General features: G+C 36.0%; 9 protein-coding genes and 1 pseudogene across 18 annotated transcripts in view; 4 read left to right on the top strand and 6 right to left on the bottom strand.

Moving 5' to 3' along the window:
- Positions 1–84,799, top strand: part of klg (klingon) — a 541,049-nt gene extending 456,250 nt beyond the window's left edge. The window contains exons 4-11 of the mRNA XM_073962243.1: positions 9,616–9,816; positions 9,934–10,055; positions 33,830–33,980; positions 41,165–41,262; positions 47,171–47,292; positions 61,952–62,132; positions 76,564–76,737; positions 84,031–84,799. Coding sequence (XP_073818344.1) covers positions 9,616–9,816; positions 9,934–10,055; positions 33,830–33,980; positions 41,165–41,262; positions 47,171–47,292; positions 61,952–62,132; positions 76,564–76,737; positions 84,031–84,237 — 1,256 coding nt within the window. The 3' untranslated portion in view covers positions 84,238–84,799. The remainder of the gene's footprint in view (positions 1–9,615; positions 9,817–9,933; positions 10,056–33,829; positions 33,981–41,164; positions 41,263–47,170; positions 47,293–61,951; positions 62,133–76,563; positions 76,738–84,030) is intronic.
- A 28,991-nt stretch (positions 84,800–113,790) lies between these two features.
- On the bottom strand, positions 113,791–114,410 carry Gbp3 (Growth-blocking peptide 3). Its single transcript, XM_073964330.1, has one exon. It carries the CDS (start codon positions 114,367–114,369, stop codon positions 113,905–113,907), a length of 465 nt encoding a protein of 154 aa, XP_073820431.1. The 5' UTR covers positions 114,370–114,410; the 3' UTR covers positions 113,791–113,904.
- A 413,452-nt stretch (positions 114,411–527,862) lies between these two features.
- Nha2 (Na[+]/H[+] hydrogen antiporter 2) lies at positions 527,863–813,661 on the bottom strand. Of its 3 annotated transcripts, XM_073962240.1 has the most exons (11): positions 813,184–813,661; positions 804,194–804,609; positions 680,822–681,140; positions 640,981–641,268; positions 640,711–640,893; positions 623,162–623,337; positions 622,795–622,904; positions 584,438–584,626; positions 565,160–565,303; positions 555,354–555,455; positions 527,863–528,938 (listed from the first exon to the last, which is right to left on the bottom strand). In XM_073962240.1, the coding sequence occupies exons 2-11, from the start codon at positions 804,363–804,365 to the stop codon at positions 528,663–528,665; spliced, it is 1,959 nt and encodes a 652-aa protein (XP_073818341.1). In that variant the 5' UTR covers positions 804,366–804,609; positions 813,184–813,661; the 3' UTR covers positions 527,863–528,662. The 3 variants fall into 3 exon arrangements, with proteins under 3 accessions (XP_073818341.1, XP_073818343.1, XP_073818342.1); XM_073962242.1 differs by lacking the exons at positions 804,194–804,609; positions 813,184–813,661 and adding an exon at positions 707,164–707,378; XM_073962241.1 differs by lacking the exons at positions 804,194–804,609; positions 813,184–813,661 and adding an exon at positions 682,106–682,197.
- On the top strand, positions 663,089–664,486 carry LOC141391446 (odorant receptor 94b-like). The gene is made up of 3 exons (XM_073964329.1): positions 663,089–663,889; positions 663,967–664,066; positions 664,130–664,486. Exons 1-3 carry the CDS (start codon positions 663,129–663,131, stop codon positions 664,430–664,432), a joined length of 1,164 nt encoding a protein of 387 aa, XP_073820430.1. The 5' UTR covers positions 663,089–663,128; the 3' UTR covers positions 664,433–664,486.
- Positions 813,662–814,334: 673 nt separating the features above from the next.
- Positions 814,335–872,149, top strand: LOC141389952 (uncharacterized). 3 transcript variants are annotated; one of them, XM_073962237.1, is made up of 4 exons: positions 814,335–814,461; positions 871,531–871,710; positions 871,767–871,943; positions 872,013–872,149. In XM_073962237.1, exons 2-4 carry the CDS (start codon positions 871,597–871,599, stop codon positions 872,118–872,120), a joined length of 399 nt encoding a protein of 132 aa, XP_073818338.1. In that variant the 5' UTR covers positions 814,335–814,461; positions 871,531–871,596; the 3' UTR covers positions 872,121–872,149. The 3 variants fall into 3 exon arrangements, with proteins under 3 accessions (XP_073818338.1, XP_073818339.1, XP_073818340.1); XM_073962238.1 differs by lacking the exon at positions 814,335–814,461 and adding an exon at positions 841,305–841,318 and having other exon boundaries at positions 871,541–871,710; XM_073962239.1 differs by lacking the exon at positions 814,335–814,461 and adding an exon at positions 842,424–842,494 and having other exon boundaries at positions 871,637–871,710.
- Positions 848,574–1,055,644, bottom strand: LOC141389948 (uncharacterized). Of its 5 annotated transcripts, none has more exons than XM_073962231.1 (5): positions 1,055,341–1,055,644; positions 963,444–963,803; positions 920,989–921,075; positions 862,193–862,364; positions 848,574–850,319 (listed from the first exon to the last, which is right to left on the bottom strand). In XM_073962231.1, the coding sequence occupies exons 2-5, from the start codon at positions 963,765–963,767 to the stop codon at positions 848,818–848,820; spliced, it is 2,085 nt and encodes a 694-aa protein (XP_073818332.1). In that variant the 5' UTR covers positions 963,768–963,803; positions 1,055,341–1,055,644; the 3' UTR covers positions 848,574–848,817. The 5 variants fall into 5 exon arrangements, with proteins under 5 accessions (XP_073818332.1, XP_073818330.1, XP_073818329.1 ...); XM_073962229.1 differs by lacking the exon at positions 1,055,341–1,055,644 and adding an exon at positions 1,030,274–1,030,799; XM_073962228.1 differs by lacking the exon at positions 1,055,341–1,055,644 and adding an exon at positions 1,006,457–1,007,286.
- LOC141389950 (uncharacterized) lies at positions 1,050,536–1,090,478 on the top strand. 2 transcript variants are annotated; one of them, XM_073962233.1, is made up of 4 exons: positions 1,050,536–1,051,221; positions 1,051,330–1,051,398; positions 1,081,633–1,081,755; positions 1,088,761–1,090,478. In XM_073962233.1, exons 1-4 carry the CDS (start codon positions 1,050,889–1,050,891, stop codon positions 1,090,189–1,090,191), a joined length of 1,956 nt encoding a protein of 651 aa, XP_073818334.1. In that variant the 5' UTR covers positions 1,050,536–1,050,888; the 3' UTR covers positions 1,090,192–1,090,478. The 2 variants fall into 2 exon arrangements, with proteins under 2 accessions (XP_073818334.1, XP_073818335.1); XM_073962234.1 differs by having other exon boundaries at positions 1,050,691–1,051,171.
- On the bottom strand, positions 1,065,569–1,066,569 carry LOC141389951 (sarcotoxin II-1-like). Its single transcript, XM_073962236.1, has 2 exons — positions 1,066,371–1,066,569; positions 1,065,569–1,066,278 (listed from the first exon to the last, which is right to left on the bottom strand). The coding sequence occupies exon 2, from the start codon at positions 1,066,237–1,066,239 to the stop codon at positions 1,065,742–1,065,744; it is 498 nt and encodes a 165-aa protein (XP_073818337.1). The 5' UTR covers positions 1,066,240–1,066,278; positions 1,066,371–1,066,569; the 3' UTR covers positions 1,065,569–1,065,741.
- Positions 1,070,423–1,072,865, bottom strand: LOC141390949 (sarcotoxin II-1-like; annotated as a pseudogene).
- On the bottom strand, positions 1,073,189–1,074,122 carry LOC141391445 (sarcotoxin II-1-like). The gene is made up of 2 exons (XM_073964328.1): positions 1,073,887–1,074,122; positions 1,073,189–1,073,824 (listed from the first exon to the last, which is right to left on the bottom strand). Exons 1-2 carry the CDS (start codon positions 1,074,054–1,074,056, stop codon positions 1,073,269–1,073,271), a joined length of 726 nt encoding a protein of 241 aa, XP_073820429.1. The 5' UTR covers positions 1,074,057–1,074,122; the 3' UTR covers positions 1,073,189–1,073,268.
- Positions 1,090,479–1,153,433: the final 62,955 nt, after the last annotated feature.

Here is a 1,153,433-nt window from a genome sequence, read left to right as displayed (position 1 = left end):
TCATCAAAGTAATGGTTTAACAAATTTGGCCTTCGTAATATGTTGTCCAAATATAAAGTTCAAAGATGAACCACATCGGCCCCCTCCATCATGCACCTCCCCCACAAAAGCTCAAAACCGTTCGCTGAAATGGTGCGCACGATAACTATGGAAGTCAGTAACTAATTTGGTCCATACTTTGCACATCGTATTAATTCTACGAGATATATGTGAAGTTCGAATATGGACTATATATGTCAACTACTTCGGGTAGCTCCCACACAAAATTTTGGAAAAGTGCATTTATGGCGTGCTCTCGAACTGTTTTGATTTTTTGCAACCACAAGTACTCACTGTCCCATTACGACCGTACAAGTTTTATTTGGGCGTAAGTCCTTACTGCCTTAGAAAATGTTCCGAAAGCTGTCAAAAGTCCTACGGCACCAAGTGTAGTGGTTGGAGGGCACGATAACTCTCGAACAGATCGGCCGATTCGGTCCAAAATTTGTCCTTCGGAATATGTTGTCCAAGTTTAGTTTTGTTCGTAAAAGGGTCATATCGGCCCACTCATACCGGACTTCACCCACAAAAGAGCAACAAAATTCTCTAAAATGGCACGCATGATTATTTTGAACGGAGCAACCGATTTGGACCACACTTTGGACCTCCTAGTATTTTGTCTAAATTTAGTTTAAGTTCAAAAATGGTTTATTTCGGTCTTCTTCTTATGGTACCTCATCCGCAACACTTTTGTGTTTAAATCAAAATATATATCTTTCACTAAAAGCTCCCTAATACATAATTATTGGGAAAATTATTTTGGTTTCGTAGCCGGTAATCCATTCAATAGTGGCCTTCGATCATAGTTTCAATTCACACAGGCTGAGGGTATATCTCTGTAATAGTCGGCTTTGCTCTTTGAGACATTTTACGTGTAAATGTTGAAATTTTGTCGTGGATAGGAAAGGAAACAAAATATTTAATTTTATTTCAGAATATTTTATTGTGGAGGATATAAAAAGTTGGGCCCAGCCAAACTTTATGATTTTTTACTTGTTTATAAATATGAATATAAATAGATCAGATTCCCAGATCGTGTTTCTTAAAACGTTTCTGGAGACGTCAACTTTAGTTTTTTTCACAGTAAAATGTTTGTGGATTACTGAACTCCCGACTCACCCAAAGTTTTTATCTTTGTTATGGGTGGACGCGTGACACATGTTAGTTCACTATTTTAAACAAATGTTAAAGACACCTCTGGGAGATTAGTTTCCACTTGAGATGAAGCATGTGCCAATATATAACCTGAACTTTGATATGTTAAAGCCGATAATCTGTTTTACAGAGTGTAGTATTCTTAAAAAAATCACATTTTGTCAAATATATTTCTCGAAAAATATACGTAAAATTATTCGGAATATAGCTGAGTAAAAGGCCCTTCAATTAGTGTCCTATAAAAATCACATTTATTGTTATCGAAAGAAATTTTAATAAACAATTCTCGTTTAAAAAAAACTTCTGTGTTCGTCATTGGAATATACAGTTTGCTTTCTACTTCTTTGAAATTCGGAAGACAACTGTTTTGCCTTGTCCAGTTTATTTCAATTGAACCTAATATCTTTTCCGTTTTCATAGACAAACAAAATGAAAAATTACCATTTTAGAGTTCATCTCTAGTGATGCGATTGTGAAACAATGACATAAAGGATATCTAAGCATTTTTTTCGTCCTTTTTTGAATCTCTGACCAAGCAATGACATTTGTCTCTAGACTTAGACACAGAATCACTCATAAAAGAACTCAATAAAACATGTTGAACAAATACACCAAGCTCAATAGCATAAGATGAACCGTTGATGCAGTATACACATAGAACATACAAAAAATGTATGAAGATGTGTGTCACGAGTGCCTATGTGAATGCACATAGTGATAACTCAAATCAAGCATTTCGTGGAACTCTTTGACATAGCCCCAAGATGAAAAGAGTTAATATTCCCCAACACTAGGAAAATAGAGAAAAGAAGCTTACATTCGATTTGTGAGTATTGATGGATTCCGAGAAAAGAAATTTTATTTAAGCCTTGTTGTACAACAAGAGAAATGTGAATTCCTTTGCAAATCATAGGACATAAAATGTAATTAATTTTTTAATTAAAATTAAATGCCAAACACCAACGATTTATTCGACCACATGTTTAGGAAGTGCAGAGAAATGCTTCCGCAAATATTTCAATAAATTAACCAAGATCATAGTACAAATCTTTATTAGAAAATTAGCAGAGAGTAAAAAGCAATAAAACAGCATTATATTGACTTGGTAGTCAATGGAATCAAGGGCAATAAAATACAAATTGATTTAATGTTCCATTAAAAGTGGTTACTTGTAATGAAAATAAAAGAAGCTAATTATTGAAAGCTCCATGACAACCAAACACACAGTCACATTTATATAACAATTTCAAGGAAATCGGAAAAAAAATTTAAAATATTTTAGATGACATGCTTCTAAACATTATTACCAAAATAAATAAATCCATTTTATACAAAATTATAAGAGATAGTAGATATACGATATCTTTCAAATAACCCTTTCCGAATTTCATTCTTAGTTTAAAGTTTACACCTTTTATAATCATATCTACTTACATACATATGTATCTTCCACTTTTCAAATTTTCTACCCTATCTGCTCTCTACTCATCGTAACTCTCTCTTTATCTGTGTAATTAATACTAAATAAATACAAATTAAAACCCATAGATAGACACAGATAAACAAAAGCATGAACGAAGTATTAAATTTCATTAAAATCCAATTTATTGCCGTAATACAAGCAGAACAAAAAACACCATGCGGAAGCAAAAAAACCCCATCTCCTTACCAACACCATCATTACCTCCACTCGTGCAAATAAGCTTATAAAAACCATAGAAAGGCAAATAAAATGAAAGCGAAAGAAATCTTCACGATTTGTTGAATTAAAAACACATAAAACGGGATTTTCATGATGGTCATTTGGTATTCTGTTTTTTCTGTTATTTACTTTTAGCTTTACCCTGTTACATCGCCATGCACACACATACCCACACACACAAAATCAATGACTTCTTTTTGCTCAACTATTCTCCACCTCCCTGTTTCCTTTACCATTCCCCTTCTTTTGTTGAATGAAAAACTAATAAAAGTATTGAATTGTAAAATAGCCAACAAAGGTTTGAACTATCAAATCCCATTCCCATATAATATTACAACACACAAAGGTGTTAACTCAAGTGAATAAAAATGGTGAATGTAGATAGGTAGTTGGTGTTGTTGTGTATCTTTTGTTTTAATTTCTAGATTTGACATTTAATTTGTTTTATTGGATTAAATAGCGTTGACCAGTCAGTTGGAAAAAAAAGAGAAACCCTGAAACAAGTGCTTGTCCACTTAATGTTCTAAAAAGCCATTATCTGTTCTGTAGACAGACAATAGTTGTAAGTTTCACCTTTGTTTATTCCTATGAAAACATCAATAAATTGGCTTCTGATGGATATACATACATAGTATATTAAGTTTCCTATCAGGAAGAATAGAGTATTTGTAGATCAGCAAGGCTAACATTGTTTAGTAAACTTCCTAAGATGGGAATGAAGAACTATAGACTTCAAATAATGGTTCATGCTTTCAAAATATGTTTTAAGACCTTGAACAAATAACCTGAAAACAGCTTTTTGGATCGAAAACTTTTGATAAAAATTCACATGTTAATCAATGTTTAAAAATCGTTTACAAGTAAAAAATTATCAGTAGATTTGCTAACAGAGATATACCCTAAGTTATACAAGGTATCGTGCACTCCCGCTAGCAGGGTAGACAGGATTTCTGACAGGGCTAAGACGACTCTAAATTACCCGACACGGATTTCATCCAAATAACCATAATTTTGATGAGACAGATTTTTATCATATCCAATAGATATAGATTAAAATAGATTATTTGTTAGTTTAAGAAAATCGAAATATTTAAAAATAAAATTTTAACAAATTCACGATCTACGTTTGTAGCCTAGCCCAATTTTTTTAATTCTCGAAAAAGTAAAAACATTTAATTAATTTACAAAAATATTTAAAAATCCAATATTTAAAAAATAGGGTCTAACTAGAGAAAATATTAAGGGGTCGAATATGGATAGCAACCCAACTCTAGTTGCGTTGCCCACAGCAAATTTAGTGATAGAATTTTCTATTTCCTCATTAAAATTTATACTTTTTTCCAATTAAATTAATAGCTGAAGATTCAAAACACTGATATTAATTGAATTTGACAAAAATTCCCGTCTTTTTGCTCATTTTAATCGCATGATTTCCTCTTCTGGCAACGCAACTCCAGTTGAGTTGCGATCCATAATCGAACCCTAAAAAAATTTCCAAACTCCAAATCAAAAATAAACTTTTTAAAAACTCAACGTTGAAAAAAAAATTATAAAATTCTAATTTATTTCCTAACTGTGAAAAATTCAATCTGAAAAGAAGATTTAAATAATTCTAATTTATTTCCTAACTGTGAAAAATTCAATTTGAAAAGAAGGTTTAAAAAATGTAATTTGAAAAAATATTTAAAAATCCTCGCTGGAAAAAAATATTTAAAATCCCATGTTGAAAAAAATATTTAGAAATCCACGTTGAAAAAAATATTTAGAAATCCACGTTGAAAAAAATATTTAAAAAATCCACGTTAAAATATTTTTGAAAAATCCACGTTAAAAATATATTTAAAAATCCTCTTTGAAAAAATGTATAGAAATCCACTTTGAAAAAATGTTTAAAAAATCCACGTTAAAAAAATATTTAAAAATTCCAAGTTGGAAAAAATATTTTAAAAATCCACGTTGAAGAAAACATTGGAAAAATCCACGTTGAAAAATATTAAAAAACACGTTGACAAAAATATTTAAAAATTTCACGTTGACAAAAAATATTAAAAAATCCACTTTGGAAAAATATTTTAAAAGGTCCAAAATTGAAAAATAATTAAAAAAATCCAACTCACAAAAAATCTAAAACCATAAAAAATATCTTAATAAAAATTCATGTTGAAAACATATTTTAAAAAATTCACGTCTAGACAACAAAATTTAAAAAAAAAAAATCAGGTCTAAAATATATACAATTTTTAAGAGAATCATTCAAGTCCAAAACATTAAAAAATATATTAAAAAAAGTCAAGCCTAAAATATTAAAAAAATCAAATAAAATAATATTTAAAAAAATCAATTCTAAAGCATTAAAAAAAATATTTTAAACAATTCAAGGCTAAAACATTAAAAACATCAAGTCTAAAATATTGAAAAAATATACTTATAAAATCAACGCTACATTAAAAAATCCACGTCTAAAGCATTGAAACAAAATTTAAAAAATCCACGTCCAAGCATTGAAAAAATGTAAAAAATCCACGTCCAAAATCCTTTTTTTAAATGCAAGTCTAAACATTGTAAAAAAATATTTTTAAAATATCCATTGGTTAAAAATATTTTTAAAAATCCACATCTTAACATTTATTTTTTAAATCCATTTCTTAACATTGAATTTTTTAATCCATGTCTTAACATTAAGTTTTTTTTTTAAATCCACGTCTGAACAATTGGACACATTTTTTGAAAAATCCACGTCTGCAAAATTTAGGAAAAAAGTGAGAAATCCTCGTCTGAAAAGTTGAAAGAAAAATTCAAAAATCCAATTCTGAAAAATTGAAAAAACTACTTTTAAAAAATCCCCGTCTGAAAATTAAAAAAAAAACAGATTAAAAATTTGAAAAAAGAATGTATTAAAAAATTTCTAATTTTTTCCAAAATCTACTCAAACATTGAAAAATATATTTTTAAAACACCTATTTAGAAAAAAAAATAATTTTTAAAACGGACAAAAATCTTCTAAAATAACAATACGGAAAAAATATTTAAAAAACTCCTCGCTTATTGCCAATTAAAAACAAAAAACGGAAAAAATATTTTAAAAAATCCACGCTTTTTGCTTTGAAAAAAATGGGAAAAATATTTTTAAATTTGTCAATTAGAAAAAAAACGGAAAAATATTTTTAAATTTACCAATTAGAACAAAACCGAAAATATTTTTAAAAAATCCACATTGTCAAATAAAAAAAGGGAAAAATATTTAAAAAATCCACGTTGTCAAATTAAAAAAAAAGGAAAAATATTTAAAAAATCCACGTTGTCAAATTAAAAAAAGGGAAACATATTTAAAAAATCCACGTTGTCAAATTAAAAAAAAGGGAAACATATTTAAAAAATCCACGTTTATTGCCAATTGAAGAAAAAAAACGGAGAAAAAATATTTAAAAAAAATCCACGTTTATTGCCAATTGAAAAAAACGGAAATAATATTTTTAAAAAATGCACGTTTATTGCCAATTGAAAAAAAAACAAAATGGGAAAAAACGTTTTTAAAAAATCCACGTTCATTTCCAAATTGAACAAAAGGAACAAATTTTGCATCCAATTGGAAAAAAGGGAAAATATTTTTTTATAAAATCCACGTTTTTGTCAAATTGTCAAAAACCGGAAAAACTATTTTTAAAAAATCCAAGTTTATTTGTCAAATTGAAAAAAGGTAAAATATTGTCGAATGTAGTTTTTGTTGACCTTTGGACTGTCTATTTTTGTTGGTTTAGTTTGGCTATTAGGTCAGGAATAAAAACAAGAGTTTTTGTTTTTAGTTAGTTTGCTTTATTAACCAATATTTCGAACGTCCTCGACGTTCATCATAAGGGATTTTTAATTTCACTTAATTAGCTATCGGTTACAACATCTGCACATCACAACTAATGTCCAAAATATTTTTAAAAAATCCACGTTCATTGCTAAAAGAAAAAATTAACGGAAAAAATATTAATGGTCAATTAAAAAAAGATAAGGAAAAAATATTTTTAAAATATCCACGTTAATGGTCAATTAAAAAAAGATAAGGAAAAAATATTTTTAAAATATCCACGTTTATTGTCAAATTGAAAATAAAAAACAAAAAAATGTTTTTAAAATATCCACGTTTATTGTCAAATTGAAAATAAAAAACAAAAAAAATATTTTTAAAAAATCCACGTTTATTGCCAAATTGAAAAAAACTGAAAAAAATATTTTTAAAAAAGCCATGTTTATTGCCAAATTTAAAAAAGGAAAAATATTTTTAAAAATCCAAGTTTATTGCCAAGTTGAAACAACGGAAAAATGTTTTTAAGAAATCCACGTTTATTGCCAAATTGGAAAAAGGAAACAATATTTTATAAAGCAACGTTTATTGCAAAATTGAAAAAAAAAACCAAAACAAAAATTAAAAATCCGCCTTTTTTGCCAAACTGGAAAAATATCATAAAAGTCCACGTTAATGGTCAAACCAAAATAGAATATTTTTAAAAAATTCCCCGGTTATGGCCAAACTGAAAAAAAATATTTTTAAAAAATCTCGTTTATTGCCTAATTTAAGAAATATTTTAAAAAATCCACGTTTGTTGGCAAATTGGAAAACATATTGAATAAAATCAATGCTTATGACCAAACTGGGAAATATTTCTAAAAACTCGAAGAATTACTTTCAAACTTTATTTACTTGCGTGGAACTCCACATAACATTTTCCCCATAAGTCGATCTAAGAAAAGATCTCGTCTTCCAGTTGTTTAATCTACCAGTTGTTTAATCTTTCCACGCAGTTCGTATTTATACGCCCGTTCAATGGGCTCATCGTTCATTTTCATTACATGACCTAACCAATTTTCATTACATGACCTAGAAGCTACTAGCTCTTTTTTTAGCTAAAACTGTCTACTAGAATTATCCTTTAACTTTAACACAGAATTATTTAGCAGGTTCTCATTCAAATAACTTTTTAGCTGGAACTTATTTTCCGTTCTCAGAAAATATCGTATGTAATAATTGTTGGTATATTTTCTTACTCCCAAACGCGATTTGATATATAAATACAATTTCCATTCCCTTATTTTAATTTGTATTAATGCGAAAGTGTTAAGAAATACATCAGCCTTAATATATTACCTTGAATTTTATGGTCAATTAGTTTGCTGGTCCCAATTAATTCCCAATACTCAGCTATTTTATGTGGCAAATTAATGGCTATAATTCTTGTTGCCTAGCAGTGGTAATAGCTGTTGTTCGCTCAATGTCCTGCCATTTGGTGAAGGTGTTCATTTATGTGTGGTATATTGTTTCTTTCCATCCACACTTCTTTCTTCTTCATCTTTTCAATGTTATATTAAATTATTTGTTTATAGTTCCTACTACTGCTACACACTAACAACATTTAACTCTTCTCTTGCCATACAAATCTTTCTTTCTTTTTTATTTGATTTCGTTTCATTTATTTGTGCATTTGATACTAATCTAAGCTTTATTCATATCCGGAGAAGGGGAATGCTTTTGATTCTTTTATTTCATTAAATTTCTTGTAGTTTCTTCTTTTATTTATTTTTTTCTATTTTCATGATTGGCATTTCAGGTTGATTTTTCAATACCATTTCCATTTTGTTTTTTCATTTCACGTTTGTTACAAAAACAAGACTTGATTTGATTAAAAGTTAATCTTGAGTGTAAAGCAAAAGAATCAAACTGTATTGTTTTAACTAATCCTTTTAAGCTCAATGACCAATGGGTGCGTGTGTATGTGTGCGTAATTGATAACATGGGTGCTGATGTATGGTGATTTGTTTTCTAAAGGAGTTCCGTAATAAAGGAAATGAAAGGATGTACATAGTTTGATTGATTAGAGCTCAAAGAAAAAAAACTATTTACTAGAAATCATCACAAAGATAGATAATTGGGTGAAAGGTTAATTTAGAATTCGAAATTTTATAGATTCGATTTTACAAAGGAGAAACTTAAATGGATTTATTTAGGACATAGGTCAATTGAATACGATATTTAACTATTTTCCTTGAAAACAGTAAAACTTTCTTGATCTGAAGGTGTAGGAAAGATTACATTACAAATTTATTAAAGAATATTAAAAAAGTAAATACTCAATATTATTATAATTAACGTTTAAAATTCTATAAGCCAAAATATAATGCAAAAAAACTATTGAAAATTTCATATTTAGGTTCGACAAGAAAAAAGGGTGAAAAATATTAAATATTTTTAAATATTTTTTTTGTTTTTTATATAATTATAATAGGTTAGGCAAATATACACAGAGTATCTCCTACAGGGCCTTCTTTAAATAGGATACTTTTTAAAGTTCTCTTCAAGGGACTGAGAACGAAGGGGTCCCGTTTAATAGAATACATCTAAAAGAGATCTTCTACAAATAGGAGACCCCCTTCTGGAGGCTTTTTTAAATATAAAATCTATGAAAGTCAACTTCTCTGAATGGAAGACCTCCTTTACCTGTATTCCATAAATAGAAAACCTTCTATTTTACCATTTATCTAAGGCCAACGATTTATTTTTTAGACATTTAGTCATGTTTTCTCCATGTAAAAACTATCAATGCTTTTCAACACCACATACACACACATACTGTTACACCACAAAAAACTCCCTATCTTTCCCTCTATAAATCACATGATATATAATGATGCTGACAATATATAATGCCTTTTTATTCGTTATTTTCTTTTTGCAGGAAACTTTGTGTTATTGTGGCGTCGTGGCATTAATGTTCTCACAGCCTCTAACATAATGGTGACAAGGGATGAGCGTGTAAGACTGATAGATGGTTATAACTTAGAGATATCCGATTTGGAACCACAAGATGCCGGTGATTATGTGTGTCAAATTAGTGACAAAGTAAATCGTGATCAAGTGCATACTGTGGAAATTTTGGGTAAGTAGAGAAAAAGAGAAAATATTTTTCTTTAAGACAAAAAATAAATACAAAATATTATTTGTGTTTTATTGTTATTTATGTGGCTTTCATTGTTGTTGTTGTTTCTGTTTACAGTACCACCCAGTGTTCGTGCCACACCAACTTCAGGCAATTTACAGGCCCGCAAAGGCGGCCCAGTTACAATGGAATGCAAAGGCTCTGGTAATCCTGTGCCATCTATCTATTGGACGAAAAAGGTAAGGCGCTTTAGATTATTTTAAAACTATATTGAAGGAAAGTATTTTTATTCTTTCAATCACAAATAATTAAGTTTCTTTTATTCATTTTATTTGCTAATTTACTCCATTACATACTTTTATTTACACTTATTTTGGATATTATAATCCAATTCTTTCCACACAATTCGATTGAAATAATTTCAATATTACATTTAATATTTAACATCTGAATGTAAACAAAAATTATATATTTTTTAAACTATGCGAGATTTTTTAAAATATATTTTACAAAATAATAGTGCCTTCTTAAACAAATATTTTTAAATATGTTTTTAATTATTTGTTGGAAATAGTGGAATTTTAAAATTCTTTTACTTTTTTGAATATTTTTTAATAATCGTCGATATTATTTACATATTTTCAAATAATGATGGGGGTTTTTATACTTTTTTAATAAACGTGGAAATTTTTAGAAACTTTTTTAAAAATTGTGGATTTTTAAATATTTTTTTAAATCGTGGATTTTTTCTAAATTTTTTTAATCGTGATTTTTTACGATTTTTTTAATAATCATGGATTTGTTTAAATAGTTTTTCATATTCGTGGATTTTTTAAAAATATTTTTTTAAATCAATGATTTTTTTAAATTTTATTTTAATCGTGGATATTTTTAAATTTTTTTAATAATTTTGGATTTTTTAAAATATTTTTTATAATTTTTTATTTTTAAAGTAAGCCCGATTCTCTAACTCATTTTTTGAGTTCCCGTCAAAAATCGGTAAAATAAAAACGAAAAATTATGAACGAATGTTCAAATAAAAGTGGACAACACTGTTGCTATCGGTAGAACTTTACGACTACATTTTATTCGTCGCTAACATACCAAAAAATATCGTTAATTACCGAATTTATAAACATTTTAATTTTACCGATTCTTGTCGGTAACTCGAAAAATGTGTTAGAGAATCGCACTACTGAATCACAGATTTGTTGTTTTCAAATTTTAAAAACAACAAGTTTTTTAAGTGTGTGTAGTTAAAATTGATTTACTTTAGAGAAGAGCAGAGAATACTAGATTCGCCCAACGGCACTTGGACTCATTAGTTCTCTTAGTTCTTTGCATTGAAGCAAAGAGCTCTTAACCAATTTTATGACGACTCGAGCTCAAGAATAAATATGACCGACGAATTAGTTTAAATGCGAATTCAACAGAAACATTGAAAAACCAAATTATAAAACCAAATTATAATCGTAAATTTTTTTAAATCGTGAATTGTTTAAAATGTTTTTTATAATCGTGTATTTGTATACCCTACACCACACAGTGGTAAGGGGTATTATGTCTTTGTGCATTTGTATGTAACCTACAAAAGGAAACGAAATAGACCCACAGTTCCTTTTGGGGATATACATATAATCACTTTCTGAGTCGATTTATGCGTGTCCGTCCGTCCGTCTGTCCATGTATTTTTGTTCGCAACATACAGGTCGCATTTTTTGTCCGATTCAGCTGAAAATTGGGGACTACAACTTTTTTAGCCATAGGAAGAACGCTATTACTTTTGGTGAAAATCGGTTCAGATTTGGATATAGCTCCCATATATATTTTCGCCCGATTTCATGTATTAACTGCACCAAACACGCTATATACGTCCAATTTTGATGAAATTTTGAATGTGTGACTGAATTTTGTGTACAAATAAGTGTGCAAAATTATATTGAAATCGGTCCGGATTTGGATATAGCTCCCATATATATTTTCGGCCGATTCCACGTATTTCCATACCACACCCGCTATATATGTCCGATTTCGATGAAATTTGGAATGTGTGACTGAATTCAGTCTAGAAATAAATGAGCCAACTTATATCGAAATCGGTTCAGATTTGGATATAGCTCCCATATATATGTTCCCCGATTTCACGTATTTGCTGCACCAAACACGCTATATACGTCCGATTTTGATGAAATTTGGAATGTTTGACTGAATTCGGTCTAGAAATAAGTGTGCCAAATTATATCGAAATCGGTTCCGATTTGGATGTAGCTCCGATTTATATTTTACATATTCACAGTGGTGTAGGGTATCATATAGTCGGCACCGCCCGACTTTGATCCTTTCCTTACTGGTTTTAAATATTTTTTATTATCGTGGATTTTTTAAAATCGTGTATTGTTTAAAATATTTTATTTATAATCGTGGATTTTTAAAAATATTTTTTATAATCGTGGATTTTTTAAAATCGTGGATTGTTTAAAAAATTTTTTATAATCGTAGATTTTTTAAAATATTTTTTTATAATCGTGGATTTTTTAAAATCGTGGATTGTTTAAAAAATTTTTTATAATCGTAGATTTTTTAAAATATTTTTTTATAATCGTGGATTTTTTAAAATCGTGGATTGTTTAAAAAAATTTTATAATCGTAGCTTTTTTAAAATATTTTTTATAATCGTGGATTGTTTAAAATATTTTTTATATCGTTCATTTTTTAAAAAAAATTTTATATCGTGGATTTTTTAAAATATATTTTTTTGTAAATCTTAGATTTTTTAAATATTTTTTGTAATCGTGGATTTTTTGAATATTTTTAATAATCATAATTTTTTTTAAAATCCCTTTCGATAATCGTGGATTTTTTAAATATTTTTTACTTGCAAATCATGGATTTTTTAAATATTTTTTACTTGCAAATCATGGATTTTTTAAATATTTTTTACTTGCAAATCATGGATTTTTTAAATATTTTTTGCAATCGTGGATTTTTTGAATATTTTTAATAATCGTGGATTTTTTTTAATATTTTTAATAATCGTGGATCTTTTAAAATATTTTTTAATAGTGGATTTTTTTAAAATCTTGTATTGTTTAAAATGTTTTTTTATAATCTTGGATTTTTTAAATATTTTTAAAATCGTGGATTTTTTTTAATATTTTTTATGATCGTGGATTTTTTAAAATAGTTGTTATCATGGTACAATAATTTGGAAGGTAGGTCAGGTTCGAACAAATTGTGAAAAACAAGGCTGGGTGTATTTGCTTATTCTGTCAGAATTACCATAACAGAATATGCAACAGGTTGTACTGTTTATTTGATATTTTGGATCATTGACTAAAAACGCGAAAAATGAATGGGAGGCTATGTTTTCTTTATAGAGTCAGCCTCTGTTTATGTTCAAAAGTTTGTTTCATCACAATGTTGTAATAAATATAAATAATAAATGTTGTAATAACTATTTTTATTCCGACTGAATTTTAATATGTATAAAATATTATGTCATATTTTTCAAAACCATGCACATACATACACAATTTGTGTACACTGATTTGAAAGAATAAGCAAACCAATAGAAGAAAATTGTAATCAGCTGTTTGCTATACCCTACCTTGTAATGATTCTACAATGATTTTTTATAATAGTGGAGTTTTTAAAATATTTTTTAATAAACGTGATTTTTTTTAAATATTTTTTATAATCGTGGATTTTTTGAATATTTTGTTAATACACGTTATAATCGTGGTTTTTTAAAATATGTTTTTAACGTTTTTTTTAATATTTTTTTTAATGGTGAATTTTTTAAAATATGATTTTTTAAAAATATTTTTCATAATCGTGGATTTTTTAAAATATTTTTTTAATAAACGTGATTTTTTTTTTTTTTAAATTTTATCGTTGATTTTTTGAATATTTTTTAATCGTGAATTTTTTTTATAATCGTAGATTTTTTAGATATATTTTTATAATCATGAATTTTTTAAAATATGTTTTTAATAGACGTAATTTTTTTAAATATTTTTGTAATAAACATGCATTTTTTTAATATTTTATTTAAATATGTTTTTCTAAAATTTTAAGGTGGATTTTTTATATTAAATTATTTATAAAAATTTATTTACTTCTTTTCATTTCATTTGCAAATTTATTCTATTAAATACTTTTATTTACACCTATTTCGTATACTATAATTACATTCATTTCAACAATTCCATAGAAATAATTCGAATATTACATTTAATATTTAACCTTAAAATGTGTGTATTTTAAATTTAATATGCAGAATTATGCCACAACTGATTTCATTAATAGCACATATAATTCACATTAATTTACGTCAATGGGTTTTAAATCAATCCCTTGCCCAAGTAAAAGTAATACATTAGCAAAATACTTATTTCAACATGGCTAAGAAATCAAATGGGAATAACAGTCATCTAGTAATTTATATTTTGGTTTGATTGCAAACCACATAACATATAATTGTAGTTTAGAAGCGAACACTCGCACACAACCACATGCACACGCACACACAAATATCAATCACAATTAATATTTCATTTTAATTTTCTCAAATGAAAATTTATTGGGTCAGAATATAATTGCAAACTTTGAATGTGTGTTATACATGTGGTATTACGGTAAATCAGAGACGTGACCATATTTAAAATGTTGATGTCATACATAGTTGTATGCATCTTAAATATTCTACCTACAACTCTGAACCAGGCCAAGGTAAAATGTTCATTATGATTTTACCATAAATATTTCCTACTAATTACTTGATTTAAATCTTAAGTCTCACACACACATACTCACACAACTTACATAAGGACATGAAAATTATCAAGTCTCAGAACCACTACTTGGGCCGACGAAACAAACTCTCAAGAACTTTGCAGTAAAATTAAATTTCATTAAACCTCAGATTTGGAATTTGTCCTACAAAAATTCTTCCCTTTCATTTGCACAGATTCAAATTCAATTAAGATTTTGCACCTGTTGTAAATCGTTTAGATTTGTTCATTGCTAAGTCTATGACAAGGTTTCTTTTTTTGTAATTACACAAGTTTTTTGTTGTTGCTATTGTTATCACAAAAGCACGTAAAAGATGTCCATTGTCCACAGACTTACTCTCCATTCTGTCCAAACTTTACCAAGCGTCATTGTCTTTTAAATGTCCATTTTATTGTTGTTAGGTTTTAGTTTGTTGTTATCGTTGTTGTCGTTGTTAGTTCTTGGTTAAGCTTAAATGTTGTGCAACAATTACTCTTTTGTCTTATCATCATCTCCGGATCCTTTGTTGTCATTAACATTACCGTTGTCCTGCTGGTAATGTGTCACAGTATGTTTATGTAGCGATGTGTGTGCGTGTTTGTGTGTTGCAAGCGTGTGAGTTTTATAGGTATTATGCATGTTGCTTAACCTGAATGTGTCAACACCTGATAAAAATCTATGTCGTAGCTTATGTGCCTTACATACGGGATGCAAGATATATGTAGTGACCTGTCTCTGTTATTTACTTCTTGGATTTTAAATACATTTGTGAAGAGACTTATTTGTTTAATAAGTGAAAGATGGAAATATTTGAATCAAATAAAATTAGTTTTAGAATATTAGTGACGTTTTTATTGGAATAATTGTTGCAATTAGTTAAAAAATATATAGATACGTTCGGTCGTGCCGAACTATACCCTCCACCATGAAATATTCTGAACTAATATGGAATAGTAAGTTTCCTTTCCTGTACACAATTTTAGGCGGAGAAAATGTTCCACCACGGATATCCCAAATTCCTAATGTCATCTAAAATGTATCTAAAAATGGCTTCAAGCGGGTGGTACCTTTATATGGGGGCTGGCTATATCAAAGTGTGGACTTATGTTGACAATTTTTGGTACATAAGTTTTGTGACCATTGTTCGGTAAACGAATGTAGGAAGGTATCGTTATATGTGGGCTAGACCTGTTTTGTGACCACTGGGAACCGCATAGTGGCCCGTTGGTCTTTCGCCATTACCCATGCTTCGGAATACATTAGCACGAGTAGTATCAGTGTTTTGTAAGGTATTACTTTTTTGAAAAACCACATCTCCTTGTTATACCCTACACCACATTGTGGTAAGGGGTATTATATCTTTGTGCATTTGTATGTAACATACAAAAGGAAGCGAAATAGACCCATAGTTCCTTTTGGGGATATAAATATAATCACTTTCTGAGTCGATTTATGCATGTCCGTCCGTCTGTCCATGTATTTTTGTTCGCAACGTACAGGTCGCATTTTTCGTCCGATTTAGCTGAAAATTGGGGACTACAAGTTTTTTAGCCATAGGAAGAACGCTATTGCTTTTGGTGATAATCGGTTCAGATTTGGATATAGCTCCCATATATATTTTCGCCCGATTTCACGTATTTGCTGCACCAAACACGCTATATACGTCCGATTTTGATCAAACTTTGAATGTGTGACTGAATTGTGCCAAATTATATCGAAATCGGTTCAGATTTGGATATAGCTCCCATATATATTTTCGGCCGATTTCACGTATTTTCTGTACCACACATGCTATATATGTCCGATTTCGATGAAATTTGGAATTTTTGACTTAATTCGGTCTAGAAATAAATATGCAAATTCATATCGAAATCGGTTCAGATTTGGATATAGCTCCCATATATATTTTCGGCCGATTTCACGTATTTTCTGTACCAAACACGCTATATATTTCCGATTTCGATGAAATTTGGAATGTGTGACTGAATTCGGTCTAGAAATAAATGTGCCAAATTATATCGAAATCGGTTCAGATTTGGATAAAGCCCCCATATATATTTTCGGCCGATTTCACGTATATTCTGTACCACACATGCTATATATGTCCGATTTCAATAATATTTGGGATGTGTGACTGAATTCGGTCTGGAAATAAATGTGCCAAATTATATCGAAATCGGTTAACATCTGGATATAGCTCCGATTTATATTTTACATATTCACAGTGGTGTAGGGTATCAAATAGTCGGCCCCGCACGACTTTGATCCTATCCTTACTGGTTTTTAAACTGCTTCCTTAAGCCAAAGTAGCATCTGTTGGTCAATAAAATTCTTATTCTTATTTCTCAAATGATGTTGTTTGTTGTGTTCATGGCGTTGCCGAGGTAGACGAATCCTTTAACTACCTCAAAATTATAGGAACCAACTTCCATAATTGGTCCGAGTTCTATGGACGCATTGCTAGTCAAAACCATAAACTTAGTCTTGTCGATATTTACCGCCAGCGCCATTTTAGCAGATTCTCCTTCAACTTTTTGAAGCTGACAGTTACTTCCTTACTGATCGTTCCTTGATGTCTATATCATCAGCATAAACAAGTTACATGTGGCTATTGGTGTAACTTGTGCCATTTCATTTAACATCTGCATCCCACATTTTCCAGTAGTATGATGAATAAGTCACACGAAACGCCATCTCCTTTTCTGAAACCTCTTTTGTTTCAAACTTTTTTTGAACTCGAAAAGGTTCTTTCCTGTTTTAGCTGAGGACCGGGTATTAGTTAAAGTCATCGTACAAAGCCGAATGAGCTTTGCGGGGATACCAAATTCAGACATGGCTTGTAATACCTTGGTAAGATTTGTCCAGGATTTGCGGCAAGGTAAATATGACCCATGGTGTCAATGCCGTCTGCATTAGCAAGTAACATATGGCCCTTTGTATATATTGTTCCACTTCTTTTGACCTGCGCATCTCGTATAACCAACGGGATGTTGAAGAGATCACACGAATGGGCGTCTCATTGTCTGAAACCTCTTATGGTAAAAAATCTTCGAAGAGGTTCTTTCCTATTTCAACTGAGGACTTAGAATCAGTTAATGTCATCTTACAAAGCCGAATGAGCTTTGCGGGGATACCACATTCGGACATGGCTTGGATTACCTTGGATTATAATTTATAATTATAATTACACTGTGCTACAGTGAAAATTTGCAGGGGTTCTAATGCATAAATTCGGTTTTGTGGGAGTCCACAGAAGACGAAAATGCCTTTGGTTTCTTTGAGTCACTTCGGGTTTTCATTTTATAACGGTAAATGTAGTGAAAAATGGGCTTTCTTGGATTTTCAACTTTAAACGGACATTACTTCTTTTTTCCACAACCGATTTGCACACACTGTTTTTCGTTATAAAGGGGAGAGTAATGCCTTTCGAACAAGCCATAGATTTTTAAAATCGGTTAACAAATGGCTAAGTAATAGTGGTTTAAGTGTGACAAAAACGCATTAAAAAACAGTAAAATGTTTTTCCTTGTGCTCTAGGCTGCGTAAATGACACCTAACTGTACAATTATTTACTGTTAGCAAGTAGGAAATTTAGTTGGCTTTCCAAAATGGGAAAAACCAACAAAATCCGTTGAAAAATGAATGCGTTATGGTATTTTTTGGGTTTCAACTTTTTGGTTTTTTTCATATTTTCCTTTATAAAACATTGATACCTTGTGCGTAATTGTTAAGCAGGATAATCATAGTTAGAATCATACATGCTAAGATACCCATCTTTTATAAAGGAAAATATGAAAGAAACCAAAAAGTTGAAATACAAAAGATGCCGTAACGCATTCATTTTTCAACCGATTTCGTTGGTTTTTCCCATTTTGGAAAGCCAACTAAATTTCCTACTTGTTAACAGTAAATAATTGTACAGTTAGGTGTCGTTTACGCAGCCTAGAGCACAAGGAAAAACATTTTACTGTTTTTTAATGCGTTTTTGTCACACTTAAACCCCTATTACTTAGCCATTTGTTAACCGATTTTAGAAACCTATAGCTTGTTCGAATGGCATTACTCTCCCCTTTATAATGAATTACAGGGTGTGCAAATCGGTTGTGGAAAAAAGAAGTAATGTCCGTTTAAATTTGAAAATCCAAGAAAGCCCATTTTTCACTACATTTACCGTTATAAAATCAAAACCCGAAGTGACCCAAAGAAACCAAAGGTATTTTCGTCTTCTATGGACTCCCACAAACCCGAATTTGTGCCTCAGAAATGCTGCAAAAAAATTTTGTCTCCATTTGTATCACAGTGTTATTATCGACAAAAATGTGGTAGTTGTCAATCTGCATCTCTTGGGTCTTCTCCAGGATTTGCCGCAGGGTAAATATATGAACTTGCCAGATCTTAAGCCACATTGGTATGGCCCAATTATTTCGTTCACCATGAGCTTTAGTCGTTTGCACAATATACCTAACACTATCTTGTACGCAATAGGTAGAAGACTTATGCCTCTGTAGTTAGAGCATGCAGTTTTATCTCCTTTCTAGCGGACTGGACGCAGGATGTTCAGGTTCCTAATCGCCGGGTACTTGTTCTTCCTGCCAGATGGTGCTTACTAGCTGATGCACACAGCTTATCAGCGTGTCGCCTCCGGTTTTTAACAGCTCCACTGTTAGGCTATAGACTCCTGCTGCCTTGTTATCCTTCAGTCGGTTTATTGCTGTCTTTACATCTTACTGGCCGGGCTTTATACATATAAAAGTAGTATTGTACTAGTAGTATAGTACTAGTATTGGATAACAACAGTTTGGAAAAATCAGTAAGCAAATTACCCTGCTGGTCTCTACAAAAGGATGTGCCTGTACCAAAGCCATCTGTTTGGTGTTTGTATGGATTTTCCGGCATTTTGCATTGAGTGGGAAATATTTTGCGATAGTTCTGATATGTTATCGGGACGAGAAGTGCTTTGACTAAGCAATAGGGCTAGTTGAGTGGAATATGCTGTATCTAACTGTTGCTATTGCAGCTTACCTATTCCAACTTCCGTGTTGCGCCTGTTCTTACTTTATTTCCTACGTTTAATCTGGTACGCACACACCTATTCTCCAACAAGGGGGTGGTCCGAGTTTATGTCAGCTCTTCGGAACGATCGTACATCCAATACGCTCAATGAATGTCTCCATATATTCTTGAGAAAGCCAGGTGCACTTATGAATATCGAGATGCTTAAATCTGGTACTGCTAACTACCATGTTTTTTGTCGCTGCGAAGTCTATCAGCCTCATTCCGTTGTCAGATATTTCACTGTGGAGACTAAATTTCCCGACTGATAGGTCAAAGATATTCTCCTTTCCAATTTTGGTATTAAAATCGCCTAAAAAAATTTAATGTCATTGGCAGGATAACGGTCATATGTTTCTTCTATGCGCCCATCTGTTAGTTCTTTTCTTCGGTTGGAGCATGAGCGCAAACAAAACTGATGTTGAAGAATTTTGCTTTTAATCGTGCCGAGTTTTTCATTTACTGGGGTGAAGCTGGAGACAAGATGTTTTAATCTCCGACCAACTACAAATCCGCAACCAAACTCAGGGCAGCTATAACACAATGCGTCACCGGTAGGGGTTGTTGTGACGCCTTTCCCAATATATTGTATTTCCTGTATGGCAGTAATGTCGGCATTGTACTTTTCAAGTTCATCTGCCAATGCGTCGACTGCCTCTTCTCTATAAAGAGTGCGAACATTGCAGGTGCAGATTCGTAGATTAAGGGCCTTAAAACGTTTGCGGGGGTCGTATTTTTCTTTGTTTTTTTTTATAGTATAATGCTTTTTTCAATGGGAGGGTTACTAACCCGACGCCCGAACCCAAGTTTCTATCGTTCTTAGGGGTGAACGCGGGGCACATGTTAGCTCACTACCTTTAACCGGTGTTAAAGGCTGCTCCCCAGGTGAAACCACTTGGAGATCAGTGTCCACTCGAGATAAAAGAGGGACCAAGATAAATCCTGGACCTTGCCGTGTTAAAACCGGCCACGACTGTTGCTTGGTATTACAAAACTTTTCCTCCAAAATTGTCAATATAGGTCCATGACTTGGTGTAGCCGCCATGTAAGGGTACCTCCGGATTTTAGGTATTTTGAGGGTTTTCGCTACATTTTTTGACGAATGTATTTAACTATTTAAGGTTCCCAGTGATCACAAAACATCTTTACCAAAAATTGTCAACAGAGGTTCACGTGATGGTATAGCCCCCTATATAACGGTACCTCCCGATTATAAGTATTTTGAGGGTTTTCGCTACATTTTTTTAAATAGCGGTAATATGACATTTGAGTTTCCCAGTGGTCACATAACTTCAACACCAAAAATTTTGAACAAAGGTACCAATCGATTTTAGGTATTTTGAAGTTTTTATCTCCTTTTTTCGGTCTAACCCAGCAAAATGTTCGATGCCAAAGATGCTATTCAATCATGGGTGAAAGTGATCTGGCATGTCATCTTTTTAGCATCTTCATCGATGAATTTTATATGAGCTTGGACCCCCAAAAGATGCTATTCATTTTTGGATCCAAAGCATGTCATTTACACCAATGCTTTGACATGTCATTTTCACCAACCCTTTGCAATGACATTATCATTACGACGACAGTTTTAAAAACGTTGATTGTGATTTCGAGTCTCCGACAACATCAAGCCTATTGTAAATAATTAATCTTATATGTATATATTGTGTATAAATAAAAACACAAAATTCATCTCTATTGGATCGATGGAATGGGTTCAAATGCTGATGAAAAGATCGGATATTTCACGACTTCCTTTGCAATGGTTCAAATACTAATGAAAAGATCGGATCTTTCATGACTTCGTTTGAACCAATGCAAAAGATGCCATGAAATCACGTCATCGCATAGAACCCCTTCCTTCAAATTTTGCTGGGAAGTTTTGTGTACTTTGGCATATAATGTCCCCAGTGGTCAGAAAACGCCCCTACCACAATGATTATTTTCGTGAAAAAAGCTATTTATTACCCACCGAAGTAGAATGATTTTCCTTAACTAAACTCTAAAGAATGTTAAACGATCCATAGGAAATTACCGCAGGTTGCTCAGTCACAACGATTCTCTTTATTTGGTAATGGGTCTTGGACAGGGTCCGCAAATTTAAATGTTGTGTGTCTTGTGACCGACAAATTTTATCGAGACTACGAGGGTCCTCAGGGTGTGGCCCGAATTGGTGTTCGATCCTTGAATTGATCGACCACTTCAAAATCCTAGAAAAGTGCTTTCGCCTTATCAGAAAATCATGATCGACTTCTTTTTTTCAGTTGGACGAATCTATATTTTTTGCCTCCTCCAAAATAAATGTTGTCACCTTTTGACATCTTTGTAACTGCATCGACCTACCTAATAATCGACCACTGAACAACCTGTTCCTTTCTATAATCATATTGAAAGTTCATGGTCCTTTTAATAATTGCGAGGGCGGTCCAAATCGTTTGTTTATTATAAGAGATCATAGGGACTTGGAAATTTACTGAATTATTCGCAGCCTCCGATAGAATTGACATTTGGTTCACCGAATTTCGGAACTAACTGTCGCTATTGCTCTTTATTTTATTAACCCAACGTATAGGCGTTTATAGTTTACCTCAGTCAATACAGGGACCATAGACAGAGATCGAGAGAACCAAATAATGTGTAGAGCTCCTTAATTTCAGCTTCCTATTGTGTCTTCGACCTTCACAAAAATCTTTCAGCTGGGAAACATTCATCACAGCTCATCAAATGTTTCTGATTGATTTGATAGGTGTAGTGTAAGTTGGTTTTCTGGCAAGTGGTTTCGTTCCTAGGCTACAACCTTAGAACATGTAGGTAAATTATTTAATTAACCAATTTCCACTTCCACATTTTACTTTCAGGCCCAAATTTTCCGGCTCTTCCACATTTTTCTTTTCTTTTTAAATTTGTGGTTTAAACTCACATTTTCATGAAAATTCTGTACATCTAAACTTTTTAGCCAAAAATAAACATCAGCAACACTTATCATTCACCATTAATTAGCTCCTCACTTAAAGCCCCCCCACAAATCCCCATCTTATTTAAACATACTATTCCACCTTAAATACATACTTTACTTAAATGCACACGCACCCAGGCCAATACTAAGGCTACTAAATCACTGCCATCAATAAACTAGGTTTAAAATGTCAATAGAGTCAATATGTCATACAAGTGTAAGTAAGCCACTGCACAAGTAGTTGGTACCTCCTCCGCACGAAGTCAGTTAGATGCAGTTTTACCTAATACTAGGTAGCAACACAAACTTTATACACTTTTGCAAGAAATGAACTTGGCCAAATGAGCTGTAAAGAAAATACTTGCCATCAACTGGCAAAATAGGTAGTTGAAGCGTTGAAAGGAACCGGAAATCCATCATGTAGATGATGACAATAACTTGGTAGCCCGCTAGGCAAACACATGCACACACATTCAATGTTACGTGAAAATTCTCAATTGAATATACCCACTTTTAAAGGTATTCATTGTAATGCATACAAACATACATGCATAGGTACTTGTGTACAGCCGCATGACTACAAATGGCAAGGTTGAAAGGCCACACAGAAAGTTGGTGTTGACTCCTTGTAACTTAAAGTTGCACCGACACCCCAGTGCTTAAACGTACCACCACCCCTTTCATCTTCCAAGATCCCCCTACCCCAAAAAATAGACTGCATCGTCTATTTTGCATGTTAAAGAGATTCTCGTGTCTCACTGTGTAAGTGTGAGCGTTTTTTTTTTTGTCAGCTTTATATTTGGTTGTTTGCTGATGGCACCTTGTAAGTCACACATACACCCTTTCAACTGCACAACGACCAAAAGGACTACTTCTTTCAACATGCCTTAGTTGCATGGAACAGGCAGGCATCCAGTCACTCATTCTTGTGTGGCTGTATATTTCTGTTTTTCTGCTTTTGCTGTTTCTGCAGTGCGATGTGGGGTTGGGCGTCTTCCTATTCGTTCTGGTTAAATGGTGTTGCTTTCGCTTTGTTTTTTTGGTGGTCTCTCCTTCTGTTTTTGATCTGGGCCATTATGTGGGTAAGGTCGGTTGTGTTTCTCTAGAGTTTTCCGTATACGTATGTGCAATCATATGTTCCTGTATATCGTTTCACCTTTGACATGAACAAAGACCCGCCTGTTTTATGCCAACCTGGACTGCCATCACACAGAGTGAAATGCCTGCCCGCTTGCCTGCCAAATTGTAATTAATGCGAATGACTTGCCTGCAATGTCATGTAAAAGTACAGAGACAATGTAGGTGTAAATTCAAGTAAATTTTAAATGTTCATTGTCGTTTATTGTACTCTAACCCCATAAAGGGGTTGCAGGGGTCAGGTTGCACAGTGTTTTTTGGCTAGATTGTCAGAGCAAATGACGAGGATTTAAACAAATGGTTGTTGCTTGCATGTCGTGTTTTACTGCATTTTAGGAAATCTGTATTATGTTAAGGTTGACAGGCAACCGGACAGTGTGATTTTTAAGAATGTTTCCCTTAATAATAATTTCAGTTACTTTTGGAATAACTAATATATTTTTATTATGAGTAATTAAAAACAAAACTACGAAATAATATGATAAATAATAATATTAATAGTTTTGGAATTTTTAGGAATATTTTCTGAGCGATTATGAGACTCATATTTTTTTGTTTGTTTAAAGATTATGGAACCAATGACGATGAAGTATTAAGAATATTTTTTAACACCAAAAACAATTTAAGGAATAATACTTAAGAATCGACAAGATGAGACAAAAGATACAAAATATTTTTTAATACAATACTTATAAGTTAAAATTACTTAAAAATTGAGAAAACAAATGTATATGTATATTAAAAATGTGTTTTAACAAAATCGTGTATGTTTTAAAATATTAAAAAATTGGATATTGGTTAAAATATTAAAGAAATCGTTTTTTAAAATCGTTTTTATAAAAAATGGAGGATTTTTAAATTGGATTAAAAAATGACGGACACAAAAAAAAAAATAAAAAAGAAAATATTCAAAAAATCGTGGAAAAATAGTAGATTTAAAAAAGTAAAAATAGTCAGAGATTTAAAGAAATACAAAATCTTTATAATGAATTAAGATTCTTTTTTATGTATTTTTTAAATTATGATTAAAATGCATAGTTTTTTGATAAATTTTGAATATTAAAAAATGTGTATTTAATAAAAATAAGAAAAGAGAACAAATAAAAAGAATCGAGTATTTTATTTTAAGGTATGAGAGAAATGATTTTGGATCCTTAAAATTTTTTACAGAATAGTGAAAAAATATTGTGGACTTTTTTAATATTTTTAAAGAATTGTAAGAAACATAAAATATGTTTTTTCTTTTAATCCCTTTTATGATTATGAAAAAATAATCAAAGATTTAAAGATATTTATTTAGAAATAATAAGAAAAGTAATAGGGAATTGTTAAAAATTTTTTCTTGAAAAATAGTCAATATATTTTTTGATATATTTGTTAAGAAGAAAAATATTCAAAATATTTTTTTTGAAAAAATTAATAATATTCAAACTTTCAACTGCGTCTGTCTTTAAGTAAAGCGGCAGCAAACAGCGTCTGAACTCCATGGGGAGCGGCTGAGAACTAGATGGAAAACTGTAAACCCTTCAGAAGGCAACGGGAAACCACTGAAGTAATCTCCCTTGAAAATCATACAATATGAACAATACAAACCAAAACACGCGGCCCTCAGTCTCCGGCCAAACGAGGGTGCTAAGAATCCCCGGAGGTAAAAACAACCAAAAACTAAACATCGGAACCTGGAACGTCCGAAGTTTATACGAAGTCGGTAAATTAAACAACACAATCAATGAAATGAATCGACTTAAAATTGATATACTAGGTGTCAGTGAAACTTGGTGGACAGAAAGCGGCAAATTTGAATCTCAAAATGTAGTAGTATACCATTCTGGAAATATGGAAGGTATCCGCAGACGAGGAGTATGCATTATTGTCAAGAAAAACATTGCAGATTGCGTAGTTGGATATGTCCCGATGTCAGAGAGAACGATGATGATTAAAATCTCAGCAAAGCCCCTAAATATGAACATAATACAGGTATATGCCCCAACATGTGATGGAAACAATGACGAAATTGAACTGTTTTATGAAGAAATATGTGAACTGCTTAAAATGACGAAATCACATGAAATAACAATAATTCAAGGCGATTTCAACGCCAAAGTGGGTAATGAAGTAGTAAATGGTGTAACAGGAAGATATGGGCTTGGTGAAAGAAATGAGAGAGGAGACAGATTAATTCAATTTTGCCAAGAATTTAAGATGACCTTAACCAATACAGTATTCCGACTACATCCCAGACGCCTATACACATGGAAGTCACCATTGGATAATGGAAGAAATGTCGTACGAAATCAAATAGACTTAATAATGATCAACAGCAGATTTAAGACTTGTGTGACCAAATGTTCAACATACCCAGGAGCTGATGTGCCGTCCGATCATAATCTTTTAATGTGCAATCTTGGAATTAAACTGGCCCGAATCCAAAAACGTAAAAGGAAATCACATAAAATAAATACGGAAATACTCAAGAATACAACAATCAGAAACGAAATAAAAGAACAAATAAACAACAAACTTGGAGATATTGATACAAACGATGCAGACAATATATGGAACAACGTGAAAGATGCAATATGCAAAGTAACAAAAAACTACATTGGAAACCAAACAAGAAGAACCCAAGAGGAGTGGATGAACAACGAGATAATGGAACTTCGAGAGGAAAGAAGAAAATACAAAAATGTTGATTATGAACGCTACTGGGAGATAAATAAAGAAATTCGAACAGCGATCAGGGCTGCCAAAAATTCTCTGCTAAACCAAAAATGCCAAGAGATCGAGCATTTACAACATATCCATGACGATTTTAACTTACACAAAAAGCTAAAAGAAACCGCTGGGATATATAGAAGAACAACATCAACACTGCTCATGGATGACAACAATATACCAATTTTTGAGACAGAACATATAAAGAATATATGGAAAAACTATATTGAACAACTATTTACCGACGACCGACGTTCAATATACCAACATAATGTAAGTGCTGATATATCTGGAACCCCTATCACGAAATCGGAAGTGGAACGTGCGATCTTATCATTAAAAGATAAGAGATCAACTGGACCTGACGAAATTCCATCTGAAATTTTAAAACTTATAGATGGAGACAACGTATTATTGATTGTCCGCCTATTTAACTGTGTATATGATACTGGTCAATACCCTTACGATTGGTTAAAATCTACCTTTATTCCGATACCCAAAAAATCGAATGCAAAAAGGTGTTGTGAATACAGGCTTATTAGTCTCATGTGCCATATATTAAAAATCTTCCTCCGAATAATCCATACGAGAATATACAGCAAATGTGAAACTGCTATGGGGGAATCCCAATTCGGCTTCAAAGAAGGTATGGGTACCCGAGAAGCTCTACTATCTCTTCAAATACTTGTACAAAAATGTAGAGATGTTCATAAGGATGTGTTCATATGTTTCATAGACTATGAAAAGGCTTTCGACACTGTCAAACATGATAAACTGATAAACATACTAAGAGATATTGGGATAGAAGAAAAGGAAATTAGGTGTATAAGAAATCTATATTGGAACCAAACCGCAAGACTTGAAATAAATGGTGAAGTTACAGACGAAGTCCCCATATCTAAAGGTGTTCGACAAGGCTGCATATTATCACCCCTCCTCTTCAATGTATACTCTCAGCGAATATTTTGTGAATCAGTTGAAAAAGAACGCATGGGTATAAAAATACACGGCAAGATGGTAAACAATATACGATACGCCGATGATACCACCATAGTTGCTGGCAGTATGTCTGATCTACAACATCTACTAAACAAACTGACACAAATAAGCTAAATATATGGTCTCAATATAAATATAAAAAAGACAAAATACATGGTGATCAGTAGAAAAGATAATAACATTTTTGATACAACACTAAAAATAAAGAACGAGACAATTGAGCGTGTAAAAACATTTAAATACCTTGGTGTCCTAATAAACGACAACTGGAATAATTCAAATGAAATCAATCGTCGAGTGGAGATGGCTAGAGATACCTTTTTCAAATATAAAACCGTGCTAACAAATCATGACATAAGCTTAGCAACAAAGATAAGATTTGTGAAATGTTACATTTGGTCAGTGCTACTATATGCAGTCGAAACCTGGACTATTAAAAGTGCAGATGAGAAGAAACTCGAAGCTTTCGAAATATGGATATATCGACGAATTTTAAGAATACCATATACTGCACATATAACAAACCAGGAAGTTCTTCGAAGAATGAACCATGACAGAAAACTCCTGCATACTGTTAAATCGCGAAAAATCTCATACTTAGGTCATCTAATGAGAAATGAAAAATACAAATTTATACAAAACATTATAAAAAGCAAAATAGAAGGAAACCGAAACAGAGGCAGGAGGGAGACATACTGGCTAAAAAATATTCTAGATTGGACGGGATACAGAGATGAAACCAACTTACTATATGCCGCTAAAAATCGAGAGCTTACATACACTTAGATAATATCTATATTTTTGAATATGTAAACAATAATATTGTATGATCGCTTTACATCCGAATATCGGATACGCAAATAAAGAAGAAGAAACTTTCAAGATATTTTTGAAACAGTAATGGTGATTTTTTAACAAATATAATTTAGAAAATTCAATTCTCTGTTCGCATTCCTTGTAAAGCAAAGACGCCATAAAATAGTTTTTGTTTATGGTCATTTTATTTAATTGCCTAAATGGTCTTATTGTCCTTTATTTACCGATACAGAGCCGGCTGGAAAGGAAATGATGAATTTAATTGGCATTAACCGAAACTATAATCTTCCTGGTCCCACTGTCCCCCCAATTCCATTTCCACTGTAAAACATTTTGTTGTTATTAAAATATTTAAATTAAATACAACAAAATAAGGTCTTTAACTGAAATAAACACTAAACAAATTAAAAAATAATAGTTTAAATATTTAGTGAATTTTTAAAATATTTTCTTAATAACACTGTGCAACATTTTTAAGGTGATCTTGTGCAAACAATTCAAACTGAGGATTTTTTGAAAGTACAGACCCAAACGACAAGAAACCCTAGTTGGGTTTTGTTGTGTCAGATCCAGCTCGGATTTTATGGCACCATCGAAACATGTTTAAATATTTAGTTTTTCAAGAAATTCGGGGCTATATCTCTGAAATCAATGCGAATCTTCTTCTGACCTCTGAAGCAAATTTGTATATAAGAACAAGAATAATATATTTGGAGAAATAATGAACTCGAAGAACTACATTTACTGCCTCAAATTTGAAAATATATGCAAAAATTAAAAAATATACATTTTGCACCGTATCTCAAAAACCGTTAATTTTTTCTGAATATTTTCATTTGGAAAAATATTCCCTGGAATGTAATACACAACTCTTCAGAACATGTCATTGTTGTAAAATGTCTCTATGCCGTTGTTTTCAGTACATTTTTCAACGACGACTTAATAAAAATGTCCATAATGCACAGTGGATCCACCCATTGGCCAAAAATAAAAAAATAGTGTCAAAATTTTGGTACAACATCTGGCAATTCTGACAGCTATGACATGGACCTTTTTAAAAATATACATATTTTTGTTTTATTCGAACGCGATCTTCTTAAGAATAGCTTCAAAAGTCAAAACATTTGACTAATATTTTTTGTTGTAAGTACAACCTATATTTTAAGTGCAGGTAAATATATTCAAAATATCGCGAAATTAATATGTATAGCAAAATATTATAGTGGATTTTGAAGGAGGAGGTAATAGCTTAATTTTAATTAAAAAGTAGTGTTTTAGCATGTTGTGGAATTCTAGTGAGCTGCATATTTTCTTAGTGTATTTTGTAATGTCAATTCGATCATATACTTAAATTTGACCTAAGGTTTTACTCATGATGCCCACCAGTGCCCACCTCGGGAATAATTTCCCAAAGTAGTTCATGGGTTTAAGATTATTCAGTATTTAAATCAGCTGCCATCTAGTGCCAGACTGTAAATGGTGGGCCGCTGACTAAAGCTGCCCTAGAATAGGGTTTCTATGGATATATTAGCGTATAACTCTGTTATCTGACCACGTACATTATCATAATTGGTATCAGTGGCAAGATTATGAAATCTTCTTCTAAATTTGTCGTTGGCGGTACGTGCCTTCCAGGAAGAACGCTATAAGATCTATATTAAAAATTTTACCAATTTACCAATTTTTTTCAGACAAAAATATTGATTTTTTTCATCCGCTAAATTGGCTGGATTTTATGTTGTTTTGGAGATTGTTTTGTTTCCCCAAGCCTATTTTTGCATCATAAGATAATCGGAACCTTTGTTCATGTCATTTTGTATAAGCAGCTTAAGACAATTCTTACCGTATACCCCCTCCAGAGGGGAAAGGGGGGAGAATGTTACGCTCGTGGTTTCTTAAAACACTCTTCGCAGCAGCACAAAGCTGTAACCGGCGCTTTGGCTTGATTTTTACACTCTAAATATTTTTGGCCACTTTCTCCATACAAGTGGATCCACTGTGTAATGTAGTGAAATCCGAAATGCGAGAATAAACTGTTGGTGTGAACTGTGTTTGAAATACGTGTTGTAAAAGATATGATGCAAAATACCGCTGACACAACATGAAGTAAGCATTTTAGAGTTTCTAAAGAATTGTTGAGAACTTTATTTGGAAGATTTTTGCAAAAGGTTACTTGGTTCATCTCCCAATAGTTTAGCCGATGCTGACCGGAATTTCAGCTATTATGTACAATTTTCTATATTTGATCGATTTTGATGCCCTAGATGGAGTTTTTCTTATGAGGTTTTTTTCAAAATATAAGTTTTTTAACATATTTTTTTTAATTCATGGATTTTTTAAAATATTTTTTTGAAAATCGTTGATTTTTCAAGTATTTTTTCGTAATTTTTTTTAATAATCATGAATATATTTTTTAAATAATTTTTTAAGAATAGTGGATTTTTTAAATATTTTTTTAATAAATGTGGATTCTTTTAAAAAACAATTTTAATAATCCTGTATTTTTTAAAATATTTTTCAATAATGGTGGTTTTTTTAAATATTTTGTTTTAAATCGTGGATTTTTTTTAAATGTTTTTTAATAATCTTGGTTTTTTAAATATTTTTTGATAATCGTGGATTTTTAAAATATTTTTTGATAATCGTGGATTTTTAAAATATTTTTTGATAATCGTGGATTTTTAAAATATTTTTTGATAAACCTTGATTTTTTTAAATACTTTTCTGATAATCGTGGATTTTTAAAAATACTTTTCTGATAATCGTGGATTTTTAAAAATATTTTTTTTAAAAACGCCGATTTTTTTAAATACTTTTCTATTCGTGGATTTTATTAAATATTTTTTAACAATATTTTTTGATAGTCGTGGATTTTTTTAAATATTTTTTAATGATCGTGTATTTTTTAAATATGGTTTTAATAATAGTGTTTTTTGAAATATGTTTTTATTAATTAAATTTTTTAATAATCGTGGATTTTTTAAATATCTTTTTTAATAATTGTGGATTTTTTAAATTTTTTTTAATTATAGTGGATTTTGCTTAAGTCTGGAGTATTATATAGAGGATTTTTTAAAATATGTGTTAATAATCGTGGTTTTCTTAAATTATTTTTTTAATAATCGTGGATTTTTTTTAAAACATTTTTTTTTAACAATCATAAATTTTTAAAATATTTATTAAATAATCGTGAATTTTTTTAAATAGGTTTTTAACAATCGTGGATTTTTTTAAATATGTTTTTAATAATCGTGTTTTTTAATATGTTTTTAATAATCGTATTTTCTTAAATATGTTGTTAATAATTAAATTTTTTAATAATCGTGTTTTTTTAAATATGTTTTTAATAATTAAATTTTTTAATAATCAAGGATTTTTTTATAAATATTTTTTGTAATAATTGGGGATTTTTTAAATATTTTTGTAATAATCGTGGATTGTTTTAAATATTTTTTTAATTATCGTGGAATTTTTAAAACACTTTTTTAATAATCAAGGATTTTTTTTAATATTTTAATAATCGTGGATTTTTAAAATATTTCTTTTAATAATCGTGGATTGTTTCCAACATTTTTTAATAATCGTGGATTGTTTTCAACATTTTTTTAATAATCGTGGATTGTTTCCAAAATTTGTTTTTAATAATCGTGGATTGTTTCCAACATTTTTTTAATAATCGTGGATTGTTTCCATCATTTTTTTAATAATCTTGGATTGTTTTAAATATTTTTTAACAATGGTGAACTTTTCAAATATTTTTTAATAATCGTGGATTTTTTGAATAGGTTTTAATAATTGTGGGGTTTTTTTTAATATTTTTAATGATCTTGGATTATTTTGATTATGTTTTTAATAATCGTGGTTTCTTTTTAACATTTTTTCAATAATCGTGAATGTTTTTAAATAAATAATTGTGGATTTTTTAAATATGTTATTAATAATTGTGGATTTTTGTTAATATGTTATTAGTAATTGTGGATTTTTTTAAATATGTTTTAATATTCGTGGATTTTTTAAAAAGTTTAATTTTTTAAATATTTTTTTAATAATCGTGATTTTTTTAAACATTTTTTTAATAATCGTGCTTTTCTTAAAATATTTTTTTAATAATCGTGGCTTCTTAAAAATCGTGGATTTCAAAAAAATTGCATTTTTTAAATATTTTCTTTAAATCGTGGAAAATATTTTTTTTTAAAAAATCGTGTAGTTTTTAAAATATTTTTTTTAATCTTGTATTTTTTAAAATATTTTTTTAACGTTTTAATAAGAATTTTCGATTTATGTGTTTGTAGGAATATTTTCTGGAGATCCAACCGGCCAGTTTTTTCCATTTTTAGAATGTTGTGTCATTTTTAAAATTTTATAACAAAATTAATTTTTACTTCACTCCAATGTCCATCTTAAATATTCTTTTTGTTCTCGATTGAATACGCCTTGCATCTATGGCAATTTTCTTCATGACTGTCGGTATCCGGGTCTTCCAGGAATGCATGTTATGTGCTGACCTACTATTCCTTTTCGGACATGAAAGGACAAGACAATATTTTGCCTTTTACAAGGGGAAGACGAAGAACTCAATGTCATTTTTGACTTGTCTCAATGTGTTGTTTTTTGTGTTTTTCATTTTTTGTGAGGTATTTTGTCATTGCACCAACAGATTGAAGTTTTTCCTACTACTAAAGTCTTACAAGTATTTATCTTTTATTGTCATCCTTTCTTTCATTCTTTAGGTTGCAGAGAGAAAAGAGGATGGTGGGCTGATTGTTTCACAATGTTTATAGCACTGCAATGTATAACAGTTGTTTGATGTCTTGTTTCTTTGACTATCTGCTTGTATCTTGCCACTTGACATTTCCGTTCAATATATTTGCATTATTTTTCCTTAAGTCACATAAGAAAAAAGAGAGTTTTGTTGTTGTTCGTTTTTTGTTTTGCTTAAGGAACAAAAGCTTCTTCCGTTTGATGACACTTGATATTGTGTCCAAGATTTTAAGATGACCCACTCACTCACTATAGATCAAATAGTCATTTGCTGTTCTTGGTACTGCTGTAAAAATAGCAAAACAAAAAAATCTTCTTAGTGAAAGCCTTTAACTGCAGGTCATATCATTTTTTTCCAAAGGGGATTTTCCTTTTGGAGTCTAAGACATCGGATGACATATGGACCCTGGTTGTCATTTGTTAGAAAGCAGCAACATCAAATATAGTAAACAAATAAAGGAAGTTAGTGCAGGAGTTGAAGCTAAGAGCTGACATACTACTGCACTTGTTGTTTATTTGAACACAATATCACTTTAATATTGTTATCCTTTGTATTTGTCGTTGGTTTTAATATACTGCCAAAAACTGTAATTATTTCTTTTGTAGAGTCCATTTGCTTCCTTTCTTTTTTTTGCATTTCGTTTCAGTATCATGTCCATTTAGTTAACTTTACTCCAACGAATTTCATACATAAATTTACATTTCATTTACAGTTTTGTAGAGTTCTTTTTTTCAATTTTGTCAATTTTTGGTTGTGATGTTTTGGCTATTTTTGATCTCTTTTCTCTTTGTCTTTTTTTTTAGAGTGGTGCTGGCAAATCTACTGCTCGCATTGGCGATGGTCCAATTTTGACATTGGAAAAAGTTGAACGTCAACAGGCCGGCATTTATCAGTGTACCGCAGATAATGGTGTTGGGGAACCAGTTAGTGTGGATATCAGATTGGATGTTTTATGTAAGTAACAAAGAAAAAAAAAACATACGAAATAAATATTAACATGAATATTCATGCATATAAATTATTATTGGGCAAACATAAAGAGAGTCGTGTGAAAGCAAAAACCAAAAATGAAACTATACCACAGTTTAAATATTAATAAAATTTGAAAGGGATGTTTTATCGAATACATTAAATGTTAAACTGCTAAGTTATTTAGAAATTTGGCCGATATTAGGCATAAGGGTTTAACCACATCGTTCCATAATTTCACTCACGTGGACACCGGTCTGTGGAATAGCAAATATCTTATATCATCTCAGTTTTTCATCTACTCATCTTCACTGTTATTTTCCCCTTTTTTCCAAGCAATTGTCGAAGATACCATAACCCATATAGCTGGAAACTAAAATGAATAACTTAATGAAGATCTATCATAAATTTTCCTCCATTAAAATGCTGCGGTTATCTCTAACAATACAATGCAGCTCTGTATGTGTTCACAATGATTTCAAGCTACTTTAATGTTTGAAATATATACTCTAAAATACCATAGCACATTTTTTCTAAGCAATTTATACTACTGACTTATCCTATAAATAACAATGGCAACATTGAATTTGTACAAAACCACAGAAGCGAAAGAAACGATGACAAAACTATTCAAATATATATTTCAGTTAACATATTGTACTGATTTACTAGTAGCAGTATAACATATAAATTGCTAGAAATTTGTGACATACATATGTATGTATATGTAGTGCTAAGATGAATGTCACAAACACAATGGAAAATGTAGTCGTATATTTATTACTGGGATATGAGACAAACAACAGTTGTGGTATAACAATTTTCAGATTTTTTTATACCCTCCACCATAGTAGGGAGGGTATAATAATAATCATTTGCCATCTTACAAACTATATATTGGGATTTCTTAGTGAAATCGGACAATTTTTCAAATTGATTTCCTTTAATTTTTGATGTGTTGATGCTGCTCATTAGCAAAACATTTCAGTATTTTTTCAGATTTTTTTGATTAACGGTTCCAGAGATATCGCGCCTTGAAAAATTCAAATTCTGTAAAAACTATGTGCAAAGAAATACTCATAACATTTTTAATATTGGTCCAAATAGAAAAAAATCATTATCCTCTTTTTTATTATTTACCAGCTTTTAAAAAAATAGATAAAATTTGCACAGTGGGATTGGATGTAATTTTTGCTATTTAAAATCATTTTTTTTCAATGATTGTACTTTTCGGTTTCCTTGAAATTTTTTTTTGTACACAAAATTAAACACACATTTTAAGTCCTATTTGGTAGTGGGATTCCAATAAATACTATTTTTCTAAATTTCACTATGCAAATTTTGTTATTTTACAAAAAAAAATAATAATCTTGTTCTATTTAGGAATATATCTTAATCATCTTAAAAACGTCTACATTTATTGTACCAGCATTAGTGGGTATTACTGAATGAAGTTTTTGTGTACCCGCAATAAATTTATTACAAATTCAAATCCCCTTTGTATTTAAATAATATTTGGTATATTATTCGGTTCGGATACCCAGTCATATAATTTATTAGTTAATTGTTCGGCTGGTGCAATAATTGCTAATTTATTTTCAAAATCGAAAAATGACGCAGTTTTTAAAATGCTTAAGACAAATTCCTAAATTAAACAACAAAACAAATGTTAAAAAATGTAAGTTTATATATTTTTTTTTTTTTTTTTTTGCTTTATGACAAATGTTAACCAAAGCATTGGTAAAAAGGAAAAATTGTAAAAATATTAACAAATTAAGAAAAATAGTAATTATTCGAATTCCACTACCAAATAGGACTTAAATTTTTTGTAATTAATCGTAGTTTAATACAAAAATCACATCAATTATTGATAAAAATTGATTTTAAATATTAAATATCGAAAATTACACTCAAGTCGATTGTGCATTTTTTATTGTTTATTAGATAGCTGATAAATAACAAAAGATACAAACAAACATTGTGTGTTTGGACCAATAATAAAGAAATTATGAGCATTTCCTAGCATATAGCTTTTACTGAATTCGACTTTTTCAAGGCGCAATATCTCTGGAACCGTTAGCAAAAAACTATAATTGTTCCACAAACATCCCAGGTGGGACAAGGGAGACTTCTCTGAGTGTCATATTAGCTCAATGATATGGGACCTAAAGTTTATCGTCAGTCCGAACGGCGAGGCCTTAGACACCATTTGTAGAAAAGTTTTACATGGCTGAAATACTCAGGATATTTCGCCAACATTACTAAGGGGAATTTTGCCACCGTGAAATGTTATGTTGCCTAGCCGCGGAATAGAACCTACGACCTCCTGCGTGCAAGGCGGGTGTGCATAACATTGCACCACGGTGGCACCCATAAAAAAATTAAGGAACTCAAAAACAATTTTTGAAAAAGTATCCGATTTCACTCAGAAACAACCATAAATTCTTGAACAGGATAAATCTCTGGGTCAATCTTCCCATGCCCGCCTGTACGTCTGTTGTAATTTCTCCAGCGCACAGTGGTCGAAATCACTGATCTAGCGGCGCGAAATTAATAACTTGCAAACGAATTTTGCATTTTTTGAATTTTTTGGGTAATAATGAACAAAATATGAACAACATGAACAACAGCTAATATTTTGTTATATCTCCCATATAACGGTACCTCATGATATTCGGTGTTTTGAGGATTTAAGCAACCCTTTCCTTCGAAATTTATTGCAATTTGGTACTTAGGGTTTCCAGTGGTCTAAACTTTTCCACCAAAAATTGTGCACATTGGTTCATGTTTGGGAATAGGCCTCTTTTTAGATACCTCCCGATTTTCAGTATTTTGGGGGATTTAAGCAACAATTTCCACCCAAATTAGTTGTAATTTGGTATTTGGAGTTCCCAGTGAATACAAACATTCTCCACCAAAAATTGTGGACCAAATAAGCTGCAATTTGGCACTGAAGGTTCTCGGTGGTTATACATCTTCTCCAGCAACAATTGTGAACATAGATCAACGTTTTGATATAGCCCCCATATAAGTGTACCGCCCGATTTTTGGTATTTTGAGGATTTAAGCTACATTTTCCATAATTTTTTTCAGCAAGATTTGCGGCTATTTGCAGCCAAAAGTTGATTATTCGGAATCTAGGAAGTCCAATTTAACTCATCGAAAAAGAATCGGACTGGACATTAAAGAACTTTTATATAGAACTTTTTTGTAAAAACACAAGAAGAATAATAATTTTTGAAAATGTATTATTAAAAATTAAATTTGTTCAGTTTTATTAAGAATTTATTTAATAATTAAACAAATATAAAGATAGATATTTTGCAACAAGTTTCTTAAAATCTGATGCAGCAAAGTTTCTTACATTGGATAGTGAATAGCTGAGAGCATATTTACAACAACAAATATGTAAAAACAAAATATTAGTCACCAGAGTGTCTGTAATGGATACCGTGGTAAACATTTCTCAGTTTTATAGTTTGACTTTTTTACTTTCGCGCCGATAGATCTGTGGTTTCGACCAGTGTGCAGCGTCCACAATAACTGCACCCAGTGTCTTTTTTTCATTGGCAGGTCAACTTCGCAGATAGGCTATATCGGACCACGTTCTCGTAAAGCCCCATATAACCGTACCTCCGGATTTTCGGTATTTAGGGGATTCAAGTTTTAGTTTGTATCCGAATTAGCTGTAAATTGAAATTTGAGGTTCCTAGCGGTCACAACATCTCTCCACCAACAATTGTCATAGATAGATCCAGGTTTTGGTATTGCCTCCATATAACAGTATCTTCCTATTTTCAGTATTTTGAGGATTTTGGCTCCATTTTTTTACCGAACTACATATCTGTAATTTAAGGTTTCCAGTGGTCACAAAACATTTCAACCAAAAATTATCACCGTAGGTTGATGTTTTGGTAAAGTTACCTCCCGATTTTCGATGTTTTATGATGTTTTCGTTTTCCAATGACCTCAACATCTCTTCACCAATAATTGTCAATATAGGTCCATGTTTCGGTATAGCCCCATATAATGGTTCCTGCCGATTTTCGGTATTTTGGGGATTTCAGTTAAATTTTTTGCCAGTTGTCACAAAACATCTCAACCAAAAATTACCTCCATAGGTCAATGTTTTGGTATAGCCCTTATATAACGGTACTTTTCGATTTTCGGTATTTTGCTACATTTTTTACCGAACTACCACGAAACATATCCACCAAAAATTTTAATCATAGGTCCATGTTTTGGTATAGCCTCCATATAACGTTACCTCCCGATTTTCCTTATTTTAAGGGGTTTACCTACATTTTTGACTGAACTAACCGTAATTGGATTTTTGAGGTTCCCTGTAAACACGAAACTTCTCAACCAAAAATTGTGAACATAGGTTCATGGTTTGGTATAGCCCCCATATAACGGTCGTTGTCACAAAACTTCTTCACGTTAAATTGTCAGCATAGGTGCTAGCATAAGGATACCTCCCGGTTTTACGAGATATAAGCAATTTAGCTACCTTCGTTGACCGAACTATCTGTAAATTGGAATATGAGGTTTCCAGTGGTCACAGAACTTCTGCCGATAATCTCCAAAATGTGGCTTACGTAATATTAAGTTCAACCTTAGTCTAAGTCTGAAGATAGATCATATCGGTCCACTCCTTCTGGTACTTCAACCAAAAAAGTTCAAAAGTTTTCGCTAAAATGGTGAGCGTGATAAATTTTGTAAGGAATAACCGATTTGGTCCATACTGTGCACATAGTAATATTTCTACCAGACATAGATATAGACTATATAGACAAAATTTTGGAAACGTGCAGACCACCTCCAGAATCATTTTGAGTTTTTTTGCAAGAGGTTGTACCCGAGCCCCTATAACGATGGTTCAACTCGAAAGAGAATTAATTAAATATCACCATAAATGATCTTCGCCTTGATAAAGCAAAAATAACAAGTAAAAAAGTATCAGTCAGCTTTGCTGACAGAGCTATACCCTCAGCCTCTGTATATTGAAACAATTTTCCGAAAAAACGTATGTATTTAGGGGGTTTTAAAAATTTTGGATGTATGAACCGACAAAAATGTTGATTAGGATTAAAGATCAAAAGTTTTGCGGAGGAGATACTTAAAGGAATGGATCGATATTGACCATTATGGAAGTGGATCTCCAGCTACTACATATGGTGCCAAAGGGGGTTTTTACACCCTTCGGGCTGTTTGCTCAAGAAGTATGGACTTGCCCCTGAAAACAAATTTACCATCGTAATTGAGGCAGCGAATGCAAGTTGCTTCAACAAAAATCAAAGTGATTCGAGAGCAGGACTTAAAGTGAACTTATCCGAAATTTTATGTGGGAGGTACCGGATGGAGTGGACAAATATAGTCCATATTTGAACCTGATCTATATCTGGTAGATATATTAGGATGTGTAAAGTATGGAGCAATTCGGCTACTCACTTCAAGAGTTACCGGACGAAAAATTTTTCCGAACATTTTTGAACTTTTGTGGGGGAGGTACCTGAAGGTGTGGACCGATATTGCTTATCTTCGAACTTAAGCTATGATTGAACAAAATATTACTAAGCCAAATTTTGGACCGAATCGACAGATCCGTTCGAGAATTATCTTGCGCTCCAACCACCTCAAACCGTGTCATAGTGGTTTTTCAACTTTGGGGCTATTTTCTCAGGAAGTGTTGACTTGCACCTGATAAAACTTGTACCGTCGTGTGGGGGGCAGTGAATACAAGTTGCTAAAACAAAAATCAGAGCAGGTCCTAAAATTTAATAAACTCAATGCTTCTAATAAAATTATAACGATTATTTCTACAAATATACCCGCATAAGTTGGAACTATTAACATAAGGAATCAGTTCTGTATTTTCTTACCATAACCTAAAATTACCAAAAAATTAGTACTCATCACTCAATGACAGCTTATAAATTCTTCTTAAAGATTCGAAATTTTGTATTTTTGTGAAATATATTTTTCTTGAAATTTCTCATATATTTCTCATATTCTCATATATACTCCCTCACATATATGTGCCCAGCAAACCAAATGTCGGATGTCCGACACGTCTGAACAATTTCGGAAGTAAAATCGTTCAGATTTCGTTCGGATTTCTAAACGGAGGGGAAATAGTTCAGATTTTGTACCAATTTCGGTCCGATATCGGAGCGAATGTCGGAAATAAATTTCCCTTCCGAATTTCCCAAGGATTTTCTTCAGATTCGGTTCCGAATTCGCTCCGACATGTCGTTCCGAAAATATGTCCACCACTTCATACAACTTTCGTTAAGATATCGTTACAATTTCGGATCCGACATCGGACGTAGCGTCCGAATTTTGTTCCGATTTCGTTACGATGTCGGTACGATTGGTTTGCTGGGTGTATACATGTATGTATGTGTGTACATATGTGCGTAGTTCAACCACAAAACCACGAACTACTGAAAAATACAGAATTTCCCCATTTTTGCTTTCACCAATCACTTCCCTTCCTGCTACACAATCTGTACTGTAGAACAAATCTACTACCACAAATACATTGAAATATTATCTTGTCTTCGTACACACATACACAAACATTTGTTACATTGCAATTTTTTTATTATTCGTACAATTTACAAAAGAAGATAAATGTAAATATAAATTAAGTATGAAATACACAAGTTAGTCGAGACAGCATATTTTATGACAAAAAAAAAAACAACAACAAAAAGAGGGAAAATAAGAACGAAAATACAATTTGCATCTTAGAAATTATGTGGTTCAACAAATTTAAAGTAGAGCGGACAAAAACAACAATAAATACTACTGCAGTACTTGTGCATTTAGATTTTTTCAGAGAAAAATAATACCAGAACTATTGATGCATAACTAATAATAATAAGAGAAATAACAATAAATAATCATCATAAAAATAAATGCCAACTGAAATGTTTAAAGGAATGCAAAATCATATTTCAAAAAGATGCCATTTCTACTTGAATAATTTCCATCAATTTTAAAGAGCGTTTTCAAAGAAATCTGCTGAACTAGAAAAATATTTAAAATGAAATTTGTTTGTCAATACTAAAGGAATTGAATTGATTGTTATTATTTTTGGAGCATTAAATGTTTTCCAGTGTGATGCTATAATTAATTGTTATTTTTTTCTCTTTAATTTACAGATCCCCCAGATATACAAGTGGAAAAATCATGGATACATTCGGGTGAAGGATTTGAAGCAAAATTAGTGTGTATTGTTTATGCTGATCCCATTGCATCGGTAAGTAGCGGATTTGATTTTAAAATTTAATTGTTTAGGAAACTTTTCATTATTTCATTTTCATAAGGGCAAATTTATAAAAGGATTTTTATAACCTATAACTATAACAACAATTTTAAGTAACATATTTTTAATGCTTTGAGAATCATAAATGCTAATTCCTATTATATTATATAAAATATTATATATGTAGCAAAAACTTCTATAAAGCGAAACTTAGGCATGTAGGAATTTTTACGGAAATTTCCCATCCCGTGATATTAAGATGAAATGTAGGAAATCAGGTAGTGTTAGCATCTTTGGATGATCAACTGCATGATTGCTATAGCCATGAACATTCCAACAAGAAACATTTGAACGGGCTGTGACAGAAGAGATCTTCATAATCTATAACAATGATGTGGAAGTCAACGCAGTGAAGTTGTTTCTTTTGTGGTTTTTAACATCTCACCACCATTAGTCTTACACACAAGATGTACTCAATCAAACGTAGACATTTATGTGTTCACCCATAAGAAGGTTAAAAACTTTGGTTAAACGTCGGGCTAGTAACCAATTCCTCCAAAAATGAACCTACTATGAAAAGAAAAACAAACCCCTCTAAAACTGAAAACCCCGCCAACGTTTAAGGGACCATAATCTGCGAATCTACATCTGGAATGTTCTCACTCTTTATAGAGAAGGTTCAGTTTACGAAGTGGCAGGTTTACTTGAAAAGTACAAGGTCGACATCTCTGCCATACAGGAAATACGATGGCTTGGGAAAGGCGTCACAACAATACCTGAAGGTGACGTACTGTATTATACCTGCCATGACATAAAGCTTGCGTTTGGTTGCGGATTTTTAGTTGCTCGAAAGTTAAAACATCTGATCAACAGTCAATGGACCACCAGCTTGTTGCAGCAGAGGTACGTACCCGATTAAACGGAGCAAATAAAGTACGAACAGACACAACACGAAAGTTGGACATCGGGATGCCGCAATCACAACACATAGCCACAGCATATTCCCCTCAACTGGCCCAATTGATTAATCAAATCACTTCTGGTCCCCATAACATGTCTGCACAATGGCAAAATATTGCGAACTCCATGCAAACAGCCGCAAAATCCATACTTGGATAACAAAAACTTCCACCAAGGAATCCATTGTATAACCCGTAGTGTCGTGCTGCTACAAAATAAAAAATCCGGCATATATAGCTACTCTACAATCAGTAGCAACACAAAAGAGCAAAACGCGCAGCAAAAAGATAAAAATAGAAAAGCGGGGGAGTGAAAAACTAGAGATGTACAGGAGCCAGAATGAAGTCCGAATGTAGAGACCAACAAGGTAATTTGGTAACTGATACAGATAGTGTGCTCAGGATATGGAAAGAACATTTTTCCAAACTGTTGGTATCCAATGCCGAGATATATTACCGCGAACATATTAACCAAATATATACGAATACTAACACATAAATGTTCAGGTTACGCCATGGTCAAAGAACCGCTACATAGAACCGGAAACTGTGGAATTTATTTTTTTCGTGATTTACGGTGCTCTTGAACAAATTTAAATGACTCTGAAACTACAATGTTCATAGATGAGAAAAAATCAAAAAGCAAAAAAATCGCCGGAGCGCTTTTTAAATAAATAGCGAGTCAAGTTGAGATTTTTAAGGATTTTTTAAGTATTCACGATTTTGCTTGGCAACCGCAAGTCCTATCAAAATGGGGCTAAAAAACATTGTAGCTATGAAAATTCTCTACAAAAATTTCTCTACCGTTATTGAGATATAGAAGTTCAAATAAGGATAATGGATTGACTGTATCGCCTCCTTATAAAACAATGTCATGCTGCAATTTCCCAACTTAAACTTATATATCTCCAAAATGGTACAACCTAGGAAAAAAGAAGTAAGGGCGTATCAGTCAGCTGTGCCGACAGAGAAATACCCCCAGCCACTGACCAAGAAAAAAACAACATAACCAAACAAAACACAATAATTATGTATTGATTTTATATCATGAGTTTGCTTTAAAATCTGTAGGTACCGTAACGTGGCCTTATACCAAATCATTGACATATACCAAACATTTTTGGTAACCAAACTTCCTCATATAGGACTCAAAATATTAAATTATGTTAAAATAAGTTTGAAAGAAATTTTTGAAAAAGTTTTAGAGCTATCTTGCACAATATCCGACATGGTTTTGAAGCTTTTGGGTCATTATCTTAGGAAGTATTGACTTACTCCGGAACAAAATGTACCATTGTAAATAAGGCCGCTCCAACAATCTGCTGAAAAAGAGTCAAAACGATGCGAGAGGAGCTCCTAAACTTCTCTTTATCCGAATTTTGTGTGGGAGGTACCCGAAGGAGTGGACCGATATAGTCTATATTTCAATCCCATACTGGACTGGATGAAATAATACGATGTGCAAAGCCTGCATCAATCAAAAACTCCCTGCGAGGATTATCTTGCGAATTTGCAATTTTGGTTCGTGCCGTCAGGGTTTCTTGGAGTTTTAGGCCAATATCTCAGGAATTATTGACTTACTCCGGCAAAAAATTGTACCGTCGTAAAGCGAGCCACAAAAAAAACTTACTGAAAAAAAATTCAAAACGATCCGTGAGGAGCTCTTAAACTTCACATTATTCGAATTTTGTGTGGGAAGTACTTGAAGGAGTGGACCGATACAATCCATATTCCAACCTGATACATGACTGGATGAAATAATACGATGTACAAAGCCTGCACCAATCAGAAATTCCCTACGAGGATTATCTTGCGGATTTCCCATTTTGGTTGGTGCCGTCAGGGTTTCTTGGAGCTTTTAGGCCAATATCTCCGGAAGTATGGACTTCCGCAAGAGAAAAATTGTACCGTCATAAAGGGAGCCGCAAGGAAAACTTACTGACAAATTGCAAAACCATCCGAGAGGAGCCATTAAACTTCATTTATCCGAATTTTGTGTGGGAGGTACCCGAAGGAGTGGACAGATATAGTTCATATTCGAACCAGATCTATATCTGGAAGGAATAATACGATGTGCAAAGTTTTGACAAAATCGATTGCTCCCTTCGAGAGTTATCGTTCAGACCATTTTACAGAAAAAAAATTGAACTTTTGTGGGGGAGGTACCAGAAGGAGTGGATCGATATGTCCCATCTTCGAAATTAAACTAAGTTTGGACAAAATATTACGATACCCAAAATTTAGTTCGAATCGGTTGAACTTTTCGAGAGTTATGGTGCGCACAAGCCAGACAGACAGACATTTTTCGTATCAAAATTTATATACTAGGCCGGGGCGATTTGAAAACCTTAATGGGACCTTCGCGTTTCTGATTCCTGGGATTAAACTGAGCAAAAAAGTCTACTGGACCATATGTCTATCGCGAAAATCGAGCCTCCCGATTTTGACTTTAAGTTTTTTATTGGCGTTTTTTGGATATTTTGGCATATAACATTGAGATTTGCGAACCAACACACAGGCCAAAATTGTAGCCAACACAATAATTAAGAACTCTCTTCCCTTCAGGTAGTTTTGGCCTTGATAAAGTGCACATTTTTCGGCAAATATCGATAAAAGACACTGTGCTACAAAAGTTTACCAAAAACATATTCAAGCGTTCTGTTACAAAATTCTATCGTGTTGGCGTCCATGGACAACGAAAATACTTTTGGTTCGGGTGGGTCACCTCGTTTTGTTATTTTATAACGGTATTATTTATAACGGTAAAAGAATAAAAAAGTAGTGAAAATCTGGGTTTCTTACATTTTCAAATTTAAACGGGCATATCTTCTTTTTTCACTACGGATTTCTATTGATCCCTTTTCCTATTAAAGGGGTGAATAATATCTTCCGAATATGCTATTATTTGTTCAAATCGGTTAATAAAGAATATATGCCCGTTTAAATTAGAAAATGTAAGAAACCCAGATTTTCACTACTCTTACCGTTATAAAATAATAATACAAGTGACCCAACCGAAGCAAAAGTATTTTCGTTGTCCATGGACGCCAACACGATAGAATTTTTTAACAGAACGCTTGAATATGTTTCTGGTCAACTTTTGTAGCACAATGTCATTTATCTATTTTTGCCGACAAATGTGCACTTTACCAAGGCCAAAACTACCTGAAGGAGCATTCCAATAATTTCGCGATGTACTAGAGAGTTCTTAACTATTGTGTTGGCTACAATTTTGGCCTTTGGGTTGGATCGCAAATCTCAACGGTTTGGCTGTTATATGCCAAAATATCCAAAAAAACGCCAATAAAAAACTTAAAAAACTTAAAGTCCAATGAAAAAACCTGAAAGTTTGATCTGAACCTCTATATCTCAAAAACGGTAAAACCTAGGAAAATATCAATCAACAAGTCTTGTACAGAATTTTCATTGCTATAATATTTTCTTTAGTCCCATTTCGATAGGACTTGCGGTTTTCAAGCAAAATCGTGAAAACCTAAACAACCCTAAAAATGTGAACTTTGATAGCGATTTATTAAAAATCCATCCAGCAATTTTTTCTTGTTTTTGGATTTTTCTCATCTATAAACATTGATGTTTCAGAATCAACAGAAACTTCTCTGATGTAAGCGGTCGTGAAAATCTAAAACCCTTAAAAATATCAACTTGAATCGCGATTTATTTAAAAAAGGGCTCCGGCGATTTTTTTGTGTTTTTGATTTTTCTCATCTATGAATAATGTAGTTTCAGAATCCGCAAAAACTTCCCAGGTGTAAGCACCTTTCATTTAAATTTGGTTCAAGAGCACCGTGAAAATATTTTTATCGTTCCGATCCACCACTCCAATGACGATTTTTTTATTGTGGAGGCTAAATTTTCCAGCAGTTGGGCCTAAGATATTTTTCCTTCCAATATTGTTATTAGTTAACTAAAGCATGACATGGAAATTTATTGTGGACATTTTTTTCAAAAGAGTCCTTCGTATTTGCGTGCTTGGCCCAAAGATAAAATGATTTCTTTTAATCCTCAATATTTAAAGTTGACATTTAAATCACATTTTATAATTATTTTAATTAAAAATTTAATATACGCTTCATATAAAACCTCATTTGTTGTCCACCTGAGTGTGCGTGTGTGTGTGCGTGTGTGTTGTCTATGTAAAATTTAGGTCATCACAGGTCGAAAGCAATTTTTGTATTAAATTTTAATTTATGGTTTATTTATTGCCTTCGTCATCATTAACTTTGTTGTGAAAATGTTTTGCAATTAATTGTAGATGTCTGCAGTTTATCCATAACTTTTTTCCCATATCGTATGTGTGTATGTGTGCGTGTGTTGATAAACTTCCTTTGTTGTTGTCATTGTTTAAAATATACTTTGGAATTTATATACATACATAGCAGTTAATGACATTTTAATTAATTGCTAACGATTAAAGTTTGTTTCTCATATATCAGGATAATATAAACTGTTTGTCGTTCATATATTCAGGCTTTTCTCTCTTTCTCCTTCGCTGTGTATTTGTGTATTATGGCAATCCATTGTGGGTCAAATAAATATTCAACTACAAAAAATATTTATTATCATTTACTGCTTTATGTTTGTTATTGTGGACGAGGGAAAAAAAATTATGATCGATATAACACCATGGGGAGATTTATCTCATTGACGATTTAAACAAATGTACATATGTATGTATATGCGTAATGATATATGCAACATTATGCCATATTTAAATATTTTTAGTTTATAATACGCCTGTGGTGATTAAGTATATTATTTTAAAGTAAACATTATATGGTGAATTTAAGAAACATTTAAAAAGCTTTTCAAATATGCCAATGGGTTCAATATTTAATATTTAATGTTGGTTAAGCAAATCCCATAATCCACTCAATCTTATTATGGCCTTTTAAATATTTAATTTTTCCTCTCTTTCATTTCAGGTTTCATGGTATCAAAATTCATTTTTGATACAGTCAACTGATAGGCGCATTATGTCATCAAGAGGAAATCGTCACACCTTAACCATAAGGCATATCCAGCAAGAAGATTTTGGCAACTATAGGTAAATGACAAAATCCCCTTTATTTTTTTAGGATAACTTAGGGAAAAAATGCAACAAAAAAGAAACTATGCTTTATACCTAAATTATTATAACAGCAAAAAATATCACAAAGAAAACTTCCTTAAAAAACTTCTCCATAACATGAGATTAGAATCAAAACGAGAAACGCCCCTTTTCTTTTCCTAAATATACACATCTTTTAATAAGTAATGCAATATCCTTCTATCAATTCTTTGGTGATTGCCAACAAGCATGACGGGTCTAATGCCATACCACTATCAGCATGTTTTTACCATATTATAACGCAAAAAAACACACTAACCAGGATTTCTTGGGAGTTGTCACCCATGTTGATGTCGTGCTAAGCCACATAGAAACTAACTTCTTTTTCTTTGTTTTAGGGTTATCGTTCGTTTAATTTGGTTTCGTTGTCAATGTTTGTCTCTATGTTTTTTGCTCAGCTTGATTTTCGTCTTTTTCTTTTCCTTGGAAATTATAAAAACAAAAACCCAAAGTTGTTATTTTTACCTAGCCTTTCAGGCTTACCACAATCGTGTGTGTTTTTGAAATTGAAGATTTGGGATTGTTTCTTTTCTGTCTGTCAGTTAGTCAGCCAGTTTGTTGGTTTTTGTGATTTTTTTCTTTTACAAATTTGTTGTTGTTATTTTTTTGTTTTGCAACTACCTTTCCCAGCATGAAATCCCTGTTATACAGTTACATCAATGTCAATCTGTCGAAAACATATTAAATTTACGGAAGTAGCCAAAATGTTATCTATATTCTGTTGTTGGTGTTTTTTGTTTTCTTTTTTCGTTTTGTTTGTTGAATGACAAAATGTAGCCAAACATGTGTTCACCTGTATTAAGAGCCCATCAATGATGGTGATGTTGGCTGTATGATGATGAATGAGGTAGATGAAATAAGGCAGGTTATTATAATTTTTTTTCTGGGAAAAATTTTACCCTGTTTATAGTCATTATTTTTTCTTGGGTTCGATGCCCTTCTATATACGAAAAGGGTAAACAGATTTGGGCTTTCAACATTTCGACGCCTCCAAACAATAGTATGCTAAGTCGACTTAGCATGTTTCCAAGTTCTTTACATTTTTATATTTAACGTCCTTTAACTTAAATTCTCTCAAATTTTGGTAATGATCGGACAATCCGAACAGAAGTTATAAACAAATATTTCCTTAGCATAGTTCTGAAGGTCAAAGAAATTTCCAAACTTTTAGAGCTTGTCCTGCAAAACTTGCTTTTCAGTATTAGCAAACTATTATTTGGAGGTGTCGAACGTCCTTTAACTTAAATTCTGTCTAATTTTGGTAATGATCGGTCAATCCGAACAGAAGTTATAAACAAATATTTACTTAGCATAGTACTGAAGTTCAAAAAAATTTCCAAACTTTGAGAGCTTCTCCTGCAAAACTCACTTCTAAGACTTAGCATACTATTATTTGGAGGTGTCGATTTGTATTAATCAAAGTTGCGATTTTACAATGCAAACGTAGGTGACGTATTATTAATATCAGACAACCATACGCCAACTAAAATTTGGAACTTAGATGGGGTAATGTAGCAACAAATGTCAGTGAATTACTGAGTTACTACTTAGTCATATAAGCTACAAAACAAACCAAAGACATTCCCATATGTCCACATAAACGAAGCTGAAAATATTCGAAGCATATGCAAAATCGATGTTGGTAATACTGCAGTATAATACTGCCTGTTTTCAACACCATCACGCGAAAGCCACAAGTATTCACGAACAAACGCCTAAGGTTAATAAAAATGATATTCTGTTCAAACACCATAAGTAGATCTACGTTAAGGAGCACTATCCCAAGAACGGAAACCAACGGAAACAGATTTGGTAAAAAACTTGGTTCTCTTAATATTTTGTCCAAACATAGATCAAGTGCGGTCCACTCCTTTGGGTACCTCCCACACAAAAATTATATGTTTTACAAGAATGGTAGCACATTAGCTCTCGAAGGGAGTAATCTATTGGGTCCAAACTTTGCACGTCGTAATGTTTCCGTAAGACATATGCTAGCTTGGAATATAGTCCACTCCTTCAAGTTTAAAAAATTTGGCACAACTTCATTTTTTGCTCACGGCATTTTTCTGGAGGCAGGTCCATACTTCCTTAGATAATGTCCAAACGGCTCTACATAAATCTGCCCTCACCAACAACGAATTGTCTATCGGATTTGATAGAAACTTTGCAAATCGTAAATTTTCTTCCCATCGTACATGAAGTTCCGAGACGGTCTGTATTGGAAAACATCTTCGGGTATATTCCTCATAAAAAATAGCTTCATATCTCTCTTTGGAGTTATTGTAGCTTCGTTTTGAGAATATATGTCTTCAGTCACATCGATTGGCGAATCTTCTTGTAGAATGTTTAATTCTTCTAACTCAATTCCTTTCATATCCTTTTTCGTCCTTTATTTCTTGAACCGTAGTAGAAGTGCCACAAGATGTGATTTTTCAACATCCAAATATTCTACAAAAATGTTGCTCAGAAGATTTTAGGTACGTTTCTCTTTAGCAACTAATCAATATTTTCCAGTTTTCATTGTCTTTTTTGATGTTTACTCGGTCTTGGTTGAGAAAAAAACTATATTTGGTTTTTCTATATATTCGATATTGGTTATTTATTAGCATGTAGACTTACCAATTGGTTATTTCTTATGTAGACATCGGGTGTGCTTTTGAAATATTTACCAAAAAAAGCTCCTGTAATGAAGAACACGTTAATAACAAATTTTCATGGAGGACAGATCTGGTTATCTCAATTTTTGAACCGGATATTCCGGCAAGTAGTCCTCGTGTTCGGAGATAAATCCATACTGGCTGAGATAATAACCGTAAAGCTGTAAAAACCCTACCGCAAACAAAGATGGATCTAAAAGGGAGTACTTGATTTGCGCACATAAAGAATAGCATGACAGGTGAGTGGGTTTAGATGGGTAGTTAAACAAATGCATCGTATCCTGCTACTTCTAATTCCGCTCAAATACGAATGTATCGTTCAGATCTTAAAACCAATAATGTTTGCCTTGTCGGCTGGTGTTCTTATGCTAAGATGGATGGGATTGGACTCCGAGTACGGCATTAACACAATATTTTTAAGTGCCTAAACAACTGAATCAGGATGAATGCTATGCAAGCCTGTCTGATATGTTCGTTGTTCTCGCACTTGCCTCTCTAGATCATGACGGTCTCCTGACGTGCCTGAGCCACAAGATTGTGGCTTATAGCGAAAACAGCCACGCAAATACTGTAACGTCTTGTTGTGCTGTTGCACCGGTAAAATCTTCGCCTACTCAAGAAAATGGTCCACTGGTGTCATGTATATATTCTAGATGAGCATTAAATTCTAAATGGGATATGTATATAAATCTGAACTGGTTTCGATATAATATGGTACATTTATTACTAGACCATTTTTCGTCACACATTCCGAATTTCATCAAAATTTGGCAGATATAGGGTATTTGGTGCAGGAAATACGTGAAATCGGCCGAAAGTATATGTTTATGGGAGTTATATTTAAATCTGAACCGATTTCAAAAAAATTTGGGACATTTATTTCTAGACCGAATTCAGTCACACATTCCAAATTTCATCGAAATCGGGAATATATATCGTGTTTAGTACAGCAAATACGTGAAATCGGCCGAAAATATATATGGGAGCTATATCCAAATCTTAACCGATTTCAAACGAATTCAGTCTTACTTTCCAAATTTCATTAAAATCGAACGTATATAGCGTGTTTGGTGCAGCAAATACGTGAAATCGGCCGAACATATATATGGGCACGGTGCTCTTGAAACAATTTTAAATGGAAGGTGCTTACACCTCGGAAGTTTTTGCGGATTCTGAAACTACAATGTTCATAGATGAGAACAATCAAAAAACAAAAAAAATCGCCGGAGCGTTTTTAAATAAATCGAGATTTAAGTAGACATTTTTAGGGGTTGTTTAGGTTTTCGCGATTTTGCTTAGAAACCGCATTTCCTATCAAAATGGGACTAAAACAAATATTATAGCTATGAAAATTCTCTACAAGATCGACCTTTATGGTATTTTCGTAGTTTTTACCATTTTTGAGATATAGAAGTTCAACTTGGGACAATGCACTGACTGTATCGCCCCCTTATAAAACAATGTCATGTAGGGTGCGCCTTAACTAACTTTTGATGAAAGCCGCTTACACAGGGAAAGTTTTTGTGAATTCTGAATCAGCAGTGTTCATAGATGAGAAAAATCCAAAAACAAGAAAACATCGCTGTAGGGATTTTTAAATAAATCGCGGTCAAAATTCACATTTTTAGGTGTTTTTAGGGTTTTACGATTTTGCTTGAAAACCGCAAGTCCAATCGAAATGGAGCTAAAGAAAATGTTGTAGCTGTCAAAATTCTCTAGAGGATTGACGTTTATCATTTGTTCCCAGCTTGTACCATTTTTGAGATAAGGAAGCTCAGTTTACATTTTTAGTTTTTTTTTTTGTTAGGGTTTCGCAAATTTGCTTGAATACGGTAGGTCGTATCGACATCTGACCTGAGAAAATCTTAAAGCTGTGAAAATTCTCTACAAGACTGGCTTAAGTAACTTATCCTTAGTTGTAACATTTTTTTAGATATATAAGTTTAAGTTGGGAATTTGCAGTCATGATATTGTTTTATAAGGGGCGATACAGAATTGAATTGAATTTGAATTGTCCCAATTTTAACTTCTATATCTCAAAAACGGTAAAACCGACGAGAATACCATACAGGTCAATCTTGTAGAGAATTTCCATATCTACAACATTTGTTTTAGTCCCATTTTGATAGGAAATGGTAAGCAAAATCGCGAAAACCTAAACAACCCATAAAGATGTCAACTTAAATCGCGATTTATTTAAAAAGCGCTCCGGCGATTTTTTTTGTTTTTTGATTGTTCTCATCTATAAACATTGTAGTTTCAGAATCCGCAAAAATTTCCGAGGTGTAAGCACCTTCCATTTAAATTGTTTCAAGAGCACCGTGGGGGCCTATATTCAAATCTGAACCGATTTTCACCAAAAGTAATAGCGTTCTTCATATGGCTAAAAAAATTATATTCCCCAAGTTTAAGCTGAATCAGACAAAAAATTCGTCCTGTACGTTGCGAATGGACGGACGGACATGAATAAATCGACACAAAAAGTGATTCTATGTATATGTCTAGAAGAAACAATGGGCCTATCTCTTTTCCTTTTGTATGTTACATACAAATGCACATAGACATAATACCCCTTACCACAGTGTTGTGTAGGGTACAAATATCGGTCTGTCCTCCCGCCCGTCTATCTGTTGAACTCAAAACTCAATATTTAAAATTTGGTAGATACGTTTCTATTATTCCTAGAATATTTATTATTGAAATTTGGCTGTATCAATCAACATTTTGCTATAGCCCCCATGGAACTGTTTCGCCCGATTTGGTTATTTTCAAGGTTTTAGCAACATTATTACACAGAATTTTTGTATTTAGTCTTCCCCTAGAAATTTGTCGAGTTTTTGTATAGCCCTCATAGAACGGTTCCTCCCGATTTTCGATAGTAGTAAGGTTATGCTATTAAGGTTATATTGGTGTAAAATATTCGTTCAGAGAATTGTCGGTATAAATCCACGATTTAATAAAGCATCCATGAACCGGTTCCGCCTGATTTTTTATACCCTCAGCATTTATGCTAACGGGTATATACACTTTCATACGGGCAAATGTGCCTTATTCAAAAAAATATTTTAGACCAAATATGTTTGGACGAAATGTGTTTCAGACAATTTGGAGTTGTCTGGCTGGCTGGAGCGTACGATAACTTTCGAACGGATAAACCAATTCGGTCTAAAATTTGCTTTCGTAATATTTAATCGAAACTTAGTTTAAGTTTTGAAGATTCGAAGATGTTCGGAACATTTGTGCGTACGATAACTCTTGAAGGGAGTAACCAATTTGATCCATACTTTGCACATCGTGAATTTTCTACCAAACTTAGATAAGGTTCCAATATGGAATAAATCGGTCCACGCCTTCGAGTACCTCCCACACAAAATTTCGGAGAAGTTAAGTTTAGGACCTGCTCTCGAATCGTTTTGATTTTTGTTGTAACAACTTGTTTTCACGGCCCCTCATACGACTATATTAGTTTCGTCAGGGGCAAGTTCATACTTCCTGAGAAAATTGTCTGAAAGTTACAAAAAACCCCGATGATACCCTGTGTGATGGTTGAAGCGCAAGATAACTATCGAACGGATCTGCCGATTCAGTCCCAACTTTGACTTTCGTAATATTTTCTCCAAACTTATTTCAGATTCGAAAATGGATTATATCGGTCCACTCCTTCCGATACCTCCCCCACAAAACTTCGAAAATGTTCGGAAAATTTGTGAGCACGATAACTCTTGAAGGGAGAAACCGAATTGGTCCACACATCGTGAAACTTCTACCAGACTTAGATGAGGTTCCAATATGGACTCAATCGGTAAACTCCTTCGAGTACCTCCCACACAAAATTTCGTAAGAGTTCAGTTTAGGACCTGCTCTCGAATCGCCTTGGTTTTTGTTGTAACAACTTGTATTCACTGTCCCCCATAAGAAGGAACAAGTTTCATCAGGGGCAAGTCCATACTTCCTGAGAAAATAGGCTGAGAGTTGAAAAACCTCTCTGACACCATGTGTAGTGGCTGGAGCGCAAAATAATTCTCGATCGGATATGCCAATACCGTCTAAACTTTGGTCTTCGTAATATTGTGTCCAAACTTAGTTTAAGTTCGAAGATAAGCCATATCGGTCCACTCCTTCAAGTACCTCCCCCACAAAAGTTCAAAAATGTTCGGAAAAATTGTGCGCACGATAACTCTTGAAGGGAGTGGCCGATTTGGTCCATACTTTACACATCCTAATATATCTACCAGATATAGATCAGGTTCGAATATGGACTATATTTGTCCACTCCATCCGGTACCTCCCACACAAAATTTCGGATAAGTTCACTTTAAGACCTGCTCTCGAATCACTTTGATTTTTGTTGAAGCAACTTGCATTCCCTGCCTCAATTACGATGGTAAAAGTCTTTTCAGGGGCAAGTCCATACCTCTTGAGAAAACAGCCCAGTGTAAAAACCCCTAGGCACCCCATGGTCTATGTCGGTCCATTCCTTTAAGTTCCTCCTCCGCAAAACTTTTGAACTTTAATCCTAATCAATATTTTTGTCGGTTCATACGCCTAAAATACAATACTCGCTCGAACTCCACTCGCGAGTGAAACTCTTCTCGAATTAGAGCAACTTGGGGAGGGGAGGGTGTTACTTGCCCCCTCCCCATCACCAAACAAAAACTTATCCCACCCCCTAATAAACTTGCCCAAAACCCACCAAAAAAATTGCACCCGAAAAAAAATTACCACCTTACCCCAAAATTTCATTCGCGAGGAAATCGGAGCTCTAATTTACACAGGCTGAGGGTATATCTCTGTCGGCAAAGCCGACTGATACTTTTTTACTTGTTCACATCTAAGTTTGGTAAAGGTATCCTTATATTCGTTTGATTTTCTTATAAATTTTAGATTGATAACCGGTTGTTCTTATAACCTTAATATTAATACATTCATTCAGTTATTTTTATTCAACCAGGAATTAACTTTTGTTGAACTATTTTTTTAATTCTTACCAAAATTAGTTCTCCTCCTAAATTTTCGAACAACTTGTGTCTACAGTAGGCAAAACTTTTTTTAAGTCTTTTTCCTTTACTAATTTAATTTTTTTGTTTGTATAGTTCGAAAAAAGCCCGCATAGCCATAAGATGAACAAAATATTTATACAACGAATACATATTTGCCTTTCTGTACAAGCATGTATGTATGAATGTACATCTTAATACGTAAAGGGATTAGCCGTTAGGAATTGATGGCTGGTTGGTTTGTCGGTTGACAGACCGGCTGCCTGATGTGTACCTTTTGCAAGTCAAAGTTTTTCCGACAGCCATTTTTTTCTTTGCTTGTCAATATTGTCTTTCCTATTTTGATTTTCTGGGTATAGGATTAGAAACTCTTTTTTATCCCCTTTAGGCCGTTCCAGTCTATCGCAACCAAAAATATATTCCCTCCTATAGTCAATCGTCACAGCTGCATTGACATGTCGCAACAGTCAAACAACGAACACAGCAGCAATTCATTCACCTTTATTTTCAATCAAAGTTGCCAAGTCTAGTCACCGGAATAACTTTTGTTGGGAAATTAAAAGGAAATTAGGAGTGTCTAGTATTTCGATTTGTTTTTCTTTTTGTATGATAAAGTTAATGTTGTTGTTGATTTTATTTTTTATTCGCCATTTTAGTTTATTTTAGTTGATAGTCAGTATAACAAAAATTAAATAAACTTTTATTTGGATTCTCTTACCTTGAGAGGAGAGGGAATAAAGTGCAATGTTAGAAGTTGTTGGTTGGGTTTTTAATAGTCTGGTTATTGAACTTTAAACCGGTTCGCTTAATTAGGAATAGAAGAACAGTTAAGGGGCTTCAGTGCAATTTCAATTCATTGCACAATTACATTTTTGCATTTAACACAGGTCCCTCAACTGTATCTAGTTTTGATGGAATTATCATTAGTGAATGTTGAAATTTGTGATAGAAGAGGCCTGACAAATTAAAAATTTGATTTCAAAATGCATAATAATAGTCTATTGAATTTCTTGTTTAGAAGAAATAACCGATTAAAAGACCAGAACACAAATGGACCTAACTCCCAAAATAATTTTGAGAATGAACTCGATCTATGCACATCCTCAAACTGTTTTTTTATTTGAAAATTTAATTTAATTAATTTAATTAATTTAATTAATTTCTCGTTAGAATCGAGCTTAATGCTCACTGTTCAATGAAGCAGTGAAAAGGAAAGCCGAAGATTCGAACCCACACAACCACCACTATTTGACCTGTTTCGCCTTTGGCAGAGGCTCTTCAGTCATATCGGCTGTGGGGTTGTTTTTTTTATATTGTTATTTAACAAGCTTTCATAATAAGCGTATTTTAAATTTTCTGTTCGTTCGTTTTCAAACATTTCCAAAAGACCATCATCTAGTTTATCTCACGTCCTATTTTCCAAATTTTCCCTTTTAAAACAAAACTCAATTTTCATTCAGCCTTAATCAAGATCAAATCTAATATTATCTCGGCTTTCAACACTTTCATCATACAACAAATGTAATAACAAAAATATTTTTTATCACTCATCTTATCTATAATTCAACATCAATTTAATCTTTACAAAAAGTCGGTAATTTTCAACATTTTTATGATATTTACTGCAAATAAACAATTCTAAAATAAACAAACAAAAATGAACTAAACTGAACTAAAACTGTATATTGTCATATGTTTGTGTTGTTGTGTGTAAGTGTGTACAATAGATTGTGTACTTCATATTCGTTAAACAATAAAAATAAATACAAAATGACCTTTGTAACCTAACAACTTCGAAACAGTTGTACAAACATACATACACACATACATTCATATATTGCGAGAGCATTATTGGATTAGTTATGTTAGACTCTATTATGTGTAATATAAAGTGAAATAGTAATATTACTATAACTGGTCATATATACATAAAAAAACTATATTTAGTTTAGTTTATATGTTTATGTATGTGTACATTTGTAGTATAAATAAAACAATATATTCATATACATACATACATGTGTATGATATGACTTTGTTTATCAATCGTGAACAAAATGGAACTAAAACAAGTACTTAATATAGCCAATAAACTTTACTAAGCTTGCAGTACGGGGTTAAATAGAGAAATTCGGCAATAAGCTGCGTCTTTATAACCGAAAATATAGTCAAAAATATTCAATTAAAAAATAAACTATTAGCCCTTTGTCACTGGAAACATGTCAATCCCAAAAATATAAAATATGTCACGTGACACAAGCCGTTAATACCTTAGCACAATTCTCAACGCTAATTGGAAAAAAGATCAAATAAAATATTGAATATTTTTTTTTAAAAACTAGATAAGGGGAACCTACCAGCAGGACTTTTAAATGCCAGTGAAAACATGTTGGTAAATTAAGGTCTACGGTATAGTCACGCATAGGGGAAATAGGAAAAATTAAAAAATTATTATAATAAACAAGTAAGAACGGCGTTAAGTTCGGCCGGGCCGAACTTGTTATAAACTCCACCACAAGTTGTATTGAATTAAAATGGAATAATTAGTTTCCTTTCGCGTATGAAGAAGACTTAATACTAAATTTCAGCAATTTCGGTAAAACAATCGCGATTTATTTAAAAAGTCCTCCGGCGATTTTTTTGTTTATCTCATCTATATACCTAGTAGTTTCAGAATCCGCAAAAACTTCCCAGGTGTAAGCACCTTCCATTTAAATTTGGCTCAAGAGCACCGTGTAACAATAACATAAAGGGGATTCCCACCAGATTTTGGTATTCAAGAGAAACAAGTAAAAAAACGCATCAGGCGGCTTTGCCGACACTCTTTTTGTGAAAAGTTTTCAACTTTTTTGGGGGAGGTACCTACAGGAATGTACTGATATGGCTCATCTTAGGACTTAAACTAAGTTCGTACATAGGGGATTTTTACAACTTTCGGGCGATTCCAAAGCAGGTTATAAACTAAACTTTTTCCGAAATTTTGTGTCGAAGGTACCCGAAGAAATGGACCTATAGAGTCCACATTGAAACCTCATCTATAACCGGTAAAAATGTCATGATGGTCCAAATCCAATCCATACCAAAAGTATAGACCAAATCGGTTACTCTCTTCAACAGTTATTGTGCTCACAATTTTTCCGAGGAGTGGACCGATATGGCTCATCTTAGAACTTAAACTAAGTTTGGACAAAATATTACGAAGGCCAAATTTTATACCAAATCGTCTCATTCGTTCGAGAGTTATCGTGTGCTCCAGCCAGACAGACGGACATTGCTAAATAGACTCCAAATTGTCTGAAACGGATTTTCTCCATTTATTCGAACCAATCAGATTTGACTTATTTTGATAATTTGAACTACCCGAACTAGCTGTAATTTGACATTTTAGGTTCCAGTGGTCACAAAACTTCTGCACCCAAAATTTTTAACATAGATCCATGTTTTAGTATAGTCCCTGTACCTACAGATTTTAGGTATTTTTTAAGACTTTTACCACTTTTTTTTGTCCACACTAATTGAAATTTGTAGCTCTTAGAGGTCACAACATTTCTCCACCAACATTTTTAAACATAGGTCCATGTTTAAATATAGCCCGCACATAACGGTACCTCCCGATTTTCGGCAATTTGAAGGTTTCACCTACATTTTTAAATAAACTACCCTTTATTTGACATTTAAGATTCCAACTGGTCACCCTGAACAACTTTCGAACAGGTCCACGCTTTGGTATAGTCCCTCATATAATGGTACCTCCCGATTTGTTGGTATTTTGAGGGTTTTAGCTACAATTTTTTAACCGAACCAGCTTAAATTTGACATTTAAGGTTTTAGCCACATTTCTTGACAGAACTACCTGCTATTTGACATTAGAAGTTTCCCGCAGTCACGAAACTTCAACATAGGTCCATGTTTAGGTGTAGCCCATATATAACGGTGCCTCCTGATTTTCGGTATTTTGAGGATTTTACCAACATTTTCGACTGAACTAACCGTAATTTAGCATTTGATGTTTCCTGCATTGGCTGTAACTTTGCATTTAGAGTTCCCAATGGTACAGAAACATCATCACCAAAAATTGTGGACATAGGTCCAGGTTTTGGTATAGCCCCTATAAACGGTACCACCCGATTTCAGACATTTTATAGGTTGTATCTACATTTTCGGCCTAAATTGACTTCACTTTGGTTATTGAGTTCTCAGCGGTCAAAAAAATGTATTTAGTAAAAACTTATAAATAAAAAAAATAATAACTAGAAAATTATTTTTCGCTTAGCTTCAATATGTATATTCTTCTTCATGATGTAATCTATATATACATTTATATGTATAAATGGTGACAAAATTAAACGGCAAGCGTTTTATTTGGGAGATTCCATCATGAAGAAGAATATACACGCAAAAAAAAAGCGGCCTCTCTAACATATGTCCCAAACATATTTTGCAGCAAACATATATATGTTTGCAACAGTCCCAAACATAATATATGTTTGGGTCTGCAAACATATATATGTTTGGGTGGAAATAAATATATGTTTGGGTGCAAACATATATATGTTTGGGTGCAAAGATATTTATGTTTGGGTGCAAAGATATATATGTTTGGGTGCAAACAAAGATATGTTTGGGTGGAAACAATTTTATGTTTGGGTGCAAACATTTTATATGTTTGGGTGCAAAAAAATACAAACCCAAAAGGCACAAAAAAAAACAAACACATGCACCAGTGGGCGCTTACTGAGAGCAAGGGAGCGTAAAATTCAATGTAAAACACTTTAAAATGTGTGCTCACTTTCTCTCAGTAAGAGCTCACTGGCTATCTCTATAGTATACACACAAATGTTGTGGTTTTTTATTAAAAGGCAAAAGAACAACAAACACATAGGTACATACAAAATTCCAAAGAAATACATAACACACTTTAATAAAAGAAAAACTGATTGAAATAATTTGTAGTCACACTTTTAAAAAGGAAAAATATATAGAAACGTAGTTGAACGCTTCTCCTTAGTTGTGAAATAAAACAAATTGTCGTCTTAGTTGAAATCATCAGCGGGGAATCGGCATCTAGAATCAAATGATTATGTGATGTAATAAATAAATATGGATATGCCATATTCCAAATATACATAAGTATGTATGTAATTACCAATTTAAATGCGATTTCTTCCTTGTCCAATAAAATAATTCTATTCAACTTTCCGATTCAATTATAAAATGTATTGGGCATTTAATTTACTAAAAACACAATTTCTTTAAGAAAACACAAAACACTGATTTATTCACTCACTTTACCGTCTTGACTCTACAAAGGCAACTAAAACACTGAAGAAAGAAAAAAAAATATAATTCATATCATTTTTTCTTTTCTTCTTCGTTGGTTAACAACAACAAAACAAGAAACACACGAGTTTGACGCATACATGCCACCAAAGCCCCCTTCTTCGCCTCTACGTCTGCTATTATACAATACACACAACTCTTTATTATAAAGCAGCATTCCACAGCCGCGAGAGCACTGTTATTACTCTCGTTGACAAACATCCTCTCTCCACCCATGAAAAAAATGTTCTAACATAAAAAGTATGTTTTACCCAAACATATCAAATTGAGACATGTTACAAAATGTTGCAAACATATATTTGTTTGGACCCAAACATATTATGTTTGGATCCAAACATATATTTGTTTGGATCCAAACATATATTTGTTTGCAACCGGTCCCAAAGATATATTTGTTTGGATCCAAACATATTTCTAACATAAATTTTTCTGCGTGTACATATTGAAGCTAAGCGAAACAATATTTTCTAGTTTTCAGTTCATTTATAAATAAAACACTGTAACTTAATTTTCTTTAAATTATTTGTTATTTACTTATTTTTTTTTTGTACAGACACAAACAAACAGTGTTTCAGATTAAGGAAGAATTTTTGATTCATAAAACCATGTTCATGAGATTTATCGGCTAAATTTTGTTGTTAAATATTTCACGGTGCACATTTAAGTCAAAAATATTGTCTTTTCCACAGCCATGTCTCATTTCATTGTAGCTGAAGTAAAATGCGGAAACTTCAGATGTTGTTCTTGCACCTTTGTGTGGTCAATTTCAGTAATTCCGCATAAAATCGGCTGCCACAAGAGCCACCAATATATACTGTTTAAAAACGAAACGACACGATTATATTTGAAATTAAATTCCAATGTGAAATTAATGTATGTATGTCAAAAAATACCATAATCGAATATGAATGATGTCACACAAAAAAATAATAAAATATACTTTACCAAAATATGTGGATTTTTGTGTGGAAGTTGGAAAACAAAAAAAAATGCGGGAGTATTTTTATACAACAAATTTGGTGGCACTGTTGCGTTAGCATGCTCGGTTTGAACACAGGGAACACGGGAATCCGTTTATTCGAACCATTACGGTATTGTTTTCTTAGATTTTTTTCATGGAAAACTTCGCAATATTTATTTCCAATAAATACAAAAGAATCATTTATATCAGAGAAGACTCACCTAGATACGAGATAAGCGTAACCTTATCTATCCCTTCTGGGTTTCTGGTGCGAAAAAGTTTGATTTTAGTTTTAATGTGGACATTGTTGTTTACATAATCTATAAATATATACATATAAACTATAAATCTTTGTCCCATTTATAACAGACCCCACTGTCGATATTAATCTCATAACATAAACTTTTATCAATTGTGTCATCCCAACAAAAAATAGAACATAAAATCCAAAAACACTTAACAAAATCTACTAAAATATCAATTAAAATTTTTTGGCACAAAAAATAATCATAATAACAATAAAAGTGTGTGTTGTGGTATTGTATGTAGTTGTAATAGTTGCAGTAAAAATACATACAATAACAACAAAAGCGAAATACTAATAAAATAACAAAACAACATCAATTCAATTTATTTTGCAGCTGTGTTGCAGACAATACTTTGGGTCGTTCACGTAAATATATGGAATTATCTGGACGCCCAGGTCCCGCTGAATTCTATTCACCCAAATGGGGTCGCTCATCGGACAGCTATAATCTTACATGGAAAATTGATAGTTATCCACCATTGGAGGAAGTTCGTCTACTTTACAGGCGTGTTATGGTAAGTTCAAACAAAAAATTGAAACTAGTAGCATAAAACAACAACAAAAAACTGAACGCCAGTATAAATATTTATTTTCTAGTCTTTGTTTTATGATCATACAAACATAAATACATACATGTTTGTAGGTATTTGCCAATTTTGTTTGTGGTGTTTTTTTAGTGGGAGTTGTAACATTTTGTCCAGCCTGACACAAACCAAAAAAATCAAAAACAACAAAGAAATGTTGATTGTTTTTTGTTTAGTTCCACATAAACATTTATTGCCCCTACATCCGTTGTAGCATGCAGAGCAATAGTTGTAACAAAACGAAAAAACAAACATGTTTATTTAAGGGAAATGTACAAAAATAGAAGAAAAGTTGGTGTTTTTTTACTGCCCAGTAGTAGTTATGTGTATTGTCATCCAAGCGTTTGCTTTTCAACAAATCCGCTATGACAGTAGCTGCATCGTTGTGGAAACTGTGTTAATGTTATATGACAACAGGATATGCTTCAGGAAGGAAGTACGGAAGGAAGACAATGCAATAGATTTGACATATTTGGTGTAAATGTAACGCGTTTTTGTTTTGAAGTGATTTTAAAAATTTAAAAGCCGATGGCTTTTTGGGGGTGAGGCAGAGAATGAGTGAAATAACGACGTAGTGGATGAAGGATACCGAGAGCAACGGCCCTGACCCGATTTAACATGGCAAAGCACAGGACTTATCTTCGTACCTCGATCATATCAAGTGGACACTAACCTACCAGTGATGTCACCTGAGGAGCTGCTTTTAACACCTATTTGGTGTAAATGTAAAGCGTTTTTGTTTTGAAGTGCTTTTAAAAATTTAAAAGGTGTGATTCGATGGATTTTTTTGGGGTGAGACAAAGAATGAGTGAAATAACGACGTAGGGGATGAAGGATACCGAGAGCAACGGTCCTAACCGGATTTAACATGGCAAAGCACAGGACACTAACCTACTAGCGGTGTCACCTGAGGAGCTGCCTTTAACACCCGTTAAAGGCAGTGAGCTAACATGTGCCGCGTTCACCGATAAGAAGGATAAACACTTGGGTTGGGCGTTGGCCTAGTAACCCACCCCTCCAAAAAGCAACATACTATGAAAAAACAAAGGAACAGAAAAGAAAACGTGATCTGCTAATCTGCACCTGGAATGTTCGCACTCTTTATAGAGAAGGTGCAGTTTCCGCATTGGCAGAAATTACAAGGCAAACATTACCACCATAGGCACCGTATTATAGCCGCCATGACAAAAATCCTGAGTTTGGTTGCTGATTTGTTGTCGGGCGGAGATTAAAACCCTGGTATCCAGCTTCACTCCAGTGAATGAAAGATTTGCAACAATTCGGATAAAAGCTACATACTTCTGACGATAAGACAAGGGCGACAAAACATATGACCGTTGTTCTGCCAATAACATTAAAATTATTCTAGCCGATTTGAATGCATTCGTTCATTTCAAGTGGACACTAACCTATCAGTGGTGTCACCTGAGGAGCTGCTTTTAACACCCGTTAAAGGCAGTGAGCTAACATGTGCCACGTTCACCGATAAGAAGGATAAACACTTAGGTTGGGCGTTGGCCTAGTAACCCACCCCTCCAAAAAGCAACATACTATGAAAAAACAAAAAAAAAGATGAGCAACTATAGACTCGGAACACCGCCTTGTTGCAGCAAAAGTACGTACCCGATTAAACATAGCAAATAATGTAAGAACAGACACAACAGGGAAGTTGAACAACGGTAAGCTGCAGTCATAACATATAGGCACAGCATAGTCCACCCAATTGCTTAATTGCTTGGCAAACTATTGCTCACTTCGCGCAAACAACCGCAAAATCCATACTTGGAAACCAGAGACCTCCACCAAGGAATTCATGGCATTACCAGGAGGATCGTGTTGCTACCGAAGAGAATAATTCTGCATATAGGACAACTCTACTCAGTAGCAACGATTAGCGCATGAGAGAGGTATCTGGAGAAAAGAAGAGAGGAGAACATCTTTTTCGCAGAAAAAAGAGAGAAATGGAAAATCAGGAGTGTGAAAAAATCAGAGCCAGAATGAAGCCTAAAAATTCCATCAAAGAATGAAACATTAAATTGATGGATTTGGTACAGACACATTCTCATGTAGAGACCAGTAAGGTAATTTGGTAACTGATACAGATTGTGTGCTCAGGACATGGAAAGAACATTTTTCCAAACATTCGGTACCTACAACTAGCGAAGGCGACAAAGTTGCCACAGATCCAGTCCCAGAAGGTGAGGTAAAGGCAGCAACAGACCGGCTAAAGAATGATAAGGTAGCAGGAGGCGCTGGCTTACCAGCCGAGTTGTTCAATACCGGAGGCGACACCCGGATATAATGTTTACATCAGCTAGTAAGCACCATCTGGCAGGAAGTACGCGTATCCTACGAATGGAATCTGATCAACCTGTGTCCCGTCCACAAGAAATGAGATAAGACTGTGTGCTCTAATTATTGGGACATAAGTCTGCTTTTTATTACTTATAAGATAGTGTCAGGGATATTGTGAGAACGATTAAAACCAATGGTCAACGGGATTATTGGGCCGATTTGCACTTAGCAAATCCCACATTGACCAGATTGTTGACTGCGGCAAATCCTGGAAAAGACCCAGAAGATGCAGATTGACACATACCATTTTTTCGTGGATTGTAGATCAGCTTTCGACAGTCGCTTGCGTCCACCTCACCTATTCCAGGTCACTGAAGTGTTACAGAAATGGGGGCTCATGATGAGGAATGAGATAAGACTGTGTGCTTTACTTATTGGGGCATAATTCAACTCTTTATTGCATATAAGAGAGTGTCAGGGATATTGTGCGAACGATTAAAACCTAAGGTCAGCGATTTTATTGGGCGGATTTACACCTGGCAAATCCACCATTAAAGAGATTTTTGATCTGAGGCAAATCCTAGAAAAGACCCAGAAGATGCAGAGAAGTTTTCGACAGTCCCTTACGTTCACCGTACCTATTCCAGGTCACAGAAGTATTTTAGAAATTGAGGCTAATAATGAGCGTACTACTGCAGGGAGTTAGTTACACGGGTTGGAACAAAAGACTGCTCCAAATCCACCAACTTACACCTAGGTTTTACGGCGTTGGGAATAATTATTGAGAGCTACACATTCAGTTGTGTTACCTAATACATAAACGGGGCTTCCGAGTCAACTGTTCCTGGTCATTCGGGTCAACAGTTCCACAGAGCTTTCGGGACAGCAGTTCTACGGGGCCTGAGCGCCGAACCTATCGTGTTCCCGAACATCTACAGCTGAACCCATCGTGTTCCCGAACATCTACAGCTGAACCTATCTTGGTCCCGAACATCTACCTCCGAGTCCATCGTGTTTCCGCTCATTCACAGCCTAGCGCCCAACCCATAGTGTTTCCGCACATCCATAGCCGAATATCGAACACATTGTGTTTTTAGAACATCCAACCAACCGCTACCGGACATCGAATACTTCGCCTTCCCGAGTATATGTTGCCGAACACTAAATAAATAGCGTTCCCGATCGTCTACAGCCGAGTACCGTCTACAACCGTGCTCCTAATCCAGACAAGATCATCCATATACGTTAACGTGACTACGTTAACACGTACTCACAATGAGAATAACAATCAGTCGTCGTTGAGCAGTCGACAAGTAAACATGTGCATGGATGTAAGCATAATTTTAGTGGGGACACTGAACAAAACCGCACACACCCGCCACATGTTTACTGGTCCCAGTTCTATCAACCACTGAATGCTGATACAAACATTATTATTATTCTCTCACTACTTTACTATCTTTTTTATTTTGAGCATCAATGTCCTAATCATTCACGCCCGAACACCCTATACACCATTTTCCCGATCGTCTACCATCGAACATAGATCGCACGATCGCCAGCAATACATCAAGTAGGCCGAATATCTACCAGGCGCCAAATATCTACTAGGCGCCAGTTCCCGATTATTTACAAACCCTCATAAAATTCCCGATTGTATATATGTCGTTCAGCGACCACTTAACTTCCCGAGATGACGCACCGTCCAGAGAAGAAACTGCTAACTCTCTAAGAACTCCCCAGCTGCAAAAATCCCCATCGAGAAGTACCGAAAGTTTTGGACCGCTATTGCCTATCTTCGAACTAAAACTACGAGAAAATATGTCGAAGGCCAAATGTTGGCCCAATCGGTTGATCAGTTCGTGCTCTCCAGCAACTACATATGGTGCCACAGGGTTTTTTTCGCATTTCGGGCTATTTTCTCAAGAAGTATGGACTAGCCCCTGAAAAAACTTTTACCGTCGTAATTGAGGCAGCGAATGCAAGTTGCTTCAACAAAAATCAAAGTGATTCGAGAGCAGGTCTTAAAGTGAAATATAGTTCGTATTCGAACCTGATCTGCATCTGGTAGGTATATTAGGATGTGCCAAATATGGACCAAATCGGTCACTCCATTCAAGAGTTATCGTGCGAACAATCCGAACATTTTTGAACATTTGTGGGGGAGGTACCGGAAGGAGTGGACCGACATGGCTTATCTTCGAGCATAAACTATGTTTGGACAAAATATTACGAAGACCAAATTTTGGACCAAATCTGTTGATTCTTCCGAGAGTTACCTTGCGCTCCAACCACTACATACGGTGTCATAAGGGTTTTTTGCACCTTTCAGGCTATTTTCTCAGGAAGAATGGACTTGCCCCTGATAAAACTTGTACTGTCATATGGGGGCAGTGAATACAAGTTACTACAACAAGAATCAAAGCGATTCGAAGGCAGGTCCGGAACTTTTCCGAAAGTTTGTGTGGGAGGTACCCGAAGTAGTGGACCGATTGAATCCATACTGGAACCTCATCTAAGTCTGGTAGAAATTTCACGATGTGCAAAGTATGAACAAAATTGGTTACATCTTCAAGAGTTATCGTGCGTACAAATTTTCCGAACATTTTCGATCTTTTGTGGGGGAGGTACCTAAACTAAGCTTGCACAAAATATCACGAAAGCTAAATCTTGGATCAAATAGGTTTATCCGTTCGAGAGTTATCGTGCGCACCAGCCAGCCAGACAGACATACGGACGGACATTGCTAAATCGACTCCAAATTGTCTGAAACGGATTTCGTCCAAACATACTTGGGGTCGAAAACCATTATTTCGCTGAGGCACATTTTGTCCGTATCATATAATCATATAATTTTGAGATAGTTAAAGGCCATAAACACAACAAACAACAATAGTTGTGGATAAGAAGAAGGAAAATGCGACTGGAGAAATAAAGCAACAAATTTTCTGTAGAGGGTCAACTAATGTCCTTTTTCACTAAGACGATTCGAATACAAATTCGTTCGAACTACTACCAAACTTCTGTTTTTAAAAAATATTTGATTCATTTTTGTTTTCAATCAAACAAATATTTTTACAGCAACACGATATTGGTAGTAATTCGAATTTGAATTCGAATCGTCTTACAGAAATAGGCCATAAGTAAATAAGTAATAATATTTCTCGGTTTTACTTGCGCAACATCACACTACTGAATCCTTTTATTAATCCTTCACTTCACAATTTTCACAATTTCCCCACCGCTCAAATAATTAATTAAGAGAAAAATAGTAAAGTGTTATTATCTAGCAAAGCAAATATTATCAAGATATTCAAAAACATTCTTTTAATTACATTTGAAAATCAAAGCAAGTACAACACTCATGTCAAAACTTACAAGTATCTATCTAACGGTTTTCTAAAAAAAAAAAAACATTTTGCAAATCAAAGCACCACCACTCTTGGTTGGTTATTTCAATAGATAATTATTATTATCCAAAGAGTATTCTTCGTGTAGTTGCTGCAGTGTTTGCAGCACACTAAAAAATTAATTAATTTAGTTACAACTCATTAGAAATAAATATATTTTATGTTGTCTACAAAGTCAACATCATCATTGCGATTGGATATCTCTAAATAAAAATCAGAATTTACATTATTTTTTCGTACTCTATTTTAGTTGGTATTCCTCATTATTTTTGAATCTGTTTTTCAAACGTGTTTTTTTTTTTCAAGCTTTGTCTTTTGTGTTTTACAAGCACGACCAGCAAATAAATCATTGCTATTAATTACATTTGCCATATCATTCAATTAGATTTTTTGCATTTGATTTGTGATTTACTAAGATTTCTCTTTCGCTTTTTTCTCTCATTTGGACCTTTAATGAAGCCTTCGTGGCAAATATCGAATGGTTGGTATACATCCATCCATTCAAGCTATGGGATAACAATTTTAAATGTTTGTATTTGTTTAATTTAACCGTTGAGATGTTGTTTTAATTGGTCGCCATTCGTTGGCTCTTCTCATTCATTCATCTCATGAAGAGTATTCGCATTGCCTTGCTGCAGCGATTGCTGGTAATGAGGGTTTTAGCGTACGTTGGAATATATACAGATGACACTGAAGGAATACTCCAGAAATTTTCAAAAATTACGTATTTTCAAAAATGGGGGATAGTTGTCGTCTTTGGGGGTACTTCACGCCCACACCTTCCTTCAATGTTGACCCATTTTTGGTTTCCTTAGTTTCAATATGTTTAGTATCGAATACCGTATAGAAATTAAAAATCGGTGATGACAAAAGTTTGGGGGGACTTGACCAGGAAAATCTATTTGTTTACCATTGGGCAACGTTGAGGGACTTTATGACCCCCCAAAATTTATGATGGATTTCTAAAACAATTTCTTTCAATAAGAAGTCCCCATTATGACTTCCGCTATATTGTTTCACTTCTTTCCCACCACGTTGTCCACAGAGTGTTATCTGTATTTGCAACGTTTTGTATTCATTCATTTTATAAAAACAACAGCAACAACACTGTTAATGATGCTTTAGTTTAAATGAGGCAAAAAACATCTGAAATAGAAGAACTGAACACTTTGAATTAATTAAATGTAAAAATAATATAAAAGAAATTCTGTTGTGTGCAGCGTAAAAATTTTATAATTACAAGTTTTAAGTAGAATCAACTGCCAGCCATAGAAATGTCTAATTACTGTTATTATTGCGAAGAAATAAAATGTTTACACTCTATGAACATTATTAATAGAAATTAAAAATTAGTAAAAATAATTATTATATAATATATATCAAAATGTATATATCAAAAATTAAAAGAAAACAAATATATATCTGATATACATAATTTTATACGTAGTGTAGTAAAAAAGTAAGTGTAAGTAAGTGACAATCAATCAAATTTTCGAAATCAGCCCAGCGTAACACTGTGCAACATTTTCAAGGAAATTTTGTGCAAACAACTTCTAACGCGGCTTTTATGAAAGCAGAGACTCACTAGACAAAAACCCTATTACGGTTTTGTTTTCCTAGATCGGGTTCGGATTTTATGGCCCCATCTAAAGATGGTTAAATATTGAGTTTTTGAAGAAAATCGTAGCAATATATCTGAAACCAACTCGAACCTTGTGTTTATCTCTGCAGCAAACTTGTAGATAAGAACATGAAGAAAATAATAATCAACTCCAACAAGTAAAAAAGGATCAGTCGGCTTTGCCGACAGAGATATACCCTCAGCCAATGTGAAGCGAAAATTTTACCTCCGGACAGATCGAATGTATTTAAGGTCTCTTCATAATGTTGAACTTTTGTGGGGCAGGTACCGTTAAGGAGGACCGATATGGGCCATTTTAGAAGTTAAACTAAATTTTGATAAAATATTAGGAGATCCAAAGTTTGGACCAAATTGGTTGCCCCATTCAAGTGATGTCCTAGCATTTTAGTGACATCTTTTAAATATTGGGGAGAAGTACCGAAAGTTGTGGACCGGTATTGCCCATGATACTAAGTTTGGATATAGTATGACGAAGACCAAATGTTGGACCAAATCGGTTGAACAGTTCGATTTATCGTGTTCTCCGACCGCCACACAGGTTTTTTTTACATCTTTCGGACTGTTTTCCCAAGAAATATGGACCTGCCCTTGAAAAAACTTTTACCGTCGTAATGGAGGTAGCGAATGCAAATCGCTTCAACAAAGATCAAAGTGATTCGCGAGCAGGTCTTAAAGTGAACTTATCCGAAATTTTGTGTGAGAGGTACCAGAAGGAGTACACAAATATAGTCCATATTCGAACCTGATCTATATCTGTTAGATTAGGATGTGCAAAGTATGGATTACATCGATCATTCCCTTCAAAAGTTATCGTGCGCAAAATTTTTCCGAATATTTTTGAAGTTTTGTGGGGGAGGTACCTGAAGGAGTGGACCGATATAGCCCATCTTCGAATTTAAACTATGTTTTGATAAAATATTACGAAGGCCAAATTTTGGACCGAATCGACAGATCCGTTCGAGAGTTATCTTGCGCTCCAATCACTACACAAGGTGTCATAGGGGCTTTTTGCACCTTTCCGGCCATTTTCTCAGGAAGTATGGACTTGCCCCTGATGAAACTTGTACATTCGTATGGGGGGAAGTTAATACAAGTTGCTGTAACAAAAATCAATCAAATCCGAAATTTTGTGTGGGAGGTACCCGAAGGAGTGGGCCGATTGGTTACTCCACGTTTTAAGTTGTCAATTGAAATTTGACTTCCAAACTTATTTTGATTATTACACAAAAAATAAAATAAAATAATATAAAATAAAATAAAAATAAAAATAAAATAAAATAAAATAAAATAAAATAAAATAAAATAAAATAAAATAAAATAAAATAAAATAAAATAAAATAAAATAAAATAAAATAAAATAAAATAAAATAAAATAAAATAAAATAAAATAAAATAAAATAAAATAAAATAAAATAAAATAAAATAAAATAAAATAAAATAAAATAAAATAAAATAAAATAAAATAAAATAAAATAAAATAAAATAAAATAAAATAAAATAAAATAAAATAAAATAAAATAAAATAAAATAAAATAAAATAAAATAAAATAAAATAAAATAAAATAAAATAAAATAAAATAAAATAAAATAAAATAAAATAAAATAAAATAAAATAAAATAAAATAAAATAAAATAAAATAAAATAAAATAAAATAAAATAAAATAAAATAAAATAAAATAAAATAAAATAAAATAAAATAAAATAAAATAAAATAAAATAAAATAAAATAAAATAAAATAAAATAAAATAAAATAAAATAAAATAAAATAAAATAAAATAAAATAAAATAAAATAAAATAAAATAAAATAAAATAAAATAAAATAAAATAAAATAAAATAAAATAAAATAAAATAAAATAAAATAAAATAAAATAAAATAAAATAAAATAAAATAAAATAAAATAAAATAAAATAAAATAAAATAAAATAAAATAAAATAAAATAAAATAAAATAAAATAAAATAAAATAAAATAAAATAAAATAAAATAAAATAAAATAAAATAAAATAAAATAAAATAAAATAAAATAAAATAAAATAAAATAAAATAAAATAAAATAAAATAAAATAAAATAAAATAAAATAAAATAAAATAAAATAAAATAAAATAAAATAAAATAAAATAAAATAAAATAAAATAAAATAAAATAAAATAAAATAAAATAAAATAAAATAAAATAAAATAAAATAAAATAAAATAAAATAAAATAAAATAAAATAAAATAAAATAAAATAAAATAAAATAAAATAAAATAAAATAAAATAAAATAAAATAAAATAAAATAAAATAAAATAAAATAAAATAAAATAAAATAAAATAAAATAAAATAAAATAAAATAAAATAAAATAAAATAAAATAAAATAAAATAAAATAAAATAAAATAAAATAAAATAAAATAAAATAAAATAAAATAAAATAAAATAAAATAAAATAAAATAAAATAAAATAAAATAAAATAAAATAAAATAAAATAAAATAAAATAAAATAAAATAAAATAAAATAAAATAAAATAAAATAAAATAAAATAAAATAAAATAAAATAAAATAAAATAAAATAAAATAAAATAAAATAAAATAAAATAAAATAAAATAAAATAAAATAAAATAAAATAAAATAAAATAAAATAAAATAAAATAAAATAAAATAAAATAAAATAAAATAAAATAAAATAAAATAAAATAAAATAAAATAAAATAAAATAAAATAAAATAAAATAAAATAAAATAAAATAAAATAAAATAAAATAAAATAAAATAAAATAAAATAAAATAAAATAAAATAAAATAAAATAAAATAAAATAAAATAATTAATTTAATTAATCGAGCTTTTTTATGACCTAAGGAGATTACATTGAAAAATTGATATCTAGCGAAGTCCTACACACACACACATCAACCACTATGCGACGATCGTTTCGTTAGCTGGTTAGGCTAACATCATCAGGCATATTAATGTGTTGTTGTTGCTAGACAATTTTCGCCATTTGGAGCTCCTATTTATACATCCAAGATTGCAAATTTTGCATTTGTGAAGTTCAAATTGCAGCTTTTTATTTCCAAAGACGACTCATTTGTCCCCCTTCTATTCCAGAAATCAATTTTTTTTTTTTTTTTTTTTTTTTTTTTTTTTCAATGTTACATTCATATTACAGTCGATAGCTTTTTTCCATCGTAGACTGTATATATGTCTTTCAAATCGAAAGATTTTTTAAGTGGATTGTGGTTTAGAACGCTAAGACGTCAGCAACATTGTCTGTTAGTTGGCGACGACCCAGGTTCGAATCCCAGCCGGGCTCAGCTGAATTTTTTATTTTAAAGTTTTTGCCTTTTTAGGGGCGAAGGCCATTATTTGTGAGATTTAATTAATTTAATTAATCGAGCTTTTTTATGACCTAAGGAGATTACATTGAAAAATTGATATCTAGCGAAGTCCTACACACACACACATCAACCACTATGCGACGATCGTTTCGTTAGCTGGTTAGGCTAACATCATCAGGCATATTAATGTGTTGTTGTTGCTAGACAATTTTCGCCATTTGGCCAAATAAAATAAAATAAAGTAAAATAAAATAAAATAAAATAAAATAAAATAAAATAAAATAAAATAAAATAAAATAAAATAAAATAAAATAAAATAAAATAAAATAAAATAAAATAAAATAAAATAAAATAAAATAAAATAAAATAAAATAAAATAAAATAAAATAAAATAAAATAAAATAAAATAAAATAAAATAAAATAAAATAAAATAAAATAAAATAAAATAAAATAAAATAAAATAAAATAAAATAAAATAAAATAAAATAAAATAAAATAAAATAAAATAAAATAAAATAAAATAAAATAAAATAAAATAAAATAAAATAAAATAAAATAAAATAAAATAAAATAAAATAAAATAAAATAAAATAAAATAAAATAAAATAAAATAAAATAAAATAAAATAAAATAAAATAAAATAAATACCAGCGCTAAATTTCTGTGCAAGAACACACCCAAAAAACTATTATGTTGATTTGTGGCAAACTCCTAGTGAAAGAGCTGTAACTCATTGAGTTTAAGAGATATCAGCAGCAGAATTTGACCCAATATAAAGTAGCAGTCGTAGAGAAAATATAAATTTCTTACTCAGTTATGCCACTCTTTGTGTAAATGTGCGATATGTTTTTTTTTCTACTTCCAAGGTGTAAGCACCTTCCATTTAAAATTGTTTCAAGAGCACCGTGTGTATTGTCGATACAGCTCCTGGTTTATACGACGCATAGTGGTTCAAAATCAAAATTATGCAACTTTTCATATTTTTTGTTCGACAGATAACAAAATTAGCTTTTCGGTTAATCAAAAACGATCAAACTCTGTACAGTCCTTACCTATTAAAAATGGTCAAAACCGAACAAATAAACTATTAAAAAAAAAAAAAACAAAAAGAAAAATTTTTTAAGAAATTAAAAATTTGTTTGAAAGCTGAAAAAATAATACTCATATATATGTATATATTAAGAAAATGTTTATTTGTGTCAACACCTAAAATTAATATGGGAAACGATAAGAGAAAAAACATGTCTTACTCATATAGTTTCAATAAAAGTGTAAAACTTTGCTTTGTTCCATATTTTTCCGTTAAATTTCTAGTCCACTAAATTGGAATTTCACTAGAATTCTGAGGAAAAATAACATAGCTAACTTTGTGCAAACGCTATTGTAATTTATTATTTATCGTATTTTAGTATTAGATATATTATCAACTGTGGATTAGCATTTCTAAAAAGCCGCATTGGCTTGGCTTCTTCTGTCTTATCATTCTTTAACTTACTGCTCTCTTTACCCCACCTTGGTCGGGCGATATACTACGAATACCATCTTCTTAGATTGGATCTGTGATTTCTTCATCGTCTTCACTAGTATGGGATACCAACACACACTATCTGTATCAGTTACCAACTTATCTTGTTGGTCTCTGCTGGAGGATGTACCTATACGAAAGCCAACTTGTTCACTCTGTGGTGGTTGAATTTTCGAATTTCTTGTGATTCCTTTACATCTCGATTTTTCAAATTCCCGCTTTTCCATTTCCCTATCTTAAATTCGCTTACGTTTAATCGGGTACGAACCTTTGCTGCAACCAGGTGGTGATCCGAGTTGATGTTTGCTTCTCGGAAATATCCGTGAATGTCTTCCATCTATCACGACGTGACCAATTTGATTTCTTGTTTTTTGATCTTGTGATCAGTGCCCTTATAAATTTCGAGATGCTGAAATCAGATACTGCTAAGTACCATGATTTTTACCGCTGCGTAGTCTATCAACATCATCATTTCCTCATTTCCCGACTGGTGGCATTATTATAGTCATGATAATGGCATTATTATAGCCAAGTCCGTGTTTCTCGACACCACTTGTAGGATAGTTTTACATGGCGAAGTAATTTTTCAACTTTTGGGAATCGAACCCGCATATTCTGTTTACAGGTTGGCTGAGCTTACATCCAATTACATAGTCTCCGCGATATTATGCCCCTTTTCTGTTTGTGTTGCTGTACGGAAATTGCAGACGCTTACTAGACAAAATGTGACGCCAAATCATGACAACAGAATTTTAAAAATTTTTTTGGTTTTTTGTCTCACAAAAAGATATCGCTCTTTAGCTCCACGCAGAAACGCCAGCCTCGACTTAGGTAAAAACACAGATATTTCGGCATTCTAGTTGCTGAGCATCATCTTTGTAACCTATATAACATAGTAAATTTATGTATCTTCCAGTTGACCTAATTAACATTTGTTCCTAACCGTCACCTCTTCTAAATTTCTTGCAAATTTCTATTATTTAAAATTAAACCCAAACCCCGTTTTAATTCCCTTTATTCTCATTCGAAATATAAGAATATTCAATAATTTTGCATATCTTCAAGCACTTCATTTCTTTGATAGAAATCTAACAGCTTGATTGAATAGCCTTAATCCTTTACAAACACACTCTTGCACACACACACACACCACACTCTTTCGAGTAATAATTATTATTATAGTTTTCTTCAATGGTCGGTCGTGTGACGAGAATATTACATCAATTTGAAAAACCCATTCAAATGAATGCTCCGCTCCACAAATAACATTTCGAAAATCCTTTTAAATATTTTAAAGTCCTTGTTCCCGTTAGCGGTGCATGAATGTCCTACTCATAAATATGAAATGGACGAATGGAATGGTTCAGTGGATAGATGGATGGATGAATGAATGAATGTATATATGTATGTATGAACGTTTCGTTGTTTGTGTAAGCCTTTTGTATTTTATTTAAACTTTGTTTGAGGCATACACATACACACATACATATGTATGTATTGCAAATAACTACAGCAGCATAAATAACGGCCAAACATAAACAAAGTTATGTGTGTGAAGGCGTGAGTGTGTCTTTCAGCACACACACACTATGGCTTCAGGTAAAACTATATATGTATATCTGTGTGTGTTAACATGTATGAAAAGAATATAAGCGCATTGCTGATACACCTATAAATGAGAATACACCCACCGTCGCACTATATTTACGACGCGTACCTGTAAATACCCTGAATCCATACATGAATGCATTCTGGAGATTTTTAACGATTTATTTTGTGTAAAGAAAAATATTGTTGTTTTTTTGTTTCGTTTATTTTCAATCTTCAGCTACCATCGAACAAACAAGTAAAGCAACGAACCGAACCAACCCTATTACTTTGACATTGTCCAAACACCAGCCTCAGGTGGTTGTTGCAGTTGTAGAAGGAGTTGTTGGGGGGATGGGATGGAATACAATTTATTTTATTTTTTAGTATCCTGATGACGGTTACAGTTGCCCATTGATGAGAATGATGATTACGATTACATTGATATATGTGTAGTTGTTGTTCGGAATTTTTTTTTTTGTTCAAGAATTTATTTTACTGCATTTTTTGTACTCCCACATTTTTCCCCGATTATTTTCGCTCATTTCCTTTATTCTCTTTGTAAAATATTTTCCAGATGAATGATACATACCAACAACCCGGCAGATGGCACGATTTCATTCTTACACCGGAACACCGCCCAGCTTCGGAACCGTTAACTCACATCATGTCGTATACAATAAAAAATCTGCTACCAGGAGCATATTATGAAGCGATTGTACAGGCTAAAAATCGTTATGGCTGGAATGAGGTAAGTTCTACTGCTTGCAGAGTACAAAGAATTTTTCAAAAGAAAACATATAATAATAAAAAGAAAAAAAAAGATAACGGTTAGGTGGGATATGTTATAATGCAATAGTTGATTTGGTGGCGGGGGAAGGAGCAAGATTAAACATCATTGCACAGTGATTTTTAATAATCTTTTGGAGGTATTAAGGAGAAGATCGAAGTTAAACTTAATTTGGACAAAATATTAGGATATGCAAAGTTCGGACCGAATCGGTTGCTCCGTTCAAGATAATCGTATGTACTATTTTTGTGCTATTTTTTTAACTTTTAGGTGGGTGTGGGGGGTACGGGAAGTTGTGGCCGGAACTGCGAACTTAAACAAAGTTTGGGCAAAATACAAAGGCCAAATTTTCAAGCGAATCGGCTGATCCGTTCGAGAGTTACAGCCACTACACATGGTGGCCCTAGGTATTTTTACTGCTTTCAGGTCATTTTCTCAAAAAGTAAGGACTTGCCCCTGAAAAACTTGTACCGTCGTAATAGGGCCAATGAATATAAGTTGTTACAACAAAATCAAATCGATGCTAAAGTAGGTCTTAAACTGAAATATTCCGAAATTTTGTGTGGTACCCGAAACAGGGGACCGATATAGTTAATATTCTAATATTCGAACCTGATCTATGTCTCGTACAAATATTACGATGTCACATGCCAGTATGGACCAAATCGGTCACTCTCTTCAAGAGTTTTCACAATTGTTCCGAACATTTTTGAACTTTTTTGCGGGAGGTACCCCAAGGAGTGGACCGATATGACCCATCTCTGAACTTAAACTAAATTTTGGATAAAATATTACGAAGGCCAAAATTTGTGGACCGAATCGGTTCATCCGTTCGAGAGTTATCGTGTGATCCAGCCAGCCAGATAGACGGACGGCCATCACTAAATTGGCTCCAAATTATCTGAAACGGATTTCGTTCAAACAAACTTGGTATCCAAAATCTCGTTAGCATAAATGCTGAGGTTATAAACAATGTTTTGAAAGCATTGTGAAGTTATTTGTAATGCATTGAAAAAGCCTTGCTTTATAGTTATTTTGGAGTCCACTAGATGACATCAAATAATCCATGGTTTAGTCCGCTAGGCTGCCTTAAAGAAGCCACGCTTTAGAGGAATTTTGTAGTCCCGTAAACAAAAAGCCATTTTTAAAGGTATTTTGGTGTCCCCTATAATTGTTTCAAAAACATCCCAGGCGGGACAGGGGAGACTTCTCTCATATCAATGAGTGCACCGCGATTCATATTAGCTCAATGATATGGGACCTACTGTTTATCGCCGAGTCCAAACGCCATGTCTAAGACACCACTTGTAGAGAAGTTGTACAAGGCTGAAATACTCAGAAAATGTCGCCAACATTACTGAGGGGTATTTTGCCACCGTTGAAAAGTGTTAGATGTTGACTAGCCGGGGAATCGAACCCCCGACCTTTAGCGTGCAAGGTGGGTGTGCATACCATTGCACCACGGTGGCACCCTTTGGTGGCCCCTAGGCTATATTAAATAGGTGACGTTTTAGAATTGTCTTAGAGTCCCCTATCCTACCTTGAGGAAGTCTCGTTTTAAACTGAACTTTTCCGAAATTTTTTTTTTTGTGGGAGGTACCCGAAGTTGTTTATCGGTATAATACATGTTCGAACCTGATCTATGTCTCGTAGAAATATTACGATGTCCTAAGTATGGAACAATTCGATCACTCCCTTCAAGAGTTATCCTGCGCACAATTTTCCCGAACATTTTTGATTTTTTTTTTTTGGGGAGGTATCCGGAGGAGTGGTCAGATATGGTCCATCTTCGAACTTAAACTAAGTTTTAATTTTGGACCGATTAAGCCACTTTTTAGAGGTATTTTGGAGTTCCTTAGGTCTAAACCACGTTTTAGAGGTGTCTTAAGTTCGCATAGGCTGCCTGAAATACTCCACGATTTAGAGGTATTTTGGAGTCCCCAAGACGTAACTAATTGAACCACGTTTTAGACGTATTTTTATTTCCCTAGACTGCCTTAAACAAGCCACGTATTATAGATAATTTGGAGTTCCCTAGGCTATGTTAAATAAGTGGCGTTTCGGAGTCCCCTAGACAACATTAAATGATCCACGTTTTAGTGTTTTTTGTGGAGTCCTCTAGACTGGTTTAAACAAGCCAGGTATTAGAGATATTTTGGAGTCCTCTAGGCTAATTTAAACAAGCCAGGTATTAGAGATATTTTGGAGTGGATGATGTTATATAAATGACTTTATAGTCCACTATACTGTCTTAAAGAAATCAGGGTTTCAAGGCATTTTGGAGTCCTCGAGACTACCGAATGCCTTAAAGTAGTCACGTTGTAGAGGTGTTTTAAAGTCCACTAGGTTATTTAACTAAGCAACGTTTTGGAAGTGTTTTAGAGTTTCCCAGACTGATATAAATAATCCACGTTTTAGAAGAATTTTGATGCCCTCCAGACAACATTAAATGAACCACGTTTTAGAGGTTTATTATTTTATTTATTTCAAATATTTATTATAATAAAAAATTACAATAAAATTATATAAAAAATAGCACTAGCATCTAAGGCTATCGGCTAAATTTTTAGAGGTATTTGGAGTTCCCTAGACCACCTTAAAGAAGCCACGTGTTAGTGATATCTTTGAAATCCCCTAGGCTATGTAACTAAGCCACGTTTTAGAATTGTTTATAGTCCCCTAAAATGCCGTTAAGAAGCCACGTATTAAAGGAATTTTGAAGTACTCCAGACAGCATTAAGTAAGCCACGTTTTCGAGGTATATTTGAGTTCCCTAGATCGCTTAAAAAATCACGTGTTAGAGATATTTTGGAATCCCCTAGGCCTCATAACTAACCCACGTTTTGAAGTTCCCTAGGCTACATAAAATGAGCCACGTTTTAGAGGTATTTTGGATGCCCCACGACTGCTTTTAAGAACCCATATTTTAAAGGCGTTTATAAATTCCCTAAGCTAAATTAAATAAGCTACGTTTTAGACGTGTTTAAGATTTCCTGCCTTAAAGAAGTCACTTTTTAGAGATGTTTCAGAGTCCCCCAGTTCGCCTTAAAGAAGTCACGTTTAAAGTCCCCTTCACTGCCGTAGACAAGTCTCGTATTAAAAATATTTTGTAGTTAAATACATCTATATATGTAGCGAGCGGCTGCAGCAGTGCTGATGACCCTGAAAATCGTATGGACTACTCGAACATCAGTACGTATGCAGCGAGTGGTATGATGATTTCCTATGAAACCCAATGTGCGTAGCTGGGGAGTTCCCGGAATCAATGCGATGGCTGAAATCATCTTCATGGTTGACAGTATAGAGTATAAGGGATAGGAAAATGGTGTCTGTCAAGAGAAATTATGGGTTTCAAAGAAACCGCATTTGTGAGATCAGATGATGTTCATGTCTGGCGATGCATATTACTCTCCGCTAATATAAATGCGGTCGCTGTAAATCTGCTTTATCATCATCTGCTTTATCATCACAATACAGTTCTGGTTTTTAACGAGGATGGAATGTCACAACTCACACGATTATTGCCTTCCAAAGCTATCCAAATCTGGTGTATGACCTTGAGTGCAGATATTTGTCAGCGTGCTATACGTATGTATGTTCATTACCTCTAACTCGGCGATGTTGATGCAATTTTAATTAAAGAAGGGGAACAATGAAGATATTATTAAAATATCTCTATCCGATGACTTGTTAATAATGATTCTAATTCACTGGACGTCGCGATGTGACAAATATATTCTTACGATTCGATAAATCCCCTATTTATTATGCAGTAGAACCTTGATAATTCGAAATCCAAGGAACCGGCAATTTTATACGAATTATCGATGATTTCGAATTAGCGACGTTAAAATGCGAAGGAACTGGATTCAGCTTATACCAATTATCGAGATTTTCGATTTGTCGAGGTACGAATTATCACGATTCTTACCTACTTAGCTGGCCCATTACAGAACATTTGTTCCATAGACCGAACTAAGAAAAGATCTCCAATTCTCTCTGTTTAGTGCTTCGCTTTTTGGAATACCGCAAATTCTGCGTGCACCACCATGTGGCTCGAATTTATACGCTTTTTAGCGGGTTCATGATCGCTCATTCTTATTATATGGCCTAGCCAACGCAATCGCTGCATCTCGTTGTAGAGCAGATACACCTCGTGGTTCATACGACGTCGATATTCACCGTCAACGCAGATTGGTCCGTAGATCTTTCGAAGAATTTTTCTCTCAAACACGCCAAGCACTTCCTTATCTGCTTGCGCAAGTGCCCAGGCTTTGGAACCATACATCAGCACGGGTAGTATCAGTGTTTTGTAAAGCGTTATTTTTGTTTGACGAGTAGTGCCTTTGTTTTTAACCTGCTTACTTAAACCAAAGTAGCATCTGTTGGCCAATACAATTCTTCTTTTTATTTCACAACTGATGTCGTTTGTTGTGTTTACGGAGGTGCCGAGGTAGACGAAGTCTTTTACTACCTCAATTTTATAGGAACCAACTTCAACAGTTGGTCCGATCTCAATGGACGCATTGCGCGTCGACACAATCAACTTGGTCTTCTCGCCGTTTACCGCCAGACCCACTTTAGCAGATTCTCCTTCGACCTTCATAAAGGTATCGGTTATTTCTTTTACTGATCGTCCCATGATGTCTATATCATCAGCATAAGCAAGTAACATATGGCTATTGGTGTATATTCTGCCACTTCTTTTGACGTTTGCCTCTAGTATAACCTTTTCTAGCAGAATGTTGAAAAGATCACACGAAATGCTGTCTCCTTACCTGAAACCTCTTTTGGTACAAAACTCTTCGGAGAGGTCCTTTCCTATTTTAACTGAAGATCTAGTGTCAGTTAAAGTCATTTTACAAAGCCGAATGAGCTTTGCGGCGATATCAAATTCAGACATGGCTTGGAATACCTTTGAACGTAGCGGGCTGTCGAAGGCTGCTTTATAATCGACAAAAAGGTGGTAGGTGTCGATCTGCATCTCTTGGGTCTTCTCCAGGATTTGCCGCAGGGTAAATATCTGGTCAATGGTGGACTTGCCAAGTCTAAATCCGCATTGGTATGATCCAATTATTCCGTTGACCATGGGCTTTAGTCGTTCGCACAATATCCCTGACACTATCTTGTAGGCGATAGGGAGAAGACCCTATGCCCCTATAGTTCGATCATAAAGTCTTATCTCCTTTCTTATGGACGGGACACAGGATGCTCAGGTTCCAATCGTCGGGTACGCGTACTGACTGATGCATACACCTTATCAGCGTGTCGCCTCTGGTTTCAAACAGCTCGGCTGATAGGCCATCAGCTCCTGCTGCCTTATTATTCTTCAGCCGGTTTATTGCTGTCTTTACCTCATCTTGGCCATTTTCTGGGATTGGATCTGTGGTATCTTCGTCGACTTCGCTACTATTGAATACCAACAGTTTGGAAAAATGCTCTTTCCATATCCTTAGCACACTATATGTATCAGTTACCAGATAACCTTGCTGGTCTCTACAGGAGGATGTGCCAGTTCCAAAGCCATCAGTTTGATGTTTCACTCTTTGGTAGAATTTTCGGACTTCATTCTGTCAATTACAAGAAAATGGGTTATCAAGGTGTTTCATATTCTTACCACGAAGATGTCCAAGTTAGGACTTCATTGACACAGCATAATGCCGCTATTTCCAGATCAACACCTAATAGGCCTTCTGATATTTATTGCATCTGTTTGCTAAATGGGTATGAGTCAATACGAACATATCCATACTGGTTCGTGATTTTGCTCGGAAGATAAAAAGCATCTGGAGCAGGTATTCTGCGTCCTCCAAATGCAGATAACTAAAACGAACATGAAAATATATACAATGAATTGGCAATCACTCTCTAAAACACGGTTGGGGTGTGATTTTGGTTCGATCCTCTGTTAAAAAAATTGCCGCGGTATTGTCTGCGACTTCCTAATAGCAAACATATTTCAAAAATTTTGAACTAAATTGTTCTGGTAGGGCATTAGCGCTATAACCAAAAACCCCACTCCAGTACTATGTCCAGATAACGAAAACTCGTTTCTAAGGTTGATTCGGTGGAAAAAGTTCCCACACCGAAAGCGATTCACATAAGAATAAAACATTGATTTTTTTCTCCACATACGTTTTTTGTCCATTCCGATCCATGAATATTATCCGATCATCAACAAACTCAAAATGCTTCTTCCTCTCTGGGTCATCCATAATCTACCAAAATTTCCGATTCAAATTGGGACCTGGAAAAATGCATTACCGACTTCTGCGATATTTCCGGTGTTTGTCGTCCTACGCCAACTTACTTTCAATCAATGTAAAGGTGATATTCTTCTTCCATTAACGGACTTTCCTTTTGGTATACCCCTACTAAAAGAGGATATATTAACATATGAATAAATAAAATCAATAGGCTTCTTCCCCCATCAACACCCAAATTTTGGTGACGATCCGACCTGTAGAGTAATTACAAGGTTTAGATGGATAGACGGACGGGCGGATGGACGGACACACACAGCCAGATCGACTCGTCGAGATATTCAGAAATAACTGCAATGGAAAACTTAAATGCAATCGGTACGGGAACTTTTTTAGCGGTAGAAGAAAAGTTACAAATCATTTCTTAATATTTTCCCATTCTCTACACGGATATGTGGTGGTATTTTTGATATTTGCAAAAACGTTATACGATTTGGTAATTATTAGCAATTTTAGTGTTTAGGATAGACTACAAACTACTGAGAATCTAAAAGTGCTGCGAAGTCAGTTTTCAATTTGTTTTAAATTCCCACAGTTTCACTCACGGTATATTATTTTTTCAATTTCAAATGCTGCTGAACACACCGTCCTCAATATCCATACTTTATTCTCAAACAAATATATATGTATATTTTTGCTACATCAATATAACATTGAACAAAGATCCACTCCACCATTGAAAAGAATGCAAACAGAAAGAAAGAGGAAAAAAATTGATAAAATCCTTTTATGACAGCATTTCTTTACTTACAATGCGATTAAATCACAAATTGCAATATGTATTTTCTGTTCAAATAGCAGCAGCAAAACAAATCCATGGAATATGCTGAATACTTTCTATTGGCATTCTAAAGTAGAAAGAGGGAGAAAAAAATAACTACAAAATTTTCCATTATTATATCACTAACTAACAGACAACAAAAGATCCCAAACATATTTGCAAACGTTTTATTTATACTAAAATTTCTTTTCTTTTATTCTTTTTTTTTAGGTGAGCGATATATTCCAATTTATTGTTGCCAGCAACAGCATGGATATACCACCCGAGGAATCAGAAGTAGTGGCCAGCTCTAAATCACGTAGCAATGCAGCAGCTACCACACAAAATATACCATCAACGGTTGCAGTGATGTTAAACAGTATCTTCTTAACTGTGAGTTGTCTCTATGGGGTTAGACGTCAATTTAATTTGGGATAAGTTAGATACTGCCATTAAAATTAAAGCCCTCCCCAAAAAAGTGAACTCAACATTTTTATTTTAAATAACACCCACAAAAAAAACATCAACCCCAAAACCAAAAACAAACAAAAATCCTTATACTTTAGTGTTCCAAGGACCTTTAGATATAAAAATTGTACACCTTAATAAAGCAAAACCACAAACACACATCCTTACATTGTAATGTATTTAATCTCTGTGTTAATTGATATTAATTTTATAATAACAACAACTACAAATGAAACATGTTTTTAATTTAGGAATGTATTATCTTTCATTTCCTTGTCTTCATTTCCTTACTTGTAAAGCAAACTAAAGTTTCACTTTAAAATCACCTAGGTTTTAATTAAGTTTAAGATTTACCATATACATACATATATTTCTAGTCATAACTGCAACAAATAAATATAAGTTAATTAGCATGTACTGGTATAAGTAAAATATGTTTTAAATTGGTATATTATTTTCTGAAATTAATTATGTTAAAAAAGATATCCCAAAAATAAATACATAATAAATATTCGATTAGTTATAAAATAAATTATTTATGAATACATTATTTAAACATTTGAATTATTTTCTCGGATAATAGATTTTTTACATGAATCAGCAAAATGTTTAATTACATTTTTTGCTTACAAATGAAATTCATTGATATTTATTAATTCGCGCCTAAATATATGCATCATTTTTTATGGTTGCTAAAGAGATAAAATAACAGGGATGGGAATACGCAACACTTATTTTGTGTTGTATTGTACAGAGGTCGCCAGTGTATGGGATGGTGCTGTGCTATAAAACACTTCTTATCAAATCATCAACTAGAATCTAGTTACTAGATGCACGTTTTTTATAATTCCCGTAAGACGGTAAAGACTATTTGTATACCCTCATAATTTATGCTAACGAGGGTATATACACTTTCATACGGGCAAAATGTGCCTCATAGAATTATTGGCTTTAGACCCCAGAAGTATGTTTGGGCGAAATGTGTTTCAGACAATTTGGAGTTGATTTAGCCATGTCCGTCCGTCTGTCTGGCTGGCTGGAGCTCACTATAACTCTAGAACGGATCAACCGATTCGGTCCAAAATTTGGCTTTCGTAGTATTTTGTCCAAAGTTAGTTTAAGTTCGAAGATGGGTTATATCGGTCCACTCCTTCCGGTACCTCCCCCACAAAAGCTCCAAAATGTTCGGAAAAGTTGTGCGCACGATAACTCTTGAAGGGAGTAACCGATTTGGCCCATACTTTGTACATCGTGAAATTTCTACCAGATTTAGATGAGGTTCCAAAACACAAAAAATCGGAAAAGTTAAGTTTAGGATCCGCTCTTTGATCGCTTGGATTTTTGTTGTAACAACTTGTATTCACTGCCCCCCATACGACAGTACAAGTTTCATCATGGGCAAGTTCATACTTCCTGAGAAAATAACCTGAAAGTTGCAAAAAAATCCTATGACATCGTGTGACTCTCGAACGGATCTGCCGATTTGGTCTAAAATTTGACCTTCGTCATTTTTTGTCCAAACTTAGCTTCATTTAGGTTCATTCAGGAACCTCCCCCACAAAAGTTCAAAAATGTTCGGAAAAATTGTGCGCACGATAAGTCTTGAAGGGAGTGACCGATGTGGTCCATACATTACACACCCTAATATATCTACCAGATGTATATCAGTTTTGAATACGGATTATATTTGTCCACTCCTTTTCGTACCTCCCACACAAAATTTCGGATAAGTTTACTTTAAGACCTGCTCTCGAATCACTTTTATTTCTGTTGAAACTACATGGATTAGCTGCCTCAATTAAGACAGTAAAAGTGTTTTCAGGGGCAGGTCCATTATTCTTGATAAAACTGCCCGGAAGGTGAAAAAACCCCATAGCACCATATGTAGTCGCTGGAGAGCACTATAACTCTCGAACTGATCAACCGATTTGGTGCAAAATTTGGCATTCGTCATATTTTGTCCAAATTTAGTCGCAGTTCGAAGATGGGCAACAACATCCGGTACTTCCCCCTAAATATTTAAAAAATTTCACTAAAAATGAAAAATGGAATGCACGATGTCTCTTGAAAGGGGCGGGGCAACCAATCTGTTCAAAACTTTGGATCTCCTAATATGTTGTCCAAATTTAGTTTAACTTCCAAAATGACCGATATCGATTTTCTGGTCCAAAATTAATGCGATGACCCATTGAAATGACTAGTGGGCGCGATATCTATCAAAAATAAGATCAACTTTTGTAATGGACTATGTTGGTCCATTCCTCCGCAACACTTTTGAATTTTTTCGGAAAGTTCAAATGTCCAAAAAGGGCAACAAAATTCTGAAAAACCCTAAATTCATCGATCTGTCCGTAGATGATAGTTTAAATTCAGATAGGCTGAGGGTAAATCTCGGTCGGCAAAGTCGACGGATACTTTTTTACTTGTTTATTACAGTGTTTTATTTAACTAGCTTTGGGTCCATTTGTTCCTATAGACCCCAAGCGGTCCACCAGATTTAGTTCAAATCTAGTAACTCATTTTTAACACAGTTGTAGTTGACCAATCGAACTGAAACAGCACACTTTTCAGATTTGGATGACTTGAATGGGGAGTGTTCATTACACTGTGCAACAAAATGGAGGTGAAAGTCTGGGGCACGGAAAATTCCAATTGGGGAAGAAGGTCTTGGTGAGTATATTAAGAACCCCCAAGGACAGATCCGTCGTGAGTCGAACTTCAACGTTATGGCGTGATGAAGTTTTTGCTAGAGACCCTGTAAGCCATCAGGAATTAGCGTAATATCTTTGTTCACTGTTGTTTTAGCTTATTTTAGAGATGACATGTCTTCAGTCAAATCAAAAAAGGATTATTTTCGTAGAGCACTCCTAACTTCTAACTCTTTTCCTCCTTTATTTTTGTCGGTAACTCAAAAAGTGAGTTAGAGAGTCGCTCTACTGAACAACGAGTTTAAAGACTTAAGAGATTTTGTCAATGGCAGGGGAATCATAAAACGATAAACTGACAACAGTTTAGCTCAAACCTGCTCCAGAAAAACATATAGAGCGCACAACAGGTCTACTTTGTCTTATATATATGCCCATATGGGTATGTCGCCGTAAGGTGAAAATCTTGTTAATCAAGTCTAAAGCCGCATATATAGGACCCTGGGTTTTAAAGGATACTCAGATTAAAATCGTCGGATGACAGGTGGTGTTAATCATCTCATGCGGTCTTGCACAGCTCGAATGGCAGCCCGTCTGTTTCCGCTGCTTCATTATTTACCTACTTACCAGGCTGGGTGGTAAGCATTCTATACCAGGACAGGAACGAGGTAGGGAAGAAACAGAGGTTTAATTGAATTTATTGAGTCTAGAATGGCCCACCCTCATAGATATTTACGGGTTTCTCTGCGTAGAGGTTAATGCGTTTGTAGAGGAGGAAGCAAGGCGGCAACTTGACCCAGCCTTCCACCTGAATATTAGGGGACTGGGAACCTGGTATTGCTAGTTCATCAACCACAAGCTTTTAGAATATACATGAATACCCTACCTGCAAAATCTGTAATTTCCACTAGTAGTTCAAAGGCTTTCAGCACTTCAAAGACTTCTGCCTGAAAAACACTGCAGCTGTCGTTGAGTTTATACGAGCGCCTGATGTTCAGTTCATCACAATACACACCAGCTCCCGTGCCGTCTTCAATTCTTGAAATAATTGTATCTTTTGGGGATGACTCTCTCGCACAAAGAATGAGCGATTCACCTAAACCGATGCCATGTCATTACTTCCACCAAATATTGGGCAGTATCTTGAATATTTTCCTAGAACAGACAAATGCAATTTGCCATTCATGAGGCACTTGCTGAAAAAAAAACAAGTCTGCGTATTGATTGCCACCCAAAAACATGGTCTCTTAAAATACATACTTATAGACACTCGGGTATATGTACTTTGCCATGTCGTTTTGCGCACTCTTACTTATTGCACAACAAGTAACAATTGTAACTCAATCGATCGCCTTAAGCTCTCTAAGAGATAGAGAGACACAAGTGGCTCAAGCCCTTGTATGATAATGAGTATACCCCAGCAACAAGTAACATCCCCCAATGTAAGGCATAAACCAAGGCACGCATAATGTTACAAACAAAATAAAAGTACGTACAAAAACACGCAACATACAAAGGCACACAAAACACCAGCACCTTTTCACCAGCGACGACCATAGGAATACAAACAAAACGAATGTATGAGTGAAAAAAGCAACAACCAAATGATGTTTTTTTGTTTGTTTTTGTTCACGCATAGTGTACGTGAGATAGTGGGATCGCTGAATATACTGTCTTTGCAAAGAACGACAGCTCTGCTTTTCTTTTCGTGAGTATGTTGTGCCACTCACCTACGATCAAGAGAAAACTTGTGGGTTTTGCACACAAGTCAAAATTCGATTTACACTCATTTCACCCTCTAATCTTCAAGCGAAGGCCGGAAAAACATCAATAGCTTTTTGTTGTGTGGTAAAAATACTCGAGTGGCAAACACATTTGCTTTTAAAATGCTCGAGAACCAAAAATATTTATGTGTACCTAAGTGGCTCGCTTTTGCTTGTGGCTTATTGAAGATCTCTGTCTTAGAAATACACAAATGTTTAAGAAGTGCAAAGTTTGGACCACATTGGGTACTCCTCTCTAGAGGTACGTGGCCTTCCAACTATTTTAGTTGGTGGCCAACGACTTTTTAATAGTTTTTAGTTAGTTTTTTTCTTGATGTGCGGGAATAAAAATAAGTTATTCTGGCTCAATTCAGGACTGTAGGGCGGATGACCCAGCAATTTCACGTTAGGGCCGATCAAAAAGGCGATGGTTTGTGCCGATGTGTGAGAAAACGCATTGTCACGTTCCACAATGATTCGTCTTCTCTTCTTCGTTTTTCGAATTTCGTCGAATACTTCAGGCAAACAAATTGCGGTGTGGCACTCATAAATGACCACCTACGTTGATCAAGCGGTATAGTCTCCACTTAGGCAGGTTTGCCGAGAAGAGCCAGGCAACCATTTGATTCGAGTTTCTCATCCACGACAAATTTCGTTGGATTTGATTCGTCTTTGGTTGAAAACAAAAACTACATCGAAATGTGGGCCTATTAACAGTTCTTTGAAGAATAGTTCCTACTATTTTTTGTAGAGAAGTTGTTGGCCATTGGATTCCCCATATATCAAATTTTAATTCGATCAGAAAATTTAACAAAAAAAAATCAAAAGTGCTAGAACTCACAAGTGTTGCCGAGGAGGTACCTGAAGGAATGGACCGACATAGTCCATTTTAGAAGTGGATCTTATTTTGGTAGTCTTTCTTTTTGATAGATATCACACCCACCCGAGCTTTTGGACTATTATATCGGGAAGCATTGACTTGCCCACAAAAAACCATAATATGTCGAACAGATTTTAAACTGCACTTTAACAAAAATATTTAACTTTTGTGAGTGAGGTACCCTAAAAAGTGTATCAATTTCGAACTTAAACTAAATTTGGACAAAATATTACGAGATCCAAAGTTTAGACTTAGCATTTTAGTGAATATTTTTGACCTTGGTGGGGAGGTAGCGGAAGGAGTGGACCGATAACTACCATCTTGGAACTTTATGTAATATTTGCATTATGCTATGCTAAGTTTGGAACAACCCACTATCAATTTCGAAATTTGTATTGCGCCCCAGCCACTATTACACTTGGTGGCCGTACGGGGTTTTTTCTAAGGGAGTATGGGTCATTTTCTAAGGCAGTATGGATTTGCGCCAAAAACTCGATTCGAGAGCAAGTCTTAAACTGTACTTTTACGATATTTTGTGTGGGAGTAACACAAAGGAGTGGACCGATATAGTCCATATTCGAACCTGATCTATGTCTGATAGAAATATCACGATGTGCAAAATATGGACCAAATCGGTTACTGCCTTCGGGTGTTATCGTGCGCTCCATTATAGTGAACATTTTTGAACGTTTGTGGGGAAGGTACCCGAGGGTGTGGACTGATGTGGCCTGTCATCGAACTTTATCTAAGTTTCGACAAGATATTATGACAGCCAAATTTTTCTCCGAATCGGTTTAATTCCTTCCTAAATCATGGCAGATTTCGTCGAAACACACTTGGGGTCTAAAACCATTATTTCGATGAAGTGCCACGGTCCTCTTGAACCAACTTTTAATGAAATAGCTTACACATGGGAAGTTTTTGTAGGTGTAGAAAATATTCAATGCTACAACATTTTCTCTAGTTCCATTTTAATAGGGGTTGCGGTTTCCAAGCAAAATCGAGAAAACATAAAAAACCTTAAAAGAAAACTAAAAAAAAATTGAACCTTGACCGCGATTTATTTGAAAATTCCCTCCGGCGATTTTTTTTTTTTTTGGATTTTTCTCATCTATGAACATTGTAGTTTCAGAATACGCAAAAATATTCCAGTTGTAAACTCCTTTCATTTAAAGTTGGTTCAAGAGCACCGTGGTACATTTTTGGTCGTATCAAAGTGTATATATCCCCTTTAGCCTAAAGGCTGAGGGTCAGAATGGAGTTACATCGATCCATACTGCTATAGAACATCTTCCTGACTTTCTTTGCATTTGTGTTGAAGTCAATCTCAACCCAGCAAAATTTGAAGGAAAGGATTCTATGCGATGACGTGATTTCATTGCATCCCAGCAAAATGTTTGATGCCAAGGATGCTATTGAATCATGGGTGCAAGTGATCTGTCATGTCATCTTTTTAGCATTTTCACTCATGAATTTTATATGGGCGTGAGCACCACAAGATGACATTCATTTTCGGATCTTAAGATGACATTCATTGTCGGATCCTAAGCATGTCATTTTGACCAATGCTTTGACATGTCGTTTTCACCAACCCTTTGGCATGACATTTTCATGTCTTGTTTGGAAAATGGAAAATTCTGTATTGAAATATGATTTTCATGACAAACCAAACTCTTTATTAATTCAAACTAATTCATGAAATAACTAGAACTAATTTATCAGCATAAATAAATCGCGGTCAAAATTTCAATTTAATCACCGCAGCTGCACCGCAACAGAGTTTACTACGCCCACTCTCAGCCACTGATTTTGTTTCATCTTACAAAAACTCTTCTATTATCTTCTCATCACCAGTTCAGATTTCGACATGGACTCCAACAGCACTCCTTTAAGAATTTCTAGTTCGTGAACCTACATTTAATTTGTAATTTTGTAATTTTATAACAAAAATTTTGGAAATGTATACTCTTTTGTTTGATGTCACTACTTCTAGGGATGTACAAATCGACTTGTTTTTCTTTTTAGTGATCTGTACAAATGATTCAAATGCCGATGAAAAGATCGGATCTTTGACGACTTCCTTTGCATGGGTTTAAATACTAATGAAAAGATCGGATCTTTCACGACTTGCTTTAAACCAATGCAAAATATGCCATGAAATCACGTCATCGCATAGGGGTTCTATTTCAAATTTTGCTGGGATCTTATGCATTGGTTTGTGAAAGATCCGATCTTTTCATTAGCATTTGAACACATGCAAAGGAAGTCGTAAAAGATCCAATATTTTCATCAGCTTTTCAAGCCATTCCATTGATCCAATAGATATGAATTTTGTGATTTTATTTTTACACATTTTTCTAAATATATAAGATTAATTCTTTACAATAGGCTCGAAACCACAACCAACGTTGTTAAACCTCGTCTTAATGATAATGTCATTGCCACAGGTTGGTGAAAATGGCATGCCAAAGCATTGGTGAAAATAACATGTCAAACTTGGTCGAAACTTGGTTAATAGACAAAGGTTGTTTTTTTCAGGTTCTATTTTTCAGTTAAAGAAGTTTCTTACTCATTTTAATCTTCAAAGACCTCTGGGGAAGCTGTTTTTAGCCCAACATTGGAATAGTGTGTATTTGAATATAAACATGTCATGACATGGTGTAAGCGAAATGTGATATATCATCCCTTCTACCCCCAAAACTCGGGCTAACTGTCTTAATATTGGCTGTGTTTTATATTCAATTAATTCGACTAAATTCAAACGATTTAATACGAATGGTTTAAACCATATTTGATTTTCAGGAAACACACACAATCGTATGAATTTTAAGATATGTATAATCGCCATACATTTGAATGAAAAATCAATAAATTTCATTTCAAAGTAAATTCCATTTAGACAAGAATTCTTTAAATACCACCACCCACATCATTTCCTATTTTTAATTGTAAATTTTTGTTTCCTTAAACTCAAATCGTTCACATGAAATAAGAGAAATCTAAAAACATTCTAACATACCAAAGAATACGTTAAAAAAAACATTAAACACAAAGAAATGTACATAATTTTAAAAACTGAAAATAGCACGAACATATATAAAAGAAAAGAAAATTTAACAACTAGAAATATACTAGGTTAAAAATTCAGCAAATGGGATATTCAAAGAAAAAACTGTACATAAATTGCTCTAGTATAAAAGAAAAAAAACTATAATTTCAAATTTATAAAACCGAAAAAAACTGTATTATAAGAAAAACGAAAATATTTACCAAACATACCAAAGCAAAAAATCACACATTTTTAAGCGCACCGTTTGTTTGAAATAAGAAAATAGCAAAATATAATGACATATACAAAATTTATTTATAAGCAAGCAAGCAGAGCTGGAAAATTTCCAAAGAAAAGAAAATTAAAAATTTTCAATTTTTCTTGGAAATTGGAAACTCTGAATTTCAGTATAAAAATGTACCACCTAATTCATTAGAAATAGCTATTACAAAAGAAGGAAAGAAAAAAATACGTATTGATATTTGTTTCACAATTTCTCATTTCTATATAGATTTAAGACAAGATTGTACATAGCATTGGAAACATAAAACACTTATAGGTTAAGTCTTTTTTTAACAGAGAAGTCACCTTTTCCAAAGATGACAAGAAACACCACAAAGTAAATTTCATTAATGGCATATTTGGCATCATTTAAAAAAAGAATTGTGTAAATGTTGGTAGTTGCAAATAACAGACATAGAGATATACATATATAAAACTAATTTACATTATTGGGATGTGATGGGATTAACACTTCCGGTTAATAATAAAAATAATTATTAATGAAAATTAATGTTTGGTTAACATAAATTAATTGCAGTCTTCATTAAAAACACTGGGTTTCCGACCACATTAAAATCAATAAATGAAATTAACTAATATAATGACATTTTATGGCAATGCATTGTTACGCCACAAAACGGTGGTCATAGTTTCAAAATAATTAAGAATTGATTACAGTGGAGCAGTGTGGCTTATATGGCTATTTTAAAAATTTAAATAAATATTAGTTTATATTTAGTGTACGGGTTTATTTTCAAGACCCGTGCAGGGATAAGTTTTGATTTTAGGATTTATGTTCAAAGGTACAACCAGGATATTGGCTTGGTTGTTGGTTGGTTTACAGTAGTCGTTAGTGGTAGATTTAGGCTCTTAGCATGGTTAACAATAGCCTAGTGACTGAATACCGCCGCAATAAATCTTCTAATCAGGGGCATGTACGTTTGATGTCGTAATGTAGTCCCATTTGATACTGTGATAGATATTACTTGAAGATATCTCCTTTAACTACTACTATTGGTGTTGCGACTGAAGCCATTGGGAGTTCGTCAGATTTTTCATTATTAAGAAGTCCTTACGACCTTGGATCCATGTAGAACTACTCTGAGCCGATCTAGCGTCTACAATAATTCAGATTGACCGTTTGGTGACAATGCGTTTTACATGACGTCTATTGAGCCAAATCAGCGCTCCACATTCGCCAGTCGAGTATCTCAGAACAAGGCAGCACAATTAGTTTGTATGCAACTAGCGGATGCTCTTCAGATTTATTCTAAATTTTGTTATTTCTGCGCTTTGCCGACTCTCTGTGACGCCCCAATCAACTCCCAAAATTTCGTGAGGATCCGATCAAAATTCCGACCTGTAGTGTGATTGGACAAAAAGTGGAAAAAGAATCAATAGGTTTTTTCTTCTGTGAGACCCCCATTAACACCCAAAATTTCTTGACGATCCAATCAAAATTGCGACGTGTAGCGTGATTACAAAATAAAAAAATAACAAGTAAAAAGTCGTTAAGTTCGGCCGGGCCGAACTTTTTATACCCTCCACCATAAAATAGTCTTAATTAAAAGGGAATAATTAGGGTCCTTTCACAATTTTAGGTGAAACAGCTTTTCGACAATGGAACACAAATGTTGGAGCAGAGATAAAAACCCAGAAGGACAGATGCGCCGTGAGTCGAACTTCCGCGTTATGGCGTGATGAAGTTTTTGCAAGAGACCCTGTAAGCCATCATGAATTAGCATTATATCTTTGTTTGTTGTTTTTGTAGAACACTTAAGCAACCGTGAACAAAGATATAACGCTAATTCTGATGGCCCACAGGGTCTCTAACAAAAATTTCATCACGCCATAAAGCGGAAGTTCGATTTACGGCGGATCTGTCATATGGGTGGATATACCAAAACATGGACATATGTATATTGACGATGATTTTTGAATAGACAAAATTGTAGCTAAAATTCTCAAAATACCGATCATTTCATCTAGTTCGGTTAAAAATTGCAGCAAAAATTCTCAAAATACCGAAAATAGGGAGATACCGTTATATGGGGGCTATACCAAAACATGGACCTATGTTGACGATGTTTTATTGGAGATGTTTTATGACCAATGAGAACTTCAAATGTCCAATTACAGCTAGTTTGGTTAAAAACTGTAGCTAAAATTCTCAAAATACCGAAAATCGGGAGGTATCGTTATATGGGGGCTATACCATAACATGGACCTATGTTGACGATATTTGGTGGAGATGTTTCATGACCACTGAGAACCTCAAATTGCAAATTACAGCTAGTTCGGTTAAAAATTTTAGCTAAAATTCTCAAAATACCGAAAATCGGGAGGTACCGATATATGGGGGGCTATACCCAAACATGGACCTATGTTGACGATGTTTCGTGGAGATGTTCTATGACCACTGAGAACTTCAAATGTCAAATTACAGCTATTTCGGTTAAAAACTGTAGTTAAAATTCTCAAAATACCGAAAATCGGGAAGTACCGTTTTTTGGGGGCTATTCCAAAACATGAACCTATGTTGACGATGTTTGGTGGAGATGTTTCATGACCTTTGAGAACCTCAAATTGCAAATTACAGCTAGTTCAGTTAAAAATTGTAGCTAAAATTCTCAAAATACCGAAAATCCGGAGGTACCGATATATGGGGGCTATACCAAAACATGGACCTATGTTGACGATGTTTCGCGGAGATGTTTCATGACCACTGAGAACCTCAAATGTCAAATTGCAGATAGTTCGGTTAAAAATTGTGGCTAAAATTCTCAAAATACCGAAAATCGGGAGGTACCGTTATATGGGGACTATACCAAAACATGGACCTATGCCCATATCCTTTGGGATATAAGTTTGTTGATCACTAGGAACCCTAAGTGCCAAATTATAGCTAATTCGGTCTGCAAATGTGGCGAAGAACGTCAAAATACCTCAAATCCGGAGGTACCGTTATATGGGGGCTATACCAAAGAGTGGACCGATATAGCCCATCTTCGAACTTGACCTGCCTATGGTAAAAAGACCCTCGGGTGCAAAATTTTAGCACTCTATCTCAATTATTGCGGACGCTAGAGTGATTACAACAGACGGACAGACGGACAGACAGACGGACAGACGGACATGGCCAGACCGTCTTAGAATTTTATCCTGATCAAGAATATATATACTTTATAGGGTCGCAAATGATTAGTTCGATGTGTTACAAACGGAATGACAAACTTAATATACCATCCATACTATGGTGGAGGGTATAAAAATGGGATGTATTACCGACTATCCGTTATTTGGCCACCTACGACAACCTGCTTTACATCATGGTAAAGACGGGATTTTCTTATTTCATAGTCAGACTTGGCTTTTGGAAGGTCCTCAACCAAAGCTGTGATATTCGTCATTATTATTAAAATCGCAAAAATGAAAAGTTTTATTGTATTAGCGGCTATTGCGATATCTTCGTTGTTTGACCACCAACGACAACCTACGTTACATCGTTGCAAAGGTGATATTCTCTACTTTCATTAGCAAGTTTTGCTTTTGATATACCCTTGTAGAAAGGGAGATATTCGCTTTTAAATAAAACGTTGACTTTTTCTCCAAATAAGTTTTTTGCCCATTCCGACCCCTGAATATTATCCGACCGTCACCAAAATCAAAACTTCTTCCCCTCCGGGACCCTCATCAACACCCAAAATTTGGTGACGATCCGATCAAAATTACGACCTGTATCGACTCAGCTCGTCGAGACATTCATTTTGGTATATATATGTATGGGTTTACGACCATTATGTCGATGAGTTACTAAATTTTTGGCCAAAACCAACCACAGGGTATAAAAAGTAAAAAATGCTTTGCTTGGAAGGCCTAATTATGTCACAATCTTCACAGTCTTACTTCCTAGTTGGCTCTATACAGGACACTTGTCCATTCCACTCTATTTGTTGCTTCATTTCTCCAATTTGGAATAACGCGTTTTTAATCTCATCTTCCAATTGTTTACTCCATCGAAGCCTTGGCCTTCCAGTTGTGCTTGCGGTACACGCACATGCGGCCCGTATTTATATGTCTTTTTAGCAGGTTCATCATAGATCATTTTACGGCATGGCCTAGCCAACGTTGTATCTCGATAAGTTTAACATACGACACACAGTGGTTCAGAATCGTTTTTTCCTTGTCAAAACTCTGTAATTTTTGATAAAGATATTTTCATAATTTTTGTTCGACAGATAACACTTTCAGGTTTCCGAGGAATTCAAGGTAAAAATTAAAAATTTGATTTTTTTCATATTTTGCATCAAAATATGTGTGTCTTTGAGTTTTTCATATGTTCTAACTATAAAAAAAGGTGAAACAACAAAAAACAAACCATAAAAATACAAAAATTAAAAAACTTTTATTTTAAAGTTTTTGCCTTTTTAGGGGCGAAGGCCATTATTTGTGAGATTTAATAAAAAGCTGCAATTTGAACTTCACAAATGCAAAATTTGCAATCTTGGATGTATAAATAGGAGCTCCAAATGGCGAAAATTGTCTAGCAACAACAACACATTAATATGCCTGATGATGTTAGCCTAACCAGCTAACGAAACGATCGTCGCATAGTGGTTGATGTGTGTGTGTGTAGGACTTCGCTAGATATCAATTTTTCAATGTAATTTCCTTAGGTCATAAAAAAGCTCGATTAATTAAATTAATTAAAAAACTTTTTTTGAAAAAAAATTTTAAAAATATTTTTCAAGATCTTTTTTTAATTAAAATTTATTTCTAAAATTGAAAAAAAAACAAGCAAAAAAGTGTCAGTCGGCTTTGTCGACAGATATATACCCTCAGCCTGTGTATATTGAAACAATTTTTTTCCCAAAAAAACGTATATATTTAGGGGTTTTTGGGAAATTGAAACGACAAAAATTTTCATTAGGATTAGAGATCAACAGTTTTGCGGAGGAGATACTAAAAGGAATGGATATACATTGACCATTATGGAAGTGGATCTCCAGCCACTACATATGGTGCCATAGGGGCTTTTTACACCCTTCGGGATGTTTGCTCAAGAAGTATGGACTTGCCTCTGAAAAAACGCAAGTTGCTTCAACAAAAATCAATGTGATTCGATAGCAGGTCTTAAAGTGAACTTATCCGAAATTTTGTGTGGGAGGTACCGGATGAATCTGATCTATTACTAGTAGATATATTATATTCAAGAGTTACCGTATGAACAAATTTTCGAACAGTTTTGAACTTTTGTGGGCGAGGTCCCTGACGGAGTGAACCGATATGGCGTATCTTCAAACTTAAACTATGTTTGGACAAAATTTTGGACCGAATCGGCAGATCCGTTCTAGAGTATTCTTGCGCTCCAACCACGTCACACGGTGTCATAGGGGTTTTTTGCAACTTTCATGCTATTTTTTCAGGAAGTGTGGACTTGCCCCTAATCAAACTTGTACCGTCGTGTGGAGGGCAGTGAATACAAGACATCAAATACATTTCATGATGTTTCTCATACGTTTTGGAACTAGTACAAGGAACTAGGAACTAGATTACCCAACTCTAGCGATTCGAGAGATGGCCCTAAACTGAACTTTTGCGAAATTTTGTGTGGGAGGTACCCGAAGTAGTGGGCCGATTGAGTCTATATTGAAACATTATCTAAGTCTGGTACACATTTTACGATGGGCAAAGTATGGACCAAATCGGTTACTCCCTTCAGGAGTTATAGTGCGCACAAATTTTCCGAACATTTTCGAACTTTTGTGGGGGAGGTGCCGGAAGGAGTGGACCGATATAGCCCATCTTCGAACTTAAACTAAGTTTGGGCAAAATATTACAAAAGCCAAAATTTGAACCGAATCGGTTCATCCGTTCGAGAGTTATCGTGCGCTCCAGCCAGACAGACAGACGGACGGACATTTCTCATTCGACTCCAAATTGTCTGAAACACATTTCGTCCAAACATACTTGGGGTCTAAAACCATTATTTCGATGAGGCACATTTTGCCCGTATGAAAGTGTATATACCCTCATTAGCATAAATGCTGAGGGTATAATGATACAGATTTGGATCGAACGTCTACCTTTAGTTTTGGGAGACTGGATGGTTGTTTGGCAGGTCTAGAATTCGTGTAGACTCTGCGGAGTTTGGCGTACATGAAGTTTCGGTGGCTATGTTTGCCCTGACCAAGTAGAAGTAAAGTAGTTGTTGACGATTTGTAGGTAATCGGGAAATCGATACGATGAACACCGTGTACTTGGGTTTGGGTGTAGATCAGCATTCGGCACACAACAATAACAATTTGAGCGAACACTGTTTTCAGTGCATGGTTTTTCAATTAGTGAGTGGAGAGTGAAGCTCTCTTTGCTTGCTCGCGAGTAAAGAAGTGCCGCATTCTGGTGTAGATGAACGGCAACACGTTGTATTTTGGTTCGGTAGTAGATGATCAAGGACAAAACATATTCATCGTGCGGATGTAGATGATCGGGAAAATGATGTATTTGGCGTTTGGGTGTAGATGATCGAGAACACTACGTATTCTGCGACAAAACACGATGTATTTGGCATTTGGGTGTAGATGATGGAGAAGGAGAAGACGATCGACACGACGATGTATTCGCCGTTCGGGCGTGGATGATCGGAAACTGTTAGTGCAAGGGCTGCGATCTAGTCTCTACCATACGCTACTAGTTTATATATAGTGGACCGAGATCCGATGTCACTGAAACAGTGACCTGAAAGCCCATTGGAACGGAGAACAGAATTCGCTGTGTGTTCGTGTTAACAACCACATCTTAATAGGAAGCCTTTTTAAAAAATGTCCCCTACTTTATGACACCTAAGTGCAATGCTAACTCCACGCCGTAGGATCATGATCAACAGCTGCAATACTTATATTGGTTTTAACAGGCCTACAAGAATTAGTTTCAGTGAAATTGTCAAAGAGATCCTCGAACAGCGCTTAAACTGCACTAATACTTTAAACATTATTTAAGCTTGAGAGACATAATAACACGATGATCAAGGGTGTAGCAATGCCAGTTTATTGTTGAAATAAATATCACACAGACTATCTTCAGTATAGTTGTCCGATATAGTCGAACTTCGAACATAATTTAAGTTTGAGAGATATATTACGGCGAATACGGGTGGCCTTACAATGACCTTACTGTTAGGCTACCCGTATCCACCAGAAATTTGAGTTGGTCTATAGCTTTCCGGTAGCATGGAATTGCCCGCGAAAAATATATATCGACGTAATCAGGGTTACAAGGAGTAACTTCGGTGAACACTTCAAAACGATACTAAAACAGTCCTTGAACTGCACCTATGCGAAAATTTTGAACTTTTATGTGGGAGGTGCTCGACGGAGTTTTTCGATGTAGATCCTTTTGGTACTTGCCCACGGAAAAAAATTGTGGTTGTAATAAGGACCTTAGGGATTAGCGTCGGTAAAATTTTCAAAAGGATTCTCAAACAGCCATTTAATTTCACTTAATAAAAATAATTTGAAGTTTTGTATGGTTCGTAGCCGAGTGATTGATTCGATATAATCCATCTTCATCGTAAGCTAAGTTTGGAAGATAATGTTCGGACAAAATTGGTTACTCCATTCCAGAGTAATAATATAGGTGAATGGAGTTATGGGTAGATGGATTTAAACGGATTTTAGTTTAACATATTGCACATTTACTCAAAGAGTGCAACACCTCAAAAAATTCAGTACGGAGGAAAACGCTTTCAAAGTTGCCGATTAACATTTGACTTCCCAACTTAAAAAGGTTATTACACAAAAAATAAAATAATCACTTGGACTATCTTTTGTAAAGAGATCGGTGCCAAATTTCTGGGCAAGATTATTGATTTAAAATGTTTTAGTGCTTAATAAACTATAATTTTGGGAAAATATGTTATATTTACGTGGGACTTTTGGTATTGAAAGCGGGCTATGTAGGTCCACGCTTTCGTATAGCCCCCATACAAAATGACGCGTGACGCGTCGTCGTGTCGTGTTGATATAGCCCCCATAATACGATATCTCCCGATTTTCGATATTTTGAAGGTTTTAGCCTCATTATCACACCGAGATGGCTGAAATTTGGTATTTAGTCTTTTTTAGGCGTATAAAACTTTCCCCCAGAAATTTGTAGGTGTAGGTCCAAGCCATCATATAGACCCCATACCTTCCGAATTTTGGTATTTTGAAGGTTGTGGCCACATTAGTCCACCGAAATGGCTGAAATTTGTGGTGGAGGGTATAAAAAGTTCGGCCCGACCGAACTTAACGCTTTTCTTACTTGTTTTTTTTTTGAAATTGCTAACTCCGGAATCGCATTTTGTGAGTTATGAAAATCATGATTTAAGTACATTTCTGATCGTTGCCCTATGTGACTATAAGGCTGTAGAGGGATGATGGACACTAGAATGTTTACTTTATTCTTTATGCTCTACTCATAAGTGAAATTTTTATGCGAAGTTGCTGTCAGTTTTGTAATAAGTTTTCTTTATTATTGAAAAATGTCACACACCTCTTGTTTTTTACAATTGAAATACTCCTGATTTTAATATGTCCTATTGAAGTGAAATCAATGTCAAATGCATGACTGATACGCATACAATAGGAATTTCACTGCAAACCTTAACAATAGGTTGTCATTAATGTCATAGAAATTTAATAACTAAAAAACTGATTATCATTTAATTGAAGACATAAGAAGTGTGTAATCCTATAACTCCAGCGGTAAAATACAACCAACATAACAATGGCGACAATTTTATTGAAATCACAACAACTGAAAACCTTGAAAAAAAACGAAGATTATCAATTATGTGTAATTAACTGAAAATAATTAAAAAATCACCAAGGTATATATAAATAAATGAAATATTCATAGATGACATTAACTGCAGCAACTAACCAGACAACCAATTGACTACAGATTTCAAATGTGAAATATAAACAACAGCAACAACAAAAACAACAATGTGGATGGAAAAATAAATTAAAAACCAAAAATGCATAGCTGTAAACACAAATCACACACACAGTCATCTGGTTAATTTATAAAACCACTAATGAACATTATTAAAATATTTATTAATTAAACTATTAATAATAATAATTATTAATATAATATTAAGTAAATATGTATGAAGTATTTATAAATATATATAAACAACAACAACAACAAAAATCTCTGACAAATTTAAAATACAGAAATTAAATAACAGAAAATACGATAAAAATAAATATATATAAAATAAAACAATATAAACACGAATGCATATTTAAAACTAAATAACAACAACAAAAAAACCATGCAAAAAAATAGAAAAATAAAAATTAAAAATTATTATGAAAATAATTATTATGTAATAGTAACGGTAATAATTATACATAAATACATATGATACACAATAACTGTATTAATGAACATAATTAAAATCCACGACAAACAAAGCAACAAAAAACAAAAACATACTGCAAAACACCCCTAACATTGACAAAAATTATATTATATTTAATTATAAATGTGTAAGTATAAAATTCAAAATATTAAATTAAAACCATAAACCACAACTAACAACCAAATAACAAAAACCAACAACAACAATATTGTGAAATAATGATAAAAACTGATTTAAAAATAAATAAATTCCCAAAGGAAAAACATTAGATGTAACAAAAAAACATGTCATGTGATGTTTAATTTTAACAGGAAATGGTAATCGGGTAAGTATGAAGGGTACATTTCATAACATATACCACAGTTCATCTGAATAGTGCAACTTTATTTCAGTTAGACAATGATGGACTGCATGTTCCTAATTACATGACTTCATTTTTGCAGCTCAGTTTCACTTTTGGTATTTGTAGATTTGTATACACTAAGCCTCTAAGCATAAGCTTATACGGTCGACATTGACAAAATGACCGGATCAGTAAATGCAGTAACTGTTAACTTTAAAAAGGTCTGGCAGTAAATGGCGACAAGACCAAATTGATGGTATCGGCGCGTAATGCGTCCATAGAAATCCGACCAACCGTGAAAGTTGGCACTTATAATTTTGAGGTAGTTAAAGACTTCGTCTAACTCGGCTCCGCACTGAAATAAAAAGAGAACGATTAAAAAGTAGCAGTCGTCTTTGCCGACCGAGATATACCCTCAGCCTGTGTGAATTGAAACTATCATCTATTGACAATATCAAAAACCGGATACAAAAAAAAAACCATTGTTCCACAACATCCCATACGGGACAAGGGAGACTTCTCTCATACCAATGTGTGCACCCCGATTTATATTTAGCTTAATGATATGGGACCTACTGTTTATTGCCGAACGGCGTGTCTTAAGACACCACTTGTGTAGATGTTTTTTAAGGCTGAAGTACTCAGGAAATGTCGCCAACATTACTGAGGGGTATTTACCGGCTACACAGATTTCAAAAGTATGAACTTGCCGATAAAAAATATATTTGGTTTGAAGTTTAAAAGTGTTGGGGAGGATGTACTTGAAGGAATGGGCCGACGTAGTCCATTTTGGAAGTGCATCTCATTCCTTTCGACACATATTTTGCCCACCTGTCATTTCTGTTGGTCACGGTATAACATAAAGCTTTTGGACCACTATGGCAGAAAGCATGGACTTGCCCACGAAAAGCAAAATATCACCGAAAACCGGACCACTCCATATCGACACCTCCAAATAATAGTATGCTAAGTCTAAAAAGTGATTTTTGCAGGAGAAGCTCTCGAAGTGTGGAAATTTTTTTGAACTTCAGTACTATGCTAAGCCAATATTTGTTTATAACTTCTGTTCGGATTGACCGATCATTACCAAAATTTGACAGAATTTAAGTTAAAGGACGTTCGACACCTCCAAATAATAGTTTGCTAATTCTGAACAGTGAGTTTTGCAGGACAAGCTCTAAAAGTTTGGAAATTTCTTTGACCTTCAGTACTATGCTAAGTAAATTTTTGTTTATAACTTCTGTTCGGATTGTCCGATTATTACCAAAATTTGACAGAATTTAAGTTAAAGGACGTTAAATATAAAAATTTAAAGAACTTGAAAACAAGCTAAGTCGACTTAGCATACTATTGTTTGGAGGCGTCGATATGGTCCTGTATATATCGGTATATATTTCCAAAGAATCTTCGAACAGATACCGGAAATTACGCATCGATAGTGCCCACCTTCTACCTTAAACAAAGTTTGGAAAAAATATTACCAAAGCCGAATTTCGGACCGAATCTATTCATGGTACCGTATGGGGTTCTTATAGCTATGGGACTATTTTCTCAGGAAGTGTGGAGGTGCCCCTGACAAAAACTTGTATTGTCGTATTGACTGTAACGAAAGCAAGTTGTTACAACAAAGATTAAATGTATTCGAGAGAAGGCTTGAAACTGTATTTTTTAGAAATTTTTTGTGGTAGGTATCCGAAGTCGTTGACATACACTCCGATTCATCTGAATAGAACCAACCAATATTTGCCTACAAATACCGTTATATCTGACGATAGGAGAGGAATTGTAAATTATATTTTTGTGGACATGTAGAGTATATAGTAGCCGATATTTTTAATACCTAACATGTTTCACATATACGTTAAAACGTTACATTTATTTGTAGGCAAATATTGGTTGGTTCTATTCAGATGAACCGCAGTGTATATAGTACATATTCGAACCTAATCTATGTCTCGTAGAAATATACGCTGCTTAAAGTACGGACCAAATCAAATACCCCCTTCGGGGGAATCGTGCTCTTTATTTTTGTGAAAAGTTTTGATCTTTTCTGGGGGAGGTACCTGAAGGAGTGGACCGATATGACTTATCTTCGAAAATAATTTAAGCTTGGACAAAATATTACAAAGGCCAAATGTTGGACCTTATCGGCAGATCCGTTCGAGAGCTATCATGCGCTTTAACCACTACACACGGCGTCAAAGAGGTTTTTTTGCCCCTTTCAGTCTATTTTCTCAGGAAGTGTGGACTTGCCCCTTGAAACACTTTTACCGTCGTAATTGAGGCAGCGATTGCAAGTTGTTTCAACAACAATCAAAGTGATTTGAGAGCAGGTCTTAAAGTAAACTTATCCGAAATTTTGTGTGGGAGGTACCCGAAGGAGTGGACAAATATAGTCCATATTCAAACCTGATCTACATTTGATAGTTATATTAGGATGTGTAAGCTATGGACCAAATCGGTCACTTCCTTCAAGAGTTATCGTGCGCAATTTTTCCGAAAACTTTTGTGGGGAGGTACCTGAAGGAGTGGACCGATATGGCTTATCTTCGAACTTAAACTAAGTTTGGACAAAATATTACGAAGTCCAAATGTTGGGCCGAATCGGCAGATCCGTTCGAGAGTTATCTTGCGCTCCAACAACTACACACGGTGGAATTATCAGTGTACATATGTCCTCGGGTCCCTATATCCCCCGTAGAAGCGTAAATCCTGATTTTCGGCATTTTGAAGGTTTTACCGAAATATCGGAAATTTGGTATTAAGTCTTCTTTGATTCTAAAAATTTTCCGCCAGAAATTTGTAGGTATAGATCGACGTATTGATATAGCCACCCATGGAACGGTACCTTCCGAATTTCGGTATTTTGAAGGTTAGCCACATTGTTTTGCCGTACTAATTGTTGCATTTTACTTCAATACAACTCGTGGTGGTAGGTATAACAAGTTCGGCCTAGCCGAACTTAACGCCGTTCTTCCTTGTTGCGAACTGTTGTTATTCAATGCTAGCGAGGACTATGAAGATACCGCAGATCCAATCCCAGAAGATGGTATGAATGTATACCGCCCGGCCCCGATGGGGTACATACATCAATAAACCGGCTGAAGAATAATAAGGCAGCTATTCATAACCGGACGGAAACGGTGATAAGATGTGTGCATGAGCTAGTTATCACCACCAGCAAGGAAGAACGCGTACCCGACGATTGGAACCTAAGAATCCTGTGTCCCGTCCACAAGAAAGGAGATAAGGAATGTGTGATCTTACAATAAGAGGCATAAAAATTCTTCTTATGGTCAACGAAATATTTGGGTTATACCAATGCAGCTATAGAACTGTTAAATCTACCATTGATTAAATATTTTCCAAATCCTGGAAAACTCTTGAGATTCTGATAAACATTTACCATATTTTTGTAGCAGTCGTTGCTGCCCCTTACATTCAAAGATATTTCACGCCATGTCTGAGTTTGGTATCGCCGCAAACCTCATTCAGCTTTGTAAGATGACTCTAACTGATACCCGTTTTTTACTTAAAATAAGAAAGAACCTCCCTGAACAGCTCGTTACCAACATGGCGTTCCTTTCGTGCCATCTCTTCAACATCCTGATAAAGTGCAAACGTCAAATAAAGACACAATATACACCAATAGCTACATGTTATTTGCTTATGCTAACAATATTTATATCATGAGTCACCGACGTAGGCAGGGGGGAGGACCCGGGGAAAACTTTCCATCTGCAATCTGTCAGTATAATTCATATAGCCCCCATCGAACGGTGTTCTCAATATTCCACCGAAGTTGCTGAAATTTAGTGATAGCTTGGGGTATTCTACTTTCCATCTGAAATTTGTCGGTATAGGTCCCGATTCTCGCTGCATTGAAGGTTATGTCCTCAATATCCCACCGAAATGGCTGAAATTTGATATTAAGTCTTCATTGTGGGTATACAACTCTTCACCTGAAACTGGTCGGTATAGGTCCACGCATTCATATAGAACAGTACCTCCCAATTTTCTGTATTTTGAAAGTTGTGGCCTCAATATCACACCGAAATGGCTGAAAATTGGTGTTTGGTCTACGTTAAGGCAATAAGACATTCCACCAAAAAGAATTCGGTATAGGTCTCATATTTCTCTCTTATTCAGATTGGGCTCAGAATCGTTTTTTCTTGATTAAAACTCTGTAACTTTTGAACGGACAGATACATATGTACATACATATACATATTTTCATTTCCTCTTTTTTTTTTTTTTTTTTTTGTTAGACACATGACATGACATAATCATAATCAGTTTTCCAATGCATTAAAAACCTTCAGAGGAATTCAAGCTCTGCAATCAAATGAATTCATTGGATCCCTAGTCAGTGCTATACGGCGCATGATCATCAATTCCACGTGTGAGAGCTCACATTGTCATGATGCAAAACGATTCGATTTCTCTTGTTCATTTTTCGAATGTCTCAGGAGACTTCAGGCAAACAAATTGTAGTGCAACACTCAGAATTAACCGTCCTACAAATCTCAAGCCGTATAGTAGCCGCACGGTCAGTTTTGCCGAAGAAACAGCGGACCATTTGCTTCGAAGGTCTTCTTCCATGATTTTCGTTGGATTTGGTTAGCTTTCGAAGACCCAAACGGTCGATTCCTGTTTTCTATCGGGCTCCTAAGCATAAATCTAAAATACGTCGTCTGTGACGTTCATACAAATGTCGTTTGAAGCACCGCTATCGTTTTTATACACAATTTTTTTGCACAAATCCACAAGAGCCTTTTTTGAGCGATTGACCAATTATGCTGGATCCAGCGGATGAAATGTCCGAGGATGCCTCTATCTAACAGTATATAACATGGCGATCTTGCATTATCCGTTCACGCACGTCTTTATTTTTTCTGGCACAACGTCCGATTCTGGGCGACCCTCATGACCTTCGTTTTTTGAGGCGAGTGTCAAATTATGCCTGGCCAGAAGGTTTTTTAGTGCCCCTCGTATATCAGCAAAGTAGCCTACGTATGAAAAAAGAGCTACTGACCCTTCCCCTGATGCGAATTGCGATCATGTGTCTGCTAGGTAACGGTCCTACTCCCTAATATATAGTGGGTTTTTTGTAGAGAACCACAGCCTCCTTTCATGCTACAAATTGTCTGTATCATGACAGAGAAATTCTCAGTTCTGGCATTATTGCAAATTAATTTCCCAATTGTATTTTTATACATTTATTGCCGCAAAGTTAAAAATTTTTTTATTTTTTTATTATTAATATTAATATAGGTGAAGGCGAAGGCACCCACAGCCTCCTGACGTATAATGGAATATGAATTTTCCGGCCAGGCAACATAACATTTTTAATGGTGGCAAAATACCCCTCAGTAATGTTGGCGACATTTCCTGCGTATTTTTGAACCATGAACAACTTCTTTACAAGTGGAGTTTTAGAACACGGTAGAATACACAAATTATTTCCTAAAATAAGTTTATTTCCTGAACAAAAGAATTTAGATGTGCTAGTAGCTAATTGCAGGGGTAGTGGTGTAGGGTATCACATGGTCGGCCCAGTCCGACTATAGCATTTGCTTACTTGTATTTTCATATGTTTCATCAGAATATGAGTATTTTTGAGTTTTTCATCTGTTCTAACTATTTAAACAATGTCAAACACCAATAAACAAATCATAAAAATACAAAAAGAAATTAAAACACATTGCATTTTTTCAAAAAATTTAATTTTTTTCAAAATTAAAAAAAATCCTCCTTGGGTTTTCATAAAACTCATTTAACTCTTTTAAAACCTGTAGTGCGATTCTGTAACTTTTTTTAATAACGAACCGACATCGGTAGTTAACGAAAATATTCGGTGGAGTTAACGAATGTCGTATTCTGTAACTTTATGTTACCGATTGTAGAAATCGTTAACTCATACCGACGAATATCGATTGGAAGGAAATGTCAAATATTATATTTTAATATTAATTAAAATATACATATTTTGAAGCTGAAAACATTATTTCGTCGCGAATACAAAACATGAAGCGTTTAAGAAGGAAACAATTCCGAATTTTGGAGGAATGTGGCTCAAATGTGTGTCTTTTGGATGGCTACGGATGCCAGTAATGAAGCATTTCTTAAGATGTTTTTATTGTGTGTGTGATTTAAATGTAATAAAAGTGATAAAACCACCATTAATCTTTTTAAAAGCGCAGTTGTATTTTTTATTTAAAAGTTGGGATCATATTTTGGGTTGTGGCGCTCTGTATCAAAATTCAGCTGTGATATTTGACATGACTTAAGCCCCTTCAGTGATCGTGGATCCACGTTACCGTCATTTGAGTTTTATATTCACACATTCAATTCACGCCCACATTAAAAGAAATTTCTCATAGCGGAGAGTATGAAAAGTTCGAAAATCCAAGCTTATACGCCATGTTTAGCATTCTGATTGTTAGTGATGCTGGGTTTAAATCTATGAGATTATCACAGAAGAAAGTAGGTTATAGTAATACTCTTCACGTGTCACGTACTATTTTATTCACGTCACGCGCCTCCTAGAAAGATAGTGTTAAGGACATTGGTATAGGTCTTTCATAGCAGTACCACACTTGAGTTCTTTTGAAGCATTAGCTAACGTTTTTCCTCTTTAATAAGTAAAACAAAGGTTAGCGCAGTCTTCATACGTAGGGTAGTAGCATGTGGCAGCTTCGCCAATGTTGCGCCTTCGTCAGCGCTGATTTAATTGATGCTACATGTAGATCTTCCAAGGGAAAGTTATGAGTTAATCGAAGATCTACAACTTTCTCTTTGGTGATCTTTATGCTGCTTCAATAAAATCGGCGCCGGCGAAAGCACAACAGTGGCGAAGCTTCCCCCTGTTATCCTACATAGTTAACCCTTATGTAAATGCCTTAAAAAGATTTTTCTCAATAAGGCGGAATTTACCTTGTGTACCGTCTTTATTGACATAGCATATGTTCATATAAAACGCCGTTGTTAAAAGAATTCAGCAAAATATTGCAATAATTTACTGTCGTTAAGACTTAACAACTACTTTTTTTTGGTTGTTAACTTAACAATAATTTTCGGTAATTAACGACAAAATTTACCGACAAAAATTGTTAAAATTGGTTACAGAATAGCACTTACCGAAAATTATCGTTAACTACCGACATTCGTCGTTAATTCTGTCGTTAAGGAGTTACAGAATCGCACTACTGATATATTAAAAATGTTCCATTTTTGTAAAAAAGCTAAAAAAAAGCTATGGGAAACGTTAAAACATACATTTTTACCCATATAATAAAAAAATAAAAAAATTGTTAAACGGACGGAGCGGGAAGTTGCTGAAAGAGAACACTCTCGAGCATCATTCTGTGAAAACGGAACTTTTTTGCAAGCTGTTCCCCAAAAGTACTAGTCCACTAAATTTGGAATTTTACTAAAATTTAGTACCTGAGGAGAAATAAAATAGCTGACTACGTATAAACGCTACGGTAATTTATTGAAACAGTTCTTAAATACAACAATCCTACCTACCTAACAAAGAAACAAAGAACACAATATCTGTTATAGTTCCAGAGAAATAGCTATTTCTTTCTTCAGAAATTTGCAAAAATTACATATTTTCCAAAATTGCGACAAAAACGTTCCCTTTAGGAGCACGCCACACACCTTCCAATATTTTGACCTATTTTTTTTTCTTATTTCTTTAGTTTCAATATGTTTACCATCTTATCCCATATAGAAATTAACAATCGGTGACGACAAAAAACATAAAAACAGGAATGTCACACATTTAAATCCCAAAATGCGTCGATATACTCCTCAAGAAATATGGAAGGGACACACAGAAAAGGTGTAGGTGTCATTGTTAGCAAACATGTTGCTGGTTCTGTTGCTGGATTTGTTTCAATGTCCGACAGGACTATGATGGTCAAAATAAAAGGAAAACCACTTAACTTAAACATTATTCAAGTTTACGCTCCCACATGTGATGGAAACACAGACGAGGTGGAAAAATTCTACGATGAAATTAATAAGCTGCTAAAAATGACGAAATCACATGAAATCACAATAATCCAAGGTGACTTCAACGCCAAAGTAGGAAGCCAAGAGGTATGCAGAGTTACAGGAAGATTTGGTCTCGGCGAACGAAATGAAAGAGGTGACAGATTAATTCAATTCTGTCAAGAAAATGGATTTACTATCGCCAATACATTATTCCAAGTACATCCTAGAAGGCTTAATACGTGGAAATCGCCGCAGGATAACAGAAATAATATAGTGCGTAATCAAATAGACTATATTATGATTAATAAAAGATATGGGACCTGCGTAACTAAATGCTCAACATATCCAGGAGCAGATGTGCCATCGGATCACAACCTTCTGATGCTGAACATTCGTACAAAACTTGCAACAATTCAAAAAAAGAAGAAACGGCTCCGAAATAATTGTGAAAAACTTAATGATCCAATGATTAAAAACCAAGTGAAGGATAACTTAAATAAGGAACTTGAGAGAATCGACTTGAACGATGTGGAAACTCTTTGGCATAATGTGAAAGGTACAATATACAAAATAACAGAAAACTCGCTTGGAAACTGTACTAGAGAAAATAATGAAGAATGGATGACGGATGAAATTTTACAGCTTCGAGCAGAACGCAGTGAATTTAGAAATGTGGATTATGAGAAATACTGGGAAGTCAACAAAGAAATTCGAGAAGCAACCCGTGCTGCAAAAAATACTCTTATTAATAGAAAATGTCGTGAAATTGAGCATCTACAAAGTTTACATGATGATTTAAATCTTCATAAAAAATTGAAAGAAGCGGCCGGAATTTATAGAAAATCCACCACAACCACGCTTTTAGATGATAACAACCAGCCAATTTTTGAGATGGAACAAACAAAAAACCATTGGCAAGAATACATTAAAGAATTATTTACTGATGAAAGCAGATCGTGCAATGAAAACGTTAACATGGATATTGCTGGAAATCCAATAACGGAGTCTGAAGTAGAACAAGCAATTATAACACTAAAGGACAAGAAATCGAAAGGACCTGATCAAATCCCGTCCGAAATGTTGAAACTAGTAGATGGACGCAATATACCAATAATAGTAAAACTTTTTAATTATGTGTATGACACTGGTCAATACCCACATGACTGGCTACTATCGACCTTTGTAGCGATACCAAAGAAGACTAATGCAAAGAAATGCAGTGAGTACATACTCATTAGCCTTATGTGCCACATTCTAAAAATATTTCTTAGAATAATACACACAATAATATATCCTGCATGTGAAAAAGCTATGGGAGACTCACAGTTTGGGTTCAAAGAAGGCATGGGGACGAGAGAAGCTTTGCTGTCCATGCTGATACTGGTGCAGAAATGCAGAGATGTCCAAAAAGATGCTTTCCTCTGCTTCATAGATTACGAAAAGGCGTTTGACACCGTTCAGCACGACAAGTTAATCAAAATAATGAAGGACATTGGAGTTGGGGAAAAAGAAATAAGATGCATAAAAAACTTGTATTGGAATCAAAAAGCTCGGATGGAGATAAACAGTGAACCAACAGACGAAATTGAAATTTCAAGAGGAGTGAGACAGGGATGCATATTGTCCCCTTTGCTGTTCAACATTTATTCCCAGAAAATATTTAAGGAAGCCATTGAAAGCGAACGAATAGGAATAAAAGTACAAGGTATAATAATCAACAACATACGCTATGCAGATGACACTGCAATAATAGCTGCCAGCATATCTGGTCTACAAAAGCTCATAGACAAAGTTACTTGTGTGAGCGAAATGCATGGCATAAAAATAAACATAAAAAAAACCAAATACATGGTTGTGAGTAGGAAGAACGATCAATACAACACCAACCTAAAAATTAAAAATAATAATATTGAACGAGTCACAAATTTTACATATCTTGGGGTATTATTAAACGAAAAATGGGATTCGTCAAACGAAATTAAACGACGTATAGAGATGGCCAGAGATGCCTTTTTCAAGTATAAACAAGTATTAACAAACCACGACATAAGCCTCTCAACAAAAGCCAGATTTGTGAAATGCTATATATGGTCTGTACTACTCTACGCAGTTGAGACGTGGACCATAAAAATTACCGATGAGAAAAAGCTTGAATCCTTCGAAATATGGGTCTATCGAAGGATTTTAAAGATACCCTGGACCGACCATGTATCAAACCAGGACGTTCTAAGAAGAATGGGATTAGAAAGACAACTGCTGCAACATGCCAAATCTCGAAAAATTGCATACCTAGGACATCTCATGAGAAATGACAAATATAAGTTTCTGCAAACCATTATAAAAGGTAAAATAGAAGGAAAAAGAGGAAGAGGTAGAAGAGAACTGAACTGGCTGAAAAATATCCAAGACTGGACAGGCTGTCAAGATGAAGGAAATGTGATTTCGGCTGCAAGAAATAGAGAGCTGTTTATGCCTGAATAATCATTATAATATAAATAGGAACTTATATTAACACATTTATAATTCTATTGTATGATCGCTTATATCCGGATAACGGATTTGCAAATAAAGAAGAAGACGACAAAAAATTGGGGTTTTGGTCAAGAAAATCGATTTCTGAACCACTGTGCTCTGTCGAAATTCTCCATAACGTTGCCGAAGAATTACTACGTTATAGAGAAAATTCGGTATACAAATACTACATTATGTGGGAATACATATTTATGTTTTATAAAACAAATTTCGTTATAAATTTGTTTTAGATTCGATTCAAAACCTAATCTGGTAATTTTTGTCTATTTGTTTTTTTAATTATTATGATTGGCCTCATGGCTTATCTGTTTTATACAATGGCTTCGCTTAAGAGAAAGGCGTCTTAACATTTTTAAAAATAATAATGACATTCACCCACATGGCACCATAATATAGTACTTCAAGCTGATTGCACGGTCCTCTAAAAATAATGTACCCAAATCATTTTTTTGCAAAATCTAAGAGAATTTCTGTATTCACATACCACCAGCCTTATAATGTGCCTTTCTTAAAGTTGGGTACATGTCGTTATTGTTATTAGTGCCACTTTACATGTTCCTTCTAATTTCTATTTATTTTTTCGTTTTCCTTTTGAAAATAAAACACAAGAACGTTTTTAAAAACACATTATTTGTATATTGTTACACATATGATCACATACATTGAAATAAAATAAAATTTAATCCAGAAACACTTATTTAAAATTTAACCAATACAAAATTTCCTATTACCACACCTCACGGCAACGACCACGACTATCGGGTAAATAACCAGGTTGACATGGAAAATCGATCATTGCCACTGGACTAGCTTTGTGATATGTAGCCGCTTTCTCTGCTTGGTATTCTTGATCGACAAGTTCTTCATTAAATTCCACACAATAGAATCCCTTGCGTATGCTTTTCTTTTGTTGGTTACAAGTCAAACCATCAACGCAAGTTTTCAGACAAGGTTTGGGTAGTTCGGCATTTAGTAACTTCTTTTTACACTTGAACTGATACTCGCAACCGGGTTCAAGTTCGGGTATATTATTTGCAATAATATATCCTGGTTTGTGGGGTGCTAATGTTGTGGTCTGAGTATCGGGCACAGATGTTGTTGTTGTGTCACAATTTGCTAGGGCCGCAAGTACAGCTAAACTCAAGATAAACAAAAGTGTTGCCTTCGACATTGTAATTTGTGTGCTTCTCATGTGTGACTTGAGTGTTCCGTTGAATGCCAGCAACTAGACTAGATTAGAATTTAAAAATTTTTAGTTTCGAGTATACGAGTAATTTCCCGTTTTACTTCTTATAAAAATATTGAGTGTGTTTTTCATTTTGAGATAACCTTTTGAACTGCATTTTTTGTTTTGTCTCTTCTCTTGTTGGGTAATTAGATGAGTATATGCACGCGAACATACATACAAATGTATACATACATACATATATTTATGTACAAACAGATTTTTTAAATATCAAAATCATTTTTCTAGAATGCACAAAAATTAAGGGGGATTTCTTTTTTGTATAGGGAAATTTTGACTGCTATCTGTAATATTTAAATAGAATTTCTAATATTAGCTGCATAATATTTCCCATAATACATAATTCATCTGAAAATCAATTTAAAAACACCTTGTAGTATTTATTTAACAAAGTTTATATTTATTTAAATTTAATTTGTCGATTTAGAGGTGACACACTGAAAAAAATTGGGGCAGGTGCCATTTATTTTATTCTATTAAAAAACGCTAAAAATATGAAAATTGAAAACAGCGTTTGTTTTGGCCATTATATTGCATACGATTAGACATAAGTAAATTAGAGACGGGTTTATTAATATAATTCTAAGGGTAATTTATATAATTCCAAGGTGGGTCACATCCAATTTCCCATACAATCGACGCAACGAGTCTTTGGCACCTCTAAAATATCCAATACCACACAAAATTTGGTGAACATAACAATGAGAGTTGCTCGATTTTATTTGTGACACTTTTAAAAACTATATCCCGTAGTTTTTATCGCCTATAAATAACACTGTGATACAAAATTTAAAAAAAAAGAAGTAAAAACAGTTTAGTTCGGCCGGGCCTAACTTTTTATACCCTCCACCATAAAATATTCTGACATTAAATATGGAATATTATTTTCTTTCCTGTCCACAATTTTAGGTGGAAATATTTTGTGACCACGGATACATAAAATGCATCTAAAAATGTGTTCAATCGGGCGGCACATTTATATGGGGGCTATATCAAAGTATAGACCATTGTTGAAAATTTTTGGTGTAGAAGTTTTGTGGCCACTGAGAACCTCAAATGTCGAATCGCAGATAGTTCGGTTAACAAATGTAGCTGTACTCATCAAAAACCCTAAAATCGGGTAGTAAATAATACATCTAAAAATATCTTGAATCGGGTGGCAAATTTATATGGGCTATATCAAAACATAGACCATAATAACTTTAGGGGAAGAAGTTTCGTGACCATTGGGAAACTCAAACGTCAAATTACAGATAGCTCTGTGAAAACATATAGTTGGAATTGTCAAAATACCTAAAATCGGAAGGTGCGTTATATAGAGCTATAGAAAAGCATGGATCTATGTTGACAATTGTTGGTCAAATATCAAACTACAGGTAATTGGGTCAAAAAATGTGGATAGAATCCCCAAAAAAACATAACATCGGGAGGTAATCTTATATGGGGACTTATACCAAAAACATAGACCTGCACTGACAATTTTCTGTGGAGAGGCGTTATGACCGTTAGGAAGCTCATACGAAAAATTACCGCTAGTTTGATTAAAAATTAAAACTAAAATCCCCAGAATGCCAAAAATTGGGAGAAGCCGTTATAAGAGGGCTATAACAAAACAGGGACCTATCGTGACCATTTTTGGTGGGGACGTCTTGTCACCACTTGGAACCTCAAATGTCAAATTAAATATAGTTCGATCAAAAAATGTAGCTAAAATCCTCAAAATATCAAAAATCGGGAGGACCTATGTTGACAATTTTTGGTGGTGATGGTTTTTGGGAACATCAAATGTAATTCGGTCAAAAAGTGTAGATAAAATTCTAATAATACCGAAAATCGGGAGGTACTGTTATATGGGGGCTAACCAAAATTTGGACTTATGTTGAAAATTTTTGGTGGAGATGTTTTTGGACCACAGGTAATTCCTTTAATAATTCCTTTAAAAAAGTAGCTGTGTTGGCATCAATGTAGAAAAATGGGTAAAAATGGATTGAAGCCAACAAGTTTTACATTTTATAGACCTATGCCCAATAGAGTTGGACAATCTCGTTCAATTGAACGATCCGGATCACTGTCCTCGTTCAAAAAACCAACGTGTGAAATTAAGTATACGCAGTTTTGTCAAAGAAATTACCGGTGTCCATTGAACGAGATAGTGATCCGGATCTTTGAATTGAACGAGATTGCCCAACTCTAATGCCCAAAGGAAGAATCACGGAATACTCCATGGGCAACATAATACTAGTGTATGATTTTCAGATATATATGGCGAAACCAAAAATGTTTTACAATCGATGAATCCGAGTTTCACCCATTCAGAATTCGCGAACTGTTAACATATTATATATAGTATGATATACATTCTTTAAAATTAAGTGTTTTAGGAGGAATCCCATAAGGTCGAACATTAAAATTAATTTACGTGGAAGCTGTGTTGGCATCTATGTAGAAAAATAGGTAAAAATGGGTTGAAGCCAACAAGTTTTTTATGCTCCCTTCCGATTTCTGGCTTAACCTTACATTTTATTGGCATATGCCCAAACAAAGACTCAAAGAATCATTCATGGGCAATATGATACTAGTGTATCATTTTTCGATATATCCACTGCATCCACCTAATATTTATGCTGACATTTTGAAGCCGGAATTTCGGGGTTTTTTGAATTGTTTTAATAATTCGGACGCGCAACAAGATAATATTCAAAACTGATAATAGTATTATAAAACTCGTGATTTGACGTCGTTTAATGCATATCTCATGAGTGTGCTCCTTACAGCATCCTTGTAATTGGTGTCTAAAGGCCAATATTTGATGCGTGAATTTTTTTAAATAACCTATTTTTTGCGTTTAAAATGTACAAGTGCCATTCAATTTCCTTTGAAACCCGCGTGAATTAAGTTTTTTTACGCGACGGATCTAATGAGCCCATCCGCGATCGAATCCATCAACTAAAACCGCGGATATACATACCCTGAAAATCGGAAAATCAGCAAAAATTTATTTTGACAAATCCGCGTACCAAACCGCGATTTAATTTAAAAATTTTTACGTAAATGGAATCCTTTATACACGATTATAATATTTGCGAAAACGCGTGTCATAAATTACAGAGATACGCGACTAATATGGGTCTTTTACGCAAAATAGAATGTGGAGCCACATCCGCGGTTCTTGAAGAATCTATTAGAAATAGGTGTATATTGACGTATTTTTGATGGGCGCTAATGAAACCGGATGGGCATCAAAATCGTATGCACATTACGCGACTTTTACCCATTTTAAGGCTTTTGGCATTGTGAGCTGCAACTTACGGCACACAATGGTCGCTGAGTGAAACATCGAAATATGCATAGATATTGATCAGATGCGCATCAACCGACTTTAACTAATTCCCGAATAACAGGCTTTTTAATTTTCATATTTTTTTAATGATTGTAATTTCAATATTCAATATTCTTATAAGTTATCACAATAAGCAGTGCAGCTTTCGCGATGGTAAACGATATTTCTTGATGAAGATTTAGCAGTACACATTAATTATTGTATGGGATTTTAGCGAAATAGTTGGATAACTCCCAAATATTTCTTTCTAATTTTTCTAATCGAACCAAAAAATATATTTGAAATAGTATCACTGAGAAGACAAATTTTGGGGCAGAGATAATTCCTTTTGGAGATGAAAGCCTTTGCAGAGTATATTAAGAATCCCAAAGTACAGATCCGCCGTGAGTCGAACTTCCGCGTTATGGATTGATGAATTTTTGCTAGAGACCCTGTAAGGCATCAGGAATTAGCGTTGTATCTTTGTTCACTGTTGTTTTAGCTTATTTTTGCGATGACATGTCTTCAGTCGAATCGAATAAGGATTATTTTCGTAAGGATGAGGATTATTTTCGTTTCTAACTCGCTTCCTTCAATGTCCTTTTCGTCCTTTATTTTAAGAGCCGCTATAAATATACCACAAGATGACGTTTTTTTAGCTACGAAATGTTCTGTCTTCAGTCAAATCGATTACCGTATCTTTTTGTAGAATATTTTATTCTTCTAATTCCATTCCTTTCATAACCCTTTCGTACTCTATTCCATGAACCGCAGTAGAAGTATCACAAGATGGGATTTATCAACATCCAAATATTCTACAAAAATGCTGCTCAGAAGATTTGAGGTACGGTTTTTTTTGCCAACTAATCAATATTTTCCCGTTTTCATAGTCCTTTTTGATGTTTACTCGGTCTTGGTTCAGAAAAAACTATGTTTGGTTTTTCTGTATATTCGACATTGGTTATTTATTGGTATGTAGACTTACGAATTGGTTATTGCTTATGTAGACATCTGGGGTGCTTTACCACAAAAAGGTCCCGTAATGAAGAAAACGTTAATAAAAAATTTGAATGGAGGACAGATCCGGTTATCTCAACTTTTGAACCGGATATTCCGAAATTAAAACCGATTCTTTAATCGGTTTTAAGTAACCGATAAGGTTTATGTACATACCAATACAAAGCTTATAGAGTTGCAAATAAAGTGAAATTAATTCGGTGATTGAAACTTTGCTAGTTGCAGTGCTAGAACAAAAACCCCGTTTTATTGAAACGATTATCGCTACGCGCAAATATGAAGACGAAAAGCTGGGGGCGAAAAATTCCTTTTGGCGATGAAAGTCGATGAAGATAATATTTCGAAGCCGGAAGGACAGTTATGCCGTAGGTCAAACTTCTCCACCTTTTCCACCATTATATGGATGGTATAATTAAATTCGTCATTCCGTTTGTAACACATCGAAATATTCATCGGTAAAGTATATATATATATTATTGATCAGGGTAAAATTCTAAGTCGATATAACCATGTCCGTCTGTCCGTCCGTCCGTCTGTTGAAATCAAGATACAGCTCACAATTTTGCGGTTAGTACGGAAGATTCTATTACTCCTAGGATGTTTGGTATTGCAAGTGGGCTATTTCGGTCCACGTTTTGATATAGCCCCCATAGAACGGTACCACCCGATTTTCGGTATTTTGAAGGTTTTAGCCTCCCGATTTTCAGTATTTTGAAGGTTGTGGTCACAATAATCCACCGAAATCGCTGAAATTTGGTACTTGGAGATATAAAACTTTCCCCCAGAAATTTGTCGGTATAGGTCCACGCGTTCATATAGCCCCCACAGAACAGTACCTCCCGATTTTCGGTATTTTGAAGGTTGTGGTCACTATAATCCACCGAAATGGCTGAAATTTGGTACTTAGTCTTCGTTGGGAATATAAAACATTCCCCCAGAAATTTGTCGGTATAGGTCCACGCTATATATAGCCCCAATAGAACGGTACCTCTCGATTTTCGGTATTTTGAAGGTTGAGGCCTCAATAATCCACCGAAATAGCTGAAATTTGGTATTTAGTCTTCGTTAGTGGTATAAAACTTTCTCCCAGAAATTTTTCGGTGCAGATTCATGTTTTAATATATCCCTCATAGAGAAGTACGATCCGAATTTCGTTATTTTTAAAGTTAGCCACATAGTTTTACCGAAATTGCTGAAGGGAAATTGTTCAGAGGACAGTTCGTTTCCCAGTCTCTCCAGTGCATTTTATGGAGAGGGCTAGACTCAAGTTGCGGCTGAGGGTTGCTCAGTGGCAATTACGGACGACCCCTCCACTGGAACATACATTCTCATCTTTGCCAGGCTTTTCAGCAGCTTTGAGCCATGACATTCTATCCTGGACAACCAAATTATGGCACGAGGTTCATTAGGATTTGCTATGCCTCAGCTGATGTCGTCCCAAGCATCGCTGAACCTTTGAGAACTCGTCCATTCATTTTATAACTTTGTTACCATATATTGTAAGGACAACTTCGTTTCTACTTCATCCCATTCCGCTGTGGTGACAGTGGACAGCTTTCCCTTCTTGTCGTTAGCCACTGTAGTAGTTAGTTGTGCTGTTGTTTCTTCCTCTTGTCTGGCTTTATGTCCTCTTGAGGGAAATTTCTGGTTTGGAGGTAGGCCAACGATCTCCGTTTTGAGAGATTTTAATTCTCTCTCGTCATCCTCAATAATTATACCCTCAGCCTTTAGGCAAGAAAGGGTATGTACACTTTGATACGAAAAATATCTGACTGTCTGGCTGGCTGGTGCGCACGATAACTCTCGAAAGGATCAACGGATCAACTTAGTTTAAGTTCGAAGATGGGCCATTTAGGTCCACTCCTTCTGGTACCTTCCCCACAGAAGTTCAAAATTGTTGGTATGAACGATTACTTTCGAAGGGAGCAATCAATTTGGTCCAAACTTTGCGCATCGTATTATTCCTTCCAGATATAGATCGGGTTCAAATATGAACTATAGCGGTCCACTCCTTCGGGTACCTCCCACATAAAATTCGGATAAAGTGAAGTTTAAGAGCTCTTCTTTGATGGTTTTCACATTTTCTTAGTAAGCTGTCCTTGCGGCTTCCTTTACGCCGTTCCATTTTTTTTGCCCAAGTCCACACTTCCTGAGATATTGGCCTAGAAGCTCCAAGAAATGGCAAATCCGCAAGATAATTCTCGCAGAGATTTTCTGATTTGTGCAGGCTTTGCACATCGTATTATTTCATCCAGTCATGTATGGGATTGAAATATAGACAATATCGATCCACTCCTTCGGGTACTTCCCACACAAAATTCGAATAAAGTGAAGTTTAAGAGTTCCTCTCAAATCGTATTAGTTCTTTTTTCAGTAGGTTGATCTAGCGACCTCATTTACAACGCTACATTTTTTCCAGAGTAAATCAATACTTCCAGAGATAATGACCCAAAAGCTCCAAAAACCTGCCGGCACACACTAAAATGGCAATTGTGCAAATAACTCTAAAACTTTTTCAACAATTTCTTTTATATTTCGACCCTTAAAGAAGAAATTTGGTTACTAAAAATGTTTGGAATATGTCCGTGATTTGGTATAGTCCCACATTACGGTACCTACTGACTTTAAAGCAAAATCGTGATACAAAATCAATATATTTTATATACGGCATATTTATAGTGCTTGGTTTGGTTTTGTTGTTTTTTTTTTTTTTTGGTCTGTGGCTGAGGGTATTTCTCCGTCAGATATCTTCTTACTTGTTTTAGCTTGTCACCTCAAAACGTTCGCTTACTGAGAATGGTATTTGCCTTTTGTTGCAGGACTTTCCGATTGTCGGACGGATTGTTTCCAGTACTGACTGTACTTAGTAGCTCCTGCCAAGATGTCAGAAGGTCATCCATGGGAGAGTTTCCGGACTGTATACGAGGGGTTTGATTTTTTTCATTTGTATTTTTCTCCATATGTTGTTTGCACGAATGTAAAAATTTCAAATATGCTCATAAATAAAAATTTTCATTTTTTATACCCTATACCACAATGTGGAAAAGGGTATTATAAGTTTGTTTTGGTAAAAATTCATGTAACACCGCGAAATATTCGTCGGAGACCCCCAATGTGGTATACCAATCTTCATATCTCGACGAGATAAAGCGATTTTGAGATGTGTGTCCGTCCGTCCCTCCGTCCGTCCGTCCGTCCGTCCGTCTGTCCATTATAAATTGTAAACACGCTCCAGGCCGCAATTATGGACCGATCGTCACGAAATTTTGTATGGAGGTCGGGTTCAGATCAGAATAGATCCCTATTCTTATTGGTGACGATCGTGAAATATTTAGCGGGTGAAATGGACCAAAAACATAATATTTATCCAATTTTCTACCGGCTCTGTAGGTCTCAATAATAGTCCGATCAACGCGTAATTTTAAATAAGGTAAGAGTATATCACAAAGGAGAAGCTTGCAATTTGAGATGGCGATCGGATAATATTTAGAGGGTTAAATGGACCAAAACTTTTGTGTGAAAATTGTGAAAATTTTTAATATACAGCTTATATCTTAATTCCTGGAAGTGACATTCCGGACAAGTGAGATATACTTGAAAGTGGAACGCTTGACCTTTCAATTGATGCCAATTATGTTGGTGTGCATGATCAGATAACAGAGTTACAGCCTAAAATATTCCGTTATTTGTTTGTAGTGTAATAATAAATTCGCTATAAGTCGCAATTATACATCAATAGTCACGAAATTTTGCACCGGGTAAGAGTATAGGTCGAAAAAGATGCCTACAATTTTGAATGATGATCTGATATTCTTTAGCGGGTCAAATGGACCATTACTTTTGTATGAAAAATATAAAAATTTTATTTTTGGTCGATATTTTAATTCCTTGAGGACATATATATTTCGCAAAGTAGCCTACATATGGAAAAAAACTACTGACCTTTCCTCTGATGTAAATTGCAATAAAGTGTTTGCTAGATAACGGGCCTACTGCCTAATATATAATGGGGTCTTTGTAGAGAACCACAGTGTTATCCCATGCTTTATGTAACACCACGAAATATTCGTCCTAGACCCCTTATTTGGTATGCCAAAATTCATATCTCGACGAGATAAAGCGATTTAGCGATGTGTGTCCGTCCATTAAAAATTGTAAACAAGCTTAAGGCCGCAATTATGGACCGATTGTAACGAATTTTTTAAGGAGGTTGGGTTCGGGCCAGAATAGAAATGATTAGCTTTTGGTGATGATCGTGAAATGTTCAGGGGATGAATAAGGTAAGAGTATATCACAAAGAAGAAGCTTGCAATTTGAGATGGCGATCGGATAATATTTAGAGGGTTAAATGGACCAAAACTTTTGTGTGAAAATTGTGAAAATTTTTAATATACAGCTTATATCTTAATTCCTGGAAGTGACATTCCGGACAAGTGAGATATACTTGAAAGTGGAACGCTTGACCTTTCAATTGATGCCAATTATGTTGGTGTGCATGATCAGATAACAGAGTTACAGCCTAAAATATTCCGTTATTTGTTTGTAGTGTAATAATAAATTCGCTAGAAGTCGCAATTATACATCAATAGTCACGAAATTTTGCACCGGGTAAGAGTATAGGTCGAAAAAGATGCCTACATTTTTGAATGATGATCTGATATTTTTAGAGGGTCAAATGGACCATTACTTTTGTATGAAAAATATAAAAATTTTATTTTTGGTCGATATTTTAGTTCCTTGAGGACATATATATTTCGCAAAGTAGCCTACATATGGAAAAAAAATACTGACCTTTCCTCTGATGTAAATTTGCAATAAAGTGTTTGCTAGATAACGGGCCTACTGCCTAATATATAATGGGTTCTGTGTAGAGAACTACGAAATATTCGTCCTAGACCCCTTATTTGGTATGCCAAAATTCATATCTCGACGAGATAAAGCGATTTAGCGATGTGTGTCCGTCCATTAAAAATTGTAAACAAGCTTAAGGCCGCAATTATGGACCGATTGTAACGAATTTTTTAAGGAGGTTGGGTTCGGGCCAGAATAGAAATGATTAGCTTTTGGTGATGATCGTGAAATGTTCAGGGGATGAAATGGACCAAAAACAAAATTTTAACCAATTTTGTAGCGGCTCTTTAGGTCAAAATAATAACCCGCAAAATTTTAAACAAAGTTTGAGTTTATGATGAAGAAGAAGCGTACAAACCAACGTGAAGGTCAGATAATACTGAAATAAATACTGGACTGAAACTTTTGTGTGAAATTGGTAAAAATTTCATTATTTTCATTACATTTTAGTTTGTGTGAACTAAATTTTCCTTTCCTGCTACAAAAATGTCTTTGTCATGCTAGATAACTTTTTGGTTTTGGTCATAAGTATTATACATTACATCTCTGATATTTGATAATTAAATTTTCACAATCATTGAAAAGAAGTTCCGTGGAGAGCGATTGTCCAGGGATAGTGGTATAGGGTATCCCATGGTCGGCTCCGTCCGACTATAGACTTTTCTTACTTGTTTTTATTTTAAAAATATTTATTACAATTAAAAATTATAATAAAAATTATAATAAAAAAGCACTAGCAACTAGAGCTATCGGCCTAAAAATTTTCAAATGACGCTGTGCATGGTGGTTGTAAAAAATGCATAACCCTAATGTATATCTAATTGCAGTATTCCTGTTTTTCTCCATGTAATTCCCCACTCACGCATATTGGCCTAAAGGGAATCCGTCTGCGAATACACATTTAAACCAATTCATTTGGATATTTTGTCATTAAATATTAATGCCAAATCACTGAATTTTATTTTAAAAATTCAATTTGCCACACTTTCCTTCCTGCATTGCACACGGCGGCCGCTGGCTAGGCCTGCGAGTTTGTTTGAGGTTAGAACTGTCGCCCTAATTTTCAATTCATTCAAAATAAATAATATTCATAATACTAATAATAATAAACCAACCAGCAGAGCAGCACACACACACACACTGACACTCACGCAATCTGGTGAACTGCGTTAAATCAGGTGTATAATGAATGCATTTGTCCAACATATTTTCATATGAATTTGAACAGATTTAAATTAGGAATTATACAATGGTGACAACAATAACAAAAAGCCACAAAGCAAAACAACAATAACAACAACACCACCGCACCAACGAGGTCAAATGCAACAAAATCACACAAAACTACACAATTACAAAATTAGGTAAATTAAAAATCTCATTGTAATTGAATTTAATGTAAACACCTATTTGGTGAATTATTTTGTATAAAATTAAAACAACAAAATGAAAAAAATTTGAAAACAAAAAAAAACAAATATTTTTAAAAATAATTAACATTCTTGATGGGGTCAACTAAAATGACTGCTGGATAATGGAAACAATTGTTTAAATAACTAAACGATTTTACAATACATTCACATGTGTTTTGAAAATGTCATTTTACACCGTTTGATTGGCCGTTTCGATTTTAATTCCACCAAGTTAAATTGGAATTTATTTCAATATCTAAAGAGTTATTAACTGATACTGCATTTTGTTATATTCTTGAAGTTGGAAATTAAAATCCAGATACGAGGGCTGCATGACAACATCATGCCAAGCGCCATTTGACAATTCCATTGGAAAATTTGACAGTATTTAGCCTAAACGCACTCATGACAGTTTGACATACAACCATGTGTTGTGTTTCTATAGCGATTTAAAAAAATCACTTTGCAAAAAAAAAAATGATTTTACTTGTACATTTTCGTCCGATAATTTTTCACAAATTTCGACGTGGATAATCACGGCAAGAGTGCATCGATCAAATTATGTCTTTGTATGTCCATAAAGGACCATCCTATAGTACTATGAAAAACTGGTGTAATGAATTCAATCGTGGCCGTCTTACTTACCTACATACTTAGTAGGCCCATTACAGAACATTTGTTCCATAAGCCGGACTAAGAAAAGATCTCCAACTCTCTGTTTACTGCTTTGCTTTCTGGAATACCGCGCCTTTTCATCTCTTCATCCACATGTTTGCTCCCTCTAAGCTTAGGGCTGCCGTCATGTGGCACGTATTTATACGCCTTTTTAGCGGGTTCATAATCGCTCATTCTTATGATATGGCCTAGCCAACGCAATCGTTGCTTCTCGATACGTTTATCTATACTGATGTCGTTGTATAGCAGATACAGCTCGTAGTTCATACGACGTCGATATTCACCGTCAACGCAGATCTTTCGAAGAATTTTTCTCTCAAACACACCAAGCACTGCCGCCTTGTCTGCTTGCGCAAGTACCTAGGCTTCCGAACCATACATCAGCACGGGTAGTATCAGTGTTTTGTAAAGCGTTGTTTTCGTTTGACGAGATGTTGCTTTATTCCTAAACTGCTACTCAGCCCGAAGTAGCATCTGTTAGCCAACACTATTCTTCTTCGTATTTCACAACTGATGTTGTTGGTTGTATTTACGGCGGTGCCGATGTAGACGAAGTCCATTACTACCTCAAAATTATAGGAACCAACGTCAACAGTTGGCCCGATCTCTATGGACGCATTGCTCGACGACACCATTAACTTTGTCTTCTCGCCGTTTACCGCCAGACGCACTTTAGCAGATTCCCTTTCGACTTTTTTAAAGGTATCAGTTACTTCCTTTACCGATCGACCTATGATGCCAATGTCATCGGTATAACCAAGTAACATATGGCTGTTTGTATATATTTTGCCACTTCCTTTCATTTACGGATCTCGTATAACCTTTTCCAGCAGAATGTTGAAAAGATCACACGAGAGGCAATCACATTGTCTGAAACCTCTTTTAGTACCAAACTCTTCGGAGAGGTTCTTTCCCATTTAAACTGACGATCGAGTATCAGTTAATGTCATTTTACAAAGCCAGAAGAGCTTTGCAGGGATGCCAAATTCAGACAGCTCGGCTGGTAAGCCATCGGCTCCTGCTGCCTTATTATTCTTCAGCCGATTTATTGCTGTCTTTACCTCATCTTGGCTGGGCGGCTGTGCATTCAATACCATCTTCTGGGATTGGATCTGTGGTACCTTCGCCATCTTCGCTACTATCGGATACCAACAGTTTGGAGAAATGTTCTTTCCATATCCTGAGCACACAATCTATATCAGTTACCAGATTACCTTACTGGTCTCTACAGGTAGATGTGCCTGTACCAAAGCCATCAGTTTGATATTTCACTCTTTGGTAGAACTTTCGGACTTCATTCTGTCTCCTGTACATCTCGATTTTTTCACACTCCCGTCTTTCCATTTCTCTCTTTTCCCTTTTCTCCCGATACCACTCTTGTGCACTACGCGTTGCCACTGATTGTAGAGTAGCCCCATACACGGTTACCACTGAGTAAAAAAATTTTCTACCAAAATTTTCCGAAAATGTTACCAAAAAGTTACCAACAAATGTTTAATATAAAAAAATTTTTAATACTTAAATGTATAAAATATCAATGTCCGTCTGTCTATTGAAATCAAGATACAGATCGCGATATCTAAGATAAAACTTTGTAGTTTAGAATATAAGTTTATATTGGTATTAAAAATGGGAAACTACAAAATTTTGCTGCGTAGTGTTGCCAGACGCCATTTGATTTTTTTTTAAGTTTGACAGATGGAATTTATCACTGCAAGTGTGCATAAATCAAATTAAATCTTTGTATATCGATAAAAGACCATCCTATAGTACTATCAAAAACGCCCAAAAACTGCCGTTGTGTCAGAAAAAAAATTAAACTGTGCGTGAACGGATAATGCATGATCGCCGCGTGAAAGAGGCATCCTTGGACATTTCTTCAACCAAGTAACATATGATATTGCATGAATACCTGACCGCAAAAATTGAGGTTTTCTCGCTAGATCCAGCAAAATTGGTCAATCGCACAAAAAAGTCTCTTGTGGATTTGTACAAAGAAATTGTGAACAAAAACAATCGCGGTACTTCAAACGACATTTATAAGATCGTCACAGACTACGAATCTTGGATCTATGCTTAGGAGCCCGAAACGAAGCAGGAATCGAACGTTTGGGTCTACAAAAGCGAGCCTAATCCAACGAAAGTTGTTCATGGAAGAAGACCTTTGAAGCAAATGGTCGCCTGTTTCTTCGGCAAAACAGACCGTGTGGCGACTATACGACTTGAGAAATGTAGGACGGTTAACTCTGAGTATTACACTACAATTTGTTTGCCTCAAGTCTCCTGAAGAATCCGAAAATCGAAAAGAGAAGACGAATCGTTCTGCATCATGACATTGAGAACTCCCACACACCGATTCAAACCAGCGCCTGTTTCACGTGGAATTGATGGGTCATGCGCCGTACAGCCCCGAATGGGGATCCAATGACTTCATTTGGTTGCAGCATATCAAGAAAAAAAAAGCATGGACAACGATTTTCGTCGCCAGAAGATGCAGTTGAAGCGTTTAAAAATATATTTTGACTGCAGCTCACGTAGAACGTGTATCCCGCTTTTCTATATTTTTAAGGTTTTATCCCAGTATCTATACGAAATGTCTGAGATTAACAGCACGAAATGTCAGAGATTAACAGAACGATACCGGGCGATTTTCAGTATTTTAATTATTTTACCACATTATCTAATCGACATGGCTTAAATTTGGTAATTAGTTTTAGCTGTGTCTAAAAATTATTTCTACAAAGAAATTTGGTAGAGCCCCCATAGTACGATACCGCCCTATTTTTGAAATCTTGAAGGACACATTGAAACATTGAAACCACATTGTCCAACTGAAGTAGCACAAATTTCGTATTTACTCTTCACTATAGGTATAAAACATTTCTTTAGAGAATTATTGTGTAGTTCATCATTCTGATATTGCAGCATTTGATGAGTATCGGCCTACTTTCGGTATTTTGAAGGATTCTACCACATTATCGAACCTACATGGCTTATTACGGTTATAGGCGGATGGTAGAAAATATTTTGCAAGAAAAAACAGGCACTATAGGTGCATAATGTAAATGTGAACAAAGACCCCAACTATGATATTTGCCTATCACGCCCTTGAACAATTTGGCGTACGTTCACACAGTAGTTTTAATTTTTTTGTATGTTTAGTAATGCGGAAAATGATAAAAGAAAAGCAAAAATTGGATAGTTGTTAAAACCTTAAAAAGTTACCAAACCAAAAACGAAGTTACCAAATTACCAACCCCAAAAAAAGTTACCAATTTTGGTAACATTCTACCAACTGTGGCAACTGTGGCCCCATATGCCGCATTTTTCTCTTCGGTAGCAGCACGACACTCCATACCATGGATTCCTTGGTGGAGGTCTCTGGTATACAAGTATGGATTTTTCGTCTGTTTGCATTGAGTGGACAATATTTTGCCATTGTGTTGATATTTTATCGGGACGAGGAGTGATTTCATTGAGCAATTTGTCTAGTTGAGTGGAATATGCTGTGGCTATCTGTTGTGTTTGCAGCTTACCGATGTCTAACATCCGTGTTGTATCTGTTTGTGCTTTATTTGCAACGTTCGGACGGGTAAGCTTTGCTGAAACAACGATCGTACATCCAACACGCTCGATGAATGTCTTCCATCTATCACTACATGATCAATTTGATCAGGTGCCTTTATCATGTGTTTGCAGCTGCAAAGTCTATCAGCCTCATACGATTGTCAGATGTTTCACTGTGGAGACTGAATTTCCCGACTGTTGGGCCAAAGATATTCTCCTCTCCAATTTTGGCATTAAACTCGCCTAGAAAAATTTTAATATCATGGGCAGGGCAACGGTCATAAGTTTCTTCTAAGCGCTCGTAATATCATTGGTCTATTCGTCCTTGTCTTCAGTGGGAGCATGAGCGCAAATAAAGCTGATGTTGAAGAATTTTGCTTTTAAATCGAATTGCAGCGAGTCTTTTATTCACTGGGGTGAAGCTGGAGACCAGATGTTTTAATCTCCGACCAACTACAAATCCGCAACCAAAATCATGCTTTGTGTCATGGTGCGTCACCTTAAGGTTTGTTGTGACGCCTTTCCCAATCCATTTTATTTCCTATATAGCAGTAATGTCGGTCTTGTACTTTTCAAGTAAATCTGCCAATGCGTAAACTGCACCTATCTATAAGGAGTGCGAACATTCCAGGTTCAGATTCGCAAATCATGGTTCTTGAATCAATTTTGCAGGGGTTTGTTTTCCTTTTCTTTCGTTTTTTCATTGTAGGCTGCTTTTTCTAGGGGAGGGTTATAAACCCGACGCCCAAACATAAGTTTTTAACGTTCTTATGGGTGAAAGCCCGGCACATGTTAGCTCACTACCTTTAACGGGTATTAAAGGCAGTTCCTCAGGTGACACCACGGAGAGGTCAGTGTCCACTTGAGATGAGAGAGGGACCAAGATAAGTCCTGGACTTTGCCATGTTAAAGCCGGTCAGCGCCGTTCCTTGGTATCTCATCCCCTACGTCATTAAATATTATAGCTAAAAATTTCTTTTGTTCAGAGGCTCATAATGAAATTGATTTGGAACATTTCTTATTTTGACACAATCCCCAAAAAATGAAGTATTTTAGGAGATTTTGGAATAAATGGAATAAATTTTAAATAATCCCATACTGATACTAAGTTCGAAGATCGGTCCACTCCTTCCGGTACTTTCCCCACAAAAGTTCGAAAATGTTCGGAAACTTTGATCCATACTTTGCACATCGTGAAATTTCTACCAGACTTAGATGAGGTTCCAATTTTGACTCAATCGGTACACTCCTTCGGGTACCTCCCACAAAAATTTTCGAAAAAGTTCAGTTTAGGAGCTGGTCTCGAATCGGTTTGATTTTTGTTGTAACAACTTGTATTCACTGCACGCTATACGACGGTGCAAGTTTGATCAGGGCCAAGTCTATACTTCCTGAAAAAATAGTCTGAAAGTTGCAAAAAAAATCCCCTATGACACCGTGTGTTGTGGTTGGAGCGCACGGTAACTCTCGAATGGATCTGCCGTTTCGATCTAAAATTTCGCCTTCGTAATGTTTTGTCAAAACAAAGTTTAAGTTCGAAGATTAGCCACAAAGTTCAAAAATATTCGGAAAAATTGTGCGCGCTATAGCTCTTGATGTAAGTGACCGATTTTGTCCATACTTTACACAACCTAATATATCTACCTGATATAAATCAGGTTCGAATATGGACTATATTTGTTCATTCCTTCGGGTACCTCTCACACTAAATTTGGAAAAGTTCACTTTTAGGCCTGCGCTCGCATCACTTTGATTCTTGTTGAAGCTACTTAAAATCGCTGCCTCAATTACGACGGTAAAACTCTTTTTTAGGGGCAAGTCCATAGTTCTTGAGAAAACAGCCCGAAAGGTGTAAAAAACCTCTAAGGCACAATATGTAGTGGCTGGAGATCTCGATAACTTTCGAACTGGTCAACCGATTTGGTCCAAAATTTGGCATTCGTCATATTTTATCCAAATTTAGTTTCAGTGCGAAGATGGGCAATACCGGTCCACAACTTCCAGTACTTCCCCCAATATTTAAAAAATGTCTCTAAAATGGTATGCACGATATCTGGTCCAAACTTTGGGTCTCCTAATATTTTGTCCAAATTTAGTTTAACTTCTAAAATGACCCATATCGGTCTCTCCTTATTCCCCACAAAAGTTAATCATTGGAAGTTAATCCATTGGAAATGTATACCGATGCTGTTCGTTGTGGTCCTGTTTACAGCGATATAATGTTTTCCGTGGTCCAAAAGAAATACGATGACCCACTGAAATGACTGGTGGGCGCGATAACTATCGAAAAGATATGAGTCCCAAAATAAGATCCACTTCCATTCATTTTAGTGCCTCCGTCGCAACACTTTTGAACTTTAATCCTAATCCATATTTTTGTCAGCTAGTTTTAATGTTCAAAAAGGGCCACAAAATTCTGAAAAGATTATAAATAAATTTGATCTGTCCGTAAATGAAAGTTTCAATTCAGATAGGCTGAGGGTATATCTCTATCGGCAAAGCCGACTGATACTTTTTTACCTGTTAATATTCAAATTCTTAACCGAATTGAATATAATTAAGCATTTTGTGTTCTGAGGCATTTTGTGTATAACCTACAGTTTCATTGCGTTACAAATTATTCAAATTCTAATCCCAAATATAATATTTTAGCGATATTCCATAATTGTTTAATTGCCTTATTATTCATAGGATTTTTGTAATATGTGAATTTGAATTTTTTTATCAAAACTATTTAAATGTAAATTTTTGTATGTCGAAAAAACAAGTAAACAAATAAAAATTCTTGTACTTGTCACAGTAAATTCCTGCTAAAGTGTGACATGTCACAAACTGTAAATTCAACATAAGCACGCACGTCTCTCTAACTCTGCCAAACTCTACCCCTTTTAGAGAAAATTAGTTATATTTCTAATTACTCTGGTTCAGACGGTCTACAAGTACAATTGTTGGACTTTTTGTTGGCCAACTTGCACCAGCGATAATTTATATAATTTTTCATTAGTAAAACATAACAAAGTTTTGGCTAATAACTACTTGTAACGCAACAAATTTTCACTAAGCTTTTGTAGTATTTGTTCTAGTCCAATTAAGGGTGGAGCTTACTTTCTTTTCTTCTTCATGTCACCAAAATAATTGCCGGAGCATGAAATGCCTTGGCAAATCGGATTAGCATGACCACCATATGCTACATTAACCACAAATTAACAATCCAATGCACTGCACCATGCATGCATAACGAAAGGGTATGACGAGGCGCGTACATTAATAGTGACCACAGCTGGAACATTAGGATAGATATATAGAGACCATTGACAATATTTTTGGTTGGCATTGGGAAATGAAACAACACAGAAAAGGACAAGCAAGAAAATTAAAAAAAATCAGACGGGGTCTGTCCTCTATTTCCGCTGAATTTTGATACCCTTCGCTATCCTCGTAAAAAAACATTATAAAACGGTAGTGCCGTTTAGTCTTTGTTGAGAGCGCTGAACTTTCCCATAGAAATATTGAACAAACCACCTGTAATTTGACATTTTATGTTCCCATTAAACAGAAAATTTCTCCAACAAAAATAATAACAGTACCTCCAATATCGGCATTCGATAAATTTTTAGATTGCATCATCCGTTATATGACATTTGAGGTTCCTAGTAGTCACGAAACTTATCCACAAAAAATATTCAACATAGGTCCATATTTTGGTATAGCCCGCATATAACGGACCCTTCCGAGGTCATACGAGGTACATACATATCTGTGGTTTTCTTGGAAAACGACATAAGTATAAAAATCAAAATTTTCTGGAGAGCGAAAACCATATTTTTTTGTAATATGAAGTATGGACTTGCCCCTGAAAAGATCCTTTACCAAATTAATTGAGGCAGCGACTGCAAGTTGCTTCAACAAAAATCAAACTGATTCGATATCAGGTCTTAAAGTGAACTTATCCGAAATTTTGTGTGGGAGGTACCGGATGGAGTGGACAAATATAGTCTATATTTGAACCTGATCTATCTATGGACCAATTCGGCCACTCCCTTCAAGAGTTACCGTGCGAACAATTTTTCTGAAGATTTTTGAACTTTTGTGGGGGAGGTACCTGAAGGAGTGGACTGATATGGCTTATCTTCGAACTTAAACTAAGTTTGGACAAAATATTACTAAGGCCAAATGTTGGACCGTCTCGGCAGATCCGTTCTAGAGTTATCTTGCGCTCCAACCACCTCATGCGGTGTCATAGGGGTTTTTGCAACTTGCATGCTATTTTCTCAGGAAGTATGGACTTGCCCCTAATGAAACTTGCACCGTCGTATGGAGAGCAGTGAATACAAGTTGTTACAACAAAAATCAAAGCGATTCGTGGTCTGGCCCTAAACTGAACTTTTCCGAAATTTTGTGTGGGAGGTACCCGAAGGAGTGGACCGATTGAGTCCAGATTGAAGCCTCAATTAAAACGAGTAGAAATTTCACGATGTGCAAAGCATGTACCAAATCGGTTACCCCTTTCAAGAGTTATCGTGCGCACAAATTTGCCGAACATTTTCGAACTTTTGTGTGGGAGGTACCGGAACGAATGGACAGATATAGCCCATCTCCGAACTTAAACTAAGTTTGGGCAAAATATTACGAAAGCGAAAGTTTGAACTGAATCGGTTCATCCGTTCGAGAGTTATCGTGCGCTCCAGCCAGCCAGACAGACAGACGGACGGACGGACATTGCTCAATCGACTCCAAAGTGTCTGAAACACATTTTGTCCAAACATACTTGGGGTCTAAAACCATTATTTCGATGAGGCACATTTTGCCCGTCTGAAAGTGTATATACCCTCGTTGGCATAAATGCTGAGGGTATAAAAAGTAAAATATGAACGGAATTAGGAAAAAAAGTCATAATTTTTTTCTATGGACAAGAGTTTTATGTTCCAATTGCAGTTACAATCGACCACATCATTGGAATGAAAAATTGTGTATACGTAATATCACACAATAGTTGGTATGACGTTACTCATACTTTTTGGAACTACACAGAAAAAAATAAATACTGCATTTCAGGAATAATGTTCATAAAATCTTGCAATGGTTCAAATTTCTGCATTTCATAAATGCCTTTCATAAAGCAAAAAATACTGTTTTTTTCTGAGAGATTGAAACAAAAAAACAATTTTGGCGAGTTGTTGTTTTTGGTATTATTGACTAACAACCACCACACACCACCAACCAAACCACAGACAAATTTTGCTGTTTTGTATTAGTTAATGCTTTTATTTTGTTTTATTGTAATTTACCGTTTCTTGTTATAGATTTTTACTGTAGTTTACTGTAGCCTCTGCTCAAAGTCGGAAGTTTTTTCCGACGCGTCTGACCGACTTCGGTCCGAACTCTATCCGACTAGTCTGACGAACTCTTTCCCGCCCTCTCTCTCTTTGAAGGGATTTTTTCTATTATCTCTCATGCTGCTTTGGCAAAATTCAGTGTAAATAAGCAGAGAGAAACGAATTGTACATGTTGCGCTCGCACATTGTGGACAAATTGTAAATGTGTAATTGTTGATGTGCCGACGTTGATTAAGGACGAACGAAAAATTGAGTGCTCGGGTTTTAATTTCTGTTTCGGAAAACAAATTTGGTTTATTTTTGTTATGCGTGTTGATGCATGATAGTGTTAAAAGATCATTCATAGTGAACGGTTGTATACATATTTGTTTATTTTAATGAAGTTACTGAAAGTAAAGATTTTCTTCGTCAAACTTTAACACTATTCCGTGAAAAGTCATACGTTTTATATATGTATATTGTCAAAGTTAAGTTTCTTAACCCTTTCAGTGTCAAAAATAATTCTGCCCATCAAGGGCGTAGCCAGGATCAAATCTAGGGGGGGCAGGCTACTTTTTTTTGATGTGTATAGTTTTTACATACAAAATTTTAAAACCTTTATTTAGGTACATACCTAATGAAAAATAAGTAAAAAACGTCCACCATGAAGTATTCTTAACTAATATGGAATAGATAATTTTCTTTCCGTTACGAAAGTACCATTGCCCACAATTTTAGACGAATTTGTTTAACCACTTCGTAAACCAATTACTTACTACCTAACCTTATGTGGTCAGCTAAAGTTTTGTACAATACTTGAAATTGGGCGGTATTGTTGTTTAGGGGCTATACCAAAACGTGGACCTATGTCCACAACTATTGGCGGAGAAGTATTTTGATCAGTATTTTGATTGCACCCAATTTTGAATGGGAGGTACCCGAAGAACTGGAATGATATGGACTATATCCGACTTGAAACATGACTGGATGAAATATTACGATGTGCAAATATTGAACCAAATCGATTGCTCCCAACGAGAGTTATAGTTCACACCATTTTACAGAATATATTCCGAAACAAGGGAAATATACACCTAATGACATTGGATGCACATTCTCTTGTGCTTCGAGCATAGTAATTTCTTAACATATACATATAGCATACCTAGATAATGTTAAAATCTGTTTACCTGTTTAACCAATTTCGTACTTGGTGTTCGATTTTTTGAACAGTAAACAAATTTTAAACAAGTTTTAGTATGTATTCATCTGTCAGCAAAAAAAAAGCTTCCCTTGAAAACTCCTATACCTATATTTTGGATACTTTTTAAATTAATTTCAAAAATTAAAAAAATGAAATTTAAAAAGTAATCATGGTGAATTATTGCCAATATATGGAATCTTCTAAAAAATATAAAGACGATGATTTAGATGCCCAAGCACGACTTTACATATGTATGTGCAAAGTTGACTGATCGCAATTTCGAACACTGGTACTTATTATAAATGTCAGTGGCTATATCACAACGTGGAAACGTACTGACAAATAAAGGGAAAAGTTATTATAGCCTAATAGAAGTTAAATACTAAAAATTTGCCATTTTTGTAGGAGAGTACGGCTAAAATCCTGAAAACTCCTAAAATCGCTATAGGCTATATAAAACATGGACCAGTGCTGACAAATTTTTGAAGGGAAGTTTAGTAGCCCCACTTCTATAGGATAACGCAGCTAAATCCCTGAAAACCCCCGAAAATCGAGCCGTACCGTTCTATGGTGGGTAATAAAAAACGTGGACCAGTGGTGACAAATTTCTGGGCAAAAGTTTTGTAGGCCCAAAGAAAACCCAATACCACACTTTAATCATTTTTTTTCGTTCAAAAATCACGGTGCTCTTGAATCAAATTTAAATGGAAGGTGCTTACACCTGGGAAGTTTTTGCGGATTCTGAAACTACAATGTTCATAGATGAGAAAAATAAAAAAAAACTAGAATTTTCGTAGCTACAACACTTTCTTTAGTCCCATTTCAATAGGCTTTGCGGTTTCCAAACAGAGTCGTGAAAACCTAAAAAACCCTTAAAAATGTCAAATTGAACCGCGATTTATTTAAAAAGCGCCCTGGCGATTTTTTTTAGTTTTTTGATTTTTCTCATCTATGAACATTGTAGTTTCAGAATCCGCAAAAACTTCCCAGGTGTAAGCACTTTCCATTTAAATTTGATTTAAGAGCACCGTGAAATGATAAAATAAATCAATAAACCAGCATATAAGTAAATATTTTTACTTCTACACATATTGTGTTCCACAAAAATTGAGATAGGACACTGAAGTTTTGGAAAGACGGAATTAGTTACTATTTGGCATTTAGGGTGATCAAATCTGCAACAAAAATTATGGACATAGGTATAGCCCCCCATATAACGGTACCGCCCGATTTCAGTTATTTTCAAGATTTTATCTACTAAAATATTTGCCTTATTTTTGAATTTAGGGTTTAATTATTTGAAAGTTATTAAATTGGTTGAAATTTGGCTTTCTAAGTTCAAGGTTGTCAAAAAATTTATCCACCCAAAAGACAATATCCCCCTCAAAATTGCGAACATAGGTCCACGTTTTGGTATGGCATTTTTATGCCCTCAGCCTCTAGGCTAACGAGGTTATATACACTTTCATACGACCAAAATGTGTCTTATCGACATAATTATTTTAGACCCCAATTGAGGCGCTCAGCGCCAAATCGGCCTAACCCACATGCCCAAAAAATCAAACTGACTGTAAAGATTTAACTGAAACCTTTTGAAACAAATTCTAAACAATGCCATATTGTATTATTTTAGAAGGTAGTATTACATAGTGTTATTCAATGCAATATGGAATTGTTTTAATAGTTATTTCAAAAGGTTCTGGTTAGATCTTTATAGTCTGTTTGATTTTTGTGGGTTAGGCCGTTTTGGCGCTGAGCGCATCAATTTTGTTTGGACAAAATCTGTTTCAGACAATTTGGAGTCGTTTTAGCTATCTCCTTCCGTCTGGCTTTCTGGACGCACAATAACTCTCGAACGGATCAACTGATTCGGTCCAAAATTTGGCCTTCGTAATATTTTATCCAAACTTACTTTAAGTTCGAAGATGAGCCATATCGATCAAATATTCAATTCAATTCAATTCAATAGCTTTATTTTTTCAAAAACGTTATAATATAAAACAAATATTTTAAAAATATCTACATACATCAGATACATAAGTATTTTGAAAAATAAAGGTTTACGGCATGGTTAATTATAAACCGTCTGCCGGAATGTTGAGTTTTATATAAAAGTTAATAATTAAATTCATTGATTAGTATTTGTCTGTATCTAAGTGCTTGTTTAATATAACTAACTAGATCAGACCAGCAATTATTTTCACCACCGTTTAAAATGTAAATTACTTCCGATTCAGATAAAACTACTGTATTAAAATATCTATTTCTGATATTCATAAATATTGGACACTTTCCAATAAAATGTTGAATTGTTTCTTGTTCACCAAGGTTGCATATTGAACATAAGTTATGAGGATAGGGTCTGTGGCAATTCAATCGAAGCATTCCTGACCTCGCCTTCATAATGTACGATATTTGGCTTTGGGAATATTTATTATTGCAATAAGTTTCACCTACTTCAGGATTCAAATATTTGTATATACGATATTCACTTTCTTGTGATTTTTGAGTGTGCTGTGTATAGTTGGCGCTCCGAATCTCTTGTAATAATACTTGACAAGCTCTGTGCCATTGTTCTCTACTCATATTAACTTCGTTGCACTCAACGTTATACAAGTCTAAGCGATCTTTAAAATCTTTATACCAAGAAATATTTTTTTGTACTATTTTATTAGCAAGGATATGTGGTAATCTGTCTTGTTTATATTCAAACAGTGCTTTTGCTATATATCTTAGGTGCAATCCATAAGTGTATAAATACCCAGGTTCATATCCCGTTTCTAGGGCTAGAACGTAATTTGGTGTATTCACTGGCAATTTAAGAAAGCGCTTAATGAAAAACCTGTATAGTCTCTCGATCTCTTCGAAATATTCGTTCCCCCATATTTGGGAACCGTAGCCTTGGATTGCACGGCATACCGATAGAAACATTTTCCATTTCGCGTTAAGTGAGATGTTCGGTTTTCCTATAAAACTTTTCCATGTAGCGTTAAGGCAGCATTTGGAAGCATCGTTTTTCATTTCGATATGCTTTTTAAAGGATAATTTTGGAGTTAGTAGTATTCCAAGATACCTATATTCATTGACTACTCTAAGGGCTTCGCCATTATAGATCCATTTTTCGTTTGCCGCCATTCTTCCTCCCTTACGAAAAATCATAACTTCAGACTTGTTACTGTTAACTTCCATACCCCATTTTTTGCAGTATAAAGCTAGATTATCAATCATTTGCTGTAATATTTGAGGCTTGTCTGCAAGAATCACAATGTCGTCAGCATACATTAGTAATCGGATGTTCATTCCATCTATTTGTAGCCCACCATCCAGCACTCCATGTAAATCGTTTAAGTACAACGCGAATAGAATTGGGGACAGTAAACATCCCTGTTTTACTCCCGACTTCGTTTCGAATGATGTAGAGAGATGGTCTCCTGACCAAACAGCTGATTTTGTTTCTCTATAAACCTTTTCTATAAAATTAAGGATTTTGTTCGAAAGACCAGACTCATATAATTTATATAGTAACAAGTTTCTAGGTACCCTATCAAAAGCTGCCTTGAAGTCTACAAAGAATGCATATACTTTTTTGTTTTCCGAGAACTTCAAGTTGACGATAGTAACTAGGTTGAACACATTATCCACTGTTGAGTATCCTTTCCGAAATCCTGCCTGATATTCATTGAGAATTTGGTTTCTAGTTACCCATTGAGTTATTCGGTTATTGATCATACCCATCATAAGCTTTGATATGCAGTTCATATACGTGATACCTCTGTAATTACTAGGAACATTTGGGTCTCCTTTTTTGTGTATAGGGAATATTATACTTGACCGAAATATGTCGAAGTCATCAAAGCCATTTAATATTTGTGTGAACGAGTTGCATAATGCCTCTAAGAAATCGTCTGTGGCGTTTATGAAAAATTCATAGGGAATCCTATCTTCTCCTGGTGCTTTATTTGCCTTAACAGTTTTAAATTGTTGTTTCAACTCAAGAAGTGAAAAACGTTTATCTAACATTTCATCTTTGACTTCATTCTGAACATACAGTATATCTGCAGCATGTACCAACGGGTTGAGTAGAGCATCAAAATATGTCTTTAGTGTTTCTGCAGATAATTTACATCCTATCCCGTTTTTCTTTTGTCCGATTTCCCTGGCCATCGACCACCACTCTTTGCTATCAACGATTGTATCCAATCTATGCTCGATTCCACGATAGTAATCTCTTTTCTTTTGAACGCATAATTTTTGATATATTTTCTTCTGCTCTGTGTAAGATTCTCTATCGGTAGGTTCTCCAGATAATCTGAACTTGTTTAGCTTATCCATTGTTTTACTTCTTACTTTCAGACATTCGTTATCATACCATTTATTCTTAAAATTTGGTTTTCGTATGCAAGTGTTTGTTGGGTATGATTTTTTTATAATAGATGTGAAGTTAATCAGGTTCAATGTTTGATGTAAGCTGGCCATATTCAGGTTCAGTTGTTGTTGATAATATTGTTTATTTTTGTCGTTCCATAGTAGTTTCGGTATTAATTTTTGATTATCAGGTTCTTTTTGATGAACATTCGAATATTTCAAGGATAGAGTTATTGGAAGGTGGTCTGACCATATCTGATTTTGAACGGTGAAAGATTTAACTTGTTTTAAGAGATCCAAAGAGACAGCACACAGATCAATTACTGAACTACCATTTTTGTTGACAAAAGTGAAGCATCCATCTTTATCTCCTTCAGTTCTTCCGTTGAGGATCACAAGCCCGTTGTCATTACAGAATTCAATATACTTCTTCCCACTGGTGTTGACTACTTTGTCTTTCGATTTTCTTGTCTCAAATATGCTCTCATATCCCTGTACAATTTCCTGTGGAAGCAACTGTTCCTCTCCAATGCGTATATTGTGATCTCCAATAACTATTTTTTGCGTTTCGTTTTGTTCTGCCGCTTCTTTTATTCTTTGAAAGTCTTCCATCCAGCATGTTCCACGAAGATATATCGGAAAAATTTCAAATTTTAGCTCCTTCATTTCACAACGTATTATATCGCAGTTCTCTCTTTGTATGTACTGATATTTGAAACCTTTTTCAGCTAAACATTTCTTAACGCCGCACACCATACCACCGATACCCCTCCCATGATTACTAATCCTAGTTGCCGATTTCCAATACGTTGTAAAATTTAAGAATCTGTTGTTATAATTATTTTGGTTTTTTTCTTCAACATGCGTTTCTAGTAAAATAAATATATCAAAAAGTTCAAGAAATTCGTAAAATTGATGGTGAAAATATTTGCTTGCTAACCCATGTATGTTGTATGCTAATATTTTTAGCTCGAAATCGTGTTTATTTCCGCTCTTATTTATCAAATTAATTTCCGAGCTTTTTAGGTTTATATTTTGGTTACTTTTTAATAGTTTTTTGATTTGATTTGATCTAATAAAATATTGTAATCTAAATTTACTTTATTTATTGCTTCTCCGTAAAACAACCTTAAAACTTCTATGGCTTCCTTTCGTTCACACATCAGCTCCTTTTTACCATTCCAGTAAAGCAGTTTCCCTTCAATTACCATTTGATCTCCTCGAACTCCAATTTTCTTCTGACTATTCAACTTTTGAAGTACTTTTTTGATTTGCAGCATCACTTTCTTCTTTTCGAGTCGTTGCCCGCATAGATCTCTTTCGATAAAAATATTTGTACCAGCCAGAAATTTGGTGTTTCTCATCACTTCTGTTACCACTCTTTCAGAGTTCAGTTCAACTAATACAGTCATCTTGTCGTCCTTTTGGTGAAGTTTCTTTATATGCCCAATCTCCAGTTCATCTTTAATTTTAAGATTAGTTTTAAAAAGTTTCGTTACTGCTCCATATAATGAACTTTGATTTTGCAGACCCCGTACAATGATTTTCTTTCTGCCGAGCTCTTCTTCCAGCCACTGTATTCGTCGATTATCCACCTCCTTGTCTTCTCTTAACTTTTTTAATTCAGCTCTCATTTCTACATTTTCTTCTGTTAGGCGGTTAACTTCACTTTTAACCCCTTCTACAGAATTTTTGACCTCAAGGACGTCGGCTTTAGTTGGGAGATTTTCCATTTTATTGTCTAGTAACTTTGACATAGACTCACACATTAATTGCATAAGGTCACTTATGGACATGTTTCCTACTGAATTTTCACCTTCTGGAGATGTCTCCGCCAGTCTGCGTTTGGCTTTTTGAACATCCTTTTCCATATTACCGCTTGGAGTATTTTCAGAACTGTTCGGTTTGTTAGACATATTCCTTTTTTTTAAGATTGCCGTACGTCGCTTTGCAAGGTGGAAGTCGCCGTTTAAACTTGGATTTTATTCGGTAGGACACTCAGTTTTATTTTTGCAATGTGGCAACACCACTAAAACCCAATATTTTGCCTGAATGAAATAAACACAGCTGTCGTTTACAAAATAGTCAGTGCTCCTTTAGCTTTTGAGTGAACAAATTATTAATTTTTCCAATGGAAATATATATTTTTTGATTTTTAATAATTGAAATAAAATGTTTAAATTCAGTGAAGTTTTGTTGACAACACGCACTTTGGATACAGTAGCAGTATCAGTATCGGTGATAAATGAATTGGAACGTTTTGGTAGCCGTATAATACTTTGCCGTTTAAAAAAGTTGGTGCCCGAAAAAAGTACGTCTGCTCCCGTTGTAAGTTTCACTCAAACATCGATCAAATAATATATTAAATATTATAAAATAAGAAATAAATTATACTGTTTGGTATCTTCTACTTAGCTTAGAGCTCGAGGAAAAGCATTTTCCTGTTTTTATGCGTTTTTTACACTTCAATCACCATAATTATATAACCGTAAGCTATATTTTTTAAAAGTTGTTAACAAATGGTTAGGTTAACCACTTTTAAAATAAGATAGCTTATTCGAAAGATATTAGTCACACATTTGCCGTTATAAAATAAAAAGTAGTACATCAGAACATCTGCATTTTTTTCAACTTTTGTATAACAGTATAATTTTTCAAAACTTTTTTGATGGATCTAGGGGTGGGCAGCTGCCAAATTTGTCTTACGTTGGCGGTACGTGCCTTCCAGTAAGAACGCTATAAGATCTATATGTTGATTTTGTTAAACAGCTAAATTGGTTGGATTATATGTTGTTTTTTTTTTGTTCCAGAGGGGAAAGGGGTAGAATGTTGCGCTCGTGTTTTCTTAAAACACTTTTCGCAGCAGCACAAAGCAGTAACCGGAGCATTGGCTTGATTTTTACACTCTAAATATTTTTGCCCACTTTCTCCATACAAGTGGATCCACTGTGCGATGATGCGACGACGATACCATTCAAAAGAAAACGAGAACAAAGTTGAGAGCATTCACCAAACAATAGAGGAAATATGAGAGCAAATAGTGGAATATAAGGAAAAATTGGAAAGTGATATTGCATCTCATGTATCTTATGTGAGGTACATGTACAGTATGAAAAACTACATCACGAAGGAAAATATGTAAACATTCTTGAAATATTTTTTTCTGTGTAGAACAGTAGACTAGGAACTAGATTACCCATCCCTACAGAACTCAATGAATTTTTCCCTTCTAACACCCATATCTGTGCAAATTTTTCTCCGATCGACTCGAAAATATTGTATTACCTTTACTTTCAAATGAGCCAATGAACTCCTTAATTCCATCTAGCGATTTAAGACAAAATGACATATAATATTAAAAAACAAATAATTCTTAATTGTCCTATTGGATAAACATTCAATTAGAAACAGCTAAGTACGAAACGTAGCACACTGAACTTTACTGAAAACTCATTGTAGTACAACAAAACAACCATGCATGTTATATAAATTACTGTCAAAGAAATGCAAATTTTTGCAGTATAAGGAGTTTGCATGTGGTGTGAACAACAAATCTTGTGAAATCAAACTAACTGTATGTATGTACTTTTAGGATATGCATGAGTAAGTTAAGGAAAATTGTAACAGCAAAAATAGACAAGTATACACTAGGGATATAAATTGTTTTAAAGTGACACATAATGGAGTTGTGATCTTCCTTGTTTCTTAGCATGTCGCCAGCGACTATCGGTCGTTGTATTCTTGCTAATCAGGCAATAACCCGTTATCTTAACATAATTGACACGTAAAAGTTATGTAGTTATAAAGTTCCAATCATTCGGTATGCGTTCCTTCCGCCACCGTCTTTGAGCACATCGACTCATAGTCAGTTAGCTCTTTCCAGCTTGTTTTTCTGCAGCTGTCCTGACAAAGTAAGCCAAAATGGCCATTCAGGCCTAGCGGTCTTAAAAAACAACTTTGTGCAGTTTTTTTTTTCAATATTTGCAAAAAATTATAGCCCTATGGTACCCTTTTTATTTTATTTTTTTTTTTTTTTGTTTTGTTCATTCTGTCCTGTATAGCATTTCATTACTATTTTCGTGCAAAATTTTGGCTACATTCTAGGTTATGTTCATTTTAGAAATTACCTGGAAAATTAGAATTTAGGTGTCGAATGTCATTTATTCTAACACTTGTTTTAGAATAATTTCATTTGATGCTGATTATTTGTTTGGGTTTCTGTTTCATGTTCAAATAAATAACTATTAAAAACATGATATGCAAACATACATACATATATAATTATAATTTTACGACAAAACAAAAAAAATAGTACAATTTTGTTGTAAAATATATTTGATGTTTTACATTCCTAGTTATGGAAAATAAATGAAAATAATTTTTTTTACAGAAGTGTTGTTTTACACGGTGCTCTTCAACCGGCGTTAAATGGAAGGTGGAATGTTTTTGCGGATTCTGAAAATACAATGTTCATAGACGAAAAAAAAATTAAAAAAAAAAAACAAAAAAAATCGCCGGAGCACATTTTTAGGTTTTCACGATTTTGCTTGGAAACCGCAAGTCTTATCAAAATGTAATAAGAAAAATATTGTAGCTGTGAAAATTCTCAACAAGGTGTACCTTTATATTTTCATAGGTTTTACCATTTTTGAGATATAGAAGTTCAAATTGGGACAATGCACTGACTGAAACACCTCCATTTAGAGTTGGTTCAAGAGCACCGTGGTTATCGTTTCAGGTTGTTGGTTTTGATTGTTGTCCTAAGGATTTTTATTATTGGTGATGTTGGTTTATCATAATCGTGGTTATAGTTTTTAGGCTCCCTCCCCATGCAATGTGCAATAGTAATTCTAAATTTTGAAGGATTTGAGTGTGAGTATTTCAGGCACAATTGAAATAAAAAATCGTTCAATCCGATGAATATTGTTTTCTTTTCAAGTAATCGACAAATAATTTCAAAAAAATAAATAAATAAAACAAATATTGCTTTGGTGGGAATTAAAAAAGAAAATTGAAAAATTCATTTTGGAGAAAAATTTAGATTCTCATAATTGAAGGAATGTCATACTAGAGTCAATCATATACGTTCACAATAATTAATGGCAGGAGCTGTTAAACATTGAGTGCATACGTTTTAGAGTTTAATAATAAATTTTTAGTTAAAGCATTAAATCGAACAAAAGTTTCAGGTTTTGATGTTGACAATACATGTATGTGTATAATAATACACTGTGTGTAATATTTGATTCATGTTTTATTAACCATATTCTGAGAACGCAGTGTAATAGAAGACCAAAAAAGAGAAGAGGGAAAGTTTCATACCCCCAGTGAAGACTAAATACCAAACTTTAGCCATTTCGGAGGAGTGTTGAGGCAACAACCTTTAAAATACCGAAAAACGGGAGGTACCGTTATATGGGTGCTATATGAAGGAGTGGGCCTATACTGACAAAATTCTGGGGGAAAGTTTAATACCCCCAGCGAAGGCTAAATACCAAATTTTAGCCATTTCGAAGGAATATTGAGGCCACACCCTTCAAAATACCAAAAATCGGGAGGTACCGTTCTATGGGGGATATATGAAAGCGTTGACCTATACCGGCAAAACTCTGGGAGAAAGTTGTATACCCCCAACGAAGACTAAGTACCAAATTTCAGTCATTTCGGTGTGATAATAAAGCTAAAACTTTAAAAATACCGAAATCGGGTGGTACCGTTATATGGGGCTATATCAAAACGTGGACCGATGTAGCCCATTTGCAATACCAAACACCCTAGGATTAATAGAAACTACAATACCAAATTACAATGCTCTATTTTAAAAATTGCGAGCTGTATCTTGACTTCAAAAGACGGACATGGTTATATCGACTTAGAATTTTACCCTGATCAAGAATATATATACTTTATAGGGTCTCCCATAAATATTTCGATGCGTTACAAACGGAATGACAAATTTAATTATACCCTTCATATTATAGTGGAGGGTATAAAAATGGTCCCGCAAAAACCACTTTTAATTTTTACAAATAAAATTTATTGATACGATGATAAAATTAGTGAGAAAAAGATTGTCATTTTGGTTATGTCGTGTGCCCCTATACTTTGTTTTCAGTTAAATATCTCTTCACAGTGCACAGTGGCTAATTTTACGAAAAACCTGTCCAAATCCCTAAAAATTAATGGACTTAAACATAACCTTGGGTTCTTATGTTTTTCGGGTCGCAAATTTTTAACCCTCAGACGGTCATTAAAGGGGTCTTTTTGGTCCCTTCTCAAAAAAGGGGTCTTATCAGATCAAAATATTCTACAAATTTGTTCGCCATCAATTTTTACTATATGTGGGTCTTGGAATACACAAAGACTCTACATCTTACTAAACTCCAAAGATATGCAAAATTAAAAACAAATTTTAGGGTTAAGGTCGTACTTTATGTGAGTTTTGGCAAAATTGTCATACAAAACATCATTTTACAAAAATGACGTCAAAGAAAAAAATGTTGTCCGCTAAATTTTACTATAACAAGAAACTAAAATAGGGTTGCAAGCCTTAGCTATTTCTACAGTTCTAAAATTATTTGAGCTAAGATTACTTGGAATCCTTCCATTTTAGGTATAGAGTGTCTTTGGAAACTTTACTGACAAAAATGCTAGGAATGTTTTTCTTTAAAAAAATTAACCCTCATGTAAGTCATAAAAAGGGTCTTTTTGGTCCTTTTTTCCAAAAATCTTTAAAATCTCCTATAAAGTGTGATCGAATCAGATCAAAATATTCTTGAAATCTGTTCGCAATACTTTTTACTATAGGTCCTAGAAGACATCAAAACTCTAAATTTTACCGAAACGCCAGGAAGTTACCCTGACATTCTAAATCAACGAAAATGTGTAATATGGTAATACTCAAAAAAGTTTTTCAATCGTTGAAGTTGAGGTTCACCATTTAATAAGCCGCTAACTGTTAATATATTTTATAAAATATGAATATATTTATATTAATTGAAGTGTTTTAGCCACGATCTCATAATATGGACCATAACAAATAATTTTCGTGGAAGCTGCGCTGGTGGTAATATAAAAAAATGGGAAAAATGTGTTGAAGTAAACATATTTTTTGTGTTCTTTTTTGATTTCGGGCCAAACTACGCAAAATTCGAACCTGTGCTCAAAGAAAGAACTAAAGAATACCCCTTGGGCAACATTGTTCTAGTGTATGACTTTTGGATATATGCACTGCATCCCCTTAAAATCGATTTTTTGGCTTTAAAATTTACAACTGTCGTACAGGTACCCCTGAACCCCGCGTGATTTTAGTTTTTTTACGTGCCGGATCTAATGAGCTCTTCCGTGGTCGAATCCAACCACTAAAATGCCGGATATAGATACCTTCAAAGTAGGAAAATCTGCAAAAATATATTTTGACAATTCCGGGAATTGAACCGCGATTTTCTTTGATTATTTTTGCATAAATGTAATCCTTTATACGCGATTATACTATTTGCCAAAAAGGTGTGTCACAAATTACAAAGATTCAGGAGTAATATCCCTATTTATCCCAAAATAGAATGCGGTGGCACATCCGCAGTTCTTGACGAAATCGGATGCACCTTATAATCATATGCACATCGCGTAATTTTTGCCCACTTGAAGGTTTTTTGAATAGTAAGATGCAACTGATGGCACACTTTGGCCGCTGAATGAAACATGGGAAAATCCATGCATATTGTATCCGAATGCACATGCACCTCAACTGATTTAAACCAATTCGCGAAATATACGGGTTTTATCTTCTATGTTTTTTCTTTGATTGTAATTTCAATATTACTCTCTACTTCTTATTTCTATTGCTTATCACAGAAAGCAAATATACTTTCACGATGACTAATTACTTTTCTTGTAGAAGTTTAAGCAAAATACTTTAGAATTTGGATGGAAATATAGCGAAATAATAGAATAACTCCCAACATTGATTTTTCAAATTTTTCGTATTTAACCAAAAATATATTCTTGAAATAATTTCCAGCAATAAGTTTCCGTTCTTTGTTGTTGCTGTAATATGCAAGTTATAAACGCGATCTTCATAATTTTGGTCTCACATTTTTCTACGCGTTGTCTAGATTCTGTACGTATTTTTTAGAGATTTTTTGGACTCTGATTTAGAATAAATAAAATTTATTCCAAGATTTCTTCAATATTTTTTGATTTTCCGCGAAAATAAAAATAAATTTAGCAACTATTTTAGCATCTACGGATAGATATCAAATGCTGCTAACGATTCATATTTACATTTTCTTATTACAACACAATAGGAAATTTTAAATATTTTTTCTTTACAAGAGAGTAAAACCGCATATAACTTTTGAGTGCAGCATCCAATTTTGTGAGCGCGAACAGATTTGAAACCACGATTTTTTTTCGTAACCCATGTACCAAAAATGACGGATGTGCTCGCTAAAAAAGTTTTTAATTTTTTTTCTATGTAATTGTAAAGGAAATTTGAAATTTACCATAATCCGCAAGACAAAATATCACATAAAAACGAAAAGCGCAAATATGTGCAGGATGTTTCGACGGAAATTGGTAAAAAAGTCTTCCCTTTTTATGAAATGATAATGTATACATCCCAACTCGATCTTACTCACAACTATTTTCATAATTTATTGTGAAAATTGACCTTGAAAAAAATCAACAAGTACGGACATCAATTACACTGTGCTACAAAAGTTGACAAAATGTTGTTGCAGGGTTTCTGATGCATATATTCAGTTTTGTGGGAGTCCATGGAAGACGAAAATACATTCGGTTTCTTTGGGTCACTTCGTTTTTTGATTTTATAACGGCAAATCTAGTGAAAGACTCAGTTTCTTTGATTTTCAACATAAAACGGACATAACTTCTTTTTTCCACAACTGACTTTTACAGATTATTTTTTCATTAAAAAGGCACAAATCATGTCATTCGAACAATTCATCATTTTTAAAAATCGGGTAACAAATGGTTAAGTTATAGTGATTTAAGTGTGACAAAAAAGCATTAAGAAAGAGGAAAATGCTTTCCCTCGTGCTCTGGTCTGCGTGGAAGACACTAAACTGCATAATAATTTACCTTTATCAAGAAGGAAATTTAGTTGGAAGGAAATCGGTTGATAAATAGAAGAGTTATAGCATTTTTTGTGTTTTAACTTTTTGGTTTTATGGCTTGTTCGAAAGACACGATTTTCACCTTTTAAATAAAAAATAAGATGTAAAAGTCCGTTGTGGAAAAGAGAAATTATGCCCGTTTTAAGTTGAAAATCCAAGAAACCCCGTTTTTCACTACATTTACCGTTATAAAATCAAAAAACGAAGTGATTCAAAAAAAACAAAGGTATTTTCGTCTTCCATGGACTCCCACAATACCGAATTTATGCATCAGAACCCCTGCAAATTTTCACTGTAGCACAGTGTTATTAAAAAACGCGGAAACGGATATTATAATATTTTAAAAAACAACTTAAATTATGAGAATTTTTTTTCCAAATAGGGCCACTATTGCTTATAGGATCCCACTGCGTGTAGTTATGAAAAAAATAAAAGCACCACTTACTAAACAAGAAGCGTATATTTTTTTCATAACTACACGCAGTGGGATCCTATAAGCAATATTTTACACTTTTTAGTGTAAATTGATATAATTGTATTTCGATTTTCGGCCTAAAAAATTGCCAAACGTTCTGAAAAATAAAAACGTTTTAAAGCTTGCTGTGAGGAAGCTTTTTTATCTAATCACTTTATAATTAAGATTTTTTGTAATCTTAGGTAAAAACTCATGAAAATATTATACAGGGATACGAGGTTGTAAAACAGTTATAACCCTAATGGACATTCTCGGAATCACCCTTTAAGCTGAAATTCACAAACAAATAAATTATTGTTAACGTTTAAAGGCCATTATATAACACTGTACAACATTTTTAAGGTAGTCTTGTGTCTTGTTAATGGAAGAATATTCGCTGGAATGTAATACACAACTCTACAGAACATACCATTGTTGTAAAATGTCTCTATCACGTTGTTTTCAGCATATTTTTCAACGACGATTTAATAAATATGTCAATAATGTGGTGAAATCCGAAATGCGAGAATAAACTGTTGGTGTGAACTGTGTTTGAAATACGTGTTGTAAAAGATATGATGTAAAATACCGCTGAAACAACCTGAAGTAAGCAGTTTAGAGTTTCAGAATGTTCCGGAGAATTGCTGAGAACTTTATTTGGAAGATTTTTGCAAAAGGTTAGTTGGTTCAACTCCCAATAGTTTAACTGATACTGACCAGAATTTCAGCAATTATGTAAAATTGTCTATATTTTATCGATTTTGATGCCCTAGATGAAGTTTTTCTTATATCGTCTGTTCAAAAGATAAGTTCTACTAGTTTAGGGCTACAATATTGTCAAAGACAGCAAGGCCAAATTCCTAATCGTTTCTGAGATAAAGGTCCGATAAATGGAAAAAACTGTAGTTTTAGCCCGGTTTAGATGAGACCATAAACTCCGAACTGGACCTGACAGGACTAAACCATACTAGGGTTTTTGTTGTCTCAATATGTACTTTAAAAAAATGCATACTAGAGGTTGTTTGAATTTTTTCTTATGTCGGCTATAAGCTCAACATGTCTACCTGAATCCGCCGTTCGTTGTAGCGTCTGCCGAGGTCTTTTACATTAGTTCATGAATAGTATAATTCTTGCAGGCAATTCACCTTATATAGGACTTCCATATTTTATTTTCGGTATTGTGGACTCGTATTCAGTTCATCAATGCAAGCATCTTCTCCATCACCCTCATATTTGTTCACTTCTAACAAACGTTTCAGCTTTCTGTTAACGAAATATTCAGGTTGCAGAAAGTGCATACTTTCTGTAAAGATCAACTCATGCGTTTTTTTCTCACTCTCACAGCTTGACAATTTCGAGTTAGTATTATAAGTCATATATTCAAGTGATTTAAAATAAAGATAATTTCATTCTAATTTGCAGTAAGTCTCGGGCCAAACTAGAGTAATTTCAACGAAAAACTTAATTTCAAGAAACTATTGTACACGGTTTCATATGTTCGTCAATTATGCTTTATTGCAATTTCGTACGAAACAAGCAGACCGTTTAGTTTTACATTTTCTTTTAATTTCATATCAGAATTTTACTGAAATTACCGGGACCAGGACTAATGAAAGGTTCTTTATCTATTGAAGGCCTTTTTGTAAGTCTTCTATCTATTAATTTGCCTATGAAATTTTAGCACTTATATGCATTCTAAATATTGCACAATATTACTAAAGCATGAACTAACTTCGAAAACTAAACAATAAAATTTGCTCATAAAAATAATGACCGTTTTATTGTGTGGATAAAAAAAGGCACCAAACTAACATGAACCAGAACACGTTTCACGGCTGGAAGCCATTTAAACAAAAAATGATATAAAAATAAAACAAAACATAGAAACATAACAGAAAATAATAACCATTTAAAATATATTTATGTTTATTTATGCATGCACCGAAATAAGTAAGCAAATATCAATAGTTGGATAACATAAAATAAACATGCACCAATAAAAATATCATACACAAGTAAAACAAATTTAAAGTGCAAATTTTTAAAATTTTTTACCAAGCGAATTTTTAATTTTCAATTGTTGTGTGAGGTAGGCCTAGAATCTATGAACGGATTCAGAGTCGGGCGGAACCGACTACATACACCTCCACGATTTCAATATAATTTAGGGAAATTTTTTCCAACAAATTTTGATGAAATTTGGAAAATGTGACGCAATCATATACACTTTCCAAATTTCATCAAAATGTCTGTGCAACTTTGTGCCGAGTGCGTAAAGTATATGAAATCGTGCGAAAGTAGAGCTATATAGAAATCTGAAACTTATTTCTAGCACAAAATTGGTGGCATTTTCCAAAATTGAACAGACTTTGCGAGCTGGTGCATAAAATTTGGCAAACTTTTTCAAGTGCAAATACCGTCACACATTCCAAATTTCATCAAAATTGGACACATATAGAGTGATTGGTGCACCAAATACCTCAAATCGGGTGAATATATGGGAACCATATCCAAATCTGAACCGATTATTTCCAAAATCAATAGCGTTCTTACTATGGCTAAACAATTATGTTTCCCGATTTTCAGGTGAATGGGATAATAAATGCCACCTGTAAGTCCGAACAAAATAAATCGGAACTATGGGTCTATATTGTTTCCTTTTCCATGTTACATACAAATGCACCGAGCAAGGCTATAGTCGGGGGGACGGGGCCGACTATGCGACTACTACCCCTGTGCGAAAGCTTTTCACTCGTAAACATTTATTTTAGGGAAATACTAAAGTGTTCACCTACCTGGTTATACCCTCAGCATTTATGCTAACGAGGGTATATGAGTGAATATCAAAAAAAAATTTGTTTCCATGCACTATTATAATACGCGAACTATTGCAATTTACCAGTAACTATGACCATGGCTAGATCAATTTAAGTGTTTTTGAACAAAGCTCAAAAATTTGGCAAAATAATTTAATTTGCGTGGAAGTTATGACCGCGTAAATTAATAAAAATAGGAAAAAACGTTGAAGCTAACGAGGTTTTTTACGTTACTATTTGATTGCTGATTAAACCGTTAAATGACGGACAAAGTAAAAGTATAAGAATACAAAATGAAGAATACACTTCTAATGTATCACTTTTCGAAATTTCCACTGCTTCCACCTTTTATGGATGCTGACATTTTGAAACCGGATTTTAGGTGTTTTTCGTATTTTTAATTTAACTGGAACGCGCATTCGAGTATTTCAAAAAACAATTTATAGGATTAAGTACTCGCAATTACATCATTTGATATGTATATTGGCTATGTAGCCCTCACAGCAGAGTAATCTACTGCCAAAGGCCAAAATTTAGTGCGATATTTTTTCTAAAAAACCAATTTTTCGGGTACAGGATTTACAATATCCTTTTGAGTGTGCTGGTACCCCGCGATATTTTAGTTTTTCGGCGATCCGGATCATATAAATCATAGATCGTGAAAATCCATCCACTAGAACGGCGAATACAGCAACTGCAAAAACCTAAAAATGTGCGAATTGAGCAATGTCCGTCCGTCTGTCTGTCTGGCTGGCTGTAGCGCACGATAACTCTCGAACGGATGAACTGATTCGGTTCAAATTTTGGCTTTCGTAATATTTTGCCCAAATTTAGTTTAAGTTCGAAGATGGGTTATATCGTTCCGCCCCTTCCGGTACCTCCCCCACAAAAGTTCGAAAATGTTCGAAAAATTTGTGCTTACGATAACTCTTGAAGGGAGTAACCGATTTGGTCCATACTTTGCAAATCGTGAAATGTCTACCAGACTTAGATGAGTTTCCAATATGGACTCAAGCGGTCCACTCCTTCGGGTACCACACACACAAAATTTGGGATAAGTTCAGTTTAGGACCTGCTCTCGAATCGCTTTGATTTTTGTTTTAGCAACTTGTATTTACTGCCCCCTATACGACGGTACAATTTTCATCAGGCGCAAGTCCACACTACCTGAGAAAATAGCCACAATGTTGCAAAATAACCCTTTGACACCGTATGAGGTGATTGGAGCGCATAATAACTCTCGAACGAATCTGCCGATTCGGTCCAAAATTTGGCCTTAGTAATATTTTGTCCAAACATAGTTTAACTTCGAAGATGGGCTATATCGGTCCACTCCTTCAGGTACCTCCCCCACAAAAGTTCAAAAATGTTCAATCCTAATATATCTACCAGATATAGATCAGGTTCAAATATGGACTATATTTGTCCACTCCATCCGGTACCTCCCACACACAATTTCTGATAAGTTCACTTAAAGACCTGCAATCGAATCACGTTGATTTTTGTTGAAGCAACTTGCATTCGCTGCCTCAATTGCGATGGTAAATTTTTTTTAAGGCAAGTCCATACTTCTTGAGCAAACAGCCCGAAGGGTGTAAAAACCCCCTATGGCACCATATGTAGTGGCTGGAGATCCACTTCCATAATGGTTAATGTCGATCCATTCCTTTAAGTATCTGCTCCGCAAAACTTTTGATCTTTAATCCTAACTAACATTTTTGTCGGTTCATACATCCAAAATTTTTAAAACCCTCTAAATACATATAAGTTTTTTGGGAAAAAATTGTTTCAATATACACAGGCTGAGGGTATATCTCTGTCAGCAAAGCTGACTGATACTTTTTACTTGTTTATAAGATTTTTTCTTATAATCAGAATTGAAACCGCCATAACTTTTGCGCGCAATAACCAAAATTAGTATCTCGAACAGATTTGAGAATGGGAATTTTTTCTCAATTCATGTACCAAAAATCTTTTATGTAGCTTCAAAACAAAATTTTAATTTTTTTCAAATGGAATATTAAAAAATTTTGACTTTTCCTCATATCGTCACCATAAATGCCGGAAGACGTAACCCACATGAAAATCGGAATTGTTTTTGATGGAATCTGATACATTAAGCTAAAATACATGCTCTTGCAAAATGTCAAGCGTCTACGTTTAAAAATAACTATCCTGTTTAAGAATGCCAAAAGACGTAACAGCATACTGTAATATTCATAAAACACAAAAGGCGTAACCCACATTATTTGAAAATTGAACAGCAGTACAAACAATTTAGTCTTTGATTTTGGCAGCACTGAAACTGTTACTACAAAGTGGGTGTCGTTTGGAAGCTTAAAGAAATACCTATCACATGGCGTGGTTATTTTAACCAGTTCGCCTCTTATGCGGCTTATTTCTCCATATGTTTAATTTGATTCACAGATGACGATATCTCATGAATGGTGATTCCGTTTTAAAAATTATAAAGACCATTCTTGCTGCTAATTTTAAATCTACAACTTTTACTTTAGGCAGTTTTTGTAACCCGAATAATTTTTTGCACCAAAACTCAGATTTGTGGGAATTTTTGATATTTTCCCTTATACGAATATCATAGTTAAAACCAAGGTTTGGTAAAATGTCGAAAGTTTTAATAAAAAAAGTGATTGAAGTATCTAATTGAAGATGATGTCTGAAGACCGACCTATGCCCTGATTTAAATAAACCTCCCAAGAACAACAAAAAACATGAAAACAATATAAAGTAAACGGACAAAAGCAAGTGGTTATTTTGAAGACAGATGGCAACAAAAACTGATGTACGTGACAAGTCTTATAAGACGTTGGCCCGAAAACGTGTATATGCTCAAAATTCTCGTCGGTCTAACACAAAGATGTTTTTTTAAAGACAACTACGATTATAGTGTAAGTTTGCCGAACAATGTTCTTAACAACCCGTGGTATAACATATATAATGGCTTGAGATTGGATTAATTCAACTGATTTTAATGATATTCAAATAGGTGCAGAGAAAAATCCAACTTTTCTGTATTGTTTACTTATGCAAATGGACAGGAGATCCAATAAACTGCAAACATTGTCGATTGATCTTAGCGGTATAAGCTATTTTTAAAGTGTTTCCGTTTAGATCAAATCTGGTAACTCATTTTTAACACAGTTGCAGTTGACCAATCGAACTGAAACTTTGCACACTTTTCAGATTTAGATGACAATACATGAATATGGAATCAAAACCAATATTGGTCCATTTTATAGCGTTTTAACGGTGTTTTATTTAACTTGCATTTCAAATCTGGAAACTTATTTTGACACAGTTGCAGTTGCCCAATCGAACTAAAGCTTTGCACACTTTTCAGATTCGGATGACAATACATGGATATGAAATCAAAACCAATATTGGTCCATTTTTACCATTTTTACAGTGTTTTTACGGTGTTTTATTTAACTTGATTTTTAAATCTGGTAACTCATTTTCCACACATTTGCAGTTGACCAATCGAACTGAAACTTTTCACACTTTTCACATTTGGATGACAATACATGAATATGAAACCAAATCCAATGTGGATCCATTTTTTCCTATAGCCACCATATAGCGGTACCACCCGATTTAGTTCAAATCTAGTAACTCATTTTTAACGCAGTTACAGTTGACCTATCGAACTGAAACTTTGAACACTTTTCAGACTTGGATGACAATACATACCCGATTTCAGGTATTTTGAGGATTTTATCTTAATTTTTTCCCGAATTAGCTGTCATTTGGAATTTAAGATTTCCAATGATACGGACATTTCCCCACAAAAAATGGTGAACATAGGTCCAGTATTTGGTATAGACCTCTTATAGCGGTACCACCAGATTTCAAGTATTATGATGATTTTATCTTCATTTTTAGGCCGAATTGGCTGTAATTTGGCAATGGGACCCCCATTGGTGCAGAAACTTCCTCACTAACAATGATGGACATAGGTACAGGTTTTGGTGTAGCCCCGAATTGGCAGTAGCTTGGCATTTGGAGTCCCCAATGGTACAGAAACTTCTCCACCAAAAATTTTTGACATAGGTCCAGGTTTTGGTATAGCCCCCATTTGAGGATTTTATCTTAATTTTTAGCTAGAATTGGCTGTAACTTGGCATTTGGAGTTCCCAAATGTACAGAAACTGTCCCACCAAAAATTATGGACATAAGCCCAGGTTTTGGTATAGCTTTTATATAACGGTACTACACGATTTCAGGCATTTCAAAGTTTTTATCTAAATTTTCGGCCTAAATTGACTATAAATTGAAAAGTTAAAAATAAAAAATAATTAAAAAAAATAAGTTTCAGTTTTTATACCCTCAGCATTTATGCTAACGAGGGTATATCACCAATATTTTTGAAAATTTAACATAGCTGAAGCCAAGGTTTACCCTTTTAGAACAAGCGACTTGTGATTGTATATTATACAAATTAAATGGTTTTGGCTAAAATGAGATGTTTTTGGGCGTGGCAAAAAATATTGGCATCAAAAGTTAATTAGCGTGGAAGCTGTGGCAACATTTATGTCAAAAAATAGGTAAAAATGGGTTGAAGCCAACGTGTCTTTTTTTGTTTTCTCTTGATTTGTGAATAAACCAAACGTTTCCCGATTTTCCTGTCAAAGTAAAAGTAGAAGCAAACTAAATAAGGATCATCTCACTGATGTATTACTTTTCAAAATTTGATCTGCTTTTACCATTAAATGATGCTGGCATTTTGAAGCCAGATTTACAGTGTTTTTTAACATTCTCTTCTAATTTCATTCCGCAAACATGTTTTTCAAAAAATCTTATATAGGATTGTAGAACTCGCGACTCTGAGTTATTTGATATATGTGCCGTGAATGTAGTCTACACAGCTTCATAGAAATCTGCATCCAAATGCGGAAATTTTGTGCGAACGTTTTTCTAAAAATCATATTTTTCGGGCCTAATTTTTACAATTATCATTCGAATGCCTCGTACTTGATTGCACATTTTAGTTTCTTACATTCCGGGTCTAATAAATCATTCCGCGTGAAAATCCATCTACTAAAACGCGAGTTACGAGAAATTCCAAAGTAGCAAAATCACCTAAAAATGTTTTTGAAAATATCGCGTATTTTATCGCGTTTTCTGCGGTTTGTTTCCACTGCAATGAAACAACTAGTACAGCATCTTCGTTTTAGCGTAAACAGAGATTTGAAAATTTCAATGATAAGGGAGCTACCTTCATTTTATCACAAAAAATAGTGTGGGATGCTACATCCACGGTTCTTGATTGATCGCCTTGAAATAGACATATATCGACGTAGATTTTTATGGTGGACATTGAAATCGGATGCGGACAAAAATTGTATTCACTTTGCGCAAATTAGCGATATTTTATAGGGTTTTTAGTGCTAAGATGCAGCCGATGCTACATCTTAGCCTCCAAATTAAATTTCGAAAAATATACACATATTAAAAGATATGGTCTTGCTGTACATGAAAATCACATGCGGACAAAATGATTTTGATAATTACGCGATTTACACATATTTCAAATGCATATAAGTTAAAATGGATCACATAGACCCCTATTTCCATCTCAGAAGCCTTGAGATATATCCTCAGCAACCCAATTATCTTCCTCAATAGGAAAGCTTCTATATGAATGTCTATAAAGCAAAATCCGTATATTTTAATGGGAGATTTAAGCAAAATGAAGGAAGTATTCCTATAGATTTTTCCAAAATTTTATACTACATACTGAATTTGAAAAAATATTTTTTCAAACAAAAAATTATTTTTTTAACCAAAATATGTGTTTATTTTGGCTGTGACATCGAAACTATAATGCCAATCTGTATGATTTTAGTCTCATTTGATTCACCGTGAAGTTTTGCTCCCAATCGAATTTTTTCGTAATTTTATAGCGGGTAAATGGACCTTTATTTTGAAAAAAGTTAACTTACATTCAATAATTTATCATTTTATTATACATTTCGCGAGTACTGAGTAACAATTAACAAATATTATGCAATCTACTAACTCAAGCCACATCCAGATAACTTTTTAGTAGCAATTGCTCGCGGTAAAATAATTAGCGCTTTTATAACAATTTTTTCTTTAAAACGAAAATAAAACCGCCATAACTTTTGTCCGCATCAACAAAAAACTGGCTCGCGAGCGGATTCGTACTGGGATTTTTCTTCTTAACCTATGTACCAAAAATCTTTGATGTAGCGCGAAAAAAAATTTAACATTTTTTTTGAAATGGAATATGAAATATTTGACAACATTCGTGATATACACTTCCATACGGGCAAAATGTGCCTCATCGAAATAATGGTTTTAGACCCCAAGTATGTTTGGACGAAATGTGTTTCAGACAATTTGGAGTCGATTGAGCAATGTCCGTCCGTCTGTCTGTGTGTCTGTCTGTCTGTCTGTCTGTCTGGCTGGCTGGAGCGCACGATAACTCTCGAATGGATAAACCGATTCGGTTCAAATTTTGGCTTTCGTAATATTTGAAGATGGGCTATATCGGTCCACTCCTTCCGGTACCTCCCCCACAAAAGTTCGAAAATGTTCGGAAAATTTGTGCGCACCATAACTCTTAAAGGGAGTAACCGATTTGGTCCATACTTTGCCCATCGTGAAATGTGTACCAGACTTAAATAAGGCTTCAATATGGACTCAATCGGTCCACTCCTTCGGGTACCTCCCACACAAAATTTCGGAAAAGTTCAGTTTAGGGCCATCTCTCGGGTAGCGGTACCACCCGATTTAGTTCAAATCTAGTAACTCATTTTTAACGCAGTTACAGTTGACCTATCGAACTGAAACTTTGAACACTTTTCAGACTTGGATGACAATACATACCCGATTTCAGGTATTTTGAGGATTTTATCTTAATTTTTTCCCGAATTAGCTGCCATTTGGCATTTAAGATTTCCAATGATACGGACATTTCCCCACAAAAAATGGTGAACATAGGTCCAGTATTTGGTATAGACCTCTTATAGCGGTACCACCAGATTTCAAGTATTATGATGATTTTATCTTCATTTTTAGGCCGAATTGGCTGTAATTTGGCAATGGGACCCCCCATTGGTACAGAAACTTCCTCACTAACAATGATGGACATAGGTACAGGTTTTGGTGTAGCCCCGAATTGGCAGTAGCTTGGCATTTGGAGTCCCCAATGGTACAGAAACTTCTCCACCAAAAATTTTTGACATAGGTCCAGGTTTTGGTATAGCCCCCATTTGAGGATTTTATCTTAATTTTTAGCTAGAATTGGCTGTAACTTGGCATTTGGAGTTCCCAAATGTACAGAAACTGTCCCACCAAAAATTATGGGCATAAGCCCAGGTTTTGGTATAGCTTTTATATAACGGTACTACACGATTTCAGGCATTTCAAAGTTTTTATCTAAATTTTCGGCCTAAATTGACTATAAATTGAAAAGTTAAAAATAAAAAATAATTAAAAAAAATAAGTTTCAGTTTTTATACCCTCAGCATTTATGCTAACGAGGGTATATACACTTCCATACGGGCAAAATGTGCCTCATCGAAATAATGGTTTTAGACCCCAAGTATGTTTGGACGAAATGTGTTTCAGACAATTTGGAGTCGATTGAGCAATGTCCGTCCGTCTGTCTGTGTGTCTGTCTGTCTGTCTGGCTGGCTGGAGCGCACGATAACTCTCGAATGGATAAACCGATTCGGTTCAAATTTTGGCTTTCGTAATATTTGAAGATGGGCTATATCGGTCCACTCCTTCCGGTACCTCCCCCACAAAAGTTCGAAAATGTTCGGAAAATTTGTGCGCACCATAACTCTTAAAGGGAGTAACCGATTTGGTCCATACTTTGCCCATCGTGAAATGTGTACCAGACTTAAAAAAGGCTTCAATATGGACTCAATCGGTCCACTCCTTCGGGTACCTCCCACACAAAATTTCGGAAAAGTTCAGTTTAGGGCCATCTCTCGAATCGCTTTGATTTTTGTTTTAGCAACTTGTATTCACTGCCCTCCATACGACGGTACAAGTTTCATCAGGGGCAAGTCCATACTTCCTGAGAAAATAGGCTGAAAGTTGCAAAAAAAAACCCTATGACACCGTCTGAGGTGGTCGGATCGCAAGATAATTCTCGAACGGATCTGCCGATTCGGACCAAAATTTGGCCTTAGTAATATTTTGTCCAAACAGAGCTTAAGTTCGAAGATAAGCCATATCGGTCCACTCCTTCAGGTACCTCCCCCACAAAAGTTCAAAAATGTTCGGAAAAATTGTTCGTACGGTAACTCTTGAAGGGAGTGGCCGAATTGGTCTATACTTTACACATCCATATACATCTACCAGATATAGATCAGGTTCAAATATGGACTATATTTGTCCACTCCATCCGGTACCTCCCACACAAAATTTCGGATAAGTTCACTTTAAGACCTGATATCGAATCACTTTGATTTTTGTTGAAGCAATTTGCATTCGCTGCCTCAATTACGATGGTAAAGATTTTTTAGGGGCAAGTCCATACTTCTTGAGCAAACAGCCCGAAAGTTGTAAATAATCCCTAAGGCACCATATGTAGTGGCGGGAGAGCTCGAACCGAATACTGCGTTCGTCCACACTTTGGATATTGTAATATTTATTTTAATATTAGATGAAATTCGAAGGTGGTACTTATAGGTCCACTCCTTCCGGTACCTCCCCCACAAAAGCTCTAAATATTGTCGAAACTTAGTTTATGTTCAAATTTGGGCCCTATCTGTCCAATCCTTGTGATCAACATTTTTGTGTGGTTAAGGGTCTGTTCGAGGATCCTTTGGACATGTTTACAGAAGGTTTTCCAGCGATATTATGTTTTTCGTAGGCTAGTGTGATAAAAAAGCCCTATCTATCATTATCTCCGAAAATGTTTGAACTTTACTCCTATATATACTTTTGTCGGCTCATACGCCCAAAATTTTGAAAACCCCCCTAAATACATAAGTTTTTTTGGGAAAAAGGAATTCAATCCACGCTGAGGCTGAGGGTATATCTCTGTCGGCAAAGCCGACTGATACTTTTTTACTTGTTTGTTTAGAAATGCACCTAAAACTAAAAAATAATTGGTCGCTTAGCCTCAACAAATATATTCTTTCTCATGATGGAATCTCTCAAATAAAACGCTTGCCGTTTAATTTTGGGTCCTCCTTAGATGTACGCACTGATGCTATAATTTCCAAAAAAAAGGAATTTCAGCCACTGCTAGACTTGAAACACTTAATTCCAAGCGCTTGTCACTACATTTATGGCAACATTCCTAATGAGAATTAAAAGTTAAATTTAAATTGTTTCACATCACTATATTTTGTCGATAAATTGACTTAAATACCAATATAAATATAATATTCTGGATGTGATATTTTAAATATCGTCTAATACACTTAAAATTATAAGTAATTGTAGTGCTGGTTGGCACTACTGAAATTTCACCGTCAAGACTGGGAATTGAACCCAACACCGTCAGATTGCCGGTTTAAATAAACCAGTTCTAATTTGTTTATAATTTTTAATTTAAACTAGTTTCTTCAAATGTATACACAATAAATTGTGGATTACGTCTTTTGGCATTTCAGAAAAATACAATACCAAAAGACGTAACCAACACAGCTTCTGATATTCTGAAAAAAAAAATATTTTTTTTCCAAAAATGTATTTCTTCGCTATCTTAGAACACGATACTAACAATTTTCGATATTTTATAACACCGTTTTCATTTTATAACGTTTTTTCTTTCTCCTGTAAAGTTTTAGTTTTGTGGGTTACGTCTTCCGGCATTTATGGTGACGATATACACTTTCATACGGGCAAAATGTGCCTCATCGAAATAATGGTTTTAGACCCCACGTACGTTTGGGCGAAATGTGTTTCAGACAATTTGGATTTGATTTAGCCATGTCCCTCTGTCTGTCTTTCTGGCTGGCTGGAGCGCACGATTACTCTCGAACGGATCAACCGATTAGGTCCAAAATTTTGCTTTCGTAATATTTTGTTCACACTTAGTTTAAGTTCGGAGATGGGTTACATCGGTCCACTCCTTCCCACAAAACTTCGGAAATGTTCGGACAATTTGTGAGCACGATAACTCTTGAAAGGAGTAACCGATTTGGTCCCTACTTCGCACATCGTGAAAATTCTACTAGACTTAGAGGAGGATCCAATATGGATACAACAATCCGTCCACTTCTTTGGGAACCTCCCACACAAAATGTCGGAAAAAATCAGTTTAGGACCTGCTCTCGAATAGCTTTGATTTACAAGTTTCATCATGTCCATACTACCAGAGAAAATAGCCTGAAAGGTGCAAAAAATCCCCTATGACACCGTGTGTAGTGGTTAGAGCGCATGATAACTCTTGAACGGATCTGCCGATTCGGTCCAAAATTTGGCTTTCGTAATATTTTGTCCAAACTTAGTTTAAGTTCGAAGGTAAGCCATATCAGTCCACACCTTCAGCATGATAACTCTTGATGGTTGTGACCGATTTGGTCCATACTCTACACATCCCAATATATCTACCAAATATATATCGACACCTCCAAACAATAGTATGGTAAGTCTAAAAAGTAAGTTTTGCAGGAGAAGCTCTCAAAGTTTGTAAAATTGTTTAACCTTCAGTACTATGCTAAGTCAATATTTGTTTATAACTTCTGTTCGGATTGACCGATCATTACCAAAATTTGACATAATTTAAGTTAAAGGACGTTCGACACCTCCAAATAATAGTTTGCTAATCCGAAAAAGTGAGTTTTGCAGGACAAGCTCCAAAAGTTTGGAAATTTCTTTGACTTTCAGTACTATGCTAAGTCAATATTTGTTTATAACTTCTGTTCGGATTGACCGATCATTACCAAAATTTGACAGAATTTAAGTTAAAGGACGCAAAATGTAAAAATGTAAAGAACTTGAAAACATGCTAAGTCGACTTAGCATACTATTGTTTGGAGGCGTCGATATAAGGTTTGAATGTGGACTATATTTGTCCACTCCTCCGGGTACCACCCAGACAAAATTTTGGAAAAGTTCACTTTAAGAACTGCTCTGGAATCACTTTGAAAGTGTAAAAACCATCTATGGCACCATGTAGTGGCTGGAGAGCACGAACCGCTCGAACTAAATACTTAGTTGATCCACATTTTGCATATCGTAATATTTCTTCGAATATTAGATGAAATTCGAAGGTGGTGCTTGTAGATCCACTCCTTCCGGTACCTCCCCCACAAAAAATCGAAAATATTAGCTAAAATAGTACGCTCGATATCTCGATATCTCATAAACAGAGCAAGGGTCTGTGCGAGGAGCCCTTGAAATTTTTTACCTAGTGGTCCTGTTTACAGCGATATCATGTTTTTCGTAGGCAAGTATATGCTTCCTGATATAATGGTCCAAAACCTTTGAATTATATGGTGACCAACTGAAAAGACAGGTGGTCGAGGGGAATGACACCCAAAATAAGACCCACTTGCAAAATGGAAATCGGTTCATTCCTTTAGATACCTTCTTTGAGCTTCTATCCAAATCCATATTTTTTCTGTTCATACGCCCAAAATTTTCAAAACCCCTTAAATATATACGTTTTTTGGAAAAAAAAAGTGTTTGAATCCACACAGGTTGAGAGTATAAAGAGAAGCGTTCAACGATGTTTCTATATTTTACAATTAATAGTTTATGTTTGTTTTTCTTACTATAAGTGTTACACTATTTCTTGTATTTGGAATTTGTGTATGTGTATGTTTTTGTGGCTTTTGGGTTGGTATTTATATTTCATATTATATACATATATTTCATATTTGTTTGCAGGAGCCAACATATGTTATGTTTGAGAAATATCTGTTGGAATAAAATAGTTAAAGAGAATTTTTTAAAAATAGAATTTTTGTTGACTTGTTCCATATCCACACTTATGACACAAATGCAAAATATTGTAAATCAAATGAAACAAAGTGACAAACAAATTTTCCCATCTTTGTCTCAATAAATTCAAACCTTTTAAATCGAAAATTAAAGTTCTGATTTTTGGAATGTACTTTTATATTTGTAAGTTATTAAAGTATTAATTTCATACCTGAAAAGAACTTATACTTTGCGGATGTAACGTGGATATCTCGGAAACTAGAGCAGATAGGAAAAGGCCGATCATAAATTCAAAAATTTTAATTTTTAAATTTTTTAAATTGAAATAAAAAAGGTCTAAGGCACAACAGTCTAAGTATGTTGGTATAAATGTCGTATTAAGTGTACAATACATATCGCTCATTTACTCAAAGAGTGACGCATCTCAAAAACTCGGGTTTCGAGAAAAACGCGTTTTAAGTTGACGATTGAAATTTGACTTCCCAATTTAAAATGATTATTACATAAAAAATATAATTAATAATTAACCCATATTTTGCAAACAGCTAGCCAGATAAGAATGCAAAATTTCTGTGCAAGGTCGAGCATGATTTAAAGTGTTTTAGTGTTTCATAAACTCAAAAAATTTTTTTGCTAAATTATGAAAAACCCGTAGTAAATGAGCTGTAACTCGCTGAGTTTAGGATATATAAGCATAAAAATTTGAAATTAGAAATATGAAAAAAATTCAAACTGCTAACTCAGAAAAGTCATTTTTTGAGTAAATATGTATGTATGTATGTACATTGACCAAATAAATTAAAATCTATGTACATTGCTTATATAAATTGTTTACATGTTATAAATCTTTGCCATATTAAATAATGTTTCCAGCATCGTAACGTACTCTCCGATAGCATAAATTAACTAACAATTCTTAAATTTTATTCGCATAAAAATATAATTTTATGTGTCATTTAAACAAACACAAAAATAATTTGTTTTCATTTGCATAAAATTCCAATAAACTTTGTAAGATAGGCAAACAATGGGGGTTACTATGCAAAGATTATTTGTTGTTGTTGTTGTTTTTAAAACATAAAAAGTCAGCTAAGAGTATAAAAGGTATTTTATTGGAAGTAAACAATGAATGGGGTAAAATTGGTAAACAGACGAGAAAATCCAAGTAATTTCAGAACCAAATTACGTTAGCATGAACAGTATTTATAGTCATTTTGATTTCTGAGGTTTGGGGTATTCCATAAAAAGATAAGTCTGCCAGTATTTCTCAGTGTAAAGATACAATTATTATTATTTATGTTAATTTTCTCGTTTAGAGTTAAGCTTGATGATCTGAAATTATTTGCAAGTGAAAAAGGAAAGCCAAGGACTCGAACCCACATAGTCACCAAATTACGTTACCTGGTTTCATTGGTGGTAAAGCAAATCTTCGGACGTATCGACTATGCAATGGCTTCTCTGTCCTAGAACTTATCGTTTTTCAAATGCAAATGTGTTTTTGTACATTAACGCGGATACTTGGCCACAGAAATGTATTCTTCATGACAAACGCTTTTTGCGCTGACTTTGAAGTTATGAGTTGGCTTTGAACGCTAACACGCCATGACAACATTTTTTTGATATGTTTTTCAAGGACGTGGGTTCAAATCCCAGCCGGGCTCAGCCTGTTTTTTATTTTTTTTTGAAATTTTGCCTTTTATGGCGAAGATCATTTTTTTAATGATTTTTGTTAATTTTCTCGTTTAGAGTTAAGCTTGATGATCTGAAATTATTTGCAAGTGAAAAAGGAAAGCCAAGGACTCGAACCCACATAGTCACCAAATTACGTTACCTGGTTTCATTGGTGGTAAAGCAAATCTTCGGACGTATCGACTATGCAATGGCTTCTCTGTCCTAGAACTTATCGTTTTTCAAATGCAAATGTGTTTTTGTACATTAACGCGGATACTTGGCCACAGAAATGTATTCTTCATGACAAACGCTTTTTGCGCTGACTTTGAAGTTATGAGTTGGCTTTGAACGCTAACACGCCATGACAACATTTTTTTGATATGTTTTTCAAGGACGTGGGTTCAAATCCCAGCCGGGCTCAGCCTGTTTTTTATTTTTTTTGAAATTTTGCCTTTTATGGCGAAGATCATTTTTTTAATGATTTTTGTTAATTTTCTCGTTTAGAGTTAAGCTTGATGATCTGAAATTATTTGCAAGTGAAAAAGGAAAGCCAAGGACTCGAACCCACATAGTCACCAAATTACGTTACCTGGTTTCATTGGTGGTAAAGCAAATCTTCGGACGTATCGACTATGCAATGGCTTCTCTGTCCTAGAACTTATCGTTTTTCAAATGCAAATGTGTTTTTGTACATTAACGCGGATACTTGGCCACAGAAATGTATTCTTCATGACAAACGCTTTTTGCGCTGACTTTGACGTTATGAGTTGGCTTTGAACGCTAACACGCCATGACAACATTTTTTTGATATGTTTTTCAAGGACGTGGGTTCAAATCCCAGCCGGGCTCAGCCTGTTTTTTATTTTTTTTGAAATTTTGCCTTTTATGGCGAAGATCATTTTTTTAATGATTTTTGTTAATTTTCTCGTTTAGAGTTAAGCTTGATGATCTGAAATTATTTGCAAGTGAAAAAGGAAAGCCATTGTATATTGTATTTAATTTCATATTTCAGGCAGTTCCATCTTTAAAGTTAGTCAATACATATAATATATATGTATATCCATATAATATGTATATGTAAATGTATCATAAATCTTATAACATTACAAAACGATATACCAATAATGAAATAAAATTAATTTTTTTTATATTACTGCTTTAAAGTATTAGATTTGTTTTCAATTATCAACAGTCAAGTTTGTTAGAATGAATGTGTATATTTGCGTATTCGCAATGTTGGTTCCTGTTAGGAAGAACATCTGCATTTAAATGTCAATTGTTTATCGTCAGGCATTATGCCTGCTTAGCTCGTTTTTCGGTGCTGGTCTGTGGCTTGAGAACTCTCGTTTTGTGTTAATTTTGGAATTATGTGTATTTGACAGTGTATTCGCATTTGCATCTGAAAAATTTAGAGTTTTTTTAAACTCCAGTAATGGCACATACTCATGTTAGGTTGTACGAAGGTATGTGGTAAAGTGTAGTGGAAAGAAAACTAAGTTTTATTTTCATGGGAATTAAGAGAAGTACAAATTATTTAATTTGTAGTACAACAATAAAAATTAAAACCAAGTTCAAAGCTAAAATACTAACACTTAAATTTGATGCCATATTTTAATTTACTGAATTGACCTTGTGTATTTAGGGCGTTTGGAGAAGGATTAAAGTTCAAAAGTGTTGCGGAGAAGGTACTTAATGGCCGACATAGTTCATTATGGAACTGGATCTTATTTTGGGAGTCATATCTTTTCGATAGATTTCGCGCCCGCTAGTCATTTCAGTGGGTCATCGTACAACTTTTGGACCAGTATGCCGGAAGTATGGACTTGTAAACAGGACCACAAGGACAAGCATCGGTATAATTTTCCAAAAGATCCTCGAACAGATCCTAAACTGCACTTAAACAAAAATGTTGAACTTTGGTGAGCGAGGTACCCTAAGTAGTGGACCGATATAGTGCAAATCGGAACCGTTATCGTATAACTTGAAGAGTTATCGTGTTCTCCACCCACTACATAAATTGAACTTATCCGAAATTTTGTGTGGAAGTGCCCGAAGGAGTAGACAAATAAAGTCCATATTCGAACCTGATCTATATCTGGTAGACATATTAAGAGTTATCGTATGCACAATTTTTCCGAGCATTTTGAACTTTTGTGAGGTAGGTACTTGAAGGAGTGGACCAATATGGCTTCTCTTCGAACAAAATATTACGAAGGCCAAATTCTGGACCGAATCGACAGATCCGTTCCAGAGTTATCGTGCGCTCCATCCACTACACACGGTGTCATAGGTGTATTTTTTTCAGCTTTCATTTCCAAATTGTATGTGGGAGCTACCCGAAGGAGTGGACCGATTGGGTCCATATTGGAACTCCATCTAAGTCTGATAGAAATTTCACGATGTGCAAAGTATGGTCCAAATCGGTTACTGCCTTCAAGAGTTATCGTGCGCACAAATTTTCCGAACTCTTTCGAACTTTTGTGGGGGAGGTACCAGAAGTAGTGGACCGATATAACCCATCTGCGTATTTAACTAAGTTTGGTAAAATATTATGAAAACTAAATTTTGGACCGAATCGGTTGCGCTCTAGCCAGCCAGCCAGACAGACGGATGGACGTTGCTAAATCAACTCCAAATTTTCTGAAACGGATTTCGTCCAAACATACTTTGGGTCTAAAACCATTATTTAAAGTGTATATGCCCTCGTTAGCATAAATGCTGAGGGTATAACAAATGTTTTCAAATTACCGATATTACGATATAATTTTTTGGAAGTGCAAGCAAATTTATTTTGACTATGCCAACTATATATGTTTGTAAAGCCGGTATTGCTTGTGGGTCCTGCGACGTCGATATTCACCATCAACACATAGAGACGATGCTCTGTAATATTGCTGCCATGCCATAAAGCATGAGTTTTATTGCGGATTTGTATTTGACCGATCTGGTCTCCATCCTCACCCCAGTGAATGAAAGACCTGCTGTAATACGGATAAAGGCCAAATACTTCACCATCAGGTTTATTTACGCTCAAGTTCCCTCTGAAGACAAGGACGAACAGACCAATGGTATATTTTACGAGCGCTTAGAAGAAACATTGAACGTTGTGACATGACATTAAAATTATTCTAGGCGATGGTTATGCCAACATAGGTAAGGAGAATATCGGCGGCCAAAAAGTCGGGAAATTAAGCATCTCGATATTCGTAAGGGTACCTGTCTGTCTCCAGATCAAATAACAAGAAATTAAATTGATCACGTTGTGATAGATGGAAGACATTCATCGAACGTATTGGATGTATGATCGCTCCGAGGACCAAACACAGACCACCACTTTGTTGGAGCGAAGGTTCGTACTCTATTAAACGTACCAAACAAAGTACGAACGGACACAACACGGAGATTGGACATCGGTAAGTTGCAAACACAATAGATAGCCACAGCATATTCCACTCAACTGGCCCAACTACATAATGAAAGCACTCCTCTTCCCGATAACATATCAGCACAATGACAAATATTACCCACTCCTACAAACAGCCGCAAAATCGATACTTGGATACCAGAGACCTCCACCAAGGGTGTGACCAAGAGTGTAGCGCACGAGAAAGGTAGCGGCAGAAAAGGAGAGAGAAACGTCTTTTCCGCAAGAAAAAAGAGAGAAATGGAAAAGAGGGAGTGTGAAAAAATCGATATGTACAGGATCCAGAGTGCAGTCCGAAACTTCTACCAAAGAGTGAAGCATCCAACTGATGGCATTGGTTCAGGCACATCCTCCTGTAGAGACCAGTAAGGTAATTTGGTAACTGATACAGATAGTGTGCTTGGGTTATCTAAAGATAATTTTTCCAAACTGGTGGTATCCAATAGTAGACGAAGATATGACAGAACCAATCCCAGAAGATGGTATTGAATGTATACCGTCCGACCAAGATGAGATAAAGGCTGCAATATACCTGCGGACGACCAATAAGGCAGCAGGAGGTAATGGCATACTAGCCGAGCTGTTTAAAACCGGAGGCGACAGTCCCCTACGGTCAAAGCTATTCCAAGCCATGTCAGAATTTGGTATCCCCCAAACCTCATTTGGCTTTCTAAAATGACTTTAACTGATACCCTGTCCTCAGTTAAAATAGGTAAGAAGCTCTCCGAAGAGTTTAGTAAGAAAAGAGGTTTCAGACAAAAAGACAGTCTTTCGTGTGACTTATTCAACATACTACTGGAAAAGCTTTTACGAGATGCAGATGTTAAAAGCAATGACACAATTTACACCATCAGCCACTTGCTACTTGCTTTTGCTGACGACATAATGGGTCGGTCGAATGAGAATCTGTTAAAGTTGGTCTGGCAGTAAACGGCGAAAAGACAACGTTGATAGTATTTAACGCACAATGTGTCCATTGAGCTCGGACCAGCTGTTGAAGTTGGTTCCTATAACTTTGAGGTAGTAAGCGACTTCGTCTACCTCGGCACCGCCATAAGCACAGCAAACAAAACAAGTTGTGAAATAATAAAAAGAATTGTATTGGCCAACAGATGCTAATTTGGCAAAAGTAAGCAATTTAAAAACAAAGTCATATCTCGTCAAACAAAAGTAACACTTTATAAAACACAGATACTGTCCGTACCCGTGTATGGTTCCGAAGCCTGGGTACTTGCGCAAGCAGATAAGGTAGGGCTTGGTTTTTTCGAAAGATCTAAGGGTCAATCTGCGTTGACGGTGAATATCGACGTCGTATGAACCACGAGCTGTATCAACTATACAACGACGTCAATATAGTTAAACGAATCGAGATACAACGATTGCGATGGCTATGCCATGACATAGATAGATAGTAGATGATAGTAGATGATCGGGGACACTATATGCTAGGCGTTCAGCTGTTGATGCACGGGAACACGGTGGGTTCTGCGTTCGGCTGTTGATGATCGGGAACACGATGGGCTCGGCTGTTGATGATCGGGAACACGTTGGGTTTGGCTGTTGATGCTCGAGGATACGATGGATTCGAAGTTCGGTAGTTGATGCTCGGGAACACGATAGGTTCGGGTATTAGTTTAGTGTTATTGTAAAATTTCTACCATGCAATACTGATTTCTAACTATGGGTGATGGGTAGCTCTCAAAAAGTATTCCCAACGCTTAAGCACCGAAGTGTTAGTTGGCGGATTTAGAACAAGCCGTGTAGCTAACTCTCGGTAGTAGTAAGCTCCCCGTCCTCAACCATTTCTGGAATACTTTAGTGGCCTGGAGTATAAATTGAATGAGAATTGGTTGCCGTAAGCGCAAACAACGATTATGGTAAAGTTGATGCAGTGACTGCTACTTATTGAATGGCGCAGTCTAGTAAGGGTTAGCCGTATTATGTGTTGTTGTGCAACGTATGTAGGTGATAATATTGTCACGTTACAAAAACGGGCCGCATGGTGTCACACGCGGAACTTGAAGGCCAAGGATTCCAAGGAGTAAACAAGTAAATTTGGGAAATAAAGCAACAAACAAAAGATAAAGGAAATATTTTTCTTAGTTCGGCTTATAGGACCAATGTACTGTAGGGGACGAATTAAGTAAGTGCAGAACATTTTAGACTTATGATTCTTAAACAGGCTGTTGTAACGTGGTTTTCTCGTCGGCTGGGGTAAGTCCAGTGGCGTCCAGGGTCTCTATAAGGACCCACTAAACCTTACGATATAAAATACTAGTTTTATCACTTCTAGGAGTTCAATCGGATGTTTATTGATCTGAATACTAGTATTTTCTAATTTTATGAAATGCGATATTGATAGGCTTGAGAAGGTTTGTAGTAAGACCGTTGATAAGGGTGACTAACTGCTAGGAATGATCGGGAACGACGATGTTGATTGATGTTTCAGTATCGACGATGCTCGTTAATGACGAACTGCGTTGATGATCGGTAACGACGAGCCTGATTGATAATCGGGTTCTGCGCTGCTTGTGGCGACGAAGATGATATCGGCTGACGTCGATATGATGGAATTCGGAAACTCGGCTGACGATGATCGTGAACTCGGCTGAAGAATGACGATGATCGATGACAGCTGTCGATGAACGGGAACGAAGATGTTGGTTAACTCTACGATTTAGTGATGATCGGAAACGTGTTGATTGATGATTTCGGGTGCTCGGCTGATGACGATTGGTACGATGATGTGATAACTAGCTAACGCTAAAATATTTACTGACACGATCTCGTACAAACCTCTACGTATCTCTATAAACAGGGAACCGACTTTCCTGTGGGGGACAGACTACTGAAGTTCATGTGTGGGACGGAAAGCCGAAGCTTCCGTGCGAGACAGAAATCCGAAGTCTCTGTGTGAGACGTAAAACCGAAATCTCTGTGTGGAACAGGAAACCGAAGTCTCTGTGAGTGACAGTAAACAAGAATTCACTGTGTGCAATGTATTAATGGGACAGCCACAACGGGTAGTCCCTTCCAAAACGAAAACTGAAATACTTGAGATTCATCTGGTATGAAGTGTATGAGAATTATTCTGCATTGATTACAGCAAGCGAATGACTTCAAGGCATGACTGGTGTAGATGTAGGTGCCGCTGAGTGCATGCTGATTCACTGCTACTGTGATATTTGGGGTAGACCGGTGGTGTTGTTGTATGTATGTGACATTTGTCACGTTACACTGTGATTAAGCGAACGAGTGTAAATACGGGAGAATAGCAGGTGGATGAATGACTTGTAAATCATACCCCGAACTAAAACTACGGGTAAAGTAAAGTCTAACCGAAGTAAAGTAAAACTGTGTGCTTACTGGAGTTAAGCTGTGTGTGAAGTCTTATTTTCATGAGTGGTTACGTCAATAAAACATTGTAGAATCGTAATCTAAAAGAACCCGCGTTTTATTCCGCACAAATCGTATCGAAGAATAAAACAACATCTGCACGGGTTTAAGTTAAACCTAATTCCGTAACATTATTTCTAAGCAATCATTTCCCCATAATTTTTGTCTGACTATCGTCAACAATGCTGCTGTCTGCAATTCCAATTACAATTTGAAAATCTGTTTTTAATACCAACACCTTTAACATTCTTCATCAATGTTAATTTCAGGTGTCTAATTATGGTGGAATTTATGGCAAAGCGATGTTGATTTTGAATTTACTCGGAAACCTTATAAATAAATACGAGAGAATAGGCTTCAACTGGATTGTTAAATCAATCTGTATTTTGCCTCTCACATTCCCCATTAGAATACAGCTGTGTCTAGGTGTGTGAAAATGCGTGCCATTTATATGAAAAATATGCATTTTTATCACAAACATATCAGTTGATATGTATGTATGTGTGTGCGTTAGTTTTTTGATGTCAAAACCCAACATTCATGATTATAAACAAGATTTATACACACATTTATTTTAGCACATATTTGTGTTGGGATGCTTAACATATTTTTAGCTATTGTTATTGTTGCTGTTTATCCCATTTCTATTGAGTTGCAGGCTGGGTTATAGTGTCGAATATGTTAGTTGGTCGGCCGGTTGTCTAACATACCAATTTGGCCAAAATAATTGCAAATAACACCCCCTGCTGCATTTTGTAATGAGTTTTTGACCACCAAGTATGCAAGAACATACACATTCTCACACAAATACAACTATCTTTATAAGTATGTGTAGGTTCAGATAGAAAATAAACGCATGTGTCAAATTTTACTGGTTACCAAACAATGCTAGTTGACAGCATATGGTGAGCTTGGTTCTTAGGTGAAGTTCAAAGTGTGATAAATTGGAATAAAGTGTATGACACTTGTAGTTAGTGTTGGTCTAAAGATTTGATAGCATCGGTAAACACTTTGTTAGCAATCTATGTTTGGAGATTCTTCTTAAAATTTATTACATTTATGCCTTAGTCTACTTTACCTTCCTAGCTGCTCACGGTTGTTTGCATATTGTGAATTTTATTTGCACATTTTCCATCATGATTAAAATCATTTATTTTTGGCCATACGCCATTATTTATTGTTTCTCGTTTGTTTTCGGACTCCCACCCGCAATGTTTTTGCTGATAAACAAACACTTTAAATGCTAAATTTTTAATATTGGATTTAGTTAATTTTTGCAATGTTTATTCCGAAACCAAATTTGATTTATAGAAATTAATTTAAAATAAAACAAAAAATTATGCAAATGAAATAAATATTGTTGGGGTTACTACTAATTGGAGATCGAGCATTTGATGATGTTTTGCAAGGACAAAAAATAGCATAGAGAGATTTGTTAGAACATTGTAAATGTAAATTTATACAAAAAAGAACAAAAGAAGAATATGTATATAAATAATATACATTAGGGTTTTAACCAAAAATATATCAAGATGGTATCTGCACTTTTGGTCAATTTGATGAAAAATAGTCGGACTGGGCCGACGGATCCCTTTTTTCACTGATCTTTTTACGACCTATTTGAACAGTCTATATATACATACACTAGCCCACCGACGTAGCCAGGGGGGGACGATTTCTCTGTCGTCCTTTTATGTTTTGTTCTACTTTTCGAATGTTAATAAAACCAAGATTAACGAGCTTGAGGTCAATATTTATATTTTATTTATTGCATATTATTTCCAAAATGCCTCTATGCTGTTGTTTTCAGTACATTTTTCAACGACGATTTAATAAAAATATCAATAATGTAGTGAAATCCGAAATGCGAGAATAAACTTTTGGTGTAAACTGTGTTTGAAATACGTGTTGTAAAAGATATGATGCAAAATACTGCTGAAACAATATGAAGTAAGCATTTTAGAGTTTCAGAATGTTCTAAAGAACTTTATTTGGAAGATTTCTGCAAAAGGTTACTTGGTTCAACTCCCAATAATTTAGCCCATACTGACCAGAATTTCAGCAGTTATGTAAAATGTTCTATATTTTATAAATTTTGATGCCGTAGATGGAGTTTTTCTTAAGTGGGGTTTTCAGAAGATAAGTTCTACTAGTATAGGGCTACAATATTGCTAAAGACAGCAAGGCCAAATTCCTATTCGTTTATGAGATAATGGCCTGATAAATGCAAAAACGTGTAGATTTAGCCCGGTTTAGATGAGGCCTTAAAATCCGAACTGGATCCTACCCTACTAGGGTTTTTGTACTCTAAATATGTATTTTCAAAAAATTTATACTAGAAGCTGTTTGCATTTTCAGTGTTGCATAGTGTTACTCTTTGAATTGTATTTTGGGAATTATGGATGCACATTTGTAGAAATGTTCCTTTTTCCTGCTTTGACAAAGGACCTTGTGACGACAAATGAAATCGAAAAAACAAAAAAAAAATACTGATCGGAAACAGATTCTCTTCTTCGTCAAAATCTCAACAAGAATCAGTCGGCTTTGCGGACAGGAATATACCCTGAGTCTGTGTGAACTCAAATTTTCATCTATGGACACAACCAAAATTCTTTAACCGAAAGCTATGTATTAGGAGATTTTCAGAATTGTGTAGCCATTTTCGGACGTATGAACTTGGCGACAAAATGTGGATTATATCATTGATCACAAGTGTTGCGGAGAAGGTACCTGAAGAAATGGACCGGACCGACATAGTTCATTTTGGAAGTAGATTTTATTTTGGAAGTCATTCCCATTCATTCATTCCACCAGTCATTTCAGTTCGTCACAGAATATTTTTCAGTTTCTTTTTCAGGAAATATGGACTTGCCCACGAAACATTTCTAAGGATCCTCGAACAGACCTTAAACTGCATTTAACAACTATTTTGATGGTTTTTGAAGGATGTACCGCAGTATAAGGTTCTTTACAGCTTTCGGGCCATTTTCTCTTAAAGTATGCACTTGCCCCTGAAAATAGTGGCCCCGAGAACACTTGTTGCAAAAAAGGAAAGCGTTTTCAGAGAGGTCTTTTTATTTATTAATTTATTTATATCATATTTTTACTTATAACTAAATTATTAGCAAAAAGGAAGTAAAGCCATGACTACTTAGGTCTTCAGCTTACACTTCTCCACTTATTTTTTGTCGAGAGAGGTCTTAAACTGCACATCTCTGAACATTTTTGAAATACTCTGTGGAAGGTTACCGAAAGAATGGATTGATATGGTCCATCTTCGAAGTTGATCAAAATTTGGACAAAATAATACGAAGGCCACATTTTGGACCGATCTGTTCGAGAATCATCGTGTCCTCCACCAAGACGGAAGAACATAGCTAAGTCGACTTCAAGTTTTCTGAAACAGATTTCTTCCAAACACACTTTGGCCCTAAAACCATTATTTCGATGAGGTTTATTTTGACTAAAGGCTGAGAGTATAAAAAATGTAGATTGGGAAACATTTTGTTCATGGATTTTTGCTAAAAGAATGTATACATGTATTGATCTTGGATTGGACGCCAGAATTTCATTTTAAACGATTTCAAGACTGGTTGCCAGAGTTTTCCTAGTTTCTGACCAATTTCTGAGAAGATCCAAGATCGGAAACCAGAATTGGAATAAGAGAAGTCCGACGATTGGACGCCAAAATAGTCTATTTACATACACGATTGGGCAATAGAATTCGTCATTTACATACCCGCGGTTAGGTGCTAGAATTTCATGATTGATAGACTCACTATTGCTCAGAATATTTTTTTTTTATCAAGAACACCACTATCGGAATTCAGAAATTCTTTGTGGTAAGATCTACGATTGGACACCAAAATATCTTTAGGGAAATAACGATAGTTAGTTTCTTTATGACAATAAAAACGATTGGACACCTGAAATTGAAAAATTGACCATACTCTGGAGTGGAAAATTGAAGCCTGAAACAAGGGGAAATTGGCCAAGAAATCTTACGCCATTTTAATTAAAAAATAGTAATGAAAATTATTTCATCAGTAAAATAAGCCTAAGATAAAGTTTAAATCATTGCTAAGTAATAAATTTTCGCTAACATTAACTTTAAAAATTTTGGTCAGGTGGGCCCCCCCCCCGAAATGAAATCCTGGCTACGTCCCTGCACTAGCCGACCCGGTCCGCGTTGCTGGTCCTTGAAACAGTTTTATGTTACCTTTTCTTAAGTCATCAATTATACTTTTCGTGCATGGCTAATTAGTCGGGACTATAAATGAAAAATCTTCAGAAATGTTGGTGTTGATATGCAATTTTAACATACCTCCAAGCAACTGATGACTTGATGTATGCATTTATTTCATCTGCTGGAATAGAATAACCGGAAGTATTTGTCTGAAATCTAAAAGTGAATTGCTTCTGAAATTCTTCAAGAATCGATCTCAAGCTTCTGGGGAAGTTTTATGTGCCATCGTACATTCATTCCATATTATAATTTGTAGTTAATATTGCATGTGTGCCCTTCTAATGAATATCAAGTGGGAACTTAAGGGCTGACTCTGTCGTCCTTCCACCTTCTTATAATGTGTCTTATATACCTAACGAAACTATAGCTATCGATATGTTGCCTTCTAATCTAAACACTTGCTGTCCAATAAGACCAAGGCTTCGTAATGCATACCATCTTGTATTTACATTGATTTGTAACATAATTAAGACAACTCTGGTCTTATGGCTAAAATGGGTCGGGGAAACGGGCCCGTTCGTAAGTTTTACAGATATAGCTCATTTAAAAAGAAAGGCACATGGGTAACCATCTCCTCCGAAATTCAACAAAATATATAGCTAATTTCCACCAGGTGTCATCCCTGAACATCATCTGAAAATGGCATGGAAATCGGATCAGAAATTGTGGGTATATAACATATTTAAAACAGTGGGCGCGGTCAGATTTTAAGGCCACAAATAAGTGCCTAGGGTCGGAAACACAGCCACCATTATCTAACGAATTAATTTTAAAACCCCGTTCTGCTGAAATTCAACAAATTATATAGTTTATTTTCACCAGGGGACATCCCTGTACATCTTCTGAATATTGCATGAAAATCGGTTCAGAAATTTTGAAGATATAACTTATTTAAAAATGGCATGGTCGGGCTTCAGGTCCCAACTTCAAACCGATACGTTCTCAAGATTTACGGAGTTACCCCGGCTACCTCCGAAATTTAACAAAATATATATCCAATTTTCAGCAGGGTCACCCCTGTATATTCTCTGACATTATGCAGCAAATAGGTTCAGCAGTTTCAGAGATATAACATATTTAAAATGGTGGGCGTGGTACAATCTTTTGGCACTGAAATGATGACCTAGAGTCGGAGATTCATCCACCGTTGCCTCGCAAAAGTTTTTTTTTAAGCAGTACGTTCGTAAGTTTTCAAAAATAGCGTTTTTAAAAAATAGGGCATAGGAGAGATACCCCTCCCCCTCCGAAATTCAATAACATATAAAATCATCCATGTACATTCTCTGAAATTTTCAGGAAAATCGTTTCAGCAGTTTCAGAGATATAACATATTTAAAAAAAACGGGGTATTTAGGCCCCAATATATGTGTGGCGGCTTGAAAATACTCAATTATTATTTACTTTACAAATATTATTTTTATTTCATCAAGTTGCCTTTGGCTTTGTAATTTTCTATTATCAACTTAGCATTGATTTTCATAATTTATGTATTTTGTGACAAACAAAATAATTTTCATTTTTCTAGTTAGTTCTAATTTGTCTTTTGAAAAATAAACATTAAATTTTTTTATAAAATTAAATTGTTGTGGATTTATTCATTTTTACCCAACAAATTGGTGACCTCCGACAAAAGAACTCAAATAAAGAACTTCTAATGAAAACGGACGCTACAAATGCATCAACAAGCCCATCAAGCTCAACAAATACATCATCAACAATGGAAGTTTCACGAGTAGCTGTGAAAGCTCCTCCATTTTGGCGTTCCGATCCGCGGCTTTGGTTCAAGCAAATAGAATCACAATTTATCATGGCCGGCATTACGCAAGATTCTACAAAATTCCACACCATTGTTGCATCGATTGAAAGCAATATTTTGGAGAAAGTTGCTGATATAATCATCAATCCTCCTGCTGAAAATATGTATGACACGTTAAAAAGCAAACATATTAGCAGTTTCTCGGATTCAGAGGAGAAGCGTCTCAAGAAGCTTTTGACGAACATTGAGCTCGGAGACAAAAAGCCTTCCGAACTATTATCCGAAATGCGGTCATTATCTCAGGGTAAGGTTTCCAACGATATTTTGAAGCAGCTGTGGATGCAACGACTTCCGCCACAGATGAAAGCAATTTTATCCGTTAGTGAAGACAGCCTGGAAAAATTGGCAGCGATGGCCGACAGGATTGCGGATAGTAGCGAATCAGATGTATGTAGCTTCTCTCCATCAAACACTCGCTTAGAAGAAATAGAGAAGAAATTAGAAGCCCTTTGCACACGGATGGGTTCATTCCGGATGTCAAGAAGCCGTGGTAAGTCATCCTCAAAACATCAACGTTCGAATTCTGGAAGCAAATCAAAACCGTATTGCTGGTATCATTTCAAATTTGGCGAGAAAGCCAGAAAATGTATTGCACCATGCAATTACAGAACACCAACATCGGAAAACTGAATGGTGCACCGTCTTTGGTGACGGACGAGTGTACCCCAGAAGTATGTCGCCTGTTTGTTCGAGACACCAAATCGAAAATCAGGTATTTAGTAGATACAGGAGCGGATTTAACGGTGTATCCTGTCTCAAAATCCATGCGCAGTCAACCTCCCAGTCAATTGATTTTGTATGCCGCTAACCAGACACCGATCAGTATGGCACAAAAACCCTTTCCATAGACTTGGGGCTGAATAGATTGTTTAAATGGAATTTTGTGATTGCTGATGTACAGAAACCTATTATTGGATCAGATTTTTTGGGTAAATATGGACTACTTATTGATATTAAAAATAATAGTCTTATAGACCCCCATACCAATCGGAGATGTAGTGGATCCGTAGCAAGTGTGGAGGATTCCTCAATTAAATGCATCTCAAGCGCATCTGAGTATAACTCATTACTTCGAGAATTCCATGATTTAACAAAGATCAATTTCAAATCGAAGGCAAAGCATTCAGTTCAGCATCACATTGATACAACCAAAGGTCCACCCGTTTTCTGTAAACCTAGACGTCTTCCACCTGAAAAATTGCAAGTTGTGAAAAAAGAATTCGAGGAAATGATTCGTGTTGGTATATGTCGCCCATCAAATAGCAGTTGGGCTAGTCCGCTACATATGGTGAAGAAACCCAATGGAGAGTGGCGCCCGTGTGGAGACTACCGAGGTTTGAATGTATTCATGATTTTGGTTCATTGCTTGATGGTAAGATGTTTTTTAGCAAGATTGATTTAGTGAAAGCATACCACCATATACCGGTGGCCGAAGAAGATGTAAATAAGACAGCAATAACAACACCCATAGGGAATTTCGAATTTCTCAGGATGACATTTGGATTTTGCAACGCTGCACAAACGTTCCAGCGATTTATGCACGAGGTATGTCGAGACTTGGATTTCGTTTACGTTTATATAGACGACATTCTCGTTGCATCAAAGAGTCCAGAAGAACATCAACAGCATCTTAGGAAATTATTTGAAAAACTTCGCGAGTACGGTCTCACTATCAACATCGATAAAAGTGTATTTGGAGCAACTGAATTAGAATTTCTTGGTTATCTTGTGACCAAGGATGGATTGAAACCCCTTCCTAGCAGAGTTCAGGTAATACAAACATATAAGCTTCCCAGCACTATAAAGGATCTTCGCCGTTTCCTGGGTATGATCAACTTCTACAGAAGATTTCTGCCAGGTGCTGCAAATTCACAAGCAATTTTACACAGCATGTACAACGGTAATGTGAAGAACGATAAAAGCGTTATAAATTGGACTGAGGAACAAAAACAGGCGTTTGAGCAGTGCAAACAAGAGCTAGCAAGTGCTACTTTATTGTCCTATCCGCGTGAAAATGCTGCAACATCAATTTGTGTCGATGCATCCGATTATGCCATGGGTGGTGTCCTACAGCAATATGTCAACGGTGAGTGGAAACCGCTTGGATTTTTTTCTAAGAAATTGTCGCCTACTCAGACAAATTATAGTGCATATGATCGTGAACTGTTGGCTATATATTCTACACTGAAGCATTTCCAGTATTTCTTAGAAGGTCGTCAGTTCTGCATTTTTACGGACCACAAACCTATAACATTCGCTTTTAGGCAGCGTCCAGAGAAGGCATCTCCAAGGCAACTTCGACATCTACATTACATTGCGCAATTCACAACAGATATACGACATATTAGCGAAAAAAATAATGTTATTGCTGATACCATGTCACGTATAGAAGCAATCAAAACACCCCAATGCATAGATTTTAGAGAACTAGCAAAGGAACAGAAATCCGATGAAGAATTGCAATCAATTTTATCCGACAAAAATTCTGGCCTACAACTTAAGCTTATGAAAAATGAAGGATATGAGATTTACTGTGATGTATCCGGCTCTACTATAAGACCTTACGTAACACCGTCATTTCGAAAGTTGGTTTTTGATACTCTTCATGGATTATGTCACCCTGGAGTGAAAGGTACGGTAAATTTAATTCGATCACGTTACATCTGGAAATCGCTGAGGAAGGACGTGAGCGAATGGGCTAAATCCTGTATCGTGTGCCAAAGATCAAAAGTTCAACGACATACAAAAAGTCCACATGCCGAATTCACACCTCCAACTCAACGTTTCAAGCACATCCATATAGATATTGTAGGCCCATTGACACCCTGTCAAGGTTATCGATATCTCTTAACTTGCATCGATAGGTACACAAAATGGGCAGAAGCAATTCCCCTTGCAGACATTAAAGCTGAAACAGTAGCGGAAGCCTTTGTCAGCGTATGGATTTCGCGATTTGGTGTACCAACGGAAATTGTTACGGATCAAGGAAAACAGTTTGAAAGCAGATTATTTCGGCAACTTGCGAAATTATGCGGATCAAGAGTAAAGCACACAACTCCCTACCATCCTCAAGCAAATGGATTAATAGAGCGATGGCACCGAACTTTAAAATCAGCTTTACGATGTAGTAACAATAAGGACTGGGTAAGTGCACTACCGCTAATCCTGCTCGGCTTAAGAACCCGAATTATCACAAATTCTGAGGTATCCGCTGCTGAAATGGTTTATGGAAGCAGTCTATCATTACCTGGAGAACTTATCATTGATTCGCAATAGCCGAATTCCGAAACAAGATGATACATTTAAAGCCAGTTATTACAGGATATCACACGAGTAATAAACCTTACGTCAACGAACAGCTGAAAACATGTCAATATGTTTTTCTAAGATGTGATGCAGTCAAGAAACCACTGCAACCACCGTACACAGGCCCACACAAAGTTGTTTCCAGAAGCGATAAAATTTTCATGATTCTTGTTGAAGGAAAAGAGAAAGTTGTTTCCATTGATAGATTGAAGCCGTATATAGTATACGATGAATTGAACGATCAAGCACAAGAGACAAAGAAATCAAAACCCATAATAAAGAAAGTTCGTTTCGCTGAATGACAACGCTGGAGGGGGAGTACTGTGGCGGCTTGAAAATACTCAATTATTATTTACTTTACAAATATTATTTTTATTTCATCAAGTTGCCTTTGGCTTTGTAATTTTCTATTATCAACTTAGCATTGATTTTCATAATTTATGTATTTTGTGACAAACAAAATAATTTTCATTTTTCTAGTTAGTTCTAATTTGTCTTTTGAAAAATAAACATTAAATTTTTTTATAAAATTAAATTGTTGTGGATTTATTCATTTTTACCCAACATATGTAAGTATGTACTTAGGATTGGAGATTCAAACACCGTTGCCTCGCAAATTAATTTTCTAACCGATACGTTGGTAAATTTTGCGAAAATAGGGTTTTTAAAAGTAGGGCTAAGGAAGGTTATCCGCCCTCTCCGAAATTCAACAAAATGTATAGCCTGTTTTCACCACAGGTCCTCCTTGCATATTCTCTGGAATTTTCAGGAATATCGAATCTGATGTTTTGGATATATAACATATTTAAATAAGTGGGCGTGCTAAAATTTGGTTTTTTTAAATTTGTGCCCGCCTCCTCCGAAATGATCGAACATATATAACCTATGTTCACCACTGGTCATCCCTATACATTCTCTGAAATCTTCAAGAAAATCGGTTCAGTACTTTTGGATATATATCATATTTAAATATATATCATATTTAAAAAAAGTGAGGTCGGGTCTTAAGGCCCCAAATGAGTACCTAGGGTCGAAGACACAATCCTAATTGTCTCACAAATTAATTTTCTCACCGATACGTTTGCCAGTTTTGCTAAAATAGCGTTTTTCAAAAAATAGGGCATAGGGGAAGTACACCGCCCCTCCGAAATTCAACAATATATATAGCCTATTTTCACCACTGGTCCTCCTTGTACTTTCTCTAAACATTTCAGGAATATCGGTTCAGCAGTTTTGGATATATATCATATTTAAAAAAGTGGGCATGCTAAACCTCTCCGAAATTCAACAAAATCCACTGAACATCCCTATACATTCTCTGAAATTTTCAAGAAAATCGGTTCAGTAGTTTTGGATATATACATATCATGTTTAAACCAGTAAGGAAAGGATCAAAGTCTGGCGGGGCCGACTATATAATACCCTACACCACTGTGAATATGTAAAATATATAAGGGAGCTAAATCCAAATCAGAACAGATTTTTTATATAATTTTTCACATTTATTTGTAGACAAAATTCCGTCACATAGTCTAAATTTCATCAAAATTGGACATATATAGCGTGTTTCGTGCATCAAATAACTTAAATCGGTCGAACATTTATATTGGAGCTATATCCTAATCTGAACCGATTTCGATATGATTTGCCACAGTTATTTCTAGACTAACCACCGTCACACATTCCAAATTTCATCGAAATCGAACAAATATAGCGTGTTTCGTGCATCAAATACCTCAAATCTGCCTAAAATATATATGAGAGCTATATCCAAATCTGAACCGATATCGATATAATTTGGCAGACTTATTTCTAGGCCAAATCCCGGCAAACATTAAACATTTTATTGAAATCGTACATATATAAAGCGCGTTTCGTCCATCAAATACCTAAAATCGGCCGAGAATATATATAGGAGCTATAGCCAAATTTGAACCGATTTCTATATAATTTGGCACACTTATTTCTAGACTAAATACCGTCGCACATTCCAAATTTAATTGAAATCAGACATATATAGCGTGTTTCTTGCACCAAATGCCTTAAATCGGGCGAAGATATATATGGGGTAATCCTCCTATCAGAAAATTCTATAAATTTTGCGATTGGCCCCTAATGTCAGTTCTGTTTTGACATTTGTGTAGTAAACACATGCGAAATGCACGTTAATAAACAATGTTACGCTGCACTGCTGCAGAACGCAGAATATTGGTGACTATTGATTTTTCATAAAAAATAATCATGAGTAATGAGGCGCATTTCCATCTTAGCGGGTACGTAAATAAGCAAAATTTACGCCATTACACCCGCTCAAAGTCACTGTAAGGTGTGCTGTTTTCGCTGGACGAGTCATCGGACCTTTTTTTCTTCGAAGACGTCGCTGGCCAAACGGTTACTGTGAATGGTGAGCGCTACAAAGCAATAATCAACGAGTTCTTTTTGCCGCAACTTGATGAATTGGGATTGGAAAACATTTGGTTCCAACAGGACGGAGCAACGGCACACACTAAACGTGCTACAACCGATATGTTGAAGGATGCATTTCCCAGGCGCCTAATCTCCCGTTTTGGCGATTTGCACTGGCCAGCAAGATCGCCTGATTTGACCGTTCCAGACTTCTTTTTGTGGGGTTTTTTAAGTCGCGGGTTTATGTCAACAAGCCTCAGACTCTTTCAGCTCTTAAAGACAATATCCGTCAAGAATGTGAGGACCTATCGCCGGAAGTTTTGGCCAAAGTGATTGAAAATGCCACTCACATACACATATTGTCTTTTATATATAAGAAGAAGTTCATATACATGATAAAATACCAGCGAAAGGCCACATAACTGGAAACGTATAGTGCTATTTTCCTTATTTCATAATGGACGGGCGGACGTAATTGGTTTCTGCGACTACACAACCAAAATTCGTTTCCCCAAAATGTATGTATGGACATTTGAAGTTGGCGACCAAAATGTGGATTAGAATTAAAGCTTAAAAGTTTGCGTGGGAGGTACTTGAAAGAATGAAACAAATTTTTGAATTTTGGAATTGGATTTTATTTTGGGAATCGTTCCCACCAAAGCTTTTAGACAATTATGTTAGGAAGCGCACGATGCCCACGAAGTCCATAATATCACTGAAAACAGGACCTCAAGGACTAGCATCGGTATAAATTTCCAAAGCAACTTCGAGCTGCACTTAAGCAAAAATTTTGAACTTTTGTGGGGAGGTACCTAAGGAAATGACCGATATGGATAATTTTTGAAGTTAAACTAAATTTGGACAAAATATTAGGAGATCCAAAGTTTGGACCAAAACGGTTGCTACGTTCAAGATAATCATGCATACCATTTTATTGAAATTTTTCGCACTTTTCAGGCGGGAGGTACCGGAAGAAGTGAATCGATATGGCTATTCTTCGAACTTATAATAAGTATGGAAAAATATTACGAATGCCGTATTGTGGACAGAATCAGCTGATCGGTTCGAGGATTATCGTGCGGTCCAGCCACAAAATTTTGAGAAAACTGTAACTTTGTGAGGGAGGTACCCGAAGGAGTTGATCGATCTGCCTAACTTCAAAGTTAAACTAAGTGTGTTTATATAATTATTTGGCACGAATCGGGTCGAAAGGCAACATTGCGATAGCTATAGATATATCAGCTACATTATTGGGAGATCGGCTCATATGTTGCCCTGAACATTCATTTCTATAAAGGCACACATACAATATTAAATATTGTAAAAATATAACGTCTCACCAAATGTGGCAAATGTAAAATGGCACATACAAATTCCTTAGAAACGTTAGATTGCCCCTTGAAGAATTTAAGAAGCATCTCAGACAAACACTTGCATATGAATTATTTATCGAAGTTGGGATACTGAAAACTAATATCTGATTCTACAACAAAGTTTATATATTACATAAAGAGTCCTGGGGCTGGATTTTTGTTATATGAACATTTGAAATGAAAAATATTTTCTTTAAGTGTGTCTGCGTACTCGATAATTTGAAATAATTATTACTGAATATTGTTTTTTACACAAATGTTCAGTAAAAGAGAATTAATTGAGAGACTTGTTTTGAAATTTTTATTACTGAGAACTTATCATTTTTACTAAAAGAATTTTGTTCAGTAACATTTTGTAGCTTTAGCAGTTGTCAAAAGTTTAAAATATTCAAATATCATAATCGTCAATATTAATCAAATTGAAAATTTGTACTGAATATTGTCTTTTTACTTTTTTAATTTTTTCCTTTGAAAGAGTATAAAATGCTTTACTCTCTAAAAAGAAGTTACTAAATAATATTTACCGAGAAAGTACAAGGACAAACATTAGGTTTGTCAGGAAGTATGGATGAAATTTGTACCGTCGTATGGGCGGCAGTGAATACAAGTTGTTACAGCAAAAATCAAAGCGGTTCGAGAGCAGGTCCTAAACTACACTTTTTCGAAATTTTGTGTGGGAGGTACCCGAAGGAGTGGACCGATTGAGTCCGTATTTGAACGTCATATAAGTCTGGTAGAAATTTCACGATGTTGAAAGTATGGACCAAATCGGTTACTCCCTTCTAGAGTTATCGTGTGCACAAATTTTCCGAGGTACCGGAAGGAGTGCACCGATATAACCCATCTACGAACTTAAACTAAATTTGGACAAAATATTACGAAAGCCAAATTTTGGACATAATCGGTAGATCCGTTCGAGAGTTATCGTGCGCTCCAGCCAGCCAGACGGACGGCTATTGCTAAATCGACTCCAAATTGTCTGAAACGGATTTCGTCCAAACATACTTAGGGTCTAAAACCATTATTTCGATCAGGCACATTTTGACCGTATGAAAGTGTACATAACCTCTTTAGCATAAACGCTGGGGGTATAAAAACGTGGACCGGGTCGGCTAGTACATAATAAAGCTGACTTATTCTTCGACCAAGCAATCTGAGAAACGCTTCGTGGGAAGATTCAACGGAGTTTTTCGGTAGATGGAATTGAATGGGGTGCTATATAGCGATGCACAGATTTCAATCCAGGATTTTTTTGACGTGGTTATAGCTTTTTTACTAAGCATATGCTTTTCTATCGGCGGCATCTTAATCCAGTCTATTGACGTGTCATAGCCAAGGCAAAATTTTTTGAAGAATTTTCTCTTGGGTAGAGATATGACAGACCGAGTTTCCAATCGTTCGTTATGCATTTCTCCTGCCAAATATTGCTAATTAACTGATGCATACTATGTCGCTACTGGTCGCGAACAATTCGACAGGCAGCTCATTAGCCCCTGCTGCATAATTGTTTTCAGCCGACAATTTGCTGCCAAATTCTTCGCCGTCCGTGTTTGATAACGATAAAATTTGCATTCTAGATCTAAGTCAGTGTCCAGATTAGCTTCATCATATTTGCTGGAGAATATTTCAGCACCATAACTCACACTCTGGTAAAATTTGCATACCTCATCCTGGATCCCGCACATCTCGAGTTTCTGGCGCCTACGTTTTTTCTGTCCCTTCTTTTTTCTTCGGAAAATATGTTTTTTGTTATTACTGACAGCAGTGTTGCCTAGAATGCACCATTCTTCTCATCAGAAGTTTTGCAAGACTTCTGATCGGACCATTGTGTCCTTTGGGCACCCAAGTATAGATTTTACGGCAGTTTAAAAAGAGTGGATTAGTCTTTGCCATTGCGTTTTTATCGGGACAAAGAGCGCAGTTTTTGATTTCTAGCGAAGTCCTACACACATCAGCGCTATGGGACGACCGTTTCGTTAACTGGTTAGGTTAACATTTTCAATATTGCATCATATTACAATCCAGAGATTTTTTCCGCAGTATTGTAGCATGTCTTTCATATCGAAAGATTTTAAGTCGATTTTGGTTTAGAACGCTGATGACGAACCAGGTTCAAATCCCAGCCGGGCTCAGCTGAACCTTTTTTTTTGAAGTTTTTGCCTTTCTAGGACGAAGGCCATTATTTGTGAGGGTTTTTTATACCCTCGGCATTTATATTAACGAGGGTATATACACTTTCATACGGGCAAAATGTGCCTCATCGAAATAATGGTTATAGACCCCAAGTAAGTTTGGACGAAATCCGTCCGTCTGGCTGGAGCGTTGGATAACGAACGGATTAACCGATTCGGTCCAAAATTTGGCTTTTGTAATATTTTGTCCAAACTTAGTTTAAGTTTGAAGATGTGTTATTTATACTTTTTAACTATATTCCTAATCCAAAAAGGGCCATAAAATTCTGAAAAGACCCTAAATACATTCGATCTCTCCGTAGATGAAAGTTTTAATTCACATAGGCTGAGGGTATATCTCTGTCGGCAAAGCCGACTGATACTTTTTACTTGTTAATTAATTCAATTCATCGAGCTATGTGACCTAGCGAAATCCTACACATCAACTATGCGACGATCGTTTCGTTAACTGGTTAGATTGATAGGCTTAAGTTTGCAGCTTCTCGAAATCCAGCTTTTGCTGCAACATTAGAAAGAGTGCGTACCTCGGTAGCTATGGTCAGAAAGCCACGTGGCCTTATACATTTTAGGAAATTTTAAATGGCACAATTGAGGTATGAAGAATTGAGAATATCTTTGGCCCAACTGTCTTAATGTCGGAATGAGGATGACAAGCGACAAAATCTATGGTAGTGACCAGCACTAGATTATGGCATTGTTGTTTATCACTTCAATTTTTCAGCTACGAACCCTATCATCCTTTTTTCGTAGTAAAGTTTTTCATTTAGAAGACTTCATATATCATACATATATACATATATCATACAAGTGTTAGTCGATATCTTGGGTTGTTGCATGTTGCTTTTCATAGAATGATGTGTACGACTTTCGTCTGATTGTTTATTCCTTGCTCTTCTTAGCCAAATTTTCTTTCATAATTTATGAAATTATTCAACAATTTTTCTCCATCTCTGTTCCTATTCACGAGGTGATGACATAAATCAAACAACTATGGCACTAAGTGTTAATCCTCATAATACAATTTCACTTTGGCAATTAAAAGCCTATCATTCCAATAAAATCTCATTTGATTTTTAACGCAATAAGCTATAAATAAATCTGATGTTGTTGTTATTATTACTATTATTAAATCACAAATAATAAATATTTTATTACCCTAACTCTCCAAGAAGTAGTTTATTCATGCATGCATAAACTTTGCTATAGTGATATAAAAACATCCATACACACAGTGCGTGTGTGTGTTTGTAATCGAAAATATTTGAATATTTATTACTTATTTGTACATAATTTATTACTCATTAACATAAAGTACGAATAGATTTTTATTTTTCATAGATTAGAAGATTTATTAAGTGATGTTGTTGATAATTTTCGAAAATTAGGTATTTGTTTGGTTTTTTTTTTTTAAGTTTTTAGAAATACATTACTGACATATATTTTTTTGGCGATTTAATGAGGATGTTAAGCAAAAAAAAAATAAAATTAGGAAAAACATATCTCTATATAAATCTGTGGAATGGGACGCAGTAATGCACTTTAATTTGTTGTTCACATATCTGATTAATTTAAGAATTGGGTCTTGTTATATGTCTACTGGGAAGTGTGGAATAGAAATTCTGCAATTATAAGTAAAAAGACCATCGATACTAACACCTTGAAAAATATTTGGCTTAAACCTGCAATCAAAGATAACGAAAATCTGGGTAAAAATCATAAAAAGGTCCTAAGCTATATCTCAAGAATAAGACCTGATGGAGAAAAACATTTTTCGTGATTTGAAATAACTCGCCAATGTGTGTAAGATATACAAATAAATGCTGATGACACTTTTTCATTTTGTTAACCAGTGTTATCGGACAGTATGTTGGACTACATGTAGACTGTACCCAAAAGTTGACCGATATAGTCCACCCTCAAACTTTACATGTCTGTGAAAAAAATACATCTGATTAGAGGCTACCCTAGAATAGCTTTGAATTATTACCGAAAGTAGTCATTGTGGTCCTCATTATAAATATTTAATTTTTGTGGGCAACTACATTCTTCCCAAAATACGAAATGTCGAGAAACCCTCAAGCAGTGCCCTTTCTTAAATATACAGCTGTTTAAAAGCTGCAAGGATATAAAGCATGAGTTTACTTTCGGATTTGTTGTTTGTAAGAGGTTTGTCAGTAACCTTTCCTTTTACTTACGGACTGTCGGATTTTTTCGCCCATTTATGCTGTTTAGGATTTATTATCGTCCATGTCCCCTGTCTTTATCCAAAAGCGATCTAATTATAAAAGTTAACAAGTAAAAAAGCGTTAAGTTCGGCCGGGCCGAACTTTTCATACCCTCCACTATAAAATATTCTGAACTAAAATGGAATAATTAGTTTTCATTCCTGTCCCCAACTTTAAGTGGGTACGTTAAAATGTCAAATAATGTACATAAAAAGTGTTTCATTCGGTAGGCCCTTTTTATGGTGCCTATATCTACCTATGTATGTTGACAATTTTTGGTGGGCCAAAAATTGGGAGGTACCGTTATATAGGGGTTATAATAAAACATGGACCTATGTTGACAGTTTTTGATATGAGCCTTTAAAGTCATATAACTCCTAAAAATTGTAGCTAGAATCCTCAAAATACCGAAAATCGGTACATAACGTGGGAACTTCAAATGTCATTAACAGCTAGTTCGGAGGTATGTGGGCTATACGAAAATATGAACTTAAATGAAAAATTTTTGTTGGCTTTTAAATTTAAAATTACAGAAAGTTCGTCAAAAAAATAAAGCTAAGCTTCGGAGGTTTGTTTTGGGGCTATACCTAAACATGGACCTACGTTCGGTTAAACATTTTAAGTAAAATCCTCAAAGTACCGAAAATCGGGAAGTATATTTATATTGGGGCTATGTTGAAAATTGTTGATGCAGATGTGTGGTGACCACTACAACCTCCAAATGTCAAATTACAGTTAGTTCGGCTAAAAATTTTAGCTAAAATTGCCAATTACTGAAAATTGGGAGGTACCGTTATATGGGAGCTATATCCGAACATGGACCTATGTTGACAATTTTTTATGGAGAGGTGTTGTGACCACTAAGCACTTCAAATGTCAAATAACTGCTAGTTCGGTTTGATATTGTAATTAAAATCATCAAATTACTGAAAATCGGGAGGTACTTTTATATGGGAGCTTTATCAATACATCGACCTTTCTTGACAATTTTTGGTGGAGAGGTGTGGTGACCACTAACAATTTCAAATGTCAAATGTTCAAATTACATATAATTTGGTTAAAACTTGTAGGTAAAATTCTCAAAATACCGAAAATCCGTTAAATGGGGATATCGAAATCCGTTATACCGAGGTACCGTTATATGGGGCTATACCAAAACATGGACCTACGTTCATAATTATTTCGAATATATGTTTTTTGGTCACTAAGAACCCTAAATATCAAATTATAGATAATTCGGTCTAGAAATGTGAATTTAAACGTCAAAATACCTGAAATCGGGCGGTAACGTTATATGGGGGCTATTCCAAAACATGGACCTATGTCCACTAGTAATATAAGTTTATTGACATTTAAGAACCCTAAATGTCAATTTATAGCTAAATCGGTCTGTAAATGTAACTAAAAACATCAAAATGCCATAAATCGGGGGTACCGTTATATGTGGGCTATACCAAAACGTGGACCTATGTCCACAACTTTTGTTATATAAGTTTAGTGACGCTTAAGAGCCCTAAATGTCAAATTAGAGCTAAATCGGTCTGAAAATGTTGCTAAAAATTTCAAAATACCGTAAATCGGGGGGTACCGTTATATGGGGGCTATACCAAAACGTAAACCTATGTCCACAACTTTTGTTATATAAGTTTATTGACACTTAAGAACCCCAAATGTCGGTCTGAAAATGTAGCTAAAAACGGCAAAATACCGTAATTCGGGGGGTACAGTTATATGGGTGCTATACCAAAACGTGGACCGATATAGCCCATCATCGAACTTGACCTGCCTGCAAAAAAAAGACGCATTTTCCCAAAATTTCGGCGTCCTATCTTCATTTTTGTGGATGCTACAGTGATTACCACAGACGGACGGACGGACGTGCACAAATCGACTTAGAATTTTACCCTGATCAAGAATATATATACTTTATAGGGTCGCAAATGAGTATTTCAATGCGTTACAAACGGAAAACAAACTTAATATACCCTCCATACTATGCTGGAGGGTATAAAAAAATGGTTAAGTCGAATTCCTTGCATATTGAGGCTTATATGTTTTAGTTTTTCATGGCTGATGGACCGTTGAACTTCACCATTTAAGGAAATTTTTATATATCGTTTTTCTTGATCCGGGGCGCAACCACCGTTGTTTCGAAAATTAATATGCAAGCCGAAGTACTTATAAGTTTAGCAAATATGGCGACTATAGAACAATAGGCTCACGAAATTCCTCTACAAATATACATCATTTTGTACCACGGGGTATTCCTGAACATTTTCTGAAAATTGAATGAAATTAGGTTCAGTAGTTTTGGAAAAATAATGTGTTGAAAAGAGTGGGCGTTGTCATCAGTTTTCAAGATAATACATATTTAACAAGTAAAAAAGCATTAAGTTCGGCCTCCACCCACCATAAAATATTCTGAACTAAAATGGAATAATTACTTTTCATACGTTAAAATGTCAGATAATGTTTAGGTACATTTATGCTTCATTCGGGAGGCCCTTTTTATGGTGCCTATATCTAACCATGTATGTTGACAATTTTTGGTGGGCTAGAAATTGGGAGGTACTGTTATATAGGGGTTATAATAAAACATGGGCCTATGTTGACAGTTTTTGATGGGAGCTTTTAATGTCAAATAACTCCTAATTCGGTTAAAAAATTTAGCTAGAATCTTCAAAATATCGAAAATCGGTACATAACGTAGGAACTTCAAATGTCATTAACAGCTAGTTCGGAGGTATCTGGGCTATACGAAAATATGAACTTAAATGAACCGTTATATGGGGGCTGTACCAAAACGTGGACCTATGTCCACAAGTTTTGTCATATAAGTTTATTGACATTTAAGAACTTTAAATGTCAAATTATAACTACATCGGTCTGAAAATGTAGCTAAAAACGTCAAAATACCGCAAATCGGAGGGTACCGTTATATGGGGGCTATACCAAAACGTGGACCTATGTCCACAACTTTTGTTATATAAGTTTATTGATACTTAAGAACCCTAAGTGTCAAAATATAGCTAAATCGGTCTGAAAATGTAGCTAAAAACATCAAAACACCGTAAATCGGGGGGCACCGTTATATGGGGGCTATACCAAAACGGGGACCTATGTCCACAACTTTTGTTATATAAGTTTATTGACACTTAAGAACCCTAAATGTTAAATTATAGCTACATCGGTCTGAAAATGTAGCTAAAAACGTCAAAATACCGCAAATCGGAGGGTACCGTTATATGGGGGCTATACCAAAACGTGGACCTATGTCCACAACTTTTGTTATATAAGTTTATTGACACTTAAGAACCCTAAATGTCAAATTATAGCTATATCGGTCTGAAAATGTAGTTAAGAACATCAAAACACCGTAAATCGGGGGGCACCGTTATATGGGGGCTATACCAAAACGGGGACCTATATCCACAACTTTTGTTATACAAGTTTATTGACACTTAAGAACCCTAAATGTTAAATTATAGCTACATCGGCCTGAAAATGTAGCTAAAAACGTCAAAATACGGTAAATTGGGGGGTACCGTTATATGGGGGCTATACCAAAACGTGGACCTATGTCCACAACTTTTGTTATATAAGTTTATTGACACTTAAGAACCGTAAATGTTAAATTATAGCTAAATCGGTCTGAAAATGTTGCTAAAAACGTCAAAATACCGCAAATCGGGGGGTACCGTTATATGGGGGCTATACCAAAACGTGGACCTATGTCCACAAGTTTTGTTATATATGTTTATTGACACTTAAGAACCCTAAATGTCAAATTATAGCCAAATCGGTCTGAAAATGTAGCTGAAAACGTCAAAATACCGTAAATCGGGGGGTACCGTTATATGGGGGCTATACCAAAACGTGGACCGATATATCCCATCTTCGAACTTGATCTTCCGACGGCTAAAAAACTGGTATTCCCCAATTTTCAGCGAAATCGGTCAACAAATGCGACCTGTATGTTGCGAACGGACGGACGGACGGACGGACGGACATGCATAAATCGGCTCAGAAAGTGATTCTATGTATATCCCTAGAAGGAACTATGGGTCTATCTCGCTTCCTTTTGTATGTTACATACAAATGCACTAACACATAATACCACATAGTGGTGTAGGGTATAAAAAATTGGGCGTGGTCCGGTATTTTGGCTCCAAGTATCTAGAGTACACACAACCCCATTGCCTTCCAAAATTTATGCTAAAACCGATATAATAAGATTGGCTTATACAAATAACGTTTAAAAGAAAGGAGTGGGGAAGGTACCTCACCTCCTCTGAAATTCGTAAAATATACATAACAACTGTGTTTAGGTGAGGGAGGGGAAATCCATAGGCTTCGATAACTCAGTAAAGGAATGATGAGCGGTGGGGGTGAAAGAATAAGAAAATAAAACACAAGCAGTATCAGTTTTTAATATTAAATAATATTGTTACGAATGTAACTGATAGGTTTAAGTTAGTTTAGTTTAATTTCCGTTAATTTAAAAATTTGAATTGTAACGTAAAGTTTTATTACGCAGTTACTTTATTTAAGCAACAACAACAACTACCATGTAGAAATCTCTTCATTATTCTAGATGTTACTTTACCTTTCATTAATGTGCTTTTATTTTGTTTTGCCATAATCATGTAATTATCGTTTAGTTGCTACTTCTTTCTTGCATTTGTTTGTTGTTGTCATTACTTTGCTTGTCGTCCGCCTGTATTCCCCCCATGTATGTATGTGAGTATGGTTGTTCGCTTAGTGCGAATGTGCGTCTGTGTGTTCGTTGCACAGATTCGAGGTGTTGCCATATGTGTTCTAGAGGACTCTAGAACAGGGAGACTTTGGGGTATAAAAACAGGGCAACTGGCCATGACGAGTTGAGTTGTGTTTTAAGCGTTGAACTGAACAGATCGGTAAAAGAGTAGCTGCGTGCTAACTAGAGACTTGCTGTGTGCCTAGTAATTAAAGTCGGTTCTGAATAAGTGTAATAAAGTAAATAAAGCATTGTAGAAACGTAATCTAAAACGAACCCTGTTTTATTTGGTACAAATCGTATCGGGGAATAAAACAACGTCTACACGGAGATTAGTTAAATCTAATTCCGTAACAATATGATTGCCGTTTATTGATCGTATTTCTTTTCAAACAACAAAGATTACCTTGTAATCTGGGGTGGCAACAGAGGCCTGTTAGTTCAACAAAGATTACATCGCGCTCTAAAGCTAATAATTGGACAATAACAAACATAAACGTGTTGGCTTCAATGCATTTTTCCCTATTTTTTAACCTAAAATTGGCCAAAGTTTCCGCGTAAATATTTTTTTTAATCCCTTGGTGATTCGTGCTAAGACACTACATTTTGTCGAAGTGCATTCAAAGTTAGTGTTGGAAAACAACAGTTCCAGCGTTACAGCATCCCAAACATGCGCTTCAACATACGAGTATGTTAAATTCAAACATAATTGCCCATATGAGTGTTTTTGAGTTTTTCATATGTTCTAATTATTTAAAATTTTTTTTTTTTCAAAAATTTTTTCCAAAAATTTAAAATTCTTTTTTCCAAAATTGAAAAAAATACTACTTGGGTTTTCATAAAACTCATATAAAAACTCATATATTGAAAATTGTCCATTTGTGTGAAAAATCTATAATTTATATTGGAAACGGTAAGGAAAAACATACATTTTTACCCATAATTTCAAAAAATTTAAAAAAGTATATGGGCTGAAAGAGAACTCTCTCGGGCATCATTCTGTTACTTGGAATTGTACTAAAATTTAGTAAGCTACTCTTAAAGGTAACTATCCTACCTACTTAACGAAGAAACAGTGAACACAATATATGTTATAGTTTCTGAGAAATAACTGTTTCTTTCTTCAGAAATTTGCAAAAAATAGATATTTTGCAAAATTGAGAAACATTTTTCGTTTTCAGGAGCAATATTTTGATCTAATTTTTTGCTTTCCTTAGTTTCAATATGTTTACTATCGAATCCCATATAGAGATTAACAATCGGTGATAACTAGACATCGGATTTTTGCATGTTTTTTATTTCTCATCCGATTGGACTCAAATTTTGGATCTAGGCGTCTTAAGGTTAAATTTTTCAATATTTGCAAAAAATATGCAGAATATGCAGAATATGCAAAAAATATGCAAACAGTTTTTGGACTGTTGACCGTTTAACATCAATTTTTTCAGCTGATTATTATGTTATTGAGACCATTTACGACAGTGAGATGTAGGGTATAAAAATATGGTATCGTAATACCATTTTTTGTTATTAAACTATGCAAAAATATAAAATGTGATAAAATATCATACGTTTTATGTAAAATTCAATACTTTCTTTGTCTTAATTTGTAGTATTGGGCTGGTTTTAACTCCAAGGAAAAAATCGATCTCGGATTTTTTTAGCCGGGGGGCCGCCTAAACCTTTTAGTATTGGTAGATTTTAAGATTGCCAACGTTTGAGCACAATTGGAATATGTTAACACGTGCTACTGGGACCTCGAAGTTATGAAAATCTCCTTTTTTTTGCTATTTAGCGACTTCGGCGACCCATTTTTCTGGAATGGTTAAAGCTTTTTGTCCATATTAAGCATTAAATTAAAGGCCATTCTGTTCTTAACATTTCTTGCTGAACACCAAACTACGTCAGTATTACTGAATTCGAGATAATAAAGCCAATGTCCCGAAAAACGTGACTAGGTTCGCCTTTGTGCGAAAATGGAGTCTATTAAAAAAAAAAAACATTTTCTTCCTTTTTATGATTTTTTGGTATGAAAACAAATGTCTTTTACATTTTGTGCTAATTTAAATTTATTCAAGTGTCAGACATCATGTGGTTTTGGAGCTATCTGGGTACAGCTGACTACTTGAAAAACGCTCTGCTATGTAGTTCGCAACTGTCAAGTTGTTTACCATCCTTTGCACATCCTGGAAATTCGGAGTTAATGTTTCATCTCTTGAGCAACAAGAATTTTGGCATTTACTCTTTTGGAAATTTGGATAGAATATTTCTGAAGAAATTTTAATCTTTGCTTTGTCAAGATTTTTGTCGCCTTTTGGCTCTTTACAGCGTTTTGCGCCGTTGGATCAAACAATACCTGGTCAGAAAGTTCAGGACTAAGATACCACAGATTATTAATCATGTTGTTATTTCCTTTTTCTAAAATTTGTGTGTCAATGTTTTCATATTTCAATACATTTTTAATGAGGTCTAGATCTTGTTTTGATGCTAAACGTATCGTAGAATCTGAAGAACCATCTGTCCCGAAAACAATCAAGCGTGGCTTCAAGAAAATCGTAACTATGAAATTGTCATTGGTGCTGGACCCCTGTAAGGTGTATAGGAACGTTACTAGTATCATTTTGGCTACAATAAAAGCCATCGGAGAGGATCCCTACAAATATAAGATCTCTAGAAGCTTTATCCGTGAACATTGAAGAATAAACCGTGAAAGATACACGCAACAGCTTCAAGGAACGAGGTTATTTCCGTGCATTGGCATGGAAAACTGTTACCAGATATTCTCAAAACAGAGAAGGAAAAACGGCTTGCTGTTCTGGTATCACATGGGGGTAAAGAACAAATCATAGGCGTTGCTGAAACTGACAGTATCTCATGGGAGAAACAAGAACTAGCAGTGTACAAATGCCTAGAATAATTGGGTCTCACCAGCTCGAGAGCTTCTGTACCACCGTACAAACTTGTTAGAAAAATTGTAGAGAGGGATTTTTGACTGCAATTTGGAAGCACTTTCGGACATCAACAAAACATACTCGTATTCAAGCGATTTCTATAAGAATAGTCTGCGATTGACAAATACAATTTCGAAGCAGACGAGAGTGTTTTAAAACTACTGCCCAGCTCACTTCCCAAGAACAAGAGGCCGTAGAAGCACTTTGCGTTTAAATCGTTCGAGACTGGTTTAACATCCTCAGAACAGAGACTTCGGTTTCCTATCGTTTGTACAAAAATGTAGCAGTAAGTATAGTAGCGTTGGCTAGTTATTGTTCCCGATCATCAGCTAATCGTAGAATTAACCGCCTCGTCGCTCTCGTTCATAAACAGATGGGGGATCATCGTCGTTCCCAAACTTCATCATACCGTTCTCAATCATCAACGGCAGAATTCTCAAACTCCAAAATATTGTCGTACATATTGAATACATATAGTTTAGTAGCAAAAGAGGTCTCAGACAAGGTTACGGCCTTTCGTGTGATCTTTTTAACATTCCTCTGAAAAAGTCATGCAAGCGTTTAAACAAATGACATAATATAGCTAGATATCGATACGTAAATGAAGTAAATGATACGAGTATGTTTAAAAAAGTCGAAGGGGAATCTGCTGCAGTGGGCCTGGCAGTAAATGGCGATATGGCTTGATTTTATTGACGCGAAAATCATTTACAGAATTCGGACCAATTTTTGGAAGTTTGTATTTACATAATAATAATAATAATAATAATAATAATAATAATAATAATAATAATAATAATAATAATAATAATAATGATAATAATAATAATAATAATAATAATAATAATAATAATAATAATAATAATAATAATAATAATAATAATAACAATAATAATAATAATAATAATAATAATAATAATAATAATAATAATAATAATAATAATAATACTAATAATAATAATAATGATAATAATAATAATAATAATAATAATAACAATAATAATAATAATAATAATAATAATAATAATAATAATAATAATAATAATAATAATAATAATAATAATAATAATAATAATAATAATAATAATAATAATAATAATAATAATAATAATAATAATAATAATAATAATAATAATAATAATAATAATAATAATAATAATAATAATAATAATAATAATAATAATAATAATAATAATAATAATAATAATAATAATAATAATAATAATAATAATAATAATAATAATAATAATAATAATAATAATAATAATAATAATAATAATAAAGTTAAGGATTTCCAGTCGAGTTAAATTAAAAAAATATATTTCAAAGGCAAACCACGGTGCCTGTTTCTATTAGTAAAACACTGAAGTTATCACTTTTAATTCACTTTATTAATTTACTTGACACTTATATTATTACTTTGAATTACTTGACACTTTAATTATAAGACAACGTTTACAATCGACTGCGTAACTAAGACTGACTTCTGTATTCGATTAATGTCTTCAACAGAACTCCCAATCGATGGTATTGCATATATTTTGAGTCGTGGGAAATGCATGATCAGGGAATAGTGTAATTGGGCCGGATGCGCGTGCAATGCTTGGTCAGTGGTTTTAGCTGGTCGTAAGTAAAGGTGAATGGAACTATGCTTTTGATGATGGTATGAGTTGGGCGCGTGCAGAAGTAATATGCTGATTCGAACAATTATAATTGGTCGGCAGTGTCGACTACGTTCTTAACTATAATAATAATAATAATAATAATAATAATAATAATAATAATAATAATAATAATAATAATAATAATAATAATAATAATAATAATAATAATAATAATAATAATAATAATAATAATAATAATAATAATAATAATAATAATAATAATAATAATAATAATAATAATAATAATAATAATAATAATAATAATAATAATAATAATAATAATAATAATAATAATAATAATAATAATAATAATAATAATAATAATAATAGTAATAGTAATAATAATAATAATAATAATAATAATAATAATAATAATAATAATAATAATAATAATAATAATAATAATAATAATAATAATAATAATAATAATAATAATAATAATAATAATAATAATAATAATAATAATAATAATAATAATAATAATAATAATAATAATAATAATAATAATAATAATAATAATAATAATAATAATAATAATAATAATAATAATAATAATAATAATAATAATAATAATAATAATAATAATAATAATAATAATAATAATAATAATAATAATAATAATAATAATAATAATAATAATAATAATAATAATAATAATAATAATAATAATAATAATAATAATAATAATAATAATAATAATAATAATAATAATAATAATAATAATAATAATAATAATAATAATAATAATAATAATAATAATAATAATAATAATAATAATAATAATAATAATAATAATAATAATAATAATAATAATAATAATAATAATAATATTGGCCCACATACTCGTATACTACTTTGGGCTAAGGAAACAGTTTACAAACAAACAACCCATCAAACTAAACTGGGCAAACAAATAAGGCCGTACATAGTGTGTTTGAGGAACAAATCATTCGAAAATCTACCAATAAAACTGCGTTGGCGATGAATATATGTAGACGTCGTATGAGCCAAGAGCTATGCAATACAACGACGTATAATTGTATAATTAGAGATGGGAAATGGGTAAATACCCAAATCGTAAATACCCATTAAAATGGGTAAATTGGGTACAAATGGGTAAATACCCAGGTATTTACCCAATATGTGGGTATAAACTACAGAAAATAAACTCATCCAATTAGATGCGAAAACGCTGCATTTTAGCAAATTTTAACTGGCTGTGAATAAAATGGAATTTTTTTAGATACGGGGCAAACTAAAATGTGGACCAATGTTGGTCCATATGTTGGTAAATCTGTCATGTATTGTGACAGCATAATATTGATGTTTGAGAGCTTTTAGCGCGGTTTATTGTAGTTCTCCACGCAGAAAACCGTACGATGGCAGTTCGGAAACTTCTTAGCCTAGCACAAAAACGCATAAGAATGAACATTTCTCAAGCTTGTTTGGATTGTTTTAAGCGAAATAAAATGGATTTTAAGCGTCGTTTCATAACTGTTGATGAGACATGGATCCACCACTATACTCCAGAGACAAAAGAACAATCCAATCAATGGACTGAAGCTGGAGGAAGTGCCCCAAAGAAGGCAAAAACAATTCAATCGGCTGGTAAGGTTATGGCAACGGTTTTTTGGGACTTCAAAGGTATTTTATTGATTGACTATCTGCAAAAGGGTAAAACAATAAATTCAGAGTACTATTGCAACCTTTTGGATCAATTAAATGTACAAATTCGAGAAAAAACGTCCTGGCTTACAACACACAAAAAAATAATTTTTCATCAAGACAACGCACCAGCGCACAAGAGTGTTTTAACAACGGCTAAAATCAACGAATTAAAGTACGAGTTGGTTGACCACCCACCTTATTTTCCTGATTTAGCTCCCAGTGACTTTTACTTGTTCCCAAATCTAAAAAAAATCCTTGCTGGCAAGCGTTTTACCTCAAATGAAGATGTAATTACAGTTGTAAACCACTAGAAAACTATTTTAATCAAGGGATAGAATTGCTAGAAAAACGTTGGACTAAGTGTATTGAAGTTTCAGTAGATTATATTGAAAAATAAAAATATTTTTGAAAAACTAACTATTCTCTTTCATTGATAGGCTAAGAAGTTTCCGAACCGCCCTCGTATATGCTGGATCGAGATCCAAACTTTATGATACATCATATGGATAAAACCAAGATTTCAGTGGTTAATCTTGAGATTTAAGTCCTCCCCGACAAAGCTATAATTTTTGCATTTTTCGTCAACTTTTTCGCACAAGCAACTCCAACTCCACGAAAAATGCGTATAATGTAGAACGGGAAGTTAAACATTCCTCAAGTTTATAATCTGTATGTTCTAAAATTTCCCTTTTTAATTTCATTTCCTAGTAAAATTAATTTAATTGAAACAAGACGTTAAATTTTGGCAAAAATATCAACATTGATTCATTCATTTTGATCCAGACATATCAACCAGCTCGTTTATGTACCCATTTCAATACGTGTAACGAAAAAAAATCTACCTAAAGCCTGTGTAAAATTTACTCATTTGTATTTCAATTTAGAAATGGCGTGTTTCTGATATCATTCTAATGTATATTTTAACAAATTTGTAATTCATCTGTTACAACAAAATTCATGTTCTCCAACTAAAATTAACTGCGAAAAGGGCCAATTGAGACACATTTGTTGTTCGAGGAGGAACATTGGGACAAATGTGAAATGTAATCGCATTCACATTTAATTTTACATTTCCCGCAAAAGTGATTATTTTGCCACAGTGGTGGTGGTGGTGGAGGCAGAGGTAGTCGGCAGCCATCAAACTTGGTATAATAAACAACAACATTAATGTTGTTGTAACCATATACAAATGGTTCAACCTTGCTGGACATATGGATTTCATTTAGTGACGATGCTGTCGTCATCAACAACTCCAAGCAGTCACTCTCTCCCCCAGCCCTTCTCTATCGTATTCACGAGCCATGCGAGAGCGAAAATAAATGTTGGCAATAACCACAATAATCCAACACCAAAATCCGTACCGGTTTGGTGATCCATGGGGTTTGGTGGGATTATTCATTAGAGTAAACCAAAAAAACAAAACAACAACAGAAAATACAACAAGCACGCGTGCAACATTTCAAATAATTTAATAATTGCAATTTTTCATTTACTCTGATGATGTCGTCCTTGTCGCAGTCGTTTGTCGTTGTCAGGCAAACAGCAAGGGTACGGGGAAATATGAAAAGAAATTGTTACCATAAAAACACCAACAAGCAATGACGCCAATCAAAAGTCGGCAATGTCGATGAGTCCTTAACAAAATGAGAACATCAAAAGTATTCATAATATTTGCTGTATTGTTGTTTTTGTTTGTTCTTTCTTTTTGGTTTCATCATCTTTGTTGTTTTTATGTGAATTACTGTAGTTGTAGCCGTATTTTTCCAGTAGATGAGCAACGGCGAAAACATGAAATTAACATTTTTACAAATAAGTTGACATTTTCAGGTTTATGACAGCAATTTGTACATTTGTGAACAACTGTGTAAAGCAAAACCATAGGATGGCTGTGGGATTTAGGATTGGTATAAGTCGCCTTGTTTGATCTGTACACAATGCTACAGTGGATTTCGAGATGTTGAACTTTGGTGACAGGAAATAACTTTTACGGACATAAATACCAAAATGATTTTGCGACTTATGTCCGTAAATGAACTCCAACATAACTCCAAAAATTTGTTGGGAGTTATCATTGCGAAGAAAATGTTGGCCACTTACTATGTTTGGGGTGTTATCTCACTGCACCGGGAACCTTAACCTATTGAAATTATAAACTTAAGGCAGTTGTTTGAAATTATTATACCCTCAGCATTTATGCTTACGAGGGTATATACACTTTCATACGGGCAAAATGTGAGTCGTCGAAATGATGGTTTTAGACCCCAAGTAAGTTTGGACGAAATCCGTTTCAGACAATTTAGAGTTGATTTAGCCATGTCCATCCGTGTGTCTGGCTGGCTGGAGCGCACGATAACTCTCGAACGGATCAACCGGTGCGGTCTAAAACTTGGCTTTCGTAATATTTTGTCCAAACTTAGTTTAAGTTCGAAGATGGGTTATATCGGTCCACTCCTTCCAAAAATGTTTGGAAAATTTGTTGCGCGATAACTGTTGAAGGTAGAAACCGATTTGTTCCATTCTTTGCACATTGTGAAATTTCTACCAGACTCAGAAGAGGTTTTAATAGCGACTCAATCGGTTCACTCCTTCGGGTACCTCCAACACACAATTATGGAAATTAGGACGTGGTGTCGAATCACTTCGATTTTTGTTGTAACAACTTGTATTCACTGCCCTCAATACGACGGTACAAGTTTCATCAGAGGGAAGTCCATACTTCCTGAGAAAATAGCCTGAAAGTGTAGTGGTTCGAGCGCAAGACAACTCTCGAACCGATCTGTCGATTCGGTCCGAAATTTTGCCTTCGTAATAGTTCAAGTTCGAAGATAAGCTATATCGGTTTACTCCTTCAGTTCGGAAATATTGTGCGCACGATGTTCGGAAATATTGTGCGCACGATAATTCTTGGAGGGAGTGACCGACAGCGACTTGAGGACTTTGTTCATACCTCTGATCTTATCGCAAAGAGCTGTTGCTTGCGCGGACTACTCTAGCATACTATCAAATTTTACACCCAATATTTTGGGGTATTTAGTGTTCGGAATCAAAACACCATCGACCAAAATGTTCAGTGGAAGCCCCATTTCATTCGTCGAAGTAGAGAACAGTGAAAGTGGACTTAGCCGCAGATATTTTCATATTCCTCAGATGGAATAACTGCATCAAATGAGTTATGTAATCACTCAACAAATATGTCATCGACGATATGGCCCGACGCCAAGATCGTTCAATCATCATACATTACGATCTTTATGTCGTCTGGAGGATATGGAATTTCAGAAAGGTAGAGGTGAAACAGTTTCGCCTTGAGGAACTCCCTGAATTCCGGAAGCCACCAAGGTTTAGTGGCTAGCACGTCCACCTTGCACTCGGAAGGTCTGGACCATACCAAAGCGGTTTTAGACCTAGCAAATTCACCATTGACCAGATAATTACCCTGCGGCAAAGACTCAAGAGATGCAGATCTGCACTTACCATCATTTTGTCGATTATAGAGCAGCCTTCGACAGCCCTTTACATTCAAAGATATTCCAAGCCATGTCTGAATTTGGTACCCGACGAAGCTGATGGTATCGACGCTAAATACCTCCCTAGATGTCGAACCAACTGTGGAAGTTGGTTCACATAATGTTGAGGTAGTTAAAGACTTCGTTTACCTCTTCATCGCCATAAACACAACAGACAGCATCAGTTGTGAAATAAGAAGAAGGATTGTACTGGCCAACAGATGTTACTTTGGCTTAAGTAAGCAATTTAAGAACAAAGCCACATCTCATCAAACAAAAACAATATGTCAAAAATAGCAAGTAATGCAATGACAGCATGACATTGCGGTGCTGTACCGTTAGAATCTTTGTCTCCTCATGTAGGTGGTCCACTGAAGACATGAAAAGGCACCCTGTTGGCGTTCTCAGGGCTCATTCTGCCATGTTTGAATACTTTTCAAACGCGTTGCACTTATATTCGCGGACCACCGCATTGCTTACCACAGATCAAACTATCGCTTTATATGTGGTCAATAAGTTTCTTTATCCGCACCCCAAGAACTGCCTAGGGCTAGGGATTTGACGACCTTGTTCCTACATCTCAGCTTGTCTCATATAGCTGTGGCATGCGCGGATGGCATGAAAATCCTGCCAAATATGACCCCTAGAATTTTGCGGTAGTTTGTGGCCGGAATTCTGCTATCATCGACCATGACATTCAACTCTGTTCTCACCTCTGTCGTCCATGTTGTGAACAGAGTAGCCGTAGATTTAGTGACTGATATTTGCTTATTCCTCGTGTGGATCGCTCAAATAGGAGTTCAGCCTTTCACATATGACATCAGGGAAGTTACCTGACGCCAAGATCGTACAATCATTCGCATACGTTACGATCTCGATGCGTCTAGATGGAGCGGAATACATTAGATGTATAGGTTAAACAGTACTGGATATACAGTCTGTCGCAAAAGTTAGTATACACCGTTGAAACCAAAATGTATTAGGGATAAATATCACTATAACTTATTGAAAACAACAAACAATTAGTTTTATTTGATAGACAAGAAGGTTGTCTTCCGTAATAACAATTAAAATTGAGCAATATTTGCATACATTAGCAAATGTAGGGTTCGAATCCCAAAAATACCAAAATTTATGTCGCAAAAGTTAGTATACAACGGAGAATCCTCGTGGAACTGTGTAAAAAATTCTTGATATTTTTGAACAAAATGAAACTAAATCTGTAGTTAAGATCATAAAGAGTATATTAATTGGTTTTAATGGCAGTTATAGTACTTATAGTGACAAGTCCAACGTACACTGGGTCGTAAAATCCACAAAAATTGGTCATCTACAAATACAACAACTGTAGCTTCAAAATTCCGGGTGTTATGTCCTGTTTATGGATTCTAAAGCCATGAAATGCTCAGAAAAGCTCTAAAGTTTCAATATGGGGTGATCTTGATCGAGTTTCGGCTTGTCCTGTTTGAAAAAACGGGAACTTCTTGAAGGAAACCCATACTTTTGAGGCCGTTGTCCTTTTGAAACGTGTAATAATCCTTAATCCTTACACATAAGGACTTTCCTTTTCAGTTAATTTTCTCACAAGTTATGTACCTTTTCACATTCCCACCAAAAACAAATAGTAGGAGAACCTCAAGTTCGGGTGTAAGTTCTACAGTGATACTCCACCACCACAGAAGGATATAATAGCTCATTAAAAATTTTAATACAGAGCTTTCTCTGCTGTTATAACGCATGGATTCTGCAACAACGTTCTGAAAAGCTGTGTTCGCTTCACTTAGGACCAAAATACAACTAAATGGATCAGTTAGAAGTAGTTCATTAGACATTAGTAGTACATTAGGCACTAGGGACATGAGAAGCATGTTCGATACTGATAAAAGGCCGGTAGGACAGTTTCACTGTAGGGCTTACAACGGACCTTGAGGTTCTCCTACTATTTGTTTTTGGTGGGAATGTGAAAAGGTACATAACTTGTGAGAAAATTAACTGAAAAGGAAGGTCCGTATGTGTAAGGATTAAGGATTATTACACGTTTCAAAAGGACAACGGCCTCAAAAGTATGGGTTTCCTTCAAGAAGTTCCCGTTTTTTCAAACAGGACAAGCCGAAACTCGATCAAGATCACCCCATATTGAAACTTTAGAGCTTTTCTGAGCATTTCATGGCTTTAGAATCCATAAACAGGACATAACACCCGGAATTTTGAAGCTACAGTTGTTGTATTTGTAGATGACCAATTTTTGTGGATTTTACGATCCAGTGTACGTTGGACTTGTCACTATAAGTACTATAACTGCCATTAAAACCAATTAATATACTCTTTATGATCTTAACTACAGATTTAGTTTCATTTTGTTCAAAAATATCAAGAATTTTTTACACAGTTCCACGAGGATTCTCCGTTGTATACTAACTTTTGCGACATAAATTTTGGTATTTTTGGGATTCGAACCCTACATTTGCTAATGTATGCAAATATTGCTCAATTTTAATTGTTATTACGGAAGACAACCTTCTTGTCTATCAAATAAAACTAATTGTTTGTTGTTTTCAATAAGTTATAGTGATATTTATGCCTAATACATTTTGGTTTCAACAGTGTATACTAACTTTTGCGACAGACTGTATCACCCCACCTTGGAGAACTCCCTGTTTCACTCTAAGGGTTTTGGACTTCTTGTTTCTGAATTCCGCAAAACACTGGCGCCCATACATATTGTTGGTTATCCAACGTTCCAAACGCGGCTGGGCGGTAATGTTCTATACATTTTCGAACAGGTTGGAGTGGTTTACGGCCTGCTCTGGTTCAGTTTTCTACTGATATGTGTAGTTTTAGGGTTATGATTTTTTTTACATACGATTACACAAAATCTTCCCCCCAATATCAAAAAACTGCCACTAAAATGGTATGCACGAGATCTCCTGAACGGGGCAACCAATTTGGTCCAAACTTTGGATCTCTTAATATTTTTTCCAAATTTAGTTTTGAACGATCCTTCCGCAAAACGTTGTAACCATCGTGAAGCTGCAAACTATAGGTGGCACAAAACAGGCATGGTGGAAAATACGTTGCCACTCCGATGTCCAGCTTCCGTGTTGTGTCTGTTCGTTCTTTATTTGTTTAATCGGTACGTAGTTTTGCTACAACAAAGTTGTGGTTTGTGTCAATGCTTGCCCTTTGGATCGATCATACATCCGGTAAGCTCGATGAATGTCTTCCATCTGTCAAAATGAGAGCATTTTTTTCTTTTATCTAATGACAGCTACGTGCCCTTGTGAGTGTCGAGATGCTTAAATCTGCTGCTGCGAAGTCTGTCAGCCTTATTCCGTTGTCAGATGTTTCACTGTGTAGACTGAATTTCCCGACTGTTGGGACAAAGATAATCTCCTTATTAAAGTTTCCAGAATATGTTTAATGTCGAGGGCAGGACACCGCTTATATTTTTTTCTAAGTCCTCGTAAAATATTTATGTGGTCTGTTCGTCCTTGTCTTCAGTTGGACCGCAACTCATGATCACAAATAAAACTGATATTGAAAATCTTAGCTGTTATCCTAATTGTAGCAAGTCTTTCATATTCGACGGGCACTAAAAACTTTCTGGCCTTGGCAGCACGCAGTGTCGCCAGCAGTCACTTGACTTTTTTTGGAAAGTATGACAGTTTTTAGCCTAAGCGTACTCAGGACATACGAGTACATGACATACGACCATGTGTTGGGTTGTTGACAGTGGCCTGATTGAGACACCTCCAAAACATGGTTTTTGAACACTTTGATAGCATCTACTGGCGACGAAAATCGTTGACCACGCCTTTTTTCTTAATGTACTGGCATCAGATGAAGTCATTGGATCCCTAGTCAGGGCTGTACGGCGCATGACACATCAATTCCATGTTTTGTCTGGTCAAACAGGCGCTGGTTTGAATCAATGTGTAAGAGCTCGCATTGTCATGAAGCAGAACGATTCGTCTTCTCTGGTTCGTTTTTCGAATTTCTCAGGAGACTTCACTCAAACAAATTATAGTGAAACACTCAGAATTAACCGTCCCATATTTCCTAAGCGGTATAGTCGCCACACGGTCAGTTTTGCCGAAGAAACAGGCGACCATTTGCTTCGAAAGTCTTCTTCCATGAACAGCTTTCATTGGATTTGGATCGTTTTCGAAGACCCAAAGGATCGATTCCTGTCTTGTTTCGAGCTCCTAAGCACAGATCTAAGATTCGTAGTCTGTGGCGATCTTATAAATGTCGTTTGAAGCACCGCAATTGTTTTTATTCACAATTTCTTGGTACGAATTCACAAGAACCTTTTCTTGAGCGATTGGCAAATGTTGTTAGATCTAGGGAGAAAAAATCTAGGCCAGGTGTTCATGCAATATAAAATGTTACATACCAGAGTGTAAAACACCCGACTGAAGTTATGGTGCAGGCACATTCTCTTGCAAGGATGACGAAGAGAATCTGGTAACTGATACAGATAGCTTACTGAGGATTTGGAAGGAGCACTTTATGAAGCTTTTGGTATCGAATATGGATGGCGATGAAGATACCCAGAACCAATCGTAAATGACAACGTTGAACCAATAAGTAGCAGGAGGTGATGGAGACCTGTGGCGAAATGCTGAAAAGTAGTATGCATCAGCTAATTTGCGAAATTTGGCAGGCCAATGACTGGAAGCTCAGCCTACAATGTCCCGTACACAAGAAAGGCGACAAGACGCATACAAAGTGCTGTCGAGGTACTGTGTGAACGTCTAAAACCCATGGTTAATAAAATGATCGATTCAGTTTTAGACCTGGTAAGTCGACAATTGACCAAATCTTCACACTACGCTAAATATTGGAGAAGACACACGAAAGACAGATCGACACATACCACCTGTTCGTCGACTATAAGGCCGCGTTCGACAGTGCAATTAGAGCAAAGGTGTTTCAAACCATGTCCGAGTTTGGCATATCTGCCAAACTAATTCGACTTTGCAGGATGACATTGGCTGACACAAGATCAGCAGTTAAAATAGAAAAGAACCTCTTGAATACGAGCCACTCGATGGTATACGCGCCAAGGGAAGGCCAAAAGTCCGATGGAAAGGCCAAGTTAAAAAAGATGTCACAAAACATGACATCCAAAATTGGAGAAGTAAGGCAAAAGATCGGTGCGTTTGGAAATATATTCTTAGTTCGGCTTATGGAACAAGACGTTCTGTTTAGCATAAACGCCATCTAAGTAAGTGAGTATGTAAGTTTTTGGAAGAAATGCCCAAGGATGCGTCTATCTCACGGTATATAACATGGCGATCCTATATTATCCGTTCACGAACGGCTTAATTTTTTTTTGGCCCAATGGCCGAATTATTTGCGACCCTCACGACCTTCGTGTTTTGCAAGTGTTGGCCGCTATTGAATACATTAAACCAGTTTCTCATAGTGATATAGGATGACCCTTTATCGACATACAAAGATTTATTTTGATCGATGCACTCTTGCTCTGATTACACTATACAGCAAAATGGAGGTGAAAGTCTGGGGAAGAGATAATTCCTTTTGGGGATGGATGTCCTTTGTGAGTATTTTAAGAACCCTGAAGGATAGATCCGCCGTGAGTCGAACTTTCGAGTTATGGCGTGATGAATATTTTGATGGACAACCTATAAGCCCTCAGAAATTAGCGTTATATCTTTGTTAGCTATTGCTTTAGCTTATTTTTGAGATGACATGTCTTCAGTCAAATCGAATAAGGATTATTTTCGTGCAGCACTCCGACCTACTAACTAGCTTCCTTCAACGTCCTTTTCGTCCTTTATTTGTAAATCCGCTATAAAAGTACCACAAGATGACGTTTTTCAGCTTCGAAATGTTCTGCAAAAATTTCGCTCTGAAAATTTTAGGTATGGCTCTCATTGACAACTAATCGATTTTGTCGCGTTTCCATGGTCAATGTTGACATTTATTGTTTTGGCTCAGAGAACATACAAAAACACAAAACACAGTTTTTTCTGAGCAAACAGGGGTGAATGTAAAAAATGACTATGAAAACACGACAAAATCGATTTGTTGTCAATGAGAGTCGTACCTAAAATTTTCGACATTTCTGCAGAACATTTCGGAGCTGGAAAACGTCATATTTTGGTAATTTTATAGCGGCTCTTAAAATAAAGGACGAAAAGCACATTGAAGAAAGCGAGTTAGAAGGTCGAAGTGATCTACGAAAATAACAACAACAACAAAGATATAACGCTAATTCCTGATGCCTTACAGGGTCTCCAGCAAAAACTTCATCACGCCATAACGCGGAAGTTCGACTCACGGCGGATCTGTCCTTCGGGGTTAATATACTCACCAAGGACTTTAATTTTAAAAAGAAATCATCTCTTCCCCAAAATTTGTATTCACAGTGTTATTCACGTCGAAAGTTGTAAAAAATTATGGGACGAAAATGTTCACAAGTAAATTCCAATTTTTTCAAAGTGATTTTTTCAAGTCACTGTAAACAACATGGTCGTAGTCAAACTGTCCTGAGTACTTTCCAAAAAAGTCAAATGATGCCTGGCGACACAGCGTGTTGCCTAGGCCAGAAGGTTTTTTAGTGAAGCTGAAGATCAGATATTTTAATCTCCGACCAACTACCTATCCACAACCAAACTCATGCTTTATATCATGGCATACTCGTAGTGCGTCACCTTTAGGTGAAATGTCTGATGTCTGATATCCGACACGTCTGAACAATTTCGGAAGCAAAGTCGTTCAGATTTCGTTCCGATTTCTAAACGATTTTTCGGATAGGAAATAGTTCAGATTTTGTACCGATTTCGTTCCGATTTCGCAACGAATGTCGGAAAGAAATTTCCTATCCGAATTTCCCAAAGATTTTCTTCAGATTTCGTTACGAAATCGGACCGAAATCGATCCGATGTCGCTAAGACATTTCGTTCCGAAATTATGTCAACCACTTCATACAACTTTCGTTAAGATATCGTTACGATTTCGGATCAGATATCGGACATATCGTCCGAATTTTGTTCCGATGTCGGTACGATTGGTTTGCTGGGATCAGCCTTGTAGTTTTCAAATATGTACATCTGCGAATACGAACATTCCAGGTGCAGATAGGGTTTTTTTCATAGTACGATGTTTTTTCACTGACCGAGAGGTCAGTGTCCACTTGAGATGAAAAAGGAACCAAAATAAGTACTGGGCTTTGCAATGTTAAAATCAATGGGACCATTGCTTTGATATCTTACATCCCCGATACGTCACCCGATAACCACTTATTATAACCTAAAGTACAAGACACTCATTATTCAAAACAATTTTGGGTAGAGTGTTCTGAAAACAAAATATTTTGCTACAACAAAAACGCTCTCTTTCTCTATCTATGTGTTTATGTGAACGTAAAATAGGACATACATAAGTACATGAATCAAAATTTTTTCACTATCATACTGAGAAATAAAGCAAAATCGTGGTCGCTGCTTATTCATGTTGCTTGTTGTTTGGTGGATATTATTTTGATTTTTTCATATTACAACGGTTGGATTTCATTTTGGACAACATGCGATCATGCAAACATGCCAACATTTGAAGAATACGTAATTAATCACAACAACCGAAAGAGAGAAAAAATACAAAGAAGAAAAAATCATTGGTGACCCAGCCATAAAATATGCAACCTACAGAATTTCAAAGTAATGTGGTGAAATTATTTTGTAAAATTAACTTTATTTTGGTAAGCCAACAAACCTAAAAGGCCGCCACAGCCATGGTCATCACAAGAAAAAATTATAAATAAATAAAATATTAAATTATAATGGTGCAGGTATTAACGGAACAATTTAGCCTAATATGGTGTTAGTTATTTTTCAACGTAACAAGTACAGGTCTTTTGCTCGACTAGATGACACATGAAAGATAACAACAATAAAACAAGCTAAACAAAATTGAATAAAATAAAAATTGCAAAACATAAGGACGAAAAAAATGATGGAAAGTACAAAACCTGGCAATTACAAAAACTGGCAGTGGAAAGTTAGAAAATACAAGATTTTTTTCTTCCACATGACCCAGAAAATGCTGCACAGGGAGTGAAAACAAACACCCACAACAGTCTTTGTTCCTTGGAGGAATCAATTAGAAAACATTGTTCATGTTTTCTTTTTGTATTTTGTTTTGAACTCTAGTATTATTGTTATTTCGTGCCTGTTTTTGTTGGTCATTGTGTTATATTTTGTATTTCTATTTTGTTTTGTTTTTGGGGTATTGTTTTGTCCACTTGCATTGCCATCGAAATAGCCGAAAACAAATTTTGCTTAGAAAGAATGTTGATATAATAGGTTGGATCGAATTCTAAGACCCCTTTGCCTGAGTTATTTTACTCATATTTATATGATTTAAGAAAGTTCAAGGAATTTCATATTTTATTTTTTTAAGAAATATATGGTTTGGGTCTAGAATACATATTACAAAGAAATCTTCCTCCCTAATTTTATTCCTCTATGAAGCACAGGGTTTCATTACGATTATTCCATCTATTTATACCCTACACCACACTGTTGTAAGGGGTATTATGTCTTTGTGCATTTGTATGTAACATACAAAAGGAAACGAGTATAATAGTACCTTTTGGGGATATACATATAATCTCTTTCTGAGTCGATTTATGCATGTCCGTCCGTCTGTCCGTCTGTCCATGTATTTTTGTTCGCAACGTACAGATCGCATTTTGTGTCCGATTCAGCTGAAAATTGAGGACTACAATTTTTTTAGCCATAGGAAGAACTCTATTGGGTAAAATCGGTTCAGATTTGGATATAGCTCCCATATAAATTTTCGCCCGGTTTCACGTATTTGCTGCACCAAACACGCTATATACTTCCGATGTTGATGAAATTTGGAATGTTTGACTGAATTCGGTCTAGAAATAACTGTGCCAAATTATATCGAAATAGGTTCAGATTTGGATATAGCTCCCATATAAATTTTCGGCCGATTTCACGTATTTTCTGTACCAAACACGCTATATATTTCTGATTTCAATGATATTTGGAATGTGTGACTGAATTCGGTCTGTAAATAAATGTGCCAAATTATATCGAAATCGGTTAAGATATGGATATAGCTCCGATTTATATTTTACATATTCATAGTGGTGCAGGGTATCATATAGTCGGCCCCGCCCGACTTTGATCCTTTCCTTACTGGTTTTATAATGTTTATAATACACCCTCAACAATACAAATAATGGAGCTAGAACACTTTATGTTTACAAAAAAAGGTTGATGATAAGCTGTATCGGCCATATTTTTGTATAGCCCCCAATATCAGTACCTCCCGATTTTCGGTATTATAAGGATTTTTGCCGCAATTTTTAATCTCTAACTGCTATTTAAGTGACATAGAGGATGAAAGATACCAAGCATCGATCGTAACCGGCTTTAAATTGACGACCACCACAATTGTTTTAAGAACCATGGCCTGCAAATCTGCGCCTGGAATGTTCGCACTTTTTATAGAGAAGGTGCAGTTTAACCACTTGGAAAGTAAAAAGCCAGGCAGGAAATAAGTTAAGGCGTACAACAACACCTAAATGTGACGCGCTGGAAAATAGCTGTCATGACATGAATATGAGTTTTGTTGTGGATTTGTAGTTGGTCTTAAATTAAAACATATAGTCTCCAGCTTCACCCCAGTGAAAAGTGAAAAGCTAAATTCTCCAAAATCTGCTTTATTTGCGCTCATGCTCCCACTGAAGACAAACATACCACATTTGTATTTGAAAAACCAAAAGTTCTAGGACAGAGAAGCCATCCCACAGTCGATACGTCTGAAGAGCTGCTCAATTAACAGCGTAACTGTGTAATTTGGTAATTTGGTGACTGTGTGGGTTCGAGTCCTTGGCTTTCGTTTTTCACTTGCAAAAAATTTTCGATCATCTAGCTTAACTCTAAACGAGAAAATTAATAAAAACAAGTGAGAAAAGCGTTAAGTTCGGTCGGGCCGAACTTTTTATACCCTCCACCACAAATTTCAGCCATTTCGGTGGATTAATGTGGCCACAACCTTCAAAATACCTACAAATTTCTGGGGGAAAGTTTTATACGCCTCGGTGTGATAATGAGGCTAAAACGTTCAAAATATCGAAAATCGGGAGATATTGTATTATGGGGGCTATATCAACACTTGGACCTATATAAACATTTTATGGTAGAAATGTTTCTTAGCCTCTGGAAACACAAAATACAAAGTTACAACCGATTCTTTGGTCAAATGGGTCTAATACTTTCAAAATATATTAAAATGACGCGTACTTTATAAGGGGCCTTATGTGGGGGCTATACCAAAACGTGGACCTATATAACCCAATTTTGGTAGGAATGTTTTCTGACCTCTGAACACAAAAATACCAAATTACAACCAATTCTGTGGTCAAATGGGTCTAATACATTCAAAATATATTAAAATGACGCGTACTTTATATGGGGCCTTATATGGGGGCTATACCAAAACGATCGCTTTCAATACCAAAAGTCCTACGTAAATATAACATATTTTCCCAAAATTTCATCAACCTACGCCAATCCGTTCGGACGCTAGAGTGATTTCCACAGACGGACAGACGGACGGACATGGCTATATCGATGTAGAATTGAACGCTGATCAAGAATATATATACTTTGCGGTCTACAATGATTATTTCGAGTAGTTACAAACGTAGTGACAAACTTTATATACTGTGGGAAATTATGGTCACAGAATATGTTAATTCACCGAATATGTTCCTTTACCGAATATGTCCATTAACCAAATGACCAAATAAATGTTTGCTATGATGTCATATCTATTTTTAGAAAAATAAAACTGCTTCTTCTTCTTGGGAAAAAATTACTCAATTGTCCCCACTAGGAAATGTAAATAAATTGCGAAATTACATCTTTTCGCTAAATCCAATCATTACAAGATTGTAATTAGACATAACACCAACAAATCATGCGGTGGCTCGGTGGAGGCGTTTCCTGTTTCGAAGTCCGAAGGACTGGGGTTCAAACCCTAGTCGGATCGAAGTTTTGTTTTTTTTATTATTATTTTTTTCTTCTTCTTCCTTAAAAAAACGCTCTCTTTTTACGGTATGTTCACTTCGGAAGGGAGGCGTGGCTAACATCGTCTTACATATTTGTATTAGTAAGTAACGGATAGACAAAAAAAATATATTTTTCAGTTTTATCGTTAAGCTCTCACTAATCAATTTTGTTAATGGTGAAAACCAAAGTCAATGAGGAACACTACTCCCATAATGCATAACAGAATTGTATTCGTTCTTTTGGTTTTCTGATCTGACATAGTTAACAACGCATAAGTAAAGAAATCTGTGCAAACCCGAAGAACATATTAATCAAGTTTTGTTGCATAAAGTGCCTAAAAGAAAATTCGGGATTACAAAAATAATCCTTAAATCCTTTTCTTGGATTGATTAAAATTTCCACTACTCCAAACCAAGGTGATTTTTTTTTTGTGCAATTAAAACGATTAAATTCTTACCAAAATATTTTTCATACGAAGGTGTCGACAAATTTGATTAACTATCGGTTGACAAGCTTTTCAAAAGCTTAAATTCGCCTTATTGAACCCCATTCCACACAATCATAGCCCTCAAGGTAAGAATAAACTGAGAATTAGTGATAAAATTGGTGCTAGAAATTGTCCATATTCTCTATAGATTTTCCCGAAGTCTTCTTCTTGTGATTGTAAACGTGTGTTCGTGGAAACTCGTTGATAAGATTTTCATGGTGATGACGACGCCATTTTTCATTCAGGTGATACCATAACCGGAAATCGCCTATAGACAGAGAAGCTGCCATCTTGGTTTTTACGATCTTAAATAGATTCGTTTTGGAAAAAAACATCAAATTTTACCGAGGCCTGAAATCATTAGAAGCAACACCCCCACGTCATCGCATTGTTCATAAAAATCATTACCAGTGACCAAATCGCCCATTGTGCAATCCAACACGTGTCCACATTGATTCCACATCGATTCCACAACTCCCACTACTCCCATATCAACGTGGAACGTATTGTAGTGGGAGTGCTAAAATTAGATGATCTCCGGCCTACAGTCAGAGTTCTGGTGAAGCTTTGTCGTCTGGTATTACCCAGTGTTTGGTGTACAGCACATCAAAAGTCATCATTAGCACACTGTCTTCAAGCATAGCCCGTAGCTCAGAGTGTAAGCGAGTGCGGCAATAACCAGCGACCCCGGGTTCGAATACCGCAACCATCGAGAGTGTGAATTATATTTATGAAAAAATATAAAACCAACTGTCATCCAAAAACAAATTTTAAACATCAACACCAACTACACATATCTATATCATCTAAGTATCAGAAATATTCAATTCTCCTTAACATATGCAAAAATTTTAAACTTAATTAAAATCTCTTAAAGCCTTACAGTAAAACATCGAGATATCCTTCGCATCCATACATGTTCATCGAGGCCTCGGCGATCATCCTGATGTGGTATTAAGAGGATCATTCTTTCAACATACACCATCATATATAAAAAGTAAGTTTAAACAACAAAAAACCATCAAATCCTTAAAATATTTGCATATGTGTGAGTCCTACAAAAAAAGGATGTGACAGAATTGATCCATCTGCCTTTATAAAGCATAGTTCTTCTCTACCCATCCTCTAGACCATTTAGTAGTTGCGGTAAAATTGAAAGCAGGAGTCAAAATCCTTGTTCACATATCTTTGCTTTAAAAGGATAAATGGATTAATTCTGACCATCGCGAAATACTAGGTTTTTTTTTTGTCAGTTTAAGATCCTTCGGATTATTCAGCTAATTATTATACCAATATTTGCGCAGTGTTGGCCAATTAATTATTTGCTTTGAATTTGAGTCGTTATTAATGAAAAATACGTTGGTTTCCTAATATCCTAATTTTTTTGTTGCCATTAAACTGAACGTAATTATTGGCCAATGCTATTCTTTTTTATAATTGTATGTTAAATAGTATTCTTATTCTATCTAATTATTAAAATGTTCTACAGAATAGGTTAAAACATTTAAAGACGTATTCAGTATTATTAGTAGAATTATCTTTCTCGAATCCAATATCTATCTAATACACTATCATTAGAAGGCCAAAATTTGGCCATGTTTTGTTAATTGATTGCTTAAAAAGAAACCAATTTAATAATGTTAAATCAATTCCAATACCTAAATTTCAAAGATAATACTTATTGAATATCACTTTATCCATTCCTTTTCAAGATATAAATCGTTTATTGAACGAACTTATACCCATACTTATTAATACCTTATGGTTTCTTGAATATTATCTATTGTAACACTACATAATGAATTCCTCTTTTAATAAAACTTGTATTAACAAGATGATCTTATAAAAACCTAACTATTTCCTTACTGTGGTGAGGTAGATTCAGGGGGGAAATATCGTTGTTGGGGTCTCAAGAAAAGAATGTAAGCCATAGAGACCACGGAAGGGTAAGGGTTTTGAGGCACGAACTCCAAACAACACCTGGAGTTCCATTCATAGTATCTTAGGACTGTTCTTTCTCTTAGTATTTACGAATAAGCTGGTATAACAGGGGTACAGAGTTGTCCAGCCCTTAGTCCACTTACAAATAAATTTTCTTTCGGGAGTCTATAAAAAATCTTTTCTATTATGTGCAGGAGGATATTCGTTTGGAGTTTAGGAGACGCGAACCCCCCCACCCGACTGTTGTTAGTAATTAATGGCTCCCACAGTCTCCAATTCTCTTAACCATATTTATAAAGAAATTCACCATCACGTCCTTCCTGGTCAAGAAAAAAAACTGTGTGTCGAACTTTAAGAGGATCTCTCCTGATCTCACAGAAAATTATTGACTTCTTGACTGTTCATTACATAATTAGAATGGCGCCCAGCGTGGGGCAAGCATTGTCGAATCCTTAGGCAAAAATATCATTTTTTATATTTGACCGGATTCTCTTTAGATAGAGAGTTAACGTTATAAACTCCAAGCGATAGTTGTAAATTCTTTGGGATTGGGATTGATAGATCGTAATACATTGGAATTTACAACTATAGATTTGGAAGACCTTTGGTATTGGAATGCCCCAAAATTTTACTTGCTGATTAGATTTCATTAAACAGGTGTATTGTTTAAATAGTTTTGCCTTCTTAAAGCTAGATTTAGAATACTTGATCAAGTCTCTCTGGATTTTTCAGTTTTCTGATTCGATCGGAAGATTCTGACCGAGATATTCTTGATCAACACTTTCTGTTCTGGTGGAAGGATGACAAAATTGTTTGATAATGACCTTTAAAGTATATATTTAGGTTATGAAGATTTGTTGTCATTCGACTGCGGTATCATCATCCTGAATTTTCCAGGATTAACTTTATATTTGCTTTATCTAATGGCGAATTAAAGTCCGGAATTTTCAGTTATGGTTATATTTGGAATGGTGGTTTGTCATGGTAGCATGTGTTCATAATCACAATGTTTACTCCATAGCCTAGTTTTCGTTTCCACTCAGTCCTTCGATTCTACATTTTTTACGTCTACCCTCCTTTTACCTCACCCACATAGTAGGAAAAAATTGAATTGCTAATTTTTATTTATATTTAAATATAGTGTTGCTGGTATACGCGCAACATCATATTAACTATTGTGTTTCATCGTTACTCATGATAAAACATTACTAAAAGGTTCACACTTGAACAGTATATATTGATTAAATTTTCAATTGTTTTGGTTAATTTAACAAAATGGCGTTAATACGTAGTCCAGTGTCGAATTCAAAATTGGAATCTGACAATCCTACAGGGGAAACATTGAAATGTCCTTCCTGTCAGGAGGTACTACAACCTACAACCCAAGAATGTTATATGCTTGAAACATGTCAACATATTTTCCATAGGGTTTGTATTGAAAAAGCATTATCGACTTCTGCTCAATGTCCCTTATGCGAGGTGACTTGTGAGCTTTCAAATTTAAAAAAATACCCTGCTCTTAATACCGGAACTTCAGAAATGTCTACTCAGACTGGTACAATACCGAAAACTCGAATCGCCTATAGAGGTAAAGGTCGTGGATCTGCCATAAATCGTCCTATCACACGTAACTTAACCAAACTTTTTAATTCAGAAAATATGAACCTCAGCACTGACTTTGACATAAATCAAAACGTTGTCGAAACAGAAGAAGATTCTGCTCCACAGAACCTACCTATCGAAAGCCCACAACCTCATTCTAAGTCTGTTCCAAAGCGTACAACAACTCAAAAGTCATCCGAAGTAGACTATTCCCGAATCAACAAAATGATTGAGAATAATATTAAAAAGATGTTTCAAAATCTTAACCTAGGAGGAGAGGTTCCAAACCCCATAGCTAACATCACTTCAAACTCTCCTTTCTGGAATAGTAATTCTATCCACAATTATCCACCACTATCGCAATATACGGCCCAAGAGAACCGGAATAATACAAACGAACGTCCAATATTAGAGGAAAGTTCCCAATTATTGCGCCCAGATCGGGTAACAATTATTATCCAAAATTGGAACTTACACTTTGACGGTTCAAATAGTAGTTTAACGGTGGAAGAATTCCTTTACCGTATTAAAATGTTAACAAAAGAACATTTGAACAATAATTTCTCCCATATCTGTAAAAACCTTCCTATTATCTTAACCGGCAAAGCTCGAGAGTGGTACTGGAGGTACCACAAGAGTGTGGAGTCAATCCAGTGGTCCGAGTTTTGTGAAGCATTCCGCATTCAGTTCAAGGACTTAAGGTCAAATTTTGACTTGATGGAAGCCATCAGAGGTAGGAAAATGAAGTCCGGGGAGTCGTTTGATTCCTTTTACGACTCTATTTGTTCTATCGCTGATAGACTGAAAACTCCTATACCTGAGGAAGAGATGGTAGAAATACTGGTAAGGAACTTGAGGCCAGATATTAGGCATGAGTTGCTGTATGTTCCTATTTACACCATAGGTCATCTTAGAAAACTGGTTCAAAAAAGAGAAAATCTCATGAACGATGAATGTTATCGTAAAAATGCTATGCCAAAAACTTCCCTTTCAAACAACTATGGTAATGCCCGTAAAAATGTAGCCGAAGTACAGTACGATACCAAAAATATAGACGAAAGTAATTCAGAGGTCTGTGTGGAGGCTATCCATAAAGAGATATCGTCAGTAAAATGTTGGAATTGCGAAGAATTTGGACATTTTTGGGACGACTGTCTCAAAGACAGAAAAGTTTTCTGCTACGGCTGTGGCATTAAAAATGTTTATAAGCCTCAGTGCGTGCGATGCTCTAATAGAAAAATTTCTTTTCAGTCAAAAAACTCTCAGACTCAAAGTCCCCACACGAATACGTAATCAAAACTCTTGAACCAAAACCAGTTAACCAATTAGAGGAACATTCCCCTACCTTACACATATTAAAATCTGACTTACCAACCCCAAAATGCCACAATAAAACGTTGTTTCCCTTACGACCATACCATGAACGGTATAGAGCTTACATGGAAAAACGAAATCAAATATTCTCCGTCTCAGAAATTTCCCTTAAACCCCCTAAAAAAATAAAAAGATCTACTCTTAGACTTAGGCTCTATTACAAGAGAAGGAAAAAGGTTGCCAATTATATAATATCTACTATTGTTAACAATACATCTGATAGACGATATTATGCCAAGGTCCAATTCCTTACCTTTACAGAATATGGATTGTTGGACACTGGGGCCAACATATCCTGTCTTGGGTCAGATTTGGCCAACCATAATTTTTCCCAATACTCTGAATTTATACCAAGCAAAACTGGAGTTAGAACCGCCGACGGCTCCCTACAAAGGACTTTAGGATCCTTAGATATGGAAGTCTTCTTCCGTGGCGAAAGTCACAAGCTAAAATTTTTAATCGTTCCCTCCCTTACCCAACGGCTTATCCTCGGATTAGATTTTTGGAAATCTTTTTCATTAGCTCCAGAGGTTTTTGATTGCCCCATAACTACCAATCCTCCAATATCATTGGATCCTCTGATGATATCAACTCTTCAAGAAATCGATTGTCATTCCGAGCCTCGAAGGCCCGAAGGTCCTATCGACAGCCAATTAGCTCCAAGCTTTAAAAACTTAGATTCGTCCATTGATTCTAAATATCCATTAACCCCCTTTCAACAAAGTCAGTTGAAAACAATCATTGAGCTTTTCCCTAGCTTTGCCAAACAAGGCCTCGGTAGAACCACATATCTGACCCATCATATTGACATCGGCGACGCAAAACCAGTGAAGCAGCGATTCTACCCTGTTTCTCCTGCGGTAGAAAACCTAATGTATCAGGAAGTAGATCGCATGCTTTCACTTGGTGTAATTGAGCCCTCTTCTTCCGCCTGGTCTTCACCGATGAGGTTAGTGGTCAAACCGAACAAAGTTCGGCTCTGTTTAGATGCTAGGAAGCTCAATTTGGTGACGAGAAAAGACGCCTATCCATTGCCAAGCATTGAGGGTATCTTTGCCAGACTGCCTAAGGCAAACCTCATTACAAAATTGGACCTGAAAGATGCCTATTGGCAAATTGGGTTGTCTGAGGAGTCCAAAGCGCTCACGGCTTTTACAGTGCCCGGAAGGCCACTGTATCAGTTCGTAGTGATGCCTTTCGGGCTCTGTACAGCACCTCAGACCATGTGCAGGCTAGTAGATATGATAATTCCAGCCGATTTGAGGTACTGCGTGTTTGGCTACTTAGACGACATAGTAATTGTGTCAGAAGATTTCAATAGCCACCTGACCGTTTTAGTCAGAATAGCACAGGAACTGAGGAAAGCTAATCTTACCTTAAACGTGGAAAAGAGCCAATTTTGTGTCACCCAGACCAAATATCTCGGCTATGTTATCGGCAATGGAGGTATCCAGACTGACCCTGAAAAAATCGATTCTATTATTAATTGGCCGACCCCCAAAAACATACGACAGGTGAGAGGATTTTTAGGTCTTGCGGGTTGGTATCGAAGGTTTGTGGAAAATTTTTCATCGATAACCTTCCCAATATCCGAAACCTTATCCTCAAAACAAAAGTTCAAATGGACACCTGAGGCTCAAAAGGCGTTCGATGATATTAAGCAATTGTTGACCACAGCCCCCGTTTTGTCCAACCCGGACTTTACAAAAAAATTTTACCTGCACTGTGACGCTTCCGATTACGGAATTGGCGCAGTATTGGTTCAGCTCGACGAGGACGGCCATGAGAAACCCATAGCGTTCATGTCAAAAAAGCTGAACACCGCTCAAAGGAACTACAGTGTGACGGAGCGGGAGTGCCTAGCTGCAATTGAGGCCATTAAAAAGTTCAGGTGCTACCTCGAACTACAAGACTTTGAAGTGGTCACCGACCATTCATCGCTTTTATGGTTGATGAAGCAGGCCGACTTGACTGGTAGATTAGCCCGTTGGGTTTTCAAATTACAACCCTACAAATTTACTATCAGTCACCGCAAAGGCAGGGAACACATTGTACCTGATGCTTTGTCTAGAATCCACGTCGATGAAGTATCTGCAGTGGAAGAAATAGAACCCGAAATAGACTTGAACTCTCCCAGTTTTGAGGATAAAGACTACCAAGACTTGAGGGCGAAAATAAATGCCAATTCAGCCAAGTTTCCCGATATAAAAATCGTTGAAAAGTTTGTGTACATTCGTACCGACCATTATTCGGGAGATCCAAGTCAGGAAATCGGAGCCTGGAAGCTTTGGATTCCAGAAAAGTTGAGGCATCAATTGATAGTTAGGTTTCACAATACCCCTGTGGCATCACATGGAGGAATAGCCAAAACGCTGGAGCTTATCCGTAGACAATTTTTCTGGCCAGGAATGGTCACGGAAATACGTGATTATGTTCGTAATTGTGAAATTTGTAAAATTACTAAACACCCTAATTTTGTTCTCAAACCAGAGATGGGTAACTTTGTACAACCTATAAGGCCCTTCCAACGCCTTTACGTGGACATTTTGGGACCCTATCCCAGATCCAAAAATGGCTTTATAGGAATTTTCATTGTCCTGGACCAACTAACCAAATACCATTGGTTATGCCCCTTAAAAAAATTCACTTCCGCACCAATTCAAGAGTTCTTACTCAAACAGATTTTCCATGCTTTTGGGGTACCAGAACAAATCATAAGTGACAACGGCACTCAGTTTAAGGCTAACGAATTTAATTCATTTTTAACCAAATTTGGTGTGAAACATATTTATACTGCGCTTTATTCGCCGCAGGCTAACGCGTCGGAACGTGTTAACCGGTCCATAATAGCCAGTATCAGAGCCTATTTAAAGAGTGATCAGCGATTATGGGATGAACATTTGTCCTATATCAGTTGTTCATTGAGGAACTCCATCCATCAATCCATCCAGTGTTCACCCTATTTCGCCACTTTTGGTATGAATATGGTTACACACGGGGATACCTATGCTCTATTGAAAAATATCAATCTTTTAGATGAATCTCATGCACCAATAAAACGAGAAGATCAACTACAATTAATAAGAAATAATATCAAAAACAATATAACCGAGTCGTATAAAACTCAACGTGAACAATATAATCTGCGTACCAGGCCAATTTCCTATACAGAAGGACAATTGATATATAGGAGAAATTTTGCACAAAGTAGTGCAGAGAAAAAGTTTAATTCCAAGTTGGCACCCGTATTCCTCCCTGCCAAAATAAGGAAAAAAGTAGGGACAGTATATTACGAACTTGAAGACGTTGAAGGGAAGTTTTTAGGGACGTATCATGCTAAGGACATGAGACCATAATTTTGTTTTCTTATTCCGATTAATATCGCCATTCAATGAATCGATATTACCCGGTTTTGTGGGAAATTATGGTCACAGAATATGTTAATTCACCGAATATGTTCCTTTACCGAATATGTCCATTAACCAAATGACCAAATAAATGTTTGCTATGATGTCATATCTATTTTTAGAAAAATAAAACTGCTTCTTCTTCTTGGGAAAAAATTACTCAATTGTCCCCACTAGGAAATGTAAATAAATTGCGAAATTACATCTTTTCGCTAAATCCAATCATTACAAGATTGTAATTAGACATAACACCAACAAATCATGCGGTGGCTCGGTGGAGGCGTTTCCTGTTTCGAAGTCCGAAGGACTGGGGTTCAAACCCTAGTCGGATCGAAGTTTTGTTTTTTTTATTATTATTTTTTTCTTCTTCTTCCTTAAAAAAACGCTCTCTTTTTACGGTATGTTCACTTCGGAAGGGAGGCGTGGCTAACATCGTCTTACATATTTGTATTAGTAAGTAACGGATAGACAAAAAAAATATATTTTTCAGTTTTATCGTTAAGCTCTCACTAATCAATTTTGTTAATGGTGAAAACCAAAGTCAATGAGGAACACTACTCCCATAATGCATAACAGAATTGTATTCGTTCTTTTGGTTTTCTGATCTGACATAGTTAACAACGCATAAGTAAAGAAATCTGTGCAAACCCGAAGAACATATTAATCAAGTTTTGTTGCATAAAGTGCCTAAAAGAAAATTCGGGATTACAAAAATAATCCTTAAATCCTTTTCTTGGATTGATTAAAATTTCCACTACTCCAAACCAAGGTGATTTTTTTTTGTGCAATTAAAACGATTAAATTCTTACCAAAATATTTTTCATACGAAGGTGTCGACAAATTTGATTAACTATCGGTTGACAAGCTTTTCAAAAGCTTAAATTCGCCTTATTGAACCCCATTCCACACAATCATAGCCCTCAAGGTAAGAATAAACTGAGAATTAGTGATAAAATTGGTGCTAGAAATTGTCCATATTCTCTATAGATTTTCCCGAAGTCTTCTTCTTGTGATTGTAAACGTGTGTTCGTGGAAACTCGTTGATAAGATTTTCATGGTGATGACGACGCCATTTTTCATTCAGGTGATACCATAACCGGAAATCGCCTATAGACAGAGAAGCTGCCATCTTGGTTTTTACGATCTTAAATAGATTCGTTTTGGAAAAAAAACATCAAATTTTACCGAGGCCTGAAATCATTAGAAGCAACACCCCCACGTCATCGCATTGTTCATAAAAATCATTACCAGTGACCAAATCGCCCATTGTGCAATCCAACACGTGTCCACATTGATTCCACATCGATTCCACAACTCCCACTACTCCCATATCAACGTGGAACGTATTGTAGTGGGAGTGCTAAAATTAGATAATCTCCGGCCTACAGTCAGAGTTCTGGTGAAGCTTTGTCGTCTGGTATTACCCAGTGTTTGGTGTACAGCACATCAAAAGTCATCATTAGCACACTGTCTTCAAGCATAGCCCGTAGCTCAGAGTGTAAGCGAGTGCGGCAATAACCAGCGACCCCGGGTTCGAATACCGCAACCATCGAGAGTGTGAATTATATTTATGAAAAAATATAAAACCAACTGTCATCCAAAAACAAATTTTAAACATCAACACCAACTACACATATCTATATCATCTAAGTATCAGAAATATTCAATTCTCCTTAACATATGCAAAAATTTTAAACTTAATTAAAATCTCTTAAAGCCTTACAGTAAAACATCGAGATATCCTTCGCATCCATACATGTTCATCGAGGCCTCGGCGATCATCCTGATGTGGTATTAAGAGGATCATTCTTTCAACATACACCATCATATATAAAAAGTAAGTTTAAACAACAAAAAACCATCAAATCCTTAAAATATTTGCATATGTGTGAGTCCTACAAAAAAAGGATGTGACAGAATTGATCCATCTGCCTTTATAAAGCATAGTTCTTCTCTACCCATCCTCTAGACCATTTAGTAGTTGCGGTAAAATTGAAAGCAGGAGTCAAAATCCTTGTTCACATATCTTTGCTTTAAAAGGATAAATGGATTAATTCTGACCATCGCGAAATACTAGGTTTTTTTTTTGTCAGTTTAAGATCCTTCGGATTATTCAGCTAATTATTATACCAATATTTGCGCAGTGTTGGCCAATTAATTATTTGCTTTGAATTTGAGTCGTTATTAATGAAAAATACGTTGGTTTCCTAATATCCTAATTTTTTTGTTGCCATTAAACTGAACGTAATTATTGGCCAATGCTATTCTTTTTTATAATTGTATGTTAAATAGTATTCTTATTCTATCTAATTATTAAAATGTTCTACAGAATAGGTTAAAACATTTAAAGACGTATTCAGTATTATTAGTAGAATTATCTTTCTCGAATCCAATATCTATCTAATACACTATCATTAGAAGGCCAAAATTTGGCCATGTTTTGTTAATTGATTGCTTAAAAAGAAACCAATTTAATAATGTTAAATCAAATCCAATACCTAAATTTCAAAGATAATACTTATTGAATATCACTTTATCCATTCCTTTTCAAGATATAAATCGTTTATTGAACGAACTTATACCCATACTTATTAATACCTTATGGTTTCTTGAATATTATCTATTGTAACACTACATAATGAATTCCTCTTTTAATAAAACTTGTATTAACAAGATGATCTTATAAAAACCTAACTATTTCCTTACTGTGGTGAGGTAGATTCAGGGGGGAAATATTGTTGTTGGGGTCTCAAGAAAAGAATGTAAGCCATAGAGACCACGGAAGGGTAAGGGTTTTGAGGCACGAACTCCAAACAACACCTGGAGTTCCATTCATAGTATCTTAGGACTGTTCTTTCTCTTAGTATTTACGAATAAGCTGGTATAACAGGGGTACAGAGTTGTCCAGCCCTTAGTCCACTTACAAATAAATTTTCTTTCGGGAGTCTATAAAAAATCTTTTCTATTATGTGCAGGAGGATATTCGTTTGGAGTTTAGGAGACGCGAACCCCCCCACCCGACTGTTGTTAGTAATTAATGGCTCCCACAGTCTCCAATTCTCTTAACCATATTATAAAGAAATTCACCATCATGTCCTTCCTGGTCAAGAAAAAGACAGTGTGTGGAATTAAAGAGGATCTCTCATGATCTCACAGAAAATTATTGACTTCTTGACTGTTCATTACAATACCCCCATCCTATGGTGGAGGGTATAAAAATAATTAACAAGTAAAAAAGTATCAGTCGGCTTTGCCGACAGAGATATACCCTCAGCCTGTATATATTGAAACAATTGTTTTCCCAAAAAACGTATGTATTTAGGGGTTTTCAAATATTTTGGGAATTTGAACCGACAAAAATGTTTATTAGGATTAGAGATCAAAAGTTTTGCGGAGGAGATACAAAAAGGAATGGATCTACATTGACCATTATGGAAGTGTATCTTCAGCCACTACATATGGTGTCATAGGGGGTCTTTACACCCTTCGGGATGTTTGCTCAAGAAGTATGGAATTGCAAAACGTTTACCTTCGTAATTGAGGCAGCGAATGCAAGTTGCTTCAACAAAAATCAAAGTGATTCGATATCAGGTCTTAAAGTGAACGTATCCGAAATGTTGTGTGGGAGGTACCGGATGGAGGGGACAAATATAGCCCATATTTGAACCTGATCTATATCTGGAAGATATATTAGGATGTGTTAAGTATGGACCAATCGGCCACTCCCTTCAAGAGTTACCGTATGAACAAATTTTACGAACATTTTCCAACATTTGTGGGGGAGGTACCTGAAGGAGTGGACCGATATGGCTTACCTTCAAACTTAGACTATGTTTGGACAAAATATAGCTAAGGCCAAATTTTGGACCGAATCGGCAGATCCATTCTAGAGTTATCTTGCGCTCTAACCACCTCACACGGTGTCATAGGGGTTTTTTTTTGCAACTTTCAGGCTATTTTCTCAGGATGTATGGACTTGCCCCTAATGAAACTTGTACCGTCGTATGGAGGGCAGTGAATACAAGTTGCTAAAACAAAAATCTGAACTTTTCCGAAATTTTGTGTGGGAGGTATTAGAAGGAGTGAGCCGATTGAGTCTATATTGAAACATTATCTAAGTCTACTACACATTTTACGATGGGCAAAGTATGGACCAAATCGGTTACTCCCTTCCAGAGTTATCGTGCGCACAAATTTTCCGAACATTTACGAACTTTTGTGAACTTAAACTAAGTTTGGGCAAAATATAACGAAAACCAAAAGTTGAACCGCACCAGCCAGCCAGACAGACAGACGGACGGACGGACATTGCTCAATCGATTTCAAATTGTCTGAAACACATTTCGTCCAAACATACTTGGGGTCTAAAACCATTATTTCGATGAGGCACATTTTGCCCGTATGAAAGTGTATATCACCAATATTTTTGAAAATTTAACATAGCTGAAGCCAAGGTTTACCCTTTTAGAATAAGCGACTTGTGGTTCTATACTATACAAATTAAATATTTTTGGATACAATGAAATGTTGTTGGACGTGGCAAAAAATATTGGCCTTAAAAGATAATTTGTGTGGAAGCTGTGGCTATATTTATGTTAAAAAATGGGTAAAAATGGGTTGAAGCCACCATGTCTTTTTTTGTTTTCTCTCGATTTGTGAGTAAACCACACTTCTCTCGATTTTCCTGTCAAAGTAAAAGTTGAAGCAAACTAAATAAGGATCATCTCACTAATGTATTACTTTTCAAAATTTGAACTGCTTCTACCATTAAATGATGCTGACATTTTGAAGCCAGTTTTACAGTGTTTTTTGACATTTTCTTCTAATTTCATTCCGCAAACAGGTTTTACAAAAAATCGTACATAGGATTGTAGAACTCGCGATTCTGAGTTATTTGATATATGTGTCGTGAATGTAGTCTACACAGCTTCATAGAAATCTGCATCCAAATACGGAAATTTTGTGCGCACATTTTTCTAAAAATCATATTTTTCGGGCCTAATTTTTACAATTGTCATTCGATTTCCTCGTACTTGATTGCACATTTTAGTTTTTTACGTTCCGGATCTAATAAATCATTCCCCGTGAAAATCCATCCACTAAAACGCGAGTTACAAGAAAGTCCAAAGTAGAAAAATCACCTAAAATTGTTTTTGGAAATAACGCGTATTTTATCGCGTTTTCTGTGGTTCGTTTCCACTGCAATGAAACAACTAATACAGCATCTTCGTTTTAGCGGAAACAGAGTTTTGAAAACTTCAGTGATAAGGGAGCTACATTCATTTTATCCCAAAAAATAGCGTGTGATGCTACATCCACGGTTCTTAATTGATCGCCTTGAAATAGGTATATATCGATGTCGATTTTCATGGTGGACATTGAAATCGGATGCGGACAAAAATTGTATGCACTTTGCGCAAATTAGCGATATTTTATAGGTATTTTAATGCTAAGATGCAGCTGATGCTACATCTTAGACTCCAAATTAAATTTCGAAAAATATATACAAATTAAAAGATATGGTCTTGCTGTACATGAAAATCACATGCGGACAAAATGATTTTGATAATTACGCGATTTACACGTATTTTCAAATGCATATAAATAAAAATGGGTTACTTGACCTCTATTTCCATTTCAGAAGCTTTGATATATATCCTCATTAACCCAATTAGCTTCCCTAATGGGAAATCTTTAATATGAATGTCAATAAAGCAAAATCCGTCTATTTTATTGGGAGATTTAAGCAAAATGAAGGAAGTATTCCTGTAAATTTTTACAATATTTTCTACTACATAATGCATGTGAAAAAATATTTTTTCAAACAAAAAATTATTTTTTGACCAAAATATGTGCTTATTTTGGCTGTAACATCCAAACTATAACACCAAACTGTATGATAGCAGTCTCATTTGATACGCCGTGAAGTTTGGATCCACAACAATTTTTTATGTAATTATATGACCACTAAATGGGCTTTAATTTTGAAAAAAGTAGACTTATATTCAATAATTTAGCAATTTTATATACATTCCGCGAATTCTGTGTAACATTTTGCAGGTATTATAAAATCAACTCGCTGAAGCCACTTCGAGAGAACTTTTTTGTAACAATTGTGCTCATTAAAATAATTAGCGTTTTTATAATATTTTGTTTCTTAAAAAGCGAAATAAAAGCGCAATAACTTTTGTCCGCAACAACCAAAAATTGGCTCGAGACCAGATTCGTACTGGGAATCTTTTTCTTAACCTACATATCAAAAATGTTTGATGTAGCGCGAAAAAAATTTATCCTTTTTTTCTGAAATGGAATATGAAATAATTGGCAATATTCCTGATATACCCTCGTTAGCATAAATGCTGAGGGTTTAAAAATGATCTTCGCTCTAACAGGCAAAATTTCAAAAAACATACCAAAATATATTTTACTAGCGCTTAGAAGAAACATATGGCACATGTCCTGTCCATGACATTAAAATTATTCTAGCCGATTCAAATAAAAAAATTGGAAAGAAGAGTATTTTTGGCCCAACAGTAGGGAAATTCAGTCTTCAACGGCAGAAAACAAGAAATCAATTTGAATACATTGTAATAGATGAAAGACATTCATTGAGCGATGTTAGATGTACGATTGTACCAGCAGCAATGTTACAGTTAACATAAGAAATTAATGACGAACAGACAAAACACAGAAGTTGGACATCGGTAAGCTGCAATCACAACAGATAGCCACAGCATATTCCACTCAACTGGCCCAATTTGGGAAATCAAAGCCATCCTCTTCCCAATAACAGCGGGAAAGTAATGCCAACTCCATGCAAATAATATACCCACGAGTGTCGTGCTCCTACCGCTGATATAGGGCTACTCTACAATCGGGAGAAAAGGAGAGAGGAAAAAAGTCTATTCCGCAGGAAAACGAGAGAAATGGAAAAACGGTAGTGTGCAAAAATCGAGATGTACAGGAGCCAGAATGAAGTACGAAAGTTCTACCAAAGAGTAAAACAACAAACTAATGGCTTTGGTACAGGCACATCCTTCTGTAGAGACCAACAAGGTAATTTGGTAAATGATACAGATAATCTGCCCAGGATATGGAAAGAACATTTTACATTTGGTATTCAATACTAGCGAAGACGATGAATATACCAGATATAAAATCCCAGATGATGGTATTGATTGTATACCGCCCGGCCAAGATGACGTGAAGGCAGCAATAAACCGGCTGAAGAATAATAAGCAGCAGGAACCGATGGCTTACTAGCCGAGCTGTTCAAAACCGCAGCCGACACGCTGATAAGGTGTATGACTCACCTAATAAGCTTATGGTAAGGAAGTAATTGGGCCATACCAATGCGGCTTTAGACCTGGCTAATCCACCATTGAACAGATATTTACCTGCGGCAAATCCTAGAAATCCCCAATAGATGAAGATCGATACATTATTGACATCATGGGTTTATCAGTAAAAGAAGTAACTGATATCTTTAAGAAGGTTGAAGCAAAAGCTGCAAAAGTGGGTATGGGCCAATATGCGTTGACGGTAAGTATCGACGTCGTATGAACCACGAGCTGTATCTGCTATACAACGTATCGAGATACAACGATTGCGTTAGCTGGACTTTGCCATGAGACCAAGCGATGACGAAGCCGCTAAAAAGGCTTATAAATACGTATGGTAGCGTACCGGTCATACATACATAAGTTGATATACCAGCGATATAGAACATACATACATATATACGCCGCCATTACTGGAAACGTAAGGTATTTTGTAATGACCAATCAGGGTTTTTTCGCTTCATATTATTAAATCAAGTTAGAAAGTATCAGCCTTGGACACAAAGAAAGTAAGTAAACTCAATATTTATAACGTCTCTATGGCTTTTTAAAATTTTGGGCTAGTTTCCCAAGAAAAATGGACTGTGACCAACAAAAACATATTAGGACGTAATCCAAGTCTCTAAGAAATAATACGATGTACAAAATTAAGACCAAACCGGTTTCTCCCTTCGAGGGTTATCTTAGGCACTAGTCAGTTTAGTTTGCGTCGCCTCAAGGAGTATGGACTTGCCCCTAAAAAAAAGGCCGCAAGGCGAACATCTTTCAAACAAATTCAAAACGGTTCGAGATAAGCTGTTAAACTATATTTTTCCCAAAGCAGTGGGCTATATAATCCATATTCGAACCTGATATGTGCATGGAAGTAGTATTTCCAGAGACCTAAAATTTGAACCACAATATCCCTGACACTATATTTTAGGCAATAGGGAGAAGACTTATGCCCCTATAGTTGGAGCATAAAGTCTTATCTCCATTCGTATGGACGGGACACAGGATGCTCAGGTTCCAATCGTCAGGTATGCGTTCTTCCTGCCAGATGGAGTTAACTAGCTGTTGCATACACCTTTTCAGCGTGTCGCCTCCGGTTTTAAACAGCTCGGCTGGTAGGCCATCAGCTCCTCCTGTCTTAGTGTTCTTCAGTCCGTTTATTACTGTCTTTACCTCATCTTGGCCGGGTGGTTAACATACCATCTTCTGGATTGGATCTGTGATATCTTCGTCGACTTCCCTACTATTGGACACCACCAGTTTGGAAAAATGCTCTTTCCATATCCTTAGCACACTATCTGTGTCAGTTACCAGATTACATTGCTAGTCTCTACAGGAGGATGTGCCAGTTCCGGAAAAACATAAGAACCAAAGGTTAGGTCAAAATCTATTCATATTTAGAGTTTTGGCCAGGTTTTTCGGAAAATCGGACACTGTGCATTGTCCTGATATTTTATCGAGACAAGGAGTGCTTTGATTAAGCAGTTGAGCCAGTTGAGTGGAATATGCTCTGGCTATCTGTTGTGATTGCAGCTTACCGATGTCCAACTTTCGTGTTGTGTCTGTTCGCACTTTGTTTGCTACGTTTAATCTGGTAAGAACATTTGCTGTATGGCGGTAATGTCACCCTTGTACTTTTCAAGTACATCTGCCAATGCGTAAACTGCACCTTCTCTATAAAGAGTGCGAACATTCCAGATGCAGGTTCGCCGATCATGGTCCTTAAAAAGTTTGCGGGGTTAGTCAACTTTAGAAGGGGTTTGTTTTTCTTTTCTTTCGTTTTTTCATAGTAGGCTGTTTTTTTTCTAGCGGAGGGTTACTAACCCGACGTGTGTGAAAGGCAGTTCCCCAGGTGACACCACGGGCAGGTCAGTGTCCACTTGAGATGAAAGAGGGACCAAGATAAATCCTAGGCTTTGCCAGTTTAAAGCCGGTCAGGACCGTTCCTAGGTATCTTCCATCCCCTACGTCATCCCATAACCTCAGACCATATTTAAAATTTCGCGTTAATCGGACTATGACCATCTCTGTTTCCAACTAAATAAATAAGTTAGTATGTTGTTATTTGGCATTTTAAGTTCCAAGGCCGCGATACTTTCCACTAAAATTGTCAATATAACTAAATATTTTGGTATAGCCCCCATATAACGGTGTCTCACTATTTTCGGTGTTTTGAGGCTTTTAAAGGAACTAGATGTAATTTGACATTTGAGGTTCTTAGTAATAACAACACTTCTCCACCAAAGTATGCCAATATTGGTCCAGGCGCCCGTGGTATAGGTCCCCCTATAATGTTACCTCCTGATTTTCGTTATTTCCTACATTTTTTGACCGAACTACCTGAAATTGGGTATTTGAGATTACCAGTGGTCACATAGCCCACATAAAACGGTCCTTTCCGATTTCAGGTATTTTGAGAATATTAGTTAAATTTTTTGACCGAACCACCTGTTATTTGACTGTTGAGGTTTCCAGTGTTTAGTACACTTCTACATCAAAATAGGTTAATTTTTGTATAGGCCCCATATAACGCTAAAATTTTTGACCGACTTATCTGTAACTCGACTTATCAGGTTCATAATGGTCACAACACTTCTCCACCAAAAAATTTCAATATATGTACATGTTTTGGTATTAGCCCCATATAACGGCACCTCCCGATTTCCGGTATTTTCAGAATTTTAACTTAATTTTTTGACCGAACTACATGTTTATTTGTCACTTGAGGTTCTCCAATTGTCAACTTAGGCCCATATTTTGGTATAGCCCCCAAGATTTGCGATATTTTTAGGATATTATCTACATTTTTCAACGTACAACCTATATTTTTGTCTTAAGGTTCCCTGTCCTCACAAAATGTATCCATTAAACCTTGTCAATATAGGTTCATGTTCTAGCATAGACCCCAAAAGTACCTCTCTATTCGGTTGTGAACTTAAGTCTTCACTTTAAACTTAACAATTGTTTACTCGTTTCTTGTTAATATGGTTAACAAAACACAATACACCCTATTAAATTATGACTGTACTACTCTCCCACTTCAACAATTTCAAGTTGGAATAAATGCTTACATTGTGAAACATGAACACGGACAAGTGTAACAAAACGTAGTCAAGCAGCAGCAAAAAATCATTTAAGGGTGTTTATGTTGTTGGAAGGGGGGCCAGAAAAAGGGACTGTCGTTTCTATATTGGTCAGTTGTAACAATATTACCGCGAAAGGACCAAACTACAGTTGTTGTTCTTCATAAGACATTTTAAGTGCACAACAATAAAAATTATTTATTGCTTCAACTTGTAACACAGCAACGAACAACAACATGGTAACAGCAGCAGGAACAAGAACTCCAGCAATAACTTTGGTAGTAAAGTATAAAAAAAAAATCATGAGGAACAAGCATTGATATTGCCTTCGAAATTTCACAGTCATTTGTATTGTTGGTTGGGTGGCGTAAGGCGACAGGAATTCTGAAGTAAATAAACTTAATAGTCGAGGTTTATGTATGTTGGTGAATTGTATCATTCATTGTTGTCGTTAAGAAATAAATCGATTTTGTGATTGTTTATACGATTGTTTCAAAAACGTTTAATTGTTGCTTTTTTATGGATATCTCATCCAAGGGAAGGTCAAAGATTGTGTATGTACGTACATATGTATATTATTATTATATTATGACTCTGGAAAAAGTAATACGTTATTGAAAATATATTAAATACCCTGCAGAATAGTATGGGGACAACATGGTGCTATACTTATACTATATTATACTATATTTATACATCAAAAGGTTTAGCCGCAGTTTATCATGGAAATCTCCCCATATTTGTTTGTATTATACCCTCCACCATAATATGGAGGGTATAATAAAATTTGTCATTCCGTTCGTAACACATCGAAATATTCATCATCGGGGTAAAATCCTAGGTCGATATAACCACGTCTGTTTGTCCGTCCGTCTGTTGAAATCATGATACAGCTCGCAATTTTTAAGAAAGAGCTTTGTAATTTGATGCAACAGTTTATATTACTCCTAGGATGTTTGGTATTGCAAATGAGTTATATCGGTCTACGTTTTGAGGTAATGAGGGTATACAACTTTCTCGCAGAAATTTGTCGGTACAGGTTCACGCCTTCATATAGCCCTCATAGAACGCACCTCCCGATTTTTGGTGTTTTGAAGGTTGTGGCCTCAATATTCCTCAGAAATTTGTGAAATTTGGTATTTAGTCTTCGTTGGGGTATAAAACTTTCCCCCAGAAACTTATCGGTACAGATCCACTTCTTAGTATAGCGCCCATAGAAGGGTACCTCCCTATTTCCGGTATTTTAAAGGTTGTGGCTTCAATATTCCACGGAAATGGCTGAAATGTGCTATTTGGTCTTCATATGGGGTATTAAACGTTCCATATGAAATTTGTCGGTATAGGTCCACGCCTTCATATAGCTCCCATAGAACGGTACCACTCGAGTTTCCGTATTTTGAAGGTTTTAGCCTCATTATAACACCGAAATGGTACTTAGTCTTCGTTGGGGTATACAACTTTCTCCCAGAAATTTGTCGGTATAGGTTCACGCCTTCATATAGCCCCCATAGAACGGTACCTTTTATTTTCGGGTTTAGTTTCAGGTTGTGGCCACAGCAACCCACCGAAATTGCTGAAATTTGGTATTTAGTCTTTGTTGGAGGTAAAAGCTTTTCTGATTGAAATTTGTTGAGATAGGTCTACGTTTCGATATAGCCCCCGTACAACGGTACCTCCCGATTTTCGTAATTCTGAAGGTTGTGACGTCAATATCCCATCGAAGGACTGAAATTTGTTATTTAGTTTTCCATGGGGTTATAGAATAGGGTGACGTAGGGGATGAATGATACCAAGGAACGGTCTTGACAGGCTTTAACATCGCAAAAACCAGGACTTTTCTTGGTCCCTCATTCATCTTAAGTGGACACTGACCTCCCCGTGGTGTCACCTGGGAAGCTGCCTTTAACACCCGTTAAAGGTAGTGATCTAACATGTGCCGCTCGTTCACCTATAAGAACGATAAAAATTTGGGTTGGGCGTTGGGCTAGTAACTCACCCCGTCCAAACAGCTTACTATGAAAAAACAAAGAAAAATAAGAAAAACAAACCCATCTAAAATTGACGACCCCCGCAAGCGTATTAAGGACCATGATCTGCGAATCTGTACCTGGAATGTCAGGACTCTTTACAGAGTAGGTGCAGTTTACGCATTGACGGATGTACTTGACAAGTACAATGCTGATATTATCGCCTTACAGGAAGTGCGATGGAATCGGGCAGACGTAAACATCACAAACGATTACGCAATGTATTATAGCTGCCATGAAACGAAGCATGAGCTAGGTGTTGGATTCATGGTAAACCGGAGGCTTAAAAATCTTGTATTCAGTTTTACTCCGGTTGATGAGAGAATTGCCAAAATCCGTATAAAAGCAAAGTTTTTTAACATCAGTCATAACATACCAAGGAAATATTCTACGAGCGCCTAGAGAGAGTATATGACCGCTGCCCTGGCCATGACATTAAAATTGTTCTAGGAGATTTTAATGCTAAAATTGGAAGGGAAAATTTATTCGGTCCCACGGTCGGCAAATTCAGCCTTCATTAGGTAACATCCGACAACGGAATCAGGCTGCTTGATTTTGCAGCGGCAAAGAACATGGTAGTGAGCAGCACCAGATTCCCACACCTCGACATACACAAGGCTACGTGGATATCCCTGGATGGGAAAACAAAAAATCAGATTGATCATGTTGTGATAAATGGACCATTTCCTTGTAGCAGCCAAGGTACGCACCCGTCTTAATGTTGCGGCAAAAGTGCGATCTAACACAGGACGGAAGCTGAATGTCGAGAAGCTGCAAACACAACAGACAGCACAAGCCTACTCCGCTCAACTGACTCGCATGCTGGAAAACAGCACTCCTTGTCCCGATAATGTAGAAGCACGTTGGCAAAGAATAGTCCACTCCCTTCAGACTCCTGGTACGATCAGGAGTGTCGTAAAGCTACAGAAAAAAAGAACGCGGCATATAGTAGCAACACGAAGAACGAAATAAACTTATCGGGAGAAGAGGAGAGAGGAAAAGCGTATTTTCAGGAGAAAAAAGAAGGACGAAGAAAAACGTGAGCGTGAGAAACTCGAGATGTTCAGGAGCCAGAATGATGCCCGAAAATTTTACCAGAGTGTAAAACACCAGACTGAAGGACATGGTGCAGGCACATTCTCCTGCAAAGATGACCAAGGGAATCTGGTAACTGATACAGATAGCGTACTGAGGATTTGGAAGGAGCACTTTATTAAGCTTTTGGTATAGAATATGGATGGTGATGAAGATACCCCAGAACCAATCGTAAATGACAATGTTGAATGTCTACCACCTAGCCAAAGCGAGGTTACGACAGCCATTAATCGGCTGAAAAATAATAAGTCAGCAGGAGCTGATGGTCTTCCCGCCGAATTTTTCAAAGCCGGTGGCGGTACTGGTAAGGAGTATGTATCAGCTAATTTGCGAAATTTGGCAGGAAGAAAGCATACCCAACGATTGGAACCTCAGCCTACTATGTCCCGTACATAAGAAAGGAGACAAAACGGTTTGTGCAAATTACCGAGGTATAAGTCTCCTTCCCATCGCATATAAAGTTTTGTCGAGCATACTGTGTGAACGGTTAAAACCCATGGTCACTGAAATAATCGGGTCATACCAATGCGGTTTTAGACCTGGTAAGTCGACAATTGACCAAATCTTCACACTGCGCCAAATATTGGATTAGACCCACGAAAGATAGATCGACACATTCCACCTATTTGTCGAATATAAGGCCGCGTTCGACAGCCCAATTAGAGCAAAGGTGTTTCAAGACATGTCTAAGTTTGGCATCCCTGCAAAACTAATTCGACTATGCAGGAAGACATTGGCTGACACAAGATCAGCGGTTAAAATAGGAAAGAACCTCTCCGAGCCTTTCAACACAAAACGAGTTTTCAGACAAGGTGACAGTCTATCGTGTGGCCTATTTAATATCCTCCTGGAAAAGGTCATACGAGATGCGAATATATATACGGCCAGAGACAAAAACAGCACGATATACAATAAAGATGTAATGTTGCTTGCATACGCAGGTGACATAGACATAATAGGTAGATCAGCGCGAGCCGTAACAGCCACCTTTGCAAAAATTGAAAAAGAGTGTGCCAAAGTGGGTCTGGCAATCAACGGCGATAATACAAAGTTTATGCTATCAACACGTAAATCGTCCAGTAGACTCGGACCAACTGTGGATGTTGATAATTATAAATTTGAGATAGTAAATTACTTTATTTACCTCGGCACCGCCATAAATAAAACCAACAATATAAGCCTTGAAATAAAGAGAAGAATAATATTGGCCAACAGATGCTACTTTGGTCTAAATAAACAGTTTAAAAGCAAAACCACCTCTCGTCAAACAAAACTTACACTTTACCGGACACTGATACTACCCGTTCTTATGTATGGATCTGAAGCATGGGTACTTGCGAAAGCAGATGAGGCAGAACTTGGTGTGTTTGAGAGAAAAATTCTTCGAAAGATTTATGAACCAATATGCGTTGAAGGTGAACACCGACGTCGTATGAACCACGAGCTATACCAGCCGACCGACATCGATATAGTAAAACGTATCGAACTACAACGATTGCGTTGGTTTGGCCATGCCAACAGGATGGATAAAGATGCCCCCGACGGTATACGCCCCAAGGGAAAGCCAAAACTCCGATGGAAAGACCAAGTTAAAGACGATATCACAAAACATGGCGTCCAAATTTGGAGAAGTAAGGAAAAAGATCGGTGCGTTTGGAAATCCATTCTTAGTTCGGCTTATGGAACAAGACGTTCTGTTTAGTATAAAAGCCATCTAAGTAAGTAAGTACAAAATATTCCAGAAGAGGTCCGCGTTTTCCTATATCCCCCATAGAAGCGTACGTCAGTATCTTGAATGGTTTTTCCGAAATATCAGAAAAATTGGTACATAGTCTTCTTTGAGTCTAAAAACTTTCCGCCAGAAATTTGTAGGTATAAATCGACGTTTTGATATAGGCCTCATAGAACGGTAGCTCCCGAATTTCGGTATTTTGAAGGTTAGCCACACGGTTTTACCGCACTTGCTGAAATTTGGTATTTAGTCTTCTTCATAAACAAAAGGAAACTAATTGTCTACAGTCCAAATTTTTTCACGACTCCGATTCCAACTTCGAATATAAATATCATCACTTAAAATGTACTAAATATTTTATAATCAGTTAGGTTTACCTCTCTGTTATCTACCCCGAGATAATACAAGATACAAATTACAGTCATTCCTGTGTTAAACCTTCATGATACGTTACATCGGGAGTTATACCAAAATACGGACGTATGATTATTGTTTGTTTTCTATACGTTTAGAATCATATCAGCGTGATGAGTTTCTACAATAGATTACATAAAATCTTAATTATAAGGTGATTCGGCGAAAAAACATCACGCACAAAATTTATCAGAATTATGTGTAATTTTGTTATGTCACTGTAAGCAGATATATAATTGAAAATAAAATGTTTTTATTCTGAAAATCATAAAAATTTCGTATACGCTTCTTTAAAAGATATATTAAAAAAAATATTTCAAAGTGGTTGGTGCACTACATTTTTCAATATTGAAGGGAGTAAAAGTTATTTTAGTTGTTAGTAGGCGAAGTTATATGAATATTTTTTTTTATTTCACACATTTTTTCAAAAACACATTTTTTAAAATCGATTTGTGCTTGAACTTTTTTATATTTTAATGGAATAAACGTTAATTTAGAAAAATTCATAACCCTAATTAACATATACATAGAAAACTCCTTCAAAATGACTAAAATCGAACGCTATCGTTAAAAGGACAATGGCCTACGAGTATAATTTGTCTTATACAACAAATGAGACCCGAAATACCAAATTACCGTAATTGCTGTCCGATAACACTGTTCCTGTTTTTTTAGTCATGAAAAATGAACTAAGCTGCGTCATTGAAGAGCTAAAAACAATACACGTGTCCTAACATATTTCCCCTTTAGATGCACTTTTGCGGTTATGGACCCTAAAAGAATTGAAGCCTTGATTAAAAGGGATAATTTTCTCTTGGAGGTAAAGCTGTAGCTCTTCATCAGCAAGGTCGAAATCGTCGACATTAAATTCCTTTTGCAGTTCTTCTGGTCGTGGGTTCGATTCCCCGGCCAAGTAACATTAAACAATTTTCAACGGTGGCAAAATACCCTTCAGTAATGTTGGCGACATTTCCTGAGTATTTCAGCCATGTAAAACTTCTTTACAAGTGGTGTCTGAAGACACACCGTTCGGACTCGGCGACAAACAGTAGGTCCCATATCATTGGGCTAATATGAATCGGGGTGCACTCATTGATATGAGAGAAATCTCCCTTGTCCCATCTGGGATGTTTGTGGAACAATTATTATTATTATAAAATTGACCGATGTAATTGATTTTGAATACCAATCTTCTTAAGAGTAATTAAACTTTTGTATCAACTTTTGTATCAACTTATATGGCCTGATTTCAATAAACATACATCTTTATACTTTATAGAGTTTCCGATGAATATTTCAAGGTAATACAAATTGAATTAAAAATTTAGTACGAGTGCTGCACGAAAATTATCTGGCCTAGGCAACACCGCGTGTTGTTACGCGCCATTTATACTTTATTTGGACAGTTTGACAGTTTTAGCCTAAACGTGCTCAGGACAGTTTGTCATACGACCTTGTGCTGTGTTCTTTACAGTGACATGAAAAAATCACTTTGCAAAAAAAATGGAATTTACATTTTCGAACGATAATTTTTCACAAATTTCGACGTGGATAATCACGTCAAGAGTGCATCGATCAGATTAAATCTTTGTATGTTGATAAACGGCCATCCTGTGGCACTATGAAAAACGGGTTTAATGAATTCAATCGTGGCCGACACTATCTAAAAAACGAATGTCGTGAGGGTCGCCCAAAATCGGCCGTTGTTCCAGAAAAAAATTAAGCCGTGCGGGATAGACATCCTTGGCCATTTCTTCCACTAACTAACATTTGATATTGCCTGAACACCTGGGCGCAAAATTTATTTTTTTTTTCGTTAGATCCAGCAAAGTTGGACAATCGCTCAAAAAGAGACTCTTGTGGATTGGTGCAAAGAAATTGTGAAAAAACGATCGCGGTGCTTCAAACGACATACGTATATAAGATCGCCACAGACAAAGAATATTGGATCTATGCGAAACAAAACAGGAATCGGTCTTCGGAACGGGCTAAATGCAACGAAAGTTGTTCATGTAAGAAGTACTTCGAATCTAATTCTGAGTGACACACTACAATTTGTTTGCCAGAAGTCTCCTGAGAAATTCGAAAAAACGAACAAGAGAAGACGAATAATTCTGCATCATGGTAAAACGAGCTCTCACATATCGATTTAGGCATTTGAACGGCTTCAGTGGGATTTCTTCCCAAGTCTGTCTTATCGTTGTTCTAGAGGTTTCGGTACAAACGGGACTGTGATCATGAATATCTCTTTTGACGTTCCTGGGAGGGAGAAGCTTGCCCACAAGATGGTTACAGGGATCTTCAAGATAACATCCATCGACAACATCTTCTTGTGGTGATATACGCGTAAAATCTTCGCCTCCATTGTTATCATGTCTTTGAATATTAGAGTTGGGCAATTGAACGACCTAGTTCACTGTCCTAGTTCAAAAACGTATGAGTAACATCATACAAACTAACGTGATATATTAAATATTGAACTAGATTGAGAACTACGTAGGTCGTTCAATTGCCTAACTCTATTGAATATTCTTCCGCTGGTACCGCTAAAATTTGCATACCACACTGGTTTCGCTTTAATAGCCAAGGTCGCCAGGGTCGCCCAAAGCCTATTGCTTTATAATATATCAACAAGTTTTCTTAGTCCGCACCCCAAGGCCTGCATGACTTGAGAACTTTCTTCCTACTTCTAACATTGTCACTAATATTAGTGGCTTACGCGGACGACTTAAATATGCTATCGAATGTTACACCCTAAATCTGGGGTGTTAGATAGTGCTCAGAATCAGGAACATTTGAACTGCTGTCAACCTCAAGCGAAACTGGTGTACGATTCTTTAAAAAAAACACTTGTACCACCGCAATGTTGCAAGCTACAGGCGACGGTGAACTTTGTCTGGATCTCGGCAACCATGATATTTCTCCGATTCAAAAAAACAGAAACTATGAATTTCTGGGGAGTTTTTGTTGTTGGGATGCCTCGTATTCCAGCGACGAAGTTGCGTGCACTCTGGGAGATGTTCTGTTCGTGCATAACTCCTATCGCAGTAGTCCTGGAGGCGGCTATGATCAGAGCAGCCTTGCAAGTGGTGGCGCCGTGGCGCTGGATTTTTCTCATCAGATCTCGGAGCAGGCATTCCGGGATGTATACTCTAAAGAATTGTACCGTCTTAAAAGGGGTCGCGAAGATAACTTTTTCCAAAAAATTAAAACAATCCGAGACATGTCTTTAAACTGCACTTTTCCGAAAGTTTATAAGTACCCGTAGGAGCAAAGAAACATTACTTACATACTTACTCACTTAGCTGGTTTTTTACAGAACATTTGTTCCATAAACCGAACTAAGAAAATATTCAATCCTCTCTGTTTGCTGCTGTATTTTTCTAATCGGGGATATGTAGCTTTCTGATGTCTCGTTTCACTTGTTCGCTCCAACGAAACTTTGGACCTTCAGATCTGCGTGAACCTCCATGCGGCCCGTATTTATATGCCTTTTTAGCGGGTTCATCACCACTCATTCTTATGACATGGCCTAGCTTACAATATTGCGATTCGTTCAAATATATTGATGTCAAATATATTGATAGAGCCCGTTGTTCATACGACGTAGGTGTTCTCTCGAACACTCCAAGCACTGCCTTATCTGATTGCGCAAGTACCCAGGCTTCGGAAGCATACATTAGCACGGCAGTATCAGTGTTTTGTAAAGTGTTACTTTTGTGTGACGAGATTTGGCTTTATTCCTAAACTGTTTACTCAGCCCAACACAGCATCTGCTGGCTAACATTATTCCTCTTCTTATTTCACAAGTGATGTTGTTTGTTGTGTTTGTGGCAGTGCCGAGATAGACGAAGTCCTTTACTACCTCAAAATTGTAGGTATCGACATTCACAGATGGTGCAAGATCTGTGGACATATTACGCATCGATACCATCAACTTGGTTTTATCGCCGTTTACCGCCAGGCCGACTTTAGGAGATTCCCTTTCGACTATTGCAAAGGTGTCAGTTACTTCCTTTACCGATCGACCCATAATGTCAATGTCGTAGGCATAAGCAAGTAACTTATGGCTGTTTGAGTATATTGTTCCACTTCTTCTGACCTTAGCCTCTCCCATGACCTTTTCCAGAGATCACACGACAGGCCGTCCACTTGTCTAAAACCTCTTTTAGTAATAAACTCTTAGGAGACGTTCATTCCTGAGGACCGAGTATCTGTTAATGTCATCTTACAAAGCAGAATGAGCTTTGCTGGAATACCAAAATCAGGCATGGCTTGGAACACCTTTGAACGTATAGGGCTGTCGAAGGCTGCTTTTAACGTACTTATGGGTGAACGCGCGGCACAAATTAGCTCACTACCTTTAACCAGGTGACACCACGGGTAAGTCAGTGTCCACTTGAGATGAGACAGGGACCATGACAAATCATGGGCTTTGCCAGGTTAACGCCGGTCGGGACCATTCCTTGGTATCTTTCATCCACTACGTCACCCAAAAGAAACATTACGACCCGTAAAGTTCGGAGCAAATCGTTTACTCGCCATTTTAGCGAAAACTGTTGAACGTTTGTGGGGGAAGTACATAGGGAACATATTTCACTTGTGAGGCCGCTCGAACAACCTACTGAAAAAAAGAATCAAAACGATGGCGGAGGAACTCTTAAACTTCACTCTATCCGAATTTTGTGTGGGAAGCACCCGAGTGGACCAATATAGTCTACATACCAACCTGATACATGACTGGATGAAATAATACGATGTGCAAAGTCTGCACCAATCCGAAACTCCCTGCGAGAATTATGTATATTGCGGATTTGCCATTTTGGTTGGTGCCGTCAGGGTTTCTTGAAGCTTTTAGGCCAACATCTCTGGAAGTATGGACTTGCGCAAGAAAAAATGGGAGTCGCAAGGAAAACTTACTGAAAAAAATTTCAAAGCGATCCGCGAGGAGCTCTTAAACTTCACTCTATCCGAATTTTGTGTGGGAGGTACCCGAAAGAGTGGACCGATACAATCCATATTCCAACCTGATACATGACTGGATGAAATAATGCGATGTGCCAAGCCTGCACCAATCAGAAACTCCCTGCGAGAATTATCTTGCGGATTTGCCATTTTAGTTGGTGCCGTCAGGGTTTCTTGGACCCTTTAGGGCAATATCTCAGGAAGTATGGACTTGCGCTAGAAAAAGATTGGACCATTGTAAAGGGAGCCGCAAGGATAACATACTGAAAAAAATGTCAAAACGATCCGAGAGGAGCTCTTAAATTTCACTTTATCCCAATTTTGTGTGGGAGCTACCCAAAGGAGTGGACCGATATAGTCCATATTCGAAACCGATCTATATCTGGATGTGTAAAGTTTGAACCAAATCGATAACTTCCATCGAGAGTTATCGTTCACAACATTTTACAGAAAAAAATTTAACTTTTGTCGGGGAGGTACCCGAAGGAGTGGAAGGATATGACCCATCTAAGTTTGGGCAAAATATTACGATACCCAAAATTTGGTTCGAATCGCTTGATCCGTTCGAGAGTTATCGTGCGCACCAGACAGGTAGACGGACATGGCTAAATCGACTCCAATTTTCCTGAAACGAATTTCGTCCAAACATACTTGGGGTCTAAAACCGATATTTCGAAGAGGCACATTTAGCCTAAAGGCTGAGGGTATAATTAGGTCTGAACTCATTAGATATGAGAGATTTGTACTCTTGTCCCTTCGTTGATTTTTTTTAAAATAGTTTTTCCTGGTGAAATTTAGTATGACTACGTTCCGTGACATGTACATACATATATTCGATTAATATCTTTCGATCGCTTATAGACTCTACCATATTTACTAAAATCTATGATAAATATAGTTTTGTAAATTAAAAAGTATTTATAAAATTTGGTCTCATTAAAAAGCCATCAACAATTTTAAGCAATTCATTAAATTTATGGGGCAAAAAATGTATTAAAATTTAATAAATTTCTAATTTTAGAGCATATGTCAGAAATAAAAACAGGAATTTCTGGATGTGGTTGTCAACTGTCCACAAAAATATTTCTCATAAACAAATCATAGATAAAATGACCCTTTAAATGAAAAACAACACTCACCACTGGAGTATCCATACATACCCATACGTAGAGACACCAGATTTTATCACAAACCGGAAGGGACATTCAACAAAACCAACATTGGTCTGAGTTCACAGTTTATGTTTTGTCTCACTAATTTTCTGATACAAATGATATGTGCGGGTGTGTTTCTCTCTGTATGGGGATTTTGCTTCTGTGTGGTCAGAGTGGGTCAACTCATTTGAAAATGAATGGAAATCCGTATTTATTTTGTGGTGCGTAAGTTGTGGTCCTTTGTTGTAGTTGTTGCTGTTATTATTTTGTCTTAAGTAAGGATCATACATCATCATACATTACACTCGGTGTCATATGTGGTTGTCAGCAAAATGAGACACAGAAATGAAAAAAATAAAATATCACATTTTTTTCTTTTTGGTCTGGTTTCAGTTTAAATATTCAAAGACATCCATCCACAAACAGGGTTGAAGGAGGAGTTCTTCTAAGATGGGTACAAAACGATATGAGTTCTTTGTACCAACCAGCAAAGTTCACAAATGTCTGTACATGATAAGAGAAATGTGTTTGGAATGGTAATTTTCTCTGTTGGTAGTAATTTAGAAAAAAAACTAAAGAAAAACGAATGAAGAACCTAAAAAGGACCAAAAGTGTCATTTGAATTTAAAATTGTAATTGTAATGAATTACAACAGAGATTAATGTTTAAATAAAGAAGCATCACTTTGGGTACCATTTAAAACGAAGATTATGTTTTAAAAACACAGCATTTTTTATATTTATAATCTACTAGCTGAACCCGGTGCGCTTCGCTACACCGCATAAGGTAAAATATATTTTGACACATTTATTTGTAGGCCAATTTTCGTCACTTATTCCATTTTTCATTGAAATCGGGTATATAACTTGTTTGGTGCATCAAATACTTGAAATCGGACGAAAATATATATGGGAGCTAGATCCAAATCTGAACCGATTTCGATATATTTTGGCACATTTCGCCACACATTCCAAATTTGGAGACTGTATCTGTAATAGTTCTATAGATATTTGCATACAAAGTTTACATTTTTGGAGGTACCTCCGATTCTGATGATATATCTACGAATCAGAGCGGAATTTCAAAACTTGTTATAGCCTATGTTCCTTTCAGGAGATGTAGTAAAACCGTTTAGCGGTTTTTGAGTCCATAAATTTCAAACAGACAAACAAACATACAACATATTTCTACTTTATATATGATGCGCTCAGCGCCAATATGGCCTAACCTACATGCCCAAAACAATCAATCTCACTATTAAGATTTATTTTAGAAGGTAGTATAAGCTAGTGTTATTTAATGCAATATGGACTTTTTATACCCTCAGCATTTAGCTAACGAGGGTATATACACTTTCATACGGGCAAAATGTGCCTAATCGAAATAATGGTTTTAGACCCCAAGTATGTTTGGACGAAATGTGTTTCAGACAATTTGGAGTCGATTGAGTCTGGCTGGCTGTAGCGCACGATAACTCTCAAACGGATGAACCGATTCGGTTCAAATTTTGGCTTTCGTAATATTTTGCCCAAACTTAGTTTAAGTTCGAAGATGGGCTATATCGGTCCACTTCTTTCGGTACCTCCCCAACAAAAGTTCGGAAAATTTGTGCGCACGATAACTCTTGCAGGGAGTAACCGATTTGGTCCATACTTTGTCCATCGTAAAATGTGTATCAAACTTAGATAATGTTTCAATATAGACTTAATCGGCCCACTCCTACGGGTACCTCCCCCACAAAAGTGTAAAAAAGGTTCGGAAAATTTGTTCATACGGTAACTCTTGAAGGGAGTGACCGAATTGGTCCATACTTTACACATCCTAATATATCTACTAGACATAGATCAGGTTCAAATATGGACTATATTTGTCAACTCCATCCGGTACCTCCCACACAAAATTTCGAATAAGTTCACTTTAAGACCTGCTATCGAACTACTTTGATTTTTGTTGAAGCAACCTGCATTCGGTGCCTCAATTACATAATGGTCAATATAGATCCATTCCTTTTAGTATCTCCTCCGCAAAACTTTTGATCTCTAATCCTAATGAACATTTTTGTCATACATACGTTTTTTGGGAAAAATTGTTTCAATATATACAGGCTGAGGGTATATCTCTGTCGGCAAAGCCGACTGATACATTTTTACTTGTTTAGTAGTTATTTCAAAAGGTTCTAGTTAGATCTTTATAGCCTGTTTGATTTTTTTGGGCATGTGGTTTAGGCTGTTTTGGCGTTGACCGCCTCATACATAGATATGCTATATACATTTGTGAAATTTCGCAGTGATCTGGAGATATAGCATCAAAATCATAGGTACCTCTAAAAAATGTAAATTTAGCTTATAACTTATCATTCGAGGTTTCGTGCAGTCACAAAACCCGTTCAATGAAAATTGTGAACATAGGTCCTAGTTTTATCTCGCATAAAACAGTACTGCCCGATTTTCGGTATTTTGAGGATTCTAGCTACATTGTTCAACCGAACTATCTGTAATTTGACATTTGAAATTCCCTGTGGTCATAAAACTTCTCCATTAAAAATTGTCAAACGATATCCATGTATTGGTATAGTCCCCATACGAGGGTTGCACGAAATTTGGCCTAGGCAACATCGCGTGTTGCCAGGTGACATTTGAAGTTGTTTATGGAAAATTTGACATTTTTTAGCTTAAACTTACTCAGAAGAGTTTGTCATACAAAAATCATTTTGCAAAAAAAAAAATAAAATTTACTTGTGAACATATTCATCCGATCATGTTTCACAACTTTCGACGTGGATACTCACGGCAAGAGCGCACCGGTCAAACTAAATCCTTGTATGTCGATAAAGGACCATCATATAGCTCTAGGAAAAACTGGCATTAGGTCGTGAGGGTAGCCAAACATCGGCCGTCGTGCCAGAAAAAATTAAGTACCTCCCGTATTAGGTGTTTCGAGTAGTTTAGCTATATTTTTGGCCGCACCCTCTGTAATTTGACATTTGAGGTTTTCCAGTGGTCACAAAACGTGTCCATTGCCATTTTACATTGTCAACACAGGTCGACACTTTTTTATACCCTCAGCCTTTATACTAACTTTGATACGACCAAAATTGATCTTCATCGAAATAATGGTTTTAGACCCCAAGTATTTATTGACGAAATCTGTCTCAGACAATTTGGTGTCGATCTAGCCTTGTCGGTCTGTCTGTCTGCATGGCTGGTGCGCCTCGTAATATTTCGTCCAAATTTAATTTAAGTTTGAACATGGGCTATGTCGGTCGAATCCTTCGGGTAACGCGCCCACAAAAAGTCAAAAATTGTCATGGGATACTTAGCAATGGAATTCAACAAGAATCTCATTAGTTCTATGTACTTTAATTTTTGAGTAAAGATCCCATATTTCGCACTGTGGACCATATACGATTTTGTCGCTTTAATTTTTTTGCAATATTTTGTATTTGCTGGCCCCATATTTTCTGAAAGCTGTAAAAAAACCTTTGAGGCGATTATGAGTTGCGGCCGATGCGGCCGACATATTTTGTACCGTATATTACGTTGTTCAAACTTAGCATAGCGTAATATTTCTGTGGATTTTAGATAAAGTCTGCAGATGGTGCTTACCGATTTGGTCCAAACATAGATCTCATTCTATTTTGTTCAAATTTAGATTAAGTTTGAAAATGGGTCATATCGGCCCAATCCTTAGAGTACCTTCCTCACAAAAGTTCAAAATGTTTGTTTATGTGAATTTTAAAGTCTGTTAGAGGATCCTATGGAAGTTGTTGCCGAAGGTACTCTTTGTGGTCCTGGAAATATCGATATTATGCTTTTCTTGGTCAAGTCCATATTTCTTGATATAATGGTCCAAACGGTCCGAAATATGTACATCATTTTTAATTTTTGTTTATTGTCCAAAGATGAAAGTTTTACTTCCCGGAAGCGGAGGGTATATCTTTTTCGACAAAGCCGACTGATACATTTTTATTTGTTTTATCTAATTTTGGCATTTGGGTATTCATGGTCAGGGAAGACATCTACCCAGCAAAATTAATTGGAAGTAGTGCAAGTAGACTAGTTCTTTCACGGCATGTTTTGATGCGGTTCAAACGGAGTCGTGAAATAGGCACTCCATTCCTCACATTTTAACTACATTTGGACGCAATCCAAAGAATCACATCCACTTGTCACATTTTAACAACATCCGGATGCAGTCCAAACGTAGTCGTGAAAAAGGCATTCCGTTCCTACATTTTATTAGCAGTTGTTAGAGATCCCTGCAGGTACATAAATCAGTTTGTGCATCTCCACAGGCAGCGGCAAACTTTTTTCAAAAAGAGATAAGCGTGTTAAATTCAAAAATTTGTTAATATTAAATAAGAAATATTTAATTTGCGAACATTTTTTCTGTAAGAAAATTTCCCAATGGAGTGCTGTTGGAGTACATGTCGAAATCTTAACTGGTGATGGGAAGACAATATCAAACCCATTTAGCAGATGAAGCAAGAACAGTTCAGCTTGGGTTAAATGGAGAGCGGAGGAAACACCCATGGTTGCGACTGAATTCAATGGAGAATTTTCATAATTTGTGTTAATGTACTTTATTACTGGCTTGCATACATTTCGCAGAATGCCTGTATCAAAACACGTGCTTTGGACTGCATCCTAATCTACCCCCAAAGGGTTGGTTAAAATGCAGTGCCAAAGGGTCAGTTAATATGCAGTGCATATTTCAGTAGTCACGCTCTTGTAAAAATCATGAGTGAAAATGCATAATTTGATGCACTTCCAAATCACTTGTACATATGATTTAACTGCCTCTTTGGAGGCAAACTTTTTGCTGGGTAATTATTTCATTTTTTTATTTCCCTATTTACAAGAATTATTCAATTCGCCTCATTACCTTGATTCCATCCTGGTCGAGTGGCCCTTGACACTTGGGTATAAAAAGTTTCTTGTTGAAAAACAAGGAACAAGGGAACTGGTGAGGATCTGTGGCGCGATCCGAAAGTTTAGTTTTCCCTGTCGTACCCCTTGGTAAACATCACAAAATTTTCCCACTGATAAATTAAAGTTGTTTTATTTTTGAAATTTTGCCTTTTTAGGGCGAAGATCATTTTTTAATGATTTTTGTTAATTTTCTCGATTAGAGTTAAGCTTGATGATCTGAAATTATTTGCAAGTGAAAAAGGAAAGCCAAGGACTCGAACCCACATAGTCATCAAATTACGTTACCTGGTTTCATTGGTGGTAAAGCAAATCTTCGGACGTATCGACTATTGAATGGCTTCTCTGTCCTAGAACTTATCGTTTTTCAAATGCAAATGTGTTTTTGTACATTAACGCGGATACTTGGCCACAGAAATGTATTTTCTTCATGACAAACGCTTTTTGCGCTGACTTTGAAGTTATGAGTTTTGGCTTTGAACGCTAACACGCCATGACAACATTTTTTGATATGTTTTTCAAGGACGTGGGTTCAAAACCCAGCCGGGCTCAGCCTGTTTTTTTATTTTTGAAATGTTGCCTTTTTGGGTTCGAGTCCTTGGCTTTCCTTTTTCACTTGCAAATAATTTCAGATCATCAAGCTTAACTCTAAACGGGAAAATTAACAAAAATCATTAAAAAATGATCTTCGCCCTAAAAAGGCAAAATTTCAAAAATAAAAAACAGGCTGAGCCCGGCTGGGATTTGAACCCACGTCCTTGAAAAACATATCAAAAAATGTTGTCATGGCGTGTTAGCGTTCAAAGCCAAAACTCATAACTTCAAAGTCAGCGCAAAAAGCGTTTGTCATGAAGAAAATACATTTCTGTGGCCAAGTATCCGCGTTAATGTACAAAAACACATTTGCATTTGAAAAACGATAAGTTCTAGGACAGAGAAGACATTCAATAGTAGATACGTCCGAAGATTTGCTTTACCACCAGTGAAACCAGGTAACGTAATTTGGTGACTATGTGGTTTCGAGTCCTTGGCTTTCCTTCTTCACTTGCAAATAATTTCAGATCATCAAGCTTAACTCTAAACAAGAAAATTAACAAAGTTGTTTTAATACAATATTAAAACAGCGACTATGGGATGAAGCCTGACTATTTTGAAAAGCAAAATAGAAGTCGTCATCCAAAGTAAAAAATGCCAACCCTCCTAATATTTGTTTTAATTTTAAAATAGTTTCGGACGAAATAATGTTGATCGCTAGTGGTCGATGTCAAAAAAATCGCAATTACTCTGATATGTGAACTTAAAAAAAGACTCATTTCAAGTTGCTATTTACTGCGATAAATGAAATGAAGCATAATTTTTTCATCTTACATCAAATTTGAAATCTTTGATATTCTGCTGGTACAAACTTATGTCTTACTTACTTACTTAGTTGGTCCATTACAGAACATTTGTTCCATAGACCGAACTAAGAAAAGATCTCCATTCCTCTCTGTTTTTCGCTTGACTTTTTGGAATACCGCGCCTTTCCATTTCTTCATCCACTTGTGTGCTCCATCGAAGCTTAGGCCTGCCGATTCTGCGTGCACCGCCATGTGGCATGTATTCATACGCCTTTTTAGCGGGTTCATCATCGCTCATTCTCATGATATGGCCTAGCCAACGCAATCGTTGCATCTCGATACGTTTAACTATATGCATGTCTTTGTATAGCTTATATAGCTCGTGGTTCATACGACGTCGATATTCACCGTCAACGCAAATCGGCCCGTAGATCTTTCGAAGAATTTTCCTCTCAAACACACCAAGCACTGCCTTACCTGCTTGCGCAAGTACCCATGCTTCGGAGCCATACATTAGCACGGGTAGTATCAGCGTTTTGTATAGTGTTATTTTTGTTTGACGAGATGTGGCTTTGTTTTTAAATTGCTTACTTAAACCATAGTAGCATCTGTTGGCCAATACAATTCTTCTTCTTATTTCACAACTGATGTTGTTTGTTGTGTTTATGGCAGTGCCGAGGTAGACGAAGTCTTTAACTACCTCAAAATTACAGGTACCAACTTCTACGGTTGGTCCGAGCTCTATGGACGCTTTGTGCGTCGACACCATCAATTTGGTCTTTTCGCCGTTTACCGCCAGACCCACTTTCCCAGATTCTGCTTCGACCTTCCTAAAGGTATCAGTTACTTCCTTTACTGATCGTCCCATGATGTCTATGTCATCAGCATAGGCAAGTAACATGTGGCTATTGGTGTAAATTGTGCCATTTCTTTTGACATTTGCATCTCGTATTACTTTTTCCAGCAAAATGTTGAATAGGTCACACGAAAGGCTGTCTCCTTGTCTGAAACCTCTTTTGGTACAAAATTCTTCGGAGAGGTTCTTTCCAATTTTAACTGAGGACCTAGTATCAGTTAGAGTCATCTTACAAAGCCGGATGAGCTTTGCGGGAATACCAAATTCAGACATTGCATGGAATACCTTTGATCGGAGGGGACTGTCAAATGCTGCTTTATAATCGACAAAAAGGTGAAATGTGTCGATCTGCATCTCTTGGGTCTTCTCTAGGATTTGCCGCAGGGTAAATATCTGGTCAATGGTGGACTTGCCAGGTCTAAAGCCACATTGGTATGGTCCAATTATCTTGTTGACCATAGGCTGTATTCGTTCGCACAGTATCCCTGACACTATCTTATAGGCAATAGGGAGTAGACTTATGCCCCTATAGTTGGAGCATACAGTCTTATCTCCTTTCTTGTGGACGGGACATAGGATGCTCAGGTTCCAATCGTCGGGTACGCGTTCTTCCTTCCAGATGGTGCTAACTAGCTGATGCATACACCTTATCAGCGCGTCGCCTCCGGTTTTAAACAGCTCGGCTGGTAAGCCATCGGCTCCTGCTGCTTTATTATTCTTCAGCCGGTTGATTGCTGTTTTTACCTCATCTTGGCCGGGTGGTATACATTCTATACCATCTTCTGGGATTGGATCTGCGGTATCATCGTCTTCGCCACTATTGGATACCAGCAGATTGGAGAAATGTTCCTTCCATATCCTGAGCACGCTATCTGTATCTGTTACCAGATTACCTTGCTGGTCTCTACAGGAGGATGTGCCTGTACCAAAGCCATCTGTTTGATGTTTCACTCTTTGGTAGAATTTTCGGACTTCATTCTGGCTCCTGTACATCTCGATTTTTTCACACTCCCGCTTTTCCATTTCTCTCTTTTTCTTGCGGAAAAGACGTTTCTCTTCTCTCCTTTTCTCCCGATATCTCTCTCGTGCGCTACGCGTTGCTACTGATTGTAAAGTAGCTCTATATGCCGCATTTTTATCTTCGGTAGCAGCACGACACTCCTGGTCATACCATGAATTCCTTTGTGGAGGTCTCTGGAATCCAAGTATGGATTTTGCGGCTGTTTGCATGGAGTGGGCAATATTTTGCCATTGTGTTGTTATGTTATCGGGACAAGGAGTGCTCGCGTTAAGCAATTGGGCTAGTTGAGTGGAATATGCTGTGGCTATATGTTGTGTTTGCAGCCTATCGATGTCCAACTTCCGCGTTGTGTCTGTTCGTGCTTTATTTGCAACGTTTAGACGGGTACGTACCTTTGCTGCAACAAGGTAGTGGTCCGAATCAATGTTTGCGCCTCGGAACGATCGTACATCCAACACGCTGGATGAATGTCTTCCATCTATCACAACATGATCACAAATCACAAACTTATGTCTAGAAAACACAAATTTGAACCGATTTTCCTGAAAAAAATTTTATTGTGGAATTTTATTTTGAGTGCGTAGAAAACTTCTCCACCAAAAATTGTCGATATAGGTCCCATATAAGGTTACCCCCAATATAAGATATTTTGACAATTTTAGTCACGTTTTAAGCTGATTTTTCTGTAGTCTTACATTTTGACTTCTTAGCAGGTACATTCACTAGAATGAAGGGCTGTTGGTTACTTGCTGTGAGCCTCGAAAATATTTCAGTAATGGAAATATTTTCCTCAGAATTCATCCACCAAGGAATATAGAAATGGAAAAAGGAAAGAAAATGCGATGTATTAACAGTAATGGTTCTTCTTTATTGAATTTAGTGAAACAGAACGATTTCTTACCAACAGTACTGGTTGATGCTTAGTTTACAAGTGTTTATTTTGAAGAAAATTACAATGTAAGTTTAATAAGAAAGTTGAGAGAGAGAGAGTGAGAGAGAGCAAATGAGAGCATACAGGTACAATTCTGAGCAGAACTAGGGATGATGAATGCGAATATTTCGGAACCAAGAAAAATATAAATAGGGTTGCCAATTGGAGAAATCCGGCGTAAACACCCTTCGTACCAAAAATTATTAACATAGGGCAATATTTTAGTTTAGACCCCATACAATGGGATCACGGTTTTGTGCAAATGTTGGGTAAAAATTATTCTGATTTAATAAAAATAAAATAAATAAAAATAAATTTCAATACAAAAAGGTCATAGAAATAGTTTTGGCCAGATAAAAATGGATTTGAGAACGGTTCGGTTAAGAGTGTTTCGAACCCCGTATGTCATAAACCTCGTACCAACAATACGGATAACCGTGTTTCGTACGTCGCTTATAGAAAGAGCGTTATTACACTGTCGTCGCCAGGAATGAGGTAACCTAACGTAGGTAATCTACCCTCACATACCGCTTCCAGTTCACAAGGAGATCCCATCCATCCCTGCACATCGCCGAGTCGAACATCCGGGAGGCAAGAAATGTCATCTGAAGCATAGGTGACCAAGAAGAGAATGACTAAAATGAGAATGTATTGTAGCAAACTCAAGTATTGCAAATGTATAAGTAAATTGGTAAATCAAACAAGCTTTAGAACAATAACAAATCAAAATATGCGTCCTCTTTGTTACGCTCTTCCTTGGAAATCGTGTCGTATGTGTGTAAATTGCCGAAAAACATCAGCACCGCCGTGCCAAGCGTGATCACAATGCAACTAAAGCAGGGATATTCGAGTACTGTGCTAGGTCTCGTTGCGACAGTTCCGAACACTATCAGGACTGTTCAACCCACGAAATAATAAACCAGAACCAGATCCCACAACGTACTGATTATGACATATTTAAGGTCAGAAGAAATCGGGAAAATTAGAAAATTGATTGAGTCGATACTTGTCTGTGTTGGTACCTCAGAATCCCGATTCCTATTGTTACAAATGTAACTGATAGACTTAAGTCGACTTAGATGCATTTCTGCTAATTTAAGAAGTTGAATTGTATTATTGTGTAAATACCTTTGGTTTCTTTGGGTCACTTCGTTTTTTGATTTTATAACGGTAAATGTAGTGAAAAACGGGGTTTCTTGGATTTTCAACTTTAAATGGACATAACTTCTATTTTCCACAATGGAAATTTACAGCTTATTTTTTGTATAAAAGGTGAGAATCATGTGATTTAAGTGTGACAAAAATGCATTAAAAAACAGGAAAATGCTTTTCCTGGTGCTCTAGGCTGCATAGAAGACACCAAACTGCGTTATTTTCCCTGGATTGTATCACCGTTAGACTACTTGATAAGGAAATAAACCAATCATGACTTCTAAAATTTCTGATAACCCATCCATTACATTTGTCGCTGTCCATGAAATATTTCTTAAACTCATCTCAACAAAATCCCCCAAAATAAATGCCTACAGAAAACGTCACAAATTCAACTGTTCATATAATATGTATTAATAATTCAATATTTTATTGGTTTAAGCCATTATTTCACTGCACACTTTGTATGCTAATTTGCAAATATCCGATATACTGTGTACAATGTACATACCTACATGTGGCTGTGACATATACACGTTCACAACCAAAAACAAATACAAATTGGCATTCAACCGAAAAAGAAAAAAACAACACCAACAGCAGCAGGATCGCAAGCAGGCAGACAGGCAAACGTGTCAACATTTCATTTATGTCATTCGTGCGTAAGTCCGCATGTTGGTTGTCTATTTAAGCCTCCTGTAAATATGCTACACATTTTTGCATGTCAGAGATGGTAGCCACTTTCACGGAATGTGTGATTGTGGCCATACAATATTAAGGAGAGATGATGGAGAGTTCATTCATATTGGGTGAGTGTTTGGGTGCTTCATGAAAAGGATATATGGATAAGTTGGTATGTGTGTGTGTGTGTGGTCGATTGTTGTGGGTGGCATTTTCACATCATTGGATTTACTAAAGTAAATGAGTATTTATTGAATTCGTCAGTGATATCGGCACCAAACAACAATTGTTTATAAGTTTATACAATTTTCCCACAGCCACATACACATGCAAACACAGAAAGCCACACATGCCGATATTCAATGCAGACATTAATATGAAAATGTATAGGAATACACGTACAAGTACGTTAGGTACATCAGTTATTTAAGGTTGGTTCTATAACCACAATTCCAGGTGAAATAGGATTTTCTTATAAAATCAAAATAATTTCGTTAAGTGAAATTCTTCTAAAAATTAATGCTTTAAAACATTGAAAACTGCTAAAATCACTTAATTATAGAATATTCTCGAAATTAAAAATTGTGAAATTGGGGAATGGGAACAAATTCCGCACGGAGTTTTTATTCATGATTGCCCTGATGGTTTAAAATTGATTGCATTAGCGTGATATATGAGCCTTTCATACTAAAGGTCTTGAGTTCAATTCTCCTCGTAAAAATTTGAAAAATATACAAAAAATCCAATCGATTCGTAAAAATTCAAAAATCTAATCGTAACTGAATAAATTTGTCGTTATTTACAAATTTCAACCGAGTTGCAAAAAAATATGTTACCCTAATGTACGCATATAAAAGTATTTTCCTTTTGTATTCTTGGTAATAGTGTCATATCAAATTTTAGTTATTTTTACCTTCAGACTAGGCAGAAAGAAGCCAACCAAACTCAATGGTTGGCGGTGGGTACTCTAATAAAAAATTCCATGGTCGTATTTTTATTACGGAATGTTGTGTTTGCTTTTGTTTTTTTTTTTTTTCGGAGAAACATGTTCGTGTTCTTTTATTTTGGTTAACCAAATGATATGTTTGAATTCCTGTCGCCTGATTTATTGTCACACTGCTGACAATGCCGACAATGTTCACATTTTAATGGTACCCATACTATGATTTTGGATTACGTTGAAAAGGGTTTTAGGTTGTTTTTATAATACCCCACTGTGATTCCGGTATTGAGTCGTGATATTGTTGTAGTTGTTGCCATTTGGAAATGAAGAATGATGTTCAAAATGTATGCAAAAAGAATGTCAAGGATTTGTTCTCTTTATCCAGAGTGTTGGTAAATTTATGCGGGTTTCTTTGTTTTTCTTAAGAAATTACTACAAATTAGATTTTGCTATAGATGAAAAATTATGTGTTTTAGAGCGCGGTAAAAGGCGATCTTTGTATATATGCGAAACTGTTGGAAAAATGAATCCCCAGGAATCCGGTAAGAAGAGTACAGATATGTGGGCTTTGAAATTGAGGAGTACAGCATCGAGAATTTTGGCGATCTTCGAAACTATTAAACAATAGGAAAAAGGTTATGATTTAAAAGTTACATATTCATAAATGACTGTTACTACTTATCCCATAATAATCATAATATCGAAAAATCAACTAAACAAGTAAAAAAGTATCAGTCGGCTTTGCCGACAGAGATATACCCTCAGCTTTTTCAAATTGAAACACTTTTTCACAAAAAACTTATGTATTTAGGGGATCGTATGAAACGACAAAAATGTTGATTAGGATTAAAGTTCAAAAACTTTGCGGAAAAGGTACTTAAAGGAATGGACCGACATAGACCATGGGAGTGCCATTGGGGGTTTTTACACCCTTGGGGCTGTTTTCTCAAGAAGTATGGACTTGCCCCTGAAACAACTTTTACCATCGTTATTAAGGCAGCGAATGCAAGTTGCGTCAACAAAAATCATAGTGATTCAATAGCAGGTCTTAAAGTGAACTTATCCAAAATTTTGTGTGGGAGGTACGGGATAGAGTGGACAAATATAGTCCATATTCGAACCTGATCTATATCTGGTAGATATTATGAGAATGTGTAAAGTATGGACCAAATCGTCACTCCCATCAAGAGTTATCGTGCGCACAATTTTTCCCGAATATTTTTGAAATTTTGTGGGGTAGGTACCTGGAGGAGTGGACCGATATGGCTTATCTTACGAACTTAAACTAAGTTTGGAAACAATATTACGAAGACCAAATTTTGGCCGGAATCGGCATTTCCGTTCGAGAATTATCTTGCGCTTCCACCCATAAACATGGTGTCATAGGGTTTGTTTTTCAACTTTCAGGCTATTTTTTCAGGAAGTATGGCCTTGCCCCTGAGGAAACTTGTACCTTCGTATAGGGGACAGTGAATACAAGATGTTACAACAAAAACCAAGGCGAATCGAGAGCCGGTCCTAAACTGAACTATTCCGAAATTTTGTGTTGGAGGTACTCGAAGGAGTTTACCGATTGAGTCCATATTGGAACCTCATCCAAGTCTGGCAGAAATTTCATAATGTGCAAAGTAAGGACCAAATCGGTTACTCCCTTCAAGTGTTATCGTACGCACAAATTTTCCGAACATTTTCGAACTTTTGTGGGGGAGGTACCGGAAAGAGTGGACCGATATAATCCATCTTTGAACTTGAACTGAGTTTGAACAAAATATTACGAAAGCCAAATTTTGGACCGAATCGGCAGATCCGTTCGAGAGTTATCTTGCGCTCCAACCGCTACTCACGGTGTCATAGGGTTTTTTGTAACTTTCAGGCTATTTTCTCAGGAAGTATGGACTTGCCCCTAATGAAATTTACAGCGTCGTATAGAGGACAGCGAATACAAAGTGTGTAAACAAAAATCAAAGCAATTCGAGACCAGGTCCTAAACTGAACTTTTCCGAAAATTTGTGGGGGAGGTACCCGAAGAAGTGGACCTATTGAGTCCATATTGGAACCCCATCTAAGTTTGGTAGAAGTTACACGATGTGCAAAATATGGACCAAATCGGTTATTCCCTACAAGAGTTATGGTGCGCACAAGTTTTGCGACAATTTTTGAACATTTGTGGGGGAGGTACCTGAAGGAGTGGACCTATATGGCCCATCTTCGAACTTAAATCGAATCTGGACAAAATATTTCGATACCCAAAATTTGAACCGAATCGATTGATCCGTGCGAGAGTTATCGTGCGCACCAGCCTGCCAGACAGACAGACGGACGGACATTGCTAGATCTACTCAAAATTGTCTGAAACGGATATCGTACAAACATACTTGGGGTCTAAACCCATTATTTCGATGAGGCACATTTTTGGTCGTATCAAAGTGTAAATACCCTCTTTAGCCTAAAGGCTGAGGGTACAAAAATTAGGTGTAAAATTGAAAATGAGACGAATATCTAAAATGAGACGAATATCTAAAAAAAATGAACTTCATAATGCTTTCGAATTTCGAGAGTGGCAAGAATTATGAAGTGTTCTTGAAAGAAGAAATGTTGATCTAATTGCCAAGTCGAACATTTTTGCTAAATACTTGCGGTACTGAGTTATTACGGAAGAAGAGAGATAAAAACTTAATTTCATGTGCAACTACGAGTCTGTCCGCGAATCTCCAAATGAATTGTTGGTTCTATTTATGGAGAAGGTGTAGGTTAGGCAGGTAGTTTGGATGACGTTGGGGATGAAAGGTACCAAGGAACGGTTCTGACCTGCGTTAACATGTCAAAGCCCAGGATTTATCTTGGTCCCTCTCTCATCTCAAGTGGACACTGACCTCCCCGTGGTGTCACCAGGGGAACTGCCTTTAACAGAATGATAAAAAAGTCTTCTCCTTATTACCTACAAGAGAGTGGCAGGGATATTATGCGAACGACTAAAGCCTATGGCCAATGAAAGAATTGGACCATCCTAATGCGGCTTTAGACCTGGCAAGTCCACCATTGACCAGATATTTACCCTGCGGCAAATCCTGGAGATGACCCAAGAGATGCAGATCGACACCTAAAAACTTTTTGTCGAGTATAAGGCAGCCTTCGTTGTCGTTCGGCAGACCAAAAGTTGTCCAAGCCATATCTGAATTTGGTATCCCCGCAAAGCTCATTCGGCCTTGTAAGATGACTTTAACTGATACTAGGTCTTAAGTTAAAATTACGTAACCCATTACAAAGTAATGTAAACAAGTTTCTTTTCCCATTACAAGTAATGTGACAAGTAATGGGATACTTCTTAAAAAAATTACAAGGCAAACCTACTTACTTTGCTCCTCACTAAGTAATGAGGACGGTGGCACAGTGAGTGTGTGTCCGACTATAAATCCTAGGGTTGTGTGTTTAACGCTCACTGTCGACACGCGAGTTTTTTTAATTAAAAAATAATAGTTCGTGGTGCACATGTGCACTGCACATTTAAGTTCTTAAGCAACCCTTAATTATCGTGTGCGTGGCAGTATGTAGTGTCTTTGGCTAGAAATCAGAGGGTTCGTGTGTTCAACTCGCACAGCGAGCGAAGTAAAATGAAAGTAAGAAGTGTGTTGAAATTAAAAACAAATTCTCCACATCAACTGTTCTAAAAATAGAATTTTTTTCACCTTACTTTTCAACTTCCATTGGCCACAGAATAACTAGTTATTCTAGTGGTCATAAAATAACTACAAACTGAGTGCGGCATGCCCTTGTAAAAATAATGGAGAAGAAAGGGGGTTTGCGAGTAGTTCCGGCTGCCAAAAATCCCTTACAAAACCCATGATTTTGGTAGGACTTTTTTAGCTGGGTAGAGCTCGGACCATCAGTGGAAATTGGTTCCTATAATTTTGAGGTAGTAAAAGACTTCGTCTACCTCGGCACCGCCATAAACACAACAAACAACATCACTTGTGAAATATGAAGAAGAAACATTGTATTGGCCAACAGATGCTACTTTGGCTTAAGTAAGCTCACACCTCATCAAACAAAAACAATGCTTTACAAAACACTGATACTACCCTTGTTAATGCATGGTTCTGAAGCCTGGGTACTTGAGCAAGCTAATAAGGCAATGCTTGGCGTGTTTGAGATAAAAATTCTTCGAAAGATCTACGGGCCAATCTTCGGTGACGGTGAACATCGACGCCGTATGAACCATGATCTGTATCTGCTATACAACGACATCAATATAGTTAAACGTATCGAGATGCAGCGATTGCGTTGGCTAGGTCATATAATAAGAATGAGCGATGATGAACCCGCTAAAAAGGCGTATAAATTCGAGCCACATGACGGTGCACGCAGTATCGGCAGGCCTAAGCTTCGATGGAGCATACAAGTGGATGAAGGATTGAAAAGGCGCGGTATCCCAGAAAGCGAAGCGAAAAACAGAGAGAATTGGAGATCTTTTCTTAGTTCGGTCTATGGAACAAATGTGCTGTAATGGACCAGCTAAGTAAGTAAGTTACTTAGTCAAAGGAACAACTATTGACCAATACATTTGTTCTTGTTATTTCACAACTGCTGTCTTTAGGAACCAAAATCCTCAAGTGGTACGATTTCAGAGGACGCATTCGTCGTCAATACCATCAACTCTGGTTCACTGCCACACCAACTCTTGCTGGTTCTCTTTCGACTATTATAAAAGTATCTGTTATTTATCAAAATGATGGACGCATAACCAAATGAGCTTTGCGAGAATAAAAAAATCAGACATGATTGGAATAACTTAAACGTGTAGTGCAATCCTTTGATATAATCACCAACAAGTAAGATCGGCGTTAAGATCGGACGAACCAAAATTTTTAAACGCTCCACCATACACTGTGCAACATTTTCAAGGTAATTGTGTGCAAACTACTTCTAATGCGGATTTTATGAATGTACAGAACCAGTCAACAAAAAACATATTTGGGTTTTGTGTTGCTAAATCGGGTTTAGATTTTATTGCCTGGTGTAAACATGGCTAAATATTGACTCTTTACAGCAAATCGAGGCAATATCTCTGAAAGCAATTCTAATATTGTTTAAACCTCTGAAGCAAACTTGTAGATAAGAGCATGACGAACATATTTAGAGAAATAATCAACTCAAAAACTGCATTTATTGCCTCAAAATGCATGATATATCTGAAAACTCCATTATTTTATATATTTCGCACCATATCTCCAAAACTGTTACAATATTTGTTGACTTATCTTTGGAAAAGAACATTCCATTCTTGTAAAATGCCTATATCAAGCTGTTTCTAGCATTTTTTTCAAATACAATTTGATAAATATATCAACAATGCATTGACATCCGAAATACGAACATAAAAAGGCAGTGTGAACAGTGTTTGAAATATATTTTGTAGAAAGTATAATATGAAATACCCACTAAACAACATGAAATAAGTATTTTAGAGTTTTAGAATGTTCTGAAGAAATGCTGAACACATTATTTGGAAAATTTTTGCGAAAGTTTACTTGGTTCGACTCCCAATAGTTTAGCTGCTACTGACCAGAGTTCCGAAATTATGTAGACATTCATATATTTTATCGATGTTCACCCGCTAGATGCAGTTTTTCCTAGTTCTTTTTATTCGACACATAAGTTTTACTACTTTAGGGCTATAATACTGCTGAAGACCACAAAGCTAAATTTGTATTAGTTTTTGAGATGAAGCCTCGAACAATGGAAAAAGGGTCGTTTTAGCCCGGTTTACATGAGGCTGTAAAATCCAAACCCTATATAACAATGCGAAACCCAACTAGGGTTTTTGTAAGTTGTTTGCATTTCCAGTGTTGCACAGTGTAATTGAAACCAGATTTCAGCATATTTTGGTTGAATAATGTAGCTAAAACTTTAAAATTCTCAAAATCGGAGAGACTTACATGCAGGGTTTCGGAGACGGAGTCGGAGTCTACGAGTCGGAGTCGAGCAATTATGCTGGAGTCGGAGTCGGAGTCTGAGTCGAAAAAAATAACTCGACTCCGACTCCGACTCCGGGCAAAATTTTTTCCACGATATAGAAATGTAATATTAAATTTGGAACAAGAACTTTTTTTAAAAAATCATTATTTATTTTAAAAGAAAGGTATAATAAAATATATATGCTAATTATGTATTAGACGAAGTTAAATGACAATTTACTATCCTTTGAAATGTAGTCAATTCATCCCTATTTTGTAGATCCAATTGATTCGTTACATTTTTGCAAACAAAAGTAAAGTTCTATGACAATCGAATTAAGATTGGACCTTTAACCTCTTTCGTCAGAAGTCTAGCTGGTCTTCTCACAAAGTTCTATTGGTATTCTCATCTTGTTTTTTATGAGAAGTCATCCTTGTCTTCTATTAAAGACATTGTGGTCTCTATGGGAAATCTTACTGAATTACCCTGTGACGCAAAATGCAAGTTAAGATCTGGGGAAGGAAAATTCCTTTCGGGAATGAAAGCCCCAATTGAGAACCCTAAAGGATCCCATAGCTTAAATTTCTGAGTCATGACATAATGATTTTTTTGATTGACCCCCATCAATCATTGAGAAAATATTTTAATATCTCTGTTTGGAGATATTGTTTCATCATTTTTATATGACATGTTTTCAGTTAAATGGAATGTGGAACCTTTCTGTCAAATATGCTGTCCTAGCTCAGATTCTTCCACGTCGTTTTTGTTCTTGAACCCAAAAAGTAAAACAAAATTAAATTTTCTACAAAAATGTTCCACTGAAAATTATATGTAGGTTTCCCATATCCAAGAAATCGACATTGTCACGTTTTCATTGTCCTTTATCAGTTTTTCCATTTACTTTGTCAAAAAAAACTATGTTTATGTATTTCGGTAAATTTCGCATAATCTATTAACTGTATATCAAATTCGGATGGTTACGCTTCTGAATTAGGCATCATAAATTCGTTGTTGGTTAACGACAGATTAATCCCGCTATAACTCAGAAGTCTGACAAACGGCGAATCTTCCTTCTAAGATTCATTATATACTCAATGAGGGCTTTAGATGTAAACATTGAAATAACCGGATCTGTCCGCCAGGAACAGATATAGTTAATGTGTATTCGAGTTTTCTACACAATCAATTGCATATACGAAATTCAATGAAATACATAATCATAGAGTTTTCATGAGAAAGGGTCTGGTAAAAGTGATAAAGGACAATGAAAACATGACAATATCGATTTCTTGTCCTAGTGAACCGACCGTCCCTGCATAAAATTTTCCTAGAAACATTTTTGTAGAATATTTTCATACTCGAAATCTCATCGTTTGATAATTTTTCAGTTCCAGAAAACATATATCTGCTTACGTGAAAACATATATCTGCTGTTCACAATATATCTCAAATATTTCAATAAAATGATCCACTCCACACCAAAGTTCAAAATGTGAGCGCTGAATTTTAGTTTAAGGGGTGATCCCTACATACAAATTTCAGAAAAAAGTAGAAAGTATAAGTAGCATAGAATATGCAGTCAATTTTCCACACGGCCACAAAAACATATGACAATTGGTTTCTTAGTTTTCCAGATAGGGTTGGCACCGTAAAATGCTTTAATAAAAACAAGGTTTCGTAGACGACCTCAAAACTTCGTAATGCTTTACTTTTTAAGATGAAGAAAAAAAATCTGGCAAAAAGTTACGTAGTTTTCTCGAAAAAAAGTCACGAAAAATGGCTTTTATTGAATTTTTACAACTGGGGGTCTCCATTTAAGGCTTTATTAGTGGAATAGGAATTCACTCTCGGAGTCGACCCGGAGTCTGAGTCGGAGTCGTGAAAAAAACTCGCCTGGAGTCGGAGTAGGAGTCGAGCCAAAAATACCTCGACTCCGAAACCCTGATTTAGACATAGGCAATCTGCAATCACTACAGATATCCAGAGCATATTCCACTCATCTGGCCCAATTGCTTAATCAAATGACTTCTCGTCCCGATAACATATCACCACAATGGCAAAATATTGCCCACTCCATGCAAACAGACGCAAAATCCATACTCGGTTACCAGAGACCCCAACCAAGGAATCCATGGTATGACTAGCAGTGTCGTGCTGCTACCGAAGAGAAAAATGCGGCATATAGGGCTACTCTACATTCAGTAGCAACGCGTAGCGCACGAGAGTAATATCGGGAGCAAAGGAGAAAGGAAAAACGCCTTTCCGCAGGAAGAAGAGAGAAATGGAAAAGCGGGAGTATGAAAAAATCGAGATGTACAGGAGTCAGAATCAAGTCCGAAAGTTCTAACAAAGACTGAAACATTAAAATGGTTGGTTTTGGAACAGATACGTCCTCTTGTAGAGACCAGCAAGGTAATTTGGTAACTGATACAGATAGTAAGCTCAGGATATGGTAAGTGCATTTTTCAAACTTTTGGTATCTAATAGTATGGAAGACGACGAAGATACCACAGATCCAATCCCAGATGATGAGGTAAAGTAAACAATAAACCGGTTAAAAATAATAACGCAGCAGGAGCCAATGGCTTACCAGCCGAGCTGTTTAAAACCGAGGGCGACACGCTGATAAGGTGTATGCATCAGCTAGTTAGCACCATCTGGCAGGAACAACGCTTACCCGACGATTGGAACCTGAGCATTCTGTGTCCTGTACAAGAAAGGAGATAAGACTGCATGCTCTATCTATAAGGGTATAAGTATTACCTACAATATAGTGTCAGGGATATTATGCGAAGGACTAAAGCCAATGGTCAATGAAATAATTGGACCAAACCAATTCGGCTTTAGACCTGGCAAGTTCACCATTGACCTGATATTTATCCTGCGGCAATCGACAGATCGACATCTAAAAACTTTTAGTCGATTATAAGGCAGCCTTCGACAGCCCCCTACGCCCAAACGTGTTCTATGCCATGTCTGAATTTGGTATCCCCGCCAAGCTCATTCGTCTTTGTAAAATGACTTTAACTGACACGAGATCCTCAGTTAAAATAGGAAAGAAACTCTCCGAAGAATTTTGTACTAAAAGAGGTTTCAGGGAAGGAGACAGCCTCTCGTGTGATCTCTTCAACATCCTGCTGGTTATTCGAGAGGCAAACTTCAAAAGAAGTGGCACAATCTACACCAATAGCCACATGTTACTTGCTTATGCTGATGATATAGACATCATGGGACTATCAGTAAAATAAGTAACAGATACCTTTATGAAGGTCGAAGGAGAATCTGCTAAAGTTGGTCTGGCAGTAAACGGCGGGAAGACTAAGTTAATGGTGTCGACGCGCAAAGCGTCCATAGAGATCGGGCCAACTGTCGACGTTGGTTCCTATAATTTTGAGGTAGTAAAAGACTTCGTCTACCTCGACACCGCCATAAACACAACAAACAACATCAGTTGTGAAATATGAAGAATAATTGTATTGGCTAACAGATGCTACTTTGACTTAAGTAAGCAGTTTAAAAACAAAGCAACATCTCGTCAAACAAAAATAACGCTTTACAAAACACTGATACTATCAATGCTGATGTATGGTTCCGAAGCCTGGGTATTTAAGGCGTTAATAGGCAAAAGTTCATTCATTCCCATTACTGGAAATCGTTTTGGAGAAAAAGGTCAAAAAGTCATATCAACTGAAATTTGTCAGTATAGGTCCACGTCCTCACATAGCCCCCATAGTACCTCCCCATTTCCTGTATTTTGACGGTTGTGGCCGAAATTTATGAAATTTTCTATCTTGTCATCGTTGCGGGTATACAAATTTCTACCTGAAATTTGTCGGAACAGGTCAACGAAATTTTCCACCTGAAATTTACCAGTATAGGACCACGTCTTCATATAGCCCCATAGAAGGGTACCTCCCAATTTTAGATATTTTTAGTATTTAAACCCTAGACCAGAGACGAGCTTCGTTGCAAAGACAGTATAGTGAGGGCGCCCACTGAGTTGTTTTTGCATTTGCTTCTCTCTCTCACTTACAGTGTAAGTGAATAAAAACAAGCAATAAGCATCATGTGGTTGTTGTTTTCTTCACTCATACATACACACACTAAAATATTGATGAAAATTCTTGGGCGACGTTGCCCTAGACAGACGGCAAAACAGGCAACATTTTGCGTCATTTACCATACAAAAATAAATGATGATAGCTGCGTCATTTATTCTAAACAACGTACGAAAACACCATACTATTATACGCAACCCTGCTTTTTCGTCATAAACTACTAAAAATGCAACTGTTTTATGATGTCTTTGTTTGTTTGTGTGTGTTGTAGAAAAACAAAAATACTCAAACGATGACAAAAGTGTAAATAAATGGTTAAAAAACTTGCAAAAGTTATATTTTTTAACTTTGAATTAAGTCAAGTCAGTTGGTAACCATTAGTGTTGTGAAATTCTTATTTTTCGGAATTAAAATTATTGTGTGCGTGTGTGTGTGTTATTGTATCCGTGTGTATGTGCGATTGTGTGCGTAAGCAAATGACGAAAAAAAAACAGATGTAAATACACTTCATTTGTTTCTAGGATTTCGTAAAACGAAATCATTTAATGTGCATATGTAAATTGTAAATTCTTAATACATAAAATCAAACCGAATTTGATTTGAAGTGAAGTTAGTTATTTCAACCCCAGCAAAATTTGAAGAACGGGGTTCCATGCGATGACGTGATTTCATGGCATCTTTTGCATTGGTTCAAACGAAGTCGTGAAAGATCCTACCTTTTCATTAATATTTGAACCAATGCAAAGGAAGTCGTGAAAGATCCGATCTTTTGATCAGCATTTGAACCCATCCCATCGATCCAATAGAGACGAATTTTGTGTTTTATTTATTCAAATTTTTCTAAATATATCAGATTAATTATTTACAATATGCTTGATGTTGTCGGAGACTCGAAATCACAACCAACGTTGTTAAAACTCTCGTCGTAATGATAACGTCATTGCAAAGGGTTGGTGAAAATGACATGCCAAAACATTGGTGAAAATGACACCATCTCTCTGAGCGAGTCTTTCCTTTGCTAAACCACGACAGATAAAGAAACAAAGTAAAAAAGAGAAACAAGTAACAAATTATCAGTCGGCTTTGCCGACTTTCATCTACGGACAGATCGAATGTATTTAGGGTCTTTTCAGAATTTTGAGACCCTTTTTGAACATTTGAACTTTCAGACAAAAATGTGGATTAGGATTAAAGTTAAAAAGTGTTGCGGAGGAGGTACTTGAAGAAATGGATCGACATAGTCCATTATGAAAGTGAATCTTATTTTGGGTGTCTTATCTTTTCGATAGATATCGCACCCACTAGTCATTTCAGTTGGTCATCGTATAACATTTGGACATAATATCGCTGTAAATAGGACCACAACGAATAGCATCGGTATACATTTCCAAAGGATCTTCGAACAGACCCTAGACTGCATGTAAACAAAAATTTGGAACTTTTGCAGTTAAGGTAGAGGACCAATATGGTTAATTTTTGGAAGTTAAACTAAATTTGGACAAAATATTAGAAGATCCCAAGTTTGGACCAAATTGGTTACCTCATTTAAGAAAGTGTATCGTGCATACCATTTTAGTGATTTATCTTGCGCTCCAACTACTACACATGGTTTCATAGGGCGTTTTTGTTCCTTTCAGGCTATTTTCCAAGGAAGTATGGACTTGCCCCTGATGAAGCTTATACCGTTATATGGGGTGCAGTGAATGCAAGTTGCTACAACAAAAATTAACTAAAATTAAAAATCATTGAAACAAGCGACAGCAGAACCTCCTTCATTGACTTCTGAACGAAGACTGAGTGGTGGTCGTTCTGTTGTTATTCTCATCAAGGGCTCGTGTGCCCCTTTTTTCCGGATGCTGCTCTGAGACACAATTTGCATTGCAAACAACAACAAAACAGTTGTTTACCAGCAATCAGCGTCGCCCATAATATTTCCATCAATCCTAAAGCATGTGTGTATGCATGGGTGAAAAAAACAACAACCACATGATGTTCATCGTTTGTTTATGTACACGTACACTGTACGTGAGAGAGAGAAGCAAATACAAAAACAACTTAGTGGGCGCCCTCACTATACTGTCTTTGCAAAGAAGCGAGTCCCTGGTCAAGGGTGTGGTGTGGCTAATACCACATTTACCAATCGAAATGGCAAAAATATCGTATTTAGTCTCCTTTTCATTCGTTACTGCAAATAATTGTCGGTAAAGTTCAATGTTTTCATATAGCCCTCGATAGGTCCCCCGTTTTTGAGAATTTTAAAGTTTATGCTGAAAACTGGTTTCAATTTTTTTTTTTTATGGTGGAGCCTATAAAAAGTTTGGTCCATCCGAACTTAAAGCCGTTCTTACTTGTTGGTGATTATATCAAAGGATAGCACTATACGTTCATGTTATTCCAATCATGTCTAATTTTTATACCCTCCACCATGGGATGGGGGTATATTAAGTTTGAACTACGTTTGTAACAACTCGAAATAATCATTGTAGACCCAACAGACTATATACAGTGAGTCAATTAAGTATTTTGCCTCTTTAGAAAATTGAAAAATTTTCAATAAATTCGTTTGAAACCATCAAATTAATGGTCAAAAAGTCGAATATTTATGTGAAGTATGTTTGTGGGTAGTTTGGTATCCAATATCTGCAAGAAACGCAGCGAAAGGCTTAATGGTCTTCTAGATATTGACCAAAATCTATAACAACATAAAATATTTTACCTCAAAAAAGTATTTTGCCTTTTACATATTTTTTGAGAAAAACACATTTTTGTTACACTCTAAAGATTTTTATTGTAACCGTTGGAGATTATGACATTATGCAACTGTTTCGGCACCAGTTCTAGCACCTTGCGACATGTTTACGCGGTTATTTTCTCCAATTTTCCTACATTAATTTCTTTGACAATATGTTTTATTAATTTTGGTCATTACCGACATTAATCTCTAAGAAAATCAGTGAAAAATGATTCGCCGCTACCTTCAAATCCTAACAAAAGCGTAAAAAATAAATAAGAAGCTAAGACGCATCGCGAATAGCGAAAGAAATTATAGTTTGGAACTAGGAAAATTAAGAACAGAGACAAAAAAATATTTAAAAAATCGCGAAGATCACTCCTGACTGCTTCCAAAAATGAATCGTGTCTTCAATACTAATCTCGGAACCAATGTCTTGGATGAAGTGTCCACAAGGTTCCAAAATCCAAAGATATTGACGGTGTTATAGAAAGAAAAAACCATATTATTTTTTAATAAATAAGACAAAATAGATCGCTCTTTATTGGTATTTTCCCGCAACATGTGAGGGTCATCCGATGCAAATATATTTAAATACCTTCGCCACTAAACCGCACAATTTTTAAAATCCAATTTTATAACTTCAGAGGTCTTGGCAAGGGATGATTGTTTCCCTATATTTTCCAATTATTTTCTAATGTTTTATTTGCTACAAAACCGTCAATATCTCTGGATTTTGGATACTGGTGGGCAATTTATGCAAGACATTGGTTCTGAGATTAATATTGAAGACACGATTAATTTTTGGAAGCGGTCAGGAAGGATCTTCGCGATTTTTTAAATAATTTGTTGCCTCTGTTCTTGATTTTCATAGTTCTAAACTGTAATTTCTTTCACTATTTGCGATGCATTTTAGCTTTTTATTTATTTTTTACGCTTTTGTTAGGATTTGAAGGTAGCGGCGAATCATTTTTCACTGATTTTCTTAGAGATTAATGTCGGTAATGACCAAAATTAATAAAACATATTGTCAAAGAAATTAATGTAGGAAAATTGGAGAAAATAACCGCGTAAACATGTCGCAAGGTGCTAGAACTGGTGCCGAAACAGTTGCATAATGTCATAATCTCCAACGGTTACAATAAAAATCTTTAGAGTGTAACAAAAATGTGTTTTTCTCAAAAAATATGTAAAAGGCAAAATACTTTTTTGAGGTAAAATATTTTATGTTGTTATAGATTTTGGTCAATATCTAGAAGACCATTAAGCCTTTCGCTGCGTTTCTTGCAGATATTGGATACTAAACTACCCACAAACATACTACACATAAATATTCGACTTTTTGACCATTAATTTGATGGTTTCAAACGAATTTATTGAAAATTTTTCAATTTTCTAAAGAGGCAAAATACTTAATTGACTCACTGTATATTCTTGATCAGCGTGCAATTCTACATCCATATAGCCATGACCGTCCGTCTGTCCGTCTGTGGAAATCACTACAGAGGCCAAAAAAAAAAACATTCCTACCAAAGTTGGTTTATATAGGTCCACGTTTTGGTATAGCCCCCATATACCGCCCTGTATAAAGTACGCTTTATTGTAATATATTTTGAATGTATTAGTCCCATTTGACAACAGAATCGGTTGTAACTTTGTATTTTGTGTTTCTAGAGGCTAAGAAATATTTCTACCATAAAATTTTTATATAAGTACAGGTTTTGATATAGCCCCCATAGGACGATATCTCCCGATTTTCGGTATTTTGAAGGGTTTGGCCTCATTATCACACCGAGATGGCTGAAATTTGGTATTTAGTCTTCGTTGGGGGTATAGAACTTTCCCCCAGAAATTTGTAGGTATAGGTCCACGCCATCATGTAGCCCCCATAGAACGGTACCTTCCGATTTTCGTTATTTTGAAGGTTGTGGCCACATTAATCCCCCGAAATGGCTGAAATTCGTGGTGGAGGGTATAAAAAGTTTGGCCCGACCGAACATAACGCTTTTCCTACTTGTTTTATTCTCGCAAAGCTCATTTGGTTATGGGTCCATTATTATTATAAACAACAAATACTTTTGCAATAGTCGAAAGAGAACCAGCAAAAGTTGGTCTGGCAGTGAACCAGAGTTGATGGTATTGACGTCGAATGCGTCCTCTGAAATCGTACCACTTGAGGATGTTGGTTCCTAAAGACATCAGTTGTGAAATAACAAGAAGAAAATTATTTGTCAACAGTTGTTCATTTAACTAAGTAAGCAGTTTAAAAAGAAGGGCACAGCTCGTCAAACAAAAACCAAATTTTACAAAACACTGATACTAACCGTGTTAGTGTATGGTTACAAAGCATGGGTGCTTGCGCAAGATTCGGGAAGAATGTAAACCTTTGTGTGTTTGGATGAAAAAATTTTAGAAACATCGATGGATCGATCTATTGACATTGATGGGGAATATCGACTTCGTATGAAGGTACATATGTATGTCTTAACACCAACATCGGCGTAGTCAAACGTACGATGAACCTACAAGAAAAGAGGTTTAAACACGGGCTGCATGACACTAAACGCAGACGAGTGGAAGATGGGATCAAAGATCATGATATTCAAAATTAGAAAATGAAGGCAACAAATAGACGCGAGTGGAAGTATATAGTTCATCTTAAAGAAAAATGCTCTGTAGTGGACTACTTAAGTAAGCAACTAAACGCATATTTCGGCCCAGAAAGTTTATCTGTTGTCTATTTCATCAAAATAAACCATAAGCATTTTTTTTCGTAAAATTGGCTTTAAGTTGGTACAACTTGTTATTGTTGTTTTGGACCCCATCCATTATTACAATTTTACTTGTTTGTTTTATTTTATCTTTGCACAACTTAAAATATGCATACCGTTTCAATGACCGTTGAAGATGTCTTGCCATTAGTTTCCTCATTTAAAGAAAACTTGTTGTTTAGTTTTTTTTTCTTTCCTTAATTAACTACCTTTGTTGGTGTTTAGTTTTTGCTTCTTCTTTTCAAATGCTGACTATCTTTAGAAGAAAAATTGCCGAGAAAATTCTCCAATTATTATTATAATTTTTCAAGTTTTGATGTGCTGGTGTTTTGAACTCAATTTTATTTTCTTGTTATATTCTCTTATCGCAAGAAAGCGCAGACAAAGATGAAATCATAAAGCCACAGTAAAATACTCATCCAGCATTACAATTATGCGCTTGTTTTCTCTATTCTATTCACAGTTGTTGTTTGTTGGTTTGTTAATCTGTTTTATATAGTACTTACGGGGTTGGCTAGACCTAGCTAGTTATAGTTAAGATATAGAACACAGTGTAACGATAAAATATCTAGCTAGACAAAAACAATTTTCACATTGTAGAGCTTGCTTTGATAATTGAATTTCCTTTAGAGCAGTATTAAAAAATACTATCCTAACCATTGAATCTATATCGCAGTATCAAAGAAAATTTTAATATTAACTTGCAAATATTTAAATTGTCCTAAATTGTTACACTGTATTGTAATTATCATTGTCTATGCTGTTATTTCTTCTGTTTATAACTTGGTTTTGCAAAATATATTTAAAGAAAAAAAGACCGTATTGTTGAGCTCAAGACATAAGATGACCGTAATTGAGTAATCACTGTAAGACGGCATGGATAGAAAAGTTTCTTAACAGAATAGTTTGAAATGTATAAATAAACGAAAGAACGATGATACGTTAGTTTTGCATCTGGCCAAGAAAATGCAGATTTTTTCTAATTATTCTGCAGATATTTCATAAACAAATAAAAGAAGGTTTAAAATTTGGCCGTAGTAAAACCTATTGCGATAATTTGCATATCTGTCTTATTTCTGCATATGTACCATGGTGCGTCATATAATAAGAATGAATTAAAGTAAAAACATATTTTATTGCAGTAAATTTTTGATAAGAAAAACCTAAAAATCCTAGAAATGACCTTTGGATCCGAATAACTTTTTTGGGATCGACAAAGATTCAGAGGATATTACTTTTAATGTCAACCATGTAGAGGCGCTTCCAATGATTTGATTTATTTTGTTTTATTTGTCCAAATTGTTGATTCGTAACGATCTTCTTAAACGACATCTGCTAGGTATTCATACCAAGAGACATATTCTATTTATCAGTCTATTGACATTTTCTACATTTCGTGTTAGCCATCTTGGTAAAAGTTTGTTCAGATTTTTCGAGGTTTCTTGAAACAAAAAATATGAACTCTCGTCCCGTTTGTCACCTTGAATTCAACTGTTTTATTTTTTTTTTTTTTTTTTTTTGAGTGAAGAAACGTTAACTAAATTTTAACTTAGTTTTTTTTTTAAATAAGCATTAAGCGTTTTGCTTTCATCAAATAAAAGTAATTTTTATATCCTCCACCATATGGAGGGTATAATTAAATTTGTCATTCCGTTTGTAACACATCGACATATTCGTCGGAGACCCTATAAAGTATATATATTATTGATCAGCATAAAATTCTATGCCGATTTGACCATGTCCGTCTGTCCGTCCGTCTGTCTGTCTGTTGAAATCAAGATACAGCTCGCAATTTTAAAGATAGAGAGTTAAAATTCGGTACAAAAGTTTTTATTACTTGCAGGATGGTTGGTATTGAAAATGGGATATATCGGTCCACGTTTTGATATAGCCCCATAGAACAGTACCTCCCGATTTTCGGCATTTTTAAGGTTTTAGCTGAAATTTGGTACGTAGTCTTCTTTAGGGGTATAAAACTTTCCCCCAGAATTTTGTCGGTATCGGTCCACACTTTCATATAGCCCCAATAGAACGGTACCTCCCGATTTTCGGTATTTTTAAGGTTTTAGCTTCATTATCCTACCAAAATGGCTGACATTTGGTACGTAGTCTTCTTTAGGGGTATACAACTTTCCCCCAGAATTTAATCGGTATCGGTCCACACCTTCATATAGCCCCCATAGAATGGTACTTCCCGATTTTCGGTATTTTGAAGGTTTTAACTTCATTATCACACCGAAATGGCTGAAAGAGAGTCAAAATTCGGTACAGAAGTTTTTATTACTTGCAGGATGGTTGGTATTGGAAATGGGATATATCGGTCCACGTTTTGATATAGCCCCCATAGAACGGTACCTCCCGATTTTCGGCATTTTTAAGGTTTTAGCTGAAATTTGGTACGTAGTCTTCTTTAGGGGTATAAAACTTTCCCCCAGAATTTTGTCGGTATCGGTCCACACCTTCATATAGCCCCCATAGAACGGTACCTCCCGATTTTCGGTATTTTGAAGGTTTTAACTTCATTATCACACCGAAATGGCTGAAAGAGAGTCAAAATTCGGTACAGAAGTTTTTATTACTTGCAGGATGGTTGGTATTGAAAATGGGATATATCGGTCCACGTTTTGATATATCCCCCATAGAACGGTACCTCCCGATTTTCGGCATTTTTAAGGTTTTAGCTGAAATTTGGTACGTAGTCTTCTTTAGGGGTATAAAACTTTCACCCAGAATCTTGTCGGTATCGGTCCACACCTTCATATAGCCCCCATAGAACGGTACCTCCCGATTTTCGGTATTTTTAAGGTTTTAGCTTCATTATCCTACCAAAATGGCTGACATTTGGTACGTAGTCTTCTTTAGGGGTATGCAACTTTCCGCCAGAATTTAATCGGTATCGATGCATGCCTTCATATAGCCCCCATAGAACGGTACCTCCCGATTTTCGGTATTTTGAACGTTGTGTCCTCAATATTCCACCGAAATGGCTGAAATTTGGTATTTAGACTTCAATGTGATATAAAACTGTTCACTAGAAATATGTCTGTACAGATCCACGCTTTCATATTGACCCATTTCTTTCGTCGGTATAGGTCCACGTTTCGATATAGCCCCCCTAGAACGGTACGTCCCGATTTTCGATTTCTTCTTCATACACGAAAGGAAACTAATTATTCCATTTTACTTCAATACAACTTGTGGTGGAGGGTATAACAAGTTCGGCCCGGCCGAACTTAACGCCGTTCTTACTTGTTTTCGTAATCAAATCATTTTTCTATCTCCTGCGATGTGATTATTAATGGACACCAAAATTATTGTTTCATTATATTGAGATTTTTCACTTTGCATTTTTTTTTTAAATTGCAGATATCATTCCACATATTAAACACTTTGGGCCATTATTATATGTATTCTTTTACACTCTGATGGATTTGAAACGCAAAATAAACTAATTTGGAGACATTAATAATATTATTTTTACATAGAAAGTTAATGCTAATCACTTTCAACTTTAAGTTAACCGGAACTCTATAAATCTGTTCGGTAAATCCAAACTATAACAAAAGAAGACTTATAATAATGGGGTTTTGTGTGTTTCTTTAATTGCAAAGAATACGTATCTCATAATTTGCGGATGTTCACTTTCTCCCCCTTGTCAAATTCAGGGAGAAAATAAAGGTAATCTATTGAACTTCGGTTGATTTCCTATTCTCCCTAAAAATGTTTAATTCGCTCTCATTTATTGTCTGTTAGATTTTAAACCGATTGAACAAGGAAAGAAGGAGTATAATAACAATTGGGCCAATCCATAATTTGCTTTGTTCACTTTCCTTGCTGTTTTCTTGTTTTACCAGTCTATGAAGTGATCGGTTTCACACAGTTGTCGTGTTGAGCACAACATTCTAATTGTCATTTACCTACCGAAACGGAGAATTTCCTATCTGTCCGCTGATGCATATATTTTAGTGTGAATCTTGAAGAAATCATCCACGTCAGCAGCGTGTCATTGTAAACCAAGGTAGTGCACCATCGGAATGAAATATTGTAACCAGATTTCATCATTTTTTAATTACCCCTGCATTGGCACCGTTCCTGATTATTATGAAAAGAGACACAATTTTTGCATAAAATCACGCCAGAATATTAAAAACAAGTAAGCAAAGGCTATAGTCGGACGGGGCCGACCATGTGATACCCTACACCACAACCTCTAGGAATTAGCTTTGTGCCTGATCACATCAAATTTTCAACGGTGGCAAAATACCGCTTAGTAATGTTGGCAATATTTCCCGAGTATTTCAGCCAAGAAAAACGTCTCAACAAGTGGCAACATAGGACACGCCGTTCGGACTCGGCGATAAAAACTAGGTCTCATATCAATAATTTAATATGAATCCATTTATATAAGAGAAACCTCCCTTGTCCCTACTGGGATATATGTGGAACAATTATATAAATTATACATTTCTAAAGATATTCGAAAATTGGAAAATTCACATTGATTAGCCCCTCCTGCTACATCTTTAAATTTTCTTTGAATATCAGGTTCCTTTTTGGAATAACCTAAAATTAATAAATATATATACAATGCTATATATATTTACTATATCTCTGATATTTGATATTTCGAAAAATTGTGAGTTTATTGAAGATCCATCGTCCAAAAATTGGCACTTGTGCCTCACATATGCTTGGTAAAGAACATAGTTTTGTGTTTGAAAAGAACCGTGAAAAGAACCTTCTTCAAAAAAATTCAAATAGATCCGATACGAGTCCTCAAACCGCACTTTTCCCAAATTTTGTGTGCGAGGTACTGGAAGGACGAGACCGATATAGGCCATATTCCAACATGGATGAAATAATACGATGTGCAAAGTTTGGACCAATCAGAAAATCCGCTAAAGAGTTATCTTGCGGATTTGGGATTTTATTTAGGTTTCTTAATTGTTTTTCAGGGTTTCTTGGAGCTTTTCGGCCATAATCTCAGGAAGTATGGACTTTCTATTATAATTGTACCATCGTAAAGGGGACCGCAAGGATAATCTGCTGAAAAAAATTCAAAACGATTCGAGAGGACTCTTAAATTTCACTGTTGCGATTTTTGTGTGGGACGTACCCGAAGGTGTGGACCGGTATAGTCTTACCTGATCTATCGATCGATTGCTCACTTCGCCAGTTATCGTTCACACAATTTTTCGAAAAAAATTTTGAACTTTTGTGGGGGAGGTGTGGACCTATATAGCCAATATTCGAAATTAAACTAAGTTTGGGCAAAATATTACGAAGTATAAACTTTGGTTCGAATCGGTAGATCCGTTCGACAGTTATCGTGCGCAAAATATTACGAAGTATAAAATTTGGTTCGAACCGTTAGATCCGTTCGAGAGTTATCGAGCGCAGCAGCCAGTTAGACAGTAAGAGAGACAGATGAACGAACAGGGCTAAATCGACTCCAAATTGTCTGAAACGAATTTCATCCACACATACTTGGGGTCTAAAACCAATTTTTCGATGAGACGCATCTTTGGTCTTATTTTAGATGTATTCCCTTTACTGTAAATCCTGAGGTATAAAATAGGTGGGGAGGCGACCCCATGCTGCAATATTTGTATAAAATTACTGTGTTGCAAATTATTGTATATTGGAGAACTGAACAGAAAATTTCTCTGTCATGATAGACAATTTGTAGCATGGTAAGAAAATTGTAGTTCTCTACACAAAACCCATTATATATGTATTCGACAGTAGGCCCGTTATCTAGCAGACACATTATTGCAATTTGCATCAGGGGAAAGGTCAGTAGTTATTTTCCCATGTGTAGGCTACTTTGCCTGTATATGCCCTCCAGGAATTAAAATATGGACCAAAAATAAAATTTGTATATTTTTCATACGAAAACAAATGTCTATGACACCAGCTAAATAATATCAGATCATCGTGCAAAATTATAGGCATTTTCTTCAACCTAAACTCTTACCTCGTGCAAAATTTCGTGACTATTGAGTTATAATTTCGACCTCTAGCGTGCTTATGATTACACTACAAACAAAAAACTGGATATATTAGGCTGTAACTATGTTATCTGGTCATGTAAATCAACATAATTGACATCAATGGAAAGGTCAAGAGATCGTCTTCCAAATATAACTCAAGCGGGAAGAATATGTCTTTCAGGAACAAAGATATAAGCTGTATATTAAATTTTTTCACAATTTTCACACAAAAGTTGTGGTCCATTTAACGCTCTAAATATTATCTGATCGCCATCTCAAATTGCAAGCTTATTCTGAGTCATATACTCTTACTTTATTTAAAATTTCGCGTTGATCAGACTATTATTGCGACCTACAGAGCCGCTACAAAATGTGGCAAATATTATGTTTTTGGTCCATTTCACCCCCTAAGTATTTCACGATCATCACCAATTAAAATAGCGATCTATTCTGATGTGAAACCGACCTCCATACCAAATTTCGTGACGATCGGTCCATAATTGCGGCCTGTAGTTTGATTACAATTTATAATGGACAGACGGACACACGGACGGACGGACGGACACACATCTCAAAATCGCTTTATCTCACCGAGATATGAAGATTGGTATACCACATTGGGGGTCTCCGACGAATATTTCGCGGTGTTACATGAATTTTTACCAAAACAAACTTATAATACCCTTTCCACATAGTGGTGTAGGGTATAAAAATTGATAGAACAGCCAGTGATTATTGCCAAAACCCCCAAAACAATAAGCATGTAAGGAGATTTAAAAGTGAGCACATTGTAAGCACTCGAGTTTTTATTGGCTAATGTTGGATATATTTATAGCGCTTAAGAAAAATGTTATAATAATTTTGATGTTATTCGCCGTTTTTATACCCTACACCACTATGTGGAAAGGGTATTATAAGTTTGTTTTGGGAACAATTCATGTAACACCGCGAAATATTCGCCGGAGACCCCCAATGTGGTATACCAATCTTCATATCTCGCCGAGATAAAGCGATTTTGAGATGTGTGTCCGTCCGTCCGTCCGTCCGTGTGTCCGTCTGTCCATTATTAATTGTAAACAAACTCCAGGCCGCAATTATGGACCGATCGTCACGAAATTTGGTATGGAGGTCGGCTTCACATCAGAATGGATCGCTATTTTCATTGGTGATGATCGTGAAATATTTAGCGGGTGAAATTGACCAAACACATAATTTTTATCCGATTTTGTAGCTGCTCTGTTTGTTGCAATAATAGTCCGATCGCCTCGAAATTTTAAATAAGGTATGAGTATATGACAAAGAAGAAGCTTGCAATTTGAGATGGCGATCAGATACTATTTAGAGGGTTAAATGGACCACAACTTTTGTGTGAAAATTGTGAAAAATTTTAATAAACAGCTTATATCTTTGTTCCTGAAAGACACATTCCCCACTCGTGAGTTATATTTGGAAGACGATCTCTTGACCTTTCAATTGACGTCAATTATGTTGATGTACGTGATCAGATAACAGAGTTACAGCATAATATATCCAGTTTTTTGTTTGTAGTGTAATCATAAACCCGGTAGAGGTCGCAATTATAGCTCAATAGTCACGAAATTTTGCACGAGGTAAGAGTTTAGGTTGAGGAAAAAGCCTATAATTTTGCTTTATGATCTGATATTACTTAGCGGTTGACATAGACCATTACTTTTGTATGAAAAATATACAAATTTTATTTTTAGTCCATATTTTCATTCCTGGAGGGCATATACCGGCAAAGTAGCCTATATATGGAAAAATAACTACTGATCTTTCCCCTGATGCATATTGCAATAAAGTGTCAGCTAGATAACGCACCTACTGCCTCATATATAATTAGTTTGGTGTAGAGAACCACAATTTCCTCCCATGCTATAAATTGTCTCTATCATGACAGAGAAATTTTCAGTTCAGTTGTCAAATTGGATTTTTATACAAATATTGCAACATGGGGTCGCCTTGCCACCTATTTTATACCTCAGGATTTAGGGTAAAAGGGATACAAACAGAATACGACCAAAGATGTGTCTCATCGAAATATTGGTTTTAGATGCCAAATATATTTGGACGAAATTCGTTTCAGAAAATTTGGAGTCTATTTAGCGCTGTCCGTTCATTTGTCTCTCTTAATGTCTAGCTGGCTGGTGCGCACGATAACTCTCGAACGGATCTACCAATTAGAACCAAATTTTATACAACGTAATATTTTGCCCAAAATTTGTTTAAGTTCGAATGTAGGCTATGTCTGTCCACACCTCCCCCAAAAAAGTTCAAAATTGTTTTCAAAAAATTGTGTGAACGATAACTGGCAAAGTGAGCAATCGATTTGCTCCAAACTTTCCATATATTATTATTCCTTCCAGATATAGATCGGATAAGACTATATTGGTCCTTAGGGTACCTCCCACACAAAATTCGCAAAATTAAGAGTCCTCTCGAATCGTTTTGAATTTTTTTCAGCAGATTGTACTTGCACTGCAAATCCGCAAATTAACTCTCAAGGGGATTTTCTGATTGGTCGAATGTGTCAGGTCGGAATATGGACTATATCGGTCCGTCCTTCGAGTACCTCCCACACAAAATTTGGGAAAAGTGCAGTTTGAGGACCCGTATCGGACCTATTTGATTATCATTTTCTTTTTTTGGAGAAAAAGAAGGTTCTTTTTACGGTCCCTATTCTGGTCCCTGTCCCGGGGTAAGTCATACTTCCTGAGATAATAGCCCAGAAGTTCAAAAACCCCTGCCGGCTCCAACTAAAATTACAAATCTAAAAAAATAATTCTCAAACATTTCCAATACTCAGAATTTAGCTTACTAAAATTTATTTGGTATAGCCCCATATTAAGATACCTACAGATTCCACGTATTTTGAAGCAAACTCGTAGCAGGAGGGGCTAATCAATGTGAATTTTCCAATTTACGAATATTATTTAAAAATGTATAAATTATACATTTTTCCACAAACATCTCAGTGAAGACAAGGGAGGCCTCTCTTATATCAATTGATTCATTTTAACTTATTGATATGTGACCTAGTTTTTATCGCCGAGTCCGAACGGCGTGCCCTAAGTTGCCACTTGTAGAGACGTTTTTCATGGCTCAGGAAATATCGCCAACATTACCAAAGGGGTATTTTGCGACCGTAGACAATGTGATGGGAATCGAACCCGGACATTCAGCGTGCAAGGCGGTTGCACATAGCTAATTCCTACTGGTTGTGGTGTAGGGTATCACATGGTCGGCCCCGTCCGACTATAGCCTTTGCTTACTTGTTTTTTTTTTTAATTACTTTTTTCAATTCCCTGCAAAATTCTTTTGATTTCTCATAAAGTGCAAAAAAACAAAAATATACAGAAAGAAAACAGTAACAACAATAAGTAAACGAAATTGTTACATTCCGTTGCATTCAGTGATCTACATTACCAAATATACACAATTTACATATTTATTATTGTAATCTTTGTTGCCTTTTGTAACATTGCTTGATGCCAGTTTAAATCTATTGTGCGTAATTCTGTGTGTACGTCACTGATGCAAATCCCCACAACGTTAACTCTCCACAGTTAACAGTGCGTGGGTTCAATCCACACAACATCAGCGTTCCGGCGAGCGGCTGCCACCTCAGTGTACATGTGTTTGTATTTGTTTCGTTTTTTTGTGTTGGGAGCACCATATCCCGGAATGCCTGCTCCGGATTCTTTTGGTCTGTGCCGGGACGGAGGAAACCCCAGGACTAATATATATGTGCTCGGTTTGTCATATCCGCATCTTCTCCAATATTCAATCTTCGGTGAAATGCAATAGATGTCAGGAATGGGTGCATTTAAGGGGTTGCACTGGACTTGTCCACGCGAGGGACTACGATAGGGACTATGTTGCTGCATGCTACGCGAACACAGCCCCCAGTGCGTCGTCGTCAGATTACGAAACTCCCCGCAGCACGCGCAGCATTTAACATCAGCCGTTGTTGTTCCAATCGGGGAAAATGCATCCATTTTGCAAATTTAATTTCAATGGACTCCGTGGTAAGATCGATGAAATAGTGGAATTTATGAATCGGAAGAAGATCAAGGTCGCGGCGGTGCAGGAAACCATACTGAACGACCACAGCACAGTACGTTGTGATGGTCACAACGTAATAAGGAAGGATCGCACCAGATGTGAAGGGGGGGGGGGGGGGGGGGGGGATTAGCTTTCCTTTTGCACCAGTCTGTTCAATACAGAGCATGCCTCTAACGACCCGTAGAGGGAATGTATGGGGGTAGCAGTCAGGTGTGGAACTGCCGAGATAGAGTTGCTGAACGTATACATCCCGCCGAGAAATAACTGTATCTCAGATTATAAGCCTGACATCAGCCCGCTTTTGGAAGGTCATAATCGTCTGGTCCTGGGGGACCGCATCATGAGGTGTGACATTCGGCCCTCGGAAACGACCAGAGGGGTATAGCGCTGGGGTGGAGCGTGTCACAGTTCGCCAGACATAACCATCGTGTCACATGGTCTGGCAAATGACGTCATCTGGCAACCCGTCATTTCCCTTGGATCAGACCATCTCCCCATAATTGCCTCCATCAGCAGACCACCCGATTTCATCACCTCTGAACGCCGCAGATTCATCAATCATTGATTGGCCAAGTTTCAGTGAGTTCACCAATCACCGCTTCAGAGAATTGCCCAATCCTTCTGATGTTCGGGTAGCGGAAAGGACGTTCCGGGACACCATCAATGCTGCAGCTGCTCGCCATATACCTGCTAGTCGAATACCCGAAGTAAGAACAAATTTGCCACAGAGGCGTCGGGATTAGCAAATGACCGTGATAAGCTTCGTCGAACGACCCCAGAGTCAGGGAGCAGACACTGGAAGTTAACAAGCTGGTGGGCGAACATAAGCGGAACAAGTGGTTAAATCTTCTGAAGAATTGCAACATTGGAGCCGGTAAAAGTAAATTGTGGGCAACGATTAAGTCACTCTCGAACCCCGGAAGGAGGGATGACAGGACCTCAGTCACGTTTGACGACGTAACGTTGACTGACCCGAAGAGGAGTGCAAGTTACTTCAATCGACAGTTTGTCGAGCACTCCGAGAGTGACAGGGCGAAAAAAAGAGTGTTACGTTGCATTAGATCTCTTCCTGCCGAGGATGAACCACCACAGTTTACAATGGATGATGTTGCGAATACCATCAGGAACGCTAAATCATCCAAAGCGTTGGGAACTGACGGAATTTCCATGGTAATGTTGAAACAGCTGGATGAGCCGGGAGTGGATATCTCACTAAGTATCTCAATCTGTCGCTAGCCACTCTTATTGTTCCCGATGTCTTTAAAATGGGCAGGGTGGTCCCGCTACTGAAGGCAGGCAAGGATGCCAGCAAAGGTGAATCGTACAGGCCGATTACGCTTTTGTCACCTGTAGCGAAGACCCTTGAGGCCTTAGTCCTCTCCAGCATTAGAAATAGCTATCAAGTTGCCGATCATCAGCATGGATTCCGTAAGCAGTACAGCACGACAACAGCGCTGCACGCCATCTCCACACATATTTGTCGAGGACTCAACCAGGAGCGGCCGTGTGATAGAACAGTGATGATCAAAAGCCTTTGATTCTGTCAAGCACTCCCCGCTATTTGAGGACATCGAGCGGACAACACTCCGGCCAAATCTGAAACATTGGATAATCAACTATATGTGTGATCACCAGTCGTATGTGGAATTCAGGAACAAGAAATCCATGCCCCGTAGAGTGAATGACTGAACTCCTACTTGAACGACCTCACCATATTTTTCCACGCGAGGAATATGCAGATATCCGTAATTAAACCTACGGTCACTCTGTTCTCCACATGAACGGCGCAAAGGAGAAGAGAGTTGAATGTCGTGGTCGTTGGTAACAGAATTCCGACCACAAACTACACCAAAATCCTAGGGGTCTCATTTGACAGCACGTTCTCGTCATCGCATGCCGCTGCTATCTTCGGCAAACTGAAATGTAGGATTAAGGTCCTCAAGTCCGTAGCCGGCAGCACTTGGGGCGACGATAAAGAAACCTTGTTGGCCACGTATAACGCGATAGGTCGTGGTAAGCTATGCGGTGCGTGAATCTAAGTGACTCGCTGTGGAATAAAATTCAAACTTGTCAAAATGCCGTCCTGAGAAAAGCGACATAAGGAGGCAAAGATTCAGTGACATAATCACATGCTTTCGTTGCGCACCTGCTCGGGTGTTACCGTGAGAGCCATCCTAATCACCATATGATAGATAGGCTCCGCCCATTCAGGCAGATTAAAGAGAGTCTCCATGATCAAGAAGAAGAGGTCCAAAGTTACAAGAGAGAATCTCCATAAACAAGCATATCTAGCGGGTTTGAATTGCATTCACACGGACGCAGTTGCAGATGCCATAAACATCTATAGTTTGAATGCGGTACTCGGAGTACATCTCCCATCTATCGCAGCTCATTAGCGTCAGCTGCCACGACAAACCAGAGTAGTTTTGGCTCAACTATGCTCGGGAACGTGCAGCCGTCTAAACTCATATTAGGCAAGGATCGATGACACCATGCAAACATTTGCCCTGCTTGCGGCCCGCATAACACACGGCACATTTTCAACTGCCCCGCACCTGTTCAACTTGAACTTCCATATCTCAATAACGGTGAAACCTACGAAAATAACATTAAGGTCAATCTTGTAGAGAATTTTCACTGCTATAAGATTTGCTCTAATCTCATTTCGATAGGGCTTGCGGTTTCCGAGCAAGATCGTGAAAGCATAATAAAGCCCTAAAAATTAGAACTTTGACCCCGATTTACTTGAAAATCCCTCCGGCGATTTTTTCGTTTTTTGATGTTTCTAATCTATGAACATTGCAGTTTCAGAATCCGCAAAAACTTCCCAGGTGTAAGCACCTTTCATTTAAAATTAGTAAAGGCGCACCGTGTATATTTTAACAGAATTTAATAAATTTAACCGGTACGTTAAAGCCTACGAAAACAATGCAAGCCTAAATTAAGGCATCTTGATATACATATACGTCTGTTCCATAGATCTGTACCGATATATAAGGAGGCAAATTATGTATTAGCAGAAGATATTCTCGTGTGGGACATTGGAATGCTGAAGGGCCTTATGTATGCAATGTGAACATGTGTTCTAATATTGGAATCCTCACGATACGTTCGTGCAACACACAACACAAGTACTAGCGATCAGTTCGCATTGTGTGAGCACACACAAGTCGTGTATTGTAAATAGAAAATAGTGTTAAGGGTACTTGTGTAGAATGTAAGGGAATATTCACTCGTAATAAATTCTTCAAGCAAGCAACACGCCGGCTTTCATTTCACCCGCAGCAGTCATCATCAAAAAAAGTAATAATTACAACAACATGCTTACGTCGATCACGGTGGTTCCCTTTTGAAGATTCTAGGGACGCATTATGGTTCTGATTGACATATGGTTGACTCTGAAAACTAGCCGTTATTGTTGTAAACAAAAACACAATTTAAATGCGAATTTCCAAAAAAACTATCCATTCAAATTCAACTTTATATGAATTGCTATGTTTTTGTGCAGTAATGAAATAAAATCAGTGCATATCACTTCTATACACTTCCCATTGGTGTGTTTGTTTGTTGAAGGCAATCACTCTGTGTTTCATAAATATCCCAGGGGAGAAAAGCAATAAAAACAAACAAACATACTGATGATGGCTGCGATGTCTAAAAAACAAACTCAACTAAACAAAATCATGCGAAATTGCAGTGCATATCTGTGCCAGACTACAAACATACAAATAATACTTTTAATTGGCTTCCATCTCTGTGCTCAACTCGTTTCTGCAGTTTATGCATATTGATGGAAAATTCCTGTCCATATATGGGTCTGTACCAGTGTCAGGATAGCATAAGCCTGCTGCACTAGCGAATGTTGGAAAAAAATTGGGACAACGCAAGAATCAAGTCAATATTGAAATATGTTCAATTAAAACTTTCATTGTTCACCATTAATCAATTGTAACTATCTAAAAGAGTGTGTTGCTGGCTTATGTGTGCGTGTTTGGGTGGAAGCTTGCTTGTGTGTTTGCAAAGGACACATTTATCGTTTGTCAGCATTGACTTTATGGAGAAAAAAATACGCACACATAGAAATAGTTTCAATATCAAAGATAACTTTGTATCTAAAATAAACATGAATAACTCTTTGATATGTCATATTGTTAATTGTATTCATGTCCAAATCAGACTTGATTGTATAGACTTAAAGCAATAAACCAAGTTGCTGGTGTTATGAATCGTATGCGTAATATGGGAATTACAATAAATTGATCATTCGTCCGAGTATACACCTTTAGTCTTTATAAATAAATATCAAATGTCGTTCGTTAGTAATTGCATCTGTTGAGAAGGACTGGACCGATTTGGATAGTTTTTTCCTTTTTTTTTTTTTTGTTAAAATATTCGTCACAGCCCAACTTAGGTTTTTACGGAAAGAAAAATTGACCACGCCCACTTTCTTAAATATGTAACATCTACAAATCTACTCACCCGATTTTCCTGAACTTTTCAGGGAATGTAGAGGGATGCCCATGGGTGAAAACAGGCTACATATTTTGTTGAATTTCATAGGTGCGGGTTATATATAAAAACGCTATATTTGCAAAATGTGAGCAAAGTCTATAGCTGGGACGGGGCCAACTATGTAATACCCTACACCACTACCCCTATGCATAAAATTTTCAGTGGTAAATATTTCTTTTAGGGAATATTATCTGACTACCACCAGACTCAATATGATCATTCCTCTCTGAGGCTAATTGTGGTAGCCAACAAAATTTCCTGACGATCCGATCAAAATTGCGACCTGTAACGTGATTACAAAGTAAAAAGGAAAATTGGATGCAAGTATATATTGATGAAAGTATATATATTATTGATCCAGCATAAAATTTTAAATCGATGTCCCTCTGTCCATATATCTGTTAAAATCAAGATACAGCAATACTTAACGGTGAGCTTTGTAATTTGGTACAGAAGTTTCTCGTACTCCTGGAGTGTTTGGTGTTGAAAATGGGCTATATCAGACCACGTTCTGATATAGCCCAAGTAAAATGCCACCTTACATATTTCGGTATTTTTTCCCACAGAAATGGCTAGAATTTGGGGTTCGTTGTGGGTATAAAATATTCTCGCAAAGACCTCAAGAAGTATTGAAGGTTTCAGCCTCATTATCCCACCGAAATGACTGGAATTTCCCTCAGAAATTTATTTGTAAAGACCCACGTAGTGATATAGTCCCTGAAGAACGATACCGCTCGATTTTAGGTATTTTTAAGGTTTTATCCATCATTTTTAAGCTTCACCTTATCAAACCCAGTGTGCTACATACAATCTGGTTTTAATATATTTATAAAAAGTTCGGCATGTCGAACTTAGTACAGTTCGAAGATGGTGCTTAGCTCCCCTACAAGCGTTCGAAAATATTCGCTACAAAGGCACGTGCGATATCTCCGATGTGGTCCAAACTTTGGATCTCGTAAATTCGAGAAATTCGAAAACGGGCCACATCGGTACAATCTCTAATTTACCTTCCACACAAAAGTTCAGATACCCTTTGTGGTCCTATTTACAACAACATAATGCGTTTCATGGGCAAGTCCACGCTTCCTGGCATACGTACTTACTATCTTAGTTGGCTCTCTATTGAACACTTGTCTTAAGGCACGGTGCTCTTGGACCAAATTCAAATGGAAGGTGCGTACACTTGGAGCGCTTTTTAAATAAATCGCGATTCAAGTTGAAATTTTTAAGGGTTTTTTAGGGTTTCACGATTGTACTTGGAAACTGCAATTACTATCGAAATGGGACTAAAGAAAAAGTAGTAGCTATGGAATTCCTCTACAAGATTGGCTCTATTGATATTTTCGTAGTTTTTACAGTTATTGAGATATAGAAGTTAAAATTTGGATAATAATTGACGGCAATTTCTTAACTTAAACTTATATATCTCAGAAAAGGGACAACCTAGGAAAAAATTACGAAAGCCAATCTTGTAGAGAATTTTTGTAGCTACAACATATTCTTCAGTCCCATTTCGAAAGAATTTGCTGTTTTTCTGCTATATCCTGAAGACCTAAGTAAAAAACATGAAAGTTTTATCTGAACCTCTATATCTCAAAAATGGAAAATATCAATCAGCAAATCTTGTACAGAATTTTCACTACTACAACATTTTTTGTTCCCATTTCGATATGTCTTACGGTTTCCAAGCAAAATCGCGAAAACCTAAAAAAAACTTAAAAATTTGAACATTGATCGCGATTTATTAAAAAATCCATCAAGCCTTTTTTTGTTTTTGGATTTTTCTCATCTATAAACATTGCTGTTTCACAATCCGCAAATACTTCCTTGGTGTAAGCGGTTTTCATTTAATGTTAGTTAAGGTGCACTGTGCATAACATTTTAATACGAGGGTCACTAAAAAACCTTCTGGCCTAGGCAACACGCATAGTCGCCAGGCGTTATTTGACATTTTTTATGGAAAGTTTAACAGTTTTTAGCCTAAGTGTACTCAGGACAGTTTGACATACGACCATGTGTTCGGTTGTTTACAGTGGCTTGATTGAGACACCTCCAAAACATGGTTTTTGAACGCTTTTACAGCATCTACTGGCTATTACTGCGATTTTTCGGGTTCATACGCATAGTTTTATGACTCGTCACCTGGATCCACCTAATAACGTCTCTTGAAGCACCGTTTTTGAAGCACCGCATATTTTTTTCCAAATTTCTTGCACCGACTACCACGGGATTAGACGAGAAAACCCCAATTTTTGGCGCCAAGCGTTCATGCAATATCAAATGTTAGTTGTTGGAATAAATGTCCAAGGATGCCTCTATCTTACGGTACATAACATGGCAATCTTGCATTATCCGTTCACGCACGGCTTAATTTTTTCTGACACAGTGACCGTTTTTGGACGACTCTCACGAACTTCGTTTTTTGTTGGCGAGTGCCGGTCACGATTGAATTCATTAAACTAGTTTTTCATAGTGCTATAGGATGGTCCCTTATCGACATACAAAGATTTAATTTGATCGATCCACTCTTGCCCTGATTATTCACGTCGAAAATTGTGAAAAATTATCGGACAAAAATGTTCACCAGTAAATTCACTTTTTTATTTTTCTCATCTATAAACATTGTAGTTTCAGAATCCGCAAAAACTTCCCGGGTGTAAGCAACTTCCAGTTCTGTGTGTACCGCCATGTGGCCAGTGTTAATACGCCTTTTGTAGGATTTATAATCGCTCATTATAATGGCATGACTTAGCCGAAGCAATCGTTGAATCTCGATACGTTTAACTAACTAAGGGCCGGGTATCAGTTTAAGTAATCTTACAGAGCCGAATGAGGTTTGCGTCGATACCAAATTCAGACATGGCTTGGAATGCTTTGAACGTAGGGGGGCTTTCGAAAACTGCTTTATAATCGACAAAAAAGTGGTAGGTCTTCTCCAGAATTTGTCGCATGTTAAATATGTGCTCGGTGTAGATTCGAAAGGTCTAAAGCCGTATAGGTATTTAATACTATATTTTATGTAATAAGGAGACAACGTTTGCCCCTATAGTTAGAGCCCCGTTTTTCCTTCTAGCTGATGCATACACCATATCAGCGTGTCGCCTCCGGTTTTGAATAGATCGGTTGGTAAGCCATCGGTCCTGCTGCCTTAATATTCATCAGACGTTTTATTGCTTTGTTTTCTTCATCTTGGCCAGGCTGTGTACATTCAATACCGTCTTCTCATGTTGGCTACCAAGAGTTTGGAAAAATGTTCTTTCCATATCTTGAGCACATTATCTGTATCAGTTACCACTTTACCTTGCTGGTCTCGACAGGAAGATGTACCTGTACCAAAGTCATTCGTTTGGTAGAATAAATGTGGACTTCATTCCGGCATTAACATCCTCCCTTTTTCTGTTTCACTGTGGAGACTGAATAAAATCGTCTAGAAAAAATTTAATGTCAAATGTTTCTTCTAAGCGCTTGTAATATTTATATTTGATCTGTTTGTCCCTGACTTCAGTGGGAGCACATTTTATTACACTAATACCTCGATTTGCGTTAAAAAAAATAATAGATTTTGTTTCGATTTGCGATATTTTGTAAAGTCACACAATGAAACTACATCGGAACATACATTAGAGGAAGAATCACCTGCGTCTAATAATATTAACGCAGAAAATGAAATATGATCAAATATTCTTAACTTAAACGGAATAATGAGCTTCCATTCCTGTCCACAATCAATCAAAATCAATCAATCAGTTGCGGAAGAATTAAACTCTGTTGCGAGTAGCGGCGGTGTTTAAACGACCGAAAGTCGAGTATCTTACTAAAGTTCTCAACCTGTCCCGAAGTCTGGAAAATATACCAGCTACTGAAGCGTGGCAAGGATGCCAGTATAGGTGAATCGTGCAGAACAATTTTGCTTTTGTCGCCCGTAGTAAAGACCCGTGGGGCTTTAGTCCTCCCCAGCTTCAGAATTAAATGTCTAGGTGCCGATCAAAAACATGGGGTCCCGGAGCAGCACAACAACTGCGCTACACGCCATATCCACACATATTAGTCGAGGACTCAATCAGAGTAAGCCGCGCGATAGAACAGTGATAGTGGCGCTTGATTTATCAAAACCCTTTGATACTGTCAAGCACTCCACGCTGTTTGAGTTCATCGAGCAGACTACGCTCCAGCCACGTTTGAAACGTTGGATAATTAATTATATGTTTCGACGCCAGTAGTGCGCAGAATTTAGGATCAAGAAGTCCAAGAGCTGTAGAGTGAAACATGGAGTTGTCCGGGGTGATATTGCAGGAACTCTCTAACCTATACCTCTCGCGAATTCCAACCGCTGCATATGGCATTGAGATCGTAACGTAGGTGCAAATTTTTTTCGATCACGGATACCCCAAATACGTAAATTATCTGACCTAATCTAAACAAGTAAGAACGGCGTTAAGTTCGGCCGGGCCGAACTTGTTATACCCTCCACCACGATCTATATTGAAGTAAAATGGAACAATATGTTTCCCTGCGTTTTTGAAGAATCGGGAGGTACCGTTCTATGGCGGCTATATGAAGGCGTGGACCTATACCGACAAAACTCTGGGGGAAAGTGGTATACCCCCAACGAAGACTAAGTACCAAATTTCAGTCATTTTGGTGTGATAATGAAGCTAAAACCTTCAAAATACCGAAAATCGGGTGGTACCGTTATATGGAGGCTATATCAAAACGTGGACCGATATAGCCCATTTGCAATACCAAATATCCTGGGAGTAATAGAAACTTCTTTACCAAATTACAAAGCTCTATCTTAAAAATTGCGAGCTGTATCTTGATTTCAACAGACGGACGCACAGACGGACATGGTTATATCGACTTAGAATTGTACCCTGATCAAGAATATATATACTTTATAGGGTCTCCGATGAATATTTCGATGTGTTACAAACGGAATGACAAATTTAATTATTATGGTGGAGGGTATAAAAATGTATTCAATCAAGTGGTATGTTAATATGGGGGGTATATCAAGGCGTGGACCTATCTTGACAATTTTTGGAGGTAAATTGTGTAACTGCAGGGAACATCAAATGTTAAATTACGGGTAGTTCCATCAAACGACACCGGTATCATGATAACTATAATACAGTCGGAACGTTCCAGGTGCAGAATCGATCTAGGCATTCAAAGCGTTTGAGAGGTCGTCACCTTAGAGATTTCGTTTTATTATACCCTACACCACTATGTGGGGAGGGTATTATAAGTTGGTTTTGGCCAAAAAGTTTGTAACGCATCGAAATAATGGTCGCAGACCCATACTTATATATATCAAAATGAATGTCTCGACGAGCTGAGTCGATCTGGCTATGTGTGTCCGTCCGTCAGTCCGTCCGTCCGTCTGTCCGTCTGTCCATCTAAACCTTGTAATCACGCTACAGGTCGCAATTTTGATCGGATCGTCACGAAATTGATTTTGGTGAGGGTCGGATAATATTTAGGGGTCGGAATGGGCAAAAAACTTATGTGGATAAAAAGACAACGTTTTGTTCCAAAGCTAATATCTCAGCTTTTATAAGGGGTATACCAAAAGCTAAACCTGAGAATGAAAGTAGAAAATATTACCTTTCTAACGATGTAAAGTAGGTTCTCGTGGGTGATCAAACAACGAAGATATCACAATAGTCGCAAATTAAACCCAAATTTTCATTTTTGCGATTTTAGTTATAATGACGAATATCACAGCTTTGGTTGAATACTTTCCAAAAGCAAAGCCTTACTATGAAAGTAGAAGATCCCATCTTTACAATGATGCAAACTAGGTCGGCGTAGGTGACCAAATAACGGAGATATCACAATAGTCGGTAATTCATCCCATTTTTCCATTTTTTTTGGAAATCACGCTACAGGCCGCAATTTTGATCTGATCGTCACGAAATTTTAAGAGTTAATGGGGATCTTAAAGAGGAAGAAGCCTATTGATTTTGGTGAGGGTCGAATAATATTTAGGGGTCAGAATGGGCAAAAAACTTATTTGTATAAAAAGATAACGTTTTTTTCCAAAGCGAATATCTCAGCTTATATATAGGGTAAACCAAAAGCAAACCTGACAATGAAAGTAAAAAATATTACCTTTCTAATGGGTTAATGGAGGTCTCACAGATGAAGAAGCCTATTGATTTTGGTGATGGTCGGATAACACTATGCAACACTGAAAATGCAAACAACTTCTAGTATGCATTTTTTTGAAAGTACATATTTAGACTACAAAAACCCTAGTAGGGTTTTGTCCAGTTCGGATTTTATGGCCTCATCTAAACCGGGCTAAATCTACACTTTTTTGCATTAATCAGGCCTTTATCTAAAAAACGAATAGGAATTTGGCCTTGCTGTCTTCGGCAATATTGGAGCCCTAAACTAGTAGAACTTACCTTTGAAAAGACCATATAAGAAAAACTCCACCTAGTTCATCAAAATCTATAAAATATAGACAATTATTAATTGCTGAAAATCTGGTCAGTATCGGCTAAACTATTGGGAGTTGAACAAAGTAACCTTTTGCAAAAATCTTCTAAATAAAGTTCTCAACAATTCTTTAGAACAATCTGAAACTCTAAAATGCTTACTTCATTTTGTTTCAGCGGTATTTTGCATCATATCTTTTACAACACGTATTTCAAACACAGTTCACACCAACAGCTTATCACCGCATTTCGAATTTCACTACATTATTGACATTTTTATTAAATCATTGTTGAAAAATGTGCTGAAAATAACGGCACAGAGGCATTTTACAACAATGACATGTTCTGAAGAGTTGTGTATTATATTCCACGGAATATTCAGAAAAAATGAACGGTTTTGGAGATACGGTGCGAAATGTATAAAAATTTTGGAATTTTTGCATATATTTTGAAATTTGAGGCAATAAATGTAGTTTTTCGAGTTCATTATTTCTCCAAATATTTTATTCTTGTCCTTATCTACAAATTTGCTTCAGAGGTCAGAAGAAGATTCGCATTGGTTTCAGAGATATAGCGCCGAATTTCTTTAAAAACTCAATATTTAACCATGTTTAGATGGGACCATAAAATCCGAGCTGGATCTGACACAACAAAACCCAACTAGGGTTTCTTGTCGTTTGGGTCTGTGCATTCAAAAAATCCTCAGTTCGAATTGTTTGCACAATATCACCTTAAAATGTTGCACAGTGTAATATTTAGGGGTCGGAATGAGCAAAAAATTTATTTGGAGAAAAAGTCAACAAATCAAATATCTCGGCGCCTATAAGGGGTATACAAATAGCAAAACCTGGCAATGAAAGTAGCAAATATCACTTTTACAACGATGTAATGAAGATTGTCGTAGGTGGTCAAACAACGAAGATATCGCAATTGTCGCAAATAGAACGCAACTATTCATTTTTTCGATTTTAATAATAATGACGGACCTTTAGTTGGCGACCTTCTAAAAGCAAAGCCTGACGAAGAAAGTAGAAAATCCCATCTTTAAAATTATGCAAAGTAGGTTGGTGTAGGTGGTCAAATAATAGAGATATTGCAATACTCGGTAATGCATCCCTTTTTTTCCATTTTTTCTGAAATCGCACTACAGGTCGGAATTTTCATCGGATCATCACGAAATTTTCTCACAGAGATAGAAGCATATTGATGTTGGTGATGTCGATAGTAGTCAAATATAAAATAAATATTAATTATTTAGGTTCAATTCGTCTTAAGCCATCTATATATATAAAAATGGTGTAAAAAATGTATAGTAATTCATAAAATGAGAACGGCTAGGCCGATTTCTGTAAATTTTTTTGTCAGTCATTCGTATTTTTGAGGAGAAGGTCTTTACGGAAGAAAATTTTGGAAAATCTCTCTGGAAAAGTCGGAAAATTGGAAAAATCGAAAATTGAGTTTTTGTATGAAATTTTATTCCTTAATAGCGAGACGACGTTCGCCGGGTCCGCTAGTTTGATATAAAAGTCAGATAGTTAAAACTTTCGGATCTCCCTAAAAGAAATGTTTTGAAGTGAAAATATTATACACAGAGGGAGTGGTATAGGGTATCACATAGTCGGCCCCGTACAGACTATAGCCTATTCTCACTTGTTGTTACTAGTTTCTAAATTTTTGAATTAAAAAACATAACGTCGGGCCAGGAACACGGGTCATCGACTATAATATAAAACCTAGTATAATATAAACATTATTGCATTGGATTAGTCACTCCCTGTGTAACACCTCCAAATACTCATCTGAAACCCTATAAAGTATATACGTATATTATTGATCAGCATAAAATTCTAAATCGATGTCCCTCTGTCCGTATATCTGTTAAAATCAAGATACAGCTCGCAATACTTAAGGCAGAGCTTTGTAATTTGATACAGACGTTTCTAGTACTCCTAGAGTGTTTGGTATTGAAAATGGGCTATATCAGACCACGTTTTGATATAGCCCTAGTAAAATGCCACCTAACATATTTCGGTATTTTATCCCACAGAAATGGCTAGAATTTGGGGTTCGTTGTAGGTATAAAACATTCTCGCAAAGATCTAAAAATGTAAGAAATGTTGATGGTTTTAGCCTCATTATCCCACCGAAATGACTGGAATTTTCAGAAAGTCAATGTAATACTCATATATCGATATTTTTGAAAAGTGGATAGAAGAATCGGCATTAGGCGAAAATGTGGATTTCGTTTGTCCCAATATGGGTTCACCAATACTAAGAAATGTTGCCTATTATAGTTTGAAGACTACTCTTGCTAATTTCATTCACATTATACAGAAAAAATGGTCAAATTTGAGCAGTTTTCCAAGGGCATCGTAAAGTACCAAAACAATGTACCAGAAGTTTTAGGTGATATACTCATTTGCAGAACCGTGTAATAAGATAAACATATGCTCATACCAAACATAAAATATCTCAAAATTTAATTGTTTCATTTTCATTTATTAATGTATGTGGATGCTTGGGAAGAGGGGCGGTTAGGACCAAAGCAAGGATCTATGCTCTGAATTGTTTCATTAAAACATTTTCTATTCAATGAATGCAAATGTTCAAGTAAACGAAACTAGGTTGGTAATAATTACCTAAAACCATTTAGATATCTCTAATGGGGGACCCCCTCATATTGGGGCTATAGCAAAACGAGAAAATACGCTGCTAATATTTCGCAAAGCGGTTTTCTACCTGTGGAGAACATAAAATTCCAAATTACAACCAAAATAGTTTGGTAAATGTGCTTGGAACCTTTAAAATATGTTACATTCGCCGGTACCGCTCAATGGGGGTAATATCAATACGCAAACAGATATTGACAATATTTTGTACAGATGTTCTCCATCCCTGAAACCCCAATATGCCAATTTGCAGCAAAATCGGTTGAAAAATAAACCTAATACATAAAAACAGTCGCCATCCACACGTGGCACAGTGGTCCCACTTGTATGGAAAGGAGTGCCAAAAATAGTTCTAACCGAGGTAACGCAGACTGGTCGAAACCACTGATCTAGCGGCGCGATCCATTGTATCGATTACAGACACTTTGCAGACAAAGATTTTGTTTTTTCATGTGTTGTTGTACATATTCACTCAGTTATTCACTATCAAATACAAGAGTCTTTGTTGCATCAGATTTTAAAAAAATTTTGCAAAAAAAATTAACATCATATTTGTTTAAATGTTAAATAAATTCGTAATGAAGATGGACAGGATATATTTTTAATTAATAGCATTGAGTGTGATTTAAATTATAACAATTAGTTTGGAGTCTGGAGGTACTTAGTTATATAGCAATAAATTTTTCAAAAATTAATTTTTTTTAGTGTTTTTATGAGTTGTACGCGCTTGTTCCACAGAGTGCATCTTGTAAACTTGGCCGAACTTAGGTCCGATTATTTTTGGGGAATGAAATTGGACTCTCTGGATACTGAATAACCACATTCGGGCTGCAAATATTTGCAAATCTTTTTAGCTGTGCATTTGCATGGGAGCTAAATCAAAAATATGGACCTATGTATCTTCAGAAATATTTGCAAGGAGGAGTTCTACCCCCGGAGACACTATAATACCATATTATAGCTAAATATGTTATTAAATATGGGATAACAAGTAAAAATTCAACGAATCGGGGGTACCATAAAAGGGGCTACATCGAAACATAAATCCTTATTGAAAATGTTTTGCAAGAAGATTTTATACGCAGTGAGAACACGGAATGCAAAATTACAGCCAAGTTGAATGAAAAATGTGGTCATGATATTCAAAATATCTTAAAATGGGAGGTACGGTTACATGGGGGCTATATCAAAACGTGGACCTATGTTCATAATTTTTGGTGGAAATATTTTGTGACCACTAGGAACCCTAAGTACCAAATTACAGCTAATTTGCTACGAAATTGTGGCTTAAATCCTCAAAATACCGAAAATCGTAAGGTACCGTTATAAGGGGGCTATACCAAAACATTAGCCGATATTGTTCATATTTCGCCCATTAATACCCACAGGTACAAGCTGTTTTTGTGCAAAATTTCAGTTACGTATCTCAATTCGTTTGCAAGTTATGAATTTCGCGCCGCTAGATCAGTGCTTTCGACCACTTTGTAACGCCTCGAAATTTTAAAGGAGAAAAACAAATTTAATGGATGTATGTCCACATTTGGCAGTAGCCCCCATATAAAAGTACCCCGTTTTTTTATGTTTTGACGATTTTAGCCAAATTGTCCAGTCGATTTGGCTGTAATTTTGCATTTTGTGTTCTGAGGGAACACGTTTAGGTACAGCTCCCATATAAACGTACCTCCTTATATTCGGTATTTTGACGATTTTAGCCAGATTTCCTAACCGAGTTGGCTAAAATTTGGTATTTTGACTTCGGAGGGAAGATCATACCTCCTTACAAAAAATTTTCAATATAGGTCCATGTTTCGGTATAGCTCCCATATAAACGTACCTCCCGATTTTCGGAATTTTGGCGATTTTACAGGCGTGGTATAAGAGCAATAACTTACAGGGTGGCAGCTGCATTTCTTTTTCTCGTAAATTAGAGACTTTCCCCTGTATTTAAAAACATATGGACTTGCCCTTACGTGGCCAACATTAGTAAAACTCAACATACATTTACAGCGATGATATTAAAAATAGCACAAAAAGTCATTTACAAAGAATTTATTTTTAATGAAAATAGAAAACGAATTTTGAATTTGTTTTTTGTTAGAATATTGTCAATGTCATCAAAACTATAAGTTTCATTTTGGAAATTGTACATTTACCTCATACCGCTGTAAATTGGCAAACATAATACTGGATAATAAAAATTTAATGTGTTTAGAGGATATTTATTTCAATCGCAATCAAATTTGTCGACATAATTTTTTTGATATTTGTCCACTGGCGGAACCACAGTGGGTGGGGGCTAGAGAAAACCGCAGGTCTATGTGGCCCATATTTATCCACATACGACCCTCAACTATAAAAAACATTTTAGGAAATATTTAGTAACCTACGTCCTTTACATTAAAAGTTATGAGTAAAGTTCCACTAAAGTGCCCATATTTCGCACTGTGCCACGTAGTGATATAGTCCGCGTAGAACGATACCGCTCGATTTTAGGAATTTTTAAGAATTCCACATTAGGGTTATGACTTTTTTACAACCTCATATCCCTGTATTATAGCGTGATGAGTTTTGCCATAAGATTACATAAAATCATAATTATAAGGTGATTCGGTGAAAAAACCTCACGCACAAAATGATTTTAAAATTTGAATTTATCAAAATTATAGACAATTTTTTGAAGTCACTGCAAGCAGATATACAATTGAAAATAAACTTTAGAGTCACTAATTTTCTTCAATTCTGAGAACCGTAAAAATGTCGTAAACGCCTTTTTTTAAAGATATAATTTTTTAATAAAAAACAAAAAAATTAAATTTTTTTCAATGTGGTTTGTGCATGACCTTTTTCAATATTTGAATGAAATAAACATTATTACAGTTATTAGTACGCTTATATTTATTCATTCGTGCAACCAAAAATAATTTTTGAAAAAAAATTTCGTTTCATACATTTTTTCAAAAATTTATATTTTTAAAATCGATTTGTGCGTGAATTTTTTTTTTTTTTTTTCAATGGAATAATCGATAGCGTAGTGATTATTAGGCAAAAGTTCATTCATCCCTGCTACAGGAAATCATTTTTGAGAAAAAATTTCAAAAAGTCATAACCTTATTCCACATAGACGATCTTTTCTGTGTTTATTTACCTGTTAGTATTAGGAATAACTGTGATATAATTATTTTACTTGTAGAACATTTCCCTGAAGATTAAATTCACCGAATTTCGAAATAATGGAAATTAAATAAATAGAACAACAAAGGCATCAAGCTCGAAAAACACTTTTTATACCCTCCACCATAGGATGGGGGTATATTAAGTTTGTCACTACGTTTGTAACTACTCGAAATAATCATTGTAGACCCCACAAAGTATATATATTCTTGATCAGCGTGCAATTCTACATCGATATAGCCATGTCCGTCCGCCTGTCCGTCTGTGGAAATCACTCTAGCGTCCGAACGGATTGACGTAGGTTGATGAAATTTTGGGAAAATATGTTATATTTACGTAGGACTTTTGGTATTGAAAGCGGGCTATGTAGGTCCACGCTTTCGTATAGCCCCCATACAAAATGACGCGTGACGCGTCGTCGTTTTAAGGAATTTTTAAGATATTTGGCCCATTTTACCACCGAATTGGTTGTAATTTGGTACTTTGTGTCTCCAGAGGCCACAAAATATTCCTACCAAAGTTGGGTTATATAGGTCCACGTTTTGGTATAGCCTCCATATAAGGCCCCATATAAATTACGAGTCATTTTAATATATTTTGAATGTATTAGACCCATTTTACCACAGAATTGGTTGTAATTTGGTATTTTGTGTCTTCAGAGGCCAGAAAACATTCCTACCAAAGTTGAGTTATATAGGTCCACGTTTTGGTATAGCCCCCACATAAGGGCCCTTATAAAGAACGCGTCATTTGAATATATTTTGAATGTATTAGACCCATTTGACCAAAGAATCGGTTGTAACTTTGTATTTTGTGTTTCCAGAGGCTAAGAAACATTTCTACCATAAAATGTTTATATAGGTCCACGTGTTGATATAGCCCCCATAATACAATATCTCCCGATTTTCGATATTTTGAACGTTTTAGTCTCATTACCGAGATGGATGAGATTTGATATTTAGTCTTCTTTAGGCGTATAAAACTTTCCCCCAGCAATTTTTAGGTATAGGTCCACGCCATCATATAGCCCCCATAGAACGGTACCTTCCGAATTTCGGTATTTTGAAGGTTGTGGCCACATTAATCCACCGAAATGGCTGAAATTTGTGGTGGAGGGTATAAAAAGTTCGGCCCGACCGAACTTAACGCATTTCTTACTTGTTTTATTTTTAAGATTTCAACATCATTATCCATAATGTTGAAGCCTCAGCCACCTTATCAAACCCAATGTGCTACATACAATCTGGTTTCAAGATATTTATAAAAAGTTCGGCATGGTCGCTTTCCATGGGTAAGTCCACGCTTCCTGACATACGTACTTACTAACTAAGTTGGCCCTCTACAGAACACTTGTCCTAAGGGCCGAACTAAGAAAAATGTTCATTCCTCTCTACTTGTTGTTTTATTTCTCCAATTTGATAATCGTGCTTTTCGATCTCGTCTTCCACTTGTTTACTCCATCGAAGCCTTGGCCTTCCAGTTCTGTGTGTACTGCCATGTGGCCAGTGTTTATACGCCTCTTTGGGGGGTTCATTATCGCTGTATTCGTTGTATTTCGAATGAGCTTTGCGGGGATACCAAATTCAGACATGGTTTTGAATGCCTTTGAACGTATGGTTGGCTGTCGAAGGCTGATTTATAATCGAAAAAAATGGTAGGCCATCTCCAGAATTTGACGCATTGTAAATATGCGCAGGTCTCAGTCCTATAGTTGGAGCATGCAGTCTTATTTCTTTTTTTAAACGGGACACATGATGGTCAGGTTCCAATTGCCGCGTACGCATATTTCCTGCCGCATGGTGCTAACTAGCTGATACATACTCGTACACCATATCAGCGTGTCGCCCCGATTTTGAATAGATCGGCTGGATCGGCCAGACTGTATACATTCAATACCATCTTCACATATTGGATACCAAAAGTTTGGAAAAATGTTATTTCCATATCTTGAGCACATTATCTGTATCAGTTACCATATTACCTTGCTGGTCTCGAAAGGAAGATGTACCTGTACCAAAGTCATTCGTTTGGTAGAATATTTGGACTTCATTCCGGTATTAACACCCTCCTTTTTCTGCGGAAAATACGTTTCTTCACCCTCCTTTTCTCCCGATAGCTCTCTCATGCGCAACGCTTTACTACTGATTGTAGAGTAGCCCAATATGCTACAGTTTTCTCTTGGGTAGTAGTACTACACTCCTGATAAAACCATAGGTTCCTTAGTCTCGGTCTCTGTTATCTAAGTATGGATTTTCGGTTGTTTGGAATGGCGAATATTTTGCCAATGTGCAGATATGTTATTGGAACGAGGAGGGCTCTGATTAAGCAATTGGGCCAGTTAAGTGGAGTATACTATAGCTATCTGTCGTGATTGCAGCTTACAGATGTCCAACTCCCGTGTTGTAACTGTTCTTACTTTATTTGCTACTTTTAATTGGGTATGTACCGAGTCTATGTTTGCTCCTCGGAACGATCGTACATCCAAAAAGCCCGATGAACGTCTTCCAACTATCACAACGTGATCTATTTAATATCTTGTTTTTTGGTCTGGAAACAGCGAGGTGCCCTTATGAATACCTTTACAAAAAATGTTCAACATAGGTAAACAGGATTTTAGGTATTTTGAAGAGTTTAGCTGAATTTTTTGCCCGAACTTGCTGCTTGAAAATTGAAGTTTCCAATAGTCAACCAACTTATAAAACAAAAAATTTGGACATAGGCCTACGTTGTGGATTTATTTAATTGGACCCTGCAACTGGATAGTATATGGCTGTATAAGAATTTTGGAAAGTTTACATCGTACTTCCACATATTTTGCAGAAGAAAATTCTTGGACAACATTAATTTAATTCTTCCAAATATTTTGTACAAAAATAGTGTAGGATCTCACATTTTCAGCCCTCTTGACTGTAGTAATTTCTTGTTTTTATTTTAAATTAAAAATGTTGCCCTTCATCCTTTAAGTATGGATGCATAACCTTAATACATACTTCTGCTGATTATAATAAATATCAAACGAATATTGGTTTCGTCGAACTTTAATATACTTACATTCATATCAACAGACCACATTACCCAATTCTAAGAATGACAAATATGCATTCAACATGGATATCAATATCATGTTTGTCATGCTGTTGTTTGGTATTCGTTCTTAGTTGCTGTATTTCCTTATTTCAGTTTCGTTTTTTTTTTTTCATTTTCTGAATTTGTAATTTGACCCCGTAATGTATTTCATTTTTGTATTCGATTGACTTCTAGTCATTGGAATGTGTCACCGCAAAGCACTTCGGAAATAAAAAGACACCAAAAAGAGAACAAAATTCAATCATTTCAAAAGACAATTTAAATTCTATTTAGTATCCAAAGTGTTTTGAAAGTAATTTCGATTTATTGCTTTCTGACAGTCATCATAGTCGGAAAACAGTAGTATAAAAAGAAGACGTAGCAGCAGCTACTACAAAAGACAACATTTGTCATTTTCTTGCCTTCAGAGCATAGCTTTCGGTGTCTTTTGGTTGGAATGAGTTCTCTTCTGTTTCATGGCAATAAATGCAAATGTGCAATTTAAGTCAGATTGCCTGACTTGTCGTGGTGGTGGTAGTGTGGTGTTGGTGGTGATGGCATTAGGAAAACTTCAGCTGTCTGAAGAAGATGATGATGATGACGACGACAAAGACTATGAAAGTATCATGAAATAGAAATTTAAAACTATGTTCAATGTTCTTTTGAGGTTAAACTTTTCGAAACATGTACGTCTCAATGGATAGTCAGTTGAAATGAAAATGAAAAAAAAAACAAGAAACAAATGAAATGTGAACTAAATTGTTAAATGGCATGCAAATGCTTTCTGATGTATTTGCCAATTGTAAAGGCAAAGTAAAGAAAAAAGTATGTGATAAGTCAAACTATTTGATTCGATGCCTTGGTATTAGTTTACAAAATGAAAATTACTTCAAGAAAATAGACAACATGTTTATATGAAATAATGTGTTTGACAGATGGTATCATTGTCGTAATGGTATTTACATCTGTAAAGCTATGTATATTAATATATGATATAGGTATGTAATGGACTTTTGTCCAGAATGAACACATGATCAACGAATAACTCTTCAAACGCTGTTTCGCCAACAAATAGGATGTTTTAAGATATCATCTTAAAACTAAGACGCGTCGCTCATCGCCAAGTCCGAACGGCATGCCTTAAGACATCATTTATATAGAAGTTTTACATAACTGAAATACTCAGAAAATGAATGGTATTTTCCCACCGTTAAGCGTTTGATGTGGCATGACCAGGAAATGATATTAAACCACGGTTGTACATAACTTCTCTACTAAAAATTTTCAACATTGGGCCCCCATATAACTTTATGTCCAGATTTTAGGTGTTTTGAAGAGTTAAGCAAAATTTGTTTATCGAACTACCTGCAATTTTACATTTGAGGTTCCATTTGGTCAAAAACCTTCTATACCAAAAATTCTCAACACATTGTATAACCCCCATATAACGGTGTTTAGGTGTTTTCAGCAGTTAAGCTACATTTGTTTACGGATCTACCTGTGTTGAAGTTCAAATGGGCTTTTATAATTCAATTCGACTGACTTTCAGTCATATGGCAACCCCCCTTGTCAGAAATAGTCTACTACGTAAATGGTGCCACTTTGCGCTTTCGGCGCAATATAATATTGACATATTCTGACAAGAGAGGTTGACAGTTTGCCCGCCAAAGGCTAGTTAAAGCTGCGTTTGAGGAGAGTGTGTTATTCGACACAAGGCAGAATAGACGAACTTCGTTCGCGGACTCCGTCCACTTAACAATACTAACAACAATTATTGTTTACGAAAAAAGGTAAAAGCTTTACGAGCAAACATTCAATAAACATACCAAACATCAATACTAAAAACCCTTGTGTTTTTATTTCTCTTCTTTTTCGTTTATTTACACCGCACAACCTCTACGAGGCAAACAACAACAAAAGCTACGCTTTAAAATATACAGTCCACACATCATTTGGTGTCGCACCTAAACTTTCTGCTTTCGCAGCTAAACATCTGGTCTCTTCAGGCTGGATTAAACATTTGGTCCATTCGTACCGGATAAAAACAAGCAAGGATTTCATCCACTACGCCTGGCTCCGTCAGCATCATCAAAAATTTCATCAATACAAAAGTTACGTACTGTCAGTTTTCTACGAAAGTGAGCAGTGTTACCTTTAAACAATAACAACAAAATAATAAGAACATCCATCGATCGTTTTACAATAGTGCCGCGTTAGTGTTTTTGTCGTAATATTCTTTTACAAAATTTGCAATAATAAAGCCCTCGGCACATACTGTCCGTTTAGTTACACGTTAGGACACGCGTTGTCCCAAAACAGTTAAATTATGTTTAACTTTAATGCGTCAGCCATATTGTTGTTTTTCAAAAAACTTGGCATCACTTACACATTTTTCATGTGGTTGTTGTAGCGCGACGCTCAACGCAACGTATGTGCCGATCGCTTAATTCTCTTATTTTTGTTACACGAAAATAAGCATAAAACGTGTGGTGTAACTAGCAGCAGTGATCAGTGATTTTTACAAAAACAACTGTCCTTGCTATTTAGTGGTCAATTTCATGCATAAAAAAGAATAAAAGAAATTAGAAACAACAACATATCCAGCACTGTAATTCTATTGTATGCAGTTACAACAACTACAATAAGATCACTTATCAGTGCTGTAGTTTCGTTGATTTTGTTTTGATTATTAAGAAGTAAATATTCGGTAACCACATTTACGGTATAATAAAGCAGGTGGTAAAAATTCAAAATTAATTTTATAAAATATAATTTTACAAATTATTAATAAAATTAATTGTACTTTCCTACAAGTAAAATTTGTTGGTGCATTTTTCAATACACTGAGCAAAATTACGTGTAATTTTCGGTACACTGAAGAAAATTAAATAATTATTTAAATATTGTTTTTATTGAAATTTCTTGAAAAATTTATAAAAATTGTGTATTTTTCGATACACTGAGCAAAATTACGTGCATCTTTCGATACACTGTTAAAAATTATTGGCATATATTTCGATATACTAAATCCAATTTGCTGTAATTCTCGTTACAATCAATCATTTTGTACAAAATTGGAAACATTTTGGTAATTTATTCCAATTTTCGTTCTTATTTTTGCATTTCTGCTTTTAATCTTCCATTAAAATGGCCCTCACCCCATACGATTTCTTTGTTCACGCAATTGATGCTCTAATTAATTTCGATGCGAGCTTCACTTCTTTACGGGATGAAGATCTCGACATTTACATTCTAGAGGTCTATGGGTCAGAGGCCAAAGAACTATGGAATAAAGTCAAAGACACATTTGATAAGTGCTTGGATTATCTTCAGACCTCCGAAAAGTCAAATCCTTGTGACATCACTTCCGCTAAGAGCAAATATGATATCGCATACCGATCATATATGCAGGTCCTGGCGAGTATAAATAGAAAGACAAGTGCACTTCGTGCAACACCAAATCCTTCCATTCAGCCAAATATGAATCCAAGGTTGGATGATTCGCATCCATCTAGCAATCACACTACGGTCCATTCTACAATAGAGAGTGCTACGCACAATCTTAACCTACCTCCTTGTTATATTGATGTATTCGATGGAGGGTTTGAGTCATGGCCAACATTCAGAGACTTGTTTCCAGCAGTCTATATTAAGAATTCCAGCATAAGCGATGTTGAACGGTTGTGTCATTTAATCAATAAAACTAGCGGTGAGGCTCGGGAACTTGTTTCCAAGTTTCCTCTTACAAATCGAAGTTTTCATTTAGCATGGAAGGCATTAGTAGATGCATACGACAACGTCCGCATCTTGGTAAATAATCAAATAAAAGTGCTATTCGACCTTCCGTTCTTAAAAATAGAAGCAATTTCGGGTCTGAAGAATTTACAACGTGGTATAAATAGGTGCATTTCTGCCTTGACGATCTACGATGTGTCAACTAACGGATGGGATCCATTATTAGTGTTTCTTTGTATTCAGCGATTACCAAGAGATACTGTAACTTTGTGGGAGCAAAGCATTACAAATAAATCAGCTTTGTCTTTATGGAAAGATCTGGCTATCTTTCTTACAGAAAGGATCCAAACTTTAGAATGCCTTCATAATATAAGGGGGTTAGATTCAAAACCCATCTCCGATGGTAAAAATCAACATAGACATTCTCCGAATGCACCATCTTCTTATTCGCCCTTTTCCAATTCTAAGAAATATTGTCCAGTATGTCCCCGACAGAAGCATCATCTTCGAATTTGTGGGGAATTTCAAAAACGTTCAGTTCCTGATCGTTTTGATATTGTAAAACGGAAGTACTGTTGTGCCAACTGTCTTCCTCGTGGGCACCATGTCAAGGATTGCAGTAGCCGTTTTAATTGTTCTTACTGCAATAAAAGGCACCACAGTCTTTTACATCGTGAGATGACAGTAGGATCTCCCATTTCGGCGATAACATCGCCATCGACTTCTATTTCTAGTCGTCGATTTAGTTCTGATACTGGTTCCCAATCAAATTCGACTCTGAGTTCGTCCGATTCGCCCACTACAATTACAACACCTCCAAATCCTTCCACTTTCGTTAATAGACAGGTATTTCATACCACTTCATCCAACAATGTTGTAATGGGGACAGCTATGGTGAATGTTATTCACAAGGTTACTTCGTATCCGGTTCGTGCCATAATTGATCCAGCATCAGAATCATCATTCATTTCAGAGCGAGTGGCTTCTAAACTCGGTATTTCTACCAACTCCGCTTTATCCTCCATTACTGGACTTAACCAATCGGTTTCGGCTACTTCTAGCCAAATCTCCTCCATTGAGATAGGGTCTTCATTCAATAGACATTTATCTATCAAGGTTAATGCTTTGGTTCTTCCAGAACTCTCCAATAATTGCCCGTCTATTTCATCTGATATTGATCTGTCTTCTCGACTGCCAAATATACGTTTGGCAGATCCAACTACGTTGGATTCCGGTCGAGTGGATCTCCTACTAGGAGCGGACATTTATCCTAAAATAATTACTGACGGTATCATACACAACGTAATTGACACTTTATTGGCACAAAATACTGTCTTTGGCTGGGTTCTAACGGGACCAATTCCATCATCAAATAATCGAACGTCTTCGAAATCAAACGTTTCCAATAATTGATCTTCCGGATTAAAGTTTTATATTTCGAAACATTTCTATCGATATCCGGTCGTCTTGTTTTAAAAACGCTTCGCAAAATCTACGATAAACTATTGTAAGACGATCATTACCATGATCTATGCTAAGGCGTCTCCTCTACGAGAGTTTGCACCCGCCTTTCATAATCACCAATCTAGGAATTTCGTCCTGAACGGCAGTAGACACCCTTCTGGTACTTCTAGCCGCAACTTAATGTCTTTCGACAAGATCAGCACGCTCCGCTCTCTTCTACGAGAGATTGCACAGCGGGCTGCTCCATATCAAGGCTTCGCCAGTTCTGAACTATGATACGGCGTCTCCTCTACGGGAGATTGTACACGTCTTTCATAGTTCTTCAACAAATTAATATCTACAAACACTTGCTGGGATCATCGTCCCGGAGCCTGCTCTTCTACGAGGGCTTGCACAGGCGCTGTTTGTTTGATTAACCGTTAACTATGATAAGGCGTCTCCTCATCGGGAGTTTGCACTCGCCTTTCATGGTTATTCAAGAAGTAAATACCTTCAAACACTTGCTGGGATCATCGTCCCGGAGCCTGCTCTTATACGAGAGCTTGCACAGGCGCTGTTTGCTTGGTTACTCGACTAACCATTACTAATAAATAAAGTATTTTCATCATTACCGCCATCCAACTGCTCACTGAACTGACAGCTACACCTTTGTATATATACTTTATAAAAATCTTCGTTTATTTTGCAACAAACGTAGTTTTTGCATGGCCGGCGGAATGTTGAAGTTCAAATGGGCTTTTATAATTCAATTCGACTGACTTTCAGTCATATGGCAACCCCCCTTGTCAGAAATAGTCTACTACGTAAATGGTGCCACTTCGCTCTTTCGGCGCAAAGTAATATTGACATATTCTGACAAGAGAGGTTGACAGTTTGCCCGCCAAAGGCTAGTTAAAGCTGCGTTTGAGGAGAGTGTGTTATTCGACACAAGGCACCTCCGGATTTTAAGTATTTTGAAGAATTCAAGAATCCGTAAACGGAATTAATACTCAAACATTGGTTAAGTGGTATTAAAATCTGCTGTAATTTCGGCATTTAGGCTAACGATAAAAATGTTCCTCATCGAAATAATGACCTTTGACTTCTCATATCTTTCGACAAAAGCCGCTTCAAATAATTTGGCGTCGATTTAGCCCAGTTCGTTCTTCTGTCTGGCTCGAGCGCATGAGAACTCTCGAACGGATAAATCGAACTTTAAGTCATATTGGCCCATTCCTTTTTCCCACAAGACTACAAAATATTTCGCGAAAATGGAGCGCACAATAACTCTCGAAGGTCCAAATCGATTTCTTCGAGACATAGGTTAGGTTCGAATATGGATTATATCGGTTCACTATATCTATATAGCTGGAGAAGAAGCATTGAAGAAGAAATAACCTTACATCCAGGAAATCTATCTTGGAATAATGTTAAAACTTTAAGTTCAAATAGAAATGATTGGAATAATTTTGTATTGGCACTATGCGCCCACGACTTGGCGTAAAAGCAATAAATAATAATAATAACTCTATCAGGTACCTCGCACACAAAATTTCAATATCCGATTTCACCGAAACTTTGAACATCCTAAAATTACTTCCGGACGTACATATCGCTCATTTACTCAAAGAGTAACACATTTCAAAAAATCGAGTTTCGAGACAAATGCGTTTTAAGTTGCCGATTGAAATTTGACTTCCCAACTTTAAAAGAATATTACATAAAAAACAAGATAACTACGTGGACCATATTTTTCAAACACCTAGCCAGATATCAGTGTTAAATTTCTGTGCAAGATCAAGCATGATTTGAAGTGTTTTATTGCTTCATAAACTTCAAAAACTTTTGTGTTGAACTATGCGCAACTCGTAGTAAATCAGCTGTAACTCGTCGAGTTTTAGAGATATCAGCATGAAAATTTGACACAAGATAAAGTAGAAGTCGTAGAAAAAATTGAAATTGCTAACTCAGAAAGTGCATTTTTAGAGTTAAGCCACTCTTTGAGTAAATGAGCGATATGTATATCAAGTACCAAGAGGGTCTATATGCGACAACATCTTCGGATACCTCCCTCACAAAATTTCAACATAAGTGCAATTTATGGTCTGTTCGAGAATCCTTTGGACATTTTGACCAATGCTACTGCTTGCGGTCTTGGTTACAGCGATATTCTATTTTTCGTGGTAAATCCATGCTTCCTGACATAACGGTTCAAAAGCTCAAAAGCTAATCGTACAATTAAGATAGAAATAAGGCGGAACAACAACCATTGGGATATCAGTAGAGCGATTCTCTAACTCAATTTTTGAGTTACCCACAATTGTCGGTAAAATTAAAATACTTATAATTTCGGTAATTAATAAATAAAGAATAAAGTGTAAAGTTATACCGATAGTAAGACTGTTGTCAATTTTTATTGAACTTTTCATATATAATTTTGGGTTTAAATTTTACCGATTTTTGTCGGTAATTCAAAAAATGTGTTAGACAATCGCACTACTTATGGAGTTTTTCGACATAACCTATTTTGTCAGGACTTAGCTAAAATTTTGCCGAGACAGAATGTGGATTTCGTAGTCTCAAACAGTACTGCGAGTAGAATTCGGTTCTATGAGTCGTAGTTGGTATCGCCCGACTCCTGATAAAAATGTTTTCTCTTTTTTCTAAATGCCTGTTCCAGAACCTGCAGGAATCTACACATTTTTCCTACTAAAAATGAGTAGATTCTTGCAGTACTGGAACAGACCATAAATGTAATTTTCTGAATTTTTTAGTTGGCTTGCATGGACTCTATCACTTCTGGTAAAATAGTAAAGTTTTGGTGTTTTTATGACATAAAAGAATATTATTTTCTAACAATAGTTCGGTGCAAGTCCAATCTGCACTCGCGGATTCGAGTTATTCTTTTTTTGGAGTTATTTATTTCAATTAATTATTGGTATACAACTAACATTAATAAAATTTTTAGATAGATCTTCTTATCAGAATCAGTCCTCACGGTAAAAATGTGCTCAATTGATAACTTAATAAGGCAAAAATAAAACAAAACTTTTTTAATGGGACTGAAGTTAATGTGGGATATATGGATATGTACTTTAAAGAAGAAGAAATACAGAAAATCTTTGAAATAGAATCGAACATGCCAAATAAGAGCTGTTGTGTCTAAAAATTCTGGGATACATTAAAACGTAAACCTATATGGGTAATGTTAATTTGAAAGATTTTTTAGTTATTGCGTCAATTGCGTTGGGGAATTTGGTTAACCCATATCGTACCGAGAAAATTTTTTTATTTATTTTTTTAAAAGCAAAGCACTATTTAGGGTAATTAGGACCCACTGATGTCAAAAATCAACTCAGAAAATTTTTCCGATTTTTCGTTTTCCCAGAAAGTGGTGTTCAAATTTCGAACGCTGGTACTTAAGCTATATGTATAGAAGTAAAATAAAATTGATTTATTTGCCGTTTTACTGATTTATTTCACCATTTTTGTATGAAAAAATGGTTGAAGATTGGTATTAAGACTTCTTTGGACCTACAAAACCTTTCCCCGAAATGTGTCAGCACTGGTCCACGTTTTGGATTGCCACCCATAGAACGGTACCGCCCGATATTCGGGAGATTTCAAGGATTTAGCTGCATTATCCTACAGAAATGACTGTAAATTAATACATATTTAGTCTTTTTTGAGGTTACTTAACTTTCCTCCAGAAATTTGTCAGCATAGGCCCAGGTTTTATATAGCCTCCATTGAATTGTACCTAACGATTTTAGGGTACTTCAGGCTTTTAGCCGTACTATCCTTTAGAAATGGCTGAAAATTAGTATTTAGTCTTATATGGTGCTATAATAACTTTTCCCCACAATTTGTCAGTAAATTTCCACGTTTTGATATACCCATCGATATGTAGGTTAAGTACCAGCGTTCGAAATTTCGAACAGTCAACTTTGCACATCTGCAAAGTCGCGCTAGCGCATGTAAATCAAGTTCTCTATATTTTGTCAAACGGCTACATATATTGGCAATAATTCCCCACGATTACTTTTTTAATTTCATTTTTTTTATAATTTTTTAAAATTAATTTAAAAAAGATCCAAAAATATAGGTTTTAAAAATCTACCCTTAACATCGAGGGGGGGTGGGGTTTTCAAGGGAACATTTTTTTTTATTTGCTGACAAATTAGGCTTTATACATATACCAAAACATGTTTAAAATTTAACCTTTTTCATCCATAAATATTTTTTTGAAAAAAAAGTGATTTTACTGTTCGAAAAATCGAACACCAAGTACGAAATGGGTTAAAATCTTCAAAATACCAGGCGGAATTTTTGTATGGGGACTATACTGAACATGTTCTGATATGGTTAATTGCAATTCTAAACATCCAAAGACTAATTTGTTATACTCTGTTCCAAATTTCAAAGTTATATCTAAAATATTGTAAACTCTCTCAATTGAAATTATATACTTTGTATCAATATTTCATATAAAATCAACTAAAACCCCTTTAAAATAGCTTTACGTAATGCTACACAACATTTTTTAATTTCATAATTTTTGGTCAAGTTTTCAAAATAACCAAAATCCGGAGATCGCATTATATAAGGAATATGCTAAAATATGAACCTATGTTGGCAATTTTTGATGCAGAATTTCTGTGACCATTCCGTGCCTCAAAGTTCGAAATACCTAAAATCTGGATGTACCGTTATTGACAATTTTTAGTGGAGAAGTTTTGTGACCAATGCAATTATAGCTAAATTCTTCAAAACTGTCGAAATCGGCAGGTACATTCATATGGGTGCTACACCAAAACATTGACCTATATTGACAATTTTTGGTGGATAAGCTCTGTTAACACTGGGAACCTGAAATGGTGCGATCAAAAATTGAAGCTAAAATCCTAAAAACACCTAAAACTGGCAGGTACCGTTATATAGGGACTATATAATTTGTTGACAATTTTTGATAGAGAAATTTTGTGATCACTGGGAACCTTAAATGTTACACTACAGTATGCTCGGTCTATAAATGTAGCTAAACTCCTCAAAAAACTGAAAATCAGGAGGTACCGTTATGGGGGCTATACCAACGCTTGGATATACAAACAATTTTTGTTGAAGGATTTTTGTGACCACCTCACCATTTTTGTGAGAACCTCAGATATCAAATAACCAGTAGTTCGGTCAAAATTTTTAGCTAAAATCCAAAAAATATCGAAAATCGGTATGACCCGTTATACTAATGATTGAACATTTTAGCTAAAATCCTCAAAATATCGAAAATCGGGAGGTACCGTTATATTGAAACATGCCAAAACATGGTCCTACGTTTGACAGGTATCTCCTCGCAGCAAAATGTTCGATGACAAATATACTATTCAATTATATTCATTGTTGGATCCAAAGCATGTCATTTACTCCAATGCTTATTATGTCTTGTTTAGAAAATGCTGTAAACGCTACTTGTAGGGATCTACAAACCGACTTATAGGAATCTCTAGAGATATGCTAATAAAATGTAATGAACGGATAGCCTTTTTAACGAAAATATAATTTATGCGTTATTAATTTATTTTCATTTATAAAATTTTCTTTCCAAAAGTCGTTGGTTTATAATTTTCTGATTTTTGTTCCTTTTCGTTTCGGACTTTTTGCTCAAATTTCGAGATGCGATATTTGATTGATTTCATTCTATGTCATCGATGTCGATGAAATCTAGAACGTGTGACTAAATTTAGTCAAGAAAGAAACGTGCCAAATTATATCGAAATCGGCCAAATTTGGATATAGCTGCCATATGTATTGTTACGAATGTAACTGATAGGTTTATGTTAGTTTAGTTTAATTTTCGTTAATTTAAAAATTTTAATTATAACGTTAAGTTTGTATTACGCAGTTACTTTATTTAAACAACAACAACTACCATGTAGAACTCCCTTCACCATTCTAGTCGTTACATTACCTTTTATTAATGTGCTTTTGTTTGTTTTGCCATAATCATGTAATTATCGTTTAGTTCCTACTTCTTGTATTTCGTGTATTTGTTTGTTGTTGTAATTACGTCATTACTGCGCTTGTCTACTTGTATGTATGTGAGTATGGTTGTTCGCTTAGTGCGAATGTGCGTCTGTGTGTTCGCTGCACAGATTCGAGATGTTGCCAGATTTTGTGGATAATTCTAGACCAAGGAGATTTTGGGTATAAATAGCGGTAGGAACGGCAACATTGAGTTAGTTGTGTTTTAAGCGTTGAACTGAACAGATCGGTTAAAGAAGTGCTGCGTGCTAACTAGATACAAGCTGTGTGCTTAGTAATTAAAGTCGGTTACGAATAAGTGTAATAAAGTAAATAAAGCATTGTAGAAACGTAATCTAAAACGAACCCTGTTTTATTTGGTACAAATCGTACTGGGGAATAAAATAACGTCTACACGGAGATTAGTTAAACCTAATTCCGTAACAATTGGTGTCAGGAGTGAGATTACGATAATCCTACAATGAAGATGAAGTTCAAGGATCTACGAAAGGAAGACTTGAAGAAGGCGCTATCTAAGTTTGGGTTGCCAACTACTGGAAGTAAGGCTGATCTACAAAAACGCATTTCGGAATTGTTCGAGCGCCTCAGAATGGACATCAACGAATATGAGTTTGATGTTAGAGATGAAACTTCAGACGCGGTTCCCGGTTATAGGGAGGTTGCAGTAGTGATTACAGCATCGTTGGCGAAGGAATTTAGTAAGAGAATGGAAGAGGAATCTTTTGCAATAAATGAAAGCTTCAAATGTCTGACGGAGGAATTGGACGAAAATTCCCAGAAATTGGAAAAATTAGAGGCAAATTTTAGAAAAATCAGCGAAAGACTCGAGAATATTACGCAAGTTATTGAAAAGCGATTGGAGGTTGTGGAAAACCATTTGAAGAAATTGGATAGACAATTTCTGGCCCTCGACGAGAAGTTTGTGAACCTGGACAAGAAAATGTCGGAACTGGAAATCAAAGGAGGTCAAGTGCGAGTTATTGATAACACTCTGGAAATCAAGCCTCCTCAATTCGACGGATCTACATCGTTTGATGTCTTCAAATTACAATTCGAGGCGGTGGCTTCGAGAAATTCATGGAACGATAACGACAAGGCGGTACGACTACTTATGGCATTGAAGGGCGGTGCTGCTGACGTATTACAGAATATTCCCGCCGCTTCTAGAAACAATTATGGAGATATAATTGCTGCTCTCGAACTTAAGTACGGTGGCGGACATAAGCAAGAGACAATGGTGAAACCTCAGGCTTGCAATGTGCAGAGGCTGGAAGTTGAGGACAACAATCCCCAGACCGTTGTCGAGCTAATGAAAGATGCACTAATACAGGTAATAGATAAAGTGAAACGAGGGGCTGGCAAAACGAGAAAGACTTGCTACAACTGTCGGAAAGCAGGACACATTGCACGAGAATGCAGAGTGCAACGACCCAGGCCCAGATCCGCCTCACCGCCTTCGAAAAGCGAAGACCAACCGGTGGCCAAGAATCTGCAAAGAGAGACATCAGGTGAATCAGATACAGCAAGTTCTGCTTATCACGAGGCGCCGCCAGGAGATGATGAAAACGATGGTCCCACAATTTCTATAGCCATAGTCCAGCAGAAGAACCACAACTTAACGGTGAAAGGCTTCGTCAATGGTGTATTGCGTACCTTGACATTGGACACCGGTGCAACAAAGTCCATTATTAGACGGGATTTGGTAAAAAGGAAGGTATTGCCGTTAAATGGAGTCAAATTGCGAACGGCCACAGGCGAGACGGCAACGGTACATGGAAAGACTAAGTATGGGTAGAAAATCTGTAAATTTCGATTTTATAGTGGACGATATTGTGGACGAAGTTATACTTGGTGTAGACTTCATGATTGCCTTCGATATCAACCTGGACATAAAGCACCGTGTGATGACTTGGTCCAATGTGGAAATACCGATAAGTGTGGGCTACAACGAGAAAAGCAAACATCACCCAAAGGCAGAATCCGGCGAGATCGCTGTCGATGTCCGTACGCTGAAGGTGCAAGCCGCCGACAATTGGCCCGTAGGAAAGCGGAAAAATCCAGCAACGAGGACGAAAAAGCGAAGATGTACGTCGAGGAAAGGTCCATCGAAAAGCGGCCGTACAACAAGGAAGGACAAGTCCGATGAAGACCAGGTGGCACTTAGGAAGGTGACCACAAAGAAAGAAGGTATAACGTCAAGATTCCTGGAGAGAAAGCAACGTCGTCCAGAAGAGCAAAAGTCCAAAGCTGACGCAGTAGAGGGTACATCTAAATTGATTGCCACCACTACGGAACGAGAACTGCGTCTAGTCAAGAGGAACAGGCTCAATCGGGAGGCAGTGTTACCAATGCCCATACCACCGAGAGGGAACTGTGCCTATTCGGGACGACCAGGCTTAAGCGGGAGGCAATGCTACGAATGTAACTGATAGGTTTATGTTAGTTTAGTTTAATTTCCGTTAATTTAAAAATTTGAATTATAACGTAAAGTTTGTATTACGCAGTTACTTTATTTAAGCAACAACAACTGCCATGTAGAACTCTCTTCATCATTCTAGTCGTTACATTAACTTTTATTAATGTGCTTTTGTTTGTTTTGCCATAATCATGTAATTATCGTTTAGTTCCTACTTCTTGTATTTCGTGTATTTGTTTGCTGTTGTAATTACGTCATTACTGCGCTTGCCTACTTGTATGTATGTGAGTATGGTTGTTCGCTTAGTGCGAATGTGCGTCTGTGTGTTCGCTGCACAGATTCGAGATGTTGCCAGATTTTGTGGATAATTCTAGACCAAGGAGATTTTGGGTATAAATAGCGGTACGAACGGCAACATTGAGTTAGTTGTGTGTTTAAGCGTTGAACTGAACAGATCGGTTAAAGAAGTGCTGCGTGCTAACTAGATACAAGCTGTGTGATTAGTAATTAAAGTCGGTTACGAATAAGTGTAATAAAGTAAATAAAGCATTGTAGAAACGTAATCTAAAACGAACCCTGTTTTATTTGGTACAAATCGTACTGGGGAATAAAATAACGTCTACACGGAGATTAGTTAAACCTAATTCCGTAACAGTATATTCGCCAGATTTCTCGTATTTGCTGCACCAAACACGCTATATATGTCCGATAATGATGAATGAATTTAGGATGTAGGACTATATTCGGACTAGAAATAAATGCACCAAATTATGTTGAAATCGGTCCAGATTTGGATATAGCTCCCATATATATGTTCGTCCAATTTCATTTACATTTCGCCCGATTTTACGTATTTGCTGCACCAAACACGCTATATAGTCCGATTTCGATGAATTTTGAATGTGTTACTAATTTCAGTCTAGAAATAATTGTGGTTAATAATATCGATACCGGTCTAATATGTGCAATATTGGGGATTTTCCTTACGCCATTTACTTTACGCGTCCACACCAGCAAAAATGTAATAAAATTAAGTCTCCACATTGCCTGCGTGGGTAGATATGGAATGTTTTTATTTCGTGTCATATGACATTGATAGATGGTGTAAACTACCTCTTAGCAGCAAAAACCAAGCCACCACCATTGTTTTTAAACACAAATTTTAATTACACAAGTAAACTGCATAGCGCAGGCACCATAAATGCCTTTGCTCGCGTTCATGTGGTCATCACTGGCCATCACAATATCTTTATACTCTAAAGATTGAGGGTAGAAAAACAAATTGATCACTTGTTATAGATGGAAAGCATTCATCGAGCGACTCGTGCTCGTCTAAAAGTAGCACAAAAGTACTAACAGACAAAACACGGAAGCTGGACATCGGAAAGCTGCAATCATATTCACAGCATATTGCACTCAACTTACCAAATTACTTAATGGTCTAGTGCTTTTTTCGTTCTGATAACATATCAGCATAATTGCAAAATATTGTCCGCTCTATGCAAACGAACGACTAAGTTTTAGTCCCTATAAAATGACATATCGGTTAAGGTTTTATTTAAAAACACATCAAAAAATCTCAAACTCATGCTAGACTAGTAAGAACGGCATTAAGTTCGTCCCGGCTGAACTTGTTATATCCTCCACCACGAGTTGTATTGAAGTAAAATGGAACAATCAGTTTCCTTTCGTTTATGAAGAAGACTAATTATTTCAGCCAGTTCGGTAAAACAATGTGGCCAACCTTCAAAATACCGAAATTAGGGAGGTACCATTCTATGTGCGCTACATCGAAACGTGGACATATACCGACGAATTTCAGGTAGAAAGGTTTTTACCTCCAAATTTTTACCAAATTTCAGCCGTTTCAATGGGTTGCTGTGGCAAAAAACTTCAAAATACAAAAAATCGGAGGCATCGTTCTATGGGGGCTATATAAGACGTGGACCTATACCGACATATTCCTGGGAGAAAGTTTTATACCCCCAACGAAGACTATATTCCAAATTTCAGCCATTTCGGTGTGATAATAAGGTTAAATCTTCAAAAAACCGAAAATCGGGTGGTACCTTTCTATGGGGTCTATATGAGCGTGGATCTATACCGACAAATTTCATATAGAAAATCTAATACGCTAAATGAAGACCAAATACAACATTTCATCCATTTCTGACCACAACCTTCAAAACACCGATTTGCCATAGCAATACCTATACTGACAAATTTCTGGGGGAAAGTTTTATACCCCCAACGAAGACTAAGTACCAAATTTCAGCCATTTTGGTGTGGTAATAAGTCTAAAACCTTCAAAATACCGAAAATCGGGTGGTAGCGTTCTAGGGGGGCTATATAACGTGAACCTATTTGCAATACCAAACATCCTAGGAGTAATAGAAACGTCTATACCAAATAATAAAGCTCTATCTTAAAAAATGCGAACTGTATCTTGATTTCAACAGACGGACGCACTGAAGAACTTGATTATATCGACTTAGAATTTTACCCTGATCAAGAATATATATACTTTTTAGGGTCTCCGATGAATATTTCGATGCGTTACAAACGGAATGACAAATTCAATTATACCCCCCATATAATGGAGGGTAATAAATTCAAAATTGGGTAATTGTGCGGACAGTTTTTGTTTCACCTCACTGGGGTGGCCATACCTTAAATACGTGCCTCCATGCCTAAAACAAAATTAACAATTAAAATCATAAATAAGATGACATGAACAGGCTATTAGTGGTCAATCAGGAAATTGAAATATTATGGTTTTGGTTTATTTTCAAAGAAACTTCCGTGTGATGGTTATGGGACAGAAAAGTTTTCAATAAATCGAAATTATTTTGAAAAGACCACCCGCTGATTGTAAATTATAAAAATTCAAATATAGACCATAATCTGTGACGTATGGGCTTTTGTATTTATGCATGATGAGTATGTTTTTGACAAAGTCATTGATATTGCGATGTTATGGAATAATTGACATGACATTGTTGGCTGATGCTTATAAAATGACAATTTGCATAATTTTATAAGAGTACATGCATGCATATAGGTATGCACTGTAGTTTCACATTGATGTAGCTTTTCAACAACATTTATTTTAAAATAAAGGACTATCTGACAATGGTTATTTTTAACTTTTGTAAGGAATGAACAAACGTATTTGGAGGTAACTGGTCTAAATCCACATCTATTGTCATTACCAAGATGATTTAAATTTGGGCGTCACTCCTTTCAATAATTAGCGTGCCCAAAATGTACTAAGTTGGGACCAAAGGTGATACTCCCTCTAGGAGTTGCAATCTTAGCCAGATAAACAGACGGGCATGAGGATTGAATACTCAGAATTTTGGCCAGTAAAAATAGGCCAGTAATTACATTTTTATTATAATTACATTTCACTGCACAGTACTACAATATTTATATTTGTACCGAAGCAAAATACTAAGAAATCATCTTTTGTAAAACCAGTTACATAGGAATAATTGAAGAACTGCAACAACAATGCAAATCAACAAATGACCAAAAAAATAAAATATGCTTTCGGCATGCACAAATGTGTTTTCAAAAAGAAAAAGAAAACAAAAGAAAACCTTCAAGCTAGTAGCGCAAAAATTTTTCTAAGAAACTGTAAGGCAATTTCAAAAAACCAATACTTTGAATACTTCCCATTTTTTTAACACTCGCATACACAAACTTTGTAACAATTACACAATTAATATTGGGAAAATTTGTGAACAAAAAAATTATGTCAAAATTTTCTTATTAAAATTAGTTTGCGCTTATTAAACATGCCCTTCGCGCGACTCGATGTTCTTGACTCTTAGCCATTTACCCACAAACTTAGTGTGAGTAAAAGTTAACACTTTTTCCATTATTAACAAATTGAAAGAAAGTTAAATATGAAGATGGTTGCCATTGTAAGGCACAGTGGTGCAAAATTGTATTATATATACATATTAGTGATTTGAGTACAAGGTTTTGCAAAATTTGAAATGTTTGTTATATTTTCAAGTCAGGAACTAGTACATATTCACGAAGACGACTATAATTTAGCATTTCGAGAAATGATTATCTATGTTTGTTGAAATTTTTTAAAGATTTCAGTTTCTCCTAGAGTGGACATCTTAAAATTTTCATTTTTGGGTCGGGCCGCTCTAATATTTCATTCAGAAAGAAGAAATTCGAAATACCTTATTTGAACTTTGGGTACCAAAAAAGGTCTAAGTCGGTCGATATTAACAACCAAAATACAATCAAATTTTGTGTAAAAATCCCAGAGTTCGAAAATAAACAGTACACTAACATAGTGTAGCGCTCCAAGTACAGCATCACTAAAATATTTTAGCGTTAGTGTTCCGGAACACAAATGCTAAAGAACATTTTAGTGATACTGTTCCGGAGCACAACAATAATCGTAGTGTACCACAATTTGGTACACTAAAAACGTCGGAAAATTCAGTCTCCACAATGAAACATCTGACAATGGTATGAGGCTGATAGACTTCGCAGCGGCAAAAAAACATGGTAATTAGCAGCACCGGATTTAAACATCTCCATAAGGGCACCTGGCTGCCTCCAGATCAGAAACAAGAAATCAAATTGACCACATTGTGATAGATGGAAGGCATTCATCGAGCGTGTTGGATGTGCGATCTTTCCGAGGAGCAAACATGGACTCGTACCACTACATTGTTGCAGCAAAGGTACTCACCCGGTTAAACGTAGCAAACAAAGTGCGAACAGACACAACACGAAAGTTAGACATCGGTAAGCTGCAATCAAAACATATAGCCACAGCATATTCCACTCAACTGGCCCAATTGCTTAATCAAAGCACTCCTCGTCCCTATAACACATCAGGACAATGGCAAAACATTGCCCACTCCATGCAAACAGCCGCAAAATCAGTACTTGGATACCAGAGACCGCCACCAAGGAACCCATGGTATGACCAGGAGTGCTACCGAACAGAAAAATGCGGCATATAGGGCTACTATACAATCAGTAGCAATGCGTAGCCTACGAGAGAGGTATCGGGAGAAAAGGAGAGAGGAGAAACATATTTTCCGCAGGAAAAAGAGAGAGATGGAAAAGCGGGAGCGTGAACAAATCGAGATGTACAGAAGACAGAATGAAGTCCGAATATTCTAGCAAAGAGTGATGGCTTTGGCACATTCTCCTGTAGAGACCAGCAAGGTCATTTGGTAACTGATACAGATAGTGTGCTAAGGATATGGAAAGAGCATTTTTCCAAACTGTTGGTATCCCATAGTAGCGAGGTCGACGAAGATATCCAATCCCAAAAGATGTTATTGAATGTATACCACCCGGCCAAGATGAGGTAAAGACAGCAATATACCGGCTGTAGAATAATAAGGCAGCAGGAGCTGATGGCCTACCAGCCGAGCTGTTTAAAACCGGAGGCGACACGCTGATAAGATGTATGCAACAGCTAGTTAGTTCTATCTGGCAGGAAGAACCCGTACCCGACGAATGGAACCTGAGCATCCTGTGTCCCGTCCATAAGAAAGAAGATAAGACTTTATGCTCCAAGTATAGGGGCATAAGTCTTCTCCCTATCGCCTACAAGATAGTGTCAGGGATATTGTGCGAACGACTAAAGCCCATGGTCAACGAAATAATTGGACCATATCAATGCGGCTTTAGACCTGGCAAGTCCATCATTGACCAGATATTTACCCTGCGGCAAATCCTGGAGAAGACCCAAGAGATGCAGATTTACACCTTCCAAATTGTTGTCGATTATAAAGCAGCCTTCGACAGCCCGCTAAGTTCAAAGGTATTTCGAGCAATGTCTGAAATTGGTATCCCCGCAAAGCTCATTCGGCTTTTTAAAATGACTCTAACAGAAACAAGATCTTCAGTTAAAATAGGAAAGAACCTCTCCGAGGAGTTTTGTACCAAAAGAGGTTTCAGGCAAGGAGACAGCCTTTCGTGTGATCTTTTCAACAACCTCCTAGAAAAGGTTATACGAGAGGAAAACGTCAAAAGAACCCAGCAAAATGTTCGATGCCAAAGATGACATTCAATCATGGGTGCAAGTGATCTAGCATGTCATCTTTTTAGCATCTTCATCGATGAATTTTATATGAGCGTGGACCCCAAAAGATTACGTTCTTTTCTGGATCCTAAGCATGTCATTTTAACCAATGCGTTGACATGTCATTTCCACCAATGCTTTGGCATGTCATTTCCACCAATGATTTGACATGTCATTTTCACCAATGCTTTGACACGTCATTTTCACCCATGCTTTGACATGTCATTTTAACCAATGCTTTGGCATGTCACTTTCACCAACCCCTTGGCATGAAATTTTCATGTATTGTTCGGAAAATGGAAATGCTGTATTGAAATATGGTTTTCATGAAAAACAAAACTCTTTATTAATTCAAACGAATTCATGAAATAGCTACAATTAATTTATCAGTTTAGTTTTTCAAAAGTTTACATCCAAAATTGCAATGTAATCACCACCGCTGCAACGCAAAAGATTACTTCCTCCGTTCTCCGCAACTGATATTCTTTCATCTTACAAAAGGTTTTTTCTATTATCTTCCCATCACCAGTTCAGATTTCGACATGGACTCCAAATGCACTCCTTAAAGCATTTTTATTTCGTAAATTACTTTTATTTTATAATTTTGTTATTTTATAACAACATTTTGGAAATTTATACTCTTTTGTTTAGTGATGAAAATATGTAGGGATCTACAACCCGGCTTGCTTTAGGGATCTCTAAGAACAAAATGTAACGAACGGGGAGGAGAGACTTTTTATGGAAAATACCATTTATGCTTAATTAATTTATTTTTAATTGTTTCTTTCCAAAAGTAGTTTCTTCTCTATTTTCAGATTCTTGTTCCTTTTCGTTTCGGACTTTTTTTCAAATTCCAAGAAGCGAGATTTGATTGATTTCATTCTATGTCAGATTTAGAACAGACAAGGGAACTTTTAAAATAGCAATGTGTGCAGTCCGATTCTATTTTTAGCTCGAAGGTTGGGAATTCATATAATACCAATTGTTTAGATGTTTTAGTTGTTTGATATGCAGGAAATGTAAGACAACATCACCGACAGTTCTAACAACTTTGGTCTGTTCCAGAAACTGCAAGAATCTACTTATTTTTACTACGATAACAATTTTTCCTTTATGTTATCGGAAAAAATAGTAAAAATTAGTAGATTTTTGCAGTACTGGAACATACCAAAATGAAAATAAACAGGTGTGTAAATAAAAACACAAACATCATCTCTATTGGATCGATGGAATGGGTACAAATGCTGATGAAAAGATCGGATCTTTCACGACTTCCTTTGCATTGGTTCAAATCCTAATGAAAAGATCGGATCTTCCACGACTTCCTTTGAACCAATGCAAAAGATGACATGAAATCACGTCATCGCAAAGAACCCCTTCCGTCAAATTTTGCTGGGAAGTGGCACAACCTACACCAATAGCCACATGTTACTTGCTATTGAAGTAGGTGGATGAAATTTTGGTAGAATCTATTATATGTACGTAGGACTTTTGGTATTGAAAGCGGGCTATGTAGGTCCACGTTTTCGTATAGACCCCGTACAAAGTGACGCGTCACGCGTCGTCGTTTTAAGGAGTTTTTAAGATATTTGTCCCATTTAACCACCGAATTGGTTTTAATTTGGTATTTTGTGTCTCCAGAGGCTACAAAAAATTTCTACCAAAGTTTGTTTATATATGTCCCGCATATAACGCCCTATATATAGTACGGGTCACTTTAAGATATTTTGAATGTATTAGTCTCATTTGGCCACAGAATCGGTTTTAACTTTGTATTTTGTGTTTCCAGAGGCTCTACCATAAAATGACTAAAAGGTCCACGTTTTGATATAGCCTCCATAGGACGACATTTCCCGATTTTCGGTATTTTGAAGGTTTTAGCCTCATTATCACACCGAAATGGCTCAAAATTTGGTATTTAGTCTTCGTTGTGGTATAAAACTTTCCCCCACAAATTTGTAGGTATAGGTCCACGCCTTCACATAGCCCCCATAGAACGGTTCCTCCCGATTTTCGGTACTTTGAAGGTTGTGGCCACATTAATCCACCAAAATGGATGAAATTTGGTATTTGGTCTTCATTTGGGGTAATAAACGTTCCAAATGAAACTTGTTGGTATAGGCCCACGCTTTTATATAGCCCCCAAACAACTTACCTCCCGATTTTCGGTGTTTTGAAGGTTGTGGCCTCAATATTCCGCCGAAACGGCTGAAATTTGGTATTTAGTCTTCGTTGGGGGTATACAGCTTTCCAGCTTAAATTTGTCGGTATAGGTCCACGTCTACATATAGCCCCCATAGAACGGTACCTCCTGATTTTCGGTATTTCGAAGGTCGTGACCTCAATATCCCACCGACATGACTGAAATGTGGTAGTCTTCCTTAAGAGTATACAACTTTTCACTTGAAATTGGTTGGTATAGGTCCATGTCTTCATATAGCCCCCATAGAACGGTACCTCCCGATTTTCGGTATTTTAAAGGTTTTGGCCTCAATTTCCCACCGAAATGACTGATATTTGGTATTTAGTCTTCGTTGGGGGAATAAAACTTTCCACCTGAAATTTCTCGGAATAGGTCCACGTCTTCATATAGCCCCCATAGAACGGTACCTCCAGATTTCTGGTATTTTGAAGGTTGTGCCCTCAATATCCCTCCGAAATGGCTGAAATTTGGTATAAGTCTTCGTTAGGGGTATGAAATTTAACACCCGAAATTTTCCCGCATAGGTCCACGTCTTCGTATAGCCCCCATAGAACGGTTCCTCCCGATTTTTGGTATTTTTAAGGTTGTGACCACAATTTCCCACCAAAATATTTGAAATTTGGCATTTAGTCTTCGTTGAGGGTATAAAACTTTCCACCTGAATGTTGTGGGTATAAGTACAAACCTTCGTATTGCTTCCATAGAAAGGTACCTCCCGATTTTCGGTACTTTTAAAGTTGTGGTCTCAATTTCCCACCGAAATGTCTGCAAATTGGGATTTAGTCTTCGTTGAGGGTATAAAACTTTCCACCTGATTTTTGTTGGAACAGGTCCACGCCTTCTTATAGCCCCCATAGAACAGTACTTCCGATTTTTTTTGTATTATGAAGGTTGTGGCCTCAATTTCCCACCGAAATGTCTGAAATTTTGTATTTAGTCTTCGTTGAGGGTATAAAACTGTCCACCTGAATGTTGTTGGTATAGGTCCACGCCTTTATATAGCCTCCAGAGAACAGTACGTCCGGATTTTTTGTATTTTTATGGTTGTGACCTTAATATCCCACCGAAACTGCTGAAATTAGTTACTAAGTCTTCGTTGGGTGTAGACAAGTTTAAAATGAAATTTTTCGGATTTGCTCCACTCTAAATGTTTGATGTTTTGAAGATTGTGACTCCAATATCCCACCGAATGTTTTAAATTTGCTATTTAGTCTTCATTGGGGGCATAAAGCTTTCCAGAAATTTGTCGGCGTATTAAATGTTTTAGACAAATTATTCGAACAGAATAACTGAAATTTCGTATAAAGTCTTCGCTAAGGTATAAAACATCCCTTCCAAAAAATCAGACTGTATGGGTTCACGTTTTTGTATAGCCTATGTAGTTAGGGTCTATATAAAAACGTGAAGATGTTAGTCACATTTTCAACCGAATTGGTCGTTAATTGGATTATTGTGTTCCCAGAAGATTAAAGAGAAAGACTAAAACTTACTCGCAAATGAACTGTCAATATATCACCTGGTCTACGTCTAGCCGGTATTGCCCAATTTTATGTATTTCGAGGGGTCTTTTTGTCAAAATTTCGACGCTGCTGTAATTTTGTATTGGATGTTGCCAGGAATTCAAAAGCTCAATTCGGAAAATTGTAAATATTAATTCATGTTTTTGAAAGAACTACGATAACGCCCCATATGAGACCTTTCAAAAGGAGTTCTGCCCCACCGAATTTAACGCCATTCTTACTTGTTTGGTTTTTAATTGTAATGGTGTTTGGTTTTTAATTGTCCTATAAACCGAACTAAGAAGATATGTCCATTCATCTCTATTTGATGCTTTGCTTTTCTAATTTGGAATGCGGCGTTTTTCGATCTGGTCTTCCAGTTGCTTGCTCCATCGAAGTCTTGTCCTGCCATGAGACCCGCAGTTATAAATTTTTTAACGACCATTCATGCTTTCGACATAGCCTAGCAACGCAATCGTTGTATTTCGATATGGTTAAGTATACTGATGTCATTGTATAGCAGATACACCACGTGGTTCATACGACGCACAGCTGTTCAAAAGTTCCTCGTCAAAACTCTGTAACTTTTGAACGGATAAATATATTTTCAAAATGATTATTACCATCCACTATAGTATGGAGGGTATATAAAGTTTGTTTTTGCATGTGTAACGCATTTATTTGCATTATTTGCGACCATATAAAGTGTATATAATCCTATAGTGGGATTGTCTAACTCATTTTTTGGGTTACCGACAAATGTCGGTAAAATGAAAACGCAAAATTATGAGTGAAATTTTCAAATAAAAGCTGACAACGCTTTTGCTATCGCTAGAACATTACGACTGCTTTCTTTTGGTGACTAATTCACCGACAAATATCGTTAGTTACCAAATTTATAAGCATTTTAATTTTACCGATTTTTGTCGGCAACTCAAAAAATGTGTTAGAGAATCGCTGACCAGCTTCATCACAGATTTGTTGTTTTCAAATTTTAAAAACAACAAGTATTTTGGTTTGCATATGCGGCTACGAAAGTTTTTGAATGTTTCTGTTGAATTCGCATTTAAACGAATTCGTCGGTCACATTTATTCTTGAGCTCGAGTCGTCATAAAGTTGGGGAAGAGTTCTTTGTTTCAATACAAAGAACTAAGGGAACTGATGAGTCCAAGGGGCGTTGGACGAAACAAGTCTTCTCTGCCCTTCCCTAAAGTAAATCCATTTAAAATTTTTAAAACAACAAATCTGTGATTAAGCTGGACTTACTTTATAAGAAGTAAACCCACATCACAACACAACTTCCAAAGTGAATCTATTCTTGATCAGGGTAAAATTCTGAGCCGATACAGCCATGTCCGTCTGTTGCAATCACTCTAGCGTCTGCAATAATTTAGCTAGAATGCTATATTTTTGCATCTAAGTGTATTTTTTTTTTCATAGACAGGCCAAGTTCGAAGATGGGCTATATCGGCCCACGTTTTGGTATAGCCCCCTTACCTTTCGATTTTCGGTATTTTCAATGTTTTGGCTACATTTTTTGGCCGAACTGTCTGTAATTTTAAATTTGAGGTTCCCAGTGGTCAAAAAACATCTACACCAAAAATTGTCAACATAGGTCCATGTTTTGGTATAGCTTTTCTGCATTTTAAGTATTTTAGCTATATTTTTTGACAGAACGTTTGAGGTTCCCAGAGGTCACAAAATATCTCCACCAAAAATTGGCAACATAGGTCCATGCCTCGTTATAGCCCCCATATAGCGGTACCTCCCTATTTTCGGTATTTTGAGTTTTTTTAGCAACATTTGTTGACCGAACTACCCGTAATTTGACATTTGAGGTTCCCAGAGGTCACAAAATATCTACACTAAAGTTGTCAACGTAGGTCCATGACTCGTTGTAGCCCCTATATAACGGTACCTCCCGATTTTCGGTATTTCGAGAATTTTAACACAGTGGTACAATGGTATGCACACCCGCCTTGGAGACCGAAAATCTGCAGTTCGATTCCCAGGCCAGGCAACATAAAATATGCAATACCCTTCAGTAATGTCGACGACATATCCTGAGTATTTCATCCATGTAAAATTTGTCTACAAGTGGTGACGTAAAATACTCAGTTCGGACTCTGTGATTAACAGTAGATAAATTATCATTGAGCTTAATATGAATCGGAGTGCACTCATTGATATGAGAAAAGTCTTCCTTGTACTTTCTGGGATGTTTGTGGAATATTTTTATTCTATTTTACCGAACTACCTGGTTTGACATTTTATGTTTCCAGAGGTCACAAAACTTATCTACCAAAATTGGCAACAAAGTCCATGTTTTGGTATAGCCCCCATATAACGGTACCTCCCGACTTTTGTTGTTTTTAGGGATTTTAGCTAAATTTTTTAACGGAACTATTTATACCCTACATCAGTATGTGGGGAGGGTATTATAAGTTGACATTGGCCAAAAAATTTGTAACGCATCCAAATAATGGTCTTAGACGAATACATACATATATATACCAAAATGAATGTCTCGACGAGCTGAGTCGATTTGTCCGTCTGTCCATCTAAACCTTGTAATCACGCTACAGGTCGCAATTTTGATCGGATCGTCACCAAATTTTGGGTATTGATGGGGAGGAAGAAGCCTATTGATTTTGGTGATGGTCGGACAATATTTAGGGGTAGAAATGGGCAAAAAATTTATATGGACAAATATTCAAAGTTTTATTCTTATGCGAATATCTCCGCTTTTAGTTGTCGTATCCCGAAAATATCGGGTGACGTAGGGGATGGAAGATACCAAGCAACGGTCCTGACCGGTTTTAAAATGGCAAAGCCCAGGATTTATCTTGGTCCCTCTTTCATCCCAAGTGGACACTGACCTCCCCGTGGTGTCACCTGGGGAACTGCCTTTAACACCCGTTAAAGGTAGTGAGCTAACATGTGCCGCGCGTTCACCCATAAGAACGTTAAAAACTTGGGTTTGGGCGTCGGGCTAGTAACCCTCCCCTAGAAAAAAGCAGCCTACTATGAAAAAACAAAAGAAAAGAAAAACAAACCCCTCTAAAGTTGACGACCCCAGCAAACGTTTTAAGGACCATGATCTGCGGGAAATACGATGGACTGGGAAAGATGTCACAATAACACCTAAAGGTGACGCACTGTATTATAGCTGCCATGACACAAAGCATGAGGTTGGTTGCGGTTTTGTAGTTGGTCAGAGGTTAAAACATCTGGTCTCCAGCTTCACCCCAGTGAATGAAAGACTTGCTACAATTCGATTAAAAGCAAAATTCTTCAACATCAGCTTTATCTGCGCTCATGCTCGAACGGAAGACAAGGACGAACAGTCCAAAGATATATTCTACGAGCGCTTAGAAGAAACATATGACCGTTGTCCTGCCCATGACATTAAAATTGTTCTAGGCGATTTTAATGCCAAAATTGGAAAGGAGAATATCTTTGGACAAACAGTCGGGAAATTCAGTCTACATAGTGAAACATCAGACAATGGAATGAGGCTGATAGACGCAGCGGCAAAAAACATGGTAGTTAGCAGTACAAGATTTAAGCATCTCGATATTCATAAGGGCACTTGGCTGTCTCCAGACCAAAGAACAATAAATCAAATTGATCACGTTAGTAGAGGGGTAATGCCGGTTCTGGACCACAAAAGCGCCTTTTTTGCCTATTCGGCCCACTGTGCAGGCTGTGTGTGTGTGTGTGAGAGAGAGAGAGAGATTGTGTGTGTGAGAGAGAGTGTGTGTGTGTGTGTGAGAGAGAGAGTGTGTGTGAGAGAGAGAACAAGAGAGAGAGAGAGATCACTAGATCGAGAGAGTATTTGGAGAGATCTTAAATGTAAACATAGCTTAAATATATACAAAATATTAGGGTGTCTCAAAAATATTACCTCCAAAAATATTAGGGTTGCCACATTTACCGCTTAAATTAAAAAAATATTACGTTGAATCATGAAATATGGGGTCCCCAATGTGAGAGTTAGGATAAGGACCAGCCCTAAGAAGCAATTCTTACCCGAACAGACCTATTGTGCGAGAGAGTTTTATTCAAACAAATGTATGGCATTAGAGAACATATGAGAAAACTAAAATAAGAGAGGGAGAGAGTAAACTAATAGACGGTTATACATTTACCCATTTACATGCATGTATCTCCAGATAGTTAGGATAAAGACCAGCTAAAAGATGAAATTTTTGTCGATTTGAACCACTGTGCGAGTCAGTTGGAGTCAAACAAATGATTTAGTGGAGGATATCTAGAGAGCCACATTTAACCTGTATATGTGTGGAAGGGAGCCAGACCTTGATTTCAGGAGAGAAACACATTTAACCTGTATATGTGTGGGAGGGAGCCAGACCTTGATTTCAGGAGAGAAACACATTTATCCAGTATATGTGTGGGAGGGAGTCAGACCGAGAAGTTGAGAGAGAACCACATTTGATCGCTAATGTAAACAAAATACATTTCAATATATGTCTGTCCGTAAGCATGTCGAATCATGATCGTAATCAAAGTGGATTTTTCCGTCCGTCCGCCAGTCTCTCTGTGAGCATGTTCAATCATGTTCATAACTTAACATATGTATCCCCAATTAATTTCACAATATTGTGAAATTCATGTTTTAGCATACTACAGTTTTCGTATAAAAAGCAAAAAATCTTAAATAAGATTCACAGTATAAAAGTTAAAATACAAGTGAAGACATGGCGAGCGGAGATTTAATTACTTTCTTCAATTCCTTCAACATCAAATCAATAATTCCTTTGAAGGATATGGAGGACAACAAGGATTACATCATCACCGGAGCATTCAAGAGCAAAACAAAATATGGGGAGAGAATTGTATTGAGGATAAATGACTCTATTCTTTACTTGCCAACAAGATTTCTTTCACTAGGAGACGAACATGTGAAACAATTAGCTGGTGGAGGATATGCTATCACAAAATCTACCCTGAAAGATTCCATCGGAGCAGATGTATATAAATTAGAGTTAAAACAATTGGAAATTCCAACATTTTATTATCCACCGTATTAAACAAAAATAAAGAATTTTTATAAAATTTAAAGTTTCTGTGGCTTCTTATTTAAATTTGGGGGGATAGAGGTTTCAGTATGAAAATAGTACTTTAGTTAGAAAGATGTCTGCGCTTAATAGGGAAGACGAGCGTTTAAAAACCTTCAATGGTTGGCCATTACCGTATCCAGATACAAAGACGATGGCTGCAGTTGGATTTTATTATATTGGTATAGGAGATTTGACCAGATGTTATTTTTGTGAATTAGTTATCCATCAATGGGAAGAAGCTGACTGTCCTGTTGCAGAGCATTTACGAATGTCATACAGCTGCCCGCTAATGAGAAGACTTTATACAAACAATATTCCCATCAATCAAGATATTTTAGATGATATCCTCCCTGAAATTGGTCATGATGTTTGCGGCACCAGAGAGTTTTAAACAATATTAGTATTATTGTTCACATTCATTGCTTGCACTTCTATGAATAAAATTTGAGAAAAATTAAAACACTCAAATCTTTGTTGTTTTATTTATAATCTTTATTTTATGTTTTGGTTTTTACAATCCATCTTGTATTATATCACGAATATAATACCATTTCTGTTCAATGAAAACAAATATCTTAAATACATTATTAACAGCACATTTATACTTAGAATCTAAATGAATTGGACAGTTGGTGAAATAATCTTGACGAGTTCTAAGATTCATATTACTTTCTAAATTAACAATATTAGTTTGAAGATAGTTTTCCAAAAAGCATTTCTTCTCTTTTCCATTTACAAAAACGTATTGATAGTTGTTTAATGGTGAGAGAACATCCTCGATATCATTGTAGCAGATTTCTCCATCGGTCCAGTCTAATCCATTAACATAAGTTTTGGTGTAGTTGATTGTTCTGAGTGCTTCTCCATCAAGCTCCTTTGCACTATAAGGTGGTCGAAACAAAAAATGATTCGGAATAACAGAAGTTCCACACATAAATGATAGCTCCTTCATGAAAATGGTTTTATCATTTCCATGACAATATTGAAAGTCGGCAAATGCGACATCCGATCTTTGGATTAGGTACGACATCTTGGATAAGTTGTATTAGACTGTAGTGAGTAATTTTGTTGTTGGTGTATTTTATTTATAAAATCTTGCTCATTTGCAACAAAAATTTTAAGCAAAGATGACCACAGTTGTATGTATTGAAACGTTGATCTCGTTTATAATTATATGTTGTAGCTGATCCCAAGTAACGTAAAATTTCAGCTGGAGGTTGAAGATTGCCAAAACTATCGTAATAGTCGATGATGTTATTATTCTTATAATATGCCACCCAATGTGTGCCAGGCCCACTGTCAATATCCAAATTTACGACACCACATTCGATTCGATAAGGCTTTTTAGGTAGTTTATCTCGCATATAAACACATCTAAAGTGAGGTATATATTTTTTTCCAAAGGTATTTATATGTGTATCGGCAAGTGGACCTTTGGGCAGCTGTTTTATTAGTTTTTTGGCGTTTCATTTTCATCAACATAAATTCCATAGCCTTTTTTGTATGGTTTGAGATAGAGACCTTTACCCATAGCTATAGCTTCTATGGTTTTGTTGTGTCTGGTTTGCTCTTGCAACTCTTCTTTGGCTTTTTTAGCATTCAAAACTGCATTGGTTATCGCTGAACTGCCCGAAGCTAATGCACCCAACGCTCCTAACCCAGTTAGAATAGGTATGAGAGGAAGAAATCCTCCCCTTTTGGGTACCCTTATTACTCTTGGTATAACCACCTTTGACTTTTTTCCTCGGAATGTCTTTTGTATTTCTTTCCTTGCTATTTTGATGGCAGCATTAATATCAGTTGGTTTAACGCTTTTAAGGGAATCTGTTGCATTCTTTATAGCATTTTTAAATATTTGTTGACCAAGTATTTGTTTGGGTTTCTTATTACCCACCCCCATTCCAAGCTTTGTCTTTGCCTTCATTATATTAGTTACAAGATATGCGTTTATTTTTTCTCCAATGCTACTATCCTTTGATTTTACTCGTTCCCAAGCTCGTTCAGTTAGTTCACGATCAGCAATATGTCGTTGTTCAATATCTTTGTTCTGTGAATAAGCAATATCGTGTTTTCTACAAGCAGCATCCAGTGGATTAACACCTTGATCTCCTCTTTGTATACGTTTTCTTAGCTTTGTACCTGGGCCACAAAATTGATAACCTGGTAGATGAAGTTCGACTGGAAGAGAGTTTATCAACTTATTTACAAGTCCTCCTCCTTTAACGGCTTTCTTTCTAATAAATCGATTTGCGTTGTAAACAATCATTTTATACTTTTTCACATGTGCTAAACAAAATATATATGTAAATTGATTATATATATTATAAATAGTCATGTGTTCTTATACTAGTCATTAGTTGTAAACATGAGATTAGTTGAGCAACAAGCTAAAATTACAGTACGAAATGGGGACTTTATACAAAAGAAAACCCCTCGACATAGTACTTTGTTACCCAATACTATACGAGCATTAATAGTGGGTCCATCAAACTGTGGAAAGACGAATGTTATGCTTAGTTTGATTGAAAGCCCAAATGGATTAAAATTTGAAAATGTTTACATTTATTCAAAATCGCTATATCAACCGACATATGAGTACCTAAAGAAACTGATTTCCTCTGTAAAAGGGATGGGGTTGTTTACATTCACCAATAATGATGATGTTATATAACCAGATGAAATAAAACCAAACTCAATCATGATTTTTGACGATGTAGCGTGTGATAAACAAAACAATATTAAAAACTACTTTAGTATGGGACGACATAAGAATGTTGACTCATTTTACTTATGTCAAACATACACCCGTATCCCAAAGCATTTGTTGCGTGATAATGCCAATATGATAATCATGTTTAAACAAGACGATCTGAATTTAAGACACATATACAACGATCATGTTGGATGTGACATGAGTTTTGATATCTTCAAAGACATGTGTCATGAATGCTGGAAAGAAAAGTATGGTTTTCTGACGATTTCTAAAGATGATGAAATTCACTCTGGGAGATATCGGAAAGGCTTTCATACATTTATTCAACCATAATATTATTTAAAAGATGTTATATAGTATATTTATATTAGTACACCTGCAACCATGGAGGAAGCAATGTTGAAACGACTTGTAAAGTCCAAAAATGTTTTGAAAAGAAAATTTCAAAGCATTAAAATGGGCGAAGATGCTAAAACTACTGAATTGACAAACACTTTTAAACCATTAACAGAACCCATAAACAAACTACTAAAGCTTTCAACTGAGAATGCAACCAAAATGATTGCACCCAAGAAGGAGAATATGGATTCATTTAGAGAATCTTTTGTAGCGAGTACACCCTTTAAAAAATATAAACCGGAGATTAAGCTTGAACCAAGTATATTGGAGGGGAAAGAGGATAAAGGAGATTATTTACAAAATGATGATACTTACAACACCTCAAAAGATGACACATTTTATTCAGAAAATGAGGATGATGAAGACGATCCTATTAATCTAACACTCTTAAAGAAAAATAAAAAACTAGATACAGTATATGGACCGCATAAAGATGAAAATGGTGAATGGATGTTTGGAGATAAACCACTGAAAATCAGCGATGAAAAGATTACGATTGGAAATAAAAATTGGGCATTTACACCAGGACTATTTGAACTCTTATTTTATCAAAACCCCAAAAAAATATGATCCTACAGAACTCGACATATATAAAACAATCTTGTTGGACTCAAATGCATTTAAAATAAACTATGACCCTAATGGTAGAATCAAGGGGAACAAAGGACAAAAATATAAGCGGATAATTAAAAAGTTAATGGGGGATACTCACAGTGGCAAAGGCTTAATGACACTAAGTCCAAGTAAACCCAACTATATATACTGGGACGATCCTAACGAGTTGGTAGAACGATTAAAGCTGTTGATGGCATCACAACAAGCCGGAAACAATAATCATACTAATGAGATTGTTTCGATTATCGAAGAACTGCGAGAAGGCAACATAATCTATTAAGTAAACTTTAAAGGAAACAATCAACCTATGACTGTTGACAAGTTTGGTCATCATTATAATCCAAAAACCCACTCAATAGAAGTAAGAGAAAATGTTTCGAGAATACTGGGAATTAATATTGACGAAGATAACAACCTTGACGTGCAAAATAAAAAAATTAGGAACGTTGCACCCCCAACAGAAGGAACGGATGCGGTCAACCAAGCATACATACATTCACAAATCAAGCACATACAAGAAGTATTAAACCAAAATATCATTCAGGAGTGTACTCAACTAAGAGAAGAAATATCCCATCTCAAACAATCACATAAGGAAATTTTTAAAGTCTTATCTCAACCCCCATTCAACTCAATTGCTCTAATATATCCCCCAAAACTTGAATAATGGAAAAGCGAGGATTGGTAAACGAACTCCACTCTCAAGCACGAAGAAATTTTAAAAGACGTAGGGTTATTACAAAGGGGATCGATGACCTTTGGCAAGCTGATTTAGTTGAAATGGGCAACTATTCCAAAACAAACAGGGGATACAGATTTATGCTTACTGTTATCGACACCTTTTCGAAATTTGCCTGGTGCGAAGCACTTAAAACAAAAACAGCAACAGAAGTATATAGAGCATTTGAAAAAATTTTGAAAGATGGAAGAATTCCAAAGAATTTGCAAACCGATGATGGAAAAGAATTTTTCAACAAGGAATTTAAAATATTAATGCAGAAACATTCAATAAACCACTACTCTACATACAGTGTCTTGAAAGCCTCAATTGTTGAACGCTTCAATAGAACTTTAAAGGGCATGATGTGGAAGGAGTTTAGCTTCAATGGAAATTATCAATGGATTGATATTTATAGAGGCCTGGTTGATCAATACAACAAAACTCGTCATCGAACAATAAAAATGGCACCTATTCAAGTAAACTCATCGAATGAGCAGATGTTGTTAAAAACTGTATATAACCACATAAAAATCTTTAAGAGGCAAAATCTTCGTGCTGGTGATCATGTACGGATCAGCAAATATAAACATCAATTTGAAAAGGGGTATACACCAAATTGGACTACAGAAATATTCAAAATAAGAGGAATACGATTAACCAACCCTGCTACTTATTTACTAGAAGACTACGAAGGAAATCCCATACATGGATGTTTCTATAAAGAAGAACTTTTACCCACAAAATATCCCAACACATACTTAGTAGAAAAAATATTAAAAACAAAGGGTGATAAAGTCTTTGTTAAATGGCTGGGATTTTCAAACAAGCATAATTCCTGGATAGATAAGACAAATGTATTGTAAACTTAACACATTTAAATAATTTTAATAAAATAAATAAAAACCTTATATAAACATATGTATATTTGATGTTTTACTTATTACTAGAAAGAATCTTACAATGTCAACAACGTTTACTTTGACGGGTAAATCATCAATTTTACACTCAAACTATTCACCTCCTATTGAATTGGGAGAGGGTAGTTATGAGTGTTGTTTAATAGATTTTCAATCCTACAATTCCATTCCAAATGTTGATAATGATAACAATCTCTTCCATATCGGAGACAAAATTATAAAGATACCCATAGGATCATATGAACTACAAGACATTGCTCACTACTTGGAGACACAGTATAGAGCAATCCACATTAACAGATCTATTGAGATTAAAGCCAACAATAATACGCTACAGATAGAGATCTTATCCTCTCATGATCCCATATACTTTGATAAAGAAAAATCCATTGCAAAACTCTTTGGTTTCACCGGAAAAGTTTTGGAACCTGGCAAAAAGCACATTTCAAACCTTCCAGTTAACATTTTAAAGGTCAATGCCATACAAATACATTGCAATATTGTTACCGGCTCATTCATGAATGGGTCGCCTGCTCATATTCTGCACGAATTCGCTCTTGACGTCCCTCCAGGCTATAAATTGGCAGAGAGACCGATGAATCTCATTTATTTGCCGGTGAACGTCAAAGAAATAAGTCATCTGGAGATACTCATATTAGATCAAGAAGGCCGCTTGATAAACTTTAGAGGAGAAGAAATTACGCTACGAATTCATATAAGACCCAGACAGCCATGATTATTTACAATAAATACACCCATAAACAAACACCAAAACACATTCATCATCAAGGAGCCAAACCGTCAAGACCTCCTCTCAGCAAGGAAAATAAAGAATTTTTAAAGCTTATAAAATTAAAAGTCAAACCAAATGTCTGAAATACTCGATATTAATGAGCGCCCACTCTCTGACGAGAATATTGTGAAGAGAGACTACCATAGCTATGTTCCATATATTCAATCATTTAAAAATAACGATGAAATTCGTATAAGTATACAAAATCAAGATCTTTACATACTACCATCGGAGAGCTATCTATACATTGAAGGAAATTTGAAAAACTCAAAGGGGGGTGTTTCGCAGAATGCTAAACTAAGGAATAACTGTGTGGGTTACATGTTTGATGAAATTCGCTATGAACTAAATGGAATTGAAATTGATCGTACTCGTTATCTGGGTACCACAACAAAAGTTAAAAATTGGATTTCTCTAAGTGAATCCGAAAGCAAGGTTATGAGTAATGCAGGATGGAATCCAGATGGTGACGTAAATACAAGCTCATTCAATTTTTGTGTTCCCTTGAATCGTCTACTGGGCTTTGCAGAGGACTTTAATAAAGTAATTTGCAACAGTAAACATGACCTGATTCTCTTGAGAAGCGCCAACGATAAAAATGTATGTTATTCAACTACTGAAAACGAAGAAATTCAACTCACCATTACAAACATTGTTTGGAAAGTACAACACATTCATTTGTCAGACTATAGAAAAATCAGTTTCTTGAAAACAATCAAGGATGGAAAAACTTTACCGATAGCTTTCCGGAGCTGGGATTGCTACTTTAATCCAACTTTTGCTGGTGGAAGACAACACAGCTGGAGTGTTAAATTGTCTGCCAATCATGAAAGACCTCGATACGTTGCTTTGATATTTGAAAGAGACAACAAGCTACAACACTGTGAACTTCAAAATATTAAAGTTCACTTGAACTCTGAAACTTATCCATATGATGATTTGAATCTAAAGTTTGGAGAAAATCGTTATGCAGTACTCTATGACATGTATGCCAAGTTTCAACAATCGTATTATATGAGGGAACCACAACCACTTCTCACATATGCAAGTTTTAAAGACAACCCAATTGCTGTTATTGATATCAGTAATCAAAACGAAACTGTGAAGAATGGACCCATCGATTTAAAAATTCAATTTGAAACCACTACACCAATTCCTCAAAATACCTCAGCATATTGCTTAATTATCCATGATCGTCTGGTGGAGTATGTTCCATTGACTGGAATCGTTCGAAAAATAGTATAAGTTCTTTGCATACTTACCATTACATCATGTAAACTCAATAATGAAATAAAACACATTGTTTTGTAATTTCAATTATAAAAAGTATTGTTTTATTTTTTCAAAAAACGTTATAAATGTATGTAGTTTGTAATAGTACATAGATAATTAGTAAAAATAATGGTTTTTATGTGTAAAGTTAGTATTATTATTAATAATATATTGTTATTAAGTAAAACATTGATAAAAAAGATTAGTACAAATACCATGTGTAATTTCTAAAAAGTAACATGAAAATAATGCTGAAATTTTAATGATAATATGTTTAAATACTAGCAGTAAGGCAATTAGTAACCAATATTTATACATTAGATTTTATTCCTTAATTTATTTTTTTATTCCTTAATTTAATATATTTACATTTTAATCAATGTCCATTGGGACAGGTGAATCTAAATTATCCGTGTTTAAATCCTCATTTATATTGTTTAGTTTATAGTGGCCCCAAGCATATGTACTTATACCATCTTCTCTTATAAAACGTTTGTCGTCTTGATGGCTTAGAGATATTTTTGTAATTTTGTCTGTGGTTATAGTATGCTGTCTTGACCTAAATGTATACATTGTGTCATACAAAACCTTTTTATCATATAAGCATTCTCTATATGTATCTATTGTATATTTTTTTATTACGGATTTTTTAACACCCTTAGATTTCTTCACATCGTCGCTATCAACTACTTTGATAGCATAGACTTTAGGACGAAGACCTACAAACTCAATCATGGTTTTTCCGTTATTTTCATCCTTCATCATACCCAATTTCTTTTTATTAATGAGAGGAATACCATACTTATTGTTGGGTGAGAAGTCTGATGTGTCAAACCTTTCCTCTATTTCTTTCAAAGTCAATACCCTATATAGATTAAGTCCTTTAAATGTTATGATGAAAGAGTCCGTGTCCATATAATTTAAAATAAAGGCGTCGCCAAATTTTGCTTTCAGAAAGTCATAAAGGAATGCATACATTAACAGCTTTGATATTTCTAGCACGCAAAAGCCTAAATATAATGGTTTATCATATTTTACTTTTACGTTTTGCATCTGGATAGCTACCATATTTTCAGAAAATATAGAAAGACTATGGAAATTGGGTTTAGCAATTAGCTTGCTAGCTACATTTCTTTTCTTCTTGTTATTCTTGTCCTCCCACTCTGTTACAATTTTAACAGTTTTCCTCTTGTCTATATTTTCCATAGTCTTACCGTATACCGAGTTATTCAGCAATTTGAAAAAATCTTTTTCAAATGCATTTTTAGCATTTTCTCGATGCATATTATTCTTTAATATATAGGGAGCTAACCAGGCACGTTGTGTAAATGACAAAACTCTATGTACTTTCTTAAGAATCAGTCCATGTTGCAAACATTGTTTTAAAGCAGAATAATGAATTGTGTACGATTTTTTGTCTGTCAAGTCCGCAATTAACTTTTTAGTTTTAGACCCCCCAACACATTTGTTTTCTGGACAAAAGGGTAAGTCATTATGTTTGTCATGAAGATGCTGAGGGTAATCGAGATCAACCTCTAATATGTAGCCAGTTATATTATCATCTGGAATTAATTGTATCACATTAGGATCATTAAATATTTCCAAGTCCTCTTCCCACTTGAAATTTTTTTCTGGGAGAGGTTTTGTCATGGCTGTTCCATATAAATTATTAACGTCCAAATAATATATGTTTACTTCTGGCTTGCTTTTATCATAATTGGGGACATCTTCATTATTGGCTACGGAATGTCTATTGGAGCACTGGGTTAGTCCACCTCTAATAGCATTTTTACAGAAATTGTACATATTTATATCTGTAAAAAGCTCAAGCTCAACCTTGGTGCAGAGAAGCATTGCATCCCAAGATAGAGATGGAGATGTGAAATATTGACAAGGATCTAATTTGTGAATATTCATACAGACATCTCGAAAATTTTCAAAGACGTCTGTTAGTAAGAGGACATCTGTTTTTAGGTACAACTCCATATAATCTTGCAAAGTCTGACAACGAAAATGTGACCAAACTTGTTTTGCATGGTTGTAGTCCTCTACTGAACATTCAGAATCTGTAATTTTATTGTAAAATTCTTCTATGGGTGGTAGTTGGGTATCTTTTAGTTTTTTAAATGATGAAAGATAATCATAAGGAAAAACACCTTTCCTTGTCAAGAGCGTAAAATCTTTCTCCTTAGGGAAATATGATTTCACCGCATGAAAATCGTCTTTAGGCAGATTCTTTGCCAATTTGTCTAAACTTGTAGGCATGAATCTAAAACTGTCCAGGAAACGTAGTTCAAGTCTGTTTTGTCTCTTCTTTTTCTTCTTGTCTTTTTCACATTGTCTTTCCTCCCCTACATCTTCTTCCTCTGAATCCTCTCCCTCATAACTCCATTCTTCTTCATCCTCTTCTCCTACAACAACACTACTATTGGAGCTAGTAGTGTTATTCGACTCATCATCTTTCATATTAATGAAATAAGACATGGATATATAAAGTTCCTTATTTTGAGGAATTACTTTTATATCTCCACCAAAATTAGATAATTCTTTAATAAAAAGGTGACAGTCATATGATGAGAAGTTATGGAAAAAAATTGGGGTGAATTTAGGTATTTGATACTGCAGATTACAACGATTATGTGCAGGCCCGCGATATTTACCAGTTAGGTGGCAATGATCACGAACTCTATCACCACCTAACGGTTCATCGCATATGTGGCATCTGACACTTGTTTTAAATTGTGATTCTTCTTCGGGTGTTAATGTAATCATGGGTTTAACTTTTGACAAATAGTTATTATAATAAAACTTGCAATCATTAATTAAATTTTCTAAGAAAACCTTTGGCGCGTCAGGGCCAGTATAACTAAAGAACTTATCTAAACTAGAGTCAAAACTACATTTTATATTATAACTAAAAGCACATGGTACGTGCTCTTTTACTTGCTCTGTTTTTCCGCTGTTATTGGGTTCCTGCTCCTTATGTTTCAATACGCTCTCAGCATCAGCATATATACTAATGCCCACCCTCAGCATCTTTTTGTAGTTTCCAAATTTGAGTATCGCGTCCTTCTTTGTCTTGGGCATGCTGCAAACTACACCTCCACATTGCTTTTTGTGAACATCGAGGTCCTTCTCCTTATGGAAATGTTGGGCGCAGCCGTTGCAGATATACACTGCGTGTTCATGAGCACTTAGTTGTGACGATAAAAGTCTGAAATTAACAGAAATACACAATTATTAGTATATAACTTATTTAGCATTATTAAATGATGATATATTACCGTGACATGTTCTTAATCCATATGTAATGGAATTTATCCCCATCGTTGAGTAAAATCAGGTTAACATGATGTCTCTTTTCCTCTTTTGTAAGGTAGTATGGACCTTCAATGGAATATCGCTCATATCCGTAAACATTTATGCTGATTTCGGGGTTGGCTTTTTCAAATTGTTTTACATCCTTTAGAGCCAATGGAAAACTTAAACCCATAAAGTTTAATGTTATTCCTGAATCGAGACGGATGACATCCTGCTTGACATCGACTTTATATGTAGATGGTCTATCGACATGTGTTTTTTTCGGGAAACTTAGTGCCGCTATCATACACCATTTAAAGCAATATTCATCTTTATTTTGAATGTTTATGCATGCATGTTTTGTTCTCAATGTTGTTGGTGTTGGGATGAATTGTGAACCTCGAGTTACATTGACTTTGTTAATATTGACGTCAATTTTTAAAAGTTTTTCCAAGGCCCAACCAGAACCTCTTTCTTGAAACTCGTCTGATTTGTCGACAAGTTCATTCTCTTGGTTGGTAAAGATTTCATCTAGATCATCACCTAGGGACAGGATTACAGTCTTTGATATGTGATTAAACACTTGTTCTGTTGCTATCGACTCAGTAGATTTTGACTGATTCTCTTTTACAGCGGTGGGCTTCACATATTGTCCCTGCAGCTCCATATTGACTTTAATACAATTTTTTTCAATCAACTCAAATTTTAAACATTTTATTATTGAGTCTTTTGCGTCTTTTAGAAAATCACGGGGTAATATAATGTCTTTAGTATTTTCCACTTCATAACAAGTAATGTTCTGATTGAATGCACTTTTTATAATTTTTATATTTTTTTCCAAATTTTTTCTAACAACACTGCGATGATTCTCACTTCGAATATGTGATATCATATTCTTCACTGTAACGTTACACTCTGCACATAGCTTATCGGCCCGATTAATTTTGTCTATTTTAGGTGCATTCATCTGCGATTCAGTTGGTTGTTCTTGTTGTTTTTGTTGATTAGTATGTGGTGACAATTGGTGAAATTTTAATTGACTGGCATCGCCAAACAATTGTCCACAATCTTTACAATGCAATTTTACGTGTTTAAAAAATTCGCGTTTAACATTGAAAGAATTTCCACAATAATTACAAATATGGGGAGCCATTTTTATAGCAATTAGAATTTTGGAATGCGATGTTGAATAATCCGTGACTTGTTAAGTACTGATGATGTTCTCAACAATTACCATCAATATATAATTATTTGGATGAATCAAAGTATTGATTGTATTCCAGAATCAAAATCCGCCCTCAACCATACCCCTCCACATCACACTTGACCCCCTATCCCCCCACCACCTGATGGTCAACATAAACACATGCATTGCAGACTCAAACTGGGTAATACCCACAAAGGGCAAGATTTCCTACGAACAAAGAAATATTCTTGTAACATTGAATACTGCAGATTTGTTTACATTTGCCTAAATGTAAACAAATTGCCTAAATGCTCGGTGACAAAAAATCAAATTTTTGGTCAATGTATCGATCACCAGTACGCTAACATGGAATATAACAAAGGAGAGAATTTGCACGAATCATTTCATGGTCACTTAATGTTTATTCTTGGGTTTTTGTTGCAATATGAGAAACTCTGACATTCATCTCAACTCATAGCATTATGAAATTCAAAAGACGAACGAACCTGACCATCATCAATAATTTCACAAACTTGTGAAATTAATTGGGTATACATTGAATCTTATTTAAGATTATTTGATTTTTATACGAAATTTGTCAACCACCATCAATAATTTCACAATATTGTGAAATTAATTGGGCATACATATGTTAAGTTATGAACATGATTGAACATGCTCACAGAGAGACTGGCGGACGGACGGAAAAATCCACTTTGATTACGATCATGATTCGGCATGCTTACGGACAGACATATATTGAAATGTATTTTGTTTACATTAGCGATCAAATGTGGTTCTCTCTCAACTTCTCGGTCTGACTCCCTCCCACACATATACTGGATAAATGTGTTTCTCTCCTGAAATCAAGGTCTGGCTCCCTCCCACACATATACAGGTTAAATATGTTTCTCTCCTGAAATCAAGGTCTGGCTCCCTTCCACACATATACAGGTTAAATGTGGTTCACTAGATATACTCCACTAAATCATTTGTTTAATTCCAACTGACTCGCACAGTGGTTCAAATCGACAAAAATTTCATCTTTTAGCTGGTCTTTATCCTAACTATCTGGAGATACATGCATGTAAATGGGTAAATGTATAACCGTCTATTAGTTTACTCTCTCCCTCTCTTATTTTAGTTTTCTCATATGTTCTCTAATGCCATACATTTGTTTGAATAAAACTCTCTCGCACAATAGGTCTGTTCGGGTAAGAATTGCTTCTTAGGGCTGGTCCTTATCCTAACTCTCACATTGGGGACCCCATATTTCATGATTCAACGTAATATTTTTTAATTTAAGCGGTAAATGTGGCAACCCTAATATTTTTGGAGGTAATATTTTTGAGACACCCTAATATTTTGTATATATTTAAGCTATGTTTACATTTAAGATCTCTCCAAATACTCTCTCGATCTAGTGATCTCTCTCTCTCTTGTTCTCTCTCTCACACACACTCTCTCTCTCACACACACACACACACACTCTCTCTCACACACACAATCTCTCTCTCTCTCTCTCTCTCACACACACACACACAGCCTGCACAGTGGGCCGAATAGGCAAAAAAGGCGCTTTTGTGGTCCAGAACCGGCATTACCCCTCTACTCACGTTGTGATTGTTGGAAGGCATACATCGAGCGAGTTGGATGTACGATCGTTTCGAGGAGCAAACATAGATTCGGACCATTACCTCGTTGCAGCAAAGGTACGTACCCGTCTTAACGTTGCAAATAAAGCACGGACAGACACAACACGAAAGTTGGACATAGCTAAGCTGCAAACACAACAGATAGCCGCAGCATGTTCCACTCAACTGACCCAATTGCTTAATGAAAGCGCTTCTCGTCCCGATAACATATCAGCACAGTGGCAAAATATTGCCCACTCCATGCAAACTGCCGCAAAATCAGTACTTGGATACCTGAGACCTCCACCAAAGAATCCATAGTATGACCAGGAGTGCCGTGCTGCTACCGAAGAAAAAAATGCGGCATATATGGCTACTTTACAATCAGTAGCAACGCGTAGCGCACGAGAGAGGTATCGGGAAAAAAGGAGAGAGGAGAAACGTTTTTTCCGCAGGAAAAAGAGAGAGATGGAAAAGAGGGAGTGTGAACAAATAGAGATGTACAGGAGACAGAACGAAGTCAGAAAATTCTACCAAAGAGTGAAGCATCAAACTGATGGCTTTGGTACAGGCATATCCTCCTGTAGAGGCCAACAAGGTAATTTGGTAACTGATACAGACAGTGTGCTCAGGATATGGAAAGATTATTTTTCCAAACTGTTGGTATCCGATAGCAGTGAAGACGGCGAAGATACCACAGATCCAATCACAGAAGATGGTATTGAATGTATACCGCCCAGCCAAGATGAGGTAAGGACAGCAATAAACCGGCTAAAGAATAATAAGGCGGCAGGAGCAGATGGCCTACCAGCCGAGCTGTTCAAAACCGGAGGCGACACGCTGATAAGGTGTATGCATCAGCTAGTTAGCACCACCTGGCAGAAGAACGCGTACCCGACGATTGGAACGTGAGCATCCTATGTCCAGTCCACAAGAAGGGTGATAAGACTGTGTGCTCCAATTACAGGGGCATAAGTCTGCTCCCTATTGCATATAAGATAGTATCTGGCATATTGTGCGAGAGACTAAAGCCTATGGTCAATGAAATTATTGGACCCTATCAGTGCGGCTTTAGACCTGGCAAATCCACCATTGACCAGATATTTACCTTGAGACAAATCCTGGAAAAGACCCAAGAAATGCAGATCGACACCTTCCATCTTTTCGTCGATTATAAAGCAGCATTCGACAGCCCTATACGTTCAAAGGTGTTCCAAGCCCTGTCTGATTTTGGTATTCCTGCACAGCTTATTCGGCTTTGTAGAATGACATTAACTGAGACGAGATCCTCAGTTAAAATAGGAAAGAACCTCTCCGAAGAGTTTATTACCAAAAGAGGTTTCAGACAAGGAGACGGCCTGTCGTGTGATCTATTCAACATCCTGCTGGAAAAGGTCATACGAGACGCGAAGGTCAAAAGAAATGGAACGATATACACGAATAGCCATATGTTACTGGCTTATGCCGACGACATTGGCATCATGGGTCGATCGGTAAAGGAAGTAACTGACACCTTTACAAAAGTCGAAAGAGAATCTGCTAAAGTTGGTCTGGCAGTAAACGGCGAAAAAACCAAGTTGATGGTATCGACGCGTAATTTTACCACAAACCCCGCACCATTTGTGAATGTTGGTACCTACAATTTTGAGGTAGTAAAGGACTTTGTCTACCTCGGCACCGCCATAAACACAACAAATAACATCAGTTGTGAAATACGAAGAAGAATATTGTCGGCTAACAGATGCTACTTTGGGCTGAGTAAGCAGTTTAGTAATAAAGCCACCTCTCGTCAAACAAAAGTTACACTTTATAAAACACTGATACTACCCGTGCTAATGTATGGTTCCGAAGCATGGGTACTTGCTCAAGAAGATAAGACAGTGCTTGGTGTGTTCGAGAGAAAAATTCTTCGAAAGATCTACGGGCCAATCTGTGTTGACAGCGAATATCGGCGTCGTATGAACAACGAGCTGTACCAACTATACAATGACATCAATGTAGTTGAACAAATCGAGATACAACGATTGCGATGGCTAGGCCATGTTATAAGAATGAGTGATGATGAACCCGCTAAAAAGGCGTATAAATACGGGCCGCATGGAGGTTCTCGCAGATCTGGAAGGCCAAAACTTCCATGGAGATATCAGTAAACTACATATCCCAGATTGGGAAAATACAGCAGCAAACAGAGAGGATTGCCGATTTTTTCTTAGTTCGGCTTATGGAACAAATGTTCTGTAAAAGGCCAGCTAAGTAAGTAAGTATCCCGAAAATATCACCTTTATTATGATGAAAAAAAGATTGGCGCACATTCCACTTTCCCATTTTATACCCTATACCACAATGTGGAAAAGGGTATTATAAGTTTGTTTTGGTAAAAATTCATGTAACACCGCGAAATATTCGTCGGAGACCCCCAATGTGGTATACCAATCTTCATATCTCGGCGAGATAAAGCGATTTTGAGATGTGTGTCCGTCCGCCCCTCCGTCCGTCCGTCCGTCCGTCTGTCCATTATAAATTGTAAACACGCTCCAAGCCGGAATTATGGACCGATCGTCACGAAATTTTGTAAGGAGATCGGGTTCAGATCAGAATAGATCCCTATTCTTTTTGGTGATGATCGTAAAATAATTAGCGGGTGAAATGGACCAAAAACATAATATTTATCCAATTTTCTAGCGGCTCTGTAGGTCTCAATAATAGTCCGATCAACGCGTAATTTTAAATAAGGTAAGAGTATATCACAAAGGAGAAGCTTGCAATTTGAGATGGCGATCGGATAATATTTAGAGGGTTAAATGGACCAAAATTTTTGTGTGAAAATTGTGAAAATTTTTAATATACAGCTTATATCTTAATTCCTGGAAGTGACATTCCGGACAAGTGAAATATACTTGAAAGTGGAACGCTTGACCTTTCAATTGATGCCAATTATGTTGGTGTGCATGATCAAATAACAGAATTACAGCCTAATATATTCCGTTATTTGTTTGTAGTGGAATAATAAACTCGCTAGAAGTCGCAATTATACATCAATAGTCACGAAATTTTGCATTAGGTAAGAGTAAAGGTCGAAAAAGATGCCTACAATTTTGAATGATGATCTGATATTCTTTAGCGGGTGAAATGGACCATTACTTTTGTATGAAAAATATAAAAATTTTATTTTTGGTCGATATTTTAATTCCTTGAGGTCATATATATTTCGCAAAGTAGCCTACATATGGGAAAAAACTACTGACCTTTCCTCTGATGTAAATTGCAATAAAGTGTTTGCTAGATAACGGACCTACTGCCTAATATATAATAGGTTCTGTGTAGAGAACCACATTTTTATCCCATGCTACTTATTGTCTCTCCAAAAGTTTATGTAACACCACGAAATATTAGTCCTAGACCCCTTATTTGGTATGCCAAAATTTATATCTCGACGAGATAAAGCGATTTAGCGATGTGTGTCCGTCCATTAAAAATTGTAAACAAGCTTAAGGCAATTTGAACTTTAATAACAATTTTTTTAAGGAGATTGTGTTCGGGCCAGAATAGAAATGATTAGTTTTTGGTGATGATCGTGAAATGTTCAGGGGATGAAATGGACCAAAAACAAAATTTTAACCAATTTTGTAGCGGCTCTGTAGGTCAAAGTAATAACCCTCAAAATTTTAAACACGGGTTAAATGGACTGAAACTTTTATGTGAAATTGGTAAAAATTTCAATAACGTAGCGGTTAAACAACGGAAGTAGTAGTACTACATAAGTGGGTTTCATTACATTTTAGTTTGTGTGAACTAAATTTTCCTTTCCTGCTACAAAAATGTCTTTGTCATGCTAGATAACTTTTTGGTTTTGGTCATAAGTATTATACATTACAAAAAATTGTACAGAGTTTTTGTAATATCTAGAGGTACTTAAGATTATAATGTATGTCCCAATTTACATTAGGCGAGTTTACTTGCGGCAATTGTCAGTTTGTAGGTGAGAGAGGGTGCTGAGAGGCAAAGGGTTACCATATGCCTCACCTCTCTCTCCTACAAACTGACAATTGCCGCAAGTAAACTCGCCTAATGTAAATTGGGACTTTGATCAAAATTTACAATATTTGTTTGTGTTCAGCACCATGCATTTACATATATGTATATAAGAAAAATAACAACAATTTGGGGATGTAAAATTTAGACTTTCTTGCTCCCGGGAATACATTTGTTTGGAGTGTTAATAACTCAGTTAAACTTATAAACTAATTTAAAAAAATATATAAATAAAAGTAAAAAAGAACAGCTGATAAACCTGAATTCACCCCCTGTGCGTACCAAATACAGCTTTCTCATAAAATGGACACCGAATATTGGCATGAATATAAAAATTCGGTGGGACTTCGTTAATGTAACCAATAGGAGATAAGTAATTAATATTCCGCCAACTATATGACACTTCATTAATATAAATTTCTGACACGAATATGTTGCCATGGTCCCTTACACGTTGCACAAATTTTCATATCAAATCACAAGCGTGTAATCCAATTGGAGTAATTCTGGACTCGCCATATATTACCCTATTGGAGTAACACTTACAACTTGACTCGTAATACTTGCCAATACAATGTCTTAGAACTTTTCGTTCTAATATTTCCATCTCACCAAGAACTGTGGGGGATATATTGAACCATATCGGAAATGCATACAAGAATACTGGTCTTATGCTGGTTTTATATAGCAGTATTTTAGTTCTCACTGGAAGATCTTTATTCACCAAAATCTTAGAGAATGACCCTAAAATTCGATATGCTTTCTGTAAAACCTGCCTTGCATGTTTGTTAAATTTTAAAAGAGGATTAAAAGTTATTCCTAAATATTTCATTGTGGTTGTTATAGGAATCTCTATGCCATTAAATATTAACTTTAAATTTTTACTTTCTGGAACTACGAATTTTTTACATTTCCCCGAAGCGTTCCTTGTACATATAGCTTCAGTCTTGGATGGATTAATCTGGATAGTGATCGTAAAATTGTGATACTTATTCCAAATGATGTTTTACTTTTTCCAATGCCATATGTGGAGATTCATCATGAGCATATAATAATCATCAGCATATAGCAGCCCACAAGAATTTGTATCAATATGTGGAAAATCATGCATAAATATATTATATAAGTGTGGAGATAAAATGGATCCCTGGGGTACACCACAATTAACGTCTCCCAGCTCTGATACCAACTGATGATAGTCTACACAAAACTTTCTATTTGTGAAAAAACTGTGGAATAATTTAATAATAAACGGATCAAAATGTAGTTAAACCAATTTATATAGAATTCCTTAGTGTGATGCGTAATCAAAGGCTTTTTTAACATCTAGTGAAATTGCAACTGTACACTTTCATTCTCTCAAATTACATACTATGTCATTGTGAAATTTTAGCAACGCATCTGTCGTAGAGTCGCCTAATTTAAAGCCAAACTGAAGATCTGGAATATAAGTAGCATTTTTTCCATAATCCATTTTAGAACGAATAACTCGCTCAAAGAATTTTCCCAGATTAGAAAGCATAGATATTGGTCTTAAATTGTTAATTTCTGAGTTGTTTGGTTTTTTTTTTTTTAAACAGGAATAATTTTAGAAATCTTCCATTTTTCAAGAAAGTAACAGTTATTTAAACAGTTATTAAAAATTATGTTTAGGTATTCGAAGGCTTTTGCAGGGAGTTTCTTAATTATAAAGATTGATATTTGTAACAAGTCCAAAAGATTTTTTGTTGTTAAGTTGTTTGCGAATGTTTATAATTTCGTCCATTGTTGTTAGTCTTGTATTATTCATATGATTAAGAGAAGATTCAATGTTATCAAACATCAACATATTTGTATCAATAGATATAGCATTATGGACAACACTTTTCATTCCTTGCATATCTCCATTCAGACCTACATGATTGTATATATTGCCGAAATATTGTTTTAATCGTTCACACGCAACCGAGTCATCATTTATCAAAACATTATTTTCAGATAGTTTGTTTATAGTTACTCTTTTCTTATATCCAATAATATTGTAAACATGTTTATGAGCTCTTGGACCCGGTTTGACGTTCTGAAGTCTTTCAGAGAATAGTCTAGCCTGTTCAATTTCAATTTGCCGTTTACTTAAGCCAAAGTAGCATTTGTTGGCCAATACAATTCTTCATCTTATTCCACAACTGATGGTGTTTGTTGTGTTTATGGAGGTTCCGGGTAGAAGAAGTCTTTTACTACCTCAACATTATAGGAACCAACTTCCACTGATGGCCCGAGCGTCGACACTATCAACTTGGTCTTGTCGTTGTTTATCTCAGTCCTACTTTAGCAGATTCCCCAGATTCATTTACTGATCGAGTTGATCTATGCATGTACGTCCGTCCGTTTGTTGTAATCACTCTAGCATCCACAAAAATGGATATAGAACGCTGAAATGTTGGCAGCTAAAATTTTGGCAGAAATCAGGCAGCTCAAGTTCTGTGATGGACTAATCCGTCCACTTTTTGGTAAAGACCCCATATAACGATGCCTCTCGATTTTCGGTATTTTGAGGATTTTAGCCAACATTTTTAACCGATGCGGCTATAATTTGCCACTTGAAGTTATCAGTGCCATATAACGGTACCTCTAAATTTTCGATATTTTTAGTATTTCAGCGACAATTTTTAACCAAACAAGCAGTTATTTAACATTTGAGTTTCCAAACTCCTGCACCAAAAATCGTCAGCAAATTGCCTGTTTTCAGATGATCGCATTTTAATGTTTTGCATCACAACTGCGTGGAACTGGCAAATATTTATATTTTGGACTTGAAATATTAATAATAGTATATAGAACATAATTGCAAAAATTTTGAGGAATATGTATTGGAATATAAAAGTTATAGAGATTTTTTAAAAAAAGAATTTTTGTCGATTTGTTCCATAGCCGCACTTATGACACAAATGTGAATTATTGTAAATCACATGGAACAAAGTGACAAAAAAAATTCCATCTTTGCCTCAATATCTTAAATACTCCTAATTCGAAAATTAGAATTCTGATTTTTGAAATGTGTTTTTAAACTTGTAAGTTTATAAAATATTAATTTCATAACAGAAAAAAGTTTATGCTTTCCCGTCGAGGTGTGGATATCTCGTAAACTAGAGCAGATAGGAGAAAGCCGACTAGAAATAGAAAGAAAGAGCATACCGGAAAACCCTAGAAACCATGTGTATCTCAAAATGTCAAAAAATGGTGTATGGAACACTTAAGCATGACACCGACGATATGTCCATAGTTTGATATAGCCCCGTGTTTAATCCAGCCTGAAGAGACCAGATGTTTAGCTGCGAAAGCAGAAAGTTTAGGTGGGACACCAAATGATGAGTGGACTGTATATTTTAAAGCGTAGCTTTTGTTGTTGTTTGCCTCGCAGAGGTTGTGCGGTGTAAATAAACGAAAAAGAAGAGAAATAAAAACACAAGGGTTTTTAGTATTGATGTTTGGTATGTTTATTGAATGTTTGCTCGTAAAGCTTTTACCTTTTTTCGTAAACAATAATTGTTGTTAGTATTGTTAAGTGGACGGAGTCCGTGAACGAAGTTCGTCTATTCTGCCTTGTGTCGAATAACACACTCAACTCAAACTCAGCTTTAACTAGCCTTTGGCGGGCAAACTGTCAACCTCTCTTGTCAGAATATGTCAATATTACTTTGCGCCGAAAGCGCAAAGTGGCACCATTTACGTAGTAGACTATTTCTGACAAGGGGGGTTGACATATGACTGAAAGTCAGTCGAATTGAATTATAAAAGCCCATTTGAACTTTAACACCCCGTATAACTGTACCTCCCGATTTTCGGTATTTTTTGGATTTTTGCCACAATTTTTAACCAAATTGGCAGTTATTTGACATTTGAGGTTCTCAGTGGTTACGAAACTTCTCCACTAAAGAACGTCAACATAAGTCCATGATTTGATATAGCCACCATATAACGGTACCTCCCGATTTTTGATAACAGCCTGAAAGTTGCAAAAAAGCCCGTGTGTAATGGTTAGAGTGCAAGATAACTCTCAAACGGATTTGCCGATTGGATCCAAAATTTGGCCTTCGTAATATTTTGTCCAAACTTAGATTAAGGCCGCAGATAAGCCATATCGGTCCACTCCTCCAGGTACGTCCCCCACAAAAGTTCAAAAATGTTCGGAAAAATTATGCGCACGATGGGAGTGTCCGATTTGGACCATAGTTGACACATCCTAATATATCTACCAGATATAGATCAGGTTTCAATATGGAACAATGAACAAATATCACTCCTTCGGGTACCTCCCACACAAAATTTCGGATATGTTCACTTTAAGACCTTCTCTCGAATCACTTTGATTTTTGTTGAAGCAACTTGCATTTGCTGTCTCAATTACGACGGCAAAAGTTTTTTCAGGGGCAAGTCCATACATCCCTCAGAGGGGAAACATAGGTCTAAAGTTGCTCAAAACTCAAAATATGAATATCGTTTTTTTATGAAAAAATTTTGATAAACGGCAACCAGACTCTTTTCTACATTTGCTATAACTATCCTCGACTTTGTAAGATTAACCAATCCAATGCAGCAGTCGATTGAACTCAGCCATACTGAAAAAAAAGTAAATTTTCGAAAACTAAGAAATTAGGTGAACATTAAAATGACATTATTTTCGCGAAAATTTATATTTTTCAAGATTTATTGTTTTTGTACAGTCTCCGAACAAGATTAGCATTTAAAATTTTCAGATTGATTTTACATCTTTGCTCTTTAATAATGGTGATACATATCCTCTTTATGACATTTTTTTCTGATAATTTTTAAGATTACTACAATTTCAATAATAAAAAAGTCTATTTCCCCGTCGTTTCCCGACCATAGTTTCTTCTAATGTTTTATGCGCTTGAGTCTCAAATATCAGATTCAATCATAAAAAATTGCGCATATTTGCGCCATTCCGAAAAAATCTAATTTTTCTCAACTAAAATATGAAATATTTTTATATGGAATTGCAAGGTTTACTCACACTAAATTTTGCTCCGCCTTGTAACCGGGGCTCTTATTTATCAGACTAAGCCAACACCTATCAAATATGTTTGCATTATTCAGAAACAATCACGGCTTTTCTCATGTGAATTGAGAAACATTTAATTTAAGTAAGTTTCAAAAAATAAAATTTGGAATGAAATATATATATGGGACTATATATACATCTGTACCGATTTGTTTGAAAATTGGCTCAATGTTTTTTTAGGCCAGTTCTGGTTGCATTTGTAAAATTTCAGTGATTGTGGTGCATTTTTATCTCATATCAGATGCGAATATATATGGAAGCTGCATCCAAATCTGGACCGATTTTCATTATTTTCTATAGGATTAATCCTTATACAGAAGATATGCTTTGTGCAAAATTTTATATCAATCGGACTATAAATGAGCTTTCTAGGGCTTTTGATCAACTTTTAACACAAATATCCCCTCTGTGCATCCTGAGAAAAAATCCCGAAAGGTGTAAAAACCCTCTATGGCAACATATGTAGTCTAAAATTTGGCCTTCATCATATTTTGTCCAAATTTAGTCTCAATTCGGTAATTGGGCATTCCGGTCCACAACTTCCGGTACTTCCCCCCAGTATTTAAAAAATGTCGCTAAAATGGTATGCACGATATCTCTCGAACGGAGCAACCAATTTAGTAGAAACTTTGGATCTCCTAATATTTTGTCCGAATTTAGTTTAACTTTTAAAATAGTCAATATCGGCCCTATCCTTATGGTGGCTCCCCCACAAAAGTGTCTAAGTGCAGTTTAGGGTCTGTTCGAAGATCCTTTGGAAATTTATACCGATGCTGTTTGTTGCGGTCCTATTTAAAGATTATGTTTTCCATGGAGAAGTCCATGCTTCGTGGAATACTGCTCCAAAAGTTATACGATGACCCACTGAAATGACTAGTGAGCGGGATATCTATCAAAAATATATGGCTCCCAAAATAAGATCCACTTCCATAATGGACCAAGTCGGTCCATTCCTATACACACCAAATTCTGAAAATACACTAAATACATTCGATCTGTCCGTAGGTGAATGTTTAAATTCACATAGGCTCAGGGTATATCTCTGTCGACAAAGCCGATTGATCCTTTTTTTACTTGTTCAGATTAAATTAGATAATGTGTGTGAATAATATGTGAATAATGTGTGTGTTGTGTGGGTATCCCTGGTCAAAGATTGTTGGCACTTAAAGTTGTGGAAAGGAATTGAAACTAATTGTTTCATTTAAGTTAAGAAAACTTTATGATGGAGGAGGTATAAAAATACCGGCCCGGCCGAACTTAACAACTTTTTACTTATTTCCTTTTCTATTGTTTTTGCACTCTTAGGTCGGGAAGCTGTAATATCTCGGTTTTGCTTGTGGTGGGACATCATCGACACATATGTTCGACTCATCAGGTAGTCAACAGTGTTGCAGTAGATTTAATTGCACTAAGTCTGCTATGATAGGACGATTATAGGATCCGAAGCCACACATACACTAGCGGTCATCTGAATAGGTTTGATTTTTTTTCTTTTTATATGTTAAGGTATCTTCTGATGTGGTAGTATTACAGATCCATACTATTTAGTTTTTGAGAGTCCTATACTATGCCAACATTCCCAAGAAAAAACTTGACGGTGTTGCCATATTTTCGGAAAATATCCCAATTATTATAAAAAATTTACAAAAAAGTGTCAAATTTTTGCGATCATCAGAATAGGTTTGAATCAAATAAAATTGAAAAATTGTACTACCCAAGCAAATATTGCGCAGTTTTTTGGTTTAGTTTAGTGAAATGGAACATTCTGATAAATCCTACAACAAATTTGACCTGCTTTATTTGGAACGTGGGTTCAATTCTCAACATGGAAAAGTTACCAAGAATTTTCAGATAAAATCAAGAAATATTCCAACAAAACATTTTATAAGCTTGCTTTAAATGACTTTTTGATTTCGTTAGATATCTTCTGAGCTTCGAAAATTGTCTGAAAGCAAATACCAAGTGTATCCATATTATTAGGATCGATAAAATAGAATGGTCATTGAAAATAATTGGTATTTTAGTTCAAGTTTAATTTTTTAACTATCCTTGCAGTACAAATTTAAGTATTATCATGCTCACAAATCCAACATAGTTGACCACATGTATCATAAATGTTCGAAAATTGGTCTGGAAGAATGTTTCATCGAAGACAATAAAGTAGAAAATTGTAATTCAAATTTAAGTCAAAGGGGCATGATATCACCGACCTTTATAGTGCTGTAATACCTATATAGTCAGGTCAGAAAGTTTTTTTCTGTTCACAAGTCATAAAACAAACACGAATAAGTACAAAAGAATGGACTACTGAGGTTATACAGCAGTATAAAAGTCGGTGATATCATGCCCCTTTGAGTTCAATTTGAATTACAATTTTCTACTTTATTGTCGTCGAAGAAACATTCTTCCAGACCAATTTTCGAACATTAATGATACATGTGGGCAACTATGGTGGATTTCTGAGCATGATAATACATAAATTTGCACTGCAAGGATAGTTAAAAAATGAAACTTGAACTAAAATACCAATTATTTTCAATGACCTTTCTAATGTATCGATCCTAATAAAATGGCTACACTTGGTATTTGCTTTCAGACAATTTTCGAAGCTCAGAAGAGATCTAACAAAATCAAAAATTCAATTAAAGCAAGTTTATAAAACATTTTTGTTTGAATATTTCTTGATTTTATCTAAAAGTTCTTGGTATGTTCTCCATGTTGAGAATTGAACCCACGTACCAAATAAAGCGTGTCAAATTTGTTGTAGGATTTATCAGAATGTTCCATTTTACTAAACTAAACCAAAAAACTGCGCAATATTTGCTTGGGTAGTACAATTTTTTAATATTATTTTATTCAAACCTATTCTGATGATCGCAAAAATTGGACACTTTTTTGTACATTTTTTATTATAATTGGGATATTTTCCGAAAATATGGCAACACCGTCAAGTTTTTTCTTGGGAATTTTGGTATAGTATAGGAGTCTCAAAAACTAAATAGTATGGATCTGTAATACGAACACATCAGAAGATACCTTAACATATAAAAAGAAAAAAAATCAAACCTATTCAGATGACCGCTAGTGTATATTACGATCTATGCTGTCTGGTCGCACGGCCTGTGTGGTTCAGTCTTCGACTGATATGTGTGGTTATGGCGTGTAATACTAGGGAGGAGTTTTGCCTCAAGAGGCTGAAGCACTAAAACGCTTCAAATCATGCATGATCTTGTCCATAAAAATTATTAATAATATCTGGTTGGCTCGTTTAAAAAGATGGTCCAAGTAGTTTTTTTTTTTGGAACAATATATTTAACTTTGGAACTAGAAGTTCAATAAAACGCGCAATTTTTGAGTAAATTACAGATATGTTGAAGCATTTATTTTTATCCGAATTGTGGTACTTTTGCATCCACCGGGATATGATGTTAAGTATGAAGTAGCGTTGCAAATTTTAGTATCGCTTACAGCATTTGTCAATATAACATTGTTTCCAAGTCAGCTTGCATTATCCGGTCACTATTTGACTATATGATATTTGAGGTGCAAAACCATGTTAAGTATTTATTAAAATACAAAGAACCACTCCTGTCGCACTTTGTGGCACTTAGTTATACCACTGTAGTTCATAGAAATGTGGTTGGAAGTCCCAAAGTCGTAAAGAAACTTTCTTTCCAATGGCGTGAAAACTTCATTACTTTTCACTCTCAAGTATTAAATGAAATAAAAAAATAAAAAAAAAGTTAAAATAAAAAAATTGATATGGTGGCATTTCTAGTAGCAGCAGCATCAGTAGCATCGACAATCATCGTTACGCAAGCCTTGAAACTTTTTTGCTGTCATAATTAATAAAATATTCCTTTCCTGTTTCATCGTTCATTGCCATTTTTTACACACAGAAATGCTAAAGGAGCAAGAAAATAACTATTTTTCTTTTACTCGTCCCCCTCCCCACCCTCTCATCTTCAACTCATCATTGCATTCGTTATTGTTTAAGTGATTTTTTTTCCTGCTTCGCTTGGTTGGTCGGTCTCCTTTTATATTGTGAAAATGTTGCTATTGGCATTTTAATAAATTAATTTCAATATTATTACCATACCCACTCAAACTTATGTAACCGCAAATTTTCTTCTTCTCATTTACAGTTATTTTTTCACTTTTTCTCAATTGCAATTTTAGCATTGATTTGCAAAAGAAAATAATTGCATTTATGTAAGTGCTGGAGGGGGAGAGGGAATTGGGTTCGCAATGATGATGTATTTTTGGATTTTTTTACAAGATGTGTATGTGAAAGGTTTAAGGTCTTATAATGATAACTTATTTGCAGTTTTTCAAGGACTTCGATATGCTTATTAGCACTCCGTATTTTATAACCTTTTGTGGATAACATACACTTTACACTCACGGACTGATTTCCACGAAAAAAAAAACACCTAAAAAGAACACTTTGTTCTATCTGTGATGGAAAAATACATGTGAGTTTGTGACTAGTTAAAGCCACAAAAGCAAGGTCGTCACCACAGACAATAAATTTAATTTTGTAACAATAACTAAAAGTGTTTTCGTTGGCCAAGCAAAGGCTAAATATAAAGTGCATTATTCGTATAGAGAAGAGTATTGGGACGAAATCCGTGCACACCTTCATTCGCGTAGTGTCGCCATCTCTCCTTAACAAGGAACGCAGTCCTCAGACATAGTGTGTCACCAACTCTTGCCCTTAAGGTGTTTCGATTCCACGACTGCTCCAACAGTGTAATTTGTGCCATTTGGATCATTGCCCGTGTGCACCGACAAGGAACGTTGCCTGTCGAGTAAGCCAGCCCATCCAACAACATCGCGGCTTGTCCATCAGCAGGGGAAAGGTGAGGAAAACGACCAGGATGTTTTGTGCCGTGGTATTCGACTTTAGAAGTTGGGTAAGCTCCCGATCATCTGGCTGTGCCGAAATTTGTATACCTTCCACTACGAACTGTATTGAAGTAAATAGGAACAATTAGTTTCATTTCGTTTATGAAAGTACTAAGCTCTTCCTTATTCCTTGCAGGAGTAGAATATCTTAACTGATAAACAGATCCCATATGGGATGTCATCGTTGTTCTTTCCAAAACATGGACCAATATCTACAATTTTTTAATCCTCTGGCTACACACAATATTAAATTACAGCAATCTCGGTTCGAAAATATTACAAACAATTTGGGAAATACTTGCTAGACTTAAAACTGGATATATGTATATGGATATTTTTTTTGCGAGTAAGCTTTCCATCTTGTGGGACAAAAAATTCCAAATAACAACAATTTCGGTAGAAAAATGGGACTAAACCCTTCAACAAAATTTAAATGGGGGTTATATCAAAACGTAGACCTATATTGTCTACCTTTTTGCAAGGCATGTTTTGCACCTGTAATAATGTTTTTACCCCTAACGTTCTATGGAGGCTGTATAAAACGTTAACCTGTACCGAGGCAAGTTTTATACCCCCAACGAAGAGCGGAGTTTTATACCAACGAAGACTTAATACCAAATTTCAGCTATTTCGGCGGGATATTGATGCCACAACCTTAAAAATACTGAAAATCGACAGGTACCGCTCTATTGGGGCTATACCGATTAATTTCAGGTGGAAAGTTTTATACCCCCAACGAAGATTAAATACCAAATTTCAGCCGTATGGGTGGGATGTTGGGACCACAATCTTCCAAGTACGGACAATCGGAAGGTAACGTTCTATGGGGAATATATGAGAACGTGGGCCTCTTTCGACAAATTTTTGGAGGAAAGTTTTATACACCCAACGAAGACTAAATATCAAATTTCAGCTATTTCGGTGGGATATTGAGGTCACAACCTACAAAATACTGAAAATCGGCAGGTACCGCTCTAATGGGATATATAAAGATGTAGACCTATACCGATGAATTCAGGTAGAAAGTTGTATACCCCCAACGAAGAATAAATTCCAAATGTCAGCATTTTCGGTGGGATATTGAGGTCACAACCTTCAAAATACTGAAAATCGGGAGGTACCGTTCTATAGGGGCTATTTGAAGTCGTGGAGCTGTACCGATAAATTTCAGGTGAAAGGTTTTATACGAAGGCTAAATATCAAATTTCATTTCGATGGGATACTGAGGCCATAACCTTCAAAATACCGAAAATTGGAAGGTACCAGTTAAAGGCGTGGACCGATAGAGCCCATTTTCAATACCAAACATCCTAGGAGTGATAGAAACTTTTGTACCAAATTATAAAGCTCTATATTTAAAATTACGAGCTGTATCTTGATTTCAACAGACAGACAGACGAACATTGTTATATCGACTTAGAATTTTATGCTATTCAAGAATATATGGTAACATGGGGTGGCTTCGCCACTGGGGCGCCTTCGCCAGCGCCGATTTTCTTGAAAACTATAACTGCTAGAGAAATGCCGTTAAAGGGAAAATTGTAAGTTTAACGAAGATCTTTTATCTCCCCAAAAGCTGGCATTTCTATCAAATATATGATTGCTAATGCACGCGGTTTGATGTTTTTGAGGTATTGCGAAAAATATTCATGGTAGGTATATTTTGCGATAACTTGTATACCTTTTGTGATAAAAAATTATATTTGATACCGTTAATAGACAACTACTGAAGAATATAAATCCAAATAATTTGCATGATAACATTAATTATAAATGTGAATATATTCATACTATGAACTATGTGGGGGGTGGGGCGGCTACGCCATGATAGAGGTGTTGTGGGTTAATGTGAGAAATATGTCAGGTTTAACTTAAATTGTTTATGCTACTGATATACCACACTATATTGTGTAGTTGAAATCAAATATTGTGCTAAACCTACCTAATTTGGCATTATTTTAATTTTTATTCCTAAATTTAAGGTACCTACTTCAATTAACGGCTAGAATATGTTTCTTTTGGTAAATTTTAGAATCATTTTTGATTATTAATTAGAAAACATGTTCTCAAAAATAATACATATTTTAAAAATGAAATTATAGTCATTCATATATCAAAACATATAGTCAAGATATGCTAATATTTTTACTAAAAATAATATTTGGAAAAACATTATTGGTGTGGTAAGAACATTTTGAACAAAAACGTGGCGAAGGCGCCCCACGTTACCATATATACTTTATGGGGTCTCAGACGAATATTTCGATCTGTTACAAACGCAATGTCAAACGTAGTTATACCTTCCATGTTATGGTAAGGGTATAAAAACACCAAAATGTGGAAAGATATCACACTTTTTTAAAGGCGTTAAGTCGATTATTTCTATTATGGCCCGATAATATCCGATTTCAAATAGGACAAAGAAGAATCTTACAGTTTTGTATGGTGGTCGCGTATCAATCGCCGTTTCAGAGAACTGCCCAATCCTTCAAATCCTCGGGTAGCTGTGAAAATTTTTCAACACATCATCACAACTGAAGCCGCTAGTAGGCGGAAAAAGTGGCTAGACAACCTAAATAAATGTAACACTGATACAGTAAATTGTTGTAGTAAATTGTTGGCAATGATGAAATTATTTAAATGCTGCAAGGAAGGATAATATAATGGCTGTTGCTTTCAACGGCGTGACAATGAGGTATAACCACAATTTACGCTGAGTTATGTTGCAGATGTCATCCGAAACTCATCCAAAGCGTTGAGCCCACATGGAATCTCAGTGGCATTGCTTCAACAACTAGTTGAACTCGGAGTTGTGTGTGTGCTGTTGCCAGTATCAAATATTCTAGAGGTATTACTAGTCCCTAGTTGTCCAACACCCGCATGGATTCCGGAAAATGCACATTATTTGCGGTTGTGCTACTGTGCATTTGGCCCTATGCAGAATCATTGTTCAATAAACCGAATTAAGGATAGATTTCCATTCCACTTTTTTTGCTGTTTTACTTCTCCAATCTGGAATATCGTGTACTTCGATCTTGCCTTTCACTTGTGTGCTCTATCGAAACCTTTGTCTTGCAGCCCTGCGTGTACCGCCATGTGGCCGTATTTAACCGCCCTTTTAGCAGGATTATCATCGCTCATTCTCATGACATGACGTAGCCAACACATTTATTGTATATCGATACGTTCAACAACACTGATGTCATTGTATAGCCGACGCAGATTGTTCCGTGGATCTTTCGAAGAATATTTTCTCTCAAACATACCCAACACTGTCTTATCTGATTGTGCAAGTACTCATGCTTCCTAACCATACACTAGTACGGGTAATATCTGAGTTTTGTAAAGTTTGCATTTTGTTGACGAGGTGTGTTTTTTTTAAATTGGTTACGTAAAGCAAAGTAGCATCTGTTGGCCAATACAATTCTTTTTCTTATTTCACAACTGATGTCGTTTGTTGTGTTTACGAAGGTGCCGAGGTAGACTAAGTCTTTTACTACCTCAAAATTATAGGAGCCAACTTCCATATTTGATCCGAATTCTATTGACGCATAACGCTCCGGACCCACTTCACAAGATTCTACTTCAACTTCCTTTAAGGGTATCAGTTAATTCATTGCTGATCGTCCCATGTTGTATAACCTGCTTCAGCAGTATGTTGAACAAATCACACTATAGGCTGTCTCCTTGTCTGAAACCTCTTTTGGCACTAAACTCTTGGGAGACGTTATTTCCTATTTTAACTGAAGACCGGGTATCAGTAAAAGACATCTTACTAGGCCGGATAGGCTGTGTGGGTATACCAAATTCAGACATGGCTTGGAATATTTTTGAGCATAGGGGACTGGCGAAGGTTGCTTTATAATCGACAAAAAGTATTTGCTGCAGGGCAAAAATCTGGCCAAAGGTGGATTGCCAGGTCTAATCAATTATTGAAGTAGTTCACACAATATCCCTGATATTATATTGCAGGCAAAAGGAATAAGACGTATTGTCCTGTAGTTAGACGGGACATATGAGGCGTTCAGAGCACACTTCGACTAACTCCATAAAACAAAAAGTTGAGAAAAGCAATGATGAAATGTATATTGTTTTTTAAAATTCCCCTGATTATATGGATTCAAATATATAATGTAGAATGCATAATAGCAGGTATAGCTTTCATCTAACGGTATATAAAATAAAATAAAAACAATAGTCAACAAACAATCGTTAGTAATGTTGTGGTAATGGTGGAGTTAATCGAAGTGTGCACTGAAAAAAGTAATAAAGTTAGGTCTAGAATTTTTTTATTAACGAAAAACTTAGTTTTTTACACATATATAACAGGTTTTACATAAAAATTAATGTTGGCAGTTCAGTTATAAAACAATATTTGTAATTAATTCATGTTAGCTTTATGTTAGCGTCATTCTTCATTCTTCATGGCTAGGTTTACGATGTTTCCGACGTATGTAATATACGTCAAAAATGTATGTAATATACGCCATAATAAGGCCATCTATGGTTTCAACAAAAGCCGAAAGGACATTGCATGTAAAAATGTACACGTTGCGAGCAGAGCTACATATGAATGTGGAGTTAATCGAAGTGTGCACAGAAAAAAGTTGCATATTATTCAGTGGTCAATAAAAACTTGTTATTTAAAGGTGCTCATCTTTATTATTCAGAAAAGATATTATAATCATAAATAGATATGGCGATATCAAAGGCTTTGACACTAAAATCTCAAAATTTTCAAAAAGTGGAGTTAGTCGAAGTGTGCACTGAGCGCCTCATATGGTGCTAACTAGCTGATGCATAAACTTTATCAGCTAGTTGTATCCGGATTTGAGCAGCTCGGCTGTCCTACCGGCTCCTGCTGTCTTATAATTCTTCAGCCGGTTCATTTCTTTTTTTACCTAGTAGTATTGGGTACCAGCAGATTGGATAAATACCCTTTCCATATCCCGAGCACACTATCTGTAACAGTTACCAGATTAATTTGCTGCTCTCAACAGGAGGATGTGCTACTGATTGTAAAGAAGCCATATATTCCGCATTTGTATCTTCGGTAGCAGCACGACACTTCTGGTCATACCAGTGATTCAGTGGTGGAGGTCTCTGGTATCCAAGTATGGATTCTGCGGCTTTTTGCATGGAGTGAGGAATAATTTGCCTTTTTGCAGGTATGTCATATGGACGATTGAGCAATTGGGCCAGTTGAGTATAATTTGCAGTGGCTATCTATTGTGTTTGCAGCTTACCGATGTCTAACTTTCGTGTTGCATGTGTTCGTACTTTATTTGTATTTATTTTTATTTACGTTTAACCGGGTACGTACTGTTGCTGCAACAAGGTGGTGGTCCGAGTCTGTGTTTGGTCCGCGGAACGAACGTACATTCGTCTATCACAATGTGAACAATGTGACTTCTTGTTTTCTGATCTGGATACAGCCAGGTGCCCTTATAAATGACGATATGTTCCACAGTGGAGACAGAACTTCCCGATTCATTCATTTTCATTTTATAGTATGTTGCTTCTTGGAGGGAAGGGTTACTAGCCAACGCCGAATCTAAGTTTTTAACGTTATTATGGCCAAGATAAATTTATGTTAAATCCGGTCAAGGTCGTTGCTTGGTATTGTTCATCCTCTACGTCATATATGATCATATATATGTATGTGGGAATTTCTTAGTAAAAGCGGACCCTTTTTTACAATGAAGTTTTTGATTTCCGTTGGCTTTGTATTGTTGGACTGCAAAGTAATACTTGTTGTGTATTTATTTCAGCTAAAGTCCATACTTTGTTGCTTCAAAATTTGAAGAAACAAAATGTTTAACAGTGGGTATTGAAATTGATTACTACGAGCGGAGGCAGAGAATACTATAGTTTCGGAAGCAGCCAAACTTCCTCATCAGTTTATTGATACAGAGTCAGCGGTTAAGAGAACTGATGAGGAAGTTTGGCTGCTTCCGAAACTATAGTATTCTCTGCCTCCGCTCGTAGTAATCAATTTCAATACCCACTGTTAAACATTTTGTTTCTTCAAATTTTGAAGCAACAAAGTATGGACTTTAGCTGAAATAAATACACAACAAGTTTTTGATTTCCTTTAATTTTGCTGTGGTGATGCTGCTCATCAGCAAAATATTTTGGTATTTTTTAAGATTTTAAGATTTTTTTTGCTAAAGGTTCTTGAGATATCGCGCCATCAAAAAGTCGAATTCTGTTAAAACTATATGCAACAAGTAAAAACAGTATCAGTCGGCTTTGCCGACAGAGATATACCCTTAGCCTGTGTGGATTTAAATACTTTTTGTCTCAAAAAAACTTATGTATTTTCAAAAATTTGGGCGTATGAACTGACAAAAGTATGGATAGGATTAAAGCTCAAAAATTTTCGGGGATATCGACAGATAGGGCTTTTCTATCGCACTAGCCTACGAAAAACATAATATCGCTGTAAACAGGGTCACTAGGAAAACCTTCGCTAAAAATGTCCAAAGGATCCTCGAACAGACCCTTAACCACACAAAAATGTTGAACATTTGTGTGCGTGGTACCACAAGGATTGGACAGATAGGGAAGCTTCGATAATATAAAAAGATCCAAAGTTTGGACCAAATCGGTTCCTACGTCTATTAGAAATAGCGCGTACCATTTTACCGAATATGTTCGAACTTTTGTGGGGGAGGTACCTATAAGCACCACCTTCGAATTTCATATAATATTCGAAGAAATATTACAATACCCAAAGTGTGGACGGACGCAGTATTCGGTTCGAGCTCTCCATCCACTACATATGGTGCCATAGGGGTTTTTACAACTTTCGGTCTGTTTTCTCAAGAAGTATGGACTTGCCCCTGAAAATACTTTTACTGTCGTAATTGAGGCAGCAAATGCAAGTTGCTTCAACAAAAATCAGAGTGATTCGAGAGCAGGTCTTAAAGTGAATTTATCCAAAATTTTGTGTGGGAGGTACCCGAAGGAGTGGACAAATGTAGTCTATATTCGAACATGATCTGTATCTGGTAGATATATTAGGATATGTAAAGTATTGACCAAATCGGTCACTCCCATCAAGAGTTGTCGTGCACACAATTTGTCTGAATATTTTTGAACTTTTGTGGGGCATGTACCTGAAGGAGTGGACCGATATGGCTTATCTTCGAACTTAAACTATGTTTGGACCAAAGATTACGATGGCCAAATTTTGGACCGAATAGGCAGATCCGTTCGAGAGTTTTACTGCGCTCCAACCACTACACACGGTGTTATAGGTTTTTTTTTGCACCTTTCAGGTTATTTCCTCACGAAGTATGGATTTGCCCCTGATGAAACTTGTACCGTCGTATGGAGGCCAGTCATTACAAGTTGTTACAATAAAAATCAAAGCGATTCGAGATTAAGTCCTAAACTGAACTTTTGTGTGGGAGGTACCCGAAGGAGTGGACCGATTGAGTCCATATTAAAACCTCATCTAAGTCTGGGAGAAATTTCACAATATTCAAAGTATGGACCAAATAGGTTACTTCCTTCAAGAGATATCGTGCGCGCAAATTTTGCGAACATATCCGAACTTTTGGAGGGGAGGTACCGGAAGGAGTGGACCGATTGAGTCCATATTGAAACTTTATCTAAGTCTGGTACACATTTCACGATGTGCAAAGTATGGACCAAATCAGTTACTCCCTTCAAGATTTATCCTGTGCACAAATTTTCCGAACTTTTGAGGGGAAGGTACCGGAAGGGGTGGACCGATATAGCCCATCTTCGAACTTAAACTAAGTTTAGACAAAATATTACGAAAGCTACATTTTGGATCGAATCAGTTGATTCTTTCGAGAGTTATCGTGCGCTCCAGCCAGCCAGTCAGACAGACGGACGGACATTCTTTATCAACTCCAAATTGTCTGAAACACATTTCGTCCAAACATACTTGGGGTCTAAAACCATTATTTCGATGAGGCACATTTTGCCCGTATTTTTATCGGGTATCTAATAAAAAATATAAAAAATTTGCACAGTGGGCTTGAATGTAATTTTCGCGATAATTTAATTAAAAAAATTGTTTTCAATCGATTTTCTTGAAATTTTTTTTTTTTGTACTAAACTACGGTTAATTACTAAAATGTTACGTCCTTTTTTGTAGTGGGATTCAAATAATTACTACTTTTTAAAATTTTTCAATAAAGCTATACCACTATGCAAAATATGTTATTTACCAAAAAAATAATACGTTGCATTTATTAACATTTGTTTTTTTTTTTTAAGAATATATCTTAAACATCTTAAAAACTACTTCATTGTGATTTTCAGAATGGTTTAGCAATTAGAGTGCCTGCCGAATGACCTTTTGTGCCGGCGATAGGTTTAACCATTGCAAATGTCAAATATATTTGGTAGATTATTTGGTTCGGACGCCATTTCATATAATTTCTGCTTAACACACAGAGAAAAAAGATGTGTCATGCCACCATATTTTGAAAGAAAAATATTTATTATAGATATATGGTAAACTCAACCATATCGTAATACTACAATTTTTGAAATATTTCAAAATGGCGTGGTAGCCGCCGAAAACATTTTTTGGTTGCCTTTGTATTTTTATTGGAATTTTACTGCACCATTGTTATAAATTGCCCATTAAAAAATTGTTCAATATATTTTAAATAAAAGTTGTATATATTTGGGAAAAATTTGGATATCTTCTTATATATAAAAGGCAATGAGTGTATGTTTTTATGTTCCGTATAGACTCAAAAACTGCTTAACCGATTTTCTTGAAAATTTCAGAGAATGTACAGGGATGACCAGTGGTGAAAATAGATAAAATATTTTGTTGAATTTCGGAGGGGTACCGCCACAAGGCCCTATATTTTAAATACGCTATTTTTTGTAAATCTTACGAACGTATCGGTTTGAAAGTGAATTTGCAATGGTGGTTGTGTCGCCCACCCTAGGTACTTATTTGGGACCTATAAAAATTTCGATTCTTGAAGGATTTATGAAGCCATTTTCGTTTATTTTCAGACAAAAACTTCCAGCAGATGAAATAAATGCATGCATCAAGTCATTTTCTTTGGTGGTATGTTAAAGTTGCATATCGACACCAACACTTCTGAAGAATTTTTATTTATAGTCACTTGTAGATTCCGAAAAATTAGTGATGCAAGAAAAATGTAATTAATGATTGAATAAAACGTAAAACAAAACGGTGTCAATCGCCAGCAACGCGGACCGGGTCGGCTAGTATTTTATAATTAAACGTTTTTCTTCTTTCTAAAAGTGTGACACTATTTCTTGTGTTTCCAATTTTGTATTTATCTGTTTTTTTGCTTTTGTGTTTGATATTTCTAGGCATTGCACCCAAACAAATATTTGTTTGCACCTATACAAATATTTGTTTAGATGAAATATAAATACAAACTGTTGCAAACATATATGGTTTGCTGCAAAATATGTTTGGGACATATGTTAGAGAGGACTTTTTTCCTTCGTGTACAGGTGGCTAATCGTAGTGTATGTTCATAATTTGTTAGGCCATGTCAACCCATAAAAGCAGATCTCCAAAAGATTTGGTCTTATTTCCTTCACTTTATTAGATTCTTTTTTAAATTAAATTCCAAAAATAGTATCTGTACTATGGATGTTAGATGATTTAGGACGATTTTCGACTATTACAAATAATTTTTGTGAAAGTACCATAAACATCTAAGTTTTTCCTTGGGAAATTAATGTATATGTATTTTTTATATTTATGACCATCTGTGCTACAGTGATGTACTAAGGGCAATGCCGATCCACATTTATACACTTATTTTCTGTATTTCGTCTTATTTCATTCCAAAATACTTTTCAACTGTAAAAAGTTATAAATGAATAGATTTGATATGTTTTTTTTTACTTGGCTTACTTGCACCGGTTTTATAGCATACGCAGGAAAAAAATACGATTGATCCAACAATATTCGAAGAGCAAAATATGTATTGTAAAGATATTGTTAAATTCCGCATGTAGTATTGTGAGTCCATCAATCGTTTTTGTTAATTACAACAATTATTTTTGTCATATCCATCAATAGTTTATATTTTTTTCGGCAATTTTAATCTGTTCTCTCGCTATCAGTTCCCCTTATATTTGTTTTTTTTTTTTATTTTATCTTTGTTTTTTTTTTTTGTGTATGTACACCAGGAGATTCTTGTTTTTTTTTTTTTGTTTCTTTCTTCTCAATCTTCCTTGTGTCTTGATAGTTGAGTTACTTCACTTTTTTAATAGAAAAAGTAGCAAAAAAGAGAACTGTCAGAATTGCTCCCACGTAAAAAATGTTTGCATAAAAGTAAAGGAACGAAAAAATAGTAGATCTGGCAGCAATGTCAAAAAAACTTGGCTGCCTAAAACAATAACAACAAACATACCATTTTGGCATGCTCTCCCTTTAATTTTGCTGCAAGTTTTACTACTTTTTGGGGTTAAGGAACTGTTTCCGTGTTAAAATGGTAAAACTGGTAGATTTTTAAGAAACTTTAAAGTTAAGGAACAAAGTTAATATTGCAATTTTCGAACATTTCGCACTGATATTATTTTGCAGTGTACTGTATATTTTTGAGATACTCTAGTCACTATTCTGTTAATGTGAATTATTATTTCCCTTTAATTTTTTTAGGTTATGATGCCAAAAAATTCTTTATTTTTCCATAAACCGTAAAAAATGGAAAGGTACAAATCAACATAATTGTGTCAACAAAATATGAGAAATAAAAACAAAAACATTACACTCTCAGTTCTTGTAAAAATAAACAAACAGCACTTTGCCATATCAACCTGCGCCTACATATTATTTTGCAAATAAATATCGAAAGGAAAGCTGCATAAAGATACATCCCCATGCATGCTATCATCACTTACATTAAGGTGGTTAAGTTATATCAAGTGCACATACAGTTACACAACAAAAGAATTACAAAGCCAAAATTGTAAAAATGTCGTATTAATTGTTAATTTATGGCAGAAGATTATTTAAAAACTAGACATGTATGTGAAACTATTTTCCATCAAAAAAGTATATAAAGTTTATTAACGAATTACCTTTTACGGTCCGATTTCACGAATTTGAAATTTTTAGCTTCATTTCACACCGAATTAACCTAGTGGTCAAAAATCTCCTCCACCAAAAATCCACGATTTGGAAGAGCCCCGGTACTAGCCGACTTCGGATATTCAAACGTTTGTTGCCATATTTTTAGCTAGTATACGGGATCCATATTTGTATACCCTACTTCACTATGTGGGGAGGGTATTATAAATTGGTTTTGGCCAACAAGTGTGTAACGCATCGAAATAATGGTCGTAGACCTATACATATATGTGTCCGTTCGTCTGTACATCTAAGTATTGTAATCACGCCACAGGTCGCCATTTTGATCCGATCGTCGTTTTGGGTGTTGATGAGGGTCCCGGAGGGAAAGATTTTGATTTTGGTGATGGTCGGATAATATTTAGGGCTCGGAATGGGCAAAAAACTTATTTGGAGGAAAAGTCAACGTTTTATTTCAAAGCGAACGTCTCCGCCTCTATAATGGGTGTATCCAAAACAAAACATGCTAATGAAATTAGAAAATATCACCTTTAAAACGATGTAACTTAGGTTGTCGTAGATGATCAAACAACAAAGATATAGCAATAGGCGCCAATAGAACCCAACTTTTCATTTTTATACCCTCAGCATTTACGCTAACGAGGGTATATCAGGAATATTGTCAATTATTTCATATTCCATTTCAGAAAAAAAGGATATTTTTTTTCGCGCTACATCAACGAATTTTGGTATGTAGGTTAAGAAAAAGATTCCCAGTACGAATCTGGTCGCGAGCCAATTTTTGGTTGTTGCGGACAAAAGTTATGGCGCTTTTATTTCGCTTTTTAAGAAAGAAAATATTATAAAAACGCTAATTATTTTAATGAGCACAATTGTTACAAAAAAGTTCTCTCGAAGTGACTTCAGCGAGTAGATTGCATACTACCTGCAAAATGTTATACAGAATTCGCGGAATGTACATAAAATTGCTAAATTATTGAATATAAGTGTACTTTTTTCAAAATTAAAGCCCATTTAGTGGTCATATAATTACATAAAAACTGTTGTGGATCCAAACTTCACGGCGCACAGTGTTGCCGCTTCCTTGTAAACGTGGACAAAAATAGAAGGAGTTGACATAGGTCGATGAATTTTTATACAAGTACTAATGCGGGCATAGGAATGAAAAATTCCTATTTTGGTCCATATCGGTTCAGATTTGGATATATCCCCCATATATATATTTCTCCGATTCTGCTATGACTCAGCCAATTTTAATTGAACCGCCTTCAAATTTAATATGCGATATTTGCTTGGGCCCCTGATCAGTTTTACCGATTTTGTTAAAAATCGTATCAGATTTCGATATAGTCCCACAGATATATATTTCCCCGATTTTGCTATAACTCAGCCAATTTTAATTGAACCGCCTTCAAATTTAATATGCGATATTTGCTTAGGCCTCTAATCAGTTTTACCGATTTTGTTAAAAATCGGATCAGATTTCGATATAGCCCCCACATATATATATATATATATATATATATATATATATATATATATATATATATATATATATATATATATATATATATATATATATATATATATATATATATATATATATTTCCCCGATTTTGCTATAACTCAGCCAATTTTAATTGAACCGCCTTCAAATTTAATATGCGATATTTGCTTGGGCCTCTGATCAGTTTTACCGATTTTGTTAAAAATCGTATCAGATTTCGATATAGTCCCACAGATATATATTTCCCCGATTTTGCTATAACTCAGCCAATTTTAATTGAACCGCCTTCAAATTTAATATGCGATATTTGCTTAGGCCTCTAATCAGTTTTACCGATTTTGTTAAAAATCGTATCAGATTTCGATATAGTCCCCCACATATATATTTCTCCGATTCTGCTATGACTCAGCCAATTTTAATTGAACCGCCTTCAAATTTAATATGCGATATTTGCTTGGGCCCCTGATCAGTTTTACCGATTTTGTTAAAAATCGTATCAGATTTCGATATAGTCCCACAGATATATATTTCCCCGATTTTGCTATAACTCAGTCAATTTTAATTGAACCGCCTTCAAATTTAATATGCGATATTTGCTTAGGCCTCTAGTCAGTTTTACCGATTTTGTTAAAAATCGGATCAGATTTCGATATAGCCCCACATATATATAAATATATATATATATATATATATATATATATATATATATATATATATATATATATATATATATATATATTTCCCCGATTTTGCTATAACTCAGCCAATTTTAATTGAACCGCCTTCAAATTTAATATGCGATATTTGCTTGGGCCTCTGATCAGTTTTACCGATTTTGTTAAAAATCGGTTCATATTTGGATATATAAAACGAAGCAGTCAAATAAAGTGAATTTATCCAGTGAAGGAAAACAAGGATTCTTGCTCCTTTCGTACAAATTGTTTATGATGATATGGTTGTGGCTCCGAGAATCGGAGTTTATAGGATGTAAACTTTGCATTTTTTAATTCGAAAGGGATGTCTGTTTCATGTACCAAATGGTCGAAACTGCAATTTGCTGCAATTTTTAGATACACTCCATGAAAGAAGCGAAATTCGTGAGTTTTGTATAACACATTACTGTTTCAATCAACATAACGGTACTTTATGTATACACATTATATGTAAACTTTTTTTTCATAAATTGCAAGACTATCGACCACTCTTTAATTCCCTATTCAAAAGTTGTGGAATATGTCAATAACTTCTTTAAAAAATTTCCATGAACATGGGTTTCTTTTTTAAATACATTTTAGTAAATGTCACATACGAAAAATGTTCTATTTTTAACGAGCTATAACTTTATAGTAACACCAAATATCGACAACATCTTTGAGGTTTTTCCTATTTGAAGTGTTCTCAATAAAATAAAACCATAAAATTATAAAAAAAGTCATGAACACATTTTTCGATTTTTGTCCACTGAGGCAACACTGTGCGGCGTATCAAATGAGACTGCAATCATACAGATTGGTGTTATTGTTTGGATGTTACAGCCAAAATAAGCACATATTTTGGTAAAAAAATAAATTTTTTTTTGAAAAAATATTTTTTTTCACATGCATTATGTAGTACAAAATATTGTAAAAATTTATCATTTTGCTTAAATATCCTAACAAAATAGACGGATTTTGCTTTATTGACATTCATATTAAAGCTTTCCCATTAGGAAAGCTAATTGGGTTGATGAGGATATATGTCAAAGCTCCTGAAATGGAAATAGAGGTCAAATAACCCATTTTTATTTATATGCATTTTATAATAGGTGTAAATCGCGTAATTATCAAAATCGTTTTGTCCGCATGTGATTTTCATGTACAGCAAGACCATATCTGTTAATTTGTATATATTTTTCGAAATTTAATTTGGAGGCTAAGATGTAGCATTAGCTGCATCTTAGCATTAAAATACCTATAAAATATCGCTAATTTGCGCAAAGTGCATACAATTTTTGTCCGCATCCGATTTCAATGTCCACCATGAAAATCTACATCGATATATATCTATTTCAAGGCGATCAATTAAGAACCGTGGATGTAGCATCACACACTATTTTTTGGGATAAAATGAATGTAGCTCCCTTATCAGTGAAGTTTTCAAAACTCTGTTTCCGCTAAAACGAAGATGCTGTATTAGTTGTTTCATTGCAGTGGAAACGAACCGCAGAAAACGCGATAAAATACGCGATATTTCCAAAACAATTTTAGGTGATTTTTCTACTTTGGACTTTCTTGTAACTCGCGTTTTAGTGGATGGATTTTCACGGGGAATGACATATTAGATCCGGAACGTAAAAAACTAAAATGTGCAATCAAGTACGAGGAAATCGAATGACAATTGTAAAAAATTAGGCCCGAAAAATATGATTTTTAGAAAAATGTTCGCACAAAATTTCCGTATTTGGATGCAGATTTCTAAAATCTACATTCACGACACATATATGAAATAACTCAGAATCGCGAGTTCTACAATCCTATATACGATTTTTTGAAAAACCTGTTTGCGGAACGAAATTAAAAGAAAATTTCAAAAAACACTTAAAATCTGGCTTTAAAATGTCAGCATCATTCTATGGTAGACGCAGGTCAAATTTTGAAAAGTTAAACATTGGTGGGATGATCCTTATTTAGTTGGCTTCTACTTTCACTTTGACAGGAAAATCGGGAAAAATGTGGTTTAATCACAAATCGAGAGAAAACAAAAAAAGTCGTGTTGGCTTCAACCCATTTTTACCCATTTTTTAACATAAATTTAGCCACAGCTTCCACGCAAATCAACTTTGAAGTCCAATATTTTTTGCCAAGTCTAAAAACATTTCATTTTATACAAAAGCATTTAAATTTTATACAACCACTATTCGCGAGTTATAAAGGGGTAAACCTTGGCTTCAACGATGTTAAATTTTCAATGATATTGCCCATATACACTTTCATACGGGCAAAATGTGCCTCATCGAAATAATGGTTTTAGACCCCAAGTATGTTTGGACAAAATGTGTTTCAGACAATTTGATGCCGATTGAGCAATGTCCGCCTGTCTGTCTGTCTGTCTGGCTGGAGCGCACGATAACTCTCGAACGGATGAACCGATTCGGTTCAAATTTTTTCTTTCGTAATATTTTGCCCAAACTTAGTTTAATTTCGAAGATGGGCTATATCGGTCCACTCCTTCCGGTACCTCCCACACAAAAGTTCGAAAATGTTAATTTGTGCGCACGTTAACTCTTGAAGGGAGTAACCGATTTGGTCCATACCTTGCACATGCTGAAATGTGTACAAGGCTTAGATAAGATTTCAATGTGGACTCAATCGGTCCACTCCTTCGGGTACATCCCACACAAAATTTCCGAAAATTCTGTTTAGTGCCATCTCTCGAATCGCTTTGATTTTTGTTTTAGCAACTTGTATTCGCTGTCCCCCATACGACGGTACAAGTTTCATTAGGGGCAAATCCATACTTCCTGAGAAAATAGCATGAAAGTTGCAAAAAAGCCCTATGAAACCGTGTGAGGTGGTCGGAGCGTAAGATAACTCTAGAACCGTTCTGCCGATTCGGTCCAATATTTGGCCTTAGTAATATTTATAATAAACATAGTTTAAGTTCGAAGATAAGCCATATCGGTCCATTCCTTCAGGTACCTGCCCCACAAAAGTTCAATAATGTTCGGAAAAATTGTCCGTACGGTAACTCTTGAAGGGAGTGGCCGAATTGATCCATACTTTACATATCCTAATATATCTACCAGCTATAGATCAGGTTCAAATATGGACTATATTTGTCCACTCCGTCCGGTACCTCCCACACAAAATTTCGAATAAGTTCACTTTAAGACCTGATATCGAATCACTTTGATTTTTGTTAAAGTAACTTGCATTTGCTGCCTCAATTACGATGGTAAAAGTTTTTTTCAGGGGCAAGTCCATACTTCTTGAGCAAACGGCCCGAAGGGTGTAAAAACCCCATAGGCACCATATGTAGTGGCTGGAAATCCACTTCCATAATGGTCAATGTGGATCCATTCCTTTTAGTATCTCCTCCTCAAAACTTTTGATCTTTAATCCTAATCAACATTTTTGTAGGTTCAAACGCCCAAAATTTTTAAAACCCCCTAAATACAAAAGTTTTTTGGATAAATTTTTTTTCAATATACACAGGCTGAGGGTATATCTCTGTCGGCAAAGTCGACTGATACTTTTTTACTTGTTGCGATTTTAATAATAATGACGAATATCACATCTTTGGTTGGGGACCTTCCAAAAACAAAGTCTGACTATGAAAGTTGATAATTCCATCTTTCCAATGATGCAAAGTAGGTTGGCGTAGGTGGCCAACTAACGGAGATATCGTAATAGTCGATAATACATCCAATTTTTTTTTTTTGTAATTACGCTACAAGTGTTAATTTTGATCGTATCGTCACCAAATTTTGGGTGTTGATGGGGGTCCCGGAATGGGCAAAAACGTATTTAGACAAAAAGTCAACGTTTTGTCCAAAGCGATTATCTCAGCTTCTACCAACAAAGATATCACAATATCACAAACAACGAAGATATCACAATAGCCGCAAATAAAACCCAACTTGTCACTATTGCGATTTTAATTATAATGACGAATATCACAGCTTTGGTTGGGGACTTTCCAAAAGCGAAGCCTGACTGTTAAAGAAGAAAATCCCATCTTTACAATGACGCAAAGTAGGTTGGCGTAGGTGACCAAATAACGGAAATATCGAAATAGTAGTTAGGTAATACCCCATTTTTCCATTTTTTAAATCTCGCGACAGGTCGCAATTTTGATCGAATCACCCTATTTTGGAGATAGTCTAATAATATTCAGAAGTGGGAATGGACAAAAACCTTTTGTGGAGAACATTCGACGCTTTATTCATATGCGAATATCTCCGCTTCTAGTAGGCGTATTCCAAAAGAAAAGCCCGTAAATGGATATTTTCCACATCCATTTACGGATGTAAAATAAGTTGGCGCACATTCTGCTCTCCCATTTTTATACCCTCCACCATAGGATGGGGGTATATTAAGTTTGTCACTACGTTTGTAACTACTCGAAATAATCATTGTAGACCCCACAAAGTATATATATTCTTGATCAGCGTGCAATTCTACATCGATATAGCCATGTCCGTCCGTCTGTCTGTCTGTCTGTCCGTCTGTGGAAATCACTCTAGCGTCCGAACGGATTGACGTAGGTTGATGAAATTTTGGGAAAATATGTTATATTTACGTAGGCCTTTTGGTATTGAAAGCGGGTTATGTAGGTCCACGCTTTCGTATAGCCCCCATACAAAATGACGCGTGACGCGTCGTCGTTTTAAGGAATTTTTAAGATATATGGCCCATTTTACCACCGAATTGGTTGTAATTTGGTACTTTGTGTCTCCAGAGGCCAAAAAATATTCCTACCAAAGTTGGGTTATATAGGTCCACGTTTTGGTATAGTCCCCACATAAGACCCCTTATAAAGTACGCGTCATTTTAATATATTTTGAATGTATTAGACCCATTTGACCAAAGAATCGGTTCTAACTTTGTATTTTGTGTTTCCAGAGGCTAAGAAACATTTCTACCATAAAATGTTTATATAGGTCCACGTGTTGATATAGCCCCCATAATACAATATCTCCCGATTTTCGATATTTTGAACGTTTTAGCCTCATTATCACACCGATATGGCTGAAATTTGGTATTTAGTCTTCTTTAGGCGTATAAAACTTTCCCCCAGAAATTTGTAGGTATAGGTCCACGCCATCATATAGCCCCCATAGAACGGTACCTTCCGAATTTCGGTATTTTGAAGGTTGTGGCCACATTAATCCACCGAAATGGCTGAAATTTGTGGTGGAGGGTATAAAAAGTTCGGTCCGACCGAACTTTACGCTTTTCTTACTTGTTTCTATTTGAATTGTCATAGGAAGAAGATTTCCTTTACATTGTTGCAAAATAGTTTGCGCAGGTGGATGAACAACGGAGATATCGCAAAAGTCGGTAATGCATCCCATTTGTCCATTTTTTTTGTAATAACGCTGGAGGCCGTATTTCGGTAGAATTGTCACAAAAGTTTGGTGGTTAATGGGAATCCCGGAGGGAAAGAAGACTACCGATTTTTGTGATTGCCGGATAATATTCGGGTGTCGGAATAGACAAAAAACTTAAGTGGAGAACATTCAACGTTTTATTCATATTCAAATATCTCCGCTTCTTGTAGGCGTAAATGTACCCAATTGCGTTACAATAATTGGTGAAACGCTTCTGATGTTGAAAGTGGCGCTGGGATATCCCAATTTCCAATTTATTGAATTTTATATCCATGTCAGATATTTCCTATTCTGTTGGACATAATCCAAGATAATGAAACTAAACCATCTGAGCTTTAAATTATTACAGAATGTGGCATTTATGGGAAAATATCAGAGTTATATTATTTTGAAGTTTTTACTTCAATGACAAAAGCTTTCAGTACCAACTAGATGTCGACAGTAGTCAAATATAAAATTAAATATTAATCATGTTGGTTCAGTGCGCCTTAAGTCATTTTATATAAAAACCATATTCACCTATATCGTTTTTATTTAGTATCTCCTTCAAAGAAATGTTTACGAGTGAAAAGCTTATGCACAGCGGTAGTGGTGTAGGATATCACATAGTCAGCCCCGCCCCGACTATAGCCTTTGCTCACTTGTTTTGGTTTGATTTAAGTAACAACATTTTCCTTCCTTACTACAAAATGTAGCTATCTTTATAGAGAATTTTTTGGTTTTGGTCACAAAGGGTTAATTTCAAATATGCGACGCTAATACTATTGTTTAAATTAGCATTAAGTCACTGTTTAAATTAGCATATTTTAAGCCAGAGTGACAAAGGAAATCACTCACTCATCCCAAATTTTTTTTTCAATATCAAAAGGCGATTTGTTGCTTTAATGTCGGATCACACAGATATACATATTTACACACACGTTCCAAATACTATATATGGTAATGCTGGACACCTTTCTGTGTTAGTAGAATTATGTATTTAATTCAACTCCAACATATAGACATTAGGCTTATGACGTTTTTACAACCTCATATCCCAGTATCATATTTTGATGAGTTTTTACATAAGATTATATATAATCTTAATTCTATAAAAAAGTTTCCGCACTGAAAGCTTTTAATAATTGTAATTTTCAGAACTTTGGTCAATTTTTGAAAGAGATATATTACTGAAAACAAGCTTTAGGGCAGCGTCGCCCAAGAGTTCCCATCAATGGTTTGGTATGTGTGTATGTATGAGTGCAGAAAACAACAACCACAGGATGTTTATCGTTTGCTGCTATTCACGTATACTGTAAGTGAGAGAGCGAAGCAAATGAAAAAAACAACTCAGTGGGCGCCCTCACTATACTTCTTTGCAAAGAAGCCCGTCTCTGCTTTAGGGATACACGACCTAACCCACTAATTTAATCATCATATCACTACATATATACCATTTTATATCATATATAGCTTTTTCCCTATATCATATTAATCGAAAATGGTTTGTGCGGGACCTTTTTCAAAATTTAAATGAAATACAAATTATTTTAGTTATTAATAGAAAAAAGGTAATGGATTAATTCAACATGAAATAGTTTGTTGAGAAAAACAAAATAATTTTTTCACAAATAACACATTTGAAAGTGGTGTGTGCGCAACCTTGTTTAATAATTGAAGGAAATGAACGTTATTTTAGAAATTAATAGGCACAAGTTCATTCATTCCAGCTACTGAAAATAATTTTGTAGAAAAAAGCTCAACATTTCATAACCCTAATACACATACATATTAGTCTCTATTGTATATGGGCGTATATACAAATTGACCATAGGGAATATTTTAGCTTAAATTTGGGTCGGCTTATTTTTCAATTTCCATTTTACTGTAAATACCTGTTTGTTGGTGTGTCAGTCAGTAAGTGAGAGCACGAGTGGTTGTTTGTTTGTATAAGTTTTATGGCGTGACGGAAATTTGCATAATTTACAAACGCTTCGTTGTATTTTTTGTTACTTGTATTCAAGTTACACTTAAAATAACGCAGAGAACAATAAAAACAATAACAACATTGGCCACATAAACAAACATGGCCTAAAGCTAATATCACGTTTTTATTGCAATGGAGTGTAGTTTGTGTTCTTTTTTTCTTCTTTTTTGTAAGGATGGCTATGCATTTGTGTGATCGTTGTTGTTTTTTTTTTCTTTTTTGGTCGGAGTTGAAATAGAAAAATAGTCATATTTTTTGCACTTTTTTATAACAACAAATTAAGTGGGAGTAACTATCAATATTTTCATAAAGAAAACAGTTCACACTATAAAAGTTTGAAAAAAAAAACAACTTTTCTCATTGACCAAATACGAGCCGTCAGCAGCATCAATGGAGAATTTCAAATTTAGTGGGCGTGTATTTAAACATGTTTTTAAAGATTTTTTCTTGTTTTCATGTATAGCAAAATTTAATAACACTTCGTGGTGTTGAATTCTAAATTTAAGAAAGACAACAAGCTATAAAATTGTAATCAATATAATTAACATCATATTTTGTTTACCGAATAAAATTGCTGGTTTTGCTTTAATTTTAGGACATATTGTTTTACATTTTGTTGAAGCAAATCAACTAATAACAAAAAATATTTCGAATTTTTGGTCCTTTGAAATAAAACAAGTAAGAACGGTGTTAAGTTCTGCAGCGCAAAACTTTTTATATCCTCCAACCAACACGAGTTGTATTGGAATAAAATGAAACAATTACTGAGCTCTTCCGCGACGTCAAGGCTTGTTCCTAGAAGAAATGCAAAATGTTAACTGAAAATGAAAAAAATATAATTTTATTGTAAACAAAGCTTAATACGTGACGTAATTACAGCTGCAATTTTTACAAAGTCCGTCGTATGTTTTCCATATTTTTTGATATATATTTACCATAATTATTTAAAAAATTTTTTCTATCGAGCGTACAACATGTCCTTGATATATAAGTGTCTAAAACTCACCGAAAATATTTGTTTGTATTCGATAATAACGAAATTCTGGGTAAAATTCGTAAAAAAGATTCTGAGCTATATCTCAAGAACAAGAGCTGATGGAGAAACCCCGAGACCGGATTTGAAAATAACTCGCCGATTTCAGTTAGAAACGAAAAAAACTTCGTTTGAAACATACAACTTTTTCAATTTTGTTGAGCAGTGTTATTTTCTACTTGGAGGTTTTCCACAGATTGAGAATACGAAATACAAGTTACAGTCACTACAGTTGAAAAATCCTTTAGAAGACATAACATCGCGCGGTATCGTTGTACTTTTCTAACATACAACGGTTCCTTACGAACGAAATTGCCGTAATTTACGGCGAAATAGTTATATGGGAATTAAACCCAAATGTGAACCCCGCAATTTTTTTAAGGACCATGATTTGCGCATCTGCACCTAGAATGTCAGGTCTCTCTACAGAGCAGGTGCAGTTTGCACAGTGGCGGATGTACTTGACAAGTACAATGCTGATATTATCGCCTTACAGGAAGTGCGATAGAACCGGGCAGACGAAAAATCACAAACGATTACGCACTGTATTATAGCTGCCATGAAACGAAACATGAGATAGGTTGGATTTATGATAAACCGGAGGCTTAAAAATCTTGTCTCCAGCTTTACTCCGGTTGATGATAGAATTGCCACAATCCATATAAAAGCAAAGTTTTTTTTTCATCTGCGGATTTATGATAAACCGGAGGCTTAAAAATTTTGTCTCCAGCTTTACTCCGGTTGATGATAGAATTGCCACAATCCATATAAAAGCAAAGTTTTTTTTCATCTGCGCCCATACCCCGACCGAAGAGAAAAATGAACAGACCAAGAATATTTTCTACGAGCGCCTAGAGAGAACATATGACCGCTGCCCTGGCCTGTTATAGGAGATTTTAATGCTAAAATTGGGAGGGAAATATCTTTGGTCCCTCGGTTGGTAAGTTCAGCCTTCATGAGGTAACATCCGACAACGGAATGAGGCTGGTCGATTTTGCAGCGGCAAAAAACATGGTAGTGAGCAGTACCAGGCTCCAACACCTCGACATATACAAGATGGGAAAACAAGAAACCAGATTGATCATGTTGTGATAGACGAAAGACACTCGTCTAGTGTGTTAGATGTCCGATCGATTCCAGGAGCAAACATCGTTTCGGATCATTTCCTTGTAGCAGCAAAGGTACGCACTCGCCTTAATGTTGCGGTACAAGTTCTATCTAACAAAGGACGAAAGCTGGATGTCGAGAAGCTGCAAACACAAAATATAGCACAAGATATTCCGCACAACTGACCCACATTCTGGCACTCCTTGTCCGGATAATGTGGAAGCGCAGTCGAAAAGAATAGACCACTATCTTTGGTCCCTCGGTTGGTAAGTTCAGCCTTCATGAGGTAACATCCGACAACGGAATGAGGCTGGTCGATTTTGCAGCGGCAAAAAACATGGTAGTGAGCAGTACCAGGCTCCAACACCTCGACATATACAAGATGGGAAAACAAGAAACCAGATTGATCATGTTGTGATAGACGAAAGACACTCGTCTAGTGTGTTAGATGTCCGATCGATTCCAGGAGCAAACATCGTTTCGGATCATTTCCTTGTAGCAGCAAAGGTACGCACTCGCCTTAATGTTGCGGTACAAGTTCTATCTAACAAAGGACGAAAGCTGGATGTCGAGAAGCTGCAAACACAAAATATAGCACAAGATATTCCGCACAACTGACCCACATTCTGGCACTCCTTGTCCGGATAATGTGGAAGCGCAGTCGAAAAGAATAGACCACTCACTTCAAACTGCCGCAAAACCTGTGCTTGGGTACCAAAAACCATCTCCTTAAAATCTATGGTACGATCAGGAGTGTTGTAAGGCTACTGAAGAAAAGAACGCGGCATACAGAGCAACCCTGCATTCACTAGCAACACGAAGCGCGAAAGAAAAATATCGGGAGAAGAGAAGAGAGGAGAACCGTATTTTCAGAAGAAAAAAGAAAGAGCAAGAAAAACGTGAGCGTGAGAAACTCGAGATGTTCAGGAGTCAGAATGAAGTCCGAAAATTTTACTAGAGTGTAAAATGGTATGGTGAAGGGAATCTGGTAACTGTTTAGATAGCGTACTGAGGATCTGGAAGGAGCTTTTCATAAAGCTCTTAGTATCGAATATGGGCGGCGATGAAGATACACCAGAACCAATCGCAAACGATGACGTTGATTGTCTACCATGACAGCAATTAATCGACTGAAAAACAATAAAGCAGCAGGACTGCCCGCCAAACTGTTCAAGGCCGGTGGAGAAATGCTGATAACGAGTATTATTATTATTATTTATTGCTTTTACGCAAATTCGTGGGCGCATAGTGATAAGGAGTATGCATCAGTTATTTACCGAAATTTGGCAGGGAGAAAGCATACCCAATGATTGGAACCTCAGCCTCCTATGTCCCGTACACAAGAAAGGCGACAAGACGGTGTGTACAAACTACAGAGGCATAAGTCTGCTACCAATGCATACAAAGTGCTGTCGAGCGTACCGTGTGAATTTCTAAATACCATGGTCAATGAAATAATCGGGTCATACCAATGCAATTTTATACCTGGTAAATCGACAATTGACCAAATCTTCACACTGCGCCAAATACTGGAGAAGACCCACGAAACACAGATGAAAACACATAACACCTGTTCGTCGACTATAAGGCCGCCTCCGACAGCCCAAAGGTATTCCAAGCCATATCAGAGTTTGATATCCCTGCAAAACTTAAACGATTATGCAGGATGACATTGGCTAACACAAGATCAGCTGTTAAAATAGTAAAGAACCTCTCCGAACCTTTTGAAACCAAACGAGGTTTCAGACAAGGTGACAGTCTATCGTGTGACCTATTTTAGATCTTACTGGAAAAAGTCATACGAGATGCGAATATATATATGGACAGAGATAAAAACAGCACAATTTACAATAAAGATATAATGTTACTGACCCACGCAGATGACATAGACCTAATAGGTCGATCAACACGAGCCGTAACAGCCACCTTTGCAAAAATTGAAAAAGAGTCTGCCAAAATGGGTCTGGCAGTTAACGGCGATAAGACAAAGTTTATGGTATCAACAAGCAAGATGTCCAGTGGACTCGGACCAACTGCTGATGTTCAGAACTACAATTTTGAGGTAGTAAATGAATTTATTTACCTCGGAACGGCACAAAAAGAAAACGAACAACATCAGTTTTGAAATCAAAAGAAGAATAATATTGGCCAACAGATGCTACTTTGGTCTAAGTAAACAGTTTAAAAGCAAAGCAACCTCTCGTCAAAAAAAAATTACACTTTACCAGAAATTGATACTACCCGAACTTATGTATGAGTCTGAAGCATAAGTATTTGCTCAAGCAGATGAGGCAGAACTTGATGTGTTTGAGAGAAAAATTCTTCGAGAGATTTATGGATAATATGCATTGATGGTGAATACCGACGTCGTATGAACCACGAGCTATACCAGCCGACCGACATCGATATAGTAAAACGTATCGAAGTACAACGATTGCGTTGGCTGGGCCACGTCAGCAGGATGGATAATGATGCCCCCGCCAGAAAGGCATTTGAATACGTGCCATTCGACTAAGTTGAAGAAGATATCATAAAATATGGCATCCAAAATTGGAGAACTAAAGCAAAAGATCGGTGCATTTGCAAATTTATTCTTAGTTCGGCTTATGGAACAAGACGTTCTGTTTAGTATAAAAGCTATCTAAGTAAGTTAGTAAGTGAACCAATGCCTACATTTTTTGTGAATAAGTTCTTTGCAACCCTAAATGGCAAATTAGAGGTCGTAAAGTCAACAAAGTAGCTAAAATCATAAGGTACGATGATACGGTGAATAAGTTTTCTGATCTACTGGAACCCTAAATGCCGAATAACGGCTATTATTGTGTAAAAAATTTACTAATACCCTAAAAATATCACAAATCCTGATGTTATATTATGTGGGGCTATATCAAAATATGGACCTATGTCCACAATTTTTCGCGGAGTTTTCCCGCCTACACATTTCTGTAGGATAATGCGGCCGTTTTACAGGGGCTGTATGAAATAAATTTCCGGGAAAAAGTTTTGTAGCCCCAAAAAAGACTAAATACCAAATTTCAGTTATTGTTGTAACAACGCAAACATGTTTGATCGCATATTATATCAGTTATCGATTTCTGGTTCCTCTGTATCCAAACTCAAAACTTCTCCAACTTGAACTGGTTCACACTGCATCAGTGTGAATACTATCCAAGCCTGCCTGATAGGCTCGTTTGGTCTTAAGGTTCTCGTTTATACTTTTGGACCGCTCTATTCAGATTATGAAAATTTTTCTTGACGTACCTTGGTTGGGGAAGCCTTTGAATTAAATCGTGACAGGAATGCTCACTGCGACAACATAAAACCATCCCGTTGTGTTGATGCACCGGTAAAACGTTCGTTTCCTTATGAAGCACTGGTGCCAGAAGGAGACACCCTGTTGCAGTTCTCAGGGAGGCACTCTATCAGGTTTGAATATTCTTCCACGCCGCTTAGCTTACCACAAATCGTCCTATTGCTTTGTAAGAGGTCATAAAGGTAATCCTGGCGTCAAGATTGAAATCGGCCTGTGCGGTTCATCTCTGCTAACGATGGCTAACGATAGGTTGAGGACATTTGCTAATTTTTCACCCAGTTGCTTAAGCATTACCATAGATATCCGTGTAAACCCAATGTTTTGGATGATTATGGGTTTCGGATGACGTTTACAACATCGCTCATAGTAAATTGTGGTAGTACCTCCTCTGCAGGGAGGAATTAAACAACATGTGCACCTCTTTGGGTCAGTTATTGTCACGCCGTTAAAAGTAACAGCCGTCAATCATCCTTCTCTCCCGCATTCGTAGTGATTTAACCGTTGCCCACAATATATTTAATCCTATATCTATGTTTTTTTTTTTATTTCGGGTATTCGATAAACAGGTATCAAGCAAGCTTAGCTACACAAGGATCTGAGGGAATAACAGCTCTCCGAAGCTGTCATTGATAAATTCTCTGAACCCATGCAAATCAACTTTCCCATGGTTCCGAAACGTACGGCGTTCAAAGGTTATGAAGTCAGGTGGTCTAGAAAGGGGGTCTGTGTCAAGGGAAATTACAGGTTGCCAGGATTCCTCATTTTTTATACATGGCCCCACATTGGTTATATCTGGCGAGCTGTGGCAATATCCTCTTTCTATTGTAGAAGCGTCTTCATTCACCGTACAAAATGTGGAGCTATCAATTTGCTCGGCCAAAGCTCATTATGGGCATTGAAGTCCCCTATAACCAGACGGTTATTGTCTTCTAAAATCGAACTTATATCGGGCATATAACGCAAGGCACAGCTATTCACGACGACGGTATGTACACACAAAGCAACCCTACCTCAGCAGTCAGCTGGTTCTTTCGTACCAGATTGTCCCGAAAACATAGTGCTTCGGCCTGCATCTACATATCCAGCAGCAAACCTAAGCTTCCACGTAGGTTTCTATGCTCCTTGAACAACAACAACCTCGGCAATACAACACTTTACTGCTACTGTCATACATTCTATGGGTATGGATCACTACAGTCAAGCTCAACCGAGATAGGCCTGTACTGGACAAACTGGTGCATTAGGAAGGCAAGTCCCCTTCCTCCGCTTCTTGAGCGATCCTTCCGCAGAACGTTGTAACCATCGCAACGTTGCAAGTCACAGGTGGCGGTGAGCTTTGTTTGCTTCAATCCGTTTGGAAACTGGAGTGTTTTCTACAGACAAAAATGTACTTTGTGGGATCTAAAATGAGTATTTCGAGGAATTACAAACTGAACAATAAACATAATAGATTTTACATGTTTGTGATTTGAGTTTCTTTGTTTTTCAAATCACAATAATGTATTTTAATATTTAAAGTTTCCATTCTAAATGGACGAACATTTAAAAAGTCGCGAAAAGTGCAATAAAATGTAAAAAATATGGGTCAAGAGTATGTATGCAGTATGAAGGATAGCACTCATCTCTGGAAAAAACACATTGCATTGGAAAAATCAAAGTTCGTTGGAAAGTTTGGTCTCTTAATTGCAATAATTTTGTTTTAAGTATAAAATAATCTTAGGTCAACTCCAACGAGAAATTAATAAAAATATCCATTGTATAGTTTTCATATCGATGTGTGATTGTGCGTATATGTTTTTTCAACTCCAAAAATTTGTCTTTTTCTAAAACAAAAAAGAAATTAATTAAATAATGAAAAATCGTATATGTAAATTGCTAATATTTAATTACATCAATGTTTCACAACATAGTTTTATGTTTATGGAATTTAATTAAATTATCCTATTTCTTATTTATTTCTTTTGTTTTGCCTTTTGGCTATGACATTTCTTGTTCTTTTTTTATTTTATTTTCAAACAATTTAAGTCAAATAGCTACACACATACATACATATTATATTAAAATGCAAACACAGAAAACAATTTATTGTTATTAAAAATATAATTCCATTTATTATACGAAGTGGTTTTTATTCATCTACAATAAATTGCTAATAAATCAAAAATGTGAAACATTTGTTTTTTGAATTTTGAATTACATTTGATTTCTTAATGGCCTTAAAAGGTTCTTTCTCTGAAAGAAGAAGAACAATATTTTAAAGTGTTTTGCTATTGTATTGATAGTCGTTTAAATTGTATAAATCAAATGTAATCATATTAAATATTTCATAATTTAAATGGTCTGAATTGCATTTCATAAAACAATCACTCTAAGTACATGTGTATGTGTATTTATTTTCGTAAACCTTCATTTATTTGCAATTTTCTAATAAATTTCATTTCAAAGAAGCAATTTTTTTAATTAATTCGACAGATTTTATGGCAATGTGATTTTTATACCCTCAGCCTTTAGGCTATGAAGGGTATATACACTTTCATACGGGCAAAATGTGCCTCATCGAAATAATGGTTTTAGACCCCAAGTATGTTTGGACGAAATGTGTTTCAGACAATTTGGAGTCGATTGAGCAATGTCCGTCCGTCTGTCTGTCTGTCTGTCTGTCTGTCTGGCTGGCTGGAGCGCACGATAACTCTCGAAGGGATGAACCGATTCGGTTCAAATTTTGGTTTTCGTAATATTTTGTCCAAACTTAGTTTAAGTTCGAAGATGAGCTATATCGGTCCACTCCTTCCGGTACCTCCCCCACAAAAGTTCGAAAATGTTCGGAAAATTTGTACGCACGATAACTCTTGAAGGGTGTAACCGATTTGGCCCATACTTTGCCCATCGTGGAGCGTGTACCAGACTTAGATCAGGTTTTAATATGGACTCAATCGGTCCACTCCGTCGGGTACCTCCCACACAAAATTTTGGAAAAGTTCAAATTAGGAACATCTCTCGAATCGCTTTGATTTTTGCTTTAGCAACTTGTATTCACTGCCCTCCATACGACGGTATAAGTTTCATCAGGGGCAAGTCCATACTTCCTGAGAAAATAGCCTGAAAGTTGCAAAAAACCCCTATGACACCGTGTGAGGAGGTTGGAGGGCAAAATAACTCTCGAACAGGTCTGCCGATTCGGTCCAAAGTTTGGCCTTAGTAATATTTTGTCCAAACATAGTTTAAGTTCGAAGATAAGCCATATCGGTCCACTCCTTCAGGTACCTCCCCCACAAAAGTTCAAAAATGTTCGGAAAAATTGTGCGTACGATAACTCTTGAAGAGAGTGGCCGAATTGGTCCATACTTTACACATCCTAATATATCTACCAGATATAGATCAGGTTCAAATATGGTCTATATTTGTCCACTCCATCCGGTACCTCCCACTCAAAATTTCGGATACATCTTCACTTTAAGACCTGCTTTCGAATCACTTTGATTTTTGTTGAAGCAACTTGCATTGCTGCCTCAATTGCGATGGTAAAAGTTGTTTCAGGGGCAAGTTCATACTTCTTGAGCAAACATCCCTGAAGTTCTAAAAAACCCCTATGGTACCATATGTAGTGGCTGGAGATCCGTTCTTTTTAGTATCTCCTCCGCAAAACTTTTGATATTAAATCCTAATCAACATTTTTTTCAGTTCAACGCCCAAAATTTTTAAAACTCCCTAAATACATGCGTTTTTTGGAAAAAAATTTTTTCAATATACACAGGCTGAGGGTATATCTCTGTCGGCAAAGCCGACTGATACTTTTTTACTTGTTAAATATAAAAACAAAAACTTAATTCAAAAGTTGCGGTTTTATTGTTATCATACCTTATATAGAAACATATTTCAAAATTGTTGATTCTAATCACCTTTTTTGCAAATATATATTTTTTTTTAAAATCAAGTTAAAGTAGATTCTGTGATTTTTACAATGTTCACATTATTTATATTAATATATTGATCTTATTACATTTCTTTTCTTTCGTAAAATGAAAGAAAAAATAATTCTCTCTTTATAATGAACGAAATGAATACTTCATCATTACTGACTCTGTAGCATCTTTTCAAAAAAAAAGTCATTCATCAAACTCTCACAAACACACATAGACAATGATGACATTAAGACGTTTTAGTTATTTTTGTCTTTTATTCATTTTCTCTGCCACATGTTCCGTGCAGAGTATCCTGAATGATGTCCCGGTAATTCAAGCAACACATTCGACAATACACCCTGAAGGCATAATAAACTTGAGAAGGAAAGCAACACCAGCCGAATATAAACAACGTCAAAGAAAACGACAAAAAATACAACAACACAATAAACAAACCCAAGAAATCTGATATAATGGAAGAGCAAAAAAGGCATTCTACCAATATTTACAAAATACAAGACAAAATGATGTACAATATTATCCTACAAGGATGGTGAATACATCCTTCATTTACTTACCACAATATACCAGAAAATCTAAACAAAAGTTATGCATTTCAATATTAGGGTGTTGAGAGAGGTGTTACGAAAGAAAAGAAAAACAAATCCCTCAAAAGTTGACGAACCCCGCAAACGTTTTAAGGACCATGATCTGCGAATCTGCACCTGGAATGTTCGCACTCTTTATAGAGAAAGTGCAGTTTACGCATTGACAGATGTACTTGAAAAGTACAAGGCCGACATTACTGCCATACAGGAAACACGATGGAACGGGAAAGGCGTCACAACAACACCTAAAGGTGACGCACTGTATTATTGCTGCCATGACACAAATCATGAGTTTGGTTGCGGATTTGTAGTTGGTCGGAAGTTAAAATATCTGGTCTCCAGCTTCACCCCTGTGAATGAAAGACTTGCTACAATTCGATTAAAAGCAAAATTCTTCAACATCAGCTTTATTTGCGCTCATGCTCCCACTGAAGACAAGGACGAACAGACCAAAGACATATTTTACGAACGCTTAGAAGAAACTTATGACCGTTGTCCTGCCCATGACATTAAAATTATACTAGGCGATTTTAATGCAAAAATTGGAAAGGAGAATATCTTTGGCCCAACAGTCGGGAAATTCAGTCTCCACAGTGAAACATCTGACAATGGTATGAGGCTGATAGACTTTGCAGCTGCAAGAAACATGGTGGTTAGCAGTACCAGATTTAAACATCTCGATATTCATAAGGGCACCTGGCTCTCGCCAGATTAAAGAACAAGAAATCAAATTGATCACGTTGTGATAGATGGAATACATGCTTCAAGCGTGTTGGATGTACGATCATTCCGAGGTGCAAACATAGAGTCGGACCACTATCTTGTTTCAGCAATGGTACGTACCAGATTAAACGTAGCAAACAAAGTGCGAACAGACACAACACGGAAGTTGGACATCGGTAAGCTGCAATCACAACAGATAGCCACAGCATATTCCACTCAACTGGCCCAACTGCTTAATCAAAGCACTCCTCGTCCCGATAGCATATCAGGACAATGGCAAAACATTGTCCACTCCATGCAAACAGTCGCAAAATCAGTACTTGGATACCAGAGACCTCCACCAAGGAATCCATGGTATGACTAGGAGTGTCGTGCTGCTACCGAACAGAAAAATGCGGCATATAGGGCTACTTTACAATCAGTAGCAATGTGTAGCGCACGAGAAAGGTATCGGGAGAAAAGAAGAGAGGAGAAACGTCTTTTCCGCAGGAAAGAGAGAGATTGAAGAGCGGGAGTGTGAACAAATCGAGATGTACAGGAGACAGAATGAAGTCCGAAAATTCTACCAAAGAGTGAAACATCAAACTGATGGCTTTGGAACTGGCACATCCTCCTGTAGAGACCAGCATGGTAATCTGGTAACTGATACCGATAGTGTGCTAAGGATATGGAAAGAGCATTTTTCCAAACTGTTGGTATCCAATAGTAGCGAAGTTGACGAAGATACCACAGATCCAATCCCAGAAGATGATATTGAATGTATACCACCCGGCCAAGATGAGGTAAAAACAGCAATAAACCGGCTGAAGAATAATAAGGCAGCAGGAGCTGATGGCGTACCAGCCGAGCTGTTTAAAACCGGAGGCGACACGCTGATAAGGTGTATGCATCAGCTGGTTAGCTCCATCTGGCAGGAAGAACGCGTACCCGACGATTGGAACCTGAGCATCCTGTGTCCCGTCCATAAGAAAGGAGATAAGACTTTATGCTCCAACAATAGTGGCATAAGTCTTCTAGTGTCAGGGATATTGTGCGAACGACTAAAGTCCATGGTCAACGAAATAATTGGACCATACCAATGCGGCTTTATACCTGGCAAGTCCACCATTGACCCTGCGGCAAATCCTGGAGAAGACCCAAGAGATGCAGATCGACAACTACCACCTTTTTGTCGATTATAAAGCCGCCTTCGACAGCCCGCTACTTTCAAAGGTATTCCAAGCAAATCGACAACTACCACCTTTTTGTCGATTATAAAGCCGCCTTCGACAGCCCGCTATTCCAAAGGTATTCCAAGCAATGTCTGAATTTGGTATCCCCGCTAAGCTCATTCGGCTTTGTAAAATGACTCTAACTGACACAAGATCTTCAGTTAAAATAGGAAAGAACCTCTCCGAAGAGTTTTGTACCAAAAGAGGTTTCAGGCAAGGAGACAACCTTTCGTGTGATCTTTTCAACATCCTGCTAGAAAAGGTTATACGAGAGGCAAACGTCAAAAGAAGTGACACAATCTACACCAATATTCACATGTTACCTGCTTATGCTGATCAGTAAAAGAAGTAACCGATACCTTTATGAAGGTCGAAGGAGAATCTGATAAAGTGGGTCTGGCGGTAAACGGCGACAGGACCAAGCTGATGGTGTCGACGCGTAATGCGTCCATTGAGCTCGGACCAGCTGTTGGAGTTGGTTCCTATAATTTTGAGGTAGTAAAAGACTTCGTATACCTCGGCAGCGCCGTAAACACAACAAACGACATCAGTTGTGAAATAAAAAGAAGAATTGAATTGGCCAACAGATGCTACTTTGGCTTAAGTAAGCACTTTATAAACAAAGCCACAACTCGTCGAACAAAAATAACGCTTTACAAAACACTGATACTACCCGTGCTGATGTATGGTTCCGAAGCCTGGGTACTTGCGCAAGCAGATAAGGAAGTGCTTGGCGTGTTTGAGAGAAAACTTCTTCGAAAGATCTACGGACCAATTTGTTTTGACGGTGAATATCGACGTCGTATGAACCACGAGCTGTATCTGCTATACAAAGACATCAATATAGTTAAACGTATCGAGATGCAGACATTGCGTTGGCTAGGCCAACGATGATGAACCCTCTAAAAAGGCGTATAAATTCGAGCCACATGGCAGTGCACGCAGAATTGGCAGGCCAAAGAATATATGGCGCAAACAAGTGGATGAAGAGATGACAAGGCGCAATATTCCAAAAAAGCAAAGAACGAAACAGAGAGAATTGGAGATCATTTCTTAGTTCGGTCTATGGAACAAATGTTCTGTAATGGGCCAGCTAAATAAGTAAGTAAGAGAGAGGTGTTACGTACACAATACATATTTTAACAATTTTTAAATTTAAAACTATCGAAAGAAATAACTATCAAAACAAGATTCATTTCCCAAATATACAATGCGATCCATTCCCTCAGCTCTCACCTCGGCAGCAATTTTGAATTAGAACCCATATTTTTGTTGGCAATTTATACGCCCAAAAAGGGCCAAAAAAATGCTTAAAACCCCCAGAAAATATATTTTTTGGGAAAAGGATTTTGTTTGTATAGTCGGTATTCGATCTCGCCACAGATGATTGTTTCAATTCACAGAGCCTGAGCATATATCTCTTTCGACAAATCCTACCGATAACTTTTTACTTGTTTAAATATTCAAACTTACACACAACCCACGACAACTCCTAATACAAATGTATGCTGCAAGCAATTTGATGTCAAAGAAAACAAAATTTAAACGAAGAAATAAGGTAAGCAAAAGCCGAAAGGCAGTTTTTTTTTATAAAGCATGCAATACACCACAAAGAGATGTACACTCACCCACATACATTTGCCACATTTTTCTTAACAGATGTAAACAATTCTACAGGACATGAAAAGAAACACGTCACCAGTATTCCATCTTCCACTTACAATTTATAATGTGCAGCAGTCTATTATGAAGGCAGGAAACCACTGTTCTTTCATTCAACATTTTGTGTGATGCTTTGCCGTCGTACTCTTGTATAGAGGCGCTACGCTTAAACGCTACAATGTCATAAAGATAAAAAGCGACATTTTGAAACGAAAAAAATCATCCTCATACATTGTCAAGTGGGGGAAAACAACATTGCAAATTTATTTGCGATAAAGAAAACATTATAGAATAGCAACGGCAACATTCAACCAGACATACAGGCGGGCAGGCGGCTGGCAGTTCATCTTTACTGATGAATGTTATTGATTGCATACAACATGAAGTTTTGTTGTTGTACGGCAAACAACCCACGGAATCCGTATAACTTAAGGACATTGCGGTGGGTTGTTGCTTTCAATTTTATTTCAACAGTATTTGTTGTTGGAAGTTTGTCGAGATTCTTATGTTTATGATGACCTTGGGCCAAAGCTATTCCAACGTTCTATGTTTTAAAATGAAATTAGTGTTTACGATGTCAAGATTAAATGTATTTGTTTGAATTTGTTATACAGTGAAGGAGCATGGTATGGAGTGGAGTCGAGTGGAGGTGGCAACAGCATGCCCCGAAGGTGTGGCATGCTTTAAACAAGTTATATTGCATTTGTAGTAAGAAGATGGGGAATTAAATAAAGGCAATATTTAATACTAATGTCTAGGAGCCAATATATGTTGTATATCTTAGTTGCGTGGGAAGATTATTGGACTGAAGACCGTCATCAGTAAACTGTCTTTTCAAAATACATAATTACAGTCGCATAATTCTAGAAAAAACCTCATGGAAGCTGTGCACAAATTATTTGTCAATATATAGCTAAGAAGCTATGATGTATTTTAACGTAGAATTTATAATAAACAGCCTCACATTGATTGAGAATTTAAATTTCGTGGCAAAATGCCCAATTGGCATACATCTAAAGACGGATAATTTGTATACCCTAAGACTTTATGTCCACTAAGTTAAACATATGATTTGTATATATAACGATTTTAAATCCTCTGTATGTTTGGACAAAATACAATTGGAGTCGATTCAAATATCAAAGTAACAGTTTACCCAACCTCTTAGATTGAGTTCGAAGATAAACCATATCGGTCCACACCTTCGGATATCTCCCCACAAAAGATCAAAAATTTGTGGAAATGTGCTGCTGGTCAGTTTTGAAATCTTCGGGGCCCTATTACAAATTGTTTCGGAAAAAACCCAAGTACAAAATCATTAAGTTCGGCCGGGCCGAACATTTTATCCTTTCCACCATGAAATATTCTGAAATTTCATGGAATAATTAATGTTTACAATTTTATGCGAACTTTTTTTAAGCACTGGGAATCCCAGTTACCTAATTTAGGATAATTCGGTGTGGTAAAATTGGACGGTAGTTATATGGGAGCTATACCACAACATGGGCCAATATTCACAATTTTTGATAGAGAAAACCATATACAGTGTCGGTCACACAATTAGCATTCAAAGTATGTTTTTTTTTTTTTTTGGAATATAATTTTTTATATTTTTTAGTAAAATGGTTTAATATTATGTACTAAATTTAATCAATGACGAAAGGTGCTTACACCTTGGAAGTTTTTGCGGATTCTGAATATAATGTTGATAGGTGAGAAAAATCAAAAATATACAATCGCCAGAGGGATTTTTAAATAAATCGCGGTCACAGTTCACATTTTTAAGGTTTTTTAGGTTTTCACGATTTTGTTTGGTCATCACAAGTCCCATCGAAATGAGGTTATATAAAATGTTATAGCAGTGAAAATTCTCTACAAGATTGACCTTAATGACATACTCGTAAGTTTTACCATTTTTAAGATATAGAAGTGCAAATTGGGAAAATGCACTGACTATATCACCTCCTTATATGCCCTTCGCGTTTCTGATTCCTGGGGTTGAACTGAGCAAAAAAGTCTACTGGACCATATGTCTACGATGAAAATCGAGCATCCCGATTTTGACTTTAAGTTTTTTATTGACGTTTTTTGGATATTTTGGCATATAACAACCAAACCATTGGGATTTTTGATCCAACACAAAGACAAGCATTGTAGCCAAGACTGTGCAAACTTTAAGAATGTGCAAACTTTTCGGAAAATGTCGATAAATGACATTGTGCTACAAAATTTGACCCGAAAAATATTCAAGTGTTCTGATGCAAAATTATATCGTGTTGGGATCCATGGACAACGACAATGCCTTTATTTCGTTTGGGTCACTTCGTTTTATTTTTTTATAACGGTAAAAGTAGTGAAAATCTGGGTTTCTTACATTTTCAAATTTAAACGGGCATATTTTATTTTTTCCACAACGGATTTCTTTTGATCCTTCTTCCTTTTAAAGGGGTGAATAATGTCTTTTGAATAAGCTATTATTGTTTTAAATCGGTTAACAAATGGCTAAGTTATAGTGGTTTATGTCTGAAAAACCCCACAAAAAACCTATAAAGGAATTTCTCATAATTTTTAAAAATATAATGTTTTTTTGTTTTGTTCAATATTTATTTTGAAAATTATGAGAAATGCCTTTATAGGGATATATATATAATTTTGTATCAGAACACTTGAATCTTTTTCGGGTCAAGTTTGCACATTCTTAAGGCCAAAACTGCCTGAAGGAGCTTTCCAATGCTTTTGCGATGTATTAGGGAGTTTTCAATTACTGTCTTGGCTACAATGTTTGTCTTTGTGTTGGATCGAAAATCCCAATGGTTTGGCTGTTATATGCCAAAATATCCAAAAAACGATTGTCACGGTAGATATATGGTCCAGTGGACTTTTTTGCTCAGTTCAATCCCAGGAATCAGAAACGCGAAGGGTTCATTAAGGTTTTTTGCTTCCACACATATCGCCCCACCCTAATGCCTACTTATAAAACAGTGTCATGTACGGTGCGCCTTAACTAACTTCAACTGCAAAAACGCTTACACCTGGGAAGTTTTTATGGATTCTGAAACAGCAATGTTCGTAGATAAGAAAAATCCAAAAAAAAAAAAAAACTCAACGAAGCGTTTATTAAACAAATCGCGGTCAAAGTTCACATTTTTTGGGTTTTTTAGGTTTTCATGATTTAGCCTGGAAACCGCAGCATCAATCGAAATGTGACTGAAGAAAATGTTGTAACAGTGAAAATTCTCTATAATATTTTCTTAAGGCGCAATTTAAAAAACCCTAAAAATATGAACTTTTACCGCGATTTATTTAAAAATCCCTACAGCGAAATTTTCTTGTTGTTGGATTTTTCTCATCTATGAACATTACTGTTTCAGAATCCGCAAAAACTTCCCAGGTGTAAGTGGTTTTCATTTACAGTTCATTAAGGCGCACCGTACATGACACTGTTTTATAAGGAGGCGATAGATACATTCAGTGCCTTGTCCCAATTTGAACTTCTATATCTCAAAAATGGTAAAACCTATGAAAAGATCATAAAGGTCAATCTTGTAGCTACAACATTATCTTTAGTCCCATTTCGATAGGACTTGCGATTTCCAATCAAAATCGCGAAAACCTAAAAAAAAACCCTAAAAATTCGAACTTTGAACGCGATTTATTTAAAAATCCCTCTGGCAATTTTTTTTTGTTTTTTGATTTTCTCATCTATGAACATTGTAGTTTCAGAAAAACTAAAACTTCTCACGTGTAACCACCTTTCATTTAAACTTGGTTAAGGCGCACCGTGCAAATATATTAGGAGGACTTGTAAGTAGCACACCCCCAGTCTGTACGTCATATGTATAATAAGTTCGGTAAAAATTGAAAAAATCCGTTCTGTACGTCAGATCTTCGGAAAATCTTAATAAATATGAGAAATAATGGATATAATGCATCGGAAATAGCTAGAAATATTGGCAGCTCTCGTAAGATTGTCCAAAATGCATTTAAATATTACGAACATTACAAAACATGGGAATGCATTAAACGAAACCCTAATCCAATATCAATTCTGGAAAATGTTTTTTTTGGATCTACGAATTATCCGAAGCATACTTCGCGGCTTGTAAAAAAGTTTTTACAGGACGAATCGGTAAATGTTTTACCATGGCCTGCACAAAGTCCTGATCTGAACCCAATAGAAAATCTTTGGAATGATGTGGAAAAATAAGTGCAACGTAAAAAACCTAAAAATTTGAACGACCTACGGGACTCCATTCGTACAGCTTGGAATTCAATTTCACCAGCCAGTTGCCAGTCATTGGTTGAAAGTTTACCAAGAAGATTGGATCAGGTGATCAAGCAAAAGTTGACTGAATATTTTAAATTTTTTTTTAGTTTTATTTAATTTTTTAATGATTTTTTATATTTTGATATTTTATAGCTCCTATAGCAGGTATTTCATTTCAAATTTAAGAATTTGTACGAATTAACCCTTTTTGTTATCGATTATGCAATACAATAATTGTACTAAATTACGTACTTTTCGTATACATGGTACCTTACCTATTTGTATCAACTCAATATACCAACCACTATTCTCATTTCCAGCTCAATCTGTTCCTCCAAAGCCAATTATAGTAATATTTAGTACATCTAATATATAAAAGGCAATGTGTGTATGTTAGTATGTTAGTATGTTTGTTTGTTTGTATGTTCCGAATAGACTCAAAAACGGCTGAATAGATTTTCTTGAAAATTTCAAATAATGTACTGGGAACACCGATGGTGAAAATAGGCTGTATATTTTTTTGAATGGTCGTCGCGGAAGTGAAATATCGCGGTCATCCCAAATTATTCAAAAATGTATTACTTCAGATAATATACCTAATTTTAGTAAGCGTGACTACAAAACCGCTATAACACTGGCTTCAATATGTGGGATAACGCGGTCAACGCCACACTATGTCGCGAGTTCATATTAACTGTGGCCAAAAATAGAAGGAGTTGTCGTAGGTGCATCAATTTTGGTACAAGTACCTATTATTGACTTACAATCTTCAGGACAAAAATTTGGGTTGGTCGGTCCACGTTTTGATATAGCCCCCATAGAACCGTACCTCCCGATTTTCGGTATTTTGAATGTTTAAGACACAATGACCAACCGAAAGTATTCAAATTTTGTGGTTAGTCTTCGGCAGAGGTATCAAACATTCCAACAGAGAATTGTGGGCTTAGGTCCACGTTTTGATATAGCTCCCATATAACGGTACCTCCCGATTATCGGTATTTTGAAGATTTTAGCGTCATTATTACACCGACATTGCTGAAATTTGGTATTTAGTCTTCGCAGGGGGCATTATACCTTCACCATGAAATTTGTCTGCATAGGTACACGCCTTCATATAGCCCCCATAGGACGGTACCTCCCGATTTTCGGTATTTTGGAGGTTTTAGCCTGATTATCACACCGAAATGGCTGAAAATTTGTATTAAGTGTCCGTTGGGGGACTTATAACCTTCCACCAGAAATATGTCGGTATAGGTCCTCGTCTTCCTATAGCCCCCATAGAACCGTGCCTCCTCATTTACGGTGTTTTGAGTGTTGTGGCCTCAATATCCACCCGATATGACTGAAATTTGGTGTTTAGTCTTCATATTTTTGTGAGCATATTGAATATATCAAACTCTTGTCTTTCCTTTCCTTTAAAACATTTTTTGACCGATTTGTGGTCAAACAACGGTCAATTTTTTGTAAAAAATCGAATTTTGATTTTCGCTGTTCACAATTTTTTTAAAAATTTATATTTTTAAAAATTCTCTCGTTTTAAAGCAATACTATTAGGTACTTAATAAGCCTACAAAAATATATGATGATCGGTTCATTCGTTTTCGGGCTATCGCCAACACCGCAAAACGATTTGTTAAAAAAGGGGGTATCGTCTCAGTGAGGTGGTCGCTGAAAAAGAGAAGTGACACATTCGTCTGCAAACCTCTGCAGCTGGGACCTTTATATATTTGAAGTACTCACTTTTTACTACTCATACTGCAAAAAATATCGATATACACTTTTATACAATTTTTTTCCCACTCCACTCAATTTAAAATTTGCTTCAGAAAATTAATAAACTTAGTAATACATGTTTGGGTAAATGTAAACACCATATGATTAATATTTACATGCAAACAAAGGCGTAGCCAAGTTTATTACATCCCAAGAGAACTTAGGAACCATTTTTGCAGCGTTACTTTTAAATTTTAAATATTAACGCATAACATAATTTATTAATTTTAGAAAAAAAAAACACACAAAAATACCTGTTAACTAATATTGTCGGATTTAAATCCTCATATAGCAAAAACTACTTCACGTATCAGTACCAAAATTCAGATTATTCTTAATTAATATGTTTTCTATCACTCCCCATCAATAACTCTGTTCAACGAAGTATTTAGTTTTTACCATTTTTGGCCACGGTCGTGACACTGTGCGCCATAGTTTGGAATACAGAAAAAAACCCGATAACATGAGATGTCACTATATAGAAATTCCGAAAAATCGATTGGGAAATCTTATGAAATTTTGTATGTGGAGTTTTTAGGTCTTAGAATAGGTCGTAATCTATTTTTTTATCCCGCTAAGTGTAGTGGCCGGTGGTCATCCCCACAAATTGTTTAAGAAAACCGCGAAATTCAAGATACTTTTTAATATATTGTTTACAAATTATTTGCATTGCTATGGTAATTACTGTCTTGACCCTGAATGGTCGTTGCGGAAGTGAAATATGGAGTTCATCCCAAAATTTTCAAAAATGTATTATTTCAATTAATTAGAACGGTCGTAAGCTGTTTTTTACTGCTAAGAGTAGTGACCGGTGGTCCTCCCCACTATGTTTTTAAGAAAATCAGAAATCGTTGATATTTTTGAACGTATTGTTCACAGATTGTTTTCCCGGAATGATCGCGGTCATCACAAAGTTTTCAAAAATGTATTTGCAATACTACTGTAATTACCGTCTTGACCCTGGATGGTCTTCGCGGAAATGAAATATCGCGGTCATCACAAAATGTTCAAACATTTATTATTTCAGATAATATACATAATTTTGCGTGCCTAAAAAATGCTATAAACGCTGAACACTAAACAATAAGTGGGATAGCGCGATCAACTCCACATTTTGGAATACAGTAAAATCCCGATAACTTGAGATGTCACTATCCAAAGGTTAAATCCACCAAAAATAGCGAAAATCAGGCGCCACCCTTCTATGGGAGCTATATCAAAACGAGGACGTATACTGAAAATTCTCTGCAAGACTGTTTACGACCCCCAAAAGTGACTATATCTCCAAACTATCGAAAATCGGGAGGTACAGCTTTATGAGAGCTATATCAAAACGAGAGCCTATAACTGTTGCATACCGAGCGCAAATAAAAAGGCGTGTCTTTCGGTCGATACGAATATTTATGCTCTCCTCTTTAAATTACATTAAAACCAAATTTTAGCCATTTCGGTGTGATAATGGTGTTAAATCCTCAAAAATAGCGAAAATCAGCCGGTACCATTCTATGGGAGCTATATCAAAACGTGGACCTATACTGACAATTCTCTGCAGTAATAATTACGACCCCAACAGAGACCAACAATCCAATATATAGCAATGTTAATTGACGTGCACCGATCATTATATGTGGGTCACAAAGTGCTTTAAACTGTCAATTTATGGTGAAGGGTATAATAAAAGAGATTTTATATCTTAAATTTGGGTGATACCATTACATGGGATTTAAGTTAAAACATTGATTTATATTATGACGTTTCTAGAGGGATGCCTAATTATGGCTGTATCAATGCTGGATAGATATCTAAAGTTTACACGGAGAACCCAAACAACGGGCCAGCAACGCGGACCGGGTCAGCTAGTTACATATAAATACATAAGTATGCATTTCCGAAACCTTCGACAAATATTTTAAAATTCTAGCTAACCCATTCACACAAAAACAAATTGTACAAAATTCTGTACCATTTAGTACTTTTAATAGTATGTATTTCCAAAGTCATCTTAACCCCACAGACCAACAGCGACTCTAACAACAAATTTTATAATTCCAGCTCTGTTCCTACACCCGATAACAAACTTTGAACGATTTAGTACTTTTGTATATTCATGGTACATATCTCTGAAACCATCTCCATATACCAACGCTACACACCACCACTCACATTGAAAAAATACAGATTCCAGCTCTATCCCTACACCGAACTACAAATTGAGTGTCATTTAGAATTTGTGTGTATACTTATCGACAACCAAATATCTTAACCCAACACTGACATTAACACAAAATAATAATAGTAATATTAATTACAAATCTCAGGATTCCAATTCTATCCGCTCGTTCAATACACATTTTTTCCAATACTACCTCATTCCTTCACTTAAACAGTAACCTTAATTCCAACTAACAGGATTCTAGGCTATCCATGTACTCAAATCCAAATTGTGCCATTTAGTACCATTTGATACATTTCGGGCCAATAAATGCGAATTTTAAAAAATAACCTCCATGTCAATGCTACACTCCAACAGAAGTCTCGCCAATTTGCAGGTTTAGACCAACTCCTAATTGCAACAAATGTAGTACTTTTCGTACCCTTAAGTACGAAAGAATTTGCAAAACTACCTCAGTCCTACACTCCAACAGTAATCTTAACTTCAAATTTCAGGATTGAAGAGCTATCCCTTTGTACCAAATTTAGTACTGTTCGTACGAATTTCCAAAACTACCTCAATCCTACACTTCAACAGTAATCACAATTCCAAATTTCAGGATTCCAGATTCCAAATTCCAATTGTACCAAATTTAGTACTATTTAGTACCCATAAGTAGGAATTTTCAAACCTACCTCGATCCTAAACTCCAACAGTAATGTCAGTTCTAAATTTCGGGATTCCAGCTCTATTCGTTCGCACAAATCCCCATTATACCAAATTTTGTACCATTTAGTACTTTTCGTAGCCATAAGGACGAATTTCCAAAACTACCTCAATCCTACACTCCAACAGTAATCTCAATTCCAAATTGCAGGATTCCAGCTCTATCCGTTCACCCAAATCCCTATTGTACCAAATTAAGTATCATTTAGTACTTTTTGTACACTTAAATGCGAATTTTCCTACTGTGATCCTAATTCCAAATTTCGGGATTCCAACTCTATTGGTTCACCCAAATCCAAATTGTACCAAACTTAGTATCTTTCGTATACATTTTTAAAACCACCTCCGTGTATCAACTGTAATTTTAGCTTTATCCGTTCAGATAACAGCAAATGGTACTAAATTTAGTACATTTTAATATTTTTCGTACACTTATTGTTCAAGTTTTTTAAACCGTTCGTTACATCTATCCTATATTCCATCAGTGACGCTCGTTCCAAATTTCAGAATTCTAGCTCTACCGGTTCGCCAAATACAAATGGTACCATATTTAGTACCTTTAGTACTTTTCGTACCCTTCTAGTTCGAATTTCCAAAAAACCAGCCTTATCTGACCCCGTCGGACCAAGATTGACTTTCATCCAAAATTTCAAGATTCTAGCTTCAGCCGTTTAATTTGGGCGTGGATTATCATTCAGTCAGTGACCAAATTTTGCAAGTTCATGTTAGCGAAAATTTCTTATTTAGCAATTACTGATGAAATAATATTTATTTTAATTAAAATGACGTAAGACTTCTTGGTCAATGTCCCCTTGTTTTCAGAACTGTCTTGACAATATATCAGAATTAATATATGTTCAAAATAAAGGATTTATTAATAATCGCATATATTTTGGGTGTATCATCTATCAAATTACTCACAACTATAGTGAATGTTATATAATTCGGTAAGACCAAAGAAAGAGTATACAATCGGACAACCTTAGAAATATCTTAACATTTAATATTTTGTTTACATGGAATGTTGAGGGCCTTTCCTTTGTTTCCTACTTCACAACAGTTCAAAATCTCGGCTTCAATTTTCCATTCTAATATTATTGAATAATTTATGGAAGGAAAATGAGATTAGTATATAATTGATTTATTCAGAGGGAACGTTTGGATGTCATGGCGTTATCCACTAGTATTTTTTATATTTACAGGTAGAATTAAGGAGTTTTATAAATAAAGGAAAAAACGCCGAGACAGGTGTCCAATCGTTGTTATTGTCATAAAGAAACCAATTGTAGTTATTTCCCTAAAGATATTTTGGTGTCCAATCGAGATCTTATCGCAAAGAATTTTTGAAGCCGATAGTGAATTTCTTGATAGAGAACTAATGCTAATGGGTATATCACACCATATGCTTTTTCACATGTATGACATAAGCTGGTCTGTATATTAGTATACCAAAAGTGACAACATACATGTGAAAAAGCATATGGTGTGATATTGCCATAAGCAATAGTGAGTCTATCCATGATGAAATTCTAGCACCCAATCGCGGGTATGTAAATGACACATTCAGTCGCCCAATCGTACACCTGTCAATAGACTAATTTTGGCGTCCAGTCGTCGGACTTCTCTTATAGAAATTATGGTTTCTTATCGTGGATCTTCTCATAAATTGATCAGGAACTAGGAAAGGTCTGGCAACCAGTCTTGAGTTCTTATAAAATAAAATGCTGGGACCCTATACAAGGTCTATACATTCTTTTAGCATAAATCCATAAACACAATTGTTTCCAATCTACATTTTTTATACTCTCAGCCTTTAGTCAAAATGTATCTCATCGAAATAATGGTTGGAGTCGAGCTATCTATGTTCGTCCGTATGGGCGGCCTGGAGATAACGATAATTTTCGAACAGATCAACCGATTCCGTCAAAAATTTGGTCTTCGTGATATTTTTTCCAAATTTTGATCAACATCGATGATGGACCATACCGCTCCACAGAGTACTTCAAAAACATTCAGAGAAGTGCAATTTAAGACCTGTCTGGGTAATTAGAAAATATACATGTGTAAGCTTACGATCTAACCCAGGAAAATGTTCGATGACAAATCATGAGTTGAATCATAGGTGCAAGTGACATGTCATAGGTGAAAATTTAGGTGAATCACCAATGACATTTACAAGGGAGTGACACATGATTTCACGAATTCATTGTCATAGCATCTTGCACCAGTTCATTGTCTTGGCTTCTTGCACCAGTTCATTGTCATGGCTTCTTGCACCAGTTCATTGTCATGGCTTCTTGCACCAGTTCATTGTCATGGCTTCTTGCACCAATGCTTTGGATCCGGATTTTCGCCAATCAGAAATAAAATTCGCAAAACAATTATGCAATTTGTTGAATTAATAAGAATACAATGCGCAGATCCGATACGAATCATCATCAGATGTTATTTTTCTTTATTTTGCATGTAATTTTCAAAATTATATATTATATTAAGATGCAATATCATATTTATCTCTTCCGATGGCTGCAAGATACTTCTTTCAACTTGGGGGTTCCGTTTTTGGGAAATCTAGTATAAATTTGAATTCTGTTATTTTATTTCAAAAGAAAAAGCTTATCCTGTAATAGTTACCATGTTATGGTCTCTTTTATACTTATTTTACCGATCTTCTACTTTGCTTCTCTAACTTTGCATGCCATGTTTTGTGATATCGTGATCTTTCCATTGGAGTTTTGTTCCCTCGGGTCGCATAACGTCAAATGGCTCGTACTAATATACCGGTGGCATCCTTATCCATCCTGTTGACATGGCACAGCCAACCCAATAATTGCAGCACGATATGTTTTCCTATATCGGTCTTGGGGTCGGCTGGTGGAGCTCGTGGTTTATAGACCGTGTGTTTTTCATATTTCTTTTTAATATCCACAAAACGAAACAGGTTTCCAAACACAAAATATATTTTTCTTTTGTTTTATATCAATTTCCATTGTATTTTCAATTAAAATATATAAATTTTGCCACTATCGATCACTTTCATCTGACTTTTATTTTCATTTTAACAATTACTTCTGCAAGTACACAATTATTCGCGTACATGAGTATTTGATAATTTATTGTGCGGGTACTTATCAATTTTTTTAAACTCATGACAATATTATGACAAAGATCGGATCTTTCACCACTTCAATTTCAATCATGAAAATTCGATGAAAAAGATCGGATCATTCACGACTTCAATTGCTCTCATGAAAATTCGATGAAATGATCGGATATTTCACGACTCCTTTCGCACTCATGCAAAAGAACCAGTGAAATCATGATTTCACATGGAATTACTTCCATTTAATTTTACTGGGAAGTAGTCATGGCTTCACTTCCTTTATGCTAATAATTTAGTTATAAGTAAAAATATGAAAATAATAAATAAAAGGACATCTCTGGAAACCTTTGATTTTTTGAAACAAGTGTTCTCGGGGCCCCTTTTACTACAGTACAATTTTTTCAGGGGCTAGTCCATACTTCCAGAGAAAATGACCCGAAAGATTTAAAGAACACCTATGGCCATCATGTGTAGTGGCTGGTACGCACGACAACTTTCGAACCGGATACTGCGTTGGTGGGCAAGTCCATATTTCATGAAAAAACTGAAAAATATACTGTGACGAGCTGAAATGACTGCTATGCTCAACATCTTTTAGAAGGAATGACTCCCAAAATAAGATCTACTTCCAAAATGAACTATGTCGGTCCGGTCCATTTCTTCATGTGCCTCCTCCGCAACAATTGTGATCAATGATAAAATCCATATTTTGTGGGCAAGTTCATACGACCGAAAATGGCTACACAATTCTGAAAATCTCCTAAAGGATTTAAGTTGTGTAGCCGCTATTTGATCTGTCCATAGATAAACGTTTCAGTACTACAGGCTCAGGGTATATTCCTGTCCGCAAAGCCGACTGATACTTCTTGAGATTTTGACGAAGAAGAATCTGTTCCCGATCAGTTTCTTTTTTTTTTTTTTTTTGTTTTGATTTCGCTATTCGTCACAAATTCCTTTGCCGAAAAAGGAAAAAGGAACATTTCTAGAAATGTGCATCCATTGAAAGTACTTTCCAAAATAAAGAAAAATAAAACATATTGGAAATAATATACAATAAATAAAATATAAACATTGACCTCAATCCCAATAATCGTGATTTTATTAACCTTCGAAAAGTCGAATAAAACATAAAAATACGAAAAAAATATTTTTTGTACAATAGACATTTACTAATTTGTAGCAAGAGACCAGTTTCAAATAATCTGAACGGACAACACTGTGGTGGAACAGAAATTATATCATAAAAAATGGTTGATATTGTTTTTTTGAAAATTTCAAACATAATAAAGAATTTGTAATTGTTATGATGTACAAAAACGTGTTAGAGACTATATACAAAAAATTAAAACCCCAAAGATTGAGCAACGATTTTATCTTTTACTGTTGAAGAGCTATTATTAAAAATTTCACAAACAAAAGATCGCAAGAATATTTTTTTTCTAAATGTTGTTTATAAGCCAAAGTATTGGACGTAATATGCTACAAATGTTCAATAACTACAAATAAACGTTTTGTTCTGAACTCAGTAATAAAACTTACAGTCAGCCAAAAATTACGATTAATCGCTTAAACAACACCTTAAAACTTAACAACAACTTTGCAGAAAATTGCTCAAAAAGCTTAACGTGTTCATTATTTTTATACTTTCAAATATGTTGGACAATAAGTATACTAATGTAGTTAAATTATTCTCTATAATACATCCTCCAAATACTTTACATATTTCTTGAAAATATTAAAACAGTTTATATGTTGATCATATGTTTAATACAAGATCAATGTTAATCGCGTCTTAAATTAATATTACAAGTTCCCCAGAAGAAGTCGAAAAAACATCGACGAAACATCGGGAATAAACGCAATAAAATTTTGTTTTATTTGCAAAACATCAACATAGGTCAGTAAGCTAAATAAGAAAAACAACATAAAACACTCTTTCTGATCAAAAGTGGACAGTTTTTCGTGAAAATGTTTACTTACCTTTGGATAATATCAAAACGTGGTCCTACATTTTCAAGACGAAAAGTTCTACGAATGAATGACTTTAAAAACACCGAAATGCAGGGGGGTATAAGGGTCAATACCAAACATCCTATCATAAATGTTGCGATTTACGTAGGCGATGTCTGTAGTGTAGTAGTTAATCTTTCGCTATACGCAAATTTGGAAAGATTAAGTAAGGATTCGAAGGGTTAAAAATGTTGTCAACAGCCTATATAAGTAATTGAACAAAATCATGTAAAGTTCTGCCCATGCAAACTCGAATCAAACCGAAACCAAACCTACAAATTTAAAGGAATACTATTTTGGCCATGACGCTATGTTGTATTTCAAGAGTAATATTTCAAAATATGCTTCATATTTTATATTACTTCCGTAATAAACAAAATCCCCACACCTCGTCGCCTTTTCAATGAGACAAAAAGAAGAAGAAGACATTTAATCAAACTGAAGAAGCTTTTAAACTATAATAAAACACATGCTATATTAAAAAGTTTCGACGAATTTCATAACAAGTGGGGAGGAAAGAAAGCAATGAGCAGTCACTCAACTCTCTTCACGCTTGACAAAAGTATTTCCTTTAGATTAGAAGTCATTTATATTAACAATGTTGAGATTTTTTTTGCTCAGATATTTTAATAGACAAAGCAACGGAAACAAAGCGACATCATTGAAAATTGCCTCAATAACTATGATATTCTTCGTTTTTATTCGTTCGTTACTTTTTTGCCTCAAACAAATTGTGAGCATAAACTTTAACTATAAAAACGAAGCAAATATCAAATTCTTTCCAATTTTTCGTCACAATATCACACAGAAGTAACAAAAAAGTCATAAAACGTTTGTGCTCGTAAAAACAGTGGGAGCAGCAGTGTCTAGTGTATTTGTTGTACGTACGTATACGAATATGCAGACATACGGAAGTAAGCTAAGAATATTATTTATTTTTTCTTCTGATCTATGGGGATGTAACAATGACTTCATACACAATACTCACGCCAAAGGGACATACTCGTACAAATAAAAAGCCAAATAACCAGCAGCCACTCAATGATTTACTGTTGAGCAATTTGTAAGCTCAGCCATATAAACTGCTAGGATAAGACGAACAAAAAATAATAATCATAACAACACTACAACAGCTTCTAATAAATTTGTTGTTGGTTTCAGCAAAAGTAAATACATAATAAAAAATTGTCTATTTTTGTTTGTGCAAACGATGGAAACAGTCAAAGAGTTGAACTTGTTGGCGCCTTAAATATTTTCACACAATCAACACTTTTTTCCTGGTAATGGACATTGCCAAGTTTTTCTTCACAGTCCTGTACCCCCCCTTCGTCCTCTTTACTTTGGCTCAGCAAAAACTATAATAGCGAAATATACTAAAACACTGCCACAGAAAAGGGTAAGAGTTAACTATTTCACACTATCATTTCAACATTTATTTGCAACAACACCACCAGCAGCAGCGGCAATGTCTTTTGGATGGACATAAGAAAAAATACCAAAAGGAATGAAAAAGTTTTGCGTGGACAGCAAAAGTTCATATAAACAAGAAAAAGTAGATCGTAATCGTGTGTGTTAACAATATCTACTTTATAATTCACACTTCATCTTGATGTTGGAAAGTTGTTGTTGGATGGTATTCGAGTAGACAAGGCACCCACCAACTGTAACATTACAAATTGCCCAAGATTTTTAACAAATAGTGAAGTCAAAACTAGACTGCTAAAGGGTGGCAATGTTTGTAGGAAGAAAAATAGTTTTTCGGTTATTTGTCATTATTTTTATTTAGAAAAAAAATTTCTTTAAAGAAAACAATAGGCATTACAAGTTTACATTTTTAATTGGTATTAATAAAAAAATACAAACAAATAAGTACAGCGATATGATCGGCCAGGCCAAATGTTTTTTACCCTCCACCTCGAGTTGTACTGAAGAAAAATCGAAAGGATTACACAGAGTAGATTTTGAAAGTAGCGCTAAAAATATTAGACACGTGTATCGGCGTTTTCAAAGTTTACATAATATTACCTAATCGCCAGGAATCTCTAAAAATTAAAAATACGTTTTAGGGTTAAAGTCGGACTTCATCTGAGTTTATTCTAAATTTTCCCACAAAACATAATTTTAGAGTCCGATCTGGGTTTTCTATATTTTCCAAATAAAATAAAATAAGGCCCTAAACCCAATATCAAAAACAAGTGCTGCTAAGAAAGTTATATGTTATGGTTACAGATTTCTTTTATTCAGAGACTCATAGTGAAATTTAATTTGGAACATTTCTTCTTTTGCCATATTCCCCAAAAATTAAGAATTTTGTTAGATTTTGATCCAGTATGGAATTATGTAAAATGAACAGTCCACAATTAAAACAAATAATTCCATTAAAATAAATAAGAGTTTTTTTTTTGAGCTTGAGGCCAGATTTTGTTTTTATTATTTTCCGAAGATGAAGATGCAATGTAATCCATTGCGAAATATCGGAAAATAATAAAAACAAAATCTGGCCTCAAGCTCAAAAAACTCTTATTTTAATAAATTTGGAAAAGGTCGAACAAAAACAACATTGAACAAATAATTTCATTCTAAAATATATAAATTTGTAATCTAATTTTCTTAAGAAAATAGTATACCTATTTATATGGTTTATTCTGAAACTCATAGAGAAATTTTGTTTAGAATTTCTCCTCTTTTAACACTTTTCACCTAGAATTAAGTTTCATATTTCTTTCATGTATCAACTCGAAAAAAGAAGGAAAAAAATTTCATCAAAAAAAATTGGAAATATTTTCATGTTTTTTCAGTAAAATTTATACTGTGATTTTCATGATAAATAATGTAAATTGACATCTCATTTCTTTGGCGACCCATATATGAAAACGTGGACATATACAGATAATTCTTTTCTTGTATTTTCTTAAATTCCGAATTTCAGTTTCGGGTTGATAGTGACGTTGAAACCTTCAAAATATCGATAATCTGGAGAGACCGCTCTAAGGGGGCTATAAGAACACGTGGACCTATACCGACAAGTTTCTGCTAAAAAATGTTATACCTGCAAGGAAAACTAAATACCAAATGTTAGCCATTTCGTTTGATTATTGAAACTACAACCTTCAAAATACGGAAAATCGAGACGTTCCCTTCAATGGGGGCTATATACAAATCGAAGACTAAACACCAAATTTCATCAATTTCGTTTTAATAGTGACCTTGAAATATTCAGAGTACCGAACGGTTTTCTAGGGGTATATCAAAATGTGGACATATACCGTAAATTTCTGGTAGGAAGTTTTAAACCCCCTACGAATATTAAATACCAAATTTCAGTCATTTTGGTGCGATATTCAGACCACAGCCTCCAAAATACCGAAAATCGGGAGATACTGTTCTATCAAAGCGTGGACCCATATGGCCCATTTTTAATACCAAACATCCTGTAATAGAAAATTCTGTACCAAAGTATAAAGCTTTATATTAAATATTGCGACAGACAGATGGACGGACGGACAGAGGGACATGGTTATATCGACTTGGAATTTTATGCTGATCAAGAATATATTCGATGTGTTACCAACAGTATGACAGATTTAATTATACCCTCCATATTATGATGGAAGATATAATAAATAAACAACTTCTGTCTGTCTGGCTGGTTGTTGTAGCAGCATGGAACCTACGTAGAAGCATAGGTTTGATACTGGGTTGGCAGCCGCTGGGCGAAATTCTATGGTCTCGGGTCAATCCGCTACGAAAGAACCAGCTGCCGTGGAATTGCTGGTAGGAGCCCACGATAAAATCTCAAACGGATCAATTGATTTAGACCAAAATACTCGAAATAATTTATCCGATCTTAGTTGAAATTCGAAGAGGAAGCCATTCGGTTTCGAGTGCCTCCACACAAATTCGAATTTGTCGCTATAGGCCCACGGCTTCATATAGCCGCATAGAACGATACCTTCCGATTTGCAGTATTTCGAAGGTTGTGGCCTCAATATTCACCCAAATGACAGAAATTTGGTATTAAGTGTTCATTTGGGGTATAAAACTTTCCATATAAAATTTGTCCGTAAAGGTCCACGCCTTAATAGAGGCTTCATAGAACGGTACCTCCCAGTTTTCGCTACTCTGTAAGGTAGACACATTCTATTATTGAAATTGCTAGAATTTGGTATTCAGTCTTCTTCATAAACGAAATGAAACTAATTGTTCAGTTTTACTTCAATACAACTCGTGGTGGTTCGGCCCGGCCGAACTTAACGCCGTTCTTACTTATTTATTTGCGCTCATGTCCCCACTGATATTTGTACGAAATCTTAGAAGAAACATATGACCGTTGTACTGCTCATGAAATTAAATTTATTCTAGACGATTTTAATGCCAAAATTAGAAAGGAGAATATCTTTGGTCCAACAGTCTCCACAGTGAAACATCTGGCAATGGAATGAGAAAACAGGGAAGTTAACAGTACCATATTTAAGCATATCGACATTTTTAAGGTCACCTGGCTGTCACCAGATCAAAGAACAAGAAATCGAATTGATCACGTTACGATGTGTGATCGTTCTTAGGAACAAACTTCGACTCGGATCACCAGCTTGCTGCAGCAATTGTATGTACATACCCGATTAAACATAACATATAAAGAACGTACAGATGCAGTACGGAATTTGGACATCGCACAGTGTGTCCAAAATAAGTTTTTTGTGTCAAAAATCTATATTTTCTAAACGGATGAAGATATATCTATGAAAATTGGAGGAAATGTTTATCGCATGGAGATATTTTATTCTACAGAGTTACAACAAAATAATATATATATATTTTTTTTTGTAATTTAGGACCTCAAAGCGTTGGTACCGTTATATGAAGGCTATATAAAATCGTGGATGTACATTAACACTTTCCTGCAGGGATGCTAATTACTCGCTATGATCACAAAATGTCAATTTTCAGCCAATATGGTTCAAAAATGTGGCCAGAAACCTTAATTTTTAGCTAAATCGGCTGATTATTTTAGGTAAATACCTGAAAAATGGCGGTACCGTTATAGGGGGTCTATTCATCGGCGTCGAAGTTAGACGCCATTATTCTATTGAGAAAATGATAGTTCGAGAACTTTTTGGTTATATCCTGTTGAACACGTAAAAAAGTATCAGTCTGCTTTGCCGACAGAGATATACCCTCAGCCTATTTGAAAAGAAACTCATCTACTGACAGATCGTTTTTTCAGAATTTTTGACATTTGAACTTGCCGACAAAAAATAGAAGAAGTGGATCTTGTTTTGGGAGTAATATTTTTTCAATAGATATCGCGCCCATTAGTCATTTCAGTGGGTCAACATAATACCTTTGGAGCAGTATGTCAGGAAGCATAGCGTTACCAAAAATGCCCGAAGACGAAACCCACACGCAAATCGAAATTCGTTTTTTGTTAGGATCTGATACATAAAGTTAAAATACATGCTCTGGCAAAATTTCAAGCTTCTACGTTCAAAAACAACGATCCTATTCAAGAAATGACATTTCGGAAAACGGGATAATATTGCAGATTTTGTTGTAATGACGGATCCCAAAAAACCAAGCGTTTCCGCTGTTTTGGTTTCATTTATTACTCCCATTCGTATAGGATTGATAATATCCCGAATACTCGCCCTCATAAGAATTATATTCCAGTTTTTCATTTTATAACGTTTTTTGCTTCTCCTGTAAAGTTTTGATTTTGTGGGTTACGTCTTCGGGCATTTATGGTGACGATAGACGTGTCCACGGAAAACATAATATCGCTGTAAACAGAACCACAACGAACAACATCGGTATAGATTTCCAAAGGATCTTCGAACAGACCCTAAACTGCACTTAGACACAAATGTTGAACTTTTGTGGAGGAGGTACCCTAAGGAGAGGACCGATATGGCTAGTCAAATTGCCAGCCACTAGAAATGTGCCATACGGATTTTTACAACTTTCGTTGTGTTTTCTTAAGAAGTATGGACTTGCTCTTGAAACAACTTTTACCGTCGTAATGGATACAGCGACTGCAAGTTGCTTCAACAAAAATCCAAGTGATTCGAGAGCAGGTCTTAAAGTAAACCTATACGAAATTTTATGTGGGAGGTACCTGAAGGAGTGGACAAATATAGTCCATATTCGAACCTTATCTATATCTGGTAGATATTTTACGATGTGTAAAGTATGGACAAAATCGGTTACTCCCTTCAAGAATTATCGTGTGCACAATTTTTCCGGAGTGGACCGATAAGGCCTATCTTCGAACTTAAACAAAGTGTGGACAAAATATTATGAACGCCAAATTTTAGACCGAATTGCCTGATTCATTCGAGAATTATCTTGCTCTCTAACCACTACACACGGTGTCATAGGGTTTTTTAACTTTCAGGCTATTTTCTCAGAAAGTATGGACTTGCCCCTGATGAAACTTGGACCCTCATATAGGGTGCCTTGAATAGAAGTTGTTACAACAAAAATCAAGGCGATTCGAGAGCAGCACTGATGCACATTGTTGCCAAGTATTGGATTTGGCAACAATTTGCATCGGAAAGCTGCAATCACAACAGAAAGCCACGGCAAATTCCAATCGCTTATGAAACACTCCTTGTCCCGATAACACATCAGCACATTACCAAGGAACCCATGATATGACCAACACGTAGCGCACCAGAGGGACCGATAGAAAAAGAGATAGAAGAAACCTCTTTTCCGCTGGAAAAAAGAGAAATGGAAAAGCGGGAGTCTGGAAAAATAGAGATGTCCAGAACCCAGAATGAAGTCCGAAAATCTACCAAAGAATGAAACGTAAAATTTATGGTTTTAGTATATACACAATAGATACAAATAGTATGATCAGGATAGGGAAATATCACATTTTCAAACAGTTGGTATCCAATATAGGGATACGCAAGTCGATTTTCGAGTAATCGATTCCTCGATTCTTTGATTTGAAGAATCTAAAAATCGGAATCGAGCTTTGACTTCATAGAGAATCGAAAGATCGATTTTCTATTATGATTCTTCGATTCTTGCAGTGGCAATCGAAAGATCAATTCTGTTTTGACTTTTTGATGTACCACGAAAATGAAATATGCGGTAAGAGCAAGACAACAATATTATATTATTTGTTGTACTGATGAACAAAGTTAATCTAATGGTACGGGAGTGTTAAAAGCGAAGCATTGTACACTGAAACGTTCACATTTTCAACTAAGGAGTCATCTCGATCGAACGATTCTTTTATCCAAGTGAGTTCTAAGTAAGAATCAAAGGATCGAAAGATCGATTTTTGATTCCTACGTAAGATTCGAAAAATCGTTTTTTGAGTTCTAAGTAAGAATCAAAAGATCGAAAGATCGATTCTTGAGTTCTAAGTAAGAATCAAAAGATCGATTTTTGCTTGGTAATACGTATCCCCAATCCAATACGTGCAAAGAAGACAAAGATACCACATATCCAAACCCAGAAAATGGTATTGAGTGTATTTCACCAAGATGAGGTAAAGGTAGCAATAACCCGGCTGAGGAATAATAAGGGAGCCAATGGCTTAGCAGCCGAGCTGTTACGCATCAGCTGGCAAGAAGAACGAGTACAAGATGAACCAACTACAAGGGCATACGGCTGCTCGCTATTGTTTATGGTCAAGGAAATAATTGGGCAATACCAATGCGGCTTTAGACCTTAAATTGATCATTGACAAGGTATTTACCCTGCGGCAAATCCTGGAAATTATCCAAGACCTGGAAATCGACACTTATCATATCTTTGTCTTCGACAGTCCCATACGGCCAAAGGTATTCCAAGCCACGAATTTGGTATCCCACAAAGCACATTCGACTTTGTTAGATGACATTAACTGATACCAGATCCTCAGTTTAAACAGGAAAGAACCTTCCCGAACAGTTAAGTACCAAAATAGGGTTCAAACAAATATAAAGCCTTTCGTGCTTGCTCTTTAACATTCTGCTAGAAAAGGTTACACGATATGCAAACGTCAAAAGAAATGGCACAATATACACCAATAGCTTACTTGCTTAGGCTGACGGTATTGACATCATGGGTCTGCTAAAATGGCTCTGGCAGTAAACGGCAACAAGACCAAATCGCAATGCGTCCTTAGAACTCTATAATTCCTATAATGTTGAGGTAGTTAAAGACTTCGCCTACCTCGTCACTGGCATAAACAATAGAAACAACATCAGTTGTGAAATAATAAGAAGCATGCATCTGCTATATTAGCTCGTAAAAAATAGCATTTAAGACTTTGAATGAAAAATTCTTCGAAAGATCGAAAAATACGATGACGATGAATATCGACATTATATGAACCACTAGCTGTATCGGCTATGCAACGCCATCAGTATAGCTAACCTTATCGAGATACAGCGATTGCGATGATGAACCCGCCAAATAGGTGTATAAATATGGGACGGGATATGGGATGGCGGTGCACGCAGAACTGTAATGCAAAGGCTTCGATGTAGAGCTGGCAAACAATCGATGTTCCCAACATTTGATATTTTCGATATTTAATTTCTAATGTTCAAATCGCGTAGCGGAATGATAGCTTTAGAATACAAGAAGTTCGAGCCTGGAGAACAGAACAGAGAATGCAAGCTATGCAATATGAGGGAAATAGAAACAATACAACACTTCATAGGAACTTGCCCCATTCTTCGAGAATTCAGAATAAGATCATTCGGAAAGCCAAATCTTGATGAAGACAAAATAATCAAAATACTAAATGGTGAAGAAGAAAATGACTGGAATAACTTAACCAACTACATTAAAGTTAATTTTAACTATCGTCAATTCTTAATAAATGAATTTAATTAAATACTTAATATTTTATCAAATCAGAATTTATTTAAACATGCGACAGACGTATTTTTAAACATTGTCGCAAATCTAATATCTACTTCTTAATATTTATAAACTTGTCACTTTAATTTGAAAATATTTATTCAATAAAGAAGTATTACTACTACTACTAAAAATTTCTAATTATCGAAAGCTATCGATATTATTTTTAATTTGTCATCACTCTTAATTCGTTAATAAAGATGCGGAAAATGTTTATGCTTTTGTTGACATTTTGCACGAATTCTTCACAGAAATGTAAAGGAAAACAAGTAAGAAAAGCCTTAATATTGGCCGGACCGAACTTTTTATACTCTCCACCACGAACTGTATTGAAGTAAATAGGAACACTTAGTTTAATTTCGTTTAATTACTGGAGTAGTACATATATCTCAACTGATAATACTCCCTTTAAAACATGGACCAAAATTTACCATTTTCCGAATTGAGCGAAATACATAAAATTGGGCAATACCGACTAGACCTGAACCTGGATATTTTGGATTTGGATAGTTAACAACATCGGGAACACCGTTTTATGGAGGCTGTATAAAACGTTGACCTGTACCTATAAATTTCTGGAGGAAAGTTTCGTAACTCCAGCGAAGACTAAAACACCAAAAATTGGGAGATACCTTTATATGGGGGCTATCTAAAAACATGAAAAAAACCGCAAAATTTCAGGTGGAAAGTTTTATACCACCAACGGAGATTAAGTACGCATCTATGGGGGTTATTTGAAGAAAAGGGCTTACAATGATCATTCTCTTTTGCAATATTTTATATATTCATGGCAGTTTAAAGTTAAAAAAAAAACTAAGTACCAACTTGCAACCATTTCGGTGTTGTAATGAGGCTTAAACCTTTAAACTACCGAAAATTGGGCGGTACCGTTCTATGTGAGCTATACGAAGATGTAGACCTATACCAACACACTTCAGCTGGAAAGTTGTATATCCCAACGAAGTCTAACTACCAAATTTCAGTCATTACGGTGGGACGTTGAGGTCACAACTTCTTTGTACCAAATTTCAAAATACCGAAAATTGGGATGCACCGTTCCATGGGTGTAAATCAAAACGTGGACCGATACCGATAAATTTCTGGGAGATAGGTTTGCATCCCAAAGGTGGACGAAATATCAAATTTCAGCCATTTTAGTAGTAATATAGCTAAAACTTTCAAAAATACCGAAAATTGGGAGATATCGTCATATGGGGGTTATATGAGGGCGTGGACCTATATCGACAAATTTCAGGTGGAAAGTTGTATACCCCCAACGAAGACTAACTACCAAATTTCAGTCATTTCGGTGGGATATTGAGGTCACAACCTTCAAAATACGGAACATCGGGAGGTACCGTTCTATGGGGGCTATATGAAGACCGACAAATTTCATTCCATATGCATTTAATACCCGAAATAAAGACCAAATACCAAATTTCAGCCATTTCGTTGGAATATTGAGGCCACAACCTTCTAAATACCGAAAATAGGGAATTACCGTTCTATACGGGGCTATACTAAGGCGTGGACCTGTACCGACAAGTTTCTGGGGAAATAATTATACCCCCAACGGAGATTAAATACCAAATATCAGCCATTTCTGAGGAATATGAAGACCAAAAAGGAAAATGAAGACCAAATACCAAATTTCAGCCATTTCGGTGGATTAATGTGGCTAAAACCTTCAAAATACCGAAAATCGGGTGATATCGTCCTATCGGGGCTATATCAAAACGTGGAGCTGTATAAACATTTTATAGTAGAAATATTTCTTAGCCTCTGGAAACACAAAATACAAAGTTACAACCGATTCTGTGATCAAATGGGACTAATACATTCAAAATATCTTAAAGTGACGCGTACTATATATGGGGCTTTATATGGGGGGCTATACCAAAACGTGGACCTATATAATCAAACTTTGGCAGAAATGTTTTTTAGCCTATGAAGACACGAAGTACCAAATTACAACCAATTCGGTGGTAAAATGGGACAAATATCTTAAAAATTCCTTAAAACGACGATGCGTCACTTTGTATGGGGGCTATACGAAAACGTGGACGTCCATAGCCCGCTTTCAATACCAAAACAATCGATTTTTCCCAGCTCAACTTCGATGGAGTTCGTACAGTTGGGGGGACCTTTCGATTTTATTAAGGTTGTATAAGGGCCTTACAAATTTCTGTTCTACCAACGAATTACAATCTACCTTACGAGTTCGGCTAATGTTCTTTCAGTATTATTTCTTTAAGAACTGGAGAAGCTATACACACATAAACCCAATAATTTCAGTTAAGATTCCTTTTAAAGGAATAAAAAGTATAAACAATATGATATTTATTTTGTTGTTTTTATTTAGAAAATTACAAGTACTTCCGTCATGTTTTCCGATTTCTTACACATCGAATCTATGCCAACGGCTTCAATGTCCAGAGTAACCTTTCAACATATTTCCAGTATTTATTTTCACATTTCTTCATTGATTTTTCTTGGTTTTTTCTTTATTTGGCTTCCTTCATTCAATATCAAGTTTCTTTTTAATGTTGGGAGTGTGAGTAACTATTAGTTTCCTTTCTAAAGCTAAATTTTTTGTTGATATTATTATGTTTTCATGTTATTCATTGTCATTTTCTATTGTTTTCTTTTGCCGCTATAACTTCGTAATATTTGCGTTATTATGTTGTTTGAAATGTTCGCATCGTTAAAGGAAAATGCTGAAAAAGTCATATGGATGTTCAGTATTTGAAACTTATTGAAATATAATAGAAAAATATCACTTGTTAAAAATTCTCAGTAAATGTGATTACAATTCAGCAGAATGACAGATGTGTACGCTAAAAAATTTTTTGTTCACTGTAGCGCGCCAATTGGTCGTATATTTCTTTAGGTTGAGTTTATTACATCTCCAACTGTATTATTTTCTCACTAAAGCTCCGTATTTATTTATCTCTTGTTTTGTTTTGAAGTGCAACTACTTTTTTATGTTGCCTGTCCCCAGGAAACAGCTATCTTATTTCCTCCTTTTTTGCTTGTAATTTCAGCTACTTGTTTTTCTTGTTTATATTTCCACCCAAGACTAAGACAGAGGGTGTTTGTATTTGCGATGTAAATACTTGAGATACGTGTTTAAATATATTGTCTCTCTTCTTTTCTTATGTTTAGTTAAAGGAACTAAGATAACTATTATTGTTTTCTCTTTATTCAAAGTGTTCCTTCCTTTGGTATTTGTATTGGAAAATCTGAGACTTTTATTAAGAACATTTTTAAAGAAAATAAACTTTATGCAATGTTGAATTATTGCCAAAAATAAAAACACAAATATGGAGTGGCGTGGGATTGAAAGATACCAAGAACCGGTCTGACCAGTTTTAACATAGCAAAGTCCAAGATTTATCTGGGTCCCTCTTTCATCTTACGTGGATACTGACCTCCACGTCGTGTCACCAGCGGAACTGCCTTTACCATTCATTAAAGGAGATGAGCTAACATGTGCCCATAGGAATGATAAAAACTTGGCTTGGTTGTCGGGTTCGTAGCCCACCCCAATAAAAATATTCTACTATGAAAAAAAAAAAAAACAATGAAAGCGAAAAACAAACCCCTCTATAGATGACCACCCCCGCAAATATTCTAAGGGCCATGATCTGCGACTTTGCACCTGAAGAGATCGTACCGTTTATAGAAAAGATACAGTTTACGCACTAGAAGATGCACTTGCACTGTAGAAGGACGATATTACTGCCATACAGAAACTACGATGGGTTGTGAAAGGCGTCACAACAGCACTTATTCTATTCAACTGGGCCAATTACTTAATGCAAGCACTCCTAGTTCCAATAACATATCTACACAGTAGCAAAGTATTGCCCATTCCAAATAGCCGCGAAGTCCAAACCCGTATACCACAAAGGAACCCGTGGTATGACCAGTAGTATCGTGCGGCCATCGAGGAGTAGAATACGGCGTACGGGGTTACCCTACGACATACATAAATGGGCATTCTCCACGCCGGCGTTGCTGTGGTTTGTTTCTCTTTTTTGTTTTTACAACACAAATAAACATTTACGGCATTACACTATGGACCCAATGACAGGTTTTTGAGGCAACAAGTCACTGGAAGCTGATGGACCTTTCAAAATTCGTCCTGATGTTTATAGTGAGCATAAAAATATATCTGCAAAATTTGCTACCTCCGATGACTTTAAAATTTGATATCATACATCCTGATCAAATAAGAATCACGTCCAGAAAATTTGTTTCTGATCGGTTCAGGTATATATATCTACATATATATAGAAAATTATTCAGGTCTGCCATGATGTTCGAAATATAAGTCCTCCGAAATGGCTGGACCGAATTTGATAAAATTTTGACTGTAGATCCTTTAGGTCTTAGAATAGGTCGTAAGGTAGTTTCTATACCGAAAAATGGAGGGGGCGGGGGAACTCCCCCACAACAGGTATTCAAAACAATAGTAATTGTGACCTGCATCATTAATTGATGATTTGGAAGTAGAATTCCGCGATCGCGTTCAATTTGTGAATTCTTAATCGGGTATCACACTTCACATCTCACTTCACGTCTCAAGCATTTGTTCACCCCATTTACGCTTATTTTTCGAGTATTTTATGGTCGGAGAAGGGTATATTCTTATTTTTAAATACCCTTATCTTAGCCTCAAGAAATTCGCAAAAAATATGAGTAAATGTGCTCAACAAAATGCTTGAGGCGTGAAGTGAGAGGTGAAGTGTATCTCAGAATATGCCCGTATAATTACAGGTCAAGATATTTAAAATTTAGTAGGTTTTTGTAGTCCCAATTACTAAATTAAGAGATCTTGAACATAAAAGATTTCAATGCTTGGTATAACTCGATTAAGATAGATATCAAATTTCGCGACTTGTGTCATATTGACAAGTCCCACTCCCAGCCCAATACTTAAAAATATCCAAATTTTTAAGTGTCACACTATCTGTAAGTATTTTTCTATAAGTTTACGGATCCATATACAATACAATACAATTTTTTACACATATAGTGCTCACTATTACCTTCTACCACATATATATAGTTTCGCGAATACGTCGCAATACCGAGAGTTCCATTCCAAAAACCATATAAACTACACAAAAATGCACCACAAGTCTACATCAAATACATATCCCTTACCAAATCTTACTTTTTTTAAATTCTTAATCAGAATATTAATTTACATACCTTTACACGTGTTATTCATTAAAAAAAACTGTTTATTATGTTAGCGGTTTTTAATTGTCGAGCGAAACTTATTTGTTCTTATTTTTATACCCTCCACCATAGTATGGAGGGTATATTAAGTTTGTTTTTCCGTTTGTAACGCATTGAAATACTCATTTGCGACCCTATAAAGTATATATATTCTTGATCAGGGTAAAATTCTGAGTCGATCTGTGCACGTCCGTCCGTCCGTCCGTCCGTCCGTCTGTGGTAATCACTCTAGCATCCACAAAAATTGAGATAGAACGAATTTTGGGAAAATGCGTCTTTTGTTTGCAGGCAGGTCAAGTTCGATGATGGGCCATATCGGTCCACGTTTTGGTATAGCCCCCATATAACGGTACCCCCCGATTTACGGTATTTTGCCGTTTTTAGCTACATTTTCAGACCGATTTAGCTATAATTTGACATTTAGGGTTCTTAAGTGTCAATAAATTTATATAACAAAAGTTGTGGACATAGGTCCACGTTTTGGTATAGCCCCCTTATAACGGTACCCCCCGATTTACGGTATTTTGCCCTTTTTAGCTACATTTTCAGACCGATTTAGCTATAATTTGAAATTTAGGGTTCTTAAGTGTCAATAAATTTATATAACAAAAGTTGTGGACATAGGTCCACGTTTTGGTATAGCCCCCATATAACGGTACCCCCCGATTTACGGTGTTTTGCCGATTTTAGCTACATTTTCAGACCGATTTAGCTATAATTTGACATTTAGGGTTCTTAAGTGTCAATAAATTTATATAACAAAAGTTGTGGACATAGGCCCACGTTTTGGTATAGCCCCCTTATAACGGTACCCCCCGATTTACGGTATTTTGCCCTTTTTAGCTACATTTTCAGACCAATTTAGCTATAATTTGACATTTAGGGTTCTTAAGTGTCAATAAATTTATATAACAAAAGTTGTGGACATAGGTCCACGTTTTGGTATAGCCCCCTTATAACGGTACCCCCCGATTTACGGTATTGTGCCCTTTTTACCTACATTTTCAGACCGATTTAGCTATAATTTGAAATTTAGGGTTCTTAAGTGTCAATAAATTTATATAACAAAAGTTGTGGACATAGGTCCACGTTTTGGTATAGCCCCCATATAACGGTACCCCCCGATTTACGGTGTTTTGCCGTTTTTAGCTACATTTTCAGACCGATTTAGCTATAATTTGACATTTAGGGTTCTTAAGTGTCAATAAATTTATATAACAAAAGTTGTGGACATAGGTCCACGTTTTGGTATAGCCCCCTTATAAAGGTACCCCCCGATTTACGGTATTTTGCCCTTTTCAGCTACATTTTCAGACCGATTTAGCTATAATTGGACATTTAGGGTTCTTAAGTGTCAATAAACTTATATAACAAAAGTTGTGGACATAGGTCCACGTTTTGGTATAGCCCCCTTATAACGGTACCCCCCGATTTACGGTATTTTGCCCTTTTTACCTACATTTTCAGACCGATTTAGCTATAATTTGACATTTAGGGTTCTTAAGTGTCAATAAATGTATATAACAAAAGTTGTGGACATAGGTCCACGTTTTGGTATAGCCCCCATATAACGGTACCCCCGATTTACGGTATTTTGCCGTATTTAGCTACATTTTCAGACCGATTTAGCTATAATTTGACATTTCGGGTTTTTAAGTGTCAATAAACTTATATAACTAAAGTTGTGGACATAGGTCCACGTTTTGGTATAGCCCCCATATAACGGTACCCCCCGATTTACGGTATTTTGCCGTTTTTAGCTACATTTTCAGTCCGATTTAGCTATAATTTGACATTTCGAGTTTTTAAGTGTCAATAAACTTATATAACAAAAGTTGTGGACATAGGTCCACGTTTTGGTATAGCCCCCTTATAACGGTACCCCCCGATTTGCGGAATTTTGCCCTTTTTAGCTACATTTTCAGACCGATTTAGCTATAATTTGACATTTAGGGTTCTTAAGTGTCAATAAACTTATATAACAAAAGTTGTGGATATAGGTCCATGTTTTGGTATAGCCCCCATATAACGGTACCCCCGATTTATGGCATTTTGACGTTTTTAGTTACATTTTCAGACCGATTTAGCTATAAATTGACATTTAGGGTTCTTAAATGTCAATAAACTTATATAACATGTGGACATAGGTCCATGTTTTGGAATACCCCCCATACAATGTTACCGACCGATTTCAGGTATTTTGACGTTTAAATTCACATTTTCAGACCGATTTAGCTATAAGTTGGTATTTGGGGTTCTTAGTGACCAAAAAACTTAGTTTCGAAATAATTATGACCGTAGGTTCATGTTTTGGTATAGCCCCATATAACGGTACCTCGGTATAACGGATTTCGGTATCCCATATAACGGATTTTCGGTATTTTTAGAATTTTACCTACAAGTTTTAACCGAATTATGTGTAATTTGAACATTTGACATTTGAAATTCTTAGTGGTCACCACACCTCTCCACCAAAAATTGTCAAGAAAGGTCGATGTATTGATAAAGCTCCCATATAAAAGTACCTCCCGATTTTCAGTAATTTGATGATTTTAGCTACAATATTAAACCGAACTAGCAGTAATTTGACATTTGAAGTTCTTAGTGGTCACAACACCTCTCCATTAAGAATTGTCAACATAGGTCCATGTTCGGATATAGCTCCCATATAACGGTCCTCCCAATTTTCAGTAATTGGCAATTTTAGCTACAATTTTTAACCGAACTAACTGTAATTTAACATTTGAAGTTTGTAGTGGTCACCACACATCTGCATCAACAATTTTCAACATAGCCCCAATATAACGATACTTCCCGATTTTCTGTACTTTGAGGATTTTACTTAAAATGTTTAACCACATAAGTCCATGTTTTGGTATAGCCCCAAAACAAACGTCCCGATTTTCCGTACCTTACCTTTATTTTTTGGACGAACTTTCTGTAATTTGAAATTTAAATGCCAACAAAAATTGTTCATTTAAGTTCATATTTTCGTATAGCCCATACCTCCGAACTAGCTGTTAATGACATTTGAAGTTCCCACGTTATGTACCGATTTTCGGTATTTCGAGGATTCTAGCTACAATTTTTAACCGAATTAGGAGTTATTTGACATTAAAGGCTCCCATCAAAAACTGTCAACATAGTTCCATGTTTTATCCAGATCCATGTTTATAACCCCTATATAACGGTACCTCCCAATTTCTCGCCCACCAAAAATTGTCAACATACATAGTTAGATATAGGCACCATAAAAAAGGGCCTCCCAAATGAAGCAAATTATGTACATTATCTGTCACTTTAACGTACCCACTTACAGTTGGGGACAGGAATGAAAACTAATTATTCCATTTTAGTTCAGAATATTTTATGGTGGAGGGTATGAAAAGTTCGGCCCGGCCGAACTTAACGCTTTTTTTACTTGTTTATTTTTGCCTTATTAAGGCGAAGGCCATTTATAGTGATATTTAATTAATTCTCTTTCGAGTTGAGCTGTTAGGCCTTTAGAGATACATTGAAAAATTAGGAGTCTACCGAAGTCCCACGCATCCAACCATTACACTACGTTTCACGGGTGGTAAATCCGATCTTCAGGTGTATTAGGATGTTGTTTTTGTGGCAGACGAATAAAACTTACCATAGTATTTGTGAACATTGAAAAATGGGATTACCAAAGCAGGACTATAGGAAAAGTTTGGAGTTTCAATTAACTGACATAATTTCGCATATACATTTATCTAATGAAGTTCGATATATATACCAGTTACCAAGCGTTGCCTTCGTCTGCCACAAAAACAACATCCTAATACACCTGAAGATCGGATTTACCACCCGTGAAACGTAGTGTAATGGTTGGATGCGTGGGACTTCGGTAGACTCCTAATTTTTCAATGTATCTCTAAAGGCCTAACAGCTCAACTCGAAAGAGAATTAATTAAATATTTGTTCTTAGTTTGATAGACTTTATAAAATTTTACAATGTAAGATGCAATATCTTTGACAGCCCGGTATGTGGTCATGAAGCGTTGCCAGGTTGAAATGATTGTGTGTGAAATGAAGTGAAACTTTCACCTACGAACAGATCGAATGTATTTAAGGTCTCTTCAGAATTGTTGTCACCCTTTTTGGACATTTGAACTTGCCGACAAAAATGTGGATTAGGAATTAACTGCAGTAAGATACAAATGTTGAACGTTTGTGGGGGAGGTACCCTCAGGGAGGACCATTTTAAAAGTTAAACTAAATTTTTACAAAATATTAGGAGATCTAAAGTTTGGACTAATTTGGTTGCCCCATCAAGTGATATCATCCTAGCATTTTAGTAACATTTTTTTTAAATATTTGGGAGAGGTCCCAGAAGTTGTGGACCGGTATTGCTCCATGAAACTATGTTTGGATATAATATGGCGAACACCAAATGTTGGACCAAATCGGTTGAACAGTTCGAGAGTAATCATGCTCTCCGACCGCCACATATGGTGACATAGGTGTTTTTTACACCTTTCGGACGGCTTTCTCAAGAAGTATGGAATTGCCCCTAAAATAACTTTTACCGTTGTAATTGAGGCAGGGAATGCAAGTTGCTTCAGCAAAACTCAAAGTGATTCGAGAGCAGGTCTTGAAGTGAACTTAACCCAAAATTTTGTGTGGGAGGTACCGGAAGGAGTTGACAAATATAGTCCATATTCAAACCTGATCTGTGTCTGGTAGATATACTAGGATGTGTAAAGTGTGGACCAATTCGGTCACAACCTTCAAGAGTTATTGTGCGCACAATTTGTCCGAAAATTTTTGAACTGTGTGGCCGAAGTAGCTGAAGGAGTGGACCGATATGGTTAATCTTCGAACTTAAACTAAGTTTGGACAAAATATTACGATGGCCAAATTTTGGATGAAATCGGCTAATCCGTTTGAGAGTTATCTTGCGCTCCAACCACTACACACGATATTATAGGTCTTTTTTTTGCACCTTTCAGGCTATTTTCTCTGGAAGTATGGACTTGTTCCTAATGAAGATAGTACCGTCTTGTGGGGGGCAGTGAATACAAGTTCTTTCAACCCTTACACCCTCCTCCGAACATCGGAACAACCTATTCAGGACCTCCGATCACCCTCCGACCATGCTCTTCCGAACTTCGGAGCAACCTCATCTGGACCTCCGACCATCCTCTTCGGAACTTCGGAACAACCTACGCTGGACCTCCGACCACCCTCTCCGAACATCCAAACCTCCGACCACCCTCCTCTGAACTTCCGAGCACACTCCTCCGAACTTCCGACCACCGTACTCGCAAACATTTTTCACCCGCGAGTAAAAACGAGCAAATCTAAAATATGCTTCGCGAGTGGCGAGTAAAAGTGGAGTATACTCGATTTATTTTTTCCACTCGCGCGAGTACTCCCGCTCGAACTCGCTCGAATTTCACTCGCGAGTAGAATTCGAGCGAGCATTTCGGAGATCTGGATATAACCCATTTTCGAACTTAAAATAAGTATGGACAAAATATTACGAAAACAAAATTTTGGACTGGAGTTATCGTACGCTCCAGCCAGCCATACAGACAGACGGACATGGCTAAATCAACTACAAATTGCCAGCCGAGCTTTTCAAGATGTATTCATCAGCTAGGAGACAGCGTTTGTAATATAAGCCATACGAATTGAACGGACCCATATCCGTCCCTGTAAAACCACATTGCCTTTGAGAAATAAAAGTTTCAATGACAGAGAAGCCATTACCACGGCCAATATATCTGATGAGCTGCAAAACTAACAGCGAAACCGTTCACATAATTTAGTGGTTGTGTGGGTTCGAATCTTCGTCATTCCTCTTTCTTCGATCGTTAAGTTCAACTCCAACGAGAAAATTAAAAAATTAATTAATTAACGAAAATTTGTTGCTTCGCGCTAAATCCTGGAAAATACTCTAGAGTTTCAGATCAGCCCACTATAACTAGAGAACTATATAATAACCCACAAAGATGTGATAGGATCTTTAAAGGTTATAATTATATATTTATAGTGGCTAGAGAAAGATAGGCAGACTGAGGTGGCTAAATCGACTAAAAGTAAAAGTATGTCTAAATGATTATCATATCACTAATTTCTTACTTTTCAAAATTTGATCTGTGTCAATCATTAAATAATGCTGGCATTTTGAAGCTAATTTTTATGTGTTTTTTTTCTTTTTTTTGATATTTTATTCTAGTAGCGTTCCGCAAACAGGCTTTTCAAAAAGTCATTTATAGGATTGTAGTGCTCGCGATTCTGAATTATTTGATATTTATAACGTGTAAGTAGTTTGCACAGCTTCTTCTGCATCCAAAAGTGAGCATATTCTGAAAACATTTTTCAAAAAAATCATGTGATAATTAAGGGGCAATACAAATCATAAAGACTGCATGCGATATAAATTATAAGCAATTAATGACCAAGTTTGTAACTGGATGTAAGCCAACATTTTAGTGTGTTTAGCCTTAAAAGTGACCCACATTTGTTAAGCCCAACAAAAGCAATTTTTTATTACTATATGTGTTCCTGGCAGACAGATCCGATTATTTGAGTTTTTACATCTAAAGCCCTCCTTGAGTACATAATGAAATCCGAACTTTGCTTTGGTTTGGAAAAAATTAAAGGATCAATTGGACCAAAAAATAGGAATGAATAGCCTAGACTACAAAGTGTAGTAAATATCGTGTGAATTGTCCTCTAACTTTGTATAATATACCGTTTGTATATATCTTTTCTTATAAATTCCTTTTAAAATAAATACAGATTTTTGAAAAAATGTTGGTGTCCCCAATTTGACGTTATACATATTTCTATAAAGTAGAAAAATTTGTGCAGGAGTCGGAGTCGAGTTATTTTTTTCGATTCCTACTCCAGCAAAATTGCTCGACTCCGAACCCTTCAATGCAGATCTTTCGAGCAACAACAACAACTTCCGAAGATCTGTAGACGCATGCACTTTAGACTTAGACTTAGACTTTTTAAAGCTATCAGCTATTCTTTACTGATCGACCCATGATGTTACTGTTGTCAGCATAAGCAAGTAACATGAGGCTATTGGTGTATATTCGGCCATTTCTATTAGCATTTGTATCTCGTACAACCTTTTCCAGCAGAATTTTGGAGAGGGTACAATAAATACCATCTCCTTGTCTGAAACCTCTTTTGGTACTAAACTATTCAGAGAGGTTCTTTCATATTTTAATTCAGGACCGGGTATCAGTTAATGTCATCTTACATGTCTAAAAATACCTGTTTTATAATCGACAAAAGATTTATTTCATTAAAAATGATCTTCGCCCTAAAAAGGCAAAATTTCAAAAAATGAAAACAGGCTGAGCCCGGCTGGGATTTGAACCCACGTCCTTGAAAAATATATCAAAAAAGTGTTGTCATGGCGTGTTAGCGTTCAAAGCCAAAAACTCATAACTTCAAAGTCAGCGCAAAAAGCGTTTGTCGTGAAGAAAATACATTTCTGTGGCCAAGTATCCGCGTTAATGTACAAAAACACATTTGCATTTGAAAAACGATAAGTTCTAGGACAGAGAAGCCATTACATAGTCGATACGTCCGAAGATTTGCTTTACCACCAATGAAACCAGGTAACGTAATTTGGTGACTATGTTGGTTCGAGTCCTTGGCTTTCCTTTTTCACTTGCAAATAATTTCAGATCATCAAGCTTAACTCTAAACGAGAAAATTAACAAAAATCATTAAAAATGATATTCGCCCTAAAAAGGCAAAATTTCAAAAATTTATGGGTTTCAATTATTGGAAAATAATCGGAAAACCTTGCTGAAAATAAAAAAAATATTTTGTTATCCTGATGACCTAAAAATAAAATTATTGTTTTATCCTGATGACCAAAAATATATGATTATTTTTCAGAGTAGTATCGGAAAACTGATAAGAAACCCATTTCGCGAAAAACTAGAAAAATATTTGTTTTCTGTGTTTGATACGACATATCATATACTTTAAACCCCTACAAGAATAAAAAAGTAAAATCATTAATTTTTGGATAAATTAGCCCACATTAACATAAATGTAGGTGTGCTATTCTGGTGATTTGGAGTCTATACTAATATTTGTATGTAAAGATATATGTAAATGTTATTTACTAATATTTGTAATTAAAAGTTATATGTTTCAAAATGAAAGAGACAAACCAACAATTATGTCTTCTACACACACATACATAGATATTTAAAACTTAATATTTTACATTTTATTCATGTACACTTTTCTTGGGAAACTTTGCAGCCATAACCACAACATACATAATTGATTAATTCTCCGTAAAATATTCACATATAAGTTACGACTATTTCTATTATTAAATGACTATGAATTTTATTAGACAATCAATGATGATGATGATACTGTCACATTAGAATATCAATTATAATAAACATAACAAATAGTTTGATATTTATTACATTTCTTATAACAATAATAATATATATTGTTCCACAACATCCCATACGGGACAAGGGAGACTTCTCTCATATCAATGAGTGCACCCCGATTCATATTTAGCTCAATGATATGGGACCTACTGTTTATCGCCGAGTCCGAACGGCGTGTCTTAAGACACCACTTATGGAGAAGTTTTTCAAGGCTGAAATACTCAGGAAATGTCGCCAACATTACTGAGGGGTATATTGCCACCGTTGAAAAATGTCTGATGTTGCCTGGCCGAGGAATCGAACCCACGACCTTCTGCGTGCAAGGCGGGCGTGCATACCATTGCACCACGGTGGCACCCATATATATAACAATAATAATAGTTATTATTATTTTCAGTTGAGACGACGACACAGTTGTAATTTGCCATTGGCTAAGATATTCAAATCCACAGAAACTTTGCAACATAAATCATTTCTTATTAACTTGTCTTCATTCATATTCATTATGGCAGCCCATCAAGAGCATTTAATCACTCGAAATGCTTTCGTCGTAGCCAAACTTAATGAAACTAAAAGTTCGAGGAACAAAACCGAATTTCCCCAATTCATCAACTGGAATAATTTGTCCTTCAGTTGTTGGTTGGTATTGTGGTGATTATGTGAAGCATCTTCGAATTGAAGGCGGATTGCTTATCAACAATTTCATAGTTCTGAAGTTGGGCAGAAACTATTGCTTTTCAACAGTTTGTGGGAATTTGTGGGTGGTGGTAAAATTGGACAACTTTTGTGTGATCTATTCTTTGCTGTGCTGTGTATTGTCAATCGTCCTTGAATTGTTGTTGGGTTTGGTCTTATGATTGCTCTATGATTTTGAAACGAAATGAAATATGTGTTTGAGGGTGTCAAGTTATTTTTGTCTTTGGACCCACAGAGCATCAACGATTAATATCAATTAATGTTAAATACCAATCGACATATGCCAGTGATGACTGTCGTTTTCGTGTGGCTTGTCATTTAGGGTGTATTGTAGGTTTGTTGCTGTATTGTTGTTGGGTTTTTGTTATCTCCTCTGAAATTTGAGGCATTTCATTGGTAAATACTACAAAGAATTTTTGTTTTGTCTGTACAAACAGCAGAGCAATACCATAGTAGTAGCAGTAGTATATTATGTAATGTAAAGGCTTTTGCAATAATATTGGGTTCTGTATTTGAGTTCTATTACATTTTCTTTGGAGTGATAGAAAATGGTTCAGAATAATGTGTACTAAGTAGACGAGACAGTACCGAGTTGTCCAATAAATAGATATTGTCTACTTTGGCATAGTTTTGTAACTAGTAACTCATTGATCCTAGTTACTTTACACCCAAAAATGGCACACAAAATAGCCTATAGCTTGCTTTTCTCTCTGGAAAAGGGCGTCCCTGCCTATCATGTCAATTCACTAGTTACAGGTAATGCGGCGTGTAATATATTGACTATTTTATAGACTACCGATGGATAGTGTAATCGACAATGTTTCTCTCTTGTAATCTCTTTTCAACATTATTTTTTTTTTAACAAAATACATACATATAAAAAATGTTCTGTCATATCCCAGTTGTTCGGGTAACTAGTGAATAATAGCAATTTTGCTGGCTACTGGTAAACACCCCTAGTTACCACTGGTAATGCAATGAAGAGGCAATTGCCTTCACACGACTATCGAATTGGGTGGTTACTGGTAATGCAGTGAGGAGACGATAGACCCCTGCCTATGACATCCCCATGTTAAATTCACCAGTCTATAACATTGCGAGTAGATTGGGTGGCAACTAGGGGTGTTTACCTGTAGCCAGCAAAATTGCTAGTTATTCCCTAGTTACCCGAACAACTGGGTATTTTATTGTCATTCTTACTTACATAGTTGACACCCTACAGAACATTTTTCCTGTAAGACGAACTAAGAAATGTTTTATATTCCTCTTTATTTGTTGCTTTACTTTTCCAATTTGGAATATCGTGTTTTTCGATATCGTCATCCACTTGTTTACTTCATGGAAGCCTTGTCTTTGAAGTTCTGCGTGTACCGCCATGCGGCCCATAGGTCTTTTTAGCGGTTTCATCATCGCCCATTCTTATAACATGAGCTAGCCAACGAAATGGTTGTATCTCGATACATTTAAAAATAGGGATGTCGTTATATAGCAGCTCTTGGTTCATACGACGTCGATCTTTAAATCAACAACAAGAACTTCCGAAGATCTGTAGACCCATTAACTGTCAGACCCACTTTAGCAGAGTCTATTTCGAATTTTTAAAATTATCAATTACTTCTTTTACTGACCGCCCTATGATATAAATGTCGTCGGCATAAGCAAGTAACATGTGGCTATTGGTGTATATTGTGTAATTTCTTTTAACATTTGAATCTCATAAAAAACCTTTTGCAGTAGAATGTTGGACACATTAAAAACCATCTCCTTGTCTGAAACCTCTTTTTATGCTAACGAGGGTATATACACTTTCATACGGGCAAAAAAATGTGCCACATCGAAATAATGGTTTTAGACCCCAAGTATGTTTGGACGAAATGTGTTTCAGACAATTTGGAGTCGATTTAGCAATGCCCGTCCGTCTGTCTGTCTGTCTGGCTGGTGCGCACGATAACTCTCGTACAGATGAACCCATTTGGTCCAAAATTTGGCTTTCGCAATATTTTGTCCAAACTTAGTTTAAGTTCGAAGATGGGATATATCGGTCCACTCCTTCCGGTACATCCCCTACAAAAGTTCGAAAATGTTCGCATAATTTGTGCGCACTATAACTTTTGAAGGGAATAACCGATTTGGTCCATACTTTGCACATCGTGAAAGTTCTACCAAACTTAGATGAGGTTTCAATATGGACTCAATCGGTCCACTCCTGCGGGTACCTCCCACACAAAATTTCGGAAAAGTTCAGTTTAGGACCTGGTCTCGAATCGCTGTGCTTTTTGTTGTAACAACTTGTATTCACTGCCCCCCATACGACGGTACAAGTTTCATCAGGGGCAAGTCCATACTTCCTGAAAAAAATTGCATGAAAGTTGCAAAAACCCTTATAGCACCGTGTGCAGTGGTTGGAGCGCAAGATAACTCTTGAACGGATCTGCCGATTCGGTCTAACCATATGGGTTTACTCCTTAAGGTACCTCCCCCACAGAAGTTTATAAATGTTCGGAAAAAGTGTGCGCCCGATAACTCTTTATGGGACTCACCGATTTGGGCCAAACTTTACACATCCTGCTCTCGAATCACTTTGATTTTTGTAGAAGCAACTTGCATTCGCTGCCTCAATTACGACAGTAAAAAACAACCCTTATGTCACCATATGTAGTGGCTGGAGAGCTCGAACCGAATACTGCGTTCATCAACATTTTGGATATCGTAATATTTCTTCGAATATGAGATGACATTTGAAGGTGGTGCTTATAGGTCCACTCCTTCCGGTACCTCCCTCGCAAAAGTTCGAAAATATTCGTTTTTTTTTTTTGGGAAACAAAGTATTCCAATCCACACAGGCTGAGTGTATATCTCTGTTGGCAAACCGACTGATACTTTTTTACTTGTTATAACCTACATCATAGCATGGAGGGTATATAAAGTCTGTAACGCATTCAAATAATCATTTGTGACCCTAAAAAGTATATATATTCTAGCCATGTCCGCCTGTTATAATCATTCTAGAGTCCGCAAGCAGAAACGTACTCGGGATTTCATTTCAAAAATCATGAAAGTTAAAAATGTTGTGTAGCGTTACGTAAAGCTATTTTAAAAGTTGTTGATTTTTATGCAATATTGACACAAAGTGTATTATCATTTCGGTGGGATATTAAATTATGAAAATTACGATAATTGGGAGGTGCTGTCTTGTGGGGGCTATATCGAAACGTCGACCTATACCGACGGATTTCATTCGAAAGGTTTTTTACTTCCAACGTAGACTAAATACCAAATTTTAGCTATTTCGGTGGGTTGTTGTGGGCACAACCTTCAAAATACCGAAAATCGGGAGGTACCGTTCCATGAGGGCTATAAATTTTTATACTACCAACGGATACCAAACAACAAACTTCAGACATTGAAGGCGTGGACCTATACCTACAAATTTCAGGTGGGAAGTTTTGTACCCACAACGATGACTAAATACCAAAATTCAGCCATTTCTATGGATTATTGTGACCATCTATCTATGGGGGCTATATTAAAGCGTAGACCTGTACCTACAAATTTCTAGAGTTAAGTTGTATACCACCAAGGAAGACTAAGTACCAAATTTCAGCCATTTTGGCGAAAATCGGGAGGTACCATTCTACGGAGGCTATATGATGGCGTGGACCGATATAGTCAATTTGCAGTACCAAACATCGTAGGAGTAATATACCAAATTACAAAGCTCTATCTTAAAAAATGAGAGCTGTATCTTGATTTCAACAGACGGACGGATGGATGGACTGACAGACGGACAATGTTAATCGACTTAGAATTTTACCCTGATCAAGAGTATATATACTTTATAGGGTCCCCGATGAATATTTCGATGTGTTACAAACGGAATGACAAATTTAACCATATTATGGTGGAGGGTATAAAAATGAGAAAATTGCATAAAGATACAAAAAAAGAAAATATTTTTATCAAGAGTAGGGCGATACAAACTAAGACTCATAGACTCCGAATCCTACTGTTTGAGACTACGAAATTCATATTTGAATTTTTCAAAAATATGGCAAAAAATATCTCTGAAAAAGCAGGGCAAAATTATAGCAAAGTCCTGACAAAATATGTTAAGTCGAAAAAACTTCATCTGATACCCCAATGATTGTTCCGGCTTATTTATACATGTCTTAATTGTACTAGTCGATGACATTAAAATCATTCCAAGGACTATACCCAGAGATTAATACCTTCTGTCGGCACAGCGGAGGAAAACTTATGAAAAATCATATGTTTTGTTTTCTGGAAAACATGTAAATAAGTATCAGCCGGGTTTGCCGACATAGATATACCTTCAGATGTGTGAGTTGAGGCTTTTATCTATAGACAGGTCGAATATGGACTACTTAACCAAAATCTTTTCGTATCCTTTGGTGGACGTATAAACTTTCCGACAAAAATATTGAAACATTTGGGGTATATGACTTCACGATTGTGGGCGTTGCGAATAAATGTTTATCTGGTGCTTGTGTTGAACTTTTGTGAGGGAGGTATCCGAAGACGGAAGACAACCTTCTTGTCTCTCAAATAAAAAAAAATTGTTTGTTGTTTTCAATAAGTTATAGTGCTTTTTATTCCTAATACATTTTGGTTTCAACGGTGTATACTAACTTTTGCGACAGACTGTATGTACATCTGGAAGTATATTTAGGATGTTCAAAGTTTCGGTGAAATCGGATATTTGAAATTTTGTGTCGTGAATACAATTTCGACTTAATCTATGTATCGAAGAAATCGATTTGGAACTTCGAGAGTTATTGTGCAAAACGTTTTAGCGAAACATTATGAACTCTTGTGTGGGAATCGCGAAGGCGTGGATCGATATGGCTTAATGCTTGGACAAAATATTGCGAGATCCAAAAACCAAATCGGTTGACCCGTTCGAGAGTTATCATGCGCTCGAGCCAGAAAAACGGACGAAATAGGCTAAATTGACTCCAAATTGTTTGAATCGGATTTCGGCAAAACATATGCGGAATCAAATAGCATTATTTTGATGATGTATACAATACAAATTACACCAATTTTAATACCATTTAACCAATGTTTGAGCATTAATTTCGTTTTCGGATGATTTCAGCTACAACTTTGATAAGATATGATAAAAAAAATTCTGCTACTTTTAGCAAATATTAGCACTTTATGACGCACAACAATAAATGTTCCTCCATTACTATACTATTTAGCAAAAAAATGTATCTAAAATAGGAATAAAAAAATTTTATTAAGGCTACATCAATTTTCCAATTTGTTTTCGAGATATACTCCACGGAAAACCCTTCATATATTTGTACATTTTGTCCCATAGACATGTCATTTCATGCACTTCTAATCCGCACAATTCTGAACACGTAATTTTTTTGAATATGAAATGAGTTTAAAGCCTCAAGACCTTTTTTATTTATTTTAGAATTCCGCGAACTTTTATTGTTTAATATTGAAATGACATGGCATAAAGAAGTTGAACATTGTTGATTCATTTGGTAATCCCATTTTGAATGACATTTTCAAAGCGGAGTTGTTAAAAAAATATTTTTTAGATTCGGTAGAAAACTTAAAAAGTGATATAATACACCACCCCACTGATGACATCAATTTCTTTCGAACATTGAATAGATTTAGTAGTGAGTTATGTCTGAACAACACAACCTGTGAGGAAATAAGAAAATTAATTCGGGAAATGAAAACCGACAAATGTTGTGGTCATGACAATATATACCCAAAGATATTGTTATCTTGTGATGATATAATCGTCCCACGTTTAGTGACACTTTTTAACGATATTATAAGAACTGCAGAGTATCCAAATATTTTGAAAATTCACAAAGTAATTCCTATTCCTAAAGAAAGACAGACAAGTAGTTTGGAGAAATTTAGACCAATTTCCGTGCTATCAATTGTGGATAACATATTTGAAAGGATTTTGCACAAACAGATTTTTAATTATTTGTTAAGCAACAACATTTTAAATCAATATCAGTATGGATTCCGTAAGGGTTGTGGAACGGAGGAAGCTGTGTTGAATGAGCAAAATTATATTTACCAAGGGCTGGATGGTGGACAAAAAGCTGTAGCAGCTGCTTTTTATGATCTCTCAAAAGCATTTGATCTGGTAGATCATAATTTGTTGGTAGAAAAACTTGAGTATTATGGTATCCGAGGTAATGCACTTTCCCTTATTAAGAACTATTTGAACAATCGTAAACAGTTTGTGAAAGTTGGGGATCAGCGTAGTGGATTAGGTTCAGTTAAATATGGCGTGCCCCAGGGTAGTGTATTGGGCCCTTTACTTTTCTCGCTGTTTATTAACGATTTTAAAAATTTAAATTTAACGGGCAAGCCGTTCTTATATGCTGATGATTTTTGCATATTATATCCTTATTTTCACGAAACAGCTTTAAGGCCATATATGGAGAGAGATGCATCGCTAATATTAGAATATATGCGCATAAACAAGATTTTTATTAATTCTGAGAAAACTAAAATTATAAGGTTTAAACCACATTCAAGGTTTACTAAAAGTTTCAGCATCCATGTTAATGGTAAGGAGATAAGAGAAGTTGAAACACTAAAATACTTAGGTATACATTTTCAGAACAATCTGTCATGGGATTGTCATATTCGACAACTTAAACGTAAAGTTTCACCAGCTATCGGTTTGCTGTACAAATTTAAAAATAAATTTAACACAAAGACTAAACTCCTTGTTTATCAGGCACTTATTCAAAGTCATTTTAACTATCTACCCGTTGTTTATGGCTACAAAAAGTCCTCCGAATTGAAATCACTTCAGAGATTACAAAACAAAGCTTTAAAGGTTGTAGCGAATCTACCAAGAACCTTTCCCACTATTAACTTGTTTAAAGATATGTTTCCAAATATATTACCAATTCATGGTTGCTATAAATTACAAGTTCTTTTGTACACATTTAAATGCTTAAACAACATTGGTCATCACACATTGGGTTTTGCTCGAAATCAGCATAGATTTCTTACTAGAAACAGAGACAATCTGTCAATAGCGCTTTGTCAGTCAGAAACTAGTAAACAAAGAGTAGATTATTCTGGAAGTAAATTGTATAATATCTTGCCTCAACACATTAAAAGTTCTGAAAGTGTTTTAGTTTACAAAAAAAAAAATGTTAGATTATTTCTGCTGGAATCTGTTGAAGAACTTCTTTAAATATGTTATTGTATTAAATTGTATATACTTTTAGTTCTAAACCAATTTATTACTTAAAATTCAAAAATTCAAATACATTTGAAGTAATTATTGTTCTGTAAGTTTTGCCAATTAGCCTCTATAAAGCCAACTGGCGCTGAGGCGACATTTAATATTGTTTTTGTATATAGATGAATTAAAGAAATAAAAAAAAAAAAAACAAATTTTAGTCCCAATTACCGGCAATTGTCATTTTGTAGGAGAGAGAGGGGAGGCATATGGCAACCCTTTGCCTCTCAGCACCCTCTCTCACCTACAAACTGACAATTGCCGCAAGTAAACTCGCCTAATGTACATTGGGACTTACTGGAAGTTTCTTTCAAAAAGAGTATTCAAACAAAAAAAAATTAACTATTTCTTAGACAACTTTTTAATAAATTACATTTTCAGTACAGAACCAGAACAGCTCCTTAGATGCACCCATTCCCGACATCTATTGCAATTCACCCTCCATGCGTCACTTGTCCATGCGAGGGACTACGACAGGGACTATGTTGCTGCATATTGGGTGAACACGGCCCCCAGTGAGTCGTCGTTAGATTACGCGACTCCCAACAGCAGTCGCAAACACATCACTTAACACCAGCCTTTGTTATTCCAACCCTTCTTATAATCGGATAGCAGAACGGACGTTCCGAGACATAATTTGAATTAATAAAATAAAAAACATGAAAATCATATTTCAATACATAATTTTCCATTTTCCGAACAAGACGTGAAAATTACATGCCAAAGGTTTGGTGAAAATGACATGCCAAAGATTAGTGAAAATTCTATTCTTGGGAATTGGTTAAGATGCCATGCCAAAGGATTGGTATAGATGCCATGCCAAAGAATTGTTGAAGATGTCATTCCATCGAGTTAGTACAGATGACATGCTTAAGATCTGAAAATGAATTTCATCTTTTGGGGGTCACGCTCTTGTAAAAAGAATGAGTGAAGATGCTAAAAAAATTACATTCCATTTCACTTGCACCCATTCTTGAATAGCATCTTTGGCATCGAACATTTTGCTGGGAATATATCAACACGCAACTCAAGATGTCAACAGGAAAATGTAGATGGATCGGTCACACTGAGTTGGAACGCCCAGGGTAACCGCAGTATAGGAGGGCCAAAGCCATCTGGACAAGAACCGTACTATGTGAAACTAAAAAACATTTAATTAGTTAAAATATATTGCGTCGGATATAGCATAATGGAGGGGTGGGATGCTCTAATAAATAAGAATAATAAATCTTGAACATTTTGTCCCATTACAGAGGGTAACACATTTCAAAATCCATATATGACTTCAATTTTAAGGTAAATTATTAAAATCGTATTAATTTGACAAATGTGTAAAGATAAATGAAACACCCTTTACATACTATTTTCGCATTCATTACCATAAACTTTATGAAAACTGCCCAACAGATTACTTATCAACAGAATAGTCATCATTGCCAGCTGGATCGTCATTATTTTCGTCCTCACAACTGTCGGTATCTTCCGCAATTGCCAAACAGAAACCAAAAGTATTTCGAAAGCCAACCAACTAGCCGTCCATCCATTCGCTCACTTATTGTCAGGCACATTTCTCAAATCCAACTTCGTCTTAATCATTTTCATTTAGAAGTTTTATGATTTCTACTTTTGCCTTAGAACAGTTGTAGGCTATGGTTGGTCTTCTTCCTTACTGTTGCTATTATCATTAGTTGGCTCCTTTTCTTTTGGCAGTACTCATTTACTCCAGAATGATTAAATAGTAGTTTGCACAACCCTTCCACCTCCTTCGTGTTATTAATCCCCCTCCTCCCATTGTAATCTTCCTTACTTAAGGGTAAAAGTGTTAAAAAGAATTATGATTTGTTGAGCTACAGGCTGTACAATAATTAGCTGGTGTTGGCTTACGAAGTAATAGCCGCTGTTTTTGCTATGTAGCCATCCGCAGTCGTATTCCTGCCGTTCTCACAATTATACTCAGGCGACCATAATCTGTGTAATTAATAATCGACGAGAAAATTGCTATTAATTTGCACGTCAGGATTATCACAATTCTATTCCCGTTTAGAATTCATTGGCGTTTTTTTTTGCAGAATTTTATCAATTGCTAAGTAACGCAATTTGTTATAGAGTTAAACGTGATGAGAGCTATCTTTGCCGAATGGACGAGGGTAATTGGGAAATAGGAAGCCAACGGGCACGGAGTTAATTAACTTTGATCAAATATTTTGTTACTCCATTTTATGCTATTTTAATTTCATTGTTATTTTTGGTTGGTCGAAGTGGTAATGATGGGCTTGAAGTTGTAGAAGTTTATAAGTTAGAATTTAACAAGTAAGAACAGACTATAGTCGGACGGGGCCGACCATGTGATACCCTATACCACTATCCCTGTGCACTAGCTTTCCGGGCTAGCTGTTATAAGATGTGCATTAGAAATTTTACCAATTTTCACACAAAAGTTTTGATCAATTTAACCCGCTAAATATTATCCGATCATACCGTTGACTTGCACGCTACTTCTTCATCTCAAACCAAAACTACGTTTAAAATTTCGCGCCGATCGGACTATTATTGCGACCTACAGAGCGGCTACAAAATCGAGCAAAAATTTTGTTTTTGGTCCATTTCATCCCTTTAACATTTCACGATCATCGCCAAAAACTAATCAGTTCTATTCTGGTCCAAACCCGACCTCCATACTAAATTTCGTGACAATCGGTCCATAATTGCGGCCTCTAGCTTGATTACAATTTTTAATGGACGGACAGACGGACGGACGGACGGACGGACACACATCGCTAAATCGCTTTATCTCGTCGAGATATGAAGTTTGGTATACCACATGAGGGGTCTACGACGAATATTTCGCGGCGTTACATGAATTTTTGGGAAAACAAACTTATTATACCCTTTTCCACATTGTGGTATAGGGTATAAAAATGTTTAATAAGTCATAAGTTATCACATGAATTTTGTACCCTGGCTCATTCAAATAAACAAGAAAAAAGCGACCGGGTTGAACTTTTTATACCCTCCACCATAAAATGTTCTGAACTAAAATGGAATAATTAGTATTCTTACCAGTACATAATTTTAGGCGACTACCCAAATGCCTCAATTAAGTTAGAAAATATATCTAAGAATGTTTTCAATCGGGCGACACCTTTATATGGAGACTATTTCAAATTGCGGACTTATGTTGAAAATTGTTGGTGGAGAAGTTTATGACCAACTTCTTCTTCTTTATTTGCAAATTCGGTATTCGAATATAAGCGACCATACAATTGTAGCATATTTCATTGCAATTACATAGATTACAAATGTGATATTTTTTCATGACATTTATAAATTATTGATAATTCAAACTGCTTCTATTTCTTGATATACTGAGAAGATTAGCCGTGTTGTTGATATTTGTCCAGTCTTCTATGTTTTTTATCCAAGTTATCTCTTTTCTGCCTCTGGAACGGCGTCCTTCAATGGTCATTTTAAGTATTGCCTGCAGGAGCTTATACTTTCCATGTCGCATGATGTGTCTTAAGTATGCCGTTTTTCGTTTTTTGATGACAGATACAAGTTCTCTCCGTTGGTTCATTTTTGTCAGTACTTCGAGATTTGTGACGTGTGCAGTAGGGTTAGTCATTTTTTCATTTTTTTTTCGAATATCAAAAATCTGTGGAAATGGCATGTAGGGCAGGCAAAAATAATAAGAATTGCGTTTTTACTTTTTCGAAATTGTGAAAAAACGTTCCGCACAAAATGCAATTACTTTAGCTAAAAACAAACTTTTTTAGTTTACTTTTTTTTAAATTTTTAAATTTGAGAATTTTTTTTCTGCAATAGTTGTTCTTAGAAATAATTTTTTTTAGTTGGTTTTAGTGCATAGATTTCAAATATGCAATTTGATCAAAAATCTGTCATTTAGTTTTTAAGCTACAAACTTTTATTAGAGCAACTCGTTCAAAATTTTTAAAACTGGGAAATGAAACCGAGTTGCAAATTTTAAAATCGATGTAGCTTAAAAACTAAATGACAGATTTTTGATCAAATTGCATATTTGAAATCGGTGCACTAAAACCAACTAAAAAAAATTATTTCCAAGAACAACAATTGCAGAAAAAAATTTCTCAAATTTAAAAATTAAAAAAAAAGTAACCTAAAAAATTTTGTTTTTAGCTAAAGTAATTGCATTTTGTGCGGAACGTTTTTTCACAATTTCGAAAAAGTAAAAACGCAATTCTGCTTGTTTTTGCCTGCCCTATATGCTATTTCCACAGATTTTGAATCTAAAAAAAATTACTAACCCTAGTGTGCAGTCCAAGGTATTTTTAATACTCTTCGATAAATCCACATTTCGAAAGCTTCTAGTCTTTTTATGTCAGCAGCTTTAATGGTCCAGACTTCTGCAGCGTATAATAAGACTGACCATACATAACATTTAATAAATCGTACTTTTGTCTCAACGTTTATATCATGGTTGGTCAAAACTTTTTTATATTTGAAGAATGCATCTCTAGCCATTTCTATACGACATCTTATTTCCTTTGAAGGATCACATTGGTCATTAATTAGAACCCCGAGGTATTTAAAACTTTGTACTCTTTCGACGTGTGCGTTGTTTATTTTTAACATTGTTTCATTGTGCGAATTTTTCTAACTAACATTCATCAGTTTTGTTTTGTGTGTGTTAATTTTAAGACCATATGATTCGCTGCGTGAAGTGAGTTCATTTACTAGTTTTTGAAGTCCGCATATACTATCGGCTAATACTGTGGTGTCATCTGCATATCGGATGTTGTTAATATAAGTACCGTTTAGTTTTATTCCTTCTTTTATATTTTTGACAGATTCTTGGAAAATTCTCTCTGAGTATATGTTAAACAGCAACGGAGATAAGATACAGCCTTGCGTGACCCCTCTTGATATCGGTATATCGCTGCGTGAAGTGAGTTCATTTACTAGTTTTTGAAGTCCGGATATATTATCGGCTAATACTGTGGTGTCAGCTGCATATCGGATGTTGTTAATATAAGTACCGTTTAGTTTTATTCCTTCTTTTATATTTTTGACGGATTCTTGGAAAATTCTATCTGAGTATATGTTAAACAGCAACGGAAATAAGATACAGCCTTGCCTGACCCCTCTTGATATCGGTATATCATCAGTAAAATTGCCGTTGACATCAATCTGTGCAGTTTGATGCCAGTACAGACTCCGAATGCACCTGAGTTCTTTGTCATCTATTCACTGTGTCAAATGCTTTCTCATAGTCGATGAAGCATAAAAAATGTCCTTGTTAGCCTCTCTACATTTTTGAATAAGGGCCTGAACACAGTATAATGCTTCCCTCGTCCCCATGCCTTCTTTGAAGCCGAATTGATTTAAACCCATAGCTTGTTCACATTTTTTATAAATTCAGTTGTGTATAATTTTAAGGAATATTTTAAGAGCGTGGCTCATTAAGCTGATGAGTCGGTGGTCACCACAGTGTTTCGCATGACTTTTCTTAAGAATTGCTTTAAAAGTTGATTTTAGCCAGTCTTGAGGGTAGTGTCCTGTATTATATACATGATTCATTAACCTTGTTAGCAGGTCAATATTATTTTCATCTATGAGTTTTAGCATTTCTGAAGGAATTTCATCCGGTCCTGTTGCTTTCCTATTTTTCAGAGATGTGATCGCAGATTCAAACTCGCTCTTAGTAATGTTTGTTCCAATCATCGCTTGTGCTGATTGGGTATTAAAACTTGATCTGTTGACGTCTGTAAATAGGCTTTGAATGTAGTTCTTCCAAATTGCTTGTTTCTCTGCATTCTCAAAAGCTGGTTCATTATTATTGTTATACAGAACTGGCGGCATAGTTCTATGATATATACCAGCTGCTTCTTTCAATTTCTTGTGTGAATTAAAATAATCGTGTAAGTTTTGTGTTTTTTCGATCTCCTGGCATTGGCTATTAATATGTCTGATTTTTGCAGCTCAAATTTTCATTTGAATCTTCCTGTTTAATTCCCAATACATTTCGTAATTCGAGTTTTTGTATCGTCGTCTTTCGCTAAGGAGTTCTTGTATTTCATTTGTCATCCAGCCTTTGTGTTTTGATCTTTTGTAATTTCCCAGCTTGTTTTGTCCTATGGTTTGAAGAGTATTTTTGACTTCGCCCCAAATATGTTCCACATCATTCCTATTAACGTTATTCAATTCTAAGTTTATGAGGTCTCTTATGCTTGATTTAGTAGCTGGGTCGTCAAGTTTTCCAATGTCAAGTTTACGGTGTTGGTTTTTCTTCACTGGTGCACTAAGTTTGGTGTATATGTTTGCCATAAGAAGTTTGTGATCTGATGTTACGTCTGCTCCAGGATATGTTGATGTTTTCGCAATTGAAGTAGCGTAGCGTTTATTAACAATAATAAAGTCAATTTGGTTTCTTATTATATTTCCATTTCTGTCCTGGGGGGATTTCCAGGTGTAGAGTCTTCTAGGTGGTAAGCAAAACAGGGTATTTGTTATTTTCATTTTATATTCCTGACAGAATTGGATTAGCCTGTCGCCTCTCTCATTCCTATCTCCTAATCTATATTGTCCAGTAACACCGGCCACTACTTCTCGTCCAACCTTTGCGTTAAAGTCGTCTTGTATAATGGTTATCTCATGCTGTTTTGTTAGTTGTAGCAATTCTTCGATTTCATCGTAAAATGCTTCGACTTCTTCGTTACTTTTGTCCGACGTTGGCGCGTAAACTTAAATAACATTAATTGTAATTGGCTTGGCATCAATTCTTATCATCATAGTTCTGTCTGATTTTGGTACAAATGCTGTAACACATTTTGCTATAGGTCTGTTACAATTATTCCAACCCCATTCCTATGGGTTTTGTTGAGATTGCCTGAGTAAAACATTTTCGAGTTTTGCGATATAAATTCTCCACAATCTGGCCGCCACGTTTCGCATATTCCAAGTATATCAATTTGGAGTCTGTGCATTTCAGTTAAGGTATTAGCTAGTTTTCCAGTTCGTAAAGACTGGGTACATTCCATGTACCAATATTAAGTTTCGTTTTAGTTTTACCTCCGGGGATTCTTAGCACCCTTGTATTGCCGGAGACTAAGGGCCGTATATTTTGGTTTGTGTTCATAATTGTATGGTTTTCCAGGGAGATTACTTCAGAGGTTTCCCGTTGCCTTCTGAAGGGTTGAGAATTTTCCTTTTCTATATCCAGCCGCTCCTCCTGGAGTTCAGACGCTGTTTGTGACCGCTCAATATGAGACAGACGTCGCATTGTTGTGATCAGTTCATCCGCCGCAGTTGCATATAACTTGTACCGTTGACTTCCCACGTTGTGGATTGTTCTTAGCTTCAGCGTTCACCATCGACCTTACCGGCATGGGTGGCCTTACCAGTAGCTACGCTACCGCCGGTATCGCTCTTAGGATCTTCACGCTTACTAGACCTCCCCATCGCGCTTGAGATGACAATCCATCGCGGAGGTTATGGCCAACGGATACCTCAAATTTCATATAACAGATAGTTCTGTCAAAAATGAAGCTACAGGTAAGGTCACATTAGACAAATGTTTGCTCCAGCGACAAGCAGTGCACAGTGGTCCCACTTGTATGGGAAGGTGCGACAAAAATATTTATAATCGTCGTATCAATCTGATTTTTTCAGTACATGCTAAAAATAAGTCAAAAATACTTTAGCCAAAAAATCATCCATATGGGTCCAGTTTTTCCTATAGCCCCCATGTAGCGGTATCACCCGATTTCAGGTATTTTGAAGCTTTTATCTACATTTTCGGCCCTAATTGGCTGTACTTTGGTATTTGGGGTTCCCAACGGTCAGAAACCTTCTGCGCCGAAAATTGTGGTCTTAGGTCCAGGTTTCGGTATAGCTCTCATATTACGATACCTACCGATTTCAGGTATTTTAAAGATTTTATCAACATTTTCGGCCCGAATTGGTTGTAATTTCTCATTTGGGGTTCTCAATGATCAAAATCCTTCTGCGCCAAAAATTGTGGTCTTAGGTCCAGGTTTCGGTATAGCCTCATGTTAGGGTACCTCCCTATTTCAGTTATTTTGAGGTTTTTATCTACATTTTCGGTTTGAATTGGTTGTAATTTGCTATTTGGAGTTCTTACTGGTCAAAAAACGTCTCCGACTGGTATCGTGGACAGGAAATTATTCCATTTGAGGTCAGAGTTTTTCATGGTAGGGGATGTAATAAAGTTCTGTGCGACCGAACTTTACATTTTTACTTGTTTTATATAGTACTAGCAAATACCCGCTACTTCGTATGCGGAAAGGGCATAAAATATATATGAACTCTGTCCTGTTGTATTAAAACCTATTTTAAATACCAACATTTAATCGATTTAATTCCAAAAAACATATCTGCCGTATCGCACCCCTACACAGCTACCATATTTTTTATTTCGGATTTCCAAAACTACGACCTCATATCACAGACATACACCAACAGCGACTCATATTGCAAATTTCAGACTTGACTTCTGGTTTTACTCCTTCACTTACACAGCATTCCCTCCCAATACGAATTTCCAAACACTAAACTTTCTCTCACCCCTTCACAACAACAATAACGCACATTCACAATTCAAGGTTCTAGCTTCAGCGGTTTCGCCAAGAACCCGAATAGGTTCGTAAAATTTTCGAAATATATCCCCATATAAAGGTACCCCACGACTTAGTGTTTTTTAAAAATAGAACAAATCTATACTGTCCAATTTTCTTTACATTTGGACCTTGAATACTCAGAGGATATAAAAGCTTTATTTAAAAAATGTCTACTTCAATCCACTTTTATTAGAAGAGGAATTTGGAAGAATTAGAGCATTTTAAAGATTTTATGCACATTTTCCAACCGAACTCCGAACTTTATCTCCAAGTTCAGAGTGATCTTCATAACAAATATGTTTCCATTTCGTATTTTTTGTCCAAATTATATAATCCAAGCTTTGTTCCTACACCCAACACCAAATTTGGTACCATTTAGTACTTTTCGTTCACCTATAGTAGGTATTTCTCACTTTAACCGTTTACACAATACCAAAATGGTTTTGGTACCAACATGTTACCAAACTTTTCGTACACATAATTAAAGGTTTCAAAGCTTACTTCCTTATACTCAACATATATCCCGACCGCAATTCACTTTTCCAGCTTTATATGTTCCGCTGAAAGCAATTATATTACTATTTAGTACTTTTTGTATAAATAAGTGCGACTTTTCAAAACTTCATCCCTACCTCCACTCTAAACAACAATTGCTAATCTAATACCGAATTTCAAATTTGTACAAAATTCTGTACCATATAGCAAATATCGAAAGGTACCAAATTTTGTACCATTTGCCACTTATCGTACACGGCTTTCCAAAAACTACTTGCATAACTCACTTCTTTCGTTCACCTAAATCCAAATTATAGCCAATGTACTTTCATTTAGCACTTTTTCATAAGTACGAATTTCCAAAGTAACCGCAATCCTACACTCCAACAGTAATCTGTTCACGCAAATACAAATTGTATCGAATTTAGTACCATTTAGTACTGCTTCGTGCACATTAGTATGATTTTCTAAAGTTACCTCCATATCTCAATTCTAATTCTAACAGTAATCTTAATTCCAAGTTTCACTCACTACCATTTAGGACTTTTCGACCTTTGGTACACCTTTCTTACTCTTTATCAGTGACCCTTATTCCAAATTTCAGCACTATTCGTTAATTCAAATCCAAATTGTACTATATTTAGTACTTTTCGTACACTTTTAGTTCGAATTTCCAAAAACATGTCTTTGTTACTCTCCATCAGTCACCCTTATTCAAAATTCCAAGATTCCTGTCCTATCCGTTCACCCAAATCCAAATTGTACTAAATTTAGTACCATTTAGTACTTTTCGTACGCTTACAGTTCGTATTTCCAAAAACTTTTCTTTGTTACTCTCCACCAGTGACCCTCATTCCAAATTTTAGAATTCCAGCTCAATCCGTTCACTCAACTCCAAATTGTACTAAATTTAGTACCATTTAGTACTTTTTCGTACCCTAATAGGTAGACTTTACAAAAACCTTTGATTGTTACTTTTCATCAGTGACCTTCATTTCAAATTTCAGTATTCCAGTTCTATCCGTTCACCCAAATCCAAATTGTACTAAATTTAGTACCACTTAGTACTTTTCGTACCCTTATAGTTCGAATTTCCAAAAACCTTTCAACGTTATGCTTCATCATCGACTCTCATTTCAAATTTCAGTATTCCAGTTCTATCCGTTCACCCAAATCCAAATTGTACTAAATTTAGTACCACTTAGTACTTTTCGTACCCTTATAGTTCGAATTTCCAAAAACCTTTCAACGTTATTCTTCACCATCGACTCTCATTTCAAATTTCAGGATTCCATCTCTATACGTTTACCGAAATCCAAATTGTACTAAATTTAGTACTATTTAGTACTTTTCGTACCCTTATAGTTCGAATTTCCAAAAACCTTTCATCGTTATTCTTCATCAGCGACTCTCATTTCAAATTTCAGGATTCCACCTCTATCCATTCACCCAAATCCAAATTGTACTAAATTTAGTACTTTTCGTGCACATACAGTTCGAATTTCCAAAAACTTTTCTTTGTTGCTCTCCACCAGTGACCCTCATTCAAAATTTCAGGATTCCAGCTCTATCCGTTCACCCGAATCCAAATTGTACTAAATTTAGTACCATTTAGTACTTTTGTTAATCTCCATCAGTGAACCCTCATTCCAAATTTCAGGATTCCAGCTCAATCCGTTCACCGAAATCCAATTTGTACTAAATTTAGTACCATTTAGTACTTTTCGTACCCTTATAGTTTGAATTTCCTTAAACCTTTCATCGCTTCTCTCCATCAGTGACCCTCATTCCAAATTTCAAGATTCTAGCTCTATCCGTTCACCTAAATCCAAATAGTACTAAATTGAGTACCATTTAGTACTTTTCGTACACTAAGAGGTAGAATTTCCAAAAAACTTTCTTTGTTACTCTCCATTAGTAACTCCATTTCAAATTTTAGAATTCCAGCTCTATCCGTTCACTCAAATCCAAATTGTACTAAATTTAGTACCATTTAGTACTTTTTCGTACCCTAATAGGTAGACTTTACAAAAACCTTTGATTGTTACTTTTCATCAGTGACCTTCATTTCAAATTTCAGTATTCCAGTTCTATCCGTTCACCCAAATCCAAATTGTACTAAATTTAGTACCACTTAGTACTTTTCGTACCCTTATAGTTCGAATTTCCAAAAACCTTTCAACGTTATGCTTCATCATCGACTCTCATTTCAAATTTCAGTATTCCAGTTCTATCCGTTCACCCAAATCCAAATTGTACTAAATTTAGTACCACTTAGTACTTTTCGTACCCTTATAGTTCGAATTTCCAAAAACCTTTCAACGTTATTCTTCACCATCGACTCTCATTTCAAATTTCAGGATTCCATCTCTATACGTTTACCGAAATCCAAATTGTACTAAATTTAGTACTATTTAGTACTTTTCGTACCCTTATAGTTCGAATTTCCAAAAACCTTTCATCGTTATTCTTCATCAGCGACTCTCATTTCAAATTTCAGGATTCCACCTCTATCCATTCACCCAAATCCAAATTGTACTAAATTTAGTACTTTTCGTGCACATGCAGTTCGAATTTCCAAAAACTTTTCTTTGTTGCTCTCCACCAGTGACCCTCATTCAAAATTTCAGGATTCCAGCTCTATCCGTTCACCCGAATCCAAATTGTACTAAATTTAGTACCATTTAGTACTTTTGTTAATCTCCATCAGTGAACCCTCATTCCAAATTTCAGGATTCCAGCTCAATCCGTTCACCGAAATCCAATTTGTACTAAATTTAGTACCATTTAGTACTTTTCGTACCCTTATAGTTTGAATTTCCTTAAACCTTTCATCGCTTCTCTCCATCAGTGACCCTCATTCCAAATTTCAAGATTCTAGCTCTATCCGTTCACCTAAATCCAAATAGTACTAAATTGAGTACCATTTAGTACTTTTCGTACACTAAGAGGTAGAATTTCCAAAAAACTTTCTTTGTTACTCTCCATTAGTAACTCCATTTCAAATTTCAGGATTCCAGCTCTATCCGTTCACCCAAGTCCAAATTGTACTAAATTTAGTACCATTTAGTACTTTTCGTACCCTTATAGTTCGAAATTTCAAATTTCAGGATTCCATCTCTATCCGTTTACCGAAATCCAAATTGTACTAAATTTAGTACCATTTAGTATTTTTCGTACCCTTACAGTTCGAATTTCCAAAAAACCTTTCATCATTACTCTTCATCAGTGACCTTCATTCCAAATTTCAGGATTCCCGCTCTATCTGTTCACCCAATTCTCAATTGTACTAAATTTAGTACCCTTTTGTACTTTTCGTACACTTATAGTTCGAATTCCCAAAAACCCTTTGGTACATCTTTCTAGCTCTACATCAGTTGCCCTCGTTCCAAATTTCAGAATTCTAGCTCTTACCGTTTGCCTAATACAAAGGGTACCATATTTAGTACCTTTTAGTACTTTTCGTACACTTCTAGGTCGAATTTCCAAAAACCCAGCCTTATCTCACCCCTACACCCCAACAGCAACCTACACCCAAAATTTCAACTTTCTAGCTTCAGCGGTTTCGTCTGGGCGCTGATGAATCAGTCAGTCAATCAGTCAGTCAGGCAGTCAGTCAGTCACTCACCTCACTACTCTTTTATATATATAGATATTTAGCATCATACTTATATCAAAAATATACAAATGTAAAAAATACAGTCATAAATAGATCCCAAAACGAAAATGTCTAAATCTTTAAAGAAAAAAACCAAAACAAACAATTAAAACACAAAACAAAGAAGAAACTGAGAATACAATAATACAGCATTTTCAATGAAACGACCAGAGGCATCGTCAGTATTTTTAATATCACACATGGAAATGCAAATATATGCAGGTGGAACCAAATTTTTTGTAAACTTGACACTATTTCGAACATTCATCCAAAAATTTGGAGAGTGGCGAAGGATGGCGAAGTTTGTAAAACTCTACTTAAATTTTTAGGACTTGGAAAAAGCATCCACAAAAAGTATTATAAAAAATGTGACTTCCAGCACATTTTATGCGAATAATGTGTACACATTTGTATGTAAAAGTAATTAAAAACCCTTGCACTAAACTTCCATTTCGAAAAAAAAAATTATCCTTTCAGAGATCATGCGTAAATGTCAACTTCTTCTGTTTTGTTTTGTTAAATACCGTTATAAATTACAAAAACAGTGCTGGAATATTAAAATATAATATGTTTAGAGAAAATTTGCTGAATTGTCACAGAGATTTGCTGATATCGATTTTTCGATTTTTGTCGCAGGTTGGGACCAGTGTGCAGTGTGGGCTTACTGAGAGCAAGCTAGCATAAATTTTCAAATCATTATTTACACTCACTTGCTCTCAGTAAGCGCACACTGCCTGTCGCTGGTGCAAATATTTGCCCAATGTGACCTTACCTTAAGATCGACAAAAATACTTAAAATCACGAGGCATGGGGGCTACACTAAAACATTGTCCTATGTTAACAATTTGTATTAGAGAAGTTTCGTGACCACTGGGAATCTGAAATGCCAAATTACAGGTGGTTCGGTTAAAAAATTAAGATCTTCATGTTCCTAAAAATCGGGTGGTACCGCCACATGTTAAAACGTGGACCAATATAGCCCATATTCGAACCTGACCTGCCTATGGAAAAATACACTCAAGTGCCAAAATATATAGCGTCCTGAATCGTTGCGGATGCTAGAGTGATAGTATGAGATGGACAGACGAACATAGATCGATTCAGAATTTTAATCTGATCACGAATAGATATACTTTATGGGCTCGCAAATGATTATTTCCAAGAGTTACAAACAGAAAAACAAACTTAATATACCCTCTATACGATGGTTGTTGTTGTAGCAACGCAAATATGTTCACAGTGTATATCTGTACTGGGTGCGCTACTGTATCCGTGTGTGTTCTAGCCTATATCTTTGGACCTCTATCTCTAGATCTCTCAAGAAGTGCTTGGGTGGTGGAAACCTGTCCATTAAATCGTGACAGGGATGATCACGGCGATAACACCCATAAACGACTACTTCGCAACATCCTGTTGAGCTGGTAAAACATTATTCTCCTCATGGAGACGGTCCACTGGTGTCATGAGGAGACACCCAGTTGCAGTCTTCATGGCGACATTTTGTGGTCAACAAGGTGTCTTTGCCATTATGCCAAGTGCTGGCGGCCAGCGATTTCAGGATCCTGTTCCTACTTCTGATCTTATCTCAAATAGCTGCGGCTTGTGCGGTCGACTTCCTGCGTTTGAATTTCCCAGTGATTGGCGTCGGCACATATAGTTGATTATGCAAGGTTTCAAACATGGCTGGAGAGTGGTATTCTCTATATCCTTCGATAGGTCAAGTGCAACCATGACTGTTCGGTCGCATGACCTGTTCTAGTTCAGTCCTCCACTGATATGTATAAATATGTCGTTTAATGCTGTTGTCATTCTAAGCTTCTCATCGTGGGGATGAGTATTGCCTCGAAAATCATTGCTACTGGCGACAGGAGGGAAATCGGCCAGTGCGATTCAGCTCTGCTGGTATCCTTCCCGGTGGCGGGACCATCCTGCCTACTTTCTAGGCTTCTGGTATAGCATTGGGGGCTAACGTTATGTTGGGGACACTTGTGGTCCGAACGCTTTGGGAATATACGCGTTCCGGATGACGTTTTCAATATCGCCCATTGTAAATTCTTGTGGTACCTCATCGGCTGATAGGGCTCTCCTTATACGGCTTAACACACTCCTCTCGCCTCTCACTCTTGGGGCGTTCATGACAGTTAAAATAACACGAGCTCATTCTGGGTCAGCTATTGTCACGCCCATGAAAGTAACTGCCGTTCTATAATCCTTCTTTCCCCGATTCAAAAGTGGTTTAACCGTTGCCCACAATTTACTTTATTCTGTACGAATGTTGCATTGCTTCAGGTTGTCTTGCTACTTTTCCGTTTAACTTCAATTACTAGCCTGTTAACTTCAAGAATAAGCTTAAGGAGCTTATTCTTGAAGTTAACTCTTGGGTCTTCAGGGTTCGTACAACGAAGCTCATCATGCTATTTTCTATTCCTGTCGCCTCTGCTGGGAAATTTGGCCTTATTTCGGGTATTCGACCCGGTATAAAGCGAGGGGCGGCTGCAGTGCTGATGTCCCGGAAAGCTCTCTCAGCTACCCGAGGATCTGAGGCTGCGGGGAGCTTCCTGAAGCGGTGATTGGCAAATTCTCTAAACCTTTTCCAAACAGCTTTCTCATGGTTCCGCAAAGTACGGCGTTCACAGATTTTTAAATCGGGTGGTCTATTTTCAGAGACGATAATAGGAAGATGGTATGATCCAGCGGGTTGGTGATATCTGGCAATCTCCTCTTATCCTCGTAGGAGCATCTTCATTCACCATGCAAAACGTGGATCTGTAAATTTGCTCTACAACTTCTCTGAGCCGCCAACCTGTGTTGGGAGTTCTTCGTCAAACGAGTAAAGTGTTTTGTGTGTAATGCCCCCGATATATTTAAACTTCTAGCAAAATATGGAAGATAGGGCTAAAGTCGATCAGGTGTTATCATGTGATACCCTACACTACTATCCGTGGGCACAAGCTTTCCGCGGAATTTCTCATGATAGATTTTCAAACCGACCCTTAGAGTACCTCCACCACAAAAGTTCAAAATGTTTCACAAAAATGGTGAGCACGATAACCCTCGAAGGGAGAAATTGATTTTGTCCAAACGTTGCATATCTTAACATTTCGTTCACACAAAGATTAGCTTCGAATATGGACTATATCGGTTCAATATATATCCAATATCATCTAAATTAGGAGCTTCCAAGAAGGGTATGTTGGAAAACATCTTCGGGTATCTCACTCACATAAGTTCAACATTTTTGCTTAAGTTTTGGCGTAAGTAATTCTTGTAGTCCTGGGTAATGAGATAATATGTTTTTCGTGGACAATTCGTTTTCCTTACATAATGGTCCAACTAAAGTGCCTGATATGCACGACAACTATCCAAAAAAAGTAATTAACATTGGTTTAAACTTTGCCCGTCGTAATATTTCTTTCAGACATAAATCCGGCTATACCGAAACATGGTCCTACGTCGAAAATTTTTGGTGAAGAAGTTTTGTGACTGCAGGGAAGCTCAAAAGTGTAATTTCACAGTTCGGTTAAAACACACAGCAATACCTCTCAAAATAATAGATCGTTCATTTGAACGAGATTGCCCAACTCTACATGCTGACGTAGGGGATGGACCAATGGACCTGGACGGATGGACCTGACCGGCTTTAACATGGCAAAGCCCAGGATTTATCTTGGTCTCTCTTTCATCTCAAGTGGACACTGACCTTCCCGTGATGTCACCTAGGGAACTACCTTTAACACCCTTTAAAGGTAGTGAGGTAACATGTGCCGCGCGTTCACACATAAGAACGTTAAAAACTTGAGTTTGGGCGTCGGGTTAGTAACCCTCCCCTAGAAAATGCAGCCTACTATGAAAAAACGAAAGAAAAGAAAAACGAACCCCGCAAACGTTTTAAGGACCATGAGCAGCGAATCTGCACCTGGAATGTTCGCACTCTTTATAGAGAAGGTGCAGTCTTCACATTCGGAGACGTACTTGAAAAGTACAAGGCCGATAATACTGCCATACAGGAAATACGATGGAGTGGCAAAAGGCGTCACAACAACACCTAAAGGTGACGCACTGTATTATAGCTGCCATGACGTAAAGCATGAGTTTGGTTGCGGATTCGTAGTTAGTCGGAGGCTAAAACATCTGGTATCAAGCTTCACCGCAGTGAATGAAAGACTTGCTGCAATTCGAATAAAAGCTAAATTCTTCAACATCAGCTTTATTTGAGCTCATGCTCCCACTGAAGAAAAGGACGAACAGACCAAAGATATATTTTACGAGCGCTTAGAAGAAACATATGATCGTTGCCCTGCCCATGACATTAAAATCATTCTAGGCTACTTTAATGCCAAAATTGGAAAGGAGAATATCTTTGGCCCAACAGTCGGGAAATTCAGTCTCCACAGTGAAACATCTGACAATGGTATGAGGCTGATAGACTTTGCAGCTGCAAAAAAATGGTAGTTAGCAGTACCAGATTTAAGCATCTCGATATTCATAAGGGCACCTGGCTCTCGCCAGATCAAATAACAAGAAATCAAATTGATCACGTTGTGATAGATGAAAGACATGCATCAGGCGTGTTGGATGTACGATTGTTCCGAGGTGCAAACATAGACTCGAACCACTACCTTGTTGCAGCAAAGGTACTTACCAGATTAAACGTAGCAAACAAAGTGCGAACAGACACAACACGGAAGTTGGACATCGGTAAGCTGCAATCACAACAGATAGCCACGGCATTTTCCACTCAACTGGCCCAACTGCTTAATCAAACCACTTCTCGTCCCAATAACAATATCAGGACAATGGCAAAACATTGCCCACTCCATGCAAACAGCCGCAAAATCAGTACTTGGATACCAGAGGCCTCCACCAAGGAATCCATGGTATGACCAGGAGTGTCGTGCTGCTACCGAAGAGAAAAATGCGGCATATAGGGCTACTCCACAATCAGTAGCAACGCGTAGCGCACGAGAGAGGTATCGGGAGAAAAGGAGAGAGGAGAAACGTCTTTTCCGCAGGGAAAAGAGAGAGAGATGGGAAAGCGGGAGTGTTAACAAATCGAGATGTACTGGAGACAGAATTAAGTCCGAAAATTCTACCAAAGAATGAAACATCAAACTTATGGCTTTGGAACTGGCACATTCTCCTGTAGAGACCAGCAAGGTAATCTGGTAACTGATACAGATAGTGTGCTAAGGATATGGAAAGAGCATTTTTCCAAACTGTTGGTATCCAATAGTAGCCAAGTCGTCGAAAATACCACAGATCCAATCCCAGAAGATGGTATTGAATGTATACCACCCGACCAAGATGAGGTACTGACAGCAATAAACCGGCTAAAGAATAATAAGGCAGCAGGAGCTGATGGCCTACCAGCCGAGCTGTTCAAAACCGGAGGCGACACGCTGATAAGGTGTATGCATCAGCTACTTAGCTCCATGTGGCAGGAAGAACGCGTACCCGAAGATTGGAACCTAAGCACCCTGTGTCCCGTCCATAAGAAAGGAAATAAGACTTTATGCTCCAACTATAGGGGCATAAGTCTTCTCCCTATCGCCTACAAGATAGTGTCAGGGATATTGTGCAAACGACTAAAGCCCAGGGTTTTGGAACTTTTGGGCGATTATCTTAGAAAGTATTGACTTACTCCGGAAAAAATATACCATTGTAAATGAGGCGGCTCGAACAACCTACTGAAAAAAGTATCAAAACGATGAGAGAGGAACTCTTAAACTTTACTTTTTGCTAATTTTGTGTGGGAGGTAACCGAAGCAGTTGACCGAGTATATATTCCGCAGTATATATTCCAACCTGATCATCACTGGATGAAATAGCTCGATGTGCGAAGTCTGCACCAATCAGAAACTCCCTGCGAGAATTACCTTGCGGATTTGCCATTTCGGTTGGTGCCGTCAGGGTTTCTTGGAGCGTTTAGGCCAATATCTCAAGAAGTATGGACTTGCGCACGAATAAAAATTGTAACGTCGTAAAGGGAGCCGCAAGTACAACTTACTTAAACAAAACTATCCGAAAGGAGCGCTTAAACTTCACTTTCTCGAATTTTGTGTGGGAGGTACCCGAAGGAGTGCACGCAGAGAAAAAATATTGTTGGAACAATCATATTCTAAGAACAAAATAGTGTATTTTAAAATTCTTAAAATATGTATTGTTGGCGCAACAATATATTTTGTGTCATCATGTTCCCTAATAAAAAATATATGGTTGAAACAACAATATATATTTTCAGATTTTTAAAATACACTATTTTGTTCTTAGAATATGATTGTTCTAACAATATCTCTTCTCTGTGTCTGGATCGATATAGTTTATATTCGAACTCGATCTATATCTGGAAGGAGTAATGCGATGTGAAAAGTTTGGACCAAATCGATTGCTTCCTTTGAGGGTTATCGCTCACACCATTTTCCACAAAATTGTTTTCCGAATTTTATCCTGATCAAGAATATATAATTTTAAGGTTCGCAAATGATAATTTCAACGCGTTACAAAACTAACTTAATATACCCACCATACTATGGTGAATGTAACAAAAAATATCTCAGAAAGTCTGTCATTTCAAGTTTTGTTTAAATTGCTTTTTGTTTTCGTTGAACTTTATATCCCCTCCACTCCAACCTAATCAAATTCTCTATCATTAGAAATGTTGCTGTTATTGACATTGAAACTGTAGTTGCAGACAAAATATTAATTTAGACAAATTGTGATAGTAATTTCCGTTGGGACTGCTAATAATATTCTCGTTAAGGCTTTTTGATGTGCCACTGTGATCCGCAATCTTCATTTGACCCACTATTGGGGGTCATTTGAAAAACTTATCCAAACCTCCCGCTCCAACTGTCTACTTTTTTAAGATGTCCATAATGTCCATGTAGGCGTAGCATGGCTTTACAAATCTCAGTCATGTTCCATTAAACTTGACGCACTGCTTTATTCAAATTGACTTTTTGTTGCGGCTTGTTTGAGGCATGTTAAACATCAACAAATTTGAACAATTTTAGGGCCATAGGATAGTCTTCCCAAGAAAATAACTACAACAACGGCAACAGCTTTCAATAACCGAAAAACTTTCAATATTCAAAAACTTTTTTTTTCTTTTTCGACAAAATTTACAAAGTGTAGCCAATGTGTACGACAACATGCAAACTCCGTAGAGAAACGGATGTTTGGGGAGGCGTTTGGGGTCAATTCTTGTGTACATTTTGCTGTTGGCAAAGCAAACAGTGAATGGAGTGGGTGCAACAAACTACTGTGTTTTTGACTTTAAGCAAAAAAGTCATTAAAAAGATTTCTGCATATATCCGCGGGAAGTTGTAATATTTATACAAATTTCCGCTTTAATCATTAACAAAACATTAAATGTTTTCATCAACGTCATCAGCGCCAACATCATCATCAGCTGTGTCCTTGTTCCTCTCTCTCTCGCTCTGCGAAACTACCATTACCTTGTGTTAATGCTTAAATTCAGTTTTTTTCATCCGCTTCTTTTAAGCGGAAAGATTATGGCCATGATTGTTAGTATTGTTTTTGGCTACAAGCAACAAAAACATGGAAAAATCTTCAAACGAAAAGGAATTTAAATACAACAAGTGTTTACATATTTTATTAAAATGCCTTTGGCCAGGAAGATGGTGATGTTTTATAAACATTTGTTATTCCTTTCAAGAAGCCACACTATTCTCCAGTGCTACGCCGGTGGAAAGACAGGCATGTTAGTGTGTTTTTTTTAATTTTAAAGGATGCTGAACTTAAAGACTGTATATGTATACCTAAGTAAAGTGGGTACTTACTTATGTAGTTTAAACTCCACACGCGTAGCTTTTGTGTCTATGTGGTGGTTCATTCTACGCCAAAGGGCATTGATTTAAAATCAAAAAAAATTCAAAGTTTTTTCTCCGTTCTCTCCTTCAATTATTATGGTTTTATCGACCATGTGGCTGCTAAGGAATTTAGGACCTAATTCCAACCAACACTGAAAATTTAAGAGCATAATCAGATTCTCATTTATAAATCACAAGAAAATATATGTATGTGTGTTTACTGTATTTTCCATTATTATTCATTTAAGCAGCCTTTAGTGTATGACACAAATCTGCATTTAATCTAAACCAAAACTTAGCTGCTTACTATAATATTTGTCTAGCATTTCATGCAACATTTTTCAATTAATTCCACTCGTTTCTTTTTTTTCTCCGCATAACAATTTTTCATATCGTGCGATTAAAAAATACTGCCGAAACAATTTTCATTTCTCATTAGAATGTAGTTTCTAATTTTATGGCACACTTTTAGAGACTTATCCTCACACATATTGTGGAGTGGAAGGTTTACAAAGCAAAACAAAAAACTAATAACGCTTATGAATGTGATTAGTCAGTTAGTTGTTGCATTTGCAAGAAGTGCAAAATAAAATATAAGGAAAGGGCCGAATATTTTTTAAATTTCACGCACAACTAAGAGACGTCCAGTAGTGGTTAGCATTCTCGACTTATATTCAAATAGCGGTGAGTTTTATACGCCCAAACATTTTGCTATGCTAATATATTATTAATAGTATAATAATAATTATTCCACAAACACCCCAGAAGCGACATACTCTTTAATGCCGAGTCCGAACGGCCTTTAGAGCAATTTCGTGAAAATTCACCTTTGGCCGCATACAAATTACTATGGAAACTTTGAGGCCCCACTGACACGTGTTAACGTATTCCAATTGTGCTCAAACTTTGGCAATCTTAAAATCTAAAAAAAAAACTAAGCATTTTAGGGGAGTGCCGCCTAAAAAATATCCGACATCGATGTTTTAATACCATCCTAATGTACGTAAATACCATTTTCCGTATGGTTATCAAGTTCAAGCTCAAACTACCTGTATTCCGGGGGGTCAATTCTCTTTACATACAAACAAGTAGGCAAAGGCTATAGTCGGACCATGTGATACCCTACACCATAACCTGTAGGAATTAGCTATGTGCAACCGTCTTGCACGCTGAATGTCCGGGTTCGATTCCTATCAAATTGTCAACGGTGGCAAAATACCCCTTAGTACTGTTGGCGATATTTTCTGAGTATTGCTGCCATGAAAAACGTCTACACAAGTGGCAACTTATGAGACGCCGTTCGGACTCGGCGATAAAAACTAGGTCACATGTCAATTACTTAATATGAATCTATTGATATAAGAGAAGCCTCCCTTGTCTTTACTGGGACGTTTGTGGAAAATATATAAATTATACATTTCTAAAAAATATTCGAAAATTGGAAAATTCACATTGATTAGCCCCTCCTGCTACATCTTCAAATTGTCTTAGGATATCAGGTTTCTTTTTGGAATACACCTAAAATAAATAAATATATACCATGCTATTTGGTATATTTGATAATTGGGAAATTTGCGAGTTTATGGAAGATCTATCGTCCAAAATTGTGCACTTGTACCTCACATATGCTTCCAAAATAGTTCATTGTGGGCATACATTGTGATATCTAAAATATATTTTATACCGGTAGAAATAACTAACAATGAATAGAAATTCAAAAATTTTGCATGCAAACCAAATTAATAAATCCGTAAATTATTCATATTCAATTACACACCAAAGAAGATAGTATAAGTCAGCTGCGCTAACGGTGATATACCCTCAGCCTCTGCCGTATACAAATCTATTTATTTTGTAACACGAGTTTGCTTCAAAATACCTGGAATCTGTAGGTATCGTAATATGGGACTATACCAAATCAATTTTAGTAAGCTAACTTCTGAGTTTCGAAAAGGTTTGAGAATTATTTTTTCAGATTTGTAATTTTAGTTGGAGCCGGAAGGGGTTTTTGGAACTTCTGGACTATTATCTCAGGAAGTATCACTTACCCCGGAAAAGGTACCAGAATAGGGACCGTGAAAAGAACCATATTCAAAAAAAAAAAATAATCAAATAGATCCGATATGGGTCCTCAAACTGCACTTTTCCCAAATTTTGTGTTGGAGGTACTCGAAGGACGGACCAATATAGTCCATATTCTAACCTGGCACATGGCTGGGTGAAATAATACGATGTGTAAAGTTTCAACCAATCAGAAAATCCCCTTGAGAGTTATCTTGCGGATTTGCGGCGCAAGTGCAATCTGCTGAAAAAATTCAAAACGATTCGAGAGGACTCTTAAATTTCCCTTTTCCGGATTTGCGGCGCAAGTGCAATCTGCTGAAAAAATTCAAAACGATTCGAGAGGACTCTTAAATTTCCCTTTTCCGAATTTTGTGTGGGAGGCAACCCAACGACGTGTGGACCGATATAGTTTTATCCGATCTATATCTGGAAGGAATAATAATATATGGAAGGTTTGGAATAAATCGATTGCTCACTTCGCCAGTTATCGTTCGCACAATTTTTCGAAAACAATTTTGAACTTTTTTGGCGAAGGTGTGGGCCGACATAGCCTACATTCGAACTTAAACAAAGTTGCAATATTTGTATAAAAAAATCCAATTTGACAACTGAACTGATGATAGAGACAATGGGTATCATGGTAGGAAATTGTGGTTCTCTACACAAAACCCATTATATATTAGGCAGTAGGCCCGTTAGTTACCTAGGAGACGCATTATTGCAATTTCCATCAGGGGAAAGGTCAGTAGTTATTATTCCATATGTAGGCTACTTTGGCGGTATATGCCACCAAGGAATTAAAATATGGACCAAAAGTAAAATTTGCATATTTTTCATACAAAGGTAATGGTCTATGCCACCCGCTAAATAATATCAGATCATCATTCAAATTTATAGGTATTTTCTTCTACCTAAACTCTTACCTCTTGCAAACTTTCGTGACTATTGAGCTATAATTGCGACCTCTAGAGTGTTAATTACTACACTACAAACAAAAAACTGGTTATCTGATCACGTACATCAACGACATCAGTGCAAAGGTCAAGAGATCGTCTTCCAAGAGGGAAGAATGTGTCTTTCAGGAACAAAGATATAAGCTATATATTAAAATGTTTCACACTTTTCACACAAAAGTTCTGGTCCATTTAACCCTCTAAATATTATCTGATCGGCATCTCAATTTGCAAGCTACTTCTTTGTCATATACTCTTACCATATTTAAAATTTCGCGTTGATCGGGCTTTTATTGCGACCTACAGAGCCGTTAAAAAATTGCATAAAAATTATGTTTTTGGTCCATTTCACCCGCTAAATATTTCACGATCATCTCCAAAAAAAATAGGGATCTATTCTGGTCTGACCCCGACCTCCATTTCGTGATGATCGGTCCATAATTGCGGCCTGGAGTTTGATTACAATTTATAATGACAAGACGGACGGACACACATCTCAAAATCGCTTTATCTCGTCGAGATATGAAGATTGGTATACACATTGGGGGTCTTCGACGAATATTTCGCGGTGATACATGAATTTTTGCCAAAACAAACTTATAATACCCTTTCCAAATAGTGGTATAGGGTATACAAATACCAACTGGAATTTAAGAGTAGCAATACTAACAACAAGTCTTTTAGCAGAACCAAGTCAAAATAACCGAATGAAGATAAATCTAATGTTGTTTACGAGAGTAGTTTGGAGTAGTTCAAATTCTTACTTTGCATTTAATGATCTTTTCATAAAGTATTTGTTTTTGAAATACTCATTAATCAACAAAAAAAAAGAAATATTATTATTTATACATATTCATATTGCTCTTATTTTAAATGCTGAATTTCTTTTGGAGTAGTTTAAAATCCTTTCCATTCTTGGAGTATCAAAATTCAATTAATCAAAATGTTTTTTATTTACATTTTTTATTTTATAATCGCTGCCCCCTTTTTATACCCTCCACCATAGGATGGGGGTATATTAAGTTTGTCACTACGTTTGTAACTACTCGAAATAATCATTGTAGACCCCACAAAGTACATATATTCTTGATCAGCGTGCAATTCTACATCGATATAGCCATGTCCGTCCGTCTGTCCGTCTGTGGAAATCACTCTAGCGTCCGAACGGATTGACGTAGGTCGATGAAATTTTGGGAAATATGTTATATTACGTAGGACTTTTGGTATTGAAAGCGGGCTATGTAGGTCCACGCTTTCGTATAGCCCCGTACAAAATGACGCGTGACGCGTTGTCGTTTTAAGGAATTTTTAAGATATTTGGCCCATTTTACAACCGAATTGGTTGTAATTTGGTACTTTGTGTCTCCAGAGGCCAAAAAATATTCCTACCAAAGTTGGGTTATATAGGTCCACGTTTTGGTATAGCCCCCATATAAGGCCCCATATAAAGTACGCGTCATATTAATATATTTTGAATGTATTAGACCCATTTGACCACAGAATTGGTTGTAATTTGGTATTTTGTGTCTTCAGAGGCCAGAAAACATTCCTACCAAAGTTGGGTTATATAGGTCCACGTTTTGGTATAGCCCCCACATAAGGCCCCTTATAAAGTACGCGTCATTTTAATATATCTTAAATGTATTAGACCCATTTGACCAAAGAATCGCTTGTAACTTTGTATTTTGTGTTTCCAGAGGCTAAGAAACATTTCTACCATAAAATGTTTATATAGGTCCACGTGTTGATATAGCCCCCTAATACAATATCTCCCGATTTTCGATATTTTGAACGTTTTAGCCTCATTATCACACCGAGATGGCTGAAATTTGGTATTTAGTCTTCTTTAGGCGTATAAAACTTTCCCCCAGAAATTTTTAGGTATATGTCCACGCCATCATATAGCCCCATAGAACGGTACCTTCCGAATTACGGTATTTAAAAGGTTGTGGCCACATTAATCCACCGAAATGGCTGAAATTTGTGGTGGAGGGTATAAAAATTTCGGCCTGACCTAACTTAACGCTTTTCTTACTTGTTATCTTTGACGTCATCTCCGTTAAAATTTGTTTTGAATGAACTCGATGAAGTCCCTAAAAGTGTTTTTCATTTTTAGAGATTTCTGCCGATTAGATAAGATTTTGAGATTTGGTGTATTTTGAGACCTATAGTAGAATTTTATGACGAACAGTTTTGTGGAATATTTGGGTTTGATATGATCACATTTTAAAGGAATTTTTGAACGATTTTCGAAAAAAGGACCAAAAAGACCCCTTTGAAGAAAAACATGAGGGTAAAATTTTTAACAAAAATATTGCGCACATCCTTCTCTGTAAAGTTGCGAAAGACACTATATACCTAAAATGCAAGCATTCCATAATATCTTAACTCGAAAATATCTTTAAAAAAACACTAGAAATGGGCGGAACTTTCCCCGCCCACTTTGGTTACTTTCCGATGTAAACTTTAGAACGCCGATTAACGTGGCTCATATTGTTAGCTCTACTTTCATAATCTAACAGGTTTTTCCCATCATTTTGAAAAAAAATTGAATTTTGTTGCACAGTGTTATTTAAAAAATGTTCTCATTCAAAACTGACGATGTATACCCAGCTACGTGCAGTGGTTAGCATTCTTGCCTTTCACTCAAATAGTGGTCATGCTAATATCTATATATATATGGTTAAAACCAAAAATGTTTTACAATCGATGAATCAGAGTTTTACGCTTTCAGAATTCGCGAACTGTTAACATTTTCTATATAGTATGACTGAAATTCTTTAAAATTAAGTGTTTTTGGAGGGATCCCATAATGTCGACCATTAAAATGAATTTACGTCGAAGCTGTGTTGGCATCAATGTAGAAAAATAGGTAAAAATGGGTTGAAGCCAACAAGTTTTTTATGTTCCCTTTTGATTTCTGGCTTAACTTAGCAATTTATAGAGTTTTGCCCAAAGAAAGCCTCAAAGAATAATCCATAGGCAACATGATATTAGTGTATGCTTTTCGATATATCCTCTGCATCCACCAAAAATTATTGCTGACATTTTGAACCCGGACTTTCGGGTTTTTTTTTTGAGTTTTATAATAATCCGGACGCTCTACATTGCAGTATTCAAAACTCATAATAGGATTAAAGAACTCTTGATTTTACATCGTTTAATGTATATCTCATGAGTGTGCTCCGTACAGCATCCTATTAATTGGAGTCCAAAGGGCAAAATTTAATGCGTGAATTTTTATAAAAAAAAACTTTTTTTGCGTGTAAAATTTATAAGTGTCATTCAATTTCCGTTGAACCCCACATGAATTTAGCTTTTTTACGCGACGAATCTAATGAGCCCATCCGCGTTCGAATCCATCCACTAATACGGTGGATATAGATACCTTGAAAATATTAAAATGTGCAAAAAGTATATTTTGACAAATCGCGTACTAATCCGCGAATTTCTTTGGAAATGTCATAATGTCAGAGATACGGGAGTAATATGGGTCTTTTACCAAAGAATCCATTGAAATATGTGTATATTGACGTATTTTTGATGGGTGCTACTGAAATAGGATGCGCATCAAAATCGAATGCACATAGCGCGACTTTGACCCACTTTAACATTTTTTGCTTTGTGTGATGGCACACCTTGGTCGCTGAGCGAAATATCGAAATATGCATAGATATAGAAGGATGCTGATTCACTGTATCCGAAATCAGATGCGCACGAAATGATTTTAACTAATTCGCGAATGACAGGTTTTTTAATCTATACTTATAAAAGAGTTCAGTAATGATGCAGTCATCACTGATAATCAACGCTCAGGATAAACGGCTGAAGCCAGAATCGGGTGAGGGTCACTCTGGGTCCGAAGGTGTCAGATAAGACTGGGTTTTTTTAAATTTGAACTAGAAGGGTATGAAAAGTCATAAAATGTACTAAATATGGTACCTTTTGTATTTGGTGAACCGGTAGTGTTAGAATTCTGAAATTTGGAATGAGGATCACTGATGGAATGTAGGATAAACGTACAGAACTGTTTTCAAAAATTCGAACTACAAGTGTACGAAAAGTACTAAAATGTACTAAATTTGGTACCATTTCGTATTGTCTGAACGGGTAGAGCTAGAAGCTTGAAATTTGGAATAAGAATCAAGGTTGAGGAATTGGGTTGATACAAGGAGATGGTTTTGGAAATGTGTACTCATTTGTACTAAAAATACTGAATGGTACTATGGAGTTGGAATCCTGAAATTTGGAATTAGGATCACTGTAGAATTGAGATATGGAGGTAGTTTTGGAAATTCGTACTTATGTGTACGAAAAGTACAAAATGATACTGAATTTGGTATAATGGGAATTTGGTTGAAATGATAGAGCTGGAATCTCGAAAGTTGGAATTGAGATTACTGGTGGAGTGTAGTTTTGGAAATTCGTACTTATGGGTACGAAAAGGACTAAAAGGTACACAATTTGGATTTAGATGAAAGGATAGCGCTTGAGTCCTGAAATTTGAAATTAGGATTACTGTTGGAGTGTAGGACTGAGGCAGTTTTGGAAATTTGTAGTTATGGGTACGAAAAGTACTAAATGGTACTACATTTGGTACAATTTAGATTTGGACTAACGGATAGATCTAAAATCGTGGAATTTGGTAAGACTACGGTTGGAGTGTAGGATTGAGACATGGAGGTTGTTTTTTAAATTCGTACTTATGGGTACGAAATGTACCAAAATTTACGGATAGCGCTGGAATCCTGTTATTTGGAATTAGACGAACGGATACAGCTGGAATCTTGAGACTCGGAATTACTATTACTGTTATTATTTTGTACTATTGTCAGTGTGGTTTTGAGATATGTCGTCGAAATACGTACAATAAGTCGAAAAATACTTAATGGTGCTCAATTTGTTATTGGGTGTAGGGACAGTGCTGGAACCTATACTTCTGGGAGTTAGGATGGGTATTGGTGCACAACGTTGGTCTCGCTGTTGATGAATAAGGGTTCAGTGTTCACTATTTCCATATTAAATATTGTTTATTTGTTTTTACATCCTTTCCGCATACGAAGTAGCGGGCACTTTGCAAGTTTTTTGAGTGATTGTAATTTCGATATTATTCCTCATTTCCTATCCTTATAAGTTAAACCATATTTCGTGATGATGTTTACGCAGAACACATTCATTTTTGTGTGGGATTTTTGCGAAATAATTGGAGAACACCCTAATATATATTTTTCCTAATTTTTCTAATCAAACCAAAAAATATATTTGGAACAATATTCCAACAATAAGTTTTTCTCTTTTGTTTTTGCTATAATATGAAATTTATATACCCAATCTCTATAAATTTGATTTTATATTTCCAGATTTAATTTATTTTTTAAGCTTTTTTCATTATATGTCGATTTTCCGCTAAAATACAAATCAATTTTGTAAATACTTAAATATCTACGCATATGACCAAAACGCAAAGTTTCAGATATTACTCGTATTAGTCGTATTAAATGCAGTAAAGTATCGGTAATAACAACATGCATTTAAATGCAATTTTTATGAATTACTGAAGTTTTTATGTTTAGGAGAATAAAACAAGTTCGAAGATGGGTCCAGATGTTGGGTCCAGATGTCGGTCCACTCCTTCGGGTACCTCCCCCACAAAAGATCAAAATGTGGTTTTATTCGGGTTCGAATATGGACAATATCGGGCCACCCCTTCGGATACCGCCCACACAAATTTCGCAAAAAGTGAAGTTTAAGAGTTTCTCTCGCATCGTTTTGATTCTTTTTTCCAGTAGGTTGTTCTAGCGGCCTCATTTACAACGGTACAATTTTTTTCGGAGTAAGTCAATTCTTCATGGGATAATGGCCTAAAAGCTTCAAACCCCTGCTATTGTGCTCTAAAACTTTTTCAAAAATTTCTTCCAAACTTAGTTTAACGCTATTTAATATTTCGAGTCCTTTTTGAAGGTTACTAAAAATGTGTTTTATATGTCAATGATTTGGTATAGCCGTATATTACCGTACCTACAGATTTTAAAGCAAACTCGTGATACTTTATATACGGCATAATTATTGTGTTTGGTTTTGTTTTGGTCAGTGGATGGGGTATATCTCCGTCAGCACAACTGAATAATACTTTCTTACTTGTTTCATCTATGAACATTGCTATTTAAGAATCCGCAGAAAATTTCCCAGGTGTAAGCTGTTTTCATTTAAAGTTATTTAATGGCACCGTACATGGCGATACAGTGCATTGTCCCAATTTGAACTTCTATATCTCGAAAATGGTAATACGTAGGAAAAAGTCAAAAAGGCTGTAGATAATTTTTACTGCAACAACATTTGCGTTAGTCCAGTTACGATAGGACTTGCGGTTTTCAAGCAAAGCCGCGAAGACCTAAAAAACTCTAAAAATGTGAATTTTGACCGCGATTTATTTGAAAATCCCTTCGGGGTTTTTTTTTTTTTTTTTGATTTTTTTCATCTATGAACATTGTAGTTTCGAAATCCGTAAAAACTTCCAAGGTGTAAGCACCTTTAATTTAAAGTTAGTTGAAGGGCACCGCGCTTTAATTAACATGCCTTGGTTTCTGTTTAGTTCAAATCTAGTAACTCATTTTTCACACAGTTGCAGCTGACCAAGCGAACTAAAACTTTGCACACTTTTCAGATTTGATGACAATACATGAATATGAAGCCAAAAACAATGCGGCCCATTTTTTCTCAGCTAGGAGCTCCTCACCAAAAAATGTTGGACATAGGTCAAGTTTTGGTATAGCCTTCATATAGCGGTACAACCCAATTTGAGGTATTTTAAAGATTTTATCTTAATTTACAGCCCGAATTGGCTGAAACTTGGCATTTGGAGTTCAGTTCACAATGGTACAGAAACTTCCCCACCACAAATTGTGGACATAAGTCCAGGGTTTGGTATAGCTCCTATGTAAAGGTACCACACCATTATAGGCATTTTAAAATTTGTATCTACATTTTCGGCCTAAATTGGCTGTAATTTGGTTATGAGGTTCTCAGTGATAAAAAAAATTTACTTACTAAAAAATTTAAAATAAAAAATAATTAAAGAATGCACTAAAAACTAGAAAATCGTTTTTCTTGATAGAATCTCTCAAATAAAACCTTTGCATTTTAATTTAAAAATGTGCGTTGGCTTTGAATTATTTTTCAGTAAGATCTGCAATTTTCCATTACCCGTTCCCTACCATCTCCCTTCAACAACCAACGACTTGTAGCAACCCAGCAACCCAGCAAACCAATCGTACCGACATCGTAACGAAATCGGAACAAAATTCGGACGCTACGTCCGATATCTGATCCGAAATCGTAACGATATCTTAACGAAATTTGTATGAAGTGGTTGACATAATTTCGGAACGAAATGTCGGAGCGAAATCGGATCGATGTCGGTCAGAATTCGGAACGAAATTATGAGAAATTATGATCTTTTTTGTGGGGGTTTTCAGACAGAAACCACTATAACATAGCCATTTGTGAACCGATTAAAAAAATAATAACTTGTTCGAAAGATATTATTCACCCCTTTAAAAGGAAGAAGGATCAAGAGAAATCCGTTGTAAAAAAATAAGATATGCCCGTTTAAATTTGAAAATGTAAGAAACTCAGATTTTCACTACTTTTACCGTTATAAAAAAATAAAACGAAGTGACACAAACGAACTAAAGGCATTTTCGTTGTCTATGGATGCCAACACGATAGAATTTTGCATCAGAACGCTTGAATATTTTTCTGGTTAACTTTTGTAGCACAGCACAGTGTCCGATTTTCCGAAAAACCTGGCCAAAACTCTAAGAATGAATAGATTTTGACCAAACCTTTGGCTCTTATGTTTTTTCCGGCCGCTGATTACATTTTTGATATTATTTAACCCTCAGGTGGTCATTTAAGGGGTCTTTTTGGTCCCTCCTCCTATAAAATGTGATCTTATCGGATCAAAATATTCTACAAATTTGTTCGCCATCAATTTTTACTATGGGTCCTGGAATACACCAAAACTCTATACCTTACCTAAACTCCAGAAATATGCAAAATTATAAACACATTTTAGGGTTAAGGGCGTACTTCATGTGAGTTTTGTCAAAATTGTCATACAAAGCATCATTTTAGAAGAATGCCGTCAAAGACAAAAATGTTCTCTGCTAAATTTCACTATTAGTTACCAAAGAAATAAAATCTCTATTTGCATTACATACCAAGAAAATATCGGTATCAATTTTGCCAAAAAACCAAGAAACTAAAATAGGGTGGCAAGCTTCCAACATTTGTACAATTTTGGAAATATTTGAGTTAAGATCACTTGGATTCCTTGCACTTTAGGTGTATAATGTCTTTGTTAACTATACTGACAAGAATGCGAGCAATATTTTTCTTAAAAAAATTAACTCTCGTGAGAGTCTAAAAGGGGTCTTTTGGTCCATTTTTCCACAAATCTTTAAAATCTCCTATAAAATGTGATCGGATCAGACCAAAATATGCTAGAAATTTGTTCGCCATAAAATTGTATTATAGGTCCTAGAATATACCAAAACTCCAAATTATACCCAAACGCCAGAAAGTTACCCTATACTATATTCTTACATTCTGAATGAAAGAAAATCTGTACATACCTGCAAGACAAAATATCATATAAAAACAAAAAGTGCAAATATGTGCAGGATGTTTCGATGGAAATTGGTAAAAAACCCTTCCTTTTTTATGAAATGATAAATTACACGGCCCAACTCGATCTTACTCACAACTATTTTCATAATTTATTATGAAAATTGATCTTGAAAAAAATTAACAAGTACGGACATCAATTATTAAACAACGCACAATTCATTGGCGACACTGAACATCTTAAATACGTTTCACATACCTTTCATTACAATTACAAAAAGAAAATATTTAATAACCGTTGTTTATTTTGCATATTATCATAGATTTATAAACAACTTAAATATTGAAAAGAAAAAAAAATCCAAATAGGGTCACTTCGACCTGCTTTTATATCCACTTTTTAAACAAGAAATGTATATATTTTTTCATAACTACACGCACTGGGATCCTATAAACAATATCTGACCCTTTTTAGTGTAAATTGATAAATTTTATTTTCGATTTTTGGCCAGGTTTTTTTGGAAAATCGGACACTGTGCACAGTGCCATTTATTAACATTTTCCGAAAAGTTTGTACCTTCTCAAGGCCAAAACTGCCTGAAGGAGCGTTTCAATGCTTTTGCGGTGTATTAGAGAGTTCTTAATCACTGTCTTGGCTACAATTTATATGCGCTAAACTTAAAGTCAAAATCGGGAGGCTCGATTTTCGTGGTAGACCTATGGTCTAGTGGACTTTTTTGCTCAGTTTAATCCCAGGAATCAGAAACGCGAAGGTCTCATTATGGTTTTCAAATCGCCCCGGCCTAATGTTGAGTCCATCAGCACTAGCTTGGCTTATTACATCGTCTGTTTCGTCGGAAAAGGTCGTAAGTGCACTTTTTTTTGGAAATCGCGTTTTTGTTAAAGGATGATATTACAAGTCGAAACAAGTCGTATGATACAATGAAAATGGTAGTATGTCGCGTTTTGCTATATGTTTTGCCCTTATCGAAAAAGGTCGTAAGTCCACAGGAAATTGTATATTTTAAAAGAATACTACAGCTAATGTAGTTCAGATATAATGTTTAACGTCATCCATGGTTGGGGCACAATGTAAAGAACTAGCCTACACCTTTGGATGATAATCGGATGATATTTGGCGGAGCCTGTGGACCAAACTTTTGAACAAACATGTGATAATTTCTATATTGCAACGAAAATTTACATTTGAAATCTATTTTCCCCTATAAGCGAACTGATTATGAAAGATGGACTACTGGCCTTTTCTTTGATACAAATTGGGATGTTGTATGTGTTCAAATACCTCATATATTGAAAAAAATTTAAAAAATCAAAATTTTTACTGTTTTTAATGTCGTATATCTTACATAACTTTATCTACTGGTAATTTGTGGTTTCTCTAGGGACATTTATTCACATAACGAGATTAGTTTGTATTCTGAATTCAATAAAGTAATACCTTCTGACGGACGGGTAAGTGCAATGTTTATATTATTAAATGATTCTAAAATAATAATTGATTGAAATGATATTAAACTAAGAAGGCTAACAAAGAGCAGTATGATTTTGGAATGGAATTAGACGATGGTGTCATGGGTCTAGTTCCCTATGGTTTTCACGGTGATTCTGAAAGCTCTGATGATAAACTTCCTAAGTTACCATTTCTTATGTCAATTAAATTTTTTTGCATCGCAAATTAGTTGGGATATTCAAGTGAAAATCAATAGTTCGGCCAGGCCGAACTTGTTATACCCTCCACCATGAGTTGTATTGAATTTTACTTCAATTAGTTTCCTATCGTTTACATTAAGCAATTTTCCTTGCGGCAATTTTCAGGCAAAGAGTTACCATATGCTTCACCTCTCTCCATCAAACTGACAATTGCTGCAGGGAAAATTGCCTAATATATATATGGACTAGACTAAATACCAAATTTCAGCAATTTCGGTAAAACAATGTGGCTAACCTTCAAAATACCGAAATCTAGGAGGCACCGTTCTATGGGGCTATATGAAGGCGTGGACATATATAGACAAATTTATGGGAGAAAGTTTTATACCCGAAACGAAGTCTAAGTACCACATATCAGTCATTTCGATAAATTATTGAGGCCACACCTTCAAAATACCGGAAATCGGGAGGTACCGTTCTATGGGGGTTATATGAAGGCGTCAATACCAAACATCCTAGAAGTAAAAGAAACTTCTATACCAAATCACGAAGATCTATCTTAAAAATTGCGAGCTGTATCTTAATTTCAAAAGATGGACAGACGGTCATGTTTATACCGACTTAGAACTTTACTCTGGTCGGGTCTTATTGCTAAAATATGTACCCAGGATTGGGGAAACTGAAACGTTCGTAAGTTTTATATATATAGCGCATTTAAAAAATAGGGCATAGGTGTAACCCGCTTCTCCGAAATTTAACAAAATATATAGCCTACTTCCACCAAGGGACATCCCTGTGCATAATCTGAAAATTACATGGAATAAGTTCTTAGGGTCGGAGATTCAACAACCGTTGCCTCGCAAATTAATTTTCTGACCGATACTTCATAACTTTTGCAAAAAAGCGATTTTTAAAAAATAGGGCCTGCCGAGGTGAAAGGTTGTTCCTAGTATATTCTCTGAAATTTTCAAAAAAAAAAAATCGTTTCAGCCGTTTTACATACACACATTGTCTTTTACATATAAGATTTCACACAAAAGTTTTGGTCCATTAAAACCGCTAATAATTATCTCATCACTCATGTTAAATTGCGAGCTTATTCTTTGTCTTAAACTCAAATCATTCTTAAAATTTCGCTCCGATCGGAATATTTCTGCGATCTACAGGACAGCTACAAAGTCGGGTAAAAATTGTAGGTTTGGTCCATTTCACACCTTTCGATCATAACCAACATCTAATGGGGTCACTTCTGGTCGGAACCCGACCTCTCCACAAAATTTTGTGCGATCGGTTCAAAATTGAGGCCTGGATTTTTATTACAATTGTTAATGGATAGACGGACACACATAGCTAGATCACTTTATCTCGTCAAGATATGAAAAAATGGCAAGGGGAGGGGGTCTACGACGAATACTTCGCGATGTTAGACGAATATTGGACAAAACAAACTTATAAAGGGTATTGTTTTGTATAGTATAAATATTTTATTTAAAAACGTCCGTTAATTTTAGGAAAAGGTCGTAAGTCCCTACAAAAATACAAAACTGTACAAGGAAAAGGTCGTAAGTCCAAATACATCCAATTATCTCTCAAACACGACTGAATTTTATCAAACAAAGTACAGGTATTGAAGCGGAATAAAAAAAATGAAAAATTTATTGAGAGGGACTTACGACCTTTTCCGACGGAGCAGACGATATGTTGCATTCATATTTAAAATATTTAAAAACTGTATATGCGAATTTTATAACCACCCATTATGTTTTTCGACAACAAACTAAAATGTTGCTTGTTAGATATATACAAAAGGTGGTTGTTGTGCGAAGGGAAATTTGTTTCCGACATATCGATCCGAATTCGTAACGAAATCGGAAGAAAAACATTAGCATATTCGAAGGGAAATTTACTTCCGACATTTTCTCCGAAATCTGAACGAATTCCCCTACGAAAAATCGTATAGAAATCGAAACGATATCTAAACGATTTTGCTTCCGAAATTGTTCCGATATGTCGGACATCCGACATTTGGTTTGCTGGGAAGTGAGGTTACCTAATGTAAATTGGGAAATTACGATTAATTATATTACAAAATAATGCAAAAATGTATCCTTGTTTTAAACAATTTTCTAGTCCACTAAAGTGTAAAATTTACCTGAAGATGTATCTGAGAGAACTTTAAATAAACCGCCACGTTAATACAGTACAATAACACATGATGTAGTTGCATAAAGGCAAAATTCGTTTTCCTACCTGAAAGTCGAACCCAGGCATTTCAAAAGCAGCGCGGCCACTTTAATTACTTCACACACATCTAGCGTTCCTGGTTAAATAAGTATATGCCAAAGTTTTGCAGGCTTAAATCCAGGGAATTTAAATTTATGGTGTAACCCCAAAGTATTCCTACGAACAAACTTTTATATTTTATTACCCTAAAAAGGATTTAAGTGTTTCCCCCTTTGTTATAGCATTTCACACTGTAACTATCAGCAATGTCTTGTTTTGTTATGCCTTGAAGTTTGACATGTTAAGTCTGACAATGAGTTTTCGTTCGTGTAAATTGCTTAATTTTTATTACTCATTTTCGCTTTTCTATTTTCGCATTGATGGTGCTTTTCATCGAACCTCATTAAAGGTAATGGCATGACTGACTACAAGGGGTGTGTGCCTGTGTGTGTGTGCGAACAATGATGTCTTTAACAGGAGTGTCAGTTGCCACTTAAATCTGCTGTAGTATGTCACCAACACATTATGTTGCCATACATTTAGATGTTCGATATTTTGTTTTGTTATGCTGATCGAGCGCCACTACGAGTTCATTGCCTTGTTTTTCTTTTTGTTTCGCAGCGCCACAGCGAGTTCATTACTCACTCATATGTAGGGCAATGGTTTAGAGTTCCAATTGGAATACAAGACTATTGTAATGAGTCAGTTGGCCAATGGGATTGAAGAATATCCCAATAGTAGATTCATTGAGTAAAATTCTAAAATATGAATATGAGTGAAAGACTCAAATGTATGACAACATATGTGGGATATTACATATACACATACATATGTAATTGTAACGATATTGAACTCTTTTCCCTATTGGTTGGGAGTTGTTCAATATCGAGTATTTTTGTGAATATTAGAAAATAAGAACTCAAATGTTAGATTTAAGAATTGTATATAAATAGCGAAAAAAAAATAAAGAAGGCAGACCTATTCTGACTTGCACTTTGCTCTATTAGCAAAGTAAAAGTAAAACCCTCGAGTTTCTTTTCAACATTACATGGCGATCCTGCCAAATCTTGCTCTCTAGTCAGCAAGTATCCTGCGTTTCATCCGCAGTTCCTGCGTTCTATCCGCAGTTTAAAAAAAAAAAAAACAGATCCTGCGTCAAGCCGCAGAAGAGATCCTTGCGGAAAAAAAAAATTTTTTTTTCTTTGAAGACACTGCCATACTGTCCGGGCAGTCCGATCCAAGCCGTGGATCGTGGATTCAACACAGATGTCGGGACCGCAGCCGCTAACCATTCAAGAATACAGAAGACGAAACGGACTCAATAATGCAAAAGAAGAGGACATAAAAATCCCGAAAGTCACAAAACCGAGGACGAGAGGAGGTTATACGTGGAGGCTCAAAAAGGAAAGAGCTCTACTGATTCGTGAGGTAAATTCCGATCCGCCACCTCCATGGGAACGTGCTTCCAGGCTCTGGATACGCATCGATGAAATAGATTTCCTATTAAAAAACTATCTCAGCGCTAGGAGTTTAAAAAGAGAATAAAACGCTGCATCAATCTGCAGACGTTAGGACCAGTAAGCGCGTTGCGCTCGTGGTCAACAGTTTGTATTAAAAAAAAAAAAAAAAGAAAGAATATATAAAACGGATTAATAAATAACTAATAAAAGGACAAAAAGACAATATTTATAAATGGGGAGTACACAAACAAAAATCAGCGAGGTGATACAGGCTACGGCCAATGCACCAACAGCCGTTAGTATTAGCATTGAGGTACTAGTATTAGTTTGTATAATAATAACTTTGGTAGTTATTATTAGGTACCTAAGAAAATATGTAAAGAAACAAATACGTAAGCAACAAGCCAGGTTGAGTGCGTTGCAGTAGAAACCGAGACTAAAAATTGTAATACCATGATTAATTGAAGAAACATAACATTGTAGTTAAAAATTGTAATACCATGATTAATTGAAGAAAAATAATATTGTAGTTAAGAATTGTAATAGACCATGGATAAGGTTTTACAGTCTTTAGGTATATTAATATCAAATGCGAGAAAGTCATTGAGCAAACCGTACACAAAGGAAACCATAGGAAAAAAGAAATTAGAGTTAGAAAACTTACAAACAGACTTTAAGAACATACTAGAAAAAGAAGAGCTCGTAGATCCAGTTAAGTTTCGGACGAGGTTTAACGAATTGAAAGCTGAAGCTTTAGGCTTATTATTAGAACACTCAGAATCAGCTCAACAGGTTAGAGATAAAAACACTGCAGAACAAGAAGGCAAGATGGAAACCAATGATCTGAAGACTATTGTTACCTTAATACCGGTTTTTACAGGTAAAAAAGAAGATTTGGAGAGTTTCGTTGCTAATCTAGAGTTAGTATACGAGACGGTTCCTGAGGAAAAGAAAGAATTCTTCTTTAAATATGTTTGTTGTTCAAGATTAGATAGTCGGGTCAAGAATAGGGTGAAACAGAAAGGAGTACCTAAGAACATTACTGAATTATTGTCTGCCTTAAAAGCAGCCTATAAGCCCGTAAAGTCGTCTAATGCCATTTTGAACGAATTGACTGGTTTAACTCAGAGAAATAACAACTTGCAAGGTTTCGCTAATAAAATAGAAAGTCTTGTTTCTGAGCTTAACGAGATTCAGATTTCTGACTTAGGTGAACAATGTAGAGATGCAATAATAGCTACTAACAACCTGACAGCATTCAATACATTCTTGAATGGGCTTCAGGATCAACAAATTGTTTCAACTATTGAGGCTAGTCGTGTATCGACATTTGCCGATGCTTTGCGAATTGCAGAAAGATACGTATCTCGTACGAAACAGAAAGACGTGATGTACCATAATGCACAAACTAATAGGGATAATAAAAATGGTAAAAAGAAATATTACAATAACGGTAATAATAACAAACGATATAACAACAATAATGGTAACAATGACAGTAATAATAATAATGGCTACAACCGAAATAAAGGTAATAAAAACAACAAAAATAATAACAGGAATGGACGTAATAACAGCAATAATAATAACAGGAATAATAATGGAAATAGGAAAAACAATAACAACTGGAACAATAATAACCATAATGGTAACAATAACAGAAACAACAATGACTACAATAGTAGGGATTATAATGTTAACCAGGTACAAGATCAGGGAAACTTTCAAGTTCCGGAGACCCCAAGACCTTCGTCTTCGGAGAGCACACAGTAAAAAACAGAAACATTTTCAGTATATCATCTAACCTCAAGAATTATGTAAGATTAAACATAGTAGATGTAGACTATCCACTTACATTTTTAATTGATACGGGTGCAGATATTTCTTTGTGTAAGGAGAAATTTTTGTACCGTTATGAGGAAAATCCAGATGATTATTGCAATTTAACAGGCATTTCGAGGGAAATAATTAAATCTTTTGGGTCAACTAATGTTAGAATAGATGTAAATGGTATAGTTATTGAGCATAGTGTTCAGCTAGTATCAAATGATATTCCACTTAGTACAGATGGAATTTTAGGCAGAGATTTTTTATCGAAATATAAGTGTAACGTTGATTATGATAGGTATATCCTAACATTTAATTTAAATGGTGAAAGCATCACAATTCCTATACACGATAGTTCTTTCAAAATTAATCAGGTAGTTGTACCAAAGAGGAGTGAAATCATTCTACCTTTTACCATCAATTTGGTAGAAGACGCAGTAGTATTAAATCGGGAAATTACGAAAGGTGTGTTTTTGGCTAATTCTATAATTCCGAAAAATGGAAATAAGCATATCAAATTACTGAACGTTACTGACCAAGACATGACGATAGATCATATGAAATTAGAAACAGTTCCTTTAAGCAATTATGATATACTTACAGTTAACCATTCTTACTCACACAGTAGTTATACGGATGAACGTTTTGAGAGGTTAATAAGCAAAATTAATTTAGATGACTTAAGTGAAGGTCATAGGAAAGAAATTGTAGCTATATTAAGGAAATATCAGTCGACATTCCATCTTGAAGATGAGGATTTAACGACAAACAATTTTTATAAGCAGAAAATTAACCTTGAAGACAAAAATCCTGTTTATATAAAGAATTATAGACTACCACAAGCACATAAGGAAGAAATAAATGCTCAAGTACAAGATCTTTTGAAAAGTAGAGTAATTGAACCATCAGTTAGTCCTTATAATGCACCATTGCTTTTAGTTCCAAAGAAAGGACAGACGGATTTGAAGAAATGGAGATTAGTTGTAGATTTTAGGAAACTTAATGATAAGATTGTTAATGACAAGTTTCCATTAACTCGTTTGGACGATATTTTGGATAGATTGGGTAGAGCGAAATATTTTTCGACGTTAGACATGACTAGTTCTTTTCATCAGATTGAACTTGATCCTAAGTCAAGACCACTGACAGCATTTTCGACATCTAATGGGCATTATCAGTATACAAGGTTACCTTTTGGTCTTAAAATATCATCTAATAGTTTTCAACGTATGTTGACAATAGCCTTATCTGGTTTGGAGTCTGAAGCATTTCTTTATGTGGATGACATAATAGTTTTTGGATGTAGTTTCAAACACCACAATGAGAATCTCATTAAGGTACTAGATAGACTGAATAGGTACAATTTGAAACTCAACCCTGATAAATGTTGTTTCTTGAAACCAGAGGTAGTTTATTTAGGTCATTTAATAACTCCTAATGGAATTAAGCCAGATCCTTCAAAATACGATGCAATAACCAAGTATCCAGTTCCAAAAAACGCAGATGACGTTAGAAGATTCGTAGCATTTTGTAATTACTATAGACGATTCATTAAAAATTTTGCCGAATAACTACATGTTTGAACTCATTATCTAAGAAGAACACTAAATTTGAATGGACGGAACAATGCCAAAAGTCATTTGAGACACTTAAAAATAAGTTAATAACACCACCAATTTTACAGTATCCAGATTTTGATAAACCTTTTATACTAACTACAGATGCTTCTGATTTTGCTCTAGGTGCAATACTATCGCAGGGAGAAATAGGAAATGATAGACCAATATCTTATGCAAGCCGCTCTTTGAATAAACATGAGAAAAATAAGCCAGTCATTGAAAAGGAATTATTAGGTATACATTGGGGAATTCAGTTTTTCCATCCTTATCTTTATGGTAGGAAATTTATAGTGGTTACGGATCATCGTCCACTAGTCTCATTGTTTTCTCATAAGAATCCAAGTTCCAAATTGACAAGAATTAGATTAGAATTATCAGACTATGATTTTGAAATTGTGTATAAGAAAGGAATTAATAATACTAATGCTGATGCACTTTCACGTATTAAAATAGACTCCAATATATTAAAAACAATGATACCTCAGAATATTGACGAAAAAGTTAAGAAATCGCTGGTGATAACACGAGGAATGAAAAATAAATTGCGCAATATGGATAAAGATAATGAGATGACATATCCCGATGAGCCTGATCAACTCAAAGTAGTGGAATGTACATCCATTAAAGATATAAAGCTAGCTAAAAAATTAAAATTTATAATTGATGTGTCGACAAAAGAATTCACTTTTCTTGATAATCATTCTGTGAACGAATTGGCCATAAGATGTAGTGATAATCCTTATTATCTAGATAATATTTTGGAGAAGCTATCATCTGAGTTAAGCAGATTGAGTATTAAGAATATCGCACTTAGTAAAAGTGACGATATATTTGAAATAATAACCCATGGGAAATTTAAAGAAAAAGTAAATAAATACTTAAAAAATTGTGACGTCAGAATTCTTTTATACGAAAATCCTCGAAAAATATTTAATGAAAAAGAAAAATATGAATTGATAAAATTATATCATGATACACCATGCGGAGGTCATTTTGGAGTAAGAAAAACATTATTAAAACTAAAACAGAAATATATATGGAAGAACATGTGCAAGATGGTAAAGAAATACGTATCTACATGTGATTTGTGCCATAAAACTGAACACTAATAAAAAGACATAAAACTCAAATGGGAATTTGTTGATACATTTTTGACATGATAAATGTCAATATCCTAAAAATTACAAAAGTTAATCTAAGCAAGTCAGTCAGTCTTGCATACTTTATTTCGGGGAGGTTTCAAATAAAACAAAGCATATTTTAAGGGGTCATTTTGAAATTTATTTGATTATCTAGTCTGCCATCGCATTAAGCATTTCTGTCTGGCCGGGCTAAAGCAAGCGAGATTTATTCGTAGAAAAAGGCATTCACATGAGAACCATTTTTCAACTTTCAAATTTCTTATCAATTGCCCTTGTGATGTTTTACATTGTGAACAAAAGTGAGTTCATTCAACTGTCGTTAAGGTGTTGTGATTAGAATAGACAATGGAGAGCGAATGTCGTCTACTGCTCATTTAATTGTGCAAGCATTTTATGTAATTTAAATGGATATTTTAAGCTAATGGAAAATTAAAGTTCTTCAAAGCCGTTTTAATTTTCTCTTGATTTTTATTTTTATCATTATTTCTTTTGTTTGATGATTTTATTGTTTCCTCTCTTGTTGTTTTATGAACTAATAAGAAAATCTACAAAGCCTCTTTACCTATTTTCTATACGTTTTTCAATTCAAACGCAGTTCTATGTTGACCTGGGGCCATGTTTTTTCTATTCTTTACATTACATCCTTTGGTTGCAGCACGTCAGTCGCTTGTCATGTTTTTCTTTGTCATTTTATGGTGTTTACTTGACTTGTGGTGCACTTTGGTCCTATCGTAGTTAGGAGATATTCTACAGCTACTAACCAATTGCCAGGCCAACACAAGCAAAACAAACCATAATATCAGTAGAGAAATTAAAATCATTTATGTGTTAATAATTAGGGTGACCATGTGCACTGATCTTTGGTAAGTAAAATGTTGTGACTATTGGACTATTGGAATCTGAGGACGTTACCTCTCAGGAACAAGAAATAAAAACAGACTATATGTTTAAATTATAGACAAATACGAGAAATCTCCATATCTACTTTATCAAGGATTCAATAATTATAATTGCGCTGTTATTCAAATATTCCAATTCAAGTGGACGCACAACCAAAAAAGTCGACATAAACCTTTACGTATAACTCCTCCTCAATCAGTACATTAACGTTTGTCATTAGATTCCTACATTATCCTCCTACTCTTATATCAAGTTTTAGTATCGTTCTCATTAACGGTTTCCTCAACTATTTAAATTTCTTTGAATTACGGAAACGTCCTGTAAATGCACCTGGTCACCCCACTGCATTACTACACTAATATTATGCCCATGTTTAAAGTTCAAAAGTTAACTATATATTTTTTGCGACATCCATGCCCTGACAACTGCAAAAAAGTTTTTTTCTTCTCTTCCAACATAAATTGTGAACATTAAAATAAAGATTTTTCACATGGCGATTGAAGAGATTGCCTGCTGTTGCTGCTCTTGGCGTTTGTGTTTATAATATTTCATCAAGAAAAATTTTTATTAAAAAACAAAAAAAACTGTGCCTTTAAATTGCACCGACTGACTGAACGACATGGCAAACGTCGTTCAGCAGTGTTCAGTTAATGTCACACAGCATAAACATTTCATTAACCAGAGTGAATTTTTTCTTTTCTTTTCGTTTCGTTTAGCTTTGTTTTCTTGCATTTCTTTTTTTGTTCATTTTTCTGTAATGGAATTCATTGGAAATCAGGTTGCAATTTGGTATTGGAATGATAGGTTCTTGATTTTTTAGTGTGTAGTGCGATTTTTGGGATTTAAACAGGACAGTGATTTTTCAATAGTTTACAACTATGGGACGTATAACTATTAAATATAGAAAGCAAATGTGTATATACCTAATACGCAAGCATGCCCCTTTTTGTAAGCCTGCCTTGTCGAAGTCGAATAAAGCAAATATTCGCTATCTCGTTCAATGGACACCGGTAATTTCTTTGTCAAAACTGCGTATACTTAATTTCAGACGTTGGTTTTTATGATGTTACAGTGATCCGAATCGTTCAATTGAACGAGATTGCCCAACTCTAATTTTAATGACGAATAACACTGTGCAACAAAATGGAGCTCAAAGTCTGGGGGTGGAAAATTCCTATTGGAGATGAAAGCCCTTGACGAGTATATACAGAATCCCGAAGGACAGTTTTGCCGTGAGTCGAACTTTCGCGATATGGCGTGATGAATATTTTGCTGAAGACCCTAAAAGCCATCTGGAATCAGCATTATATCTTTGTTCGCTGTTGCTTAAGATTATATTTAAGAGGACATGTCTTCAGTCAAATCAAATGAGGATTTTTTCGTATAACATTTTGACCTTCTAACTCGCTTCCTTCAATGTCCTTTTCGTCCTTTATTTCAAGAATCGTTATAAAAGTGACACAAGGTGGCAGTTTTCAGCTTCGGAATATTCTACAAAAATGTCGCTCGGAAGTCGCAAACCCCCTTTCTTCCCCATTATTTTTACAAGGGCATGTCGCACTCAGTTTGTTGTTATTTTATGACACTAGAATAACTAGTTATTCTGTGGCCAGTAGAAGTTGAAAAGTAAGGTGAAAAAATCTATTTTTAGAACAGTTGATGTAGAGATTTTTTTTTTAATTTCATCACACTTCTTACTTTTATTTTACTTTATTTTATTTCGAGCGCTGTGCGAGTTGAACACACGAACCCTCTGATTTCTAGCCAAAGACACTACATACTGTGCCACGCACACGAACATTAAGGTTAAATGTGCAGTGCACATGTGCACCGCGAACTGTTATTTTTTAATTAAAAAAAAACTCGCGTGCCGACAGTGAGCGTTGAACACACAACCCTAGGATTTATAGTCGGACGCACACTCACTTTGCCACCGTCCTCATTACTTAGTGAGGAGCAAAGTAAGCAGGTTTGCCTTGTAATTTTTTAAGAAGTATCCCATTACTTTTCAGATTACTTGTAATGTGAAAAGAAGCTTGTTTGTAATGGGTTACGTAATGACTAATGGATCCGAATTTTTGCTGGGCCGAATCTTGCTCAGACAGCCCTATATCTATTTATTTCAATGTATTATTGTTAACCTATTGATGACCTAGAATTCTCGGAGTCATTAAAACAGTTGGATCTCGTTTAGCTAAGCACGTTAATTTCATTATTTTTTGGAATAAAGATCCGGATATTCGAATTATAGAACCGGTTATTCTGATATTAAAATTTTTATCCGATTTTTATGAACCGATTAACCGTATAAGTATATCATTAGAAAGCTATTAAAATTGCAAATCAGATATGATTAATATGCATTAGACATTTTAAGCGGTTATGGTGCTGGAACAAAAAACCGTATTTTGAACCGTTTCTTAACGTTTATGAGGATACATTTCTGTGCGTTAAAAAATTACGATGTTGACCGGGGGGGTGGAAAACTCTTTTTGGAGGTGAAAGCCCTTGGTGAGGACATACAGAACCCTGAAGGGCAGAGCCGCCGTGAGTCAAACCTTTGAGTTATGGCGGGTTACCCAATATTGCAAGTGTTAAAAGTTACGTAACTGAATTTCAACTGGGTTTAGGGTGCTACAGGGAAAGTATGTGCTAAGTCAAATCTTACTCTTATCCTGCCTTGTTGTTTATGTCCTTGTTGTTGAAAAAGGTATAAAAATATACTTTAAAGAAAAGAAAAGATACCATTTCGGGGTTAAAATATTAAACTAAAAAATCCTCAGCCGATTTGGCTAGGGCATATCACGAAAATAATCTTACGCCGACATAGCACATATTGACCCAGTAGCACCCTAAACCCACTTGAAATTCAGTAACGTAACTTTTAACACTTGCAATAATGGGTCACCGTCCCAGAATTCAACCCGCCATAACTCAAAGGTTCGACTCACTGCGGCTTTCACCTCACCGGATATTTATTCCAAGAAATAATGAAATTAACGTGCTTAGCAAAACGAGATCCAACTGTTTTAATGACTAAGAGAATTCTAGGTCATCAATAGGTTAACAATAATACATTGAAATAAATAGATATAGGGCTGTCTGAGCAAGATTCGGGTAAAATTGAAAAACGAGCTCTTAAACAAGATTTTATCGATTTTATGTCTTTGGAAACCGTACCTAAAATCTTCAGAGCGACATTTTTGTAGAATATTCCGAAGCTGAAAAATGTCATTATGTGGTTATTTTATAGCGGTTCTTAAAATAAGGGACGGAAAGCACATTGAAGGAAGCGAGTTAGAAGACCGAAATGCTCTACGAAAATAATCGTCATTCGATTTGACTTAAGACAAGTCATTTCATAAATAAGCTAAAACAACAGTTAACAAAGTTATATCCAATAAGAATTTTCATTCTTGTTAGTTAAATTTCCAGTTTTTTTTTAATTGATGCAAATTACAATGCATTGCAAAGTCTTGAAGCACTGTAATGCCCCCAAAGCCTCAAGCCAACGTGGGGCAGTTGTATGCAGTTGCACTCAAAAATATCAATCCCTGAACACAACATCAATACTTTTGGCGATTTCAAATAATAAGGTAGGTGACATTTCTCCTAGTGGTGCCGTAACCCTTCGGACTCGGCAATAAAAGGTAGGGGCCAGACCATTGAGACAATGTTCCTTCGGGGAAGTTGTGGGAACATATGTTCCTCGAAATGTTCACGTTTTTTGACTGTTCGATTTGTTAAAAATCACCGAATGCTACTTCTAAATATCTTTTACCTTCAAAAACGGTTTAATTGTTTTCTTAAGTAGTCTCCAGCATGACTTATACATTTTTTCATGCGCTCAAACCTATTGGCGAAGCACTTTTTCCACTCCGAAGGAGACACCTCCAAAACATGGTTTTTAAACGCTTTTATAGCATCTTCAAGCAACAAAAATCGTTGACCACGCCTTTTTTCTTGATGTGCTGGAATTAAGTGAAGTCATTGGATTAACAGGCAAGGCTGTACGGCGGATGAAGCATCAATTTCACGTTTTTTTTCGGACAAAATGGCGCTGCACTATGGTCCCAGCCCGCGACAAAAATACAAAAATCGATGTCTAGAAATTTTGATTGTAACGATTCAAATCTATCGTAGACACATCAAATTTTAGTGTTCCGGCTTTCTTTTTACAACTTCTAATGGAGTTTTTTTTTCCGTGTGGAGTTTTTTTTTTCTTTTTTTCTCCCATCGGACGCCTCCCCAGGTGGTGGATAGGGGAAAGCTCATCAGATATGACGGGTACCGCAAAAATAAAATATGTGGGGCGAACCAAAAAATAAAAGGAAAAAGGCAGCGTCTGATCGAGATTCGGCGGCAGCAAACAGCGTCTGTACTCCATTGGAGCGGCTGAATATATAGGGTTTATAGGAAAACTATAAACCCTTCAGAAGGCAACGGGAAACCACTGAAGTAACATCCCTTGAAAATCGTACAACATGAACAATACAACGCAAAATACACGGCCCTCAGTCTCCGGCCAAGTGCTAAGAATCCCCGGAGGTAAAACCAAACAAAAATTAACAATTGGGACATGGAATGTCCGAAGTCTCTATGAAACTGGAAAACTTAAAAACACCATCAGTGAAATGAATCGTCTTAAAATAGACATATTAGGTGTTAGCGAAACATGGTGGAAGGACAGCTGTGACTTTAGAACGGAAAATGTGGCTGTTTACCACTCAGGAAATCAGCACGGCATTCATAGAAATGGAGTATGTATCATTGTAAAAAACCACATAGCCTCATGCATAACTGGATATGTTCCACTGTCAGATAGAGCCATTCTACTTAAAATAATGGCAAAACCAATAAACATCAACATAATACAAATTTATGCTCCCACATGCGATGCAAATGCCAATGACATCGAGGAATTTTATAACAACATTGAGCAACTATTAAGAATGACAAAAAATCATGAAATTAATATTATACTAGGTGACTTTAATGCGAAGGTTGGTAAGGATGAAGTCAAAGACATCACTGGAAAATACGGTCTTGGAAACCGAAACGAAAGAGGAGACCGACTTATACAATTCTGCCAAGAAAATAATATGAAGATTATGAACACATTTTATCGTCTACACCCCAGGAGATTATACACATGGAAATCACCGCAAGATAACCATGGAAATATTGTAAGAAACCAAATAGACTATGTGCTAATAAACAAAAGATACAATTCCTGTGTTACGATGTGTACAACTTATCCAGGTGCTGATATTCCATCAGACCACAATCTACTGGTCTCAAAATTGCGCCTCAAACTGTCCCTAACACGGAAAAAGAAATCCCAGCCGAGAATCGATATCGGAAAACTTACCGATCCTATCATAAGGGATGAACTGCAACATCAAATAAACACAGAACTAGGAAATATCAATGAAGACAATTTGGATTTATTGTGGAACAACCTAAAAACTATTATAAATACAGTTACTAAGAGCACACTAGGAAACCGATCAATGGCAAGAACTGAAGACTGGATAACAGTCGAAATTCGAGAACTTTGGGAAGAAAGAAGTAAGCATAAAAATAAAAATTATGAAAAATACTGGGAAATAAACAAGGAAATAAGATCGGCAATCCGCGCAGCAAAAAATGACCAACTAAATAGAAAATGTCAAGAAATCGAATATCTGCAATCCATACATGACGACTTTAACCTACACAAAAAGTTAAAGGAATCTGTTGGGACGTATGGAAGAAAGTCTAACGCTGTCATATTTAATGATAAAAACGAAGCAGTATTTGATATAGAGGGTAGAAAGACCATATGGAAAGATTACATAGAAAAACTTTTCACGGATGACCAACGAGCACCTATTGAGAATAATATAAACAATTCTTTAACAGGATCACCAATAACACGATTAGAATTAGAACGTGCCATACAAACCCTAAAAGATAAAAAGGCTACAGGTCCAGATGAAATACCATCTGAAGTTTTAAAACTAATAGATACCAGCAATATCGAACTCCTCATCACTCTTTTCAACCATGTATACGACACTGGTCAATACCCAGCAGATTGGCTCAAATCTACTTTCATCGCCATACCCAAGAAAAACTGTGCCAAACGTTGTTGTGAATTCAGATTAATAAGTCTAATGAGTCACGTACTGAAAATATTTCTAAAAATTATTCATCAACGCATATATAGCAAATGCGAAAATGCTATGGGGAAAACACAGTTTGGGTTTAAGGAAGGGATGGGTACCCGAGAAGCTCTATTCTGTTTGCAGATTTTAATTCAGAACTGCCGAGAAGCCCAAAAAGATGTTTTCATCTGTTTCATTGATTATGAGAAAGCATTCGATACGGTTAAACACGATAAATTAATGGATATTTTGGCATCAATTGGAGTACAAGGAAAAGAATTACGCTGCATCAAAAATTTGTATTGGAATCAAAAAGCACGAATCGACGTCAGTGGTGAACAGACTGAAGAAATTGTTATTTCAAAAGGAGTTAGGCAGGGGTGCATACTTTCCCCATTACTATTCAACGTGTACTCAGAAAAAATATTTCAAGAAGCGTTAGGTGGAGAAAACATTGGAATAAAAATTAATGGACAATATGTGAATAATATAAGATATGCGGACGACACCACATTACTAGCTGGGAGCATATCAGGTCTACAGAAACTTGTAGAAAAGCTGGCATTCATAAGTGAAAAGTTTGGGTTAAAAATTAATATGAAAAAAACTAAATATATGATCGTAAGCAGAAAGAACGAACATCGAAATGCGAAGCTTACTATACAGAATACCGAGATCGAGAGGGTACACACATTTAAATATCTGGGAGTTCTAATAAATGACCGGTGGGACTACTCCAAAGAAATTACCAGCCGAATAGAAATAGCGAGAGATGCGTTTTTCAAATACAAAAAAGTATTAGCAAGCCACGAAATAAATGTAACAACAAAAATAAGGTTTATCAAGTGCTATGTTTGGTCAGTCCTCTTATATGCTGCCGAAGTCTGGACACTTAAAAATTCCGATGAAAGGAAATTGGCAGCTTTTGAAATGTGGACATTCCGCCGAGTACTGAAAATACCCTGGACATCAAAAATAACAAATGACGAAGTACTTAGAAGGATGCATGTGAACCGACAACTAATCTCAACAATTAAAAAGCGCAAAATATCTTACCTTGGACACATATTACGGAATAACAAATACAAAACACTACAAACAATACTTAAGGCAAAAATTGAAGGAAAACGTGGAAGAGGTAGGAGAGAAACAACGTGGCTCAAAAATATCCTGACATGGACTGGCTATAATGATGAATACACACTTTTACATGCCGCTAAGAACAGGGAGCTGAACATCATTGTGTAACAACAAATAATTATAAATATGTATTTAATATTATGCATATATGTAGCATTGAAATATTATTGTACGATCACCAATATCCGAATAACGGATGAGTAAATAAAGAAGAAGAAGAATGGTACTTGCTAAAGCAGAGCCACAGAAGTGAGCATTTCCATTTTAAGAAATTGTGACATTGAAATTTCCAATAACGTAGTGACAAGTTACAAGTGATATCACAAAAAAGTAATGTGTAAAATTGCTATGTTTGTTTTTGTTGTTTGTTTTTTTGTAATAGATAACTTCATAAAGTTGTATCGTTATTTTGTAGTAAAATTGATTTCTTTTGAAATGTATTTTTGTGAGTGTTTTTCATTTAATATTGTGAAAAGAAATATACTTTTAGTACCTTGGATCCTCCAAAAAACTTTGTCAATGCCAGCATGGGACGGAGGGTATTCGAAGAAATTATAGGAAACCTTCAGTTGGATGTTTCGGGATATGATTTCTCTAAATTGTTAGATCGCATACACTATCTCTTCAAAGAAATTTCAAAAATCTGGATATAGAACAAGAGAACAAAAAAAATGATAAACATCATGCAAATTGGCTTGCTATAAAAGACACCATTATTTTTAAAGGATACATGTCACTTCAAGAATTATCTGCCGTCGAAAGTAAAAACGCGGAAAGCGTGCGTAGATTTAAGCTCCACACAGAAAACAAAACAACGTAGAACGGTTAAATTGGCAAGCAGGACCACCTGTGTGGTCTTGTTTACTGTTAATATATCCTGGTACATATTTAGTCGAATTGGGAACTCTCAATGATACGGGACCTACTGTTTATTGCCGAGACCGAACGGCGTGTCCTTAGACTCCACTTGTAGAGAAGTTTTACATGGTTGAAATACTCAGGAAATGTCACCAACATTACTGAGGGGTATTTTGCCACCGTTGAAATTTTTGATGTTGTCTGGCCGGGGAATCGAACCCACGACCTTTAGTGTGCAAGGCGGGCGTGCATACCATTGCACCACGGCGACACCCTTGCCAAGAATAAAATTCATAAAATGACATGAATTTTACAAACGTTTTTATAGAAAATTTAGGCCAAATACTTAAATATGCAAATATTGGAAGTTAACATGATATAGGACTATACCAAAATGTAGACATATATTGATGAATTTTGAAAATAATGTTTGATACAGATTATAAACTCGAAATCTTAAATTGCAGCACATTCAGTTGGAAAATATTGCCAAAATCGTGAAATAATAAATAAACGGGAGGTACGTCTATATGGGGGATATACCAAAACATGGACCTCTATCGACCATGGACCTACGCATATACGGACCTACGATATTTAATACCTCCAAAGAACACAAAAAGCCAAACTGCAGCGAATTCACTTTGAAAATATAGACAAAATCTTGAAATTAATAAAAAACTGGAAGTACCGTTATGGGGAGTCTAAAAGTGGACCAATCCTGATGATTTTTGGGGAAAATTATCTTCTAGTCACTACGCGTTTACGGTAAAATTTTCAGATCGATATCATGATTAGAAATATTTTTGTCGCCCTCTCCCATACAAGCTAAACCACAGTGCGCTGGTTTGAATCGATGTGTGAAAGCCCACCTTGTCATGATGCAGAATGATTTGTCTTCTCTTGTTCGTTTTTCGAATTTCTCAGGAGACTTCAGGCAAACAAATTATAGTGTACCACTCAGAATTAACCATCCTATATTTATCAAGCCGTATATTCGCCACACGCTCAGTTTTTCTGAAGAAGCTCGCAACCTTTTGCTTCGAAGTGCATCCTACATGAAAAACTTTCGTTTGATTTGGCTCGCTTTCGAATACCCGAAAGACCGATTCCTGCTGGTGTTTAAGGCTCCTAAGCATAGATCATAGATTTGTCGTCTGTGGCGATCTTATAAACGTCGTTTGAAGCACCGCAATCGATTTTATGCACAATTTCTTTGAACCAATTCCCAGGAGCCTTTTTTCAGCGATTTTTGATGGATCTAACGATAAGAATCCATTTTTGCGGTCAGGTGTTTATGCGATATCAAATGTTAGTCGTGAAAGAAATTCCCAGGGATGCCTCTATCCGCTCATGGACGGCATATTTTTTTTCTGGCACAACGACCGATTTTTGACGACCCTCACAACCTTCGTTGTTTGGCGAGTGCCGACCACGGTTAAATTCATTGAACCAGTTTTTCAAAGTCCTATAGGATGGTCCTTAAACGACATACAAAAATTTGATTTGATCGATACACGTCGAAATTTGTGAAAAATTCTTGGACGAAAATGTTCACAAGTAAATTCCATTTTTTTGCAAAGTGGTTTTTTCAAGTCATTGAAATCAACACAAAAAATGGTCATACGACACACTGCCCTGAGTAAGTCTAGGCTAAAAACTGTTAAATTTTCCAACAAAAAATTCAAATGGCGCCTGGTAATACGTGGTGTTGCCTAGGCCAGGTAGTTTTCATGCAGCCCTCGTACACTTTTATCCGGGCAAAATGTGTCTCATCGAAATAATGGTTTTTGACCCCAAGTATGTTTGGACGAAATCCGTTTCTGACAATTTGGAGTCGATTTAGTCGAGCGAACAATAACTCTCGAATGGATTAATAGATTTGGTCCAAAATTCGGCTTTCGTAATATTTTGTCCAAACTTAGTTTAAGTGTGAAGATGGGCCATATAGACCCTTGGGTACCTCCCCCACAAAAGTTCAAATTTGTTTGCAATAAATTATGCGCACGATAACTCTCGAAGGGACAAAGCCTATTTTCCAGATTTTTACCAGACATAGACCAAGTTCAAATATGAACTTCGGGTACCACCCACACAAAATTTCGGAAAAGTGCAGTTTAAAACCTCCTCTCGAATCCTTTTGTTTTTGTGTTGTAACAACTTTTAGTCGCTGCCCTCATTACGACGTACAAGTTTTTTTTTTCAGGGACAAGACCATACATCCTGTGGAAATGGCCCGAAAGCTGTAAAAAACCGCTAATGCACCATGTGTTGTGGATGGAGCGCTAGGCAACTCTCGAACGAATGAACTGATTCGGTCTAGATTTTGGAAGTCGTAATATTTTGTCGAAACTTAAATCAAGTTCCAAAATGAGCCTTATCGGTGCACTCCTTTGGATACCTCCCCCACAAAAGTTCAAAACTTTTCGCTAAAATTGTGCGCACGATAACTCTGGAAGGCAGTAACCGATTTGGTCCATACTTTGGATATCGCAATATTTCTACGAGACATAGTTCAGGTTAGAATATGTACTACGTATATCAACTCCTTCGGATACCTCTCACACAAAATTTCGGAAAAGTTCAGGTTAGGATCTCCTCTCGAATCGTTTTGATTTGTCTTGCAACAGGTTGCACTCAGGGCCCTTATCCACAAACATCCCGGAAGGTATTAGGGAGACTTCTCTCATATTAATGAGGTATTTGGGGGTATCAGTGCTCCATTATAATTTTAGAATATTTCATGGTGGAGGGTATAAAATGTTCGGCCCAGTCGCACTTAATGCTTTTTTAGTTATTATTGTTAACATGCTAGCTCACGAGCTGTAACGGATGTAAATAATTCAACGCGAAGTCTGTTTCCCCTCAAAATGAAAGTTTGCTGAAAATAAATCCGGGATTTTACCATATTATCCTGTCAGAAAAGACAGTGCTGAATTTTGTTAAGGGTGTAGGGTTTACTATTAGACCTAATGTCATCCTATGTATTTTGACTGTGTAGTGTCTAATCCGGACCGTTGTTTGACATCTGTCATCCACAACTTCAATCAGTAGTAGTCTATAAACATAGCATGCTTATGCGAATTGGCATTACACCAAACTATAACCCTTTTTCTTTTAAAACTTTAACCAACAAATAACGACAGTAAATGTAGAATTTAATTGAAATCTGATTGTGGTTTATGCTATTCAAGAAAGTATTCCAGGTATTTGTTTTAATGTCCCTTCCATAGTTGTGAAAATACGAGGGGAAACAAGCTAAAACTGGCACCATTTTAACAGCTTAGACTACCATCGAAGTAAACTAAGAAGTCCATATTGAAGGAGGAAAACTAGTTGGTTCAACTGCCAACTGTGATGTTTGGCTGACGGTTGGTTGCTTTGTTCCGTTGCCTATTGACTTGACCAAGAAGTTCTTGTGTGTGTTGAATGCATTCATTTTCTCAAAACGATTATCACCGACATTCTTTCCACAACAATGCAGCATCGGCAGCCATTTTTTCCATTAAGATTTTTTTCTATTCGCCCAAAGGTTTCTCTGCTATTTTTATGTAGATTTGTTTCTCGTTTTCCTCATTCTTTTTTTCTCCAACCTGAATAGCCATTGTTTGAAGAAAGAAGAAATTAAGAGATTGCCTGTGTTGATTTAGACAAATATTTGTGAATGTTTGCTTTCCAGGGAAGGGGTAACGGAGTGTGGCTTTAACGAGTTTGAAAATTAATGTAGAATTATCGTTATTAAAATTGCTGTATAATATTGTGGCTGGCTGAGTGTTTGTGGTTTTGCTTTTTTAGCATAGGTAAAGCTTTCGGTATATATTTTACTTTTCTATTTTTTTTGTGTAAAATGCATTTTCTTGGCTATCACAACCGTAAAGAAAGAAATTCATATTATTGTGTCAGCTATTGTTATTGGCTATTGTTAGAATTGAGTTTGAGTAGATTTGTTTAAGTAAATGTTAAAAATAAGTTCAAGGTATTTTTAAATGAACGTGGAATTTTTATTTTTATTTGAAAATTTTGCCTATTAGGCGAAGGTCATTTTTTATTAATTTTTTTAATTAATTTCCCGTTAGAGACGAGCTTACTGACCATTATTTTGAAGTTTATTAAAGAAAATATGTCAGTATATTTTGAATTTTGCAGTCATTTATACAGAGCATTTCATATATGTTCCAAAAAGAAAATGTTTATGATTTAAGACGACGTAACACAGTTAAAGCGTGTCAGTGAAAATACTGCACTGGATCAAATATCATATACGTAAATAAAAACAAAAATCGGCCACAAATAAATCCTAATATTTTTGGTAATTATACATTTGGAAATCACCACAACCTCATTTTTGTTTTGCATAATCCATAGACATATTAAATTTATGAGTCCCAGTCTTGTACAATTCTTCTTTTTTCCTGTTTCAGTTGAAAATAACTGCTTCATATAAAGAATTTTTAATTAGAACTTTTAAGGCCAGATCCCATTTTGTATTTGCCAGGAAACATGTGTAGCACCTTTATTTGCAATTTAACGAATGCAGAGGCAATGCACAGTGTAACGAATACGAAATTGAATGGAAACTAAAACTGCAAACAAACAAATCTAAAGTCGTATGTTCATTCATGTAATGCCTATTAGGGTTATGACTTTTTTACAATCTCGTAACTCTGTATCATATTTTGATGAGTTTTTACTTAAGATTGGCCAAAATTTTAATTATAAAGTGATTCGATAAAAAAAAAGCTCACGCACAAAGTCATTTGAATATTTTTCTATATAAGCTTTTTGACAAACTATAACAAATTACAACACAAAAAAATAATTACAAGATAATTCTACCAGATTATGAAAGAGGACCGAAAAAAAGAAGACACGTGTTTCGGCGTTTTGAAAGTTTACGTCGGGAAGTAACCTAAATAGGCGTGGCAAGTTCCGCCCATTTCTACAGGTTTTGAAATTTCGACATCAGATTTCTTGCCAGGTATAAAGTGTATTTCGAAAACAGTTTGGATCGAGCACACATAATCTTCTGAAAGAATTTATTATCAAAAAACTTCAATAAAGCATATTTTGTGACCGCAGATAACGAAAATGTGAATAAAATATAGAATATGGTCCTAAATCATATATAAAAAGCGAAAGCTTCTGGAGATGTTAAATATTATAGCTCAAATTTCTCTTGTTCTGAGACTCATAATGAAATTTGATTTGAAACATTTCTTCTTTTGACACAACTCCCAAAAAGTGAGCTATTTTAGAAGATTTTGAGTCAGTATGGAATAAATTTTAATTTTGTGAATATAGCTGCCATCATTATAGTATGCCATGCCAAATCCATGGATGTTAGGACTCGTATGTCAGATATAAATTCACTGGACAATAGCCGCAGACTATGCCCGCATTTTCATATTTTCCCTATATATATTCACCACAGATATTTCGAAAACAGTTTGGATCGAGCACACATAATCTTCTGAAAGAATTTATTATCAAAAAAACTTCAATAAAGCATATTTTGTGACCGCAGATAACGAAAATGTGAATAAAATATGGAATATGGTCCTAAATCATATATAAAAAGCGAAAGCTTCTGGAGATGTTAAATATTATACTCGTAGCTACAAATTTCTCTTGTTCAGAGACTCATTATGAAATTTGATTTGAAAGATTTCTTCTTTTGACACAACCCCCAAAAGGGAAGCTATTTTACGAGATTTTGAGTTAGTATGGAATAAATTTTTATTAAGAGTCTAAAAGTTTAAGAAATAATTTCTAGCTATAATATCTAATTTTGTAACGTCATTTTCATAACAAAGTATTTTACTCAGATATCTAGTTTGTTCTAGGACTTATAGTGAAATTTTGTGTAGAATACTTTTTTTAAACACCTTTCGTCTAGAGCTAAATTTCATGTTACTTTCATGCATCAACTCGAAAAAAGAACAAAACAAATTTATTCAAAATATATTTAGGTGTTTTTTAGGCAAACTTGATGCTTATATTCTTTGATATACAGTGTTGGTCACAGAATTAGCACACCCCTTTGGGGCAAAATGATTTCAGTCAGCTAAGAGTTTTGATAGGGCAAATTGAAATATTTTCGTAAACAAAATCCTTTTCTATAATGTATTTAACAGATTTAATGATATAATTGAATAGTATTATCAGTGGTTTTTTGAAAATAAAAGTTTTGTGAAGACGACCAAATTATAAAGGGGACATATAATTAGCACACTCTAAGATTTTTTAATTTAATTCAATTAATATACAATTGAAGTTAATTCATATTCAAAACATATTGAACAAATCATTTTTTGAAAGAAAATATAATTTATCACTCCGGAATCTCAGAATATATCCCAATAGCGGACCATTTTTCGTAATGTACACTTAAACCTCAGAAAGTCGCCAAAACTTTAAAAACAAATGTACAATTGGATCTGAAATTATTGGAATTGTTAACCGATTACCGAAATTTAAATATAAAGTGCAAAAACTTTTCAAAAAGTGGTTAAGGTCAATGATTCATTCAAGAAAATTTTCGACTTGGAAGAGGTTTATAGAAAGAAGATCAATAAAATGCACCCTTATGTGAAGAAGGATCAACTTATAACACCAGTTGTTATTCCAAATTACGCGTCTGAATAACACCAAAGACCTATCACTGCAAAACTGCCAACAAAACACTAGGTGAACACGTAGCACATGAGTATGTTTAAAGGAATAATCCCTTTCTAACAATAAAGGATTTTGAGGTTTGCTGAAATTGGTTAAAATCCTACTATTCATACTATTCAAGATAAATATTTTCTGGATTATTGATTTTAAATTTAATCATTTTAAGCTCCGGGAAACATATAATCTTGCGGTCTCACTAGACTATCTCCCATTTGCCTTATGTTTAGAAAATTATTGAAAGTTGCGTAGGTCACATAGAGATGAACATAGGTTTTTCGCGGCATACATCACAACATATCGGTAAAATTCAGTCCAGATGGATAAGTATTTATAAAATCAATACCTCAAAGCATCATATTACAGTTTTTTAATGAAAAATTTTGTGTCAAACGGACTTTACAGATGCACACTGCTGATGGGTACATCCGACTATTCGCAAATTTACATATAAAGATGAACAAGAATATGATGTTTTATTTGATGTTTCTATGAACTACTTGCCTCAATGAATTTGGTTACATGCGAAAAAATCGATAAAAACACTAACAAAACTGAAATTTCCATCAGTCCTTGCACCTAAGGTGTACCCCTTCTGACACTGAAATTTCGGAGGCCGGTAGATAGTATAACTAGCAGACTGGAACTTATTACCAAACGAAAGTGATTTAAAACTGAATTTTGACGAACATATTGAAACTATTCACAATATTAGTGATTCTTGTCACAATATTAGTGATACGTGTCCAGTGAATTTATGACATTTTTTACATTTTTGTAGGTTATTCAAATTGACAGTTATGTTTCAGTTTCTGTATTGCGTGGTATTCCTTAAGCATAATACGGAGAATATATTAGTACAAATACTTTATTAAATACAAGTACTTTTGAAGGTCTTTTTAGGCAAAATAAATGTTGGTAGTGGGGTGTGCTAATTATGTGACCAACACTGTATATTGTAAATACATATTTCTTTATTCGGCGACTTATATTGAAATTCGATGGAGAATATTTTTGTCTTTGCCGTCTTCTATCTAGAATGAAGATTTGTGGCATAAAACATAATAAACTCAGATAAAGTACAACATTAACCCTAAAACGTGATTTTACTTTTGGCAGATTACTGGCGTTTAGGTACGATTTTGAGTTTTGGTGTATTCAGGGACCTATAGTAAAATTTTATGACAAATAATTTTGTAGAATATTTTGATCTGATACGATCACATTTTAAAGGAGATTTTAAACGTTTTTAAAAAAGGGACCAAAAAGACCCGTTTATTGACACGCATGAGTCATTGTTGTCAGTAATATTGCCAAAGACACTTTATACCTAAAATACAAGGATTCCAAGGAATCTGATGTCGAATATTTCAAAACCTGTAGAAATGGGCGGAACTTGCCACGCCTATTTATGTTACGTTCCGTCGTAAACTTTCAAAACGCCGATACACGTGTCTTGTCCTCTTTCCTCTTTCATAATCTGGCCGAATTGTTTTGTAATTATTTTTTGTGTTGTACAGTGTTGCATTATATCTCCAAATCTTCTAAACCGAATTTCATGTAATTTTAGATGATGTAGAGGGATGTCCCCTGGTGGAAATAGGCTATATATTTTGTTGAATTTCGGAAGAGTACCATTTTTTAAATGCGTTTTATGTGTAAAACTTGCGAACGTGTCCCTTTCCCCGACCCTAGGTTCATATTTTAGCCATAAGACCAAGACCACTCCCACTTTCCTAAATATGTTGCAAATCAATAGAAATGCCGGATGTTATGCATAACGAAACTTTGGTCTTATTGAAAAGCAAGTGTTTAGATTAGAAGGCAACCTATCGGTAGATATAACTTCATCAGATATATAAGATACATAAATGAAGGGCACACATACAATATTAAATAGAAGTTATCATCTGGAACGAATATACGATGGCACATAAAAATTTCCTATAAGCTTTATATCGATTCTTGAAGGTTTTAAGAAGCAATTCACGTTTAGATTTCAGACAAACTCTTCCAGTTATACTATTCCGGCAGATGAATTAAATGCATGCCTCAAGTCATCAGTATGTATGTAAAAATTGCATATCGACACCAACAGTTCTGAAGATTTTTTTATTTATAGTCACTTGCAGATCCCGACTAATTAGCGATACAATATAACAAATAAAATATAATTGATGACTTAAGAAAAGGTAACATAAAACTGTTTCAAGGGCCACCAACGCGGACCTGGTCTGCTGGTAACTCATAAAATAACAGCCGCTTTCAGTTTTGTCCAAAGTCATACACTTATTTTGGAGCCCAAAGTTTTAGTTGTAAACCCTTAGTCCTATGCCACACGCTGAAACTTCACTAAAAACTTTCCTAATTTATACGGGTTCTTAGATCGAGTTACCGACTACAGCAATTTAATAAAATTACTCAAGTAAAAGGGTACAATTTCATGAATTGCTTCGTTAAAAATGTTGCATATTTCTAGGCTGTAAATTTTATTCTTTGTGCGCCTTAACTAACTTTAAATAAAAAGAGCTTGCACGTGGAAATTTATTGCGGATTCTGAAACTACAACATTCATAGATGAGAAAATTAAACAAAAAATAATCCCCTGAAAGAGTTTTAAGTAAATCGAGGTCGAAGATCACGTTTTTAGGGTTTTTTAGGCTTTCAGGATTTTGCTTGAAAACGACATGTCTTATCTTGAACATAGGTGGGGTTATTCATTGGGATAGCTGTTGCAATTTTGTTTTTTTTTTCGATATTGTCTGGCTTAATCCTATTGTTGTTGTAATATTTTAAAACAACGAATTTATTAGTGGTATAATTACATTTGTCATTCCGTTTGTAACACACCGAAATACTCGTCGGAGAATCCTATCAGATACATACATATCGACGCCTCCAAACAATAGTATGCTAAGTCGACTTAGCATGTTTTCAAGTTCTTTACATTTTAATATTTAACGTCCTTTAACTTAAATTCTGTCAAATTTTGGTAATGATCGGACAATCCGAACAGAAGTTATAAACAAATATTTACTTAGCATAGTACTGAAGGCCAAAGAAATTTCCAAACTTTTAGAGCTTGTCCTGCAAAACTCGCTTTTCAGAATTAGCAAACTATTATTTGGAGGTGTCGAACGTCCTTTAACTTAAATTCTGTCTAATTTTGGTAATGATCGGTCAATCCGAACAGAAGTTATAAACAAATATTGACTTAGCATAGTACTGAAGTTCAAAAAAATTCCCAAACTTTGAGAGCTTCTCCTGCAAAACTCACTTTTTAGACTTAGCATACTATTATTTGGAGGTGTCGATATATTCCTGGGCTTTGATGTAACCTCCATAGAACAGTACCTCCCAAGGGCGTAGCAAGGATCTATATTAGGTTGGGGCAACTTTTTGCTTTTTCGTGATATACTATACAATTTTTACATACAAAATGTTAAAACCTTAATACTCGTATAGGTACTTGCTTAATCAAAAGCAAATAAAAAAGTCCACAATGAAATATTCTGAACTAATATGGAATGAATTGTTTTCTTTCATGGTAGAACAATATAAGGTAACAGCAATACCCAGCTTACTGAACTGGGCTGTTACGTTAGTGTCTAATTTTATACGACATTTAATATATTTATTTCTATTTTCGATGTACGTTAGGGATATTCATGTTCGTATCATGACATTTTGGAAGTGGATCTTATTTTGTGTGTCATTTCTTTTCGATAGATATCATTTCAATTAGTCACCGTATAAGTTAGAGCTTTTGGAACAATAAAAGCATATCCGAAGGAGTAGGCAGATGTGGCTCATCTTCGAACTAATTTCGGTGGGATATTGAGGCCACAACATTCAAAATATCGAAAATCGGCAGGTACCGTTCTATGAAGTCTATACCAACACATGGACCTATATCGACGATTTTTGGTGGGGAAGTTTAGGGACCACTGAGAATCTCACATGTCAAATTACACCAAAACACCTTAAATAGGGGTACCGTTCCTCGAACTTGATTTGCCTATGGAAAAAAACCCTCGGGAGCAAAATTGCAGCGTTCTATCATAATTATTGCGGACGGTAGAGTGATTACAACAGACGGACATGGCTAGATCGTCTTAGAATTTTATCCTGATAAGTGAAACATACTATGGTGGAGTGTATAAAAACAAGTAAGAAGTATGATTCTACTTTGTCGAAAGAGATTTACCCTCAGCCTATGTGAATTGAAACTACGAAACTTTCATCTCGAATCTATTTAGGGTCTTTTCATAATTTTGTGGCCCTTTTTGGACATTTGAACATGCCGACAAAAATGTGGATTAGGATTAAAGTTTAAAAGTGTTGAAGGAATGGACCGACATAGTCCATTATTTTGTCAAATATAGTCCATGGGCAAATATAGTCCATATTCGAACCAAATCTATATCTGGTAGATATGTAAAGTATGGACCAAATCGCTCATTCCCTTCAAGAGTTATCTTGCGCACAATTCTTCCGAACATTTTTGAACTTTTGTGGTGGAGGTACATGAAGGAATCGACCCATATGGCTTATCTTCAAACTTAAAATAAGTTTGTACAAAATATTACGAAGGCCAAATTTTGGGATAGATTTGGCAGATTCGTTCGAGAGATATGTTGCGCTCCAACCACTGCACACTTTGTCATAGGGTTTTTTTGCACCTTTCAGGCTATTTTCTTAGGAAGTAAGGACTAGCCCCTGACAAAACATGTACTGCCGAAATGGGGGAAGCAAATACAAGTTTTTACAACAAAAATAAAAGCGATTCGAGAGCAGGTCCTGAACTGAACTTTTCCGAAATTTTGTGTGGAAGGTACCCGAAAAAGTAGACCGAGAGAGTCCATATTGAAGCCTCACATATATGCTTGGTAGAAATTCTACGATGTGTAAAGTAAAGACCAAATTGTTTACTACCGTTAAGAGTTATCGTTCGTACAATTATTCCGAACATTTTCGAACTTTTGTGGCTGAGGTACCTGAAGGAGTGCACCGATATGGTCCATCTTCGAACTTAAACTAAGTATGGGCGAAAGTTTACGAACCCCGCAAACGTTTTAAGGACCATGATCTGGAATCTGCACCTGGAATGAAGGCACACTTTATAGAGAAGGTGCAGTATACGCATTGGCAAGGGTGACATTACTGCCATACAGGAAATACGATGGATTGGGATAGGCGTCAAAACAATTTCTAAAGGTGACGCACTGTATTATAGCTGCCATGACACAAAACATGAGTTTGGTGTCGGATTTGTAGTTGGTCGGAGGTTAAAACATCTGGTCTCCAGCTTCACCCCAGCGAATGAAAGACTCGCTAAAATTCGATTAAAAGCTAAATTCTTACACATGAGCTTAATTTGCGCTCATGCTCCCACTGAAGACAAGGACGAACAGACCAAAGATATATTTTACGAGCGCTTAAAAGAAACTTATGACCGCTGCCCATGACATTAAAATTATTCTAGGCGATTTTAATGCCAAAATTGGAAAGGAGAATATCTTTGGCCCAACAATCGGGAAATTCAGTCTCCACAGTGAAACATCTGACAATGGTATGAGGTTGATAGACTTTGCAGCTGCAATAAACATGGTAATTAGCAGTACCAGATTTAAGCATCTCGATATTCATAAGGGCACCTGGTTGTCTCAAAATCAAAGAACAGCTAATTAAATTGATGTATGATCGTTCCGAGGATTAAACATAGATTCGGACCACTACCTTACTGCAGCAAAGGTACGTACCCGTCTAAACGTTGCAAATAAAGCACGAGCAGATACAAAGCGGAACATGGACATCGGGAGGCTGCAAACACAACAGATAGCCACAGCATATCCATTCACCTATCCGAATTGCTAAATGAAAGCAATCCTCGTCCCGATAACATATCAGCACAATGGCAAATAACTGCACACTCCATGCAAACAGCCGAAAAATCCATACTTGGATACCAGAGACCTCCACCAAGGAGATAAAAATATAGGGCTACTCTACAATCAGTAGCAACGCGTAGCGCACGAGAGGTATCGAGAGAAAAGGAAAGAATATGAACGTCTTTTCCACAGGAAAAAGAGCGAATGGAAAAGCGGGAGTGTGAAAAAATCGAGATGTTAAGGAGCCAGAATGAAGTCAGAAAGTTCTACCAATGTGTGAAACATCAAACTGATAGCTTCGGTACAGGTACATCCTCCTGTAGAGATCAGCAAGGTAATTTGGTAACTGATACAGATAGTGTGCTAAGGATAAGGCGAAGATACCACAGATCCAATCCCAGAAGATGGTATTGCTTCTATACCGCCCAGCCAAGATGGGGTAAAAACAACAAAAAACCGGCTGAATAAGGCAGCAGAAGCCGATGGCTTACCATCCGATCTGTTAAAAACCGGAGGCGACACGCTGATAAGGTGTATTCATCGGCTAGTTAGCACCATCTGGCAGGAAGAACGCCAATGGAATAATTGGACCATACCAATAACGGCTTTAGACCTGGCAAATACACCATTGACCAGATATTTACCCTGCGGCAAATCCTGGAGAAGACCCAAGAGATGCAGATCGACACCCACCATATTTTTGTCTATTACAAAGCAGACTGCGCTCAAAGGTATTCCAAGCCATTTCTGAATTTAGGATACCAAGGTAAAGCTCATTCGGCTATGTAAAATGACACTAACTGATACTCGGTCTTCAGTTAAAATAGGAAAGAACCTCTCCGAAGAGTTTAGTACCAAAATGGGTTTCAGACAAGGAGGCGGCCTCTCGTGTGACTTAATCAACATTCTGCTGGAAAAGGTTATACGAGATGCGAAGGTCAAAAGATGTGGCACAATATATACAAACAACCATATGTTACTTGCTTATGCCGATGATATAGACATCATGGGACGATCAGTAAAAGAAGTAACTGATACCTTTATAAAGGTCGAAGGAGAATCTGCTAATGTGGGTTTGGTGGTAAACGGCGAGAAGACCAAGCTGATGGTGTCGACGCGCACTGCGTCCATAGAGCTCGGACCAACTGTTGAAGTTGTGTCATATAATATAATTTTGAGGTAGTAAAAGACTTCGTCTACCTCGGCACCGCCGTAAACACAACAAACAACATCTGTTGTGAAATAAAAAGAGGAATTATATTGGCCAACAGATGCTACTTTGACTTAAGTAAGTAGTTTAAGAACAAAGCCACATCTCGTCAAACTAAAACAACGCTTTACAAAACACTGATACTACCCGTGCTGATGTAGGGTTCCGAAGCCTGGGTAGTTGCGCAAGCAGACAAGTTACGAGTAATGCTTGGTGTGTTTGAGAGAAAAATTCTTCGAAAGATCTATAGACCAATCTTCGTTGACGGTAATTATCGACGTAGTATGAACCACGAGCTGTATCTGCTATACAATGACATCAGTATAGATAAACGTATCGAGATGCAACGATTGCGTTGGCTAGGCCGATGATGAGCGATGATGAACCCGTTAAATATGCGTATAACTACGTGCCACATACGGGCACGCAGAATTGGCAGGCCTAAGCTTAGATGGAGTAAACAAGTGGATGAAGAAATGAAAAGGCGCGGTATTCTAGAAAGCCAAGACGCAAACAGAGAGAATTGGATATCTTTTCTTAGTTCGGCTTATGGAACAAGTGTTCCGTAATGGGGCAGATAAGTAAGTAAGGGCTTAATATCCAACAGAAATGGCTGAAATTTGGCACTTAGGTTTCGCTGGTGGTATAAAACTTTCCACCTGAAATTTGTCGGTATATATATGCCCACGTCTTCATACGGCCCCCATATAACGGTACGGTCTATTTTCAGCAAAATATAGTTGCATTTCAAATCACTCAATTTCATGAGAACTATATAAATGTGAAATATTCATTCCAATTCACATTCTAGGGTGGAGGTAAGCTACCTCCTTCAAAACCTTAACAAAACCGGAAACAAATATTATTCTTTTGCCTTCAGTTCTACATTCCATATTTCATTGTCTTTACCTTTTAACAAAACACTGTGCCACGTTGACACAAAATACTAAGTGGCGTCAGTGCGGCATAGCTCTTTTGTGGTTATTTCATGTTTTTTTTCGTTTCTGAGGTACTTTCCGCAGCAGTTTTCTCCTAAATTGCATTTATGCCTGAGCATTTTAAGCTGATTTGCAACACTAATACCTCAGCCAGAACACATGATGCTGCTGCTGCAGTTAGTTGGCTGACTGTTGGTGCTGGTACTCATCGTTCTGTTCAGTTCTGTTGCTATGATATGTCTGCAATGCCTTTCCTACATACAAACAAACGTATAACAAAATTACAACTGAAACATATCCCGAAAATCTACATGGCATATCCCGAATAGGAGATTTCTGCTTTTGGGCATTTTTCGGTTATGTATCATTTTCATAATTCATTTTTTGTTGTTTTTGCTTTGTCGGGAATGAAGGTTTTGCATCAAAATTAAAGTCGACATCATTAAAATTTTAATAATGAAAGGATTTACGTTTAATTCAACAAAAAAATATTACTTCCCTCTTCGTTTTCCTTTATTTGCCCAAAAGGAGATTCCAACTAAAAAAATACGAAATAAAATGCAACAGAAGTTGTGGAATATAATGATGGGGAAAAAGTAGGGTTAAAAGTGATTATGAAAAATGTTTCAAATTACTGGTGAACCAAAAAAAAGTTTTCTATTAAAGTTTCTAATCTCATTTAATACGTCATCATCATCAACTTCACTACTGGCACTTATATCCGCATTGCCATCATTATTAAAACAGTTGCCGCCGTAATCAACGGCAGCATCATCCCCAGTCATTATGGAAATTTTGAAATTGAAACTAGTTATGATGCCATTTTCGGTTGTTTTCTGTGAGCCAGTCACCCAACCATCTGCAGACCTAACCCCAATTTGTTCGTATCGTCATTTGTTGTGATTATCTTTAACACCATTGTAGCCCCCCGTCATAATACCCATTGTCGTTATCTGAATATTGTACATTATTGTTGTTGTTGTTGTTGTGATATTGATATTTAACTAAAAACAATCCCTTTTGCCTTAATAACTTCTAAATGAATTTTGGGAAGTTTTTAATTCGCTCATTTCAATTTTCATCGTAAGAAATATTACACAATTAAAACGTCGCACATTGGGGCAAGATTCCAAAAAACGGAGATTAATTCAGGGAAGCATTTGAGTGATATAATGTTAATATTTTTCGAATGTTTACACTTCAATCAATATAACGGAACACAGTTTTGGGGCAAATTGAGGGATTGGAGAGGTATATTCGAAGCCCTCATAAATGGTTACCATAAAAACTATGAAGTGTTTTTACGGTTTTGCCTACATTTCTTATTTGTTGAATCTAAAATCTTCTAATATGATAAATTATTGGTTAAGCTAATATTTGGCAAAAAATTATTAAGTTAGGTCAATATTTTAGAGTAACTCCCATACAAGGGTATCTCCCGATTTTATGTAATTCGGAGGTCTTGAGCACATTTTTCGTACATTTATCTGTAAATTAGGATTTATAGTTCTGAAATTCATAGTGTGAAAATATGTCAATATAGGTTAATGTTTTGGTATTGGCCCCATATAGAGGTACAGTCAAATTTCGGGGTTTTCGGATATTTTATGCATATATTGCAACTAAACTAGCTCAAATTGTGAATTGTGCATTTTGAAGGGATTGAAAATATTTCTATCAAACATCATCTCTATATATTTTCGTTTTGGAATAACCTCCATATAAAATATTCCGCTACTTTTTTAACTTTTAGGTGTGGGAATGGGGAAAACTCATGATGAGACAAATTCAAAGTTTTATTCTTGTTGAATAAAAGCCTGTCAATGGAAGAAGAAAATATTACTTTTACATTGGTTTAAAGTAGGTTGGCGAAGGTGCTCAAACAAGGGAGATACCACAATAGTCGGTAATGCATCCAATTCTTCCATTTTTTGCAATCCGCTACAGGTCATAATTTTGATCGGATGGTCACGAAATTTTGGTTGCTTATGGGGCTCCCAGAGAGAAATAGGCATATTATGTTTGGTGGTAGTCGGATTATATTCCCTAAAAGAAATGTTTACCAGTGAAAAGCTTATGCACAGGGGTAGTGGTGTAGGGTATCACATGGTCGGCCCCGTCCCGACTATAGCCTTTTCTCACTTTTTATTTTTACCTCTGAGACGTTAAGTTCCCATTTTCGGTATTTTAAAGATTTCTTCCACATTATCCAACTGAAATAGTTAATTTTTGGTATTTAGTCCCCATTGGGGTTATGTATATCAATGTAAGAATTTTCGGTTTAGGTACACGTTTTCATATAGTCCCCTATAGTACCTCCTGATTTAGGTGCAGGTCCACGTTCCCCATAGGGAGATACCGCACGATTTTCGTAATTTTAATATAAAAAAGTAATAATAATAAAATGTTTATGAAATTTTTCGTTGCAGGTTATTGCAGCTAAAATGTTCACAGATTCGTTAAGAAGTACGTGCCAATGCTCGAAAATCCCTACTATATACCTAGAACAATATACATACATAAGATGAAAGAAAATCATATACCATATATTTTAATTGACAAATCCGAATTACAATAAGTAATATTTTGTATAAAATATTTTTCCCCTGTCGTCACGAAATGTTAAATACATACCAACAAGATTTAAAATTTACAACTAAAATATACTATTGACCGTTATTCTACTGTGGCCAATGGAAAACAAATTATTTTAAATTCCGTTAGATTCTCTGGACTCTTTAAATCAATTCTGCACTAATCATTTTGAAATTTGCGTATATGATTTTTTGCGCACAAAATCGGTCCCCCACAAAAGTTCAAAAGTTTTCGCTAATATGGTTACTACAATAACTTTCGAAGGCAGTAACCGAGTTGGGCTATACTTTGCACATCGTAATATTTCTGCAAATCTTCGATAAAGTTCAAGTATGAACTATATCAGTCCACTCCTTTGGGTACCTGCCGCACAAATTTTCGGCAAAGTGCAGCTTAAGAGCTGCTCTCAAATCGCTTTGAATTTTGTTGTAGGTACTTGTATTCGCTGTCCCCATTACAACAGTAACTTCGAAAATGGCCCATATAGGTCTTCCAATAGGGTACCTCCCCCACAAAAGTTCAACATTTATGTTTAAGTGTAGTTTACCGTCTGTTCGAAGTTCCTTTGGAAAGTTATACCAATGCTGTTTACAGCGATATTGTGTTTTAATGGGCAAGTCGATGCTTCCCGACATAGTGGTCCAAAAGCTCTAAGTTATAAGGTGACCAACTGAAATGACTGATGGCCACAATATCTATTGAAAGGAATGACTCCCAAAATAAGATCCACATCCAAACTGGACTATGTTGGTCCATTCATTCAAGTACATCCTCCGCAAGACTTTTAAGCTTCAAACCAAATATATATTTCGTCGGCAAATTAATACCGTTTTTCATTTCTCGACGAGACAAAGCCATATAGCGATGTGTGTCAGTCCGTCCGTCTGTGTGTCCGTCTGTCCATTATAAATTGTAATCAAACTCCAGGCCACAGTTAAGACCGATCGTTACGAAATTCGGTATGGAGGTAGGTTTCACATCAGAATAGATCGCTATTGTTATTGGTGATGATCGTGAAATTTTTAGGGTGTGAAATGGATCAAAAACTAAATTTTTATCCGAAGCTTATGACAGAAAAGAAGCTTGCAATTTTTCATGGTGATCAGATAGTTTTTATCGGGTGAAATGAACCGAAACTTTTGTGTGAAAATTAGAAAAAAAAATAATATATGTATAGTCTCGATAATCCGGACACTCGTTAATCCGGACAACGCGGTAATCCGGACACCAAAATTTTTTACATTGTAGACTCTGTAATCCGGACATCACACATTTTTCTTACCTCGATAATCCGGACATCAATATTTTTTTCTTATATAGCACATTACTTTCTTATTTATTTCATTTGCATTTTCATTCTTAACAATAGCAACTGGTGTACAAATAAGAAAAAATAACTTTTTCAAGGTTTTTGGTCCAAATCTCGACTTTCTAGATAGTCACTGTTAACTCAGTTATAGAGTCAATATGGAATTAACTATTTGAATCTGTCAAATGATTTTCTACCGTTCAAGCATTGATGACTGGCTATGATAAACAACAATATTTAAAACATAGTGATGGGTAAACCATTAGTGGAATTCTGTAACTCGTTTTTCGAGTTACGGACATTATCGGTAAAATTAAAATGCTTTTATTTTTTATTTTTGCCTTATTAAGGCGAAGGCCATTTATAGTGATATTTAATTAATTCTCTTTCGAGTTGAGCTGTTAGGCCTTTAGAGATACATTGAAAAATTAGGAGTCTACCGAAGTCCCACGCATCCAACCATTACACTACGTTTCACGGGTGGTAAAGCCAATCTTCAGGTGTATTAGGATGTTGTTTTTGTGGCAGACGAATGCAAAGCTTGGAAACTAGTATATATATCGCACTTCAACTCGAAAGAGAATTAATTAAATATCACTACAAATGGCCTTCGCCTTAATAAGGCAAAAATTAAAAATAATTTCAGCATGAGCCAGGCTGGGATTCGATCCTGGGTCTCCGACAACTGAGTGTCAAAGTTGCCGGCGTCTTAGCGCTCTAAGCCACCATCAAGTTGTCAAAACTTTAGTAGACAATAATTGATGATCAAATCAAAAATAAAATCTTCTGATATAGGAGAGCAATTACTAATGATGTAGGAATAAAACTTATCATAGTATTTGTGAACATTGAAAAATAGAATTACCAAGCAGGACTATAGGAAAAGTTTGGAGTTTCAATTAACTGACATAATTTCGCATATACATTTATCTAATGAAGTGCGATATATATACTAGTTTCCAAGCTTTGCCTTCGTCTGCCACAAAAACAACATCCTAATACACCTGAAGATCGGCTTTACCACCCGTGTAACGTAGTGTAATGGTTGGATGCGTGGGACTTCGGTAGACTCTTAATTTTTCAATGTATCTCTAAAGGCCTAACAGCTCAACTCGAAAGAGAATTACTTAAAAATGCTTTTAATTTCGGAAATTAACAAATTTTTTGGTAACTTAACAACCAAAATAAAGCTGTCGCTAAGTCCTACCGATAGCAAAAGAGTTGCTAAGTTTTAATGATACTTTTCATTCATAATTTTGGGTTTTATTTTTACCGATTTTTGTCGGTAACTCAAAAAATGAGTTAGAGAATTCCACTACTGTTCCCTGAAAATTCGATGTGGCGTGTTCCTTTCATTTGCCCTCCGATTAGTGAGAAAGTCCCTTGTATTCCAAAGATATTTTAACAAGAAATGTTTAAATCCTTTAAAGCATTGGGATGAATAGTTAAGTTTATATTGGGATTTTTAGCTAAAATAGGAAACGAGAGATACCTTATATAGGAATTTCAATAAATTAAAAAAAAAACGCATGGCCCCTTTTATTTTCTTTCTTTGACATTCTAAATCACCGGTAACTTAAGGATTTTTGTATAACATTCTCTTAATTATGCAACCAATAGATTTAAATTCCATTTGTCTTTATTTATATAAAACAATATCTATTTTTGGTTTCTTGGACGAGATGAGGTGATTTGGTGTTGTTCATAGAAATGGCTAAATATTGACTAAAATGAGATGAGTGCATTTGAGTTTTACAGTTCTATCACTAGTCATAAGAGGTCCCATGGACAAGCGAAATCAACATATGTACATGGACTACGAAGCTTATATCCCTAAAAAACACTATAAATAAATATACACCAGTTGTAGATATGTTTTAGATGAAACAAGTGGGAAAAGCGTTAAGTTCCGTCGGGCCGAACTTTTTATACACTCCACCACAAATTTCAGCCATTTCGGTGGATTAATGTGGCCACAACCTTCAAAATACCGAAAATCGGAAAGTACCGTTCTATGGGGGCTAGATGATGGCGTGGGCCTATACCTACAAAATTCTGGAAGAATGTTCTATACCCCCAACGAAGACTAAATACCAAATTTCAGCCATCTCGGTGTGATAATGAGGCCAAACCATTCAAAATACCGAAAATCGGGAGATATCGTCCTATGGGGGCTACATCAAAACGTGGACCTATATAAACATTTTATGGTAGAAATATTTCTTAGCCTCTGGAAACATAAAATACAAAGTTACAACCGATTATGTTGTCAAATGGGACTAATACATTCAAAATATATTAAAATGACGCGTACTTTATATGGGGCGTTATATGGGGGCTATACCAAAACGTGGACCTATATAAACCAACTTTGGTAGGAATGTTTTTCGGCCTCTATAGACACAAAATACAAAGTTACAACCCATTCGGTGGTAAAATGGGACAAATATCTTAAACATTCCTTAAAACGACGACGCGTCACGCGTCATTTTGTATGGGGGCTATACGAAAGCGTGGACCTACATAGCCCGCTTTCAATACCAAAAGTCCTACGCACAAATAATAGATTTTCCCCAAATTTCATCCACCTACGTCACTCCGTTCGGACGCTAGAGTGATTTCCACAGACGGACGGACATGGCTATATCGATGTAGAATTGCACGCTGATCAAGAATATATATAGTCTGTGGGGTCTACAATAATTATTTCGAGTAGTTACAAACGTAGTGACAAACTTAATATAAAAATATTCACAAAAAGCCACTTAAATTACGCTGGATGAATATAAGAAGTAAATTTGGTAGCCCGGGAAGATGTTCCGGGTCATAAAATGGTTGCAACCCGTGATATTTACTTAATATGAATTTGTTTGCGTTACATGTCAGTTCGTTACATAGTAAAAGTCCCTCATTAATGATTATAACGTACAAAATTATATATTATTGTTGTTACTCGGTCATCCGGACAATTCGATAATCCGGACACCACATGTTTCGAGACAATACTGTATATTATTTCTTATTCTTGGTAGACACATTCCGCCCACGTAAGTTATTTGTGAAAGACGATCTCGACCTTTCCATCGATTCCAATAATGTTGATGTACGTGCTCAGATAACAGAGTTACAGCCTAGTATATACAGAAATTCCACAATTTTTATTGTATGTATGTATGTATATTAACCATAACCTCGCTAGAGTTCGCAGTTTAATACTGAAAAATTTTTACACGAGGTAAGAATTTTGGTCAAGGAAGATGCCAACAATTTTGGATAATGAGCGATTTTTGGTCTATATTTTATTTCTAGGAGATATATTTCGGCAATCTACGAAAATAAACTTGAAACCCAACATGAATATAGCGGTTAGATAACTGAACTACTTCCTAACATATAAGTGGTTTTTTTATTGTTGTGATTTTATTGCATAGAACTATATTTACATTCCATGTTACAGAATGTCGCATTCATGATAGAAAAGTTTTCAAATCATGAAAGAAAGATTCCATTCTTTTTGGGAAATTAGCCCAAAATTAAAATAACGATAGAGACGTTATAAGTATTGAGTTTACTTATTTTCTTTGTGTCCGAGGCTGAGGGTATAACTCCGTCGGCACAGCTGACTGGTACTTTCTAACTGGTTTTAACAATATGTAGGGAAAAAGCCCCGATTGGTTATTATAAAATACGGAAAATAATACCTTACGTTTCTAGTCATGACGGCGTATATATGTATGTTTGTTCTATATCTCCATGTATATCAACTTACGTATATATTAATAGGAAAATAGTGCTCATGTGAAGAGGGTATCAAATGCTGTCCGACTATAACCCTCTCTTATTTGTTTTAACTTATTAAATTTTATTTGAAAATGTTGCCTTTTTAAGGCGAAGATCATTTTTTAGTATTATTTTTTTTTTAAATTTTATTAATCGATCGAATCCACCACTATGTGACATACATGTTTCGCCTTCGGTAAAGGATCCTCAGACATTTCGGATGTGGAGCGGCTTCGCTGTCCTCGAACTTTTCTTCTTTCGAATGCATTTTTGTTTTGTTTTTTACAACAACAATGAAAGCACAACTAAATGGGAAAATATTTAGTTGTGCTTTCATGACAAACGCTTAGCGCTGTCTTTGAAAGTTATGAGTTTGGCTCTGAACGCTAACACGCCGTGACAACACTTATTTCCTGTGGTTTTCAAGGACGTGGGTTCAAACCCCAGCCTGGCTCAGCTGATTTTATTTATTTGAAAATTTTGCCTTTTTAAGGCGAAGATCATTTTTTAGTATTAATTTTTTTTATAGATCATAAAGCTCTATTAATAAAATTTAAAAAAAAAGGCGAAACATGCATGCCACATAGTGGTGGATGTGTGGGTTCGAATCGTCGGCTTTCCTTTTTCACATGCATTATAGATCATAAAGCTCGATTAATAAAATTTAAAAAAAAAATTAATACTAAAAAATGATCTTCGCTTTAAAAAGGCAACATTTTCAAATAAATAAAATCAGCTGAGCCAGGCTGGGGTTTGAACGCACGTCCTTGAAAAACACAGGAAAAAAGTGTTGTCACGGCGTGTTAGCGTTCAGAGCCAAACTCATAACTTTCAAAGACAGCGCTAAGCGTTTGTCATGAAAGCACAACTAAATGGGAAAATCCTCATTGTTGTTGTAAAAAAAATGCATTTGAAAGAAGAAAAGTTCGAGGACAACGAAGCCGCTCCACATCCGATATGTTTGAGGAGCCTTTACCGAAGGCGAAACATGCATGACACATAGTGGTGGGTTCGAATCGTCGGCTTTCCTTTTTCGCATGCATTATAGATCATAAAGCTCGATTAATAAAATTTAAAAAAAAAACTTATTAAATTTTGTTTACATCAAAACTAATATATTTTACAGCTTCTCAACATTGCAATGAGGGCAAAGGAAATATTTCAATTTCTCCAGTGCGAATGTACAAATAGAACAACAACGCTAATGTTTGCCAGGAAGCGAGGAATAACCTATTTTTTTTTTTTCAACTTACTGGTAATACAGACAGTAGCTTGTTGACGTAACTTTGTAATGGGTTTTGCGGCTCATATGGCTTCCCAATGTTTCATTGGAGAAACGTAGTTGTATACCGTATTCTTCATTCATTCTTCATTCGGTACTTTTTTAGGAGCCTCTCTTTTTATGATATTAAAATATTACTCTCGGCGTAAAGCTTTAAAAGTAATTTGTAATAGGCTTAAACGGCCGCCGCAACATTAGAGCTATGGTTACGTACATTAAGATTTTCGCAACCGATTTGAAAATAATTAACGATCAGATATTTATTCTAAAACGATATCTAACCTTTCAATCGCTCCTTCAAAATATTGTAAAAATTTTTCCGACTTGAGTAAATCCTTTCTTTGTAAAAATGCAAAATGGCCCCAAAACCGATTAAAATTTTATTACTTCTAAATCAAAGGAAAGGTTCAATGTAAAAATATATCGTGTTAACATTAAATATTATGTTTAACATCCATATACTTATGTACAAAGCAGACATCTGATTCTAAAGAAATTCGAAGAAACTGTATAAAGAAAGTGTATAAGACTTTATTTTTGGATATCAATGATGAATAAAAATATGCTTTTTTATGACTTACTTTTTATAACATTAAATAAAATACATCAAAATTTAATTGTATTTATTTTATGTATATTGATTGCATTACTTCCAATGTTGACTTGTTTTACTTCGGTTTTGTTTGCTTTGCCATAGACAGAGAGTAGTCTGTGTCTTGGCACTCAAAGTGTAATATATATATATTTCATTTCTTCGTTACAATTTCAATTATTTGTTTCTTTATTTTATTTGTCATGAAGTTCATGCTTTCAAGATTCCAATACTAAAATAAGTTATAAGAATTTATACAATCGTTTCATAATACATTAATGTGAAGAATTTGAATATAATTTATATTTCAAAATACTTTGCCAAACAAAAGATAGGCAATGTGTCAAAGAAATCAAATATTAAACAAATTCTATTTAAAATTGAACATATTGAAATTGGTTTTTTATGTTAAACAATATACTGCATGCCACTGGACAAATCATCCTACCCAATAAGTGTAGCGTTTCAATTCATTTTTATTTAGGGAACAAGCTGCACAAACAAAAAAAAAACATAATTTATATGGTCACTGACATTCAAATGGTTAGCATTTGGAGGGAGAAAGGAACAACACTTGAGATGGATATTAAAAATATAAAAATGGTCTTGTTAACTGCCTTTTTTGTAACATCTGTCAGGTGAAATGGTCAAAATATCAAGAATTTATTTCTTTAAACAAAATCCAGACAAGCAAACAACAACCATTTCCGTTTATCACAAAACATTAAATGTGGCATTTGCAGTTAACAGTTGAACCTCAATAGCATGACTTTCCATTCAATAACTCCAATAATAAGAACAATTTAATAAATGTAACATTGATTCGATTTCGTCCATTTGAGGTTTAACTGTAGTTGGTGCCAAAAAGGTTATAACTCCTTTTCGAATATTAAATTCTAAAAATACATATTAAAAATTTGTTATGTATTTGTATATTGACAGACAAGTTAAATTGCTTGATTTACTGGACATATTTGCAATAATAAAAAATATATTTGTTACTATGGCAAACAGTTGTTGATTGAGAATGCAAAAAGGTATTCAGGACTAAAGCTTTTCATATCTTTTGTTAAAAAAAAACACACACACACACAATATTAAAATTTGAAAATGGGTTTCCACATCAATATTTTACAATGTCAAAAAAATCTTAAAAAAAGTTAAAAAGTTAAAAACGCAACATACCAGAAATACGAAAAAGTGTTAATGTGATCGTCCAAACATCGCACGATGGGGCCAATAGCAGGTTTTCGAGGCAAAAAGTCAATTTTTGAAGTGAACAAATTGAAAAAAATAATAACGGATTTCGATTGCCAACACTCTGAACACCTAAACATAAAAAATAAATCAATCTGGTAACATCACATTGCGACATACTGATCTGGTAATTGTGACATATGTATTTTCTTATGCATAATTTTCCGACATTCATTATAAATAAGTAGTGAAAGTATTTTAGGCGCCAAAAAGAACATTTCAACATTTTTATATTTTTTAAACATGGAAAGCTCTTCAATGGGTATGTAAAATAAGATAGTGTTAACAAATAATAAAAATGTTATGTGTGGTAAATGTATTTTTGAGTTAAGATGTTATGTCTTTTTTGGAGTATTTTGCTTTGTTATCCATGTGTTCTCTGGAGTATAACTTTTGAGATCTAGGTAAATCTAGGATGTTATATATATGTGGTGAAAGGTATTTATGTGTACTATCATTTTGTGAAAAAATTAGATGCGCCCAGCTGCGCCTTTTCATAAAAATCTGATTTCAGATGTCGTAATACTTACGTAATACTTGGAGAATAATCGGAAATTTAATAGACGTATATAATAATAATATATATAATAATATATAATTTCAAAGATATCGCAGACAAACTTGGCTTTTGTGGCGGAATCTTTGCCTATTTTTACTAAATTTGGAACCTTTTTTATTAACTTATAACATACCGCAGACAAAACCATGAAATTTGAACATATGTATATAAGGGAGCAATTTCTATATCTGATCGGATTTCAATATAACTTGACAAACTTATTTATAGTCCGAATTCCGTAACATTTTCCAAATTTTATTGTAATTTGATGGAATTTGCATGCATGGTCAATCATTTGCCTGAAATCGGGCGAACATATTTATGGGAGCTATATCCAATTCTGAACCGATTTCAATATCATTTGCCAAAAATGTTTCTGGACCAAAATCCGTCACACATTTCAAATTTTATCAAGATTGGACATACATAGCGGGATTGGTGCCCAAATACATAAAATCGGGCGAAAATATATATGGGAGCAATATCAAAATCTGAACCGATTTCAATATACCTTGGCAAACTTATTTGTAGTCCTGATACCGTGGTATTTTCCAAATCGCATAAAAATTGGGCAGAATTTGCGTGTTTGGTCCATCAATTGCTTGAAATCGGGCGAACATATATACGGGAACTATATGTATATATGAACCGATATGAACCAAATTTGGCATATTAGTTTCTAAGCCTATTATAAACATATGTACAAAATTTGGAAGGTCTAGCTTGCCCCAGTGATTTGTTGCCTCGAAAACCTGTCATTGGCCCCATCGTGCATCGGTATGAAAAATTACATTCAAAGAAATGAGCTAATATTATACAAGTATATATAGAAAATCGAAAAATTCAACGTGTCCAAATCAACTAAAAGCTGCAGTGTGAAACCGAAATTTGTTGGTTAATGATTGACACATTTGAAATTTATTTTAACTAAGGACCGCGTGCCAGTTAATGTCATCTCACGACATGGAATAGAATGGTGCCGTCATATATAGTTAGTATGCAGCCTTGAAATCAAAATTTATTAGGTAATAAAAGCACTATAACTTATGCAAAACTACAAACACTTAGTTTTATTTGATAGTCTTTTTTTGCATTCATTACAAAATGTACGGTTCAAATCCCAAAAAAGCCCAACAATTATATCGCAAAAGTTAGTATACACCGGTCAACCCTTGTGGAACTATGTAAAAAATTCTTAATATTTTTATACCCTCAGCATTTATGCTAACGAGGGTATGTACACTTTTTTCATACGGGCAAAATGTGCCTCATCGAAATAATGGCTCTACACCCTTTTCAGATGTAATTCGAAACATTTTAGTTGTAATTCGTAACATTTCATTTGTAATTCGAGAATTCTATTTGTAATTCGTAACATTCCATTTGTAATTCGAATTATTCCATTTGTAATTCGAATTATTCCATTTGTAATTCGAATTATTCTATTTGTAATTCGAATTATTCTATTTGTAATTTGAATTATTCTATTTGAAATTCGAATCATTATATTTGAAATTCGAATTATTCCATTTGTAATTCGAATTATTCCATTTGTAATTCGAATTATTTCATTTGTAATTCCAATTATTCCATTCGTAATTTGAATTACTTTATTTGAAATTACAAAGGAAATCATTCGAATTACAAATGAAATAATTCGAATTACAAATGGAATAATTCGAATTTCAAATGGAATAATTCGAATTACAAATGGAATAATTCGAATTACAAATGGAATAATTCGAATTACATATGGAATAATTCAAATTTCAAATGGAATAATTCGAATTACAAATGAAATATTTCGAATTACAAATGGAATAATTCGAATTACAAATGGAATAATTCGAATTACAAATGGAATTCGCGAATTACAAATGAAATGTTACGAATTACAAATAGAATTCTCGAATTACAATTAAAATAATTCGAATTACATCTGAAAAAGGTGTAGACCCCAAGTATGTTTGGACGAAATGTGTTTCAGACAATTTGGAGTCGATTGAGCAATGTCCGTCCGTCTGTCTGTCTGGCTGGAGCGCACGATAACTCTCGAACGGATCAATCGATTCGATCCAAAATTTGGCTTTCGTAATATTTTGTCCAAACTTTGTTTAATTTCGAAGATGGGTTATATCGGTCCACTCCTTCCGGTACCTCCACCACAAAAGTTCGAAAATGTTCGGAAAATTTGTACGTACGATAACTTTTGTAGGGAGTAACCGATTTGGTCCATACTTTTCACATCGTGAAATGTCTACCAGACTTAGATGGACTCAATCGGTCCACTCCTTCGGGTACCTCCCACACAAAATTTGGGATAAGTTCAGTTTAGGACCTGCTCTCGAATCGCTTTGATTTTTGTTGTAGAAACTTATATTCATAAAGACGGTACAAGTTTCATCAGGGGCAAGTCCACACTTCCTGAGAAAATAGCCCCAAAGTAGCAAAAAAAACCTAATAACACCGTGTGAGATGGTTGGAGCGCAAGATAACTCTCAAACTATTCTGCCGATTCGGTCCAAAATTTGGTCTTAGTAATATTTTGTCTAAACATAGCTTAAGTTCGAAGATAAGCCATATCGGTCCACACCTTCAGGTACCTCCCCCACAAAAGTTCAAAAATGTTCGGAAGAATTGTTCGTACGGTAACTCTTGAAGGGAGTGACCGAATTGGTCCATACTTTACACATCCTAATATATCTCCCAGATATACACCTTTTTCACATGTAATTCGAAACATTCCCGTTGTAATTCGTAACATTACATTTGTAATACGATTATTCTATTTGTAATTCGTAACATTTTATTTGTAATTCGTAACATTCCATTTGTAATTCGAATTATTCCATTTGTAATTCGAATTATTCCATTTGTAATTCGAATTATTCTATTTGTAATTCGAATTATTCCATTTGTAATTCGAATTATTCCATTTGAAATTCGAATTATTCCATTTGTAATTCGAATTATTCTATATGTAATTTAAATTATTTTATTTGTAATTCGAATTGTTTTATTTGTAATTTGAATTATTCCATTTGTAATTCGCATTATTCCAATTGAAATTACAAATAGAATAATTCGTATTACAAATGGAATAATTCGAATTTCAAATGGAATAATTCGAATTACAAATAAAACAATTCGAATTACAAATAAAATAATACGAATTACAAATAGAATAATTCGAATTACAAATAGAATAATTTGAATTTCAAATGGAATAATTCGAATTACAATTGGAATAATTCGAATTTCAAATGGAATAATTCGAATAACAAATGGAATAATTCGAATTACAAATGGAATAATTCGAATAACAAATAGAATAATTCGAATTACAATTGAAATGTTTCGAATAACAAATGGAATTCTCGAATTACAAATAAAATGTTACGAATTACAAATGGAATTCTCGAATTACAACTAAAATGATTCGAATTACATCTGAAAAAGGCGTAGATCAGGTTTAAATATGGACTATACTTGTCCACTTCATCCGGTACCTCCCACACAAAATCAAATCACTTTGATTTTTATTGAAGCAGCTTACATTCGCTGCCTCAATTACGATGGTAATTTTTTTTTTCAGGGGCAAACCGAACTTCTCGACCAAACAGCCGGAAGGGTGTAAAAACCCCCTATGGCACCATATGTAGTGGCTGGAGATCCACTTCCATAACGGTCAATGTCGATCCATTCCTTTAAGTATCTCCTCCGCAAAAATTTTGATCTTTAATCCTAATCAACATTTTTTCGGTCCATACATCCAAAATGTTTAAACCCCCCAAATACATACGTTTTTTGGGAAAAAAAAATTGTTTCAATATACACAGGCTGAGGGTATATCTCTGTCAGCAAAGCTGACTGATGCTTTTTTACTTGTTTAACAAAATAAAACTATACCTGTTTTTAAGATCCTTAAGAGGATATTAATTAGTTCTAATGACAGTTACAGTATTTGTAGTGACAAAAACACCGCACACTGGGTCGTAAAACCCAGAAAAATTGGTCATCTATAAATACAACTACTATTATTATTATTATTTATTAATAGATTTATACTTGTTACAAAGAGTTTTACACTAAAAATTTGCATTCTATAATAGGCTAGCAAAATGCTGTAAGCCATTTTAATTTACAGATTAATATATTTAGTATAAAATACGATCAGAGTTTTTTTTTTAATTCATTTAAGTAACAATATTTTATACGATTTTGTTTCTAATTAAATTCATTTAATATTAGACTTCTATATTTTATACAAGTTTCCATATATTTATATAGTGATACATAATTTAGGCCATTCAATATCCTACATACTTCAGTTAATGTTAGAGTACTTCTACCGAAATACGCAGTTCTATATTCTTTGTATACCGGACAGATACCAATAAAATGCAGTGTATCTTCAGGCACGTTCAAGTTACACACTGAGCATATGACGTTACTGTCGTTACTAAAGCATCTTGCATTTAGATTTAGTAACCCACACCTCGCTTTCAGAACTAAACTACTCGCTCGTGCAGATAGCTGTGTAATATAGAGCGGATTAAGATCGTAGTTTAATAGATAGTATAAGTCATGATGTTGGGAGTTTGTAGCGCTTATGCGAAAATCTCGTTTGTCTTTGATATTGTGTAATTCAATTATTTCTTTCGAGAAATAACATATAGGTAAACTTTCATTCGGTGGGGTATAATGTAGAGAAGAGCATATATTAGACCAATCCTTTGCCCAAAATATTCCTTGTCGAATAATCTCCTCTGCTAATATCCGCGGTAGTCTATGAGAGTTTAAATGTAGAACTTTATTGATATAATCAAAATGCAATTTTAATGTTGAAACATATAAGGTATTCAAGCCTGTTTCGATGTGTAGCACGTAATTCGGAGTGTTATCTGGAAGAAGTAAAATTCTCTTTATAAAAAAAACGAAAAAGCTTCTCTACTTCTTCATACCGTTTATAACCCCAAACCTGGGCACTGTAAAACAATATAGATTTCGAACAAGCATCGAATATTTTCAATTTATTTGCATATGATATTTTAGAGTTAGAAAGGTATTTTGACCAGGTAGAGTTGATTGCTATCTTTGAAGCAGAAAGTTTCTGTTTCATATGTCTGTTGAAAGAGAGGTTGTAGGTTAAATCAACGCCAAGATATTTGAAACTATTGACAATTTCAATCTCATCCTCACCAAAATACCATTTAAGATTACGGGATATCCTAGAACTTTTGCGAAATACCATAATTTTCGATTTAGAGAGATTAACATTTAGACTCCATAATGAGCAATAATTACGTAGGGCATCAATCATTTCTTGTAACACATCTGAAGAGTTAGATAATATGACAATGTCATCAGCATATAAAAGTATTTTTATATTAGTGTTGGCAACATCTATACCTCCGGGGAGAAAATCAGGTAGGTCATTTAAGTATAATGAGAATAATAAGGGACTTAGAATGCAGCCTTGCCTAACACCAGACTCAGCGGGAAAGAAAGATGAAAAGTTACTTCCGTCCCAGATCCTACTTTCAGTATTTTCATAAAGGTTCTGTAAAATTCGGACTATTTTAGACGACAAACCCATGTTAGAAAGTTTGTAAAACATGCTGTTTCTGGGAATTAAATCGAATGCGGAGGAGAAATCTACGAAGAAGGCATATGTACGATTGTTTTTCTCGTTGTTAAGGCTTATTATATTTGTTAGGTTGAAAATATTATCAACCGTGGAATATTCTTTGCGAAGGTATAAGAATTGATCTTTTGAATGATATTGGGATTGTCTCGCGAAGGAATATTTTATTAAATAAATCTATTAAATAGACGTGAAAACAATGAGGTGCATATCTGTAGAATTCGTAAGAAATTCCATCTTCACCAGGTGATTTTTTAGGCTTTAGCCTTTTTAGAACGTTGGTCAACTCCCAATATTCGAATGGTGAATCCAAAAATACATCTATCCTGTAGGGCATAGACCAACATATCGTGTTAGTATTGGTTCTGTTTAATAATAAAGTGCCAAAATGTTCTAAAAAATCATTAGCGCCAAGACCTGCACTGGCTGTGTGGCTTTGATTCTTTAATGACTTCGACAAGTCCCACCACTCTTTGCTACATGTCACGGAGTCTAATTTCTTTATGTTGTTATTATAATACTCTAACTTCTTGAGGCTACAGGCTTTTTGAAAGATTGTTCGTGAAGAATAGTACCTGATTCTGTTTGTTAAGCAATGGTTTTTTCGGTATTCTTTATGGTTTCTGCGCATAGTTGCTCGAAGTCTGTAACATCTCCAATCGAACCACTTCTGTTTAGGTTCAAAATATTTACGTTTGTGTTGTTTTGCATTAGCAAGTTTTATATTACTTGTTAGCATATTTACCATATCTTCCACAGTTGTATTATTTTGAATCGCTTGGGCATTACAGAGTGCAGTTAGATTTTGTTGGTATTGTAATTTTAATTTATCTTTCCAGTAAAGTTTTTCTAAGGGTTTCTGAGGTTGCCTATTAACCATACAAATAGGAATCTTGATAGCGAGACAAATTGGCATATGATCTGAGAATGGTTCGTATCCAACCTTGAAGTTATCGATATATTTAAGAAAATCAAATGAACAAAAACAGTAATCTATTACAGAACTACCCATAACCCCACAAAAAGTGTACTCCCCATTCTCATCCCCCACTGTCCTGCCATTAACGACAATTCCACCCACATCTTCAATCAGGTTTAACAGTTTTCTACCTTGCGAATTTATTGTTTTATCCTTAGAAATTCTAAGTTCTTGGATGAGGGGAAAATCCCCCACGATGTTTTTATCTAATATTTGCTCTTCCCCAATACGAGCATTGAAATCCCCAATAATACAATAACTATTAGGATTAAGATTCTTCAAAAACGCTTCAAACTTTTCAGCATCATTCTTCCAGTTTGTACAATTTAGATAACAGGGAATAAAGTAAAACAGATTGTTATTAAAAGTTGCACACAACAATACATTGTCATAGATATTTGTAAATTTCAATTTATATTTGTTTTTTAATTCCCGTTTAAAACCAAATAGACAACCTCCACGTGCACGACCAGCTCTATGTATTTTTTCAGCATCAATCCACTGAACGCAATAGTTTTTAAAATAAGGTGTGAAATTGGCTTGTTTATTGCACACAACGTGTGTTTCAAATAAGAAAAACATGTCAAACTTATTGAGGTATGTTAAAAAATTTCCAAAATTTAAAGATTTTTCGAGATTAGCAACATTATAGGATATTAAATGGCAGAAATCATATTGCTATTGTGTATTATTATTATTGTAATTTCTGTCTTTAAAAGTAATTTCATAGGAACGGTCGCAATCAGAAAGGACATCAGTTAAAAATTTAGCATCATGCTCAGATTGGGCGTTTATTTTTCCATTTGACCAGGTGTACTTTTTGTCATTAATAAACACGCAGAATTCGCCAAGATGAATCTTCAGCTCTTTCTTATGCGTTATGGTTTTGACTATTTGCCGGAGGTGAAAACGAGTGTTTTGTTCTTCTTGAGTATAATCTTTCTGAACGAATATTTTTTGGCATATAAATGTTCTTTTTGCAGCTAAAACGGTTTGCACTTGACCAGAAGTGTCTAACGTAAAAAGAATGGACTTCCCCGATGCCAATACTCTGGAATGGGATATCTCAATGTGGGAATTTATCGCAATTTTGCAGATATCTAGGAATTTGCTTTTTGCCGTGTGAGGAATACAACTACTATATGATGCTCAGAAAAGCTTTAAAGTTTCACTATGGTGTGAAAGTTTCACTATGGGTGATAGAGTTTCAACTTGTCCTGTAAAAAAAAACGGGAATTTCTTAAAGGAATCTCATACTTTTGTGGCCATTGTTCTCTTGAAACATGTAATAATCCTTAATCTGTATACATAAGGACTTTCCTTTTGAGTTAATTTTCTCACAAATTTTCTCATATTCCCAAAAAATTAAATAGCAGAAGAAACACAATTTCTGTTTTGTGTCCTACAGTTGTACTGACCTACCATCCTTTTAACAGCATCGGTGCTCTTGAATCAACTTTAAATGAAGGGAGCTTATACCTGGGGAGTTTTTGCGGATTCTGAAACTACAATGTCCATAGATGAGAAAAATCAATGACCAAAAAAATCTCCGGAGCGCTTTTTAAATAAATCGCGGTCAAAGTTCACATATTTAGGGTTTTTAGGTTTTCACGATTTTGCTTGGAAAGCGCAAGTAGTCGTGAAAATTCTCTACAAGATTGAACATTATGATATTTTCGTAGGTTTTACCAGTTTTGAGATATAGAAGCTCAAATTGGGACAATGTACTAACTGTATCGCCTCCTTATAAAAAAATGTCATGTACGGTGCACCTTAACTAAGTTTATATGAAAACCGCATACACCTGGGAAGTTTTTGCGGATTCTAAAACAGCAGTGTTCATAGATGAGAAAAACCCAAAAATAAGAAAAAAAATCGCTGGAGAGATTATTAAATAAATCGCGGTCAAAGTTCATATTTTTGTACCCTCCACCATAGTATGGAGGGTATATTAAGTTTGTCATTCCGTTTGTAACACATCGGACTAATCATTTGCGACCCTATAAAGTATATATATTCTTGATCAGGATAAAATTCCAAGACGATCTAGCCATGTCCGTCTATTGTAATCACTCTAGAGATAGAGATAGAGTGAGGTATAGTGCTGAAATTTTGCACCCGAGGGTCTTTTTTCCATAGGCAGGTCAAGTTCGAAGATGGGCTATATCGGTCCACTCTTTGGTATAGCCTCCATATAACGGTACCTCCGGATTTGTGGTATTTTGACGTTCTTCGCCACATTTGCAGACCGAATTAGCTATAATTTAGCACTTAGGGTTCCTAGTGATCAGCAAACTTATATCTCAAAGGATATGGGCATAGGTCCATGTTTTGGTATAGTCCCCATATAACGGTACCTCCCGATTTTCAGTATTTTGAGAATTTTAGCCACAATTTTTAACCGAACTATCTGCAATTTGACATTTGAGGTTCTCAGTGGTCATAAAACATTTCCACGAAACATCGTCAACATAGATCCATATTTTGGTATAGCCCCCATATATCGGTACCTCCCGATTTTCGGTATTTTGAGAATTTTAGCTACAATTTTTAACCCAACTAGCTGTAATTTGCCATTTGAGGTTCTCAGTGTTTATGAAATATCTCCACCAAACATCGTCAATATAGGTCCATGTTTTGCTATAGCCCCCATATAACGGTACCTCCCGATTTTTCGGTATTTTGAGAATTTTAGCCACAATTCGTAACCGAACTATCTACAGTTTGACATCGCCAAACATCGTCAACATTGGTCCGTGTTTTGCTATGGCCCCCTTATAACCATACCTCCCGATTTTCGGTATTTTTAGCATTTTAGTTACAATTTTTAACCGAACTAGCTGTAATTTGCCATTTGAGGTTCTCAGTGGTCATGAAACATCTCCACCAAACATCGTCAACATAGGTCCATGTTTTGTTATAGCCCCCATATAACGGTACCACCCAATTTTCGGTATTTTGGGAATTTTAGCTACAGTTTTTAACCGAAATAGCTGTAATTTGACATTTGAAGTTCTCAGTGGTCATAAAACATCTCCAACGAAACATCGTCAACATAGGTCCATGTTTTGGTATAGCCCCCATATAACGATTTTCGGTATTTTGAGAATTTTAGCTGCAATTTTTAACCGAACTAGCTGTTATGATCGGTATTCCATGTTTTGGTATATCCCCCATATAACTGTACCTCCCGATTTTCGGAAATTTTCAGTGGTCACGAAATTTCTTCACTAAAATTCGTCAACATGGGTCCATTTGTGAGGGTCTACATTGTTTTGATGAAACTACCCTCAATTTGACTCTTCAAGTTCCCTGCAGCTATAAAACTTTTCCGCCAAAAAATTTAAAAATAGGATGACTCTTTGATATAGCCCCGTAGGTGGTACCCTTTACCTAGCTGAACACATTTTTTTAGATTATATTAGATAACACTGTGCAACAAAATGGAGGTGAAAGTCTGGGGCGCGGAAAATTCCTCTTGGGGAAGAAAGACCTTGGTGAGTATATTAAGAACCCTGAAGGACAGATCCGCCGTGAGTCGAACTTCCGCGTTAAGGCGTGATGAAATTTTTGTTAGAGACCCTGTGGGCCATCAGGAATTAGCGTTATATCTTTGTTCACTGTTGCTAAGTGCTCTACAAAAACAACAAAGAAAGATATAATGCTATATCATGATGGCTAACAGGGTCTCTTGCAAAAACTTCATCACGCCATAACGCGGAAGTTCCACTCACGGCGCATCTGTCCTTCGGGGTTTTTAATATACACACACCAAGGGCTTTCATCTCCAAAAGGAATTATCTCTGCCCCAACATTTGTGTTCAAAGTGCAACTTAAGCAACAGTGGGAGGCAGTAGGAGTCTATCCATTGTCGAAAAGTTGTTCCACCTAAAATTGTGAAAGGACCCTAATTATTCCATTTTAATTAAGACTATTTTATGGTGGAGGGTATAAAACTTAACGACTTTTTACTTGTTAGGTTTATTTTAGGTTTTCGCAATTTTGCTTGGAAACCGCAAGTCCTATGGAAATGGAGCTAAAGAAAATGTTGTAGCTGTGAAAATTCTCTAGAGTATCGACCGTTATGGTGTACTTCTAGCTTTTACCATTTTAGAGATATAGAAGTTCGGGTGACATTTTTAGGTTTTTTTGTTAGATTTTCACGATTTGCTTGAAACCGGTAAGTCTTATCGAAATGGAACTAGAGAACATCTTATATCTGTCAAAATTCTCTACAAGATTGGCTTTGGCAATTTTTTCCTAGGTTGTATCAAATCGGATAAAGTGACCAAAGGCATTTCAAAATGCTTTAGATATTTTTTCTTTCTTAATAAACATTTTTAATTTTTTGAAGAAATATGTATGTATGTGTAGCAAAAATGATCAATCTGTCCATTACGAAAAATGAAAATAACATATAACGTATCGCAATCATTCATACATACATACATACATATGTATATTTCCACAACATCTCCGAAGGAAAATGGGAGACTTCGCAATCATATAAATAAATTCCGCGGAAAACTAATGGCCAGGGGAAGTGGTGTAGGGTGTCACATGGTCGGCCCCGTCCGACTTTAGCACTCTTTTACTTGTTCTAATATCTATTTTTGTTTCCATTTTGTGTGTTAAAACATACAACCTCTTAATCAAGAAATCCTTACTTATTTATACGCCTTTTTAGCCGGTACATCATAGGTCATTCTGATGACATGGCCTAGCCAACGCAATAGCTGCGATTCTGTTTAACTATACTAATATCTTCGCATAGGTGTTTTGTAAAGTGTTATTTTTGTTTGACGAGAAACGGCTTAGGCCAAAGTAGCATATGTTGGCCAATACTATTCTTCTTCTTCTTATTTCATAGCTGAAAATCTGGGTAAAAATCGTATATCTCGAGAACAAGAACTGATAGAAACTCTAAAAAATTCTGATGAAACAATTGTCGTTCTGATCAGTTTTATTATTGTTGTGTTCCAAACAAGTAGACTCTTGCAGTGTCTGGAACAGAGGATATATTATTAAATATTTGTCTTTATTTTTTTTTTCTAAATACTTTCCTAAAAATTTAAAAAATAATATTTATTTTCAAAGTTTACTACACTTTTATTGAGTTTAAAAATATATATAAAAATGCATATAATGCAATGGTAAGTACATTTATGACTATACAAAATTGTTCACAGCAATTTACAAGATTTGTGTAATAATTTAAAATTTTCATTTAATTCTAGACACTCACAGCAACAATTTACGTTTCTTTTATATGAAACTATTTTTCTTTCAATTTTCTTCCAATGCTATTTTCTGTTTCTCTACCCCACAACAGTTGGTTGTTTTCTTCGTCTTTTATTTTGATTTAAATAAATTTAAGCCTAAATCGCATTTATTTAACTTAGTTGTCGACGTCGATTGATGTTTATTTATTTATTCATTTGATCACATGACGCGCCTTTATTTATTTTGGTTTTTTTTCTTCTCTGAGCTTCTCTCCAATTTTTGCATTAATTCAAATCAAAGTCAACGTCATGGTTCTGTGAAACAGCATCATCAAAGTCATTGTCGCCAACAGGACAACGGAGGAGTAACAACATCATTCTAGTCATCATCCTCAACGTCTTTGGGTTGTCCGTCTTGTCTGCGGTGAGTTTGAGAAAAATGAGAAATTGAATGTTACGAAGTGTGGCGCTATCAAAGAAATTATTTTTATTTTATTCTTTTTTTGTTTTTGTCCTATGAGGACCATGGCTTTTGTGGAATTGCGGGGGTGGTTGTTACGTTTTGCATGAGTTTTAGCTTCGGCTTCTCTTGTTTCATTGCTTTTGGGTTACTTTGTTGTATCAACTTTATGATTTGCTATTAAACTGACATTGATTGCGGTTTAGATTGGCATTACCCGCTGTGTGGTATTATTGATGGGGTGGTTGCTGTTGCCATTGATGTTGTTAACATCCTCCTCCAACTCATGATTGGATTGGGGAGCTGGACTATGCTTTAGCCATTTTGGAGCTAAACGTAACATTAAAATAGCACCCACTGGTGCTGTGAATATAATGGCTAAAACAGATATGATTAAAACATTCCTCGCCAACGCAACAATATCGCCATCAGAGTTGAGTTCACGTGCCATATCCAAGGCAATGGGTCCTAAGGCAGCCTAAAATTGAAAGAAATGAAACAAAACGAAAAAATAAATAAAAAATGACAAATTAATTTCAGCAGTAAAATTGTGGATAAGATAATAGGATTTATTTGTGTTGTTAACGTATTTTGTGTATTAAGAAATTAGGAAGTATTATTTATTTCCTTAAAGTATAAAAAATAAAAAAATTTATGTATTTTCAGGAAAAAAGCTTAAGGTACACGGATTATTTAAGTATATGAAATGGTCAAAGGGATTGACTAAGGCCAAATAAAAAGCCATCAGTGTCAATGGCTGTTCGATTGAATGCCTAATGTTAAGTGTCAACTACAACTAAAGTGTTTAGTACTTAGTCGTAACTAAGGTGATTAGTTGTTTATGAGCTTAGTGGTTTATGGTGATCGTGACACGCGGCCATCTCTACTCTGAATGTAATCTGTCTCGCCGAGGATAACTATGTCCATGGTATGGCAAATGTAGCTACTTTCCTATTTGACATACTTGCATATACAGTGAGGAACATTTTTGCTAAACCAATGGAATATACTTGCATATCCTCCTTAACCCTGTACAGTGGTCGAAATCACTGATCTAGCGGCGCGAAATTAATAACTTAACAACGAATTGAGATATGTTTCTGAAATTTTGCACAAACTCAGTCTGTGTCAGTGGGTAATAATGGACTTAATATAAACAACATCGGCTAATATTTTGTTATAGCCACCAACTAACGGTACCTCCAGGTTTTCGGTATTTTAAGGATTTGGTCCACACTTTCCTTCCAAATTAGTTGTAATTTGGTACTTAGGGTTTCTAGTGGTCACTAAACTTTTCCACAAAAAATTGCGAACATAGGTCCACTTTTGGGTATAGGCCCTTTTTCAGATACCTTCTGATTGTCAGTATTTTGGCGGATTTAAGCTACATTTTCCAACCATACTAGGCGTAATTTGGTATTTGGGGTTCCCAGCAGACACCAACATTATCCAAAAAAAACTTTTACCGTCGTAATGGTGGCAGCGAATGCTAGTTGCTTCAATAAAAATTAATGTAATTCTAGGGCAGGTCTTAAAGTGAACTTATCCGAAATTTTGTGTGGGGTGAACAAATATAGTCCATATTCGAACCTGATCTATATCTTACAGATATATAAGGATGTGTAAAGTATGGACCAAATCGATCAGTCCATTCAAGAGTTATCGTGCGAACAATTTTTCCGAACGTTTTCGAACTTTTGTGGGGGAGGTCCCTGAAGGGGTGGACCGATATGGATTACCTTCGAACTTAAACTAAGTTTGGACAAAATATTATGAAGGCCAAATTTTGGACCGAATCGGCAGATCCGTTCAAGAGTTATTTTATGCTAAAACCACTACACACGGTGTAGTAGGGGTTTTGCACCTTTCTTGTACCGTCATATGCGGAGTAGCAAATATAAATTGTTACAACAAAAATCAAATCGATTCGAGAGCAGGTCCTTAACTGAACTTATCCGAAATTTTGTGTGTTTGGTATCCGAAGGACTGGACCGATAGAGTCCATATTGGAACCTCATCTAAGTCTGGTAGAAATTTCACGATGTGTAAAGTATGGACCAAATTAGTTAATGCCTTTAAGAGTTATCATTTGCACAATTTTGCCGAACATTTTCGAACTTTTGTAGGGAAGGTACCGGATATGGCCCATCTTCGAATTTACACTAAGCTTGGACAATATATTACGTAGCCCAACTCCTTTCGAGAATTATTGCGCACCAGCCAGCAAGACATACGGACCGACGGACATTGCTAAATCGACTCCAAATTGTCTGAAACGGATTTCGTCGAAACATAGTTGGGGTGTAAAAACATTATTTAGATTTTTCCCGTATGAAATTGTATATACCCTCGTTAGCATAAATGCTGAGGGTATAAACACAAGAAAAATAATAATTTTTAAAAATTTATTGCTATGTATATAAGGTCCTCACGTCGCTGGCCGGCAGCACTTGGGGTACTGACAAGAAACCTTGTCAACAAGACTTCTTTGCCAGCACCCCAAGTTTGGCCGGCCAGCGACGTGAGGACCTTGTTCCTACACGCAGAAAAATTTATGTTAGAAATATGTTTGGATCCAAACAAATATATGTTTGGGACCGGTTGCAAACAAATATATGTTTGGATCCAAACATAATATGTTTGGGCCCAAACAAATATATGTTTGCAACATTTTGTAACATATCTCAATTTGATATGTTTGGGTAAAACATATTTTTTATGTTAGAACATTTTTTTCATGGGTGGAGAGATAATTTTTTGTCAACGAGAGTAATAACAGTGCTCTCGCGGCTGTGGAATGCTGTTTTATAATAAAGAGTTGTTGTGTATTGTAAAATAGAAGACGTAGAAGCGAAGAAGGTGGCTTTGGTGGCATGTATGCGTCAAACTCGTGTGTTTCTTGTTTTGTTGTTGTTAACCAACTTAGCAGGCGAAAAAGAAAAGAAGAAATGATATGAATTATATTTTTTCTTTCTTCAGTGTTTTAGTTGCCTTTGTGGAGTCAAGACGGTAAAGTGAGTGAATCAAGCAGTGTTTTGTGTTTTCTTAAAGAAATTGTGACTTTTGTGACTTTTATAATTGAATCGGAAAGTTGAATGGAATTATTTTATTGGGCAAGGAAGAAATCGGATTTAATATTGATAATTACATACATACTTATGTATATTTGAAATATGGCATATCCATATTTATTTATTACATTACATAATCATTTGATTCTAGATTTGATTCCCCGCTGATGATTTCAACTATGAGGACAATTTGTTTTATTTCACAACTAAGGAGAAGCGTTCAACTACGTTTCTATATATTTTTCCTTTTTAAAAGTGTGACTATTTACTAATTTTTTGAATCAGTTTTTCTTTTATTAAAGTGTGTTATGTAGTCCGGTCAAAATAGACATGCGTATAAGGGGAAATAGCAAAAATTCCCACAAAGCTGCATTTTGGTGGAGAGCTAGGGTTGGCCATTAGAAGCAACGTCATAAAAGTCCCCATCGATCGCATGTGTGCAAAAAAAGTTATTCGGGGTCAAAGGTCATTTTTGGAGGCATTATTCAGTTTTTTTTAATTTTTCTCAAAAACTGTAATATTTAGCAAAAGCCCGCTAAAGTAAAAGTTGTAGATTCAATAATTGTCTACAAGATTGGTCTTTATGATTCTTAAAAAAGACTTACCATTTTCGAGATATCTCTATCTAAAGGTCAAATAAAAAATTAGCCGCGTAAGTACATTATGAGGCGAACCGGTTAAAGTAACGACAATATGTGTTAGATACTTCCGTAAGCTTTCAAACGATATCCACTTAACAGTAATCGGTTTAGTAGAACCGGGTCTAACCCGGTTTTTAAATTTGGCCTTTCGGGTCTAATAACCGACGAACCGGATCCGCAACCGTTGAAAATTATACATTTCCGTAATCAGCACAACAAACCCTACCTTCGGACAAAACTTGAAAAAAATCTGAGAGTTTTCGTTGGGGTCGTTCCCGTTGGGCTTTCGATAATACATGTGGGTTAAATGGGCTATTTTTGCATAAAATGACTCTAACATTGAATAACTCTACTAAACACACTCCGATTTTGTTGGAATTTTTTTAGAAGATAGCTATAATTTCGCTCTTCAAGAAAATATATTTTTTTTGGGGGACAGACCCGATTACTTCGCGTATTTTAGCCGGTTCGTCTGAATATGTGCATATTTCCCTTATAAGTGCATAAAAATCATGTGTTTTTTAGAACAGCTATATCTCAAGAATGGTTCCTTCTAAGAAAAAAATTGTAAGGGTCAAACCTGTAGATAATTTTTCTGTCTACAATATTTACTTTAGTCACTTTTTGATTAGATCAACCGTTTTCAAAAAATAAATCCGAAAACCTAAAAAACCCTTAAATTTTGACCTTTGACCCCGAATAATTTTTTTTTTTGCACACATGGGATCGATGGGGACTTTTAGGACGTTGCTTCTAATGGCAAACCCTAGCTCTCCACCAAAATTCAGCTTTGTGGGAATTTTTGCTATTTCAATGTCTATTTTGACCGGACTATAAGGAGTATTTTGCCACCGTGGACAAATTGATGGGAATCGAACCCGGACATTCAGCGTGCAAGGCGGTTGCACATAGCTAATTCCTACAGGTTGTGGTGTGGGGTATCACAGGGTCGGCCCCGTCCGTCTATAGCCTTTGTTACTTGTTTTATTTGTTGTGCCGATTTTTAATAACGTACAATTAATTTAATTTTGATGTAAAACTGACTAGAGATTATTTATTAATAAAAAATTATCACTGAAGATTATGGAAAATCCCAGCGATACGTCGGATAGAAAAATTAAATAAATAGTATTTATTTTCATTGATTACGAATACCTTATAGCTCGATAAGACGAAGTCTTAAAAAATCATAATAACAAATTCAAAAGATCGAACAACTTTAAATATAAATTTGTTTTTAATGAAACTTACACCCTCCCCTATCAATTAAAAATAAACTTTGCTAAGTTTTATTACGAATTAATTTTATACAAATATGAAGCTAAACATTTTTCAACAATTTTGTTAAAAACTGATGCAGCAAAATTTCTTGCATTTGATAGTGAATAACTGAGAGAATATTTACAACAACAAAAGAGTAGACTGTCTGTAATCGATACAATGGAAAGCATTTCGCAATTTTATAGTTTGATTTATTGAATTTCGCGCCGCTAGATCAGTGGTTTCGACCAGTGTGCGCTGGTATGTTATGGGTGTTCGTCTTCATTAGCGTTTCCGGTTTGGAGTCAGGATCTTGGTTGTATTTTAACGTATTTTTTAATACAGCCTGATATAGTGAACCTCAGTTAGTGAACGAATATCACATGGAGAACTTCAAAACAACAAACCCCAATATATATATTTGCACGTAAAATATACAAAAAAAAACAAAATAGGCCCGGGCCTTCCTTCGTATTTTTCCAGAATACAACTTGGGCCATGGAGAATAAAATTATAACGCTGTAACAAACACCACCAATGGTGTATGAAAGGTGGACCTAAACATTGGGACATTTCGATGTCCATATCTCAGGAAGTATTGTCTTTCACTAGCAAGTTATAATCCTGGTAGTAATTGGATTAAAGCGCAATAGTTTTGAAGGACCAACAATGTCCATCTTGGGAATTGGTGTAAGCGAAAGATTTGAGCTTTTGTGAAGAAGGTATCTGGAGGTGTTTTCCGATAGAAATTTTACGGAGTGCAATTTTTGATCAATCTAAGTCACTACATTCGATGATGTTAGGATGCATGGCATTGTCTACGAAAATCATTATGCAACTTTAAACAGGACCACGGTAAAAATTTAGACTGCACTTAAGAGAAATATAATTTTTGTGAGAGTAATCTTAGTATACGCTCGGAAGAAATTTTACGAAGTGCAAACCTTCCCCCAATTCGGATATTTGCTTGGAAGTGCTTCTTTCATGAACAACTTTCGTAGGATTTGACTCGCCTTCGAAGACCCACACGGTTTGAATTACCGATAAAGTTTTTATTCATAATTTCTTTGCATCAATCGACAAGAGTCTTTTTTGAGCAATTTTCAAATTGTTCTGGATCTAACTTGAAAACAAAATTTTTGCGTTCAGGTATTCATACAATATCATATTCCTCTCTCACAGCGATCATGCATTATCCGTTCACGCACAGTTTAAATTTTCTGACACAACGGCTACGACCTTCGTTTTTTAGCGAGTGTCGGCCACGACTCAATACATTAAACCATTTTGTCATAGTATGAATGTATGGCCTTTTATCGACATACAAAGATTTAATTTGATTTATGCACTCCCTGCCGTGATTATCCACGTTGAAAATTGTGAAGTGATCGTATATCAAACTTTCCGGAGTGTAAAAACTGTCAAACTTTCCAAAAAATGTCAAATGTCGTCCGCAAACTTTTGTAGTTCCCCTAGCCCATTTTCAATACCAAACATTGAAGGAGTAATATAAACTTATATTCGAAATTACAAAGCTTTATATTTCTGTTACATAAACGTTTTTGGCGGGTTAAACCACTTCATGAGGATTTGTTTGACGTTTGCGCTATGGAATTGATATTCGAAACCCAAACCCACGGGGTAATCTGGTTAACTGTAACCGGGGTATTATCTTAATTATTACGAGCTGCATCTTTTTTTCAACAGACAGACGGACATCGGTATTTTATAAATTAATTTATACCCTCATAGTATAAAAAATTGCGTATATTAAACATTTATTGGCAACTTTTTGGTAATAATTTCGGAAAATTTTGGTACAACATTTTTTTACGCAGGGGCAACCGTGGCCATCACCTCAACAATTATGTGTTTGTGTTCGAGCGGTTTTTCACCACGAGAGCTGCAATTTAGTATTAGCAATATTAACATGTTCTGTTTGCCAGATCCGCATCCACCATATGTCCACAATGGGGGGTGAACTGGCCTCTGTCGCACCCATGTTTATTGCGATAGGTGTGTTGCTGCTTGCTGCGCCAGAACATTTCCCAGTGTGTCTCCAACTCCGGCGTCCGATTCTTCCCGCTGTCTCCCCAACAACAACTACACCACAAGTTGTTGTTCAGCAGCCGGGAAATGCATCAGGTCAGCAGAATTGTGGACAGGGAAAACATTAATTTCGGAAAACAGACATAACGCCCAATCGGCCTTATATCCGATATGGGGGCGGACTTAACGCACAAAGTGAAACTGAAGGGGGTCAGGGCGGACATAACGCCCAAATTTGATTTTGGGCGTTATGTTTGTTGGGCGTTAATTCAGGTCGCCGACTTATACGGCAATGCATCCTTTACTTGGCATATATTATAAAGATGTTCTAAATAAAAAAAATATCACGATAATCCAAGACCGAAGCTTCGAGGGATGCACCAAGCGGAAGAAGACATGGGAGTATTGGGAGAGAATATGCGTGACAAGATGATGAAACCAGCGAGTACGTCATATCCTTCACCAAAAGAGCAACAGTAAAGGTACAAGGAAATCCTAGACCGAAGCTCCGAGGAATGCGGAAGAAGACACGGGAGTACTTGGAGAGACTTCGAACAATAGTAATCAGAGCAATCGTCAAAAATGCGTGCAAGATGATGAAACCAGCGATTAAGTCATATCCTTCACCAAAAGAGGGACAGTAAAGGTACAAGAAGCAATCTAATGTGCCGCTGGCCACCTATCACCAAATAAATTTGAATAGCACCATTAACTACAGATCTAACAGAAAGCTCGTAACATATCATCAAGAAAGAGAATACGAAAATATTTTTAAGGAATTTTTGTTTTCTCAAAAAAGAAGCTATATGAATAGAAATGCCAGGAACACAAGGAAATCAACATGAAACGAAATGACAACTGACGGCACCAAACACACAATTGAGAATGTTTAGAATAACCAAATGAAGTTAACCATTAGAAAACAGCAATAGCAATTACAGTAAGCGCTACAAAAGAATTTGGGCCATTATATGTTATTCTTTTAACTTTTTCCAAAGCCCTAATCCAGACAATCCAAAAACCTGGTTCAGGTTGGGAATCTTCCCTACTAAAAAATTAAAAGGTAAGCTTATTCCTTTAGCAGACAGTCTGTAGCCATGCCCATAGATATTAAGCTATAAACAAAATATTTCTTTCTAGTATTTGACTTGACTTATTGCTTACATGTTACAAAACTCTCAACAAACCACTCGAACCCCACAGATACAGCTCATTTAGAGAACTTTACAACTGATGAAGACAATAGAAATTTCCCAAGTTTTTTTGTTTCCTGTTGGCAATGAAATGATGTTTATATGGCATGCCATGAAAGGTGTTTCTGTTCAAGAAGACAATGAAAAAAAAACACAAATCTTCATGCACATCTTTGAATGTGTCTGTGTTGTGGTGCGAAGTAATTTCCACTCTGGGATTCAAGAATGTTTTTTCTTCTTCTTCTTTACAATCATGGCCTTCATCGCCGCCGTGTTGATATCTTTGCAATGAGTTGTCATTAAAAACACATTTCTTAAGCAACAAATATTTCCTTCTCTATCTGATTGCATGCATCCTCCTTCAACGTCACCGTTAACATGGTCATGGTGCGGTAATGAGTTTTACTAAAGCAGAGCAAGAAAAAAAAACCTGGAGAAAAATACCAAAAAATTCCATTATTCTCCCTTGTGTTTCTTCTTAATGAATCAATGGAATTTTGGATCGCGTTTTTTCTTCTTTTTCTTTCTTCATTCTCCATGTGAAATGTTAATAAAAGTGGATTGGGTACGTAAAGAAAGATGGACAACCAGTTGGCAAGATAGGTCATCGTTAGCCATTTGAGGGTCCATCTGTTGTGTTACGTTATTTTTAATAGGTGATGGCCTCCAAGGAAAAGTTTTTTTCCTTTTTAAGTGAAACATGGAAAAAGGACACATGAATGAGTGTCAGAGGCGCGCACACAAACACACACAAAATACATCTTCTAGCATACAGCCGCATACATACATATATCAAAATATTTGGAACGGAATGAATTAATGGTTTTAAATGAACCGAAAATGCCCACAGCTGTGTTTTTGGTGGCACAGTGGGAGAAAATTTAGAGTGATAATGTAATAAATTTAGTTTGGTAGAAAAATGCCTGTAGACCTATAACGACAAATTGCAGGTGGAATGTTGTATACCCCTAACTAAGACTAACTACCAAATCGCAGTCATTTCGGTGTTATTTTAGCAGACAACCTTCAAAATACCGAAAATCGGGAGGTACCGTTCTATGGTGGCTATATAAAGACGTGGACCTGTACCAAAAAGTTTCAGGGGGAAAGTGTTGTATACCCAACGAAGACTAAATACCAAATTTCAGCTATTTCGATGTGATAATGGGGCTAAAACTTTGAAAATACTGAAAATCGGGAGGAATCGTTCTATGGTGTCTATATAAAGGCGAGGACCTATACGGACAAATTTCAGGTGGAAAATTGTGTACCCTCAAGGAAGACTAAATACCAAATTTCAGCAATTTCAGTGGGATATGAGACCACAACCTTCAAAATACAAAAACTCGGGAGGTACTGTTCCTTGGGGGCTACATGTAGGCGTGGGCCTATACCGACAAATTTCAGGTGAACAGTTTTTTTACCTCCAACGAAGACTAACTATCAAATTTTAGTCATTTCGGTGTTATATTGAGCACACAACCTTCAAAATACCGAAAATCCAGAGGAACCGTTCTATGTGGGCTATATGAAGACGTGGACCAATACCGACAAATTTCAGGTGGAACATTTTGTACCCCCAACGAAGAGCAAATACCAAATTTCAGCCATTTTTAGAGTGATAATGAGACTAAAACCTTCAAAATACCGAAAATCGGGAGGTACCGTACTATTAGGGCTATATCAAAATGTGGACAGATATAGCCCATTTTCAATACCAAACATGTTAGGAGTAATATAATCTTCTGTACCAAATACCAAATCTCTATGTTAAAAATTTGCTAGCTGTACCTTGATTTCAACAGTCGGACGGACAGACGGACATGGTTGTATCGACTTAGACTCGAACGAGTATTTTGATGTGTTACAAACGTAATGACAAATTTAAATTTACCCTCCATACTATGGTGGAGGGCATACAAATTCTAGACATAGGTACGTGTTAGGTCTACGGTACCTTCCGAATTTTTGTATTTTACAGTCTCATTATCTCACAGAAACGGTTAAGAAATCATGTTTGTTAGGAGCTCTGAACCTTATCCTAGAAATTTTTTGTTATAGGTCCACGTTTTGATATGGCCGCCATAGAACGCTACTTTCCGATTTTCGGTATTTTCAAGATTAGAGCATAATTATCTTACCGAAATACGTCACATTTCATATTTAGTCTACGTTACACCGAACAAAAAAATTGATTTTTTTTTTTAAATTACAAGAAACCCGGCACTGATTATGAAAGTGGACCGAAATAAAGAAGACACGTGTATCGGCGTTTTGAAAGTTTACATTTCTACAGGTTTTGAAATATTCCGCATCAGATTGCTTGTAATCCTTGCATTTTAGGAATAAGGTGTCTTTGGCAATATTACTGACAACACTGCGGGGTATCTTTTCATGAAAAAATTAACCCTCATGCGAGTCAATAAAGGAGTCTTTTTGGTCCGTTTTTTCAAAAACGTTTAAAAACTCCTTTAAAATGTGTTCGTATCAAATCAAGATATTCTATATATTTGTCAAAAAATTTTATTATAGGTCCCCGAATACACCAAAACTTTAAATCCACGAATCTGCCAAAAGTAAAATCACGTTTTAGGATTAATGTTAAAGTACAGTATATTTAGTTTTGTTTCGTTTAGACAAAAATATTCTCCATCAAATGTTAATATAAGTTGCCGAATAAATGAAATATATATTTACAATATATATCAAGAAAATATATACATCAAGTTTACCAACAAAACACCCAAATATTTATACCCTCAGCATTTATGCTAACGATGGTATATACACTTTCATACGGGCAAAAAGTGCCTCATCGAAATAATGGTTTTAGACCCCAAGTATGTTTGAACGAAATGTGTTTCAGACAATTTGGAGTTGCTTTAGCCACGTCCGTACGTCTGTCTGTCTGGCTGGTGCGCACGATAACTCTCGAACGGATGAAACGATTTGGTCCAAAAGTTCACCGGATATGACTTTTCCAATACAAAAGTTCACCGGAGATGACTTTGCCCATACAAAAGCTCACCGGAGATGACTTTTCCAATACAAAAGTTCACCGGAGATGACTTTGCCCATACAAAAGTTCACCGGAGATGACTTTTCCAATACAAAATTTCAACGGAGATGACTTTTCCAATACAAAAGTTCACCGGAAATGACTTTTCCAAGACAAAAGTTCACCGGAGATGACTTTTCCAATACAAAATTTCACCGGAGATAACTTTGCCCATACAAAAGTTCACCGGAGATGACTTTGCCCATACAAAAGTTCACCGGAGATGACTTTGCCCATACAAAATTTCACCGGAGATGACTTAGCCCATACAAAAGTTCACCGGAGATGACTTTTCCAATACAAAAGTTCACCGGAGATGACTTTGCCCATACAAAAGTTCACCGGAGATGACTTTTACAATACAAACGTTCACCGGAGATGACTTTTCATTACAAAATTTCACCGGAAATGACTTTGCCCATACAAAAGTTCACCGGAGATGGCTTTGCCCATACAAAATTTCACCGGAGATGACTTTTCCAATACAAAATTTCACCGGAGATGACTTTGCCCATACAAAATTTCACCGGAGATGACTTTTCCAATACAAAATTTCACCGGAGATGACTTTTCCAAGACAAAAGTTCACCGGAGATAACTTTTCCAATACAAAAGTTCACCGGAGATGACTTTTCCAATACAAACGTTCACCGGAGATGACTTTTTCATTACAAAATTTCACCGGAAATGACTTTGCCCATACAAAAGTTCACCGGAGATGGCTTTGCCCATACAAAAGTTCACCGGTGATGACTTTTCCAATACAAAATTTCACCGGAGATGACTTTGCCCATACAAAAGTTCACCGGAGATGACTTTGCCCATACAAAAGTTCACCGGAGATGACTTTGCCCATACAAAAGCTCACCGGAGATGACTTTTCCAATACAAAAGTTCACCGGAGATGACTTTTCCAATACAAAATTTCACCGGAGATGACTTTGCCCATACAAAATTTCACCGGAGATGACTTTTCCAATACAAAATTTCACCGGAGATGACTTTTCCAAGACAAAAGTTCACCGGAGATAACTTTTCCAATACAAAAGTTCACCGGAGATGACTTTTCCAATACAAAATTTCACCGGAGATGACTTTGCCCATACAAAAGTTCACCGGAGATGAATTTGCCCATACAAAATTTCACCGGAGATGACTTTGCCCATACAAAATTTCACCGGAGATGACTTTTCCAATACAAAATTTCACCGGAGATGACTTTTCCAAGACAAAAGTTCACCGGAGATAACTTTTCCAATACAAAAGTTCACCGGAGATGACTTTTCCAATACAAAATTTCACCGGAGATGACTTTGCCCATACAAAAGTTCACCGGAGATGAATTTGCCCATACAAAATTTCACCGTAGATGACTTTTCCAATACAAAAGTTCACCGGAGATGACTTTTCCAATACAAAATTTCATCGGGGATGACTTTGCCCATATAAAATTTCACCGGAGATGACTTTTCCAATACAATATTTCACCGGCTTTCGTAATATTTTGTTCAAAATACCGAAAATCGGGAGGTACCGTACTATTAGGGCTATATCAAAATGTGGACAGATATAGCCCATTTTCAATACCAAACATGTTAGGAGTAATATAATCTTCTGTACCAAATACCAAATCTCTATGTTAAAAATTTGCTAGCTGTACCTTGATTTCAACAGTCGGACGGACAGACGGACATGGTTGTATCGACTTAGACTCGAACGAGTATTTTGATGTGTTACAAACGTAATGACAAATTTAAATTTACCCTCCATACTATGGTGGAGGGCATACAAATTCTAGACATAGGTACGTGTTAGGTCTACGGTACCTTCCGAATTTTTGTATTTTACAGTCTCATTATCTCACAGAAACGGTTAAGAAATCATGTTTGTTAGGAGCTCTGAACCTTATCCTAGAAATTTTTTGTTATAGGTCCACGTTTTGATATGGCCGCCATAGAACGCTACTTTCCGATTTTCGGTATTTTCAAGATTAGAGCATAATTATCTTACCGAAATACGTCACATTTCATATTTAGTCTACGTTACACCGAACAAAAAAATTGATTTTTTTTTTTAAATTACAAGAAACCCGGCACTGATTATGAAAGTGGACCGAAATAAAGAAGACACGTGTATCGGCGTTTTGAAAGTTTACATTTCTACAGGTTTTGAAATATTCCGCATCAGATTGCTTGTAATCCTTGCATTTTAGGAATAAGGTGTCTTTGGCAATATTACTGACAACACTGCGGGGTATCTTTTCATGAAAAAATTAACCCTCATGCGAGTCAATAAAGGAGTCTTTTTGGTCCGTTTTTTCAAAAACGTTTAAAAACTCCATTAAAATGTGTTCGTATCAAATCAAGATATTCTATATATTTGTCAAAAAATTTTATTATAGGTCCCCGAATACACCAAAACTTTAAATCCACGAATCTGCCAAAAGTAAAATCACGTTTTAGGATTAATGTTAAAGTACAGTATATTTAGTTTTGTTTCGTTTAGACAAAAATATTCTCCATCAAATGTTAATATAAGTTGCCGAATAAATGAAATATATATTTACAATATATATCAAGAAAATATATACATCAAGTTTACCAACAAAACACCCAAATATTTATACCCTCAGCATTTATGCTAACGATGGTATATACACTTTCATACGGGCAAAAAGTGCCTCATCGAAATAATGGTTTTAGACCCCAAGTATGTTTGAACGAAATGTGTTTCAGACAATTTGGAGTTGCTTTAGCCACGTCCGTACGTCTGTCTGTCTGGCTGGTGCGCACGATAACTCTCGAACGGATGAAACGATTTGGTCCAAAAGTTCACCGGATATGACTTTTCCAATACAAAAGTTCACCGGAGATGACTTTGCCCATACAAAAGCTCACCGGAGATGACTTTTCCAATACAAAAGTTCACCGGAGATGACTTTGCCCATACAAAAGTTCACCGGAGATGACTTTTCCAATACAAAATTTCAACGGAGATGACTTTTCCAATACAAAAGTTCACCGGAGATGACTTTTCCAAGACAAAAGTTCACCGGAGATGACTTTTCCAATACAAAATTTCACCGGAGATAACTTTGCCCATACAAAAGTTCACCGGAGATGACTTTGCCCATACAAAAGTTCACCGGAGATGACTTTGCCCATACAAAATTTCACCGGAGATGACTTAGCCCATACAAAAGTTCACCGGAGATGACTTTTCCAATACAAAAGTTCACCGGAGATGACTTTGCCCATACAAAAGTTCACCGGAGATGACTTTTACAATACAAACGTTCACCGGAGATGACTTTTCATTACAAAATTTCACCGGAAATGACTTTGCCCATACAAAAGTTCACCGGAGATGGCTTTGCCCATACAAAATTTCACCGGAGATGACTTTTCCAATACAAAATTTCACCGGAGATGACTTTGCCCATACAAAATTTCACCGGAGATGACTTTTCCAATACAAAATTTCACCGGAGATGACTTTTCCAAGACAAAAGTTCACCGGAGATAACTTTTCCAATACAACCGTTCACCGGAGATGACTTTTTCATTACAAAATTTCACCGGAAATGACTTTGCCCATACAAAAGTTCACCGGAGATGGCTTTGCCCATACAAAAGTTCACCGGTGATGACTTTTCCAATACAAAATTTCACCGGAGATGACTTTGCCCATACAAAAGTTCACCGGAGATGACTTTGCCCATACAAAAGTTCACCGGAGATGACTTTGCCCATACAAAAGCTCACCGGAGATGACTTTTCCAATACAAAAGTTCACCGGAGATGACTTTTCCAATACAAAATTTCACCGGAGATGACTTTGCCCATACAAAATTTCACCGGAGATGACTTTTCCAATACAAAATTTCACCGGAGATGACTTTTCCAAGACAAAAGTTCACCGGAGATAACTTTTCCAATACAAAAGTTCACCGGAGATGACTTTTCCAATACAAAATTTCACCGGAGATGACTTTGCCCATACAAAAGTTCACCGGAGATGAATTTGCCCATACAAAATTTCACCGGAGATGACTTTGCCCATACAAAATTTCACCGGAGATGACTTTTCCAATACAAAATTTCACCGGAGATGACTTTTCCAAGACAAAAGTTCACCGGAGATAACTTTTCCAATACAAAAGTTCACCGGAGATGACTTTTCCAATACAAAATTTCACCGGAGATGACTTTGCCCATACAAAAGTTCACCGGAGATGAATTTGCCCATACAAAATTTCACCGTAGATGACTTTTCCAATACAAAAGTTCACCGGAGATGACTTTTCCAATACAAAATTTCATCGGGGATGACTTTGCCCATATAAAATTTCACCGGAGATGACTTTTCCAATACAATATTTCACCGGCTTTCGTAATATTTTGTCCAGACTTAGTTTAAGTTCGAAGATGGGTTATATTGGTCCACTCCTTCCGGTATCTCCCCCACAAAAGTTCGAAAATGTTCGGAAAATTTGTGCGAACGATAACTCTTGAAGGGAGTAATCGATTTGGTCCAAAGTTTGCACATCTTGAAATTTCTACCAAACTTAGATGAGGTTCCAATATGGACTCAATCGGTTCACGCCTTCGGGTACCTCCCACACAAAATTTCGGAAAAGTTCAGTTTAGGACCTGCTCTCGAATCGTTTTGATTTTTGTTGTAACAACTTGTATTCACGGCCCTCCATACGGCGATACGAGTTTCATCAGGGACAAAACCCTACTTCCTGAGAAAATAGTCTGAAAGGTTCAAAAACCCCTATGACACCGTGTGTAGTGGTTGGAGCGCAAGATAACTCTCTAACGGATCTGCCCATTCGATCCAAAATTTGGCCTTCATAATATTTTGTCCAAACTTAGTTTAAGTTCGAAGATAAGCCATATCGGTTCACTCCTTGCAGAAAAGTTCAAAAATGTTCGGAAAAATTGTGTGCACTATAAATCTTGAAGGGACGGACCGATTTGGACACACAAAATTTCGGATAAGTTCACTTTAGACACTTTAAGACTTTAGGGTGCCACCGTGGTGCAATGGTATGCACGCCCGCCTTGCACGCAGAAGGTTGTGGGTTCGATTCCCCGACCAGGCAACATCAAACATTTTCAACGGTGGCAAAACACCCCTCAGTAATGCTGGCGTCATTTCCTGAGTATTTCAGCCTTGAATAACTTCTCCACAAGTGGTGCCTTAATACACGCCGTTCGGACTCTGCGATAAACTGTAGGTCCCATATCATTGAGCTAAATATGAATCGGGATGCACTCGTTGATATGAGGGAAGTCTCCCTTGTCCCGTATGGGATGTTGTGGAACAATGTTTTTTTTTCACTTTAAGACTCTTAACTTACTTTGATTTCTATTGAAACAACTTTCAATCGCTGTCTCAATTACAACGGTAAAAGTTTTTTCCGTGGCAAATCCATACTTCTTGGTAAAACAGCCCGAAAGTTGTAAAAAACCTCTATGACATCATATGTAGTAGTTGGAGAGCACAATAACACTCGAACTGATAAACCGATTTGGTCCAAAATTTGGCCTTCGTCATATTTTATCCAAACTTAGTTTAACTTCTAAAATGGTCCATATCGGTCCTCTCCTTAGGATACCTCCCGCACAAAAGTTCAGCATTTGTCTCCAAGTCCAGTTTAGGGTCTGTTCGGAGATCCTTTGGAAGTTTATACCGATGATGTTCTTTGTGGTCCTGTTTACATCAATATTATGTTTTCGGTGGACAAGTCCATGCTTCCTGGCATACAGATCCAACAGGTGTACGATAACCCACTGAAATGACTAGTGCGCGCGATATGTATCGAAAAGATATCACTCTCAAAATAAGATCCACTTCCGTAATACACTATGTCGGTCCATTCCCTCCTCCGCAAAACTTTTGAACTTTAATCCTAATCCACATTTTTGTCGGCAAGTTCAAATGTCCAAAAAGAGGCACAAAATTCAAAAAAAAAAAAAAACCTAAATACATTCGATCTGTCCGTAGATGAAAGTTCAAATTCACATAGGCTGAGCCGGCTGATTCTTTTTTACTTGTTTTTTGAATAAATTTGTTTTGTTCTTTTTTCGAATTGATGCATGAAAGTAACATGAAATTTAGTTTTAGACGAAAATTGTTAAAACAAGAAATATTTTACAATAAATTTCACTGTAAGTCCCCGAACAAACTAGACACCTAAGTAAAATACTTTGTTAAGAAAATGACGCTATAACATTAGATATTATAGGTAGAAATTATTTGTTTAACTTTTAGACTCTTAATTAAAATTTATTCCATACTGAGTCAAAATCTTCTAAAATACTTCACTTTTTGGGGATTGTGTCATTCGCACCGTATCTCTGTGTGATATGCTATCCACGCCTACCTGTTAGGCTTGTTGGTCTAGAGGTTCTCGTTTATATGTTTCGACATCTTTCTTTAGATCATCATTCATGCAGATCTCACCTGACGTGCCTGGGTTGGGGAAGACTGTCCATTAAATCGTGACAGGGATGCTCACTGCGATAACAACAAAGTAGGTACTTTATCGACAACATCATGTTGTGTTGATGCACCGGCAAAACCTTCGTCTCCTCATGAAGGTATAAAAAGGATGGTATAAAAAGTTCGACCCGTCCGAACTTATCTCGTTCTAAACTTATTATATTTTATCAAAACTCAAGTCGAAGCTCAAAAATAAAATAGTGTGCACGATAAATCTCAATTTTTTTTTAATTTGAAAATTTTTGCCTATTAGGCGAAGGTCATTTTTTATTAATTTCTCGTTAGAGACGAGCTTACTGACCAAGATGCTTTTTGAAAAAGGAAAGCCGACGATACGAACCCACACAACCACCACCGTGTGACATGACATGTTTCGCCTTTGGTTTAGGAAGGCTCCTCAGACACATCGATTATGGGGCGGCTTCGCTATCATCTAACTTTTTTCCTCTTTCAAATGCAATTTGTTTTCTTACAAAGTTGAATTTTTTGTTCAAATCATTGTATGGCTTTCATGACAAACGCTTAGCGTAGCCTTTGAAAGTTATGAGTTTGGTTCTGAACACTAACACGCCGTGACACCACTTTTTTCCATGTGTTTTTCAAGGACGTGGGTTTGAAACCCAGCCTGGCTCAAGCTGATTTTTATTGAAATGATATGAAAGAGGAAAAAAGTTAGATGATAGCGAAGCCTCCCCACAATCAATGAGTCTGAGGAGATTTCCTAAACCAAAGGCGAAACATGTCATGTCACACAGTGGTGGTTGTGTGGGTTCGTATCGTCGTCTTTCCTTTTTCAAATAGCATCTTGGTCAGTAAGTTCGTCTCTAACGAGAAAATAATTAAAAATTTTTCGTTTTGGGTTTTTTGCAGCACTATCGGGGCAACTATTAATATTATTCGGGGGCAAGTCCACACTTCCTGAGATAGTGGACCAAAAACTCTATAAACCCTGCCAACACTAACTAAAATTACTGATGGACACATTTACTTTCGAATTGAGTATAAATTACACATCATCAAATTTCTTCCAAAGGTCCAAAAGGTTTAAAAAACCTACGGTGACCAACACAAAAAGCTGGTGGCCACGATGAACGAATCAAGGGACATTAGTCCAACCCTTACACATCGTAAGATTTCGTTTTTATGTACCTCATATTTCAAGAAGGGTTACACCAGACACCCCGTAACTAAAAATCAAATCATTGCTCAAGTGTTGTTTAAGGGCTGTTCGAGGAATGTTTTAAAATGTTCATTGAATGTTGTCCATAAGATTCTGACTACAACAATATTTTTTGTCCATGGCAAGTTAATGAAATTCCCAAAAATAAGTTCAATCTTATATCAATAAACTTCGACTAAACCAAACTGGTTTCCATTACTTCTTCCCCAAAAAGTAACCCACTATGGCCTAGCACAAGGAAATATTCAACTGGGAGAGAAAAAAAATCCACATCCGCTGCTGCTGCTAATGGGAAATGTGTTTTAATATCGGAAGGAAGCCAACGAATCCACAGAAAACGATAGAGACCTTACGAAAACAATAAAATTCAACAACAGAAGAACAAAAAAGAAAAGGAAATTGTCTAAAAACAAATAAAATGTAAAAACGTTGTTATGACTTAGCCAGGAGACATACATACATACATGCGAACAACGTGAAAAGAAAATACGCATCTAATTTAAAGCAATAAACACATAAATATACAATTGAAAAAATATGCACCAGCAACTTAAATTAATGGAGTGAGAAAAAAATTGAAATTGCCCAAAATTAGAAAATTAATTGTAGAATTTGGAAAACGGTCAGATTAAAATTATATTGACAATGCGTTTTTAAGAGTCACGTTAACATTAAATTAATCATTAAGTAAAGATTCTTTACGGTTATAAATCTTTACGAAATTGAAGTGTGTGACATTTGGGTAATCTTGTGGGATTTAAAATAACAAATGCAATTAAATTTTGAGGCATGTCTTCTTTTTTTAGAGAAATTAACTTGTTTAAGGTTTTCTAATTAATCACGTGGAAAGAATACAAATCATGTTTAGTGTTTCACTTCCTCATTAACTATTCATTTAAAAAACAGCAATTAAACTTTAAATTTAAAAAGAAAAAAAATACAACAAAAAAAGCAAAAACTTCTGCAAATTGTTAAATTGACTTAACAACCACATTTCCAACGTTTTGCAGCAAAGGAAATTGAATTGAATGGAGTGCAAGAGAAACGCGTTGTGTTTTAGAACAGTTTCAAGTGGCAACCACATATTTAACTCAACATAACCCCCGCTAAGCGCAATGCACCACCCGGCTCAACTTAACTGACTGTCGGCTTTTGAAATATTTTTTTGTATTTAATAACTGTAGGTCTAAAACCCCAAAATATGCTAAAACCAAAAAATAAAATAAAGAAATGCCTCTAACTCAGCAACAACTGTTACTGCAGGCAAAGAACCACGAAAAAAGCTCAATTGAAAATATACACACACAACACAAAATAGGCAGACACATCCATATGTGCAAAAATTTTACCAACTAATAGAAAAATTGCAGTAAAAAGAAAGAAGTGAAGAGGCATTAAGTTTGGTCAGACCGAACTTTGTATACCCTGCACCATAGGTAAACTGATTTCACTTGTAATTGGCCTCTTAAAAACCATTATTAAAATTTCATTCGAACATTTTCATAATTGAAGTAGGTCACAATCTCGAACTTTAAAAGTTTTTGAAGGAAAGATTCTTACGTATTAAGAAGTCGATGAGTCAGATTTTTGAATAAAAGCTGCGTAATTTCATTCTGGATATATATTTAACTATATCTATAGTTTTTGGAAGGGAAGTAATTTGACGACTGTGGAAAGGTTTTTATGAAATCTGTTACAACATTAACCCACTTAGCGCCGATAATTTTTTCGCGAGAAAACTTAAAATTGTTTATGAAAAGTATATTTTTGAGACATTTTAAGCATTTTGTATTAAATAACCTTTAACTCTAAAATGTATAGTTTTCCTGCAATCGGACCTTCTTTTAAAAGAGCCAAAAACTTTGGAGGATAATATAGGTGTATCCTTATATGCCAATCCCTTGGTTTCTGCTCTTACTACATTTCTAACAAATCCCTGTCTTTATATGATTCTAGCATTTATGATTAAATTTTTATCGCATATTTAAATTTTAAATCGAAAATTACAAAAAAGTCTATTTTTTAAATGGCTTGGGGTTTAGGCCAATTGCGTGGAAATGCATAGGTCAAATGAAGCGTTATAAGCCTGAAATGACAGATAACAGACAATACTATAAAAAATGCAAAAAACCCCACAAAAATATTCGAAAAAAAAACAGAGTTTTAGTCAATTTTTGCAACCACTTTTTGTGGCGTTTAAAGACCAGTGGCTTTATCTGGGTTAAATAGGGTCTATCTTATTAAGTAGACTAGCTTCAACATTTTTATTACAAATGACTCGTATGAAGAACATACCTTTCATGATGACTTATATCGAAAATTTTTAATAATGACATTTTTACGGCCAATAACATTTTGCTGAAGGTATAGCATTAGAGGCGCTCAGCGCCAAAATGGTCTAACCCACATGTTCAAAAAAATCAAAGTGAATATAAAGATCTAGACGGAACCTTTTGAAAAAAAAAAAATTAACAATTCCGTATTGCATTGTTTTAGAAGCTGGTATAACCTAGTATTATGCAACAGGGAATTATTTTAGAATTTATTTCAATACGTTCCGGTTAGCTCTTTATAGTCACTTTGATTTTTTTGAGCATGTGGATTAGGCCGTTTTGGCGTTGAGCGCCTCATTTATGCTAACTAGGGTATAAACACTTTCATACGGACAAAATCGAAATAACGATTTCAGACCCCAAGTCCGTTTGCACGAAATCCGTTTCAGACAATTTGGAGTTAATTTAGCAATGTCCGTCCATCTCTCTGTCTGGCTGGAGAGCACGATAACTCTCGAACGGATCAACCGTGAAAATTCTACGATTGAGGTTCCAATATGGACTCAATCGGTTCTCACCTTCGGGTGCCTCCCATAAAAAAATAGGAAAAGTTGAGTTTAGGACCTTTTCTCGAAACGCTCTGATTTTTTCTTGTCCTCCATAAGACGGTACAAGAAAAGTCCATACTTCCTAAAAAAACCTGAAAGGTACAAAAACCCCCTAAGACACCGTGTGTAGTGGTTGGAGTGCAAGATAACTCTCGAACGTATCAACCGATTCGGTCCAAAATTTGGCTTTCGGACTACGTTTTCCAAACTTAGTTTTAGGTCGAAGATGGGTTATATCCATCCCCTTCTTAAGATACGTCCCCCACAAAATTTCAAAAATATTCAGAAAATTGTGCGCACGATAACTCTTGAAGAGTGTAACCTAATATATCTACCAGATACAGATCACGTTCGAATATGGACTATATTTGTCCACTCCTTGGGGTGCCTCCCACACAACATTTCGGATAAGTTTACTTTAACACCTGCTCTCGAATTACTTTGATTTGTTTTGAAGCAATTTGCATTCGCTGCCTCCATTTTTTAGAGGCAAGTCCATACTTCGTGAGAAAACAGCTGAAAAGCTGTAAAAATCCCCTATGGCACCATATCGCTCATTTACTCAAAGAGTGCCATAACTCAAAAAAAGCGTTTTCTGACTTTTACTTCATCTTGTATCACATTTTCACGCCTATATCTCTAAAACTCAACAAGTAACAGCTGATTTACTACAAGTTTTTCATAATTCAACAAAAAAGTTTTTTGAATTTATGAAGCACTAAAACTCTTCAAATCATGATTGATCTTGAACAGAAATTTAGCAAAGAGTAGTAGTAAAGTAGTTATTTTATTTTTTATGTTATAATGTTTTTAAGTTGGGAAGTCAAATTTTAATCGCCAACTTAAAACGCGTTTTTCTCGAAACTTGCTTTTTGGAGATGAGTCACTCTTTGAGTAAATGAGCGATATGTAGTGGCTGGAGAGGACGATAACTTTCGAACTGATCAACCGATTTCGTCCAAAAATTAGACTTCCTCATATTATGTCCAAACTTAGTTTCAGTTCGAAGATGTGCAATACCGTTCTACAACTTCCGGTACATTCCCCCTATATTTAAAAAATTGCCACTAGAATGGTATTCCCGATATCTCTTGAACGGGGCAACCAATGGTCCAAACTTTGGATCTCCTAATATTTTGTCCAAATTTAGTCTTCTCCTTAAACAACACTTTTGACCTTTAATCCTATTCCACATCTTTGTCGGCAAGTTCAAATGTCCAAAAAGGACCTAAATACATTCGATCTGTCCGTAGATGAAAGTTTCAATTCACATAGGCTGAGGGTATATCCCTTTCAGCACAGCCAACTGTTGCTTTTTTACTTGTTAAATAAAATGTGGCCGAAAATTCAAAAAAATATATAACATCGGCTGGTTCCGGTATAGCCCATCAACGTAGTCAGGTGACCATCTGCCTCATCGTCTGTTTGCATATATGTATGTGTACATACCGATATACCAAAAGAGATTATTTATTGCATATTTTCCCTATGTTTCTTCACTTATTTAAATATGTTTGAAACATAAATGTCATCTAAAATCATTAATTAACCAAATTAATACATTTAGAGCCTGTTTATGTATGACGATAAGAAAATTAATGCGTAAGAAAAACTACTAAATTTGAGTGTGTTTTTTAAATTTGTTTTTTGTTTTAAAGCAAAAGCAAAGGAAATAATATTTCCAAAACTAAAGTTGTTTCATGCGCACACATTTTCGTTTCGAAATACATGAACAGGGGGTTAATTAATAAAAAAATTTATGTACACAAAAACTGTTGATGGCTCAAAAGAAAAACTTGATACCAACTTTAAAGTCGCCTAATTTTCATGACTGATCTGAATCATTGGCGAACATGCCAAATCCTTTGCTTCAGAGGGCGAGCGAGCGATACGGGAGAGTCGCAGACGGGTGAGTGAGTTGTAATTCAGACTGCGTATTAAAATTGTCAGCTTAATAAAGAGCAAACTATGAAGAGTAAAGCTGTGTGCTTATTAGAGGTTAGTTGTGCGCTTAGTAAATTCTTGTGTAAGGAAGTGAATACAGTAGACCACGCATATAAGCACATCTTATATAAGAACAAGTAAAAACGGCGTCAAGTTCGGCTGGGGCGAACTTTTTATACCTCTACCACGAACTGTATTGAAGTAAATAGGACGAATTAGTTGCCTTTCGTTTATGAAAGTACCGTAATTTGCTTTGTTGTTAGGCCATATTCCTTGGAGCCGTAGGGTAACTGATGAAAAGCACTTTATATTGATAATTTTCTGCGTTAAGGTTTCTTACCCATTGTGAGGTCAAAATACAATAATAAATCCACTTGAGAAGGAAAATGTAGCAAAACCCTTAAAAAACTCACATCCAAAACAATATTTGCAATTTTCGGAATTGAGTTTTTCTATTCTCCGACAACACGCTGTACCAAATTTCAGCAATCTGGTTACGACAATTTAACAAAAAAAAAAAAAAAAAAAATATCGTATATATGGTTAAAACTTTCAAAATAGCGAAATCGGGAATACTGGTCTATCAAAACCAGTACTTCCAACAAGAAAATTCTGGCGGAATGTTTTGTAAATCCAGCGAAGAATAAATACCAAATTTCTGTCACTTTGGTTGAATAATGTGGTTAAAACTTTCAAAATATAAAGACGTGGACCTATACCAAAACAATTCTGATACTCCCATCGACAACTATCGAAAATCGGTAGGAACCCTTTGAAGATGTGGACCTATACCTAAAAATTTGGAGTGGAAAGTTTTTACCCCAAATTGAAGGCAAAATGCCAAATTTCAGACATTTTGCTTGGATATTGAGGACACAACCTTCAATATACCGAAAATCGGGAGACACCCATCTATAGGGGCTATATGAAAACGTTGGCATATTACTGGTAGTTCTTTTCTGAAATGTTTGGGGTACATCGAAGACTAAGTACGGAATTTCATTCCTTCCGCTTTAATAATGACGCACATCGTAAACATGGTTAAAACTTTCAAAATAGCGAAATCGGGAATACTGTTCTATCAAAACCTGTACATCCAACAAGAAAATTCTGCGGGAATGTTTTGTAACTCCAGCGAAGACCAATACCAAATTTCAGCCACTTTGGTTGAATAATGTGGTTAAAACTTTCAAAATATGAAGACGTGGACCTATACTAAAAAAATTTTAATACTCCCATCGAGAACTTAATACCAAATTCCAACCATTTCAATTTTATAATGACACTAAAAACTTCAAACTATCGAAAATCGGGAGGAACATTTCTTCGGGGGCTATAGGAAGATGTGGACATACACCTCCAAATTTCTAGTGGAAAGTTTTTACCCCCAAATGAAGACAAAATGCCAAATTTCAGCCATTTTGCTTGGATATTGAGACTACAACCTTCAATATACCGAAAATCGGGAGACACCCATCTATAGGGGCTATATGAAAACGTGGGCCTATTACTGATAATTCTTTTCTGGAATGTTTTGTACCCCCTTCGAAGACTATGTACCGAATTTCATTCCTTCCGTTTTAATAATGACGCAGTAATCATCAAAATACCGAAAATAGGGAGGGACCGTTATATGGGGCTATATGAAGACGGGACCTATACCAACAAATCTCTAATGGAAAGGAACAGTGTTGTTAACTTTTAGTGGTACTTTTCAATCATAATTTTTCGTTTTTATTTTACTGGTTTTTGTCGGTAACTAAAAAATTCATTAGAGAATCACTCTACAGGTCATCGATCACTTTGAAGTTTTTATTTTTTGGAATCCAGTTAACAACAATAATAATATTCAAATAAATTCAGCTTTAACTCGTTTTACTCTGTCATTTTACATAAGATGCCAATATGCATAGCCAATATTAAATATGGATCGTAGCAACATATTAGATATTTCCCATATTGTAACATACAAATGTACTGAATTATAATACCCAGAAACGCACAGTAGTATCGAGTTAACACAACAAGAGAACCGAAAAACAAACAAAGAAACGATTCAAAAGCCTAAACCAAAAACATTTAAATGTTATGTTATTTTCGAAATTGACTAAAACAAACACAGCGGAAGAAAAACAATAACACCAAGTTAACCCGCGGGTCAGAAGTTGGAGTTTAAAGGTGGCATTGTTAACCGCTGACATGCCCCAAAAACTAACACAAACATTTGTTGTGGTTGCATTGTTGCAACACGTATTTGCCCTGTGCAATGACTCCCTCTCATAAACACGAAAATAACACATAAATATTCGAATGTACTAAATATGTGTATGTGTAACTTTTCACAAAATAGAGTATTTGTTAGCATGAACAGTGGTTAGATTTAGTGGAATTTTGATTTTGTATATTATTTATTGAGTAGTACCTAAAATTGTCCAATTGGATTTGCGTTTTGTTGACTCATTATCGGATTCGATTTTTTAGAAATAATATTTACGATTATAAATTTTATTACATCGTTTTTTTTAACAAACTGTCGCTCTCTTAAAGTTCTTTCATTTTTATTTTACCTCTGTTAAATCGTAAACTTCAATAATTCATAAAAAGTGGCCGACTCCTTGCAGTCGTGAATTATTGAAATTTTACTGTGATATAAGTCTCTGAATAAAATGGTAGGTTACATATCGATTGTAGATATTAATTTAATATATTAATATAACTTATACAATGTGCGACTTTTTCGGATTCATACGACTTTAAAACTTTTTATATAAATAATTTGAAAAAATTTCGGTCTTTTTCTAAAGTCCTTACTTTTTCTATTAGACGAAATGTTGCACATTTGTGGCTTTATTATTAACAAAAACCAAACAACAAAACAAAGGAAAACAACTTCACATTGCCTCTAACCAAATAACCCACACGGCATTTAGGACGACATTCAACCACTGCTGAATGTTATAGCTAAAAATTCAAAGTTGTATAAACCTCACTTTTCGAATGCATGTCTACATATGCAAACACTTGCACATATATTTGGACACCAACCAGTTGTGAAAAGAAAAATTCAAAATATTCTTAAAGTGACACGTTCACGGAAACTTACTTGGACAGTTGCTTTGGGAAAGCCGGAAATTGTAATGTAGCCACGTTCTTTTCTCGACAGATTTCCGCCATATGTGGATATGTAGGCGAATCCCAAACGAAACTGTAAATAAATAAATATAAATGTGTATAAATGTTCAGTGTATAAAGAGAATAAGACAACAATGACAACAAATTAAACGTATTTTAATAATAAAGAAATAGAAATAGGGTAAATATATAATGTGGTGTGATAAAAATTAAAGGAGTTTCTACTGTACGCCACTTGCTACTGCTATACTTTATATTTTGTATTGTGAAGGGCCTACAGAGGTTCAGAATTCCATTTTCCTGGCCAAGAAACATACCAAAACTTAGTTTAAGTTAGACCAAAATGGTCCATTCCTTCGTGTACATCCCCAAAAAAACGTAAATTTTTTTGTAAAATGGTGTAAACGATAACTCTCGAAGGGGGCAATCGATACGTCTATCGTATTATTCCTTTCAGATATAGATTCAGATATGGACTACATCGGTCCACACTTTTGGGTACCTCCCACACTAAATTCGGAATAAGTGAAGTTTAAGAGATCCTCTCGGAACGTCTTGAAATTTTTTCAGCAGGTTGTCCTTGCGGCGGTAAATATTTTGGGGGGCAAGTCAATACTTCCTGGTGGAACGCAGACTAAAGTTGTCCTAGAATATGGTTTCTATGGATATATTAGGACATAACTTTGTTATCTGACCACGTACATTAGCATAATTGGCATCAATGAAAAGGCCAAGAATTCTTCTTCCGAATATGACTTACGAGGGCGGTACGTGTTTTCCCGGAAGAACGCTATAAGATCTATATTAACAATTTTACCAATTTCCAGACAAACATGTTGGTTTATTTAAACCGCTAAATTAGTTGGTTTTTATGTTGTTTTGAAGATCACTGTGTGCCTTAACCAAATTTAAATGGAATGTGCTTACACCTGGGAAGTTTTTGCAGATTCTGAAACTACAATGCTCATAGATGAGAAGTATCAAGAAACAAAAAAATCGCCGGAGGGATTTTCAAATAAATCGCGATTTAAGTTCACATTTTTAGGGGTTCTTTAGATTTAAACGATTTTGCTGGGAAACCGCGTGTCCTATGTAAATTGGCCTAAAAAAATGCTGTAGCTGTGAAAATACTCCACAAGATTGACCTTTATGATAGTTTCGTAGGTTTTACCGTTTTTGAGACATAGAAGTTCAAATTGAGACAATACACTGACCGTATCGACTCCTTATAAAACAATATCATGCTCAATGCGACTTAACTAACTTTTGATGAAAACCGCTTACACATGGGAAGATTTCGCGGGTTCTGAAATAGCAATGTTTATAGATAAGAAAAAATCAGAAAAAATCGCAGGAGGGAGTTTTAAATAAATCGCGATCAAAATTCACAATTTTAGGGGTTTTCAGGTTTTCATGATTTTGCTTAGAAACCGCAAGCCGTATCGAAATTAATCTAAAAAAAAAAATGTTGTAGCCTTGAAAATTTTCTACAAGACTGACTTTTAGGCTTTTTCGTAGGTTTTACCATTTTTGAGATATAGAGGTTCAGTTCAAATTTTTAGGTTTTTCTTAAGTCTTCAAGATTTTGCTTGGAAAACGCAAGTCATATCAAAATGGGACTAAAGAAAATGTTGAAGCTGTGAAAATTCTCTACAAGCTTAATTGATTAATTTTTTTATTTATTTTCCCATTTTCAAGATATGTAAGTTTAATTTTGGAGATTGCAGTAATGACATTGTTTTATAAGGAGGCGATACAGTCAGTGCATTGTCTTAATTTGAACTTCTATATCTCAAAAACGGTAAAACCTACGAAAATATCATAAAGGTCAATCTTGTGGAGAATTTTCACAATACAATATTTTCTTTAGGCCCATTTAAATAGTACACGCGGTTTCCAAGCAAAATCGTGAAAACCTAAAGATCCATTTACATTTAAAATTAGTTAAGGCGCACCGTGAGATTGTTTAATTTCCCCATGCCTATTATTGCATCATAAGATAATGAGATAATGGTTTTTGAAAACAATATTTACATCAGTAAAAAGCTGTAACCAACGCATTACCTTGATGTTTCCATACGAGTGGATTCTCTGTGCAGTGGTAGGAATAGTCCCATATACAACTGTAGCGCTCGATTTCAAGTATTTTGAAGTTTTTAGCTATATTTTTTACCGAATTAGCTAAAACTTGGCATTTAGGGTTTCCAGTGATCAAAAAACGTATCTATCAAAAATTGTTGTAACAGGACCACGTTTTGGTATAGCTCCAATAGAAGTTTCAATTTGTGGACATAGGTCTACGTTTCAGAATAGACCCATATAAGAGAAAAGATTTTCATACACGGCTACACGGGCCACATGGGTCAAGGCTTCGATGGAGTAAACAAGTGAAAGACAAGATCGAAAAACACAACATTCCAAATAGGAAAGGTAAAGCAACAAATATGTAGGAATGAAAATCTTTTCTGTTATATGTGACCAGTCGATCTATACGGGTGAAGATGTTTACCGTCAACGCATAATGTTCCGTAGACCTTTCGAATAACTGTTCCTCCCAAACACGCCTTATCTGCTTGCTCGGGCTTCGGAACATTAGCACGGGTAGTAGCAGTGTTTTTTAACGTGTTATTATACCCTCAGCCTTTAGGCTATGAAGGGTATATACACTTTCATACGGGCAAAATGTGCCTCATCGAAATAATGGTTTTAGACCCCAATTATGTTTGGACGAAATGTGTTTCAGACAATTTGGAGTCGATTGAGCAATGTCCGTCCGTCTGTCTGTCTGTCTGGCTGGCTGGAGCGCACGATAACTCTCGAACGGATGAACCGATTCGGTTCAAATTTTGGCTTTCGTAATATTTTGCCCAAACTTAGTTTAAGTTCGAAGATGAGCTATATCGGTCCACTCCTTCCGGTACTTCCCCCACAAAAGTTCGAAAATGTTCGGAAAATTTGTGCGCACGATAACTCTTGAAGGGAGTAACCGATATGGTCCATACTTTGCCCATCGTGGAGCGTGTACCAGACTTAGATCAGGTTTTAATATGGGCTCAATTGGTCCACTCCGTCGGGTACCTCCCACACAAAAATTTGGAAAAGTTCAGTTTAGGACCATCTCTCGAATCGCTTTGATTTTTGCTTTAGCAACTTGTATTCACTGCCCTCCATACGACGGTATAAGTTTCATCAGGGGCAAGTCCATACTTCCTGAGAAAATAGCCTGAAAGTTGCAAAAAACCCCTATGACACCGTGTAAGGAGGTTGGAGGGCAAAATAACTCTCGCACAGGTCTGCCGATTCGGTCCAAAGTTTGGTCTTAGTAATATTTTGTCCAAACATAGTTTAAGTTCGAAGATAAGCCATATCGGTCCACTCCTTCAGGTACCTCCCCCACAAAAGTTCAAAAATGTTCGGTAAAATTGTGCATACGATAACTCTTGAAGAGAGTGGCCGAATTGGACCATACTTTACACATCTTAATATATCTACCAGATATAGATCAGGTTCAAATATGGACTATATTTGTCCACTCCATACGGTACCTCCCACACAAAATTTCGGATACATGTTCACTTTAAGACCTGCTTTCGAATCACTTTGATTTTTGTTGAAGCAACTTGGATTCGCTGCCTCAATTGCGATGGTAAAAGTTGTTTCAGGGGCAAGTCCATACTTCTTGAGCAAACATCCCTGAAGTTGTAAAAAACCCCTATGGTACCATATGTAGTGGCTGGAGATCCATTCTTTTTAATATCTCCTCCGCAAAACTTTTGATCTCTAATCCTAATCAACATTTTTGTCAGTTCAAACGCCCAAAATTCCCTAAATACATGCGTTTTTTGGGAAAAAATTGTTTCAATATACACAGGCTGAGGGTATATCTCTGTCGGCCAAGCCGACTGATACTTTTTTACTTGTTTTTAAGCAAAAGTAGTTATCATTGTTGGTCTATACTATTCTGCTTCTTATTTCTTATCTCACAACTCGTGTTGTTCGTTGCGTTAATGGCGCTCACGAGGTAAACAAAGTTTGTAACAACCTCAACATTTTAGATACCAACTTTCACAGCTGGTCCCGTGGACGCATTTATTCCATCAGCTTGGTCTAGTCGTCGTTTACTGCTAGACCAACTTTTGCAGATTCTCCTTCAACCTTCTTAAATATATCAGTAACTTTTTTACTGATAGGTCCATGATGTCAATTCGTTAACATAAGCAAGGAACACGTGACCATAGGTGTATAGGTATACAACATTTTAGTACACACAGTCTTATATCCACATGATTCTCAAGTTCAAATCGTCGCTTCCGCCTTCCTCCTTCCAGATGGTGCTAACTTGTTGATGCATACACCTTATCAGAGTGTCGCCTTTAGTTTTGAACAGCTGGGCTGGTAAGCCACCGGTTCCTGCTGTGTTAGTATTATTCAGTCTATCTTTTGTTGTCATTCAATACCATCTTATGAGATTGTATATGTAGTATCTTCGTCGACTTCGCAAGTATTGGATACCAACTGATTGGAAATATTATCCTTCCATATTCTGGGCAAGCTATCGGTATTTGTTACCAGAAGGATGTGTCTGTACAAAAGCCATCAGTTGTTATGTTTAACTCTTTGATAGAATTTTGGAACTTCATTTTGGCTTCTGTACATCTCATTTTCACACTCCCGCTTTCCTGCGGAAAATACGGTTCTTCTATCTTTTTTCTCCCGATACATCTCTCGTGCTCTAAGCGTAGCAACTGATTCTAAATAAGCCCATATATCGCATTTTTCTCTTCGGTAGCAGCACGACACTCCTGACGGTACCATGGGTTTTTTGGTGGAGGTGTCTGGTATATAGGTATGGATCTCGCGACTGCTTGCGTGGACTTATCAAGATTTTGCTACTGTCTTGATGTGTTATCGGTACGGGGACGGCTTTCATTGAGCAATTTCACTAGTTGTGTGGAACCTGCTGTGGCTATATGTAGTGATTGCAGCTTAGCGATGTCTAACATGCGTGTTGCGTCTGTTTGTTCTTTATTTATTTAATCGAGTATGTACCTCACTAGTTGTGTGGAACCTGCTGTGGCTATATGTAGTGATTGCAGCTTAGCGATGTCTAACATGCGTGTTGCGTCTGTTTGTTCTTTATTTATTTAATCGAGTATGTACCTTTGGTGCACCAAGGTGGTGGTCCGAGTCTATGTTTTCTCCACGGAACGATCGTACGTCCAACACGCTCGATGAATATCTTCCTTCTATTACAACGTAATTAAATTCATTTCTTGTTTTTTGGTCTGATGACATCCAGGTGTGTTTATGAATATCGAAATGCTGAAATCTGGCACTGCCAACTGTCATGGTTTTTGCCGTTGCGAAGTCTATCAGCCGTTGCGAAGTCTCATTCCATTGTCAGATGTTTCACAGTGGAGACTGAATTTCCCGACTGATATAGATATTCTCCTTTTCAATTTTGTTTCTTCTAAGCGCTCATATGACCAGAATTTTTAACCTCCGACCACCTGCAAATCCGCAACCAAACGCATGCTTTGTGTCATAGCAGCTATAATAGAGCGCATCTCCTTTAGGTGTTTTGTGACGCATTTCCTTCCGTGGCAATGCGTAAACTGCAACTTCTCTATCAAGAGTGCGAAGATTGCACGTGCAGATTCGCAGATCATGGTGCTTAAAACATTTGTGGGGGTCACCATCTTTATAGGAGTTTGCTTTTCTTTTCCTTTGTTTTTTTCATAGCATGTTGCTTTTTGGAGGGATAGGTTACTAGCCCAAAGCCCATCCCAAGATTTTAACGTTCTTATGGGTGAACGCACGGCACATATTAGGTCACTACCTTTAACGGGTGTTAAAGGCAGCTCCCCAAGTGACACAACGGGGAGGTCAGTGTCCACTTGAGATGAGAGAAGGTCCAATATAAGTCTTGGGCTTTGCCATGTTAAGGCCGCTCAGGACCGTTGCTTGGTATATTTCATACCCTAAGTCACATATGTATATTCAAAAGATAGCTTGCAACTGACGGGGAGTAGGTGTAGAGCTCTGTAAAGGGTGGTTCGGAATTACAGCTCTAGGTAGCAAAAAATAATTACAGATTCCGTAAGTGAATTTATTTGTAACATGACAATGGAAACAATATGGTCCCATAGTTCATTTTACGGATATACATAGAATAACTTCCTTAGTTGATTTATGCACATCCGTCCGCCCATCCGTCTGTCTATCCGATGGATGTACATATAGCTTTTATTATCCTATCCGAAGGAAAATTGAGGATGGTAATTTTTTATCCAAATATGGAACAATTTTTGGCGGAGAAGTTTTGTGATCACTAAGAAGTTCAAATGTTCGCCACAGAAAAGTAACTAAACTTCTCAAAATTGAATTTGTCTACTTAATAATTAGGCACAAGGTACCAATCTTTTATAAAAGAAAAACCAAAAAGTTAAAACACAAAAAATTCCATAACTCATCTATTTTTCATCCGATTTCATTACAAAATGGGAAATGTAAAGCTAACTAAATTTCCTTCTTTATAAAAGTAAATTATTAGTAAATTACGCCTAGAGCACGATGAAAAGCATTTTCCTGTTTTTAATGTGTTTTTTCACACTTAAATCAATATAACCTAAACATTTGTTACCCGATTTTTAAAAATGATGGCTTGTTCGAAAGACATGATTTTAAATAAAAAATAATCCGTAAAAGTCCGTTGTGGATAAAAGAAGTCATGTCCGCTTTAAATTGAAAATCCAAGAAACCAAGTTTTTCACTACATTTACCGTTATAAAATCAACAAGTAAAAAAGCGTTATGTTCGGCCGGGCCGAACTTTTCATACACTCCACCATAAAATATTCTGAACTAAAATGGAATAATTAGTTTTCATCAGATAATGTACATAATGCTTCACTACAACCTTTAAAAGTCAAATTACAGTTAGTTCGGTTAAAAATTGTAGCTAAAATTGCCAAATTACTGAAAATTGGGAGGTACCATTATATGGGATATATATCCGAACATGGACATAGGTCCATATTGACAATTTTTTATGGAGAGGTGTTGTGACCACTTAGAACTTCAAATGTCAAATTACTGCTAGTTCGTTTTAATATTGTAGCTAAAATCATAAAATTACTGAGAATCGGGAGGTACCGTTATATCGAATACATCGACCTTTCTTGACAATTTTTGGTGGAGAGGTGTTGTGACCACTAAGAATATCAAATGTCAAATGTTCAAATTACAGATAATTCGGTTAAAACTTGTAGGTAAAATTCTCAAAATACCGAAAATCGGGAGGTACCGTTATATCGGGCTATACCAAAACATGGTCCTATGTTCATAATTTTTTCGAATATGAGTTTTCTGGTCACTAAGAACCCTAAATATCAAATTATAGCTAATTCGGTATAGAAATGTGACTTAAAACGTCGAAATACTTGAAATCGGGCGGTAACGTTATATGGGGGCTATTCCAAAACATGGACCTATGTCCACTATGTCATATAAGTTTATTGACATTTAAAAACCCTAAATGTCAATTTATGGCTAAATCGGTCTAAAAATATAGCTAAAAACGTCAAAATGCCGTAAATCGGGGGTACCGTTTATGGGGGCTATACCAAAACGTGGACCTATGACCACAACTTTTGTAATATAAGTTTATTGACACTAAATGTCAAATTATAGTTAAATCGGTCTGAAAATGTAGCGAAAAACGTCAAAATACCGTAAATCGGGGGACACCGTTATATGGAGGCTATACAAAAACGTGGACCTATGTCCACAAGTTTTGTTATATAAGTTTATTGACACGTAAGAACCCTAAATGTCAAATTATAGCTACATCTGTCTGAAAATGTAGCTAAAACGTCAAAATACCTTAAATCGGGGGGTACCGTTATATGGGGGCTATACCAAAACGTGGACCTATGTCCACAAGTTTCGTTATATAAGTTTATTGACACTTAAGTACCCTAAATACCAAATTATAGCTTAATCGGTCTGAACATGTAGCTAGAACGTCAAAATACCGTAAATCGGGGGTACCGTTATATGGGGGCTATACCTAAACGTGGGCCTATGACCACAACTTTTGTAATATAAGTTTATTGACACTTAAGAACCCTACATGCCAAATTATAGCTACATCGGTCTGAAAATGTAGCTAAAAACGTCAAAGTAGCGTAAATCGGGGGGTACCGTTATATGGGGGCTATACCAAAACGTGGACCGATATAGCCCATTATCGAACTTGACCTGCCTGCAAACAAAAGACGCATTTTCCCAAAATTTCAGCGTCCTATCTCCATTTTTGTGGATGCTAGAGTGATTACCACAGACGGACGGACGGACGGACGTGCACAGATCGACTTAGAATTTTACCCTGATCAAGAATATATGTACTTTATGGGGTCTCAAATGAGTATTTCAATGCGTTACAAACGGAAAAACAAACTTAATATACCCTCCATACTATGGTGGAGGGTATAAAAAACGAAGGGACCAAAGAAACCAAAGGTATTTTCGTCTTCCATGGACTCCCACAAAACTGAATATATGCATCAGAACCCCTGCAATAAAAGGTTATCAACTTTTGTAGCACAGTGTAATTTTCAGTAGAGAAGTTATGGGTACACTAGGAACCTCAAAAAGTCCGTCAAAAGAGTAGCTAGTATTCAAAATACCTGAAATCCGGTGACATCGTTATACCAAAACATGGGTTCATCTTCGAACATGACCTGCCTAAGGAAAAAAATACTCGAGTGCAAAAATATAGCGCTCTAGCTCAATTTTTGTGGACGCTAAAGTGATTACAAAAGAGGACATGACAAGATCGACTTAGAATTTGATCCCTTAAGAAGAAACCATTTTAGGATCCCTTAGCCCATGCTATTCAACTGTATCACCCCCATTTATTTATCACTTATATATGTTTATGTCGTTTATTAAACGTTGGAAATGTGAGTCATATACGCCAGGGTTTTCAACATTCTGTCCTCAATTTAGAGCACCTTTTCTTTTAGTCTACCCAATAACGATAATTTCGGGTCTTTATAGTACGAATATCCAATAGTAGTTATCGTCATTCCTTTTCCGAATACCTATTTTTTAAGAATTTATAGAAAAGCAACATGCGGAAAACGAAGAAACTCGTCGGAAATTTTGCATTGTTAACAATTTCAAGAGAACAAGCGGCGGAAAAATGTGGAAAATAACCAAAAATATGCAAACAAAAAGAAAAACATTTTAATTTATTGTTTAAAAAACATTTTTTTCATACTTCTTTTTTCAAATACCCCCTTCTGTTGGACTTGGTTTGGGGACAAAACACCTACTGCCCTCCTGTTTGCCTATGTATGGAACTGACTGAGTATTATGCATTAAAAACGCCATTTTCCTCATACATTTATAAACACAATGACCACCATTTCGACCATTGTTATAAGCCAACCGAAATTCCCCAAAAAAAGAAGGAAAACCCAAAAAGCAAAACAGGAATAAAAACAATCTCCTTCTCATATAGAGCAACAACTAACAACATGTATAACTTTGTTGCCAATGGTGTTGTTGTTTTTGTTTTCCCCCACTTTTTTCCAACTCTTTTTCCGGACTACAACAATGCAAAACCACTACCATAACTTTATGTGCAGCACATTTTTGGTCAAAGCTGAACGATTTTCAGAGCATAGCATATTATAGTACTATAGTAAGCAAGATACAGCACGCTGCACACGAAACACGATACAAACAAGTACAAAAACATTATAATTACCAGACTTCCGAGTAACACCAACAAGGCACCGTAACCAACGACTTTACCATCCAAAACGGCGAAATTAATTTCTTTGCCAATGAGTGCAAATGAAACGGGCTTTAAAAATTTCCACAGCAAATCAAGACGTTTGGATACACTAGCCTGCAAAGGAAGAAAAAAAAAGAAAGCAACAAAAAACATTAAAGGGTTAAAAGGTTAAAATCATATGTTGAATATGTGTTGTTTTTAAATGAAGTGGTTAATACTAACTATTAATAATAATGCTAAAGTAATTGCAATTTAACAAGAGTTGCGGAGTCTTAGTTCATCAATTTCGCTGGTATTGAGGTCGAGGCAAAAAACTTGACTCCAGGGAAAACTTGTTTAAGTCCCCTACTTTTAATTGGCGAGTCATAAGATACCACTTGTGGGGAAATACCGGGGAAAATTTAGGTCCCCCACTTTTTATAGCCCTGTCTTATGATACCACTTGCAAAGAAGCTCCGGAGAAAACCAGTTTGATTATGATACCACTAGGCTGAAATACAAATGGTATTTTCAGGATTTTTTTGACACCATTGAAAAATTGACTTTGTCCGACGTGGGAATTGAACTTTTTCTAAAAAAACGGAATCTAAAAATTTGAACATTTTTTTTGTGAAAAATGTCTAGTTTTTTTATCATATGAATCCAAAATGGAAAAAGTATCAAGACTTATAACCTTCACGTAATGCCACATCACCTATTAACAAAGTCAATTAAGTGATTTCAAATTTTATGGAGTTTTCCTGCAGAATTATCTATATTTTGGTATTTGAGGTTTCCAGTGGCCAAAAACTTCTTCAATTGTGGGCATATAATGTTGCCACATACAAGTTTTGACCCGAAGGAACTGAAGACTTTTTTAATAGCCAATAACTTCTTTCGACAGTTAACGTGCCAAGCAGGCATTTTAGCTGGCAATAGTGGGTATTTTCTGAGCTTTGGGGACTATGTAAGTAGCATTGACTTGTCCACAAAAACTGTTATATGGCTGCAAACAGGAACACAAAGAGTACTTTCGAAAAAAATATCCAAACGATCCTAGAGGAGGTATCCGAAGTTGTTTTCCAATACATACCTTGTACCTTTAGAAGAGAATTTACGATATGCAAAGTTTCGAACACATGGAATATTAAAATTTAAACTTTTGTGGGGGATGTACACGAAGGAATGGACCTTTGTGGTGCCCGTATAGTTCATATTTGGAGCTGTCCTATGTCAGGTTGAAATAATACAAGGTGCAAATTATGATCAAAATCGGATACTACCTTTGAAACATATGTGCGCACTATATAACAGATAAATGTTGAACTTTTGTGGGGGAAGGAGTGGACAGATATCGCATATCTTTGAATTTAAACTATGTTTGAGTAAAATATTCGGTCGATCCGTTCGAGTGTTATCGTGCGCTACACGCTGCTGTCCGGGTTCGATTCCCAGGCCTGGCCACATAAAATTTTCAACGATGTCAAAATACCCCTTAGTAATGTTGGAGATATTTCCTTAGTATTTCAGCTAACTTTATTTGAATCCATTGGTATAAGAGAAGCCCCCCTTGTCCCTACTGGGATGAAATTCAACTAATTTGCATGCAAACAATTTTATATATCCCAAAATTATTCATATTCAATTACACACCAAAGAAGAGAGAATAAGTCAGCTGCGCTAACTGTGATATACCAGCCTCTGACCAAAAACAGAAATAAACACAATAATTAACAAAAATATATTGATTTTGCATCACGGATTTTCTTCAAAATACGTTGAATCTGTAGGTATCGTAATGTGGGGCTATACCAAATCAATTTTAGTAAGCTAACTTCTGATTTTTGAAAAAGTTTGAGAATTATTTTTCGGATTTGTAATTTTAGTTGGAGCCGGCAGGGGTTTATGGAACTTTTGGACCATTATCTCAAGAAGTATGGACTTACCCCAGAAAAATTGTACCGTTGCTATAGGGACCGTGAAAAGAACCTTTTTCAAAAAAATTTAAATGAAATGAAATAATACGATGTGCAAGTTCGAACCAATCAGAAAATTCCCTTGAGAGTTATCTTGCGGATTTGCCATTTTAGTTAGGTTTCTTGTTTTTTTTATGGTTTCTGGAGCTTTTCGGCTATAATGTCAGGAAGTATGGAATTTTACCATCGTAAAAGGGGCCGCAAGGACAATATGCTCAAAAATATTAAAAACGATTCTTAAATTTTACTTTTCCGAATGTTGTGTGGGAGGTACCCGAAGGTGTGGACCGATATGGTCTTACCCTATCTATATTTGGAAGAAATAATAATATATGGAATGTTGGGACCAAATTGTTCACACAATTTTTCGAAAAACTTTGAACTTTTGTGGGGTAGGAGTGGACCCATATAAACTAAGTTTGGTCAAAACATTACGAAGTATAAAATTTTGTTTGAAACGGTAAATCTGTTCGAAAGTTATCGTGTGCACAAGCCAGCTAGACAGTAAGAGAGACAGATGAACGGACAGGGCTAAATCGACTCCAACGAATTTCGTCCAAACATACTTGGGGTCCAAAACCATTACTTCGATGAGACATATCTTTGGTCGTATTTTGTATGTATCCCCTTTACCGTTAATCCTAGAATAGAATAGGTGGCAAGGTGACCCCATGCTGCAACATTTGTATAACAAATCCAATTGGACAACTGAACTGAAAATTTCTCTGTCATGATAAAGACAATCCCATTATATATTAGGCAGTGGGCCCGTTATCTAGCAGACACATTATTACAATTTGCATCAGTGGAAAGGTCAGTAGTTATTTTTCCACATGTAGGCTGCTTTGCCGGTATATGCCCTCCAGGAATTAAAATATGGACCAAAAATAAAATTTGGATATTTTTCATACAAAAGTAATGGCCTATCAGATCATGATCAAAATTTTTAGGCATCTTCTTCGTCCTAAACTCTTACCGCGTGCAAAATTTCGTGACTGTTGAGCTATAATTGCTACCTCTAGCGTATTCATGATTACACTACAAACAAAAAATTGGATATATTAGGCTGTAACTCTGTTATCTGATCACATACATCAACATAATTGACATCAATGGAAATGTCAAGAGATCGTCTTTCAAATATAACTCACTAGGGAGGAATGTGTCTTTCAGGAACAAAGATATAAGCTGCGTATAAAAATTTTCAAAATTTTCACACAAAAGTTGTGGTCCATTTAACCCCCTAAATATTATCTGATCGCCATCCCAAATTCCAAGCTTCTTCTTTGTCATATATGAGGAAAAGTCAAAATTTTTTAGTTTCCATGAAGCCAAGGTTTGCGCTATTATAATACGCGAACTATTGTAGTTTACCAGTAACTATGACTATTGCTGGATTAATTTAGATGTTTTTGTACAAAGCTCAAAAATTTAGCAAAAAAATTTAATTTACGTGGTAGTTACGACCGCGTAAAGGAAAAAACATAGGTAAAAACACGTTGAAGCTAAACAGGGTTTTTACATTGCTATTCGATTTCTGATTAAACCATTCAAATGACGGACATCTGTCCAAAGTAAAAGTTGGAGAATACAAAATGAAGATTACACTTCTAATGTATCACTTTCCAAAAATTTCCACTGCATCCACCTTTTATGGATGCTGACATTTTGAAGCCGGATTTCAGGTGTTTTTTGTATTTTTTATGTAACTGGAACGCGCATTTGGATATTTCGAAAAACCAATTATAGGACTAAAGAACTCGCGATTTCGCATAATCTGATATGTATATTAAGTATGTAGCCCACACAGCAGCAGAGTAATCTACTGCCAAAGGCCAACATTTAGTGCGATATTTTTTCTAAAAAACCTATTTTTTGGGTACAGTATTTACAATATCGTTTTGAGTGTGCTGGTACCCCGCGATATTTTAGTTTTTCGACGATCCGGATCATATGAATCACAGATCGTAAAAATCCATCTACTAGAACGGCGGAAATGGCTACTGCAAAAATTGAAAAATTTGCGAAAAATGTTTTTCAAAATATCGCTGACTAATTCGCGTTTTATGTGGATCGTTTCCATTTCAATGAAGAAAGTGAATCATCACTCGCGTTTGTGCGAAAACAGCGGTTTGAAAAATTTAGTGGCATGGGAGCTATATTCGATTTATCCAAAAAATACTGTGTGATGCTACATCCACGGTTCTTGATGGATTTTATTGAAATATGTTTACATCGATGTATTTTTTCACGGTTGATAGTGAAATCGGATGCGCATAAAAAGTGTATGCACTTTGTGCAAAATATAAGCGTTATACAGTTTGTTGCACACTAAACTGCAGACGATGCTACATCTTAGCGGCCAAAGTAAATCCTGGCAAATGTGTACAAATTAAAAGAGAAGAATTCGCTGTATTGGTAAACCGCATGCGCATCAAGTGATTTTGAGGATTTCGCGATTTACACGCATTTCAAAATGAACATTACTCGATACATTTTTATTTCAAGAGTATACCCCATTAAAAGGAACCCAACATTTATTTGAACGATACCCATATCTTCCGCTAGATGTTAGTGTGTATTCGAGAAGTGATTAGAATAAAAAATTCTATTTTTTGTTCAACTAACTCACAAAATAAATTTTAATAAATATTTTCTCTTACAAAAATTTTATGAATTTCCTCAATATATTTTTTGTTTTTTGCTATAATATGCAAACCGCTAAACGGATTTGTATAGTTTTGGTTTCATTTGAATCTTCGCGATGTTTAGATTACGTACATATTTTTTATATATTTTTCAGATGCATAAACAGCTTGAATTTTATTAGAACATGTTGTAAACTACCAATTGTTTTGAATGCTTTCCTAATTTCCGCGAAAATTTACAACTTTTCACTAAAGTTATGGGACCTCAGTAAACATATAGTACGTAGGGAGCCCCTAATTAAGAGAGTTTCTCAATATAACGATTAGATTCTTTTAAAGATTTTTTTCTTTTTATCAGAATTGAAACCGCCATAACTTTTGCGCGCAACAACCAAAATTAGTATCTCGAACAGATTTAAGAATGGGATTTTTTTCCCAATCTATGTACAAAAAATCTTTCATGTAGCTTAAAAAAATTTTTAATTTTTTTTTATGGAAATTATTATGAAGCATTGTGGCGTTTTTTTATTGGGATAGCGGTTGCAATTTTGTTTTTTCAAAATAGTCTGGCTTAATCCCATTGTTGTTGTTTTAATATTTTAGAACAACTATTTTATTAGTGGAAAAGATTTGGCATTGCTCGCCAAGGGGTAAGGCAGGGAATACTATAGTTTCGATCCACGCCACTGGATCTCATCAGTTCCCTTGTTTCTTGTTTGTGGATATTCTCCGCCGAAGTTATTTTTCAATAACTTCTTCAACAAGAAACTTTTTATACCCAAACATCAATCGTCAGCTCGAAGTATAAAGGTAAGGAAAGAAAAAAGTTCAATGAGAAGTTTTTCCTTGGCAACATCATACAACTCCGACGAAAGTGTCTGCGAAAACAATTCAAACCTCTTCCACTTGTATGTGTCGTCGAGTTTCGACGAATGCACACACCAAAATTTGGTTGGTCTGCTTTACAGCAAAAAAAACACACGTCGTGCCAGTGTCTTCAATTTGAAGCATTGTGGCGTTTTTTTTATTGGGATAGCGTTTGCAATTTTGTTTTTTTAAAATAGTCTGGCTTAATCCCATTGTTGTTGTTTTAATATTTTAAAACAACTAAAAGTTTCTTGTTGAAGAAGTTATTGAAAAATAACTTCGGTGGAGAATATCCACAAACAAGAAACAAGGGAACTGATGAGATCCAGTGGCGTGGATCGAAACTATAGTATTCCCTGCCTTACCCCTTGGCGAGCAATGCCAAATCTTTTCCACTAATAAAATAGTTGTTTTAAAATATTAAACCAACAACAATGGGATTAAGCCAGACTATTTTGAATAATAAAAGGAATAATAAAAGGAAAAAAAATTAAAACAACAACAATGGGATTAAGCCAGACCTGTTTGAAAAAACGAAATTATTATTATTTAAAATTTCAAGGCGATCGGGCTATTATTGCGACCTACAGAGCCGCTACAAATTGGATAAATAATATGTTTTTGGTCCATTTCACCCGCTAAATATTTCACGAACATCACCAATAAGAATAGGGATCTATTTTGGTCTGAACCCGACCTCCATGCACAATTTCGTGAGATCGGTCCATAATTGCGGCATGGAGTTTGATTACAATTTATAATGGACAGACAGACGCACGGAGGGGCACACATCTCCAAATCGCTTTATCTCGTCGAGATATGAAGATTGGTATACCACAATGGGGGTCTCCGACGAATATTTCGCGGTGTTACATGAATTTTTCCCCAAACAAACTAATAATGAATGGATTTTATTTACCTAACTTTGGGTACTTATGTTTTTGAGGTCGGTGATTTTGTTTTTAATATTATTAACCTTCATGCAGGTCATTAAAAGGGGACTTTTTGGTTCCTTCTCCTATAAAATGTGGTCTATCAAATAAAAATATTCCGCAAATTTGTTTACCATAAAATTTTACGTTAGGTCTTAAAATACATCAAAATTCTTATTTACACTCTAGAAATATGTAAAATTAAAAAACACATTTTAGGGTTCAAATCGTGCTTCATCTGAGTTTATGCAAAATTGTCCCACAAACCATTATTTGAGAATAAAAATGATGTCAAAGACAATAATTTTCTCGACTAAATTTCACTATAAGTCACCCCAGACATGAAATCTCTATTTACATTACCTACAAAGACATAGAACTTTGTTACCTATCAAGAAAATATCAGAAAGTGTGGACCTATGTTGACAATTTTTGGTGGAAAAGTTTTGTGATCACAAGGAACTTCAACTATCAAATTACAGGTAGTTCGGTCAACAAATGTACCTAAAATCCTCAAAATACCGAAATCGGGAAGAACTGTTTTATGGGGGGCTATACATACCAAAACCTGGACCTATGTTGAGTGAAAAAGTTTCTTCACCACTGAATGACTCAAATGTCAAATTACAACTAGTTGGGTCAAAAAATGTAGCTAAAATCCTCAAAATATCGAAAATCGGGAGGTATATTTTTTAAACCAACTAGCTATAGTTTGGCTATTCTTAAACATGTACCTATGTTTACAGTGTTTGGTGGAGTAGTGTTATGACCCCAAGGAACTTTAAACGTCAAATTGCAGCTAATTCCGTTAAAAATTTTAGCTAGAAACCTCAAAATACCGAAAATCGAGAGGTACCGTTATATGAAGGGTATACCTAAAAATGGACCTATGTTTACAGTTGTTGGTGGAGAAGTGTTATGACGCCTAGGAACTTTGAATGTCAAATAACACACAATTCAGTTAAAAATTTTAGCTAGAAACCTCAAAATACCGAGCATCGGGAGGTACCATTAAATGTGGGCTATACCTAAACATAGACTCATGTTGACAGTTTTTGGTGGAAATATAAATATGCTGACCCCTAAAAACCTTAAATGTTAAATTACAATTTGTTCGGTTAAAAATTGTAGCTAAAACTCTAAAAATACCGAAAATCGGGAGGTACCGTTATATGGGGGCTATACATATACATGGAAGTATGTTAACAGTTGTAGCTATAACCTCCAAAATACTGAATCTCAATGTAGTCAAAAATGGTTGGACTCAGAAGCCCTGCATTCAACATCGGATGCGAACGAACAACAATACATGGAGAAATTTACTTTTTATTTAGAATACTATTTCCCCTTCTTAAAATTATAGTCTGCAACAAAATTCCTATTTTATTGGCGTTTTGAAAGTGTGCATAAAGAGGTAAACTGAGCTTACGTCCTCATGCAAATGGCAAATACCTTCATTACAGCACTTTGAAAAATATTCGAATTATGATTCCTTGCATTCCTTCCATTTAAATTACCTTTAACCATATTACTGATGACAATGCGAAGAATGTTTGTGTTGAATGAATTAACCCTCATGTGAGTCACCAAAAGGACACCAAATTATTTAAAAACTCATTTAAAGTGTCATTAAATTGTACTAACACCCCGGCTATACATCTTTCCTAAACGCCAGGAATTTATTAAAATTAACAACACGCTTTAGGTTAAAAGTCGTTCTTCATATGAGCTTATTTAAAATTTTCTAAAAAAAACACTATTTAAGAGGTATGATGTAAAGGAAAAAAATAGTTTCACATGATATTTTTTTGTGTCGCAGAGTATTATTCGGGTTTACGATCGCCCTCTATACCAGAGACGGGCTTCTTTGCAAAGAAGTATAGTGAGGGCGCCCACAGAGTTGTTTTTGCATTTGCTTCTCTCTCACTTACAGTGTACGTGAATAAAAACAAACGATAAACATCATGTGATTGTTGTTTTCACATACTAAAACATTGATGGACAATTTTGGGCGACGCTGCTCTAAACTGTCATGGCATATGGTCTGGAACTAAAATACCTTTCTTCACACTAACATGCCTATATGTTTTTCTTTATGCCTGAAAGCCTGGTTTTTTATACATTTCCATTTGACTTCTAAGATTGTTTTCTGTTCCATTCTATTTTTACCTCTTAGAACACCAGAAGATAGTTATAGTTGTTTCTGTTTCTCAAGCTGTCTCTACGTTCATTTCTTTTCTCATCTTGTTATCTTAAAAGCTGTATAGCGTACTTGACTTTACACATTTTTTTGCTGCTGATGCTGTTGTTTTGCTCATCCATTCGTTTGTTTGTTTCTTTCTTTCTTTCATCAACATTTCATACTTAATGGCCCTGACTGCATTTCGATACTTAAAATTCTGTGAAGTGAGAAAAAATGAACGAAAGATGATAGCTGTGAACAGTAGATAGCACTAAAAGAAAAGTAAAGAAGGAGAAGAACAAAAAAAAAAAACAACAACTGAATGAAATCAAATGTCATAAGCTGTCTTTGCAATTAAATGTGTCAACAAGATTGACTTTTTGATAAGATTTTCTCTTACGGGTTACTTTTAGTGTGAAATGCTTTCATTCTAAGAAATGCAATGACAGGCCAAAGTAAAATGCAAAAACACGCACACACATACCCACTCATTCAGTAAGTCGTGCTGAAGTGCAATTTGAAAAAAATAGAAATGAAAAATCCCTCGCCATCTCATATCTGCCATTCTGGTTTGGTACGCAAAGTCATGATAAAGCCACTTTGTATGCACTCAAGTTGTAATAAAGTGATAAAAAACGCACTTTTCGTGAGATAGTGCCCAAAAGGGGCGGGGTCAATGTTGACATAATAAATCTTAAAAAAGTTCTCGTCCATCCAAAAGTTGTTAAAAGAAAATTTATGCTCAAATAATTGGTTAGACAAGCATAAAGCCATTTTTTACATGACAGGTTTATCAAAAAGAATTCATGTGTGAATTGTGTCAAACTATCTGTTTGCACTATAGAATAACTTTTGGTATGCAATAAATAAATTTCTAAAAATATATTTTCGTTTGTGATGACTTGGATTTTTTAAGGAAATATAAGGTGACAGATGGATTGCGTTTTTTCGTACCCTAATAATTCGCAAACCTCAATAAGTCCCATCAAACTGACGATCACTAAAAAATCTCCATAATTTGTATAAATTGATATTACTTTGCCCCCTTCGATTATTTGTAGTTTTTTCTTGAAGTCGAAATCTGTGTGACCTTGTCATTGACAGACGCTTTTTATGCCCTCAGCATTTATGCTAACGAGGTAATATACACTTTCATACTGGCAAACTGTGCCTCATCGAAATTATGGTGGATGGAGTCCAAACATAGTTTCAGTTCGAAGATGGGCAATGCCGGTTCACAACTTCCGGTACTTCCACCCAATATTTAAAAAATGCCTCTAAATTGGTATGCACGATATTTCTTGAACGGGACAACCTATTTGGTACATACTTCGGATCACCTAATATTTTGTCCAAATTTAGTTTAAGTTCTAAAATGGCCAAAATCGCTCCTCTCCCTAGGTACCCTAACCTTCCCCACAAAAGTTCAACATTTGTGTCTAAGTGTAGTTTAGGGTGTGTTCGAAGATCCTTTGGAAATGTATGCGGATGCTGTTCGTTGTGGTCCGCCATGCTTCCTGGCATACTGGTACAAAAGTTATACTATGAGTCACTGAAATGATTAGTGGACGCGATAACTATCGAAAAGATATGACACCGAAAATAAGATCTACTTCCATAATGAGGGTATATCTCTGTTGGCAAAGCTGATACTGGCTGATACTGGTACTTTTTTACTAGTTACGCTTGCATATGACCGAAATGTGCCACATCAAAATAATGGTTTTAGACCCCAAGTATCTTGGAATATTTGGAGTCGATTTAGCCATGTCCTTCTGCTTGCAGCTCACGATAACTCTCAGACGGATCAACCGATCCGGTCCAAAATAGCCTTTGTGATATTTTTTGTTCAAAGTTAGTTTAAGTTGGAAGATGGGATTTATCTGTTTGTGTCTCCTCTTGAAGCTTTTTATATGTTCCTATTTTTGCATCAACATATATTAGCTGCTCCCTTGCGATGTACAGTGGTCGCTGCCATTGCACGATGGGGCCGATGACAGATTTTTGAGGCAAAAAAGCGCAGGGGCAAGCTAGACCTTCAAAATTCCGTGCAGATGTTTATAATCGGCCTAGAAACTAATCTGCCAAATTTGGTTGATATCGGTTCATATATAGATATAGCTCTCATATACATATATGTTCGCCCGATTTCGAGTAATTGATGGACCAAACACGAAAATTCTGTCCAATTATGATGATATTTGGAATATGTGGCGGAATTCGGACTGGAAATAAGTTTGCCAAGTTATTTTGAAATCGGTTCAGATTTGGATATAGCTCCCATATATATTTTCGCCCGATTTGAGGTGTTTGTTGCAACAAACACGCAATTTCTGTCCAATTTTGATGAAATTTGAAATGTGTGACAGGACTCGGTCTAGAAATATATTTGCCAAATTATATTGAAATCGGTTCAGATTTGGCTCCCATATATATTTTCGCCCGATTTGAGGTATTTGGTGCAACAAACACGCAATTTTCGTCCAATTTCAATGAAATTTGAAACGTGTGATAGGATTCGGTCTAGAAGTATGTTTGCCAAATTATATCGAAATCGGTTCAGTTTTGGATATAGCTCCCATATACATTTTCACCCGATTTTAGGTATTTCGTGCAGCAATCACGCTATATATGTCCAATTGTGATTACATTTAAAGTGTCTGACGAAATTTGGTCTAGAAAACATTATTGAGACATCATATTGAAATCGGTTCAGATGTGGATATATCGTTCATAAATTTTCTCTGTCGAAGTTAATTGTTTTCTCATTTTAGTTGGTTGATACCGAACTTCCTTGAGAACATTGTTTAAATATTTCTCTTTTGACAAATTGGCCGAAACAGAGGCGACATGAATCAAGAGCTTGGTATTGTTGCCGTTTTCATAGGAGACTTCCGAAGCAAATTTTCTTCCTTCACTATAATCCACATTAGGGCGCCCTCTCTTCTTTGTATCATTGCCTTGTTCTAGCGTAAATACTGTGTCGCTAGCTAACCATAAGCTTTCAAATTTTAATACACGATTTTTTTACCTCCAATTTTTTATCCATTTTTGGTTAAGGCGTGCACAAATGTTATAAACTTAAGTTTTACGAAATCTGGAAATTGATATTTTTTTATTCGCAAGTATACGCAAAATTTCTTTTCAAAATCTGTTAGCCGGCATTGTCACCTTTCACCAGATACCTATTTTTACGAGAATACACCCCGATACCGAAAGTTCTACTCCAAAAAACACATGGACGATACCACAGACTACATCAAAAAACATCACTTACTGACACAACAAATTGTTGACCACAACTAATATTACATTTACATATTTAATAATAATCTTAATTTACATACCATTACCCGTATTTTCCATTTTAAAAAAATATATAATATCAACAGATCGAGATTTGGCGCCAAAATACTTAAATTGTTTAATTACGACTGAATATCAGAAATGAACGGAATTCAAACTATGACATCTTTGACATCGCCGGGGGCCGTTGCCAGATTGTAATATTTTGGGTTTGGAGGTTTGAAAGTGTTAAGAATATAATTCCGTTATTATTTGATTTCAATCACGGACTTGCAAAAATGACTTTTTGCCTCAAAAACGTGCCATTGGCCCCATCGTGCATTGGCCAAAATTAAAGAAATGAAAGTCTAATTTTTGGTACCACATACCTACTCCTAACATGTTAAATTTCTCTAAAATAAACTTGTTATGGATTACTTCTTACTGTACTCTTTGAGAATAGCAGCAAAAAAGAAAAATTTTAACAGGTTGGATTTCGAGGTGAATTTAGTGCAAACGTTAGGTGAAAGTAAAATATTAATATCAAACTAAATGAACTCTACAATGTATCAACTTAATTTTGATGCGGTTTTGTGTTTGTTAAATTTTGGGATTTTTTAAAGATCAGTAGTAGTCTACATATCCTATTTTCTCACTATCGGCTGCGTCTTTCTGCGACTTTGGAAATAGTACCCAAAATACTGAGGGCACCTTTCAGAGTGTATTTTTTTCATTTTTTCAAAGGTGCATGTGATACATTTCAGCTTTTTAAATATATAGAAGAGACATTGCACAGTGGTGGCACTTACATGGGAAGGTATGGCAAAAATACTTCTAACTATTATATCGAACTGAAATTGTTATCAATGGATCATAGTGGCCTAAAAACACTATAAGTAAAATATTGGGGTCCTAGGTCCAAAATTTTGCGTGGTTGCATGTAATGAATCTTTCTGAATTAAAGTATTTTACTGTTACCAACACATTTTTCAACCGAATTTGCTGTAATCCGGTATCACGAGTTGTTAATGCATAGTAAACCTCCCTGCGAAAAATTGTCAGTATTGGTCCATTATTTGGTATACTCCCTATATGATTTTTATATCGATTTATTTAGGCAGATGTCAACCAAATATTCTAAGCGAATATGTTCTTATAATGAACTCAGACTTCAGAACATCACTTTATAACGAAGAGTAATATCGGTCCACTTTTGACCACAGCCTCCATATTGGGTTACCATCCTTTTCTTAGTACTTTATAAGATTTAACCACATTTGTCTGCATAATTACTTGTAATAATGTATTTTTGGTTCTCAGGGCGGGGGAAATCTCCACTTTTTAGCGCAGTTCAACATTAGGTTGTCCCAAAAATAAAATAAATTATTTGTTAAATACCCCCAAATCTTTTTCTTACGCGAGCCCTAAGTTACCATGACCATAGAAATTTCCGCAAAAAGTCTATACAGTTTTGAAATCTACAGGCCCTAGGCTTCAATTTGGTACTAATGGCCATTCTTGCGAATTTTTGGAAAGTAACTTAAACTTTAAGGAAATCCATACATCTATATTCAATATTTTCATTTTGACCGATATTATAACCAAAATATATGACAACCCTTGCAATTTAGAGGAATTTCCATAACTAGAAAAATTAAGCTAAGGCAATTTCCTAAATGATTCAACTTAAATGGAAAAAATAAGTTGAGTTTCGAAAAATTTGCAAAGTTTTGAAGCGATTTGCATTTTTCAATTTTTAAAACGATGTCATGAGTTTTTTTATTTTTGTCGTTGGGCGCATCCACTGTGCATTGTGCGGTTTATTTATATGAAGAATACGTCAAAAAGTGGTCATCAATGTAAAATTTGGAAAATTCAGCCATTTTGATTGATTATTACGGCTAGAACCCTAAATATACCGAATATTGGGCGGTACCGATTTATGGGGACAACATCAAAGGGGGGCCTGCATTAATCGACAATTTTCTGAAGGCAACCTACCTCCAGGAAAGATTAAGTGGCATTTCTGCCATTTCGAATTAATAACTTATATAAAACCTTCAAAATTCCGAAAATCGGGCGGTACCATTATATGGAAACCCTATCAAAACGTGGACCCAATTCAAAAATTTTTTCCCAGAAAGTTTTCTAATACTAGGGAATACCGATAGCCAAAGTGTAGCAATTACATTGAAAGATGTGGTCAAGATCCCCAAAATGCCAGAAATCAGGGGGTACCGTTCTATGAGGGCCATGCCTAAAGTTGGACCTATGTTGATTTTTTTTGCTTCTTTTTATTTGTGTTAAACTAGCCTTTACTGAAATTTTCGTATTGATATCTGCTCAGGAAGTATTTTTGGCCGCTCTTCCCATACAAGTTCGACCACAGTGCGATGGTACAAGATATTTCAGGGGCATATCCATAACTCCGCTGGAAATAGCCTGAAACTTGTAAAAAACACCTACGGTCACCTTGTGTAGTGGCTGGCGCGTACGGCAATTTCCACACTGAATACAGCGTTGGTCCAAACTTTCTGCGAATCTTTAAGTTCGAAGACGGTGCTCATCCACTCCTTCCGTTACCTTCCCAACAAAATTTCAAGAATATTCGCTAAAATTGTACGTGCAACATCTCTTGAACGGAGCAACCAATTTGGTCCATAATATTTTGTCCATGGTCGGTCCACTCTTTGGGGTACCCCCTTACAAAAGTTAAACATTTTTTTTAGTGCAGTTAAAGGTCTGGGCAACTCCATGTACCATGGTATAAAGGTCCGAAAGCTGAAATGACTGGTGAGCGCAATATCTATCGAAAGGAATGACTACTAGAAGAAGAACCACATGCAAAATGGACTATGCCGATCTATTACTTCAGGTACCTGCTTTGCAATACTATTGAAGTTTAGTTAAAACCTTCTAGAGTTGGGTAATCTAGTTCCTAGTTCCTCGTACTAGTTCCAAAACGGATGAGTAACATCATGAAATATAACGTATAATATTAAGTATACGCAGTTTGTTCAAAGAAAAAATGTGGGCCATTGGAAATGCGAAGTGAACGATATAGTTCCATATAGTTCCTTTGGCATAACTCTAAAACCCTCCATGTACACAATTTTTGGGGTCAGGGATTTTGATTGTGTAGCAGGCATTCGATTTATCCGTTATATTCAATTCACACAGTCTGAGGGAATATCTCAGTCGTCCAAGCCGACTGATACTTTTTTAAACCCTACACCATAGGGTATAATAAGTTTGTTTTTCCGTTTGTGACACATTGAAATACACATTTGCTGTAAAATATACATATTCTTGATCAGGATAAAATTCTGAGTCGATATAGCCATGTCCGTCTGTCCTTATGTTGTAATCACACTAGCGTCCACAGTAATTGAGCTGGAGCGCTTTGATACAGCCACAATATAACGGTACCTCCTGATTTATGGTATTTTGAGGATTTTAGCTAAAATGTTTAACCGAACTACCTGTATTTTACCATTTGAGGTTACCAGTGGTCACAAAATACCTCCACAAAAAATTGTCAATATAGGCCCATGTTTTGGTATATCCACCCTATAACGTACCTACAAATTTTCGGTATTTTGAGGATTGAGGTTCCCAGTGGTCACAAAACATCTCCACAAAAACTGTCAACATACGTCCATGTCTTGGTATAGCCTTCTTATAACGGTACCTCCCGATTGTCGGTATTTTTAGGATTTTACTACATTCTTTACCCGAACTAACTGTAATTTGACAGTTGAGGTTCCTAGTAATCAGAATGTTTCATGGTGGAGGGTATAAAATGTTCGGCCAGGCCGAACTTTGTTACTTTAGTTTTTATTAATGTTGTAATTGATTCCTCTTCCTGAGTATTTCAGTCAGGTGAAACATCGCCCGCTATGCACATTCGAGCGCAAGATAACTCTCGAACGGATCTGCAGATTCGGTCCAAAATTTGGCCTTCGTAATAGTTTGTCCAAACTTAGTCTTAATTGGAAGATAAGCCATATCGGTCAACTCCTGCAGGTACCTCCCCCACAAAAGTTCATAAATGATCGGAAAATTTGTGCACACGATAACTTTTAGAGGGAGTGACCGGTTTGATCCATACTTTACACATCCCAAATTATTCACCAGATATAGAATAAGTTCGAATATGGACTATATTTGTCCACTCTTTCAGGTACCCCCCACACAAAATTTTGGATAAGTTCACTTTAAGGCCTGCTCTCGAATCACTTTAATTTCTGTTGAAGCAACTTGCTACTACAATTGCGATTGTAAACGTTTTTTTTCAGTGGCAAGTCCATACTTCTTGAGAAAACAGCCGAAAAGGTGTAAAAACCCCTTATTCACCATATGTTGTGGCTGGAGAACATGATAATTCTCGAATTGATCAACCGATTTGGTCCGAAATGAAAGTTAAAATTCACATAGGCTGAGGGTATATCTCTGTCGGCAAAGCCGACCGATACTTCTTTACTTGTTGTAGAATATTTTAATGTATGAAATCTCATCGTGTGCTAATTTTTCAGTTATAGAAAACATCCATCTACCTACGTGCTGAGTGCTTTCAATAAAATTATCCACTCCACACCAAAGATCAAAACATGAGCGATGAATTTTAGTTTTAGGAGTGATCCCTACTTAGAAATTTCAGAAAAAAGTAGAAAGAATAATTAGCAAAGATTAAGTGGTCAATTTTTTTAGTGGATCGGAACGATATTACCTTAGTATGAGCATTGGATGGGAACAATTTATTTTATTTTGCATGCAACATATAAACTGTGTTTTTCTCGAAATCGTCCACAAAAATATATGACAATTGGTTTATTAGTTTTCGTGCATCGCAAAATGATTTAATAAAAACAGGGTTTCGTAGACGGCCTCAAAACTTTGCAATATATTTCTCTTTTAGACGAAGAAAAAATCTGCAAAAAAGTTACGCAGTTTTCTCAGAGCAAAAATCATGAAAAATTGCTTTTATTGAGCTTTACAACTGGCGGTCTCCCTTTAAAGCTAAGCACACTTAAATGTTGGCTTACATCCAGTTTGAAAACCATTGATTGCTCCTAATTTTAATTGCATGTAGTCCTTATGATTTGTATTGCCCCTTCATTTTCACATATTTTGAAAGACAGAATAACTCGTGCAAAAAATGGAAAACCGACAAAAACGTTCTAACTTTGCTATTTTTCAATGTAAGATTCTATTGAATATGTAAAGAAAAACTAGCACATTAGCCTATATAGGCCAAAATATAGGAAAAAGTTAAAAATTTGTGCACATTTTATTAATTTTTAGTGGTATAGCAATTCACTCTCGGAGTCGACCCGGAGTCGGAGCCGGAGTCGTGAAAACAACTCGTCTGGAGTCGGAGTCGAGCCAAAAATACCTCGAGTCCGAAACCTTGGTTCGGACCACCCGAATTTAACACTTTTTACTTGTTTAAATTAAATTTACTATTTTCAATTCGTTAGTTTATATTTACGTGGCATATTAAATGCACAACTTTGTATTTTCATATCACAACAAAAATCTAATGCAATTAGTAAAGTCAATTTAAAGTTAATTTCAATATTGTTAGCTTTTGAAAACAAAATTTTGTTTTATACTTTTACCATGAAATATGCTTTTAACTTTTAAACTATACGATTTAGTAGTTGCTGTTGCCAAAGCTATGTGTGTGTATGTGTGGGAGTAGTAAATTTAAAGGATTTACAGAAAAAAAATAACTGCATCCAACTTTCCAAACATTGAATGAACACAATTTCGTTTGCTTTCGACAACCAATAGCCGACACACAAAACAAATTTAATTTCACCAATAAAATTGTGAAGCCCCCTAATCCGTTCACTTTGTGCCTGGAGGCATTTAATTTGTTAATGTTTATTGAATTTGTTTGTGTTTTGCCTGTTCAAACGTCCAAAAATCGTCAGTCTATGCTGTTGCTGAAACTAGTTTTGTGGGTTGTTTTGGAACCCATTTATTTTTACTGCAAAAAGCGATGGGGAAATTAAATTTAAGTTTCAAATAGCTCTGCTGTGGAAAATTTGTAAAGTATGGTGAGGAAACTGGGTCATACGTTAATTGGATTACGGAATGAATTTTAGTATAGAAACTGGGTCACATATTTTATGGAATGTCTAAAGGAATGATGGATATTGAATGACCCTATTTATTAGGATGTAAAATTCTGGGACACATAATAATACCTTCTTCGTCTGAAGTGGAATTTCTTATAGACAAATTTTAGTAAATTACACTGTGCAACAAAATTCAATTTTTTTTCAAAATGATGGGAAAAACTGAGAAGACTATGAAAGTAGAGCTAAAAATATGAGACACGTGTATCGACGTTTTTAAAGTTTACATGGGAAAGTAACCAAAGTAGGCGGGCAAGTTCCGCTCATTTCTAGTTTTTTTCGAAATATTCGAGTTAAGATATCTTGGAATCCTTGCATTTTAGGTACATAGTGTCTTTGGCAACTTTACAGAGGAGGATGTGATGAATATTTTTGTTAAAAATTTTAACCCTCATGCAGTTCATCAAAGGGGACTTTTTCGTCCTTTTTTCGAAAATCTTTCAAAAACTCCTTTAAAATGTGATCATATCAAATCCAAATATTCTACAAAATTGTTCGCCATAAAATTTTACTATAGGCCGCAGAATACACCAAATCTGTAAATCTTATCTAATCGCCAGGAATCTCTAAAAATGAAAAACACGTTTTAGGGTTAAAGTCGTCTGAGTTTATCCAAATCTGTCCCACAAAACATAATTTTAGAGAGATGACGTCAAAGACGAAAACGTTCTTCGTCAAATTTCACTCTGGGTCACCAAAGAAATGAAATGTATATTTATATTATATATCATGAAAATATCAGTATCAATTTTGCTGAACATTTTTTTTTGTTGTCGCACAGTGTTATTGTTATCATCGAATCCGATTTTTGTGGAGAATATAGTTGATACCTCTTGAAAAGAAGTTTTAAAAGTCCGAAAGGTTCGGAATATGTTTAGAGCTCCTAAGAATTTTTTCAATCAAAATTAAATTTCCAAATATATTATTTTTGGCATCACTTTTAAAACTTGATCACTAAAGTTGTTCAATTTTATTATTTGTTTCAATACAATAGGTATGTATTTACAATCCAACACCCGCCACCTATTGACTGTCAGTTTATAAATATTAAAAAATATGTTTAAAATTCCACTATAAAACGCTATTAAGAATATTACAAACAAAACCCAAACAGACAATATGTTATAACCAATTGTTGTAGTCAATAACAAAGAAAGAGTTAATAAAACAGAAAAAGAAATGGAGAAAAAACACAGATTGTTATTTTGTCTTCATATGAATACTACTACTTACATTTTCATAGCTTTGACGTTGTTGTGGCGTCATTTTGGCTTGCTGGCGCTTCCATCCAATACCAGCAACGAAAGCAACTGTTACACAGCCTAAGGCGCCAGCTGATGGATACTTGATAGCTTTACTGCCCATTACAGCGATGGCTCCACCCAAGATGGTCAAGACAAAACGTAAACCATTTACATAGGTCTGTGAAAAAGAAATAAAAAAGAAAAGGAAAAAGAGCAAATTAAAAAACGTTTGTTGAAAACAAGCGTCATATTGCCATACATGTTTTAATATAAATTTAATGCTGATGGCAATGACAGATTGCTGGTAAAAGACATGGTAATGTGATTAAATTGTCAGAGAATAAAAAGGGTTTTTGGGAGATAATTGAAACAATGTTTAACAATATTAATATAGATGGGGTACTACTCGGTATTTACCTAAAACTTGGGCAAATTTATTTTTTTGTGTTTCTGTCGGACAGGTAATCAAAAAGAAAAGAAAACCACGTGGACTTAACTTTTTTCGTGTACTTTTATTGTGGAATATTAACATACTTCTTTTCAATAATATAATTTTAATATGTTTAAGAGATCAACTAATTACAATTTTTCTACTTAAGCATTATATTTATTTATGTACATTTATTAAGATTTAAGAAATGTAATAATTTTAAAGAAAATAGAAAACCCCATGAAGCAAAACTTAACATTTTATATATCCAATCGAGCTATGTAGCTGCACGTAGGAAAAAAATCAATGCAGACTGCATAAATTACAGCTATACCAAAGAGGACCAAAATCTCAAGATTATAAACTGAAACCTTTGAAAGTTTAATGTTGCCTAGCCTGGGAATCGTACCCGAGCATTCCGCGTGCAAAGCGGGTGTGCATATCATTGCACCACGGTGGTACTCACACATTTTCGTTAAAGTAGTATATAATTATTAATAATGTTGATCTTATGTTAGATAATTAAAATAAAAACCATCATCATCACTCTTTTGATGACATAAGAAAACTTTATTATGAAGTACTGCAAATTATCGAAAATTATCTGTATATCGGATTGAACACCTGAATTTTTTCAGATATTCCAATAAAGAGTCAGAATTCCAGGCGAAAATATGTAGAATATCGAATCAAACTTCCCAAAAGTTTCCGAACGTCGGATCAAGTATCTCGATTGTTTCGCAATTTGTTTCGATATTTTTTTAGAATTTCGGAAAAATCCGAAAAGATGGCAGTGCTTGGTGGTACAAAATACAGCTTCATTAACAGTGAAGTTTTTAAATCTCTTTTTCCGCAAAAGCGTAAATGATGTGTCAGTTTTTTTCAAACGCTTTAAAATACGCTGCATGCTGCATGCATTTTCAAACTCAACTCTGGTTGATTTTTTTGGAAAACCTGCTTGCGGAACGCGACTATAAGAACATATCAAAAACACTTAAAATCTGGCTTCTTGTTTGCGGAACGCGACTAGAATAAAATATCAAAAAAAAAAACAATTAAAAATCACGAGCATTTTACGGACGCAGATCAAATTTTGAAAAGTTACTAAGATTATCCTTATTTAGTTTTCTTCTACTTTTACTTTGACAAAAGTGAAAAATGTGGCCAAAAAATCCACCCAAATTAACATTTTAGACCGGTTACAAAAACATCTTATCCAAAAGCATTTAATTTGTATATTATACAATCACAATTCGTGTCTTATAAAAGGGTAAAATTTGGCTTCAGCAATGTTAAATTTTAAAAAATATAGTCAAAACAACTGATCAAAGACTATTTTGTACATTGGGAACATTTTTGTGAAAAAAAAAAAACTGAATACGGGGTGTTTGCCTTAAACAAAAGATGAAAGAAGATAAACATATAATACAAGTTAAAGTGCATGGCCTTTATAATCCAGGAGAGGAAATGGTCGCGGGGAGAAGAAAGGAACAGCCATATACTTACCCTAATGCAGCCAAATGTAGTACATGGACGAGTTCTGGTATTCGGTCATAGACAATTGCTACACAACGAACACCATATGATGATCAGCTACAAATTATTGGACTATATCCTTCTTCTTTTTGGGAAGGTGGAAAATTGAGGAAGGCGGTATACGTCAAGGTGTACACGGTGTTCCTAAACTAACTTTATATCAAATGTGCTTACACCTGGGAAGTTTTTAGAGATTCTGAAACTACAATGTTCATACAAAATAGCCGGAGAGATTTTTAAATAAATTGCGGTCAATGTTCACATTTGTAGGGTTTTTTTAGGTTCTCGCGATTCTGCTGGAAAACGGCAAGTCTTATCGAAATGGGACTAGAAAAATTTTATAGCTATAAAATTTCTCTACATTTACCATTTTTTCTTGGTTTTACCATTTTTTGAGACATAGAAGTTCAAATAGGGACATATATCCGCCTTTTTTATACCCTCAGCATTTATGCACGTTCATAGGGGCAAAATATGCCTCATCGACATAATGGTATGTTTGGACGAAATCCATTTCAGACAATTTGGAGTTGATTTAGCAATGTCTGTCCGTCTGTCTGCCTGGCTGGATGGTGCGCACTATAACTCTCGAACGGATCAACCGAATCGGTCCAAAATTTGGCTTTCGTAATATTTTGTCCAAACTTAGTTTAAATTCGAAGATGGGTTTCTAGTATGGATATGAGTGTTCTATTCAATTTCAGATACAAAACCATGGCACAATTACCCGGGTAGTGGCATCGTAAAATTTTGAATATGTTATGTCAAAACTTTCTTTATGTTGTTGCTCGCACTATAACTCTCGAACGGATCAACCGAATCGGTCCAAAATTTGGCTTTCGTAATATTTTGTCCAAACTTAGTTTAAATTCGAAGATGGGTTTCTAGTATGGATATGAGTGTTCTATTCAATTTCAGATACAAAACCATGGCACAATTACCCGGGTAGTGGCATCGTAAAATTTTGAATATGTTATGTCAAAACTTTCTTTATGTTGTTGGGGAAATTACAACAAAAATAATTTTTTATAAAGGGATTTGACTTTTCATATTCGATCAGCTGGTGTGATACCACTACCTGGTAGTTCTGCCATGTACAAAACTAAATTTTATTTTATGAAAATATTTTTGTTTGAATTTTTCACATAGGAATAATTCTTAGCATACTTAATATTTTTTTATTTTTTATACACAGTACTCCTCCCCCAGTGACAACGTTAGGTATTTATTCGTACAGTTCATCCAGAGTTTGAATGTCAGGTGGACATTCTTGAGTTTGAATGTCAGGTGGAACAGCAAGTGGTGGTGATTCGTCCATTGGAATGTCGTCATTTTAAATAGATGCTGGTTTTAGGCGATCAACCGATATCATTTTTTGCTTCCCATTTACGTCGACCAAAAAAGTTTTCTCCCTTTTGGATATAACAGGGAACGGTCCGGTGTAGGGAGGTTGCAATGCAGCATCATTTCTGATGAAACAAATTTTGCTTGTTTAAATGCTTCCTGTTCATAAACTTTAGAATTGCAATGACTGTGCACCTTCGTGGCTTTTATCTTATTCATATCAGCTTTGAATTGTGTAACCCATTCTGAAGTTATTTTCGTGGTTTTTGATTCCTTAAAAAATTCACCGGGCAACGTTATCTCCATGCCATAAACTGAAGCTGCAGGCGAAACGTTTTAATCGTGGTTAATAGATGCATGTTGTCCCAACATTACTATTGGTAAGACTTCTGACCAACGCTCTTTTGCGCGACACATTATAGACGATTTAAGTGTTCGATGCCAACGTTCAATTTACCATTGCGTTGCGGGTGGTAAGGCGTAGTATGAGTGACACGAACTTCAATCAATTTTGAAAATTCTCGGAACAATGCAGATTCGAACTGTCGTCCTTGATCTGTCACTACTTGAGAAGGCACTCCAAACCTAGATCTCCATACACTAAAAAATGCTTTTGAAACAGATTCAGCTGTTATTGTTATGTCTTGTAATGGAATAGCCTCGGCCCATATCGTAAATCTATCATTACATGTTAGACAGTATCTATACCCTTCCGACGGTGGATGAGTTCCAATTATACCAATGCTTACTACCTTACATCGCTGGAATAGGAAATTGTCCAATAGCGTTTTTTATATGGCGTCCAACCTTTACTTGCTGGCACTTTAAACATGACCTAGCCCAATTTGAAATTTCTTTCCGCATATTTGGCCATACAAACCTATCCGATATCATCTTAATTGGGTATGGAGCCGGGATGTGATATGTTGTGTATCATGTCGAATACTTATTTTCGGAAACGAGATGTGATGTACGGTGCTTTAGATGTTGATACATCACAAACGATTTCTTTCTTCGATTTAGGAATTTCAAATGATTTCAGCTCTAGATTTGATGGTACTGCTCGTGTAACCAAACATTTGAGTTCTTCGTATTTCGCTTGATCTTCCTCTAGATCTGAATAATTCAAGGAAGTTGGAAACGATATTGCGTTGAGCCGGGTAGAGCATCTGCCGTGATATTATCTTTCCCAGGTACATGGCGAATATCAACAGTATGCTGTCCAATAAAATCTAAGTGACGTAGTTGACGAGGATATGCTTTATCTTGACGCTGATTAAAAGCAAATGTAAGCGGTTTATGATCAGTGTATATACAAAATTGACGTCCTTCAAGAAAATGTTGGAAATACTGTTGGAGAACAGCTCCCATACCAGTATCAGACGCGTCTACCCATTAAGATGTTTCGGCGGATTCAACAGGATATGCCAAAAGCGCAGCGTTTGCAAGCCGGTTCTTGCATTCTTCAAATGATTTGCGTAATTCCGGTGTCCAAATAATTGGCGTTTTTTCGTTTTTCTTTTGGCCACTTTTTACGGCATTTAACTTTTTTTACTGCTGATAGTTACGCCATATTCTTGTAACCAGGAGAATATTTGCCATAGATGATTTTTGTGTTCTTCTTAATTTTCAGACGCCACAAGTATATCATCAACATAAGCGAAACAGAAGTGAAGTCCTCGTAAAACCCTATTAATAAAGCGTTGGAATGTTTGCGCAGCGTTCGTGAGAGACCAAATTGCATACGCGTAAATTCAAACAATCCAAAGGGCGTAATTATCGCAGTCTTTGGGACGTCTTCCTCAGCTACAGAAATTATGGAACATATCTTACTGGATATTTACTACCGGGTAACGATCGGGAACAGGTGTTTTATTAAGAGAACGATAATCTCCAAAGGGGCGCCACATGCCGTCTCCTTTGGGAACCATATGTAATGCACTCGCCCAAGGACTTGCTGATGGTCTGCATATTTCCAGCTGCATCATGTAATCGAATTCATCTTTAGCGATCTTGAGTTTTTCAGGACATAATCTCCGTGCCTTAACGGAAACTACTGGTCCTTTCGTATCAATATGATGTGTTATATGATGTTTAACCGGGGGTAACTTGATACTCGGTGTCGTGACATCAACAAATTCAGAAAAAATAGAATTATACTTTCCTGGAACATCCGAAATAACCTTCAGCGTTAAATGCTGATCCCTGGAAAAATAACAGGACACTTTAAGGTTCGTCGTTGAATCAATAAGCTGATTATTTTTAACATCCACAAGCAATCCAAAATGTTTCAAAAAGTCTGACACAATTGTTGGCTGTGCGACATCAGCAACAATAAAAGACCAGAGCAATTTTCGTCGAAGACCAATGTTGCAATTTACAACTTTTGTTCCATACGTTCGTATTTTCGTATTATTTGCTGCATACAACACAAATGATTTCCGCGGACACTTTTTATCTTCACTCGTCGGTGGTGTAACTGAAATGTCGGCTCCAGTATCTATAAGGTACCTGTACTTCGATTTTGTATCTTGAATGAACAGGCGATTTATCTGTAGGCCACTCTCATCCGTCACCGTAGATGAGGTGCCTAATTGCTTTTCGAAGGTTTGTAGGTGCAGGGCCACCGACATTTTGTAGCCTTCTTGCCAAACTTGAAATGGTACCAGCATATGGAAGATCTTGCTCTGGAATTGCTTCTTGAGCGGCCATAATTCGTTTTGTTTCTACTATTTCCTTTTACTGTCAAACTATTGACCTTTTTTAAAAGTTCAGATATTTGCTTTTCAGGAAATTGCAATCGATCGTTGTCGCTTGTTGAAACCGCGTTGACTACACCAGCAGCATCCGATTGGTCATGGATTTTATCTGCCATCATTGATAATTTATCAATTCTATCTTCGCACACCGACAATATAGCTCTTGTTGTTTGTGGTAGGCGTTGAATCCACAGTGTCTTCAAAACCTCTTCAGACACTTTTCCGCTTGCCAATTCTCGAATTTCTCTCAACAATCCGGAGGGCTTTTTGTCACCAATACATACGTTTTCCAATAATTGTCGTAGCCTCTTTTCTTCCGATTCCATAAATTCGTTCAGCGATGTCTTCATGCACGCAGAGAAAAAATATTGTTGGAACAATCATATTCTAAGAGCAAAATAAAATTCTTAAAATATGTATTGTTGGCGCAACAATGTATTTTGTGTCATCATGTTTGCTAATAAAAAAATATATGGTTGAAACAACAATATATATTTTTAGATTTTTAAAATACACTATTTTGCTCTTAGAATATGATTGTTCCAACAATATCTCTTCTCTGTGTGTGAGCGTCTCATATTTGTCCTTCTCTGGTGGATCCTCCAAAACATGGCTACGTGACTTTCCATGGACCCAACTAGCGTGTGGAATTTTGTTTCGTCGCAAGATATTCCTGCCGTTACAAATTAAGATTCCAATTGGATAAACCATAGCTTTGGATTTTGTCGCCAAAATGGAGGAAAGCGTACAGAAACTCGGGATATTTCCATTGAATTCTTTTCGTTTGACATATTTGAAATTGTTTGAATTTCTTTCGTTCGGGGTCACCAATGTAGTATGGATATGAGTGTTCTTTTAATTTCAAATACAAAATGTTTAAATACAATGTTCGGAAAAATTTTGCGTACGATAACTCTTAAAAGCGAGTAACCGATTTGGCCCATACTTTGCACATCGTGAAATTTCTACCAGACAAAGATGATATTCCAATGGTTAGAGGGACGACTTGAAGTTTCTATTCCACCTCACTCGTATCTGACGGATTCATTTTACTGATGTGAGTGAGATCCTTTCTGCAAAGTTATGGCAGATCCCAAACATCAGCAACAACACTTTTCAGCGAAGAAGATTTTCCAATTATCAGAAAGATTTAACAAAACATAGTGCAATTTTAAAAAGAAATCAGTTTTTTTCCATATCATTTTTGTATACAAAAAAGTGGACCATTACATCAATTATTTTACACATCCAAAAATAAAATATTTCAACAGTGATAGGTGGCGTGGAAAATAGCAAAAACAACAACATTTTTACAATAGACCAGCAAAAAAGTTGAGGCGATTTTGCGTGAATAGCACAGCTGTGTAAATGTTATTTTGTGACCATAAAATAGTTTCAGTGAATGCAACATATGTACATTTCTAGATGAACTGGTGAAATTGGACTGCTGCTAGGCTTGGTTCGTTGGTCGGGTTGGTCTGTTGTTTGCTTGGGTTTTGGTAACGAGTGCAGACAAAAGCAAAGCAACAGATTTAGCAGAAATACATACGAATTTGGTTTAGTTCGTTTTTAGTAGCCATGATGTTGGTTGTTCTGAATTTTTTTGCTTTGTTTCTTTTGTCTTTGTTTTGCTATTTCCCTACTATGGAATGAATGAATATGTGTAAAACTCCAACAGTTATTTATGTTGGTTAGGCTGGAAAAATGTTTTCCACAGTTAGGCTAGGTTTTTGTTCGCTAGCAACTAGGATTGCTGCTGCTACTGTGCTTCTTGTGATTTCCATTTGAATTGCTTTGCAGTTGCCGTTGCCATTTCAATTTGTAGTTCTATTTGTGTTGCTGTGTGAAGTTTTCTCTCCAAAACAGATTTTGGGAATGTGATAAATTCTTTGTGTGTGCGAGAGAGCGAGGGAGTTTTTCTGTATTTTTTCTTTTCTCCGAACCAAGTGTTGTCGATTGGTTAGGGTAGTATATTTCTGGACACATAAAGCCTCCCTTGCATAGCAGATTGGTGATACTATCGATGCCAAGACCTTTGGGCCCTGTTAAAATTACATGATGAATATCATGTTGGTCTACTGCATAAACAAAAACAACAGAAAAAAAAAATAAATTAACTTGCAAAAATGAATGCTGATGAAATGTTGAAGTTGTAACTTGCCACATCTTTTGCTACTCATTGCCCAAGGAACAAATCAAAAATTAATGAAATTTTGATTTTGCAAATGGCAGATGTTATTTGAGGATATTTTTTCTAGAAATCAACAAAAGGAAGTAAAAGAAAAAAAAAAATAAAAAGGAAACAAGAAACAAGCAAACTAAATGAAAGGTATATCAACATTTGATATGTTGTCGGTGTTGGCTGCAATTTATTTATTTTTTTTTGCTTTTAGGGAAAAGAAAATTAACATCCTAGAAATTGGATATTTTTAATTAACTTGATTAAAAAAACTATGAGGTTAGAAGGAAAAAAGATAATAATTTAACATTTTTTTGTGAACAGAAAAATTCGAATGAAGACATGTCTCACCAAAAATAATAATTGTTTCCAAAAAAGTTAATTCATCTTAAGGGAAGTAAAAGCCATTATTTATACATGCTACATATCGATGCCTTACTTTCTCAACATCGTATCTGAGAAATTAACATTTTTTAGGTCAAATAACAAATTTCATTTGTTAATAAATCGGGGTTTGTCTAAATGCTTAAATGTAATTATTAAAGAATTAAATTTTCCAATAATTTCATTTAAACTTCTACCCAACCACTGATGTATCAACAATTTAATCGTTTTTTATCTCTCCTGAAAAATATTATTTTTCAAAATACAAGACGTTGAAGATGTATGGCATGGGAGGTATCCATTCAAAAAAAAAAAAAAAAAAAAAATATTAAAACAACAACATGCTTAGCAATAGTTTTGAAACTGATTACTATGATTTTTAGATTATAGATATGTTACCTGTTCATGTACGTCAACTTATTAAATCAAAGGACAAGGCCAAGTTTACGCACAGGCAAATGTAGTCACAAAGTACAAGGCCGTTACTGTCATACAGGAAATACCATATTGGGAAAGGTGCCACAACTACACCTGTCAGTGGCGCACAGTATTATAGCTGACATCGTATATAGCACGTTGCAGATTTGTAGTTAGTCAGAGATTAAAACTTCTAGTCTACATTTTCACCCCCGGTGCACAATGGTCGAAATAAATGTCGGTCTAGCGGCGCAAAATTAAAAACAATCAACCTATAAAATTCTAAATTTTTTCATTGTATCGATTAAACATCCTGATCATTCATGCCCTGCAAATGCAACATATTATGCTGCAACAGATTGTAAAAAAATTTCGTATTTTTACAATTTAAACAAGTGAGAAAGTGCTAAGATCGGCCGGGCCAAATTTTGTATGCCCTCCAGCATGAAATATTTTGAACAAAATGAGATAAAGAGATAATTTGAACCGAAAATTTAGATTAATATATGAACGATAGTCGTTATAAACGATATTAATAAAATGAGTAGACTTTGTACTATATATTGATTTCTGGGTATAAATTTAAATTCTTACACATATCTGAATTTTTTTAAGGCTTTCCAAAACACTTTGTTTGCTTGTAACATCTACTGAGTAAATAAATAAACACTCTTTTTATCGACTATTTTTCTTATGCCAACTGACTATTTTTACAAGGCAGTTTAAAAATAGTCGATTTATAATCAACCATTTTATCAACTGGTTGATAAAAGTTCGACAGTGACATCTGACACAGATGGTAGATGAAATTATGGTTCTCCAGTATCTTTGTATTTACCATAATTAGCTTGAACTCTGCTAAAATGTTGCAGTGAACGGAATTGTGTTTTCAGTTTTTTTTGCACAATGCTATTCAGTCGAACTATGAAAACCTATGTATGTCTTTGCTTCAAACAACATTAAGAAAGTAGATGGTAAAAATGTGTTTATTTTTAAAAAAGACTAAACAACAAAATTATTAATGAAAAATGGAAATATTTGTTGAAATTGTTACATAATACTTTTGGTAATAATTTCAGAATGAAGTTGTGCTAGAAAAATGTACGAAATGATTTATTTTTATAAAACTTTTTGATATTGTTGTAACAAATTGCTAACGCATCTACATTTGTAAATTTACGATTGGTGGCGTAAGTTGGTTGTCATAGTTCGATTTTTTCATTCACGAGCAAATAATCGATCGAATCGAATGTCGTAATGAGGCCCAAGACTGGCTTCAATAAGAAATTCAAAACATTTCTCGAACAGCCTTAAACTGAATTTTTGCAAAATGTTGAGCAATTTGGGCGTTATTTGGCGCTATGCCAAAACTTGACCCGGTATTTCCTATATACAGTCCAATTATACACACACATACAAACTGCGTATTTTTTAAATTTCAGCAATATATGCACACTAGAGTTACGGCTTTTTGACCTTTTTCTCAAAAATGATTTCCTGTAGCAAAAATGAATGAACGTAAATTAAATGACGTAGGGGATGAATGATGCCAAGCAACGCTCTTGACCGGCTTTAACATGGCAAAGCCTAGGATTTATCTTGGTCCCTCTTTCATCTCAAGTGGACACTGACCTCCCCGTGGTGTCACCTGGAGAACTGCCTTTAACACCCGTTAAAGGTAGTGAGCTAACATGTGCCGCGCGTTCACCCATAAGAACGTTAAAAACTTGGGTTTGGGCGTCGGGTTAGTAACCCTGCCCTAGAAAAAACATCCTACTATGAAAAAACGAAAGAAAATAAAAACAAACCCCTCTAAAGTTGACGAACCCCGCAAACGTTTTAAGGACCATGATCTGCGAATTTGCACCTGGAATGTTCGCACTCTTTATAGAGAAGGTGCAGTCTTCGCATTGGCAGACGTACTTGAAAAGTACAAGGCCGATATTACTGCCATACAGGGAATACGATGGATTGGAAAAGGCGTCACAACAACACCTAAAGGTGACGCACTGTATTATAGCTGCCATGACGTAAAGCATGAGTTTGGTTGCGGATTCGTAGTTAGTCGGAGACTAAAACATCTGGTATCCAGCTTCACCCCAGTGAATGAAAGACTTGCTGCAATTTGAATAAAAGCTAAATTCTTCAACATCAGCTTTATTTGCGCTCATGCTCCCACTGAAGAAAAGGACGAACAGACCAAGTATATATTTTACGAGCGCTTAGAAGAAATATATGACGGTTGCCCTGCCCATGACATTAAAATCATTCTAGGCGATTTTAATGCCAAAATTGGAAAGGAGAATATCTTTGGCCCAACAGTCGGAAAATTCAGTCTCCACAGTGAAACATCTGACAATGGTATGAGACTGATAGACTTTGCAGCTGCAAGAAACATGGTAGTTAGCAGTAACAGATTTAATCATCTCGATATTCATAAGGGCACCTGGCTGTCTCCAGATCAAAGAACAAGTAATCAAATTGATCATGTTGTAATAGATGGAAGACATTCATCCAGCGTGTTGGATGTACGATCGTTCCGAGGCGCAAACATTGATTCGGACCACTACCTTGTTGCAGCAAAGGTACGTACCCGTCTAAACGTAGCAAATAAAGCACGAACAGACACATCGCGGAAGTTGGACATCGATAGGCTGCAAAGACAACAGATAGCCACAGCATATTCCACTCACCTAGCCCAATTGCTTAACGCGAGCACTCCTTGTCCCGATAACATAACAACACAATGGCAAAATATTGCCCACTCCATGCAAACAGCCGCAAAATCCATACTTGGATTCCAGAGACCTCCACCAAGGAATTCATGGTATGACCAGGAGTGTCATGTTGCTACCGAAGAGCTACTTTACAATCAGTAGCAACGCGTAGCGCACGAGAGAGATATCGGTAGAAAAGGAGAGAAGAGAAACGTCTTTTCCGCAAGAAAAAGAGAGAAATGGAAAAGCGGGAGTGTGAAAAAATCGAGATGTACAGGAGCCAGAATGAAGTCCGAAAATTCTACCAAAGAGTGAAGCATCAAACTGATGGCTTTGGTACAGGCATATCCTCCTGTAGAGACCAACAAGGTAATTTGGTAACTGATACAGATAGTGTGCTCAGGATATGGAAAGAACATTTTTCCAAACTGTTGGTATCCGATAGCAGTGAAGACGGCGAAGATACCACAGATCCAATCACAGAAGATGGTATTGAATGTATACCGCCCAGCCAAGATGAGGTAAGGACAGCAATAAACCGGCTAAAGAATAATAAGGCGGCAGGAGCAGATGGCCTACCAGCCGAGCTGTTCAAAACCGGAGGCGACACGCTGATAAGGTGTATGCATCAGCTAGTTAGCACCATCTGGCAGGAAGAACGAGTACCCGACGATTGGAACCTGAGTATCCTGTGCCCCGTCCACAAGAGGGAGATAAGCATACAGTCTTAACTATACAGTCTAACTATAGGGGCATAAGTCTACTTCCTATTGCCTACAAGATCGTGTCAGGGATATTGTGCGAACGACTAAAGCCTATGGTCAACGAGATAATTGGACCATACCAATGCGGCTTTAGACCTTGCAAGTCCACCATTGACCAGATATTTACCCTGCGGCAAATCCTGGAGAAGACCCAAGAGATGCAGATCGACACCTACCACCTTTTTGTCGATTATAAAGCAGCCTTCGACAGCCCGCTGCGTTCAAAGGTATTCCAAGCCATGTCTGAATTTGGTATCCCCGCAAAGCTCATCCGGCTTTGTAAAATGACTTTAACTGACACGAGGTCCTCAGTTAAAATAGGAAAGAACCTCTCCGAAGAGTTTATTACCAAAAGAGGTTTCAGACACGGAGACGGCCTGTCGTGTGATCTATTCAACATCCTGCTGGAAAAGGTCATACGAGACGCGAAGGTCAAACGAAATGGAACGATATACAAGAACAGCCATATGTTACTGGCTTATGCCGACGACATTGACATCATGGGTCGATCGGTAAAGGAAGTAACTGACACCTTTACAAAAGTCGAAAGAGAATCTGCTAAAGTTGGTCTGGCAGTAAACGGCGAAAAAAACCAAGTTGATGGTATCGACGCGTAATATTACCACAAACCCCGCACCATTTGTGAATGTTGGTACCTACAATTTTGAGGTAGTAAAGGACTTCGTCTACCTCGGCACCGCCATAAACACAACAAATAACATCAGTTGTGAAATACGAAGAAGAATATTGTTGGCTAACAGATGCTACTTTGGGCTGAGTAAGCAGTTTAGGAATAAAGCCAACTCTCGTCAAACAAAAGTAACACTTTACAAAACACTGATACTACCCGTGCTAATGTATGGTTCCGAAGCATGGGTACTTGCTCAAGCAGATAAGGCAGTGCTTGGTGTGTTCGAGAGAAAAATTCTTCGAAAGATCTACGGGCCAATCTGTGTTGACGGCGAATATCGGCGTCGTATGAACAACGAGCTGTACCAACTATACAATGACATCAATGTAGTTGAACAAATCGAGATACAACGATTGCGATGGCTAGGCCATGTTATAAGAATGAGTGATGATGAACCCGCTAAAAAGGCGTATAAATACGGGCCGCATGGAGGTTCTCGCAGATCTGGAAGGCCAAAGCTTCGTTGGAGCGAACAAGTGAAACGAGATATCAGTAAGTTACATATCCCAGATTGGGAAAATACAGCAGCAAACAGAGAGGATTGGAGATTTTTTCTTAGTTCGGCTTATGGAACAAATGTTCTGTAAAAGGCCAGCTAAGTAAGTAAGTAACAGTTGATTACCAAAACAAAAACATTAGCCAAAGTATGTAAGAAAAACTAACTCCAAAGCCATGAACAAGTTGTTCAATTTTAAACAAAATAAATAAAAAACAAGTAAGAACAGACTATAGTCGGACGGGGCCGACCATGTGATACCCTATACCACTATCCCTGTGAACTAGCTTTCCGGGCTAGCTGTTATAAGATGTGCATTAGAAATTTTACCAATTTTCACACAAAAGTTTTGATCAATTTAACCCGCTAAATATTATCCGATCATACCGTTGACTTGCACGCTACTTCTTCATCTCAAACCAAAACTACGTTTAAAATTTCGCGCCGATCGGACTATTATTGCGACCTACAGAGCGGCTACAAAATCGAGCAAAAATTTTGTTTTTGGTCCATTTCATCCCTTTAACATTTCACGATCATCGCCAAAAACTAATCAGTTCTATTCTGGCCCAAACCCGACCTCCATACTAAATTTCGTGACAATCGGTCCATAATTGCGGCCTCTAGCTTGATTACAATTTTTAATGGACGGACAGACGGACGGACGGACGGACGGACACACATCGCTAAATCGCTTTATCTCGTCGAGATATGAAGTTTGGTATACCACATGAGGGGTCTACGACGAATATTTCGCGGCGTTACATGAATTTTTGGGAAAACAAACTTATTATACCCTTTTCCACATTGTGGTATAGGGTATAATAATATATTAATAAAATAATCAATAAATATAGCTGAATCATAATATTTATAGTATTTTTCCACAAAAATCAGATTCAAATTGAGCAGCTGACCATTAGAAGATGATTAAAAAACAGTTGATCGAACTTGCTAAATGTTGCTGGAAAAATTCTTCCAGCTACTTTTAGCAATTTCTCAGCAAACAACTGTCAAAATTGTTCTCTCACTTCGCTCTCTTTTACTGAACTTTTGTGTAAAAAGACAGCATTTAGTAACATATCGTAATAATTATTACAAATTATCACGTAAAAAGACACAGCTAATATTGAATTTTAGCCGTTCCTTGTTTTAGTGGGAGCTCAATGTATTCCAATGGGGAGTATGATGACTATTTTTGAACCCTTTCAAAATAGAGTATACGCCTATTATGCGAAAAAGACTTAAATGTATGTATGTATGTGCAAAGTAATGCGAACATTTTTATACCCTCAGCATTAGAGTGGTTTTAAAAAATCGATGTCGGATTTTTTATAAAAAAAAAATATAAAAATTAAAATTTCCAAAGTTTAAGCTCAATCGGAATATGTTTAAACGTGCCACTGGAATATGTTAACACGATCCACTCCTTCCGGTACCTCCACCACAAAAGTTCGAAAATGTTCGGAAAATTTTTTTGCGCCCAATAACTCTTGAAGCGAGTAACCGATTTGGTCTATACTTAACACATCCTAATATATCGCACATATATGTATATGATAGGTTCAAATATGGACTATATTTGTCCACTCCATCAAGTACCTCCCACACAAATTTTCGGATAAGTTCAGTTTAGGATCTGCTTTCGAATAGCATTGGTTTTTGTTGTAACAACTTGTATGTTTACCGATGCTGTTCGTCGTGGTCCTGTTTACAGCGATATTATATTTTCCGTAGAGAAGTCCATGCTTCCTGGCATACTGATCCAAAAGTTATACGATAACCCACTGAAATGACTGGTAGGCGCTATATCTATCGAAAAGATATGACTCTCAAAGTAATATCCACTTCCATAATGGGCTATGTCAGTCCATTCTTTTAAGTACCTCCTCCGCAACACTTTTGAACTTTAATACCAATCCACATTTTTGTCGGAAAATGTCCAAAATGTCCACAAAGGGTCACAAAATTCTAAAAATACATTCGATCTGTCCCTGGATGAAAGTTTAAAATCACATGGGCTGAGGGTATATCTCTGTCGGCAAAGCCGACTAATAATTTTTTACTTGTTTAATTCCAGGTTATCACACATAAATCGGCAAAAGTTTATAGGTCTAATGTATCTGTGCATCACTCACCTCTACTTCACTCACCTATATTTTACTCCCCACTATGTACATATATCTACCTCTCATTACCAAACCGAAAGCATTCAGACAATCAAATAAAATTAGATTTTGCAATAAAAAGTCGGCAATAAATACTTCAAGGCAATATATATTTTTAACAATATTCCGAGAAATAAAATTTGTTGTATTTTTTCGAAGAACACAAATTCCTCTTGCACAAAACATTTCGCTAAAAATGTATTATCTTTATTTTTTGTTTCCTTTTAAAGCTGTGCGTAACAATTTAACAATTCAATTTAATTTATAGAAATGCAATTTCTAGCAAATAAAAATCGTTATCTCTTTGAATGTTACGATGAATGGCATTCCATGCTTTTTATTTAACGCTTCGCCCGCCACCACCCACCGATACAGCATCACAATCTCTTTGAAACGCACGTATAAATCTAACAAATCAAATAGTAAATCTTTGCGTCTTTCTGTTGCTTTCTTCTATGGGTGAGAGTGTGTGTGTCTTGCGTTGCTTATTCATTTCTTTTTTTGTCGTCTGAAACTGTGGTAAAGCTATATCTTCTTATTTTCTTTCTTTGCTTGGGTATTCAAAAGGATTTTCGAAGAAAGCTCATTTGAAAGAAACCAACTTAAAGTAGCATACTTTACATCTTTTCGATTCGGTTCGTTTTGGAATTTGGTTCAATTTTAAGTAATATATGAATATGTGTAGGAGTATATACTCGTATGGTGTATTTATCTCTGGGATGCATTTGACAACAATTTCAGCTTTTGTTTTATTTAATGACATACGAGTAATGTATGTATGTATGTATCCTATGAAAAACCCTGATATATATGTATGTAGAAATATTGAATACTGGCGTGGAACGTTATAAAAATTATAAGGGAGACATAAAGTCGAAACTACTTATATTGAACTTGCTGGACTAATAAACACAAATGCTTAAAAAGGCGAACTTCGCCGAAAAGACAAGTGAATGCGATTCTCACGTCAAAGAATGTCTTCGTATTTTGTTCGAAAATAAAGCAAATACTTCGGTTTAGTTGTACAGAGGCTACTTCAAAACATGGATCTACACACCTATTTTTGTTCAGATGTTTATATATTTACGGAGGACCCTATTTGGAAAATGTTTATGGAACATCCAATAAAAACAAGTACAAAAGAATCAGGCTGCTTTGCCAACAGCTATATACCTTCAGCCAATAACTGAACAAAAATATCATACCCAACTGCTTGAAGAATGCACTCATGTCCTAATAATTTGGATACATAATTCCTGAAATCCCATCCCACAAAAATAGTCATTGTAGACTGTGACGAGGTTAATAAATGTTTACGCAGAATGGTGATGCCAAAAAGAAAAAAAAAGTAAAAAAGAACAAAACGTATAAAGTATCAGTCGACTTTGCCGAAATCGGACTAAGAAATGTGGATTAAGTTTAAAGTTCAAAAGTGTTGAAGGAATGGACCGACATAGTCCTTTATGAACGTGAATCTTATTTTGTCATATCTTTTCGACAGATATCGCGCCCACTACACGTTTGAGTGGGTCTTCGTATATCTTATGGACCAGTATGGCAGGAAGCACTGACTTGTGCACGGAAAACATAATATCGCTGTAAACAGGACCACAAGGAACAGCATCAGTATACATTTGCAAAGGATCCTCGAACAGACCCTAAACTTCACTCAGACACAAATGCTGAACTTTTGTGGGGGAGGTTCCCTAAGGAGAGGACTAATATGGGCCATTTAAGAAGGTAAACTAAATTTGGACAAAATATTAGGAGATCCCAAGTTTGGACCAAATTGGTTGCCCCATTCAAGAGATGACGTGCATACCATTTAAGTGATATTTTTGAAATATTGGGGGAAGTACCGAAAGTTGTGGACCGGTACTTCCCATCTTCGAACTAAAACTAAGTTTAACAAAGTATGATGAAGGTCAAATTTCGGACCAAATCTCTTGATCGTGCTCTCCATCCACTACATATGGTGCCATAGGGGTTTTTTACATCTTTCGGTCTTTTTTCTCAAGAAGAATGGACTTGCACCTGAAAAAACTTTAACCGTCGTAATTGAAGCAGCGAATGCAAATTGCTTCAACAGAAATCAAAGTGATTCGAGAGCAGGTCTTAAAGTGAACTTATCCGAAATTTTGTGTGGGAGGTACCCGAAGATGTGGACAAATATAGTCCATATTTGAACTTGATCTATATATGTTAGATATATTAGGAGGTGTAAAGTATGGACTAAATCGATCACTCAAGAGTTATCGTGCTCACAATTTTTCCGAATATTTTTGAACTTTTGTTGGGGAGGTACCTGAAGAATTGGGCTGACATGGCTGGTTGACAAACTTAAACTAAGTTTGGACAAACTATTACGAAGGCCAAATTTTGGATCGATTGGGTAGATCCGTTCGAGAGATATCGTGCGCTCTAACCACTACACACTGTCTCATAGGGGGTTTTTTTGCAACTTTCAGGCTATTTTCTCAGGAAGTATGGGCTTGCCCCTGACAAAACTTGTACTGCCGTATTTTTTTTTTTTTTTTTTTTTTTTGATTTTTCTCATCTATAAACATTGTAGTTTCAGAATCCGCAAAAACTTCCGAGGTGTAAGCACCTTCCATTTAAAATTGTTTCAAGAGCATCGTGACCTACCTATGCACATGAAAATAAGTAAGAACGGAGTTCAGATCCGCCGGAACAATTAGTTTCCTTTCGTTTAGAAAATTACTTTTACCTCTTCCTCCACGTTAAGGCTTACTTCTTGGAGGAGTAGAATATCTTGATGATGAGTAGAATATCATGGATGGATGTTTTCTGCCCATTGAGATTCCGAAATACCACATTACATCAACTTCAGAAGTAAAATTTAGCAAAACCCTTTAGTGAGCTCACATAGACAGTTTTTTTTCCAATCATGAACCACTGACAACACGAAATACGAAACTGCGGCAATCTGGGTTCGAAAATTTGACAAAAAAAATCTCCGAAAAACATTGGATATAATTACATGGATAGTTTTATATCTTCTGGGATCAGAAAATGCAATTTTATAAACAAGTAGGTAGAAAAGTATGACTAAAATCTTCAAAAAAGGTTAAGTCTTCTTAAGGTTAAGTCTTCGCTAATACTTAATACTAAATTTCAGACATTTCCGTTAAATAATGTGGCTAAAATTTTAAAAATATCACAAATCGAAGGTAACATTCTATGTGGGATACATGAAGAAATTAAATTCCCAGCCATATTGGTGCCTTATTGAGGCCACGACATTCAAAATACCGAAAATCGGGATGTACAGTTCTGCGGGAGCTACGGTTCTTGGGAAATTATGGTTCAAATCGACGAAAAAACTTAACCAATGCATTGTTGTAACTAAAAAACGAATCCTACAAAAAATTTTTCAAAATCGGTAGGATTTCTACAAATTTTTGTAGGATTCGTTTTTATACCCTCCACCATAATAAGGAGGGTATAAATAAATTTGTCATTCCGTTTCTAACACATCGAAATATTCATCGGAGACACTATAAAGTATATATCAGGAATATTGTCAATTATTTCATATCCCATTTCAGAAAAAAAGGATACATTTTTTTCGCGTTACATCAACGATTTTTGCAAGAATCTGGTCGCGAGCCAATTTTTGGTTGTTGCGGACAAAAGTTATGGCGCTTTTATTTCGCTTTTTAAGAAAGAAAATATTATAAAAAACGCTAATTATTTTAATGAGAACAATTGTTACAAAAAAGTTCTCTCGAAGTGACTTCAGCGAGTAGATTGCATAATACCTGCAAAATGTTACACAGAATTCGCGGAATGTACATAAAATTGATAAATTATTGAATATAAGTCTACTTTTTTCATTTAGTTGTCATATAATTACATAAAAAATTGTCGTGGATCCAAACTTTACGGCGAATCAAATGAGACTGCAATCATATAGATTGGTGTTATAGTTTGGATGTATTTAGTATTTGACTTCTTTATTGAATATTTTATATATAGTTTTACAATTCATTAAATACGATTATGTGTACACATAATTCAAGTAAGAAGTATTTTGAATTAACGACAATGTATATTTGCACGTCTGTCGTATACCAGTAAAATTTGCTTATATATTTTTTTATTGGAATTCGTTTACTAAGAGTTGACGATACTTGTAACTTATTTCCAGGTATCTTACAAGTTTATTCCAGTCATCTTCATCGTGGCCATCGAGGATTTTAATAATTTCATCTTCTTCCAGATTTATCTTTAGGAATATCATCAGCCTAAATTCTTGAAATATCGGACAAGTTCCCAGGAAATGTTGTAATGTTTCGATTTCATGTCTATTACAAAGGTTACACTCTCTGCTTGAATCACCCGATTCGAACTTATTATATCCTGATACCCACTTCGCGCTTTAAAAATCCATAAAATTTTCTCGTAGGAGTAATTTTGGTAAAGATATAGATGTGCTCGATTTGGATTAAGATATCTATATATACGTAGACTCCGACTATTTTCTTTTCTCCACAACCTTTCTTCGTATAATCGTAGGTTTATACTATTAAGTAGACTTTTACAAAATGTGTTCCAGCAATTTATAGATGTCACCGTTTGGGGAATTTGTATGTTAAAAGTTTGACTTAATGCGTTCAATTCTTGTGCCCAGAAAGTTTTTTTGTTTAATGCTATTACTGCTAGCTGATTTGGGAGCCTTCTGTTTGTGTACTGGAATAGTATTTTTCTTAAATAGTTTAAATGTAAGCCCAAAGTATAAATTTAAGTGTCTTCCACTTGAGTTTCTAACATTACTACGTAATTGGGTGTAAAGCTTGGTACTCGTAGTAAGCGTTTTATGAAGTATCTCTGTAGTGTGTTGATTTGTTCAAAGTAGGAAAAACCCCAGACCTCTGCGGCATAAGTTTGTATTGACCTACAAGCTGCTAGAAACATTTTCCATTTGGAGTTCATATCTATATCAGCTTTGTTAATAAAATGGTTCCATGTTACGTTTATTGCATTCTTTGCTTCATTATTTCTTCTTTCTATATGTTTCAGAAATAGGATTTTTGGAGTAAATGTCACACCCAAATATTTGAAATCGTTTGCAATTTGTATGTCTCTGTTCTTGTACTTCCATTTTTCCTGCTTACTTAATCTGCCTCCATTCCTGAAAACCATTATTTCTGATTTAGATAAATTAACTTCCAAACTCCACGATTTGCAGTACGTTTCTAAGTTATCAATCATTTTTTGCAGAACTTGTATATCATCTGCTAGGAGTACGATATCATCTGCATATAAAAGGAGTCTGATATTAAGATTTTCCAGAAACAGTCCTCCTTCAATGTATTCGTGGAGATCGTTCACGTAGAGCCCAAATAATAACGGGGAAGACATCCTTGTTTTACTCCTTGAGTGGTTTCAAAATAGTTCGATAATTCTTTCACATTCCATATCGCAGATCGAGTATTGCTGTAGATCTTTTCTATCATTGTTACTAATTTATATGATACGCCAATGCCATATAATTTGTAGATAAGCGCTTGCCTTGATATATTATCAAAAGCTGCTCTGGTGCATAGTAAATCAGAGTAACCTCGTTAGAATTATTTAGAAGATTTTCGTAATAGTTTTTAAATGCCTCCGGGCTAATATTTGAGCTTACAAGACTGTGTTGATTGCGCAGTTCTCTGGCCATTTTCCACCATTCCTTTGTGTTTTTTATGGTATTTAGCTTATTTGCCATCGTTTTATAGTATTGTTCTTTTCTGTGTTGCAAATTGATCTATATTTCCTTTGTGCTGTGAGATACAGTATTTTATCTTCCGGCTTCTTCGTCCTCCTGTACAATTTTAGATTTTTAAAACTACTACTTATTGCTCTATTGCAATTTTCGTCATACCATTTTTGCTTAGGTTCGAATCTGCGTTTATTGTCGTATGCATTCGATGTGGATTTCTTTATTATTTCACAGATATCTTTAAGACAAATGTGGTTCTCTTCTGTAATATTACAAAGGTTTGCATTTATCGGTAATAGCGCCATCTTTTCTCCAGCTTGTGACGTGGAAAGGACATTAATTTTTAGCAAGATGGGAAAGTGATCTGACCACACTTTATCTTCGATCTTAAACTCAATTATGTTACATAGAACTTCTTTTGATACTGCACATAGTCATTAACCGACTCTCCCAACGTTGTGATATATGTCAGATTTCCCTCGGGGTCTCCCTTTGTTATTCCATTTAATATGATCAGATTGTAGTCATCACACATCTGCATAAATTGATTACCTTTTTGGTTTACGGTTTTATCTTTGGACCTTCTTAAAACGTAGCCAGAATAAAATCGTTCTTTGTATATATCTCCAATAGTTTGATTTAATTCTCCAATTCTGATATTAAGGTCGCCCATAACTATTGGATTTTCTATATCTTCGGATACAAATAACTCCTTGTTTGGATGTTACAGCCAAAATAAGCAAATATTATGGTCAAAAAATAATTTTTTGTTTGAAAAAAATATTTTTTTCACATGCATTATGTAGTAGAAAATATTGTAAAAATTTATAGGAATACTTCCTTCATTTTTCTTAAATCTCCCAACAAAATAAACGGATTTTGCTTTATTGACATTCATATTAAAGCTTTCCCATTAGGGAAGTTAATTGGGTTTATGAGGATATATGTCAAAGCTTTTGAAATGGAAATAGAGGTCAAATAACCCATTTTAATTTATGTGCATTTTAAAATACGTGTAAATCGCGTAATTATCCAAATCATTTTGTCCGCATGTGATTTTCATGTACAGCAAGACCATATCTTTTAATTTGTATATATTTTTCGAAATTTTATTTGGACGCTAAGATGTAGCATCGGCTGCATCTTAGCACTACAAAACCTATAAAATATCGCTAATTTGCGCAAAGTGAAAACAATTTTTGTCCGCATCCAATTTCAATGTCCACCAAGAAAATCTACATCGATATATATCTATTTCAAGGCGATCAATTAAGAACCGTGGATGTAGCATCACACACTATTTTTGGGATAAAATGAATGTAGCTCCCTTATCAGTGAAGTTTTCAAATCTCTATTTCCGCTAAAACGAAGATGCTGTATTAGTTGTTTCATTGCAGTGGAAACGACCCGCAGAAAACGCAATAAAATACGCGATATTTTCAAAAACAATTTTATGTGATTTTTCTACTTTGGACTTTCTTGTAACTCGCGTTTTAGTAGATGGATTTTCACGGGGAATGATTTATTAGATCCGGAACGTAAAAAACTAAAATGTGCAATCAAGTACGAGGAAATCGAATGACAATTGTAAAAATTTGGCCCAAAAAATATGTGTTTTACAAAAATGTTCGCACAAAATTTCCGCATTTGGATGTAGATTTCTGTGAAGCTGTGCAGACTACATTCACATTAGTCGTATCAAATAACTCAAAATCGCAAGTACTACAATCCTATATATGATTTTTTGAAAAACCTGTTTGCGGAATGAAATTAGAAGAACATTTCAAAAAACACTGTAAATCTGGCTTCAAAATGTCAGCATCATTTAATGGTAGAAGCAGTTCAAATTTTGAAAAGTAATACATTAGTGTGATGATCCTTATTTAGTTTGCTTCTACTTTTACTTTGACAGGAAAATCGAGAGAAGTGTGGTTTACTCACAATTCGAGAGAAAACAAAAAAAGACATGGTGGCTTCAACCCATTTTTACCCAAATAAAGCCACAGCTTCCACACAAATTATCTTTTAATGCCAATATTTTTTGCCACGTCCAAAAACAGAGTCAGAGTCGATATAACCATGTCCGTCCGTCTGTTGAAATCAAGATACAGCTCGCGATTTTTAACACAGAGTTTTGAAATTTGGTATTACTCCTAGGATGTTTGATATTGAAAATGGGCTACTTCGTTCCACGTTTTGTTATAGCCCCCATATAATGGTATGGGTCCACGCCCCAAAGAACGGTACCTCCGATTTTGAAGGTTGTGGCCTCAATATTCCTCCGAAATTACTGAAATTTGGTATTTAGTCCTTATTTGAGGTATAAAACATTCCATATGAAATTTGTCGGGATATTCCCACCTTCATATAGTCCCCATAGAACGGTACCACCCGATTTTCGGTATTTTGAAGGTTGTGACCACAACAACCCACCGAAATAGCTGAATTTTATTTAGTCTACGTTGGAAGGAAAACCCTTTCCGACTGAATTTCGTCGGTAGAGATCCACGATTCGATACAACTCCCATAGAACGGTACCTTCCGATTTTCGTAATTGTTATTTAGTCTTACATGGGGTTATAAAATGTATAAAATGTATAAGTATATATCGACGTTTTGTTATAACCCCCTCGGAACGGTACCTCCCGAATTTTAAATTTTATACGTTAGCCACATTGTTTTACCGAACTTGCTGAAATTTGGTATTAAGTCTTCCTCATAAACGAAATGAAACTAATTGTTCCATTTTACTTGGAGGGTATAACAAGTTCGAGCCTGCCGAACTTAAAGCCGTTCTTACTTGTTTAGTTTTGGGCCTTATGTAGCTATGTCGAAATCCGATCCGATTTTCACAATTTTTTTAGGATACGTTTTTAGCCACAGCAATGAACTGGTAAAGAACACTCATGCGTCAGGGGTTATTTTGGAGCAAATGGAAAAAGTTGAGGGAATAGTAGTTCCAAACAAAAATTAAATTGTTTTTCTTTGCTTGCCCTAATGTACATAGGTAGATAGACCGCCACATTTTTTCCTACATATATAATAATCATATATACATACAAACAAACACTGATATAAATGGAAATATATTTACATTATACTTTATTGCAGCAAATTGAGTTCTTCATGTGAAGAGAATTAAGTATTTTCTTTTTTTCTTCTTCTTTTTCGAATGGCAATACAAAACCGAGTAAAATTTCCCAACCAAAAAGGAGAAACAACTAACTATCAAAATCTTTAACTTCTGACTTTACCAAACTAAATCTGATTAAATTCAATAGTTCAATACAGTTTCGCTTTGCAAATAATTATACAGCAAACAAAGTACGTCAACAAACAAATTTAAAGAATTTATTTTTAATGATCATCACTTAGCAAGGAGGAACAAGGAAAGACTGTATTTATATAACAAAATACTATATTAGAGAGGTGGCGAGGTATACGAGAATGTTATTCACCCTTAAGATTATGTTTTGATAAACATAAACCAAATGAAATAAAATCTCATCAAAATCCGCAAATTATTTTAAGAAGGATAAAACCTGTTTTATTATTGTAAAAATATTGAATACATTAAATAATGTACGTAATCTATTCAATTAATAGAAGCTAGTGGTTCATTTTTTCACAACGAATTTCTATTGATCCATTTTCCTTTTAAAGGGGTTTATAATATCTTTCTAATAAGCTATTATTTTTTTTTTAAATCGGGTAGCAAATGACTAAGTTATAGTGGTTGAAGTGTAAAAAACCGGACCAAAGAAAACGGGAAAATTATTTTCCCTGTGCGCTAGGCTGCTTAGAAGATACCACACAGTATAATTATCTATTTTCACCAAAAATGAAATTAAATTTGCTTCCGAAAACGGGAAAAATAATGAAATCGGTTGAAAAATATAGGAGTTATACAATTTTTTGTGTTTTAACTTTTTGGTTTTTATGCAAGTTCGCCTCTCCGTCCGTCTGTGGTAATCACTCTAGCATCCACAAAAATTGAGATAGGTTTTTTGTGTGGGGGCATGTCAAGTTCGAAGATGGACTGTATCGGTCCATTTTTTCGTATAGCCCCCATATAACGGTACCGCCCGATTTGAGATATTTTGAAATTTTTTGCGATATTTTTTTGGTCAATGGGGTATAATTTAACACCTAGGGTTCCCAGTGATCAAGAAACGTCTCCACCAAAAATTATGGCTATGGGTCCACGTTTTGTTATAGCAACCACATAATGGTGCCTCCCGATTTCAGTTGTTTTGACGTTTTTAGAACAAACCGTGGACCCATAGCCATAATTTTTGGTGGAGACGTTTCTTGATCACTGGGAACCCTAAATGGCCTTATGTATGTATACACTTTCATACGGGCAAAATATGCCTCATCGAAATAATGGTTTAGACCCTAAGTAGGTTTGGACGAAATCCGTTTCAGACAATTTGGAGTTGATTTAGCCATGTCCGTCCGTCTGTCTGGCTGGCTGGAGCGTACGATAACTCTCGAACGGATCAACCGATTCGGCTTTCGTAATATTTTGTCCAAACTTAGTTTAAGTTCGGAAAAGTTCAGTTAAGGACAGGGTCGCCCATCTGTATACTGCGGGCGCTCACTGAGTTGTTTTGTATTTGCTTTTCTCGCTCATGCACAGTGTACATGAGCAAAAATGAATGATAAACACCCGTTGGTTCTTGCTTTTTCACCTATACATAAACATTTGCTTAGTTTGAAAGAATTTTCTTGGGCGACGCTGGTTTTGGGCCTGCTCTTGAATTGCTTCGATTTTTGTTTTTGTTGCAACAAATTGTATTCACTGCCCACCAAACAACGGTACAAGTTTCATCAGGGAAAAGTCCATACTTCCTGAGGAAATAGCCTGAAAGGTGCAAAAACCCCTATGACATCGTGTGTAGTGGTTGGAGCGCAAGATAACTCTTGAACGGATCCGGCGATTCGGTCCAAAATTTGGCATTCGTAATATTTTACCCAAACTTAATTTTAGTTCGAAGAAAAGCCATATCGGTACACTCCTTCAGGTACCACCCCCACAATAGTTCAAAAATGTTCGGAAAAATTGTGCGCACGATAACTCTTCAAGGGACAGACCGATTGGGTCCATAATTTGCGCATCCTAATATATCTACGAGATATAGATCAGGTTCAAATATGGACTATATTTGTCCACTTCTTCGGGTACCTCCCACACAAAATTTCGGATAAGTTCACTTTAAGACCTGCTCCCGAATCACTTTGGTGTTTGTTGAAGCAAATTTCATTCGCTGCCTCCATTACGACGGTAAACATTTTTTTTAGGGGTAGGTCCATACTTCTTGAGAAAACAATCCGAAAGGTGTAAAAACCCCTATGACATGTAGTGGCTGGAGAGCACGATAACTCTCGAACTGATCAACCGATTTGGTCCAAAATTGGAGGTTCGTCATATTTTGTCCAAGCTTAGTTTAAGATCGAAGATGGGTAAAAACGGTCCACAACTTCCGGTACTTCCCTCAATATTTAAAAAAATGTCATGGTATATAAAGCAGCCTCTTCGACAGCCCCCTACGTTCAAAGGTATTCCAAGCCATGTCTGAATTTGGTATTCCGCAAGCCTCATACGGCTTTGTAAAAAGACTTTAACCGAACCTCTCCGAACAGTTTTATACCAAAAGAGGTTTCAGACAAGGAAACAGACTTTCGTGTGATCTCTTTAACATACTGTTGGAAAAGGTCACACGAGAGGCAAACGTTAAGGGAAATGGCAAAATCATGTAACTTGCTTATGCTGACGGTATAGACATCATAGGACGATCAGTAAAATAAGTAACTGACACTCTTGTGAAGATGGAAGGAGAATATGCTAAAGTGGGTCTGACGGTAAACGGCGAGAAGATCAAGTTGATGGTGTCGACGCCACTGCCCCATAGAGCTCGGACCAACTTTGACGTTGGCTCCTATAATTTTTAGGTACAAACAACATCAGTTGTGAAATAAAAAGAAGGATTATATCGGCTAACAGATGCTACTTTGGTTTAAGTAAGCAGTTTAAAAACAAAGCCACATCTCGTCAAAAAAATGACACTTTACAAAACACTGATGCTACCCGTGCTGATGTATGGTTCCGAAGCATGGGAACTTGCACAAGCGGACAAGGCAGCGGTTGGTGTGTTTGATAGAAAAATTCAAGAGACGATAAAGTCAGTGCATTGTCCCAATTTGAACTTCTATATCTCAAAAACAGTACAACCTACGAAAATACCATAAAGGTCAATTTTATAGAGAATTTTCATGCTATAATATTTTATTTTGTCCCATTTCGATAGGGCCTGCGGTCTCCAAGAAAAATCGTGAAAACCTAAAAAACCCTTAAAAATGTCGACTTGAATCGCGATTTATTTTAAAAGCACTCCGGCGATCTTTTTTGTTGTTCGATTTTTCTCATCTATGAACATTATAGTTTCAGAATCCAAAAAAACTTCCCAAGTGTAAGCACCTTCCATTTAAAGTTGCTTCAAGAGCACCGTGAGGGCCACAAATTTCTGAAAAGACCCTAAATACATTCGATCTGTCCGTTGACAAAACTTTCAATTCACATAAGCTGAGGGTATATCTCTGTGGACAAAGTCGACTGATACTTTTTTACTTGTTTTACTATAATTTTTAATAAACTGTTAAATTTAACAACTTCTGCAACATGCTCAGACCCATATTTACTCACAACTCTTCAAATTGATTTAAATTCTCCGAAATGTTAATACTTTCCACTAAATTTACAAACATCCGCATTAAAACAATTTGTGTTTGTATTTTGTCAAGAAGAACATCTTTAAGGAAGTAGAACTTTTTGGCCAAAAACTATGACTTAATTTAAAAAGAGCAAAACTTTTAGAATTTCCTTGTGTAGGGAAAAGTTTTGTTTTGTCGGAAGTGAATGAAACAAAATTTACATAAAAGAAATTCAACAAAATCGTGACAAACATATTCAGTATATTTCCCAGTTTGTTATATGTATGGCTCACTATAAACTTATGCATACATACATATGTACATATGTATATATGTAAATGTTGGCGAAGCAGATGCTGTTGCATATACCATGATTGTTGTTGTTATTGATGCAGCACACTCTAAAGACTGTTGCATTTAGCAGGCATTTTTGCAAGGATGTTGTCTGTTGTACTCTATGACGCCAGTATTGTTGATGTTTATTTATTCTGCCGTTCGACTTGAAGTCAATACACAAATGCTTGCCGAGGCAAATGCCCGAAATTGAGTTCATTATACCGAGCGAGAGTTAGACATTTTCAAATATTTATGCAATTCAATCAGTGAAAAGTTAAAAGTTCAAAATTGTGTACTTTACTTAAATGCAGAGTAACGAAACCGTGTTTTATTTGTTGAAATTGTTGCACGCTCTCGCGTACCAACACACACACTCTAAGTGCGAAACTGCATTTTCAGTCGTTAAATGCTGTTGCCTCGATTTAATTGAAAACAAACCAATGAAATGAAATTTTTGATTTAATTTGAAAATAGCATTGAACAACACTTTAGGTAAAGTGTTAAGTTGTTAGGGGACAACTACAAGTGAAATAAAAGTAATGTTTTATTAGAATTTAGCTAATGGAAAATTGCTGTGAATTTGTTTAAAAAATAGCAAGCAAGTCAATATTGAAGCTGTTGAATTTATAAATTATTTAATTTTAATATATTAAAACATTAAAGTATGTGATTGGTTTAATTGAAGTCATGGAATGCTAATTGAAGACAATACGGAACAAGTAAAAATTTAGACGGTTTGCCGACAGAGATATACCCTCAGCATATGTGAATTAAAACTTGCATCTATGGACAGATCGACACAATTGTTGAACTTTTGTGGGGGAGGTAACATAAAGAGATGATCGATATCGGCCATTTTAGAAGTTAAACTAAATTTGGACAAAGTATAAGAAGATCCCACCAAATTTGCCCCGTTCAAGGGATATCGTGCATACCATTTAAGTGACATTTTTATACTCTACACCACACTGCGGTAAGGGGTATTATGTCTTTGTGCCTTTGTATGTAACATGCAAAAGGAAACGAAATAGACCCATAGTTCCATTTGGGGATATACATATAATCACATTCTGAGTCGACTTATGCATGTCCGTCCGTCCGACTGTTCCTGTATTTTTGTTCGCCACATACAGGTCGCATTTTTTGTAAGATTCAGCTGAAAATGGGGGAATATAATTTTTTTTAGACATAGGAAGAACGCTATTGCTTTTGGTGAAAATCGGTTCAGATTTGGATATAGCTCTCATATATATTTTCGGCCGACTTGACGTATTTGCTGCACCAAACACGCTATATACGTCCGATTTTGATGAAATTTGGAATGTGTGACTGAATTCGATCTAGAAATAAGTATGCCAAATTATATCGAAATTGGTTCAGATTTGAATATAGCTCCCATATATATTTCGCCCGATTGCAGGTATTTGCTGCACCAAACACGCTATATATGTTTGATTTCGATTCGGTTCAGATTTGGATATAGCTCCCATATATATTTTCGACCGGTTTGACGTATTAGCGGCACCAAACACGCTACATACGTCCGATTTTGATGCAATATGGAACGTATGACTGAATTCGGTCTAAAAATAAATGTGCCAGATTACATCGAAATCGGTTCAGATTTGGATATAGCTCCAATATATATGTATTTTCAGCCGATTTGACATATTTGCGGCACCAAACACGCTATATACGTCCAATTTTGATGAAATTTGGATTGTGTGACGGAACTAGGACTAGAAATAAGTGTGCCAAATCCATAATCGATTTTTTCTGCGCCGATAACCCTATATATATTTGATTTATATATAAATAATTTATATATAAATAATAATTTATATATAAATTATAAATAAATGTGCCAAATTACATCGAAATCGGTTTAGATTTGGATATAGCTCCCAAATATATTTTCGCCGGATTCCAGGTATTTGCTGCACCAAACAACCTATATCTGTCAGATTTTGATAAAATTTGGAAAGTGTGACGGAATTTTGTCTAGTAATAAGTGTACCATATTATAAAGAAATCAGCTCAAATTGATATAAATCTCCTATATATATTTTACATATTCACAGTTGTGTTGGGTATCATATAGTCGGCCCCGCCCGACTATGATCCTTTCCTTACTGTTTTTAAATATTGGGGGAAGTACAGGAAGTTGTTGCCTATCTTCGAACTGAAACTAAATTTGGACACCTTTGGGCTGTTTTCTCAAGAAGTATGGACTGGCCCCTGAAAAAGCTTTTACCGTCGTAATTGAGGCAGCGAATGCAAGCTCCTTCAACAGAAATCAAAGTGATTCGGGAGCATATATGATATACATATGACGGATGTATTAGAATGTGTATAGTTTGGACCAAATCGGTCGCTCTCTTCAAGAGTTACCCTGCGCACAATTTTTCCGAACATTTTTAAACTTTTGTGGGGGAGGTACCGGAAGGAGTGGACCGATATAACCCATCTTCGAACTTAAACTAAGTTTGGGCAAAATATTAAGAAAGCCAAATCTTGGACCATATCGTTTGCTCCGTTCGAGAGTTATCGTGCGCACCAGCCAGCCAGACAGACAGACGGACATGGCTAAATCAACTCCAAATTGTCTGAAACGGATTTCGTCCAAACATACTTTGGGTCTAAAACCATTATTTCGATGAGCACATTTTGCCCGTATGAGAGTGTATGTACCCTCGTTAGCATAAATGCTGAGGGTATAAAAAATGTATCCCTGTAAAAAACCTTTTATAGGGAGATTTTCTCACCAACCTCAACTTTGTTTACCGAACTACAGCTGATTCGAATAACAAGTTAAAAAGTATCAGTCGGCTTTGCCGACGGAGATATACCCTCAGCCTGTGCAAATTGAAACACTTTTTCTCACAAAAAAAAAATTATGTATTTGGGGGTTTCAAAATTTTGGTCGTATGAACCGACAAAAATGTTGATTAGGATTAAAGTTCAAAAATTTTGCGGAAAAGGTACTTAAAGGAATGGACCGACATAGACCATGGGGTGCCATAGGGGGTTTTTACACCCTTCGGACTGTTTTCTTAAGAAGTATGGACTTGCCTCTGAAACAACTTTTACCATCGTAATTGAGGCAGCGAATGTAAGTTGCTTCAACAAAAATCAAAGTGATTTAATAGCAGGTCTTAAAGTGAACTTATCCAAAATTTTGTGTGGGAGGTACGGGATGGAGTGGATATTTGTCCACTCCATATTCCATATTCGAACCTGATCTATATCTGGTAGATATTATGAGAATGTGTAAAGTATGGACCAAATCGGTCACTCCCATCAAGAGTTATCGTGCGCACAATTTTTCCGAATATTTTTGAACTTTTGTGGGGTAGGTACCTGAAGGAGTGGATCGATATGGCTTATCTACGAACTTAAACTAAGTTTGGAAGCATTATTACGAAGGCCACATTTCGGCCGGAATCGGCAATTCCGTTCGATAATTATCTTGCGCTTCCACCCATAAACATGGTGTCATAGGGTTTGTTTTTCAACTTCCAGGCTATTTTTTCAGGAAGTATGGACTTGCCCCTGAGGAAACGTGTACCTTCGTAAAGGGGACAGTGAATACAAAATGTTACAAAAAAACCAAGGCGATTCGAGAGCAGGTCCTAAACTAAACTTTTCCGAAATTTTGTGTGGCAGGTACTAGAAGGAGTTTACCGATTGAGTCCATATTGGAACCTCATCTAAGTCTGGTAGAAATTTCATAATGTGCAATGTATGGACCAAATCGGTTACTTCCTTCAAGAGTTATCGCACGCACAAATTTTCCTAACATTTTCGAACGTTTGTGGGGGAGGTACCGGAAGGAGTGGACCGATATAATCCATCTTTCAACTTGAACTAAGTTTGGACAAAATATTACGAAAGCCAAATTTTGCACCGAATCGGCAGGTCCGTTCGAAAGTGTAAATACCCTCTTTAGCCTAAAGGCTGAGGGTATAAAAAGGGGGAAAGTTCAAAATAGCTAAAATCAGCGGTTATACGGCGATTATACAAAAACATTGACATATGTTTAATTTAATGTATAAGAAGGTTTGTGGGTTATAGGAAGGGGACTCCCCCTATATAGAACACTCGAAATCCCGAAATAAGCAGAAAAATAGTTGGAGAACTCCCAAATATTTTTTTCTAATTTTTCGAATCAAACCAAAAAATATATTTGCAGCAATATTTTCCAACAATAAATTGTTCTTATTTGTTGTTGTTATAATATGCAATTTATGTACCCAATCTTTTTAAATTTGGTATCATATTTTTCTACGCATTGTCTAGATTCCGCACATATTTTTTAATTTATTTTTTGAGGGTTTGTACGGACTCTGGGACAGGATAATTTGGATTTACTTCAAAATTTTTTTATTATTTGTTGATTTTCCGCGAAAATAATAATACATTTAATAAACATCTACGAATTGATATGGAATGCTGTTACTGATATATGATTTTCTCAATACAACAAATTAGACATTTTAAAATATTTTTTCTTTATAAGAGAATAAAAACCGCTATAACTTTAGCGCCAATTTTGTGAACGCGAACAGATTTGAAGCCAGAATTTTTTTCCTTAGCTTAGCCCAATCTTTTTTTTCAAATGGAATGGTAAAGGAAATTTGATTTTTACCATATACCCTTTTTAGCCTAAAAGCTAAGGGTATAAAAATTGTTCCACTTTTATGGGTTAGATACCCGGAGTAGTGGCTTTAAAACATTATTTCAATGAGGTAGATTAATGATGGTAAAGAAGTGTATACTTTTATTAACATATGTTGCAGACTTCTAACATATTATACTGTTACGGAATTAGATTTAACTAATCTCCGTGTAGACGTTGTTTTATTCCCCAGTACGATTTGTACCAAATAAAACAGGGTTCGTTTTAGATTACGTTTCTACAATGCTTTATTTACTTTATTACACTTATTCAGAACCGACTTTAATTACAAAGCACACAGCAAGTCTCTACTTAGCACGCAGCTCTTATTTAACCGATCTGTTCAGTTCAACGCTTAAAACACAACTCATTGCCAGTTCCCCTGTATTTATACCCCAAAGTCTCCCTGTTCTAGAGTCCTCTAGAACACATATGGCAACACCTCGAATCTGTGCAGCGAACACACAGACGCACATTCGCACTAAGCGAACAACCATACTCACATACATGGGGGATGATCAATGACGTAATTACAACAACAAATAAATGCAAGAAAAGAAGTAACAAACTAAACAATAATTACATGACTATGGCAAAACAAAATAAAAGCACATTAATGAAAGGTAAAGTAACATCCAGAATAATGAAGAGAGTTCTACATGGTAGTTGTTGTTGCTTAAATAAAGTAACTGCGTAATAAAAACTTTACGTTACAATTCAAATTTTTAAATTAACGGAAATTAAACTAAACTAACTTAAACTTATCAGTTACATTCGTAACATTGCCTCCCGCTTACGCCTGTTCGTCCCGAATAGGCACAGTTCCCTCTCGGTGGTATGGGCATTGGCAACACTGCCTCCCGCTTAAGCCTGTTCCTCTGGACTAGACACAGTTCTCTTTCCGTAGTGGTAGCAACTGCTTTAGATGTACCCTCTACGCTATTAGCTTTGGACTTTCGCTCTTTTCTCTCCAGGTATCGTGACGTTATATCTTCCTTCTCGGTCACCCTCCTAAGTGCCACCTGGTCGTCATCGGACTTGTCCTTCCTTGTTGTACGGCCGCTTTTCGATGGACCTTTCCTCGACGTACATCTTCGCTTTCTCGTCCTCGTTGCTGGATTTTTCCGCTTTCCTACGGGCCAATTGTCGGCGGCTTCCACCTTCAGCGTACGGACATCGACAGCGATCTCGCCGGATTCTGCCTCTGGGCGATGTTTGCTTTTCTCGTTGTAGCCCACACTTATCGGTATTTCCACATTGGACCATGTCATCACACGGTGCTTTATGTCCAGATTGATATCGAAGGCAATCGTGAAGTCTACACCAAGTATAACTTCGTCCACAATATCGGCCACTATAAAATCGAAATTTACCGATTTTCTACCCATGCTCAGCCTTTGGTAGGCCTTTCCATGCACCGTTGTAGTCTCGCCTGTGGCCGTCCGCAATTTGACTCCATTTAACGGCAATACCTTCCCTTTTACCAAATCCGGTCTAATAATGGACTTTGTTGCACCGGTGTCCAATGTCAAGGTACGCAATACACCATTGACGAAGCCTTTAACCGTTAGGTTGTGATTCTCCTGCTGGACTATGGCTATAGAAATTGTGGGACCATCGTTTTCATCCTCTGCCAGCGGCGCCTCGTGATTGACGGAATTCATTTGATTTGATTCACCTGATGTCTCTCTTTCCAGATTCTTGGCCACCGGTTGGTCGTCGCTTTTTGAAGGCGGTGAGGTGGATCTGAGCCTTGGTCGTTGCAATATGCATTCTCGTGCAATGTGTCCAGCTTTACGACAGTTGTAACAAGTCTTTCTCGTTTTACCAGCCCCTCGTTTCACACGCATTAGTTCATCCTTTAGCGGATCGACAACGGTCTGGGAATTGTTGTCCTCAACTTGCAGCCTCCTCACGTTGTAAGCTTTAGGTTTCACCAGCATCCTCGCGGTTTCTTGGGCCAGGGCAAATGACACGGTTTCTGCAAATGTTCCTATCGGTGCCGCATACGTCGCAAATTTTATCTCTGGATCACGAATACCACTTGCAAATGTCTCAATCTTTATGCGGTCCACCAATGGATGTGTCTCTCCTGGATATGCCAACTGCGCCAACCGCTCTATATCAGCCGCAAAGTCTTGTAAGGTCTCATTTGGCTTCTGGACTCTTCCCCTCAGTTCCATTCGGTAGATCTCTTGCTTGTGTTTACTACCGTACTTACGTTCAAGAGCAGCCATTATATCTCCATAGTTGTTCCTAGAAGCGGCGGGAATACTCTGTAATACGTCAGCAGCATCACCCTTCAATGCCATAAGGAGTGATACCGCCTTGTCGTTGTCGTTCCAAGAATCTCTAGCAGCCAATGTCTCGAACTGTAATTTGAACACATTTAAAGAGGTAGAGCCGTCGAACACTGGAGGCTTGATTTTTATCGTGTTATGAATAGCTCTCACTGGACCGCCTTTAATTTCCAGTTCCGACATTTTCTTTTCTATGCCAAGAATCTTCTCATCTTGAGCCAGAAATTTCTCGTCAACAGACAAAATCTTTTTATCCAACTCTTTAATTTGTACCTCCACGTTTTCTACTCTCTTTTCAATCACCATCGTGATGTTCTCGAGTTTCTCGTTAATAGTTCTAGAATTTGCCTCTAATTTCTCTTCCATGCCCTTAGCGATTTTTCTAGAGTTCTCTTCTAACTTTTCCTCTAATTTTCTGGAATATTCTTCACTCTTTCTGGAATTTTCTTCCATTTTAGCATCTAATTTCTCCATCATTTTACTGGAATTTTCTTCAACCATTTTGCAATTTTCCGCTTTCATTTCCATCACAAGTCAGGAAGTTTCTTCATTCTTTCTAGACATCTCTTCTAACATCTTATAGTTTTCAGATTTCATTTCCGCCATAAGTCTGGAAGTTTCTTCATTTTTCTTATTCATTTCCAACATCATCATAGCCAGCATTGATTTCAAATCGTCACCCCTGGCAGCTACCGACGAAACTTCCTCAACGCTGGATTCGCCCTTTGCCGATAACTCGACTTCCTCCTTACCGTCGAACTCATATTCATCGATGTTCATTCCACGGCGCTCGAACTCTTCCAACAAGCGTTTTTGTAGTTCGGCCTTTTTGCCAGTAGAACACAACTCTTATTCAGATCTAGAGTCCTCTAGAACACATATGGCAACACCTCGAATCTGTGCAGCGAACACACAGACGCACATTCGCACTAAGCGAACAACCATACTCACATACATGGGGGATGATCAATGACGTAATTACAACAACAAATAAATGCAAGAAAAGAAGTAACAAACTAAACAATAATTACATGACTATGGCAAAACAAAATAAAAGCACATTAATGAAAGGTAAAGTAACATCCAGAATAATGAAGAGAGTTCTACATGGTAGTTGTTGTTGCTTAAATAAAGTAACTGCGTAATAAAAACTTTACGTTACAATTCAAATTTTTAAATTAACGGAAATTAAACTAAACTAACTTAAACCTATCAGTTACATTCGTAACAATACTAATTCATGTTTTAGGTTAAATTTATTTTATGCTCGTACTATGTACGTTCTATATTCATAGAAATATATGTCACGATTGACATTCTAGATCTAAATTAAGTCCTTTACTAGCAGCAACCTATTTTCGAAGATTTAAGTTTCGTTTATAGCTGTTACTAGTTCCCGCACTTCAGCACTTGTCATAGCAACAACAGCAAAAAACGCTCTTACTTTAGCATATTGTTTTTCATTGTATTTGAGCATGTGGTCCACATTAACGAAAGTATCAACAAAGAGCTAACAGCAATATCGAGTTATAGCCAACTATAGTAAGAAGAAAGCTATGTGTACACACATATACGAAAAACACCATAAACATAAAGTTTCATTCACAAATATAAAATTTACTTGCTTGGCTAGGGAAGAGAAAGAAGAAGACTGAAATCATTAAAGATTCGTGCAAGCTGTAAAATAAGAGGCAACGAGCATTGAAAGTGGAACATATGCAAAAAGAACCAATCCCTTATAGAGCATTTAGTTAAGCGAATGAATTTAAACGAGGGAGGTTTGATTTGGATTTGGCTTATGACAGAATACTGAAGATAATAATGGGGCTTATATGGGGAATTTTGAATCGCACACTTCTGCAAAAATTAAAAGTAGATAAAAATTCTGCACAGTGGACTTGGGTGAAATTTTCGCGATTTAATGATTGTTTCTTTTCATATAATTCTAAGAGAATTCGACTTTTTCAAGCCGCGATATCTCTGCAGCATCATCACAACGAAAATAAAGGAAATTCCATTCAGACATCCCATATATATGAAGGTTAAGTCGGTCGTGGGTAGAGACAGGGAGAATAAGAGAGAGAAGAAACCTAGTTTTTTCTGTAACAGTCCTGTCAATAAAGTATTTGGGTTTTCAGCATCATCATCATCGATTAGAAAACGGAGGATAATACAGCAATGACAAGTTAAGGTAAAGAATATGAAATCTACAACTTGGCGTTCAAACAAGCAGAACGAGCAATTTTGATTCATGAATGCTGGTTTCAAAATTAAGAATTATTTTATATCTCTTAGGAATGTCATAGATATTTCCTGAAACCGAACATCCGTAGCATTGTGTTCACATTAACCAACCTTACTTATCCTCCTCCGACATCATTAGTAAACTATTTACGCGCATTTATATGGTAAACATTTATGACCATCTTATGCCATTAAAGTCTGTTTATAACTCTATTTGTCAAACGAAGACACATTTACACATACACACACACATATGAACTTCCATTAGTATTCCCTTAAAACACTCACGAACACATTTATACACTTCCGTTTTCAGTTTTATATTTGCTGGCCCAGAGCAGTAACAATTCATAGGAGTTTTCTTCGTAAACATTCTTTGAGTATATTTCTTTTTCTCACATCCCTCCCTCCCTACTCTTTTGTTCTTCTCTTATGTTAACAAAATGTTGTGGGATACTTACCGAATTACGCGACGGTACAAATTGTAACATTAGACCATATAAGTAGCCATAAACTATGCCAATTCCAATACCAACGGGTCCTTGTAAAATTTGTTCAGTTAATGATCCTCCTGTAAGAAAAATGGGGAATATCGAATGGATACAAGCAGAAAAAAGGATTTTTATGTCATTCTACTATGTGAGGATGCGTATAAATGAAAATCGATTTTGATTATAAGTTGATGGTGGTTATTTTATGTGGTTATGTTGTAGTAAAATGTATTGTTACGCATATACATACATATGTATGTACGACTATGTACCTCATACACCTTTCATTAAATATGATGCCAATAAATATTTGTTTTCCTTTCTATTCCTTACTCACCTGTTGAGAATATTACACCATTAATAACACCAAATACGAAAATGGCCACCACATCGTTACACGTTGTCATGGCATAGATCAGTGTGTGGATTCCGTTGTTAAGGCCTAGTCGGTCTTCTTTCAATTTTAGCATTACCGTTACGACGACATTGGGCGAGACTGCTGTTACAACCAAACTGAAACATAGAAAATCCATGTCAAAGGGAGTTTATTGGAGAGAATTTTAATGTAATAATAATTAATGTTTGCAAGAGAAGATGATGCATATTATGGTACCTATAATTATCTAAATTAACAAGACCAATCTTCGAAAAGAAAACAAGAATGATAGTGTTATATTGGTATAACTAATTTACGTCGACAAGTTCCATCGGAGTCCAATATTTTTCCGAATTCAGTCTAGTACTGCGATAGGACTATTATTGCTACCAACAGAAAAAGAATGTCGACAAGAAGAATGCAGTATATAGGGCCTACTTTACAATTACTAACAACTCCAAGCGCATGCAAGACAAATGAGAGAAATGGATGTGAAAAAAATCCAGACGTACAGGAGCCAGAATACACTCCGAAAATTCTACTAAAGAATTAAACATCAAACTTAGGGCTTCGGTATAGGCACATCCTTCGGTTACGACGAGCAAGGCAATCTGGTAACATATACCGATAGCGGGTTCAGGTTAATGAAAGAAAATGTTTTTAAACTGTTGGCATCCAATATTAAAGAATACGACAAAGATTCCAAAGATCCAATCGCAGAAGATGGCATTGAAGTTATAGGGCCGGCTGATGAATTATAAGGCCAGTAGAATCAATGGTTTATTAGGCGAGCCGTTTAAGACAGAAGGTGACACGCTGATGAAGTGTATGTATCAGCTAGTTAGCACCATATGGTGGGGGACACTTACCCGATGATTGGAAGTGTTATACAAGACAAATAGCCACATGTTACTAGCTTATGTCGATGACAGTAAAATAATTTAATGATACCTTTAAAAAGTCGAACGAGAATCTGGTAAAGTGGGTCTGGCAGTGAACGGCGGCAAGACCAAGTTGATGTTATCGATGCGCAGTACCCCTACAGAACCAAGACCAACTGTGGAAGTAGTTGGAGACATCATTTGCCTCAACACGGCCAAAAATACAACATCAGTTATCAACTATTTGTGTGGTCGCCAGTCATACGTGGAATTCAGAGACAGGAACTCCAAACCCGTAGAGTGATGCAGAGAGTTCCCCAAGGAGGGGTGATATCTCCGGAACTGTTTAACCTTTACCTCTCTGCAATTCCACGCGCTCCCGACGGCATTGAGTTAATTACGTACGCGGATGATTGTCCACTCTTGGCGTCAGGTCCCAACATCGGTAACGTTTGTGACAGGCTAAATTCCTCTCATTGATCTTGTAGAGTTTTTCCACGCGAGGAATATGAAAATATCCACCACTAAGTCAACAGCCACACTGTTCACCACATGGACGGCGCAAACGAAGCTCCCACTGCATGTGCAGGTCGACGGTGCAATTATTCCGACCACAAACTACCCCAAAGTCCTAGGGGTCACATGCGATAAGATGAGAAATAGGAACAAGGTCCTCAAGTCCCTAGCCGGCAGCACTTGGTGTGCAGATAAAGAACCCGTGTTAACCACATACAACGCGATAGGTCAGTCTGTGGAAAGCTATGCGGAGCCAGCCTGGTTTGCTAACGTAAGTGATACGCAATGGGATAAACTACAAATCTGTCAGAATGCTGCCCTGAGAACAGCTACAGGGTGTCACCTCATGTCTGCAGTGGACCATTTACATGAGGAGACAAAGATCCTTCCTGTACGACGTCACAACAGGATGTTGACGATGCAGTACTTGCTTGGATGCTATAGGCAAGACCACCCAAATCACCATCTGGTGGATATGCCTGAACCCCTCAGGCGAGTTAGGGAGGATTATAGAGATCTAGAGGGAGAGGTCCAAAGATATAAAAGAGAACCTCTAGATCAACGTGCATACCAGGCAGGTTCAAGAGACATTCATACTGATGTGGTTGCAGAGGCTCTGGCAGCCTACAGTGTGAATATCGTTCTAGAAGATCATCCACCACCCGTGGCAGCGGAAGAACAACAGCTGCCAAGACAAACGAGAGTCGTGTTGGCACAACTTAGGTCTGGTTGGTGCAGCCGCCTCAATTCTTACTGGGCCAGGATTGATGGCACGTGGAATATCTGCCCAGCATGTGGCACCGGTCCGCATACTACGCAGCACCTGTTTAACTGCCCAGCCAACCCGACTGACTTAACTCCTCTCTCTCTCTTTGGACTAATCCTATTCAGGTGGCGTCCTTTCTGAAGTTGGAGCTGGAGGCAGAGTCGAATCAATAAAATAAGGATTTACATGTACTTGTAGAAGCTGCTACAACAACAACATCAATAGACTGCGGGATTTTATGCAACACCTATTTTTACATATGCAAAATATATGCATTTTACATATTTTCTTATGCTACAAATATTTCAATAATAGGTACATAAATGTTTGTATGTACAATTTTTCTGTTTGAAATTCTTTTCAGACAAGTCAATAAAATAGAGAAATATATAACCACAGCCTCAACCTTCACAATACCGAAAATCGGGAGGTATCGTTCTATGGGGGCTATATAAAGGTCTGAACCCAAACTGACAAATTTTAGGTGGAAAATTTTATATCCCCAAGGAAGACTTAATATCAAATTTCAGCCATTTTGGCGGGGTATTGAGGCCACAACCTTCAATATATCGGAAATCGGGAGGTGCCGCACTATGGGGGCTATATGAAGACGTGGACCTATACCGACAAATTTCAGATCGAAAGTGTTATACCCCTAAGGAAGACTTAATAACAAATTTCACCCATTTCGGAGGGATATTAAGGCAACAACCTTTTAAATTCCAGAAATCCGGAGGTACCGTCCTATGGGGGCTATATGAATACGTGGACCTATACCGACAAATTTCAGATGGAATGTTTTATACCCCCAACGAGGACTATATAACAAATTTCAGTCATTTCGGTGGGATATTGAGGCTACAACTTTCAAAATACCGAAAACCGTTCTATGGGGGCTATATGAAGACGTGGACCTATACTGACAAATTTCAGGCGGAAAGTTTAATACTCCCAACGAAGACTTTATACAAAATGTCAGGCATCTGAGTTTGATGTTGAGGCCACATCGGAAATCGGGAGGTACCGTTCTATGGGGGCTATCTGAAGACGTGGACCCATGCGGACAAATTTCAGGTGTAACTTAATACAACATTTCAGCCATTTCGGTCGGATTTTTAGACCACAAATCCTTGTATATATTTTTGCATATGCTCATTATATGCAAATATGTAAAAATATGTCAAAATATGCACGATATACAAAATATGTAAAAATTGCTGCTTTCTAATCAGATTTTCTCTACGACCATCCTAACCATATATGCATTTGAATAGGATTGCGCTGTCTAAACATCAGTAGTTAAATAAGAAGAATCTTTAACAAGTAAGCAGTTTAAAATCACACATACACAGCCACATCTTCATGGTCTAAAACAGGTTTTAAAATGCACTGATATTACACTTTGTCCAGCACATGGGTACTTTCGCAAGCAGATTATCCAAATCGGTGTGTTTTTGAAGGAAACATCAATCGAAAGAACTACGAACCAGGACATATTGATTGTAAATGACGACATCGTATTAATAACTAGCGTTTTCTGGTCGGAACATAACCTCCATACACGTAACTTGGTTGTGTTTTGTTGTCGAGGATGACTATTTCTCGGTATGACATTCATTTTGGAAAAACAAACGTATACAAACGTTTCCCCATTGTGGTACATGAAAATACCTGATATCGGTTGGTACCGTTATATGGGGGCATGACATGACTATTATATGTAAAATCGGGAGGTACCGTTTTATAGGGGCTATACCAAAACATGTACCGATGTTGGTAATTCTTGGTGGAGAATGTCAAATTAAAGTTAGTTCGGACAAAAATACATCTAAAACATGTAAGAGAGAGTATCAGTCAGCTGTGCTGTCGGAGAAATACCCTCAGCCACTGACCAAGAAAAAAAAACAAAACCAAACACAATATTTATGCCGTATATAAACTATATGGATTTTGTATCACGAGTTTGCTTTTAAATCAGTAGGTACCGTAATGTGGGGCTATACCAAATCATTGACATATACCAAACATTTTTGGTAAACAAACTTCCTCATAAAGGACTCGAAATATTAAATTACGTTAAAATAAGTTTGAAAGAAAGAAAAGTTTTAGAGTTATCTTGCGCAATAACCCGCAGGATGTTGGAGGTTTTGGGTCATTATCTTAGGAAGTATTGACTTACTCCGGAACAAAATGTACCATTGTAAATGAGGCCGCTCCAACAATCTACTGGAAAAGAATCAAAACGATGCGAGAGAAGCTCTTAAACTTCACTGTATTCGAATTTTGTGTGGGAGGTACCCGAAGGAGTGGACCGATATAGTCTATATTTCAATCTCATACATGACTGGATAAAATAAAACGATGTGCAAAGCCTGCATCAATCAGAAACTCCCTGCGAGAATTATCTTGCAGATTTGCCATTTTGGTTGGTGCCGTCAGGGTTTCTTGGAGCTTTTAGGCCAATATCTCAGGAAGTATTGACTTACTCCGTCAAAAAATTTTACCGTCGTAATGGGAGCCGAAAAAAAACTTACTGAAAAAAATTCAAAACGGTCCGTGAAGAGCTCTTAAACTTCACTTTATCCGAACTTTGTATGGGAGGTACTCGAAGGAATGGACCGATACAATCCATATTCCAACCTGATACATGACTAGATGAAATAATACGAAGTGCAAAGCCTGCACCAATCAGAAACTCAATGCGAGAATTATCTTGCGGATTTGCAATTTTGGTTGGTGCCGTCATGGTTTCTTGGAGCTTATAGGCCAATATCTCAGGAAGTATGGACTTCCGCAAGAAAAAAATTATACCGTCGTAAAGGGAGCCGCAAGGACAAATGACTGAAAAAAATTGCAAACAATCCGAGAGGAGCTCGTAAACTTCACTTTAACCGAATTTTGTGTGGGAGGTACCGGAAGGATTGGACCCGATCTATACCTGTAAGGAATAATACGATGTGCAAAGTTTTGACCAAATCCATTGTTCCTTCGAGAGTTATCGTTCAGACCATTTTACAGAAAAATTCTGAACTTTTGTGGGGGAGGTACCAGAACGAGTGGACCGATATGGCTGAGAGTATAATCATCAAAGTACTTACAATCCGGAGATACCGTTATATGGGGGCTATACTAAAACGTGGACCCATATAGCCCATATAAGATAGCTTTTATCCGAATTTTAGGTAGTCTTTCATTCACCGGGAGGAGGTAGGAGACGAGATTTGTAACTTTCGCCTAACTACAAATTCACAGTCAAGTGACCGATAACTTAAGAATTGAGTATCCGATTTGGCTTAAATGTTAGGACCAATTCCGCTTCAAACTATTTGGAGTCGATCTAACCATCTCCGCTCATCTCTCCCTGAATTCTTAAAACTAATAGCCGTTTTGATCCTCACTTTGTTCATCGTGACATTTCTTCCAAACTTAGATCAAGTTCATAAATGGACCATATAAGTCAACGCATTTGGGGGTATGTCTCTCAGAAAACTCAATAAAGTTTTGACTAAGTGTAGTTTAAGGGTTGTTTAAGAATTATCTTTTAAATTTTTCCGACGGTAGTCCTTGTCGTCCTTATTACAATCATATACTTTTTTCGTGGGCCAGACCATACTTCCTGAGATATTGACACACGAATTGATTATCTCATATGGTAGAATTTTTGATAACCGTAATATTTCTTCTTCTTATATTGTTATATTGTTTCCTGACACAGTGGCCTGAATGTTCTAAAACCTCGTACGGGTGTAATTAAAAGTGATGGTGGACAGATATCTTCATCGGTATTTTTACGAAAGGTAGTCATCGTAGTATACAAAATATAATACTTTTCGTGGACAAGTCCATACTTTCTAATCATAATGGTCGGAAAGCTCCAAGAAAGTTAGAAGGATGTTGAACACCATCGTTATCGAACGTAGTGACTCCCAAACTATAACGGTCCATTCATTCAGGTACCTCCTCCACAAAAGTTCAACACTTTTGCACCTTAAAACAGTTTAAAGCAACTTTCCGCCAATACATTCGATTGCTTTTACGCGTTCGGATTTATGTTTTAATAACCTCAGCCCGGTGTTTAATACTGTCAGCCTAGACAGATCATACATTCTACTCAGGCAGAGAGTTAAATTAGACCTACGAATGTAACATTTTAATTACAGTAAACTGCCCTGAAGCTGTACCTAACCTTAAAATTTGATTGATTTGATTTGAGTTTGGAAGATATATTGCGATGGGCAAAGATGTCCGCCATATTCATATTATCTTTAAATAGTTCCGATTCGCAAATTATGGACCTCAAAATGCCAGCAACATCAAAACATCAGCAACACGACGTCTCAGGCCAGTAAATTGTATGAAATTTGTTCCATACGATGCCAATATCTAACTGGATTTTTAACACTGTTTTAAATGAAGTCGTGAAACATACCATTTTTAATCTCTCAGCCTTTGGGATCGAGAGGGTATATACACTTTGATAGGACAAAAAATGTGTCTCATAGAAATAATGGTTTTAGGACCCATGTATGTTTGTAAGAAATCGGTTTCAGACAATTTGGAGTCGATTAAGATATGTCGGTATGTCTGTCTGGCTGGATGGTTAGCGCAATAACTCTACAGCGGATCAACCGATTCCGACCAAGTTTTGCCCAAACTTAGTTTTGGATACCTCCTCAACAAAAGTTCAAAATTTGTCTGTAACATTGTGTGAACGATAACTCTCGAAGGGAGTAATCGATTTGGTCCCAACCTTGCCATCGTATTAGTCCTTCCAGATATAGATCGGCTTCGAATATGGACAATATCAGTCCACTCCTTTGGGTACCTGCCAAACATAATTCAGAAAAAGTGAAGTTTAGGAACTCCTTACGGATCGTTGTGATTTTTTTCAGGAGGTTGTCCTTGCGGCCACATTTACCAATTTCTTTGGGGGCATCTTGGGATAATGGGCAAAAGGCCCCAAAAAAACCCTGACGGCACCCACTAAAATGGCAAATCCGCAAGATAATTCTCGTAGGGAGGTTAGATTGGCACAAATTTTCCACATCGTTTTATTACATCCCTTTACGTCCCGTTCTACGGGTATCACCCACCCAATATTTGGGAAAAATGTAGTTTGAGGACTCGTCTCGGATCTATTTGAATTTTTAAATGGTTTTATTTAGCTCATCCCGTTTGTTTTATTTATTCTTGGGTCAAATTTAGTAATTCAAATTTCACCCTCTTCCTGTCAACCGATTAATCTGAAATTTTGTATACACTTTGGATTTTGGTGACAATACAATTATGTTTATTCATTATCATTATAAATTCAAGATGGCCGCCGCTACAAAATGGCGGATAATTTATGTTATATTAATCCCTTAAATATGGGTATCAAATGAAAGGGCTCAACAAGCAGAATACAATATACTACATATAATTGTTCCGCAAACATCCCAGATGGGACAAGGGAGACTTCTCTCATATCAATGAGTGCACCCCGATTCATATTAGCTCAATGATATGGGACCTACTGTTTATTGCCGAGTCCGAACGGCGTGTCCTAAGACACCACTTGTAGAGAAGTTTTTCAAGGCTGAAATACTCAGGAAATGTCGCCAACATCACTGAGGGGTATTTTGCCACCACTGAAAATTTGATGTTGCCTGGCCTGGGAATCGAACCCACGATCTTTAGCGTGCAAGGCGGGTGTGCATACCATTGCACCACGGTGACACCCAATTATATACCAATATACTATAAAAAATTGAAATCCAAGATGGCGGCCGCTACAAAATGGCGGATAACTTAGGTTTTATCAATCCCATCAATATGGGTATCAAATGAAAGGTCTCAACAAGTAGAATACAATGTACTATATAAAATTAAAATCCAAGATGGCGGCCTCTACAAAATGGCGGATAACTTAGGTTTTATCAATCCCATCAACATGGGTATCAAATGAAAGGTCTCAACAAGTAGAATACAATTTACTATGTAAAATTGAAATCTAAGATGGCCGCAGCTACCAAATGGCTGATAAAAATTTTTTTTATCAATCCTACCAATATGGGTATCAAATAAAAGGGCTTGACAAGAAGAATACAGTGCACTATACAGTACATCTTATACACCCGAAAGCCATACAGTCCAGCTAAGTACAATTACGGGGCGGCTGAAAGAAGAATGTTGGCTTTAATACTATCATGGGCTTCTGCAATACATAAAATGCAGGCAGCACTGTGGATCACGCAGTCGTATACTTAGGTGCGAGACTGTTTGAAGAAGGTCAAGCCTACGTGGCTCTTAGTAGAGTAAGATCTTTGCAGAGACTACGTACAGAGGAGTTGGACTGCAATAAACTAACGGGCAAGAAACCTTGCAATAATGAAGCACTAAATGAATTAAACAGAATGCGAAATAAAAACTAAAAACTAGAAAATAAAAATAGATAAAAAAAACTTTTTAAGTTAAACGGTTTAACATAAAACATACATTGCAATGTTTGAGATACATGTACTAAAAACCAAAAAATAATAAAATAGATACAGTCGTGTGAGTTATAAACATATGCATAGACTAGACTAAAATAAAACCGTGGGGTACGTCAATTGTCTACAAATTATCGACTTAATGTGCGATAGAAGAATCGTTTAATTCGTCGTTAGGCAGTTGGCCCGCAGACGGTGAGGAAATTACTTACTATTTTCTTGCTCATGGAAATTCCAATAGTTATACACTCCATATAAATAAAGGAGATGTTTCAACTAGTTTATCGTTGGACATTCACACTGCTGGCTGGCGAGGAATCGTTTCGACAAAGTACTACTCGCTCACCACTATGAAACCCTAAAACTCGCTTATAATCGAGCTTGCTAGCTTGTTTGCACATTCTAGCCCTACTTATCACACGTCCATCGCTGTCGGTTGAACAACTGCCTAATTATAGTGTAACATTACAAAACGAACATTTTAATCAACGATTGTAGACAATTGACGTGCCCCACGGTTTTATTTTAGTCTAGTCTATGCACATGTTTATAATTCCCACGACTGTATTTATTTTATTATTTTTTGGTTTTTAGTACATTTATCTTAAACATTGCAATGTATGTTTAACATAAAACCGTTTAACTTAAACATTTTTTTACCTATTTTTATTTTGTAGAAGTTTGCTTTTGATCTACGGATCAGAAGTCTGCTTACTGAAAATGTTTGGCATACGTCAAAGTTTTGGTATAGCCCATCTTAACGGTAACTACAGATTCCACGTATTTTGAATACATTGTATATACGACATAATTATTGCGTTTGCTTCGCTTTTTGTCAGAAGCTGAGATTATATCTCCGTTAACAGAGTTGACTGATACTTTCTTACTTGTTTCTTCGTTATTTGAACCAAGGGTTCTGGTTTGTTTATAGCCACGACAAATATCGCATCGTAATATTTATTTCACACTTAAATCATGTTCGAATGTAAACTATATGAGACAACTCCCTTGGGTACAAAATTTCAAAAATAGAGACATGTATAGGATCATTCTGAAATTGTTACAAGAGGTTATCTTTGCGACTCGTAATAAGGTAAGTGCATACTAACTGAGATAATGTCCATAAACCTCTAAAAAAGTGAGTCCTCGATTTTGTAATCGTAATTCGTCTTCTAAACTTACGTTAAATTCGAAGATGTAAATTTCTTCAGGAACTTCCCCCCACAAACTTAAAAAAATTATTGTTCGAATATAAAATGTAAACCTTACTTCGGATACTATCGTAGTACACTTTACAATAATAATGTTTTGAAAAAACTAAATATACTGAGTTTGCTTCTTTTCCTTATGTCATATGCTGCCGGCATATTTCTGTCGACAAAGCCGATTGCAACATTATTACCGGTTTAAATTCACATAGGCTAAATTGGGCTAATGAACCAGTTGAGATGCCATATCAAAGGATTGGTAAAGATGTAATCGCATACTTGTAAAAGTAATGACATGCCAAATCACTTGCACCAATGTCTGAGTGGCATCTTTCGCATCGAATATTTTGCTGGGAAAGAAAGGAAAAGCTACATAACGGCCAGCTTAGGTTCAAATTCAGATGTAGACCTTGTCATATTAACGGCCATATGGACCGTTCGTTGGTGCCATCATATAAAGTTATACACATACATATGTATAAAGTAATTACTTTAATATATGTGCCTGCAATGTTTGTTTGATTCCCTAATAATAGCTCCATTGGCTTATCTGCCAAGTATTCATTCTCTAAATGTATGGAGAGGACTTTGTTCACCCATAAAAACACAATAGACATTGAGTTGTACTTCAACAATGGGAAATTATTCATCCGGGTTTCCTAAATGTTTGTTCCCAAAAACTTTTTATCTCATGCAATTTTCACAATATCAAAATTTAAGTATGATGTTGGAAAATTTTCATATATTTTAAATCCATAATTATATTACTTCAAAAAATGTTTTTTTTTCTCATTTTGGGAGAAAAATCTGATACTTTTCCACATAATAATTTATTCATAACAACATTTGAAACACACTAATGCAAAGGCTCACTCTCTCGTTCACTCTGATGAAAAAGGTGAAAAAATAAAAAACTTGTTCGTTTTCATTATTTGGCGCTTTATTGTTTTTGTAGTTTCAACAATTCGCATGTATTTTTTTGTTTTGTTACACCAGTTTATTTTTTCAAATTTCCGCCAACATCCAACCGCGTGATGACGATGATGATGGTCGTTGTTGGATGGTTGGTTTCATGAAAACGAGCATAACATGCTGTGAATTTTAAAATTAAAATAAAAGTGAAACAATAACCATAACTGTATAACAACGACAGAACAACAACAGAAACAAAACCAAGAAAAACAATATACTGGAAATTCCATTTTCTGTGTAAATGAAATTGTAGACTTGCCAAGTGTCAAATTAAGAGGGCCAAAATGAAAATTCAACCTGGTGGCGTTTTGTGTGTTGTTGTGTTTTGGTGGACATACACACTCCAACTGAGTTAGGCGGCCACCAAAGAAAAAAAAAAAATATGAGACCACATTGGGATCTTCATTGGGCGAAAAGTACCTCATCATAACTCATACATATTTAATAATGGTGCAAGTTTTTGAACACAACTTCCGGAGACATGTTGAATTATGCGAATTTATGTGTGTGAGTGTGTGTGTGTGTGTGGTTGAAGTAGTTGTGGCCACGACTCCCGCCGTGTTATGAGTTAAAGAACACTTGCTAAAGTTTTGATTTTAAACCGAAGTATAATGTGCATACATAAAACGCACACTTCGCCAAAAGTTTTCCTGCATTTGAAAAGTGTGGCCGAGGAGGTTGGTTTGGAAATTAGAAAAAGAAACTTAACAGGTTATGCCGTCGTTTCGATATGGGAGTAAATTGAGTCCAAATCCATGATTTGGTACCACGGCTATGAATCTAAAGGAAGGTTTTTCAGACAAACTCATTCAAAATGAGAAATTTTTCAAATTTAAATTTATTTATTTACTTAGATGGCCTATTACAGAACATTTGTCCTGTAAGCCGAACTAAGGTTTGGTTTTTCGATCTGGTTTTCCATTTGTTTGCTCCATGGAAGCCTTGGCCCATATTTATGCGCCTTTTTAGCGGGTTCACCATCTCTTTTTTATGACGTGGCCCAGCCAACGCAATCGTTGTATATCGATACGTTAAATATACTGATGTCGTTGTATGGCAGATATAGCTCGTGGTTTATACGACGTTGACCTTCGCCGTCAATGCAGATTAGCCCGTAGATCTTTCGAAGTATTTTTCTCTCCTCCCACACACAGGCTTCGGAATCATACATTAGCACGGGTAGTATCAGTGTTTTGTAAAGCGTTGTTTTTGTTTGACGTGATGTGGCTTTGTTTTAAGGAGCATACTTTGAGATTTTTTCGAGAAAACTTAGAAATGTATATGATGCTATTTTTGAGACTTTCTAGCATAACTTTTTTCCCTAAAACGCATAATTTTCCTGCATTCGGGCCTTCTTTTAAAAATGATATATCAAAACGTGGACCAATACCAACAATTCTCTGTAGGATATTTCGCAGCCTTGGCAAGGACTAAATATCATAATTTTTATCAGAAAAGCTTTTCGTCCACTGGGAACCCTCCGTGCAAATATTTAGGCAATTTGGTTGAGAGCAATCGGGAGGTTCCGTTTTATGGGGTCTACATCAGAACGTGGACCCTTGTCCATAATTTTTATCGGGAAGGTTTTTTGTCAACTGAGAACCCTCACCTCAAAATTGCACATTTGGTCGATAAATTTATCTAATATATTGAAAATACCGAAAATTGGGAAGTACGGGTATTATACTATAACCTGGACTATACAAAAACCTGGACCGCCCTTCCCAATTTTTTGTCTTCAACATTGTCAGCCAACAATAAGTACTTTCAGCAAAATTCATCCACCTACACCAATTTCTTCTCTTTTTGGCCACTGTTGGTCCGAGCTCTATGGACGCATTGCGCGTCGACACCATCACCTTGGCCTCCTCGTCGTTTACCGCCAGACTTACTTTAGCAGATTCTCCTTCGTACTTCTTAAAGGTATCAGTTACTTATTTTATTGATCGGGCCATGATGTATGTATCGTCAGCATAAACAAGTAACATGTGCCTTTTGGTATTACGAGGGCTGAACGATAACAATCTGGCCTAACAGTGAAAATGCGAATATTTACCATCAAGAACGGAGACTACTTACTCCAGCATGATTTATAAACGTGTTCGTGCGCTCAAACCTATTGGCGAAGCACTTTTTCCACTCCAATTGAGACACCTCCAAAACATGGTTTTTGAACGATTTTACAGCATCTTCTGGGAAGAAAAATCGTTGACCACGCCTTTTTTGTTGATGTGCTGGAATCAAGTGAAGCCATTGGATCCCCAGTCAGGGCTGTACGGCGGATGACCCATCAATTCCATGTTTTGTCCGGTCAAACAGGTGCTGGTTTGAATCGATATGTGAGAGAGTCCACATTGTCATGGTGCAGAATGGTTTGTCTTCTCTTGTTCGTTTTTCGAATTTCTCAGGAGACTTCATGCAAACAAATTGTAGTGCACCACTCAGAATTAACAGTCCTATATTTCTCAAGCCATATAGACGCCACACGGTCAGTTTTTCTGAAGAACAGGCAACCTTTTGCAACTTTCGTTTGATTTGGCTCGCTTTCGAAGACCCAAACGACCGATTCCTGCTTTGTTTCACGCTCCTAATCATAGATCCTAGATTCGTTGTCTGTGACGATCTTATAAACGTCGTTTGAAGCACCGCGATCGATTTTATGCACACTTTCTTTGAACCAATTCACAAGAGCCATTTTTGAGCGATTGTCCAATCTTGCTGGATCTAAGGAGAAAAATAAATGTTTGCGCCCGGATGTTTATGCAATATCAAATGTTAGTTGGTGGAAGATTTGCCCAAGGATGCCTCTATCTCATGATATTTAACATGACGATCTAGCATTATCCGTTCAGGCACAGCATATTTTTCTGGCACAACGACCGATTTTGGGCGACCCTCACGACCTTCGTTTTTTGGCGAGTGCCGACCACGGGTGAATACATAAAATCAGTTTTTCATAGTCCTATAGGATGGTTCTTTATCGACATTCAAAGATTTAATTTGATCGATACTCTCTTGCGGTGATTATCCACGTCGAAACTTGTGAAAAATTCTTGGACGAAAATGTTCACAAGTAAATTCCCTTTTTTTTGCAAATTGATTTTTTCATGTCACTTTAAACAACACATAACATGGTCGTACGACAAACAGTTCTGAGTAAGTCTAGGCTAAAAACTGTCAAACTTTCCAACAAAAATTTGAAATGGCGCCTGGCAATACGCGGTGTTGCCTAGGCCAGGTAGCACTTGGGCAGCGCTCGTAATTGTAAAATTTCTTTTGACATCTGATCTCGTACAACCTTTTCCAGCAGAATGTTTAATAAGCCACACGAAAGACTTTCTCCTTGTCTGAAACCTCTTTTGGTACTAAACTCTTCGGACAGATTATTTCCTATTTTAACTATGAGTTAATGTCACTTTACAAAGCCGAATGAGCTTTGAGGGCGATACCAAATTCAGTCATGGCTTTGAAAACCTTTGAAGGTAGGGGCTGCCGAAGGCTACTTTATAATCGTAAAAATGTGATAGGTGTCGATCTGTATCTCCTGGGTCTTCTCCAGGATTTGCCGCAGGGTAAATATATGGTCAATGCTGAATTTTCCAGGTCTAAAGCCGCATTGGTATGGTTAAATTATTTCCTGACCATAGACTTTAGTCGTTCGCACAATTTCCCTAACATTATCGTATACGAAGAGATGGTGAAAACTAGCTGCTGCATACACCTCATCAGCATGTCGCCTCCGGATTTGAATAGCTCGGCTAGTATGACATCGCCTCATGCTGTCTGGGTTTGTTACCTTCGATAGTATTGGATACCAACAGTTTAGAAAAAGCTCTTTCCATATCCTGAGCACAGTTACCAAATTACCTTGCTGGTCTTTACAGGAGGATGGATCTGTACCAGAGACATCAGTTTGATGTTTCACTCTTTGGTAGAATTTTCCGACTTTATTCTGGCTCTTGCACATCTGGATTTTTTCACACTCCCGTTTTTCCATTTCTCTCTCTCTCTGTTTCCTGCGGAAAAGACGTTTCTTCTCTCTTCTTTTCTCCCGATACCTCTCTCGTGCGCTATGCGTTGCTACTGATTGTAGAGTAGCCCTATATACCGCATTTTTCTCTTCGATAGCAGCACGACACTCCTGGTCATACCATGGATTCCTTGGTGGAGGTCTCTGGTATCCAAGTATAGGTTTTGCGGCTGTTTGCATGGAGTCGACCATACTTTTCCACTGTGCTGACAAGTTATCGGAACGAGGAGTACTTTTATAAAGCAAAGTTGGGTGGAATATGCTGTGGCTATCTATTGTGACTGCAACTTACCGATGTTAAACTTTCGTGTTGTGTCTGTCCGTTCTTTATTTGCTACGTTCAACCGGGCATGTACCTTTGCTGCAAAAAGGTGAATATCTTCCATCTATCACAACGTGATCAATTTGATTTCTTGTTTTCAATTCTGGAGACAGTCAGGTGCCCTTAAGGATGTCGAGATGCTTAAATCTGGTGCAGCTAACTACCACGTTTTTGCCGCTGCGAAATCTATCAGCCTTATACCATTGTCAGATGTCTCACTGTGGAGACTGAATTTCCGACTATTGGGCCAAAGATATTCTCATATCCAATTTTGGCATTAACATCGCCTAGAACAATTTGAATGTCATGGGCAGGGCAACGGTCATCTGTTTGTTCTAAGCGCACGTAAAATATATCTTTGGTCTGTTCGTCCTTGTCTTCAATGGGAGCGTGAGCGCAAATAAAGCCGATGTTGAAGAATTTAGCTTTTATTCGAATTGTAACAAGTCTTTCATTCGCTAGGGCCAAGCTTGAGACCAGTCGTTTTAATCTCCGACCAACTACAAATTTGCAACGAAACTCATGGTTTATGCCATGGTAGTTATAAAAAGTTGTTTCACCTTCAGGTGTTGTTGTGACGCCTTTTCCAATCCATCGTATTTCCTTTATGATTACTGCCATCGGTCTTGTACTTTTTAAGTACAGCTGCCAATGCGTAAACTGTACCTTCTCTATACAGATTGCGAACATTCAACGTGCAGATTCGCTTTTGTCTTTTTTTATACCCCCAGCATTTATTCCAACGAGGGTATATACACTTTCATACGCGAAAAATGTGCCTCATCTAAATAATGGTTTTAGACCCCAAGTATGTTTGGACGAAATGTGTTTCAGACAATTTGGAATTGATGGCTGTCTGGCTGGCTGGAGCGCACGATAACTCTCGAACGGATCAACCGATTCGGTCCAAAATTTGGCTTTCGCAATATTTTGTTCAAACTTAGTTTAAGTTCGAAGATGGGTTATATCGGTCCACTCTTTTCGGTACCTCCCCCACAAAAGTTCGAAAATGTTCGGAAAATTTGTGCGCACGATAACTCTTGAAGGGAGTAACCAAAGTATGGACCAAACTTTGCACATCGTGAAATTTCTACCAGGGGCAAATCCATACTTCCATACTGCATGAAAGGTGCAAAAAGCACCTGTGACACCGAGTGTAGTGGTTGGAGCGCAAAATAAGTATCGAACGGTTTTGCCGATTCGGTCCAAAATTTGGCCTTTGTAATATTTTCTTCAAACTTAGTTAGTTAGTTAGTTACCTCCCCCATAAAAATTCAAAAACGTTCGGAAAAATTGTGCGCACGATATCTCTTGAAGAGAGTGACCGATTTGGTCCATATTTTACACATCCTAAAATATCTACCAGGTACCTCCCACAAAAAGTTTTGGATAAATTCACTTTAAGACCTGCTCTCGAATCACTTTGATTTTTGTTGACGCAACTTGAATTTGCTGCCTCAATTGGGACGGTAAAAGTTTTTTCAGAGGCAAGTCCATACTTCTTTAGAAACCCCATATGGCACCATATGTAGTTGATGGAGAGCACGACAACTCCCCAAACGATCAACCAAGTTGGTCCAAACTTTGGATCTCCTAATATTTTGTCCAAATTTAGTTTAACTTCTAAAATGGCACATATAGGTCCTCTTCTTAGGGTACTCTCCCACAAAAGTTCAACGTTTGTGCCTAAGTGCAGGCTCTGTTGGAAGATCGTTTGTAAATGTATACCGATGGTGTTCGTTGTGGTCCTGTTTAGAACGATATTATGTTATCCGTAGACAAGTCCATGCTTCCTGGTATACTGGTCAACAATTTATACGATGACTCACTGAAATGACTAGTGGGCGCGATATCTGTCGAAAAGATATGACTCCCTAAATAAGATCCACTTCCATAAAGGACTATGTTGGTCAATTCCTTCAAGTACCTCCTCCGCAACACTTTTTTAACTTTAATCCTAACCAACATTTTTATCGGCAAGTTCAAATGTCCATAAAGGGCCACAAAATTCTAAAAAGACCACAGACATAGGCTGAGGGTATATCTCTGTCGGCAAAGCTGACTGACACTTTTTTACTTGTTTTCATAGTGTGTTGCTTTTTGGAGGGATGGGTTACTAGGCCAAAGTTAAAGTTATTATGGTTCACCCGCGGCACATGTTAGCTCACTACCTTTATCCCACTGTAGCCACAATGCTAAAGGTAAAAAAACGACGAAGAATAACGCTGTTGACAATCCCGTAAACGTTCTAAGTACACGATTCGACAACTGGACTTTCGCCATAGAATTTTCCGTCAATTTCTATTCTACAAATTTTACACCAAAAATTATTTCATACTCACCCCAATAGAATACCCCACAGCCATGGCATTTGCAATAAGAAATATGCCAACACCGCTATTACACTAACTTCGGCAATTGTTGGCACTAGGGTCAAACGCATTATCATAAACCATAATTTCTTAAAGGCATTTGCGTCCAAACCCAAACCGGCCAATAACATAATATTTATTAACGCCATTTCTCTGTAAAATAAAAGAAAACGATATAAGACACACTCCACACACCAACACAAAAGTGCTATGCTATGGCAACTTCTTCTTCTCCCTTACCTTAAAAATCCTTCAAATTTTGCATAGCCCGTAAAATCAGCAAATCCAACATTGGCATATAAAACGCCAAAGAACAGCATACCCAACATGTCAGGTAATTTTATAAATGTCACCAGGATACCGGCTGTTTGGGCGCCCACAAACAACAGAACGATACGCATTATCGCCGTACTGGGCACAGCATATTCCGGCAATTGTATGTAAGCCAATATCCATAGTGCCACGAATATAAGTAAAATGGCCAAAGGTTGTGATGAAATTGGATAATTTCTTGTCAAATAGAGCCACCTGAAAATGCAAAAAAATAGGAAATGAAAACAAAGAAATATGTGTGTGTATTAGGATGTTAATTCCATGTGAATACAAATATTTCCATTTAAATGAAATAACGAAATACACACTTAACACACTTAATTTTGTCAAAAAGGCAAATGAATATCCATCAAATGATTGTAGCACTTCTTAATAACATTTCGAAATTAGTAGCCTGTTTCACTAAGACGTTTCGAATACAAATTCGTTCGAACTACTACCAAACTTCTGTCTTTTGAAAAATATTATTTAAATTTTTGTTTTCAAACAACAACAGGAACAACAGGAATTTGGTAGTAGTTTGAACGAATTTGAATTCGAATCGTCTTAGAGAAACAGGCCATTAAATCGAATAGAAAAATTTCAGTCCGAAATCGGGAACTAGAACATATCGTAGGTAGGAAATATGGTTTGTTCAAAGCTAGAGTTTAGAAGTCTAACATCGAGTGTACAAAGCGGACAATTTTGCTGGAATCAGAGTCTGATTCGGGACAAACTAACTAAAAACTAAACTGTAAAAAGAATCGTTCGTTTTTAACGACTGTATTGCAGTGTTGTTTGTGGAGATGAGCGCGTGATACAAACCCGCCCTGCAAGCAAAAACTATGGCGAAAGTGACTTAGGCGTGCCGCCAAAGGCGATGAAAGCAGTCGCGGAGATAGTGGCGGAAGTGGCCTCCTTTGTGAAGAAATGAACCACGGCCGCGTGTCGTCTTGGAAGTCACTCCAACGAAACTTCTTGGAGATCATTTCCGCGATAGTTCTTGGAATTAAAAAAGAAATATTTTTTTATTTTTATACCCTCAGCATTTATGCTACACGGTGTGATTTAACCAAATTTAAATGGAAGGCGCTTACACCTGAGAAGTTTTTGCAGATTCTGAAACCACAATGCACATAGATGAGAAATATCAAGAAACAAACAAGTCGCCGGGGGAATTTTCAAATAAATCGTGATTTAAGTTCACATTTTTAGGAGTTCTTTAGGTTTTCACGATTTTGCTTGGAAACCGCGAGTCCTATGTAAATGGGCCTAAAGAAAATGTTGTAGCTGTGAAAATGTTCATAGATAAAAAATAAAAAAAAAACAGAAAAAATTGCCGGAGGGATTTTTAAATAAATCGCGATCAAAATTCACAATTTTAGGGTTTTTTAGATCTTCACGATTTTGCTTGGAAACGGCAAGTCGTATCGAAATGAGCCTAAAGAAAATGTTGTAGCTGTGAAATGTCTCTACAAGACTGACCTTTAGGCTTTTTCGTAGGTTGTACCATTTTGACATATAGAGGTTCAGTTCAAATTTTTAGGATTTTATCTTAAGTCTTCAAGATTTTGCTTGGAAACCGCAAGTCATATCAAAATGGGACTAAAGAAAATGTTGAATATATGAAAATTATCTACAAGATTGGATGATTTATTTTTTTCTAGGTTGTACCATTTTCAATATATATAAGTTTTATTTCGGAAATTGCAGTAATGACATTGTTTTATAAGGAGGCGATACAGTCAGTGCATTGTCTCAATTTGAACTTCTATATCTCAAAAACGGTGAAACCTACGAAAGCATCGTAAAGGTCAATTTTGTGGAGAATTTTCACAGCTACAACATTTTCTTTAGGCTCATTTACATAGGACTTGCGATTTCCAAGCAAAATCGTGAAAACCTAAAGAACCTCTAAAAATATGAACCTTAATCGCGATTTATTTGAAAATCCCTCCGCCGATTTTTTTGTTTCTTGATATTTCTCATCTATGAGCATTGTAGTTTCAGAATCTGCAAAAACTTCCCTGGTGTAAGCACTTTCCATTTAAAATTAGTTAAGGCTCACCGTGGCTAACGAGGGTATACACTTTCATACGGGCAAGAATTGCATCATCAAATTAATGGTTTTAGTCCAAAAGTATGTTTGGACGAAATCCGTTTCAGACAATTTGGAGTTGATTTAGCAATGTTCGTCCGTCTGTCTGTCTGGATGGCTGGAGCGCACGATAACACTTGAACGGATCAACCGATTCGGTACAAAATTTGGCCTTCGTAATATTTTATCCAAACTTAGTTTAAGTTCAAAGATGGGTTATATCGGTCCAGTCCTTCCGGTACCTCCCCCACAAAAGTTCGAAAATGTTCGGAAAATTTGTGCGCACGATAACTCTTTAACCGATTGGTCCATCCTTTGCATATGTTGAAATTTCTACCAGACTCAGATAAGGTTCCAATATGAACTCATTCGGTCCACTCCTTCGGGTACCTCCCACACAAAATTTCGGAAAAGTTTAGTTTAGGGCCTGCTCTTGAATAGCTTTGATTTTTGTTGTAGCAACTTGTATTCACTGTCCCCTAAACGGCATACTTCTTGAGAAAATAGCTTGAAACGGGCAAAAAAAAAACCCTATGACACCGCATGTTGTGGTTGGAGCGCAAGATAACTCTCGAACCGATATGCCGAGTCGGTCCAAAATTTGGACTTCGTCCATGTCCATGCTTAGTTTAGGTTCAAAGATGAGCCATATCGGTCCATTGCTTCTGGTACATCCCTCACAAAAGTTCTAAACTTTTCGCTAAAATGGTGCGCACGGTTCGAATATGGACTATATATGTCAAATCCTTCGGGTACCTCCCACACAAAATTTCCGAAAAGTGCAGTTTAAGAGCTGCTCTCGAATCCCTTTGATTTGTGTTGTAGCAGTTTGTATTCGTTACGCAGTTTGTATTTCATTACGACGGCACAAGATTTTTCAGCGGCAGGTCTATAGTTCCTGAGAAAATGACCACGAAGCTATTAAAACCTCTACAACTTTCGAATGAATCAGCCTATTCGGCCCAAAGTTTTGCCTTCGTAATATTTTGTCCAAACTTGGGTTAAGTTCGAAAGTAAGCTATATCGGTCCACTCCTTCGGGCATTTTCACCCACAAAAGTTTAAAAAATTTCACTAAAATGATACGCACTATATCTCTTAAACGGACATAATCGGCATGTCCAAGGGGATCCAAAGATATCCTAATATTTTGTCCAAACCGGTATTCTCTTTATGCTGAAAACACATCCAACGTTTGAGTAAAGTTTTGTGTTGGGCGTTGAGAAAAAAACAACAACAATAGGGCGACGCCGACACCAAAGTCCAGCGTTGATCTGTTTGCCGGCATATATTTCAAATTAATTTGAATTTTTCGGCATCATGCCGAACAGTGTAAAAACGGCCAAAACGACACAAAACTTTACCCAAACGTAGGATGTGTTTTCAGCTTTAGAGTACCTTCACACAGGATGAGTGTATATCTCTGACGGCAAAGCCGACTGATACCTTTTTACTGGTTTATTTTTCATTTTAATTTTTTTATTTTAATTTTTAATTTTAATTTTTTTTTAACTACACTTTATAATTAGGAATTTCCGCCTACATTATTTTTTTTTTTCATTTTAAAAAAGTGATGTTGTTTTGTTCCCTGTCCTGGGAAGCGAATCCGGACCTTCAGAGTGCAAAACAAGTATGCTTACCACTGCACCACCGTGTCATATAATCATCAAATAGAAAAATGTCCCATATTTGTTCAATGTTTTGAATTATTGAATAAATGTAAACAATCGCTTTGGAAATCACCCAGAGGCACTCCGAAGTGTCGGCATACGCGATAAAAGGTTATCGTAATAATGCTATAGAAATTGTTTGTGCAATGCACTATCGATCTTCCTTGGCGTGTCTCCGGAGAGACGTCTTAGGCAAGGGAGTAAGAAACTCACTTCCAAATGCTGACAGGTCGCGTGTAATCGATAAATAAAAGGAGATAAATAAGAACACATGGAGCATATTGGTGTGTAGGTGATTTATTAAGGCGAAAAGCACCGTGTTAAACCAAGCAAGGGCGTTTAGGTGAGAGGTCGACTTCTGTGTGATTTGTGTATAGAAACGAAAAGTGAATTAAGGCTGAGCCAATCACTGCTTATTGGAAAATTCTCACTACGATCCAAACTGAGCGAACATAGTTCCAGGGAGAAATTGCAGAGAAATTCCACAACCATGAGAGTACTCTCTACGATCACAGTACAAATTCGAAAAATTACGCAGTTCTTAAGATGTTTAAGATAAATTCCTAAATAAAACAACAAAACAAATGTTAAATAAATGCATTTTCTATTTTTTTTTTTTTTTTTGGTAAAGTAACAAATGTTTCTCACTGGTATAAAGGAAAAAAATTGTAAAGACAAATTTTAAAAAAATTAAGAAAAAATAGTAATCATTCGAATCCCAATACCAATAGGACTTAAAATTGTTGTAATTGATCGTAGTTTAATACAAAAAATCAAGAAAATCGAAGGGGTCAATCATTGTTAAAAATTGATTTTAAATATTAAATCGCGAAATTTGCATCCAAGCCCACTGTGCAAATTTTGGTTTCTATTCTCTTATTAAGTAGCTGACAAAAAAAAAAAAAAAAAACAACAAAACATACAAAAAAAGATTTTTTAAATTGGACCAAAATTAAAGAAGTTATGAGTATTCGATGAGAATTCGACTTTTAAAAGGCGAGATATCTCTGTGGCCGTTAGTAAAAAAATCTGAAAATATACTGAAATGTTTTGCTGATGAGCAGCATCACCACAGCAAAAAACAAAGGAAATCAAACACTTCATTTAGAAAAAGTATCCGATTTCACTCAGAAATCCCCATATATGTATACATATCATTGAATTACCAAAAAAAAGTTGATTTAAAGTCAACATATTTTATAGAGATGAAGACTAAAAGAGTTTGAGTTTACTTCTTTTCTTTATGTCACAGGCTGTTAGCAAACACGACTGATATGTTTTTTTAAATATTTTAATACCGAGGTTTTAGAACCTTTATTTCGATGAGTTAGAAACTTTGGAGCCCACATAGTAGGGTATACCAAGCCACCACTATCCTGTTAACTGTTTATAATCCCCTACCAATATTTAATTATTGTAATATCTTTCTCAATTGTAGTCGAAATCATAGAAGTAAATCCTTAATAACAGCCATTAAAACAATATTGGCTTCCATAGCACGGCACTGAGAGCATAAATAACATAACAATAAAATAACTTGGCTTTTGAATCAAAGGTTAACACCAGCAACCACTTTGGATAAGAGTACACTCACACACACACAACCACACGAGGTTGTAATTATCGTTATTAGAATGCCAATTAATACTAATTATCATTATTATTGTTATAATTATTGTAACAAAAGTAACCACACAAAATCGACATACAATCGCCATATATAAACAAAAAAATTCTTAGAAAATTTATGAATTCATGTTGGAACATAAACACAAAAGGAAACTCCACATAAATACAAAAAAAAGACAAATTATCGCATTCAACATTTCGAGCAATTTGGAATTTAATAAATTAGATTGACTTTGTGATATGTGTGCTTTGTTTCATTTGATATTAAACTAAACAAACTGTAACTATTATGTGGCAGTTGTAATAATTCTTAACTATTGAATTATGACACCCAAGGAGGTGGAGGAGGAGTAGTAATAGGGACCATGGTAATTGTATTTTCATAAAATTTGTTGCCCATTAATACTAAATGTTGTTACAACTCCCATTGTATGGCTAAATACCGGTATATGTAACAGTTATTGCGTGCTTAACCCTTTTTGTTTTTTTTTAAAGGACTTTTTTGTTTTAATAATCAGCAATTAAGTCTAGAAATCTCAAATCAAAGCAGTGTAATATTCAAATTGTGTTGACCCACGTAAAAATACATACAATACAAGTACACTTCACCCCGTTTATTTACCTCTCTGCTTAACTGCCTTTGCCGTTTAATTGCCTCATAATCTAAATCCCCAAAAGTTTTTCATATAAATGAGTTCAAACTGTCCCGGTTAATTACTTTTCTATAAGTACCCAATTCGGATATTTACCTGTCAAATATTTTCCCAAAAAGAACATTTATTGATACTTTCCTCTGTTTATTACCCGCAATGGTATATTTCTGAGACAATCGATTTTGATGACTACGTGAATTGTGATGAAGATGTCCAGTGTTATGTTATGGTGTTATGATCACAGATGAATAACTTTCTTATTGATTAAATAATATAACTTACATTATACTCTAAGGGTCATTATTATATGTGTTCTTTTACTATCTGACGGATTTGAAAACTCAAAACAAATACAATTTTTACATTGAAAGTTAATGCCAAGAAGCTCCTCTATGAATTTCAATCATCACTTTTAACTTTAAGTTCACCGGAACGCTATAAATCTGTTCGGTAAATCCAAAATATAACAAAAGAAAACTTATAATAATGAGGGTTAGACTTGGTTTTATTTTTTGACTTATTGTTTTCTAATTGTTGTCATTTTTTGTAAGGTTGAGATGAGATTTTTGTAACTACCCACATGAGGTAGATATGCGAGATTTTCGTAACTGCCTCTCCCGCATAACTACCCCAAATTTTTGGAATTTTATGAAAGGTAGTTAACCGGGGTGCAGTGTACAAATGCCACAAATCAAAGTAAATGTCAAATAAATCAAAAATATGTGTTGGTTAATTTAAGTAATATGTAGGAGAGCCAGTTAGTTATTCATTGATTAACACACTTATAGAATATGGAATGGAAGTTGAACATTTAGGTTAAGAACACCGAGAATTATATGAAGTTCTACTCACACAGGTATACTCAATGTGAATGGGAATGATTTCCACGAGTTCCCCAAAAGACAAGGGGTCAATTCTTTCATACCAAAAAAGTCTTATTGTTAAACTTATGAAATGAGACGTCTTTCTTTCGCGAGACCAAGCTGGGAATTGTTGTTTTCTTCATCTTCCAAGACCCTAATACACTTTTTCTGTCCAATATTTGTTGGTAATGGAAACCCTCGATCTTTATTTTAAACTACACTATGCGACATGAAAATTTTAACCATATTTTGACACCACAACTTGATAGAAGACCAAAAATAAGAAAACACCTGTCTCGGCGTTTTTCCCTATCACTTCAATTTTTGCGGTTATGGGCCCACAGAGTCCTGAGGCTTTGGTGTGAAAAGGGATCATTTTGCCAGGAAATTGGGATTACTCGTGAAGGCGAAGTTGTAGCTCTCGCCCTAAAGAATAGCAATTGTGAACACACAAAATCCATTCAACTTCATCTTCAAGGACAAAATCGTCAAGGTCAAATTTCCATTATATTTTTTTTCTCGGATTTTAGTCTACAGATATCAAACCGATAACAATTTAAGCAAACAATCAACTAGTAAAATGTTCCCTAGATCTCAATAAACAACTTTCTAGAACATACGAACTCTGTAGAAACGGTTCTTAATTGCCAAAATAGCTAAAAAATGCGATTTTTATTATTCTTTTCTTGGTTTCCGCTCCATAGATACCAAACCGTTCAAAATTCAAGAAAGCAATCAACCACAATAATGTAGCAAAGATATCTGCAAACAACTTTCTGGAACATTTGAAATGTCTATTAACGGTTCTTGAAATAGCCAAAAACTTTAGGAAATATTAGATTTTTATACTTTTTTCTCCTATTCTGCTCCACAGATAACGAACCGCCCAAAAACTAAGAATACAGTTAACTACAAAAATGTACCTAAGAGATCAATAAACAATTTTCTAGAACATATACAAATTCTAGGAACGGTTAACCAAACTCAAAATTCGATTATTTTAAATCATTCTTTCCTGTTCAGCTCCGTAAATAACAAACCTTTCAAATTTTCTTGAGTTTTGAACAGTTTGTTATTTCCAGACCTGAGTATGGGCAAACATTAATGGCCTGTTTCTCTTAAGGTAGAGTTACATTAGGCAAATATTTGCTCCAGCGACCGGCAGTGTGCGCTTACTGAGAGCAAGTTAGCATAAATTTAATGTATTATTAACACTCACTTGATCTCAGTAAGCACAATGCCGGTCGCTGGAGCAAATATTTGCCTAATGTGACCTTACCTTTAGACGATTCGAATTCAAATTTGTTCGAACTACTACCAAACTTCTGTGTTTTGAAAAATTTTTGAATTGTTTTTTTTTATTTTAAATCAAACAAACATTTTGGTACTAATTCGAACGAATTTGAATTCGAATCGTCTCACAGTGCGAAATATGGGAACTTTAGTGGAACTTTACTCATAACTTTTAATGTGAAGAACGTAGCTTACTTAAATTTTACAAAAATGTTTCTTATAGTTGAGGGTCGTATGTGGATAAATATGAGCCACATAGACCTGCGGTTTCCTATAGCCCCCGCATATCGGTGGTGACAGTTTTTACGTATTAGGTTAATTTTTCAACCGATTTTGCTGCAAATTGGTATATTGGGGTTTCAGTGTATGGAGAACATATGTACAAAATATTTTCAATATCTGTTCGCGTATAGGTATAGCCCCCATTGAGCGGTACCGGCCAATATAACATATTTTAAAGATTCCAAGCACATTTACCAATCTATTTGTTTGCATTTTGGCATTTTATGTTTTCCGTAAGTAGAAAACCGTTTTGCGAAATATTAGCAACGTATTTTCTCGTTTTGCTATAACCCCAATATGAGGGGGGCACCCCATTTGGGATATTTAAATGGTGTTAGGTAATTATTGCCAACCGAGTTTGGTTTACGTTAAAACTTGTCTTCATTGAATAGAAAATATTCTAAAAAACAATTCAGAGCATAGATCGTTGCTTTGGCCCCTCCCCCCAAGCATCCATATACGTTAGTAAATGAAAAAAACATTTTGAGATTTTTTATTATTAGTATAGTTTCATTGATATAACATAAATTTTACAAATTGAACGTTTATCTTATTACACGGTTCTGCAAATGAGTATATCACCTAAAAGCATCTGGTGCAACTATGCTTTGTTTTAGCTACTTAACGATGTCCTGAGAAAACTGCCCAAATTTGACCATTTTTTCTATAAAATGTGAATGAAACACTATGCAACACTGAAAATGCAAACAACTTCTAGTATGCATTTTTTGAAAGTACATATGTAGACTACAAAAACCCTAGTAGTGTTTTGTCCTGTCAGATCCAGTTCGGATTTTATGACCTCATCTAAACCGGGCTAAATCTACACTTTTTTGCATTTATCAGGCCTTTATCTCAGAAACGAATAGGAATTTCGCCTTGCTGTAATATTGTAGCACTAAACTAGTAGAACTTATCTTTTGAAAAAACCACATAAGAAAAACTCCATCTAGGGCATCAAAATCTATAAAATATAGAATATTTTACATAATTGCTGAAATTCTGTTCAGTATCGGCTAAACTATTGGGAGTTGAACCAAGTAACCTTTTACGAAAATCTTCTAAATAAAGTTCTCAACAATTCTTTAGAACATTCTGAAACTTCAAAATGCTTACTTCATGTTGTATCAGCGGTATTTTGCATCATATCTTTTACAACACGTATTTCAAACACAGTTCACACCAACAGTTTATTGCCGCATTTCGGATTTCACTACATTAATAATAATAATTGTTCCACAAACATCCCATAAGGGACAAGGGAGACTTGGGAGACTTCTCTCACATCAATGAGTGCACCCCGATTCATATTAGCTCAATGATATGGGACCTACAGTTTATCGCCGAGTCCGAACGGCGTGTCTAAGACACCACTTTTGTAGAGAAGTTTTACATGGCTGAAATACTCAGGAAATGTCGCCAACATTACTGAGGGGTACTTTGCCACCGTTGAAAAGTGTTTTGATGTTGCCTGGCCGGGGAATCGAACCCACGACCTTATGTGTGCAAGGCGGGTGTGCATACCATTGCACCACGGTGGCACCCAACTACATTATTGACATTTTTATTAAATCGTCGTTGAAAAATGTAGTGAAAACAATGGCATAGAGGCATTTTACATCAATGACATGTTCTGAAGAGTTGTGTATTATATTCCAAAGAATATTTTTCCAAAAGAAAATATTCAGAAAAAATTAACGGTTTTGGAGATACGGTGCGAAATGTATAAAAATTGTGGAATTTTTGCATATATTTTGAAATTTGAGGCAATAAATGTAGTTTTTCGAGTTCATTACTTCTCCAAATATTTTATTCTTGTCCTTATCTACAAATTTGCTTCAGAGGTCAGAAGAAGATTCGCATTGGTTTCAGAGATATAGCCCCGAATTTCTTTAAAAACTCAATATTTAACCATGTTTAGATGGGGCCATAAAATCCGAGCTGGATCTGACATAACAAAACCCAACTAGGGTTTCTTGTCGTTTGGTTATTTACTTTCAAAAAATCTTCAGTTCGAGTTGTTTGCACAAGATCACCTTAAAAATGTTGCACAGTGAAATTCGCAAGAATAGTCATAAAACTATTGAAAGCAACATTCCTTAGTATTGGTGAACCCATTTTGGGATAAACGAAACCAACATTGACGTCTAATGCTGGTTCTTCTATCAAATTTTCAATAATTTAAATATATGAATATTGCAATGATTTTCTTCTATCAAATTTTCAATAATTTAAATATATGAATATTGCAATGATTTTCTGAAAAAGTCGCATATCTCGCAAAACTGCAGCTTATTTTTGCTTTGTCTATAGAAAAATATCCTACATCTCAGAAAATGTGCGATTTATTCTGCAATTCACCACAATACATTAAAAAACCTCCAAAACTTATAAAAAATAATTTAGTAAAAGCACTTTTTTGGGGACCAATAGCAACCAAACTAAATTAGATATTACAAATCTATAAACGCCAAATAATCAAAAAATTGTCGAGAATTATAACAGCAACAAAAACTATAGTCAACTAACGTACAATTTGTTTGTATCACTATATTAATTAAGCAAAGCTAGAAGCAATTTTTTAAGAAAATAAATATTGTAAAACAAAAGTGCATTTCTAGTTTCGCGGGGTAAATCGCAAAACTGAATATGAGGCATTAGTCATGGGGTACTTAGCAATAGAATTCAACAAGAATCTCATTAGTTTTATGTACTTTAATTTTTGAGTAAAGTTCCACTAAAGTTCCCATATTTCGCACTGTGCGTCTTAGAGAAACAGAACATAATAATTTTATTGTTTACAAATTTCAGCTTAAAGAATAATTCCTAGAATTTTTTATGTTCTAGAAAGTTGTTTATTGAAATCTTTGGTAAATTTTTGTAGTTAACTGTATCCTAAATTTTTGGTCGGTTCGGTATCTGTGGACCAGAATAGAAGAAAAAAGTATAAAAATCTAATATTTTCGAAAGTTTTTTGGCTATTTTTGCATTTAAGAACCGTTCATGGACCTTTCGTATGTTCCAGAAAGTTGTTTGCTGATATCTTTGCTACATTGTTGTGTTTGATTGCTTTCTTGAATTTTTAACGGTTTAGTATCTATGGTGCGGAAACCGAGAATACAAATCGCATTTGTTTAGCTATTTTGACCATTAAAAACCGTTCATAGACATTTCGTATGTTCTAGAAAGTTGTTTATAGAGATCTAGCGAACACGTTTATAGTTTGTTGTTTACTTCAATTTTGATCGGTTTGATATCTGCTGTAACGACAAGTTACCTCCGGTTGCTGCGATACGCTCGTGGGGGTAGGGCTCGCCACTGAAAATTTATATTTGCAGTGACTTAGAGTGAAACTATATGGTTTGAGATACAAATTCTGTGTAGGATCTTTTATTGATGTGTTTATACGACTGTACAAAGGTCATTATATTAGGAAACTTATTCTACGAGGGTAACTCTGCAATGGCTAGGGGAACTCGTTCGGGGCTTAGGCTCGGGAACTAGGACGGTTTGTCGTACCTCGGCTCTCGTTGTTGGGCGTTGGCGGTAACGTCCGACTGTAGGCGCTGTCTCAGAAGGGCTGGAGTTTCGTCGGTGTCCACGGGGCACTTCGTTGCGTTCTGATGAGCTTAGAAATTGCCGGCCTATGTTGGCTTGCGTTACGACGAATTCTATATATTATGGTCGATGGTCTCGTCGACTCAAAGACTCGCGGGAAAATTTTACAAACTTTGATATGTTAAAGTCAATGGCCAAGTCGACTCAAAGACTCGCAGGGAAATTTAACAAATTTTGATATGTTAAAGTCGATGACCACGTCGACGCAAAGACTCGTGGGGAAATTTAAAAAATGTTGATATCGCACCTGTTCAACAAAAGGGTAGTAACTCCAAATTTGGAATTTTTCACATTTTATTAAAAAACGATACATAATGCTCAACTCCACCCACTGTAAAAATCCCACATTATTTTGTCTACTATTTCGTCAAAAAATACCGTTGTCCCCATCTTCATGTCTTCAGAGTTACTAGTAACGTATCAACAGTTTTTTGTCTCTACCGAAAAATAAGAAATTTTGAGTTACTACCCTTTTGTTGAAAAGGTGCGATATGTTAAAGTCAATGGCCACGTCGACTCAACGACTCGCGGGGAAATTTCACAAATTTTGATATGTTAAAGTCAATGGCCACTTCGACTCAAAGACTCGCGGGAAATTTAATGAATTTTGATATGTTACAGTCAATGGCCACGTCGACTCAAAGACTCGCGGGGAAATTTAACAAATTTCGATATGTTACAGTCAATGGCCACGTCGACTCAAAGACTCGCGGGGAAATTTAACAAATTTCGATATCTTAAAGTCAATGGCCACGTCGACGCAAAGACTCGCGGGGAAATTTAACAAATTTTGATATGTTAACCGGACACTATTCGCACTTTCACTCACTGTTTCACTGATCGTAACTCGTCCACTGCTTATATTGTATCGGTATCGCCTTCCAGGTTCGTTCCAACAGCCTTCCCGACGCTGCCTCTCTGCTCCTATTCTCGCCACGTGGCCTCTCGGATAACGGGACCTTGTTTGAAACTCTAATGCCCATTCGATGACGTGTGTTTCGAGTAAAGGGAACTGGTTGACAATGAAGTAAAAAATCGGTCGACCCCAAGCCCAACTTTACCTGTAGGTTCCCGCATACTGTTTAGCAATAATGACACATACTACATATAGTAAGCAAGGCTTTAATAACAAAAAAAAATATTTCAAAACCAAAAATAATTCCAAATAAAAATAATGCAATGTATCCAATTACAAGGCTGGCATTTTGTGTGGCCGAAAATGAGGAACGATTTTCGTCCCCACACTGCAGACTAAAATCCGAGAAAAAACCATGATGGAAATTTGACCTTGATGATTTTGACCTTGATGATTTTGACCTTGAAGATGAGGTCGAATGGATTTAATGTGTGCACAATTATTATTCTTTAGGACGAGAGCTACAACTTTGCCTCCACGAGTAATTCCCGGCCAACATCAAACGGTGGTAAAATACGCCTAAGTAATGTTGGCGACATTTCATGAGTATTTCAGCCATGTAAAACTTCTCTACAAGTGGTGTCTTAAGACACGCCGTTCGGACTCGGCGATAAACTGTAGGTGCCATATCATTGAGCTAATATGAATAAGGGTGCGCTCATTAATATGAGAGAAGTATCCTTGTCCCGCCTGGAATGTTTGTGGAATGATTATTATATTATGTGATGTCTTCCTATGTATGTATGTAGGGTGTTTCTGTTTGTATTGTTTTGGAGTTGTTGTAATCCTAGTTTTTTGTCATGTTTGACTGTTGTGTTTTGGGCATTTCAGTTTGATCTTGATATGGAGTATGATTAGCTTCAATATCGGTGCCTCTTTTGTTTTTGACCTCGGAGAGAGAGCTTCTCCATCTTCCACTCAAGCATGTGTATGTGACCCATCTGTCTGCAAGTACTGCCGGTGGCGATGTCCATGTTCTGGAAGACTTATTCACTTCCTGGATGTAGGAGGCGCCTTCAACAACGATAGTACCTAAGCGATAGAACATGATCTAGGTAACATCGACTTTGAACCATTCATAGCTTGCTGTCAATGTCAGTGAAACGAGGAACTTCATAGGGAGGGGTGATCTCTCCACTGCTTTGGCAACTTGTCATTAACGAATTCCTAAGCAAACTTGACGGACGATGTGGTGATATTTGTCTCTGCAACGCTAACATTTTGTATACCCACCACAATAATATTGAGGTTATACTTAAATTTGTAGCACATCGAAATATTCGTCAGAGACCCTATAAAGTATATCTATTTTTGATCAGCATAAAATTCGAAGTCGATATAAACATTTCCGTCTGTCTGTTGAAACCAAGATACAGATTAAAATTTTTAAGATAGAGCTTTGTAATTTGGTATAGCAGTTTCTATTACTACTAGAATGCTTGGTATTAAAAATCGGCTGTATCGGTCCACCCATAGAACGGTACCACTCGGTTTTCAGTATTTTGAAGGTTTTAACCGAATTATCACACCGAAATGGCTGAAATTTGGTACTCATTCTTTGTTGGAGGTTTAAAAATTTCCACCAGAATTTTGTCGGCTTTGGTCTAGGACTTCCTATAGAACGGTACTTTCAGATTTTCGTTTTTTTTTTTTGAAGGTAGTGGCCGCAATCTCCATCAGATCCACGTTTTGGTATAGCCCCCATAAAAGCGTAGCCACCATTTAAGATTTTTGAAGATTTTAGTTACATTTTTCTACCGAATTGGTTGTTAACTGGAATTTCATGTTCACAGAACATAGAAAACTTACTCGCAAACAATCTTTCCTTTCATAAACGAAAGGAAACTAGTAGTCGAAGGTATAACAAGTTCAGCCCGTCCGAAATTAACTCCGTTTTTACTTGATTCAGAGTTCTATACTAATTTGGTCCGAATCTCTGCACAAGTTGCCTAACTTGTTTTGAAATTTTCCGAAATTTGGTACAAAATTGTATGGACTTGTCCAACGAAATTCGAAAGTATTGCAGAGAAATCAAACATCAGAAAAACTCGGAAAAACTCTGATAACATAACCCTGGCAAAAATTGACACATCATCCCAACTTCGTAAAGGAATTGCAGGTGTAGAATAATGTGCGTTGTCAAAAAGTGCCCAAGGTAGTGTCAGCACAAAATTACAAATGTAACAAATAATATTTTTAGATTATACGACAACTCCTACCTAATCAATTAAAAGTAATATTCTTGACTAATTTGCCGAGACTTAATATCTTCACAGTGGTAAATGTTATATAAATGAATGGTTAGCTGAATCACGCATTAAAAACTTTGAAAAACTATTAAACCATGTAATTATTACAAGGTACTTGTTAGTCGTATTTACAGTATTGGTATTTCGAATATGATAATTTTGTTTGATGAAATATTTTTACCAGATCAATTTTGTCGCTAAAAAACGAATCCTACACAAAATTGCGAAAATCTAATCAGATTTTCCTATGTATCGAGGGCCCAAAATACCTTAAATCGCCCTATTGAAGCTATATTACAATCCGATCCGATTTTCACATTTTTTATAGGATTTGTTTTATAGCCACACCAATGAACTGGTAAAAAATGTCATCGAGAGTGTCTTCATAAATGCGACAATTAAAAATTTTCGTGAAAAAGGTACCTTTGGCCCCATACAAATTACTATGTAAATAAAGATCCCTCTGGATCTTTATTTACATAGTAATTTGAACCCAATTGCCATAAAATTTCATATAAAAGGTTTTATTTAGATCAAATGGAAAACTTTATGGCGCACAGTGGTTCAGGAATCGATTTTACTGACCAAAAAGCCAATTTTTTGTTGTCAAAGGAAACCAAAAAAATTAGCTCAAAATATTGGAAAGTGTGAGCGTGGCGTGTTCGTAAAGACGACCATTTTTTACAATTTTGGAAAATACGTAATTTTTGTAAATTTCTGAAAAAGAAATAACTATTTCTCTGAAAATATAACAGATATTGAGTTCGTTGTTTGTTTGTTTGTTGTGTAAGTAAGACAGTCGTCTTTAAGAACTGTTTCAATAAATGACCGTAGTGTATACACGAAGTGAGTTATTTTATTTTTCCTAAGGCACTAAATTGTAGTGAAATTCCATAGTTAGTTGGCTAGAACTCTTAGGGAATAGCATGGAAAAAGTTCCGTTTTTACAGAGTGATGACCGAGAGTGTCTTCTTTCAGCCCATATATACTTTTGTAACCGTCCCGTTCCAACCGTTTAGCACTTTTTTAAATTTTTTGAAATTACATGGGTATAATTTTGGGTGTTTTTCCATACCGTTCCCAATATAAATTATAGCTTTTTGAACACAAATGGTATTTTTTTAATATATGAATTTTAAGTTTTTTTATGAGTTTTTTTAATTTTGAAAAAAAATAAAAATTTTTGAATAACATTTTTTGGTTTTATTTTTATTTTTTGTTTATTGGCGTTTGACCTTGTTTAAATAGTTAGACATATGAAAAACTCAAAAACACTTATATTTTGATGCAAACTATGAAAAACAAGTGAAAGGTATCAGACGGCTTTGCCGACAGAGATATACCCTCAGCATGTGTGGATTGAAATACTTTTTTCCCAAAAAAACTTATGTTTTTAGGCGGGGTTTTCAAAATTTTAGGCGTATGAACCGACAAAAATATGGATAGGATCAAAGCTCAAAAATTGTTTTATCATAATAGCCTACGAAAAACATAATATCGCTGTAAATAGGACCACTAGGAAAATCTTCGGTAAAAATGTCGAAAGGATCCTCGAACAGACCCTTAACCACACAGAAATGTTGAACATTTGTGCGGTTGGTACCCCAAGGATTGCAAAGATAGGGCCCAAATTTGAATATAAACTAAGTTTCGAAAATATTTAGAGATCCAAAGTTTGGACCAAATCGGTTGGTACGTCTATGAGAAATCGCGCGTACCAATTTAGCGAATATTTTCGAACTTTTGTGGGGGAGGTACCGGAAGGAATGAACCTATAAGCACCTATTACAATCTCCAAAGTGTGGACGTACGCAGTATTCGGTTCGAGCTCTACAGGCAATACATATGGTGTCATAGGGGGTTTTTACAACTTTCGGGCGGTTTTCTCAAGAAGTATGGACTTGCCCCTGAAAAAACTTTGACTGTCGTAATTGAAGCAGCGAATGCAAAATGCTTCAATAAAAATTAAAGTGATTCGGGAGCAGGTCTTAAAGTGAATTTATCCAAAGCAGTGGATTAATAGAGTCCATGTTCGAACTTGATATATATCTGGTAGATATATTAGGATGCATAAAGTATGGACAAAATCAATTTTGTTTTTCAAAATAGGCAGACTTAATCCCATAGTCGTTGTTTTAATATTTTATTAAAACAACTTTAATTTATTAGACTATGGGATTAAGGCTTACTATTTTGAAAAACAAAATAGAAGTCGTCATCCCAAAAAAAAACGCCAACCCTCCTAATTGTGAGACCGGGCACCGTCGAAATGTTATTTATTGCTGTAGTAAGCAATACCAACAAATTAGTTATATGTTTTTTCGTCGATAATCGACGAACGCATAGCAGTGGGAAAGATTTGGTTTTGTTTGCAAGTGATGTTGCTCGAGTTTAGGTAGTGCCAAAGAAATTCTCGATCTGAGTGTTTCTTTGCACACGTATCTATTTGAGCGAGCAATTGACACTTGGGTATAAAAGTTTCTTGTTGAAAAACAAGAAACAAGGGAACTGATGAAGATCTGTGGCGAGATCTGAAACTATAGTCTACCCTGCCTTACCACTGGGTAAATATCGCCAATTTTTCCCACTAATAAATTAAAGTTGTTTTAAGAAAATATTAAAACAACGACTATGGGATTAAGCCTGACTATTTTGAAAAACAAAATAGAAGTCGTCATCCCAAAACGCCAACCCTCCTAAACTAAGTTTGGACAAAATATTACGAAAGCCAAATTTTAGACCAAATCGGTTGATCCGTTCGAGAGTTATCATGCGCTCCAACCACTATTCACGGTGTCATAGGGGTTTTTTGGACCTTTCAGGCTATTTTCTCAGGAAATGTGGACTTGCCCTGGATAAAACTTGTACGATCGTATGGGGGGTAGTGAATACAAGTTGCTACAACAAAAATCAAAGCTATTCGACAGCACGTCCTAAACTGAACTTTTCCGAAATTTTGTGTGGGAGGTACCTAAAGGAGTGGACCGATTGAGTCTATTGGAACCTCATCTAAGTCTGGAAGAAATTTCGTGATCGTGCGCACAAATTTTCCGAAAATTTTCGAACTTTTGTGAGGGATGTACCGGAATGAGTGGACCGATATAACCCATCTTCGAACTTAAACTAATTTTGGTTAAATATTACCATAGCCAAATTTTGGACCGAATCGGTTGATCCGTTCGAGAGTTATCGTGCGCCAGCCAGACAGACAGAGAGACGGACGGATATGGCTAAATCAACTCCAAATTGTCTGAAACACATTTCGTACTTGGGGTCTAAAACGATTATTTCGATGAGGCACATTTTGCCCGTATGAAAGTGAATATACTACGATGGGGCGATTTGAACACCACGCCGGGCGCCTGGATTTTCTGATTATTGGGATTGTACTGCGCAAAAAAGTCCACTAGACCATATGCCTACGGTGAAAATCGAGCCCCCGGATTTTGACTTGAAGTTTTTTTCAAGGTTTTTTGGATATTTTGGCATATATGTTACAGCCAAACCACTGAGATTTTCGATCCAACACAAAGACAAGAATTGTAGCCAAGACAATAATTAAGAACTCTCAGGTACACAGCAAAAGCATTGGAACGCTCCTTCAGGCAGTTATGGCCCCGAGAATGTGCACATTTTTCGGAAAATATCGATAAATTACACTGTGCTACAAAATTTGATTCAAAGTCAGTGGGTGGAAATTTCCTTTTGGAGATGAAAGCCCTTGGTGAGTGTACTAAGAACGCAAAAGGAAATTTTCAGGATAGGTCAAGTTTCTGAGATTCAGGATAGGTGAGTTCTGAGATATGGTTTGGCCAAAATATCCTTGAAAAAAATTTCAAGTCAAAATCCGGGAGCTCGATTTTCACCGTAGGCATATGGTCTAGTGGACTATTTTGCTCAGTACAATCCCAAGAATCAGAAACTCCAGGCGCCCACTATCACTTTTGTTCTTCCATACACATCGCCCCGGCCTAGTATATACCCTCGTTAGCATAAATGCTGATGGCATAAAAACTCAAATTTTTAACATTCGCCTTAAATTCCTCTGCAACTAATAGACCGAATTCAAATTTTTTAATGCATCTGAAAGCTGATTACGTTATCTGTCCAACAAACAAAAAAAAAAAAGAATTACGATTTTTTTAATTTTGAGAAAAGTTAAAATTTTTGGTTTGTTTATTGGTGTTTGACCTTGTTTAAATAGTTAGAACATATGAAAAACTCAAAAACACACATATTTTGATGCAAAATATGAAAAATTCAAATTTTGGTCAAAACTCTGTAACTTTTCAAAAGTTACATAAATTTCAGAAATTACATCCCTATATCCAAAACTACATATATCCCAACGGCGATGCTCATTTTCAGATCTATCTGTTCTCCAAAAACTTTTTGTGTACATACATAAGTACAAATTCCGAAACCCCCTCCATATCACCACTCTAAACGCCAACTGCTATCCTAATAACGAAATTCACAATTTCAGCTCTATCCCTTTGGACGAAATTCTGTGGCATTCAGTAATTTTCGTTCAGTTATGGTACGTATGTATATCCACAACCACATCCATATCTCAACTCTACACTGCATCATATAATGCAACAGAAATCATAATTCTAAATTTCAGGATTCCAGTACTATCTGTTCACCCAAAGCAGATTGTACCAAATTTAATACCATTTAGAACTTTTCGTACGCAATGAATACGATTTTCCTAAACTACCTTAATCCTATACTCCAACAGCGATATTATTGCCAAATTTCAGAATACTATCTCTATCCGTTCAATCAAACCCAAATAGTACCAAATTTAGTACCTTTTAAGTACGAATTTCCAAAAATACCTACATATCTCAAGCATACACTACACCAGTAATCTCAATTAATGTGAGGATTCCAACTCCGTCCGTTCTCCAAAATCAATATTGTACCAAATTTAGTACCATTTAGTAGTTTTCGTACAATCTTAAATTTCAACATTAATCACTATTCCAAATTTCAGGTTTCCAGCTCTATCCGTTCACCCAAACCCAAATTATACAAACTTTAGTACCGTTTAGTACTTTTCGTACACATAAGTATGCATTTCCAAAACTACCTCCATTTCTCATTCCTAAACTCCAACACTAATCATTATTCCAAATTCTAGGTTACCAGCTCTATCCGTTCACCCAAATCCAAATTGCAGCAAATTTAAGACTTTTCGTACACATAAGTACAAATTTCCAAAGCTGTTTCCATAACTAAACCCTACACTGCAACAGTAATACCAAGTCCAAATTTAAGGTTTCCAGCTCTATCCGTTCACGCAAATCCAAATTTTACTAAATTTAGTACCATTTAGATGTTTTCGTACACACGAGTACCATTTCCTTTTTTAAATACCACTTCCCTACCTTGATTTCCATACCAAATTCCAAGATTCTAGCAGATACGTTCAACATTTACAATTAGTAACAAATTTCGTAATTTTAGTACTTTTCGTACATTTATAGTTCCAACTTCCAAAAACCCTTTTGTACATCTTTCTAACTTTCCATCAGCCACCCTAATTCCAAATTTCAGAATTCTAGCTCTTCCCGTTTTGCCTAATACAAAGGGTATATAATTTCCAAAAACCCACCCTTATCTCACCCATCTCATTTCAACTTTCTAGCTATAGCGGTTTCGCTATATGGATATGTCAGTCACTTAGTCATCACTATGTTTTTTTTAGCTTTGTTCCTTTACTTTTTTAATGGTAAGAGTGGTAAAAGAGAAAAGTGTCAAAATTGTTCAAAATTGCTTTCTCATGAACATTTTTACCAGAAAAGTAAAGGAACGGAAAAATGGTAGATCCGGCAGCAATGTCAGAAAAAAACATAAAAAAATCAATTTTCGTCTTTTATTTCACAGTTTTTAATTTAGTGTTGTCAGTGTTCGACTTTTTCTTCGGTCAATCGTCAAACAAAAGTCGAAAAATCATTTCTGCCATTTTCTACCTGCAGAAATTTTGCTGGTAGCCTGTGGTAGAAGAGAAAGCCATTTTCGCTCTCTCTCCCCTCTCACTCTCTTAAAAATTGCTTCCAGTTTTGCCACTTTTCGGGGTTAAGGAACGCTTTGCAGGTTTAAAATGGTAACAAATGGTTAAAATGGTAACCTCAGGTAAGTAAAGGAACACAGCTTTTATATATATAGATATACAAGCATGCAAGGAAGCAGATAAACCTCTCATCTTAGATAAACTTATATCTTATATCTAATTACGTAGTACATAAGCGTATTACTTTCAAAGAACAGGAACCGTACATCCTGGAACACCTTTGATCTTATTGCGCTGCCAAAGCTGCCTTATGATGGGCCAAATTGTATAAGTGGTTCGTTATTTAAAAACGCCATAAGTAGTAAATTAGGTATATTCTCACGCCATATATCTTTGTTTGTTTACATAGATTTTATTTCCCCTGTCAAAACATGTTTCATAAATACCCCACCTCCCCCCATAGCTATAATTATGTTAACTTTTACTCCTTTTCATATTTATTCTCATTTACTTGGAAACCCTTTAGGAGTTAACATTGGTCTCGTGTGGGCGTTTCTTAAGTTAAACATCTAAAATTGATTTAAGCAAATAATTTACTCGATATTATATCACAACTTGAGTGAACTTATATAAAATCAGCACAGTGTATCAAAGTATTTTAATAGTTGTATAAAACCACTCACAAATAATCAGTGCAAGTGCAAAACAAAAAATTCGGTCAAACTAATATCTGATACGCTTAAATTTCTTCTAAAAGCCAGATAATCACTAAGCATTACAAACCATGAATACAAGTCTGCTTAGTGGTGACTACGACCGAACATATGCTGTTCGTGGAATTTTGAAAGTAATGAAAATTTTGGGTTTATTGAAATGGCACACGGAAAATTCTAAGAAAACCAGTCAATATTTTCAATGGTTGCAATACATTCAACGTTTCGTGTTGCATCTACCATTTACATTCACCTTTATAACACTGATGTGGATTGAGGCATTACGGGCCAATGATTTGGATGAAATAGGCGATGTTCTCTATATGTCATTAACTGAAGCTGCCTTAATTGTGAAAATCGTCAATATATGGCAATATTCGGCGAAAGTTTCATATTTCATACACACCCTGCAACATAGTACACGCTTTGCATTGCGCTCCGAGGAGGAGGTGAAATTTTGGAAAAATTCTCAGAAAAGATTTCGTTATATTATTTATATGTATTCAGCGGGCAGTGTTCTTACGGTTATCTCTGCATTTGCGGGGGTTTTGTTTTTGAAAGAACCACAAATGGCCTTTTCATATTGGATACCGTTTGAATGGCAGAGCAATTGTCGTAATTATTGGTTGGCATTATTATACGATTTTGTCTGCATGGTGTGTACTGCCAGCTCGAATGTATGTTTGGATATGATGGGTTGCTACATGATGTTCCATGTGTCATTGTTATATAAAATTCTAAGTTTTCGTTTACAAAAGCTGAAGAACTTGAAAAGTGAAGATGTGGGCCAACAGTTTAAAAAACTAATTTTATTGCATAAAAGTATAAGGAAGTGAGTGGGCTATAAAAAGTTAATAATTTTAATTTAGATTATCTTTAAATAAATTTATTATTTTTATCTCTTTTCAGCATGACCCGTGAATGCGAAATCTTGAGTGCCAAATATGTCCTCTCACAAATTATTTTAAGCGCCTTAATTTTGTGTTTTTGCTGTTATCGTATCGTAAAGGTAATTGATATTGCTAAGATGTTGAAATATGATTGAATCGATATTTTCCCATTTTTCTTTCAGCTGGATATTTTTAGCAATTTTGTCCAATTTTTATCGATGTTACAATTTTTGGCCGTTATGATTTTGGAAATATTCCTACCCTGCTATTTTGGTAATGAAATAACCTTGAACTCAGCCGAAATTATGATGGATGTTTATCGCACCGATTGGTTGGATTATTCAGTGGCAAATCGAAAATTAATTATTTTATTTAGAGAGTTTCTCAAACGTCCTGATAAGGTGAAGATTGGTGGTTATTTCGAAGTTGGTTTGCCAATATTTACAAAGGTGGGATATACTGGACTTGTACATTGTTTAGAATAACTTATTTTTCTTTACCTTCAGGTCGTTAACAATGCCTACAGTTTCTTTGCACTTTTGATGAATGTGGAGAAGTAAATTTTAAATCATTAACACACATACATACACCTATCAGAAAACTTTAATTAAAGCAATAAATTATACTGTGAACAAATATTCTGGGCGGGGGTGGGTGAAATATTTCTCTTGGGCATGAAAGCCTTAGATGAGTATACTGAGAACCCTTAAGGACAAACCCACCCACTGTTAGTCGAACTTTTGAGTTATAATTTGTTTGCTTGAGACCCTATACTGTATCAGCAATAAGCGTAATATCATTACTCCTAAATAAAACTCAAAACAAGTCCTTATAAATTAAACTTTTTTTGTAAAGTAACAACAAAATTCAAAACAATTAGAAAAAATAGTACTTATTCGAATCCCACTACCAAATAGGACTTGCAAGTTTTGTAACTAAACGTAGTTTAATACAAGAAAAATTAAGAAAATCAAAGAGAACAATTATTTTTAGGTAGTTATGAACGACGTCGTACAATGTCACGACCGTGGCCAAAAATGGTCAAAATCAGGTACTTCGGATTACAAATTTATTCATGAGAATTTATAGTAAACATTTCAATTTGAAGGAATTTTAATTATGGCATTGATTTGTCACGTAGTTTTGTCCATGTGCAGCTTCAAATCCGATAATTGTTGGAAATATGTATGTATTTTTGCACTTATTTTTCTAAAATTAATAACTTGTATTATGCTTCGATATTTTAATATTTAAAGTAGTTTATCGTTTTAAAATTAATTTTTACAGTTGCTTTGGATGTAATAAATATGGATTTAATTTTGTTTGGAAGTAAACAGTGATCATATGGTGTTTACAGCTACCCAAGTCTGTGGTACTTAGTACATCGATTATGTGAACCAAATTTTAAAATTGGTGGAGTGGGACAAATTGTATAAGAATGTATAGCTATATTATTTGCTGTTTGAGTTGTGAAAAGTGGGGACTTCAAACTTATGAAGGTTCCAGCAGCAGAGGTTTGCAGACGAACATGTTATTTCTCTTTTTAAGTGACGACCTTACTCAGGGGCTACCCCCTTTTTTAACAAAGCGTTTTGCGGTGTTGGCTATCTTGCGAAAACGAATGAGCCGATCATCATATATTTTTGTGGGCTTATTAAGTACGTAATAATCTTGCTTTAAAAAGAAAGACTTTTAAAAATATCAACTAAAACAAGTAAGCAAAGGCTATAGTCGGGACGGGGCCGACCATGTGATACCCTACACCACTACCCCTGTGCAAAAGCTTTTCACTGGTAAATATTTCTTCTAGGGAATATAATCCGACTATCACCAAACATAATATGCTTCATTCTCTCTGGGTTATATTGACAAATAGTAAAACTTTGAATTTGTCTTCACATGAGGTTTTCCCCATTCCGACCCCAAAATATTATCCGACTATCACCAAAATCAATAGGGTTCTTCCTCTGTGGGGCCCCCATCAACACCCAAAATTTCGTAATTATCCGATCAAAATTCCAACCGGTACACTATAGGTAATTTGCCCAGTTTTTGAAGCAAAAAGTCGATTTTGCAACTTTCAATAATAATAATTTTTTAGTTGGCATTGAAAAAAGAACATGTCAAAATTTATTAATATGAATGATATTTTTCAAAATAGCGTCATTATCGCGGTTTAAATTGCAGTCAAAGCGAGAATTTCGAAGAAGAACTAAAACAATATATTTTGTAAGGCATATTTCAATGTATTTAAAACCGCGAAAAAAATAAACCAAATATAAATATTTGTAAAATGGAATAGATTGGCAATTGCGAGAGGAATTTATTTAATATATAATATAGCTTAAACATTTTGGGTAGCGACCAAAAACACATAAAGTCAGAAATAAATATTTTATTTTTCTTAAACTCACTTCATATACTTTTACTAACCCAGCAAAAATTCGGAGTAATCTGAAAAGTAATGGGATACTTCTTAAAAAAATTACATGGCAAACCTACTTACTTTGCTCCTCACTAAGTAATGAGGACGGTGGCACAGTGAGTGTGTGTCCGACTATAAATCCTAGGGTTGTGTGTTCAACGCTCAATGTCGTCAAGCGAGTTTTTTTTTAAATTAAACAAGTAAGAAAAGCGTTAAGTTCGGTCGGGCCGAACTTTTTATACCCTCCACCACAAATTTCAGCCATTTCGGTGGATTAATGTGGCCACTACCTTCAAAATACCGAAATTCGGAAGGTACCGTTCTATGGGGGCTATATGATGGCGTGGACCTATGCCTACAAATTTCTGGGGGAAAGTTTTATACGCTTAAAGAAGACTAAATACCAAATTTCAGCCTTACCGGTGTGATAATGAGGCTAAAACGTTCAAAATATCGAAAATCGGAAGATATTGTATTATGGGGGCTATATCAACACGTGGACCTATATAAACATTTTATGGTAGAAATGTTTCTTAGAGTCTGGAAACACAAAATACAAAGTTACAACCGATTCTTTGGTCAAATGGGTCTAATACATTCAAAATATATTAAAATGACGCGTACTTTATAAGGGGTCTTATGTGGGGACTATACCAAAACGTGGACCTATATAACCCAACTTTGGTAGGAATGTTTGCTGGCTTCTGAAGACACAAAATACCAAATTACAACCAATTCTGTTGTCAAATGGGTCTAATACATTCAAAATATATTAAAATGACGCGTACTTTATATGGGGCCTTATATGGGGGCTATACCAAAACGTGGACCTATATAACCCAACTTTGGTAGGAATATTTTTTGGCCTCTGGAGACACAAAGTACCAAATACAACCAATTCTGTGGTAAAATGGGCCAAATATCTTAAAAATTCCTTAAAACGACGACGCGTCACGCGTCATTTTGTATGGGGGCTATACGAAAGCGTGGACCTACATAGCCCGCTTTCAATACCAAAAGTCCTACGTAAATATAACATATTTTCCCAAAATTTCATCAACCTACGTCAATCCGTTCGGACGCTAGAGTGATTTCTACAGACGGACAGACGGACGGACATGGCTATATCGATGTAGAATTGCACGCTGATCAAGAATATATATACTTTGTGGGGTCTACAATGATTATTTCGAGTAGTTACAAACGTAGTGACAAACTTAATATACCCCATCCTATGGTGGAGGGTATAAAAATAACAGTTCGTGGTGCACATGTGCCCTGCACATTTAAGTTCTTAAGCAACCCTTAATGTTCGTGTGCGTGGCATAGTATGTAGTGTCTTTGGCTAGAAATCAGAGGGTTTGTGTGTTCAACTCGCACAGCGAGCGAAATAAAATAAAGTAAAATAAAAGTAAGAAGTGTGATGAAATTAAAAAAAAAAATCTTTACTTCAACTGTTCTAAAAATTGAATTTTTTTCAACTTACTTTTCAAATTCCATCGGCCACAGAATAACTAGATATTCTAGTGGTCATAAAATAACTACAAACTGAGTGCGACATGCCCTTGTAAAAATAATGGGAAAGAATGGGGGTTTGCGAGTAGTTACGGCTGCCAAAAATCCCTTACAAAACCCATGTTTTTGGGAGGACTTTTTTTGCTGGGAAATTGGCCGTGTTTGGCCGTGATTTTGCCACCTAGAACACATTACTGAAAGTCTTCTGCATTGGTATTACTAGGTTTCAAAACCCGATTTTGCCCGTTTTTGATATTTATGAGATTTTATTAGGTTACTTCTCAATAAAAAGTCTTAAAACTGTGGAAGTTTGGTTTGAGGAAATAAACAATAAATGTAAAAATATTGTTGTTTACAATTTCATTGCAAGTAAAATAAGTAATGGCGACAAATTGTTCGGTATATCCGCGGTTTTCTATAAACGGTGCGGCAGTAGTAAGCTTTATTTTATCTCTCTATTGCATATTAATCATTGATACGGTTTAAGGGAGTAGTAAACTCGTCTTTATTACCGTATATTCAAAAAATATACAAAACTGTAGTAACAATTCATTGGAAAATCTAAACTTATGAAAATTGCATTGGAAAAAATAGCTTTGTTCGTTATATACGAAGTTGCTTATAACCGTTGTCCGTTATATCCGAATTTATCTGTAAAAATCTTTCTTTTATCTCACTTTTACACATAAATAATTTAAAAATTTAAAAAATCCTTTAATTCCGCTGTTATTAATTTTTGTCTTAAAAACAGGGCAAATTACCTATAGTGTGGTAGCGTGATTACAAAAAATGGAAAGATTGGATATATTACTGAATTTTGCGATATCTCGGTTGTTTGCCCACTTACGCCAGCATACTTTACATCAATATAAAGGAGATATTTTCTTCTTCCATTGACGGGCTTTCCTTTTGGAATACTCCTACCAGAAGCGGAGATATCCGCATAAGAAAAAACTTTGACTTTTCTTCACATAAGCATTTTGCTTATTACCACTTCCGAATATTATCCAACCACCACAAAACATAATAGGCTTCTTCCTCTGTGGGACCCGCATCAACTCCCAAAACATTCGTGACGATCCGATCAAAATTGCGATCTGTAGCGTGATTACAAAAAATCGGAAAATGGGATGCATTACCGACTATTGCGATATCTCCGTTGTTTGACCACCTACAACAGCCTACTTCTCTACTTTCCTTGTCAGGTTTTGATATACCTTTTAAAGAAACAGAGATATCGGCTTTGAAATAAAATGTTGACCTTTTCTCCAAATAAGTTTTTGCCCATTCCAAACCCAAACCCCATCATCAAAATTAATAGGCTTCTTCCTCTGTGGGCCCCCATTAGCCCCCAAAATTTCGTGACGATCCGATCAAAATTGGGACATGTAGCGCGATTTCGAAAAAAAATTAAAAATGGGATGTATTACCGACTTTTGCTATATCTCCGTTATTAGCCCACCTTCGCCAACCTACTTTGCGTCATTGTAAAGGTGAGATATTCCACTTTTATAGTCAGGCTTTGCTTTTGGAAAATCGCAAAAATGAAAAGTTGGTTTGTATTAGCGACTATTGCGATATCTTCGTTGTTTGACCACCTACCACGACCTAATGTTCATCGTTGTAAAGGTGATATTTTCTTCAACAAACAGAGATATTTGCTTTGAAATAGCACGTTGACTTTTTCTCCAAATAAGTTTTTTGCCCATTAAGCTTCTTTCCTTCCGGGACTCTCATCAACACCCAAAATTTGGTGACGATCCGATAAATATTGCGACCTGTAGCGTGATTACAAGGTTTAGATGGACAGTCGAACAGACGGACGGACAGACACACATAGCCAGATCGACTCGGCTCGTCGGGACATTCATTTTGGATGCGTTACAAACTATTTGCCAAAACCAAATTATAATACCCTCCCCACATAGTGGTGTAGGGTATAAAAATGGTGAACAGCGAAAGTCAAAATTCGATTTTGTGAAAAAATGGGCCGTTTTTTGACCATTAATCTGTCAAAAACGATTTTAAAGGAAAATTCTCATATTTAAAGACAAGAGTTTGATATATTCAATAAGCTCACAAAAACTATGAAGACTGAACACCAAATTTCAGTTATTTCGGGTGGTCATTGAGGCCACAACATTCAAAATACCGAAAATGGGGAGATACGGTTTTAAGGGGGCTATATGAAGACGAGGACCTATGCCTACAGATTTATACCCACAACGAAGACTATATACAAAATTTCAGCAATTTCGGTGTAATAATGAAACTAACAGCTTCAAAATACCGATAATCGGGAGGTACCGTTCTATGGGGACTATATCAAAACGTGAACCTACACCCACAATTTTTAGTTGGAATGTTTCATAGCTTAGCCAAATACTAACCACCAAATTTGAGTAATTTCGATTGGTCATTGTGACTAAAACTTTCAAAATACTGAAAATCGGGAGGTACGGTTCTATGGGTCTATATCAAAACGTGGACCTAATATTCCAGTTGTTTGTCCTGGGGTTTGTATGTCAATAATATATACGTGTACCAAAATTAATGTACCTACGATAACTCCTTCTATTTTTGGCCACGGTTAATATTAACTCGCGACATAGTGCGTCATATGAATCAGGAGCTGCTATAGAAAGACATCAGTATAGTTAAACGTATCGAGATACAACGATTGCGTTGGCTAGGGCATATCATAATGCTGATCGATGATGAACCCGCTAAAAAGGCGTATAAATACGGGCCGAATGGCGGTACATGCAGGACTGGGATACCAAATTGGAGAAATATAGCAACAAATAGAGACGAATGGAAATCTTTTCCTAGCTCGGCTTACAGGGCAGATGTTCTGTAGAAGGTCAATAGTTTTTTTGGCCTCTAGCGACCCTAAACGACAAATTCTAAATAACTCGGTCCGAATATATAGTACATACGTGAAAATAACAGAAATAGTGTGGTATCGTTAGTTATATGGACTATACCAAATCGCGGACCTTCGGCCAAAATTGTTGATGGAGAAGCTTGTTGACCACTGGTACCAGTATGTATGGGTTATACCGATATGGCCCATCTTTGAACTTGACAAAAGACGTATCTTTCCAAAATGTCTGAGTCCTATTTATATTTGAAAGACGGATGAACGAACATTTATAGACCGATTCACAATTTTATCCTGATCAAGAATATATTTCTTTATTAGGCTAGATCAATGCGTTACAAACGGAAAACAAACATAATGTTCCCTCCATACTATGGTGGACGGTATAAATAGCGAATCTTCCTCAAGATACGCTATTTATACCGTCCACCATAGTATGTATGAGTCGGAGTGAACTACGCGGTATAGATACATATGTCCATCTAGTTCATTTCTTCATGTTCTATAAGTCTTCATGCAACGATAAATACAGGACAAACTAAGAAGAACAAAATCGTCTTCTACAACCTATCCCAAGGGTCATCGGAAACATTCACTCAAAACACTTATTCTAAACGAGAATACAAATAAAGAGGCAATTCATGGTCCATTAACAACCTGCAGGAAAATGTTGAAACATGGACTATATTATATTGGACCCGTCCTTCGGATGCTTTCCACACAAAAACTTGGGAAAAGTGCAGTTTGCGAACTTGTCTCGGAACTATTTGAAATTTTTTTGCAGAAGGTTGTTTTCACTGTTGCATTACAACGGTACATTTTTTCTTGAGAAAGTCCATATTTCCCGAAATAATCGCCCCAAATCTCCAAAAAAAAAAAATATTGACTAAATCGTAACACCCTTTGGGTACCTCCCACATATAGTTTGTTAAAACTGTAGTTAAGGAGCTCGTCTGGGATCGTTTTTAAATTTTTGGCAACATATGTTGTGTATGCGGCCCTAGTTACGACGGTACATTTTTTTTCGGGGGCAAATCCAGGGTAAAATTCCGTCCGTCCGTCGGTTGAAAATAATTTAAAATACATCTAGCAATTTTTAAGATAGAGCTCTGTAATTTGGTATAGAAGTTTCTAGTAATCCTAGGATGTTTGGTATTGCAAATGGACTATATCGGTCCCCGTTTTGATATAGCCCCAATAGAACGGTACCACCCGATTTTCGGTATTTTGAAGGTTTTAGCCTCTTTATCACACCGAAATGAATGAAATTTGGTGCTTAGCTTTCAATGGGGGTATAGAACTTCCCCCCACAAATTTGTTGGTATAGGTCCCATATAGGCCCCATAGAACGGTACCTCCCGATGTTCAGTATTTTGAAGGTTGTGGCCACAATAAACCACCGAAATGGCTGAAATTTGGTATTTGGTCTTCATTTGAGGTACTAAACGTTCCATATGAAATTTGTCGGTACAGGTCCACGCCTTAATATAGCCCCATAGACCGGTACCTCCCGATGTTCGATGTTTTGATGGTTGTGTCCTCAATAATATTCAGAAATGGCTGAAATATGTTATGTAGTCTTCGTTGTTGGTATAAAACTTTCACCCAGGAACTTGTCGGTACAGGTCTGTATTTTGAACGTTGTGGACTCAATATTCCACCGAAATGGCTGAAATTTGGTATTTGGTCTTCATTTGGGGTATTAAAGGTTCCATATGAAATTTGTCGGTATAGGTCCACGCCTTTATAGAACGGTAAAACCCGATTTTCGGTATTTTGAAGGTTTTAGCCACCGAAAAGTCTGAAATTTAGTATTTAGTCTTTGTTGGAGGTAAAAGCCTTTCTGACTGAAATTCGTCAGCACAGGTCTACGTTTCGATATAGCCCCTATAGAACGGTACCTCCCGGTTTTCGTAGTTCTGATTGTTGTGACGTCAATATCCCGCCGAAAGACTGAAATTTGTTATTTAGTCTTCCATGGGGTTATAAATTATTCCAGTAGGGAAATATCAGTAAAGGTCCGCGGGTTCCTATATCCCCCATAGAAGCGTACCTCTTGATTTTCGGTATTTTGAAGGTTTTACCGAAATATCGGAAATTTGGTTTTTAGTCTTCTTTGAGTCTAAAAACTTTCAGAAATTTGTAAGTATATATCGACGTTTAGAGGTAGCCCCCACGTAACGGTACCTCCCGAATTTCGGTATATCGGTCACATCGTTTTACCGAACTTGCCGAAATTTGGTATTTATTTTTAAACGAAAGGAAACTAATTGTTCTATTTTACTTCAATAAAACTCGTGGTGGAGGGTATAACAAGTTCGGTCTCCCCCAACTTAACGCCTTTCTCACTTCTTTTTTTTATAAAATTCCTCAGATGATTAAAATGTTGAAGTTGCAACAACATGTTAGATCAGATCCGATTAATTTGAAATTATCTGAAAATTCCTCAGCTGATTAAAATGTTGAAGTTGCAACAACATCTGAAATGTCAACCATTCAAACGCATCTGCTGCCATTTTACCTGATGCATATTGTTTTTGTTGCAGTTGTTGACGTTTTCAATTTAGCAAACAGTCTGCCTACCTTAACTGCAATTAAGCCATAATAAGAACAGGACTTTAATAATCAGCAGACCACAACTCAGCATTACAATGGCAAAAAAGCTTTACGCCCAAACTGAAAAGCATTCCACTAATGAAAAGACATATCTTCCGTTGACATCAAAACTAAAAGTGAAAAGGATAAGCCGCCAGAGACAAAAGCAGTCAGCCAGTGATAAAGCCAAAAAGAGACAACAGAACTATGAAAAAACTGCTGCTGTTGTTGGTTGTTTGGCATATCCTGGAATTTTTTTCAATTCACACATACGCAGAGAAAAAAGGTAGTGCAGAACATTTGCGTTAATTGTTTTGCATTCTCTCTTTTTAAACAGTTTTGGAGGCCACATAGAACGCCAGCCACAATTGCTTTACAGCATTTGTTTCAGCAGAACCATTATCTTGTTTTTTGCACCAAATACTTACTTCACTCTGCGGGCGATTGTCTCAAACATCAACTCCAGTTGAAGACTCTTTGTTTTTTGTTTTTGGTTACCGGCTGTTTGATAATCATGTGAGCAAACATTGTTCACTTTGGTCTCCACCTACAGCCATTTTGTCATCGTAAATTTCTGGCTACGGAAGATAAAGAGACGGACACAGAGGAACGAACACCCACAACGGTATGCCACCCAGCGGCAGAATATCTGCATAGGTGTATTTTTCATAATTATACTGCATAATTTTTGTTGTTACACTAATGACTAAACATTCACACATGGCCAGAACGACACGGCATCATCATCACCACTGTCTTAGACACTCTAAAAGCCACAGCAAAGAATGCCATGTTTGTCGCCCAGCAGTGGTAAGAGGTGGTAGCCTAGCACACTTTACAATCAAGCATGCAACTAACCAAACATACAGAGTAAGTTACAAACAATCAACTGTTTGACATAGTGACCGTATGGAAGAAACCACAGTGCATTGGCAACAACAAACAAAATGCATGTAGCATCAATGAAGTTTAGAACAATAAGAGCACAGAGCACAATGCCCCAGAGGAAACAATGTTAGGTGCTGTTATCCCCCCAGTTGTGCTTTGGGGTAATGGGTTATTCCACATAATATGGGTTATTTCACATAGGTTATATCGCAGTTATAGATATAATAAAAAGTCGCAAAAATTTTTAAATCGTAGAGAGCGATGAGACAATTTTGAATAATACAGATAGTCAATTTTTATACTCTCCACCATAGTATGGAGGGTATATTAAGTATTTCATTTTATAACGCATTGATCGGGGTAAAACTCTGCGTCGAAAAAGCCATGTCCGTCTGTTGTAATCACTCTAGCATCAACAATAACTTAGCTAGAATAATTTAGCAGATTGTATTTTTGTCATGGGAAGGTCAAGCTCGAAGAAGAGCTATATCGGCCAAAGTTTTGGTATAGCTCCCATATAACGGTACCTTCCTATTTTCGGTATTTTGAGGATTTTAGCTAAAAATTTTAACCAAACTAGGTGTAATTAGACAATTAAGGTTCTTAGTGGTTCCGCAACCAACAATTTTCAACATAGATCGATGTTTTGATATAGTCCCCATATAACGGTACCTCCCTATTATCGGTATTTTGACCTTTAAAGTTCTCTGTGGTCTCAGCACTTGTCTACCATAAATTGTTTAAATAGGTAAATTTTTTATGCATGTAGGCCCCATAAAACCGTACCTTCCGATATTTGGTATTTTAAGAGTTTTACCTACTATTTTTTACCGAACTAGCTGCAATTTGACATTAGAGATTCTCTGCGGTCACGAAACTTTTCCACCAAAAATCGTCAACATAGGTCCATGGTTTGGTATAGCCCCCATATAACGTGTAACGTGACAATATGATCACGTACATAATACAACAACTACTACCAAGAAACCCCTTTACAGTCATTGGTAAACAGCGCTCTGACAACACTCCACCATACATTGTCTCTACGTGACACTAGTGGCATAACAGGCCACACACTGGAAAATTTAATTCCAGTGTAACCATAACCATCGTAGTCAGTCCTTAGGGCGAATAATTCGCATTCACTTCATGCCTCGAGTCACTCATATATTTCAGAGTTGGTTGCTGATGGCGAGCTGGCTACTGCAGGGAGTTAGCTACACGGGTTGGAACTAAAGACTGTTCTGAATCCGCCAACGTACACCTTGGTGTTACCGAGTTGGGAATACTTTTGGCAGCTACCCATTAAATTGTGGTAGCTAATAAATTGCACTGGACCTTCGGATTTTCAGTTCTACAGGGCCTTCGGGTCATCTGTTCCATTCGGCACTGGACCTTCGGGTTTTTCAGTTCTACAGGGCCTTCGGGTCATCTGTTCCATTCGGCACTGGACCTTCGGGTTTTTCAGTTCTACAGGGCCTTCGGGTCATCTGTTCCATTCGGCACTGGACCTTCGGGTTTTTTTCAGTTCTACAGGGCGTTCGGGTCATCTGTTCCATTCGGCAATGGACCTTCGGGTTTTTCAGTTATACAGGGCTTCCGAGTCATCTGTTCTATTCGGCACTGGACCTACGGGTTTTTCAGTTCTACAGGGCCTTCGGGTCATCTGTTCCACTGTTTGAGTAATAGTAGTAGACTGTAGAAACTAGAGCGTAGTCCGAGACTAACACCCGAGCGACGAATTTATCCCGATTATCTGCAGCCGAACACCGAATACATCGTCTCCCGATCATCTGCAGCCGAACACCAAATACATCGTCTTCCTGATCATCTGCAGCCAAACACCGAATTCATCGTCTTCCCGATCATCTGCAGCCGAGCACCGAATTCATCATCTTCCCGATCATCTGCAGCCGAACACCGAATTCATCGTCTCCCGTTTATACAGTTCCAGGTTTCGGTATAGGCAGCATATAACCGTACCTTCCGATTTTCGGTATTTTAAAAGTTTTAGCTACTATTTCTAACCGAACTAGCTGTAATTTGATATCTGAGGTTCTAAGTGGTTACAACACTTCTATTCCAAAAACTGTTTATATACTCGTAGGTCCATGTTTTTTTATATAGGTCCCATAAAACCGTACCTTTCGATATTCGGTATTTTTAGAGTTTTAGCTGCTATTTCTAACCGATCTAGCTGTAATTCGACATTTGAGGTTCTAAGTGAGCACCAAACTTCTTCACTAAAAATGGTCAACATAGGCCGATTTTCGGTATTTTGACGATTTTAGCCACAAATTTTAACCGAACTAGCTGTAATTTGATACTTGACGTTCTCAGTGGTACCTCCCGTTTTTCGATATTTTGAAGATCTTAGCAACATTGTTTGACGGAACTACCCGATATAGTTTCACACAATATAGACTCGATATAAAGGCTCCACCTTGTTGAACACATTTTATAGATTAGATAATTTATGCATTTGGAATATCTGTGATTGTTCCACAAACATCCCAGATGGGACAAGGGAGACTTCTCTCATATCAATGAGTGCACCCCGATTCATATTAGCTCAATGATATGGGACCTACAGTTTATCGCCGAGTCCGAACGCCGGGTCTTAAGACACCCCTTGTAGAGAAGTTTTACGTGGCTGAAATACTCAGGAAATGTCGTCAACATTACTGAGGGGTATTTTACCACCGTTGAAATTTTTTTGATGTTTCTTGGACGGAGAATCGAACCCACGACCTTCAGCGTATAAGGCGGGTGTGCATCCCATTACACCACGGTGACACCCATTTGGAATATCTATGGTCAAGAAATGTTTTAAAACTGTGCACGGGAGAGTAAAGTAGTTTTTATACCTTCAGCCTATATATTCGAAGATAATTTTTCATTCTTATGACATGGCCTAGCTAATGCAATACTTGTATCTCGATACGTTTAACTATACGGATGTCGCTTTATAGTCGATACAACTCTTGGTTCATACGACATCGATATTCACCGTCAACGCATATTTGTCCGTAGATCTTTCGAACAAATTTTCTCCCAAACACACCAGACTCTGCCTGATCTGCTTGTGCAAGTACCCAGGCTTCGGAACCATATATTTACACGGGTAGTATCAGTGTTTTGTAAAGGGAACTTTTTGTTTGAAGAGATGTGGTTTTGTTTTTAAACTGCTTACTTAAGCCAAAGTAGCATTTGTTGGCCAATACAAATCTTTTTCTTGTTTCACAACTGTTATTGCTTATTTTAAGATTATAATATATAATTTGCTAAGATATAAAAGCTGTGATCAATTCGATTGCTGTTTTCTGCAAAACTATTGTTCGCAATATTGAAAACGTATATTTGGATTGGAAGTCTGTAATAACTATGGTGTGCATGTTCATATACATATATACGCCTCTATATAGTTGCTGCCACGAGTGTGCACTGTGATGCCTTGTACACAAAGTTCAGCCGCGTATTAATGGAGTTGTTCTATGTTCGACACGCCCATCGAACCACAAGAAGAACGTCCTATGTCGGTGGCTAAAAAAATAGAATCGGAGAGCAATCTTTGATATGAAGAAAGCCTTTGGTCGTGGGAAACATATATTTTATATAACTTCCGCAGGAAGAATTGGATTTGCCCGTATACATATAGATATTCTTGAACAGCTGCTATATAAGATTTATTGGTGCTAGTTTACCATTAATATTGTTCGAAAGATATAACTAACGATACAACTTTAAATCAAAGGAGTAGATATGGTAAATTTCAAATTTCCTTTTCAATACCATTGAAAAAAAAATAATTTTTTTGCGAGCACATCGGCGATTTTTGGTGCTTAGGTTAAGAGAAAAATTGTGGTTCAAATATATTCGCGTTCACAAAATTGGATGCTGCACCCAAAAGTTATAGGGGGTTTCGTTTCCTTTATAGAAAAAATACACTATGCAACACTGAAAATGCAGAGAACTTCTAGCAAGCATTTTTTGAAAGTACATATTGAGACTACAAAATCTCTAGTAGGGTTTTGTCCTGCCAGATCCAGTTCGGATTTTATGGCCTCATCTAAACCGAGCTAAAACTAAATTTTTTTGCATTTATCGGACCTGTATCTCAGAAACGAAAATTCCAATTCCTGCCTTGCTATCTTAGGCAATATTGTAGCCATAAACCAGCAGAACTTATTTTTTGAGCAGACCGTATAAGAAAAACTTAATCTAGGGCATCAAAATCTATAAAATATATAAAATTTTACATAATTGCTGAAATTCTGATTAGTATCGGCTAAACTATTGGGAGTTGAACCAAGCAACCCTTTGCAAAAATCTTCCAAATAAAGTTCTCAACAATTGTTCGGAACATTCAGAAACTCTAAAATGCTTACTTCATGTTGTTTCAGCGGTATTTTGCATCATATCTTTTACAACACGTATTTCAAACACAGTTCACACCAACAGTTTATTCTCGCATTTTGGATTTCACCACATTATTAACATATTTATTAAATCGTCGTGTAAAAATATACTGAGAGCAACATGATAGAGGCATTTTACAACAATGGCATGTTCTGAAGAGTTGTGTACTACATTCCTGGAAATATTTTTCCAAAAGAAAAGTTAAAAAAAAAATAAATAAATATAGGTTTTGGACATACGATGCGAAATGTATAAAAATTAAGGCATTTTTGCATATATTTTGAAATTTGAGACAATAAATGTAGTTTTTTGAGTTCATTATTTATCCAAATATTTTATTCTTGTCCTTATCTACAAATTTGCTTTAGAGGTCATAAGAAGATTCACATTGGTTTAAAAGATATAGCCCCGAATTTCTTTAACCATGTTTAGATGGGGCCATAAAATCCGAGCTTGATCTGACACAACAAAACCCTGCTAGGGTTTCTTGTCGTTTGGGTCTGTACTTTCAAAAAATCCTAAGTTCGAATTGTTTGCACAAGATTACTGTTGCACAGTGTAATCGACAAAAATGTGGTAAGTGTCGATCTGCATCTGTAGAGTCTTTTCCAGGATTTGTCTCAGGGTAAATATCTGGTCGACTGCATTGGATCTGTGGTATCTTGGTCGTCTTCGCTAGTATTGGATATTGGAAATTACCGTATAGGTCTCTACAGGAGGAAATGCATGTTATAAAACCATCAGATTGATGTTACACTTCTTGGTAGAATTTCCGGACTTCATTCTGGCCAGTTTACAGCTGTATTTAACTCTTCTTGACCGGGCAGTATATATTCAATACAATATTCTGGGATTGATCTGTGGTATCTTAGCCGTCATAACTAGTGTTGGATGGCGAGAATTTGGATAAATGTTCTTTCCATATTTTGGGCCCAATATATGTATCAGTTACTAAATTACCTACAGGTATCTACAGGAGGATGCGCATCAGTTTTATTTTTCACTTTTGGTAGAGTTCACGGATTTCATTCCGGCTCATATATATCTCCGGCCCTCAGTGCAAACGAGGGTATATACACTACGGGCAAAATGTGCATCATGGAAATAATGGTTTTAGACCCCAAATATGTTTGGACGAAATGTGTTTCAGACAATTTGGAGTTGATTTAGCAATGTCCGTCTGTCTGTCTGGCTGGAGCGCACGATAATTCACGAACGAATCAACCGATTCAGTCCAAAATTTGGCTTTCGTAATATTTTGTCCAAACTTAGTTTGGGTTATATCGGTCCACTCCTTCCGGTACATCCCCCACAAAAGTTCGGAAATGTTCGGAAAATTTGTGTTGTAAAAACCCCTATGGCACCATATGTAGTGGCTGGAGGGCTCGAACAGAATACTTCGTTCATCCACACTTTGGATATTGTAATATTTCTTCGAATAGGTTCGAAAATTTTCGCTAAAATGGTACGTGAGATTTCTGATAGACGTAGCAACCGATTTGGTCCAAACGTTGGATCTCTAAATATTATCGAAACTTTGCTTATGTTCAAATTTGGGCCATATCTGTTCAATGCTTGTGGTACCAACCACACAAATGTTCAACATTTTGGTGTGGTTCGAGGATCCTTTGGACATTCTTACCGAAGGTTTTCCTAGTGGCGCTCTTTACAGCGATATTATGTTTTCGTAGGCTAGTGTGATAAAAAGCCCTATCTATCGATATCCCCGCAAATTTTTGAGCTTTAATCCTATCCATACTTTTGTCGGTGCATCCGCCCAAAATTTTGAAAACCCTCTAAATACATAAGTTTTTTTTTTGGGGAAAAAAGTATTTCAATCCACACAGGCTGAGGGTATATATCTGTAGCACCTTTGGCTACGTCATTTGTACGATGTAATTTCCGATTTAACAGCCTTAGGCCGAGGGTATACTCATGTAGCTAAGATATTTCTTTTATGTATATAAATTATATAATACCTCTTCACATATTTGACTTACGGTGTCAATAGAATTAAAAATCCTTTTTTTTAATTTTACCGAAAATACCCCTTTTTAACCTGACAACATGGAATTTAAAATAAACTTAACACAATTTCTATGCTCTCTTTCATTCAAGACTTTAAAAGTTAGTTCGTTATGTACTTACCAATTTGGACCCTTGTATTCACCATCGGCACCATAGTTATCACTGCCAGCACCTCCACCCATCGTTGTTTGACCGCCTGCTGGATGTGACGCTGGTGTTGTTAATGATGTTAGAATTATAGTGGAACCGTTTTGTTCCTTATTGTTGGAAGGCTGTTGCTGCTGCTGCTGATGCTGTTGCAACATCTCCTGGGGCAATTTTTGCAATTCTAATTTAGAATGTGTTTTCAAATCTATGTCCTCCACAGCACGGGCAGTGGCAGGATTAGTAGTACTCCAGTCGCCTAAAGGATTTTCAGGATGATGGTTTGCACGAACAGCTGGAATGAGAAAGGAAATGCGCGCACACACACACACATACACACAAATTGTTAGATTTTTTTCTTCTTGTTGCTGTCGTTCAATTTAGAGCAAAAGGGGTGTCAAAGAATAGAATTATTTGTAGGGACGACCATAAGAATTAGTAAGGGAATAGGATTCGTTTTTTCATTCTTGTTGCTTCGATAGTTTGTCAGTGAAGATGGTTAACGGTTTTAGTAAATTGCGGACAATGTAGGGGAAACTAAAATTGGGGTAAATAATTTTGTTGTTGTTTTAAATGGGTTGGTAATTTTTTCAGACTCCGAAGTTGGGTAAGGGGCCTTGATTTTCAAATCTCTATTAACAGAGCACAGTAAGAACGGTTCATAATTTTATAAATCTTTGATATAGGCCAGGGACGTAGTTACAAATGCATCTCAACACACATTACGGGGGGTCAAGGGACAGAATTTGATGTTTTGTGAGTAAAATATACAAAAACTGTCTAAAACTGGCTACATCGGTGATATAGGCCAAATATCAGAATTAAAAACTTATATGACATTTGTTATTTATGTTCGGGAGTTTCTAATAACAGTGGTACCAAGGGCAAACTAACTCATTCTTACTTACATACTTAGGTAACGCGATACCGACCATTTGTCCCATTAACCGAGGTTCGTTCCATAAAATCCCGTATATTCTTTTCGTTTTAAAATGCCTTTTTAATAATACAGTGGTGACTAAATTGATTTTATATTTTTCCATTTTCACTTAATTTCTAAGTCAACATAGTTATTTCAGTTTTTGTCAATAAGTGAAAAATATTTTTCAACATTATGTCAACGTATTAATGACCAGATCACCATATTATGTGGACTTAAAAATTCCTCAAACAGGACGACTCTTTGTTTAAAAAATATATACACTCAAAATAATATCACATTGGTTTTAAATTAAATGAAGCATACTAAAAATAACTTACAAATATCGCCAAAAACACGTCGAAACAAACTTAATATTTCCTTAAAAACTAAGGCAGCCTTCACTACCATTTTTATCTGTTGTAAATATTGCACTGATGTTTCTTTTCGCATTGTGTTTTCATAATATTATTTGTTTTTCTTCATAAACATCTGTACCAGAGAGCGCTGCTTTCGATACCAGTTTTGATCTTCATGTTGTGTGTTGTTGGTGCGTTTACAATGCGAATCATTTCCATAGTATATATTTTATTGTGATGAACTTCTTTTTTCCAAGACTCTCAATCTTTCAATGTTTGTATAGGGAGAATATCCGCACCGCAACAACGTGACAACAAAACCGGCTTTCTTGATCAAGTGTGTTGATTATACTGTTGCCATGATAAGAGATATTGCAATACAACTGACATTAAACATTCTCGATTGTTATAATAAGAACAATAATTTTTAGAATATATTCATTCGTTATATATATCTCTTATATATCAGAGAGAATTGAAAACTCAAATACATATGTATGTATACACGAAATATCCTGTGCAGTCAATGAAGAAGAGAAATGTCAACAAGTTTACATTGGAACTACAAAAACACTAAAAACTGAACTTTCATGTCAGAATTTAAAGGGAACAAGTAAAAAACGTTAAGTTCGGCCGGGCCGAACTTTTCATACCCTGCACCATAAAATGGAATAATTAGTTTTCATTCCAGTCCCTAACTTTACGTGGGTACGTTAAAATGTCAGATAATGTACATAAAATGCTTCATTCGGAAGGCCCTTTTTTATGGTGCCTATATCTAACTATGTATGTTGAAAATTTTTGGTGGGCTAGAAATTGGGAGGTACCGTTATATAGGAGTTATAATAAAACATGGACCTATGTTCACAGTTTTTGATGGGAGTCTTTAATGTCAAATAACTCCTAATTCGATTGAAAATGTAGCTAAAATCCTCAAAATACCTAATATCGGTACATAACGTGGGACCTTCAAATTTGGCTCTTAAATATCAAATTACAGAAAGTTCGTCCAAAAAATAAAGCTAAGGTACGGAAAGTCGGGAGGTTTGTTTTGGGGCTATACCAAAACTTGGACCTACGTTCTGTTAAACATTTTAAGTAAAATCCTCAAAGTACCGAAAATCGGGAGGTATCGTTATATTGGGGCTATGTTGAAAATTGTTGATGCAGATGTGTGGTGACCACTACAACCTTCAAATGCCAATTACAGTAAGTTCGGTTAAAACATGTAGCTTAAATTGCCAAATTACTGAAAATCGGGAGGTACCGTTATATGGGAGCTATATCCAAACATGGACCTATGTTGAAAATTTTTGATGGAGAGGTGTTGTGACCACTAAGAACTTCAAATGTCAAAATACTGCTAGTTCGGTTTAATATTGTAGCTAAAATCATCAAATTGTGGAAAATCGGGAGGTACCGTTATACGGGGGCTTTATCCATACATGGATCTTTCTTGACAATTTTGGGTGGAGGGGTGTGGTGACCACTAAGAACTTCAAATGTCAAATCTTCAAATTACAGCTAATTCGGTTAAAACTTGTAGGTAAAATTCTCAAAATACCGAAAATCGGGAAGATACCGTTATATGAGGCTATACCAAAACATGGACCTATGTTCATAATTTTTTCGAATATACGTTTTTTGGTCACTAAGAACCCTAAATATCAAATTATAGCTCATTCGGTCTAGAAATGTGAGTTAAAACGTCAAAATACCTGAAACCGGGCGTAACGTTATAACGTTATATGGGGGCTATTCCAAAACATGGACCTATGTCCACTAGTCTTTTTATATAAGTTTATTGACACTTAAGAACCCTAAATGTCAAATAATAGCTAAATCGGTATGAAAATGTAGCTAAAAACGTCAAAATACCGTAAATCGGGGGGTACCGTTATATGGGGGCTATACCAAAACGTGGACCTATGTTCACAAGTTTGGTTATATAAGTTTATTGACACTTAAGAACACTAAATGTCAAATTATAGCTAAATCGGTCTGAAAATGTAGCTTAAAACGTCAAAATACCGTAAATCGGGGGGTACCGTTTTATGGGGGCTATACCAAAACGTGGACCTATGTCCACAAGTTTGGTTATATAAGTTTATTGACACTTAAGAACCCTAAATGCCAAATTATAGCTTAATCGGTCTGAAAATGTAGCTAAAAACGTCAAAATACCGTAAATCGGGGGCACCGTTATATGGGGGCTATACCAAAACGTGGACCTATGTCCACAACTTTCGCTATATAAGTTTATTGATACTTAAGAACCCTAAATGTTAAATTATTGCTAAATCGGTCTGAAAATGTAGCTAAAAACGTCAAAATACCGTAAATCGGGGGTACCGTTATATGGGGGCTATACCAAAACGTGGACCGATATAGCCCATAATAGAACTTGACCTGCCTGCAAACAAAAGAAGCCTTTTCCCAAAATTTCAGCGTTATATCTCAATTTTTGTGGATGCTAGAGTGATTACCACAGACGGACGGACGGACGGACGTGCACAGATCGACTCAGAATTTTACCCTGATCAAGAATATATATACTTTATAGGGTCGCAAATGAGTATTTCAATGCGTTACAAACGGAAAAACAAACTTAATATACCCTGCTTACTATGGTGGAGGGTATAAAAATAAAACAAAACTAAAAGCCTCTCTTGTGAACCACTGTGCTGATAATTCTCACTATTAAAGTTTTTAAAGAGCGAGAGTCTTGGAAAATGAAGCACATCACAATGAAAGATATGCAGTGGAAATGTTTTGCATTCTTAACGTACCAATACTGCACTCTCAAGTACAAAGGTTTAATAAGCAAAATATTTTTTTCTCATTATGTCAATGTGCTAATGACCAGATCACCATAATCTGTCGACTTATAAATGCTTATTAACTAACAATATATGTAAATACGATTTTATGGTTAATGACTCATAAAAACTTGCTAAGTGGTTGGTTCTTCGACCCTTTCCCTTTGTTTCATTTTACTCCTTCAACAATTCACATAACAAAGCTATTACAGTACGAACTCAATACGAATTAAGGCAGCTGCACCATCGTGATATTAACAGGGCTAAAACGCCTGGATGTATTTCTTAATATTTTAGAAAGATTGTTTTATAGAAATATGCCTAAACAAATCTTCATAATATGTCCATATTTTCCACAATTTTGAAATGTATTAGAGCATAGAAAACAAGTAAGCCAAGGCTATAGTCAGACGGGGCCGACCATGCAATACCCTACACCTTTACCCCTGGGAATTAATAAACTTATTGTTAGAAGTAAATTTGTGGATTCTGTTACCGTATCACACCAAGCCTAAATAATAATACAATAATTGTTTCACAAACATCCCAAAAGGGACAACGCTCAATGATATGGAACCCACAGCTTATCTCCGAGTCCAAACGGCAACTTGTAGAGTAGTTTTACGTGACTGAAATACTCAGGAATCCTTAATGAAGGATATTTTGCAACCGTTGAAAATTTTGCCTGTCTGGGGAATCGTTTCGAAAAAAGGGGGCAAAGCGACCCATGCTGCAATGTATGTATAAAAATCCAATTGAACAATTAAAACGTTAGGGCACCATGCAATTTGCAATAATGCTACAACTGGGAATGGGAATATGTGGTTCATAACCCATTATATATTAAGCAGTAGCCCCGTTATCTAGCAGACACGTTATTGCAATTTTCATCAGGGGGAAAATCAGTAGTTCTATTTTGATATGTAGTTTACTTTGCCGGAATATGCCCTCCAGGAAAAAAAATATAGACCAAAAATATTTTTTTTTGTATTTTTCATACAAAAGTAATGGTCCATTTCACCCGCTAAATAATATCAGATCATCATCCAAAATTGTAAGCATCTTCCCCTACATAAGTCCCAATCTCGTGCAAAATTTCGTGATTATTGGGCTATAATTGCGACCTTTAGCGTGTTTATCATTGCACTACAAACAAATAACAGGGTATATTAGGCTGTAACTCTGTTATCTTATCATGTACAACAGCACATTTGACATCAAAAGAAAGATCAAGCTTCCCTCTTCCAAGTATAGCTTACTTGCCCGGAATGTCTCTTCCAGGAATAAAGATATATGCTGTATACTAAAATTTTTCACAATTTTCACACAAAAGTTTAGGTCCATTTAACCCTCTAAATATTATCTGACCACCATCTCAAATTGCAAGTTTCTTCTTTGTCATATACTCTTACATTATTTAAAATCGGACTATTATTGCGACCTACAGAGCCGCTACAAAATTGGATAAATATTTTGTTTTTGGTCCATTTCACCCGCTAAATATTTCACGATCATCACCAATTAAAATAGCGATCTATTCTGATATGAAACCGACCTACATACCAAATTTCGTTCCGATCGGTCCATAATTGCGACCTGGAGTTTGATTACAATTTATAATGGACAGACGGACACACGGACGGACGGACGGAGACACGCATCTCAAAATCGCTTTATCTCGCCGAGATATGAAGATTGGTATACCACATTGGGGGTCTCCGACGAATATTTCGCGGTGTTACATGCATTTTTACCAAAACAAACTTATAATACCCTTTCCACATAGTGGTGTAGGGTATAAATAGTGTCGAGAAGGTCGTGAGATTTTTTATTAATGTTTTACAGTTTTTGGCCTAAGCGTACTCAGGGCAGTTTGATATACGACCATGTGCTGTGTTGTTTACAGTGTCTTGAAAAAAATCACTTTGCAAAAAAATTGAATTTACTTGTGAACATTTTCCTCCTATAATTTTTCACAAATTTCGACATGGCAATCGACATCACGGCAATCACAATCGATCAAATTAAATCTTTGTATGCCATCCTGTATCACTATGAAAAACTGGCTTAGTGAATTCAATCGAGGCCGACACTCGCAAAAACGAAGGTCGTGAGGGTCGCCCAAAATCGGCCGTTGTGCCAGACAAAAATTAAGCCGTGTACATGTTATATACCGTGATATAAAGGCATCCTTGGACATTTCTTCCACCAACGAAGATTTGATATTGCATAAACACCTTGCCGCAAAAATGGATTTTTCCCGCTGGGTCTAGCAAATTTGGTGAATCGCTCACAGAAAGGCTCTTGTGGATTTGTCCAAAAAATTAAAAAAAAATGATCGCGGTGCTTCAGATGACATATATAAGATCGTCACACACGTCGAATCTTGGATCTATGCTTAAGAGCCCAAAACAAAACACGAAACGACCATTTGGGTCTTCAAAAGCGAGCCCAATCCAACGAAAGTTGTTCATGGAAGAAGACTTTCGAAGCAAATGGTCGCCTGTTTCTTCGGCAAAACTGACCGTGTGGCGACTATTCGGCTTGAAATATGTTGGACGGTTAATTCTGAGTGTTACACTACAATTTGTTTGCCTGAAGTCTACTGAGAAATTCGAAAAACGAACAAGAGAAATCAACTCGTTCTTCATCATGGCAATGCGAGATATCATACATCGATTTAAACCAGCGCCTGTTTGACCGGACAAAACGTGGAATTGATGTCATGCGCCGTACAGCTCGAACTAGGGATCCAATGACTTCATTTGATTGCAGCACATCAAGAAAAAAGGCGTGGTCAACGATTTTCTTCGCCAGAAGATGCTGTAAAAGCGTTCAAAAACCATGCTTTGGAGGTGTCTCAATCAAGCCACTGAAAACAACCCAACACATGGTCGCATGGCAAACTGTCCTAAGAACTCTTAGACAAAAAACAGTCAAACTTTACAAAAAAATGTCAAATGACACTTGACGATACTGCGTGTTGGCTAGGCCAGAAGTTTTTTTAGTGCCCCTCGTATGGAATTAAAATATGGACAAAAATTAAATTTTTATATCATTCATACAAAAGTAATTGTCCGTTTCACGGATCATCGTCGAAAATTGTAGGCATATTCTTCGACCTAAGCTCTTACCTCGTGCAAATTTCGTGACTATTGAGCTATAATTGTGACCTCTAGCTTTCTTATGATTACACTACAAACAAGTAACTGTATATCAAGCTTTTTGTAGAAAATTAACTTATGTTGAAACTGAGGTATGGGGTATTGTAACTCGCGATCAGTTTCACTATACCGTAACTTTTGACCGCATTTTGGTAAAATAAACTGTTTTAGACCGATTCACCGAGGGGTTTCTTAAAATAATAATTTGAGCGGAAGCTGTGGTCGTACTAATGTAAAAAAATCGGAAAAAATCGTTGAGTCAAACGAGTTTCATTATGTTATTTTCCAATTAGTGGTTTTACTACACAATGTAGAGCTTAATGCTCAAAAGTGAAGTTAAAGAGTACACTTCAGAGTTGAAGTTTCTAATGTATGATTTTTTAATATATCCACTGTATCTACGTCAAACGGATGCTGACATTTTGAAACCTGAAAAATGGGGTTTTTTGAATTTTTGCTCTAATCGGGACGCGCAGCTGGATTTCCCTAGAAGCTTATTATTTGATTGTAGTACTCGCGATTTCGCATTTTTTAATGTATAACATTAAGGTGTAGCCCTCACAGGATCACAATAATCTGCGCCCAAACATGAAATTTTTGTGCGTAAATTTTTCTCAAAAACCTATTTTTTTGGTTTAAAATTTACAAACGTCATTCGATTTCCGTGGAAACCCGCGTAAATTTAGTTTTTTTACGTTCTGAATCTAACAAGTCACGACGCGTAAAAATCCAGCCACTAGATCGGCGGATGTGATACCCCTCAAATTTCGAAAATTTGCAAAAAATTATTTGAAAATATCGCATATTAAAACGCGTTTTGGATGTGTCAGTTCTACTTAAATAAATAGATCGATACGCGTGTTTAAACTGCGCGAAAACAGATATTTAGAAACTCTCGTAAATCCAGAGATATAACAGATATTTTCTAAAAATTGAGTGCGATGCTACATCCACGGTTCTTGATGGATCGCATTGAAACGGCATAGAGTAATGTATTTTTTAATGGTGATTATTGAAATCGGTTGCGCATAAAATGTAAATGAACTTCGCGGAAATTATGACCATTTTACTGTATTTTGCACCCTAATATGCAGCAGATGCTACATCGTGGTCGCCAAATAGAATTTGACAAACTGTACATCAAAAAAGAGGGATTGATTCGCTGTGTTGGAAAATCGGATGCGCATCATGTCATTTTAATAATTACGCGGTTTATATGCGTCTCAAATGTTATAATATTCAATATAACATTATTTTAACGTTATGCCACAATTGGAATTCCTTGTGATTTAATATAAGGTTCTAATAATATTATCCAATAGGAAAACTATAAGCGAAACATTTGTTGCAACGGAATATCATCATTATTGCGTGAAATTTTGACGAAAATGCCGAAGAACTCAAACATTTTATTGCAACTTTTCCTATAAAACCATAAAAAAATAAAATTAGAATAATATGATTTTAATTTTTTTGTAATATTTTCTTCATATTTTTGCAAATAACATGAATACTATAGCTCCAACCTTCACAACTTAGGTTTCATTTTATTCCTCAAAATGTCTGGATGCTGTTATAATTTTTTTTTTATATATTTTTCGTAAGTATGAGCGCTATTGTTTCAAAAATATGTTTGTAAATACGTGAAATTATTTAACAAATTTGATTTTTCGCGAATCCATTGAGACTTAGCGATTATTTTTTGCATCATCGCAAAGGTTACGAATTCAGTTAACTATATTAGGATATCACAGTTAACTATATCAAGCCGCGATTTTTTTAGAATTTTTTCTAATTATCATAATTAAAACGGTCATATCAAAGTTAGTAACGAAAACAGATTTGGAATGCTGATTATTTTCTTAATCTATGTACCAAAAATCATTGATGTAGTATCAAAAAATTTTTTTGATTTTTTTGAAATGGAAAAGACAATTTTAGACATTTTTCCTGATATGTATATTAGGTTGTAGCTCTGTTATCTGACCTCGTACATCAACACAATTGGCATCAATGGAAAGTTTGAGGGATCGTCTTCCACAAATAAAAGTTTAAGCTGTATATTAAATCATCTCAATTTGCGAGCTTCTTCCTTGTCATATACTCTTACCTTATTTAAAATTTCGAGGCGATCGTACTATTATTGTGACCTACAGCGCCGTTGCAATATCTGATAAAAATTATGTTTTTGGTCTATTTCACCCGCTAAATATTTCACGATCATCACCAATAACAATAGGTGTCTATTCTGGTCAGAACCTGACTTCCATGTAAAATTTCGTGACGATCGCGATCGATCGGTCCATAATTGCGGCATGGAGTTTGATTACAATCTACAATTGACAGACGGACGGATGGACACACATCTCAAAATCGCTTTATCTCGTCGAGATGTGAAGATTGGCATTTCACATTGAGGTCTGCGAAGAATATTTCCGGTGTTACATGAATTTCCAAAATTTGCACCAAATCGGTTTATCAGTTCAAGAGTTATTGTACTCTCCAGCTACTACATATGGTGCCATTGGTGTTTTTTTTACAACTTTCGGGCTGTTTTCCCAAGAAGTAAGAACTTGCCACTGAAAAAACTTTTACCGTTGTAATTGAGACAGCGATTGCAAGTTGCTTCAACAGAAATCAGAGTTAGTCAAGAGCATGTCTTAAAGTGAACTTATCCGAAATTTTGTGTAGGAGGTACCCGAGGGAGTGGACAAATATAGTCCATATTCGAACCTGATCTATATCTGGTAGATATATTAGGATGTGTACAGTATGGACCAAATCTGCCACTCCCATCAAGAGTTATCGTGCGCACAAATTTCCCGAACATTTTTGAGTTTTTGTGGGGGAGGCACCCGAAGGCGTGGACCGATTGAGTCCATATTGGAACCTCATCTAAGTTTGGTAGAAATTTCACGATGTGCAAAGTATGGACCAAATCAGTTACCGTGCGCACAACTTTTCCGAACATTTTCGAACTTTTGTGGGGAGGTAACGGAAGGAGTGGACGATATAACCCATCTTCGAACTTAAAGTAAGTTTGGACAAAATATTGCGAAAGCCAAATTTTGGACCAAATCGGTTCATCCGTTCGAGAGTTATCGTGCGCACCAGCCAGACAGCCAAATTGTCTGAAACACATTTCGTCCAAACATACTTGGGGTCTAAAACCATTATTTCGATAAGGCACATTTTGCCCGTGTGAACGTGTATATACCCTCGTTAGCATAAATGCTGAGGGTATAAAGATTGTTTCGTAGGCGGTCATTTGTTCGAAGCGCTGAGCTTTACTACCAGAAATTTGTTGGCATAGGTCCACATTTTTATATAGTATTTTCGGTATTTTCTAGGTTTTAACCTCATTATTATCATCTAAGTTGGGAGCATTAAACTTTCTCCAAAAATTTGAAGCTATAGGTCCACGTTTTGATATAGTCCCCATGGAACGCTACCTCCCTATTTTCGGTATTTTTCAAAGTTTTAGCATAATTACCACACCAAATTGGCTTAAATTTCGAATTTAGTCTTCGTTAAGAGTACAAAAATTTTCCCCAGGATATTTGTCGCTATAGGAGAACGTTTTGATACAAAACGAAACCTCCCGATTTTCGATATTTTCAAGGCACATTTGTCACATTTTCGGACCAAAATTCGGATACAGAAAGTATATTCGGAAGATTGTTAATTGTTTTGATGGGGACACCGTTTGTAACGCATTAAAATAATCATGTGCAACATTCTTGATCTGGATAAAATTCTGAGTCGATCTACCCATGTCAGTCTGTTGTAAGCACTCTAGCGTCGACAAAAATTGATTTAGAACGCCATATTTTTGCACCCAAGTATATTCTTTCCTTAGGCGGCCAATGTTTTTGTATAGCCCCCAGTACCTCGCGATTTTCGGTGTTTTATGAATTTTAGCTAAATTTTTTGACCGAACTACCTGTAATTTGACATTTGACCTGTAATTTGACATCCCTGCAGTCACGAAACTTCTCCACCAACAATTTGTCAACATAGGTCAATGTTTTGGTATAGCCCTCAAATAACAGCACCTTCCGATTTTCGGTATTTAGCTTCATTTTTGACGAACTACCCGTAATTTAACATTTTTGGTTCCCTGCGGTCAAGAAACCTCTCCACCAAAAATTGTCGATATACTTCGATGTTTAGGTACATCACCCGTATAATGATATCTCCCGATTTTCGGTATTTTTGATGGTTTAGCTACATTTTTTTGACTGAACTACCCGTAATTTGACATGTTCTGCTATCAGGAAACCTCTCCTTCCAATATTGTCAAGATAGGTCCATGATATGGACAATATGGACTGTGATTTTAGATATTTTGAGTATTTTAGCTACATTTGTTGACCGAACAACCTGTTATTCCTCTCCAGTGTGCTACGTGCTGCTACTTATTAATATATATGGATAACATTATTTTCTTAGATAGCAGTACAACACTTTTGGTCCACCATGGCTTCCTGTCGGCCTGCCAATTCTTAAACATTTTGCTGCTATGTTATCAAAACAAGAAGTGCTTTCGTTAAGTAATTGTGTAAGTTGAGTGGAGTATTATGCGGCTGTCTGTTGCGATTGCAGCTTTCGTGTTATATCAGTTCGTACCACCGATCCACGATATATAAATACATATGACCCACCTACATCCGCGAAAGAACAAGGGAGACTTCTCAGTGATATGGGACCTACTTTTTATCGCTGAGTCCGAACGACGCGTCTTACTACGCCAATTGTAGAAAAGATTTTCATAGCTGAAAGAAATGTAAACCAACATTACAACTGCTGAAAACGTTGATATTCTTTTCTGGGATTAAACCGCAAGGTTTAATCCTACGAATGGATCGTACGTCCAATACACTCAATGAGTACCTTCTATCTTTATCAAATTTCAGGTGAGTTGATCTGCTGACAATCATGTGGTCTCATGTATATCAAGGTGTTTATCTAGGGATCTACTAGCTAAGTATTATGCATTCACGATTCCGTTGCCGGATCGTTTAACTGTGGAGGCAAAATTGTTCCAACTGTGATATAAACATCGCCTTCAATTATTTTAATATCATAACCGGGGCCTAAGTCTAGGTGCTCGCATAAAGTATCTTTGGACCCTTTGTCCTTGTCTTCGTTCGGGGCATGTACGCAGATAACACATATTTTGTAGAATTTTAATTCTATGCTAAATACAGCCAGTACTTCATTCGCGGTGCTGAATCTGGAGAGGAGATGTTTCTGCATGCGGTCAACAATACGTCAATTGGCAACATTAATATCATGTAAAATATAATATAGTCGTTACCTTTAGGTGGTGGTGCGAAAATTTTCAGATCCCATTGCAAGTCCTTTGATTTGATATAATAGACTATAACAAATGAAAAAGTATCAGTCGGCTTTGCCGACAGAGATATACCCTCAGCTTGTGGTAGTTCAAACCTTTATCTATGGAAGATATAGAATCGAATACCAGCTACGTAACCAAAATCCTTATACCCAATATTTATGTATTAGGGGAGTTTCAGATATTGTGGCCCTTTGAGCGTATTATATAAAGCGTGCAAGTGATGCAAAGGAGGTACCTTAAGGAATGGATCGACATACTCCATTTTAGAGGCAGATCTTATTTTAGGAGTCATTTCAGTTGGTCACCGTATAATTTAGAGGTTTTGGACCAGTATCGCTGCAAACAGGACCACAAGAAATACCATCAGTATAATTTTTCAAATGATTTTCGAACAGATGCTGAAGTGCACTTAAAAAAAAATGTTGAACTTTTTTGGGGGAGGTATATTACGAAAGTCAAATTTTGGACCGAATCGGCTGATCCGTTCGAGTGTTATCGTGCCCCCTTCTTCTACAGTTATCGTGCACCCCTTCGAGAGTTATCGTGCACCCCATTTTAGTAAAAGTTTTAAACTTTTGTGGGGGAGGTACTCGAAGGAGTAGGCCGATATGACCCATCTTCGAACTTTAACTAAGTTTGGTCAAAAAATTAGGCTACGTATGGTGCCATAGGGGGTTTTAACAAATGTTGGTCCATTTTCTCAGGAAGTATGGACTTGTCCCTGCGAATACAAGTTGTTGCAAAAAGAGTCAAAGCGATTCGAGAGCAGGTCTTAAACTGCCCTTTCCGAAATTTAAGGTGGTAGGAAGGAGTGGATGAATAGTGACCGAATTCGAACCTCATCTATATGTGGTAAAAGTTTCCTTATGTGCAAAGTATGGACCAAATCGGTTACTCACTTCAAGAGTTATCGTGCGCACAACTTTTCAGAACATTTTCGAACTTTTGTGGGAGAGGTAGCCGAAGGAGTGGATCGATATGTCCCATAATCGAACTTAATCTAAGTTTGGACAAAATATTATGAAAGCCGAATTTTGGTTGATGCGTTCGAGAGTTATCGTGCGCTCCAGCCTGCCAGACAGACGGATGGACATGGCTAAATCAACTCCAAACTGCCTGAAACGGATTTCGTTCAAATTTTCTTTGGGTCTAAACTCATTATTTCGGCGTATATACCCTCGTTAGCAGAAATGCTGAGGGTATAAACAGTATGTACAATGCTAGGGCAGATTTGTAGATCTTGACAATTAACATATACCTACGAATATTAATACAAATTGACCCCATTGTTCGCCATAAGGTGTTGCATATAGCTAATGCCTTTCCTTGTAACATTAATGACGACAGTATTTAGAATTGTATGGCATCTAACAAGCTGCAATTTTTACAAACATTTCTTTCTATGCATTTTTCGTAACTAAACTAAAGGAAATACAAAACACACTTTCCCTACTTCCTTTCATGGTAATCCTACGACGCCATCTTCCCATTCCTTTCTCTCTTAGTTTTACTTCACACTTTTAACAATTCACATAAAATAACAATAATCCAACTAAGAAATGTAACAGGCAGCCAATGAGTAGTGGTTCAGGAGGCCATTGCTACAAACTATGATGGACATTAGCAACATCGGTAGTTGATTGAGGTTGTGATCCTGTGTGTTCTCCCACAAGGGCTAAGCACAATCACAATGACTGAGATAACAAAAGAGCGTTAGAGTTAGAGCATGCTCCTCTGACTGTTGGCGGTAATGGTTTGCTTCGCCATTGCCATTGTTAAAGTTGAGGGCGGTGGAGAAAAGCGACTGTTGATTTCCCTCAGACCTGTGGCACAATGAGATTTCTATGACCAGAGCTAGGGCCATTGCAAGCTGTCTCTGCTGGTGATGACGCTCTGACAATGATTATGTGTATAGAAGAAGTGTTGATGTTAATGAAAGTTGGTTTCCATTCTTTAGCCCTTGGCTGGCCAACAATATGAAAAGATTGGCTTTCGGTTTGGGTTGTTCGCTTATAACGTTTTTTCTTTTTTTTGTGTTTTGAACTTATTATTTTTTGTTTTGGTTTCCGGGCATTTCAGTTCAGTTTTTACTATTGTGTAAACGATTATGCGCTTATGAAAAATATAAAACCAGTTACTAATTAAATCTATTGTCTGAAAATGGCAGGCAGTGTGATGCAGTTATATTAAATTCTATGGCACATAATGAATAAATTGCAATAATGTTGAACATTATTATTACAACAATTTATTCTTTATTAGGAAAAAAGTTTCGTTATTAAATGCATAAGCTATAGAAAATTAAATTAAATTGTAGAGAACTAAGCTTTTTATTGGAAATTGCTGTGCTTAATTTTTTTAATTTAAACAATTAAGTGAAGAGAGACCCAATAGTAGCCCTGTCGATGTAGAAATCCGCAGGAGGAAATGATGACAGTGACACCGCGAGAACTTTTCAGGACTGGAATACGCAAGGACAACGCAAAAGAGGATGGAGATGGAGACAGCTTGTCGATGCCCTATGTTCTACCTGAACTTTTTACGCCTGTTTTTTTATGTAATTATTGCATTTTGTATGTAAGTTAAACAGATGTAAATGAATTTATTTTATTTTTTATTTGTTTACTTATTTATTTTTTCAAATTTATTTATTTATTTTTTTTATTTATTTAAAGTTGTATTCCCATACCACAAAATGCTTAAATATTTGCTTCCCGATACTACATGCTTTAAGATATTCAGTCAGTCATTGTATTTTGTTTCTTTTCACGTTTTAAACCTAATATTTTTTAACAATAAACAAAGCTGACACTTCTCGAATTTTCACAAAGATCACAACTCAATTAGAGTCTGCGGTAAATAAATTAGATCAACATCATGACATTTATTGTATGGCGGAACATGTTTGCAATGTTACTGACAGATTATCAATATTTTATTAACTTATTAACACCTCATATTTTTCCTGAATCTATAGCAGCTGTTCGAGTTTATTAAATGCAAAATATTTTATTAGTGAGATGAAAGGAAAGTCGTGATTATCTTAATTGATACTCTACACGGGGAATACCTTCAAGAAAATGTTAAAAACAATAGTATATCTATAATATAGCTGTTAATTTATTATTCTAGGAATCCATAAGTTTTGTTTTCATGACTTAACATCAGATAATGAAATGCTCAGTTGGAATGCTAACATGACTAGTCCCAGTGCTCATTTTGACCCTTCTTTAATCTCACTTGGGGAGCTGCCTTTAACACCCGTTAAAGGTAGTGAGCTAACAAGTGCCGCGCGTTCACCCATAATAACGTTAAAAACTTGAGTTTGGCGTTGGGCTTGTAACTCATCACTACAAAAACAAACGTAATATAAAACAAGTAAAAAAAAGTCAGTCGGCTTTGCCGACAGATATATACCCTCAGCCAATGTGAAGTGAAACTTTCACCTACGGACAGATCAAATGTATTTAAGGTGTCTTCAGAATTTTGTGGCCCTTTTTGGACATTTGAACTTGTCGACAAAAATGTGGATTAGGAATTAACTGCACTAAGACACAAATGTTGAACCTTTGTCGGAGAGGTACTCTTAGGGAGGACCGATGTGGGTCATTTTAGAAGTTAAACTAAATTTTGACAAAATATTAGGAGATCCAAAGTTTGGACCAAATTCAAGTGATATCGTCCTAGCATTTTAGTGAAATTTTTAAAATATTGGGGAGAAGTACCGGAAGTTGTGGACCGGTATTGCCCCACGAAACTAAGTTTGGATATAATATGACGAAGACCACATGTTGGACCAAATCGGTTGAACAGTTAGAGAGTTATCGTGCTCTCTCACAGCTCCATATTCTCCATATTCGAACCTGATCTATATCTGGTAGATATATTATGATGTGCAAAGTATGGATTACATCGGTCACTCCCTTCAAGAGTTATCGTGCGCACAATTTTTCCGAACATTTTTGAACTTTTGTGGGGAAGGTACCTGAAGGAGTGGACCGAGATGGCTTATCTTCGAATTTAAACTATGTTTGGACAAAATATTACGAATGCCAAATTTTGGACCGAATCGACAGATCCGTTCGGGAGTTATCTTGCGCTCCATCCACTGCACACGGTGTCATAGGGGCTTTTTGCATCTTTCTGGCAATTTTCTCAGGAAGTATGGACTTGCCCCTGATGAAACATGCACCGTCGTATGGGGGGCAATGACTTCAAGTTGTTGCAACAAAGATCAAAGCGATTCGAGAACAGGTCCTAATCTGAAATTATCCGAAATTTTGTGTGGGAGGTACCCGAAGGAGTGGACCGATTGAGTCCATTTTGGAACCTCATCTAAGTTTAGTAGAAATTTCACGATCTGCAAATTATGGATCAAATCTGTTACTTCCTTAGGGGAGTTATCGTGCGGTCAAATTTTCCGAAAATTTTCGAACTTTTGTGGGGGAGGTACCGGAAGGAGTGGACCGATATAGCCCATCTTCGAACTTAAACTAAGTTTGGACAAAATATTACGAAAGCCAAATTTTGGATCAAATCGGTTGATCCGTTCGAGAGTTATCGTGCGCTACAGCCAGCCAGACAGACCGACAGACGGACGGACATTGTTAAATCGACTCCAAATTGTCTGAAACACATTTCGTCCAAACATACTTGGGGTCTAAAACCATTATTTCGATGAGGCACATTTTGTCCGTATGAAAGTGTATATACCCTCGTTAGCATATATGCTGAGGGTATAAAAAGAAACCCGAGGGTGTTTGTCAGTTCTCCTAAAACAAAAAACAAACATGGATGTTGGAAATGAGATAAAAGTTACGGTGCAGGGCCTAAATAACCCAGTACCGGCGGGGACCAGTGATTTGTCTGCGAGTCACACCTCGTCGTCATCAAGCGATCGTGAGCAAACATCTCCCACAGATGTGGGTGCCTTGGCATCTGTGGTCGAAGGTACGGCTACAAGCACACAACCTAAAGGTAAAATGGAGGAGGAGACAGGGAAGCCTAGGGATAGATTAAATTTGACCCAACCATCAGAGTATGGGAGCGACCCTGACTCCGAATCCGACAGCAACAGCAAAATCAATACTTCCGTCGTGAAAAACCCAAATAAAGAGGAGGTCCAAAAGATGGTACAAGAAATAAGCGACAACATCGCAAAACTCACAACAAATAAAGTGCGATGGACTGGAGCTCAAATACGAAGGTATAAGAAGAACCAGGCGCGGCTTAACAAAAAACAACGGGATGCTCCAAAAGAGACCAATGATAGTCCCTGCACTTCCTCGGAAGCGGCGAAGAGGACAAGGTCTCCCGAGGAACAGAACACCGCTAAGCCGAGTAAGAAGAAAAAGAGCTTCTCACACTCGAATGCCCCGAGCAAACCAATTCAAAACTCACACGAAGGAGACTGCCCAAAGAACCCTTCGAAAGAGGGCGAAGAAGTGAGCTCGGACATGAAGGGTGTGAGTGCGACTGCGGAATCTTCTGGAAGACCCGGTGACTCAATTAAGAAGTCCAAGACCTTCCAGAAGAGGAAGATGGTAGCAGAAAACGGAGACAAGCCGCCAACTTCTTGCTCCAAGGTAGCCAGGAAGTACTACAGGGACGAACAGTGCCAGTAGAGGGTCCGGCAGATTGCCAAAAGAACACCAGGAGGCCACCAAAAAATGATCGGTGACAAAATATTGGATCACATCCTGAGAAGTGGCCCAATAAATATAATTAGCAGCGAGCTCAAGGGGGACTTCCAGTGGTACTACTTGGGCCCAAAACAAAACCGACGGCTCTCGAGGACGTAATAAGTGGAGTAACCACCCCTTGGGAAGGCGGTACATTGAAGCTGGTGAGGAAGGAGAACGTACCCCACCTGACTAAAGCGGCAGTTTTCGTAAAAGGTTATGGCTGCAAGTTGGAGACAGAGCGCATGCACGAAGTCTTTGAAAAGCAAAATGAGACTTTGGAAGTGAAGAGGTGGGAAGTCTTCCACAGGGAGGAGCGATAGACCAAGAGGTCTTAATGTTAACCCGGAAAAAACAGAGTTATGTATTTTCAGTAGGAAAACGAAATTGGGCTCCGTCTAGGAACCAGTTTTCCTGAATAAGACTATAACTATATCTACAACAGTTAAATATAGTGGGTGGGGGGGGGGGTTAATTCTAGATAGGAAACTTAAATGGAAAGACCATATTCAGGAAAGGGCTGCCAAAGCACACAGATGTTGGTTAACTTGTAGAAGGGCTATAGGCTCAAAATGAGGTTTTAATCCTAAAATGATACACTGGTTATACAGAAGCGTAATAAGACGTACGCATCTGTTGTATGGTGGACAGCTATGGACAAAAAATACAATGTGGAAACATTGCAAAGAGGCCAAAGGGCTTTATAGACAATTCTATTTGTCTTCCCGATAGAAATACAGGTAAGGTATGAAGCAGCTATCGCGGCTATAAGAATGAAAGCGATGAGCGAGTGGATCGAAAGAGACCACCAAAGCATATTACGGTTCACAACGGGTGAATCTATGAATCAAATAGTATCGGACCGTATACCAGAATCAAGTGAAGTAGCTCTGTGTGAAGTTCTAATACCGGACAGAGATATGTAGATCAATGGAACCCTAGCACAGTTTCCCACTGGAAGCTGCGGGTTTACGGACGGGGCTGTGTTAGGGGGAGAATGGGACTGGGTCTTTATATCGTAGACACGGAAACGAGGATCCCCCTTCGGCTGCCGCATCTTAACACGATCCTCCGGGCCGAAATCCGAGCGATCACAAAATGTATGAACTGGTTTAAAACAAATACAAGGCCACTCACAGTTAACATCCTGACGAATAGTAAAGCAGCAATTAGAGCTATAACAAGTAAGGCAACAACATCGAAAACTGTGTTATGCCCGTAATTTCTAGCCCTAGGTAACCGGCTAGGTAGCTGCCTATTAGTTATCTTTACCTACGCGTTTGGTAATTTCTACGTGCCATTTACCGAGGCGTGTAAATTTTGAAAACATGTGGTAACATTGCTGATTTTCATTCATGATTTCGTAAAAACATTGCCACATATAAGTGTTTTACAATTTTTAACACATTGGCAACGATCAACCAGGCAAAATCCTTGGTGTAAGTAACACGGCCGTTTTCGAACCGGTAACGTTACCTATGGATTGAAATTATAAAGTTGTGCTTACACGGGGGATATCTATGAACTCATGGATAGCTACGAGTAGAAATTACGGCCATAAGAGTGTAAAAATTCAATTAACGACTATTCCCATTATGGCTCGGTAAACATTATATGGGTACCAGGACACATAGGGATTACGGGAAACGAAGTAGCAAACTCCTTAGCAAAACATGCCAGGGAGCTACCTACATTAAGTCTGGACAATGCCAAGCCTATAAAGGCGGCGCGTATAAAACTAAAAGCTTGGGCAAAGAATGGTCATGTTTCCCTAAGGGATAACCAGGAAAAGGGAAAAACTACAAAAATCCTATGGGGAAACCCAGACCAGGACAAAACAAGTGACAAGTGATGAGTAAAAAGGATATCAGTAGACTGATTGGTGTCCTTACAGGGCATCTAGGACTACAAGCGCATCTGCACAGGATAGGCTGTGCAGAGAATAGTGAATGCAGGGCATGTGGCGAGGACGACGAACGTTGGAACACTATCTCTGCCAATGCCTGGCTTTCACAAACTTAAGAACTCAACTAATGGGAAACGACATAATTACAGGACTCGACAAGGACATCGGGTTCAAAAACTTGAGGGACTACATCAATGGGACGGAACTTCTAAACTAGTATTTTTTTTTTTTTAGACAACAACAACTACAACCTCCAGGACACATTAAATTAGAGCGCACAACAGGCCTCTTCTGGCTTAAGTGTATGTCCTTTCTTTTAAGGACATGTGGTGATCTTGAATCACCCCTCTTCCCAACCTAACCTAACCACGAAAAAGGAAAAGAAAAAATAATATAAAAAAATAAAACTATCTATCAAATAAAACGCTTGCATTTAAATTACAAATGGTGACAACATATAACGACAAGCGTTTTATTTAAGAGATTCCATTATGAAGAATATACTACTTGATGCTAAGCGAAAAATTATTTTCTAGCTTTAAGTGCATTTATAAATAAAACACTAGTTTATTTTTTAATGTTTTTTACTGGCGTCACCCAGGGTCGTCCATTAAATCGTGACGGGGATGCTCAAGCTAGTGGAGCATCGACAACATCCTGTTGTGTTAATGCACCGGAAAAACCTTCGTCTCTTCATGAAGATGGTCCATCGTTGTCATGAGGGGGCAACATGTTGCAGTCCACATGACGGCATTCTGGCAGGGTTGAATATTCTTCCACTGCGTACCGCAAACATTTGCATACCACGCTGGCGCGGCGTAGATTACCACAGACCGGTCAATTGCGTTGCCGGTCAGCGACTTGAGGATCTTGTTCCTATTCTGATCTTATCGGAAATACCTGCGACGACGACTTAAACATTCGTCGTCGTTTGTGTCGTTTAACAAGAGATTTGTGACTTTAAACGTGGACAGATCTACAAACCTTTTTTGCCTTCAACAAATTTTAAACATTAAATTAAAAACAAAATAAATAAAACGTCGTGTCTTCGACGCAGGTAGGGATTTGAGACTCTATGGAAAGATCTTAAAACCTTCTTTCCCTTAAATAAATTTTAAACATTAAACTAAAAAATAAATAAAACCGTGTGTTCGACACGGTTTTGAGATCCGAAACTTTAGACAAAAACCGGCTACAAAATATTCTTTGAAATGTGCTACATCTATTTTGTATGTCTGACTTTTCTGAACGATAAAATTCCCAAAAGTATTATTTAACTTTCGATTTTCCCCTTGATGCCTACTCTGAAGAGGATACGGAAAAAGCAAATTGACAATTTGTGTCTGATATTGTAATCAAATAAGCAACAACGTTTCAAAAGCTGTTTGGCCTTGATATATGGAAGGACCCAAGTTTTTTATTCGCGAAAAGTTAAAGTCCCTTCGTATTTTTTTTAATTTTTAACAAGGGTTTAAAAGCCAGCATTTAAAAACATTAGCATTAGCTATACATATCAACCGATTCCACTCCTGTCGCCAGTAGCAAAGATCCTAGATGCGCTACTCCCCACGATGAGAAGGTGTTTTCCAGTTGCCCAACATCAACATAGATTTCGGAATATTCATAGTACTACAACAGCATTAGACGCCATATCCACACATATCAGTAGAGGACTGAACCAGAAAAGGCCGTGCGACGGAACAGTCATGGAGGCCAGTCGTTTGTAGAATTCAGAAACAAGAATTCCAAAATCCGTAGAGTGAAACAGGGAGTTCCCCAAGGAGGGGTGATATCTCCGGAACTGCTTAACCTGAAATTCCAGACCCTCCAGACGGCATAGAGATCGTGATGAATGCGGATGATTGTACGATCTTGGCGTCGGGTCCTATCGTCGATGACATATGTGATAGGTTAAATGTCTACATAGCTGACCTAGTGCAGTTCTTCCATCTGAGGAATATGAAAATATCCGCCGCTAAATCCACAGCCACGATGTTCACCACATGGACGGCTGAGATGAGGCTCCCACTGAACATATTGGTCGATGGTGCACTGATTCCGACCACTAACTACCCCAAAATACTGGGTGTAACGTTCGATAGCATGTTCAAGTCGTCCGCGCATGCCACAGCTATTTGCAATAAGATCAGAAGTAGGAACAAGGTTCTCAAGTCGCTGGCTGGCAGCACTTGGGGTGCTGATAAAGAAACCTTGTTGACCACCTACAATTCAATAAGCCGGTCTGTGGTAAGCTATGCGGCGCCAGCGTGGTCTGCAAAGGTTAGCGCATCGCAGTGGAAGAAGATTCAAACCTGCCAGAATGCCGCCCTGAGGACTGCAACAGGGTGCCTCCTCATGACACCAGTGGACCATCTTCATGAGGAGGCGAGGGTTTTACCGGTGCGTCAGCCCAATAAGATGTTGTCGATGCAGTACCTGCTTGGGTGTTACCGCAGTGGGCATCCTGTCACGATTTAATGGAAAGGCTCCCCCACCCAGGCACTTCAGGAGAGACCTTCATGATCTAGAGAGAGAGAGAGGTCCAAAGGTATAAAAGAGAACCGATAGATCAACGAACCTATAAGGCAGGCTTGAATCGCATTCACACTAACATGGGCATCCCTGTCACGATTTAATGGAAAGGCTCCCCCACCCAGGCACGTCAGGAGAGACCTTCATGATCTAGAGAGAGAGAGGTCCAAAGGTATAAAAGAGAACCGATAGATCAACGAACCTATAAGGCAGGCTTGAATCGCATTCACACTAACATGGTTGTGCAAGCAGTACGAGGATACAGTGTGAATGCCGTACTTGGAGACCATCCCCCATCCATCGCAGCAGAAGAACGCCAGCTGCCAAGGCAAACACGAGTGGTTTTAGCTCAGTTAAGATCCGGACGATGCAGCCGCCTCAATTCGTATTGGGCCAGAATTGACGCCACGATACCCTACATATGCCCAGCATGTGGATTGGGGCCACACGATACTCTGCATTTATTTAACTGCCCAACTAACCCCACTCACCTGTCTCCTCATTCTTTATGGACACAACCAGTCCAGTTTGCGGAATTCTTGAGTCTGGATACAGAGGAACTTGATAACTGAAATAATACACGAACGAACATACATATATGCGTTGCTACAACAACAACAATCAACTGCTACACAAAATTGACACATGGCAAATAGCAAACGAATCATATTTATTTTTGTGCATCTTTGCTTATTTCGAATTTTACACCTAATCTTCTTTTCGTTAGGCATAATCGACAACCACGCTACATATTTAGCACTCAGCTGAACAATCGTCGAAGCAAATAGACAACCGACTGATGTTTTTGTGAGTAGTGTTGCCAATGCAGTAATAAACAAGTGAGCAAAGGCTATATATATATAACATGGGATGCATTGTGATATCTCACTTGTTTGGCCACCTTCGGCAACCTACTTAGCATCGATGTAAAGGTGATATCTTCTTCTTCCATTTATAGGCTTTGCCGTTGGAATACCCCTACAGGAAGCCGAGATATTCTCAACGAAAAAAATTGAATTTTCTACACATGAGTTTTTTGCGCATTCCGACCCCTTGAAAGTAATCCGATCATAACCAAAATCAATAGGCTTCTTCCTCGGTGGGAGCCGCATCAACTCCCAAATTTTCGCGACGATCCGATCAAAACTGATTACATAAAAATTTAAAAATTTAAAAAAAAAATTATGTTTAACCACATGCGCCAACCTACTTTACATCTTTGTAAAGGTGGGATTTTCTACTTTCATAGTCAGGCTTTGATTTTGGAAGGTCATCAACCAAAGCTTTGAAATTCTTCATTAAAATTAAAATTGCAAAAATGAAATGTTTGGTTTGATTAGCGATTATTGCAATTGCAATATCTCCGTTGTTTGACCACCTACGACAACCTGCTTTACATCGATGTGAAGGTCATATTTTCTACTATCATTGCCAGGTCTTGCTTTTGGTACATTATCGGGCCATCACCAAAATCTGTAGTCTCCTTTCACTCCGGGACCCCCATTACCCCCAAAATTCCGTCATGATCTGATCAAAATTGCGACCTGTAGCGTGATTTTCAAAAAAAAAAAAAAAAATGGAAAAATGGGATGTATTACCGGTTATTACGATATCTCCGTTATTTGACCACCTACGCCAGCCTACTTTGCACTATTGTGAAGATGGGATTTTCTACTTTCATAGTCAGGCTTTGCTTTTTTACCTGTTGAGTAGGTAAGCGAATTTAAACTTTCAGCATTTTGGTCATTCCTGCACAAGAAGTCGTGCAATTTTTGAATGTGCAGAAGCGGAGATCTTCGCTTTGAAATAAAAATTGCGCCATGTAGCGTGATTACAAGGTTTAGATGAACAGACAGAGGGACGTACAGACGGACACACATAGCCAGATCGACTCAGCTCGTCGAGACATTCATCTTGACCTATACTTATATAGGTCTACGACCAATATTTCGATGCGTTACAAACTTTTGGGCCAAAGACAACTTATACCCTAGACAGACGGCAACGTTAATTTGCATTAAGATGTGCATTTAATTTTAACCTGACAGACGACAGTTTCTGCATTTACGAAACAGCTGTTTGCTGGTAAACAACTGTTTTGTTGTTGTTTGCAATGCAAATTGTGTCTCAGAGCATGAATATGCTCTCTCTCCTACATGAATGTGGGCTCTCTTTTACAGCATTGCCATATTGAAATACCTAAATTCAGTTAAAATTCCCTTTGATTTTGTGCATTAAGAATGTGGATAATGCACGAATTAATTTGAATTAAGACATTTAATGCAAATTAACGCTACCGTCTGTCTAGGGTATTATAATACCCTTCCCATACAGTGGTGTAGGCTATAAAAATGTGGCATTTAATGTCAAAATACCTCCATCATATGATAAAAAATACTAATTATTATTGTTTAAAAATAACAAAAACAAATATTAAACGGCTTCACCAAAAATTTACGTGTCCTTTAAACGAAAAAGTGGAATTAATAATATCGTGATTTTTAATGCATTAAATCATTTTTGGTCCTGCTTACAGCGATTTCTTGTTTTCCGTGGACAAGTCCATGCTTTCTGGCATACTGGTCCAAAAGTTATACTATTACCCACTAGTGGGCGCGATATCTATCGAAAAGATATGATTCCCAAAATACTTCAATTCCATAGTGGACTATGTCGGTCCATTACTTTAAGTACCTCCTCCGCAACACTTTTTAACTTCAATCGTAATCAACATTTTTGTCGGCAAGTTCAAGTGTCTAAAAAGGGCCGCAAAATTTTGAATAGACCTCTGACAAAGGCTGAGGTTATATCTCTGTCGGCATAGCCGACTGATACTTTTTTACTTGTTTATTATAGCATCAATATCAAATAGCATTAGCTTCGCTAGGAATATTTTTGTGTAATATGTTGCTACACGTTGCCGTTGTTTATTGTTGCTAAACATATTTTGAAGAAATTTTAGCGGGCAAAGCTGCAAATATGGCGTTAGCATTTTAATCCCCGTTTTTAACAAATTCACCCTCAATTTGTAGATATATCCGCAAACAAATATCTCGTCATCTAATGTTGTTTTTACATTGGAACAGAAAACAATAGTTTTTGAACAGATTTATTTGTCCGTAATTTTCCATGATTATCAATACTAATCATGTGTAGAATCTAACAAAATGCTTTTTATCACTTGTATTTACTTTCTAAAAACTTTTCCGATTAACTGTATCGATGTTCTACGTAGTAATACTTGTAATATTTTTTGAACATTTTTCTCATATCCAAATTGATTCTTCAATTTTTCAAGTGTTTAACAGTAAATTTCAAAGAGTCTACATATGACTGGAAACTCGGTATAGCAATTTCAATGCATGCAAGTGTATATATATACAATTTCTTTAATTAATTAAAAGCACGTGTACACTCATAACAATAATATTTTGTTTTAAAACAATAACAAACCAACTTAGCTGTCTGTCACCGCTATGTATATTTTTATTTTATTTTTCTATTTTGATTTCAAATATTAGACCGATAAACGAAAACAAACATCACACACAAATTATATCTATGGACAATTCTTACTTTGATAGTGTACGAAGAACGATTGAGAATTGCGATAAAATTTCTCAGCCGACGTTTAATGTCTTATCGTTAGGAGGGAACTGATGATCTTCACCACAATTTTCCGCGGGCACAGCTGATTATTATCTCCATGAATTTTGCTCAGTTTATAATTTGTCCGATAAAGATGTTATTTTAATTATGGTGGCCCTCCTCTATATAAACAAAACAAATGTGCTAATCGAAAACAAAACACTATGCCAATGAACTATTTAATTAAAATGAGAGCGCATTGAGAAATGGAATCAACGACAAGTAAGCAATTTGTGTTAGAGGTGCTAATGGAAAAGAAAAACTGAAATGCTTTATTTTTTTGTTTTTCAATGAATGACATTGGTGAGGGTGTTGTGGTAGGTTGACAGAAGATAAAAAATGTGGTCCATATATATATGTTCTTATATATGTATGTATATTTAAGAGAATGATAAAATAGGAAAGAGTTTTTTCATAAAGAGACTTTTTTGGGTGACCATACCTATTTATAAATATTAATATGGGCAGAATAATTAAATTTCCATTCGGTATCTTCGGAGAAACGTACAAGAAAGATGCGAAATAACATGAACGATTTTGAGAAATTTATATTTATCGCTTGTTAGTCTTATAACAGCCCTGCTCAAAACGGTTCATATTTTTGTAGATTTTTTCTTGAAATTGTTAATTGTTGTTCGTTTTTGAGGACACTGATGGAGGGTATAATTAAATTTGTCATTCCGTTTGTAACACATCGAAATATTCACCGGAGACCCTATAATGTATATGTATATTCTTGTTCAGGGTAAAATTCTAAGTCGATATAACCATGTCCGTCCGTCCATCTGTTGAAATCAAGATACAGCTCGCAATTTTTAAGATAGAGCTTTTTGATTTGGTATACAAGTTTCCATTACTCCTAGGATGTTTGGTAATGCAAATGGACTATATCGGTCTGAGTTTTGATATAGCCCCCATAAAACGGTACATCCCGATTTTCGTTATTTTCAAGGTTTTAGCTTAATTATCTCAAAGTGTATAAAATTTTCGCCAGAATTTTGTCTGTATAGGCCTACGCCTTCAAATAGCCCCCATAGAACGGTACCTCCCGATTTCCGCTATTTTGATGGTGGTGGCCTCAATATTCCAACGAAATGGCTGATATTTGGTCTTCTTCAGAGGTATAAAACGTTTCTCCAGAATTTTGTCTGTATAGGCGCATGCCTTCACCGTTATATGGAGGCTATTTCAAAATGTTGACCTATCTCCTTAACCTTAAGAACCAAAGTACATTAAATTTGTGCCAAAACAAATCTATGAAAACTGCAAAATATCTGAAATTGGGTAGTGCCGTTATATACATAGGAGCTATACCAGTATATAGACTCACGTTGACTATTTTTCGGGGGAGAAATTTTAGCAAATTTTAAATTTCAGGTAGTTCGGTATATACGTTATGCATACAACAAAGCAAAAACAAACTTTTTTACCCTCCCGTCGTCGCTTCTACGTCTTCTATTGAACAATACACACAGCTCTTTATTATACAGGGCTTTCGCTTACCCTATTGTTACGCTCTTTGACAAAAATCCTCTCTCCATCCATAAAAAATATGTTCTAACATAAAAAATATGTTGGTACCCAAACAAATAAAATTGAGATGTGTTACAAAATGTTGCAAACACATATTTGTTTGGTCCCCAACCAAAATAATTTGTTCGGATCCAAACATATGTTTGTTTGCTACCAGTTGCAAACATATAATTGTGTGGATCCAAACATATTTCTAACATATATTTTTGCGTGTAGAATCTGTAGATAGCCTAGTAAGAAAACTTCTGATTCATAGAGAATTCGAAATATTCAATTAATTTAAACTTAATTCGGAAGAAATTTTTGAAAAAGTTTAAGAGTTGCCGGCAGTGTTTTTCGAATCTGTTGGGTCATTATCTCAGGAAGTATGGACTCTTGAAAAAATGTACCGTTGTAATAGGGACCGAGAAAACAACCTTATGTAAAAATTCCAATAGATTCGAGATATGAGGACTCATTTGCACTTTTTCCACATTTTGTGTGGGAGGTACCCGAAGGACGTTATCGACATAGTGCATACTCCAACCTGATACATGACTGGTTGAAATAATACAATATACATATAAAGTTTGGAACCATCAGAAACTTCCTGTGAAAGTTATCTTGGGGATTTGCATTTGAGTTGGTTCTGTCCGGATTTCTTGGAGCTTTTAGGTAATTATCTCAGGAAGTATGGACTTGCCCTCGAAGAAAGTGTGCCACCGTAAAGCAGGCCGCACTCACAACCTGTCAAAAAAGTCAAAACGATCCGAGGGAAGCTCTTAAATGTGTGTGAGATGTGTGTCCGTACGTCCGTCCCTTAAAAATTGCAATCCAACTACAGGCCGCCATTATGGACCAATCTTCACGAAATTTTGTATGGAGGTCGGCTTCAGACTAGATCCCAATAATTTTTGGCGACGTGAAATATTTAGGGGTGAAATGCACTTAAACAAAATGTTTATCGAATTTTGTAACGTCTCTCTAAGTCACAGTTGTAGACTGATCGCCGCGAAATTTTATGTAAGGTTTGGACTTACGACAAGGAAGTAGCTTGCAATTTAACATGATGATGAACACTTTAGTGTGAAAATGGGTACAAATTTTAGTATAACGACGATATATCTATTCCTGGAAGATATACACCTCGCACGGAATTTATGTTTAGAGGAAGATCTCTTGACCGCTCCATTGATGCAAAATATATTGATGTACGTGGTCAGATAACAAAATTACAGCCTAATATGAGCATGGATCTCACAGTTCTAATTGTGAGAAATGTTACCATAATCAACCTAGTGGTCGCAGATATAGTTCAATACCGACAAACTTTTGCACGAAGTTAGAATTTTAATCAAGGACAACGTCAAAATTTTTTGATAGTGATTGGATAATATTTAGCTGGTAAAATTGACCAAATTATTTTATGGGAAACATATAAAATTTAATTTTTGGTATATATTTATAATTCTGGGTTCCACATTCGGTCATATTCCAACAAATTACGAAAACGAACTCTTGACAACTGCCTTGATTCAAATTATGTCAATGCAGCGGTAACATATAAGTGGGTTTGTTTGTAAAGAACTACAATTACCTTCCATGTTACAAAATATCTCAATCAGGATAGAAAAGTTTTCAGAGCATGGTAGAAAAATCCTCAGTTTTTTAATACCCTCAGCATTTATGCTAACGAGGGTATATGAGGAAATATCAAAATTTTTTAGTTTTCCATAAAAAAATTAAAAAAAAAAATTTAAGCTACATAAAGATTTTTGGTACATATGTATGTAGATTGGGAAAAAATTCCGATTCTCAAATCTGTTCGTGATACTAATTTTGGTTGTTGTGCACAACCATACAACAACGCTACTCATTATATTGCTAAACATTGTTAATTAAGGGCTTCCTACGTAGTGACAAAGTTGTAAATTTTCGCGGAAATTAAGAAAGAATTAAAAAAAATTGCTTGCTTGCAACTTGTTTTATTAAAATTTAAGCTGTTTATGCATCGGAAAAATATTTTAAAGATATGTACGTAATCTAAAGATCGTGACGATTCAAATGGAACCAAAAATATACAAATCTGTTTAGCGGTTTGCATATTACAGCAAAAACAAAAAAATATATTGAGGGAAGTTATAAAATTTTTGTAAGAGAAAATATTTTTTCAAATTCATTTTGAAGAAAATGTAAGAAAATTATGTCGGAGTTATTCTTCTATTTCAGTTAAATTTCACGCAAAAAATCACGTTTTTTATTCTTATCACTTCTCGAGTACACGCTAACATCTAGCGGAAGATATGGGTAACGGTCAAATAAATGTTGGGTTCCTTTGAATGCTGTATAATCTTCAAATAAAACTGTATCATTTGAAATGCGTGTAAATCGCGAAATCCTCAAAATCGCTTGATGCGCATGCGGTTTATGCCACTAACTTTTTAAACCGCTGTTTTCGCAAAAACGCGAGTGATGTGTCAGTTTATTCAGTTGGATGGATTTTCACGATCTATGATTTATATGATCCGGACCGCCGAAAAACTAAAATATCGTGGGGTACCAGCACAGTCAAAAGGATATTGTAAATACTGTACCCAAAAAATATGTTTTTTAGAAAAAATATCGCACTAAATTTTGGCCTTTGGCAGTATATTTCTCTGCTGCTGTGTGGGCTACATAGCCAATATACATATCAAATTATGCGTAATTGCGAGTAATTTAATCCTATTAATTGTTTTTTGAAATACTCGAATGCGCGTTCCAGTTAAATTAAAAATAGGAAAAACGCCTAAAATCCGGCCTCAAAATGTCAGCATCCATAAAAGGTGGAAGCAGTGGAAATTTCGAAAAGTGATACATTAGAAGTGTAATCTTCATTTTGTATTCTTCTACTTTTACTTTCGACATATGTCCGTCATTTGAACGGTTTAATCACCAATCAAATAGTAACGTAAAAAACCTCGTTAGCTTCAATTTTTTTCCTATTTTTATACCCTCCACCATATGGAGGGTATAATTAAATTTGTCATTCCGTTTGTAACACATCGAAATATTCGTCGGAGACCCCATAAAGTATATATATTATTGATCAGCATAAAATTCTATGTCGATATAACCATGTCCGTCCGTCCGTCTGTTGAAATCAAGATAGAGCTCGCAATTTTAAACATAGAGAGTCAAAATTTGGCACAGAAATTTTCATTACTTGCAGGATGGTCGTTATTGAAAATGGGATATATCGGTCCACGTTTTGATATAGCCCCCATAGAACGGTACCTCCCGATTTTCGGTATTTTTAAGGTTTTAGTTTCATTATCCTACCAAAATGACTGAAATTTGGTACGTAGTCTTCTTTAAGGGTATAAAATTTTCCCCCAGAATTTTGTCGGTATAGGTCCACACCTTCATATAGCCCCATAGAACGGTACCTCCCGATTTTCGGTATTTTTAAGGTTTTAGCTTCATTATCCTACCAAAATGGCTGAAATTTGGTACGTAGTCTTCTTTAGGGGTACAAAACTTTCCCCCAGAATTTTGTTGGTATCGGTCCACACCTTCATATAGCCCCCATATAACGGTACCTCCCGATTTTCGGTCTTTTGAAGGTTTTAGCTTCATTATCCTACCAAAATGGTGAAATTTGGTACGTAGACTTCTTTAGGGGTATAAAACTTTCCCCTAGAATTTTGTCGGTATCGGTCCACAGCTTCATATAGCCCCCACAGAACGGTACCTCCCGATTTTCGTTATTTTGAAGGTTTTAGCTTCATTATCACACGGAAATGGCTGAAATTTGGTACTTAGTCTACGTTGGTGGTATATAACTTTCCCCCAGAACTTTGTCGGTATCGGTCCATGCCTTCATATAGCCCCCATAGAACGGTACCTCCCGATGTTCGGTATTTTGAACATTGTGGCCTCAATATTCCACCGAAATGGCTGAAATTTGGTATTTAGACTTCGTTGGGGATACTCAAACTTCCCCTTTAAATTTGTCGGTATAGGTCCACGCCTTCATATAGCCCCCATGGAAAAGTACCTCCCGATTTTTCGTATTTTGAAGGTTGTGTCTTCAATATTCCACCAAAATGGCTGAAATTTGGTATTTAGTCTTCAATGTGATATAAAACTGTTCGCCAGAAATATGTCTGTACAGGTCCACGCTTTCATATTGCCCCATTTCTGGCTAAAATTCGTCGGTATAGGTCCAAGTTTCGATATAGCCCCCCATAGAACGGTACCTCCGGATTTTCGTAATACTGAAGATTGTGACGTCAATATCCAACCGAAATGGCTGAAATTCGTTTTTTCGTCTTCCAAGAGTTATAAACTATTCCAGAAGAGTATTATCAGTCCACGTCTTCCTATATCCCCATAGAAGCTTACTTCTTGATTATCGGTAGTTTTTTTTTTTTAGTTTTAGCCACATTCTCTTACCGAAATATAGGAAATTTGGTATTTAGTCTTCTTTGAGCCTAAAAACTTTCCGTCAGAAATTTGTCGGTATAGATCGATGTTTTGAAATAGCCCCCATAGAATGGTGCCTCACATTGTTTTACCGAAATTGCTGAAATTTAGTATTAAGTCTTCTTCATACACGAAAGGAAACTAATTATTCCATTTTACTTCAATACAACTTGTGGTGGACGGTATAGCAAGTTCGGCCCGGCCGAACTTAACGCCGTTCTTACTAGTTATTCATTTACGCGGTCATAACTTCCACGCAAATTAAATTATTTTGCCAAATTTTTGAGCTTTGTTCAAAAACACTTGAATTGATCTAGCCATGGTCATAGTTACTGGTAAATTGCAATAGTTCGCGTATTATAATAGTGCAAACCTTGGCTTCATGGAAACTAAATTTTTTTGATATTCACTCATATACACTTTCATACGGACAGAATGTGCCTCATCGAATTAATGGTTTTAGACCCCAAGTATGTTTGGACGAAATGTGTTTTAGACAATTTGGAATCGATTTAGCTATGTCCGTCCGTCTGTCTGGCAGTCTGGCTGGAGCGCACGATAACTCCCGAACGGACTAACCGATTCGGACCAAATTTTGGGCTTCGTAATATTTTGTCCAAACTTAGTTTAACTTCGAAGATAGAAGGGTTATATCGGTCCACTCCTTCCGGTACCTCCCCCACAAAACTTCGAAAATATTCGGAAAATTTGTGCGCTCGATAACTCTTGAAGGGAGTAACCGATTTGGTCCATATTTTGCATATACATACGTGAAATTTCTACCAGACTTAGATATGGTTTCAATATGAACGTAATCGGTCCACGCCTACGGGTACCTCCCATACAAAATTTCGGAAGAGTTCAGTTCAGGACCTGCTCTCGAATTGCTTTGATTTTTGTTGTAACTACTTGTATTCACCGCCCTCCATACGACGGTACAAGTTTCATCTGGGGGCAAGTCCGTACTTCCTGAGAAAATAGCCTGAAAGTTGTAAAAAAGCCCCTACGGTACCGTGTGTAGCGGTTGGAGCGCAAGATAACTCTCGAATAGATTTGCCGATTCGGTCCAAAATTTAGCCTTCGTAATATTATGTTAAGTTTGTTTTGTTAGTTTAAGTTCAAAGATAAGCCATATCGGTCCACTCCTTCAGGTACCTCCCTCCATTTGGTCCGTATTTTTCGTATCGTAATATCTCTACGGGACATAGATCAGGTTGTAATATCGACTATATAAGTCCACTCCTTTCACCTCCCACACAACATTTTTGAAGAGTGCAGTTAAAGGCCTGCTCTTAAACAGTTTTGCTTCTTTTTGTAACAAGTTGTATTCGCTGCCTCCATTACGACAGTACATGTTTTTTACGGGAAAGTCCATACTTCCTGAGAAAATAGACCGAAAGGTTTAAAATACTCCTATTGCACCATGTGTAGTGGCTGGAGCGCACGATAACTCTCGAACGGATCAGCCGAATCGGTCCAAAATTTGGACTTCCCTTTGGTTTTTGTTTTAACCATTTCTATTCGCTTTCCCTATTACCACGGTACATGTTTTTTTCAGGGGCAAGTCCTTACTTGTTGAGATAATGGCCCACAAGCTCCAAAAAAGCCTGCCGGTACCAACTAAAGTAAGTAGTTTGTAAGATAACCCTCGAAGGTTGAAACCGATTTGGTCCAAACATTGTAAATCGTAATACATATATAGACGTCAGAAGTATTGTGTGTTACTGTTTTTCCTTAGGTCCGAGGCTGATGGCATATCTCTGTCGGCCAAGCCGACTTACGTTTAACTAGTCACCTAATATTTCTTTATTTATGCCACTTAATAAATTTTAAAGTACACATTTTCCTACTGTTTTAATTAAAATTAAATGACAACAATAAATGAGGTAAAATGTTTACCAATGTATTACACACGGCTTAACTCTTATATGAGCTTACCCAATTCTCAGAAAGAAAATTCCACAATTTAATTATGTTTTTATACGAAAATAAGATAAAATAGTTTATTTGTGTAAATATTTAATAGTTTACTTAGGGGTTTATTTAATGCAAGCAATCGTCGAGTGTAAGTTAATAGAAAAGCAAACATGCGGCAACTGTTGCACAAACAATTATTGTCTACATAATTGGTGTCATAAATAAAATTATGTTTGAATACAATTTTTTGTTATCAAAATTGTCTGCAAAAGATAATCTGATAAACAATAAAAAAGTGCTATCGTTGTGCGCCACAAAAAAGACCAAAAATACACAACAGCGATAATGTCTTCAAAGATGTGTAAATTGTTGTGTAAATAAAGTCGAACTGGCACCGGTTGGGTCAACGTTGGTGTTTAAAATATTTATTGTATAACAACTTAATTAGAATTGGTTAATTATTATGATTTGTAAGATTTGGTTAATTATTCGATTTGGAAAGATATTCATTTTTGATTCTTATTTTCGAAATTCCCTCATTATTATTGACTTATTATATCATAGCTACCATGAGACCAGACGCGAATTTGACTGTGAATTTGAAGTTTGCCAGAAACATTAGATTCACACCGGTAGATTAAAGACTAACGACAAGCTTGATAAAAACTAAATTCTTGAACATCAGTGCTATATGTATGCGCCCATGTCCCACACGAAGACAAGGAAGATCAATTTGAGAAAAACGGATTATCGATGCCAATTTAATGCTAAAACTGCTCAAATTGTACAAAGGTCGGTGGCCCAGAGTAAAACGTACGATAACGGTTTAGACATCGCGACATACACAATTCCACTTGGAATGCTATAATAATTGTTCCACAAACATCCCAGACGAGGCAAGGGAGACTTTTCTCGTGGAATGCTACTTACTGCTACTTAGTTGGCCCTCTACTGAACATTTGTCCTATAAGCTGAACTAAGTAAAGATTTCCATTCTTCTCCATTTGATTCTTTATTTCTCCAATTTGGATTATCGTGTCGTTTGATCTCGTCTTCCACTTGCTTACTCCACCGAAGCCGTGCCCTTCCATTTCTGAGTGTATCGCCATGCGAAGATTTTTTCCCACAGACCAAGACCAACACGCACTGCCATATGTATCTGTTTGTGCAAGTACCCAGGCAAGTGTTATTTTTGTTTGACTATATGTGACTTTGTTTTTAAACGGCTTACTTAAGCCAATGTTGCATCGTTAGCCAGTACAATTCTTCTTAGATGACAACGCATTGCGCATCGAAACCACAAACGTGATCTTTTCGCCGTTTACTGTCATACCCACTTTAGCAGTTTCTTCTCGGACCTTCTCAAATATATTTGTTCTTCTTTTACTGATCGGTCCATGATGTCAATGTGGCACAGTGTTGCCGCTTCCATACAAAGGTGGACAAATTTAGAAGGACTTGATCTTGTGCAAAATGCATCAACCATTTTAGCACAAGTACTTATGATGACATCGGAATGAATGAATGACATCACATATTAAATTTGAGACCTATTCGATTAAAATTGACCGAGTTGTAGCAAAATTGGAGAAAGATATATATGGAGGGCGAAAGGGTAAAATTTCTCATTAATATCAAATTGACCATTCCTTAAAATATTTATATATCTCAGAACGTTGCAGGGATGGGCAGAAACTTTTTACACATTTCGCTTCGGAAGAAATGTCGAATTAACGGAAACTAAGCAATAGGTGGCAATCAAAAGTTCTGCTCTGCGAAATATAAAGAATATATATTTTTTATCAAATTAAAATTTTTAATTCTTCATAAGGGTACTTTGTCCATGTCCAGTTGATGTCAACTTATGAACAAAATTTTTTAATTTATAGCCCACCCACTTTTAATATTATCAACAAAAATTTCGGAAATAGTTATTTTAAAGGTCGTCTAATTTTCATATGATTATCGCTTTAGATTACCTGGGATGCGGCAATACTGTGTATCGTCGGTATAAAAAGTAACATGGGGCAGGTGGTGTATATTGCTGATCTTTATCAGAAACCTACTTTGGTATTGAATTGTTCGGAGAGGTTATTTCGTATTTTAATTAAGGACACGGTATCTGTTAAAGTCATCATACAAAGCCGAATGAGATTTGCGCTGTTACCAAATTCAGACATGATTTGGAATACCTTTGATCGTATGGCGCTGTCGAATTTTGTCTTACAATCGACAAACAGATGGTAAGTGTCGACATGGGTCTTTTCCAGGATTTGCCGCGTCAATGGTAGATTCTTCTTGGGTGCCACCGTGGTGCAATGGTATGCACAGCCGCCTTGAGCAGACTATGTATCACTACTGTATCAGTTACCAAATTACCTTGCTGGTCTCTAAAGGAGGATGTGCCTGTACCAAAGCCATCAGTTTGATGTTTCACTCTTTGGTAGAATTTTCTGATTTTTATTTGGCTCCTTTACATCTCGAGTTTTTCACACTCCCGCTTTTCTATTTCTCTCTTTTTTCTGTGGAAAAGACGTTTCTCCTCTCTCTCCTTTTCTCCCGATACCACTCTCTCAGTTTACGCATTTTCTCTTCGGTAGCAGCAAGACACTCCTGGTCATACCATGGATCCGTTGGTGGAGGTGGCTGGTATCCAAGTATAGATTTTGCGGCTGTTTGCATGGAGTGGGAAATACTTTGCCACGGCGCTGATATGATATCAGAACTTGGAGAGCTGTGATTAAACGATTAAGTCAGTTGAGTGGAATATGCTGTGGCTATCTATTGTGATCGCAGCTTACCGATGTCCCACTTCCATATTATATCTGTTCGTAATTTACATGTTAAGTTTAATTGGTGGCGAACCAGGTCGATGTTTAATGATGCATGTTTCTTTTTTTTTTGGTCCGGAGGCAGTCAATTGCCCTCATGAATGTTGAGATGCTTAAATCTTGTACTGTTAACTACCATGTTCTTTGCTGGTACGAAGTCTATCAGCCTCATTCGATTGACAGAGGTTGCATTGTGAAGACTGACTTTCACCATTGACGGGCCAAAGATATTCTCCTTTCTAATATTTGGCTTTAAAATAGCCTAGAATAATTTGAAGCCATGATCAGGACAACGGCAATATATTTCCTCTAAGCGTTCTTAAAATATAACCTTGGTCTGTTCGCCCTTGTCTTCAGTGGCCCTTTTTGGACATTTGAACTTGCCGACAACAATGTGGATTAGGATTAAAGTTCAAAAGTGTTGAGGAAGAGGTACTTAAAGGAATGAACCGACATATTCCATAATGGAACTGGATCTTATTTTTACAGGCATATATTTTTGACAAGTCATCTAGTGGGTCATAGTATAATTTTGGACCAGGATGCCAGGAAGCATGGACTTGTTCACGGAAAACATTATATGGCTGCAAATAGGACCACAATGAACAGCATCGGTATACATTTCCAAAGGATCTTCGAACAGACCCTAAACTAAGGTGAAAATCGATATTGGCCATTTTAGAAGTTAAACTTAATCGGTTGATCAGTTCGAGAGTTATCGTGCTCTCCAGCGACCACATATGATGCCATAGGGGTTTTTACACATTTCCGGCTGTTTTATCAAGAAGTATGGACTTGCCCCTGAAAAAACCATTACCGTCATAATTGAGGCAGCGAATGCAACTTGTTCCAGCAGAAATCAAAGTGATTCGAGAGCAGGTCTTAAAGTGAACTTATCCGAAATTTTGTGTGGGAGGTAACCGAAGGCGTCTATATTCAAACCCGATCTATATCTGAACTTTTTTGAACCTCTGTGGGGGATGTACCTGAAGGAGTGGACCGATATGGCTTATCTTCGAACGTTAACTAAGCTTGGACAAAATATTACGAAGGCTAAATTTTGGAGCAAATCGGCAGATCCGTTCGAGAGTTGTCTTGCGCTCCGTCCACTACACACGGTGTCATAGGGGTTTTCTTAAACTTTCAGGATTTTTTCTTAGGAAGTATTGACTTGCCCCAAATGAAGCATGTACCGTCGTATACGGGGCGGTGAATACAAGTTGTTACAATAAAAATCAAAGCGGTTCGAGAGCAAGTCCTTTTCTTTCAAAAAGTCCAAAATTTGTACGGTTTAAAGTGTTTCATCGGAATAGCACATTCTTTAATAACTTTGGTAAGAATGCAAATTTCGAATGCTTCTGTTACGATTCTTTAAAATTTGTACAAATAAAAGCTATTTTAAGTTTAAAACGCTAAAATTGGTCGAACAATGACTTTAATACCGGGAAAATAAGACCTTATGAAAGCTGTGGACATTAATTGTCTATAATACGTTAAAAATTTTGCATAAGTTGGCAGTTTTTTCTTAGTTTTATAAAAAAACTAAAGAAAAACTAAGGAATGAAGAGAGATGACGCAAAATAAACTTGAAATTCTACTGAAAATTGGGTATTTTTGATCGAGAAACTTCAAATTTCTACGACTTCTATTACGTAATACGGCGCAATGTTAGCATTAAGATAATTTAATCATTAAAATATTAGGTGATTGTTATTGCTCTGGGTCTGGGCCAACATACTATAAAGAAAAAACCACATCCTTCCTATACACAGAAAGAAAATAGTTTGAATTTATAGAGAAGACATAAACTGGAAATATTCCTAAATTTAGTACAGCAATATTTTGTACCTTTCAATTCCATGAGGCGATCAACTCCGCAGTATTGATGGTTTATTTAGTTCTTCTCTTTCCGGAGATGCAAGAAGTAATAGGTTTTGCCATCGGAAACCTGCAAATAATTATTGTTTGCTTTGGGAAACTACTACTTGCTTTTCCTTATAATATTCATTATAGTTAGCTCAGAAAATCCAACCTATTTTCTTTCTGTATATGGGAAGGATCTGGTTTTTTCTTTATAGTATATTAGCTCAGACCTAGAGACGGACAGACAGACGGACGGACATGGCTACATCAACTGCAAATTGTCTGAAACGGATTTACTCCAAACAGACTTGGCGTCTAAAACCATTTTTTCGTTAACATAAATGCTGAGGGCATACAAATTTTGCTTTTATCAGAATTGTAGCAAGCCTTTCATTCACTGGGGTAAACTTGAGACCATATGTGTTAACTTCCGGCTAACTCTACATCCGCAACTAAATTCGTGCTTTATATCATGCCAGCTATAATACAGTGCGTTACTTTTAGTTGTTGTTGTGACGCCTTTCCTAATCAATTGTATTTCCTGTACTTTGCAAGTACATCTGCCAATGCGTAAACTGAAACTTCTCCATAAAGAGTGCGATCATTCCAGTGACAGGTCCTAAAAACGGTTGTAAGGGGTCGACAAAATTTTTTCTTTGGTTTTCATAGTATATTGCTTTTTGGAACGCCTAACTCAAGTTTTGAACATTATTATGGGTGAACCCGCGGCACATGTTAGCTCACAACCTTTCACGGGTGATAAAGGCAGCTCCCCAGGTGACACCGCGGGGAGGTGATACATGACATAAAGTGTTCAATTGAGATGAAAGAGGGACCAAGATAATTCCTGGTCTTTGCCATGTTAAAGCCGGTTAAGACCGTTCATCCCCTACGTCACTCATAAATATTGGGCGAGATAAGTGTGGGGAATAACACTATAGCACAATAAAAAGACTTCTAAAAACTTTAGTGAAAAAGGTTTATGAAGGAGTGGCCCTAACTACTGAGACATTTCGGGGACCATATATAGGCTTCTCGCAGCACTAAAAATCTTGAACGAATGCAAAGAAGATACCTGAAAGAATGTACCGACATAGTCTATCTTAGAACTGAGTCTGCTGACGGGAGTCATTCCTTTCGATAGTTATCGTGCCAACCAGCTATTTTATTTGGCAACCATGAAATTATGAAAAAACTTTAGAAAAATTTGGGATTTTGATAAAGCAAACATTTGTGAAAATCGGATCGGCTAAATAGGGCCCAAAATAAGCCATATATGCATATAGGAGCTATATCACAATCCGATCCCATTTTCAAAATTTTTTTAAAGATCCGTTTTTTCATCGATTGGACCATAATTGCGACCTTTAGACAATTTTATGAAAATTCACCTTTTGCCCCATAAAAATTACTTTGGAAAAAAAGATAGCTCGGGTGGCACAGGTTAAGGTTAACCGATCGGCATAAAATTTCATATATAAGATTTTTGGATCAAATGGGAAAAATTAGGGGGTAGGAGTTTAAAAAAAAATTATACCCTACACCACCTACACTATGTGAGAAGGGTATATGAGTTGGTTTTGCCTACATATATGTATATACCAAAATAAATGTCTCGACGAGCTGAGTCGATCTGGCTATGTGTGTCCGTCCGTCCGTCCGTCTGTCATTCTAAACCTTGTAATCACGCTACAGGTCGCAATTTTGATTGGATCGTCACCAAATTTTGGGTGTTGATGCGGTTCCGGATGGGCCGGTGATGGCCGGACAATATTTATGGGTCGGAATGGCCAACATTCTTTTCCAAAGCGAATATCTCAATTTCTATAAGGGGTATAATGATGTAAAGTAGGTTGTCGTAGATGGTCAAACAACGAAGATATCACAATAGTCGCAAATAAATCCCACCTTTTCATTTTTGGGATTTTAATTATAATGACGAATATCACAGCTTTGGTTGGGACCTTCCAAATTTTAAAGTCTGGTCATGATGCAAAGTAGGTTGGCGTAGGTGGCCAAATTACGAAGATATCGCAATAGTCGGTAACACATCCCATTTTTTTGTAATCACACTACGGGTCGCAATATTGGGTTTGGTGATGGTCGGATGATATTCAAGAGTCGGAATGGGCAAAAAACGTATGTGTACGAAAATTCAAAGTTGTATTCTTATGCGTATATCAGTAATCGTATTCGAAAAGGAAAGCCCGTCAATGGATGAGGAAAATATCACCTTTATTAAGATGCAAAATAGGTTGGCGCACATCTCACTTTCCCATTTTTTATTTGAATTGTACTGACGACTATCTCAGCTTTGGTTGGATGCATCTCAACAATGAAGACATTCTGAGCTTTAAAATGTTGCCAATTGCGTTACCAAAATTGGTGAAATGCTTGTGATGTTAGAAAGGACGTTGGGATATCCCAATTTCTAATTTATGGAATTTTATATTTCTGCTTCTGTTGGACATATTCCAAGGAGACAGCTTGATAATGAAACTAAACCATCTGAGCTTTACATTAAAACAAAATGTGGAATTTATGGGAAAATATCAGGGTTATTACAATTTTAATATTTTGAACTTTTTTACTTTAATGGTAAATACCTCTGCTTCTATTTGGTGTATTAAAGGCATGCAAAATCCTAATCAAGAAGACCAGCAAAGCTTTCAATCGGCCCCGTCCCGGCTATGGTTTTTTTTGGTTCGCCCTATTCAACATAGTTCCATGCTTTTTTGTACATCAACGTATTATTATTAATGAGAATATCACTCAATGTGTTATTTAATTCGAATTCAAATATATATATGTAGATAAAATATATCGACAAATTAATATCTTACCAAAATGAAATATTATGATAGCCCAAAATAAAGATACCAACAAACACAAAATTTCGCCTAACCGCTTGCTTGTGCATGAAAAAGTATGATTAAAATTAAGAATACTCGTACTAAAATAAAACTTTCAAATGGCAATGTTTGATGTTGATGAAAAGTATGTATGTAGAAGACAAACACAAAATTACTATGATGACAACGCTACTACAGAGTCATTCATATCATTGCCATTCTTACAATTCACTCCTTTAGTTACATTCATATATGTATACGCATAATGCTTTGATAGAGTTGTTTGGTCTTACCGGAAAAAATAAAGTCAACATTTATGACTGCAGTCAAAATACCATGAAATATGTGCGTTTATAAAGTACGAACAAAAAATATGAAGAAGAAGTCAAAATGAGAAGGCTTCAGGAAGTTTACCTTACATGAATTGTCCTTCGCAATAAAGTTTGTTCACATAGATATGCATACACAAACCAACCACCCACCCACTGTAGACACTAAAATTGTGTGTCTTGATGATGATACTCTAGAGAAGACAAAACTTTCAACTGAATGTAGTGTGGAGTTGTTAGTAGCTAACTTACATAAAAAATGTACTTTTTTCTTGTGTGTCTTCCTGACCCCACTGCTTAGACAAACTTTTCATTTTTGCAATCGAACAGGTAACAGAGTCAAGTCAGTTTTGAAGTTTATAAAAATAAAATACAAGCTTTTGCCAATGCTGAAGTTTCAATTTTATGCAAAAAATGGTGTCTTTGGATGCAGGACATGTTCGTTGAGACCGATTACATTGCACCATTCGATGGTTAACATTGACGGGGGTTAAGTTATTGTAAATATTGTAAGGCCAGCACATAAACCACTTTACAATTCTCCACATTAATGATGTGTAAAATAAGAGTTAGGACCATTAATAATAATATTATTCTGTGTATGATTTTGCAATTTAAGTTAGCATTATGTTATGCACTCCTTCTGATTGTTACAAAAGAATAGGTAAATTTAATAAACATTCCGAACCCAATAAGTGTGTCGTAGGAACATTTTTGTTGGCATAACACATATTGGATAACAGTGGGTTAGGTCTTCAAATGTGAAATGAAAAATCAGGTCGGGATATACCCTCCTCCATTACAATTATGTACATAATTTCTTGAAGACAACAGCTCTGTAGTTTAAGGAATCATGTTCAAAAAATATATGTAAGTATTAAGACATCAATATTATTGTTACATATTCACAATAACCTATGTTACTTACTTAGCTGGCCCATTACAAAACATTTGTTCCATAGACCGAACTAAGAAAAGATCTCCAATTCTCTCTGTTTCGTGCTTCGCTTTTTGGAATACCGCGCCTTGTCATCTCTTCATCCACTTGTTTGCGCCATCTATTCTATTCTTGCACCGCCATGTGGCTCGAATTTATACGCCTTTTTAGCGGGTTCATCTTCGCTCATTCTTATTATATGGCCTAGCCAACACAATCGCTGCATCTCGATACGTTTAACTATATTGATGTCGTTGAATAGCATATACAGCTCGTGGTTCATACGGCGTCGATATTCACCGTCAACGCAGATCTGTCCGTAGATCTTTCGAAGAATTTTTCTCTCAAACACGCCAAGCACTGCCTTATATGCTTGCGCAAGTACCCAGGCTTCGGAACCATACATCAGCACGGGTAGTTTAAGTGTTTTGTAAAGCGTTATTTTTTGTTTGACGTGGCTTTGAAGTGCTTACTTAAGCCATTACTATTCTTCTTTTTATTTCACAATCGATGTCGTTTATTGTGTTTACGTTGGTGCCGAGGTATACGAAGTCTTTTACTACCTCAAAATTATAGGAACCTACTTCAACAGTTGGTCCGATCTCAATGGACACATTGCGCGTCGACACCATCAACTTGGTCTTCTCGCCGTTTACTTTAGCAGATTCTCCTTCATAAAAGTATCGGTTACTTCTTTTACTGATCGTCCCATGATGTCTATATCATCAGCATAAGCAAGTAACATGTGGCTATTGGTGTAAATTGTGCAACTTCTTTTGACGTTTGCCTCTCGTATAACCTTTTTTTAGCAGGATGTTGAAAAGATCACACGAAAGGCTGTCTCCTTGCCTGAAACCTCTTTTGGTAAAAAACTCTTCGGAGAGGTTCTTTCCTATTTTAACTGAAGATCTTGTGTCAGTTAGAGTCATTTCACAAAGCCGAATGAGCTTTGCGGGGATACCAAATTCAGACATAGCTTGGAATACCTTTGAACGTAGCGGGCTTACGAAGGCTGCTTTAAAAGGTGGTAGGTGTCGATCTGCATCTCTTGGGTCTTCTCCAGGATTTACCGCAGGGTAAATATCTGGTCAATGGTGGACTTGCCAGGTCTAAAGCCGCACTGATAGGGTCCAATAATCTCGCTGACCATGGGCTTTAGTCGTTCGCACAATATCCCTGACAAGATCTTGTAGGCGATAGAGAGAATACTTATGCCCCTATAGTTGGAGCATAAAGTCTTATCTCCTTTCTTATGGACGGGATGCTCAGGTTCCAATGGAGCTAACTAGCTGATGCATACAAATTATCAGCGTGTCGCCTCTGGTTTTGAACAGCTCGGCTGGTAAGCCATCGGCTCCTGCTGCCTTATTATTCTTCAGCCGATTTATTGCTGTCTTTACCTCATCTTGGCTGGGCGGTATACATTCAATACCATCTTCTGGGATTGGCACTGTGGTATCTTCGTCGTCTTCGCTGCTATTGGATACCAACAGTTTTGAAAAATGTTCTTTCCATATCCTGAGTACACTATCTGTATCAGTTACCAAAAATTACCTTGCTGGTCTCTACAGGAGGATGTGCTTGTACCAAAGCCATTAGTTTGATGCTTGACTCTTTTGTAGAATTTTCGGACTTCATTCTGGCTCCTGTACATCTCGATTTTTTCACACTCCCGCTTTTCCATCTCTCTCTTTTTCCTGCGTAAAAGACGTTTCTCCTCTCTCCTTTTCTCCCGATACCTCTCTCGGACGCTACGCGTTGCTACTGATTGTAAAGTAGCCCTATATGCCGCATTTTTCTCTTCGGTAGCAGCACGACACTCCTGGTCATACCATGGATTCCTTGGTGGAGGTCTCTGGTATCCAAGTACTGATTTTGCGGCTGTTTGCATGGAGTGGGCAATGTTTTGCCATTGTCCTGATATGTTATCGGGAAGAGGAGTGCTTTGATTAAGCAGTTGGGCCAGTTGAGTGGAATATTCTGTGGTTATCTGTTGTGATTGCAGCTAACCGATGTCCAACTTCCGTGTTGTGTCTGTTCGCACTTTGTTTGCTACGTTTAATCTGGTACGTACCTTTGCTGCAACAAGGTAGTGGTCCGAGTCTATGTTTGCACATCGGAACGATCGTACATCCAACACGCTTGAAGCATGTCTACCATCTATCACAACGTGATCAATTTGATTTCTTGTTCTTTGATCTGGTGACAGCCAGGTGCCCTTATGAATATCGAGATGCTTAAATCTGGTACTGTTAACTACCATGTTTCTTGCAGCTGCAAAGTCTATCAGCCTCATACCATTGTCAGATGTTTCACTGTGGAGACTGAATTTCCCGACTGTTGGGCCAAAGATATTCCTCTTTCCAATTTTGGCATTAAAATTGCCTAGTATAATTTGAATGTCATGGGCAGGGCAACGGTCATAAGTTACTTCTAAGCGCTCGTAAAATATATCTTTGGTCTGTTCGTCCTTGTCTTCAGTGGGAGCATGAGCGCAAATAAAGCTGATGTTGAAGAATTTTGATTTTAATCGAATTGCAGAGAGTCTTTCATTAGCTGGGGTGAAGCTGGAGACCAGATGTTTTAACCTCCGACCAACTACAAATCCGCAACCAAACTAATGCTTTACGTCATGGCAGCTATAATACAGTGCGTCACCTTTAGGTGTTGTTGTGACGCCTTTCCCAATCCATCGTATTTCCTGTATGGCAGTAATTTCGGCCTTGTACTTTTCAAGTACGTCTGCCAATGCGAAGACTGCACCTTCTCTATAAAGAGTGCGAACATTCCAGGTGCAGATTCGCAGATCATGGCCCTTAAAACGATTGCGGGGTTAGTCAACTTTAGAGGGGTTGGTTTTTCTTTTCTTTCGTTTTTTCATAGTAGGCTGTTCTTTCTAGGGGAGGGTTACTAACCCGACGCCCAAACCAAGTTGTTAACGTTGTTATGGGTGAACGCGCGGCACATGTTACCTCACTACCTTTAACGGATGTTAATGGCAGTTCCCCAGGTGACACCACGGGGAGGTCAGTGTCCTCTTGAGATGAATGACGGACCAAGATAAATCCTGGGCTTTGCCATGTTAAAACCGGTCAGGACCGTTCCTTGGTATCTTCCATCCCCTACGTCACCCTGTCTTTGACGTCATCCCTCTCAAATTATGATTTGTGGGACAATTTTGAATAAACTTAGATGAAGTCCGATTTTATCCCTAAAACGTGTTTTTCATTTTTAGAGATTTCTGGCGATTAGATAATATTTACAGAGTTGATGTATTCTGAGACCTAAAATTCTATGGCAAATAATTTTGTAGAATATTTGGATTTGATATGATCACATTTTAAAGGATTGTTTGAGAGATTTTCGGAGAAAGGTCCAAAAAGACCCCTTTGATGAACCGCATGAGGTTAAAATTTTTAACAAAAACATTGCCCAGATTCTCCTCTATAAAGTTGCCAAAGAGACTTATATGTTTTTGTTTTTCATGGCTGTTTGACAGTTGAACCTCTCCATTTAAAGAAATTTGTAAATACATCGTTTTTCTTGGTCGAAGGCGCAACCACCGTTGTCTAGAAAATTAATCTGCAAGCCGATGCTCTCAAAGTTTAACAAATATGGGGATTATAAAACAATAAGCCCCGGAAGTCTACAAATATATGGAATTTTGAACCACGGGACATTCCTAAACATTTTCTGAAAATTGCATGAAATTAGGTTCAGTAGTTTTCAAAAAATTATGCATTGAAAAGAGTTGGCTTGGTCATTAGTTTTCCAATATATAATAATTATAATTGTTCCTCAAACATCCCATAAGGGACAAGGGAGACTTCTCTCATATCAATGAGTGCACCCCGATTCATATTAGCTCAATGATATGGGACCTACAGTTTATAGCCGAGTCCGAACGGCGTGTCTAAGACACCACCTTTGTAGGGAAGTTTTTCATGGCTGAAATACTCAGGAAATGTCGCCAACATTACTGAGGGGTATTTTGCCACCGTTGAAAAGTGTTTTGATGTTGCCTGGTCGGGGAATCGAACCCATGATCTTATGTGTGCAAGACGGGTGTGCATACCATTGCACCACGGTGGCAATATATAACATATTTAAAAAGTGGACGTGGTCCGGTTATTTGGCTCCAAATATGTACCTAGTATACACACAACCCCATTGTCTCCCAAAATTTATGATCAAACTGATATAATCATAGGTTTGGCTTATACATGTATGCGTTTAAAAAAAGGCGTGGGGATGGTACCCCACCTCCTTTGAAATTCATAAAATATACATAATAACAGCAAACCTTGAGATTGGTTCAGTAGTATTAGAGATATAAAATATTTAAAAAACAAGCGTGGTTGTGTCTTTAGGCCCCAAAGAAGTAACTATATTGTAGATTAATTCGTAAATTTTTAAACCGATACATTCGTAATATTTGCAAATAGAGCGTATTTTTTTTAAATACCGCGCCCCTCTGCAATTCAATAAAATATGTAGCATGTTTCGGGGGCCATTCCTGTACATTCCCTGACGGTTCAGTAGTTTTGGAGATGTAACATATTTTAAAAAAAAAGTGGGCGTGGACAAGTTTTTGGGTCCCAAATAAGTAGGTAAGGTCGGAGACACAACCTGGATTGAATCGCAAATGAATTTCCAAACCGATACATTCGTAATTTTTGTAAATATACCATTTTTAAAGAAATAGGGCACAGGGGAAGTACCACGCCCCTCCGAAATTCAACTAAGTATATATACTATTTTCACCGGGGACCATCCCTGTACATTCCTTGACAATTTCAGGAAAATCAGTTCAGTAGTTTTTGTAGAAAAGATTAAAATTGAAAATTGAAAAAAGTGGGTGTGGTCAAATTTTCTTTGCATAAAAACCTAAGTTGGGTTATGACAAACATTTCCAAAAGAAGAATTATCCAAATCGGTCCAGCCGTTCTTAACTGATGTCATTACTAGACATCAGAATTTTATGCATATGCAAAATTTATGCATTTTACATATTTTCTTATGCAACAAATATTTCAAAAATAGGTCAAAAATGTTTGTATGTACAATTTTTCTGTTTAAAATTCTTTTCAGACAAGTCAATAAAATAGAGAAATGTATAACCACAGCTACAACCTTCAAAATACAGAAAATCGGGAGGTATCGTTCGAAGGTTTGAACCTATACCGACAAATTTTAGGTGGAAAGTTGTTTACCCCCAAGGAAGACTTAATACCAAATTTCAGCCATTTCGGCGGGATATTGAGACCACAACCTTCAAAATGCCGGAAATCGGGAGGTACCGTACTATGGGGCTATATGAAGACGTGGACCTATACCGACAAATTTCAGGTGGAAAGTTTTATACCTACAAGGAAGACTTAATACCAAATTTCACCCATTTCAGAGGGATATTGAGGCCACAACCTTCTAAATACCAGAAATACGGAGGTACCGTTCTATGGAGGCTATATGAGACGATGACCTATACCGACAAATTTCAGGTGGAAATTTTTATACCCACAAGGAAGACTTAATACCAAATTTCAGGCATTTCGGAGAGATATTGAGGCCACAACCTTCAAAATACCAGAAATCCGGAGGTACGGTTCTATGGGGGCTGTATGAAGACGTGAACCTATACCGAGAAATTTCAGGTGGAAAATTTAATAACCCCAACGAAGACTAAATACCAAATTTCAGTCATTTCGGTGGGATATTGAGACAACAACTTTCAATATACCGAAAATCGGGAGGTACCGTTCTATGGGGGCTATATGAAGACGTGCACTAATACAGAGAAATTTCAGGTTAAAAGTTGTATACTCCCAACGAAGACTTTATACAAAATATCAGCCATTTTAGTGTGATGTTGCGGCCACAACCTTCAAAATATCGGAAATCGGGAGGTACCGTTTTATGGGGGCTATATGAAGACGTGAACCCATGCGGACAAATTTCAGGTGAAAAGTTTCTCAAAAAGTTTTACCAAATTTCATCCATTTCGGAGGGATTTTTCGACCACAAATCCTTGTATATATTTTTGCATATGATTTTGCATATGCTCATTTTATGCAAATGTGTAAAAATAAGTCAAAATATGCAAAAATTTCTGGGCCTAATTCGTTTTATTTTGTGATGAAACGAGTTTATGTCTAATCAGATTTTCTCTACGACCATCCTAACCATATATAAATTTGCATAGGATTCCGCTGTCTAGTCATTACCGACGAACGACTATAGATATAGCATTTTTAAAGAAATAGGGGAAGTACCCCGCCCCCTCCGAAATTCAACAAAATTTGTAGACCATTTTAACCGGGGGCCATCCCAGTAAAATGGCTCCAATTCTTGCTCCCTCTATAAACATTGTATACAATTTTCCATTCCACTGTACAATTTAATTCTTTTTTTTTACCTTTTCTGACATACAAACATGTTCATGTATTCTGTTCTATACGTTACAAGCTTGATTGAATGTAAAGGATCTCAGGTACTTCATGTTGAAGTACTATCTTCATCCAATTGCAAAGCAAAAGCGTGGTAGTTGTCAGTGAAGTAAATTTATATTTGGAGAACAAATAGACATGGATGCATTTTCATCACCGAGTGTGTCGTTCACAAATGTATTCTTCGTCTGCTTGCATATACAATTTTCGTCTACTCACAATTTCTCTTCTTAGAAGTTGTTTGAGTTGGTGCATAGTTGTATGTGAGTGTGTGTGAGTATGTGGGTATGTTTTTCTCAGCATAAACTTTGTCGAAAAGAAAATATATTTTATCATGTCATATTAATATTTCTCTATTTTTCTTCTTTGGTTTATTATTTTCTCTCGTTTTTCATTTTTCGTGTGTAACGTGTGTGAATTTTGTTTTGCAGCTAGGTAAGTGATTATTACAGTGACGAATTTGAGGGTAAGAAGGGAAACATGTTTATTTGTTGATAGGAAATATGTTTTACAAACTGCTTAGAATTAGGTTACATAGGAAGCAATGTATGGTAATCTAATAGCGGCTAGTGTCACTGGCAGTTTCAGGGTCCTATCTTTAAGGAAGAAGAAAGCGACGGGTTCCAGTCGACAGACGTTGCCCCAGGCTACTAAAAATGAGGTTGACCTGACCTGTGCAAAGAAATGAATGCAATTCTCCGCTTAAAACGCTTATAAGGCGTCGAGACTCTCTGACGCACCCTTCACCATTAAAGGCAAGCTTTCAACAAACGCGTCTAGGCCACAGTTTTCTAAAAAAAAAACTATGACGAAACCAATGAATCCAAACTTTAGAGGTGGTCTTACCAGATAGACAAACAGAGAGAAAACTATCCGTAAAGGTGCAAACACGACCCGGAACATTAACACGCATGTTATAGTGTCGATCTTTCTTAAGACTGTTAACCCTCAGTCGAACAAACTTCAATCACAAACAGTGGCAGAGAACAGGATGAGATCTTCTGGTGAACAGCTGCCTACCGCGAAGATACCAACGCAATTACAGTTGCTTCCCCCATTTTTATAGTGTGCCTTGTTGGCGATTTTAAAACAGTAAGAACACCTTTTTCTTTAATCCCATTTCAATATGACTTGCGGTTTCCACGCAAAATCATGAAAACCTAAACAAACCCCAAAAATGTGAACTTTGACTGCGATTTATTTAAAAATCCCTTCGACGTTTTTTTATTTTCTCATCTTTTAACATTGTAGTTTCAGAATCTGCAAAAACTTCCCAGGTATAAGCACCTTTCATTTAAAGTTAGATAAGGCGCACCGTAAACGAAGAGTAAAGCCAAGTGGGCAAAACGCCGAAAATCTATGTGGGCTTTTTGCAGGCGTGCACCTGTACCGAGTTTTATATCACCAACGAAGACTAAGTATCAAATTTCAGCTATTTCGGGGGAATATTGAGGTCACAACCTTCAAAATGCCGAAAATCGGGACGTACCGTTCTATGGGGGCTATATTAAGGCGTGGAAATATACCGACAAATTTCATATGGAAAGTTTTGTACCCCCAAAGAGGACTAAATACCAAAGTTTCAGCCATTTCGATGGCCACAACCTACAAAGTACCGAAAATCTTGAGGTACCTTTCTATGGGGGCTATATTAAGGCATGGACCTGTACCGACAAATATCTGGAGGGAAGTTTTATACCTCCAATGAAGACTTAATACCAAATTTCAGCCATTTCAGTGGATTTTTGTGGCCACAACCTTCATTGTTCTATGGAGGCTATATGAAGGCGCGGACCTATAATGACAAATTTCATATGGAAAGTTGTGTACCCCCAAAGAAGACTAAATACCGAATTTCAGCCATTTCGATGGATTATTGTGGCAACAACCTACAAAATACCGAAAATCGGGAGGTACCTTTCTATGGGGGCTATATTAAAGCGTGGACCTATACCGACAAATTTCATATGGAAAATTTGATACCCCCAACGAAGACTACATACCAAATTTTAGGCATTTCGGTGTGATAATGATGCTAAAACCTTCAAAATACCGAAAATCGGGAGGTACCGTTCTATGGGGGCTATATTAAGGCATGGACTTGTACCGACAAATTTCTGGAGGAAAGTTTTATACCCCCAACGAAGACTAAATACCAAATTTCAGCCATTTCGGTGAATTATTGTGGCCTCAGCTTTCAAATTACCTAAAATCCGGAGGTACCGTTCTATGGGGGCTGTATGAAGGCGTGGACCTATATCAACAAATTTCTGGGGCAAAGTTTTATACCCCCAACGAAGACTCAGTACCAAATTTCAGCCATTTCGGAGTGATAATGAGGTAAAAACCTTAAAAATACCGAAAATCGGGTGGTAGCGTTCTATGCGGGATATATCAAAACGTTTACCGATATAGCCCATTTGCAATACCAAACATCCTAGGAGTAATAGAAACTTCTATACCAAATTACAAAGCTCTATCTTAAAAATTGCGAGCTGTATCTTGATTTCAACAGACGGACGGACGGACAGACAGACGGACATGGTTATATCAACTTAGAATTTTACCCTGATCAAGAATATATACACTTTATAGGGTCTCTGATGAAAATTTCGATGTGTTACAAACGGAATGACAAATTTAATTATACCCTCCATATTATGGTGGAGGGTATAAAAAGACTGAGGAGAGGATATGAACCGACCTGTAAAACTGCAAAAGCGAGCAGGTGGAACATTGATTTGGTTTAATGGGATCGACTGCGGTAGTGAAGAGGATAGTGGAAATAGTGCCACTGAAAAAAAATAATTCCCTCAATTTCTGAATGTTCGCAGTATAGACTTGAGTCTCCAACGACGAATAAAATCGCAGAAACCTAAGTAGTAAAAATCAAAGGATGGCGGAACAGAGCGACGGTTACTCCCAGATGATCTGATTATTGCGATCATTGACAAGGCTGACTCCAATTGGTGCACGAGTGACTGTCACTAGTTGTTGATCAAGGCACATCTATAGGACATTCCTATCTCATAAGAAGTGGATCGGAGAATCGTACGACATGGAATCATTTGATTTCCTTACGTAGGTACCGTTGCTGAGATCCTATGCATGATTGTGCCCTTAGTATGGCTACCAACTCGCACCTGAGTTGGATAGGATACTGAGCCTAGTCTTCGCATGGTTAATTGAAGGATCCTGAATACTTCTTCAAAGAAATACGGATTTGTCACCGGCGAAGTCATAAGGGAATGCTGCAATCTGGGCTACGGAAGGTAGCCAGTAGCTCTGCCCCAAGAAGGTTCTTCGTGAGAGATGGTTCAGAGAAAGAGAGATGTCCAATTTTACAAGAGATATCCCCTAGATCATCAGAAATTCAGACAGAAGCCGTCTCTGATGCAATAATTCTCATGAGGAAAGGATTGACGACGTTCAGCACGCAGCAAAACGTACTAAACGAGCTGGTCACAGCCAGCGGAATTCGCCACCTTTTTTGAAGTGGTGAGTGTAGATCGGACCAGAGTCAGATAAAGTACAAACTGCAACATCATACAGCATATTTTTATAACATTCACCATAGTATGGAGGGTATGTTAAGTTCGTTCCGATCTAGACTTCGATCCGTCTGTTGTAATCACTCTAGCGTTACCAAAAATTCAGCTAGACCGAAATATTTTTGCATACGAGTATCTTTTTGCCATAGGCAGTTCAAGCTCGAAGATGGGCTGTACCGTCCCATGTTTTGGTATAGCTCCTATCTAAAACGGTACCTCTCGAATTTCGGTACTTCGAGGATTTTAGCTAAAATTTTTAACCGAAATAGCTGTAATTTGATATTTGAGTTTCCTAGAGGTCACAACACTTCCCATCAAAAATTGTCAACGCAGGTCTATGTTCAGGTAAAGGCCCCATATAACGGTACCCCCCGATTTTCGGTATTTTGAGGGTTTTAGCTAAAATTTTTAACCAAAATAGCTATAACTTGGAACTTGAGGTTCTTTGGGGTCACAACACTTATCCACCAAAAACTGTCAACATATGTCCATGTATATGTATAGCCCCCATATAACGCTACCTCCCGAGATTCGGTATTTTGAAGATTTTAGCTACAATTCTTAACCGCACCAGCTGTAATTTGACACTTGGGGTTCTTAGGTATCACAACAATTCTTCACCAAAAATTGTCAACAAAGGTCTATTTGTAGGTGGAGTACCCACATAACGGTACCTCCAAATTGTTGGTATTTTGAGGATTTTATCTACAATTTTTAACCGAACTATTTGCAATTTGACATTTTCGGTTTTTAGGGGTCAAAACATTTCTCCACCGAAAACTGTGTAGATATAGTACCTAAAATCCTAATATAACGTTGCCTCCGGATTTTCGGTCTAATTAGGATTTTAGGTACAATTTTTATGGAACTAACTGCAATTTGCCATTAAAAGTTCTTAAGGGTCACAGCACTTCTTCACCAAAAATGTTCAACATAGCTCCGTGTTTAGGTATTTTTGAGGGTTTCACCTACAATTTTTAAACGAACTAGCTGAATTTTGACATTTGAGGTTCTTAGGTGTCATGAAACTTCTTCACTAAAAATGGTCAACGCGGGTCCATGTTTAGGTATAGCCCCCATATAACAGTAGCTCCCGATTTCCGGTATTTTGAGGATTTTATCTACTATTTGCAATTTGACATTTAAGGCTTTTAGGGTTCACAACACTTCTCCACCGAAAACTGTTAAAATATAGCCATGTGTAGATATAGTCCCCATACAACGGTACCTCCGGATTTTCGGTATCGTGAGGATTTAAGCTAAATTTTTAGACTGAACTACCGACTACCCGTAACCCCTCCACCAAAAAGTGTCAACATATGACGGTACCATACCCATATGACGGTATCTCCCCATTTGCGTTATTCCACATTTTCTGATTGACTTGTCGACATATGCCCATGTTTTTTACAGCTCCCATACAAAGGTACCTCTCGATTTTATTGTTGGCCGAACTACCGTCGGTTTCATGCCCAAGTGTTACATACGTAATTTTTACTTTTTGAAATACAGGTGGTTTCTAGGATTTTCGCGTATGTTCTTTCTGAATTTCTAGCCGGCCTTTTCCTATCTGCACTAGTTTCCGTGATATCCACGTTTCGGCCCCAAAGCAAAAGTTCTTTTCAGGTATGAAATTAATATTTTAATAACTTACAAATTTAAAAACACATTCCAAAAATCAGAACTTTAATTTTCGATTTGGAAAGTTTGAATTTATTGTGACAAAGATGGGAAAATTTTTATCGACAAATTGTTTATTTCGACCTTATTCGATCTTTTTTTTGTTTTTTTTTTTTCGCTTTGTTCCATGTGATTTACAATATTTTCCATATGTTTCAAAGTGTGGATATGGAACAACTCGACAAAAATTCTATTTTTAAAAAATTCTCTATATCTATTTTATTCCAACAGATATTCCTATAACTCTTGGCAAAGATGTAAAAAATATAAACATTTTCTTCACTCAGCTCCAAGCAGTTGTGACGCAAACATTAAAATGCGATTATCTCAAAACGAGAATATGGCGTATGGAACACTTAAGCATGACACCGACGATAAGTCAACGTTTTGGTATGGACCTATAAAACGGTGGTACTGATTTGAGGTTTTTCAGTTTTATCTACATTTTCGTGCAAGATTTAAAAACTTCCCTATCAAAATTTGTGAACATTGGCCCACGTTGTGATATATCCCAAAAATTCCATATAACGGTACATCCCGACTACCTGTCCGATTTAGCTAAAATTTGGTATTTGAGGTTCCCAGAGCTCAAAAAATCTCCACATAAAATTGTGAAAAAATTAATTGTTGTATAAAAGTTCAGAATATGTCGTGGTGGAGAGTATAAAGAGTTCGGGCCGGCCGTACTTAATGCTATTATTACTAATATCAAGTGACTTTCTGCAGATTAGACAACCCAGTAGATGGAATTCAACGTTTAGGGCCACCAACGGCCCAAACGTAACTTTCGATGTTTCATTTTTCTCCCAGTTTCTTTAGGCCCCAATAAAAGAGAAACTCTGCCTTTTTGCGCCACTGTCTATCAGACTTTAAAATTTATTCTATACATGCGTGGCGGTGGTGGGTCTGAGGGGGTGTTGAATTGACTTCAAGACTGTAACTGTAAAAACTACAACTCATACGTTTTTGCTTCTGCTGCTACTGCTAACTTGCAGGCTTGGTGTAAATTGCAAAAGTTTTTGAGATCCAAGATTGTTTCCACAAATAAATGACCATAGTTTCTCTTGGTTAGTTTTTTTTCTGTTCGTTGTGCTGGCTGCTGAATCTTTGGCTGCTTGACTTGGATGTCATAATTTTGTTGGTTTGTTTTTATTCTTTTAGCTCTTCATTCACAATTCAATTGAGCGCATTGGTCTTAACATGCGTTGGTGTTTTTTTTCCTATTTCTTTGCAAATTCTACCAAAATAAACGAAGAAAAAACTCTACCAAACTTTATACAAAATTGAAGTTATACAACATCAACAAACATATATTCGTAACAATTTTTTATGTATTTTTTTTGTCGAACTGCTATGCAATTACCCAAAAAACGATGAGGAAATGCTAGAAAAAGAGCTACCACACATAAAATTTCGAGTTGTTGTTTTAAACATACAAAAACAAAACTATGATTTTGTAGCAATCCCCAAAAAAGGGGTAGTCATAAAACGATGCTCATTGATGCAAGAACATAGTCATTCTTTGTTGAACCAAAACAAAAAAAACTGAACTATAGTTGAAGAAAAAGTTTATTTGCTACGCTTGGCTGCAGGTGTTAATTTAATAAATTATGTGCTCTTTTGCACTTATCACACTAATATTCACACAAAACTAAGTTTTTTTCTTTTTTTAATTTTGTTCAAGTTTTGTTTTTGAATGTTTATGGTTGGTTTTCTTTAATTTTCTGAAAGGAATATCCACAACAAACTTTGTTAATAAATTATTGTTTTTTTCAGTTCTTTGTTTGTGTTCAAAAGCAATTGCATATTTTCCTTGATGATTTTCATGTTCCAGTTATTAAGTATGGTTCCAAAAGTTGATACGAAATTCTTCAGATCTAGAAATAGGCGAAATATGAACATTTTTCATTTATATACATATGTGCCTATAAATTTGTTTAATAATAGACAAAAATTGGAACATTTCAATTATGTTTACAAACATTAGGCCGGGGCGATTTGTATGGAAGGAAAAAAGTGTTATCGGGCGCCTGGAGATTCTGATCCTTGGGATTGTACTGAGCAAAAAAGTCAACTAGACCATATGTCTACGGTGAAAATCGAGCCCCCGGATTTTGACTTGAAGTTTTTTTTCAAGGATTTTTGGATATTTTGGCATATAACAACCAAACCACTGAGATTTTCGATCCAACACAAAGGCAACAATTGTAGCCAAGACAATAATAAAGAACTCTCTAGTACATCGCAAAAGCATTGGAACGCTCCTTCATGTAGTTATGGCCTCGACAAGGTGCACATTTTTCGGAAAATATCGATAAACGACACAGTGCTACAAAATGGAACTCAAAGTCAGTGGGTGGAAAATTTCTTTTGGAGATGAAAGCCCTTGGTGAGTGTACTGAGAACCCAAAAGGACATTTTCACCATAGGTCAAGTTTCCGAGATATTGCGTGATTAATGGTTTAATTTTGGCCCCTTAATTTGTGATCAAATAACTTTATATCTCTCTAAAGCGTTATTGTAGCTTCATTTTGACATTACACGTCTTCAGTCAACTCGAATGGTGAATCTTTTTGTAGAATATTTCATCCCTCTAACTCAATTCCTTTCATGTCCTTTTCGTCCTTTATTTTTTGAACCGTAGTAAAAGTACCACAAGGCGAGATTTTACAGCATCCAAATATTCTACAAAAATGTTGTTCTGAAGATTTTAGGTACGGTTCTCATTAATGACCAATCGATATTTCCCCGTTTTCATGGTACTTTTTGACATTTTACCGGTTTTTGTTCAGAAAACTATGTTTTGTTTTTATGTATATTCGTTATTGGTCTGTGGTGCTTCTGAAATACTTACCATAAATAGCTTTTGTAATGACGAACACGTTAATAACAAATTTCATTGGAGGACAGATCCGGTTATCTAAATTTTTGAACCGGATATTCTGATATTAAAACCGATTTCGGAACCAGTTTTAAGTAACCGATTAACCGAATATGTATATCATTAGAAAGCTAATAAAATGGTCAATCAAATGACAGTAAGTAGCTGATTACAACAAAAAAACCGCGTTCTTAAACCGATTTTGATGTAAAATATCACTGGGTTCTTTTTGGCGATGAAAGTCGATTAAGATAATATTATAAATCTGGAAAGGCTGTTATGTCATAGGTCAAACTTCTGAGTTATGGCGGGATGAATTTGTGTTATGTTGTTTTTATATCATGCACTTAAAGTTCATCAAGAATGAATTAATTTCGCCATAACTCAGAAGTTTGAACCATGTCAATAACTGTCTATATCATTTTCATTTTTCCATAGCGCAAAATTATAAAATGTTCTATTTCTTATTTTTCCTACATTTTATCCAAAACTATAATGTTTTTTGTTTTGTTCAATATTTATTTTGGAAAGCTTCGTAACCGACAAAGTTGTAATGAGCTACTTGCTGTCATTTAGTTGACCATTTTATTAGCTTTCTAATGATATACATATTCGGTTAATCGGTTACTTAAAACCGGTTCCAAAATCGGTTTTAATATCAGAATATCCGGTTCAAAAATTTAGATAACCGGATCTGTCCTCCAATAAAATTTGTTATTAACGTGTTCGTCATTACAAAAGCTATTTATGGTAAGTGTTTCAGAAGCACCACAGACCAATAACGAATATACATAAAAACAAAACATAGTTTTCTGAACAAAAACCGGTAAAATGTCAAAAAGTACCATGAAAACGGGGAAATATCGATTGGTCATTAATGAGAACCGTACCTAAAATCTTCTGAACAACATTTTTGTAGAATATTTGGATGCTGTAAAATCTCGCCTTGTGGTACTTTTACTACGGTTCAAAAAATAAAGGACGAAAAGGACATGAAAGGAATTGAGTTAGAGGGATGAAATATTCTACAAAAAGATTCACCATTCGATTTGACTGAAGACATGTAATGTCAAAATGAAGCTACAATAACGCTTTAGAGAGATATAAAGTTATTTGATCACAAATTAAGGGGCTAAAATTAAACCATTAATCACGCAATATCTCGGAAACTTGACCTATGGTGAAAATGTCCTTTTGGGTTCTCAGTACACTCACCAAGGGCTTTCATCTCCAAAAGAAATTTTCCACCCACTGACTTTGAGTTCCATTTTGTAGCACAGTGTCGTTTATCGATATTTTCCGAAAAATGTGCACCTTCTCGAGGCCATAACTACCTGAAGGAGCGTTCCAATGCTTTTGCGATGTACTAGAGAGTTCTTTATTATTGTCTTGGCTACAATTGTTGTCTTTGTGTTGGATCGAAAATCTTAGTGGTTTGGTTGTTATATGCCAAAATATCCAAAAATCCTTGAAAAAAAAAACTTCAAGTCAAAATCCGGGGGCTCGATTTTCACCGTAGACATATGGTCTAGTTGACTTTTTTGCTCAGTACAATCCCAAGAATCAGAAACTCAAGGCGCCCGTGATGGTGTTCAAATCGCCCCACTCTAACAAACATTAATACTTTTTGCGACATGACCAATTGTTTTCTCAAATTCAGACATGGCTTGGAGTACCTTTGATCGTAGGGGACTGTCGAAGGCTGCTTTATAATCGACAAAAAGGTGGTAGGTGTCGATCTGCATCTCTTGGGTCTTCTCTAAGATTTGCCGCAGGCTACATATATGGTCAGTGGTGGACTTGCCAGATCTAAAGCCGCATTGGTATGGTCACACTATTTCGTTGACTATAGGCTTTATTTATTTATTTATTTTTTCTACACAACAAGATAATATCTTATAATTACAGTGTAGAATTATTAATTGACATGAGATATCCGTCTTAACTAAGGGAAAGATCTTTGAGAAAGGTTTTGTAGTAAAAAATCATTACATATAGAAAAATATTAAAGTGGGTTTAGGTGAAATGATCAGTTATTCAAGAAGAAATGTAAAATTCGTTTTTTAAAGGTACAAACGTTGCTGATGCTTTGGATTTCGTGGGGTAATGTGTTCCAGAGACGTGTGGTGCAAATGAAAAATTGCCATTCAGAAACGAGGCTTCTCCTTCTAAAGGGTTTTAATCTTTTTCCTCTACGGGAACGCGAGAAAATTAATTGGTCATATAAGCATTTTAGTTTTCGATTCACAATGATTTTATGCAAGAGAAATAAAGCTCTGGTATTGAGGAGGGTATTAAAAGTAAAACCGTATAGGGATAACACATGGTGTGTAACACTCTGCATTTTATTTAAGCCGTAGACATAACGGTTGATGTTATTAAAGGCAACATTTAACATTCGCATACTTAAGGAGTCGCAGTTAGCAAATAGTTCGCAGCCATATATCAAGCCAGGCACAAGGCAAGTTTTCGCTAACATGATGCGGATGTTAATAGATGTGTAGGAGTGCGAAATCCATAAGACTCGAAGTATACCATAAGTTTGACCAACAACAGAGTTTACATGATCAGTCCAGCGAAGAGAGCTATTAAAGATAACTCCTAGGTTCTTTGCCTTAGGTACTACTTCAATTTTCTGATTATTAATATAAATATCGGCATTTTGTAGTTTAAAATTTTTGTTTTTGTGAATGATTAAACTTTTAGATTTTTTTTTGGGTTTAGCAGCAAACCGTTTGCGGTAGCCCAGTTGAAAACACGCTAGAGATCCGCATTGAGTTTGTCAATTGTTTCATTAGCATTATTAACGGGTCCACTTAGAAATAGTTGCACATCATCTGCAGACATTTTTATTTGGCTATGCAATAATTGTTGAGGTAGATCGTTTGCATAAAGAGAGAACAATAATGGACCAATAACTGAACCCTGGGGAACACCTTTGGAAACAGATAGTGGTTTTGATAGCTTCGTGCCTGTACACACCGGTTGTGACCTTTTGCTGAGATATGACTGAATTAAGTTCACAGCAGTTATTAAGAAATTAAAGAAACGCTGTAGTTTCATGCATAAATTGGTGTAATCGACAGAGGCGAAGGCTTTAGAATGGTCTAAAAGAACAAGGAAAACAATCTTATTTTCATCAATATCCTTTCGTATCGATTATGAAACCTCTACTAACGCAGTAATACAACTGTGATTAGGTCGAAACCCTGACTGATTTTCTGTGAGTAGTGACTCTCGGTGAAGATATTCAGAAATTTGTGAGTGAAGAATTTTTTCAAATACTTTTGACGTGTAACAAAGAATTGAGATTGGCCGAAAATCTTGATTGGACTTTGGAACTGGAATGACTTTTGCGTATTTCCATATGGTGGGATATACACTCGTGGTCAAAATAGTATTAAATAAATGTGTAAAGTAAGGCAGAAATTTTGGAAGTATTATCCTTAAAAATTTTGGATCAATACCATCCAGTCCAATAGCATTCGACTTCACTTGTAGAAAACTTTTGAGAACCTCATCTATGGTTACACATCGAAATTCAAAAGAGGAGCTAGTATTAGTATTCTCCAGTGTCCCATTGTTATTACCATAAAATGATGTATTTATTGGTATGGTAGGAATGTCCACAAAGTTTTTATTGAGATCATCAATATCTCCGGGGTATTGATGAAAGGTTTTTGATTTTCCAATGCCAATATGACATACGACTTTCCAAGTGCTTTTAGTACCCATAGCGTTGTAAAATTTATCGGCATAGTATGCAGTTTTACCAGCTTTTATGAGGTTGTTCACACTATTTCTTGCTAAGCGATATTCTTCGTAGAGTTCGGGTGTTTTAAACCTTTTCCATCTGGAATACTCGTTCTCACAATATCCCTGACAGTATCTTGTAGGCAATAGGAAGAATAATTATAATTTCTTGTGGACGGGAGACAGGATGCTCAGAATCCAATCGTCAGGTACGCGTTCTTCGTGCCAGATGGTGCTAATTAGCTGATGCATACACATTATTAGCGTGTCGCTTCCGGTTTTTCAAAATTTCTACAATCATCATGTATTGAAATAAATATAGTCTTATAGTGCTCTCAATACCCTATTTAACGGTGCCCTCCATATATCCGCAGGGTTCATAAATTTTTCCTAGAGGGCCCCTCAATAGGTCCACCCACAAATATAGAGTGTTTTCATAAACGGTCAATATTTCAAAATTTCTACAATCATCATGTATTGAAATAAATATAGTCTTATAGTACTCTCAATACCCTATTGACGGTGACCTCCATATATCCGCAGGGTTCATAAATTTTTCCTAGAGGGCCCCTCAATAGGTCCACTCACAAATATAGAGTGTTTTCATAAACGGTCAATATTTCAAAATTTCTACAATCATCATGTATTGAAATAAATATAGTCTTAAAGTGCTCTCAATACCCTATTTAACGGTGCCCTCCATATATCTGCAGGGTTCATAAATTTTTCCTAGAGGGCCCCTCAATAGGTCCATCCCATACATGAAGGCATTTAATCATCGGTCCATTTTGTTTAATCTTCTCCAAAAATTTCCAATTTTCTCAAAATATCCACAATAAAATACTTAGTGCTATGCATGTGCTTATTTTTTTTATTCTGAGAAATCTTCTAAAACATACATATATCCATGAAAATTGTTTTTCAAAATCGTTTTTACAACTGTTATACGAATCTGTTATACAACTGTTATATTGTTATACCACCACCATTGTGGTTTTTGTCTCCGCTAGTTAAAATCGTTTTTATCTTCACACCCATTACTGCTAACTACCATGTTTTTTGTCGCTGCAAAGTCTATCAGGCTCATTCCATTGTCAGATGTTTCACTGTGGACACTGAATTTCCGACTCTTGGGCCAAAGATATTCTCCTTTCCAATTTTGGCATTAAAATCGCCTAGAATAACAAATCATGAGCAGGACAACGGTCATATGTTCTTTCTAAGCGCGAAAGTCAAAAAAATCAAAGTATACAATTGCGAAATGTTTTCCATTGTATCGACTACAGACACTCTCTGATTTTGTTTTTACCTTTTTGTTGTTGTAAATATTCATTCAGTTATTCACTGTCAAGTGCAAGAAATTTTGATGCATCAGATTTTAACAAAATTGTTGTTAAAAACCTGATTTTTTATTGATAGGGGAGGGTGTAAGTTAAATTTAAAAAAAATAAATAAATTTTATAATAAATAAATTTATAATACATAAATAAATTTTCAAAAATTATAATTTTTTTATCTTTTTAGTGCGATATACGGGTGACGCACAGTGTCACGACCGTGGCCAAAAATGGTAAAAACTAAATACTTCGTTGAACAAATTTATTGATGGAGAGTGATAGAAAACATATTAATTAAGAAGAATCTGAATTTTGGTACTGATACGTGAAGTAGTTTTTGCTATATGAGGATTAAAATCCGACAATTATAGTTAATACGTATTTTTTGTGTGTTTTTTTCTAAAATTAATAAATTATATTATGCGTTAATATTTAAAATTTAAAGTAGCGGTCGCTGCAAAAATGGTTCCTAAGTTCTCTTGGGATGTAATAAACTTGGCTACACCTTTGTTTGCATGTAAATATTAATCATATGGTGTTTTCATTTACCCAAACATGTATTACTAAGTTTATTAATTTTCTGAAGCAAATTTTAAATTGAGTGGAGTGGGAAAAAAATTGTATAAAAGTGTATATCGATATTTTTTGCTGTATGAGTAGTAAAAAGTGAGTACTTCAAATATATAAAGGTCCCAGCTGCAGAGGTTTGCAGACGAATGTGTCACTTCTCTTTTTCAGCGACCACCTCACTGAGAGGATACCCCCTTTTTTAACAAATCGTTTTGCGGTGTTGGCTATAGCCCGAAAACGAATGAACCGATCATCATATATTTTTGTGGGCTTATTAAGTACCTAATAGTTTTGCTTTAAAACGAGAGAAATTGTAAAAATATAAATTTTTAAAAAAATTGTGAACAGCGAAAATCAAAATGCGATTTTTTTACAAAAAATTTACCGTTTTTTGTCCACTAATCGGTCAAAAATTTTTTTAAAGGAAATTTCTCATATATTAAGGCACGAGTTTGATATGTTCAATATGCTCACAAACAATATGAAGACTAAACACCAAATTTCAGTCATATCGGGTGGATATTGAGGCCACAACACTCAAAACACCGAAAATGAGGAGGCACGGTTCTATGGGGGCTATAGGAAGACGAGGACCTATACCGACATATTTCTGGTGGAAGGTTATAAGTCCCCCAACGGAGACTTAATACCAATTTTCAGCCATTTCGGTGTGATAAACAGGCTAAAACCTCCAAAATACCGAAAATCGGGAGGTACCGTCCTATGGGGGCTATATGAAGACGTGGACCTATGCAGACAAATTTCATGGTGAAGGTATAATGCCCCCTGCGAAGACTAAATACCAAATTTCAGCAATTTCCGTGTAATAATGAGGCTAAAATCTTCAAAATACCGATAATCGGGAGGTACCGTTATATGGGAGCTATATCAAAACGTGAACCTAAGCCCACAATTCTCTGTTGGAATGTTTGATACCTCTGCCGAAGACTAACCACAAAATTTGAATACTTTCGGTTGGTCATTGTGTCTTAAACATTCAAAATACCGAAAATCGGGAGGTACGGTTCTATGGGGGCTATATCAAAACGTGGACCGACCAACCCAAATTTTTGTACTGAAGATTGTAAGTCAATAATAGGTACGTGTACCAAAATTGATGCACCTACGACAACTCCTTCTATTTTTGGCCACAGTTAATATGAACTCGCGACATAGTGTGACGTAGGGGATGAAAGATACCAAGGAACGGTCCTGACAGGCTTTAACATTGCAAAGTCCAGGAATTATCTTGGTCCCTCTTTCATCTCAAGTGGACACTGACCTCCCTGTGGTGTCACCTGGGGTAGCTGCCTTTAACACCCGTTAAAGGTAGTGAGCTAAAATGTGCAGCGCGTTCACCCATAAGAACGTTAAAAACTTGGGTTTGGGCGCAGGGTTTGTAACAACGAACTGACCAAAGATATATTTTATGAGCACATAGAAGAAACATATGACCGTTGCCCTGCCCATGACATTAAAATTATTCTAGGTGATTTTAATACCAAAATTGGAAAGGAAAAAGCTTTGGCCCAACTGTCGGAAAATTCAGATTTCAACATCTCGACATCCATATGGGCACCTGCCTGTCTCAAGATCAGAAAACAAGAAATCAAATTGATCACTTTGTGATAGATGGAAGACATTCATCGGGCGTGTTGGATGTGCGTTCGTTCCGAGGAGCAAATATAGACTCGAACCACTACCTTGTTGCAGCAAAGGTAAGCGCCCGGTTAAACGTAGGAAACAAAGTACGAACAGACACAACACGAAAGTTAGAAATCGGTAAGCTGCAATCACAACAGATAGCCACAGCATATTCCACTCAACTAGCCCAATTACTTAATCAAAGCACTCCTCATCCCGATAACATATCAGCGCAATGGCAAAACATTGTCCACTCCATGCAAACAGCCGCAAAATCCATACTTGGATACCAGAGACCTCCACCAAGCAATCCATGGTATGACTAGGAGTGTCGTGCTGCTACCGAAGAGAAAAATGCGCGTAGCGCACGAGAGATATATCGGGAGAAAAGGAGAGAGGAGAAACGTCTTTTCCGCAGGAAAAAGAGTGAGATGGAAAAGCGGGAGTGTGAAAAAATCGAGATGTACAGGAACCAGAATGAAGTCCGAAAATTCTACCAAAGAGCCAAGCATCAAACTGATGGCTTTGGTTCAGGCATATCCTCCTGTAGAGACCAGCAAGGTAATTTGGTAACTGATTTAGATAGTGTTCTAAGGATATGGAAACAGCATTTTTCCCAACTGTTGGTATCCAATAGTAGCGAAGTCGACAAAGATACCACAGATTCAAACCCAGAAGATGGTATTGAATGTATATCACCTGGCCAAGATGAGGTAAAGACAGCAATAAACCGGCTGAAGAATAATAAGGCAGCAGGAGCTGATGGCCTACCAGCCGAGCTGTTTAAACCCGGAGGCTACATCTGGCAGGAAGAATGCGTACCCGACGATTTGAACCTGAGCATTCTGTGTCCCGTCCATAAGAAAGGAGATAAGACTTTATGCTCCAACTATAGGGGCATAGGTCTTCTCCCTATCGCCTACAAAATAGTGTCAGGGATATTGTGCAAACGACTAAAGCCCATGGTCAACGAAATAATTGGACCATACCAATGCTTTAGGCCTGGCAAGTCCACCATTGACCAGATATTTACCCTGCGGCAAATCCTGGAGAAGACCCAAGAAATGCAGATCGACACCGATCACCTTTTTGTCGATTATAAAGCAGCCTTCTTCGAAAGATCTACGGACCAATCTGCGTTGACGGTGAATATCGACGTCGCATGAACCACGAGCTGTATCTGCTATACAACGACATCAATATTGTTAAACGTATCGAAATGCAGCGATTGCGTTGGCTAGGCCATAGCATAAGAATGAGCGAAGATGAACCCGCTAAAAAGGCGTATAAATACGGACTGCTTGGCGGTGCACGCAGAATTTGCAGGCCAAAGAATAAATGGCGCATGCAAGTGGATAAAGAGATGACAAGGCGCGGTATTCCAGAAAGTGAAGCACTAAACAGAGAGAATTTGAGATCTTTTCTTAGTTCGGTCTATGGAACAAATGTTCTTTAGTGAGCCAGCTAAGTAAGTAAGTAGCAGCACGACATTCCTGGAACCTAGGGGTGGAGGTCTCTGGAATTCAAGTATGGATTTTGCGGCAGTTTGCATGTAGTGGGCAATAATTTGCCATTGTGCTGATATGTTATCGTGACGAGGAGTGCTTTGATTAAGCAATTGGGCCAGTTTAGTGGAATATGTTCTACTGTGATTGCAGCTTACCTATGTATGTCCAATTTCCGAGTTGTGTCTGTTCGTACCTTATTTGCTTCGTTTAATCGCACGATAAATGTCTTCCATCAATCAATTTGATTTCTTGTTCTTTGATCTGGAGACAGCCAGGCGCCCTTATGAATATCGAGATGCTTAAATCTGGTACTGCTAACTATCATGTTTTTTGCCGCTCCGAAGTCTACCAGCATCATTCCATTGTCAGATGTTTCACTGTGAAGACTGAATTTCCCGACTGTTGGGCCAAAGATATTCTCTTTTCTAATTTTGGAATTATAATCGGCTAGAATAACAAATCATGAGCAGGACAACGGTCAAATGTTTCTTCTAAACGCTCGTAGAATATATCTTAGGTCTGTTCGTCCTTGCCTTCGGTTGGAGCATGAGCACAGATAAGACTAATGTTGAAGAATTTTGCTTTTATCTGTATTGAAGCAACTGATTCATTTACTGGGGTGAAGCTAGAGACCAGATGTTTTAACCTCCGACCAACTACAACCAAACTCACGCTTTGTGCCATGGCATCTATAATACAGTGCGTCACTTTTGGTGTTGTTTCCCAATCCACCGTATTTGCTGTATGGCAGTAATGTCGGCCTTGTAATTTTCAAGTACATCTGCCAATGCGTAAACTGCACCCTCTCTATAAAGAGTGCGATCATTCCAGGTTCAGATTCGCAGATCAGGGTCCTTAAAACGTTTGCGGTTTTCATCAACTTTAGAGAGGTTTTTTTTTCTTTTCTTGAGTTTTTTCATAGTAGACAGCTTTTTTCTAGGGGAGGGTTACTAGCCCGACAGCCCAGTTTTTAACGCGAGGCACATGTTAGCTCACTAACTTTAACGGGTGTTAAAAGCAGTTCCACAGGTGCTACCACGGGAGGTCAGTGTCCAGTGTTGCGACCTTTTTTGTCTGTTAAATCACCGATAGTTTTAAATATTTCTTCCTGTCCCTACTAAACAGGCATTGTTATATTCTTCCAACTTCTGAATATAATGGCCCTAAAGTAAAGGTGTGTTTGTAATATGTTTTGGATTTTGTTCAAGTAAACAGTATTTGACTGCAATTGTCACCAAGGAGAACTCTTTTACTTTTCCCAGAAATTAGGGAAAGAAGATTTTGTTCGCATTACTGATGTCGGATTTTATTATGGGGCCCTTAGTTTTACTTCTGCTGGTATTATTTCTTGTTCCTTTTCTTTTCTGACTGTATATAGATTTAGGAAAAAGCTACTACTAATATTTTTTGTGAATTCGTAGACATTCTAACATTAGAATTCCGATACGAGAACCTATTTTTTTTTTTTTTTAATTTGTCCACATACCTTGATGACCCTTGTGTGATATGTATTTAAAAGTTACATTTTCTATTAGCCTAAAGACTTATTTGTTCTCAAAACACCGGTATTCCGAAAACGTTTAAGGCCAGCTATTGAGGCAAAACACAATCAATGCCTATTCAGACAAATGTATTTAAAACATAAACATAAAGTCGGTGTAAAACAAATAAACACACATCGCACTGACCTTGTCTTATAAATAACAAATGCTAAGCTTACTCAAGCACTTCAAAGGATGGATGGAACAAACGACTATTTAAAGAAGCAGATCATTGAATGACGGACTCAATGTACTTGTCCGAATTCTAGAATACATATTCACACACAGCCACACACACATAATACTTATGGCTGAATGGTATAAAGGAAGGGAGAAGAAGACTATTGGCATTTTGTATTCCATGTTGCACAGAATGATGACGATAATGACAACTACGACGACGATTGAAACATTGAAGCTTAAGGTGATGATGGTGTTGCCAGATTACAGCAAAGATGTTAACGATGATGCTGATGGAAATTAAGATACGAGTATTAGTAGAGTAGCAAAATTGCAATTTATATTGCATTTATCTATGTTTGTGTTGAACTACTTACATATGTGAGTGTACAAATATTTACACATGCGTTTATGTGGCTATGGATGATACTTTCACTATTATGAAATGAATCGAAATGCAGAGTAATGATACAGGATTTCACTTACATTAAATGCGTAAAAATTGTGATTGAAGAAAAAGAAATGTTAATTTAATGGAATTTTTAATACATTTGAGACTGGGACTTCATTATATCAAGATGATTAGGGTATTAAGGCATAACCTTTCCATTAAATTGTGTAAAAGGGAAATTATTGCTTATTAAGGTATATTAAACAAACGTTTATTGCATAAGTTCACCTTAGAATACAATTTAAAACGCAATTTCTACGATTATAAAAACAACCCTATATACAAGTACATATGTATATGTAAGTGTGAGCACATCGATCATGCACGTTTGAAAACATATTTTTATTGCATCTTGTACGCCACTTTACTTCATTCTACCACAACCAACAAATAAAATCAAATATTTTTTGTATATTTTGTAAACATTTTTTTTCACTTAGAAGAAAACACAAATCAGTGGAAATGTAAATGCAGCTCTGCATCATACCCACGAACAAACTCGCCGACTAGCTGGCTCATAAATGTATTCATGCGTATGTGTGAGTATTATTTACAAATATCTCGTTTACATAATAACAAAGCGTAGTGATTCGCTTGAATAAATGCCACATAAACAAACAAACATAAATAATAGGGCGTTAAGCTCATCACTAAAAATGCGTATATACATAGAGCTTTGACAAGAATGATCGAAATTCCAGCAGAAACTTTCATAAGGATTCCGTAAAAAATTCTACAAAATAATAAGATATTTTCACTACAAAGTCACGTTCCGCCCAAATTACCCAATTCAGGACAGAAATTAATTACGCTGTGTGCAATTATACCATCAGCCTTATGGCTAGTGTGGGTATATACACCTTGCTACGATAAAAAATTTGCCTCATCAAAATAATGTCTTGAGACTCCACATATGTTAAGACCACATCTGTCCTCCAGACAATGAATGGTTGGAGCAAACCAATTTGATTAAGAAGAGATAAGAACCTTTTGTAAATTTCGTTTTGAAGTTCGGTTGAAAAATTCAACTAAAATCATAAAAATACCTAAAATTGGGAGTTACCTGTACTAAAGCATGGATCTATATTGACAATTTTTGGTGGAGAAGTTTCTTGACTGCAGGATAACTCAAATGTTACATTTAGGGAAGTTTGGTCAACAAATTTAGCTAAAATTTTCAAACTACCGACACATGGACCCATGTATCTTGACAATTTTTGGTGCAAATGTTTTGCGACCACCGGTGAAAATGTAGATAAAATTCTTTAAATACCGAATATGGGGCGGAAGGTACCATTATATGTCAAATTACAGGTAGTTCAGATGTCAAATTACAGGTAGATCGGTAAAAATGTAGCTAACCTTATACCGAATATACACCAAATATACCGTTATTATTACCTATGTTGACAGTTTCTGGTGCAGAAGTTTTGTCAAATTATGGGTAGTTCTGTCACAGAATGAAGCGAAAATTGGAAGGTACCGTAATATGGGGGCTATGCTAAATCATGGACCATGTTACAAGTTTTTTGATGGAGAAGTTTTGTCACCACTTACTTACTTAGCTGGCCCATTAGAGAACATTTGTTCCATAGACCGAACTAAGAAAAGATCTCCAATTCGCTCTGTTTAGTGTTTGCTTTCTGGAATATCGCGCCTTGTCATCGCTTCATCCACTTGTTTGTGCCATCTATTGGTTGACCTGCCAATTCTGCGTGCACCGCCATGCGGATCGAATTTATACGCCTTTTTAGAGGGTTCATCATCGCTCATTCTTATTATATGGCCTAGCCAACGCAATCGCTGTATCTCGATACGTTTAACTACGAGTATACTGATGTCGTTGTATAGCAGATACAACACGTGGTTCATACGACGTCGATATTCACCGTCAACGCAGTTTGGTCCGTAGATCTTTTGAAGGATTTTTCTCTCAAACACGCCAAGCACTGCCTTATCTGCTTGCGCAAGTACCCAGGCTTCGGAACCATACATCAGCACGGGTAGTATCAGTGTTTCGTAAAGCGTTATTTTTGTTTGACGAGTTGTGGCTTTATTTTTAAAGTGCGGACTTAAGACAAAGTAGCATCTGTTGGCCAATACAATTCTTCTTTTTATTTCACAACTGTAGTGCGATTCTCTAACTCATTTTTTGAGTTACCGACAAAAATCGTTAACATTAAAACGCAAAACTATGAATGAAATGTTCAAATTAAAATTAACAACACTGTTGCTATCGGTAGAACTTTGCGACTACTTTCTATTGGTCGCTAACTTACCAAATAATATCGTTAATTACCGAAATTATAAGCATTTTAATATTACCGATTTTTGTCGGCAACTCCAAAAATGTGTTAGAGAATCGCACTACTGATGTCGTTTGTTGTGTTTACGGTGGTGCCGAGGTATACGAAGTCTTTTACTACCTCAAAATTATAGGAACCAATTTCAACAGTTGGTCCGATCTCAATGGACGCATTGCGCGTCGACACCATCAGCTTGGTCTTCTCGCCGTTTACCGCCAGACCCACTTTAGCAGATTCTCCTTCGACCTTCATAAAGGTATCGGTTACTTGCATAAGTAAGTAACATGTGGCTATTGGTGTAGATTGTGCCACTTCTTTTGACGTTTGCCTCTCGTATAACCTTTTCTAGCATGATGTTGAAAAGATCACACGAAAGGCTGTCTCCTTGCCTGAAACCTCTTTTGGTACAAAAATCTTCGGAGAGTCATTTTACAGAGCCGAATGAGCGTTCTTCCTGCCAGATGAAGATAACTAGCTGATGCATACACCTTATCAGCGTGTATCCTCCGGTTTGAAACAGCTCGGCTGGTAGGCCATCAGCTCCTGCTGCCTTACTATCCTTCAGCCGATTTATTGCTGTCTTTACCTCATCTTGGCCGGGTGGTATACCTTCAATACCATCTTCTGAGATTGGATCTGGGGTATCTTGGTCCACTTCGCTACTATTGGATACCAACAGTTTGGAAAAATGCTCTTTCCATGTCTGTATCAGTTACCAGATTACCTTGCTGGTCTCTACAGGAGGATGTGCCAGTTCCAAAGCCATCAGTTTGATGTTTCACTCTTCGGTAGAATTTTCGGACTTCATTCTGTCTCCTGTACATCTCGATTTGTTCACACTCCCGCTTTTCCCTCTCTCTCTCTTTCCTGCGGAAAAGACGTTTCTCCTCTCTCCTTTTCTCCCGATACCTCTCTCGTGCGCTACGCGTTGCTAATGATTGTAAAGTAGCCCTATATACCGCATGTTTCTCTTCAGTAGCAGCGCGACACTCCTGGTCATACCATGGACTCCTTGGTAAAGGTCTCTGGTATCCAAGTACTGATTTTGCGGCTGTTTGCATGGAGTGGGCAATACTTTGCCATTGCGCTGATATGTTATCGGGATTAGGAGTGCTTTGATTAAGCAAGTGGTCTAGTTGAGTGGAATATGCTGTGGCTATCTGTTGTGATTGCAGCTTACCGATGTCTAACTTTCGTGTTGTGTCAGTTCGTACTTTGTTTGCTACGCTTAACCGGGTGCGTACCTTTGCTGCAACAGAGAGTGGTTTGAGTCTATGTTTCCTCCTCGGAACGAACGCAAATCCAACACGGTCGATGAATGTCTTCCATCTATCACAACGTGATCAATTTGATTTCTTGTTTTCTGATCTGGAGACAGCCAGGTGCCCTTATGGATGTCGCGATGTTGAAATCTGGTGCAGCTAACCACCATGTTTTTTGCCGCTGCGAAGTCTATTAGCCGCATACCATTGTCAGATATTTCGCTGTGGAGACAGGATTTCCCGACTGTTGGGCCAAAGATATTTTCCTTTCCAATTTTGGCATTAAAATCGCCTAGAATAATTTTAATGTCATGGGCAGGACAACGGTCATATGTTTCTTCTAAGCGCTCATAAAATATATCTGTGGTCAGGTCGTCCTTGTCTTCAGTGGGAGCATGAGCGCAAATAAAGCTTATTTTTAAGAATTTTGCTTTTATTCGAATTGTAGCAAGTCTTTCATTTACTGGTGTGAAGCTGGCGACCAGGTGTTTCCGACCAACTACAAATCCGCAACCAAACTCATGCTATAATACAGTGCGTCACCTTTAGGTGTATTTCATCCCCTACGTCACCCTGAGATTACGTTCTTTAATTTCAGACATCAAATACTCGGTTATCACGGCGCAATAATGTTCGCCATTGACGATGAAGTCCTAACCGCCATCATTTTGAAGAAATAGGGTCCGACGATTCCACCGACCCACCAACTTTTTTTCTGCATGAAGTGGCAGCTCTTGAATCTCTTTACGTTGCTCTTCTTCTCACATGTGGCAATTTTGCTTTTTACATACCTATAAAGCCAGAAATGTGCCTCATCAATGAACAATATTGGTCTCGAAACACACTCCCCACATAACGCGAATTTTCGTAATAAAGTTGAACAATTTGTAAAGGTTGTAGAGGTGTAAGCTTTTCCATGATAAAATGTCAAACAGTACTAAAAATAAAAAGAATAACATGAACACGTGACACGACCCACGCGTGATCTGTCAAAAAAGGCTGTTGAAGAAAATACCTCTTGTTGGATCACCTGCTACTATCTGCCATAAAGCCCCTACCGCAATCAACACAGATGACTGGTGAGCACGAAAGCTTACTAATTTTGTATTCGATTTCTCCGAAACTTTGCACATCGTAAAAATTCATCCAAACATACATCAAGTTCCAAGAAGGTCTCACCGAAGCTCATCATTTTTTACGTAAGTGCAATTCAAAGGCTGTTCGAGAATCGTTTGCAAATTTTTACCGAAGGTACCTGTTGTGGTATGTCGGCCGACTAAAACTTGTTTTAGGTTCTTTTCTGCTTTGTGTTTTACAATGTGTCTGTATTTTATAACGTCCGCGCTTTAGAGCTCTATCCACCCAGAAATTTGTAAATATCTACGAATAACCCTTTTACACACAACTCGGTTTCACGAAATAAAAAAACTTAATTTGAATAAAAAACAAGTGAATAGTAACCATTTTATTTTGTTTATTTATTCTACTCACTCCACCGCACATAACCGTTACCCAAGCCGTTTATTTTATGAAAAAAAAAACACAAATATTGAAAAAATCTACAAATACAAAGTAGTAGGATGGGCTATGTTGACTGCTTTTTGATACCCTATCACTCATATCGATGAGTGCACCCCGATTCATATTAACTCAATGATATGGGTCATGCTCTTTAACGCTAATCATTGCACCACGGTTGCATGGTAAATAATCCTGTCGAAAACCCATTGCAGTCGTTAAAATTTTTGAAAAGCAACGTACTATTTCCCTTTAGTCTTCTACAAGATGTGATATAGGGTAAAAGTTCATCAAGATGGCTTCATCAAAAATAAGGGAAATCGCAAAAGTCTACAAATACAAATGTAAGAGTATATATTTCTTTAGTAATTTAAAGAGATCAAAAGAAATAAGCAATTATTCTAATTATGTATTTTACGAAACATTTCATTTTGCTCTCAAAATACATACAATGCACTTCAAAATATCGTAGGGTGTGACAAAGTAAAAATACAATTTTGTATAAATAAAACGTAAGTTAAGACTACTGCATCAGCTTTAGTGAATGTTCGCATGAACACGGAAAAAGCATTTTCACCATAATTCCATTTCAATACTTTATTTTATGATGGTTCGAACACAATATTGCACATATGCTAAAAAGGCACATACAAACATGCATACATACGTACATACATAAATATATAGAGGCGTGACTTTTTTCCACACTGCAAATAAAAATACATTTATTGGGAGAAAAAATGTATTCGATTGATGAATATATGTGACGAAAAATTCGAAATATGTTTATAGTAGTGAATTTACGGAATATGTAGAATGCATTTTTAAGGTTGCAAAAAAATCGCAATTACTTTAAAATACAAAGTATTTATCTATCATTGATGTATGAATGCTAGAAAAGGGCGTGTTGCGGTTAATAGAGAAAACAGGGATGAATATGGTCCGTGATTCCGCAAGAAATGTCTAATCAATTTCTGCAAGACCGTTTGCGAAGCAAGTAACTAAACTCAATAGTTCCATATCAGCTTGATATGTACGGTTTACAAAAAATGAGACAAAGTATTATAGACGTAAGGCTCTACAGCTCACACTGCCGGTTAAATTTGGGTACAGATCTACCAACCATAAAAACCATGATATTCACTAAACTATCACTAACCCAGAAGCCGATCCAGCAGCAGGTTGCTTTTAGTAAGCAACTCAAATGCGTCACACTCTCGACAAACTTTGCACTCTCCATTTTACTTTACTGAAAATTTTCAATTGTTTTTGTTTTTGCAACTTATGATCGTTCAAATAAGTCACATTATCTATAATTGCAATTGGGAAGTGAGTAACGTAATGAGAACCACACACATATTCCCAAAAGCATAATGCGGTCTATAAAAATAATTTGCAAACTATTTGTGATTCCCAAAAGTTTTACTAAAAGCCAAAGCACACCAACAACCATAAACAACATGAAAGTAAGTGTTTGTATATTTATTAGGGTTATAACCAAAAAATACCACCTCAGTACCATGTGGGGAAAATTGTGCTGATAACGAAAACGTGTTTGCTAAGTCGATTCGGTGATAAAAGTTTCCACACCGACTGCGATTTCTTTTTTTTTTTGTATTTTTTGATATTTTTTCTATTTAAAAATTTAAATTAGCTTTGTTTTCTCACAGGCAAAGTAATTAAAAACAGTGTGTAACTTTCGCAAATTCGTTGAAAACGACCACATATTCTCTTGTCAGATAGGTACAATAATAATAATTATTCCACAAACGTCCCAGACGGACAAGGGAGACTTCTCTCATATCAATAAGTGAACCCCGATTCATATTAGCTCAATTACATGGGACAGTTATCGCCGAGTCCTAAAGGCGTGTCCTAAAGACACCACTTGTAGAGAAGTAAATACTCGGGAAATGTCGCCAACATTACTGAGGGGTATGTTGCCATCGTTAAAAATTTGATTTGATTTTAAATTAGATTAAAACTAATAATAAGTTATTACGAAAAGCGTATATGTCATAATAACAAATAAAATTAAATAATGCATTATTGAACTTCAATGCATTTGGTGCGGAAACTTTTTTCGCGACAGAGAAAAACTGGCACCGTATTTCATAGTAGCGTCTCATGCTCTACACGGTTATGCGGTGTTGCAAAAAAGTTATAACCCTAATAAACATATGTGTGTATGTCACCTAATTAATTGATGTAAATAGCTCATTTGACAAAGTAGTTGTTCCAAAACATTTTGAATACATTTCCAGTAACACGCATACATACAGTTAGTCCACTAATTGTTTGCAAATGAGAAATTTTATAATAATTGTTGGGTTTTTAGACATATTCGTTGCTTGCCTGTTTAAAACAACATCACGACAATAAATGCAACAAGTAAGAAAGGCGCTAAGTATGGCCAGGCCGAACTTGTTATACCATCCACCACGAGTTGTATTAAAATAATTAAGAAGACTAAATTTAAAATTATGAAGAAAACTATCTACCATATTTCAGCAAGTTCGGTAAAACAATGTGGCTAACCTTCAAAATACCGAAATTCGGGAGGTACCGTTCCATGGGGCTATATCAAAACGTCGATCTATCTATACCTAAAAATATCTGTTGGAAAGTCTTTAGACTCAAAAAAGTCAAGTTCAAAATACCGAAAATCAAGAGGTACGCTTCTATGGGTGAAAATAGGAACCCGCGGACCTATGGAATACTAAATAACAAATTTCAGTTTTTCGGTGGGATATTGAAGTCATAATCTTAAGAATTACGAAAATCGGGAGGTACCGTTCTATGGGGGCTATGTCGAAACGTGGACCTATACCGACAAACTTTAGTCAGAAAGGCGTTTACCTCCAACAAAGACTAAACACCAAACTTCAGCCATTTCGGTGGGTGGCTGTGGCCACAACCTTCAATATACCGAAAATCGGGAGGTACCGTTCTATGGGGGCTATATGAAGTCGTGGACTTATACCTTATACGAAGACTAAGTACCAAATTTCAGCCATTTCAGTGTGATAATAAGGCTAAAACCTTCAAAATACCGAAAAAAGGGTGGTACCGTTCTCTGGGGGCTATATTAAGGCGTGGACTACACCGTCAAATTTCTGGGGGAAATTTTTATACTCCCATCGAAGACTAAGTACAAAATTTCAGCCATTTCGGTTTATTATTGTGGCTAAAACCTAGTAAACACCAAATTTCAGCCATTTCGGTGGGTGGTTGTGGCCACAACCTTCAATATACCGAAAATCGGGTGGTACTATTCTATAATGGAGAAAACAAAAGAATGGCAAACCCATATATATCTCACTTTCATTGATTCATTGATCTACTGCTTTCAATAGTGTTTACCGACAAAAAAATATGGAGTATTCTTAGTGTATAAGTTAGATACTTTGTCCCTCAACTTCCCCTGCTCGATCAATCACGGATGCTGATTGGCGCACTGGCATCTCCTCTACAATTCCCTCTGCGGATACCGTAGTGTGCGGATCGCCGCTGGGCATCGGTTGTTGACGGTTTGTTCACTTTGTTACACTTTGCTCTCACTGGAATAATTGTAAATGTATTAGTATATGACATGGGATCCTCTGCGATCACTCAGAACCTCTGCGTTCACTTGTCATCTAGCACTTGTCGAGAAATAACGTCTACGCGTTATTACTTAAAGGCCTCTGACGCCACCACCCGATTACAAAGGTAATCTACTTTGTTGTTTGAAAAGAGTCACAAATAAACTTCAATTATATTTATATTAAGAATAAATACTGGTTGTTTTTATTTCTTTTATTCTTTTCTCCCTCCACTGCTCACATACGGTAATCCTGAGCTATCATTGAGCTATTGAAGAAACCTATGGATTTCCCCTCCCTCACCTAAACATTTGGTCGCATCGAGCCGGATAGAAACCCGCCTTTTTGTTGTCGCTGCTCCAGTTGCCTATTCCCTCTCTCTTGTATTGTGATACGAGATTTGAAGCATTTGTTGTTGTCTTAGCACGGACAAATATTGAAGAAAATTGCATCTCCTCTAAACAACAACAAATTACCATACTAACACCAGGTACGTAAACTCAGATTTCTATCAAAAGTGAGCTACCGCGAGTGTTAATATTTTTCGTTTGAGCAGTAAATAAATAAATCATTGGTCGAATTTCAATCTCCCTACGCGAGTGAATTAAATTCGTTTCACAATTATTACTTATACAGTCCACACACAAATTTGGTTTAAATCGTTGTTGTACTGGTCATCCGACGTCGCGTTGATCATACAAATCATAATTTGCTCTAACTTATTAGTTCTCACCAAAACAACTAACACTCATAACTTCCAATCGTCGTTTCTAGCCTTGCAATTTGCACTTTGGTCGACTATTGTCATCACTACGTGTGTTAATTGCTTCATCCCTCCGCATAAAGCGTCTTAGTTCTTGCTAAACTTGCTAGTTTCATTTCGTTGTACTGATCACCCTACGTCGCGTTGATCATACAAAGCATTCGGTGTTGTTACTTCGTAATATTCGAATTGTGGCTCTTCTCATTCTAACTGAGAACTTGCAAATATATGTATTTGTAATATTTGCAATAACAACATCGTCAACTTCCAATCACTCTTGCTCTCGTGTAATTAAATTATTACACGCACTGATCTAGCTCTCATTTATTTGTTATTGTTGTTATTCCCCAAGGACCTTTTCTATCGAAGACCTTTTCTTGAAAATTTGCATTGGCAAATTTAACAACAACACACATTGCACATTGTCGTTTGGTATTAGTTGTTGGTACGATCCTCTCCATCCAAAAATATTTGGCGTTGTTATTCCCCCTCGGTTTACATAAAACCCTTTGAAAATTTGCACAGCCAAATTTACAATAATAACGCACCATTCAAATTCTCGCTGCATTTCATTTCTTTGTTGTATAGATCGTCAATCACCAACCAAACACATTCGTTTTTCTATTCTCCTACCTTTATTCTAATTTGAGAAATTACATGGTAATTATACCAACAACATTCCCGCCTTTTTAAGCGTCCCTTAAAAACTCTGCTGATCCTCAGCACTCACTTGCTTGGTCGTTTGCAACGTCTGTTGCTCAGTGGGAGCTTCACTGTTCACACATAACCATTTCTCTGCTAGCGTCACTTGTGTTGTCGAGTCCTCTTTGTGCTATATTCGTTGATGTCCCAGCACAGTGGGGTAAGATAGTACAAATAGTACAGTGGGGTAAAAGCACGAAAAGTTTTTTTCTAATAATTAATTTTGAAAATTATTTTTCGATAACTTTTGGAAATATAATTAATTAACAGTAGGGTTTTTGGAATTTTTGGACAAATTCACCCTACATTCGGTACTTATTGCACCAATTTCTAGCAGAGAATATAAGTGAAAAATAGTTGTTTTTTGACTCTTTTTATATTGTTTTTGGCAATATTTGTTAAACATTTTGGATTTAATATTTGAGTCTCCGTAGGGGTTTCGGTATTTTTGGACAAATACTCTCTACTTTTGGCATACTTTGCACCAACTTGTCAACCGAACAATATATATTTCAGACAAATTAGTTGATCTGCGTTGATTTTCTGGTGCAAACATTAGTGTTTTCCTATTAATAGCTTATTCGTCTCCAGATTTTGGACAACTACACCCTACCATTGGCTTATCTCACCTTATCATACACCCTACACTTGGTAGCATCATACACAGTTTCGTATATGTGCGAATTTTTATCATTTTCTTTTTTTGGCCAAATTAAAGTAGTTTTTGTTCGCCCTGAGGAAGTTTCTTTAAATTTTCTCCTATATCACCCTACTTTAATTTCAAATATCATCACCTCTTGCTTTCATTCCTTTGTATTTGTAAAATTCTGGAGGTTTTCGTGGAAATTTCTTATTTCCTTTGCGCTATAGCAATTTGCGCTTCAACTGAATTTCCTCTTTTCACCATTCCTCATAGTTTGTTGCAAATTCAATTGTAGATTTTCACTGATTTTTCTGAATTTAAACTTCGAGATGTCAGTCACCCCACACACTCGTTTTGTTAGAGCTACTGACATCTTTTTGAAACGTGTAGCATCGTTTGAACGAAGTAGTGAATCAAATAATAATGTTTATTATCTCGAAATTCGCCGTTCAGAATTTCAAAAACTGTGGAACAAAGTTCAATGCACTTATGAGGAGTGCAAAAATAGCCTCACGACATCCGAGACTGCACAGACTGATGATATTGATGTCGTTGAGGAAAAGTACGCCACATCCTACATTGCGTACCTTCGGTGCATTAGCACAATTAGTCGGCATCTTGAGCGCCTTAAAACTCCTGATAGTGAAACTCCTTCACCTGCTATAGCTTCTGCAATCTCACCACATCCTCCAAATGAATTGTTGTTCGTTTCAAAGGAAACACCATCTCCCAGTTTGCTTTCTAGCGAGTCTTTAGCCCCTGTTTCTGTGCAGTCTACTCCTCTTGATGTAATTGTCCCAACAGAAACTTCCTCCACCACAACGTGTAGTACCCAGACTGACGACATCACCTTTTATTCTGAACAGTCTTCATCGGGTTTGCTATTGAGGGAGTCTATCCCTTTGCAGGTTGATGCTTCACATGTCTGTCCTTCACCTCCTCAAATCACCACCACCACAAATTGTTCTGCTGCCCCTATTGCAAACCACTCCAAGTCAACTGTCGATACCCATTATCTGCCTTTGCCTCCTATCGGCATTGATGTTTTTGCAGGTGGATTTATGTCATGGCCCACGTTTAGGGATTTATTCACCACCCTTTTCGTTGAAAATTCGCGTCTGTCAGACGTTGAGCGCCTTTGCTATTTGTTGCAGAAAACCACCGGTGAGGCTCGCGAAATCGTCTCGTCATTTCCACTCACCAATTCTAGTTTCCCCTTAGCGTGGAAAGCATTGTCGGATACGTATGACAATAAACGTATCGTGGTGAATAGTCACATCCAGCAATTGCTTAATCTCCCTTCTTTTAATAAAGAAACTAGTTCTGATTTGAAAATTCTTCAACGCGGCATAAATAGTTGTCTAGCTGCAATGATCGTCTTTGACGTCATCACGGATCATTGGGATCCAATAATAGTTTGTATTTGCTTGCAGCGTTTGCCTAAATTGACATTGACTCTGTGGGAGCAAAGCATCCAAAACAAGTCTTCGCTGCCTTCTTGGAGAGACTTAGATGCTTTCCTCACAGAGAGGATACAAACATTGACTTGTATCCAAAACTTGTATGGAAATCAGGTCACAAAGAAAGTTGTCTCATCTCGCTCCTCCAATAAAGTGTTGTCGGTACATAAATCTAACGATGTATCACATCCTCGATCTACAAATTTGCTGACAAGTACTTGCCCAATTTGTTCTGGCCAGAGCCACGTTCTTCGTCTCTGCCCACAGTTTATTAAACTATCATTTGAGGACAAATTCTCGATTGTGAAAAAGCATAATTATTGCATAAATTGCTTATGTCGTGGTCATGCTGTTAAGAAATGTAACAGCAAATATAATTGCAACATGTGCAAACAACGGCACCATAGCCTTCTCCACCGGCCACATGTTAGAAGAGCTCCGGCCACATCAAAACTGTCTCCGTCTTTTACTGATGTCAAAAGTCGAGATCCCAGTTATGTTCTGTCGCAGCCCAGACACCCCCCAGGCAGTTCTACTTTGCCATGCACTTCTCCGGCTTTTACAAATGTCAAAAGTCGAGAGTCTAAGTGTACTGTGTCGAATCGCACTTCTAACAAACATCAAAGCAATCATCCAGACACTAATACCTTGCGCAATAAAAAAGTTCTTGCTTCGCCATCTTTGAATACCACTCCGGCTTTTACATATGTCAAAAGTCGAGTATTAGCTTCAACTCTGACGAAATCAACTCCGGCTTTTACGAAGGTCAAAAGTCGAGTATTTAGCCCTTCTTCCTCGCGCTCAAATACCTCTCCGGCTTTTTCCAAGGTCAAAAGTCGAGTATTTAGTCCTTCTTTGTCCCGTCCAACCTCCTCTCCGGCATTTACTGATGTCAAAAGTCGAGAACTTCGTTCGTTGGATCGGTCTTCGGACAACATCAAACTCCTCCTCAGATAATAGTTTGCTTTTGGGAACGGCCAAAGATAGTTTTGAATTCGTAGCTTCCCAAAAATCTATTTTCGGGTACCTCCTTACGGTTCAGTTCCTACCGTCTCTAGCACATAACCTCACAATCGATAGTACTATTGAAAATCGACCACTATAGTCAATTGTAGAAACATTCAGTACTATTATATCTTGAAAACTAAAATTTATTTGTTCAGTGACTCGTCTCCATATTCTTGAATTGAGCGAATATCGGAGTAGATCATTTCTTAATTATTCGTTTATAGAAATCGCTAATTTGAAATATAGCTCACTTGGGAATCTGAATTTACGTTCATAAATCCTATTATTAACACATTTGTACAATATTATAAATCTTTATCGTAATTATTCCTAGCTTTAATTTGTTGATCCACGCTTACGTGTATCAAGGTGGGCGGCAATGTATAAGTTAGATACTTTGTCCCTCAACTTCCCCTGCTCGATCAATCACGGATGCTGATTGGCGCACTGGCATCTCCTCTACAATTCCCTCTGCGGATACCGTAGTGTGCGGATCGCCGCTGGGCATCGGTTGTTGACGGTTTGTTCACTTTGTTACACTTTGCTCTCACTGGAATAATTGTAAATGTATTAGTATATGACATGGGATCCTCTGCGATCACTCAGAACCTCTGCGTTCACTTGTCATCTAGCACTTGTCGAGAAATAACGTCTACGCGTTATTACTTAAAGGCCTCTGACGCCACCACCCGATTACAAAGGTAATCTACTTTGTTGTTTGAAAAGAGTCACAAATAAACTTCAATTATATTTATATTAAGAATAAATACTGGTTGTTTTTATTTCCTTTATTCTTTTCTCCCTCCACTGCTCACATACGGTAATCCTGAGCTATCATTGAGCTATTGAAGAAACCTATGGATTTCCCCTCCCTCACCTAAACACTTAGCTCGCTTGCCATCCCCAAGAAATTGATCAACCTCATAAAATCGCAATGTGAAGACTTTAAGTGCAGAGTTCTACACAATGAACGCCTCTCAGAACCGTTCTTTCCTACGTCGGGTGTAAGACAAGGCTGTTTTCTTTCACCTATTCTTTTGCTGCTGGTCATCGACAAAATTCTCACTGACACAATCGATCATAAAAATCGAGGAATTCAATACAGGTTAACGGAGAATTTAGAGGACCTGGATTATGCACATGACATATGTCTTTTGTCCACAAAACACTGCGATATGCAGTCAAAGATTAATGACTTAGTAGCAGAGTTAACTAGCGCAGAGTTAACTTATGCAGATAAACATAGGTAAAACCAAAGCAATAAGCACAAAAGCCATAAACTCAACCCCCTTCCTTATTGAGGGCGATCCGATCGAATTTGTGGAGAAATTCTGTTATCTTGGAAGCCGACATCGCAAACAGGATTGGTAAAGCTAATGGAGCCTTTAAGCAACTACGGACCATCTGGAATTCCTCAATAATATCGACGAATACAAAAATAAATATATTCAAGTCGGACGTTTTATCCGTACTACTTTATGGGTGCGAAACCTGGTTGACAACGGCAGCCTTAAATTCAAAGATACAGTCATTCATGTCTCCGATACATCTTGAGAATATGGTGGCCAAATGTTATAAGCAATTCCGATCTCTACCAAACGTGCAATACCGATCCAATAAAAAGATCATAAAAAGAAGGAAATGAAAGTGGATACGGCACACATTGAGAAAAAATATCGATGAAATATGCCGTCAAGCCGTAGATTGGAATCCCCAAGGTAGCAGAAAAAAAGGAAGACCTAAAAACTCGTGGAAAAGAAGTCTTGTGAAGGAGTTAGAATCCACCGGAAAATCATGGAGCGAACTAAAAGCAATAGCAAATGACTGATCATCCTGGAGGATGTTTGTAGAGGCCCAATGCTCCTCAAGGAGTTAATCGGAAAAGAAGAAGAAGGCTATTCTATAAGGGCTTTAATAGTAATTGAAACTTCTATACCAAATTACAAAGCTCTATTTTAAAAATGACGAGCTGTATCTTGATTTCAACAAACGGACGGACGGACGGATGGACAGACGGTATCCGATGAATATTTCGATGTGTTACAAACGGAATTACACATTTAGGCCTGTTTCCCTATGCTGAAAGAAAATGATTGCGAACGAAAAACACCTAAACTTTGGTTTTCATGGCAATACTGACTTTGTGTTTGCTTTAAAACAAATACAAAATTTAAAAAATCATACACGAGTTTAGTGGTTTTTCTTTCGTTTTCATTTTCGTTCGACATAGTGTAACAGCCTGTTAATTACACTGTGCAACATTTTTAAAGTAATCTTGTGCAAACAATTTGAGCTTAGGAATTTTTGAAAGTACAGACCCAAACGACAAAAACCCTAGTTGGGATTTGTTGTGTCAGATCCAGCTTGGATTTTATAGCCTCATATAAACATGGTTAAATATTGACTTTTTGAAGCAATTCGGAGCCATATCTCTGAAACCAATGCGAAACTTCCTCTAACCTCTGAAGCAAATTTGCAGATAAGGGCGAGAATAAAATATTTGGGCGAGAATAAAAAACTACATTATTGCCACAAATTGTATAAAATATGGAAAATTTACATAATTTGTATATATTTCGCACCATATCTCCAAAACAGTTAAGTTTTCCTTAATGTTTTTGGAAAAATATGCATTTTTCAACGACTCTTTAATAAATATGTCAATAATGTGGTGAAATCCGTAATGCGAGAATAAACTGTTGGTGTGAACTGTGTTCGAAATACGTGTTGTAAAAGATATGATGCAAAATACCGCTGACACAACATGAAGTAAGCATTTTAGAGTTTCAGAATGTTCTCAAGAATTGCTGAGAACTTTATTTGGAATATTTTTGTAAAATGCTACTTGGTTCAACTCCCAATAATTAGGCTGATACTGACCAGAATTTCAGCAATTATGTAAAATTTTCTATTATTTATCGATTTTAATGCCCTAGATGGAGCTTTTCTTATGTGGTCTAAGATAAGTTCTACTAGTTTAGGGCTACAATATTGCCAAAGACAGCAAGGTCAAACACTTAATCGTTTCTGAGATAAAGTCCCGATGAATACAAAAAAAAACTGTAGTTTTAGATGAGGCTATATAATCCGAACTGGATCTGACAGGACAAAACCCTACTAGGGTTTTTGTAGTCTCAATATGGTCTTTCAGCATTTTCACTGTTGCATAGCGTTATACCCTCCATATTAGGGTGGAGAGTATACAACATTGGTGCTCGCGCCTTTACGCTGCACACTGGTCGAAACCACAGATCTAGCGGCGCGAAAGTCAAAAAATTTAACTATAAAACTGTAAAATATTTTCCATTGTATCGATTACAGACACTTTGCAGACAAAGATTTTGTTTCTTCATCTTTGTTGTTGTAAATATTCACTCAGTTATTCACTATCAAATACAAGAGTTTTTGTTGCATCAGATTTTAAAAAATTGTTGCAAAAAAATTGGCTTCATATTTGCTTAAATGTTAAATAAATTCGTAATGAAATTGGACAAGATTTATTTTTAATTAATAGCAGAGGGTGTGATTTAAATTATAAAAATTAGTTTAGGGTCTGGAGGCACTTAGTTATATAGCAATAAATTTTCAAAAAATTCAATTTTTTAGTGTTTTTATGGGTTGTACGCGCTTGTTCTATAGAGTGCATCTTGTAAACTTGGCCGAACTTGGGTTCGATTATTTTTTGGGGAATGAAATTGGACTCTCTGGATACGGAATAACCACATTAGGGCTGCAAATGTTTGAAAATGTTTTGATGACTGCACTTTTAAAATAAGGGAAATTGCATGAAATTCATACAAATTTAGCTGTGCATTTGTATGGGAGCTAAATCAAAATATGGACCTATCTTGAGAAATGTTTACAAGGAGGAGTTCTACCCCCGGAGACACTATAATACCATATTATAGCTAAATATGTTGTTAGATATGGGATAACAAGTACAAATTCAACGAATCGGGGGTACCATATAAGGGGCTACATCGAAACATAAATCCGTATTGAAAATATTTTGTAAGAAGATTTTATACGCAGTGAGAACACGGAATGCAAAATTACAGCCAAGTTGTGGTCATGATATTCAAAATACCTTAAATTGGGAGGTACGGTTACATGGGGGCTATATCAAAACGTGCACCTATGTCGATAATGTTTGGTGGAAATATTTTGTGACCACTAGGAACCCTAAGTACCAAATTACAGCTAAATTGCTACGAAATTGTGGCTTAAATCCTCAAAATACCGAAAATCGGAAGGTACCGTTATATGGGCGCTATACCAAAAAATTAGCCGATATTGTTCATATTTGGCCCATTATTACCCACAGGTACAAGCAGAGTTTGTGCAAAATTTCAGTGACGTATCTCAATTCGTTTGCAAGTTATTAATTTCGCGCCGCTACATCAGTGCTTTCGACCACCGTGCACTGCCGTAAATGCAAGATTCTCTTAAGTGTTGTTAATCCAGCAACACGTCGAAGTTTGTTGTAATCTTTGAATTAATGCATCTTAGAATTACAATTATGTTAAAAAAACTAAAATATCTAATGAAAACTCAAGAAAACCGAAAATATAGATTTCTCTTAAATACAATTGTGAGCAGCCCTGGTATACAAATAGACCAGAAATAACAACAACGACCAAGAACTACCTGATTTGTTTGATGCAATCACCTGTTTACAAAATGAATGGAAATCCCCAATATTGCACACATTAGCGACTTTATAACGATGGAAAATTTCAGCACATAGTGTAGTTAATTAAATTTAATTAAATTTAATTAAATTAAATGCATTAAATTAAATGCAAATGCAAAATCTTAAAAATAAAAATTCATCTGGGATTTGAACCGGGGCCGTCGCCAGCCATCAGAAAATTTTGCAGACGTTTTAGCTTTTTGAACCACAATCCACTTAAAAAACCTTTCGACAAAAATCAAAAAGTTCATGCCATTATTTCAAGATTTTAAATATGCCAATCGCTTCTAAGCATTTACAATTTTCGAAACTCAACTTTGTTTTTTCCATTTTTCACGATTCTTTAGGAGAAAAGGCCTTACAAATATGACCAATTTTGGAGAAAAAACTGTATTTACCAATGACTATTATTCACGCCTTAACTTAAGTTGAATCATTTAGTAGATTGCCCAAGCTTCGTTTTTCTTCTTATAACAATTCCCCTAAATTGTAAGGGCAGCCAAACATGTTGGTTATAATATTAGGCAAAATGGAAACATTTAATATAGATGTATGGATTTCCTTGAAGTTTTAGCTACTTTCTAAGCATATGCAAGAATTGCAACTAGGACCAAATTGAAGCTAAGCGTCTGTAGATTTCAAACCTGCATAAACTTTTTGTGGAAATTTGCGGTTTTGTCAGTTATGACCAAAAGTTTAGCCTGGTTTTTGTGTGCTGAATTTATATTTTTTGGAATATTTTTAAACAATTTTATTTTTATTTCTCACATTTATGTTTAATATAATGCTTTTTGTGCTATTAGTGATTTCTTTTATCATGGTAACTTGGAGCCGCACTGAAAACTCGTGAAAGAAAAATAGAAGGTTTTGGTTTAATAGAATCTCTTCAGAAAATTACCGATATAAAGAAATTCCTTTTAAATATTGTTGTCTTATTAGGATGTAGGTCATTATTTATGAAACTTTTTAAATTAATTGAATTAATCGAGCTAACGTGACCTAAGGAGTTTTGTATTGAAAAAGTGAATTCTAGCGAAGTCCCACACACCCAACCATTATGCTTCGATCGTTTCGCTGGTGGTTTAATTCAGCTCATAAGGCATATCGGATGTGAATGGCTAGAAGACAAGGGCAGAGTTTGATAACTTCTATTTATACAAACATTATTGCAAATTTGCAGATATGAAGTATTTTTTGAAGCCGTTTTCTTATCAAGTCAATCTAGTGTTCTGCCTAGAACCATTTCTCAATACATAATAAATTCGTGCCAGTCGAACTGAACGCCGTTCTTACTTGTTTTGTTTTGCAAACATTTGCTTGTCTAATTGTATATTCATATGTATGTGCATCTAGGTTAATATACTATTTGTTGCATATGAAAAACAAGCATCAAAAATGTCAGGTATAACCTGCATACGTATGCAGGGTACAAGCATTCATAAACCATTTGGTAGTATATTTAGAAAATACGAGTATATAATAAATCCAATAACAAAAACAGTATGCTAAAAGCTTAATAGTTACGCACATACATAACGGTTGTTGGATGATTAGATGATTACTTTTGCACCACTCTCTTAGATACAGACCTATCGCACTTGTGTTAGAATATACATAAACATGGTACGTATCCCTGAAGTGTGGAACACCTATTAATACATAGACAAAAACCGCCTGGTACTAAGGGGATTTCAATACTCAACATGAGATGTGGCATTCCGCCTTAAACAGATAGATCTATGGTTTGCGCAATGGAGAATTAGAGGAAAGTATCCCAATTCGCCAGACATAACCATCGTGTCACCTAGTCAACAGTTTGCTCGGCGAGCACAAGCGGAAAAGGTGACTAGATCATCTAAATTGTTACCGTGAGAGTCAACCTAATCACCCTAACATGGTGCTCAAATTTATAATTGAACAAAAATAAGATAAAAATAACACTGTGCGACAACCAAAAACTGAAAAGGCCTTGATGGCGCTGGGGCGAAAATTAAATATTGTAAGAAATAATAATGAATAAACCTGAATTCTTAAAAAAAAAAAAAAAAAAAACAAAAAAAACTGAGTAGATTATGAAAGTAGAGCTAAAAATATGAGACAAGTGTATCGGCGTTTTTAAAGTTGATGACATATTTTCCAAAGTAGACGGTATCAGTTCCGCCCATTTCTAGTTTTTTTTTCGAAATATTCGAGTTAAGATATCTTGGAAACCTCACAGTTTATTCAAAACTGACGTCAAAGAGAAAAATATTCTTTATCAAATTTCACTATGGGCCATCAATATCCATTTTGCTGTAAAAAACATTAAAATATTTCCCAATTTTTTGATAGCAATTTTTTCCTTCTTTTCATTCGAGTTGATACATGAAAGAAATATGAAACTTGGTTCTAGGAGGAAAGTGTCAAAAGAAGAAAAATTCTACACAAAATTTCACTATGGGTTTCAGAATAAACTATATATCTACATGCAGAGAAAAAAATATGATTGATCCAACAATATTCGAAGAGCAAAATATGTATTGTAAAAATATTGTTAAATTCCAAATGTAGTATTGTGCTTCCAACAATTGGGTTTTGTTAAAACCAAAAATAGTTTTTGTCATCTGGACAATAGTTTTCTCTTTTCTTCGACAATTTTTTCTCTTCTCTCGCTATTCGATGCCGTGTTGAAAAAAACAATTATGGTAGGTTTTGTTTGTATGACATGATGCTTTTATCTTTGTTTTTGTATGTATGTATACCAACAATGAGACTCTTGTTTTTATTTCATTCTTCTATCTTCATTGTGCTTTGAGGTTTGGTGTTATACCGGAGTTTGTTATGGTGTTTAATTATTCCTTATGTTGTGGTGAGTGCTTGTGGCTTTTTGTTTGTCTTTGTTGTCAGCCAATCCAGCAAACCATGTATTGTGTTCATCAATGATTGCAATATTATATGCGACATTTATATCCAAGTTGTGTGAAAAGTGTATATGAGAAGTATATACACTCAAATCAAAAATTTCTGGGCTGGTTTTCTGGGTTGACAATACTTTTTGTAAACAAAATTAGATTATGATAGTTCCTACAATCGGTATTGTTAACGATTTTTACAATATTGCGGAAATTCAAAAGTTGTTTTTGTTTTCTATGTTTAGAACAAAAGATGGTATTTTTGGATTTGGATTACAATGTTTGAACAAAACAATTACATTTTTGGAACCAAAACAGATATTTTTGTTCCAACAAAAGCGAACAATATTTTTTCTCTGCGTGTACGTATACTATTTCCCTAAGAAAATTAGATTACAAATTTGTATATTTTAGGATGAAATTATTTGTTTTCATTTTGGACTGTTAATTTTACATAATTACATGCTGGATCAAAGACTATAGTTTCGGGAAGACAATAGATTCCAAAATTAAAAGAAATAATTTCATCCTAAAATATACAAATTTGTAATCTAATTTTCTTAGGGAAATAGTATACGTACACGCACGTAATGAAGCATATGAGGGTTATAATTTTTATCCTCCTCAATGAAGTTGACAAAGACACTGTATACCTAAAATGCATGAATTCCAAGATATCTTAACTCGAATATTTCGAAGAAAAAAAACTAGAAATGGGCGGAACTTGTCCTGCCTACTGTGGTTACTTTCCGATGTAAACATTAAAAACGCCGATACATGTGTCTCATATTTTTAGCTCTACTTTTATAATCTAGTCGGTTTTCCCATCATTTTGAAAAAAATTGGATTATGTTGCACAGTGTAATATGAAAGCCGATATGTACTTTATATAATGTATGAATATGTGTATGCATTTCGATTCACCACCCAATTCCAATATTTCAACTTTTTTCCTTATTACTCATTTATTCATGTAGCTCAATTTAAATATTGACTTAAATATTTTCTAATCACAACACATACATATGTATGTAACTACAACATTTCGTTCACATTAATACATATGCACAAAAGAACTTGCATATGAAATACATTTTGCAGAAGATACAAATGATGCATAAATAATCAAAACTCATTGCTGATTTGTGATGCAAAGAGTAGTTGAAATTATTTTTTTTTTTCGTTTGTAAAGGGTACCAGCATACTTAATGCGATAAACGGAGAAAGCAAGTTGCGCTGTGTCATAAGATGGATAAGAGGATTTTAACTTAATGCTAAATTTACCATAAATAAATGATTCCTTTCACTTTACATATTCAAGCAGTTTACAGATTCTGCGGAATTGTGAATGTAAACATTCAAAGCGAAGAAGTTTGAATCGGTTATTAATGGGAATTATGGCAATTCTGTATGTTTTTGCAGAATCAACTGAATATAGAAATGGAATCAAATTCAATTTCTGGGAAAAGATTCTATTGAGAGTGTTCTATATGGTTTTGCGAAAAAAATTATTCCTTTTTTATTTACCATGTCAATGACGAATCCGCAAGTCTATCTACCAGGAAGCTGCTCGGGTGAAGAAGTACACTTTATCTGGAGACGTGGAGCATGCACATTAACAGCAAACATTTAGAGAGCTTTGAATATGAAGCCTCAAGAATGATTCAAAAGAAATTAAGTAGGCTACGCTCAGATGAAAGATGGGAACGCTCAATGAATCGAAGAAGGGCTCCAGAAAAACATTCCAATTGTTGTTGTAGCAGCTTCTACATGTATATATATGTCTTCATTTCATTGATTCGGCTCTGCCTCCAGCTTCAAGTTCCGAAACGACGCACAGTGTTGCCGCAGTGAAAAAAATCGAAAAATGTCATGTTAATATGAAAAATATTTTCCAGGTAATCATAAAACTGTTATACACAGACATAAAATTTTAGATTTTTGTCATATGAGCGCATCCACTGTGCAATGTAGATTCGTTTTTCTCTATTTAGTGTGCTGTTCCAATGCCGGATGAACTCACTTTAACAACACGTATGTACGATCTAAAGCTTGGGTAAACAAATATGCAATTGGCATTGAATGCGATGTCATTGCCCCAAAGAGTACCGCCAGAATGAAATCGTCGGCGAAAGAAAGTAGCAATCCTCCCTGGGGACCGGCTCAGGATTGCAAATATCGGCGGCACAACGGGAAGAATTAAAGAAATTTCTGGCCCTTTTTGGACATATGAACTTGTCGACAAAAATATGGATTTTGATTCAAGGTAAAAAAAAGTATTGCAGAGGAAGTACCTGAAGGAATGGAAGTGCATCTAATTTCGGGAGTCATTCCTTTCAATAGATATCGTGCATACTTGTCATTTCAGTTGGTCGCCGTATAATTTAATTATAATTTAATCTGCAAATGTTTGAAAAAATGTTGAACTTTGGTAAGGGAGGTACCCTTAGAAGTGGACCGATGTGGCCCCTTTTCGAACTTAAACTAAGTTTGGACAAAATAATCCGAGATCCAAAGTTTGGACCAAATCGGTTGCTCCATTCAAGCAAAGATTTTCAAATTTTGTGAAGAAGGTACTCGAAGGAGTGGACCGATAGGAACAATCTTCGAACTTTATCTAATATTTGCAAAAATATTACGATATACAAAGTTTGAACCAATGCACTATAGGTAATTTGCCCTGTTTTTGAGGCAAAAAGTCGATTTTACAACTTTTAATAATAATAATTTTTTAGTTGGCATTGAAAAAAGAACATGTCAAAATTTATTAATATGAATGATATTTTTCAAAAAAGCGTCATTATCGCGGTTTAAATTGCAGTCAAATTGAGAATTTCGAAGAAAAACTAAAAAAATACATATTGCAAGGCATATTTCAATGTATTCAAAACCGCGGAAAAATAAATTAAATATAAATATATGTAAAATGGAATAGATTGGCAATTGCGAGAGGAATTTATTTAGTCTATAATATAGCTTAAACATTTTGGGTAGCGACCAAAAAACGCAAAAAGTCAGAAATAAATATTTTATTTTTCTTAAAATCACTTCATATAGACTTATACTAAATTGGCCGTGTTTGGCCGTGATTTTGCCACCTAGAACACATTACTGAAAGTGTTCTGCTTTGGTACTACTAGGTTTCAAAACCCGATTTTGCCCGTTTTTCAATATTTATGAGATTTTATTAGGTTACTTCTCAATAAAAAGTCTTAAAATTGTGGAAGTTTGGTTTGAGGAAATAAGTAATGAATATACAAAATATTGCTGTTTACAATTTCATTGCAAGTAAAGTAAGTAATGGCGACAAATTGTTCGGTATATCCGTGGTTTTCTATAAACGGTGCGGCAGTAGTAAGCTTTATTTTATCTCTCTATTACATATTAATCATTGATACGGTTTAAAGGAGTACTAAACTCGTCTTAATTAACGTATATTCGAAAAATATATAAAACTGCTGTAACAATTCGTTGGAAAATCTACCCGCGGGGACAAAATTTGAGTTACTTACTACCGTGATCGTTTTCATCAGTTTGTTGTGTATAAGAAAACTAATGAAAATGGCATTGGAAAAAATAGCTTTGTTCGTTATATACGTAGTTGCTTATAACCGTTGTTCCTTATATCCGAATTTATCTGTAAAAATCTTTGTTTTATCTCACTTTTACACAAAAATAATTTAAAAAGTTAAAAAATCCTTTATTTCTGCTGTTATTAATTTTTGTCTCAAAAACAGGGCAAATTACCTATAGTGCAATGCAGTATCCAGATCGAAAGCTGCCGTACGCACCAGCCAACACACATTGTGGCCTTAGAGATTTTTTTATAAAACTCAGGCCATTTTCTCAGGAAGTGTGGGCTTGCACCTGAAGAGACTTATATCATCGGAATGGAGACAGCGAATAAAACTTGATGCAAAAAAATCAAAGCTATTCGAGAGGAGAACATAAACTACAGTTTCCGAAATTTTGTGTGCGAGGTACCCGGAGGAGTGGACCAATATAGTTCATATTATAACCTCATCTATGTCTGGTAGAAATATTACGATGTTTTATCGTGCGCACCACTTTATCGAAAAGTTTTGAGCTTTTGTAGGGCAGGTATCTGAAGAGTGAAGATGATGTAAGTTGGGACAAAATATTGCGAAGGTCAAATATGGGACGCAATTGTTTAATCTGCTCGAGAGTTATCCTACGCTCCAGCCAGATGGAAATGGCTAAATCGACTCCACATTGTATTAAATGGATTTGGGGTCTTGTATATTTGGACAAAATTCTAAGGGCTGAAGGTACAACCACAGCCTCCTCCCAAACCTTAGAAAAGTAACTAAATTTAGACAATGGTTAAACCAGACAGAGAAGAGTCCAAAGATAACAGATGTTTTTAAGGCTGTGTAGGAGATTCTTTCTTTTCCACTACACTTCTTGTTAGGCCTGCGAGCAACCGCATCGTTGGTACCTGCAGTTTTAACGTAACCAGCCTCATTCCATCTGGTGCCGTCGACAATTACAGATCCGTCTGCCGTGCAAGCATCACAAAAGAAAACTAAGGGGGACTGATCGTCTACTCTCTACAGCTCGATAGAGCGAACTAAGTAATGAATGATCGACCGACCTCTGAAATGTATTCGGCTTTCATGTCATCATTGGCGATGCGATCGCTCGAAGCATCCACCAAAATCACCAACGGAGCGCTTAACAGGTAAACCGGCAACAGCTTTCGCCCGTCCAAATGTTCTTTTGTTAACATTTATACCGTTCCTGCCCGAAGATACGTCTTGAGTATTCAATAGAGCGAACTGAATTCCTGATGTCAGAACTGAGGGCCTGAAATCTAGTGCACTCCAACAATCTCTTAATACTTAAATTTTCAACGGGATTTTTTGCGGAGTTTAACTTTTGGAACAGAAGCTTCAATTGCACTCCGAAAAACTGACTAAATATGGTCGGCAGCAGTTATGATTTCCTCAATGATGGCGTTTCAACGGTTATGGGTAAGGAACCATCAGATAATCCTAGTTCCAAGGTAAATTCGAGCATACACGGCGGAAAAAAGACCTCTCTAACATATATCCCAAAGATATTTTGCAGCAAACATGTATTTGTTTGCAACCAGTCCCGAACATAACGTATGTTTGGGTCCTGCAAACAAATATATGTTTGGGTGCAAACAAATATTTATTTGACTGAAAACAAATATATGGGTAGATTACCATATACAAGATATTCGAAATCGAGCGTTTTCCTGAAACAAAGTGAACGGCGAATGAATCGTTTTTAATTCATTCTCGTGTGTCGTTCTCGAACAAAAAAATCCGCAAAGCTATCGAGAAATATTCGAAAACGATATCGTTGTCGATAGCAACGGTATGGTGGGTACCTTAGCTGAAAAGTAACAATATTTAAAAATATTTCGATAGCCCTATGAACAGGTTTGAAGTCATGGACAGTACGCAAACAGTCGTCAATGAAAAAACCCTAGCATCCGTTGAACCTAGGTGGAATGTGCTAGGAAAAATTTGCAACAATGGAACAATCTACCAAATAGGTGATCAAGCTTCTACCTCAATATCAGAACCGTCCCAAAATATGCGTTTGTCGTTAAGGTCAGGCCGAACTAGAACCTCACTCTGGTCGGCTACGTAGAAATCATTCACAGGACGAATATATACAAGACGAATCATCCTTTTCAGGTATTAACTATACAAGACTCAAAACTGCCTTTACAAATGGGTAAGCGATCATAGCGATATATACATAACTAAACCTGCGTTTCCACCATATTTTCACCCTTCTGTACTGTAAGAAACGGTTAAATTCTTCTAATCGAAGATTATGTGTATGGTGAATGCTCAGTCAAAAACATACCCACTAGAGTGGGGCGATTTGAACACCATCACGGGCGCCTGGAGTTTCTGATTCTTGGGATTGTACTGAGCAAAAAAGTCAACTAGACCATATGTCTACGGTGAAAATCGAGCCCCCGGATTTTGACTTGAAGTTTTTTTTCAGGGATTTTCGGATATTTTGGCAAATAACAACCAAACCACTGATATTTTCGATCCAACACAAAGACAACAATTGTAGCCAAGACAATAATAAAGAACTCTCTAGTACATCGCAAAAGCATTGGAACGCTCCTTCAGGCAGTTATGACCTCGAGAAGGTGCACATTTTTCGGAAAATATCGATAAATGACACTGTGCTACAAAATGGGACTCAAATTCAGTGGGTGGAAAATCCTTTTCGGAGATGAAAGCCCTTGGTGAGTGTACTAAGAACCCAAAAGGAAATTTTCACCATAGGTCAAGTTTCCGAGATATCGCGTGATTAATGGTTTAATTTTGGCCCCTTAATTTGCGAGAAAATAGCTTTATATCTCTGTTAAGCGTTATTGTAGCTTCATTTTGAGATTACATGTCTTCAGTCAAATCGAATGGTGAATCTTTTTGTAGAATATTTCATCCCTCTAACTCAATTCCTTCCATGTCCTTTTCGTCCTTTATTTTTTGAACCGTAGTAAAAGTACCACAAGATGAGATTTTACAGCATCCAAATATTCTACAAAAATGTTCTTCAGAAGATTTTAGGTACGGTTCTCATTGATGACCAATCGATATTTCCCCGTTTTCATGGTCCTTTTTGACATTTGCCCGTATTTTGTTGAGAAAACCGTGTTTTGTTTTTATGTATATTCGTTATTGGTCTGTGGTGCATCTGAAATACTTACCATAAATAGCTCTTGTAATGACGAACACGTTAATAACAAATTTTATTGAAGGATAGATCCGGTTATCTAAACTTTTGAACCGGATATTCTGATATCAAAACCGATTTTGGAACCGGTTTTAAGAAACCGATTAATCGTATATGTATATCATTGGAAAGCTAATAAAATGGTCAATCAAATGACAGCAAGTAGCTGATTACATGATTACAACTTTGTTGGTTCCGAAGCTAGAACAAAAAAAAAAAACCGATTTTGATGTAAAATATCACTGGGTTGAAAAATTCTTTTTGGCGATGAAAGTCGATTCAGATATTTTATAAATCTGGAAAGACAGTTATGTCATAGGTCAAACTTCTGAGTTATTGTGAGATGAATTTGTGTTATGTTGTTTTGTTATCATGCACTTAAAGTTCATCAAGAATGAATTAATTTCGCCATAACTCAGAAGTTTGAACCACGTCAACCCAGTGATATTTTACATCAAAATCGGTTTAAGAACGCGGTTTTTTGTTCTAGCATCGGAACCAAGAAAGTTGTAATCAGCTACTTGCTGCCATTTGATTGACCATTTTATTAGCTTTCCAATGATATACATATACGATTAATCGGTTACTTAAAACCGGTTCCAAAATCGGTTTTGATATCAGAATATCCGTTTCAAAAGTTTAGATAACCGGATATATCCTTCAATAAAATTTGTTATTAACGTGTTCGACATTACAAGAGCTATTTATGGTAAGTATTTCATATGCACCACAGACCAATAACGAATATACATAAAAACAAAACACGGTTTTCTCAACAAAATACGGGCAAATGTCAAAAAGGACCATGAAAACGGGGAAATATCGATTGGTCATCAATGAGAACCGTACCTAAAATCTTCTGAAGAACATTTTTGTAGAATATTTGGATGCTGTAAAATCTCATCTTGTGGTACTTTTACTACGGTTCAAAAAATAAAGGATGAAAAGGACATGGAAGGAATTGAGTTAAAGGGATGAAATATTCTACAAAAAGATTCACCATTCGTTTTGACTGAAGACATGTAATTTCAAAATGAAGCTACAATAACGCTTAACAGAGATATAAAGCTATTTTCTCGCAAATTAAGGGGCCAAAATTAAACCATTAATCACGCGATATCTCGGAAACTTGACCTATGGTAAAAAATTTCCTTTTGGGTTCTTAGTACACTCACGAAGGGCTTTCATCTCCTAAAAGGATTTTCCACCCACTGAATTTGAGTCCCATTTTGTAGCACAGTGTCATTTATCGATATTTTCCGAAAAATGTGCACCTTCTCGAGGTCATAACTGCCTGAAGGAGCGTTCCAATGCTTTTGCGATGTACTAGAGAGTTCTTTATTATTGTCTTGGCTACAATTGTTGTCTTTGTGTTGGATCGAAAATATCAGTGGTTTGGTTGTTATTTGCCAAAATATCCGAAAATCCCTGACAAAAAACTTCAAGTCAAAATCCGGGGGCTCGATTTTCACCGTAGACATATGGTCTAGTTGACTTTTTTGCTCAGTACAATCCCAAGAATCAGAAACTCCAGGCGCCCGATAACACTTTTTTCCTTCCATACAAATCGCCCCGGCCTAATACCCACCATTGCACTTTAATCATATTAAAGTGTACATAGATTAAATACTGATGATATATATATATTTATCTTTAACTCGAATTGAATTTGGTTTTTCTTTTATATATTTTATATATATGATTTTATACATTTAGATATATGAATATATTTCACCGGTAGCAAATTTTGTAAAATATGCAATTTCTAAACAATTAGTATTTGTACAATATGAATACATTAGTGTTGAATATTAAACCTTATTATGTTTAGTTTAATTATTTTCATCTACGTATGCTATAATGCTAATCAAAATTGCTTGGTCCGCATCCATTAACATAATATTCACTTCAAATATAACACAAAAAAACCAAACTCACAATTGACCATATTATTTTTAGCATATTTTAACTATGTTAAATATACAATTTACATATTTTAATGGTTTTTAAGAAGACCTTACCCTGTTATCAGAGTAAATATTTGAGAATGAAAAAAATTATTCGAATACTATATCTTTTTTTTGGTTTTACAGCTGATGCCAGAAACAAGAAAAAATGCAAATACATATCGCTCATTTACTCAAAGAATGGCATACCTCAAAAAATGCATTTTCTGAGTTAGCAATTTCTATTTCTACGACTTCTTCTTAATCTTGTGTCAAATTTTCATGCTGAAATCTCTAAAACTCGACAAGTTACAGCTCTTTTACTACGAGTTTCGCATAATTCAATACAAGAGTGTTTTAAGTTTATGAAGCACCAAAACACATCAAATCATGCTTGATCTTGCACAGAAATTAACACTGATATCTGGCTAGGTTTTTGCAAAATATGGTCCAAGTAGGTTTTTTAGTTTTTGTGTAATAATCATTTTATGTTTGGAAGTCGAATTTCAATCGCCTATTTAAAACGCGTTTTTCTCGAAACTGGATTTTTCGAGATGTGTGACTCTTTGAGTAAATGACCGATATGTTTTTAATGGAAAGGGAATCTGAAGTTGGAGAGATGGAAATGATGTCTTGCAATGATTTTCTTAGCTATTTCTTGTGCAATGCATTCAAAAGGCCCAAAGGTTTATGCAGTTCGTAGATTTATAAGAATCTTGAAAAAAGGCATGACCCTGGTCTTGGACGTTTCAGGCGCTTGCTAAGTATTTCCTGACCAAATACAAAAGCTACCTTGTGGCTAAGTTAAGCCACTGTTTATCACTGTGATTCTCCAACAATTTTCATCACCCACAAACTGGACACACTTCCTTCATTACTATAGCAAATTATGCCAAAATCATATACAAATATTATTTTAGTAACTTATTTCGACACAAAAAACTTTTGAAATAATAAAACCCATGCAGGAGAGAGATAACACATGCATGCGTATGTGTGCAAATAATATTTTATGTTAATAACTCGTGTAACTGCAAACTATTTTGGCTGAGGAAAAAAATTAATAAATTATGGAGAAATGGTATTCACATTTCGTTAGTTTTTTGCCACAATAGCTCATCATTGTAATTCAGTAGCACTGCTGTAATGTAATGTGAAAACAAGAGATTTCTGTTTTTGATTCAACAATCAACATTATTTCAATTAAAAACATATCAAAAAAGTTGACAATGATAAAATTCAACGAAAAACGTTGCTACTGCATGTTATGTTTTTATTGCGAGTATATTTCATATTTGTGCAAAATTATGAAAGTATACATGAACAATGTAATATATGCCAGGTGACCTAATACATACATACATGTATATGTACGTACGGGGAATGTATGTCAAATTGCGGTTTCTAACTTTTTATTTAGTTAAATGTTATTGCACCAAGCTTCTGGTACAATATGTGTTGGTAACGATAGATTGAGGATAATTGTTATATAATCCAGTTGCTTAAGCATTACCATTGAAAGTATGGCCCAAACGCTTTAGATGGGTTAGCGTTTCGGATGACGTCTGCAACATCGCCCATCGTAATTTGTGGTGGTGCCTCTTCTTAAATGGCTTAGCACACTCCTATTCGCCCTATCACTCTCGGGGTGTTACTGTCAGTTACTGTCACGCCATTAAAAGTAACAGCCGTTCTATCATCTTTCTTTCCCAGATTCACGGTTCCATCATCCTTCTTTTCTGGATTCGATTACTTAATGCTGTACCAATATTGCACTGCTTCAGGCGGGTAACCACATTTTCCGATTATGTTCGCCTACTAGCCTGTCGACTTCAAGAGTAAGTTCTTTAACTCTTGGGTCTTCATGGTTTGTACGACGAGGCTTTTTGCACTCATTTGTTGGTCCCGTATGAAACGAGCGTTTGTAGCAATGATGATATCCCGGAAAGACCGAAGGTATGAGGGATTGAATGAAAACTTGCAAATCAGTTGAACCCTTGCACATCAGCTAAACCCTTACAAATCGGCTGAAGCGTTGCATTCCCATGGTTTAGAAACGTTCAGAGGTTATGAAGTCGGGCGGCCTAATTACGAAAACGATTATAGGAATGTGGTCTGAGCAAAGGGAAATGACGGGTTGCAAGGAATGTGTGTGAAGATAAATTAGATTTCAAGTTGGAATATTTAATTTTAGCAAAGATACGACTATAAAGAGCGCTGCTGAGGCTAAATTTAAATTGGAATTTACAGTCTGTTTTTGTAACAAAAAAATTCCGATTCGTTCGTGTATTTCACTCACAAAAATACATTTTGGTGGAAGGCATGTATCTAATCGAAATTCACTAACTATAATACTAATTTTTGCAAAATATTGCAGAAAACAAAAAGTTTATTAATGCAACTGGAGGTGGACCATGCCGTATAAAGGCATTATCACCGCTAGAAGTACAAATTGAAAGGATTTGTAATTTATCAAAAGCAGCTGCTCCTGGGGGAAATCCGTTTGGACTCGAAAGAAGTGTTTCGAACAATATATCAATAGATTTGGATTTGGATGAATGTACAACAGATAATTTTGGGATCTCATCAAATATGATTGAGACGAGTAAAAACCAAAGCACGACAAATCCCCCAATGGATAAATCAAGTTCCATGAGTAAACCCCAAACCATAAAAAATCCCACAATGGATTAATCAGTTACCAATTCACCTGAAGAGAACGACAAACAGACAGAAGTAAGACGTGGGAGAAAAAGATCATATACTGATACCAGCATCAAGGAAGAGGAGCAATTAAATCTATTACGACAACAAGTAGCTTCGCAAGAGAAGATTTTGAGTGCGATCGAAAGACAAGCGGATACGGCGAAAATAGTTGCAGAGCAAATGAAATTTTACGCGAATTTGCCGAATCTTTTAAAATCATAGCAAAAACAATTGAAAATATATGTCGCAATTTGGAATGAATTTATTATTATCATGTTAGCTTCTTTTACATTCTGCCTCTTTACCATATGTATATGTACCAAAATATTTCTTCCATATACATAATAAATCAATACCCGTTAATTGAATATACTTTATAGTCGCGAGTAAAAGAACTACAAACATATGTTAGGATGATTCTATGGACACACTGCTCATCGACTTTTTGGAAATTATTGCGACCGCGACGCAGTGGATAACATGTCCCACATACACCCTAAAGTAATATCAAACATGTATGTTCGTCATGGATTTGGAACTCGATTCAAGCTCACAAATGAGTCGCATACATACATACAGACTCATTTAGTAAATCCTAAGAGAAAATGTCTGATCTGAATGATCTACCATCCAACGAATATGCAAAATAAAAAACAACTTCATATATATAATACATATTTTATTTATCTTAAGTTGATAGCTATTCTTTCTCTTATGGATGCTGCATATGACGATCCATCTGTTGGATCTGTGTTTGATGTATCCTCATTACTACTGCTATCCAAATATTCACTATTTTCGGACAACACCCAATTATTTTTATAAAAAAATTCACATATTATGCAGTGCGCAGACGGCATTTACAATTTTTGTGGTTTTTTCTGGGCTATAGAAAAGCCCTCGTGATCCAATAATGCACCTAAAGCGATTCTTTAAAACACCAAAACACCGTTCAATCGCATTTCTTACTTTTGCATGTCTCTCATTGAACATCTTTTGGTGCAACTCAATTGGGTTGGAATAGGGTACCATCATATATGGCATTAATTTATAACCGGAATCGCCTATAAAGTAGAAAAGTAAATAGATATATATTTTTATTAACACAGTATTCAGTTCTCTGTGCAAAACTTACCCAAAAGCCATGTGTTCCTCTTACAATCCAAGAATTGAGAATTGAGGTAATGATTCACAGCGCTATTTTTCCAAATAAAGCAGTCATGGTTGGCGCCTGGGTTTCTTGCGTCTACATACCTTATCTTCAGGTTATGGTCACATATCTGAAACACTGAAGATTGTACTTCAAAAGAAGCAAGTCAACGTAAAAACACAACGCCATTAAGTTCACGCTATAGTAGCCTTTGTAATTATAGTATAGGTGTTTTTCAGCATACCCAGGAGATTTTATTCGCACATGTATTCGCAGTCTATAATCCCAGGGATGCCTCCTTTTTTATAAAATTCTTCCTTTATTTTACTTTCCTCTTCCTGTGATCGTGGCATTTGTATCCATTTTGCACAAATATACCTCTCAAATATATCCAGACATTCGGATATGATCATAGAAACTTTAGATTTTGACATATCGGCCGACTTCTCATTCCCAATTGAAAATTGGTATGCTCCTGTTGCAGTAAAAGTCAAAAAAACTCCCAACTTATCTTGTACCGGAATATAACTACTCCGGCAAGCCCTCTTCATTCTCGTTTCCATTTCTGCTAAAATAATAAGGAATACTTCCTTGTTTACGCGAAAATTAGCAACGAATCTGAAAAATAGATATTTTAATAAAAATATGTAAAGATGTATTTATGAAATATTCTTACCTCTCATCTGGAATGTCCAAAATATTTGTGGCATCACGTATTTTTCTTCGCGGAATTATTTCATTTCCGTTTTCAAAATATAATGCTATTGTGCCAAACATTTTCTTTTTCAATTGTTTTTTTTTTTCAGTAATATATAACGAATAATGAAAGTTTTGTTTGAATTGTCAAATGTTATTACACGAAAGCTTTTATATATTTTACGTAAACCAAATTTTAGTCACTTTCGTTTTAAAACGAATGTTTCGGGTGAGAATCAAAAAAAGTTACAAAAATAGGGGGTAAATGACAAAATTTAATTTAAGAATGAAACTATTAATATCGTTATAATATTTGAACAATATTTAACTGAATTAAAGGAAACTGTAAATATTTATTTAGCATACAATTTTATTATATTAATGAGGTTTGTTTAAACGTTTAAATAATTATATACGTGCCAATTTGTAAAAAAAGTACCAACGACCAAAACTGCTAAACGGTAATTACTTTGGGGCCCCCACCAAAAAATGGGGAGGAATTCGTCGACGGAATATTTTTTCTGGATAGGGCATCGAATGTCCTATGTCTTTCAGGAAATTCTAAATATATTCAGATTTTGGAAAAAAATTGTTTAGTGGGGGCCCAAAATAGTTACCCTTTAGCAGCTTACGTAGTGGGTTTATAAAATAATTGTTTTCAAAAATTTGAATATATTTAGAATTTTTTGAAAGATATAGGCTAGATGGACGTTCGATGCCCTATCCAGAAAAAAATATTCCGTCGACGAACCCCTCTCCATTGTATGGTGGGGCCTCAAAGTAATTACCCTTTAGCAGCATTCGTAGTCGTGGTTCATAGGACGTCTTTCGAAGAATTTTTCTCTCACAAAATACACGAAAACAAATACATAATTTTTGAGGGGACGGCGATAAGTCGAAGATACCTCCGTGTTAATTCGGGGCATAGATCCGGTCGCCGTGAGATTGTGTTATTTGCTGTATGTTTTTTTACTGTACTTTGCCAATTCTACCATGTACTTCAATTTGATATAATCACCGGTAGGCATCATGACTAAAACCATGATTATCAACTCTTAATATAAATCTATGGATATATTTGAGTAAAACTCTGTTAACTGACCACGAACATTAACATAAAAGGCATCAATGCAAAGGTCAAGAGTTCTTCTTCCAACTATGACATACGTGGTTTTTATGTTGTTTTGGAGATTGTTTTGTCTTCCCATGCCTATTTTTGCATCATTACTTTTCTTCGTGACATTTTGTATTAACAGCATAAAACAATTCATACCGTATACGTCCTCCCGAGGAGAAGGAGGGGAGAATGCTACGCTCATGGTTTCTTAAAACAATCTTCGCAAAATTGTAACCAGCTCATAGGCTTGTTATTTACACTGCAAATATCTTTGACCATTTCCTCCAAACAAGTGGAACCACAGTGCACTGACTGTATAAATTTCAACTAAATTATAACATAAAACAATTTCATGTATTTAAAATTTAATGCTGAGCTTCAAAGACAGCCCAAAAATTACAAATATTTCTGAGTCCTACAAAAATACACATCTTCATTATTTTTATTTTTTTTATTTTCTTTTACATTTTATTTTTCACGACATTCTCAAACAATTGCATCAACATGACATTATTGTGTTTTCATTCACACTTTTACATCTATGCACTTTATCATTGAAAAAAAAACAAAAAACTTTTTATTTCTGAACTGTCCAAACGAGACTGAATTTTAATTTAAGATAAAAACTCATTGAACTCAGAAGGAAATGTTGGAACAAAAAATCTATAACAGTCGCGGTAATTTTGTTTTTTATACCCTACACCACTATGTGGTAAGGGGTATTATGTGTTAGTGCATTTGTATGTAACTTACAAAAGGAAGCGAGATAGACCCATAGTTCCTTCTAGGGATATACATAGAATCACTTTCTGAGTCGATTTATGCATGTCCGTCCGTCCGTCCGTCCGTTCGCAACATACAGGTCGCATTTGTTGACCGATTCCGCTGAAAATTGGGGAATACCATTTTTTTAGCCGTCGGAAGATCAAGTTCGAAGATGGGATATATCGGTCTACGTTTTGGTATAGCCCCCATATAACGGTACCCCCCGATTTACGGTATTTTGACGTTTTCAGCTACATTTTCAGACCGATTTGGCTATAATTTGACATTTAGGGTTCTTAAGTGTCAATAAACATATATAACAAAACTTGTGGGCATAGGTCCACGTTTTGGTATAGCCCCCATATAACGGCACCCCCCGATTTGCGGTATTTTGACGTTTTTAGCTACATTTTCAGACCGATTTAGCTATAACTTGACATTTAGGGTTCTTAAGTGTCAATAAACTTATATAACAAAAGTTGTGGACATAGGTCCCCGTTTTGGTATAGCCCCCATATAACGGTACCCTCCGATTTGCGGTATTTTGACGTTTTTAGCTACATTTTCAGACCGATGTAGCTATAATTTGACATTTAGGGTTCTTAAATGTCAATAAACTTATATAACAAAAGTTGTGGACATAGGTCCACGTTTCGGTATAGCCCCCATATAACGGTACCCCCGATTTACGGTATTTTGACAGTTTTAGCTACATTTTCAGACCGATTTAGCTATATTTTGACACTTAGGGTTCTTAAGTGTCAATAAACTTATATAACAAAACTTGTGGAAATAGGTCCACGTTTTGGTATAGCCCCCATATAACGGTACGTCCGATTTGCGGTGTTTTGACGTTTGTAGCTACATTTTCAGACCGATATAGCTATAATTTGACATTTAAAGTTCTTAAATGTCAATAAACTTATATGACAAAACTTGTGGACATAGGTCCACGTTTTGGTATAGCCCCCATATAACGGTCCATTAAAGTTCATATTTTCGTATAGCCCAGATACCTCCGAACTAGCTGTTAATGACATTTGAAGTTCCCACGTTATGTACCGATTTTCGATATTTTGAAGATTCTAGCTAATTTTTTAACCGAATTAGGAGTTATTTGACATTAAAGGCTCCCATCAAAAACTGTCAACATAGGCCCATGTTTTATTATAACCCCTATATAACAGTACCTCCCAATTTCTAGCCCACCAAAACTTGTCAACATACATAGTTAGATATAGGCACCATAAAAAAGGGCCTCCAGAATGAAGCATAAATTTTACATTTGAGGTTCCCAATGGCCGCGAAATTGCTCCACTAAAAATTGTCAAGATAGGTCCACGGTTCGGTATAGCCCCATATAACGATACCTCCCGATTTAAGGTATTTTAGGGATCTTAGCCACATTTTTTGCTTGAACTAGCTGAAATTTTACATATGTGGTTCCCAGTGGCCGTGAAATTTCGCCACTTAAAATTGTTAAGATAGGTCCATGTTTTTTTGCAGCCCCCATATAACGGTACCTCCCGATTTTAGGTATTTTAACGATTTTCCCCAAATATGGCTCCAATTTGCCATTTGGAGTTTAATGAGTTCAAAAAGTTTACTTTAATGTTTGTTTTGGGTTATTAAAAAACTTCTCCACCAAGAATTATGGACATACATATGTCCACGTTTTGATATAGCCCCGAATTTTGGTATAGCTTCCATATTAATTAAAAACTAATTATTCCATTTTTACATATTTCGACTGGTGTAGGGTATTACATAGTCGGCCCCGCCCGACTTTGGTCTTTTCCTACTGGTTTTTTTTTAATAATAGGGTGACGTATGGGATGAAAGATACCAAGGAACAGTCCTGGCCGGCTTTAACATGGCAAAGTCCAGGATTTATCTTGGTCCCTCTTTCATCTCAAGTGGACACTGACCTTCCCGTGGTGTCACCTGGGGTAGCTGCCTTTAACACCCGTTAAAGGTAGTGAGCTAAAATGTGCCGCGCGTTCACCCATAACAACGTTAAAAGCTTGGGTTTGGGCGCAGGGTTAGTAACCCTCCCCTAGAAAAAGCAGCCTACTATGAAAAAAAAAACAAAAGAAAAGAAAAACAAATCCCTCAAAAGCAAACTTTTTAAGGACCATGATCTGCGAATCTACACCTGGAATGTTCGCACTCTTTATAGAGAAGTTGCAGTTTACGCTTTGACAGGTGTACTTGAAAAGTATAAGGCCGACATTACAGCCATACAGGAAATACGATGGAATGGGAAAGGCGTCACTACAACACTTAAAGGTCACGCACTGTATTATTGCTGCCATGACATAAAGCATGAGTTTGGTTGCGGATTTGTAGTTGGTCGGAGGTTAAAACTCCTGCTCTCCAGCTTCACCCCACTGAAGACAAGGACGAACTGACCAAAGATATATTTTATGAGCGCTTAGAAGAAACATATAACCGTTGTCCTGTCCATGACATTAAAATTATTCTAAGCTATCTTAATGCCAAAATTGGAAAGGAAAATATCTTTGGCCCAACAGACGGAAGAGTGAAACATCTGACAATGGTATGTGGTGATAGACTTCGCAGCGGCAAAAAAACATGGTAGTTAGCAGCATCAGATTTCAACATCTCGACATCCATAAGGGCACCTGGCTGTCTCCAGATCAGAAAACAGGAAATCAAATTGATCACGTTGTGATAGAAGCAAGACATTCATCGAGCGTGTTGGATGTGCGTTCGTTCCGGGGAGCAAACAATGACTCGGACCACTACCTTGTTGCAGCAAAGGTACGCACCCGGTTAAAAGTAGCAAACAAAATACGAACAGACACAACACGAAAGTTAGACATCGGTAAGCTGCAATCACAACAGATAGATACAGCATATTCCACTCAACTAGCCCAATTGCTTAATCAAAGCATTCCTCATCCCGATAACATATCAGCGCAATGGCAAGGTATTGCCCACTCCATGCAAAAAACCGCAAAATCCATACTTGGATACCAGAGACCTCCATCAAGGAATCCATGGTATGACCAGGAGTGTCGTGCTGCTAGCGAAAAGAAAAGTGCGGCATATAGGGCTACTTTACAATCCGTAGCAACGCGTAGCGCCCGAGAGAGATATCGGGAGAAAAGGAGAAACGTCTTTTCCGCAGGAAAAAGAGAGAGATGGAAAAGCGGGAGTGTGAAAAAATCGAGCTGTTCAAAACCGGAGGCGACACGCTGATAAGGTGTATTCATCAGCTAGTTAGCACCATCTGGCAGGAAGAACGAGTACCCGACGATTGGAACCTGAGTATCCTGTGCCCCGTCCACAAGAAGGGAGATAAGACTGTATGCTCTAACTATAGGGGCATAAGTCTACTACCTGTTGCCTACAATATCGTGTCAGAGATATTGTGCGAACGACTAAAGCCTATGGTCAACGAGACAACTGGACCATACCAATACGGCTTTAGACCTGGCAAGTCCACCATTGACCAGATATTTACCCTGCGGAAAATCCTGGAGAAAACCCAAGAGATTCAGATTTTTGTCCATTATAAACCAGCCTTCGACAGCCCGCTGCGTTCAAAGGTATTTCAAGCCATGTCTGAATTTGGTATCCCCGCAAAGCTCACACGGCTTTGTAAAATGACTTTAACTGACAAGAGGTCCTCAGTTAAAATAGGAAAGAACCTCTCCGAAGAGTTTTGTACCAAAAGTGGTTTAAGACAAGGAGACAGCCTTTTGTGTGATCTCTTCAACATCCTGCTGGAAAAGGTTATACGAGAGGCCAACTTCAAAAGAAGTGGCACAATCAACATCAATTGCCACATGTTACTTGGTTATGCTGATGATATAGATATCAAAGAAGTACCCAGCAAAATGTTCGATGCCAAGGATGCTATTGAATCATGGGTGCAAGTGATCTGGCATGTCATCTTTTTAGCATTTTCACTCATGAATATTATATGAGCGTGACCACCATAAGATGATAATTATTTTCGGATCTTAAGATGAAATTCGTTGTCCGATCCTAAGCATGTCATTTTGACCAATGCTTTGACATGTCATTTGATGTTGTCGACGCGCAATGCGTCCATTGAGCTCGGACCAACTGTGGAAGTTGGTTCCTATAATTTTGAAGTAGTAAAAGACTTCACCAACCTCGGCACCTCCGTAAACACAACAAACGACATCAGTTGTGAAATAAAACGAAGAACTGTATTGGCCAACAGATGCTACTTTGGTTTAAGAAAGCAGTTTAAAAACAAAACCACATCTCGTCAAACAAAAATAACGCTGTAAAAAAACACTGATACTACCCGTGCTGATGTATGGTTCTGAAGCCTGGGTACTTGCGCAAGCAGATAAGGCAGTGCTTGGCGTGTTTGAGAGAAAAATTCTTCGAAATATCTACGGACCAATCTGCGTTGACGGTGAATATCGACGTCGTATGAACCACGAGTTGTATCTGCTATATAACGACATCAATATAGTTAAACGTATCGAGATGCAGCGATTGGGTTGGCTAGGCCATATAATAAGAATGAGCGATGATGAACCCGCTAAAAAGGCGTATAAATTCGAGCCACATGGCGGTGCACGCAGAATTGGCAGGCCAACGAATAGATGGCGCAAACAAGTGGATAAAGAGATGACAAGGCGCGATATTCTAGAAAGCAAAGCACTAAACAGAGAGAATTGGAGATCTTTTCTTAGTTCGGTCTATGGAACAAATGTTCTGTAATGGGCCAGCTAAGTAAGTAAGTAATTTCCGATATAATAAATAACAGTATCGTTGAAGCTTTTTTAAGATTATTTCTATATTTTGTTACATTAATTTTGAGTTCAAATACAAAAGATGCCGACTACTGGTACATGCCGGACTTAGGAACATGGTATTATTTATTCCGAATGTGATCTGATCGGTAGTTTTGCCGCTGAAAGTCCAAAGTAATAGAGAGTATCTCATATTTCAATACAAGAAATAACTAAATTCAAACATCAAATCTATATCAGTATTTCATAACAGTTAAAACTTTCAATTACATCTGGACACTTGAGAAAATATTTAACTGTCTTATTTTCGTAAATTTTTGTTCCAGAATATTTGCCATGAAATGTTGAAAACATATCTTTGCTTGTTAGTGATTTGAAAATACAGAAAGAAGATGCGATGCGAAACCACACACTTGAATATTCACGACTAGAAGAAATAGAACAAAAAGCAAACCATGTCTGCATCTATTGAAGCATTAATAATCTTATGTTGTTGTTGTTGAAATTGTGTGAAATTTTATTTTCATTTTTGTTCCAAGTTTTCTGCTTCGTCTCAAGGAATTTCCTCTATTCGTTGCACAGTACTTCGTCTTACAAAAGCTTTTGTTTAGCTGTTTCCGCTGTTTCTGGGAGCTCAGTGGTGGTTTCTTTATGGTTTGGGTTGTGGCTTTTGTGGCTTCTTTGCGTCTATGCCCACAATTCATGGTGGTTCTGTCTCAGAGTCTGGCAGAGTTTAAGTGGCGCCCTGTTTGCATCCTATATAACTTTAGATTATGTTGTCGTCATGTTGTTATTGTTGTTGTTGGAGTTTTCTTGCATTGCATTGTTTTGAAATGGTTTTCTTATTTAAAATTTCCGCTTTCATTATTTTTTTCGAGTTTTTGGTTTTTTTGTTTTACGAGTCAACTTTCTTCTACATCTTTAAACAAATAGTAAGGATGCTGCAAGGCGTTAACCATGACAAAATAATTTTTATTTGAATCGATGTTGCCAAGAAACAAAAAAAAATGGAGTAAATAGTTTAAATAAATGTGTGTGAATGTGTACTCGTACGTTTGGGTTCATACATACACATATGAAGTTCCATAGAAATACTGTGCGGAAAGGGAACAATTTTTTATTAATTTCTTTTTTTAAATTTACAGCATTACTGTAATCTTTTAAGTCATGAAAATATAACCACTTGCGGACGCCAGTACTAGTTGGGATCTCTGTGTCATCTTTTTAAAAAAAGTAGAAACTTTCTCAGGCTAATTTCAAACCGGCCAAGCCCAAGTTGTAGCTCTTAGAGTGAAGAACAATAATTGTGAACAAATTAAAACTTCATCCTCAAGATCTGTAAGCTGACCCATTAGTTCTTTATAAGAATACCTTCCAATCCTACTAATCCTGAGAAGACCTATACCCTATAGGAAGATGGTCTACCGGTCCACTCATGAAAAATCCTAATTGTCTGCTATAGGAAGAATGTCTATTGATTATCGATAAGAAAACTTATAGGTCCCCTATGGAGAGGTACTGGTTTTCAATAAGAAGGTCAACTAGTTTTCTAGAGAGTATATGGTAAATAACAAAAATGTTTTGCAATCGATGAATCCGAGTTTCACCCTTTCAGAATTCGCGAACTGTTAACATATTCTATAACATATTCTTTAAAATGAAGTGTTTTAGGAGGGATCCCATAATGTCGACCATTAAAATTAATTTTCGTGGAAGCTGTGCTGGCATCAATGTAGAAAAATGGGTTGAAGCCAACAAGTTTTTTTATGTTCCCATGCGATTTCTGGCTTAACCTTACATTTTATAGACCTATTCCCAAAGAATGAATCACAGAATACTCCATGGGCAATAATATAGCTGTGTATGATTTTTCGATATATCCACTGCATCCACCTAAAATTGATGTTGAGATTTTGAAGCCGGAATTTCGGGGTTTTTTGAATTTTTTTTAATAATCCGGACGAGCAAGAAGATAATATTCCAAACTCATAACACGATTATAGAACTCGTGATTTTACGTCGTTTGGTGCATATCTCATGTGTGTGCTCCATACAGCATCCTAGTAATTGGAGTCAAAAAGCCAAAATTTCATGCGTAATTTTCTTACAAAACATATATTTTGCGTGCAAAATTTACAACTGTCATTCAATTTCCTTTGAAACCCGCGTGAATTTAGTTTTTTTACGCCACGGTTCTAATGAAGCCTTCCGCGTTCGAATTTATCTACTAAAACCGCGGATATAGATACCTTGAAAATCGGAAAATCAGCAAAAATATATGTCAAGCTACGCCACTGATCAAACAGCAGCAATCCCAAGAACACCCGCACAAAGCAGAGCCAAAAAAAATAGCCAGCAGTCGTCATCAAACGCATCAATATGTTTGTCAGTGCGTTTACCCATTTACATGCGTTTGTACGTATGTGCTTCGCCCAAGCCAAACCAAGAGAACAAGAGAAATTTATGTAGCGAGATGTGTGTATGGCTTAACGTAAATTACAAAACCATAAATGTAAATATGTATATTTTTGGTAGTTTTATGCAGAGTTCGAAAATAAACAGTACACTAACATAGTGTACCGCTCCGAGAACAGTATCACTAAAATATTTTTAGCGTTAGTGTTCCGGAACACAAACACTAAAAAATATTTAAGTGATACTGTTCCGGAGCACAACGAAAAACGTAGTGTACCACATTTTGGTACACTAAAAACGTTGGGTACCGCAGTCGGAACACTAAAAATCGTAGTGTTCCGCAGTCGGAGCACTAAAAATCGTAGTGCTCCGCAGTCGGAACACTAAAAATCGTAGTACTCCGCAGTCGGAACACTAAAAATCGCAGTGCTCCGCAGTCGGAGCATTAAAAAATCGTTGTGTACCACATGTCGGAACACTAAAAAATAACGTAATGATAATGTACCACACACGAGTTTATTATGATTTGCGAAGAAAATTAAATATTTATAATTTTTGAGATAAGTACAAATTAAGACATAAAAACGCAAATACAGTAGTTTTGATTTTGCTGCCAATCGTTTTAGTGCGAATTTGATTTTCCTGCCAAAAAAACTAAAATATTTGCATTTTTGTCAAATTTTCAATGCAGGTTGCACTTTTAACTGCTAATCATCTAAGTGCGAATTTTATTTAACTACCAATAATATTTGGAAAAATTAACGCATTTTCATTGAGAAATTTGTATTTACCAGCCAAAACTAAAATCACGCCATGCAACAGTTGCTAACTCATGCACAGGCTCTTGTGTACAGAAGAAAACTGTTTACTGTAGACAACCTATGATATTATGGAAAAAATTAGTTAGGATTTTTTAGTCTTTCTACGAACTTATAATAATTAATAATAATTATTAATTATTCCACAAACATCCCAGAAGGGACAAGGGAGACTTCTATCATATCGCACCTGCAGGTTCAAGGCATATTTATTGTGTCGCCTGCAGGTTGTTGCAATAATACAAAGAAAAAGTTAACATCACTTTCTTCGAAACAGAAATGGAAGGACAGATGTGGAAACAAATATTACGATAATAATTGTTATTGAATTCCATTTTGGTTCTTTCAGCTGATGCAAAATAACCCAGCAAAATTTGACGGAAGGGGTTCTATGCGATGACGTGATTTCATGTCATCTTTTGCATTGGTTCAAAGGAAGTCGTGAAAGATTCGATCTTTTCATTAGGATTTGAACCAATGCAAAGGAAGTCGTGAAAGATCCGATCTTTTCATCAGCATTTGTACCCATTCCATCGATCCAATAGAGATGATGTTTGTGTTTTTATTTACACACCTGTTTATTTTCATTTTGGTATGTTCCAGTACTGCAAAAATATACTAATTTTTACTATTTTTTCCGATAACATAAAGGAAAAATTGTTATCGTAGTAAATAAGCAGTTTCTGGAACAGACCAAAGTTGTTAGAACTGTCGTCATGATGTTGTCTTACATTTCCTGCATATCAAACAACTAAAACTTCTAAACAATTGGTATTATATGAAGTCCCAACCATCGAGCTAAAAATAGAATCGGACTGAACACATTGCTATTTTAAAAGTTCCCTTGTCTGTTCTAAATCTGACATAGAATGAAATCAATCAAATCTCGCTTCTTGGAATTTGCAAAAAAAGTGCGAAACGAAAAGGAACAAGAATCTGAAAATAAAGAAGAAACTACTTTTGGAATGAAACAATTAAAAATAAATTAATTAAGCATAAATGGTATTTTCCATAAAAAGTCTCTCCTCCCCGTTCATTACATTTTGTTCTTAGAGATCCCTAAAGCAAGCCGGGTTGTAGATCCCTACATATTTCCGTCACTAAACAAAAGAGTATAAATTACCAAAATGTTGTTATAAAATAACAAAATTATAAAATAAAAGTAATTTACGAAATAAAAATACTTAAAGGAGTGCATTTGGAGTCCATGTTGAAATCTGAACTGGTGATGGGAAGATAATTGAAAAAACCTTTTGTAAGATGAAAGAATATCAGTTGCGGAGAACGGAGGAAGTAATCTTTTGCGTTGCAGCGGTGGTGATTACATTGCAATTTTGGATGTAAACTTTTGAAAAACTAAACTGATAAATTAATTGTAGCTATTTCATGAATTCGTTTGAATTAATAAAGAGTTTTGTTTTTCATGCAAACCATATTTCAATACAGCATTTCCATTTTCCAAACAAGACATGAAAATTTCATGCCAAGGGGTTGGTGAAAATGACATGCCAAAGCATTGGTTAAAATGACATGTCAAAGCATGGGTGAAAATGACGTGTCAAAGCATTGGTGAAAATGACATGTCAAATCATTGGTGGAAAGAAATGCCAAAGCATTGGTGGAAATGACATGTCAACGCATTGGTTAAAATGACATGCTTAGGATCCAGAAAAGAACGTCATCTTTTGGGGTCCACGCTCATATAAAATTCATCGATGAAGATGCTAAAAAGAGGACATGCTAGATCACTTGCACCCATGATTGAATGTCATCTTTGGCATAGAACATTTTGCTGGGAAGTTTTTTGATTATATGTTTTTATTTTTTTCACTATTCCTCTCCAATTAGTTTTCGGATATCAAGAAATCAGAAGCTGAATATTACATGAAGAGCCAATTCTTTGGCAGGTGAGCGAATCGGATAACTGCCACCTTTTGGCAGCTAAAAATATTAAAGATAAGTGCGAAATTCGCTTTGCTGCCACAAAATGCGTGCAAAACTTGTTTTGGCAGCTAAGTCAAAACTACTGTACACCTCTTAAATCCATGTATGTATACATATTAATTAATAACGTTGGGAACTTAAGTAGAAAATATGAAAAACATTGATTCGGTGGCGCACTACAAATTGTAGTGTTCTGACTGTGGATACATGAGTTTATTATGATTTGTGAGGAAAATTAAATATTTTACAATCTTTTTTTAATAAATACAAATTAAAAAATAAAATTTAATAGAACACGTGAAAAACGCCTGATTTGATTTTTGGAAAATGGATCAATAAAAATCATAGTGTTCGGTTGCGAAGCACTAAAAATCGTAGTGTTCAGACTGTGTTCAGACTGCCTGATCACTAAAAATCGTAGTGTTCCGACTGCCGGATCACTAAAAATGTTAGTGTTCCGACTAGCGGATCTCTACAAATCGACTGCCGGATCACTGAAAATTTTAGTGTTCCGACTGCCGGATCTCTAAAAATCCAAACAATGGAACAATAAAAATCGTAGTGTTCGGCTGCGGAGTACCAAAAATCGTAGTGTTCCGACTGCCGGATCAATAAAAATTGTAGTGTTCCGACTGCCGGATCTCTAAAAATCGAAACAATGGCACAATAAAAATCGTAGTGTTCGGCTGCGGAGAACTAAAAATCGTAGTGTTCTGCCGGATCACTAAAAATTTTAGTGTTCCGACTGCCGGATCTCTAAAAATCGAAACAATGGAACAATAAAAATCGTAGTGTTCGGCTGCGGAGTACTAAAAATCGTAGTGTTCCGACTGCCGGATCACTAAAAATTGTAGTGTTCCGAGTGCCGGATCTCTAAAAATCGAAACAATGGCACAATAAAAATCGTAGTGTTCTGCTGCGGGGCACTAAAAATCGTAGTGTTCCGACTGCCGGATGAATAAAAATTGTAGTGTTCCGACTGCCGGATCTCTAAAAATCGAAACAATGGCACAATAAAAATCGTAGTGTTCGGCTGCGGAGAACTAAAAATCGTAGTGTTCTGCCGGATCACTAAAAATTTTAGTGTTCCGACTGCCGGATCTCTTAAAATCGAAACAATGGAACAATAAAAATCGTAGTGTTCGGCTGCGGAGCACTAAAAATTTTTGTGTTCCGACTGCCGGATCTCTAAAAATCAACACGCTGTTAGTTATAATTTCTGAGGAAAATTAAATATTTTATGGGTTATGGGACGAGTAAAAATTAAAAATAAAAATTAATAAATAAAATGCACGTGTTTTAAATTAGTTACAAACGTTGAGAGCTTTAGTAGAAAATTAGAAAAAATCATCATCATCAATTGATGAATATTGTTTCTTGTACAAATGGCAACAGGTACAATTTCCCCAAAATAATAAGTGTGTGGTTGTCTATATCCTGAAATCATAAAGTCGACTTTAAATGTACAATCATACTTGCGGAAAATCAGCACATTCTCATTGAATGATATTATTTGTTGTACAAATAGCAACAGGTAAAATTTCCCCAAAATAATAAGTGTCTTCAAACGTACAAGTCTACTTGGGAAAATCCACATACTTTCTTCAACTGCATTCACTGAGGAATTTTGTTCTTGATACAAAAAGTTACAGGTACAATTTCCGCAAACATTGTGTTGCTATCAATATTTTCCGTTCCTTATTTAAAAAAAAATAAGAAATTCATGAGGATCAAGAAGACAATATTTATACGAATATGTACATCTTTATGACACTAAATATTGTTATTCGGATACGTATATACTGAGCGTCTAAATGTGCAACCACAGTAACGTGTAATATTTTAGATTATATGTAACTTTTGTCCTTGAATTGAAAATGTAACAAAGATCAGATTTACTACATGAAAAAATTCTACAAAAATGTTCCTCCGAAAATTTTATGTAGGTTCCCCACATCCAAGATATCGATATTGCTTTACCCGTTCCATTCTCAAAAAAAAAACGTTATGTTAATGTATTTCGGTACATTTCGTATTAGTTATTAACTATGTATGAAATTTGGATGGTTACTGTGTTATGACTTTTTTACAACCCCTTATCCCTGTATAATATTTTGATGCGATTTACATAAATATGTACATCAAAATCTAGTAATTCATCGAACGACCAAAAACTTCAGTTCTAAGCCAAAAATTTAAAATTTAAATTTTTCTATCCATTATTTCCGTAAAATCTAATATTTTTTTACACAATCGGTCGATGAAGGACTAATCTTTGTTGTCCTTGATAAAAAAAAACCCGCTATAACTTTTGCGCGCATCGGACAATTTCGTGAACGCGAGCAGATTTGAAACCAGAATTTTTTTCCTTTAACTCTATACCAAAAATCGTAGATGTGCTCGGGAAAAAATTTTTTAATTTTTTTTTTTCAAATGGAATTGCAAAGGAATTTTGTTATTTACCATATATGTACATATTTCTTCTATATGAAGGCCTTCTGATGTTTTATTAGAAAATTTACAGTTTCCCTATAAGAATACATATTGGCCTACATTTACACCTTTTTATACCCCAAGTATGTTTGGACGAATTCCGTTTCAGACAATTTGGAGTCGATTTATCAATGTCCGACCGACTGTCTGTCGGGCTGATTGGAGTGCACGATTACTCTCGAACGGATAAACCGATTTGGTCCAAAATTTTGCCTTCGTAATATTTTGTCCAAACTTAGTTTAAGTTCGAAGATGAGCCATATCAGTTCACTCCTTCAGGAACCTCTCCCACAAAAGTTTAAAAATGATCGGAAAAATTGTGCGCTCGATAACTTTTGAAGAGAGTAGCCGATTTGGTCCATACTTTGCACATCGCGAAATTTCTACCAGATGTATATGAGTGTTCAATAGGACTTAATCGGTCCACTCCTTCGGGTACGTTCCACACAAAATTTCCGAAAAGTTCAGTTTAGAACCTGCTCGCGAATCGCTTTGATTTTTTTTGTAATAACTTGTATTCGCTGCCCTCTTTACGATGGTACAAATTTCATCAGGAGCAAGTCCATACTTCCTGAGAAAATGACCCGAAAGCTCTAAAACCCGTTATGGTACCATGTGTTGTGGATGGAGCGCACGAACGGATACCGATACGATCCAAAATTTGGCAGTCTTAATATTTTGCCCAAACTTAAATAAAGTTATAAGATGGCCATTAGGGTCCACTCCTTTTGGCACCTCCCCCACAAAAGTTCCAACTTTTCTAAAATAGTTCAAGCTTTCTCGATGGCAGTAAACGATTTTGTACATACTTTGCACATACACTAGCGGTCATCTGAATAGGTTTGAATTTTTTTCCTTTTATATGTTAAGTTATCTTCTGATGTGTTCGCATTGCAGATCCATACTATTTAGTTTTTGAGAGTCCTATACTATGCCAACATTCCCAAGAAAATACTTGACGGTGTTGCCACATTTTCGGAAAATATCCCAATTATAATAAAAAATGTACAAAAAAGTGACCAATTTTTGCGATCATCAGAATAGGTTTGAATCAAATAAAATTGAAAAATTGTACTATTCAAGCAAATATTGAGCAGTTTTTTGGTTTAGTTTAGTAAAATGGAACATTCTGATAAATCCTACAACAAATTTGACCCGCTTTAGTTGGAACGTGGGTTCAATTCTCAACATTGAAAAGTTACCAAGAATTTTCAGATAAAATCAAGAAATATTCAAACCAAAACGTTTTATAAAGTTGCTTTAAATGACTTTTTGAATTCGTTAGATCTCTTCTGAGCTTCGAAAATTGTCAGAAAGCAAATACCAAGTGTAGCCATATTATTAGGATCGATAAAATAGAAAGGTCATTGAAAATAGTTGGTATTTTAGTTCAAGTTTCATTTTTTAACTATCCTTGCAGTACAAATTTATGTGTTATGATGCTCACAAATCCACCATAGTTGACCACATGTATCATAAATGTTCGAAAATTGGTCTGGAAGAATGTTTCTTCGACGACAATAAAGTAGAAAATTGTAATTCAAATTTAACTTAAAGGGGCGTGATATTGCCGACTTTTATAGTGCTGTATAACCTCAGTAGTTCATTCTTTTGTACTTATTCGTGTTTGTTTTATGACTTGTGAACAGATAAAAACTTTTTGACCTGACTATATAGGTATTACAGCACTATAACAGTCGGTGATATCATGCCCCTTTGACTTAAATTTGAATTACAATTTTCTACTTTATTGTCGTCGATGAAACATTCTTCCAGACCAATTTTCGAACATTTATGATACATGTGGTCAACTATGGTGGATTTGTGAGCATCATAACACATAAATTTGTACTGCAAGGATAGTTAAAAAATGAAACTTGAACTAAAATACCAACTATTTTCAATGACCTTTCTATTTTATCGATCCTAATAATATGGCTACACTTGGTATTTGCTTTCTGACAATTTTCGAAGCTCAGAAGAGATCTAACGAATTCAAAAAGTCATTTAAAGCAACTTTATAAAACGTTTTGGTTTGAATATTTCTTGATTTTATCTGAAAATTCTTGGTAACTTTTCAATGTTGAGAATTGAACCCACGTTCCAACTAAAGCGGGTCAAATTTGTTGTAGGATTTATCAGAATGTTCCATTTTACTAAACTAAACCAAAAAACTGCTCAATATTTGCTTGAATAGTACAATTTTTCAATTTTATTTGATTCAAACCTATTCTGATGATCGCAAAAATTGGTCACTTTTTTGTAAATTTTTTATTATAATTGGGATATTATCCGAAAATGTGGCAACACCGTCAAGTTTTTTCTTGGGAATGTTGGCATAGTATAGGACTCTCAAAAACTAAATAGTATGGATCTGCAATGCGAACACATCAGAAGATAACTTAACATGTAAAAGGAAAAAAATTCAAACCTATTCAGATGACCGCTAGTGTAGTAATATTTCTGCGAGACATAGATCAGGTTGGAAGTTGGACTGTACATGTCATCTCCTTCGGGTACCTCCCACACAAAATTTCGGAAAAGTGCTGCATAGGACCTCCTCTCGAATTGCTTCGATTGTTCTTGCAACAGGTTGCACCATTACGATGGTACAAGTTGCTTAAGTGACAAATCCATACTTCTTGAGAAAATGACCAGAAATCTGTAAAAAAGTTCACAATTTGCATATCGTAATATATCTTCGAATATTAGATTAAATTCCAAGATGGTGCTTATATGTCTAATCCTTCAGATTCGAAAATATTCGCTAAAGAACAACCGATTTGGTCCAAACTTTGGATCTCGAAATATTTTGTCCAAACTTAGTTTATGTTCAAAGTTGGGCCCTATCGGTCCACTCCTTAGGGTACCACCCACACAAATATTCAACATTTTGTTTAAGTGCGGTTAAGGGTCTGTCTAAGTATACTTTGGATCTTTTACCGAAGGTCCTCCTAGTGGTTCATATATTATGTTTTTCGTAGACAAATCCATGTTTCCTGATATAATAGTCCAAAATCTCTAAATTATATAATGACCAACTAAAATATCTGGTTGGCGCGATATCTATCGAGAGGAATGACTCGCAAAATAAGACCCACTTCCAAAATGGACTGGATCGACATAGTCTATTTTGGAAGTACTTTAGGTACCTCCCGCGCTTTGAACGTTTGAGCTTTAATCGAAATCCATATTTTTTTCAGCGCGTTTATACATAAGTTTTTGGGAAAAAGTTTTTCAATTCGCTCAGACTGAGGGCGAAGCCGACTGACATTTTTTTATTTGTATTTTATTTTTTGAAATTCGAAACTAAAAAATTTCAAAATATTTGTTGAATTGATTTTATACCTGTTGCTTTGGAATTACAAATGGAATAATTCGAATTACAAATGGAATAGAATTCGCGAATTTAAAATGAAATAATTCGAATTACATCTGAAAAAGGTGTAAAAGAGCAGAAAAAAACAGAGTATTCCTTGATGACGCTGCTTCAAGTGGTCTATTTACTTTTTATACACTCCATCATTAAAGTCTAAGTCGAAATAGCCAAGTCCGTCCGTCTGTTTGTTGAAATCGGGATACAACTCGCAATTTTAAAGAAAGAGCTTTATAATTTGGTATAAAAGTTTCTATTACTCCTATTACCCCGATCCACTTTATGATATATCCCCCATACAACGGTACCTCCCGATTTTCGGTATTTTGAAGGTTGTGACCTTAATATCACACCGAAATCGACTATCGACCTTGGTACGGTACAATACCATAGTGTTTATTTTCGAACACTGCTTTGAATTTTGCAGGTATGTAGCGAGCGGCTACTGTCCTGGAAAGTTGTCTCAGTTACCCGAGGATCTTAGAGTAATTGAGCTCTCTGAATTGGTGCTCGGTAAATTCTCGGAACCCTGGCCAATAACCTTTCTTATGATTTGGAAAAGAGGTTGTGAAGTCGGATGGTCTATTTACGGAGACGATGAAAGGAAGGTGACCTGAACCCAAAGAAATGACGGGTTGTTAGGCTACGTCTTTCATTAGACCTGGTGCCACAATGGTTATATCTGGCGAGCTGAGCCAATCTCCTCTTATCCTCGTAGGAGAGTCTTCCTTCACCGTGCAAAACGTGGAGCTATCAATTTGATTGGCCAGCGCTGTACCCCTCTGGTCATTACCTAGGACGGAATGCCAAAGCTTATGATGGGCTTTGATATCCCCTAGCACCAGGCGGTTACTGCCTTCTAAAAGAGAACTAATATCGGGTATATAAAGCGGGACACAGCTATTCATCGGAGCAGCTCTACTTCGGCAGTACCCACTTTTCTGCTACCCTATGTATGGTTCACTAATGTCAAGCTCAAGCGTCTGTCCTTGACAGACTGGTGTATTGGGAAGGCAAGTCCTCCTCCTCCGCTTCTTGTGAGATCCTTCCGCAAAACGCAGAACCATCGCAACGTTGCAAGCGATCTGTGCTTCCCAAGATGTAAATGGGAAAATGGATTGGCAGAATATGAAAATGTCCAAAGAGCTCGAACATTTGGCCTTTACCAGAATACTATGGTAGAGCATTCCTCCTCCTAAGATTGTTAAAAACAGATTTTACCATCTTGATGTGTACAAGGCTTTAAGTTCAATTCCTTAAATGGGTTAGGTATTTGAAAGACCCCAGTATCGAGTGTGGATTCGACAACATCCATAATTTTGCGTCAAAAGTACGATTTATCAGATCACGAAATTTCTTGACAGTCGAAAAAATTATACTTTGAATCATCCTTAGGCAACACACACAGGCCCAGTTTAATACATACAATGAAAATTCCCTTCCTATAATGCGTCTTAATTTAAATCTAATATCAATGTTTTTTCTTATCTATAAAATTTCAAACATAACCCTATACACCTTCCTTCCTCGTAAGTAATGCACACACAAAAAATAAGCCACAAAATTTAAAGCCAGTTTGCCATGGAACAAAATCTCTCAATAAATACCTTTACCAAATGAAGTCGTCACCATCAGTAACATTCTACATACAATATCGCCATCATGTCATGGCATAGAATTGAAAAGAGAATTGTAGACTGAAATCTTACGATACGATATGGCCTGTCTGTCATGAGAACGGAGAACGTAAAAAAGAAGAGAATGGCAAGCAAATAATTGTTTTAGCAGGAAACGCGTGAAAACAGAACGAACAAAGCACCATAAAAAATGTACAAAGCTTTTATAGGATAAAGGTGGCGGAAGGAAGTGCAATGCTTGCTTGCTTGCTTGTATGCATACTTTACATACGGAATATGGGGAATCGGTGATTTTGATAGTGGGACAAGTCCAATGTAAATTGTAAAGAACTTGCAATAAGATTTTTACACAAAAACATCCTGAGTCCATTTTTTCAGGAAGTTTTTTAAGGTTGAAGTACTCAGAAATTTGGGTCTACATAATTCGGAGCTGTATTTTTGGCACCATTGCAATATGTGGTGTTGTCTGACCTGAAAATCGAACCCAAATTTCCAATGTGCAAGACGTGTGGGCATACCAATGGCCCAATGTGGCACCAAAGGGAATAATGTTTTTAGGATGCCTAAATTTGAGAATCATCAGGAAATATTTCTCTAGACAATATTTAATTTTTTAGAAAATTATTTGTCCGACTTAGTACATTTACAAAATCACCCGATCAAGTAAGACTTCAAAACTTCGAAGGACATCACACACATACCAGCCAATCATGGATGTATTTTAAAAGAATGTATATTTCGTCGACGACTTTTTTTATTGAGGAAGGGCTATATTAACAACAACAATACAGTTCTTTCCTTCAACAAAGACAACAACGACAATACAATTTAAGTTTGTAAAATCTGCATATTTTTCGCTTGAATATTCAGTAACAGTTGTTCTGAACAACAAAAAAGAAAAAAACAGAAACAAATTTAAAATGCGTGAAAAATATCAGAAATACTTATGTTGCAATGCAATGTATGAAGTAAGTCATTGCTGAGCTGTACAAGGAAGGAATTTGGAAATGAATAAAAGAAATGTGTCCTCCTTTTGAACACAACAGGAATGAAGAAATCAACTGATAGGATACTTGTTGATGTATATGTTTGATAAGCAAATATGATCTGACAACCTCCAGAAACATTTAAAGTTGAAAGAACGGTCCAGATTGCTGGAAACAAGCCTAGTCTAATGACGTGTTTTTCGTGGTCTATATTAGGTAATTGGAATGGACACACAACTCGACATAGTTTTTCTCTCTTCATAATTTATCACCACAAATTTCACTAACTAAAAAAAATATTCACACTTACCTCCATCAGCACCGTAAAAATTAACCCGTGCCGCATTTGTTGGCGGTACTTGTTGTTGCACTTGCCATTTATGTTGGTGTTGCACTTGACCGTCAAGCAAGTGTTGTTCTTCATTTGACTCCGACTCATCATGGCCATTTTTGTTACCAACTACTGGGTTCGCTTTCATCATTTGCTGTTGGTTAAAGTTTTGCGGTACGGTATTCTTAATTTGTTGGAGTGTAATTTGATTTGGAAGTTGACTTTTTGAGTGGCCGTGTCGACAGTGTCGTTGCTCAACTCTGTTGTACGCTTACTGTTGGCAGTCTTTTAAAGGTGTTTGGATAGGCGGCTTACCAATTTAATCTTATGTTATACTTTATTCTATTGCCATGAATGGACGTCTACTGAGGTTCTTGACACATTTTTTTCAATTCCTGTAAAAAAGTAAAGCAAATCTTAGCTTAAATCTTGTGATGGTGGCAGTTTATACAATATTCTTTAGAGTATTTTTGTTGATGACAAACGTTCCAATGTTTTGCATTTCTCGCAGAAGTTTGTAATGATAAACTTAACGAAACTTAACACTTAATTTAAACTTTCAACCTCCCAAAGAAAATGACCTCAAGGTCACTTATGAAAGCAATAATCAAAATACTGGGTACAATAATCAAAAATAGCTTACAGTATATCGAACAATCATTACAAGAAGAGCGAGCTGGCTTAAGGCCACATGGAAGCAGTTTAAACCAGACAAAAACTCCAAATAGTATAATTGAACAATCCATTGAAGGATGACCGCCACTATACACTATGTCGAAAAAAAGTTAATGCGAACGAAAAACACCTAAACTTTGCTTTTCATGGTATTATTGACTTTGTTATTGCGTCGAAACAACTACAAAATATGAAAATCATACACGAGCTAAATAGTTTTTCTTTGGTTTTCATTTTCGTTCGACGTAATGAAACATGATGTAAGTTCGGCTAGGCCGAACTTTTTTTACATAAAATATTCTGAACTAAAATGGGATAACAGGTAAAAAGTATCTGTCGGCTTTGCCGACTCAGCATATGTGAATTTAAACTTTCATTTACGGACTACGGATCGAATTTATTTAGGATCTTTTCAGAATTGCAAAAATGTGGATTAGGATTAAAATTCATTAAAAAATTTGCGAAAAGGTACTTAAAGGAATGGACCGACTTGGTCCATGTACAAAATACTTTTGTACATACTTTTTACTTTTTGTGCCGAGGCGCTGGAAATTCTGATAATAAAGGATAAATTTTCCACTCGAGTTTCCAGCAGCCTAAATCAATAAATATTTTGTTACCATTATGAGTTCTTATCATAAGTGGTAAATTATGATTCCATACTTTCACATCAAATAGAAGATAGCGTTTAAGATCCCACATGCTAGCGCTGTTGTTGTGTGTGCATTACAAGCGGTCGCACTTAGGTTTTATGACTCTTTTTATGATACACACGATATTGGAAAATTCTTCATTGATCAATGGGTTGTTCGGTTTGGTCAATGAGGAGTTTAGATATAAGAATTAGTGATAGTCTAGGTTATGAAATAATTTGTATATTAGCTGCTAAGTGAAAATATTGAAAATAAAAATCAGTGTCTCATCAGCACCCAACCTGTCAACATCTTTCATTGTACAGTCCATTATGGAAGTGGATCTTATTATGAGAGTCATATCTTTTCGATAGTTATCGCGCCCACTAGCCATATCAGTGGGTCATCGTATAACTTTTGGACCAGTATGCCAGGAAGCATGGACTTGTCCACGGAAAACATAATATCGGTGTAAAGAGGATCATAAGGAACAGCATCGGTATTACATTTCCAAAGGATCTTCGAACAGGACCTAAACTGCGCTTAAACACAAATGGGCCATTTAGTTAAACCAAAGCTTAACAAAATATTATGAGATCCAAAGTTTAGACCTAATTGGTTGCCCCGTTCCTGATATGACGTGCATACCATTTTAGCGACATTTTTTAAATATTGAGGGAATTCTCGGAAGTTGTTGACCGGGCAATACCGAACTGAAACTAAGTATGGACAAAATATGACGAAGGTCAAATTTTGATTGATCAGTTCTAAAGTTATTGTGCTCCATACGCCATTTGCCTAATTCGAGAAAAACTCAAGTTAATGTTTGAGCTCATACAGGCGAAACTCAGAGAATATATTAGGAATTTGTTTGTTTTGTTTTTGGTTGAAGTTTCAATCTCATTTGATTGTTTTTAAGTCTGGAGTGGACTTCATCATTACTCTATATTACAGAGAGTCAGATATCTGTGAGAGTCTAGAAGTTCTCGCAAATTTTTATAATTGCAAAAAGTTGCTGGAACACTTAAGCATGACACCGACGATATGGTGCCATAGGGGTTTATTACACCTTTCGGTCTGTTTTCTCAATAAGTATGGACTTGCCCCTAAAAAAATAAACCGTCGTAATTGAGGCAGCGAATGTAAGTTGCTTCAAAAAAGTCAAAGTGATTCGAGAGCAGGTCTTAAAGTGATCTTATCGGAAATTTTGTGTGGGAGGTACCCGAAGGAGTGGACAAATATAGTCCATATACGAACCTGATCTATGTCTAGTAGATATCTTAGGATGTGTAAAGTATGGACCAAATCGGTTTCTCCCATCAAGAGTAATCGTGCATGCAGGGTCAGGGTCTAACAAGTAAAAAAGTATCAGTCGGCTTTGCCGACAGAGATATACCCTCAGCCTGTGTGGATTGAAATACATTTTTTTCCCAAAAAAAAATTTATGTGTTTAGGGAAGTTTTAAAAATTTTGGGCATATGAACCGACAAAAGCATAGATTAAAGCTCAAAAATGTGCAGTGATATCGATAGATAAAGCCTTTTTATAACACTAGCTTAAAAAACATAATATCGCTGTAAACAGGGCCACTAGGAAAACCTTCGGTAAAAATGTCCAAAGGTTCCTCGAATAGACCCTTAACCACACACAAATGTTGAACATTTGTGTGGGTGGTGCCACAAGGATTGGACAGATAGGGCCCAAATTTGAACATAAACCAAGTTTCTACAATATTTAGAGATGCAAAGCTTGGACCAAATCGGTTGCTACGTCTATGAGAAATCGCGCGTACCATTTTAGCGAATATTTTCGAACTTTTGTGGGGGAGGAACAGGAAGGAGTGGACCTATAAGCACAACCTTCGAATTTCATCTAATATTCGAAGAAATATTACGATATCCAAAGTGCAGACGAACGTAGTATTCGTTTCGAGCTCTCCAGCCACAACGTATGGTGCCACAGGGCTTTCTACAACTTTCGGGCTGTTTTCTCAAGAAGTATGGACTTGCCCCTGAACAACTTTTACTTTCGTAATTAAGGCATCGAATGTAAGTTGTTTCCACAAAAACTAAAGTGATTCGAGAACAGGCCTTAAACTGAATTTATCCAAAATTTTGTATGGGAGGTACCCGAAGGAGTGGACCGATTGAGTCCATATTGGAACCTCGTCTAAGTCTGGTAGACATGTGCAAAGTATGGACCAAATCGGTTAATTACTTCAAGAGTTGTCGTGCGCACAAATTTTCCGAACATTTCCGAACTTTTGTGGGGGAGGTACCGGAAGGAGTGGACCGATATAACCCATCTTCGAACTTAAACTAAGTTTGGACAAAATATTACGAAAGCCAAATTTTGGACCGAAGGTTGATCCGTTCGAGTGTTATCGTGCGCTCCAGCCAGACAGACAGACGGACGGACATGGCTAAATCAACTCCAAATTGTCTAAGACACATTTCGTCCAAATATACTTGGGGTCTAAAACCATTATGTCGATGAGGCACATTTTGCCCATATGAAAGTGTATTTAAGTGTATTTCCCTCTCAATAGCATTGGAATGACTTCATTTTTATTAAATGTATCGATACTATAATCTACTATCAAAATTAGTCAAAAAAGTGTGCCAAGTCAAATAAAACCCATCTAATATGGAAGTAAAACCCCTACTGGAGAAGCTGGAATACCGAATGTTTGGGTACCATATTCTTTACCATGAAAAATAGTATGTGAAATCGGGTTCACCGACATAATAATGATTGGGCAGACATGCCCACTGACATCATTAGCAAATATTTCATAGTCATTATGCTGAAAGTCAGTAAAAGGTATCCAGAAAGCTGCTATTATCTATTATCGTCGAAAATTCGGGAACAATTTGCAAGAGTTAATCATATCTAGCACATTTTTCTTAAGTATTTCAAATATTCGTCCGACATTTTATTCATTCAACATTTTTAATAAAATTACCGTTATTTTTACATTTTTCTATAGCAGAGGCATTCCAAAAGAAGAAAAGAACAAAAATTTGCGGAATTTTGCTTTGAAAATCCTTAAAAACTCCAAATATATAGTGCTTATAGGTGTACGAATACGAACTTTGCCACCCACACAGGCGCCATCTATACCTAAATGACGGAATAAATTAAAAATTTGTTTTGTTATTCTTAAATCCCCTTGGGGGAACCTGTAACCCCTATAGGGCGCGTCCCCAGGTGGCGGATAGGGGAATGCTTCCCAGATATGGGTGGTAAGACGGAAATCAAATACGTCTCGTGGACCAACAGGTAGCTGCGTCTGTTCTTAAGTAAAGCGGCAGCAAACAGCGTCTGAACTCCAGGAGGAGCGGCTGAAAACGTGAAGGAAAACTATAAACCCTTCAGAAGGCAACGGGAAACCACTGAAGTAATTTCCCTTGAAAATCATACAGTATGAACAACACAAATCAAAACAAACGGCCCTCAGTCTCCGGCCAAACGAGGGTGCTAAGAATCCCCGGAGGTAAAACCAACCAAAAGCTAAACATTGGAACCTGGAACGTCCGAAGTTTATACGAAATCGGTAAATTAAACAATACAATCAATGAAATGAACCGACTTGATATTGATATACTAGGTGTAAGTGAAACCTGGTGGACAGAATGCGGCGATTTTCAATCCCAAAATGTAATAGTATATCACTCAGGAAATATGGAAGGGATACACAGGAGAGGTGTATGCATTATTGTCAAAAAAAGCATTGCAGACGGTATAATTGGATTTATCCCCATGTCTGAAAGGACTATGATGATAAAAATCTCAGCAAAACCCTTGAATTTAAATATCATCCAAGTATATGCCCCTTCATGTGATGGAAATAATGACGAGGTTGAACATTTCTATGAAGAAATAAGTCAATTATTAAACATGACGAAGTCACATGAAATAACAATAGTTCAAGGCGACTTCAATGCCAAAGTGGGGAATGAAGAAGTAAATGGTATAACTGGAAGATATGGGCTTGGCGAAAGGAATGAGAGAGGAGAAAGATTAATTCAATTTTGTCAAGAGTTTAAGATGACCATAACTAATACAATATTCCGACTACACCCCAGAAGACTCTATACATGGAGATCACCATTAGATAACAGAAGGAATATCGTTCGAAATCAAATTGACTACATAATGATCAACAGCAGATTCAGATCTTGTGTGACCAAATGCTCAACGTACCCGGGAGCTGATGTGCCATCCGACCACAATCTGTTGATGCTCAACGTTCGAATAAAAATTGCAAGATTTAAGAAAAGGAAGAAAAAATCTCACAAGATAAATACTGAGATACTCAATAACTCATCAACCAGAAATGAAGTGAAGGTGCAAATCAATAATAAACTTGAAAACATAGATTCAAACGATGTAGAAAATATATGGAACAATGTCAAGGATACGATGTGCAAAATAACAAAAAAATATCTTGGAAACTGTACAAGAAGACCCCAAAATGAATGGATGAATAATGAAATTATGGAACTTCGTGTGGAACGAAGCAAATATAGGAATGTTGACTATGAACGTTACTGGGAAATCAACAAGGAAATCCGCACCGCTACGCGTGCTGCAAAAAATGCTCTATTGAATGAAAAGTGTAGAGAAATTGAACATCTACAAAATATTCACGATGATTACAATCTTCATAAAAAACTAAAAGAATCCGCAGGAGTGTATAAGAGAGCATCACCATCAGTACTAATGGATGACAACAATCGACCAATCTTTGAGCCATTACACATAAAGAAACGATGGAAAAACTATATTGAACAATTATTCACTGACGACCAACGGTCAAGATATGATAACAACATAAATACATCTTTAACGGGAAACCCAATTACCAAATCCGAAGTAGAATATGCAATTCAATCACTAAAAGATAGGAAATCAACCGGACCCGACGAAATTCCTTCTGAAGTCTTAAAATTAATAGATGGTGATAACATCTCACTCATTGTAAGACTTTTCAATCATGTGTATGATACTGGCCAATATCCAAACGAATGGCTGAAATCAACTTTTATTGCGATACCAAAGAAATCTAATGCAAAAAAGTGGTGTGACTACAGGCTTATTAGCCTTATGTGCCACATATTAAAAATTTTTTTGAGAATAATCCACAAACGAATTTACACGAAATGCGAACGTGCTATGGGAGAGTCCCAGTTCGGCTTCAAGGAGGGTATGGGCACCAGAGAAGCCATATTATCCATCCAAGTACTGGTACAGAAATGCCGCGAAGTTCAAAAAGATGTTTATATATGTTTCATTGATTATGAAAAGGCATTCGATAACGTCCAACACGACAAATTGATAAATATACTAAGGGAAATTGGAATACAAGAAAAAGAAATTAGATGCATACGCAATTTATATTGGAACCAAACTGCAAGAATTGAAATAAATGGTGATCTGACTGACGAAATTCCCATATCAAAAGGAGTCAGGCAAGGATGCATACTATCGCCGCTTCTTTTTAATATATACTCCCAAAAGATATTTAATGAGTCAATTGAAGGAGAACGAATTGGAATAAGAGTTCAGGGTAAAATTATAAATAATATACGCTATGCTGATGATTCCACAATTATTGCTAGCAGTATATCTGGGCTGCAACAACTCTTAGACAAACTCACGTACGTAAGCGAATCATATGGCCTCAAAATAAATATAAAGAAGACAAAATATATGATTGTAAGTCGAAAATATGTCAGTTGTGAAACGTCACTAAATATCAAAAACGAAAACATCGAACGCGTAAAATCTTTTACATACCTCGGCGTTTTAATTAACGACCAATGGAACACATCAAACGAAATTAAGCGTCGAGTGGAGATGGCCAGAAATGCCTTTTTTAAATACAAAAAAACACTTACAAACCATGAAATTGGTCTCAAAACGAAGGCAAGATTTGTCAAATGCTACATTTGGTCTATACTACTATATGCAGTAGAAACCTGGACCCTAAAAAGTGCAGATGAGAAAAAAATTGAAGCATTTGAAATGTGGGTATACCGAAGAATACTGAAGATACCCTATACATCGCATATTACGAATCAAGAAATTCTAAGACGAATGAACCTCGATAGGCAACTTTTACGCACCGCAAAATCAAGGAAAATCGCATACCTGGGGCACCTGATGAGGAACCATAAATATAAATTTATACAAGCCATTATTAAATGTAATATAGAAGGACACAGAACAAGAGGCAGAAGAGAGACGTACTGGTTAAGGAACATCCAAGAATGGACAGGATACTGGGATGAAACGAATCTAATATATGCTGCGAAGAATCGAGAGCTGTCAATAATTTCATAACATAAAACATTAAAATATATTAATTTGTAATACATATAGTATTGTATGATCGCTTATATCCGAATAACGGATCCGCAAATAAAGAAGAAGAAGATTCTTAAATCTTTCTTCGTTATGATAGTTTCCATCAATTATTTCATATTTGCACATAGAATATGGAATTAATAACGATTTTAATATTTTTTAGGGGTGTACAAATATGAACTTTGCATACTGTTTATGTAAGTATGGGTCTACGACAGCCAAGATCACCTAGTATATACATACGATAACCTGACAACAACAACATATATTCCCCTTATTCTCATCTGTCGTGGTTCGCAAAGGAAAGACTCGCTCAGAGAGACTAATGCACAAAATATTTTGAGCACCATCGGTCTACGATCATTATTTCGATGCGATACAAACTTTTTGGCCAAAACTTATAATACCCTTCCCACAGGAACACACCTTTGGTATTTCTCCAAGAAACTATAGATTTGGTAATTTTTGTAATACATTTATTGTCACCCTCAAGTAGTAGTTAATTCTTTTTTTTGACCGTATTTTTATAAATCGCAAACAAACAGTGCATATTTTAACAAAATATTGTTTTGAGGACCAATATCAAGAGGTTTACACAAAAAACCGTATTGTTTTTACATAATTTGTAGCCATAAACGAGCAATTAATATGAAATATTATACAAATTTGATTTTTGCAATCCATTTGTTGCCTAACTGTATGTATTATCGGTTATTTTAATTTCACAATATGTTTGTTTAAATCACTGATGACCTGACTGAATTATATCGAACTCTGTTGTGTAATCGCTAATCAATCAAAAATTCTTTATTAAATATCTTAAATACACGTACTATTACTTGTGACGTTTACACAAGGTATTCGTCAGCAACAGGTCGAAACAAAACAAGTATCTCAATAGACAGACAAGACCAAAACAAAATCGACAAAATGAAAACAAAAACACGCGTATCTAAAGTCCATCAAGTCAATGAAATACCAAACAATGCGATACTCTGACAGTGTTGCCGTGTAATGTTTTGGTCAGTTGTACATTCATTGGTAGGTATGTATTTAATTTGAGTTTTCCAGTATTTTATCAGTTCTAAGGTCAGTCAATCTTTTCAGCTAAATCCGAAATGTTTACCACCATCTTTTTAATTTTTTGGTCTATATAACTTGCTGAAATTTATACGGCAACACTACACAAGTGAACAACGATGACATCAAAACAATGACGTCTTCGTCGACACATAAAATGTATCTAACACGTTGTTGTTGTCGTATTTATTATTGTTTGTATTTTCTTACCTCTGTGCTAACAGCTGTTAATTTAGTCTCCAAATAAAAGTGCTAACAATACTAACAACTCAAACACTACTATTTCACTTTAACACACCGGTTTTATTAATTGTTTGTTTTGTTGTTAAACTATTTAATTTACAATATCACTCAAGATTATTAAAGAAATCATAAAAACACCACTTTGAAACAACAAAAGAAATTAACAACGCTTTTCAAGTAATGAAATGAATTATAAATAAATTATTTTGCATTTTATATCAATGACTTTTCACTGATATATTATTGAGCGCGTATTAATTTAACCGCAGCGTGCTTTTCGCTTGCTTTTAATTGGGAACTAATTGATAGCGGATTGAATAGCGTTTCTCATAAAAGTTTTGTTTTTCGGTGGCAATGTTCTTTTGCTACTCTGTTGTCTCTTTTATTGTTGTTATTTGTTTTTGTTATTTTACGAAATGAGCAAAATGTGGACTTTGCCTAGAGTGGAGAATTTGGTTAATGTTTGAAAAAACACTCATTTCTATAAGTCAAAAACACTCAATTATTGTCTTATTAAATACTGGAAAGATGTAAAAAGGAAGCATAGTTTACGGCAGTGCATAGTGGCTAAGATTAACGAATGGTTGGCAACACCGAGCATACTACTATGGTACAGGGAAATAGTGAATAGAGCATATTTTAGGGGTGTATAGAATTTTTAATGTTTAAGAGGGTTGCCACTTCTTTAGTTCTCAAACTTCAACTATCTTGTCTTTTTGGGCTCCATCATATAAAACGAACGAACCAACTAACAAACACCAACCATTCAACATTTTAGTGCACATCAAATGTTTCGCATTTATTCTTTGTTCTTCGTGTAAATTAATAATTAAATTGGAAAAATATTAATAAAAAGTGTCATTACAGTGTACAAGAAAGTAGTTCATAAGTTATCCATAGTGCTAACCAGCTAACCAATGTGCCATGTTCTTTTAATATTTGTGTGCATGATTATATGCTCATTATATTAATTGGTCTCATTCCATTGAAAAAAAGTACAAAGCTAAAGAGCAAAGCAAAGAGTTCTTTTTTAAATCCATGCACAAAAAATTGGATGGTGGTTTCAATAGAAAAGTTAAATTAAATAATTATTTACAAAATTGCAAGTTGGCAACCCTGTTGTGTTAACACCTGTTTTTGTGCTGTATTCTAACCCTTTTATTTAAATATTGAAATTAAAATAGTTATCCTTGTTTTTTGTATCTAAAAAGTGTATCAAAGTGTTATTTAGTGCTCGCAATTCAAGTGATTATATTGGTGAAGTGTATTGCTACAGTTATAATTGATTTTTACTTTTTAACAAATACGGCAAATTTTATTTTTGCTTTCCTCTTTGCTTTTATTGGTAGTGTTATTTGTTATTGTAGCTTGTTTATTGTACTTATTCTCTATTTTAAATCAATTCAAAACAGAGTTGCCATAGTGCATGTTTTTACGGTTTATATTGGGATTTCGAATACCAGCTAAGAAATTACCTCGATAATCTTATAAATTATTTAAAAAATAATAATTAATAAAAATAACATGCTTTGCTCTTATGAAATTTGTAATATCCACTCAGATGAGGAAATATCAATTTCATGTTGGTTATGTCTTAGTCAATGGCATGCTAAGTGTGCACGTGTTGGAGCCCAAATAGTTGAGGCTCTTAATGATAATATTGGTCTTCGATGGTGTTGCAGTAATTGTAGAAAAATTAACTCTGAATTCTACAATTTTGTAAAAGAGTTATCGTCTGAAATAACTGCGGCAAACAATGATTTACTGCTGGTACAGTCTCGGTTCTCCAAATTTACAACACTATTCGATAAATATCCAAATTTAGATGAATGTTTGTCATCGCCTATCGCGTCGGGTCAGAAGCGCAAAAGGTCTGCAAGAAAGGCGTCAGCAAAAACTGTACCTGGCGTTTCTAGTGGAGGCTCTGTGACACGATCGGCTTCAGCTAATATACCTGTTGAAGTGGATCGCGTACAGACATCTGCCCATATAGCATCACTTGCAGTATCGCAGAATGTAATGGACATGACAGATGGAATGTCCACTCCTAAACCGCCGTGCTCTGAAGGTGATGTTCCAAAAGGGACTCCACTTTCCACTCATGTCGGCAATGAGTCGACACTTCCTCAGATTGTCTCTGCATCGGCAACTGCAATTGCTGCTGTTACGGCGCCTATCCTGCAAATTGCCTCAAAGCAAAAAACTGAGACTCCCCCCATGAAAATGGTATTTGCTTCAAGGTTTGCGTTGGATACGTCCTTCGATGACATCAATTATTACATAAAATCTAAAATTAAAGGTGAATTCTATTTAAAAAGTTTCAAACTCCGTTCTTCTTTCTCAAATAGATCTTCCTTTAAAATTATTGTTCCCCCCAATGTATTTGAAATGGTGATATCTAGTGACTTCTGGCCTAAAGGTACTATTGTCAAAGAGTTTGTTGATAGATTTGATAACCTAGTGCGATTGCCTCAACGCACAATCATCAAAAAACTAATTAACTCTTTTAATCTATGTTATCAAAATGTTAGAGGCTTAAATTCTAAACTATCTCGATTATATGTTGAAAGTTTAGGTTTCGAATATTCTATTGTTGCCTTCACAGAAACTTGGTTAAAAAGCTCAGTTTTGAACACCGAAGTATTTTGTCCTAAATTCCAAATCTATAGAAAAGATCGATGTAATAAAAAAGGTGGTGGAGTTCTGCTTGCTGTTGATAATAAATTTTCTTCAAATATATTAGTATTGTCTGATTTTGATGATATCGAAATTATAGCAATTAGCATTGATTTAAAAAAATTCAAATTATTTATTACGCAATCCTATATTCGTCCTTCATCCGAATTTATTTTATATAAACGACATTTATTAGCAATTAATACTGTTGTATCAAAATTATCCGATTCTGATCGATTAATTGTTCTAGGCGATTTCAATTTACCGTCAATTAAATGGATTGCGTTACCAGACTCCGATGTGTTGACTCCTCTAAATTCTCCTTCACTCTCTAACCAATGGATTAGTGACATAGTTACCCGTTTTTCTGAAATTAATTTGTATCAGATTAATAATATCTTAAATGTTAACAGTAGGACCATTGATTTAGTGTTCGTAAATGATGCTCATTTTTTCGAATTATGCCGTCATTTTCCAATTTCTGTTCCCGAAGATATTCATCATCCAACATTGCTGATATCAATGGAATATGATTCGTCAACGAATACGAAATTTATACCTTCTTATGAAACAATGTTTTGTTTCAAGAAAACTAATTTTCAAAAACTAAATTTCTTAATATCTTCATTTAACTGGAACTCTATTTGCATTTGTAATGATTCCTCAGACCTCGACGTAGTTCTGGATAAATTCTATTCCACTCTAAATAATTTCTTACTAGAATGGGTTCCGAAAATACGTATTGTAAATTCTGACAGATCTCCATGGATCACTCCTGAATTAGTATCTCTAAAAAATTTCAGGAATCGACTTTTTCGAAAATTTAAGAAAACCGGTTCCACTACTGACTATGCTAATTATTCTATAGCTAGATCAAAATTCACATTAGGTTCTCGAATTGCATATAATCAATATCTAGAAAAAGTTAAAGTTGGATTTAAAACAAATCCAAAGTCATTTTATGAATTTGTTAATATGAAACGTAAGGTTTTCTCTAAACCCTCTGTTATTAAAAGCGATAATAAAGAGTTTGTTACTGACAAGGAAATAGCAGAATGTTTTGCAAATTTCTTTTCATCAACATATTCAGACCATGTTTGTAATTTAAATAGTCCGTACCCGTACCAGATAAACTCGGTTAGTACAATATCCATGCCCTTCCTTCAAAGTGCTCAAGTCTTAAAAGGTTTACGCTCTTTGAAAATAAATAATTGCCCTGGACCCGATGGCATTCCAAGTAGTATTTTAAAATATTGCTCAACTACATTGGCTATTCCATTAACAGTACTATATAACTATTCCATAAAATATAGTTACTTCCCTTCTGTATGGAAAGAATCATTTCTAATACCACTTCATAAATCTGGTAGTTTGTCTGAAGTCTCAAATTATAGAGGAATAGCTAAATTGAGTGCTATACCTAAATTATTTGAAAGGCTCATAACAGAAGTAATCACTTTTAAAGTTTTGCCTATTATCTGCCCCCAACAACATGGCTTTCGTCAGGGTCTATCCACATCAACAAATCTTATTAATTTCACTTCAGATGTGATAAACGGTTTTGTTCATGGTAAGCAGACTGATACGATTTATACAGATTTTAGTAAAGCTTTTGATAGAGTTAACCATAAGCTATTGCTTTATAAACTTGACCGGATAGGCTTCAGTAATTCATTGTTATGCTGTATCTCTTCTTATCTACTTGACAGGTCTCAGGTCATTTCATTTCGAAACTCTTTATCTAAATCTATTACAGTACCATCTGGCGTTCCTCAAGGTAGCCACCTTGGTCCTATTCTGTTTTTATTATTTGTGAATGATTTGCCTTCTTCAATTCATAACTCTAGAATACTTATGTATGCTGATGATGTTAAGATATACTTAACTCATAAGTCACTAACTCAAGTTACATTACTCCAAAATGATTTAGACTCACTATCCAAATGGTGCAACATTAATAATATGGACCTTAACTTAAAGAAATGTAAACATATGTGCTTCTCTAGAAGATCTCCATTGCGTACACAATACAGTATTAGTGGTTCATTACTCGTGACAGTCGATTCATTTGTCGATCTTGGTCTTTTGGTGGATACAAAATTAAATTTCAATAACCATATTACAACAATGGTAAATAAGGCTCATGGGGTCCTATGTTTCATTAAACGTTGGGCTAAGGAGTTCTCAGATCCTTATGTTACTAAACAGCTATTTACTGCTCTAGTAAGACCTATATTAGAATACTAGCAAATGCCCGCTACTTCGTATGCGGAAACAATATTTAATACGAGAATGGTGAATACTGGAGATTCGGTTGTACTAAGACCTATTTTTATTACCAATATTTTTTCGATTGTAGTCAGAATTTAAAAAAAAATTTCCGTATCGCATCCCTACACAGCTTCCATATTTTTATTTATTTTTTACCTCTTCACTGACACAGCATTCTCTTCCAGTACGAATTTCCAAACACTAAACTTTATCTCACCCCTTCACAACAACAATCACGCACATTCACAACTCAAGGTTTTAGCTTCAGCGGTTTCGCCCAGAACCCGAATAGGTCCGTTAAATTTTCGGCCACGTTTTCGTATATCCCCATATAACGGTACCTCTCGACTTAGTGTATTTTTAAAGAAGAACAAATCTATATTGTCCAATTTTCTTTAAATTTGGACCTTGAATACTCAGAGGAAATAGAAGTTTAATTTAAAAAATCTCCACTTCAATCCACGTTTATTAGAAGAGATATTTTGAAGATTTAGAGTATTTTGAAGATCTTCTGCACATTTTCCAACCGAAATTCGGAATTTGTGGCATGAAAGGTTAGAAAACTTCTTTACAAAAAATTGTACTTAATGTGCACCGGTATGTCAACCGTATATAACGGAAACATTTTTGAAGGCATTTCAATTTAGGATTTTTTAATATCAGGGGTAAATACCTTCTAGTTAACAAAATTGTCGCATTGGACCACGTTTTCAAATTTACATACCAAAGCGTTCAGAACAAAAAACATTTTTTGAAAAGATACTTCACGGTTGACTACTTAATTTCAGTACATTATTTAGAAACACCTTGGCGTTAACATCAAATCAATGGGGCAATATTCAGTACAATTTTTCAAACTCAGAACTTTGTCTGAAACAAATATTTCGTATTTTTTGTACAAATAGCGTATTTTTAAATTATATAATACCAGCTTTGTTCCTACACCCAACACCAAATTTAGTACCTTAATTATTTAAAATGGTTTTGGTATCAACATGTTACCCAACTTTTCCTACACATAGGTAAACGTTTCAAAAATTACTTCCTTATATTCAACATATATCCTAACCCCAATTCAGTTTTCCAGTTTTACCAGTTCCCCTGAAACCCATTTGAGGACTATTTAGTAGGTTTTGTATAAATAAGTACGAATTTTCAAAACCTCCTCCCTACCTCCACTCAAAACACCAATTGCTAATCTAATACCGAATTTCAAAATTCCAGTTCTACCCTTTACAAAATCACAAATTGTACAAAATTCTATACCACATAGCAAATACCAAAAGGTACCAAATTTTGTACCATTTAGCACTTTTCGTACACGATTTTCCAAAATGTACTTTCATATCTCAGCTCTATCCGTTCACCTAAACCCAAATTATATCCAATGTAGTTCCATTTAGCACTTTCCATAAGTTCAATCCTACACTCCAACAATAATCTGTTCACGCAAATACAAATTATAGCGAATTTCGTACCATTTAGTACTACTTCGTGCACATTAGTATGATTTTCCAAAGCTATCTCCATATCTCAATTCTATATTCCAACAGTAATCTTAATTCCAAATTTCAGGATTCCAGCTCTTCAAATCCAAATCATACTAAACTCACTACCATTTAGGACTTTTCGACCTTTGGTACATCTTTCTTACTCTTCATCAGTGACCCCCATTCCAAATTTCAGGATTCCGGCCCTATTCGTTAACCCATACCAAAATTGTACTATATTTAGTACCATTTAGTATTTTTCGTATAATTTTAATTCGAATTTCCAAAAACCTTTCTTTTTTACTCTCCATCAGTGACCTTCATTCCAAATTTCAAGATTCCAGCTCTATCCGTTCACCCCAACTCAAATTGTACTAAATTTACTACCATTTATTACTTTTCGTACACTTATAGTTCGAATTCCAAAAACCTTTCATTTTTACTCTTCATCAGTGATCCTCATTCCAAATTTCAGGATTCCAGCTCTATCCGTTCACCCAAATCCAAATTGTACTAAATTTTGTACCATTTAGTACTTTTCGTGCACTTTTAGTTCTAATTTCTAAAAACCTTTCTTTGTTACTCTTCATCAGTGACCCTCATTACAAATTTCAGGATTCCAGCTCAATCCGTTCACCCAAATCCAAATTGTACTAAATTTAGTACCATTTAGAACTTTTCCTGCACTTATAATTCGAATTTCCAAAAACCTTTCTTTCTTACTCTCCACCAGTGATCCAAATTTAAAATTTCAGGATTCTAGCTCCATCCGTTCACCCAAATCCAAATTGTACTAAATTTAGTACCATTTAGTACTTTTCGTACCCTTATAGTTCGAATTTCCAAAAACCTTTCATTGTTACTCTTCATCAGTGACCCTCATTCCAAATGTCTGTATTCCAGCTCAATCCGTTCACCCAAATCAAAATTGTACTAAATTTAGTACCATTTAGTACTTTTCGTACCCTTGTAATTCGAATTTCCAAAAACCTTTCTTTTTTACTCTTCATCAGTGACCTTCATTACAAATTTCAGGATTCCAGCTTTATTCGTTCACCCAAACCCAAATTGTACTAAATTTAGTACCATTTATTACTTTTCGTATACTTATAGTTCGAATTCCAAAAACCTTTCATTTTTACTCTTCATCAGCGATCCTCATTCCAAATTTCAGGATTCCAGCTCTATTCGTTCACCCAAATCCGAATTGTACTAAATTTAGTACCATTTAATACTTTGCGTGCACTTATGGTTCGAATTTCCAAAAACCTTTCTTTTTTACTCTCCATCAGTGACCTTCATTCCAAATTTCAGGATTCCAGCTCTATTCGTTCACCCAAACCCAAATTGTACTAAATTTAGTACCATTTAGTACTTTTCGTACCCTTACAGTTCGAATTTCCAAAAACCTTTCATTATTACTGTTCATCAGTGTCCCTCATTCCAAATGCCTGTATTCCAGCTCTATCCGTTCACCCAAATCCAAATTGTACTAAATTTAGTACCATTTAGTACTATTCGTGAACTTATAGTTCGAATTTCCAAAAACCTTTCTTTGTTACTCTCCACAAGTTACCCTAATTTCAAATTTCAGGATTCGAGCTCTATCCGTTCACACAAATCCAAATTGTACTAAATTTAGTACCATTTAGTACTTTTCGTAACCTTGTAGTTCGAATTTCCAAAAACCCGTTGGTACATCTTTCTAGCTCTCCATCAGTTACCCTCATTCCAAATTTCAGAATTCTAGCTCTTACCGTTTGCCTAATACAAAGGGTACCATATTTAGTACCTTTTAGTACTTTTCGTACACTTCTAGGTCGAATTTCCAAAAACCCAGCCTTATCTCACCCCTACACACCAACAGCAACCTACACCCAAAATTTCAACTTTCTAGCTTCAGCGGTTTCGTCTGGGCGCTGATGAATCAGTCAGTCAATCAGTCAGTCAGTCAGTCAGTCAGTCACTCACCTCACTACTCTTTTATATATATAGATTGTTCCGTAGTGTGGGATCCATATTATGGAATTTATAGTGACAAAATTGAATCGGTACAGAAACAATTTTTACTCTTCGCCCTTAGGGGTATGAATTGGGATGATAAATTTGTACTACCCTCGTACACTAGCAGACTAAAACTAATCAGACTACCAAGTCTAAAAAGTCGACGTACAATGCTTAATTCAATTATGGTCTACAAAACATTAAATGGAGATGTACCATCAGACTTCCTTGTTGCATCAGTTAAAATAAATGTTCCATTTAGACAATCCAGATTTTATAAATTTGTATACACTAATTTTAATTGTACTAACTATTCGTCTAGTGAACCTATTAGCAAAATGTGTTCTGATTTTAACTCCCTTTATTGTAATATTGACTTTTGCATGAATATTGAAGCTATTAAGTCGAATATAATTTCTTTTTTAAATGCATAATTTATTTATTTATTTAGCTATAATATTGTTTAACTGGCTGAAGAATTTTCTGTAGCTGGTATTCTCCCTACACATACTGCACCACCATGATTCGGATTATGGTGTGTACGCGATCCCCACGTTATGGGGAGGTCGCCCCCTCGGTCGGCAGGGGCGGGTAAGTGTGGCCTTGGGAACGTTCGAAAAAAAAATAATAATATTCAACAGGTAAAGTTTTTTTTGTTGATTTAGTGTTATACATGGACAAAAATTTATAGTAGTAAAAAGTATAGCTGCTGGTTCTGGAACAACCAGGATTCAATTCTGTTTCTATGAACATTTGAAATGAAAACTTTATAACGGCAAAAAATGTCAAATGAAAAAATATATAAAAATAATATTCTCATTTCTAATGATTACATATCACTATTATTTTTTTTTTCTATATAATGCGGCAATTGTCAGTACCCTAAAGCCTGTAAAAATTGTTTAATTTAAAAAGGAAAAAATTTAAAAATATTCAAAAGTAGCAGGTTCTGACACATAATAAAAGGCTCTGTTATTAATTAATAAATTTAATAGAATAACAAATATACTAACTAAATATTTATATATTTAAATTAAAAAAAAATAGCAATTAGTGATCAATCATCAATCTACACCTTCAAACCAACTCAACGCAACACGGGACACTGACACTCGGGCACTGATTGAGTTACGGTTTGGTTTTGCCGCACGGCAAAACTAAACAGATTGGGTTTGGTTTTGCCGCACGGCAAAAAGCTAATATTTTGCAAAAACTTTTTAGTTCTGAAAAACAAAAACTAAAATTGGTAGAACAAAATATTTATAAAATTTATTGAAACAAACTAAATAGGATTATATATCTCTCCCATAACGTTGGTCAGAAGTTTTAGTTTAATAGCCAAATATTAACAAATGTTTTGTTTGTGCTCCTTCAGTCTCCATACAATTTAACACTCCTTTAGCTTACCTCCTCTCCTCTCCCTGTCGGCTTCTTGAATAGACAAAAACCAATCATCCGAGTCCCACTCGTCTGTAGAATCATTAGAATGGTCGTTGACGGCGGCCAATTTTTCATTTTCTGGCTTAATGGGGTTATTCGGGTTATTCTAATAAAAAGAAATAAAATATATAATAAATAAATTATATAATAAATAAAATAAATAACTAAAATAACTACATACACTCCACGTCAGTAGTATAGAACACCTAAATTTCTGTTAATGTTAGCTTATTTATACCGAAGCGAATGAATCTACGTTTTTAATCTTGTAGGGATTTAAAGCCTATGATGTTCCGTATCAAACACAGAAAAAATTATGTTTCTAGCTTTTCGCGAAATAATTTTCTGATAATTTTTCCGATAGTACTATGAAAAATAGGCATTTATTTTCGGTTATCAGGATAGAACAGTCATTTTATTTTCGCGAATTGTAGAGATATTGTCGCCGAATTTTCTTTCAGTCGATAAAGAGGGACTTTCTTATCATTTTTCACCAATAAAACCATATAAATAATTCCTCGGACGCCGAAATAACAGCGTAAGCGGGTTTAAATTGACAGATAATTGAAACATCTCGGAATATCAATAAGAGTCGCGCAGCTTGTCATATTTCTTCACAATAAGATAGAATATAACACAGACAACCTCGACGGATACATTCGAGTGCTGCGGATGCTGATAACATGGAACATTTTCAAAATAAGTATGAAAAACGTCAAAATTTCTTGTAAAAACCTTGATGTCTGCCGTTTAAAGGTTTGGAAATATGCTTCACATTTAGAGGAAGATAATCTGATATGAAAACAACCACTATTTTAATACACTGAGCAAAATTTGAGTACTTTTTAAAAGCAACTTACGCAACCTAAAACCTCAATTTCCATGACTGTGTTTTCCCGCGAAAACGGGGCTTTTACATATGCGAGTTCAGTTAAAAAAACGACTAATTCGTAAAATCCGGTATGGAGAGCATAACCTGGTCTATTATTATTGGAACATAACACTATTGAGAACAGTCGCGTTTGCCGAAATAAGAACACATATAAAATGCAAAGTCCAAAGGGTGTGTTCAATTTGAAAAATGTGCTAAAATTTACCTCAGCGTATTAAAATAGCTGATGTTTTCATATCATATTATCTTCCTCTTAATGTGGAGCACGTGTCCAAACCTTTAAACGGCAGACTTGTTCGCGGAAAAATCATTTTATTGAAGAAAAAATCCAGGTTTTTATAAGAAATTTTGTAGACTTGGGTCATCTAGTTCACTGAGCGGATCGATCTTTCTCGTTCCTTTTTTCAAAAGGAACTAGTTCCTTAATATCGTTCCTTCGTTCCATATAGTTCCATTATTTATAGTTCAATGGTTTCATTTGTTTTCGTTGTTATACTCGTTCCTTTGGCTCTTTTATTGAAAATGTATAAAAAGAACAACAAACATTCAGGTAAGATTGTTAAAAAGTAGAATGTTTTTATAATTTATTAAATATTTCTTTTATATTTTCAGGTTAATATAGATTTTATTCATTCCAATGGGAGGTGGTTAAGTCATACATTTAATATATAATGTTCGGGCATTGATGATGAAAAGACATCGTTTTTGCTGTTGGCCCTGGAGTGGGGGCTTATCATTGACAATGAGTTGGTGACTTTATGTTATGGTGGAAAATTTAATACAAATGTATTTAATATTAATATCGTGTTACACTACATTGTAGTTCTTTCAAAAAACTAATGGGACCATTGCAATCACTATGATGAAACTATGGCCTTGATACTTGAGTGTGATCGCAAATATGATGAAGATTTCTTGGAATGGGCCACAGACTCTCCTAAATATGTCAAAGCGTGATGTCAAATTATTTATAGATGTACTACGTTGTTTAGAGGTAAATTTATATCGAATTAATTTATATTATTTAGTTTAATATATATTCACATTTAATTTTTCGTAGAAGTGTGGACACGTAGAATGTTGGGAGTGGACACGAATCGATTTTTTTAAAAGAACATTTTGTTCGCGTGGATAAGATTTTTTCAAAGGCCGGCCATATATGAAATAATAAGGTAAACTTATGCCAAAACCAAGGTTTTTAACTTTCGGGTCGTGGATGCCATTCCATCGAACATTATGGTTTTTCTAACACGATTCGAATTTAAATTCGTTCGAATTACTAACAAACTGCTGCCATTATAAATTTGAGTTCGAATCGTCTTAGTCAAACAGACCATTAAAGACATTTTCAAGGTGTATTACTTTACTTTCATATTAAATATTCATTTTTTTCTTTTTTTAACCTGCAGGAGGATACATGTGTCTCCCTAACCAGAGTCAATCTGATTCTTGTGCCGTGCATCTTCATGATCATCAACATCACATTTACAAGAGGAACCAATTTAAATCATAAGAATAGTATATAATTATTATGTTCCAAAAACTGCAAGAGTATTCTTATCCTTTATTCATTAACTAACTTTTAAAGGATAAATTTCATAAAAATAGGTTGCAGTTTTTTGAAAAAATAATGGAATGTGAATGAAGTTTGCCTTGAAACTACCAAACCAGGTGACCCTATGCCCTTTATAGTAGTTTGAAGGGATTATTATATACAATCAACACAGAATCCATTCCGATAAATGGATGTATGTACTTGCTAACTTGAATTGTGATTTGCAGACATGGAAATATAATAGCTAGTATTAATTTCTTAATTCTGAAAATAATAAAATTTAATTTTACTTCGAAGCCTAAAAAACAAATTGTTTAATTTATTTGCAAGCGCCCACATATGTCAACAAGTATGATAAATTTTGACAAGCTCGTGACAAAGAAGACATTGTCGTTCTCATCATTTTCATTCATAACTTTCGCCTTGAGCAAATATATTTTGTTTTCTATTTTACTTTGTGTTTTGACGTTTCATACTACCATCAGTTGGGCTGATATGGCTACATTGTTTCCTATACATTGGCGGTTAGCTTACCTGTTTTTTAAATCAATTATAACGAAAAGGACATATTTAAAAATTTGAATAATAGTAATTCATTTATTTTTCTTCAAAAATCCAGATAAAATCTTATTACTAAAAATAAAAAAGAACAAATAGTGTTCTGAGGTACTTTTTCAACTAATTTGAATGTGTTTTACACTTTAGTCTATAATTATATTATTTTGAAGTGTTCTACATATTATTATGGAGAAATACAAGTTTATTAACCTTTGTAGGTTTCAATAATGTGCGCCTATCTCTTATAATTTGCCCAGTGGCTGAAAATATGCGCTCGCACGGCACGGAAGTTGCAGATACACATAAGCGGCGCAAAGCCATTGTGTACACTCTGGGATATATATTCTTGCGTTCCTGCCACCAATCCAAGGGATTCATTTTCCGGTCAATGTATTCCTCATTGAGGTATTTATCGAATTCCCTAATGCTAGCTGCAGTGTTGCTTTCAGGTCTTATTGTTCTGTTGATATCGTCATCAAAGAACTTCCAAAAATCAAACTCTGAAGTAGTTTGCTGATTTTCTGCAGCTACTGAACTGTTGTCATTATTGTCTGAGTTTGGCAATCTTATCCTGCTTATTTTTTCCTTCAAGTTCCTAACGGCCGTTTCGTAATTGAAGTTGCTCCTGAAGGCCTTTCTTTTGAACCGTGGGTCTAAGATTGCGCTTTCTGCGTACAGTTCATTTTTTTCATATTCTCCAAATCGGGATGATAATTCAGACCTCAAAGATGATATCATTTCAGCTACGCTGACATTACTAGAGGACATTGAGGCCATAGATTGGTCTAAAATGTTGGATAGAACCAACACTTTGGACAGTGTTACGCATTTCTCCGCCGAAATTTCCACAGTCATCTGGTAAAATGGCTTAAGAATGGGAAGAATTTCTTCTATGATGGACCACTCATGTAGCTTTAAGGACAGCTCTGGTTTTGTCAACGACAATGTTGTTTGAACGACAGTTTTCAAGCCACAAATGCGTTCCATCATTTCATATGTCGAATTCCACCTAGTATCGACATCCTGCTTGAGCTTTAGAATGGGAAGACCCATGTTTTTTTGAGCATCAGCCAGCTTTTTCCACGCAACAGAACTCTTATGGAAATATGTAACAATATCGCGGACTTTGCAAAGGATCTCGTCGATACTGGACAATGAGTTTTTAACCACAAGGTTTAGAGAGTGTGCGAAGCAACCCATCCAACGCCATGTTGTAAGTTTTGCAGCAGCAACCACATTTGATGCATTGTCCGTAACAATTGCTGATATTTTGTACGATATTGAAAATTGGTTGGTAACTTCCACTATGGCTTTCGAAATATTGTCTGCAGTATGCCTTTCTGAGAATTCTATACAGCACAATAAATTCGACTTTAACTCATTTCCCTCTACAAAATGGGCAGTTATACCTAAATAACAACAATTTGTCTTCGAGGTCCATCCATCCGTTGTTATACAAACAGCATATGCCGCCTGTACGTTTCTTTTAACATCCTCCAGAATCTCATTATATGTGCTCTCAAGTAGATTGTTGGACAATGTTTTTCTGGTCGGCAAAGTGTAATTGGGGCAATGCGAAACGAGGCTAACAAAGGTTTTAAACTCCGGCTCATCAACAATTCGAAAAGCATGATGACCTTTAGCTATCATCTTTAGTAATTGTTGATCAATTTTTTGTGCTTTTCGTGGAGGTGGAGGCCTTTGTATATATTGTGTAATGTTTCGTTGGGAAGTGGTAGATGGCAGGGCACTAACAGAAGATTGCACGGCGTTGGAGCAAGTCTGCATGGAGCTGGTGGATGGTTGCTCGTCATTGGTTGATGCTTCAATTATTTCATTATTTTCCTCATTCAAAACATTAACATGGACTTGCCTTTCAATACTAATTGGTGTGAATGGGTGTCTCCTCTCCATGTGTCGTTTGAGGTTGCCCAGTGATCCAGAGGCAATACTCAGTGAATGTTTGCAATATTTGCATAATGCTCTTTGTGGGCCGTCTTCGTCAAAGTGGACCCAAATTGCGCTGGTTTTGGCCTTTCTTGACATATTAGTTTATCCACAACTGTAAGATTAAGTTTTCTCTTTCCAAACAATAAATATATTAGAATATGCTGGCTGACTTCTCCGCTTTTGAATTCACCAATATTGCTAACAAATATAACGAAACGAAGAACAGTTCATTCGACATTCATTTTTTACGCAGTGGCATCTCCATTTTCATAACACTAAATGAAAACTTTACAGAGAGCGTCTAATTTTACGTCAACATTAGATTTCCTTTACGCGCAAGAATCATCAAAATTTTCAATATAACCTTTATTACGTTTAACGTACTTTGTTGCAATTTCTAATTTTGACTTATAATTAATGCATAACATAAACTCACTTTATATTTGCACCTAGAACAACTATTTGGAAAAATACGTAATTTATTTGACAGATATTCTATAGAATTGACAACTTAAATGACACCAAAAAAATCTAACCAAAATAAAGTATTTTCCTTTTATAACAATTGTTTCAATTAAGAAAATCATTTAAAAAAATCAATCATTTACAATAAATATAAATCATACTGACAACCCAACCGTTAACATAACGCCTTACGTTCGCAAAGCAGTTTACAATATTCCTTATATTCATCTCGTGTTCTCTTATTATGTTTATTCGCTTAAAAGTTCAGTATGTATGTGGCAGCAATATGGCAGCATTGATATCTAAACGAATGAACATAATAAGAGAACATGATAATATAGTAACGAAATGTACAAAAGGAACGAGATGAACGAAAGGAACTATATAAACGAGCGAGACGGATATCGTTCCGATCGTTCCAGACTCGGAATAGTTCCTTTGAACTAGTTCGTTCCGGAACTACCCAACTCTAAAATTTTGATGTTTTTCATACTTATTTTGAAAATGTTCCATCTTTTCAGCATCCGAAGCACTCGATTGTATCCGTCGAGGTTGTCTGTGTCATATTCTATCTTATTGTGAAGAAATATGACAAAGATGCGCGACTCTTATTGATGTTTCTATTATCTGTCAATTTAAACCCGTTTACGCTGTTATTTCGGCGTCCGCGGAACTATTTATATGGTATTATTGGTGAAAAATGATTAGAAAGCCCCGCTTTATCGACTGAAAGAAAATTCGGCGTTAATATCTCCACAATTCGCGAAAATAAAATTACTGTTCTATCCTGATGACCGAAAATAAATGCCTATTTTTCATAGTACTATCGGAAAAATGATCAGAAAATTATTTCGCGAAAAGATAGAAACATAATTTTTTCTGTGTTTGATACGGAACATCATAGGCTTTAAATCCCTACAAGATAAAAAACGTAGATTCATTCGCTTCGGGATAAATAAGCTAACATTAACAGAAATTTATAGTGGTAAATATTCACTCCTCTTTAAACAAAAATGGCGCTGAATGGCGCTCTCTTTAAAAACTTTTTACTCGACAAATTTAAGCGTGCAAAAAATAGTAACATGGTTGCCGGCGTCTGATTGGCTGATACGCCGACTTTGACATTTGTTGCAGTTTTTTTGACGTATTTTCCATTTTTCCGTTCCCGAACTATTTCAAAAAACTTTTATGTGTGAAAACATTTTTTACAGTTCTCCCTTTTACGAGTTTTACCATGAAAAAGTACGGGAACGAAGCTACAATTTCATCCATTTCAAAAATAAGCTTCGTTCCAGAAGTAAAAAGTTTTTACACATTTAACACATTTTGAACATTTTTCCCCGATTATACAACAATTCCATTTGTAATTCGAATTATTTTATTATTAGTAATTCGAATTATTCTATTTGTAATTCGAATTATTATATTTGTAATTCGAATTGTTTTATTTGTAATTCGAATTATTTTATTTGTAATTCGAATGATTCCATTTGAAATTCCTTATCGCTCCAAAAGTAAACAACAACAAATCGAATTTGTCCATACTTCGCACATAGTGAAATACCAGACATAAATGAGGTTTTGATATGGACTCTATCGGTACACTCCTACGGGTACCTCCCACACAAAATGTGCAGTTTAAGACCTGCTTTCAAATCGCCTTGATTTTAGTTGCATTCACTTGTAATCTCTGCCTCAATTACGACGATACAAGTTCTTTCAGGGGCAAGTCAATATTGTTGAGAAAATAGCCAGAAAACTGTAAATAACCCCAATGGCATCATGTGTAATGGCTGGAGCGCACGATAACTCTCGAACAGGTCAATCGATTCGGTCCAAAATTTGGCTTTCGTAATATTTTGTCCAAACTTAGTTTAAGTTCGAAGATTGGTTATATCGATCCACTCCTTCCGATACCTCCCCCACAAAAGTTCGGAAATGTTCGGAACATTTGTGCGCACGATAACTCTTGAAGGAATTAACCGATTTGGTCCATACTTTGCACATCGTGAAATTTCTACAGACTTAGATGATGCTCCAATATGGACTCAATCGGTCCACTCCTTCGGGTAGCTCCCACACAAAATTTCGGAAATGTTGAGTTTAGGACCTGCTCTCGCATCGCTTTGATTTTTGTTGTAGCAACTTGTATTTACTGTCCCCGATACGACGCTATAAGTTTCATCAGACGCAAGTCCATACTTCTTGAGAACATAGCCTGAAAGTTGCAAAAAAAATCCTATGACACCGTTTGAGGTGGTTGGAGCGCAAGATAACTCTCGAACGGATCAGCCGATTCGGTCCAAAATTTGGCCTTCGTAATATTTCGTCCAAACTTATTTAAAGTTCGAAGATGGGCAATATCGGTCCACTCCACCCATCCTCACAAAAGTTCAAAACGTTTTGCTAAAATGGTACGCACAATAACTCTCCAAGGCAGAAACCGATTTGGTCCATACTTTGCACTTGTATGTGCTGTTCCCATTACGACAGTACAAGTTTTTTCAGGGGCAATTCCATACTTCCTGAGAAAATGGTCCCAAAAGGTGTAAAAACCCCAATGGCACCATGTGTAATGTCTGGAGCACAATTTGTACTTCGTAATATTTTTACCAAACTAAGTATAAGTTCGAAGATGAGCCATATCGGTCTACTCCTTTGGGTACCTCTCTCATAAAAGTTCCAAACTTTTGGCTAAAATGTTACGGGCAACGGGTTTGGTCTTAACTTTGAATCTCCTAATATTTTGTCCAAATATAGTGTAACTTCGAAAATGGTCCATATTGGTCTTCTTCTAAGGGTACCTCCGCCACAAAAGTTCATCATTTATGTTTATGTGAAGTTTTCAGCCTGTTCAAATATCCTTTGGCAATTTATTCCGATGCTACTTCTCGCGGTCCTGTTTACAGCGATATTATGTTTTTCATGGGCGAGTCCTGACGTAGTGATCCAAAACATGAAATGATTGAAAGGCGCGCCACCTATGGAAAAGAAATGACTCCCAAAATAAGATCCACTTCTAAAATGGGCCATGCCGATGCATTCCTTTAGGTACTTCCTCCGCAACACTTTTGAGCTTTGTTCCAAATATATACTTTTGTCGATAAGTTCGTACGTCCAAAACGGATTTTGATTGTTTAACCTGTAGTTGAGCTGGCTATAGATGTACATAAGTTTCAATTCACACAGTCTGAGGTTATATCTCTGTCAGCAAAGCCGACTGATACTTTTTTACTTGTTTCTTCTGTTTTTGGTATTTTTTTCATCATTGCTAAATAATCGTCAAAAAATTTCGAAAAATCATTTTTTTTACCCGAAGAAATTAGTCTTGCAGCCTATTGTTGAAGAGAACGCCATTATTGTTCACTTTGTCTTAAAAATTGCTACCATTTTTTACCACTTTTTGGGGTTAAGGAACGTTTTGCAGGTAACAAATGGTAAGAAATTGTAAAAATGGTAACCTCAGTTAAGTAAAGGAACACAACTTAATTGAAACATGGTCGAAATATTTGATATTTCGACATATAGTCTCACACTGAATTAATAAAGTACATACAACTATATTAGCAGCTGCAGTAAGTACCTCTACTTCTTTTAGAACCAAAAAAATTCAATTTTATGCAGCACACCAAAAGTATTTAAAAATTCAACCTGTCTGCCTTTATCGATTGATTCCTGATTGATTTAGTGTATTGTTATTCATCAAATTTCAGACTCCATTGATACACACATAAACCCCGATGTCTTACCACAGCAATAACAATTAAAAACCACAAACAAAAATATATGTACATAGCCTTTTCCCATTGCTTCGCTGTGTGTATATCATAGCAATGGTGGTGGTATTGTTGCCACCAGCCCATGCTTGAAACCAATATTTTTTTAAATAAATTGAAAATTGTTTCAACACCATCAATAATAGTCGTACAACAACCAAAAGAGTTGAATAAAAATGCCGCGTAGTCGAATATTTAACAACAAAAAATGTATTTAAAACACAAGGATGTCGTCTGGCGAAATGCATTGTTCTTGTTGATCACTTTATGTTGCATGTTTGTTGCACAATCAGCAACAGAAGTGCGGTGATAGCAGCTGGACTGCACCGCAAAATGTTCCAATCCAGCAAAAATTCTGGATGCATTTCAAAGAGACAGAGACATGAAAGTGTAAGCACACACACAAGCAATCACATACCCACAAATAGGTAGCTATGCATTCCGTTAGGTCCATACAGATGTGACCATGTGAAAAAGGACAATAAGAGCATGAAAATTACCCCAGCGTGTTAATTGAAAAATATGCCGAACAACAATGCAAACGATTCGCCGCCGCCACACTGAACAGTGAAACAAATTGTCTATTGTCGATTTGATTTTGATGAACATTGTACTCGTAGCTGTAGTAGTGCCCTGTGGCTGCTGACATACTAGATTTCTATTTTTTAGTCCATTAAACAATTTATGCAAATATTCAGTGAACCAAATAATTTTAGTGGTTGAACGGATTAAGGACTTATATTGCGGCAGAAAAAAAGCGTCCAGTTAATGTAATTGCAACGACAATTACGATGCTAATATTTTATAACGTAACTAAAAAAAGAACTAACAACCAGTTTATTGATTTGCCTCATCCCAGATCACCGTGCTGCATCAGCATTGTTAACCCATTGACATTTATCCATATGCAAATATACAGTAAGCGAACAAAGTATTATAACAAGTCATGAAATGCATTCTGTCAGTCACCAATATACATATTTCGAAGACCCTAAACTCATTGAAATCGTTGAAGGTCCATACTACCCATACGAAGACACCAATTTAATAAGTAAAAAAGTATCTGTCGGCTTTGCTGAAATGCCCTCAGCCTGTGTGCATTGAAACTTAAATCTGTGGGCAGATCAACTATCGGTTATACAATAAATATCAGTTTCCCCAATAATTATATATTTAGAAGGTTTTCAGAATTTGTGGTCCACTTTAGACGTACGAACTTGCTGACAGCAATATACATTTGCATTAAAACTGAAACGTGGATCCTATTTTGGAGTCATTTTTTTCCGATAGATAGTTCGCCATCCAGTCATTTCAGCAGGTCATAGTATTACTTAGAGGTTTTGGACCACTACGTCAGGAAGCATGGATTTGCCCATGAAAAACATAATATCGCCATAAGCGGAATCACAGAATAAATTGTCAAAGGATATTCGAACAGACCTTAATTGCACTTAAACATAAATGTTGAACTTTTATGGGGAAGGTACCGTAAGGAGAACACCGATTGGACCATTTTCAAAGTTAAACTACAAAGTTTGGACCAAACCGGTTGTTAAGTTCAACTGGCATAGCGCGGACCATTTTAGGGAAAAGTTTGGAACTTTTATGTTGTAGGTACCCGAAGGAGGGGACAGATATAGCCCATATTCGAATTTTATCTAAGATTCGCAGAAATATCACGATGTGCAAAGATGGACCAACTTGGTTACTGCCTTCGACTGTTATTGTTAGCACCATTTTCCCAAAAAGTATTGAACTTTTTTGGGGGAGGTATTCGAATAGGTGGACCAATATTGTCCATCTTCAAAATTAAACAAACTGTGACGTAAGGGATGAAAGATACCAAGGAACGGCCCTGACCGGCATTAACATGGCAAAGCCCAGGATTTATCTTGGTGCCTCTTTCATCTCAAGTGAAGAACGTTAAAATCTTGGGTTTTGGGAATCGGGTTTGGGAATGAAAAAACGAAAGAAAAGAAAAACAAATCCCTCTAAAGTTGACGAACCCCGCAATCGTTTAAGGACCATGATCTGCGAATCTGCACTTAGAATGTTCGCACAATTTATAGAGAAGGTGCAGTATACGCATAGATTCAGCACGAACAGATGCAACGCGGAAGGTGGTCATCGGTAGGCTGCAAACACAACAGATAGTCACAGAATATTCCACTCAACTAGCCCAATTGCTTAATGAAAGCACTGCTCGTCGCGATAACATATCAGCACAATAACAAAATATTGCCCACTCCATGCAAACAGCCCTCCATACTTGGATACCAGAGACCTCCACCAAGGAATCCATGGTATGACCAGGAGTATCGTGCTGCTACCGCAGCACAATTAGTAGCAACGCGAAAACATCGAGATGTACAGGAGCCAGAATGAAGTCCAAAAGTTCTACCAAAGAGTGAAACATCAAATTGATGGATTTGGTACGGCACATCCTCTGTAGAGACCAGCAAGGTAATTCGGTAACTGATACAGATAGAGTCCTCAGGATATGAAAAAAAAAACATTTTTTTCAAACTGTTGGTATCCGATAGTAGCGAAGACGGCGAAGATACCACAGATCTAATCCCAGAAGATGGTATTGAATGGATACCGCCCAGCCAACATGAGGTAAAGACGGCAATAAACCGGCTGAAGAAAAATAAGACAGCAGGCAGACAGCGACACGCTGATAAGGTGTATGCATCAGCTAGTTGGCACCATCTGGCAGGAAGAACGAGTACCCGACGATTGGAACCTGAGCATCCTGTGTCCTGTCCACAAGAAAGGAGATAAAATGTATGCTCTAACTATAGGGGCATAAATCATTTCCCTATTGCCTACAAGGTGGTGCCAGGAATATTATGCGAACGACTAAAGCCTAAGGCCAATGAAATAATTGGACCATACCAATGCGGCTTTAGACCTGGAAAATCTACCATTGACCAGATGTTTACCCTGCAGCAAATCCTGGAGAAGACCCAAGAAATGCAGATCGACATCTACCACTTTTTTGTCGATTACAAAGCAGCCTTCGACAGTCCTCTACGTTTAACGGTATACCTGCAAAGCTCATTCAGCTTTGTAGTATGACATTAACTGATACTCGGTCCTCAGTTAAAATAGGAAAGAACCTCTCCGAAGAGTTAAGTACCAACAAGTAAAAAAGTGTTAAGTTCGGCCGGGCCAAACTTTTTATACCCTCCACCATAAAATAACCTAAATGGAACAATTGGTTTCCTTTCCATTGGGAAAGCACTTCGCTCCTCCGTCACGTTACTTATATAATACCGTTTAACTTTAGATAAAATCAAGTTCCGTTAAAAATTGTACCTAAAAATCTCAAAATACGGAAAATCGGGAGGTACCGTTATATGGGAGCTACATCAAAATATGGACCTATATTGACGATATTTGGTGTATAAGTTTCGTGACCACTGATAACCTCATATGTCAAATTACAGCTAGTTTGGTTAAAATTTTTAGGTAAAATCCTCAAAATACCTATATTGACCATGTTTGGTGGATAAGTGTGGTGGCCACAGAGAACCTCATATGTCAAATTACAGCGAATTCGGTTAAAAATTGTAGCTAAAAATCTCAAAATACGGAAAATCGGGAGCTACCGTTATATGGGTGCTATACCAAAACTATACCAAATCAAATTACAGCTATTTCGGTTAACATTTGTAGCTAAAATCCACAAAATACTGAAAATCGGGAGGTACCGATATATGGGGGCTATACCAAAACATGGACCTATATTGAAGATTTTTAGTGGATAAGTTTCATGGCAACAGATAACGTTATATGCCAAATTACAGCTATTTCGGTTCAAAATTGTAGCTAAAATCCTCAAAATACCGAAAATCGGGAGGTACCGTTATATGGGGGCTATACCAAAACGTGGACCGATATAGCCCAACATCGAAATTGACCTGCCTGTACACAAAAGATACATCGTCCCAAAATTTCAGCGCCTTATCTCCATTTTTGCGGATGCTAGAGTGATTACCACAGACGGACGGACAGACGGACATGATCTATACATTAATTTTTTTAATTTTAAATTTTTTAATATACCCTCCATACAATGGTGGAGGGTATAAAAAACGTGTACGTATGTTCACAAATTTTGATGAACACGTGTTCTGATCACAAGGTTCGCTAAGTGCCATATTACAGTCAATTTAAGTGGAAAAAGTAGATAAAAACTTCAAAGTACTTGAAATACTGCGATACCGTTATATGGGGTCTATACCTAAACGAGAAGTATTTGGCAGAGAAATTGTTTGACCCTTGGGAACCATAATTTCAGACAATTTAGGCCGAAAATGTGCATAAAAAGTGATAAATACATAAAGTCGGGCGGTACTGTTATATGGGGCCTATGCCAAAAAGAGGGCCGATATAGGGGAACTTGCAATATTTTACCTTCCTATCTCAATGTTTGAGGACGGTAGAGTGATTACAACTGAGGAACATGGCTAGATCGACTCAAATTTTTACCCTGATCAAGAATATATAGAACTTTACAGGGCATATACAAACCGTATGAATCATTTTTTGTGAAGAACTTTTTGATCTCTAGAAATGCTAAATTCAAGCTAATTCGGTCTGAAATTGTGGTCATAGACCCATACTTATATATACCAAAATGAATGTCTCGACGAGCTTAGTCGATCTGGCTATGTGTGTCCGTCCGTCCATCCGTCTGTCCATCTAAACATTGTAATCACGCTACAGGTCGCAATTTTGATCGTATCCTTACGAAATTTTGGGTGTTGATGGAGGTCCCGGAGAGGAAGAAGCCTATTGATTTTGGTAATGGTCGGATAAAATGTATGGGTCGGAATGGCCAAAAAACTTATTTGGAGAAAAAGTCAAAGTTTTTTCCAAAGCGAATATCTCAGATTCTATACGGCGTATACCAAAGGAAAAACCTGATAATGAAAGTAGAAAATATCACCTTCTAACAAGATTGTCGAAATTGGCCAAACAATGAAGATATCACAATATTCGCAAATAAAACCTAACTTTTCATTTTAGCTATTTTTATTATAACGACGGATATCACAGCTTCGGTTGGGGGCTTTCGAAAACAAGGACTGACTACGAAAGTAGAAAATCCCATCTTTTTTTTCGAAATCACGCAACACGTCGCAAATTTGATCGGATGGATCATCACGAAATTTTGGTGGTTAATGGGTCAAGAAGAATTCTGATTTTGGTGATGGTGGGATAATATTCAGGGATCGGAATGGACAAACAACTTATTAGGAGAAAAATCAACGTTTTTTCCAAAGCGAATATCTCTGCTTCTGTAAGTGGTATACCCAAAGCAAAACCTGACAATGAAAGTAGAAAATATCGCCTTTCTAACGATGTAAAGTAGGTTGTCGTAGGTGGTCAAACAACGAATATATCGCAACAGTCGCTAATGAAACCCAACTTTTAATTTTTGAGACCTTAATTATAATGACGAATATCACAGCTCTGGTTAGGTACCTTCCAAAAGGTACATAACCAGAGCTTCTACAGACGCTGGGATATCCCAATTTCGAATTTATGGAATTTTATTCTGCTTCTGTTGGACATATTCCTAGGGCAGAACTTGATAATGAAACTAAACCATCTAAGCTTTTAATTAATACAAAATGTGGCACATATGGTACAATATCAGAGTTATTGCAAAAGGCGGCAAGCTTTCACAATTTTAATATTTTGAAGTCTTTACTTTAATGACAAATACCTCTGCTTCTACTTGATGTATTAAAGACATGTAAAATACTAATCAAGAAGACCAGCAAAGCATTCAATCAGTACCAAATAGATGTCGGGGTAGATGCACAGGCGTTGTGGTGTAGGGTATCACATAGTCGACCCCGTCTCGACTATAACCGTTGCTCACTTGTTTATACTTTTAAAATAACAAGCGCACATATTCGGATCAGTTACAGTAACGACGTTATAGGTTCTATCATCCTTCTTTCCGGGATTCCAGGGTGACTTAACCATTTGCACAATGTACTTAATCGTCTACCAATGTTGCGTTGCTTCAGGTGTCACTTTTTCCGTTTATGTTCGCCAACAAACCTGCTTTTCCTTTTCATTGCGAAGAAAATCTTAACTTTTCCAATCATGTTGGTCGTGTACTGTAATAAATTGCATATTCCATATGTCAATCTGGCTCATCATAAACCTGGGCAAAAAATTTTGTTTATTTTTAGTTAATAATTTTACCAAAGAATTTCCAATAAAAGGATATTTTTTTATGTTGTTTTTAACAACAACAAAAACCCATAACAGGGCTTTATTTGTGGGTTTAAAATAAACTGAAAACTGGTTGATTCATCTGGCTACTACATAACATGTTAGCAGATTGTTCAACATGATACATACATACGTATTTAAATAGAGTTGCCGATAAAGATATTGATTTGTGTATAATGTGAAATATCAGTGATTGAAAGAAATGTTAAAGATATTGATTGACTTACTTCAATTGTAGGTGTAATGTATATATGTAATTATTTACATAACTTATGTATGGATTTATAAAAAGTATTTTTCATCTTCTTTGAACATTTATGGGAACCCTATATGTTATATTTATCACGTTAACAGTAGTTATCGTTTATTGAACACATTCACTGGGAGGGGTATGAGTTGGAAAAATCCATTAAATAATAATGAAAATGTTGCATTTTTTAAATTATGCAAATTGAAATTGTTTCGTTTTTTCATCGCAACTTTCGCAACTTGTCCCTTTAAACAAACATTGTCAGACATAAATGTAATATCGAATGGGTTCGATGTGGATAGTTGTTGGTGTGATGCAGTGTTCTCCCGATTATTTTCCATGGTTCCATTTGAATGAGTTTGTTATCGAGAACAATACGCTGACCCATGGGGACAGTTGTTAAATTTGTCAGATTTTTCATGAGAAAGGTAAAATATATTATGTTTTTAATTTTAGAACAATTTAAGGAGTTCACTAGTCGAGATCCTTTGTTGATTGAGACATACTTTGGTGACTATAACAAGATTTAAGTGGAGTTTTTATGACTTCGTGACCAATAACGAGGGTAGCAGTGAGAACTTGGTCTTAATGCCATAAGTATTGGGACATTTCGTCGCCCATAAAAATGTTATCACGATCCGAGAGAATTTTTTTATTTGTGTGAAGGATACCTAATGCATGGTCCGACATTGGTTATTTTGAAACTTTGTCTACATTATTAAAAAGTCCCTCTTTTCTATAGTTATGGTACTCAGCAGCCATTTTTGTTGGTAGAGCTTTTAGGTCACTATGTCAGAATGTACCATCAAATAACTCATATTTACATATATGCCTTTCTCGTAGGGCATCTTTAGTCATCATATTGCCACGACCCAGTTAACGCTACAATGCTAGAAACATTTAACTATATAGATATCGGTTGGCTAGTACACATTCATGTATCAACGCATATTAGTCTATACATATTTCGAAGAAAATAAATCAGATCACAAAGCTTGAAATAAACATTTGGAACAAAAAACAGCGTTAGCAGCACACTGCACCTTCACAGGACACGTCCCTGATTTCGACGACATCAAAGTTTTAGCTCAAGAGAATAACTACCAAAATCGCTTCACTCTTGAGATGTTGCATATAATCAACACACCTACAACCAAGCGATTAAATTACACTATGCAACACTGAAAATGCAACCAACTTCTAGTATAAATTTTTTGAAAATACATATTTAGACTACAAAAACCCTAGTAGTGTTTTGTCCTGTCAGATACAGTTCGGATTTTAAGGCCTCATCTAAACCGGGCTAAATCTACACGTTTTTGCATTTATCAGACCTTTATCTCAGAAACGAATGGAATATTGTAGCCCAGTACTAGTAGAACTTATCTTCTGATAAACCCACGTTAGAAAAACTCCATCTACGGCATCAAAATCTATAAAATATAGAAAATTTTACATAACTGCTGAAATTCTGGTCGGTATGGCCTAAACTATTGGGAGTTGAACCAAGTAACCTTTTGCAAAAATCTTCCAAATAAAGTTCTCAACAACTCTTTAGAACATTCTGAAACTCTAAAATGCTTACTTCATGTTGTTTCAGCAGTATTTTGCATCATATCTTTTACAACACGTATTTCAAACACAGTTCACACCAACAGTTTATTCTTGCATTTCGGATTTCACGACATTATTGATATTTTTATTAAATCGTCGTTGACAAATGTACTGAAAACAACAGCATAGAGGCATTTTACAACAATGACATGTTCTGAAGAGTTGTGTATTACACTCAAGGGAATATTTTTCCAAAAGAAAATATTCAGAAAAAATTAACGGTTGTGGAGATACGGTGCGAAATGTATAAAAATTGTGGAATTTTTGCATATATTTTGAAATTTGAGGCAATAAATGCAGTTTTTCGAGTTCATTATTTCTCCAAATATTTTATTCTTGTCCTTATCTACAAATTTGCTTCAGAGGTCAGAAGAAGACTCGCATTGGTTTCAGAGATATAGCCCCGAATTTCTTTAAATCCGATCTGGATCTCGCACAACAAAACCCAACTAAGGTTTCTTGTCGTTTTGGGTTTGCACAATTCAATTCAATAAAATTTTTTTATTGAGTCTTTTCGAAAAATATTAAGAAGTTCACAATTGCATAAAAAATAATAACTTAAAACTATTACGTGTTGTATTAATTACAATATGTGAATGTAAAATAATCATTGCAGCAACTAGCTTATTTTATAAACTGGGGAAACAGGTTAAATAGAAACTGTAATGGTATACCGAGCTTGCTCCCGGCTCTTTCATATCTAGAGAGCGTGTCTCAATTTAATTGACTTATGATATCCCTAACCTAGCACAAGATCGCATTAAAAATGTTGTACAGTGTTATAAAACAGACACTGACAATTGCGCTCAAAGTTACAGACATGTAGTAAATAAATATCGATCTGCTAAACTTTAGTTAAAGAATGTATTTTGTACGGAAAACAACGATCACTTCCTTTAAGTAAGTTTTTAATGTTAACATATTCAGAAAATTGTTTGTAAAATTTAATTTATTATAGTACCCTGAGGATGACTGGAGATTCCAGTCGAAATATCGGAAATAAATAAAACTTGAAAACTAAAGACATCAAGTCTTTTACTAGAAAAGCCTATAGCCGAACTATACAACAACATAATAAACCACAAGAAGGCAAACCATACAAATACCAAACAGAAAATTTTTCTTATAATAATTGTTCCACAAACATCCCATACGGGGACAAGGGAGACTTGTCTCATATCAATGAGTGCACCCCGATTAATATTAGTGTTTGTTTTATGTACGGGTTAATTCCATAGACCTGGTCTTAGCGCCGGTTACTGTCAGACCGACTTCGCTAGATTATTTTTCAATTTGTCCAAAGGTGACTGTTTCGGGTCGTTTTGATCCGCCTATGATGTTGATGTGATCGGGGTACACTAGTAACATTATTTCGTTATTGTATACTAGCAAAGTGCCCGATACTGCGTTTAAATTTCTCCATCAAAATTTTCAACATAGGTCCGATTAAAGACATTTTTAGAAACATTTTCGGAATTTCTGAATCTAAAATTGTAGAGAGGAAAGATCCGTCCGAACTTAACGATTTTTTCCTGTTTGTATATACATTAGCATCTCGTATAACCTTTTCACCTTTGACCTTATTCGGTTGCCGAAGGCGGCTTTTTAGTCTACGAATTGGTGGTATTGGCGTAGAGTGAAGACGTGGTCTACGGTAGATTCGGCAGGTCTAAAACCGCAACGTACGGCAAAATATTCAATTCACCATAGGATTTAGCCACTAATACACTATGCCTAACTGCAACTTATATGCGATGCGCCGCTGTAGTTAGCAAAAACCGTCTTGTCTCATTTGTTGTGCACAGGACATAGCAGACTGAGGTTCCAATCGTTGGGTATGTATTGCACCACCAAAAATTTTGCTTTTCAACTGATGCATACTCCTTATCAGTTTTTTGTTGTAGCTGGCTGAAACACTATGGTGTCCGGTCAATCTGGTACGAAAGAATCCGTGTAATTACCTTATAAGTGTTTCGCTACCGGTCTTGAGCAGTTCAACAGGCAGCCCAATAGCCCTCGCTGCATTGCTGTTCTTCTGCCGATTAATTGCAGTCATGACCTCACTTTGGCTTTCGGGTAAATACTCAATGCCGTCGTTTTTGATTAGTTCTGGCGTATCTTTATCTCCGCCCATATTCGGTACCAAAAGCTTGACGAAATGCTCCTTCTACGTCGTGAGTACGCTATCTGTATCAGTGACCAGGTTGTAACATGCATAAGAAAGCGCTAAATCCATAGTTTCTTCTAGGGATACACACAGAATCAAAGTTTGACAGTTTTTAGCCTAGACGTACTCAGGACAGTTTGATATACGACCATGTGTTGTATTGTTTAGAGAGACTTTAAAGAAAACCAGTTTGCAAAAACAAAAGGAATTTACTTGTGAACATTTTCGTCCGATCATTTTTCACAATTTTCGGCGTGGATAAAATAAAATTTTTGTATGTTTATAAAGGAGCATCCTACAACACTATGAACAACTGGTTTAATGGTCATTTGGCTAACATTTAATATTGAATGAACACCTGGCCGCCAGAAATTGGGCTTTTTCGTTAGATCCAGCACATTTTGACAATCGCTCGAAAAAGCTCTTGTCGGTTGGTGCAAAGAAAGTGCGGATAAGTACGATCGCGGTGCTTCAAACGACGCACATTGGGGCAAGATTCCAAAAAAACGGAGATTAATTCAGGGAAGCATTTGGGTGATCTAATGTTAATATTTTTCGAATGTTTGCACCTCAATCAATATAACGGAACACAGTTTTGGTGAAAATTAAGGGATTGGAGAGGTATAATCGAAGCCCTCATAAATGGATACCATAAAAATTATGTAGTGTTTTTACGGTTTTGCCTACATTTCTTATTTGATTAATCTAAAATCTTCTAATATGATTAATTATTGGTTAAGCTAAAATTTGGCAAAAAATGTTTAAGTTCGGTCAACATTTTAGTGTAGCTCCCATACAAAGGTATCTCCCGATTTTATGTATTTCGAGTGTCTTGACCACATTTTTAGTATATTTATCTGCAAATTAGGATTTATGGTTCTGAATGCCTAAGAATTCATCGTGCGAAAATTTGTTAATATAGGTTAATGTTTTGGTATAGCCTCCACATAGAGGTACATTCAAATTTGGGGTTTTTCGAACATTTTAGGCATATATTGCAACTAAACTGTCTCAAATTGTGAATTGTGCATTTTGAAGGGATCTCGTTTGGGAATAACAGCTACTTTTTTAACTGAAAATACTTTTCGAAAATAAGGAAAAATTTATACATTTTAAATTAATTTCTAATATGTTTCTAAACTTCTTTTGTCATAAATATATTTTTCTAAGATTCTGATATCTATATGAAGTTGAGGATTCCATTCTAAAATTACCACTTTTGATGCGTAAAAAATATTACACTTTATACACCAACAAAATTTAATTTTTATGGTGCTCTTCCAATTATTAAACATTGTTTAGCTTTAACACAGTGTAACTGTAGAAGTAAACAATATATGATCTTGACATTTTGGTTAGAGACTTAGAATTTTGTACCATTTTACCATGTAACGACAGTTATACCAACAACGGAATTTAATTTTTTTAATTAATCTCCATTTTTATTGCGATTTCACCCCTTGTGCTTCGCCATAATTTCACATAAATCATTATATATAGTACCTATAACATAATGGTGGACGTTTACACAATGCCTTATGTAGGGTGAACGCAGACATTAAGCCAAAACACGACATACTGTATAACAACAACATTGTTCCACAACATCCCATACGGGACAAGGGAGACTTCTCTCATATCAATGAGTGCACCCCGATTCATATTTAGCTCAATGATATGGGACCTACTGTTTATCGCCGAGTCCGAACGGCGTGTCTTAAGACACCACTTATGGAGAAGATTTTCAAGGCTGTAATACTCAGGAAATGTCGCCAACATTACTGAGGGGTATTTTGCCACCGTTGAAAAATGTTTGATGTTGCTTGGCCGGGGAATCGAACCCCCGACCTTCTGCGTGCAAGGCGGGCGTGCGTACCATTGCACCACGGCGGCACCCACTGTATAACAATAATAGAGAAAATTAAGACAAAAACCCCAAAATGCAAAAATTTGACCGAAGGCTATTTCCACAATTTTTGGCATAACTCAAAATGCGCAAGCAAGACTCAAGTTTTGTTTGCGCAATATCAAAAACAACAATAAAGATAAAAATAAAAAAATACTCACGACCTCTTTTTTTCTTGCCCCAACGTGCAGCGCCTTTTTGACCGGATAAAACGTGGAATTGATGGATCATTCGCCGTACAGCCTTGTCTTGGCACCCAACGACTTCTTTTGATTTCCGAACATCAAGAAAAAAGGCTTGGTCAACAATTTTCGTCGCCAGAAAATGCTGTTGAAGCCTTTAAAAACCATGTTTTGTAGGTGTTTCAATCAAGTCCCTGTAGACAATACAACACATGATCGTATGTCAAACTTTCCTGAGTGTGTTTAGATTAAAAACTGTCAAACTTTAAAAAAAAAAATCAAAAATGTCTACACCTCTTCGTTTCTCTTCGAGAAATCCCCATTAGGGCTATAAGCAAAAAAAATACCACCACATAGCCGTGTAGAGCATGGAAAACTATTATGAAATACGGTGTAAATTTTACTCTATCGCGAAAAAAGTTTCCGCACCAAATGCATGGAAGTTCAGAAATGCATTTTTTAATTTTATCTGTTATAACAACATATTTGCTTTTCATTAAAATTTTTATTTTTTTGTAATCTAATTTAAAATCATTATCAAAGCCTTCTGGACCAATTTGATCTCAAATCGCGCCATTTCGGAGCATATAAGAAACTTTTGACTATTGCAATTTTTGGTTTTTCTTTATAATCTCGTGAATTTTATGTTCATATTTTTTGTACCTATCGGACAAGAGAATTTGGGGTCATTTGCAACGAATTCGCGAAAGTTACAGGCTGTTTTTGTTGACCTTGCCTGTGAGAATTGTATTTGTTTTCTACAAAAATACAACACCAGTACCATGTGGGGAATTTTGTCCTAATAATGACAACGCTTTTCTAAGATCGATTCGATGAAAAAAGTTTCAGCACCGACCGCAATTACTAAAACCCTTTTGGTATTTTTTCTACTAATAATAATTTTAAATTTGCTTTGTTTGAATAAATATTTATAGACAAAAATACATTTCTCACAGGCAAAGTCATTAAAAACGGTCTGTAACTTTCGCGAATTAGTTGCAAATGACACCATATTTGCTTGTCCGATAGGTACAAAAATATCAACATAAAATTCACGAGTTTATAAAGAAAAACCAAAAATTACAATAGTGTCAAAAGTTCCTAATATGCTCCGAAATGGCGCGATTTGAGAACAAATTGGTCCAGAACGCTTTGATAATGATTTTAAATTAGATTACAAAAAAATAAAAATTTTAATGAAAAGCAAATATGTTGTTATAACAGATAAAATTAATATATGCATTTCTGAACTTCAATGCATTTGGTGCAGAAACTTTTTTCGCGATAGAGAAAAAATTACACCTTATTTCATAATAGTTTTTCATGCTCTACACGGCTATGTGGTGGTATTTTCGATATCTGCAAAAAAGTGCAAAAAGTTATATCCCTAATGTACATACACTCTCATAATATGCCTCATCGATATAATGGTTTTAGACACTAAAGGTAAGGTCACATTAGGCAAATATTTGCTCCAGCGACGGGAAGTGTGCGCTTACTGAGCGTAAATAATGCATTGAAATGGCGGCACCAAAAAAGAGAATTTTGATTTTTTAAGCGACTGCCTCCCAAATTTGGTTTTTCCATTTGATTCAAAAACATTTTATATGAATTTTTATGACAATCGGTCAACGTTAACCCGTGACCCAGGAGTGATCTTTGTCTCCATACAAATTTGTATGGTGCCAAAGGTACATTTTCACGACCATATGTATTCCAATAGTACCTTGTATGGGGACAAAGGCGAATTTTTCCGTCCGTCTGTCTATCTCGGTCGATCTGGCTGGGGCGCACGATGATTCTCGAAAGGACTTCGTAATATTATGTCCAAACTTTGTTTAGGTTCGAGCTAACATTTTTCGCACGATAACTCTTGAAGGCAGTAACCGAGTTGGTCCATACTTTGCGCATCGTAAAATTTATACGAGACCTATATTTGGGAATCTATCGGTCCACTCGATCGGGTACCTCCAACACAAAATTTCGGAAAAATTAAGTCAAATACCTGTTCTCGAATCGCTTTAATTTTTGACAACCACTTGCATTCGCTGCCCCCATGACGGTACAAGTTTTTTTCAGGGACAAGTCTATACTTCCTGAGAAAAGGACCCTGGTGTTGTGGCTGGAGTACCATGTGTAGTACCAAACTTAGTTTAAGTTCGAATAAGGGCCATATCGGTCCACTCCATCAGGTACCTCCGCCACAACAGTTAAAAACGCACGATAAATTTCGAAAGTAGTACCCGAGTTTGTTCATATTAATTTTGAGAGTTTAGATAAAGTTCGAGTATGGACTATATCGGTGCACTTCTTAAGGTACCTCACCCAGAATAGTTCAACATTTTTGTATAAGTGCAATTTAGGGCCTGTTCAAAGATCGATCGATCCTTTGGAAATGTACAGCAATGTTACTCCTTGTGGCCCTGTTTATAGCGATATTATGTTTTGCGTGGGGAAGTCCATGCTTCCTGGCATAGTGGTCAAAACCCATAAGTTAAACGGTGACCAACTAAATGGCTGGAGGGTACCTATCTATCGAAAAGAAATTACTCCCAAAATAAAATCCACTTACAAAACTGACTAAGCCGATGCATTCCCACGGTGCTCTTGAAGCAACTTTAAATTGAGGGTGCTTGCACCTGGGAAGTTTTTGCAGATTCTGAAACTACAATGTTCATAGATGAGAAAAATCAAAAACAAAACAAAAATCGCCTGAACGCTTTTTCAATAAATCGCAATTCAAACTGACATTTAAGGGATTTTTAGGTTTTCACGATTTTGCTTGGAAACCGCAAATCCTATCGAAATGGGACTGAAGAAAATGTTGTAGCTATGAAAATTCTCTGCAAGATTGAACTTTATGATAACTTCGTAGGTTTTACCGTTATTGAGATATAGAAGTTCAAATTGGGACAATACATTGACTGTATCGCTACCTTATAAAACAATGTCATACATGGTGCGCCTTAACTAAATTTTAGTGAAAACAGCTTACAGCTGGGAAGTTTTTGCGGATTTTGAAACAGCAAATTTCATAGGTGAGAAAAATGCAAAAACAAGAAAAAATCGCTGGAGGGATTTTTAAAGAAATCGCGGTCAAAATTCACAATTTTAGGTTTTCGCGATTTTGCTTGGAAACCGCAAGTCCTATCGAAATGAGGTTAAAGAAAATGTTGTAGCTGTGAAAATTCTCTAGAGGATATAGAAGATTTTGCTTGAAAACGGCAACTCTTATCGGAATGAAGCTAGAACAAATCTTATAGCTGTAAAAAACTCTACAAGATTGGCTTTCGTAATTTTTCCTAGGTTGTACCACTCTTGACATATATATACGTTTAAGTTGGGAAATTGCAGTCATGACATTTTTTTATAAGGAGACGATACCGTCAGTGAATTGTCCCAATCTGAACTTCTATATCTCAAAAATGGTAAAACCTACGAAAATCTCATAAAGGACAATCTTGTATAGAATTTTCAAAAATAGTGAAAACCTATAAAACCCCTAAAAATGTCAATTTGAATCGCGATTTATTTAAAAAGCGCTCCGACGGTTTTTTTGTTTGTCTTTTGATTTTTCTCATCTACGAACTTTGTAGGCGTAAGCACCTTCCATTTAAAGTTGCTTCAAGAGCTCCGTGTTCCTTCAGGTACCTATTCTGCAACATTATTGAGCTTTAATTTAAATATATTTTTATCGGAAAATCTGCAATCCCCCTAATACATAATTATTGGGGAAAAGAATTTCGGTTGTGTGGCCAATATTCGATGCGATATATAGATAAAAGTTTAAATTCACACAGGCTGGAGGTATATCTCTGCGGGCAAAGCCGACTGATACCTTTTTTTACTTTTTATTAATCCCTCCAAATATCCTTCCCACCTAAAGTAAAATCCAAAACATTTCGATTTTAATTCGATAGTTGCTTCGTTTATTTATTTCTAGTTTATAAATATTTGACTTATAATAATTAAATAATAACAATTATTTAAAATTATACATATCACACTAAAATGAAAGACCACATTCAACAAGTTTCAACGTATTAGCATCACTTTTCAATGATTTGTATTCAACATTGAGATACATATATAACTTTACAGCAATTCCATCTTAAATATATTCCGCTCTCCTCCCTTTTATACGTTACGATTTTGATTTGATAACAATCACAAATGAATCGCCAACCGCACTTCCACCTTGCACCGTGGCACCGTGTTGTCCTTCAATCACTTCATGCATAAGAAAATGTTGTTTATGATAGATGTGAGACCATGGTGTGGTTAAACAATGAGCTCGACCAAACCATTTGATGCCCGTTTTGGGATTTTCTATAATCGCATCAAAATTGCTGACCTCATCATCGCCACCATCATGGGATTGTTTGGAAAATTCTTGTCCCGAGAGTTGATCATTGCCTTCCAGTTGCTGTAACGGATTCATGTGCCAAACGAAAATCGCTACTTTAGTGGAGGTGGTAGTGGTGGTGGTGGTGCTTGTGGTGGTATTCAAGCTGTTGCTGTTTTCCAAGGAACTACTGTGGTGATTGCGGTTGGATGTAGCCAAAACACGAGCTGCATTGTCGGACATTGGTACAAAGGCCACAAAGAATTTTTCCATTTGAGCTGTGGATTCAGTGCTACGGAGATTTAGGCAGATTATGCTCTGCTGCGGGGCATCGTGCCGAATGGTTATACGTTGACCAAACTCAGCATAATACTGATTAACAGCCAACTGATGATCCTGAGTCAAATGGGTTAGCAGTTGCCATTCATTGTGAAGAATTTTGGTTGTGGTGGTTGCTGTTGTTTGTTTTGTTGACAAATTGCTATTAGTCATTTGTTGTTGTCGTCGTTGAGCTGAAGCTACAATTTCAGTTGCATCTGCTGCTGGAGCTACACTGGTGGGCATCACGTTCTGTTGCAAGCAACATAATTTCCCAGTTGGGCACTGATAATATTGCCTTTGATGGTGCTGCTGATGAAGAATGGCTTCTTCATAAACTCGTAATATATATTTATTTGGCATAGTCGTTGTTGTTGTTCTTGTTGTTGGAACATTATTTACAAGTGCAACGTTATCTGGCTTATAACACTCCCTGCAATGACAGTTTGCTGCTGCTTCTGCTGGGACATCATCTTGAACATTACTGGCAAAGGTTTTATTCTTTTCAACAATGGACCGGACCGGCACCTGGACTGTCATTGATGTCACAGTTGTTGCTGCTGTTGTTGTCGTAACACCATCCCTGTAATCTTGTGATGACTTCCTGTTGATGTTGTTACCATTGTTGCTGGCATCAGTGTTCACTGACACATTAACAACGGCAGCAGCATTTGTAGCTTCGTACAATGCTTGTTGCAATGCCATTGAATGATGTGGCCGTTTGTTTTCCTGTTGACCCTCCTCCTCGGCATCATTGTTTTCCGTTTCCTCTTTTTTCGTTTTGGTACGTCTTCGTCGACCCATACGCAAAGAGCTCAAAATGGAATCATGTTCCGTTTTCTTGATATCTTTGGCTTTAACTTCATCTTCATCTTGGCACTGTTGCTGCTGCTTCTGCTTGGACTCAATGGCCAACTTTGGTTGATTATGAAATTCCGTGGTACACTTCCTTCTATCTTTCGGTGAGTTTTTATTGTTGCGCACTACACGCCACAATGCCAAATACAAATTTCATGAAACGAGAGAAGAAAAAAGACAAGAATGAACGGAGGAAAGAATTAGATAAGATTTTTGTATTGTATACATGCGGAACAGGAAAACTACGAATGAAATAATTTCCCAGAACAGATTTCAAAATATTTCATTTAAAACATTTTTACTTAAAATAGTTTTTTTCGAATGATTTAATTTGAAGATATTAAAATTTAGTTGAAATGTATAAATGCGTACACGGCGAAGGAACAAATGAGGAGTAAGTATAAATGGTTCAGATTTATAGCACTTATGAAAGTTGGCAAGGGCACATGTTTTCGTCAGAAAGCAGTACCTCTGGCTAATGTTTCCTTAGGCGTTACTTATGCCAATTTCTAAAAACGATCATACTGATAGTCATATGGTAATTTCATAAATTATCAAACATAGTCACAGCAATCGAATCCTCTATCGCTAACGAACGATACTATAGCGACCAACTAACGTTCTATTGACAGGTACAAGAATGGTAGTAAAATCTTGTAGGATTCTGATAGGAAATATCAAACTATTTCTTTATGTGATAACTACAGGGGTTTAGTCTACAACCCACAACATACGAAGTATTTTCGACAAAAACAAAAAACTTGTGTTCAAGGAAATAATATCATATCAACCTATTTGGCTTTTGACATGCTAAATTCACTATAGCAGAACATTGTTGCCCACACACACGCAGAGAAAAATATTTTTCGCTTTTGTTGGAACAACAATATTTATTTTTTAATTAATTCTCTTTCGAGTTGAGCTTATTAGGCCTATTATATACATTGAAAAATTAGGAATCTACCGAAGTCCCACGCATTCAACCATTACGCTACGTTTCACGGGTGGTTAAGCCGATCTTCAGGAGTATTAAATGTTGTTTTTGTGGCAGACGAAGGCAAATCTTGGGAACTAGTATATATATTGGGTACTAGTATATAGTTGCCAAGCTTTGCCTTCGTCTGCCGGTGCACAGTGCAAAATATGAGCACTTTAGCGGAACTTTACTAATAACTTTTAAAGGAAAAGGTGTAGATTCCTGAAATTTTGCACAAATGTTTCTTATATTAGTGGATAGTGTGGGGCTCAAATTGGGCCACATAGACCAGCGGTTTCCTGTAGCGCTCATGTAACGGTGGCTGCCGTTTTTACGTTTTACATTCATTTTTCAATCGATTTTGATGCAAATTGGTATATTGGGCTTCCAGCGGATAGAAAACTTATGTACAAAATATTTTCAATATAGGTTCGCGTTTTGGAATAGCCCCACATGCCGGGTTCCCTCATATTGGGTATTTTAAAGGTTAAAGACAAAAATTGCAGCCGATTTTGATGCAAATGTAAATTTTAAGATTTTAGCGAATAAAAAACCTCCTCACACAATAGCTGTCAACATATGTAGGTCCACTTCTGGGTGAAGCCCCACAACCCTACACATCTATTAAGGAGTAAAATGTCAATATTTTTTGTTTTAATTTGTATCTATTATGTTTATTGGTCCATTCAGCAGGTCTGTACCATTAATTGTTTTAATAATGTCTTTCAGATCAAGTTCAGGTGTGCACTGCATTACAATTTTTAACGTATTTTGGTATTTGCACCGCAGCATCTAAAAATGTTGCACTATATGTAAATCACCAACATTTAGAGGTCAAAACTATGAAAAATAGCGAGAGGTTTCTTAATTTTACAGAAATTATCATTGTTAGAATTAGTGAGTCCATTTTCTCAAAACACAGACAACAATGGCGTTCATTGTCGCGTTTACCTTCCACTTTTGGAAAATGCAACTGAATGAAATTCCCTAAGTCTTTTTAGAAAATCCTGAATATCTCCAAAGACCGCGCGATACCGCAGCAGTTTTATAGCTTTGCGAACAGAGGAGAATCCAATCTTACAGATTATATATATCTTAACATGTGAATGTACGTAATTCACTTTTGAAATGACCACGGAAAATAAAAATTACAATTTTGAAAACTTCAAAAAATCACTTCTTTGCGACTAAAATTGCACGAAAACAATAAGGGTTTTCTGCATTTTTTTAAAGTGTAAAATATCATAATTATTTTGTAAAATATTAAGAAAAAGAAATCATGGCATACTGACTTACCATTTGTCCGCGCCTCTCCATTTTTTTAATGAATCAAAAATACATTTCTTACAAAAAAAAAATTAAAAAACAAAAGTGCAACTTTAAGTGCATTTTTAAGTCGTTTCGTGAAGTAAATCGGCAAACTGAGTATGGACCATTTGTAGTGGAGTACTTAGCTAACGAATTCAATAAAAGTTCAATTAATTTCATGTACTTTGAAAATCCCTTAAAGTTCCACTAAACTTCCCAAATTTCGCAGTGTGCGGTGGTAGGAAAAATCATAATCAAGTATTGTTACAAAAACTATCGTCAGCCTAGAAAACTTGTTACTGAAGTTTTTGATTTAATCATATATAATTCTTATATACACTTTTCACATAACTTTGGTAAAAATGTCACGTATAATATTATGAGTATTGACAAAAACAAGGCCAAGGGCTCAATTCTCTTTCTGTGAAAATGTGAAATGAAAAATTTTATAAAGAAAATAAATGTCAAATGAAAAATATTATAAAGAAAATAGTTTTTATTTCAAATTTGTATAGAACGAGAATCCAGCCCCAGGTTTTGCCAGGTATAACTAAAAAGACAACAAATTGAATGAAGAAACATAACTACATACTCCATAAGGAATACCATAAAACCATAAAAAATATGAAATGAAAACACAAATTACGGCCAAAAACACTTCTCAGACTGTGGTGTAACTCATCTATCAAAACAAAAAGAAGAATGAGAAAAAATAAAGAAATAAAAACAAGAGTATCATGGTGAACATACACAAAAAAGAACAACGATAAAATAAAAACAAATATAAGATGAATTCATACAAACAAAACTCACCAACATGTTTTTTCACCACAGCATCGAAAATCGATAGAAGAGAATAAAATTGTCAAAGAAAAGACAATAATATTGTCTAGCAGACAAATACTATTGTTGGATATGACAAAACCAATTGTTGTAATTAACAAAAACTATTGTTGGAGTCACAATACTACATACAGAATCTTTACATACATTTTTTTCTCTTCAAATATTGTTGGATCAATCATATTTTTTTCTCTGCGTGCAGGCACTATATTACCTTTGTTCTTTCTATGTGGTCACTTTTTTTATGACGTTCATGGCCATTATTATGTTGACGCGCTCTCCATTGACTGTAAACAATGTAAAAAACAGTCAATGGAGAGCGGTCAACATATAGACATAGGATAAAGTTGGTAGCGTCATTAATATCGAAATCGAAATTAGTTTGAAAATCGGTTGTTACAGGTGAGTGACAATACATTTTAGAGAAACGAGAGGTATCCAGAGAGTGCCATCGTGAGCCTAAAAATAAGCAAATAAGTGATCATAAGTGATCGATAATCCGGACATCGCCGATTCGTCCGGATTATCGATACTATACTGTATATCATGAATTTTAGAGCCGTCGCACAGTGTTGCCGCGTGGACAAAAATCAAAAAATGTGATGTTAACTTTTACATATGTTTATATTCTTTTCTTACAGTAAACACATCCGATACAACGAATCTGAAAGAATTTTGTTGATATGTCCATCCATAATGAAATTATAGGCGATAATCGTATGAAAATTAGACAACATTTAAAATAACATTTTCTGAAAAGTTTGTTGAAAATATTAAAAGTTTTGGATGGGGATTTCATGGGTGGGCTATAAATATAAAATGTTAGTACAAAAAGTTGACATTAACTGCACATGGGCAAAGTACCGTTATCAAGATTAAAAATTTAAATTTGATAAGAAATATAAATTCTTAATATTTCGTAGAGTATATCTTTTGATTGCCACCTTGGCTCTTCATTTCCATTAATTGGACATCTCTTCTGAAGGGAATATTGAAAAACATTCTGCCCATCCCTGCAACCTTCTGAGATATATAGGTTCATATTTTATATAGCCCCCATACATTTATATCTTTTCCCGATTTTGCTACAACTTGTTAAATTTTGATCAAATAGCTTTCAAATTTAATATGTGTTATTTTCTTAGGCCGCTGAATAGGTACACCGATTTTCACAAAAATCTGTTCAGATTTGGATATAGGCCCCATATATATCTATCCCCGATTTTGCTATAACTCGGTCAATTTTGATCGAATAGCCTTCAAATTTTGTATGTGATATTTTCTTAGGCCCCTGGGTAATATCATCCAAATCTGAGCCAATATGGACCAAAGTTGAAATTTTTCATTCCTATGCCCTTATAAGTACTTGTGCAAAAATTGATCAACCTTGATCAACCTTGGTCAACGCCTTCTATTTTTGTCCTCTTTTGTATGGCAGCGGCAACACTGTGCGTCGTGGGTCTGAACGTCATAAGGCCAATATTCCCTTCAAGAGCCGTCTTGTGTCATTACATAAGAAGGAAGTAACCGATATTTCGTTCAAGAGCCATACTCCGAACATCAGAAGGTATTAGCAGATATTCCGATCAGGAGCCGTCGAACTGCGGGATGAGATCCCAAAATAGGGGGGTTAATTCAGGGGAGATTTTACACCACACTGTTGTAAGGGGTATTATATCTTAGTGCATAAGTTGTAACATGCAAATGGAAACGAAATAGACCCATAGTTCCTTTTGATGATTTGCACAGATTCACTTTTTTAGTCGATTTATGCATGTCCCTCTGTCTGTCCGTCCGTCTGTCCATGTATTTTTGTAAACAAAGTATAGGTCGCAGGATGAGGGAATACAGGTGTTACCATTCCCGCAGTGAAGCATGGTTTGTGTTCGTCAATTTTTGTATGTTTTTATCCAGATTTCAGACTCGTGTTCGTCCTGAGGGCTAGAATTGGATGGTTGAGGACCATGACTCTGTAGCCGTGAGCAGCCGGAGGGTCTATTCTAGCGCCGCACAGTGGTGCCGCTTAATTGTAAGCGTGGACAAAAATAGAAGGAGTTGAGCTAGGATGATGAATTTTTGTACAAGTACTTATGAAGGCATTGGAATAAAAAATACCAACTTTGGTCCATATCGGTTCAGATTTGGATATAGCCCCCATATATATCTTTCCCCGATATTGCTATTACTCGGTCAATTTTAAGAGAATAGACTTCAATGAAAATATCAGATATTTGATATTTTCTTAGGCACCCAATCAATTTTACCGATTATAACAAATATCGGTCCAAATTTATATGTATTACACTGTGCAACACGAAAGCTATTAACCATATTCTGACTCCACAGTGTGATAGAAGACCAAAAAATAGAAGACACGTGACTTTTCGTTTTTCCTTATCTCATCAACTTTCGCGGTTATAGGCCTCCAAAGGTTTGAAGCTTTGATGTAAATATATATATATATATATATATATATATATATATATATATATATATATATATATATATATATATATATATAGACATTTCGGATGTTCCAGAAAGTCATTGATGTGTTTGCTACATTATTGCAGTTGGTTGTTTTCTTGAATACTGAACGGTTTAGTATCTGTGGACCAGAACCAGAGAAAGCAGAATAAAAATCCCATTTGCTTTGTTATTTTGACCTTTAAGAACCGTCTTTACAGAGATCATATGTTCTAGAAAGAAGTTTATTGGGATCTGAGGTACATTTTTGTAGTTGGTTGTTTGCTTCAAATTTGATCGGTTTGATAGCTGCAGACCAAAACCCGAGAAAAACTTGTAAAAGAAATTTGACCTTGCGATTTTGACCTTGTAGATGAAGTTTGATGGATTATATGTGTTCACAATTTTTGTTCCTTAAGACAATATCTACAACTTTGCCTCTGAGATAAATTCAAAATTCCTAACGGTTTGGAAGATATAGTCTTGAAAAATGACCCATTTTTACATCAAAGCCTCAAACCTTTGGAAGCCTATAACCGCGAAAGTTGATGAGATAAGGAAAAACGAAAAGACACGTGTCTTCTATTTTTTGGTCTTCTATCACACTGTGGAGTCAGAATATGGTTAATAAAACATGACTCAAAAAATTACACACAGTGTTACTTACTTATTTACCTAGCTGTCCCATTACAGAACATTTGTTCCATAATCCGAACTAAGAAAAGATCTCCAATTCTCTCTGTTTGTTGCTTCGCTTTCTGGAATACAGCACCTCTTCATCCACTTGTTTGCTCCATCTATGCTTAGGCCTGCCAATTCTGCGTGCACCGCCACGTCGGACTTATTTATACGCCTTTTTTGCGGGTTTATCATCGCTCATTGTTATGATATGGCCTTGCCAACTTAATCGATGCATCCCGATACGTTTACCTAAACCGATGTCGTTTTATAGCAGATACAGCTCGTGGTTCATACGACGTCGATATTTACCTTCAACGCATATTGGTTTATAGACCTTTCCAAGAATTTTTCTCTCAAACACAACAAGCACTGCCTTGTCTGCTTGCGCAAGTACCCATGCTTCGGAACCATGCATCAGCACGGGTAGTATCAGTGTTTTGTAAAGCGTTATTTTATTTATTTATTTTCTTAAATTGCTTACATAAGCCAAAGTATCATCTGTTGGCCAATATAATTCTTCTTTTTATTTCACAACTGATGTTGTTTGTTGTGTTTACGAAGTCTTTTACTACCTCAAAATTATAGGAACCAACGCCAAGATCCGATCTCTATGGACGCTTGTCATATGGCTGCTTGTATATATAGTGCCACTTCTTTTGATCTTCGCATCTCGTATAACCTTTTCCAGCAGACTGTTGCATAAGTCAGACGAGAGGCCGTCTCCTTGCCTGAAACCTCTTTTCGTACTAAATTCTTCGAAGAGGTTCTTTCCTATGTTAACTGAGGACCGAGTATCAGTTAATATCATTCTACAAAGCCAAATGAGCTTTGCATGGATTCCAAATTTAGACATGGCTTGGAATACTTTGGAACGTAGGGCGCTGTCGAAGCCTGCTTTATAATCGCCAAAAAGGTGGTAGGTGTCGATCTGCATCTCTTGGGTCTTCTCCAGGATTTGGCGCAGGGTAAATATCTGGTCAATGGTGGATTTGTCAGGTCTAAAGCCGCATTGGTATGGTCCAATTATTTCGTTGGCCATAGGCTTTAGTCATTCGCACAATATCCCTGACACTATCTTGTAGGCAAAAGGGAGAAGACTTAAGTCCCTATAGTTACAGCATACAGTCTTATCTCCCTTCTTGTGGACAGGGCGCAGGATGCTCATGTTCCAATCGTCGGGTACTCATTCTTCCTGCCAGATAGTGCTAACTATTTGAGGAATATACCTTATCAGCGTGTCGCCACCGGTTTTGAACAGCTCGGCTATTAAGCCATCGGCTCCTGCTGCCTTATAATTCTTCAGCCGGTTTATTGCTGTCTTTACCTCATCTTGGCTGGGCAGTCGACATACAATGCCATCTTCTGGGATTGAATCTGTGGTATCTTCGCCGTCTTTGCTACTATCGGATTCCAACAGTTTTGAAAAGTGTTCCTTCTATATCCTGGGCACACTATCTGTATCAGTTACCAAATAACTTTGCTGGTCTCTACAGGAAGATGTGCCTGTACCAGTTTGATGCTTCACTTTTTCCTTAAAACGTTTGCGGGGTTCGTCAACTTTAGAGGGGTTTTGTTATTCTGTTCTTTCGTTTTTTCATAATAGGCTGCTTTTTCTAGGGGAGGATTACTAACTCGACATCCAAACACAATTTTTTAACGTTCTTATGGGTGAACGCGCGGTACATGTTAGCTCGCTACCTTTAACGGGTGTTAAGAAACCAAAACCAAAAACCAGACAAAACAAGATAAATACCCCATTTGCTTTGCTATTTTGAGCTTAAGGAACAGTTTCTGCAGAGTTCGTATATCTCGAGCATATTGAGATCTAAGCTACATTTTTGTAGTCGGTTGTTTGCTTCAGTTTTGATCGGGTTGATATCTGTAGATCACAACCCGAGAAAAAATTTTGAATTTTGACCTTGCAGATGGAGATTAATGGCTTTTATGTGTTTTGTTCTGTAAGACAAGGGCTACAACTTTGCCTCTGAGAGTAAATAAAATTTCTTAACGGTTTAAAAGATATGATCCTGACAAAATGAACCCTTTTGACATCAAAGCCTCAAACCTTTGGAGGCCTATAACCGGGTCTTCTCTTTTTTGGTCTTCTATCATATTGCGGTGTCAGAATATTCTTAATAAAACGTGACTCAACACAGAGTGTAACTTAATGTACCCTTTATGTTATGGTGAAAAAGTATCAGTCAAACTTGCTGACAGAGATATACCCTCAGCCTGTGTGAATTGGAACTTTGATTTATTTTGCCTAACCCAACCAAAATAGTTTTCCCCAAAAACTATGTACTTAGAGGGTCTTTAGAATTTTGTGCATACATTTTGTTAATAAATTTGGAGTTAATTTTAATTTAGTTTTTGGTAATTAAAAAGGAGTACCATAGGTAAAAAACCCAAAGAGTCCCCGAAAATATCTTAAACTTTACTTAAGCAAAAATTTTGAACTTTTGTGAGGAAGGTACTCAAAGATACTGTCAGGCCGTCTTGGAACTTGATGAACATTTGGAAGAACTTTAACTATATGTAAAATTTTGGCCAAATCGGATAATCAATTCGTAAATTATCGTGCTCATCAGACATTTTAGATAAGTTGTTCCCACCAGTATCTGGATCAATTTGTTTCTTGACTTCAGTTTTTGGGCAGATTTTTAGTAGGTGCTCATTGAAGGATAAGTTTTGTCAAGAGTTATACTGAGGTACTTCGGGTTGAAGTTGTGACAGAGGATGACATCGTTAAAATTTATTAATATATTCCTGTCTGCCTCGATATGAGTGAGGTGGAAGCAAGGGACTTCTTTTTTCGAGAGGCTCGGTTTTAGTCTCCATTTGTGGCAGTAGGATGATATTAAAGTTATGTCTGATTCCAGAACCCTCTCTATGGTTTCGAAGTTCGTGTTTTTCATAATTAAATTTGCGGGAAGCTGTTTCCGGAAGATCATGGATATAAAGATTAAATAGCATTGGGGCAAGGACTGAACCCTGTGGTAGACTGTTAATGAGTTTTTATTTTGTTCTGCTAGAGTTTTCGTTTAAGTGGACGATCGGTCGCCCAGCATGGCGTGTATAATGTTGTATAACCTACTGCAGGGGATTATTTTGTATAGTTTTAGTAGCAAACCTTTCTTCTGTTAGATCGATGCAAGATACTGCGGTCGAAACAGTTCTCGATGTAATTGGTGGGGGCCAGTACTTGGTCGGTCCAACTTCGGCCTTTGCGGAAGCTTGCTTTTTCGTTGGGTATGTATTTGTCAGTTTCGTAATTAGACGTTCGAAAAGCTTCAAGATCAATAGGCCCATAACTCGATGCTTCCTGAAACTGCACTTTACCGACATTTTGGGTCTGTATACCGATACAGTCCTCATTCGAATCTGTCTGTTGGAAATATAACGAAGTGCAAAGTATGGACCAAATCATTTACTTTCTTCGAGACTTAATTGCACTTTTGGTGCGGTCCTAAATATTTTGACATTTTTGTGACCCTATATTAGTTTATAAACAAATATTCTGTAGTAGTCTTGAACTTTAAGACTACAGCTTTTAAAATTTCAACTTGATCCAAGAAGTTGCCATAATGTTTGACTTTTGTGAAGGAGGAATCTGCAGAAATTACCCAAACTTTTTATGTGTTTGCCTCCCTCCATGTATGCACTTCAATCGGAATTTCTGTCGTAACTGTATGTGTTCTACCCAACAACTTGAATAACACCCCTCGGACAATGGTTTGTTTGATACCGCTATTGACCGATATTGAGTAAGATATCCCTTCTCCACAAAATAAATATCGTTCAAAGAGCGACATCCCTCTTAATTACCAGTGCCATGAAAAGCACTCCACAGGCTTCCCTCAATGTATTACTGGATCTTCATCCGATGAATCTCGTGGTAGCAAAGAGTGCACTCCGACTCGAGGAGATAAGCTCATGGCGCAACTTCGACTATGACCATGCTGCTATTTTACGACGATCTGGACTATCAGTGGGATCGGAGGTAATCAGTGATTATATATCACCACAATTACACTTCGACGAAATTGAAGTTTGGATACCTGACAGAGAGGCCTGGACCCACAAGTCCCCACCTCTACCCGGTATAGAGGCTTATACCGATTGCTCCAAGATGGAAACGGGAACAGGAGCGGGCGTCTACAGTGATACCCTCAACTTACGGCTCTCGTACAAGTTAAGCGAAAATTGTAGCGTCTTCCAAGCCGAAATCTTTGCGGTCACGAAAGCAGCAGAGTTGATAAGAAACATGGAAGGGGACATTGCTGGACCGGTGACTATCTGTGTGAATAGTCAAGCGGCCCTAAAATCACTTAGATCCCACTCAATCAAGTCTGCTGCGGTCTTGCACTGCAAGAAAGCTTTGGAGGCCCTAAGATCAATCGTTACCTTGTTCTGGGTCCCGGGGCACTGCGACATCGAGGGAAATGAAAAAGTGGATGAAGTGGCGCGTCGCGGATCTGAGTCAAACGACATCGAAATCGATAAGTCAATCAAGCCATCCTTGTGTCATTTTATGCGGCTCTTAGAACAAGCATACAGGGAGAAGGCTGGTCAAATTTGGAACAACGAACCTGGCTGTAAGGTATCTATGCAATCTGGCCCAACCACTCCAAGCGGAAGACCACTTCTCTACTCTGTATGAAAATACCCGACCTGAAGCTAATGGTTGGAATACTCGTAATCACGGGACACTTCAGAATAAGATCAATGGACTGCAAATGGGATAGAGATGACTCCACGGACTACTGCAGATTATGCGAAGATGAAGAAGAAACCGAGGCGATTGAGCACTTATTGTGCCTAATATGACACCAATATTAAAAGAGCCGCTGGGGATTGCCAAACGATTCCCTCCAAACGACTGTGACATGGAGCGTAATCCACAACAAGAACAAGTTCTTACAATTGATTCCCCATTTCTAGACATTTGGACGTCGATAAAGTTGAGGGTATAAGAACATGCAAAATGCCAATTACAGCCAAATATTATTAGTAAAATTATTAAAAATTAAATAGATTGCCCCCATTTCAATGAAATTAAAAATGTCTTATACGAACAGGAAAGTAATATTCATTTGAAAAATGTCTTTGGTTTATTGGAATTTGGATTTTATAGTCTAGTAAAATTTGAATTTGGAACATTCTATATGGCACTATATGTGTAGATCGTACAGCAAAACATCATAAATCTTCTTAGGTGTGAGTTGTCATTATTTTGTAAAGAATTCAATAAATACAAATATGAACCAATATTTTACTGGCAAGGATAAACTTATTTTTAACACCCTAATTTGGTCACAGCTCTACGGTTCTACTCGAACATTTGAGGTCATTTACATAATCATATTGTCGTACATTATTATATTTTTCACGTTTTATTTACGCATTTGTATAACCTCATAACTTTCATTCGTGTACATGTAATTAGCAAAGTTACCACAGAACTTTCCCGCATTTGTTGTCTGCGTCATGTCTTTTATTCTTGCAGTTTAAATGCAAACATTGAAGTAATTAAAACAAAAAATGAGAAAACTGTGGCAAATGCAGTGAACGAAAAACGAATTTAGTAAATGTCATAAGAAGTGAACATTAAAGTATTATTTCAAGTTATTTTGGTTTGTTGGGTTGTCTTTTGTAATGAATATACATTAATTTAAAATCTGTCTGGTATATTTCTACAAAAAATTATTTTCTCAGTGTACTTACCTCCATCACAGGGAAAACTATCCGCCAGCAAAGTAAATAACTTATCCGACAGCAAACATCTACCCCGCGGTCCCAATGGCACACGACAAACTGGACATTTTTCTGAGCGACTGCGGCAATTATTGCATAGAACATGACCATTGCAGCACTGCCAGCCAGGTGGTTTTACAACCTAAAAAAAAAATAAAATTAAATTATGACATGTAATTTAAATGGACGAATTTGAATTTAAATGTTGCAGATTTATTCTAACTTAATTGTTATTCATTCTAAACTAAACAAATACTTAATTGGAGAAACATAGAGTAAACAATTTTAGAAATCCTAATAAACAAACTTAATTTTTTCGCAATTGTTCCAAAGGTTTTAAAAATGTATTAATCCCAATTTACATTAGGCGAGTTTACTTGCGGCAATTGTCAGTTTGATGGAGAGAGAGGTGAGGTATATGGTAACCCTTTGCCTCTCAACGCCCTCTTTCACCCACAAACTGACAATTGCCGCAAGTAAACTCGCCTAATGTAAATTGGGACTTATATTACATGTGGGAAATTTAAGCCTTCTTATTACACTGTACAACAAAATTGAACTTTTTTTTAAATTACAAGAAAACCCGCACAGATTATGAAAGAGGACCGAAAAAAAGAAGACACGTGTATCGGCGTTTTGCAAGCTCACGTCGGAAAGTAACCTAAATAGGCGTGACAAGTTCCGCCCAATTCTACAGGTTTTTAAATATTCGACACCTGATTGCTTGGAATACTTGCATTTTACGTATAAAGTGTCTTTGGCAATATTACTGACAACAATGCGGGGTATCATTTTATGAGAAAAATTAATCCTCATGCGAGCCACTAAAGGGGTCTTTTTGGTCATTTTTTTCAAAAACGTTTAAAAACTCCTTTAAAATGTGATCGTATCAGATCAAAATATTCTACAAAATTATTTGCCAAATTTTACTATAGGTCCCCGAATACACAAAAAATTCTAATTCGTGTCTAAACGCCAGGGATCTGCCAAAAGGAAAATCACGTTTTAGGGTTAATGTTGTACTTTATCTGAGTTTATTAAGTTTTGCCCCACAAAACTTCATTCTAGATAAAAGACGTCAAAGACAAAAATATTCTCCATCAAATATCAATATAAGTAGCCGAATAAATGAAATATTTATTTACAATAAATATCAAGAAAATATATCACAAATATTGTCAATTATTTCATATTCCACTTCAAAAAAAGGTTAATATTTTTCGCGCTACATCAAAGATTTTTGGTATACAGGTGAAGAAAAAATTCCCCAGTATGAATCTGCTCGCGAGCTAATTTTTGGTTGTTGCGGACCATAGTTACGGCGGTTTTAAGAAAAAAATATTATAAAAAACGCTAATTATTTTAATGACCACAATTGTTACTAAGAAGTTCTCTCGAAGTGACTTCAGCGAGTAGATTGCATAATATATGTAAAATTTTACACAGAATTCACGGAATATACATAAAATTGATAAATTATTGAATTTAACTCAATTTTTTTTCAAAATAAAGGCCCACTTAGCGGTCATAAAATTACATATTGTTGTGGATCATACAGATTGGTATTATAGTTTCGATGTTATAGCCCAAATAAGCACATATTTTGGTCAAAAAATAATTTTTTGTTTAAAAAAATATTTTGTCACATGTAGTAGAAATTGTAGTAGAAATTTTTGGAAAAATTTATAGAATACTTCCTTCATTTTGCTTAAATCTCCCAATAAAATATACGGATTTTGATTTATAGAGGTTCAATTAAGGCTTTCCCATTGAGGAAGATAATTGGGTTGCTGAGGATATAACTCAAAGCTACTGAATGAAATGGAATAAATACGTGTAAATCGCATAATTTTCAAATTATTTTTTTCCGCATGTGATTTCCATGTAAAGCAAGACCATATCTTTTAAGATGTATATATTTTTCGAAATTTCATTTGGAGGATAAGATGTAGCATCGGCCGCATATAAGCATTAAAAAACCTATAAAATATCGCTTATTTGCGCAAAGTACATACAATTTTTGTCCGCATCCGATTTCAGTGTTCACCATGAAAATCTATATCGATAAAAATATATCTATTTCAAGACGATCAATCTAGAACCGTGGATGTAGCATCACACACTATTTTTTGGGATAAAATGAATGTAGCTTCCTTTTCAGTGAGGTTTTCAAATCTCTGTTTCCGCTAATACGAAGATGTTGCACTAGTTTTTTCATTGTAGAAGAAACGACCAGCAGAAAACGCGATATTTTCAAAATAAATTTCTCGTAACTCTCGTTTTAGTAGATGGAACGTAAAAAACCAAAATATACAATGGAGTACGAGGTATACTAATGACAACTGCAAATATTAGACCCGAAAAATATAATTTTTAGAAAAATGTTCGCACAAAATGTTCGCATTTGAGTGCCGATTTCTATGAATCTGTGCATACGACATTCACAAAATACTTATCAAATAACTTAGAATCGCGAGTTCTACAATCCTATATATGACTTTTTTAAAAACATGTTTGCGGAAAGAAGTTAGAAGAAAATTTCAAAAAACCCCTGTAAATCTAGCTTCAAAATGTCGGCATCATTTAGGGGTAGAAGCAGATCAAATTTTGAAAAGTTTGACAGGAAAAGTATGGGAAGTGTGGTTTACTCACATATCGTGAGAGAACAAAAAAGACAAGTTGGCTTCAACCCATTTTTACCCATTTTTTTATATAAATTTAGTCACAGCTTCCACGCAAATTATCAATATTTTTTACCACGTCCACAAAACATTTCATTTTATCCAAAAGTATTTAATTTGTTTAATATACAATCACAAGTCGCGTGCTTTAAAAGGGTAAACCTTGGCTTCAGCTATGTTAAATGTTCAAAAGTACTGGTGATATACATCAAATTTGCCAACAAAACACCCAAATATTTTTTGAATAAAATTGTTTTGTTCTTTTTTCGAATTGATGCATGAAAGTAACATGAAATTTAGTTTTAGACGAAAGGTGTTAAAAAAATTTACTGTAAGTCCCACAACAAACTAGATATCTGATTAAAATATTTTGCTAAGAAAATGACGGTACAAAATTAGATATTATAGGAATTGATGTTTTTGAAGTTGAAGTTGGAATTTATTGAGTCTTTTTACGAGTCATTAAAGCAAAATACAAACATTACTGGACATACTTAAAACTATAGTGTATTGTTTTAATTACGGTAAAGGAGATTCAACTCGTGTTTTTAGTGATACGATAGGCAATTTTTTAAATTGGAAAATAAAAGATAACTCGCTTGCTCAGGGAGAGAAAACTCCAGGGTTTAGACTTACAACTAGGACTTACAAACTAAAACTTAAAACTAAAATCTGAAACTAAGTAAAAACAAGTAAGAAAAGCGTTAAGTTCGGTCGGGCCGAACTTTTTATACCCTCCACCACCAATTTCAGCCATTTCGGTGGATTAATGTGGCCACAACCTTCAAAATACCGAAATTCGGAAGGTACCGTTTTATGGGGCTATATGATGGCGTGGACCTATGCCTACAAATTTCTGGGGGAAAGTTTTATTCGCCTAAAGAAGACTAAATACCAAATTTCAGCCATATCGGTGTGATAATGAGGCTAAAACGTTCAAAATATCGAAATCGGGAGATATTGTATTATGGGGGCTATATCAACATGTGGACCTATATAAGCATTTTATGGTAGAAATGTTTCTTAGCCTCTGGAAACACAAAATACAAAGTTACAACCGATTCTTTGGTAAAATGGGTCTAATACATTCAAAATATATTAAAATGACGCGCACTTTATAAGGGGTCTTATGTGGGGACTATACCAAAACGTGGACCTATATAACCCAACATTGGTAGGAATATTTTCTGGCCTCTGAAGACACAAAATAAAAAATTACCACCAATTCTGTGGTCAAATGGGTCTAATACATTCTAAATATATTAAAATGACGCGTACTTTATATGGGCCTTATATGGGGGCTATACCAAAACGTGGACCTATATAACCCAACTTTGGTAGGAATATTTTTGGCCTCTGGAGACACAAAGTACCAAATTACAATCAATTCGGTGGTAAAATGGGCCAAATATCTTAAAAATTCCTTAAAACGACGACGCGTCACGCATCATTTTGTATGGGGGCTATACGAAAGCGTGGACCTACATTGCCCGCTTTCAATACCAAAAGTCCTACGTAAATATAACATATTTTCCCAAAATTTCATCAACCTACGTCAATCCGTTCGGACGCTAGAGTGATTTCCACAGACGGACAGACAGACAGACGGACAGACGGACGTGGCTATATCGATGTAGAATTGCACGCTGATCAAGAATATATATACTTTGTGGGGTCTACAATGATTATTTCGAGTAGTTACAAACGTAGTGACAAACTTAATATACCCCCATCCTATGGTGGAGGGTATAACAAATAAAAACAAAGTTCTAGTGGGAAATCAACCCCTATGAGAAGTACTTTAAGAATTTGTTTAAAAATTTGGAATTCCGGAAAGGAAATTTGCAACTAATTCACTTTCACTGAAGCCTAACGTAGAAATGTAGTAAGTGTTTGACCAGTTAAAATTGGATTGGTTCGCTAAAATATGTTCATTAAAGGATTAGGGGAGGTAGCTAATCGGGATAAAAAAAAAACGATATTCGATTCAACGCATAAGTGGGCAGGGGCGTATGTTTGCTAAATCGTATATGTACCAATTTGGGAATCGTTTATTTAAAGACTGAAAATTTTTATTTACACATAAACGCAAAATTTTTCTCTCAAAAACAGAAAATTCGAGCATAACAGATTAATGCAAAACCAAATCGGAAATGCATATAAAAGGAGAGGGCGAATTCTGACCTTGTAAACTAATAGTTGTGTTTCTTTTGGAAGATACTTATTGTTGAATAAGGGAGAAAATGCAGCCTTCACTCCATTTGCCTTGCTAAGAACAAGACGGGCGTGCTTATTAAATTTAAATAGTATTGTAAAATGTACTCCTAAATACTTATAATTTTCTACAAAGGGAATTTCTTCGTTGTTTAGAAATAAATGCAGGTTCTTGATTTGGGGAACAACAAAGCAGATATTAAAGGTAGAAATTATATGTTAAACTGTTAGACTGTTAATTAAAATTTATTCCATAATGAGTCAAAATCTCCTAAAATACTTCCCTTTTTGGGGATTGAGTCAAAAGAAGAAATGCTCCAAATTAAATGTCTCTGAACAAAAGAAATTTGTAGCTATAATATTTAACATCTCCAGAAGCGTTCGCTTTTTATATATGATTAGGGACCATATTCTACCGTTTTTATTCACATTTTAGTTATCTGCGGTCATATATACATATATTTTATTCTTGTTGTTTTTTATAATAATTCTTTCAGAAGATTATGTGTGCTTGATCCAAACTGTTTTTGGAATATCTATGGAGAATATGTATAGGATAAGTCATATGTTCCTGATATTGTATGTGAAAATGCGGAGATAGTCTACGGCTATTGTCCAGTGAATATATATCTGACATACGAGACCTAACATCCATGATTTTGGCATGGTCCTAAATACTGTAATGATAACAGCTACTCCTGCTCTGATAAAATCGTTTTTTGATTATTTTTCATCTGTGAACATTGCAGTTTCAGAATTTGCAAACAGTTCCCATGTGTAATCACTAGACAGCGGAATTTTATGCAACTCCTATTTTTGGTCCGATTCATGTCAAATTTTGGGACTGGGCATATTTTTTGCATATGCAAAATTTATGCATTTTACATATTTTCTTATGCAACAGATTTTTCAATAATAAAATGTTTGTATGTAAAATTTTTCTGTTTAAAATTCTTTTCAGACAAGTCAATAAAATAGAGAAATGTATAACAACAGCCTCAACCTTCAAAATACCGAAAATCGAAAATCGTATCGTTCTATGGGGGCTATATGAAGGCCTGAACCTTAACCGACACATTTTAGATGGAAAGTTTTATACCCTCAAGGAAGACTTAATACGAAATTTCAGCCATTTCGGAGGGATATTGAGGCCACAACCTTCAAAATACCAGAAATCCGGAGGTACCGTTCTATGGGGCTATATGAAGACGTGAACCTATACCGACAAATTTAAGGTGAAAAGTTGTTTACCCCCAAGGAAGACGTAATGCCAAATTTCAGCCATTTTGGCGGGATATTGAGGCCACAACCTTCAAAATACCAGAAATCCGGAGGTACCGTTCTATGGGGGCTAGAAGATTTAATACCAAATTTCAGCCATTTTAGCGGGATATTTGAGGTCACAACCTTCAAAATACCGAAAAATTTTAGGTGGAAAGGTGTTTACACCCAAGGAATACTTAATACTAATTTCAGCCATTTTGGCGGGATATTGAGGCCACAACATTCAAAATACCGGAAATCGGGAGGTACCGTACTATGGAGGCTATATGAAGACGTGGACCTATACCGACGAATTTCAGGTGGAAAGTTGCAAAGCCCCAAGGAAGACTTAATACCAAATTTCACCCATTTCGGAGGGATATTGAGGCCACAACCTTTAAAATACCGAATATCGGGAGGTGCCGAGTTTCTGTCTAATCAGATTTTCTCTACGACCATCCTAACCATATATGTATTTGCATAGGATTCCGCTGTCTAGTAATCACCTTCCATTTAATGTTGGTTCAGGCGTACCGTGATTATACATTTGCAGAAATAAGTCACCATATGATAAACTTTCTGACCGATACCAATCGATGTAGTAGAACAAGGTCAAACAAGGTTTTGTTATAACTACCTCTGAACACAAATTAAAAAAATAAAGTATCAGTCAGCCGAGCCGAAAGTTGGGAAAATTTTCCATAATGGAAATGACCGCAAAAACAACATGCTGCAACAAAATTCACAATGATCCAAGACGAGTCCTTAAACTGCATTTTTTCCAAACTTTGGGTAGGGTGTACCCGTAGGAGTGATCCGATGTAGTACATATTCGGACCTAATACAAATCTGTAGGAAATAATACGATTTACAAAGTTTGAGCTAAATCGATTTCTCTCTTAAAGGGTTATTTTACACATTAGCCAGTTTAGGTGGTGCCGGTAGGATTTTCTGGACCTTTTTGGGTCATTCTCTCAGGTAGTATGTACTTGCCCACAAAAAAAAATTACAACGTCGTAACAGGGGCCACAAGTGCAACCTGTTGAATCACAAATTAAAAAGATCAGAGAGGAGTTGTTCAACTATACTTTTTCCAAATTTTGTGTGGGAGGTACCCAAATAATATGGACTATTAGAATCCGATCTATGCCTGAAAGTAGTATTACTAATAGCAAAGTTTGGCTCCATTCGGTTACTCCCTCCTAGAGTTATCATGCCCACAATATTGGCAAACAATTTTGAACCTTTGCACAGTGGATCCACTTGTATGGAGAAAGTGGCCAAAAATATTTAGAGTGTAAAAATCAAGCCAATGAGCCGGTTACAGCTTTGTGCTGCTGCGAAGAGTGTTTTAAGAAACCACGAGCGTAACATTCTCCCCCCTTTCCCCTTTGGAGGGGGTAAGAAATGTTTTATGCTGTTAATACAAAATTACATGAACAAAGGTCCCGCTTATCTTATGATGCAAAAATAGGCTTGGGGAAACAAAACAATCTCCAAAACAACATAAAATCCAACCAATTTAGCGGATTAAAAAAAATCAACATTTTTGTCTGAAAATTGGTAAAATTTGTAATATATGTATATCTTATAGCGTTCTTCCTGGAAGGCACGTACCGCCAACGTAAGACAAATTTGGAAGAAGATTTCTTCATCTTGCCACTGATACCAATTATGTTAATGTACGTGGTCAGATAACAGCGTTACACGCTAATATATCCATAGAAACCCTATTATAAGGCAGTTTAAGTCAGTGGCCCACCATTTATAGTCTGGCACTAGATGGCAGCTGATTTTAATACTGAATAATCTTAAACCAATGAACTACTTTGAAAAATTATTCCCGAGGTTGGCACTGTTGGGCATCATTGCTAAAACCTTAGGTCAAATTTAATTATATGATCGAATTGGCATTACAAAATACACTAGGAAAATATGCAGCTAACTAGAATTCAATAACATCCTTAAACACTATTTTATAATGAAAATTAAGCTATTACCTCCTCCTTCAAAATCCACTATAATATTTTGCTATACGTATTAGTTTTGCGATATTTTGAATATATTTACTTTCACTTAAAATATACGTTGTACTCACAACAAAAAATATTAGTCAAATGTTCCGACTTTTGAAGCTATTCTTAAGAAGATCGCGTTCGAATGAAACAAAATTTAATATATTTTTAAAAAGGTCCATGTCATAGCTGTCAGATTTGCCAGATGTCGTACCAAAATTTAGACATTCATTTTTTTATTTTTGGCCAATGGGTGGATCCACTGTGCTTTGTGGGAGAGGTACCGGAAGGAGAGGACCGATATGGTCTATCTTCGAACTTAAACTAAGCTTGGACAAAATATTGAAAGACTCAAAATTTGAACCAAATATGTTGATCCGTTCGAGAGTTATCGTGCGCTGCAACTACGGCACATGGTGCTGACTTCTGAGGAAGTATGGACTTCCTCCTGAAAAAAATAATATCGTCGTAATGGGGTGAATACAAGTGGCCGCAACAAAAATCAAATCGATTCGAGAGCAGGCCTTAAACTGCACTTAAGCAACTTTTTGTGTGGGAGGTACCCGAAGGAGTGGACCAATATGGTCCATATTGGAACCTCATCTATGCCTGGTAGAAATGTCACGATGTGCAAATTATGGACTAATTCGATTACTCCCTTCAAGAGTTATCGTGCGGACAATTTTTCCGAACATTTTTGAACTTTTGTGTATATACCCTCTTTAGCCTAAATGCTGAGGGTATAAAAAAATCGGAGAGTGCTAAAAACCTGAGTTGAGTTTTACTTTTGACATCGATTAACTGTTTTGCACATATGGCATCGATGGGGACTGTCAGCACTTTTAGTTGTAATGGTAAACCCACACAACAATTCAACTCTGTAGGACTTTTTACTATTTCAAAGTCTGTTTCGACTGTACAACAAGGTCATGAATAAGCTACGATATACTAAAAGTTGTTCACACAGACGACGCAAATCTTCATAAAACACATTTCTATATTGACAAAGTCAATGACGATGATTTTCAAATATTTGCACCAATGCTTAAAAAAGAATTTGGAAAATAATACAAATTTAATAAATTGGTTTTTCTATACAAAAAATAACACTGCTGAGTTTACTTCATTAATAAAGTATTTAATAGGTTATACGAATTAATCAACTGCAGTCCTAATAATTCTCTATTACTGAAACATCAACATGGAATTGCAAATATTTTTCGTATTTGGTATAATTTTAGCAGCAGCACTGGTTACGGCCGAAATAGATCAAGCAAAACACCACCTTTTGGAATTATTATTTGCTGATGAAGAAGTACATTGTTTCGTATTTATTCTTAGAATTAATTCTTAATCATAACTTTTTTGTAGAATTTTATTGAACACGAATGTTTTGATGCTGTTAAAGTCGAACTTATGCGAGAACTCGATGAAATCGTCGACTATTTAGTTGAATATGTTGATGAAAATGAAATGCCAGTTTACAAGAAAGGACTTCGTGTAAATGTTAACCGTCTTCTTGATGAACAATTATTGCCCAAGCATTTGGTAAGTATAATTCGATGATATTTCGGAATGTTTATTTTAAATGTTACGACAAATGGTATTCCGTTGTAGGTCTCTGCCAGCGAGGATTGCATTCAGCGTGTTAAGCAGGTGTATAAAGTGGTACTCAAAAAGCGATATGGCGAGCCAATAAATAATAGTATTGATCCTGATTTTTAATTAATAAAGGCTTATATTTTTACTGGTACTAAAGAAATATTGCTGATACTTTCAAATTAAATATATTTTTACACCACACTGTGGTAAGGGATATTATGTTTTTGTGAATTTGTATGTAGCATACAAAAGAGAACTTGATAGACCCATAGTTCCTTCTAGGCATAGAATCACTTTCTGAGTCGATTTGTGCATGTCTTCCGTCCGTCTTTTCGCGACGTACAGGTCGCATTTATTGTCCGATTCAGCTGAAAATTGGGGAATATCTTTTTTTAGTCATAGCAAGAACGCTATTGCTTTTTGTGAAAATCGGTTCAGATTTGGATATAGCTTCCATATAGATAAATTTTCGGCCGATTTCAAGTATTTGCTGCACCAAACACGCTATACATATCTGATTTCGATGAAATTTGAAATGTGTGACTGAATTCGGTCTAGAAAAAAAGGTGCCAAATGTTATCGAAATCAGTTCAGATTTGGATATAGCTCCCATATACACTTTCGATCGATTTCAGGTATTTGCTCCACCAAACACGCTATACATATCTGATTTCTATGAAATTCGGAATGTGTGACTAAATTTGGTGTAAAAATAAATGTGCTAAATTATATCGAAATCGGTTCAGAATTGGCTACAGCTCCCATATAAATATATTTGTTCGGTCGATTTCACGTATTTGGTGCACCAAACACGCTATATAGATATATCTGATTTCGATGAAATTTGGAACATGTGACTGAGTTCGGTCTAGAAATAAATTTGCCAAATTTTATCGAAATAGGTTCCCATATGTATTTTCGGCCGATTTCACGTGTTTGTCCAATATATCTGTCCAATTTTGATGAAATTTGAAATGTGTGACGAAATTTGGCCTACTAATAAGTGTACCATATTATATCGAAATCAGTTCTGATTTATATACATATATGTATATGAAATGTAAAGAAATGTCCATTACTTTTGAAAATTTTGACCCCCCCGAAGAGTATGTATGGCAAAATCAGTTTACAAATTTTATTCACTTTTAATCTTCCCAAAACAAATACAATTGATTTGAATCATACAACAATTATATTTTACTAAATATTGAAGATTTTTGAGTCGGATTTGGCTCAGTTGCATATGTTTTGACCATTAAATTTTAAGGCGTGTTATGTATTTTCATGTTTTTTTTTTTTTAATTTTTGTTGTTGTATAATATGTCAAACAACAGATACAGATAGCGTGCTCAGGATATGGAAGGAACATTTCTCCAATCTGCTGGTATCCAATAGTAGCGAAGAAGATGATACCACAGATCCAATCCCAGAAGATGGTATAAAATGTATACCGCCCGACCAAGATGAGGTAAAAACAGCAATCAACCGGCTGAAGAATAATAAAGCAGCAGGAGCCGATGGCTTACCAGCCGAGCTGTTTAAAACCGGAGGCGACGCGCTGATAAGGTGTATGCATCAGCTAGTTAGCACCATCTGGCAGGAAGAACGCGTACCCGACGATTGGAACCTGAGCATCCTATGTCCCGTCCACAAGAAAGGAGATAAGACTGTATGCTCAAACTATAGGGGCATAAGTTCTCTCCCTATTGCCTATAAGATAGTGTCAGGGATATTGTGCGAACGACTAAAGCCAATGGTCAACGAAATAATTGGACCATACCAATGAGGCTTTAGACCTGACAAGTCCACCATTGACCAGATATTTACCCTGCGGCAAATCCTAGAGAAGACCCAAGAGATGCAGATCGACATATTTCACCTTTTTGTCAGTTATAAAGCAGCATTCGACAGTCCCCTCCGATCAAAGGTATTCCACGCAATGTCTGAATTTGGTATCCCCGCAAAGCTCATCCGGCTTTGTAAGATGACTTTAACTGATACTAGGTCCTCAGTTAAAATTGGAAAGAACCTCTGCGAAGAATTTTGTACCAAAAGAGGTTTCAGACAAGGAGACAGTCTTTCGTGTGACCTATTCAACATTTTGCTGGAAAAGGTAATACGAGATGCAAATGTCAAAAGAAATGGCACAATTTACACCAATGGCCACATGTTACTTGCCTATGCTGATGACATAGACATCATGGGACGATCAGTAAAGGAAGTAACTGATACCTTTAGGAAGGTCGAAGCAGAATCTGCGAAAGTGGGTCTGGCGGTAAACGGCGAAAAGACCAAATTGATGGTGTCGACGCGCAAAGCGTCCATAGAGCTCGGACCAACTGTAGAAGTTGGTACCTACAATTTTGAGGTAGTTAAAGACTTCGTCTACCTCGGCACTGCCATAAACACAACAAACAACATCAGTTGTGAAATAAGAAGATTAATTGTATTGGCCAACAGATGCTACTATGGTCTAAGTAAGCAATTTAAAAACAAAGCCACATCTCGTCAAACAAAAATAACACTATACAAAACGCTGATACTACCCGTGCTAATGTATGGCTCCGAAGCATGGGTACTTGCGCAAGCAGATAAGGCAGTGCTTGGTGTGTTTGAGAGGAAAATTCTTCGAAAGATCTACGGACCGATTTGCGTTGACGGTGAATATCGACGTCGTATGAACCACGAGCTATATAAGCTATACAAAGACATGAATATAGTTAAACGTATTGAGATGCAACGATTGCGTTGGCTAGGCCATATCATGAGAATGAGCGATGATGAACCCTCTAAAAAGGCGTATGAATACATGAAACATGGCGGTGCACGCAGAATCGGCAGGCCTAAGCTTCGATGGAACATACAAGTGGATGAAGAAATGAAAAGGCGCGGTATTCCAAAGGAATGGAGATCTTTTCTTAGTTCGGTCTATGGAACAAATGTTCTGTAAGGGGCAACTAAGTAAGTAAGTCATAGCAAGAACGCTATGGCTTTTGGTGAAAATCGGTTCAGATTTGGATATAGCTCCCATATACATAAATTTTCGGCTGCAACAAACACACTATACATATCTGATTTCGATGAAACTTGGAATCTGTGACTGAATTCGGTCTAGAAATAAATTTGGCAAATTTTATCGAAATAGGTTCCCATATATATTTTCGGCCGATTTCACGTATTTGTCCAGTATATCTGTCCATTTGAAATGATGAAATTTGAAATGTGTGACGAAATTTGGCCTACATATTATATCGAACACGGTGCTCTTGAATCATATTTAAATGGAAGGTGCTTACACCTGGGAAGTTTTTGCGGATTCTGAAACTACAATGTTCATAGATGAAAAAAATCAAAAAACAAAAAAATCGCCGGAGCGCTTTTTAAATAAATCGCGATTTAAGTTGAAATTTTTAGGGGTTGTTTAGGTTTTCACGATTTTGCTTACAAACCGCATTTTGATCAAAATGAGATTGAAGAAAATATTGTAGCTATGAAAATTCTCTACAAGATCGACCTTTACGGTATTTTCGTAGTTTTTACCATTTTAGAGATATAGAAGTTCTAATTGGGACAATGCACTGACTGTATTGCCCCCTTATAAAACAATATCATGAAGGGTGCGCCTTAACTAACTTTTGATGAAAACCGCTTACACAGCGGAAGTTCTTGCGAATTCTGAAACAGCAATGTTCATAGATGAGAAAAATCCAAAAACAAGAAAAAATCGCTGTAGGGATTTTTAAATAAATCGCGGTCAAAATTCACATTTTTAGGAGTTTTTTAGGTGTTCACGATTTTGCTTGTCCAATCGAAATGAAGCTAAAGAAAATGTTGTAGCTGTGAAAATTCTCTATAGGATTGACGTTTATCATTTGTTCCCAGCCTGCACCATTTTTGAAATAAATAATGGGACCTGAGAAAATCTGAAAGCTGTGAAAATTCTCTACAAAACTGGCTTAAGTAACTTACCCTTAGTTGTACAATTTTTTTAGATATATAAGTTAATGTTGGCAATTCGAAGTCATGACATTTTTTTAAGGGGGCGATACAGAATTGAATTGAATTTGAATTGTCCCAATTTGAACTTCTATATCTCAAAAACAGTAAAACCGACGAGAATACCATAAAGGTCAAAATTGTAGAGAATTTTCATACCTACAAAATTTTTTTTAGTGCCGTTTTGATGGGACTTGCGGTTTCTAAGCCAAATCGTGAAAACCTAACCAAGCCCTAAAATGTTTTTAAGTGCATTTCTAAATAAAACACGAAACTTAATTTTTTAAAAATATTTTTATTTTTAACTTTTTAGTAAATATGTAAATTTTTTTGACCACTGAGAACAAAATGATAGTGAATTTAGGCCGAAATTTAGATAAAAACTTTGTAAATGCCTGAAATCGTGTAGTACAGTTATATAAAGGCTATACCAAAACCTGGACTTATGTATGTCCATAATTTTTGGTGGGGAAGTTTCTGTACCATTGGGAACTCCAAATGCCAAGTTACAGCCAATTCTGTCTAAAAATAAAGATAAAATCCTTAAAACACTTGAAATCAGGTGGTACCACTATATAGGGGCTATACCAAAACCTGGACCTATGTCAACAATTTTTGTGGAGAAGTTTCTGTACCATTGGGAACTCAAAATGCCAAGTTACAGCCAATTCTGGCTAAAAATGAAGATAAAATCCTTAAAACACTTGAAATCGGGCCGTACCGCTATGTGGGGGCTATACAAAACCCTGAACCTATGTCCACAATTTTTGGTGGGGAAGTTTCAGTGCCTATGGGAACCCCAAATTCCAAAAAAATGGTTAAAAATGAAGATAAAATCCTCATAATACTTGAAATCGGGTGGTACCGCTATAAGGGGGCTATACCAAAACCTGGACCTATTTTTGGTAAGGAAATGTCTGTATTCATGGCTGGAGAATCTTTCCATGAGGGCTATATGAAAACGTGGACCTACGACGACAATTCTTGGCAAACATTTTTATAACTCCAACAAAAACTAAGTACAAAATTTTAGCCATTTGGGTTAGAAAATGTGGCTAAAACCTTCAAAATTCGAAAAATCCGGAGGTACCATTGATTCCGTGTAGACTTTAGTAATATATCAAAATTTTATCTTTCTAATATTGATACCTCTAGATTTTCGAACCGAATTGACGATAAATCGATGTTTCGGTATAACCTTCATACAATGGTATCTCCAGATGTAAAATAGAAACTTCCTTTAATTATACCCTCCACCATAAGATGAAGTGTATAATAAAAACAAGTAAGCCAAGGCTATAGACGGACGGGGCCGACCATGTAATACCCTACACCTTTACCCATGGGAATTAGCTTTCAACATATCAAAATTTCTTTATGGAACAAATTAACTTATTGTAAGAAGTAAATTTGTGGATTCTGGTACCGTATCACACCAAGCTTAACTAATAACATAATAATTGTTTCACAAACATCCCAAAAAGGACAACGCTCAATGATATGGAACCCACAGCTAATCTCCGAGTCCGAACGGCGTGTCTAAGACACCACTTGTAGAGTAGTTTTACATGACTGAAATACTCAGAAAATGTCGCAAACCTTACTAAAGGATATTTTGCAACCGTTGAAAATTTGATTTGCCTGCCTGGGGAATCTTTTCGAAAAAAGGTTGCAAAGCGGCCCATGCTGCAATGTATGTATAAGCATCCAATTGGACAATTAAAACGTGCTATGTAATTTGCAATAATGCAACAACTGGGAATGGGAAAATGTGGTTCTCTACAAAAAACCCATTATATATTAAGTAGTAGGCCCGTAATCATCATCATCAGTGGGAAGATCAGTAGTTTTATTTTCATATGTAGTCTACTTTGCCGGTATATGCCCTCCAGGAAATAAAATATAGACCAAAAATATTTTTTTTTTTTGTATTTTTCATACAAAATTAATGGTCAATTTCACCCGCTAAGTAATATCAGGTCATCATCCAAAATTGTAGGCATCTTCTTCTATCTATACTCTTACCTCGTGCAAAATTTCGTGATTATTGAGCTATAATTGCGACCTCTAGCGTGTTTATGATTACACTACAAACAAATAACAGGGTATATTAGGCTGTAACTCTGTTATCTCATCATGTACACCAGCACAATTGACATCGATAGAAAGGTCAAGCGTTAATCTTCCAAGTATAGCTTACTTGCCCGTAATGTCTCTTCCAGGAATAAAGATATAAGCTGAATATTAAAATTTTTCACAATTTTCACACAAAAGTTTTGGTCCATTTAACCCTCTAAATATTATCTGATCGCCATCTCAAACTGCAAGCTTCTTCTTTGTCATATACTCTTACCTTATTTAAAATTTCGAGGCAATCTGCCTATTATTGCGACCTACAGAGCATCTACAACATCGGATAAAAAGTATGTTTTTGGTCCATTTCACCCGCTAAATATTTCACGATCATCACCAATTAAAATAGCGATCTATTCTCATGTGATACAGACCTCCATACAAAATTTCGTGACGATCGGTCCATAATTGCGGCCTGGAGTTTGATTACAATTTATAATGGACAGACGGACACACGGACGGACGGACGGACGGACACACATCTCAAAATCGCTTTATCTCGTCGAGATATGAAGATTGGTATACCACATTGGGGGTCTCCGACGAATATTTCGCGGTGTTACATGAATTTTTACCAAAACAAACTTATAATACCCTTTCCACATAGTGGTGTAGGGTATAAATAATGATTCCGTTTGTAATATTCGCCGAAATAACGATGTCCGTCTATCTATTGAAATCAAAATACTGCTAGCGATATTTAACATAGACCTTTTCACATTGGTACAGAAGTTTCTATTTATTATTCGTAGGATGATGTTTGGTATTGAAAATTGATTATATCTATCCACATTTTGATATAGCCCCGATGTTCGATATTTTCAAAGTTTTAATCGCATTATCCTACCGAAATGGCAATAATTTGGTACTTAGAATTATCGTCATATGGCCACACATGCTGATACATCTACAATCGTGTGTTAAGTCTTCATTGCATAGAATATATTCCGCTTAGATTATTTGGTACAGCTCCTGTACCTGCACCTTCCGATTTTCGGTATTTTCAAGGTAGTTAGTCTCCCTTGGAGATATTAAATATGTTAGCAGAGAATTTTCGGTATAAATCCACGTTTTCATATAGCCCCCATAAAAAAGTACCTACAGATTTTTTGGGGATTTTGAATGAATCCTGATATCAAAATTAGTTATGGTGGTGGGTATTAATGTTCGGGCCGGTCGAACTTAACGTCGTTTCTTGTTAACAAAGTGCTGTTTCACTGAACACGTTATTATTTTACACTCCTAAACATGATTCTTACAAAATTACTTCAAAATGCTTGTTGGATTTAACCAGACTTTGCTGTATTAAAAAACGTAATCGCGGTGTTCTGCTCCCAAAACTCCCATTAATAACAGAGGCCACAATTGCTATTGTATTGAATACTAACACGTCTAATAATCTCTGATATTTCGCGATTTGTTAAAACCCGTTGTGGGGGAGGTCCCCCACCCCCACCATTTTCGGTTTTCTCCCACCTTATGAACCTACTAATAAAATTTCATCAAAATCGTTCCAGCCGATTCGGAAGTTTAATTTAGAGCATCCTAGCAGTCTTAAAAAATGTATATACATTTAGATAGATTATAGATACACCGCATTGTTGGCCCGTCGTTTTAGTGAACAATGTACATTTTAGACTTTCTAGTTTTTTAACCAGCTTTGAAATTAGGTTTTGCATGATTTCCCGCGCTTTTCTTATTGAAGCCATTGTTTATAGCATTTTTGTAGTCACGCTTGCTAAAACTAAGGATATTATCTATAATTGTACATTCTTGAAAAATTGGGCTGACTGCGATATTCCACCTTAGAGATGACCATTAAGGATCAAGACAGATATTACCATAGTATTGCAAGCAATTGTTAAACAATACGATCAAAAATATTTTTGATTTCACGTTTTTTTAAAAAAAAATTGTGTGGGAGGTACCCTGGTCGCTCCACTGACCAGTATAAAAAATAGCTAAAAATCTATTCTCAGACCTAAAAACTCCACATACAAAATAGGGAATCATATAGTCGGCCCCGCCCGACATTAATCCTTTCCTTACTGGTTATCAGTGTTATTGACTACATTTGAAATGTTAAACAAAATATCGCTGACTAATTCGCGTTTTATGTGGATCGTTTCCATTTCAATGAAGAAAGGAATCATCACTCGCGTTTGTGCGAAAACAGCGGTTTGAAAAATTTAGTGGCGTGGGAGCTGTATCCGATTTATCCAAAAACTACTGTGTGATGAAATATGTTTAGATCGATGTATTTTTTCACGGTTGATAGTGAAATCGGATGCGCATAAAAAGTGTATGCACTTTGTGCAAAATATAAGCGTTATACAGTTTGTTGCACACTAAACTGCAGACGATGCTACATCTTAGCGGCCAAAGTAAATCCTGGCAAATGTGTACAAATTAAAAGAGAAGAATTCGCTGTATTGGTAAACCGCATGCGCATCAAGTGATTTTGAGGATTTCGCGATTTACACGCATTTCAAAATGAACATTACCCGATACAATTTTATTTCAAGATTATACCCCATTTAAAGGAACCCAACATTTATTTGAAAGATATCCATATCTTCTGCTAGATGTTAGCGTGTTTTCGAGAAGTGATTAGAATAAACAATGTGATTTATTGCGTGAAATTTAACTAAAATAGAAGAAAAACTCCGACCTATTTTTCTTACATTTTGTTCAACTAACTCACAAAATAAATTTTAATAAATATTTTCTCTTACAAAAATTTTATAAATTTCCTCAATATATTTTTTTGTTTTCGCTATAATATGAAAACCACTAAACGGATTTGTATAGTTTTAATTTCATTTGAATCTTCGCGATGTTTAGATTACGTACATATTTTTTATATATTTTTCAGAGGCATAAGCAGGTTGAATTTTATCAAAACAAGTTGCAAACTACCAATTGTTTGGAAGTCTTTCCTAATTTCCGCGAAAATGCACAACTTTTTCACTAAAGTTATGGGACCTCAGTAAACATATAGTATGTAGGGAGCGCCTAATTAAGAGAGTTTCTCAATATAAGTCTTTTAAAGATTTTTTTCTTTTTATCAGAATTGAAACCGCCATAACTTTTGCGCGCAACAACCAAAATTAGTATCACGAACAGATGTAAGAATGGAATTTTTTTCCCAATCTATGTACCAAAAATCTTTCATGTAGCTTAAAAAAAAAAAATAATTTTTTTTATGGAAAACTAAATAATTTTGTCTTTTCTTCATATACACTTTGATACGATGAAAATGTGCCTCATCGTAATAATGGTTCTAGACTCCAAGTATGTTTGAACGAAATGTGTTTCAGACAATTTGGAGTCGATCTAGCCATGTCCGTCCGTCTGTCTGTCTGTCTTGCTGGCTGGAGCGCACGATAACTCTCGGACGGATGAACCGATTCGGTTCAAATTTTGGCTTTCGTAATATTTTGCCCAAACTTAGTTTAAGTTCGAAGATGAGCTACATCGGTCCACTCCTTCCGGTACCTCCCCAACAAAAGTTCGAAAATGTTCGGAAAGTTTGTGCGCACGATAACTCTTGAAGAGAGTGACCGATTTGGTCCATACTTTGTACAGCGTAAACTTTCTAACAGAGTATAATGAGGTTCCTATATGGTCTCAACAGTTCCACTCCTTTGGGTACCTTCCACACAAAATTTCGGAAAAGTTCAGTTTAGGGCCATCTCTCGAATCGCTTTGATTTCTGTTGAAGCAACTTGTATTCACTGCCCTCCATACGACGGTACAAGTTTCATCAGGGGCAAGTCAATACTTCCTGAGAAAATAGCATGAAAGTTGCAAAAAAAAAAAAACCCTATGACACCATGTGAGGTGGTTGGAGCGCACGATAACTCTGGAACGGATCTGCCGATTCGGTTCAAAATATGGAGCTAGTAATATTTTGTCCAAACATAGTTCAAGTTTGAAGATAAGCCATATCGGTCCACTCCTTCAGGTACCTCCCCCACAAAAGTTCAAAAAAGTTCGGAAAAATTGTTCGTACGGTAACTCTTGAAGGGAGTGGTCGAATTGGTCTATACTTTACACATCCCAATGTCGATCCATTCCTTTTAGTATCTCCTCCGCAAAACTTTTGATCTTTAATCCTAATCAACATTTTTGTCGGTTCAAACGCCCAAAATTTTTAAAACCCCCTAAATACATACGTATCATGGGAAAAAATGTTTCAATATACACAGGCTGAGGGTTTATCTCTGTCGGCAAAGCCGACTGATACTTTTTTACTTGTTTTTTTGGAATTCGCCTACAAGAAGTGGAGATATTCGCATATGAATAAAACATTGAATGTTCTCCACATAAATTTTATGCAATTTCGACACCTGAATATTATCTCACCATGACCAAAATCAATTGGCTTCTTCCTCAATGGTTATACATGGCCATGAGGTGGGCGCCAATATAACAATCTCTTGTCGATTGTATATGAAAACTTCCTGCAGACAAATATACTGTGGTGTGCAGAATCAGGTACGTTACATACATATATCACAGTTAGGGTTGGGAATGGCACCTATGCGGTGTAGGTATTCATTATCATACATATGGGCAGATAAAACACGGTTCAATTCATATGAAAACATGGCACCATACTTTTCTATTGCATACTTTACGGGGCGTCATTGTGTGAGTGCATGCTTTTTCAATGGGTTGAATTGTGTGTGTGGAGAGAGCAACGTTAAATGAGCGCACACGGGCGCCTAATTGCCTTACTGGATCTTATCTGATGTTACATAACGTGTTAGAATGGAGATCACACCTTGCGATCTTATCTGATGGTTATGTAACGCGTTAGAATGTAGATCACAAACTGAGTGACTTCATTAAATTGTCTTCTAGTTAGGTACTTAGTATGAGAAGCGACTAATACGTCTAGTACAGAGTTTTTTAATATAGTAGTGATTAATAATAATGAGTTGGCTTACAAGGGTAGTAGATTAAATTATTTACATGGTTGCATTTAGTCAGTTAACTTTAAAATTTAATGAATCAATCACAATGGGAAATTGGAATATTTCCAAAATCACAATGACAAAGATACAAAACTATTAAAACTGTTACTATTGAAATGTAGATGACTTAAAATTGTAATTATTAAAAGATGGATTGCTTCCACTATTTTTATTGTGGGAATTTGTTGGCCACTAGGAACCATAAATGCAAAATTCCATAAATGTCAATTTAGACTGAAAACGTATGTATGTAATAACTTCCAAATACCGGAAATTGGTCTGCAGTTAATACCGCCTTACATGAAATGGTTGGACACGTAGGGAAGAATATGGAAAATTCAAACTTTACCTTGGCGGCCTTTCTCGATATAGAGGAGGCCTTCAATCATCTAAAATTTCTGAGGTGAATTTCTTGTACAATTTTACCGCATCCGACATTTTCATTGGTCCGCAGCTGGGATTTAATTTGCGAACTTTTGATTTGTAACTTAACACAATACACTCTGTACCACACTTTCCAACAATAGAGGATGTTTAAACTCATACACGTACGTAAACAACTCTTCGTATTTTGCTAACATGAAATTGTTTGACTCCGTTACTATATTTTTTAACTTTGCAGAAGGTAGATTGTGTACATTACTTTATAATGGATTATTCACCTCATGTGACTCGCAAGTATTAGCTTGGTAGCAATAAATAAGTATTTATTTATTTTTATGCATTTAAATATTCATTACAGTTAAAAATTATAATAAACTTAAAGCTAAAAGCACTAGAGACTACGGCTATCGGCTACGTAAAAATCCAAAAACATTTAGGTGTGCTCTTCTATTGGTTTGAAGTGTATTTGGTACCACAAAAACAAATGAAATATAAAAAAAACAATAATCTATTTTTCATCAGGAATGTTTTTTCTGTACGAAAAAAATAATATTTGATTTTATGCTTATTTTTTATTTAATTACGAAAACATTTGTATAAATAAAACAACAATGTTTTTTTTTATAAATTTTATAAAATTCGTTTTGGCACTTTCTAATTACTAGTATTAATTGAAACTCTAAACCCCAACATATTAATTCCCTAGTAACACATAATGAATATAAAATTATTCTTTATAATGTTCTTCGTGTTCCTGACGAAATCGGACAACTTTATGGACAAAATAAGAGGAAGTGCAGCAAACACATACAGAAACAATCGCAACAATTTACAATATAGTCAGCAAACTAAGAATTGAATTTTTTGTTTTAAATAAATGCACACCTATATTTATGTACGTTGTTTTAGAAAAAAGATTGTGTGTTTCACTTATTTTTTTATTGTTATTCAACCGCACAGTTATGAGGTTAATTTTATATCTTACAATCGCTAATAATAGCTTTGAAAAAAAAAAAACAATTATATACATAACTACAAATGTTAATTCAAAATGTAATATTACATTTTTGAACAGGAAAAATATTAAAGCCGCTTTAGAGCTCGCGGCTCTTGAATGGAACCTTCAAGGATCTGGACGTTCAGGACGTCCAAAAAACACATGGCGCAGAACAATCCAAAATTAATTATCACGAATTAATAAATCAATCAATGATTTAAAAACAATATGTATCGATAAAATAAGATAGAATTTTCTTGTAGAAGCCCTATGCTCCCAAGAGGAACAATAAAGGAAAAAAAGAGCTCGCTTTCAGTTCGGGTACTTTTTTACAGAATCGAGTAAAATTATGGGTTTAAATGGAAATTTTAGCTCTTCCTCTGATAGTCGGATCTCGTAACTTCAAGTGTACGGTAAGACAGTATTATAATTTTATACACTTTGGAACGATGAAAATGTGCATTATCGAAATAATGATTTTTGATCCCAAGTAGGTTTGGACGAAATCCTTTTAAGGCAATTTTGTGTCAATAAAGCCATATCCATCCGTCTGTGCGGCAGGTTGGGGCGCACGATCAGAGATGCCCTGTCCGAAATTGTGACGTTTAGGACATACTTTTACGACGTACTCGTATAATACATATGTCGAAAACGTCATAAACCTATCCAAAACCAATAGGTTTTTGACAAAAATAAATTTGTAGACCATTTGGTGCTTTGAAATTAAATATATTTTAACACTGTTGGAATTGAATGATTCACCCCCACCACTGACACACAAAATGAAAAGACTCTCCGGGAAAATATACCATTATATTTTAGGGAAATCTACTCTATCAAACTATTGTTCATGCAAATAATTCTAATATAATTATATTATTATTAGTTTTTGAGATAAAGGCTCGAACAATGGAAAAAAGAGTAGTTTTAGCCCGGTTTAGATGAAGCAGTAAAATCCAATCCCGATCTAACAATGCAAAACCCAACTAGGGTTTTTGTAGTCTTAACGTGTACTTTCAGAAAATGCCCATTATAAGTTGTTTGCATTTTCAGTGTTGCACATTGTAATTCTTAATATAAAATACCCATGGTCACCTTCAGAACAATCACCGAAAAGTACGACATATCGGGTGATCGGGAAGATTGTGTTGGTGCTCGTCAGTGCTGATAACTGATGGCAGTGCTGATAGCAGAAAAAGGTGTACTCGTCAGATGCTCACGCGCAAAGCGATTAATGGCGCAGCAATTCGTTGGTTCATAGTTTCCTTATAAGCAAACACCCCCCTGCGATACCACACCCCATATTTTTCCTTTTAACCTTTCTCGTCATCTTGAGACGACCACTTTTGAATATCACAATCTTTTAAAGGTTTACGACGTTTATTAATTTTTATAGGTATTATACACGTGTATGAAGTTTTCAACATTCGCAAGTTTTCGACGTTTTGTTGAAAAAAGAAAAAAAATAATACAGATCATCTCTGCGCACGACAGATTTGGTCCAAAATTTCGTTCTCTTATTATGTATTTTGTCAAGTTCGAAGTTCGGTCCACTTCCTCCCCCACAAAAGTACAAGATTTTTTACTAAAATGGGACAAACGATAACTCACGAATTAAGTCTATTAAGAGTCGATTTATCTCTGTCCGTTAATCTATCTATATGACTGAATGGAGCTCAAGCTCAAGATTTTGAATTATTCTTAAAGAAATAAATCATGACGATCTATTACGACGGAACAGTTTTTCTTTTCGGGAGAAAATCCATACTACCAGCGTTAGTGGACTAAAAACTGTAATAACCCGGACAGCACAAATTAAAATGACTGATGAGCACCATAGGCACGATACGGGCACGTTAAATAAGAAGCGAATGAATCCCAAAAAATGAACTATGTTGGTCGATACTAGAAAAGTTTGCAGCCTAGGCAATCTCAAGGTTTATAATATGGCGATCTTACAAACACACGCTCACGCACGTCTTAAAAAAATTCAAATGACGTCTGGCCGTGCGTGAACGGATGTTGTAAGATCGCTATGTTATATACCGTGAAATAGAGGCTTTCTTGCGGATTTCTTCCACCAGCATAGAAAAATACCTCGAAATCGATCCAGCACAATTTGATTGATAATTGCTTAAACGAAATTGTGAATGAATACGATCGCGGTGCTTCAAACGACGTTTATAAGATCATCACAGGCGACAAATCTTGAATATATGCGTATGAGCGCCAAACAAAACAGCAAACGACCATGGGGGTCTTCGAAGGCGAACCAAACCCTAGTTGTTCATGGAAGAAACTCTTCGAAGTAAATGGCCGCCTGTTTCTTCGACAGAACCGACCATGTGGCAATTATACGGCTTGAGCAACGTAGGACGGCTAATTCTGAGTGGTACACTACAATTTGTTTGCCTGAAGTCTCCGGAGAAATTCGAGAAATGAACACGAAAAGACGAATCATTGCGCATTATGACAATGCGAGCTCTAAAACATCTTTTCCAAGCAGCGACTTTTTGAACGGACAAAACGTGGAATTGATGGGTCATCCGTCGTACAGCCGTACCTTTGCACCCAATGACTTCATTTGATACCCGAACATCAAGAAAATGTTTTGAAGGTGTCAAAATTAAGTCACTGTAAACAACAAAACACATGAAAGTATGTCAACTTTCAAAAAAAAAAAAACACATGTTCGTATGTGCTGTACTTCGACAGCCCAGTTATACCAAAGTCCCAAATTATGGTGCAATCGAAAAAATTTAAACACTTCATTGTTGTGGGTAAAAACAACAATTTATGGTGATCGGTTAACGATAACCCGTGCCCCCTGACCGACCTTTATCCCATTGTAATTTGTAAGGCGTCCAAAGGCAAATTTTCAGGAAATCCCTCTACAGGCCACAACTATTTTCCAATCGATGAAAAATACCAATCCCTTGCTGTGGCTTAAAAACGTATTCTACAAAATTTTTTGAAAATCGGGCCATATTTTGATCTTACCCAGCAAAAAAAAAAAACTCAAAATAATGGGTTTTGTAAAGGATTTTTGGCAGCCGTAACTACTCACAAATCCAAATTTTTACAAGGGCATGTCGCACTGAATTACTAGTTATTTATGACCACTAGCATATCTAGTTATTCTGTGGCCACTAGAAGTTGAAAAGTAACCTAAAAAATCTATTTTTAAAACAGTTGATGTGGTGAATCTGTTTTCAATTTACTTCACTTTATTTAGCTTTCTGCCTGACTTGAACACATGAGCCTCTGATTTCTAGCCAAATACACTACATACTGTGCCACGTACACGAAAATTAAGGGTTGTTAAAACATTTAAATGTGCAGTGCACATTTTCACTGCCAACTTTTGTTTTTAACTAGCCGACCCGGTCCGCGTTGCTGGCCCTTGAAGCAGTTTTATGTTACCTTAAGTCAGCGATTGTATTTTTATTGCATCCCTAATAAGCCGGGATCTGCAAGTGATTATAAATAAAAAATCTTCAGAATTGTTTGTGTCGATATGCAAGTTTAACATACCACCAAAAAGCTCATGACTTGAGGTATGCATTTATTTCATCTGCTTTAATAGTATAACTGGAAGTGTTTGTCTGAAATCTAAAGGTGAATTGCTTCGTAAATTATTATGTGGCAACTTAAGGGCCAACTGGACGACACACCTTCTGAAGCTTTAGCTATCGATATGTTGCCTTCTAATTTAAATACTTGCTTTCCAATAAGACCAAAGATTCGCTATGCATAACATCTGATATTTCCATTGATTTGTAACATATATAAGAAAGTGGGAGTGGTCGGGTCTTATGGTTTGTATATTGTACATATATAACACATTTAAAAAATAGTACGCATGGTATAACCCGGACCTCCGAAATTTAACAAAATTTATAGCATTTTCCAACAAGGACCATCCCTGTACATCATCTGAAAATTTCATGGAAATCGGTTTTGAAGATATAACACATTAAAAAACGTGGGCGTGACCGGGTCTTAAATCCACAAACAAGTCCCTCGGGTCGGAGACACAACCGCCATTGTCTATCGAATTAATTTTCAAACCACGCTCCGCCGAAATTCCACAAAATATATAGTTTATTTTCACCAAGCACCAGGGGACATATATGTATCCTATTTTCACCAGGATTATCCCGGTACATTCCCTGAAATTTGTAGGAAAATCGGTTCAGAAGTTTGGGTTGGGTGGGGTGGATGGGTTGGTGTGGTTCGGAGGGTGGAAATTCCGAGCATGGTGGATCAGAGGGTGGGAGTTCAATGCGGGTTGGTTCGGAGGGTGGAAGTCCGCAGCAGGGTTGAAGGTCGAAGCAAGGTGGATCGGAAGGTGGATGTTCGGGGCGGGGTGGTTCGGAGGGTGGAAGTTCGGAGCGGGGTGGTTAGGAGAGTGCAAGTCCGCAGCAGGGTGGTTCGGAACGGGGTGGTTCAGAGGGTGGTTGTTCGGAAGAATTAATTCAATCACTCGTTTCATTTTTGTTAACATAGCGGTTTTATTAAATCAGACATAGTGGAGGTACCAAACCCCTCCGAAATTCAACACAATGTATAGCCTATTTTAACCACCTGTACACCCTGTAGATTCTCTGAAATTTTCAGGAAAATCTGTTCAGTAGTTTTGGGTATGTAACGTATTTAAAAAATGGGCGTGATAAAGTAGGGTTTTTATAAAAATAGGGCATAGGGGAGGTACCCCGCCCTCTCTTAAATTAAAAAAATATATAGTAATATATGTACGGGTGTTTTCTGTACATTCCCTGAATTTTTCAAGAAAATCGGTTCAGCCGTTTTTGAGTCTACACGGAACATACAAACATACACACATTGTCTTTTATATATTGGATATCACTTTTAAAGACAAAGGGTATAGGGGAAGTACCCCGCCCCTTCCGAAATTCAACAAAATGTTTAGCCTATTTTAACCGGGGACCTTTTCTCTACATTTCGGCAATTTCAGAAAAATCGGTTCAGTAGTTTTTGTAGGAATTAGAAAAATTTAAAAAAGTGGGGGTTAAAGTGGGTGTGGTCAAAATTTCTTTGCATAAAAACCCAAGTTCGGTTATGGGCATATTTTACAGAAAGAGTCATCGAAATCAGTCCAGCCGTTCTCAACTGATGCCATTACCAACGAACGGCATTTGATTTTTATATAGATATAGCATTTTTAAAGAAATAGGGTATAGTGGAAGTACCCCGCCCCTTCTGAAATTCAACAAAATTTGTAGCCTATTTTAACCGGGAGCCATCCCTGTGCATTCCCTGGCAATTTCAGGAAAATCGGTACAGTAGTTTTTGTAGAAATGACAAAAATTGAAAATTGAAAAAAGTGGGCGTAAAAGTGGGTGTGTTCAGAATTACTTTGCATAAAAATCCAAGTCGGGTTAATAGCGCACAAATCGGTCCAGCCGTTCTCAACTGATTCCATTGCCAACGAATGACATTTGATTTTTATTTATATAGATTAGCAAAAAGTCGCGTTCCGACGGTGAGCGTTGAACACACAACCATAGGATTTATAGTCGGACACACACGGTCTGTGCCAACGTACTCATCACTTAGAAAGGAGGAAAGTAAGTAGGCTTGCCTTGTAAAATTTTTAAGAAATAACCCATCATTTTTCAGGTTACTAGTAATGAGAAAAGTAGCTTGTTTACATAACTTTGTAATGGGTTACGTAATGACTACCGGATTCAAATTTTTGTTGGGTAGCTATATTAAAGGGCCCAAATTTCCTGTAAATGGCATACATTTTTGTAGAATTCGCAAAAAAATCGCAATATACCAGACACTGATACTAACCGCACTTATATATGGATCCGAAGCAAGCAGAACTCGATGTGTTTGACAAAAAAAAAACTTCGATATATTTACAGACTGAGATGCGTTAACGGTGAAACCGTCGTCGTATGAAACACGAGTTGTACCAGCCTACCGTATGTTAAAACGTATCGAGATACAACGATTGAGTTGGCAATAAATACGTCACCGCTAGAAAAGCATATGAATACAAGCCATTTGACGGTATACGCCCCAAGGGAAGGCTAAAATTCCGATGGAAAGGCCAAGTTGAAGCAAATATCATAAATCGCCGTGTTCGGCTTATAGAACTTAACATTCTATTAAGAATATAAAGCCATATAAATAAGTAACAAAGATTTGCACTATTTAGTTAGGGTGGGAGTCCTTCGCATGTCCCTAAAACAGAACTGTCCGAATATCTATCTGTCTCCGTTCTACTATTTACACCGGTCGTGTGTATAGGGAAGTCCAATTATATTTTTAATTGAATATATTTAGTATTCATCTATGTCACTGATTATAACCTTTAGAAGTTTGTTGCTTGTCATTCTAGATCCACGCTTCTGCATTTTTTTGAACGATAAATTCGGTGAAACCCATAAAAATTCAAAAACGTGCCTAAATGTAGTAGCACTTTTTATTTATTTTGTATTCTTTTTAATATATTAACAACAAAAACTAGACCATAAAGACTTATTTTTGTCACAGACGTACGTCATTCAAACGACAACTGGTGTATTTTTAGACGGTACTTTTGCCATTTTAAGGGTTTCCCGGAATTTAAAGTCCACAAAAAATGAATAATTAATTTCTTGGGTTTTCTTAAAACGATCGAATGTAACTGGTTTTTTAAAATAATTTTTAATATTTAATTTATTCGATAGAAACCATCGGTACCATTTTTAAGCAAAATAACAAGAAAAGATATAAATGTGTCTATCGCAAAACTAAGCAGCCTCAGTATTATTAGATCTACTCTTACGTACATATAGTTAATATTAATTTAAGTGACTTCAAAATATTTTTAGAAAATGAAATCCCTTTGCCTTGTGGTATTTTTGTTGGTTATAGTTTTGGTGGTATATGCAGAAAACAATTCAAAGGATGATATATTTCTGGACAAAGTAAAAGGCAGTGCAACCAATACTATTAAAAATCATTTTAATATCATATTTGGTCCCGGAAAAGGTGTATTTAAAAATTAAAAAAAAAAAAAAAAAATAACCATACTAAGTTAGACTTTTTAATAATAAATTATTACTTCCTAAATACGTTAATCAATTTCTTTTCATCGTCATTATAATACGTTTGAACGTAGTGCTGAATCAATCATAGTCACCTCTTTGTTTCCAAATCTATTAATCATTTTGTTATATAATAAACCATTAATATATTTTATATTGTTAACATGTTTTGTGTTTAATTAATAAAGTGTGAAATAAATATATTATGATTTTATTATAATACAAGCAAACATTTGGCGCTAACTTTTGCTTATAATGAACATTTTAAAGATCTCAAAAAATATAGCAGCAGTCATAAGAAAACACCAAAAAGGCATGTCGTCTACAAATCTATCGGAGTGGATCCAAATCTAATGGGATGAATGGAGATCTGTCAGACGATGAAAGACTAGTGACAATTTGGATACAAGCTAAGTGACCTTATATAACCGATGACCTGACTAAGCTAAACTTTTAAAGGAGATAAAATGAGAATTTAATCCTCCAGAGTGCAACAAATGACTACTAGGATGAAGCTGATGGACTCGTGAACATTTTCTACGTGGATTATCACGACAAGAGTGCATCGAAAAACTGACACTCGCTCAAAGACGAAGGTCGTGAAGGTCTACAAAAACGGCCGTTGCGTCATTGCGTCATACATTCGTTACTGCATGGATACCTGTCCGTCAAAAAATTATTTTTTTTTCATTAAATCGAGCACAATTTAACAATTGCTCAAAAAGGCTCGTGTCAATGGTAAAAACGGATTTTGAATAAAATACGAATGTTTAAAAGATCATAGGTGACGAATCATGGATCTTTGCATATGAGCCAGAAACAAAACAGCAAACGACCGTGTGGTTCTTCGAAGACGAACCAAATCAAAAAAAGGGAAAGAATAAAAAAGAGAAATAATGGTTTTAGACCCCAAGTATGTTTGGACAAAATGTGTTTCAGACAATTTGGAGTTGATTGAGCAATGTCCGTCCGTCTGTCTATCTGTCTGGCTGGCTGGAGCGCACGATAACTCTCGAATGGATCAACCGTTTCGGTCCAAAATTTGGCTTTCTTAATATTTTGCCCAAACTTAGTTTGGGTACCCTCCTTCCGGTACCTCCCCCACAAAAGTTCGAAAATGTTCGGAAAATTTGTGCGCATGATAACTCTTGAAGAGAGTAACCAATTTGCCCTATACTTTGTACATCGTAACATTTTTACCAGACTTAAATGAGGTTCCAATATGGACTCAATCGGTCCATACCTTCGGGTACCACCCACACAAAATTTCGGAAAAGTTCAGTTTAGGACCTGCTCTCGCATCGCTTTGATTTTTGTTGTAGCAACTTGTATTTACTGCCCCTCACATGATGGCATAAGTTTCATCCTGAGCAAATAGCCTGAAGGGTGAAAAAAACCCTATGACACCGTGTGTAGTGGTTGGAGTGCAAGAAAAATCTCGAACGGATCTGCCAATTCGGTCCAAAATTTGGCCTTCGTAATATTTTGTCCAAACATAGTTTAAGTTCGAAGGTAAACCATATCGGTCCACTCCTTCAGGTACCTCCCTCACAAAAGTTCAAAAAATGTTCGGAAAATTGTACGCACGATAATTCTTAAAAGGAGTTACCGATGTAATCCATACTCTGCACATCCTATTATATCAACCAGACATAGATCAGGTTCAAATATCGACTATACTTGTCTACTCCACACAAAATTTCACTAAAATGCTAGGACGATATCACTCGAATTGGTCAGCCAATTTGGTCCAAACTTTGGTTCTCCTAATATTTTGTCAAAATTTAGTTTAACTTCTAAAATGGCCCATATCGGTCCTCCCTAAGGGTACCTCCCCTACAAATGTTCAACATTTGTGTCTAAGTGCAGTTAATTAGTGTTCACAAAGGGCAACAAAATTCTGAAAATACCCTTAATACATCCGATCTGCCCGTAGATGAAAGTTTCACATTGGCTGAGGGTATATCTCTGTCGGCAAAGCCGACTGACACTTTTTTAATTGTTAGTAAATAAACTTTTTGACCACTGAGAAGTCCATAACAAAATTACAGTCAATTTAGGTCGAAAATGTAGATAAAAACGTTAAATAGGCTGAAATCGGGTATAAAAAAACTATCGACCCAAACCCAGAAATTATTATGGTGTACCATCCATAATTTGTTTGTTTTCGGAGGAAATCGAAAAACGAACAAGAGAAGACGAATATTTGTTGACCATGCGAGCTCTCACACATCGGCTCACATCAGAGTTTTTGTAACCGACCAAACTTCGAATTGATGGTTCATCCGCCGCACATCACGAAAAAAAGCGCGGCTGTTGAAGCGTTCAAAACTTATGTCTTGGAAGTGTCTCAATCGGAGTAGAAAAAGTGCTTCGACATAGGTTTGATCACATGCCAAAGTGTATAAGTAATACTGGAGAATACTTTGAAAAACAATCAAATCATTTTTTATGATAAATATTCGCGATTTGATTATTAGGCCAGAAACTTATTTAGTAGCCTTCGTAACAAAAGTTTTAAACATTTTGGTAAACATAAAGTCACATGGCTGGGAAAAAGACACTCATCCGACGTTCAACATTCATAGGCCTTCGTAGAGATGGTCGACGACTTCGGAGAAAAGACTAAATTTCTTCATAGAGAAGGCTAAAAGAATTTGCAAAGACCACCAATATGTAAGAGCATATAGAAGAGCAAAGGTCATTTACAGATTTGCAGTGGTCTTTCTATATGAGACACCAGGGCCTGGATTCTTGTTCTCTGAAAATTTTACATGAAAAATATTTTCTTTATAAAATTTTTCATTTGAAATTTATTTCCTTTATAAAGGTTTTTATTTTAAATTTTCATAGAACAAGAATTGAGCCCCAGGAGTCTACATGTTTAGTACCAGAGGTCTTCCTATAGAGATAAAAATTCTTTAGAGGTCTTCGTAGGGAAAGCCAAAGACAACCAGAGTAGCCCAAAGGTATTCGTTGAGAAGACCAAAAATCTTCTAAGAGAAGACTAATGGTTTAAGAAGAGAAGCCCTAAAGTGTTCGTATAAAACACTAAAGGTATGAAATACCAAAGAGAAGACTGAACGTTTTCGTATAGAAGACCAAAAATCCTCATATGGAAGACCAAAGTTCTTCGTATAAAAGTCCCAATGTGTTCGTATATAAGACCAAATTACAACCAATTCGGTGGGCAAATAGTACTAATACCTTTCAAATTCAAATTTAAAAAAATGTTTTCTAATATCTGAAAGCCCAAAATCCCAAGTTAAAACTAATTCGGTGGGCGAATGTTGTTGCCATGACCCTCAAAATACTTAAATCTACGCAACAACATTCGTAGGGCAAATGGGACTGATACACTCAAAATTCCTTATAGCGACGCATCAAGTTATATGGGGACTATACAAACTAAAGTTCCTCGAATAGAAAACAAAAGGTCTTCGTATAGAATACCAAAGAACTTCGTATAGAAGACCAAAGGTATTCGTATTGAAGACCAAAGGTCTTCGTATATAAGACCAAAGGTCTTCGTATAGAAGACCAAATGTCTTCGTATAGAAGACCAAAGGTCTTCGTATAAAAGGACAAAGGTCTTAGTATGGAAGACCAAAAGTCTTTGTATAGAGGACCAAATATCTTCGTATAGAAGACCAAAGGTCTTCATATAGAGGACCAAAGGTCTTCGTATAGAAGACCAAAGGTCTTCGTATAGAAGACCAAAGGTCTTCGTATTGAAGACCAAACGATCTCATAGAGATGACCAAAGGTCTTCGTATGGAGGACCAAAGGTCTTCGTATAGAAGACCAAAGGTCTTCCTATAGAGGACCAATAGTGTTAGTATAGAAGACCAAAGGTCTTCGTATAGTAGACCAAAAGTCTTCATATAGAAGATCAAAGGTCTTCTTGTAGAAGACAAAAGCTTTTCATATAGAAGACAAAAAGTATTCAAACTGAAAACCGAAGGCCTTCAAATTGAAAACCGAAGGTCTTCTTATAGAAAACAAGAGGTCTTCGTGTAGAAACCCAAGGCCTTCGTATGGAAGACCAAAGGACGCCTAAAAAAAGACTAAAGGTCTTCGTATATAAAACCAAATTACTTTGTAGAAGAGACCAAAAATATAGAAGGCCAAATGACTTCATATAGAAGCAAAAAGGTCTTCGTATAGAAGACCAAAAGACTTCGTAGAGAAGACCAAATTTGTTTATTGAGTAGACCAAAGGATTTCTTTGAGACCAACAAAAGTCTTTGTAGAGAAGGTCAATGGTCTTCGTAGAGAAGACGAAGAGATGTGAAGACAAGAAGACCAAATGATATAAGATCAAATGACCATATTTTTGATCTAAAGCTATTCGTATAGAAGACCAAAGCTATTCGTATAGAAGAACAATGGTACTCAAATAGAAGACCGAACGCCTTCATATAGACGACCAAAGGTCGTCATATAGAAGACCAAGGACTTCGTAGAGAAGATCGTATATAAGACAAAACGTGTTCGTATAGAACACAAAAGTCTTCGTATGCCAAACATCTTTGTATAGAAGACAAAATGTCTTCATATAGAAGGTCAAAAATCTTCTAAGAGAAGACCAATGGTTTAAGTAGAGAAGACCAAAAGTGTTCGAATAAAAGACAAAGGACCTTCGTATAAAAGACTAAAGGTATGAAACACCAAAGAGAAGACTGAACGCTTTCGTATAGAAGACCAAAAATCCTCATATGGAAGACCAAAGATCTTCATATGGAAGACCAAAGGTCTTCGTATAAAAGTCCCAATGTGTTCGTATAGAAGACCAAATTACAACCAATTCGGTGGCAAATAATACTAATACCTTTCAAATTCATTAACGCGACGCGTTGCTTTATATGGGGGATACCCCAAAACTTAGACATATTTAAAAAAAATGTTTTCTAAAACCTGAAAACCCACATTCCCAAGTTACAACTAATTCGGTGGGCGAATGTTGTTGCCAAGACCCTCAAAATACCTAAAATCTACGCAACAACATTCGTAGGGCAAATGGGACTGATACACTCAAAATTTCTTATAGCGACGCATTAGTTATATGGGGACTATACAAAAACGTATCTATCTAGTCCATCAACACCTAAATTTATGTGGACCTACAATACATTTTACAACAAGTGATCAAAGGCTATAATCGGGACGGGGCCGACCATGTGATACCCTACACCACTACCCCTGTGCATAAGCATTTCACTGCTAAACATTTCTTTTAGGGAATATAATCCGATTACCACCAAACATAATATGCCCCTTTCTCTCTGGGACCCCCATAAGCAACCAAAATTTCGTGACCATCCGATCAAAATTACGACCTGTAGCGTGACTGCAAAAAATGGAAGAATTGAATGCATTACTTACTATTGTGGTATCTCCCTTGTTTGACCACCTTTGCCAACCTACTTTACACCAATGTAAAGGTAATATTTTCTTCTTCCATTGACAGGCTTTGCCGTTGGAATACCCCTACTAGAAGCCGATATATTCACAAAAAATAAAACTTTGAATTTGTCTCCACATGAGTTTTTCCCATCCCGACCCCAAAATATGATCCGACTATCACCGAAATCAATAGGCTTCTTCCAGTGTGGGGGACCTATCTACCCACAAAATTCCGTGACTATACCATCAAAATTCCAACCTGAAGCGTTATTACAAAAAATGGAAAAATTGGATATATTACTGATTTTTGCGATATCTCGGTTGTTTGCCCACTTACGCCAACATACTTTGCATGAATATAAAGGAGATCTTTTCTTCTTCCATTGACGGGCTTTCCTTTTGGAATACTCCTACCAGAAGCGGAGATATTCGTATAAGAAAAAAATTTCGACTTTTCTCCACATAAGCTTTTTGTTTATTCCGACTCCTGAATATTATCCGACTATTACCAACTCCCAAAAATTCGTGACGATCCCATCAAAATTGCGACCTGTAGCGTGATTACAAAAAAATCGGAAAATGGGATGCATTACCGACTATTGCGATATCTCTGTTGTTTGACCATCCACGACAATCTACTATACATCGTTGTAAAGCTGGTATTTTCTACTTTCCTTGTCAGATTTTGCTTTTGATAAGCCTCTTAAAGAAAGAGAGATATTGGCTTTGAAATAAAACGTTGACATTTTCTCCAAATATGTTTTTGCCCATTCCGACTCCTGAATATTTCTTCCTCTCTGGGAGCTGTATTAACCACCAGAATTTCGTGACGATTCTATCAAAATTGCAACCTGTAGCGTGATTAAAAAAATGGAAAATGGGATGTATTACCGACTATTGCTATATATCAGTTATTTGGCCAAATACGCCAACCAACTTTGCATCATTGTAAAGGTGGGATTTTCGATTTTCATAATCAGGCTTTGCTTTTAGAAGGTTACCAACCAAAGCTGTAGTATTCGCCGTTATAATTAAAATCGCAAAAATGAAAAATTGGGTTTCATTAGCGACTATTGCGATATATTCATTGTTTGACCACCTACGACAACCTACTTTACATCGTTAGAAAGGTGGTATACCCTTTATAGACGCTGAGATATTTGCTTTGGAATAAAACGTTGATTTTTTCTCCAAATAAAATTTTTTCCATTCCGACCCTTCTTTGCGACCTGTAGCGTGATTACAAAATGATCACAAAATTAACAAAATTTCTTTTATTTCAATCATAATATGTATGTAATTAAAATACAATTTTGCAAATTTCTAAAAGTCAACTTATTGTTGTGGTGATTAACAAACAAAAGAAAAACCACAATGAGGTCAAAAATCAATTGTAGACTTTAATTATTTTTGAGCTTTGTTCATACCAGGACTTTTAACATATGCATGAGTTCATGTGTGTTTACATATGTACATAGTCCGGTCAAAATAGACATTGAAATAGCAAAAATTCCCACAAAGCTGAATTTTGGTGGAGAGCTAGGGTTTGCCATTAGAAGCAACGTCCTAAAAGTCCCCATCGATTCCATGTGTGCAAAAAAAATTATACGGGGTCAAAGGTCAAAATTTAAGGGTTTTTAGGTTTTCGGATTTATTTTTTAAAAACGGTTGATCTAATCAAAAAGTGACTAATGTAAATATTGTAGACAGAAAAAGTATCTACAAGTTTGACCCTTACACTTTTTTTTTAGAAGGAACCATTCTTGACATATAGCTGTTCTAAAAAACACATGATTTTTATGCACTTATAAGGGAAATATGCACATATTCAGACGAACCGGCTAAAATAAGCGAAGTAATCGGGTCTCCGAAATTATAGCTATCTTTTAAAAAAAATTCCAACAAAATCGGAGTGCGTTTAGTAGAGTTATTCAATGTTAGAGTCATTTTATGCAAAAATAGCCCATTTAACCCACATGTCGTTACTTTAACCGGTTCGCCTCATAATGTACTTACGCGGCTAATTTTTTATTTGACCTTTAGATCGAGATATCTCGAAAATGGTAAGTCTTTTTTAAGAATCATAAGGACCAATCTTGTAGACAATTATTGAATCTACAGCTTTTACTTTAGCGGGCTTTTGCTAAGTATTACCGTTTTTGAGAAAAATTAAAAAAACTGAATAATGCCTCCAAAAATGACCTTTGACCCCGAATAACTTGTTTTGCACACATGGGATCGATGGGGACTTTTAGGACGTTGCTTCTAATGGCCAAGCCTAGCTCTCCACCAAAATTCAGCTTTGTGGGAATTTTTGCTATTTCCCCCTTATAAAATAGACATGCGTTATTTTGACCGGACTAACATATCATAAGAGTATATGTAGTTTACATACACTACTCTTTATATTACTTTTAAGATGTGTATGGACTTTTAAGATATGTATGAGTATATGTGTATTTACATATGTACATATTATATATGTAGTTTACATACATATGCATATACATACCCTCCCGTTCATTTTGATAGATTGGCAAATTGTATATATACTATGGCTATGCCATATACATTTATAAGGCCCCCACTGTATATGACTCTCAAAATGTATATGGCATAGCCGTGGTGTACAGAAGACGTCGGTGTACTACGATATATAAAATTTGCTGTAACTCCTTTAGTTATGGAGATATCATAAATCAAACTATTATCTATAATTACACTGTGCGACAAAAAATGACAGGGAAAATTGAGTAAATTATGAAAGTAGAGTTAAAACTATGAGACACGTGTATCGGCGTTTTTAAAGTTTACATCGGAATTTAACCAAAGCAGGCGGGGCAAGATCCGCTCACTTCTAGTTGTTTCGAAATATTCGAGTTAAGATATCATGGAATCTATGCATTTTAGGTATATGTATAGTGCCTATGGAAACTTTACTGAGGAGGATGTTGGGAATATTTTTGTTAAATATGCTACCTCATGCGATTCAAAGGGTCCTTTTTCGAAAATCATTGAAAACTACAATGTTCATAGATAAGAAAAATAAAAAAAATCGCCGGAGCGCTTTTTAAATAAATCGCGATCAAAGTTCACATTTTTTGGGTTTTTTAGGTTTTCACAATTTTGCTTCGAAAGCGGCCTTCACCAATGGTAAAATGAACTTGAAGCTACATTGAATAAACCAGCATCAATAAACTCTGCATCTGGAGAATTAATGAATGAACGCCCACAATATATTTTACATACAGTTTTCATTCATAGGTAACTATGTATATTCCTAGCTATGGAACGTATGGAAAGGGTATAGAAAGGGTAACGAAATTCGTATTAATATCACTTTATAGAATTCGAAATAAAATATCTATTTGAAATTAAGTTAATGTTTTATCTATTAATTGAACAGAATTTCGAAAATTATTCCAATAGAGGTTTCATTTTTGCCATCAGCTATGCAACAACGATTTTAAATTTATTAAAAATAGTGAAAAAAATATCTAACCCTTTAAACCCTTCAACAACACTGTTATTGTTGATGTTATTATTGCTATTAGTTACGTTTGTTGATAAGAGGAAATGCCGACAAGGATAGGTTTTAAGAGCTGCTTACTATTACAGCGGTTTAATCTTGTGCATTGAGTAGAGTTTCTATTCAAACATACGAATACATTGAAAACATGCATACTTTACAAAGAATGAAAAGTTTTCAAATTGAGAAATGTTCCTACTTATTTTCAATATGAATACTATTAAATATGTGCTATACAATGCATTTATTGTGCATTGAAAATAATTTTTGATATGCGTGTGCTATGAATGCACTGTGATTTGTAGGGTAAACATTCCTACACTATAAACATAAACTATTGCTTTCTGGAGATTTGATATGGGAATTCATGGAGAATTTGTGATGTACAAGACATTAGGGGAACAATGTCGACATAATCTGTATTAGTTTTAAAGTTAACGATAGTTGATCTGTCCCCCTATTCAGTAACTTTTTAACAACTTTACTCATTGTTTATTTTACAACAATTTCATTTGTTTGTTTTGTAGTTGTTACAAAAACAAAAGAAATTTTAACAACTTTTTAATCGATAAAAGTTACAGAATAGGCCTACAGACCACCACATTAAAGGCATGAAACGATGTCTGAAACTATAGTCTTCTCTGCCCTTCCCGAAAGTAAATCAATTTAAACTACTTGGAACTTAAAAATAAATTTGTTTTTAAATTTTAAAAACCACAAAATTGAGAGTATGCCGCATTGCTTTGCAAATAATAGTTAAAACATGTTATCGTTTATAATATAAAGATATATAAAAAAATATAAGCAGGTGTCCTAATGGGCATTCCATACTCCCACTCACCCCCACCCGCTGGTAAAAGAGAGGATTTTTGCAGACGGTTGTTTACTTCAATTCTGATCTGTAAAATCCGAGAAAAAATTATAGGGGATATTTGACCTTGACGATTTTGACCTTGAACATGAGGTTGAGTGTATTTTATGTGTTCGATTTTATTATTCTTTAAGTTGAGAGCTACAACTTTGCTTCAACGAGTATACTCAAATTCTCAGCGGTGTAGCCCCACAAAATGATCCCTTTTAACATCAAGGCCTCATATCTTTGGGGGCCCATAACCGCGAAAGTGGAAGTGATAGGGATAAACGCCGGGACACGTGTCTTCTTAATTTTGGTCTTCTATTATGCTGCGTTGTCAGTCCACTCCATCATACATCTCTCTTACTAAAGGTTCTGTATAGACATTGATGATTGGGTCTGTCAGTGTAATAATTAGCCCCACTGCTCATGCTACCCACAAACGCATGTTATTCGACATTTGAAGTTCCAAGTGGTCACAAAACATCTCCACAAAAACAACCTCCCAATTTTAGATATTTTGAAAATTGAAGCAAAATATTTTGACCGAACTAGCAGACGTTTTACATTTGAGGTCATAACACTTCTCCACCAGAAATTGGCAACATAGGTCGGCATTGCCCCCATATTAGATAAACTTCCGAAGTTAGCTATATTGAGGTATTTAGTTACACTTTTGATCCAACAATCGGCAATTTTACATTTCAGGTTGCCATAGTCGCAAAACATCTCCCATAAAAAATTTTTAAGGTTGTAAACCCATCGTGCAAATGTAATCACTGTAACATTGTATTTCGGATTCTGAATGTGTAGAAAACATTGATTTCTCATTAGTTAAACCTTGTTTAAAAAGTGATTTTCTGCACCTCTTAGGAATAAAGGTAGACGTGGCAGAACGAAATTAAACGAATTGTGTCTTTTTTTTGTTTTTTTTTTTCAATACAATTAGTGGTGGACGATATTAAATTTTAAGTAAAAATATTGAACGGTGTGATCGTTGCGTGACATGGCCTTATGGCTACAATCTTCCTCAATTTTGGAAGACATGTAATAAAAAACAAATACAAAGTATCAGTCAGCTTTGCCGACAGGGAGGAGGTACTTGCAGGAATGGACCGACGTTCATTTTGGAAGTGGATCATATTTTGGGAGTCATTACTTCCGACAGATATCGCGCTCACCAGTCATTTCAGTTGGTCACCCTAAAGCATAGAAGTTTCGGACTGTCATTAAGCAGTGACGTACGACCCGAACCCCGCCTGGACTTCCACACGAAAAACATAATATCGCGGTAGCATGGGTTAATTTTCCAAAGGGTCTTCCAACATATCCTAAACTGCATTTAAACAAAAGCACATTTGCATTTGAAAGAAAAAAGTTCGATGACAGAGAAGCCACTCCCACAGCCGATATGTCTGATGAGCTGCATAACTAACAGCGAAACTAGTCACATAATTTGGTGGTTGTGTGGGTTCGAATCATCGCCGAGAATTTTTTTTTTTTCGAGAAAACTTAAAACTCTATATGAATATGCTATTTTTGAGACTTTTTAAGCATTTTTTAAATAACTTTTTTCTGTAAAATGTATAGTTTTCCTGCAATTGGGCCTTCTTTTTAAAGTACCGAAAACTTTGAAGGGAAATGTAGGTGTATTCTTCCATACCAATCCCTTGTTGTTTGATTGAGAAAATACTCTTACTGCATTCCTAACAAATCCCTGACTTTATATAAAGGTTACATTTATGATTAAACTGTTATCCCATATTTAAATTTTTCATCAAAGGTCGAAAATTACAAAAAAGTCGATTTTTTGAATTGCTTGCGTTTTAAGCCTATTGCGTGGAGATGCATAGGCCAAATAAAGCTTTATAAGCATAGAATGACAGATAACAGGCAATACTATAAGAAATTGCAAAAATTTGCGAAAATGTCCAAGTTTTACGTCAAGCGACCAGTGGCTTTAAGTGGGCTAAGATCAACTCCAACGAGAAAATTATAAAAATGTTGAACTTTTGTGTGGAGGTACCCAAGGAGATGACCGATATGGAAAATTGTTCAAGTTAAACATAATTTGTAAAGAGCGTACCATTGTAGTGACATTTTTTAACTTTTGGGGGGAGGTACCGGAAGTTGTGGACTTATAGTGCCCATCTTCGAACTTAAATTAAGTTTTGACAAAATATTACGAAAGCCAAATTTAGCACAGAATCGACTAATCCGTTCGAGAGTTATAGTGCGCTCCAGCCACTACACATTATACCATAGGGGATTCTTACACCTTTCGGGCTATTTTATCAGAAATTATGGACTTACCCCTGAAAAAAAACTTTTACCGCTTTAATGGCGTTAGCAAATAGAAGTTGTTACAACAAAAATAAAAGCGATTCGAGAACAGGTCTTAAACTGAATTTTTCCGAAATTTTGTGTGGGAAGTACCCGAAGGAGTCCATATTGGAACGTCATCTATGCCTGGTACAAATTTCACGGTGTGCAAAGTATGGACAAAATCGGTTACTCCCTTCAAGAGTTTTCCGAACATTTTTGAATACTTGTGGTGGGAAGTACCCGAAGGAGTGGACCGATACGACCATCCTCGAACTTAAACTAAGTTTGGACAAATTATTACGTTGGCCAAATTTTGGACCAAATCGGCTCTTCTGTTCGAGAGTTATCGTGCGCTCCAGCCAGCTATCCAGACAGACAAACACGGACATAAATCGATTCCAAATTTTTTAAAACGAATTTTGTCCGAACATACTTGGAGTCTATAATCATTATTTTAATGAGGTGTGGGGTCAAAGGTGAATATTGCCCACTCCATGCAAACAGCCGTAAAATCCATACTTGGATACCAGAGACCTTTACCAAGGAATCCATGCTATGACCAGGTGTGTCGTGCTGCTACCGAAGAGAAAAATGAGGCATATAGGGCTACTCTACAATCAGTAGCAACGCGTAACGCACGAGAGAGGTATCGGGAGAAAAGGAGAGAGGAAAAACGTCCTTTCCGCAGGAAAAAGAGAGAAATGGAAAGACGGGAGTGTGAAAAAATCGAGATGTACAAGAGCCAGAATGAAGTCCGAAAGTTCTACCAAAGAGTGAAACATCCAACTGATGGCTTTGGTACAGGCACATCCTCCTGTAGAGACCAGCAAGGTAATTTGGTAACTGATACAGATAGTGTGCTATGGATATGGTAAGAGCATTTTTCCAAACTGTTGGTATCCAAAGTGGACGAAGATACCACAGATCCAATCCCAGAAGATGGCATTGAATGTATACCAACCGGCCAAGATGAGGTAAAGACAGCAATAAACCGGCTGAAGAATAATAAGGCAGCAGGAGCCGATGGCCTACCAGCCGAGCTGTTTAAAACCGAAGGCGACACGCTGATACACCTTATCAGCGTGTCGCATCAGCTAGTAAGCTCCATCTTGCAGGAAGAACGTGTACCCGACGATTGGAACCTGAGGATCCTGTGTCCCGTCCATAAGAAAGGAGATAAAACTTTATGCTCCCACTATAGGGGCATAAGTCTTCTTCCTATCGCCTATAAGATAGTGTTAGGGATATTGTGTGAACGAATAAAACCCATGGTTAACGAAATAATTGGACCTTACCAATGCGGCTTTACACCTGGCAAGTCCACCATCGACCAGATATTTACCCTGCGGCAAATCCAGGAGAAGACCCAAGAGATGCAGATCGACACCTTCCACCTTTTTTGTCGATTATAAAGCAGCCTTCGATAGCCCGCTACGTTCAAAATTATTCCAAGCCATGTCCAAATTTGGTACCCCGCAAAGCTCATTCGGCTTTGTAAAATGACTCTAACTGATACTCGGTCTGCAGTTGAAATAGGAAAGAACCTCTCCGAACAGTTTTGTAGCAAAAGAGGTTTCAGGCAAGGATACAGCTTTTCGTGTGATATTTTCAACATCCTGCTAGAAAAGGTTATACGAGAGGCAAACGTCAAAAGAAGTGGCACAATCTACACCAATAGCCATATGTTACCTGCTTATGCTGATGATGACGATCAGTAAAAGAAGTAATCTATACCTTTATGAATCTGCTAAAGTGAGTCTGGCGGTAAATGGCGAGAAGACCAAGTTGATGGTGTCGACGCACAATGCGTCCTTTGAGCTCGGACCAACTGTTGAAGTTGGTTCCTATAATTTTGAGGTAGTAAAAGACTTCGTATACCTCGGCACCGCCGTAAACACAACAAACGACATCAGTTGTGAAATAAAAAAATTGTATTGGCCAACAGATGCTACTTTGGCTTAAGTAAGCACTTTAAAAACAAAGCCACAACTCGTCAAACAAAAATAACGGTTTACAAAACACTTATACTACCCGTGCTGATGTATGGTTCCGAAGCCTGGGTACTTGGCCAAGCAGCGATTGCGTTGGCTAGGCCATATCATAAGAATGAGCGATGATGAACCCAATAAAAAAGCGTATAAGATCGGGCCGCATGGCGGTGCACACACAATTGGCAGGCCAAAGAATACGTGGCGCACAAGTGGAGATGACAAGGCGCGGTTTTGCAGAAAGCGAAGCACTAAACAGAGATAATTGGAGATCTTTTCTTAGTTCGGTCTATGGAACCAATGTTCTGTAATCGACCAGCTAAGTAAGTAATAACAGATATTGGGTTGGCTGTTTTGTAGGTATATAAGATTGCTGCCTTTCAGAAACGTTTAATAAATAACCTTAGTGTTAACACAAAATGAGTTCTATTATTTGTATTCACAGGAAAGTGCCTGAGTGTGTCCTCTTTCAGCCCATATATACCGCTCCGTCCCTTTGACACTTTTTTTTAATTTATTAAAATAACAAACGTGTGCTTTTCCCATGCAATTATTCATAGTACATAATTACAGTTTTCTACACAACTGGACATTTGTTTATAAATAAAATCAAAATCAAAATTTTTTAAATATTTTTGTTATTAACGGAGTGATTTGAGATCAAGTTTTTTTTTATCCGAAAGTCCAGAACAAAGTAAAACATAGTTTTTAATAGTTTTACTTGCTAACGCCAATTGAACCACAGTGAATATCGTATTTCCGTTACCACAGTGTTTTATTTAACATTTACCTCCTTAAGCTTTAAATTTGTATACATTTTTCCATGTTCTGGTCCATTATATGTTTGACTATTTAGATTTTCATGCACGAACGCCTCTTCATTTTGTTATGAATAGATGCATGTATGTTCGTTTGCATGAAGAACATCTACCTTTAATAAGTGTCGAAACTAATTTTAACACAGCACACAGTGATAACAAACAAATAAACAACAAATACTATATTTAAAAATAATGTTTCTAAATGTCAATATTAATTGCGAAATTAAATAAATAATTCTAAATTGTTAAAGTCTACACCTAACAAATCAGAACTATATAGGGATGGTCAGCTGAGTGAACTTGGCATTAAAGAGGGCTTTCCGCTATTGAAGCCTGCCAAACATACTGGGCTATGGTTATTGTCAATCTTGGCTGATTATCAAAATTAATTCATACGGCAGGTCACATCAACCTATTAGGAAATGTCGAATATTTAAATTATATTATATACCTATACATGACATATGTAGCCTTCCTCATTTTATGACCACTGTATATGAAGCACAATAGCACAATATGCATCTCTGGTCAGTTATAATTGTTTATATCGAAGCAGAATTACCCTCACACGTACATTATATAGAAAATAACAATATAATACTATATGTAGTATACATACCTCTCTCTATTGGTACTTCTGTACTAACAACAAACGTTAAATACATCCACCCATATGCATACAAATATCCTTGTTTAGTTTCGTCTGCAATTTGAATAGACATCCCAGCAAGCATTTTCTATCGCCCATTACCCGAAGCAGTCACTCCCGGGCGATAGAAACACACATCCGCGATATCGCATTCTAATTGATTTAGGCACACCGTACGGGAAGAAATGAACCACGCATTCGTTTCCTCATAAAAATATCGCCATCGTGACTCTCGACTCTGGACTAAAGCGATTCTTTCAAAGACAACGCATGAGACACATTTATGAGGAAACGACTGCGTGGTTCATTTCTTCCCGAACGGTGTGCCTACATCAATTAGAATGCGATATCGGGGATGTGTGTTTCTATCGCCCGGGAGTGACTGCTTCGGGTAATGGGCGATAGAAAATGCTTGTTGGATATAGTACCTTTAGGCGACAAATAAGTACATTGTTTGAAAGATATTGCATTTTTTACCATAAAATAGTGGCAATGACCAATAAATAAATAAATAAATAAATAAATAAATAAATAAATAAATAAATAAATAAATAAATAAATAAATAAATAAATAAATAAATAAATAAATAAATAAATAAATAAATAAATAAATAAATAAATAAATAAATAAATAAATAAATAAATAAATAAATAAATAAATAAATAAATAAATAAATAAATAAATAAATAAATAAATAAATAAATAAATAAATAAATAAATAAATAAATAAATAAATAAATAAATAAATAAATAAATAAATAAATAAATAAATAAATAAATAAATAAATAAATAAATAAATAAATAAATAAATAAATAAATAAATAAATAAATAAATAAATAAATAAATAAATAAATAAATAAATAAATAAATAAATAAATAAATAAATAAATAAATAAATAAATAAATAAATAAATAAATAAATAAATAAATAAATAAATAAATAAATAAATAAATAAATAAATAAATAAATAAATAAATAAATAAATAAATAAATAAATAAATAAATAAATAAATAAATAAATAAATAAATAAATAAATAAATAAATGAATAAATAAATAAATAAATACATAAATAAATAAAAAAAAAAATAAATAAATAAATAAATAAATAAATAAATAAATAAATAAATAAATAAATAAATAAATAAATAAATAAATAAATAAATAAATAAATAAATAAATAAATAAATACATAAATAAATAAATAAATAAAAAAATAAATAAATAAAACAAAAATTAAAATCGAAAATGTGTACATTTTAACAGTCAAATTATATTATCATTATTTCTGCAAACTTATTTGTTTTAATTTTCTTTGTCGAATGAGTGTAATAAGTACTGTTGGCACTTTTGACTTTTTGGAATTTTTTCGATTTTTTGTTTTTTTTTCTAATATTCAAATTCACTCTATGATAAAGAAAATGAAATTTATTTTTTCTTATCTAAATATCACTCACATTATACACAATACATATTATTATTTTTTCTGCTTTTTATCATTCACAATTATTTAGTCACTGCACTTTTTTGCATTTCAATTTATAAATGTTTAAATATTAAATTATTAATTTAATTTTTTCAATTTCACTTTTCCACGAACCTTTCGCACTTACAATATCAAACTGACTGATATTTTTCTTATTGTTGATATTTCAAATACTTGGAGTAGCTGTAAAACTCTCACCTTATCTCTCTCACGAGAAGAAATAGTAAAACAATGTAAATTGTTTGTGTAAACAATCAAATGCAGAATTTTCATCTTCTTCTGTGACACTAGGTAGTTCTTGCAGATCGATCTAATTTGAACAGTAATACATTTGTTATTGTAAAATGATAAAGTATCGCTCTTTTATAGAAAGGAAGTTCAGAAAGCGATTACTTTTGGTAGAGGAAGTGAGTAAGTCACTTCCAAATGCTAGCTGGGATCCAATACATGTAAAGAAATAATCATGTATACATACATATGCAATTGTATTTGTATGACCAAGGATTACTTGCCATGCAATGCACGTAAGTACATTAAATTATTAAAGGATTTTAAAGGATTTCCAGTTAAAATATTTTTACTTAAATCTCCACCACAATTATGAGGGATATTAGGAAGAAAATATTCACATTTATGGGGTGAGTAAATGCAAAGTTCAAAGAAATCAATTGTTAAGCTTTGCAAAGCATGTTTTAAGCAGATAATCTGCAGTAAATGAATGTATCTGGGGAAACACAATGAGATTTTCTTGTCTTGGAAATCAGTAAATTCTCTAAACGATTTTAACGAAAAGCTTAAATAATAACAAGGGAACTTTTTTGGTAATTTAATTAATTTAGGTATTATGGCATAAGGAGTTGTATTGAAAACTAAGTTGTAAAATCGTATTAGTTAGCTTTGCCAAACAGATCAGATTAACCCTCAGCCTAAGACATGAAGAAAAAATCATTGTAAAATTTTTCGTTATGGCGTTTATGAAATATATTGATTCTAAACCAAGGGATTCCTAATGATTCTTTGATTAGACTCTCCACCATAATATGGAGGGTATAATTAAATTTGTCATTCGCTTTGTAACACATCGAAATATTTATATATATAACCATGTCCGTCTATTGAAAGCAATATACATCTCCTAATTTTTAAGATAGATATTTGTAATTTTGTAGAAAAGTTTCTGTTACTCCTAGGATGTTTGGTATTGAAAATGCGTTATATGGGTCCACGTTTTGATATAGAGAAAACAATCGTAATTAAAAACGTGGAAAATAGACAAATTTAAAAAAACAAGTAAAAAAGTATCAGTCGGCTTTGCCGACAGAGACATACCCTCAGCCTGTATATAATGAAACAATTTTTCCCCAAAAAACGTACTTAGGCGTTTTTAAAAATTTTGGGAATTTGAACCGACAAAAATGTTCATTAGGATTAGAGATCAAAAGTTTTGGGGAGAAGATACTAAAAGGAATGGATCTACATTGTCCATTATGGAAGTGGATCTCGAGCCACTACATATGGTGCCATAGGGAGGAGGGTCTTATGTGGGGACTATACCAAAACGTGGACCTATATAACCCAACTTTGGTAGGAATGTTTTCTGGCCTCTGAAGACACAAAATACCAAATTACAACCAATTCTGTGGTCAAATGGGTCTAATACATTCAAAATATATTAAAATGACGCGTACTTTATATGGGGCCTTATATGGGGGCTATACCAAAACGTGGACCTATATAACCCAACTTTGGTAGGAATATTTTTTGGCCTCTGGAGACACAAAATACCAAATTACAACCAATTCGGTGGTAAAATGGGCCAAATATCTTAAAAATTCCTTAAAACAACGACGCGTCACGCGTCATTTTGTATGGGGGCTATACGAAAGCGTGGACCTACATAGCCCGCTTTCAATACCAAAAGTCCTACATAAATATAACATATTTTCCCAAAATTTCATCAAACTACGTCAATCCGTTCGGACGCTAGAGTGATTTCCACAGACGGACAGACAGACAGACAGGCGGACAGACGGACGGACATGGCTATATCGATGTAGAATTGCACGCTGATCAAGAATATATATACTTTGTGGGGTCTACAATGATTATTTCGAGTAGTTACAAACGTAGTGACAAACTTAATATACCCCCATCCTATGGTGGAGGGTATACAAATTGGAAAATTTTCGGTTTTTATATGGTTTATAACACCGAAATGGCTGCAATTTAGTATTTAGTCTTCGTTAGTGATGCAAAACTTTCCACCAGAAATTTTTCGGTGTAGGTCCACGTTTTCATATAGCCCCCATAGAACAGCACCTCCCAATTTTCGGCATTTTGAAGGTTGTGGCCTCAATGTCCCATCGAAATGCCTGAAATTTGGTTTTAGTCTTTGTTGAGAGTATTAAACTTTTCACCTCAATGTTGTTGGTATAGGTTTACGCCTTAATATAGCCCTTATAGAACGATTCCTCTCGACTTTCGGTATTTTGAAGGTTTTAGCCTCATTAAAACACCCAATTAGCTGAAATTTGGTATTTAATCTTCGTTGGGGGTATATAATTTTCCACCTGAAATTTATTGATTTAGGTCCTCATCTTCAGATAGCCCACATAAAGCGGTACCTCTCGACTTTCGATGTGTGTTTTGCCGATTTTGGCTCCAATATCCCACTGAATGTTTTAAATTTGGTATTTAGTCTTCGAAAACTTTCCACCAAAAATTTGTCGCTATAGCCCGACATAGAAAGGCACCCTCCGATTTTCGGTGTTTTGAATGCTTAAGCCAAATTATTCAAACGGAATAACTGAAATTTGGTATTTAGTCTTCGTTAAAGGTACAAGACAGGTAGAAAATATCCCTTGCAAAAAATCAGACAGTATAGGTTCACGTTTTTGTATAGCCCCCATATAAACGTGGCCACTATTTAAGGTTTTTTTTGAAGATTTTAGTCACAGTTTTCTATCGAATTTGTCCTTAATTGGATTTTGGTGTTCCCCGAAGATAGAAAAAAAAGATTGAAACTTACTCGCAAACGAACTGTCCATTTCCCAATTTAATGTATTTAGAGGTTTTTTTGTCAATTTTTCGAACCGTGTGTCGTGTGTCGCCAGGAGATCAAAAGCTCAATTCGGAAAATTGTAAATTTGATCCTTTGATAAATTTGTTATAAGTACTTGTAAAGGGAGTATTATCAGTTGGGATATACTACTCCTGTAATAAGAGGAAGGGCTTAGTACCTTTATAAACGAAAGGAAACTAATTGTTCTTATTCACTTCAACACAGTTCGTGGTGGAGGGTATAAAAAGTTCGGCCCGGCCAAACTAATATTCAAATGGAATAAAATTTATTATAGTTAATAAAAGGCAAAAGGGCATTCATTCATGCAGCAGGAAATAATTTTTTTCATATTTTTTTCACTTCAAAGTATTTTTCAAAAAAAATCAAATTGGTTTATGCGTCACCATTTTACAGTGTTTTTTTTTTTTATTATTACAGTGTTTTATTTAACTTGGTTTGGTGTCCGTTTAGTTCAAATCTGGTAACCCATTTTTAACACAGTTGCAGTTGACCAATCGAACTGAAACTTTGCACACCTTTTAGATTCAGATGACAATACATGAATATATAATCAAAACCAATATTGGTCCATTTTTATAGTGTTTTAACGGTGTTTTATTCAAATTGCATTTCAAATCTGGTAACTCATTTTTAACACAGTTGCAGTTGACCAATCGAACTGAAACTTTGCACACCTTTTAGATTTAGATGACAATACATGAATATGAAATTAAAACAAAGATTGGTCCATTTTACAGTGTTTCAACGGTGTTTTATTTAACTTGTTTTCAAATTTGGTAACTGATTTTCCACATAGTTGCAGTTGACCAATCGAACTGAAACTTTGCAGACTTTTCAGATTTGGATGACAATACATGAATATGGGCCCATTTTTTCCTACAGCCCCCATATAGCGGAACCACCCGATTTCAGGTATTTTGAGGATTTTATATTAATTTTTGCCCGAATTAGCTGTCATTTGGCATTTCGGATTCCCAATGATACAGACATTTACCCACCAAAAATTGTGAACAAAGGTCTAGGTTTCGGTATAGCCCCCTTATAGCGGTACCACCCGATTTCAAGTATTATCAGGATTTTATCTTCATTTTTAAGCCGAATTGGCTGTAACTTGGCAATGGAACCCCCCATTGGTAAAGGAACTTCCTCACTAAAAATGATGGACATAGGTACAGGTTTTGGTATAGCCCCCTTATAGCGGTACCACCTGATTTCAAGTGTTTTAAGGATTTTATCTTCATTTTTAACCCGAAAAGGCTGTAGTTTGGCATTGGAGGTTCCCAATGGTACTGAAACTTCCCCACCAAAAATTGTGGACATAGGTCCAGGTTTTCCTATAGCCCTCATATAGCGGTACGGACCGATTTCAAGAATTTTAAGGATTTTATCTTCATTTTTAGGCCGAATTGGCTGTAAGAGTGCCAATGGTACAAAAACTTCTCCACCAAAAATTATTGACATAGGTCCAGGGTTTCGTATAGCCCCCATATAGTGCTACCACCCGATTTCAAGTGTTTAAAGGATTTTATCTTCATTTTTAGCCAGAATTGGCTGTAACATGGCATTTGGAGTTCCCAATGGTACAGAAAATTCCCCAACAAAAATTATGGACATAAGTCCAGGTTTTGGTATAGCCTTTATATAACGGTACTACACGATTTCAGGCATTTTAAAGTTTTTATCTAAATTTTCGACTTAAATTGACTATAATTTTGTTCTCAGTGCACAGTGGATCCACCCATTGGCCAAAAATAAAAAAAATAATGTCAAAATTTTGGTACAACATCTGGCAACTCTGACAGCTATGACATGGACCTTTTCAAAAATATATTAGTTTTTGTTTCATTCGAACGCGATCTTCTTAAGAATAGCTTCAAAAGTAGGAAATTTTGACTAATATTTTTTGTTGTGAGTACAACCTATATTTTAAGTGCAAGTAAATATATCCAAAATATCGCGAAACTAATACCTATAGCAAAATATTATAGTGGATTTTGAAGGAGGTGGTAATAGCTTAATCTTCATTAAAAAATAGTGTTTTAGCGTGTTGTGGAATTCTAGTTAGCTGCATATTTTCTTAATGTATTTTGTAATGCCATTTCGATCATATATTTAAATTTGACCTAAGGTTTTAGTCATGATGCCCACCAGTGCCCACCTCGGGAATAATTTCCCAAAGTAGGTCATGGGTTTAAGATTATTCAGTATTAAAATCAGCTGCCATCTAGTGCCACCCACTAAAGCTGCCCTAGAATAGGGTGTCTATGGATATATTAGCGTATAACTCTGTTATCTGACCACGTACATTAACATAATTGACATCAGTGGCAAGATAAAGAAATCTTCTTCCAAATCTGTCTAACGTTGGCGGTACGTGCCTTCCAGGAAAAATGCTATAAGATCGATATAAAAAAATTTACCCATTTTCAGACAAAAATGTTGATTTTTTTAATCCGCTAAATTGGTTGGATTCTATGTTGTTTTGGAGACTGTTTTTGCATCGCAAGATAAGCTAATTTTTGCATCGTAAGATAATCGGGACCTTTGTTCATGTCATTTTGTATTAACAGCATAAAACAGTTCTTACCGTATACCACCTCCAGGGGGAAAGGGGGGAGAATGCTACGCTCGTGGGTTCTTAAAACACTCTTCGCAGCAGCACAAAGCTGTAACCGGGGCATTGGCATGATATTTACACTCTAAATATTTTTGGCAACTTTTTACATACAAGTGGATCCACTGTGCAGTGGTCAAAAAAATGTATTTACTAAAAAGTTAAAAATAAAAAAAATTATTCATTCATTCTTGCTACAGGAAATCATTGTTGAGAAAAAAAGTCAAAAGTCATAACCCTAAGGTGTACATTAAGAAGTTCTTTATTGTGTTTGTTCAGGTGTTTTGAGACATTTAGCTACACTTATTGACCGAATCGGGGTGCACTCATTGATATGAGAGAAGTCACCCTTGTCTCGTATGGGATGTTTGTGGAACAATTATTACGCAGCAAAAATTCGGATCCATTAGTCATTACGTAACCCATTACAAAATAATGTAAACAAGCTTCTATTCGCATTACAAGTAATCTGAAAAGTAATGGGATACTTCTTAAAAAAATTACAAGGCAAACCTTTGCTCCTCACTAAGTAATGAGGACGGTGGCACAGTGAGTGTGTGTCCGACTATAAATCCTAGGGTTGTGTGTTCAACGCTCACTGTCGGCACACGAGTTTTTTTAATTAAAAAATAACAGTTCGTGGTGCACATGTGCACTGCACATTTAAGTTCTTAAGCAACCCTTAATGTTCGTGTGCGTGGCATAGTATGTAGTGTCTTTGGCTATAAATCAGAGGGTTCTTGTGTTCAACTCGCATAGCGAGCGAAATAAAATAAAGTAAAATAAAAGTAAGAAGTGTGATGAAATTAAAAAAAAAACCTCTACATCAACTGTTCTAAAAATAGAATTTTTTTCAACTTCTAGTGGCCACAGAATAAGTAGTTATTCTAGTGGTCATAAAATAACTACAAACTGAGTGCGACATGCCCTTGTAAAAATAATGGGAAAGAAAGGGGGTTTGCGAGTAGTTACGGCTGCCAAAAATCCCTTACAAAACCCATGATTTTGGGAGGACTTTTTTTGCTGGGTATATATTGTCCGAACTTCTTGTAATTTGACATTTGAGGCTCCATGTAGTCAAAAATCGTCTCCACCTCAAATTCTCAATATAGGTCCACACATTGATATAGTCCTCATATAAAAGTGTCATCCGATGGATGATACATTTTGGTCTGCATTTTCTGACCTAACATAGGCATTTATAATATACGTGGTCATAAAATATCTCCACTTAAAATTCTCGACAGAAAAGAAAACACATTATTCAATTTTAGTTCATAGTATAGGAGTGTAAAAAATTCGACCCTACAGAACTGAACGATTTTTTTACTTGTTTTGTATTAATTCTTTTAATTGTTATTTATGTAAGCGAAGTTTTATGTCCAGATGTAGAATTCATGCCAAATGTGCCTTTCCAATATATCGAATGCTGTGCTGTTCTTCACAGGGTGTCGAATCAGAGCTAATATATATTTTGAACGCAAAAACTTAATTCTTAAATATACGTATTTGAAATATTATTATTACTATTATATTAATATTAGAAAGATATAATAATTGTTCTACAAACATCCCATACGGGACTAGAGAGACTTCTCTCATATCAATGAGTGCACCCCGATTCATATTAGCTCAATGATATGGGACCTACTGTTTATCGCCGAGTCCGAACGGCGTGTCTTAAGACACCACATTGTAGAGAAGTTTTACATGGCTGAAATACTCAGGAAATGTCGCCAACATTACTGAGGGGTATTTTGCCACCGTTGAAAATTTTGATGTTGACTTGCCGGGGAATCGAATCCACAATCTTCAGAGTGCAAGGCGGATGTGCATACCATTGCACCACGGTGGTAGAAATATGTACAAAAGGGTTTTCAGAAATTTGAACTATAAGTGTACGAAAAGTACTAAATTTGGATCTAAATGTACATTTTGGACGGGTATGGCTAGAATCTTGGAAGTTGGTATGGAAATCAAGGTGGGGAAGTGGTGTTTATAAAAGGAAATGGTTTTTGGAAATTCGTACTTATATGTACGAAAAGTACTAAAGTGTACTAAATATGGTTCAATTTTGATATGGATAATTGGACAGAGGTGGAATCCTGATATTTGGAATAATGATTACTGTTGGAGTATAGGATTGACGTAGTTTTGGAAATTCGTACTTATGTGTACGAAAAGTACTAAACGGTACTAAATTTGGTAAAATTTGGATTTGGGTGAACGGATAGTGCTGGAAACCTGAAATTTGGAATAATGATTAATGTTGAAGTTTAGAATTGCGACATGGAGGTAGTTTTGGAAATTCGTACTACTAAATGGTGCTAAATTTTGTACAATTTTAATTTTGGAGAACGGATGGAGTTGGAATCCTCACATTTAGAATTAAAATTGCTATTGAAGTGTATTATTGAGATATTTAGGTATTTTTGAAATTCGTACTTAAAAGGTACTAAATTTGGTACTATTTGGAATTGATTGAACTGATAGAGATGGAATTCTGACATTTGAAAATAAGATTGCTGTTGGGGTATAGGATTAAAGTATTTTTTGAAATTCGTACTTATTGCGTAGGAAAGGTACTAAATGGTACTAATTTAGTTTTTTGTTAACGGATAAAGCTGGGATCCTGAAATTCAAAATTAGATTACTGTGTAGGATTGAGATCATTTTTTGAATTTCGTACTTATGTGTACGAAAAGTACTTTATTTTGATTTGGGTGAACGGATAGAGCTGGAAACCTGAAATTTTGAATAAAGATTATTGATTGAGATATGGAGGTATGTTTGGAAATTCGTACTTAAAAGGTACTAAAAAATGTGGTACTATTTGGATTTGATTGAACGGAAGAAATGGAATTCTAAAATTTGGAATTAAGATTACTATTGAAGTGGAATTTTCAGATAGGGAGGCTGTTTTGGATATTCAATAATTCAAATAATTCTGAATTCTGAAATTTGGTATTATAGTCACTGTTGGAGTGTAGGGTGGAGATATGGATGCGGTTGTGGATGTACGTACAAGAACCCAGCGAAAAGTTTGCCTCCAAAGAGGCAGTTAAATGATATGTACAAGTGATTTGGAAGTGCATCAAATTATACATTTTCACTCATGATTTTTATAAGGGAGTGACCCCGGAAAGAGGCACTCCATTGCACCGCATTTTAACTGACCCTTTGGCATTGCATTTTAACTGAACCTTTGGCACTGCATTTTAACTGACCCTTTGGGGTAGAATAGGAGGCAGTTCAGAGCACGTGTTTTGAATAACAAAATAAAATACATTTATTATTTGTGTAAAACAAAAATATTAATAGCTTTATTAAATTAACACAAATAATGAAAATTCTCTATTGAATTCAATCGCAAAAATGTGTGTTTCCTCCGCTCTTCATTTAATCCAAGCTTAAGTGCTTTTGCTTCATCTGCTAAATGGGTTTGATATTGTCTTCCCATCACTAGTTAAGATTTCGACATGTACTCTAACAGCACTCCATTGGAAATTTTTTTTCTCGTGAGTTACCGGAAAAATGTACACAAATTAAATATTATTTAGTTTGTATTAACAAATGTTTGGAATGTTAACACGATTATCTCTTTTTGGAAATGTATTCCGCTGCCTGTAGAGATGTACAAACTGATTTATGTACATGTAGGGATCTCTAACAACTGCTCATAAAATGTAGTGAACCGAGTGCCTTTTTCACGACTCCGTTGAACTGCCTCCAGATGTTGCTAAAATGTGACAAATGCATGTGATTCTTTGGATTGCATCCAAATGCGGTTAAAATGTGAGGAATGGAGTGCCTTTTTCACGACTCCGTTTGAACTGCATAAAAACATGCCGTGAAAGAACTAGTCTACATAGCACTACTTCCAATTTATTTTGCTGGGAAGTGAACGAAAATTACTAAATGTCACAGAATTTGGTTCAAATTGTTATTGTGTAAAGGGGTAGAGCTGAAATTGTGAAATTCGTTGTTAGGATAGCAGTTGACGTTTAGAGGGGAGATAAGGAGGAGGTTTTGGAAATCCTACTTATGTATACGAAAAGTACTAAATATTACTATAATTTGTTTTGGGAGAACAGAGAGAGTTGTCAATGAGTACCGCGGTTGGGATATAGTTTTGGATATAGGGATGTAATTTTTAAATCGTATACCTATTATTAGTTCTAAATTTGGTACCGTTTTGATGTGGCAAAAGGGATATAGCTGGAATTTCGAATATTTATATTATGATCTGTGTTGGTGTTTAGATAAGGAGTTTTCTAAATTCATACAACTTCTGAAATATGGTATGGAGGTCGCTGAGGGCTGAGTTATTCAGGTCGTCTTAGAAATACGAAAAGTACAAAATTGTCCTAATTTTGGTGCTGGGTATAGCAATGAAGCTGGAGTTATATAATTTGTGTGCGAAATGTTCTAAAGTGGAATTCTGATTTATTATTTATTTGCCAGGTTCACTGATAGATTGAAGAAATGTTTAGACACGTTTACCTAAAGTTGTGGACAGGAAATAAAACTAGTTATTCAATTTTAGAATATAATATATTCAATTCAGAATATTTATGATGGTGAAATAAAACTTAACGACTTTTATACCCTACACCACCCTGTGGTAAGGGTATAATGTGTTAGTGAATTTGTATGTAACATGCCTAAGGGAAGGAGATAGATCCATAGTTCCTTCTAGGGATATGCATAGAATCACTTTCTGAGTCGATTTATGCATGTCCGTCCGTCCGCCAGTTTGCAACGTACAGGTCGCATTTAGTGTTCGATTTGGCTGAAAATTAGGGAGGATCATTTCTTTAGCCTAATGAAGAACGCTATAGCTTTTGGTGGAGATATAGCTCCCATATATATTTTCGGCCGATATGAGATATTTGATGCATACTGTATCTGTCCAATTTTGATAAAATTTGGAATTTGTGATGGAATTAGGTCTATAGATAAATGTGCCAAATTATATCAAGATCGGTTCAGATTTGGATATAGCTCCCATGTATATTTTCGGCCGAGTTTTGGTATTTGGTGCACGAAAGACGTTATATATGTCCGATCTCAATGAAATATGGAATGCGTGACGGAATTTGGTCTAGAAATAAGTGTGCCATATTATATCAAAATCGGTTCAGATTTGGATATAGCTTCCATATTTATTTTTGGCAGATTTTTGGTATTTGGTGCACGAAACATGTTATATATGCCGATCTCAATGAAATATGGAATTTGTGACGGAATTTGGTCTAGAAATAAGTGTGCCAAATTGTATCGAAATCGGTTCGGATTTGGATATAGCTCCTATATATTTTTTCGCCAATATAGTCGGCCCGCCCGACGTTGATCCTTTCCTTTCCTTTATTTCATCTAATTTTTATTTATGTTGCTGTAAACGAAGTTTTACGTGGCGTTTGCATACTATCAGCTATTGACAAACATTCCTTTCCAAAATATCGAATGCTGTGCTGTTGGGTTATGTTTATGAACCCAAAAATTTAATTCTTAAACATATTTACGTTTAACGATTTCTGTTGATATCTTTTATTAATTTTACGGATTTTCCATACCAATGGTGTGGAACTTCCTTTAGTTCATTGAGCTTATAGAAATTTATAAAATTATTGCATAGCTTCCATGTGACTAACCACTCACTGGCAACACGTTCGATGTCATTCATACTAGAGGCCTTTTCTAATAGGAAAGTTTTTATTTTCCAAAACAAAATAAATAAAAATAACTAGAAACAAAAATAAAATTTACCTTCTTCCGTAGCTCTTAGACATGCAAACATTCCACTCTGCCACATACTTTGGACAATTTTCTCCTCCTTTTTTGTTTTGATCCACTTAGGTGAATGGCTTAGTATTTATTTGTGTGCGTATGTTTGTTTATGTGTGTCTATATCATGACAGGACATTCTCCATTTAACCATATAGCCTTTCGTTCCGTGTTTTTTGTTCCTGTTGCATGGACAAACTAATACTCTCATGAAACTCATCGATATTCTTTGCAAGTTTTAAGACTTGTTTTAACTAGAATCTTCAAGAGCCTCATGCCACTCAACATTTTTGTGATCCCATTTTACCTTTTTTGTTTGTTGCGAAAACTTTCAAAATTATGCTGAAGATACCTTATGAAAACTAACAAAAAGTATTCAAGTGTGTGTTGGTATACAAATGAAAGAATATTCTTGTTTCTTGGCGTGATGGATTTTTTATGTAAACCACTATATACTGTGGACAACACATCAATAGGCTTTACCTATGCACTTTTAGACTTGGCAAATCGAATTTAGATCAGCTCTTTACTCTACGGCATATCCGAGAAAACACCCACCTAAAACAGATGGACACATTGTACAAGTATTTTTGCTGGATTGGATCACATCAATTTTCGTTTTTCATACATCAAATACAAAACTAATCCTTCCAAATTCACCCTTCCTTTCTTTCGTTAACATAATTGAACCGTCTGACACATTAATGCCACCACATTTCTTAAGGTGAATGTGTATGCTGCTATGTATATTTAAGTTTTTCTCACTCTGTATTCAAACCTTATATTCTATTTCTTTCCCTCTAACCCAACTTATATAAATGAAATCAAAATAGAAAAAAATAATACCAAAGAAAATAAGACGAAGAAAAAAAAAACGAAAGAGTAAACTTACCTCCAAACAAACAGGACATTCCAATAATTGGGCAATATGTTGCAGGCAAGTTGCAAACTTTTGCAACGATTGCTGATTAATGTTATGCTGCAAGTTTAGCAAAGAAAAAAGAGAGAGAAAAAATAACAAAAAAATCAACATCAGCAACAACAAATTTAGAACAAGTTTAATTAGCTTAGGTTTACTTTTTTCCTATCACTACGTCTTCTTCTTCGTTTTCGTCATCATCTTCGTTTTGGGAAGTACATACACGCATACATACATGTGTGTATATTTCTTGAAGGACTCACGTTGAACAAACAACATGGCAATGTATGTACATAAGGACCATGTGGAGCAGGGTTTTCAGAAAAGTATTTATTTATTTAATTTAATTTAAAATGCCGGAAATGTTTTATCCCAGCTAACGAACTATTTTAGGGTTTCTTCGAAAAAATCGAACATACGAAATAAAAACTATGAAGAAAATATTTATTAAAGTTCTGTTGAAGCCTTAAGAATAGTTGACTGTGCATTCTTAATACGAACATGATAAAAAGTATCAACGACTGCATTCCCTCAGCCTGTGACAGGGAAAATAAATAATAGGGGGACAATACCATGAATTAGATACCATACGCTTGGATAGAAACAGGATTGTTAATTTATATTAAAAATTTAATTTACAAATTTGTCGGTTTTGACCATAACTTAAAATTTTGAGCGCTTATTATATTTGAAATTGGTTATGTTGGGAATGTGAACGCCCCCCAAAAAATATTGTACTTGCTTTTAATCATTAACCAGTAAGGAAAGGATCAAAGTCGGGCGCGGCCGACTATATGATACCTTTCACCACTACGATTTCAATATAATTTAGCGATTTTTTTTAAATCAAATTGCGTCACATTTTCCAAATTGCATGAAAATGTCTGTTCAGTAGCGTGTTTCGTACGTCAAACACATGAAACTGGCCATAAATATTTATGGGAGCTATATCCTAAACTGAATAATATGGCGAACTTATTTCTAGGCAAATTCCGTCAAATTTTATAAAATTCGTCACAAATTGACGGAATTTGCGTGTTTGGTGCACCAAATACTTTAAAGCTATATCCAAATCTGAACCGACGGCTAAAATATGTCGCAATCATATAGAAGAAGTTCCTTGAAAAATAGTGCCCAGGTGTAGTGGAGTAGGGTATCACATGGTCGGCCCTGTCCGACTATAACCCTCTCTTAAATGTTTTTTATACCCTCCACCATAGTATGGAGGGTATATTAAGTTTGTCATTCTGTTTGTAACACATCGAACTAATCATTTGCGACCCTATAAAGTATATATATTCTTGATCAGGATAAAATTCTAAGACGATCTAGCCATGTCCGTCTGTCCGTCTGTCTGTCCGTCTGTTGTAATCACTCTAGCGTCTGCAATAATTGAGATAGAGTGCTGAAATTTTGCACCCGAGGGTCTTTTTTCCATAGGCAGGTCAAGTTCGAAGATGGGCTATATCGGTCCACTTTTTGGTATAGCCCCCATATAACGGTACCTCCGGATTTGAGGTATTTTGACGTTCTTCGGCACATTTTCAGACCGAATTAGCTATAATTTGGCACTTAGGGTTCCTAGTGATCAACAAACTTATATCCCAAAGGATATGGGCATAGGTCCATGTTTTGGTATAGTCCCCATATAACGGTACCTCCCGATTTTCGGTATTTTGTGAATTTTAGCCACAATTTTTAACCGAACTATCTGTAATTTGCCATTTGAGGTTCTCAGTGGTCATGAAACATCCCCACCATACATCGTCAACATACGTCCATGTTTTGGTATAGCCCCCATATAACGGTACCTTCCAATTTTCGGTATTTTGAGAATTTTAGCCACAATTTGTAACCGAACTATCTGCAATTTGACATTTGAGGTTCACAGTGGTCATGAAACATCTCTACCAAACATCGTCAACATGGGTCCATATTTTGGTATGGCCCCCTTATAACCGTACCTCCCGATTTTCGGTATTTTGAGCATTTTAGTTACAATTTTTAACCGAACTAGCTGTAATTTGACATTTGAGGTTCTTAGTGGTCATGAAACATCTACACGAAACATCGTCAATAGGTCCATGTTTTGGTATAGCCCCCATATATCGGTACCTCCTGATTTTCGGTATTTTGAGAATTTTAGCTAAAATTTTTAACCGAACTAGCTGTAATTTGCCATTTGAGGTTCTCAGTGGTCATAAAACATATCCAACGATACATCGTCAATATAGGTCCATGTTTTGGTATAGCCCCCATATAACGGTTCCTCCCGAGTTTCGGTATTTTGAGAATTTTAGCTACAGTTTTTAACCGAAATAGCTGTAATTTGACATTCAAAGTTCTCAGTGGACATAAAACATCTCCAACGAAACATCGTCAACATAGGTCCATGTTTTGGTATAGCCCCCATATAACGGTTCCTCCCGAGTTTCGGTATTTTGAGAATTTTAGCTACAGGTTTTAACCGAAATAGATGTAATTTGACATTCAAAGTTCTCAGTGGACATAAAACATCTCCAACGAAACATCGTCAACATAGGTCCATGTTTTGGTGTAGCCCCCATATAACGGTATCTCCCGATTTTCGGTATTTTGAGAATTTTAGCTGCAAATTTTTAACCGAACTATCTGTAATGATCGGTATTTTGAGAATTTTAGCTACAATTTTGCCTATTCAAAAATAATCGTCAATATAGGTAGGTCCATGTTTTGGTATATCCCCCCATATAACTTTACCTTTACCTCCCGATTTTCGGGAATTTTCTGTGGTCACGAAATTTCTTCACTAAAATTCGTCAACATGGGTCCATTTTTGAGGGTCTACATTGTTTTGATGAAACTACCCCCAATTTGACTCTTGAAGTTCCCTGCAGCTATAAAACTTTTCCGCCAAAAAATGTAAAGATAGGTTGACTCTTTGATATAGCTCCGTAGGTGGTACCTTTCACCTAGCTGAACACATTTTTTAGATTAGATAACACTGTGCAACAAAATGGAGGTGAAAGTCTGGGGCACGAAAAATTCCTTTTGGGGAAGAAAGGCCTTGGTGAGTATATTATGAACCCCGAAGGACAGATCCACCGTGAGTCGAACTTCCGCGTTATGGCGTGATGAAATTTTTGTTAGAGACCCCGTGGGCCGTCAGGAATTAGCGTTATATATTTGTTCACTGTTACTTAAGTGCTCTACAAAAACAACAAACAAAGATATTATGCTAATTAATGATGGCTTACAGGGTCTCTGGCAAAAACTTCATCACGCCATAACGCGGAAGTTCGACTCACGGCGAATCTGTCCTTCGGGGTTTTTAATAAACTCACCATTGTCGAAAAGTTGTTACACCTAAAATTGTGAAAGGACCCCAATTATTCCATTTTAATTAATACTTTTTTATGGTGGAGGGTATAAAAAGTTCGGCCCGGCCGAACTTAACGACTTTTTACTTGTTTTTTTTTTTATTTTTTCTAAGGAAGGTGATATTTTCGAACTTGATTTAGGTATGGAAAAATTCCCCCTATATACAAAATTTAGAACAAATAGATCCATTCGACAGATAATCTTGAAACATCCTGCCTAACAGATGAAGTATCACAGAACAGCTAATAGAATAAAAACAAGTAAAAAATCGTTATACCCTCCACCAAATATTCTGAACTAACATGGAGAATTTTTTCGACCACGGATATCCCAAATGTCTAAATTAGGTCAGAAAATGCATTTAAAAATGTCTTCAATCGAATTGTAGCTTTATATGGGGGTATAACAAAGGGTGGACCTATGTTGACAATTTTTGGTGGAGAAGTTCAAGTGCCAGGTTAGAAGTAGTTTGGTCAACATACATATGTACATAAATTACAAAAAAACCCGAATATCGGGAAATACCCAAAGTTTAGTGACTGTAGGGTACCGCAAATATCAAAATACCAGTTAAAATATGTAGCTAAAACCCTCGAAATACCGAAAATCGGAGTACCGTTATGGGGGGGCTATACTACAACATTGACCGATGTTGACAATTTTTAGTGAAGAAGTTTTGGGACTGTGGTAGTTCAGTTAAACAAATGTGTCTAAAACTCTCAAAATATCGAAAATTAGGATGTACTATTATAGGGGGATATACCAAAACATGGACCTAGCTTCGAGCTTGACCTGCATATGGGAAAATAATCGGGGGCAAAAATAAAGCGTTCTAGTGGAGGGTATAAGAATGGTAGTATTGATTATACATAAAATTCTGCGCACAAATTCTTTTAGTTTTTGTGGGAAAATTGCGAGATGGACTGGACAGACATACTCCATCTTCGAACTTATCGTAATGTAAGAATTAGGCAAAATTATTACAATATGCTAAGTTTTTAAGCAAAGCTGTTACTCCATTTTTGGTCGCAGCCAATTCGAGCCATTACCCCGCGAAGTGTGCACTTCCCCACCAAAAACAAATATGGTGATGTTATCAGCATCAGAAGGCCCATCTGCAGTGCAACGTGAAAAGCAAAGTTCGCACCGCACATAAACGAGGGTTTATAGAAAAGAGATATAATCCATCTTCGGACTTGATCTAGGTTTAGAAAAAATAAAACACCCTTTGAGGAATAGAAGGATTTGATTGTAGAAGTTTACATGAAAACGTCGGAAGACTGAAGAAAAATGTTGAAATGCAAAAACATGCATAAGGCAACGTCGCCAGACCAAAACACAATAATCCAAATTGATCACGTTGCGATATACGCGCATAAATACAATACAAGTAAAAAAGTATCAGTCGGATTTGCCGAAAGAGATATACCCTATGTAAATTGAAACCAAAATACTTTTCCCCAAAAGTTATGTATTAAGGAGGGTTTAAAAATTGTATGGGCCTTTTTGGACATTACATTTTGCCGACAGAAATGTGGATTAGTACTAATGCTCAAAAGTGTTGCGGAGGAGGTACATGAAGATTTGATCGATCCATTTTGAAAGAGGATCTTTTGTTAGGAATCATAAATCCTACAAAAACTGACCTCGCACTTTTTATAAGAAGGAGGAATATTGAAAGCTTCCCACTACCGGATGGTATAGAATTGTTTCTTTCAACCGAAGCAAAATAGGTTGGTGTAGTCCTTGGTCATCAACTACGATGGAATAGGAACATTGAGGAGCTCGTAAAGTAAGATTTGATCACACTTTACTCTAAACGAAATGCTGGATATTAAGCCACTAAATATTCTAGCTGAAAACATCGCAGCCAGAACCGCTTTTAAGCTCAGAGAGATGAAGTGCTGGAGTGAGTCGCGTTCTGGACACTTCTCAAAGGAAGCTGCCTAGACTCTATGGAGATAAGTGATTACCTCTCAATGAATTTCTAAACGGCTAGGATCTTGATTCCAACTAGGAGTGACTGAACTCATGGAAGACCACTTCCACAAAGTTCGGCCATCTATACAGATGGATCCAAAATGGAAGAGGGCACAGGAGCCGGACTCTTCTGTAGCGTCTTCCAAGCGGAGGTATTAGCCATTGTAAAGGCCCTTAGAACTGATTCAGGTCAACTTGCGGGGTTATGAGAGACCGATAGTGGTTTTTTTGGGATAGCCAGGCGGTACTCCAGGCACCCAAATCCTGTTCATTCAAGTCCAAGTTTGTTAACACGTGTAGAGGATTGTTAGGAAGAATGAAATCACTTTCTGCTGGGTACCGGGACACTGTGACATAATTTGAAATGAAATTGCCGATAAGCTGGTACGTGGAGGATCGCAGACTCCAATTATTGAAATTGAGGAAACTGTGCATGTGTCACTTCTCCAATAAACTGGACAACTTCTACAGAGGTCTATATGCTCGCAAATGGCAGAACGAGGCCGAATGTAGGATCTCGAGGCTTATCTGGCCTGTTATATCGAGTCGTAGTACTGCTTCCCTGCTACTCCTTAACAAGGCTGAGATCAGAATTGCTGTAGGAGTCATGACGGGGCACTGCCACATCAGATCCATAACTAGTCTGTGGGACAAAAGTGTCGATTACTGCAGACTATGCGAAGATGAGGAGGGGACTGAAACGATTGAGCACCTACTATGTCATTGCCCAATGTTAAACAACACTAGACACAGACTATTTGGCTACTATGAGTTCTCTTCTGCCTCAGACCTATCTAGCATGGACCTATCAGTGCAGTGAAACGTGGAAAGCAAGAAGCCTAATGTGGCTAGGGGAAAGGAACTTCGAACTTCCCTTAGCTTAAAAAACGAAAAACATAATATCGCTGTAAACAGCACCACAACGAGTAGCATCGGTACACATTTACAAAGGAACTTCGAACACTTAGACTGAAATGTGGAACTTTGGTGAGAGAGGTTCCCTAAGGAGAAGACCGTTATGGACATTTTCGAATTTGGGCAAAATATTAGGAGATCCAAAGTTTGGACCAAATGGGTTGCTTCCTTCAACAGATATAGCGTGTACCATTTAATGGGCATTTTTTTTATTTTTTTTTTTGTGGTGGGAGGTACCGTTATTGCCCATTTTCGAACTTAAACAAAATAATACGAAGGCCAAATTTTGGACCAAATAGGTTCATACGTTTGAGAGTTATAGTGCGTCCATCCAGCCAGACAGACAGACAGACAGACGGACGGGCATTGCTAAATCGACCCGAAATTTTCTGAAACGGATTTCGTCTAAAATCTTAGAATGTTAGCGACCCTATTAAATTTCATGTATAATTTTCTTTATCTCTGTTTCTTGCGACACTTATTAAATTTTCTGCATTTCGAAATTCCGTCCATTGTTGAACCAGGTCATCTCTTGTCTTCCTCTGCTGCGTTTACCTTCTATTTTGGCTTGTAGAATTCTTTGCAGGATGCGGTATTTTGGGTTTCGCATTATGTGTCCGAGATTTGAAATTTTTCACCTTTTTATGTGATCAAAGTGTTTTCTTGTTTTGTTCAATCTTCGTAGAACTTCGTCATTTGATACGTGAGCTATCCACGGTATTTTAAGAATTCTTCGATATATCCACATTTCGAAGGCTTCTAAGTGCTTGACACCTATTGCTTTTAAAGTCCATACTTCCACAGAATATAAGAAAACTGGCCATATGTAGGCCTTTATGAACCTTGTCTTTGTTGCAATGTTAATATCATGGCTTGTTAATACTCTTTTGTATTTGTGAAAGGCGTCTCTTGGCATTTCTATCCGGCATTTAATTTCTTTGGAGTTATCCCACTGATCATTTATTGAAAACCCGAGATATTTGAAGCTCGACACTCTCTCGAGTGGAGTGTTGTGAATTATTACATTCATGTTTTCAAAATTACTTTTCTTGCTTATGATCATATATTTTGTTTTATTGGTGTTCAATCTTAACCCATATGTTTCACTACACTCAGTTAGTCTTGTTACAAGGTTTTGTAGACCCGATAAGCTGTCTGCTATTAGGGTACTATCGTCAGCGTATCTGATATTGTTTACGTATTCATTATTTATTAGGACTCCTTCTTGGACGTTGTTAATTGATTCCTTAAATATTTTTTCGGAATAAATATTAAACAATAGTGGGGACAGTGTACAGCCCTGTCTTACTGCTTTGGATATAGATATTTCTTCCGTAATTTCTCCATTGATATTAACATGTGCATTTTGATTCCAATACAGACTTTTTATGCATCTAATTTCTTTCTCGCTTGTTTCAATTGACGCCAAAATATCCATGAGCTTGTCATGCTGTATGGTGTCAAATGCTTTCTCGTAGTCTATAAAGCACATAAAAATATCCTTATTGACATCTCTACATTTTTGAACCAACTCTTGTACGCAGAATAGTGCTTCGCGCGTTCCTTTTGCTTCTTTGAAGCCAAATTGTGTTTCACCCATTTCCTTTTCGCATTTTTCATATATCCGTTTATGTATAATTTTAAGGAAGATTTTTAGGGCATGGCTCATTTTGCTGATAAGTCGGTGATCGTTGCATCTATTCCGGTGAGATTTTTTTGGGATGGTTATAAATCCTGGGGGTATTGTCCGGTGTCATATATATAGTTAAATAGTTTTGTTAGCAGGTCAACATTGTCACCATTTATCATTTTTAGTATTTCGGCAGGTTTTCATCAGGACCCGTGGCTTTTCGTTCTCGGAGGGATTTTAATACATCTTCAACTTCATTGTTTGTGATTGCCTCGCCTGTCATTTGCTGTGATATCCGGTTGTCATACTCCGATCTGGTAGAGTATCTGAATAAGTTTTGTATGTATTCTTTCCAGATATCTTTCTTTTCAGCAGTTTCAACAAGTAAAAAAGAATCAGTCGGCTTTGCCGACAGAGATATACCCTCAGCCTACGTGAATTGAAATATTAATCTACGGACACATCGAATGTGTTTCGGGTCTTTTTAGAATTTTGTGGCCATTTTGTACCTTTGAACTTGCCGACGATAATGTGAATTAGGATTAAAGTTTTGGGGAGGGGCTACCAAATGAATAGACGACATAGGAAGTGGATCTGCTTTTGAGAGTCATATGTTTTTGATATATATTGGTCACACTATTTATTTCAGTGGGTCATCTTATAACTTTTGGACCAGTATGCCAGGAAGCATGGACTTGTCCACGGAAAACATAATATGACTGTAAACAGCAGAACCACAATGAACAGCATCGGCATTCATTTCCAAAGCATCTTCGAAGAGACCCTAAACTGCATTTCGACACGAATGTTGAACTTTTTGGGGAGGTATCCTAAGGGGAAGAAGAAGTTTTCGTGCTCCCCAGCGACTACATATAGGGGTTTTTATACTTTTCGGGCTGTTTCCTCAAGAAGTACGGACTTGCCCCTGAAAAAACATTTATGGTCGTAATTGAGGTTGCGCATGCAAGTTGCTTCAACAGAAATCAAAGTGTCTCGAGAGCAGGTCTTAAAGTGAACCTATCCGAAATTTTGTGTGGGAGGTACCCGAGGGAGTGGACAAATATAGTCTACATTTAAACCTGATCTATATCTGGTAGATGTATTAAGATGTGTAAAGTATGGACCAAATCGCTCACTCCCTTCAAGAGTTATCGTGCGCACAATTTTTCCGAACATTTTTGAACTTTTGTGGGGAGATACCTGAAGGAGTGGACCGATGTAGCTCATCTTCGAACTTAAACTAAGTTTGGGCAAAATATTACGAAAGCCAAAATTTGAACCGAATCGGTTCATTCGTTCGAGAGTTATCGTGCGCTCCAGCCAGCAGGACAAACAGACGGACGGACATGGCTAGATCGACTCCAAATTGTCTGAAACACATTTCGTCCAAACATACTTGGGGTCTAAAGCCATTATTTCGATGAGGCACATTTTCATCGTATCAAAATGTATATACCCTCTTTAGCCTAAAGGCTGAGGGAATAAAAACGGGTTCATTATTATTGTTGTAAAGGACTGATGAATTGGTATTTCTGTAACTGGAAGTCGTCGTGCAGTGTCATCAGTCGTTCAATTTCTTGGCATTGACTGTTCAGGTGGTTATTTTTGGCTATACGCACTTCTCTTTGAATTTCCCTGTTTATTTCCCAATACATCTCGTAGTTACTATTTTTGTATTTTCTACGCTCATCCATCAGTTGAAGTATCTCTTCAGTCATCTAACTTTTTCTCTTTGGTTTTGTGTAGTTTCAATATTTTCATATTTTCCACGTCATTCCTGTTGATATTGATTAATTCTGTGTTGACTTGAGAAGAAACGTCAGACCTTATTATAGGATTTTCGAGTTTTCCGATGTCAATTTTTCGATTTCGTGCTTTATTTGACTGACGTGCTAGTTTTATGTGGATTTTTGCCATCAGAAGATTGTGGTCAGATGGTACATCTGCGCTAGGGTATGTTGTGACCTTTTTTTACAGACGAGTAGTGTCGCATGTTTATAAGTATGAAATCTATTTGGTTCCTTATCACATTGCCGACTCTATCTTGGGGGGATTTCCAAGTATATAACCTTCTTGGCGGTAGGGTAAACATGGTATTGGTAATTTTCATTTTAAATTCCTGGCAAAATTCGATGAGTCTGTCACCTCTGTCACCTCTTTTCCGTGCGGAGTTATTTTTTCCCTTTTTTTCCTCTCCCATCGGACGCCTCCCCAGGTGGTGGATAGGGGAATGCTCATCAGATATGGCGGGTACCGCAGAAATAAAATATGCGGGGCGAACCAAAAGAAAAAAATGGAAAACGGCAGCGTCTGACCAAAGGATTGGCGGCAGCAAACAGCGTCTGAACTCCAGGAGGAGCGGCTGAATATGGAGACGGAATACTCTAAACCCTTCAGAAGGCCCCGGCAAACCACTGAAGTATATAAGTCCTAGAAAATCATACAATTACAATGAACACACAAAATAACCTACGGCCCTCAGTCTCCGGCAATCAGAGGGTGCTAAGAATCCCCGGAGGTAAAACCAAAACCAAACTTAAGATAGGAACCTGGAATGTGAGAAGCCTTTATGAGCTTGGGAAACTAGACAACACCATAAGCGAAATGGAAAGACTACAAATTGACATCCTGGGTATCAGTGAAACGTGGTGGACGGAGGATGCGGAATTTGTTTCCCAGAACGCAAAAATTTACCATTCCGGAAACAGAGAAGGAATTCACAGAAAGGGTGTCGCTATAATAGTAAAAAGCAACATAACGGCCTGTGTTGCTGGATATGTTCCAATTTCTGATAGGGCGATAATGGTAAAAATATCAGCAAAACCTATAAACATGAACATAATTCAAGTATATGCGCCAACATGCGATAGCGATAACGACGAATTGGAACAGTTTTATTGCGACGTTGAAAATTTATTAAAGATGACAAAACCACACGACATTACCATAATCCAAGGAGATTTTAATGCTAAAGTTGGGCAAGAAGAAACAACAGGAATCACAGGAAAATTTGGCCTAGGACATCGGAATGAAAGAGGAGAACGACTGATACAATTTTGTCAAGAACACCGTTTTAAGATTGGGAATACTATGTTTCGCCTCCACCCAAGACGGCTTTACACCTGGAAATCGCCGCAAGACAATAACAGAAATATTGTTAGAAACCAAATCGACTACATTTTAATAAATAAGCGATATTCCTCCTGCATAAATAAATGCTCTACGTACCCAGGAGCAGATGTTCCCTCGGACCATAATCTTCTGTTGTGCAAACTACAGATAAAGCTAACTACCATCCGAAAGAAAACACCAAAGCGAAGAATTAATATTCAAAAATTAAATGATCCTTCCACTAAACAATCCATGAAAGATCACCTTAATGCAGAACTATGCAATATTGATGGAGAAGATGTCGAAAATCTATGGAACAATGTAAAAAACTCCGTGAATATCATAACCAACAATATCCTTGGAACCACAACAGCTAAAAGAGAAGACACATGGATGACGGACGAGATACGCGCACTTCGCATAGAAAGGAGCCAATATAAGAACTCAAATTATGAAAAATATTGGGAAATTAACCAAGAAATAAAAGTTGGAATTCGGGCCGCAAAAAATGAGCAATTAAATAAACAGTGCCAGGAAATTGGAAGACTCCAAATCCTACATGACGACTTCAATCTCCACAAAAAGTTAAAAGAGGCATCTGGAATATATTCAAAAAGATCATCTGCTTTTATTTTCGACGAGAATAATACAGCCATATACGAAACTTCAGAAAAGAAGAAACACTGGGAAACATATATTAGAAGTCTGTTCACAGATACCACAAGAACAGAAATGCATAGCACAGATAGAGGAGCCAATTTTAGAGGAAGACGCATTACAGGAAGCGAATTAGATGTGGCCATAAATTCAATGAAAAACAACAAAGCTACCGGGCCGGATGAAGTCCCATCTGAATTATTTAAACTACTAGATGGAAGAAATAAACAACTATTGTTGAAATTATTCAACCAAATTTATGAAACAGGACAATACCCTCAAGATTGGCTGAAATCTACTTTTATTATGATTCCCAAGAAAAATAATGCGAAGACGTGCGGAGATTATAGATTAATAAGTCTTATGAGTCATGCCCTTAAAATATTCTTAAAGATAATACATAGGCGCATATACCCAATATGCGAAGCACACATGGGAAAATCGCAATTTGGCTTCAAGGAAGGCATGGGAACTCGAGAGGCTCTACTTAGCTTGAATGTACTTATACAAAATTGCCACGATGTACAAAAGGATGTATATATATATGTTTTGTCGACTACGAGAAGGCATTCGATACGGTCAACCATGACAAATTGATGGAAATTTTGATTTCAATTGGGTTAGAGGATAGCGATATAAAATGCATCAAAAACCTATACTGGCAACAGACAGCAAACATTCAAGTAGATGGTGAACTTACTGGAAATGTTCCAATTTCGAAAGGCGTAAGGCAGGGTTGCGTACTATCGCCTCTTCTGTTTAATTTATACTCCCAAAAAATATTTGAGGATTCAATATGTGCGAAAAACATCGGAATAAGAATAAACAACACAATTATAAACAATATACGTTATGCCGACGACACCACCCTAATTGCAAGCAGCCTCGCAGGACTACAAAAACTAATAGATGCTCTTGAACATGCCAGTACGTCATATGCCTTAAAAATTAATATAAAAAAGACAAAGTTCATGATTATAAGTAGAAGGGGCATCGAATCCAACACTCCTTTAAACATCAATGGTACTCAAATAGAAATTAATGAAAACTGGGATCCATCAAAAGAAATAAAATGTCGAATTGAAATGGCAAGAAACTCTTTTCATAAATTTAGAAAAATATTAACGAGCCATGACATAACTCTGGAAACAAAAAAACGATTTGTAAAATGCTACATATGGTCAGTACTATTATACTCGGCAGAAACATGGACACTAAAAGCAGCAGACGAGAGAAGACTGCACTCGTTTGAGATTTGGATATACCGACGGATCTTAAAGATATCCTGGACAAATCACATCTCAAATAATGAAGTACTGAGACGAATGAATACCGAAAATCAAATTATCAGAACTATAAAGACGAGAAAAACTGCTTATTTGGGACACATTATGCGAAATAGAAAATATAATCTCCTCCAAGCTATTATAAGAACCAAAATTGAAGGTCGCAGACCAAGAGGAAGACGAGAAATAACATGGATGAAAAACATTCAGGAATGGACAGGACACCAAGATGAAATAAGCCTCTTAAGCGCCGCAAGAAACAGAGAACTAGCTATAATTGAATGAAATGTTTTAACTTTATAATATGTAATTAAATAACTCTGTAATAATTAACATTGTATGGTCGCTAATATCCGAATACGGATTTGCAAATAAAGAAGAAGAAGTCACCTCTTTCATTTCTATCTCCTAGACCATATATTCCTTTTACTCCTTCAACTATATCGCTTCCTACCTTTGCATTGAAATCGCCTTGGATTATGGTTATTTCATGCGGTTTTGTTATTTTAAAGAGTTCTTCGACTTCAATGTAAAACGCTTCAATCTCGTCATTATTTTTATCTGCTGTAGGTGCATAGTCTTGGATTATATTAATGTTGACTGGTTTTGCTGTTATTTTTATTATCATAGTTCGGTCAGAATTTGGAATGAATCCGATGACACTTTTGGCTATATGTTCTTTCACTATAATGCCAACTCCATTCCGATGATTTCTATTCGAATTACCTGAAAAGTATATTTTGGCATTTTGGGATACAAAATCTCCAGTGTTTGGCCACCAAGTTTCACACACTCCTAGTATGTCCACTAGGGTTATGACTTTTTGACATTTTTTCTCAAAAATGATTTCCTAATAATCACTACGCTATCATTTATTCTATTGAAATATAAAAAAGTTCACGCACAAATCGATTTTAAAAATATAATTTTTTGAAAAAATGTATGAAATGAAAAAAAATTTTCAAAAATTATTTTTTGTTGAGTGAATGAATAAATATAAGCCTACTAATAACTATAATAATGTTTATTTCATTCAAATATTGAAAAAGGTCATGCACAAACCACTTTGAAAAAATTTTAAATTTTTTGTTTTTGTTAAAAAATTATATCTTTAAATAAAAGCGTTAACGACATTTTTACGATTCTCAGATTGAAGAAATTAGTGAGAAATAAATGTTATGTCAGTTTAATTATCTCATGTGACTCTAAAGTTTATTTTCAATTGTATATCTGCTTACAGTGACTTCAAAAAATTGTCCATAATTTTGATAAATTCAAATTTTAAAATCATTTTGTGCGTGAGGTTTTTTCACCGAATCACCTTATAATTATGATTTTATGTAATCTTATGGCAAAACTCTTCACGCTATGATACAGTGATATGAGGTTGTAAAAAAGTCATAACCCTAATGTCCACATTGAGTCTATCCATTTCAGCTATGGTATTGTTCAGTTTTCCTGCTTCATATAAACTTCGAATATTCCATGTACCAATATTCAGTGTCTTTTTGGTTTTACCTCCGGGGATTCTTAGCACCCTCGAGTTACCGGAGATTGAGGGCCGTGTGTTTTGTTCTGCATTCATTGTTATATAGTTTTAAAGGGATAAATACATCAGTGATTTCCCCTTATCTTCTGATGGGTTTTAAGTTTACCGTCTTGATTTCAGCCGCTCTTCCTAGAGTACAGACGCTGTTTACAGCCGCCCACTATGGAAACAGACACCGCTACCTGTTGGTCCGCGAGAGGTATTTGATTTCCCTCCTACCACCCATATCCGGGAAGCATTCCCCTATCCGCCAGCTGGGGACGCGTCCTCTAGGGGTTACAGGCTCCCCCGAGGACGTTTTTCACTACATTCACTTTATAAAACAAAACAAAAAAATTGACCCAAAGGAACCAATGAGATTTTCGTTGTCCATGAACCCCAACTCTATAGAAATTTTGCGTCGGAACGCTTGAATATTTTTCTGGTCAACTTTTGTAGTTTAACGTCATTTATCAACATTTTCCGAAAATGTCTGAATGAGCGATGTACTAAAAAGTTCTTAATTATTGTCTTGGCTACAGTTTTTGTCTTAGTGATGGATCGAAAATCTCAATGGTTCGACTGTTATATACCAAAATATCCAAAAGACGTGAGAAAAAACTTTAAGTCAAAATAGGGAGTCTAGATTTTTACGCCCGAATCCTGAAATTGTGTATTAGAGTCAGAGTTGGTACGAAAAATACTAAATTTTGTACAATTTGTTAGTGGGTGATATTACTTAATTAATATTATCAAGTAATAACAGGTAATGAAAGATAAATATCGAAAGCATCGGCTCATGTTTTGGTATAGCTCGATTTAATTTTTTAGGAGTTGATTTTTTAACAGCTTCGTTTAGCTGCTAGATAAGTGTGAGCAGGTGTTACTCATTAATGTGTTATGAGAAAAGTCTACACATTTTTTCCTCAATTCAGACCCAATCACTCTGAAATTAAACAAAGTCTTCTCTCATTTGATAATCCGCGAAAATTTTTTAAAAACCACCCACCCTATTACACCAAATTACCATAGGCACACACACACATATATGTAAATTCAAATGACCATCGTTACATAATATTGTTAACATATTCTCCCTAAACTACTTAAAATTAAATTGAATAGAAATTGAATTATTTCTGGCAAAACAAAATAACAAAAATACCAACAAAGTCAGTGTAGATTTGGTATGGATATTCTAGGCTGTTAAGGTATAGTTTTTGTTAACTGTACTGGACTACGAAAATAATTGAATTGTGTGGCACATACATATATGCATGCACATTTATACATATTTACATAAAAATTAATTGTATTTAAATGGAATTCAATGGAAAATTGGAATTAATTGGAATCGTTTACCATTTGATTGGATTGGATAAAATGTTGTCGGACATTTTGGTTGAGAATGCTAATTGAGAAATGTTCTTTTATGCTGGGTTGAAAAAATACATACATATGTTTGTATGTATGTCTTTTGAATCATGTAATTACACAGAGGTTGTAATCCATTTGACTATTAGTTAATGTATACATAATACCTACTATAATGTCTGATATAAACTTAACTAAAGAGAGAAGTCCAAAATCAAGGAGCACCGAAGGGACATTTTTCATTCACTAGTTGCGACAGTGGTCCAATGGTAAGCATTTCAACCATGTAAGACTTCTCTACAAGTAGGGTCTTAAGGCAAGCCGATATCAGACTCGGCAATAGAGTGTACGTCACATATCATTGAACTAATATTAATAGGGAAGTAATCATTGATATGAGAGAAGTCTTTCTTGTCCCCCTTTGGATGTTTGTTGTGGAATCATATGTATGTATACATATATGTATGTATGTTTGGTCTCTAACTCTCACTGGTCACAACATGTTAGTGGAATATTGGAAAGAATATGTGTTGCTACAATTCAGAACGTAAAAAACTAAGTTTACGCGGGTTTCCTCGGAAATCGAATGACGTTTGTAAATTATGAATACAATTAAAAGTTAAAAAAAGAACAAAAATTAGGTTATTTATAAATGCACTTAAAACAAGAAAATAATTTTTCGCTTAGCCTCAAATAAAATGCTCGCATTTGAATTAAAATTTGTGACATTATTGAACGTCAAGATTCCATCATGAAAAGTTATTTATAGTTTTAAGTGCATTTATAAATAAAACACTGTAACTTAATTATTGAATTATTTTTTATTTTTAACTTTTTAATCCAAATGCAAGCGTTTTATTTGAGAGATTTAATCATGAAAAAAATATACATATTGAAGCTAAGCGAAAAAATATTTTCTTGTTTAAGTGCATTTATAAATAAAACACTGCAACCAATTTTTTAATTATTTTTTATTTTTAAATTTTTAGTAAATACATTTTTTGACCACTGAGAAGTCCATAAACAATTTACAGTCAATTTAGGCCGAAAATGTAGATAAAAACTTGAAATTGCCTGAAATCGAGTGGTACCGTTTTAGGAGGGCTACACCAAAATCTGGCACATGTCCACAATTTTCGGTTGGGGAGTTTCTGTACAATTGAGAACTTCAAATGCCAAGTTACAGCCAATTCAGACTAAAAACGAAGACAAAATCCTCAAAACACCTGAAATCGGGTTGTACGGATATAGGGGAGCTATATGAAAAAATGGACCCATATTGGTTTTAGTTTCATATTCATGTATTGTTATCAAAATCTGAAAAGTGTGCAAAGTTTCAGTTCGATTGATCAACTGCAACTGTGTTAAAAACAGTGTTCGAAAATAAACAATACACTAAAATAATTTAGTGTACCGTACCCGAACACAACCACTAAAATATTTTAGTGTACCGTACCGGAGCACAACGAAAATCGTAGTGAACCCCAGTCGGTACACTAAAAAATCGTATCGTACCGCAATCGGTACACTAAAATATCGTAGCGTACCAATGGTCGGTTCATTAAAAAATAACGTACTGGTACCACACATGTGTTTTTTTATTTATGAGGAAATATGAATTGTTATATGCTTTCTTGACAAAGAAGGCAAGTATAATAAATAAAATTCAATGTTATATAAATTACTTCATGGCTGCAAACAACCTTTCCACGCTAACTTGGTTTGATGGAATTACCAGCACAATATTAGCAATGCCACTAATAATGTTTTTGAGAGATAGCCGAGGTTGTCGCTCATAAATAGAGAATTCGGATTCTAAACTTGTAAGCCCATAATAAAAATTTCTCAAAGCGAGTAAATAGAAATATATACATTAATAACACTATGCAACACTGAAAATGCAAACAACTTCTAGTATGGATTTTTTGAAAGTACATATTTAGACTACAAAAACCCTAGTTGGGTTTTGTCCTGCCAGATCCAATTCGGATTTTATGGCCTCATCTAAACCGGGCTCAATCTATACTTTTTTGCATTTATCAGACCTTTATCTCAGAAACGAATAGGAATTTGGCCTTGCTGTCTTTAGCAATATTGTAGACCTAAACTAGTAGAACTTATCTTTTGAAGAAACCACATAAGAAAAACTACATCTAGGGCATCAAAATCAATAAAATATAGAAAATTTTACATAATTGCTGAAATTCTGGTCTGTATCGGCTAAACTATTGGGAGTTGAACCAAGTAACCTATTGCAAAAATCTTCCCAATAAAGTTCTCAACAATTCTTTAGAACATTCTGAAACTCTAAAATGCTTTCTTCATGTTGTTTCAGCGGTATTTTACATCATATCTTTTATAACACGTATTTCAAACACAGTTCACACCAACAGTTTATTCTCGCATTTCGGATTTCACTACATTATTGACAGTTTTATTAAATTGTCGTTGAAAAATGTACTGAAAACAACGGGATAGAGGCATTTTACAACAATGACATGTTCTGAAGAGTTGTGTATTACATTCCAGGGAATATTTTTCCAAAAGAAAATTAACGGTTTTGGAGATACGGTGCGAAATGTATAAAAATTGTGGTATTTTTGTAAATATTTTGAAATTTGAGGCAATAAATGTAGTTTTTCGAGTTCATTATTTCTGAAAATATTTTATTCTTGTCCTTATCTACAAATTTGCTTCAGAGGTCAGAAGAAGATTCGCATTGATTTCAGAGATATAGCCCCGAATTTCTTTAAAAACTCAATATTTAACCATGTTTAGATGGGGCCATAAAATCCGAGCTGGATCTGACACAACAAAACGCAACTAGGGTTTCTTGTCGTTTGGGTCTGTACTTTCAAAAAATCCACAGTTCGAATTGTTTGTACAAGATCACCTTAAAAATGTTGCACAGTGTAATATGGGTTTTAAACCGAATGCTATAATAGGAAGTGGTTGACTTAAAACTTCTTATAGAATTAATTACAAATATGTATTGATTGGAAATTTTAGCTATTTTCATATTCTACACTAATTTTCTCAAAATTCGTAACCGACCGAATTTGCCACATATAATCTTGAATTTTAGTTACTATTCTTGCCCTTATTCTCAAAAACATCAAACATATAATTTTTCATCACAAAACATACATGTACGGTACATTACCGGTACGTTATGTTTTATTGAACCGTCCACAGTGCGAAATATGGGAACTATAGTGAAACTTTACTCAAAAATTAAATTACATAGAACTAACAATATTATTGTTGGGATCCATTGGTAAGTATCCCACGACAAATGCCTCATATTCAATTTTTTGATTTACACCGCGAAACAACTACAAATGCACTTAAAAGTTGCACTTTTGTTTTACAATATTTATTTGACTTAAAAATTGCTTCTAGCTTTGCTTAAGTAATAGAGTCGGTGTTATAATTCTTGACAATTTTTTAATTATTTGGCGTTTATAGAGTTGTAATATCTAATTTAGTTTGGTTGCTATTCGTTCCCCAAAAATGTGTGTTTTTTTAAGTCTACTAAATTATTTTTTATAAGTTTTGGCGTTTTTTTTTTTTTAAGAATTTTGGTGAATTGCAGAAAAAATCGCACATTTTCCGAGAGGTTGGATATTTTTCCATGGACAACCCAAAAATTAGCTGCAGGTTTGCGCAGGTTTGAGAGATATGCGACTTTTTCAGAAAGTCATTGGAATATTAATATATATCTATATTTTTGAAAATTTGATAGAAGGACCGGCATTTGACGTCCATGTTGGTCTCGTTTATCCCAAAATGTTTTCACCAATACTAAGAAATGTTGCTTTTAATAGTTTTATGACTATTCTTGTGAATTTCATTCACATTTTATAGAAAAATGTCAAATTTGAGCAGTTTTCTCAGGACATCGTTAAGTACCTAAGTCAAAGCATAGTTGCACCAGATGCTTTTAGGTGATATACTCATTTGCAGAACCGTGTAATAAGATAAACATATCCTCAATCGAAACGTTCAATTTGTAAAATTTATGTTATATCAATGCTCTGAATTGTTTTTTTTTTTAGAATTTTTTCTATTTAATGAAGACAAATTTTAAAGTAAACCAAACTCGGTGGGCAATAATTACCTAACACCATTTAAATATCCAAATGGGGAAAATACGTTGCTAATATTTCGCAAAACGGTTTTCCACCTACGGAGAACATAAAATGCCAAAATCCAAACAAATAGATTGGTAAATGTGCTTGGAATCTATAAAATATGTTATATTGGCTGGTACCGCTTAATGGGGCCTATACCAAAACGCGAACAGATATTGACAATATTTGTACACATGTTCCCCGTCCACTGAAACCCCAATATACCAATTTGCAGCAATATCGGTTGAAAAATGAACCAAATATCTAAAAATGGTCACCACCGATACATGGGGGCTATAGGAAACCGCGGACAAATATAGGAAACATTTTTGGAAAATTTTAGTTACCTACGTTCTTTGCATCAAAAGTTATGAGTAAAGTTCCACTAAAGTGCCCATATTTCGCACTGTGCGACCAGTGGTACACTACGATAATTTTACTGTACCGCAGTCGGTTCACTAAAAAATCGTAACGTACAGCAGTCAGTACAGTAAGATTTTCGTTGTGTTCCGGTACAGTATCACTAAAATATGTTTTAGTGTTTGTGTACCGGTACGGTACATTATCGTAGTGTACCTATCCACCTTGGTACAGTACAGAACGGTACGGTACGATACCATAGTGTTTATTTTCGAACACTGGTTAAAAATGAGTTAATAGATTTGAACTAAACGGACACTCGAAGGAGAAAACATCGGAATCAGAATTCATGGGAAACTAATCAACAATATAAGGTATGCGGACGATGCTACTTTACTGGCAGGGAGCATATCCGGTCTACAAAAACTAGTAGAGAAAATGGCACGTGTAAGTGAGAAATATGGTCTTAAAATCAACATGAAGAAGACGAAGTACATGATCATTAGCAGAAAAAATCCCCATGCTGAGGTGAACTTAAAAGTACAAGGTACAGAAATAGAAAGAGTGAGAACCTTTAAATATCTTGAGATGTTAATAAACGATAAATGGGATCCCTCGAAAGAAATAAAAAGTCGAATAGAGATGGCGCGAGATGCTTTCTGCAAATATAGTAAAACCCTGAAAAGTCATTACATAAACATAACAACAAAAATACGTTTTATAAAATGTTATGTTTGGTCGGTGCTGTTATATGGAACAGAAGTTTGGACGCTCAAATCCTCTGATGAAAGAAAATTTGAATCCTTTGAAATATGGATTTACCGGCGAGTACTGAAAATACCATGGACTGCGAAGATTTCTAATGACGAAGTACTAAGAAGGATGAATATAAGCCGGCAATTAATAACAACTATAAAAAGGCGCAAAATAGCGTATCTGGGACATGTATTAAGGAACAATAAATACATAATTTTACAAGCAATTCTGAAGGGAAAAATTGAAGGAAGGCCAGCTAGAGGAAGGGAAGAAACATCCTGGCTCAAAAACATCATGGACTGGACAGGTTATACCAACGAAACTGATCTGCTGAATGCTGAAAAACACAGAGAGCTGACAACCATTATACAATAAGATAATAATTAAAATGCGATAAATATTAAAAAAAAGATGAATTGTACGATCACTTATATCCGGATAACGGATGAGTAAATAAAGAAGCAGAAACGGACACCAAAGCAAGTTAAATAAAACTATTACAGTGTTTTACAGATTTTTAGACAAATTTACCCACCAAAAATGTCAACATGGAAATGCGAAAATCGCGAACATTACAATCACGTAATATGCTTGCAGGTAAATTTAGCTGCGCGTCCAGATTAGGGCAAAAATTAAAAAAAAAAACAAATTCAGTCTTCAACATATCAGCAACCGTTTGATATATTAAAAAATCATACGTTGGAAATCTCATTTTTGAAGTGTATTCTTTAACTTCTTCTTTGAGCAATAAGTTCTACATTGTGTTGTAAAGCCACTAGAAATTAAAATTAAAGCCACTAGAAATTAACATAAATAAGTAAAAAAGTATCAGTCGGCTTTTCCGACAGAGATATACCCTCAGCCTGTGTGGATTGAAATAATTCCCCCCCCCCCCAAAAAAAATAAAATTATGTATTTAGGGGGGTTTTCAAAATTTTGGGCGTATGAACCGACAAAAGTATGGATAGGATTAAAGCTCAAAAATTTGATGTGATAATGATAGATAGGGCTTTTTTATCACACTAGCCTACGAAAAATATAATATCGCTGTAAGCAGGGCCATTAAGGAAACCATTCGGTAAAAATGTCCAAAGGATCCTCGAACAGACCCTTAACCACACAAAAATGTTGAACATTTGTGTGGGTTGTACCACAAGGATTGAACAGATAGGGCCCAAATTTCAACATACATAAACTAAGTTTCGACAATATTTAGAGATCCAAAGTTTGGACCAAATCGGTTGCTACGTGTATGAGAAATCGCGCGTACCATTTTAGCGAATATTTTCGAACTTTTGTGGGGGAGGTACCGGAAGGAGTGGGCCTATAAGCACCACCTTCGAATTGCATCTAATATTCGAAGAAATATAACAATATCTAAAGTGTGGACGAACGCAGTATTCAGTTCGAGCTCTCCAGCCACTACATATGGTGCCATGGGGGTTTTTTACAACTTTCGGGCTGTTTTCTCTAGTATGGACTTGCCCCTGAAAAGAGTTTTACTGTCGTAAAACGAATGCATATTGCTTCAACAAAAATCAAAGTGATTCGAGAGCAGGTCTTAAAATGAATTTACCCAAAAAAAAAAAATAAGTTTGCACAAAATATTACGAATCGGCAGATCCGTTCGAGAGTTTCCTTGCGCCCCAACCACTACACACGGTGTCATAGGCGTTTTTTGTACATTTCAGTCTATTTTCTCAGGAAGTATGGACTTGCCCCTGATGAAACTTATAGCGTCGTATGGGGGACAGTGAATACAAGTTGCTACAACGAACATCAAAGCGATTCGAGAGCAGGTCCAAAAGTGAACTTTTCCGAAATTTTGTGTGGGAGGTACCCGAAGGAGTGGACCGATTTAGTACATATTGGAACCCAATCTAAGTCTGGTAGAAATTTCACGATGTGCAATGTATGGACCAAATCGGTCACTTACTTTAAGAGTTATCGTGCGCAAACATTTTCCGAACTTTTGTGGGGGAGGTACCGGAAGGGGTGGACCGATATAGCCCGTCTTCGAGCTTAAACTAAGTTTGGACAAAATATTACGAGTCTTTTTTAATTCGACTCCGACTCTGGAGTAGACTTTTGTCACGACTCCAGACTCCGGAGCCCAATTTGTTCCTATATGTTAGCTTTTTCATAAGATATTCCTTGAGAGTTATAGTATAATAGTCAACTACAAAACTTGCATATAATACCCTACACCACTACCTCTGTGCATTATCTTTTCACTCGAATACATTTCATTTAGGGAGATACAAAAGTTTTCACCTATCTGGCTTTTATACCAAATGACTTAAGGCGAACTGAAACTAAATAATTAATATTTAATTTTATATTTGACTACTACCGACGTCACCAACATCAATACGCTTCTGTCTCTGTGAGAAAATTTCGTGATGATCCGATCAAAATTCAGAAAAAGTGGAAAAAAGGTATGTATTACCGACTATTGCGATATCTCTATTATTTGACCACCTACGCCAACCTACTTTGCATAATTTTAAAGATGGGATTTTCTATTTTCTTAGTCAGGCTTTGCTTTTAGTTGGTCCCATCATTAAAAAGTTGATATTTTCTACTTTCATTGTCAGGTTTTGCTTTTGGTATACCCCATATAAAAGCTGAGATATTCGCTTTGGAAAAAACGTTGTCTTTTTATCCAAATAAGTTTTTTGCTTATTACGACCCCTAAACATTACGCGACCATCGCCAAAATCAATAGGCTTCTTCATCTGAGAGACCCCCATTAACCCTCAAAATTTCGTGACGATCCGATCAAAATTGCGACCTGTAGCGTGATTTTCAAAAAAATTTAAAAATGGGATGTAATACCGACTAATGCGATATATCCGTTATTTGGTCACCTACGCCGACCTAGTTTGCATCATTGTGAAGATGGGATTTTCTACTTTCATAGTCAGTCTTTGCTTTTGGGAAGGCCCTAACCACAGCTGTGATATTCGTCATTATAATCAAAATAGCAAAAATGAAAACTTGGGTTTTATTTGCGACTATTGTGGTATCTTCTTTGTTTGATCACCTACGAGAACCTACTTTACATCATTAGAAAGGTGATATTTTCTACTTTCATCGTCATGTTTTGCTTTTGGTATAACCAATACAGAAGCCGAGATATTCGATTTGGAAAAAACGTTGTCTTTTTATGCACATACGTTTTTTGCCCATTCCGACCCCTAAATATTATCCGACCATCACCAAATTCAATAGGCTTCTTCCCCTCCGGGACCCCCATCAACATCCAAAATTTCTTGACGATCCGATCAAAATTGCGACCTGTAGCGTGATTACAAGGTTTAGATGGACAGACGGACGGACGCACATAGCCAGATCGACTCACCTCGTCGATACATTCATTTTGATATATATATATAAGTATGGGTCTACGACCATTATTTCGATGCGTTACAAACTTTTTGGCCAAAACCAACTTATAATACTCTCCCCACATAGTGGGGAACTAAAATAAAATAAAATAAAATAAAATAAAATAAAATAAAATAAAATAAAATAAAATAAAATAAAATAAAATAAAATAAAATAAAATAAAATAAAATAAAATAAAATAAAATAAAATAAAATAAAATAAAATAAAATAAAATAAAATAAAATAAAATAAAATAAAATAAAATAAAATAAAATAAAATAAAATAAAATAAAATAAAATAAAATAAAATAAAATAAAATAAAATAAAATAAAATAAAATAAAATAAAATAAAATAAAATAAAATAAAATAAAATAAAATAAAATAAAATAAAATAAAATAAAATAAAATAAAATAAAATAAAATAAAATAAAATAAAATAAAATAAAATAAAATAAAATAAAATAAAATAAAATAAAATAAAATAAAATAAAATAAAATAAAATAAAATAAAATAAAATAAAATAAAATAAAATAAAATAAAATAAAATAAAATAAAATAAAATAAAATAAAATAAAATAAAATAAAATAAAATAAAATAAAATAAAATAAAATAAAATAAAATAAAATAAAATAAAATAAAATAAAATAAAATAAAATAAAATAAAATAAAATAAAATAAAATAAAATAAAATAAAATAAAATAAAATAAAATAAAATAAAATAAAATAAAATAAAATAAAATAAAATAAAATAAAATAAAATAAAATAAAATAAAATAAAATAAAATAAAATAAAATAAAATAAAATAAAATAAAATAAAATAAAATAAAATAAAATAAAATAAAATAAAATAAAATAAAATAAAATAAAATAAAATAAAATAAAATAAAATAAAATAAAATAAAATAAAATAAAATAAAATAAAATAAAATAAAATAAAATAAAATAAAATAAAATAAAATAAAATAAAATAAAATAAAATAAAATAAAATAAAATAAAATAAAATAAAATAAAATAAAATAAAATAAAATAAAATAAAATAAAATAAAATAAAATAAAATAAAATAAAATAAAATAAAATAAAATAAAATAAAATAAAATAAAATAAAATAAAATAAAATAAAATAAAATAAAATAAAATAAAATAAAATAAAATAAAATAAAATAAAATAAAATAAAATAAAATAAAATAAAATAAAATAAAATAAAATAAAATAAAATAAAATAAAATAAAATAAAATAAAATAAAATAAAATAAAATAAAATAAAATAAAATAAAATAAAATAAAATAAAATAAAATAAAATAAAATAAAATAAAATAAAATAAAATAAAATAAAATAAAATAAAATACATCTTTGTGTTTATTTCAGCTTTAGTCCATATTTTGTTGTATTCAAGTATTTGAATAACAACAAAATGTTTTACAGTGGATATGAAATTGATTAGTTGCGGGCGGAGGGTCGGGAATACTATAGTTTCAGTTGTCACCAAACAACTTCATCAGTTCCCTTTTCCGCCGACTCTGTATCGATAAACAGGTCAATAAGCCCATCCAGCAAATTAAACAAAATGAGAAATTTGCTATATGGCCCTAAAACTGATTACCCTACAATTTGAGTCGAACTAAAGAATTTTATATCCACCACTGTTTTTATGTCGTCTTTGCATTGCAAAGAATACGAACATAGTGTGTTGCTTCAATAAGCGGGGGTAAAACAACGAGAAAGTTGTTGTTTTTGCATTACGCATTGATCAACAAGGCCGTGCTGATGCCTATTATTGTTGTTGGCGTTTTTTATTGTTGGACTGCAGAATTTTACATCTTTGTGTTTATTTCAGCTTTAGTCCATATTTTGTTGTATTCAAGTATTTGAATAACAACAAAATGTTTTACAGTGGATATGAAATTGATTAGTTGCGGGCGGAGGGTCGGGAATACTATAGTTTCAGTTGTCACCAAACAACTTCATCAGTTCCCTTTTCCGCCGACTCTGTATCGATAAACAGGTCAATAAGCCCATCCAGCAAATTAAACAAAATGAGAAATTTGCTATATGGCCCTAAAACTGATTACCCTACAATTTGAGTCGAACTAAAGAATTTTATATCCACCACTGTTTTTATGTCGTCTTTGCATTGCAAAGAATACGAACATAGTGTGTTGCTTCAATAAGCGGGGGTAAAACAACGAGAAAGTTGTTGTTTTTGCAACACACTATGTTCGTATTCTTTGCAATGCAAAGACGACATAAAAACAGTGGTGGATATAAAATTCTTTAGTTCGACTCAAATTGTAGGGTATTCAGTTTTAGGGCCATATAGCAAATTTCTCATTTTGTTTAATTTGCTGGATGGGCTTATTGACCTGTTTATCGATACAGAGTCGGCGGAAAAGGGAACTGATGAAGTTGTTTGGTGACAACTGAAACTATAGTATTCCCGACCCTCCGCCCGCAACTAATCAATTTCATATCCACTGTAAAACATTTTGTTGTTATTCAAATACTTGAATACAACAAAATATGGACTAAAGCTGAAATAAACACAAAGATGTAAAATTCTGCAGTCCAACAATAAAAAACGCCAACAACAATAATAGGCATCAGCACGGCCTTGTTGATCAATGCGTAATGCAAAAACAACAACTTTCTCGTTGTTTTACCCCCGCTTATTGAAGCAACACACTATGTTCGTATTCTTTGCAATGCAAAGACGACATAAAAACAGTGGTGGATATAAAATTCTTTAGTTCGACTCAAATTGTAGGGTAATCAGTTTTAGGGCCATATAGCAAATTTCTCATTTTGTTTAATTTGCTGGATGGGCTTATTGACCTGTTTATCGATACAGAGTCGGCGGAAAAGGGAACTGATGAAGTTGTTTGGTGACAACTGAAACTATAGTATTCCCGACCCTCCGCCCGCAACTAATCAATTTCATATCCACTGTAAAACATTTTGTTGTTATTCAAATACTTGAATACAACAAAATATGGACTAAAGCTGAAATAAACACAAAGATGTAAAATTCTGCAGTCCAACAATAAAAAACGCCAACAACAATAAAATAAAATAAAATAAAATAAAATAAAATAAAATAAAATAAAATAAAATAAAATAAAATAAAATAAAATAAAATAAAATAAAATAATATAAAATAAAATAAAATAAAATAAAATAAAACAAGTAAAAAGGTGTCAGTCGGCTTTGCCGCCAGACATATACCCCTTTTCCCAAAAAAAAAAAAAAAATGTATTTAGGAGGTTTTCAGAATTTTGGACGTATGAACTTGACGACAAAGATATTGGATTTATAATAAAGCTGAAAAGTTTTGTGGGGAGAGACCTAAAGTAATGGACCGACATAGTACATTTTGGAAGTGGGTCCTATTTTGGGTGACATTCCTCTCGATAGATATCACGCCCACCAGTCATTTCAGTTATTCACCACATAATTTAGACCTTTGGACCATTATATGAGGAAACATGGACTTGTCTACGAAAAATATATTATCGCTGTAAACAGGGACACTAGGAGTACCTTCGGCAAAAAATTCCAAAGAATGCTCGAACAGACCCTTAAATGCACTTAAACAAAGATGTTGAACATAAACTAAGTTTGGACACAATATTTCGAGATCCAAATTTTGAGATATCGCTGGTACCGTTTTAGCGAATATTTTCGAACTTTTGTAGGGAAGGTACCGGAAGAATGGATCTATAAGCACCACCTTCGAATTTTGTGTAATATTCGAAGAAATATTACGATATGCAAAGGGTGTGCCAACGCAGTATATGGTTCGAGAGTTGCCGTGATGGTCATACTTGAGATCTACAATCGTTATTTCCATGAGGCACATTTTTGGTCGTATCAAAGTGAAATTGAAAACAAATTCCAAATCAACAGTTTTAAAAATAGAAAATTTTTATACCCTCAGTATTTATGCTAACGAGGGTACATACATTCACTTTCATACGGGCAAAATGTGCCTCATTGAACTAATGCTTTTAGACCCCAAGTATGTTTGGACGAAATCCGTTTCAGACAAGTTGGAGTCGATTTAGCAATGTCCGTCCGTCTGTCTGGCTGGCTGGTGCGCACGATAACTCTCGAACGGATCCGATTCGAACGAAATTTTGGGTACCGTAATATTTTGCCTAAACTTAGTTTATGTCCGAAGATGGGCCATATCGGTCCACTCCTTCGTGTACCTCCCCCACAAAAGTTCGAAAATGTTCGGAAAATTTGTGCGCACGATATCTCTTGAAAAGAGTAATCGATTTTGTCCATACTTTGCACATCGTAAAATTTCTACTAGACTTAGACGAGGTTTTAATATGGAATCAATCGGTCCACTCCTTCGGGTACCTCCAACACAAAATTTCGGAAAAGTTTAGTTTAGGACCAGCTCACGAATCGCTTTGATTTTTGTTGTAACAACTTGTATTCACTGACCTCCATACGACGGTAAAAGTTTCATCAGGTGCAAGCCCATACTTCCTTACAAAATAGTCTGAAAGTTGCAAAAAACCCCTTTGACACCGTGTGTAGTTGTTGGAGCGCCAAATAACTCTAGAACGGATCTACCGATTCGGTCCAACATTTGGCCTTCGTAATATTTTGTCCAAACTTATTTTAAGTTCGAAGATAAGCCATATCGCTCCACTCCTTCAGGTACCTCCCCCACAAAAGTTCAAAAATGTTCGGAAAAATTGTGCGCACGATAACTCTTGATGATTTTTGTTGAAGCTGACCTCCTTTACAATGGTACAGGTTTTTGCAGGGGCAAGTAAATACTTTCTGAGAAAATAGCCCGAAAGCTGTAAAAATCCCGATGGCATCATGTGGTCAACGGATTTGATCCGAAATTTGGTCTTCGTCATATTTTGTCCAAACTTAATTTCAGTTCGAAGATGGGCAATACCGGTCCACAACTTCCCGTAATCCCCCCCCCCCCCCCAAAAAAAAAAAAAAAAAAATAAAAAGTGTCACTAAAATGGTATGCACGATACACTTTCTTCAACAGGGTAACCAATTTGGTCCAAACTTTGGAACTTCTAATATATTGTCCAAAATGGCCCATATTGGTCCTCTCCTTAAGGTACTTCCCCCGCAAAACTTCAAAATTTTTGTTCAAGTGCAGTTTAGGGTCTGTTCAAAGATCATTTGGAAATATATACCGATGATAATGGTTGGGGTAATGTTTACAGTGTTATTATGTTATCCGTGGACAAGTTCATGCTTCCTGGCGTACTGGTCCAAATGTTACACGATGACTCACTGAAGTGACTAGTGGGTGCGATATCTATCGAAAAGATCCAAAATAAGATCCACTTTCATAATGGACTATAAAGGTCCATTCCTCCAAGTACAGCTTTAATCCTAATCCACATTTTTGTTTGTAAGTTTAAATGTTCATAAAGGCCACAAAATTCTGAAAAGACCGTAAATACCTTTGATCTGTCCGTAGATGAAAGTCAACATAGGCTGAGGTTATATCTCTGTCGGCAAAGCCGACTGATACTTTTTTACTTGTTTTTGGTTTATTTTGTAGGCCAGTTTGTAAGTAGTTATGGACACCGGAAAGTACTATAGACATACATCCATTATTTGGTTTCAAACAAACTAACCCGTCGCTAACTAAACCATTTAATATACTTATGTACATACATATGTACATGTAGTTGCATTATGACACACAAACTATACTTCTTCTTATCGTCAACTAATTATATTTGGTTTCCTTCAAATTGATTCCAATGGGTTATGTCTCATTTTCATAATTCCCTAATTGAATGAATAATGTTCGAAGCTTATAACAATAACAAATGATAAGCGTACATAATTATTCAAAAATATGTTATTCCATTGAATTAATTTACTATTTCCCAAATGTGGGCACATCAATCAGGATATTCCCAGGATTAGCTTAAAATATGACATTAATTCAATTACGTTTGTCTTCCCTCCACCACCATCTTTAATGGCAAATAAATTTTATTTATTAAACTTGCATAAATGTAATTCAAGTAAATCCTTAAAGACTTTATATCAATGTCCTGCAGATAGACAAGGTAGACACACAACAACAGCGTATATTATACACCAATTTATGACACATCTACCCTGCCCCCACATCTACATAAGAAAATATCCTTTAACGCAAAAATCTCAAACATGACGAGACAGCAAAATGTCAAAACACTTTTAGTTTACATTGAACATTATCGATAAACAATGCCAGTTCAAAGACTGTCTCTAAACGAACGTACAGAAAACTGTGACAGGTAGAACATCATCGACATACATAGATACATCTACCGGCTGGGAGTGAGCAAATAGAATAATAGTACGATAATTTTCAATATAAAATTTTCACAAATTTAATATTAAATTAGCTCAAATGATGAGTTCGTCCTTGTGCAGTCATGCCACAAAGCAGGATGGAGGGCGTTATTATTGTTATAATACAAACTTATAGTTTATAGATATGTATGTATGTATTGTGTGTGTATGGATAGATAGAGTGCAACATCAAAATGCATCATCATCATCAGCATTACAATTTAATTGACCTAAATTGAGGCTGTAATGGAAATTTGAAGGTAAAACAAGCTTATTTTGTTTTTATTGTTATTGTTGTTTTCGTTTGCAGTGATTGGTGCTGGTGGTTGGTGTTGTTTTATGTAGCTGCAAACAAACAAGGTCTGCTCATGAAGGTAATGAAATTATTATTAATTCGTTTAAGGACATTTGGGTCGATGAGCATGGATAATATTTATAGCAAAGTTGAAGTAGTTTAACATGCATTTTTTTGAATCCCTGCAGACGTAAATTATATATAAATTATTTGCAATTTTAAAATGCATAATAATGTTGTTGTATGCTTCTTAATGGGGATTATTTCGGGGGCTACAATTTCCAATCCTATTGAAAGGAGTGGACCATGTCAATATTCAAATTTTTTATCAAAGATTCGCCGAAATATTACTATATACAAAATTTGGACCAACGCAGTATTGATTTCAAAACTTGTAGTGTCCACCAGCCACTACACATTGCGGCCGTAGATATTGTTTACAGCTCTCTCCGAGTTATGGCGAAATTATTTCATTCTTGATGAACTTTAAGTGCATGATAAAAAAAACAACATAACACAAATTCATCTCGCCATAACTCAGAAGTTTGACATTTGGCATAATTGTCTTTCCAGAGTTATACTATAATCTGAATCGACTTTTATCGCCAAAAATAATTTTTCAAAATCGGTTTAAGAAAACGGATTTTTTGTTCTAGCATCGGAACCAACAAAGTTGTAATCAGCTACTTGCTGTCATGTGATTGACACTTTTATTAGCTTTGTAATGATATACATATACGGTTAATCGGTTACTTAAAACCGGTTCAAAAATCGGGTTTAACATCAGAATATCTGGTTCAAAATTTTTATTTTTATTTTTAGGTACGGTTTTCATTGATGACTAATCGATATTTCCCCGTTTTCATGGTCCTTTTTTACTTTTACCCGGTTTTTGTTCAGAAAACTATGTTTTGCTTTTAGGTATATTCATTATTGGTCTGCGGTGCTTCTGAAATATTTACCATAAACAGCTCTTGTAATGACGAATACGTGTCATTACAAGAGCTGTTTATGGTAAATATTTCAGAAGCACCGCAGACCAATAATGAATATACCTAAAAGCAAAACATAGTTTTCTGAACAAAAACCGGGTAAAAGTAAAATAGGGCCATGAAAACGGGGAAATATCGATTAGTCATCAATGAAAACCGTACCTAAAATCTTCTGAACAACATTTTTGTAGAATATTTGGATGCTGCAAAATCTCGTCTTGTACTTCTTTTACTACGGTTCAAAAAATAAAGGACGAAAAGGACATGTAAGATATTGAGTTAGAGGGATAAATATTCTACAAAAAAGATTCACCATTCGATTTTACTGAAGACGTGTAATCTCAAAATGAAGCTACAATAACGCTTAACAGAGATATAAAGCTATTTTCTCACAAATTAAGGGGCCAAAATTAAACCATTAATCACGCGATATCTCGGAAACTTAACCTATGGTGAAAATTTCCTTTTGGGTTCTTTGGGGCTATACCAAATCATTGACATTTACCAAACATTTTTAGTAAACAAACTTCTACATAAAGGACTAAATTTCGTGAAACTAAGTTTGGAAGAAATTAAAAAAAAGTTTTAAAGTTATCTTGCCCACTAGCCATTTTGGTATGTGTCGGAAGGGTTTTGGACCACTATCTCAGGAAATATAGACTTACTCCGGAAAAAAGTGTACCATTTTAATGAGGGACCCATTGCCTTTGGTAAAGTTTAAAAAAGTTTGGCCCGAGAATCTAAAAAGCTTTTGGGGTTTTCATCTACTAATCGAATACTTTCACCCCCACTTGGAATTTTCCACAATTTTCCAAGCATTATCTTTAATCTTCCGAAGTATAGGGCATGATATTTGGGGACCTATTGCCTTTGGTCAAGTTTAAAAAAGTTTGGTCCGAGAACCCAAAACCCTTTTTTTGGTTTTGATCTACTAATCGAATACTATCACCCGCACTTGGAATTTTCCACACCCCAGATTTGCTGTTGCACAGTTTAATTTTTTTGTTGTTTTTTTTTTTGTGTAAAACCTTCATGGGCCCTTCACGTTCCTTATTTCTGGGATTGAACTGAGCAAAAAAGTCCACTGGACCATATGTCTACGATGAAAATCGAGCCTCCCGATTTTGACTTGAATTTTTTTATTGACGTTTTTTGGATATTTTGACATATAACAGCCAAACCATTGAGATTTTCGATCCAACACAAATACAAAAATTGTAGCCAAGACAGTAATTAAGAACTCTCTAATACATCGCGAAAGCATTATTGGAACGCTTTTTCAGGCAGTTTTGGCCTTGAGAAGGTGCAAACTTTTCGAAAAATGTCGATAAATGACACTGTGCTACAAAAGTTGACCAGAAAAATATTCAAATGTTCTGATGCAAAATTATATCGTGTTGGGATCCATTGACAACGACAATGCCTTTAGTTCGTTTTGGTCACTTCGTTTTATTTTTTTATAACGGTAAAAGTAGTGAGAATCTGGGTTTCTTACATTTTCAAATTTAAACAGACATATCTTCTTTTTTTCACAACGGATTTCTAGTGATCCTTCTTCCTTTTAAGGGAACAAGTTATTATTTGTTTAAATCGGTTAACAAATGACTACGTAATAGTGGTTTAAGTCCGAAGCCCCCCACGAATGCTTTGCGGATATATTTTTCGTTTTTACAAATCACAACATCTTCGACTTAACTTGGTATATAACCGCTGTAAAATTACAAAAATAGAGAAATGTTTATAGAGAATATTTATTTCAATTTCAATCAAATTTGTCGCCATCTATTTTTCGATTTTTGTCCACGGGCGGAACCACTGTGCATTGGGCCATTGTGGTTATAATAACAAAGTTTGTTTCTTAAGTCTTTGTATTATCGTTATATTTTTTATTATTCATGATGTTGAAAAGCATAAACTGATGAGTTTGTTGAATTCTAGAGGAAAATTGATGGAAATGGAACGAAAATTGGTCTATATTTATTATATATAGTTCACGAATTAGCCAATTTTGACGTATGTATATGGTGGTGTGCATATAATTTGAAATGCTCATATTGGCATTTTTCAGAGTAGAAGCGTTTAAAAAATATTATCTATTTTGTGTTAAGACTCGAAACCCATGCCGATCGTTGGTATTGTTGAGGTTACGACGTTTTTCGGCAAATCACACACACACGACCCGAACGTAAAAAAGAGCGTGCATGAGAAATTGAAAATGTTTTTAATAAATTCACATTTTTGTCTTCGCTCTTCTTGGTCGGCACTGCTCTAAACCTTGGCCTTTATCCAATACATAAAATTATCATCATTGATATTTGAACAGATATTCGCTAGATATCTTACAAATTCCTAATATGTAATATGTATATTCACTAAAAAATGTGTCAATCTAATCTTAATTCCTGATTTTGGCAGAAAAGTTCATTCCATTTATTACTATGTATCACGTCCTTCACCGCAATGTGTTGAGGGTATTATGTTTGATATCCAAAAAAGAAAAAAATCCTGTAACACCTCGAAATATTGGTTTCACACATTAAGTAGTACTGATTTTCATATACATAAGTTGTGTAGAATACACAATTTAGCTCTTGGACCTTCTAGTAATGACATTGTACAAAATGCTATGTATTCCGTGCCCAGATGTAGTGGTATAGGGTATCACATGGTCAGTCCCGTCCCTCTATAGTCGTTTCTTACTTGTTAGAGAAATATATTTTTCTTCCGTCCGACAAATTGTCATTATACGAGGGCGGTTCGGAAACTTCTTAGCCTATCAATGAAAGAGAATAGTTAGTTTTTCAAAAATATTTTTAATTTTCAATATAATCTCCTGAAACTTCAAGACACTTAGTCCAACGCTTTTCTAGCAATTTTATCCCTTGATTAAAATAGTTTTCCTCAAGGTCTTCAAAATAGTGGTTTACAACTGTAATTGCATCTTCATTTGAGGTAAAACGCTTGCCAGCAAGGAATTTTTTTAGATTAGGGAACAAGTAAAAGTCACTGGGAGCTAAATCAGGAGAATAAGGTGGGTGGTCAAGCAACTCGTACTTTAATTCGTTGATTTTAGCCATTGTTAAAACACTCTTGTGCGCTGGTGCGTTGTCTTGATGAAAAATTATTTTTTTGTGTTGTAAGCCAGGACGTTTTTCTCGAATTTGTACATTTAATTGTTCCAAAGGTTGCAATAGTACTCTGAATTTATTGTTTTACCCTTTTGCAGATAGTCAATCAATAAAATACCTTTGAAGTCCCAAAAAACCGTTGCCATAACCTTACCAGCCGATTGAATTGTTTTTGCCTTCTTTGGGGCACTTCTTCCAGCTTCAGTCCATTGTTTGGATTGTTCTTTTGTCTCTGGAGTGGTGGATCCATGTCTCATCAACAGTTATGAAACAACGCTTAAAATCCATTTTATTGCGCTTAAAACGATCCAAACAAGCTTGAGAAATGTTCATTCTTATGCGTTTTTGATCGATTGTTAACAAATGCGGAACCCATCTTGCAGAAAGCTTTTTCATCTGCAGTTCTTCATGCAAAATTAAATGGACTCGATCATTTGAGATGCCCATGATATAGCAATTTCACGCACTTTCATTCGTCGATCATTTAATACCATATCATGCACTTTGGCTACAATTTCTGTTGTTGTTGCTGTTTTTGGACGTCCACTACGTGGTTCATCTTCAATGCTTGTACGACCACGTTTAAATTCAGCAACCCAATTTTTTACTGTTGCATATGTCCCGATAAACCTTTTTAATGTAAATATTTAATGACAGCACGCATTTCTAATTTTTCCCTTGTAAACAAATTGCGGATGCGTCTTTTTTGAACACCTGTTTCTATATGAAGGAGTTGCCAGATTGAAACAAAATTTAACATGTGTTCATAACAGAGATGGAAGTTTCCAAAACACTTAACTTTTTTCTGCTTATACTAAGAAGTTTCCGAACTGCCCTCGTATGATGGTAAAGAAATTGTCGGAATCGTGACAGAGAAAATCCTAGATTTCCATTTATCTACAGCGTCCTAAGGTTTTTATGCTACTTTTGGTTTTTTTCAATAGCAACTATTGGTCCCACCTGGGTTTACATGTTTGTCGGTCCGTATGTTCATTATAAACTGTTATGAATCTTCAGCAAGCAATCATATACCAATTGTCAAAAAATTTAGCATGGTATTCTGGACCTTTTGGTAAGGACGAACCCTACTTTTATTGAGTCAAAGGGACTATGCATCTTGTGTGAAACATTTCAAACTGTATGTTGTAGGTCTGTGAAACTAAATTATAAGAAAGAGGAAATTTTGACCCTTCAACGTAACGTATGTGGCCGGTATTGTATACAAATGATTTCAATAGTGTGGTCGATATACAGTTGGAAGGGTTAAAATAAACGCTTTAAATATCACCATTTGGCGACAATTTTATATTAGACTTATGTAGAATATACGGGTATTAAAGGTTTTATCCTATTCCAATACATAATAGCTTATTTTAGAACGATTTCTGTCGTTTGAACTTTTTTATCGGTAGGGGAAAATTTAGAACGCATTCCTTTAAATGTGTTCTAGGCGATTATGTGGTAGTATTTTTGATATTTGCAAAAATGCAAAATGGTTATAACCCTAGCCCCCATAAATCGGTACCACCAGATTTCGTGATTTAATTAGTATTAAATTTGAACATTTTGTGTTTTGAACATTTTCAAAACAAAAACAAATGTAAGCATATTGATACACACCGACAGCAGAGGAGGCTCCCTTTGAACACCCTTGTTTTAAAGTAAACCGGAATAAGATTTTTACAGAAGAACACGTTTATAATGAATGCCTGATACAACGAAAATTATTTTTGTTCCCAACGCATATTCTAATTTTTCGAATTTTATTCATTCCAAACTAATGTGCGCGGTTATAACGACCTATAATATTGATACTGGAAAAGATTTTTATAAACATTTATATCGAGCGAGATTTTTTTTAATATAAGCTCTCATGTAGAGGTCACTCAGGTCCTCTAAGTTTCCAACTAATAATATTGCTTAAAACTTGTCATTCGGGTGTACATGGGAACATGTGACAATTTCTACCATCATCAGGTATTTTCCCATTAGTATACATTTGAATCATTTAAAGTACTTCCTATAAACACAATTTGTTTACGACTTCCCCAAAACTCTTAACTTTGTAACAAATTTTGTTTGCCCATAAAGTGTCACTAAATTTCTTTGAACACATAAATAGCCATATTTATACACGTATTTACAATCATATATTTGTTTTGTTTATTTAATAATTGGCCAATTTTGCACAAACACGACGAGTCAACACTTAACAATGACCCACATTTATTTAAATAACAATGATAGTGTACGAGTACTACTGTCATACACACGACATAGTCCATAGTATAATTAATAAAAACAAACAAAAAATGACAACAATAATAATAATAAACAAAACAATGTGCAGTGCACATACTTTGGTGATTATACATGAGCATATTTAACACTTCAGTAAACCAACAACACACGTAATAATACGACAACAATAGCGTATTAAGAGTACTGAGATGCGACATTAATTGCTTGGTAACTAAGTCAGAAACAATAAAATGCTCGGTGGTAATTGAGAAATTTTAGTGTGAATTAATAGTGTACTTGAATGTGGTTTTATTCAAAAGTATAAAGATATTTGGTACTTCTAGGCCTATGTATAGCACAGATGTTTTTTTATGTGCAGTGGGACGTAGGGTATGAAAGATACCAATGAATGATCCTGACCGGCTTTAACATAGAAAAGCCCAGGATTTATCTTTGTCCCCCTTTCATCTTAGGACAGACATTTACATAATCGCCCTCGCACCATTTTTTCTCTTTAAACTTAACAGACTGGAACGTCAGTCCCTGGGAATACATTTCTCAAGCCAAGTTTTGTTTACTAGCTGATGCATACTCCGTACCGGAATGTCACCAACGGTCTTGGACCATTTAGCTGGTAGACTGTTATTGTTTATGTACATTTATTGAGGTTTAAGAATTATAATAATTTGGTAGAAAATATAGAAAAACAAATTAGGCAAACAAATCACCGGTCAGATCTTCTATACTCTAATTGTATCGCTTATCAGATTATAGGAGAAATGCCTGCACCATAACGACCAGTCTGGTGTTTCACCCTTCATACCATTTTTTGACTTTTTCCGACCCATGTTTGTATACTAGGCCGGGGCGATTTGAAAACCTTAATGGGTGCGTTGCGTTTCTCATTCCTGGGATTGTAGTGAGCAAAAAAGTTCGCTAGAACATATGTATGTCTACGGTGAACGTCGAGCCTCGCGATTTTAACTTTAAGACGAAAATTGTAGCCAAGGCAATAAGTAAGAACTCTCTAGTACATCGCAAAATCATTGGAACGGTACTTCAGTCAGTTTTGGCTTTGAGACAGTAAATTTTTTCCGAAAATGTCGTTTAATGATACTGTGCTACAAAAGTTGACCATGCACCACATAATTTTCTACAAGAATTGGTTTTGATCTTTAATAAGATCTTCTTACTAGAAGATATTCCTGTTACGTTTACGCAGTCCATATTAAAACCTCTACTCAAGAAAGGTGATCCAAATATTTCGGCAAATTACAGAGGATTATGGCTAATGGATACAATCTGAAAATTTTTCAACTCTATTGTCTTAAATCGTATAACAAGTTGAATGGTAAGAGATGAAGTTTTAAATGAGTTTCAAGCCGGATTCAGGAAGGATTATTCAATTGTGGACAATGTAAGGTAAGGTATATCTCGTAAATGTGATATACCTTAACAGAAACTTAAATAAAACAACATATGCCATTTTTGTAGATTTTTCGATGTGATACCAAGAAAAATTCTCTTTTACAAACTGCCTTCTATGGGTATATCCACAAAAATTAATGCTGAAAAGTTTACATAAAAACACAGCGACAAAAGTATGGGAAGGTAACAACTTCTTTAAATCATTTAAAGTTAACTCTGGTGTAAAACAAGGTTGTATACTCAGTCCGACGCCTTTCTCTCTTTACCTTAATGCTCTACCCGGCTCACTACCCTGTGGAGTCAATGTCGGAGACTTTAATATTAAAATCTTACTATATGCTGACGAGATAGTCATTCCTTCTGACTCACCCTCTGTTTTAAAAAGGATGATAGATGCATTACATCAATATTGAATATAATGGTCTCTGAATGTTAATTTGTCGAAATCAAAAATAGCTGTTTTTCGCAAACGTAGTAGAATAGCATCGAATTTGAACTGGTATTATAAAAATAAGGAAATTGAAATTGTCATCAGATACACCTACCTTGCATAGAAAAATTAATATGTTTGTTCATTAAAAAATGTTATATCTACAAAACAAAAAAAAACAATTACATGCTTTACTTAGAAACTGGTTTTCCCACTCTTTATACTTCAACTTTAAAATTACATTTTTGTTATTTAAACAGAGTACTGCGATTACACCCGCAGAGAATTCACGCATCCTTGCCGAAGAAGTTATCGATATGAATATTTTTTGGGCAAATGAGTGGTGTAACATTGAGAAAATCCAGTACTCTCCTGCCAATAATAACGCACCACTATGTAATTATTATTGGAAGGATATTATTGACATTCTAATTTATCACAATGAATTCAGAATTTCATGATCTATATTCTTCTTTGCAATACAATCAGATATCAAATCGAACAAAACATCTGTCTATATATGCGAAGGGTTTGATTTGATCAGCAGAAGTTGCAAAAAACACCTATGACACCGTGTAATGTGGTTGGAGCGCAAGATAACTCTCGAACGGATCTGCCGATTCGGTCCAAAATTTGGCCTTCGTAATATTTTGTGCAAACATAGTTTAAGTTTGAAGATAAGCCATATCGGTCCACTCCTTCAGCTACCTCCCCCACAAAAGTTCAAAAATGTTCGGAAAAATTGTTCGTACAGTAACTCTTGAAGGGAGTGGCTGAATTGGTCTATACTTTACACATCATAATATATCTACCAGATATAGATCAGGTTCAAATATGGACTATATTTGTCCACTCCATCCGGAACCTCCACACAAGATTTCGGATAAGTTCACTTTAAGACCTAATATCGAATCACTTTGATTTTTGTTGAAGCAACTTGGATTCTCTGCCTCAATTACGATGGTAAAAGTTTTTTTAGGGGCAAGTCCATACTTCTTGAGCAAACAGCCCGAATAGTGTAAAAACCCCTTATGGCACCATATATTGTGGCTGGAGATCCACTTCCATAACGGTCAATGTCGATCCATTCCTTTTAGTATCTCCTCCGCAAAACTTTTGATCTTTAATCCTAATCAACATTTTTGTCGCTTCAAACGCCCAACATTTTTAAACCCCCCTAAATACATACGTATTTTGCGAAAAAAATTGTTTCAATATACACAGACTTGTTTCATTTCAATTTAAAGTTTTTCTGCAAAAACTACTGAACCTATTTTCCTAAAATTGCCAGGGAATGTACAGGGATGGCCCCCGAAAACAGGCTACATACATATTTTACGCATGTATCGGTTTCAAAATGTATGGATTACGACCTCGCCTGTTTTTTAATGTTATATCTACAACACTACTGAACTGATTTCCATCAAATTTGCATCAAAAGCTCAATGTTTACCGTTGTTATGAATATTTTATGAATTTCGGAGGAGCTGGGGTACCTTCCCATGCCTTTCTTTTAAACGCTATATGTATAAGCCAAACTTATGATTATATTGGTTTCAGCATACATTTTGGAAGGCAATGGGGTTGTGTGTACATATTTGAGCCAAAATACTGGACCACACCCACTTTTTTACATATGTTATATCTTGAAAACTGATAACAACGCCCACTCTTTTCAATAAATTATTATTCCTAAACTACTGAACCTAATTTCATGCAATTTTCAGAAAATGCTCCGGAATATCCCGTGGTCCAAAATTTCGTGAGTCATAGTTTTATAATCGCCTTATTTGCTAAACTTATGAGTGCATCGGGTTGCAAATTAATTTCCGAGACAACGGTGTTTGCCCCCCGATCAAAAAAAAAAAAAAAACCATATATTTACGAATTTCCTTAAATGGTGAGGTTCAACGGTCCATCAGCCATGAGAAACTAAACATATAAGTCTCAATAAGCGGGAGAATTCGACTTAACCATTTTTTAACTTTTATAATTAGATCGCTTTAGGATATAGACAGGGGTCATGGACGATAATAAATCCTAAACAGCATCAATGGGGGACAAATCCAACAATGTTTGTAAGAAAAATGAAAGGCTATAGACGAAATACATATGTTGATAAATTTAAAATCCTCCTCGGTTTGACAATGGACCGAAGAAATGAGGTAGAAAATACCTATTTTTGAATTGTCATAAAAATAAAAATTTGTCATTAAAAATTATAACCATGGGCCAGCAATGCGGACCGGGGTCTGTTACTTGTCAATATAAGTCTATGTTTTAGTATAGCCCCAAATTTTTCACCAAATTTGATATTTGATGTTCTCTCTCAATAGTCACAAAATTTCTAGGCCCCATAAAAAGGTGCAGCCTGATTGAATAAATTTGTAGAAACATTTTTAGACACATTTTCGCCAGGGAGAACTTATCTATTTTTTACTTGTTTTTCTTTCATATTTATGGTCTCGATGTCCAATTAGCCCATAAGCTAACTCACTAACTTCAACTACTGCAACACGAGGGAGATGGAGGACTCAATATAGTTTCTAAATTTTTAAATTTTCTAGGAATTATGGAATGTTGCTGATTTATTTAAAAGATACTTTTCAGGTCATTGCGTGCAATTTCTTGAAAAAATATTCAATTTACAATCATGACTCAAAACTTTAAAGACTATCTTTCCGAGAGGCGTTAACTGAAATTTGTGTTGTTGTACTTCATATAAAGAATGGATACGAACTGAGCAACAATAAGAGCATATGTCTTGATTTGTTGCTCGCCAATAACTTATTTCATTCTTCCTGGTCAAACCTTATTTTCATATGAACAAAAAACAATTGAAAGCTCTGCGATTGTTGCTATGTTTTTACGCTTATTATTTCCATTCATGGTATGTAACACCCCTTACACCTACCTGATATCTTTCCATAATCTACATAACAATATAATTCTCAAAAGATTTTAATTTCCCAAGAAACGAAAATAAAGACAATGAAGAAGAATTGCATGACATGCTGACAACTGCACGTTAACGACGGCTTTATGACATAATAACATACACAACACACACGTCATATACTTACCGCATTATTTTCTTCATCTTCATCATCATCTTCGGTGTCGGAGTTATCTTTGGCTTTTTTACGCCATATTACAACACTGACATGATTACTGCTTTCATTTAACCAATGATTTTTCAAGAGCGCTGCAATCTCAGAGATTTTCAGGCCCAGAACATCATTACCGTTTAACTCAAGCAGACAATCGCCCACTCGCAAACCGGCCATATATGAGTTGGAATCCTTTTGAATGCTGCTTACCCATGGATATGGATCCCATGGGGCCCGGCTCAAGTGAAGACCCAATGAACCATTTGTGCACGTGTAAATTTTAAATGATTTTAACATGTTTGGTGCGTTTGTGTTTTCTGTTTTCTATTTGATCTGGAACGAAAAGAAATGAGAAAAGAGAAACAATTACAATTTTTATTTTACTTTAATTTTTGGTTTAAGTAGTTGTTGTTGTCTGAAAATTTTCAAGGCCTCACGTACTGTATTCATGGCTTATGGAGGTGTAAACAACAAGCGCTAAATTTTGTTGTCTTGTTTCAAGTTTTATTGACTTTTGCAAAAAAAAAAAAAATCGCGCCAAAATCATTACGCCAAAAGCTAAGTAACAAAGCAGAAAAAAAAGAAACAAAAATAAAATACAAAAGTTAAAATCCTCTCTGTGACACTTAGCTAGTCGATATACAGTGAGCATCAAAATGTGGTGTGTATTTAATCTTTATATAGCTTTAATGGCCTATTTGATAGGCTTCTATTGCAAGTGATTAAATGTTGAAAATGTTTCAGTATGAGCGATACAACACTGGATGAAGTTCTCTGACATACCCTTCAATGAGATTTTGAAAGTCCAGGAAAGAAAACATGATATAATTAATATGTACTGAGTTAATTTAGGAATTTTTGTGGTTACGGCATGACATGAAATGACAAAATATGAAAAGTTTAGAAATTTTAATTTGTCTAATCAGTAGTATGACAATTACGAAAAGCTTCCATTCCAATGCTGCTTCTCGAGATTAAATTTTAACTTTAAGCCATGAGAAAATTTTAAGAATTTTTTTGTCGGTTCAAGTTGGCACTCACTGTAGTAAAGCATAAAAACATACATATACATATACACATATCAATTGCACACTTTCATACAAACGCCCACAGAACCCCCCCTCAAATATACCCAGACAAAAAGTCATGCACGTACGACGACTCCAACGACCGGCTTTTTCATGGTGTGCAGTGATTTGTTTTAATCGCATATGACGTGTGTTTAATTACACAGTCTGTGCGTGTACGGTTTTCCAATTTCAAATCCTTCACCTAGAAAAGGCGCTCAATTAGACAGATTCGCCAATACATCAAAAGCCCGTCAACTGTTCGGCATCAGCGAAACCAAAAACAACAAAAACCAAAAAGTAACGTGTTTTGACAAAATGATTGAAGACTTCGATATCAACAAGCCAAAACACAAAGGCGTATAAGTGCATCAGGTAAGTGTGTTGTAATTGAACGCTGTAAAATCAATAAAGAGAATTTTGGGCGAGTGAAAGAGGGTAATGTTATGGATATATGTATGTATGTGGTATGATTAGAAAATTAATAGGAAAGGAAATATGAAATGGGTGACGTAGGGGATGGAAGATACCAAGGAACGGTCCTGACCGGCTTTAACATGGCAAAGCCCAGGATTTATCTTGGTCCCTCTTTCATCTCAAGTGGACACTGACCTCCCCGTGGTGTCACCTGGGGAACTGCCTTTAACACCCGTTAAATGTAGTGAGCTAACATGTGCCGCGCGTTCACCCATAAGAACGTTAACAACTTGGGTTTGGGAGTCCTCCCCCAGAAAAAACAGCCTACTATGAAAAAACGAAAGAAAAGAAAAACAAACCCCTCTAAAGTTGACGAACCCCGCAAACGTTTTAAGGACCATGATCTGCACCTGGAATGTTAGCACTCTTTATAGAGAAGGCGCAGTTTACGCATTGGCAGGTGTACTTGAAAAGTACAAGGCCGACATTACTGCTATACAGGAAATACGATGGAACGGGAAAGGCGTCACAACAACACCTAAAGGTGACACACTGTCTTACAGCTGCCATGACGTAAAGCATGAGTTTGGATGAGGATTTGTAGTTGGTCGTAGGTTAAAACATCTGGTCTCCAGCTTCACCCCAGTGAATGAGAGACTCGCTGCAATTCGATTAAAGGCAAAATTCTTCAACATCAGCTTTATTTGCGCTCATGCTCCCACTGAAGATATATTTTACGAGCGCTTAGAAGAAACTTATGACCGTTGCCCTGCCCATGACATTAAAATTATTCTAGGCGATTTTAATGCAAAAATTGGAAAGGAGAATATCTTTGGCCCAACAGTCGGGAAATTCTGTCTCTACAGTGAAACATCTGACAATGGTATGAGGCTGATAGACTTTGCAGCTGCAAGAAACATGGTAGTTAGAAGTACCAGATTTATGCATCTCGATATTCATAAGAGCACCTGGCTGTCGCCAGATCAAAGAACGAGAAATTAAATTGATCACGTTTTGATAGATGGAAGACATGCTTTAAGCGTGTTGGATGTACGATCGTTCCGAGGTGCAAACATAGACTCGGACCACTACCTTGTTGCAGCAAAGGTACGTACCAGATTAAACGTAGCAAACAAAGTGCGAACAGACACAACACGGAAGTTGGACATCGGTAAGCTGCAATCACAACAGATAGTCACAGCATATTCCACTCAACTGGCTCAAGTGCTTAATCAAAGAACTCCTCGTCCCGATAACATATCAGGACAATGGCAAAACATTGCCCACTCCATGCAAACAGTCGCAAAATCAGTACTTGGATACCAGAGACCTCCACCAAGGAATCCATGGTATGACCAGGAGTGTCGTGCTGCTACCGAAGAGAATGCGGCATATAGGGCTACTTTAAAATCAGTAGCAACGCGTAGCGTACGAGAGAGGTATCGGGAGAAAAGGAAGTGGAGAAACGTCTTTCAAGAAAAAATATAGAGATGGAAAAGCGGGAGTGTGAACAAATCGAGATGTACAGGAGGCTGAATGAAGTCCGAAAATTCTACCAAAGAGTGGAACATCAAACTGATGGCTTTGGAACTGGCATATCATCCTGTAAGGACCAGCAAGGTAATAGTGTGCTAAGGATATGGAAAGAGCATTTTTTCAAACTGTTGGTATCCAATAGTAGCGAAGTCGACGAATATCCCACAGATCAAATCCCAGAAGATGGTTTAGAATGTATACCATCCGGCCAAGATGAGGTAAAGACAGCAATAAAGCGGCTGAAGAATAATAAGGTAGCAGGAGCTGATGGCTGATGGTGTATGCATTAGCTAGTTAGCTCCATCTGGCAGGAAGAGCGCGTACCCGACGATTGGAACCTGAGCATCCTGTGTCCCGTCCATAAGAAAGGAGATAAGACTTTATGCTGCAACTATAGGGGCATAAGTCTTCTCCCTATCGCCTACAAGATAGTGTCAGGGTTATTGTGCGAAAGACTAAAGCCCGTGGTCAACGAAATAATTGGACCCAATGCCGCTTTAGACCTGGCAAGTCCACCATTGACAAGATATTTACCCTGCGGGAAAGACCAAAGACCAAAAGACCAAAGAGATGCAGATCGACCTACCACCTTTTTGTCGATTATAAAGCAGCCTTCGACAGCCCGCTGCGTTCAAAGGTATTCCAAGCAATGTCTGAATTTGATAGCTCCGCAAAGCTCATTCGGCTTTGTAAATTGACTCTAACTGACACAAGATCTTCAGTTAAAAATGGAAAGAACCTCTCCGAAGAGTTTTGTACCAAAAGAGGTTTCAGACAGCCTTCCGTGTGATCTTTTCAACATCCTGCTAGAAAAGTTTATACGAGAGGCAAACGTCAAAAGAAGTGGCACAATCTACACCAATAGCCAGATGTTACCTGCTGATGCTGATTATATAGGCATCATGGGACGATCAGTAAATGAAGTAACCGATACCTTTATGAAGGTCGAAGGCGAATCTGCTAAAGTGGGTCTGGCGGTAAACGGTGAGAAGATCAAGTTGATGGTGTCGACGCGCAATGCGTCCATTGATCCATCGGACCAACTGTTGAAGTTGGTTCCTATAATTTTGAGGTAGTAAAGACTTCGTATACCTCGGCACCGCCGTAAACACAGCTAACGACATCAGTTGTGAAATAAAAAGCAAATTGTATTGGCCGACAGATGCTACTTTGGCTTAAGTAACCTTAAGAACAAACTACAACTCAAAAACAAAAATAACGCTTTACAAAACACTGATACTACCCGTGCTGATGTATGGTTCTTCTTCGAAAGATCTACGGACCGATCAGCGTTGACGGTGAATATCGACGTCATATGAACTACGAGCTATATCTGCTATACAACGACATCAATATAGTTAAACCTATCGATTTACAGCGATTGCGTTGGCTAGGCCATATAATAAGAATGAGCGACGATGAACCCGCTAAAAAGGCGTATAAATTCGAGCCACATGGCGTTGCACGCAGAATTGGCAGGCCAAAGAATAGATGGCGCAAACAAGTGGATGAAGAGATGACAAGGCGCGGTATTCCAAAAAGCGAAGCACTGAACAGAGAATTGGAGATCTTTTCTTAGTTCGGTCTATGGAACAAATGTTTCTACCTTATGTCTTTAGGTCAAACCAAGTTATTTATTTATCTTTAATCTTTCCTTTCCCTAACGGACTTTGTCGATTTTTTCCGCCCAATTATGCTGTTTAGGATTTTAATCATCCCTGTTCCCTAGTTTAGTCCTAATGCGATCTATTTAAAAAAAAATGTTAAAATAAAATTCTTCTGCTTATTGAGACGTATACGTTTTTAGTTGTTCATTGCTGATGAATAGATCTACGCGCCGTACCACCTCCAAAATTCATGTCTTTTGGAGAAATATCACATTTAAAAAAGTGGTCGGGTCAGTAGGTCCCAAAGAAATGCCTAGATTCGGGATGTGACCATAATTTTTGGAAATTATTTTTCAAGTCGATACGTCAATTATTTTTCCAAATAAAGCGATTAAAAAATAGGGCAAAGTAGGCGTAGTCTCCTCTTTAGGTCCAACATAAGTATGTAAGGTCGGAGACAGAACCATTATTGTCTCGGAAATTAATTTTCTAACCGATACATTAGTAATTTTTACAAATGTAGCGCTTTTTTTTAAATATGGCATAGGGGAGGTACCTCGCCCCCTTTTCGAAATTCAACAAAATGTGTAGCTTCTTTTCACCGGGGGCACACCTATATGTACCATTACCTCGGTAAAAATATAGATAAAGTTCTCAAAAAACGTCATTTCGTTAAAAAGTAGTTAAAATTCTCCAAATTACGAAAATTCGATGGTACCGTTATATGGGGGTTATACCGAAACATGGACCTATGTTGATCGTTTTTAGTTGAGAACTTTCGTGAACTTCAAACGTCAAATAGTTTAGTCAAAAAATATAACAAAACCCTGACTATAGGGAACCTCAAATGTTAAAATGCAGTCAAAAAATTTAACCAAAACCCTCAAAATACCAAAAATCGGGAGTTACTCTTATATGGGGGGTATACCTAAACATCGACATATATTGACAATTTTTGGTGTAGAACCTTTACGATCACTGGGAACCTTAAATGTCAAATTAAAGCTAGTTCGGTTAAAAATTTTAGCTAAAATTCTCAAAATACCGAATATACGCAGGTACCGTTATGTGGGAGCTATACCGAAACATGGACCTATGTTGACCATTCTTGGTGGAAAACATCCTGACTGACTGCAGTGAACCTCAAATATAACATAACGGGTATTTCCCCTGCCAGCAATTGGAAGTGAGTTTCGCACTCCCTCGCCTAAGAGGTCACTTCGGAGACACGCCAAGGAAGATCGTTGGTGAATTACACAAACAATTTCTATAGCCTTATTGTGATTACGTTTTATCGCATTTGCCGACACTTCGGAGTGACTTCCAAGGCGATTGTTTACATTTATTTAATGATTCAACACATTTGAACAAATATAGAACATTTTCTATCTGATTATTATATGAGGCGGTGGTGCAGTGGTAAGCATACTCGCTTTGCACTCCGAAGGTCCGGGTTCGCTTCCCAAGTCAGGCAACAAAACATCACATTTTTAAAATGACAAAATTAATGAGGCGAAAATTGCAAAGAATAATTTCTCTAAAAGAGAAGAAAAGTAAAAAATAAATAAAAAAAATAAATTAATAAAAATAAAAAAATAAATATTAAAAAAAATAAATAAAAATAAATAAATTTTTTTTTTAATTTCTAGAACTATCGCGAAAATGATCTTCTAGAAGTGTCGCTGGAGTGACTTCCAAGACGACAAGCCGGCGTGGTTCATTTCTTCACAACGGAGGTCACTTCAGGTTGACTTCTGCGACTATCGCCGCGACAGTTTTCATCGCTCCGGGGGACACGCCTAAGTCACTTCCGCGATAGTTTTTGCTTGCAGGGTCAGTAAAAAAAAACCAAAACCCTAAAAATGCTGAAAATCGGGAATTACCGTTATATAGGGGCTATTTTAAAACATGGACCTATGTTTGAACATTTTCGGTGAAAAAGTTTCGTGACTGTAAGGAACCTCGAGTGTCAAGTTACGAGTAATGCAGTCACGAAATATAGTTAAAATCCTCAAAATACCGAAAATCTGGAGATACCATTATATGGGGGCTATACCTAACCATAGACCTATGTTGACAATTTCTGGTAAAGAAGTTTCGTGACTGCAGTGAACCTCTAATGCCAAATTACGGATAGTTCAGTCACAAAATGTTTAGCTATCCTCAAAATACCGAAAATCGGGAGGTAGCGTTATATGGGGCTATACCAAAACTTGGAGCAATATTGAAATTTTTGATAAAAAAAGTCTTGTGACCACTGGGAAACTCAAATGTCAAATGACAGGTAGTTCGGTCAAAAAATGTAGCTAAATCCACAATATAAGTTTAAGGATGGGCCATCTCGGTCCACACCCTCGGGTAACTCCCCAACAAAAGTTTAAAAAATTTCCCTAAAATGGTGCGCATTATAACTCTCGAAAACAATAAACGATTTGATCCATATTTCGCACATCAAAATATGTCTACCAGAAACATATTAGGTTCGAATATGCACTCTATCGGTCTCCTTCTGCACGTACATACCACACAAACTTTAGTAGATTGTATTCGGGTCCCCTATTACGGCAGGCCAAGTCTATACTTTCTGAGATAATGGCCCAAAAGCTGTAAAAAACCTTTACTGCCACCATGTGCAGTGACTGGTACGCACTTCAACTTTCGAACCGGAAACTGAGTTGTTCCAAACTTTGCATCTCGAAATATTTCTGCAAATCATAGATAAAATTCGCATATGGTGCTTACCCACTGCTTCCGGTACCTCCCCCACAAAAGTTCACAAAATTGCTGTTAAAATGCGTGCGATATCTTTTAAACGGAGCAAACGATCTCGTAATATTTTGTACAAACATATTTTAAGTTCGAAAACGGACCATATCGGTCCACACCATCGGATACCTCGCTCACAAAAGTTCAACATTTATGTTTAAGTGCAGTTTTAAGCCCGTTCGAGGATCCTTTCGACATTTTTACAGAAGCTACTCCGTGTGGTCCTGTTTACAGCGGTATTACAGTTTTCATTGGAAAGTCTATGCTTCCTGACATAATGGTCCAAAAGCTCAAAATTATACTGTGACCAACTGAAAGGATTAATGGGTGCGATATCTACAGAAATTAATGACTTCCAAAATAAGATCCACATCCAAAATGTACTATACCTGTCCATTCCTGTGCAACACGGCAACACTACATAATGTTTTGAGGAAAAGGATTTCGGTTATGCAACCGAGATTCCATCTGTCCATACCCAGCAAAAATTCGGATCCGTAAGTCATTATGTAATACATTACAGAGTAATGTAACAAGCTAAAACTATTTACTTCACATCTTACTAAGTAAAGAGTACGGTGGCACAGAGCGTGTGTGTCCGACTACAAATCCTAAGGTTGTGTGTTAAACGCTCACCGTCAGCACACGAGTTTTCTGTTCTTGGTAAACATCGCCAATTATTCCCACTAATACATCAACGTTACGGAATTAAGCCTGACTATTTTGAAAAGCAAATTGAAAGTCGTCATCCCAAATAAAAAATGCCAACCCCCCTACTAAAATAAAATATAAATATGAAGTGTGTTGAAATTGAAAACTATTCCACCTCATTTGTTCTGAAAATAGAACATATGTTTTTTATAACTAGTAATTCTAGTGGTTATAGAATAACTAGTTATTACCTGCGACAAGCCCTTGTTAAAATAATAGATTAGTAGGGGGTTTTGTAAGTAGTTACGACTACCAAATTGTATTCTTAAAATCCATTATTTTGTAATGACTTTTTGCAGGTGCCACAATGGTATGCACACCCGCCTTGCACGTTAAAGGTCGTGGGTTCGTTTCCCCGGCCAGGCAACATCAGATGTTCAACGTTGGCAAAACTCCTCTCTGTAACGTAGGCGATATTTTTTGATTTCAACAATGTAAAACTTCTCAACAAGTGGTGTCTTAAGACACGCCGTTCGGACTCGGCGATGAACAATAGATCCCACATCATTGAGGTTACTATGAATCGGGGTGTACTCATTGATATAAGAGAAGTCTCCTTTGTACCTTCTGGGATGCTTGTTGACAAAGCTAACGTATACTTTTTTTACTTGTTTCCCATATTAATTGCGTAATTAGAATTTTTGGCCACACCTTATTAACAGGAAAACATTGCCAATATAAGTCCCCATATATAAAAAAAACTTCTGAACCATTGGTGTGAACATACTCTGACCTTTTACTTATTTGTTCTAAATGTAATACTTAATTCAGCTAACGTATTTTACGAGAAATATTTTCTGAAAGGTAGCCTACACAAATTGTGCCAAATATCCCATTCAAAACCCTTGGTATTGGAAAAAACGTTTAGGATTTCTGTTTCTGAGACTTTGTTAAGCCACTTATAATTAGGTGTACTTAACATTCCAAAAAGACTTCAAGGTTAACAAACTTTTTTGAAAATTAAACTTCTTTTAACAACTTTCTGACCACATTCCCTAGTGATGTCTGTTCTCTTCGGTTCTTTTATTTTATGTTTTTTTTCGAAGAATCCCTTGATAAAAATAAATCTTCAGACATACTCGTTCTTCATTGATGTTTTGGAATAAATTTCGCCAAAAAAGTTTAATAGTGTTTTTTTCTTTTTGTTGTTCTTGTTGGGTCCCTGTTACCAATTTGTAATGTGTCGGCATATGGGCAATACCGGCGGTATGTGATTGAGTTACCAAATGAAACAGACAAGCAAAACACGTTCGTTCGAAGACACCAAAAGTCACATTGACTAGCCGAAACACTTGAAGTGTTAGTTTAACGGTCGCGTGCTGAAATCTTTTTTCAATGTTTGGTGTTTCTTATTTGCACTGCTACGGTGTTGCTGTTTTTCTTACGCTCTTTTGTTGATGGGTTTCTTCAACTCAGTCACCCACCCGTGGCCACCCAAACACACAATCATTCGTTTAAACCTTGGCCCATACTCGTAAATAGTCAATCTATCAGTCAATGATTTTTTGAATTCTGGTGCAGGGTTTGGGTTTTTGATTCCACTCTTGAGTCAGCAACATTTTTGTTTTCGCCATCAATAGTCTTGGGTAAAGTCATATGAATTTGTAAGGAAAACAACAACAGTAAAATGTAACATCAAAACATCTTCTTTGCGTTGATTTCAGCAGCTGGCAGCGAAGAAAATCGCACGAAAAAACCATGTCACGTCTTTTGTTGGCGTGATGGCTACGCATTTTTAATGTATTATCAAAGTGTCAATGTATGAACAGAGTAATACATACTAACATGTATAACGATGCCAATGTATTGGCAAAAGAACGATAATGGTTATCTAAAATATGAAAAGTTCTGAATAAAGCTATTCATTAGCTAATACAATATATGGACAAATACCACTTTAAAATTAGGTCCCTTGAAACCAAATTCTTTTTTGGTGACAAAATCTAAATTTAGAATTTTCAAATCTCGAGACACTCTAATACATACACAAAAGTTATCCCCACTTGTTTATATTCTGATATTGCTGGAGATGAGATTTGCTGGTATTTCCATTTAAGATCATTGCACTGTGGCCAAAGATGATTTATGACATTTTCTTTGATTTGCAGAATATGCAAAGTTTGGGGCAACCCAGTATCCGGTTCTAAAGTTATAGTGCGCAGCAGCCACTACACCTGGTGGCCGTATGCGGTTTTTACAGCTTTCGTTACACTTTCTGAAGAATGTAAAACTTGTACCGTTGTAATAAGGGATTCAAATACAATTAAATACAAAAAATCAAAACGACTTGATTTGAGGTCTGAAACTGAAATGTTGTGCAGTAAGTAGGGAGTGGACCTACTAAGGAGTGGTCCGATAGGGAGGGTACATATTCGAACCTAATCTATGTCTGGTAGAAACATTACGATGTGCAAAATACGGATCAAATCGGTTATTCCCTTCGTGCGGGTTGTCGTGCCACTTTTTTAGTGGTTTCGCATTTCCTGTTTCATTTGCAAGGCACCTTCGATTAATAAGAACTCCCTTTAAGATCCATAATTGGTGGCTGTAAGGTTTTAAAAATTTTAGAGTAGGTATCTCAGTCAGTACGAACTCATCCTCTTGGGGGGTTATCATGCGCACAATTTGGCAACAAATGTTGAACTTTTCTACAAGAACTTAATTCACAAGAACCAAATTTTGGACTAAATTGGTTGATCGTTCCAGAGTTATCGTGCACTCCAGCCATCCGGGCAGACAGACGAACATGTCTAAATCGATTCCAAATTGTCTGAAACGGATTTCGACCAAATATAATTGGGGTCTAAAGTCAATATTTCGAGAGGCCCATTTCCATTGTATCAAAGTTTAAATATTAAAGGCTGAGGGTATAATCCAAAGTTTGGATCACACCGGTTCTCGGTTCAAGACACGTATATCACGGTTACAATCGAAAATTTATTAAATTTTGTGAGAAAGGTATCGGAAGGAATGGACTGAAAAGCATCATCTACGAACTATATCTAAGATTCGAAGGAATATTATGATGTGCAAAGTTTCGGCCAACGCATTATAGGGCTCTAAAGTTGTCGTGCGCACGTTTTTTAAGCTTTCAGGCCATATTGTCAGGAAGTATTAACTTACCCTTAAACAAATTTTACATACTATCGTAATAGGATCCCCGACAACAACCTGTTGCAAAAAACTCAAAATGGAAATTGTGCGGATTTACTTATAAGAATGCACTTCGAGTTATCGATGAAGAGGAAATGTTCCTATCAAAATGTATCGGCAAATGTTCAGGTTTACTGGGAAAGTTCACAAGTGTCAAGTTACATGTCCCTAGTGTTCCAAAAAATTGCAACGATTTCCCCTTAGTGTCTGAAAACAACATATGATTGAAAATTTATTTTTGTTTTCCATTATTCCACCACTGTGCAATGCACGGGGAACACTTTGTACATAATAAATATGCAACACACAACATCCTGTCCTTTTCCCCTTATGCCATACACAAATATAAGTACATATACACACACATGATGTAGCTGTGCAAATACTTGTATTCGTTACCGCCTTTTGAGATTGTGTGCAAATTTCAATATTGTATGTATATATGTATGTGTTTGCCTGTGTGTGCTTTTAATTTGTAAGTGTTTGTGAGGAAGCTGGGATGTATTTGTATTTCTTTATTTATTCATTCAAAGGTGTTTGTGTTTGTTTTTAAGCTTAAACTGGTAGGGACAATGACAACGTGAAGTGTTCTTCAACAGATAGAGAAGAACGTTTTCGGAAAAGTGTTCAGGTGTAAAGTTTTCTAATTAGTTTAGAAAGTTGTAAACACACAAAAATGTGATTTACCCCACTTTAAGGGTAGTAGGGTAGGAAGAAGTTGAAGAAAAAAAAATCAGTGCACACAGACAGACGTTCAACGCAGAAGGTAAAACAACGTTAATGGATTGAAGAAAGGAAATGGTGAATGATGCCTTGGAATGTCTTCTAGTCCCTTTTCCGACACCGGAATTTTAAATAATTAGATAAAATGAAGTCTGTTTAAAAATACGGCAATTGTTGATCCAAGTCTATAAATCATATTAAATTCTATCATCCAATTAACGTTTTAGCGAAGGGGAAAAACCGACAACGCTTATAAAATTGTCTCTTTTTTTTGATAAAAAATTTGAAGAAGTTAGAACGTCTCAGTCGATTTGGCCGACAGTAATATATCTATAGCTAGGGACAGTCATAACTTCGACCCAAGAATTGCTCCTTAAACATTATTTAAAAATCAAAGTTTTGACTTGAGGTTGTAGCTGTTTTGCCGATATCTCCGCAATAAATATAAAATGTTGGATATTTATGGGGGACATACCTAAAGAATTGAATCTAAACATTACACTAACAGATCGAACACCGTCTTCGCGATTAAAATACTTCTTCTAATAATTCATATCATTTGTTTGTGTGGAACGTGTTTGGGAACTTTTATTATTATAATCTCTGCTTTTAGACAAAATTCGTGCTGGCAAACTATCGATAATCGAACTATCGTTTTGATCACTGTCGCAAAGTATTATTTATATCAAACTCCCTAGTAATGTTTTTTTTTTTTTTAATTCGTGAATGATAATCGAAACGATGGTCGCGCTATCGATAGTTTGCCATCTCTGGTATGTATACACTTTGAAACGACCAAAATGAGCCTCATCGAAATAATGGTTTTAGACTTTGGACGAAATCCATTTCAGACAATTTGTAGTCGATTTATCCACGTCCGTCTGTCTGGAGCGCATGATAACTATCGAACGGATCAACCGATTCGGTTCAAAATTTGACCTTCGTAATATTTTGTCCAAACTTTGATCAAGCTCAAATCGATCCACATCCTCATCCCCCCATAGTACAAAAATGTTCGCTAAAATGAGGCTCAACAACTCTCGAGAGGAGTAACCAATCTGGCCCATACTTTGCACAGTTTCGAGCACTGTATCGTTTCACTCCTTCGGGTAGTGCAGTTTAAGTCTTTTTTGACAAGGGCATGTTTTTTTAGTCCATACTTCCTGTGAAAATGGACCATATACTGCATTGGTTCAAACTTACTATATCGTAATATTTATGCGAATCTTGGATAAAGTTCGATGATGGTGTTTATCGTTCCACTCCATCCTGTACCCCCACAAAAGTTTACAAATATTTGCTAAAGTAGTACGCGTGATAGATCTTAAACGTAGCAACTTTGGATGTAGTAATAACACTGTGCCACAAATTGGAACTCAAGGTCTGTGCGGTGGAAAATTCCTTTTGGAGATGAAAGCCCTTACTGAGTATATTAAGAACCCAAAAGGAAATTTTCCCCATAGGTCAAGTTTCTGAGACATCGCGCGATGAATTTTTTGAATTTTCACCTATTATGCTTGAGAAAATAGTTTTATATCTCTGTTTGCCGTTATTGCAGCTTCGTTTTGAGATTACATGTCTTCAGTCAAATCGAATGGCGAATCTTTTTGTAGAACATTTCATTCTTCTAACTCAATTCCTTTCATGTCCTATTCGTCCTTTATTTCTTGAACCGTAGTGACAGTACCACAAGATGAGATTTTTCAGCATCCAAATATCCTACAAAAATGTTGCTCAGAGAATTTTTGGTAAGGTCCTCATTGACAACTAATCGATATTGTCACGTTTTCATTGTCCTTTTTGACATTTACCCGGTTTTTGTTCAGAAAAAAACTATGTTTTGTTTTTCTGTATATTCGTTATTTGTTATGTATTGGTAGGTAAACATACCTATTGGTTATCGCTTATATTGACATCTGGGATGTATCTGAAATATTTACCATATATAGCTCCCGATATGCTGAACACGTTAATGACAAATTTTCTTGGAGAATAGATCCGGTTATCTAATATTTTGAACCGGATATAGCGATATAAAACCCGGATTTTGTACCGATATTTTGTACCGATTTTAAGTAACCGATTAAGCTTATATGTATACCATTAGAAAGCTAATAAAATTGCCAATCGGGGAAAATAAATTTTTTGATAGCATCTTACCTGTGTTCGGTGCTAAAACAAAAAACCCGTATTCTTGAACCGTTTTTAAGGAAAAAAATCACAGCGCGTAAATATGTAGATAAAAGCTTGGTGGGTGAAATATTCTTTTTGCCGATGAAAGCCGATGAAGTTAATATTATGAACCCGGAAGGACAGTTATGCCATAGGTCAAACTTCTGAGTTATAGCGAAATGGACGACAATAAACCCGTAACATAAATAACATAAACAGAGATATAAAACTATTTTCTCAAGCATAATAGGCGAAAATTCAAAAAATTCATCGCGCGATGTCTCAGAAACTTGACCTATGGGGAAAATTTCCTTTTGGGTTCTTAATATACTCAGTAAGGGCTTTCATCTCCAAAAGGAATTTTCCACCGCACAGAAACCTTGTTGCACAGTTCAAAAATGGGCCACATCTTTCCACTCCTTCGGGTACCTATCCCAGAAAAGTTCAACATTTTTGTTCAGGTGAAGTTTAGGTCTGTTCTAGGATCCTTCGAAATAATTTCTGGTGGGTGTGATGTTTATCAAAAGGAATTATTCCGAAAATAAGATTCACTTCCAAAATTAACAATGCACTAAATTTATGAGGTACCTCTGCCTCAACCCTTTTGATATTTATTCAAAATCCATATTTTTGTCGGCGAGTTTATATATCCAAAAAGGTCCGCAAAATTCTGATCTTGGTTGTGTAGCCGGTGTTTGATCTGCCAATATATGAAAGTTTCAATCTCTGTCTGCAAAATCAACTGATACTTTTTTACTTGTTTGTATTTGTATTTTTATTTTGGTCCATCTTTCATCTCAAGTAGGTACTGACCTCCCCGTGGGATCATCTGGGAATTGTCGTTAACCTCCGTTACTGGTAGTTATCTAACAAGCTCAAACCCCCTTAAAGTTGACCATCCCCGCAAAAAGTTTAAGCCGAAGTTTTTACCATTTTTACTCCATCGCCTGTTTGTAAAACAATGTCATGACTAGCATTTCTTGGAAGCAGCATCATGTCAGTGCATTGTCCCAATTTACACGTCTGTATCTCAAAAATGATAAAAACTAGGAAAAAATTAGAAAGGTCAAACTTGTAGAGAATTTTTGCAGCTATAACATTTGCTCTAGCTTCATTTCGATAACACCCAGCAAAAATTCGGATCCGTTAGTGTGTTCAACGCTAAACGCTTGCTGGGTACTTTTTGTTAAAAAAAAAAAAAAACAATGAACAGTTGGTGGTACACATGTAAACGTTTAAACAACCCTTAATGTTCGTGTGCGTGGCCTAGTATGTAGTGTGTTCGGCTACAAAGCAGAAGTTCGTAGGTACAATCCAGCAAAGAGCGAAATAAAATAAAATAAAATATGAAGTGTGTTGAAATTAAAAACAAATCCAACCCAAACTGTTCTAGAAAAAAAATTTTATCTCATAATCAGATTCATTCCGGTAGACGTGAGAATTTCTATAGGCAAAATTATTGAAAATCCCTCTCATCTGCGCCCACGCTCTATTCCACCAACGCCTAGAGGGAGGGACTGTTCTAGGAGAATTTAATTCTAAAATTGCCAGGGGAAAATATCTTTGGTCTCATAGTCGACATGTTCTGCCTTCTTAAGGTAACTTCCGATAGCTGATTAAGGCTAAACAATTTTCCAGAGACAAAAAACGGGTATACCTGCTCACTATAGTGAGCAGCACCAAGTTCGTTCCAACACGTGGAAAACCATAAACCAAAAAACCCCTATGACACTGTGTGTGACAAAAAATGACAATAGCCGTGGTCAAAAAAAAAAAAGGATTGAACACGCCTGTGTTCATGTTGACACCATACGGTGTCAACAAACAAACGGCCCAATCCCACTGCGGCCGGATCTATGCACCGGATAGACTCGAAGGAATCTTCGACCAGGGGCCGTAACCTCAACAATTACGTGTTTGTGTTATTGTATTTTTTCACCATGGGAGCGGCAATTTATTCCGCAATTCCTACTCCGATCTCTTGTGGTCCGTGCCGGGATAGAGATTAACCCCGGGCCAGTATGGATCTGTTCCGCTTGATAGATCCGCATCCACTACCTGTTAGTATCGGTGAGATGTAATGAAAGTATGGAATGGGTGCATTTTGGTGGGTGCTCTGGCCTTAGTCGCACCCGGGAGTACAGCTGCTTGCTGTGTCAGAATGTCTTCAATGTCCTGTCAGTATCGGTGAGATGTAATGAAAGTATGGAATGGTTGCATTTTGGTGGGTGCTCTGGCCTTAGTCGCACCCGGGATTACTGCTGCTTGCTGTGTCAGAATGTCTTCAATGTCGTCGTTCGACTCTTCGTTGTACGAGACGCGCCCGCAGTCTCCCCAACAACAACTAACACCGCAAGTTGTTGTTCAACGGCCCGGAAATGCGTCATTCCTGCAATTCAAGTGCAACGGTCTCGGCAATAAGGTCAGTGAAAGTGTGGACTTAATGAGTCGGAAAAACATAATGGTCGCCTCACCGCCACCTGTAGCTTACGTTGTGATGGTTACAACGTTTTGCGGAAGGATCGCACAAGAAGCGGAGGATGAGGACTTGCCTTCGTAATACAACAGTCTGTCCAGTACAGACCTACATATGTATCTCGCTTGGGGGTAGCAGTAAAGTGTGGTACTGCCGATGTAGAGCTGCTTAATGTGTACATACCGCCGATGAATAGCTGTGTCCGGCGTTATATGTCCGATATTAGTTCGCTTTTAGGAGGCAATAACCGTCTGGTGCTAGAGGACTTCAATGCTCATCACGAGCTTTGGAATTCCGTTCTAGATAATGACCAGAGGGGTACAGCGCTGGCCGTGCAAATTGATAGCTCCACGTTTTGCATGGTGAAGACGTCCTAAGAGGATTAGAGGAAACTACCACAGCTCGCCAGATATCACCATTGTGGCACCAAGTCTGATAAATGACGTATCCTGGGAATCGGTCATTTCCCTTAGCTCAGACCACCTCCATATCATCGTCTCAGTAAACAGACCAACCGATTTCATAACATCTGAACGCCGTACTTTCCTGAACCATGTAAAAGCTGATTGGCAAGGGTTCACGGAATTTACCAATCACCGCTTCAGAGAATTGCCCACCCCCTCAGATCCTTGGGTAGCTGAGAGAACATTCCGGGACATCAGCACTGCAGCAGCCGCTCGCTACATACCTGCTGTTCGAATATCCGAAATAAGACCAAATTTCTCAGCAGAGGCGACGGGACTAGCAAATTAACGTGATGAGCTTCGTCGTACGAACCCTGAATACCCAAGAGTTAAGGAGCTTACTCTTGAAGACAACAGGCCAATAGGCGGACATAAGCGTAAAAAAGTGGCTAGACCAGCTTCAACACTGGTACAGGATTAAGAAAATTTTGGGCAAAGGTCAAAGAAGGACAGAACGGCAGTTACTTTCAACGACGTGACAGTGACTGACCCAAAGTGGTGCGCGTGTTTTTTAACCGGGAGTTCATAGAGCACCCTGAGAGTGATGGAGCGAAGAGAGGTGTGCTACCTCCAGCCGAAGAGGTACCACCCATATACATATATTTCATTCCAAATTTTATTTTTTGAAACTTACTTAAATTAAATTTTTCTCAATTCACATGAGAAAAGTCGTGAATGTTTCTGAATAATGCAAACATATTTGATAGGTGTTGGTTTAGTCTGGTAAATAAGAGCCCCGGTTATAAGGTGGAGCAAAATTTAGTGTGAGTAAACCTTGCAATTCCATATAAAAATATTTCATATTTTAGTTGAGAAAAATTAGATTTTTTGGGAATGGCGCAAATATGCGCAATTTTTTATGATTGAATCTGATATTTGAGACTCAAGCGCATAAAACATTAGAAGAAACTATGGTCGGGAAACGACGGGGAAATAGACTTTTTCGCTATTGAAATTGTAGTAATCTTAAAAATTATCATAAAAAAAATTCATAAAGAGGATATGTATCACCATTATTGAAGAGCAAAGATGTAAAATCAATCTGAAAATTTTAAATGCTAATCTTGTTCGGAGACTGTACAAAAAAAATAAATCTTGAAAAATATAAATTTTCGCGAAAATAATGTCATTTTAATGTTCACCTAATTTCTTAGTTTTCGAAAATTTACTTTTTGTTTTCAGTATGGCTGAGTTCAATCGACTGCTGCATTGGATTGGTTAATCTGACAAAGTCGAGGATGGTTATAGCAAATGTAGAAAAGAGTCTGGTTGCCGTTTATCAACATTTTTTCATAAAAAAACGGTTTTCATATTTTGAGTTTTGAGCAACTTTAGGTCTATGTTTCCCCTCTGTGCCACGATGAGAATGCGTTTTACAGTTACCCTACATCTACATGGATTTCGGAAAATGCATAGTACAACAACATCATTAGACGCCATATCAACACATATCAGTAGAGGACTAAACCAAAAAAGGCCGTGCGACCGAAGAGCCAGAAGGCTTTCGAGTTAACCATGCCAAGTTGTTCGAGGATATAGGGAAAACTACTCTCCAGCCATGTTTGAAACGATGGACAATCAACTATATCTGCGGACGACAGTCGTTTGTGGAATTCAGAAACAAGAAGAGATCGTGATGTATGCGGATGATTGTACGATATTGGCGTCGGGTCCAATCGTCGATGACATATGTGATAGGTTAAATGTCTACATAGCTGACCTAGTTCAGTTCTTTCATCTGAGGAATATGAAAATATCCGCCGCTCAATCCACTGCCACACTGTTCACCACATGGACGGTTGAAATGAGGCCCACTGAACATATTGGTCGATGGTGCACTGATTCCGACCACTAACTACCCCAAAATACAGGGTGTAACGTTCGATGGCATGTTTAAGTCGTCCGCGCAAGCTACAGTTTTCAGAAGTAGGAACAAGGTCCTCAAGTCGCTGGCCGGCAGCACTTGGGGAGCTGATAAAGAAACCTTGTTGACCACCTACAATGCACTAGGCCGGTCTGTGGTAAGCTATGCGCCGTAAGCGTGGTCTGGAAACTTTAGCACTCAGCAGCGGAAGAAGATTCAGGATGATCCAGGATGCCGCCCTGAGGATTGCAACAGGGTGCCTCCTCATGACACCAGTGGACCATCTTCATGAGGAGACGAAGATTTTAGCGGTGCGTCAACACAACAAGATGTTGTCGATGCAGTACCTGCTTGGGTGCTGTCGCAGTGAGCATCCCTGTCACGATTTAATGGACAGGCTTCCTCCGCCCAGGCACGTCAGGAGAGATATTCATGATGTAGGTATATAAGATAACCTCTAGACCAACGAACCTAGTAGGCAGGCCTGGATAGCATCCACACTGACATGGTTGCGAAAGCGCTACAGAGATACAGTGTGAATACCGCACTTGGAGACCACCCCCATCTATCGCAGTTGAATAACGCCAGCTGCCAAGACGAACACAAGTGGTCTTAGCCCATTTAAGATCCGTACGATGCAGCCGACTCAATTCGTATTGGGTCCGAATTGACGCCACGATACCCAACACATGCCCAGCAAGTGGATTGGGGACACACGATACACTGCATTTGTGTAGCTGTCCAGCTAACCCCACTCACCTGTCTCCTGATTCCTTGTGGACGCAACCAGCCCATGTTGAAGAATTCTTGAGTCTGGATACAGAGGAACCAGAACCTGATAACTGAAATAATACATGAACGAACATATTTACGTTGCTACAACAACAAGAACTTTTCAATTTACAAGGTTTGAGCTAAATCGATTTCTCTCTTAAAGGGTTATTTTACACATTAGCCAGTTTAGGTGGTGCCGGTAGGATTTTCTGGAAGTATGGACTTGCCCACGAAAAAAATGACAACGTCGTAACAGGGGCCGCAAGTGCAACCTGCTGCATCACAAAATAAGATCAGAGAGGAGTTTGAAAACTAAACTTTTTCCAAATTTTGTGTGGGAAGTACCCAAATGATTGGACCGATATAGTCCATATTAGAACCCGATCTATGCCTGAAAGTAATATTACCAATAGCAAAGTTTGGCTCAATTCGGTTACTCCCTCCTGGAGTTGTCATGCCCACAATCTTGGCGAAAAATGTTGAACCTTTGTGGGGGAGGTACCGGAAGGAGTGGACCGATATGGTCTATCTTCGAACTTAAACTATGTTTGGACAAAATATTAAAAGACCCAAAATTTGAACAAAATATGTTGATCCGTTCGAGAGTTATCGTGTGCTCCAACTACGACACATGGTATTTATGGGTTGTTTGCAGATTTCGTGCTGATTTCTCAGGAAGTATGGACTTTCTCCTGAAAAAAATTATATCGTCGTAATGGCGGTGGTGAATACAAGTGGGTGCAACATAAATCAAAGCGATTCGAGAGCAGGCCTTAAACTGCACTTAAGCAAAATTTTGTGTGGGAGGTACCCGAAAGAGTGGACCAATAGGGTCCATATTGGAACCTAATCTATGTCTGGTAGAAATGTCACGATGTGCAAAGTATGGACTAATTCGGTTACTCCCTTACTTATTGTGCGGACAATTTTTCCGAACATTTTTGAATTTTTGTGGGGGAGGTACCTGAAGGAGAGGACCGATATGGCCCATCTTCGAACTTAAATCAAATCTGGACAAAATATTTCGATACCCAAAATTTGAACCGAATCGATTGATCAGTTCGAGAGTATAGTCCAGACAGGCGGGCAGACAGACGGACGGACATAGCTAGATCGAAAAATTGTCTGAAACGGATATCGTACAAACATATTTCGATGAGGCACATTTTTGGTCGTATCAACGTGTATATACCCTCTTTAGCCTAAAGGCTGAGTTATTATAATTTCCACTTAAATTGACAATACATAATTAAACTATATTCTTATTTGTTTATCAAAATCATATAACGCTTAAATAAGTTCATATATTATAAGTAATTTTCTAATAATATCATACCATTATCGATAAAATAATCAGCTAATGTATAATTTAAGCAATCAGTGTGCATTATTTCAAGAATTGTCTCGTCTACACATGTTTATGATAAAAAAAAAAAACACAATAATATACTTCCAATCCAAAGCAGAACAAACAGCGCTCATTAATCATAAATTTTGAATGGAGTCGAGAACAATTTTAACATAATTTATATCTCAAAAAGCGCCATAAATCTAACAGCTGTTCTTTTTTTGTTTTCTTGACAAACATTTAACAAATGTTTAAAAACTAATTTCAATGGCAAAAGCAGAAAAAAAGAAGCAAACAGAAAACAATGGAAGCAAATAAACCATTATCATTTTTTGCCAAAAAATATTGTACAATTAAATTTGTTTTGTTTTGAACATTAAAAGCTTTGGATATTTTGCAATGGTTTTCTTAAACGCCATTCTAAGGTTTTTACTCGTGTCTCGCTTGCTATAATGACCTTGAGTGGAAAATAAAATTACATTTATAACCTGAAATACATCAAAAGACATAACGTTAACAAGAACCACAACGATGACAACAATAAACAAACTTGTCGCAACAACTTCTTGAGTGCCTCCTCTTACAAGCAAGTGATTATTATGACTTTTTTCAGTTTGTTTTCATAGGCCGTGAAAAATACTAACTGAAATTGTTACCTACACAACAAAAGTTTTTAGTGTTCATGGTCAATGTCAAGACTTCATCAACCAACATTGGATTCCGTCGCCTATTATTCAGCATCTTACAAAACAAAAAATTTAGACTGCCTGACAGTCTGCCGTCACCCCCTCCCAAAATTTAACCGATAAACACTTTACAACAATTTATGCTTAAGAGTAATTAACAACAGCACAGCATTTACTTGTTTAAATGATCATTTGACTGGTTGCTAGGCAAACTGAGCGACTAACTGATGTAGTGAAGCAAAATAATTTAGCTTTAGAATTTTTGAGATACACCATTTCATATCAATGTTAGTGGATAACAAGTTGAGCGATATCCATAGAAACCAATAATGACCAAATATATGAATATTTCCCATCCCATAACTTTATTATTATAATTTTAATACAAAACCTAATCGATATTGACCGTACCAGGATCAAACCAAATGTATTGTTTTCGGATTTAGTGGAGCTTCAATATAAAACTAGAACTTATCTTGGCCCTTCTTACACCACAATAGCTAGTAACCTAACATGTGCGGCAAATTCCCCATATGAACCATAAAAACTTTGGATGGTTATCGGGTCTGTAATCCGCGCATATAATAAACCAAAGAACAAGTAAAAAAGTATCGGTCGTTTTTAGCGACAGAGATAACCCGCTGCCTTTGGCATAATGAAAAGAATCAAAACCAGTACACCGTCTGAGAGCCAAAAATTCACATGAACCGGACTACATACGTCTGAAACTATAGGCAAAATGGAGTAAATTGGCATTTAAGATTTTTCATTTTCATTCAATAGAAAACATTTTAATGGAAATTTGACATGCCCGATTTTGACCTGAAGATGAGGTTTGCTGGATTTCATGCGTTCAGAATTTGCTCTTTAAGACAGGAGCTACAACTTTGTATCATAAAGCAAATTAAAATTCTTAGCTGTTTAGAAGATATAAACCTCACAAAATGGTTCCTATTGACGGCAAGGCCTCAAACCTTTAGGGTTCCATAACCACGAAAGTGTAAGTGATGGGGGGAAAAGCCGTTTAATTAACACATTTGTGATTCCTTGCTATACTTGAATGCAATAATACTCTACTTTTTAATAGACACCAACACAGACATCAACACAATATTTTTTTTGAAAAATGTTGTCCTTTGAAATTTGACCAACAATCCCAAGTAATATTTCAAATGTATCCCTGAATACGTATAAACCTGTTCTTAATTCTAAAAGTTTAAACTTTTGTGGGCAAGTAAACGGAAAAAGTGAACCGATATAGACCATCTTCGCATTACAATGAGCAACGGTTCCACAAAATCAATGACTCACGTTAAGAGCTATTGTTGGTAGCGGTGGGATGTTAAAAGCTTTAAGATAATTATCTCAGTCTGTACCGTCGTAATATGAGCCGCGAAGTAATACTGCTGTAAAAATTAACAAGTAAGAACGGTGTTAAGTTCGGCCAAGCCGAACTTGTTATGCCCTCCAGCACGAGTTGTATTGAAGACTAAATACCAAATTTCAGCAAGTTCAGTAAAACAATGTGGATAACCTTCAAAATACCGAAATTCGGGAAGTACCGTTCCATAACAAAACGTCGATCTATACCTAAAAAATTGTGGCGGAAAGTTTTTAGAATCAAAGAAGACTAAATACCAAATTTCTGATATTTGGATAAAACCTTCAAAATGCCGAAAATCAAGAGGTATGCTTCTATGGGGATATAGGAACCCGCGGACCTATACTGATAATTCTCTTCTGGAATATTTTATAACCCCATGGAAGACTAAATAACAAATTTCAGTCTTTCGGTGGGATTACGAGAATCGGGAGGTACCGTTCTATTGGGGCTGTATCGAAATGTAGACCTATACGGACGAATTTCAGTCAGAAAGGCTTTTACCTCCGACAAAGACTAAATACCAAATTTCAGCCATTTCGGTGGGTTGCTGTGGCCACAGCCCACAAAATACCGAAAAAAGGGAGGTACCGTTCTATGGGGGCTATACTAAGGCGTGGACCTGTACTGACGAGAAAGTTTTGTACCCCCAACGAAGACAAAATACCAAATTTCAGCCACTTTTGAGGAATATTGAGACCACAACCTTGAAGATGCCGAAAATAGGGAGGTACGTTCTATGGGGGCTATATGAAGGCTTGGGCCTATACCGACAAATTTCATATGGAAGAGTTAATACCCCAAATGAAGAGTAAATACCAAATTTCAGCCATTTCGGTGGAATATTGAGGCCACAACCTTTAAAATACCGGAAATAGGGAGATACCGTTCTATGGGGGATATTCTAAGGCACGGACCTATACCGACAAATTGCATATGGAACGTTTAATACCCCAAATGAACGACATATCAAATTTCAGCCATTTCCGTAGAATATTGAGGCCACAACCTTCAAAATACCGAAAATAGGGAGGCTGTTCTATGGGGGCTATACTAAGGCGTGGGCCTGTATTCACAAGTTTCTGGGAGAAAGTTTTATACCCCCAACGAAGACCAAATAACAAATTTCAGCCATTTTTGAGAAATATTGAGACCACAACCTTCAAGATACCAAAAATAGGGAGGTACGTTCTATGGGGGCTGTATGAAGGCGTAAGCCTATACCGACAAATTTCATATGGAAAATTTAATACCCCAAATGAAGACTAAATACCACATTTCAGCCATTTCGGTGGAATATTGAGGCCACAACCTTTAAAATACCGGAAATAGGGAGGTACCATTCTATGGGGGCTATACTAAGGCACGGACCTATACCGACAAATTGCATATGGAACGTTTAATACCCCAAATGAACACGACATACAAATTTCAGCCATTTCTGTAGAATATTGAGGCCACAACCTTCAAAATAACGGAAATAGGGAGGTACCGTTCTATGTGGCGCTATACTTAGGCGTGGACATGTAGCGACAAGCTTCTGTGGGAAAATTTTATACCCCCAACGAAGACTAAATAGCAAATTTCAGCCATTTCTGAGGAATATTGAGGCCACCGAAAAAGGGAGGTACGTTCTACGGGGGCTAAATGAAGGCGTGGGCCTATACCGACAAACTTAATGTGGAAGGTTTAATACCCCAAATGAAGAACAAATACCAAATTTTAGCCATTTCGATGGATAATTGTGGCCACAACCTTCAAAATACCGAAAATCGGGGGTACCGTTCTATGGGGTCTATACTAAGGCACGGACCTATACCGACAAATTTCAAATGGAACGTTTAATACCCCAAATGTAGAATATTGAGGCCACAACCTTCAAAATACCGAAAATCGGGTGGTACCGTTCTATGGGGGCTATATCAAAACGTGGGCCGATATAACCCATTTGCAATACAAAGCATCCTAAGAGCAGTAGAAACTTCCATACCAAATTATCCCCGAAGAATTGCCATCTCAATCGCGATGGGGAGGTCCAGTAAGCGTAAAGATCCTGATAGCGTTGCCGGCGGTAGCAAAGCTACTGGTAGGGCCACCCTTGCCGGTAAGGTTGAAGGTGAACGTTGAAGCTAAGGACAATCCACAACGTGGGAAGTCAACGGTGCAGTATTTAACATTGACATAGTACAACTTCGGCGGATGAACAAACCACACTATTGTAAACCAGCGTTTGTCTCGTAGCGAGCGGCTTTACGAGAAATGCTGTGCCTTTTAAGCTAGATCCAAGATGGCAGCCCCATCAAAAAGGCTAAGAGCCTTGGGTTGACAACCTACTGCTCCTAAAACACAATTTGTTACTGAAACCAATAGTAAATTAAAAACCAGTAAGGCGGGGCCGATTATGTGATACCCTACACCACTGTGAATAGGTAAATTATATATGGGAGCTAAATCCAAATGTGAACAGATTACGACATAATTTGGCACATAATTTAGCACATCTAGACCAAACACCGTCACACATTCCAAATTTCATCAAAATTAGACACACATAGGGTCTTTGGTGCATCAAGTACCTTAAATCGAGCGAAAATATATATGGGAGCTATATCCAAATCCGAACCGATATCGATAAAATTTGGCACTCTTATTTCTAGACCAAATTTCGTCAGACATTCCAAATTTCATTGAGATCGGACATATATAACGTCTTTCGAGCACCAAATACCAAAAATCGGCCGAAAATTTATATGGGAGCTATATCCAAATCTGAACCGATTTTTATATAATTTGGCACATTTAGGCATGTTGCATACAAATGCACTAACACATAATACCCTTACCACAAGGTGGTGTCGGGTATAATGAATCGAAATTTGACAACGACCCTTAGCATGAAAAAACGGACACGAATTGCAACCTGGAATGTAAGAACACTTTTTCAATCGGGTAAACTGGCTCAAGTCGCAAGAGGAGCATCCCGCTTTAACATAGAAATCCTTGGTATATCTGAAGCAGATGGACCAACTATGGAGAGCACAAACTCTCTACCGGACAAGTATTTTTATACTCTGGACCGATATCGGGAGGTACCGTTCTATGGGGGCTATATGAATGCGTGGACTTTTACCAACAAATTTCAGGTGGAAAGTTTTATACACCCAACGATAACTAAATACCAAATTTCAGCCTTTTTGGTAGGGGAAAATCGGGAGGTACCGTTCTATGGGGGGCAATATCAAAACGTGGACCGATATATCCCATTTTCAATACCAACCATCCTGCAATAAAAACTTCTATACCAAATATTGACTCTCTATCTTTAAAATTGCGAGCCGTATCTTGATTTCAACAGACAGACGGACAGACAGACATGGTTGAATCGACATAGGATTTTATGCTGATCAATAATATATGTATATACTTTATAGGGTTTCCGACGAATATTTCGATGTGTTACAAACGGAATGACAAATTTAATTATACCCTCCATATGGTGGAGAGTATAATAACATGACAGCATGACACGACTTTATAACTGTAATTAGCAAGGCTAAATAACTTATAACTGTAATTAGCAAGGCTAAAAAGCTACATGTTCCCAGGTTTATATGAAACCATAAAATCGCAACTAAGTCGCAAAGTTTTACACACGAATCATAAAATTTTTTCAATAATATTTAATTTCCAATGAAACAGTGTATCAGAAAAAATTACAGTTAAAAATATTCGAAACATGTTTTTGAATCATTTATTTCAATTAAATTCATAAATATGAAAAGTGTGTTTTTTGGTATGCTCGTATTTTTTTGTATTTATTTTTGAAAATGCGTGTGCGTGTTTTTGTTGTAAACGTGGTGTGTGTGTTTTTTTCCAAATGTAATTATCTCAGAACAGGAACTAAATATTGTTTTGCTTCCTACCTCCAATTCAATTTAGAATTTGAGTGCATTCACTTGTCGCATTCCATTTTGTACAATCGATTTATGACCACACAACATTTAAATCAATGCAACTGTTTGTATTGGGAGTCTGGTATATTAACAATGTATGTATCTGTCTGCCGGGTGTTAACCGGTGCCTGTCACACTCATATTTTAAAAATAAACATTTGAGGTAATACAACAAAGACTTAGCTACGACAGTTAAGAATTATTTAAACAATTGTACTTAGTTGGAAAGTTCCGGGATGTTTGGAGGTGTCATTTCAAGCTATTAAAGATTGTTGCTCATAATTGCATGAAGTTCGATGGCATGAGTGCTAATAAAACGAAGGGAACTTAGAGATTAAATATGTATGGTATGGGATTACAATAAGTTCTTAGGCTAGGCTACTCCAATTAATAAAATGATGATGGCCCAGCCTAATGGGAATAAGAAAAAATTATTTTTGAACTAATCTCTCAGTCGGTAGGCATATACTTTGATGGAAAGCCCTAGTGGTGCACAAGTTGCGATACTGGCACATCGACTTATATGGTATCTAAGTATACTTAGCAGTTTAGAATCGAAATTTATTGTTGCATAAAAAAGCAGACCACAATAACTATAAATGCTAAATAACACAACAAAACTAAACTCACGTATCGCTATTTAAAAACTGGTAGTTTTAAACAAAAAGCTTGGTTCATTTCTTAAACGCTGTTGGTTAAGCTTTATTGTTCATAAATCATATTTTAAACATCTCTTATATTATTTAATTACCTCACTTTATTGTGTAATCGCAAAACAATACACGGATACCATTCAAGAGGGTATCATAGCACAAATTAATGATTCTTCATCGCTTGGCTAACCACAAACAATCGAATGAAATAGAAATTGTATATGACCGCAAAAACTATGACGGCCAAATAAATGCCAAAAATAATTCATTAATTAAATATCACATTTATTGAAGCGAAAACTTCGAAATGAAAATGAAAAATATCTTCTGGCACTCAGAAAACATTTTTAATTACATTCATTGCAAAAGAAATCTTCGGAAAAAGTAAAACCATGAAGCATTGAAATGCGAAAAATCGAATTGCACTTTGAGGTAGTATCTGAGGGTTCAGATGTTTTTATGGGCGCTTAATTTATAAAGAAATCAATTCAATTGGAAAACTCTTGTCAATAAAAGAAGATGTGCTAAGTTCAGAGAATAACTAAACCATCCAACAACTCCCTGATGATGACTATCGATGATAGTCGAAATATCGGAAAAATAAATCAACATTAAAAAACAAACTTTATGTTTTTTATTTCTACTGACCTAAAGCCAAATGAACAGAAGAAGAAAATTCTTATGTATGAAAAATTACACCAAGCTACAAAAACAAAAAGAAATATAATACTGACATAACGAAGATAAAAGTTGAAAGCCATATGAGGCAAATAACACCTTAAGGGTTGTTTACACCATCTATCAATGTCGTGTGAGATGTCAAATTTTCTACCTGCGAATGTTGTACACATAGTGTGACCACTATGAAAATTTTCATCTATCAAAATGATTTGGCAACTCATATGTAAATTTTTCATTTAGGGAGCGCTCTATTTGATACGGCATTCTTGTATGTAAACATAAATTTATCAGCTGTTTTCTGGCATTCTCAAAAAAAAAAGGAGAACAAAATCTTTTAAAAAAGAAAATGGAAAGTTATGTATATTTAAATATTTAGAAAAGTAAAGAAAGAGTGTTTATAATGTAATTTTCAGATCGATTGGTCGAAAGAAGCAGTCTTGGAAATGATTGCTTTGTGGAAAAAACATAAATGCCTCTATAACCCCAAAAACCTATTCTACCACAACAAACATGCTAGATATTAATTTTCCTTTAACCAAAATTAAAATTTGCGCAAATTTGCAACTCAACAATAAATGTAAACAATGACAAAAAAATGTGTTTTTATATTTATAGGTTATGTCATACGAAAATAACACTTGTAGGTATGAACGCACAAATTGAAAGTTATATGGATGACGTCAATTTTGACAAACATAGAGAATGTCGAATGGGTGAAAGAAATGACAGCTCATATGTCATTGATAGATGGTGTAAACAGCCCTTTACAAGGCAAAGTGTTATACTACCGATATTTTGTATTATTGATATGAACTACTAACTTTTGGACAAAGTTAGGGGTTTTTTGATACCCTCCACCATAGTATGGGAAGAATATTAACGTTTGGAAATAATCATTTGCGACAACATAAAGTGTCGTCAGTCCGTCCGTTGTAATCACTTAAGCGTCCACAATAATTGAACTAGAATGCTATATTTTTGTAAGTGACCGAGTGACTTTTTTGTATAGGCAGGTCAAATTAGAAGACATATCCACGTTTTGGTAAGAGGAGATTGTCATTAACCGCTCTGATAAACGGTGTGTCCACGCAACTCGGCATTTCACTTGGCTGAGACTATCTTCTTGTCTAAGATTATCGGGCAGCTAAGAAAATTTTCGGGGCACGATCCCAGCTGCAGCCGCGGACACATACCTCTTGGTTGCAATTAGACCAAATTTCCCAGCAGTGACAACTTACTTACTTACTTAGCTGGCCCATTACAAAACATTTGTTCCATAGACCGAACTAATAAAAGATCTCCAATTCTCTCTGTTTAGTGCTTAGCTTTTTGGAATACCGCGCCTTGTCATCTCTTCATCCACTTGTTTGCGCAATCTACTCTTTGGTCTGCCAATTCTGCGTGCACCGCCATGTGGCTCGAATTTATACGCCTTTTTAGTGGGTTCATCATCGCTCATATTGCAACGCAATCGCTGCATCCCGTTAACGCAGATCGGTCCGTAAATCTTTCGAAGTATTTTTCTCTCAAACACGCCAAGCACTTCCATATCTGCTTGCGCAAGTACCCAGGCTTCGGAACCATACATCAGCACGGGTAGTATCAGTGTTTTGTAAAACGTTATTTTTGTTTGACGAGTTGTGGCTTTGTTTTTAAAGTGCTTACTTAAGCCAAAGAAGCATCTGTTGGCCAATACAAATCTTCTTTTTATTTCACAACTGATGTCGTTTGTTGTGTTTACGGCCGTGCCGTGGTATACGGAGACTTTTACTACCTCAAAGTTATAGGAACCAACTTCAACAGTTGGTCCGATCTCAATGGACGCATTGCGCGTCGACACCATCAGTTTGGTCTTCTCGGCGTTTACCGCCAGTTCCACTTTAGCAGATTCTCCTTCGACGTTCATAAACGTATCGGTTACTTCTTTTACTGATCGTCCCATGATGTCTATATCATCAGCATAAACAAGTAACATGTGGCTATTAGTGTAGATTGTGCCACTTCTTTTGACGTTTGCCTCTCGTATAACCTTTTCTAGCAGGATGTTGAAAAGATCAAACGAAAGGCTGTCTCCTTGCCTGAAACCTCTTTTGGTACAAAACTCTTCGGAAAGGTTCTTTCCTATTTTAACTGAAGATCTTGTGTCAGTTAGAGTCATTTTACAAAGCCGGATGAGCTTTGCGGGGATACCAAATTCAGGCATTGCATGGAATACCTTTGAACGTAGCGGGCTGTCGAAGGCTGCTTTATAATCGACAAAAAGGTGGTAGTATCGATCTGCATCTCTTGGGTCTTCTCCAGGATTTGCCGCAGGGTAAATATCTGGTCAATGGTGGACTTGCCAGATCTAAAGCCGCATTGGTATGGTCCAATTATTTCCTTGATCATGGGCTTTAGTCGTTCGCACAATATCCCTGAAACTATCTTGTAGGCGATAGGGAGAAGACTTATGCCCCTATAGTTGGAGCATAAAGTATTATCTCCTTTCTTATGGACGGGACACAGGATGCTCAGGTTCCAATCGTCGGGTACGCGTTCTTCCTGCCAGATGGAGCTAACTAGCTGATGCATACAGCTTATCAGCGTGTCGCCTCCGGTTTTAAACAGCTCGGCTGGTAGGCCATCTGCTCCTGCTGCCTTATTATTCTTCAGCCGGTTTATTGCTGTCGTTACCTCATCTTGGCCGTGTGGTATACATTCATTACCATCTTCTGGGATTGGATCTGTGGTATCTTCGTTGACTTCGCTACTATTGGATACCAACAGTTTGGAAAAATGCTCTTTCCATATCCTTAGCACACTATCTGTATCAGTTACCAGATTACCTTGGTCTTTACAGGAGGATGTGCCAGTTCCAAAGCCATCAGTTCTGTCTCCCGTACATCTCGATTTGTTCACACTCCCGCTTTTCCATCTCTCTCTTTTTCCTGCGGAAAAGACGTTTCTCATCTCTCCTTTTCTCCCGATACCCCTCTCGTGCGCTACGCGTTGCTACTGATTGTCAATTAGCCCTATATGTTGCATTTTTCTCTTCGGTAGCAGCACGACACTCCTGGTCATATCATGGATTCCTTGGTGGAGGTCTCTGGTATTCAAGTACTGATTTTGCGGCTGTTTGCATGGAGTGGGAAAGGTTTTGCCATTGTCCTGATATGCTATCGGGACAAGGAGTGCTTTGATTAAGCAGTTGGGCCAGTTGAGTGAAATATGCTGTGACTATCTGTTGTGATTGCAGCTTACCGATGTCCAACTTCCGTGTTGTGTCTGTTCGCATTTTGTTTGCTACGTTCAATCTGGTACGTATCTTTGCTGCAACAAGATAGTGGTCCGAGTCTATGTTTGCACCTCGGAACGATCGTACATGCAACACGCTTGATGAATATCTTCCATCTATCACAACGTGATCAATTTGATTTCTTGTTCTTTGATCTGGCGACAGCCAGGTGCCCTTATGAATATCGAGATGCTTAAATCTGGTACTGCTAACTACCATGTTTATTGCAGATGCAAAGTCTATCAGCCTCATACCATTGTCAGATGTTTCACTGTGGAGACTGAATTTCCCGACTGTTGGGCCAAAGATATTCTCCTCTCCAATTTTGGCATTAAAATCGCCTAGTAAAATTTTAATGTCATGGGCAGGGCAACGGTCATAAGTTTCTTCTAAGCGCTCGTAAAATATATCTTTGGTCTGTTCGTCCTTGCCTTAAGTGGGAGCATGAGCGCAAATAAAGCCGATGTTGAAGAATTTTGCTTTTAATCGAATTGCAGCGAGTGTTTCATTCACTGGGGTGAAGCTGGAGACCAGATGTTTTAACCTCCGTCCAACTACAAATCCGCAAGCAAACTGATGCTTTGTGTCATGGCAGCTATAATACAGTGCGTCACCTTTAGGTGTTGTTGTGACTCCTTTCCCGTTCCATCGTATTTCCTGTATGGCAATAATGCCGGCCTTGTACTTTTCAAGTACGTCTGCCAATGCGTAAACTGCACCTTCTCTTTACAGAGTGCGAACATTCCAGGTACAGATTCGCAGATTATGGTCCTTAAAACGTTTGCGGGGTTCGTCTACTTTAGAGGGGTTTGTTTGTATTTTCTTTCGTTTTTCATATTAGGCTGATTTTTCTAGAGGAGGGTTACCAACCCGACGCCCAAACCCAAGTGTTTAACGTTCTTATGGGTGAACGCGCGGCACATGTTAGCTCACTACCTTTAACGGGTGTTAAAGGCAGTTTTCCAGGTGACACCACGAGAGGTCAGTGTCCACTTGAGATGAAAGAGGGACCAAGATAAATCCTGGGCTTTGCCATGTTAAAGCCGGTCAGGACCGTTCCTTGGTATCTTCCATTCCGTACGTCACCCAGCTGTGGCAACAGCACTAGCAAATGATCGTGATGAGCTTCGTCGTACGAACCCTACAGACCCAAGAGTTAAGGAACTATGTAATTTCTGAAGTCAACACGCCGGTAAGCGAGCAAAGGCGAAAATAAGTGGCTATGTCTCCTGATGCAATACAAAATTGGCACAGAACAGGTAAAAAAGTATTAGTCGGCTTTGCCGACAGAGATATACCCTCAGCCTGTGTGGATTGAAATACTTTTTTTCCCAAATGAAAAAAAACTTATGGATTTAGGGGGGTTTTAAAAAGTTTGGACGTATGAACCGACAAAAGTATGCATAGGATTAATGCTGAGATAAGCGAAAAAAAAGTTGAATATTTGTGTGGGTGTGAACATAAACAAAGTTTAGAAATATTTAAAAATCCAAAGTTTGGACCAAATCGGTTGCTACGTCTATGAGAAATCGCGCGTACCATTTAAGCGAATATGTTCGAACTTTTGTGGGGGAGGTACCGGAAGGAGTGGACCTATAAGCACCACCTTCGAATTTCATCTTATATTCGAAGAAAGATTACAATATCCAAAGTGTGGACGAACGCATTGTTCGGTTCGAGCTCTCCAGCCACTACATATGGTGCCATAGGGATTTTTTACAACTATCGGACTGTTTTCTCAAGAAGTATGGACTTGCCCCTGAAAAAAACTTTTACTGCCGTCATTGATGCAGCTAATGTAAGTTGCTTCAACAAAAATCAAAGTGATTCGATATCAGGTCTTAAAGTGAACTTATCCAAAATTTTGTGTGGGAGGTATGGGATGGAGTGGACAAATATAGTCCATATTCGAACCTGATCTATATCTGGTAGATATTATGAGAATGTGTAAAGTATGGACCAAATCGGTCACTCCCATCAAGAGTTATTGTGCGCACAATTTTTCCGAATATTTTTGAACTTTTGTGGGGTAGGTACCTGAAGGAGTGGACCGATATGGCTTATCTTCGAACTTAAAGTAAGTTTGGAAACAATATTACGAAGGCCAAATTTTGGCCGTAATTGGCATTTCCGTTCGAGAATTATCTTGCGCTTCAACCCATAAACATGGTGTCATAGGGTTTGTTTTTCAACTTTCAGGCTATTTTTTCAGAAAGTATGAACTTGCCCTTGAGGAAACTTGTACCTTCGTATAGTGGACATTGAATACAAGATGTTACAACAAAAACCAAGGCGATTCGATAGCAGGTCCTAAACTGAACTTTTCCGAAATTTTGTGTGGGGGTACTCGAAGGAGTTTACCGATTGAGTCCATATTGGAACCTATTCTAAGTCTGATAAAAATTTCATAATGTGCAAAGTATGGACCAAATCGGTTACTTCCTTCAAGAGTTATCGTACGCACAAATTTTCCGAACATTTTCGAACTTTTATGGGGTACCGGAAGGAGTGGACCGATATAATCCATCTTTAAACTTGAACTAAGTTTGGACAAAATATAACGAAAGCCAAATTTTGGACCGAATCGGCAGATCCGTTCGAGAGTTATCTTGCGCTCTAACCACTACACACGGTGTCATAGGGTTTTTTGTAACTTTCAGGCTATTTTCTCAGGAATTATGGACTTGCCCCTAATGAAACTTACTGCGTCGTATAGAGGACAGCGAATACAACTTGTGTAAACAAAAATCAAAGCGAATCGAGACCAGGCCCTAAACTGAACTTTTCCGAAATTTTGTGTGGGAGATACCCGAAGGAGTGGACCGATTGAGTCCATATTGGAACTTCATCTAAGTTTAGAAGAAATTATACGATGTGCAAAGTATGGACCAAATCGGTTATTCCCTACAAGAGTTATCGTGCGCACAAGTTTTGCGGCATTTTTTGAACATTTGTGGGTTAGGTACCTGAAGGAGTGGACCTATATGGCCCAACTTCGAACTTAAATCGAATCTGGACAAAATATTTCGATACCCAAAATTTGAACCGAATCGATTGATCCATTCGAGAGTTATCGTGCGCGCAAGCCTGCCAGACAGACAGACAGACAGACGGACAGACGGACGGACATTGCTAGATCTACTCAAATTTTTCTGAAACGGATATCGTACAAACATACTTGGGGTCTAAAACCATTATTTCGATGAGGCACATTTTTGGTCGTATCAAAGTGTAAATACCCTCTTTAGCTTAAAGGCTGAGGGTATAATTAAGTAACCAAGTAAATCACTCTTGAATCCGGGAAAGTAGGATAATAGAAGGGCTGTTACTTTCAACGACATGACTGCGGCTGGTCCAAAGAGGTAAGCCTTTTATTTTAATCAGCAATTTATAGAGTACCCCGAGAATGATAGGGCAAACAGGAGTGTGCTACGACGTATAAGAGCCCTCTCAATTGAGAGGTACCACCACAATATAAAAATATCCGTCGCTAAATCTACTGCCACCCTGTTCACCACTTGAACGGCTGAAATGAGGATTACCCTAAACATATTGGTCGATGGTGTACCAATTTCTATCACTTGTTTTTTGACTTCTTACAAAGCAATAGGTCGGTCGGTTATATGGCAACAGTGTGGTATGCAAATGTTAGTGATGCAGTGGAACAATATTCAGAGTGTCGAATATTGAGGACAGTATCTCCTCATGACACCAGTAGACAATTTTCATTAATAATAATAATTGTTTCACAAATATCCCAGGCGGGACAACGGAGACTTCTCTCATATCAATGAGTTCACCCAGATTCACTCAAAGATATGGGACCTACAGTTTATCGCCAAGTCCGAACGACATGTCCTAGGACACCACTTGTGGAGAAGTTTTACATGGCTGAAATACTCAGGAAATGTCGCCAACATTACTGAGGGGTATTTTCCCACCGTAGAAAATTTGATGTTTCCTAGCCGGGGAATCGAACACACGATCTTCTATGTGCAAGGTGGGTGTGCATGCCATTGCACCACCATGGCACTCAATTTACATTAGGAGGTGAACATTTTATTAGTACATTAAGACGACAAGATATTGTGGATGCAATACCAGCTTCAGTGATCATCTATGCAACAATCTTTTGGACAGGCTTCTTTTAGGCTTCCGTCAATATGACAGATTTTAATGACCTAGAGAGAGAGACGTCCAATGGTACAAACAGGAAACTCTGAATAATGTTGCTGTAAACTTCAAAGCACCGAAAATCAGGTATAACCTTTTATATCACGGTGCTCTTGAAGCAACTTTAAATGGAAGGTGCTTACACACAGGCAGTTTTTGCGGATTCTGAAACTACAATTTTCATAGATGAGAAAAATAAAAAAAAACAAAAAAAATCGCCGAAGCGCTTTTTAAAAAAATTGTGATTCAAATTGGCATTTTTAAGGTTTTGTTTTGATTTTGCTTGGACACCGCAAGCCCTACCGGAATGGGACTAAAAAAATGTTGTAGCAGTGAAAATTCTGTTCAAGATTGACTTTTATGGTATTTTCGTAGGTTTTACCGTTTTTGGGATATAGAAGTTCAGATCAATCATTAGGATTTTTTCTCAGGTCTTCAGGATTTTGCTTGAAAACCACAAGTCCTATCGGAATGTGTATAAAGAAAATCCTGTAGCTGTGAAAATTCTCTACAAGATTGGTTTTGGTATTTGTTTCTTAGGTTGTACCATTTTTGAGATACATATATAAATTTAAGTTGGGAAATTGCAGTCATGACACTGTTTTATAAAGAGACAGTCAGTCAGTGCATTGTCCCAACTTGAACTTCTATATCTCAAAAACGGTAAAACCTACGAAAGTACCATAAACACCAATCTTGTAGAAAATTTTCATAGCTACAACATTTTCTGTAGTACCCTTTCAATAAGAATTGCGCTTTCCAAGCAAAATCGTGAAAACCTAAAAAACCCTTAAATATGCCACTTTAACCGCGATTTATTAAAAAGCGCTCCGGCGATTTTTTTGTTTTTTGATTTTCTCATCTATGAAGGTTCAAAATCCTCAAGAACTTCCCAGGTGTATGCACCTTCCATTTAAAGTTGTAGCGTGCTATGGGCTGCTATATTAGTCAGGAACCCCTACTCACTTAGGTGGTATTCTACAGAACATTTTTTCTATAAGCAGAACTTAGAATATATTTAAATTCCTCTCTATTTGTTAGATTTGGGAAATTTGTTTCCTAGTTCACTGTACTAGTTCCAAAACGTATAAGTAACGTCATACAAGTCCTCAACTACCTAAAGATTGTAAATACCAATTACATCAGTTGCTGGTCTGAGTTCTGTAGACGCATTGCGCGACGATAGCATCAACTTGCTTTATGCTAAAGATGTTATATTCCCTTTCTTACGATCCCAAGTATGTTTGGACGAAATCGGTTTCAAAAAATTTTAGCAATGGAACACAGATCAACCGATTCGGTGCAAAATCAAGCTCGTAGAAGGACCATATCTCGAATCGTTTGAATTTTTTAGGGCAAGTTCTTACTTCCTGAGAAAATGGCCCGATATCTGTAAAGACCCCTCCAGATGTAGTAGCACACTCAACACCTTTGCAACCGGATACTGCGCTGGTTTGTATATCAAAGATTTTGTGATAATCTTCTATAAAGTTCAAAGATGGTTTTATGGATCCACTCCTTCGGGTACATCCACCACAAAAGTTCAAAATGATTTTGCTAAAATGGTACGTGAGATATCTCTTAGACGAAGAAAACGATTTGGTTCAAGATTTGGTTCTCGTAGTATTTAATCCAAACTTAGATCAAGTTCGAAAATGTTTCTTATCGATCCATTCCTTCGGGTACCTCCCGAACAAAAGTTCAAGAACAGATTGAGTTCAAGCTTTTTCGCCGTAATATTTCCTCCAGATATAGATCTGATTCGAATATTGCCTATATCGGTCAGTTCCTGCGAGTGCCTCCCACAAAACTTTTCAAAATGTTTTACACAAGTGCATTTTAGGGACTCTTGTCGGATCGGCATGAATTTTTATGAAGCAGGTTGTGTGCTCGGCCTCTTTCACGGCGGTAGAATTTTTTTCGTAAATTTGCAGTTTAGGGGCCTGCCTAGGTTCGTTTAGTACATTTTACGCGACAAATAACACGAAAAATGTCATAATGCGGTAAAAAACGCTACGGCCACCCACTATGGCTCTTAAAGTGAGTCCTCGGTTTGGTCCAGCCTTTGAGCATCGTAATTACAAACTTTCATCAAATTCGAAGATGGAATATATCGGGCAACTTTTTTTGAAACTTCCCTCACAAAAGTCCAAACATTTATGCTTAGGAACAGACCTGTTCGGGATAAATTGTTAACAATATTTCGGATAGCCGGTTGGAACGCACGATGACTCTCGAACGGATCAATCGATTCGGTCCAAAATTTGACTTTCGTAATATTTTGCCCAAACTTAGTTTAAGTGCGACGATTGGTTATATCGGAGTGGACCACAGGATAACTCTCGAACGGATCTGCCGATTCGGTCCAAAATTTGCCATTCGTATTTTTTTATACAAACTTAGTTTAATTTCGAAGATAAGCCATATCGGTCCACTCCCCCACAAAAGTTCTGAAAAATTGTGCTCACGATAACTCTTGACGGGAGTGACCGGTTTGGTCCATACTTTACACATCCTTATATATCTACCGACACGGTCAACCATGACAAGTTGATGGAAATTTTGATATCAATTGGATTAGATGAAAGTGACCTTAAATGCATTAGAAACCTGTACTGGCAACAGATAGCCAACATTCATATAGATGGTGAACTTACCAACGATGTTCCTATTTCAAAAGGCGTAAGGCAGGGTTGTATACTATCCCCTCTTCTATTTAATGTGTATTCCCAAAAAATATTTGAGGAGTCAATATGTGGGAAAAATATCGGAATTAGAATAAATAATACATTCATAAACAATATACGTTATGCCGACGACACCACATTACTTGCAAGCAGCCTCGCAGGATTACAAAAGCTAGTAGATGCTCTTGAAAATTCTAGTAAGTCATATGCCTTAAAGATTAATATAATAAAGACGAAGTATATGATTATAAGTAGAAGAAATATCGAATCCAACATTCCCTTATACATTAATGGAACTCAAATAGAAAGAGTCTCCAAATTCAAATACCTCGGAGTGCAAATTAATGACCACTGGGATATACCAAAAGAAATAAAATGCCGAATTGAAATGGCAAGAAACTCTTTTTTTAAATATAGAAAAATACTAACGAGCCATGACATAACCATGGAAACTAAAAAACGATTTGTTAAATGCTACATATGGTCCGTTTTATTATACTCGGCAGAAACATGGACGCTAAAAGCAGCAGACGAAAGAAGACTGCACTCGTTTGAGGTTTGGATATACCGACGGATCTTTAAAATATCCTGGACAGATCACATCTCAAATAATGAAGTACTGAGACGAATGAATACCGAAAGTCAAATGATCAGATTGATAAAAGCGAGAAAAACTGCTTATTTGGGACACCTTATGAGAAATAGCAAATATAATCTCCTCCAAGCTATCATAAGAACCAAAATAGAAGGACGCCGACCAAGAGGAAGACGAGAAATAACATGGATCAAAAACATTCAGGAATGGACAGGACACCAAGATGAAATAAGCCTTTTAAGCGCCGCCAGAAACAGATAACTAGCTATAATTGAATGAAATTTTTAATTTTATAACATATAACCAAATAACTCTGTCATAATTAACATTGTATGATCGCTAATATCCGAATACGGATTTGCAAATAAAGAAGAAGAAGATATATCTACCATATATAGATCAAGTTCGAATGTGGACTATATTTGCCCACTTCTTCGGGTATCTCCCACACAAAATTTCGGATAAGTTCACTTTAAGACCTGCTCTCGAATCACTTTGATTTTTGTTGAAACAAATTGCATTCGCTGCCTCAATTACGACGGTACACGTATTTTCAGGCGCAAGTCTACTCTTCTTGAGAAAACAGCCCGAATGTTGTAAAATACCCCCTGTGGCACCATAAATGATGGCTTTGATCTTCGTCATATTTTGTCCAAACTTAGTTTAAGTACGAAGATGGGAAATACCGATCCACAGCTTCCGGTACTTCTCCCCAACATTTAAAAAAGGTCACTAAAATGGTAAGCACTCTCTTGAACGAGGCAACCATGTGTTCCAAACTTCGGATTTGTTCCAAACTTCGGATCTCCTAAAATTTTTTTCCAAATTTGATTTAACTTCTTAAATGACTCATATCGGTCGTCTTCTTAGGGTACCTCCCCCACAAAATTTCAATATTTATGTGTACGTTCAGTTTAGGGTCCTTCGAAGATCCTTTGGCATACTGGTCCAAAAGTTATATGATGACCCACTGAAATGACTAGTGTGCGCGATATCTATCGAAAAGATCTCAAAATAAGATCCACTTTCATAATGAACCAAATTGCTCCATCCCAGCAAAATGTTCGATGCCAAAGATGCCATTCAATCATGGGTGCAAGTGAGCTGGCATGTCATCTTTTTAGCATCTTCATCGATAAATTTTATATGAGCGTGGACTCCAAAAGATGCTATTGATTTTTGGATCCAAAGCATGTCATTAACACCAATGCTTTGACATGTCATTTTCACCAATGCTTTGGCATGTCATTTCCTCCAATGCTTTGGCATATCATTTTCACCAACTCTTTGCAATGACATTATCATTACGACGAGATTTTGGACAACGTTGGTTGTGATATCGAGTCTCCGACAACATCAAGCCTATTGTAAATAATTAATCTTATATATTTAGGAAAATGTGTACAAAAAACTCAAAACTCAACTATATTGAATCGATGGAATGGCTTCAAATGTTGATGAAAAGATCGGATCTTTCACGACTTCCTTTACATGGGTTCACATGCGGATGAAAAGATCGGTTCTTTCACGAACTCCTTTGCTTTGGTTCAAATGCTAATGAAAAGATCGGATCTTTCACGACTTCGTTTGAACCAATGCAAAAGATGCCATGAAATCACGTCATTGCATGGAACCCCTTCCTTCAAATTTTGCTGGGATTCTTTTAAGTACCTCCTCCACAATAGTTTTGAACTTTAATCCTAATCCACATTTTTGTCGGCAAGCTCAAGTGTTTAAAAAGAGCCACGCAATTCTGAAAAGACCCTAATTACATTCGATCTGTCCGTAAATAAATGTTTCAATTCACACAGGTTGCGGGTATATATCTGTCTTGTTACTTGTTAAGGGTATCTGTAACTTCGTTTACAGAACGACCTATGATGTCAATAGGAAGCTGACTTATAATTCTGTAGTTTGAGAAAACAGTTTAATCTCCTTAATTGTGAACAGGACATATAATGCCAAGATGGAGCAAACCAGCAGATGCATCAGAGTGGGGCGATATTCTTGAAAGATATTGAACAGTTCGGTTGGTATACCACCTTTTCATGCGGCCTTACTTCCTTCTTCCGGTTTAACATAATCCTTACCGGCGGCATGTATATCGTTGTAATCGGTAATAACATCAAAACAGCTCTTAAACTGCACTTAAACTAAAACAAGTAAGAAAAGTCTATATTCGGACGAAGCCGACCATGGGATACCTTATCCCTGGACCACGGAACTTCTTTTCAATGATTGCGAAAATTTAAATATCAAATATCAAAGATGTAATGTATAATACTTATGACTAAAACAAAAAAAGTTATCTAGCATGACAAAGACATGTTTGTAGCAGGAAAGGAAAATTTAGTTCACACAAACTTCCGTTGTTTAACCGCTACGTTATTGAAATGTTTACCAATTTCACACAAAAGTTTCAGTCCATTTAACCCGCTAAGTATTATCTGATCTTCACGTTGGTTTGTACGCTTCTTCTTCTTCTTCTTCATAAACTCAAACTTTGTTTAAAATTTTGCAGGTTATTATTTTGACCTACAGAGCCGCTACAAAATTGGTTAAAATTTTTTTTTGGTCCATTTCATTCCCTGAACATTTCACGCTCATCAGCAAAAACAAATTATTTCTATTCTTGCCCGAACACAACCTCCTTAAAATATTCGTTACAATCGGTCCATAATTGCGACCTTAAGCTTGTTTAAAATTTTTAATGGACAGACACACATCGCTAAATCGCTTTATCTCGTCGAGACATGAATTTTGGCATACCAAATAAAGGGTCTAGGACGAATATTTCGTGGTGTTACATAAACTTTTGGAGAGACAATATGTAGCATGGGATAAAAATGTGGTTCTCTACACAGAACCCATTATATTTTTGCAGGAAAGGTCAGTAGTTTTTTCCCATATGTAGGCTGCTTTGCGAAATATATATGTCCTCAAGGAATTCAAATATCGACCAAAAATAAAATTTTTATATTTTTCATACAAAAGTAATGGTCCATTTCACCCGCTAAAGAAAGATCATCATTCAAAATTGTAGGCATCTTTTTCGACCTATACTCTTACCCGGTGCAAAATTTCGTGACTATTTATATATAATTGCGACTTCTAGCGATTTTATTATTACACTAACAACAAATAACGGAATATAGTAGGCTAACTCTATTATCTGATCATGCACACCAACATAATTGGCATCAATTGAAACGTCAAGCGTTCCATTTTCAAGTATATCTCACTTGTCTGGAATGTCACTTCCAGTAATTAAGATATAAGCGGTATATAAAAAATTTTCACAATTTTCACACAAAAGTTTTGATCCATTTAACCCTCTAAATATTATCCGATCGCCATCTCAAATTGCAAGCTTCTCCTTTGTGATATACTCTTACCTTATTTAAAATTACGCGTTGATCGGACTATTATTGAGACATACGGAGCCGCTAGAAAATTGGATAAATATTATGTTTTTGGTCCATTTCACCCGCTAAATATTTCACGACCATCACCAATAGGAATAGGGATCTATTCTGATCTGAACCCGACCTCCATACAAAATTTCGTGACGATCGGTCCATAATTGAGGCCTGGAGCGTGTTTACAATTTATAATGGACAGACGGACGGACGGACAGACACACATCTCAAAATCGCTTTATCTCCTCGAGATATATAATATATAACTATATATTATATAGTATATAACTATAGTCTTTCTCATTTGTGCTATTTTCTAAATTATAATTATGATTCCTATTGTAAGCTAGTGTTATTTTACTGCCCACAAGGTATTGAAATGCATCAAATGAATACATTTTCTTACTTTTGTTTTTGCTGCAACTATTGATGGCACAATTGCGATTGTGATGATGATGATGTTACTGCTGGCTTTGCAAGATTTCAATTTAACAAGCATATCATTGCAAGCAAGATTACGGCTTAATCGCACAAATACCCAGATATGTATTTCTTTTAATTTTAATTAATAATGAGTATTGCACACACTTATTCACTCACATAAATAATCACCAAAAAATAAAGTGCACTTAAAAGACCGTTATATTCATAAAACGAACAATGAATGCTATGCGATTTTCACAACACAGAGAACATGAAGAAAAACAGATAACCGAAAAAAGGCAATCGCGAAGAACTTCAAAATGATTTTTACCGGTTAAGTATTCATATCATCATCATTATTTCATAAAAAATAAATTTATACATTTTTTATTTGTTGTTGTTCGTTTTTTCTTTTTCTTGTTGTTGCTGGTTTTTAATAAAGATTTCTGCTCCAATTATTATTATTTTTATTCTTCTTCTTTCAAACACAATTTACAACAATTATAACAAGGTAAGGTAATGCAATGTAACGTAACGTCTTGGCTAACGTTATTGACTCTTGTTGTTTGTTGTAGTCGTTTTTTTCTTCTTTTTTTTTATCGTCTTCTTATCCGTTTTGTGAACGTCTTGAAATTAGTTTCTAGTTTTTCCTAACCGTTTCGTTTGTTTGAATCGCTCGAATGCAACTGTGCCCATGTGCGATTTTCGCCTGAGCGCCAACCGCAACGAACCAAGTTGGAAAAAACGCAAACGTTTAAGAGAAGCGCGTAAATTACTAAACTGCAGCGTTACGACCAGCCAGACTGAGGACAGTGACTGCGGTAACAGCTGTGAAAAAAACAACAACAACCACAATAAAAATGCACATAAACATTTAACGGTATTTACAACATTGCCTGTTTGTATTTTGTAATATCTAACGAGGGGCTTATGATAAGTGATGGTAAATGATATTTTAATAGTAGAATGTCTTAAGATAAAGATATTTTATAGTGGACCAAAAGTATTTAAAATTCTTCAATTTTGACATCACTTGAGAACTTTACGATAAATTTCCACATGAACTTAATTTAAAACCAGTGAGGAAAATATAGAAGTCGATTTGAATATTTGAATTTGGTGCAATTTTTTCCGAATAAATTGCGTCATATTTTCCAAAATTTATCAAAATGTCTGTCCAATATATATGGGAGCTATGTCTAAATCTGAATATTATTTGGCAAACTTTTTTCAGGGCCAAATTCAGTCACACATTTCAAATTTCCTCAAATTGGACATACTGTCCTCAAATCAAATCTGAACCAATTTCAATATAATTTGGCGAATATTTTCTAAACTAAATGCCGCCCGTGGATCAAATACATGAGATCGGCCGGAAATATGTATGGGGCAATACCAAAATCTGAACCGATTCTCACTAAAAGCAATAACAGCTAGAAATGTGACCTTCCCCAATCGAACAATTAATGCAACCTGAACGGTGCGATTCCATATACATCCCTAGAAGGAACTGTGGGTCTATATCGTCTCATTTTGCATGTTACATACAAATGCACAAAGACATAATACCTCCTATCACAATGTGGTAAAAAAGTATCAGTCAGTTTTGCCGACTGAGATGTACCTTAGCCTGTGTGAACTGAAACTTTCATCTCAAAATGATTTTAAACTGCACTTGAACAAAATTGTTGACCTTTGTGAAAAGGATTACGAGATCCAAAGTGTGGTGGGTCCAATCAGTTGTTCTGTTTAAGAGTTATCGCGTGTACCATTATAGCGAATATTTTTGAACTTTTGTGGGAGAGATGGTGGCCGTAGGGAGTTTTTCAGAGGTTTTGGGTCATTTTCTCAAGAAGTATAGACTTGCCCGTGGAAAAACTTATACAGTAGGAACAAAGAACCCGAGGACAACCTTTTGCAAAAAAAGCGAGTAAGAGAGTACGGGTGCCACCGGTGTGCAATGGTATGCACGCCCGCCTTGCACCTTGAAGGTCGTGGGATCGATTCCCAGGCCAGGCAACATCAAATTTTCAACGGTGGCAAAATACCCCTCAGTAATGTTGGCGACATTTCTTGAGTATTTCAGCCATGTAAAACTTCTCTAAAAGTGGTGTCTTAGGACACGGCGTTCGGACTCGGCAATAAACAGTAGGTCCCTTATCATTGAGCTAAAATGAATCGGCGTGAACTCATTGATATGAGAGAAGTCTCCCTTGTCCCGCCTTGGAAGTTTATGGAACAATTATATATGAGAGTACAGTCAGCTGTGCTGACTGATATACCCTCAGCCTGTAATCAAGAAAAAGCAAACACAATAATTATGCCGTATAAAAATATGCATATTGATTTGGTATCTCGAGTTTGCTTCAAAATACGTGGAATTTGTAGATACCGAAATTTTTTGAAAAAGTTTGCGAGTTATCTTGCACACAAGCCAGATTTTTGGAGCTTTTGGGCCATTATCTCAAGAGTTATGAACTTACTCCGGATAATATTCTTCCTTTGTAAAGGGTCCGCTAGGACAACCTATTGAAACAAATTTCAAAACTATCCGAGAAGAGCTATTAAACTTCACTTTTTCTGAATTTTGTGTGGGAGGTGCCCGAAGTTTGGGCCAATCGGTAAGTCAATGCGATAATTATTTTGAGGATTTGCCATTTTCTTTGGTGCCGTCAGGGTTTCTTGGAGCTTTTAAGTCGTAGGAAGTATGGATTTGGCCCCGTAAAGAGAGCCACAAAGACATCCTGCTGTGTGGGAAGTTCCCGAAGGGAAGTTCACGATTTTTCTTGGAAACCGCAAGTCTTATCGTAATGGGACTAAAACAAATGTTGTGGCAGTGAAAATTCTCTACAAGGTTGATTTTTTTCTAGGTTTTCCCATTTTTGAAATATAGAGGTTCAAATTGGGACAATGTTTTATAAGGAGGCTATACAGACAATGCGTTGTCCCAATTTGAACTTATATGTCTCAAACATGGTAAAACTTGGGAAAGAGTCAAGAATGTCAACTTTGTAGAGAATTTTCACTGCTACAACATTTGTCTAGTCCCATTACGATAGGACTTGCGGTTTCCAAAAAAGATCGCGAAAACCTAGAAAACCCCCAAAGAAGTGAACTTTGTCCGCGATTTATTTGAAAATCCCTCCGGCGATTTTTTTGTTTCTTCATTTTTCTCATCTATGAACATTGTAGTTTTATAATCAGCCAGATCTTAACATTTCATTAAAAATTTATTAAGGCGCATCGCGATATTTGGAAGGAATAATATGATGTACAAAGTTTCGACCAAATCGATTGCTCCACTATAAAGTATGGTAACATGGGGCGCCTTCGCCACGTTTTTGTTCAAAATGTTCTCATATCGACATCATTAAAGTTTTTCCAAATATTATTTTTGGTAAGAATATTAGCATATCTTGACTATAAGTTTTGATATATAAATTATTATAATTTTGTTTTTAAAATATTATTTTTGAGAATTTACAAAATGTCTAAAAAGTGGCGAAGCCTCCCCAACCATGGGGTAGCTTCGCCATCAACATAGGACATACATATATCAACGGACTCTAAAACTGGCATTTACCATACTTCCTCCTCAAATATCAACATTATGCATAAAAGGAACATGTTTTCTATTTAATAATCAAAAATGATTCTAAAATTTACAAAAAATACATATTCTCGCCCTTAATCGAAGTAGGTACCTTGAATTAAGGCATAAAAATGAAATTTTTGCCAAATTAGATAGGTTTATTACAATATTTGATTTCAACTTCACATTATAGCGTGGTATATCAATAGAATAAACAATTTAAGTTAAACCTGACATATTTCTCACATTAACCCACTACAACCCTATCATGGCCTAGCCGCCCCACCCCCTACATAGTTCATAATATGAATATATTGACACTTATAATTACTTTTATCATGCGAATTATTTGGATTTATATTCTAAAGTAGTTGTCAATTAACGATATAAAATATAATTTTGATATCACATAAGGTATACAAGATATCACAAAATATACCTACCATGAATATTTTTCGCAATACCCCAAAAACATGAAACTCGTGCATCAGCAATCATATATTTGGTAGAAATGCCAATTTTTGGAGATGAAAGATCTTCGTTAAACTCACAATTTTCCCTTTAACGGCATTTCCCTATCAGTTATAATTATCAAGAAAATCGGCGCTGGCGAAGGCGCCCCAGTGGCGAAGCCGCCCCATGTTACCATATATATATTCTTGATCAGGGTAAAATTCTAAGTCGATATAACCATATCCGTCTGTCCGTCCGTCCTTCCGTCCGTCTGTTGAAATAAAGACACAGCTCGCAATTTTTAAGATAGAGCTTTGAAATTTGCTATAGAAGTTTGTATTACTCCTAGGATGTTTGATATTGCAAATGGGCTACATCGGTCCACGTTTTGATATAGCCCCCATAGAACGGTACAACCCGATTTTCGGTATTTTGCAGGTTTTGGCTTCATTAGCACACCGAAATGGATGAAATTTGGTATAAAGTGTTCGTTGGTAGTATAAAACTATCCTCCAGAAATTTGTTGGTACAGGCCCGATTTTCGGTATTTTGAAGGTTTTAGCTTCGTTATCACACCGAAATGGCTGAAATTTGGTACATAGCCTTCGTTGGGAATATACAAATTTCCGCCAGAATTTTGTTGGTATGGGTCCACGCCTTCATATAGCCCCAAAGAACGGTACCTCCCGATTTCCGGTATTTTGAAGGTTGTAGCCTCAATATTTCTCCGATATTGCTGAAATTTGGTATTTAGTCCTCATATGAGTTACAAAACTTTCCATATGAAATTTGTCGGTACAGGCCCACGCCTTAAAAGAGCCCCCATAGAACGGTACCACCCGATTTTCGGTATTTTGAACGTTTTAGCTTCGTTATCACACCGAAATGGTTGAAATTTTTACTTAGCCTTCGTTGGGACCACGCCTTCGTATAGCCCCCATAGAACGGTACCTCCCGATTTTCCTTTTTTTGAGGGTTGTGGCCACAACAACAAACAGAAATAGCTGAGATTTGGTATTTACTCTACGTTGGAAGTAAAACCCTTTCCGACTGAATTTGGTCGGTATAGGTCCACGTTTCGATATAGCCCCCATAGAACAGTACCTCCCGATGTTCATAATAATAATCGTGAAGGATGTGATGTTAATATCCCACCAATGCACAGTGGTGGCACTTATATGGGATGGTGTGACAAAAATACTTCTAGATAACATATCGAACTGAAATTTGTATCAATGGATCCTCGTGACCAGAAAACACTCTAACAAAAATATTGCAGCCCTACGTCCAAGATTTCACGTGGTCCCCATGTAACAAATCATCTTGAATTTAAGTATTTTACTGTTACCAAGACATTGATCAACCAAATTTGCTTTAATCCGCTACCAGGAGTTATTATTGCATAGTAAGGATCCCCACGAAAATTTGTCAGTATTGGTCCATGATTTAGTTTACTCCCCATATGATTTATATATCGATTTATTTGGGCATATGTCAACGAAATATTCTAACCGAATAGGTTTTAATAATGAACTCAGAGTTCAGAACACCACTTTATAAAGAAATTTTATATCGGTCCACTTTTGACTACAGCCTCCATATAGGGTTGCCATACTTTTGCGGTACTTTATAAGCTTTGATCACCTTTGGCGTGGCCCAACATTAGGGTGCCCCAAAAAAAGAAAAATTATTTGTTGAAGCGAACACCCCCAAAACTCTGTCTTTTTCTTTCACGAGTTTTCAACGCGGCTCTAAGTTACCATGACAATAGAAATCTCTAATAGTACAAAAACATTACATTGAACATAAATATAAGAAAGGATAATAAAAATAAATTCCTTTGTTTCATAAATTCGCTTAGAATATAACTATTTTTTTTAATTTTTAAATCCATTTTTTCTTCAAAATTAGTCATGTTTGTGAAGCTTTTTCTCCTTAAGAACCGCGAAAAATTAAAAAAATGAGTTGAGTTTCAAAAAATTAGGAATGTTTTAAAGCGATTTGCATCTTTAAATTTTTAAAACGATGACATGAATTTTTTGATTTTTGTCGTTGAGCGCATCCGTGCAATGACTGAAATTTGTTATTTAGTCTTTCATGGGGTTATAAAATGTCCCAGAAAAGAATTATCAGTATATTTCCACGTCTTCCTATATCCCCCATAAAAGCGTACCTCGTGATTTACGGTATTTTTTTATGTTTTAACCACATTATCCTACTGAAATATCGTAAATTTGATATTTAGTCTTCTTTGAGTCTAAAAACTTTACGCCAGAAATTTGTCGGTATAGATCGACGTTTTGATATAGCCCCCCATAGTACCGTTCTCCCGAATTTCCGTATTTTCAAGGTTAGCGATATTGTTTTACCGAAATTTCTGAAATTTGGTATTAAGTCTTTTTCATAAACGAAAGGAAACTAATTGTTCCATTTTACTTTAATACCACTCCTGGTGGAGGGTATAACAAGTTCGGCCTGGCCGAACTTAAAGCCTTTCTCACTTGTTTTTTCTTAATGTTTTCTTTTTGAAAAATATTGGCTGGAATGTAATACTCAACTCTTCAGAACATGCGATTGTTGTAAAATGGCTATATAACGTTGTTTTCAGTATATTTGTCAACGACAATTTAATAAATATGTCCATAATGTGGTGAAATCCGAAATGCGAGAATAATCTGTTGGTGTGAACTGTGTTTAAAATACGTGTTGTAAAAGATATGACAAATTACAGCTAAAAAAATTTTGCTTAAATGGTGCACATAAAATACCATGTGGATCTAGCCATGTCCTACTGTTGTAATCACTCTAAAGTCCACAATAATTTAGCTAGAACACTATATTTTTTGACCACCTCGGGACACTCGGGTCAAAAATATAGTGTTCTGGCTAAATTGGTGTGGACTCTAGAGTGATTACAACAGTCGGACATGGCTAGATCGCCTCAGAATTTTATGTGCACCATTTTAGCAAAATGTTTTGAAATTTGTGACAAAATATTGTTGAAGCCAAATTTTGGACCAAATAGGTTGATCCGCAAAAGCTTTCCAGATGTACGCACTTTCCATTTAAATTGGTTCAGGAGCACCGTGGTATTTTACAACCTCTACAGGCTAAATGCATAGGGGTATACACATGGGATATTGCTTTTATTTCCGTATCCAGGTAAAACACTACTTACTATATTTTGGCATACCATGACCTCTCCGTGGTTTCACCTGGAGAACTGCCATTTAAGATAGTGAACACTTTTATCCATAAGAACGATGCAAACTCTAAAATCACCCATGTATGGCCGCACTGGAAATGGTTTATTTGCAATGTCAAAGCACCACTGATTTTAACTCCCATTATTGGGCCTCACCTCGTATAAGCCAAATCAACCAAAAACCGAAGAGCTTTCGTTTTCAACAGCAAGATTTATTGCATCATAAGCTGAGAGCAAAAAACAGAAATAAAGCAAATCAAAAAAACTCATACTAAATACAAGTTTGCTCTTTCCGAATTATACTGCTGTTCGCTTCTTCTTCTTGTTCGTTTTATTCGCACAACTTCCACTTCCATGCATTAGTAATATAAACTGGCCGCTAACTTAGATCCGACAACAAGCCCCCCATTCAAAACAACATCTAAATGGCCATGTTACGTTCAGGTGAACCAATGTAAACAAACAAAACAAAACATTGGCGCACATGCGCAGTGACTGAGCTCAACGAGTTTATTTTGTTTACAAAGCTGCGTTAGTTGTTTTTCTTTTTGTTGCTTTTTGGGCGAGAGAAAATAAATAAAAATAATAAACATTACGTTGAAACTATGTTTTTTGTTCAGAGAGCTGTAAATTTGTTTGATTTTGTAACCTATTTTTGCGTCCGGTTAATATATGTATGCCGTAGACATAGATAGAGACACACCAAGAAAATGAGGTAATGCGGCATTTACCTCGTTCCATCGTTTGTGTGGAGCATCTGTTTGGAGCTATAAACAGTGGGTTGCTGTAACAAATTGGGGGTCATGAATGATTAAACACAATAAGATAGTAGATGACTTTTAAAATTAACTGGCTCCATAATCAAATCATAAGAAATTAAACAAAGTTATTTTAATTGGGTGTATATTGTCAATGGCGAAATACCTATCGTTTCTATAGAATCTTTTTCAAAAATGGATTTGATACCAATAACTCATAATTTACGTAAGTGGACTTATGCTTCTGTCTCAGAAAATGTTTTCTATGCCGTTGTGTTGCAGTAGCTGACACACCAACTTGCATACTATTTTGTGACTTTGAATCCCCGACAAGGCAGCATCATATACCCTCTACGTATTTGGGACATGTCAAATGTTTTCAAAATTCATTTAGGGCTTTGCGATAAGAAGAAGTTGCAAATCAGGGACCTTAATATAAAAACTTCTTACACTCTTTGATATTCGAGAAGTCTCTCCTCTTGTCAACTTAGCTCATACAGAACATATTTTTGCATATGTTTTTTGAAACACAGTGCACAACATTTAACAGTTGTATGATTTTTTTGTTGTACAGCTTAGAGATAGGTGCAGTATTTGGTTGTTCATTTGGTCGTTTTATTTGAACTGTTGATTTGTTTGTTGTTATTTTTATATGTTTTTTATTTTTTTATTTTGCAAAGTTTTATTTTAGCATCAATGTCCGCATTCATTATATTTTTTAGCACTATTGTTTATGAGATTTTATATGAGTTGTTGCGTTAATATTTTCATATGGATTGAAACCACAGGAAATTTGGGGTTTAAACATTTTTTTAATTCGTGCAAACAACTGTGTCTTTTTGTTATAATACTTTTTATACCCTCCAACACGAACTGTATTGAAGTGAATAACAACAACTAGTTCCTTTTCGTTTATGAAAATACTCAGCGCTTCCTCTTGTCGCAGGATTATATCCCAACTGATAATAGGTACTCCCTACAAAAATGCTGATATGGCGCGTAATCGTAGTTCTTTCCAAAGCATAGACCAATATTTAAAATTTTCCGAATTGAGCCTTTAAACTCCTGGCAATATACAATTTTAAATTGCAGCAATCTCTGTTTGAAAATTTGACAAAATAAAACCCTCGAAATACACAAAATTGGGCAATACCGGCTAGTCTAAACCTAGATATATATATAGACAGTTTGTTTGCGAGTAAGTTTTCTATCTTCTGGGAACACAAAAATCGAATTAACGACCAATTTGGTAAAAAATTGTGACTAAAATCAAAAAAAGTTAAATCGTGGCTTAGTGTATATGGGGGCTATAACAAAACAAGAACCTACTGTCTGATAATTTGCAAGGCATGTTTATACCCTACACCACTATGTGGGGAGGGTATTATAAGTTGGTTTTGGCCAAAAAGTTTGTAACGCATCGAAATAATGGTCGTAGACCCATACTTATATATACCCAGCAAAATGTTCGATGCCAAAGATGCTATTCAAGAATGGGTGCAAGTCAAATGGAATGCCATTTTTTCAGCATCTTCACTCATTCTTTTTACAAGAGCGTGACCCCCAACAGATGCAATTAATTTTCAGATCCTAAGCATGTCATCTCCACTAACTCAATGGAATGGCATCTTTAACAAATCTTTGGCATGGCATCTATACCAATCCTTTGGCATGCCATCTTAACCAATTCCAAAGAATAGCATTTTCACTAATCTATGGCATGTCATTTTCACCAACCCTTTGGCATGTAATTTTCACGTCTTGTTCGGAAAATAGAAAATGCTGTATTGAAAAATGATTTTAATTTTTTTATTTTATTAATTCAAAGAAATTAATGAAATAACTATAATTTATTTATCATCATAAAGTTTACATCTATAACTGCAGTTTGTTCTCGTTGTTGTAACAGTAGTTAATATGTTTGTATTCTCATTTTTCTGCTTAATCGGAATCTGGGTCTATCAGTCGTAAGAATGTGGCTATTTCGCTATATGGTTTGTAACCACAAAGCTGCAAGCTTAAGTTTCTTAGCAGGATTGGTAGGGCAATTGAAAAGGAGCAGTTGTTTTCCACGGTGTCATCAGTACTTGCCCTATAGGAATTTTGACGGCTGCACCATCCCGAGCGTATTGACCCAAAACTACTCTGGTTTGTCCTGACAGCTGGCGCTTCTCAGCTGCGATAGATGATGAATGTTCTCCAAGGACCGCATTCACACAATAACTGTTTACTGCATCTGCGACTGCATTCGTGTGAATGCTACTTAAACCTGGTTGAAAGGCTTGTTGATCTACAGGTTCTCCCTTGTAACGTTAGACTTCTCTTTCTAGATTATTAGCACGGCTTGCTCTGAGTGAGTCCTCTGCTAATATGGAGATGGAGATGGCCTTCAGCGCAGTTGTTGTGCTGTTTACGGATCCTATGCTATTGATCGGCAACTGGAAAGTTATTTCTGATGCTGGAAGAACTATAGCCACAAGGGTCCTTGCTACGGGCGACAAAAGTGAAATCGGTTTGTAAGATTCACCTTTGCTGGCATCCTTTTCGGGCTTCAGTAGCTGGCCTATTTTCCAGACTTCGGGAACGATGTGTTTGGCAAGCGACAGGTTGTAAATTTAAGTGAGAAACTTGACTTCCGGCCGTCCCAGCTGTTGCAGTCTAAACACCGCCGCTGCACGCAACAGAGTTTACTTCCTCCGCAACAGGTTTTGATTCATCTTACAAAAGGATTTTACTTCCCATCAGTGCAGTGCAGATTTCGACATTGACTCCAACTGCAGATTACTATTTCGTGAATTTTATTTTACAACGTTTTGGAAATGTTAGCTGTTTTGTAGGGATCTACAAATCGACTTGTTGAGAAGGGTTCTCTAGCAGGCAAGGAAACTTTTATAAATGGTCTGTTCCTTTACTTTTAAAAATGGTAATTGTTGCAAAAATCGTAAAAGTGGTGAACTGCTCTCATATAAATTGTATGCTTTTAAAAGTAAGGAAACACTTTGCGGGTAAAAACTGGCAACCTCAGGCACGTAAAGGAACACGACTAATACCAAATGGTGCAGTCCGACTCTACTTTTAGTTCATTTATGATTGGGACTTCCTAGCATAATAAATCTTACATTGCTTTAAACGTACATATTTAGATAAATAAAAGAATATATACATGTGTAAAAATAAAAACACAAAATTCATCTTTATTGGATCGATGGAATGGGTTCAAATGATAAGGAAAAGATCGGATCTATCACGACTTCCTTTGAATTGGTTCAAATGCTGATGAAACGATCGGATCTTTCACGACTTCCTTCGAATGGGTTCAAATGCTGCTGAAAAAATCGGATCTTTCACGACTTCATCTGAACCAAAGCAAAAGATCCAGTGAAATCATGACATCTCATGGAACCACTTCCATAAAATTTTGCTGGGTACCAAAATAAATGTCTCGACGGGCTGAGTCGATCTGGCTATGTGTGTCCGTCCGTCCGTCTGTCCATCTAAACCTTGTAATCACGCAATTTTGATCGGATCGTCACCATATTTTGGGTGTTGATGAGGATCCCGGAGGGGAAGAAGCCTATTCATTTTGGTGATGGTCGGATAATATTCAGGTGTCGGAATGGACAAAAAACTTATTTGGGGAAGAAGCAACGTTTTATTTCAAAGCGAATATCCCCGCATCTATAAGGGGTATATCAAAAGCAAAACATGCTAATGAAAGAAGAAAATATCACCTTTACAACGATGTTTGGTAGGTTGTCGTAGGTGGTCAAACAACGAAGATATCGCAATAGTCGCTAATACTGGCAACGAAAGTAGAAAATATCACCTTTACAACACACGTTGGGGCAAGATTGAAAAAGCGGGTCTTAATTGAAAAATTGAAACACAAATGTTTGATAATCTGTCTTTACAGGGTTAACGAGTACAAAATTCTACCTCACTAGCCAAAATAGCAAATTCGTATGTTGTCTACTTTTCGTGTAGCACAGTGTTAAAGTTGAACATATTTTTAAAATTTAAGAAACAGGTGAAAAGTATTAAATTTTGCTGTTTTTAAATCGCCATAACGTAGTTTTTGCTACATAAGCTTGACATTTTCAAAATGTATATTTCAAACAGAGGTAATTCTTAATATTTTAGGAAAAAATTTTACTAAAAAAGTCCTGTAGAAATGTGTTTAAAAAATTCGTCAAAATTTGTCCAGATTTTGCATAATTTTGAAATGTATTGGAGTATAACAAAAAAGAGTGTCGAGAAGGTCGTGAGAATTTTTTTTTTGTATTTTTCTCTTGATTGTGGTCTTTGATATTGCGCAAACAGAACTTGCGTCTTGCTTGCGCATTTTGAGTTATATCAAAAATGGTGGAAATAGCTGTGGGTCAATTTTTTGCATTTTGGGGTTTTTGTCTTCATTTTCCCTGTTATTGTTGTACAGTATGTCATGTTTTGGTTGAATGTCTGTGGTCACCCTACATAAGACAATGTGTGAGGTCCACCATTATGTTACAGTTACTATATGTAATGATTTATATGAAATGATGGCGATGCACAAGGGGTGAAATCGCAAAAAATGGAGATTAATTAAAAAAAATTAAATTCGGTTTTTAGTATAATTTTCGTTACATGGTAATATGGTACAAAATTCTAAGTCTTTAACCAAATTGTCAAGTTCATATATTGTTTACTTCTACAGTTACACTGTGATAAAGCTAAAGAATTTTTAATAATTTAAACAGCACCATAAAAAATTAATTTTTTTTGGTGTATAAAGAGTAATATATTCTTACGTATCAAAAGTGCCCTTTTTAGAATGGAATCGTCAACTTCAGTTAGAAATCTGAGTCTTAGAAAAAATATATTTATTGCAAAAGAAGTTTAGAAGCATATTAAAACTAATTTAAAATGTATCCATTTTTCCCTATTTTTGAAAAGTATTTAGAGTTAAAAAATAGCGGAATATTTTATTTGGAGGTTATTCCAAAACGAGAATATATAGAGATGATCTTTAGTAGAAATATGTTCAATCCCTTCAAAATGCACAATTCACAATTTGTGCTAGTATAGTTGCAATATATGCATAAAATATTCGAAAACACCCAAATTTGACTGTACGTCTATATTGGGCCTATACCAAAACATTGACCTATATTGACAAATTTTCACACTATGAATTCTTAGGCATTCAGAACTATAAATCCTAATTTACGGATAAATGTACTAAAAAATGTGGTCAAGACCCTCGAAATACATAAAATCGGGAGATACCCTTGTATGGGAGCTACACTAAAATATTGACCTAACTTAACAATTTTTGCCAAATATTAGCTTAATCAATAATTTATCATATTAGAAGATTTTAGATTCATTAAATAAGAAATGTGGGCAAAACGGTAAAAACACTTTATAGTTTTTATGGTACCCATTTATGAGGGCTTCGAATATACCTTTCCAATCCCTCAATTTGCACCAAACCTGTGTTCCGTTATATTGATTGAAGTGTAAACATTCGAAAAATATTAACATTAGATCACTCAAATGCTTCCCTGAATTAATCTCCGTTTTTTGCAATCTTGCCCCAATGTGCAACGATGTAAAGTAGGCTGTCGTAGGTGGTCAAACAACAGAGATATCGCAATAGTCAGTAATGCATCCCATTTTCCGATGTTTTTGTAATTACGCTACAGGTCGCAATTTTGATCGGATCGTCACGAATTTTTTGGGAGTTGATGCGGATCCCACAGAGGAAGAAGCCTATTAAGTTTGGAGATGGTCGGATAATATTGAGGAGTCGGAATAAGCAAAACGCTTATGTGGAGAAAAGTCAACGTTTATTTCTTGTGGGAATATCTCCGCTTCTGGTAAGAGTATTCCAAAAAGAAAGCCCGCCAATGGAAGAAGAAAAGATTTCCTTTATATTGATGCAATATGTTGCAGTATGTTGGCCTAAGTGTGCAAACAACCGAGATATCGCAAAAGTCAGTTATATATCCAATTTTTCCACTTTTTGCAAAATTTCGTAATATTCGTAATATTTTGTCGTAAAGATTTTGACCTGGTAATCGAACCCCGGACATTCAGATTGCAAAGCGAGCATGCCTACCATTGCACCACCGTCTCATCATCTGTATACAAATGTCTTATATGTTTAAATTACAACAGTTCTAAAAATAAATGCAAGCTATCTCATTTGTATCCAAATAAACGATGGAAAATAGATAGCCATCATAATGATACAGAATTGTTATTGTTATTTGCCTATCGTATTTTTATCTAAATTTTGACTGAATACGATGCAAATGGGATAACAATGTAATTGTTGTTGTATATTAGACAAATGTCGCATTTTTACCGAAAATTAGACACCAAAGAGATTCTCATATATAAAATTAGATAAAACTCACTTCCAATTGCTGGCAGGGTATGTGTTTGTTGTTCTTTTGCCTATCAATAAAAAACCACAACATGTGTGTGTATACTATAGAGATAGCCAGTGAGTTCTTACTGAGAGCAAGTGAGCACACATTTTAAAGTGTTTTACATTGAATTTTACGCTCCCTTGCTCTCAGTAAGCGCCCACTGGTGCATGTGTTTGTTTTTTTTTTGTGCTTTTTGGGTTTGTATTTTTTTGCACCCAAACATATAAAATGTTTGCACCCAAAAATATAAAATGTTTGCACCCAAACATAAAATTGTTTCCAACCAAACATATTTTTGTTTGCACCCAAACATATATATCTTTGCACCCAAACATAAATATCTTTGCACCAAAACATATATATGTTTGCACCCAAACATATATTTGTTTCCACCCAAACATATATTTGTTTGCAGACCCAAACATATATTATGTTTGGGACTGTTGCAAAATATGTTTGGGACATATGTATGTTAGAGAGGCCGTTTTTTTTGCGTGTATGACAAACATCTGCAATGCGCTAGAACTTTCGTGCCATTCTAGCAGCTTCTTGGGTTTATTGTGATGCCTGAAATCCGGAAAAGGTTGCGTAAGGTTCGATCTGACGATTGATGTTTGGGTATAAAAAGTTTCTTGTTGAAGAAGTTATTGAAAAATAACTTCGGTGGAGAATATCCACAAACAAGAAAATAGGGAACTGATGAGATCCAGTGGCGTGGATCGATACTATTCTTCCCTGCCTTACCCCTTGGCGAACAATGCCAAACTTTTTCCACTAATAAATTAGTTGTTTTAAAATAATAAAACAACAACAATGGATTTTGGCCAGACTATTATGAAAAAACAAAATTAAACATTTTAAAATAATTTTGTGCGTGAGGTTTTTTTATCGAATCGTCTTATATGTAATTTTATATAATCCTAAATAACAACTCATCAAAATATGATACGGGGATATGAGGTTGTAAAAAAGTCATCACCCGAACAAAAATATTTCAAGGCATGTCTGAATTGGGTAAATACTCCCCGCTCCTTCCATATAAGGGCGTCCACCCATGAATCATGAACTGCACACTAATTTATGTCTTAATAACGAATCAATCAAGTGTTAATGGGAAATAGTTTTTTAATCTATTAAATATTTTTTGGCCATTCTCGTAAAGTCAACAACCTATAAGTGCATTTTCTCTTAAAACTTTCAACTCTATCAGCCTTGTGTCAAAGTCAAAGATCATTCACCTTTGCAAAACTATAGATCGAATCAAATAAGCAAATCGAAGGTATGTTATGATTGAGTTGATAAAAACAAATACGCTAAACTTTGCCATTATTGGAATATGTATTGAGTTATTTTTATATTTATTTGTCTTTAGTGATATTATATTTTTCTGTTTTTATTTTTTTAACAATAAACTTAATTATGTATTCGATTAGAATACTGACGTCCGCTTGAATAGATGCTGTGAAACTGGAAGAGTCATTTGTTGCGTCATAAGTTTCGTGATATTTGCAAAGAAACACCTACAGACACACATAAACGTGAGGAATTTCGCGTATTCATCGTATACATATATGTCTGTATGTATATTCATGAAAAGATGTAGAAATATCAACAGAAAATTGTTTATATATGAAGAACCGGATTTATGATTAATCCGCTTTGAGAGAAAATAAAATGGGTTGTTTTCCGTTTGCATATTATGATTGTGTTCTATTCCAATATTATATATATAATGACAACTCCCATATAATTCAGAACTGCAGATTTTAGTTCTTGATACATAAGCCAATAAGGATGTGTGGGTTAAAATCCAAATATAGAAATCATATGATTTGTTTATAAATAAGGTAAACAAACTCTGTGTGTGTTGTTCGATGAAGCCAACGTTTTTTTTTTTTTGATCGGTATTAACCTCACAATGTTCACAACATGTCCATCCGAAACTTAATAACAAATAAAGAAGAAACAGCAGTTTACGAAAAAAAACGATGAGGGTTATGTTAAGGAATTATCGTATTATTGCGAGTAGTACATAGAATATAATAAGGAGCCATATGTACAGACTGAAACAATATTGTTCACATATGCTCTGTTCCAGAACCTGGAAGAAGCTACTATTTTTTACAACGATAACATTTTTCCATTTATATTGTCGGAAAAAAAAGCTACTATTTTTTACAACGATAACATTTTTCCATTTATATTGTCGGAAAAAATAGTAAAAATTAGTAGATTGTTGCAGTTCTGGAACAGACCATTTGTTTTCGATTGGAAGTTAGCAGGAGGTTGAAACACTTCATCACAATGCTCACATCAGCGAATTAAAATATAGCCAAAATCCGCATTGCAAAAAATGACACTTCAGAGTTCATAATAGCAGTGTTGCAAAGCATCGGGACCTGTAACCTGTTGTTTTTGTTTCTTTTGTCTGTCAATCTTTCTCCTCGAAATATGGGCTTCACAAAAGAGTGGTTTCAGTCTCTTATCTGAAGCTCATATTTCGAGGAGAAAGATGAACAGACCAAAGAAATCATTGTCCTACGAGCGTCTAGAGGAACTGACAACTGTCATGCAAAGCTAAATTATGAATGAACATATCTTTAATCAGCAAGTTAGGACTTCATGGAGTAACATTCCATAAAAACATTATAGACTTGCATAGACTGTCATTGATGTAGAAGTATGTGATATAATGATGTCTACATATTTCTGCTTAATCTGGCTCTAGTTTAAACTGCATGGATTGTATTGTCCCTAACTCTGGTTTTTTTGCGGCGGCTGCCATAATTTATGGTAAAACATAGGCTTAAAAATCTAGTCTCCAGATTCACTACGGAGACGAGAGAGAGAATTGTCACAATCCGTATCTTAGCAAAGTTAGTTAACCTCAGTCTTATCAGCGCCCGTGATTCGAACGGAAACAATATAAGAATATATTCTACGAGCGCCTAGAGAGAGCATATGACCGCTGCCCTGGCCACCACATTTAAATTGTTCAAAGAGATTTTAATGTTAAAATGGAAGGGAAAATATCGTTGGTCCCACTGTCGGCAAGTTCAAAGTTCATGAGGTAACATTTGACAAAGGAATGAGGCTGTACCACGTTTTTTGCCGCTACTGAGCAGCACAAGGTTCCAACACCTCGACATACACAACGTCACATGGATATCCTCAGATGGGAAAACGAGAAACCAGAAGACGGAAGACACTCTTTCAGTGTGTTAGATGTCCGTTCGATTTGAGGAGTGAACATGTATTCGGACAATTTCCTTGTAGCAGCCAAGGTACGCATTCGTTTTAATGTTGCAGCAAAAGTGTGATCTAACACAGGACGAACGATGGATATTGAGAAGCTGCAAACACAAAAGATAGTAAAAGCCTACTCCGCTCAACTGATACACATTCTGGAAGACGGCACTTCTTGTCCCGAAAATGTGGAAGCGCAGTGACAAATAATAGCCCACACTCTTCAAACTTCAAATCTACAATTGGGTATCAAAAACCACGACCTAAGAAACTATTGTACGATCAGGAGTGTTGTAAGGCTACAAAAGTGAAGAACGCGGCATACAAAGCAACCCTGAATTCAGTAGCAACATTAAGCGCCAAGGAAAAATATATTGAGAAGATGAGAGAGGAGGCAATATTTCCAGGAGAAAGAGACAGAAAAAAACTTGAACGTGAGAAACTTGAGATGTTCAGAAGCCAGAATGAAGTCAGAAAATTTTACCAGCAAACTAAAAGGTATGGTGCAGGAACATTCTTCTCCAAAGGTGATGAAGGAAATCTGGTAATAACGAGCTGAGGATCTGGAAAAACATTTCATGAAGCTCTTAAGATCAAATATGGGATCGGTGACAAAATGCTGAAAAAGAAAGTATACCCAACGATCTTTCAGCTTACCGAAAGAGACAAGACGATTTGTGCCAATAACAGAGGCATAAGTCTCCTACGCAGCACATATAAAGTGCTGTCAAGCGTACTGCGTGAACGTGTAAAACTTATGGTCAATAAAATAATCGGGTCATACCAATGCGGCTTAGACAGGGTAAATGAAAAAAATTACCAAATGTTCACACTGCGCCAAATACTACAGAAACCCCACGAAAGACAGATCGACACGTACAGAATGTTCGTCTACTATAACGCCGCATTCGAAAGGCCAATTAGATCAAAGATGTCCCAAGCCCTGCAAAACTAATACGATTATCCAGCATGACATTGGACGACACAATATCGAAATTGGAAAGAACCTCTACATCCTACTGGTAAAGGTCATACGATATGAGAATGTTTATACTGCCAGAGATAAAATTAGCACTATATACAATAAAGAAATAATCTTACAGATCTACGCGGATGACACAGACATAATAGGTCGATCAATATTCGTTTCATTGTCCTTTTACTTTTTGGGTGTTCAACAAATCTGCTACCTGGTTGGAATCGTGTCATATTTTTCCTAAGGTTTGGGAGTGACTTAACCGTTTACATCAATTTACTGGTTCCTGTTATAATGGTGGAATATTTCAAATGATTTAGCCACTTATTTCGCTTATGCTCGTCGAACAACACGGTTCACTTCCAATGTCAGCATGATCCGATGGCTTACCGATGGAGCTGTTCAAGTCCGGAGGCAAAGCACTGATAAGGTAGTTTACACAACCTGGCAGGAAGAGCGCTTACCCTATATTTGGAGGGTGAGCATCATACACGAAGAGAGATCTGACTGTGTGATAAGGTAGTGTCTGGGATATTACGTGAACTACTACAGTTTATAGTCCATGCCATAATTGGACATTACCATTGGGGCTTCAGACCTGTCGAAATATTCGAAAAGACCCAAGAGATACAGATTGACATTTACTTGCTTTTTGTCTGTTCTTAAGCAGCCTTCGACAGTCCCTTACATTCAAAGGTAATGCATGCTATGTCTGAATTTGGTATCCCGTAAAGCTCATTCGGGTTTTTAAGATGGCTCTAATTGATGCCCGGTCCTCAGTTAAAACAGTAAAGAACCTCTACGAACGAGGTTTCAAACAAGGAAACAGCCTTTCGTGTGATCTCTTCAACATCCTGCTGAAGAAAGTTATACTAGATGAAAACGTCAAAATAAATAGCACAATATTCACCAATGCTGACGACATCAGTAAACGAAGTAACTGATATATTTAAGAATGTCGAAGGAGAATCTACTAATTGGATGTGCCAGTAAACGGCTACAAGACCAAGTTGATGGTGTCGACACGCAATGCATCCATAATGTTAGTTAAATGCGTCAGTTAATATCTTCGTCTATTTCGGCACCTCAATAAAACCAACAAACAACATCAGTTGTGAAACAAGTAAGAAACATTAAGTTTGACCGGTCCAAACTTTTTATACCCTCCACCATAAAATATTCCGAACTTAAAAAAGAAAAATTAATTTCCTGTTAGGTGCAAAATTGTTCTACCACGGACAACCCAAATGCCTAAATCAAGTAAAAAAAAATCTTCAATCTGTTGATACCTTTATATGAGGGATATACCAAACATGGACCTATGTGAACTATTTTTGGTGGAGGAGTTTGGCGACCTCTGAGAACTTCAAATGTCAAATTACAGGTAGTTCGGTTAAAAATGGTAGCTAAAATCCTCAAACTACCGAAAATCAGGGGTTACCGTTATATGGGGGCTATACCAAAGCATGGATGTATGTTAACGATTTTGGGTGGGGATGTTTCGTGACCACTGAAAACCTCAAGTGTCAAATGACAGCTAGTTAAGATAAAAATTGCAGCTAAAATCGTCACAATACCGAAAATCGGAGGGTACCATTATATGGTGACTATACCAAAACGTGAACTTATCTTGGTAATTTTTAGCGTGGAAGGTTTTTGGTCGTTGGGAACATCAAATGTCAAAGACTCAAAATACCTTCTATCGGGAGGTACCATTGGGGCTATACCAAATCGTGGACCTATCTTGGCTATGTTTAGTGGAGAAGTTGGGTCATTGAGAACCTCAAATATCAAATTTCAGCTAATCCGGTCCAAAAATGCATCTACGAGGGCAGTTTGGAAACTTCTTAGCTTAGCACAAAAAGCGCGGTATAAACAGAAAAAAGTTAAGTGTTTTGGAAACTTCCATCTCTGTTATGAACACATGTTAAATTTTGTTTCGATCTGGCAACTCCTTCATATAGAAACAGGTGTTCAAAAAAGACGCATCCGCAATTTTTTTACAATGGAAAAATTAGAAATGATATGGTGAAAGTGCTCCTTCATATGCAACAGTAAAAAATTGGGTTGCTGAATTTAAACGTGGTCGTACAATCATTGAAGATGAACCACGTAGTGGACGTCCAAAAACAGCAAAAACAACAGAAATTGTAGCCAAAGTGCATGATATGGTATTAAATGATCGACGTGAAATTGCTAATATCATGGGCATCTCAAATCATCGAGTCCATTTAATTTTGCATGAAGAACTACAGATGAAAAAGCTTTCTGCAAGATGGGTGCCGCATTTGTTAACAGTCGATCAAAAACGCAAAGAATGAACATTTCTCAAGCTTGTTTGGATCGTTTTAAGCGAAATAAAATGGATTTTAAGCGTCGTTTCATAACTGTTGATGAGGCATGGATCCACCACTATACTCCAGAGACAAAAGAACAATCCAAACAATGGACTGAAGCTGGAGGCAAAACAATTCAATTGGCTGGTAAGGTTATGGCAACGGTTTTTTGGGACTTCAAAGGTATTTTATTGATTGACTATCTGCAAAAATCAATGAAATGTACAAATTCGAGAAAAACGTCCTGGCTTACAACACAAAAAAAAAAAAAATAATTTTTCATCAAAACAACGCACCAGCGCACAAGAGTGTTTTAACAATGGCTAAAATCAACGAATTAAAGTACGAGTTGCTTGACCACCCACCTTATTCTCCTGATTTAGCTCCCAGTGACTTTTACTTGTTCCCAAATCTAAAAAAATTCCTTGCTGGCAAGCGTTTTATCTCAAATGAAGATGCAATTACAGTTGTAAACCACTATTTTGAAGACCTTGAGGAAAACTATTTTAATCAAGGGATAGAATTGCTAGAAAAGCGTTGGACTAAGTGTATTGAAGTTTAAGGAGATTATATTATAAAAAAATAAAAATATTTTTGAAAAACTAACTATTCTCTTTCATTGTTTGGCTAAGAAGTTTTCGAACCGCCCTCGTAAAAGCCTCAAAATTCCTTATATGGGGCATATACCAAAACATGGCCCTGTATTTACAATTTTTGGTGTTGTGATCACTAAGAATCACATATGTCAAATTACAGATAGGGTGGTTTAAAATTGTAGCTAAAATTCTTAAAATATCGAAAATCGGGAAGTACCGTTATATTAGGGCTGTACCAAAACATAGCCCCATATATCCCATATTCGAACTTGACCTGCTGGAGTGATTACAGCAGACGACCGTGGCCATCTACTCAGAATTTTTTGATTACTTCAGTGCGTTACCAACGGAAGAACAAACTTAGAAATGCAACAATTTTGGTTTCTTGCGGATTTTGAAACAGAACAACAATAGATATTACCAGTGCTAATTTTGGCCTAGATTCCATGCTACTTGTACATACAAATACATGGTGTGTTGTAGGGCAAAATTCAAATTCAACGACGCCGATAATCACTGAGGTTGAATATCGGCGTATTATGCAACTTGTACCAGGTCTCTCAACATTGACATTGTTCAGCGATTATGCTAACCTCCTAAGTCAATAAATAAGATGATCTCTCAAAGCATGTCATCTGAAAGTGGAGGGCAAAATAATTCTTATGGAACGAATGTACCCCACGCACAGTGGATCCACTTGTATGGAGAAAGTGGCCAAAAATATTTCCCGTGTAAATATCAAGCCAATGCGCTGGTTACAGCTTTGTGCTGCTGCGGAGGGTGTTTTAAGAAACCACTAGCGTAACATTCTCCCCCCCTTTCCCCTCGGGAGGGGGTATACGGTAAGAATTGTTTTACGCTGTTAATACAACTGACATGAACAAAGGTCCCGATTATCTTATGATGCAAAAATAGGCTTGGGGAAACAAAATAATCTCCAAAACAAAACAATCTCCAACTAATTTAGCGGATTAAAAAAATCAAAATTTTTGTCTGAAAATTCGTAAAATTTTTAATATAGATCTTATAGCGTTCTTCCTGGAAGGCACGTACCGCCAACGTAAGACAAATGTGGAAGAAGATTTCTTCATCTTGCCACTGATACAAATTATGTTAATGTAGGTGGTCAGATAACAGAGTTATACGCCAATATATCCATAGAAACTCTATTCTAGGGCAGATTTAGTCAGCGGCCCACCATTTATAGTCTGGCACTAGATGGTAGCTGATTTTAATACTGAATAATCTCAAACATATGAGCTACATTGGGGAATTATTCCCGAGGTGGGCACTGGTGGGCATCATGACTAAAACCTTAGGTCAAATTTAAGTATATGATCGAATTGGCATTACAAAATACACTAAGACAATATGCAGCTAACTAGAATTCGACAACACGCTAAAACACTATTTTTTAATGAAAATTAAGCTATTACCTCCCCCTTCAAAATCCACTATAATATTTTGCTATACGTATTAGTTTCGCGATATTTTGAATACATTTACTTGCACTTAAAATATAGGTTGTACTCACAACAAAAGATATTAGTCAAATGTTCTGACTTTTGAAGCTATTTTTAAGAAGATCGCGTTCGAATGAAACAGAAATTAATATATGTTGAAAAAGGTCTATGTCATAGCTGTCAGAGTTGCCAGATGTTGTACCATAATTTTGACATTCATTTTTTCATTTTTGGCCACTGGGTGGATCCACTGTGCTACGTAGAGGAAAAAATGTATGTTTTTAATCCATGTTTGACCTTGAGGAATGAGGAACACACCAATAATAAAAGGTTAAACCGGATAAGTATTACTTTATACTCTTTTAATTTTTAAATTTATTTTTTATAATTATTAATATGAAATTCCCTTAAAAGGGGTTTCACTGTTAACGCAAATTTAAATTTCATAACATCCCAACTGGAACCTAGATATTTTAATATCCGGTTTACTCTTAATTAACATAAACTATTACTGTAGATACCGATATCTATTAAGAACTTTGGCAAATAAAAATAATTGGTTTAAAAGATGCTTGGTAACAGTGACTGTGGGCGTAATTGTAAAGATATTACCAGCAGAACATATGTTTCCTAGTTGTATGACCGACCAAATCAAAATGTAAACGTAATCAGAAGCTAAAGCTAAATTTGATTTCAGTGGATGATGCTTGTAATGTACAGATGTATAATGCTCGTAGTAAACAAAAAAACATTACTCACTTTTTTATTCAAATTACTTCACAGCAATACAGCTTGGCTAAACAATAAAATTAACAATTTTATTGTTGTTTAATCCAAAATGAATGAAACACGTGTATTATTTATAAATATTTCAAATTTTTTGATATATCAGCAACAATTTGATATATATAATTAAAAATTGGCTACATATATCACAATATCTACGAAATTTTTATATAATTTGCACACTTTTTTGATAATTTAAATTTTATTTGATCTTCACTTTTTTCCAATAATTGCAAATAATACTTTTTTTGCCGCAATATTATTTTTCGAATTATTAAATTTTTGCCTTCTTTTGAAAACGCGTAACAAAGCGCGTGCGCACGAACTTCTTTTTCGTCGATACCGCACCTCGCAAAGAGCTAAACAAATCTGTTGGCTAGATCTGCAAACGAAACTCACAACAGCTTCACTTGTGTGCTTTTTTCTTTGTTGAATGAATAGCCAAAGCTTTACACTGAGCTTTTGGTAAATGTATTTTTTTGTGCTGCCATTTTAAGACAAAAAAGCGGTTACTTTTTGAAGTGTGGTTTTATTGATTTCCTCTTGTACAAATGGTAGGTAGTAAGATAGAGTGGTAGAGGTAGTTGAATTGAATGTTCAAAGTACTTGAAACGGTTCATTAAACTTCAGCGTTTTTAATTTCTATTATTTTTGTTATTTAATCAGGGTAAAGTGTTGAGTTGAGGGTGAAGCGATTGTCTCAATTAATTTAATATGTTGCTTTATTTTTGCCACAGATGTGGGTCATTGCTAAGGAAAATGTGATGTGAGAAATTTCCATTAAATCGCCTTTATTCCATGTTATTTCATCATTATACCTTCAAATAATTTTAGATATATTTAGGACTGTTCTAATGGCTATTAACTCTTTGTAGAACCGAAAAATAATTTTTAATACAATCCGAATTGATGTAGCCATATCCATCGGTCTGTTTGTCTACCTGGCTTAAACACACGATAAATTTCGAACGGATTGACGGATTTGGTCAAATATTACAACCCAATCTTCCAAACATAGTTTATGTTCAAAGATAGAACATTTCAATTCATATATTTTTTTTATATTTCCCAAACAATGGCAACTTCGGATAACATGTACTTTTAAGAATTTTGCCATATTTTCCATCTGAATTAGCTGTAATATGACATTAATTATGAACCAGAACTCTCCTTGCCGAATATTTCTGACTTAGGTCAATATATTGCTGCACATAGACGCTCAGATGTCATAAAAGCCGAACTTGCTTGCTTTACTTTGACCAATTTCGGATATCATGATAACTTATATCGTCTTTCACTCGCTTACTCCATCGGAGATTTGACTTTCCCGTATACCGCTACTCGGTCCGCAATTATATCTCGCCAACGTAACATAATGCAAATGTCGCTGCATAACCGGTACAGTTCGTGGTTCATACTTAGCTGACCAACCACACTCTATTATAGAGGACTGTACATTATTATAGGCGTCCGTAGTCTATTTTGTCCTCTATTTTCAGTGGACGTACTCTATGTCCTCTATTTATACCCTACACCACTATGTGGGGAGGGTATTAAAAGTTGTCGAAAAATCGTAGACCCATGCTTATATAAACCAAAATGAATGTCTCGACGAGCTGAGTCGATCTGGCTATGAGTGTCCGTCCGTCCTTCTGTTCGTCTGTCCATCAAAACCTTGTAATCACGCTACAGGTCGCAATTTTGATCGGATCGTCACCAAATTTTGGGTGTTGATGGGGGTCCCGAAGGGGAAGAAGCCTATTGATTAATATAACTACAGCTCGGGAATTTTATGAATGGGCATCCGAGCCGAATAATCTACCAAATACTAAAGTGATATTTTCTCCAGAAGATTATTATTTAAATAAGATGAAGGACTTGAATTTGAGATATTAAATGGCTAAACTTAGGGCCCGTACAATAACATTTCATTCAGTTATACCCACTAATCCTGGTACACTAATTGCTAAACCGTTCTTAAAATAATAAATTCCAATACTTTGCTACTGTGTATATATGTTATCGGAACGAGGAGCCAGGTGCTGTTATGCGAGATATGTACTTAAATCTGGTACTGCTAACTACGACGTTTTTTTGTCAATCCCACGGCAGCGGGTTCTTTCGTACCGGATTGACCCGGAAACACACAACATCAGCGTTCCGGCCAGCGGCTGCCACCTCAGTGTACATGTGTTCGTATTTGTTTCGTTTTTCTGTGTTGGGAGCAGCATATCCCGGAATGCCTGCTCCGACTTCTTTTGGTGCGTGTCGAGACGGAGGAAAACCCAGGACCAATTTATTTGTGCTCAGTTTGTCACATTCGCATCTTCACCCATATTCAACCTTCGATGAGATGCAATAGATGTCAGCAGTCGGTACATCTAAGGGGTTGCTCTGGACTTGTCTACGTGAGGGACTACGACAGGGACTATGTTGCTGCATGCTGCGAGGATACAGCCCCAGTGAATCGTCATCGGATTACGAAACTCCCTCGTCGTCTGATTATGATACTCACCCGCAGTCCCCTCGACAGCAACCGCAGACGCAGCCTTTAACACCAGCCGTTGTTGTCCAAATCCCAGAAAATGCATCCTTTTTGTAATTTAATTGCAATGGACTCCGAGGTAAGATCGAGGAAATAGTAGATTTCATGAGTCGGAAGAATATCAAGGTCGCTGCGGTGCAAGAAACCAAGCTCAACAACAACAACTGTAGCTTACAACGTTGCGATGGTTAAAACGTGCTATGGAAGGATCGCACCAGAAGTGGGGGTGGGGGATTAGCTTTCCTATTGCACCAGTCTGTCCAATACAGACCTATCTCGCTTGAGCCTGTCTCTAGTGACCTGTATATGGAATGTATGGGGGTAGCAGTCAGGTGTGGAACTGCCGAGATAGAGTTGATGAACGTATACATCGCGCCGAGACATAGCTATATCGCAGATTACGAGCTTGACATTAGCCCGCTTTTGGAAGGTCATAATGGTCTGGTCCTGGGGGACTTTAATGCGCATCATGAGATGTGGCATTCGGGCCTCGGAAACGACCAGAGGGGTACAGCGCTGGCTGAGCAGATTGATAGCTCTACGTTTTGCATGGTCAATGAGGACGCCCCTACTAGAATTAGAGGAGAGTGTCACAGTTCGCCAGACATTATCATCGTGTCTCCTGGTCTGACAAATGACGTCACCTGGCAACCCTTGGATCATATCATCTCACCATAATTGTCTCCATTAGCAGACAACCCGATTTCATCACCTCTGAACGCCGCACGTTCGTCAATCATAGGAAAACGGATTGACCGAGTTTCAGAGAGTTCACAAATCACCGCTTCAGAGAACTGCCCACTCCTTGTGATGTTCGGGTAGCGGAAAAAACGTTCCGAGACATCATCACTGGCCATATACTGCTGGTCGAATACCCGAAGTAAGACCAAACTTCCTATCAGAGGCGACGGGATAAGTAAATGAGCGTGATGAGTTTCGTCTAGCCAACCCCAATAACCCCAGAGTCAGAGAGCTGACACTGGAAGTTAACAGTCTGGTCGGCGAACATTAGCGGAACAAGTGGTTGAATCATCTGAAGAGTTGCAAGATTGGAGCCGGTATAAGTGAATTGTGGGCAACGGTTAAGTCACTCTTGAACCCTGGAAGGATGGAAGATAGGACCTCAGCCACGTTTGGCGACGTTACGTTGACTGACCCGAAGAGGTGCTCAAGTTATTTCAATCGACAGTTTTTCGAGCACCCCGAGAGTGACAGGGCGAAGAGGAGAGTACTACGTCGCATCAGATCTCTTCCTGCCGAGGATGAATCACCACAGTTTACAATGAATGATGTTGCGAATGCCATCAGGAACGCTAAATCATCCAAAGCGTAGGATCCTGATGGAATCTCCATGGTAATGCTGAAGCAGCTGGATGAGCCGGGAGTGGTGTATCTCACTAAAGTTTTCAACTTGTCGCAAGCCATTCTCATTGTTCCCGAAAATTGGAAAATGGAGAGGGTGGTCTCGCTACGGAAGCCAGGATGCCAGCAGGCCGATTTCGCTTTTGTCGCCCGTAGCAAAGACCCTTGAGGCCTTAGGCCTGCCCAGTATCAGGAATAGTTATAAAGTTGCTGATCATCAGCACAGATTCCATAAGCAGCACAGCACGACAACAGCGCTACACGCCACCTCCACATATATTTGTCAAGGACTCAACCAGAGACCGCCGTGTGATAGAACAGTGATGGTGGCGCTTGACTTATCAAAAGTCTTTGATACTGTCAGGCACTCCACGCTGTTTGAGGACATTGAGCAGACAACCCTCCTGCCAAGTTTGAAACGTTGGATAGTCAACTATATGTGTGGACGCCAGTCGTACGTGGAATTCAGGAACAAGAAATCCAAACCCCGTAGTGTTAAACAGGGCGTTCCCCAAGGTGGGGTGATATCTCTGAACTATTTAACCTCTACCTCTCCTGTGTTCCGCCCCCTCCAGAAGGCATCGAGATCGCAACGTATGCGGAGTATTGCTCGATCCTGACATCAGGTACCTTCCCTGATGACATCTGTGAGAGACTGAACTCCTATTTAACCGATCTTACCACCTTTTTTCCACGCGAGGAATATGGAGATTTCCGCCACAAAATCTACAGCCACTCTGTTCACCACATGGACAGCGCAGTTTGAAGAGAATTGAATGTCGTGGTCGACGGTAGCAGAATTCCGACCAAAAAACTGCCCAAACATTTTAGGGGTCACATTCGACACAAATTTCAAGTTGTGCGCGCACGCCACTTCTATCTGCAACAAACTGAAAAGTAGGAACAAGGTCCTCAGCAGCACTTGGGGTTCAGATAAAGAAACCTTGTTGACCACATATAACGCGATAGGTCGGTCTGTGGTAAGCTGTGCGTCGCCAGATATGAAGTATTTTTGAAGCCTTTTACTTATCAAGTCAACCTAGTGTCTTGTCTAGAATCATTTATCAATACACACACATTTACAATTGAAGATGGGGTTTCTTCATATCTGCAAATTTGTAATAAAGGCTGTATAAATAGCAGTTATCAAAATCAGCCTTTGTCTTCTAGCCATTCACATTCAATATGCCTGATGAGCTGAATTTAACCACCAGCGAAACGATCGTAGCATATTTGTTTAGTGTGTGGGACTAGAATTAAATTTTTCAATATAAAACTCCTTAGGTCATGTTAGCTCAATTAAAATGTAATTAATTGATATCACTCCGTGCGGAGTTTTTTTCCCTCCTTGTTTTCTCCCATCGGACGCCTCCCCAGGTGGTGGATAGGGGAACGCTCATCAGATATGACGGGTATCGGAAAAAGGCAGCGTCTGATCGAGATTCGGCGGCAGCAAGCAGCGTCTGTACACCAGTGGAGCGGCTGAAATATAGAAGGAAACTATAAACCCATCAGAAGGCAAGGGGAAACCACTGATGTATAATCCCTTGAAAATCGTACAAAACATGAACAATACAACGCAAAACAAACGGCCCTCAGTCTCCGGCAATCAGAGGTTGCTAAGAATCCCCGGAGGTAAAACTAAACAAAAACTTGTAATTGGAACTTGGAATGTGAGAAGTCTTTCAAAGTGGAAAACTTCATAACACAATAAGCGAGATGAACCGACTCCAAATTGATATCTTAGGTGTCAGCGAAACATGGTGGACGGAATGCGGTGATTTCAGATCAGAAAATATGACGGTCTATCATTCAGGAAACCAGGAGGGTGCTCACAGAAGAGGAGTATCTATTATTGTTAAAAATCATATAGCGGCCTGTGTCACGGGATTCGTTCCAAAGTCAGACAGGACCGCTAAATTTTAATATCATACAAGTCTATGCTCCCACTGGAGATGCAAATTTGAATGAACTCGAAGAATTTTATAATGATATTGCGCAGTTACTAAAGATGACAAAAAAAACACGAAATAACAATAATACAAGGCGACTTTAATGCCAAGGTCGGAAACCAAGAAGTTGAAAATATTACGGGAAAATATGGCCTAGGCGAACGAAATGATAGAGGAGACAGACTAGTGCAATTTTGTCAGGAATATTGTATGAAAGTGACCAATACGTGTTTTCCCCTACATCCCAGACGGTTATACACCTGGAAATCCCCACAGGACAATGAAAGCCAAATTGTGAGAAACCAAATAGACTACATAATAATAAATAAAAGATATTTATCCAGTGTTACAAAATGTTCGACCTACCCAGGAGCAGATGTGCCATCGGATCACAACTTACTCGTGGCAAATATACGAATTAAGCTCGCATCAAATCGGACAAAACAGTCCCAAAATAAAATGAATATTGAAAAACTTAAAGACTCGGCAACTAAACATGAACTGCAAAACAATATAAATGGACAACTACAACAGTTGAATGAAGAAAATATGCACGAATTGTGGAACAAGGTGAAAGATGTTATAAACACGACTGCAAAGAACACTCTGGGAAAGCGAACATCATCAAGAACAGAAGAATGGATTACCGACGAGATTCGAGAACTATGGAATGAGCGAAGCAAATACAGAAATAAAAACTATGAAAAATACTGGGAGATAAATAAGGAGATACGATCTGCGACCCGAACAGCCAAAAATGCGAATTTGAATGCCAAATGCCAGGAAATTGAATTTCTACAAAGTATACACGATGATTTTAACCTCCACAAGAAGCTAAAGGAAGCCGCCGGAGTATATGGAAAGAAAATAACCAATCCAGTTCTAATTAACAAAAACAATGAAGCTGTATTTGACTTGGAGGGAAGGAAGCATATATGGGAGGAATATATTACCAATCTTTTTACTGATAGCGAACGATCATCTTATGAGGATGATTCGGAAATTCCAAGAAGAGGGACGCCTATAACGCAGAGCGAAGTAGAACGCGCTATAAAATCATTGAAAGACAGAAAGGCTACAGGACCGGACGAAATCCCATCAGAATTACTGAAACTTATTGATTCCAGCAATATACACCTACTAGTCAACCTTTTTAATTAAATATACAACACTGGAAACTATCCACAAGAATGGCTAAAATCAACCTTCATCGCAATACCCAAGAAAAATAATGCAAAACAATGCAGTGACTTCAGACTCATTAGCTTAATGAGTCAAGCCTTGAAGATATTTCTAAAGATTATTCATAGTAGAATATACAAAATATGTGAAGCACACATGGGAAATACCCAATTTGGGTTTAAAGAAGGAATGGGTACAAGAGAAGCACTATACTGCATCCAAATTATAACACAAAAATGTAGGGATGCCCAGAAGGATGTATTCATGTGTTTTATTGACTACGAAAAAGCTTTCGATACCGTCAAACACGATAAATTAATGGAAATATTACATGATATAGGAATGCAAGACAATGAACTTATGTGCATAAAAAGTCTCTATTGGAATCAGTCGGCAAGAATTGAAGTAAGTGGAGAACCAACAAAAGAAATTGGCATCTCAAGGGGTGTTAGACAGGGCTGTCTTCTATCTCCCTTATTGTTTAATGTATATTCAGAGAAAATATTCCAAGAAACGCTAGAAGGAGAAAACGTCGGAATAAAAATTCATGGGAAAATAATTAATAACATAAGGTATGCGGACGATGCCACGTTGGTGGATCATGATTCTTTAACTATTTTCATTTTTTCTTCATTTCTTATAGTACCAAATCATATTTTTATAGATTTTGTTTCATTTAAGCCTAATACATTTTCAAGTAATAATGACAGAAAAACAATTTCAATTGTATACATATAACAATTGGTTGTTGACAAATAAGTTTTTTTTTTTCTTTCTAAACACTTCATTTTATTGTTAGTTGCTGTTATTTGTTTGATTTAATTAACAGTGTAAACTTAAAGTGACATGCGAGCGATAAAACAAACAAACCATCCACTTCATCCCGCATCCTATATGTAATGAAAATATTTACACATTACTTGACGTCATCATCATCAATTCTGCTCTTGTTTTATTTTTTTGGAATTCATGGAACCTTGGTAGAGTATACAACGGTATTAGATTTATTTTGATTCACACAAAAAAGGTAGATAAATAAATTCACACTCATTTGTTAGATAAAACTGCAGTGTGCGAGTATGAATAAAAAAATTGTCGCTTGTTGACTTTAGAGCTATTTTGTAGTAGAAACAAAAATGATCAGATTTCAGGTGCATGAATTAAATTAGTTGAATTAAAATCTTTTAAGTCTGTCAAAATTTCAATTCAAATAGATGGAATTACTCGAAATGCTAATGATCATACATGTTTTCATTAAGTCGATATACATTCGAAGTCCATCGGGAATGAATGGACAGTCAGCGTAAAAGCCGTAAGGCAACCAATACTAATCGGCTAAGTTGAACCTCTATTAATAATTTCTAGTTTCATTTAATTGAATTATTTGAGCTATCGTGACCTAAGGAGTTTGTATTGAAAATGTGATATCTAGCAATATGCTACGATCGTTTCGTTGGTGGTTAATTTCAGCTCATTAGGCATATTAGATGAAGAGCTAGATAAAGGCTGAGTTTGAAAACTTGTATATATACTAAACTTATTGCAAATTTGAAGCCTTTTTACTATCAAGTCAACCTAGTGTCACTGGTCTTCCCAGAATCTTTCTTCAATACACACACATATACAAATCTTCATCTTCCCTTCATGAAGTGCAATGCCTTCCAGTTCAGAAGTTTGATAGATTGGAGTGGCTTAGAACGCTAAGACGTCGTCAACATTGTCCGTTTGTTGACGAGGTCCCAGGTTTAATCCTCAGCCGGGGTAGCCAGGCCCATGCTATTCATTTTTATTTTATTGTTGTCTTATTAGGAAGAATGTTATTTATTTGTGAGAGTTTTATTTAATTGAATTAATTGAGCTTGATCGGTATATACTCTCCAAACTGAGTGAGTGACTGACTGACAGATCATCGGCCAGACGAAACGGCTGAAGCTAGGGGAGGGGGAAAATTCGAACTAGAAAGGTACGAAAAGTTCTTAATATGGTACCCTTTGTATGAGGCAAGCGGGAAAAACTAGAGTTCTGAAATTTGGAAAAAAATGACACAGAGTTAAAAAGATGTACCAAAGGGGTTTTTGGAAGTGTAGGATTGAGATAGTTTTTTGAATTTCGTACTTATGTGCACGAAAATTTAGTACAATTTGAATTTTGGTGAACGGATAGAACTGGAATCCTAACATTTGTAATTATAATTACTGTTGAGTGGAGGATTAAAAGAGTTTGGGAATGTCGTACTTATGTGTACGAAAAGTACCAAATCCCAGCAAAATGTTCTATGCCAAATATGCCATTCAATCATGGGTGCAAGTGATCTGGCATGCCATCTTTTGAACATCTTCATCGATGAATTTTATATGAGCGTGGGCCCCAAAAGTTGCTATTTATTTTTGGATCCAAAGCATGTCATTTAAATCAATGCTTTGGCATGTCATTTTCACCAACCCTTTGCAATGACATTATCATTACGACGAGAGTTTTGACAACGTTGGTTGTGATTTCGAGTCTCCGAATTGTATGTAATTAATCTTATATATTTAAAATGTGTATAAATAAAAATACAAAGTTCATCTCTATTGGGTCGATGGAATGGGTTCAAATGCTAATGAAAAGATCGGATCTTTCACGACTTCCTTTGCATGGGTTCAAACGTTGATGAAAAGATCCGATATTTCACGACTTTCTTTGCATTGGTTCAAATATTAATGAAAATATCGGATCTTTCACGACTTCGTTTGAACCAATGCAAAAGATGCCTTCAAATTTTACTGGGATGTGATACAAACTGGACTTGGTTGAACGGATATGGGTGGAATTCTGAAATTCGAAAGTAAGATTACTGTTGGAGTGTAGGATTTAGTTTTGGAAATTAGTACTTATGTGTACGAATAGTACTAAGTGTGATACAATTTGAATTTGGTGAACGCATCGATTACTGTTGGAGTTGATGATTCAGATAGTTACTTATATGGTAAGTGAATTCGGAAATTTTGTATTGTAGTCGCTATTGGTGTATCTGCATTGGTGTGGGTTGAGATTTGGATGTCTTTATGGAAAAACGACACAGAATTTCTTTTTTTTTGTGACCAAGTGGTTGACATTTTTTTTTTTTGTATATACATACCCATTGGTAGAGCTTAAATTGTGAAATTCGGTATTACGGTGTTTAGAGTGAAGATAAAAAAGATGTTTTGGAAATTCGTACTTATGTATATGAAAAATACTAATTACTAGTATATATTTTCTTGGGAGAACAGATATGGCTGTAAATGAGTGTAGCTGGTGCGGTATAGTTTTGGGTATTGGTATCGTTTTGGCGTTGCATAAAGGGATATAGCGGGAATTTTTAATTTTTGTATTAGGGTCTGTGTTGGTGTTTAGATAGGGACGTTTTTAAATGCATACAAATTCTGAAATTAGGTATGGAGGACGCTTAGGACTGAGCTATTGAGGTGGTGTTATAAATACGAAAAAAATGTGGTACGAAATTTGGTGTTGGATATTGCAATGAACCTGAAATTATACAATTAGTGTGCAAAAAGTACAAAAGTGCAATAAATTTGGTATTGGTTATTTGTTATTTCGTCGGTGTCATGCTTAAGTGTTCCATACGCCATTTTTGACATTTTGAGATAAAGGTACCTTACGGAGTTTTGAACCATACTCTTTCAGATTTTTTGGTCGGTTTTTCTGTATCTCTTTTAGTTTCTGAGATATTCAGATGCCAGTATGTTCCATATCCGCTTTGTGACCCAAATAATCTTGTCGTTTTGTTCCATATCCATAAAGCCTGGCGTATGGAACAACACAACTTTGAACTTTTTAGTTCCATATCCATGTATTGGCGTATGGAACAAAAAGAGACAAAAACGAATTGTTCCGCACCAAAAGTGATGGTGTTTGGAACAAAAAATTGCCCATTTTTGTCAAGTTACGAATTATGTGGCGTATGGAACAAATTGTTTTAAAGGACTTGGTTTAAAAACTGAAGAATAATAGTTTCTAAATCCAAATATTTTTAACTGTTGTATTGTTATATGAAAACGAAAATTTATCAATCGTTTAAACAAAAAATCCATAGTTTAAAGACAAAATTTAGATGTATGTCCACAAAAATATACACAAAAACGTTCATTCGACTTGAAACTAGTGTGCACACCGACTAAAAGATGATATTATAAGAAAAACGCGTTTAAATGTTTTATGTTACCTTAGAAATGCAAAATATTAAATCGTTTTGTTCGATTTTACCACAAAAAATAGTGATAAGTGGAGGCAATCCCTTAAATAAATTTTAAGGAAACCTACACGCAGAGAAAAAATATTTTTCGGTTTTGTTGGAACAAAAATATTTATTTTGGTTCCAAAAATGTGTTTGTTTTGTACAAATATTGTGATCCAAATCCAAAAATACCATCTTTTGTTCCGAACATAGAAAACAAAAACAACTTTCGAATTTCCGCAATATTGTAAAAATCGTAAACAATACCGATTGTAGGAACAATCATAATCTAAATTTTTTACAAAACATATTGTCAGCCCTGAAAACCAGATACTAAATTTTTTGATTTGAGTGTATTTACTTCTCATATACACTTTCCACACAACTTTGATGTAAATATCGCGTATCATATTACGAGCGTTGATGAACGCAATACATGGTTTGCTACTTTAGTTGACAACAAAGACAAACAAAAAGCCACAAGCAGCCACCACAACATAAGGAATAATTAAACACCATAACAAACATGAAAAGGAAAGAAGAATGAAACAAAACAGAAACAAATAAAAACAAGAGTCTCACAAGTACATACACACAAAAACAAAGGTAAAGGCAGCATGTCATACAAACACACCACAACTCACCAAAATTGTTTTTTCAACACGGCATCGAATAGCGAGAGAAGAGAAAAAAAATTTCGAAGAAAAGAGAGAAATATTGTTCAGTTGACACAAACTATTTTTGGATTTACAATACTACATGAGGAATCCAACAATATGTTAACAATACATATTTTGCTCTTGGAATATTGTTGGATCAAACATATTTTTTTCTCTGCGTGTATAATAATGGTCCTTATTGTATTTATATGAGAAAAATACATGTTTCATTTAAAGTCCTGATTTTTCAACTCCACAGTAGCACTTCATATAAGGGAGGTGGAACACGATTGATAAAAAGTGTTTTGGTTGAAATGTGACAAAATGTGTTCCATGTGACACAAACTGCCAAAAACATGAACAAAAGATTCCATGGAACAATTCAGCAACTTTTTGCAATTATAAAAATTGGCCATAACTTCTAGACTATCACAGATATCTGACTAAAATAAACTCCTGATATATTCTATGAGTTCAGTTAAGTAGAACTGAGCTCTTAAAATATTGGATTATTGCACCATTTTTATCCTGTATGGCCTTAAACATTAACATGAGTTTTTCTCCAATCAGGCAAATGGCGTATGGAACACTTAAGCATGACACCGAGGATTTGTCAGTATCACTGGCGTACTAGAAACACTAAAAAAACTAAATATTGAAGCACTGGTTTTGACTGAACCAATAAATGAAATGTGTATGAAGATCACTGTGGAGATTGGATCAGAATGATTATAAAAAACCGCCTTTAATATGTATGAAATGTTTCTACACTTACTACCACTGGCATTGGGTGAACAAGTAGAGCTTAAAATGTACATTTTGGGATATGGTTCTGGATTGTGCTGAATAGTATGCTATTGGTTTTACAAGAATATTGTTTTACAAGAAGTTTTTTACCCCCTGAGAATAAAAAGGCCTACATTAAGATGTCTCAAAATTTAACTGTTATAGCGTGCGCATTAAGTGAAATTTTTTGAATAATGGTTTTCTACATTTTGATATTACAAATTCCGAAATCCAAAATACTCGTATTGTTGTAATAAAACGTGGACTGAAATGTGGTCGATGTGTAGGGGTTGCGATAAGGTTGTTTTTTGGAAATGAGAACTAAAGGTGAGCGAACAGCACTTAATTGAAATTAAATATCAAATAAAATAGGTATTAATACATCAACAATTTCAGTGTTCACCATTTTTATATTAAACTAGTGGACCCGGCGAACTTCGTCTCGCTATTAAGGAATAAAATTTCATACAAAAACTCAATTTTCGTCTTTTCCAATTTTCCGAATTTCCAGAGAGATTTTCCAAAATTTTCTTCCGTAAAGACCTTCTCCTCGAAAATACGAATAACTGACAAAAAATTTTACAGAAATCGGCCTAGCCATTCTAATTTTATGAATTACTATACATTTTTTACACCATTTTTATATATATAGATATTTTTTATTTGTATATTATTCCTTTTCCGCATACGAAGTAACTGGCATTTTGCTAGTATAAATATAAATGAAAGTCTATAAAATTCTTTGCTAATTGCCAGCAATAACATTAAGCTCAAAAAATATTAAGCGGAAGGTGGAAGGAAGGTGTCATTTGTATATCTTGTTCATTGCCGCTAACAAAAATCGGTCAATCAACTTAAGAAGAAATAAAAACAACAAAACAGCAATGGATAACATCAATCATTCATGGCATAATGGTAGTTGGTAATATGAATATTATTTATTTGGCAACAAATCATGTACTTTTAGGTTCTGAGTACATTTAATAAATCTGGGTGGTGTATTGAATTCATTTGACTTTTGAGAAAATATATAAAAAAAAATTATCTCAAGCACATGACATATTTATTTAAACATCGCCCCATTCAATGATAATTAGAAATATAAATTGACCTATTTTTAAACTAAAGTCACCTGCATATCAAACAAGTAAATGAATGCCCAGTTATGTGTAAGTGTATTAACTTATATTTTTAAAGTATGATATTTATTTTTAGTTGCTGATTTAAGAGAACATCTGTTCACATTTAAAGAGAAAACACATACTAAAAAGGGAGATACTTAATCTTGCGGCTAACCAGTAAGTTTGTGATGAGTTGTTAGTAACAACTTGTTACCTCTGTTTGTTAACAAAACTTTTGTAGTTGGTAATAACGACCTCAATTTTGGGCTACAACCACAACATTTAATATTGAAATCATAAGCAGCGTCATGACTGTTCACAGTTATGCAAACTTTAGATTAAAAAAATGTATAAATCCTCAACGACATAAAATGCTTTTATAAAACTGTGCAACACTGAAAATGCAAACAACTTCTAGTGGGCATTTTCTAAAAGTATGTATATATAGAGACTACAAATACATACTCTGGAGAATTTTCACAGCTACAAAATTTTCTTTAGCCCCATTTCGATAGGACGTGCGGTTTCCAAGCAAAATCGCGAAACCCTAAACTAAACCTAAAAAGGTGAACGTTGACAACGATTTTTTTGAAAATCCCTCCAGGGATTTATTTAAAAAGCGCTCCGGCGATTTTTTTGTTTATTGATGTTTCTCAAATCCGCAAAAACTTCCCAGGTGTAAGCACTTTCCATCTAAAGTTGGTTCAAGAGCACCGTGGACCACAAGTCCAAACCCAGCGAAAAAATTATTACCAAATAATTCATTTGGGGTTTACAACTTTCCATATGAAATTTGTCGGTTTAGATCCACGCCTTCGTATAGCCCAAATAGAACGGCACCTCCCGCAATTCTGAAGGTTGTGACGTCAATATCCCACCCAAAGACTGACATTTTTTTATTTAGTCAACACGTAGAGAAAAATATTATTGATTCAACAATATTCGAAGAGCAAAATATGTATTGTAAAGATATTGTTAGATTCCGCATGTAGTATTTTGAGCCCAACAATAGTTTTTGTTAATTTCAACAATTGTTTTTTTCATATCCAACAATAGTTGTTGTCATATCCAACAATCCTTTTTGTCAGCTTGACCATATTATTGTCTTTTCTTCGACAATTTTATTCTCTTGGTATTCGATGCCGTGATGGAAAAAAAAACAATTTTGGTGAGGTTTGTTTGAGTTCCTCTTATCTTTGCTTTTTAATTTTATTTTTGTTCTTTTCTGTGTATGTACACCATGTTTTTATTTGTTAGTTTCTTTCTCATTCTTCTTTGTGTTTTGATAGTTTAGTAACTAAACTTTAGTTACACCACAACCTGAGAACATCCAGTATTCCCATCACTTAAAGTACGCTACACAGTTCAGAAGAACAGAGCTATGCGAGCTGAATCTGATGAATCACCATATAGTAAAATTCTAACCAACAAGTAAAAAAGTATCAGTCGGCTTTGCCGACAGAGATATACCCTCAGCCTGTGTATATTGAAACTATTTTTTTCCGAAAAAGTATGTATTTAGGGGGGTTTTAAAAATTTTGGGCGTTTGAACCGAAAAATTGTTGATTAGGATTAAAGATCCAAAGTTTTGCGGAGGAGATACTAAAAGGAATGGATCGACATTGACCATTATGGAAGTGGATCTCCAGCCACTACATATGGTGCCATAGGAGGTTTTTACACCCTTCGGGCTGTTTGCTCAAGAAGTATGGACTTACCCCTGAAAAAACGTTTACCATCGTAATTGAGGCAGCGAATGCACGTTGCTTCAACAAAAATCAAAGTGATTCGAGAGTAGGTCTTAAAAGGAACTTATCGGAAATTTTGTGTGGGAGGTACCGGATGGAGTGGACAAGCATAGTCCATATTTGAACCAGATATATATCTAGTAGATATATTAGGATGTGTATAGTATGGACCAATTCGGCCACTCGCTTCAAGAGTTACAGTATAACAAATTTTCCGAACATTTTTGAACTTTTGTGGGGGAGGTACCTGAAGGAGTGGACCGATATGGCTTATCTTCGAACTTAAACTATGTTTGGACAAAATATTACTAAGGCCAAATTTTGGACTGAATCGGCAGATCCGTTCGAGAGTTATCTTGCGCTCCAACCACCTCACACGGTGTCATAGGATTTTTTTGCAACTTTCAGCCTATTTTCTCAGGAAGTGTGGACTTGCCCCTGATGAAAGTTGTACCGTCGTAAGGGGGGCAGTAAACACAAGTTGCTAAAACAAAAATCAGAGCGATTGGAGAGATGGCCCTAAACTGAACTTTTCCGAAATTTTGTGTGGGAGGTACCCAAAGGAGTGTACCGATTGAGTCTATATTGAAATCTTATCTATGTCTGGTACAAATTTCACGATGTGCAAGGTATGGACCAAATCGGTTACTCCCTTCAAGAGTTATCGTGCGCACAAATTTTCCGAACATTTTCGAACTTTTGTGTGGGAGGTACCGGAAGGAGTGGACAGATATAGCTTATCTTCGAACTTAAACTAAGTTTGGGGAAAATATTACGAAAGCCAAAATCTGAATCGAATCGGTTCATCCTTTCGAGAGTTATCGTGCGCTCCAGCCAGCAGGACAGACAGACAGACAGACAGACGGACGGACATGGCCAGATCGACTCCAAATTGTCTGAAACACATTTCGTCCAAACATACTTAGACCCCAAGTATGTTTGATGAGGCACATTTTCATCGTATCAAAGTGTATATACCCTCCTTAGCCTAAAGGCTGAGGGTATAAAAACTCCATGATCAGAAAAAAATCCCTGGTGAGATGCCATCTGATCTCAATGCTTATGTTGAAGAAGAAGGAGTGCTCTAAATCAATGGCGGCCGCCAAAACATACCATTATAACAGCTGTGAACCTGTCTAAGACTTTGCAAATTACACTGGGGATGAAAGCCCTTGGTGGGTATATTAAGAATCCCGAATCCCATGTTATGTCGTGATGAAGTTTGTGCTTAAGTCGACGTAAGGCATCTGAAATAAACGTTCTATTTTTGTTAACTGTTGTTTTACCTTATTTATGAGATTACATGCCTTCAGTCTAATCGAATGAGGATTATTTTCGTAGAGCACTTCGACCTTCTAACTCGCTACCTAACCGACATAAAACTACCAAAAGATGACGTTTTTAGTTTCAAAATGTTCCGGAAAAATGTCGCTCAGAAAATTTTAGGTACGGCTCTTATTGACAACTAATTGATTTTGTCTCGTTTTCATTGTCTTTTTGTGCATTTACTTGGTTTATTAAAATAAGGGACGAAAAGGACATTGAAGAAAGCGAATAAGAAAATCGAAATGCTCTACGAAAGTAATCCTCATTCGATTTGACTGAAGACATGTCATGTCATCACGCCATAACTCGGAAGTTCGACTGACCGTGGATCTGTCCTTCGGGATTCTTAATATACTCACCAAGGGCTTTCATCCCCAAAAGGAATTATATCTGCCCCAAATTTCGGTTCACAGTGTTATCGTAATGATACGTAAGCCTTTGCCGAATTCCGAGCCAAAAAATCCAAATAACTCAAGAAACTCCTCAATCCACCAGCAAATATGGTCATGGTTTCCTACGCTGATGACTGTTCCCTCATTGAATCAGGCGTTAACATTCAGTGTCAACAGATTCATCCAAAGTGGAAGTGGTCATCTAGTCTGGACTGGTTTCCTCAGCGAGTTTCAAAATGTGTGTCCATATTTCCAGTGTAAACGGTTGTCGTTAGTCTTCGTCAGAGATATGAAACTTTACACCTGAAATTTGTCGGTATAGGTGCATGTATTTATATAGTCCTCATAGAACGGGACATTCCGATTTTCGACATTTTGAAGGTTGTGGCGTCAATATCCCACTGAAATGGCTAAAATTTTGCATTTAGTCTTCGTTGGGGGTATAAAACTTTCCACCTAAAATTTGTCTGTATAAGTGGTCCACGTGATTTGAAGGTTGTGGAATCAAATGGCTGAAATTTGTATTTAGTCTCCGTTGAGGTCGGTATAAGTACCCGTCTTTATGTAGCCCTTATGGAAAGTTACTCCCCGATTTTAGGAATTTTGAATATTTAAGCCACATTGCTTAAACGAATGACTGACATTTGGCCTGAACTGAAAGTTTCTTCGTTGCAGTTCCTAAACTTCCCTTCACAAATTTCTCAGTACTCCCGATTTTCGTCATTTTGAAAGTTTTACTTACATTATTCATCAGAATATCTTAGTTATTACATCTACAAAACATTCTTTGCAAAAAATCAGACAGTACAGATCCACATATTAGTATAGCCCCATTTTTTAAGATTTTAGTCATATTTTTGGTTGGTTGTTAATTAGAATTTTGTGTTTCCAGAAGATATCCAGGTTCGAGTTTTTTTTTTTTTTGTAAATTTTTATACCCTCAGCATGCTAACGAGGGTATATACACTTTCATACGGGCAAAATGTGCCTCACCGAAATAATGGTTTTAGACCCCATGTATGTTTGGACAAAATCCTTTTCAGACAATTTGGAGTTGATTTAGCCATGTCCGTCCGTCTGTCTGGCTAGTTGGATGGAGCGCACGATAACTCTCGAACGGATCAACCGATTCGGTCCAAAATTAGGCTTTCGTAATATTGTGTCCAAACTTAGTTTAAGTTCGAAGAACAAAAGTTCGAAAATTTTTGGAAATTTTTTGCGAACGATAACTCTTAAAGGCAGTAACCTATTTGATCCATACTTTGCATATCGTGAGATTTCTACCAGACGTAGATTAGGTTCCAATATGGACTTAATCGGTCCAGTCCTTCGGGTACCTCCCACACAAAATTTGGGTAAAGTTCAGTTTAGGACCTGCTCTCGAATCGCTTTGATTTTTGTTGTAACAACTTGTAATCACTGCCCTCCATACGACGGTACAAGTTGCATCAAGGGGAAGTCCATACTTCCTGAGAAAATAGTCGGAAATGTGCAAAAACCACCGTGTATAGTGGTTGGAGCGCAGTATAACTCTCGAATGGATCTGCCGATTCGGTCCGAAATTTGGCCTTTGTAATATTTTGTTCCAACTTAGTTTCATTTCGAAGATAAGCCATATCGGTCCACTCCTTCAGGTACCTCCCCCACAAAAGTTCAAAAATGTTCGGAAACATTGTGCGCACGATAACTCTTGAAAGGAGTGGCCGATTTGGACCATACTTTACACGTCCTTTTATATCTACCAGATATAGATCATGTTGGAATATGGACTATATATTTCTACTCATTCAGGTCAATCCACACAAAACTTCGGATAAGTTAACTTTAAGACCTGTTCTCGAATCACTTCGATATTTGTTGAAGCAACTTGCATTCGCTGCCTCCATTACGACGGTAAAATTTTTTCAGGGGCAAATCCATACTTCTAGAGAACAGCCCAAACGGCGTAAAAAAACCCCTATGGCACCATATGTAGTGGCTGCAGAGCATGAACTGATCAAACAATTTGTTCCAAATTTTGGCCTTTGTCATATTTTGTCCAAACTTAGTTTCAGTTCGGAGATAGGCAAACCGATGCACAACTTCCGATACTTCCAACTAATATCTAAAAAATGTCACTAAAATGCTATGCACAATATCTCTTGAATGTGCTGAGTGTATATCTCTGTCGACAAAGCCGACTGATACTTTTTTACTTGTTCGAACTGAGATTGCTATAATTTAATATTGTGAGTTAACAGAGTATACAAAATTTCAATTCAGATAATTGTAAATATGGGTCTATTTTGTGGAAAGAAATCTTTTTAAGGAAGTATTATTAGTTAAGATTTTCTGTTCCTGTAAGGTATAAGAGGAAGTGCTTAGTACATTCATAAACGAAAGGAAATTAATTGCTCCTATTTACTTCAATATAGTTCGTGGAGGAGGGTATGAAAAGTCCCTCTCGGCCAAACTTAAAACCTTTTCATTTTCTAATCATGTTCTTCAGGAAAGAACCCTCAATTCCAGCCGACCTGTTAAAACACCAACAAAGTTATATTTTTATTTTCTAGGGGAAGCCAATGTTTTCTTCGCGCAAAAAAGATTTTAATAGTAATTGTTTTAATGCTTTAAGTTTATACTTCATACCTTCGATCATCGCACGAAACTAAACTGTAATGTAGGGTATGCACCTGTACCTGTGTGTAATGAATAGTAGATAGATATTTGGTTACACGACCACATTGTGAATAATGTTGAAATTTGTGGTATTCCATTCGCACATCAATCTAACCTGATTATGTGCCATACAAAACCAGCTGTAGGGTATAAGGTTTCAAAGTTCCAAAAACATATTTAGGTACACATACACACATATGTACGTATGTTTATATTAATAACGATACTAATAACAAAAGTCAACATAGTGATGCCAAATTAAAAACGTTATACAAAACAAAATGTAAACACTTTGAGTTTAAACGTCAAGTGAACGACCAACCAACCAAAGAGTTAAAGTATTTTTATACGATAAGAGAATAGAAGACAAAAGAAACATACTGACATTACTGTTGTTGGTCACAAAGACAGATGCCAAGAAATACGGCTAATAAAAGATCAGTATAAAAAACGAACGCGCTGATTTAAGACGTTATTTTGTATGCAACGGATTGTCAAGAAATAAAAAATAAACAACAAAACAGCAAAAATAAATAAATACCTCACCTCGGCGACCTTTCCAAGATTCCATTTCAATTGTGTTTCTAATCGCATTAAATCCAATAGATAGAACGTCGTACCGCAACAACAAACAAATCATGTTCACAGAACCCACAATAAGCAGCAGCAATGTGGAATTATTGTCAATTAAAATAAAAAGTCCGCGTTCTATCGACAAAGAAATTGAAACCAGCTCGGGAAAGAACAAAATCGCGCATAGATTTGTGGATCATAATTATGGTTCAAAGATCTCAGATCACAATAATAATACAAATTGTGATGCTGATGATAACAGAGACAAAATGTTTGATGATAATGCTGATGCTGATGATCATTATGAGTCAGCAGTACGTTTACTGCAGATTGATAAGACAGTAAATGGTTCGTGTGGTTTCCATTTGACACGAACTAAATGGGATCCCTATCCATGGGTAGTGTGTCGTCATTATGTTTTTTTCTTCGTCTCATGTTCAAAGTGATAACACACGTTAATTAATTGTTATTGTTTTTGTTATTCCAATACAAATACTGGTGTCTAGGTCAGTGGCGTTGACTGCTTTAGTCCGGCTGCCAAAGCTGGCTTAGAAATTGGTGATTGTGTTTTAGAGGTTAGTATGCATATTTTGGATGTAAGCCAATATTTGTGGTAAAATAAAAAAAATCACCGGCATTTTGGAATTTGTAATAAATCAATTTCGTCAAGAATGCGAAGAAACATTATTTGGCGGAATAATTAAGAATTCTAGAAATTTGAATGTTAAATAAACTTAGAAGCTATATTAACTTGACTAGATATTCAGAAAATAACTAGATTTCCAAAAAAATAATTTGGTTTAAATATATAAACCTATTTCATGTACAGGTATATTAAAAAAAAACACTCAAAATTAAAACATTACATTAACCCAAATCATTTGCATTGGGTTAAAAATAAGGGAATGAATAACCGGACAAAAAGAGATGTAACAAAGCAGGAATTATTTTTAGAAACAAAGGAAACAGAAGAAATGCTCGAAGCCAATGAGTTCTTAGGGATACAGAAACCTTCTAAAAATACGCGAACATACCAAAACAAGTAAGAAAGGTCTATAGTCTGACGGGGTCGACCATATGATACCCTACACCACTTCCACTGGACACCAACTTTCCACGGAATTTATTTTATACGATTGCGACAAGTTATGTTATTGATATAATTAATTGATATTTTTACATCTTTTATTATTTATATAATTTTCATCAAAGAAGAGGTCATGAGTTGGTTTTCATGTTTCGTGTTCGTAATTTGTTCGATTATGGACCAGAATTTAAAATTTGGACCAAAAACTAAATTTGGATATTTTTCTCACGATTGTCAATGCTCAATTTCAACCGCTAAATACTATCCGATAATTTTTCCAAGTTATTGGCATTTTTCTTGAGCAAATCCCTTACTTCGTGCAAAAATTTGTCAGTATTTAAATATAACTGCGACCTCTACTGTGATTATGGTTACACTACACACAATTAAAACTGTGTTATCTGACCACGTTCAGCAGCATAATTGGCATCAAAAGAAATTTCAAGAGTTCCTCTTCTAAATATGTATAACTTACGGGGGTGAAACATATCTTCCAGGAATAATAAAAAAATAATAAATGTACTTAAAACTAGAAAATAATTTGTCGCTTAGCCTCAATAAGTAATTCTTTCTCATGATGGAATATCTCGAATAAAACGCTTGCCGTTTAATTTTGCCACCATTTATAATTTAAATACAAGGTTTTATTTGAGAGATTCCATCATGAGAAAGAATATACTTATTGAGGCTAAGCGATAAATTATTTTCTAGTTACACCCTCAGCCTTTAGGCTAAAGAGGGTATTTACACTTTGATACGACCAAAAATGTGCCTCATCGAAATAATGGTTTTAGACCCCAAGTATGTTTGTACGATATCCGTTTCAGACAATTTTTAGTAGATCTAGCAATGTCCGTCCGTTTGGCTGTCTGTCTGTCTGGTGCGCACGATAACTCTCGAACGGATCAATCGATTCGGTTCAAATTTTGGGTATCGAAATATTTTGTCCAGATTCGATTTAAGTTCGAAGATGGGCCATATAGGTCCACTCCTTCAGGTACCTCCCCCACAAATGTTCAAAAATTGTCGCAAAACTTGTGCGCACAATAACTCTCGAAGGGAATAACCGATTTGGTCCATACGTGTAATTTCTACCAAACTTACATGAGGTTTCAATATGGACTCAATCGGTCCACTCCTTCGGGTACCTCCCACACAAAATTTCGGAAAAGTTCAGTTTAGGACCTGGTCTCGAATAGCTTTGATTTTTGTTTACGCAAGTTGTATTCGCTGTCCTCTATACGACGCTGTAAGTTTTATTAGGAGCAAGTCCATACTTCCTAAAAAGAAAATACTGAAAGTTACAAAAAACCCTATGACACCGTGTAAGGTGGTTGGAGCGCAAGATAACTCTCGAACGGATCTGCCGATTCGTTCCAAAATTTGGCTTTCGTAATATTTTGTCCAAACTTAGTTCAAGTTCAAAGATGGATTATGTCGGTCCACTCCTTCCGGTAGCTCCCGCACAAAAAGTTCGAAAATGTTCGGAAAATTTGTGCGTACGATAACTCTTGAAGGGAGTAACCGATTTGATCCATACTTAGTACATTATGAAATTTCTACCAGACCTAGATGAGGTTCCAATATGGACTCAATCGGTAAACTCCTTCGGGTACCTCCCACACAAAATTTCGGAAAAGTTCAGTTTAGGACCTGCTCTCGAATCGCCTTGGTTTTTGTTGTAACATATAACTGTCCCCTATACGAAGGTATAGGTTTCCTCAGGGCCAAGTCCATACTTCCTGAAAAAAAAGCCTGAAAGTTGATCACAAACCCTATGACACCATGTTTATGGGTGGAAGCGAAAGATAATTCTCGAACCTACCTCACAAAAGTTCAAACATATTCCGAAAAATTGTGCGCACGATAACTCTTGATGGGAGTGACCGATTTGGTCCACACTTTACACATTCTCATAATATCTACCAGATATAGATCAGGTTCGAATATGGACTATATTTGTCCACTCCATCCCGTACCTCCCACACAAAATTTTGGATAAGTTTACTTTAAGACCAGCTATTCAATCACTTTGATTTTTGTTGAAGCAACTAACATTCGCTGCCTCAATAACGATGGTAAAAGTTGTTTCAGGGGCAAGTCCATACTTCTTGAGAAAACAGCCCGAAGGGTGTAAAAACCCCCTATGGCACCCCCATGGTCTATGTCGGTCCATTCCTTTAAGTACCTTTTCCGCAAAATTTTTGAACTTTAATCCTAATCAAAATTTTTGTCGGTTCATAAGACCAACATTTTGAAACCCCCTAAATACATAAGTTTTTTGTGAAAAAAGTGTTTCAACTTGCACAGGCTGAGGGTATATCTCTGTCGGCAAAGCGGACTGATATTTTTTTACTTGTTTTAAGTGCATTTATAAATAAAACATTGAAATTTAATTTTTTTAAATTATTATGGCTAAATCAACTCCAAATTGTTCTCCCTCTCTCTTAAAAATTTTAGGTTAAAAATGGTAACCTTAGGCAAGTAAAGGAACACAACTTCTAAATATTAGCGAAATTGAACAGACATATAGGGTCTATCTCGTTTCTTTTGCATGTTACATACAAATGCACAAAGACATAATACCCCTTACCACAGAGTAGCGAAGGATATAGAATCGTTATATAAAGTTGTTTGTTAAATCGTTATAAAGACATAAATTATCTTGAATTGTCTATAAACAAAATTTTATAAGCGTTTGACAACAGAACATAAAAGTATCACTTTATTTGTTACGACAGCTGGGAAGACATTCAAAACAACACATTATTGCAAATAATCATATGCGCATAAATAAATAGACATAGGTTTCAGTAAATAATTTAGAAACTGTTTCTATTTAAGATCGTTTAAAACAGCTTAGCAAAATGATGCCGCTTAAAAATACATAAAAATTTACTTTATAATTAAAATGGGATTTGAACTGCTGTAGTAGTTTAGAGCGACATCAGACAACATCAGTGTCAGTCGGCTTTGCCGACAGATATATGTATGTATACCCTCAGCCAAATTTTCCGAAGATATCCGAACTTTTGTGGGGGAGATACCGGAAGGAGTGGACCGGTATAACCCATCTTCGAACTTAAACTAAGTTTGGACAAAATATTAAGAAAACCAAATTTGGGACCGAATCGGTTGGTCCGTTCGAGAGTTATAGTGCGCTCAAGCCAGACAGACAGACGGACGGACATGGCTAAATCAACTACCGTCACTAACACCCTTGTTAATATCACGCATCAGGGCCGTATGCATTTTTCCAATCCAATGAAGCCGAGGAAAGTTCAGCAAATTTGCCATTGGGGAAATATGTTTTACTTTGGGTAACTCTAATATTGTATTGGCCGGGCCGTTATATATATTACCACTGGCTGAACTGGTTTTAAGTGAAATGCCATTGGTAAGTGCCTAAATTTAGAGTTGTGTTTCTCACCTGTTAATGGACTATCTCACTCTTAGGGGTCTTGGTGCCTTGGTGGGTGGTGGATAGTACAGTAGTTTTTGTACATAAACTCTCTGAGGTTGGGCTTCCGTTTCTTTAGCTAATAAGCCAAAAAACTACCAATAATGCACTTCATCTTTCGAATGTATTTTGATTGTATGAGACGTTCTCGTGTTCTGATACATCTGTTTCTATTTCTCAGTGTTTTATAAATTCAACGAAATTTGTTTCTCTCCCATCATCTTATCAATTGACCATGCATTTGTTTTCGAATTGGGATTCATCATCTCAGAGGGAATTTACCCAAGCAATTCAGAGTGTATATTGTAAAAAAGTGAATATAAATCCCCATATCAGCATGAATATATTTAACGTGTCAATGGTTAATAATACAAAAAAAGAACGTCCATTATGGGTTGTAAAGAACGAAATATTGCGGAAGTTGTAATGTGTGCATTAGGAGGAAAAAACCTTAATGGCGGCTAGCTGATTCCTAGGATTATACTGAGCAAAAACAAAAAAAACTACTAGAACATATGTCTACGGTGAAAATCGAGCCTCCCAATTTTGACTTTAATTTTTTTATCCACTTTTTTTTAATATTTTAGCATATAATAGCTGAACCATTGAGATTTTCGATCCAACACACACGAAAATTGTAGCCAAGACAAGAATTAAGAACTCTCTAGTACATCGCAAAAGCATTAGAGCGCTTTTTCAGGCAGTTTTGGCCTTGGATTGGTTCGTTTTGGGTCACTTCGTTTTCGTTGTACAACACGATAGAATTTCTGCATCAGAACACTTGAATATTTTTCTGGGCAACTTTTGTAGCACTGTAACATTTATCGATATTTTTCGAAAAATGTGCACTTTCTCAAGGCCAAAACTATCTGAAGAAGCGTTCTAATGCTTTTGCGATATACTAGAGAGTCCTTAATTATTGTCTTGGCTTAATATTTGTCTTTCTGTTGGATAGAAAATTTCACTGGTTTAGTTGTTATATGCCAACATATCCAAAAAAACGTGGATACAAAACTTCAAGAAAACATATCCTCTAGTAGACTTTTTTGCTCAGTACAATCCCGGAAATCGGAAACGCGACCCGCCCATTAAAGCTTTCAAATCGCCCTGGCCTAGTGTGCATGTATGTAAGTCATGTTGTGGAGACTATAATCGAAGAGTTTCTACGCATAAGGAAGAAACATTTTACTATCGCAACATTTTACTATCGAAGAAATATTTTACTATTCCAAGGTAAAGTCTTTATTTGGGCCACTGCACAATAGGTATGTACATAATTTGGCCTGTTGTTGGATATAGCGAACATCGGTTATAAGAAACTACGTTTATAACGAACAAAGTTTTGTGTTCCCAAAGAATTTTTTTTACTATTTGTACACACATTCCACATCATAAAATTACCACGATTATAACGAAAATTGTGACCCCGCGAGTAGAATTTCATACAATTTGGTAGGATTTACAGGCCCGCTTTTAAGCACAAGCTGATGTCAACGAATTTAAGCAATGTTTCAAATATTTTAATATATAATATTTAAAACTAAGCTTTAATTAAAGTGTTACAGACGAACACGTTTATAAAATATTCTGAATTAAAACGGATAATTATTTCTTTCCCGTCCACAATTTTAGGCGGAGATATTTTATGACATCTGACACCCAAATAAGATAAGAAACATAAAAAAGTATTCAATCAGTCGAGATCCTTATATGGGGATATATCAAAGTGTGGACATATGTTTTTGATGGAGAAGTTTTTTGGGAACTGGGAACCTCAAATGCCGAATTGCAGATACTTGGGTGAAAAAACTGTAGGTAAAATAAAAAAAAAAACAAAAACGGGAGGTACCAATGGACCTACATAATGGACAGATAGTTCGGTCAAAAATACCGAAAATGAGGAGTCACCGTTTTATGGGGGCTATACAAAACATGGACATATGTTGGCAGTTTTTGGTGAATATGTTGTGTGACCATTGGGAACCTCAAATGTCGACTTGCAAATAGTTCTGTCGATAATTGTATCTAAAACCTTCAAAATACCGAAAATCGAGAGGTACGGCTATATTGGGCCTATGCCAAAACATGGACTTATATTGACAGTTTTTGGTGGAGATGTTTTGTGACCACTGGGAACCCCAAACGTCAAATTACAGGTAGTTCCGTCAAAAAATGTAGCTAAAATCCCTAAAATACCGAAAATCGGGAGGTATCGTTATATGGGGGCTATACCAAAAAGTGCTCTGATATAGCCAATCTTCGAACTTGGCCTGCCTATGGAAAAAAGACACTCGGGTGCAAAAATATAGCGCTCTAGCTCAATTATTGCGAACGCTAGAGTGATTACAACAGACGGACATGGTTAGACCTTTTTAGAATTTTATCCTGATCAAGAATATATATACTTTATATGGTCGCAACTGATTAGTGTTACAAACAGAAAAACAAACTTAATATACCCTCCATACTATGGTGGAGGGTATAAAAAAACGCAAAAAATTGCAACTTGGTATATTATGTAGTTGAACACATTCCCGATGGCAGAATTTCTGACAAAGTTGGACAATTTTGTAAAAGTCTAATATATAAGACTATAATTTTGTAAGACAAAAATCTTAGGTTGTATCCTATATAAGGATTTTTTTGCGCTGAAAGAAACATTTCGAAGAAAATTTTATCTTAAAACAGAAAGTACACACCGCCACCATTCCACTGAATATCATATCTATGTATTTCATTATTACCAAACTCTAATAAATTTTTAATATTTTTATACCCTCAGCCTTTAGGCTAGAAGAGTATATACACTTTGATACGAAAAATATCTGTCTGTCTGGCTTGTGCGCCCGATAACTCTCGAACAGTTCAACCAATTCGAACCTGTAAAATGGTCTGAACGATAACTCTCGAATGGAGCAATCGATTTGGTCAAAACTTTGCACATCGTATTATTCCTTCCCGATATAGATCTGGTTCGAATATGAACTATATCTGTCCACTCCTTCGGGTACCTCCAACACAAAATTCGGATAAAGTGAAGTTTAAGGGCTCCTCTCGGATGGTTTTGTAATTTTTTCAGTAAGTTTTCCGTGCGGCTCCCTTTATGACGCAAGTCCATACTTCCTGATATATTAGCCTAAAAGCTCCAAAAAACCCTGACGGCACCAACCTAAACCGTTTTTGATTGATGCAGGCTTTGACCATCGTGTTATTTCATCCAGTCCAGTACGGGATAGAAATATAGACTATATCGGTCCACTCCTTCGGGTACCTCCCACACAAAATTCGGATAAAGTGAAGTTTAGGAGCTCCTCTCGCATCGTTTTGACTCTTTTTCAGTAGATCGTTGGAGCGGCCTCATTTACAATGGTACATTTTGTTCCGGAGTAAGTCAATACTTCCTGTCGGATATTGTGCGGAGTAACTCTAAAACTTTTTCAAAAATTTCTTTCAAACTTCCTTTATGAGGAAATGTTTGGTATATGTCAATGATTTGGTGTAATCCCACGTTACGGTACCTACAGATTTTAAAGCATACTCGTGATATAAAATCAATATATTTATATACGGCATAATTATAGTGTTTGGTTTTGTTGTTTTTTTTTTCTTGGTCAGTGGCTCAGGGTATTTCTTCGTTAGCACATCTGACTGATACGTCCTTACTTGTTTATTTTGCCTTCGAAATTTTGACTTTGACTTCGAATTATACCGCAAATTTTGAATATTTTTGAAAACAAATTGCATATCCCTATAATTTGATATGTTCTTTCCTCAAATCAAATTATAAAACTCGCGTTATTAAAAGTACAAAAAATAGACTTTTTGCCTAAAAACCTGTCCAAATTACCTATAGTGCACTGAGGAATAATGCTAGTGTGTCAGCTTTGAACAAAGTCTGAAATTCGAGTGCGCTTATTAATTAGAATATGTAATTATTATTACAATCCGTTATTTGGCAATGGAAGTTTTTCCTGAGTAGCTTTCACGTCGAGAAGTAACGAGGTCCGAGCAAATATTTGCAAATCAATTGGACAATAAATGCGACTTTTACCACGATATCGTAAAAATCGACTATTGGTCCCATACAAATTATACCATGTAAACACTGGCATCCAAATATTTTGAGTAAATGCGTCAAAGGAATAAACAACTTAAATTATCCATTTTATTTCCCTTTTTAATTACTTCTTAATATTGACAAAAATAAATAATAACATTTGATAAAATGAACGACCGAACTGTTCATATTGTAGAGAAAAGAGCTGTGTATGTGTAAATTCCCACCAAGATGAGGGTGAATCCCAAAAGAGCTGAAATCCAAACAAAGTTGATAAGAATGGGCGTTCGGGCAAAAATGTGCTAAAGTATAAAAGACCAAGAAATTTACAAAGATGGCATCAGAACACAAAAACACATTGCAACGAAATAATCAATTTCTTAAAAAAGGACGTGGAATACAAACATGAAGTGCCTTTTATTATTAGTAGCATGTGTTGGCATTTTAGCCATTGCTAAAATAACAGAAGCCCAACCCCAGAGAGTTTATGTACAAAAACTGCCATATTATCCCCCACCTACCAAGGCACCAAGACCCATAAGGGTCCGACGTTCTCCTGATAGTCCCTCAACAAGGTAAGGACATAATTAAAATTTTTGTGTATGACCTACTTTTAATGATGCGGTTTTTTTAATAGGAATGGCATTTCAATTAAAACCAATTCAGCAAGTGGCACTCTATATAACGGTCCGGCCAATAAGATCGATGGTACAGTTACCCAAAGTAAAACATACTTCCCCAACGGCAAATTTGCTGAATCCTTGTCGGGTCATTGGATTGGGAAAATGCACATGGCATTGGTGGATCTCTGAGTCGTGATATTAACAAGGGTGTTAGTGACAGTTTTACTAAATCGCTGAATGCCAATATTTTCAATAATGGCAGAAATAGCGTGGATGCCATTTACTCCCAGTCACACACTAAGTTGAATAATGGTTTTGGTTTTAATAAGGAAAGTGGTTCCCTTAATTGGTCCAATGCTGGTGGTCATGGTTTGAATGAAGGTGTAACACGTTTCGAAGGATTTGGCAAACAAGGATCTATTGGTGGTCACACAAATTTGTTTACCTCCAATGATGGTAATACTCGTTTAGATGCCTTTGGTTCCGGTTCGAAATGGTTAAATGGTCCGCTACAAAATCAGAGAGACTTTAATGTTGGTATTACTGGAAGTCATTTCTTCAGAGGTTAAGCAAAAGCTTGCTTCCCCTGGAGATTGCAGTTGAAGTTTGTTAATAATTTAATAATTTAATAAACATATTTATTGGAATATGCATTAAAATTTTTTATTTATATTGCTGCGTGAAAATTTTAGCTGTCTATATAATAAAATATAAGTATACATTAGGGCTATAACCAACAAATACTCAGCAAAATTTGAAGGGAGGTGTTCCATGCGATGACGTGATTTCATGACATCTTTTGCATTGGTTCAGACGAAGTCGTGAAAGATCCGATCTTTTCATTAGGAATGAATAGCATCTTTTGGGGTCCACGCTCATATAAAATTCATCGATGAAGATGCTAAAAAGATGACATGCCAGATCACTTTCAGCCATGATTGAATGGCATCGAACATTTTGCTGGGTAATTCTCGAAGAGAGTAACCGATTTAGTCCAAAGTTTACATATCGAAATTAAAAAAAAAATGAGTAATAAACAAGTGAGCCAAGGCTATAGACGGGTTGAGGCCGACTATGTGATGCCCTACACCACTACCCCTGTGCATTAAGTTTTGACTGGTAAAATTCAAAATACGTATTAAAATTTAGATAGCTTAGCGCCTTTGCTCTGAATGTCTTCATTAATACAGGTCAATTTCTTGTTGGCCTTTTCTCCACATACGTTTTTTTTCAGTTTTTTTTCTCTGTCCTATCAAAATTGCGACCTGCAGCGTGATTACATAAAATTGGAAAAATGGGATGTATTACCGACTATTGGGATATCTCCGTTATTTAGCAACCTACGCCAACCTACTTTGCATCATTGTAAAGGTGGGATTTTCTACTTTCATATTTAGACTTCATATTTGGAAGGTCCCCAACCAAAGCTGTGATATTCGTCATTATTATTAACATCGCAAAAATGAAAAGTTGGGTTCTCTTAGCGGCTATTGCCACAGTTGTTTGGCCACCTACGAAAACCTACGTTACATCGTTGAAAGGTGATATTTTCTACTTTCATTAGCAGGTTTTGCTATTGATACACCCCATATAGAAGCGAAAATATTCGCTTTAAACTAAAATGTTGAATTTTTCTCCAAAAAAAGTTTTTTGCCCATTCCGACACCTGAATATTATCCAACCATCATCAAAATCAATAGGCTTCTTCCCCTCCGGGACCTTCATCAACACCAAAACCAATTTATAATACCCTCCCCACATTGTGTCATGGGTATAAAGAATCAAATTCGGACAGGGCCGACTATATCATACCCTACACCATTGTGAATATGTGAACTATATTTGGATGTATGGGACCTATACATACATATACCAATTTTCGTAACACATTTCCAATTTCGCGTTTGGAGCATCAAATACACAAACACGGCCGAAAGCTATATCCAATTTTCGACCGAATTCAATATTGTTTTACAATTTTATTTCTAGACCGAAATTAGTTACTTCTTCTTCTTCTTTATTTGCCAACCCGTATTCGGGTGTTAGCGATCATACAATTATGTTTTACATTGTTAACAATTTAATTATATTTTTTATTCCATTATAGATAGGTTTCGATTCTTGGCAGCATTCAGGAGGTTTCTTTCGTCTTGCAGTCCCGTCCATTCTTGAATATTTCTTATCCATGATGTTTCTTTTCTGCCTCTTGGTCTTTTTCCATCTATTGTGGTTTGGATAATGGCTTGGAGGAGCTTATATTTTTCATTGCGCATTATATGGCCCAGATAAGATGTTTTTCGGCTTTTTACATCGCGTGTTATTTGTCGTTCCACATTCATCCGTCGTAGTACTTCTTCATTTGAAACGTGGTCAGTCCAGCGAATTTTTAGAATACGACGATAAATCCACATTTCAAAAGAATTTAGTCGTTTTTCGTCGGCTAATTTTATCGTCCAAGTTTCTGCAGAGTATAATAATACTGACCATATGTAGCATCTGACAAAACGTATTTTCGTTGAAAGGCTTATGTCATGGCTGGTTAGCGTTTTCTTATATTTGGAAAATGAATTTCTTGCCATTTCGATTCGGCACTTAATTTCACTTGACATATCCCAACGGTCATTTATCTGGACTCCTAGATATTTATATGTTCTTAGACGTTCTATTTCTATGTTATTAATTATCATAGGTACATTATTTTCCACGTGTTTTCTGCTGACAATCATATATTTAGTTTTTCTTATGTTTATTGATAATCCATATTTTTCGCTGGTCTTCATGAGTGCATCTATTAGTCTTTGTAGCCCTGCTAAGCTGCTCGCCAGTAATGTGGTGTCATCAGCGTAACGAATGTTATTGATGAGGATGTTATTTATGCTAATGCCAATGTTTTTGGAAGCTATTGATTCCTGAAAAATTTTTTTCAGAATATATATTAAAGAGAAGAGGTGACAAAATACATCCTTGCCGTACACCTTTCGAAATTAGGATATTATCAGATAATTCACCATCCACTTTAATATTTGATACTTGTTTCCAGTATAGATTTTGAATACATCTTTTATCACATTCTTCTAGTCCAATATCGGTTAAAATATCCATCAACTTATCGTGTTTTACGGTATCAAATGCCTTCTCGTTGTGGACTACAAAGAAAGAACAAAGAAAGACGTCCTTTTGAACTTCGCGGCATTTTTGTACTAGAACGTGAACTCCAAGCAATGCTTCTCGGGTACCCATGCCTTCTCTGAATCCAAATTGTGTGTTACCCATATGCATCTCGCATAATGGGTATATACGTCTGTGTATTATTTTTAAAAAGATTTTTAGAGCATGGCTCATAAGGCTAATTAGTCTAAAATCACCTCACAAATTCGCATTGTTTTTTTAGGTATGGTTACACATGTAGATTCCAGCCAGTCTTGAGGGTAATGTCCTGTGGCGTAAATTTGATTGAATAATCTCAATATTAGTTGTATATTTCTTCCTTCTATTAGTTTCAGTACTTCGGTGGGTATTTCATCAGGACCCGATGCTTTTTTATCTTTCATGGTTTTTATTGTTGCTCTTAATTCTTCCTCTGTAATGGGTCTTATCGTTAAACCGCTTTGATATTCTGTATTTTGTAATTGTGTTCGACTTTCGTCCGTAAATAGAGCTATTATATATTTTTCCCAAAGTTTTTTCTTTTCAGAAACTTCGTAATGGGCTATATTGTTTTCATCAAAGAGAAATGTGGAAGATCTTCTGGAATATATCCCGGATGCCTCTTTCAATTTTTTATGGAGATTGAAATCGTCGTGGAGAATTTGTAATCTTTCAATTTCCTGACATTGTTTTCTTATTTGTGCATTTTTTGCAGTTACACATTCCAAATTTCATTAAAATAGGACATATATAGCGTATTTGGTGCAGCAAATACGTGAAATCTGCCAGATATGTATGGGAACTATATCCGAATCGGAACCGATTTCGATGTAATTTGTCACATCTATTTCTACACTGAATTCAGTCACACCTTCTAAATTTCTTTGAAATCGGGCATACACACGTTTATAGAGAGTTTGGTGCAACAAATAAGTAAAATCGACCGGAAATATGTATGGAAGCTATATCCGAATCTGAACCAATTTTCACCAAAAGACGTCCCTGTGGCAACAAATTATATTCCCCAATTTTCAGCTGAATCAGACAATAAATGCGACCTTTACGTTGCGAACGTACGGACGGACGGACATGTATAAATCGTCTCAGAAAGCGAATCTATGTGTATCCCTGAAAGGAACTATGGGTCTATCTCGTTTCCTTATGCATGTTACGTACAAATGCTCAAATACATAATACCTCTTACCACAGTGTGGTGTAGGGTATAAATATATGAGGAGGGAATATGGGCTATATCGATACACTACTTCAGGTAGCTCCCACACAAACTTTCCTAAAACTAGGGTATAGTTTGTTCGGGGGCAAGTCCATACTTTCTGAGATAATGGACCAACAGCTATATAAAACCCGGTCCTATTTGGCCGAAACTTTAAACATCGTAAAATTTCTTCCAAATGTACGTCAACCTTCCAGAGGTATACATCAGACAATATCTACGGATACCTCCCTCACAAAGTTCATCATTTCACTTAAGTTCAATTCAAAGACTGTCTAAAGAAATATTTACCGAATGTACTCCACGTGATCCTGTTTTCAGCGATATTACAATTTTGTGGGCAACCTCATGATTCCCAAAACAAAATCCACTTTCCAAATGGATTATGTTGGTCCATTTCTTCACCACTTTTGCGCTTTAAACCAAATCAAAATTTGGCAAACATTTATTCGGTCGTTAAGACAAATATTCAAAAAGGCTCGATATTTTTGTCGGCAAGTTCATACGTCCAAACAAGGCCACAAAATACTTACTTCATTTTTGGGGAAAAGGATATCTCGGTGGTGTAGACCGTATTCGATTTGTTCATAGATGTCTCAATTCACACAGGCTGAAGGTACATCTACATATGTCGGCAAAGCCGACTTATACTTTTGTACTTGTTTTAGTAAAATTCCCTTTATAGTGCTACACGGTTTCCAACATCTAATACACATACTCGTACATATGTATATTATCGCCATATTAACATCTTTATAGGTACATAAATTATATTAGATTGTATACATACATATTTTATTGGCGTTTGACTAGTGAACATAAACTTCCTATTTTATTTGTTTCGACATCTGAGGAATGCCAAAACAACATTGCAAATAATCATATGTGCATTAATAAATAAAAAATATCCATAACTTTCAGTAAATAATTTAACAGCTGTTTCTATTTAAAATTCAATTTAGACACTTTCGCAAAAACTTTAAAATGACCGACATATACATATATTTTATTTGCTTAAAAAGGAATATAACCACCATTGCAACCTTTATGTTGTTGGAGGCAGGAACTCACCACTTTCTGTATACAAAGCGAGCGTTGCAGCCTCTACACCACACATCTTAATAAAACTCGATTACATAAACATTGAAATAATTAATTTATTAGCAATTTTTCATTTAAGTTAAAATAAACTTCTATGACCCCACTTATCCTCGGAAATAATGACTTCCACATTCCAATAAATATGTTTATTAATTTCTTAACACCTCTTTTAAATTCAAATACAAACTCCTGGGGAGGCGAGCTTTCTCTTAACCCCTAAAGAAATGACTTCCAGTAATACCAACATTAAATTCTCTTTGATTTTGCAGCGGACCATTTAACCACTTCGAACCGGAACCATAAGCATCAAGACGAGTATTGCCATCATTGGAGGTAAACAGATTTGTGTGACCACCAATTGATCCGTGTTTGCCAAATCCTTCGAAACGTGTTACACCAGCATTCAAACCATGACCTCCAGCATTAGACCAATTGAGGGAACCACTTTCTTTGTTAAAACCAAAACCATTGTTCAACTTAGTGTGTGACTGGGAATAAATGGCATCCACGCTATTTCTGTCATTATTGAAAATATTGACATTCAGCGATTTGGTAAAACTGTCACTAACACCCTTGTTAATATCACGACTCCACCAATCCACCGGATCCACCAATGCCATGTGCATTTTTCCAATCCAATGAACCCGACGACGATTCAGCAAATTTACCATTGGGGAAGTATGTTTTACTTTGGGTAACTGTACCATCGATCTTATTGGACGGACCGTTGTATAGAGTGCCACTTGCTGAATTGGTTTTTATTGAAATGCAATTGTTATTAAAGAAAACGGCAAAATTAAAAATAGGTCATAGACAAATTTGTTAATTATGTCCTTACCTTGTTGAGGGACTATCTGGAGAACGTCTGACTCTTATGGGTCTTGGCGCCTTGGTGGGTGGAGGATAATATGGTAGTTTTTGTACATACACCCTTTGAGGTTGGGCTTCCGTTTCTTTGGTAATGGCTAAGAAGCCAACAACAGCTACCAATAATAGAATGCACTTCATGTTTAAAGCTGTATTTTGATTGTATGAACAATTTCTTGTGTTCTGATGCCATCTGTTTTCATTCCTCAGCCTTTTATACTTTCAACGAAATGTGTGCTTGACCCATCGTCTTATCAATTTGTCATGCATTTGTTTTTGAACTGGGATTCACCATCTCACAGGGAATTTACCCAAGCAATATGAACTGTATATTGCAAAAAGTGAAAATAAATCCCCATATCAACATGAATATATTTACCGTGGCAATGGTTAATAAGACAATAAAATAACGTCAATCATGAATGAAATATTACGGAAGTTGTAATGTGTGTATTTATGTAAGTCATGTTGTGGAGACTCAAATTGACGAGCTTTAATTTTTAACATTGTACTGTGGCACTTTTTTTGCCAGGGCGAAGCCTTATTTGGGCCACTGTGGTGTAATGTTTGTGTGCCTGCCTTGAGTAAAATCTGTAATTCTAAGATTGTCGTTACCAATGTATAGAATATGTAATTATTATTATAATAGGGGAGGACTATTCAATTGAGCGGCATGATACCTGTCCGTTATTCGGCATTGGAAGTTTTTGCTAGGTAGTCTTCACGTCTTGAGAAAATGACACGCAAAATGGTTCAAAAATCGATTTTCCTTACCAAAACCCCAATTTATTGTCCTCACCGATTGTTCATTTCTATATTGGGTCAAAATATTGGAAGGTGTGGGTGTGGCGTGCTTCTAAAGATGGAAATTTTTCCCCGTTTTGGAAAATATGTAATTTTGCAAATTTCTGGAGAAAGAAATAGATATTTCTCGGAAACTATAACATATATTGTGTTAACTTTTTTTGTTAGGTAGTTAGAATTGTTGCCTTTAAGAAACGTTTTAATAAATTACCGTAGCGTTTACACGTAGAGAGCTATTTTATTTATCCACAGGTACTAAATTTTACTGAAATTAAAATTTTAGTGGAGTAGATCATTAAGGGAACATTATGGAACACGGTTTGTTATTAGCAGAAAGATGCCCGAGAGTGTTCTCTTTTAGCCCATATATACTTTTGTATACGTCCCGTTCCGTCCGTTTAACACATTTATAAATGTATTGAAATTACAAGGATAAAATGTTCCGTCCCAGCATTTGTGCTAACGAGGGTATATACACTTTAATACGGGCAAAATGTGCCTCATCGAAAAAATGGTATTAGACGCCAAGTATGTTTGGACGAAATCCGTTTCAGATAATTTGGGGTCGATCTAGCAATGTCCGTCCGTCTGTCTGTCTGGCTGACTTGAACGCATGATAACTCTCGAACGGATTAACCGATTTGGTCCAAAATTTGGCTTTCGTAATATTTTGTCCAAACATAATTTAAGCTCGAAGATGGGTCATATCGGCCCACTCCCTCAGGTTCCTCCCCCACAAAAGTTCAAAAATGTGCGCAAAAATTATGCACACGATAACTCTCGACGTGACTTACTGACTTGGTTTATACTTTGCCCTTCGTAATATTTCTTCTAGACATATATCAAGTTCGAATATGGACTACATCAGTCCACTCCTTAGGGTAACTCCCACACAAAATTTCGAAAAAGTGCAGTTTAAGAACTCCTCTCGAATCGTTTTGATTTTTGTTGTAACACCTTGTATTACGACGTTACAAGTTTTTTCGGAGGTAAGTCTATACTTCCTAAAAAAATGACCCGAAAACTGTAAAAATCCGCTATGGCACAATGTGTAGTGGATGGAGCGCATGATAACTCTCGAACGGATTGATCGATTTGGTCCAAAATTTAGCAGTCGTAATATTTTGCGCAAAATTAAAACAAGTTCTTTTATTGGGTGTTGGCATTTTGTAATATATAGGAAAATATAAAAAAAAACAAAAACGCTCATATTTTCATGACAAATAGTAAAAAAACTCAAAAGATTATGGTTGACCTTGAATTCCTCCTACTAAGCCGGATTTGACCGTTTATGATTCACCGGAAAACTGATTGTGTTGTCTATCTAACTAAAAAAATGAAAATATCTCTATCCCGTCAAATATTACAGAATTTCGGCTAGGAAAAAACGATTCTGAACCTCTATGCGCCGGCAAGTAATGCGGTCAGAGCAAATCTTCGCAAATCTATTGAACAATAAATGCGAACTTTACCACGATATCGTAAAAATCTACTATTGACCCCATACAAATTATACCATGTTCACAGTCGCACCCAAATATTTTGAGCAAATGCGCCAGAGGAATAACCAACTTAAATTATCTATTTCATTGAATTTTTTTTGTGTACATGTGGCTTTACTATGGACATAAATATGTCTTATTTGGACATGTTACAAATAAGAGATCACCTTAATATTTCGTAGTTAGGGTATGTATTTCAGAAATGGTGCTTTTTAATAAATTTTATAATTGGAAGTTTCTCATACCGACACCGTTGAAATATTTTCAAATATTATTTTTGGTTCAAATATTAGCGTATCTTGACTATAAGTTATAGTTTATATAAATGGTTATAGTTTTGTTTCTAAAATATTATTTTTGAGAATTTACAAAATGTCTAAAAAGTGGCGAAGCCTCCCCACCCAAGGGGCAGCTTCGCCATCGATATTGAACATTCTCCAACAGACTCTAAAACTGTAGTTTACCATACTTCTTCTCTAAATATCAACATTATGCAAAAAAGGAACATGTTTTCTAATGAATAATCAAAAATGTTTTTAATATTCACAAAAAGTAACCGATTCTAGCGGTTATTTGAAGTAGATTCCTTTAATTTAGGTACAAAAATCATAATATAACTAAAATAAGATACGTATAGGATAATATTTGATTTTAACTTCACATTATAGTGTGGTATATCTATGGCATAAAGAATTTAAGTTAAACGTTACAAATTTCTAACATTAACCCACCACGCCCCTATCATGGCGTAGGCACCCCATCCCTTACATATTTCATAATATTAATATATTGACATTTGCAATTGCTTTTTTCATGCGAATTATTGGGATTTATATTCTTCAGTTGTTGTCTTCTAACGGTATAAAATGTGTTTTTGATATCACAAAAGATAAAGAACATATCACAAAAAATACCTACCATAATAATTTTTCCCAATACCCTGAAAACACAAAACCGCGTGCGTCCGCTATCATATCTATGACACAACTGCCAGCTTTTGGGAGATGATAGATCATCATTAGACTCACAATTTTGCCCTTAACGGATTATTTCTAGCACTTGTATTTTGCAAGAAAATCGGCGCTGGCGAAGCCAACCCAGTGGCGAAGGCGCCCCATGTTACCATATATTTTTTTCTCTTGTTTTTAAGTCTGGAGTACTTCAATCTCAATTGAGATTGAAACTTCAACCAAAACAAAACAAACATATTTGTTCTCTTTAAAAGTGTGACTTTTTATATTTAATATACATACATACGTCAAATGAATGTCACATACGTCATAATTTCTGACAGACCATCTATGATAAAGACATGTTATGACATTTGAGCTACAATGTATTATAGAAGCAAGTAAGAAAGGACTATAGTCGGACCGGACCGAACATGCGATACCCTACATCCCAGGGTGATAGTTTCCATTTTCTTTTTCATAATTGTGATATTTTGATAGACGATAAACTACCAGATTGGTCCATAATTGTGTCTTAAAAATTCATTACAATTTATAATGGACATATGAACAAACGAACATACAAAGAAAGAATGCTTTATATTATCCACCTATTAAGATCGTTATATTTAATATATAAACATCTAACATTTTTACGTTAGAATATAAATGAAAGACTCAAATGCACATTCCAATAAATATATTTAATAATTTCTTAACGCCACTTTAAAATTCAAATACAAACTCCAGGGGAAGCAAGCTTTCTCTTAACCCCTGAAGAAATGACTTCCAGTAATACCAACATTAAAATCTCTCTGATTTTGCAGCGGATCACTTAACCATTTCGAACCGGAACCAAAAGCATCCAAACGAGTATTGCCATCATTGGAGGTAAACAAATTTGTGTGACCACCAATAGATCATTGTTTGCCAAATCCTTCGAAACGTGTTACCCCTGCATTCAAACCATGACCACCAGCATTGGACCAATTAAGGGAACCACTTTCCTTATTGAAACCGAAACCATTGTTCAATTTAGTGCGTGATTGAGAATAAACGGCGTCCACGCTATTTCTGTCATTATTGAAAATATTGGCATTCAGCGATTTTGTAAAACTGTCACTAACACCCTTGTTAATATCACGACTCAGGGATCCACCAATGCCATGTGCATTTTTCCAATCCAATGAACCCGAGGAGGATTCGGCAAATTTACCATTGGGGAAGTATGTCTTACTTTGGGTAACTGTGCCATCGATCTTATTGGCCGGACCGTTATATAGAGTGCCACTTGCTGAATTGGTTTTAATTGAAATGCCATTGCTATTAAAGAAAACGACATAATTAACAAGTAAGAAAAGTCTATAGTCGGACGGAGCCGACCATGGGATACCCTATACCACTATCCCTGAACCATCGCTCTCCACGGAATTTCTTTTCAATGATTGTGAAAATTTAATTATCAAATATCAGAGATGTAATGTATAATATTTATGACCAAAACCAAAAAGTTATCTAGCATGACAAAGACATTTTTGTAGCAGGAAAGGAAAATTTAGTTCACACAAACTAAAATGTAATGAAACCCACTTATGTAGTACTACTACTTCCGTTGTTTAACCGCTACGTTATTGAAATTTTTACCAATTTCACACAAAAGTTTCAGTCCATTGAATCCGCTAAGTATTATCTGATCTTCACGTTGATTTGTACGCTTCTTCTTCATCATAAACTCAAACTTTGTTTAAAATTTTGCGGGTTATTATTTTGACCTACAGAGCCGCTACAAAATTGGTTAAAATTTTGTTTTTGGTCCATTTCATCCCCTGAACATTTCACGATCATCACCAAAAACTAATCATTTCTATTCTGGCCCGAACCCAACCTCCTTAAAAAATTCGTTACAATCGGTCCATAATTGCGGCCTTAAGCTTGTTTGCAATTTTTAATGGACGGACGCACATCGCTAAATCGCTTTATCTCGTCGAGATATGACGAATATTTCGTGGTGTTACATAAACTTTTGGAGGGACAATATGTAGCATGGGATAAAATGTGGTTCTCTACACAGAACCCATTATATATTAGGCATTAGGCCCGTTATCTAGCAAACACTTTATTGCAATTTACATCAGAGGAAAGGTCAGTAGTTTTTTCCCATATGTAGGCTACTTTGCGTAATATATATGTCCTCAAGGAATTAAAATATCGACCAAAAATAACATTTTTATATTTTTCATACAACTGTAATGGTCCATTTGACCCGCTAAAGAATATCAGATCATCATTCAAAATTGTAGGCATCTTTTTCGACCCATACTCTTACCCGGTGCAAAATTTCGTGACTATTGATGTATAATTGCGACTTCTAGCGAGTTTATTATTACACTACAAACAAATAACGGAATATATTAGGCTGTAACTCTGTTATCTGATCATGCCCACCAACATAATTGGCATCAATTGAAAGGTCAAGCAATCCACTTTCAAGTTTATCTCACTTGTCCGGAATGTCACTTCCAGGAATTAAGATATAAGCTGTATATTAAAAATTTTCACAATTTTCACACAAAAGTTTTGGTTCATTTAACCCTCTAAATATTATCCGATCGCCATCTCAAGTTGCAAGCTTCTTCTTTGTCATATACTCTTACCTTATTTAAAATTATAATTATAAAAAAATTATTGAGACCTACAGAGCCGCTACAAAATTGGATAAATATTATGTTTTTGGTCCATTTCATCCGCTAAATATTTAACGATCATCACCAATAGGAATAGGGATCTATTCTGATCTGAACCCGACCTCCACACAAAATTTCGTGACGATCGGTCCATAATTGCGGCCTGGAGCGTGTTTACAATTTATAATGGACAGACGGACGGACGGACGGACGGACAGACACACATCTCAAAATCGCTTTATCTCGTCGAGATATGAAGATTGGTATACCACATTGGGGGTCTCCGACGAATATTTCGCGGTGTTACATGAATTTTTACCAAAACAAACTTATAATACCCTTTTCCACATTGTGGTATAGGGTATAAAAACAGCAAACTTATTTTTTATTGAAATTATGGATTTGCTTCAAGTTTTGAAGAAAAATTCCCAAGTTTCACGAGATGTACTTAGATGTATCCTATCAAAGTGCTTATACTCTCGTTAGCCGACCACTTTTCAATTTATGGACACAGGAATAATAACATGTTATGACATTTGAGCTAAAATTTATTTTAAAAGCTAATAAGACAGCGCTATAGTCGGACGGCACCGACCCTGTGATACCCTACATCACTATCCCAGGGTGATAGTTTCTATTTTTTCATGATTGTGACATTTTGATTGACGATAAATTTCCAGATTGGTCCATAAGTGTGTCTTAAATATTCATTACAATTTCTAATGGACATGCGGACAGACGAACGTACAAATAAAGAATGCTGTATATTTTCCACCCATTAAAATCGGTATATTTAATATATAGACAACTAAAATTTTTACGTAACAATATAAATGAAAGACTCAAATGCACATTCCAATAAATATTTATTAATTTCTTAACACCACTTTAAAATTCAAATACAAACTCCAGGGAAAGCAAGCTTTAGCTTAACCCCTGAAGTAATGACTTCCAGTAATACCAACATTAAAATCTCTCTGATTTTGCAGTGGACCATTTAACCATTTCGAACCGGAACCAAAAGCATCCAAACGAGTATTACCATCCTTGGAGGTAAACAAATTTGTGTGACCACCAATAGATCCTTGTTTGCCAAATCCTTCGAAACGTGTTACACCTGCATTCAAACCATGACCACCAGCATTGGACCAATTGAGGGAACCACTTTCCTTATTAAAACCAAAACCATTGTTCAGTTTGGTGTGGGACTGAGAATAAATGGCATCCACGCTATTTCTGTCATTATTAAAAATATTGGCATTCAGCGATTTGGTAAAACTGTCACTAACACCCTTGTTAATATCACGACTCAGAGATCCACCAATGCCATGTGCATTTTTCCAATCCAATGAACCCGATGAGGATTCAGCAAATTTGCCGTTGGGGAAGTATGTTTTACTTTGGGTAACTGTACCATCGATCTTATTGGCCGGACCGTTATATAGAGTGCCACTTGCTGAATTGGTTTTAATTGAAATGCCATTGCTATTAAAGAAAACGGCATAATAAAAGTAGGCCAAACAGAAAATTTAGAATTATGTCCTTACCTTGTTGAGGGACTATCTGGAGAACGTCTGACTCTTATGGGTCTCGGTGCCTTGGTAGGTGGGGGATAATATGGCAGTTTTTGTACATACACTCTCTGGGGTTGGGCCTCCGTTATTTTAGCAATGGCTAAGATGCCAACACATGCTACCAGTAATATAAAGCACTTCATGTTTGTAGTCCACGTTCTTTTTTAAAAAATAGATTATTTCGCTGGAATGTGTTTTTGTGTTCTGATGCCATCTTTGTAAATTTCTTGGCCTTTTATACTTTAGCACATTTTTGGCTCGAACGCCCATTCTTATCAACTTTGTTTGGATTTCAGCTCTTTTGGGATTCACCCTCATCTTAGTGGGAATTTACACACACAGTGCTCTTTGTTTTGCAATATGAACAGTTCATTTCGTTGGTTATATTACATTTTATTATTTATTTTTGACAATATTAAGCAGTAATTAAAAAGGGAATCTACATTTAAAAAAAATGTCCCAAAAATTGCAAACAAAAATTGAACTGTTTATTCTAAGAAATTAGGTATTCTGGAAAAGTTATTGTGTTTTGTTCTCTAAACAAAGAGCTTGTGTTTTTGCAAAATTATTCACTATATCATAATATAAAATAACACACAATGAAACTATCTACAAATTTAGATAATTAAGCAAACAGAAAATTAGAAATGGCTATGTAGTGTACTAAGAATTATATAATGTATCTATTTTTCAGTTTATTTTATAGTATTTATAACAACATATTTAATGATTAAAATAAACAATCAAAATACTATATTTGTTGTTTCATGCTTGAAATTATTTCGGTTTATCGGAAATGTCTATTAGGAAGGTCCAAAAAAACTTTTTTTTCTAATTTCCTATCCCCTAAATTTTTTCCATTTGAACCAAAAAACCTTTTATATGAAATATAATGGCGATCGGTTAACGTTGACCCATGCCAACCTAGCGATCCATAGTAATTTGTGTGGGACAAAGGGGCATTTTCACCAACATTGTCTAAATGCCACAATTATGGTCCGATCGATTAAAAAACTTTACAGTTATTGTCTTCAAACAATTTAATTTTTTTTTTTAAATTAGAAAAAAATATTTCTTTGGTTTTCATAAAACTCCCATAAAAACTGATATACTAAACAAATGCCCAGTTGTTTAAAAAATTGTAAATAATATGGGAAAAGGTATGGAAACAAATAAAAAAAGTATTAGTCGACTTTGCCGACAGAGATATACCCTAAGCCTGTGAAATACTTTTTTTTCCCAAAGAACTTATGTCAAAATTTCCAAAGTATACTCGAACATACCCCCAGGAGGTCGGTCCTATCAGCTTTCGGGTCCTTTTCCCAAGAAGTATGGTTGCGCCCATCAAAAAGCTTGTATGATTGTAAGAGGGGCTTTGAGCGCAATATTTTGTAAGCAAAATCATAACGATTCAATAGAAGGTCCTAAACTGCACTTTTCCGAAATATTGTGTGGTTTCCGAAGGAGTTGATATACATATACAGTCCATATTCTAACCGGATTTATGTCTCGTAGAATATTACGATGTGTAAAGTATAGATCAATATGTGCACCATTTTACCGACCTTTTATGGGGGAAGTACCCGAAGGAGTGGACCGATATGGCCCATATTAGAACTTGTTTTAATTTTGCGAAAAAAATTACGACCTTCCAATAGTTTGACCCAATTCTTTGGTTTCCTTAGTTTAAATATGATTACTATCGAATCCCTCCCTTATTATAATAATTACATGTTCTAAACATTGGTAATGAGAAGCTTAGAATTACAGATTTTGCTCAAGGCAGCCACACAAGCAATACACTACAGTGGTCCAACTAAAATCTTCGAAATGTTATAGCAGTGAAAATTCTCTATAAGATTGACCTCAATGATATTTTCGTAGGTTTTACCGTCTTTGAGATATAGAAGTTCAAATTGGGACAATGCACTGACTGTATCGTCTCCGTATAAAACAATGTCATGAAGGGTGCACCTTACCTAACTTTAAATGAAAACCGCTTACATCTGGAAAGTTTTTGCGGATTGTCAGACAGCAATTTTAATAGATGAGAAAAATCCAAAAACAAGAAAAAAATCGCTGGAGCGATTTTGAAATAAATGGTGGTCATAATTCACATTTTTAGGTTTATTTTAGGTTTTCAGGATTTTTCCAGAAAACGTTAAGTCCTTCCGAAATAGGACTAAAAAAATTTGTAGACGATTTTCACTGCTACAACAGTTTCTTTAGTCCCATTGCTAAACGACTTGCTGCTTCCAAGCAAAATCATGGAAACCTAAAACAAATCTAAAAAAAAAACTTCCCAGGTGTAGGCGGTTTTCATTTAATGTTAGTTAAGGTGCACCCTTCGAGACATTGTTTTATACAGTCAGTTCATTGTCCCAATTTGAACTCCTATATCTCAAAAATGGTAAAACCTACGAAGATATCATGCAGATCAAACTTGTAGAGAATTTTCACTGCTATATGATTCGCTCTAATCCCATTCCGATAGGGCTTGCGTTTTCCGAACAAAATCGTGAAAACATAATAAAGCCCTAAAAATTTGAACTTTGACCGCGATTTATTTCCTTTTTTTTCTAACCTATGAACATTAAAGTTTCAGAATCCGCAAAAACTTCCCAGGTGTAAGCACCTTTCATTTAAAATTAGTTAAGGCGCACAGTGACAATTAAAGCTCTTCGATTTGTGTCTCCACAACATGACTCACATACATACACACATTACAACTTCCGTAATATTTCATTCATGATTGGCGTTATTTTATTGTCTTATTAACCATTGCCACGGTAAATATATTCATGTTGATATGGGCATTTATTTTCATTTTTGCAATATACAGTTCATATTGCTGGGGTAAATTCCCTATAAGATGGTGAATCCCAGTTCGAAAACAAATGCATGACAAATTGATAAGACGATGGGTCAAGCACACATTTCGTTGAAAGTATAAAAGGCTGAGGAATAGAAACAGATGGCATCAGAACACAAGAAAGTTTCCATACAATCAAAATTCAGCTTTAAACATGAAGTGCATTCTATTATTGGTAGCTGTTGTTGGCTTCTTAGCCCTTGCCAAAGAAACGGAAGCCCAACCTCAGAGGGTGTATGTACAAAAACTACCCTACTATCCACCACCCACCAAGGCGCCAAGACCCATAAGAGTCAGACGTTCTCCAGATAGTCCCTCAACCAGGTAAGGACATAATTAAAAATTTTGTCTATGACCTATTTTTATACCCTATACCACAATGTGGAAAAGGGTATTATAAGTTTGTTTTGGTAAAAATTCATGTAACACCGCGAAATATTCGTCGGAGACCCCCAATGTGGTATACCAATCTTCATATCTCGACGAGATAAAGCGATTTTGAGATGTGTGTCTGTCCGTCCGTCCGTCCGTCTGTCCATTATAAATTGTAAACACGCTCCAGGCCGCAATTATGGACCGATCGTCACGAAATTTTGTGTGGAGGTCGGGTTCAGATCAGAATAGATCCCTATTCCTATTGGTGATGATCGTTAAATATTTAGCGGATGAAATATACCAAAAACATAATATTTATCCAATTTTGTAGCGGCTCTGTAGGTCTCAATAATAGTCCGATCAACGCGTAATTTTAAATAAGGTAAGAGTATATGACAAAGAAGAAGCTTGCAACTTGAGATGGCGATCGGATAATATTTAGAGGGTTAAATGAACCAAAACTTTTGTGTGAAAATTTTTAATATACAGCTTATATCTTAATTCCTGGAAGTGACATTCCGGACAAGTGAGATAAACTTGAAAGTGGATTGCTTGACCTTTCAATTGATGCCAATTATGTTGGTGGGCATGATCAGATAACAGAGTTACAGCCTAATATATTCCGTTATTTGTTTGTAGTGTAATAATAAACTCGCTAGAAGTCGCAATTATACATCAATAGTCACGAAATTTTGCACCGGGTAAGAGTATGGGTCGAAAAAGATGCCTACTATTTTGAATGATGATCTGATATTCTTTAGCGGGTCAAATGGACCATTACAGTTGTATGAAAAATATAAAAATGTTATTTTTGGTCGATATTTTAATTCCTTGAGGACATATATATTTCGCAAAGTAGCCTACATATGGGAAAAAACTACTGACCTTTCCTCTGATGTAAATTGCAATAAAGTGTTTGCTAGATAACGGGCCTAATGCCTAATATATAATGGGTTCTGTGTAGAGAACCACATTTTATCCCATGCTACATATTGTCCCTCCAAAAGTTTATGTAACACCACGAAATATTCGTCATATCTCGACGAGAACAAACAAGCTTAAGGCCGCAATTATGGACCGATTGTAACGAATTTTTTAAGGAGGTTGGGTTCGGGCCAGAATAGAAATGATTAGTTTTTGGTGATGATCGTGAAATGTTCAGGGGATGAAATGGACCAAAAACAAAATTTTAACCAATTTTGTAGCGGCTCTGTAGGTCAAAATAATAACCCGCAAAATTTTAAACAAAGTTTGAGTTTATGATGAAGAAGAAGCGTACAAATCAACGTGAAGATCAGATAATACTTAGCGGATTCAATGGACTGAAACTTTTGTGTGAAATTGGTAAAAATTTCAATAACGTAGCGGTTAAACAACGGAAGTAGTAGTACTACATAAGTGGGTTTCATTACATTTTAGTTTGTGTGAACTAAATTTTCCTTTCCTGCTACAAAAATGTCTTTGTCATGCTAGATAACTTTTTGGTTTTGGTCATAAATATTATACATTACATCTCTGATATTTGATAATTAAATTTTCACAATCATTGAAAAGAAATTCCGTGGAGAGCGATGGTTCAGGGATAGTGGTATAGGGTATCCCATGGTCGGCTCCGTCCGACTATAGACTTTTCTTACTTGTTTTAATATTTGTTTTGTTGTTTTTAATAGTATTTGACAAATATCGAATTGTTATTACATATTTTACCTGTAGACGTTAGAGATAAAGAAAAACAAGTAAAAAAGTATCAGTCGGCTTTGCCGACAGAGATATACCCTCAGCTTGTGTATATTGAAACAATTTTTTTCCAAAATACGTCTGTATTTAGGGGGTTTTAAAAATTTTGGGCGTTTGAACCGACAAAAATGTTGATTAGGATTAAAGATCAAAAGTTTTGCGGAGGAGATACTAAAAGGAATGGATCGACATTGACCGTTATGGAAGTAGCACAACATATGGTGCAATAGGGGGTTTTTACACTCTTCGGGCTGTTTGTTCAAGAAGTATGGACTTGCCCCTAAAAAAACTGTTACCATCGTAATTGAGGCAGCGAAAGCAAGTTGATTCAACAAAAATCAAAGTGATTCGGTATTAGGTCTTAAAGTGAACTTATCCGAAATTTTGTGTTGGATGTACCGGATGGAGTGGACAAATATAGTCCATATTTGAACGTGATCTATATCTGGTAGATATATTAGGATGTGTAAAGTGTAGACCAATTCGGCCACTCCCTTCAAGAGTTACCGTACGAACAATTTTTCCGAACATTTTTGAACTTTTGTGGGGGAGGTACCTGCAGGAGTGGACGGATCTGGCTTATCTTCAAACTTAAACTATGTTTGGACAAACTATTACTAAGGCCATATTTTGGACCGAATCGGCAGATCCGATCGAGAGTTATCTTGCGCTCCAACCACCTCACACGGTGTCATAGGGGTTTTTTGCAACTTTCATGCTATTTTCTCAGGAACTATGGACTTGCCCCTGATGAAACTTGTACCGTCGTATGGAGGGCAGTGAATACAAGTTGCTAATACAAAAATCAAGGCGATACGAGAAATGGCCCTAAACTGAACTTTTCTGAAATTATGTGTGGGAGGTACCCGAAGGAGTGGACCTATTGAGACCATAGTGGAACCTCACATTACTCTGGTAGAGAGTTTACGCTATACAAAGTATGGACCAAATCGGTCACTCCCTTCAAGAGTTATCGTGCGTACAAACTTTCCGAACATTTTCGAACTTTTGTGGGGGAGGTACCGGAAGGAGTGGACCGATGTAGCTCATCTTTGAACTTAAACTAAGTTTGGGCAAAATATTACGAAAGCCAAAATTTGAGCCAAGAGTTATCGTGCGCTCCAGCCAGCAGGACAGACAGACAGACAGACGGACGGACATGGCTAGATCGACTCCAAATTGTCTGAAACACATTTCGTCCAAACATACTTGGGGTCTAAAACCATTATTTCGATAAGGCACATTTTCATCGTATCAAAGTGTATATACCCTCCTTAGCCTAAAGGCTGAGGGTATAATAATAATGACATGCCATAGGTTTAGTTTAGTTTATTTAGGGAATTGGTTAAGATTCCATGCCATAGGGTTGGTAATGATGCCATTCCACAGTGTTAGTGAAGATGACATGTAATGGTAATGTTACATCCAGTCATAGATCGGATTCCAATATGGACCTTATCGGTCCACTCCTTCGGATACCGGAATTCCGAATAATTGAAGTATAAGAGCTTCTCTCTGATAGTTTTGAATTTTTTTCAGCAGGTTGTCCTTACATTTTTTCGGGGGAAGGCCATACTTTCAGAGATAATCGCCTAAAACATCTTAGAAACTTTGGCGGATCCAACTTAAATGGCAAATCCGCATTATAACTCTCCCATAGAGTCCAAACTTTGCACATGGTATTTTTTTCCATCTAGTAATGTATGAAGGAAAAGTCGAATTTAACTGCCCCTGGATCGTTTTGAAAAAATTCTAAAAAGTTCTTCTTCTTTTGGCGCAATTTTTTCGGGGGTCCATACTTCCTGAGATAATCGCCCAAAAGCTCCAAAAGAGTCTTATGGTACCAACTAAACTGCATAGTAAGTGAAACAACCCTTGATGGTAGAAACCGACTTGGTCCAAATGTACAACGTATAATTTCATACATCCTCGATTTATGTCCGAATATTGAGCACATCGGACCATGTTTTAAAATTCATCGTTTGCAATAATTTAGTGCACTAACGGTACATATGTATGTAAGATTTGTTTATGGTCTTGGGCTATTTTCATGTTACAAGTTTACATTGACACCACTGTAACAGACTTTGCGTAACATAAACAATATTGCCTGTTAACATAGCTGTAGATAAAACAGTTTCCCAGTTGTCGATAATAGTGTATCACATTTACGTTTAAATTATTTTAACACTGTTTACAACATTCCACCGTTAACAGAAACCAATTTAAACGTTAAAATTCAATGTATGCTTTTAGGCGGATGTGTAAGTGTATTGATTTTTGGGTTGGCTGGGTTGTTGGTTCGATGGTTGCTACAGGTGAGACATGGCTTGTGATATTTTTGCGGTTAGTGGTTTATAATTTATTGATAACTTTTCACCAAACGGCAAGCAAGTGCATGTCATTTTTTGAACAAAATTCTCTTTTTTCTTTTTTTTCTTCTTTCGCCTACCAATCTCTTCCCCTGATGTTCTTCTCCGTTGTAACCTTGCCAATTTCGTTAAAGTGCATTAAGTGTTCAGTTCAAAAAAAAAGTTTTGTATATGAAAAGTCATGATTTTGATGCTTTTGATCCCCGCTGCTGATGATGGTTTCTTTTCTCACTTTTGAAGTTGTTGTAGTTGTTTGATTCCTTCTCTTATGTTTTTTTCTCGTTTCATATTTTTTGGCTGCTGCATTTTTGACGATATCCACCAACCATCACATATTTGAACATTTGTTTGTGTGCGGGACAGGTTAATGGCTTTGATGTATTGGGTTTGCGAATCACGGAAATTGCAAAATTGGTAAAATCCTCGGAATCCCAAGTCACGTTATTACTCTGGAACAGTAAATGCAATAGTGGATGCAGTGAAGAGGTAAGTGTGCAAAGTTGATGTGTAAGTGTGTGCACTGCAATGGAATGTTGTTGTTTTTTGGTGTGAAGACATATTGAAATTGTTGAATGCAATAAAGTGAGCTCTGCTCTGCAGTGGTCATTTTAATTTATTTAAAAGACAGTTCTTATATTCATTTTCTTATTGATCGATTTTAAAACATTTTATTGAAATTGGCAAAAATAAATAAATGGCCAGAAAAATGTTGGGCGACACATGTGCAGAATAACCCATTACCGAGTAATGCAAGTAAATCTTTAAATATTTTCTAGGCAAAAACACAAAATGTTACGAAAACAACTCCGTCACGAAATCAACAAACAGTGTGTCTCCAATTTCGTCGTCCGATTCTTCGTCGTTGTCGGTATATAAGATGCCACCGCAGTATCACCAACAACAACAACAACAACAAACGCAGCATCTAATACCACATGTTATTGTTCAACAGCCCGGAAAGGCATCATTCCTGTAATTCAATTGCATCGGTATCCGCAATAAAGTCATCGATATTGTGGACTTGATGAGTTGGGAAAACATAGTGGCCATCGCGATCCACGAAACAACCTGCCACATGTGGCTTGCAACGCTTGCGATGGTTACAACGGAAGGATAGCACAAGAAGCGGAAGAGGAGGACTTACCTTCATAATACACCAGTCTGTCCAGTACAGACTTATCGCGCCTAAGCTTGACTCTATTGACCCATGCATGGGATGTATGGGGGTACTGCCGTAATAGAGCTGCTTAATGTGTAGATACTGCCGATGAATAGCTGTGACCTGCGTCATATGTCCGATATTACTTCGCTTTTAAAGGACAATAACCGTCTGGTGCTAGGTGCCTTCAATGCACATCATGGACATTCCGTCCTATCGCCTAGCAAATTTAAAGCTCCACATTTTGCAGGGTGAATGAAGACACTCATATGAGGATTAGAGGAAACTGCCACAGCTCGCCAGATATGACCATTGTGGCACCAGGTCTAATAAATTACGTATCCTGGCAATTCGTCATTTCCCTTAGCTTAGAACACCTCCCTATCATCGTCTGCGTAAGCAGACCACCCGATTTCATAACCTCTGAACGCCGTACTTTCCTGAACCATGGGAAAGCTGATTGGCAAGGGTTCAGAGAATTTACCAATCACCGCTTCAGAGAATTGCCCACCCCCAGATCCTCGGGTAGCTGGGAGAACTTTCCGGACATCACTGCAGCAGCCGCTCGCTACATACCTGCTGTTCGAATACCCGAAATAAGACCAAATTGAGCGTCATGAGCTTCATCGTACGAACCCCGAAGACCCAGGAGTTAGGGAGCTTACTATTGAAGTCAACAGGCTAGTAGGCGAACATAAGCGGAACAAGTGGCTAGACCAGCTGAAGCAATGCAACATTGGTACAGGATAAAGTAAATTGTGGACAACGGTCAAATCACTCTCGAATCCGGAAAAGAAGGATGACAGAACGGCAGTTACTTTCAACGACGTGACAGTGACTGAACCAAAGAGGTGTGTGTGTTATTTTAAGCGGCAGTTCATAGGGCACCCTTAGAGTGATTGAGCGATGATAAATGTGCTACTCCGAATAAGAAGAGCCCTTCCAGCCGATGAGGTACCACCACAATTTACGATGGGCGATGTTGCAGATGTAATCCGAAACGCGAAATCATCCAAAACTGGATGAACCTGGAGTTGAGTATTTATCAAGTCTCCTCAACCTATCGTTAACCACACATATTAAAGCAGAAGCCTTAAAAGTTGGCAGGGTGGTCCCGCTACTGAAGCATGGCAAGGATGCCAGCAGAAGTGAATCGTACATGACGATTTCGCTCCTGTCGCCAGTAGTACAGATCCTAGAGGTACTACTCCTCCCCACGATGAGAAGGTGTTTTCCAGTTGTCCAACATCAACATCGATTTCGGAAAATGCATAGTACTACAACATATCTATACATATCAGTAGAGGACTGAACCAAAAAAGGCCGTGCGACCGAACAGTCATGGTGGCTCTTGACCTATCGAAGGCTTTCGATACCGTCAACCATGCCAAGCTGTTCGAGGATATAGAGAAGACTACTCTCCAGCCATGTTTGAAACGTTGCGTAATCGATTATATGTGTGGACGCCAGTCGTTTGTGGAATTCAGAAACAAGAAGTCCAAACCCGTAGTGTAAAACAGGGAGTTCTCCAAGGAGGGGTCATATCTCCGGAATTGTTTAACCTCTACCTTACTGAAACTCCGCACCCTCCAGACGGCATAGAGATCCTGATGTAAGGGTATGATTGTACGATCTTGGCGTCAGGTCCCATCGTTGATGACATATGTTATTGGTTAAATATTGACATAGCTGACTTCGTGCAGTTCTCCCATCTGAGAAATATATAAAACAAGTAAAAAAAGTTAGTCGGCTTTGCCGACAGAGATATACCCTCAGCCTGTGCAAATTGAAACACTTTTTTCCCAAAAAAAACGTATGCATTTAAAGGATTTTCAAAATTATAAGTGTATGAACCGACAAAAATGTGGATTAGTATTAAAGTTCAAAAGTATTGCGGAGGAGGTACTTAAAAAAATGGACCGACCTAGTTCATTTGCCTTTTCGATAGATATCAAACCCACTAGTCATATCAGTGGGTCGTCGTATAACTTTTGGACCAGTATTCCAGGAAGCATGGACTTATCCACGGAAAACATAATATCGCTGTAAACAGGACCACAACGAACATTTCAAAACGTTCTTCAAACAAACCCTGAACTGCACTTAGACACAAATGTTGAACTTTTGTGGGGGAAGAACCCTAAGGAGAGGACCGATATAGGCCATTTTAGAAGTTAAACTAAATTTGGACAAAATATTAATTTGGTCCAAAATCGTTGCCCCGTTCAAGAGATATCTTACATACCATTTTAGTGTTTTTTTTTAAATATTGGGGGAAAGTACCAGTAGTTGGGAACCGGTGTTGCCCATCTTCGAATTGAAACTAAGTTTCGACAAAATATGACGAAGGTCAAATTTTGAACCAAATCGGTTGAACAGTTCGAGAGTTTTCGTGATCTCCAGCCATAACATATGATGACATAGGGGGTTTCTACACCTTTCGGGCTGTTTTCTCAAGAAGTATGGATTTGCCCCTGAAAACAACTTTTACCATTGTATTTGAAGCAGGACATGCAAGTTGTTTCAACAAAAATCAAAGTGATCCGAGAGCAGGTCTTAAAGTGAACTTATCCGAAATGTTGTGTGGGAGTTACCCGAAGGAGTGGACAAATATAGTCCATATGGTAGAAATATTAGGATGTGTAAAGTATGGACCAAATCGGTCACTCCCTTCAAGAGTTATCATGCGCACAATCTTTCCGAACATTTTTAACTTTTGTGGGGGAGGTGCCTGAAGGAGTGGACCGATATGGTCCTTCTTCGAACTTAAACTAAACTTGTACAAAATATTACGAAGGCAAAATTTTCGACGAAATCGGTTCATCCGTTCGAGAGGTATCTTGCGCTCCAACCACTACAAACTGTGTCATAGGGTCTTTTGCAACATTTAGGCTATTTTCTTAGGAAGTATGGACTTGCGCTTGATTAAACTTATACCGTCGTATAAAGGGCAGTGAATAGATGTTGCTACAACAAAAAAATCAAAGCGATTCAAGAGCAGGTCTTAAACTGAACTTTTCCAAAATTTTGTGTGGGAGGTACCCGAAGGAGTGGACCATATTGGAACCTAATCTAAGATTGGTAGAAATTTTACGATGTGCAAAGTGTGCACCAAATCGATTACTCCCTTCAAGAGGTGTCGTGCCCACCAATTTTCCTAACGTTTTCGAACTTTTGTGGGGGATGTGCCTGAAGGAGTGGACCGATATGGCCCATCTTCGAACTTAAACTAAGTGTGGACAAAATATTACGAAGGCAAAATTTTGGGCCAAATCGGTTCATCCGTTCGAGAGTAATCGTGCGTACCAGCCAGCCAGACGGACAGACATTGCTAAATCGACTCCAAATTGTCTGAAACAGATATCGTCCAAACATACTTGGGGTCTAAAACCATTATTTCGAAGAGGCACATTTTGCTCGTATGAAAGTGTATATACACTTGTTAGCATAAACACCCTCAGCATAAATATCCGCCGCTAAATCCACTGCGACACTGTTCACCACTTGAACGACTGAAATAAGGCTCCCACTGAACATATAGGTTGATGGTGCACTGATTCCGACCACTAACTACCCCAAGATATTAGGTATAAAGTTCGTCGGTTTGTTTAAGTGGTCCGCGCAAGCCACAGCTATTTGAGACAAGATAAGAAGTAGAAGCAAAGCAGCACTTAGGTTGCTGACACAGAAACCTTGTTGACTTCTAATATAACAATGGGCTGGTCTGTGGTAAGCTATGCGACGCCAGTGTCGTATGCAAATGTTAGCGCTACGTAGTGGAAGAATGTTCAAACATGCCGAAATGCCGCCCTGTGGACTGCAAGAGGGTACGAAGATTTTTCCGGTACATTAACACAACAAGATGTGCAGTACCTACTTGTGTGTTGCAGCCGTGAGCATCCCTGCAATGATCTGGAGAGAAAGGTCCAAACGTATAAGCAATAACCTTTAGATCAACATTAAATTCACACAGATGCAGTTACGCAGGCTGTACACGTCAGCAGAAGAACATCAGCTGTCAATGCAAACACGAGTCGTTTCAGCGCAGTAGGATCCAGACGATGCAGCCGGCTCAATTCATCTTGGTCCCAAAACCTGACACATGCCCTGCATGTTGATTGGGATGGCACGACACGCTACTATATTTGTCTAGCAGCCCAACTAACTGCAAGAATAGCATTCAGGCTTGAATAGCATTCACACTTATGCAGTTGCGCAGGAGACCACTACATCCACTGCAGTAGCTACTGCCAAGGCAAAATCGAGTCGGTTAACTCAGTTAACATGTAGGTTAGGACCGTACCACACGCTAGATCTATCTATCTGCCCAACTAACCTCACTCACCTGTCTGCTGATTCTATATGAAAGCAGCAACTCCAGCTTGCAGAATTTTTAAATCTGGGCACAAAGGAACCAAAACCAAATAACTGAATAAAATATTCGAACATATTTGCAGTTCTGCAACAACCGAGGGACACATTGTTATCCTACAGCGATGCGACCTTCTTCCTCTGCAAATAAAGGTCCCCGAGCGGTTAAAAAGTATAAGAGAGAACCTTTATCAGTTGCCCAGGAGACCACGACATTCATCGCAGCTGAAGAACGGCAGGTGTCAGGGAAACTCGAGACGTTTTAGCTCTATTTAAATCCGGACGATGCAGCCGCCGATGCCCTGGATCTTTGTCTAGCTGCTCTGCAAACCCCTGCCTCCTGATTCTTTATGTACGCAGCCACTTCAGGAAGCAGAATTTTTTAATAAGGACACATATGAACCTGAACCAAATAACTGAATTGCTACAACAATAACCGAGGGAAACAGAGTTGTCGTACAGCGACGTAACCCATTGTAGGGTAACTTCAGTCGCGTCCAGGGTCTCCATAAGGACCCACTAAACCTTACGAAACGAAAAGACTAGTATTCTCCCTTTCATGGGGGCTAAATCGCGGATTTATTGATTAAATACTAATTTACAATCTACTTGTTTTAAATGCGATAATAATGAGTATTAGCAGACTCGCTTGGGTTTGGCAGCTGAGGAGCTTGTGTTGAATTGGCGGGTTCTTCTTCGGGGAAAACGGTGTTGTTTGTGTTCGGTTGTGAATGATCGGGAATATGATAGTGTTCGGCTGTAGATGATCGGGAAGACGATGAATTCAGTGTTCGGCTGCAGATGATCGGGAAGAGGATGAATTCGGTGTTCGGCTGTAGATGATCGGGAAGACGATGAATTCAGTGTTCGGCTGCAGATGATCGGGAAGAAGATATGTTCGGCAGTTGATGTTCGGGAACACGATGGGTTTGGCTGTTGATGTTCGGGTGTTGATCCTCGGGTATCGGTGTTCGGGAAGACGATATGTACGGCGTTCGGATATTGACGCGATAAATTCGTCGCTTGGGTGTTAGTCTAGGACTACGGTCTTTTCTACAGTGTACTACTATTACTCAAACAGTGGAACAGATGACCCGAAGGACCTGTAGAACTGAAAAACCCGAAGGTCCAGTGCCGAAGGGAACAGATGACTCGGAAGCCCTGTAGAATTGAAAACCCTTAAGGTCGAGTGCCGAATGGAACAGATGACCCGAAGGCCCTGTAGAACTGAAATCCCCGAAGGTCAAGTGCCGTGTGGAACAGATGGCCCGAAGGCCCTGTAAAACTGAAAAACCCGAAGACCCAGTGCCGAATGGAACAGATGACCCAAAAGCCCTGTAGAGCTGAAAAACCCGATGGTCCAGTGCAATTTATTAGCCACCACAATTTAATGGGTAGCTTCCAAAAGTATTCCCAACTCGGTAACACCAAGGCTTACGTTGGCGGATTTAGAACAGTCTTTAATTCCAACCCGTGTAGATAACTCCCTGCACTAGTCAGCTCGCCGTCAGCAATCAACTCTGAAATATATGAGTGACTCGAGGCATGAAGTGAATGCGAATTATTCGCCCTAAGCACCGACTACGATGGTTGCAAAAATCCACTGGAGTAAAATTTAGCAGTGTGTGGCTTGTAATGTCACTATTGTCAGGTAGACATAAATATCGTAAATTGTTGCCAAAGCGCTGTATGTTGGGGATTTCTTGGTAGTTGTTGTTATGTTATGTGCGTGATCATATTGTCACGTTACACCGTCTTATTGCCTAAGGCCTGTGAGAATACTTTCAGTTCAAGGCTCGACTTTGCCATCTTGAAGCCATGCCATGCTTTCTAAATTTTTCCCCTACGTCCTAATCTTAGACTTTTCTTCCAAATTATCTTAAATTCTTCAAAAAATTTTAGTTTCTTTTTTAATTTTAATGAATCACCTCTCATTTCCTCTTGTTTTTCCTTCTTTGCAGAGTTTATGTGCCGCACCAATGCCGCAAACTTTACAGCGTCTCTCGACAATAGTTCAATGCGTACTCAACGTTCTGGAATGTCCTGTTTGCCGTGATACCATAACTCCACCCGCTATGCAATGCCAAAATGGTCATTTGCTGTGTGTCGAGTGTCGCATTCGGGCTGAAAATTGTCCCGTATGCCGAGATCGTTATTATCCACGGCCAGCATTAATTGCTGAACAACTCCAAACGGCCATAACGAGTGCCTTCAATTTATGTCGCAACGAAGATAAAGTGCGTCAGAAAATCTTTGGACGCCATAATAGACAACTGCAGATGGTCAAGGCAACTTTGGAATGTGCTGGCTTAAAGAGGCAACTTCATAAATCTATGGAATTGTCATCGTCGTCGTCATTGGCGACCATGTCATTGCCAGACAGGCCACCAGTACAAAAGTCAAGTGAAACAATGACGGCAAGGGAAAGACTTGAAACAGACATGTCGTCTCAGAAACATTGTAATCGAACAGCGAATGGTGGTGTTTGCAATAAATTGTTAACGAAACTGTTCAATTTCAAAGCATATTCAATGGAAAATCTAACAAATAATACCAATACAAATGCAAGGAATGTCAGCGACACGGTTAAGCCATCAATATTATCAGGTTTAGAAGCTTATAAAGTCAATGAAAATGGCGACAGAGGAGAAGAAGGGGGAGGAGGACTACATGGCTACGAGGTGGATTCCGTGGCCAAACAACAGCTAAACACAAATCAATTTCAAGCAGAAGATTTTATTGCAGCAGCTGTTGAACGACAATGCCAACAAGGCCATTCATTCTCGGCGACAAGGATAACCAATGTTCCAGGACACCACCACCAAACAAATGTCGACAATGATGTGAACATAAATTCAAATGTTGTTGTTGTCGGTGATTGTCGGTGCAAACAAATGTTTTCGAATAGCAGCAGGCATTTTTCATTATCGTCATGTGATTTAACAATGAAACAGTCAAAAACAGCACCAGCATCAGCAGCAACAACAACAATAAAATCCACTCCAATCACGAGAACAAAATCTATGGCAACAATAACCGATGAAGCCATAACTAAACCAACAAGCTATCCTTTTACCAACACCACCGCAACAGACACAACAGTATTCACCACAACGGCATTTCTAAACAAAACCTCACCAATTTGGTTTCAACGAAGACCTTTTCCAAAACGTTATGAGCAGTCAATGCCTAAAACAATTGCTTCTACCCAAGGACATAGCCAACAAAATTTCAGGAATAATATTAAGTTGCCTTTAGCCAGCGAAACATGTCGCCATAGTGATAATGGTGATGAAGATGTCATAGATTGTGATGATGTCGCTTCAACTCTATCCTCAAATAATCCAACAACACCTTCAACAATTTCCTTAAAATCCTTGTGTTCATTTTAAGGATAATTTGCGGTGATATTGAAAAATTTTCGCCTTCGATTGTCCTAGTGATAAGGACATTTTCTTTATTTAGGACTTATTCATGCTGTTGTGGCCGTTCAAGGCGCTTAAGTGGAATGTAAATGTATTATTTTTGTAGGTTAAATGTGCCTAGTTTCCTGTAAAAATTCAAGATTGGTTTTGTACAACGATTTTAAGTATTGCAAACTTATATACTTAAAATTAATTTGTAAATCTATTAAAAAAATTATAAATAAAATGGAAAAAAATATTTGTAAGACATGCAACAACTCTTCATGATTATTTTTGTCTTTATTTAGCAAAAAAAGTAAGTTTATTGCACTATTCAACAAAATGGAAGTGAAAATCTGGGTTATGGAAAATTCCTTTCCCTAAGATGAAAGCTCTTTGTGAGTATATTAAGCACCCCGAAGTATTTTGGAAGTTCATATTAACGAAAAAATTTATTTAACAATGACGTACACCTTGTTTTATGCTTGTATTACTGATGAAGTAATTTTCATTATCATTTATTCATTGAAATGTCGTAAGAGTTCTTGACCAATTACTCCTTGTTTTTAGAACACTTTTCATAACATTGTGCAACAAAATTCAATGAAAGTAGAGCTAACAAGTAAAAGAGTATCAGTCGGCTTTGCCGGCAGACATATACCCTCAGCCTGTGTATTTAGGGGGTTTTAAAAATTTTGGGCGTTTGAACCGACAAAAATGTTGATTAGGATTAAAGATCAAAAGTTTTGCGGAGGAGATACGAAAAGGAATGGATCGACATTGACCGTTATGGAAGTGGATCTCCAGCCACAACATATGGTGCCATAGGGGGTTTTTACACTCTTCGGGCTGTTTGCTCAAGAAGTATGGACTTGCCCCTAAAAAAACTTTTACCATCGTAATTGAGGCACCGAATGCAAGTTGCTCCAATAAAAATCAAAGTGATTCGATATCAGGTCTTAAAGTGAACTTATCCGAAATTTTTTGTGGGAGGTTCCGGATGGAGTAGACAAATATAGTCCATATTTGAACCTGATCTATATCTGGTAGATATATTAGGATGTGTAAAGTATAGATCAATTCGGCCACTCCCTTCAAGAGTTACCGTACGAAAAAATTTTCCTAATATTTTTGAACTTTTGTGGGGGAGGTACCTGAAGGAGTGGACCGATATGGCTTATCTTCAAATTTAAACTATGTTTGGACAAAATATTACTGAGGCCAAAATTTGGACCGAATCGGCAGATCCGTTCGAGAGTTATCTTGCGCTCCAACCACCTCATTGGGGGGTGTTTGCAACTTTCATGGTATTTTCTCAGGAAGTATGGACTTGCCCCTGATGAAACTTATACCGTCGTATGGAAGGCAGTGAATACAAGCGATTCGAGAGATGGCCTTAAACTGAACTTTTCCGAAATTTTGTGCGGGAGGTACCCGAAGGAGTGGTCCGATTGAGTCCATATTGAAACCTTATCTAAGTCTGGTACACATTTCACGATGGGCAAAGTATGGACCAAATCGGTTACTCCCTTCAAGAGTTATCGTGCGCACAAATTTTCCGAATATTTTCGAACTTTTGTGGGGGAGGTACCGGAAGGAGTGGACCGATATAGCCCATCTTCGAACTTAAACTAAGTTTGGGTAAAATATTACGAAAGCCAAAACTTTAACCGAATCGGTTTGTCCGTTCGAGAGTTATCGTGCGCTCCAGCCAACCAGACAGACAGACGGACGGACATTGCTCAATCGACTCCAAATTTACTGAAACACATTTCGTCCAAAGATACTTGGGGTATAAAACCATTATTTCGATGAGGCACATTTTGCCCGTATAAAAGTGTATATACCCTCGTTAGCATAAATGCTGAGTGTATAAAAATCAAAGCGACTCGAGAGATGGTCCTAAACTGAACTTTTCCGAAATTTTGTGTGGGATGTGTCCGAAGGAGTAGACCGATTGAGTCCATATTGAAACCTTATCTAAGTCTGGAACACATTTCACGATTGGCAAAGTATGGACCAAATCGGTTACTCCCTTCAAGAGTTATCGTACGCACAAATTTTCCGAACATTTTCGAACTTTTGTGGGGGAGGTACCGGAAGGAGTGGACCGATATTACCCATCTTCGAACTTAAACTAAGTTTGGGTAAAAAAATACGAAGGCCAAAATTTGAACCGAATCGGTTTATCCGTTCGAGAGCTCCAGCCAGCCAGACAGACGGACGGACACATATCGTCCAAACATACTTGGGGTCTAAAACCATTATTTCGATGAGGCACATTTTGCCCATATGAAAGTGTATATCCTCGTTAGCATAAATGCTGAGGGTATACAAATATGAGACACGCGTATCAGCGTGTTTAAAGTTTACATCGGAAAGTAACCAAAGTAGGCCGGCAAGTTCCGCCAATTTCTAGTTTTTTCGAAATATTCGAGTTAAGATATCTTGGAATTCTTGCATTATAGGTATATAGTGTCTTTGGCAACTTTACAGAGGAGGATGTGGGGAATATTATTTTTAAACATTTTAATCCTCATGCGGTTCACCAAAGGGATCTTTTTGGTCCTTTTTTCGAAAATCTTTCAAAAACTACTATAAAATGCGATCATACCAAATACAAATATTCTACAAAATTGTTCGTCATAAAGTTTTACTATAGGTCCCAGGATACACCAAATCTGTAAATCTTATCGTCAGGAATCTTTAAAAATGAAAAACACATTTTAGGGTTAAAGTCGGACTTCATCTGAGTTTATTCAAAATTGTCCCTCAAAACATAACTTTAGAGAGATGACATCAAAGACAAAAATATTCTCAACAAATTTCACTATGGGTCACCAAAGAAATGAAATGTACAGTATCGGCCAAAACTAAAGCACCCCCTCAGTAAATTTTTTTGAAATGATAATTTTTTTATGAAAACTAAATTATAAATTTATTTTTTATTTTTCTTTTTATTTATTTATATCTTTATAATTGAAAAATACAAAAATAAGGAGATCAGAATTTAATAAACAAAAGTTAAAATTCAAAAAACATTTTAGGTCGCAAATATTAGCGGACAAAACTAAAGCACCCCCCATTTGAGGTACAGCAAAAACTATTGAAATCAATATTTCGTTGCTTATCCTCTATTCTGGATGACACAATCACATCTTTTAGGCATAAAGGATACTAAATTATTAATTATTGCAGGCGAAATAATCGATTTTCCGAAAATTTAGCTTAAATCCCCAAAATACTGAAAATCGAAAGGTACCGTTATATGGAGGCTATACCCAAGCGTGGACCCAGGTCCACGATTTTTGGTGGATATGTTTTGTGACCACTAAGAACCCTAAGTACCAAATTACAGCTAATTTAGTAGGAAAATGTAGCTTAAATATCCGAAATACCGAAGATCGGAAGGTACCGCTATAAGGGGGCTATACCAAAACATTAGCCGATATTGTTCATATTCATCCAAAAATGAAGCTACAGCATCCACTAGTCAAATACAGTACGCTAACGTTTAAAAATTAGCAAAAGAACGAATTGCAGAAGAACGATAGACGCCGGCTTATTCAGTCGACGACCAGCAAAAAAAACCTTTCATATCGACTAAGGGCCTGTTTATGTATGTCGATAAGAAAATGAATACGCAAGAAAAACTACCAAATTTGAGTGTGCTTTTCAAATTTGTTATTTGTTTTGAAAGAAAAGCAAAGGAAATAATATTTCTAAAACTAAGGTTTGGGTGTGTTTCATGCGCACACATTTTCGTTTCGAAATACATAAACTGGGGGTATAAATGAAGGAGCCAGACTGGCATTCGCCAAGGCCCATTTGAACTGTTTTCCGATGAATCTATGTTTAATTTAAAGTATTCAGATGGTAAAAGACTTGGACCAAATGGGCAACCGTTAAATCCTAAATATTGCAAAGACGCTGTAAAACATGGAGGCGGAAGGTTTTTTGCTGGTCGTCGACTGAATAAGCCGGCGTCTACCGTTCTTTTGCAATTCGTTCTTTTGCTAATTGTTAAACCTAAGGGATTTAGTATTTGACCAGAGAATGATGTAGCTTCATTTTTGGATGAATATGAATAATATCGGCTAATGTTTTGGTATAGCCCCCTTATAGCGGTACCTTCCGATCTTCGGTTTTCGGATATTTAAGCCACATTTTCCTACTAAATTAGCTGTAATTTGGTACTTAGGGTTCTTAGTGGTCACAAAACATATCCAACAAAAATCGTGGACCTGGGTCCACGTTTCGGTATAGCTTCCATATAACGGTAGCTTCCGATTTTCAGTATTTTGGGGATTTAAGCTAAATTTTCCGAAAATCGATTATTTCGCCTGCAATAATTAATAATTTAGTATCCTTTATGCCTAAAAGATGTGATTGTGTCATCCAGAATAGAGGATAAGCAACGAAATATTGATTTCAATAGTTTTTGCTGTACCTCAAATGGGGGGGTGCTTTAGTTTTGTCCGCTTATGTTTGCGACCTAAAATGTTTTTTGAATTTTAACTTTTGTTTATTAAATTCTGATCTCCTTATTTTTGTATTTTTCAATTATAAAGATATAAATAAATAATAAGAAAAATAAAAAATAAATTTATAATTTAGTTTTCATAAAAAAATTATCATTTCAAAAAAAATTACTGAGGGGGTGCTTTAGTTTTGGCCGATACTGTATATTTACATTATACATTAGGGTGGGGAGATTTGTATGGATGGAAAAAAACCTTAATGGGCCCTTCACGTTTCTGATTTCTGGGAATGAACTGAGCAAAAAAGTCCACTAGACCATAGGTCTACCGCGAAAATCTCCTATGGTCTAGTGGACTTTGTTGCTCAGTTCAATAGCCAGGAATCAGAAACGCGAAGGGCTCATTAAGGTTTTCAAATCGCCCCAGCCTATTATACATAAATATATCATGAAAATACCAGTATCAAAAAAAAACATGAAAATATTTCCCAATTTTTTGACGAAATTTGTTTGCTTCTTTTTTCGAATTTATACATGCAAGTAATGTAAAACTTGGTTCTAGGTTTTGTTTCAATTTTGGACTGTTAATTTTACATAATTCCATAGTGGATCAAAATCTAACAAAATCCTTCACTTTTTGGGGATATTGTTAAAGAAAGAAATGTTCTAAATGAAATTTCACTATGAGTCTCTGAATAAAAGAACTCTGTAGCCATAACATAGAACATTCTTAACAGCCCTTGTTATACCCTACACCACCTTGTTGCAAGGTTTATTATGTCTTTGTGCTTAAGTTGTAACATACAAAAGGAAACGAGATAGACCCATAGTTCCTTTTAGGGATATACCTAGAATCACTTTCTGAATCGATTTACGCATGTCCGTCTGTCTGTCTGTCCGACTGACCGTCTGTCCATGTATTTTTGTAAACAAAGTACAGGTCGCATTTATTGTCCGATTCGCATGAAAATTGGGGAAGATAGTTTTTTGGCAAAAGGACGAACGCTATTTATTTTGGTAAAAATCGGTCCAGATTTGGATATAGCCCCCATATATATCTTCGCCCGATTTAAGGCATTTGGTACAAGAAAAACGCTATATATGTCCGATTTCAATGAAATTTGGAATGTGCGACGGAATTTAGTCTAGAAATAAGTGTGCTAAATTTATAGAAATCAGTTCAGATTTGGATATAGACCCCATATATATATTCGCCCGATTTAAGTCATTTGATGCACGAAACGCACTATATATGTACGATTTCAATAAAATTTGGAATGTTTACCGGGATTTGGCCTAGAAATAAGTGTGCTGAATTATATAGATATCGGTTCAGATTTGGATATATATTCTCGTCCGATTTTAGGTATTTCATGCACCAAACGCGCTATATATGTCCGATTTCAATAACATTTGGAATGTTTGCAGGGATTTGGTCTAGTGTGTCAAGTGTGCCAAATTATATCAAAATCTGTTCAGATTTGAATATAGCTCTCATATATAATTTAGGCAGATTTATTATTTGTCCGATTTTGATGAAATTTGGACTATGTGACGGAATTTGGTCTACAAATAATTGTGAAGAATTATATCGAAATCTGTTCTGATTTGGATTTAGCTCCCATACATATTTTACATATTCACAGTGGTGTAGGGTATTATATAGTAGGCCCCGCCCGACTTTGATCCATTCCTTACTGGTTTTTTTAATTTCGTGCGTGAGTGTGTGTGTTCGTGCCTTCTCGAAAAACGCCATGTTTGTGCGTGAATGTGCATAAAAATTTTGGTTCGTGTTCGTGCCTAATTTTTTAGGCACGCGCCCATCTCTAGTCCATACTATGCAAATCGTAATAATTCTACCATTCATAGATCGAATATGAACTGTGTCAGTCCATTCATTAGGGTACCTCAGACACAAAATTTCAAGAAAGTGCAGTTTAAGACCTGATCTCTAAACGTTTTGATTTTTTTGCAACTGTACACGTTTTTTCAAGGGCAAATCCATACTTCCTGAAAAAATGGCGCAAAAGCTGTAAAAACTCTTACGACCACCGTGTGTTGAGACTGGTGGGCACGACAACTATCAAAACAGATACTGTGTCAAAATTTTACATATCTTAATATTTCTGCGAATCTTAGTTGAAGTTTGAAGATGGTTTGGAGTGGACCGATCTCCTTCCGGTCCCTCCCCCCACAAAAGTTTAAAAATATTCGCTAAAATGGTACTCGCGATATCTCTTAAACGAAGCAAGCTATTTGATCCAAGCTTTTGTAATATGTTTTGCAAACTTTATTTAAGTTCGACAAATAAAAAAGTATCAGTCGGCTTTGCCGACTGAGATATACCCTCAGCCTGTGCAAATTGAAACACTTTTTTCACAAAAAAAAAAAAAAAATATGTATTTAAAGGCTTTCAAAATTTTGGTCGTATGAACAGACAAAAATTTTGATTAGGATAAAAGTTCAAAAATTTTGCGGAAAATGTACTTAAAGGAATATACCGACATAGAACAATGGGGGTGCCATACGGGGTTTTTACACCATTCGGGCTATTTTCTCAAGAGGTATGGACTTGCCCCTGAAACAACTTTTACCATCGTAATTGAGGCAGCGAATGTAAGTTGATTCAATAAAAATCAAAGTGATTCAATAACAGGTCTTAAAGTAAACTTATCCAAAATTTTGTGTGGGAGGTACCGGATGGAGTGGACTAATATAGTCCATATTCGAACCTGATCTATATCGGTTATATTATGAGAATGCGCAAAGTATGGAATTGACCGATTTCACTCCCATTAAGAGTTATCTTGCGCACAATTTTTCCGAAAATTTTTGAACTTTTGTGGGGTAGGTACCTGAAGGAGTGGACCGATATGGTTTATCTAGGAACTTAAACTAAGTGTGGAAACAATATTACGAAGGCCAAATTTTGGCCAGAATCGGCATATCCGTTCATGGTGTCATAGGGTTTGTTTTTCAACTTTCAGGCTATTTTCTCAGGAAATATGGACTTGCCCCTGAGGAAACTTGTACCTTCGTATAGGGGACAGTGAATACAACTTGCGTAAACAAAAATCAAAGCGATTCGAGACCAGGTCTTAAACTGAACTTTTACGAAATTTTGTGTGGGAGGTACCCGAAGAAGTGGACCGATTGAGTCCATATTGAAACACGATGTGTAAAGTATGGACCAAATCGGTTATTCCCTTCAAGAGTAATGGTGCGCACAAGTTTTGCGACAATTTTTTAACATTTGTGGGGGAGGTACCGGAAGGAGTGGACCTATATGGCCCATCTTCGAACTTAAATCAAATCTGGACAAAATATTTCGATGCCCAAAATTTGAACCGAATCGATTGATCCGTTCGAGAGTTATTCGGCGCACCAGCCAGACAGACAGACGGACGGACATTGCCAGATCGACTCAAAATTGTCTGAAACGGATATCGTACAAACATACTTGGAGTCTAAAACCATTATTTCGATGAGGCACATTTTTGGTCGTATCAAAGTGTAAATACCCTCTTTAGCCTAAAGGCTGAGGGTATAAAAATGGGTCATATCGGTCCACTTCTTAGGATACTTCCCTCACCAAAGTTCAAGATTTTTGTTCAAGTGCAATTTAAGGTCTATTGGAGGATCATTTGGAAATGTTTACCGAAGGTACTCCTTATGGTCCTGTTTACAGGGATATTGTGTTTTTCGTGGGTTAGTTCATGTTTGTCGATACAATGGGCCAAAAGCTCTAAATTATGCTGCGTCCAATGGAAATGTGTGTGGGAATTGTGAGAGCCATACCTATCGAAAGGAATGACGTCCAAAAAAGATTCACTTCCAAAATGAACTGCTTTCCTATGGGTGGCTCCCCAACAACACTTTTGAATTTTTATCCAAATCCATATTTTTTTCGGCAAGTTACACATAGGCTCAGGGTATATCGCTGTTGGCAAAGCCGACTGCAGGATTTGCAAATCCTGAACGACAATTTACTCATGAGTCAAGCATTTATGTTATTTCGTCTTGATTCTTGGTGACCCTTGATCCTTGCGAGCACCCGTGGAGGAGTGTAAAGCACGTCCGCCTTGCACTTAGAAGGTCTGCGGTTCAATCTCTGACCAGAACATCAAACTATTCGGCATAATCTTGCCTTACATTTCCTGAGTATTTCAGCCATGGAAAACTTCCTCACAAGATTTGTTGTTGTTGCAGCAACGCATATATGTTCATTCGTGTATTATTTCAGTTATTAGGAGAACCTGATCTATATCGGTTATATTATGAGAATGCGCAAAGTATGGAATTGACCGATTTCACTCCCATTAAGAGTTATCTTGCGCACAATTTTTCCGAAAATTTTTGAACTTTTGTGGGGTAGGTACCTGAAGGAGTGGACCGATATGGTTTATCTAGGAACTTAAACTAAGTGTGGAAACAATATTACGAAGTCCAAATTTTGGCCAGAATCGGCATATCCGTTCGAGAAATATCTTGCGCTTCCACCCATAAACATGGTTTTATAGGGTTCGTTTTTCAACTTTCAGGCTATTTTCTCAGGAAATATGGACTTGCCCCTGAGGAAACTTGTACCTTCGTATAGGGGACAGTGAATACAACTTGCGTAAACAAAAATCAAAGCGATTCGAGACCAGGTCCTAAACTGAACTTTTACGAAATTTTGTGTTGGAGGTACCCGAAGAAGTGGACCGATTGAGTCCATATTGGAACTTCATCGAAGTTTGGTAGAAATTACACGATGTGTAAAGTATGGACCAAATCGGTTATTCCCTTTAAGAGTTATCGTGCGCACAAGTTTGGCGACAATTTTTGAACATTTGTGGGGGAGGTACCGGAAGGAGTGGACCTATATGGCCCATCTTCGAACTTAAATCAAATCTGGACAAAATATTTCGATACGCAAAATTTGAACCGAATCGATTGATCCGTTCGAGAGTTATCGTGCGCACCAGCCAGCCAGACAGACAGACGGACAGACGGACGGACATTGCTAGATCGACTCAAAATTGTCTGAAACGGATATAGTACAAACATACTTGGAGTCTAAAACCATTATTTCGATGACCACATTTTTGGTCGTATCAAAGTGTAAATACCCTTTTTAGCCTAAATGCTGAGGGTATAAAAATGGGTCATATCGGTCCACTTCTTAGGATACTTCCCTCACAAAAGTTCAAGATTTTTGTTCAAGTGCAATTTAAGGTCTATTGGAGTATCATTTGGAAATGTCTACCGAATGTACTCCTTATGGTACTGTTTACAGCGATATTGTGTTTTTCGTGGGTTAGTTCATGTTTCTCGATACAATGGGCCAAAAGCTCTAAATTATGCTGCGTTCAATGAAAATGTGTGTGGGAATTGTGTGAGCGATACCTATCGAAAGGAATGACGTCCAAAAAAGATCCACTTCCAAAATGAACTGCTTTCCTTTGGGTGGCTCCCCACAATACTTTTGAATTTTTATCCAAATCCATATTTTTGTCGGCAAGTTACACATAGGCTCAGGGTATATCGCTGTTGGCAAAGCCGACTGTAGGATTTGCAAATCCTGAACGACAATTTACTCATGAGTCAAGCATTTATGTTATTTCGTCTTAATTCTTGGTGACCCTTGATCCTTGCGAGCACCCGTGGAGGAGTGTAAAGCACGTCCGCATTGCACTTAGAAGGCCTGCGGTTCAATCTCTGACCAGAACATCAAATTTTTCGGCATTATCTTGCCTTACATTTCCTGAGTATTTCAGCCATGGAAAACTTCCTCACAAGATTTGTTGTTGTTGCAGCAACGCATATATGTTCATTCGTGTATTATTTCAGTTATTAGGAGACTGGTGAGGGGGGTTAGCAAGGCGGCTAAACAAATGCAGCACGACACGGTCCCAATCCACATGCCGGGTATGTGTTGGGTATCGTGGCGTCAATTCGGGTCCAATACGAATTGAGGCGGCTGCATCGTCTGGATCTTAACTGGGCTAAAACCAAACACGGCATTCACACTGTATCTTTGTCAGTGTGAATGCTATCCAAGCCTGCCTGGTAGGCTCGTTGGTCTAGGTAGAGCCAGTGTGTTCACCCTTGCACGGCGGTTTCGAAGTTTTTCGGCAATTTACACACATACGACACTAATGCCAAGAAAGAGCGTAACAACGAGAACAAATGTTTTGATTTGTTGTTGTTCAACAGCTTGTTTGACCTGCCAATTTACTAATACATTTGCAATAATTGCATTTTCTACAATACATTCTCTTTTTAGTCGTTCTCTTCTTAGTCACCTATGGTCTAGAGGTTCTGTTATATACCTTTGGGGCTCTTTATCTAGATCATGAAGATCTTTGCTGACATGCATGGGTGGGGAAAGACTGTCATTAAATCGCGACAGGGATGCTCATTGCAATAACTCCCAAGCAGGTACTGCATCCACAACAACTTTTTGTGCTGACGAACCGGTAAAACCTTCGTCTCCTCATGGTCATCTCCACTGGTGTTATGATGTTATGTTATGAGGCAGGTATGAATCTTCTTCCACAGTGTAGAGCTAACATTTGCATATCACGATTGTTATGTTAGAGGTCAACAAGGTTTCTTTGTCAGCACCCCAAGAGCTTCTTGTCTCTAAATTCCACAAACGACAGGCGTTTCAAACACGGCTGGAGAGTAGTCTTTGTCGAGGTTTGGAGCTAATCATCAGTAGAAGTTATCGATATTGAGAACCTCGACAATTATCATTTATTGGCGGCAAAGAAAACGTCATGTGGAATGGCACAGACTCTAAACGTCAAATCAATCTAATAAAATCATCTGTAAAGCTTTGCCGCAAGGTTTATAAAACATAAAAATAAACCAAAGTTAAGACCGCCAGCGTCTTTCAATTTAAACTAGTGTTTTATTTAAACCTACACCACCAGTTTACCAATTGCAACACGTAAGTATCGTCTGAATACTTGTTGTGTTGTCTTTATTGATAAACGTGTTGTTGTTCGTCTTTGGACAACAATTAATTTCGGCTTTAAAACTACTCTGTAGATTTAGAACCCCTACAAGTCCATACGCCTGTATCGGAACCTTGTGTACAGTCTTCTTTATATCTTCGAACATGGTATGGTTGCTCACGCTCATTTGCTAGCCTCGTCGCCTCTGCTGGGAAATTTGGTCTTATTTTGGGTATTTGACCAGCAGGTATGTAGCGAGCGGCTACTGCAGTGATGATGTCCCGGAAAACTCTCTCAGCTACTCGAGGATCTGATCTGGTAAAATTTCTGAACCCTTGCCAATCAGCTTTCAGAGGTTATGAAATCAGGTGGTCCATTTACGGAGACAAAAATAGAAATACGATGATACGTTATTTATCAGACCTGGTTCCACAATGGTGATGTCTGGCGAGCTGTGGAGCAATTGCTCGGCCAGCGCTTTACTCCTCTGGTCATTACCTAGAACGGAATGCCAAAGCTCATGATGAACATTGAAGTCCCCTAGCACCTGACGGTTATTGCCTTCTAAAAGCGAACTAATATCGGGCATATAACGCCGGGCACAGCTATTCATCGGCAGTATGTATACGTTTAGCAACTCTACCTCGGCAGTACCGCACTTTACTGCTACCCCAATATATTCCATGTATGGGTCGCTAGAGTCAAGCTCAAGAAAGATAGGTCTGTACTGGACAGACTGGTGTATAAGGAAAGCAAGTCATCCTCCTCTGCTTTTTGTGCGATCCTCCCGAAAAACGCTTTAACCATCACAACGTTGCAAGCTACAGGTGTGGTGAGCTTTGTTTCCTGGATCGCGGCGACCATGATATTTTCCGACTTATAAAGTTCACAATTTCGCTGACCTTATTGCGGATACCGTTGCAATTGAATTGTAGGAATGATGCATTTCCGGGCCGTTGAACAAAAACTTGTGGTGTTAGATGCTGAAATTGTTGTTGTTGGGATGACTGTGGGACGACGAACAATCGGACGGCGAAGTTGGAGACACACTTGGAGATGTTCTGGCACAGTAAACAGCAATATACCTATCGCTTTAATCCTTGGTACGAATAAGGCTAGAGCACCCTCGGAATTGCACTCATTCCCTACATCCATTACATCTCACCGATACCCATGGTGAAAAAATACACGAACACAAACATATAATTGTTGAGGTGACTGCCCCTGGTCGAAGATTCCTCCGAGTCAATCCGGTGCATAGAACCGGCCGCCATGGGATTGATTTGTCGTAAGACATGCCTCGGTAATAAAAAGTAGGTCACATATCTTGGATATGAGGGTAGTCTCCCTTGTCCCTTTGGGGATGTGTGGGACATTTTCTCCAGTAATTTCCCCGTTTAACTTTATTCCTTGTATGCCCTATTAGTCCTTTTATTGAGACGTTATCATATGCATATAATTATGGCAATATCACGGCTGGAGAGTAGTCTTCTCTATATCTTCGAACATGGTATGGTTGACGGTATCGAAGGCCTTCGATAGATCAAGAGCCACCATGACAGTTCACGCTCATTTGCTATCCCCGTCGCCTTTGCTGGAAAATTTGGTCTTAATTCGGGTATTTAACCAGCAGGTATGTAGCGAGCGGCTACTGCAGTGATGATGTCCCGGAAAGCTCTCTCAGCTACCCGAGGATCTGATCCGGTAAAATTTCTGAACCCTTGCCAATCATGGTTCAGATGTTATGAACTCGGGTGGTCCATTTACGGAGACGATGATAGGGAGCTAAGGGAAATGAAGGGTTGCCAGTATACGTACACGGTGATATCTGGGAGATGTGAAGCAAAACGTGGAGCTATCAATTTGCTCGGATAGCGCTTTACCCCTCTGGTTATTACCTAGGACATAATGCCAAAGCTCACGATGAGCATTGAAGTCCCCTAGCTCCTAATGGTTATTGCCCTCTAAAATCGAACTAATATCGGGCATAAAACGCCGGGCACAGCTATTCATCGGCAGTATGTATACGTTTAGCAACTCTACCTCGACAGTACCGCACTTTACTGCTACCCCAATATATTCCATGTATGAGTCGCTAGAGTCAAGCTCAAGCAAGATAAGTCAGTACTGGACAAAATGGTGTATAAGTAAAGCAAGTCATCCTCTTCTGCTTTTTATGCGATCCTCCCGAAAAACGCTGTAACCATCACAACGTTGCAAGCTACAAGTGGTGGGGAGCTTTGTTTCCTGGTGTTAGATGCTGCGTTTTTTGTTCTTGGGAAGACTGTGAGGGCGTCTCGTATTCCGACGACGACGAAGAATCGGACACAGAAAAAGGCTAGAGCACCCTCGGAAATGCACTCATTCCTACATCCATTTCATCTCACCGATACTGACAGGTGGTGGATGCCGATCTGGCAAACGGATCATATCCCATACTGGCCCGGGGTTCATCTTTATTCCGGCACGGACCAAAAGAGGTCGGAACATGCATTCTGGGATAAATTGCCTCCCCCATGGTGAAAAAATACACGAACACAAACACATAATCAATCAAGTCAATCCGGTGCATAGAACCGGTCGCCGTGGGATTTATTTGTCGTTAGACATGCCGTTCGGATTCGATAATAAAAAGTAGGTCCCATATCTTTGATATGAGGGTAGTCTCCCTTGTCCCTTTCGGGATGTTGTGAGACATTTTTTCCTGTTATTTCCCTTTGTCCTTTTTTGAAACATTATATTATGCTGAAAATCTTTGTGATCATTTAGGAAATATATGTTTATTTACTAACTAGGTCAAATTTTTATAGCATGTCCTCGTACAGTAAAAATAAATATTAATTACCATTTACACTCTAAAACCATATTAATTTACAAAACTAAAACAGCTTCATTAACTGCATTGAATCATATATTTCCATTTAGTGCAGCACCAAAGCAATGCATCTTAATATTTTGTTACGTTAATTAATTTCTACTAATTTATATTCACTATTGAATTAATTGACAATATTTCTCTGTTAGAGATCTTTCATACCCCCACACAAAACTAACACTTAGCCCAGTCGCATTATTTAAATTATGTTCCATGGCGACGGTCGGGAGAAATGGAGGGACGACAAGGCCTTTGGCAATGTACTCTTAATGTCAATAGATCAATTAAAATTAAATTAAAACTAAGAAATATAGCTGTTTCCTCTGAACATAATGAAGATGAATTAGAAATGTATTATCAGGCAAGGAACATGAATGCGACGGCGAGTGCAAGCCAATGCCAACCCATACCAATCAACAGAGACCACCAACGCTACCACCATCAACCGCAATACGACAAACTACGAAGAATCACAGCATTGAGAAGTTTGCATAATGAAAAGCAATTAAAAAGCCACCAAATGGAAATGGATTGCCAATGGCTAGAAGTGAATGGGAGGGATAAAAAGCTGCCTACAGTGGAAGTCTTCTAGGGGTGGGAGGTTAATATAATTTGAACCATACCATTTCAAACAAAAACACATATATAGCTGCAATAAATGTATAAACGAGTAGGGATTCTTCATTGATACGGCAAAGATGTTATGAACGCAGTGTTACCATTAGCATCACCACCACCAGCGAATATTGCGTCGAATGCATTGATTCATCAGCTATCGAATGAAGTCAATATTGTATAATTTAACTCTTGGATACATTGACAAATCAGTCGTTCTCCACTTCCCTTTCTTTTCACTGTAACGTTTTGTTTGATTCTTTATTGTGGATTGAGGCCATGTTAGGAGGAGTGGAAATCTTTGATAAACGGACCCTAGTGAAAAACGAATTCAATTAACGCCATAAACAAAGTACAAAGTTACAAAATTAAAAGTGACTTTTTTCCTTCTTTTTCTTTCTTTTTGTTGGTATTGCCTTCTAAGACTTCTTGGAAAAGATTGCAGTGTTGGTGTTTGTAATTGCAATTTTCTTCAATTTAGAACACCAATAAGAGCGGGAAAGTGTTATAAATATTGAAAGGGTGAATGGAGATAATGAATAAATAATGGCATAAACAATAAAGATGAAATATAAAATAAAGCAAAGAAGAAAATATTGCGGGATTATGTTTCAAGGACTTGACATAGTTTCTAATCAGGCCCTCAAGAGGTCTTCTGTTTATAGAAGACCTCAATAGGTCATCTGTCTATGAAAGACCTCATAACGAATTCTGTCTATAGAAGTCCTCAAGAGGTCTTCATTCTAGAGAAGACCTAAAGAGGTATTCTGTATACAGATGACCTCAAGAGGTCTTCTATCTATAGAAAACCTCAAGAGGTTTTCTGTATATAGAAGACCTCAAGAGGTCTTCTGTCTATAGATGACCTCAAGAGGTCTTCTGTCTATAGATGACCTCAAGAGGTCTTCTGTCTATTGATGACCTCAAGAGGTCTTCTGTCTATTGATGACCTCAAGAGGTCTTCTGTGTATAGAAGACCTCAAGATGTCTTTTGTGTATGGAAGACCTCAAGATGTCTTCTGTGTATAGAAGACCTCAAGAGGTTTTCTGTCTAGAGAAGACCACAAGAGGTTTTCTGTCTAAAGAAGACCTCAAGATGTCTTCTGTGTATAGAAGACCTCAAGATGTCTTCTGTGTATAGAAGACCTCAAGAGGTCTTCTGTGTATAGAAGACCTCAAGAGGTCTTCTGTGTATAGAAGACCACAAGAGGTTTTCTGTCTACAGAATACCTCAAGATATCTTCTGTGTCTAGGAGACATCAAGAGGTCTTCTGTGTATAGAAGACCTCAAGAGGTCTTCTGTGTATGGAATACCTCAAGATGTCTTTTGTCTATAGAAGGCTTTAAGAGGTCTTCTATCTATAGAAGACCTAAAACTCTTCTGTCTATAGAAGACCTCAGAGGACTTCTGTCTATAGAAGAACTCAAGAGGTCTTCTGTCTATAGAAGACCTCAAGAGGTCTTCTGTCTATAGAAGACCTCAAGAGGTCTTCTGTCTATAGAAGACCTCAAGAGGTCTTCTGTCTATAGAAGACCTCAAGAGGTCTTCGGTCTATAGAAGACCTCAAGAGGTCTTCTGTCTATACGAGACCTCAAGAAGTTTTCTGTCTATAGAAGACCTCAAGAGGTCTTCTGTCTATAGAAGACCTCAAGAGGTCTTCTGTCTATAGAAGACCTCAAGAGGTCTTCTGTCTATAGAAGACCTCAAGACGTCTTCTGTCTATAGAAGACCTCAAGAGGTCTTCTGTCTATAGAAGACCTCAAGAGGTCTTCGGTCTATAGAAGACCTCAAGAGGTCTTCTGTCTATACGAGACCTCAAGAAGTTTTCTGTCTATAGAAGACCTAAAGAGGTCTTCTGTCTATAGAAGACATCAAGAGGTCTTCTGTCTATGGAAGAGCTCCAGAGGTCTTCTGTCTATAGAAGACTTCAAGAGGTCTTCTGTCTATAGAAGACCTCAAGAGGTCTTCTGTCTATAGAAGACCTCAAGAGGTCTTCTGTCTATAGAAGACCTCAAGAGGTCTTCCGTCTATAGAAGACCTCAAGAGGTCTTCTGTCTATAGAAGACCTCAAGAGGTCTTCTGTCTATAGAAGACCTCAAGAGGTCTTCGGTCTATAGAAGACCTCATGAGGTCTTCTGTCTATACGAGACCTCAAGAAGTTTTCTGTCTATAGAAGACCTCAAGAGGTCTTCTGTCTATAGAAGACTTAAAATGCTTTCTGTCTATAGAAGACCTCAAGAGGTCTTCTGTCTATAGAAGAACTCACGAGGTCTTCTGTCTATAGAAGACCTCAAGAGGTCTTCTGTCTATAGATGACTTAAAATGCTTTCTGTCTATAGAAGACCTCAAGAGGTCTTCTGTCTATAGAAGACCTCAAGAGGTCTTCTGTCTATAGAAGACCTCAAGAGGTCTTCTGTCTATAGAAGACTTAAAATGCTTTCTGTCTATATAAGACCTCAAGAGGTCTTCTGTCTATAGAAGACTTCAAGAGGTCTTCTGTCTATAGAAGACTTCAAGAGGTCTTCTGTCTATAGAAGACATCAAGAAGACATCTATAGAAGACTTCAAGAGGTCTTCTGTTATAGAAGACTTAAAATGCTTTCTGTCTATAGAAGACCTCAAGACGCCGTCTGTCTATAGAAGACCTCAAGAGGTCTTCTGTCGATAGAAGGCCTCAAAAGGGCTCTTGCCTTTAAAAGACTTCAAGAGGTCTTCAGTCTATAGAAGACCTCAATAAATCTTCTGTCCATAGAAGAAGATTAGAAGAGATTATCTGTCTATAAAAGACCTTTATGAGTTTTCCTTTCTATAGAAGACTTCAGAAGGACTTCTGTCTATAGCAGACCTCAAAAGGTCTTCTGTCTATAGAAGACTTCAAGAGGTCTTCTGTCTGTAGAAGACCTCAAGAGGTCATCTGTCTATAGAAGACCTCAAGAGCTCGTCTGTCTATAGACGACCTCAAGAGCTCTTCTGTCTATGGAATATCTCAAGAAATCGTCTCTCTATAGAAGATCTCAGTAAGTCCTCTGTCTATAGAAGATGTCATGAAGTCTTTTGTCCATAGAAGACCACAAGAGGTCTCCTGTCTACAGAAGACTTCAAGAGATATACTGCCAATAGAAGACCAGAAGTGGTCTTCTGTCTATAGAAGACCTGAAGTGGTCGAGAGGTCGTACATAGGATGAACATCTCAAGAGAGCCTTCCGTTTATAGAAGGCGCCAAAAGGGGTCTTCTGTATATAGAAGACTTTTAGAAGTCTTCCCGCTCTAGAACAAGATACGACGTACCATGTTAAAGCCAATTCAGGTCGTTATTGACAATATTCATCTCTTCCGGTTGTATTCCAATATCTCCGTAGTCCCTATTTTCTTAGTTTACAGCAAAGCACATTCTCGTTTTTCCTTTTAGCAACACCACCCACCTCTTTTTTTGTCTAATAACAAAATCATTAAATTCAGTTGTTATGCCTTCTCCTAGCATGTATTTCGTTCGTGATTATTTCTATCAAGTCCTTTCTCCTCCTCTTCACAACGATTATTTTACTTGAAATGTTGCTGTTGTTGGCATTATTTGATAACGGCCATCATTTCTTTTACTGTTGTTGTCTTTTGCCTCTTAAGAGTGCACAATTGACCCGATTGCATTCCTCCTTCTTCTTGTTCTTTTGTTTCTCCCTCACTCTCTGTAACTTCTTCATAGTCTTTTTAGTGTGTTTTTTTTTTTCATTCACTACAGATGGGCCTTAATAGTCGATGGTTGGAGATGAAGACGTGCAACTCTTGTTGTCATTTGTAGCCGCTTTTATGTGACGTTTGCATTTCCGTTTCCGTGACAGCATCCATTACTCTATTATTACCACTTAATCGAGTTTCCAACATGTAATCAACACTTTCAATATTTGATGCCAATAGCAAAAGCTGTGGTGATGACTGGTTGCTGCTGCTACGAAAGTGTCCATTGGTGTGACAACGTTGCTGATTTTTTTTCTCTTTGTTATTTAACTTGAATTTTACTCGACTTGCTACTGGGTCTTGTAATTGAAAAATGTTGTGAATAAGTGATGTAACAATTAGTAACTAAATCAATGGAAAAGGGAACGGAATAATGCATTTGTTCTTTGGATGATAGATTGAGATTAGTTACAACTGCATAACTAGTATTGATCTCTCCCCATGTTAAATCTGGATTGATGCCTTATTATCTATATACATAAAAGAACACTGAAGCTCTTAGACAATTGCAAAATTTGGCCTGCTCGTATTTTTCTTGGTTCGGGATACGGACCTATGTGAGAAAGGGGGTAATATCCACTTTTCTCATTCTAGTTAATCCACCAGTAACTAATCTACACCACATTTAAAACGAGCCAGGACATTCCAGGTATACATTCGAAGATCAGAATGTTTATATCTTAACTGAACATATTTTATCAGTAAAGGTAATCCTGTCTAATATCTTCAATGTTGTAGAAGTGGTAAATTCAAAGTTGACAAATACCTGAATTTACATTGGTTGGCCTAATTTACATTGGTCTTTTACGTATTTAGAGGTTTAATATACATCCGATAATTTTTTGTATACAACAATACTTATATTCCTTTACGTCTTTTGGAAACCGTTTGCTTTTGAAATTGTAATGCCTTTTTATAAAATTTTCCAATCTTGTGTGGTTATTTTATTTAAAATATAAGTCAATAGCACTCCCATGCATATCCACTAGCTGAACTCTTAAAATGCAAACATTTTCATTTAAAATAAAATATTGCAAAATATTTTGGTAATATTTATTTGACATTTGTGAAAAACACGTGTCAATTACCGGTTGGTGAAGGTGTGCGTGCCAATAGCAATGTTCAGCAACGCGACACTGCATACGGGCAAGGTAAGGCGAAAATGAAATGAAATTGTTGTTGGCCATAAATAGCATTTTAATATTTATTGTCTTCAAATCGCTTATGGCTATAAAAATGCAGTTTTCTCTTCTGTATGGCAAAACTTTTAACAAACAGCAGGCCGCAGCAAAGAGTCATGCTATGAAAATTCACAGCAAGGATATGGCGATGATGATGCACTCAACAGTTCGATAGCAAAAATACAATGGGAATTCGTTCATTCTTTGTGTTGGCGTTGTTGTGTTTATGAAGCTTACAAATATGCACACATATACACAAATACCATGCGTTTGCATTTACTTACATATGTGTAGATGGGCACTATGTATTGCAAAAGTGTACAGTAAAAACATATGTATGTGTACAAGGCACAGTGGTTTCAAATGATATATGGGTAAAAGATATTTGATCAAAAATTAAAGGAAAAGCAAACAAATAAGAAAGAAAATTTTATTCGAAAATGATCTTAAACAGCAAAAACCCATATCGTTGCCTGGCGTAAAAATTACTTTAAAGAGCACATTTATCTTTGGTCAGATCATCTTAATATTATTATCTTCATCAGCAGACTGCAGATCTACATACATACATATGTTCCCACAATATCCCCAAAGGGGATACCAATGAGTTCACACCGATTCATTTTTGGCTCAGGAAATGTTAGTCAACATTACCCTGAGGATATTTGCCACCAGCGAAAATTTTGATGTTCTGGTCGGGGATTGAACCGCAGAACTTCTGAGTGCAAGGCGGAACGCGATATTAACCATTTCCCTGTGGCACCCGTGGCACATCAAATTGATAAAATTTGAAATAGTTTACCAATCACAGCTCTACAGATCCGCCCAACACTTCTGATTCTCTGGTGGCAGGACAGATTTTAACAAGATCGTCTGGAGTATCATGGAATGCCGAGAATGGAATGAAACTTTAGATACCTTGAAAATCCAAAGTAATGTTGGTTCACCTACTCTCTGGATTAAGGGAGGATTAACACAATGAGGACATAAAGCTCTAGGATGCACGTTCCTTTACAGTGACAGTTTTGGTAGACCTTCCGAGATTTCTCAATTCATCAGGCCAACAGAACATAATGGAATAACAATCACTACACGAGTGCTGTGGTGATCAATAGGACATTCAGCTTGTGGTCACAGCCTGTGGCCTGGATCTCTTTTGTGTCTTCTTCAGAATTCTCTGAAATTAATTCCCTTTGCCAAATAATACTAACCTACTGGTACAGTCATAAGAACCTCGATTAGTACTTTTAGGCAATTTTCTGCTGCTGGGACCTTATTTCATGAACTAGAATTAATTACGAAGAATATATCGACTTTTTCCTAACTTCTTTACGGCATCACTCTAGTTGTTGTGGTAGCGACGCAAATATGTTCGTTCGCAGCTGAACAAATGCAGAGTATCGTGTGGTCCCAATACACAGGCAGGGCATTTGTTGGATATCGTGGCATCAATTCGGGGTCAATATGAATTGAAGCGGTTGCACCGTCAGGATCGTAAGGCCACTCGTGTTTGCCTTGGTAGTTGGCCTTCTTCTGCTACAATAGATGGGGTGATCTCCAAGTACATAATTCACCCTGTTTTTACACCTTCCATCATAATATGGAGGGTATCATTAAATTTGTCATTCCGTTTGTAACACATCGAAATATTCATCGGAGATCCTATAAAGTATATATATTCTTGATCAGGGTAAAATTCTAAGTCGATATAACTGTATTCGTCTGTCCGTCCGTCACCGTTGAAATCAAGATACAGCTCGCAATTTTTAAGATAGAGCTTTGTAATTTGGTATAGAAGTTTCTATTACTCCTAGGATGTTTGGTATTGCAAATGGGCTATATCGGTCCACGTTTTGATATAGCCCCCATATAACGGTACAATCCGATCTTCGGTATTTTTAAGGTTTTAGCTTCATTATCACACCGAAATGACTGAAATTTGGTACTTAGTCTTCGTTTCCCCCAGAGTTTTGTCGGTATAGGTCAACGCCTTTATATAGCCCGCATAGAACGGTGCCTCCCGATTTTCGGTATTTTGAAGGTTGTGGCCTCAATAGTCCTCCGAAATGGCTAAAATTGTGTATTTAGTCTTCGCTGGGGATATAAAACATCCCCCCCCCCGAATTCTGTCTCATATAGCCCCCATAGAACGGTGCATCCCTATTTTCGGAATTTTGAAGGATGTGGCCTCAATATTCCTCCGAATTGGCTAAAATTTGGTATTTAGTCTTCGCTGGGGGTATAAAACATTCGCCCAGAATTTTGTCGGTTTAGGTCCACCACCTCAATATTGCTCCGAAATGGCTAAAATTTGGTATTTAGTCTTAATTTTGGAGTATACAACTTTCGCCCAGAATTTTCTTGCTATGGGTCCACGAATGAAATTTCTCGGTATATGTCCTTGCCTTTATATAGCCCCCATAGAACGGTACCTCACGATTTTCGTAATTCTAAAGGTTGTGACGTCAATATCGCACCGAAATGACTGATTTTTGTTATTTAGTCTTCCAGGGTGTTATAAAGTATTCCTGAAAAGAATTATTAGTATATCTACACGTCTTCCTTTATCCCCCATAATTTTTGGTATTTTTTTTAAGTTTTAGCCACATTATCATACCGAAATATCGGAAATTTGGTAATTAGTCTTTATTGGGTCTAAAAACTTTCCGCAGGAATTTGTCGGTATAGATCGACGAAATTTGCTGAAATTTGGTAATTAGCCTTCTTCATAATCGAAAGGAAACTAATTGTTCCATTTAACTGCAATATAACTCGTGGTGGAGGGTATAACAAGAGGGTATACGCCGTTCTTACTTGTTTCGTATTCAAGCCTGCCCTGTTGATATGGATGTTCTCGTTTATACCGTTTCTAGATTATAAAGATCTCTCCTGAGCTGTCTGGGTGGGACAGATCATGATAGAGATGCTCATGGCATCGCGGTACTGCATCGACAACATTTTGTTGTGTTGATGTAACTGTAACATCTTCGTCTCCTCATGTAGAGGGTCCACTGGTGTCATGAGGAGTTACCCTGGCAGGTTTAAATTTCCTTCCATTGTGTAGCGCTAACATTTGCATACCACACTGGTATCGTATATCATATTCCATTGCTTGATAAGAGGTCAACAAGGTTTCTTTGTCAGTACAGCAAGTGCTGCCGGTCAGCGACTCAGTGACTGTCGCAAATAGATGTGACTTGCCCGGACGATTTAAACATGCTCTCGATCGTTACACCCAATAACTTGGAGTAATTAATGGTCGGAATCAGGGCACCATCGACCAATATGTTCAAGGAGAGACTAATTTCAGTGGATGTGATAGTGGATATAGCGGCGAATATTTTCATATTTTTCAGATGGAAGATCTACTACTATCTACTATCATCTGCATACATTACGATCTCTATGTCGTCTGAAGTGTGTGTAATTCCAAAAAGGGTAGAGGTTAAACAGTTCCGGAGATACCACCCAGCCTTGGGGAACTCCCTGTTTCACTCTACAGGCTTAAAACTTCTTATTTTTGAATTCGAAAAACAACTGGCGTGCACAAATTTAGTTGATTATCCGACGTTTCAAACACGGCTGGAGTGAAGTTTTCTCGATATCCTCGAACAGCTTGGCATGATTAACGGTGTCGAATGATTCGATAGATCTAAAGTCGCTATAAAGTTGGTCAGCTGGAAAACTGCTTCTCATCATTGGGAGGAGTAGTGTCTCTAGAATCTTTGCTACTGGCGACAAGAAGCAGATCTGCCTGTACCATTCACCTCTGTTATCATCCTTGCCTGGCTTCCGTAGCGGGACCACCCTTCCATCTTTCAAGGCTTTTGGTACAATATGGATAGATAACGATAAATTGAGGACACTTGTTAAATACTCAACCCCGGGTCCACACAGTTACTCAAGCATTACCATTGACATTCCGTGGGCTCAACACTTTAGATGATTTCGCGTTTCGGATGACGTCTGCAACTTCGCCCATCGTAAATTGTGGTGGTACCTACTCGACAGAGAGCGTTCTTCTTATACGGCCTAGCACACTCCTCTTCAACCTATTACTCTGGGGGTGATCTATAAACGACGATGAAAGTTACCGCCGTTCTATCGCGGACTCGAGAGTGATTTAACCATTACGCACAATTGCGAGCGGTTGCAGCAATGATGATGCCCCGAAAATTCTCTGAGGTACAAGGAGATCTGAGGGAATGGAAATCGGTGATTGGCAAATTCTCTGAACCCTTGCCAATCTGCGTTTCCTTGGTTGAAGGAAGTACGTCTTTCATATGTTGGTCTGTTTACGGATACAATGATCGGAAGATGGAAATGCCAGGATACGTCAGTTATCAGACCGGGTGCCACAATGGCGATGCCTGACAATCTCCTCCCTCGTAGAAGCGTCTTCATTCACTGCGAAAAGCGCTGTACATCTGTGGTCGTTGCCTAGCACAGAATGTCAAAGCTCATAATGGGCATTGAAGTCCCCTAGCACCAGACAGATATTGCACTCCAATAGCGAACTTATGTCGGGCATATAACGCAAGGCACTGCTATTCATCGAAGGTATGTACATATTTAGCAACTCCTACGAAGCCCTACATTTTACGAGTACTCTCATACTTTTCATGCATCGCTCACTAGAGTCAAGCTCAAGCAAGATAGGTCTGTACTGGACAGACTGCTGTATAAGGAAGGCTTACTTACTTAGCTGGCCCATTACAGAACATTTGCTCCATAGACCGAACTAAGAAAAGATCTCCAATTCTCTCTGTTTAGTGCTTCGCTTTTTGGAATATTCTTTGGCCTGCCATCTATTTTTTGGCCTGCCAATTCTGCGTGCACCGCCATGTGGCTCGAATTTATACGCCTTTTTAGCGGGTTCATCATCGCTCATTCTTATTATATGGCCTAGCCAACGCAATCGCTGCATCTCGATACGTACGTAGCAGATACAGCTCGTAGTTCATACGACGTCGATATTCACCGTCAACGCAGATCGGTCCGTTGATCTTTCGAAGTATTTTTCTCTCAAACACGCCAAGCACTGTCTTATCTGCTTGCGCAAGTATCCATGCTTCGGAACCATACATCAGCACGGGTAGTATCAGTTTTTTGTAAAGCGTTATTTTTGTTTGACGAGTTGTGGCTTTGTTGTTAAAGTGCTTACTTAAGCCAAAGTAGCATCTGTTGGCCAATACAATTCTTCTTTTTATTTCACAACTGATGTCGTTTGTTGTGTTTACGGCGGTGCCGAGGTATATGAAGTCCTTTACTACCTCAAAATTATAGGAACTAACTTCAACAGTTGGTCCGATCTCAATGGACGCATTGTGCGTCGAGACCATCAGCTTGGTCTTCTCGCCGTTTACTGTCAGACCCACTTTAGCAGATTCTCCTTCGACCTTCATAAAGGTATAGGTTACTTCTTTTACTGATCGTCCCATGATGTCTATATCATCAGCATAAGCAAGTAACATTTGGCTATTGGTGTAGATTGTGCCACCTCTGTCTCCTTGCCTGAAACCTCTTTTGGTACAAAACTCTTCGGGGAGGTTTTTCTATTTAAACTGAAGATCTTTTGTCATTTTACAAAACCGAATTAGCTTTTCGGGGATACCAAGTTCAGACATTGCTTGGAATACCTTTAAAATATAAGGAAGGGAAGTTCTTCATTTCTGCTTCTTGTACGATCTTTCCGCCAAATGTTGTAACCATCACAAGGTTGCAAGCTATAGGTGACGGCGACAATGGTGTTTTCCCGACTTCAGGGTTGTCTCGTATTCCGACGATGAATTCTGAAGTGCTCTGGCGCAGCAGGCAGCACCATAACTCATATCGTAGTAGTCCTGGAGGCGACCATGACCTGAGCAGACTCTGAAGTGCACCCATTCTCTACATCTCACCGTAGTTCACATATGGTGGTTGCCGATCTGGCAAATGGAACAGATCCAGTGCTCGGAGTTCTTCTCTATCCCGGCACGGACCCATGGTGAAAAATGTATACGAACACACACACATACATAATTGTTGAAGTGACGGTCCCTGATCGATAATTCCTCCGAGTCACTTCGGTGCAGGCTAGGCTGGTACGATTGGTATGGAAGGATAAAACCTTAATGGGCGGGTCGCTTTTCTGATTCCTGGGATTGTACTGAGTAAACAAGTCCACTAGATGTCTACGGTGAAAATCGAGCCTCCCGATTTTGACTTTTTTATCCACGATTTTTTGGATATTTTGGCATATAACATCTAAACCATTGATATTTTCGATTCAACACTAAGAAGAAAATTGTAGCAGGTCGCTTTTCTGATTCCTGGGATTGTACTGGGCAAAAAAGTCTACTAGATGCCTACGGTGAAAATCGAGCCTCCCGATTTTGACCTGAAGATTTTTATCCCCTTTTTTGGATATTTTGGCATATAGCAGCTAAACCATTGATATTTTCGATCCAACACTAAGGCGAAAACTGTAGCCAAGGCAATAATTAAGAACTCTCTGGTATAAAGTAGAAGCATTGGAACGCTCCTTCAGGCAGTTTTGGAATTGAAACAGTGCATTTTTTTCGGAAAATGTCGGTAAATGACACTGTGCTACAAAAGTTGACCAGAAAAATATGCTCGCGTTCTGATGCAAAACTTCTATCGTGTTGGCACTGTCTCAAGACCAAAACTAAAGGAGCGTTCAAATGCTTTTGCGATGTCCTAGGGAGTTCTTAATTGTTGTCATGGCTACAATTTTCGTATTTGTGTTGGATCGAAAAACTTAGCTTTTATATGTCAAAATATCCGAAAAACGTGGATAAAAAACATGAAGTCAAAATCGGGAGGCTCAATTTTCATCGTAGACATATGCTCTAGAAGACTTTTTTGCTCAGTACAATCCCATAATTCAGAAATGCGACAAGCCCATTAAGTATTTCTTTTTTTCAAATCGCCCCGACCTCACTCACTCAGGTATTGCCCTCCGAAGGGCGCGTAGTTAAATACTTCTGTTATCCGGACCTTTGGTACCATAACTCATAATGTGCATTAAATATTGTTATGGTTAAAAATCTGATTTCTCCTAGAGTTGGTTTTTATGATGTCATTCGTCTTTGAATGCGGGCAATGGTCCGGATCGTTCAATTGAACGAGATTGCCCAACTCTAATTTCTCCTACTCGGCTAACGCAATATGCGCCGTTACCACACTTGACAACGTAAATTCCTTGGATTGATCAAAGTTACCACAGTGTTATCGAAGTCCAGACGGGCTACACATTTGCGTCTAACACACACACACATTCTCAGAGTCACACACAATAGCCATAAATTTGAATGAAACGGGCAAACCGTTGAGCGAACGAACGAATGGAATAAACGTATCGCATAAACAAATACAATAAATAAATAAATAAAGCAACTTCATTACACGCACATAACAAACCACTTGCTCACCAACGTAAAACACACACTCACACGAACTTATTCACACAATAGCGCATATAGATGAGACCATAAGCGCGAGGTTGCGTGTGCATGGGTTTGTTTGAAGCTCCCTCACAAAACAAATGCATACAACAGCAAAGCAATTAACACCAAAAACACAACACAAATTGCATTTCAATAAATAAACATTTTTTCTACCATGATTTTAACCAAATTTGCACACGAAGTTCACAGAGCGTTTCTGTTTATGTTTTTTACACACCACTCTGGTGTGGGTAATATAAACTGGTCAATTGTTATAGTACTGTTTGAATATATAACTGCGTTTTGTATGAGTAGTATCAGTAGCATAGGTCGCGGACACTATACTCATGAACACACTCACACGCACATCCAGCCGTTCTCATAAAAACCTTCGCACTAAGATGACTGTCATTAATATGAAAGGCTATGAATATATTTTCATAACCATTCATTTGGTCTGTCCAAGCGTAAGGGCGTAAAAATTTCAATACAATTTTTTTGGGGCCATTCAAAAGGTAAACGATTGTATTTTCTTTTGCAAAGTCTATGTGTGGTTGGATGGCTGACTGCCCGCCTGCCTGCCTGCCAGCTAACCAGTCAGTTTGAGCATTGTTATTTGTGGGTCAATATGAAAATAACTATTAAAATATTTAGGAATATACATACATATATTTAATGGTCATGAGAGCTTAAAATAGGATTTTTTGTTGTTCTTGCATTTTGTACTATATAACACAGTGTTTTAAAAATTATAAGGATTGTAAGCTAGCCAAAGGGCTTATGTATGTCTATACCCTCAGCATTTATGCTAACGAGAGAATATACACTTTCATACGGGCAAAATGTGTCTCATCGAAATAATGCTTTTAGAACCTAAGTATGTTTGAACGAAATCCGTTTCAGACAATTTGGAGTCGATTTAGCCATGTCCATCCGTTCATCTGTCTGTCTGGCTGTAGCACACGATAACTCTTGAACGGATGAACCGATTCGGTCCAAAATTTGGCTTTATTAATATTTTGTCCAAATTTAGTATGGAATATATCGCCTCACTCCTTCCGGTACCTCCCCCACAAAAGTTCGAAAATGTTCGGAAAATTTGTGCACACGACAACTCTTGAAGAGAGTAACCGATTTGGTCTATACTGGTAGAAATTTCATGATGTGCAAATGAAATTTATACCAGACTTAGATGAGGTTCTAGTATGGACTTAATCGGTAAACTACTTTGCGCACCTCCCACAAAAAGTTTCGGAAAAGTTCAGTTTATGACCTGTCCTCGAATCGCTTTGATTTTTGTTGTAACAACTTGCATTCACTGCCCCCCCAAACTACGGTACACATTTCCTCAGCTAATTTATCGGAGCACAGTGGTTCAGAATCGTTTTATCCTTGTCAAAGTTCTGTAACTTTTGAACGGATACAGATATTTTCATAAAACACCATCAGCTTTGCCGTGAATCCAAAAACGGTCAAATTCGATCAAGGTCAAAGTTAACCTTTGATTTTTTTGACAATTTTTCATAAAATATGAATGTTTTTGTGTTTTTTATGTCTTTTTATATATTAACAAGTAACAAGGAACAAACACACATATTTTTACACCTTCCTTCCTGGAAACATTAATTATCCATATATGTACACCAGACCGACCCAAAAAAACACAATTTTTTTGGTTCGAATTCCAACCACCTAAATCTTTTACAATTGATCCAAAAACCTTATATATGCAATTTTATGATGATTGATTAAGGTTAGGCCGTGCCACCCGGCAGTAATTTGTACAGGACCAAAGGTGCATTTTCACGAAAATTCACTAAAACCCACATTTGTGGTTCAATTTATGGTCTATCTACTTTGTTCAGAATCCGACCTCCATACAAAATTACGTGAACTTATACCGACAAATTTCCGATGGGGAGTTTTATACCTCCAACGGAGACGAAATGCCAAATTTCAGCCATTTCGGTGAGACATTGAGGCTTCATCATTTAAAATACCAAAAATCGGGAGATACCGTTCTATAGAACAACTTTCAGGTGTAAAGTTTTATACCCCCAACGAAAAGTTAATATCTTATTTCGCCCTTTTTGGTGGGATATTGAGGTCACAACCATCAAAATACCGAAAATCATACCTCCGATTTAAGGGCGCTATATGAAGACGTAAACTTATGTATACCGACAAATTTCCGGTGGGAAGTTTTATTCCCCCAACGAGCACAAAATACCAAAATCCAACCATTTTGGTGGAGTATTAAGGCCACAATCTTCGAATTATCGAAAATCGGGAGGTGCCGTTCTATGGGGGCTACATGAAAACGTGAGCCTATACCAACAAATTTTAGGTGGAGAATTGTATACCCCAACGAAGACTAAATACCAAATTCCTGCCATTTCGGTGGAATATTGAGGCCACAACCTTCAAAATTCTGAAAATCGGGAGGTACCGTTCTTGGATGCTATTAGAAGGCAGGGACATATGTATACCTTCAAATTTCAGGTTGAAAGTTTGATACTCCCAACGAAGACTGAATACCAAAATACCAAACGTGGACCGACATAAACAATTTTAAATACCAATCCTAGTAGGAATATAAACTTCTATACCAAATTACAAAGCTGTATCTTAAAAATTGCGAGCTGTATCTTGACATCGAAAGACGAACGGACGGACGGACACGGTTTATCGACTTAGAATTTTATGCTTATCAAGAATATATATACTTTATATCGTCTCCAACGAATATTTCGATGACTATATAAATTCCAAAATACCTGAAATCGATAAGTAGTATTATATGGAGGCCATTTCAAAGTGTGGATATATGCCCATTATTTTCAGTGGAGTCTTTGACCTAATTCATCCTAAAATATAAAATTATATCCAATTTGGCCAGAAAATGTCTACAAAACCCTCGAAATGCCTGAAGAAACAAACTCAATATACCAACCATACTATGGTGGACGGTATAAACATAACAGATTAAGACTTAAAATTATATTCCATAGCTATAGATGGGATTATACTCGGTATTTACCCAAAACATGGGTAAATATTAGGTAAATACCCGATAAATGTATTTTTTTGGGTGTTTATTTGGGAAAATAAAATTGTATTTTGAAATCAAAATTTTGTTTTTCTGTCAAACTGAAAATCAAAAAATAACAGATAAACGGTTTAACCACGAGGACTAAACTTGTTATATTTCAAATCGGTCGCTTGAGCGAAAAATTTAAAAAATGCAAAAATTATAGCTTTGTCGAGGGGGACATAAATGTCAAGACTACCACTGATATAGTGGGTTAATCCATCTGATGTATTATCAAGTTTGGATCTCGATCCAGCATTTATGTTTTTCTGCATGGAAAACTATAACAAACCGCTCTAAAAGCTCTCAAATATCAAAATTATAAGAGATTTACCAAAATATGGACCAAAATTGGTCATACTTAAAACTGTCCCGTATCCAAAAAAATGTAATTTTATTCATAGTCAGTTAAAAATTTGTGAAACACTGCGTTTTCGCATTTAATAATATTATTTTAGTTTCTGTAGTTTGTTTATACCCACATATTGGGTAAATACCTGGGTATTTACCCATTTGTACCCTATTTACCCATTTTAATGGGCATTTACCCATTTCCAATCTATATCCATAGCAATTTCCAGAACAATAACAAAGTATTACAACAGTACCACGCTTAACTCCATCTAATGCAGAGATGATCGCTCTCAAACGAAAAAGTATAAACAAACCTCACATATTCTCTCTTTATTTTCATCTGCCGTGGTTTACCAATGGCAATGAGAGCTTACCAAAAAAATATCAATTGAACTATTCAATTTTAATGTCTTTGTATCTTTTATTTTTTTATGAGAGGGTCGACTTCTACTATTACCTTTAACCCTTTTGTGGCGTATGAGTCATTTTGAGACAAAAATAAAATAACGTATACGATCCATGAATCAGACCGTTCTTTGCATGAGCTTTTCCTTTTTTAATGGAATTAATTGGGGGTTGATGGATTTCGATCTACTAATTAATGAAAATATAGTTAAAACAGTTAGTATATCTTTGGAGATTTCTGGGTGAAATCATACACTTTTTCAAAATGAGGTTTTTGATTTCCTTTATTTTTTTGGCTGTGGTGATGCTGCTCGTCAGCAAAACATGAGAGCTTATTTAATTTTTTTTTTTTTTTGTTTTTGACGAACGTTTTGCAGTGTTATCGCGCCTTGAAAAGTCCAATGCTTTAAAAATATATATGCAAAGAAATATTCATAACTTCTTTAATATTGGCCAAATATGAAAAAATCTTTTATTCTACGTTTTGTTGTTTTTTCGGCTATTTAATAACAAATAAAAAAATGCACAGTCGGTGCCTTTTTCGCGATTTAATATTTAAAATCGACTTTTGACAACGATTCTACTCTTCGATTTTCTTGAAATTTTTTGTATTACACTGAGATTAATTACAAAAATATAAAAATGTTAATTTGGTACTGTGATTCGAATAATTACTATTTTTTCTCAATTTTTTAAAAATTTGACAATAAAAATCTTCCTTCATACCAGTGTGAACGATTTGTTATTCTACAAGAAAAATTACATTTGTTAACACTTGCTTTGTTGTTTTATTTACTAATTTATGTTAAACATCTTAAAAACTTCTACATTTTTCGATTTTGAAATGGGTTACCAATTATTGTACAGGGCTGACCATAAACTTACTAAATTGATGATCAAATAACTACAGCTCAGGTATTATACGAGGCGAACTAGAAAAGTTGTCGACCTAGGAAACACGTAGTGTTGTCAGACGCAATTTGAAATTAGTTTTGCAAAAAAAATGGAACTTCCACCAGATAACATTTGAACAAAATATTACGAAGGCCAAATTTTAGACAAAACCGGTTGATCCGTTCGAGAGTTATCTTGCGCTCCAACCACTACATTATGTGTCATACGTTTTTTTGTACCTTTCAGGCTTGAAACTTGTACTGTACTGGAACCTCATCTAAGTCTGGTAGATGTGCAAAGTACGGACTAAATCGGTTACTTCCTTCAAGAGTTATCGCGCGCACATTTTCAACTCTGTTGGGGAGGTACCGGAAGGAGTGGACTGATTTAAGCCGTCTTAGAACTTAAACTAAATTTGGACAATATATTACGAATATATTACGATCCAAATTTTGGATCGAATTGGTTGATCCGTTGGAGAGTTATCGTGCGCTCCAGCAAGACAGACATACGGACGGACATGGCTAAAGCAGCTACAAATTGTCTGAAACGGATTTCGTCCAAACACATTTTGCCCGTATGCAAGTGTATATACCCTCGTTAGCATAAATGGTTTTGACTAACTTTTCCAGTGATATCGCGCCTTGAAAAAGTTGAATTTTGTAAAAATTTTATAAAAGAAATACTCATAACTTCTTTAAAATCGGTCCGGTATAAAAAAAGTTAGCAAATACTTGGAGATTTTTGAGTTAAATCGGACACTTTTCAAAGATGAGGTTTTTGATTTCCTTAATTTTTTGCTGTCGTGATGCTACTTATCAGCAAAACATTTCAGTATATTTTCAGATTTGTTGTTTTTGACTAACTTTCCTGTGATATCGCGCCTTGAAAAAGTCGAATTTTTTAAAAAATTTTATAAAAGAAATGCTCATAACTTCTTTAAAATCGGTCCACAGTGAAAAAATCTTTTTATTCTACGTTTTGTTCTTTTATCGGCTATTTAATAAACAAACAGAAAAAATTGCAGAGATTCGATTTTCTTCAAAAAACTTCTCCACATAAAATTGTGGACATTGGTACTTTTGTTAACCCACTTCGTGCCGAGCATTTTTTGGGAGTAAACCCTAAATTTTATATGAAAACTAGCTGACCCGGTCCGCGTTGCTGGCCCGTTTTTAGTTTTCCGTGTAAACATTTACAACCCATCTACATATTTATATTCAGATTCAATTCGAATCATTTTAGTTGTAATTCGAGAATTCCATTTTTAATTCGTAACATTTTATTTGTAATTCGAGAATTGCATTTGTAAATCGAAACATTTCAATTGTAATTCGAATTATTCCATTTGTAATCCGAATTTATCTGTTTTTAATTTGAATTATTATATTTGTAATTCGAATTATTCCATTTGTAATTCGACTTATTTCACTTGTAATTCGAACTATTTTATTTGTAATCCGAATTATTCCACTTGTTCCTTTCCTTTTTATAAATGGAATAATTCGAATTACAAATGGAATAATTTGAATTACAAATAGAATAGTCGAATTACAAATGGAATAACTTGAATTACAAATAGAATAATCGAATTACGAATGAAATGTTGGGATTTTCGAACCGAATTGACGTAACTATGAATTCTTCTTGAAACTTCATAAAATAAAATTTTTAGCAAAACTCTCATGTAATTGTATCTCCAGATTTAAAATAGAAAATTCTTTTAATTAAACCCTACACCATAAGATGAAGGGTATAACTAACTTTTTGTTTCCGTTTGTAACACTTCCATTTTTTTTTTGTTCAGAATAAAAATGAGTTGATGTATCGATGTTCTTCAGCTGAAATCAAGACACAGCCCGCACTATTTAACATTGAACTTTGTAATGAATTTCTCCTAGGATGTTTGGTATTGGAAATGGGTTATACCGGTCCACGTTTTGATATAATTCCCATGGAACTGTACCACCCGATTTTTAGTATTCGCCATTAAATGGGATTTAGTCTTCCTTGGGGTAAGCATTCCCTTTCTGTGTCCAGTTTTTGATGAAGCACCCGATGTTGGGTATTTTCAAGATTTTACCCGAATTATTAAACTGAAATGGCAATAATTTGGTTTGTTGGTGACCATTGGGGGTCGTAAATACTCCTGCAGAGAATTGTCGCTACAGGTCAACTTTTTGGTAAAGCTCCCATAGAACGGTACCTCATGATTTTCTATAGTAAAAAGGTTTTGCCTAATTTTCCCACCGATATGGTTGTTTTTGGTCTCCGTCGGGGGTCGTAAACATACCTGGAGAGACTTGTCGGTGTAAGTCCACGTTCTGATATAGCTACCATAGAACAGTTTGGAGGTTTCCCACCGTCATGGCTACAATTTGGTATTTAGTATTCGTTGTGGGTAGAAGACATTCCCACATAGACTATTCGGTACATGTTTAGGTTTTTATATAGACTACATAGAACGGTACCTCCTGATTTTTAGTATATGCAAGGTTTTAGCCGCATATGGATATATTTTCCAATATTATTATCCAACCGAAATGGCTAAAATCAGGTTTCAATAAAAATTGTGGTGAATGGTAAAAAAGTTCGGCGCGGTCAAACTTAACGCCGTTTTTACTTCTTGTTAAGAAAGTGCTGATTCACTGAATACGTTACTATTTTAAGATCCTAAACATGTAAACATCAGTGATTCATCAAAAATGAATTTAAAATGCTAGTTGAATTTATCTAGACTTTGCTGTATAAAAAACGTGATCTTGATCGAGTTATTCCAAGCACTGAAGTCCACGTTCATGGCGTGTTTGCAGTAAGAATAAAGTTTTCAAAAATTGGACGTAATCGCGACATTCTGCTTCTAAAAAACCCATTAATGGTAGAGGCCACCATTGCTGATGTATTGAATACTAATATGTCTAATAATCTCTGAGATTTCGCGATTTGTTAAAACGCGATGTGGTAGAGGTCCCCTACCCACTCCATTTTCGGTATTCTCTCACCTTATGAATCTACACACAAAATTTCATCAAATTCGGTCCAGCCGATTCGGAAATTTAATTTAGAACATTACGTCAGTCTGAAAGAACTTGACATACATTTAGATATATTATAGATACACCGCATTGTTGGCCCGTCGTTTTAGTGACCAATGCTAATTTTTTAGACGTTCTTGTTATTTAACCAATCTTTAAAATTAGGTTTTGCCTGATTTCTCAATCGATTTTTTTGGAACTTCGGTCAAGCGACATTTAACATTATCGGGGTTATACTGTATATCAAAATGTGGGGTGGATCGCGCATTCCCACTTATGGAAGCCAGTGCGTATAGCGTTTATGTAGTCACGCTTACTAAAATCAAGTATATTATCTATAATTATACAATTTTGAAAAATTGGGCTGACCGCGATATTCCAATTCCGAGATGACCATTCATGATTGAGGCAGTATTTACCATAGTATTGCAAGTAATTTTTAAACAATACGTTTAAAAATATCCTTAATTTCACGTTTTCTTAAACAATTTTGTGGGGGAGGTACCCCGGTCACTCAACTGACCTAAAAACTCCACATACAAAATTTCATCGAAATCGGTCCAGCCGTTTCGGAGGAGTTTAATTTCGAACATCATGGCAGACTCGAAGAATTTTATATATATATAGATAGATTTTATTTTTGAAACTGTTTAGGAATTTTTAAAAAAAATAACTTTTTTCTCCAGAAGAAAAATAACTTTTTTCTCCTTCTTTTAAAAATGCTGAAAATTTGGAAGGGTAATATAATAGAAGAGAAAATAGTCTTGCTACTTTTTTTAACAAAAGCCTGACTTTATATGTATGATTAAATGTAATATTTATGATTAAATTTGCATTTTCAGCAAAAGTCGAAAATTCCAAAAAAAAAATATTTTTTTAGAACTGAGTGCGTTTTGTGCCGAATGCGTGGAAATACATAGGCCAATTAAAACCATATAAGCGTTTAATGACAGATAATGCAAAAAAAAAACCACAAAAATATGCGAAAATAGCCGAGTTTTACTAGCTTTTAATTGCTTTATGTGGGTTAAAGAAAGAAAATTAATTATTCCATATAAGTTCAGTATATTTTTAATGGTGAAAGGTAAAAATGTTAAGCCCGGCCGGACCCAACACTGTTTGACTTGTATGTATTCAAACACTCCTGGTTGTTGCATATTTAAATGCAATTGATTGCCATTGTGCTTCGACACTATCGGGAAATTGATTGATATTTCTAGCTGCTACATTAAACTAAAAGCTCTTTGTGGTGTATGAGTTATTTTGAGACAAAGATATCATGACGTACACGATCCATGAAGCTGACATTAGTTAAACTTAACCCTTCCTTGTATTTGTTTTTTTTTTTTTTTTTTTTTTTTTATGAAATTAATGGAAATGGTAGATTTCGAACCACTTATTAAATAAAAAATTGTAGTATATACTTATCCTATAAATTATGCAATATTGTTTTAACTAAATGTTTTTTTTTTTTTTCAAAAATGTATTTCATTCGACTTATTATCGCTTGTTTACCTCATGAATATCAAATACAAAAATATTATAAATACACATAATAATATAAACACATAATATAAACACTGGATCTTTAAATTCAAGTTACTTTTTTGATAGTTATATGTTATGGTTTCTAATAAAAATTCTGATTGATTTTATTTTATCATTTCATATCAATCCGGCTTAATATCATTGCTGTTTTAATGCAACATAAAAAGATAGTCATATATTCCCATGTTATTTTAATAATATGTGTATGTTTCGTTTGTTTCAAAAACACTGTTCAATCAATAACAACCCTTTGCCTAACAGATTTGTGTTTTTTAAACCAATGCACAGCCATTTACTTTTGTCTGTTTACATGGTAATAAGTTTCATAGGCGATTTTCATGTAGGCAAATAAACAAAAAAATATTTATGTATGTAAGCATGAGTTTACCAACAGGCCAAAAATATTGCTCTCATCGTTATTGGAAGTGTGTACGTATGTGTGATAAAAACAAACCAACAATTCAAAGGCAAAAATTGCCACACTTAAAAATTCATTGGACCGTTCAACAATGTGCGAAAATATTAAAACCAATTTAAGGATTCCTTTAACATAAAAGAGAGCTGGCGAGTGAGAGAAAAATGCCTTTGAAATGGTACACTATGTTCGATTGGAATCCTTGAACGGAACATAAACTTTTATGTATTTTGTAGCGAAATACTATGTCGATAGCATTTCAAAGGGGTGTTAGTTTGAAAGCCAATTAATTGAATAAAATATATGAATAAATGTTTAAATTATGTTTTAAACTGTGACTATATTTAACTGTTGGTTGGCCAGATAAAGGCTTTATCGCTTTATTCCTCAAAGCTAAGACTGGGTACAATGCTAAAAATTGCTGGCAGATGTGTGGCTTAACTGTGGAGAGTTTTTTAGAGAGTTATGCCTCCACTACAAAAGTACAGTACTTTTGGTTGGTGGCTGTTGAATCGTTATAATCGGGACCACCTGAAGAAAACAGTCTCTGGTAGAGGTTCGCGTAAATTTTCGAATTTGATATAAGTTTAAGATAGTCCTTACGGTATGTAATCAGGTAATTCCTTCGGGTTATCAAGCTCACCATCCACTTTATTTCGTGTCAGTAAAGTTCTGTCCTTGTGGCTTTCGGTATATTAGGATCACAACAGCCCTTAAATGTACCAAAAATTAGGTGACCGATATAAACCTTCGTCGATTATAAATTAACTTTGGAGAATATATTAGTCTGCATAAAGTTTGGACTAAATATGTTATTCCAGTCAAGAGTTGTGGGAAGCAGCAGCCAACTTGACATTGTAATCATTAGAGTATATGAGGTAGATTGGCCCTATAGCTTTACTGATTTCCGCAGAGTATTATTCCTCCTTCCGGTAACTCCACCTCTAACGTTGCCATAACAATAATCTACACAATATATATAATTTCGTGTCATTTAATTGGAAACCAAACAAACAAACAAAACATAAATATAAATAACATTATAACATAGCAATGGACATGGTAAAAACCACATAAATTTCAATATTCAATGCTAGTACAAGATTATCAACAGCAACATCAACCGAACCACCGTTGACTTCCACGAACGGGATCATTCGCATCGTTCGCGAATACAATGGTTTCATTTGTGCCAAACAATTGTAAATTATGCAAATCAGAGATAGCGCCGTCATTGCTATGTTGTGTTGTGATTTCACACGAATAAAATTTAGAACATCCTTCCGTACTTCCTTCCATACGTTCTACGCTGTAGTTTCATCTGTATCTCCCACTACCATTACCAATACTTGAAATGGCAAAAAATTCACATCCGTGTTGTTAAACCAATTTCCACCGAAACAGAAAAATTGTTTTGTTGTTGTTGTCGTTCATTTCACATCTGCAGCAAATGTTCAGTCAAGTCAGCCCATACTTTTGCAGGCGAGTTACCACCATAATTGATATTGTTGTGGAATGAAAATTTTTATGACACAGTGGTGGTTGATTTTATTTTGTCATTAGGTCTCTCAGGCATTACCTGTGTCATATTGGATCCATACGATATTTTGCGGTGAGTCGTTCATCTACTGCTGGGGTAATATGCTGCTTCCGGAAACCTTGTTGATGACCCGCAACTGGATAACACGCTCTCATGCCGGTAAGGAGTAACGCTACTGGTCACAAAAGTGAGTTCTGCCTGTATGATTCACCCTTGCTGGTATCCGTTCCAGGTTTCAGTAACTGGACCACCCTGCCCATTTTCCAGGTTTCGGGATCTATTAGGCTGGTTAGCGATAGGTTGAGGATCTCGCTCAGATACTCGACTCTTGGTTCACCGAGCAGCTTTAACATAACCATCTAAATTTCGTCAGATCCAAGCGCATTGGATAATTTTGCGCCTCGGCTTTCTACTATTTGCTTTGAGACATATCATAGAAAAGACCCTAGGAATGCAGATAGACACCTACCAACTTTTTGTCTATTATAAAGCAGCCTTCGACAGCCCTATACATTCAAAGGTAATCCAAGTATTCGCCTTTGTAAGATTACATTAATTGATAAACGGTCCTCAATTAAAATAGGAAAGAACCTCTCCGGAGATTTTAGTACCAAAAGAGTTTTTAAACAAGGATACGGTCTGTCGTGTGAACTCTTCAACATCCTGTTGGAAAAGGTTATACAAGACGAGAAAATAAAATGAAGTGGCGCAATATATACAAACAGTCACATGTTACTTGCTTCTGGCGACGACATTGACGTCATAAGTCGATCGGTATAAGATGTAACTGATCTATTTGAAATAGTCGAAAGGGAATCAGCTATAGTCGGTCTGGCAGTAAACAGCGATAAAACCAAGTTAATGGTATCGACGCGTAATACGTTCACAGATCACAAACTGTGGATGTAGGTTCCTAAAATTTTGAGGCAGTAAAAGACTTCGTCTACTTCGACACCGTCATAAGCAAACAAAACAACATCAGTTGTAAAATCAGAAGAAGAATAGTGTTGGCCAACAGATGCTACTTTTGGCTAAGTAAGCAGTGTAAGAATAAATCCGTATCTCATCAAACAAAACTAAAGCTCTACATAACATTAATACTACCCGTGCTAATGTATGGTTCCGAAGTATGGGTACTTGCGCAAGCAGATAAGGCAATGGTGTGCTCTGGAGGAAAATTCTTCGAAAGATATATGGGCCTATCCGTGTTGATGGTGAATATCAACGACTCATGAATCACGAGCTGTATCGCCTATACAACGTGTTGAGTTCCAACGATGGCTTTGTCTAGGCCATGTCAGAGAACTAGCGATGAAGACCCCACTAAAAAGGCATATAAATACGGGCCCCTTGGCGGTACACGCAGAACTGGGAGGCCAAGGTCTAGATGGAGTCAACAAGTGGAAGACGAAATCAGAAAACAAGATATCCCGAATTGGCAGAATATAGCAACAAATATAGAGGAATGACGATATTTTCTTTCTTCGGCTTATGGAACAAATGTTCTGTAGAGGGCCAGCTAAGTAAGTAACATAACAGCGGATCTGTCACAACCACGACGTTAAACATGGCAGATATCCAATCGTCATTTTTACCTGGGTTCGGCTCAACTGTTGTCAGCAATTTAATTCCACCGGTTCCAATGTTGCAGCCCATCAGATACTCTAGCCACTTTTTCCGCTTGTCACCGACTTATCTATTGACTTCCACTGTCCATTTTTTGACTCTGGGGTCGCTAGGATTCACGCTAATTCGCTAATCCCACCGCCTCTGCTGTGAAATGAGGTCTTATTTCGGGTATTTGAGCAGCAGAAATACGCGAGCGGCTGCAGCAGTGATGATGTTTCTACAAGTCTCTGAGGCGTTGGTGAATTATCCGAATCCTTGCCAATTGGCTTTCCCATGGTTGAGAAAATTACGACTTTCAGAGGCGTGAAGTCGGGGTTGTCTATTGATGGAGATGAGGATAAAAAGATGGTTCGACCCAATGGAAGTAAAGGCGTAGCCAATGACTATGATAGTCTCCTCTAATCCATGGTGAACGCGTCCTCGTTCACGGTGCAAAATGTGGAGCCATCTATTTGCTCAGCCAGCGTTATGCCTAATCATACCCTAGTATTGCATACCATAGCTCATGATGTTCATTGAAATCTCCTACGATCAGCCTGTTATCACCTTCCACCAGTGGTCAGATGTCAGGCGAATTACGCAGGACACAGCTATGTATCGGCTAGATATGCACATTTAGCAAATCTATCTCGGTGATTCCTCTACCCGCATACAAATTTGGGTCACTAGAATCGAACTCAAATGAGATAGGTCTGTACTAAACTGACTGGAGCAATAGTGTTTCAAGTCCACCACCATCACCAGAGCAGGCATTCCGGGACATACAGCTATAAAAGTATAAATGAAGACGAACACACACATTCAGTTGCTGGAGTAACGCCCCTGGCCGAGATGATGTTTCTTCGTGTAAATCCGGTACATAGAACCGGCCTTCGAGGAGTTGGAAATGATTCCTCAGCTTATCACTTAAAAATGAAAACAAGTAAAACTTACGTAATGTTCGACTTGTAAGAACTTTGTATACCCTCAACCATCAGAAAATCTTTAAGGCTTGAAAATATGACAAGCAGGCCTCAATTTGGTATAATTCGTGTTGGATGAACGTACATCCTTAGTAAAAAATTATAAGAAAACGACTTCGTTATTTCATATCCAGGCAGCAGAGTTATTTTTATATTTATTAAAGTATTTCCAAACACCAACATTCAGAATTCCAACTCTATCCCTACACCCAAATACAAAATTTAGTACCGTTTTGTGCTTTTTTACAATAAAAGTACGAAGTTCAAAAACGACCTCTTCATCTCAATATAAATACCAAATATTAGAATACCGGAAATATCCAATCGTTGGGAAGACATTCCTCCAGTAAAATTTGTCTTAACGAATGATGCATGTACCTTATCAGTATGTATCCACCGATCTTGAACAGTTCGGTAGGCAGCCCCTCATCGCATGTTGCCTTATTTTGCTTCAGCCGAATAATTGCTGTAATGATCTCACTTTGTCTAGTTGGCAAACACCCAATGCCGTCGTTTGGAATTGGTTGTGGGGTGTTTTCATCACCGCCCAAATTCGATACCAAAGGCTTGATGAAATGCTTCTTACAGATTTTTCCCGAACTTTTGTATCTGTCAGTTCATCTTTGCAGGAGAATGTATCTGCACCATGTCCTTCAGTTTGGTGTTGGAAAATATTCATAACATTGACAAACAAAAATAAATATCAATGTGATTGCAAATATTTTTTAAACATAAAGTGGAAAATTCAAAAGTAATATTCCCATAGTACCATGGATTTTAAGTTAGAGGATTTCGGTACCTAAGTATAGATTTTGGGGCAGTTTGAAAATTGTGTGCTATTTTCAGCCACTACTCTTCCATTTTGGGTAAGTTGAGCGGAGTAGGCCTTTGCTATATGTTTTGAGCATTTGGGTAAGTTGAGCGGAGTAGGCCTTTGCTTTATGTTGTATTTGCAGCTTCTCGGCATCCAGCTTTCGTCCTGACGACTACAAGGAAAATATACAAATCTGTGTTCACTCCTCTAATCGATCGGTCATCTATAAAAAGATGATCGATCTGTTTTCTAATTTTACTATCTGGGCCTTGTGTATCTCGAAGTTTTGGGACTTTGTCCAGCTCACCATCATGTTTCTCGGATGGTAATTTACGAAGGCTAAACTTGCCGACTTTATCGTTTATGAGTCCTAGAACAATTTAATTTCGAGTACACACGAATATGGGGCTCAGGGAATTGCGCAGGAGGGCCAGGGGTCCTCATTCTTGTTTATGTTTCCAATGTTTGCTGACATAATGGTCCAAAAGTTCTATGTCTTACTAAAATGACGGTTTGACACGATGTCTATCAAAAGGAATGACTTCCAAAAGTAGGTCCATTTCCAACTTTTATCGATGTCAAATTTATAAGCACAACATAAGATATGGTTCATTTTCAATTTTGAACTTCCAAGGACTAATTTCAAACTTGTATCTAAAATATCTCTATTGAATTTATATACTTTGTGTCAATATTGCATATAAAATCAACTTAAAAACCTGTCAAAAAGCTTTATGTAACGCTACACAACATATTTAACTTTCATGGTTTTTGGTCAAATGAAATCCTGCGTACGTCCCTGATGTGGCTAGAACATATATTTCTAGTATCAGTCACCTGTGCTGATGGAGATATGCCTTCAGCATCTGACCAAAAAAGAAACAATTATGCCGTATATAAAATATATTGATTTTGTATCACGATTTTGCTTCACAATACTCGGAATCTGTAGCTACCGTAAATCATTGACATCTACCAACAATTTTTAGTAAGCAAATTTCTTATTCATAGAAAACTATAAATATTAATTCACCTTAAACTATATTTAGAAGAAGTTTTTGAAAAAGTTTGAGAGTTATCTTGCACACTAGGTTTTTTGGAGTTTTTGGACCAGTAAGTATGGACTTACCTCTGGAAAAAAATTGTACCGTTGTAATAAGGACCGTGAAAACAACCTTCTGCAAAAACTAATCCTAATCCTGACGAGACTAACTAACGTCGAAGACAAGCTTAGAGATGAACAGGCTGGTTTTCGTCCACACCGCAGCTGCCTAGACCAATCAAACGCGTTAAGAGTAATTATCGAGCAGTCTGCGGAATGGCGGACACCCTTATACTTGCTCTTCGTCGACTTTAAAAAGGCCTTCGACACTATCAAAAGAGCAGCTATATGGAGATTGCTAGAAAAACGGGGTATTCCGAACAAATTAATAGCAATAATAAAGGCTATGTACGCCAACGCCGACTTACAAGTACTTCATAATTGGACACTAAGTATCCCATTCAGAACAAACGTTGGTGTACGTCAAGGTTGTCTATTATCACCACTACTTTTTGCAATAGTGTTGGATGACATAATGTTAAAGTTGTACCGGAAGAGGCGAGGCATAACATGGGGTCTAAATAGGCAGCTCGAGGACCTAGCATATGTAGATGATATCTGTCTACTGTCACACAAGGCCTGCGACATGCAGGACAAAATAAATGATCTAGTTCGACTGGCAAGAGAAGTTGGACTAGAAATCAACATTAAAAAAACGTATGCAATGCGACTTAACAACCGCAACGACGATGCGATCAAAATTGACAATCAACCGATTCCTTACGTTGAATCATTCTGCTATTTAGGAAGCATTGTGAACATAGCTGGCAGTATCGATGAAGATGTCTCAAACAGACTTAATAAGGCAAGAAGCGCATTTGGTCGGCTGAGAAAAACGTGGAAAAACACACAGATAACAAGAGCTACGAAGTTGAGAATTTTCAAAGCTTGCGTAAAATCTACATTGTTATATGGCAGCGAAACTTGGTTCTATAACGAGCAAATTATACAGAGACTTCAGACTTTCATCAACAAATGTCTCCGAATCATATGTGGTATATTTTGGCCAAATACTATTTCTAATGAATGCTTATGGAGATTAGCCGATGAAACACCTATTGCAATGCAGATAAAAAGAAAGAAATGGAACTGGATTGGCCACACTTTGAGGAAGACGCATAATACAATCTCGAGAATGGCCCTAGATTGGAATCCGCAGGGCAGTAGAAGACCGGGTCGCCCAAAAATGTCCTGGAGAAGAACAGTACTCAAGGAATTGGCAAATATCGATAAATCATGGGGTTATATAAAAACAATTGTGCATAATAGATCATTGTATAAATGTATTGTTGATGCCCTATGTTCCCACGAGTAATAAATAAAGGAAAAAAAACATGACTGGACGAAATTAACCGATGTACAATGTTTGGAACAATCACTGAGAGAGTTATCTTGCGGACTTGCCGTTTTGGTAAGTGCCGCTAGGGTTCCTTGTAGCTTCTATCCCATTTTCTCAGGAAGTATTAAAGACATTGGTTGCCAAGTCAGGACTGTACGGCGGATGACCCACCAATTCCTGGTTTTGTCCGGTAAAAAAGACACTAGTTTGTATCTATATATGTGTGAGAGCTCGCATTGTCATGGTGCACGATGATTCGTCTTCTCTTGTTGGTTTTTCCAATTTCTCAGGGGACGTCAGCAAATAAATAGTAGTGTACCACTTAGAATTAACCGCATAGATACGCATAGCTCCAAGATTCGTCATCGGTGGCGATATTTGTGGCGCGATCATATTTATTCAAAATTTCTTTGCACCACCCGACAAGAGCATTTTTTGGAGCGACTGTCATATCTTGCTGGGTCTAACGAGAAAACCCGGTTTTTGTGGCCAGGTGGTTATGCAATATCAAATGTTAGTTGGTGGAATAAATGTCCAAGAATGCCTCTATCTCACGGTATGCAACATGGCGACCTTGCATTATCCGTTTACGCACGGCTTAATTTTTTCTTCGTTTTTCAGCGAGTGTCGGTCCGATTGAATTCATTAAACCAGTTTTTCGTAGTGCTACAGGATGGTCCTTTATCGACATAAAAGGTTTAATTTGATCGATGCACTGTTGCCGTGATGATCCACGTCGAAATTGAAATTCTTCACAAGTAAATTCCGTTGCAAAATGTTTTTTTGCAAGTCACTGTAGACATTAATTAGTAATTGGGTTTCCGAAGAACGTTTCTAATATGGTGTAACAATTTTTCATTAAAAGTTGGAAATATTACAAATATTACCAGTGGTGTAGGATATAAAACTGCTTTATGATATCAACAAAATAATTTCCACACACTGTGAATTGGCCAAGATAGGAAAGGATAGAGTAGAATTCTATACATTAACAATTTTCTAATCAATGGAATTTTAATTTTTATTTATAAACATGACTTCCTCTCCAAAGTTAGTGGCGGTGGTTAGGGATAGAGTGATGTGCTTAAGTGTTTCTATGTGTGTGTGCGTGTGCTGGTTGTTCGATATTATTGTGGTTAGAAATACAATTTGCGTGTGATTTTGTTAAATAAAGCTACTCCAATACGGGCAACAGTAACGACAATATATTTTATTCAGCTTCATCCAAAAGGATAACTACATTGAATACTTAAAAGTGTTGGAATTATTCTCAGCATTGTGAAGTGTTTAGCCAGACTGTTTTCGGTGTACTCTGTCTGGCTAGCTCACTCACTGGTTGGTTTGGCTGGGGGTGAATCGTGTTGGTGGCCTGTTAAATGTGTTCACGCTATTCACGGTGTTACAAAAGTTTATTGGTTTGTAATTTGTAATGAAATTCAGTACACAACACTTTTGTTGTTGTTGGTTCGTATACGTTTTCTCGATTGTCGTGTTGCCGCCATTTGCTTGCTGGCTGGTTGGCTGAATGCTTATTTCTTTTGTATGCGAATTTGCTGGCAATTATTAAGTTCGGTAATACTATTAGGTACAGATTTGCCTTTTGGCGGATTAATTTTACTGCCACATGTTTTTGTTGTTGTTGTTCAATTCTGTGTTATTTGTCTAGTAGGGGTGTGTTGCTGTTTTCACGGAAGGAGTTTTTAATTTGAATAAAATTCTTTATTTGTAAATTTATTAGCTGTGGTGTGGGAAGAACATCTACAATTATTTTCTGTATTGTTTAACCAATAAAATATTTACATGTTTTCGATTAGCGGTATTGTGGTTATATTTCCCCCATAAATTAATGACATTGTGAATACCGGAAGTTATTGGGAAGGAAGTTGCTTAGGTTGGAAGCTTTACATTAAAGTACAACTGTGAATTGTTATAAGAACGTCAGTACGGAAAGCGTGGAAGATTGCAATATGATATACGAACATATAATGCTGTGCGATGCCTGGCATGGCTACACATTCGCTTGGATGTAGGTGTTGGGTCAAAAGGAAGCCAAATATTGTGTCTCCATATTTTTTTCCTTCATTTATTCCAGTGGGGAATGACTGGAGGCTCTGACGAAGACATAAATAGCAACATGCCAAAGGCAAAACAAACAGTCGTAGCACTCAACAATATATGGAGATTATCGCAAATCAGACGTAATACAAAAATACGACTATTCAATTCAAATGTGAAATCATCCTATTGTACGGATGCGAAACATGGAACATGTCCTCAAGAATAGCGAATTCACTTCAGGCATTCGTCAATAGATGCTTAAGGGGTTATACCTACTTGTCAATTTCAAAAAATTTTAAAAAAAAATGTATGGGCTTATTTGAAGTACAGGCAGTATAGAGTGTTTCAAGTCGATCAGAGCAAAATTGGCTGAGATATGACCTTACAAAGTGGAGAACCCGTAGTGGTTTGTGTGTTTAGGCGTACGTTATTGATTTATTATACCACTTCTTTTTGCATAATTTTAATGTACCTCACAATGGCATCCTGTTGGGAATTCCCTGGAATGAATTCTATTAAATTCTAATCCATATGGCGAGGAATGTATCGGACACGTCCAGAAGCGTATGGGGTCCCGCCTTCGAAGTTTAGTAAAAAGTAACAAAAAGCTTGGAGGCAAAGGAATGTTGACAGGAAAATTTATTGACAAGCTCATTGTCTACTATGGACTTGCAATTCGACGCTATTCGAATTCAATTCACGATATGCATGAGGCAATATGGGCGACATTTGATCATTACAGTTTAAGCTATACAAATCAACGTCACGAGAGATGTCCGACCGGTGAAGACTCGTGGTGTTTACATCAACGGGCTCGGACAAGAAAAGAGGCTTTCATACACGATTACAGACCACTTTCATCAAATGTTTTGGATGCTATTAGACCTATATACAACGATCTAAGTAAAGAGTCTTTACTCGAAAGATGCGTCGGCGGCTTCAATCAAAATAGCAAGGAAAGATCAATCAACTTAATTGGAAAATTTACCCCAAAACCCTTTCAAGTGGAGCACTCGTTGTAAATTTAGCAGATTACATAGCGATTGGTCTTTTTAACGAAGGTACAAAATCATTGTTATTTTATTTGAGCTCGATTGGAGTGAGCTTTGGACAAAACGCACACGAATATGCTAAAAAAAAATCGACCAAGAACGAATTGCACTGGCAGAGAGACGTCGATTGCACTCGTCAAGGAAGAATGTTGCGAAGGCAACACCAAATTTCCATTTTACAAGCTGCATCGTCGGTGGAAGAGCTCCTGTATGGACCAGAAATAGATGACACCTTGTAATTTTACCAAAAAATCATTTTTTATTCATGTAAACCGAAATAAAAACTTTAAACGAGTTTATCTCGAAATGGCATTTTTGACGTCGCTGCCAACGGTAGCTCGAAAACGGATAGACCGATCTTCGTATATTTTGGTGAGCTTATTAAATACATAAAAAACTTGTCTTTAGGCGAGACAGATTTTTAAATTTTTTTTGCCGATTTTTTTGCAAAAATCGGTTCATTTTTTATAAGTTAACACATAATATGTTGTTTTACCTAATAAAACTAAAGCTCAGCAACAATAAAGTTGCATACTCTGTTAAACTCAATTCCAATTAAACTACATTGCAGACATTCATCTGCCCCAAATATTAAATTCCAATTAATTATTTTAATAAATCAGAAAATACACTTCCGTTGCAAAAGCACATTGCAGACATTCATCTGCCCCAAATATTAAATTCCAATTAATTATTTTAATAAAATCAGAAAATACACTTCCGTTGCAAAAGCAGCCAACCCAATGAAACTGCTTTGCAGAACATTTCGTCTGTCCGATTTCAATAAACCCAAGAAATGCAATTTCCGGTCAACCAATGCAATGCTCGACGCGTGCAGACAAATTTAATAGAATTTGGTAACAACAAATTATTAAAAGCTAAGTGACATGATTTCATGGAAAATCATAATGTCAAATAAGCAAATATTTGTAATCTATTTATGATTGTAATACAACATTAACTTCACTCTTTTACCAACTGTCAGTGAATAAAGTCGTCTTAAATCAACAAACGGTTTTTTAATTCGGGAGCGGCGAAACTTTTGATAAGTGTCACTTAAGTTCAATTTTGATAATTGAACTCCGGGTTTAAAAGGGTCCGCGTTCCTTTTCGACAAAGTAACGCGTACAAGATCTAGAAGATCTTAATTAGGATCTAGACGATCTTAATTTTTTTTCAGACCTAAGCTCTCGTAGGTCTAACTGGCGCCCGAGCAAAATTAAAAAAAGTGTGAAGAAAGAGGCCCCCGAGTACTTAAGAAAAGGGACGCGTTGAACGCAAGCCGCTTCACCAGTGAAAATAAATGATAGTGAACATTAAAAAGAATACATCTAATAATTAGAAAAAAACTTTGAAAAAGCAAAACCTTCACTAAAAAGTACAAAAAGTGCAAAAAAAGTGAACACTTAAGAGAAAAAAAACATCTAATAAATAAACACATTGAAAAACCTTTATTAAAAAGTAAAAATAAAAAAAGTGCAAAAAAGTAAATGTTTTAAGGAACAAAAACATTGAAAACAAAAACCTAAACTAAAAAGTAAAAAGTGGAAACAAATCTAAAGTGCCACAATAATCGAAATATTAAAAAGCCGAGACATTGAAGCGAGGCAGTGCCACAATAAGCCAACTATTAAAAAGTGAAAAGAAATCTAATAAGCCGAGATATTAAAACGAGGCAGTGCCACAATAAGCCAAATATTGAAGGAAGGAAGAAATCTAAGAAGCCGAGATATTGAAGCGAAACCCACTATATACCCACAGTCCCAAGATGACAACTTTGCTGTTATTATCAACCCTAGCATTTCTTTGCACCTCTTCAGAAATCAACATGCATGTTTTTAACTTCACACAGTCATATCTTGTACCAATTCACAATGGTCCAGCTAAAGTACAGGATGGAACATTTAACATTATCCACATCATAGACATAGACAGATACAGGAACCTCGTTAATGATATACAATGGAAAATAACACAAGCCATACCTAAATCCAATCCTTTTTTCCCACTCCTTACGCACGAAATATCACAAATACACAGTATCCTCGAATCCATAGAGCCAGTAGAAGCATACAGGAAAAAAAGAGCCATTAATATGATAGGCACAGCCTGGAAATATATCGCGGGATCTCCAGATCACGACGATTTTGAATTGATTAAAAATGATTTAGACCAAACAATCCGAAATAATAATCAACAAATAATCATAAATGATATTTTCACAGAGAGATTACAAAACCTTACCCAAATTACAAATCAAATATCAAAAATAGTAAAACAAGATACTAACTATGTAAATGAAGCTGCACTCAGCATGCAGATAAAACTTAGATTCACAAAAGAAGAACTAACTAATATTAAATTCGCAATGCAATGGGCAAAACAAAATATTGTAAACTCATTTTTGTTAAATAAAGAAGAAATGAAAATTGCATTTGAAAAAATAAAAGAAGATAACATTATTATTACATCAATAGAAGAAGCCCTAGAATTTGCAAAAATTAAAGTATTGTACAATCAGAAAAAACTTTTATATATTATTGTAATCCCTCTAACTAGCAAAGAAATATTCCATACTTTTTTAATCAGACCTGTAAAAAGAAATAATAGAATTATAAGTACTAAGTTTAATGAAATTATAAAAAATAATAACAGTATATTTGGCGTAAAAAGCAAATGCGTTGTAACAAAACATGTAAAATTTTGTCAAAATGACCAATTGGTAAATATTTCCAACGATACTTGCATCCCACCGTTACTACACGGATCGAATTCATCCTGTCCAATAACTAACGCGTATCATATTCCTCCGATAGAAAATATTTCACCCGGTGTCATTTTTCTTAATGATTTCAGTGGAACAGTAAATAACAAGACTTTAAATGGAACATTTTTGATAGAATTCCACAATGCAACGTTACGCATTAATGACAAATTGTACAAAAATTTAGAAGCTCCATTATCAAGAATTAATCCACCAGCAATACAACAAACGCCTGTCGAAGATGAATTTATAAATCTTTTATCATTGGAAATGTTAAACCATTTGCATATTAATAATACTAAGTCCATCCATGAACTCAAGTCAGAAGCAGTTGTTACCAAATATACAATTTTCTCTCTATTTTCAATTTTTGCTATATGTCTATTGATAACTGGGTTTTTCATGAAAAAACGACAAAACGTAGTCTTTCATACAATTGCCCCTAGTCACGGGTTAACACAGATCCTCCCAATCACTCAAAACAAAGTTCAAGTACCAGGGCCACAAAAAGTGGATGACCTACCATATTTCTAACGATTGAGGACAATCGTTTTTAAAGGGGGAGGAGTTAACACATAATATGTTGTTTTACCTAATAAAACTAAAGCTCAGCAACAATAAAGTTGCATACTCTGTTAAACTCAATTCCAATTAAACTACATTGCAGACATTCATCTGCCCCAAATATTAAATTCCAATTAATTATTTTAATAAATCAGAAAATACACTTCCGTTGCAAAAGCACATTGCAGACATTCATCTGCCCCAAATATTAAATTCCAATTAATTATTTTAATAAATCAGAAAATACACTTCCGTTGCAAAAGCAGCCAACCCAATGAAACTGCTTTGCAGAACATTTCGTCTGTCCGATTTCAATAAACCCAAGAAATGCAATTTCCGGTCAACCAATGCAATGCTCGACGCGTGCAGACAAATTTAATAGAATTTGGTAACAACAAATTATTAAAAGCTAAGTGACATGATTTCATGGAAAATCATAATGTCAAATAAGCAAATATTTGTAATCTATTTATGATTGTAATACAACATTAACTTCACTCTTTTACCAACTGTCAGTGAATAAAGTCGTCTTAAATCAACAAACGGTTTTTTAATTCGGGAGCGGCGAAACTTTTGATAAGTGTCACTTAAGTTCAATTTTGATAATTGAACTCCGGGTTTAAAAGGGTCCGCGTTCCTTTTCGACAAAGTAACGCGTACAAGATCTAGAAGATCTTAATTAGGATCTAGACGATCTTAATTTTTTTTCAGACCTAAGCTCTCGTAGGTCTAACTTATACCCTCAGCATTTATGCTAACAAGGGTATATACACTTTCATACGGGCAAAATGTGCCTCATCGAAATAATGGTTTTAGACCCCAAGTATGTTTGGACGAAATGTGTTTCAGACAATTTGAAGTCGATTGAGCAATGTCCGTCCGTCTGGCTGGAGCGCACGATAACTCTGGAACGGATGAACCGATTCGGATCAAATTTTGGCTTTCGTAATATTTTGCCCAAACTTAGTTTAAGTTCGAAGATGGGCTATATCGGTCCACTCCTTCCTGCACCTCCCCCACAAAAGTTCGAAAATTTTCGGAAAATTTTTGTGCACTATAAATCTTGGAGGGAGTTACCGATTTGGTCCATACTTGGCCCATCATGAAATGTGTACCATACTTGGATAAGGTTTCCCACACAAAATTTCGGAAAAGTTCAGTTTAGGCCCATCTCTCGAATCGCTTTGATTTTTGTTTTAGCAACTTGTATTCACTGCCCCTCATACGACGGAACAAGTTTTATCAGGGGCAAGTTTATACTTCCTGAGAAAATAGCCTGAAAGTTGCAAAAAAAACCCTATGACACCGTCTGAGGTGGTTGGAGCGCACGATAACTCTCGAACGGATGAACCGATTCGGTTCAAATTTTGGCTTTCGTAATATTTTGCGCAAACTTAGTTTAAGTTCGAAGATATGCCATATCGGCCCACTCCTTCAGGTGCCTTCCCCACAAAAGTTCAAAAATGTTTGGAAAATTTGTTCGTACGGTAATTCTTGAAGGGAGTGGCCGAATTGGTCCATACTTTACACATCCTAATATATCTACCAGATATAGATCAGGTTTAAATATGGACTATATTTGTCCACTCCATCCGGTACCTCCCCCACAAAATTTCGGATAAGTTCACTTTAATACCTGATATCGAATCACTTTGATTTTTGTTGAAGTAACTTGCATTCGCTGCCTCAATTACGATGGTAAAAGTTTTTTTCAGGGGCAAGTCCATACTTATTGAGCAAACAGCCCGAATGGTGTAAAAACCCCATAGGCACCATATGTAGTGGCTGGAGATCCACTTCTATAATGGTCAATGTCGATCCATTCCTTTTACTATCTCCTCCGCAAAACTTTTGATCTTTAATCATAATCAACATTTTTGTCGGTTCAAACGCCCAAAAATTTGAAACCCCCTAAATAAATTTTTTTGGGAATTCGATATTCACAGACTGAGGGTATATCTCTGTCGGCAAAGCCGACTGATACTTTTTTACTTGTTACATATATATTTAACTTCTTGTCAGGACATGTTTAATCATTTAAGTTCCATAGAAACTGTTCTGCGCCACGTGGTTCTGGACCGTCCTGGACGTCTGGTGCCTTGGGGTTTCCAATCTAGGGCACATCTGGAGATGCTACCAGCATCTTTTAGAAGTGTGTGGCCTATACACCTCCATTTTCTTGCTGTGATCTGGCGTTTTATGTGTTCTTCATTGGCTTTATTCCAGGTTAGAAATTGTAGAAGTTATATTGTTTGAAAAAAAAACGCAAATTCTTCTTAAGTATCTGTTTATGAAGGCTTGTAGTCTAGGTATTATTGCGTTTCCAATAATATATATTATGCACGGCACTAAAATATTAAAGACAATTGTTCATTTTTAAAAAGGACACACGACCATTGTCTTGCCATAACTTGGAAAGAAAGAAGCAGGGTTTCGGAGTCGGAGTCGAGCAATTTTGCTGGAGTTCAAGTCGGAGTCTGAGTCGAAAAAAATAACTCGACTCCGGGCAATTTTTTCTACAATATAAAAATATAATATTAAATTCGGGACACCAATTTTTTTCAAAAATCATTATTTATTTTAAAGGAGAGCTAAACAAACATATAAGCAAACGGTATACCATACAAATTCAGAGAACGATTCACAGGATATTTACTGTCATTTGAAGTCTAGTCTTTTCATCTATATTTTGATTACAAATTTATTTTATTTTTGTTGCAAGCTAAAGTTATGTTCTATGACAATCGATTTATAATTGGACATTTAACATCTTTTATATATGTAAGTCTTCTGTCAGAACATCTACAAGTCTTCCCACAAAAGTCTACTGATCTTTTTGATCTTCTGATCTTGTCTTTTGTTAGATGCCATCCTTGTCTTTTATTAAAGGATGATTACACTGTGACATAAAATGGAAGTAAATATCTATTGGTAGAACATTCATGTTGGGAATGAAAGCCCCTATTGAATATATTAAGAATTCCAAAGGACCCACAGCAGAAGTTTCTGAGTTATGACGTAACGCTTGTTTTATTGACCCCCCAATAATGCTTGAATAAGTAGCTTTATATCTTTGTTTGGCGATATTGTTTCATAATTTTGAGATGAAATGTTTTCAGATACATGGAATGAAGAATCCTTTAGTAGATTATTTTGTTCTTTTAGCTTAGTTCCTTCCAAGTCCTTTTTGTTCTTGAATTGAAAAATGAACACAAGATCAGATTTTCTACATGAAAAAAATCTACAGAAATATTCCTCCGAAAATGTTGGTAAGGACATCAAAATCGATCGATTTTAAGGGGTTATGTCCACTTACAAATTTTACAAAATCTAACATTTTCTTATTTGTTTATTTTAAAGAACAGTTAGAATAGGCTATATTGTAAAAAATTCGTCTATCGGACAGAAATTAGCAGAGATATGAGCGTTAGAAAGAGAAAGTTCATTCTGATTTTTTGTATGTAACATCGAAGTTTGAAACGCGGTTTTCTCAAAATGACATTTTGGAATGCAGTGCCCAATGTAGCTCGAAAACGGATGATCCGGTCTTCATATGTTTTTGTGGGATTATTATACATATAAAAAGTTTGTTCTTATGCCAGAGACTTTAAAAAAATATGGCGTAAAATCTATCCATTTTTTAGTTAAAATCGAAATGTTGACATTGACAGTTCACAATTTTTTCATGATCCCATAAAAATATATGCTGATCGGTTTATTCGTTTTCGAGCTACAGTGGGCACCGCAAAACGCTTTAATAAAAACAGGATTTCGTAGACGGCCATTTCCACAAAGCTTTTTAATATTTTTCAAACAATTTTCAGAAAGTAGATTAAGTTATTCTCTTTCAGATAAAGGGAAAAATCTATCCCAAAAGTTTGGTAGTTTTTAGGAAAAAAATATGAAAAAGGGTTTTTATTGGCTTTTTAACGGGGAATCACCTCTAAAGGCTCTCGAAGTATTCTAAACTGTTGGCTTATATCCATTTTAAAACCTGGTCATGAATTGCTTATAATTTTTACTGCATGTAGTCCTTATGATTTGTATTGTCCCTTTATTTTCACATAGTCTTTTGCCAGACTATGAACATTTTCATTAAAATGTTTTGAACTTATGGGTAAACTCCTGTCTCTCTCCTAAAGTTAAAAAAAGTTCATGTTATATTTTCAATGTCTGGCGCAAGAGTTCTTTTCTCAAGAAGAAAAGTTCCTCCCAGAATATTCTCTTGCTTGTACTTTGTTGCTATTTTCCAATGTATGATTCAATAGAAACAATATAGATATGCATTTTACTTCATATTTATGTTCTGTAACAACATTGTTCCACAACATCCCAAGGGAGACTTTTCTTATATCAATGAGTGCACCCCGATTCATATTTAGCTCAATAATATGGGACCTACTGTTTATCGCCAAGTCCGAACGGCGTGCTGCCTGGCCGGGGAATCGAACCCCCAACCTTCTACGTGCAAGGCGGGCTTGCATACCATTGCAACGCGATGGCACCCATGTTTTTTTGTTGTTTTTATGTTCTGTAGTTAAGTATTGTATTCGAACGGATGTCTTTTCTAAAGAATATGTTAGGAAAAACCAATGGATTAGCTTATGGGCCCAAATATACGAAAAAGTTAAAAATTTGTGCATATTTTATTAATATTTAGCTGTATAGGAATTTACACTCGGAGTCGGAGCCGAAGTCGTGAAAAAATTGGTCTGGAGTCGGAGTCGACCCAAAAATACCTCGACTCCGAAACCCTGGCCCAATTGTCGGAAAATTAGTCTTTAGCTAAAATCTTTATAAATAAAAATCAAATGTCATTTGTTGGTAATGGCATCAGTTGAGAACGACGGGACCGATTTGCATAATTCTTTTCCTAAAATGTTCGTCATAACCCAACTTGGGTTTTTATGCAAGGAAAATTTGACCACTCCCAATTTTTTTCAATTTTCAATTTTAATCTTTTCTACAAAAGCTACTGAACTGATTTTCCTGAAATTTACATGGAATGTACAGGGATGGCCCCCGATGAAAATAGGCTACATAGTTTGATGAATTTCGGAAGGGGCGAGGTACTTCCCCTTTAACCTGTTTCTTTAAAAATGCTATATTTACGATAACTACGAATGTATCGGTTTGGAATTTATTTCGGACACAAATACTTCACAACGCCCACGGTTTTAAATATGTTACATCTACAAAACAACTTATCTGATTTTACTGAAATGTTTAGGGATGTACAGGGATGGCCCTCGGTGAAAATAGGCTCCATATTTTGTTTGATATTTAAACATTAACGCTACATATGAAATATTAACGAATGTATCGGCTTGAAAATTTACAAATTAATCTAGAATCTAGGTACTTCTTTTGGGCCTAAAGACCCGATCACGCCTCTCCAAACGATTTCCATGAAATTTGCAGCAAATATTCAAGGTTTGCCGTGGCAATGTGCACTTTATGAATTTCTGAGTAAGTGGAGCTCATTTCTTTTAAACGCCATATGTATTTGCCAAACTTATGATTATATCGGTTTCAACATTGATTTTGGGAGACAATGGGGTTGTGTCTCCGACCTTATGGATATATTTGGAGCCGAAATACCGGACCACGCCCACTTTTTTAAATATGTTATATCTGGAAAACTGACGACCACACTACTCCTTTCAATACATTTTTTTTCAAAACTACTGAACTTAATTTCATGAAATTTTAAGAAAATGTTCCGGAATGTCCCATGGTCCAAAATGCTATTTATTTGTTGATGAATTTCGGGGCCCATTGTTTTATAATCGCTATATTTGCTAAACTTATGAATGCATCGGCTTGCAAATTATCGGTGGTTGCGCCCCGATCGAAGGGTCGTTCTTGGTGCAGATCACGTCCAGTTCTTAAGTATGCTATATCTCGAAAACTAACGAACCAATTTTCATGAAATTTTGTGGAATGTGCGGTGGTACATGTAGACACGAATTTTGAAGGTGGCACGGTATCTATCATTTTAAGAAAAACGATGTATTTACACATGCTTTAAACGGTGAAATTCAACGGTTCATCAGCCATGAAAAACAAGAATCATATAAGTCTCAATAAGATGGAGAATTTGACTTGACCATTTTTTAACTTTTATAATAAGATTGCTTTTGATAAAGATAGGGGATGTGGGCGTTAATAATTCCTAACCAGCATCAATGGGCAAAAAAATCCGAGAACCCACTAAGAGAAAATAAAGGTTACAGAGCAAATCAATGAATAACTCGGTTTGACAATGGAACCGAAGAAATGAGGTAGAAAATGTCTATTTTTGATTTGTAAAGTATAAACTCAGTAAAAAATTGTCATTGTAACTCAATTCGACGGGCTAGCAACGCGGCCCGGGTCTGCTAGTATTAAATAAATATTCCGACATCTAGAAATATATGTATGCATAATGTAATAATAATAATAATAATAATAATAATAATAATAATAATAATAATATTAATATTAATAATAATATTAATATTAATATTAATATTAATATTAATATTAATATTAATATTAATATTAATCTATATATATAAAAGAGCTTAGTGATGACTGAGTGAGTGAGTGAGTGACTGACTGACTGACTGGCATATCATCGCCCAGACGAAACCGCTGAAGCTAGAAAGCTGAAATTTTGACTGTGCGTTGCTGCTGGTGTGTAGGCGTGAGATAAGGCTGGGTTTTTGGAAATTCGCCCTAGAAGGGTACGAAAAGTACTAAAAGGTACTAAATATGGTACCCTTTGTATTAGGCAAACGGGAAGAGCTAGAATTCTGAAATTTGGAATGAGGGTAACTGATGGAGAGTTAGAAAGATGTACCAAAGGGTTTTTGAAAATTCGACCTCTAAGTGTACGAAAATGTCTAAAAGTTACAAAATTTAGTACCAGTTGTATATTTTGAACAGATTTAGCTAGAAACTTTGAATTTGGTATGTAAATGAAGGTTGGGAAGTGGTGTTTATAAAAGGAAATGGTTTAGGATATTCATACTCATGTGTACGAAAAGTACTAAATGGTACTAAATTTAGTACAATTTGGATTTGGGTGAAAAGATAGAGCTGGAAACCTGAAATTTGGAATTAAGATTACAAACGGAGTATAGGATTGAGATATTGGGGGTAGTTTTGGGAATTCGTACTTATGTGTACGAAAAGTACTAAATGGTACTAAATTTACTACAACTTGGATTTGGGTGAACGGATAAAGTTCGACACCTGAAATTTGGAATTAAGATTACTGTTGGAGAGTAAAATTGAGATAGGTTTAGAAATTCGTAAATTATGTGAACGAAAAGTACTAAATGGTACTATATTTAGTACAACTTGGATTTGGGTTAACGGAAAGAGCTGGAAACCTGAAATTTGGAATTAAGATTACTGACGGAGTATAGGATTGAGATATGGGGGTAGTTTTGGAAATTCGTACTTATGTGTACGAAAAGTACTAAATGGTACTAAAATTACTACAACTTGGATTTGGGTGAACGGATAAAGTTCGACACCTGAAATTTGAAATTAAGATTACTGCTGGAGTGTAGAATTGAGATAGGTTTGGAAATTCCTAAATTATGTGAACGAAAAGTACTAAATGGTACTATATTTAGTACAACTTGGATTTGTGTTAACGAAATAGCTGGAAACCTGAAATTTGGAACTAAGATTACTGACGGAGTATAGGATTGAGATATGGGGGTAGTTTTGGAAATTTGTAATCATGTGTACGAAAAGTACTAAATGGTACTAAATTTACTACAACTTGGATTTGGGTGAAAGGATAAAGTTCGAAACCTGAAATTTGAAAGATGTACCAAAGGGTTTTTGAAAATTCGACCTCTAAGTGTACGAAAATGTCTAAAAGTTACAAAATTTAGTACCAGTTGTATATTTTGAACAGATTTAGCTAGAAACTTTGAATTTGGTATGTAAATGAAGGTTGGGAAGTGGTGTTTATAAAAGGAAATGGTTTAGGATATTCATACTCATGTGTACGAAAAGTACTAAATGGTACTAAATTTAGTACAATTTGGATTTGGGTGAAAAGATAGAGCTGGAAACCTGAAATTTGGAATTAAGATTACAAACGGAGTATAGGATTGAGATATTGGGGGTAGTTTTGGGAATTCGTACTTATGTGTACGAAAAGTACTAAATGGAACTAAATTTACTACAACTTGGATTTGGGTGAACGGATAAAGTTCGACACCTGAAATTTGGAATTAAGATTACTGTTGGAGAGTAAAATTGAGATAGGTTTAGAAATTCGTAAATTATGTGAACGAAAAGTACTAAATGGTACTATATTTAGTACAACTTGGATTTGGGTTAACGGAAAGAGCTGGAAACCTGAAATTTGGAATTAAGATTACTGACGGAGTATAGGATTGAGATATGGGGGTAGTTTTGGAAATTCGTACTTATGTGTACGAAAAGTACTAAATGGTACTAAAATTACTACAACTTGGATTTGGGTGAACGGATAAAGTTCGACACCTGAAATTTGAAATTAAGATTACTGCTGGAGTGTAGAATTGAGATAGGTTTGGAAATTCCTAAATTATGTGAACGAAAAGTACTAAATGGTACTATATTTAGTACAACTTGGATTTGTGTTAACGAAATAGCTGGAAACCTGAAATTTGGAACTAAGATTACTGACGGAGTATAGGATTGAGATATGGGGGTAGTTTTGGAAATTTGTAATCATGTGTACGAAAAGTACTAAATGGTACTAAATTTACTACAACTTGGATTTGGGTGAAAGGATAAAGTTCGAAACCTGAAATTTGGAATTAAGATTACTGTTGGAGTGTAGAAATGAGATAGGTTTGGAAATTTGTAAATTATGTGAACGAAAAGTACTATATTTAGTACAACTTGGATTTAGGTTGTAAATGAAGGTTGGGAAGTGGTGTTTATAAATGGAAGTAATAATAAATAATCTATATATATAAAAGAGCTTAGTGAGTGAGTGACTGACATATCATCGCCCAGACGAAACCTCTGAAGCTAGAAAGCTGAAATTTTGACTGTGGGTTGCTGTCGGTGTGTAGGGGTGAGATAAGGCTGGGTTTTTGGAAATTCGACCTAAAAGGGTACGAAAGGTACTAAAAGGTACTAAATATGGTACCCTTTGTATTAGGCAAACGGGAAGAGCTAGAATTCTGAAATTTGGAATGAGGGTAACTGATGGAGAGTTAGAAAGATGTACCACAGGAAATTCGACCTATAAGTGTACGAAAAGTTACTAAATTTGGTACCATTTGTATATTTTGAGCGGATGTAGCTATAATCTTCATATTTGGTATGGGAATCAAGGTTGGGAAGTGAGGTTGATATAAGGAAATGATTTTGGAAGTTCGTACTTATGTGTACGAGTAGTACTAAATGGTACTAAATTTGGTACAATTTGGATTTAGATAGACATGCAAACCTGAAATTTGGAATTAAGATTACTGATGGAGTGTAGGATTGAAGTAGTTTTGGAAATTCATACTTATGGGTACGGAAAGTACTAAATGTACTAAATTTGGTACAATTTATATTTGGGTGAACGGATAGAGTTGGAATCCTGAAATTTGGAATTAAGATTACTGATGGAGTGTAGGATTGAGGTAGTTTTGGAAATTCATACTTATGGGTGGGGAAAGTACTAAATGTACTAAATTTGGTACAATTTATATTTGGGTGAACGGATAGAGTTGGAATCCTGAAATTTCGAACTAGGGTTACTGTTGGAGTGTAGGATTGCGGAAGTTTTGGAAATTCGAACTTATGGGTACGAAAAGTACTAAATTTGGTACAATTTGGATTTGGGGGAACGAATAGAGCTGACCTCCTGAAATTTTGAATTAAGATTACTGTTGGACTGTAGGATTGACTTAGTCTTGGAAATTCGTACTTATGGGTACGGAAAGTACTAAATGGTACTAAATTTGTTACAATATAAATTTAGGTGGACGGATAGAGCTGTAATCCTGAAATTTGGAATTTAGATTACTTATGGAGTGAAGGATTGAGGTAGTTTCGGAAATTCGTACTTATGGGTACGGAAATTAATAAATGGTACTAAGTTTGGTACATTTTGGATTTGGGTGAACAGATAGAGCTGGAATCCTGAAATTTACAATTAAGATTACTTATGGGGTGTAGGATTGAGGTAGTTTTGGAAATTCGTACTTATGGATACGGAAAGTACTAAATGATACTAAATTTGGTACAATTTATATTTGGGTGAACGGATACAGCTGGAATCCTGAAATTTCGAGTTAAGGTTACTGTTGCAGTGTAGGATTGAGAATGTTTTGGAAATTCGTACTTTTGGGTACGATAAGTACTAAATTTGGTACAATTTGGATTTTGGGGAACGAATAGAGGTGGAATCCTGAAGTTTGGAAATAAGATTACTGTTGGACTGTAGGTTTGACTTAGTCTTGGAAATTCATACTTATGGGTACGGAAAGTATTAAATTGTATTAAATACGGTACAATTTAAATTTAGGTGGATGGATAGAGCTGGAATCCTGTGATTTGGAATTAATATTACTTATGGAGTGTAGGATTGAGGTAGTTTCAGAAATTCGTACTTATGAGTACGGAAAGTACTAAATGGTACTAAGTTTGGTACATTTTTAGTTTGGGTGAACAGATAGAGTTGGAATCCTAACATTTATAATTAATATTACTTATGGAGTGTAGCATTGAGGTAGTTTTGAAAATCCGTACCTATGGGTACGGAAAGAACTTAATGTTGGAGTGTGGGATTGGGGAAGTTTAGGAAATTCGTACTTAAATGGTACTAAATTTGGTACGATTTGGATTTGGGTGGACGGATAGAGGTGGAATCCCAAAATTCGCAATTACTGTTGGAGATTGTTATTGAAAATCGCACTTTCATACGAAAAGTATTAATGGTATTATAAATAGAGGTGTAATTCGGAAATTTGGTACTATAGCCACTGTTAGTGTGTAGGGTTGAGATGTGGATGTGGTTGTGGATATACGTACAATAAGTGTACGAAAGTTGCTAAATGGCACAGAATTTGGTCCAAATTGTTATTGTGTAAAAGGGTAGAGCTGAAATTGTGAAATTCGGTATTAGTATAGCAGTTGAAGTTTAGAGTGAAGATAAAGTTTTGGAAATTCGTACTAATGTATACGAAAAATACTAAATCGCGGTTGGGATACAAATTTAAAATTAGGCTGAGGGCTGGATGATTTATTGAGAAATACGAAATGTACTAAATGCTATTAAATTTGACGTTGGGTGTAGCAATGAAGATGGAATTATATCATTAGTGCGTGAAAAGTACAAAATTGCAATAAATTTGGTATTGGGCTAAGGAATAGAAGTGAAATACTGATATATTATTGATTTGTCAGGTTCATTGTTAGAGGTGGTAGTACAATAAGTGTACTAGAAGTATTAAATAATACTGAATATTGAAGCACTGGTATTGGGTGAATCGATAAATGAAATTTGTTATGAGGATACCTGTTGAGATTGGATCAGAATGTTTATTTAAATCCGCCTTTAAATGAATGAAAGGTTTCTACATGTAATACCTTTGATATTGGCTGAACAAGTAGAGCTAAAACTGTAACACTTGAGCTAAGGTCCTGGGTTTTAAAAATTGTACTGAATAATGTACTACTGTTTCTAGGTTAACACGAATTCGGTTTCTAATACCCTGTTTCTCTAAGACGATTCGAATACACATTCGTTCGAATAACTACGAAACTTATGTTTTTTGAAAAATATTTGATTTATTGTTGTTTTCAATCAAAGAAACAATTTCTAAAACAACAGGAGTTTGGTAATAATTCGAACGAATTTGTATTCGAATCGTCTTAGAGAAACAGGGAATAAATAATGTACTGAACTCAAAAAGTCAAACGTACCTTTTCAACAAAATTGTTTTTATCTTTGTTGTCTATTCCACTGTACAATACAAAAAATCATAACAAGATAATTTAGCCAGATTATGAAAGAGGACCGAAAAAAAGAAGACACGTGTATCGGCGTTTTGAAAGTTTACGTCGGGAAGTATCCTAACTAGGCGGGGCAAGTTCCGCCCATTTCTACAGATTTTGAAATATTCGACATCAGATTCCTTGGAATCCTTGCATTTTAGGTATAAAGTGTCTTTGGCAATATTACTGACAACAATGCGGGGTATCTTTTGCGAATCACTAAAGGGGTCGTTTTGGTCTTTTTGGTTTAGAATTCTAAACGTTATAGTAAGTTCATTTTAAAAGGTAGATTTATGCGGCTCATTTTTTACAAGAAGGTTTTTACATCCTGAGAAAAAAGGCCTAAAATAAAATGTCTAAAAATGATCTGTTATATAGGGTAACATCTTCTGAA

Source organism: Musca autumnalis, unplaced genomic scaffold, assembly GCF_047663935.1.
Source record: "Musca autumnalis isolate F117 unplaced genomic scaffold, ASM4766393v1 scaffold_1, whole genome shotgun sequence".
NCBI classification, from domain to species: Eukaryota; Metazoa; Arthropoda; class Insecta; order Diptera; family Muscidae; genus Musca; species Musca autumnalis.
Note: the sequence above shows the minus strand (reverse complement) of the source record. Positions and strands in the feature narration are given on the sequence as shown.

What these genes read in the sequence shown, in the direction of transcription:
- Gbp3 (XM_073964330.1), bottom strand. Translation starts at nt 114,369, where the DNA reads ATGAGAAGCACACAAATTACAATGTCGAAGGCAACACTTTTGTTTATC.
- LOC141391446 (XM_073964329.1), top strand. Translation starts at nt 663,129, where the DNA reads ATGAATACAAGTCTGCTTAGTGGTGACTACGACCGAACATATGCTGTT. An exon ending in TTGCATAAAAGTATAAGGAA is followed by an intron (nt 663,890 to 663,966) that starts GTGAGTGGGCTA and finishes ATCTCTTTTCAG; the next exon opens with CATGACCCGTGAATGCGAAA. An exon ending in GCTGTTATCGTATCGTAAAG is followed by an intron (nt 664,067 to 664,129) that starts GTAATTGATATT and finishes TTTTTCTTTCAG; the next exon opens with CTGGATATTTTTAGCAATTT.
- Nha2 (XM_073962240.1), bottom strand. Translation starts at nt 804,365, where the DNA reads ATGATGAAAGCGAACCCAGTAGTTGGTAACAAAAATGGCCATGATGAG. An exon ending in AACGTCAAAGCTATGAAAAT is followed by an intron (nt 565,304 to 584,437) that starts GTAAGTAGTAGT and finishes CTTCCTTTGCAG; the next exon opens with GCTAGTGTATCCAAACGTCT. An exon ending in TTCCCAAAGCAACTGTCCAA is followed by an intron (nt 528,939 to 555,353) that starts GTAAGTTTCCGT and finishes TTTCAATTTTAG; the next exon opens with GCTGCCTTAGGACCCATTGC.
- LOC141389952 (XM_073962237.1), top strand. Translation starts at nt 871,597, where the DNA reads ATGGAATTGCAAATATTTTTCGTATTTGGTATAATTTTAGCAGCAGCA. An exon ending in TATTATTTGCTGATGAAGAA is followed by an intron (nt 871,711 to 871,766) that starts GTACATTGTTTC and finishes ACTTTTTTGTAG; the next exon opens with AATTTTATTGAACACGAATG. An exon ending in AATTATTGCCCAAGCATTTG is followed by an intron (nt 871,944 to 872,012) that starts GTAAGTATAATT and finishes ATTCCGTTGTAG; the next exon opens with GTCTCTGCCAGCGAGGATTG.
- LOC141389948 (XM_073962231.1), bottom strand. Translation starts at nt 963,767, where the DNA reads ATGTTAAAATCATTTAAAATTTACACGTGCACAAATGGTTCATTGGGT. An exon ending in AAGATGAAGAAAATAATGCG is followed by an intron (nt 921,076 to 963,443) that starts GTAAGTATATGA and finishes CTAAACTTGCAG; the next exon opens with CATAACATTAATCAGCAATC. An exon ending in TAGTTTTCCCTGTGATGGAG is followed by an intron (nt 850,320 to 862,192) that starts GTAAGTACACTG and finishes TGTGGCGTGTAG; the next exon opens with TGCGCAACAATAAAAACTCA.
- LOC141389950 (XM_073962233.1), top strand. Translation starts at nt 1,050,889, where the DNA reads ATGTTCACAGAACCCACAATAAGCAGCAGCAATGTGGAATTATTGTCA. An exon ending in TTGGTGATTGTGTTTTAGAG is followed by an intron (nt 1,051,399 to 1,081,632) that starts GTTAGTATGCAT and finishes TGTGCGGGACAG; the next exon opens with GTTAATGGCTTTGATGTATT. An exon ending in ATAGTGGATGCAGTGAAGAG is followed by an intron (nt 1,081,756 to 1,088,760) that starts GTAAGTGTGCAA and finishes CCTTCTTTGCAG; the next exon opens with AGTTTATGTGCCGCACCAAT.
- LOC141389951 (XM_073962236.1), bottom strand. Translation starts at nt 1,066,239, where the DNA reads ATGGTACAGTTACCCAAAGTAAAACATACTTCCCCAATGGTAAATTTG.
- LOC141391445 (XM_073964328.1), bottom strand. Translation starts at nt 1,074,056, where the DNA reads ATGAAGTGCTTTATATTACTGGTAGCATGTGTTGGCATCTTAGCCATT. An exon ending in CCAGATAGTCCCTCAACAAG is followed by an intron (nt 1,073,825 to 1,073,886) that starts GTAAGGACATAA and finishes TTTCTTTAATAG; the next exon opens with CAATGGCATTTCAATTAAAA.